The sequence below is a fragment of the Phyllobates terribilis genome, unplaced genomic scaffold (genome assembly GCF_046119375.1).
Source record: "Phyllobates terribilis strain yellow unplaced genomic scaffold, ASM4611937v1 Scaffold_11__3_contigs__length_659146591, whole genome shotgun sequence".
NCBI lineage: Eukaryota > Metazoa > Chordata > Amphibia > Anura > Dendrobatidae > Phyllobates > Phyllobates terribilis.
Window position 1 is genome coordinate 444,518,082 of NW_027362771.1, and position 1,153,433 is coordinate 445,671,514.

At 44.2% G+C, this 1,153,433-nt stretch overlaps 1 long non-coding RNA gene across 1 annotated transcript; it reads right to left on the reverse strand.

The window, feature by feature from the left end:
- Nucleotides 1–761,098: 761,098 nt before the first annotated feature.
- LOC141165238 (uncharacterized) lies at nt 761,099–770,113 on the reverse strand. The gene is made up of 4 exons (XR_012251106.1): nt 770,059–770,113; nt 761,532–761,922; nt 761,384–761,449; nt 761,099–761,301 (listed from the first exon to the last, which is right to left on the reverse strand). It is a non-coding gene; the product is annotated as an uncharacterized lncRNA (long non-coding RNA).
- Between the last annotated feature and the right edge of the window lie 383,320 nt (nt 770,114–1,153,433).

Below are 1,153,433 nucleotides of genomic sequence, written 5' to 3' on the forward strand. Positions count from 1 at the left end.
CTAATTATGGCGTCATCGCCGCTCACCATATTGGTGGAGTCCTCAAAGTTTTGGAGGATGGTACATATGTCTGACATCCATGTCCACTCCTGAGGTCTTATGTGTGGAGTCTGAACTGAATACCGACGGCCTTGTTGATGCTGGTACTCAACAACTGCCTTCTTCTGCTCACAAATCCTTCCCAACATCTGCAGTGTAGAGTTCCAACGCGTGGGGACATCACACCAGTCTGTGAGCCAGAAGCTGCAAACGCTGCTGAAACACTGCAAGGGTGGCGGAAGCTATAGCTGACTTTCTAAAATGGGCACGCAGGCGGTGTACTTTAACCAGCAGATCCGGCAGCTCCGGGTAGGATTTGAGAAACCGCTGAACCACGAGGTTAAGCACATGGTCCAGGCATGGTACGTGTGTGAGCTCGCCTCGCCTCAGAGCCGCCACCAGGTTCCGGCGATTGTCACACACGACCATGCCTGGCTGTAGGTTCAGTGGTGTGAGCCACAGATCTGCCTGCTCTTTCAGAGTTGTCCACAACTCTTCAGCATTGTGCAGTTTTTCACATAAGCATATTAGCTTCAGCACAGCCTGTTGCCGCTTGGCCGAGGCAGTGCAGCAGTGCTTCCAGCTTGTGACTGATGTGGTCATTTCGGAGATGGAGGCTGAAGAGTAGGAGGAGGCTGAGGAGGATGAGGTGCAGGAGCTGTAGACCATGGGGGCAACCCTCATTGACCTAGGGCCCGCAATCCTTGGCGTCGGGAGGACGTGTTCCGTCCCAAGGTCCGACTGGGTCCTGACTACCACTATGTTAACCCAGTGTGCTGTCAGCGAGATGTACCGTCCCTGCCCACAAGCACTTGTCCACGTGTCCGTGGTTAGGTGTACTTTACCGGTAACTGCATTGTTAAGAGCACGGCTAATGTTTTGGGACACGTGCTTGTGTAATGCGGGGACTGCACACCGGGAGAAATAGTGGCGTCTGGGGACAAAGTACTGAGGGATGGCCGCCCCATCAGGTTGTGGAATGCTTCCGTCTCCACGAGCCTAAAAGGCAACATTTCGAGCGCAAGCAGTCGTGAAATGGGAGAATTTAGTAGTGTTGCCTGTGGGGCTTTGGCTGCATATTTGCGCTTGCATTCCAAGGACTGGGGTATGGACAAATGAACGCTGCGCTGGGACAAGGACATGGACGTGCCTCCTGATGCTGCTACTTGAGAGTGTGTAACGACAGGTGCAGGGCAGTAGGCATCTTCGCATGCACCATGGACAGGGGATTGGCTTGCATCCACAACAGCAGAAGACGCAATGGTGCCACCCGCAGACACTGTTCCTGGACCTTAGGGTTCGGCCCACAAAGTCGGGTGCTTTGCTGCCATGTGCCTGATCATGCTGGTGGTGGTCAGGCTGGTCGTTTTGCCACCCCTCCTGATGATGGCCTGGCAGGACGTGCAAATGGCCTATTTGGGGTTATCGGCAGAGTCTTTAAAAAACAACCAGACTCGGGAAGACCTAACAGTTGTACTGGCAACTTCCTTCATGTTGGTGTTACGGGGAACGGTTGCCTGCCTTCTGTCTGCGGCCACCACACTGCTTCTTCCTGCCTGTTGGGGTGCTCTGCCTCCCTCCCCCTGTGTGCTGCTGTCCTCGATCTGCATGTCCTCCTTCCAGGTTGGGTCAGTTACTATATCGTCCACCACCTCGTCTTCCACTTCCGCACCTTGGTCCTTCTCCTGACTTTCTGGTAATTGTGTCTCATCATCGTCCACCTCTTGTGACACTTTCCCACCGTCACCTTCATGTGACCGTGACTGCTCAAATATTTGGGCATCGCTACACGCGATCTCCTCTTGCTCCGCTTCAAGTGGACCGTGCAAGAGGCCCGAATCTATAAATGGAAAAGTGAACAGCTCTTGAGAGTGTCCAAGTGTGGGATAAGTTGTCTCTGGGTATTTGGCATGGTGGGAGGAAGGAGGATCAGGGTGAGGAATATGCGGTCCAGACTCACGGCTACTGAGACTTGACCGTGTGGAAGACAGGGTGGTGGTGGTGGTGGCTAAGTGACTGGAAGCATTATCCGCTATCCGACCAACAACCTTTTGACACTGCTCTGGGTTCAATAGTGGTGTGCTGCGGTCCCCTAGAAATTGGGACAGGAAGGTCAGGCAAGAAGATGTGGGTGTTTGTTGTGGCACAATTTCAGCTTGCCCACGGCCTTGTCCTCGGCCTCTGCATGCACCATTACCATCACGTTCAGTTCCCCGTCCCTTGCCACATGCCTTGCCCATTTTAAATGGACGACAGTATCTTCCACGCTCACTACAAATGACTGAGTTTGGAGTGAAATTATATGTGAGCCGTTTGACGGAGAAAACACAGTTTTAAATACCTGGCATGTAGGTAAGTAGTTTGAACAGCAAACTGCTGTGAATTGCTTCACTGACACACTGAAATTTTTTTTTAATGGATGCCAGAAATGGCAGTATTTTGTGAAAACGTATATGTAATCCGTGTGACGGAGAAAACACGGTTTTAAATACCTGGCCTGGAGGTAACTGTTTTGAACAGCAAACTAGTGTCAAAAACTTTGCTGACACACTGAAAGAAATTTTTAATGGAGGCCAGAAATGGCAGTATTTTCTGACAACGTATATGTGAGCCGTGTGACGGAGAAAACACAGTTTTAAATTCCTGGCCTGTAGGTAAGTAGTTTGAACAGCAAACTGCTGTGAATTGCTTCACTGACACACTTAATTTTTTTTTTAATGGAGGCCAGAAATGGCAGTATTTTCTGACAACGTATATGTGAGCCGTGTGACAGAGAAAACACAGTTTTAAATACCTGGCCTGTAGGTAACTATTTTGAACAGCAATCTGGTGTCAATTGCTTCACTGACACACTGAAATTTTTTTTTAATGGAGGCCAGAAATGGCAGTATTTTCTGACAACGTATATGTTAGCCGTGTGATGGAGAAAACACAGTTTTGAATACTTGGCCTTTAGGTAAGTAATTTGATCAGCAAACTGCTGTGAATTGCTTCACTGACACACTGAAAACATTTTTTAATGGAGGCCAGAAATGGCAGTATTTTGTGAAAACGTATATGTAATCCGTGTGACGGAGAAAACACGGTTTTAAATAGCTGGCCTGTAGGTAACTGTTTTGAACAGCAAACCAGTGTCAAAAACTTTGCTGACACACTGAAAGAAATTTTTAATGGAGGCCAGAAATGGCAGTATTTTCTGACAACGTATATGTTAGCCGTGTGATGGAGAAAACACAGTTTTGAATACTTGGCCTTTAGGTAAGTAATTTGATCAGCAAACTGCTGTGAATTGCTTCACTGACACACTGAAAACATTTTTTAATGGAGGCCAGAAATGGCAGTATTTTGTGAAAACGTATATGTAATCCGTGTGACGGAGAAAACACGGTTTTAAATACCTGGCCTGTAGGTAACTGTTTTGAACAGCAAACCAGTGTCAAAAACTTTGCTGACACACTGAAATAAATTTTTAATGGAGGCCAGAAATGGCAGTATTTTCTGAAAACGTATATGTGATCCGTGTGACGGAGAAAACACAGTTTTAAATAGCTGGATTTTTAGCTCTGTAATATGGAAAGGACCTGGCTGTATTCTGCAGTGCCAACAAGCAAATGGCGCAGAAAAACCGTGTTCTCTGGATTGCTTTTTAAGCAAATTATGAGGATTAAGATGCAAAAAAAATTATTCCTGCCCCTGAGACCTGGGCCTATTTCTAGAAATATAACAGCAGCAGAAGGCAGAACTTGAACAGAGCCTCTTGTCCTTTGTGCACTGCAGTCTGCTATATACACTGCCTGCCTGCCTATATACACTGCCTGCCTGATATCTCTGCAGATGGATTAGTTAGTCCTCAAAAGGACTGTTTGTTAAGATGGATATGTGTAATGTACGGTTTTTCTCCCTACACTACCTAATACATGATTAAATCTCTCCCTGACACAGCAGCAGCTCTCCCTACACTGTCTGATCTGGAGTGACTGTGACGAGCATGGCGGCGCCAGGTCTTATATAGACCTGATGACGCTGTGCGGCCAGCCAATCACTGTAATTACCCACAACCAACATGGCTACGGCATTACAGTGCATGGCAGGCAATCCTTGCATGTTCATTGGCTCTCTAAAGAGCGCCAAACATGCAGAGAGGGGACCCGAGTTCCTGCCCAAGCAACCCGGAAATACTCACCGAGCGCCGAGCTTGTCGAGCACCATGATGCTCGGGTGAGTACCGAGTAGTGGCGAGCGCGTTCGCTCATCACTAGTGATGACCTATGACAAAACGGAGGTCATTTTCGGATTCAGTGCACCAAAAAACATAAAGATTTTGTGGAATGATCAAAACAGCTCTTGAAATTGTATTTTTTGCAGACCTGTGTAATTATACTACTTGTACTGTGGGTCACTTTCCTGGTGTCTGCCCCTAATTTGATCAGTTTTGGCAGCTTTTCGGCCCATTTGAAGGTGTTGTGTATGCGTTTGGTTTTGCCCCCCATTGAATCCAATGGGTTTCGGTACGTTCGGCGAATTATTCAGTGAACATTGGGAAGTTCACCGAACTGGAATGAACCGAACATTGAAAGGTTGGCTCATCTCTACTAGTGACGGCTGGATCCGGTCTTGCTTAAGCCTTCGTCAGGGGAGCGGCATCACACTACTACATGGTTCCACGTATGTGATCCAATATGGCCACTGCAGAGGTAAACTCTGTGTGCTGAGTGTCCCAAGATAGCCACTGCAGAGATAAGCCTGGCCTGTTGGGTATCCCAAGATGGCCGCAACATAGGCCAGTCCACGTGATGCTGCACTGGGCATGTACGAGATGTCAGATTCTCGCCAGATTTTGGCACCTTTAAACCCAGTTAAAGGGGGGATTTGCACTCTGCCAGGCAGCTGGGTGCTCAGATCTGTAAGATATTTGAATAGTGGTGAGCTGACAGCATCTCTCTTGCTGATCCATATCTAATATTCTTACCCGACTATATAGTTCTACGCACAAAGCCAGAGTTTCTACTAAAAGTGCCTTCCTGTGCAAATCTAAATCAAGAGATCTCCCTACCGATTCTTCCTTCAGATTTAGATCCTGAAAATAACTTACATCTCCTGGACGTTTAGAGATGTCTACTAGAATATCTTAATAGAACAGGTGCCTTTAGAGACTCAGAAGCTCTTTTTCTATAAATAATAAAACAGGAATACCTTGTATAGTTAGCTCACCAATATGGAGATCCACTGCATGGAAGCTTGTGGTGCAACAAGGATTTGAAGAGAAGGACGAATTTCCAGCATCAAGACATGTGTCTGAAATGCGTTTGCTTCTGATTTTATATGTTTTTATTATTGGTATGGTGATGGAATTGTTATTTTTTAGAATTCTTTTCGCATTGACTATAGATTTTTATGGAAGAACCTGGTGCTGGAATTTCGCCCTTCTCTCTTTTTCTATAGTTTCAAGGTCCTAAGAGGAAATAATCCAGCAAAGCCTTTTTGGCCAGGAGGTTGAAAGAAGTTATTAAGGACTGTTACCTTCTCCTAGATCTGGACCTTCAGTGAAATCTTCAAGCTTACTCTATCCATTCCACTGTAACCTCTTGGGCAGAGAAATATTATGTTCCTTTACTTCAAATACGCAAAGCAGCTACTTGGTCATCTGTGTCCACCTTTGTGAAACACTACAGGCTCAATGTCTTGGCTTCTGAGGATTCAGCCCTTGGCAAAAGAGTGTTAATGGGGGCTTCTAATCACTAGTCCTGCCCTTTTTTCTCTTTGTACTTCTTTTTAAGTCCCGTTTGTGTGCTGCCTGAGCACAATAAGGCAGTAAAAAATTTACCTGAAATTTTCGTTTCCTTGAGTCTTCAGGCAGCACAACATCCTTTCCATGATTTAATTTACTGCTACACACCATGCATCTATGCAGCTATGGTAGTATATTTATAAGTGATATGATTGGTTAATTGGCTTAATTCTAATGAACTGCTAATTAATATGTCTCTTCTAGCCGGGTAGAAGAAGTGTTGTTGTCCCTTTCATGTGCTGCCTGAAGACTCAAGGAAATGAAAACTTCAAGTAACTTTTTCCATGTGTGTGTATGTATATATGCGATATGTATATATGTATATATATGTGTGTGTGTATATATATGTATATATGTAAACACGCACACCCATATATATACAGTATATGTATTGTAAGGTTGCAGCTGGACTGGTCGTGGACGGGAGGTATGTGTCCCCAAGGTGCCAAGCCTTGGTGATGTAGGACTTGGAAAAGCAGGCTCCAGAACACAGTGCTGAGAGGCGTTTAATGGGCCCGGATTATAGGGCTGGGTTTTACGAGCAGCTGAAAGAGCTGGGGGGGGGGACAGCTGCTCACCTACTTCCAGTCCAGGTCTTGGAAGGGTTGATTTAAGACCGCTGTGCCGGTCTCAGTTGTGCTGTCGGTTGTGCAAGGTAAGCAAGTCTTGCATATGCTGCTCAGTCTCTGTTGGAGGCAGAGAAAGGCACTTTATTTAAATGGCTGAGGCCGTGCTTTATGGACTGGTTATTTTGAGTTTTTGTTCAGTTATATCTTTTGTGCAGAAAGAGGCTGTTATGTTTTGTTTTCCTGACTGGTTTATAGACACTTAATAAACCACCAGTTTGTTTTGGAACCTGCGGATTGCATCCCTGTGTGAACCTGCGTCTACCCAGAGCTGATCCTTCACAGTATATATATAACAGAAAAATAAGAACGAATGACAGTGATAGCTTCTTTTATAAGCCTAAGGCCACGTTCACACATTCAGCATTTGGTCATTATTTTACATCAGTTTTTGTAAGACAAAACCAGGAATGGATGAAAACTACAGAAGTGGTGACGTGTTTCTATTATACTTTTCCTCTGATTGTTCCACTCCTGGTTTTGACTTACAAATACTGATGTAAAATACTGACCAAATACTGAACGTGTGGAAGTGGCCTTACTTGTATTACCTGATGACAGTAGTGAACATTTTATTTTTTTCACACATTTTGTCCCTGAACAAACCAATTTAAATTCAGTTTGGCTGTAAACCATCAGCATATATAATGTAAAACATTGCTCTGTTCTCTTTTGTAACTGGAAATGAATTCATCCAGCAGGAATGTCCCCCTTTAGATTCCCATATACTGTACCCTTAGGCAATGATCCCCAGACTGCAGCTTAGGAACAACGTGTCGTGTGACCTCTGAGATGTGTAGTTATGATCAGTTAAAGAATCTGCAATATGACATCTGCAATGACAATATGGCACTTATGCCCAAACCCTGGAGCTTTCTCATTCTGCACTACAATAGTTATCTGCTGTCAGGACTGATATATAGATGACTTATCAGCTCTGGCAGGAGATAAATGTAAGCAGTGACTCCACACACTGTGTGCTTAATGTTTACTGGTACTGCAGCTCAGTTTCTATTCACTTCAATGGGAGCCAAGCTGCAGACAATCCGCACTGTTCTGCTTTGTACTCTGCTTACATCCTGCTGCTGCTGAGAACTGCTGATCAGTGAGAGCTCCTGATATTGGATCCTAACCTTTCTTTTCTCACCTTTCTGTTCAGTAGAAACTGAGTACCCAGAGGAAACTCCCCCGCAAAAGAGCTTTATGGCTTTGTATATTGAATGTGAATTGATAGAATTTTGCCGATTCTAAACCCAGCTTGTCTGACTACACTTAGTTTATAATAAAATATGAAAAAGTCAATAGCTTTTTGTTTTTTGGTGTTTTTGCAGCGTTTTGTAGGTTAGTGGCGATTTTTCAAACATTTTATGCTATACACATTTTTTCCATAGGTTACTTTATAGGACTTGGTCTAAAATTGCCTTCAAATAATCCATTAAGGTTTCTTTCACATTGCGTCTAGTACACGCTCGGTGGCCCTGTCGGGACATACGTCAGAACCCCCAGAGCGAAACGGGATTTGGACAATGGGCCAAAGGGGCCATAGACTATAATGGTGTCAGCAGAGTGAATGTGTGTTTTGCTGTGCATCATTTTCGAGTGTGTACGCCTACTGGAGGTGGATACCCAGACGTAGTAGACTGCATCTGAATATTCGCTTAAAGTAGGTGTATACGCCCAAAAATGCTGCACGTCAGAGAGTGCGTTTGCTCTGCCTACACCATTATAGTCTACGCCCTGTCGGCAAATACGTCTGAATCCCGTTTTGAAGGGGGGTTCAGATGCAAGACCCTACAAGACCCACAAACGTGTAACTAAACGCAATATGAAAGAACCTTAATACCAATCCACAATCTTCAAGCATCTAACGGTGATGATCCTGATACAAAATTGCTGTCTGTGTAGGCAGCTTTAGAAGTAAAATTAGGGTGAAATGAATTGTAATTTTAATATTAACTAGTCTATCACAAAATACAAAGAAGTTATATTGCCATTTCATTGTTCATAGACAAAACAGAAGCTTAAAATGTTCAATGCATTCAAGCAGCAAAACTTCTATACGTGCGGAGACAGAAACCATTTATTGTATTCTCATCTGAACGACCCTGAAATAGTCTCTTATTGTTTGCTGTGAACTTTTACACTTAGAAACATTTTTATATTTTGCATTTTATAATAGCATTTTATTTCTTAGAATATGAATTAGGCTTCAGCAAACAATTGTACAGTTTTTCACTGCTAATGCATCTTATGTTGCTGTGATCTCTTCATTTCATTATATTATGTTAACCTAACTAAAATATTAGATACCTGTCAGATCACAAATTGGTATAATCAATTTGGGATTCACTAAGAATATAAATTTTTTATCGGTAAAACACAAACTTCTGTCTAATGGATAAAAACAACAAATGAAAAAAATTCAGGGAAGATGAAATTTATACATTTAACTTAAAGAAATATGGCCAATATTGGAGTAAAAATTATCCATAAAAATGGAATAAATTTGATACAACAGATGGTACACACTAATAATATTCCCATTTTCAGATTCCAATACAATGAAATTTTCTCGAAAAGTAAGGTGAGAATGGATGTTTTTGTTGCAGATTTCAGCTTTCAGCAGAATCATAAGTACTCAGACATTGTGTTAGAATAATAATAAGAATATCCATGGCACAATCGGTTGATGCAAGTAAAACAGTTTATTGAAGGCAGTGCACAGCAATGATAGGTTAATAGTGGTCCTTGGGTGCGAACAAGGTGACGTTTTGGCTTAAATAATCTTTTTCAAACAGTTGCTGGGTGCAGAGTACTTGTAGGCATGGATGTCTTCTAGGGCGCGATACAGCACCTGGTGCATGGGAAGTTCTGGAGAGGGACAGAAGCGCACACAAAATAGGGTAATACTGTCTGGTAAGGGATAGCTATAAGCGATGGTAGTACTCAACTAAGGGTGTTGTGTACAGGCATACACCTATAAAAGCATGAAAAGCCACTGCTGCTGCCCCGTGGCTCGAGGAATGGTCCTTCCAGAGGTATAATGGCAAAAATGTAAGCTGGCACGTTTAGGCGGGATGCTCTTCGGGAATTAATTGCTTATGGATTCCAAAACGGTTTTTAGTAATACCAACACGTTTCTGTGCCAGACCAGTGCCTTTGTCAAGGTATAAAAATCAAGTGTCACATACACCAGCCGCTGTATCACGCCCTAGAAGACATCCATGCCTATAAGTGCTAGTTGGCTAGAAATGGTTTTTCATGGCACAGAAGCAGAGAAAAGAAATTCCTTCCATACGTTTCTCAAAACGGTGCTCTAGTGTATTGCAGTGATGTTATTGATTTATACTAAAAAAGTCTGAAAGCTGTCCTATTGCACAATGGCAGCAAGTATGCTTCATTGCCTATAGGGCATTCTGTGCACTTGAAGGGAAGCTATGAGAATTTAGACTTTATTACTGTGTGGATCAAGTATCGTCAATACGTGGTGATCTCTTTGCTCCTTGGGCAGCAAGGAGGATACACAAAGTACCCATGCTTTTTGTGTGACTGGGACAGTCAGGATAGGACACACCACTGGAGCTAAAAAAGTTGGCCAGTGTTAACATCTTTGCAACCTGGACTCCAGAACATAGTTGCAGAAAGTTTAGTTGATCCCACTAAAGATCTCCCGCCACCACTCCACATTAAGCCTGGACTGATGAAGCAGTTTGTGAAAGCTTTACTGAAAGAAGGAGAGACTTTTAAATACCTGTTCCAGAGACTGTCCGAAGCAAAACTGAAGGAAGGCATCTTTGTGGGTGCGGATATTCGGAAACGCATGAAGGACAACAAGTTCAAAACAAAAATGAAAGCTGTTGAGAAAAGGGCTGGGATTCTTTTAAATTAACGAAGTCGTGAAGAAATTTCTAGATGACAACAAAAATCCAAAATTTAAGTCTGTCATGGAGAACATGCTGAAATGTTTGAAAGCCTTGGGTTGTCTGATGAAATTGAAGTTACATTTTTTGCATTCCCATTTGGACTACTTTCCTGAAAACCTTGATGCGGTTAGCGAAGAGTAAGGAGAAAGATTTCCTCAGGATATCAAGGAGATGGAACAAAAATACCAAAGTGGATGGAACGTGAACATGATGGGAGATTTCTACTGGATGCTTTACAGAGAAGATCCACAGGCCTTCTATAACAGAAATGGTATCAAGAGAAGCTTTGAAGAGAAAAGGAAAAATTGCAATAATTAATAAACAATGAAGTTGCAGAATGAATGTTCACTACATTTTTATACATAATATTGTGTACATTTTTGGCTGTAATAAATATTTTTCTTGTTCATCTTGCTTATACGTAATTTCAAGCAAGTTTTGTGCAAAATCCATATGTGATGACTAAAAATAGAAGAGCTTTTTGAAATCAGGGCATAAGAAAACATGACAATCAGTCATTGTATTTGAAACAATTTTTATAAACCCAAATTTTGTATATCTGTGTAATTCGAAAAAAACCTACAAGAAGCAAAATGAACAAAAACCCTGCTGTAAATAACTAAATAAAAAGCAAAAGTGCATTTAAACAACATGGAATTCTTAGTAACACTGTTTTTGATCAAAAATAGCATAAAAGCCATCCCACCATAGCTTGGTGACCCTATTCAGGACGGTCTTACTCTATTAAAAACCTTACCATGTGTCAAAGTTGTCCTTAGTGTGCGAATGAGGGCAGACAAGGGACCGGGTCCAGAACTGTAGACACCTGCCTAGGGAAGCTATTTGAATGTAATTTCCAGCTCAATGAAGGAAGGCCACACCCTGGCTTGCACAGAATGCAAAAATACAAAGAAAAAAACACAAAACTGAGCTTGCTGTAAGTTGGTATACATGCAGCACATAAACTCATGTTCACAATGGCCATAGATAAAAAAAAAAACTACAATAAGCAAAAATGAACAAAAACCCTGCTGTAAATAAATAAATAAAAAGCAAAAGTGCATTTAAATATCATAGAGTTCTTAGTAACACTGTTTTTGATCAAAAATAGCATAACATCCACCACGGCAAGGCGACCCCTTTTGGGATCGTCCTACTCTGTCTAATATTAAAAACCTTACAATGTGTCAAAGTTGACCTCAGTGTGTGAATGAGGGCAGACAATGGACTGCGCAATCTGTGTAATTAGTAAGACTTGAGTCAGGTTGGTCTTGACTTCACTACGCAGATCAAATGGGGGAACAAGATAGCTAGAATGTATTTTATTCTGTGGATCATATACCTTACAGTGGTGACTAGTGACAAGCATTAGTTTTCGGCATTACTAGAAATTCAATTAATTCTTATATAAATTAGAAGATAATTGTATACAAGTGAAAGTAAGTCGTATAAACCTCAGTTCAGAACTGACATCATTAGAACTTCAATATGCGAGAGAAGTCAACTGCTTATGATATATGAGGAAGGATAGAGTTTAGGTTTCAGAAGTGCCAATCATTTGATAGCTTGTTTTTGGGTATGATTTAGTGTCTCAAATTGTTTTTACATTTCAATGGCGTGGTTTACAGTAGATAGAACTTCTTTTATTAAATGATGGCTCTTTGGAAAAAATTTTTACCAGCTCATTGTCAGAGTTATAAGTTACATTTTGAACCCACATAACTAAGCTGATAAAATGACAAAGACCTATTTGTACGGGCATTTACAGGGCAACAATAGCTAAAGCTAGGACCTCTCATACCTCTGTCTTTCAATTGCAGCTTATGTAACAATGTGAGATTCCAGCATCGTGACAAACTAGCCATTCTTTGTGAGCGTTCAAGGTTCTGCAGAATCTGTAACATTGTTCCTAAGCTCATTCATGCAAGCTTCTTCCGAAATAAATGTTTTTCAGACGATTTATAACAATCTCTGTTTTCTGTTTGTAAAGATGGCTATCCAATGAAACTCTATTTTTTTGTATTAATTTCCACAGATAATAAAACTTTTATGCCATATTGTTTGTGGGTCTACATTATGACAGTTTGTTCAACTGGTATTCTTGGCAGGATAGACTTATGCCCCCATGGCATCTGTTGCCGAGATATTTCATTTTCCTGGAAGCATTTGTACCCACAGATTTCAACGTTATGCTGTAGGAAAAATATTCTGTCTTGATTTTTAATTGGAAAAAGAAGTTTGAATGGTTTATATATCAGCTGAATATTGTACACACATTATATAGAGGCTGGACAAAAGCTGTTCATACATTTTTCCAAGTAGGCAACACATTGGTATTTAATAATTCGGTAAGTCTAATTTCCACACAGGACATAATGGTAGACATTTGTGGTTTGCTATTCAGATACTGCATTGAAATGTGTATGTCAACTTATCTGAATGTAAGTTTTTGGTAACTTTAGCCCTCTATCCATCATTCCTGTGAATGTATACTTGATAAATCTAATAGAAAAAAATATGCAATTGCGCCAATTGGGTCTTGACTTAAAATTTTATACAAGCATCAACTCTATATATATCTTGTTGGGTATTTAAGTGCCCTGTAAAGGTAAGCATATTTGCTGTATTTGGTACAAATGTGTAATTGAAGAGTTTTGAAGAACTTTAGAAATATTATCAAAATGTGGTTCATATACTGACTAGAGATGAGTGGATCACTTTGCGCAACTCACCCACCTTCCAGGTTAGTGCTCTCTAATCGTTGACAGGAGCTGCATGAATTCCTTACTCTTCAGGATCCCACATTCGGCTTATTATTAGCCCGGCTGGCAAGATTTCACAGATGACATCATTCTAGGATGGCAAATCAGATGCTGTGATGGAAAACCTGGTAGCTCAAGAAATTTGAGCAGCTACTGTCGACTGCCAGAGAGCATTGACCTGGACTATGGACTAGGTTTAAGTAAAGCGATCTGCTCATCTCTAATACTACATCTAAATTACCCACATGAAAGCCAAAAAATTGCGAAGGAATTCGGAAAAGATAAAATAGATGTTAGACTGAGCATACATAAATAAAGGGATATATTTTTTTATTTTCTTGGCTAGCATACTATTTATATTGGGGTCATCTTAAGGAAATACTTTATTTCTTAGACCACCCATTAAAAGTTTCTTACCTAAACATCTAGTCTCCTTCATTGTACTGATAAGGGGTAAGAATAACAACCCTGAAACAGCAGTATACAAATGGAAGTGTTTTCCTACTCTTGGAGATTTTGGCTTGGCTTTATATCTTAATTCTTAAATTACAGCAAGTGGCAGTGAAATGATGTCTAATGCTGTTGTCATGTATATTTGAGATTTTTTGAATAGTAGAGAAGGGGAATCTATGCAATCAAATTTGGTAACAGTTTGATTGGACAGAACAGGAAGTAGGAGTGGAGGAGAGGTAAGTCTACTTGAGTTTTTGCCGATTCTTGAGGAGTGGAGGCTTGGGGAACACTGATGAGTATATATAGACCTACACCCAATGTCGACCCTAGTTAATTACTAGTGATGAGCGAGCACTAAAATGCTCAGGTACTCATAGCTCGGGTCGAGCAAATTGAAATGCTTGAGTGCTCGGTCCGAGCAACGAGCCCAATGTACAGTAAGTCTATGGGAAACTAGAGCATTTTTCCGGCGCCCCCCCCAGCGGTCTGCAGAGGGCCTAAAAATTGTCCAAATCGATGGGAACAGTGCTCAAATGACATGGGAACAGCATGGGGAAGACCCCTGGAAGCATCTCTGACTCCCAGGTCACTGCTGTCAACAATGTTGTCAGAGGCATTACGCCACTTTTACCGACTCACAATAAAACATACAAAAGCGAAACCAAAATGGATTTTCCTGGGAAATATGTTAAGGAACATCCTTTCCAGGGTAATAACTTTTATATAAGGCAAAATAAATATACAAAAAGAAAAATGCTCTTCCACATCTTGGGCAATGTTCACAAGTAGCATTTTTGCACTTTTGCATTGCTTTCAACAGTGAAAAATGCATTCACTGGGAAATGTCATTTTAACATTTTACTACCTCATCTAGCCGTATGGTGTGTGAGACATCATCAGACACATCCTGTTTCATTTATGAAGGAGGGACTCTGAAGGTCACAAACACTATTTTTATAGGGCCCTCAGGTTGGCCCTTACTATTCTTAAAGGGCCAACGTCGGCTATGCTTTGTTGTTGAGTGGGTCTCCTATACTGTTACTGCGTATGCAGTGACAGCAAGGGCTGCCAAAAATTTGGATGCACCCCAATACTCCTTTGAAGAGACATAGAGGAGGGTCTCAGTAAAAAAAATGTTTCCATTATAAAGGCGTGGGTCTCCTATAGTGGTAATGCCCATGCAGTGACTGCAAGGGCTGTCAAAATTTGGGAAAAACCCCCATAACAATTTACAGACACATAAAGCTGGGCCACAGTAACGAGTAAGACATGTTCCCATTAGAAAAGAGAGGGTCTGCTATACAGTTATAGGGTATGCAGTGAGTCCAACGGCTGCCAAAATTTAGGAAAAACCCTGCTAACAGTTTCAAAACACATAGAGCTGGGCCACAGTAACGAGTACGACATGTTCCCATTAGAAAGGAGAGGGTCTACTATACAGTTGTAGGGTTTGCAATGAGTCCAACGGCTGTCAAAATTTAGGAAAAATCCCACTAACAATTTAAAGACACATAGAGCTGGGCCACAGTAACAACATGTTCCCATTAGAAAGGATAGGGTCTGCTATACAGTTATAGGGTATGCAGTGAGTCCAACGGCTGCCAAAATTTATGAAAAACCCTGCTAACAATTTAAAGACACACAGAGCTGGGTCTCAGTAACGACATGTTCCTAGAAAGGAGCAGTTGTGCTATCCAGTTATAGGGTATGCAGTGAGTCCAACGGCTGCCAAAATTTATGAAAAACCCTGCTAACAATTTCAAAACACATAGAGCTGGGCCACAGTAACGAGTACAACATGTTCCCATTAGCCCATTAGAAAGGAGAGGGTCTGCTATACAGTTATAGGGTATGCAGCGAGTCCAACGGCTGCCAAAATTTAGGAAAAATCCCACTAACAATTTAAAGACACATAGAGCTGGGCCTCAGCAATGAACAAGTTCCTAGAAAGGAGCGGTTGTGCTATCCAGTTATAGGGTATGCAGTGAGTCAAAAGGATGCCAAAATTTAGGAAAAACCCTGCTAACAATTTAAAGACACATAGAGCTGTGACACAGTGACAACATGTTCCCAATAGAAAGGCTAGAGTCTGCTATACAGTTATAGGGTATGCAGTGAGTCCAACGGCTGCCAATAATTTGGAGGAACTCCAACGCCCCTTGCAAGAGACGTAGAGGTCGGAGGGCCTCCTGAAAACAATGTTCCCATTATTAGGAAGTGGGTTTGCCATACTGTTTGCCTATGCAGTGAATGCAATGACTGCCAAAAATTTGGAGGAACTCCTATGTCCCTTACAAGAGAGATGTAGATTTGGTGATATGGTAGATATGGTGGTGATGTGGTGGTGGAGGATAAGGAGAAGGAGAAGGACAAGAGCAAATAGACAAAATCAGGAAGCATATACCCATGTCTGGGTGTGAAGACAGAGGTGCATGGGAATAGAGTTAGACCGCCCCCAAAAAAAGACTGTATTTGAGTTTATGTTACGCTGCTATCATTCGGTGGTGTTGAAAAGTCTGGCCCAATCCAGCCCTTGTTCATTATTATAAGAGTCAGCCTGTCAGCATTTTCAGTTGACAGGCGGATGCGCTTATCAGTTATAATTCCACCAGCGGCACTAAAAACCCGTTCTGACAAAACGTTAGCGGCAGGGAAGGCCAGGATCTGCAAGGCGTAGAGAGTCAGTTCATGCCATGTGTCCAGCTTGGATTTTCAATAATTTTAAGGCACAGAGGAGTCATGAAGGAAGTTTGTACGGTCGGCAAGGTACTCCCTCACTATTTTCCGAAACTTTTCCCTCCTTGTGAGAGTACCCCGCGTCTTAGGGCCTGTGTGACGGGTTGGTCTGAGAAAACTGTCCCAGAACTTTGACAGTGTATCCCTGCCTCTGCTGGATTGCATTTGTGGCTCTGTCGCTTGTACTCATTGGTTGTCCAATGAATTGTGATGTCTGCCGCCAGCGTTTTCAGAGGGGAATTTTTTAAATAATTCCGCAGCAAGGGCCTTCTCGTACTGCCCCATTTTATTAGGCCTGTCCTGCGTGGGAATAAGAGACAGAAAGTTTTCCTTGTAGCGTGGGTCTAGAAGTCTCATAAACCAGTAATGACTGTCACCCAAAATTTGGACAACGCGAGGGTCACAGGAAACTCAGCGTAACATAAACTCAGCCATGTTTCTCAGACTGCTAACAGGCAAGATTTCCAAGAGGACGACTGACCATACTCTCCTCCTCATCCTTCTCCTACTCCTCCCTGTCCTCAGCCTATCCATGCTGAGCAGACGGTATGACAGTTGTGCAGGTAGTACCATCTATAGTGCAGGAAACTAGGTCCTGTTCTTCCTCGTCCTCCTCCTCTTCCTCATTGTCACCCAATCCACATTGGGATGAGATGAGGCTGGGCTGTGTGGAATCACCCTGTATGGTTCCTTGCTCCATTTCATCGTGTTCCGCCTGCAATGTATCCTCTTTAATTGTGAGCAGAGAGTGACGCTAATTATGGCGTCATCACCACTCACCATCTTGGTGGAGTCCTCAAAGTTTTGGAAGATGGCACAGATGTCTGACATCCATGTCCACTTCTGAGGTCTAATGAGTGGAGTCTGACCTGAATACAGACGGCCTTGTAGATGCTGGTAGTCAACAACTGCCCTCTTCTGCTCACAAATCCTTCCCAACATCTGCAATATAGAGTTCCAATGTGTGGGGACATTGCACACCAGTCGGTGAGTTGGAAGCTGCAATGCTGCTGAAGCATAGCAAGGGCAGCAGAAGCTGTAGATGACTTTCTAAAATGGGCACGCAGGTTTTGAGAAACCAATGAACCACGAGGTTATGCACATGGGCCAGGCATGGTACGTGTGTAAGCTCACTTCGCTTCAGAGCCGCCACCAGTTTCCTGCCATTGTCACACATGACCATGCCTAGCTGTAGGGTTAGCGGTGTCAGCCACAGATCTGCCTGCTATTTCAGAGCTGCCCACAACTTTTCAGCGTTGTACGGTTTGTCACCTAAGCATATTAGCTTCAGAACAGCCTGTTCCCGCTTGGGCGAGGCAGTGCTGCACTGCTTGCAGCTTGCGATTGATGTGGTCATTTCGGAGATTAAGACTGAAGAGGAGGAGGAGGTGCAGGAGCTGTAGAATGTGGGGGCTACCCTGATTGACCCAGGGCCCGCAATCCTCGGTGTTGGGAGGACGTTTTCTGTCCCAAGGTCGGACTGGGTCCCGGCTTCCACCATCCCTGCCCACAAGCACTTGTCCAAGTGTCTGTCGTTAGGTGGACTTTCCCAGTAACTGTGTTGTTGAGGGCACGGCTAATGTTGTGGGACACGTGCTCGTGTAATGCGGGGATGGCACACCATGAGAAATAGTGGCAGCTGGGGACCGAGTACTGAGGGACGGCTATCAGGTTGTGAAAAGCTTCCATCTCCATGAGCCTAAAAGGCAACATTTCAAGTGCAAGCATTCGCGAAATGTGTGAGTTTAGTAGTGTGGCCTGTGGGGCATTGGCTGTGTATTTGCGCTTGCGTTCCAAGGACTGGGGTAGGGACAATTGAACGCTGTGCTGGGACAAGTACGTGGATGTGCTTGCTGATGGAGCTAGTTGAGAGTGTGCAATGACACATGCAGGGCGGGAAGCATCTTCGCATGCTCCATGGACAGGGGATTGGCATGCATGCACAACAGCGGTAGAAGCAGTGGTGTCACCCGCAGACACTGTTTCTGGACCCTGGGGTTCGGCCCACTTAGTCGGGTGCTTTGCTGCCATGTGCCTGATTATGCTGGTGGTGGTCAGGCTGCTAGTTTTACTACCCCTGTTGATGCTGGCCTGGCAGGTAGCACAAATGGCCTTTTGGGGTTATCTGCAGAGTCTTTAAAAAAGCAACCAGACTCGGGAAGACCTAACAGTTGCACTGGCAACTTCCGTCGTATTGGCATTACGGGGAATGCTTTCCCGCCTTCTGTCTGCCACCCCCACACTGCTTCTTCCTGCCTGTTGTGGTGCTACACCTCCCTTCCCCTGTGTGCTGCTGTCCTCGCTCTGCATGCCTTCCTGCCAGGTTGGGTCAGTTACTATAATATCCACCACCTCGTCTCCACTTCTGCATCCTGGTCCTCCTCCTGACTTTCTGGTAATTGTGTCTCATCATCATCATCCACCTCTTGTGACAGTAATTGCACTTTACCACCGTTTCCTTCGTGCGACCGTGGCTGCTCAAATATTTGGCCATCGCTACACGCGTTCTCCTCTTGACTCGCTTGAAGCTGGCTGGGTGAGAGGCCCGAATCTACAAAAGGAAAAGTGAACAGCTCTTCTACTCAGAGTCCAAGTGTGGGATCAGTTGTCTCTGGGCACTCAGCATAGTGGAAGGAAGGAGGATCAGGATGAAGACTATGCGCAGGCCAGACTCACGGCTACGGAGACTTGACCATGTGGAAGACAGGGTAGTGGTGTTGTTTAAGTGACTGGAAACATTATCTGCTATCCAATCAACAACCTTTTGACACTGCTCTGGGTTCAATAGTGGTGTGCTGCGGTCCCCTACGAATTGGGACAAGAAGGTTGAGCGACAAGATGTGGGTGTTTGTTGTGCCAAAATTTCAGCTTGCCCATGGCCACGTTCTTGGCCACGGCCTCTACATGTACCATCACCATCTCGTCCATTATCCCGTCCCTTGCCACGCATTTTGCCCATTTTAAATGGAAGACAATATTTTCCACGTTCACGAGAAATGGCTGATTTTGAAACTCAGTTATATGTGATACGTCTGACAGAGAGCCACCGTTTTAAATAGAAAGCCTGTAGTTTACGAATACTATTCTTCACAGAGACCTAGTGTGAATAGCTTGACCGAAATACTGCAACGAAATGGAAGGCAGAAATGGGTGATTTTGGAATGCTGTTATATGTGATATGTCTGACAGAGAACCACGGTTTTAAATAGCAGGCCTGTAGTTTACTAATACTATTCTTCACAGACTCCTAGTGTGAATGGCTTGACCGACACACTGCAACAAAATGGAAAAAGAGGCCAATATTTTCCACGTTCAGTTCATATTTCTGGATTTTTATCGCTGTAATATAGACAAGATCTGGCTGTATTCTGCAATGCTAACAAGCAAATAGAGCAGAAAAATGGTGTACTCTGGATTGCTTCTTAAACAAATAACCAGGATTAAGATAAAAAAAAAATTGCCCTGGCTCCCGATGCCTGGGGCTATGTCTACAAATATCTGTAAGAACAGCAGCAGCAGACAGAATGTTCAATGGACCCTCTTGTATCATGCACTGCAGTCTGCTACATACACTGCCTGCCTAACTCCTGCTATCACCACTGAATATATGCAGCTGGATTAGTCCTCAGATGGACTGTTAGTTCAGATGAATATACATATGTTGTGGAATACCTATACTAACTAAAAATAAGCAAATCTCCCTGACTCAGCCTGGTTCTGGGGTAGACTGTGATAAGCATAACGGCGCCTGGTTTTACATAGACCTGAAGACACTGTGCGGCCAGCCAATCACTGTAATGCCCACAACCAACATGGCTATGGCATTACAGTGTGTGTCAAGCAATCCCCGGCATGTTCTTTGGCTCTCTAAAGAGCGCCAAACATGCAGGGCGGGTACCGGAGTTCCCGCCTGAGCAACCCGGAAATACTCGCCGAGCATCGAGCTTGTCGAGCACCGTGATGCTCGGGCGAGTACCGAGCAGTGGCGAGCACATTCGCTCATCACTATTAATTACTAGTGTTGAGCGAGCACTAAAATTCTCGGGTGCTCGAAGCTCGGGCCGAGCTCGCCGTGATACTCGGGTGCTTAAACCCGAGCAACGAGCCCAATGTTAGTCTATGGGAGACCCGAGCATTTTTGCGGTGGCACCCCCGGCAGTCTGTAGAAAGCTTAAAAAGTGCCCAAAATGATAGTGACAGTGCTCAAAAGACATGGGGACAGCATGGGCATCGCCCCAGGAAGCATTTCTGACCCCCAGGTCACTGCTGTCAACAACGTGGTCAGAGGTATTAAGCCACTTTTACGGGCTCAGAATAAAACGTTTAAAAACGAAACTGAAACGGTTTTCCTGTGAAATATGTCAAGGAACTTCCTTTCCAGGGTAAAGACTAGTGTATAAGGTAAAATAAATAACCAAAAACAAAAATACTCCTCCACACGTTCAGCTATGTTCACAAGTAGCATTTTTTATGCGTTTTTGCACTTTTGTATTGCTTTCAACTGTGACAAATGCATTCACCGGGAAATGTCATTTTAACATTTTACAATCTTATCTGGCCATGTGCTGTGTGACACATGCATACAGTGCTGAAAAGACATGGGAACAGCATGGGGAAGACCCCTGGAAGCATCTCTGACACCCAGGTCACTGCCTAAAAGTGTGCCCATCAGAAGTGATCCTTGCCACATCAGAAGATGCAGACTTGCAACTATCCCCATGCAAGTCCTTGTCCCAGGGCAGTGTTTAATTGTACCTCCCCCATTCCTTGCAATGCAAGCGCAAGTATGCAGCCTGCCACCCACCCACCCCCAGGCTGCTATACCATACTGCTAGCTTGCTTGCACTAGAAATTGGGCCTTTTAGGCATGTGAAGGCGGAATCTGGCCACCACGTCATGGCTGCGTCAGCGGCCTGGTATCCATACTCAGTCCCCAGCCGCCTGGCGGCCGGGGGTCCATGCTCGGTCCCCAGCCGCCAGGTGGCGGCCGGGTGTCCATACTCGGTCCCCAGCCGCCCCCTCCGGTGGGCCCTGGCTTGAGAGTGCCAAGGTGAGGAGCATGATGATGATAGAAGTTAGTATCTGCTTTGTTTTCTTGGAATGCAAGCGTAAGTGTGCAACCTGCCTCCCACCCCAAGGATGCAATACCATACTGCTAGCTTGCTTGCACTTGAAATTGGGCCTTTTAGGCATGTGGAGGCGGAATCTGGCCACCACATCATGGCTGCGTCGGCGGCCTGATATCCATACTCAGTCCCCAGCCGCCCGGCGGCCGGGAGTCCACGCTCGGTCCACAGCCGCCAGGGGGCGGCCGGGAGTCCATACTCGGTCCCCAGCCGCCCCGCGGCCGGGTGTCCACACACGGTCTCCAGCCATCTGGGGACGGCCGGGTGTCCATAAATGGTCCCCAGCCGCCCCTGTTTGAAGGACAGCCTAACCACAAACACGTGGACAAGTGAATGTGGCCAGGGATGGTCCATCTCACGCCTTCACACTGGGTTAATATTGTGGAAGCCAGGACACAGTTGGACACTGGGATGCAACACGTCCTCCAGACATAGAGGATTGCGGGTCCTGGGTCAATCAGGCTTCAACACAAAGTTCAAAAGGTAGACAGCAGCAGTGGTCGGCCTCCTACACAACGAGTAAATTATTCATGATCATGAGGCCATCCATCTCCTTAACTTTCTGTTCCTTGGAATGCAAGTGCATATATGTAGTAGCGGCTAGGCCTGAGGTGGTCAGCGTTTTGGCGCATATCCTACCTCCTCCGAGGATTGCTGGATGTTTTCCTGCTACTATCCCAGTTCTATGGCTCCCGTTAAAACAAAGCTTCAGGTGATGAATGATGGATGAGGTGGTGGCAAAGGAGAAAGAGCATGAGGAACAGGGACCATTCACATCAATATCAGGCCAGTCAACCACACATGTCTTGTACGATATGTTTCTGTACCAAAAGGAGCGGTTCGGCTACACAGTTATAGGGCATACAGTGAGTGCAATGCCTACCAAAAATTTCGAGGCACTCCAATGCCCCTTGGAAGTGACATGGAGGTCAGAGGGCCTTAACTAATCCGTTTTTTCCATTTATAGCAACTGGGTCTCATGTGCACTGTTGACCTAAGCAGTGAATGGAAGGCTTTCCAAAAATTATGAGGAACTGCAATGGCCCTTGAAACAGACGTGGATTACAGCATACTAAAAAACTTCTACCCATTATTGGGGAGTGGGTCTCCCTTAGTGTTAGCCTATGCATTGAAAAGCAAAAGCTGACTAAAATTAGGAGGAAATGCAATGCCCGTTGGAAGAGTCATGGAGGTTAGAGTTAATTAAAAACAACATTTCAATGACCCTTGGTAGAGCTGTGGAGTTCAGAATGGTTTAGCAAGATGATTTTAATGCCCCTTGGAAGAGACGTGGAGGTCGCAGTAGCTTAACAAGACGATTTTAATGCCCCTTGGAAGAGACGTGGAGGTGGCAGTAGCTTAGCAAGACGGTTTTAATGCCCCTTGGAAGAGACGTGGAGGTCGCAGTAGCTTAACAAGACGGTTTTAATGCCCCCTGGAAGAATGGTGGAGGTCGCAGTAGCTTAACAAGACGGTTTTAATGCCCCTTGGAAGAGACGTGGAGGTTGCAGTAGCTTAACAAGACGGTTGTAATGCCCCTTGGAAGAATGGTGGAGGTCGCAGTAGCTTAACAAGATGGTTTTAATGCCCCTTGGAAGAATGGTGGAGGTCACAGTAGCTTAACAAGACGGTTTTAATGCCCCTTGGAAGAGCGGTGGAGGTCGCAGTAGCTTAAAAAGACAGTTTAAATGCCCCTTGGAAGAGACGTGGAGGTTGCAGTAGCTTAAAAAGACGGTTTTAATTCCTCTTGGAAGAGACGTGGAGGTCGCAGTAGCTAAAAAAGACGGTTTTAATGCCCCTTGGAAGAGACGTGGAGGTCACAGTGGAACAAAAAGACAATATCAATGCCCCTGAGAAAAGTGGTGGAGGTCGCAGTAGCTTAACAAGACGGTTTTAATGCCCCTGGGAAAAGTGGTGGAGGTCGCAGTAGCTTAACAAGACTGTTTTAATGCCCCTTGGAAGAGATGTGGAGGTCGCAGTAGCTTAACAAGATGGTTTTAATGCCCCCTGGAAGAATGGTGGAGGTCGCAGTAGCTTAACAAGACGGTTTTAATGCCCCTTGGAAGAGACGTGGAGGTTGCAGCAGCTTAACAAGACGGTTGTAATGCCCCTTGGAAGAATGGTGGAGGTCGCAGTAGCTTAACAAGACGGTTTTAATGCCCCTTGGAAGAATGGTGGAGGTCACAGTAGCTTAACAAGACGGTTTTAATGCCCCTTGGAAGAGCGGTGGAGGTCGCACTAGCTTAAAAAGATGGTTTAAATGCCCCTTGGAAGAGACGTGGAGGTCGCAGTAGCTTAAAAAGACGGTTTTAATGCCTCTTGGAAGAGACGTGGAGGTCGCAGTAGCTAAAAAAGACGGTTTTAATGCCCCTTGGAAGAGACGTGGAGGTCACAGTGGAACAAAAAGACAATATCAATGCCCCTGAGAAAAGTGGTGGAGGTCGCAGTAGCTTAACAAGACGGTTTTAATGCCCCTGGGAAAAGTGGTGGAGGTCGCAGTAGCTTAACAAGACTGTTTTAATGCCCCTTGAAAATGTGGTGGAGATCGCAGTAGCTTAACAAAATGGTTTTAATGCCCCTGGGAACAGTGGTGGAGGTCGCAGTAGCTTAACAAGACGGTTTTAATGCCCCTTGGAGAAGTGGTGGAGGTCGCAGTAGCTTAACAAGACGGTTTTAATGCCCCTTGGAAGAATGGTGGAGGTCGCAGTAGCTTAACAAGACGGTTTTAATGCCCCTTGGAAGAGACGTGGAGGTCGCAGTAGCTTAACAAGACGGTTTTAATGCCCCTGGGAAAAGTGGTGGAGGTCGCAGTAGCTTAACATGACGGTTTTAATGCCCCTTGGAGAAGTGATGGAGGTCGCAGTAGCCTAACAAGACGGTTTTATTGCCCCTTGGAAGAGTGGTGGAGGTCACAGTAGCTTAACAAGACGGTTTTAATGCCCGTTGGAAGAATGGTGGAGGTCGCAGTAGCTTAACAAGATGGTTTTAATGCCCCTTGGAAGAGCCATGTAGTACAGCATCTTAAAAACATTATTCCCATTATTGGGGAGTGAGTCTCCCATAGTCTTTGCCTATGCCTTCCAAGCAAAAGCTGCCAAAAATTAAGAGGGGGGAACTTGCAATGCTGGCAACATGGACCAAGGTCACCCTGGTGATATAGTGGTGGTGGTGGAGGCTGAGGATAAGGAGAAGAGCAAAATACAGCCAAAATGAGGAAGCGTATACCCATGTGTTGGTGTGAAGCGGTGCATGGGAATACACCTCCCGAAATAACACAGTGGATTTGACTTTATTTTGCTCTGATGTCATTTGGTGGTGATGAGAAGTCTGGCCCAATCCAGCCCTTGTTCATTTTGATAAGGGTCAGCTTGTCAGCATTGTCAGTTGACAGGCGAGTGCGCTTTTCAGTTATAATTCCCCCAGCGGCACTAAAAACACGCTCCGTTAACACGCTAGCGGCCGGGCAGGCCTGGACCTCCAAGGCGTACCGAGCGAGTTCATTCCAAGTGTCCAGCTTGGATACCCAATAATTAAAAGGCACAGAGGAATCACGGAGGACGCTGGTATGGTCGGCAAGGTACTCCCTCACCATCTTTTGAAACTTTCCACTCCTTGTGAGAGTATCCCGCACCTCAGGGCCTTTAAGCTGAACAGGTCTCAGAAAACTGTCCCAGAATGTTGACAGTGTTCCCCTGCCTCTGCTGGATTGGAGTTGCGTCTCTCTCGCCTGGACGCCTTGGTTGGTCAATGAACTGTGACCTCTGCTGCTAGCGTGTTCAGATGGGAATTTTTTTAACAGTTCTGCAACAAGGGCCTTCTGGTACTGCCCCATTTTTGTAAACCTCTCCACCTCAGGAATAAGAGAGTGAAAGTTCTCCTTGTAGCGGGGGTCTAAAAGTGTCACCAACCAGTAATGACTGTCACCTAACATTTTAACAACGCGAGTGTCACGGTTAAGGCAGCGTAACATAAAGTCAGCCATGCGTGCCAGACTAATAAAGGGCAAGACTTCCGTGTCCTCATCAAGATGACGACTGACCATGCTCTCCTCATCCTCCTCCTCCTCCCCCCTGTCCTCAGGCCACCCACGCTGAACCGACGGTATGACAGTTGTACAGGTACTACCGTCTACAGCGCATGATACCAGCTCCTGTTCTTCCTCCTCCTCCTCCTCCCCCTCCTCCTCTCCTTCATTGTCCCCCAATGCACGTTGAGATGAGATGAGGCTGGGCTGTGTGTAATCGCCCGCTACAGCTTCTTGATCCATCTCATCATACTCTGGCTGCAATGCCTCCTCTTTAATTCTCTGCAGAGAACGTTGCAAAAGACAGACAAGTGGGATGTTAACGCTAATGATGGCATCATCGCCACTCACCATCTTGGTGGACTCCTCAAAGTTTGTCAGGATGGTACATATGTCAGACATCCAGGTCCACTCCTGAGGTCTTATGTGTGGAGTCTGACCTGAATATCGATGGCCTTGTTTCAGCTGGTACTCCACAACTGCTCTCTTCTGCTCACAAATCCTTTGTAACATGTGGAGGGTAGAGTTCCAACGTGTGGGGACATCACACACCAGTCGGTGTGCCGGAAGCTGGAAACGCTGCTGCAACAGAGCAAGGGCGGCAGATGCTGTAGCCGACTTCCGAAAATGAGCTGACAGGCGGCGTACTTTCACGAGCAGATCTGGCAACTTGGGGTACGATTTAAAAAACCGCTGAACCACGAGGTTAAGCACATGAGCCAGGCATGGTACGTGTGTGATCTTGCCCCGCCTCAGAGCCGCCACCAGGTTACGGCCATTGTCACGCACGACCATGCCTGGATGTAGGTTCAGCGGACTCAGCCACAGATCTGCCTGCTCTTTCACAGCTGTCCACAACTCACAAGCAGTGTGAGTTTTATCACCTAAGCTTATGAGTTTCAGCACAGCCTGTTGCCGCTTGGCTGAGGCAGTACTGCAGTGCTTCCAGCTTGTAACTGATGTGGTGATATCTGAGATGGAGGCTGAACATGAGGAGGAGGAGGAGGAGGAGGTGCAGGAGCTGTACACTGTGGGGGCAACTCTGACTGACATAGGGCCCGCAATCCTCGGTGTGGGGAGGATGTGTTCTGTCCCAAGGTTCCGACTGGGTCCCGGCTTCCACTATGTTTACCCATTGTGCCGTCAGGGAGATGTACCGTCCCTGGGCACAAGCACTTGTCCAAGTGTCCATTGTCAGGTGGACTCTCCCAGTAACTGCGTTGTTTGGGGCACGGCAGATGTTTTGGGACACGTGCTTGTGTAGTGCGGGGATGGCACACCGGGCAAAATAGTGTCGGCTGGGGACCAAGTACCGAGGGACGGCCAACGCCATAAGGTTGCGGAAGGATTCCGTCTCCACCAGCCAAAAAGGCAGCATTTCCAACGCAAGCAGTCGTGAATTGTGCGAATTTAGGACTGTGGCCTGTGGGGCGTTGGCCGCGAATTTCCGCTTTCGTTCAAAGCTCTGGGATATGGACAATTGAACGCTGCGGTGGGACGTGGACGTTGATGCTCTTTCTTGAGAAACTGCCATAACAAGTGAAGACTGAGAGGAGGGGGCATCTTTGCATGCAGTATGGACACGGGATTGCCTTGCACGTACAACAGGGGGATCAATTACACGCACAACAGCGGAAGAAGGAGTGGTGACACCCGCTGACATTGGTCGTGGACCCTGGGGTTCGCCCCACAAAGTCGGGTGCTTTGCTGCCATGTGCCTGATCATGCTGGTGGTGGTCAGGCTGGTAGTTTTGTCACCCCTGCTGATGCTGGCATGGCAGGTGGTACAAATGGCCTTTTTGGGGTTATTAGCATAGTCTTTAAAAAAATTCCAGACTCTGGAAGACCTACCGCTTGTACTGGCAACGTCCCTCGTGTTGGTGTTATGGGGAACTGTTGCCCGCCTTCTGTGTGCGGCCACCATATTGCTTCTTCCTGCCTGCTGCCTCCCTCCTCCAGTGTGCTGCTGGCCTCGCTCTGGGTGTCCTCCTGCCACGTTGGGTCAGTTACTAGATCATCCACCACCTCCTCCTCTTCCACTTGCTCACCACGATCCTCCTCCTCACTTCCTGGCAATTGTATCTCGTCATCGTCCACCTCTTGTGACAAATTTCCAGCGTCGACTTCCTCTGGCCGTGGCTGTTCAAATATTTGGGCATCGCTACATGGGATCTCCTCTTCCACCACTTCAAGTGGAACAGGCGAGGGGCACAAATATGGAAATAGACCAGTGAACAGCTCTTCAGAGTGTCCAAGTGTGGGACAAGTTGTTGTCTGACGACACTCGGCATGGTGGGAGGAAGGAGCATCAGGGTGAGGAGGAGTATGCGGTCGAGAATCACGGCTACTTAAACTTGACCGTGTGGAAGACAGACCGGAGGTGGTGGTGCCCAGGTAACTGTAAGTATTATCTGCTATCCAATTAATAACCTGTTCACACTGATCAGTTCGCAATACTGGTGTTGTAGTGTGCTTCCCTAGTAATTCGATCAAGAAGTGGGAGCGAGAAGATGTGGCTGTTGGTTGTGGCACATTTTCACCTTGGCCACGGCCCCGTCCTCTACACGCACCATCACCAGAACGTCCAGTTCCACGTCCCTTGCCACGCGCCTTGCCCATTGTAAATTAAGTAAAATAGCTTACACTCGCACTATCAATGGAAAAAGGGTAATAAAAAGGAGATTAGAACCGTGGAAGAGAAAAACCACAGTTCTATTTCTCTGGCCTACATCAGAATCTTTTAAACAGATATATTTGTGACTGAACAGATAGGAAGACACTATTTTTTTTTTTTACGTAAAACAGGCAAAAAGCTGGATAATACAGAGATTTGAACCGTGGAACTGCAAAACCACAGTTCTAATTTACTGGCGTATACCAGACTTTTTTTAAAAGAGATATTTGGGGCTGAACAGTCAGCGACACACTCAAACCGTTTTTTTTATGTAAAAAAGGCCCAAAAGTGGATAATACAGAGATTTGAACTGTGGAACTGCAAAACCACAGTTATATTTTTCTGGCCTACACCAGAATCTTTCAAACAGATATATTTGTGTCTGAACAATCAGGGAGACACTATTACTGTTTTTCTTTATGGAAAAAATACCAAAAGCTGGATAATACAGAGATTTGAAGCGTGGAACTGCAAAACCACAGTTATATTTTTCTGGCCTACACCAGAATCTTTCAAACAGATATATTTGTGTCTGAACAATCAGGGAGACACTATTACTGTTTTTCTTGACGGAAAAAATACCAAAAGCTGGATAATACAGAGATTTGAACCGTGGAACTGCAAAACCACAGTTATATTTTTCTAGCCTACACCAGACTCTTTTAAACAGATATTTTGGTGTCTGACCAGTCAGGGAGACACTATTATGGTTTTTTTTTATGCCAAAAAATGCCAAAAACAGGATAATACAGAGATTTGACCCGTGGAACTGCAAAACCACAGTTATATTTTTCTGGCCTACACCAGAATCTTTCAAACAGATATATTTGTGTCTGAACAATCAGGGAGACACTATTACTGTTTTTCTTTATGGAAAAAATACCAAAAGCTGGATAATACAGAGATTTGAAACGTGGAACTGCAAAACCACAGTTATATTTTTCTGGCCTACACAAGACTCTTTTAACCAGATATATTGGTGTCTGAACAGTCACAGACACACTAAATTTTTTTTTTTTTTGGGGGGGGGGGGATACCAAAAGGTTAATAAGACGCGTATTTGGACAGTCTGACTGAGGAAAAAAAAATAATACAGGATTTAGATGAAAAAAAATTTTTTTTTCCTGGCCCCTGAGACCAGGGTGATAAGTCTAGTAATTTGATCAACAGGAGCACACAGGACTGTAATGCAGTGTTTGCTGGGATAACCACTGCGTCTCCTATACAGCCTGCCTACCTGCCTGATATCTGGGATGGATATTAGTCCTAAGAAGGACTGTTTGTTTGATTTGGCAGGCTTTAGAGACTCTACACTAACTATTTTGGAGTATAAATCTCTCCCTAGCTCAGCAGCACTGACCCTACATTGTCTGATCCGGAGCGCCTGTGCACAAGATGGCGGCGCCCGGTTTTAAATACTCAAGGTGACGCTGTGCAGCCAGCCAATCACTGTAATGCCCACAAACAACATGGCTGTGGCATTACAGTGACTGCCTGGCAATCCCTGCATGTTCATTGGCTCTGTAAAGAGCGCCAAACGCGCCGGGCGGAGACCCGAGCTCCCCCCCGAGTAACCCAGAAATGCTCGGTGGTCGCCGAACATCCCGAGTAGTGAGATGCTCGGGCGAGTACCGAGCAGTGTCGAGCATGCTCGCTGAACACTATTAATTACCCTTTCTGGATTATAACGAAGTTAGATTAACTTAAGCTTGGTTATGTTTAATAAAATGTAATTGTTGGATTAAAGTTGTTAGAAAATTTAAAAACGCATTAGGAAATAATTGCTGGAGAGACCTTAAGATTTCGACCACCTAGAGGCCTCCAAAGGGTTTAATCTGACACTGTCTGTTGGGGGAGAACTGTGAGGCCCCCATTCATATAAGACACTTATCCAAGCTTGCGCTAAGGTGTATAGGGACCTTTAGACTTGGGAAATGCTGTGACAAATTTCCAGTGAAGCGTTATGATTGTACAGAAATTAATATTTTAGTTCCTGTAGTGCCTCTTCTATTACAATGACAGCTTAGTCTTAGTGATAGCGGGAGACATCAATGCAATATCTGCCATTAACTGTTTGATATTGATTAATTTACTTCTGTTACAAGAACACAAAAGGTTGTAGTTAATGATTAGTAATTATGAACAGGTTAGGGCGTCAAAGCCAATGAACATGTGCTCATAGAGGTCTGCCTGGCATTACTACCCTGCATGAACCATGTATATTTTCTGTAGCTTGAGTCTATAAATACGCATCAATGAGCAAGGTCATGACTCATGAGCTGTTATTCCCTGTGTCGCTTAAATAAATGCCCTCCTCAGGATACATACGATGAATATATCATCCTGCACAGGAAAATGAAAGCATTTAATAGTTCTGATTGCGGCTGTTATCTGAACATTACGTGCATTAATCTGACTGCCACTTTACATGATATCTGTGACAGTGCTGAAAACACCGGCTATTAAATAGAGGGACATCTGTCCACGTTCCCGAAGTTGCATCTCGTTATGATAATATCTCATCTAATTATGATATAACGGCACAGATTACTTTTGGTATTCGGTAGTTAGAAAAACAGTTTTTCAATTGAACTGTTGACTGTAGTGAAACTTAATACACAGTCAGATCTGATAATATGATTTGTGACTTGAGTAGGTGGAAATATATTTATGTATACAGCAAGTAATGAGATGAGATTTGTAGATGTCAATTCATTTCCCTGTTTTCCTGTGATAAGATCGTAAGCAAAATGTGACAGTAGATTAATACATTAACCAAGTGTCTCCTATCATTTTCTCATGTAATGGTGGCATAAAACGCTTTACCTAATGAAACCTCTCCAGAAAAAGAAGACCTGATCAATACCACATTTTATTTAAATTTTTTCATTTCCTAAATTTTAAATGTACTCGGTCACCCTTTTTGAAAACCATTCTTGGGTGGTCGTTTTAGAAATTAAAATTGTATGATCACTGGGGAGGGGGGAAGTCTCTGTCTGCTGAGACAGAGATCCCCATCGATAAAACAGTGAGCTCAAACTTCCCTGTATAAATAAAGTGGTGCACCATCACTCCTATAGACAAGATCACGGCAGCTCCATTTACACAGGAGACTTTGTGACCCTTATTCCCATGATCAGTGTAAGTCATTAGTGTGGGCCATCCAACCCGTTAGTCATCATACATTTATCACCTAAAATATGGATATGTGATGTATATTGTTTATGGAGCAACCCCCTTAATTATGTGACGATTATCAACATGTATGACATGAGAGCTCACTGATTAAACAAGGGCGACTGGTAGAGATGAACGAAAAAATTTGAGTGGAAATGAATTCTCAAATTTTAGAAATAATCAGCATTCTGAAAAATGCTGGTCACTATTTTGCTGAACCGTAAAGGGCCATCAAAATGTTGAAAAATCCTTACTCACCTTACCGCTCTCCTCACGACCAACCATCTGGTCATCGCAGCATCTTCTGATCCCCACTGCATTGATTGAAATCCTCGGGACTTTTGGATCTGATGAGGCCTAGGACGATTCTGCTTATGTGTGGCAAGGTCACACGCACAATGTGGCGTCATGATGATGTGAACCCTTTTGGACCTTATCAGAGCAAGAAGTCTCAACTCACTGTGAGATGCCCTGGAATTTCAGCGCGAGTGGCAGGTATCAGAATATGTGATGGAAACTGAACAGATGATGGTGAGGAGTGGTATGGAAGGGCCAGAGAGGGCAAAGTGGGTATAAGGATTTTTTTCACTTGTTACATCTTATGTTTATTATACTCTAGGATCTGAGAGACCTCAGAGCACAATAACGGACATTAAATTTGTGGAGAATAACTTCTCTGTGAATCAAAATTCCCAGGAAAAACGTTTGAACAGACAAATTAAAATTTTACCTGATTTGCTCATCTCTAATTACTGGTGCTTCTCCGATATTGCTCAACCCTCCCCAGGTAAAAGCAATCTGTTGCAGATCACTTGTGTAGGTCAGGAATTTCCTCCTTCTTGCTAAAATAGTAAAACATAACTAATTAACAGTGTTGATGAATCCTTATGTTGGCTGTCTTGTCATCTGAGAAAGTTGATGCACTCTATGGACCCCAGAACAATATGTTGCAGTGATTTCAGATGTGTTGTCTGAAATTAGAATACTTGATGCTGCTGATTTTATTGATCCCTGTCCTTTATTTTCTTTGTTTACAGATATATATAGATAAATCGATAGATACAGTACGTATATATGTATATCTTGTGCATATTAATGTGCTTCCTGAGTTTTAATGAGGGATTCAAGATTCCTTCACGATTTCTTAACTGCAAAATTAAATCTCGGATTCCCCAAGCACCCGGTGAGGTCATGTTCCTTTACTAATTGAGACAAAACTGAATTTTCAATGGCTGTCAGCATTCACTGGCACGATTTTTAGTGTTAAACCATGTGGATCATTTCAGAACATCAGGAGCCACTATGCAGTTATCAAGATGAATGACAACTGAACAGAGGCTCACCCGAGATTGCCGTCTAAAGAATTTAACCCATTTTGCTGCAGATGGCCTTGTACTATTTGTCCAAAATGACAAAACAGTAGAGAATGTTAACTTGGAAAAGTAATGATTTGTGCTTCCTCTAGGGAGCGAGTTATAGATTAGACATCTTCATTAGTTGCTGATGTCTCCACAGAAGGAATGGTGCTGGCTGGTATCTATTTTCAGCACCATATGTTGAAAGATTAGCATACCTCACAACTGTCCTTCCTTTGTCCCTCTTTTCTTCAGATAGTGAAGTTTTTATGTCTCACGTATTGATGTGCCTTGGTAGACGTCTTTACTGTCTCACAAATTTGCTATAATGGCATGCAGAATGAACTATTTTATGAGGTTTAGTGCTTTGTAGTGTGTACTATTCAGTTGTGTATTATGGTAATTTTTATCTAAAAGTTTGCCAAGGTATGCACGATTCTTTGTGAAGATGAGCAAAGACACATCTGTTTACATAAGCTCATATTTAGAGAAATTAATTTAAAATGGAAGCATTTGAAACATTTTCAACTTGATCTATTTATCATCTATCTACAGAATAATGTCTTTGTTGAATTCATCAACGCAGGCCTCTGGCTCCTAAGACTTCTACCACCGACCCAAAGAACACAAGTCCCAAAGAGTCTTATACGAATGGAGAGGTAGTGTGCATCTGTGACCACTAGAGATGAGTAGATTGGGCAAACTTCCAATTTGCCCTGATTTTCCTTATCAAAGAGGAGTTATTTTCTGCAAATACAATATTCATTATTATTCTCTGGCATCTCTTTAGACCCCAAAGCATAATAAAAGTAAAATGTGAAAAATAAAGGAAATACTCCTTATAACTTCCTGCACAAGCACGAATAAGGTCATGGTGTAATGACTTCGCGATCTGTGCTATGACATTGTCTTAGTTTCCGAGATTTCAGCACTTGGTGATAAGATGTGACAAGGACCGGATGGGGGATGGTCAGGAACGGATGGGCCAGAGAGGCGAGTGCAAGTATTTTATTTAACCTTTTAATGACCCTTTACTGTTCAGCAAAGTTTGCTAAATCTGCGCTAAAGTGAATAACATTTTGGCTAGCAATAGCAATTCTAGATTTTTGTAACATCTCTAGTGACCACCGCCTAATTAACTTCTTTTGAGGGTTAACTAAGATTGCTGCTCCTTCTGTTTCATAGAAGTGACATGAGCATTGGTCACACAATTGTATTACTACTCCATTCACGCAGGGGAGTGTAAGGCTGTGTGCCCACGTAGCGTTTTTCAAGCGTATATGCTGCGGAATTTCCGCAGCGTAAACGCTTGAAAAACGCATGTAGATCCGCACCCCATGGTCCCCAATGGCATTCCGCAATGTCAATGCCCATGCTGCGGATTTTTCCGCAGCGTATATGCTGCAGTCAAAAATCCGCAGCATGTTCATTAATTTTGCGGAAGCGCAGCGGAATCAATGTGCGAATGGTACCCAAGTCTGGAGGAGAGGAGACTCTCATCCAGACCTGGGTACCAAAGAACCTGTAAAAAAAAGAATAAAATAAAGTTTATACTTATCTTATGATGTTTTCCCTCCGTCGCGCTGTTGTCTGAAGGACCTGCCACGTCATTGAGTCATGTGACCCACCACATGACTCAATGACGTCACCGCAGGTCCTGCACACAACAGCGTGAGCCGCTCAAGCCTCCGGACGGGGCAGAGAATGCATCAGAAGGTGAGTATAAAGTTTATTTTTTTATTTTTTACCATTCTGAACAAGTTGTCAAGCACTTTGTCAAGTGATGCTTGGAGAAGTGCTTGATAACCCGCATGCGGAAATGCATGCAAAGACGCCTCACAAACGCTTCTACCTGGCGGGAAAACCGCATGTAATATCCGCATGCGATTTTCCCGCCAGGGAGAAGCGTAAAAAATATGCTTCAGGTCCGCAACGTGGGCACATAGCCTAAGGCTCCTGTTTATGAGATTAGTGGGGTCACAGTTGCCGGAAGATGGGGGGGGTAAATATATTTATTGGGAAAACTCCTTAAAAGAAATGGCTGCAAATTTATGATACTGCCTGTCCAATTCCAAAACACATAGGAATTTACTGAATCAACTATGAAAAAGTAATTCAACTTAATTACTCTTTAAACACTACTGTCCCCCCTATTACTGGAAAAAATTAAAAAGGATGGATAAACCATGAAGAAAACCATGCAGTTGCTATGGGGCCCTGGCTAGTTAATCTGTTTTGCTAGTGCCTGGTAGTATGGCAAGGTTCACACTTAAAGAATCAACAAAGAGCTGAGCAATGCATATGATAAAATATCATGAATGAGACGCAATCAATTACTTATTATACCAACAAATAGCAAGAAAATACTGCACTAAAGTCTCATAAAACTGAATACTTTATTGAAGAAAATCTAATAAATAAGTAACAACAAATAGATAAAAAGCTGAGTAACCCAAAGGAGGAACACATAAGCACTGTATAGTAAAGCTTGTAACTTATATGGTATGCATCACAGTGCCCAACAGGTGGCTCACCCTAAATGAGACATCATCTGTTTGCGACATGCCACACAGATGATGTCATGCCAGGTTGACAAATCAAACTCTTCTGTGGAACCCATAAGCTCAGGAAAGTTTCAGAGCTCCTGTCCAAGACACTAGTGATCTGGACTATGGACCAGAGTCGCACAAAGTGATCAGCTTATGTCTTGTGCTTAGTATTGCAACCTAAAACCAAAAGACACATTGATTTTTTCCTACTCTCCCTCTATGACTCTTCTTTTTTGAGAATAATGCAGTTCCTAAAGGGGGGAAAGCTCCCGGCAAGTTTGCTCATTTCAGTCAGGCATAATAATAAGGAACCTTTGTTTTTTCATGCTATTAGAACATTTCTCTTTTATATATGCTTGTATGGGAAATTATAGCATCAGTCAAATAACATCAGTTTAAGTCTGCCATTCACATGATTGACACTAAACAACAGACATAACTTCTATATACTTTTATTACAGGAACTCAGAACAAAGGGGGGTATCACTGAGACTACAGAGAGTGTAATTCCTGACATCTCAGCCTGGTGGACCTAAGCTTCAAAGCTTGGGCAGATGGTCCTCTGTGGCCAGGCTGGACATTTCTTTTTTTTTACTATAGGGAGGGGGGTGCTTGAAAGAAGCAAGTTATTTAATATGCAAAGTGCTTGCCCCTAATTACCCCATGATCTAGTTACAGAGCTGTGATTTCAATATTATAATCTAGGCCGTCCTGAAAACTTGAGCCCAGGACCAGGCATATACAGTCCTGCTCATTGATATTGGCACCATTGAAGTTTAAGTACATAATGTGTAATATCTCCTGAAAAAAATGAATCAAGTGAAACAGTTTTTTCGTATACAGCACTCGTGTCAAATACAAAAGAGTAAATGATAAACAATAAAACAAAAAACAATGGGAGGGAAAAAGAGAAAACCTAAACCCTCCTGTGACACTGATATTGACACCCTTAATATTAATTTAGCATGGAAACACATTTTGACTCGCCTGTGGTAAATTACAAAAGAGATTCACCTGTGATTAATTGTCGGTGCCCATGTGACATGAATTAGCCAATGAATGATGACTTCAGTGTTTCAAGAAGCCACATGGTAGGCTCTGTTCCTTTGTCACAATAGTGAAGACAAAGAAGCTGTTTGAGGACATCAGAACTGCTATTATTAGCAAACAAAAGACTTCCAAAGGGTATAAGGCCATTTCCAAAGACATTGGTATCCCAGTTTCAACAATGTGCAAGGTTATTAAGAAGTTTGCCAAGCATGGAACCATCAAGGACCTCCCTGGACGTGGGTGAAAGAAGAAAATTGACAAGAGATGTCTTCGAAGGATGGTGTGAATGGTGGAAAAAACACCACATCAAGACATAAAAAGGAATAACTGATCTTTGCCAAAGAGTACCTTGACTAACCACAATCTTCTGGGAAAATATTCTGTGGACAGATGAAAAAAATTGAGCCTTTTGGCAATGCAAAGCAACAGTTTGTTTACAGACAGTGCTATAAAACTTATCAGGAAAAGAACACCTTACTAACAATTAAGCATGGTGGAGGATCAATAATGCTGTGCAGTTTCTGTGCTGTGTCTGGTACTGAAGGCCTTTACTGTATCACAGGAATCATGAAATCAGAGAATTATCAAGAGAGTTTAGAGCGAAATGTCCTACCCATTGTAAGAAAACTTGGTTTTAGTCAAAGATCATGGGTCCTCCAGCAAAACAATGACCCAAAGCACACATCCAAAAGTACACAGCAATGGTTGAAAAAGAAAAAATGGACTGTTTTAAAATAACCAGCAATGAGTCCTGACCTCAATCCCATTGAAAATCTTTGGGGCGAGCTGAAATCTGCCATTGGGAAAATTAACCCTGCTTCAAGAGCTTGAACAGACTGCAAAGGAAAAGTGGGAGAAAATTCCAGCTGAGAAGTGCAAAAGGCTTGTAGATGGCTGCAAGAAATGTTTGGAGGCTGTCATCAATGCCAAAGGGTGTGCAACCAAGTATTAATTAGGGATGCCTTTATTGCTGCACATGTTGTTTATTCTGTTTACGTTTGCACTGTCACTTTATATTATCTACTTTGCAATTAATTTATTTCACATTGTCACTTTATAATGTCTAGGTGTTGTGAGTAACACATTGCCACTTTATAATGTTGACTTTATGTGAGTAATGTACAGTCACTTTATGTAGTCATAGCATTCGATTTCCAAGTATATAATTATATATGTACATTATGACATCAGCAATATGTACTTTATGACATCAGCACTTATCTATACTTTTTTAGTTCGCACTGTCACTTTATACCACCATCCGTGTTATTAATCTATCAGCTAGATTATTATCTGCTGATTATTTGCACATTCATTCGCGGTATAAGTATTTAAGCCACATTCGCTTTGAGTTTATGCTTTTCTCCTTTTTTTTTTTTATTTTATTTATTATTATTCTTTTATCTTTATTTTTATATATTCTTTTATTTCTATATACACATCTATTCAGCTTCATATCATTCCCCTTTTATTTATTTATTAATTTTTCTTTTATTTGTTCTTATTTCTACTTCATTCACTTCATTCTTTATCGTTCCAATCTATGATCTGCTCTTCATGTGGTAAGTGCGCGTGCGCGGACTGTTGCGGCCCCGAGTCCTGAGTACCGTGGTCTTTTAATGCGGATCACGCCTCGCTTTCACTTACTGTTGGGGACGAGAGCGTCATCCAGCATGTGACCGCTGGTCACGGGACTCCTTTCCTGGATGCCGCCTCAGTCTTCGCACGCGCCATTGGTTCCACGCTGTTAGCATCATTTGTTTCGTCTCCGCCCACTATCCCCTCATTGGCTGGTTGCCACATAAAAAACGAGCACACCCCTTAGTGTGACACGCCTCCCGAAGAAGCTAATGCGAAACGTGCGCGTCGGGGCAGGAAGCAGGAGTATCTACATTGGTATGGAATAAGTACTTTACACTTTACTGTTTAGATATGCCTATGTATTGAATGTACTCATTTAGTATTAGGTGTTGGTGACAGCAGGAGATTTCTATATATTTATATGCACTGGATCGATCACTTCGGCCGCAGGTGCTGGTCATGCAATTAATAAATAGTGCTGATCTATGCACCTTTGTGCACGAAAACACCAGTATGCTATAGCACTGCTGCCCTGTTGATTTGGTCCAATGTGTGGCATAAATTGATTCCTTTTTGACACTCCATGCTGTTACATATAACACTACTATACCTCTTTCTTTATGATGAGTGCTTCATCCACAGCATAATTAAATCATTATAAGACTACTCAAGCTTTCCTAAAGATTTTAATATTGTTTCTCCTGCCTCCTCATGTTTGGTACCTTTCTCTTTTTATGGTTTAATTCTGGATTTTAACGTGTCTAAAATAAAATATTTATTTTAAAATTATTTTGGTACTTCCATGTTTTACTGGGTTATTATAATACATCCTGGTAAAAAAAATTCTTTGTGGTAATAATTGAGTGTTCGGAAGTACTATTAATTTATCAATTTGGACACTTCTTGTGAAATTTAAAATAACCAGCAATGAGTCCTGACCTCAATCCCATTGAAAATCTTTGGGGCGAGCTGAAATCTGCCATTGGGAAAATTAACCCTGCTTCAAGAGCTTGAACAGACTGCAAAGGAAAAGTGGGAGAAAATTCCAGCTGAGAAGTGCAAAAGGCTTGTAGATGGCTGCAAGAAATGTTTGGAGGCTGTCATCAATGCCAAAGGGTGTGCAACCAAGTATTAATTAGGGATGCCTTTATTGCTGCACATGTTGTTTATTCTGTTTTATTCTTTGAAATTGCAACATGGAAGTAGAAAACAATGTTTTATTGTTGTATTACTTTGGACAACTAATTAAAAAATCCTGAGGATATAACTTTGGTAAATTTCCATTTAATTCTGAAGATATTCAGAATTTCCTACAGTCTATGAAAAAAATATTTGTTATTTCTCAATTTTTTTCCTAAAACTGTTTTGATTATTTGTGTCGCTTTATTTTTAGCTTTTTATACATTTCCTTGTAAGCAATGTACTTTTTCAATTAAAGCTTAAAACTTTAATAAGTTTGGTCCTGGCATGCTTTAAAGAATCCATAGCCTTTCAGAGAATGTGTGACCTTTGGACTGTTGTACAGTAATAGATATCTCGGGGACACATCAGCCTTTGTGTTTGATGAGTGTTGGCAGCATGTTGTGTATCCGGGGGGTGTGGACTGTGTTGGGGTGTGGGATCCTCACTTTGCAGCCTATAATAGTGCAGAATTGAGTGAGAGGAGATAATATTAACTCTTGGAGTCACAGCTCACGCCACGTGCTGAGAAGTGTATATGTTACAATACTCCTAGATAGGGATAGTGCTGTTTCACTGTAGGATCATAGAAGAAGCATTAGACAGTAGATTTATTAATTGAATGTTGAGGTACAGTGAATGGATCAAAAGATCACAGATTTCCTGCCACAATGATGTGTTTCCTTAAAAAGTAAATTTGCATTAATTATTCAGCTATTCTCGATCTAGTAGCAATGCACATGGAAATGATCATTTCTAAACAAGTTCATAAATATCTCAGGGACATTTTATGGGTCGATGATTTTATTGGAATAGATTTAGTGATGAATAATAAATGGACAATTTCTTTACCTGAAGTTACCTTCTCAAGTTTTATCTGACATTTCAATAACTACTTTATGAGGCTGCGTACACACTTTGGATTTCCTGAATTATGTTTTTGCAGAAATTTCAGGTTATTGATTTAATGGCTTTCATACTGAGAGGATAATTGACAAAAATGTGAATGTTCGTGGGAACTGGCATAACATTTTTATGAAAGTTTTCTGCTTTTGAGTGGTTAGTTCAATCTTGCCCTTATTTCTCGGTCACATTCACCACCCTCAAAAAGTTTATTTTTGTAGGAAATTCAGATTGAAAGCATTTTATATATATTAGCCTCTGAAATAATCTCTAAGACCCCAGAAAGGCAGACGAGTTTCCCACAGAGCCTGAAGTCTGTTCAGCAGGAATGCTGAACTGCAAATCATTGAACAGAGCTCATTTTTGCAGATGGTGATTAGCGTCAGGAAAGGACATGGCACTTTGATAAAGTGAGTTTTTCGTGAACATTTCGATTATAGATGTTTAAGACTTAAAATTTTCTAGCTGGCACTGTTTTTGAGGGTATTGTTTGGCCGTGATTGTGTATGTTAGTACTCTGGTTTAGTTGACAAAAGTGATAGGAATGAATGCATAATTAACTAGAAAGTCATATATCAATTATGTTTGTATAGTTTTTTTGTCTAAGAGATGCAATGGAAAGTGCCTAAAAATGAACCATCATTTTAATTTTTGATTCCAAAGTTAACGGTACATGTGAAAACTATAAATGTATTTGTCTTATCAGAGTAATCTCTATTTTTCATGCACTGGACTGATCATTCACTCTCAATTCATGGGTACAATCTGTCTTGAGTGAAAACAAATTTTCACATTACTGAGATAGATGACAGTTACACTTTAAAGGGTTGTTCTAATGTTTTATCTTCATAAGTATACCTTTTTCAGGGGAATGGTGCACTCCTAAACACTGACAGTTCGCACTAGCAACATTGTCTGAACATTGTCTGAACTGCACGCCCTCTCAGGCTGCTAAGGGCCTTTTCAGACTGCGCTTTGTTCCACATTTGGTGGCTTACATCCGTACCCCCCCACAAAATGGCATTTGGGTGTAAGGGCCGACGGGGTCATTGACTAGAATGGTGCTGACAGAGTCAATGTGTCCTCCGTCATGCATCATTTTCGGGTGTATACACCTACTGGAGTTGGACACTCAGACGTAGTAGACCTACTCCGCTGGCACCATTATAGTCAATTGTTCTGTCAGTGCATACACCCAAATCTCATTTTGCAGGGAGGAGGGAGTGCAGTTCTGTCATAAGACCTGACAGGGCCATCGAACGTGGGACAAAGTGCAGTTTGAAAGGGCCCTAATGGAGGCAGTTTTGCCTCTGCAACATGGTAAAAGCGCAGAGGCAATGAAGCTTGCCAGATCCAGAGATCAGACGAGCTTTAGTTCGCTGCAAGCTGGTTGTAAAACATAGAACCTGCAAGGAGCACGTGCTAAATACCCTAAATACTCGGCCACTCTGAGCATGCATGTTGGCTGGTAACCTAGGCAATGAGATGTACACTATGAAATCAATAATCCCTCCATAGTTGGGGATGAGAAGAAAAAACACTGGAAAACTATACAGATATGGATATGTATTGAAATCCAGTCTCTGGCATAAAATACAAGCTGTGGAGATCAGCACAAGGACCATAGAATGGCGGACCATTCGGTATAAATACATAGAAAAGGAGAACAACCGAACATATAGTCCATGGTTCAATAGAAAATAGCAGAACAATTTATAAATGAAAAAATACCTTTATTAAATAGCACAAATGGTACACCATACACAAAGAGAGAAATACGTGTGCAGAACCTGGCATAATAATTAATTCATAATTTGGGCACATAAAACAATTGACCAGACAAAAGAGTGTGCAAATAAGGTAGTACGTCCTTTATCTACCCACTCCTCATAAAGAGGGATATATGCAATAACAATAAATACCAAATAGAAGTATATATATCAATACCACTTGTAATATGTGTGAAACCTACAGGGTACTCCACAAGTGTGTGCAGTCATATTCCCCAAGACTAATGGTGCCAGAACCACAACATGTCCTAGGGATGAGGAGGAGTGGACAGAGGTCAATAATCAATATGTCAGTTTAATCGTGCCATATCATACCTGTAGGTAAAAGCCACGTATACCCCGACGCACGTTTTGGACCACCAACCTAGCCAGGTACACATGAACTTGCCAATTTATGCGCTAAGATTTGTAATTGCTATTGTAATTGTGTTCATATTTCATACTTCATGTTTACATACTTAGCGTTGCAGAGTGTTGTTTTATTTGTTAATTGTATATGGAGGTAGCTTCTTCTAGTAAGCGCCTGTTCACACTTATTGCTTGTATTGGAAGTGCCGTCATTTTTTTCTATAACTTACCTGACAAACCTAAACCCCCAATAAGATGTTGAAAAATTAAATAATTCTTGTGTATATCACTCAACGCTGGTGATATCAAGGGGAATTATAATCTGGCATGAGGGGGTATGAAATGGCCTAGGCTATAATATATCCGGGGTAGAATCAAGTTTAGGCTGCTCTAAGCTCGGGTATAGTCTAGACTCGGGGTATACTATAGCCTGTTACACTGTGTTAGTAAAATTATTTTATTTGACCTATATCTGTTATGATCTGGGATCTGGAGACACCTTAGGACATAATAATGTTCATTTGATTTACATTGAATACATTTGATGCAAATAAAATTGCCTGACTAAATTCGAGCGAATCTGAAAAATTTTGGCAGATTTTCTCATCCTTATTCCTAGCCAGACAGAGTTCTCATCATAGACAGATGCCACCTGAATTGAGAACATTCCTTCTTTAGACCACTGCAGATTTCATAATAATGTTATTTCACACTCGTAATCCACTTCCAGCAGTTCACCACCAGCTAATATCTGTTTCATATGCATTATTAAAATCCGCTATCACATAAAAATCATCTTTCTCTCTGGCACGATCAGTGCAGGTTTTACTGTTGAAATCCATTTAAATTGACAATTAAACAGAGCATCTCTATGGTAACAAAGAAGAAATCGGCAATACATTGTTAATCCACAAGGATGTAATATTATATTCATTAATAAGAAATATAGCCATATACATGTAGGATGGATGTGTAATTGTAATAAAACGGGGCAGTGCCACGGGGACATCTGTTCTTTCCTTCTTGATTCTAAGACTTCTTTAACTTTCATTTAGCCCAATTTTACGCTTTTGCAGATATGTGATGAATCCAGGGGGAGCTGTGCACAAACAAATGAACATACTTCCAATAATACATTGTGGATTGCATGGTCTAGAGACCAGATTAACTCTTCTATCGCCAGACGCAACACAGAAGGAAAAATACAAGATGTATCACTGGCGGACAAGGACAGAAGAGGGTCCCTGTGTTAAAACCGTAAACGGGCCCTTTGCAGTCCAATAGATCATCATAATGCACAATGGCATCTGTTCTGGCGGTGGAAATGGGTCTCCTTACCTGTTGGGCCCCTGTGCGGCTGCATAGGTTGCACCAATGTTATGTTCGCCTCTGCTTTGTATCTATCATTTCAGATGGTGACATCTGCAGATTTTCTACACAATAATCATGCTGTGGTTTAGAAAATAAACAGCATTATCAAATTTCCATGAAGATTATTTTTTGCTCAATGTATTGCACTGTAAATTGTCAAAATCAGCAGCAATTTTTCCATGTTCGAATCCAAACATAGGCTGTGTGCCCACGATGAGTTTTTGGGAGTTTTTGACGTTGCATATTTTTGCTGCACCAAAAACACAGCGTCTTACAGTTCCAGTACTGTGGATGGGATTTATAGAAATATCAAGCCCACAGGGCTTTTATTTTACTCAGCTTAAACTGACCTGCAGTTCAAGTTTGAAATATGTCAATTTCTCTTGTGGGTACGCTGAGTATTATGTGCAGAGTTTTCCAATAGACTTGCATTAGATGTGTAGAACTCGCAGGTAAAATACACACATGCAGTTTTAGTGCATTTCCGCATCGGAAACACATAAAAACCACATGTAATCTGCACATAACTGTATCAATAAAGATTTTTCAAAGCGAAATACCAGGAAGTATCAAAAACAAAGCAGCTTTATTGAAAACATGACATTCCAACAAAAGACAAAAAAATGCAGTGTCAAAAATGTGATAAAAACACAATGACAAACACAAGTAGCCTAGCTTATCTAATAGGTGCAGATATTCTGCAACATCAAAAACTCACCGAAAGCTGAACGTGGAAACGCTTCATCCATGGGGGTGCTATGCTCTTGCAGGTCATAGGATGCTGGTGACTTCAGCTGGCCAGGACCAGGTGTTGAGCGATTCAATGAGTGAGACCACCAGTCAACAATAAACAGTCTTTTAATTAACATTAGCTTAGTGGGAACTATGCACAATAGATAGTGGGTACATAACTTCACAACTTTTCCTTTACTACATGGAGCATCTTCACACATGGTCTCTCTACCCCTTCTAGGCTTACTTGCTTCTATTCCTAACTTCCTTTGCCTTCGCCACCACCCAGCACTATACTACAGTCTAGCAAGTGAAAGTCTTGTACTTCAACCCATGGTTCCACATCCACTTTTTCTCTTAGGGGAACTAGTTTGCCACTATTGCCGATACTTAGCTTCTCTGCTTGCTGACGCCTTGGGACTCCTGCCTGGTGCACTATCTTCATCTCACATTTCCTGTGCCATCCTAGCTCGTTACCTTTCTGAGTTATAAACTCTGGGGCCGTACTGCTAGGTGTCCTGTCCCAGAACCCATCTCCAGTATCTCACTCTGTCATTTTATCTCTTTTCCTTTCTGTGCTCAGGATTACGCTATCCGCTGCCTTAGTCTCCACTTACTTTGGGGATACCCAACTCATGTGGCTCTGCTGAGTACTCAGATCAAAAGGTCTGTTCTAGCTCCAAGTTAGGCCCTGTCTGACTCTTTACTAGGAAGTCCTCTCTGATCTTACTACATAGCCAATCCCCCTATTGGCTAGTTCCAAATCTTAACTCTAACCATAACTACTCACTACCTGTTGCTGGGCAGAACACAACGTACTTTCATCCAAAAGGTCGAACTTAATTTTATTGAAAGCACTACCTTGTTCCTAAAATCAGACGCCAGTCAAAACCAACTTGATGGCACAAAATGAATCTAGAGTGGAAAAGATGACAACATTTTTAATAAAGATAAAACACAAGTCTGTAGCAGAGACATAGTATTTCCAGCAAAGTACTCTATGCTTTGGTTTGTAGCAAAGAAACATCCTTTGAGAAAAATGGTATTTCTGAAGAAATTAATGGGCATGGAATAAAATGTTTCAATTTTGTACCACCATGTTACAATTTCTTAGCATCTAAAATAAAAACAAGATTACTGTGGGAAAAGGAAAAGGAAACTTTTCCTCCATGCATTTCCAATCTTGCACAGCAGATGGCACCACATTAACACTGTGGATTTATATGACAACATGAGAACGACACATTGTCGTCATAGATAGAAGACATGAATTAATAAGCTGTTACTTTCTATAGCTATACTGTCCTCTTTAATTTGGAGCAGAAATAAATTTTAAGTCGCATTGCCATAGAATGCAAAAGAATGTAATAAAATCAACTCTGATGTGTGCAGTAGTGGGTATTATCATAAATCAGGCTATAAATAGTTAAATAGTATTTATTGATTTTTTTAAAATGGTAATTCTATGCTACAACAGCGCTATATTCATTATGAATGTGGTGTCAGATGTGTCCACATAAAGGTCTTACACACCTTTACACACCATTAACACACCTTAACCCCTTACCGACATATGACATAAAGTTACCTCATATGCTGGCTCTCTAACTTTGTTGCAGGCTCAAAAGCTGAATACACATCTTTTCTGGCAGATGATTGCTGTGATATTCAGCCATCATCTGCCTATATCAGTCATGCATGGAGCTGAGCTGCGCCCGTGGCTGTTAACGTGTTAAATGCTGCTGTCAATTCGTCAATGCGGCAGGGGGGCACATCATTCTATGCGCCTATCGGCATCCCTGTGATTCGATCACAGGGTGCCAATGGGTTGCCATAACAGCCATGGGTCTGCTACAACTCCTGTGCCTGTCATGAAAGTACTCCTGTGAGTAACCTCTGGCTGTGTAATGTCACAGCTTTTTGACTTGAATCGCATGATACCTAGTCGTGCCGGAAGTCCCAGCTCAGAAAGAAGAAGGCCGAAAAGGATGTGTGTAATGGGAGAAGGCAAAAAGAAGAGGCGTAGAGGACCAAATGTAGGGCTGCAGGGGTATTAATAAATAAATAAATAAATAAATAAATATATATCTGTATATATATATATATATATATACATACATACACACACACAGTGGGCAAAATAAGTATTGAACACGTCACCTATTTTCTAAATAAATATATCTAAAGGTGCTGTTGACATGAAAGTCATCACATGTCAGTAATAACCCATCCAATCCACATAGGCAAAGAAGTCAAACCACAGATGTTCATAAATTAAGTTGTTTGTGATAATGAGAGAATGACACAGGGCAAAAGTATTGAATAGATGAAGAAGGAGAGGTGCAAAAACCAATGGAAAGTCATGACACCTACTGAAAACAATCAGTAATTAGATAGCTATCTTGCCACTTTGGTAAAAAATCATATCAGCTGATTCAACTGATGACCTATAAAAAGGTGTCTCATTACCAAGGTGCCATACAAGAAACAACTCATGATGGATAAAACCAGTGAGTTTTCTCAAGACCTTGACAACCTTATTGTTGCAAAACATACAGATGGCATTAGTTACAGAAGGATTTCTAAACTACAGAGAGTTCCAGTGAGCACTGTTTGTGCCATAATCCAGAAGTGGAAAGAACATTATTTCACCACAAAAACAGCCACGACTAGGTGCTCCCTGAAAGATTTCAGAAAGAAGAGTGAAAAGAATTATCAGAAGAGTTGTCCGAGAGCCATAGACCACCTGTGGAGAGCTATAGAAAGACCTGGAATCAGCAGAAAACAAAAATTAATGCACTGAACTTCCATGGCTTATATGCACGCTCACCACTCAATACTCCATTGCTGAGCAAAAAGCATGCTGAAGCATGTTAAAGTTTGCCCAACAGCGTTTAGACCAGGGGTCTCAAACACGCGGGCCGCGGGCTGCATGTGGCCCCTCCGGCTGCTTCTTGCGGCCCGCAGGCACAGACCCCTTAATGATCGCGGCTCTCTCCAGCAGCCGTCGACACTAGTGTATTGTCGCGCAGAGACCGGCTCTCTGCACAGCAATACCAGTGTCAGCCGCCGGCCTATCAGAGGCCAGCAGCTGACCTCTGCGTCCCAGTGCAGCGGTGTATAACGTCACTGCCATGCGCTGATGTCAGCTGCTGGCCTCTGATAGGCCGACGGCTGACACTGGTATTGCTGTGCAGAGAGCCGGTCTCTGCGCGGCAATACACTGGACTACAGCACTGATGTCGGCAGCTCCTGGAGAGAGCCGCGATCATTAAGGGGTCTGTGCCTGTGGGCCACAGGTGCATAAAGGACGCTGAGGGAACGGAGGACAGGTGAGAAACTTTTTTTTCTCTGTCATGTGAAAAACAGCACAGGGGGGCACTGACCGCAGTATGGGGGGACAGGGACCCTGACAGCAGGATGGGGGGACGGGGACCCTGACCGCAGTATGGGGGGACGGGGACCCTGACCACAGTATGGGGGGCGGGGACCCTGACCGCAGTATGGGGGGGCGGGGACCCTGACCGCTGTATGGGGGGACTGGGACCCTGACCGCAGTATGGGGGGACGGGGACCCTCACCGCAGTATGGGGGGACGGGGACCCTGACCGCAGTATGGGGGGACAGGGACCCTGACCGCAGTATGGGGGGACGGGGACCCTCACCGCAGTATGGGGGGACGGGGACCCTCACCGCAGTATGGGGGGACGGGGACACTGACCGCAGTATGGGGGGACGGGGACCCTGACCGCTGTATGGGGGACGGGGACCCTGACTGCAGTATGGGGGACGGGGATCCTGACCGCAGTATGGGGGGATGGGGACCCTGACCGCAGTATGGGGGGGACGGGGACCCTGACCGCAATATGGGGGGATGGGGACCATGACAGCAGTATGGGGGGAACCTGGATGGGGGACCATGTCTGTAATATGGGGGACCTGGATGGGAGACCATGTCTGCAATATGAGGGACCATGTCTGCAATATGGGGCACCATGTCTGCAATAAGGGGGACCTGGATGGGGGACCATGTCTGCAATATGGGGGACCTGGATGGGAGACCATGTCTGCAATATGGGGACCATGTCTGCAATATGGGGAACCTGGATAGGGGGCCATGTCTGCAATATGGGTATCATGTCTGCAATATGGGGGACCATGTCTGCAATATGAGAGACCTGGATGGGGGACCATGTCTGCAATATGGGGGACCATGTTTGCAATATGGGGTACCTGGATGGGGGACCATGTCTGCAATATGGGGGACCATGTTTGTAATATGGGGGACCAGGTCTGCAATATGGGGGACCTGGATGGGAGACCATGTCTGCAATATGGGGGACCTGGATGGGAGACCATGTCTGCAGTATGGGGGACCATGTCTGCAGGATGGGAGACCATGTCTGCAGTATGGGGGACCTGGATGGGAGACCATGTCTACAGTATGCTTGACCTGGATGGGAGACCATGTCTGCAGTATGGGGGACCTGGATGGGAGACCATGTCTGCAGTATGAGGGACCTGGATGGGAGACCATGTCTGCAGTATGGGGGACCTGGATGGGAGACCATGTCTGCAGTATGGGGGACCTGGATGGGAGACCATGTCTGCAGTATGGGGGACCTGGATGGGAGACCATGTCTGCAGTATGGGGGACCTGGATGGGAGACCATGTCTGCAAGATGAGGACCAGTTCAAAAGGTGTATAGAAAATAAAATGGTATCACTAAAAATGTCACTTTGTCATGCAAATATTGCGTCCCCCCCAAATTAAATGTTTTTCCGTGTGCGGTCCATATTCCCAGCTGAGTTTGAGACCCCTGGTTTAGACACACCTGTGAAATACTGGGAGAATATAATCTGGTTAGTTGAGACCAAATTTGAACTCTTTGGATGCAATAATACACCCCATGTTTGAGGGCTAAAGGTTGTGGGGCTGTTTTTCAGCATACGGCACTGGTAAACTTCATATGATTGAAGGATGAATTGATAAATGTACCGAGACATTCATGAAAAAAATCTGCTCCCACCTACCAGGATAATGAAGACAAAATGAAGGTGGACATTTCAGCAAGACAATGATCCCAAACACACAGTCAAGGAAACTCTCAATTTGTTTCAGAGAAAGAAAATTAAGCTGATAGAATGGCCTAACCAATCACCTGACCTGAATCCAATAGAACATTTATGGAAGGAACTCAACCTCAGCATTCAAAGACGGAACCCACGGGACCTTCAGGATGTGAAAAGTGTTTTGTGGAAGAATGAGCCAAAATCATATGTGAGTAATGCATGTATAACGTGGCGCTGGGTGATAGCCATGGGTGAGGTACTCGTCTTCCACGTCCCGGCATGCTACATGAAACTGGGGTCCTGGCTGTGTGTGTATGCTCTTGTTACCTGGGCAATACACCCATGTAGACTGCATGGCGTTGCTATATTGGGCAGGTCAGAACCAGTTGTTAAAGAATTAATTAAGGGAGACCAAAGTCCAAAATTACATTTCTTTTTACTGACTATGAGCTTGATAAGAACTATGTACATCGGATAATAGGCACATTTTTTACAAAGGTTTTTCTTATATTAAGCAGGCATGGGAACTTCTTTGTTACACTTACTGACTTTTTATTTCTCTTGCACTTAGCACTCTTGCATCCCATGACAACCTAGCAAACGATTATGGGAGACTTAATTTTGCCCTGTGAGGGCTGTATCAGTCGAGATGTAATGCTGTCGCCGCTCACAGCTACTCCCAGTTCCTAACTGACTAATGGGAGCCCCACTGCTTGAGATACATTAGTACGACTCCTCACTAGAATTTCAAAAATCCACTGCTCTCCATAAGAGAATTTAAGCCCCATTATGGTGACCATTGCTTCCTTTCTATATACACAATTGAGGTGCCTTTCACAGTTGATAACTAGTGTTGAGCGACCACTAAAATGCTCGGGTGCTCGAAGCTCGGGCTGAGCTCACCGTGATATTCGGGTGCTCGACCCGAGCAACGAGCCCAATGTTAGTCTATGGGAGACCCGAGCACTTTTGCGGCGGCACCCCTGGCAGTCTTTTAAAAGCCTAACAAGTGCCCAAAACGATAGTGACAGTGCTCAAATGACATGGGGACAGCCTGGGGATCGCCCCAGGAAGCATTTCTGACCCCCAGGTCACTGCTGTCAACAACGTGGTCAGAGGTATTAAGCCACTTTTACGGGCTCACAATAAAACGTTCAAAAACTAAACTGACACAGTTTTCCTGTGAAATATGTTAAGGAACTTCCTTTCCAGGGTAAAGACTTGTGTATAAGGTAAAATAAATAACCCCCCCAAAAAAATACTCCTCCACACCTTGGGCTATGTTCACAAGTAGCATTTTTTATGCGTTTTTGCACTTTTGTATTGCTTTCAACCGTGACAAATGCATTCACCGGGAAATGTCATTTTAACATTTTACAATCTTATCTGGCCATGTGCTGTGTGACACATGCATACAGTGCTGAAAAGACATGGGAACAGCATAGGGAAGACCCCTGGAAGCATCTCTGACACCCAGGTCACTGCCTAAAAGTGTGCCCATCAGAAGTGATCCTTGCCGCATCAGAAAATGCAGACTTGCAACTGTACCCATGCAAGTCCTTGTCCCAGGGCAGTATTCAATTGTACCTCCCCCATTCCTTGCAATGCAAGCACAAATATGCAGCCAACCAAGCACCTACCCACCCGCAGGCTGCAATACCATGCTGCTAGCTTTCACTTGAAATGGGGCCTTTTAGTTTGGAGGAGGCCGAAGCTGGCCATTACCTCATGGCTGCTTCGGCAGCGAGGTATCCACACACGGTCCCCAGCCGCCTGTGGGCGGCCGAGTGTCCATAAACGGTCCCCAGTGGCCCCTATTTCTCCTGTTACCTTCCCACACACTTTTCTTAGCCTGGCCTGCTTTAGGGCAGCATTGGACGAGCCCACCAGAGAACCAGACTCCTCCGGTGGGCCCTGGCTTCTCCATCAGGGGAGTTGAGAGTGCCAAGGTGAGGAGCATGATGATGATAGAAGTTAGCATCTGCTTTGTTTTCTTGGAATGTAAGCACATGTATGTAGTTTCGGCTAGGCCTGAGGTGGTCAGCGTTTTGGCGCATATCTTACCTCCTCCGAGGATTGCTGGATGTTTTCCTGCTACTATCCCAGTTCTATGACTCCCGTTAAAACAAAGCTTCAAGTGATAAATGATGGATGAGGTGGTGGCAAAGGAGAAAGAGCAGGAGGAACAGGGATCATTCACATCAATATCAGCCAGTCAACCACACATGTCTTGTAGGATATGTTTCTGTACCAAAAGTAGCGCTTCGTCTACACAGTTATAGGGCATACAGTGAGTGCAATGCCTACCAAAAATTTAGAGGCACTCCAATGCCCCTTGGAAGTGACATGGAGGTCAGTGGGCCTTAACTAAACCATTTTTTCCATTTATAGCAACTGGGTTTCCTGTGCACTGTTGGCCTAAGCAGTGAATGGAAGGCTTTCCAAAAATTATGAGGAACTGCAATGCCCCTTGAAACAGACGTGGATTACAGTGTACTAAAAACCTTCTACCCATTATTGGGGAGTGGGTCTCCCTTATTGTTCGTCTATGCATTGAAAAGCAAAAGCTGACTAAAATTAGGAGGAGTCATGGAGGTCGCAGTAGCTTAACAAAACGCTTTTAATGCCCCTTGGAAGAGACGTGGAGGTCGCAGTAGCTTAACAAAACGGTTTTAATGCCCCTTACAAGAGCCATACAGTACAGCATCTTAAAAACATTATTCCCATTATTGGGGAGTGGGTCTCCCATAGTCTTTGCTTATGCCTTCCAAGCAAAAGCTGCCAAAAATTAGGACAGAGAAACTTGCAATGCCCCTTACAAGAGCCATGCAGTACAGCGTATTACAAACATTCCCATTATTGGGGAGTGGGTCTCCCATAGTCTTTGCCTATGCCTTCCAAGCAAAAGCTGCCAAAAATTAGGACAGAGGAACTTGCAATGCCCCTTACAAGAGCCATGCAGTACAGCATATTAAAAACATTATTCCCATTATTGGGGAGTGGGTCTCCCATCGTCTTTGCCTATGCCTTCCAAGCAATAGCTGCCAAAAATTAGGACGGAGGAACTTGCAATGCCCCTTACAAGAGCCATGCAGTACAGCATATTAAAAACATTATTCCCATTATTGGGGCGTGGGTCTCCCATAGTCTTTGCCTATGCCTTCCAAGCAAAAGCTTCCAAAAATTAGGACGGAGGAACTTGCAATGCACCTTACAAGAGCCATGCAGTACAGCATATTACAAACATTATTCCCATTATTGGGGAGTGGGTCTCCCATAGTCTTTGCCTATGCCTTCCAAGCAAAAGCTGCCAAAAATTAGGATGGAGGAACCTGCAATGCCCTTTACAAGAGCCATGCAGTACAGCATATTACAAACATTATTCCTATTATTGGGGAGTGGGTCTCCCATAATCTTTGCTTATGCCTTCCAAGCAAAAGCTGCCAAAAATTAGGACGGAGAAACTTGCAATGCCCCTTACAAGAGCCATGCAGTACAGCATATTACAAACATTATTCCCATTATTGGGGAGTGGGTCTCCCATAGTCTTTGCTTATGCCTGCCAAGCAAAAGCTGCCAAAAATTAGGAGGAAATGCAATGCCCGTTAGAGTTGAGCCACCGCCGTAGTGTTCGAGTTCGGTTCGGTTCGTCGAACACCCATTTGTTCGTCGAACTGTTCGTTGGACTGTTCGTCGAACACCTTCAAACACCGTTAAAACCAATGGCAGGCAAACAAAAACACATAGAAACACATAGAAAACACCTTCAAAGGTGTCCAAAAGCTGACAAACTGTTTAGAAGACACAACTAACACATGGAAAAGTGACAAGTACATATACTCATGCAAAAAAGAAAAGAGGTGGAGGAGTAAAAGGAGGGGGAGACACAGATATAGGCATGTTATGCCCTTCTAAAACCAAAAAAGTGCGAAGCTGACACGGCCAGTCCGTTCCTGCCCGTGCGACCTCCGTGTCGCCGGGTTTGTGCCAGAGCTGCGGTGGACCCTGATGGCCAGCCCCCCTCTCCCAATACTGGTGCCTGTCTGCTGGTGGGTCGAGCGAGCCCCCCTGCGGTGGAGGCAGGTCTAAGCTTTTTAATTTAAATTGTCTCTGTAATTTAAATAAGTACACTCTAAATCCTTTTACAAGGATCTATTGGAGGGCAAGTCTGATGCCAGCAGCCGCGGGAATTCCAGCTCCAGTAGCGTCCAGTAAAGCTGCTGCAGTTAAAAAGCTTTTATAAGGATCGAGCTTGGCGGTCCACCCCAAGGCGTCCTACCGCCAGTCCCAGCCCCTGTGCCTTGGGGTGTCTCCCCGATGCTCTTCACTGAGTGTCCCGGGGGCCCGAAGCATTTGCTACTAGGTCCAAAGTATTTCCTGGGCTAGATGCAGTTAAAAATTTGTAATTAGATCTACAGGAGGTGGCTATTCCGCTGACTAGCAGACACTGCTACTAGGCCCAAAGTATTGCCTGGGCTAGATGCAGTTAAAAACTTGTAATTAGATACTCTCGTTGGATGCTGAGAAAGCATTCCATAGAGTCTCCTGGCATGCCATATATTATTCTCTTAAAAAGCTTGGGGTAGGGGTCTAGGGGACCCTTTTATAGCCAAAATTGTGGCCCTGTATCGCAATCCGTCAGCTAGGCTGAAGATAAATGGAACATTTTCATCACCTTTCATAATCACCAATGGGACAAGGCAGGGATGTCCTCTGTCCCCTCTCTTATACATCCTAGTGATGGAGCACCTGCTCTCATCAATTCGCGATAACGCCAATATTAGGTGGATTGAGGTGGGAGGCATCGAGTACAAGTGCTCTGCATTTGCTGATGATGTCCTAGTATATATCACTCAATCACATATATCCATCCCTGCTGTTATGGCTGAAATAGATCACTTTGTTACATGGTCAAATTTTAAAATCAATGCAGCAAAGTCTGAGGCCTTCGATGTCTCCCTCCCCAAATCCATACAGGATTCCATCCAGTCCAACTTTCCCTTTGCCTGGCCCTCACAGGGTATCAAATACTTAGGAATTCATATTCATAGAGACCTCTCCCGTCTATTTTATCTTAATTTTGGGCCCTTTATTGAACAACTCCATAAAGATCTTACTTCTTGGACGGTGAAGGATTTTTCCTGGTTCGGCAGAATAAGTATACTAAAAATGAACGTCCTACCTAAACTCTTATACCTCTTCCAAACCATTCCCGTGGTAATTCCCTCAAATTTTTGGAAAAGACTACGCAGTAGCTTTTAGTCTCCCCAGGATGACACAGGTGGGGCAGATGGTGGTTGTCCCGGCCCGCTAGGCCGCATTGTAGCACAGTGAGCTTCGCACTGCAACTTATGCTTCATATCCATGTGACGGTTCATGCATGAAGTGCTCAAACTATGGATTTTTTGGCCTCTACTTAGCTTTTGGTGACAAATGTTACAGATAACACGAGTTAGGTCATCCTTAGCGATCTGAAAAAATGCACAGGCTATGCAAGGTTTAGATCCCAAGCGACTCTGCTACTAGCAATACTATCAAATGATTGGCTGGGTTTGATGCAGAGCATCTGGGTTTGGTTGGGGGTCCCCACAGTCTGCCTAGGCTAGATGCAGTTAAAAATTCTCATTAGATACACAGGCGGTGCAACTTGCTTCGCAGCTGGGCTAATACGCCCAAAGTATTGGTAGACTCTATACTAAATAAGGAAGGATTCACTGATTGTGGTGGCCCCTCCGTGGGCCGTGGCGATTGGTAGAGATTTGGTGGATGATTATAGGAGAAAGCTCCTTAATAGAGAAAGTTGGTGGATTTATACTTTAAATACACGTGTACCAGCGGGTTTAAACATCAGACATGATTTGATGTATCATTATGAGTGATCATTTATAGATTATTATTATATAGATGTTCCTTTTTTCTTCCTTTCTTTTTCTTTACATTTATATGCATTGTTTCTATGCTATACGATTTTAACATGGTATGTGTGTTTAAATTTCTGATTAACTCAGCCTTGAACAGGTGCATAGCAGGACATGACATATAAATACCACTTCCTTGCTGTTTTTTTTGCTATGCAATGATTAAGAACTCGTATGCATATTGTGCAGAAAGAAGGGTGAAAGTCCGCCCAGGGGGGAGGAAATTGGAGTTTCATAACACATATTTGAACTGGAGAGGTATTAGAGGCCTGCAGTGGCCACAGGTACTAATGGAGGTAATCAAGGTAGGGAGAGAGGCAAGAGGTGCGGTCATCTTAGTTATACAGGCCGGGGGAAACAACATAGCTTATCAAAAGAGTGCATAACTAATGGCAATAATGAAACTAGACACTGAGCGCTTCAGAGAATTTTTCACAAAACTAACTATAGAAATGTGAGAGATTGTGCCGAGAACGGTATGGCAAGGTGCGTGAGACAGCACGGCCATCGAACGGACAAGGCAGGTCATAAATATTCGGATGGCAAAATTTATAAGAGACAGAGGCTGTGTAGTGATACGACACCGACAACTGGAAGGAGATAAAGCAGGCCTCATACGGCCCGACGGTGTTCACTTAATGGATATTGGACTGGACATATTCCTGTCAGGACTCCAGGACGGAGTGGAACAAGCGTTAAGAGTGATGGATGGGGGTCGGAGTCCTGCATACGAGTAAGCAGGATCCTCCGTGGCCTGGAAATAGGAAGGACATGTTGGAGAGTTACACTTGTTGGCCAACTTGCCGTTGTGGAGACTGGAGACACAGGGCATGCTGCAACAAGCTGAATTATTTTAGAAATAAAATGCATTTCTAATGGAATGAGTATGAACAGTTAATAAAGCTGTGACCGATCCTCACCCATCCAGTTGTAAGAGTTACATGATTGTATTGTCAATGAAAGGGGGGCGATAGGGGGCTGAGCGTCTGGGTTTGGTTGGGGGTCCCCACAGTCTGCCTAGGCTAGATGCATTTAAAAATCATTATTAGATACACAGGCGGTGCAGCTTGCTTCGCAGCTGGGTTACTACGCTGACTAGCAGACACTGAAGCTTTGGAGCAGACCTCTGAGTAAACAGCTCTTCAGACTCAACCATCTGTGTTACCCCAAGCCATAGTGTATGTATTTTCTTACGGTTAAAAGGGGGGGTGGGAGACCGGGGGGGAGACCCAACCCACCTCTAATTGACGATGGCAACGTCACGTAAAACAAAGCAAGGGGACTCCAAAAAGAGTCTCCATTTTTTCCAAAAATTTGTGGCACAGACACCACTTAAGTGGCATCAATTGCACCAGAGTTGCTTAAAATGGTTGGTTAGAATGAGTACCACACACTGCTACTATGCCCAAAATTATTTTCCAGACAAGATGCAGCTAAAAATTATTAGTTTTTTGCAAGCTGGTGGAGCTTAGTATAGATGGCATAATAGAATGAGTACCGCACACTGCTACAGGCCCAAAATTATTTTCCAGACAAGATGCAGCTAAAAATTATTAGTAATTTTCAAGCTGGTGGAGCTTAGTATAGATGGCATAATAGAATGAGTACCGCACACTGCTACAGGCCCAAAATTATTTTCCAGACAAGATGCAGCTAAAAATTATTAGTAATTTAAAAGCTTAAAACGGTTGGTGAGGTGATTTTATGAAATCCTCAAGCTTTTACTCTCCCCAGGATGACACGGGGGTAGAAAAGTCCTTGCGGATCCATGATTTGTTCATCTTTATGAATGTGAGTCTGTCTACATTCTTAGTGGAGAGCCGCGTGCGCTTATCTGTCAGCACACCACCAGTAGCGCTGAGCACACGTACAGAGAGAACGCTGGCTGCGGGGCATGACAAGATCTCCAAGGCGTAAATGGCAAGCTCCAGCTATTTATCCAGATTGAAAGCCTAAAAAGAGCAAGGGTCCAGTGACACAGTCATGGCTTCGATGTTTACTTGGAGATACTCCTGTACCATCGTCTCTAGGCGTTGACTATGTGTCAAACTTCTTGTCTCCTGTGGCCTTGCAAAGGATGGGCTAAAAAAGCTGTGAAAATGATTCCGCTAAATTGCTGTTACCAGCAGATACTGTGTTTCTGTTACGGTTTGAGTGCTGAACACTCGACAGTCCCACGGTTGGCAAGTTAGAACTGTGAGATTCACTACGTGCACCACTGGTGTTTTGTGGAAAAGCACATGTAAGATTCTGCAACAGTCTCTGCTGATACTCCTGCATGCGTGAATCCCTTTCTATGGCAGGAATTATTTCGTCAAATTTAGTTTTGTACCGGGGATCTAAGAGTGTGGCAACCCAGTAGTCAGGATTATTTCGAATTCTGACAATTCGAGGGTCATGTTGCAGGTAGTGCAGCAAGAAGGCACTCATGTGTCTTGTGCATCCAGGAGCACCAAGTCCCTGTTGTGTTGGTGGCGAGGTAACAATCATGCTTCCTTCCTCTGCCCTCTCCCCCCAACCTCGTACAACAGAAATGTGATCAAGGTCTCCCTCATCTGATGAGTCTTCCATCAGTTCGTCCTCCACTTCTTCCTGGGCTCCTGCACCTTCATAACTAGTTTGGATGCTACCATGCGCCCTGGTAAATCCATCTCCCCCACCCTCACATGCCTGCCGCCTTGGTGCTGCCGACAGTCTGGACCTTGCAGATGTTAGCCCTTCCGCATACAACTCCTCCTCCTCTACTTCCTCCTCCTCCTCTTGTCACACCACCTGACTCTGAATTCTGTTTAACATGTGCTCCAGGATGTAAATCACCGGAATAGAACTAAACATCTTCGTCGCCATTTCAAAACTGTGCAGAAGGGTGCATAGGTCCCTGTTCTGAGACCACTCCTCCAGCGTGATTTGCCCCACCTCTAGATCCCGTTGGCCCAGGCTATACGTCAGAACGTATTGCACCAGGGCTTGTCGGTGCTGCCACAGTCACTGCAACATGTGCAGAGTTGAATTCCACCGGGTAGGCACATCGCATTTTAGCCGGTGAAGTGGCAGGCCCAACGACTTCTGTAGAGATGTAAATCACTGAGTTGCGGGATGCGAACGGCGGAAGTGAGCACACAGCGACCGTGCCCTCTGCAGAAGGCCATCTAGTCCAGGATTGTGGCCTAAAAATTGCTGGACAACCAGGTTCAACACGTGAGCCATAGAAGGCACGTGTGTGACATTGCCCCGGCAAAGGGCCGCACCGAGGTTTGCAGCATTGTCGCACACGGCCTTCCCTGGTTTCAGGTCCAGTGGAGACAACCATTCATGAAACTGGTTCTCCAGAGCTGACCACAACTCCTCAGCTGTGTGACTCACATTTCCCAGACATTTCAAAGTAAAAACTGCCTGATGACGTTGACCCCTGCTGCCAGCATAGTAAGTAGGTGGGCAGGATCCCTTCTGCGCAGTTAGAAAGCGTGTGGCATGACCAGACAAGCTTTGGGTGCAGGTGGAGGACCGAGAGGAGGTTGAGGAGGCAGAAGCAGTGGAGGAACTTTGAGATAAAGAGGATTGACGCACAACTCGTGGGGACGGCAAGACTTGGACAGCAGCCCCTTGTCCTGCTGTCACCATAGTTACCCAGTGCCCAGTCAGCGACATGTAATGCCCCTGTCCATGCCTACTCGTCCAAGTGTCTGTGGTGAAATGCACCCTGTCACACACAGAGTTTCTCAAAGAAGCGGTGATGTTGTGTGCGACATGTTGGTGGAGCGCAGGCAGGCACACCTTTCTTTGAGAAGTAGTGCCGACTGGGCATCTGGTACTGGGGCACTGCGACGGACATAAGGTCTCGAAAATCCTCTGTGTCCACCAGGCGCAAAGGCAGCATTTCTGTAGCCAAGAGCTTGCAGATGGTGAAATTCAACCTCTTAGCTTTCTTATGGCTAGGAGGAAATGGTCTTTTACTTGTCCACATCTGAGGGACCGAGGGCTGGCTGTTGTGCTTAGACGGGGTTGAGAAGGGTGTCCCCGGCAAACTGCTGGTCTGTGAGGAAGATGCAGGCGGACATGTTTGGTTGCCTTGATCCAAAGGTGGTGCTATCGATTTCGGAGAGCGCTCAACACCAGCTGGTGTTTCCACCTCCAAAGAAAATGATGACCTGCCAATCACGCTGGCTGTTGCTGGTAAAGAGGTGCCAGGTCTGCGTCCCAAAACAGGTGTGACTGCTGTCCCCCCAGTCACAGAGGATGAAGAGGCCGCGGATTCACAAGATGGGGCAGACGGTGGTTGGCCCGGCCCGCTAGGCCGCATTGTAGCACAGTGAGCTTCCCACTGCAACTTATGCTTCATATCCATGTGACGGTTCATGCATGATGTACTCAAACTATGGATTTTTTGGCCTCTACTTAGCTTTTGGTGACAAATGTTACAGATAACACGAGTTGGGTCAGCCTTATCGATCTGAAAAAATGCCCAGGCTATGCAAGGCTTAGCACCCATGCGACCTGAAGAGCCACCACGACTTGTGGTCAGAGGCAGAGTTGTGTTTGAGGATGCAGTTGTTGACGTGCTTCCAGTACTATGTCTCTGTCCAGGAAGGCGCAACATGACCTCGTCGTCACTAGCATCCTCCTCCACCTCCTCTGTTGACCTCATCGACTGGCTGACTGTGTGTTGACAGTAAGTGGGATCTGCAACCTCGTCATCATCACCCTGTGTGTTCTCACACCCGTCATCCTCAGAGCCAACCTCTTCCTGCCCTGACAAAAAACTCAAATTGTCGCTCCAATCAGGTATTTGAGTCTCATCATTGTCTTCCTCATTGTCTCCACCAACAGGAGTTACAATTTGGGAATGAGGGTCTACATTATGGTCAGAACCTTCTGCGTCTGGTCCTGGATCCGACTCATAAAGATTCTGCGCATCAATGCAGATCATTTCCTCGTCTGGATTCACATAAGCTCTGGAGCCAACCTCTGATTCCCAGGCTATAGTATGAGTAAACAGCTCTGCAGACTCAACCATCTGTTCTACCCCATACTCAGATGGGCAGCTGGAGACTTGGGAGCTGTGAGGAAGCAAGTGCGAATGGGGTGACACCTCTGAGGACTGGAGTATTTGTGATGTTGAAGTTGAGGTGGAGGAGAGCCCACTTAAAGGAGCACTTGATATCCGTTGAAGCACCTGCTGTTTTTGTGCCTCATCTGGAATTTGTAGCGATTGGCGTGGCCGTAAGAAAGGGATCGTATCACATTGTCCGCTAAAAGAAGTAGACATCTTAGTTTGGCTGGAAGATGGTCTTTCTTCTGCAGATGTTACTGTTGCTTTAACACCTATCCCACGGACACAACCTTAATTTCCCTTCCCAACACACCTATTCCCCTTTCCACCAGCAGCAGGCCTTTTTCTACTCATTTTGGTGGTTAGCTAATTGACAACTCTGAAGTTGTTTGCACAAAAAACGATGGATGGGAACCGAGCAGAGCTGAGTGGCCTAACTGTGGTATTAGCCCAAAAGGATTGGCTGGGTTAGATGCAGTAAAACAATTTTATTACATACACAGATGGTGGAGCTTAGTATAGATGGACTAATAGAATGAGTGCCACACACTGCTACAAGCCCAAATTTTTTTTCTGAGCTAGATGCAGCTAAAAATTATTTGTAATTTGCAAGCTGGTGGAGCTTAGTATAGATGGACTAAGAATAAGTCCCACACACTGCTACAAGCCCAAAATTATTTTCCGAGCTAGATGCAGCTAAAAATTATTATTAATTTCAAAGCTGGTGGGGCTTGGTATAGATGGCTTAATACAATGAGTACCACACACTGCTACTATGCCCAAAATGATTTTCAAGGCAAGATGCAGCTAAAAATTATTAGTAATTTGAAAGCTGGTGGAGCTTAGTATAGATGGCCTAATAGAATGAATACCACATACTGCTAATATGCCCAAAATTATTTTACAGGCAAGATGCAGCTAAAAATTATTATTAATTTCAAATCTGGTGGAGCTTGGTATAGGTGGCCTAATACAATGAGTACCACACACTACTACTATGCCCGAAATTATTTACCAAGCAAGATGCAGCTAAAAATTATTATTAATTTCAAAACTGGTGGAGCTTGGTATAGATGGCCTAATACTATGAGTACCACACACTGCTACTATGCCCAAAATTATTATCCAGGCAAGATGCCGCTAAAAATTATTAGTAATTTGAAAGCTGGTGGAGCTTAGTATAGATGGCCTAATAGAATGAGTACCACACACTGCTAATATGCCGAAAATTATTTTACAGGCAAGATGCAGCTAAAAATTATTATTAATTTCAACGCTGGTGGAGCTTGGTATAGATGGCCTAATACAATGAGTACCACACACTACTACTATGCCCAAAATTATTTTCCAGGCAAGATGCAGGTAAAAATTATTATTAATTTCAAAACTTATGGAGCTTGGTATAGATGGCCTAATACAATGAGTACCACACACTGCTACTATGCCCAAAATTATTTTCCAGGCAAGATGCAGCTAAAAATGATTATTAATTTCAAAGCTGGTGGAGCTTAGTATAGATGACCTAATAGAATGAGTACCACACACTGCTAATATGCCCAAAATTATTTTCCAGGCAAGATGCAGCTAAAAATTATTATTAATTTCAAAGCTGGTGGAGCTTGGTATAGATGGCCTAATAGATTGAGTACCACACACTGCTACAGGCCCAAAAGATTTTACTTGGCTAGGTGCAGTAAAAAAATTGTATTACATACACAGGTGGTGTAGCTTGCAACACAGATAGGCTACTCCACTGACTACCACTCACTGCAAGAGGCCCAAAAGGATTTGCTTACCTAGATTTAGCCAAATGCTGTGAAAAACACTTGCACAACACTAAAACAGACCTGCCTGGCAAAAATTGATAGGAACTGATGTAACCTAGCCCTCAAAAGGGCTGGAATTACAACTAGTCACTAATCCCAACCTATCTGTCGATTTAAGAGAACAGACCTGCCTGCTAGAAGTGCTAGAAACTGCAGTAACCTAGCCCTCAAAAGGTACTGCAATTACAAACTAGTCCCTACTCCCTAAACCTTTCTGTCTATTTAAGAGAAAACTCGGTTGCAATTCACTTACACAATATAGCGCTAACAGCAGCAGCAGTGCCGTCTAACACTCAGCTGCAGCAGTGAGAAAATGGTGGCGACGGGGAAAATGGCTGGGTCTTATAGGGCAAGGACATGTGACATACATAGCCAATGACACATGCCCTTGCCCTATAAAAAAAGCACTTCGCTCCGTGTGTGCGCTGCTGATAGGCTGACAGATTGCACCTCCCCACTGTAAATGCGGGAAAGAGAAAAAAAAATGGAGATCTTCATTATTTCTGCAGAGATCCATCCCATGTCCCTCCCCCCGCCCCGCTGTACACTCAAACTGTGTATTAACATTGATTATCAGCATTACTGTGAAAAAATCCAGTTACGATTTGGGTGCATGAACAGTTATCAAGCATAACCTCGAACAGACAGATTTTTTAAAAATCGTTCGGGTTCGTCGAACGGCTCGAACACCGCCCAAACAGCTCGAATTTGAGATTGGCGAACAGTTCGATTCGCTCATCTCTAATGCCCGGTTGAAGAGTCGTGGAGGTTAGAGTTAATTAAAAACAACATTTCAATACCCCTTGGAAGAGCTGTGGAGTTCAGAGTGGTTTAACAAGATGCTTTTAATGCCCCTCGGAAGAGACGTGGAGGTCCCAGTAGCTTAATAAGACGGTTTTAATGCCCCTCGGAAGAGACGTGGAGGTCGCAGTAGCTTAATAAGATGGTTTTATTGCCCCTTGAAAAAGTGGTGGAGGTCACAGTAGCTTAATAAGACGGTTTTAATGCCCCTCGGAAGAGACGTGGAGGTCGCAGTAGCTTAACTAGATGGTTTTAATGCCCCTTGGAAGAGATGTGGAGGTCGCAGTAGCTTAACAAGATGGTTTTAATGCCCCTTGGTAAAGTGGTGGAGGTCGCAGTAGCTTAACAAGATGGTTTTAGTGCCCCTTGGAAAAGTGGTGGAGGTCACAGTAGCTTAACAAGACGGTTTTAATGCTCCTCGGAAGAGACGTGGAGGTCGCAGTAGCTTAACAAGATGGTTTTAATGCCCCTTGGAATAGTGGTGGAGGTCGCAGTAGCTTAACAAGACAGTTTTAATGCCCCTTACAAGAGCCATACAGTCCAGCATCTTAAAAATATTATTCCCATTATTGATGAGTGGGTTTCCCACAGTCTTTGATTATGCCTTCCAAGAAAAAGCTGACAAAAATAAGGACGGAGGAACTTTCAATAATGGCAACACTGACCACGGTCACCCTGGTGGTATAGTGGTGGTGGAGGCTGAGGATAAGGAGAAGAACATAAAACAGCCGAAATGAGGAAGCGTATACCCATGTGTGGGTGTGAAGCGGTGCATGTAAATACACCTCCCGAAATAACATAGTGGATTTGACTTTATGTTACTCTGCTGTCATTTGGTGGTGATGAGAAGTCTGGCCCAATCCAGCCCTTGTTCATTTTGATAAGGGTCAGCTTGTCAGTATTGTCAGTTGACAGGCGAGTGCGCTTATCAGTTATAATTCCCCCAGCGGCACTAAAAACACGCTCCGATAACACGCTAGCGGCAGGGCAGGCCAAGACTTCCAAGGCGTACAGAGCGAGTTCATTCCAAGTGTCCAGCTTGGATACCCAATAATTAAAAGGCACAGAGGAATCACGGAGGACGCTAGTACGGTCGGCGAGGTACTCCCTCACCATCTTTTGAAACTTTCCACTCATTGTGAGAGTACCCCACCTCAAGGTCTGTCCGAAGGGAGGGTCTGAGAAAATTGTCCCAGAACGTTGACAGTGTTCCCCTGCCTCTGCTGGATTGGAGTTGCGTCTCTCTCGCATGTACGCCTTGGTGGGGCAACGAATAGTGTTGATCCACCCCCGTAGTGTTCGAGTTCGGTTCGTCGAACACCCGTGTGTTCGCCGAACTGTTCGTCGAACTGTTCGTCGAACACCTTCGAACACCGTTAAAACCAATGGCAGGCAAACAAAAATACATAGAAACACATAGAAAACACCTTCAAAGGTGTCCAAAACCTGACAAACTGCTCAGAAGACACAACTAACACATGGAAAAGTGACAAGTACATATAGTCATGCGAAAAGAAAAGAGGTGGAGGAGTAAAAGGAGGGGGAGACACAGATATAGGCATGCCATGCCCTTCTAAAAGCAAAGAAGAGCGAAGCCGACATGGCCAGTCCGTTCCTGCCCGTGCCACCTCCGTGTCGCCGGGTTTGTGCCAGAGCCGCGGTGGACCCTGATGGCCAGCCCCCCCTCTCCCAATACTGGTGCCTGTCCGCTGGTGGGTCGAGCCCCCCCTGTGGTGGGGGGGGAGTAACATCTGCAGAAGAAAGACCATCTTCCAGCCAAACTAAGATGTCGACTTCTTTTCGTGGACAATGTGATAAGATCCCTTTCTTACGGCCACGCCAATCGCTACAAATTCCAGATGAGGCACAAAAACAGCAGGTGCTTCAACGGATATCAAGTGCTCCTTCAAGTGAGCTCTCCTCCACCTCAACTTCAACATCACAAATGCTCCAGTCCTCAGAGGTGTCACCCCAATCGCACTTGCTTCCTCACAGCTCCCAAGTCTCCAGCTGCCCGTCTGAGTATGGGGTAACACAGATGGTTGAGTCTGCACAGCTGTTTACTCATACTATTGCCTGGGAAATGGAGGTCTGCTCCAGAGCTTCTGTTAATCCAGACGAGGAAATGATCTGCACTGATGCCCAGAATCTTTATAAGTCATATCCAGGACCAGATGAAGAAGGTTCTGAGCATAATGTAGACCCTCGTTCCCAAACTGTAACTCCTGTTGGTGGAGACAATGTGGAAGATGATGATGAGACTCAAATACCTGATTGGAGCGACAACTTGACTTTTCGGTCAGGGCAGGAAGAGGTTGGCTCTGAGGACAACGGGTGTGAGAACACACAGGGTGATGATGACGAGGTTGCAGATCCCACTTACTGTCAACCCACAGTCAGCCAGTCGACGAGGTCAGCAGAGGAGGTGGACAAGGATGTGACTAGCCCAGAGGATGGGGATGACTCGGTACCCGGGCCTTTGCCTGGCCTTGGGGATGTCGCGGTGGTCGGCTACCTGGCCCGTACCCTGGGGTCACTCTTTAAAAGGGTGGATAATTGTTAATTTTATAAGAGTTCATGACGCCACCTGTGGTATCTGGTGAGAAGCACCAGCGCTGCAGCAGTCCACTGAGTCCCGTGATAAGGCATCTCGATGGTATAGCTCCCCACCGGTGGAGCTAGGTCTCAGGGCAGCGTATGCAGGGGGAATGCAGGACAGGCAAGACCCAGCTGGGTCAGAGCAAGAACGGGAACGGACACGGTAGTCACATCAGTACCTTTTACTGGTGGAAATTCAGGCACATCCCGGAGCACTCTAGGGTGAAGGGTGCATATCAGGATCCTCCCCATTGAGCGGGTGTAGGGCCTCCTGTTTCTTGCCTCTGCGTAGTAAGTTTCTGACCTGCCTGGAGCTAGGCCTAACTTTGTCTCTGTCCTGCGCTGGCTGACCTTGTGGTAGGGCCTTCTCTTGGAGTTCACGCTCCCAGTATGCGGGGCCTAAGCGTCTCCTGGCTCTGTTACGTATCAGCACCTTAGCGATCCTGCGACTTGTAGTTCTCCAGGGATTCCGGTTATGCCTTACTGGGTCATAGAGATCCCGGTAAGCTCGGATCCGGTGTCCGGTAAATGTTTCGGGGTGAGCTGGTTAAGCTCCTCTGCCCTTATGTACTAACTCGCCACTCGCCTTCAGCCTACTCGGGCCCTCACTAGGCTATACACATTAACGGAAGCTTGCCGCGCTTCACCGATCTTATGGCGCCGGCACACCTTAAGCTCTATCTGGGCTCCCTGAATCTAGCTAGCAGGAGCCTCGTGCTCCACTGCTGAACTATTAACTGAGTTCTCTAGACTAGACTGAGCTCCACTGCAGACTGACCTCTCTTAGGCTTCTCTACTGCAGGAACTCTTCAGAGGAACTGAACTGCCTAGCTCCACCTTCCCTATTTATATCCCTAACGGGCTCCCTCTTCTGGTCTGAGGTGGAAGGTGGAGATGTGTGAATGTTTATGGGGGTCTCTTGTGGAGGGTTCCATTAATGCGCTCTTCTAAGATCTGTGATACCAAGCGCAGCGGGGCATCACAGATGCTATTGACGATGAGGTTAGGTTGCGCCTTCCTGGACAGAGACGGAGTACTGGAAGCACGTCAACAACTGCATCCTCAACCACAACTCTGCCTCTGACCACAAGTCGTGGTGGCTCTTCAGGTCGCATGGGCTCTAAGCCTTGCATAGCTTGGGCATTTTTTCAGATCGATAAGGATGACCCAACTCGTGTTATCTGTAATATTTGTCACCAAAAGCTAAGTAGAGGCCAAAAATCCATAGTTTGAGTACTTCATGCATGTACCGTCATATGGATATGAAGCATAAGTTGCAGTGGGAAGCTCACTGTGCTACAATGCGGCCTAGCGGGCCGGGCCAACCACTGTCTGCCCCAACTTGTGCATCCGCAGCTTCTTCATGCTCTGTGACTGGGGGGACAGCAGTCACACATGTTTTTGGACGCAGACCTGCCACCTCTTTACCCGCAACAGCCAGTGTGATTGGCAGGTCGTCAGTTCATTGGGAATTGGAAACACCTGCTGGTGTTGAGCGCTCTCCGACATCGAGAGCACCACCTTTGGATCAAGGCAACCAAACATGTCCGCCTGCATCTTCCTCACAGACCGGCAGTTTGCCGGGGACACCCTTCTCAACCCCGTCTAAGCACAACAGCCAGCCCTCGGTCCCTCAGATGTGAACAAGTAAAAGACCATTTCCTCCTAGCCATGAGAAAGCTAAGAGGTTGAATTTCACCACCTGCAAGCTCTTGGCTACAGAAATGCTTCCTTTCCGCCTGGTGGACACAGAGGATTTTCGAGACCTTATGTCCGTCGCAGTGCCCCAGTACCAGATGCCCAGTCGGCACTACTTCTCAAATAAAGGTGTGCCTGCGTTCCACCAGCATGTCGCACACAACATCACCGCTTCTTTGAGAAACTCTGTGTGTGACAGGGTGCATTTCACCACAGATACTTGGATGAGTAGGCATGGACAGGGGCGTTACATGTCGCTGACTGGGCACTGGGTAACTATGGTGACAGCAGGACAAGGGGCTGCTGTCCAAGTCTTGCCGTCCCCACTTGTTGTGAGTCAATCCTCTTTATCTCAAAGTTCCTCCACTGCTCCTGCCTCCTCAACCTCCTCTGGGTCCTCCACCTGCACCCAAAGCCTGTCTGGTCATGCCACAAGCTTTCTAACTGCGCAGAAGGGATCCTGCACACTTCCTTACTATGCTGGCAGCAGGGCTCAACGTTATCAGGCGGTTTTTACTTTGAAATGTCTGGGAAATGTGAGTCACACAGCTGAGGAGTTGTGGTCAGCTCTGGAGACCCAGTTTCATGAATGGTTGTCTCCACTGGACCTGCAACCAGGGAAGGCCGTGTGCGACAATGCTGCAAACCTGGGTGCGGCCCTTCACTGGGGCAATGTCACACAAGTGCCTTGTATGGCTCACGTGTTGAACCTGGTTGTCCATCAATTTTTAGCCCACTATCCCGGACTAGATGGCCTTCTGCAGACGGCACGGTCGCTGTGTGCTCACTTCCGCCGTTCGCATCCCGCAGCTCAACGACTTACATCTCTACAGAAGTCGTTGGGCCTGCCAGTTCACCGGCTGAAATGCGATGTGCCGACGTGGTGGAATTCAACTCTGCACATGTTGCAGCGACTGTGGCAGCACCGACAAGCCCTGGTGCAATACGTTCTGACGTATAGCCTGGGCCAACGAGATCCAGAGGTGGGACAAATCACGCTGCAGGAGTGGTCTCAGATCAGGGACCTATGAAGTTGACGCGCCCCCTGGGCCGTGGGGTACCCGTAGCTGGGCCGGTAGACGCTGGGGGTTGTTGTCACTGTGGCGGTGACCCAGTCTGTGACCCAGGGCGGTCGATCCAAGGGTAATTTGTATATATGGGTTTTATAATGTCCGACTACGCCACCTCTGGAGTGCGGCAAAAGGGGCCGCCGCGGCGGAACAGTCCTCTGAAGCTGGTGGTTTTGCAGCAATGGTATTATTACTCCCCACAGGAAGAGTGTAGCTTCAGGGCAGTGTGGGTGGATGATGGTGGTTGTAGTGCAGGGAGTCAGTAATGAACACAGAGTCCGTGTGATGCAGTCCCAAGATCTTTACTCACAGTTGTTGCAGTCCAGATTACAGGTACCAGAGCAATCTCCCCCGTCGTGCTGTGCGTACTCAGTGAGGGGCTCAGTTCACCCCCAGATAGCTCTGGAGTACTTAGCAGGACCCCCTTCTGTGTGTCCTTTCTCTGGCCTTCTCCCTGCACCTCACACCCAGTGACACTTCTATCCGGTATCCTCAGGCCTTGGCGGGCGACGTGTGTTCCGTCCCCTGGGTCCTATGTGGCTACCTTCTTAGTGAGACTGGTGTGGACTTTGGCCTGCAGTACATGAAATGCTGCAGCCTCCGGTTTCTAGTTGAGCCTTGCTGTTTCTCGGCTAGTTGAGGGACCGGTTCCCCTTACCTGGCCTGACCCCTCTACCTCCTGGTAGCAGCGGGAGTACGGGTGGCCTTCTGCATGACCCGTATCCCTAGGGTCCCTTCGGTTCTTGGAGCCTTCCTGCTCCCACTCCTCTCTTCTCTCTTTCAGTCCTGGGCCTCCCAGGCTAGGCCCGCCTCCGGAGCAGAGCTCATGCAGAGCCTCTGCTCCTGTCACTTTTCCTCCTCTGACTGGCTTGCTCTTTCTAAGATGGCTTCCTATTTATACTCTCCCTGTCATGTGCTCCCCTAAGCTGCTCCCCTAAGCACCCACTACATAGGACCCTCCCACCAGCTAGGGACCTGGGACTGTGCCCTCCCTTAGGAGTAATCTCGCCCTACCCCCACTGCGGGTATGTGTTGGATGCAGGTGTTAGGGTCCCGAGCCATACGCCTTCCTTACCTGAGGGTGAGATACCACACCTCTGGGTGAGATGCAGTAACTCTGTGGTGACTGAACCCTCAGGGGCGCCACACATCCTTCTGCACAGTTTTGAAATGGTGACGAAGATGTTTAGTGCTGACGACGATGCCATTATCAGCATGACTATTCCGGTGATTTACATGCTGGAGCACACATTAAACAGAATTCAGAGTCAGGTGGTGGGACAAGAGGAGGTGGAGGAAGTAGAGGAGGAGTCGTATGCGGAAGTGAAAACATCTCCAAGGTCCAGACGGTCGGCAGCACCAAGGCGGCAGGCATGGGAGGGTGGGGGAGAGGGATTAACCAGGGCGCATGGTAGCAGCCAAACTGTTGAGGAAGGTGCAGGAGCCAAGGAAAAAGTGGAGGACGAACTGGCGATGAGCATCGAAGACTCATCAGATCAGGGAGACCTTGATCACATTTCTATTGTGCGAGGTTGGGGGGAGAGGGCAGAGGAAGGAAGCATGATTTTTACCTCGCTACCAACACAACAAGGACTTGGTCCTCCTGGATGCGCAAGACACATGAGTGCCTTCTTGCTGCACTACCTGCAACATGACCCTTGGATTGTCAGAATTCAAAGTAATCCCGACTACTGGGTTGCCACACTCTTAGATCCCCGGTACAAAACTAAATTTGCCGAAATAATTCCTGTCATTAAAAGGGATTTACGCATGCAGGAGTATCTGCAGACGCTGTTGCAGAATCTTACATGTGCTTTTCCACAAAACACCAGTGGTGCACGTAGTGAATCTCACAGTTCTAACTTGCCAACCGTGGGACTGTCGAGTCTTCATCACTCAAACCTTAACAGTAACACAGTATCTGCTGGTAACAGCAATTTTGTGGAATCGTTTCACCACTTTTTTAGACCATCCTTTGCAAGGCCACAGGAGACAAGAAGTCTGACACATAGTCAACGCCTAGAGAGGATGGTACAGGAGTATCTCCAAGTGAACATTGAAGCCATGACTGTGTCACTGGACCCTTGCTCATTTTGGGATTCCAATCTGGAAAAATGGCCGGAGCTCGCCACTCACGCCTTGGAGATCTTGTCATGCCCTGCAGCCAGCGTTCTCTCTGAACGTGTGTTCAGCGCTGCTGGTGGTGTGCTGACAGATAAGCGCACGCGGCTGTCCACTGAGAATGTAGACAGACTCACGTTCATAAAGATGAACAAATCATGGATTCGCAAGGACTTTTCTACCCCTGTGTCATCCTGGGGAGACTAAAAGCTTGAGGATTTCGTAAAAACACCTCACCAACTGTTTTAAGCAACTGTGGGGCAATTGATGCCACTTAACCCTAGAACGCATGACCATAAAAATCTATACTTTCACATACCTGGGACCATTTAGGCCCGTGTACAAATAACATGGAATAACTCAAACTCAAATGACAAACAACTATATACATGAAGAATACCTAGAGTTTCAAAATTCTTGCAAAAAGTAATCTTGCAGAAAATAGAAAACAGTTAACAGGGCGGGCCTGCGAGGCCCTAGCTATGCGTTCTAGGGTTAAGTGGTGTCTGTGCCACAATTTTGGGAAATAGTGGAGACTCTTTTTGGAGTCCCCTTGCTGTGTCTTACGTGACGTTGGCATCGTCAATTTCAGGTGGGTTGGGTCGCTAAGCGCACGCGGCTGTCCACTGAGAATGTAGACAGACTCACGTTCATAAAGATGAACAAATCATGGATTCGCAAGGACTTTTCTACCCCTGTGTCATCCTGGGGAGACTAAAAGCTTGAGGATTTCGTAAAAACACCTCACCAACTGTTTTAAGCAACTGTGGGGCAATTGATGCCACTTAACCCTAGAACGCATGACCATAAAAATCTATACTTTCACATACCTGGGACCATTTAGGCCCGTGTGCAAATAACATGGAATAACTCAAACTCAAATGACAAACAACTATATACATGAAGAATACCTAGAGTTTCAAAATTCTTGCAAAAAGTAATCTTGCAGAAAATAGAAAACAGTTAACAGGGCGGGCCTGCGAGGCCCTAGCTATGCGTTCTAGGGTTAAGTGGTGTCTGTGCCACAATTTTGGGAAATAGTGGAGACTCTTTTTGGAGTCCCCTTGCTGTGTCTTACGTGACGTTGGCATCGTCAATTTCAGGTGGGTTGGGTCGCTCCCCGCCCCCTTTTAACTGTAAGAAACTACATACACTATGGCTTGGGGTAACACAGATGGTTGAGTGTGAAGAGCTGTTTACTTAGAGGTCTGCTCCAAAGCTTCATTGTCTGCTAGTCAGCATAGAATTTTTAACTGCATCAAGCCTAAGCAATACTTTGGGCGTCGTAGCCCAGCTGCGAAGCAAGCTGCACCGCCTGTGTATCTAATAAGAATTTTTAAATGCATCTAGCCTAGGCAGACTGTGGGGACCCCCAACCAAACCCAGACGCTCAGCCCCCCTACCGCCCCCCTTTCCTTGACAATACAATAATGTAACTCTTACAACTGGATGGGTGAGGATCGGTCACAGCTTTATTAACTCTTTATACTCATTCCATTAGAAAGGCATTTTATTTCTAAAATAATTCAGCTTGTTGCAGCATGCCCTGGGTCTCCACTCCGGCAAGTTGGCCAACAAGTGTAACTCTCCAACATGTCCTTTCTATTTCCAGGCCACGGAGGATCCTGCGTACTCATATGCAGGACTCTGACCCCCACCATCACTCTTAACCCTTGTTCCACTCCGTCCTGGAGTCCTGACAGGAATATGTCCAGTCCAATATCCATTAAGTGAACACCGTCGGGCCGTATGAGGCCTGCTTTATCTCCTTCCAGTTGTTGGTGTCGTATCACTACACCGCCTCTGTCTCTTCTAAATTTTGCCATCCGAATATTTATTACCCGCCTTGTCCGTTCGATGGCCGTGGTGTCTCGCACATCTTGCCATACCGCTATCGGCACAATCTCTGACCATACTATAGTTAGGTTTGTGAAAAACTCTCTGAAGCGATCAGTGTCTAGTTTCATTATTGCCATTAGTTATGCTCTCTTGTGATGACCTAGTTTGTTTACCCCGGCCTGTATAACTAAGATGACCAGACCTCTTGCCTCTCTCCCTACCTTGATTACCTCCATTAGTACCTGTGGCCATAGCAGGCCTCTAATACCTCTCCAGTTGAAATATGTGTTATGAAACTCTAATATCCTCCCGCCTGGGCGGACTTTCGCCCTTTTTTCTGCCCAAAAAAGGGCCTACAAGTGGCCTATCACCCACACTGTTGGCTTAGCATCACCTGTAAAAGAAACAAACCACGTTAGGATAACAAGTCCGGTCTTATGTATGTTGCCAAACACGTGGATCGCCATCTCCCTATCCTCTGAACTACCGTTTCTAACAGTCCTGCTCTTGCTGCTTCCGTGGCCGCGCCTATGCAGAATGAGTGTGTCCCGTAATCTTTGGGGTGGTTCCCTGCCGATGTTATGCATTTATTAAATATAGCTTGGAACTGGTATCTTGATAATGGCGTTCCATCAATGTGTGATAGGAAGAAATTACTTTGTGATCTGATGGTTATATATGTTTTTACTATTGTTACCCGACTCAGTGTACCGTTTGTGGGTTGTAGAAGTACCCAAGTGCCCCTGCCCGCTGGAACCGTTTTCGATTGGCGTATGCGTAGACGTATTGCATTATTGGCTATGACTATGTCCTGGTGTAATAAGCCTCCACTGGTGGTAATTTTGGATTGAGGGACTAATTCGCTTAAGCATAGCGCCCCGAAGAAGGCGATCCGATCACAAATGCAGTAGACAGTAGTGTTGCTTCAAATTGTGAGTGTCATGTTAATGGTGTTAGGGATATGATGTGAGAAATCAGTTTTAGTGACACGGGACGGGACGTCTACACTCCTGACTTGGCTGACCCCTTTTCCACCCTTTTATGGATTGTCTGATGATGAATCTTTGTCACATCTCCCCAATTCAGTAGTTGGAAGTGAAATGCTACTCCGGTCAGACACCACTGCGCTGACACCCCTGATATGCCACCTCATCATTAGCTGGTGGAGAAATTCTATGGTGACTTGTGATCTGGCTCGTTCACATTGGTCAACCCGTCTGCCTGCTACTAGTCATGTCCACTTTCCCATGCCTTACCATATGCTTGCCACGTCGACGGGGCAACTGATGCTCTGATTAATGGCATCAACTATTCGCCACTAGATCCCATAGGGAGGGTGGGCAACAGCTGCCCGATGGATGGGCGTTGGGGAAGAGCTCTGTGAAAATCTGCCAATTGAATTGTTATAAAGCGTTAGCATCAGCTTTACACCCCTAAGCATAGTGGCTAGCGCGGACCCATACATTGTGTTTTAGGCACAGGAATGCTAGCCGGCGTAGTGGGCCTAGCACTGGGAGAGACGATGATGCCATCTTATTAATGCAATGCGCTAGGCTGGTGTTTTTTGTTATGAAGCGTATATTTTTGTTAGCCAGGCGCGCGCCCCATATTTCTATTGCTACCACTATTGGGAATAAAAATTATTTTCAGGGCTAGATGCAGCTAAAAATTATTATTAATTTCAAAGCTGGTGGAGTTTGGTATAGATGGCCTAATACAATGAGTACCACACACTGCTACAAGCCGAAATATGTTTTCAGAGCTAGATGCAGAAAAAAATTATATTGAATTTGCAACCTGATGGAGGTCAGTATAGATGGACTAATAGACCAAGTCCCACACACCGCTAGAAGCCCAAATATTTTTTCAGAGGTAGATGCAGAAAAAAATTATATTGAATTTGCAACCTGATGGAGGTCAGTATAGATGGACTAATAGACCAAGTCTCACACACCGCTAGAAGCCCAAATATTTTTTCAGAGGTAGATGCAGATGAAAATTATTTTTAATTTGCAGCCTGATGGAGGTCAGTATAGATGGACTAATAGACCAAGTCCGACACACTCTGCTAGAAGCCTAAATATTTTTTCAGAGATAGATGCAGAAAAAAATTATATTGAATTTGCAACCAGATGGAGGTCAGTATAGATGGACTAATAGACCAAGTCCCACACACTGCTAGAAGCCCAAATATTTTTTCAGAGGTAGATGCAGAAAAAAATTATATTCAGTTTGCCGCCTGGTGGAGGTTTGTATAGATGGACTAATAGAATGATGCTATGCCCAAAAGGTTTTACTTCACTAGGTGCAGTAAAAAAATTGGTATTCTATACACAGGTGGTGTAGCTTGCAACACAGATAGGCTACTCCACTGACTAACACACTCTGCAACAGGCCAAAAAGGATTAGCTTTGCTAGATTTAGCCAAATGCTGTGAAAAAAGCTTGCACAGCACTGGCAGAGACCTGCCTGGCAAAAACTGATAGGAACAGATGTAACTTAGTCCTGAAAAGGACTGCAATTACAATTAGTCTTTACTCCCAACCTATCTATTTAAGAGCACAGACCTGCCTGATAAAAGTCGTAGGAAATGCTGTAACCTAGTCCTTTAAAGGACTGCAATCACAACTCTTCCCTACTCCCAAGCTATCTGTAGATTTGTGCGAAAATTGGCTTAAAATTAACAAGGTATAGCGCACACAGCAACAGCGGTGCCGTCTAACACGCTGCTGCAGCAGTGAGAAAATGGTGGCGACGGGGAAAATGGCTGGGTCTTATAGGGCAAGGACATGTGACATACACTGCCAATGACACATGCCCTTGCTTGTGTGAAAAAAAGCACTTCGCTCCGTGTGTGCGCTGCTGATAGGCTGACAGATTGCACCTCCCCACTGTAAATGCGGGAAAGAGAAAAAAAAATGGAGATCTTCATTATTCCTGCAGAGATCCATCCCCTGCCCCTCCCCCCGCCCCGCTGTACACTCAAACTGCGTATTAACATTCATTTTCAGCATTACTGAGAAAAAATCCAGTTATGATTTTTGGGCACGAACAGTTATCGAACATAACCTCGAACAGCCAAATTTTTTTCAAATCGTTCGTGTTCGCCAAACGGCTCGAACACCGCCCAAAATAGCTCGAATTTGAGATTGGCGAACAGTTCGAGTCAAACAACGCTAATCTCTAGCAACAAACTGTGACCTCTGCCACTAGCGTGTTCAGATGGGAATTTTTTTAACAGTTCTGCAGCAAGGGCCTTCTGGTACTGCCCCATTTTTGTAAACCTCTCCACCTCAGGAATAAGAGTGTGAAAGCTCTCTTTGTAGCGGGGGTCTAAAAGTGTCACCAACCAGTAATGACTGTCACCCAACATTTTGACAATGCGAGGGTCACGGTAAAGGCAGCGTAACATAAAGTTGGCCATGCGTGCCAGACTGGTAACGGGCAAGACTTCCGTGTCCTCACCAAAATGATGACTGACCATGCTCTCCTCCTCCTCTCCTGTCCTCAGGCCACCCACATTGAACCGACGGTATGACAGTTGTACAGGTACTACCGTCTACAGCGCATGATACAAGCTACTGTTCTTCCCCCTCCTCCTCTCCCTCTTTGTCCCCCAATGCACGTTGGGATGAGATGAGGGTGGGCTGTGTGTAATCGACCGCTACGGCTTCTTGATCCATCTCATCATACTCTGGCTGCAATGCCTCCTCTTTAATTCTCTGCAGAGAGCGTTGCAAAAGACAGACTATTGGAATGCTGATGCTAATGATGGCGTCATTGCCACTCACCATCTTGGTGGACTCCTCAAAGTTTGTCAAGATGGTACATATGTCAGACATCCAGGTCCACTCCTGAGGTCTTATGTGTGGAGTCTGACCTGAATATCGACGGCCTTGTTGCAGCTGGTACTCCACAACTGCTCTCTTCTGCTCACAAATCCTTTGCAACATGTGGAGGATAGAGTTCCAACGTGTGGGGACATCACACACCAGTCGGTGTGACGGAAGCTGCAAATGCTGTTGCAACACAGCAAGGGCGGCTGAAGCTGTAGCTGACTTGCGAAAATGAGCTGACAGGCGGCGTACTTTGACGAGAAGATCTGGCAACTCGGGGTGCGATTTAAGAAACCGCTGAAACACAAGGTTAAGCACATGAGCCAGGCATGGAACGTGTGTGATCTCGCCTCGCCACAGAGCCGCCACCAGGTTATGGCCATTGTCACACACGACCATGCCTGGATGTAGGTTCAGCTGTCTCAGCCACAGATCTGCCTGCTCTTTCACAGCTGTCCACAACTCACAAGCAGTGTGAGGTTTCTCACCTAAGCTTATGAGTTTCAGCACAGCCTGTTGCTGCTTGGCGGAGGCAGTACTGCAGTGCTTCCTGCTTGTAACTGATGTGCTGATATCTGAGATGGAGGCTTAACATGAGGAGGAGGAGGAGGAGGACGCGCAGGAGCTGTACACTGTGGGGGCAACTATGACTGATATAGGGCCCACAATCCTTGGTGTGGGGAGGATGTGCTCCGTCCCAAGGTCCGACTGGGTCCCGGCTTCCACTCTGTTTACCCAGTGTGCCGTCAGTGAGATGTACCGTCCCTGGCCACAAGCACTTGTCCACGTGTCCGTTGTCAGGTGGACTCTCCCAGTAACTGCATTGATGAGGGCACGGCAGATGTTTTGGGACACGTGCTTGTGTAGTGCGGGGATGGCACACCGGGCAAAATAGTGTCGGCTGGGGACCGAGTACTGAGGGACGGCCACCGCCATAAGGTTGCGGAAGGATTCCGTCTCCCCCAGCCTAAAAGGCAGCATTTCCAACGCAAGCAGTCGTGAAATGTGAGAATTTAGGACTGTGGCCTGTGGGGCATTAGCTGCAAATTTCCGCTTTCGTTCAAAGGTCTGGGATATGGATAATTGAACGCTGCGGTGGGACGTAGACGTGGACGTTGATGCTGTTTCTTGAGAAACTGCCATAACAAGTGAAGACTGAGAGAAGGGCGTATGTTTGCATGCAGTATGGACAGGGGATTGCCTTGCACACACAACAGGGGGTTCTATTGCACGCACAACAGCGGAAGAAGCAGTGGTGACACCCGCTGACACTGGTCGTGGACCCTGGGGTTCGCCCCACAAAGTCGGGTACTTTGCTGCCATGTGCCTGATCATGCTGGTGGTGGTCAGGCTGGTAGTTTTGTCACCCCTGCTGATGCTGGCATGGCAGGTGGTACAAATGGCCTTTTTGGGGTTATCAGCAGAGTCTTTAAAAAAGATTCCAGACTCTGGAAGACCTACAGGTTGTACTGGCAACGTCCCTCGTGTTGCTGTTACGGGGAACTGTTGCCCGCCTTCTGTGTGCGGCCACCACACTGCTTCTTCCTGTCTGTTGGGGTACTCTGCCTCCCTCCCCCTGTGTGCTGCTGGCCTCGCTCTGCAAGTCCTCCTGCCACGTTGGGTCAGTTACTAGATCATCCACCACCTCCTCCTCTTCCACTTGCGCAGCACGATCCTCCTCCTCACTTCGTGGCAATTGTGTCTCATCATCGTCCACCTCTTGTGACAAATTGCCAGCGTCGACTTCCTCTGGCCGTGACTGTTCAAATATTTGGGCATCGCTACATGGGATCTCCTCTTCCACCACTTCAAGCGGAGCAGGCGAGGGGCACAAATCTGAAAATGGACCAGTGAACAGCTCTTCAGAGTGTCCAAGTGTGGGATCAGTTGCTGTATGACGACACTCGGTATTGTGTGAGGAAGGAGCATCGGGGTGAGGAGGAGTATGCGGTCGAGACGCACGGCTACTAAGATTTGACCTTGTGGAATACAGACCGGAGGTGGTGGTGCCCAGGTAACTGGAAGCATTATCTGCTATCCAATTAATAACCTGTTCACTCTGATCAGTTCGCAATACTCGTGTTGTTCTGTGCTTCCCTAGTAATTCGGTCAAGAAGTGGGAGCGAGAAGATGTGGCTGTTGGTTGTGGCACATTTTCACCTTGGCCACGGCCCCGTCCTCTGCACGCACCGTCACCAGAACGTCCAGATCCACGTCCATTTCCACGCGCCTTGCCCATTGTAAATGAAGTAAAATAGCTTACACTCGCACTATCAATGGAAAAAGGGTAATAAAAAGCAGATTAGAACCGTGGAAGAGGAAAACCACAGTTCTATTTCTCTGGCCTACACCCGACTCTTTTAAACAATCTGAACAATCATGGAGAAACTATTACTGTTTTTCTTTACGGAAAAAATACCAAAAGCAGAATAATAGAGATTTTTTACAGTGGAATGGCAAAACCACAGTTATTGTTTACTGGGTTATACCAGACAATTTTAAATAGAGATATTTGCGGCTGAACAGTGAGCGACACACTCAAACTTTTGTTTTCTAGGTAAAAATGGCCCAAAAGTGGATAATACAGAGGTTTGAACCGTGGAACTGCAAAACCACACTTCTATTTCTCTGGCCTTCACCAGAATTTTTTCAACAGATATATTTGTGTCTGAACAATCAGGAGACACTATTGCTGTTTTTCTATATGGAAAAAATACCAAAAGCAGGATAATAGAGATTTTTTACTGTGGAACGGCAAAACCACAGTTATAATTTACTGGTGTATACAAGACTCTTTTAAACAGATATATTGGTGTCTGAACAATCAGGAGACACTATTACTGTTTTTCTTTACGGAAAAAATACCAAAAGCAGGATAATAGAGATTTTTTACCATGGGACGGCAAAACCACAGTTATAATTTACTGGTGTATACCCGACTCTTTTAAACAGATATATTGGTGTCTGAACAATCAAGAGACACTATTACTGTTTTTCTTTACATCAAAAAATGCCAAAAGCAGAATAATACAGAGATTTGACCCATGGAACTGCAAAACCACAGTTCTATTTCTCGGGCCTACAACAGACTATTTTCAACAGATATATTTGTGTCTGAACAATCAGGAGACACTAATACTGTTTTTTTATGGCAAAAAAAGGCAAAAGCAGGATAATACAGAGATTTGACCCATGGAACTGCAAAACCACAGTTCTATTTCTCGGGCCTACACCAGACTATTTTCAACAGATATATTTGTGTGTAAACAATCAGGAGACACTATTGCTGTTTTTCTTTATGGCAAAAAATGGCAATAGCAGGATAATACAGAGATTTGACCCGTGGAACTGCAAAACCACACTTCTATTTCTCGGGCCTACACCAGACTATTTTCAACAGATATATTTGTGTCTGAACAATCAGGAGACACTATTACTGTTTTTGTTTACGGCAAAAAATGGCAAAAGCAGGATAATACAGAGATTTGACCCGTGGAACTGCAAAACCACACTTCTATTTCTCGGGCCTACACCAGACTATTTTCAACAGATATATTTGTGTCTGAACAATCAGGAGACACTATTACTGTTTTTCTCTACGGCAAAAAATGCCAAAGCAGGATAATAGAGATTTTTCACTGTGGAACGGCAAAAACCACAGTTATAATTTACTGGTGTATACCAGACTCTTTTAAACAGATATATTGGTGTCTGAACAATCAGGAGACACTACTACTGTTTTTCTTTACAGCAAAAAATGCCAAAAGCAGGATAATACAGAGATTTAACCCGTGGAACTGCAAAACCACAATTCTATTTCTCGGGCCTACCCCAGACTATTTTCAGCAGATATATTTGTGTCTGAACAATCAGGAGACACTATTACTGTTTTTCTTTAAGGAAAAAATACCAATTGCTGGATAATAGAGATTTTTTATCGTGGGACGGCAAAACCACAGTTATAATTTACTGGTGTATACCAGACTCTTTTAAACAGATATATTGGTGTCTGAACAACCAGGAGACACTATTACTGTTTTTCTTTATGGAAAAAATACCAAAAGCTGGATAATAGAGATTTTTTACTGTGGGACGGCAAAACCACAGTTATAATTTACTGGTGTATACCAGACTCTTTTAAACAGATATATAGGTGTCTGAACAATCAGGAGACACTATTACTGTTTTTCTTTCTGGAAAAAATACCAAAAGCTGGATAATAGAGATTTTTTACCGTGGAACGGCAAAACCACAGTTATAATTTACTGGTGTATACCAGACTTTTTTAAATATATATATTTGCTGCTGAACAGTGAGCGACACACTCAAACTGTATTTTTTTAGGTACAAATGGCCCAAAAGTGGATAATGCAGAGGTTTGAACCGTGGAACTGCAAAACCACACTTCTGTTTCTCTGGCTTACACCAGACTTTTTAAACAGATATATTTGTGTCTGAACAGTCAGGGAGACACTATTATAGTTTTTTTTTACTGCAAAAAATGCCAAAAGCAGGATAATAGAGATTTTTTACCATGGAACAGCAAAACCGCAGTTATAATTTACTGGTGTATACCAGACTTTTTTCAATATATATATTTGTGGCTGAACAGTGAGCGACACACTCAAACTGTTTTTTGTTTATGTAAAAATTGCCCAAAAGTGGATAATACAGAGGTTTGAACCATGGAACTGCAAAACCACACTTCTGTTTCTCTGTCCTACACCAGGCTGTTTTAAACAGATATATTTGTGTCTGAACTGTCACAGACACACTTTTTTTTTGGGGGGGGGGGACACCAAAAGGTTAATAAGACGCGTATTTTTACAGTGTAGAGGAGGAAAGAAAAAAGAGGATTTAGATGAAAAAAAAAAGGATTTTTCCTGGCCCCCCAGGACCTGGAGCTAAGTCCAGAAATTTCAGCAGCAGGAGCACACAGGACTGTAATGCAGCGTTTGCTGGTATAACCACTGCGTCTCCTATACAGCCTGCCTGCTTGATATTTCGGATCGATATTAGTCCTAAGAAGGACTGTTTGTTTGATTTGGCAGCCTTTACAGACCCTACACTAACTATTTCGCACTATAAATCACTCCCTAGCTCAACAGCGCTTTCCCTACACTAGCTGATCCGGAGCGACTGTGTCCAAGATGGCGGCGCCCTGTTTTAAATACTCGAGGTGATGCTGTGCGGCCAGCCAATCAATGTAATGCCCACAACCAACATGGCTGCAGCATTACAGTGACTGGCTTGCAATCCCTGCATGTTCATTGGCTTTGTAAAGAGCGCCAAACATGCAGGGCGGAGACCCGAGCTCCCGCCCGAGTAACCCAGAAATGCTCGGTGCTCGCCGAACATCCCGAGTAGCGTGATGCTCGGGCGAGTACCGAGCAGTGTCGAGCATGTTCGCTCAACACTATTGATAACCATTCACTAATGCCCTTCTGATACAATTCCTTCTTGTTCAATCTCCTTTAAGTGGGCCTTCTACTTCCTATTAGGTTAGGTTCTATGTTGTTTAGGTGGCATCCCTGGCCTGGGTTCCAATCTGTTAAATGTCTTGTTACTTTTCCTTAGTCCTTAGGACGTATTATCTGATGTCCTGTGGTCCTCCCTCTTTGCACACAACATACTGAAACATGTCAGTCTGTCAACTATCAGACCTTAGGTCTTTCTCCACTGAACACTGGGCTCTAAATAACTCACTATCAGGAAGTTGTCTTCTGTCTTCCCACACAGTCCTTTCCATTCTCGGTTATCTACAACTATTAACTCTATCTGTACCCAACTAATTGCATGCAAATTACTAAACAGACAAAATCACATTTAAAACAGTGCAATGCGTTATATCAAAACACATAAAAGGGGGTTTGGGCAGCACCTCCACTTCCTTATATTTTCCCCTTCTGTAATGAAGGCCGTCCTCGGCCATCGAAAGTTGTAAACTACCAAAGGCAACCACACCACATAAAAATATATAATGCATTCTTACAACTCGAAACTCTGGATCATCTTCTTCTGTAAGGTAGCGTTGAACCGGTCCTTCTCAGTAAGCACCCCAGAACAATAGCAGCACAGTCCATCAATTTGAGGATCGTCCATAGGACAGAAGCACAGTCCATTAGCTCATCGATAGTTCTTAGGACAGGAGCACAGTCCATAAAATGCAGTGTTAGTTCTGGATATGGCTCAGCCGCATTGTAATCTAGCAAAAAAAGGCATAACGTGCACAACAGAAAAACAAAAACACTGTAGCAGTAGTTCAGCCATAGGCCACTGAAAACTGGATGCTGTCCTTGGCCACCTAGACAATACCCAGTCCATTTAAAGAACAGGTGGCTTAGTCGGGCATTGGCTATGCAGTCTTTTTTCTTTAGAGTCCTAGATTATTGGTGTTATTCACACATGGTAGTAAACACGGGGATAAATGATCTAAGTATGAAAAAGCTGCACAAACTCCACCCAGTTCCTGTACAGACTATAGTATCCAATAACGCATGTCTTAGCGGCTTCAGATCGACCTGGATAAACCCTGAAGGTGAAAACTAGAGTAAACCACTCTGAACTGGCTCCCTAAAAGGCCATCGAGTGTAACAACATCCCTCTTAAGGAATTGAGGGAGAGTGCAACATGAAAAAGAAACCCCAGCAATACACTTATTTGACTGGACTAGATACTCAGAAGTAGGAATAGAGCTCCAAGCAGAATCCACTAAAGACTATCAGCAGAAGAGAAGACAAGTGGGGGGTAGGTTTAAATAGTAACACCTGCAGTGTGATAGGACGGGCTATATAACAAATGAAAAACACCTGCTATCTGAAAAGAATGGACAAAGGCAAAAGGTAATCAGTACCCAGACATTGAAAGAAACAGCAGTGGATCAGCGGAAAGAAATGTCAACAGTAGAGCACAGGACCGTCGGATCGAATCCCAATGCATGACAGTACCCACCCCTCCATGAGGGGCCTCTGGATCCACCGAGATCCTTATTCCCTGTCATCACTGGCAGAACTCTTTTATGAGATCATAAGCATACAGACCTTCCACATTAACCTGGGAGTTGTCATCCAGGCTGTAACCCTTCCAATTTAACCAAATACTGCAGCCGGTATCTGATACGTCTGGAAACAAAAACTCGCTCTACTTGAAACTCCTGATCCTCCTCTAAATTCATCTCAATAGTGTACCAAGGCATCCCCTCAAATCTTTTAAGCAGAGAGGAATGAAAGAAATTATTGATCCTCCAAGCCACAAAGAACTGGAGTTGGACCGTCACAGGATTAAGGATTTTAATTTCCTTATACGGACCAAAAAACTTGGGAGCAAATTTTCTAGATGGTACTTTGAGATGTAAATTTTTGGAGGATAAGCACACAATTTCTCCTACCCTAAAAATAGGAACCATCTTACGTCTACTTTTAGCAGATCTCTCGACACGTTCACTAGTCACCAAAAGATCTTTTTTTATCCTCCTTCCATACCGAAATCAAGCATGAAGAAAATTTCTCTTCCTCCTGTACAGAGGACTGAACACCCGAAAAATTCCGCAAAACAAGATGAAAACCTCCACAACAAAAATAGGCGAAGTAACGGTTGCTGTAGAAGTGCATTTAGAGAGCAAACTCAGCAAGAGGTAGAAATTCAGCCCAATCCTCCTGATTAGATGAAACAAAACATCTTAAGTACTGTTCAACCTCTTGATTCATTCTCTCCGTCTGACCATTCGTCTTGGGGTGGTAACTAGTGTTGAGCCACCCCCGTAGTGTTCGAGTTCGGTTCGGTTCGTCGAACACCCGTATGTTCGCTGAACTGTTCGTCGAACTGTTCGTTGAACACCGTCGAACACCGTTAAAACCAATGGCAGGCAAACAAAAACACATAGAAACACATAGAAAACACCTTCAAAGGTGTCCAAAACCTGACAAACTGCTCAAAAGACACAACTAACACATGGAAAAGTGACAAGTACATATAGTCATGCGAAAAGAAAAGAGGTGGAGGAGTAAAAGGAAGGGGAGACACAGATATAGGCATGTCATGCCCTTCTAAAACCAAAAAAGTGCGAAGCCGACACGGCCAGTCCGTTCCTGCCCGTGCCACCTCCGTGTCGCCGGGTTTGTGCCAGAGCTGCGGTGGCCCCCTATGGCCAGCCCCCCTCTCCCAATACTGGTGCCTGTCCGCTGGTGGGTCGAGCCCCCCCGCGGTGTGGGGAGAGTAACATCTGCAGAAGAAAGACCATCTTCCAGCCAAACTAAGATGTCTACTTCTTTTCGTGGACAATGTGATACGATCCCTTTCTTACGGACACGCCCATCGCTACAAATTCCAGATGAGGCACAAAAACAGCAGGTGCTTCAACGGATATCAAGTGCTCCTTCAAGTTGGCTCTCCTCCACCTCAACTTCAACATCACAAATACTCCAGTCCTCAGAGGTGTCACCCCAATCGCACTTGCTTCCTCACAGCTCCCAAGTCTCCAGCTGCCCGTCTGAGTATGGGGTAACACAGATGGTTGAGTCTGCACAGCTGTTTACTCATACTATAGCCTGGGAAACGGAGGTCTGCTCCAGAGCTTTTGTTAATCCAGACGAGGAAATGATCTGCACTGATGACCAGAATCTTTATAAGTCGGATCCAGGACCAGATGAAGAAGGTTCTGAGCATAATGTAGACCCTCGTTCCCAAACTGTAACTCCTGTTGGTGGAGACAATGATGAAGATGATGATGAGACTCAAATACCTGATTGGAGCGACAACTTGACTTTTCGGTCAGGGCAGGAAGAGGTTGGCTCTGAGGACGACGGATGTGAGAACACACAGGGTGATGATGACGAGGTTGGAGATCCCACTTACTGTCAACCCACAGTCAGCCAGTCGATGAGGTCAGCAGAGGAGGTGGAGGAGGATGTGACTAGCCCAGGGGATGGGGATGACTCGGTACCTGGGCCTTTGCCTGGCCTTGGGGATGTCGTTGTGGTCGGCTCCCTGGCCCGTACCCTGGGGTCACTCTTTAAAAGGGTGGATAATTGTTAATTTTATAAGAGTTCGTGACGCCACCTGTGATATCTGGTGAGAAGCACCAGCGCTGCAGCAGTCCACTGAGGCCAGTGATAAGGCAGCTCGATGGTATAGCTCCCCACAGGTGGAGCTAGGTCTCAGAAAAGCGTATGCAGGGGGAATGCAGGACAGGCGAGACCCAGCTGGGTCAGGGCAAGAACGGGAACGGACACGGTAGTCACTTCAGTACCTTTTACTGGTGGAAATTCAGGCACATCCCGGAGCACTGTAGGGTAAAGGGTGCATATCAGGATCCTCCCCAATGAGCGGGTGTAAGGCCTAATGTTTCTCTGTGTAGTAAGTTTCTGACCTGCCTGGAGCTAGGCCTAACTTTGCCTCTGTCCTGCGCTGGCTGACCTTATGGTAGGGCCTTGTCTTGGAGTTCACGCTCCCAGTATGCGGGGCCTAAGCGTCTCCTGGCTCTGTTACGTATCAGCACCTTAGCGATCCTGCGACTTGTAGTTCTCCAGGGATTCCGGTTATGCCTTACTGGGTCATAGAGATCCCAGTAAGCTCGGATCCGGTGTCCAGTAAATTCTTCGGGGTGACCTGGTTAAGCTCCTCTGCCCCTTATGTACTAACTTGCCACTAACTTGCCACTCGCCTTTGGCCTTCTCGGGCCCTCACTAGGCTAAACACACTAGCGGCAGCTTGCCGTGCTTCACCGATCTTATGGCGCCGGCACACCTTAAGCTCTAACTAGGCTCCCTGAATCTAGCTAGCAGGAGCCTCGTGCTCCACTGCTGAACTATTAACTGAGTTCTCTAGACTAGACTGAGCTCCACTGCAGACTGACCTCTCTTAGGCTTCTCTACTGCAGGAACTCTTCAGAGGAACTCAACTGCCTAGCTCCACCTTCCCTACTTATATCACTAATGGGCTCCCTCTGCTGGTCTGAGGTGGAAGGTGGAGATGTGTGAATGTTTATGGGGGCCTCTTGTGGAGGATTCCATCAATGCACTCTTCTAGGATCTGTGATACCAAGTGCAGCGGGGCGTCACAGATACTATTGACAACGAGGTTAGGTTGCGCCTTCCTGGACAGAGACGGAGTACTGGAAGCACGTCTATAACTGCATCCTCAACCACAACTCTGCCTCTGACCACAAGTCGTAGTGGCTCTTCAGGTCGCATGGGCTCTAAGCCTTGCATAGCTTGGGCATTTTTTCAGATCGATAAGGATGACCCAACTCGTGTTATCTGTAATATTTGTCACCAAAAGCTAAGTAGAGGCCATAAAATCCATAGTTTGAGTACTTCATGCATGAACCGTCACATGGATATGAAGCATAAGTTGCAGTGGGAAGCTCACTGTGCTACAATGTGGCCTAGCGGGCCGGGCCAACCACCGTCTGCCCCATCTTGTGCATCCGTGGCCTCTTCATCCTCTGTGACTGGGGGGACAGCAGTCACACATGTTTTTGGACGCAGACCTGCCACCTCTTTACCCGCAACAGCCAGTTTGATTGCCAGGTCGTCAGTTCATTTGGAAGTGGAAACACCTGCTGGTGTTCAGCGCTCTCTGACATCGAGAGCACCACCTTTGGATCAAGGCAACCTAACATGTCCGTCTGCATCTTCCTCACAGACCGGCAGTTTGCTGGGGACACCCTACTCAACCCCGTCTAAGCACAACAGCCAGCCCTCGGTCCCTCAGATGTGGACAAGTAAAAGACCATTTCCTCCTAGCCATGACAAAGCTAAGAGGTTTAATTTCACCATCTGCAAGCTGTTGGCTACAGAAATGCTGCCTTTCCGCCTGGTGGACACAGAGGATTTTCAAGACCTTATGTCCGTTGCAGTGCCCCAGTTCTAGATGCCCATTCGGCACTACTTCGCAAAGAAAGGTGTGCCTGCGCTCCACCAGCATGTCGCACACAAAATCACCGCTTCTTTGAGAAACTCTGTGTGTGACAGGGAACATTTCACCACAGACACTTGGACGAGTAGGCATGGACAGGGGCATTACATGTCGCTGACTGGGCACTGGGTAACTATGGTGACAGCAGGACAAGGGGCTGCTGTCCAAGTCTTACCGTCCCCACGAGTTGTGCGTCAATCCTCTTTATCTCGAAGTTCCTCCACTGCTTCTGCCTCCTCAACCTCCTCTCAGTCCTCAACCTGCACCCAAAGCCTGTCTGGTAATGCCACCTGCTTTCTAACTGCACAGAAGGAATCCTGCACACCTCCTTACTATGCTGGTAGCAGGGCTCAACGGCATCAATGTTTACTTTGAAATGTCTGAGAAATGCGAGTAATACAGCTGAGGAGCTGTGGTCAGCTCTGGAGACCCAGTTTCATGAATGGTTGTCTCCACTGGACCTGCAACCAGGGAAGGCCATGTGCGACAATGCTGCAAACCTGGGTGCGGCCCTTCGCCGGAGCAATGCCACACACGTGCCTTGTATGGCTCACGTGTTGAACCTGGTTGTCCAGCATTTTTTAGCCTACTATCCCAGACTAGATGGCCTTCTGCAGAGGGCACGGTCGCTGTGTGCTCACTTCCGCCGTTCGTATCCCCCAGCTCAACGACTTACATCTCTACAGAAGTCGTTGGGCCTGCCAGTTCACCGGCTGAAATGCGATGTGCCGACACGGTGGAATTCAACTCTGCACATGTTGCAGCGACTGTGGCAGCACCGACAAGCCCTGGTGCAATACGTTCTGACGTATAGCCTGGGCCAACGAGATCCAGAGGTGGGGCAAATCACGCTGCAGGAGTGGTCTCAGATCAGGGACCTTTGAAGTTGACGCGCCCCCTGGGCCGTGGGGTACCCGGAGCCGGGCCGGTAGACGCTAGGGGTTGTAGTCACTGTGGCGGTGACCCGGTCCGTGACCCAGGGCGGTCAATCCAAGGGTAATTTCTATATATGGGTTTTATAATGTCCGACTACGCCACCTCTGAAGTGCAGCCAAAGGGGACGCCGCTGCGTAACAGTCCTCTGAAGCTGGTGGTTTTGCAGCAATGGTATTAATACTCCCCACAGGAAGAGTGTAGCCTCAGGGCAGTGTGGGTGGATGATGGTGGTTGTAGTGCAGGGAGTCAGCAATGAACACAACCGTGTGATGCAGTCCCAAGATCTTTACTCACAGTTGTTGCAGTCCAGATTACAGGTACCAGAGCAATCTCCCCCGTCGTGCTGTGCGTACTCATTGAGGGGCTCAGTCCACCCCCATATAGCTCCGGAGTACTTAGCAGGACCCCCTTCCGTGTGTCATTTCTCTGGCCTTCTCCCTGCACCTCACACCCAGTGACACTTATATCCGGTAACCTTGGGCCTTGGCAGGCGACGTGTGTTCCATTGCCTGAGTACTATGTGGCTACCTTCTTAGTGAGACTGGTGTGGACTTTGGCCTGCAGTACATGAAATGCTGCAGCCTCTGGTTTCTAGTTGAGCCTTGCTGTCTCTCCGCTAGTTGAGGGACCGGTTCCCCTTATCTGGCCTGACCCCTCTACCTCCTGGTAGCAGCGGGCGTATGGGTGGCCTTCTGCACGGCCCGTACCCCTAGGGTCCCTTCGGTTCCTGGAGCCTTCCTGCTCCCACTCCTCTCTTCTCTCCTTCAGTCCTGGGCCTCCCAGGCTAGGCCCGCCTCCGGAGCAGAGCTCATGCAGAGCCTCTGCTCCTGTCACTTCTCCTCTGACTGGCTTGCTCTTTCTAAGATGGCTTCCTATTTATACTCTCCCTGTCATGTGCTCCCCTAAGCTGCTCCCCTAAGCACCCACTACATAGGACCCTCCCGCCAGCTAGGGACCTGGGACTGTGTTCTCCCTTAGGAGCAATCTCGCCCTACCCTCACTGCGGGTATGTGTTGGATGCAGTTGTTAGGGTCCCGAGCCATACTCCTTCCTTACCTGAGGGTGAGATACCACACCTCTGGGTGAGATGCAGTAGCTCTGTGGCGACTGAACCCTCAGGGGCACCACACACCCTTCTGCACAGTTTTGAAATGGCGACGAAGATGTTTAGTGCTGACGACGATGCCATTATCAGCATGACTATTCCGGTGATTTACATGCTGGAGCACACATTAAACAGAATTCAGAGTCAGGTGGTGGGACAAGAGGAGGTGGAGGAAGTAGAGGAGTCGTATGCGGAAGGGATAACATCTCCAAGGTCCAGACGGTCGGCAGCACCAAGGCGGCAGGCATGGGAGGGTGGGGGAGAGGGATTAACCAGGGCGCATGGTAGCAGCCAAACTGTTGAGGAAGGTGCAGGAGCCGAGGAAGAAGTGGAGGACGAACTGGCGATGGGCATGTAAGACTCATCAGATGAGGGAGACCTTGATCACATTTCTGTTGTGCGAGGTTGGGAGGAGAGGGCAGAGGAAGGAAGCATGATTCTTACCCCGCTACCAACACAACAAGGACTTGGTCCTCCTGGATGCGCAAGACACATGAGGGCCTTCTTGCTGCACCACCTGCAACATGACCCTCGGATTGTCAGAATTCAAAGTAATCCCGACTACTGGGTTGCCAAACTCTTAGATCCCCATTACAAAAGTAAATTTGCCGAAATAATTCCTGCCATAGAAAGGGATTCACGCATGCAGGAGTATCTGCAGATGCTGTTGCAGAATCTTACATGTGCTTTTCCACAAAACACCAGTGGTGCACGTAGTGAATCTCACAGTTCTAACTTGCCAACCGTGGGACTGTTGAGTCTTCATCACTCAAACCGTAACAGTAACACAGTATCTGCTGGTAACAGCAATTTTGTGGAATCGTTTCACCACTTTTTTAGACCATCCTTTGCAAGGCCACAGGAGACAAGAAGTCTGACACATAGTCAACGCCTAGAGAGGATGGTACAGGAGTATCTCCAAGTGAACATCGAATTCATGACTGTGTCACTGGACCCTTGCTCATTTTGGGATTCCAATCTGGAAAAATGGCCGGAGCTCGCCACTCACGCCTTGGAGATCTTGTCATGCCCTGCAGCCAGCGTTCTCTCTGAACGTATGTTCAGCGCTGCTGGTGGTGTGCTAACAGATAAGCGCACGCGGCTGTCCACTGAGAATATAGACAGACTCACGTTCATAAAGATGAACAAATCATGGATTCGTAAGGACTTTTCTACCCCTGTGTCATCCTGGGGAGACTAAAAGCTTGAGGATTTGGTAAAATCACCTCACCAACCGTTTTAAGCGACTGTTGGGCAATTGATGCCACTTAACCCTAGAATGCATGACCATAAGAATCTACACTTTCACATACCTGGGGCCTTTTAGGCCCGTGTGCAAATAACATGGAATAACTCAAAATCAAATGACAAACAACTATATACATGAAGAATACCTAGAGTTTCAAAATTCTAACTAAAGTAATCTTGCAGAAAATAGAAAACAATCAACAGGGCCGGCCTGCGAGGCCCCAGGTATGCGTTCTAGGGTTAAGTGGTGTCTGTGCCACAATTTTGGGAAAAAATGGAGACTCTTTTTGGAGTCCCCTTGCTGTGTCTTACGTGATGTTGGCATCGTCAATTTCAGGTGGGTTGGGTCGCTCTCCCCCCCCTTTTAACTGTAAGAAACTACATACACTGTGGCTTTGGGTAACACAGATGGTTGAGTCTGAAGAGCTGTTTACTCAGACGTCTGCTCCAAAGCTTCAGTGTCTGCTAGTCAGTGTAGAATTTGTAACTGCATCTAGCCTAGGCAATACTTTGGGCGTAGTAACCCTGCTGCGAAGCAGGCTGCACCGCCTGTGTATCTAATAAGAATTTTTAAATGCATCTAGCCTAGGCAGACTGTGGGGACCCCCAACCAAACCCAGACGCTCAGCCCCCCTACCGCCCCCCTTTCCTTAACAATACAATACTGTAACTCTTACAACTGGATGGGTGAGGATCGGTCACAGCTTTATTAACTCTTTATACTCATTCCATTCGAAAGGCATTTTATTTCTAAAATAATTCAGCTTGTTGCTGCATGCCCTGGGTTTCCACTCCGGCAAGTTGGCCAACAAGTGTAACTCTCCAACATGTCCTTTCTATTTCCAGGCCACGGAGGATCCTGCGTACTCGTATGCAGGACTCTGACCCCCACCCATCACTCTTAACACTTGTTCCACTCCGTCCTGGAGTCCTGACAGGAATATGTCCAGTCCAATATCCATTAAGTGAACACCGTCGGGCCGTATGAGGCCTGCTTTATCTCCTTCCATTTGTCGGTGTCGTATCACTACACCTCCTCTGTCTCTTATAAATTTTGCCATCCGAATATTTATTACCTGCCTTGTCCGTTTGATGGCCGTGATGTCTCGCGCACCTTGACATACCTCTATCGGCACAATCTCTGACCATACTATTGTTAGTTTTGTGAAAAATTCTCTGAAGCGCTCAGTGTCTTGTTTCATTATTGCCATTAGTTATGCGCTCTTGTGATGACCTAGGTTGTTTCCCCAGGCCTGTATAACTAAGATGACCAGACCTCTTGTCTCTCTCCCTACCTTGATTACCTCCATTAGTACCTGTGGCCATAGCAGGCCTCTAATACCTCTCCAGTTGAAATATGTGTTATGAAACTCTAATTTCCTCCCGCCTGGGCGGACTTTCGCCCTTTTTTCTGCCCAATATATATACGAGTGGCCTATCACCCACACTGTTTGCTTAGCGTCACCTGTAAAAGAAACAAACCACGTTAGGATAACAAGTCCGGTCTTATGTATCTCGCCAAACACGTGGATCGCCATCTCCCTATCCTCTGAACTTCCGTTTCTGACAGTCCTGCTCTTGCTGCTTCCGTTGCCGCACCTATGCGGAATGAGTGTGTCCCGTAATCTTTGGGGTGGTTCCCTGCCGATGTTATGCATTTATTAAATATAGCTTGAAACTGGCATCTTGATAATGGCGTTCCATCAATGTGTGATAGGATGAAATTACTTGTGATCGGATGGTTATATATGTTTTTACTATTGTTACCCGACTCAGTGTACCGTTTGTGGGTTGTAGAAGTACCCAAGTGCCCCTGCCCGCTGGAACCGTTTTCGATTGGCGTATGCGTAGACGTATTGCATTATTGGCTATGACTACGTCCTGGTGTAATAAGCCTCCACTGGTGGTAATTTTGGATTGAGGGACTAATTTGCTTATGCATAGCGCCCCGAAGAAGGCGATCACAAATGCAGTAGACAGTAGTGTTGCTTCAAATTGTGAGTGTCATGTTAATGGTGTTAGGGATATGATGTGAGAAATCAGTTTTAGTGACACGGGATGGGACGTCTACACTCCTGACTTGGCTGACCCCTTTTCCACCCTTTTATGGATTGTCTGATGATGAATCTTTGTCACATCTCCCCAATTCAGTAGTTGGAAGTGAAATGCTACTCCGGTCAGACACCGCTGTGCTGACGCCCCTGATATGCCCCTCATCATTAGCTGGTGGAGAAATTCTATGGTGACTTGTGATCTGGCTTGTTCACATTGGTCAACCCGTCTGCCTGCTACTAGTCGAGTCCACTCTTCCCATGCCTTACCGTATGCTTGCCACATCGACCGGGCAACTGACGCTCTGATTAATGGCATCAACTATTCGCCACTAGATCCCATAGGGAGGGTGGGCAACTGTTGCCCAATGGGTGGACGTTGGGGAAGAGCTCTGTGAAAATCTGCCAATTGAATTGTGATAAATCATTAGCAGCAGCTTTAGACCCCTCAGTATCGTGGCTAGCGCGGACCCATACATTGTGTTTTAGGCACAGGAATGCTAGCCGGCGTGGTAGGCCTAGCACTGGGAGAGACGATGATGCCATCTTATTAATGCAGTGTGCTAGGCTGCTGTTTTTTGTTATGAAGCGTATATTTTTGTTAGCCAGGCGTGCGCCCCATATTTCTATTGCTACCACTATTGGGAAGAAAAATTATTTTCAGGGCTAGATGCAGCTAAAAATTATTATTAATTTCAAAGCTGGTTGAGCTTGGTATAGATAACCTAATACAATGAGTACCACACACTGCTACAAGCCCAAATATTTTTTCAGAGCTAGATGCAGAAAAAAATTATATTGAATTTGCAACCTGCTGGAGGTTAGTATAGATGGACTAATAGAACAAGTCCCACACACTGCTACAAGCCGAAGCCCAAATATTTTTTCAGAGCTAGATGCAGATAAAAATTATTTTGAATTTGCAACCTGGTGGAGGTTAGTATAGATGGACTAATAGAACAAGTCCCACACACTGCTACAAGCCGAAGCCCAAATATTTTTTCAGAGCTAGATGCAGATAAAAATTATTTTGAATTTGCAACCTGGTGGAGGTTAGTATAGATGGACTAATAGAATGATGCTATGCCCAAAACGTTTTACTGCACTAGGTGCAGTAAAAAAAATTGTATTCTATACACAGGTGGTGTAGCTTGAAACACAGATAGGCTTCTCCACTGACTAACACACACTGCAAGAGGACAAAAAGGATTTGCTTTGCTAGATTTAGCCAAATGCTGTGAGAAAAACTTGCACAGCACTGGCACAGACCTGCCTGGCAAAAAGTGATAGGAACTGATGTAACCTAGCCCTGAAAAGGACTGCAATTACAATTAGTCTTTACTCGCAACCTATCTATTTAAGAGCACAGACCTGCCTGATAAATGTGATAGGAACTGATGTAACCTAGCCCTGAAAAGGACTGCAATTACAATTAGTCTTTACTCCCTACCTATCTATTTAGGAGCACAGACCTGCCTGATAAAAGTCATAGGAAATGATGTAACCTCGTCCTTAAAAGGACTGCAATCACAACTATTCCCTACTGCCAAGCTATCTGTAGATTTGTGCGAAAATTGGCTTCAAATTAACAAAGTATAGCGCACACAGCAACAGCGGTGCCGTCTAACACGCAGCTGCAGCAGTGAGAAAATGGTGGCGACGGGGAAAATGGCTGGGTCTTATAGGGCAAGGACATGTGACATACACTGCCAATGACACATGCCCTTGCTTGTGTGAAAAAAAGCAGTTCGCTCCATGTGTGCGCTGCTGATTGGCTGACAGATTGCACCCCCCCACTGTAAATGCGGGAAAGAGAAAAAATAATGGAAATCTTCATTATTTCTGCAGAGATCCATCCCCTGCCCCTCCCCCCGCCCCGCTGTACACTCAAACTGCGTATTAACATTAATTTTCAGCATTACTGAGTAGAGATGAGCGGTGTTCAACTAGAACTGTTCGCCAATCTCAAATTCGAGCTGTTTTGGGCGGTGTTCGAGTTGTTCAACGAACCCGAACGATTTGCAAAAAATTCGGCTGTTCGAGGTTATGTTCGATACCAGTTCGTGCACCAAAAGCGTGTCCTGCATGTCTGGCGCTATTTAGAGCACCAATCATGCAGGGATTGTCTGCCACTCACTGTAATGCCACAGCCATGGTGGTTGTGGCATTACAGTGATTGCCCAAATCGATGGAAACAGTGCTCACAGTGAAACATGGAAAGCCGGCAATTCAGCAGCGGCATACACCGGTACTCGACAATTTAGAACAGAAAGAATAGAGCTTCACGCATAGATTAGATAGATAGAAACATGTCAGTCACATATATATGAAGTACAGTGACAGTGTTGCTTACTGTACTTGTCATTTAGTGTAAAGGATTTATTAAAAAAAATAATAGTGCTTTCATGCACCGTCTCTTTAAAAAAGCCGGCCGGCAATTCAGTATCGGTACCCGACAATTTAGAACAGAAAGAATAGAGCTTCACACATAGATTAGATAGATAGAAACATGTAAGTCACATATATAATAAGTACAGTGACAGTGTTGCTTACTGTATTTGTCATTTAGTGTAAAGTATTTATTTAAAAAAATATTAGTGTTTTCATGCACCGTCTCTTTAAAAAAGCCGGCCGGCAATTCAGCAGCGGTACCCGACAATTTAGAACAGAAAGATAGAGCATCACACATAGATTAGATAGATAGAAACATGTCAGTCACATATATAAGAAGTACAGTGACAGTGTTGGTTACTGTACTTGTCATTTAGTGTTAAAATAAAGGATTTATTAAAAAAAAATTGGCGTGGGGTTCCCCGTAATTTTAGGCTCTAGCGGAGGTTAAGCAGACAGCTGGGGCAGATGTTTGAAGCCTGGGAAGGGGGTAATACCCACGGAGCTTCCCATGCTACTAATATCAGCCCCCAGCTGAATACCTAGCCTTTACTATCTATTAAATGGGGGACCCCTCAAAAAATGACGTGGGGTCCCCCTATTTTAATAGCTAGCAAAGGCTAAGCAGACAGCTGGCCCTTTTTTTTTAAATTATTTCATGAAATAATTAAAAAAAAAATTGATGTGGGGCTTCGCACTATATTTGTGTCCAGCTAGGTACAGCAGGCAGAAACGGGCTGCCCCCAACCACCAGCTGCCTGGGAAAATTCTCACGCTGAAGCGCTGAGCGCAGGAGAATTCTCCCACGCTGTCAGTGACGTGCATGAGGTGAGCTGAGTTCATTGGACATGACCTTGGCTCATCTGGATGCCGTCACAGCCTGACACTGAGGAGCGCAAGCATGCCTGTGCTTCTCAGTGTCTGCGGGATGACAGGCTGGATGGCAGCGTTCTGCTGCAGTCCAGCCTGTCATCTCGATGTAGCAGAGCTGGAGCTGTCCTGGGAGCCATCGAAAGGTAAGGATGATGTTGCTTTATTATTTTTCTTTTATTGCAGGAAATCGTTGGCTTCAGCTGGAATGGGCGTGATGGTAAGTATGGTTTAATTTAGAACAATAAAGAATTGTGTGTTTATTTCAATTAAAGGACTTTATTCTGGGTGTTTGTGTTTTTTTTAACTTTGACTATGGGGTTAGTAATGGGGGTGTCTTATAGACGCCTCTCCATTACTAACCTGGGCTTGATGTCAGCTGGCATTATAAACTGACATGAACCCCAGCCCTATTGCCCCACTGCCACCGCTACAGGGCAGTGGGAAGAGCGAGGCTAAGTGCCAGAATTGGCGCATCCTATGGATGCGCCATTCCTGGGACGGCCGTCGGGTGGTGTTTCTAGCCTGAGAGGGGGCCAATATTCATGGCACCCTTCTTGGGCTATTAATATCAGCCCCCAGCTGTCTGCCTAGCCTTTGCTAGCTATTAAAATAGGGGGCACCCCACGTAATTTTTTTTGGGGGGGTCCCCCATTTTAATAGCTAGTAAAGGCTAGGTATTCAGGTGGGGCTGATATTAGTAGCCTGGGAAGCTCCATGGGTATTACCCCCTTCCCAGGCTTCAAACATCTGCCCCAGCCATCTGCTTAACCTCCGCTAGAGCCTAAAATTACGGGGAACCCCACGCCAATTTTTTTTTTAATAAATCCTTTATTTTAACACTAAATGACAAGTACAGTAACCAACACTGTCACTGTACTTCTTATATATGTGACTGACATGTTTCTATCTATCTAATCTATGTGTGATGCTCTATCTTTCTGTTCTAAATTGTCGGGTACCGCTGCTGAATTGCCGGCCGGCTTTTTTAAAGAGACGGTGCATGAAAACACTAATATTTTTTTTAATAAATCCTTTACACTAAATGACAAATACAGTAAGCAACACTGTCACTGTACTTATTATATATGTGACTGACATGTTTCTATCTATCTAATCTATGTGTGAAGCTCTATTCTTTCTGCTCTAAATTGTCGGGTACTGATACTGAATTGCCGGCCGGCTTTTTTAAAGAGACGGTGCATGAAAACACTAATATTTTTTTTAATAAATCCTTTACACTAAATGACAAGTACAGTAACCAACACTGTCACTGTACTTCTTATATATGTGACTGACATGTTTCTATCTATCTAATCTATGTGTGATGCTATATTCCTTCTTGTCTAAATTGTCGGGTACTGGTGTATGCCGCTGCTGAATTGCCGGCCGGCTTTTTTAAAGAGAGCGTCTTCTGAGCAGTTTGTCAGCTTTTGGACACCTTTGAAGGTGTTATCTATGTGTTTCTATGTGTTTTTGTTTGCCTGCCATTGGTTTTAACGGTGTTCGACGGTGTTCTAAGGTGTTCGACGAACAGTTTGACGAACAGTTCCTCGAACATCCCGGTGTTCGATGAACCGAACCGAACCCGAACACTACGGGGGTGGCTCAACACTATTACTGAGAAAAAATCCAGTTATGATTTTGGTGCATGAACACTTATCGAACATAACCTCGAACAGCCGAATTTTTTTCAAATCGTTCGGGTTCGCCAAACGGCTCGAACACCGCCCAAAACAGCTCGAATTTGAGATTGGCGAACTGTTCGAGTCGAACACCGCTCATCTCTAGTGGTAACCTGAAGAGAACAAAAGTTTAATACCTAATCTGGAACAAAAACATTGCCAGAAGCTAGCCAAAATCTGAATCCCTTTGTCAGAAATAAAGTTCTTAGGAACAGCATGTAATTTAACGATTTACGAAATGAACAATGCAGCCAGATTTTTAGCCATTGTCAATTTCTGCAGTGGAACCAAAAGCATAATTTTACTGAAATGGTCCACCACCACCTACACTACTGTATTATCCCGCGAACTAGGCAGATCGGTGACAAAGTCCATGGACAAGTGTATCCAGGGCTGAGATGGGATCTCGTTAGGCAAGAGAAAGCTCACCGTAGCTTGGCGAGAGATTTTGGCCCTGGTACAAACTCTCCACTTCCGGACGTAATCATCGTCCTTACGAGCATTTGGCACTAGCTCTCCAGGTGGCCAAAGAACCCGGATGTCCGGCCAACACAGAATCATGTACCTCATTAAGAAGATCTGTGCGTAACGTGGACAGTACAAAACGCTTGTTCAGGAATAAGCCCTCCGGCGCACTATCCTGAGCATCTTGAATGCGTTGTCTGAGCTCGATCCCCAAATCACCCACTACCACTCCTTCACTAAGAATTTTGACAGAATTCTCATACCTCAACTCCGGGAAAAAAACTGCTATTTTGATGCATTTTGCAGCATTTTTGCATGCATTTTTTGATGCTTTATGTACAGCGATGAATGATTTTTGGAGATAAATAAAGATATTTGAAAGAAGAAATAAGGAATATTGCTTTAACCCTTGGATTACTGTCAGACCTGGGGTGAGTATATTGGTTAATTTAAATGATTAAAGAATGTGTCGTATTTCAAATAAAGTGTTTTATTCTCTGTTTGTGTGTTTATTTAATTACTTACAGGTTTATTAATGAGAGTGTCTGACACCTCTTCATCAATCAATCTAGTGTTTGGTGTCAGTGACACCTAATTCCATTACCCCTAATTCCATTACCCTAATGCCATTCAAATATGAACTGTCCTTTCTGAGGCAGCTGAGGGCTGCTATTTTTAGCCTAGGAAGGGGCCCTTAGGCCAACATGTTCCCTGGCTATTAATACAGCTCACAGTCATTTGGTTAATCTTTAGGTTACGTCCCCACCATCAGCAACCAGCAGCGCTTTGGACGCAGTGTATTTTCGCTGCGTCCAAAATGCTGTTTTCTAATACTGTACTTGTAAGTTACATGCGGATCCACCTCATGTAATGACATTTAAATCAGTCAAAATCTGCAGTGGAAACTAGTGTTTCCGCTTCAGAAATTGACATGCAGCGAGTGAGTTTATACAGCATCAAAAACAAGCACAGTAGGCATGGGATTTCTTATAAATGAAATAAAATGAAGAATTAAATTAAAAAAATTACATGGGCTTCCGCGTCAATTTGATAACCAGCAGAGGGAAAACCGACCGCTGGGGGCTGATATTACTAGCCAGGGAAGGGGCCATTAGCCAAAAATGTTCCCTGGCTATTAATAATAGCCCACATCTGTTTGCTTAGTGCTTACTGGCTAGATTACAGGGGGACCCCAGAAATAAAGTTGACGTAGGGTCCCCCTATAAAATCTAACCAGCAAAGGCTAAACAGACATCTGTTAGCTGATATTATTAGCCAGGGAATAGGCCATGGATACTGGCCACCTCCGAGGCTAATAATTTTCTCATGCAGCATCTTTGCAGTAAATGAGGTTACCGGAGCTCATCAGCTGATCACTAGCTGATGAACTCATGTGACCTTTCTCCCGGCAGCTCAGCGCTATACACTGGCGGGAGTGGTCACGTTCCTGTCAGTGTATAGCTTGCTGCCAGGTGACCGGATTGCCGTGGGACACTCAGGATTACAGCAGATAGGTGAGTATAATATGTTTTTTTATTTTAACATATATTTATTTTAACTTTATTTTTTCATTGCAAGCACAGACACCGACTGATGACAGCTGCCATCAGAGGCGCCTGCTCTCGCTATTATCAGCCGCAGCCGGAGGCTGATGGGAGGAGTAGTCTCTCATCAATCAACGCCTGTCACCCTCAGTCAATTCTTTGTGTGTTTTTGACACATTGACTTTGATTGAGTCAGTCAAATATGCAGCAAAAATCCACAGCAAATCTGCAAATATTTTTATACCTGCATTTTTGCTGTAAATTTGACTGACTCATTTGAAGTTAGTGGGTGAAAATCGTGGCAAAAACGTACAAAGAATTGACATGGTGCAGATTTAAACGCAATGCAAATCCTGACAGGAAAATTCCTGATCATGTGTACCGCACTTCAGGACTGTCTTTGAATTAGCTGGCACGAGTATTCCCTAGCATTTTTGGCCTAATTCTGGGAGGTAAAAATGCTGCGAAAACGCACCAAAAAAGCACCATGTGCACATAGCCCGATGATAGTTACCTTATGTTTAGCCCCCTCCAACCAATGTCTGAGAAAAAAAGAAAAAGGATGAAGGTAACCATCTCTCTTTTGTGAGAAATTGGCACCCATCCCCACAGAAGAGACGTCGGCCTCCACCATAAAAGGCAAGTCAACCTTGGGTTGACTGAGGACAGGGCCTTTGAGAAAGTTGTCTTCAGAGCAAAAGTATTCACATCCTCATTACACCAGGAGGGGAAGTCAATACCCTTTTTATCATATCGGTAAGGAGTTTAACTATGACTGTGAAATTCTTAATGAACTTTCAGTAAAGCCTAAAAACTTCTGCAACCCTTTAAACAGTGTTTCCCAAACCCCATCCTCACGGACCCCCACAGGTCATGTTTTCAGGATCTCCTTAGTATTGCACAGGTGAGAGAATTCATGATGCCTTGATGATACTTCAATCACCTGTGTAATACTAAGGTGATCCTGAAAACATGACCTGGGGGGGGGGGGGGGGGGCGTGAGGATGGGGTTTGGGAAACACTGCTTTAAAGGGAACCTGTCAGTTACCCCATGCCTTCAAACCCAGCAGCATTCAAATACAGTACGTATGACTAAATTCCCTGCCTAACCAGCCCTGTATAATGTTATTCAGTTTAATTAATGTTTAAAAAAGAATTTATAAGGTCCGCATTTCCTATGCTAATTAGGGCCTTGACTAGTCGATGGGGCATTAGTTTCCCTAGACTAGGCACACCCTGTGGGCATGATAACATAATTTGCACGAGCTGGCGTCATTGCCCGCTCATACAAATCTTGCGCATGCACGCCGCTTATTTCAGCAGCGTCACTGCGTCTCTGTAGACAGGTGTATGCTTCCTGGCATCAGAGGTGCTCTGCACATGCCCAGAAGTTCAGAAGAGCCACTGCTTGAGGTACGTCTGTATGACTCCTCACTAGAATCTCGAAAGTCTACTGGTCTCCGTAGGAGAATTGAAAACTCTGCTGTGCATAATAATTTGGAACATGCATTTTGAGTGCAGTTTGAGTGTTTTATTTTTTTAAAAATATACTGTTATCATAGGCAGTTTGTACAAAAACCTTTCAATTGTACTCTAATAGTCATTTGACTGGAAAATTACAATGACTGCAATTCATATAGGTAATTTGGGAAAATCTGAGAAAATATTATTTGCATAATAATTTGGAACACAGTGTATTGCGGGGCACTATGTGACGCGATGATACTGTGGGGAGCTATATGATGCATTATACTGTGGTGCGCTATATGGGACGATTATACTGTGGAGTACTATATGGGACCATCATACTGTGGAGCACTATATGATGCCATTATACTGTGGAGCGCTATAGGGGGCCATTATACAGAGGACTCGGTGACTCTGATGAGCAGTGTAGTTACTGAAGTCACTCATCACAGTGGCCAGGTCTCGCGGAGTGCTGCGGGGCCCGAAGTGGCTGCTGTTACAGCTTATGGAGCGTTGTTCTCTGAACAAGGCTCCATAGCCTTTGGACGTCGGATTCGGGGATCGTCATGGGAATGCCATGGACTATGGTGGACCTGCATGTTTTTTTTTTTTTAAATAAATTGGTGAACCAGGGAAAGTGTCGGGGAGTCTTTATTCAAATAAAATATATTTTTCTGTCTGTGTATTTTTTTTCATTAGTGGGATAGTAATGGGGTTGTCTGATAGACGAATTTCCATTACTAACCACAGGGCTTGATTCCAGATGTGATTTTTGACAATTCACAGCTGTCATTAACCCCAACTATTATTACCCACCACACCAGGGCAATCGGGAAGAGGCGGGAAAAGCACCAGAATTGGCATATCTAATTGATGCGACAATTTTGGGGTGACTTTGAGCTGCTATCTTTAGGATTTAAGGGCTCAAAAAACAGGGACGTTTCAAGCCTGACAATATAAGCCTGCAGCTTTCTGCTTTAGCTTGCCTGGTTACCAAAAATAGTGGTGAACCCACGTCATTTTTTTTTCATTTATCTATTAGGGTAAACACCCTTTAGTGCCACATGAAAGGCACTAAATGGTACAAGTTTACTATATGTACTGGCTTGTGAAATTATATATCCTACACAACGTTTATTCTATTACAGCACTGCTCCCTTAGAAGTAGACAGAGCAAGGTTACACATTTCTAAGGGATCAGAAAGGAGGAACAAAGGAGCTAAATGGTAGAAAACAATGGAAAATTTTTACTATATCAAATAATTTAGCATCACATAATAAATAGTTTAATCATGGCATAGACAAACAGGGGTGCATGATGTCAGGAAAACACAGCACCCTATAGCCCCCAGACCTGTACCCGCTGCATGGAAGTATAACCAGTGGGGTTGGGGAAACCAGAGCAAGGCAAACAAGATAAATGAACAATGGCTATGGGCAATAACAATATACCCTTGTAGGCAACAATCTGCCACACCATTAACATGCGCCCATAGTTAATAAGTATCAAAGGCCTTACCAGGGGATGGAGTAAGAGGGCTAGAGGGTGCTGGGAGAAGAAAATCCATGGAAAAAGATGCCTCAACTTGCATTTCGCCTGATGATTGTTGGCTTTCTCAAGAGCATGAATCAGTCACAGATGCAAGGACCTTTAAATACGCCCACGGTGCGGTCATGTGACTCGCCACGTGACCACATGTAATTCATGGCGGCTAGAGACATAGATGGAGCGCTATGAGTGGTGCATGTACCGTAGGTGCCCCATTACTGGTGCGCCAAGCGAGGGAGACCGTCGGAATGCATGCGCACAGCGCCAGGAACACAAGCAAAGACCAAAAGGGTATGAATAAAGCACTCAGAGAAATGAAACATGAGGTATCATAACAGCCAACATTGGTATAGATATATACACATTATATCATTCTGTCATGTTAAATAAATATCATCCATCACCAATAATAAATATGTACATGATAATAGAACAAAAAAGGAGATAGAAGGTAATAGGCATATGAATCCAATGTATGGTCCACATAACTGTGGCGCCCCTGAGGGTTCAGTCGCCACAGAGGTTCTGCACCTCACCCAGAGGTGTGGTGTCTCCCTTCTCTCAGGTAAGGTGGGAGTGCTGCACGGAACCCCAACACACCTGCATCCAACACTACACTACTCCAGGCCGGCTGGAGGGGCAAGACGCAATGTATGTTTCTGCTGAGCCCTGACCCTGGCTGGAGTGGGGGGAATCCAAAGGTAGGGGGAACCAGTAGTGGGTGTGGGTGGAGGAAGTAGTGAGAGGGAGCACTTTAGAAGGAGTATAAAATAGGGAAGCCTTCTTAGGGTGGCGGTTGAGTTCAGTGGTGGAGTAGTCATGTCAGTTCTAGGGAGCTGTTCAGAAGAATAGCTCGGGACTGTTCGGAGGAACAGTCCGGGAGAAGAGTCTCATTAGGAGATCTGCTCCACAGTTAGGGCCAGGTCGGAAGGCCCCGGAGGGGAGCAGGGAGTAGGCTCCGTTCTCCAGAAATGATCCCAGGGGGTACGGCGCGTGCACGACGGCACCCGTACGCCCCGCATCTGTCAGAAGACAGAGGGATCGCTGCGGCATTCTAATCCCCCAGGAGGGTCAAGTAGGTCCTGGATCCGACGTACTGGAAGGACTTCAGAACACCCGAGTGGGATTTAGAATGGGCAGCGCTGAGCAGGAGGGAGAAGGACCAGAGTAAAGATGGTCAAAGTAGGAACACCAGAAAGTGGGGTTCTGCCAGGTATTCCCAAGTTGCCTGAGGAAGGATTGAACATCTGCCCGGTGAACGCAGCGTGACGCAGGAGGCCTTTACCTGTATAGTGCACCTGTGAAGTGTCTAAAGAACTGTGAGTAAAATCTTGGATGACTGCACTGCACGGTCTCTGTCCATTCTTCATCGGCACTATCGTTCCCTCTGCACTACAATGCCCAACGCGACCCACTCTCCACCACTACACTGCCCTGAGGCCTGCTCCACCTGTGGGGAGCCGTTCCATATCAAGCTGCCCTGACATCTGCCTCAGAGGACTGTTGCAGCGCTGGTGATCTTCACCAGGTACCACAGGTGGCGTCACAAACTTTCCCAAAACCCCATATAGTCATATTCCCCATTTGAATAACCGCCCTGGGCCATGGACCGGGCCAGCCACCGTGATATCCCCCAGCTATCAGAGGCCTGGCTGCCGAGTACCCCACGGCCCTGGGGGCGCGTCATAACAATGGTGGATATTGATTTTCCGGGCGTGATTAGAATATTGATCCCACGGCTTCATGATAGGATAGTGAGAATAAATACACAAAATTCCTGTCCAGATAAAGGTCCATGTAAAGACGTACATCAATTCCTCAATAGTATACACTAGATAAAAGAATCATAAAGGGATTCATTAAAAACATTGTACAGAAGAAACGGAAAATAATAATAATCATAAAACAACAGTACCACAGAAATGTAACACAGAGTCAGCAGGAGAACTAAACCATAAACGTGCAGATTATAAAAACAAGCCAAAACTCAAAGCCTCATTAATGCCCCGTGGGCTCACTGCGTTGATCATCCACCTGGCCTCCTTTTGGGCCAGGAGCTGTTTAATATTGCCACACCGAGAGCCAAGATGTACTGCTTCTCTGCCACGTACTTGTAATGTTTTTGGATCACAATCATGTGATACCTTAAAGTGGTGTGGTAAAGTCTTAAGCTCTCGGGGGTCAGTCACTTTCCTGGCCGCGCCAATGTCCCGCACATGTCCATGTACCCTCACCCAGAGCTCCCTTGATGTCAAACCTGTATATATCAAATTACATCCGCAGGTGGCATAATATACAGTTATATGAAAAAGTTTGGGCACCCCTATTAATCTTAAGCTTAATGTTTTATAAAAATTGGTGTTTTTGCAACAGCTATTTCAGTTTGATATATGTAATAACTGTTGGACACAGTAATGTTTCTGCCTTGAAATGAGCTTTTTTGTACTAACAGAAAATGTGCAATCTGCATTCAAACAAAATTTGACAGGTGCATAAGTATGGGCACCTCACCAGAAAAGTGACATTAATATTTAGTAGATCCTCCTTTTGCAAAAATAACAGCCTCTAGTCGCTTCCTGTAGCTTTTAATGAGTTCCTGGATCCTGGATGAAGGTATTTTTGACCATTCCTCTTTACTAAACAATTCCAGTTCAGTAAAGTTTGATGGTCGTCGAGCATGGACAGCCCTCTTCAAATGATCCCACAGATGTTCAATGATATTCAGGTCTGGAGACTGGGATGACCATTTCAGAACATTGTAATTGTTCCTCTGCATGAATGCCTGAGTAAATTTGGATCATTGTCTTGCTGAAAGATCCATCCCCTGCGTAACTTCAACTTTATCACTGATTCTTGAACATTATTGTCAAGAATCTGCTGACACTGAGTGGAATCCATGCGTCCCTCAACTTTAACAAGATTCCCTGTGCCGGCATTGGCCACACAGCCCCAAAGCATGATGGAACCTGCACCAAATTTTACTGTGGGTAGCAAGTGTTTTTCTTGGAATGCTGTGTTTTTTTGCCGCCATGCATAACGCCTTTTTGTATGACCAAACAACTCAATCTTGGTTTCATCAGTCCACAGGACCTTCTTCCAAAAAGAAATTGGCTTCTCCAAATGTGCTTTTGCATACCTCAGCCGACTCTGTTTGTGGCGTGCTTGCAGAAACGGCTTCTTTCGCATCACTCTCCCATACAGATTCTCCTTGTGCAAAGTGCGTTGTATAGTTGACCAATGCACAGTGACACCATCTGCAGCAAGTTGATGCTGCAGCTCTCTGGAGGTGGTCTGAGGATTGTCCTTGACTGATCTCACCATTCTTCTTCTCTGCCTTTCTGATGTTTTTCTTGGCCTGCCACTTCTGGCCTTAACAAGAACTGTCCCTGTGTTCTTCCATTTCCTTACTATGTTCCTCACAGTGGAAACTGACAGGTTAAATCTCTGAGACAGCTTTTTGTATCCTTCCCCTGAACAACTATGTTGAATAATCTTTGTTTTCAGATCATTTGACAGTTGTTTTGAGGAGCCCATGATGCCACTCTTCAGAGGAGATTCAAACAGGAGAACAACTTGCAAGTGGCCACTTTAAGTAGCTTTTCTCCTGATTGCATACACCTGGCTATGAAGTTCAAAGCTCAATGAGGTTACAAAACCAAAAAAAGTGCTTTAGTAAGTCAGTAAAAAGTAGGTAGGAGTATTTAAAACAAGAAAATGATAAGGGTGCCCATACTTATGCATCTGTCAAATTTTGTTTGAATGCAGATTGCACATTTTCTGTTAGTACAATAAACCTCATTTCAAGGCAGGAAACATTACTGTATCCAACAGTTATTACATATATCAAACTGAAATAGCTGTTGCAAAAACACCAATTTTTATAAAACATTAAGCTTAATATTAATAGGGGTGCCCAAACTTTTTCATATAACTGTATCACATTGCTCGCACTGCAGGAGATGTAATGGGAGATTTTAAATTCGCGGGAGCTATCGGAGGATGTGAAAGAAGCACTGCGCAGGACATTGGCGCAGGAAAGACAGTGAGCGCAGGGAAAGCATCCCACGGGACCAAAATGGGTTGGGTATAAGGGGAACGTAGTGGCTGGACACCAATAAATCACCCAGATTTTTTGCTCGACAGGCTGTCATCAGTGGGAAATTGCCAAGGTGACCCCGTAAGGAAGGTTCCGTGCCAAGGATTGCCCAGTGTCGAGTAAGTATCTGTCGCATAGTATCCCACTCATGATTTAATGATGAGATGTAGCGGATTTTACCCTGTATATCCTTCCCCAATCAAGGGAGCTCCGGGTGAGGGTACGTGAACACGTGCGGGACATTGGCACAGCCAGGACAGTGACTGACCCCCGAGAGCTTAAGACTTTACCATGCCACTTTAAGGTATCACATGATTGTGATCCAAAAACATCACAAGTACGTGGCAGAGAAGCAGTACATCTTAGCTCTCGGGGTGGCAATATTAAACAGCTCCTGGCCAAAAAGGAGGCCAGGTCGATGGTCAACTTAGACACAGTGAGCCCACGGGGCCTTAATGAGGCTTTGAGTTTTGCCTTGTTTTTATAATCTGCACGTTTATGGTTTAGTTCTCCTGCTGACTCTGTGTTACATTTCTGTGGTACTGTTGTTTTATGATTATTATTATTTTCCGTTTCTTCTGTACAATGTTTTTAATGAATCCCTTTATGATTCTTTTATCTAGTGTATACTATTGAGGAATTGATGTACGTCTTTACATGGACCTTTATCTGGACAGGAATTTTGTGTATTTATTCTCACTATCCTATCCTGAAGCTGTGGGAAGAATATTCTAATCTTGCCCGGAAAATCAAAATCCACCATTGTTATGTGGACCATACATTGGATTCATATGCCTATTACCTTCTATCTCCTTTTTTGTTCTATTGTCATGTACATATTTATTATTGGTGATGGATGATATTGAATTAACATGTCAGAATGATATAATGTGCATATATCTATACCAATGTTGGCTGTTATGATACCTCATATTTAATTTCTGTGAGTGCTTTATTCATACCCTTTTGGTCTTTGCTTGTGTTCCTGGTGCTGTGAGCATGCGTTCCGACGGTCTCCCTCGCTTGGCGCGCGCTCGGCTATCTTCTGCCTTCTTCTCATTGCGCATCTGCGCATGCGCGGGTGGCGTGACGGCCTGGGCGCGCGCGCCAGTAATGGAGCAACTACGGCGCATGCGCCACTCATAGCGCTACATCTTTGTCTCTAGCTGCCATGAATTTCATGCGGTCACGCGGCGAGTCACATGACCACATTGTGGGCATATTTAAAGGTCCTTGCATCTATGACTGATTCAGCCTCTTGAGAAAGCCAACAATCCTAAGGTAAAATGCAGGTTGAGGCATCTTTTTCCATGGATTTTCTTCTCCCAGCACCCGCTAGCCCTCTTACTCCATCCCCTGGTAAGGCCATTGATATTTATTGACTACTAGATGGTGGCCTGATTCTAACGCATCGGGTATTCTAGCATATGTCTCCCGACCCTCCTTTATAATGCCACATGCAGGATGTCACATCCCCCCCCTCACTTATAATGCCCCATGCAGGAAGTCACATCCCCCCTATATAATAACCCATGCAGGATGTCACATCCCCCGTATATAATACCCCATGCATATAATACCCCATGCAGGATGTCACATCCCCCGTATATAATACCCCATGCAGGATGTCACATGCCCAGTATATAATGCCCCATACAGGAAGTCACATCCCCCCTATATAATACCCCATGCAGGATGTCATATCCCACTATAGTGCCCCATGCAGGGTGTCACATCCCCCCCATATAATACCCCAGGCAGGATGTCACATCTCTCCATAGTGCCCCATGCAGGCTGTCACATTCCCCCTATATAGTACCCAATGCAGGATGTCACATCCCTCGTATATAATACCCCATGCAGGATGTCACATCCCCACTATATAATGCCCCATGCAGGAAGTCACATCCCCCCTATATAATACCCCATGCAGGATGTCACATCCCCCTATAGTGCCCCATGCAGGATGTCACATCACCCCTATATAATACCCCATGCAGGATGTCACATCTCTCCATAGTGCCCCATGCAGGCTGTCACATCTCTCCATAGTGCCCCATGCAGGCTGTCACATCCCCCCTATATAATACCCCACGCATGATGTCACATCCCCCGTATATAATACCCCATGCAGGATGTCCCATCCCCCGTATATAATACCCCATGCAGGATGTCACATCCCCCCTATATAATGCCCCATGCAGGAAGTCACATCCCCCCTATATAATACCACATGCAGGATGTCACAACTCTCCATAGTGCCCCATGCAGGCTGTTACATCCCCCTATATAATACCCCATGCAGGATGTCACATCCCCCGTTTATAATACCCCATGCAGGATGTCACATCCCCACTATATAATGCCCCATGCAGGAAGTCACATCCCCCCTATATAATACCCCATGCAGGATGTCACATCCCCCTATATAATGCCCCATGCAGGAAGCCACATCCCCCCTATATAATACCCCATGCAGGATGTCACATCCCACTATAGTGCCCCATGCAGGATATCACATCCCCCCTATATAATACCCAATGCAGGATGTCACATCTCTCCATAGTGCCCCATGCAGGCTGTCACATCCCCCTATATAATGCCCCATGCAGGATGTCACATCCCCCGTTTTTAATACCCCATGCAGGATGTCACATCCCCACTATATAATGCCCATGCAGGAAGTCACATCCCCCCTATATAATACCCCATGCAGGATGTCACATCCCCCTATAGTGCCCCATGCAGACTCTTACATCTCTCCATAGTGCCCCATGCAGGATGTCACATCTCTCCATAGTGCCCCATGCAGGATGTCACATCCCCCTATATAATACCCAATGCAGGATGTCACATCTCTCCATAGTGCCCCATGCAGGCTGTCACATCCCCCCTATATAATACCCCATGCAGGATGTCACATCCCCCCATAGTGCCCCATGCAGGTCCTCTATGGCCCCATAGAAAAAAAAAATCCAATACTCACCTCACTGCTTCTCTGGACTCCAGCGTAGCCGGCATCTTCCCGCTGTGCGCTGTGACTGCTCAGGAGAGAGCGCGGTGTAGAGACGTCACCGCGCCCTCTGACCTGAGACGTCACAGAGCATCAGCAGAAGACACAGGAGCTGCTGCGCAGGTACGGGGAGGGGTAAGTATGACTCCGGGTGCCGGGGTCCTGATTGAGCGGGGGGAGGGACGGGAGGAGAGGTGAGGGGAGGGGAGAGGAGAGGAGGGGAGGGGAGGGGCGTCACACTTGCCATCTGCTGGCCAGACACAGTCAAGCAGAACCAAGATATGCAAGGGAAGTTGAAGGGAGAGCAGATTTAGACGCTCGATCCGATCAGGTGACTTCCAGGAAGGAGTTCCGGCAGATAAGAGGCCAGAGCGCCAAACCTGAGGGGTCTTTGGCGCCAAGCAGCAGAAAGGAGCGGACGTGTTCCCTGCGTGCTGGGAAGCCCCGCGTGACAGGCTTAAGCCAGAGGCCTGTGATATGCCACAGCCGGGCACCGATAGAAGAGCTCCGGATCCCTCACAGATGTGACCCGAGTGCTGTTCCTGCTGAGGAGACTCGGAACCTGCTTGCGGTGCTGAGTGAGTTCGCGTAACCCGACATCGCCCGCCGACAGACAAGGTCTGGACCCCCCTACCCAAGGCTCGAGAGATTGCCTCCAACGGCCAAGCAGAGAGGACTTGAGAGATGGCTGCCACAGGAAAGTCACGCCAGCGAAAGCAGAGGAGCTGCATACGTGAACAGGGCCATCACTTCTACTGTTCACCCACGGTACCGGGGACAATTGGGTTTAGGTACTCAGGTTGAGAGACTCACGGCCTAGCGAGAATAACCGGTGACCCCCGCTAGAGCCATATCACAGTTAAGGAACTCACGTGGTGTCTCCCATGATCTAGGGCACCTCATTACCTTGAGAGACTTCGTATTTTGCTAATACTTCAAATTACTGTTTATTACCCTTGTTGCAATCCCTTGTTCAGCGTACCTGTTATATATATATAAACTGTTTATATTTAACTCTTACTGTTCTCGCCTTGTGTCTCTATGCGTTGCATCCTGGCACCTGCATTACATTTGGCGCAGTCGGCAGGATGCAACATTCAGACGCAGAGATGGCGGAGCAGCCTGTGACCGGGTCCGGCCGGAGCCATATACCTTTGGGGGCTATGCTCAGCCCTCTACCCAAGTTTACGGGGGATGGCATGTCACTGTGGGACTGGGTAGAAAGACTGAGAAGTATGCTACGTATGTATCCCCTCGATCCCCTAGCCCAGGCAGAGCTGGCCCTCCTAACCCTTGATGGAGAGGCCCGGCAGACTGTGATGTACCGCCCACCTGGGGACCGTGACACCGTGGACAAATTGATAAAAATTCTAGAGGACATGCACGGTGACACTACAGATTTGGGACACTAGCGCTTACGGTTGTTTCAGCGGGTCCAAGGGGAAAATGAGACAGTAAATCCGTATGTTAATGCATTACAGGAAGTGACGGCCCATATCACCAAGAAAGCTCGAGATGGGAACCGAGGACTGGGACCATTAGATGAGGTGTTGCGTGACCAACTGATTGCTGGCTTGAAAGACCCTTCCCTGAGGCAGATCCTGAAGGAGCGGCTGCGATTGAGCCCTGATCTGGGCTTCCTGGAGGTAGGGGCTGAAGCTAGAGTCCTGAAGAGAGAAGTTCCTGTTCTCAAAGCCACAGTTAGAAGTCATGAGGCAATTGCCCCTGAATTCACCAACAAAGAGCCTGATTAGGTACGGGAAATACATCAGGAAATTCGAGACATTCGGGGTGAGTTGAATGCTATTAGAAAGACCCCTACTGCCCCCTTGCCGACGGACCGTACTGTCCAACGCGGACGGAGACCACAGTGAGAAAGACGTTCCTACCCGGCCCCAGCACGGCATATACCCGACCTATCAGTAGAAGAGGACCAGAGTACTGGACCTGCGGAGGTAGGGGGCATATCTCCAAAGACTGTCCCAACCGAGAAAGGAGGAGGAGGGGACAGCCGTTAAACTAGAATGCCCCACGGTTGTGGAGCATACCATGGGGTCTCGAGCTTCAGAGAGTGGAAGAGGGAGCTCTGAAGACATTGTCTCCGAGAGGCCCATTATCTGGGCTGAATTCAATGGGCAGCGGATCCGCTGTTTAATGGACACCGGGTCTCAAGTGACCACTATGCCTGAGACGTATTTCCAAAGTCACTTTCCTGAAGTCGCTCGTTCCTGCCGGGAACCCACTGTCAAACTGGTGGCGGCTAATCAACTACCTATCCCAGTAGCGGGAGTAGTATGGATGTCCGTTCGGGCATGTGGAAAGGACCTCGGTCAGAAAGGGATCGTACTGACCACAGGGCCCGGAGGCGATGGGCCCATTGTAACCCTGGGCATGAATGTGATGAAAGAGGTCGGACAGTTCCTAGCTGAGGGCTGTAACAAAAACAACTGGACCCATGCCACTCGAGACCCAGCTAACAAGAGAGTATTCCAGCATCTTGTGCGGGTCTGTCAGATTTAAAAATTGCCCGCTACCTCTCAGTAGCTTGGTAAGGTATCGATACCACCCGAAGCCACAGTGACACTGCCAATGGGACAGACTGTACTCACTCTACCGGTGCTGGCACATGTGTCCTTAGAGGGCGTGGACATTCAAATTGAACCAATAGATGGAGAGGAAGCACCCTCTGGACTCCTGGTTGCTCGGACCCTGGCCACCGCGCGGCACGGTCGAGTACCCGTGCGTTGCATCAATTTAAGTGGCACAAGTTTACAGTTGTTGCCCCGACAAGAGGTGGCGCAAGTGTGTATAATACCAGAAGCCCTTACTAGAGCTGACGCTATAGGGCTGGCACCTGTGGAAGGAAAGCCATGGACCCTGGAGGTGTCCCTCAATAGCCAAGAGAATGGAAGAGAACCGTTGGGTGGGCGCCACCTCTTGGAGGAAATGGAGGCTAATCTGACTGAGTTTTCTGCTGGACAAGTAAGGCAGATCGAACAACTTCTACAGCGATATCAGGGAGTGTTTGCACAGCATGAAGATGAGTTTGGGTGCACTCGGGACATTCAGCACGAAATACCCACCGGAAATACTGCTCCCATCAGAGAGAGATATTGACAGATCCCGCCTCAAATGTACCAGGAGGTGAAAGAGCTGTTGGCCCACATGTTGCGGAACGGTGTGATCCGTGAAAGTCAGAGTCCTTGGGCGGCTCCGATCGTGCTGGTCCGGAAGAAGGATGGTACCCTGAGATTCTGCGTAGACTATCGAAATCTGAATGCCTGTACAGTACGGGACTCCTATCCACTCCCCCGAATTGAAGAGTCTCTATCTGCACTAGGCAGCGCCAAATTCTTCTCTTCCCTCGACCTGGCCAGTGGCTATTGGCAGGTCCCAGTAGCTGAGAAGGATCGTCCGAAGACAGCTTTTGTTCTCCCTATGGGCCTGTTTGAGTTCAATCGGATGCCGTTCGGGCTAACAAATGCGCCAGGAACCTTCCAATGGCTGGTGGAGAGATGCTTATGGGACCTCAACTTTGAAGCCACTTTAATATATCTGGACGATATAATTATCTATTCCGCTACATTTGAGGATCATCTCCGCCGATTGGAACAAGTGTTTGAACGGCTTCAAAGGCACGGCCTGAAAATTAAGCCTCGTAAGTGTCGTCTCTTCAAACGAGAAATTGAATATCTGGGGCACACTGTGTCCAGTGCAGGAGTGCACCCCACTGCGGAGAAAGTAGCTGCCATGCAGAAGTGGCCCACGCCCGCCAATCTAAGGGAACTGAAGGTGTTCCTGGGGCTTGCTGGATACTATCGCAGATTCATTAAAGACTTCGCTAAGATTGCGATCCTGCTCAATGAATTGCTGAGAGGAATGGCTGGGGGAGCCAAGCAGCAGCCCATTCAGTGGGGCTCACGACAAGAAGAGGCATTCCGAGCATTGAAAATGGTGCTAACGGATGCCCCAATCCTGGCCTACGCTGACTTTTTGCAGACTTTTATGTTGTACACTGATGGAAGCTTGCATGGACTGGGAGCAGTGCTGGCTCAAGTACAAGGAAGAAAAGAGCGAGTGATTGCGTATGCCAGCAGGTCACTCCGAGACACGGAGAAGAATCTGAACAATTACAGTTCCTTTAAGCTGGAGCTACTGGCACTGGTGTGGGCCATGACCGAGAAATTTGCTGAGTACTTGTCAGGGTCAGAATTGCAAGTGCGGACAGCTAACAACCCTTTGGCCCACTTGGAGAACACCAAACTGGGCGCGTTAGAACAGCGGTGGGTCGCAAGGATGTCCAAATACCAATATAAAATCGCCTATCGATCCAAGGCCCTGAACACTCATGCAGATGCCCTGTCCCGGGTCACTCAGGCGGGGCCGAACAGGGACAGAGATGAGGAGCTCGAAGGCGACGAGATCCCGGATTTCAGCCAGTTCGCCGCTGCTGTGGTCGACACCCAGGAGACCAGAGAGGAGCCGAGGCCCACTCAAATTCTGGGCCATTCAAGAGATGAATGGATACATCTGCTGCAGTCTGACCCAGAGTTAGCAAAGCTGAGAGAATGGGTCGCCCTTAGGCAAAGACCCGACCAGGAAGCCAGAGCCGCTTCACTTCCAACTACCCTACAATTCCTAGGCCAGTGGGAGAGGCTCTTCCTGAAGGACGGCTTGCTATGCCGAAGAATCCAGCTGCCTCGAGAGTTTGATGTTACCAGGCAGGTGGTAGTTCCAGGAGCACTAGTAGCGCAGCTAGCCCAAGAAGCTCATAAAAGAGGTGCTCACTTCGGTGTAGAAAAGACCTTTCGGTGGTTGCAACGGCTGGTGTATTGGCCTCAACTGCGGCAAGAAGTCGAGGGGGTCTGCCGAACATGTCGTCAGTGTGAGTTGAACAAGCCCCCGGAACAAAGAGCTCCCATTCAGACCATCCCCCTTGGAAGTCTTGATGATTGACTACCTGATGATAGGAACTTCATACAATGGTTATGGATACTGTTTAGTCATGACTGATCACTTCACCAAGTTCGCAGTAGTGACGCCTACTAAAGACCAGACAGCAGAAGCCGCAGCTAAGGCCATCTGTCAGGATTTCATCCGGATTTATGGGTGCCAGAAGCGAATACATTCTGACCAGGGGGCCTGCTTCCAAGGACGAGTGATGGATGAGCTATACTGCATCTATGGGATCGACCGATCCCGAACAACGCCCTACCACCTTCAAGGGAACGGTGCATGCGAGTGCTTCAACCGAACCTTGTTGCAAATGTTGCGAATGCTGGAAGCGGAGAAAAAGATGAAGTGGCCCGAATTTGTGTCCGAGCTGGTGTGGGTGTATAATAATCGAGTTCATGCGACTACCGGCTACACCCCTTACATGTTGCTGTTTGGAAGAAGTGGGCGCGAAATTACTGAACTGGAGCTAGACTCAGAAGACTCCGGCCCGGGCAGTAGCCCAAGTACCTGGATTCGAGAACACCAGCGTCGGCTCCATACAGTGAGAAGACTGGTTGCTCAGAAGTTTCAGGAAGTAGAGCATGCAGATCGGCCCCCGACCACAGGCGGATCACTTCAGCCAGGAGACTGAGTACTGGTAAGGGCCAAACGATTTGGGAGTAAACTGGACTATCGTTGGGAGGCGATAACATATCAGGTGGTGAAGAAGGTTCACCCAGACTACCCCGTTTACGAGGTTAGGCCCGAAGGGGATGACGCCACGACACCCAGGGTGTTGCACCGCAATATGCTGCGACCTTGCTCCTCTGAAGTAGAAGTCTGTAACAAAGTTGGGCCTTCAAACGTATTGGCTGAAGTGTCACATGCAGGAACCTTGGGGGATGAAGAAGGATGGGCCACAATGCAGTTGGGCCCATCAGAACCATTGAAGCCAACCCCGAGTGGAACCCAGAATGATTCGAGAAATGACTTGCAATCCCCAGTAGTTGATTCATCGGATCTCCCGGAGTGACCTCCGCAAGAGGAGCCCCGCAGAACTGAGCGGGCTAATGCCGGAATTCCTCCTAACCAGTATGCTCAAGAAGAGTTTATCTGGTCTCAAATCCAGCAGAAAATGCAGGAGTGTGCTCAACTCCTGTCGGAACTTGCATTGCCTGGAAAGAGGCATCAATTCTGCGAGAGGTCCACTCGACCGAGGACTGGTGAGCAAAAAGGAGGGAGGAATGTAGCAAAGGCGAGAGAGCTTGTAAGGGAACTCCTACATGATGTTTCAAAGATGGAGAGAGGCTGCCATCTGCTGGCCAGACACAGTCAAGCAGAACCAAGATATGCAAGGGAAGTTGAAGGGAGAGCAGATTTAGACGCTGGACCCGATCAGGTGACTTCCAGGAAGGAGTTCCAGCAGATAAGAGGCCAGCGCGCCAAACCTGAGGGGTCTTTGGCGCCAAGCAGCAGAAAGGAGCGGACGTGTTCCCTGCGTGCTGGGAAGCCCCGCGTGACAGGCTTAAGCCAGAGGCCTGTGAGGTGCCACAGCCGGGCACCGATAGAAGAGCTCCCTCACAGATGTGACCCGAGTGCTGTTCCTGCTGAGGAGACTCGGAACCTGCTTGCGGTGCTGAGTGAGTTCGTGGAACCCGACGTCGCCCGCCGACAGAGGGCTGGACCCCCCTACCCAAGGTTCGAGAGATTGCCTCCAATGGCCAAGCAGAGAGGACTTGAGAGACGGCGGCCCCAGGAAAGTCACGCCAGCAAAAGCAGAGGAGCTGCATACGTGAACAGGGCCGTCACTTCTACTGTTCACCCACGGTACCGGGGACAATTGGGTTTAGGTACTCAGGTTGGGAGGGGAATGGTTGGGGCTAGAGAAGCTCAATGTGATCTAATTGAATTTATCCGGAAAAAGACTCATGGCCTAGCGGGAATAACCGGTGACCCCCGCTAGAGCCATATCACAGTTAAGGAACTGACGTGGTGTCTCCCATGATCTAGGGCACCACATCATTACCTTGAGAGACTTCGTATTTTGCTATTGCTTCAAATTACTGTTTATTACCCTTGTTGCAATCCCTTGCTCAGCGTACCCGTTATATATATATATATATATATATATATATATATATATAAACTGTTTATATTTAACTCTTACTGTTCTCGCCTTGTGTCTCTGTGCATTGCATCCCGGCACCTGCATTACAACTCCACAACCTGGAGACTTAACTCTCCTGACTCACCAACCACAGAAAAAAAACAGGACTGAGCAGTTAACCTTGCTCAGCCACACCCTGAGGGGAGGTATGGTGAATGACGTCCCTCCCATCTCAATGTCATTCACACCAAACCACTTCTTCACAATGATGTGTTAAACCCCCAACATATAACATGCTGGAGAATAGTTGTAAGTTCAGTTCACTAAGGCTAGTAGCCATAGCAAAACATACCTCCCCTCAGATTTAATATCAGTGACTCTGTCACATATTCCCCTCTTCTACCCAAAGCCGAGGGGTTTGGCACCTTCAGACACCAAACAGGAATTCTGGAGAGGGCATCAGCTTTGACATGTAAATTCCCAGGCCTATGCTTCCTGTGAAAGTTAAAGTTTTGGAGACCTAAGAACCACCTAGTTACCAGGGGCATTCTTACCCTTCTTTTCCCTCAACCATCTCAAAGGGACATGATCTGACAACAGTTTAAACTTTCAGCCAAGTAGGTAATATCTTAGCGTGACAATGGCCCATTTTATGGCTAAGCATTCTTTCTCCACAATGGCATAATTTTTCTCGCAGTACGAGAACTTCCGGCTCATATGCAGGATGGGATGCTCTTCCCCATTTATCTCTTGGGACAGCACTGCTCGTAAGCCAACTTCTGAGGTGTCTGTCTGGACCACAAATTCTGTAGTAAAGTCTGGTGCGACCAGGACCGGCTGCTTACAAAGTGCCAGTTTCAGCTGTTGGAACTCCATCTCAGTTTCAAACGTCCATTTCGCCATCGTTGATTTGGTGCCTTTCAGAAGATCCATCAGTGGTGCGGCAATCATGGAAAAATTCGGGATAAACCGCGGGTAATATCCCACGATTCCAAGAAACGCTATCACCTACCTCTTGGAGAGTGGTTGCGGCTAGTTCTGAATTGCCTCGATCTTATTGACCTGTGGCTTAAGTACTTGGCATTCTCCTTTCCAGTGGCACATTTTTTCGGATTTATAGTAAATCCCACCTTCCTTAGAGCATCCAGAATCGCCTGTACCTTTGGCAGATGACTAGCCCAGTCTGGGCTAAAGACTACAATGTCATCAAGGTAGGCTGTGGCATACTTCTTATGTGGGCTAAGGATCCGATCCACGGCCCTCTGGAAGGTGGCTGGGGGCCCCTGCAGTCCGAAAGACATTTGAGTGTACTGGAAGCACCCATCAGGTGTTGAGAAAGCTGTTTTCTCCTTGGCCTTCTTGGATATGGGAATCTGCCAGTAGCTCTTCATCAAGTAGAGGGTGTTAATATACTTTGCAGGTCCAAGCTTCTCGATGAGTTCATCGACGCGGGGCATCGGGTATGTGTCACACTTGGATACTTCATTCAACCTGTGGTAGTAGTTACAAAATCTCCACTCCCCGTCGGGCTTTGGCACAAGAACGATGGGACTCGACCATCCTCTGTTTGATTCCTCTATGACTCTGAGGTCCAGCAACCTCTTCACCTCAGCTGAGATTGCCTCACGGTGGGCTTCAGGAATCCTATAGGGTTTAAGGTTTACCCTAACACGTGCTTCCGTCAGCACGTCATACTCGACCACCTGCGTACGCCCCGGCAACTCAGAGAACAGGTCACGGTTCTGTTGCAGCAGCTCTCTACATTGTTGCTTCTGTGCCGGTGATAAAGTCTCTGCTATTGTGATGTCCTTGACTTTGGCTTTGGGACTGGCTCCCAAACAAGGAGCCCCCAACGTTTCCCGATCTCACCATGGCTTAATCAAGTTCACATGGTACACTTGGTGCGGCTTTCTTCGGTCAGGCTGGTTAACTTTGTAGTTCACTTTGATGAGCTTCTCCACCACCTCATATGGACCTTGCCACTTGGCCAGGAACTGGCTCTCGAGGGTGGGAATAAGCATCAGAACGCGATCACCAGGCTGGAACTCTTGTGCCTAGAGGAGATTCACCTTCATGATAGGCATCACTTTCGCCATTCTCTCCTGCATCTGGGCAACATGTTCTATGATGCTCCGGTAGGGCGTAATCTCGGCTTCCCAGGTTTCCTTGGCAATATCCAGGAGCCCTCGCAGATGTCGTCCATATAGTAGCTCAAACGAGTAGAGACCCGTAAAGGCTTGTGGGACCTCTTTTACCAGGAAGAGCAGGAATGGTAGCAGATAGTCCCAGTCACGACCATCCTTCTCTACAACCTTTTTGAGCATAGCTTTGAAAGTTTTATTAAAGCGCTCCATCATGCTGTCTGTCTGCGGTTGGTAAATGAAGGTTCACAGCTGGGTAATCTGAAGGACTTTAGACAGCTCATTCATTACCTTGCTCATGAACGGGGTTCCTTTGTCTGTTAGTATCTCCTTCTGCAGTCTGGTCCTGGCAAATATATGGACAAGTTCCCGGGCTATGCTCCTACTTGACAAGTTCCTCAGTGGTACCGCTTCCGGGTAACGGGTCGTATAGTCCATGACCACCAGAATTTATTGGTGGCCCTGTGCCGATTTAACTAAGGGCCCCACTAGGTCCATAGCAATCCTCTCAAAGGGGATTTCTATCACAGGTAGGGGGATTAAAGGAATATGGAAGTGGGAAGAGGGGGCGGTTATCTGGCAGGTAGTGCAGGACCTACAATAGTTTAGGATCTCCCGGTAACACACTGGCCAATAAAACCTCCTCAATATCCTCTCCTGAGACTTCTCGACCTCCAGGTGTCCCCCCAGAATATGTGAATGGGCCATATCTAATACCTTCCGTTGGTATGGCCCTCGAAATAACAGCTGCTCCACTATCTCATCACCCCTTGGTTTGGTCACCCGATACAATAACTCCCCCTGAACTGCAAAGCGTGGATACCTGGTGTCTGCCTCCGGCTCTTGAACAACCCCATTGCAGACAGTAACATTGTCCCATGCCCCCTTCAAGGTCAAGTCCCGAACTTGAGCAGACCCAAAGTTCTCTCCTTGCACCTCTAACTCAGGGAGGTCGCCTCCTTGGTCACAGTCTCGTCCTTGTCGCTGGCAAGGACACACAATGGGAACTCGCCCCCTTCAGATGTCGACGGGGATATTTTCCTAGGGACCTGGATTTTGTCCACGTGAGTCAGTCTGGTTCCTTTCCCCCACAAGTCCTAGATGAAAGAAAAATTGTGCCCCAATATGAGAGGATCAGGTCCTTGACCACCCTGACCTCGTGGGATTGGGCACCACAGTCTGTTCCCACTGACACTCTGGCCACATGGTAGTTCTTGGCATCCCCATGTATGCAGCGAATGCCCATAGTTTTGGCAGGGATCAGCAGGTGGGGAAGGGTGGCGCTGATCAGGGTCACCAGACTCCCTGAGTCCAATAGTCCAAGTACCATCACCTCATTAATGCACATGCCTGCGGGCCCTCAACAGGTTGACCATCCATGCTACAGGCCGAGTAGGCAAGTAGGCATAATAAGAACGCCGGCCTAGACTGCAGTCAGTTCAGGGGACATATGGCAGCAGGCGGCTATGTGTCCAGGATTATGACACCGCCAACATACCACATCTCTCACAGCAGTCTTTGCAGGGCCCTCAGTGGGATTGGGACAACCTGTGTTTGTGACTCTAGACCCCTTACGTGGTGACCCCGCCCCTCTTTGGGTACTCCAGTACGGGGAATTGACTATGTCCGGTTACTCAAGGGATTTTTGACCACTTGGTACCTCTCTACCAGGCCCACGAGGTCATCCACGTTGCGAGGGTCACCCTGGGCAACCCTGGTCTGCACCAGCCTTGGTAGGGAATGGATGAACCTGTCCATCAACACTCATTCAACCATCTGATCAGGAGAGGAAGTTACTAGATGTAAGAAGTCAAACATCTGCGAGCGAGGGGGGTTTGTCGCCAGCATACGCCCAGTGTTGGACCCTTGGTGCTCTGACAGACATAGTCACTCCTGAGCGTGCCAGTATCTATGTCTTTAATTTGGCATACTCCTGTGCATCCTGTAGGGCCAGGTCATAATAGACCTCAACATCATCCCCTAGGGTCATCTTTTGCAACGCATGCCTTACCGCCTTCCGGACGTATGACACATCACCTGGACTTGGAGGAGGGGCGGTTTCCCAGCTGTGGATCTCCCCTGCTAGGAGATCCATCTTGCCGTTGCTTCTGTTGAATCTGCTGCATGAGGAGTTTATTGGTCTCTTGCTGTGCTTGCTGGCTCTGCAACTGCTGCTCTAGTTGCTGGTGTAAAAGCTCCCAGTGCTGCTGCATGTTCTGTTGGCTCGGCAAGTGCTGTTGATGTTGCTGTTGTTGGCTCTGAAGTAAGTGCTTGAGGAGCTCCTCCATACTGCCGGACATCTCTGGCTGGTGGCCTTTACCCAGGACATTGACTGATCGCTGTGGCAGGTACATGTATTCCTGGAATCTTGCTCGCACTCTCACACAAAATGTGGCAAGATGACTCACTCAGTTTCATCTGCAGGTTTATTATGTCAGCAAAAAGCACTGCAGACTTCAGCAACATAAAATGTAGCCTTGCTGGCATAGAGGTAAAGCAAAAAGACAAAAGGATAACACAGTCTCCTCCTGAGCTGAGACTCCACAGCCTGGAAACTTCACTCTCCAGACTCACCAAGCACAGAAAAAAAACAGGACTGAGCATTTAACCTTGCTCAGCCACACCCTGAGGGGAGGTATTGTGAATGACTTCCCTTCCATCTCAATGTCATTCATGCCAAACCACTCCCTTCACAATGGTGTGTTAAACCCCCAACATATAAAATGCTGTAGAGAAACATACCTCCCCTCACACAAAACACAAGTGACTCTCTTACACAGTATAATTTGGAGTGTGCGAGGAAACCCATGCAAAAACAGGGGGAACATACAAACTGCTTGCAGAATATTGTCCTTGCTGGGATTTGACGCCAGGACTCCAGAGTTGCAAAGCAACAGTGCTAACCACTGAGCCATCATGCTACAATATACACAATGAATGGAGCTGCACAGTGCATCTCCTTTCATTTTTTACATCCGAGCACCATCAGGGCTAATAACAGTTGGGGGAAACAAACAGGGCAATTGCCCAGGGCCACTATACCCAAAGGGGCCCTTATCTCCTGGATGTCAGCAGTCCTTTTGTCTACAGATAGAGATGAGCGAACCCCAGTAGCGTAGCTACCAGGAGGCTCCCTACACTGTCGCTGTCTGTTCTATAGACTAAGAGGGGGGGCAGAGGAGCATATGCCCCATGGGATGCCGATTGCCAGCACTGTACCTGTTTGACAGCTGCCTCTGGCATACTGCTGACTTTCCCACTTTGCATTCTGTGTGGCTTTGTTTGCAAGAGAGACTTCAGAATTAGAGATGAGTGGTGTTCGACTCGAACTGTTCGCCAATCTCAAATTCGAGCTGTTTTGGGCAGTGTTCTAGCCGTTCGGCGAACACGAACGATTTGAAAAAAATTCGGCTGTTCGAGGTTATGTTCGATAACTGTTCGTGCACCAAAATCATAACTGGATTTTTTCTCAGTAATGCTGAAAATTAATGTTAATACGCAGTTTGAGTGTACAGCGGGGCGGGGGGGAGGGGCAGGGGATGGATCTCTGCAGGAATAATGAAGATCTCCATTTTTTTTCCTCTTTCCCACATTTACAGTGGGGAGGTGCAGTCTGTCAGCCTATCAGCAGTGCACACACGGAGCAAAGTGCTTTTTTTCACACAAGCAAGAGCATGTGTCATTGGCAGTGTATGTCACATGTCCTTTCCCTATAAGACCCAGCCATTTTCCCCGTCGCCACCATTTTCTCACTGCTGCAGCTGCGTGTTAGACGGCACCGCTGTTGCTGTGTGCGCTATACCTTGTTAATTTCAAGCCAATTTTTGCACAAATCTACAGATAGCTTGGGAGTAGGGAAGAGTTGTGATTGCAGTCCTTTTAAGGACTAGGTTACATAATTTCCTACGACTTTTATCAGGCAGGTCTGTGCTCTTAAATAGATAGGTTGTGGGAGTAAAGACTAATTGTAATTGCAGTCCTTTTCAGGGCTAGGTTACATCAGTTCCTATCACTTTTTGCCAGGCAGGTCTGTACCAGTGCTGTGCAAGTTTTTTTCACAGCATTTGGCTAAATCTAGCAAAGCAAATCCTTTTTGGCTTATTGCAGAGTGTGTTAGTCAGTGGAGTAGCCTAACTGTGTTGCAAGCTACACCACCTGTGTATAGAATACAAATTTTTTTACTGCACCTAGTGAAGTACAACCTTTTGGGCATAGCATCATTCTATTAGTGCATCTATACTAACCTCCACCAGGTTGCAAATTCAATATAATATTTTTCTGCATCCAGCTCTGAAAAAATATTTAGACTTCTAGCAGTGTGTGGGACTTGTTCTATTAGTCCATCTATACTAACCTCCATCAGGTTGCAAATTCAATATAATTTTTTTCTGCATCTAGCTCTGAAAAAATATTTCAGCTTCAAGCAGTGTGTGGGACTTGTTCTATTAGTCCATCTATACTGACCTCCATCAGATTGCAAATTCAATATAATTTTTTTCTGCATCTAGCTCTGAAAAAATATTTCAGCTTCTAGCAGTGTGTGGGATGACGCGCCCCCTGGGCCAGTGTTGTTGGGGATACCCGGAGCCGGATCAGATGGGGGTTGTAGTCTCCGAGTGGCTGTGACCCGGTCCGTGCCCAGGGTGTCAAGCTCAGTGTGTGGCAGTCCTTATGATGTTACTAGATGTTCTTTTGTGTCGACTACGCCACCCGTTGAATTTCGGTCACTACGGCCGCCGCTGCAGCAGGGTCCACTGAGGCTGGTGATGTGGGTGCAGCTTAGGTAGTATAACCCCCAACGGGAGGGGTATAGCCTCAGGGGGTCAGTTGCAGAGGATGGGGGTTGTGGTGGTGCAGCGGGGATGGAAATGAGAGTCAGAGTCGGGCTGTGCAGTTCAGGGTTTGTTTACTTACTGCAGTTGTTCTGGTCACTCCGGCCTTAAGTGACCACCCGAGCCGTGCTGTGTCCACCAGGTCCTGGACTCGGCCAACCCCCAAGTGATTCTGGAGCGTGGTCCTGAGCTCCCTTTCTGTCCTGTCCTCTTCTCTGGCCTTCCCCACCAGGGATCCACCTATGTCCGGCTCCCTCGGGCCTCTTGGTGGGAAACCCTTGTCTCTGGGTTCCCTGACCCTATTCCTGGTCTGCCTTCCGGGTGGATTTAGTGGGTGATCGTGGCAGATCGATCCTGCCCACGACCTCCGGTTCCTGGCTAAGGTGTGCTGTAGCCTCTGCCAGCTTGGGATCCGGTACCCTGTTGCCAACTCTTCACCCTCTGATCTAATTTGGGCTCTTGGAGTTCCTTCTTTCTCCCCCTCTGGGTCTTTCTCTCTCCTCTCTCTCTCTCTTGGCCTTGGAGCTGCTCTTCTCCTCTGCTCTGCTCTTCAGGTTACACTCTGACAGACTGACCTCACTCTGCAAAAGCCTGACGTCTCACTGACTGACCCTGATCTAAGATGGTGCCCACCTTATATACTCCCTCTATGTGTGAGCTCAGGTGACCAGCACCCAATGAGCTCCTAGCACTACCCAGACTGCTCCCCCTATCTGCCCCTACACTACTGGGATGTTCCACCCCCCTCCCACTCCAGCCAAGGACAGACTCAGTCGTACCTGCACATTTCTAAGTGGGAGTACCGTTGGTCTGCCCTCCGGAAATGGGATGTGTGTAGTGCATGCAGCTAACTGAGCTCAGTTCCACACTCCATCCTTACCCGGGAGTGGAATATCACACCTCTGGGTTGAGGTGCAATACCCCTGTAGCAGCCGAATCCTCAGGGTGTTACATTCCCCCCTGGTAAATCACAGCACGTCCCGGGCTGTAAGATATAAACATCCACAAACATACAATTTTTTTTCATAAACAACATAATAAAACATCATATAAAACTTTTCATAAAAACTTTTCATAAAAACATTCTTGTCTTCTGGTACCTCCGGTCACGGTGCAACTTGTGACCGGGTAAAGTGCGACAGTCTCTTGAAGAAAACAGTTCCCTATAAAACCGGTAGGGGGCGCTTTAGGAAGCGCAACTATATACAAGGGGATATGGCCGCTCTCAGTCCTCGGCCAGGTATTAGGAAAGGAATGACCGCTCTCAGTCCTCGGTCAGTGGGAATAGGGACACACGGGATTCAGTTCAATTGGCTGGTCCCAACGGGGACTATATTTTAACTAGAACAGTTCTTATACCCTGACGGGTAACTTTATACAGTCTCTCTCTACCGTACTTCAACGACGGCGTCCTCCTGCTCCTTCTTTAGATTCTTCAGACCCGTCCGGGTCCTCTTGCTCCTCCCCACACCGCAGCTCCTCCTCCGTCAGGCGATGCACATGGAGGGCGTAGGGTCCTTTGGCACACTTGTGCCGGGTGAAGGTGACCTCGTCCCCTACATACAGGTCACGACCTCTGTGTCCCTCCGGCAGATGGCTTTCTACGTCTCTGCGGGTTACAAAGACGTCGCCGGGGGTCTGATGGTCTCTAATAAAGCCCCATCCGTGCTGCATGTTGAATTTTATCACAGTCCCGGTGGAAGGGGGACCATGAGCTGCACGGGGATTCCTCCTGGTCCGGCTCTTCTGCTCCGCGCTCCTTATCTGCGCTTGCTGTTCCCGGACCCGCCTCTCTCTCCGCTCCCTCTCGAAGACCTCGAGCTGCTGCCGGCAGCACTCTGCACGCTCCGCTGCGGCCGCCCGAGTCTCCTGAGTGAACCCCATGAGGTCTTCTCCAGTGGGGTCCCACTCGAACTGTGCCTCCTCCAGCGGGGGCGAGGTCCTCCTTGCGGGCTTCGGAACCGGAATCAGGGGTTCATCTAGGGGTCTCTCTTTCCGGAGTCGGGGATGGTGAAACTCCGGTGGCCATATGAAGGGCTGCCCATCCGGGCACGTATGCTGGGCAAATAGATTTTCACCCAGGTGCGGCACTCTAGATGTTGAGGGCGCGTTGATGGTAGTGGCGCCCGGGTCGACCAGGCCTTGCGACCAGGCTTGGGGCACCCTAAAGGCAAAGGGCACCGTAAGAACGGCGGCGCCCTGTGTTACTTGGCCCTGCGACCAGGCCGGGGGCTCCGCGGAGGTAGGGGGCGCTGTTGGTATTGCGTCGCCCGGGGGTACTAGGCCTTGCGACCAAGCCGATGGTACTTCCTGCTTGGCCACGCTCGGGGTCGAGGCGTGTGACGTCACAGGGGTCGCGGCTTCCGTTTGAGGCCTAGTCTGCGGCGGTGACGTTGCAGCGACGGGCACGGCAGGGGGTACTTCGGGCTCTGCGACGGGGAGCTGGGGCAGGCACGCGGTTTCCCGGCTCGGGGTATAGACGTCCCCTTTACCTGCCTCCATTCGTTCGGCTCCCTTCTCGGCGCCGTCTCCGGCCTTCAGTCCTCCTGCGCCATCCTCAGAGGCGGTCTGTCTCCTCGTCTCGGGTGGCGTGCTCCGCTGACGAGTCTCGGTCTGCTGGGCCATCTCTCGGCTTCACTCCGCCAACGTCTCCCGTTGCACCCGGGCCAACCTCTGTGCGAGGCCCTCCAGCGTGGTCTGTGCACACTCCCGGTCTCGGGGGAGCTGTGCTAGGATCTCCAGCAGGTTTTCTGGAGTGGCGACCGGCAACAGGCTCCTGACCACTGGGTCGGTGCTGCCTGGAGTGGCGGCCCGCATCAGGCTCCTGACCACTGGGTCGGTGCTGCCTGGCTCTTCCTCCATCTCCGGGTACGCTCTCTCTGGACTCTCTTCCAGACGTCTTGTCTCCGGGTGCGCTCTCTCCAGACTGCTCCAGGCGACACCCATCTTTGTTCTCTTCTTCTGTCTCCGCTCACATTGAGGGTGGTCCCGGGGCAACTTCAGTTCCAGGGGCAGTTCTCTCACGCTGATGGACACTTCCAGCATCACAGTCTCTGTTGGTGGGCGCGGTTTCCGCTTTTGGCGCCATTCTTCGACCTGGCCCACGATGGGAGGTGGCTTCTTGCCACCCTCTGGCACGCCCATAATGGCGTCCACTCCCCCAAGGCGGGAAATCTTCGGAAATGGCGGGAATCGTCTCCCAGTGGCGGGAAACTCCATGGATGGCGGGAAAAAGCTGCAAATGGCGGACAACCGGCGGGAAACGACCTGTGATGGGGCCCGATGGCGGGGACCCTCCGGAACCGGCGGGAGACTTCTTTTTAAGGTAACGATGAACTTTTCTTCAGGCACGCAGTACCCGGTTGTTGCGGGCACGTTATCCTGCCGACTACGCCAAAGTTGACGCGCCCCCTGGGCCAGTGTTGTTGGGGATACCCGGAGCCGGATCAGATGGGGGTTGTAGTCTCCGAGTGGCTGTGACCCGGTCTGTGCCCAGGGTGTCAAGCTCAGTGTGTGGCAGTCCTTATGATGTTACTAGATGTTCTTTTGTGTCGACTACGCCACCCGTTGAATTGCGGTCACTACGGCCGCCGCTGCAGCAGGGTCCACTGAGGCTGGTGATGTGGGTGCAGCTTAGGTAGTATAACCCCCAACGGGAGGGGTATAGCCTCAGGGGGTCAGTTGCAGAGGATGGGGGTTGTGGTGGTGCAGCGGGGATGGAAATGAGAGTCAGAGTCGGGCTGTGCAGTTAAGGGTTTGTTTACTTACTGCAGTTGTTCTGGTCACTCCGGCCTTAAGTGACCACCCGAGCCGTGCTGCGTCCACCAGGTCCTGGACTCGGCCAACCCCCAGGTGATTCTGGAGCGTGGTCCTGAGCTCCCTTTCTGTCCTGTCCTCTTCTCTGGCCTTCCCCACCAGGGATCCACCTATGTCCGGCTCCCTCGGGCCTCTTGGTGGGAAACCCTTGTCTCTGGGTTCCCTGACCCTATTCCTGGTCTGCCTTCCGGGTGGATTTAGTGGGTGATCGTGGCAGATCGATCCTGCCCACGACCTCCGGTTCCTGGCTAAGGTGTGCTGTAGCCTCTGCCAGCTTGGGATCCGGTACCCTGTTGCCAACTCTTCACCCTCTGATCTAATTTGGGCTCTTGGAGTTCCTTCTTTCTCCCCCTCTGGGTCTTTCTCTCTCCTCTCTCTCTCTCTTGGCCTTGGAGCTGCTCTTCTCCTCTGCTCTGCTCTTCAGGTTACACTCTGACAGACTGACCTCACTCTGCAAAAGCCTGACGTCTCACTGACTGACCCTGATCTAAGATGGTGCCCACCTTATATACTCCCTCTATGTGTGAGCTCAGGTGACCAGCACCCAATGAGCTCCTAGCACTACCCAGACTGCTCCCCCTATCTGCCCCTACACTACTGGGATGTTCCACCCCCCTCCCACTCCAGCCAAGGACAGACTCAGTCGTACCTGCACATTTCTAAGTGGGAGTACCGTTGGTCTGCCCTCCGGAAATGAGATGTGTGTAGTGCATGCAGCTAACTGAGCTCAGTTCCACACTCCATCCTTACCCGGGAGTGGAATATCACACCTCTGGGTTGAGGTGCAATACCCCTGTAGCAGCCGAATCCTCAGGGTGCTACATGGGACTTGTTCTATTAGTCCATCTATACTGACCTCCATCAGGTTGCAAATTCAATCTAATTTTTTTCTGCATCTAGCTCTGAAAAAATATTTCAGCTTCTAGCAGTGTGTGGGACTTGGTCTATTAGTCCATCTATACTAACCTCCACCAGGTTGCAAATTAAAAATAATTTTTATCTGCATCTAGCTCTGAAAAAATATTTAGGCTTCTAGCAGTGTGTGGGACTTGGTCTATTAGTCCATCTATACTAACCTCCACCAGGTTGCAAATAAAAAATAATTTTTTTCTGCATCTAGCTCTGAAAATATATTTAGGCTTCTAGCAGTGTGTGGGACTTGTTCTAATAGTCCATCTATACTGACCTCCATCAGGTTGCAAATTCAATCTAATTTTTTTCTGCATCTAGCTCTGAAAATATATTTCAGCTTGTAGCAGTGTGTGGGACTTGTTCTATTAGTCCATATATACTGACCTCCATCAGGTTGCAAATTCAATCTAATTTTTTTCTGCATCTAGCTCTGAAAAAATATTTCAACTTGTAGCAGTGTGTGGGATTTGTTCTATTAGTCCATCTATACTGACCTCCATCAGGTTGCAAATTCAATCTAATTTTTTTCTGCATCTAGCTCTGAAAAAATATTTAGGCTTCTAGCAGTGTGTGGGACTTGGTCTATTAGTCCATCTATACTAACCTCCACCAGGTTGCAAATTAAAAATAATTTTTATCTGCATCTAGCTCTGAAAAAATATTTAGGCTTCTAGCAGTGTGTGGGACTTGGTCTATTAGTCCATCTATACTGACCTCCATCAGGTTGCAAATTCAATCTAATTTTTTTATGCATCTAGCTCTGAAAAAATATTTCAGCTTCAAGCAGTGTGTGGGACTTGTTCTATTAGTCCATCTATACTGACCTCCATCAGGTTGCAAATTCAATCTAATTTTTTTCTGCATCTAACCCAGCCAATACTTTTGGCCTAATACCACAGTTTGGCCACTCAGCTCTGCTCGGTTCCCATCCATTGTTTTTTTGTGCAAACAACTCCAGAGTTGTGAATTAGTTAACCACCAAAATGAGTGGAAAAAGGCCTGCTGCTGGTGGAAAGGGGAATAGTTACATAGTTTATAAGGCCGAAAAAAGACAAGCGTCCATCCAGTTCAGCCTATTTCTTGTGCACTGCAGCTATTCCGCAGCGTTGATCCAGGGGAAGGCAAAAAAAAAAAACATGCAGTATAGGCCAATTTACATCATTGAGGAAAAATTCACTTCCCGACTCCAATCTGGTAGTCAGATTAAATCCCTGGATTAATTAACTAAGCATAAGATGTAATTTTATTGTTCTCAAGAAAGGCGTCCAGGCCTCTCTTGAACTCATTAAGTGAGTTGGACATCACCACTTCCTCTCCCAGAGAGTTCCAGAGTCTCACGGCTCTGACCGTAAAGAATCCCCTTCTATGCTGGTGCAGGAACCTCCTTTCCTCCAGACGCATAGTGTGCCCCCTCGTCTTTGTCACCATCCTTGGTATAAACAGGTCATGGGAGAGATCTCTGTACTGCCCCCTGATGTATTTATACATGTTTATGAGGTCTCCCCTAAGCCTTCTCTTTTCCAACGTAAATAGGCCTAATTTTGACAACCTCTCTGGGTATTCTAGTCCCTCCATTCCCTTTATTACCTTAGTCGCTCTCCTTTGTACCCTCTCTAGCTCCAATATGTCTTTCCTGAGCACCGGAACCCAGAACTGTGCACAATATTCTAAGTGCGGCCATACCGGCGCTTTATACAGAGGAAGAACAATGTTCTCATAATATGCCCCTATTCCTCTTCTGATGCATGCCATGACTCTATTTGCCTTCGCAGCTGCTGCCTGACACTGGGCACTCCAATTTAATTTGCTATTAACCAAGACGCCCAGGTCCTTCTCCATGTCAGATTTCCCCAACGGTTTCCCATTTAATATCTATGGGTGACTGCTGTCTTTCTTTCCCATGTGCATGACCTTACATTTATCGGCATTGAACCCCATTTGCCATTTTTTGGCCCAACTCCCCAATTTATCTAAATCCTCCTGTAGCTGTGCCCTATCCTCATCTGTATTAACTACTTTACAAAGTTTAGTATCATCTGCAAATATTGCTATTTTACTATGCAACCCTTCCACTAGATCATTAATAAATATATGAAATAATATAGGGCCCAAGACAGACCCTTGAGGCACCCCGCTAGTAACCCTGACACACCCTGAGCTTACTCCATTGATAACCACCCTCTGCTTTCTATCACTGAGCCAGCTATTTACCCACTTGCACACATTATCCCCCAGACCAAGCATTCTCATTTTATATACCAACCTTTTGTGTGGCACGGTATCAAACGCTTTGGAGAAGTTAAGGTATACAACACCCACTGACTCTCCCCGGTCCAGCTGTGAGCTCACTTCCTCGTAGAAGGCGATCAGGTTTGTTTGGCAGGATCGATCCCTCATGAATCCATGTTGATATGGAGTTAGACAGTTATTATCATTAAGATATTCTACAATAGCATCTCTAAGAAATCCTTCAAACAATTTACCCACAACAGACGTTAAGCTGACTGGTCTATAGTTCCCAGGGTCACTTTTAACCCCTTTTTGAATATTGGTACCACATTTGCTTGGCGCCAGTCTAGTGGGACAGTCCCTGTCCATAAAGAGTGCTTGAATATAACATACAGCGGTCTGTCTATCACATTACTTAATTCTTTTAGTACCCGGGGGTGTATGCCATCTGGGCCTGGTGACTTGTCTATTAAATAGGCGTGTTGGGAAGGGGAAAAAAGGTTGTGTCGGTGGGGTAGGTGTTAAAGCAACAGTAACATCTGCAGAAGAAAGACCATCTTCCAGCCAAACTAAAACGTCTACTTCTTTTAGCGGACAATGTGATAAGATCCCTTTCTTACGGCCACGCCAATCGCTACAAATTCCAGATGAGGCACAAAAACAGCAGGTGCTTCAACGGATATCAAGTGCTCCTTTAAGTGGGCTCTCCTCCACCTCAACTTCAACATCACAAATACTCCAGTCCTCAGAGGTGTCACCCCAATCGCACTTGCTTCCTCATAGCTTCCAAGTCTCCACCTGCCCGTCTGAGTATGGGGTAGAACAGATGGTTGAGTCTGCAGAGCTGTTTACTCATACTATAGCCTGGGAATCAGAGGTCGGCTCCAGAGCTTCTGTGAATCCAGACGAGGAAATGATCTGCACTGATGCCCAAAATCTTTATGAGTCGGATCCAGGACCAGACGCAGAATGTTCTGACCATAATGTAGACCCTCATTCCCAAACTGTAACTCCTGTTGGTGGAGACTATGAGGAAGACGATGATGAGACTCAAATACCTGATTGGAGCGACAACTTTAGTTTTTTGTCAGGGCAGGAACAGGTTGGCTCTGAGGACGACGGGTGTGATAACACACAGGGTGATGATGATGAGGCTGGAGATCCCACTTACTGTCAACCCACAGTCAGCCAAGAGATGAGGTCAGCAGAGGACGTGGAGGAGGATGCTAGTGACGACGTGGTCAGGTTGCGCCTTCCTGGACAGAGACGTAGTACTGGAAGCACGTCAACAATTGCATCCTCAAACACAACTCTGCCTCTGACCACAAGTCATGGTGGCTCTTCAGGTCGCATGGGTGCTAAGCCTTGCATAGCCTGGGCATTTTTTCAGATCGATAAAGATGACCCAACTCGTGTTATCTGTAACATTTTTCAGCAAAAGCTAAGTAGAGGCCAAAAAATACATAGTTTGAGTACTTCATGCATGAACCGGCACATGGACATGAAGCATAAGTTGCAGTGGGAAGCTCACTGTGCTACAATGCGGCCTAGCCGGCCAGGCCAACCACCGTCTGCCCCATCTTGTGCATGTGCGGCCTCTTCATCCTCTGTGACTGGGGGAACTGCAGTCACACCTGTTTTGGGACGCAGACCTGCCACCTCTTTACCCGCAACAGCCAGCGTGATTGGCAGGTCATCACTTTCTTTGGAGGTGGTAACACCAGCTGGTGTTGAGCGATGTCCGACATCGATAGCACCATCTTTGGATCAAGGAAACCTAACATGTCGGCCTGCATCTTCCTCACAGACCGGCAGTTTGCCGGGGACACCCTTCTCAACCCCGTCTAAGCACAACAGCCAGCCCTCGGTCCCTCAGATGTGGACAAGTAAAATACCATTTCCTCCTAGCCATGAGAAAGCTAAGAGGTTGAATTTCACCATCTGCAAGCTCTTGGCGCCTGGTGGACACAGAGGATTTTTGAGACCTTATGTCCGTCGCAGTGCCCCAGCACCAGATGCCCAGTCGGCACTACTTCTCAAAGAAAGGTGTGCCTGCACTCCACCAGCATGTCACACACAGCATCACCGCTTCTTTGAGAAACTCTGTGTGTGACAGGGTGCATTTCACCACAGGTACTTGGATGAGTAGGCATGGACAGGGGCGTTACATGTCGCTGACTGGGCACTGCGTAACTATAGTGACAGCAGGACAAGGGGCTGCTGTCCAAGTCTTGCCGTCCCCACGAGTTGTGCGTCAATCCTCTTTATCTCAAAGTTCCTCCACTGCTTCTGCCTCCTCAACCTCCTCTCGGTCCTCCACCTGCACCCAAAGCCTGTCTGGTCATGCCACAAGCTTTCTAACTGCGCAGAAGGGATCCTGCGCACCTCGTTACTATGCTGGCAGTAGGGCTCATCGTCATCAGGCGGTTTTTACTTTGAAATGTCTGGGAAATGTGAGTCACACAGCTGAGGAGTTGTGGTCAGCTCTGGAGAACCAGTTTCATGAATGGTTGTCTCCACTGGACCTGAAACCAGGGAAGGCCGTGTGCGACAATGCTGAAAACCTGGGTGCGGCCCTTCGCCGGGGCAATGTCACACACGTGCCTTGTATGGCTCACGTGTTGAACCTGGTTGTCCAGCAATTTTTAGCCCACTATCCCAGACTAGATGGCCTTCTACAGACGGCACCGTCACTGTGTGCTCACTTCCGCCGTTCGCATCCCGCAGCTCAGCGACTTGCATCTCTACAGAAGTCGTTGGGCCTGCCTCTTCACCGGCTAAAATGCGATGTGCCTACCCGGTGGAATTCAACTCTGCACATGTTGCAGCGACTGTGGCAGCACCGACAAGCCCTGGTGCAATACGTTCTGACGTATAGCCTGGGCCAACGAGATCCAGAGGTGGGGCAAATCACGCTGGAGGAGTGGTCTCAGATCAGGGACCTATGCACCCTTCTGCACAGTTTTGAAATGGCGACGAAGATGTTTAGTGCTGACGATGCCATTATCAGCATGACTATTCCGGTGATTTACATGCTGGAGCACATGTTAAACAGAATTCGGAGTCAGGTGGTGGCACAAGAGGAGGTGGAGGAAGTAGAGGAGGAGGAGTTGTCTGCGGAAGGGCTAACATCTGCAGATAAGCGCACGCGGCTCTCCACTGATAATGTAGACAGACTCACGTTCATAAAGATGAACAAATCATGGATCCGAAATGACTTTTCTACCCCTGTGTCATCCTGGGGAGAGTAAAAGCTTGATGATTTGTTAAAATCACCTCACCAACCGTTTTAAGCTTTAAAATTACTAATCATGTTTATCTGTATCTTGGCTGGAAAATAATTTGGGCTTTGTCGCAGTGTGCAGTACTGATTCTATTAGGCCATCTATACTAAGCTCCACCAGATTTAAAATTACTAATCATGTTTATCTGTATCTTGGCTGGAAAATAATTTGGGCTTTGTAGCAGTGTGCAGTACTGATTCTATTAGGCCATCTATACTAAGCTCCACCAGATTTAAAATTACTAATCATGTTTATCTGTATCTTGGCTGGAAAATAATTTGGGCTTTGTAGCAGTGTGCAGTACTGATTCTATTAGGCCATCTATACTAAGCTCCACCAGCTTTCAAATTAATAATAATTTTTAGCTGCATCTAGCCCGGAAAATAATTTTGGGTCTCCTAGATGCGCAAGACACATGAGTGCCTTCTTGCTGCACTACCTTGTCAGAATTCGAAGTAATCCTGACAACTGGGTTGCCAAACTCTTAGATCCCCCACACTCTTCGATCAACCTTTTCATTTTAATAAAGAACAAAAAAATGTTCATTTTTGAAATTATAAGCATTAGCAGGTTATTAGAAACTGAAATCAAACAGTTTTCAACTCAAAACTTTATTCTAGGTGATGTTCCATTTGCACATAGGACCCCTTGTTCGAAAGGAGCTTCTGAACTGCCTCGTCCATTGAATTTGTCAGGTTTTGGATGGTTTCTGCTTCAATTGTTTTGCATGAGGACAGAATACCCTCCCAGAGCTGTTGCTTAGATGTGAACTGCCTCCCACAATCATAGACACTCCTTTTGATGATGCTCCAGAGGTTCTGAATGGGGTTGAGGTCAGGGGAGCATGGGGGTCACACCATAAGTTTGTCCCCTTTTATGCCCATATCAGCCAGAGGTGCAGATGTGTTATGTGCAGCATGAGATGGTGCATTATCATGCATGAAAATGATCTTGTTGTGGAATACACGGTTCTTCTTCTTGAACCATGGCAGGAAGTGCTGTTTGAGAAACTCCACATACATTATGGAGTTCATCTTTACCCCTTCAGGGATCCTAAAGGGGCCGACAATCTCTCTCCCCATGATTCCAGCCCAAAACATTACTCCACCTCCTCCTTGTTGGCGCTGTAGCCGTGTTTGCATGGGGTGTCCATCAACCAGTCATCCTCCACTCCATCCATCTGGACCATCAAGCGTAGCACGGCACTCATCGGTGAACAAAACAGTTTTGAAGTCAGTCTTCATGTATTGTTTGGCTCACTGGAGCCGTTTCTGCTTGTGTGCAGTGGATAGAGGAGGTCGACAGGATGGCTTACGCACAGCTGCAAACCTCTGAAGGACTCTGCATCTTGTTGTTCGGGGGACGTTGGAGGCACCAGCAGCTTCAAAAACTTGTCTGCTGCTATGACAGGGCTTTTTTGCCGCTGCTCTTTTATCCTGACGTAATTGCCTGTAGGAAAGAGTCCTCAATTTTCCCTTATCAGCACGCACACGTGTGTACTGTGAATCAGCTACATACTTCTTGATTGTGCGATGATCAGGATGAAGTGTCTTGGCAATGTTGATTGTAGTCATGCCTTGACCTAAACACTCCACAATTTGTTGCTTCTCAGCAGCCGACACATCCTTTTTCTTTCCCATTTTGGCAGAAAATGTAGGCTGCTTAATAATGTGGGACAGCCTTCTTAACTAGTCTTGCCTTTCATTGGACACACCTGCCAAACTAATTAATACAGGTGTCTGCAATTGCTTACAGTGATATAAAGAGCCCGGACACACATCACCATCAATGAGTTTAACTGACAAACAAACAAATTCTTCCCTTATCACTCCTAAACACTTTTTGCATAATAATTTGGAACACAGTGTACATGTGCTTTTCCACAAAACGCTAGTGGTTCACGTAGTGAATCTTACAGAGAGAGGTCTCTATGAATAGGAATTCCTAAGTATTTGATACCCTGTGAGGGCCAGGCAAAGGGAAAGTTGGACTGGATGGAATCCTGTATGGATTTGGGGAGGGAGACAGACTTCGCTGCATTGATTTTAAAATTTGACCATGTAACAAAGTGATCTATTTCAGCCATAACAGCAGGGATGGATATATGTGATTGAGTGAAATATACTAGGACATCATCAGCAAATGCAGAGCACTTGTACTCGGTGCCTCCCACCTCAATCCACCTAATATTGGGGTTATGGCGAATTGATGAGAGCAGGTGCTCCGTCACTAGGATGTATAAGAGAGGGGACAGAGGACATCCCTGCCTTGTCCCATTGGTGATTATGAAAGGTGATGAAAATGTTCTGACGCGCCCCCTGGGCCTTGGGACACCCGGAGCCGGACCCTTTTTGGTGGATGCTGGTGGTTGTAGTCTCCGTGGCGGCGACCCCGTTCCGTGGCTCAGGGCGGTCAAACCAGTGGCGGAACTATTTATGTGGTTTTGATATTTAAATGTCCGACTACGCCACCCGTGGATTGCGCTCAGAGTGAACCGCCGCTGCAGGGCAGACCGCTGAGGCTGGTGTTGTGGGTGCAGCAGAGCGTAGCATAACTCCCCACGGGAGGAGTATAGCCTCAGGGCAGTGTATGCGGAGGATGGGGGTGATGGTGCAGGGCAGCAGCAGTAATGACACGGAGTCAGTGATGCAATCCAGGGCCTTTACTCACAGTTCTTAATATCCAGACCACTTCTGCAGGTAACGGCTGCCCACGTCGTACTGTGCTCACCAGATGAGGGGCTCAGACAACTCCCAGATAACTTTGGAGTGCTTCACAGGACCCCCTTTGTGTGTCCTTTGTCTGGCCTTTCTTACCAACGCTTCTGTCCAGCTGCTTCGGGCCTCCTCTTGGTAAACTTGGCTCCAGTTTCCCTGACCCTATGTGGTGCCTTCCTAGCGGGTTTAGCGAGGGGCTGCGCCACATAAAATGTCACAGCCTCCGGTTTCTAGCTGAGGGTCGTTTCCTGCCTCCACTAGTTTCGGGGACCGGTCTCCCCCTTTCGCCTGACCCCTCAACGCAGGTGGATTCGGGCGTGCGGTGGCGACTCGCCCGTCCGCACCCCAGGGATCCCTTCGTTCCTCGTTCCTGGAGCCTTCTACGCTCTTCTTCCTTCCTTCTCCCTCTTCCAGGCCTGGGCCTCTGTTACTAGGCCCGCCTCCGGAGCAGAGCTCATGCAGAGCCCCTGCTCCCTGTCACTTCTGCTCAGACTTCTCTGCACTGAACTAAGATGGTGCCCACCTTTTATACTCCCTTCTCAATGCACCCAGGAACTGCTTCCTCCCTGCTCCTGCACTACAGGGTTCCCCTTCCTCGGTGTTCCCTCCCCCCACTCAAGCCAGGGACAGGGACTGTCGTGCCCATCTCAGGGGCATATTGGTCGCCCTGCCCCACGGCAATGTGGTGTAATGCATGCAGGTGTCGGGTCCTGATCCACACTCCATCCTTACCTGAGAGTGAGATATCACACCTCTGGGTGAGGTGCAATACCTCTGTAGCAACCGAGCCCTCGGGGTGCTACAGTTCCATTTATCATCAGCCTAGGTGACGTATTGCGATACATGGCCGTGATTTTGGCTTTAAAGGGGTCCCCTAGACCCCTACCCCAAGCTTTTTAAGAGAATAATATATGGCGTGCCAGGAGACTCTATGGAATGCTTTCTCAGCATCCAACGAGAGTATCTAATTACAAATTTTTAACTGCATCTAGCCCAGGAAATACTTTGTGCCTAGTAGCAGTGTCTGCTAGTCAGCGGATTTTCCCAGCTGTTAAGCAAGCTACACCACCTGTAGTTTGGACACTTAATTTTTTCAAAGGAAATGTTTCGGGACCCCGGGATACTCAGCGAATAGCATCAGGAGGCACCCCAAGGCATAGGGGCTGGGACTGGCGGTAGGACGCCTTGTGGTGGACCGCCGAGCTCGATCCTTATAAAAGCTTTTTAACTGCAGCAGCTTTAGTGGACGCTACTGGAGCTGGAATTACGCAGCTGCTGGCATGAGACTTGCCCTCCAATAGATCCTTGTAAAAGGATTTAAATTGTATTCATTCAAATTAGAGAGACAATTTAAATTAAAAAGCTTAGACCTGCCTCCACCACAGGGGGGCTCGCTCGATCCACCAGTGGACAGGCACCAGTATTGGGAGAGGGGGGCTGGCAGTCAGGGTCCACCGCAGCTCTGGCACAAAGCCGGCGACACGGAGGTCGCACGGGCAGGAACGGACTGGCCGTGTCGGCTTCGCACTTTTTTGGTTTTAGAAGGGCATGACATGCCAATATCTGTGTCTCCCCCTCCTTTTACTCCTCCACCTCTTTTCTTTTCGCATGACTATATGTACTTGTCACTTTTCCATGTGTTAGTTGTGTCTTCTGAGCAGTTTGTCAGGTTTTGGACACCTTTGAAGGTGTTTTCTATGTGTTTCTATGTGTTTTTGTTTGCCTGCCATTGGTTTTAACGGTGTTCGAAGGTGTTCGATGAACAGTTCGGCGAACAGTTCGGCGAACATACGGGTGTTCGGCGAACCGAACCGAACTCGAACACTACGGGGGTGGCTAAACACTAGTCAGGATGCATTCCACTGCTTCTTCCAGGCCTGAGACGAGCAGGACAGGAGACATGGTGGTGCTGTAAGTAACAGCTCAGGTTGCAGCCTGCACCCGGGCCGGAGGTGTCTGTACAGTGAGGAGGTGACAGCATGCTGCTCACCTCCTGACAAGTCCTGTACAGATTCCTATCTTGTATCTGCTGTCTTGCTATCTGTGGCACAGTGAGATTTATGGCAGCTGCTTGAACTTTTAAATAGATTGGTGTCTCTGTCAATGCAAATCGCCCGAGCATCACCCGATCTGTAAAAGACTTCAAAGCAGCTGCCATAAATCTGATGCTGCCTCAGAAACAAGTCCAGACAAGAGTATGCTTTTTATGGTTACCTGGATACATTCAGGGAGCTATACCCATATGCTGGCCTCAATACACACCTACTAGCTGTTTCTCTTTTCTTCTATTTAGCTCTTTGTGATATATGTCAGGGCTGTGCAAGTTGCAGTCCACAGAAAGGGACAGACAGAGATCAGATTCCAAGATGTGAGACCTAATGCTGGGGCCATTATACAGTGTTGGAGCTAATGTGGGGGCCATTATACAGCATGAGAGCTAATGCAGGGGCCATTATACTGCATGATAGCTATTGTGGGGGCCATTATACAGTGTGATAGCTATTGTGGGGCCATAATACAGTGCTGGAGCTAAAGCAAAGGCCATTATACAGTTTGAAGGCTACTGTGGGAGCCATCATATCGTGTGGGGGCCTATATACAGTATATGAGTTACTTTTGGGGGTTGTTGTAAACTGTGGGGACTTATGTACAGTGTGGGGACTACTGTGGGGGCCTTATACAGTGTGGGAGCTACTGTGGGGATGATTAAAGAGCGTGGGGGCTACTGTGAGGATACAAAAGAGACATTTTACTATGTAAGGAGCACAGTGGTGGGTATTATGTAAGGCAGTAAGAGGGTCCCTACTTTTGTATCACATAAGAAGGTGCAGTAATAGGGACACATATGGCAGCAGCAGCAGCTCAGTATTGGGGTATCAGCAGGATGAGGAGTTTGTGCAGGCTGGGAATAGATGGGGACGGTGATGGAAATGTGAGAAGTCAAATGTGTCTTTGTTGTAATCTCAGCAGATGAGTCCTGGCTGAAGGAAGTTGCAATGTAGATCTGAGAAAGATGGAGAAGTGAACGACTCCACCAGAAAGAGCGTCACCTGTAAGTCATTATCTGTTAAATGTACTGTAATATCTTCTATGTTCTGCAGAACTGGTATCTACCACTATAAGGTCACTGTATGGCGGTAATATCAGAATTTGTCTTTGTGGAGAATTTTTTTCACTTACAGCAGGATCATCTGCTGAGGTTCCCCAATACCCATATTTAGAGTGTGCTACCTTGGTTGTAATCTGGGTCACTGGTTAGGACCCCCCTCAGATATTCACCCCACTTGAGCTGAACCCCTAGGTACGTAACTGGCGAACGCGAACTGTAATGTTCGGGGCTTTGTACCAGACACCCAGCGCTGAGCTTCAAACGCAAAGTTTTCCTGGACATCCATTTTAGTGTTGAGTTCCGGGGTGAGAGAAAGAGGGAGAGAGACCTTATGATGGCCATTTTAGAGCAAAGTTCGGGTCTCCGTTGACTTCTATGGGGTTCGAGTTTAAGTTCGGGTACAGTTCTGGTACTTGAACTGAACTCGATGAACCTGAATATTTACGGGTCTGCTCATCCCTATCTACGGATAGTGCGCAAAAAATAGGTGTTTTTTTCTGCTGTTCATAGTGTTCAGCAGAAAAAACAATGGCAATGATTTTCTAGTACTTCTCTTGTTCTGCACATGTACCAAAACTAACACACACAGTACAAAAGAATTCATAGGAAGTCAGAACGAGAGAAGGGAGGACCAAGCTCCAATCAGAGTTCAGAGAGTGAGTCGTTGCACCCTCAACTGTATCGCCATCCGGGATTTCATACCCATTATGTCGAGCAGTGAAGAGCTGCAGAAGACACCGCTGCAGAGACAGGAACAGTGGGGGGACCGGGGTAGAGGTATTTTATTATTTTTTTTTATGTGGGGCCCATTATTCTGTATGGAGGACTATGTGGGGCCCATTACTCTGTATAGAGGGCTATGTGGGGCCCTTTATTCTGTATGGAGGACTATGTGGGGCCCTTTATTCTGTATGGAGGACTATGTGGGGCCCATTATTTTGCATGGAGGACTATTCGGGGCCCATTATTCTTTATGGAGGACTATGCGAGGTCCAGAAAATATAAATAATTGAGGAATCTTAGCGCATAAATTGGCCAATTCATATGTACCCGATAGCCACGGTAAGGCGTTTTTCATTACCAGGAATATACTTAATGTGAATCGTCTCTTAGAGACTAAAGTTTGCATGTGTATGGGAAGGTAAGATCCTGCTGTAATTAAAACCGCCTGAGGCCTAAGGGCGGAGTGCTCAGTCACAAAGCCTATGTATACAAATATAAAAAACTGACTGTGGAGCCCTTTATGTAGGACTATGTAGTGCCCATTATTTGGAAAGAAGGACTATGTGGGGCCCATTGGTATTGAGCACTATGTAGCGCCCATTATTTGGAAAGTAGGACTATGTGGGGTCCATTATTCTGTATGGAGGACTATGGGGGGCCCATTATATGGTATTGAGCACTATGTAGCGCCCATTATTTGGAAAGAATGACTATGTGGGGCCCATTATTCTGTATGGAGGACTATGGGGGGCCCATTATTCTGTATGCATGTATGGAGGACTATGTGGAGCCCATTATTCAGTATGGAGGACTATATAGGGCCCATTTTTCGGTATGGAGGACTATGTTGGACCCATTATTCTGCATGAAGGACTATGTGGGGCCCATTATTCTGTATGGAGGATTATGTAGGGCCCATTATTCTGTATGGAGGATTATGTGGGGCCCATTATTCTGTATGGAGGACTATGTGGGGCTCATTATTCTGTATGGAGGACTATGTGGGGCCCATGATTTGGTATTGAGGACTATGTGGGGCTCATTATTCTGTATGGAGGACTATGCGGGGTCCAGAAAATAAAATAATTGAGAAATAATAGTGCATAAATTGGCCAATTCATATGTACCCAGTAGCCACGGTAAGGCGTTTCTTGTTACCAGGGACATACCTAATGTGAATCCTCTCTTAGAGACTAAAGTCTGCATGTGCATGGAAAGGTAAGATCCTGCTGTAATTAAAACCGCCTGAGACCAAGGAGCAGAGTGCTCAGTCAGAAAGCCTATGTATACAAATATAAAAAACTGACCGTCACTTCCAAAACTGAAAACAGAAAACAGATGTGAACAGGTGCTTACTAAGAGTAGCCATCTCCATATATAACTAAGTAAGTAGCACTCTACAACGCTAAGTATGCGAACATGAATTGTATGAAATCTGATACTTTTTGACTGAGCACTTCACCCCTAAGCCTCATTCAGTTTTAATTACAGCAGGATCTTACCTTCCCATACACATGCAGACTTTAGACTCTAAGAGAGGATTCACATTAGGTTGGTTCCTGGTAATGAGAAACACCAGGTACACCTGAATTGGCCAATTTATGTGCCAAGATTTCTCAGTTATTTCTATTTTCTAGAGCAGTGATGCAATTCAGATTTCATTTATTTCATGTTCGCATACTTAGCGTTGCAGAATGCTACTTTATTTGTTGGTTGTTTTGGCCGCTGACATCAAGCCCAGGTTAGTAATGGATAGGCGTCTATAAGACACCCCCATTACTAACCCCATAGTAAAAGTATTTAAATAAAGACACAGCAAGAATAAAATCCTTTATTTTAAATAAAAGTCCACACCATTTTTTACACATCTATTTAAAATTAAAAAACACAGTTATACTTACCTAACGCCTAATCCCTAATGTCAGCTGTAAAAAACAGAATATAAAAAAGCAAATTTATACTCACCTAACACCATATCCAGTTGAAGCCATTGTCACCCGTAAAAAAAAATAAAAAGCAACCATATTCATCACCGAAGTGATGGAATAATCCATAGTTTCCCACAAGGATCTGGATCAGTTATCGAGTAGTCACATCAGCAGTAACTGATGTGACTGCTTTACAGGACACTGACACAGGAGTCTAATCGCAGTGTATAGCGCTGAGCTGCTGTGAGAGAGGTCACAGAAGTTCATCAGCTGATGAGCCCCTGTGACCTAACGGTGCCGTAAGTGAAATCACAGGTGCTCATCAGCTGACCTGTGACCTTTCTCATGGCAGCTCAGTGCTATACAGTGCTGTTATCAGTGACAGCAGATGTAGGCTGATGGGAGTAGTAGTCTCTCATCAGCCAACGCCTGTGACCCACGGTCAATTCATTGTGCATTTTGCCCTTTGACTTCCAGTGAGTCAGTCAAATAAGCAGGAAAAATCTGCAGCTAATACCGCAAACATTTTCTGCCTGTAATTTTGCAACCTATATTTCTGACTGAAGTCAATGGGTGAAAAACGGGGCAAAAACACAGAAAGAATTGACATGCTGTGAATGTAAAAGCACAGCAAATCCTGAAAGGAAAAATACTGATCATGTGCACAGCACTTCAGGATTCTCATTAACTTTGCTGGCATAAGGATTCCCTAGCATTTTTGACCCATTTCCGCATGGGAAAAACTCACCAAAAGTGCACAGTGTGCTACAGACTTACAGTTTTTACAGGGAAAAGTGGTGATGAGTTCCCTTTAACATATTTGCCTTAAACTAACCCTCTATCATTTTGTACTTCACATAAAAATAGCTTTCAAAACCAGCAAATCCCAAATATATGGTGTTTAACAGCGCCCACCAGGAGCAGAATCTTCACAAACATGTAAAAGGGCTGCTGCAATTAAAGGGAAGCTGTCAGGTGATTTATGCTGCCCATATGATGGGAAGCATTAATCAAATTCTGGCTGTACAATTGCAGGCAGGCCTCTGAAATGCTCCATTGTTTCAAAGAAAATACACTTTAAAGATACTTTGCTTATCTCAGCTCCACTGCAGGTGAATAATGGGTGGTTTCAAGGGTGGGGTTGGCCTAAGCTTTTTCTGCTCACAATGTGCATTGACAATCATCATTTCTCCTTAGAGCTGGCGAGGGAGTTCACTATCAATGTGCATTAAAATAATATTGTACATTGACAAGATCCTATTCAGCATATGTCGGAATTGACAATCGGTGCATAAGCAGTAGAGCAGGGACTAGCCCAGCCACTGATGAGATCTCGTTTAAGTATCCCAACATGAACTGGCATTCTCAAACAAAATGTCATCAAACAGGAAGTTGGTAAAAAAATGTAATTAAAGCAGTTAGAGCAGAGAGGGAACAGTAGAGAATGTTTATTTAAAGTGTATTAAAAAAAACAAGGAGATCGTTACATTAAATAGACAGACATTTAGGATTGAATCAGTGTTAGATTCAGACCACCCCTTTAGCCCCTTGCCTCTGTAGCCAATTTTCACCTTTGCTTTTTCTCTTTTCCTTCCCTTCTTTCAAGAGTTATAAGTATATTACTTTTCAATTGACCTTGGTATATGAGGGTCAAAGGCCAGGAGGATATGCCAAGGACAAAGGGATAAGACAAACGGATAATCAGATGTAAAGTCCAGGGTCAAGTAACTAAGGGCAGCGTGCACTGAAGGAAAAAATGGGCAATACAAACGAGTAGTCAAAAGGCAAATCCAAGGTCCGGCAACAAAGATAAAGAAATCAGAACACAGAGTACAGAGCAACACACCATGGATCAAGGCTACAACTGGCAATGGTCTAACTACTGCTAGCCAGCCAAAAAGCTGGGTAATCACCCTTAACGAGTAACACCTAGAGGAAATAAATCTCACAGGCCAGGCCACATAGGACAACTTGGCTGTCATTCACAATACTGACAGCCCAGCACACTCCTGCCTTATATTGGACAACTGGGCTATAACTCACAATACTTGACAGCCCAGCAAGCCCTTGATCCCATAGGGCGGCTGAGCTGTCACTCACATCATCCTTAGGACACCGTGAGTGGTGAAATTGTGACACTTGGCAACATAATTCTTCAGTCCAGTACAATTATGGTGATACCAAACTTGGGAAGATTTTATTTATTTAAGTGGAGAAAAATAAATCAGAAGTTTGTAAAACAAATTTTTCGGAGACCTATAGTGTTTTTATTTTTCCATCAATTGAGCTATGTAACAACTGTTTTTGTGTGGTGAGCTAATAGTTTTATTGATACTAATTTTAGGTACATAAGACATACATAATACATTTTGATTGCTTTTTATAAATTCTTTTAGGAAGTTGGGGTGATCAAAACCCCTCAATTCTGGCATTTATTCATTTTTTTTTGACGACTTCTATCAAATTGATTAATTATTCTATATTTTCATAGACAAAACTTTTTCAAAAGTGGCAATACGAAGTATGTTTATTTTTTTTTTATTTTTAATAGGGCAGGAGAGTGATTAAAATATATATATATATTTTTTTCTATTTTTGAAAACTTAATTTTTTTTTTTTTTACTTTATTTTTTAGTTCTTTTAGGGGCCATGGTACAACACTCTATAGTAAAGATTGAGGTCTCCTATGAAGCTTAGCTTATGACACAGGAGTAATAAGATGGCAGCAATGATAACCCTATCCCGGTAATCTGCTGATGATAGCAACATTTCAATGTTAACAGTAGCGATCAGAGTTCAGCTCCAATCACTGCAATTAGGCATAGATGCCTGCTATAGCCGACATCTATTGTGTGTGGAGAAAGCTCAGTTCCTGAGTAGTGATGAGCTAGCATGCCCGATACTGCTCGGTGCTCGCCTGAGCATCTCATTGCTCGAGATGCTCGGCGCTCGCCGAGTATTTCCGAGGTTGCTCGGTGGAAGCTCGGGTCCCCTCCCTGCATGTTTGGCGCTCTTTAGAGCACCAATCAACATGCAGGGATTGCCTGCCACTCATTGTAATGCCGCAGCCATGGTGGTTGTGGCATTACAGTGATTGCATGGCCGCACAGCGTCATCAGGTCTATATCAGACCTGGCGCTGCTGTGCTAGTCACAATCACTCCGGAATCAGACAGTGTAGGGAGAGGTGCTGCTGCGTCAGGGATAGATTTGCTTGTGTATTAGGTAGTGTAGGGAGAAAAACCATACATTACACATATCCATCTTAACAAACAGTCCTTTTGAGGACTAGCTAATCCATCTGCAGAGATATCAGGCTAGCAGGGTATATAGGCAGGCAGTGTATATAACAGACTGCAGTGAATATAGCACAAGAGGCTCCATTCCAATTCTGCCTTCTGCTGCTGTTAGATATTTCTATACAAAGGCCCAGGATTCAGGGGCCAGGAATAAATTTTTTTGGATCTTAATCCTCGTTATTTGCTTAAAAAGCAATCCAGAGAACACCGTTTTTCTGCGCCATTTGCTTGTTGGCACTGCAGAATACAGCCAGGTCCTTTCCATATTACAGTGCTAGAAATCCAGCTATTTAAAACTGTGTTTTCTCCATCACACGGATCACATATACATTTTCAGAAAATACAGCCATTTTTGGCCTCCATTCTAATTTTTTTTCACTGTGTCAGCGAAGTTTTTGACAACGGTTTGCTGTTCAAACTAGTTACCTACAGGCCAGGTATGGAAAACTTTTTCTCCGTCACACGGATCACATATACGTTGTCAGAAAATACTGCCATTTCTGGCCTCCATTAAAAATTTCCTTCAGTGTGTCAGTGAAGCAATTCAAACCAGTTTGCTGTTCAAACTAATTACCTACAGGCCAGGTATTTAAAACTCTGTTTTCTCAGTCACACGGATCACAGATACGTTGTCAGAAAATACTGCCATTTCTGGCCTCCATTAAAAATTTCACACCAGTTTGCTGTTCAAACTAGTTACCTACAGGCCAGGTATTTAAAACTCTGTTTTCTCCGTCACACAGATCACATATAAGTTCGCTCCAAACTCAGTCACTTGTAGTGAGAGTGGAATATACTGTCCTCCATTTAAAATGGGCAAGGCACGTGGCTAGAGACGGGGGAACTGGACATGATGGTGATGGTGCATGGAGAGGATGAGGACAAGGCCATAGGCAAGCTGAAATTGTGCCACAACAAACACCCACATCTTCTTGCCCGACCTTCCTGTCCCAATTTCTAGGGGACCGCAGCACACCACTATTGAACCCAGAGCAGTGTCAAAAGGTTGTTGGTTGGATAGCGGATAATGCTTCCAGTCACTTAGCCACCACCACCACCACTCTGTTTTCCACATGGTCAAGTCTCAGTAGCCGTGAGTCTGGACCGCATATTCCTCACCCTGATCCTCCTTCCTCCCACCATGCCGAGTGCCCGGAGACGAATGATCCCACACTTGGACACTCTGAAGAGCTGTTCACTTTTCCAATTATAGATTCGGGCCTCTCGCCTGGTCCACTTGAAGAGGGGCAAGAGGAGATCACGTGTAGCGATGTCCAAATATTTGAGCAGCCACGGTCACACGAAGGCGACGGTGGGAAAGTGTCACAAGAGGTGGATGATGATGAGACACAATTGCCAGAAGGTCAGGAGGAGGAGCAGGGTGTGGAAGTGGAAGACTAGGTGGTGGATGATATAGTAACTGACCCAACCTGGCAGGAGGACATGCAGATCGAGGACAGCAGAACACACGGGGAGGGAGGCAGAGCACCCCAACAGGCAGGAAGAAGCAGTGTGGTGGCCGCAGACAGAAGGCAGGCAACCGTTCCCCGTAACACCAACACGAAGGAAGTTGCCAGTACAACTGTTAGGTCTTCCCGAGTCTGGTTGTTTTTTAAAGACTCTGCCGATAACCCTAAAAAGGCCATTTGCACCACCTGCCAGGCCAGCATCAGCAGGGGTGGCAAAACGACCAGCGTTACCACGACCAGCATGATCAGGCACATGGCAGCAAAGCACCCGACTTTGTGGGCCGAACCCCAGGGTCCAGGAACAGTATCTGCAGGTGGCACCATTGCTTCTTCCGCTGTTGTGCATGCAAGCCAATCCCCTGTCCATGGTGCATGCGAAGATGCCTCCTGCCCTGCACCTGTCGTTGCTCACTCTCAAGTAGCAGCATCAGGAAGCACATCCATGTCCTTGTCCCAGGGCAGCGTTCAGTTGTCCATACCCCAGTCCTTGGAATGCAAGCGCAAATATGCAGCCAACGCCCCACAGGCCACACTACTAAATTTTCACATTTTACGACTGCTTGCGCTCAAAATATTGCCTTTTAGGCTCGTGAAGACGGATGCATTCTGCAACCTGATAGTGGCGGCCGTCCCTCGGTACTCGGTCCCCAGCCGCCACTATTTCTCCCGGTGTGCATTACACAAGCACGTGTCCCAAAACATTAGCCGTGCCCTCAACAACGCAGTTACCGGGAAAGTCCACCTAACCACGGACATGTGGACAAGTGCTTGTGGGCACGGACGGTACATCTCGCTGATGGCACATTGGGTTAACATAGTGGAAGCGGGGACTCAGTCGGACCTTGGGACGGAACACGTCCTCCCGACGCCAAGAATTGCGGGACCTAGCTCAATCAGGGTTGCCCAAATGGTCTACAGCTCCTGCACCTCATCCTCCTCATCCTCCTCCTCCTCTTCAGCCTCCATCTCCAAAATGACCACATCAGTCACAAGCTGGAAGCACTGCAGCACTGCCTCAGCCAAGCGGCAACAGGCTGTGCTGAAGCTAATATGCTTAGGTGACAAACCGCACAATGCTGAAGAGTTGTGGACAGCTCTGAAAGAGCAGGCAGATCTGTGGCTCACACTGCTGAATCTACAGCCAGGCATGGTTGTGTGTGACAATGGCCAGAACCTGGTGGCAGCTCTGAAGCGAGGCAAGCTCACACACGTACCATGTCTGGCCCATGTGCTTAACCTCGTAGTTCAGGTTTTCTCAAATCCTACCAGGAGCTGCCGGATCTGCTTGTTAAAGTACGCAGCCTGTGTGCCCATTTTAGAAAGTCACCTACATCTTCCGCCTCCCTTGCCATGTTTCAGCAGCATTTGCAGCTTCCGGCTCACACACTAGTGTGTGATGTCCCCACGCGTTGGAACTCTACACTGCAGATGTTGGGAAGGATTTGTGAGCAGAAGAGGGCAATTGTTGAGTACCAGCATCAACAAGGCCATCGGTATTCAGTTCTAACTCGACACATAAGATCTCAGGAGTGGACATGGATGTCAGACATATGTACCACCCTCTTAAACTCTGAGGACTCCACCAAGATGGTGAGCGGCGATGACGCCATAATTAGCGTCACCATCCCGCTTCTCTGTCTTCTGAAATGCTCTCTGCTCACAATCAAAGAGGATGCATTGCAGGTGGAGCACGATGAGATGGAGCAAAGAACCATACAGGGTGATTACACACTGCCCAGCCTCATCTCACCCCAACATGGATTCGGTAACAATCAGGAAGACGAGGAGGAGGAAGGACAGGAGCTAATTTCATGCGCTATAGACAGTACTACCTGCACATCTGTCATACCGTCTTTTCAGCGTGGATGGCCAGAGGAATGAGTGGAGGAGGAGGAGGAGGAGAGCATGGTTAGTCATCCTCTTGGTGAGGACACGGAAGTCTTGCCTGTTAGTAGTCTGGCACACTTTGCTGAGTTTATGTTACGCTGCCTATCCCAAGACGTCCGCTTTCTCAAAATTTTGGGTGACGGTCATTACTGGTTGGTGACACTTCTAGACCCACGCTACATGGAGAACTTTATATCTCTTATTCCTGAGTCGGACAGGTCTACAAAAATAGGGCTGTACCAGAAGGCCCTTGTTGCGGAACTATGAAAAAAAATTCCCATCTGAAAACGCTGGCGGCAGAGGGCACACTTTGTTGGACAACCAAGGAGTACAGGCAAGAGAGACACAACTTCAATCCAGCAGAGGCAGGGGAACACTGAGAGTTTTCTCAGACCCTTCCATTGCACAGGCCCTGAGGCGCGGGGTACTCTCACAAGGAGTGCAAAGTTTGGGAAGATGCTGAGGGAGTACCTTTCCGACTGTACCAACATCCTCCGTGATTCCTCTGTGCCTTATAATTATTGGGTATCAAACCTGGATACATGGAAAGAACTGGCTCTCTATGCCTTGGAGCTCCTGGCCTGCCCTGCCACCAGCGTTTTATCAGAGCGGGTTTTTAGTGCCGCTGGTGGAATTATAACTGATAAGCGCATCAGCCTGTAAACTGAAAATGCTGACAGGCTGACTCTTATAAAAATGAACAAGGGCTTGGTTGGGCCACCGAATGATAGCAGCGTAACATAAACTCAAATCCAGTGTCTTTTCTTGGGAGGTGTATTCCCATGCACCTTTTCACACCCAGACATGGGTATACGCTTCCTGATTTTGGCTATTTGCTCTTGTCCTCCTCCTTCTCCTTATCCTCCACTACCATATCACCAGGGTGACCGTGGTCCGTGATGCAGCACCCACATAATTTTTTTAAAGGGTCTTTATGATGCACTTAAAATTTTTTTTCTATACAGTATGTTCATGTATACCCCCTAGGGGTAAATGTTTGTCAGCCCATACACTTAGTGCATGGGCATTACAAGTATAGGAGGCCCGCTCCTTTCTAATGGGAACATTTTTTTATGAGGCCCTCCTCCACGTCTCTTCCAAGGGACATTGGAGTGCCTCCAAATTTTTGGCAACGCTTGCATTCACTGCATAGGCCAACACTATGGGAGACTCTCTCCTTTAAATTGTTAGTGGGGTTTTTCCTAAATTTGGTCAGACGTTGGACTAACTGCATACCCTATAACTGTATAGCAGACCCTCTCCTTTCTAATGGGAACATGTCGTAATCGTTACTGTGGCCCTGCTCTATGTGTCTTTAAATTCTTAGTGGGGTTTTTCCTAAATTTGGTCAGCTGTTAGACTCACTGCATACCCTATAACTGTATATCAGACTGTCTCCTTTCTAATGGGAATTTGTCATTACTGTGGTCCTGCTCTATGTGTCTTTAATTTCTTAGCGGGTTTTTCCTCAATTTGGTCAGCCGGTGGACTCACTGCATACCTTATAACTGTATAGCAGACTCTCTCCTTTCTAATGGGAACATGTCGTACTCGTTACTGTGGCCCTGCTCTATGTGTCTTTCAGAGTCCCTCCATCATCAATGAAACAGGGTGTGTCTGATGATGTGTCACACACACCACAGTGCCAGATTAGGTTGTAAAATGTTTAAATGACATTTCCTGGTGAATGCATTTGCCTTAAAAAATAACGTAAAATAAAACAAACGTAGGAAAGTAGTATCTTTCTTTATTATAAAAATAGAGGCGCCAATGTAACCTCAATGTAATCACATTGTTCAGCTCCTGCACCTCCTCCTCCATCTCCGAAATGACCACATCAGTCACAAGTTGAAAGAACTGCAGCACTGCCTTGGCCAAGCGCCATCAGGTTGTGCTGAAGATAACTTGCTTAAAGCTTAGGTGACAAACCGCCCAGCGCTGCAGAGTTGTTGAAAGCTGTAACACAGCAACTTGATCTGTGGCTCTCACCGCTGAACATACAGCCAGGCATGGTCATGTGTGACAATGGGCGGAACCTGGTGATGGAGAAATGACAACCGGAGTAGATACGGTTTCCCTCTATGCCAGTCCTTTCACCGAGCTAAAGAATATGGCTGTGGTTAAATACAACTCCCACTGAGAAGCTGTTTCAGTTTGAAAAACATTGTGCCCACCAGAGGATTTGATTCTGAGGGCTCACCTCAGAAGCAGTCCAGGCTAAGAAAAGTGTGTGGGAAGGTTCCCAGACACTCTATGGCTGCTTTTTTACTGAGGTGGAAACCCACACAAACATGGGGAGTACATACAAAGTGCTTGCAGATGTTTTCCTTGCTGGGATTTGAACCCAGGATCCCAGCGCTGCAAGGCTTCAGTGCTAACCATTAGAGTTGAGTGAGCATGCTCGACACTGCTCGGTACTCGCCCGAGCATCTCACTACTCGGGATGTTCGGCGAGCACTGAGCATTTCTGGGCTACTCGGGCTGGAGCTCGGGTCTCCGCCCTGCACCTTTGGCGCTCTTTACAGAGCCAATGAACATGCAGGGATTGCCAGCCAGTCACTGTAATGCCGCAGCCATGTTGTTTGTGGGCATTACAGTGATTGGCTGGCCACACAGCGTCACCTCGAGTATTTAAAACTGAGCGCCGCCATCTTGGACACAGTCGCACCGGATCAGACAGTGTAGGGTCAGTGCTGCAGAGCTAGGGAGAGATTTATACTGCAAAATAGTCAGTGTAGGGTCTCTAAAGCCTGCCAAATCAAACAGTCCTTCTCAGGACTAATATCAATCCCAGATATCAGGCAGGCAGGCTGTATAGGAGATGCAGTGGTTATACCAGCAAACGCTGCATTACAGTCCTGTGTGCTCCTGCTGGTCAAATTGCTAGACTTATCACCCGGTCTCAGGGGCCAGGAAAAATGCTTTTTTTTTCATCTAAATCCTGTATTTTTTTTTTCCTCATTCAGACTGTACAAATACGCATCTTATTAACCTTTGGTATACCCCCCCCCAAAAAAAAAATTGAGTGTGTACGTGACTGCTCAGACACCAATATATCTGTTTAAAAGATTCTGGTGTAGGCCAGATAACTAGAACTTTGGTTTTGCAGTTCCACGGTTCAAATCTCTGTATTATCCTGCTTTTGGCATTTTTTCCGTAAAAAAGAAACAGTAATAGTGTCTCCCTGACTGTTGAGACACAAATATATCTGTTTAAAAGAGTCTGGTGTAGGCCAGATAACTAGAACTGTGGTTTTGCAGTTCCACGGGTCAAATCTCTGTATTATCCTGCTTTTGGCATTTTTTCCGTAAAAAAAACTGTAATAGTGTCTCCCTGACTGTTCAGACACCAATATATCTGTATAAAAGAGTCTGGTGTAGGCCACATAACTATAACTGTGGTTTTGCATTTCCACGGATCAAACCTCTGTATTATCCACCTTTTTGCCTTTTTTACATAAAAAATAAAAAAATTGAGTGTCTCGCTCAGTGTTCAGACACAAATATATCTGTTTAAAAGATTCTGGTGTAGGCCATAGAAATAGAACTGTGGTTTTCCTCTTCCACGGTTCTAATCTCCTTTTTATTACCCTTTTTCCGTTGATAGTGCGAGTTTAAGCTATTTTACTTAATTTACAATGGGCAAGGCGCGTGGCAAGGGTCGTGGAACTGGACATTCTGGTGATGGTGCGTATAGAGGACGGGGCCGTGGCCAAGGTGAAAATGTGCCACAACCAACAGCCACATCTTCTCGCTCCCACTTCTTGACCGAATTACTAGGGAAGCACACTACAACACCAGTATTGCAAACTGATCAGTGTGAACAGGTTATTAATTGGATAGCAGATAATACTTCCAGTTACCTGGGCACCACCACCTCCGGTCTGTCTTCCACACGGTCAAATTTTAGTAGCTGTGAGTCTCGACCGCATACTCCTCCTCACCCTGATACTCCTTCCTCCCACCATGCCGAGTGTCATCAGACAGCAACTGATCCCACACTTGGACACTCTGAAGAGCTGTTCACTGGTCCATTTCCATATTTGTGCCCCTCGCCTGCTCCGCTTGAAGTGGTGGAAGAGGAGATCCCATGTAGCGATGCCCAAATATTTGAACAGCCACAGCCAGAGGAAGTCAACGCTGGCAATTTGTCACAAGAGGTGGACGATGACGAGACACAATTGCCACGAAGTGAGGAGGAGGATCGTGGTGAGCAAGTGGAAAAGGAGGAGGTGGTGGATGATCTAGTTACTGATCCAACATGGCTGGAGGACACGCAGAGCGAGGCCAACAGCACACAGGGGGAGGGAGGCAGAGTACCCAAACAGGCAGGAAGAAGCAGTGTGGTGGCCGCACACAGAAGGCAGGCAACAGTTCGCCGTAACACCAACACGAGGGACGTTGCCAGTACAACCGGTAGGTCTTCCAGAGTCTGGAATTTTTTTTAAAGACTCTGCTGATAACCCCAAAAAGGCCATTTGTACCATCTGCCTTGCCAGCATCAGGAGGGGTGACAAAACTACCAGTCTGACCACCACCCGCATGATCAGGCACATGTCAGCAAAGCACCCGACTTTGTGGGGCGAACCCCAGGGTCCACGACCAGTGTCAGCAGGTGTCACCACTGCTTCTTCCGCTGTTGTGCGTGTAATAGAACCCCCTGTTGTGCGTGCAAAGCAATCCCCTGTCCATACTGCATGCAAAGATGCCCCCTCCTCTCAGTCTCCACTTGTTATGGCAGTTTCTCAAGAAACAGCATCAACGTCCAGGTCCACGTCCCACCGCAGCGTTCAATTGTGCATATCCCAGAGCTTTGAACGAAAGCGCAAATTCACAGCCAACGCCCCACAGGCCACAGTACTAAATTCGCACATTTCACGACTGCTTGCGTTGGAAATGCTGCCTTTTAGGCTGGTGGAGACGGAATCCTTCCGCAACCTTATGGCGGTGACCATCCCTCGGTACTTCGTCCCCAGCCGACACTATTTTGCCCGGTGTGCCATCCCCGCACTACACAAGCACGTGCTCCAAAACATCTGCCGTGCCCTCAACAGCGCAGTTACTGGGAGAGTCCACCTGACAACGGACACTTGGACAAGTGCTTGTGGCCAGGGATGGTACATCTCCCTGACGGCACACTGGGTAAACATAGAGGAAGCTGGGACCCAGTCGGACCTTGGGACGGAACACATCCTCCCCACACCAAGGATTGCGGGCCCTATGTCAGTCAGAGTTGCCCCCACAGTGTACAGCTAATGCGCATCATTCTTCTCTTCCTCCTCCTCATGTTCAGCCTCCATCTCAGATATCACCACATCAGTTACAAGCTGGAAGCACTGCAGTACAGCCTCAGCCAAGCGGCAACAGGCTGTGCTGAAACTCATAAGCTTAGGTGATAAACCTCACACTGCTTGTGAGTTGTGAACAGCTGTGAAAGAGCAGGCATATCTGTGGCTGAGACCGCTGAACCTACATCCAGGCATGGTCGTGTGTGACAATGGCCGTAACCTGGTGGCGGCTCTGAGGCGAGGCAAGATCACACACGTACCATGGCTGCCTCATGTGCTTAACCTCATGGTTCAGCGGTTTCTTAAATCGTACCCCGAGTTGCCTGATCTGCTCGTCAAAGTACGTCGCCTGTCAGCTCAATTTCGGAAGTCGGCTACAGCTTCTGCCGCCATTGCTGTGTTGCAGCAGCGTTTGCAGCTTCCGTCACACCGACTGGTGTGTGATGTCCCCACACGTTGGAACTCAACCCTCCACATGTTGCAAAGAATTTGTGAGCAGAAGAGAGCAGTTGTGGAGTACCAGCTGTAACAAGGCCGTCGATATTCAGGTCAGACTCCACACTTAAGACCTCAGGATTGGACCTGGATGTCTGACATATGTACCATCCTGACAAACTTTGAGGAGTCCACCAAGATGGTGAGTGGCGATGATGCCATCATTAGCGTCAGCATCCCACTTTTCTGTCTTTTGCAACGCTCTCTGCAGAGAATTAAAGAGGAGGCATTGAAGCCAGAGTATGATGAGATGGATCAACAAGCCGTAATTGGCGATTACACACAGCCCAGCCTCCTCTCATCACAACGTGCATTGGGGGACAATGAGGGAGAGGAGGAGGAGGAGGAGGAAGAATAGAAGCTGGTATCATGTGCTGTAGATGGTAGTACCTGTACAACTGTCATACCATCGGTTCAGCATGGGTGGCCTGAGGACAGGGGGGAGGAGGAGGAGGAGGAGGAGAGCATGGTCAGTCGTCATCTTGGTGAGGACACGGAAGTCTTGCCCATTACCAGTCTGGCACGCATGGCTGACTTCATTACGCTGCCTTAACCGTGACCCTCGCGTTGTCAAAATGTTGGGTGACAGTCATTACTGGTTGGTGACACTTTTAGACCCCCGCTACAGGGAGAACTTTCACTCTCTTATTCCTGAGGTGGAGAGGTCTACAAAAATATGGCCCTTGCTGCAGAACTGTTAAAAAAATTCCCATCTGAACACGCTGGTGGCAGAGGTCACAGTTCGTTGACCAACCAAGGCGTACACGCGAGAGAGACGCAACTCCAAGGCAGGGGAACACTGTCAACGTTCTTAAACAGTTTTCTGAGACCCGCCCAGCTTACAGGCCCTGAGGCGCAGGGTACTCTCACAAGGAGTGGAAAGTTTCAAAAGATGGTGAGGGAGTACCTTGCCGACCGTACCAGTGTCCTCCATGATTCCTCTGTGCCTTTTAATTATTGGGTATCCAAGCTGGACACTTGGAATGAACTCGCTCTGTATGCCTTGGAGGTCCTGGCCTGCCCTGCTGCTAGCGTGTTATCGGAGCGTGTTTTTAGTGCCGCTGGGGGAATTATAACTGAAAAGCGCACTCGCCTGTCAACTGACAATGCTGACAACCTGACCCTTATCAAAATGAACAAGGGCTGGATTGGGCCAGACTTCTCATCACCACCAAATGACAGCAGAGTAACATAAAGTCAAATCCACTGTGTTATTTCGGGAGGTGTATTCCCATGCACAGCTTCACACCCACACATGGGTATACGCTTCCTCATTTCAGCTGTTTTTTGGTCTTCTCCTTATCCTCAGCCTCCACCACTACTATACCACCAGGGTGACCGTGGTCCATGTTGCAAGCATTGCAAGTTCCTCCATCCTAATTTTTGCCAGCTTTTGCTTGGAAGGCATAGGCAAAGACTATGGGAGACACACTCCCCAATAATGGGAATAATATTTTTAATATGCTGTGCTGCATGGCTCTTGTAAGGGGCATTAAAACCATCTTGTTAAGCTACTCTGAACTCCACGTCTCTTCCAAGGGGCATTAAAACTGTCTTGTTAAGCTACTGTGACTTCTACCACTCTTCCAAAGGGCATTAAAACAGTCTTGTTAAGCCACTGTGAACTCCACCACTCTTCCAAGGGGCATTAAAACTGTCTTGTTAAGCTACTGTGACCTCCACCACTCTTCCAAGGGGCATTAAAACCGTCTTGTTAAGCTACTATGTACTCCATGTGTCTTCCAAGGTGCATTAAAACTGTCTTGTTAAGCTACTCTGACCTCCAACACTTTTCCAAGGGGCATTAAAACCGTCTTGTTAAGCTACTGCGACCTCCACCACTCTTCCAAGGGGCATTAAAACTGTCTTGTTAAGCTACTGTGACTTCCACCACTCTTCTAATGGGCATTAAAACTGTCTTGTTCAGCTACTCTGACCTCCACGTCTCTTCCAAGGGTCATTAAAACCATATTGTTAAGCTACTGCGACCTCCACCACTCTTCCAAGGGGCATTAAAACCATCTTGTTAAGCTACTCTGAACTCCACGTCTCTTTCAAGGGGCAATAAAACCATCTTGTTAAGCTACTGTGACCTACACCACTCTTCCAAGGGGCATTAAAACCGTCTTGTTAAGCTACTGCGACCTCCACCACTCTTCCAAGGGGCATTAAAACGGTCTTGATAAGCTATTCTGAACTCCACGTCTCTTCCAAGGGGCATTAAAACCATCTTGTTAAGCTACTGTGACCTCCACCATTCTTCCAAGGGGCATTAAAACTGTCTTGTTAAGCTACTGTGACCTCCACCACGCTTCCAAGGGGCATTAAAACCATCTTGTTAAGCTACTGTGACCACCACTCTTCCAAGGGGCATTAAAACCGTCTTGTTAAACCACTCTGACCTCCACGTCTCTTCCAAGGGTCATTAAAACCGTCTTGTTAAGCTACTGCGACCTCCACCACTCTTCCAAGGGGCATTGAAACTGTCTTATTAAGCTACTGTGACCTCCACCACTCTACTAAGGGGCATTAAAACCATCTTGTTAAGCTACTCTGACCTCCAAGTCTCTTCCAAGGGACATTAAAACTGTCTTTTTAAGCTACTGCGACCTCCACCACTCTTCCAAGGGGCATTAAAACCGTCTTGTTAAGCTTCTCTGAACTCCACGTCTCTACCAAGGGGCATTAAAACCGTCTTGTTAAGCTACTCTGATCTCCACGTCTCTTCGAAGGGGAATTAAAACCGTCTTGTTAAGCTACTGCGACCTCCATGTCTCTTCCAAGGGGCATTAAAACCATCTTGTTAAGCTACTGTGACCTCCACGACTCTTCCAAGGGGCATTAAAATTGTCTTGTTAAACCACTCTGACCTCCACGTCTCTTCCAAGGGGCATTAAAAGCGTCTTGTTAAACCACTCTGAACTCCACAGCTGTTCCAAGGGGCATTGAAATGTTGTTTTTAATTAACTCTAACCTCCACGACTCTTCCAATGGGCATTGCATTTCCTCCTAATTTTAGTCAGCTTTTGCTTTTCAATGCATAGGCGAACACTAAGGGAGACCCACTCCCCAATAATGAGTAGAAGGTTTTTAGTATGCAGTAATCCACGTCTGTTTCAAGGGGCATTGCAGTTCCTCATAATTTTTGGAAAGCCTTCCATTCACTGCTTAGGCCAACAGTGTACAGGAGACCCAGTTGCTATAAATGGAAAAAATGGTTTAGTTAAGGCCCTGTGACCTCCATGTCACTTCCAAGGGGCATTGGAGTGCCTCGAAATTTTTGGTAGACATTGTACTCACTGTATGCCCTATAACTGTGTAGCCAAACCGCTCCTTTTGGTACAGAAACGTATCCTACAAGACATGTGTGGTTGACTGACCTGATATTGATGTGAATGGTCCCTGTTCCTCCTGCTCTTTCTTCTTTGCCACCACCTCATCCATCATTCATCACCTGAAGCTTTGTTTTAACAGGAGTCATAGAACTGGGATAGTAGCAGGAAAACATCCAGCAATCCTCGGAGGAGGTAGGATATGTGCCAAAACGCTGACCACCTCAGGCCTAGCTGCTACTACATACATGCATTTGCATTCCACGGAACAGAAAGCTAAGGAGATGGATGGCCTCATGATCATGAATAATTTACTCGTTGTGTAGGAGGCCGACCACTGCTGCTGTCTACCTTCTGAACTTTGTGTTGAAGCCTGATTGACCCATGACCCGCAATCCTCTATGTCTGGAGGACGTTTTTCATCCCTGTGTCCAACTGTGTCCCGGCTTCCACAATATTAACCCAGTGTGAAGGCGTCAGTGAGATGGACCATCCCTGGCCATATTCACTTGTCCACGTGTTTGTGGTTAGGCTGTCCTTCCCACTAAATGCACTGGGGAGGGCACAGGTAATGTTTTGGTATGCGCGCTTGTGTATAAGGCACACCGGGACAAATAGGGGCGGCTGGGGACCATTTATGGACACCTGGCCGCCCCAGGGGGCTGGGGACCGTGTGTGGGCACCCGGCCGCGGGCCGGCTGGGGACCGAGTATGGACACCCGGCCGCCCCCTGGCGGCTGGGGACCAAGCGTGGACACACCGGCTGCTAGGCGGCTGGGGACTGAGTATGGATACCAGGCCGTCGACGCAGCCTTAAAGTAGTGGCCAGATTCCGCCTCCACATGCCTAAAAGGCCCAATTTCAAGTGCAAGCAAGCAAGCAGTATGGTATTGCAGCCTGGGGGTGGGTGGGTGGGTGGCTTGCTGCATACTTGTGCTTGCATTGCAAGGAATGGAGGAGGTACAATTGAACACTGCCCTGGGACAATGACTTGCACGGGGAAAGTTCTAAGTCTGCATCTTCTGATGCTGCAAGGATGACTTCTGATGGGCACACTTTTAGGCAGTGACCTGAGAGTCAGTGATGCTTCCAGGGGTCTTCCCTATGCTGTTCCCATTTCTTTTCAGCACTGTATGCATGTGTCACACAGCACATGGCCAGATAAGGTTGTAAAATGTTAAAATGACATTTCCCGGTGAATGCATCTGTCACGGTTGAAAGCAATACAAAAGTGCAAAAACCCATAAAAAATGCTACTTGTGAACATAGCCCAAGATGTGGAGGAGTATTTTTGTTTTTGGCTATTTATTTTACCTTATACACAAGTCTTTACCCTGGAAAGGATGTTCCTTAACATATTTCACAGGAAAACAGTTTCAGTTTCATTTTTGAACGTTTTATTGTGAGCCCGTAAAAGTGGCTTAATACCTCTGACCACGTTGTTGACAGCAGTGACCTGGGGGTCCGAAATGCTTACTGGGGCGATCTCCATGCTGTCCCCATGTGATTTGAGCACTGACACTATCGTTTTGGGCACTTTTTAGGCTTTCTACAGACTGCCGGGGCTGCCGCCGCAATAATGTTCGGGTCTCCCATAGACTAACATTGGGCTCGTTGCTCGGGTCAAGCACCCGAGTATCACGGTGAGCTCGGCCCGAGCTTCGAGCACCCAAGCATTTTAGTGCTCGCTCATCACTACTAACCATGTAATGTGCTGCCGTTCACCCTCTAATATCTAACAGGCTGGAGAAACTTGCACCTACTGCCACTCTATCTTCAGCTCCTTTGTGAGAAACTAATGTATTTGGGCAGCCACTCAGTCTGCCAAATAAAATTCCTGAGAAGGGGAAATTGGGGATGGCTTCGCTACTGTTACTGGGTGCAGTGCTAATACCATGGCGTCGTACCATAGTTTACAGGAAATATTCCAGGCTGGTAGGAGGCAAGCAAATTCCCACAGAAAAGTACCCGCAGTAATGTTCAGGGACCCGCGCTTGTAGAAGGTGGAGACAACACCGGGAGAAATAGTGACGGCTGGGGTCCGAGTATGGACACGAGGCATGAGGCATGAGGTTGTGAAAAGCTTCCGCCTCCACGAGCCTAAAGGGCCACATTTCAAGTGCAAGCAGCTACCCAGAAATCTGGCAGTTTAGTATTGCGGCCTGTGGGTGGGTGGCTGGCTGCATACTTGCGCTTCCATTCAAGTAACAGAAAACTAAGCAAATAGTGGTCTCTACCATCATCATGGCCTCACCTCGGCACTATGAACTCTCCTGAAGGAGAAGCCAGGGCCCACCGGAGAAGTCTCCGGTTTTCTGGTGGGTCCATCCAACCCTGCCGAGAAGCAGCCCTGGCTAAGAAAAGTATGGGGAAAGGTTCCCCGACACTCTATGGTTGTTTTTTTAATGTGGATCAGAAGTGCTTATGCATGTTATTTCTCAAACCTGATTGCAGATCAGGCCATTGCTCAACACTGTAGGCATGAAATTAAATGCGCAAAGAAAGATGTTTGTTTGTCGAGCAACAACCAAGAAGTGCGAGTTGATGTTGGACGGGCTGCCATTGCTTCGGCAAAAGCAGCTTTAGAGGACTTCCTGGGAGAAATGACACCCCGAGTAGATACGGTTTCCCTCTATGCCAGTCCTTACACCGAGCTAAAGAATATGGCTGTGGTGAAATACAACTCTCAGCAAAAAAAAGCTGGCTCCGTACCGTCCCTGGCCGCATTCACCTGTCCACGTGTTTGTGGTTAGGCGGTCCTTCCCAGTAAGTGCACTGGGGAGGGCATGGGTAATGTTGTGGGACCCGTGCTTGTGGAAGGCGGAGACGACACCGGGACAAATAGTGGTGACTGGGGACCGAGCATGGACACCCGGTCGCCGCCGCCATAAGATTGTGGACAGCTTCCGTCTCCATGAGCCTAAAAGGCCACATTTCAAGTGCATGCAGCTGTCAAAAATTTGACAGTATAGTATTGCAGCCTGTGGGTTGGTGGGTGGCTGGCTTCGTACTTGCGCTTGCATTCCAAGAAATGGGGTAGGGACAACTGAACGCTGCACTGGGACAAGAATGTGGACAGTGATTGTTGCAAGTCTGCAACGTCAGGTGCATGGCGGGAGGCATCTTCGCATGCGCCAAGGATCACTTATGATGGGCACACTTTTAGGCAGTGACCTGGTAGTCACAGATGCTTCCAGAGGTCTTCCCCATGCTGTTCCCATGTCTTTTCAGCACTGTATGCATGTGTCTCATGATGTGCCACACACCACATGGCCATATAAGGTTGTAAAATGTTAAAATGACATTTCCTGGTGAATGCATTTGTCTTGGTTGACAGCAATGCAAAAGTGCAAAAACGCATCAAAAACGCTATGTGTGGACACAGCCCAAGGTGTGGAGGAGTATTTTTGGTTTTGGTTATTTATTTTGCCTTATATACAAGTCATTACCCTGGAAAGGATGTTCCTTAACATATTTCCCAAGAAAATCCATTTTGGTTTCGTTTTTGTATGTTTTATTGTGAGTCCGTAAAAGTGGCGTAATACTCTAACAACGTTGTTGATAGCAGTGATCTGGGAGTCAGATATGCTTCCAGGGGTCTTCCCCATGCTGTTCCCATGTCATTTGAGCACTGTTCCCATCGATTTGGGCAATTTTTAGGCCCTCAGCAGACCGCCGGGGGGAGCCACCTGAAAAATGCTCGAGTTTCCCATAGACTTACATTGGGCTCTGCTGCAGACCCCGGGTTGTCATGCCCACGCATTGGTGACCCGCGATCATGTGACAGGGTGGATCGCGATGGGCGGGGCTAATTCTGCGCTTCCAGTGCGGTGATGTTAAATACCGATGTCAGAGATTGACAGCGGCATTTAACTGGTTAACAGCCGCGGGTGGATCGCGATTCCACCCGTGGCTGTTGCGGGTACATGTCAGCTGTAAGAATCAGCTGACATGTGCCCGGTTCAGTGTGGGCTTGGCGCCGGACCCCGTGCTGAACCGGGGTGATGGCCTGGGGCGTACTAATACGCCCCTGGGCAGCAAGGGGTTAAACTAAAATCAGCACTGTGTGGGCTCGCTCACACCACCATATAAATTGGACGAATGTAAACAAACAAAAAAAAGTATTGCATTTGGACCAATATTATTTAATGAGGCAGTCACACTAGTTAATCCCTTCAGTGAACACCATAAAAAAAAGTGGCAAAAAACTATGCTTTTTCATCATACTGCTGAACATAAAGTGGAATAAAACGAGATCAAAAAGATGAATGTAAATAAAAATGGTATCCCTTAAAACATCATACAGCTCCATCAACAGACAAAGAAAGCAATAGCTTTCAGGATATAGCCATGCAAAAGCAGTTCTTTTTTCTATAAAATACCTTTTATTGTGTAAAAGTGGCAAAACATAAAAAAAAATATATAAATGAGGTATCACTGTAATCATACTGACCCAAAGAATAAAGCTGTCTGATCACTTTTACCACATGATGAATAGCATAAAAAACAAACAAAAATCAATTCCTGAATTGCTGTTTTTTGTTCATCCTGCCTCTCAAAAATCAAAATAGAAAGTAATAAAAAAAGTTATGTGCACAAAATTGGTACCAATAAAAACATCAACTCGTCCCATAAAAAACAACATGACTCTGTCAGCAGAAATATAGAAAAATTATAGCTCTTAAAATATGGTGATGCTAAAACTTTTTTTTTTGTTGCAAAAAAGCATTTTTTAGTGTGTGAAAGCCAAACATAAAAAAACTATATTAACCTGGTTTCGCTATAACCTTTTTAAGAGTGAAGAGAAGAAAAGCACAGTTGAACACAGTTTTGTGCACCTCTGAAAAGGACACCCCTATACAAAGGTCAGCCATAGTCCATAGTAACTCTGCTCATTATAGTGAATGGATCCCTGGGGGGTTTCATCTGAATCACGTTATTTAGAAATTAAGATGGAAACCTGATGTAAGTGCTCAGCGTAAAGTGCAGGATACATGTGATCCAAAATGTTTTATAAAATTTTCCCAATAAAATCTTCAACTTAATCCACAAAAAAAAGCAAGTCCCCACTCATGTCCATCATTTGTCAATCAAAATATAGGGAGTTTCCATGTTACTGCTAGCTAAAAGGCTCTGGAATAGCCTATCCTTCCTCGCACTACCTTCAAGATGCAGAAAATTCTGCACTCTCAAATCCAAATGCCCTTCTCTCTTCTGAGCCCCACAGTGAGTCAAAATCATAAATAAATTCCCAGAGGGAAGTAATTTCCAAAATGGGGTCATTTGAGGGTGGATTCGGCTTTTCTGGCACTTAGGGACTCTGTATATGGAGTCTGCAAAATATTCTACAATAATTTGTTCTCCAAGAGTCAAATAGCGCTCCGTCCCTTCCGAGTCTCGCCATGTAGCTAAGTAGTACTGCGCAGCCACATATGGGGTATTGCCACATTCAGCAGAAATTGTGGGACACATTTTGGTGCCATTTTTAACCATTTTGCCATATAAAAATGTAAAATATGGGGTTAAAAATTTTTTTTGTGGTAAAATTGTATTTTTTCTTCACTGCCCAATGGAATAAAATTCTGTGACACACTCGTGATGTCAATATGATCACTGCTTCCTTAGATTAATTCATTGAGAGGTGTAGTTTGTAAAATGGAGTCACTTATGAGGGGGGTTCTGCTGTTCTGGCACCTCAGGGACTCTTCCAGTGGGTCATGGCACCTGCAAGCTATGATAGTAAAATCTGCACTACAATATGGCACTTCTTCCCTTCTGAGCTTTCCACTGTGCCTGAGAAGTAGTTCCCAATTACATGTAGGGTATTGGTGCACTCAGGAGAAATTGTACAACAAACTGTGAAGTCCATTTTTTCCTATTAACCATTATAAACATTGAAAACTTGGGGCTAAAACATCATTTTAGTGGTTAAAAATGTAATTATTCTTTCTTCACCGCCGCCAAATGGTATAAAATTCTGTGATGCACATGTATTGTCAATATGATTACTGCACCCCTAGATGAATTCATTGAGAACTTTAGTTTGTAAAATTGGGTTATTTATGTAGGAGTTCTGCTGTTCTGGCACCTCAGGAGCTCTTCCAATGTGACATGACACCCTCAAACTATTCCAGCAAAATCTGAACTCCAATATGGCGCTCCTTCCCTTCTGAACTTTGCACTGTGCCTCAAAAGTAGTTTAGTCCATTTTATCCTATTATCCCTTTTGAAAATTAAAAACTTGGGGCCAAAGCAACATTGTAGTGGAAAAAATGGAAAATCCACTTACTCAGCACAATGTTATACAATTCTGTGAATTGCCTGAAGGTTAAAAATGCTCACTACGCCCCTAAATCAATTCCTTAAAAGGTGTAGTTTCCAAAATAGGGTCACTTGTCGAAGTTTCTGTTGTTTTGGCATGTTAGGGGCTCATCAAATGTGACATGGCATCCTCAATCTATTCCAGCCAGAATTGGCACTCTAGCCCTCCCAAACTCTGCCGTGTGCTCAAATAGTAATATTCTACCATTTATAGTGTATCGGCATACTAATGTGAAATCGCACAACAGATTTTGGGGTCCATCTTCTCTCACCCTTGTGAAAAGAAAACATTTGGGGTTAAAGCAACATCTTTGTGGGAAAAATTTATTTTTTAATTTTCACAGCTCAACGTTATAAAATTCTGTGAAACACCTGTGGGTTCAAGGTACTCACCACACCTCTAGATAATTTCCTTCAAGGGTGTAGTTTTCAAAATGGAGTCACTTGTGAGGAGTTTCCACTGTTAGGCAAATCAGGGCCTCTTCAAATGTCACACGGCGTCCGTTATCTATTCCAGCTAATTTTGCGATCCAAAAGTCAAACGGTGCTTCTTCCCTTCCGCGCCCTGCCGTGCACTCAAACAGTAGTTTTCCACCACTTATGGGGTATTTGTGTACTGTACTGAGTAGAAATTGCACAACAAATTGTATGATCCATTTTCTCCTGTTACCATTGTGAAATGGATAAATTTGGGGCTATAGCAACATCTTTGCAGGAAAAATGTTTTTTTTTCATTTTCATGGGTTAATGTTATAAAATTCTGTGAATTATACCTCTTGATAAGATCCTTGAGGGGTGTAGTTTCCTATATGGCATCACTTGTGGGGGTTTTCCACTGTTTAAGCACTTCAGGGACTCTACAAATGTGACTTGGCGTCCGCCGCTATTGATTCCAGACAATTTTGCTCTCCAAAACTTGAATGGAATGATGCTTCTTCCCTTCCGAGCCCGGCTGTCCGCCCAAACAAAAGTTTTCCACCACATATGGGGTATCGGTGTACTCAGTAGAAATTGCACAACAAATTGTATGGTCCATTTTCTCTTGTTACCCTTTTGAAAATGCAAACTTTTGGACTAAAGCAATATTTTTTTGGGAAAAAGTAAAATTATCATTTTTTCCTTCCACCTTGCTTTAATTCCGGTGAAGCCCCTAAAGAGTTAACACATTTCTTGAATGTGGTTTTGAGCACTTTGAGGGGTGCAGTTTTTTTTAAATGGTGTCACTTTTAGGTATTTTGCGTCACTTAGGCCCCTCAGAGTCACTTCAAATGGGATATGGTCCGTAAAAAAAATTGGATTTGTACATTTTGTTGGAAAAAATGTAAAAAAATCATGATAAACTTTTAACCCTTCTAACTTCCTAACAAAAAAATTATGCTTTAGGCTATGTGCCCACGATGCAGAAATGCTCAGGATTTTTTCCTGAGCCTTTCTGCATCTCCCTGGCAGAAAAAAAACGCATGCGCATTGTACATGCGTTTTTCTGCCAGGGACATGCGGAAATGGAGCGTTATTCACTGATATTTCCGCATGCGGATTGACAAGCGCTTTCCAAGCGATTAGCATCACTTGGAAAGTGCTTGTGACAACTAGGTCACACTATATAAATCCATGCAAACTGCATGGATTTATATAGTGTGACCAAGAGAGTGGTTAAAAATAAAAAAATAAATATATACTTACCCTCCGATGGCCCGCGCTGTCTTGCTTCGCTCGGTGCCGGCAGCAGTGGATTGAAAGACCTGCCGATGTCAGCATCGCGTGACCCGTCACATGAATCTGACGTCAGCGCAGGTCCTTCAATCCACTGCAAAGTGCCGGGAAGCAAGTAGGAGTGCAGCGCGGGCCGCCGGAAGGTAAATATACATTTATTTTTTATTTTATTCTTTTTTTTACAGATTTTTTAATGGTACCTGGGTGTGGATGAGACTCTCCTCTCCTCTACACCCGGGTACCATCCACACATTAGAACGCGCCAATTACGCAAGTACAGATGCAGTCTTGCGGAATTGGCGTGATCTAATGCAAGTCAATGGCGGCTAAAACGCAGCATTTCCGCAAAATAATTGGTAGTGCTGCGTTTTTTTCCGCAATGATAATCCGCAGCGGAAATTTCCGCAGCATGTGCGGATTATCATTCGGAAACATTGCTGCCCTTCTACCATGCGTTTTTAATGCGCTTCCGCAGCTGCAAAAACACTGCAGAAACGCATTAAAAACGCATCGTGGGCACACAGCCTTAGAAGTGATGCTGATGTGAAGTAGAAATGTAGTAAATGTTATTTATTAATTATTTTGTGTGTTATAACTATCTGGTTTAAAGGCAAAAAAAAATAAAAGTTGGAAAATTGCAACATTTTTACATTATGTCAAATTTTCAACATTTTCATAAATAAAGGCAAATCATCTCAACCTAAATGTACCACTAAAATGAAGTACAATTTGTTATGAAAAAAACACTGGGATATGTTGAAGCATCCAGAGTTATAATTTAATAAAGTTACACTGGTCAGAATTGAAAAAATTGGCCTGGTCATGGAGGTGAAAACAGGCTGGGGAGTGAGGTGGTTTAAAAAAGAGCCAGAAATTTTAACACAAAAGGTATGTTTTTTTCTCAGGTCACAGTCCCCTGTTAGGTGTTCTGCTTGGTTGAAACATTTCTGGCAGACTCCCTTTAATAAAATATGTCCACTGATTACGTCTAAGCCAGCATGAAACAACATCAAATATTCTCATATGAATAGCCTGGAATACAATTCAGTCATTTATTTTAGAACTGAGATCACTTTTTCATCAGTGTCCAGAAAGTTAGGAGTTTGAAGATTGCCTCCCAACAGTGCACATAGTCTTTAAAATAACCAAGTGTAATGTATGGGAATTATTCACTAATGGTTCTGAGAATTAATTCTCAGAAGAATTGGAAGAATTGTTTAACAAGAAACCTGCTGCTGGGAACAAGTCGTCTCAGAAATTAATGACACATACTTTTAATGCAACTAAGCAAACGATTGCTTGCTTGCCTCCGTCTCTGAGTTTTTATCAAGTTAATTCACATTTGGATTAGATTGTATTGATTTAAAACTCATGATTTTTTCTTCTTTGTCTGACACACATTACTACATAGTCTATGGAATGACAATAGGGCTGAAAGGGAAAACACACCTACATTTTAAATGAAAGTTATATTCATTTCCCGAGACGCTTCTTCTGCAATCAGGATTAATGTGCTGTGCTCTTACTGCTGGAAATACCTTCATACTGAGCACATGGTACACAGCAGAAAATTCATAGCAAATGACATGACAGGAAAACTCTTACATTATGATTTGAACCATTAATTTTTACAAAGCAGCCCAAATATTTGAAAGGGAACTACTCAGTACCAGAAAACAGATCTGGATGGTAGTCATAAATATCCACATTCTCACAGAGATTATATATTGAGACTCACCCTGAGTAGCTAGGATGGTGGCATGCAATCATTCAATAAACTATAAAATAGTGATCTCCAACTGCACCTTTATAAAGTGGTGCTTAAAAGTTTGTGAGCTCTCCCCATACATTTGACCTAAAGCTACACCAGAATTTCACTTGACTTGTCTCCCATCGAGCACATCTGGGACATCATTGCTCAGCAAGTACTAAGGGAGCTGACAGCAGTGGATCTTGATAATTTGTCAAAGTGCATTCAGTATGGCAGAACATTCATGAGACAACCATTAATAACCTCATTGATAGCAGCCAAGGTGTGTAAGTGTTTTTATGCTCGTGGCGTTCATACACAATACTGAATAAATCAAGATGTTTTGAAAATTTTGTTTCCGTTTTTTCATGATTTGCAGATCATTAACATCTCTATCGTTCCTGTGATTTCCATGATGCCACGACTTTTCCTTCTTGAATGTTGAGGAGTATAATATACAAAACCTACCTGTACAGTAGACAGCTCCTGCCTATATAAACCACGGCATCTATATATAATACTTACCGATGCAATATACAGCACCTACCTACAGAATATATAGCAACTGTCTATAGGATAGAGCACCAAGCTGCATAACACACAACACCCTTAGCAGTATAGTACACCGCACCTACTTACAAAATCTACAGCTACTAACTAAATAATTTACAATGCCTTCCAACTGGGGTTACCGGCTTTCTTTTTTGTTAATTTTAGGCAACTTAAACAATGAATTCTAGTAATTAGAAAATATACAGTAACATTTCAATAATCGTATTAAATTAGCATGGAGCAAAATTTAAATATTAATGTCTCATGCAATGTCTCTAAGCCCCATAGGCCTGCAGAAGATATTGTAGGCCCTTCCATCCATCTTTGGTCATCATAACAGTCAATTAAAGTCCATGCTGTACATGTCTAGTTTGCTGTTCCCAAAGATTTGTTGCATTATATAAATACTAATGAGTTCAAAAGATAAAAGGAAAATACAAACATGTATTTGTTACAGAAAACTTTAGAGGTTCATGTTTCTTAGAAAAAAATAACATAACCCATGATCCATTAGCTACATTATGTTTTTTTTCCTCCATTGTCACAAGCTGGCATGGCTCACTTGTCTTATAGTGAGGTGGTCTACACAGGTGAAATTGATGCAGCATTTAGTGAATTAATGTTCTGGGAAGGTGTCTGCAGATGCAGATAGGGCTCAAGAGCTGAGCTACCTCCACACACGGCAGGCACTGGTTACAATGGCAAGTAAAAGGTTGGGCACTAGTGATGAGAGAGCCTATATTGTTAACTCCTTCGGCGAACATGCTCGGGTGCTCGCCGAGTATTTGTGCTGTGCTCGACATCTATGCTAGTGTTGCCGGGGCAGCATATGTCACTGCTGTAAAACACATGCAGGGATTGCCTGTTTGTTAGAAAATTCCTGCATGTGTCACAGCAGTCTAACAGCCATGACACATGCAGCCGCGGCGACACTAACATAGATGCCGAGCACACCACAAACACTCAGCGAGAACCCGAGCGTGTTTGCCGAAAGGGTTAACAGTACACACTTGCTCATCACTATTGGGCACCCCTGGTGAAAATTGCTGTTACTGTGAACAGTTAAGCAAGTTGAAGATGGAATGATCTCTAAAAGGCCTAAAGTTAAAGATGACACATTTCCTTTGTATGTTAGGCAAAAAGAAAAAAAAATATATAAATATATAAACATATACATACAGTACAGAACAAAAGTTTTGACACACCTTCTCATTTATAGATTTTTCTGTATTTTCATGACTATGAAAATTGTACATTCACACTGAAGGCATCAAAACTATGAATTAACACATGTGGAATTATATACTTAACAAAAAAGTGTAAAACAACTGAAAATATGTCTTATATTCTAGGTTCTTCAAAGTAGCCATCTTTTGCTTTGATGACTGCTTTGCATACTCTTGGCATTCTCTTGATGAGCTTCAAATGGTAGTCACCGGAAATGGTCTTCCAACAATCTTGAAGGAGTTCCCAGAGATGCTTAGCACTTGTTGGCTCTTTTGCCTTCACGCTGCGGTCCAGCTCACCCCAAACCATCTCGATTGGGTTCAGGTCTGGTGACTGTGGAGGCCAGGTCATCTGGCGTAGCACCCCATCACTCTCCTACTTGGTCAAATAGCCTTAAACAGCCTGGAGGTGTGTTTGGGGTCATTGTCCTGTTGAAAAATAAATGATGGTCCAACTAAATGCAAACTGGATGGAATAGCTGTAATGCACACGCCCGGACTGACTGGCGTGTGCGTGTTTATGTAGTGATTCCACTGTGCCATGAACTGGAGAGTGCCTGGAGGGGCGTAACTAAGTATCTGCCCGATCCGACCAAGGTCGCACGACGGCATACGACGCCAGTGCACCAGGGAGGAACCGAGCAGAGGAACCAGGGTCTACTCCAGGTCAGACTCTGGACACGGCTGTTGACCCACACCGGGGAATACTGGAACAGGCAGACTAGAGCGCAGGCTGGGTAGGGTCCAGTACAGACTGGGAGACAAATTAGAAACCGCAGACGCGGTGGACAGGGCTGAGCAAAGCGAAACCGCAGACGCGGCGGACAGAGCTGAGCAAAGCGAAAACCGCAGACGCGGCGGACAGAGCTGAGCAAAGCGAAAACCGCAGACGCGGCGGACAGAGCTGAGCAAAGCGAAAACCGCAGACGCGGCGGACAGAGCTGAGCAAAGCGAAAACCGCAGACGCGGCGAACAGAGCTGAGCAAAGCGAAAACCGCAGACGCGGCTGACAGAGCTGAGCAAAGCGAAAACCGCAGACGCGGCAGACAGAGCTGAGCAAAGCGAAAACCGCAGACGCGGCGGACAGAGCAGAGCAAAGCGAAAACCGCAGACGCGGCGGACAGAGCTGAGCAAAGCGAAAACCGCAGACGCGGCGGACAGAGCTGAGCAAAGCTAAAACCGCAGGCGCGGCGGACAGAGCTGAGCAAAGGAAAACCGCAGACGCGGCGGACAGAGCTGAACAAAGCGAAAACCGCAGACGCGGCGGACAGAGCTGAGCAAAGCGAAAACCGCAGACGCGGCGGAAAGAGATGAGCAAAGCGAAAACCGCAGACGCGGCGGACAGAGCTGAGCAAAGCGAAAACCGCAGACGCGGCGGACAGAACTGAGCAAAGCGAAAACCGCAGACGCGGCGGACAGAGCTGAGCAGAGCGAAAACCGCAGACGCGGTGGGAACAGGGCTCTGTTCACACGGAACAGACTAGAAGGGAAAGGCAGAACCAGATACCCACAGGGTACTTGAAGAGAAGTAGCGAGTGGACCACAAACTCACAAACGGAAGTACAGTGACAACGAGCAGGAGTTAGGTACGAGTTCAGACTCTGCAGAAAAAGGAATGGAACGGACATAGAGAAAAAAACAGGTAAAAGATAGGAGAGAGTTCAGACTGGAACTGAGTGTACGGAGGAGACCGACACTGCAGCGGGATACAGAAGCGGGTCTGGGAATACGGCCCCCAGAGAGGCAGGACGAACAGGCAAGGAGCGTGTTCAGACTGGCCTGGAAATACAGCCTCCAGGAAGGCGGAACGAACAGGCAAGGAACGAGTACAGACTGCAGGTTAAGGTACACAGATAGGACACAGTACAGACATGGGAACAGATACTGCAAGACAGGTAACATAGACAGGACCTGGCATGTCAGAGCCAAAAGCCAACTGACAGGGCAAGATGCTCAGGCATCAGTTAATTGGGGCAGCTGGTTTAAATACCAGGTGACAGACAGCAATAGGCTGAGGACGCACAAGGGGTGTGCCTGCAGCAGGTACAAAAAGCAGGAAGTGATCGGGCGCCGCCCTTAAGCAGCAGATACAGAAGCAAACAGACAGCATGGAGGGAAGCCAGAGAGACACCCTGGACTGGAGATCAAGTGCGCGCTCTTGCACAGTGGGAGATGGACCACTATGCAAGGACGCCGCCAGGTATGTTACAATAGCATGCCGCTGCAAGATGCTGTGGTAGCCATGCAGGTTCAGTATGCCTTCAATTTTGAATAAATCCCCAACAGTGTCACCAGCAAAGCACCCCCACACCATCACACCTCCTCCTCCATGCTTCACGGTGGGAACCAGGCATGTAGAGTCTATCCGTTCACCTTTTCTGCGTCGCACAAAGACACGGTGATTGGAACCAAAGATCTCAAATTTGGACTCATCAGACCAAAGCACAGATTTCCACTGGTCTAATGTCCATTCCTTGTGTTCTTTAGCCCAAACAAGTCTCTTCTGCTTGTTGCCTGTCCTTAGCAGTGGTTTCCTAGCAGCTATTTTACCATGAAGGCCTGCTGCACAAAGTCTCCTCTTAACAGTTGTTGAAGAGATGTGTCTGCTGCTAGAACTCTGTGTGGAATTGACCTGGTCTCTAATCTGAGCTGCTGATAACCTGCGATTTCTGAAGCTGGTGACTCGGATAAACTTATCCTCAGAAGCAGAGGTGACTCTTGGTCTTCCTTTCCTGGGGCAGTCCTCATGTGAGCAAGTTTCTTTGTAGCGCTTGATGGTTTTTGCAACTGCACTTGGGGACACTTTCAAAGTTTTCCCAATTTTTCGCACTGACTGACCTTCATTTCTTAAAGTAATGATGGCCACTCGTTTTTCTTTACTTAGCTGCTTTTTTCTTACCATAATACAAATTCTAACAGTCTATTCAGTAGGACTATCAGCTGTGTATCCACCTGACTTCTGCACAACACAACTGATGGTCCCAACCCCATTTATAAGACAAGAAATCCCACTTATTAATCCTGACAGGGCACACCTGTGAAGTGAAAACCATTTCCGATGACTACCTCTTGAAGCTCATCAAGAGAATGCCAAGAGTGTGCAAAGCAGTCATCAAAGCAAAAAGTGGTTACTTTGAAGAACCTAGAATATAAGACATATTTTCAGTTGTTTCACACTTTTTGTTAAGTATATAATTCCACATGTGTTAATTCATAGTTTTGATTCCTTCAGTGTGAATGTACAATTTTCACAGTCATGAAAATACAGAAAAATCTATAAATGAGAAGGTGTGTCCAAACTTTTGGTCTGTACTGTGTATATATATATATATATATATATATATATATATATATATATATATATATATCCGGCATGGATTTATATAGTGTGACCAAGTAATAGTTAAAAAAAAAGAATAAAAATGGTAAAAAATAAACATATACTTACCTTCCGATGGCCCCCAGTGTTTTCTCCTGTGCGTCTGGTCTCTTGTACGGCTCGCGGTGGTCTAAAAGGACCTGCGGTGACGTCATTTAGTCATGTGACAGGTCACGCGACCGCTGACGTCGGCGGTCGCGTGACCTGTCACATGGCTAAATGACATCACCGCAGGTCTTTTTCGACCATTGCGAGCCGTACAAGAGACCGGACGCACCGGAGAAAACACTGGGGGCCATCGGAAGGTAAGTATATGTTTATTTTTTATTTTAAATTCTTTTTTTTACAGGTACTATGGTACCCAGGTCTGGATGAGAGTCTCCTCTTCTCCAGATCCGGGTACCATCCGCACATTGAATCACTTAATATCCGCATGTGCACATGTAGTCATGCGGATATTAAGCGATTCAATGCAAGTCAATGGCGGCAATTACGCTGTGTGTCCGCAAAATTAATGGCGTATCTTTCCGCAATGATAATCCGCAACGGAAATTTCCGCAGCATGTGCACAGCACATGCGGATTGTCATTGGGGACCATGGGGCATGTATTAGCAAGCGTTTTTTAAGCGTTTTCGCTGTGGAAATTCCGTGGCAAAAACGCTTGAAAAATGCATAGTGGGCACGCAGCCTTAATCAGTCTTGTTCCCAGATTTATCAGTAAAGATTTCTGACAAGGTTTTCAATTTCTATATCCTTTTTATATGTACTTCAGGAAGTTATCTCAGACACTATAGAATAAACGCCTTTAAAAAGTAACAAGTACAGAATATTGCAGTCATTTTTCTGTACTTTTTCAATGTATTCCTTAGAGCAGAGATCCCTAATCTTTGGCTATTGGGCCCATGATGTGTGGTTTGCAGCTGTCTACCAGCTTAGTGCATTAGCACCTGGTCTAGCAAACTGCTGAGAAAAGCAGGCCTCAAGATGGTGACCTTTGTGAGTAGCCCTACACCAAAGAGAAAATGTTGATGCTCATATATTGGCCTTAGGGGTGGAGAAATATACTACAGTGGGTATGGAAAATATTCAGACCCCTTTAAATTTTTCACTCTTTGTTTCATTGCAGGCATTTGGCAAGTTCTAAAAAGTTAATTTTTTTCTCATTAAAGTATACTCTGCACCCCATCTTGACTGAAAAAAAACAGAAATGTAGAAATGTTTGCAAATTTATTAAAAAAGAAAAACTTAAATATCGCATGGTCATAAGTATTCAGACCCTTTGCTCAGACACTCATATTTAAATCACATGCTGTCCATTTCCTTGTGACCCTCCTTGAGATGGTTCTACTCATTTATTGGAGTCCAGCTGTGATTAATTAAACTGATAGGACTTGATTTGGAAAGGCACACACCTGTCTATATAAGACCTCACGCAGGGGTGGATTAAGAGTAGCAAGGGCCGTGTGCAGTTTAGAAGGCGCGGGCCCCCCCCCGCACACACACACCTGATTTATCACGTGACATGTCACATGATCCCCAGTGATAGATCATGTGATTTGGCACAATATTAGTTATAATATTTTATTTTAGGCTGTGTGCCCACTATCCTTTTTTTAAGCGTTTCCGCAGCGGCAATTCCGCTGCAGAAACGCTTAAAAAACGCTTGGTAGAAGGTCTGCCATGTTCCCCAATGATAATCCGCATGTGCTGTGTACATGCTGCGGAGATTTCCGCAGCAGATTATCATTGGGGAAAAATCCGCAGCATTACCAATTATTTTGCGGAAGCGCGGCGTTTTCACCGCCATTGACTTGCATTAGAACGCATGGAATCCGCATCCCTGCATCTGTAGATGTGGAATCCATGCGTTTCAATGTGCAGATGGTACCCGGGTGTGGAGGACAGGAGACTCTCCTCCGGACCCGGGTACCATAGAACCTGTAAAAAAAGAATAAAATAAAAAATAAATATTATACTTACCTTCTGATCGCCCTTGGTGTCTTTATCCGATGCGTCCTGGCTTGCCAGCAGCTCGTGATGGTCTGAAAAGGACTTGCCGTGACGTCATTTAGTCATGTGACGGGTCACGCGACCGCTGACGTCGGCAGGCCATCAGAAGGTAAGTATATATTTTTTATTTTTTACCATTCTTTTACGGTCACACTATATAAATCCATGCTGGTTGCATGGATTTATATAGTGTAACCAAGTTGTCAAGCACTTTCCAAGTGATGCTAAAATCGCTTGGAAAGCGCTCGTCAACCCGCATGCGGAAATGCAAGTGAAGAACGCTTCACATCCGCATGTCCCTGGCAGGAAAACGCATGTACAATCCGCATGTAAAATCCGCATGCGTTTTTTCTGCCAGGGAGATGCAGAAACGCTCAAAAAAATTTTTTCTGCATCGTGGGCACATTGCCTTACATTAATTGTATGACTCAATATTGAGCACACGTAGCCATCCATACACAGCGGGAGGCTGCACGGTGCCATCTATACACAGCGGGAGGCCGCATGTAGCCATCTATACACAGCAGGAGGCCGCACGTAGCCATCTATACACAACGGGAGGCCGCACGTAGCCATCTATACACAGCGGGAGGCCGCACGGCACCATCTATACACAGCAGGAGGCCACACGGCACCATCTATACACAGCGGGAGGCGGCACGGTGCCCCCCCCGGAGACAGCAGGAGGCCGCATGGCGCCATCTATACTCAGCAGGAGGCCGCATGTAGCCATCTATACACAGCAGGAGGCCGCACGGCGCCATCTATGCACAGTGTGAGGCCGCACGGCGCCCCCCCAGAGACAGCAGGAGGCTGCACGGCGCCATCTATACTCAGCAGGAAGCCGCACGGCGCCATCTATACTCAGCAGGAGGTCGCACGTAGCCATCTATACACAGCAGGAGGCTGCACGGCGCATTCTATACACTGCAGGAGGCCGGACGGCGCCATCTATACACAGAAGGAGGCCGCACGGCGCCATCTATACACAGCAGGAGGCCGCACGGCGCCATCTATACACAGAAGGAGGCCGCACGGCACCATCTATGCACAGCAGGAGGCCGCACGGCACCATCTATACACAGCAGGAGGCCGCACGGCGCCATCTATACACAGCAGGAGGCCGCATGGCACCATCTATACAAAGCGGGAGGCCACATGGCGCCCCCCCAGAGACAGCAGGAGGCCGCACAGCGCCATCTATACTCAGCAGGAGGCCGCAAATAGCCATCTATACACAGCAGGAGGCCACACGGCGCCATCTATACACAACGGGAGGCCGCACGGCGCCCCCCAGAGACAGCAGGAGGCTTCACGGCGCCATCTATACTCAGCAGGAGGCCGCACGTAGCCATCTATACACAGCAGGAGACCGCACGGCGCCATCTATACACAGCAGGAGGCTGCAGGGCGCCATCTATACACAGCAGGAGGCCGCACGTAGCCATCTATACACAGCAGGAGGCCACACGGCGCCATCTATACTCAGCAGGAGGCCGCACGTAGCCATCTATACACAGCAGGAGGCCGCACGGTGCTATCTATACACAGAAGGAGGCCGCATGGCGCCATCTATACACAGCAGGAGGCCGCACGGCGCCATCTATACACAGCAGGAGGCCGCACGGCGCCATCTATACACAGCAGGAGGCCGCACGGCACCATCTATACACAGCAGGGGGCCACACGGCACCATCTATACACAGCAGGGGGCCGTACGGCACCATCTATACACAGCAGGGGGCCGCACGGCACCAATTATACACAGCAGGGCGCCGCACGGCGCCATCTATACACAGCAGGGGGCCACACGGCACCATCTATACACAGCAGGGGGCCGCACGGCGCCATCTATACACAGCAGGGGGCCGCACGGCGCCATCTAAACACAGCAGGGGGCCGCATGGCGCCAACTATACACAGCAGGAGGCCACATGGTGCCATCTATACACAGCTGGAGGCCGCACGGCGCCATCTATACACAGCAGGAGGCCGCATATAGCCATCTAAACACAGCAGGAGGCCGCACGGCGCCATCTATACACAGCAGGGGGCCGCACAGCGCCATCTACACACAGCAGGGGGCCGCATGGCACCATCTATACACAGTAGGAGGCCGCACGGTGCCATCTATACTCAGCCGGAGGCCACACGGCGCCATCTATACACAGCAGAGGGCCGCACGGCGCCATCTATACACAGCAGGGGGCCACACGTCGCCATCTATACACAGCGGGAGGCCGCACGGCGCCATCTATACATAGTGGGAGGCCGCACGGCGCCCCCCCAGAGACAGCAGGAGGCCTCACAGCGCCAACTATACTCAGCAGGATGCAGCACGCAGTTACGCATGCAGTCACGCACACACACAAACATATACAGACATATACATACACGCATAAACACATTTGAAACACCAAAATACATATAAACAGACATCACACAATGATATCTGCCTGCACACACACACACACACACACATACATACATACAGATACACACATACACACACATACACACACATACACACACATACACATACTCACACAGGCTCACCATCCCCCGGCTCCATTCCTCCTGCCTGCTCTGACTTCTCCGATGCAGCAGTGCAGGCCGGGCGCGCACTGCGTGACGTCACAGCTAGGAGACACGGCCGCGCACAGGGCCGTGTCTCCTAGCAGTGACGCGGCTGGGCCAGCACAGGGAAGTTAACTGCTGCAGTGCTGGCCCGGCCGATGAAGAAGTAGCGGCCGTGCGCCCCTGCTGGGGGAGCTGTCCGGGACCCCCCTTCCCGCCACTGCTACCGGTATGTGCCGCGGCGGCCCGCACATATAATGAGGGCAATCCGGCATTAGACACCCCGCCCGGAGCAGCGGGCCCCCTGCAGGCTGGGGGCCCCGGGCGGTAGCCCGGATTGCCCTCATTATAATCCGCCTATGACCTCACAGCTCACAGTGCATGTCAGTTCAAATGAGAATCATGAGCTCAAAGGAACTGCCCAAGCAGCTCAGAGACAGAATTGTGGCAAGGCCCAGATCTGGCCATGATTATAAAAGAATTTCTGCATTACTCAAGGTTCCTAAGAGCACAGTGGCCTCCATAATCCTTAAATGCAAGAAGCTGGGACCACCAGAAGTCTTCCTAGACCTGGCCATCCAGCCAAACTGAGCAATCGTGGGAGAAGAGAACCCCAAGATCACTGTGGCTGAGCTCCAGAGATACTGTAGGGAGATGGGAGAAAGTTCCACAAAGTCAACTATCATTGCAGCCCTCCACCAGTCAGGCCATTACGGCAGAGTGGCCCAAAGGAATCCTCTCCTCAGTGCAAGACATATGAAAGCCCACATAGAGTTTGCTCAAAAACACATGAAGGACTCCCAGACTATGAGAAATAAGTTAGACCTTTCTGGTGATAATTCTAAGTGGTATGTGTGGAGAAAACCAGGCACTGCTCATCACCTGCCCAATACAATCCCAACAGTGAAACATGGTGGTGGCAGCATCATGCTATGGAGGTGTTTTTCAGCTGCAGGGACAGGACGACTGGTTGCAATTGAAGGAAACATGAATGCAGCCAAGTACAGAGATATCCTGAATGAAAACCTCTTCCAGAGTGCTCTGGACCTCAGACTTGGCCGAAGGTTCACCTTCCAACAAGACAATGACCCTAAGCACACCACTAAAATAACAAGGAGTGGCTTCAGAACAACTCTGTGACCATTCTTGACTGGCTCAGCGAGAGCCCTGACTTAAACCCAATTGAGCATCTCTGGAGAGACCTGAAAATGGCTGTCCACCAACGTTCACCATCCAACCTGACAGAACTGGAGAGGATCTGCAAGGAAGAATGGCAGAGGATCCCCAAATCCAGGTGTGAAAAACTTGTTGCATCATTCTCAAGAAGACTCTAGCTCAAAAGGCTGCTTCTACTCAATACTGAGCAAAGGGTCTCAATACTTATGACCATATGATATTTCAGTTTTTCTTTTTTTAATAAATTTGCAAAAATGTCTACATTTCTGTTTTTTTACAGTCAAGTTGGTGGGCAGAGTGTACTTTACTGAGAAAAAAAAACTTTCTAGAATTTACCAAATGGCTGCAATGAAACAAAGAGTGAAACATTTAAAGGGGTCTGAATACTTTCCGTACCCACTGTAAGCAATGTAAACTGGAGACATGATGCTGCCAGATGGAGTGGATGTGACGCGCCCCCTGGGCCTGTGTTGTGCAGGGGAACCCGGAACCGGGCCTGTTGTAGAATGCTGGGGGTTGTAGTCTCCGTGTGGCGGTGACCCGGTCCGTGCCCAGGGTGGTATAGCAAATGTCCGACTACGCCACCCGTGGATTGCGGTCAGTGGGGACCGCCGCTGCGCTGCCGACCGCTAAGGCTGATGTTGTTTGCGCAGCCGAGTATGGGATAACTCCCCATGGGAGAAGTATTGCCTCAGGGCAGCTAATGTGAGAGATGATGGGAGTGATGGTGTGAGGGTCCCAGTGCTAATGGTGCTGGTGCGGTAAGGAATCACAGAGACGTGAGGTGCAGTTCAGGGTCTTTACTGATGGTACAAGGCAGACCCTACCGGGAGTACTGGCTGGTATAAGGGGCCTGGTCAGTCTGCGAGCAAGCAAGAGTTCCCCTGGGCAGGTGGAGTTGTAGGCCTCCCCGTTTATCTGCACTCTTCCTGGCTACCTTGCTGTCAGCGGTTACAAGTAGCCCACGTCCCTGAGTATACCGTGTGGTGCTCACCCGTATGGCTGGTGACTTGGGGCCTTCTGTTAGCCTCCGCTCCTGGATGGCGGCGCTGGTCCCTTCTTTGTGACTGAGCCTCCGGGCTTCTATGGCCAGAGGACCTGGAATCCCCTGCCGGCTGGTTTCTGCTGCTGGGTATATAACAGTCCCCACAGCCTCGGACTCCTGTGTCCGGTTTTAGTAACTTCAGCCAGGGCGAGCTTTGTCTCTGCTCACAGCCCCTGGCCTTCTGCCTCTGCTCCTACAGAGCTCCTGATGTATCTTTTCCTGTGTCTGCAGCTTCACTCTAGGCTCTGCCTGCTCTGCTTGTTCTGCAGGCTCTGTCTCCAGCTTCTCTCACTAATCCCGCCCCAGACCCAGTTTATAAGGGCAGATTCCTCCCCTCCCAGGTCTGGGCGAACCGTGTTGCATGCTTAGGGCTCCTGACCAGAGAAACCTCCCACTTGCTCTCAGACATAATATCTCTATTACTGTGGCAACCAGACCCCTGGGGTGTCACAGATGCTTGAAGCTGGATGTGATAGTATGGTGGGAGTGCTTGATGTGGGAATACTGAGTCAGGGCAATGTGGGAACCATTGGATGTACATATACTGCCTCAGTATGATTTTTGTGGAAAAGCTTTGACTGTCGTTATACCAGTAATGGGGACTTTGGGCGTTACTACTTTGAGTGGGCTGGAGCAAGGTGTCACTTCCCTGGGATGGGGGAGGGGGCCTAAGTGTGGCTCACGACCCTCTTTCAGACCTTAATTTTGCTCTCCAGGTAATAAAGGATGGGGACCACTGCCTTAGTGTATGTGCGCATGATGTCTTTTTCAGGCAGGTTCTGCCTCTATCCTGTCTGGAAAAGCTCTAAAAAATGCCAAAAATAATGAATATATATAAAAATGACACAATGTGTCCATGTTCAATCTTCCTAAGCATCTTTTAACTGCTTCAGACTTCAAAAGCTGTAAAGAGACCAAAAGTTGTGCCCTGACCATTATGCAAATATCAAAGACTGACCTTTACTTCCAAACAGAAAAACAGGCGTGAACAGGTTCAAGCTAAGAGAGCCACTTCCATATATAACTAACAAATTAAAGATGCACTCTGTACCACTATAGTATGCAAACAAGAAATATATGAAATTGGAACTGCATTCCTGTTCTAGAAAATAAGTTAAAATTAAGATACTTTGCGCATAAATTGGCCAATTGATGTGTGCCCAACAGCCAATGACAAGGTTCCCTGCAAAGAAGGTCGCCTTGTCGTTGGCTGTTGGGCACAGATCAATTGGCCAATTTATGCACTAAGTGTCTTCATTTTAACTATTTTTCCAGAGCAGCAATACAGTTCCAATTTCATATATTCCATTTCTGACCATTATTCAGACAGATTCTGTTTGTTTTGTGTGGATTGCCATTAAAAAGCATTAGTGAACAAGTGAGTGCCGGGGCTTGTTCTTTTCGTCTAGCTTCCGTTTAGAAGCCTCTCACCTTTTCATATATACAGTTAAGAAAAAAACACAGGAGGCAAAGTATCCATGGAAACTCCCAAAAAGTTGCCAAGCAAAACGCTTCAGGCAAACACCACCAACATTTTCCTAAAGCATCTTCTACTTCAAAATCTCAGTGGTTATCTAAAGGACATCATGTACACATGCTCCAAAAGTTCTTTAATTAGCTTTTTTACACTTGTCATATTCAACTGTTTAGATATGACTTGTTTTTTCTCTGTTGAGGATCACTATATGCAAAAGAAAAAAAATCTCATCTAAAATCGGCATATTTTGAGAAAGCGCACAAAAATAAAATATAACTTTTTAATGTATGTATTAATAATTATACTATCTTCTCCAAATCTGCATCTGATAAAGCAAAGAAGTAGAAAAACCACAAGGATGCATGTAATTTCCTGTTCAGTATGCAAAGTAACTCATATTCATGATTGTGAATCCCCCAACGTAAACTTGTGCTTTCAGAAGGGAATTGGATGACTATGGTGGCACTGAGAGGGTTAAAACATCTTTTTTAATTGTCAGAAATCTGATGGGTCAAAAATGAAGTAGACATTCTATTTTCCACTATTGATACATTTTATCACAATGACTGTACAGTATTAAGAGTATCGCTAGTGAAGTGTTCAGAAGATTTTACTTTAAAGAGCAAAATATGACTACATATAAAATTATTTCTTCTGTTCTTTTCATTTCACCATAGGTTTATCTGTTTGCTCAGCTTATAATGTCTCTAAAGTTAAGGATCTTCCAAATGCAGTATGTGGTGGTTTTTTTTATGAATGAGCTTCTTTTCAGAAAAATAAATCATGAAAAAACATGTAATAAAAAAGGCAGAAAAAAATGCTTTGTAAAAATGTAAGAAAATCATGGTATTTTTTAGAAGAAATAAAAAAGTGATGCAAAAAAACAAGAAAACAAACAAGTTTGAAGGAAACGTTATGGTGATCACTGAATGGCATATAAAATAACAATGGTAGCAGTGCATAGTGCTAAATCAACATTAAAACTAAAACTGCTTGCTTAACCCCTAAAGGACCAGGCAATTTTTTGTTTTTGTGCTTTCATTTTTTTTTCTGACATTCCAAAAGCCATAATTTTTTCAATTTTTGGGATATTGATCTGTGTGAGGGCTTGCTTTTTATGCCCCAAGCCGATGTTTTTATTGATATTATTTAGGTGTGTATACAATGTATTGATAGCCTCTTATTATTTTTTTTTTCTCGTTACGCTGTTTACTGATAGGATACATTTATTTTATACTGTGATAAAACAGATTTACAAACGCAACAATGCCAAGTATTTTATTTGTTTTATTTCTTCATTTTTTTAAGTTCCTTTAGGGGTCTTGAACCTGTGATTGTCTGATTGCTTGTGCTATATACAGCAGTGCCACAGCATTGCTGTTTATAGCAAAATTCATGGTCTCCTATGAACACCAGACACAATCTGGCTTTCACAGGACTACCATCATGGCAGAAACAGCGGTCTTGATCAGACCCCTGGCTGTCATTGTAACCCATCAGTGCACCATGATCAGCATGATCACATGAACGAGTTTTGACTGCATTATGTTTACTGAACATTTTGGTGGTGGATTGAAAATGCTATGGGATTGTTTTTCAGCGGTTGCCTAAGCCCCTTAGTTCCAGTAAGTAGATATCTTAATGCCTTCAGCACAACAGGAAAATTAGGACATTGCATGTTTCCAACTGCTGAAGCAGTTTGGGGGAAGGTTCTTTTCTGTTAAACATGACTATAACTGCGTAAAACAAGGTCTAAAAAGGAATGTTAGGGCGAATTTGTGATGGATGAACTTGACTGGCCCACAGAGAGTCCTGTCCTCAACCACACCAAACACCTTCGGGGTAAGCTAGAATGAAGGTTACAAGCCACGTCAACTGGTCCAATAACAGTGTTTGACCTCACAAATGCTATCCTGAATGAATGGGCAAAACAATCCCACTGACATTATTCTGCAAATCTAGTAGAAGGCTATCCCAGGTTAATGAACTCTGTAATAGCTTGTTTTAAAGATGCCCTCCCACTAAAACGATTACTTTTGTAGTAAGGATAATAAGAACAAAATAATTATAGAAAAAGAACATAATGATAGCAACCATTGGAAATATAATTTTATTACAGCCTATAACAAGAGAAATCAAACTATGCAAAATATTCTCAAAAAATATTGCTACCTTCTGAAAAAGACCCTATTTTAAAAGGGCTCATCCCGACAGAACTAAACATTATGATTTGTAACTACTGTTAAAAACATAATAGCACCAAGTAAATTAATGAAAGGTGAACAAAAAGAACAATTAATTAAAACAAATACATCGTCTGGTAGGAGTGGAGGAGATAGCAGATGTGGGATAAAAAAGTGTTTCTGCTGTAGAATTATTGATCACGATTGAAAACAGATTAAATCTAACAGTACTGGGGAAATATATACAGTACAGACCAAAAGTTTGGACACATCTTCTCATTTAAAGATTTTTCTTTATTTTCATGACTATGAAAATTGTACATTCACACTGAAGGCATCAAAACTATGAATTAACATGTGGAATTATATACTTAACAAAAAAGTGTGAAACAACTGAAAATATGTCTTATATTCTAGGTTCTTCAAAGTAGCCACCTTTTGCTTTGATGACTGCTTTGCACACTCTTGGCATTCTCTTGATGAGCTTCAAGAGGTAGTCACCGGAAATGGTCTTCCAACAATCTTGAAGGAGTTCCCAGTGATGCTTAGCACTTGTTGGCCCTTTTGCCTTAACTCTGCGGTCCAGCTCACCCCAAAACATCTCGATTGGGTTCAGGTCTGGTGACTGTGGATGTCAGGTCATCTGGCGTAGCACCCCATCACTCTCCTTCTTGGTCAAATAGCCCTTACACAGCCTAGAGGTGTGTTTGGGGTCATTGTCCTGTTGAAAAATAAATGATGGTCCAACTAAATGCAAACCGGATGGAATAGCATGCTGCTGCAAGATGCTGTGGTAGTTATGCTGGTTCAGTATGCCTTCAATTTTGAATAAATCCCCAACAGTGTCACCAGCAAAGCATCCCCACACCATCACACCTCCTCCTCCATGCTTCACGGTGGGAACCAGGCATGTAGGGTTCATCCGTTCACCTTTTCTGCGTCGCACAAAGACACGGTGGTTGGAACCAAAGATCTCAAATTTGGACTCATCAGACCAAAGCACAGATTTCCACTGGTCTAATGTCCATTCCTTGTGTTCTTTAGCCCAAACAAGTCTCTTCTGCTTGTTGCCTGTCCTTAGCAGTGCTTTCCTAGCAGCTATTTTACCATGAAGGCCTGCTGCACAAAGTCTCCTCTTAACAGTTGTTGAAGAGATGTGTCTGCTGCTAGAACTCTGTGTGGCATTGACCTAGTCTCTAATCTGAGCTGCTGTTAACCTGCTATTTCTGAGGCTGGTGACTCGGATAAACTTAACCTCAGTAGCAGAGGTGACTCTTGGTCTTCCTTTCCTGGGGCGGTCCTCATGTGAGTCAGTTTCTTTGTAGCGCTTGATGGTTTTTGCAACTGCCCTTGGGGACACTTTCAAAGTTTTCCCAATTTTTTGGACTGACTGACCTTCATTTCTTAAAGTAATGATGGCCACTCATTTTTCTTTACTTAGCTGCTTTTTTCTTGCCATAATACAAATTCTAACAGTCTATTCAGTAGGACTTTCAGCTGTGTATCCACCAGACTTCTGCACAACACAACTGATGGTCCCAACCCCATTTATAAGGCAAGAAATCCCACTTATTAAACCTGACAGGGCACACCTGTGAAGTGAAAACTATTTCCGGTGACTACCTCCTGAAGCTCATCAAGAGAATGCCAAGAGTGTGCAAAGCAATCATCAAAGCAAAAGGTGGCTACTTTGAAGAACCTGGAATATAAGACATATTTTCAGTTGTTTCACACTTTTTTGTTAACTATATAATTCCACATGTGTTAATTCATAGTTTTGATGCCTTCATTGTGAATGTACAATTTTCATAGTCATGAAAATACAGAAAAATCTTTAAATGAGAAGATGTGTCCAAACTTTTGGTCTGTACTGTAATAACACTCAGCATTGATCATGAAATGCTGGTTATGTCATTTATGTGATTAACTGTATTAGTGGTTTACAATACGTCGGCCGTACAACACAAACATTATGGTTGCATATGAATGGACACAGCCATAACACTAAGAATGTTTTTTGAAGCAAAGTCTCTCACACTATTTTGTCATAATAAATGACAAGAACTTTGACATGATCAAGGTTACTCCTCTTGAACAGATTAATAGTCGATCATTAAATAGTAAGAAAACACTAAATTCTAAAGAATCCTATTGGATATACAAACTACAGAGTTTGTATCCTGATAGTCTAAATGATGTGGTAGAGCAATATATTGTCTGAAAGGGACTCTCCCACATCTCTTTTCTTTGAGGAGGCAATTAAATAAGCAATGCTTTCCACAGCAGTTTGAACCCTTTGAGCTTCCGTAGGAAGTTCATCATCATTATTACGGGTTAGTTGACTTTCACAACTGATATGTTTAGGATGTATCATTAGTGAGAATAATGTATTATAACTGAGAATAATTGTATCAAATGTATATATTTTTTGTCAATCATTAACTCCACCAGTTCCAGTTGAGGAGGTATATAAGAGGGTTTAGTTCCTCATTTCATCTGTAGGCACCTGAGGAAGGCTGTCAGCAGAGGAAACACATTGTGTTTTTTTATATTGTTTTTTTAAATAAAAAAAAAGTTTTTATTGGAGACAATTCTTTGTCCCAATTTTAATACCACCATTTGTCATGGGAGCGCCATATACCTGGATCATCTACAGTTACTCAAAAGAATGGGTGATAAATTGCAGTTCAACTCACCGAGCTGTGGCGCTCCACTCTGTTAAATTCATTACATCTAGCCATTGCAGATATTTACTGATCAATTGGAGGTACTGGGTGCCAGACCCCCACTGATCTCATGCAGATGACCTATTTAATGGATAGGTTATCAGTAGTTTTGATCAAGACAACCCCTTTGATGCCAATTGATTTGGAATGAGATGTCATGAAAGCTCCTGTAGGTGTAATGTATAGGTGTCCCAATATGTTTGTCCATATAGTGTAGCCCCAGGCATGATCAACTGGCTCACCAAATGTTAGAGGATACTCTGTTGGGCCCATGTCCTGAAATAGTAATGGGTCTCTAAGATTTAGCAGAAACCAACCCTATTTAGAGCTGTTTTTCATGCTAGCCACTTGCTACTACAGTCTATTTTTATGGGATGATTTTCAAATAACCTTATTACACTTTATTGTTGATATGTCCTGCGTGTACAATTATGATAGGAAAGAAATGAAAATGAGATGTGCAGATGTTCTTTATATTGTGTATGGAGAGTGGACCCTCAGGTGGGCAAAGAAAATCCTAATCCTAGACTAGCTTCAAGGTCAGATTTTACCCTGCCAACATATAAAGGTCCATTAATTGAATTTTAATGTTGTTTATTAGGATTGTTAGCTAATGTATAAATATTGATTTGTTTCTAATACTTTGTAACCAAATATTCTTATCAAAATCCACATAGAAGGATCATATGGGAAAAATAGATATAAACTTATTGAAGGGACAGAAACTAATTTCGGATCTATTTATTCTCACAATGTTTTGGCTGGTGCCAACTTTAAATAAGGCTTGAAGGTAGCGTTATAGCTATGCAAAGTCGTGTTGGCTGCTGATTTAGTCATTAAATATTGAGTAGCCTATGAATTTGGTCTTGGCGCCAACAGAATTGACAGGTAAGTAGTACATACTCATAAAACATTTATTTGTCAAGAAAAAGGGAGAAGCAAATAAATTTTTGTCATGATTCAGGAAAAATCGACAATCATGCTGTTAGTTACGAACTGGGAAATCATTTATCTGTCAAGAAATATAGAGAAGCCAATACATTTTGTCATAATTCTCAGTGAATCGACACACAGGCTCTAAGCTAGTATATCACAGCTCGTGCAGCTCACAGCTCTAGTTGTGCGCTTAATTAAATGCTAGTTGAGTGTGGATCATATTCAGATTTTGTCATCCACTTTGAGTCTCTTTTTAGATGTGAAACAAATTGGATTTTAAGCTTCTAAAATGGTTCTTGAAAGGCTGTAAAATACAGATTTGTTGGCTTTGGGTATTGTTGTAGACATCATATGTTGTATCGATTAGCTATTCTTAAATCACTGGGGTGGGCTTAGATTCTTGATTGTCTTTCTGTCCTAAGACCGTAGATAAAGGTTCCAGTGGAAGGGATCACAAAACGCTTAATCTTTCCCCCACCAAAGAATAAATGGGAAACATGTGCAATCAACATCATTTTAATCCAACAACATACACAGAAATCAGATTGTTGTATAGCAAACTCGGAATAGACCTCACTATATTATTTTTTATCAAAGTCAATGTAAGCCTTACTTTACTATAAATATTTATAGGGGATCAAATTTGTGTTTCATTTCACACACAGTTATTGTAAATCAGAAATTTCTGGTAATCTGTGGACACCATGAAATGGGGGTTTCTGCAAATGAATGAATGCATCTAATATTAAGCTCAGTGTTAAAGGGGGTTTCTAGGACTTTATATATTAATGACTTGTCCTTACGATTGGTCTCTAATATCAGGTCAAGAAGGAGGAGGTCTAGCATCCTTATTGATCTGCTGACTGCAGCTCCATCTGTGGCTAGATTTTAACAGTGTATAGAGCCAGAACAGCACAGCTCTGTACACTTTGTAGTGGCCATTCTTGGGTACTGCAGCTCAGATTCTATTTAATAGGATCAGTTGCATAGTCTGCCTCTCCTGTAAATATTATATTGCCTTTATCATTACTTTTCTAATTATTCTTCTTTAACCACTTCCCACAGAAGAACATTACTTTCATGTCCAGGAAAGTGGTCCTTATTGTGATGCTAGTCACTACTCATGGCAAGCCGTCAGGCTGGATAGTCAAGAGGTGCGGGGTCAGATACCATGAGAGCTCGTCATAACAAAGGGGTTAGACAAAGACATAGTCATGTCACGGTCCAAGGTCAGGATTCCAGGAAGATAGCGGATCAAGACAGAGGGGCTAGGCAAATGGATGGTCAGAAGCAATATCAAAGGTCGGGTAACAATAGTTCTGAGACTGAGCACAGGAACACAAGGCAGGCAAACACCGCCAAGTATAAGCTATAACTGGCAGTAATTATAGCAGAAAGCCAGCTAAAAAGCCAGTAATCACTCACTAAACAAGAGACACATGTAGGAAACCCTGCATGCACTGGCCCTGATTTGGAGGCTGGGCTTTTATTCAACACACTGACAGGTCAGCATGCCCCAGTCTCTAATTGGATGGCTGAGCAGTCCAGCACCATTCTTACAGCTCAGCACGCCCCTGCCCTAGATTGGATGGCTGAACTGTCACCAACTGCGTTCAGACACACCGATAGGAGGAATCGTGACACTTGTGTGTGGAGGGAGCTCCACACACAGCAACTACTGGTTATATTATATAAATGTCATCTGTCTCCAACAGCCATGGCTGGCGCTGAGCTCAGTCTGTGGCTGTTAATTTAAATGCCACTCTCAACATCTGACGTCAGTGTTAAAATGGAATTAGCACTGGCTCCCATTGCACCACCCTCCACGTTGTGATCGCAGGTGACTGGTGGGTTACTATGACAGTTGGGTGTCTACTAAAATGTTCACAATTTGTTATTATTGCAGTATATAGTATAAGGGATCAAACTATTGCAGGTTGAAGTACCCTAAAGAGACTAAAAACTAAATTAAAAATAGTATTATAAAAAATAAAAAAATATATAAGTTCAAATCACCCCACTTTTCCCCCATTAAAAAAATAAAGAAAATCAACATATTGGTATTGTCACAATCATAAAAGTTCACTCTATTAAATTTTGCAATTAATTAACCTGATTGATTAATGCTGTAAAGGGAAAAATAATCAAAATGCTGGAATTTTTTTTTGTGACTTCACCTCCCTTAAAAAAGTAATAATAAGCTTATCATAAGTAATCAAAGCATCACATGTAAACAAAATTGAAGAATGATAACTAAAAATGTCAGCACACCACACAAAAAACAAGTCCTAACTAGTGTTGAGCGAGCATGCTCGACACTGCTCAGTACTCACCCGAGCATCACGCTACTCGGGATGTTCGGCGAGCACCGAGCATTTCCGGGTTACTCGAGCGGGAGCTCGGATCTCCGCCCTGCATATTTGGCGCTCTTTACAGAGCCAATGAACATGCAGGGATTGCCAGCCAGTCACTGTAATGCCGCAGCCATGTTGTTTGTGGGCATTACAGTGATTGGCTGGCCGCACAGCGTCACCTCGAGTATTTAAAACCGGGCGCCGCCATCTTGGACACAGTCGCTCCAGATCAGACAGTGTAAGGACAGCGCTGCTGATTTAGGGAGAGATATATCCTGCGAAATAGTTAGTGTAGGGTCTGTAAAGGCTGCCAGATCAAACAAACAGTCCTTTACAGGACTAATATCCATCCCAGATATCAGGCAGGCAGGCAGGCTGTATAGGAGACACACTGGTTATACCAGCAAATGCTGCATTACAGTCCTGTGTGCTCCTGTTGCTGAAATTGCTGGACTTAGCTCCAGGTCTCGGGGGCCAGGAAAAATCCTTTTTTTTCATCTAAATCCTCTTTTTTTTTTCCTCCTTCACACTGTACAAATACCCGTCTTATTAACCTTTTGGTGTCCCCCCCCAAAAAAAAAGTGTGTCTCTGATTTTTCAGACACAAGTATATCTGTTGAAAATAGTCTGGTGTAGGCTAGAGAAATAGAAGTGTGGTTTTGCAGTTCCACGGTTCAAACCTCTGTATTATCCAGTTTTGGGCCATTTGTATCTAAAAAAAACAGTTTGAGTGTGTCGCTCACTGTTCAGACGCAAATATATATATTTAAAAAATGTATCTGTTGAAAATAGTCTGGTATACACCAGTAAATTATAACTGTGGTTTTGCTGTTCCACGGTAAAAAATCTCTATTATCCTGCTTTTGGCATTTTTTGCCGTAAAAAAAAACTAATAGTTTCTCCCTGATTTTTCAGACACAAATATATCTGTTGAAAATAGTCTGGTGTAGGCTCGAGAAATAGAAGTGTGGTTTTGCAGATCCATGGGTCAAATCTCTGTATTATCCTGCTTTTTTTCATTTTTTGCCGTAAAGAAAAACAGTAGTAGTGTCTCCTGATTGTTTAGACACAAATATATCTGCTGAAAATAGTCTGGTATACACCAGTAAATTATAACTGTGGTTTTGCTGTTCCAGGGTAAAAAATCTCTATTATCCTGCTTTTGGCATTTTTTGCCGTGAAAAAAAAATAATAGCGTCTCCTGATTGTTCAGACACAAATATATCTGTTGAAAATAGTCTGGTGTAGGCCCGAGAAATACAAGTGTGGTTTTGCAGTTCCACGGGTCAAATCTCTGTATTATCCTGCTTTTTTGCATTTTTTGCTGTAAAGAAAAACAGTAGTGTCTCCTGATTGTTCAGACACAAATATATCTGTTGAAAATAGTCTGGTGTAGGCTCGAGAAATAAAAGTGTGGTTTTGCAGTTCCACGGATCACATCTCTGTATTATCCTGTTTTTTTGCATTTTTTGCTGTAAAGAAAAACAGTAGTGTCTCCTGATTGTTCAGACACAAATATATCTGTTGAAAATAGTCTGGTGTAGGCACGAGAAATACAAGTGTGGTTTTGCAGTTCCACAGGTCAAATCTCTGTATTATCCTGTTTTTTTGCATTTTTTGTTGTAAAGAAAAACAGTAGTGTCTCCTGATTGTTTAGACACAAATATATCTGTTGAAAATAGTCTGGTGTAGGTCCGAGAAATACAAGTGTGGTTTTGCAGTTCCACGGGTCAAATCTCTGTATTATCCTGCTTTTTTGCATTTTTTGCTGTAAAGAAAAACAGTAATGTCTCCTGATTGTTCAGACACAAATATATCTGTTGAAAATAGTCTGGTGTAGGCTCGAGAAATACAAGTGTGGTTTTGCAGTTCCACGGATCACATCTCTGTATTATCCTGTTTTTTTGCATTTTTTGCTGTAAAGAAAAACAGTAGTGTCTCCTGAATGTTCAGACACAAATATATCTGTTGAAAATAGTCTGGTGTAGGCACGAGAAATACAAGTGTGGTTTTGCAGTTCCACAGGTCAAATCTCTGTATTATCCTGTTTTTTTGCATTTTTTGTTGTAAAGAAAAACAGTAATGTCTCCAGATTGTTCAGACACAAATACATCTGTTGAAAATAGTCTGGTGTAGGCTCGAGAAATACAAGTGTGGTTTTGCAGTTCCATGGATCACATCTCTGTATTATCCTGTTTTTTTTGCATTTTTTGCTGTAAAGAAAAACAGTAGTGTCTCCTGATTGTTCAGACAAAAATATATCTGTTGAAAATAGTCTGGTGTAGGCACGAGAAATACAAGTGTGGTTTTGCAGTTCCACGGGTCAAATCTCTGTATTATCCTGTATTTTTGCATTTTTTGTTGTAAAGAAAAACAGTAGTGTCTCCTGATTGTTTAGACACAAATATATCTGTTGAAAATAGTCTGGTGTAGGTCCGAGAAATACAAGTGTGGTTTTGCAGTTCCACGGGTCAAATCTCTGTATTATCCTGCTTTTTTGCATTTTTTGCTGTAAAGAAAAACAGTAATGTCTCCTGATTGTTCAGACACAAATATATCTGTTGAAAATAGTCTGGTATACACCAGTAAATTATAACTGTGGTTTTGCTGTTCCACGGTAAAAAATCTCTATTATCCTGCTTTTGGCATTTTTTGCCGTAAAAAAAAAAAAATAGTGTCTCCTGATTGTTCAGACACAAATATATCTGTTGAAAATAGTCTGGTGTAGGCCCAAGAAATACAAGTGTGGTTTTGCAGTTCCACGGGTCACATCTCTGTGTTATCCTGTTTTTTTGCATTTTTTGCTGTAAAGAAAAACAGTAGTGTCTCCTGAATGTTCAGACACAAATATATCTGTTGAAAATAGTCTGGTGTAGGCACAAGAAATACAAGTGTGGTTTTGCAGTTCCACGGGTCAAATCTCTGTATTATCCTGTTTTTTTACAGTTTTTGCTTTAAAGAAAAACAGAAGTGTCTCCTGATTGTTCAGACACAAATATATCTGTTGAAAATAGTCTGGTGTAGGCCCGAGAAATACAAGTGTGGTTTTGCAGTTCCACGGGTCAAATCTCTGTATTATCCTGCTTTTTGCATTTTTTGCTGTAAAGAATAACAGTAGTGTCTCCTGATTGTTCAGACACAAATATATCTGTTGAAAATAGTATGGTGTAGGTCCGAGAAATACAAGTGTGGTTTTGCAGTTCCACGGGTCAAATCTCTGTATTATCCTGCTTTTGTCATTTTTTGCCGCAAGGAAAAACAGTAGTAGTGTCTCCTGATTGTTCAGACACAAATATATCTGTTGAAAATAGTCTGGTATACACCAGTAAATTATAACTGTGGTTTTGCTGTTCCACGGTAAAAAATCTCTATTATCCTGCTTTTGGCATTTTTTGCCGTAAAAAAAAAATAATAGTGTCTCCTGATTGTTCAGACACAAATATATCTGTTGAAAATAGTCTGGTATACACCAGTAAATTATAACTTTGGTTTTGCTGTTCCACGGTAAAAAATCTCTATTATCCTGCTTTTTGCATTTTTGCCGTAAAAAAAACTAATAGTGTCTCCCTGATTTTTCAGACACAAATATATCTGTTGAAAATAGTCTGGTGTAGGCCCGAGAAATACAAGTGTGGTTTCGCAGTTCCACGGGTCAAATCTCTGTATTATCCTGCTTTTTTGCATTTTTTGCTGTAAAGAAAAACAGTAGTGTCTCCTGATTGTTCAGACACAAATATATCTGTTGAAAATAGTCTGGTATACACCAGTAAATTATAACTGTGGTTTTGCTGTTCCACGGTAAAAAATCGCCATTATCCTGCTTTTGGCATTTTTTGCCGTAAAAAAAAAATAATAGTGTCTCCTGATTGTTCAGACACAAATATATCTGTTGAAAATAGTCTGGTATACACCAGTAAATTATAACTTTGGTTTTGCTGTTCCACGGTAAAAAATCTCTATTATCCTGCTTTTTGCATTTTTGCCGTAAAAAAAACTAATAGTGTCTCCCTGATTTTTCAGACACAAATATATCTGTTGAAAATAGTCTGGTGTAGGCCCGAGAAATACAAGTGTGGTTTTGCAGTTCCACGGGTCAAATCTCTGTATTATCCTGCTTTTCTGCATTTTTTGCTGTAAAGAAAAACAGTAGTGTCTCCTGATTGTTCAGACACAAATATATCTGTTGAAAATAGTATGGTGTAGGCCCGAGAAATACAAGTGTGGTTTTGCAGTTCCACAAGTCAAATCTCTGTATTATCCACTTTTGGGCCATTTTTACCTAAAAAAAAAACAGTTTGAGTGCTCACTGTTCAGCCGCAAATATATCTATTTAAAATTTTCTGGTATACCCCAGTAAACAATAACTGTGGTTTTCCCATTCCATGGTAAAAAATCTCTATTATTCAGCTTTTGGTGTTTTTTCCGTAAAGAAAAACAGTAATAGTTTCTCCCTGATTGTTCAGATTGTTTAAAAGAGTCGTGTGTAGGCCAGAGAAATAGAACTGTGGTTTCCTCTTCCACAGTTCTAATCTACTTTTTATTACCCTCTTTCCATTGATAGTGCGAGTGTAAGCTATTTTACTTCCTTTACAATGGGCAAGGCGCGTGGCAAGGGACGTGGAACTGGACGTTCTGGTGATGGTGCGTGCAGAGGACAGGGCCGTGGCCAAGGTGAAAATGTGCCACAACCTACAGCCACATATTCTCGCTCCCAATTCTTGACCCAATTACTAGGGAAGCACAGAACAACACCAGTATTGCGAACTGATCAGTGTGAACAGGTTATTAATTGGATAGCAGATAATACTTCCAGCTACCTGGGCACCACCAGCTCCGGTCTGTCTTCCACACGGTCAACTCTTAGTAGCCGTGAGTCTCGACCGCATACTCCTCCTCACCCTGATGCTCCTTCCTCCCACCATGTCGAGGGGCGTCAGACAGCAACTGATCCCACACTTGGACACTCTGAAGAGCTGTTCACTGGTCCATTTCCATATTTGTGCCCCTCGCCTGCTCCGCTTGAAGTGGTGGAAGAGGAGATCATATGTAGCGATGCCCAAATATTTGAACTGCCACGGCCAGAGGAAGTCGACGCTGGCAATTTGTCACAAGAGGTGGACGATGACGAGACACAATTGCCAGGAAGTGAGGAGGAGGATCGTGGTGCGCAAGTGGAAGAGGAGGAGATGGTGGATGATCTAGTAACTGACCCAACGTGGCAGGAGGACATGCAGAGTGAGGCCAGCAGCACACAGGGTGAGGGAGGTAGAGTACCCCAACAGGCAGGAAGAAGCAGTGTGGTGGCTGCACACAGAAGGAGGGTAACAGTTCCCCGTAACACCAGCACAAGGGACGTTGCCAGTACAACCTGTAGGTCTTCCAGAGTCTGGAATTTTTTTAAAGACTCTGCAAATATCCCCAAAAAGGCCATTTATACCACCTGCCATGCCAGCATCAGCAGGGGTGACAAAACTACCAGCCTGACCACCACCAGCATGATCAGGCACATGTCAGCAAAGCACCCGACTTTGTGAGGCGAACCCCAGGGTCCACGACCAGTGTCAGTGGGTGTCACCACTGCTTCTTCCGCTGTTGTGCGTGCAATAGAAACCCCTGTTGTGTGTGCAAGGCAATCCCATGTCCATACTGCATGCAAAGATGCCCCCTCCTCTCAGTCTTCGCTTGTTATGGCAGTTTCTCAAGAAACAGCATCAACATCCACGTCCACGTCCCACCGCAGCGTTCATTTGTCCATATCCCAGACCTTTGAACGAAAGCGGAAATTCACAGCTAACGCCACACAGGCCACAGTCCTAAATTCTGACATTTCACGACTGCTTGCGTTGGAAATGCTGCCTTTAGGCTGGTGGAGACGGAATCCTTCCGAAACCTTATGGCGGTGGCCGTCCCTCGGTACTCGGTCCCCAGCCAACACTATTTTGACCGGTGTGCCATCCCCACACTACACAAGCACGTGTCCCAAAACATCTGCCGTGCCCTCAACAACGCAGTTACTGGGAGAGTCCACCTGACAACGGACACGTGGACAAGTGTGTTATGCACACGCCCGGGCTGACTGGCGTGTGCGTAATTAGTGATCCCACTGTGCCATGAATCGGAGAGTGCCTGGAGGGGCGTAACTAAGTATCAACCCGATCCGACCCAGGTCGCACGACGGCTGTGACGCCGTACACCAGGGAGGAACCGAGCAGAGGCTCCAGGTGCCACTCCAGGTCAGACCCCGGACACGGCTGTTGACCCACACCAGGGAATACAGGAACAGGCAGGTTAGAGCACAGGCTGGGTAGGGTCCAGTACAGACTGGGAGACGGGTTCAGAGCCGCAGATGTGGTAATCAAGCAGAGTGAAGCGAAACCGCAGGTGCGGTGGACAAGGCTGAGCAGAGCAAAACCGCAGGTGCGGTGGACAAGGCTGAGCAGAGCGAAACTGCAGGTGCGGTGGACAAGGCTGAGCAGAGCGAAACCGCAGGTGCGGTGGACCGGGCTGAGCAGAGCGAAACTGCAGGTGCGGTGGACAGGGCTGAGCAGAGCGAAACCGCAGGTGCGGTGGACAGGGCTGAGCAGAGCGAAACCGCAGTTGCGGTGGACAAGGCTGAGCAGAGCGAAACCACAGATGCGGTGGACAAGGCAGAGCAGAGCGAAACCGCAGATGCGGTGGACAAGGCTGAGCAGAGCGAAACCGCAGGTGCGGTGGACAAGGCAGAGCGGACAGGAACCCCCAAAGCGGTAAGTAAGGCAGAGCAGAGATAAACCGCCGGGGCGGTAAGCAAGGCAGAGCACGGGGGAAACCGCCAAAGTGGTGAGCAAAGACAGAGCAGAGGGGACAGGGCTCTGTTCACACGGAACAGACTGGAAGGGAAAGGCAGAACCAGAAACACACGAGGTACTTGCAAAGAAGTAGCGGGTGGACTCCAAACTCACAAACGGAAGTACAGCGACAACGAGTAGGAGTTAGTTGCAGGTTCAGACTCTGCAGAAAAAGGAAAATACAGACATAAAGAAAAACAGGTAACAGGCTAGGAGAGTGTTCAGACAGGAACTGAGTGTTAAGACAGGAACTGACACTGCAGCGAGATACAGAGGTGAGTCTGGGTATGCGGCCCCCAGAATGGCGGACAAACAGGCTAGAAGACACAGATAACAGGTCTGGGTATGTGGCCCCCAGAAAGCAGGACGAACAGGCTAGGAGAGTGTTCAGACAGGCCTGGGAATACTGCCTCCAGGAAGGCGGACAGGCTGGAAAAACAGAACAGGACCTGGCAAATCAGAGGCAAGAAGCCCTCTGAGGATAAGAGTTGCTCAGGCACCAGCTTCAAGGTGGAGCTGGTTTAAATATCAAGTGACAGACAGCAATAGGCTGGGGACGCATTATGGGTGTGCCCACAGCAGCTACAAAAAGCAGGAAGTAACCGTCCGCTGCCCTAAACAGTCAGAACAGAGACAAACAGACAGCATGAATAGAAGCCAGGCTAGCAGATCAAGTTTGCGATCTTGCATAGTGGGAGATGGTGCACCATGCAAGCCCGCCACCAGGTATGTTTCAAAGTGCTTGTGGCCAGGGACGGTACATCTCCCTTACGGCACACTGGGTAAACATAGTGGAAGCCGGGACCCAGTCAGACCTTGGGACGGAACACATCCTCCCCACATCGAGGATTGCGTGCCCTATGTCAGTCAGGGTCGCCCCCACAGTGTAAAGCTCCTGCGCATCATCCTCCTCCTCATGTTTAGCCTCCATCTCAGATATCACCACATCAGTTACAAGCTGGAAGCTCTGCAGTACTGCCTCCGCCAAGTGGCAACAGGCTGTGCTGAAACTCATAAGCTTAGGTGAGAAACCTCACACTGCTTGTGAGTTGTGGACAGCTGTGAAAGAGCAGGCAGATCTGTGGCTGAGATCGCTGAACCTACATCCAGGCATGGTCGTGTGTGACAATGGCCGTAACCTGATGGCGGCTCTGAGGCGAGGCGAGATCACACACGTACCATGCCTGGCTCATGTGCTTAACCTCGTGGTTCAGCGGTTTCTTAAATCGTACTCCGAGTTGCCAGATCTGCTTGTCAAAGTACGCCGCCTGTCAGCTCATTTTCGCAAGTCGGCTACAGCTTCCGCCGCCCTTGCTGTGTTGCAGCAGCGTTTGCATCTTCCGGCACACCGACTTGTGTGTGATGTCCCCACACGTTGGAACTCTACCCTCCACATGTTGCAAAGGATTTGTGAGCAAAAGAGAGCAGTTGTGGAGTGCCAGCTGCAACAAGGCCGTCAATATTCAGGTCAGACTCCACACATAAGACGTCAGGAGTGGACCTGGATGTCTGACATATGTACCATCTTGACAAACTTTGAGGAGTCCACCAAGATGGTGAGTGGCGATGACGCCATCATTAGCATCAGCATTCCACTTGTCTGTCTTTTGCAATGCTCTCTGCAGAGAATTAAAGAGGAGGCATTGCAGCCAGAGTATGATGAGATGGATCAAGAAGCCATAGCGGTCGATTACACACAGCCCAGCCTCATCTCATCCCAACGTGCATTGGGGGACAATGAGGGAGAGGAGGAGGAGGAGGAAGAACAAGAGCTTGTATCATGCGCTATAGACGGTAGTACCTGTACAACTGTCGTACCGTCAGTTCAGCGTGGGTGGCCTGAGGACAGGGGGGAGGAGGAGGAGGAGGAGGAGAGCATTTTCAGTCGTCATCTTGGTGAGGACACAGAAGTCTTGCCCGTTACCAGTCTGGCACGCATGGCTGACTTTTTGTTACGCTGCCTTAACCGTGACCCTCGTGTTGTCAAAATGTTGGGTGGTGACACTTTTAGACCCCCGCTACAAGGAGAACTTTCACTCTCTTATTCCTGAGGTGGAGAGGTCTACAAAAATGGGGCAGTACCAGAAGGCCCTTGCTGCAGAACTGTTAAAAAAATTCCCATCTGAACACGCTAGTGGCAGAGGTCACAGTTCGTTGACCAACCAAGGCGTACAAGCGAGAGAGAGGCATCTACAATCCAGCAGAGGCAGGGGAACACTGTCAACGTTCTGGGACACTTTTCTGAGACCCGCCCAGCTTACAGGCCCTGAGGCGCGGGGTACTCTCACAAGCAGTGGAAAGTTTCAAAAGATGGTGAGGGAGTACCTTGCCGACCGTACCAGCGTCCTCCGTGATTCCTCTGTGCCTTTTAATTATTGGGTATCCAAGCTGGACACTTGGAATGAACTCACTCTGTACGCCTTGGAGATCCTGGCCTGCCCTGCTGCTAGCGTGTTATCGGAGCGTGTTTTTAGTGCCACTGGGGGAATTATAACTGATAAGCGCACTCGCCTGTCAACTGACAATGCTGACAAGCTGACCCTTATCAAAATGAACAAGGGCTGGATTGGGCCAGACTTCTCATCACCACCAAATGACAGCAGAGTAACATAAAGTCAAATCCACTGTGTTATTTCGGGAGGTGTATTCACATGCACCGCTTCACACCCACACATGGGTATACGCTTCCTCATTTCGACTGTTTTATGTTCTTCTCCTTATCCTCAGCCTCCACCACCACTATACCACCAGGGTGACCGTGGTCCGTGTTGCCATTATTGAAAGTTCCTCCGTCCTTATTTTTGTCAGCTTTTGCTTGGAAGGCATAAGCAAAGACTATGGGAGACCCACTCCCCAATAATGTGAATAATATTTTTAAGATGCTGTACTGTATGGCTCTTGTAAGGGGCATTAACACTACAAGTCCCAGAAATTTCGAGCTCCCCCCTGAAGTTCCGAAAGAGGGTCAAATGACCCTTAGTCCAAACTGACAACTCTGATGGCTCCAATTAGCATCCTTTCATTTGTAAATGTGGCCATTGCCTGAGGAATCTGAAGGGGGCAATTGTGTTGTGTTGATTCACCTCAACAAAGGTCTTGTAAGAGTGTGTAAACAAAAGAATGTAAGCTGCTCCTGATTGTGTCTGCCCACCCCCCAGCTGCATTGTTGTGCAGGGGATATGCATAAGGTTGCTAACACCTTAGCAAATTTGCATGCAGCCTTTTGTGCTGTGGGGGATAAATAGGTGACTGCTTCACCTATTTTGTTCACAAGAAACAAAATGCAGAGAAGGCACACCATTCAACAGGCATTGGAATTGATCCTGAGCAACACCAACCCTTCTGACTCAGATGGAGAAGACATAGTCCTTCAATCGGATTCGGACTCTGATCTGTCTTCAGGTTAGATTTTTCAAATTACCTATTTTTATTTCCTGACTATCTGTTTTATTTTGAACCAAAACAAAATGTTAATTTGAAATTATTTATCTTGCAGATGAGGAGACTCCTCCTCTACCAAAAAAGAGAGCTCGGTTGGCGAGTGAGCGGACAGAGACCGCAAAAGATGGCACAGTGTGGCGTGGAGTACAAGTGGGGAAACGTCTCCATTTCACCCCAATAGAACTGTACCCTACAGATGGAGAGCCAAGTGTTAAGGCCAGACGAAGTGTGCGGAATCGCCTTCAGAGCTTCCTCTGTTTTATCACTCTTGACATGCTTCGTAGCATTCAAGAATGGACTACTCAACATGCACGTCACACGGAGCAGGTGGATTGGTTCATGGGTCTCCCGGAACTAATGGCATTTATTTCAGTCATTATCTTGCTGGGGGTGACCAAGGTTCCATCACTACGTGACAGCTGGCCAGCAAACCTGGCAAACCCAAGGATCATTGCAACTATGACCTGAAACTGCTTCCAAGACATCATGCAACACCTATGCTTTGATGACATGTTCACACGCAGTGAGTGAGTGGATACCGATAAGTTTGCTGTAATCTCCGATGTGTGGAGATCATTTGTCACCAACTGCATCGCATCCTACAACCCTGGCCGACACATCACTATTGATGAACAGCTTTTCCCGTCAAAGACTCGCTGCTGTTTTCTGCAATACATTGCAACAAAACCAGACAAGTTTGGCATCAAGTTTTGGGTGGCTTGCGACTTGAAATCAAAGTACATCTGTAATGTCCTCCCATATCTTGGCAAGGACCCCAGTCGTCCCAGCGGGGAGAGACTGTCCGAAACTGTTGTGATGAGGCTGATGGAACCATTCATGGACAAGGGCAGAACTGTAACCACGGACAATTTCTTTACATCATTGTCACTTGCACAACGACTGCTTAGCCGGAAAACCACTTCCTCGGCACAGTCAACAAGAGTCGCCGGGAAATTCTTCAATCCGCTAGACAGATGGACCGCACTGAATACACCACTCAGGTGTTTTCAACCACTGGTGCCACACTGACAGTGTATGCACCCAAACGAAAGAAGGCCATCTACATTCTCAGCAGCATGCACAGCGTGGTTGAGACTGAGGATACTAACAAAAGGAAGCCAAACACGGTCACACAATACAACCACACAAAGTGCGGTGTGGATGTAATGGACCAAGTGATGCGGGAGTACAGCGTGCGTGCAGGAACACGGAGATGGGCAGTCGTCGTGTTCTACAACATGATTGACATGGCAGCACTGAATGCTCATGTTCTTTATCATGCATGCACTGGGGTGTAGGAGAGACGGGTGGACTTCCTGGTTAAGCTTGCAAAAGAGTTAGGTGGCTCTCATGTGACTGAAAAGAAGGCACGCAAGGAGAAACTCCTTCGGCAACAACCTTCCACACCCAGCCCTGGCAAAAGGGCGAAGTGTCAGGTCAACCATCGATGCACGAACAATTGTGCAACTGAGAGATGTGTTGACTGCTACAAATACACGTGTGGCAAATGTACCAGGGACATACCCAGGCAGTGCCAGTTATGTTCCGACAGTGCAGACAGAATGCTGAGTGAGTCCTGAAATGCTAGTCACACAAGAAGGACATGCCACTCACACACGCAGCCCCCCACTGCATCCTATTGTAAATATGTGTGGAATTGTTTTATTCCTTTTTTTTTTTTTATTATTTTTATAACAAAAATAAAAAGCATCCTTTGATGCGTGCTCCTTTACTCCCCTACACCCATGTATTTGTCTTTACCCCCCCCCTCTTCCCACTTCTCCTCCCCCAACATCCCTCCCTGTTGTATAATTTGATGATATTGTTTTCTTGTTCACTGTCTTGTCACATTTGTTTGGCCATGCCTCTTATACACTGCTCATCTTGAAAATGTGACTATAGTTTGATGTTGGTGTGAAATAACCCTTTATTGAAAAAAAAAACTAATAATAATAATAAAAAGCATGGAAACAAATAACAGTTGTTCTTTTGTATATTTTTCACGCTGAAATTTCAGTCCTCTTGTGTGAATTTCGTGCGAAAAAAAATCGCACGAAAAAAATCGCAGCCCATTCAAGTCAATGGGTGCGAAAAAAAATCGCAGCTACTTGCGATTTTTTTGCCATTTGTCCCATTGGTCATATAGATCACTCCTCTGGGATTTTTTCGCACAAAAAAATCGCACAAAAAAAATCGCAGGAAAATCGCAACTATGAAAAAAATCGCACGAAAAAAATCGCAGGTGTGCTTGGTGCCATTGAAATACATTGGCAAATCGCAGAAAAAAAAATCACATTTTCACGCGATTTTTTTTCGCTAGTGTGCTTGAGGCCTTAGACACAAATACTTCTGGTCATTACTCACAGCTGTACCTTGCTCTAAAATTTCTAATTCTCTATTTAAAATATATAAAAATTATTCATTGTTTCAGTGCTTTTTTGCTCAAATAAAACTAAACTAAATACAATATGTATAGTCTTTATATTATCAAATACAATAAACTGAATAGAACTAACTAGAAACTAAATGGCTAAACTCAATGGAAAACAACATCCTCCTGTGGTGCGACAGTAATGGCCTTAATTACAGAACAAAAGACGGTGATTATAGGATGTTAGCTAAAATCCTTCAGGTCATTCGACCGGTCTCTGGGTTCCAAAGGTAGAAATGTTAAATGATCCCTCTTTGGGACTTCTAGTGTTAAAAGCGTCTTGTTAAGCTACTGCGACCTCCACCACTTTTCCGAGGGGCATTAAAAGCATCTTGTTAAGCTACTGTGACCTCCACCACTTTTCTGAGGGGCATTAAAAGCGTCTTGTTAAGCTACTGGGACCTCCACCACTTTTCCGAGGGGCATTAAAACCGTCTTTTTAAGCTACTGGGACCTCCACGTCTCTTCTGAGGAGCATTAAAAGCGTCTTGTTAAGCTACTGTGACCTCCACCACTTTTCCGAGGGGCATTAAAAGCGTCTTGTTAAACCACTCTGAACTCCACAGCTAATTCAAGGGGCATTGAAATGTTGTTTTTAATTAACTCTAACCTCCATGACTCTTCGAACGGGCATTGCATTTCCTCCTAATTTTTGGCAGCTTTTGCTTGGAAGGCATAAGCAAAGACAATGGGAGACACACTCCCCAATAATGGGAATAATGTTTGTAATATGCTGTACTGCATGGCTCTTGTAAGGGGCATTGCAAGTTCCTCCGTCCTAATTTTTGGCAGCTTTTGCTCGGAAGTCATAAGCAAAGACTATGGGAGACACACTCCCCAATAATGGGAATAATGTTTGTAATATGCTATACTGCATGGCTGTTGTAAGGGGCATTGCAAGTTCCCCCGTCCTAATTTTTGGCAGCTTTTGCTCGGAAGTCATAAGCAAAGACTATGGGAGACACACTCCCCAATAATGGGAATAATGTTTTTAAGATGCTGTACTGTATGGCTCTTGTAAGGGGCATTAAAACCACCTTGTTAAGCTACTGCGACCTCCACCACTTTTCCGAGGGGCATTAAAACCATCTTGTTAAGCTACTGTGAGCTCCACGTCTCTTCAAAGGGGCATTAAAAGTGTCTTCTTAAGCCACTCTGAACTCCACAGCTCTTCCAAGGGGCATTGAAATGTTGTTTTTAATTACCTCTAACCTCCACGACTCTTCCAACGGGCATTGCATTTCCTCCTAATTTTAGTCAGCTTTTGCTTTTCAATGCAAAGGCGAAAACTAAGGGAGACCCACTCCCCAATAATGCATAGAAGGTTTTTAGTACGCTGTAATCCACGTCTGTTTCAAGGGGCATTGCAGTTCCTCATAATTTTTGGAAAGCCTTCCATTCACTGCTTAGGCCAACAGTGTACAGAAGACCCAGTTGCTATAAATGGAAAAAACGGTTTAGTTAAGGCCCTCTGACCTCCATGTCATTTTCAAGGGGCATTGGAGTGCCTAAAAAATTTTGGTAGGCATTGCACTCACTGTATGCCCTATAACTGTGTAGCTGAACCGCTCATTTTGTTACAGAAACATATCCTACAAGACATATGTGGCTGACTGGCCTGATATTGATGTGAATGGTCCCTGTTCCTCCTGCTCTTTCTCCTTTGCCACTGCCTCATCCATCATTTATCACCTGAAGCTTTGTTTTAACGGGAGCCATAGAACTGGGATAGTAGCAGGAAAACATCCAGCAATCCACGGAGGAGGTAGGATATCCGCCAAAATGCTGACCAACTCAGGCCTAGCCGCTACTACATACATGCGCTTGCATTCCAAGAAAACAAAGCAGATGCTAACTTCTATCATCATCATCATGCTCCTCACCTTGGCACTCTCAACTCCCCTGATGGAGAAGCCAGGGCCCACCGGAGGAGTCTGGTTCTCTGGTGGGCTCGTCCAATGCTGCCCTAAAGCAGGCCAGGCTAAGAAAAGTGTGTGGGAAGGTGGCAGGAGAAATAGGGGCTGCTGGGGACCGTGTGTGGACACCCGTTCGCGGGGCGGCTGGAGACCGAGTATGGACACCCGGCAGCCCCCTGGTGGCTGGGGACCGAGTGTGGACACCCGGCCACCGGGCCGCTGGGGACTGAGTATGGATTGCAGGCCGCCAACGCAGCCATGACGTGGTGGCCAGATTCCGCCTCCACATGCCTAAAAGGCCCAATTTCAAGTGCAAGCAAGCAAGCAGTATGGTATTGCAGCCTGGGGGTGGGTGGGTGGCAGGCTGCACACTTACACTTGCATTCCAAGAAAACAAAGCAGATGCTAACTTGTATCATCATCATCATGGTCCTCACCTTGGCACTCTCAACTCCCCTGATGGAGAAGCCAGGGCCCACCGGAGGAGTCTGGTTTTCTGGTGGGCTCGTCCAATGCTGCCCTAAAGCAGGCTGGGCTAAGAAAAGTGTGTGGGGGGATGTTCCAAGGAGAAATAGGGGCGGCTGGGGACCGGGCGGCTGGGGACTGAGTATGGATACCAGGCCGCCAACGCAGCCATGACGTGGTGGCCAGATTCCACCTCCACATGCCTAAAAGGCCCAATTTCAAGTGCAAGCAAGCAGTATGGTATTGCAGCCTGGGGGTGGGTGGTAGGTTGGCTGGATATTTGCGCTTGCATTGCAAGGAATGGGGGAGGTACAATTGAACACTGCCCTGGGACAAGAACTTGCACGGGGATAGTTGCAAGTCTGCATCTTCTGATGCGGCAAGGATGACTTCTGATGGGCACACTTTTAGGCAGTGACCTGGGTGTCAGAGATGCTTCCAGGGGTCTTCCCCATGCTGTTCCCATGTCTTTTCAGCACTGTATGCATGTGTCACACAGCACATGGCCAGATAAGGTTGTAAAATGTTAAAATGACATTTCCCGGTGAATGCATTTGTCATGGTTGAAAGCAATACAAAAGTGCAAAAATGCATAAAAATGCTACTTGTGAACATAGCCCAAGGTGTGGAGGAGTATTTTTTTGGGGGTTATTTATTTTACCTTATACACAAGTCTTTACCCTGGAAAGGAACTTCCTTAACATATTTCACAGGAAAGCAGTTTCAGTTTCGTTGTTGAAAGTTTTATTGTGAGCCCTTAAAAGTGGCTTAATACCTCTGACCACGTTGTTGACAGCAGTGACCGGGGGGTCAGAAATGCTTCCTGGGGCGATCCCCATGCTGTCCCCATGTCATTTGAGCACTGTCACTATCGTTTTGGGCACTTGTTAGGCTTTTAAAAGACTGCCGGGGGTGCCGCCGCAAAAATTCTCGGGTCTCCCATAGACTAACTTTGGGCTCGTTGCTCGGGTCGAGCACCCGAGTATCACGGTGAGCTCGGCCCGAGCTTCGAGCACCCGAGCATTTTAGTGCTCGCTCAACACTAGTCCTAACTCATTCCCATCAGCAAAAAAAAAATAAAAATGTTACGGGTTTCAAAATATGGTGACGCAAAAAAAAAAAAAAAAACATTTTGTACAATAGTGTGAATTTTTTATCACTTAAATAAAAAAAGAAAATGATGCACGTTTGGTGTAACTGTAATCGGAATCACCTGAAAACATAATTTTCCAAAAGATGAACTCTCAAAAACAATTACAAAATTGCATTTTTTTCACCATTTCATCACACTTGTGATTTTTCTTTGTGCTTCAGTACATTAAGAGAAAAAATTAATGTGCCATTCAAATCTGCAACTTTTCCTGAAAAAATACAAGCCCCAACACATCTATATCTATGAAAAAATGAAAAAGTTACAATCTTGAAATAAGGTGATGTAAAAATAAAAGCACAAACAGGAAAAATTATTTTGCCCTTAAAAAATGAATAATGAAATTAGAAATAGCTTGTGAAGGGACACAAAGTCGCTAGTTATAACTAGTTAATTCATTATTAGTTAATTTATTAATTAATAAGAAAAGGAAACTTATAGGCAAGGTCCGAGATAACTAGATTAGTCTGCATGCACTTTATTCTATTCCATTCGTTTTTTTCTGTGTTCACAAGATTTCTTTCTTTTAACCAGTTGTTTTATTTTCTATCACAACATTCAAACACAACCCAAAGCTTCTTACCTTGTGTCATAGTCAGGAGACAGTAAACCTGTACTGCATTATGTCACTGATACATTTTCTTCAGTTGCCACATTAAATATGTGACCTCCGAATCTTTATACACAAAGAGCAATTATTTGTACACTGCCTTATCCTTTGCATAGGTCAACAGAAAAGCTACACTTAGCAGAAGAAAATTCAACCCGCTAACGCCCTGACAAGCACTAGAAATAATTCAGTTGTGGTGTTCTATATGACACAATGTACACAGTTACTTGCCAAGATGTGAAAGTTCCTCTGATAATGCCAATTACAAGCGAATATCTGACTTAAGCCATTATTCAGCCAATTTCAAGAGAAGGTCACTTGTTTCAAGACTTGAAAGTTTTGACAGCTCCTAAGATGCAGTGCTCTGCTGGATTTGTTAATATTTAGTGTTTATTCAGAAAATATTTCTTCACATAGCCACATATTTATCAGAAGCCAGTTGGGAAATTAAAGGGGTATTCCCATCTCCAAGATCGTATCTCAATATGTAGTAGGTGTAGCATTAATACTATTAGCAAATACCTCTAATTAGAAGTGTAGTATAGTTCTTCTGATTAGCTATGTCGCTATGTACAGGGCATTTCAATAGCTTAGGTATCCATGGTTACAACTACTCATATAGTGACAGTTAGTTAGTTGTTTGTGGTCGTAACCATGGATACCCAAGCTACTGCAATGCCCTGCACATGGGGTAAGTGACATGACTTCAACCCCACAATCCTATAACCACAATGTCCATGTACCAGGGCAATCGGGAAGAGCCGAGGCTAAGTGCCAGAATTGGCACATGTCATGGATGTGTCATTTCTGGGGTTTTTGAGGGCTGGTCTTATTGGCTAGGAAGGGTCCAATATCCATGGACCTTCCCAGCCTATTAAAATCAGCCTGTAGCTGTCTGCTTTCCCAAAACTGGTTATTAAAAATATGGGGGACCCTATTTATTTATTTTTAGCTAAATACATGTACAGTAAGCTACACACGCAAGGCACAAATTATATATTTGACGGACATCTATCTCTATCTTTGCACATCTAACGCCTGAACATCTGTCATTTCTATTCTGCATTGTATTCCAGTACATGTCACACTGATGGTGCACACAGACAGCACAAGGATGCCACACGGATGTGACTCGCCCCCTGGGCTGTGGGGCACTCGGATCTGGGCAATAGGGGAACGATGGGAGTAGTAGTGGCAACCCGGTTCCGTGGCTCAGGGTGGTCAGGCCAGTGGTAGTACGTTATGTGCTATTGATTATGTCCGACTACGCCACCCGTGGATTTGCAGTCATTAGGAACCGCCGCTGCAAGGCAGACCGCTGGGGCTGATGATGTATGCAGCTGGGATGGTGTGACTCCCCACGGGAAGAGTGCGGCCCCAGGACAGTGTAGTGGATGTTGGGAGTGATGGTAGTGAGAGTCCCAGTGCTGATAGTGCTGGAGGAGCAAGGAGCACGCAGACAACAGGTTGCAGTCCAGGGTCTTTACTAGAACAGGTAAATTGACCCACAAACAGTCCCAGCTAGGAGGGGACCTGGATGTCTGAGAGCAACGGGGAAATTGGCCCTGGTCAAGGTGAGGGTGTAGGCCTGCCGTGCTTTCTGCGCTCCTTCTGGCTATCTCCTCGTTATAGGATAACAGCCCACGTTTCCGAGCTTTCCGTGTATTCTCGCCTGTATGGCCTGCGACTTGGGTTCCTTTCTGCTCCCAGCCTTCTACGGCTTTACTGGTCCCTTCAGTTGTGGCAGGGCCTCCAGGCTTCTTAGGCCAAGGAATATACAGTCCCTTGCGGACTGGTTATCTGCTGGAGAATGTGGAATCCTCCCAGCCTCAGACACCAAAGTCTGGTAAAGTAAGTCTTTTATCTGCCAAGACAGGCTCTCTACGCCTCTTGTCTCTGGCTTGTGGCTCTCCTCCTGCCACACTTCCTCTTAGGTGCAATACAACTGTCTCTCTCTGCTCTGGGACCTGAATCCTGAGACAGGTCGTCCAGCTCTCTAACCCTGCCCCCAGCACCAGCTTTTATAGGGGCAGCCTGCTCCCCCTACTGGCCTGAGACAGGAGGTACTGCATGCTGATGTTCCCCTGACTAGTGAACCTCCCCCTTGCTCTTAGACACAGCTTTATTACATTTTGTGGCATCCAGGCCAGGGTGACACATTCCCCCCTAGTGAAATTTAGTACTCCGGGACAAAACAATAAACAAAGACAATATGCATAACAATAAAACATTGATAGACAGACGACGCACAAATTGAGTTCTTAAGGTCACAGTGTGGCCTGTGACCGGGTGTCCATATCACCAATACAACGGGGAGCCTTAACCAGGTGGGGGTCTGTCCTACCCCAAGTCCTTTACAGTCTTAGTTCATTCCTGGGTTAGGCTCCGAACACAGTCCATACAAGGTCCCGGTTATTTAAAGTCCATAACCTTTGAGTCCTTACGGTAGCTGCAAGAAACTGAAACACAGAATTACCAAACATGCATGTAACTTTGCAAACAATTCAACATTTGGCAACAGGGTCATTTACTTTTTTAGTACGCCCTATATTTTCCAGCAAGCGGGTATCTGCCCCTTTGTGCTCCTGGTTGATCTACGTAGCACACTGTCTGGTGGTGGACCAACCTGGCTTTCCCCACTAGCGTTAGGGGTAAAGCTACCAGCTGGTTGTACAGGTAGGGCAGGCAGCTGTCTGTGGGTCCTTTGGCTTACCGCAGGCATGGCAGGCTCACTGTCAGCAGAGGGTTGACTCTCCTGGGCTGCTGGTACAGGCTCTTCTGCCTCTGGAACTGCTTGCTCCTCTTCACCTTCCGGCTCTAGTGTTGGTTATTGCTGGGCCGGTTGCAGGAAATGCAGGACGGGTACCACTATGGCATCATTTATGCGAGTCCAGGACCGAGGGAACTCTCCGAGAATGGTGCTGATCATTTCTTCCTTGTCCTCTGCGGGTTCAAGGTCACTCTGATCCTCTTCTGCACTACGGAGTTGCTCGGGGCATCTTTTGAGGTGGTCCCTGGAGACGACACTAGTGGTTTCTCCTCCGTCCTTGGTGATTACGCACACCTTTGGGTTGTCGTGGTCAGACTGCAGTACGGTGTAGGGTTCCCTTTCCCACTGGTTGTCCAACTTATGTAGCCTTCTCTTCCGCTTCAGGACCTGCTAACCAGGTTCTAGGGGACCAGCAGGGGCGTGTTGGTTGAAGAGTCTTTCTTGCTTCTCTCTCACCTGGGCCAGGCTCTTCTCCACACTCTCCTGTACCTTCTTGTACTTCAGTTGCCTTTCCGTATCCCAGTCCGCATCCGGGGAGGTGTCCTCAGGTGTTAGGACTCCCATCTCCAGGTCTACGGGCAGCTTACCTGGTCTGGCTCGCATCAGGTAAGCCGGGGTGCAGTTTGTAGCATTTACCGGGATATGATTGTATAAGTCTATCAGATCCGGCAGTTTTTCTGGCCACAGGCTGCGTTCCTCCAGGGGCAACGTCTTTAGGAGATCAATGACCATATTGTTCATCTTCTCACACATCCCGTTGGTTTGTGGGTGGTAAGGCGTTGTACGAATCTTCTTACAGCCATAGAGTTTGCAGAACTCCTGGAAGATTTCAGCCTCGAACGCTGGACCCTGGTCAGTCAGGACCTGTTCCGGATACCCGTGTGGACGGCAGAAATATTGCTGGAAGGCTCTGGCCGCTGTTTGGGCTGTCAAGTCCTTTACCGGGACCACCACTAGAAAACGGGAATAGTGGTCCACGATTGTCAGGGCATAGATGTATCCAGACCGGCTTGGAGCCAATTTGACATGGTCCAGAGCTACCAGCTCAAGAGGCTGCGTGGTGACGATGGGCCTCAAGGGTGTCTTCTGGCTGGTGCGGTCCTTCCTCCTCAGGTGACAAGGGCCACACTCTCTGCACCACTTTTCTACAGCTCCTCTCATGCCGACCCAAAAGAACCTTCCTCTTAGCAGGAACTCCAGTTTCTTCCAACCGAAGTGTCCCGCTCTGTCATGGTAAGCCCCCAGGACCATGGCTGCATCCCGTCTTGGGACCACGACTTGCCAGGTCAGCTCGTGTGTCCGGTGGTTAACAATCCTTCTGCACAACTTGCCTTCGTAGAGGAACAGCTTGCTCTTCTCCTTCCATAGCTGCTTGGCTTCCTCTGGGGCATCTGGATCTAAGCGGGCGTCTTCCCGGGTCAGCAGATCTTTCACCAGGCGAACTGCAGGGTCACTATCTTGAGTCTCGGCCCAGCTGTGGTGAGGTAGGGGATTGATCATCACGGTTGTTAGATCCTCCTCCTTCACGCGGTGGGAGTATTGAGGGGCTCCATACCGGTGAAACGCGGGGAGTTCTACCTCCTCCAGCTCTTCTGGGTCTTCGTCACCTTCAGGTAAGTGAGGCATCCTCGATAGGGCATCAGCATTGGCATTGGTTTTTCTGTCCCGGTACTTGATCACGAAGTCATAGTTGGAGAGACGGGCCATCCACCGCTGTTCTAGGGCACCCAGTCTTGCATTGTCCAGGTGTGTCAACGGGTTGTTGTCCGTGTACACGGTGAACTTCGCAGAGGCCAGGTAATGCTTGAAGCGTTCCGTCACGGCCCACACCACCGCCAAGAATTCTAGCTTGAAGGAGCTGTAATTCTCCGGGTTCCTCTCGGTGGGCCTCAGCTTCCAGCTGGCGTATGCAATCACCCGTTCTCTGCCCTGTTGGTTTTGGGACAGTACGGCTCCCAGTCCCACATTACTGGTGTCTGTGTGAAGGATAAAAGGCTGGCCATAGTCAGGGTAGGCCAGGATCTCATCCCCCGTGAGGGCCATCTTCAACTGGTGGAAGGACTCCTCTTCTGGTTTATCCCACTTGAAGGGTGGCTTTTGACTCCTGGACTTAGACTGTCCGATCAGGAGGTCCTGCATAGGAGCTGCCATCTTAGTGAACCCGGGGATGAACCTTCGGTAGTAGCCTACCAACCCGAGAAACTGTCTCACCTCCTTGATGTTCGAGGGGCTTGGCCAGCTCTTGATTGCCGTGACCTTGTCAGGGTCGGGGGCTACTCCTTCCGCACTTACCACATGCCCTAGGTACTGGACCTTTGGTTTCAGCAGGTGACACTTCGATGGTTTCACCTTCAGGCCATAGTCTGCCAGGGCTTCGAACACCTCAGCCAGGTGTTTGAGATGGTCCTCGTAGGTCTTCGAATAGACGATCACGTCGTCCAGGTAAAGGAGGACCGTCTCGAAGTTTCGGTGCCCTAAACAGCATTCCATCAGCCGCTGGAAGGTCCCTGGTGCGTTGCAGAGCCCGAAAGGCATACAGTTGAACTCACTCAGTCCCATCGGGGTGGTGAAGGCGGTCTTCTCCTTGTCAGCCTCTGCCACAGGAACCTGCCAGTACCCGCTAGTAAGGTCCAAAGTAGAAAAGAAGTTATCTGATTTTAGTGCGGCTAAAGACTCCTCTATTCTAGGCAGCGGATATGCGTCTTTGTGGGTGATATGGTTGATTTGTCTATAGTCCACGCACATTCTCATGGTGCCGTCTTTCTTTTTCACCAGAACCAAGGGGGCTGCCCAGGGGCTACAGCTATCTCTAATGACCCCAGCTTCTTTCATTTCTCTTAGCATGCCCTTTGCATTCTGATAATGTGCAGGGGGTACAGGCCTGTGTCTCTCTTTTATTGGTGGGTGGCTCCCTGTGGGGATGTGGTGTTCTATCCCTTTTACTCTGCCGAAGTCTAGCGGGTGCTTACTAAAGACTCTCTCGTACTCCTGTACCACCCGGTAGACTCCGTGTTTTTGGTGCAGGGGAGTGGAGTCAGCACCCACGTGGAGTTTCTGGCACCAGTCCTCCTTTTGTTTCTGGGAGCCATTACCCTCCGCCTGTGGAGATGGAGGCAAGGGTTCCACGGCCCTGATAGCTTTGTGTTCGACATAAAACAGTTTGGCGAGTGTAGCGTACCTGGGTAAGTGTACCTCCCTCTCCCCAATGTTGAGGATGCGGATGGGCACCCTCCCATGACGGACATCAACCACCCCCCGGGCTGTCAAAATGGTGGGCCTGCTGTCTGAGTACACGGGTTCTACCATGGCTTGGTAGCCTCTACCTCTCAACCCGATTGCAGTCCGACACCAGATCATCATTTCACTTTTGGGAGGCATGGAAATGGGGAATGGGTCACTCAGTCTTACGCTACCGATCTCACCACCAGACAGTTCTACCTGCTGCCGTCTCATCAGAGCTTTTATCTCCTTGTTGAGGACTCTCTGTTGGCTGGAACTAGCATTCACTGCCACCTGTTGTAAGATTACAATTACCTCTGAAAGACAATTTTCAATCACGTTAGTACCCACAGTTATTTTAGGGTGACTTTCACGACGGTCAATGTCCACAATAATCACTCCCTGTGCCAGCAGTTCAACTTTACCAATTTTAATGGTCATCTCCTTGAACCCCATCTGCGGCACGGGTAAGCCATTACTGGCGATGATGCTCAAGTTACTGTCTGGATACCGTGTGATATCAGCATCAGTCCAATACTGCTTAAAAAGTACATAAGGGATAGTGGTTACTTGCGACCCAGTATCCAGCAAGGCGCTCATGGGGATACCGTCCAGCACCACGGGTAAAACCGGGCGCCCCCCAACGTACTTATCACGCCAATTATAAGGGCCTGGTGATCTTATGCCTGGGTGTTGGCCCTCTGCCCCAGGTTGGACCCGTTTAAATTACAGTACCTGGAAATGTGTCCGGGCTGGTTGCATCGACGGCAAATGGGCTGTCCATCCTCTGCGTAGCGGTCTGTGGGCCTCCCTCGGAACGACGGGATCCTCCTCTGTTGACGCCACGGGACCTCCTCCGGACTTGAAGCCAGCTCGATGGGTCTTGACGGGTCCACTTGCAACGCCTGGACGGTCCTGGTCAACGCCGCGACGCTCCTGGTCAGCTCCTGGACTTGGTGGTGCAGGTCTTTCGACGGGGCTTGGTTCAGGGCCTGTGTATCAGCCTCCATGGGGTCCATAGAGGAGGGCGCCGCCTCCTGGTGGTAGGTGAGAGCAGGGCGCCGGGGGTTTATAGCGCCACTGGTTGCAGATTCACGGAGCACCCTTATGGCCCTGTCCTTAAATTGGGCAAAGGTCAGGTCGGGGTTCTGAAAGAACATGAGGCACAGTTGAGCCCTGTGGGCGCTAAACAGCAGACCTTCTATGAATTGTTCTGTTAGCAGCTTATCCGTTTCCTGCACACTGCCAGGGTCAGTTTGTTGAATAGCCCTCAAGGCTTCCTGCAGATTTAGGGCATAGTCTCTAATGCTGTCCTGTGCCCGCTGCTTACATCCATAGAACCTCATTTTAATCTCAGCAGAGGTACATGTGTCAAAGGTACCCCGCAGCCGGGCCAGAATACCCTTCACAGTCCTTTTCTCCTCAGTGGGCCATGATTTTACCTCCCTTTGGGCTATGCCAGTTAACTGCCCCGTTAGTATGCTAACCTTCTGTTCCTCTGTCAGGGGGTAGACTTGGAACAAACTGTACAGCCTTTTCTTCAAGTCAGTTAGGGCATGGGGCTCCCCTGAGTACTTGGGCAGCCAGGCCGCTCCAGGGATGTAGGGCAGGGAAAAGGGCATCACCGCTGCTGCAGCTGCGTTGGTGGTAGTGGGCGCCTCTGTGTCCGACATCTTCCTCCCCCCTAGTTAAGCGTGGCCTACCTTCCGACGATCCTCTTCTGTAGGCCGCGGCTCCGCTGCTGCTGCTCTGGACGAGGACCTTGCGTCGCTCTCTCTCCCTTCCAGGACCTTGCGCAGCGTCGGTGCGTGGGGTGGAACTTCGGATTTTGCGCGGTTTGGACGTCCACGCCCCTCTTCTTCCTGCGCGGCGTCCTGGAGATGGCGTCCGATGGCGGGAAAACAGCTGAAGATGGCGGGAACCGATGAAAGATGGCGGGAGACGGCTGGAAATGGCGGGAAACGGCTCCGGACGGCGGGAAACCTCTTTTCAGGTAAGTGCAAAGTCTTTTCTAGGCACACAATACCCGTTTGTGGCGGGTTGGTTGCAATCCTGCCGACTACGCGAAAGCTGACTCGCCCCCTGGGCCGTGGGGCACTCGGATCCGGGCAATAGGGGAACGATGGGAGTAGTAGTGGCAACCCGGTTCCGTGGCTCAGGGTGGTCAGGCCAGTGGTAGTCCGTTATGTGCTATTGATTATGTCCGACTACGCCACCCGTGGATTTGCGGTCATTAGGAACCGCCGCTGCAAGGCAGACCGCTGGGGCTGATGGTGTATGCAGCTGGGATGGTGTGACTCCCCACGGGAAGAGTGCGGCCCCAGGTCAGTGTAGTGGATGTTGGGAGTGATGGTAGTGAGAGTCCCAGTGCTGATAGTGCTGGAGGAGCAAGGAGCACGCAGACAACAGGTTGCAGTCCAGGGTCTTTACTAGAACAGGTAAATTGACCCACAAACAGTCCCAGCTAGGAGGGGACCTAGATGTCTGAGAGCAACGGGGAAATTGGCCCTGGTCATGGTGAGGGTGTAGGCCTACCGTGCTTTCTGCGCTCCTTCTGGCTATCTCCGCGTTATAGGGTAACAGCCCACGTTTCCGAGCTTTCCGTGTATTCTCGCCTGTATGGCCTGCGACGTGGGTTCCTTTCTGCTCCCAGCCTTCTACGGCTTTACTGGTCCCTTCGGTTGTGGCAGGGCCTCCAGGCTTCTTAGGCCAAGGAATATACAGTCCCTTGCGGACTGGTTATCTGCTGGAGAATGTGGAATCCTCCCAGCCTCAGACACCAAAGTCTGGTAAAGTAAGTCTTTTATCTGCCAAGACAGGCTCTCTTCGCCTCTTGTCTCTGGCTTGTTGCTCTCCTCCTGCCACACTTCCTCTTAGGTGCAATACAACTGTCTCTCTCTGCTCTGGGACCTGAATCCTAAGACAGGTCGTCCAGCTCTCTAACCCTGCCCCCAGCACCAGCTTTTATAGGGGCAGCCTGCTCCCCCTACTGGCCTGAGACAGGAGGTACTGCATGCTAATGTTCCCCTGACTAGAGAACCTCCCCCTTGCTCTCAGACACAGCTTTATTACATTTTGTGGCATCCAGGCCAGGGTGACACAGATGACACATGGATTGTACACATGGGCACACATACACACTGACACAGATGGCACCGGTACTGTTTTTTCCAGTACCAGAAGTATCAGAACATGTGAAGGGGGCCTAATAGTGTGACCTTATGATCTTAAGTTGCACAAATACAAGATGCAGTGTGGCCCCAGACTATTTGCACACACTAACAGATAAAGTTAATTTTCAGTTTCTGACTTTGAGAAGTTATTTGCCGCTTGGGCTTTTACGCAAAAACTGCCAATAGCAAATATGAAACTGAGCAGCTATCATGATATATATCTATGTTCACATTAAAGTTAACAATGGAGAGTATTTTTCGTACTGTGGGACCGCTATACCGAAGATATGCATTGAAATAAGGTATGATGGGAAAATCATAACCTGCAGAAAGACTATAAGAAAAACAACGAAGCCATTTTCTTTGTAGTTAAAAGATTTTTGTTTTCTACGTCTACCTAGAGAAAGTGATGAGACTGAACATTCAAAAGGCTTAGTTCTTCTGAAATTGATTTAAACCAAGTGCAGAGGGATTACAGAACAGGATTTAACATCCAGGTTGGGCAGGCACTGACTCAGTCGTCTTGAGATTACAAAAACATCATTTACGTATTTATTACTGTCTTGATAGTCAAATGATATGTGAAGTGTAAAATGTGTGCAGTTATTTACTTGTTTCTCTAACTATCTATCTATCTATCTATCTATCTATCTATCTATCATTATTCTTGAAAAATGTAAAGGGTTTCTATAATATTTTGTGGAAAAAGCAAAATATTTAAATTTGAGAGTCCTCAGAGGTTGATACCTTTTAGCCCCCTAAACACCAGACCATTTTAGACTCTGCCAATAACCCCAAAAAGGCTATTGGCACCACCTGCCAGGCCAGCATCAGCAGGAGTAGCAAAAGTAGCAGCCTGACCACCACCAGGCACATGGCAGCAAAGCACCCGACTAAGTGGGCCGAACCCCAGGGTCCAGCAACAGTGTCTGCGGGTTCCGCTGTTGTGCATGCATGCCAATCCCCTGTCCATGGTACATGCCAAGATGCCTCCCGCCCTGCACCTGTTGTTGAGCACTCTCAACTAGCACCATCAGCAAGCATGTCCACGTCCTTGACCCAGTGCAGCATTCAGTTGTCCCTACAACAGTCCTTGGAACGCAAGCACAAATACGCAGCTAACGCCCCACAGGCCACACTACTAAATTCACACATTTCGCGAATGGAGACGGAGATGGAGTGCGGTTTATTGTCTATGTGATTTGAAGTATTCCAATTTTTCTTCTTCTGAAGAAGAACTGAGAGAGAGAAGATTTGAAATACTTTGAAATGCATAGAAAATAAACTGCACCAACAATACTTTTGCTTGAATCTGACTCCTTGATCGGATGCACAACAGCAGCGCAGGTCACCCACTATCTCCAAACTAGCTGCATAAGCACATTGGATCTGCCAACCAGTATACCTGCAGCAGTTGGAACCCTGTTTCATACCGTATAAGTGTCTGTCTCAAATAACCCAACCAGGTGAGCAAAACTGCCTCTTATCACTACCTTAATCTGGATAACACCCTATTGCGTTTTCTTTGTTCCCTCTAGCCAATTTCTTCCACATAGCGTTTTAGCATATGTTTAGCGGCTCAATCAAGGCTTACTTTCAAAGCACCACAAAAGAAGATTCGAGTGTATGTGCTGATGGGACCATTGACTAAATTTATGCAGATGGAGTCACTATTGTCAATAGTCCCATCAGTGCATACACCTGAATCCTGTTTTGTGGGGCTTCAGATATAAACCTTGATGGAGACACTTAACATATGCTAAAATGCTATGTGAACACAGCCTAAGCCGCGCTTCAAGAGCTGCCTGGCTACACATCATATGCTTCTTTTCAATTAAATAAACCTGAACATTCTGTAAAATTAATTTATAATGGTGGAAAGAGAAATAGCTACAAGCCAGCCAACAAGTGTTGGATAACAAATATGTGAATGAATGGCTCTAGAATCTAAAAGCTGATCTCAGGGAAGGTGTGGACATATCAGCCCTTGTTGTAACCCTATAGATGTTCTATTAATACATTAAAGTCTATATAGGTGATATATATAGAGGCCATTGAAGATATCTAACAACCTAGGAGATAATTGATTCATATATTGAAAGTTACCAATATTACTGAAGCAGTAACACACCAAATGCTAATAGCATTGAAAAGCTAGACATTTTGGGATTATACTCATTGGGCATGCTATTAAAGATGGGTATTTATTACACCCAACTAGAAACTGATTAACACCTATTATATAAAGTTTTTATGTTAAATATATATATTTTTAGAAATTTTTGTTTGTTTTTTTTCATTGTATTTCTAAGAAAAAAACACAAAATCTTGCAAATTTTACACTGGCCAACCCCGTTGACGGTACAGTATGTAACTTCTAAATTTAGGTTAGGGTTATCTATGAAAACATATGCAATCGTTCAGCTCTTTGCAAGCCTTACTTTATTATTATTATGCATAAGCAGGATTCTTTCTTCTTTTATCTGTCACTGTTGAAAATAGGAAGTTTTTCAAAAATTGTTAAAGCAAATAGATGCACATCATTTGTTTGTAGAACTACTGAAAATCACAAACATATTGCATCTCAATGAAAGGATTTTCAGGCAGTTAATAAGGGTAAAAAAAAAGAAAAAAAAAATCTCCGAGTTTGAATTGGACCTTATTCTATTCCAATCATTTTAAACTGTAGTGACACATTAGAAAGAATTCTTGTCAAGTCAACAAGCAGAAAAAAGAAGATGGGAGATGAGAACTCAAAGCAAGATTCAGTGTTCAAGAAAGGAAAATTCTGTCATTTGCTACAAATCCTGTGGCTATCTCAGTTAGTGCAATGCTGCCGCAGACCTCCCTCTCTTTCATGGTGTGTGAGCACTAATAAATCTCACTGTCATTTCATGATATGGTGTCACAGTACAGCAGCCATTCTCTTATCTGACAGCTGTAAAATATTAATCCCACTTGCTTCAGAAATTGTATCATCTAGATGCAAAGTAGTAAGTATTTTATTATTGTTATATCAGGGCTGTTGAAAGCAGATGTGTCCTTTTCATCTTGGTGGTGATTAAACATTGCTATCTGTAGTACAGGAGCAATCGATGGCGTTCATGTTATTAGGGGCTGTAGTGACAACACATGGTTGGGAGTCATAGTTCTGTAATGTAAAACATATCTTTATTAATGTAACAGAACAAGGCTACTTTCACACATTTCCATTCTACATCAATGGAAAACGGACTGTGTGTCATCCATTTTGCATGTTTTTGCTTCTTTTTTTTTCTCATCCATTTTTAAAAACTGTAGGAAGCAGACTGTCTATACTTTTATCCACTGATGCTTACCAATCGATCCATTAAAAACAGGTGAAAGACAGATTTTTTGATGGATCCCCACTATTTTTTGATGAATCCCTACTGGCCAAGTCTGATCTGCAGAAAGGATTAGAATTGGAGAATCACCATCTTTACCAGAATTGACTCATGAGAATATGGATGTGTCAAAGGTTCACTTAACCAGTTCAAGACTGCGTCATTTTCCCAGGTCATGACCAGGCACATTCTTTTTTATCGTAGAAGTAATTTAAAAGCTCTAATTTTTTTTTTCATTCAAATATTCAAATAATTTTTTACCTTTTTTTAGATATGTGAAGCTTAATTTTTATATTCCTTTTGTTGCTAATATTGGGGGAAAAATATTGGGAAAAAAAACGAAATAAATATCTGTCGTTTTTTATGAACACAAAGAACAAATTCGGTAAAATTTAATTTGTGTTCTCCTTTGTCTAGAAATTATTTTTATATATTGGACATATATTTTATATATCGGACATGCTTGGTCTGCATTGATGTTCTAAAACGTCATTGAAGAGTTATATGTGGGTCGCCCGGATGGTGGTCTTATAAACTAAGAGCACACGGATAAAAAACACAGCTATACGAAAGTAGCCTAAAAGCCAGGACAAAAAACTATTTTTCAAAAAATGTTTTAAAGGGCAGAATGATGGCTCAGTGGTTAGCACTATTCCCATACAGCACTGGTGTTCTATAAATCCCACTGAAGGTAACGTCTGCATAGAGTTTTTATGTTTTCATGTGAGTTTCCGCTCACACATAAATCAAAAAATTAAACGTTAATTCAATTTTTTCATTTTTTATAGTCTGAAATAAAGACTATAGCCCTTGATTCATTAAACTGTTACCGCAAGAAATCTGTCTTAAAACTGAAAATTTGCAACCTTTTTGTACAATGCGAGGTTGCACAAAAATGTAGTGACTTTAGGCATTTTCCACCAGTCTTTGTCACTAATGTCAAAATGGGAGCAGCAAGATAAGAGTAAGATTTATGGCGAGCCACACACAGGTGTGCGCCATCTCGCAGATGAGCTAAATTCACTAAGAGGAACGGGCCTCTGATTCCAACATCAAGACTGGCATGATCAAAGCCGGTCTTGATCAATCGGGGCTAAGGTTCTTAACCTCTTTAGGAAATGAGACTGATGTCATTGTGACAGGCTCTGTTATTTTCAGTAATATGTTAACGCTATAAAGGAATAGAAAATAAATTATATATTAATTATATGGTTGTGTAAAGGAAAGGTTTAAGTCTTCCTATACAAATCACAGGAACCCAAATTCATTTTAGCATAAGCATAAATTAAACTAGGAACAAATCTCAAGACATGATATTGCTATGTCAACACTTTGGATAGTGGAAGGAGTAGTTTTTCAGAAAATGATGGTGCATCCTGTTACATTTCCAAACATTCTAAAATGTCAGGGATTATTTAAAAAGCAGTCAATTATACAGCAGCTATATTTTTCTCGCTGAATTGTGACTTTCAATAAGTAGGTTTGAGTCACCAGCTATAAGTTCCATATAAATTATTTTTTATTTCTATTATAAGTTTTAGCTATTTAGTTTGGAATAGCCAGACCCTCTTAGACCTAGACCACTATGGTAAGCTGAAGCTAGCCATACAGTAGAGATTTTGGACTATCATTGGTCAATGAGTGTTGACCAAAGATAGTAATATGAGGAAAAATGTAAAATTCTTCTGTTTTTTTTTTTGTCAGGTGCAGTACTTGGAAAGTTGCTCAGTAGAAGCGTAGAACAAAATGGAAATCAGGGTAAGGGTACAGTCAGATGGCCTTCTTACTCACGAGAAGATCGCATCCCAATCCTTGGACTGGCCATTGACTCTCCTGACCTGATCATGACAGCATGTATTTCTATGCAGCTGTCACACTCAGGTCAAATGATATATCTGAGATTTGTAGGTAAGTCTTCAAGTCCAATAGCTAAAATAGCCATTTATGGAGTTAATTTTACATTTCTCTCTGTTAGTTTTTAATTTGAAAACTTCAGTGTGCATAACTATTCATCCCCCAAATGTCAGTACTTTGCAGAGCCTTATTTTGCGGCAATTACAGCTGCAAGTCGCTTTGGATAAGTCTCTATGAACTTTCAACATCTTGCTACTGGGATCTTTGCCCATTCCTCAAGTCAAAACTTCTCCAGATCCTTCAAGTTAGATGGTTTCCTCTGATGAACAGCAATCTTCAAGTCTGACCACAGATTCTCAATTGGATTAAGGTCTGGGCTTTGACTAGGCCACTCACAAACATTTACACGTTTCCCCTTAAACCACTTGAGTGTTGCTTTAGCAATATGCTTTGGGTCATTGTCTTGTTGGAAGGTGAACCTCGGTTCTAGTCTCAAATCACTGACAGACTGAAACAGGTTTTGCTCAAAAATATCCCTGTATTTCGCACCATCCATCTTTTCCTCGAATCAGCGAATCAGACCATTTTCCCTGTCCCTGCTGATGAAAAACATCCCCACCGCATGATGCTGCCATCAGCATGTTTCACTGTCGGGATGGTGTTCCTGGGGTGATGAGCTGTGTTGGTTTGGCATCAGACATAGAGTTTACCTTGGTAGCCAAAAAGATAAATTTGGTCTCATATGACCACAGCACCTTCCTCCATACATTTGGGGAGTCTCCCACATGTCTTTTGGCAAGCTCAAAATGAGCCTTACGATTTTTGTGTGTAATTAAATGCTTTTTTCTGCCCACTCTTCCATAAAGGAGTTCCTCTATGTAGTGTATGGTTTATTGTCGTCATATGGACAGATACTCCAGTCTCTGCTTGGGAACTCTGCAGCTCCTTCAGGGTTACCTTTGGTCTCTGTGCTGCATCTCTGATTAATGCCCTCCTTGCCCTGGCTGAGAGTTTTGGTTGGCGGCCCTCTCTTGGCAGGTTTGTTGTGGTACAATGTTCTTTGCATTTGATGTTAATGGATTTGATGGTGCTCCGGAGGGTCATTATTTGATTGAGATTTTTTCTATAACCCAACCCTGACTTATACTTCTCAACAACTTTGTCCGTGACTTGTTTGGAGATCTCCTTGGTCTTCATGGTGTTGTTTGGTTAGTGGTGCCACTTCACTTCACAAACTTAGACTTTTTAGTGCTGATGCATTACACAATGTCACGCAAGGTGTAGAAAAGACTAAGTGCAACATGAAGGGAAGAGGGAAAAGGGGGCCCAGACTGTAGGGAAAGGGGGTAGTGGAGACCTCCTAGGCTGACCTATATCACCCTGTCTCCCATAACGTCCTTACATTGGTTCTGCACCAATTGCTGCACAGAAACCTCGCCCTGTCTTTCCCTGGCATTTGGCCTTGGCTAGGAAAAGGAGGGGATGAGTGCTAGTCGATCCCCACTGACAGCTAAAGACAACAAGGGGGAACAAACAAGGGAAGATAGCTTAGCTTAAATCGACTTCAGAGAGATGAACACATGTCCTCTTAGCACCAGAGAGGAAGAAGTACGGCACTAGCTCCAAGCCTTCACAAGGGGTCATGTGAGTATTGCCTGGACCTCCCTCTAGCAAACAAAAGGTATTTATACACCCAGGCCAGGGTGTTAATTAGCAAGAGGAAGGTAGCTGCTGGGTCCTGCAGAGACAGCTTCAAAGAAGATGTCTGTAATGCCAAAGGAAGAGATCTCCTGCAGGGCGACTGTCTGTCACTTCTGACACACCCGTGACACTCACAAATTGGATTGAAAAAATATTTAAATACAAGCTGTATGTAACAAAATAGGTAAAAAGCCAAGGGGAGTGAATACTTTTGCAAGCCATCGTATATATTACTGGACAACACCAAACTATATGTAATAAGTCTGCATTTTTCCCACAATTCTGCCAATAAATGGGGGATTGACTTGGGTATATTTTTGTCACGCTGTCTCTGTATACTGGAGGTAGGGGGCCTAAGCTGACCCTAAGCTGGGGCCCTGACTAATCCCTCAACCTGGAGGTACTGTTAAAGGTACAGAGGTCCAGGCCGCCAGCGTAACCCCTACCTCCTGAGGATCCCTGCACCTCAGTAATCTAGTCCTGAGAAGGACCCCGATCACAACAAAAGGGGACAAGTAATAATATGCCCACACACAGTACTTAGACGAACGAGACAGTACAAGGCAAAAACCAAAACCACCTTGCATACAAAAACTACACAACTACAACAGAGGGAACACCAACGGGAAAGGAGATAAATGATAAAGTGAGGAAGGGAAAAAACTCTCCGAATACACTTATCTCTGAAACTCCAAATACCACGATCCGCTCTGTTAGTCTGCATGAAATGCTTTCACCGACACTTCCCTAACAGACCAGCAGGCATTTGAAGGAGTCTCACTACAGCAGCATTGATTGCAGCTTGGCTAGGCTGGACCTCATCTAGCACAGAGAGAGAGAGAATTAACTCCCTCACTGCCGAAAAACACAAAGCACCAAAAAGTCAGCTGCGAGAAGTCAGGCTGTGTAATCGTGACGATCTTCGTGGCGACACACCCGTGACAGTACCCCCCCTTCTACGAGGGGCCTCCGGACCCTCAGGGCCAGGTTTATCCGAGTGAGTCGTGTGGAAGGCCCGAACTAATATCCGACGCAGGAACCCACATCCTCTCCTCAGGACCATACCCTTTCCAATGAACCAGGTACTGAAGGGACCGGCGATTAAAGCGTGAATCGATGACCCTCGATACCTGGAACTCCAAGTTACCATTGACCACCACTGGAGGCGGAGGTAAAGGTGACGGTACCACCGGCGCCACATACCTCTTAAGCAACGATCTGTGGAACACGTTGTGAATTTTAAACGTAGGGGGGAGGTCAAGACGGAATGCCACCGGATTAATTATAGAACTGATTCTGTACGGCCCGATGAACCTGGGACCCAGTTTCCAGGAGGGAACCTTAAGTTTTATATTCCTGGTAGACAACCATACCCGATCGTTCACACTTAGGTCCGGACCAGACACTCTCCTCCTATCAGCCATACGTTTGTATCGGTTCCCCATAGTATTCAGATTCTTCAGTACCCCTCTCCATACTGAAGCGAGTGATGAGGAAAATCGTTCCTCCTCAGGAACCCCCGAAGAGCCCCCCCTACTGAAAGTACAAAACTGGGGGTGAAAACCATATGCCCCAAAAAACGGGGACTTACCAGTGGACTCGCTCCGCCTATTATTAAGAGCAAACTCTGCCAGAGGTAAGAAAGAAGCCCAGTCCTCCTGGTTCTCTGACACAAAACACCGGAGATATGTCTCCAAGCTCTGGTTCATTCGTTCCGTCTGACCATTGGTCTGAGGATGAAAAGCCGATGAGAACGACAAATGCATCCCCCGCCGTGCACAAAACGCCTTCCAGAACTTGGACACAAACTGAGACCCCCGATCAGACACCACCTCAGAGGGTACCCCGTGAAGCCTCACAATCTCCCCAATGAACACCTGCGCAAGAGTTTTAGCATTAGGGAGAGCAGGAAGAGCGATAAAATGTGCCATCTTGCTGAACCTGTCCACTACAACGAGTATGACCGTTTTACCCGAAGACGGAGGGAGGTCCGTAATAAAGTCCATAGACAGATGAGTCCAAGGACGCTCCGGGATCTTCAAAGGTAAGAGGGCCCCAGACGGACGGGTATGTGAGGTCTTAGAGCGTGCACAAACCCCACAGGACGCGACAAAAGTTACCACCTCCTTATGTAAGTTAGGCCACCAAAACCGACGCGAGAGGAGATCCACAGTTGCTTTACTCCCCGGGTGCCCTGCAAAAACTGAGTTATGGTGTGCCTCGATCACCTTTTGTCGCAACTGATCTGGAACAAACAGTCTCCCCGGAGGTCCAACAGGGGCGTCCCCCTGAGCCTCCAATACCTCCTCCTCCAGCTCAGAGCATACTGCCGAAACCACCACCCCCTCCTGAAGGATAGGAATCGGGTCGTCCGTATTCCCGGCCCCAGGGAAACTACGAGATAAGGCATCCGCCTTTCCATTTTTTGACCCAGGACGATATGTAACGACAAAATTAAACCTGGTAAAAAACAATGACCACCTAGCTTGTCTGGGATTCAGACGTTTCGCGGACTCCAGATATAGCAGGTTCTTGTGATCGGTGATGACGGTGACCGGATGGACTGCCCCCTCCAAAAAATGGTGCCACTCCTCAAAAGCTAACTTAATGGCCAAGAGTTCCCTATTGCCGACATCGTAATTCCTCTCAGCGGACGACAATTTTTTAGAGAAAAAGGCGCACGGATGCCACTTACCAGGGGACGAACCTTGTGACAATACTGCTCCCACCCCTACCTCGGAAGCGTCTACCTCTACAATGAATGGCTGTGACGCATCAGGTTGAATGAGTATGGGTGCCGAGGCAAAACATTTTCTCAAGGAGGAGAATGCTTGACAAGCCTTGTCAGACCACCTAGAAAAATCCGTCCCTTTTTTAGTCATGTCTGTGAGAGGCTTAACCATGGACGAGAAATTACGAATGAACTTCCGGTAATAATTAGCAAACCCCAGGAAACGTTGTAGTGCCTTAAGATTCTCTGGCCGATCCCACTCAAGAACTGCCTGCACTTTCCCAGGGTCCATACGAAAACCGGACGCTGAAACCAGGAAGCCTAAAAACTGGAGTTCCTGTACGGCGAACACACACTTTTCCCATTTGGCATACAGTTTATTATCCCGCAAGATCTGTAACACCTGCCTAACGTGCTCCTGATGAGACACCAGATCCGGCGAGTAAATTAAGATATCATCCAGATATATGACAACAAACTGTCCCACCAGGCGGCGAAAAATGTCATTAACAAAGTGTTGGAACACCGCCGGGGCATTAGTCAGACCGAATGGCATGACAAGGTTCTCATAATGCCCCTCCAGAGTGTTAAACGCCGTCTTCCACTCATCCCCCTCCTTCATCCTAATCAGATTGTACGCCCCCCTGAGATCCAACTTAGAGAACCATTTGGCGCCCACGATCTGATTAAAGAGATCGGGAATAAGTGGGAGCGGATACGGATCTCGGACCGTAATCCGATTAAGTTCACGGAAATCCAGGCAAGGGCGTAGGCCTCCATCTTTCTTCTTAACAAAGAAGAACCCCGCAGCCACCGGTGAAGATGAAGGTCTAATATGCCCCTTAGCCAGACTTTCTGAAATATAATCCTTCATGGCCTGCCTCTCAGGACCAGAAAGGTTATACAACCTAGCTTTAGGTAACTTGGCCTCAGGGAGCAGTTTTACAGAACAGTCATACTCGCGATGAGGAGGTAGTTCCTGACACCCTTTCTCCGAGAATACATCCTCAAAGTCCCACAGAAATGGAGGTAAGACCCAAGGAGTAACCGCACCGATGACCGTGTTCATGCAGTTTTTATTACAGAATTTACTCCATTGGCTTATTTCTCTGGTTTGCCAATTAATAACCGGGTTATGCTTAGTTAACCAAGGAAGGCCCAACACTATAGGAGTGGGAAGACCCTCCAACACGTAGCAAGACAACAGTTCTTTATGTATCGCCCCCACTTGAAGTTTTACGTCATGCACAGCTTGCAAAAAACTTCCCTGACCGAGAGGCCTGGCATCGATCGAGAATATGGGGATGGGTTTAGCCAACTCACTCAATCGCATACCTTGAACCCGGGCAAACCGAGCATCAACCAGATTAGCCCCGGCCCCACTATCCAGAAGAACAGATATCCTCTCAGTTCTCGTACCCACCACCACCTCCGCCGGTACGAGAAACTGAGACGAACCTAGGGACGAAATACCTACTCCCAGATTGCCGTCCACCACACAACCTGGGATCAACAGTTTTCCGACGACTCTTCACTCTGCAAGGGACGGGATGGACACCCCCCAATAAAATGTCCCTTTCTCCCGCAGAAGAAACACCTTCCTGTCTTATGGCGCACCACCGGTCCCCTCCCCTGAAATAATGTCCCTCCTAATTGCATAGGCTCCTCTGGACTGACCAGGGGAACCACCATATGAGGGGACCTTGTAGGAGGTGGAGTCATCACAGGGGGTAGAGTTATCCCGCACCTCTCCCGAAGCCGTCTGTCAACGCGAATAGCAAGGGCCATAGCGGCTTCCAGTGACGCGGGAGAGTCATACTGTGCCAACACATCCTGTAATTTGTCGGATAAACCTTGACAAAACTGGCTCCTAAGAGCTGGGTCATTCCACTGGGTGTCCGTGGCCAACCTACGGAACTCCGAACAGAATTCCTCCGCCGGACGATCTCCCTGCTGAATCCTACGTAACTTAGACTCAGCAAGGGAGATCCGATCTGGGTCATCATATACGAGTCCCAGAGCAGCGAAAAACCTATCCACTGACTGGAGAGCCGGGGAGCCCGGGGGAAGAGAGAATGCCCAAGATTGTGGGTCCCCTTGTAGGAGCGAGATGACAATTCCCACCCTTTGTTCTTCACTCCCCGATGACCGAGGCCGCAGCCGAAAGTACAACTTGCATGCCTCCCGGAAAACAAAAAACTTGTCCCGCCCCCCAGTGAACCTGTCAGGGAGAGCTACTTTAGGTTCTGGTCCGGCTTGCTCCTGAGGATACAAAACCTTGGACCTAACGTCCGCCAGCTCCATGGACAAACTCTGCAACTGCCGAGCTAGACCGGCTACTGGATCCATGGTAGCTGGAGAAAAACTAAGTGGTCGGTGAAAATGTCACGCTGTCTCTGTATACTGGAGGTAGGGGGCCTAAGCTGACCCTAAGCTGGGGCCCTGACTAATCCCTCAACCTGGAGGTACTGTTAAAGGTACAGAGGTCCAGGCCGCCAGCGTAACCCCTACCTCCTGAGGATCCCTGCACCTCAGTAATCTAGTCCTGAAAAGGACCCCGATCACAACAAAAGGGGACAAGTAATAATATGCCCACACACAGTACTTAGACGAACGAGACAGTACAAGGGAAAAACCAAAACCACCTTGCATACAAAAACTACACAACTACAACAGAGGGAACACCAACGGGAAAGGAGATAAATGATAAAGTGAGGAAGGGAAAAAACTCTCCGAATACACTTATCTCTGAAACTCCAAATACTACGATCCGCTCTGCTAGTCTGCATGAAATGCTTTCACCGACACTTCCCTAACAGACCAGCAGGCATTTGAAGGAGTCTCACTACAGCAGCATTGATTGCAGCTGGGCTAGGCTGGACCTCATCTAGCACAGAGAGAGAGAGAATTAACTTCCTCACTGCCGAAAAACACAAAGCACCAAAAAGTCAGCTGCGAGAAGTCAGGCTGTGTAATCGTGACGATCTTCGTGGCGACACACCCGTGACAATTTTGTTGGCTTTCACTAAAGTAAAGTACCATCTTGAGATGATTTTAAAATGTGTCTCTTGTAGAGTTGCACAAGTGGTACAAGATTGCCCTATCGTATTGGCTTTTGACCACTGGTCTAGATTAAAAGATTTTTGAAGACATTTTTCCCAACTATTCATATTGTAAGTTTTAGTAAAGCTCAGATCATAATGATATAGTAAGGATAACTGTTTAGTATTCCATATTATATTGTTATTGAGGTTAGAAATTAAGGATTGGTTTGGCTATTATGTACCTTTTGTGATGATACAAATCTAGCATAGAGGGAATGATGAATTTCCCTCCATGAATTCATATTTTGTCCTAAAAATCAAAATCATCCTATGAAATTTAACAAATGCACAAATGTTAGCTTTTTGATGTATTGCCGAATGAGAATATTAAAATATGAAATATAATTACATCTCAATATTATGTCCAAAATGAATGTGTGAAAATATCTCTACATATCAAAAGGAACTATAAACTCTCTATTTATAATTTATTCCGTACAACTGCAATTTGATTGATATTTTCATTAGACCTCTGATAGCCATTAGGTATGACACGACTCCTATTATTCCATTACATCTGGACTGTCTTCACTTTGCAATAATTTGCCATGAATAAGTAACCTGTCCGTGAGTCTCTTGCTTTCAAGTCATAGATTAATTGGTCATTTATACTAATTTGTAGCTAATAGCCGATTGCTATTTTTATCATTAATTGCAACTTTTGATGGTGTACCGTATTGATTTTTTCCATCTGTTAGGTTGCGCTTTTCAGTAACATCCATTCACCAGTAATACCTGTCCTGTAACGTGGACTTCAGAAGTGGAATCTAATTACAAAGCACTGAGTGATTTTGTAAATATGACCAGACTTACTAATGTGCCCCTTTTAATGAAATTTCAACCTTCTATTGATTTAATAAGCCCTTGTGTGTTACATAATTAACACAGGACTTTAATGCAAATGTAAACTCTGCTGGTCTGCAACATATTTCACCCATTAATAGAGCTTCTAATATTATAACAAGCTTGCTCTTATTATTTCCAAACCTAATTTCAGTGAAAATACTCTCATTGTACAGTACACCTGTTCTATGGATTATTATGTATCCTTTGACTATAAACATTCTTTTTAAAGGTTTCTACTGCTTTCTAGATATCTAATCATATCATTATTTATTCATGACCCTTGCAGAGCATTATATACTATTTCGTTTTAAAATGCAGGACCTTTTTGGCTCATCTGATAGCACATATAATAAATCACTTGTGCTAGATGAGCAATGTAATCCACTTGTGTATTGCACCACTGCATTGCATGCCCTAATAACAACAGACTGATGTTCCAGCATATACACATTGAAACAAAATGCATTTAACAGGCGGACAGAGATACAAGTGAAACAGTGTGGTATGAACAGCTAAACATTGAAGTCCATGCTTCCAATGTTTTATAGAGGATCAACACTATGCTTCTGGTTGACTATGAGAAATGATTGTCATACAGTGTAAGGTGCATGTTATCTCCCCAATAAAGAGATCCTGTGATCATGGCTCTGTTATAGACTACATCAGCAGTGTGTTGTATGCTTGTGATTCGGTTCTCCTATTTAATTCATATAGTATTTCATTTTCTCTCCCTTATTTGGCCAACATCATGGGCCTGATTCATCAAGGAGTTTTTTTTTTCACCAGATTTCTGATGTAACATTCCTTGAAGTGTCACAAAATTTTTTCATATTAGAAGTTGCACAACAAGGTAGTGACTTTTGGCGTTTTTACACTAGTCCCAGTCAAAGAGGACAAACCTGGGGCGGGAAGTGCATGGCAAAGTCTGGCCATTAAATTCATCTTAATTTGCTCAACAAAAGTAGCATAAATTATGCCAACTCCTTGTTAGAGTTTGATTTCTGGCGAGCGCACATGAGATGCAAGATGCGCCCTTTAATAAATCAGGCTGTTATGCACATGCCCGGACTGACTGGCGTGTGCGTGATTAGTGATCCCACTGTACCATGAACCGAGGAGTGCCTGGAGGGGCGTAACTAAGTATGAACCCGATCCGACCAAGGTCGCACGGCGGCTCAGTCGACTCCGTGCACCAGGGAGGAACCGAGCAGAGGGACCAGGTGCTACTCCAGGTCAGACCCCGGACACGGCTGTTGACCCACACCGGGGAATGCAGGAACAGGCAGGTTAGGCTGGCATACAGACAGGTGGGTATTGGCAGGCACAGCTGGTATGCAGACAGGTGGATACTGGTAAGCACGGCTGGTATGCAGACAGGTGGGTACTGGCAAGCACGGCTGGTATGCAGACAGGTGGGTACTGGCAAGCACGACTGGTATGCAGACAGGTGGGTACTGGCAAGCACAGATGGAGTGCAGACAGGGAGGTACTGGCAAGCATGGCTGGAGTGCAGACAGGGAGGTACTAGCCGGTTGGAGCGCAGGCTGGATAGGGTCCAGTACAGACTGGGATACAGTAACAGAGCCGCAGATGCGGTAGACAAGCAGAGTAAAGCGAAACCGCCGGAGCGGAGGACAAGGCAGAGCAGTGCGAAACCACCGGAGTGGTGGACAAGGCAGAGCAGAGCGAAACCGCCGGTGCGGTGAGCAAGTAGAGTAGAGCGAAACCGCAGGTGCGGTGGACAAGGCAGAGCAGAGCGAAACCGCCGGAGTGGTGGACAAGGCAGAGCAGAGTGAAACCGCTGGAGCGGTGGACAAGGCAGAGCAGAGAGGAACCGCCGGAGCAGTGGACAAGGCAGAGCAGAGAGGAACCGCTGGTGGGGTGAGCAAGCAGAGCAGAGCGAAACCGCAGGTGCGGTAGACAAGGCAGAGCAGAGCAAAACCGCCGGAGCGGTGGACAAGGCAGAGCAGAAAGAAATCGCCGGAGCGGTGGACAAGGCAGAGCAGAGCGAAACCGCTGGTGCGGTGAGCAAGCAGAGCAGAGCGAAACCGCAGGTGCGGTGGACAAAGCAGAGCAGAGAGTAACCGCCGGAGGGGTGGACAAGGCAGAGCAGAGAGAAACCGCTGGCGCGGTGAGCAAGCAGAGCAGAACAGGGCGGAAGGTGCAGGCAGAGAGGACAGGGCTCTGTTCACATGGAACAGACTGGAAAATACAGGAAGATGGTTAGAACACAGGAGGTAGATACGGAGGAAGGGAAAAGGGACAAGCAGAACCAGATACACACAAGGTACTGACAATGAAGTAGCGAGTGGACTCTAAACTCACAAACAGAAGTACAGAGACAACGAGTTGGAGTTAGGTGAAGGTTCAGACACTGCAGGAAAAGGGAAGGTACAGACATAGAGACAAACAGGTAACAGGCTAGGAGATAGTCCAGACAGGAACTGAGACTGGAACAAGATACAGAAACGAGCCTGGGTACTCAGACTAGAAGTCACAGGTAACAGGCCTGGGTATACAGCCCCCAGGGTGGCGGAAACAGACTAGAAGTCACAGATACAGGTAACAGACCTGGGTATGCGGCCCCCAGGGTGGCAGAAACAGACAAGATGTAGAACAGGACCTGGCAACTTAGAGGCAAAGAGCACACTGATAGTTAGTGTTGCTCAGTCACCTCCTTCTGGGTGGAGGGGGTTTAAATATCCAGTGACTCACAGCAATAAGCTGGGGACACATTAGGAGTGGACCACTGCAGCTATAAGAATCAGGAAGTGACCGGGCCGCTGCCCTAAGCAATCAGACAAGAGACATGCACACAGTATGAACGGGAGCAAGGTTTGCAGGCTGGACTGATGGGTAAGATTGCGGTCTTGCATGGTGGGAGGTGGTGCACTATGCAAACACACCGCCAGGGATGTTACAGTACCCCCCCCTTTACGCCCCCTCTTCTTCAAGCCAGCAAGGGTCTTCTGCAGAGAATTTGGAGGCCATCCTTCTCTTCAAGAGGATTACCTCTTCTGTCCACTAGAGTAAACGAAACTGGTCTCATCATCTTGGCGACTAGGATGCTTCCTCCCATCAAGCCATCCTCAGCAACAGATGAAGTGGGTGAAGTACCAGGAACAGCACACAGGAAAGTCTCTCTCCATTTGTTATCAGGTAGCACCCTGGTGGATTCAGGAGACAACTGGAGGTCCTCCGGCTGGTTGGAGGGGTGCAGAGACTCGGGGGTAACCACCGCCTTGACGTACACTTTGCCAAGCTTACTGGATGGAGTGGGCGGCGTACCAGGTACGGGGTGTAGGAAAGTCTCTCTCCATTTGTTATCAGGTAGCACCCCGGGGAATTCAGGAGACAACTGGAGGTCCTCTGCCTGGTTGGAGGGGTGCAGAGACTCGGGGGTAATCACTGCTTCGAAGTACACTTTGCCAAGCTTACTGGATGAAGTGGGCGAAGTACCAGGTACAGGGTGTAGGAAAATCTCTCTCCATTTGTTATCAGGTAGCACCCCGGAGGATTCAGGAGACAACTGGAGGTCCTCCGCCTGGTTGGAGGGGTGCAGAGACTCAGGGGTAAACACCGCCTTGATGGACGTAAGGCCAGATTTATTAGAGACGGAGGGTCCTTGCTTTGGGACCATCTTCAATCTGGTTTCAGAGATGACATGTCTGTGAGGCGGGATGGTACCTGAAGCCAGATCATTGGTACAATCGTCGAGACTGTGTGGGGACATCGCCTCCGCTTCTCTTCCTTCGGAGACGTCAGCGCACAGCAAGTTAGAGACTAGCAGATCTGGTGAAGAAGAAGAAGAAACTGCTGACTGTCCTTAAGATATGGGGACTGGAGACCCCTTGTACCTTAGCAGTCCCCCAGGATACACCATGCAGGATCTCCAGACCTGAGCGGGCACTAGATCTCTCGGCTCTGGACAACCTGTGGGTAAACCAGTCAGCACCTGGAATGTGAATTTCTTCATGTGTAATACTCCAATCTGGAGCTTAATTTGTACAGACATATTTTGACTGTTTCTGAGAAGGGCTCGTCCTGCCGCAGACAATGCCCAAACCGGCTTCTGGAGTTTTCGGACGGGAATCAAACACTGACTCTTCAAGGCTTTAAGCCCGAAACTTCCGGTTAATCCGAGGTCTTCACTTGCCACGGAGACAGTCATGGTCATCCGTGGAGAGGAAACACTAATGCCAAAGGCAGCCTCTCCTACAGGCCTAATGTCTTGGGATTCTCCAACCTTCGCTGGACAAAGACCGTCAGGGGGTCCCAAACAACCGCAGCGGGACCACAATCCAATTTTGTGACTGAGTTTCGGCCTCTGCTTTGCCTGACGAACATGGTCAACCTTCATGGATTTAGTGCGGATAGCTGCCTCTACAGGCTGGGGAACAGGAGGTCTTTGGGAGGACAGAACCTGGCGTCATGGTTTACCTCTACGCCTTGCACATCTGGACTGCCTCTTGAGGTTGGGAAGAGAAATATTCTGTGGAGCATAGTCATCCTGTGTGGATTCTGGGTGGGCAGCAGTCTCTTTGGGACAACAGGTAGGCTACCTACACACATTTTTAGTGTTGAGCGAACATGCTCGACACTGCTCGGTACTCGCCCGAGCATCATGCTACTCGGGATGTTCGGCGAGCACCGAGCATTTCCGGGTTACTCGGGCGGGAGCTCGGGTCTCCGCCCTGCATGTTTGGCGCTCTTTACAGAGCCAATGAACATGCAGGGATTGCCAGCCAGTCACTGTAATGCCGCAGTCATGTTGGTTGTGGGCATTACATTGATTGGCTGGCTGCACAGCGTCACCTCGAGTATTTAAAACCGGGCGCCACCATCTTGGACACAGACGGCTGGGATCAGACAGTGTAGGGACAGCGCTGCTGATTTAAGGAGAGATATATACTGCAAAATAGTTAGTGTAGGGTCTGTAAAGGCTGCCAGATCAAACAAACAGTCCTTCTCAGGACTAATATCCATCCCAGATATCAGACAGGCAGGCAGGCAGGCTGTATAGGAGACGCAGTGGTTATACCAGCAAACGCTGCATTACAGTCCTGTGTGCTCCTGTTGCTGAAATTGCTGGACTTAGCTCCAGGTCTCGGGGGCCAGGAAAAATCCTTTTTTATTCATCTAAATCCTCTTTTTTTTTCCTCCTTCACACTGTACAAATACCCGTCTTATTAACCTTTTGGTGTCCCCCCCCCCAAAAAAAAAAAAATGAAAAAGTGTGTCTATGACAGTTCAGACACAAATATATCTGTTGAAAATAGTCTGGTGTAGGCCAGAGAAACAGAAGTGTGGTTTTGCAGTTCCACGTTTCAAACCTCTGTATTATCCACTGTTGGGCCATTTGTATCTAAAAAAAAACAGTTTGAGTGTGTCGCTCACTGTTCAGCCGCAAATATATATATTTAAAAAAGTCTGGTATACACCAGTAAATTATAACTGTGGTTTTGCTGTTCCACGGTAAAAAATCTCTATTATCCTGCTTTTGGCATTTTTTCCCGTAAAAAAAACTAATAGTGTCTCCCTGATTTTTCAGGCACTAATACAGTATATCTGTTGAAAATAGTCTGGTGTAGGCCACAGAAACAGAAGTGTGGTTTTGCAGTTTCACGGTTCAAACCTCTGTATTATCCACTTTTTGGCCATTTGTATCTAAAAAAAACAGTTTGAGTGTGTCGCTCACTGTTCAGCCGCAAATATATATATTTAAAAAAGTCTGGTATACACCAGTAAATTATAACTGTGGTATTGCTGTTCCATGGTAAAAAATCTCTATTATCCTGCTTTTGGCATTTTTTGCCGTAAAAAAAAAACTAATAGTGTCTCCCTGATTTTCAGACACAAATATATCTGATGAAAATATTCTGGTGTAAGCCAGAGAAACAGAAGTGTTGTTTGCAGTTCCACGGTTCAAACCTCTGCATTATCCACTTTTTGGCCATTTGTATCTAAAAAAAACAGTTTGAGTGTGTCGCTCACTGTTCAGCCGCAAATATATATATTTAAAAAAGTCTGGTATACACCAGTAAATTATAACTGTGGTCTTGCCGTTCCACGGTAAAAAATCTCTATTATCCAGCTTTTGTTATTTTTTACGTAAAGAAAAACAGTAATAGTTTCTCCCTGATTGTTCAGATTGTTTAAAAGAGTCGGGTGTAGGCCAGAGAAATAGAACTGTGGTTTTCCTCTTCCACGGTTCTAATCTACTTTTTATTACCCTTTTTACATTGATAGTGCAAGTGTAAGCTATTTTACTTCCTTTACAATGGGCAAGGCGCGTGGCAAGGGACGTGGAACTGGACATTCTGGTGATGGTGCGTGCAGAGGACGGGGCCGTGGCCAAGGTGAAAATGTGCCACAACCAACAGCCACATCTTCTCGCTCCCACTTCTTGACCGAATTACTAGGGAAGCACAGAATAACACCAGTATTGCGAACTGATCAGTGTGAACAGGTTATTAATTGGATAGCAGATAATACTTCCAGTTACCTGGGCACCACCACCTCCGGTCTGTCTTTCACACGGTCAAATCTTAGTAGCCGTGAGTCTCGACCGCATACTCCTCCTCACCCTGATGCTCCTTCCTCCCACCATGCCGAGTGTCGTCAGACAGCAACTGATCCCACACTTGGACACTCTGAAGAGCTGTTCACTGGTCCATTTCCATATTTGTGCCCCTCGCCTGCTCCGCTTGAAGTGGTGGAAGAGGAAATCCCATGTAGCGATGCCCAAATATTTGAACAGCCATGGCCACAGGAAGTCGACGCTGGCAATTTGTCACGAGAGGTGGACGATGACGAGACACAATTGCCAGGAAGAGAGGAAGAGGATCGTGGTGCGCAAGTGGAAGAGGAGGAGGTGGTGGATGATCTAGTAACTGACCCAACGTGGCAGGTGGACATGCAGAGCGAGGCCAGCAGCACACAGGGTGAGGGAGGCAGAGTACCCCAACAGGCAGGAAGAAGCAGAGTGGTGGCCGCACACAGAAGTCAGGCAACAGTTCCCCATCACACCAACACGAGGGACGTTGCCAGTACAACCAGTAGGTCTTCCAGAGTCTGGAATTTTTTTAAAAACTCTGCTGATAACCCCAAAAAGGCCATTTGCACCACCTGCCATGCCAGCATCAGCAGGGGTGACAAAACTACCAGCCTGACCACCACCAGCATGATCAGGCACATGGCAGCAAAGCACCCGACTTTGTGGGGCGAACCCCAGGTCCACAACCAGTGTCAGCGGGTGTCACCACTGCTTCTTCCGCTGTTGTGCATGCAATAGAACACCCTGTTGTGTGTGCAAGGCAATCCCCTGTCCATACTGCATGCAAAGATGCCCCCTCCTCTCAGTCTTCACTTGTTATGGCAGTTTCTCAAGAAACAGCATCAACGTCCACGTCCTCGTCCCACCGCAGCGTTCAATTGTCCATATCCCAGACCTTTGAACGAAAGTGGAAATTCGCAGCTAACTCCCCACAGGCCACAGTCCTAAATTCGCACATTTCACGACTGCTTGCGTTGGAAATGTTGCCTTTTAGGCTGGTGGAGACGGAATCCTTCCGCAACCTTATGGCGGTGGCCTTCCCTCGGTACTCGGTCCCCAGCCGACACTATTTTGCCCGGTGTGCCATCCCCGCACTACACAAGCACATGTCCCAAAACATCTGTCGTGCCCTCAACAACGCAGTTACTGGGAGAGTCCACCTGACAACGGACACGTGGACAAGTGCTTGTGGCCAGGGACAGTACATCTCCCTGACGGCACACTGGGTAAACATAGTGGAAGACGGGACTCAGTCGGACCTTGGGACGGAACACATCCTGTCCACACCGAGGATTGCGGGTCCTATGTCAGTCAGAGTTGCCCCCACAGTGTACAGCTCCTGCGCATCATCCTCCTCCTCCTCATGTTCAGCCTCCATCTCAGATATCACCACATCAGTTACAAGCTGGAAGCACTGCAGAACAGCCTCCGCCAAGCGGCAACAGGCTGTGTTGAAACTCATAAGCTTAGGTGAGAATCCTCACACTGCTTGTGAGTTTTGGACAGCTGTGAAAGAGCAGGCAGATCTGTGGCTGAGACCGCTGAACCTACATCCAGGCATGGTCGTGTGTGACAATGGCCGTAACCTGGTGGCGGCTCTGAGGCGAGGCGAGATCACACACATACCATGCCTGGCTCATGTGCTTAACCTCATGGTTCAGCGGTTTCTTAAATCGCAACCCGCGTTGCCAGATCTGCTCGTCAAAGTACGCCGCCTGTCAGCTCATTTTCGCAAGTCGGCTACAGCTTACGCCGCCCTTGCTGTGTTGCAGCAGCGTTTGCAGCTTCCATCACACCGACTGGTGTGTGATGTCCCCACAAGTTGGAACTTTACTCTCCACATGTTGCAAAGAATTTGTGAGCAGAAGAAAGCAGTTGTGGAGTACCAGCTGCAACAAGGCCGTCGAAATTCAGGTCAGACTCCACACATAAGACCTCAGGAGTGGACCTGGATGTCTGACATATGTACCATCTTGACAAACTTTGAGGAGTCCACCAAGATGGTGAGTGGCGATGACGCCATCATTAGTGTCAGCATTCCAATACTCTGTCTTTTGCAACGCTCTCTGCAGAGAATTAAAGAGGAGGCATTGCAGCCAGAGTATCATGAGATGGATCAAGAAGCTTTAGCGGTCGATTACACACAGCCCAGCCTCATCTCATCCCAATGTGCATTGGGGGACAATGAGGGAGAGGAGGAGGAGGAGGAACAGGAGCTTGTATCATGCGCTGTAGACGGTAGTACCTGTACAACTGTCATATCGTCGGTTCAGCGTGGGTGGCCTGAGGACAGAGGGGAGGAGGAGGATGAGGAGGAGGAGAGCATGGTCAGTCGTCATCTTCGTGAGGACACGGAAGGCTTGTCCCTTACCAGTCTGGCACGCATGGCTGACTTTATGTTACGCTGCCATAACCGTGACCCTCGCATTGTCAAAATGTTGGGTGACAGTCATTACTGGTTGGTGACACTTTTAGACCCCCGCTACAAGGATAACTTTCACTCTCTTATTCCTGAGGTGGAGAGGTCTACAAAAATGGGGCAGTACCAAAAGGCCCTTGCTACAGAACTGTTAAAAAAATTCCCATCTGAACACGCTAGCGGCAGAGGTCACAGTTCGTTGCCCAACCAAGGCGTACATGCGAGAGAGACGCAACACCAATCCAGCAGAGGCAGGGGAACACTGTCAACATTCTGGGACAGTTTTCTCAGACCCTTCCTTCAGACAGACCCTGAGGCGCGGGGTACTCTCACAAGGAGTGGAAAGTTTCAAAAGATGGTGAGGGAGTACCTTGCCAACTGTACGAGCATCCTTCGTGATTCCTCTGTGTCTTTTAATTATTGGGTATCCAAGCTGGACACTTGGAATGAACTCGCTCTGTACGCCTTGGAGGTCCTGGCCTGCCCTGCCGCTAGCATGTTATCGGAGCGTGTTTTTAGTGCCGCTGGGGGAATTATAACTGATAAGCGCACTTGACTGTCAACTGACAATGCTGACAAGCTGACCCTTATCAAAATAAACAAGGGCTGGATTGGGCCAGACTTCTCATCACCACCAAATGACAGCAGAGTAACATAAAGTCAAATCCACTGTGTTATTTCGGGAGGTGTATTCACATGCACCGCTTCACACCCACACATGGGTATACGCTTCCTAATTTCGGCTGTTTTATGTTCTTCTCCCTATCCTCAGCCTCCACCACCACTATACCATCAGGGTGACTGTGGTCCATGTTGCCTTTATTGAAAGTTCCAACGTCCTTATTTTTGTCAGCTTTTGCTTGGAAGGCATAAGCAAAGACTGTGGGAGACCCACTCCCCTATAATGGGAATAATATTTTTAAGATGCTGTACTGTATGGCTCTTGCAAGGGGCATTAGAAGCGTCTTGTTAACTACTGCGACCTCCACCACTTTTCCAAGGGGCATTAAAACCGTCTTGTTAAGCTACTGGGACCTCCACGTCTCTTCCGAGGGGCATTAAAACCGTCTTGTTAAGTTACTGTGACCTACACCACTTTTCCAAGGGGCATTAAAACTGTCTTGTTTAGCTACTGCGACCTCCACCACTTTTCCAAGTGCCATTAAAACCATCTTGTTAAGCTACTGTGACCTCCACGTCTCTTCCAATGTGCATTCAAACCATCTTGTTAAGCTACTGGGACCTCCACGTCTCTTCCGAGGGGCATTAAGACCGTCTTGTTAAGCTACTGTGACCTCCACGTCCCTTCCGAGGGGCATTAAAACCGTCTTGTTAAGCTACTGTGACCTCCACGTCTCTTCGGAGGGGCATTAAAACTGTCTTGTTAAGCTACTGTGACCTCCACCACTTTTCCAAGGGGCATTAAAACCATCTTGTTAAGCTACTGCGACCTCCACCCCTCTTCCAAGGGGCATTAAAGCCGTCTTGTTAAGCTACTGGGACCTCCTCGTCTCTTCCGAAGGGCATTAAAACCATCTTGTTTGACCTCCACCACTTTTCCAAGGGGCATTAAAACCTTCACTGTCCTTTTAAAGGAATAGAGGAATCCAAGTTATCTGTAAACAGAAAGATTGTGAGGGAATATTTAGCTAACATAAATGAGTTCAAGTCTCCAGGTCCAGATGAATTACACCCCAGAGTACTGAAGGAGATCGTAGAAGAAATTTTAGAACCACTCTCCATAATCTTTGAAAATTCTTGGAGAACAGGAGAAGTCCCAGAAGACTGGAGAAGAGCAAATGTTGTTCCTATCTTCAAAAAGGGGAAGAAGGTGGACCCAGGGAACTATAGGCTGGTGAGTCTGACTTCTATACCAGGAAAGATCTTTGAACAAATTATTAAACAACATGTATGTAAGAACATGGATAAGAATGAAGTGATTAACCAGAGTCAGCATGGGTTTGTAACTAACAAGTCATGTCAGACTAACTTAATTTCCTTCTATGACAGAATCACTGACTGGGTGGATCAGGGAAATGCTGTAGATATAGTATATCTTGACTTCAGCAAAGCATTTGACAAAGTATCTCACACCATCCTTATTGAAAAAATGACCAAGTATGCAATGGACCAGGCAACTGTTAGGTGGATTCATAACTGGCTTAGTGATCGGACTCAAAGGGTGGTTGTAAATGGCTTCACATCCAGCTGGATGAATGTCTCAAGTGGGGTACCACAGGGCTCCGTCCTGGGACCTGTATTGTTCAACATCTTTATCAATGATTTAGATGAAGGAATTGAGGGTAAACTGATTAAATTTGCTGATGACACAAAGCTAGGAGGGATAGCTAATACTAGAGAAGAGAGAGAGAGGATTCAAAAAGACCTAAATAAACTGGAGCAGTGGGCAGCAACCAACAGAATGGTTTTTAACAGGGAAAAATGCAAAGTACTACATCTGGGCAATAAAAATGAAAAAAACATATACAGAATGGGAGGAATAGAGCTAAGCAACAGTACATGTGAAAAAGACTTAGGTATACTAATAGATCATAGACTGAACATGAGTCAACAGTGTGATGCAGCAGCAAAAAAGTCAAATACAATTCTGGGATGTATTAACAGAAGCATACAGTCTAGATCACGTGAAGTCATTATCGGTCTTTACTCCTCTTTGGTCAGACCTCATCTGGAATTCTGTGTACAGTTTTGGGCACCACATTTTAAAAAAGACATAGACAAACTGGAGCAAGTTCAGAGAAGAGCGACCAGAATGGTGACTGGTCTGCAAACCATGTCCTATGAGGAACGGTTGCAGGATTTGGGAATGTTTAGCTTGCAAAAAAGAAGACTGAGAGGAGACTTAATAGCTGTCTACAAATATGTCAAGGGCTGTCACATTGTAGAAGGATCATCTTTATTCTCATTTGCACAAGGAAAGACTAGAAGAAATGGGATGAAACTAAATGGGAGGAGACACAGATTAGATATTAGAAAAAACTTTTTGACAGTCAGGGTGATTAATGAGTGGAACAGGCTGCCACGAGAGGTGGTGAGTTCCCCTTCAATGGACGTCTTCAAACAGAGGCTGGACAGACATCTGTCTGAGATGATCTAGTGAATCCTGCTTTGAGCAGGGGGTTGGACCAGATGACCCAGGAGGTCCCTTCCAACTCTACCATTCTATGATTCTATGATTCTATGAAAACCGTCTTGTTAAGCTACTGTGACCTCCACCACTTTTCCAAGGGGCATTAAAACCGTCTTGTTAAGCTCCTGCGACCTCCACCACTTTTCCAAGGGGCATTAAAACCATCTTGTTAAGCTACTGTGACCTCCGCGTCTCTTCCGATGGGCACTAAAACCGTCTTGTTAAGCTACTGTGACCTCCACATCTCTTCCGAGAGGCATTAAAACCGTCTTGTTATGCTACTGTGACCTCCACGCCTCTTCGGAGGGGCATTAAAACTGTCCTGTTAAGCTACTGTGACCTCCACCACTTTTCCAAGGGGCATTAAAACCATCTTGTTAAGCTACTGCGACCTCCACCACTCTTCCAAGGGGCATTAAAACCATCTTGTTAAGCTACTGTGACCTCCACGTCTCTTCCGAGGGGCATTAAAACTGTCTTGTTTGACCTCCACCACTTTTCCAAGGGGCATTAAAACCGTCTTGTTAAGTTACTGTGACATCCACCACTTTTCCAAGGGGCATTAAAACCGTCTTGTTAAGCTCCTGCGACCTCCACCACTTTTCCAAGGGGCATTAAAACCATCTTGTTAAGCTACTGTGACCTCCACGTCTCTTCCGATGGGCATTAAAACCGTCTTGTTAAGCTACTGTGACCTCCACGTCTCTTCCAAGGGGCATTAAAACCGTCTTGTTAAGCTACTGCGACTTCCACCACTTTTCCAAGGGGCATTAAAACTGTCTTGTTAAGCAACTGTGACCTCCACCACTTTTCCAAGGAGCATTAAAACCGTCTTGTTAAGCTACTGCGACCTCCACCACTTTTCCAAAGAGCATTAAAACCGTCTTGTTAAGCTACTGGGACCTCCACGTCTCTTCCGAGGGGCATTAAAACCGTCTTGTTAAGCTACTGTGACCTCCACCACTTTTCCAAGGGGCATTAAAACTGTCTTGTTTAGCTACTGCGACCTCCACCACTTTTCCAAGTGCCATTAAAACCATCTTGTTAAGCTACTGTGAGCTCCACGTCTCTTCCAATGTGCATTCAAACCATCTTGTTAAGCTACTGGGACCTCCACGTCTCTTCCGAGGGGCATTAAGACCGTCTTGTTAAGCTACTGTGACCTCCACGTCCCTTCCGAGGGGCATTAAAACCGTCTTGTTAAGCTACTGTGACCTCCACGTCTCTTCGGAGGGGCATTAAAACTGTCTTGTTAAGCTACTGTGACCTCCACCACTTTTCCAAGGGGCATTAAAACCATCTTGTTAAGCTACTGCGACCTCCACCACTCTTCCAAGGGGCATTAAAGCCGTCTTGTTAAGCTACTGGGACCTCCACGTCTCTTCCGAAGGGCATTAAAACCATCTTGTTTGACCTCCACCACTTTTCCAAGGGGCATTAAAACCGTCTTGTTAAGCTTCTGTGACCTCCACCACTTTTCCAAGGGGCATTAAAACCGTCTTGTTAAGCTTCTGCGACCTCCACCACTTTTCCAAGGGGCATTAAAACCATCTTGTTAAGCTACTGTGACCTCCACGTCTCTTCCGATGGGCATTAAAACCGTCTTGTTAAGCTACTGTGACTTCCACATCTCTTCCGAGAGGCATTAAAACCGTCTTGTTATGCTACTGTGACCTCCACGCCTCTTCGGAGGGGCATTAAAACTGTCTTGTTAAGCTACTGTGACCTCCACCACTTTTCCAAGGGGCATTAAAACCATCTTGTTAAGCTACTGCGACCTCCACCACTCTTCCAAGGGGCATTAAAACCATCTTGTTAAGCTACTGTGACCTCCACGTCTCTTCCGAGGGGCATTAAAACTGTCTTGTTTGACCTCCACCACTTTTCCAAGGGGCATTAAAACCGTCTTGTTAAGTTACTGTGACATCCACCACTTTTCCAAGGGGCATTAAAACCGTCTTGTTAAGCTCCTGCGACCTCCACCACTTTTCCAAGGGGCATTAAAACCATCTTGTTAAGCTACTGTGACCTCCACGTCTCTTCCGATGGGCATTAAAACCGTCTTGTTAAGCTACTGTGACCTCCACGTCTCTTCCGATGGTCAATAAAACCGTCCTGTTAAGCTACTGCGACTTCCACCACTTTTCCAAGGGGGATTAAAACTGTCTTGTTAAGCTACTGTGACCTCCACCACTTTTCCAAGGAGCATTAAAACCGTCTTGTTAAGCTACTGCGACCTCCACCACTTTTCCAAAGGGCATTAAAACCGTCTTGTTAAGCTACTGGGACCTCCACGTCTCTTCCGAGGGGCATTAAAACCGTCTTGTTAAGCTACTGTGACGTCCACCACTTTTCCAAGGGGCATTAAAACCATCTTGTTAGGCTGCTGCGACCTCCACCACTTTTCCAAGAGGCATTAAAACCGTCTTGTTAAGCTACTGGGACCTCCACGTCTCTTCCAAGGGGCATTCAAACCGTCTTGTTAAGCTACTGGGACCTCCACGTCTCTTCCGAGGGGCAATAAAACCATCTTGTTAAGCTACTGTGACCTCCACGTCTCTTTCGAGGGGCATTACAACTGTCTTGTTAAGCTACTGTGACCTCCACGTCTCTTCGAGGGGCATTAAAACCATCTTGTTAAGCTACTGTGACCTCCACCACTATTCCAAGGGGCATTAAAACTGTCTTGTTAATCTACTGTGACCTCCACCACTTTTCCAAGGGGCATTAAAACCGTCTTGTTAAGCTACTGCGACCTCCACCACTTTTCCAAGGGGCATTAAAACCGTTTTGTTAAGCTACTGTGACCTCCATGTCTTTTCAAAGGGGCATTAAAAGCGTCTTCTTAAAACGCTCTGAACTCCACAGCTCTTCCAAGGGGCATTGAAATGTTGTTTTTAATTACCTCTAACCTCCCCGACTCTTCCAACGGGCATTGCATTTCCTCCTAATTTTAGTCAGCTTTTGCTTTTCAATGCAAAGGCGAAAACTACGGGAGACCCACTCCCCAATAATGGGTAGAAGGTATTTAGTACGCTGTAATCCACGTCTGTTTCAAGGGGCATTGCAGTTCCTCATAATTTTTGGAAAGCCTTCCATTCACTGCTTAGGCCAACAGTGTACAGGAGACCCAGTTGCTATAAATGGAGAAAACTGTTTAGTAAAGGCCCTCTGACCTCCATGTTATTTCCAAGGGGCTTTGGAGTACCTCGAAATTTTTCGTAGGCATTGCACTCACTGTATCACTGTATGCCCTATAACTGTGTAGCCGAAACGCTCCTTTTGTTACAGAAACATATCCTACAAGACATATGTGGTTGACTGGCCTGATATTGATGTGAATGGTCCCTGTTCCTCCTGCTCTCTCTCCTTTGCCACCACTTCATCCATCATTTATCACCTGAAGCTTTGTTTTAACGGGAGTCATAGAACTGGGATAGTAGTAGGAAAACATCCAGCAATCTGAGGAGGTAGGATATGCGCCAAAACACTGACCACCTCAGGCCTAGCCGTTACTACATACATGCGCGTGCATTCCAAGAAAACAAAGCAGATGCTAACTTCTATAATCATCATCATGCTCCTCACCTTGGCACTCTCAACTCCCCTGATGGAGAAGCCAGGGCCCACCGGAGGAGTCTGGTTCTCTGGTGGGCTCATCCAATGCTGCCCTAAAGCAGGCCAGGCTAAGAAAAGTGTGTGGGAAGGTGGCAGGAGAAATAGGGGCGGCTGGGGACCGTTTATGGACACCCGGCCACGGGGCCGCTGGGAACTGAGTATGGACACCCGGCCGCCCCCTGGCATCTGGGGACCGAGTGTGGACACCCGGCCGCCGGGCGGCTGGGGACTGAGTATGGATACCAGGCCGCCAATGCAGCCATGACGTGGTGGCCAGATTCCGCCTCCACATACCTAAAAGGCCCAATTTAAAGTGCAAGAAAGGAAGCAGTATGGTATTGCAGCCCAGGGGTGGGTGGGTGGCAGGCTGCATACTTGCGCTTGCATTGCAAGGAATGGGAGAGGTACAATTGAACACTGCCCTGGGACAAGGACTTGAACGGGGATAGTTGCAAGTCTGCAATGACAGTTGCAAGGTGGGAGGTATCTTCGCATGTACCATGAACAGGGGTTTGGCATGCACACACTACAGCGGAATAGGCTGTCCTCCCCACTAAATGCATTGGGGAGGGCACAGGTAATGTTTTGGTATGCGCGCTTAATCTTATGTATAAGGCGCACCCGGACAAATAGGGACGGCTGGGGACCGAGTATGGATACCTCGCTGCCGAAGCAGCCATGAGTGAGTGGCCAGCTTCAGCCTCCTCCAAACTAAAAGGCCCCATTTCAAGTGCAAGCTAGCAGTATGGTATTGCAGCCTGGGGGTGGGTGGGTGGCAGGCTGCACACTTACTCTTGCATTCCAAGAAAACAAAGCAGATGCTAACTTCTATCATCATCATCATGCTCCTCACCTTTGCACTCTCAACTCCTCTGAAGGAGATGCCAGGGCCCACCAGAGGAGTCTCTGGTTGTCTAGTGGGCTCGTCGAATGCTGTCCTAAAGCAGGCCAGGCTAAGAAAAGTGTGGGGAAGGTTTCTGGGACAAATAGTGGCGACTGGGGACTGAGTATGGCGACCTCGCCACTGACGCAGCCATGAGGTAGTGGCCAGCTTCGGCCTCCTCCAAACTAAAAGGCCCCATTTCAAGTGCAAGCTAGCAGTATGGTATTGCAGCCTGGGGGTGGGTGGGTGGCAGGCTGCACACTTACGCTTGCATTCCAAGAAAACAAAGCAGATGCTAACTTCTATCATCATCATCATGCTCCTCACCTTGGCACTCTCAACTCCCCTGATAGAGAAGCCAGGGCCCACCGGAGGAGTCTGATTCTCTGGTGGGCTCGTCAAATCCTGCCCTAAAGCAGGCCAGGCTAATAAAAGTGTGTGGGAAGGAGACAGGAGAAATAGGGGCAGCTGGGGACCGTTTATGGACACCCGGCCGCCCCCCAGGTAGCTGGGGACCGTGTGTGGACACCTGGCCGCGGGACGGCTGGGGACCGAGTATGGACACCCGGCCGCCCCCTGGCGGATGGGGACCGAGCATGGACCCCTGGCCGCTGGGCGGCTGGGAACCGACTATGGACACCCGGCCGCCCCCTGGCGGCTGGGGACCAAGCGTGTGGCCAGCTTCGGCCTCCTCCAAACTAAAAGGCCCCATTTCAAGTGAAAGCTAGCAGTATAGTATTGCAGCCTGCAGGTGGGTGGGTGGGTGTGGGCTGCATATTTGCGCTTGCATTGCAAGGAATGGGGGAGGTACAATTGAACACTACCCTGGGACAAGAACTTGCACGGAGATAGTTGCAAGTCTGCATCTTCTGATGCGGCAAGGATCACTTCTGATGGGCACACTTTTAGGCAGTGACCTGGGTGTCAGAGATGCTTCCAGGGGTCTTCCCCATGCTGTTCCCATGTCTTTTCAGCGCTGTATGCATGTGTCACACAGCACATGGCCAGATAAGGTTGTAAAATGTTAAAATGACATTTCCCGGTGAATGCATTTGTCACTGTTGAAAGCAATACAAAAGTGCAAAAACGCATAAAAAATGCTACTTGTGAACATAGCCCAAGGTGTGGAGGAGTATTTTTTTGGGGTTATTTATTTTACCTTATACACAAGTCTTTACCCTGGAAAGGAACTTCCTTAACATATTTCACAGGAAAGCAGTTTCAGTTTCGTTTTTGAATGTTTTATTGTGAGCCCTTAAAAGTGGCTTAATACCTCTGACCACGTTGTTGACAGCAGTGACCTGGGGGTCAGAAATGCTTCCTGTGGCGATCCCCATGCTGTCCCCATGTCTTTTGAGCACTGTCACTATCGTTTTAGGCACTTGTTAGGCTTTTAAAAGACTGCCGGGGGTGCCGCCGCAAAAATGCTCGGGTCTCCCATAGACTAACATTGGGCTCGTTGCTCGGGTCGAGCACCCGAGTATCACGGCGAGCTCGGCCTGAGCTTCGAGCATCCGAGCATTTTAGTGCTTGCTCAACACTACACATCACCCATCGGGGCTGCTCCGGGATATTGGGAAGGGAAGCTTTAGCAGAAGCTTCAGGATTAGGGTTATCGAAGACCATTACAATGGCCACCAGGAAGGCCTGCAGGTCAAAGACGATAGGATCCCATGCTTCCCATTGGGGGGTGATCCATTTCAAGGCATCACCCACTAGGTAGGACATCATAAATGCCACTTTAACCCGATCGGTAGGAAAATAGTAAGCATAGAAGTTGAAATGCAGCATGCATTGCTCCACAAATGTACGGCTTCGTTTTGGATCCCCATAGTGCCGTGGCGGATCCGCTGGAACGAGTGCTGATAGCTCCATTTGGGCTGGTACGTAAATCGCCTGGACCTCAGCTTGCGAAAAAAAAATTCTTTGTGCGCGTATTCGCCAGACAAGGATTCAAATGTCTCTGAGAGTGAAGGGCCGTGGGGCTCAATGGGAACCATGGCCTTAGCAAACTGTTATGCACACGCCCGGACTGACTGGCGTGTGCGTGATTAGTGATCCCACTGTACCATGAACTGAGGAGTGCCTGGAGGGGCGTAACTAAGTATCAACCCGATCCAACCAAGGTCGCACGGCGGCTCAGTCGACTCCGTGCACCAGGGAGGAACCGAGCAGAGGGACCAGGTGCTACTCCAGGTCAGACCCCGGACACGGCTGTTGACCCACACCGGGGAATGCAGGAACAGGCAGGTTAGGCTGGCATACAGACAGGTGGGTATTGGCATGCACAGCTGGTATGCAGACAGATGGTACTGGTAAGCACGGCTGGTATGCAGACAGGTGGCTACTGGCAAGCATGGCTGGTATGCAGACAGGTGGGTACTGGCAAGCACGGCTGGTATGCAGACAGGGAGGTACTGGCAAGCATGGCTGGTATGCAGACAGGTAGGTACTGGCAGGCACGGCTGGAGTGCAGACAGGGAGGTACTAGAGGTTGGAGCGCAGGCTGGATAGGGTCCAGTACAGACTGGGATACAGTAACAGAGCCGCATATGCGGTAGACAAGCAGAGTAAAGCGAAACCGCCGGAGCGGAGGACAAGGCAGAGCAGAGCGAAACCGTCGGAGCGTTGGACGAGGCAGAGCTGAGCAAAACCGCTGGTGCGGTGAGCAAGTAGAGCAGAGCGAAACCGCAGGTGCGGTGGACAAGGCAGAGCAGAGCGAAACCGCCAGAGCGGTCTACAAGGCAGAGCAGAGCGAAACCACCGGAGCGGTGGACAAGGCAGAGCAGAGAGGAACTGCCGGAGCGGTGGACAAGGCAGAGCAGAGAGGAACCGCTGGTGCGGCGAGCAAGCAGAGCAGAGCGAATCCGCAGGTGCAGTAGACAAGGCAGAGCAGAGCTAAACCGCTGGAGCGGTGGACAAGGCAGAGCAGAGAGGAACCGCTGGAGCGATGGACAAGACTGAGCACAGCAAAACCGCTGGTGCGGTGAGCAAGCAGAGCAGAGCGAAACCGCAGGTGCCGTGGACAAGGCAGAGCAGAGAGGAACCGCCGGAGGGGTGGACAAGGCAGAGCAGAGAGAAACCGCTGGCGCGGTGAGCAAGCAGAGCAGAACAGGGCGGAAGGTGCAGGCAGAGAGGACAGGGCTCTGTTCACATGGAACAGACCGGAAAATACAGGAAGATGGTTAGAACACAGGAGGTAGATACGGAGGAAGGGAAAAGGGACAAGCAGAACCAGATACACACAAGGTACTTACAATGAAGTAGCGAGTGGACTCTAAACTCACAAACAGAAGTACAGAGACAACGAGTTGGAGTCAGGTGCAGGTTCAGACACTGCAGGAAAAGGGAAGGTACAGACATAGAGACAAACAGGTAACAGGCTAGGAGACAGTTCAGACAGGAACTGACACTGGAACGAGATACAGGAACAAGCCTGGGTACTCAGCCCCCAGGAAGGCAGAAACAAACTAGAAGTCACAGGTATCAGGCCTGGGTATACAGCCCCCAGGGTGGCGGAAACATACTAGAAGTCACAGATACAGGTAACAGGCCTGGGTATACGGCCCCCAGGGTGGCAGAAACAGACAAGATGCAGAACAGGACCTGGCAACTCAGAGGCAAAGAGCACGCTGATAGTTAGTGTTGCTCAGGCACCTCCTTCTGGGTGGAGGGGGTTTAAATATCCAGTGACTAACAGCAATAGGCTGGGGACGCATTAGGAGTGCACCCACTGCAGCTATAAGAATCAGGAAGTAACGGGGCCGCCGCCCTAAGCAATCAGACAAGAGACATGCACACAGCATGAACTGGAGCGAGGTTTGCAGGCTGGACTGATGGGTAAGATTGCGGTCTTGCATGGTGGGAGGTGGTGCACTATGCAAGCACGCTGCCAGGGATGTTACACAGGCCTATATTACGCTAGCACATATTTCATTAAGACGGCAGGGCAGAACGCCAGCCTTAGTGAATCAGGTATTATGTCTTTTCTTTGTTCCCTAAATCACCTTATTTTCAATCTACAGAATATTAATTAGCTTTTGGGGAGTGTTGGCCTTGAGGAACAATTTGATGAAACTGCTTCTGCAACTGTGAGGTCATGAAACACTCTATAGTTGGTTGGGAAGCAGCAGGATCTGGTTCTAATAGGAAGAATGCACAAACCTTTCTTTGATGAAATATTACTGGATTCTTTTTTGTCATTTTAAGGAATGGAAACCACATTTCTATATTCACCCATTGTAAAGTATTAGTGAAAATGTGTAATATATTTTTGACTTGCTATTTACATTTTCCTATGGCTCTCCAAGGAGCAATAATGGGACTTTCCCCTTTTGGTGATACAGATAGCCTCCTGTCAGACAGGTTGTATTACATCAGGGAGTATGTGCCTTGATGACACATTGCTGGGGTTTGCTGCCAGGGGTCTTCTACTAGGGACAGTCTGGTGTGACATGACGTTGTAACCCAGAGACCAGTGTCATAGTGTGGGGTGTAATATGCATGACTCTATGAGTAGTAGGATTTTGACATGCTGCTTGAGTTATTCATGAGTCTGAACAGGAATGTATCCCCTTTACTGTTGCAAGCCATAGACTGTGTCTGAAGCCAGGTCCGGCGTCAGCACCCGGGCAAATGCTGGGGCCCTGAGCAGGCGGGGGGGCCCACTCACGGTCGGGCACCCCGCCGGGCTATGGGTGGAGGAGAGCGGTGCCAGCGCCCACCCTTCTCCTCCGCTTGCTTAGGGCCCCGGCAGCCGGATACTTACCTCTCCCCGTGCCTCGGCAGATCCACTGTCTTCCTGCTGTGCGCTCCCTGTGATGTCTCAGGTCAGAGGGTGCGGTGACGTCTTTCGACCGTGCCCTCCCCTGAGCCATCACAGGCAGCACGGAGCGGGAAGACGCCGATGATGCTGGAGTCCGGACCTGAGCAGCTGCAGCAGGTGAGGAGGATTGAGGTGAGTATTTGATTTTTTTTTTAATGTATATAGGCATGGGGCATGGGGCATTATATGGGGGGGTGACATCCTGCATGGGGCATTATATGGTGGGGGAAAGGGACATCCTGCATGGGGCATTGTATGGGGGGGAAAGGGACATCCTGCATGGGGCATTATATGGGGGGGAGTGACATCCTGCATGGGGCATTATAGGGGGGGTGACATCCTGCATGGGGCATTATATGGGGGGAAGGGGACATCCTGCATAGGGCATTATATGGGGGGAAGAAGTGACATCCTGCATGGGGCATTATATGGGGGGGAGGGACATCCTGCATAGGGCATTATATGGGGGGGTGACATCTTGCATGGGGCATTATATAAGGGGGTGACATCCTGCATGGGGCATTATATGGGGGGTGACATCCTGCATGGGGCATTATATGGTGGGGGAAAGGGACATCCTGCATGGGGCATTGTATGGGGGGGAAAGGGACATCCTGCATGGGGCATTATATGGGGGGGAGTGACATCCTGCATGGGGCATTATAGGGGGGGTGACATCCTGCATGGGGCATTATATGGGGGGAAGGGGACATCCTGCATAGGGCATTATATGGGGGGAAGAAGTGACATCCTGCATGGGGCATTATATGGGGAGGAGGGACATCCTGCATAGGGCATTATATGGGGGGGTGACATCTTGCATGGGGCATTATATAAGGGGGTGACATCCTGCATGGGGCATTATATGGGGGGTGACATCCTGTATGGGGCATTATATGGGGGGTGACATCCTGCATGGGGCATTATATGTGGGGGAGAAGTGATATCCTGCATGGGGCATTATATGAGGGTTGACTTCCTGCATGAGGCATTATATGGGGGAAGGGACATCCTGCATGGGGCATTATATAGGGGGGAAAGGGACATCCTGCATAGGGCATTATATGGGGGGGAGAAGTGACATCCTGCTTGGGGCATTATATGGGGGGGGAGTGACATCCTGCATGGGGCATTATATGGGGGGTGACATCCTGCATGGGGCATTATAAGGGGGGGACAGCCTGGATGGGGCATTATAAGGGGGGAACAGCCTGCATAGGGCATTATGTGGGGGGAACAGCCTGCATGGAGCATTATATAGGGGTCAGTATCCTGTATGGAGCATTATAAGGGGACCAGTATCCTGTACAGAGCATTTTATGGGGGCCAGTATTCTGTATGGAGAGTTATATGGGGGCCAGTATTACATATGGAGTGTTATATGGGGGCCAGTATCCTGTATGGAGCGTTATATGGGGGCCAGTATACTGTGTGGAGCGATTCGCCAGCTTCTGAGCTATTGTGAAATTTACAATAGATATCACTCATGTAATGTATGAAGTGAAATCTTTGCATTGTACTATACCTATATTTCTCCGCGGTATCTGTGCATCATGAATCGTGGTATGTGTTAAAGAGGCCCACTGAGACTCTTTCGCCCGGGGCCCAGAAAAACCTGGAGCCGGCCCTTTCTGAAGCCATGTAAACTGACTACAATGGTGGTAAATAAATAAAAGTGTACTTTGTACCAGCAGATGTTGACCAAATGGCTTCTTGTTTTAGTAATCTGGGCAGATGGTGATGGAGTCTCCATGTGTGCTGCAAAATTTTTAGAAGATCAAGATTATTTTTCTATTTACAGACTGTGTCAAAGTGGTCCTCCAAGGCTGATCAGACTCTGAGACCCCCTACGCCTCCTAGCTTGCCAATGCACACATTGCACACATTACTACCTCAGTTTTGTCTGCCGCACACAGTTCAATCAACCATGGCTATACTTGCTCCCTGGTAGGAGCCTGTCATTGTTACCCCATGTTCAGGAGAATACATATACATTGAGCAATATGTGTAATTTTGGCTTAGTCTTGACCGCTAGTGAAGCCCCAAATATCATTGCATTCTTAGTGGTGAAGCCACAAAAGAAAAAACTTCAGAAGCCCTGTTTTAAGAACAAGCAACTAAATCACCAGACACATTATATACCCACTTGTATGACTCCTGTGGGCTGCACTCCATATTAGCCTTCAGCCTTCAAAGAAAAGCCATAAGGACACTAGGATACCCTACATACAGATATACTGGATGGTTGCTATTCGTTCATGTAGCAGCACATTTACATCACACAAACTGTTCGCAATCCATATTTGATGCCCACACAGTAATGATGAAAGCATCACCCTACAGATCTAAAGTAGTAGTAGACGTCACCATAGATGAATACATTTCTCCTAATTTTATTTTCACAGGTCATAGAACAAATATTTACCCTTATGATTTTTAAATATATGAATTGAAAGCAATCTTAAAAATGAAAATCACATTTGATTTATCGCAGAACAGTTTTGCATATGAAAAGGTTTTTTTTTAGTGAATTTAAGAACAGCACATAATTCAATGAGCTCCCCTGGAGACCAAAGGAGAAGCCGCACATTCATGTCTTATAAGATATTGTCTATGGATAACAAGGATTTGCCAGCAGAATCATTTTTATTCAGATGTATAATCATTGCCTCATCAGCATGCCTTAGGTGTGCCAGTATCTAGGCTCAAGTCCCCCTGGGTCCATGTCTGGAGATGACTTTACTTTGACTTCTGTTTAAAAAGAATGTAATTTGATCAGGTAGAAACAGACTTAACGCTGCAATGTCTACTTTTGTTTGCTAGTATTTAATGAGTATTTCAAATCCTTCACTTCAGATGGAAGGTTGATGGAATACAATTTGATTTCTTATGCTAAGCTGACCTTAGAGAGCTCAGAACAGACTCACTTTCTGGTATTGCATGAAGGAAAAAATGGAAAGTACACACTCTGTAGTCTTGTCAATAACGGTAATCAGCACCGTCATAATGATCTACCTATCAGCCTCCATGACTAGATGTAAAATCACCCAAAGCTGTTAATATGTACAACTATTAAGCCAATAAAACATCTTTACATTGTAAAATGGATGTGTCTTTATTAGAGATGAGTGAACCCGAGCATTAAAGTTCGAGGTTCATACCGGAAACTAAGTTTCCAGTGCTGAACCCTGAACACAAACTTTTGTCGAAAGTCCATTTTACTGTTCATCAATGTCCGGAGTTCGGGAAAGAGAAAGAGATTTTCTAGGCCCAAAGTTCAGGTCCCCATTGATTTCAATGGGGTTCAGGCTCTGGTTCAAGCTCGGATACAGTTCTGGTACCCAATCCGAAATTTGGACTAAAGTTCGGTCGGATACCAGAACCTTAACTTCCATGGGTCCACTCATCCCTAGTCTTTATTTATCTTACTTGCTTAAATAGCACCATAAGTTCTGAGGCGCCTTACAGACATTATCATCAATGTCCCCATTGGGGTTCACAATCTAGATTCCCTATCAGTATGTCTTTGGAGTGTGGGAGGAAACTGAAGCACCCAGAGGAAACCCACGCAAACACGGGTAGAACATGCAAACTCCTTGAAGATGTTTTGCTTGGAGGGATTTGAACCCAAGACCCCAGCACTACAGTGCTAACCACTGAGCCACTGTTCTGTCCCACTTAATAACTTTGTTCACAATCACCAGGTTAAATCAGATTCACTAATCCATGTTTTGTTGTCTAGGTACTGTACTGCTTTGACTAGTCATCCTTGTCTCTTATTAAAGTATGTTTTCTCTGAAAAGCCGCAGCATTTTAGAGTGGAACTTACATATTTGCAATAAAGGAGCCTGTATCTGATTGGCATTGCCCTTATCTCAGGCAGCAAGAATAATCTGATAGGTTCTCTTTAAGATAATCAATTTAGTTGCTGTGTTACAGCATGGATTTATATACTGTGACCCGAGAGAATGTCAAAAAATAAAAAAATAAATATATACTTACCCTCCGATGGCCCTCGTGGTCTTGATTTCCTCCGTCCCGGCTGCCGGCAGCGGTAGAGTGAAGGACCTGCCGACGTCAGCGTCGCGAACTGCTGCCAAGCAAGGAGGAGCGCATCGCGGGCCGCCAGAAGGTAAGTATATATTTATTTTTTATTTTATTCTTTTTTTTACAGCTTGCAAAGGTACCCAGGTCCGGAGGAGAGTCTCCTGTCCTCCACACCCAGGTACCATCCGCACATTATAACGCATGGAATGTGCATCTACATATGCAGTGATGCGTAATCCATACGGTCTAATGCAAGTCAATGGCGGCAAAAACGCAGCGCTTCCGCAAAATAATTGGTAGTGCTGCGTTTTTTTCCGCAATGATAATCCGCAGCTGAAATTTCCGCAGCATGTGCACAGCACATGCGGATTATCATTGGGAAACATGGCAGGCCTTCTACCATGCGTTTTTCAAGTGTTTCTGCAGCGTTTTTGCCGCTGCGGAAACGCATAAAAAACGCATTGTGGGCACACAGCCTAACAAACATTGACAAGGGTAGTAGCTAGTTTTCCTACATTAGACTACTGCACAGTGCCTTAGCTAAAAATAACTCTTCCCTGAATGCAAAGATCAAAATCCAAATCTGTGCAAATACTGAACAAGCAGAGAATGGTGGGAGATTTAAACTGAAATTGGCAATAGTCCTGGATTGTGAAACAGGAAGCAACTCAGCAACAATGAAGATAAATCATGCAGTTTTTACACTAAAAAATGAATTCCATATGAAAACATTAAAATGGTGCTCAAAGGTGGGCAAGAACACCACTGATATTTGTAATGAAATGGTAGATGTAAAGTGTGCCATTGCTACAAGCAAGTTATATTTGTACAAACCAGTGCCTTATATTTATGTAAATGGATGTCTCCTCCATACTGGGCGGCTCATTATAAAGTTGATATCAGACCATCAGCATATATGAAAAATGACTAGCAGTAATAATACGATATAGCCACAGTTTCAAAGCAGGGCTCCAAAATACACATTGACATTTTAAAGAAAATGTAATATACTTAGCAGGCTAATTACCTAAAGGTTATACTACATGCCAGAGGTAGTTCCTTCCGAGGATAGAAATATGTGAAAAAAAATCCCTATTGCCACAGCTTTAATTGTAATAAGTAGAGTTATTAAACCCTTTTCTCTTAAAACTGAGTGCATTTTTGCAATCTATATAGCACCAATCTATTCCATAGCACTTTACAGTTTAGAGGTTGCATTGACAAGAGAAATCAGAGAATACAGAGTAATTAATGTAAGGTGACAGAAGAGGTTAGAGTGCTTGATTTGTTCTAAAGTCCATCCCTCGTTAGAGTATTCATCATTTTAATTTTTATTTCATAAATCAATAGTACAAGTGAAAATAAGAAACCTTGTAATATATCTTATAGAAATCTGCTTCTTTCTCCTCCTTGACTGATCAATAGTTTTTAAAATCCTCAATTCACGGGTAAAATCTGTATTCAGTGAAGACAGATTATTACACTACTGAGATAGGAAATGACAGCTGCTACTGATAAGATTTTATACAAATGGGATAGTGTGTGAAGAGGCAGGACCTTTGCTTCTTGGTCCTCTCTTCACCCTCCTCCCCTCTAATTGGAAGATGACAGTTGCTATTGATAAGAGTCTATCTCAGTAATGTAATAATCTGTCTTCACTGAATATAGGTTTTACCCGTGAATTTTGAGAATGAATCATCAGTCTTTGCGGAGAAAAAAAGCCGATTTATCTGATAAGATATATTACAAAGTTTTTTTATTTTCATGTGTACCATAGATTTATGAAATAAAAGTTAAAATGATGGTTACTCTTTAAACAAAACAAGTAAAGTCATATAATTATAGATGCATGAGGCAGTCTCTCAGCCATTCGCTGTGTATGCAAAAATACAGTATGAAGTGCAGCAGGGGGAAAAAAGAAAAAAGTGTGTAGGGGTATTGTTCAATGAACGGGTTCAGTTCTGAGGTATAATGGTGCTAAATGACAAAGAGTTTTATTATAAAATATAATAGGCCTGAAAACTATAGACTTGAGGAATTTATCTGATTTCATTGAGTAATTCATTCCAGAAAACTGGTACAGCATGAGGAAAACCTTGAAAACTGAAGTGGGAGGTTCAAAATTGGCTGAATACATACTGTACATTGATTCATATATGGATAGAATGGTAGACAGATTGCAAACGGGATTTAGGGAGGTGCAGAGTTTGGTGAGGAATAGACAGATTAGTGATGAATTGCAGTAATAAAAGCAAGAAAGAATCAGAACAAGAATCAGAGTTTAGGCTGTATTCACAGTGCTGCTGGGGGTTAAACATTGCATATCTATTAACATAATATGTGTACTGATTACCGGCACATGTAGATCCACCTGACAATGAATTTAATATAGAAATTTACTCACGCTGAGATCTCTTTCTATTTCAGCACAATTTCCCTTCTGTAGGTAATTCACACTCTGCTCTGTCCTCTGATTCTTTAGGAGGAACATGAAGTGCTTGAAGGCCTTTCAGGCAGCATAGGTCCGAGTTGCAGTCACCTAGTCTGTGTTTAGAGCTATCGCAGATCATGCAGCAACCACTAATGACTGTGGGGTCAGGATCTCTAGTCTGTACAGTAACCGGCAGGGTCATTTGTAGTTTTTAGCGTGTTACCTATTTTCCTGAGTGAGTTTCTACACTATCATAACATTTACACTGTTATTATTGGTACTGTTCATGTGATTTTTGATGCTGCGATATTTTTTCCATTATTGATTTTTGCATTTGTTTGTCACATGCCTTCTTTATAGTCTCAAGAGGTCTTTTTTGAAAATATACCAATATTTCATATGGGGGAGTCTATTGTCTCATTGTTTGAGCCTAGACTGCCATTTCTATTGTGGCACATTGTTTTGTGCAGGTTTTTAACAGTTTTTTTTTAATGTATACAGTACATTTTAACTGTGAGACAGAATCTTAAAAAAAAATCCAGAAAATCACATTGTACATATGTACATAATTAATTTGCATTTTATTGCATGAAATAAGTATTTGATACAATAGAAAAACAGAACTGAATATTTTGTGCACAAACCTTTGTTTGGAATTACAGACATTTTCTATAGTCCTTGACCAAGTTTGCACACACTGCAGCAGGGATATTGGCCCACTCCTCCATACAGATCCACTCCAGATTTTTCAGGTTTTCGGGGGCTGTTGCTGAGCAACATTGAGTTTCAGCTTTCTCCAAAGATTTTCTATTGGGTTCAGGTCTGGAGACTGGCTAGCCCACTCCAGGACCTTGAAATGCTTCTTACAGATCCACTCCTTAGTTGCCCTGGCTGTGTGCTTCAGCTCATTTTCATGCTGGAAGACCCAGCCATAACCCATCTTCAATGCTCTTACTTAGGGAAGGAGGTTGTTGGCCAAAATCTCACAATACATGACCCTATCCTTCATCCTTTCAATATGGTGCAGTCGCCCTGTCCCCTATGCAGAAAAGCACCCCCAAAGTATGATGTTTCCCCACCATGCTTCACGGTTGGGATGATGTTCTTGGGGTTGTACTCATCCTTCTTCCTTCAAACACAGCTAGTGGAGTTGATACCAAAAAGTTCTATTTTGGTCTCATCTGACCACATGACCTTCTCCCATGCCCCCTCTGAATCATCCAGATAGTCATTGACAAACTTCAAACGGGTCTGGACATGTGCTAGCATGAGCAGGGTGACCTTGCATGCCCTGCAGAATTTTAATCCATGATGGCGTAGTGCTTTACTAACGATAATGTTTGAGAATGTGGTCCCAGCTCCCTTCAGGTCATTGACCTGGTCCTCCCATGTAGTTCTGAGCTGATTGCTGACCTTTCTCAGAATCATTCTTACCCCACGAGGCGAGAACGTGCATGGAGCCCCAGACCGAGGAAGACTTACAGTCATCTTGTGTTTCTCCCATTTTATAATAATTGTGCCAACAGTTGTTGCCTTCTCACCAGGCTGCTTGACTATTGTCCTGTAGCCCATCCCAGCCTTATGCAGGTCTACAATTTTGTCCCTGGTGTCCTTAGACAGCTCTTTGGTCTTGGCCATGGTGGAGATGTTGGAGTGTGATTGATGGAGTGTGTGGACAGGTTTCTTTTATACAGGTAACAAGTTCAAACAGGTGCAATTAATACAGGTGATGAGTGCAGAGTAGGAGGGCTTCTTGAAGAAAAACTAACAGGTCTGTGAGAGCCAGAATTCTTGCTGGTTGGTAGGTGATCAAATACTTAATTCATGCAATAAAATGTAATTTAATTATTTAAAAATCATACAATGTGATTTTCTGTTTTTTATTTTTAGTTTCTGTCTCTCTCAGTTGAAGTGTACCTACGATAAAAATTACAGACCCCTCCATTCTTTGTAGGTGGGAAAACTTGCAAAATCGGCAGTGTATCAAATACAATAATTTCCCCACTGTATGTATGTGGTGTTTTTTCGCAAAAATGTTGAGTCTATTTCTTGGAATGTGCCTTTCCAAGCATAGTTTATTTTCTCTTTTCTAATGTTCATGCTTCCTTACTATGAAATGTGCACTCCCCATTATTTCATTATTTTTTTGTTGCGCGCTTCTCTTAGAATATTTTTAATATTCTATGTCTATACATACCCATCCCTTGATATAGGAAAGTTCCATAGCATATAGTAGGTTTTCATTCTGTATATCCTGTGTGTAAGCACCTGGGTACAGCTATAATCAATAATGATGGCATACTGTAGCTTGCTGACTAAAATTAAAAGCATAGATTGGCTATTTCAGTCAGATATTTTATTAACATAAAATCTTACTCTATTAATATTAGCCTTTTATTTCTACACACGTATTTATGATTCAACCCTGCAAAATATTGAAGACACATAAGCTTGAATACCTGTCTAACAAGGGTAGCCTTCACAGCAAATGACATGATATTTACATTTACATATGAACAAAAAAAATCAATTGCTTTAATTGAAATTACACATGTTAATAAGTGAGCTCACAAGCATAAAACATTTATAAAAACAAAGTGTGTGGTCAAACATAGAAAATAACAGCATGAAGATAAACACAGCTGGAAGCTGGAGCAACAGGTGGTAAAAGTAGGAGAAAAGTATAAGTATGGTTCAATCACAATATGAGTAATTGTCAGAGTGAAGCTCAATTAGGAACAGAGCCAAAAACAGAGCCAATATATGGATAGAGTTATGTTTGAGAGGAGCAAACCCTAGACTAGAAATACAATTGGAGTTCAAAAGGCAGGTTCAGTGTAACCGAAAGCCCAACAAATAGCACATCCAGCCCGATAAAAGCAGATCTTGACAGAACTACACACGGATGTGATTTTGCATTGTACAAGTTGATCTTGATATTTGATGTTTTTGATAAAACATGAGTTAAAAATATCAAGATGAATGTAATTGTGAACTTAGTCCCATCTAAAACTGTTAAGGAAGAACTGTCAACAAACAGATCCAGAGAAAAAAATAGTTTCGAAAAGAATCAGTCACGGGGAGAAGATTCTGTTTGGTGGTTCCCATTGAGCTTCCCCTTTCCTGATTTAGCTTAATTCACAGGTCTTTCCTTGCTTGAAAAGCGAGAGTCTATGCATGCTTTCAGGGGTGGATTAATAGTAGCAAGGGCCCCGGGCAGTTTAGAAGGCATGGCCCCCCCCCCCCCCCACACACACCTGATTTATCACGTGACATGTCACATGATCCCCTGTGATAGATCATGTGATAGTTTACGTGAAATTAATTTGGCACAATATTAATTGTGCTGCCCCATCTGAGAGCAGCACAATATAGGGGCAGATACCCTGATTCCAGCGATGTGTCACTTTTTCAGCTGCTTGTTGTCATTTTGAGAAAATCACCGTTTTATCTGCTGCAGATCTAGCAGCTCTCTGAATGCTGCGCTCTGTATAGCCCCGCCCACACCACTGATTGGCAGCTTTCTGCCCATGCTCAGTGTACACAGAAATCTACTGATCAGTGATGGGGGTGGGGTCCTACAGAACTCATTAATATGCTTGACTACCTGGCAGCAGATTTACTAGTCATCTAGTGATAATTACCTTCTGACAAATCAATGATTTTATCAAAACAACACTAAGCAGCCCAGTAAGTGACACATTACTGGAATCAGTGCCTCTAACCCTACATTATGCTGCTCTCAGATTAGGTGGCAAAAACCTGATGACAGATTCCCTTTAAAGGAGCTGTAAACACAAAAAAGTTTGTATTAAAAAAAATACGAGCCATTTGTGAAATTAACTTTTTTTCATTGTTAATTCACATTAGACTGTATCTTCAACACTTTTGTCAGCAGGTCTTATTACAGACCCTGAATAGGGCAGCTCTCTCCCTCTCCCTCAGCAGAAAGTCACAGCATGGTTAAAAAACGGGATCTTTTATGATTTTCTCATAATAAATAAAAAAGGACATGCAAGCCCTCCAAACTATTTTCCGTTTCTCTATAGGGGAGGTCCTAAATCGTTCTTGTTCTTTAGTTGATCACATCTCAAAAAGGCAAAGCATTTACTATGAACTCGCCTAAAAAAATATACACTTGGAGAGTAATATCATCATCTGCATGTAAATATTCCTTGACTCTAAGGGCTCGCTCACACTGTCATAAAACACCGCCGAATGCTATGTGATGTTTTATCGGATAGGACTCGGCCCTATGTTATACTATGGGACAGTGCAGATCTGCGATTATTGGCATGAGAAAATAATCTCATTCGATATTCGGACCATGTCCACCCATACAAGTCTATGGGTGCACGTAAAACATTGGACTGCACTCGGATGTCATCCAAGTGCAGTCCGATGAATACTCACAGAGACTATGGAGAAGATGGAGAAATTAAGTTCTCCATCTTCTCCATATCTGTGCTGCGAGAGAATCGGATCAAACTCAGTTGAAGCTCTGACAGAGTTTGAGCCGAGTGTCATAAGCATAATTGGCCCTATTCTCTTGCATGAGAGAATATATGGCTTAGTGAGTGGACCCTAAAACTGAATAGTAGTGACGGACAGGCACCTCACAAGCGGGATCCATGTAGCTCTCAGATGTCATGTAGGTAGGGCTTCATTCCATGGGGTAAGGCTTAATTTCAAGGTATATAAAAAAAAATGGACTTCAAATAAAAATTAAACGAACACAAAAAGCACTAATTGAATTATTTTTTTCGTATTTATGTTTGCAGCCCCTTTAAAAACCCTTTGAGGACCAAGGCATATATATGTCCCATAGTTTTAAACTGGAAAAAAATTTGATTGAATAAAATTTAAGGTCCTCCAAGGTTTAAGTAGGTCATAAATTCATATGAATACTTGCTCATACAATTGCACATGCCAAAAGATGAAGAAGAACAGAATCAAAAATATGACATTAAGTGGAGCACTTACAGGTATTCAAGGTGAAAGAGACCAGCAAAGGCATCGTCTCGAATGACAGTAAATGAGTTAGAATTCAGCAACCTGAAAATGAAGACAGCAGGTTAGAAGCAAACCAGACTTTATGGTGCTCAGAATTAGTCAAGCAGAATTTATTGACTGCTCTTGCAAAGCACTGAGAATCCCGCTGTGTATAGAAGGCGGCATGCGGCCTCCTGCTGTGTACAGATGGCGCCGTGCGGCCTCCCGCTGTGTATAGATGGCGCCGTGCGGCCTCTCATTGTGTATAGATGGCTACGTGCGGCCTCCCGCTGTGTATAGATGGCTACGTGCGGCCTCCTGCTGTGTATAGATGGCACCGTATAGATGGCTATGTGCGACCTCCTGCTGAGTATACGTGTATAGATGGCTACGTGCGGCCTCCTGCTGAGTATAGATGCCGCACGGCGTCCCCCCCCAGAGACAGCAAAAGGCCGCACGGCGCCATCTATACTCAGCAGGAGGCTGCACATAGCCATCTATACACAGCAGGAGGCCGCACGGCTCCATCTATACACAGCAGGGGGCTGCACGGCACCATCTATACACAGCAGGAGGCCGCATGGCGCCATCTATACACAGCAGGGGGCTGCACAGCGCCATCTATACACAGCAAGGGGCCGCACGGCGCCATCTATACACAGCAGGGGGCCGCACGGTACCATCTATACACAGCAGGAGGCCGCACTGCGCCATCTATACACAGCAGGGGGGCACACGGCGCCATCTATACACAGCAGAGGGCCGCATGGCGCCATCTATACACAGCAGGGGGCCGCACGGCGGCATCTATACATAGTGGGAGGCCGCACGGTGCCCCCCCCAGAGACAGCAGGAGGTCGCACGGCGCCAACTATACTCAGCAGGAGGCCGCACGCAGTCGCGCATGCAGTCACGCACACACACAAACATATACAGACATATACAGTACAGACCAAAAGTTTGGACACACCTTCTCATTTAAAGATTTTTCTGTATTTTCATGACTATGAAAATTGTACATTCACACTGAAGGCATCAAAACTATGAATTAACACATGTGGAATTATATACTTAACAAAAAAGTGTGAAACAACTGAAAATATATCTTATATTCTAGGTTCTTCAAAATAGCCACCTTTTGCTTTGATAACTGCTTTGCACACTCTTGACATTCTCTCGATGAGCTTCAAGAGGTAGTCACCGGAAATGGTCTTCCAACAATCTTGAAGCAGTTCCCAGAGATGCTTAGCACTTGTTGACCCTTTTGCCTTCACTCTGCGGTCCAGCTCACCCCAAACCATCTCGATTGGGTTCAGGTCTGGTGACTGTGGAGGCCAGGTCATCTGGCGTAGCACCCCATCACTCTTCCTCTTGGTCAAATAGCCCTTACACAGCCTGGAGGTGTGTTTGGGGTCATTGTCCTGTTGAAAAATAAATGATGGTCCAACTAAACGCAAACCGTATGGAAAAGCATGCCGCTGCAAGATGCTGTGGTAGCCATGCTGGTTCAGTATGCCTTCAGTTTTGAATAAATCCCCAACAGTGTCACCAGCAAAGCACCCCCACACCATTACACCTCCTCCTCCATGCTTCATGGTGGGAACCAGGCATGTAGAGTCCATCCGTTCACCTTTTCTGGGTCGCACAAAGACACAGTGGTTGGAATCAAAGATCTCAAATTTGGACTCATTAGACCAAAGCACAGATTTCCACTGGTCTAGTGTCCATTCTTTGTGTTCTTTAGCCCAAACAAGTCTCTTCTGCTTGTTGCCTGTCCTTAGCAGTGGTTTCCTAGCAGCTATTTTACCATGAAGGCCTGCTGCACAAAGTCTCCTCTTAACAGTTGTTGAAGAGATGTGTCTGCTGATAGAACTCTGTGTGGCATTGACCTGGTCTCTAATCTGAGCTGCTGTTAACCTGCGATTTCTGAGGCTGGTGACTAGTGTTGAGCCACCCCCCGTAGTGTTCGAGTTCGGTTCAGTTCGTCGAACACCCGTATGTTCGTGGAACTGTTCGTGGAACACCTTTGAACACCGTTAAAACCAATGGCAGGCAAACAAAAACACATAGAAACACATAGAAAACACCTTCAAAAGGTGTCCAAAAGCTGACAAACTGCTCAGAAGACACTCTCTTTAAAAAAGCCGGCTGGCAATTCAGCAGCGGCATGCACCGGTACCCGACAATTTAGACAAGGATTTATTAAAAAAAATAACAGTGTTTTCATGCACCGTCTCTTTAAAAAAGCCGGCCAGCAATTCAGCAGCGTTACCCGACAATTTATAACAGAAAGAATAGAGCATCACACATAGATTAGATAGATAGAAACATGTCAGTCACATATATAAGAAGTACAGTGATAGTGTTGATTACTGTACTTGTCATTTAGTGTTAAAATAAAGGATTTATTAAAAAAAAAATTGGTGTGGGGTTCCCCGTAATTTTAGTCTCTAGCGGAGGTTAAGCAGACGGCTGGGGCAGATGTTTGAAGCCTGGTAAGAGGGTAATACCCACGGAGCTTCCCAGGCTACTAATATCAGCCCCCAGCTGATTACCTAGCCTTTACCAGCTATTAAAATGGGGGGCCCCCAAAAAAATGACGTGGGGTCCCCCCTATTTTAATAGCTAGCAAAGGCTAGGCAGACAGCTGGGGGCTGATATTAATAGCCCAGGAAGGGTGCCATGAATATTGTCCCCCTCCCAGGCTAGAAATACCAGCCATCAGCCGCCCCAGAAATGGCGCATCCATAGGATGCGCCAATTCTGGCACTTAGCCTCGCTCTTCCCACTGCCCTCTAGCGGTGGCAGTGGGTTAATAGGGCTGGGGTTGAGGTCAACTTATAATGTCAGCTGACATCAAGCCCAGGTTAGTAATGGAGAGGCGTCTATAAGACACCCCCATTACTAACCGAATAGTCAAAGTTAAAAAAAAACACAAACACCCAGAAAAAAGTCCTTTAATTGAAATAAAGACACATTCCTTTAATGTTCTAAATTAAACCCTACTTACCATGTCGCCCATTCCAGCTGAAGCCAACGATCTCCTGCAATAAAAGTAAAATAATAAAGCAACATCATCCTTACCATGTCGATGGTTCCCATGACAGCTTCAGCTCTGCTACATTCACATGACAGGCAGCATCTTTATGCTGTCACAGCCAGACACTGCAGAGAGCAAGCATACCAGCGCTTCTCAGTGTCTGCGGCATGGCAAGCTGGATGGCAGCGTTCTGCTGCGGTCCAGCCTGTCATGTGAATGTAGCAGAGCTGAAGCTGTCGTGGGAACCATGGAAAGGTAAGGATGATGTTGCTTTATTATTTTACTTTTATTGCAGGAGATCGTTGGCTTCAGCTGGAATGGGTGTGATGGTAAGTATGGTTTAACTTAGAACAATAAAGAATTGTGTCTTTTTTTCAATTAAAGGACTTTATTCTGGGTGTTTGTGTTTTTTTTAACTTTGACTATGGGGTTAGTAATGGGGGTGTCTTATAGACGCCTCTCCATTACTAACCTGGGCTTGATGTCAGCTGGCATTATAAGCTGACATCAACCCCAGCCCTATTACCCCACTGCCACCGCTACAGGGCAGTGGGAAGAGCGAGGCTAAGTGCCAGAATTGGCGCATCCTATGGATGCGCCATTTCTGTGGCAGCTGATGGCTGGTTTCTAGCCTGGGAGGGGGCCAATATTCATGGCAACCTTCCTGGGCTATTAATATCAGCCCCCAGCTGTCTGCCTAGCCTTTGCTAGCTATTAAAATAGGGGGGACCCCACGTCATTTTTTTGGGGGTCCCCCATTTTAATAGCTAGTAAAGGCTAGGTATTCAGCTGGCAGCTGATATTAGAAGCCTGGGAAGCTCCGTGGGTATTACCCCCTTCTCAGGCTTCAAACATCTGCCCCAGCCGTCTGATTAACCTCCGCTAGAGACTAAAATTACGGGGAATCCCACGCCAATTTTTTTTTAAATAAATCCTTTATTTTAACACTAAATGACAAGTACAGTAATCAACACTATCACTGTACTTCTTATATATGTGACTGACATGTTTCTATCTATCTAATCTATGTGTGATGCTCTATTCTTTCTGTTATAAATTGTCGGGTACCGCTGCTCAATTGCCGGCCGGCTTTTTTAAAGAGACGGTGCATGAAAACACTATTATTTTTTCAAAAAAATCCTTTACACTAAATGACAAGTACAGTAAGCAACACTGTCACTGTACTTCTTATATATGTGACTGACATGTTTCTATCTATCTAATCTATGTGTGATGCTCTATTCTTTCTGTTGTAAATTGTCGGGTACCGGTGTATGCCGCTGCTGAATTGCCGGCTTTTCATGTTTCACTGTGAGCACTGTTCCCATCGATTTGGGCAACCACTGTAATGCCACAACCATCATGGCTGACAATCCCTGCATGATGTGAAAAAATCCAGCTACGCTTTTGGTGCACGAACAGTTATCGAACATAACCTCGAACAGCCGAATTTTTTGCAAATCGTTCGCGTTCGTCGAACGACTCGAACACTGCCCAAAACAGCTCGAATTTGAGATTGGCGAACAGTTTTAGTCGAACACCGCTCATCTCTACTGGTGACTCGAATAAACTTATCCTCAGAAGCAGAGGTGACTCTTGGTCTTCCTTTCCTGGGGCGGTCCTCATGTTAGCCAGTTTCTTTGTAGCGCTTGATGGTTTTTGCAACTGCACTTGGGGACACTTTCAAAGTTTGCCCAATTTTTCGGACTGACTGACCTTCATTTCTTAAAGTAATGATGGCCACTCGTTTTTCTTTACTTAGCTGCTTTTTTCTTGCCATAATACAAATTCTAACAGTCTATTCAGTAGGACTATCAGCTGTGTATCCACCGACTTCTGCACAACACAACTGATTGTCCCAACCCCATTTATAAGGCAAGAAATCCCACTTATTAAACCTGACAGGGCACACCTGTGAAGTTAAAACCATTTCCAGTGACTACCTCTTGAAGCTCATCAAGAGAATGCCAAGAGTGTGCAAAGCAGTCATGAAAGCAAAAGGTGGCTACTTTGAAGAACCTAGAATATAAGACTTATTTTCAGTTGTTTCACACTTTTTTGTTAAGTATATAATTCCACATGTGCTAATTCATAGTTTTGATGCTTTCAATGTAAATGTACAATTTTCAAGGTCATGAAAATACAGAAAAATCTTTAAATGAGAAGGTGTGTCCAAACTTTTTGTCTGTGCTGTACATACACACATAAACACATTTGAAGCACAAAAATACATATAAACAGACATCACTAGTGTTGAGCGAACATGCTCGACACTGCTCGGTACTCGCCCGAGCATCACGCTACTCGGGATGTTCGGCGAGCACCGAGCATTTCCAGGTTACTCGGGCGGGAGCTCGGGTCTCTGCCCTGCATGTTTGGCGCTCTTTACAGAGCCAATGAACATGCAGGGATTGCCAGCCAGTCACTATAATGCCGCAGCCATGTTGTTTGTCGGCATTACAGTGATTGTCTGGCCGCACAGCGTCACCTCGAGTATTTAAAACCGGGCGCCGCCATCTTGGACACAGTCGCTCCGGATCAGACAGTGTAGGGACAGCGCTGCTGATTTAGGGAGAGATATATCCTGCAAAATAGTTAGTGTAGGGTCTGTAAAGGCTGCCAGATCAAACAAACAGTCCTTCTCAGGACTAATATCCATCCCAGGTATATCAGGCAGGCAGGCAGGCTGTATAGGAGACACAGTGGTTATACCAGCAAACGCTGCATTACAGTCCTGTGTGCTGCTCCTGTTGCTGAAATTGCTGGACTTAGCTCCAGGTCCCGGGGGCCAGGAAAAATCCTTATTTTTTATCTAAATCCTCTTTTTTTTTTCCTCCTTCACAATGTACAAATACCCATCTTATTAACCTTTTGGTGTCCCCCCCACCCAAAAAAAAAAAAGTGTGCCTCTGATTTTTCAGACACAAATATATCTGTTGAAAATAGTCTGGTGTAGGCCAGAGAGACAGAAGTGTGCTTTTGCTGTTCTATGGGCCATTTGTATCTAAAAAAAACAGTTTGAGTGTGTCGCTCACTGTTCAGCCGCAAATATATATATTTAAAAAAGTCTGGTATACACCCATAAATTATTACTGTGGTTTTGATGTTCCACGGTAAAACATCTCTATTATCCTGTTTTTGGCATTTTTTGCTGTATAAAAATAATAATAGTGTCTCCCTGATTTTTCAGACACAAATATATCTGTTGAAAATAGTCTGGTGTAGGCCAGAGAGACAGAAGTGTGCTTTTGCTGTTCCACGGTAAAACATCTCTATTATCCTGCTTTTTGCATTTTTTGCTGTAAAAAAAAAAATAATAGTGTCTCCCTGATTTTTCAGACACAAATATATCTGTTGAAAATAGTCTGGTGTAGGCCCGAGAAATACAAGTGTGGTTTTGCAGTTCCACAGTACAAACCTCTGTATTATCCACTTTTGGGCCATTTGTATCTAAAAAAAACAGTTTGAGTGTGTCGCTCACTGTTCAGCCGCAAATATATATATATTCAAAAAAGTCTGGTATACACCAGTAAATTATAACTGTGGTTTTGCTGTTCCACGGTAAAACATCTCTATTATCCTGCTTTTGGCATTTTTTGCCGTAAAAAATAAATAGTGTCTCCTGATTGTTCAGACACAAATATATCTGTTGAAAATAGTCTGGTGTAGGCCCGATAAATACAAGTGTGGTTTTGCAGTTCCACGGTTCCAACCTCTGTATTATCCACTTTTGGGCCATTTGTATCTAAAAAAAACAGTTTGAGTGTGTCGCTCACTGTTCAGCCGCAAATATATATATATTCAAAAAAGTCTGGTATACACCAGTAAATTATAACTGTGGTTTTGCTGTTCCACGGTAAAACATCTCTATTATCCTGCTTTTGGCATTTTTTGCCGTAAAAAATAAATAGTGTCTCCTGATTGTTTAGACACAAATATATCTGTTGAAAATAGTCTGGTGTAGGCCCGATAAATACAAGTGTGGCTTTGCAGTTTCACGGTTCAAACCTCTGTATTATCCACTTTTGGGCCATTTGTAAATAAAAAAAACAGTTTGAATGTGTCGCTCACTGTTCAGCTGCAAATATCTCTATTTAAAAAAGTGTGGTATACCCCAGTAAACAATAACTGTGGTTTTGCCATCCCACGGTAAAAATTCTCTATTATTCAGGTTTTGGTAGTTTTTTCCGTAAAGAAAAACAGTAGTGTCTCCTGACTGTTGTGACACAAAAATATATCTGTTGAAAATAGTCTTGTGTAGGCCCAACATCCCAGTGTGGTTTCACAGTTCCGCGGGTCAAATCGCTGTACTATCCAGTTTTGGGCCTTTGGTATCTAAAAAAAAAGCAGTTTGAGTGTGTCGCTCACTGTTCAGCCGCAGATATCTCTATTTAAAAAAGTGTGGTATACCCCAGTAAACAATAACTGTGGTTTTCCTCTTCCACGGTTCTAATCTACTCTTTATTACCCTTTTTCCATTGATAGTGCGAGTGTAAGCTATTTTACTTCATTTACAATGGGCAAGGCGCGTGGCAAGGGACGTGGAAGTGGACGTTCTGGTGATGGTTCGTGCAGAGGACGGGGCCGTGGCCAAGGTGAAAATGTGCCACAACCAACAGCCACATCTTCTCGCTCCCACTTCTTGACCGAATTACTAGGGAAGCACAGAACAACACCAGTATTGAGAACTGATCAGTGTGAACAGGTTATTAATTGGATAGCAGACAATACTTCCAGTTACCTGGGCACCACCACCTCCGGTCTGTCTTCCACACGGTCAACTCTTAGTAGCCGTGAGTCTCGACCGCATACTCCTCCTCACCCTGATGCTCCTTCCTCCCACCATGCCGAGTGTCATCAGACAGCAAGTGATCCCACACTTGGACACTCTGAAGAGCTGTTCACTTGTCCATCTCCATATTTGGGCCCCTCGCCTGATACGCTTGAAGTGGTGGAAGAGGAGATCCCATGTTGCGATGCCCAAATATTTGAACAGCCACGGCCACAGGACGTCGACGTTGGCAATCTGTCACAAAAGGTGGACGATGACGAGACACAAATGCCAGGAAGTGAGGAGGAGGATCGTGGTGCGCAAGTGGAAGAGGAGGAGGTGGTGGATGATCTAGTAACTGACCCATCGTGGAAGGAGGACATGCAGAGTGAGGCCAGCAGCACACAGGGGGAGGGAGGCAGAGTACCCCAACAGGCAGGAAGAAGCAGTGTGGTGGCCGCAGACAGAAGGCAGGCAACCGTTCCCCGTAACACCAACACGAGGGACGTTGCCAGTACAAGCGGTAGGTCTTCCAGAGTCTGGAATTTTTTTAAAGACTCTGCTGATAACCCCAAAAAGGCCATATGTTCCACCTGCCATGCCAGCATCAGCAGGGGTGACAAAATTACCAGCCTGACCACCACCAGCATGATCAGGCACATGGCAGCAAAGCACCCGACTTTGTGGGGCGAAACCCAGGGTCCACGACCAGTGTCAGCGCGTGTCACCACTGCTTCTTCCACTGTTGTGCGTGCAATAGAACCCCCTGTTGTGTGTGCAAGGCAATCCCCTGTCCATACGGCATGTAAAGATGCCCCCTCCTCTCAGTCTTCACTTGTTATGTCAGTTTCTCAAGAAACAGCATCAACGTCCACGTCCACGTCCCACCGCAGCGTTCATTTGTCCATATCCCAGACCTTTGAACGAAAGCGGAAATTCGCAGCTAACGCCCCACAGGCCACAGTCCTAAATTCGCACATTTCACGACTGCTTGCATTGGAAATGCTGCCTTTTAGGCTGGTGGAGACGGAATCCTTCCACAATCTTATGGTGGTGGCCGTCCCTCGGTACTCGGTCCCCAGCCGACACTATTTTGCCCGGTGTGCCATCCCCGCACTACACAAGCACGTGTCCCAAAGCATCTGCTGTGCCCTCAACAACGCAGTTACTGGGAGAGTCCACCTGACAACGGACACGTGGACAAGTGCTTGTGGCCAGGGACGGTACATCTCTCTGACGGCACACTGGGTAAACATAGTGGAAGCCGGGACCCAGTCGGACCTTCGGACGGAACACATCCTCCCCACACCGAGGATTGCGGGCCCTATGTCAGTCAGAGTTGCCCCCACAGTGTACAGCTCCTGCGCTTCCTCCTCCTCCTCCTCCTCATGTTCAGCCTCCATCTCAGATATCACCACATCAGTTACAAGCTGGAAGCATTGCAGTACTGCCTCTACCAAGTGGCAACAGGCTGTGCTGAAACTCATAAGCTTAGGTGATAAACCTCACACTGCTTGTGAGTTGTGGACAGCTGTGAAAGAGCAGGCAGATCTGTGGCTGAGACCGCTGAACCTACATCCCGGCATGGTCGTGTGTGACAATGGCCGTAACCTGGTGGCGGCTCTGAGGTGAGGTGAGATCACACACGTACCATGCCTGGCTCATGTGCTTAACCTCGTGGTTCAGCGGTTTCTTAAATCGTACTCCGAGTTGCCAGATCTGCTCGTGAAAGTACGCCGCTTGTCAGCTCATTTTCGCAAGTCGGCTACAGCTTCCGCCGCCCTTGCTGTGTTGCAGCAGCATTTGCAGCTTCCCTCACACCGACTGGTGTGTGATGTCCCCACTGTTAGAACCTTGCTCTTAGGTTTTTTCCTTTGCTGGTCACATGACCTTGTTGGCCTATTTAATCCTGCTCCGCCCTTCTGGCTTTGCTGGACTTCATTGTATAACTACTTTCTAGCTAGCCTGTGCTCTGTATCTAACTCTGTTAGTTTGCTTGGTCTACGGACCTCAGTGTTCTATATATTTTGTTTGTTTGTCTGTCTGCTACTATTTCTGTTAGGAGGTGTCCCATTTTCCTCCCAGTCCTTAGTACTTGTATGGATTCCTTCCCCACATCTATAGGTCTCCGTACAGACTAGCTTAGGACTTTAGCAGGTCTGATCGCAGGATCAGGTCCCCTGTTACATCGTAGGGATAAAGCTGAGTTCTATCGTAGGGACAGATCTCCTCTCTTTCCTTAGCTCTGGTAGCAGAACATAACACCCACACGTTGGAACTCTACCCTCCACATGTTGCAAAGGATTTGTGAGCAGAAGAGAGCAGTTGTGGAGTACCAGCTGCAACAAGGCCATCGATATTCAGGTCAGACTCCACACATAAGACCTCAGGAGTGGACCTGGATGTCTGACATATGTACCATCCTGACAAACTTTGAGGAGGCCACCAAGATGGTGAGTGGCGATGATGCCATCATTAGTGTCAGCATCCCACTTGTCTGTCTTTTGCAACGCTCTCTGCAGAGAATTAAAGAGGAGGCATTGCAGCCAGAGTATGATGAGATGGATCAAGAAGCCGTAGCGGGCGATTACACACAGCCCAGCCTCATCTCATCCCAACGTGCATTGGGGGACAATGAGGGAGAGGAGGAGGAGGAAGAACAGGAGCTGCTATCATGCGTTGTAGACGGTAGTACCTGTACAAGTGTCATAACGTCGGTTCAGCGTGGGTGACCTGAGGACAGGGGGGAGGAGGAAGAGGAGGAGGAGGAGGAGGAGAGCATGGTCAGTCGTCATCTTGGTGAGGACACGGAAATCTTGCCCGTTACCAGTCTGGCACGCATGGCTGACTTTAGGTTACGCTGCCTTAACCGTGACCCTCGCGTTGTCAAAATGTTGGGTGACAGTCATTACTGGTTGGTGACACTTGTAGACCCCCGCTACAAGGAGAACTTTCACTCTCTTATTCCTGAGGTGGAGAGGTCTACAAAAATGGGGCAATACCAGAAGGCCCTTGCTGCAGAACTATTAAAAAAATTCCCATCTGAACACGGTAGCGGCAGAGGTCACAGTTCGCTGCCCAACTAAGGCATACAGGCGAGAGAGACGCAACTCCAATCCAGCAGAGGCAGGGGAACACTGTCAATGTTCTAGGACAGTTTTCTGAGACCCGCCCAGCTTACAGGCCCTGAGGCGCGGGGGAATCTCACAAGGAGTGGAAAGTTTCAAAAGATGGTGAGGGAGTACCAGCGTCCTCCGTGATTCCTCTGTGCCTTTTAATTATTGGGTATCCAAGCTGGACACTTGGAATGAGCTCACTCTGTTTGCCTTGGAGGTCCTGGCCTGCCCTGCCTCTAGCGTGTTATTGGAGCGTGTTTTTAGTGCCGCTGGGAGAATTATAACTGATAAGCGCACTCGCCTGTCAACTGACAATGCTGACAAGCTGACCCTTATCAAAATGAACAAGGGCTGGATTGGGCCAGACTTCTCATCACCACCAAATGACAACAGAGTAACATAAAGTCAAATCCACTGTGTTATTTCGGGAGGTGTATTCCCATGCACCGCTTCACACCCACACATGGGTATGCGCTTCCTCATTTCGGCTGTTTTTTTTCTCTTCTCCTTATCCTCAGCCTCCACGACCACTATACCACCAGGTTGACCGTGGTCCATGTTGCCAGCATTGCAAGTTCCTCTGTCCTAATTTTTGGCAGCTTTTGCTTGGAAGGCATAGGCAAAGACTATGGGAGACCCACTCCCCAATAATGGGAATAATGTTTTTAATATGCTGTACTGCATGGCTCTTGTAAGGGGCATTAAAATCGTCTTGTTAAGCTACTGCGACGTCCACGTCTCTTCCAAGGGTCGTTAATATTGTCTTTTTATTCCACTGCGACCTCCACCACTCTTCCAAGGGGCATTAAAACCATCTTGTTAAGCTACTGCGACCTCCACATCTCTTCCAAGGGGCATTAAAACTGTCTTGTTAAACCACTCTGAACTCCACGTCTCTTCTAAGGGGCATTAAAACCGTCTTGTTAAACCACTCTGAACTCCACAGCTCTTCCAAGGGGCATTGACATGTTGTTTTTAATTACCTCTAACCTCCACGACTCTTGCAATGGGCATTGCATTTGCTCCTAATTTTTGTCAGCTTTTGCTTTTCAATGCATAGGCGAACACTAAGGGAGACCCACTCCCCAATAATGGGTAGAAGGTTTTTAATACGCTGTAATCCACGTCTGTTTCAAGGGGCATTGCAGTGCCTAATAATTTTTGGAAAGCCTTCCATTCCCTGCTTAGGCCAACAGTGCACAGGAGACCCAGTTGCTATAAATGGAAAAAACGGTTTAGTTAAGGCCCTCTAACCTCCATGTCACTTCCAAGGGGCATTGGAGTGCCTCGAAATTTTTGGTAGGCATTGCATTCACTGTATGCCTTATAACTGTGTAGCTGAACCGCTCCTTTTGGTACAGAAACATATCCTACAAGACATGTGTGGTTGGCTGGCCTGATATTGATGTGAATGGTCCCTGTTCCTCCTGCTCTTTCTCCTTTGCCACCACCTCATCCATCATTCATCACCTGAAGCTTTGTTTTAACGGGAGTCATAGAACTGGGATAGTAGCAGGAAAACATCCAGCAATCCTCGAAGGAGGTAGAATATGCGCCAAAACGCTGACCACCTCAGGCCTAGCTGCTAGTACATACATGCGCTTGCATTCCAAGGAACAGAAAGCTAAGGAGGTGGATGGCCTCATGATCATGAATAATTTACTCGTTGTGTAGGAGGCCGACCACTGCTGCTGTCTACCTTCTGAACTTTGTGTTGAAGCCTGATTGACCCAGGACCCGCAATCCTCTATGTCTGGAGGATGTGTTGCATCCCAGTGTCCAACTGTGTCCCGGCTTCCACAATATTAACTCAGTGTGAAGGCGTCAGTGAGATGGACCATTCCTGGCCACATTCACTTGTCCACGTGTTTGTGGTTAGGCTGTCATTCCCACTAAATGCACTGGGGAGGGCACAGGTAATGTTTTGGTATGCACGCTTATGTATAAGGCGCACTGGGACAAATAGGTGCGGCTGGGGACCGTTTATGGACACCCGGCCACCCCCACGCGGCTGGGGACTGTGTGTGGGCACCCGGCCGCGGGGTGGCTGGGGACTGAGTATGGACACCCGGCCGCCCCCTGGCGGCTGGGAACCAAGCGTGGACACCCGGCCGCCGGGCGGCTGGGGACTGAGTATGAATACCAGGCTACCGACGCAGCCATGACGTGGTGGCCAGATTCCACCTCCACATGCCTAAAAGGCCCAATTTCAAGTGCAAGCAAGCTAGCAGTATGGTATTGCAGCCTGGAGGTGGGTGGGTGGCTGGCTGCATACTTGCGCTTGTATTGCAAGTTATGGGGGAGGTACAATTGAACACTGCCCTGGGACAAGGACTTGCACGGGGATAGTTGCAAGTCTGCATCTTCTGATGCAGCAAGGATCACTTCTGATGGGCACGCTTTTAGGCAGTGACCTGGGTGTCAGAGATGCTTCCAGGGATCTTCCCCATGCTGTTCCCATGTCTTTTTAGCACTGTATGCATGTGTCACACAGCACATGGCCAGATAAGGTTGTAAAATGTTAAAATGACATTTCCCGGTGAATGCATTTGTCATGGTTGAAAGCAATACAAACGTGCAAAAACGCATAAAAAATGCTACTTGTGAACATAGCCCAAGGTGTGGAGGAGTATTTTTGTTTTTGGTTATTTATTTTACCTTATACACAAGTCTTTACCCTGAAAAGGATGTTCCTTAACCCCTTTCCGACCTGGTCAGTAATAGTACGCACCAGGTCGGGAAGGCCGGTTCAGCGGGGGCTCCGGCGGTGAGCCCGCACTGAAGCGAGCACATGTCAGCTGATTATTGGAATCGCAATCCACCCGCGGCTGTTAACATGTTAAATATCTGACAGTGGCATTTAACTCGCGCTTCCGGGAGTCCTAAGCCCCGCCCATCAGTGACCCCGTCACGTGATTGCGGGTCACCAATGGGTGAGCATGACAACTCAGGGTCTGCAGCAGACGCCTGTGGTTGTCATGTCTCAATTGCTATGAGCGCCACCTAGTGGTCAGCGCTCATAGCAAGTGAGCATTTCTCCTGCATACAAGCGATCTGCTCATCGCTTGTATGCAGTAGAAGCAATCAGACAACTGCTGCTTCTAGTCTCCTCTGGAGACTATAGAAGCAAGCAGAAAGTGTAAAAAAAAAGTTTAAAAAAAAAAATATATATATAAAAGTTTAAGTCACCCCCCTTTCGCCCCATTCAAAATAAAATATATATATAAATAAAAAAAAACACATACACATATTTGGTATCACCGCGTTCAGAATCGCCCGATCTATCAGTATAAAAGAAGAATTAATACAATAAGTAAACGGCGTAACGAGAAAAAAAATTTAAACGCCAGAATTACGTTTTCTTGGTCGCTACAACTTTGCAATAAAATGCAATAACGGGCGATCAAAACATCGGATCTACCCCAATATGGTATCAATAAAAACGTCAGCCTGGCACGCAAAAAATAAGCCCTCACCTGGCCCCAGATCCCGAAAAATGGAGAAGCTAAGGGTCTTCGAAAATGGCGTCATTTTTTTGTTTTTTTTTAGCAAGCTTTAGATTTTTTTTTCACCACTTAAATAAAAAAGAACCTATACATGTTTGGTGTCTATGAACTCATAACGACCTGGAAAATAATGATGGCAGGTCAGTTTTAGCAATCTGTGAACGTGGTAAAAAAAGGACCCAAAAAACAACTGTGGAATTGCATTTTTTTTGCAGTTTCACTGCACTTGGAATATTTTTCCCATTTTCCAGCACACAATATGGTAAAACCAGTGATGGTGTTTAAAAGTACAACTCGTCCCGCAAAAAATAAGCCCTCACATGGCCATATTGAACGAAAATTAAAAAAGTTCTGGCTCTGGGAAGAAGGGGAGCAAAAAAGGAAAACACAAAAACAGAAAGACCCATGGTCGTTAAGGGGTTAACATATTTCACAGGAAAGCACTTTCACTTTCGTTTTTGAACGTTTTATTGTGAGCCTGTAAAAGTGGCTTAATACCTCTGACCACGTTGTTGACAGCAGTGACCTGGGGGTCAGAAATGCTTCCAGGGGCGATCCCCATGCTGTCCCCATGTCATTTGAGCACTGTCACTATCGTTTTGGGCACTTTTTAGGCTTTCTACAGACTGCCGGGGGAGCCGCCGCCAAAATGTTCGGGTCTCCCATAGACTAACATTGGGCTCGTTGCTCGGGTCGAGCACCCGAGTGTCACAGTGAGCTCGGCCCGAGCTTCGAGCACCCGAGCATTTTAGTGCTCGCTCAACACTAGACATCACACAATGATATCTGCCTTCACCCATACCCACACACATACACACATACACATACACATACACACACAGACTCACCATCCCCCGGCTCCATTCCTCCTGCCTGCTCTGACTTCTCCGTTGCAGCAGTGCAGGCCTGGCATGCACTGCGTGACGTCACAGCTAGGAGACACAGCCGCACACAGGACCGTGTCTCCTAGCAGTGACGCGGCCGGGCCAGCACAGGGAAGTTAACTGCTGCAGTGCTGGCCCGGCCGATGAAGAAGTAGCGGTGGCCGCTTCTGGGGGAGCGGTCCGGGGCCCCCCCTCCCGCCACTGCTACCGGTATGTGCCGCGGTGGCCCGCACATATAATGAGGGCAATCCGGCATTAGACACCCCGCCCGGAGCCGCGGGCCCCCTGCAGGCTCGGGGCCCCGGGCGGTAGCCCGGATTGACCTCATTATAATCCGCTTATGCATGCTTTATATAGGCACATATTTATGCAACTGGGCAATATGCCACTTCCTCCTCTTATGAGCCACTTCTTTTCCTTTCCCTGTCCCCTTATCATTAACGCTGACAAATAGCTAAAATCCTTATTTGTCAAAATAAAATGTTTACTGCCAACTCACTGAGGCATCAGATTACAGCTGATTGTTAAAGTCTAGGAGAGCAAAGAGCAGAGTTATAAAACAGGCAGGGGGGAGGTACAGATAACTTCTGATACAGCTTACTAGTAAGTGTTTACCTCGCTGCTCTGTACTGCTGTATAATGCCGCTGCCACTGCTGTTCATTCTGCTGCTGCTTCTGAACATGCACTACATTGTTTCATAGTTTTTAAGGTTGAAGGTAGAGTTATGTCCATTGAGTTCAACCTATAACATGTTGATCCAGAGGAAGGCAAAAACACCTTGAGACAGACACTAATATCTCCATATTGGGGGAAAAATTCCTTTCAAACTCCACATATGGCAATAAGACTAGTACCCTAGGTCAATGCCCCATCACAGAATCAATTGCCTTTCACCAGTAATTTTATATATTTTTAAGAAGGACATAAAGGCCTCTCTTGAATTTTATTAGTGAATCAACCATTACAGCATCATGTAGCAGATAGTTCCATAATCTCACTGCTCTTACAGTAAAGAATCTGCATCTGTGATTATGATTAAAACTTCTTTCCTCTAGACATGGAGGATAACCCCTTGTCCCTGTCGCAGGCCTAAGTGTAAAAAGATCATTTGAAAGATTTCTGTACTGTCCCCTCATATTTTTGTACATTGTAATAAGATCACCCCTAAGCCTTTATTTTTCCAAACGGAATAACTCTAAGTTTAAGAACTTATTTAGAATTGCAGTCCAACCATTCTCTTAATAACCTTGGTTGTCTTCTCTGCACCCGCTCTAGTTCAACTATGTCCTTCTTATACACCAGATACCAAAATTGCACAAAGTATTCTAAGTGTGGCCGTACTAGTGACTCGTATAGAGGAAAACTCGTCATAACCATTTTTTAATGATAATAAACAGGATGAATCTTGCATCCTATTATTTCATTAGCTGTTGCAGGAGCTACCTGACGCTGGTCAATAAAGTTGAGTTTGCTGTTCACCCATGCACCTAAGTCTTTTTCAGTGACAGTTTTACCCAGTGTTTGACAATTTCCTCTGCCCAAGTGCTTAACCTTACATTTATCTACATTAAACTTCAATTGCCATTTCTCTGCCCAAGCCTCCAGCTTACATAAATCCTTCTGTAATATTAAATTATACTCCTCTGTGTTTATTGCCCTGCAGTGTTTAGTATCATCTGCAAATATTGAAATTCTACTTTGTATACCCCCTACAAGGTCATTAATAAATATGTTAAAAAGAAGAGGGCCCAATACTGAGCCCTGTATGTGCATGTGTTCCATTAACATCCACCTCTGTTTCCTATCACTGACCGAGTTGTTAATCCAGTTATGCATATTTTCCATTAGCCCCATTACTCTCAGTTTATGTACCAACCTTTAGAGTGGCACAATATCAAATGCCTTTGAAAAGTCCATATAGACAACATAGACACAGAAGAATGGGAATCCCTCTTGTCTCTGTGCACTGTTTATAAAAAACATGTTTACAGCCATAAACAAACCATATGCAACAGCTGCCTGCAAATGTCATATTCATGAATTCCAGTATTACTAAATACACATTTTTTTGCACATATTTAAGTAAAATATGTGAGCTCCCAACAACAGGGTAACCTATAGTAGATGGTGCTCTTTACTAGAAGACTCTCTATCTGTGACTAAATCTGAAATGTACTGCGAAAGAATGGGATTGAGCTACAATTTGCTATACTTAAAAAGATTCTTGAAAATATGGATGGATGGGTTGCAATGTCTTTGAGTTAGCCATTCCCTCCAATGTACACTGTAAAATATATAATGATGAGGCCAGCACTAACTATGATATTAAATGAATAAGCAGGTATTAGTATGCCAATGGCTGCAATGTATCATATTTTATATGGACAAAAATGTTGGGACACACATCTCATAGGGAACCTGTCAGCAAAAAAATAAAATGGCTTTTACCTTGAGCCATAAAGGTAATTTGCAGGTAAATACCGCTTTATGCATGTGCAGGTGTCTAATGGGAAGTGTGGCTAGTGGGAGAAAATTAAGTAATATTCTCCCTGCAGCTGCTTGCTTACAGCTATTGGGACCATAACAGGGCAGTGAAGAGTCAGCGCTCACTATAGTGTGAGCGCTCTGTAATCACTACCTCTGCTCCTTGACTGATATCTTACTGTGCACTGGAGTGGTTCTTTTAATCTAAGATCCTTGACTTTAGTCTTATAATTACCTACCACCGCCTTCACCTTATATTGGGTCCCGTGGCACCATTTTGTAACCACAACTTCTGACTGGCTGGAAGACAAAGGAATGGGTGCAAGCTCTCAATGCAAGTATATGACAGTTTCTATCAAAGTACGTCCTGAATATAATACCATTTAGCACTTCAAAAATATAGCACCAATAGACAACACTCATTAGGTACTACATATTACCTGCTGAGTTAAGAAGTGACACACATGTTGATTAAAAAAATATACATTTTATTATTAATTTCTTTAAAAAACATATAAAAAGGAAAGGATGCTAAAAAAAAATGCACTGGGGCTCAACCATATATATTGTCTATACAATTCACAGCAGACACAATAAATTTGTAACCTGAAATATCAAGATCCTTTTGAAATTATTGAAATCAACTTCTAAAGTAATAAAGTGCTAAAGTGTCAAATATACTTCCATGATTATTATATATATAAATAAATATATGCATATATAATGCCAAAGGAACGGAATATTGAATAAAACACCACAGTATATTATTAAAGTGCATAGTGCAAAAAATATATATATCTCCAATATCTACATAAAGTGGGGGTAGTCTATTGCACTCATTAGCATCCGATCGAGAAATAATTTGTCACCCCTACAGCTATCTCTCTAAGGTGCACAGTGCAAAGAAATGTCCAATACCTACATAAGAGGAAGATTTTCAATATCTATAAAGCTATTGTATTCAGTGGCATCAAACTGCAAGTGACCGAGCGCCACAACAGCTTAGGTAAAGGTTATTCTAGGCAATAATAAAGAAAAGTCTGGAGTGTTATTTACCTGTAGACCAAAGTATAAATATATGTTGGCTCCACAATGCAGCCCCAACAGGTATGATTCGCCCTGCTTGATTCTTCCAGGGGCGTGTCTGTTTGAGGGGGCATGTGTGTTTAAATACCCGGGATATCCAATGAAGTGAGGTGCTTGGTATGATGTCAGCGGTTTGGACATATTGCGGCGCATGCGCCCGCTGAGCTGGCTACACCATCAGTGAGGATTCAACATATGCGGTCACACGCCTGGAAGCACCCACCCCTCGTCAAGATAGACAGAGAGGAGGCGTGCCCCGGCATTACTGACCGCGATGCTGAGCCTCAGTTAGCCCGCAGCTTCCACATGCGCACTAGTCAAAAACCGGACCACTATTAAAGAATACCTTATTTTTAACTGCTGTTCTATACTATATTATATAGAGTTGTTATTATTACAATTAGGGGTTCGCTATCGTGAAAATTACCATGATCAACATATAATGGGGCTAAAAAAAGGGGGGAGTGAAAAAGTGTAAGAGATAATTCATAATAGATAATACATAATAGAAACACTTCTATACCAACTAGCACAAAATGTGGCGATATTAACACAATGTTTATAAACATAATGAATGTCACCAACATGATAATCATATGATACATAGAACTGTGATACAAGGTAAGTATTGTGAAATAAATACGACTAGCTTCCTAAATGTGAAAGTGTTAAGGGTGATCAAAAAAGTGCAGGATGAATAATTGAATAACTATAATAATGTATTTGGGGCCAAAAAGGCACTGTGCACATTATGAAAGCCGCCATATATATATATATATATATATATACCATAGGAATAACTAAAGTATGATCACAAAGGACCACAAGTCCATCCTATATCATACACAACTAGAACCCTCTCACTCAATGGGTCATTTGAAATGAAGATCAATTTATAATTTTATTACATATATTATTCATACGATATGTACTATAGAATCCTTGACACCCACATAAGTATATATATATATATCTATATGGAGGCTACTGTTAGAACCCTCCTGTTTGTTTTTGTTTCTATCTTGCATTTTGCGGTCACGTGACCATCTGCCTTTATATATTCCAGCTCCGCCCTTCTGGCCTTGCTGGACTGCAGTATTGTTTAGACTGTCTCTCTAGCCAGGTGCTTTTGTGCCTATCTATCTCTAGTTTGCTTGGTCCTCTGGACCTCTAGTACTTTTGTCAGTTTATTTTTTACACTGCAACAACTTCTGTTAGGACGTATCCCATTTTTTTGTCCCAGTCCTTAGTTCTTTTAGTTTTTCATACCATCATTGCCGGACCTGCCTTGATGCTCTTATTGTAATGTCCAAGGGAAATTAATCATGGAAACCTTATTTGGACTAATATTATTTTTTTCTCTGTTAGTCGAGTTCAGAAACGTAGATCTCCCCTTCCTATTTTGGAGAATTAATTGTAGCCTCGATATAGAGATATATATATACTTATGTGGGTGTGAAGGATTTTATAATACATACCATATGAATAATATATGTAATAGAATTATAAATTGATCATCATTTCAAATGACCCATTGAGTGAGAGGGTTCTAGTTGTGTATGATATAGGATGGACTTGTGGTCCTTTGTGATCATACTTTAGTTATTCCTATGGTATATATATATATATATATATATATATATATATATATATATATATATATGGCAGATTTCATAATGTGTACAGTGCCTTTTTGGCCCCAAATACACTATTATAGTTATTCAATTGTTCATCCTGCATTTTTTTGATAAACATTAACTCTTTCACATTTAGGAAGCTAGCCATATTTATTTCACAATACTTACCTTGTATCACAGTTCTATGTATATTTTATCATATGATTATCATATTGGTGACATTCTTTATGTTTTTTTAATCATGTGTTAATATCGCCACATTTTGTGCTAGTTGGTATAGAAGTGTTTCTATTATGTATTATTATGAATTATCTCTTACACTTTTTCACTCCCCCCTTTTTTTAGCCCCATTATATGTCGATCATGGTAATTTTCAGAATAGCGAACCCCTAATTGTAATAATAACAACGCTATATAATATAGTATAGAACAGCAGTTAAAAACAAGGTGTTCTTTAATAGTGGTCCGGTTTTTGACTAGTGCGCATGCGCAAGCTGCGGGCTAACTGAGGCTCAGCATCGCGGTCAGTAATGCTGGGGCACACCTCCTCTCTGTCTATCTTGACGAGGGGTGGGTGCTTCCAGGCGTGTGACCGCATATGTTGAATCCTCACTGATGGTGTAGCCAGCTCAGCGGGCGCATGCGCCGCAATATGTCCAAACCGCTGACATCATACCAAGCATCTCACTTCATTGGATATCCCGGGTATTTAAACACACATGCCCCCTCAAACAGACACGCCCCTGGAAGAATCAAGCAGGGCGAAATGTGCCCGTTGGGGCTGCATTGTGGAGCCAACATATAGTTATACTTTGGTCTACAGGTAAATAACACTCCAGACTTTTCTTTATTATTGCCTAGAATAACCTTTACCTAAGCTGTTGTGGCGCTCGGTCACTTGCAGTTTGATGCCACTGAATACAATAGCTTTATAGATATTGAAAATCTTCCTCTTATGTAGGTATTGGACATTTCCTTGCACTGTGCACCTTAGAGAGATAGCTGTAGCGGTGACAAATTATTTCTCGATCGGATGCTAATGAGTGCAATAGACTTATATGTATAGGGAAAACCCCCACTTTATGTAGATATTGGAGATATATATATATTTTGCACTATGCACTTTAATAATATACTGTGGTGTTTTATTTAATATTCCGTTCCTTTGGCATTATATATGCATATATTTATTTATATTAATAATAATCCTGGAAGTATATTTGACACTTTAGCACTTTATTACTTTAGAGGTTGATTTCAATATTTTCAAAAGGATCTTGATATTTCAGGTTACAAATTTATTGTGTCTGCTGTGAATTGTATAGACAATATACTGTATATGGTTGAGCCCCAGTGCATTTTTTTAGCATCCTTTCCTTTTTATATGTTTTTTAAAGAAATTAATAATAAAATGTATATTTTTTAATCAACATGTGTGTCACTTCTTAACTCAGCAGGTAGTATTTAGTACCTAATGAGTGTTGTCTATTGAAGTATATGACAGTGACAACAAGGCTCTCATAGACTTGCACTGAAAAGTGACCTCCAGCGTGCTCCAGCAAAAAATGGAGCAATCTGGTAGGTCACAAACTGCTGGAGACTGATGGGAGTGGCGGCGATAGAAAGTTAAGATGCTGGCAGGTAGGTATCAGAGTAGGGGTAAGAACCTTAGATTAGAAGCATCACTCTAGTGGTAAAATAAAAAAAAAACAAGCTGGAGTGGGGCTAAGGAGCAGGGGAAGTGATTACAGAGTGTTCACAGCTGAGTGAGTGCTGACTTTCACTGTCCCGGCACCACCAAGGTGAGTGGAAGTGAGAAGCTGCAGGGAGAATATAACTTTTAGGCACAATTAGACACTTTCACATATTTAAAATTGAATTTACCTGCAGATTACCACTATGTCTGCAAGTACCACTATGTCTGTTGGATGTGTTTAAGTAAAATGTTAATGTGATAATCTTATAAATGTGTCCCTGCTGTGAACTGTGTAATGACTGTGTCTGACCGTGCAGGAACATGGTCTGATCATACCACAGCTCCTGGGCAGGGGAGGAAGCAAAAGAGTATACAGACATTACAGCAGGGATCACAGCTGATTCTTTCTTTGAAGTAAAACATTGTTTAAAAATAGTGAGGGAAATGTTTTACCTCACAAAAAGAATCAGCAGTGATCCCGTGCTGTAATGTCTGTATACTCTTTTGCTTCCTCCCCTGCCCAGGAGATGTGGTATGATCAGACCATGTCCCTGTACGGTCAGACACAGCCATTACACAGTACACAGCAGGGGCACATTTATAAGATTATCTCAGCACAGGAACATTTTATTTAAACACATCCAATTGTGGAAATTATTATTATTCCAAGATCAATTCATTAAAATGAACTTTTGTTTGTGAGAAAACCCCTTTCATGAATCAGGAGCGTCTGAGGAGTGACGCCTGCCTTCATGCTCTGTGCCACAAATCTTACTCCAGGCAGAGATGTTGGGAATGCTACAATTCATTATAAAATCGTCATGCCACTGCCACGTATCCCATCCCATCCCACCCCAACTCTGCTCATTTTGGTGGAGCTGGGTGAAACTGGCATGAAAACATCAACTTTTTTAGTGCACTTTTTAATGCAATTTATGCCAGAAATATAGCAAAATTGCTTTGATGAATTGGGGCCAAAGTGTTTATTCTTGAACTACAACTTCATCCCTTCTTTTTTTTTTAATTCGGATTATTTTGTGTCTCTGGGTGAATACAGGGAGGCAGCTGCTGTCCTTGAGTGCATGGGTTGTGTTTGGTCTTTGGAAGGTAGAAACACCTCGAAGGTTAGAATCACCTCAAAGAAAATGTGAAAGTCCCTTACTTTTGCTGCCGACAACATGTTTTGTGCAGATATATTTTGAAGAAAATGATCTCATTTTTTGGGAACATTCATTTCCAATAATTCTGTATTGTAAATGCGCCTTAAGTTGCACTGTCTAAAAATTAGACAACATACACACTATGCTACCATGTTAATCCATAAAGTCCCAGTGACTGATCTGAATGCAACCTGGGTTTTTACTTCTCTATATATGACAGTTGTTACATTTTTATCCATATCATTGTTTTAGCTGTCAAACTGGCAATATTTAAAGTTTGGTGTAATACACATTATCGTACCTATTTTGTGTAAATTGGATTTGATACCCGGAGAGCTTTAATACAAATGTAGTTAAAATGTCGCCAAGACAAAGAAGTTAGGCTCAAGGACGAATAGGAATGGAAAGTTTTTGATTAATACTTTATGCTCTGATGATTGACAGTAATGGAATTTGGAATATGAAGGTCTGAAAAAAAATCACTGGCAAGGGAGGCAGTTGCATGGGGCATCAAAACTCTTGCACAACATTTATGCATCGCAAAGACTACTGCCATCTGCATGGCACATGCACTATTATTTAAGAGCTGTAGGAAATGTGCTATAGTAAAGACAACAGGAAGTTAACTTCTTCATTACAGTACACTATTGATCACTATTGGACATAATGTTGTACACATAAAACCACTAGAATACCAGGAATAGCAAATTATTTTTAGGGAGTAGATACTATCCAATGAATAACAAGGGGCTGTATGACAACTATTGTTATTTATTATTATTATTATTATAGTGCCATTTATTCCATGGCGCTTTACATGTGAAAAAGGGGTATACAGTATATACAAAAATAATTACAATAATCTTGAACAAAACGTGATGGCGACTGGTACAGGAGGAGCGAGAACCCTGCCCACGAGGGCTCACAGTCTACAATGATCTGATAGATCCTACAGAAAATAATTTAATGCAATTGATGATTATGGCCTATTGTGATAAATACATTTACACTGTTTGGCTATAAACAGAAGTGTGGAAGGTATTTTAATGAACACAGATAAATATATTTTAAGCTGTTTGAAAAGATCCCTGACTATCTATAATATAACGGGAGATGTGTGTCTCTGTCTGAAGCCTTTACAGACTGCGCATGTGCGACGCGCAGTCTGGCTCCAGACAGAAGACCGCATCCAGCCGTTACAGGTAAGAGGAGGATATGGTGCCGGAGATCGTGGTATGTGTAGACACTGAACGCATACCACGATCTCCGGCGCCATACTTACATACTTACCTGACTGGGAAGAGCGTTGCCGCGGTGCCTCTCTTTGCCGGAGACCGGGGCAGAAGTGAGGCATCGGATCAGCAAAATGGCGCCGGACAGCGCGGTATGGGCAGCGCCGCACTCCTCCCCCGGCCTCCGGCAGAACAGGACACAGCAGCGCTGGAGCACAGGGAAGAAAGGTGAGTATAAGTGTTTATTTTTTTGTATGTGTACAGCGTGAAAGGAATGAGTGGTGCCATACATACCAGGATTGGGTGGTGAGGAGGCCACACATACCAGGATTGGGGGGTGGGGGGCCACACATACCAGGATTGGAGGGGTGAAGGGTCCACACATACTAGGATTTGGGGGATGAGCGGTACCAAGCATACCAGGATTGTGGGGTGAGGGATGCCATGCATATCAGGATTGGGGATGAGGGAGCCATGCATACCAGGATTGGGGATGAGGGAGACATGCATACCAGGATTAGGGGGTGAGGGGAGAAATGCATACCAGGATTGGGGATGAGGGGTGCCATGCATACCAGGATTGGGGATGAGGGGTGCCATGCATACCAGGATTGGGGATGAGGGAGCCATGCATACCAGGATTGGGGACGAGGGAGACATGCATACCAGGATTGGGGGGTGAGGGGTGCCATGCATACCAGGATTGGGGATGAGTGGTGCCATGCATACCAGGATTGGGGATGAGGGGTGCCATGCATACCAGGATTGGGGATGAGGGGTGCCATGCATACCAGTATTGGGGATGAGGGCTGCCATGCATACCAGGATGGGGGTGAGGGGTGCCATGCATACCAGGATGTGGGTGAGGGGTGCCATGCATACCAGGATGTGGGTGAGGGGTGCCATGCATACCAGGATGAGGGATACCATACATACCAGGATAGGGATGAGGGATGGGGTACCATGCATGCCAGGATAGGGATGAGGAGTACCACACATACCAGGATTGGGGATGAGGGGTGCCACGCATACCAGGATTGGGGGTGAGGGGTGCCATGCCTTCCAAGATTGGGGTTGAGGGGTGCCATGCATACCAGGATTGGGGGTGAGGGGTGCCATGCATACCAGGATTGGGGGTGAGGGGTGCCATGCATACCAGGATCGGTGGTGAGGGGTGCCATGCATACCAGGATTGGGGGTGAGGGGTGCCATGCATACCAGGATGAGGGATACCATACATACCAGGATAGGGATGAGGGGTGCCATGCATTACAGGATAGGGATGAGGGGTGCCATGCATACCAAAATAGGGATGAGGGGTGCCATGTATACCAAAATAGGATGGTGGGCACAGGATGGGGGCAGCACAAATGCCAGGAGAGGGGCAGCACATATCAGCATGGGAGACCATATACCAATAAAAATGCTCGCCACCCGGGCGTAGAATGGGTTCAATAGCTAGTTACTATATAACTCTATGTGACTGCAGACTCGTGAATGGTCATCTTGCGTGCACTTTTGCGCTGTGAGAATTCTCCCATGCCAGCGGTGGGAGCAGCAGGCATGTGACAGCAAGTATGTGATTTGATTACATGCAGTCACAAGCCGACTAGAGGGTCGTGGCCTCGCTCAAAGCAACTCTAGTCGGAATGTGGCCGGAAGTATGCAAATTGCATACTTGTGGTCACAGACTGACCGTCACTGGCACAGACATGAGAGAATCCTGTGCAAGCGAAAGTGCAAGCGATGTGAGGGGTCACAAGTCTGCAGTCACATAGAGTGACTGCAGACTTGTAGCCCAAGCCCGGATAACCCCTTTAATGAATTCTTTGCACTAGGTGTGAAGATTTGAAGTTGAAGGGGTTGTCCAAGCATTCTTAAATGCTAAGGTCCGTTATGTAAAATAAAATTACCATAAGCTCACCGTTCCAGCAATGTCAGTGCTGTGTCTGCCGATGCTGACATGATATTGTTATGTCACGTACAGCGTCCTAGCAGTGACCGCTGATGGGCTGCTGCCTTCACAGTTTGACAGACAAAACTGTTTCGTCTGAGACCACTGATAAGATGAAGCACTCACGTGACTTAATAATATCATGCAAGCAAAAGTAGACTCATTGCTGGAAGGGTGCCGGTCAAGGAGGTGAGTATATGTCTTTTTTTATTTTACAGGGGGACTGTAGCATTTATGAATGGGTTGTCCAAGTAGTAACATTTTCCAAGACATATTTTAGATTAATTTTACCTTAAAATTTTCTAATTATTTATAAGCTATACAGCTTTATACTGAATTATAGTAACAGTGAGCATTGCCTTCAACATACAGAGGTATACGGTGCAATTTTAAACTATTAAAGTGAAAGTCCAGTTGTGAGCTTGAAAATTATATCAGCAGGTGATAGCTGCTCTTTCTTTTCCCCGGTTCTCACTACTAGGCTGCTTTTCAGTTTAGTTGAAGTCAGAGTAAGTCTAAAATCCACCTCCGGCCTCCTTTTTGGCTCAGATTACTTTTCTCTCCCTTCTTGATGCAGCTCTGCCTCTTCGCATCGGCTGCTATATATAAATCCAAGCCCAGTTTACGTTCAGCAGGAGGAGAGCGAACAGAGGACTGATTTCCTTGATGGCAAAGGAAGAATTATTATATTATAATAATTAATTATGTAAGTAGAAGTTACTTAACCATCAGTAAAAAAAAAATTGTCAGGTGATTGTCAAACATAAAAAAAGGAAAAAAATGTAATAAGTTGTACTTTTGCATTCAAATTTTGGAAAATGTACAATTGGGAATGCTTTTTTGACCTGAAAGAGGAGATTATGGCATCTTGCTTAGGAACTATTTAATATGGGTTTAAAACTCTCTTTGTGCTGTTTTTGAAAAGAAGGTATGGTTAGTTACAGAGGCAACATGGCTTAAAATGCACTAATGTGTACAAGGATTTTGGTGGAAAAAAACCCTAAAAGTAGGCCGCCAGGTAAGTAATGGTATATGGTTAGTTAAAGTTTTCTAAAGATATGGCAAATTCAATAATGCAACAGGAGCCACCATAAAAACGGTCACATGTTCAGACTGTCTAGTCTAAGTTTATTAGACACGATTAGTAAACCTTTCCAATTGATTTGGATTCATATCTTTTATTTAAAGATAGATTCAAATTAGATATTAGAAAAACCTTTTTGACAGTGAGGGTGATCAATGAGTGGAACAGGCGGCCACGAAAGGTGGTGAGTTCCCCTTCAATGGACGTCTTCAAACAGAGGCTGGACAGATATCTCTCTGAGATGGTTTAGTGACTCCTGCATTGAGCAGGTGGTTGGACACAAGGACCCTGGAGGTCCCTTCCAACTCTAATATTAGATGATATCATCTTAATGAAATACAAATGTGTCATTTATCCTTACAAAGTATTATCATGGTAAGGACATTTTAATTAGACACAGGCCAACAACATGTACAATGGGTTAATGTTAGGTGACTTGGAGAACATTCTAAACCAGTCACAATGGACCTTTTTTTGGGGTGCAGACTCACGTTGATTTAGAACAGAACAACACACAAAATAAAACAGCATTTTGTTCCCATAGTATTATCTGTTGACACATCATATTTACTTGAAAATCACTCTTCTGCCTTAGAACAGCATGTTTATGCTTATGGGCTGAACGACGCTATGTAACAGTCTGATCAATAAATTAATTTTGCATTAAAACAACCATATGTTGTGTGGAGGATTTACAGTAAATAATCATGCAAATTTACCCATCTAGGAACAAGAGAATATAGTTAGTGATGAGCTCACGTGCTCGTTACTTGAGTTTGCCTAGGGAGCTCGGGTATGCACTGAGTATCACGGGCGCTGGAGTGACATGCTGGAGTCCCTGTGACCACATGTTAGACAGTCACAAAACATGCAGGGATTGCCTGTATTTGTCAGGCATTTCCTGCATGTTTTGTGGCTGTCTAACAGCTACGAAACATGCGGCCGCGGGGACTCGAACAAGTCACTTGAGCACCCATGATACTCGGCGCATACCCGAGCAACCTAGGCAAACTCAAGTAACGAGCACGTGCGCTCATCACTAAATATAATACTTGTTTGACTCACTCTATGTATTGAACTTCAGAGTCTTAGATTGGGTGTGATGAGGGGGATAAACTCTTTCTTGGGCACGAAGAGAGCTTGTCCCGCTGTTGTATAAGATGCAGCAATTTACTGAACTTATACAGAGTTTACCAAATACTAAAATGGTTTCATGGAAATAACAGCTTGTATGAGCTCTATACCTTAGCTTTATGTATGAAAATATATGTCAAACATTGATGAATTGCTAATACAGTAACAATAAGCTGAAATCTAGAATTGTACTCATTTCGTTCTGTGACACACATATGTGACAGCTATTATCGTTATATCAAAGGGGCAAAAAGGAATTAATAAAGGTCAGGATACCTTTCAGCAACAGTAAGACATAAATTCTGCCAAGTACCTTTCTAACCTACATGCACAAAAGAACACGCAGTGGCTCAAGTCAACCTTTCTTCCTGCCAGCTCCCTGTGATTGAGGTGAAATGAGCATTTATGTGGCTGACTAGACCATAACACTGTGCTACTTCATGCAGTAAATTACCTTTCTTTTCCTCACATCCTGTATTAACCGTTGTTCTGCCGCAAACAAGAGCTTACTAAATATGGTTGACTTGCACTGCAACGATACTTGTCTGTCTAACATTCCAATCTGGCAGATAATCATCTGTTTATAGGTGAACAGATTCCTTCATTCGTATAGAATCAGTACCACTCCCTCCAAGACCTGATATGACTTCTGCTTTGTAAAGTTCAAGTGACAAGACAATGGTTTGTTTTGGTTTGAAGCTATTCAGGAAGTTCAATGTTGAAAATAATGAAAGGAATAGAGATACATACTTTGTCTATAGTTCAGAAACCTCTGGGGCTTTCAAATTATTGTAGCTGCTGTCAATGCAAATGTAACACCTTGTGGGTAGTATAAGGTATCAAATTTGATCTCCCTGCACTACTGCTCTCCATTCTGTAGACTCCAGGTCATTTTAAGCCTGCGGTCTATAGAACGGCAAGGTTATGCAGTGGCCGAGGCAATGGTGCACGCACAAGACTTCAGAGTCTCGGCGCAGTGACGTCATTGTGCCGCGTCAGGACTCAGACGCTCTGTGCGTGCACCTGCACAATGACTTCAATACATTGGTCTGCCCGTGCTTTGATGGTAGGCACATTAGGATTCTGGATTAGGTAAATATAGGATGTTTTTTATTTTAATTAAAACTTGTGGTGTGACTGTACGGCCATACAGTGTGTGTGTGTCTGTGTGAGTGGTGGGGTTCATACATTTTAGGGGGTACTGTGGAGGGCTCTCAAAGTGTGGGGGTCATTATACAGTTTGACAGCTAATGTTGGGACCCTCATACATTGTAAGTGCTACTGTGAGGGGGCCTCAAAGTCTGGGGGCTATTATACAGCGTGGTGGCTAATGTGTGGGCCATTATATATTGTACGGGCTACTTTGAGGGTTCTTCAAAGTGTGGGGGCCATTATATAGAGTGGCAGCTAATTCTAAGATCATTATAAAGTTTGAGGGTTACTGTGGGGGCCATTTTACAGTGTGGGTGCTACTGTTTGGGGGCATCATAAAGTATGGGGACTACTAAGTGTAGGCGCTAATATGAGGGCCATTATACAGTGTGTAATCTACTGTGGGAGGCACTCATATAGTGTGGGAACTACTGTGGAGGCCATTATACAGTTCGGGGGCTGCTATGGGGGGGCCATCATAAAGTGTGGGGACTACTGAGCGGTTTATTATACAGTGTGGTGGACATCATACAGTGTGGGAGCTAATATAGGGGCCATTATACAATGTGAGGACTACTGTGAGGGCCCTCATACAGTGTGGGGACTACTATGGGGGCCATTATAGAGTGTGGTGACTACTGAGAGGGGTCATGATAAAGGGTGGAGACTACTGACAGGCCCATCATACAGCATGGGAGCTAGTGTGGAGGCCATTATATAGTGTGGGAGCTAATGCAAGGGTCATTATACAGTTTGGGGGCTACTGTGGGGACCATTATACAGTGTGAAAACTAATGTTGGGGTCATTATACTGTGTTTTGATAGAGCAGTGAGGACATAATACTATGAATAGGGAAACTGTGAGAGTATCATACTGTGTATAAAAGACTTATAAGCACACCATACTGAATATATGGTAACTGCAGTCCCACCATACTGTGTATATGGGAGCTATGATTGCATTATACTGTGTATAGGGGAGCTGTGAGGACATTATACTGTGTACTGGAAAGCTGTACATGGGGAGACTCAGAGAACATTATTAAATGTTAAGTGGACACTTAAGAAGCATTATTGCTATAGGGGCACTCAGGGTATTCAAAGAAACACAGGGGATTATTACTTTTTATGGGCAAAATGTGGACACTGTTTTCTAGGACACTTGCATAGGGCATTAATATTTTGTATGGGGTAATTTTACCATCTAAAGGGCAAAAAGAAGGGATTTTACTTTGTAAGGGGCACGGTGGTGGGCATTATTATGAGGGGCACTAAGGAACACTGCTTTTGTACGAAACAGCAGGTGCAGTAATAGGGACACATAAGGTAGCAACGGCTCAACATTGGGGTATCAGCAGGATCAGGTGTTTTTGATGGAAATGTGAGAAGTCACATGAGTTTTCATTGTAATCTCTGCAGACAAATTGCAGCTGGAGAAGTTATGTCAGTCTGGACAAAATGGAACAGTGGACAACTATCAAAAAAGAATGCCAGCGGTAAGTCAATATCTGTAACTGTACTGTAATCTCTTATATGTTCTGCAGGACTGGTATCTACCACTATATGGTCACCATAGGCGGATTATAATGAGGGCAATCCGGGCCACCGCCCGGGCCCCGCGTCTCCGGGCGGGGTGTCTAATGCCGGATTGCCCTCATTATATGTGCAGGCCGCCGCGGCACATATCGGTAGCAGTGGCGGGAGGGGGGCCCCGGACCGCTCCCCCAGCAGGGGCCGCCGCTACTTCTTCATCGGCCGGGCCAGCACTGCAGCAGTTAACTTCCCTGTGCTGGCTCGGCCGTGTCACTGCTAGGAGATAAGGCCCTGTGCGCGGCCGTGTCTCCTAGCTGTGACGTCACGCAGTGCGCGCCCGGGCTGCACTGCTGTAACGGAGAATTCAGAGCAGGCAGGAGGAATGGAGCCGGGGGATGGTGAGTGTGTATGTGTGTATGTGTATATGTGTGTGTGTGTGTGTGTGTATATATGTGTGTGTGTGTGTGTATATATATATGTGTGTGTGTGTGTGTGTAGGCAGATATCATTGTGTGATGTCTGTTTATATGTATTTTTGTGTTTCAAATGTGTTTATGCGTGTATATATGTGTGTATATGTTTGTGTGTGTGCGTGACTGCATGCGTGACTGCGTGCGGCCTCCTGCTAAGTATAGTTGGAGCTGTGCGGCCTCCTGCTGTCTCTGGGGGGGGCGCCGTGCGGCCTCCCACTATGTATAGATGGCGCCGTGCGGCCTCCCGCTGTGTATAGATGGCGCCGTGCGGCCCCCTGCTGTGTATAGATGGCACCGTGCGGCCTCCTGCTGTGTATAGATGGCGCCGTGCGGCCTCCTGCTGTGTATAGATGGCGCTGTGCGGCCTCCCGCTGTGTATAGATGGCTACGTGCGGCCTCCCGTTGTGCATAGATGGCTACGTGCGGCCTCCCGCTGTGCATAGATGGCTACGTGCGGCATCCCGCTGTGTATAGATGGCACCGTGCAGCCTCCCGCTGTGTATAGATTTATATAGTGTGACCGTAAAAGAATGGTAAAAAATAAAAAATATATACTTACCTTCTGATGGCCTGCCAACGTCAGCGGTTGCGTGACCCGTCACATGACTTAATGATGTCACGGCAGGTCCTTTTCAGACCATCGCGAGCTGCCGGCAAGCCAGGACGCATCGGATAAAGACACCGGGGGCCATCAGAAGGTAAGTATAATATTTATTTTTTATTTTATTCTTTTTTTACAGGTTCTATGGTACCCGGGTCCGGAGGAGAGTCTCCTGTCCTCCACACCCGGGTACCATCCGCACATTGAAACGCATGGATTCCGCATCTACAGATGCAGGGATGCGGATTCCATGTGTTCTAATGCAAGTCAATGGCGGCGAAAACGTCGCGCTTCCGCAAAATAATTGGTAATGCTGCGGATTTTTCCGCAATGATAATCCGCAGCGGAAATTTCCGCAGCATGTACACAGCACATGCGGATTATCATTGGGGAACATGGCAGACCTTCTACCAAGCATTTTTAAGCGTTTCTGCAGTGGAATTGCCGCTGCGGAAGCGCTTAAAAAACGCATAGTGGGCACACAGCCTAAAAAAAAATATTATAATTAATATTGTGCCAAATTAATTTCACGTGAACTATCACATAATCTATCAAAGGGGATCATGTGACATGTCACGTGATAAATCAGGTGTGTAGGTGTGTGTGTGTGTGTGTGTGGAAGGGGGCAGGGGGCCCGCGCCTTCTAAACTGCCCAGGGCCCTTGCTACTCTTAATCCACCCCTGATGGTCACCATATGGCGGTAAAATCAGTGCTGGTTTTTGTATAGGGATTTATTTTCAGTAAACAGAGCTGTCATCTGCTGAGGTTCCCCAATACCCACAATTAGGGGAACTACACCGTAGTTCTAATCAGGGTAACCTGGTTAGGGGCCACTCAGATGTTACGCCCGCACCTGAGCTTAACCTCTAGCTGAGCATCTGACCCAAAGGTAATATGATAGGTGCATTACAGTAAGGATGGCAGCTGCAGTAAATCAAGGAGAGAGTAGAAGATGAAAATCTGATGACTACAGTATGTGTGCCTAGCCTGCCCACTCAGTATTTGTGTCTTTCTGTATATACTATATATGTGTGCATATATATTCCAAAGTTAAATACTGTATATATTTAGGGCTGTTCTTTATTTTTAGTCTGCCATTATAATATCTTGAATCACGTCTGTTTAACACCTCCCACCTCAGATGCCATGGTCTGTAGTGACTGAAGCTTCAATATAGAGGGGGCTCCCTTTGTTACCCATCACCAAATGATTTTTTTAACATCTCTTTCAAATAGCTCACTGTAAAAAAGTACACATACAGTATTGACGTAAAAATAAAAACCCCTTAGAATAAAGTTGTTGTTTTTATATTTTTACCATGGTATGTAGAGTAAAATGTGGAAACATTTTTGAAATTGCTGATCATTTGGTATTCACCCCTCACCTCGCCCCTCTCCCAAAAAAAACAAAACAAATAAAACCTTTAACTCAGCAGGCAAAAAAGAAGCTGTAGTATGGCTACATTAAAAAATACAAAAATTAACACTCTTCGGATGCAACAATGCAAAAATTACTTTTCCAAACTTCAAATCTTTTGCTTGAAATTAATAAAATTATACTTACACATGTTTGATTTAATCGTATCCATGGTGACTTGTACTATGAAACTCATTTGTAATTTAACCCAGAATTGTTGATTTTTTTGTTCATCTTACCTTGTCAAAAAAGATAAAAACTGATCGAAAATTCATGTACATCCAACTGATATCAATGACAACTACAGTTTATCCACTAAAACTATGGCTTAAAGGGAACCTTTCATAAGATTCATGCTGCCCAAACGACATCTTTGGTGTTTCAGATAAAAAATCCCACAGTTTTAAAAGCCAGCTGGAGACTTTAGGCAAAGATTAGATTAGTCTGGCACGGCCCACTTCCGCATTTTCCCCATTGCGCTCCACTTGAGCGACAGTTCTCTCCCATTTTGGTGCATAGCCAGAGACTGGCAACTCACTTGAAGCACAATGGGGAGGATCCAGATGAGGGCTGAGCCAGACTTGTCAGGGCTTGACTATAGTCGACATCCGACTTTTAAAATTATGTTTTCTTTGAAACACAAGAGTGTTTTAGAGTAAAATATATCTATCACATAAAACTTATAATCACGCATCAGGCTCTGATTCATACTGCCCGTGGTTTGGGCAGCATGAATCTAATGCTGAATCCCTTTAATCCATAGTAGTGATGATCGAGCATGCTCTCTACTGCTCGTGCTCGCCTGAGCATCTCACTGCTCGAGATGCACGGCGCTCGCTGAGTATTTCCGGATTGCTCGGGCGGGAACTCGGGTCCCCTCCCTGCATGTTTGGCGCTCTTTAGAGAGCCAATGAACATGCAGGGATTGTCTGCCATGCACTGTAATGCCGTAGCCATGTTGGTTGTGGCATTACAGTGATTGGCAGGCCACACAGAGTCATCAGGTCTATATCAGACCTGGCGCCGCCATGCTTGTCACAGTCACTCCGGATCAGACAGTGTAGGGAGAGCTGCTGCTGTGTCAGGGAGAGATTTGATCGTGTATTAGGTAGTGTAGGGAGAAAAAACGTACATTACACATATCCATCTTAACAAACAGTCCTTCTGAGGACTAATCCATCTGCAGAGATATCAGGCAGGCAGGGTGCATAGGCAGGCAGTGTACTGTATATAGCAGACTGCAGTGCATATAGCACAAGAGGCTCCATTCCAATTCTGCCTTCTGCTGCTGTTAGATATTTCTATACAAAGGCCCAGGTCTCAGGGGCCAGAAATACTTTTCTTTGGATCTTAATCCTCATTATTTACTTAAAAAGCAATCTAGAGAACACCATTTTTTCTGCTCCATTTGCTTGTTGGCACTGCGGAATACAGCCAGGTCCTTTCCATATTACAGTGCTAGAAATCCAGCTATTTAAAACTGTGTTTTCTCCGTCAAACGGATCACATATACATTGTCAGAAAATACTGCCATTTCTGGCCTCCATTAAACATTTCCTTTAGTGTTTCATTGAAGCAATTCACCGCAGTTTGCTGTTCAAACTACTTACCTACAGACCAGGTATTTAAAACTCTGTTTTCTCCGTCAAACGGATCACATATACGTTGTCAGAAAATACTGCCATTTCTGGCATCCATTAAAAATTTCCTTTAGTGTGTCATTGAAGCAATTCACAGCAGTTTGCTGTTCAAACTACTTACCTACAGGCCAGGTATTTAAAACTCTGTTTTCTCTATCACACAGATTACATATAAGTTCGCTTCAAACTCAGTCATTTGTAGTGAGCGTGGAAGATACTGTCCTCCATTTAAAATGGGAAAGGCACATGGCAAGGGACGGGGAACTGGACGTGATGGTAATGGTGCATGAAGAGGCCGTGGACAAGGCCATGGGCAAGCCGAACTTGTGTCACAACAAACATCCACATCTTCTCACCTGACCTTCCTGTCCCAATTTCTAGGGGACCGCAGCACACCATTATTGAACCCAGAACAGTGTCAAAAGGTTGTTGGTTGGATAGCAGATAATGATTACAGTCACTTAGCCACCACCACCACCACCCTGTCTTCCACATGGTCAAGTCTCAGTAGCCGTAAGTCTGGACCGCATATTCCTCACCCTGATCCTCCTTCCTCCCACCATGCCGAGTGCCCAGAGACAACTGATCCCACACTCGGAAACTCCGAAGAGCTGTTCACTTTTCCATTTATAGATTCAGGCCTCTCTCCCGGTCCACTTGAAGCGGGGCAAGAGGAGATAGCGTGTAGCGATGCCCAAATATTTGAGCAGCCACGGTCACATGAAGGCGACGGTGGACGATGATGAGACGCAATTACCAGAAAGTCAGAAGGAGGACCAGGGTGCGGAAGTGGAAGACGAAGTGGTGGATGATATAGTAACTGACCCAACCTGGCAGGAGGACATGCAGAGCGAGGACAGCAGCACACAGGGGGAGGGAGGCAGAGCACCCCAACAGGCAGGAAGAAGCAGTGTGGTAGCTGCAGACAGAAGGCAGGAAACCGTTCCCCGAAACACCAACACGAAGGAAGTTGCCAGTACAACTGTTAGGTATTCCAGAGTCTGGTTGTTTTTTAAAGACTCTGCTGATAACCCCAAAAAGGCCATTTGCACCACCTGCCAGGCCAGCATCAGCAGGGGTGGCAAAACGACCAGCCTGACCACCACCAGCATGATCAGGCACATGGCAGCAAAGCACCCGACTTTGTGGGCCGAACCCCAGGGTCCAGGAACAGTGTCTGCGGGTGGCACCATTGCTTCTTCCGCTGTTGCGTATGCAAGCCAATCCCGTGTCCATGGTGCATGCGAAGATGCCTCCTGCTCTGCACCTGTCGTTGCACACTCTCAAGTAGCAGCATCAGGAAGCACGTCCATGTCCTTGTCCCAGTGCAGTGTTCAGTTACCCATACCCCAGTCCTTGGAACGCAAGCGCAAATATGCAGCCATGCCCCACAGGCCACACTACTAAATTCTCACATTTCACGAATGTTTGCGCTCGAAATGTTGCCTTTTAGGCTCGTGGAGACGGAAGTATTCCACAACCTGATGGCGGCGGCCGTCCCTTGGTACTCGGTCCCCAGCCACCACTATTTCTCCCGGTATGCCGTCCCCGCATTACACAAGCACATGTCCCAAAATATTAGCCGTGCTCTCAACAACGCAGTTACCGGTAAAGTCCACCTAGCCGCGGACACATGGACAAGTGCTTGTGGGCAGGGATGGCACATCTCGCTGACAGCACACTGGGTTAACATAGTGGAAGCCGGGACCCAGTCGGACCTTGGGATGGAACACTTCCTCCCGACGCCAAGGATTGCGGGCCCTAGGTCAATCAGGGTTGCCCCCACGGTCTACAGCTCCTGCACCTCACACTCCTCAGCCTCCTCCTCCTCTTCAGCTTCCATCTCCGAAATGACCACATCAGTCACAAGCTGGAAGCACTGCAGCACTGCCTCGGATAAGCGGCAACAGGCTATGCTGAAGCTAATATGCTTAGGTGAAAAACAGCACAATGCTGAAGAGTTTAGGACAGCTCTAAAAGAGCAGGCAGATCTGTGGCTCACACCACTGAGCCTACAGCCAGGCATGGTCGTGTGTGACAATGGCCGGAACCTGGTGGCGGCTCTGAGGCGAGCTCACACACGTACCATGCCTGGCCCATGTGCTTAACCTCGTGGTTCAGAGGTTTCTCAAATCCGCCTGTGTGCCCATTTTAGAAAGTCAGCTACAGCTTCCGCCGCCCTTGCAGTGTTTCAGCAGCGTTTGCAGCTTCTGGCTCACAGACTTGTGTGTGATGTCCCCACGCATTGGAACTCTACACTGCAGATGTAGGGAAGGATTTGTGAGCAGAAGAGGGCAGATCAGCCGTTGGACGCACTGCATACCCTATAACTATATAGCAGACCCGCTCCTTTCTAATGGGAACATGTCGTACTTGTTACTGTGGCCCTGCTCTGTGTGTCTTTAAATTCTTAGTGGGGTTTTTCTTAAAATTGGTCAGCCGTTGGACTCACTGCATACACTATAACTGTATAGCAGACCCTTTCCTTTCTAATGGGAACATGTCGTACCTTGTTACTATGGCCCTGCTCCGTGTGTCTTTAAATTCTTAGTGGGGTTTTTCCTAAAATTTGTCAGCCGTTGGACTCACTGCATACCCTATAACTGTATAGCAGACCCTCTCCTTTCTAATGGGAACATGTCATACCTTGTTACTGTGGCCCTGCTCTGTGTCTTTAAATTCTTAGTGGGGTTTTTCCCAAATTTTGGCAGCCCTTGCAGTCACAGCATGGGCATTACCACTATAGGAGACCCGCTCCTTTATAATGGGTAAATTTTTTTTACTGACACCCTCCTCTATGTCTCTTCAAAGGGGTAGTGGGTTGCGTCCAAATTTTTGGCAGCCCTTGCAGTCACTGGACATGCAATAACAGTATAGGAGACCCATTTGTTAATAATGGGAACAACAAAGCATAGCCGGCTGATGGATCTCTAACAATAGCTTGGGCCGACTGCTGGCCTTTTAAGAATAGTAAGGGCCGTCCGATGTCCCTATGAAAATAGGCTTTATGACATTCAGAGTCCCTCCATCATAAATAAAAAAGGATGTGTCTGATGATGTGTCACACACCACATTGCCAGATAAGGTTGTAAAATGTTAAAATGACATATCCCGGTGAATGCATTTGTCTTAAAAAATATCGTAAAAAAAACAAAACAATAGGATCTTTCTTTAGTATAAAAAACAGCGTCACCAATTTAACCTCAATGTAATCACATTGTTCAGCTCATGCACCTCCTCCTCCATCTCCGAAATGGCCACATCAGTCACAAGCTGACAGCACTGCAGCACTGCCTTGGCCAAGCGACAACAGGCTGTGCTGAAGATAACATGCTTAATGCTTAATTGACAAACCACCCAGCACTGCAGAGGTGTTGAAATCTGTAACACAGCAACCTGATCGGTGGCTCTTACCGCTGAACATACAGCCAGGCATGGTCGTGTGTGACAATGGGCGGAACCTGGTGACGGAGAAATGACAGCCGGCGTAGATACGGGTTCCCACTATGCCAGTCCTTTCACCGAGCTAAAGAATATGGCTGTGGTGAAATGCAACTCTCACTGAGAAGCTGTTTCAGATTGAAAACCATTGTGCCCACCAGAGGATTTGATTCTGAGTGCTAACCTTTCTCACCCACTCAAGAACCCCATAGCAGCTGCAAAGTTAGCGCTATCATGAACTCTCCTGAGGTAGAGGCCAAGGCACACCAGAGGATTCTCTGGTGGGACCGTCCAACCCTGCCAAGAATCAGTCCTGGCTAAGAAAAGTGTGTGGGAAGGTTCCCAGACATTCTATGACTGCTTTTTTACTGAGGAGGAAACACACACAAACACGGGGAGAACATACAAAGTCCTTGCAGATGTTGTCCTTGCTGGGATTTGAACAAGGCTTCAGTGCTAACCACTGATCTAACGTGCTGCTGTTCACCCTCTAATATCTAACAGGCTGGAGAAACTTGCACCTACTGCCACTCTATCTTCAGCTCCTTTGTGAGAAAATGTATTTGGGCAGCCACTTAGTCTACCAAATAACATTCCTGAGAAGGAAATTGGGGAAGGCTTCACTACTGGTACTCTGGGCAGTGCTAATACCATGGCGTCGTACGATAGTTTGCTGGAAATATTCAAGGCTGGTAGGAGGCAAGCAAATTCCCACAGAAAAGTACCAGCAGTAATGTTCAGGCCACATTTCAAGTGCAAGCTGCTTTAGAGGACTTCCTGGGAGAAATGACACGCAGGGTTGATATGGTTTCCCTCTATGCCATTCCTTTCACCGAGCTAAATACAACTCTCAGCAAAAAAAGCTGTGGACTGGCTCCGTACTGTCCCTGGCCACATTCACCTGTCCACGTGTTTGTGGTTAGGCGGTCCTTCCCAGTAAGTACACTGGGGAGGGCACGGGTAATGCTGTGGAACCAGTGCTTGTGGAAGGCGGAGGTGATACCGGGAAATATAGTGGCGGCTGGGGACTGAGTATGAACACTCGGCCGCCGCCGGCATGAGGTTGTGAAAAGCTTCTGCCTCCACGAGCTTAAAAGGCCATATTTCAAGTGCAAAGAGCTGCCCAGAAATCTGGCAGTTTAGTGTTGCCGCCTGTGGGTGGGTGGGTGGCTGGCTGCATACTTGCACTTGCATTCCAAGTAACAGAAAACTAAGCAGATAGTGGCCTCTATCATCATCATGGCCTCACCTCAACACTATGAACTCTCCTGAAGGAGAAGCCAGGGCCCACCAGAGGAGTCTCCGGTTCTCTGGTGGGCCCGTCCCACCCTGCTGAAAAGCAGCCCTGGCTAAGAAAAGTGTGGGGGAAGGTTCCCGGACACTCTATGGCTGCTTTTTAAGGTGGATCGGCCATGCTTATGCATGTTATTTCTCAAAACGCATTATAGATCAGGCCATTGTCCAACTCTGTATTCAAAAAATTAAATGCGCAAAGAAAGATGTGTGTGTATCAAAGCACCACCGACAAGTGCGAGCTGATGTTGGATGGGCTGCCATTTCTTCTGCAACAAGCTCAATTACAAGACTTCCTGGGAGAACTGACACGCAGGGTAGATACGGTTTCCCTCTATGCCAGTCCTTTCACCGAGCTAAATACAACTCTTAGCAAAAAATGTTGTGGACTGGCTCCGTACCGCCCCAGGCCACATTCACCTGTCCACGTGTTTGTGGTTAGGCGGTCCTTCCCAGTAAGTGCACTGGGGAGGGCATGGGTAATGTTGTGGGACCCGTTCTTGTGGAAGGCGGAGGCGATACCGGGAAATATAGTGGTGGTTGGGGACCGAGTAAGGACACCCGGCCGCCGCCGGCATGAGGTTGTGAAAAGCTTCCACCTCCACGAGCCTAAAAGGCCACATTTCAAGTGCAAGCAGCTGTCAAAAGTTTGGCAGTATAGTATTGCAGCCTGTGGGTGGGTTGCTGGCTGCCTGCATAATTGCGCTTGCATTCCAAGGAATGGGGTAGGGACAACTGAATGCTGCAGTGGAACAAGGACGTGGATGATGATTGTTGCAAGTCTGCAATGACAGGTGCATGGCGGGAGGCATCTTCGCATGCGCCAAGGATCACTTATGATGGGCACACTTTTAGGCAGTGACCTGGGAGTCAGAGATGCTTCCAGAGATATTCCCCATGCTGTTCCCATATCTTTTCAGCACTGTATACATGTGTCTGATGATGTGTCACACACCACATGGCCAGATAAGGTTGTTAAATGTTAAAATGACATTTCCTGGTGAATGCATTTGTCTTGTTTGAAAGCAATTTAAAAGTGCAAAAATGCATCAAAAATGCTACATGTGAACATAGCCCAAGTTGTGGAGGAGTATTTTTGGTTTTGGTTATTTATTTTGCCTTATATACAAGTCATTACCCTGGAAAGGATGCTCCTTAACATATTTCCCAGGAAAATCCATTTTGGTTTCGTTTTTGTATGTTTTATTGTGAGTCCGTAAAAGTGGCGTAATACTCTGACCACGTTGCTGACAGCAGTGATCTGGGAGTCAGAGATGCTTCCAGGCGTCTTCCCCATGTCATTTGAGCACTGTGCTAGGTCCCAGGCAGTTGCTGGATCTGAAATGGGTTCAGAATTACCAGTGGATTCTGTAGTTTCCCATTCAGGTCCAGCCAGGGCTGAGGTTGCACAGCATTGCTGTCAGTCCCAACGCCTAGCTAGTGCACGAGATGCACAGGTTGTACCTTGGGTGTTTGTGCCTAGCTATATGAAGTATAGGTTGCGGAGGGAGTCAGGGCTCTGGCAGCCGAACTCCAAGATGCATCGCACTGAGCATGCCCGTGACATGGCAGACTGTGATTGGTGGTTCGGGAGCCAGCTGATCCGGTGACCTGGCACCACCTGATTGGTCGTGGGTGACGTCACCAATGGTGCGACGGTGGGCAGGGCTTAATCTTTAAAAGACCCGCCCACACACATGGCGGCGCGCTCTGATCTTTGAGCAGTGGTGGTGTGGTGTGTACGCTTGGGCGTTTGAGCTACCCGTGAGCTGTAGTGGAAATAGGCAGGTAGCTTCGCCCGGCGGTCTGGCTCTGACAAGGGGGTCGCCATACAACCCGAGCCCTCTGCAGACGCTGTATTCCCGGTACCGCCTGTGAGCCACGTGGACATAGTCTCCTCGGTCCGGTAGCACGCCGGCTGAGAGCACGTATACCCGGCGGGTATCCCACCCGCACCCTAGCGCCTACTGCGTAGCCCCTGTGTAGTTAACAGGGCTACAGCTACTTCCCCGGTCGCACATCTCCCGTGCAGTTAACGGAGATAGAGCGAACCGCTATACCCATTCCTGTGTGCTGTAACACAGAAGAGTTTATATTTAAGTTGGTTGTTTTCCTTCTCACCCGGAAGGTGTTCGGCCGCAGTCCACCATGCTGCATTGTGGACCCCGTGGGTCGGTTGCTTTCCATTATAATAAAGTTTGTTTGCAACTGTCCTCATAACAGTATCAGAGTGCCAGTGTCTTGCCGAACATGGCCGACAACCAGCAACTGCTGCACTATATACAGCGACTTGAGGCCCGACTTAAGTCTCTGGAACAAGCTGTCTCGGTCGCTGATATCACTGCAGTAGCTACCCAGGCAGCTTCTCTAGCAGCCAATATGATTAACTCGGCTGCGGTGAATGCTGCGACCACTGCAAGTGCCCCATTACCCCATTTTGCTCTCCCATAAAAATTTTCTGGGGACAGTAAATCCTTCAAGGGTTTTGTTAACTTATGCTCCATTCAGTTGGAGATGATGGAGGCACCGTTTCCCTCCGAAAGAACCAAAGTGGGTTATGTTATATAGCTACTCTCCCACAGGGCTCTGGAGTGGGCTACTCCTCTGTCGGAGCGGGATGACCCGGTCGTGGCTAATGCGGGTCTTTTCCTTAAGACCCTAAAGAGTGTATTCCTGGGGCCTCAGGTCACGCATGATACGACTCTTAAGCTGCTTGCGTTGATCGAGGGTTCGGCCACCGCCAGCCACTATGCCATCCAGTTCAGAACCTTTGCGGCTGAACTGGATTGGTCTGAACGGTCGCTAATCCCGGTGTTTTGGAGGGGGCTGGCTGGGCATATTAAAGATGTTCTAGCTACCAGGGAGATTCCAACCTCTCTGGATGATTAATCACTCTCGCTAACCGGATAGATCTGCGTCATGCAGATTGCAAGTTAGAGCTGGAGGTTTCCAGGCCTCGGTTTCGGTTGGCACCCTCTTTCTCTAGACCTATCTCCAAACCCGCGGCTCCCGACCCGGAGCCTGAGGCTATGGATATATCCCGGACTAAGTCTAAACCCTCTCGTTCCCGACCTGCACATCTCTTGGAGTACCCCGTTAATAAGGTTTCCAAGCGGTCGGGAAACGAGGGTGTCTAACCACCGTTGGAGGGGGTTTGTTAGATTCTGGGATTTCTTCCTCCAAATTACTGTATGAGGTGACATTGTCCTTCGGAACAACCATGATTACTGCCAAGGCGTGGGTGGATTCGGGAGCCAATGGCAATTTTTTGTCATCAACATTTGCCCAGAGGCATGCCATTCCTATGGAGTTATTGCCAAGGTCAATGAACATCAGGGTGGTCAACGGTTCTCTGCTGGATGCACAAATCACTCACCAGTCATCCCCCCTCTCCATATCGTTTCCTCAGGGTCACCGGGAGGTTATCTCCTTCCTTATTATCCCCGGGGGATTAGATGAGGTGCTATTGGGTCTTCCTTGGCTACGTCGCCACTCTCCACACATTGATTGGAATACAGGGATAATTTCTTCCTGGGGTAAGCATTGTGTGCCTCAATGTATGGTTACAGCCGCACAGGGGTAGTCTCAGAGCAGTCCCTTGACGAGTCCGCTCTGGCTGAGCATTATCAGAGTTTTGCTGACGTCTTTTCCAAAAAGGCTGCAGAGACTCTGCCTCCTCACCGACCGTATGACTGCTCTATTGATTTGGTCCCCGGCGTGGAGCCTCCTCGCGGTAGGGTTAACCCCCTGTCTGTACCCGAGACCCTGGCCATGTCTGACTATATCAAAGAGAACTTGGCCCGGGGGTTTATCAGAAAATCAGTCTGTCCTGCGGGAGCGGGGTTTTTCTTCATCCAGAAGAAAAAGGGTGATTTACGTCCCTGCATTGATTATAGAGGACTAAATGCCATCACCATCAAGAATAAATACCCCCTACCCCTGATTTCTGAACTATTTGACAGGTTGCGAGGGGCTAACATCTTCACTAAATTGGACCTGCGAGGGGCATATAACCTTGTGCGAATCCGTGAAGGTGACTAGTTATGCAATGCCCCGGCGGTTTTTCAAGATTTTGTCAATGATATCTTTCGGGATTTTCTGCTATCTTCCATGGTAGTCTATCTACACGATATCCTTATTTTTTCCCCGGACCTCTCCACACACAGAGAGGATGTTCGCAGGGTGTTTGAACATTTGCGAGCAAATTCTTTATATTGTAAGCTGGAGAAGTGTCAGTTTGAACGACAGTCTCTACCGTTCCTGGGCTACATCATATCTAGTAAGGGATTGGCTATGGACCCATAAAAGTTGGTGGCGGTACAGAACTGGCAGGAGCCCCATTCTCTTAAAGCGGTACAACGCTTCATGGGCTTTATTAATTACTACCGGCAGTTCATACCACATTTTTCCACACTGGTGGTTCCCTTAGCCGCTTTAACCCTGAAGGGTGCCAATCCCAAGAATTGGTCTAAGGAGACATCTGAAGCATTCCGGGAGATTAAATCCTATTTCTCTAAAGCTCCCTTTCTCCATCACCCGGATGTGGACAAGCCATTCTTCCTGGAGGTCGATGCCTCCTCGGTCGGAGCCGGAGCGGTTCTCTCTCAAAAGAATGAACAGGGTCGGACGAGACCATGTTTTTTCTTCTCCAAGACCTTCTCTCCAGCAGAGAAGAATTTTACGATTGGTGACAAAGAATTACTGGCTATTAAGATGGCTTTTTCGGAATGGAGGTACCTCTTGGAGGGAGCTAAACATCCTTTCGTGGTATATTCCGATAATAAAAACCTTTTGTACCTACAGACGGCGCAGTGCCTTAACCCGAGGCAGGCCAGGTGGTCTTTTTTTTTTTCCCGATTAAATTTTTCTATTCATTTTTAATAAGGGGAAAAGAACCCTCAGGCGGACGCTTTGTCCCGGTCTATGGATACGGCTGAGGACGAGGACGAGCCCAGGCTTATTGTTCCTCCAGAGTGTATGTGGACAGTGGCTCCAGTGTCCCTAAACTAGGTTCCACCCGGGAGGACGTTCGTTCCTCCTAATTTACAGAATGAGGAACTGTCCTGGGCACATGCCTCTAAGATCGGAGGTCATTTTGGGGTCAAATGTACCACGGAGCTTCTCCAACGGTCGTATTGGTGGCCTCGGTTGTCCCAGGACATTAAGGAGTATGTCCAAGCGTGTGTCTCTTGAGCGAGAAATAAATCGTCCCGTCAGAGGCCAGCTGGTCTTCTTCATCCGTTACCCATGGCGGATAGACCTTGGGAGCTGGTTGGGATGGATTTTATTGTGGAGTTACCTAAGTACCAGGGAAACACGACAATATGGGTAGTGTCTGACCATTTCTCTAAGATGGTTCACCTGGTTCCTCTGCCTAGGGTTCCTTCTTCCCGGGTTCTGGCATCACTGTTCATTCGTCACGTTTTCCGTCTCCACGGAATGCCTGATAGGATTGTCTGTGACCGGGGTCCACCGTTTTCCTCCCGGTTTTGGAGAGAATTGTTTAATTTGCTCAGCATTGAACTAAATCTCTCTACTGCCTATCACCCGGAGACCAATGGTCTGGTGGAACGCACTAACCAGACGCTTGTGACATACTTGCGTCATTTCGTTTCAGTCAACCAGAATGACTGGTCGATATTGCTCCCCTGGGCTGAGTTTGCCCTAAATAACGCAGTGGCGGATTCCACAGGTGACTCCGTTTCTCCGTTTCTCCTAAATAATGGTCAACATCCGCGAGTCTCGATTCCTATGCCGGTTTCCTCTGTGGAACCTGGGGTCAGAGATTGGGCTCTGGAGGCGCGGGAGGTTTGGGATCATACCCAGGAGGCTATATTGGCCTCCAAGAATCGGATGAGAGAGTCGGCTGACGCTCATCGCCGTCCGGCTCCCGTATTCTCCCCGGGCGACAGAGTATGGCTCGCGACTCGTAATATCAGAGTACGCGGGGAATCCGCGAAGTTTGCCCCCCATTTTATTGGTCCGTTCAAAATTTTGGCCCAAGTAAACCCTGTAGTGTACCGGTTACAGTTGCCACGACACATGAGGATTCACGACACGTTTCATGTGTAGCTCCTTAAGCAGGTTCGCCTGACAAAATTCTCGGAACCCCAACCGGCTCCACACACCAGGGGTGATGATTTTGAGGTACAGGCAATTGTGGGGTCTAAGATGGCCGGTGGGAAAAAGCATTACCTCGTACACTGGACTGAGGATCGTTCCTGGGAACCAGCAGACCATTTTCATGCTCCCCTGCTCATTGAGGAATATGAGTGTCAAGTGGAGGGGGAGGATAGAAGGGGCGATAATGTTAGGCGCCAGGTGGTTGCTGGATCTGAAATGGGTTCAGAATCATTAATGGATTCTGTGGTCTCCTATTCAGGTCCAGCTGGGGCTGAAGTTGCACAGCATTGCCATTAGTCCCAACGCCTAGCTAGTGCACGAGATGCACAGGTTGTATCTTGGGTGTTTGTGCCTAGCAATATGGAGTATAGGTTGCTGAGGGAGTCAGGGCTCTGGCAGCCTAAGTCCAAGATGCATCGCATTGAGCATGCCCGTGACATGGCGGACCGTGATTGGTGGTTCGGGAGCCAGCTGATCCGGTGACCTGGCATCGCCTGATTGGTCGCGGGTGACGTCACTAATGGTGCGACGGTGGGCAGGGCTTAATATTTAAAAGACCCGCCCACAAACATGGCGGCGCGCTCTGATCTTTGAGCAGTGGTGGTGTGGTGTGTACGCTTGGGCGTTTGAGCTCCCCGTTAGCTGTAGTGGAAATAGGCAGGTATCTTCACCCGGCGGTCTGGCTTTGACAAGGGGGTCGCCATACACCCCGAGCCGTCAGCAGACGCCGTATTCCCGGTACCGCCTGTGAGCCACGTGGACCTAGTCTCCTCAGTCCGGTAGCACGCCGGCTGAGAGCACGTATACCCGGCGGGTATCCCACCCGCACCCTAGCGCCTACTGCGTAGCCCCTGTGTAGTTAACAGGGCTACAGCTACTTCCCCAGTTGCACTTCTCCGATGCAGTTAATGGAGATAGAGAGAACCGCTATACCCATTCCTGTGTGCTGTAACACGGAAGGGTTTATATTTAAGTTGGTTGTTTTCCTTCTCACCCGGAAGGTGTTCGGCCGCAGTCCACCATGCTGCATTGAGGACCCCGGGGTCGGGTGCTTTCCATTATAATAAAGTTTGTTTGCAACCGTCCTCATAACACACTGTTCCCATCAATTTGGCCAATTTTTAAGCCCTCTGCAGACCTCCGGGGGGAGCCACCTGAAAAATGCTCAAGTTTCCAGTAGACTTACATTGGGCTCGTTGCTAGGGTTGAGTACCCGAGTATTCCATTTTGCTCGACTCAAGCAACGAGTACCAGAGCATTTTAGTGCCCGCTCATCACTAATCCATAGTCTTAGCTGCTAAGCTGTAGTTTTTTATCATTGATATCATTTGGGTACAAACAAATTTTGGATCAGTTTTTATTCTTTTTGACAAGGTAAGATGAACTTGAAATCAACAATTCTTAGATAGACAGTTTCCAGGTGAAAGGTTAAAGGACAATGTATTTGTAAACCTTCTTCAAGCAAGTGTAGTTCAGCTAAGTGCCATGTGAGTTTACAAGACAAGATATAAGAACTTGTGACTAGTACATGAGGTGAAGATAAAAATTTCCAAATGTTATGCCGATTGGTCAAGTTTTTCTATTTGCTCTCCTGCTAAACTATTGGTATAAATTAAGAGGCCACCAACCTTTGGGCAGACCATGATGTCCCCTCACATAATGTGAGTAATAATATATTATTTCAAGTGTCCATCCATAGGTTTGTCCATCCATTCAAACAAGTGTCCATCAATAGGTTATTATTAGTCTCCAAAAGAAATTATTTCTGAGGCGTCAGTGTGTGCCTCTGAAGGGAAAGTTTCTTTGGCTAATGCATGCTCTTGGTTGCAATTGGCAAAGGAAACTGTAAAGTGGGAAGTAGAGCCGAGTCTTGGCATCACAGATGTTAATGTCTCACTTGGCTTCCTGGACAGTGAATGATTTGCTAAGAGAGCTGTATGCCCAAAGATGGAGTGGTTGATGAAAAAAGATAACTTGAGTTTTAGAAATATAGAAAGAGAATATACATACATAAGAATATTTACGTGAATGCATGGATCAAAGTGTTTGGGGATGTTGGGAATACCAAATATTTGGGACGGTAAAGATTGCACTTGGGTTTCAAGAGATACTTGCGTATTGTAGGGATTCACACTCTCAGGTAGGCATTAGGTAATGTTCACACAGGCACTGGATTCTTTAGTCAAAACAATGTGACTTTTATTTCCATTGGTTGCATAGCACCAAAAAAAAAAACAATAAACACAAAATCACTTGCCTTGTTCAGATGCTAACTAATCAAAATAGACCCTGGTTAATCAAACACGGCTGAGCTAGACCCAGTTTGGTCAAACACAACAGCTGTGGCCATAGCAATCACTGATAGTTGCAGTTTGGTGCACACCACTTGAGCAGTCTCTTCTCAGAGAGGGATTATGGCTGGTCTCTCTCTCCAGCTCCAATACAATCCACTCTGGTCAGCCTCTCCCAGCTGACTGACTTAGGTGAATACCTAGCCTGGTTTTATGCAGATCCAGGTGCAAATATTCAGAGCCTGCAGAGCTAGGATTTAACCCTAGCCTACCTGGCTTTGCTACAATATCTAATAATGATCTTGACCACATGAAGAATCAGCTCAACTTTGATGTGGTTAGAAATCACCTAAAAACCCGAGATAAGTTAATCAATTTAAGGCAAATCTAATTTGCTTCAAATTTCTCAAAAAAATTGAATCGGGTCAGCTGCCATTTTGCTTGATCCTTTTTAGGGCTGGGAAGAGGTTAAAAAAAGAAAAAATTATTATAGTTTGTTTTCCCTCTCGCATGTCCTGGTACTTCAGCTCTCTGTCAGGTCTTCTGCTGGCTTGCTTTGTCCCTCCAGTTCCTGTCCTTTCTTTTGTCTCCACTCTTCAGTGCCTCTGGCACTGACTAGGCCTCAATATCATGAAGTGTGTCACCTTGCATGATGTAATCACATAATGCCAGGCTCAAATAAATATGCAGTAAGGAGTTAATAGACACCAGTCTCCAAAGTATTGTGGCTGGCTGGTTGCCTCAACTGTGACAGGAATTTCCCGGTTGTGCAAAAGCTGAAAAATATTCAAGCAAATAAGAAAAGAATAGAAAGGCAGCAACTCACCGATCCTGTTGCAATTAATCCAGAAAACCTACTAATCCATCAAGCGGTACATTGCAAGGCAAGAGTGAGCAGTGCGGGGAGAGTGGAAATAGATGACGGCCATTTTGCAGCTGTGTGGTGCTTCTACAGGTCCAAGAAGATGAGCAATGTACCGCTTGATGTATTAGCAGTTTTTCTGGATTAAAGGACATTTAATTGCAACAGGATCGTTGAGTTGCTGCCTTTCTATTTTCTACATAATGCCAGGCTGCCTTGTCAGTGCCGGAGGCAGTGAAGAGTGAAGACATAAGAGGAGACTGGAGCTCAAGGGAGCAAGTGGGTTATCAGAGGACAAGGTGAGGAGCGCTAGAACAGGTGAAGTGCACAATGTGTATAATATTTTTTTAACCTTTCTATTTATGATGCTTTGGAGACATCTCTGAACATAACAGATGTCTTTTACCGGCAATTCAATTTGCATCAAATATATTTGATTTATATTAAATTTCCAACTAAATGCTTGAAACTATGGTGGAAATTAATATGGAAAATTTGTTCATCTCTTCTCAGAAAACTTCAGGAAAAGAAAGATAACAGTTACAATCTCTACCTTGAGATGAGCTCACTGATGGTTTCACAGCTAGCTCATTTTGCAAATAGCTATATACAATGTAGCATAGAAGCTGCAGAAGTCAAATGTCTTAAGATTTTTAATCCAATTGCAAAAACAATTTTTAGCCAAAATGCACTTATTTAGGTAAACAAAATTGGCCCTAATGATATTTTAATCCTTTAAATGGAATGTGTCAGCATGGGGTAGCAGCTGAGACACAGATTTTAGTGATGTGTCACTTATCAGATTGTGTGCTGTTGTTTCCATACAATGAAGTTTTTATCACCTGGATATTATCACTGCCTGGACTACAGCTCTGGTCCGACCACGCCCCCTCCACTAATAAGCAGCTCACTGTCAATAGACAATGTACACAGAGAGCCTGGTGTAGGCGGGGGCAGCTTTCTGACCTCTACTACAGGCTACATCTAAAAACTCTGATTTATGACAACTACTGCACCCAGTAAACTAAGTGATACATCACTGGAATCAGGGTCTCTTTTCCTACATTATGCTGCTCTCAGATGAGGTGGCAAAAACGCGGTGACAGATTCCCTTTGAAATCAACCTGATCCGGATGGATTTCTATAGTGAATTAATTGTGTGTTTTTTTATTTGCTTGTCAATTAATGTTAATTGTTAATTCATTTTCAATTGTTTACTGTGTTTTTTTTTATTTGCTTGTTAAATGCATTTGTAAACCTTAGTGTTTTACAGCAAAATATCACGATGTTGCAATGTGGATTTTTATTCCATGCATTCTATATTTTGCAGCAAAACAATTGCATTTTTTTTTAAAAGGAGTTTTCCTGCTTTTCACTAGTTCAAGAAAAACACAATAATTCACAATAATATGTACAAACAATGAAATCAATGGGAAAAACAGCAGCAATGGGCACACTCTCTTACGCCACCAACATTATCAACATTAACCTCTTTACCACCGTAAACCATATGGAACCGGAAGACTTTTCCTTCTCATATTCTCTTGTATAATGCTAGTAAATGAGATATACTGGAAATATTGGAGCTTGGCTCACATGAAGTATCAAGTAAACTAAATTAGAAGTTTCACTGTGCCATTTTATCCATTTCCGCAGATGCAGGGTGATATGAAATGACTTTTGTGTCTGCATTGTCTAGATTTTTCCAAAAATTCCTATTATCTGCTTGCTGTGTGAAAATGATCATGATGTTCCCTCAGGTTCAGGATCACAATTTAGTTCTTGACTGATCTTTGCTGTTGGATACCTGGGTATACCACTGTGCTTCGGATGAAGCTTTAAAAGATTTTACTTACTGTGAATACACAGGGAGCATCTGCAATAATCTTTTCTGAGCAGTCTTGGAACAGTCGCCTACTGGGTTTCCTTCTCCAAAGAGTAAGTACTCAACCTTTCCTTAACAGAGAATTTGGTAGTCTGGGGAATGAAATGCTTTTTGTTTTAAGCTTAACATTTCATGTTTGCAGCATTTTCTCTACTGTCATGAGTGCTGACACGTTTTGGATTAAAGTTGCCACATTATCTGACCTGATTATAATTGAGACTTCGAGAGCTGGGGACTTGGCGAGTGTATTAACGTTCTGAGAGCGAAAGACGCGTGGCTGTCTCATAACAATAAGAATGCCTTTGTAAGAACTTGAGTCAATCAATATGCACGTTAAAACTATTAGACTGCATAGGTTAGGAGAGGAAATCCATCGTATTACTAATCGTTCAGGACATGGTTGTTTTTCAATGCGTGCTTTATGACTTTTTCCTTTTCTGTTTGACATATAATGTGCTTTTAGACAGGGAGGATGACATTGTTCATTCCAAGGTAATTTAATAAAATGTAAATCTTATTTTTTACTGTAACCTGTTGGTGATGTGATTAACAGGGTGAGATAGTTATGGGCACATTTGTAATGATTTTTTTTTATTATTTGCTTACTAGATGCAAAATTAGCATGCCTAGCTACATTTCACTATTTGTTTCACCTTTTTATTGCTTTAGAGTTTGTGTAACTGACTCCTGCATTTAACTGGCCATGCTTCTGCCTCTGACATGAAACTGATGGCTCACAGCTCCTGGCTATTGTCGGCACAGGTATGAAGTTAACTCCTGTTCAGATCTAATTCTCTATTGTCAGAATCAGGAGATCTCTGCCTGCCATTTGTCTTTTGCCACACACTGACTCACTTCCTGGTAGCAGCTCTTTATATTTACAACCCATAACATAAAGGGGTTTTCCCACGAACAAAACTTCATTTTAATCTATAGATCTTGGAATAATAATAACTTCCACAATTGAATGTATTTAAATAAGATTTCTCTTTGCTGAGATAATCTTATAAATGTGCCCCTGCTGTGTACTGTGTAATGCCTGTATCTCGTAAAAATTAATTCATCGCACACTCATAGGAAGTTTTGCTTTTTAGTGCCAATTTATTTATACAAATGAAATGTAGAAAAAAATAACAGTGGTGAAGGCGACAATAGGTAGACGTTTCGGCCACACTGGCCTTATTCATTAAGTCGCTACTGCAAAAAAGATAAATAGCATGATGAGAAAAAAAATATAACAAAAGATGCATAGTTGAAAGTCATACATAAGAATACATCTGGGTTGACACTGAGTTACGAAAGAGGTAGGTAACGGAATAGACGGTGTCAAAAAAAGGGAGGAGGAGAAAGGGGGGGATGGAAAGGGGAGGGAGAGAGGAGGGGGGGGGTTGGGGTGGAGGGCTGGGATAGGATGGAGGCAGAGGAATATTATATACAAATAAAAGCAGTTAAAAACAATCAAGGTATACCAGGGGGAGCACAGGTATTTGAGTATAGGGGGTTCCTTACTTGTATCAAGTTTATTTTAGCAGGAAGGCACCATAGAAGGTAGAGAGCAGTTCCAGTCAGAAGCTGCAACAATGAGGAGATACGGATCAGTATCATGAGGCATGGGGTAGAATGCCTAAGTTAGTGGATATAAGTACCTTAACAAAAGACAGGAGTTCATCAGCCTGTGGAGAGCTGAAATAGAAGTATTGCCGGTTACCAGTGCTGTTAAAGGGTTTGGATAAGGGGTAAAGCCCATAGGGGTCAATAAGTACCTGCAGTTCCTGTATCAGGGGTGTCTCTAGATGGGGAGTCCCATAAATGGTAGAAGTGGAGGGTACAGGCAGCATTCCCAGGTTAGGCTGTGGGTAGTGTGGGAGTCAGGCTGCCTTATGTACACAGTGCTGCAGGAAGTGCGTCATCAGGGGGCGTGTCCCGGAAGTTGCATGTTGCTGGTTCGTCATGTGACAGTGGTTGTTTATTGGTAGCCATGGTAACCAGCCACATCGCACTGTGTAGGGGGTTGTAGTGAGAGAGGGAGTAACTGTGGGCGTGTGCAGAGTCACAGAGCTCTGCATGGAGGGCTGAACTGGGAGTAGCAGTAGGATATACAGAGGAATGACGTGCTGTGAGCAGGTCACATGTGGGAGGTGATGCATGCAGGTTATCATGGTGCTGCGACCCTGATATTTGTAGTGTATGAACTGACCCATCATGGCATAGAAGCACAGAGTTTAGTAACCCACAGCAATGGTATGGTAACAGGTAGGAGGTAATGTAAAGTAACCCTATATATTGGGGAGTGACATGCTATGGCAAGTAGGGACGATTCTCCTGAATAATTATGCATAACATGCTATATGGTATATATACTCATAGAGAGGTAGAGAGAGAGAGAATGTCAGGTAATGCCTGTCACAATGTAAAGTGGGGGTGGAAAGGGGGGTTAGTGGTCATGCGTATAAAGACGAAGCGGTAGTGGGGTAGTAGGTACTCACCCGAAGGAAGGGGGATTTTTCAATGGGTCTGTAAAAGAAGGAGTGCGTTAGAAGGTCCAATTTAATATACTATTGAATCCCCAAGGGGGTGATTTGTCAGGTATATATACCACTAAGAGGGAACACGTTAGTAAGTTCAATTTATTTCACCATGAGAATTTGGAAGGTATGTATCCCACTAGGAAAAAGAGTATGTCAGTAGGTCCAATTTATTTCCCTATTGAGTTCCCCAGGAGAGAGGGTTTGCAGGGTATAGATCCAGTAGGTCTCACGTTGCTTGAGAAGCCTGATAAGGTTACCACCTCGTCTGGGTCTGGCTACGTGTTCTAAAACCTGAAACCAAATTCTCATGGTGAAATAAATTGAACTTACTAACGTGTTCCCTCTTAGTGGTATATATACCTGACAAATCTTTTTTGCAGTAGCGACTTAATGAATAAGGCCAGTGTGGCCGAAACGTCTACCTATTGTCGCCTTCACCACTGTTATTTTTTCTACATTTCATTTGTATAAATAAATTGGCACTAAAAAGCAAAACTTCCTATGAGTGTGCGATGAATTAATTTTTACGTGATTTGAGGACATTTCCAGTCCATTGCATCTGCACCTCAACTCTATTTGACAGTGTGCACGCTAATTTTCTATTTAATGCCTGTATCTGACCGTACAGGGATATGGCCTGATCATATCACAGCTCCTGGGCAGGGGAGGAAGCAAAAGAATATACTGATATTACAGTAGGGGATCGCAGAGGATTCTTTCTTTGAAGTAAAACATTGTTTAAAACCAGGTGGGGAAATGTTTTACCTCACAGAAAGAATCAGCCGCGATCCCGTGCTGTAATATCTGTATACTCTTTTGCTTCCTCCCCTGCCCAGGAGCTGTGGTATGATCAGACATGGTCAGACACAGCCATTACACAGGGGAACATTCTTAAGATTATCTCAGCACAGGAACATTTTATTTTAAACACATTTTAAACACATCCAGTTGTGGAAGTTATTATTACTCCAAGATCTATTGATTAAAATGAACTTTAGTTTGTGGGAAATCCCCTTTAAGGTATTACAAGTCATTTAGTAGTAACATAAATTATTGCTAGTGTAAATTGCATCCAAAACAAAAGAAATGAGCCTGAGCCTAAGTTGGTATACGTGCAATGTGTAGGAGCACGTTCACATTGTGGCCATTTCATAGACAAAATCCAAGAAAAAACAAAATGAGCATATACCCTATAGTAACTAAATAAGTAAATAAATAGTAACAGTACATGTAAATAAAATAGGGTATTTAGTGAACTATTTTGAACAAAAAGCATAAAAGACATCCCACCATGACAAGGTCTGCCTAATCTGCCAAATCAGGATGGTCCTATCCTATAGAAATGGCATCCATTCAAGGCATTGGATTATGTACAGACAATATATATATATGTACATATATATATACATATATATACAGTACAGACCAAAAGTTTGGACACACCTTCTCATTTAAAGATTTTTCTGTATTTTCATGACTATGAAAATTGTGCATTCACACTGAAGACATCAAAACTATGAATTAACACATGTGGAATATATACTTAACAAAAAAGTGTGAAACAACTGAAAATATGTCTTACATTCTAGGTTCTTCAAAGTAGCCACCTTTTGCTTTGATGACTGCTTTGCACACTCTTGGCATTCTCTTGATGAGCTTCAAGAGGTAGTCACCGGAAATGGTTTTCACTTCACAGGTGTGCCCTGTCAGGGTTAATAAGTGGGATTTATTGCCTCATAAATGGGGCTAGGACCATCAGTTGTGTTGTGCAGAAGTCTGGTGGATACAGAGCTGATAGTCCTACTGAATAAACTGTTAGAATTTGTATTATGACAAGAAAAAAGCAGATAAGTAAAGAAAAATGAGTGGCCATCATTACTTTAAGAAATGAAGGTCAGTCAGTCCGAAAAATTGGGAAAACTTTGAAAGTGTCCCCAAGTGCAGTTGCAAAAACCATCAAGCGCTACAAAGAAACTGGCTCTCATGAGGACCGCCCCAGGAAAGGAAGACCAAGAGTCACCTATGCTTCTGAGGATAAGTTTATCCAAGTCACCAGCCTCAGGAATCGCAGGTTAACAGCAGCTCAGATTAGAGACCAGGTCAATGCCACACAGAGTTCTAGCAGCAGACACATCTCTTCAACAACTGTTAAGAGGAGACTTTGTGCAGCAGGCCTTAATGGTAAAATAGCTGCTAGGAAAGCACTGCTAAGGACAGGCAACAAGCAGAAGAGACTTGTTTGGGCTAAAGAACACAAGGAATGGACCAGTGGAAATCTGTGCTTTGGTCTGATGAGTCCAAATTTGAGATCCTTGGTTCCAACCACCGTGTTTTTGTGCGACGCAGAAAAGGTGAACAGATGGACTCTACATGCCTGGCTCCCACCGTGAAGCATGGAGGAGGAGGTGTGATGGTGTAGGGGTGCTTTGCTGGTGACACTGTTGGGGATTTATTCAAAATTGAAGGCATACTGAACCAGCATGGCTACCACAGCATCTTGCATGCTATTCCATCCGGTTTGCGTTTAGTTGGACCATCATTTATTTTTCAACAGGACAATGACCCCAAACACACCTCCAGGCTGAGTAAGGGCTATTTGACCAAGAAGGAGAGTGATGGGGTGCAACGCCAGATGACCTGGCCTCCACAGTCACCAGACCTGAACCCAATAGAGATGGTTTGGGGTGAGCTGGAGTGCAGAGTGAAGGCAAAAGGGCCAACAAGTGCTAAGCATCTCTGGGAACTCCTTCAAGATTGTTGGAAGACCATTTCCAGTGACTACCTCTTGAAGCTCATCAAGAGAATGCCAAGAGTGTGCAAAGCAGTCATCAAAGCAAAAGGTGGCTACTTGGAAGAACCTAGAATATAAGACATATTTTCAGTTGTTTCACACTTTTTTGTTAAGTATATAATTCCACATGTGTTAATTCATAGTTTTGATGCCTTCAGTGTGAATGTACAATTTTCATAGTCATGAAAATACAGAAAAATCTTTAAATGAGAAGGTGGGTCCAAACTTTTGGTCTGTACTGTATATATATATATACGTATACAGTACATATATAATATCATGTATACTCACATTCTTATAAAAATCTGATCCACTTGGTACATAGTTAAATCAAGAGCTAGGCGCATATAAAAGTTTATTAAATTTGTCTCCACTGCGCCATACAATAATCACTAATAGCAGCTCCCTAAATAAATGCTCAGAAGTCCCAAAAGGTGTCATAAATATAAGTAAAATAGAAATTAATTTTATTATACATAATTAAAATAGGTCACAAGGCTAGCACATGTAACAAGTAAGACAACATACGAATAGAAAGACTGGCGACAGTATTACCTACAGTGTGATGTACTACACAGTCTGCCCACATGCGTTTCACCTTTGTCCCACTTGCTTCTTCAGGGAATGCATTTATTAGTTATTGGTGAGGGGCAGCAAAGGAGACTGATTACATAGATATGATTGTAAGCTGCATAGTTCTTTCAGTGACATAAGCAATCTGTAAATTAACAACTCAATTAGCTCATCTCATATTTATCGTAATGTTACATTGTGTTTAGGAGACAAAAAAAGGATATTCTTTATTTTAGTAATGATTTACACTATAAATGGTGAGGTCCAAGCCCCACCTGGGTCTGTTTGGTGACTCCCAGAGATTTTCTTGGTCTGTCTGATGAGACTCTAGTAAGTAAGGTTTGAGAATCCCTGCTATACACTATACTGTGACTGGATTGGGAATTTGCATCCTTATTAGGAATGTTCAGCATTACCTACACCCCCAAAAATGTGACCCATCACAAACACAAATCTATATCTAAAAGTATACCTCTAAACAACAGTCATACAGTGACTAAATATAAGAGAATTGATTTAAATATTTTTTTTTTGCAATTTGATTTTTTTTCCAATCAAATTTCCTTGCTGAATTCAAGTGAATATGCTGAATGTGAATTTAGACAGATTTAATCAACCTCTATCAGGACGCTACCTTACAAGTACTAAATAACAACTCCATTTCATCGCTAAATCTTACCACCACTGCGAAGTGACTGTATCATACTGCCACACTAGTGAATAATACTGCTATATGGTGAATTATTGATACTGCCATGCACAGACTGTAAAATCAAATCAAATATTTTTATAAACTAAACTTTAGTGATATGCTTTAGTATGTAGTGGCTTATTGTATGAGTAGTAAAACTCAGTGTAAAGTCTATTTCTTTTCTATTTGGTCTCACCAGTAGTGAGCATGCTGTCACTTTGCTTTTCCCTTGCTATCGGATTCTTGAGTTGTTTGCTAGCAATTTTCATCTATCATTACTATAATGCATAAGAGTTCTTTATAAACCAGGCCCATATTTTATTCATGCTTTAATGGTTGGTACTTCCCCAAGCTCTTATGTACAAACTAGGGGTGGTAAGATGTACATCACCATAAAAGATATTGACTAATATTGCTCTTGTGTTATGAGCTCATAGTAGATGCACACTGGCTGCTTCAATGTTATGATGAATAAATGTGATTTTTACTGACAGTAATCACTAACCTGCAGTAATCTTTCATAAATGACAAAACATATCTCTGCAATCTGCAGAACTAATAAGCAGTTTATCTTATGAAGACTCTTCTTACTGAAGGCATGTGACACCCTTTCATGCTGAACAAATAGTATAGAAAATCCTTGCAGAATGACAAATCTAAAACAGCAATAACCTGACGATCTCTGCAGATGTTAATGCAAATATGCGCAAAGGTCCGATTTTCATCCTTTGCAAAATGAAAAATGCTGGCACTCTGCGTTACAGCTACAACATGAAGTATTGATATTTTTATGCCTCATATGACAAATATGTCTTGGAAGGGACCATCATCATTACTGCAAAAAAGAAACTACAGTCCTAACAAATCTGAAGCCTCAATAAAGGATGAATGAGTGAGATTAAAGGAGTTTTTCACAATAATGAGTGTAAGGAACTGGCCTTGTTCTAAGACTATTGGATCAATGGAAGTAGAGTCGAGTCCGCGGCTCTAAGAGACGCAGACTTCTTCCAACACAGAGCACCGGTTTCATTCATCTAATTATTATGTTTTAGTAGTGATTTACTTGTTAGGTTTTAGGCTATGTGACCATGATGCAGAAATGCTCAGGATTTTTTTTCTGAGCATTTCTGCATCTCCCTGGCAGAAAAAACGCATGCGGATTGTACATGCGGATTGTACATGCGTTTTTCCTGCCAGGGACAAGCGGAAGTGAAGCGTTCTTCACATGCATTTCCGCATGCGGGTTGACAAGCGCTTTCCAAGCGATTTTAGCATCACTTGGAAAGTGCTTGTCAACTTGGTCACACTATATAAATACATGCAACTGGCATGGATTTATATAGTGTGACCGAAAGAATGGTAAAAAATAAAAAATAAATATATACTTACCTTCCAATGGCCCCCGGTTTCTTTATCTGATGTGTCCTGGCTTGCCGGCAGCTCGCGGTGCACTAAAGGACCTTCCGACGTCAGCAGTCGTGTGACCCGTCACATGACAAAATTAAGTCATGGCAGGTCCTTTTCAGACCATCGCGAGCTGCCTGCAATCCAGGACTCATCGCTATGGAGACTGGGGCCATCAGAAGGTAAATATAATGTATATTTTTTATTTTATTTCTTTTTACAGGTACTATGGTACCCGGGTCCGGAGGAGAGTCTTCTCTTCTCCAAACCTGGGTACCATCCGCACATTGTAATGCATGGATTCCGCATCTGCAGATGAAGTGATGCGGATTCCATGCGTTCCAATGCAAGTCAATGGCGGCGAAAGCGCCGCGCTTCCGCAAAATAATTGGTAGTGCTGCGGATTTTTCCGCAATGATAATCTGCAGCGGAAATTTCCACAACATGTGCACAGCACATGCAGATTATCATTAGGGAACATGGCAGACCTTCTACCAAGCGTTTTTAAGCATTTCTGCAGCGCTATTGCCGCTGCGGAAACGCTTAAAAAACGCATAGTGGGCACACAGCCTTATAGAGTTCTGCTTGCTTGTCAATATGTGCACTAATTTCACTTGTAAAGTGTCCAGCATTCCAGTAATCTCATTAGTGATTTGTTAGCTCATCAATTCATCTTCAGGAATCAATGCTTCCATTCAATGATGACGTCTCAGGAGCCTTAAACCATTGTTCTCTCTCAGAGGAGCCATCACCACAGGGGTCACCAGTGATGGGCATCTGAAATATTTTTCATTCTTACAGCTAAAAGCAAATGTCTAAGGGGGAGGGGGCTGGTCCCAGGGAGGGAGAAAAGAGAAGCCACATGTTTAGTCAGGGAGTTGTTAGAATGATGTGGAAAGGATAGGATCTAGTCTGAGGACCTGGACCATGGATGGATCGATGGCATATGGAGTAGAGATCGGCTGCCGACTGGGCTGGATAAATGTGCTACAGTTGTGGGATCTGTCGTCTGGTTTTGATAAACTTTCTTAAAGGACTGTTGCTACTGGATACCTGTATTTCTATCGTTTTAGCTGTCATCTGGAGGATTGTGGAATGTGAATACAGACTGGCTGGAGATACAAAATCTGTGGGCCAGCCAAAAGTTGGGAGACAGTGTGTATCACCAAAGGCCATGGAACTTCTGATCCCAGGTGGGAACTTGATGACTGAGAGAATTGCAATTTGGCCATTTACGTGGAATTTCTGTATTACCATATATGGAAGGAATAAAACTAATTGCATCATTAACCTGCCTAGGTGATTATTAAAATCATTGTAATTTAGCTTAATTATCTACTGTATGTGATTAACATGTATCATCAAATGTGCTAGGTTTATAAGAAACAATTCTCTTCTGGCAAAGATTTCTACAAAAGTTGTGAGTGTGTCTGTGGGAATTTTTGCTCAGTCATCCAGAAGAGCATTAGTGAGAATAGTGACACAGATATTGATCAAAGCCTACCTCGCAATCTTCATTGTCAATCCATCCCAACAGTCTTCATTTGGATTGAGGATAGACCTAAGTGCGGGAATGTCAAGTTCTTCTACACCAATCTCGCCAAACCATGATTTTATGGACCTTTTTTTTTTTACACTGGACACGGTCATGCTGGAACAAAAAGCCATTCCTAAAACTGTTGATACAAAGTTGTCAATTGTCTAAAATTGCCCCCTTCACAAGTCTGTATGATACCGGTGCTGGAAAAAACAGTATCGATGTCATCAATGTTTTGGATTAGTTTGTCACCACTTTGTCATCTGTGTTTTTCCGGTATGGATAAAGAAAGAATGAAATTACAAAGCTTCTCCTAGGGCAGCACGTGGATGGCACACAGATGGCATCCATGTGTTGTACTTGTTTTTCACGGACCCACAGACTTGCATTGGCCTTTTTCATCTGTGCTGACCTATCTCTGTGTAATTCAAAAAGACACACAGACCGTGTGATAACCCGGACATGTGAAGATCACTGTAGGTTATAATGGGTTCATGTGGTATCCGTGAAAAAAATGGATGCTACTCGTACCGAAAACATGTACATGTGAAGATAGTTTAAAAGAGTTTTCTGGTCCTGGGGAAATTCATGGCAAACAATGCAGCTTCCCAAATCCTAACAGCCTGTATTATTGCTAAGGATAAATTCCCATTTTGAGTATTTGGTGTGTTTTTGATGCTGTACATTGCCTGCCTTGTTTCTGTGCCAATTGGCTAAATTAAGTTACTTGCATTTTTTTCACTGCATATTGAGTGTATTTTTTACATATGATTTTATCGCGTTTTTTCACCTGCAGTTTTTCATTTTTTCTTGGTATGTCATGTTCTAAATAAAACTACTTTGATTTGAAAACTTCCTGTTCCTTTAGCTTTGGTAAAACTTTATTGAAAAAGTCATGTGCATGTTACATGTGTTTTTATTGCGTTTCCGCAAATGCATTTTTTATCTGCTGAATTTCCTCATCTCATTCAAGTCTATGGGAAAAATCTGCAAATAAAATGCATATTTACTGCAAGAGACATTGACATTTTGCAGATTCCAAAATTGTACCTCAGGTCAATTTCTGCAGTGTAAAAGAAGGACAATGGGCATGAGATTTCTGTATATCCCATACACTTTCTGGAACTGTAATATAAGTCTAGCATTCGACTCTGCTGTCCAGTACGAGTGAATATGCAATTTGTATTTTGCGTTCACATGCTGACTAGCTTTTCTCTTAATGTTCTACTGAAAGAAGCGGATGAGAAGCTAGTCCACTCGGAACCGTAACTTTGAAAATTGGCAAACTGACCTGGCAAGCGGAGCTAACAGTGTGTATATTAGTCAACACAAAAACCTCAGGCTATAAACCCACGGTTATAAGGAAGCAAAAAGAGAAAAGACTCATAAAATAAATAATTTATTTCAATATTTTAAAAATACTAGTAAAAGTTAAAAAACAGGTACCTTCAAAACAGCCCACAACAAACATACATCCCTCTTGGCTATTACAAAAAATTCAATCAGCACCCTATTTAAAATAATAGTATATTACATCTGTAACTAATATTGCACATGCCTTTTTAGTAAAGTGCTATAGTTGCTGAACAGAGTGTGTATACACATTTAAGGAAGCCTTCAATAATTAAAGTGCCAATGTGCACATATACACATTTAGTAAGCAGAAAAAGTGCAAAAAAGTGTACATATAAGTAGAATTCAAGGCAGTGCAGATGTAGCACCCTGAGGATTCGGCTGCTACAGGGGTATTGCACCTCAACCCAGAGGTGTGATATTCCACTCCCGGGTAAGGAAGGAGTGTGGAACTGAGCTCAGATAGACTGCATGCACTACATACATCCCATTCCAGAGGAGCAGGCCGACGGTACTCCCACTTAGAAATGTGCAGGTACAACCGAGCCTGTTCCTGGCTGGAGTGGGAGGGGGGTGGTACATCCCATGTAGTGTAGGGGCAGATAGGGGGAGCAGTCTGGGTAGTGATAGGAGCTCATTGGGTGCTGGTCACCTGAGCTCACACATAGAGGGATATATAAGGAGGGCACCAACTTAGATCAGGGTCAGACGCTGAGAACAAGTCAGTTGGAGAGGAGAGAGAAGGAAACAGCAGCCCTGGAGAGAGAGAGAGAGTGGAGCAGAGAAAGACCCAGAGGGGGAAGACTGAAGGGACCCAAGAACCCAAATTAGAGCACCGGGTGAGGAGTCAGCAAGAGGGTACCGGAACCCAAGCTGGTGGGGGCAAAGACATTCCCCAGCCAGAGACCGGAGACCGTGGGCAGCGTCTGTCACGGTCACCCACCACATTCACCCCGAAGGCACACCACATGAAGGGTCAGGGAACCCAGGGCCAAGGGTGTCCCAAAAGAAGGCCCGAGGGAGCTGGACCTAGGTGAATCCCTGGTGGGGACGGCTGAAGAAAGGACAGAGGGAGAGCTCAGGGCCACGCTCCGGACTTGTTTGGGGGTTGGCTGGATCCAGGACCTGGTGGACGCAGCACGGCTCGGGTGGTCACTAGCAGCTGGAGTGACCAGTACAACATCTGCAGTAAGTAAACACCCTTAACTGCACAACCCGAGTCTGTCTTCATTGCCGGCTGCACCGCACCACTACAACCCCCATCCTCTGCACCTGACCCCCTGAGGCTATACCCCTCCCGTTGGGGGTTATCCCACCAAGCTGCGCACCCACCATCAGCCTCAGCGGACCCTGCTGCAGCGGCGGCCACAGTGACCGCATCCCAACGGGTGGCGTAGTCGACACAAAAGAACTTTAGTAACATCTGTAAAGCTGCCACATAACACTTAGCTTGACGCCCTGGGCACGGGACCGGGTCACAGCCGCTCGGAGACTACAACCCCCCATCTGATCCGGTGCCGGGTATTCCCCTCAAAAAGGAATATGTCCCAGGGGGCGCGTCACAGAAAAATACAATATGTATTCTCTATGCAGCCTATTCACGCCCCTTCCAAACATCGCTACCTCTGTATGGGGATTCCAAACCTGAGAGCCTTGATCACTGGCACGCCCCCTCCAAACATCGCTACATCCGTATGGGGATTCTAAAATTGAGAGCCTTGATCACTGGCACGCCCCTTCCAAACATCGCTACCTCTGTATGGGGATTCCAAACCTGAGAGCCTTGATCACTGACACGCCCCCTCCAAACATTGCTACTTCCGTATGGGGATTCTAAAATTGAGAGCCTTGATCACTGGCACGCCCCTTCCAAACATCGCTACCTCTGTATGGGGATTCCAAACCTGAGAGCCTTGATCACTGGCACGCCCCTTCCAAACATCGCTACCTCTGTATGGGGATTCCAAACCTGAGAGCCTTGATCACTGGCACGCCCCCTCCAAACATCGCTACATCCGTATGGGGATTCTAAAATTGAGAGCCTTGATCACTGGCACGCCCCTTCCAAACATCGCTACCTCTGTATGGGGATTCCAAACCTGAGAGCCTTGATCACTGGCACGCCCCCTCCAAACATCGCTACTTCCGTATGGGGATTCTAAAATTGAGAGCCTTGATCACTGGCACGCCCCTTCCAAACATCGCTACCTCTGTATGGGGATTCCAAACCTGAGAGCCTTGATCACTGACACGCCCCCTCCAAACATCGCTACCTCCGTATGGGGATTCCAAAACAGAGAGCGCGCATGCGCGTGAACGGACCCATCGAACTTCCAGTCCTGCGCAATAGACACGCTATGCGTTCCATCGCATGTGTGCCACGCGCAGGACTACGGAAGTTCCTATTCACTGATGGGATGCCTATGTAACTGACGCATGCGCCGTAACCCCTCTGACTCATGCCATCCTAATTTGATTACCATACTCAGCTGGTTAGAATAGGTATAAAAGCGGTACCTTGTGCACATATGTTAGTGCCCCCATTGAAGAAGCTTGTGGCGAAACGGCGTCGTCGGGGTTAACTTCATCCCTCCTCTGATCAACTTATTGAATTACTATATGTGAGTACTATCCACTGGCTTTAATGTTTTGTCATAACACACCCTATATGTAGCTACACTATATGCACAGCCTTAGTAATTAGTACATTTGATATGCATTAGCCTGATGCCCTTATACCTTGTACTTATCTGCTGACATACTTATAGCATATAGGGGCTATATGCTCCAATATTTGAACTTCTGTTTGTAAAATATTCTTGTGTTGTGCTGCTACTTTGATGCTAATCTTTCCACATACTTAAAACAACCCCCCCCCCCTTTTTGCACTTGCACTTGCACTTGCACTTGCACTTTACCTTGTTTTAGGGGAGTTCTATATGCATTTTTCATTCACGGATTAATTGGCAACAGCACTTTATAATAGGGTTAGTGCAATATTGGATCTATGAATCAAAATTGCCATGGATGGGCTAATTTTCATGTACTAATATAGCTATGTTGGAGGTTTGGTTGTTGTAATATTTGAAGGCACCTGTTTTTTATATAAAAAATATATTTTAAAACTATTGAAATAAACTATATCGATTTTATATGTGTCTATTTATCTTCCTTTAAACTTGGCCTATACAGCTTGAGTTTTTTTGTTTGTTTAGCCTATTCACTCAAGTAGTGAAGTTAAACCTGTAAGGTGGATGCATTAGAGTAGAGACTTCTTTTTAAGGGTTACTTACATAATGTTTGCAAAAGAAAGAAATAGCCTGGGGGGATGGGCCGTTGTACATTGTTAGGATTCGACAGGTTGCAATGCTTGCCGAAAACTTCTCCATGAGTGGACAACCCTGGAATTAAGGTGCCTAGGCCAGCCTCTGAAAACAACCCCATAGCATTACTCCTCCAAATTATATTGTTGGCATAATTTAGTCAGGTAGGTAATGCTCACAAAAGCGAGACTCATCACTTAGACTACCAATGAGAAAAACATGATTTATCACTACATAGAACACGTTTCCACTGCTCCGGAGTTCATTGAATTGTTCATCTGATCTTTGGCATTCTGCTTATTTTTAAAGCTTTTTAAAGCTTGCATGACTTTCTTAGCCAAGGAAACTCATGTCGTGAAACTCCTGGTCCACAGTTTTTGTGCTGATTTTAATACCAGAGAAGGTTTGGAGCTCTGCAGTTAATGACCTTTTATCATCATTGGAATAAAAAAAAATAGGATTGGCACTGCAAATATATGAGGGTTCTGTGCCATTCACCCAAACTTAGTGCAAAAAGGAGAGGAGGATGGTGTATGAATTGCACCATTAACCCTGAATAAGCAAAAAGGTATGAAGACCAGCAATATAGAATTGAAAAAATACCTTTATTTATCAATCAAAGTGCAGAAACAACATTTAAAACAATTAAAAAGCAACACAAGGGGGTAAAGTACTTTTTGCTATAAAACAGGTCTCCTTATCAAAATGTGTATGGCGATATACACAATCTCCCAATCAGCCGTGAATAAGGCTGAATACCATGCTATCAATGCAGATGTTGCAAGAAATGTGGTCAGTAATGATGTATAAATACACAGACAAGCAATAATCAATAAAAATAAAGACATAAATAATACGTAGCTGTGTATGAATAGATATATAACTACTAATACAGAATGAAAGGGAAGTAAAAATATAAATAAATACCAAAGCAGAAGATCAAATCATAAATGGGCGTATGACCCATAATGAAGCAACCCAGAGAAAAGGTATAAGGTGGGAGAAGATAAATGAATCCCAGGCGTTATGCCACCAAGTGTGGCTTCCTCAGGGGTAACTGTCCCAAGAAGATGGTGTTTAATTAGCTACTGTAAATCTACCATAAAGAGAAGACTTCATGAGAGCAAATACAGAGGATTCACCACAAGGTGCAAACTAGTAATCAGCCGTAAAAATAGGCCAGATTAGACTTTGCCTAGAAACATCTAAAGAACCAGGCCAGTTCTGGAAAAGCATTCTTTGGACAGATGACACTAAGATCAACCTGTACCAGAATGACGGGAAGAAGAAGGTATGGAGAAGGTTTGCAACGGCTCATGATTCAAAGGCTCATCTCATCCTCTGTAAAACATGGTGGAGGCAGTGTGCTGGCGTGGGCATGCATGGCTTTCAATGGCACTGGGTCACTAGTGTTTATTAATTTGACTGAAGGCAGAAGCAGCCGGATGAATTCTGAAGTCATACTTTCTGCTCAGATTCAACCAAATGCAGGTTGATTGGATGGTGCTTCACAGTACAGATGGACAATGACCCAAACATACTGTGAAAGCAACCCTGGTGATTTTTAAGGAAAAAAAGTGGAATATTCTTCAATGGCTGAGTCAATCACAAGATTTTAACCCCATCAAGCATTCATTTCACATTCGTAAGACAAAACTTAGGTACAAAGACCCACAAACAAGCAACCACTGAAGTGAACTGCAGTAAAGGCCTGGCAAGGCATCACAAAGGAGGAAACCCAGTGTTTGGTGACGTCCATACCTTCCAGACGTCAGGCAGCCATTGCCTGCAAAGGATTCTGTACAAAATATTAAAAATGAACATTTTATTTATAGTAAAGTTAATTTGTCCAATTACTTTTGAGTAACTTAAATGAGGAGACTTTGTACAAAAATGGTTGCAATTCCTAAACGTTTCACAGGATTTTTTTGTTCAACACATTTAATTAAACCTGAAAGTCCACACTTCTCAGTTATTTCATTTTAAATCCAAATTGGTGGCATGTAGAGCGCAAATCACAGAGATTCGGTCACTGTCCAAATATTTCTGGACCTACAGTTACTGTATGTTGTGAGTGTTTTTATGCACCTATTACACATCAGTCATTAGAGTGACATTTTATCTGATATATTCTTAAAAGTTATATTTTATCCCACTCCATACTCAGTATGCAGCCAGCACCTGCAACTAACAGCCGTGACTGGATCAAGCTCTGATTGCTGCTGTTTAACTATTTAAATGACAAACTCCATTTCTAATGCTGTTATTTAAATGGCCAAATGGCATGGCACAGTTATTCCAGTGCCAATTGTGCTTCCCTGTTATGAGATTGCACAGAGTCCAGAGGGTTGCAATAGCAGCCAGGGCACGCTGATGGCCTCAGTCACCGCCATCTTTGTGCCTATAGCTGAGTTTTATAAGAGTTCAGTATTTTTCATTTTGCAGTATATAGAACAACAATCAAGGCACAAAAGTTTAAATCTCCCCCTTTTCACAGTTAAAAAAATAAAGAAATAAAAAATAAACATATTTGCTATCATCATACTCATAGCAGAAATAGTTCAACACACACAATTATTTAAATCATATTCTAAACACAAAATGAAACACCAGAATTGCTCTTTTTCAGTTGCTGCACTCCCCTGCAATACAATAAAAAGTGATCAAAACATCATATGCACCCCAAAATTTTATCAGTAAAAAACATCTGCTCTGTGCACAAAATACAAGCCCTCACAAAGGCCATCGAGAAAATAATAGTTATGGATGTTTGAAAATGGCAACAGAAACGAAATTATTTCTTACAATGTTTTGAGTTATTTTTAACCACTAAATTATAAAAAAAACATAAAACTTTTTTATTACACCATTTAACTTAAAGAATCATAGTACCAGGTAATTTTTACATAAAAACAAACAAACAAAAAAAACAATGGCGAAATTGCATTTTTTTCATCATTTCACCTACTTAGAGATTTTTCCCGTTTTGAAGAACATTTTATAGTAAAATGAATGGTATTGTTAAAAACTACTTGTCCTGAAAGAAAGAAAAAACCCTATTATGATTATGGCTACAGAAAAATAAAAATGTTTGATGTTATACTTTGGCATCCCTGGTGCCAATAGTGCACAATACAGTAAGTTTTTAGAGCTGTAACTGCAGAGCCATATGCAAGTGACCTACGAGCCACATGACGCTCTTGATCAACTTGTTCAGGAACACTGCTTAAGGACAGAGACAGACTGCCGTATTTCTCATGCGAGAATCGAATCGTAAACCTAGCACTGGTTGTTTGCTCTCCTGACCTGAGCTTGACGGCTGCATAGAAATACATCACGCTGTCATGTTCAGGTCAGGAGAGCCGCTCATTCCGTTCAGTGCGATGCGATCCTCACACGAGTTATACGGCAGTCTGTCTCTGCACTTAGGATTTGTCTTGGATGCATTTTTCATGTCCCAGGGTTTAACCTATGTGTCATATATGCATAGTACTGAAATGTATTACCTTTTTGAAGCAGCTTATCTTAACTTTCTAAGTGGGTTGACCGCTTTTCAGAAAATCTTAGTCCCGAGGCAAGGTTTATTTATAAAAAACAATCTGCACTTTTCTCACAATTTGTGGGTTTACTGTTGAGTCTCCACCCACTGTTCCTGATGTATAATGTTGGCAGCAATGCTTACACCACATGTAGCCATTCAGTGAGCTCAGTGACTCTGCAATGCAGACAGAATGCCTTGCTCAGAGGCACTGAGCTCATTGATTGATCACAGCACCGTCATGTGATGTCAGCACTGCAATAACTACCAGTGGCCGAGACTTAGTGTTGGACCCGAGGATGCTTTTTTTACAACAAACGGTAGCCAGGGACCGGAATTTCCTGAAAGTGGACAGTCCCTTTAATTAAAGGAACTTCACCAAGTAGATAATAGCACAAGAAATACAAGTACAAACACACACACAAATCCTAAGACACCATAATATGACCATTTTTTTTAAAGTATTCAAGAATGTAAACTTGCAAATGCCTTAAAAAGTAATGACAAAAAGACATTCAACCAAAATGTCTTTTTGTCATTACGTTTTAAAGCATTATTCAATAGGTCAATAGGCACAACTTATAGAATCAATAGAGTTGAAAACAAAGCTAAATAATTGTGGCAAAATTAAAATTTAAATGACAAAATACAATAATATATCGATTTTGTTAATTCTCCTAGAAGAAAAGGTAAAATGCATTAAAGATGCAACAAAATACAAATAAGGTCAGTAGAGCTAGAAACTAAAAGATGAAATGCTGAAAAAAAGAAAATCTAATCTTAAAATGTTTTTCAAATAACTTAATAGAAAAAAAACTATGAGTGTTGACCTTTAAAGGATAGACCAGGTAGATTAGTGAAGGAGATGAATGCATGATTCCCAACAGTATTTAAAGTTAAATGCCAAATAACAAATTGGTTCACTATGAGAACGCTATGACTTGGGGAAACTGTATAGGAGTAAATATATTCAGTAAATTTCACACTGAAAAATAAAGTGCATAAAGCTTTTCCTTATACCTTTCACCCCTTTAAAGGGGTTGTTCGCTTTATTTTTATTTTAACAAATGTGTTTGGGATGAGATCTCATAGCACCTACTAATACAGTATATAAGTATTGCAGATTCTCCTTCGGCCTTTGTTAGTTCAGCCTTGCAGACTGCAGAGTTCTCCTTTTCTCAAAATGTCTGCTGCTGGGAGGATGTGGTCGGACGGGAGGATGTGGTCGGGCGAGAGGGAGTGACCAGACCTGTCCATTAATCTTCTCCAATTAAAAGTCAATACACACGGGGAAGCTGTTAATCCATTCTAGGAAGCTGTAAGATGGCTTTGGTCACGTGACTCCATCTCCCATCAGAAGCTTATCCTAAGAATGATGAGGCATTTCACAAAAGAGGAGATAGACGCTCACCTTATAGTTCTTGGTGGTTCAAAATCATGTCCTTAATACATTTTTTTTAAATAAAGATTGTGAACAATCCTTTTAAGGTTCATAAGGATGTTCTTCTGGTTCTTGGAGCAAGAATATAGGAACGGGAGTGTCCAGCATCAACCTTGTGCACTGTTTAAAGAAACACACCAGTGAAATCTGATGGGCTGTTTCATGTTTAATGCTGGGCTAAGGGGCTGGTGCATGACATTGGAATACTATTTTTCCAGTTCTTTATATCTCTGTTTCATGCACCTTGTTTCAGGTTCTGTATTAGGAATAACATAGTTCTGCCTGATATTTCCTTAAAAATTCACATCCTTTTTTTAAAACATAACATTAATAAAAAAGTGCATTTCTGATTTTCCACAGCTTACATTATTGGGCCCCACTGTACAAACATATGGATAACCAAGTCAACTTAGTTGGCTTGACTGCACGACTACTACTTAGACCAGGACCGCCCTGATGACTATTCACAAATAGTGTTTAATACTTTACTTCTTTATTTTCTTTCTATTTATCTCTACTTATCTCAATAGCTAACTATCTATCTATCTATCTATCTATCTATAGATATATCTATATAGATAGACAGAAATAGATAGATATGAGCTGGATAAATAGATAGATGATAACTGGATAAATAGATAGCTGGTAGCTCGATAGATAGATATAGTAAGAAACCTGACCAGCACCTCCTAAGTGTGAACAGGTGCCAGCTGCAGTAGCTGCATAATATACAAAAAGAAAACACAACAGCACTCTGTAAGGGCCAAGATACGTGAAAACAATGGAAACATTGAATCTAGATAGATAGATAGATGTGTATATCTAACAATGTATTGACATGCTCATAGAACTTCACTGGGAGGGGGTCAAGGTGAGAATGGTTTTATATCAGATAGGTTGAAAGTAGTTACATATATGAAAAAGCAATCTGATCTTAGCAATCCATTTGCCCTCGGCAGTCCCATGAGACCACAGCAGTCCCATGAGACCTCAGCAGTCCCATGAGACCTCAGCAGTCCTATGAGACCTCAGCAGTCCTATGAGCCCTCAGCAGTCCTATGAGGGTGTCTATACATGTTCAAGCAGTGTATGTGTTTTACTTACACTTGAAGCCAGCATGTCTGCTTGGTGCTATGAGTGGCAGTGACTGTAATGACAGGCAGCAGGCGGTAGGGACTTCTCCATCCTGAGCGGTGCTGAACGGGCGTGCTTAGAATGGATAGTATAGCATGTATCCAGCTCACTGATTGGTGGAGAAGCCTTTGCTGACTGCTGCTCTACCAATCAGCACTGTACACACTAGAGAAGAGGGCTCGTCACTCTTCTTTCTGCAGCTTTGAAAAGCTTTTGCCTCCCAAACCTACTTCCCACGTCCATTCATGCAGACAAGCCCTAGTCTGTCTAATAAGAGAGGGAAGGTTATGAAAAAGTGTAATTTTTTTTATCATCCCCAGTTAGTGGGGACCCTTGCAATCTATCGCACTAAGCACTCGACCTAGATATGGCTCTGAGAACACAAACCCATTATAGTCTATGGGGCTGTTCACATGTCCATGTTTTTTGTGGACTGAATGCAAAAAAAAATTGACGTGTTTTTGATCCAATTATACACCAAATTTGCCAATGCATGATTATGGGTCTGTGAAACACTCAGAGAGCACATTGATGGCATCCTAGTTGCATCCCAGTGCTGTCTGTACTGTATTTCACTGTTTGCTAGGAGAAGCTTGATAAACCTCCATTAGTTTTATCGCATATGAGAAAATTGATGAAACACTGATGGTATAAAATGACACTGATCCAAAACTGATGAAATTCGGATCCAAAACATTGATGGAAATCAATCCTTTTTATTTCACATACATGAAATAAATGGACATTTGAATAAGGACTAATTCTAACAAAATATGACTGAATTAAAATGTATATTTAGGAATATAATAGAGATGAGCAGATCAGACAAAATTTGAATTCGCCTTTTCGCACAGATTTTCCAGGGAAATTCGATAATCGGAGAATTTTTTAATGTCCCTTATTTTGCTATGTAGTCTCGCCAGTCCCCAGAGCATAATAAATGTAATATATAAAAAATTTTAAAAAATCCTCATACACACATCTCCGCTCACCTCTCCATCCACTTTACTCCTCACGGTCACCCGTCCAGTCCAGGTCGCATCTCCTGACCATCATCACACTGAAATTCTCAGGCTTCCAGCTCTGATATCGTCTGGAAGATTTTTGTGCAAGCAGATAGAATGTCATGACGTCATGATATAACAACTTTCAGAACGGTCACAGGCCTCATCAGAGCCAGAAGTCCTGGTCTAATGTGAAGAGGGTCCAGAGAGGGGAGTGGTAAGGTGAGTATAAGGTTTGTTTTCTTTACTTTTTGATGGCCCTTCAAGTTAAATAAAACAGCCAGCAGCCATCGTTTTGCTGAGTTGGAAGCAAATTACAGAAAAAATTAACATTTTTGCGAGTGCAGATTTTTGTAAAAATTAAGTAGAATTCAATTCCACTTGAATTTATTCGCTCATCTCTAGAGTATAACTCATTTCGATTTCTGTTTTTTTTTTTTATTAAGTTCTAGTTAAAGGCTTTAACTTGTGTTCTTGATAAAATCACATCTAATGCATGGATATTTAGCTTTTGATTATATTATTACAAGAAATGTTGGTACATTCTGTTCTGCTTGAAGACCCAGTGTGTGCTCTGCATAGAACACAGTCCAGTCTCCACTAGTCTTTTTTTACTGATGCAGTTTTACATCATAAGAGGCATAACACTATTTAATAAATGTTTTCGCAGTGGGGAAAAAAACAATTACGGATATATCTCATGAAGCATCCAGATTAAACGCTCAAGTTTATACTCGCAATTTTCATGACTAATAACTTTGTAAAACCTTGCTTGTACAAGGAATGTTTAAGTGATAAATTATAAAAGCAAAAACGCTGCAGTCACATTCATCAAACAAAGTGATGGTTCGTGTTTGTGCTGGCATTTATACAGCCAGAGAAATAACTATACTTCCTCAGCTAACATGCTGCATTAGCATTGCATTATTCAGGGTAACGACCACATAAGCACTCGAGGATTTTGGAGGTCCCTTTGCTGGTCCAGTATTTGTTTTTCAGTTCTCTTAAAGGGAATCTGTCAGTAGGATGAACTCTCCTAAGCCGTCTATATGGGCATGTAGGTCATAGGAAGCTGAATAAAATGATATCTTGATATCTGCGATCTGTCTTATCCTAGAGAAATTCACGTTTTTCTTATATGTAAATGAGCTGTTCCAAGCTATGAGCTGGATGCTGATCTGCATGAGAATCTCCCTCCAGAGTTATTTGAAATTAAATGGTGTATTACCAGTGTGAGACATTTTATTACTTTTTTGATCAATAAGTATTTATTGAGAATTTTAACACATCACAAATTTGATACATAGCAAAAAACATTAATACAAACATAGAATTTATAGAGGGGGTACCATATGGAGAGGTGGGGAGGGGCGAAAGGAAGGGTAAAGGGAAGGAGGACCCGAGGGGGGAGACTTTCCAAGTCTCATGATTGAAATTACTTCAAGGAGATTTGGAGGTGGCAGAAGCCTTTAGGTGAAGTGGTGGAGTGGTAAAGGGGGTGTGATTGGTGTATTCCACCCAGGGGAGCCAAACTTTCTCAAATTTGTGGACTTTGTCTTTGAGTATGGCAGTTTTTCATTCCATGAGAGATGCCTTTTTGCTTCAGTTAGGACAGTTTTTCATTAATTATGTACCATGAGAGATGCCTTTTTGCCTTTTAGCATCAGTTAGGTCTACTCCTGTTTTTTTTCCCGGCTGAGGCTATGGTTTCTTTAGCCACTAGAAATATAAATGAAATAAGGACTTGAGAGACAGCGAGAGACAAGGCACCCGTCTGATTGCACCTCCCAATGTTTCGTACGCATTTGTAATAATATCTACCTACTATCTGACATGTATTCATTTACCTACAAATGTATTCATTTCTCCTATCTTGCAATAAAAGATATGGATCTTGCAACTGAAACCCACACACAATTCAATATACAACTATACCTCAAAAATGATTAATTGAATAGAAGTAAATCACATTTAAATTTTTACACCAATGCGACATACCATCAGATGTGTGAGTCTTCTCTATTTATAAAAACCACAGACAGCAAACAATTTAAGAGGTTACTTGCTTTGAACAATCTATTTTTCTACTGACAATACAGCACCGATTCATCAAGACTTGTATTTTTCATGCTAGTTTTGATGAGGAGTCATGCTATAGTCAGACGCTCTGGATTCCTTAAGCAGTGTACACCTCTTAATGAATCTGGTGCATCTAACAAGTGGTGTGCGCCTTCATGTGTGACTCGCCACAAATCTTACTTCAATCAGGGACTGGAGTAAGATTTGTGATATAAGGAATACTGCCACACCCCCATCCTGCCCACTGTGTCTGAGCTAGGCAAAAATGGTCGAAATGACTGCCAAAAGTCATAACATTTTAGCACAGCCTTGCTTTGCATCCAAATTTTGTGACTTTTCAAAGATTTTTACACCAAAGTTCTGGGACCCCAAAAATACAAATAATATATTGAAGAATCTGATGGAAAGAGTTCAGTTCACTGGACAATAGAGGAAATTAAATGGGTATTCCATCTTTCTACTGTATATCTATGTAGTCTCTAATGCAAAATTTATAAATATTTGCAATTACCGCTTTATATAGTCCGACATGGTCCCTTAAAGAGTTTGTCCACTACTCGGGCAACCCCTTCACAATCTGAGTGTTTACCCCTGTTAAAATGAAAACACATATACTCACCTCCCGCGCTAACGTCGTTCTAGCAGTGTCAACACTCGGTCTCCTGGTGCTCATGGGGTGTTGTTATGTCACGCAATCCCTGTGCCCAGTCACCGCCAGCTTCACTGTACCCGCCTTCGGACAATTTGAACATCAAGAGGAAGTAAGAGAGCAGCCACATCCCTGACTTCCTGTTGATGTTCGATTGGTCCGAAGGCAGGTACAGTGAAGCCGGCGCTGACTGGGCGCAGGGCTCGCGTCACATAACAATGTCATGTGAGCACCGGGAGAGCGAGTGCTGACACCACTGAAATGGCACCAGCACAGGAGGTGAGTAAAAGTGTTTTTATTTTAATGGGGGAAGGCAAACATTCAGATTGAGAAGGGGTTGCCTGAGTAGTGGACATCCTATTTAAGTTTTTTACGTTTACTTTTTCCCATCGAATGTGCTTCTCGACTGCCCTACAGCAGTAGCCAAGCTTATGTGCTTTCAGCTCTACAGATTCCTGAGGCTGGCAGTGCTCCCAGAAATTTGAGCATGTGCAGCAGCTCTCATCACCTTCCAACACGTCTATATAGGTCCAACACATGTGTATTAACTATCTACAGTATTGTATTGTCATTGTATTGTTGCTGTTTCACTGCTATGGAATCAGATTACCTTTCAGAAGTTTGTCCCGTCTCTCCTCCTGTAGCCCAGCCCTGATGTACATAACCCCTTCCTTCTGTGCCAGTGTTTGTCAGTCATATACATCTGAGGATCATCTCTATAAACCTCTGATTCAGAATTGCTTTTTTGCCTACTGCAATTGCATAATACAAGAGTTCAGCTTCACAATAAAACTTCATACATGCATCTGCAGTCGAGTTAAGCTATCTGACGACGTCCTTCATGTGAGTACTGGTTCATACAGACATCCATAGTAATGCTGTCTCAAGACCTCCACACTCAGTCTAGTTATGGAGTCAGAATAGTAACGTTTAAGCCATCCGATTCTACTGTACTTGTTTAATGGGATCGATAATTTAGGGACTTCTAATGCCTGTCTGCTGACTCCATTCCTTGGAAAAAGAAGTTAAGAACCACGAAGCAAAGAGTCCTTGTTACCTGTTTCTATGTACTTGTTATTTTTCACACTGGTTTTTATAATGGGGACAGGAGCCATGGATACACAGCCATATGCTCTGACTCATATTTTATCTCATAGATCAACTGTTATAATAAATTGGTATTATATTCCAATTTTCCTTACAGTAAAAAAGATATACCAAAATATACAAGGCTAAAAGTGGGCAAAAGACTAGTCAGTTAGTAACCCACTAAGGCCCTAATAGATTCGGCATACTGCTAAACCAATGGACTCTAAAGCCTTCCATACACATAAGAATAACGTTGGCCGCACCTTCCAATATTGATGGGTTTCGTCAATACTCTAATGTAAATGGTGGAGCAGGCCAACTGATTGCCAGGGGAGATGTAGATTGACCATGTCCAATTTCAGACTGCTGATCACTTGTTTTTCCGATGAGAGCTCTTCAGTCTTAAGCCCTGTAAGGGGATGTCAACTCGTCCAATGGGATTACTAGGTCACTGTTCTCAAAATAGTGTCTAGAAGTTGATAGTTGGCAGATAGGAATAGTAGTCGGTGCATGAGTTAAGACAGGTGTGGTTCAGCAGACTAAAAAAAAATCAGGGCAGCCAACAGACAAGGTCAATAATAAAAACCAGGTCTGCAGCACCTTAGCAAATAGCATAGATCATATTGCTTAGGTCTACAGTGGTGTTGGAGGGGCTTCTAAAAAAACAAGATACCGGGGCTTTAGTTTGTGAAGAAGCAATTAAAGCTACTAAACCTTTAAGAGGCCAGTAGTCTCAACTCTACAGACTTCAGCCAATAGTCCTGCTATGGACCGTCAGACAGAAATGCTGTGTATAGGTCACTTACGTGGCCAAGACTATAACTCCAATAGCTATTTGCTGCAGATCTAGGAATGTCTTTTCAAATTACCAGTTTAAAAGGTTATCTGCCATCAGTCAATATCTGCAGCATAAACCATAATAACTAAATAATTGTAAGTGCAAGTTCGATACATTTTTTGATCTAGTGTAGTGCACAATATTCTCATATGCACATTTTATCCTCTTGCTGCTTTCTGATATTTCCTCAGTGTGCAATTACCAGCTGTGGATATGGGTCATTGAGCATATCTATGTGTCAGAGACGGACTCGTCCTAGACAAATAACATTTTGGCAGTATGTCAATGGGAACATATTTTTGATAGCCTCACCTGGTCCATAACAGGAAAAGAGAAGTGTCTGAAATCGCACATTATTATATATTCCAATCTGTAAGTTCTAATGCATTCTGACTTTTCTTCACACAGAGACAACGCGGTGAGAAACATGACCTCATGTCAAGAATGTAAACTGGATATACTTCTGTATTTAAAGATAATTTCAAGCATTGCTAACAAAAATACCAAAAGCACACGAAATATACTAAGTATCCAGATGAATAAATCACAAAGTATAAAGCCTCATCTTGCCGAAAATATTTGAGTGTTCTGTACAAAAGCAACAGCACTGAGTAATATAACAGAAACTAAATACTATCAAAATAAACTTTTGTCATGGCATATACTATCAAAATAAACTTTTATCATGGCATATACAGGTATGCTATGGGTCAAATCATTAATTTCAGATTATCAATGATTTCTAGAATGAAATGATAAAAGAAAGTGATTAAATATCTTTTGATATTTCTGACATTGAAAATCTATTCAAGCAAATGACCTTCAAAATAAGTCCTTACAAAGTTCCTACAAAATATACACACCAGGAAAACCATAGGTCTTTATGGAATAAGAGATAAAATGCTGATCACTTCGGGCCAATCTGCAGGGACCGTCTTCTTTTTCCGAGGCCGTTCGCTACACCCGGAAGTGCAACGAGAAGCATCAGAAGGAAGGCGACAGGGAGGAAAATGCATCCGGCCACTGTTTGCATGTGTGGCACCCCAGGGGTCTGGTTTCCACAGTAACAAGCAATGTTATGTCTGAGAGCAGGTGGGAGGTCTCTTGGCCAGGGATCCTGTGCATGCCACACCTCCTGCCCAGTCTTGGGAGGGGAAGACCTTCCCCTATATAAACCCGGGGCTGAAGCAGGGTTAGTCAGTCAAGGAGAGTAGAGACAAGAAACAGTCGCAGGAAGAAACAGCAGAAGCTCAGTGGGAGCAATACTACTACAAGTCAGGGGCTGGCAGCTGCAGAGCTCGCCCTGACTGAGAAGCTTTCTTACCGGACCCGGCGTCCGAGGCTGTGGGGACTAATCCTTACCCAGCAGCAGAAACCGACCGGCAGGGGATTGCAGGTCCTCTGGCCCAGAAACCCGAAGGCACGGTCACACGCGTGGGACCAGCGCCGCCATCGTGGAGCGGAAGCCATTAGAAGGCCCCGAGTCACCGGCCATACGGGTGAGCACCACACGGTACACTCAGGGACGTGGGCTACTTATATCCGCTTCTAGCAAGGTAGCCAGAAGAGTACAGTCAGTTTGGGAGGCCTACAACTCCGCCTGGCCAGGGGAGATCCCATCTGCTCAAGGACTGACCAGGCCCCGTTCGCTAGCAAGTACTCCGGGAGGGTCTATCGTTGTTACCAGTAAAGACCCTGAATTACACCGCACCGTCTCTGAGTGGTTCCTGCTACCCTCATCTTCCACGTCGGCTGCCCTGAGGCCATACCCCTCCCGTTGGGGGTTATACTATCACGCTGCACAATTCTACACCGGCCTCAGCGGTCTGCCCTGCAGCGACAGCTCCATAGCTGCAAATCAACGGGTGGCGTAGTCGACACTCCAATAACATCTATCAAGACTGCCACACACTGAGTTGACTCCCTGGGCACGGACCGGGTCCCCGCCACTCGGAGACTACAACCCTCATCTGATCCGGTTCCGGGTAAGCCCCCGTGCGCGAGACGCTGCGCGACACAGCAGGCCCAGGAGCGCGTCAACTTTGGCGTAGTCGGCAGGATTTCGTGCCCGCAACCACCGGGTACTGCGTGCCTGAAAAAGAGACTTTTAAAACTTACCATCCGTGAAGTTTTCCCGCCATCGGTGAAGATTCCCGCCATCCGGCGCCATCTTCAGCCTTCTTCCCGCCATCCGTGGAGTTTTCCCGCCGTTGGACGCCATCTTGAGGACGCCGCGCGGGAAGAAGAGGGGCGTGGACTCCGAAAGCACACGAGAACTGAAGCCCCGCCTCACGTCCGGACGTTGCGTAAGGTCCTGGAAGGAGCCCAGCAGACGCCGACGTCACCGGAGCGCGACGGAAGGTCCTCAACCCTGACGATCTACTGCGGAGCCGCGGCCTACGGAACAGGATCATCGCAAGGTAGGCCACGGTCCACTAGGGGGGAGGAAGATGTCGGATGCGGAGGAGAGCTTCATTGCCTCAACCCCCGCCAGCGCCACCGCTGCTGCAGTTATGCCCTTCACCATGCCCTATATCCCGGGAGCAGCTTGGCTACCCCAGTACTCAGGGGAGTCACATACCCTGCATGACTTTAGAGAAAAGCTGGATAGCCTCTTCCAGGTGTACCCCCTCACAGAAGAGCAAAAAGTGAGCATCCTGGTGGCCCAACTAACCGGGGCAGCCAAAAGGGAAGTAAAATCCTGGCCACCTGGGAGGAAGACTGTCGCAGGGATACTAACCCGGCTGAAGGATACCTTTGATACCCGCACCTCAGCCGAGATTAAGCTTAGATTCTACGGGTGCAAGCAGCGAGCGCATGAGAGTATAAGGGACTATGCACTAAACCTACAAGAGGCCCTGAGGGCCATTAAGCAGACCGACCCTGATGGAGTGGGAAACGAGGACAGGCTGTTGACCGAACAATTTATAGAGGGACTATATTGTAATGCCCACCGAACCCAGTTGCGGGCGATGGCCTTACAGGATCCCCATCTGGGCTTTGCACAGTTCAAGGACAGAGCCATCCGGGTGCTCCGAGAACCGGCACCGGGTGGCGTTGTGACCCACAGGCGCCCAGCTATCACTTACCACCAGGAGGCGGCGCCGTTGTCGGCAGGGCCTGTGGGAGCTGATGCGCAGGCTTTGGACAATGACCCGGCTCCAGACCTACACCATCAGGTCCAAGAGCTAGCTAAGAGCGTTGCTGCGCTAACCCGAACTGTGCAGTCTTTACAGGTTTCCACCCCAGGGAAGGTCCAGCTGGCATCCGGACCGGAGGACATCCCGTGGCGTCGACCAAGGAGGACCCCACCAGCCAGAGGAAGACCCAGTGACCGATACAGCGAAGACGGACGACCCATCTGCCGCCGCTGCAATCAACCCGGACATATGGCAAGGTACTGTTCTTTAAACGGGCACAACCTGGGGTAGAGGGCCAACCCCCAGGAAAAAGATCACCAGGCCCATCGAACTGGCGCAACAGATATGTGGGAGGACGTCCAGTCTTGCCTGTGGTACTGGATGGCATTCCCATGAGTGCCCTACTGGACACCGGGTCACAGGTCACCACCATCCCGTACGTGCTCTTTAAGCAGTACTGGAATGACTCGGATATTACCCGCTACCCTGACGACGACTTGAGTATCATCGCCAGCAATGGCCAGCCCGTTCCACAGATCGGATTTAAAGAGGTCACCATCAAAATCGGTAGAGTCGAACTGGCAGCACAGGGACTGATCATTGTAGATAATGACAAACATGAGAGTCACCCAAAAATAACTCTAGGAACTAATGTAATTGAAAATTGTCTTGCAGAGGTGATTTTCCTTTTACAGCAGGTTGCCAAGAACGCCAGCTCCGGCGAGCAGCGGGTGCTCCAGAAAGAGATCCGGGCACTGATGCGACGGCAACAGGTGGAACTCTCCGGCGGTGAGATTGGTAGCGTAAGAATGTGTGACCCTTTTCCTATTGCCATGCCCCCAAAAAGTGAAATGATGATTTGGTGCCGGGCAGCTATTGGTCTGAGAGGTAGAGATTACCAGGCAATGGTAGAACCAGTTTACTCAGACAGTAGGCCCACCATCTTGACAGCACGGGGGGTGGTTAATGTACGCCATGGGAGGGTGCCCGTTCGCATAATCAATATCGGGAAGAGGGAAGTGTACCTGCCCCGGTATGCCACGCTAGCCAAATTATATACCATTAACCAAAATGCTATACAATCTGTGGAACCCTTGCCTCCATCTCACCCGGAGGAAGGTAACGGCTCTAAGAAAACAATGGAGGACTGGTGTCAGCAACTACATTTGGGTACTGACTCCACTCCCTCACATCAGAAACAGGGAGTCTATCGGGTGGTTCAAGAGTACGAGAGAGTGTTTAGTAAACACCCGTTAGACTTCGGGCGAGTCAAGGGGGTAGAACACCACATCCCCACGGGAGACCATCCTCCCATAAAAGAGAGGTATCGACCCGTACCCCCTGCACACTACCAACACGCCAAGGGGATGCTTAGAGACATGAAGGAGGCTGGGGTGATCAGGGATAGCTGTAGCCCCTGGGCAGCTCCACTAGTCTTAGTCAGAAAAAAAGACAACACCATGAGGATGTGTGTAGATTACCGGAAAATCAACCGTATCACACACAAGGATGCGTACCCCTTACCAAGGATAGAGGAGTCATTGGCTGCTTTAAGATCTGCTAACTTCTTCTCTACCTTGGATCTCACTAGCGGGTACTGGCAGGTTCCTGTAGCAGAGGCGGACCGGGAGAAGACCGCATTCACCACCCCGATGGGACTTAGCGAGTTCACCTGCATGCCGTTCGGACTCTGCAACGCACCAGGAACCTTCCAACGACTAATGGAGTGTTGTCTGGGCCACAGAAACTTCGAGACGGTCCTGTTGTACCTGGACGATGTCATCGTATATTCCAAGACGTATGAGGACCACCTGAAACACCTGGCGGAAGTGTTCGAAGCTCTGGCGAGTTACGGCCTAAAGGTGAAACCCTCCAAGTGTCACCTCCTGAAACCAAAGGTGCAGTACCTGGGACACGTGGTGAGCGCTGACGGAGTGGCTCCCGACCCTGATAAGATCACCGCAATTAAGGAATGGCCAAGCCCCTCCAGCGTAAAAGAAGTGCGGCAGTTCCTCGGGTTGGTAGGCTACTACCGAAGGTTTATTCCCGGTTTCACCAAAAAGGCAGCACCTATGCAGGACCTCCTGATAGGCCAGTCCCGGAAGGCCAAGAACCAGAAGCCGCCCTTCAAATGGGAGGAGCTGGAAGAAGAGTCCTTCCGCCAGCTGAAGATGGCCATCACGGGGGACGAAATCCTGGCGTACCCGGATTATAGCCAGCCCTTTATCCTCTACACCGACGCCAGTAACATCGGGCTAGGAGCCGTACTGTCCCAGATCCAGCAGGGGAAGGAACGAGTAATCGCCTACGCCAGCCGAAAGCTGCGACCCACCGAAAGGAACCCCGAGAATTACAGCTCATTTAAGCTAGAGTTCCTGGCCGTAGTATGGGCAGTCACCGAGCGCTTTAAGCATTACCTCGCTTCTTCCCGGTTCACCGTGTACACGGATAACAACCCGTTGACACACCTGGACACGGCAAGACTCGGTGCCCTGGAGCAGAGGTGGATGGCCCGTCTGTCCAACTACGAGTTCACAATCAAATACCCGGCCGGACGCTCCAATACCAACGCGGACGCCCTGTCCAGGATGCCCAACCTGCCGGACGAAGGAGAAGATCCGGAGGGACTGGAAGAAGTTGAACTCCCTGCGTTCCACCGTCATGGGACTATCCAGTACTCCCACCGGGTAAGGAGTAAGCAGGCTGCTACGTTGAACCCCTTACCTCACTACAACTGGGCGGAAACGCAAGACAGCGACCCTGCCGTCCGACTGGTGAAGGAGGTGCTGACTCGCCCGGAGGCTTGCCTTAAACCAGACGCTCCGGAGGAAGCCAAACAACTATGGGCAGAAAGGAGTCGACTGTTCCTTTACAAGGGGAAGTTGTGCCGCAGAATGGTTAACCCCCGGACGCATGAACTACTCTGGCAAGTAGTGGTGCCACGAAGAGACGCAGCCATGGTGATGGAGGCATACCACGACGGAGCTGGACACTTCGGGTGGAAGAAGCTGGAGTTCCTGCTGCGCGAGCGATTCCACTGGGTAGGCATGAGGGGAACCATTGAGAAGTGGTGCAGAGACTGTGGCCCGTGCAACCTAAGAAGGAAGGACCGTGCCAGCCAGAAGACTCCCCTGCAGTCCATCGTCACCCGGCAGCCGTTGGAACTGGTAGCCTTGGATCATGTAAAACTGACCCCAAGCAGAAGTGGCTACGTCTACGCACTAACCATCGTGGATCACTACTCCCGGTTCTTGGTTGTCGTCCCCGTCAAGGACTTAACAGCTCGAACAGCAGCGAGAGCCTTCCAGCAGCATTTCTGCCGTCCACACGGGTACCCGGACCAAGTGTTGACAGACCAGGGACCTGCCTTTGAAGCGGAGATCTTCCAAGAATTCTGCACTCTGTATGGCTGCCGGAAGATAAGGACGACACCCTATCATCCGCAAACTAATGGACTTTGTGAGAAAATGAACCAGGTGGTAATGGATTTTCTGAAAACGTTGCCCCTGGAAGAACGCAGTCTGTGGCCTGAGAAGCTGCCCGATCTGGTGGACCTATACAACCACATCCCGGTAGGTTCCACCAACTGTACCCCGGCTTACCTAATGAGGGCAAGACCTGGTAAGTTACCTGTTGACCTGGAAATGGGAGTCCTGACTAGAGATGAGCGGTGTTCGACTAGAACTGTTCGCCAATCTCAAATTCGAGCTGTTTTGGGCGGTGTTCGAGTTGTTCGACGAACCCGAACGATTTGCAAAAAATTCGGCTGTTCGAGGTTATGTTCGATAACTGTTCGTGCACCAAAAGCGTGTCCTGCATGTCTGGCGCTATTTAGAGCACCAATCATGCAGGGATTGTCTGCCACTCACTGTAATGCCACAGCCATGGTGGTTGTGGCATTACAGTGATTGCCCAAATCGATGGGAACAGTGCTCACAGTGAAACATGAAAAGCCGGCAATTCAGCAGCGGCATACACCTGTACCCGACAATTTAGAACCGAAAGAATAGAGCTTCACACATAGATTAGATAGATATAAACATGTCAGCCACATATATACGAAGTACAGTGAAAGTGCTGCTTACTGTACTTGTCATTTAGCGTAAAGGATTTATCAAAAAAAATAATAGTGTTTTCATGCACCGTCTCTTTAAAAACGCCGGCCTGCAATTCAGCAGCGGTACCCGACAATTTATAACAGACAGAATAGAGCTTCACACATAGATTAGATAGATAGAAACATGTCAGTCACATATATATGAAGTACAGTGATAGTGTTGGTTACTGTACTTGTCATTTAGTATTAAAATAAAGGATTTATTATTAAAAAATTGGCGTGGTGTTCCCCTTAATTTTAGGCTCTAGCGGAGGTTAAGCAGACGGCTGGGGCAGATGTTTGAAGCCTGGGAAGGGGGTAATACCCACTGAGCTTCCCAGGCTACTAATATCAGCCCCCAGCTGAATACATAGCCTTTACTAGCTATTAAAATGGGGGACCCCCCCAAAAAAATGACGTGGGGTCCCCCCTAATTTAATAGCTAGCAAGGGCTAGGCAGACAGCTGGGGGCTGATATTAATAGCCCAGGAAGGGAGCCATGAATATTGGCCCCCTCCCAGGCTAGAAACACCAGCCGTCAGCCGCCCCAGAAATGGCGCATTCATAGGATGCGCCAATTCTGGCACTTAGCCTCGCTCTTCCACGCTGCCCTGGTGCGGTGGCAGGGGGTAATAGGGTTGGGGTTGATGTCAGCTTATAATGCCAGCTGACATCAAGCCCAGGTTAGTAATGGAGAGGCGTCTATAAGACATCCCCATTACTAACCCCATAGTCAAAGTTAAAAAAAACACAAACACCCAGAATAAAGTCCTTTAATTGAAATAAAGACACAATCCTTTATTGTTCTAAATTAAACCATACTTACCGTCACGCCCATTCCAGCTGAAGCCAACGATCTCCTGCAATAAAAGAAAAATAATAAAGCAACCTCATCCTTACCTTTCCATGGTTCCCACGACAGCTTCAGCTCTGCTACATCGAGATGACAGGCTGGACCGCAGCAGAACGCTGCCATCCAGCCTCTCATCCCGCAGACACTGAGAAGCGCAGGCTTGCTTGCGCTGCTCAGCGTCTCTCTGTGACGACATCCAGATGAGCCGAGTTCATGTCCAATGAACTCGGCTCACCTCATGCACGTCACTGACAGCGTGGGAAAATTCTCACGCTGAAGCGGTGAGTGCAGGAGAATTCTCCCACGCTGTCAGTGACGTGCATAAGGTGAGCTCCTGTCCAATGAACTCAGCTCACCTCCTGCACGTCACTGACAGCGTGGGAGAATTCTCCTGCACTCAGCGCTTCAGTGTGAGAATTTTCCCACGCTGTCAGTGACGTGCATGAGGTGAGCCGAGTTCATTGGACATTAACTCGGCTCATCTGGATGCCCTCACAGAGAGACACTGTGGAGCGCAAGCAAGCCTGCGCTTCTCAGTGTCTGCGGGATGACAGGCTGGATGGCAGCGTTCTGCTGCGGTCCAGCCTGTCATCTCGATGTAGCAGAGCTGAAGCTGTCATGGGAACCTTGGAAAGGTAAGGATGATGTTGCTTTATTATTTTTCTTTTATTTCAGGAGATCGTTGGCTTCAGCTGGAATGGGCGTGATGGTAAGTATGGTTTAATTTAGAACAATAAAGAATTGTGTGTTTATTTCAATTAAAGGACTTTTTTCTGGGTGTTGTGTTTTTTTTAAATACTTTACTAGAAATTCATGGTGGTCATGTCTAATATTGGCGTGACCCCATGAATTTCGGGCTTAGGGCCAGCTGATAATGCCAAGCTGGCCCTAACCCCTTTATTACCCAGTGAGCCACCGCATCAGGGCCCTGGATGAGTTGGGTACAGCGCCAGAAGATGGCGCTTCTATGAACGCGCCATTTTCCGGGGTGGCTGCGGACTGCAATTTGCAGCGGGGGGGGCCCAGAAAGCTTGGGCCTCCCTGCGCTGCGGATTCCAGCCCCCAGCTGCCTAGTTGTACCTGGCTGGACACAAAAACAGGGCGAAGCCCAACGTCAATTTTCTTTAAATTATTTCATGAAATAATTAAGAAAAAAAGGGCTTCCCTATATTGTTGTGTGCGGCCAGGTACAAATAGGCAGCTGGTGGTTGGGGGCAGCCCGTTCCTGCCTGCTGTACCTGGCTGGACACAAATATAGTGCGAAGCCCCACGTCAATTTTTTTTAAATTATTTCATGAATTTCCTGAAATAATTTAAAAAAATTGAAGTGGGGCTTCGCACTATATTTGTGTCCAGCCAGGTACAGCAGGCAGGAACGGGCTGCCCCCATCCACCAGCTGCCTATTTGTACCTGGCCGGACACAACAATATAGGGAAGCCCTTTTTTTCTTAATTATTTCATGAAATAATTAAAAAAAAAGTACGTGGGGCTTCGCCCTATTTTTGTGTCCAGCCAGGTACAACTAGGCAGCTGGGGGCTGGAATCTGCAGCGCAGGGAGGCCCAAGCTTTCTGGGCCCCCCCCCCCCGCTACAAATTGCAGTCCGCAGCCACCCCGGAAAATGGCGCGTTCATAGAAGCGCCATCTTCTGGTGCTGTACCCAACTCATCCAGGGCCCTGGTGCGGTGGCTCACTGGGTAATAAAGGGGTTAGGGCCAGCTTGGTATTATCAGCTGGCCCCAAGCCCAAAATTCATGGGGTCACGCCAGTATTAGACATGACCGCCATGAATTTCTAGTAAAGTATTTAAAAAAAACACAACACCCAGAATAAAGTCCTTTATTTGAAATAAAGACACAATTCTTTATTGTTCTAAATTAAACCATACTTACCATCACACCCATTCCAGCTGAAGCCAACGATCTCCTGCAATAAAAGAAAAATAATAAACCAACCTCATCCTTACCTTTCCATGGTTCCCACGACAGCTTCAGCTCTGCTACATCGAGATGACTGGCTGGACCGCAGCAGAACGCTGCCATCCAGTCTGTCATCCCGCAGACACTGAGAAGCGCAGGCATGCTTGCGCTCCTCACTGTCTCGCTGTGACGGCATCCAGATGAGCCGAGGTCATGTCCAATGAACTCGGCTCACCTCATGCACGTCACTGACAGCGTGGGAAAATTCTCACGCTGAAGTGCTGAGTGCAGGAGAATTCTCCCACGCTGTCAGTGATGTGCATGAGGTGAGCTCATGTCCAGTGAACTCAGCTCACCTCCTGCACGTCACTGACAGCGTGGGAAAATTCTCCTGCAATCAGCGCTTCAGCGTGAGAATTTTCCCACGCTGTCAGTGACGTGCATGAGGTGAGCCGAGTTCATTGGACATGAACTCGGCTCATCTGGATGTCGTCACAGAGAGACGCTGAGCAGCGCAAGCAAGCCTGCGCTTCTCAGTGTCTGCGGGATGACAGGCTGGATGGCAGCGTTCTGCTGCGGTCCAGCCTGTCATCTCGATGTAGCAGAGCTGAAGCTGTCGTGGGAACCATGGAAAGGTAAGGATGAGGTTGCTTTATTATTTTTCTTTTATTGCAGGAGATCGCTGGCTTCAGCTGGAATGGGCGTGATGGTAAGTATGGTTTAATTTAGAACAATAAAGGATTGTGTCTTTATTTCAATTAAAGGACTTTATTCTGGGTGTTTGTGTTTTTTTTAACTTTGACTATGGGGTTAGTAATGGGGGTGTCTTCTAGACGCCTCTCCATTACTAACCTGGGCTTGATGTCAGCTGGCATTATAAGCTGACATCAACCCCAACCCTATTACCCCCTGCCACCGCACCAGGGCAGCGTGGAAGAGCGAGGCTAAGTGCCAGAATTGGCGCATCCTATGAATGCGCCATTTCTGGGGCGGTTGACGGCTGGTGTTTCTAGCCTGGGAGGGGGCCAATATTCATGGCTCCCTTCCTAGGCTATTAATATCAGCCCCCAGCTGTCTGCCTAGCCTTTGCTAGCTATTAAATTAGGGGGGACCCCACGTAATTTTTTTTGGGGGGTCCCCCATTTTAATAGCTAGTAAAGGCTATGTATTCAGCTGGGGGCTGATATTAGTAGCCTGGGAAGCTCCGTGGGTATTACCCCCTTCCCAGGCTTCAAACATCTGCCCCAGCCGTCTGCTTAACCTCCGCTAGAGCCTAAAATTAAGGGGAACCCCACGCCAATTTTTTTAATAATAAATCCTTTATTTTAATACTAAATGACAAGTACAGTAACCAACACTATCACTGTACTTCATATATATGTGACTGACATGTTTCTATCTATCTAATCTATGTGTGATGCTCTATTCTTTCTGTTCTAAATTGTCGGGTACCGCTGCTGAATTGCCGGCCGGCTTTTTTAAAGAGACAGTGCATGAAAACACTATTATTTTTTTAAATAAATCCTTTACACTAAATGACAAGTACAGTAAGCAACACTATCACTGTACTTATTATATATGTGACTGACATGTTTCTATCTATCTAATCTATGTGTGAAGCTCTATTCTTTCTGTTCTAAATTGTCGGGTACCGCTGCTGAATTGCCGGCCGGCTTTTTTAAAGAGACAGTGCATGAAAACACTATTATTTTTTTAAATAAATCCTTTACACTAAATGACAAGTACAGTAAGCAACACTATCACTGTACTTATTATATATGTGACTGACATGTTTCTATCTATCTAATCTATGTGCGAAGCTCTATTCTTTCTGTTCTAAATTGTCGGGTACAGATGCTGAATTGCCGGCCGGCTTTTTTAAAGAGACGGTGCATGAAAACACTAATATTTTTTTTAATAAATCCTTTACACTAAATGACAAGTGCAGTAACCAACACTGTCACTGTGCTTCTTATATGTGTGACTGACATGTTTCTATCTATCTAATCTATGTGTGATGCTCTATTCCTTCTTGTCTAAATTGTCGGGTACCGGTGTATGCCGCTGCTGAATTTGCCGGCCGGCTTTTTTAAAGAGAGTGTCTTCTGAGCAGTTTGTCAGCTTTTGGACACCTTTGCAGGTGTTTTCTATGTGTTTCTATGTGTTTTTGTTTGCCTGCCATTGGTTTTAACGGTGTTCGACGGTGTTCTAAGGTGTTCGACGAACAGTTCGGCGAACAGTTCCTCGAACATCCCGGTGTTCGACGAACCGAACCGAACCCGAACACTACGGGGGTGGCTCAACACTAGTCCTGACACCCGAGGACACTTCACCAGAAGCAGACTGGGACACAGAGAGGCAGCAGCAGTACCGGAGAGTACAGGAGAGCGTGGAGCGAAGTCTCTGTCAGACTAGGGAAAGACAAGAGAAAACTTACAACCAGTATGCTCCCGCTGTTCCCCTGGTACCCGGAGAGCAGGTCTTGAAGAGGAAGAGACGGCTCCACAAGTTGGACGACCAGTGGGAGAAGGACCCGTACACCGTACTGCCCTCAAGCCACGAGAACCCGAAGGTTTGTACCATCAGTAAAGACGGAGGGGAAACTACAGCCATTGTATCCCGGGACCACCTGAAGAAGTGTCCCGAACAACTGAGGAACCCTGAAGAGGAACAAGAAGACCATCGACCCGTAGAGGAAAGGGAAGATATGGTTAGTACTGTGCTCGGGGACTTCCCTCGGTCTTGGACTCAAGTCAATGGTGCAGTTGTGGTACCCGTACTCACCTTCCTCCAACCAGCATCCCAAGCACCTACGGAGCAACAGGTAGAGCTGGAAGAACAGCCGGTCCAGGAGGCAGAAGACCCCACACCCGCAGACCAGGAGGATCAACCCTCTGCTTGCAGTGAGCCTGCCATATCCCTAGTGAGCCAAAGAGCCGGTAGACAGCTGCCCAGTTTACCCTTGACAGCTCCTACACCCTGTAGTTCAGGGCTAGACAGTCAGCTCCGTAGGTCCACTAGGGCCACTAGAGGCCAGTTACCCGCACGCTGGAGGATTTAAAGTGTATAAATTGTTTTATTTATGTTTACCTGTGTATTGTTGCTTGTGTATAATTTTATGTTTCTAGTTATTTTTAGGAATCCTTGGTGGATCTACCGGGAATCCTTGTACAATTAGTTGGAGCGTAACCCAGGATGGACTAGAGACTGTTAAGGACTCGGGGTAGGACAGACCCCTACCTGGTTACGTCTCCTTGTTATGGTGAAATGGACACCTTTGTTTCTTCAAAAACTGCACCCGGTTATGGACATGCCGTGACCACCTTTATGTGTTTCTTTATTGTATTGTTATTGTTATATCTTGTTATGTTTTTCTAAAATATGTTTAGTCCCGGAGTACTAAATTTCACTAGGGGGGAATGTGGCACCCCAGGGGTCTGGTTTCCACAGTAACAAGCAATGTTATGTCTGAGAGCAGGTGGGAGGTCTCTTGGCCAGGGATCCTGTGCATGCCACACCTCCTGCCCAGTCTTGGGAGGGGAAGACCTTCCCCTATATAAACCCGGGGCTGAAGCAGGGTTAGTCAGTCAAGGAGAGTAGAGACAAGAAACAGTCGCAGGAAGAAACAGCAGAAGCTCAGTGGGAGCAATACTACTACAAGTCAGGGGCTGGCAGCTGCAGAGCTCGCCCTGACTGAGAAGCTTTCTTACCGGACCCGGCGTCCGAGGCTGTGGGGACTAATCCTTACCCAGCAGCAGAAACCGACCGGCAGGGGATTGCAGGTCCTCTGGCCCAGAAACCCGAAGGCACGGTCACACGCGTGAGACCAGCGCCGCCATCGTGGAGCGGAAGCCATTAGAAGGCCCCGAGTCACCGGCCATACGGGTGAGCACCACACGGTACACTCAGGGACGTGGGCTACTTATATCCGCTTCTAGCAAGGTAGCCAGAAGAGTACAGTCAGTTTGGGAGGCCTACAACTCCGCCTGGCCAGGGGAGATCCCATCTGCTCAAGGACTGACCAGGCCCCGTTCGCTAGCAAGTACTCCGGGAGGGTCTATCGTTGTTACCAGTAAAGACCCTGAATTACACCGCACCGTCTCTGAGTGGTTCCTGCTACCCTCATCTTCCACGTCGGCTGCCCTGAGGCCATACCCCTCCCGTTGGGGGTTATACTATCACGCTGCACAATTCTACACCGGCCTCAGCGGTCTGCCCTGCAGCGACAGCTCCATAGCTGCAAATCAACGGGTGGCGTAGTCGACACTCCAATAACATCTATCAAGACTGCCACACACTGAGTTGACTCCCTGGGCACGGACCGGGTCCCCGCCACTCGGAGACTACAACCCTCATCTGATCCGGTTCCGGGTAAGCCCCCGTGCGCGAGACGCTGCGCGACACAGCAGGCCCAGGGGCGCGTCACATGCAGTCGGACACAACACCAGCAACATTCAGACACTGCTCGTTCTGGGAAGTGAACACTATAAATCAAAATCAGGGGAAGGGCCCCAATATGCAAGTGAGGAGGCATAACTGTGCACCAAAATTTTGGCCACGCCAAGGGTGCACTGAAGCCTTATTTTCTCAGGCACTCTAGAACTAACTAGGTACAGTGCTAGTATGGTTTTGTAGGGGCTAAATCCCATACAACACTGTATAGCCAATTTTAAGTGCATTTTGAGGTGATGGATTCCCTTTAAAGCCATTGTTTTTAGAACAAAAGGTTCATTATCACTAAGCTGAATGATACAACAAATTTTCTCCACTTCCCCTTACTACCCAACAGCAAAATGCATGGCAATGAATAAAACAATAAATGCCAATTAATCCTCTCTATATTGAAGGAGAGACTTCAGAAAAGCTGACATGTACATCTTCATCAGACTGAATACCGGTGAGACAACACACTATTAACAAAGTGGGATGGAGGAACTGCTGAGGTGTTCATTGCTTATTCCTCAGATGTGCCATATAGACTGGGAATCTTACTGTGTAGATAGACACTAAGAAATGGATGGGTGGAAACATCTGACATGATTAATGAAACACGTCCCATCAGTTTTCTGAAATAAAAATAATTTAACCCTTTCTCCAATATTTGTAATAAAAGATGAACTGGATTCTTCATGCACTGTTTAAGTCTTTCTCTCCTTATCACTCAGGCTCAGGTTGTTTGGTCATTTGGAAATTTTAACACAATGCTAATAGCTACTAAAAAATGTCTACCTCTTTGAAAAGTAACATCTCTTTTAGTAAGTTGTCAGAGGGGAGTTTTCATAATGTGAATGAATGTAATAATTAAATGTAGAGTAAATCTGTAGTTTTTTATTTTTTAAGCTTTCCCCATGGTGTATGATAATATACATGAATTTTTGACCATTCCATACAACTCAATGGGACTTAAATTCAAGCATATGCTGCAAAAAAAGCCCCCCATGCAGATGTATGGAGCGGATTACAGAATCTTGGTAAGAATGAGCTACCATATAAACTAATCTATAACTCATGATTATGTATTACTTAAATAGATCATTTTTAACAGCAATTATAATTAATATGATGTTATTGAGTAATAGGCTGGTACAAAAAGAAAACAGCATTTTCCAGGAGGGTCTACAATCTACAAGGGAAGGGGAAAGGAACCACTGGATAATGGTAGAAGTTGCTCATATCTAAGTGTAAGCAGAGTTGTTATAGGCTTTGACATAGACACCCTGGACAAGGAAAGACATTTTTTTTTCATTTTTTAGTAGTCACCTTTAGTTTCAGTCTGGAATTTTCATTCATTTTTAGACCCTTGAATACAACTTGCACTCTTATCCAAATTTCAGATTTTTCTTTTGTTGTAACACCCCTCTAAGTAATATAAGCTGGATGTGAGTTCTGTGAGTATTCAGGATGCTGTTGTCTTCATTAGTTCATGCTATAGATCAGCACAGCTTCTATCCTGCAATTATTTAATCTTCGAGTAGGTTCCTCTTTTTCTATAGCCTATTTTCCATGCCCTCCCAAAGACTGTATATGCTTTCTCTTCAGACCAGGACAGAGTCTAGATGGACACCAATAGAGAGGAGAAAAGATAAGGTGTTATGTGAATGGGAGAGAGTAAATAGAGAGATTGTGAGGACAGAGCAGATCATCACTGAATAACTCAACTTTAATATTTACTGTAGCTTCATTATACGTATTATAAATACATATTGACTGGTAGTTTAAAGGAAAAATTTACCATTTACTATTTCTAGCAATTTGCACTCCATCATTACTCTTTGAACCTTGAGGTGTAGCTGCTCAATGAGCCCAAAGCTATCCTGACAATAGGTCTTGAAAGCAGGGTGTGTATGAGCAAACACTCCAGTGGAATGAATGTGCATGATTACAGAGGCTCCTGAGGGCTCTTTTAGCACATCATGATTCTATTTTTTTCATATATTCTCTTTTTATCTAAAAAGTTTCTGTCTCATGAATTTTTTTTTTTCGTTGATTATTGTAAACTTTAGTCATATCTTTTTGTAGTATTTCCTGTACAGGCTACACTAAGTACACATTCATTATTCTGGTAATATTAGCTTAATAGAGAACAGAACGTTCTATAATAGTTATGAATTTTTAGTTATTTTCAATAATTGCAATAATGAGGGTTTTTTAAAAGAGAGTTTCTAAGCTATAAAACATGTATAATATACAGTATTTTCATTTTCAGACAAACTTTCACTGCTGTATTGATATTTGCCCACAGCATGAACAAGTTGCTGATAAATATTCTGTCATATTTATAATGCCACTGTACAAATTCACAACTTTAACGTAAGTATGTAAAATATCTAACATTTTCAACATTTTAAGAGTTAGATATAGTTAGTTATACATGAAGGCAATGTGTAATAATGGGGTAAGACAACTATGATACTAAAAATATTACTAATGTTGTATGTGATTTTAGCCTGTTTAATCCCACAAGTCACCAAGTCAGGCGGACAGTTGACCTACTAGCACAGTCAAAGAAACAGGGAAGATATAGGCCTGTATTGCTTAATGTGACTGACGCACCCCCTGGGCCATATTCTTTAAGGGAATACCCGGAGCCGGATCAGATGGGGGTTGTAGTCTCCGAGTGGCTGTGACCCGGTCCGTGCCCAGGGTGTCAAGCTCAGAGTATGTGGCAGTCCTACAGATGTTACAAAGTTCGTTATGTCGACTACGCCACCCGTTGGATTGCGGTCACTACGACCGCCGCTGCAGCAGGGTCCGCTGAGGCTGATGGTGTTGGTGCAGCTTTAGATGGTATAACCCCCAATGGGAGGGGTATGGCCTCAGGGGGGTCAGGTGCAGAGGATGGGGGTTGTGGTGGTGCAGCGTAGATGATAAGTAAAGACAGAGTCGGGTTATGCAGTTCAGGGTGTTTACTTACTGCAGATATTCCGGTCACTCCGGCCTTGAGTGACCACCCGAGCCGTGCTGCGTCCACCAGGTCCTGGATTCAGCCAACCCCCAAGCAAGTCCGGAGCGTGTCCCTGAGCCCTCCTTCTTGTCCTTTCTTCTGGCCGTCCCCACCAGGGATCCACCTAGGTCCAGCTCCCTCGGGCCTTCTGTTGGGAGACCCTTGGCCTTGGGTTCCCTGACCCTACACGTGGTTTGCCTTCAGGTTGGATGTGGTGGGTGGCCGTGGCAGATCCTGCCCACGGCCTCCGGTCTCTGGCTGAGGTATGCTTTAGCCCCCACCAGTTTGGGATCCGGTACCCTATTGCCAACTCTTCACCCTGGGGTTGTACTTGGGTTCTCAGAGTTCCTTTCTGTCTCCCCCTCTGGGTCTTTCTGGCTCTCCTCTCTCACTCTTGCTCTGGGGCTGCTCTGCTCTTCTGCTTTCTTCCTCTCCTCTGCAAAGTCTGATGTCTCACTGACTTCTCACAGACTGACCCTGATCTTAGATGGTGCCCACCTTAAATACTCCCTCTATGTGTGAGCTCAGGTGACCAGCACCCAATGAGCTCCTATCTTTACCCAGGATGCTCCCCCTATCTGCCCCTACACTACTGGGATGTACCACCCCCCTCCCACTCCAGCCAGGAACAGACTCGGTCGTACCTGCACATTTCTAAGTGGGAGTACCGTTGGTCTGTTCCTCGGAAATGGGATGTGTGTAGTGCATGCAGCTGACTGAGCTCAGTTCCACACTCCATCCTTACCCGGGAGTGGAATATCACACCTCTGGCTGAGGTGCAATACCCCTGTAGCAGCCGAATCCTCAGGGTGCTACATTCCCCCCTGGTAAATCACAGCACATCCTCGGGCTGTAAGATATAAAACAACACCAAAACATACAACTTTTGCATAAACAACATAATAAAACACATAAAACAACATATATTAGCAGCATCATACAACTTTTCATATAAAACATTCTCGTAGTCGTTTCTTGCTTCTAACTCCTCCTCCGGACACTGTGCAACGTGTGCCCAGGAAAAGTGCAACAGTTTCTCTAGAAAATTGGTCTTCCTATAAAACCGGTAGGGGGCGCTTTAGGAAGCGCAACTATGTACAAGGGGATATGGCCGCTCTCAGTCCTCGGCCAGGTATTTAGGAAGGGGATGACCGCTCTCAGTCCTCGGTCAGAGGGATTAAGGGAAATACGGGTAACAGTTCAATTCGCTGTTCCCAACGGGGACTATATTAGCAGCAGTAACAGTTCACTGTGCCCCGACGGGCAACTATATACAGCTTCTACTCCGCTGTACTCAACGACGACGTCCTCCTGCTCTTTCTTTGTGGTTACCTTTAACTTCAGACCCGTCCGGGTCCTCTTGCTCCTCCTCACACCGCAGCTCCTCCTCCGTCAGGCGATGCACATGGAGGGCGTAGGGTCCTTTGGCACACTTGTGCCGGGTGAAGGTGACCTCGTCCCCTATATACAGGTCACGTCCTCTGTGTCCCTCCGGTAGGTGGGACTCAACGTCTCTTCTGGTCACGAAGACGTCGCCTGGGGTGCGGTGATCTCGGATGAAGCCCCACCCGTGCTGCATATTAAACTTGATCACAGTCCCGGTGGAAGGGGGACCATGAGCTGCACGGGGATTCCTCCTGGCCCGGCTCTTCTGCTCCGCGCTCCTTATCTGGGCTTGTTGTTCCCGGACCCGCCTCTCTCTCCGCTCCCTCTCAAAGACCTCGAGCTGCTGCCGGCAGCACTCTGCACGCTCCGCTGCAGCTGCCCGGGTCTCCTGAGTGAACCCCATGAGATCTTCCCCGGTGGGGTCCCACTCAAACTGCGCTTCTGCTAGCGGGGGCGAGATCCTCTTTACGGGCTTTGGAGCCGGGATCAGGGGTTCATCTAGGGGTCTCTCTTTCCGGAGTCGGGGATGGTGAAACTCCGGTGGCCATATAAAGGGCTGCCCATCCGGGCACGTATGTTGGGCGAACAGATCTTCTCCCAGATGCGGCACTCTTGGTTTTATGGGCGCGGTGGTGGTAGCGCCCGGGTTGCCCAGGCCTTGCGGCCAGGCCTGGGGCACCTGGAAAGTGAAGGGCACCGTAAGGACGGCGGCGCCCTGGGCTACTTGGCCCTGCGACCAGGCCGGTGGCTCCGCGGAGGTAGGGGGCGCTGTTGGTATTGCGGCGCCCGGGGGTACTAGGCCTTGCGACCAGGCTGGTGGTACTTCCTGCTTGGTCACGCTCGGGGTCGAGGCGTATGACGTCACAGGGGTCGCGGCTGCGGCTTCCGGTTGAGGCCTAGTCTGTGGCGGTGACGTTGCGGTTACGGGCACGGCAGGGGGTACTTCGGGCTCTGCGACGGGGAGCTGGGGCAGGTACGCGGTTTCCCGGTTTGGGGTAGAGACGTCCCCTTTACCTGCCTCCTTTCGTTCGGCTCCCTTCTCGGCGCCGTCTCCGGCCTTCAGTCCTCCTGCGCCATCCTCAGAGGCGGTCTGTCTCCTCGTCTCGGGTGGCGTGCTCCGCTGACGAGTCTCGGTCCGCTGGGCCATCTCTCGGCTCCACTCCGCCAACGTCTCTCGTTGCACCCGGGCCATCCTCCGTGCGAGGCCCTCCTGCGCAGTCTGCGCACACTCCCGATCTCGGGGGAGCTGTGCCAAGACCTCCACTAGGCCTAGTGGGGTCGTTGCTTCTAGCAGGCTCCTGACCAACGGGTCGGTGCTGCTCTGCTCTCCTTCCGTTGTCTCCAGCAGGCTCCTGGCCAGCGGGCCGGTGCTGCTCTGCTCTTCTCCCATCTCCGGGTAAGCTTCTTTTGGACTCAGCTCTAGGCTTCTTGTCTCCGGGTGCGCTCTCTCCAGACTGCTCCAGGCGACACCCATCTTTGCTCTCTTCTCCTCAGTCCTCCCCCTTCGAGGGCGATCCCGGGGCCACTTGGTGATTGTCAGCTCCAGGGGCAGTTCTTTCACGCTGACAGACACCTCTAGCATCACAGTCTCTGTTGGTGGGGGCGGTTTCCACTTTTGGCGCCATTTTCGGTCCTGGCCCACGATGGGAGGCGGCCTCTCACCACCCTCTGGCGCGCCCATAATGGCGTCCGCTCTTCCAAGGCGGGAAACCTTTGGAAATGGCGGGAATCACTTCCCAGTGGCGGGAAACTCTGCAAATGGCGGGAAAAAGCTGTTAATGGCGGACAACCGGCGGGAATCGATCTGTGATGGAGTCCGATGGCGGGGACCCTCCGGAACCGGCAGGAGACTTCTTTTTGAGGTAAACTTGTTCTTTTCTTCAGGCACGCAGTACCCGGGTGTTGCGGGCACATAATCCTGCCGACTACGCCAAAGTTGACGCACCCCCTGGGCCATATTCTTTAAGGGAATACCCGGAGCCGGATCAGATGGGGGTTGTAGTCTCCGAGTGGCTGTGACCCGGTCCGTGCCCAGGGTGTCAAGCTCAGAGTATGTGGCAGTCCTACAGATGTTACAAAGTTCGTTATGTCGACTACGCCACCCGTTGGATTGCGGTCACTACGGCCGCCGCTGCAGCAGGGTCCGCTGAGGCTGATGGTGTTGGTGCAGCTTTAGATGGTATAACCCCCAACGGGAGGGGTATGGGCTCAGGGGGGTCAGGTGCAGAGGATGGGGGTTGTGGTGGTGCAGCGTAGATGATAAGTAAAGACAGAGTCGGGTTATGCAGTTCAGGGTGTTTACTTGCTGCAGATATTCCGGTCACTCCGGCCTTGAGTGACCACCCGAGCCGTGCTGCGTCCACCAGGTCCTGGATTCAGCCAACCCCCAAGCAAGTCCGGAGCGTGTCCCTGAGCCCTCCTTCTTGTCCTTTCTTCTGGCCGTCCCCACCAGGGATCCACCTAGGTCCAGCTCCCTCGGGCCTTCTGTTGGGAGACCCTTGGCCTTGGGTTCCCTGACCCTACACGTGGTTTGCCTTCAGGGTGGATGTGGTGGGTGGCCGTGGCAGATCCTGCCCACGGCCTCCGGTCTCTGGCTGAGGTATGCTTTAGCCCCCACCAGTTTGGGATCCGGTACCCTATTGCCAACTCTTCACCCTGGGGTTGTACTTGGGTTCTCAGAGTTCCTTTCTGTCTCCCCCTCTGGGTCTTTCTGGCTCTCCTCTCTCACTCTTGCTCTGGGGCTGCTCTGCTCTTCTGCTTTCTTCCTCTCCTCTGCAAAGTCTGATGTCTCACTGACTTCTCACAGACTGACCCTGATCTTAGATGGTGCCCACCTTAAATACTCCCTCTATGTGTGAGCTCAGGTGACCAGCACCCAATGAGCTCCTATCTTTACCCAGGCTGCTCCCCCTATCTGCCCCTACACTACTGGGATGTACCACCCCCCTCCCACTCCAGCCAGGAACAGACTCGGTCGTACCTGCACATTTCTAAGTGGGAGTACCGTTGGTCTGTTCCTCGGAAATGGGATGTGTGTAGTGCATGCAGCTGACTGAGCTCAGTTCCACACTCCATCCTTACCCGGGAGTGGAATATCACACCTCTGGCTGAGGTGCAATACCCCTGTAGCAGCCGAATCCTCAGGGTGCTACATGACTATTATATAACCATGAGAGTAAGTGAGGGAGACCTCACTAGAGTATGTTGGGTAAAAGCTACGACAGGTAGAGTCGAGGGCGTAATTATAGTAGGTGCAGCGGTTGCAGTCATTCCTGGGCCCTGGAGCCTAAGGGGCTCAAATGGTCCCATTAGCCCATATGAGAAGACCAATACTTTTACAGACTAATTATAGTTAAAGGCCCTGTTGGAAATCTTGCACTGAAGCCTACAAGCTTAAGGTCAAGCCACTGGATAGAGCACAGGCACTGGTGCAAGTTGGCATAGCGCACTTCACTGGGATAGAAAAGAATATATCTACAATTGCCAGAGTGCTTCATTGTTGCTGTTCTGCTGTAACATTATGTTACACCTTCATATTGGGGGACATTGCAAGTCAAGTTTAAGCTTTTTTTTAAGAACCCCCTCTGGTCATGTCAAGTGTCTTGTTAGGAAGCCAGTTACCATCTGGCCACATGGCAGTACAAGACCGGTGACTTTCCCCTGCATCTTAAAATGTATGTGTGGGTGCAAAGTTGCCAATAATTGCCAAGTCTCAAAGTTTAAAGGGGTAATCCCAGCTCAGCAATTCATGTCTATGATGAGAATACTTGTCTGTATTATGGGCAGAATTACAGAATTAGATAAGCAAGCATTGTTACACTGTTTGTAACTCACATTGAAGCCAGGGAGTTAAGAAACAGCGTAGTACCTTGAGCTATGCAGTTTTTGTAATTCGGAGGTCAACAGATAATACTCTTATTTAGGCAGTTGAATAATCCGTGAGAGTGCATTAGATAGCTACGTTTATATTCCTGAAAATAGCTAAGTTAGGTAAAATTTATTTAAAAAATGACATGCTGCTCAAACTTTCCTTATGATTTTTTTAAGCTGCACAGAAAGGCTGAAAGTTTCGATTAGTTTAATTCAACATTGAAGAATCACCATCTTTCCTAAAACAAATGCTTTCCTAAACTGTGTCTTCTGTTTGCTTCATTGTGCAATGGTTCAGTGTTTCTGTTGATTAATTGCAGCACTTATAGAGAATTTTGCCCGTGACGGGAAGGAGTAAATCTTCAGTAGCCAAGAGGTTAAGTAATAACATATCAAAAAAATTGCAATGAAGAACAGCTGCTTGTAAAAATATCCTACTTCCCTCACACTTTAATCACTGTTTAACTTAAGTAAATGCTCTTCTAATTTACATAGACGACCTTCATGGATTAAAATAAAGGTCATCAATGGACCCATTAAAGGTCATGGAACCTTTGCATAGATAAATGAAAAATATTATAAAATGTTACATCTTTCCTGGTATTAAATATATACCAGGAACAGTAATTGCCAGGAGCATTTCAAACTGCATTTCAATTATAGATACCTTGATATTGCCCCTTAATTGCTTTGAACATTTCCTGCAGAGACAATAGTAAAATAACAAGATGCATTCTTCTAGATGGAAAATTGGTAGCTGTGACAATATTATCACAGTCAAATATGTTTTTCACTTAGCATTAAAATGAAAATGTTAATTAGGATGGGTTTTAAGTACTAATGGTCACAGATAATGATGGTTGGTATGATATATCTAAAGCAGGCAATCAAAATAAACTAAATTGCTCAGTTTATGGTGATTCAATGTAATTTAATAGGTCTCTTATGAACATTCCTTCAGAATTTCTAAATATCATATGATTGCTTGAGTTCTAAAACATGATTTTCAATTACTTAAGGTCAAGTCAGGTTCTGAGTTTTTTAACTACCCATTGACCAAGGTCATCAATATTTCTCCTTTAATTAGATTTGGATGAATAAGGGGGGAAAGTTTGATATTTTATAAATTGTTGATTAAACTTTTTTTTATACAGATGTGTAGCTGCTGTAAGTTTTTACTAAGTTAAAGGGTTCCACACTTTTCACTTTAAATCTTAACCTTTGTGTTTTTGATTAATGTGACAAAAAATGCATAAACCCCCACAAACAGCTGCATGCTACATCACCAATTACAGTTTGTTGGGTAAGTTGATGTTCTTTTTTTTAATGTGAAAAATGAGAACCAGCAATAAATATAAAAAATGAAAATGTTATATAACGAAGCTTATCTTTACAGATTAGTGAACCCGAACCGTACAGTTCGGGGTCCCTACCGGACACCTAGTGTCCGTGCACGGATCACGGACATTAACTTCTCCTGGAAGTCCGTGTTACTGTTTGGGTTTGACAGCCAAAGCAAAGCCTGTTGAAAGGCTGAAGCGCAGAGAATCAACAAGCTTTTCCTGTGTGGCCACTTCTGGCCCCATCACAGCCATGTCAAGTATTGGCATGGCTGTGATTGGCCGGCGAACCATGTAAAAAAATAAATAAATAACAAAAAAGAGACGTGGGGTCCCCTTTATTTTTTATAACAAGCACAGGTAAATCAGACAGCTCTGGGCTGCAGCCCTCAGCTGTCTGCTTTATCTTGGCTGGTTATCAAAAAGAGGGTCCCCTACACCGTTTTTCAAAATTATTTAAATAAATCATTTAAAAAAACACATAGGGCCCCACCCATTTTTGATAACCAGCCAAGCTAAAGCAGAAAGCTAGGGGCTGGTATTTTCAGCCAAGGATGGCCCATGGATATTTGGCCCTCTCCAGCCTAAAAATAGCATCTCGCAGCTGCCCCAGAAAAGGTGCATCCATTAGATGGGCCAATCCTGGCTCTTTGCATGGCTCTTCCCGCTTGCCTTGGTGCATTGGTAAGCCGGGTAATATTTTGGAGTTGATGTCAGCTTTGTAATGTCAGCTGACATCAAGCTCAGGGGTTAGTAATGGAGAGTCATCTATCAGACACCCCCATTACTAACCCTGTAGACAAAAGTAAGAAAGACACACAGAGAAAAGTCCTTTAATTGAATAAAACACTCCCTGACAAATCCCCTCTTTTACCCATTTATTAAGATAAAATCAAAATCAAAATAATCCTCACCTGTCCGCCGTTAATCCATAATGATGAGGTCCCACGATGATCCCCAACTCTGCTACATCCAAATGCTGTGGTGAGCGGTGACATCACCATGATGTTCGAAATACTAAGCTCACCATGGCCTCGGGAACACAGGGAGCTTAGTGTGAGAACCGCCGGCTGCAGGGATGAGCGGTGACATAATTAAGGTTAATGCAGGTTACAGGCGACGGTTCTCACAGAAACATCTGTGTGGGCTGGCCTGTGACCTGTGGTAACTTTACAGTAAGGTCACCTGAGTTCATAGCAGTGCCAGTACACTGATGAATGACCACAAATCTGGCACTCGGCGCTCATCAGTACAGTACTCGAGCTACTGTGAAACCCGGTGGCTGTGAAAACCTTAAGGGAGACTTTAAGGTTACCAGAGTTTCCAACTGCTGGAACACCTGGAGGCTGTGAACTAAGGTTCTTTTGAGTGTATATTTTACTGTACTTGATAAATAAAAAAATACATGAAAAAACGATGTGGGGTTCCACCTATTTTTAATAACAAGCTGAGGGAAATCAGACAGCTGTGAGCTGGTGTTATTATTCTGGGAAGAGGCCAATATCCATAAAGTTTCCCAGCCTATTAATATCACCTCATAGCTGTCTGTTTAGCCTTTACTGGTTATTAAAAATGTCTGGACCCCAAGAAATTTATGTGGGGTCCCCCCTATTTTTAATAACCAGCAAAGTTGTGAGCTGTTATTAATAGACTGGAAACCTTTATGGATATTGGCCCCTTCCCAGAATAATAACACCAGCCTCCAGATGTCTGCTTTAACCACAACATTTTTTTATTTCTTTATTCACTTGAATACTTGTACTTGAAACCAGAAGTCCATTTTAGCCTTCGGTATCGGCTGCTCCTAATAGAGCTTGATGTAAAGCTGCCAAGCAGCCAATCACCAAGCTTTATTACTGTGGGCACTTCATGCCACATCACAGCAATAGCTGTATAAAGGCAGGATCACGGGTTGCGCCACCATTATCAATGTTGTCAGACAGTAGAAAAGAGTGCCGTACAGCCTAGTGCATAAAGCCCCTATATTCTGTTCTATACTGCCTGATGATTAGTGCCCGTACAGCCTAGTACACAGTGAAGATCCAGCATTGTCCAGAGTGCCCAGCCTAATGCACAGTGCACTTATAGTGTTTTTAGAGTGCCCGTACAGCCTGGTGCATAGTGCATTTCCAGCCTGTTGTATAGTGCCTGTACAGCCTGGTGCATTGTTTTGGGACTCCTTATTGTGGATTTACAGAGGAGAGATGAGAATTACTTTGATTTTTTATTTTGAATTGTATCTTAATAAATGGGTAAAAGAGGGGATTTGTTGGGGAGTATTTTGTTAAATTAAAGGACTTTTGTGTGTGTGTGTGTCTTTCTTTCTTTTGTCTACGGGGTTAGTAATGAGAGTGTCTGATAGACACCAATCCATTGCTAACCCCTAGGCTTGATGTTAGCTGACATTACAAAGCTGACATCAACCCCAAAACTATTACCCCACTTGCCAACGCACCAGTGCAAGTGGGAAGAGCCAAGGCAAAGCACCAGAATTTGCACATCTAATGGATGTGCCATTTCTGGGGTGGCTGAGGGCTGGTTTTATTAGTCTGGGAGAGGGCGAATATCCATGGCCTCTTTCCAGCCTAATAATATCAGCCCACATCTGTCTGCTTAACCTTTGCTGGTTATTAAACATGGGGGAACCTCATGTCATTTTTTTGGGTGTCCTCCCTTTTTATTAACCAGTAAAGGCTACACAGACAGCCGTGAGCTGATATTAATAGTTTGGGAAGCTCCATGTTTATTGCCCCCTTCCAAGAATAATAGGATCAGCCCCCAGCTGTCTGCTTTCCCTAAGCTAGGTATTAAAAATAATACGGACCACATGCCATTTTTTCTTTTATTTATTTATTAATTAGCTAAGTACATGTATAGTAAGCTACACATGCACTGCACTAATTATATATAACACTGACATCTTTCCTACTATGCACAGGCTCCGGCTGGTGAACACTCTCAACATCGTCGCCTGCTCTCCCTGCTATCAGCGAGACCAGGTATACTCTGATGAGAGTAGTAGTAGACATCAGCCGACACCTGACCAGCGGTAATCTTTTCAACACCAGTCACAGCTGCTGGCTCATACTCTGTCCTCTGTGTGACAGCATGGGAACAGCGATACACAGCAGCTGTGACCAGTGGTGACTTCAGTAAGGTTAACCGCCGGTCAGAGCCGGTCTTTCCCATGCTGTCACACAGATAACAGCCTGGGAACTGCCGGATGTTCGGGCCCCCCATTCACTTGAATGGAGTCCGAGTTTGGGATTAAGTTTGGGTACCATTCTGGTATCCGAACCAAACTTTTTTATAAAGTTCTGCCAAACCCGACGGACCTGAACATCCACAGGTCCACCCTTCCCTACTTATCTGTAAAGAAATTGAAAAATGAAACTGAAACAAACCCCTGGAAATTGTTAATTGAAGTTATACGCCAATATATTACACAATTAGATATTTTTAGGAAGAATTACAGACACATGGCGCAACCAAAATTTGCAGTTTTGAAAGTGTTTGAGAGATATTACCATATAGCCATTCACATTGAAATCAAAATTCAGACCTAATTCGTAATTTAATTTTGAGATCTTATTTGTTCATGTATTTAAAGGCAAAGATTTAGGGGTTATAGAGAAAGAAGTCCCATTAGTGACAGCGGGGTTATAAATGGCACATAGGAGATTGGACCCTTTTACAGATTTTTAATTGGAGCCCAAGAGCTGTAAGTTACGCCTTTGCATATTTTCAGATAAATCCAAAACTGTATCATTTGATATAGCAGGTAAGTGTGAATACAGTTGCTCTAAATTCAATAAGAGTAATCCAGAACTAGTTCTGAATTTAATATTCTAATTTCCTGATGTCTATAAATATTTGTACAGTCTTTTGCATGACATAATTTATATAATCTCTTCACCAAACCAATCTTTCCAATATCTCCCTCATATTTGCTTTGCGCTCTTAAATTAATTATTTTTCCATGTGTACTTTTTTTTTTAATAAGTCATTTAATTCTTCAAATTGCTTTGAGACTATTAATAAAACTAATATGCCAAAGAAGATAAGAGTACTTTGTATGACATGTCGGAAGACTATGGAAAAGAGTAAACCCAATGTCCTCTAATTTATAATTTATTCCTAATCTTTATATTCTTGTATAGCATCCCAACAGGAAGGAAGTCCAAGTGCATGAAGTTGTAGAGGACCTGTCACCAAATCAGAGGTGGCAAGCTTTGCTCATAATTTATTCCTGCTGTTTCCTCAAGTATTCCATGTTTTTATTTTTAACTCTGCATTATGATCACAAATATTTGTCTTTTTCTTAAGTAAATCTAAAATGCTAATTTTATGGCCTTTACCAAGGTGATATAATTTTTTGAGCACCACCCACTTGGTAAGGACTACAAAAATTTGCATATTATTCACCGTAAATAAAAAGACCCATCTCTCTGGAACTGTATAGTGGATCTTAAGAAATTAAAAAAAGGAAATACTAGCGGGAATGGCAGGAAAAAAACCAGAGCAAAACCTGGCCACTTTTGACCTGATGACAGGTTCTCTCAAACAGTCCTAAAGAATTCTAAAGTTTTAATAATATCTTAACTAAAAAAGTGGCAACTTCAGTAGAGACTGGAGTTTTTCTTTCTGTGATTTCTTATTTTCCAATAATTTAAAGTATGGTGTACTGGGTCTCACTCTTCATCTTGGTAGATACAATTTACCATGACCTAATTTGGTAGCTATGCCCACTTATACAGCTAACCAAGGTGAACGTTCTCATAATCCCTGTTCCTCTATATTCAACCTTCATTATCGGTGAAAAAGTATTGTGGCAACTGGTAAAAATAGCTGGCAGAAGGACTAATAAATTCTGAAACAACCACATGTTGCTGGTACTTGTGATGGTACCCATCTAAATTGGTACCCAATCAGATTGTCTGGACTTGCCCTTCTTCTGATCTTCGGATGACCTCATGGGCAATATAAAATTATTCATTCACATCAGGTGAACTTGATTAAGACTATTTTTTAATAAAGTTCTACATACACACCATCATCAAATTTGTTATTAATGAGAAAGGTAATGAGAGAAGCAAACAAATTAAAATACGATCTGACTTTTTTGTTCTTTAATTACAATAATAAACCCCTCCAGGGCAGCTGTATCTCTTCTATTATGTGAATTGCATTATCTTGATAATAATAAACACTGTGCATACATGCTGTGGAAGGAAGGTGAGAGGAGATATAAATATATGTTTAATTCCTTTATAATTGCTACTACGAATAGATGGCAATTAACAGATTTCTTTAAGGGGGAGGCAGGACTGACATTGTGTATTCTTTCTGAATGAATACAGTCCTGCTCATTGTTATTGGCACCCATGAAGTTTAAGTACATAATGTGGAATATCTCCTGAAAAAAAATGAATTAATGAAACGGTTTTTTTTTATAGAGCACTCCTGTCAAATGCAAAAGAGCAAATGATAAACAGTAATTTAAAATAAAAAACAATGGGAGGGAAAAATAGAAAAACCTAAAGCTTGCTGTATTACTGGTATTGGCATCCTTTACATTAATTTAGTATGGAAACACATTTTGACTCGCCTGTGGTAAATCACAAAGGAGATTCACCTGTGATTAATTGTTGGTGCCCATGTGACATGAATTAGCCAATGAATGATGACTTCACTGTTTTATAAAGCCACATGATAGACCCTGTTCCTTTGTCACAATGGTGAAGACAAACAAGCTGTCTGAGGACATCAAAACTGCTATTATTAGCAATCACAAGACTTCCAAAGGGTATTGTTATTATTATTTATTATTATAGCGCCATTTATTCCATGGCGCTTTACATGTGAAAAAGGGGTATACATACATGAACTATTACAAAGATTTTTAACAAAACATGACTACGTCTGGTATAGGAGGAGCGAGGACCCTGCCCGCGAGGGCTCACAATCTGCAAGGGATAAGTGAGGATGCAGTAGGTGAGGGTAGAGCTGGTCGTGCAGCAGTATGGTGGAGCAATGGTTACTGCAGGTTGTAGGCTTGTCGGAAGAGGTTCCGGTTCCTTTTGAAGTTTTCCATGGTAGGCGAGAGTCTGATATGTTGGGGTAGAGAATTCCAGGGTAGGGGGGATGCACGGGAGAAATCTTGTATGCGATCGTGGGAAGAGGAGATAAGAGGGGAGAAGAGAAGGAGATCTTGTGAGGATCGGAGGTTGCGTGCAGGTATGTACCGGGAGACTAGGTCAGAGATATAAGGAGGAGACAGGTTGTGGATGGCTTTGTATGCCAGGGTTAGGTTTTTGAACTGAATTCTCTGGGCAATGGTGAGCCAGTGAAGAGATTGACAGAGGGGAGAGGCCGGGGAATAGTGTGGGGACAGGTGGATTAGTCGGGCAGCAGAGTCTAGGATAGATTGGAGGGGTGCGAGAATGTTGGAGGGGAAGCCACAGAGCAGGAGGTTGCAATAGTTGAGGCGGGAGATGATTAGGGTGTGCACTATTTTGTTTGCAGATTTTGCAGATGGTTGAAGAATGTGCGGATCCAGGAGATATTTTTGAGTTGGAGTCGGCAGGAAGTAGAAAGCTCTTGGATATGTGGTTTGAAGACCATTGATGGTATAAGACCATCTCCAAAGACCTTGGTATCCCAGTTTCAGCAGCGCACAATGTTATTAAGAAGTTTGACAAGCATTGAACTGTCAAGAACCTCCCTGGATGTGGGGGAAAGAGGAGAATTGAAAAGAAATGTCTTCAAAGGTTGGTGCGAATGGTGGCAAAAACACCACGTCAAACATGCAAAGACCTGAAGGCCAACCTGGAACAGTCTGAGGTCATGGTTTCAACAAGTACCATACATCGCAAACTAAACTAAGCACAGCTTTATGGGCGAAGGCCAAGGAAGAAACCATTGCTGAATAAAAGACATAAAAAGGAACGACTGATCTTTGCCAGAGAGTACCTTGACAAACCACAATCCTTCTGGGAAAATGTTCTGTGGACAGAAAAGAGAGCTTTTTGGCAATGCAAAGCAACAGTTTGTTTACAGATGGAGCAATGAAGCTTATGAGGAAAAGAACACCTTACCAAAAGTTAAACATGGTGTAGGATTCATAATGCTGTCAGGTTGCTTTGCTGCAACTGGTACTGGAGGCCTTGACCGTATCACAGGAATCTTGAAATCACAGAATTATCAAGAGAATTTAGCGCGAAATGTCTTTCCCAGTGTAAGAAAACTTGGTTTGAATCGTAGGTCATGGGTCCTCCAGCAAGACAATGACCCGAAGTACTCATCCAAAAGTACACAGAAATGGTTAAAAAAGAAAAAATGGACTGTTTTAAAATGGCCAGCAATGAGTCCTGACCTCAATCCCATTGAAAATATTTGGGGTGAGCTGAAATCTGCCATTGGGAAAAAGAACCCTGCAAACATTCAAGAGCTTGAATAAACTGCAATGGAATAGTGGGTGAAAATTCTAGCTGAGAAGTGCAAGAAGCTTATAGATGGCTACAAGAAACGTTTGGAGGCTGTCAGCAATGCAAAAGGTTGTGCCACTAAGTATTAATTAGGGGTGTCTTTATTGCTTCACATGCTGTTTATTCTGTTTGTTCCTTGAAATTGCAACATGGAAGTTGAAAAACAATGTTTTATTGTTATTTTACTTTGGACCACTAATCAAAAAATCCTGAGGATATAACTTTGGTACATTTTACATTTCCATTTATTTCTGAATAAATTGTACAGTCTATGAAGAAAGAAGGGGTGCCAATAATGGTGAGCAGCACTGTAAATAGCATTTGCTTGTTTAGTTGCCCTATATTGAAATAAACAAATCCAGGTTTTCAAAAGGACATGCCCATAGGTAATTTATTTAAGAACGAATTGGGATACTATGGTTCTAAGTATTTATTCCTAAGAACTAATGTAGTAAACTAAGGGTCCTACAGTGGTGTGAAAAAGTGTTTGCCCACTTCCTGATTTCTTATTCTTTTGCATGTTTGTAACCCCTTTCTGACGTGGTACGTAATAGTACGCACCACGTCGGCACCCCCTGTTCAGCCCTGGCTCCGGCGCTGAGCCCGCACTGAACTGGGCACATGTCAGCTAATTTATGCAGCTGACATGTGCCCGCAACAGCCGCGGGTGGAATCGCGATCCACCCGTGGCTGTTAACTGGTTAAATGCCGCTGTCAATCTCTGACAGCGGCATTTAACAGCACCTTGCTGGAAGTGCGTCACTTACCCCGTCACGTGATCGCGGGTCAGCGATACGTGGGCATGACAACCCGGCTGGGACCTTGAGATATTGTATTTAATTTGCATCTGTTCAAAGGACATTAAGATATTTTGGTCAAATATATCTTTTAGAGATAGTACTTTTTGCAAACTCCAAAATTGAGCAGATGGGTGATTCAGCAGTGTAGGATACTTAAACCTCCCCCACCCAGTGGGAGGTGCCTGGGCAACGCTTTCTTTCAGTGTGTTCTGTGCAACTGAGTTGCCATGTCCATTCCTGTATCTAGTCTGTTTCAGCCACCCTGGGGCAAACTTTTGAAGACAATCAGATAGGAAGTCTGAGTCAGAGGCCTTGGCTGCATCCAATGAAGCCAATGCTCATTTATTTTCTGGTAGTATTGAACTATACTGGATGATGGATTGAACTCTCCTAATATTGATAGATGTACTCTTCCCTGGCATAAATCCAGTCTGATATGGATGTATAATTCCCAAAATAATGGCATTAAGTCTTGTGGCGAATATTTTAGTAAAGATTTTGTAGTCAACATTTAGGCTGCGTGCCCACTATGTGTTTTTCAAGCGTTTTGCCACGGAATTTCCACAGCCAAAACGCTTAAAAAACACTTGGTAATACGTGCCCCATGGTCCCCAATGATAATCCGCATGTGCTGTGCACATGCTGCGGAAATTTACGCTGCAGATTATCATTGCGGAAAAATACTCAGCATGCCCATTAATTTTGCGGACACGCAGAGTTTTCGCCGCCATTGACTTGCATTGAATCGCTTAATATCCGCATGACTACATGTGCACATGCAGATATTAAGCGATTCAATGTGCGGATGGTACCCGGATCTGGAGAAGAGGAGACTCTCCTCCAGACTCGGGTACCATAGAACCTGTTAAAAAAAAAGAATTTAAAATAAAAAATAAACATATACTCACCTTCCAATGTCGCCCAGTCTCCTCTATGATGCATCCTGGCTCCCCAATGGCTCACGGTGGTGTGAAAGGACCTTTCATGACGTCATTTAGTCATGTGACAGATCACGTGACCGTTGACGTCGGCGGTCGCGTGATCTGTCACATGACTAAATGACGTCACGAAAGGTCCTTTCACACCACCGCGAGCCATACAAGAGACAGGACGCAGCGGAGAAAAGACCGGGGGCCATCAGAAGGTAAGTATAATGTTTTTTTTTTTTTAATTTTTACCATTTTTAATCTTTTTTTCAACTATTAACTTGGTCACACTATATAAATCCATGCCGGTTGCACGGTCAAGCACTTTTCCAAGTGATGCTAAAATTGCTTGGAAAAGCACTTGATAACCAGCATGCGGAAATGCATGCAAAAACGCTTGACAAACGCTTCTACCTGGCAGGAAAAACGCATGTAAAATCCGCATGCGTTTTTCCTGCCAAGGAGATGCGGAAAAAATCTGCAGCATTTCTGCATCGTGGGCACTTAGCCTAACTAATGAAATAGGCCGGTATGCGCCACAGTTCATCAGGTACTTCCCCTCTTTCTTTAGAACTATAATATTTGTATCATAAAAAGAGTCGGTTTAGGAATTTCCCTCCGAAGTTTGTGAGAATACTTCTAAGAGAAGCAGTGATAGAACATCTTGATATGTGCTGTACAACTCCAGATGGAAACCATCTGACACCGGCATCTTGCCCAAAGCCATATCTGCAATGGCCTCATTCACTTCCTTCGAGATGTCATCTTCTAAAAGGGTTTTTTGAGAGAGGCCTAATGTAGGGATCTCCAAATCAGCTAAGTAAGTGAGGCATTCCATGATTTCACAATCACTCCTAGAGTCATATAGAAATTTATAATATTCATAGAAACAGCAGAGAATGTATTCTGCAGACGTAGCTATGGAACCATCAGATTTACAAATTTTAAGTATGGTATTAAAAGTATTATGCTGGCGGATGGGTAAAAAATAATTTACGTTTAGACTTGGTATCCATATGTTGTGTATAGAGTCTGTGGGAGCATAACCACTCCAGTCTATTTTCATTCGAGGGATTAGATATGTAAACTTTTTCAGCTTCCTTTACCCTTAGTTCGATATCACTATCTTCTCTAGCCATTACTCTTTTAATATATAAGATTGACGAAGAAAGGCATCCTCTTAGATAGGCTGTCAATGTATCCCAGAATAGGTTGATATTTTGGGGTATGGAGTGTGCCATTATTAAACAATCTTGTTAATCAGGTACGCCATCATTTGGGCCCACTAATTTAAACCAGAATGAGTTTAACTTCTAAAAGGGTCTAAACGTCACCTGATCAAATTTGAGTGTAAGCCTAAGTGCCCACGATGCAGAAATGCTGCATATTTTTTCCGCATCTCCCTGGCAGGAAAAATGCATGTGGATTTTACATGCGTTTTTCCTGCCAGGTAGAAGCGTTTGTCAAACGTTTTTGCATTCATTTCTGCATGCGGGTTATCAAGCGCTTTTCCAAGTGATTTTAGCATCACTTGGAAAAGTGCTTGACAACTTGGTCACACTATATAAATCCATGCAACCGGCATGGATTTATATAGTGTAACCAAGTATTAGTTAAAAAAAAAAGAATAAGAATGGTAAAAAATAAAGATTATACTTACTGTAACATCCCTGGCAGCGTGCTGGCATGGTTTACCATCTCACACCATGCAAGACTGCCAACTTACCTATCAGTCCAGGCTGCACACTTTGCTCCATTACTTGCTGTGTGCATGTCTCTTGTCTGATTGCTTAGGGCGGCGGCCCTGGTACTTCCTGATTCTTAAAGTTACAGTGTGCGCAGTCCTAATGCATCCTCAGTCTATTGCTGTCAGTCACTAGATACTTAAACCTCCCCCACCCAGTGGGAGGTGCCTGAGCAATGCTTTCTTTCAGTGTGTTCTGTGCAACTGAGTTGCCAGGTCCAGTCCTGTATCTTATCTGTTTCCGCCACCCTGGGGGCTGAGTACCCAGGCCCGTTACCTGTATCTGAGACTTCTAGTCTGTTTCCGCCACCCTGGGGGCTGAGTACCCAGGCTCTTTCCTGTATCTTGTTCCAGGTTCAGTTCCTGTGTCCTAGCCTGTTACCTGTTTGTCTCTATGTCCGATCCTTTCCTTTCTCTGCAGTGTCTGAACCTGCACCTAACTCCAACTCGTTGTCTCTGTACTTCTGTTTGTGAGTTTTGTGTCCACTCGCTACTTCATTGCAAGTACCTTGTGTGTATCTGCTTCTGCTTGTCCCGTTTCCCTGCCTCTGTATCTACTTCCTGTGTTCTAGCTATCTTTCTGTGTTTCCCAGTGTGTTCCATGTGAATAGAGCCCTGTTCTGTCTAACTGCACCTGCGGTTCCGCTCTGCTCTACTCCTCTTGTCCGTAGCACGTGCGGTTCCGCTCTGCTCAGCTCCGCTTGTCCTCTGCGCCTGCGGTTCCGCTCTGCTCTGCTCCGCTTGTCCTCTGCGCCTGTGGTTCCGCTCTGCTCTGCTCCACTTGTCCTCCGCGCCTGCGGTTCTGCTCTGCTCTGCTTGTCCTCCGCGCCTGCGGTTCTGCTCTGCTCTGCTTGCCCTCCGCACCTGCGGTTCTGTTCTGCTCTGCTTGTCCTCCGCACCTGCGGTTCTGCTCTGCTCTGCTTGTCCTCTGCAACTGCAGTTCTGCTCTGCTTGTCTTCTGCACCTGCGGTTCTGCTCTGCTCTGCTTGTCCTCCGCACCTGCGGTTCTGCTCTGCTCTGCTTGTCCTCTGCAACTGCAGTTCTGCTCTTCTCTGCTTGTCATCCTTGCCTGCGGTTCTGCTCTGCTCTGCTCCGCTTGTCCTCCGTGCCTGCGGTTATGCTCTGCTTGTCCTCCGCGCCTGCGGTTCTGCTCTGCTGGTCCTCCACACCAGCGGCTCTGCTCTGCTTGTCCACTGCGCCTGCGGCTCTGTTCCTGTGTCCCAGTCTGTACTGGTCCCTATCCAGCCTGCTTTCCTACCTGCCAGTACCCACCTGTCTGCATATCTGCCGTGCCTGCCAGTACCCACCTGTCTGCATACCTGCCGTGCCTGCCAGTACCCACCTGTCTGCATACCTGCCCTGCCTGCCAGTGCCCACCTGTCTGCATGCCAGCCTGTACCCACCTGTTTGCATACCAGCCGTGCCTGCCAGTACCCACTTGTCTGCATACCAGCCTAACCTGCCCGTTCCTGCATTCCCCGGTGTGGGTCAACAGCTGTGACCGGGATCTGACCTGGAGTAGCACCTGGGCCACCTCCCACTTCTCTCCTCTGACCACGGCGTCGATTAAGATGCCGTGTGTTTGTGATCAGATGTGGCGAGGCCCCTAGTCACGCCCCTCCAGGCACTCCTCGGTTTGTGGCCCAGTGGGACCACTAACCACGCTCACTCCAGTCAGTCCGGGTGTGAGCGTAACACTTACCTTCTGATGTCCCCTGGTCTTTTCTCCCCTGTGTCCGGTCTCTTGCACGGCTCGCGGTGGTGTGAAAGGACCTTTCATGACGTCATTTAGCTATGTGACAGGTCACGCGACGTCAGCGGTCGCATGACCTGTCACATGACTAAATGACGTCATGGAAGGTCCTTTTAGACCATCGCGAGACACCCAACACACCGGACGCATCGCTGAGGAGACTGGGGGCCATCGGAAGGTAAGTATAATCTTTATTTTTTATTTTAAATTGCTTTTTTTACAGGTACCATGGTACCTGGGTCTGGAGGAGAGTCTCCTCTTCTCCAGACCCGGGTACCATCCGCATATTGAATCGCTTAATATCTGCATGTGCACATGTATTCATGCGGATATTAAGCGGTTCAATGCAAGTCAATGGCGGCAATTATGCTACGTGTCCACAGAATTAATGGACATGATGCATATTTTTCCGCAGCGGAAATTTACGCAGCATGTGCTCAGCACATGCAGATCATCATTGGGGACCATGGGGCACGTATTACCAAGCGTTTTTTAAGTGTTTTCGCTGCAGAAATTCCATGGCAAAAATGCTTGAAAAATGAATAGTGTGCCCTCAGCCTAAGTATGACCGTGCTGTGATCTGAGATTCCTATGTTTCCATGTGCCACATTCTCCACCCAGATTGCAAAATTGTTAGAACCAAATATATAACCTAAATGGGATAGAGTGCATTTAGTCGAGGAATGGCAAGTGTATTCCCTAAGGTCTGGATGGCGTAATCTCCAAAAATCTAGTCAGCCATTGCCCTCTATATACAGTATGCTGACATATTGTAGCATCGATGTCTCTGCCCCGTTCTAGGCAGAGACGCCGTCCCTCTCACCTCCCCGCTCCTCCAGCGCTGCTCTCCCCGCTGCTTCCGGCGCGCGCTCCTTCCCCGGCAGTGTGCTTAGGGCGCGCGCGCTCCCCCTCTCTTAAAGGGACCGTGCGCGCCGTCCTAAGGAGTCCCCGGCCAATTGCCGGAGGACCTCCCATATAAAGGGCACCTCCTCCAAAATGGAGGTGCCCGAGCAATGTTGTTTGCACCTGTGTCTCACCTGTGCTTCAGCCCTCAGGTCCCGTTGCCAGTTACCTGCCAGTTACCTGCCAGATTCCTGCCAGCTTGCTGCCTTTGTCCTGCCTGATATCCAGTCACCTGCCTGCTAGCCTGAGGTCCGACGGTCTGCCTTCCAACTCCTGTCAGTCTGTCTATGGACCAGCTTGCCCGCTCACCTGGGAGCGCACACCTGTTACCTGCCTGCTAGCCTACCTGGAGGCTTCGCCGTCACGTGCTGTGACCACCTACCATTCCAGAGACTCTCGCTTGCTCACCTGGGAGCACACATCTACCATCTGCCTGCTAGCCTACCCGGAGGCTCTGCCATCACAGGTCGTACCTACCCTTTACCCAGAGACTGCCCCGGTCACTTGCCGTAACTCCCTGCCCGTTCATCCAGAGACTGCCCCGGTCACTTGCCGTAACTCCCTGCCCGTTTATCCAGAGACTGCCCCGGTCACTTTCCGTGACCTCCAGCCCGTCCACTCAGAGACTGTCCAGGTCACCTGCTGTGACTGCCTGCCCGTCATCCCTGATTGCCACCCGCTCCCTTACAAGGACCGCCCCCTTGTATAGTAGCTCAGAGGTTCCGCCTCCCAGACCCGTTACATATATTAGTGGAAGAAGAGGCCATTGAGATGTGATTACTGTCCAGGCAAAGTCTATCTAGGTTATTATCCATGAGTAAGTTAAAATCTCCCATACATATAACATGTGCATCAGGGTAATTTAGTGCAAAACTTATTGCATTCTTAATGATGGCAATGTTAGCAGGTGGAGTATTATATATGCAGATTATGACATAGTCCTTAGAATTGATTGTGGCATATGCAAAAACAAAGTGCCCTTCCGAATCTGTACAATCAACGTTTACATCCCACCGAACGGATTTATGTATTTATTAAAAGGGATACTTTTCTAGAATAGCTTGTATGGAAGGAGTGTATTGACCACTGTACCCAAGGTTTATGTACAAATCTAAGTGAGTTTCTATTAAGGTGAGTCTCCACCATTGCTACTATTTGAGAGTGATAGTGTTTAACCTGTGAGAACATCTTAATTATTTTCTGTGGTTTTCGTGAGGTGAAGTCTTGGAGGAATTTTTGTTTTTCCAGTTGTTCATCTAAATCCCTGACATCTATGAGATCTCTTCTTCCAGATTTTATTCAGGATTTTGAGGATGTTTTTTACTGAGACTGAATGTGAAGTGAGAATTTTTTCTTTTTATACTGTTCCGTGTGTGGTAAAATTGATAAGGTAGCTTTATTCTTCGGGTCAGTATGTTTACAACAGTACCACATTTATATATATATTTTTTAATGTTTTGGTGCTTTTACACAATAAAAACTATTTTATAGAAAAAATAATTTTTTTGTATCGCTTTATTCTGAGAGCTATAACTTTTTTAATTTTTGGCTGATGGAGCTGTATGGCGGCTTGTTTTTTGCAGAACAAGATGACATTTTTAGCGGTACCATTTTTCTTTAAGTTCGTCTTTTTGATCCCGCTTTATTCCATTTTTTGTTTGGTGGTATGATAATTAAGCATCGTTTTTGATTCTTTTTTTATTTTTTTTTTTACCGTGTTCTCTGAAGGGGTTAAGTAGTGGGACAGATTTATAGGTCAGGTCATGCGATACCAAACGTGTACTATTATTGTTTTTTTTTTCATAATATTTATTTATAAGTACAGTATATATATAGTTTTTTGGCTTATTTTTTCATTTTTAAAATTATTTTTACAATTTATTTTTTTTTTCACTTTCTGAATCTTTTTTTTTTTACTTTTACACTTCGTCCTACTATGGGACTTTCACTTTTTTAACCCAGATCGCTTGCATAGCAAAGAAATACTGCTGCAGCATCTCTATGCTATGCAGGCTGCAGCCCTGCAAACACAAGTTAGCTAGACTACGCACTGAGCACAATCTAGCTAACTTCCTGCTATCTGGTGACCAAGGATGTCATCATGACGACATTGGGTCACCATGACAACCACCGGGACATGGCACAGACAGCACAGGATGCCAGAGAGGAGGTAAGTAAGCAGCGTTTACCTCCCCTTGCTCCCGGAATGCTCCGATCGACCTTGACAATGGAACCACTAGTGACTGCGGGGTCAGGATCTCTAGTCTGTACAGGAATCAGCAGGATCAGTTGCAGGTTTTAGTGTGTTTTTCCGAGTGAGTTGCTGCACTAGCATAACAAATAAATTTAAATTGAATGTGCGTCCGAGGATGCACATTCAGTTGAAAAGAATTACTGACATCAGCGGCCCCTGGACTGGGCCACGATCGTCTTAGGGGCCTGAGGGCTGCACAAAGGCGCCTTGGAGGCAGCATTCGGCCAGCGGACCGCGTGTTTGAGACCCCTGCCCTACATAGTCCGTAAGATATATAACATATTGCATCCAGTATTATTTCTAATTAAATAAAACAGATACAAGCATTCAAAGTCTGACATTGTTCAACGTGTAATATCCTTACCAACATCTATTGATGAATAGCATAACTGATGATATTGAGGGATGAAAAATAAAGAAAAAATCATAATTATACTACAATGATTTAATAGAAAAAAAACAAAGTACTTCCTACAGTCATAAAACTAAAAAATGAATTGCCATATTTTTCGGATTATAAGGCACACTTTTTTCCCCTGCGGTGGAGCAGAGTCCCAGGAGGCAGGGTCACTGCTGTAGGAGTTGGGCGATGTTGTGGGTCCCAGACTGGGAAGAGGAGGTGTTCGGTGGTGCGAGGCTGCGGCAGGCTCCCGAGATGTCAATCTGCGCATGCTCCACCTCCTGCGTCCATTTTCCCGAAGTCCACAGCAATGAAATGGATGGGAAGTGCGGGGACTCAGCTGACATTTTCTGAAAGCCTGGAGCCTGTCGTAGCCTTGCACTGTCAAACACCCCCTACTCTCAGTCCGGGGCCTGTAGCATCGTCACAATCCTTCCACTGCCAGCTTCCTGTAGCAGCAACCGTGCATCCTGGAACCCCGTTACACTGCAGCCGCCCCTCCCAGGTAAACTACCGTAAAAGCGGACTATAAGATGCACCACCATTTTATTAAAAAAATGTTTTTTCCTATTTTCCTCCCGAAAATTTGGGGTGTGTCTTATGGTCCAGTGCATCTTATATTCCACAAAATGCCGTAAGTTATGACATAATTTGCACCTTAAAATAACACACGGCATATTGAAAATATTATAGCATCGATAATAGGCACCTGAACTAATAACTTTACAGTGGGTGATACACTCCCTGACAGAAGTTAGTGTAAGTCGCTTATCCATGTTATGTAAATAAAAGCTTACAACCTGACGTTAAATTCATCCATTGGTTTTATAAATTACTCTTTTGAAAGCTGAAACCCTCCCATATTAGGTTTAGGTTAAGAAAATAAATTGGCATCAATGCTGAAATATTGATCATTTAATGAACACAGAATGGTCAGATTTTGGCAAGACAAAAGTTTTGTCACCCACAGAAAGTAATGTGATATTCAAACAAATAATTATCTTAAAATACAAATATATGTTGCATAACATTGGTGAATGAAGTTGTGGTGCTATTAGAGTCATATTTAATATTTTGTGTGACTTCCATGAGCTTGAAGGACTGCATCCATGCGGCTCAACAATGATTCATACAATTTAAGGAAGTCATCAGGAATAGCAAAGAATGCAGTCTTACATGCCTCCCAGAGTTCATCTAGATTCTTTGGTTTTGTCTTCCAAGCTTCCTCTTTCATCCTACCCCAAACATGTTCAATGATGTTCATGTCTGGTGAGTGAGCTGGCCAGTCCTTGAGCACCTTGATCTTTTTTGCCTGGAGGAACTTTGTTGTTGAGATGGAGCACCATCCTGCTGCAGAATTTTACCTCTTTTATTATTTGAAATGTAAGAGGTAGCTAATACTTCTTGATATTTTAAGCTATTGATATTGCCTTCCACCTTGCAAATGTTTCGCACACCCCCATACTGAATGTAACCCCAGACCATCACCAATTTTAACTGTTTTCTGGGTGTATTTTGGATCCATACAGGCTCCAGTAGGTCTCCTGCAGTATTTGCGGCAGCAAATTCTACTGAAGATTCATCAGAGAAATCCACCTTATGCCACTTTTCCAGCATCCATCTGTTTAGCAGGCTGTGGGACTTTGCAAATGCCACACAGTTTTTTTATTTGCCTTTTGTTTAGTGCTGCCTTCTGGGCACTGATTCGACCATGGAGGCCATTTCGAGACAGAATCCTACAAACTATTCTAGTTGACACAGGAACTTGAGGTGACCAGGCCTGTTGGAGCTCTGCTGCAGTGGAAGAGGGGCTTGCTTTGGATTTTCTAACAAACAAACGTTCCTCCTGAGCAGTTGTCTTGCGGGGTCTGCCGGACCTGGGCTTGTCAAACACATCTCCAGTCTCTTCAAATCTTTTTTTAATTCTTTGTACTTGACGCTGAGACACATTAAAGGTTCCAGCCACCTCTGCAGTGGATCTGGTCTTCAGCCTCTTGATAATCAAGGCTTTGGTTGCAGGGTGGATTTTTGGCATGTTGTCAGAGCTCAAGTTGCAGTTCAAGTGAAGGTCTGGGGTGCTGGGTTTCTTTTTATACACACTCCCTAATTAATCAATCATTTACTGAGCACTGGTGAGGATGTAAACTAGGATTGGGTGCATTATATGACCAGGTGACAAAACTTATGTCTTGCAAAAATCTGACCATTCTGTGTTCATTAAATGATCAATATTTCAGCATTGATGCCAATTTATTTTCTTAACCTAAACCAAATTTGGGAGGGTTTCAGCTTTCAAAAGAGTAATTTATAAAACCAATGGATGAATTTAACGTCAGGTTGTAAGCTTTTATTTACATAACATGGATAAGCGACATAACTTCTGTCAGGAGGTGTATACAGTGTTTTAAATAGTTCATGTGAACTGGAGGACTACTTCTAATATATTAAGTGACGTTTTCATGATACTAGAATACTGATGCAGAGATGTAGAGATGTTTTTGACTTTTCAGAATAAGCTATGAATGTGTACTCGAGAAATAACACTTTCTGTTTTTTCTTCTGAAGTTTCTTATCTCTAATTAGACTGTTGATTCACAAAAAATAAAAGTGTAGTTACTATTTAAATACAGAAATTGTTGGTGGAAAACAAATTTTACAGGAGCATTGCTAAGTGCTATAGACAAAAGGGGTTTGCTTCAAAACTTTGCTTTTTAGCTAATGCAATGACATCTAAAAGGAATCTGTCAGCAGCATTTCCACCTGCACCCCCCAAAAAACTATTTATATGCAAGTGTAGATCTTTTAAAGAGAGGTCCAGTGGTACTTTTATATGGCCAGTCTGTTCCTCCATTCTTGAAAAATCAATGTTTGAATTGATATGCAAATAAGGGTGTAGATTTCAATCACCTGTCATTCCAGATCTCTTCCCCGCCCAGCACCGCCTTCTCCTCCTTTACTGACTGTCTCTATTCTGTGTGACTTTCAGCAAAGGAGCTGTCAGTCAAGCAGGAGGAGGTGGCATAATTGGGCGGGGAATAGAGCTCGAGTGATGGAGGCTTCAGATCTACACCCTTGTTTCCATATCAATTCAAACGCATATTTCTCAGGAATGAAGGAACTGGCTGTCCAGGTAAAGCCATTACTTGACTGGTCTTTGCCTATGGTATTAATGCCGATAAAACTAATATTTAGAGAATTTTTCAACCATTTTCATTTTAATTAATTATATTTTTGGACAGCATTGTATGTGACAATATTACTGGTCTTTCTGAAGCCTAATGTCATATTGCGACAGGACCTAGACATGAGGCAAGAAGACCTATGCAATATCAAGCAGTCATATATCTTACAACTCAGTAACACTGATGCATTGGTCCATTAAAAAGGATCACACCATCTGCGTCATGATTTACACTTTCTAGCAAAATTGGATCACTACACAGACCAATAGCATGTTAGACATTCCAGTATACAATAGCTGAGCCAGCGTGTTCAGTCTAATGCATATTGTATAGGTCACATCAATTTTGGTGTCTGGAGCCGTTATATTTCTGCATTTGGTTGGTAATGACTTTATAAAGACTCTGTCAAAGAATAACCCTGTTATTTATTAAACAGATGGTGGCTGGCTCCAAAGTGAAAATGTTACAAGGACTCAGATCTATGGAGCATAACAAAAAACCCTGAAATAATCATGGCTTGTGGTATATTGAATACTGTAAACAAAAAAAAAAAAAGAAAAACTGTACGGATCTATATATAATAATTTTAAACTTAATGTTATTATAAAATAGATAAAATAACTACAGTGCCTTGTGAAAGTATTTGGCCCCCTTGAACTTTTCTACCTTTTGCCACATTTCTGGCCTCAAACCTAAAGATATAAAATTCAAATTTTTGGGGGAATCAACAACAAGTGGGACACAATCGTGAAGTGGAATGAAATTTATTGGATATTTAAAACTTTTTTAAAAAATTAAAAACTGAAAAGTGGGGCATGCAATATTATTCGGCCCCTTTAGGCTGCGTGCCCACTATGCATTTTTCAAGCGTTTGTGCCACGGAATTTCCGCTGCAAAAATGCTTAAAAAACGCTTGGTAATACGTGCCCCATGGACCCCAATGACAGTCCGCATGTGCTGTTCACATGCTGCGGAAATTTCTGCTGCAGATTATCATCGTGGAAAAATACGCAGCATGTCCATTAATTTTGTGGACACGCAGCGTAATTGCCGCCATTGACTTGCATTGAAACACATGATATCTGTGTCAGTACATTTGTACACAAGGATAATATGCGTTTCTATGTGCGGATAGTACCCGGGTTTGGAGAAGATGAAACTCTCCTCCAGACCCAGGTACCATAGAACCTGTTAAAACAAGAATTTAAAATAAAAAATAAAGATTATACTCATCTTCTGGTGTCCTCCCAGTGTTTTCTCCACTCCGTCTGGTCTGCTGTATGGGTCGCGGTGTTGTGAAGGACCTGCCATGACGTCATTGAGTCATGTGACCTGACACATGACTCAATGACGTCACCGCAGGTCCTTCACACCACCGCGAGCCACCCAAGACACCGGACGGAGCGGAGAAAACACTGGGAGGACATCGGAAGGTAAGTATAATCTTTATTTTTTTATATTTTACCATTCTTATTCTTTTTTTTTTTTTTAACTAACTTGGTCACACTACTATAAATCCATGCCGGTTGTATGGATTTATATAGTGTGAACAAGTTGTCAAGCACTTTTCCAAGTGATGCTAAAATCGCTTGGAAAAGCGCTTGATAACCCGAATGCAGAAATGCATGCAAAAACGTTTGACAAACGCTTCTACCTGGCGGGAAAAACGCATGTAAAATCCACATGAGTTTTTCCTGCCAGGGAGAAGCGGAAAAAAAATGCAGCATTTCTGCATTGTGGGCACTTAGCCTTACTTTCAGTGCAGCAAACTCACTCCAGAAGTTCAGTGAGGATCTCTGAATGATTCAATGTTGTCCTAAATGATTGGTAATGATATATAAAATCCACCTGTGTGTAATCAAGTCTCCGTATAAATGCACCTGCTCTGTGATAGTCTCAGGGTTCTGTTTCAAGTGCAGAGAGCATCATGAAGACCAAGGAACACACCAGGCAGGTCCGAGATACTGTTGTGGTGAAGTTTAAAGCCGGATTTGGATACAAAAAGATTTCCAAAGTTTTAAACATCTCAAGGAGCACCGTGCAAGCGATCATATTGAAATGGAAGGAGTATCAGACCACTGCAAATCTACCAAGACCCGGCCGTCCCTCTAAACTTTCATCTCAAACAAGTAGAAGACTAATCAGAGATGCAGCCAAAAGGCCCATGATCGCTCTGGATGAACTGCAGAGATCTACAGCTGAGGTGAGAGAGTCTGTCCATTGGACAACAATCAGTCGTACACTTCACAAATCTGGCCTTTATGGAAGAGTGAGAAGAAGAAAGCCATTTCTCAAAGATATCCATAAAAAGTCTTGTTTGAAGTTTGCCACAAGCCACCTGGGAGACACACCAAACATGTGGAATAAGGTGCTCTGGTCATATGAAACCAAAATCAAACTTTTTGGCCACAATGCAAAATGATATGATTGGCGTAAAAGCAACACAGCTCATCACCCTCAAAACACCATCCCCACTGTCAAACATGGTGGTGGTAGCATCATGGTTTGGGCCAGCTTTTCTTCAGCAGGGACAGGGAAGATGGTTAAAATTGATGGGAAGATGGACGGAGCCAAATACAGGACCATTCTGGAAGAAAACCTGTTGGAGTCTGCAACAAAAACCTGAGACTGAGACAGAGATTTATCTTCCAACAAGACAATGATCCCAAACATAAAGCAAAATCTGCAATGGAATGGTTCAAAAATAAACATATCTAGGTGTTAGAATGGCCAAGTCAATGTCCAGACCTGAATCCAATCAAGAATCTGTGGAAAGAGCTGAAAACTGCTGTTCACAAATGCCCTCCATCCAACCTCAATGAGCTTGAGCAAGGAAGAATGAGCAAGAATTTCAGCCTCTCGATGTGCAAAACTGATAGAGACATACCCCAAGCGACTTGCAGCTGTAATCGCAGCAAAAGGTGGCGCTACAAAGGAGGCCGAATAATATTGCACGCCCCACTTTTCAGTTTTTAATTTTTTTAAAAAGTTTAAAATATCCAATAAATTTCGTTCCACTTCACAATTGTGTCACACTTGTTGATTCTTCCCAAAAAAATTAGAATTTTATATCTTTATGTTTGAAGCCAGAAATGTGGCAAAAGGTAGAAAAGTTCAAGGGGGCAAATACTTTCACAAGGCACTGTACTAATGATTAATGCAGTGTCCAAGTAAGGCTAAGTTCCCACCAAGAGCATTTGGTGCGTTTTTCTTGTTGCTGATCTTCTATAGCACTTCTGCTTCAATTGGCTAAATTAAGTTATTTGCCTTTTTTCATTGCATTTTCTTACATCTGTTTTTATTGTGTTTTTTTCAGCAGTGATGTTTGTCTCCTTTTATGTTATATTTTAAATTAAACTGCTTTGCTTTGGATACTTCCTATTCCTTAACTTTACTAAAACTTTATTGATAAAGTCGTGTGAGAATTATGCACGTTTTTTTGTGTTTGCATTGCAGAAATGCACTTAAAAAGCATATGCAGATATTCCTCATCTCATTCCAAAAAAATTATATTTTTTTTATGATAAAATATTTCCAAGATTCTTTCTCTGATTTCTACTATGGATTCCAGAGCAGATGCACATCCACATGTATCATCGTGTATTCATAGCCATAATATGCTTTGATTGTGTTGCTCCATAACATTCGGTATTTAAATTGGTTTTAAAATGTACAGTACTAGAGATGATGCAATTCAATTTGCAGGACCCGGCCCAGCGGGCATGTTAGTGGTCTGCGTCCACCAGATGAGAGCCCTGTAAACAAAGTCTTACCTGAAGGCATCTCGGACTCCTATTTTCATTAGCCTGCCTGTGGCATGATAGTGTGATGCACATGTGACATTGCACCAGGTCAACCCATCAGAAGAAGAGCTGTGGATGCTAGCATACAGTAGGCGGTTAGCAAAATCTCTATACACTACCAGTTGATTTTCACCGTCCCTATACAGTACCTTGTGCCTTGATAATAAAATAGTAGACAGAGTGAAGGAACTGCTCACCTAAAGGCACTTGATTATGCTTCAACTAGGATTTATTGTCAGTATTTCAAATCCATTTGCTTCACCACGGTAAGCACAGTATTACATTAATGTTTCGGGTGAAGATCCTTCATCAGACGTATAGGATATGTTCAATGCATATAAGTTAAAGGCGCTTGGCTGCTGGATGGGATTCCCCAAAATAGGGACACCCAGGATCCATAGACCTTGATACAACGCAGGCGTTGATACAGATAGATCCTGGTTGTCCCTGTTTGGGGAAATCCCATCCCACAGCCTGGACCTCTTTGCCCTATATGCATTGAACATAGCCTATACGTCTTATGAAGAGTCTTCACCCAAATCGTTAACATAATACTGTTCTTACTTCTTGAAGCATCTCCATATGCAGTTAGGTGTGCAATTCCTTCACTCTGTCTACTGTTGGTCTACAGTGGTTGGCTACAGTAGAACTAGTACCCGTCTCAAGCTAACTCTATTTTGGTGCGCCATCTATCTGTTTGATTTACTCAATGATAATAAAATCTTCCCTCATCTAGTAAAACAGTATAGAATTTTTTTTAACAAAGGAGTCTATGGATAGCAGACGCACGGCTGACAGATGGTATCTGTCATGGTCATCCAGTAAGAATAAAGTATTTGTTAAAAATATAATAGATTTTTTTAACATTGGAGCCTATGGGTGACAGATGATGTCTGTCAGAGTCATCTCTTACCAGTAAAAAAAAGTAAATATTAACAGTATGGAGTATGATTGTTTACATGCGAGCCTATGGGAGATGGACAGCTGTTAAAAACCTCAAACATACTGTATACCTATCTTTCATGTTTAACTTTTAGAATATGTTATGTAAGAGAAATTATATATCCCACCAAGGACAACATCTGCAAGGAGTTTGTTTGTTCTCCCTGTGGTTGCGTGGGTTTCCTCCGGCTTCTCCGGTTTCCTCCCATACTCCAAAAACATTTAGATTGTGAGCCCAAATGGGGACAGCCATGATAATGTATGTAAAGCACTGCGGAATATGTTGGCGCTATATAAAAATAAAGATTATTATTAGGTTTCAGTGAAACCTAACATAGAAGTAAACCTATTTGCAGCGTATTTTCTTAATTCTTAAGACTAGAGTTGAGCCACCCCCGTAGTGTTCGAGTTCAGTTCGTCGAACACCGGTGTGTTCGCTGAACTGTTCGTCGAACACTGTCAAACACCGGTAAAACCAATGGCAGGCAAACAAAAACACATAGAAACACATAGAAAACACCTTCAGAGGTGTCCAAAAGCTGACAAACTGCTCAGAAGACACAACTAACACATGGAAAAGTGACAAGTACATATAGTCATGCGAAAAGAAAACAGGTGGAGGAGTAAAAGGAGGGGGAGACACAGATATAGGCATGTCATGCCCTTCTAAAATCAAGAAAGGCTGGAGTAAAAATCTAAAATCAGCCTACCAACACCCAGACGTCGGGACAAGAAAATTAAAAAAAGAAATATCTTTAGGTAGAATGGCGGTTCCATTCAGAACACTTTCCTTACAAGACGTAGTGGTATCCCCGTTGTGAGTTGTGCCAAAAACGGAACCCAATGCATTCGGACTAATCCACCATTTGTCATATCCAAGGGGCAGGTCAGTAAACGACAACATCGACGCGGAACCAAGTACAGTAGTATATACTGTACATCCTTTGACAAGGCAATCAGGCGGATCAAGAAGTTGGGAAGGGTCACCCTAATGGCCAAAACAGACATTGATGCGGCGTTCCGGTTACTTACTACCTGTGCCTCCGAATAGTATCCACCTATTGGGCTGCTTCTGGGAAGGAGCATACTATATAGATCTCTGTTTGCCCATGGGGTGGTCCAGATCCTGCTCACTATTTGAGGCATTTAGTTGATTCCTCGAATGGGTTGTAATGGATGTTTCTTAGGGGGCACATATTATCCATTACCTCAACAACTTTTTATGCCTGGGCCCAAAAGATTCGCCACAGTGTGAATACACACGATAGTCCACCTGTGAGAATGAGAGAGCTGGAGAGAGAGCGGACACCACAGAGACGAGGGGTTAGATGGAGAACGGAAGAAGGAAAGAGGGCGAGGGAGGTAAGGGAGTACAGTGGAAGGCCGACCTGAGCTCCCCCACGTTCCTGCTGGGCGGGGAACAGCCCTGGGAAGAAAAGCCGATTGCACATCCCTTTGAGGTTACGGGCGCGAGCGGGCAGAGGGACTACGCTGGAGTGCAAAGCCGACACGGCCAGTCCATTCCTGCCCATGCGACCTCCGTGTCGCCGGGTTTGTGACAGAGCCACGGTGGACCTTGACGGCCAGCCCCCCTCTCCCAATACTGGTGCCTGTCCGCTGGTGGGTCGAGCCCCCCCGCGGTGGAGGGGGGTAACATCTGCAGAAGAAAGACCATCTTCCAGCCAAACTAAGATGTCTACTTCTTTTCGTGGACAATGTGATACGATCCCTTTCTTACGGACACACCCATCGCTACAAATTCCAGATGAGGCACAAAAACAGCAGGTGCTTCAACGGATATCAAGTGCTCCTTCAAGTGGGCTCTCCTCCACCTCAACTTCAACATCACAAATACTCCAGTCCTCAGAAGTGTCACACCAATCGCACTTGCTTCCTCACAGCTCCCAAGTCTCCAGCTGCCCGTCTGAGTATGGGGTAACACAGGTGGTTGAGTCTGCAGAGCTGTTTACTCATACTATAGCCTGGGAAACGGAGGTCTGCTCTAGAGCTTCTGTTAATCCAGATGAGGAAATGATCTGCACTAATGCCCAGAATCTTTATGAGTCGGATCCAGGACCAGATGAAGAAGGTTCTGAGCATAATGTAGACCCTCGTTCCCAAACTGTAACTCCTGTTGGTGGAGACAATGATGAAGACGATGATGAGACTCAAATACCTGATTGGAGCGACAACTTGACTTTTCGGTCAGGGCAGGAAGAGGTTGGCTCTGAGGACGACGGGTGTGAGAACACACAGGGTGATGATGACGAGGTTGGAGATCCCACTTACTGTCCACCCACAGTCAGCCAAGAGATGAGGTCAGCAGAGGAGGTGGAGGAGGATGCTATTGACGACGAGGTTAGCTTGCACCTTCCTGGACAGAGACGGAGTACTGGAAGCACGTCAACAACTGCATCCTCAACCACAACTCTGCCTCTGACCACAAGTCGTGGTGGCTCTTCAGGTCACATGGGCTCTAAGCCTTGCATAACGTGGGCATTTTTTCAGATCGATAAGGATGACCCAACTCATGTTATCTGTAATATTTGTCACCAAAAGCTAAGTAGAGGCCAAAAAATCCATAGTTTGAGTAGTTCATGCATGAACCGTCACATGGATATAAAGCATAAGTTGCAGTGGGAAGCTCACTGTGCTACAATGCGGCCTAGCGGGCCGGGCCAACCATCGTCTGCCCCATCTTGTGCATCCGCGGCCTCTTAATCCTCTGTGGCTGGGAGGACAGCAGTCACACATGTTTTTGGACGCAGACCTGCCACCTCTTTACCCGCAACAGCCAGTGTGATTGGCAGGTCATCATTTCATTTGGAAGTGGAAAGACCAGCTGGTGTTGAGCGCTCTCCGACATCGAGAGCACCACCTTTGGATCAAGGCAACCTAACTTTTCTGTCTGCATCTTGTTTACAGACCGGCAGTTTTCCGGGGACACCATACTCAACCCCATCTAAGCACAACAGCCAGCCCTCGGTCCCTCAGATGTGGACAAGTAAAAGACCATTTCCTCCTAGCCATGACAAAGCTAAGAGGTTGAATTTCACCATCCGCAAGCTGTTGGCTACAGAAATGCTGCCTTTCCGCCTGGTGGACACAGAGGATTTTCGAGACCTTATGTCCGTCGCAGTGCCCCAGTACCAGATGCCCAGTCGGCACTACTTCTCAAAGAAGTGTGTGCCTGCGCTACACCAGCATGTCGCACACAACATCACCGCTTCTTTGAGAAACTCTGTGTGTGACAGGGTGCATGTCACCACAAACACTTGGATGAGTAGGCATGGACAGGGGCATTACATGTCGCTGACTGGGCACTGGGTAACTATAGTGACAGCAGGACAAGGGGCTGCTGTCCAAGTCTTGCCGTCCCCACGAGTTGTGCGTCAATCCACTTTATCTAGAAGTTCCTCCACTGCTTCTACCTCCTCCACCTCCTCTCGTTCCTCCACCTGCACCCAAAGCATATCTGGTAATGCCACCCACTTTCTAACTTCGCAGAAGGAATCCTACACACCTCCTTACTATGCTGGCAGCAGGGCTCAATGGCAACAGGCGGTGTTTACTTTGAAATGTCTGGGAAATGTGAGTCACACAGCTGAGGAGTTGTGGTCAGCTCTGGAGACCCAGTTTCATGAATGGTTGTCTCCACTGGATCTGCAACAAGGGAAGGCCGTGTGTGACAATGCTGCAAACCTGGGTGCGGCCCTTCTCTGGGGCAATGTCACACACGTGCCTTGTATGGCTCACGTGTTGAACCTGGATGTCCAGCAATTTTTAGCCCACTATCCCGGACTAGATGGTCTTTTGCAGAGGGCACGGTCGCTGTGTGCTCACTTCCGCCGTTCGCATCCTGCAGCTCAACGACTTACATCTCTACAGAAGTCGTTGGGCCTGCCACTTCACCGGCTGAAATGCAATGTGCCGACACGGTGGAATTCAACACTGCACATGTTGCAGCGACTGTGGCAGCACCGACAAGCCCTGATGCAATACATTCTGATGTATAGCCTTGGCCAACGAGATTCAGAGGTGGGGCAAATCACGCTGCAGGAGTGGTCTCAGATCAGGGACCTATGCACCCTTCTGCACAGTTTTGAAATGGCGACGAAGATGTTTAGTGCTGACGATGCCATTATCAGCATGACTATTCCGGTGATTTACATGCTGCAGCACACGTTAAACAAAATTTGGAGTCAGGTGGTGGGACAAGAGGAGGTGGAGAAAGTAGAGGAGGAGTCGTATGTGGAAGGGATAACATCTCCAAGGTCCAGATGGTCGGCTGCACCAAGGCCGCAGGCATGGGAGGGTGGGGGAGATGGATTAACCAGGGCGCATGGAAGCAGCCAAACTGTTGAGGAAGGTGCAGGAGAAGAGGAAGAAGTGGAGGACGAACTGGCGATGGGCATGGAAGACTCATCAGATGAGGGAGACCTTGATCACATTTCTGTTGTGCGAGGTTGGGGGGAGAGGGCAGAGGAAGGAAGCATGATTCTTACCTCGCTACCAACTCAAAAAGGACTTGGTCCTCCTGGATGCGCAAGACACATGAGTGCCTTCTTGCTGCACTACCTGCAACATGACCCTCGGATTGTCAGAATTCGAAGTAATCTCGACTACTGGGTTGCCACACTCTTAGATCCCCGGTACAAAAGTAAATTTGCCGAAATAATTCCTGCCATAGAAAGGGATTCACGCATGCAGGAGTATCAGCAGAGGCTTTTGCAGAATCTTACATGTGCTTTTCCACAAAACACCAGTGGTGCACGTAGTGAATCTCACAGTTCTAACTTGCCAACCGTGGGACTGTTGAGTCTTCATCACTCAAACCGTAACAGTATCACAGTATCTGCTGGTAACAGCAATTTTGTGGAATCGTTTCACCACTTTTTTAGACCATCCTTTGCAAGGCCACAGGAGACAAGAAGTCTGACACATAGTCAACGCGTAGAGAGGATGGTACAGGAGTATCTCCAAGTGAACATCGAAGCCATGACTGTGTCACTAGACCCTTGCTCATTTTGGGATTCCAATCTGGAAAAATGTCCGGAGCTCGCCACTCATGCCTTGGAGATCTTGTCATGCCCTGCAGCCAGCGTTCTCTGTGAACGTGTGTTCAAGGCTGCTGGTGGTGTGCTGACAGATAAGCGCACACGGCTGTCCACTGAGAATGTAGATAGACTCAAGTTCATAAAGATGAACAAATCATGGATCCGCAAGGAGTTTTCTACCCCTGTGTCATCCTGGGGAGACTAAAAGCTTGAGGATTTGGTAAAATCACCTCACCAACCGTTTTAAGCAACTCTGGGGCAATTGATGCCACTTAAGTGGTGTCTGTGCCACAATTTTTGGAAAAAATGGAGACTCTTTTTGGAGTCCCCTTGCTGTGTTTTACGTGACGTTGGCATCGTCAATTCCAGGTGGGTTGGGTCGCTCCCCCCCCACACTTTTAACCGTAAGAAACTACATACACTATGGCTTGGGGTAACACAGATGGCTGAGTCTGAAGAGCTGTTTACTCAGAGGTCTGCTCCACAGCTTCAGTGTCTGCTAGTCAGCGTAGTAGCCCAGCTCTGAAGCAAGCTACACCACCTGTGTATCAAATAATAATTTTTAACTGCATCTACCTAGACAATACTTTGGGCGTAGTAGCCCAGCTATGAAGCAAGCTGCACCAACTGTGTATCTAATAAGAATTTTTAACTGCATCTAGCCTAGGCACACTGTGGGGACCCCCAACCAAACCCAGATGCTCAGCCCCCCTACCGCCCCCCTTTCCTTGACAATACAATAATGTAACTCTTTCAACTGATGGGTGAGGATCGGTCACAGCTTTATTAACTCTTTATACTCATTCCATTAGAAAGGTATTTTATTTCTAAAATAATTCAGCCTGTTGCAGCATGCCCTGTGTCTCCACACCGGCAAGTTGGCCAACAAGTGTAACTCTCCAACATGTCCTTTCTATTTCCAGGCCACAGAGGATCCTGCGTACTCGTATGCAGGACTCTGACCCCCACCCATCACTCTTAACGCTTGTTCCACTCCGTCCTGGAGTCCTGACAGGAATATATCCTGTCCAATATCCATTAAGTGAACACCGTCGGGCCTTATGAGGCCTGCTTTATCTCCTTCCAGTTGTCGGTGTCGTACCACTACACCACCTCTGTCTCTTCTAAATTTTGCCATCCGAATATTTATTACCTGCCTTGTCCGTTCGATGGCCATGATGTCTCGCGCACCTTGCCATACCGCTATCGGCACAATGTCTGACCATACTATAGTTAGTTTTCTGAAAAATTCTCTGAAGCGCTCAGTGTCTAGTTTCATTATTGACATTAGTTATGCTCTTGTGATGACCTAGGTCGTTTCCCCCGGCCTGTATAACTAAGATGACCGGACCTCTTGCCTCTCTCCCTACCTTGATTACCTCCATTAGTACCTGTGGCCATTGCAGGCCTCTAATACCTCTCCAGTTGAAATATGTGTTATGAAACTCTAATTTCCTCCCGCCTGGGTGGACTTTCGCCCTTTTTTCTACCCAATATATATACGAGTGGCCTATCACCCACACTGTTGGCTTAGCGTCACCTGTAAAAGAAACAAACCATGTTAGGATAACAAGTCCGGTTTTAAGTATCTCGCCAAACACGTGGATCGTCATCTCCCTATCCGCTGAACTTCCGTTTCTGACAGTCCTGCTCTTGCTGCTTCCGTGGCCGCGCCTATGCGGAATGAGTGTGTCCTGTAATCTTTGGGGTGGTTCCCTGCCGATGTTAGTCATTTATTAAATATAGCTTGGAACTGGTATCTTGATAATGGTGTTCCATCAATGTGTGATAGGAAGAAATTACTTTGTGATCTGATGGTTATATATGTTTTTACTATTGTTACCCGACTCAGTGTACCGTTTGTGGGTTGTAGAAGTATTCAAGTGCCCCTGCCCGCTGGAACCGTTTTCGATTTGCGTATGCGTAGACGTATTGGATTATTGACTATGACTACGTCCTTGTGTAATAAGCCTCCACTGGTGGTAATTTTGGATTGAGGGACTAATTCGCTTATGCATAGCGCCCCGAAGAAGGTGATCGCAAATGCAGTAGACAGTAGTGTTGCTTCAAATTGTGAGTGTCATGTTAATGGTGTTAGGGATATGATGTGAGAAATCAGTTTTAGTGACACGGGATGGGACGTCTACACTCCTGACTTGGCTGACCCCTTTTCCACCCTTTTATGGATTGTCTGATGATGAATCTTTGTCACATCTCCCCAATTCAGTAGTTCGAAGTGAAATGCTACTCCGGTCAGACACCGCTGTGCTGACGCCCCTGATATGCCACTCATCATTAGCTGGTGGAGAAATTCTATGGTGACTTGTAATCTGGCTTGTTCACATTGGTCAACCCGTCTGCCTGCTACTAGTCGTGTCCACTCTTCCCATGCCTTACCGTATGCTTGCTATGTCGACGGGGCAACTGACGCTCTGATTAATGGCATCAACTATTCGCCACTAGATCCCATAGGGAGGGTGGGCAACTGTTGCCCGATGGGTGGGCGTTGGGGAGGAGCTCTGTGAAAATCTGCCAATTGAATTGTGATAAAGCGTTAGCAGCACCGTTAGACCCCTCAGCATCATGGCTAGCGCGGACCCATACATTGTGTTTTAGGCACAGGAATGCTAGCCGGCATAGTAGGCCTAGCACTGGGAGAGACGATGATGCCATCTTATTAATGCAGTGCGCTAGGCTGGTGTTTTTTGTTATGAAGCGTATATTTTTGTTAGCCAGGCGCGCTCCCCATATTTCTACTGCTACCACTATTGGGAAGAGTTCCAGGAGTGTCTGTTTTTTTGTCAGCACTTGTTCTGCCCAATACAGAGGCTATAAGCTGGTGCACCATTGGTTATTTAGTATCGCTGCATATCCGTACAGATGGGCTACTCCAATGAGTAACAGACACTGCTACAGGCCCAAAAGGTTTTACTTGGCTAGATGCAGTAAAAAATTGTTATTAAATACAAAGGTGGTATAGCTTGGTACAGATGGGCTACTCCAATGAGTAACAGACACTGCTACAGGCCCAAAAGTATTTACTGGGCTAGATGCAGTAAAAAATTGTTATTAAATGCAAAGGTGGTGTAGTTTGGTACAGATGGGCTACTACAATGAGTAACAGACACTGCTACAGGCCCAAAAGTATTTACTGGGCTAGATGCAGTAAAAAATTGTTATGAAATACAAAGGTGGTGTAGCTTGGTACAGATGGGCTACTCCACTGACTAACACACACTGCTAGGGGCCCAAAAGGATTGGCTTAGCTAGATTTAGCCAAATGCTGTGAAAAACACTTGCACAGCACTGGCACTGACCTAACTGGCAAAAAGTGCTAGGAACTGCTGTAACCTAGCCCTCAAAAGGGCTGCAATTACAACTAGTCCCTACTCCCTAAACCTATCTGTCTATTTAAGAGCAAATTCGCTTGCAATTCACACAGTTACAAAGTATTGCACCCACAGCAGCAGCGGTGCCGTCTAACACTCAGCTGCAGCAGTGAGAAAATGGTGGCGACGGGGAAAATGGCTGGGTCTTATAGGGCAAGGACATGTGACCTACACAGCCAATGACACATGCCCTTGCTTGTGTGAAAAAAAAGCACTTTGCTGCGTGTGTGCGCTACTGATAGGCTGACAGACTGCACATCCCCACCGTAAATGCGGGAAAGAAAAAAAAAATGGAGATCGGCATTATTTCTGCAGAGATCCATCGCCTCCCCCCACCCACTCTACACTGAAACTGTCTATTAACAGTATTACTGTAAAAAAATCCAGTTACAATTTTGGTGCACGAACAGTTATCGAACATAACCTCGAACAGCCGGATTTTTTGCAAATCGTTTGGGTTCGTCGAACGGCTCGAACACCGCCCAAAACAGCTCGAATTTGAGATTGGCGAACAGTTCAAGTCGAACACCGCTCATCTCTACTTAAGACATTTAGAGACTTGTGAACTGAGATGCCACAGTCATCATATCTGGTAGTTTCACATGCTTAGTTTGGTTTCTGGTAATTCTTCTTATTAGCCATAGTAATAGAAAGATTACAATAAAAGATTATTTTAGATATTTACAAATTATTTTGAAAGTAATGATATTTGCACATATTACTGGAAAATAAAGACAGGATTTTAAGCTGCTTTATAAATGTTTCTTATTGTGACTTACACTTGCTCAATAAATGTAAGCGGCTTATTTCGAGGAGATATAGCGTTTACACAAGAGTGAGCATAACATAGGAGGAATATTAACCATTCCTCAGGATTTCACCCTGCTTTCCTCACAACCAGGGGTCTTCAGAGACATTGTTTGTTTTACTTTAACCAGCTGCTCCTGTTATCTGGAAATGTTCTGCTTTCCTTTCATAATGGGAAGAAGAGAGGCGGCTGTCTGCTGCCTAGGGAAAGGTTGAAGTGTTATCCATCATTGTTAAATGTGTAATGTAATTTTCAGGGGTCTTCATCCTGTCCCAATGTCAGAGTTTTGATTATTGATAGGAGAGAGCTAATGGAGAATCTTGATGAAAAGGCCAAGAAGGAGCTCATGAATTTCACCACAATCATCTTACCAGATCACGCAATAAAAGAAGGAAAATTAAAAAATCCATTAAACAAAACATCCCATCTGAGTCTATTGCATAATTCCTACAGGGATTAATGGATGTATAGGTAAACTGAGAATTCAACATGACCATAAGCTTGTGCTTTCTTGGATAATAGTAAAATGTCTCATGTATACAGTAGAACATCTCTTTTCACCTATTGAGTCATAAAAGTCAATTTGTCTTGTATGCGATCCTTCTTAAATATGCCACAATTGTGCAAAATGCCAATTGTGGGAAAATCAATGCTATTAGGATTTCTAAAAAAGTGTTAGGAACTTATGGTTTTCTGTCTTTCGTGGCTACAGATTTCATAAGTTACTGTAGTTTGGCAGTATACACAGAAAGAGAATTTCTAGTTTCAAGTGAAATTGAGAGATCAGAAAATATTAGGCTATTGTTCGGTACTAGAGATGATGAAAAAGATTTGCATCCTATTGATTAGGACTCATGCTATGTCATGACGTTGTGTGGGCCAAGTATGCCTGATAGAAGATTGTCGGTGCAGAAGTGAACACTACCCTGGCCTGGCTGCCATGGAGGTCCAAATTTGTCGCTGAACCAGAGTAATTATAATTTTTTTTTCTCATCTCTATTCTTTACTTAAGTGAGAATAAGTACTTTTTTCAGTGTGCGTCAGACCTATGCATCAGAAACCTTCAACCTAAACCTACAATGTAGACGTTTGATTAGAAATGAGCAGATCTTTAGTAATTCGAGTTCATGAACTTTGCCAAATTTTCCCCAAAATTAAATTAATGGCAAATACATTTTCCACCCATATCAATACTGCAAAGGTTCTTATTGGTTGAGAAAAACATGCATAATACTCTGAAGTCTCCTAGGAGTATATTGAAACCCTTTTGAGCAAATACAGTCTTACTAATGTCCAAGTGACCTCAACCCATCTGGCTAGAGGAAAATGAATGATTATCACATATAATCAGCAGCCTATTTAACAAGATACTGCACTAACATATTTTTAGGTTACTTAAATTGTGAAAAATTGACCAAAAATTATCAATTTTTGTTGTAGATGCCTTCCTTACTAGAGTTTACACACAGGCAGTGCAATAAGAAGGAGGTGTGGCTTTTTCACATGGAGTTCTGCTAGGTAAGTTCACATCCCAAAAGCAAGAACCTGCCACAATCTACTGTATTATTATAGCAAAAAGTGTTTAATAATATTTAATAATATTTTTTATAACACGCATACTTTGTTGAGTAGACAGTTGTGTTTAAATTTTTTAAATGTGGAGACTAGAGATGAGCGTTGTTCTACTCGAACTGTTCGCCAATCTCAAATTCGAGCTGCTTTGGGCGGTGTTCGAGCCGTTCGGCGAACACGAACAATTTGATAAAAATTCGGCTGTTCGAGGTTATGTTCGATAACTGTTCGTGCACCAAAATCATAACTGGATTTTTTCTCAGTAATGATGAAAATTAATGTTAATACGCAGTTTGAGTGTACAGCGGGGTGGGGGGAGGGGCAGGGGATAGATCTCTGCAGGAACAATGAAGATCTCCATTTTTTTTTCTCTTTCCCGCATTTGCAGTGGGGAGGTGCAATCTGTCAGCCTATCAGCAGCGCACACACGGAGCGAAGTGCTTTTTTTCACACAAGCAAGGGCATGTGTCATTGGCAGTGTATGTCACATGTCCTTGCCCTATAAGACCAAGCCATTTTCCCCGTCGCCACCATTTTCTCACTGCTGCAGCTGCGTGTTAGACGGCAGCGCTGTTGCTGTGTGCGCTATACCTTGTTAATTTCAAGCCAATTTTCGCACAAATATACAGATAGCTTGGGAGTAGGGAATAGTTGTGATTGCAGTCCTTTTAAGGACTAGGTTACAGCATTTCCTACGACTTTTATCAGGGAGGTCTGTGCTCTTAAATAGATAGGTTGTGGGAGTAAAGACTAATTGTAATTGGAGTCCTTTTCAGGACTAGGTTACATCAGTTCCTATCAGTTTTTGCCAGGCAGGTCTGTGCCAGTGCTGTGCAAGTTTTTTTCACAGCATTTGGCTGAATCTAGCAAAGCTAATCCTTTTTGGCCTATTGCAGAGTGTGTTAGTCAGTGGAGTAGCCTATCTGTGTTGCAAGATATACCACCTGTGTATAGAATACCAATTTTTTTACTGCACCTAGTGAAGTAAAATCTTTTGGGCATAGCATCATTCTATTAGTCCATCTATACTGACCTCCATCAGGTTGCAAATTAAAACTAATTTTTATCTGCATTTACAGTACCTCTGAAAAAATATTTGGGCTTCTAGCTGTGTGTGGGACTTGTTGTATTAGTCCATCTATACTGACCTCCATCAGGTTGCAAACTGAATATATTTTTTTCTGCATCTACCTCTGAAAAAATATTTGGGCTTCTAGCTGTGTGTGGGTCTTTTTCTATTAATCCATCTATACTGACCTCCATCAGGTTGCAAACTGAATATAATTTTTTTCTGCATCTAGCTCTGAAAAAATATTTGGCCTTCTAGCAGTGTGTCGGACTTTCTCTAGTAGTCCATCTATACTGACCTCCATCAGGTTGCAAACTGAATATATTTTTTTCTGCATCTACCTCTGAAAAAATATTTGGGCTTCTAGCTGTGTGTGGGACTTGTTGTATTAGTCCATCTATACTGACCTCCATCAGGTTGCAAATTAAAAATAATTTGCATCTGCATCTACAGTACCTCTGAAAAAATATTTGGGCTTCTAGCTGTGTGTGGAACTTGTTGTATTAGTCCATCTATACTGACCTCCATCAGGTTGCAAATTAAAAATAATTTGTATCTGCATCTACAGTACCTCTGAAAAAATATTTGGGCTTCTAGCTGTGTGTGGGACTTGTTGTATTAGTCCATCTATACTGACCTCCATCAGGTTGCAAACTGAATATATTTTTTTCTGCATCTACCTCTGAAAAAATATTGGGCTTCTAGCTGTGTGTCGGACTTTCTCTATTAGTCCATCTATACTGACCTCCATCAGGTTGCAAACTGAATATATTTTTTTCTGCATCTAACCCAGCCAATAGTTTTGGCCTAATACCACAGTTTGGCCACTCAGCTCTGCTCGGTTACCATCCATTGTTTTTTTGTGAAAACAACTCCAGAGTTGTGAATTAGTTAACCACCAAAATGAGTGGAAAAAGGCCTGCTGCTGGTGGAAAGGGGAATAGGCGTGTTGGGAAGGGGAAAAAAGGTTGTGTCCGTGGGGTAGGTGTTAAAGCAACAGTAACATCTGCAGAAGAAAGACCATCTTCCAGCCAAACTAAAATGTCTACTTCTTTTAGCGGACAATGTGATAAGATCCCTTTCTTACGGCCACGCCAATCGCTACAAATTCCAGATGAGGCACAAAAACAGCAGGTGCTTCAACGGATATCAAGTGCTCCTTTAAGTGGGCTCTCCTCCACATCAACTTCAACATCACAAATACTCCAGTCCTCAAAGGTGTCACCCAAATCGCACTTGCTTCCTCACAGCTCCCAAATCTTCAGCTGCCCGTCTGAGTATGAGGTAGAACAGATGGTTGAGTCTGCAGAGCTGTTTACTCATACTATAGCCTGGGAATCAGAGGTCGACTCCAGCGCAGACGAGGAAATGATCTGCACTGATGCCCAGAATCTTTATGAGTCGGATCCAGGACCAGACGCAGAAGGTTCTGACCATAATGTAGACCCTCATTCCCAAACTGTAACTCCTGTTGGTGGAGACAATGAGGAAGACGATGATAAGACTCAAATACCTGATTGGAGCGACAACTTTAGTTTTTTGTCAGGGCAGGAACAGGTTGGCTCTGAGGACGACGGGTGTGATAACACACAGGGTGATGATGATGAGGTTGGAGATCCCACTTACTGTCAACCCACAGTCAGCCAAGAGATGAGGTCAGCAGAGGAGGTGGAGGAAGATGCTAGTGACGACGAGGTCAGGTTGCGCCTTCCTGGACAGAGACGTAGTACTGGAAGCACGTCACCAACTGCATCCTCAAACACAACTCTGCCTCTCACCACAAGTCGTGGTGGCTCTTCAGGTCGCATGGGTGCTAAGCCTTGCATAGCCTGGGCATTTTTTCAGATCGATAAAGATGACCCAACTCGTGTTATCTGTAACATTTGTCAGCAAAAGCTAAGTAGAGGCCAAAAAATACATAGTTTGAGTACTTCATGCATGAACCGGCACATGGACATGAAGCATAAGTTGCAGTGGGAAGCTCAGTGTGCTACAATGCGGCCTAGCCGGCCGGGCCAACCACCGTCTGCCATATCTTGTGCATCCGCGGCCTCTTCATCCTCTGTGACTGGGGGGACAGCAGTCACACCTGTTTTGGGGCGCAGACCTGCCACCTCTTTACCCGCAACAGCCAGCGTGATTGGCAGGTCATCATTTTCTTTGGAGGTGGTAACACCAGCTGGTGTTGAGCGCTGTCCGACATCGATAGCACCACCTTTGGATCAAGGCAACCTAACATGTCCGCCTGCATCTTCCTCACAGACCGGCAGTTTGCCGGGGACACCCTTATCAACCCCGTCTAAGCACAATAGCCAGCCCTCGGTCCCTCAGATGTGGACAAGTAAAAGACCATTTCCTCCTAGCCATGACAAAGCTAAGAGGTTGAATTTCACCATCTGCAAGCTCTTGGCTACAGAAATGCTGCCTTTCTGCCTGGTGGACACAGAGGATTTTTGAGACCTTATGTCCGTCGCAGTGCCCCAGTACCAGATGCCCAGTCGGCACTACTTCTCAAAGAAAGGTGTGCCTGCGCTCCACCAGCATGTCGCACACAACATCACCGCTTCTTTGAGAAACTCTGTGTGTGACAGGGTGCATTTCACCACAGACACTTGGACGAGTAGCCATGGACAGGGGCGTTACATGTCGCTGACTGGGCACTGGGTAACTATGGTGACAGCAGGACAAGGGGCTGCTGTCCAAGTCTTGCCGTCCCCACGAGTTGTGCGTCAATCCTCTTTATGTCAAAGTTCCTCCACTGCTTCTGCCTCCTCAACCTCCTCTCGGTCTTCCACCTGCACCCAAAGCCTGTCTGGTCATGCCACAAGCTTTCTAACTGCGCAGAAGGGATCCTGCACACCTCCTTACTATGTTGGCAGTAGGGCTCAACGTCATCAGGCGGTTTTTACATTGAAATGTCTGGGAAATGTGAGTCACACAGCTGAGGAGTTGTGGTCAGCTCTGGAGAACCAATTTCATGAATGGTTGTCTCCACTGGACCTGAAACCAGGGAAGGCCGTGTGCGACAATGCTGCAAACCTGGGTGCGGCCCTTCGCCGGGGCAATGTCACACACGTGCCTTGTATGGCTCACGTGTTGAACCTGGTTGTCCAGCAATTTTTAGCCCACTATCCCAGACTAGATGGCCTTCTGCAGAGGGCACGGTCGCTGTGTGCTCACTTCCGCCGTTCGCATCCCGCAGCTCAGCGACTTACATCTCTACAGAAATCGTTGGGCCTGCCACTTCACCGGCTAAAATGCGATGTGCCTACCCGGTGGAATTCAACTCTGCACATGTTGCAGCAACTGTGGCAGCACCGACACTCCCTGGTGCAATACGTTCTGACGTATAGCCTGGGCCAACGAGATTCAGAGGTGGGGCAAATCACGCTGGAGGAGTGGTCTCAGATCAGGGACCTATGCACCCTTCTGCACAGTTTTGAAATGGCGACGAAGATGTTTAGTGCTGACGATGCCATTATCAGCATGACTATTCCGGTGATTTACATGCTGGAGCACATGTTAAACAGAATTTGGAGTCAGGTGGTGGCACAAGAGGAGGTGGAGGAAGTAGAGGAGGAGGAGTTGTATGCGGAAGGGCTAACATCTGCAAGGTCCAGACGGTCGCAGCACCAAGGCGGCAGGCATGTGAGGGTGGGGGAGATGGTTTTACCAGGGCGCATGGTAGCAGCCAAACTAGTGAGGAAGGTGCAGGAGCCCAGGAAGAAGTGGAGGACGAACTGATGGAAGACTCATCAGATGAGGGAGACCTTGATCACATTTCTGTTGTGCGAGGTTGGGGGGAGAGGACAGAGGAAGGAAGCATGATTGTTACCTCGCCACCAACACAACAGGGACTTGGTGCTCCTGGATGCGCAACACACATGAGTGCATTCTTGCTGCACTACCTGCAACATGACCCTCGAATTGTGAGAATTAGAAATAATCCTGACTACTGGGTTGCCACACTGTTAGATCCCCGGTACAAAAGTAAATTTGCAGAAATTATTCCTGCCATAGAAAGGGATGCACGCATGCAGGAGTATCAGCAGAGACTGTTGCAGAATCTTACATGTGCTTTTCCACAAAATACCAGTGGTGCACGTAGTGAATCTCACAGTTCCAACTTGCCAACCATGGGACCGTCAAGTGTTCAGCACTCAAACCGTAACAGAACCACAGTATCTGGTGGTAACATCAATTTTGCGGAATCATTTCACCACTTTTTTAGCCCATCCTTTGCAAGGCCACAGGAGACAAGAAGTCTGACACATAGTCAACGCCTAGAGACGATGGTACAGGAGTATCTCCAAGTAAACATTGAAGCCACGACTGTGTCACTGGACCCTTGCTCTTTTTGGGCTTCCAATCTGGATAAATGGCCGGAGCTAGCCACTTACGCCTTGGAGATCTTGTCATGCCCCGCAGCCATCGTTCTGTCTGAACGTGTGTTCAGCGCTGCTGGTGGTGTGCTGACAGATAAGCGCACACGGCTCTCCACTGATAATGTAGACAGACTCACGTTCATAAAGATGAACAAATCATGGATCCGAAACGACTTTTCTACCCCTGTGTCATCCTGGGGAGAGTAAAAGCTTGATGATTGTTTAAAATCACCCTACCAACCGTTTTAAGCTTTCAAATTACTAATCATGTTTATCTGTATCTTGACTGGAAAATAATTTGGGCTTTGTAGCAGTGTGCAGCACTGATCCTATTAGGCCATCTATAATAAGCTCCACCACATTTAAAATTAAAAATAATTTTTAGCTGCATCTAGCCCGGAAAATAATTTTGGGGCTCCGAGATGCGCAAGACACATAAGTGCCTTCTTGCTGCACTACCTGCAGCATGACCCTCATATTGTCAGAATTCGAAGTAATCATGACTACTGGGTTGCCACACTCTTAGATCCCCCAAACTTTTCGATCAACCTTTTCATTTTAATAAAGACCAAAAAATGGTCATTTTTGAAATTATAAGCATTAGCAGGTTGTTAGAAACTGAAATCAAACAGTTTTCAACTCAAAACTTTATTCTAGGTGATGTTACATTTTCACATAGGACCCCTTGTTCGAAAGGAGCTTCTGAACTCTCTCGTCCATTGAATTTGTCAGGTTTTGGATGGTTTCTGCTTCAATTGTTTTGCATGAGGACAGAATACCCTCCCAGAGCTGTTGCTTAGATGTGAACTGCCTCCCGCCATCATAGACACTCCTTTTAATGATGCTCCAAAGGTTCTGAATGGGGTAGAGGTCAGGGGAGCATGGGGGTCACACCATAAGTTTGTCCCCTTTTATGCCCATATCAGCCAGAGATGCAGATGTTTTATGTGCAGCATGAGATGGTGCATTATCATGCAGAAAAATGATCTTGCTGTGAAATACACGGTTCTTCTTCTTGAACCATGGCAGGAAGTGCTGTTTGAGAAAATCCACATACATTATGGAGTTCATCTTTAGCGCCTTCAGGGATCCTAAAGGGGCCGACAATCTCTCTCCCCATGATTCCAGCCCAAAACATTACTCCACCTCCTCCTTGTTGGCGCTGTAGCCGTGTTTGCGTGGGGTGTCCATCAACCAGCCATCCTCCACTCCATCCATCTGGACCATCGAGCGCTGCACGGCACTCATCCGTGAACAAAACAGTTTTGAAATCAGTCTTCATGTAATGTTTGGCCCACTGGAGCCGTTTCTGCTTGTGTGAAGTGGATAGAGGAGGTCGACAGGATGGCGTATGCACAGCTGCAAACCTCTGATGGACCCTGCATCTTGTTGTTCGGGGGACGTTGGAGGCACAAGCAGCTTCAAAAACTTGTCTGCTGCTATGACCAGGCTTTTTTGCCGCTGCTCTTTCAACCTGACGTAATTGCCTGTAGGAAAGAGTCCTCAATTTGCCCTTATCAGCACGCACACATGTGTACTGTGAATCAGCTACATACTTCTTGATTGCCAAGACACTTCATCCTGATCATCGCACAATGTTGATTGTAGTCATGCCTTGACCTAAACACTCCACAATTTGTTGCTTCTCAGCAGCCGACACATCCTTTTTCTTTCCCATTTTGGCAGAAAATGTAGGCTGCTGAATAATGTGAGAGAGCCTTCTTAAGTAGTCTTGCCTTTCATTGGACACACCTGACAAACTAATTAGCACTGGTGTCTGCAATTGCTTACAGTGATATAAAGAGCCCTGACACACATCACCATCAATGAGTTTAACTGACAAACAAACAAATTCTTCCCTTATCACTCCTAAACACTTTTTGCATAATAATTTGGAACACAGTGTACATGTGCTTTTCCACAAAACACCAGTGGTTCACGTAGTGAATCTTACAGTTCTAACTTGCCAACCGTGGTCTGTATGGAGTTGTTCAATAAAGGGCAAAAAATTAAGATAACATAGATGGGAGAGGTCTCTATGAATAGGAATTCCTAAGTATTTGATACCCTGTGAGGGCCAGGCAAAGGGAAAGTTGGACTGGATGGAATCCTATATGGATTTGGGGAGGGAGACATCGAGGGCCTCAGACTTCGCTGCATTGATTTTAAAATTTGACCATGTAACAAAGTGATCTATTTCAGCCATAACAGCATGGATGGATATATGTGATTGAGTGATATATACTAGGACATCATCAGCAAATAGAGAGCACTTGTACTCGGTGCCTCCCTCCTCAATCCACCTAATATTGTGGTTATGGCGAATTGATGAGAGCAGGTGCTCCGTCACTAGGATGTATAAGAGAGGGGACAGAGAACATCCCTGCCTTGTCCCATTGGTGATTGTGAAAGGTGATGAAAATGTTCTGACGCGCCCCCTGGGCCTTGGGACACCCGGAGCCGGACCCTTTTTGGTGGATGCTGGTGGTTGTAGTCTCCGTGGCGGCAACCCGGTTCCGTGGCTCAGGGCGGTCAAACCAGTGGCGGAACTATTTATGTGGTTTTGATGTTTAAATGTCCGACCACGCCACCCGTGGATTGCGGTCAGAGTGAACCGCCGCTCCAGGGCAGACCGCTGAGGCTGGTGTTGTGGGTGCAGCAGAGCGTAGCATAACTCCCCACGGGAGGAGTATAGCCTCAGGGCAGTGTATGCGGAGGATGGGGGTGATGGTGCAGGGCAGCAGTAGTAATGACACGGAGTCAGTGATGCAGTCCAGGGCCTTTACTCACAGTTCTTATTATCCAGACCACGTCTGCAGGTAACGGCTGCCCACGTCGTACTGTGCTCACCAGGTGAGGGGCTCAGACAACTCCCAGATAACTTTGGAGTGCTTCACAGGACCCCCTTTGTGTGTCCTTTGTCTGGCCTTTCTTACCAACCCTTCTGTCTGGCTGCCTCGGGCCTCCTCTTGGTAAACTTGGCGCCAGTTTCCCTGACCCTATGTGGTGCCTTCCTAGCGGGTGTAGCGAGGGGCTGCGCCACATAAAATGTCACAGCCTCCTCTTTCTAGCTGAGGGTCGTTTCCTGCCTCCACTAGTTTCGGGGACCGGTCTCCCCCTTTGGCCTGACCCCTCCACGCAGGTGGATTCTGGCGTGCGGTGGCGACTCGCCCGTCCGCACCCCTGAGATCCCTTCGTTCCTCGTTCCTGGAGCCTTCTCCGCTCCTCTTCCTTCCTTCTCCCTCTTCCAGGCCTGGGCCTCTGTTACTAGGCCCGCCTCCGGATCAGAGCTCATGCAGAGCCCCTGCTCCCTGCCACTTCTGCTCAGACTTCTCTGCACTGAACTAAGATGGTGCCCACCTTTTATACTCCCTTCTCAATGCACCCAGGAACTGCTTCCTCCCTGCTCCTGCACTACAGGGTTCCCCTTCCTCAGTGTTCCCTCCCCCCACTCCAGCCAGGGACAGGGACTGTTGTGCCCATCTCAGGGGCATATTGGTCGCCCTGCCCCACGGCAATGTGGTGTAATGCATGCAGGTGTCGGGTCCTGATCCACACTACATCCTTACCTGAGAGTGAGATATCACACCTCTGGGTGAGGTGCAATACCTCTGTAGCAACTGAGCCCTCAGGGTGCTACAGTTCCATTTATCTTCAGCCTAGGTGACGTATTGCGATACAGGGCCGTGATTTTGGCTATAAAAGGGTCCCCTAGACCCCTACCCTAAGCTTTTTAAGAGAATCATATATGGCGTGCCAGGAGACTCTATGGAATGCTTTCTCAGCATCCAACGAGAGTATCTAATTACAAATTTTTAACTGCATCTAGCCCAGGAAATACTTTGTGCCTAGTAGCAGGGTCTGCTAGTCAGCGGATTATCCCGGCTGTTAAGCAAGCTACACCACCTGTAGTTTGGACACTTCATTTTTTCAAAGGAAATGCTTCGGGACCACGGGATACTCAGTGAAGAGCATCAGGAGGCACCCCAAGGCATAGGGGCTGGGACTGGCAGTAGGATGCCTTGCGGTGGACAGCCGAGCTCGATCCTTATAAAAGCTTTTTAACTGCAGCAGCTTTAGTGGACGCTACTGGAGCTGGAATTACGCGGCTGCTGGCATGAGACTTGCCCTCCAATAGATCCTTGTAAATGGATTTAAAGTGTATTCATTCAAATTAGAGAGACAATTTAAATTAAAAAGCTTAGAGCTGCCTCCACCACAGGGGGGCTCGCTCGACCCACCAGCGGACAGGCACCAGTATTGGGAGAGGGGGGCTGGCCATCAGGGTTCACCGCGGCTCTGGCACAAACCCGGCGACATGGAGGTGGCACGGGCAGGAGCGGACTGGCCGTGTCGGCTTCTCACTTTTTGGATTTTAGAAGGGCATGACATGCCTATATCTGTGTCTCCCCCTCCTTTTACTCCTCCACCTCTTTTATTTTCGCATGACTATATGTACTTGTCACTTTTCCATGTGTTAGTTATGTCTTCTGAGCAGTTTGTCAGCTTTTGGACACCTTTGAAGGTGTTTTCTATGTGTTTCTATGTGTTTTTGTTTGCCTGCCATTGGTTTTAACGGTGTTCGAAGGTGTTCGACGAACAGTTCGACGAACACACGGGTGTTCGACGAACCGAACCGAACTCGAACACTACGGGGGTGGCTCAACACTAGTGGAGACTTATTTTGTCTTAAATTATGGCTTTTCCATTTCACAAGATAGAAGGTATACTTTCTGTGACACACAAGACTTGGTTTCACGAGTTATCTTCAGTAGCAAAATAAGGACAAATTGGTATTAAACTGCCCTCCTTATTTGCAGTGTGTGAAGAAAAAAAATGGCTGTTACTAAGATTCTATTACTGCAGGACATCACAGATCAACCAATTTACAATCACACTGAGTGATTATACAGGTACAACAGTTCACTGTATCATTTTAATCTTTGGCTTCTTATTCACATTCCCATTGTAATGTGCTTTAGTGCTGCAATAGTACACCACAATCAGATCCATGTCTATAGCTATACCTATGTGGAATGAGATGTGTGCTCTAAGCATTATCCCTAGCCTGTAAAATCAAAATAAGGCCACTATTTACCCTGTCCTTAACTTTCAGAGTTCCTGTAATAGTACCCCATGATTGCAAGCCCCATCTGTGTGCATTTTTAATACTACACAGCTCCCTCCATTAATTGGTAGGTTAGTGAATGGCTGTTGCATCAGTATTTTGCACCTGTGCTGCCCTCGCCTTTATCATGGGGGTCTGCTGCATTCTGCTAGTGCATTGGTAATCTGACCTGGTGTTGGTAAGGCTGTTTTCTTTTCTGTGATGTTTTTTGAATGTATGTCTTTTTCTTTGAAGCGTTTTTAATTTTAGAGTAAGGACTCGCAATTATGAGGGCCCTTGGCGTGGGTTGCGAGCTTGCATATTTTGGCCAAAATATCAACCAATACCTCATGTAATGTATTAATCCTACACATTATTTTTCATCTTTTTTTGCACATTTTCCATTTTTATGCAGGATGCAGTCAGGACCTTTAGTATTGGTTGGGAGAATTGGGGCGTCTGTCTTGTGGGGTGCACGTACATAGTACTGGACAGCCCGTCTGATCTAATAGTATGGACGTTATCAATAGGCTGTAAGCCAGACACTGTGCATTACATGTATTAGTGTGACTGGCGTCCTATGTAAGCCACATCTATGTGCATTTTTAATACTACACAGTCACCCCCTCTATGAATTGATAGATTAGTGAGAGGCTGTTGTATCAGTATTTTGCACCTGTGCTGCCCCCGCCTTTATCATGGGGGTCTGCTGCATCCAGCTAGTGCATTGGCAATCTGACCCGGTGTTGGTAAGGCTGTTTTCTTTTCTGTGATGTTTTTTTAATTTATGTCTTTTTCTGATAAGCATTATCCCTAGCCTGTAAAATCAAGAAAAGCCCACTATTTTCCCTGCCCTCAACTTTCATAGTTCCTTTAATAGTACCCCCTGATTGGCTTAGCTAGACCATACAATGTGATAGATGCAAGGCATTATGGGGGAGGTCTGCACAGCAATGCTTGATGTCATAAGCCCACTCTTTGGCTGCTGCAATCTTCAGTGTGTGAAATGGCTTCTTTTTTTTTGCGATCCCTACAAATCGAATTGCAAGTTGCTTGAATTTGTCAGGAAATTCAATTCAAAGTTGATTTGCAGTGGATCGATCCATTCATCACTACTTCAGATACACATTACAACAACTTTTGTTATTCATAAGCTCCCATTGTAAGAAACATATAACATTTTACTGGAAGTCTGTGTATTTAAAAGCACAGCAGACTCATTACAACAGAAGAAAAGTGCATATGACAAAGAGACAGTGCAACGTGCATACATACATTGTAGGGCACCATTTGGTGTTAAACTTGTGTTTGTAATATGTATGTCCCTGCCTGTATGTTTAGGAACGAATGGCAATGCAAGTGTTGAACAAACCTATAACTGGAGGTGCTCTTTAAAGGGAACATGTAAAGTGAAAAAAAATGTTATTAACCTGCAGGTATGGGGTTAATCTGCAGATTAATAGTGTTCTGAACCTGCTCAGTGACAGCATTTAGAGCCCCACTACCAGAACATATTAAAAGCAGTTGGCTAGAAAGATAATTTTTAAAGGGAACCTGTCATGTAAAAAAACCTCTATTAACCTGCAGTTATGGGGTTAATTTGCAGTTAATAGCACTCTGAACCAGCCCCGCACCAGCACTTAGAGTCCCACTGCCAGGAGGAAATTAACTTTATTCTTCCTGGCAGCATTCGGATTTCAGTCAAGGGGGTGGCGCTTCAGTCACTACTCTGTGTATAAAGAGCAACAGCGTTAACCGTGCTCTGGCACTGACTGACAGCAGTTCAGCATTTGGACCTGCTGTTAATCAGTGCCGGGGGCGCGGTTACAGCCACTGCTCTCTATACACAGCCGGTGCCACCCTCATGACTGAAACTCGAATACTGCCAGGAGGAATAAAGTTCATTTCCTCCTGGCAGTGGGACTCTAAGTGCTGGTGCCAAGCAGGTTCAGAGTACTATTAACCTGCAAATTAACCCCATAACTGCCGGTTAATAGAGTTTTTTTTACATGACAGGTTCCCTTTAAGAATTAACTTTCTAGCCAATGACCTTTTAATATGTTCAAGATTTTTTTTTTTATTTCATGACTAATCATTTATACAAACATCAATATTTGATTGCTATTTCTAAATACTAAGGAAACATTCACGGGACTGTAAAACAGATACAAAGAAGTTCTGAACTGTATTGTGATAATCTATCATATAAGTCTATGGGGATTATTCTGTACTTTTGCTAATCTATTTTATATTCAAGCAGGCATATGAAGATTTCCCATCTGACAGATTTTTGGAGAATTCAGGAGAAAAAAAATGTTGCAAGCCAATTAGCATTACATAATGTGAACATTTGCTCCTGGGAAAGAATAGGTCCTAATATTGTGCAAAATGGAGCCACCACATGGTAGCCCATGCTTCGCAATATGGAACTATATACAAGCTTAGCCCTATGAGCGCAGCTTAGAAATATACAGGAGGCATAAGACTATTTAGGATGTGGTGGGGTTCTAAGTTCATGGACATCCACTTACTGTGATTTGTTTCTTTAATGATAGCAATTCTGAGCAAATTGGAGAACTTTTTCTGCAAATCCCATAAGCCAAAGACAAATAAAAATTGTCAAACCTACTTGACAAAGAAAAAGAATCACATTTTTTTTTGGAATTCTCTATTTTTATTGTGTCACCATTCCACAATTGCAATTGTTCTCACGTAACAGGAAAACGTAGACTAAATCGTCAAATGCAGCATTATAATTAAAGGAAATAGCGGAACATGTCGAAATATCATTAACAACAAAAGAAAGGAAAAAAAAAATCATTCTGCTTAAACTGGAATTCGCTGCATTATAGCTGCATATAGATGTACAATTGTCAAGTAAAATGAAGAAGAACAATACCAGAGAATCTATAGGATATTCAAGATTAATATTAAGACGGTAAAGAAAACGCTTATGCGATATAAAGTAGGTAGCGACAATCTAAAACACAATAATGTTTGGCATCATCCTTGGTGCTGCTTTGTATGTAAAAAGATGACAGCAAAGTGACAGTCAGTACTTAATGTAAAGAATGTACTTCAGTGAAAATATTAAAGGAAGGAAGGGAAAATGAAATTCTGTAGGCTTCTCTTATGAAAGAAATACTACCCGACATTACATACCAGTAGATGCTATTGCTTGGAGATTTCAGCATAAATTACTAATCATTTATATTCATGATGAGCATATTAAATTCTGGAGGAAAGACAGTGTCCACAGTGACTAAATTCTGCTTCTGCAAGGAGTATTGTACTGAAGATAATTATGGCTCCACATTTAATATTTTAAGTCTGTGTGGCAAAGACTGGAGACTTGTACTTTCGAGAGGGCAGCAAATCTCAAATAGACTGCTTATCAAATCTAACGCAAGGCACCATTTCATCAACTGTGTAATCCAATAAATACGAGACAATCTCCCCATCATCTACAGCTAGGACTGATGGTCATAGCTGGATGCACACATTGCCAATCTCCAGTCTGATGAAAGAATCTGTAGATAGGAGCCTTATTAATAACAACTTCTCACCAAAACAATGGAAATGTAACATCTAAAAGTCCTAGGAATAATTTGATAACTTTCTAGTCGTTACCATATGGTAAATCAATACAATGGTCCTTGAAGGTATAATATTATAACTGAAACCTTAAGTGTACCTAAACAAGAATAAACAGATACAGTAATACAGATAAATGGAAATGTGGGAGATTTGTCAAAACTGGCTTATTGCTCACAGCAAATATCTCAGTTCAGCTACTCTGGAGCAATGAAAAATATATTGTGATTTATTGCTATGGCCAGCAAGGGCAGTTTTTGTATTAGATACTATGTATTAATGGTACAGTATTCTAATTATTAATTGTATTGAACAACAAAAACAAATTAACATATTTTTTTTTTAAGTAAAATATTTGCTAACTAACCATTATTTAAAGTTTTTTTTTCATGTAATTAATTGCATAAAATTGCAAAGTGCTTACAAAAAAAAGGAACTTTGCAATTAGCCTCTTATTAAAAATCTTCTTTATCAAGAACAAAGTGATTTTTAAATCTATTGTTTACTGCTCATTGTCTAGTTTACCAGCAGTTTATTAGCCGCAGCCTCTCTCCTTGGCAATGAGTGCAGCGCTTACTAGATCTTTCTAATACTGCTTGTAAGCATTGCTCTATGGCTGGCCTGGATCACTGGATTCAGCCACCTTCGGTGCCCCTGTGCATGATCTTGTAGATGCAAACCTGCAGTTCTGGCCAACACTGCAACAATATTGCTGGTCCAAACTGTCAATCAACAGGAGAAAACCGCCACCAAGCAAGGAGGAAGCTGAGCGGTAGAGGAGCAGTACAGTCCTAAAAATAGAAGATGTGAGAATCCCTTTAACTAAAATTAATTATTTTTTTTACCAGTTTATTATGCCAGTACCAGTATTTTTTTTAACTGGCAGTAGTGAAAGTACAGTCAAGTTACTTTCTATTTGGATTGGATAAGAATCCATTGCCAGAACATCCAGTCCTTGGAACATCAGCAGCGAACTACAAGTATGTATGTGTTTGGCAATGACAGGAGATTAATGACGGCGAGGGCCAGCCGGAGCTGATAATGGCTAATCAGTGAGGATGTCAGGTGTCAGATCCTCATCGATATGATATTGATGACTAGAGATCAGCAGATTTTTTTGAAATTTGAATTTGCTCTGTTTGCAAGATTTTCCCTTAAATTCTTTTGGTCCATCCTCCCAAATTGAATCGCAGTGTTAGAATTTGTGGGGACTTGCGAGTTTCAGGAAACTTTACTCAAAGTCCATCCTCTGCAGATTGATTCACTCATCTCTATTTATGATTTATACAAAAGGATTAGTCAGTAATACAAAAGTAGAAGACACCCCCTTTAAAGACCTTTTAAAGGTGACAATAAATGGCAAACAATTTTTCGTGCAGACATTTGCTCCCAATTGTTGCCCAGTGTGCAATTGAAAAAATACAAATTTGTCGCTGATCACATCTTTTATGCAAGCCTGAAAATTATTATTGGCAGACAACTCTTCTGCTCATACAACCAGGTCATGGGTTGTCACCAATTATGTAGAATATGTGAGAGGAGGGGGAAATCAATGTTTTTACTTCATTAGGTTGAATTTCCAGCTACCGATTTTGTATTTTTTTTTCTTGCTGTAGTTGCACAAAATCCTAGCAAAAAAGTAACCGCAAAGCATGTAAATACACAATAAACTTGAATTGTATTTTTACTTAAAATGTTTAAATTGAGTTATATGATTTTTTTATATCCTTGTCTCAATGATTTCAGAGTTTGACATTTCTTTCATGAATCTGTTATTCAGTTGAATGTGGGCACATTGAGTAACTGTTTCCATGCGTGTATGACCTCAAGTTTTCAGATCTGATAGTTCTGGGAAAGTGTGACAGAATCGCTAAATAGGAAAGTGCCAGATTCTAATTAGAAATAAACAATCAGATTTGTATAGTCAATCACTTCTATAAACACATAGAAAGCGCACGTGCACCCTGAAACAATACAGTGTAACTTTTTAGCACAGCTGAAATCCTTGTGTAAAAAACAATGATTTCTAATGAGAGTCAGTAACTTCCAACGTCTTCCTCATTTCTATATTATGGATCAATATACCGTCACATGGAGTGTGTGCATGGACACGATAGAATAAGGTTTAATTGAGTTCAATTAAATAATTAAATAATATGTGATCCATCTGAACACTGGAATTCAATCCAATTCCTGCATGTTACATATTATTTACCTATCTTTTTAAGACAGGTTTAATTAGATCTAGGCTGGCTTTAATTTCCCTCTTCCACATTTCATTTGAGGCTTGGTTAGGCACATGAAAAGATAGGTCAAAAGATTTAGGGTCCATCCAATGGGGTCACCTTGTCGCTTGTGGATGACTTACCGTATTTTTCGGAACATAGGACGCACTTTTTTTCCCCATAATTTGGAAGTAAAATGGGGGTTGCGTCTTATGGTCCGAACGTTACTTTACCGGTGGTGGTGGAGCCGGGATCGCAGGGTCCTCTGGTGGCGGCAAAAGTGATATGCGGCTGGAGCCGGGGCCTGTACCTGTGCTGGAGTGGCTGATGTAGGGTGGTGAACCAGAGGAGCCGGGGTCTGTGCCGGGCTGTGAGTGGTGTCCGGTGGTGAGGCAGAGGAGCCAGAGCCTCTGCCGGGCTGTGAGCTGTATCCGGCGATGCGGCAGAGCAGCGTGTGCGACTTCCGGTGGCCGCGGCCATCTTCCTGATGCCGTGATCCATGGGAAAATGGCCGCCTGAGCTGGCGCATGCGCCGACCGGGATCTCTGGCGGCCATTTTCCTGTAGATCACGGCCTCAGGAAGATGACTGCGGCCACCGGAAGCCGCACACGCTGCTCTGCCGCATCGCCGGATGCCGCTTACAGCCCGGCACAGGCCCTGGCTCCTCTGCTTCACTGCCGGACGCCGCTAACAGGTCTTGACCCCAGCAAGTCCACAGGCCCCAGGCAGGTGCACAGGCCCCAGCAAGTCCACAGGCCCCAGGCAGGTGCACAGGCCCCAGGCAGGTGCACAGGCCCCAGGCAGGCCCCAGGCCCCAGCAAGTCCACAGGCCCCAGGCCCCAGCAAGTCCCCAGGCCCCAGCAAGTCCCCAGGCCCCAGCAAGTCCACAGGTCCCAGCACGGCCACAGGCCCCAGGCCCCAGTCGGTCCACAGGCCCCAGCCAGACACCGGCATCTCACCTCTTCTGCTGCCCCTGGGTTCCTGAGGCAGGGAACGGAGGGACCTGCGATCCTGCTCCACCATCACCGCAACTCACAGCTGCTGAAGCACCGGCTTCATGTATCCAGGGTCCGCAGCATTCCTCCACTTCTGCCGGGCCGGTTTCCTGAAGGACCCTGACTCCTGCTCCACCATCCCCCAGGTAAGATACCTAATCAGACTATAAGACGGATCCCATCTTATAAAAAATATTTTTTTTCCTATTTTCCATGGTCCCGTGCGTCTTATAGTCCGAAATATACGGTATATATTTTTTGATCAAAAAATGTCAACTATGTACCTGACATCTCTGTGTCCAGCAATAGTGGAATTAATGTATTCATTAATTGTTTGGTGTTCTTACATAGTGTGTGTATATAGATATAGTATATTATAAGTAAGAAAGCTGAGGATACCCCTCCCCAGCTAAGACTTTAGGAACTCCTAATTTAAAGCACCACTCCAGCTTTTTTTTTCTTTTTATTGCAGCGCTGGAGTGGTGCTTCTCATCTAAGTTTGCTGCCCCTACTCTCATACTTACCAGCAGCCATCTTCACCTTCTATTGCTACCGCTCCAGTCGGTCTCCAGCAGTTTGTCACCTGTGAGATGGCTCCAGTGTTTCTAATCTAAGTTCGCTGCCCCTACTCTCATACTTACCAGCAGACATCTTCACCTTCTATCGCTGCCACTCTGGTCGGTCTCCAGCAGTTTGTTACCTGTGAGATGGCTCCAGTGTTTCGTGGAGCAAGCCAGAGGTCGCTTTTCAATCCAAGTCTATAAGAGCCTAGGTCTGGTACATATAGACTTGCATTGAGAAGTTGTGACCATTACTTCTGACTACCAGTCAGCGGGACCGGAGCGGAGCTGATAAAAGGCGGGTAAGTAGAAGACTACGGGCAGGGACCTTGGATTAGAAGCACCACTCAGTGCGGACAAAAAACCAACAACGCTGGAGTGGTGCTTTAAAGTATGTCTTGTTTCTTAAGAAGAATGGGTCATGCATTTAGGACTGGCTGAATATGGTTTTTGATCAGATTTATACTATTTTATTAAATAATGGCTTGGGACAAAAATGACTAAGCCTTGTTATTATCGTATAATGATAATCCTTAATAAAGCTATGCAGCCAATTAATTCAAAGTTCTGTTTTGTGTATTCATTTAGTTAATTATACTCATTATGCCAATTACAGTATATCGTTAGATTGCACAAGCCTGCTGAGCCCAATGATTGGCTGCAACAGTCACTGTTGCAGAAAGGTTCATAGGCTTAATTTAATAGAAAGCCTATTAATTTACCAGTATGTTTTTAAAGTTTGGAAGGAAAAAGAAAGTAAGGCTACCTTCACAATTTTTTTCAATGTTTATTTTTGGTTTGTTAAAAAAAAGCTGTGCATTTCATGCATCGTTTTTTTAAAATGTGTTTTTTTATATTTACACATTTTTAATTGCATTTCTTTAAAAAACACCATGATGAAGCTGAAAACACACTGAAGGCGCATTAAAAGACTATTATATTTCCAGTCCTCCATTTATCATCTCATCTCTTCTTTAGTCCACAAACAAATGTTGCTGCAAAAAAAACCAAAAAACGGAAACGTTATAAAAAAGTATTTTCCTATGCACCCTAATAGAGTAAACCAACATCAACATTATTAGATCTTTGGCAAAGCATTATTTTATGCCTATAGGCCTGGGAAAACACAAGCACAAATTCTTTATACTTGCACCTAACAAATTCCTTGCTTTGCCCCTTACTTCGATAAGTTACAGATCAGTAAGATATCTCAATAACTCTACTAGAAGCCAAGTAAAGAACTGCTGTACTTCCAGTCTTTTTTTTACTGGTGCAGAGCTTCTTTATAGTGCAAGCATGCTGTGACCTGTAAGTAAAATTGTTGAGGATACCTTATGTGTGAAATCGCTGTGACTCTTCGTGCCACATGATTACCTTTCTAGAGAGTACGGCTTATTTTTCTCATTTTCTACCGAGTTGTTGAGATTCATTTACTAGAAAGCCTACATTGTGTTGATTGAAAGAAAAAGTGCAAGGGAGGTGATATTACTGCAAGTCTGAGGGAGTTGAAATTTAAAGGTCATCCAATACAATGGCACTCTCTATGATGCCTGATAATCTATTTTTCAATACATATTTGGTAGCATTCACAGTTTTCATCTAATTTGAAACAGTCATGTACCCTAAATTGAGAAAGAAAGATATGATGAAAGATCGTAGAAAATAGATATAGTATCCATTCTAAAAAGGTTTGTATGTCGGGTCCTTACACAGTCCCAAAATTCTGATTTAAGGCTGTGTGCCCACGTAGCGTTTTTCAAGCGTATATGCTGCGGAATTTCCGCAGCGTAAACGCTTGAAAAACGCATGTATATCCGCACCCCATGGTGCCCAATGGCATTCCGCAATGTCAATGCCCATGCTGTGGATTTTTCCGCAGCGTATATGCTGCGGTCAAAAATCCGCAGCATGTTCATTAATTTTGCGGAAGCGCAGCGGAATCAATGTGCGGATGGTACCCAAGTCTGGATGAGAGGAGACTCTCATCCAGACCTGGGTACCAAAGAACCTGCAAAAAAAAGAATAAAATAAAGTTTATACTTATCTTCTGATGTTTTCCCTCCGTCGCGCTGTTGTCTGAAGGACCTGCCACGTCATTGAGTCATGTGACCCACCACATGACTCAATGACGTCACCGCAGGTCCTGCACACAACAGCGTGAGACGCTCAAGCCTCCGGACGGGGCAGAGAATGCATCAGAAGGTGAGTATAAAGTTTATTTTTTTATTTTTTACCATTCTGAACAAGTTGTCAAGCACTTTTCCAAGTGATGCTTGGAGAAGTGCTTGATAACCCGCATGCGGAAATGCATGCAAAGACGCCTCACAAACGCTTCTACCTGGCGGGAAAACCGCATGTAATATCCGCATGCGATTTTCCCGCCAGAGAGAAGCGTAAAAAATATGCTTCAGGTCCGCAACGTGGGCACATAGCCTGAAGCTAACCTGGATAGCTGTTTATTCTTAAACCAAAATAAGCATTAGCATTGATATTAGAGTTCTCTGACTCCGTGCATAACTCTTATAAATATAGACATTTTTATACTGTGTGAATATACGAATACACGTATAATGGTATCATATATGATCAAGTTAATGATCTTATCAAGGGTTAGACTAGCCCAGCAGTTCAAGAAGAAGCTCGAGTAGGACAAAGCTATGGCACAGTACTTGGATTTTAGATGCAGGACAAAACAATTTGGAGGTGACTGTGGAGCCCAACAATTGTCACTAAGGTTTATTTCTCATGGGATATCTCATAAATACCCTATTAAATCTTATTGATGACCTGTCTTGTGTGTAGAATACTATTTACTAATTTTTAGAGATGAGTGAATCGGATTTCCCTGAAACCTTTAATTCACTTTTCCTCAGCCCTTCCTACATCTGGTCTACCACTGCTGGTCTTCTGATCGACTCTTGTATCTAATTTTTTAAATCTTAGTTTTGGGCCAGGTCTTCTGCTCACTACACCCCCCCAATCAATCATGATTAATGATGTGCATCACGCCCCACATGACCACATTCAGTGTTGCACATGACAATGACGCACATTGATCCTTTATATGATGCTGCCGGGATCAAAGATAGAAGAAAGAATATAGCGAACAGAAGTTAGATGATACAATGGCCGATTGGAGGACTGGAACCAATAGGTCAGGTATGGGGATGACCTAGGAAAGGTGAGGATATGTTGTTTTAACCCATTCCTGGCAGATTCAAATGGCATCAACTTTATTCAATACTTATACAACTACTTCATGAATTGATCAAATCTGTCTGAATCAAATTTTAGGAGGTTTCACTCAACTCTGCAAATGTAGAGTTGCATGTTATAGATGGAAATTAGAAAACACTGAAAAAAGAGACAATGCGCACATAAGGTGATATTGTACAGAAGAATAAGGAAAAAGATGGGATGTGCATTGAGCTGGTGTGGTTAAAGAGGTTCACAACTCTCAAAAAAGCCTATAAATGTCAGCTGCCACAGTGCCGTCTGCAGAGAGAAGGACATTCTTCTGCACCTGGGATGAAATGAATAAGGAAGGATGATGGTTGAATTTGCCGTGCTGTGGAGTAAAGACTGTTTGTTTACAGCAGGAGGATAAAATTCAAGTTGTTTATTGATGTGCTTGGTGACCAGAACAGTTCCTTTCTCAAAAAACAACTACCTTGGTCCAGTCCTGAAACGCGTCAATAAAATACTTGAATTTGATCCTCATGCTTTGAACAAGCATTCTCTACTCAACAGCACAGCAAATTCAACTGTCATCCCACTTTAGTCATTTTATAGATGGAAAATAGGCCAGATTGTTGCAGTGAGACCAGTATTTCTTTACTATTTGACTACCCCAGGGATGGTCGAAGATAGAAGAGGACCTCATGCAAGAATAGTATATGGACGCTTTGCAGTTCAATAATGTGTCAGTGATTGAATCTATTTGCTGCTTTGGAGCTGGAAGTTGGCCCCCTAGCCCTTAGGCATCAATAGTGTGTCCGCCCCTGGGCTACACATTCTCACAAATTCTCAGATTTTTTTTCTATGTAAGAATTCACATGAAATCTCCCGAAAAATATTAAATGGTATTAAACATTTTTATTTAAGATTGGGCATTCTGCCAAATGTCAATCAATGTGGCAATGTCTCAACTTCATACTATTGCAAAAGCTTATGTTTTAAGGAAGGTGATCTCAAATTTGAGAAATCTCTCTCAGGAGCAGTCAAAGAGAAGCAATTGTTAGGGTATCTGTATTGGAATGTTGTGTAGTTCTTCTGCAATGTGTCTATGAATGGACTGCATTTAATTCCTAAAGGATTAAAGGGGTTGTCCACTACTCGGACAAGCCCTTCTGAATCCCTATGTTTCGCCCCAGTAAAATAATAACTTATATTCACCTACGGTGCCGGCAACATTCCAGCAGTTTCGCCACTTATGCTCCCAGAGCTCGCATGACATTGTTATGTCAAGCGATCCCTTGGGCAAATCAGCACTAGCTTCACTCTCCTCTCCTATAGATGTAATTGACATCTGAAGGAAGTAAAAGAACAGCTCTCATTTTCTAAAGATGTCTTGATTTGTCTAAAGGATGGGAGAGTAAAGCCAGTGCTAATTGGCTGCAGGGATCGCGAGACATAACAATGTTACGGGAGCCCCAGGAAAGACAGTGCCAACACTGCTGGAACAGCATCGGTACTGGAGGTCAGTGTAGGTGTTTTTTAGTGGGGATAAACATAGGGCTATAGAAAGAATTGTCTGAGTAATGAACAACCCCTTTAACATCTGGCTTTTGATGTGGATTTTACCCTCAAAATAGGGTGAAAACCCCAGCAAAATGTGAAAGAAAATAAATTTGAGATAGATAGGACATGCTTATGAGTTACACAACTCCTTTGGCATGATATGGTAGCTTTTAATAACTGTATTGCCTGCATGCACTAGTGCCTCTCGACAACTTATATAGGTTTGGATGACAGAGAAAGAGTGTAGTGACAAGTTTAAGGGTTATTCACATTATAGGCACTTATACTATTCCACAAGATATACCATAAATGTTTGATAGATGCAGCCCCCAATCCCAATCATACTTAGTAAGGCATATATTGATATCTCACTAATTCATTTGTATGGGAGTTAAAAAACAGCAGGGCATACTCTTCCCTCCACTTTTTGCAATTATCTTGGAAGAAAAAGCTCAAACACGAAAAAAAAAGAAAAAAAGATTTACAAAGTATATACCACACACATAAATAACAATTAGAGGAATAAAAGCTATTAGGATACCAGTGATATAATAAAACATGCACTGAATCGTGCAGCGTGATTGACTGTTTATCTTGTACTACTGCATCTGTGTGATTAAATTAAACATTAATATGTATTCCTGATGACAGCTACATTACTGTAAAGTATGGTTATGATGACAAAATGAGTTCAGACATGAACTAAACTCACAAATCTATTTAGCGGTGCGGGAGGGCTATACTCTCTCACTGACCCCCTAAGTTTGTTTACATGAATACATATGCAGCAGTAATAGTGTCAAACATCAACTATAATGTTAAACAGCACGGAAAAAGCTCAGACGCTGGCACATGCTGTTTTATGAATTGGAAATACCTCATTGATCGTTAAAATATTTCCCTCATATTTCATTGTCAATATCTAACGTGGCTAGCTGAATTAATCACTTTGTGCCCTAGCAGCAACAGGGATGGTGGATGCTGCAAGTATAACCTAATTATTGCCCAGCATTTATTTAGAACATATTCTGGACTATTGTATTAAATTTGCTCATAGTGGTCGCTGTAACAGGTCGACTTCGCGATCTAATTTCTGAATCTCATACATGTAAGACACAGATATGCTAGGCTATTCCAAAGGCAGGCAATTAAAATGAATGGTTTTGGAAGATGGGACATAACTAGAGTAACTGAATTATAATACAATAAAAATCTGAATTATTAGTTCTATATTTCTCATTTCCCTTTCAATGGTTAAAAAGGCCTAACGTCCGTCACTCTTAAATCTGTAACATATCTTTCACAATACAAAGATAATTTGTGGATAGATTAACTTTAGTAACATTGTATTGCTTTAACATATCTAGCTGCAAGGGCATAATAATACTACATAGCAACATTACTTTGCAGGCAGTATATATCACTAGATAATATTGTATAACATGTATATCATTATATGACATAGCATAATTTTGGTATATAGTGGTATGTGAAAATTTGTAAATAGTGATGAGCGAGCATGCTCGCTACTTCTCGGTGCTCGCCGGAGCATCTCACTGCTCGAGATGCTTGGCGCTTGCCAAGTATTTCCAGGGTTGCTCGGTGGGAGCGCGGTCCCCTCCTTGCATGTTTGGCACTCTTTAGAGTGACAATCAACATGCAGGGATTGTCTGCCACACACTGTAATGCCGCAGCCATGTTGGTTGTGGCATTACAGTGATTGGCTGGCCGCACAGCGTCATCAGGTCTATATCAGACCTGGAGCAGCCATGCTCGTCACAGTCACTCCAGAATAAGGCAGAGTAGGGTGAGGTGCTGCTGAGCTAGGGAGAGATTTGCTTGTTTCTAGCTAGTGTAGGTATACCAGACTATATTAGAGACACATATCAATCTCAACTAACAGTCCTTCTGAGGACTAATCCAGCTGCAGAGATATCAGTGCTAGGCAGGCAGGCAGGGTATATAGGCAGGCAGGGTATATAGCAGACTGCAGTGCACATAGCAAGTGGGTCCATTCCAGTTCAGTCTGCTGGTGCTTTTACAGATATTTGTAGAAATAGGCCCAGGTATCAGGGGCCAGGAATATTTTTTTTTATCTTAATCCTGACTATTTAAAAACTTTAGAAATGGCTTTATAACCCTTTCTAGACTAATTGATATCAATTACTTTGTTTCTCATTTGTTCCTGAATTTCTTTGGATTGCAGCATGATGTCGTTTGAGGATCTTTTGGTCTACTTCACTTTGGCGGGCAGGTCCTATTTAAGTGCTTTCTTGATTGAGAACAGGTGTGGAAGTAATCAGGCCTGTGTGTGGCAAGGGAAAGTGAACTCAACTTCCCAAAGATGTGAAAAACCACAATTAATTTATGTTTTAAGGAGGAGGGCAATCACTTTTTCACACAGGACCCTGTAGGTTTGAATTTCTTTTCCCCTTAATAATAAAGACTAGGGATGAGCGAGCATACTCGCAAGTACTCGGTAGTCGCCCGAGCATCTCAATACTAGAGATGCTTGGAGCTCGCCGAGTACTTGTGAGATGCTTGGGCTGATGCTCGGGTCCCCTCCCTGCATGTTTGGTGCTATTTACAGAGCCTGCCACTCACTGTAATACCACAGCCATGTTGGTTGTGGCATTACAGTGATTGGCTGGCCGCACAGCATCATCAGGTCTATATCAGACCCTCTTTAGAGCGCCAATGAACATGCAGGGATTGCTTGCCACTCACTGTAATGCCGCAGCCATGTTGCTTGTGGCATTACAGTGATTGGCTGGCTGCACGGCGTCATCAGGTCTATATCAGACCTGGCACCGCCGTGCTCGTCAGTCTACTCCGCAATCAGACATTGTAGGGAGAGGTGCTGCTGAGCTAGGGAGAGATTTGCTTGTTTATTAGGTAGTGTAGGTAGAACAGAAGTATATTACACATATTCATCTCAACAAACAGTCCTCCTGAGGACTAATCCATCTGCAGAGATATCAGGCAGGCAGTGTATATAGGCAGGCTGGCAGTGTATATAGCAGACTGCAGTGCCTCCATTAAAATTTTGTTTCAGTGTGTCAGTGAAGTTATTGACAGAGGTTTGCTATTAAAAATAGTTACCTACAGGCCAGCTATTTAAAACTGTGGTTTGTCTGTCACACGGATCACATGTAAGTTCGCGCCAAATTCATCCATTTGTAGTGAGCGTGGTAGATATTGTCCTCCATTTAAAATAGGCAAGGCACGTAGCAAGGGACTGGGCACTGGACGTGATGATGATGGTGCATGCAGAGGCCGAGGGTGTGGGCAAGCTGAAATTGTGCCACAACAAACACCCACATCTTCTCGCTCGACCTTCCTGTCCCAATTAATAGGGGACCGCAGAACACCACTATTGATCACAGAGCAGTGTGAAAAGGTTATTGGTTGGATAGCAGATAATGCTTCCAGTCACTAAGCTACCAACACCCTGTCTTCCACACGGTCAAGTCTCAGTAGCCATGAGTCTGGACCGCATATTCCTCACCCTGAACCTCCTTCCTCCCACCATGCCGAGTGCCCAGAGACAACTGATCCCACACTTGGAAACTCGGAAGAGCTGTTCACTTTTCCATTTATAGATTCGGGCCTCTCACCTAGTCCACTTGAAGCGGGGCAAGAGGAGATCGCATGTAGCGGTGCCAAAATATATGAGCACCCACGGTCCTACGAAGGCGACAGTGGAAAAGTCTCTCAAGAGGTGGACGATGATAGGACACAATTGCCAGACAATCGGTAGGAGGACCAGGGTGCAGAAGTGGAAGACGAGGTGGTGAATGATATAGTAACTGACCCAACCTGGCAGGAGGACATGCAGAGCGAGGACAGCAGCACACAGGGGGATGGAGGCAGAGCAACCCAACAGGCAGGAAGAATCAATGTGGTGTCCACAGATGGAAGGCAGGCAACCGTTCTCGGAAGCACCAACATGATGGAAGTTGCCAGTACAGCTGTTAGGTCTTCCCGAGTATGGTTGTTTTTTAAAGTCTCTGCTGATAACCCCAAAAAGGCCATTTGCACCACCTGCCAGGCCAGTATCAGAAGGGATAGCAAAACTAGCAGCCTGACCATCACCAGCATGATCAGGCACATGGCAGCAAAGCACCCGACTTTGTGGGCCAAACCCCAGGGTTCAGGAACAGTGTCTGCGGGTGACACCACTGCTTCTTCCGCTGTTGTGCATGCTAGCTAATCCCCTGTCTATAGTGCATGCGAAGATGCCTCCTGTCCTGCACCTGTCGTTGCACACTCTCAACTAACACAATCAGCAAGCACGTCCTTGTCCCAGCGCAGCGTTCTGTTGTCCATACCCCAGTAAGCGCAAATACCCAGCCAACGCCCCACAGGCCACACTACTAAATTCCCACATGATTAAAAGTAAATGTATAAATCGCACAGTGCAAAAATAATAATAAATAATAAAGGGTATTTAGTTAACATAATTTTGATCAAAATAATGTAAAAGCTGTCCCGCCACGTCACGGCATCCCTTGTGGGACAGTCCTAACTCTAATATTAAAAATCTTACCATTTGTCAAGTGACATACATATGGACAAGGACAGAGAGACTGGATCCCTAGTGCAAGCATAAAACCGAGGCAGGATCAGCGTCCCAGCCCAGACAAAGGGCGGCCACACCCTTTTATATGCACTCAAGCATACTAACTGCAAAGAAAAAACCTGAAGGTGTGAACTGGAACATAAATTGATGTGCATGCAAAATGTAAATGCATGTTCACACAAGGCCATTAGACAAAGAGAAACCATATGTCCTTGTCCATATGTATGTCACTTGACAAATGGTAAGGTTTTTAATATTAGAGTTAGGACTGTCCCACAAGGGATGCCATGACGTGGCGGGACAGCTTTTACATTATTTTGATCAAAATTATGTTAACTAAATACCCTTTATTATTTATTATTATTTTTGCACTGTGCGATTTATACATTTACTTTTAATCATTTGGGTATTTTTCTTGTCTTTGGTTTCTCTTTGTCTAATGGCTTCAGCAGCATTTGCAGCTTCCGGCTCACCGACTGGTGTGTGATAGGCCCACACATTGGAACTCTACACTGCAGATGTTGGGAAGAATTTGTGAGCAGAAGAGGGCAGTTGTTGACTACCAACATCAACAAGACCATCGGTATTCAGTTTAGACTCCACACATAAGCCCTCAGGAGTGGACATGGATGTCAGACATCTATCCATCCTCCAAAACTTTGAGGACTCCACCAAGATGGTGAGCGGCGATGATGCCATAATTAGCGTCACCATCCAGCTTCTCTGTCTTCTGAAACGCTCTCTGCTCACAATCAAAGAGAATGCATTGCAGGCGGAGCACGATGAAAATGGAGCAAGGAACTATACAGGGTGATTACACACTTCCCGGCCTCATCTCATCCCAACGTGGATTGGATGACAATGACGAAGAGGAGGAGGAGGAAGAACAGGCGCTAGTTTCCTGTGCTATAGACGGTACTACCTGAACAACTATCATACCGTCTGTTCAGCGTGGATGGCCTAAGGACAGGGAGGAGGAGAAGGATGAGGAGAGCATGGTCAGTCATCCTCATGGTGAGGACATGGAAGTTTTGCCTGTTTGCAGTCTGGCATGCATGGCTGAGTTTATTGTATGCTGCGTTTCTCGTGACCCTCGCGTTCTCAAAATTTTGGGTTACATTCATTACTGGTTGGTGACACTTCTAGACCCATGCTACAATGAGAACTTTATATCTCTTATTCCTGAGGCGGACAGGTCTACAAAAATTGGGCAGTACTAGAAGGCCCTTGTTGCGGAACTATTAAAAAAATTCCTATCTGAAAACGCTTGCGGCAGAGGTCACAGTTCGTTGGAGAACCAAGGAGTACAGCCAAGAGAGGCACAACTCCAATCCAGCAGAGGCAGCGGAACACTGTCAAAGTTCTGGGAGAGTTTTCTCTGCCCCTCTCATCTCACAGGCCCTGAGGCGTGGAGTACTCTCACAAGGAGTGAAGAGTTTGGGAAGATGCTGAGGGAGTACCTTGCTGACCGTACCAACGTCCTCCGTTATTCCTCTGTGCCTTATAATTATTTGGTATCCAAGCTGGACAAATGGAATGAACTGGCTCTCTACGCCTTGGAGGTCCTGGCCTGCCCTGCCGCTAGCGTTTTATCAGAGCGAGTTTTCAGTGCCGCTGGTGGAATTATAACTGATAAGCACATCCGCCTGTCAACTGAAAATGCTGACAGGCTGACTCTTATAAAAATGAACAAGGGCTGGATTGGGCTAGACTTCTCAACACCACTGAATAATAGCAGCGTAACATAAACTCAAATCCAGTGTCTTTTTTTGGGAGGTGTATTCCCATGCACCTTTTCACACCGACACATGGGTATACACTTCCTGATTTTGGCTATTTGCTCTTGTCCTCCTCCTTGTCCTCCTCCTCCACCACCATATCACCAGGGTGACCGTGGTCTGTGATGCAACACCCACATAATTTTTTTAAAGTGTGTTTATGATGCATGTAAAAAAAAATTATTATACAGTATGTTCTTGTATACCCCCCAGGGGTAAATGTTTGTTAGCCCATACACTTAGTGCATGGGCATTACAAGTATAGAAGACCAGCTCCTTTCTAATGGGAACATTTTTTTATGAGGCCCTCCTCCACATCTTTTCCAAAGTGCATTGGAGTGCCTCCCAATTGTTGGCAGCCCTTACATTCACTGCATAGGCCAACACTATGAGAGACCCACTTCCTAATAATGGGAACATTGTTTTCAGGAGACCCTCCTCTAAGTCTCTTCAAAGGGGTATTGGGGTGCATTCAAATTTTTAAAGGGGTAATGGGGTGCGTCCAAATTTTGGGCCGACCTGCCACTTACGGCTTACGCAATAACAGTATAGGAGACCCAATCTTTAGTAATGGGAACAACAAAGCATAGCCAGCTGATGGCTCTCTAAGAATAGCGAGGGCCGACTGCTGGCCTTTTAAGAATAATAAAGGCAGCCTGATGGCACTATAAAAATAGGCTTTGTGACTTTCAGTATCCCTCCTTCAAAAATGAAACAGGATGTGTCTGATTATGTCTCACACACCACATGGCCAGATAAAGTTGTAAAATGTTAAAATTACATTTCCCGGTGAATGCATTTGTCACTGTTGAAAGCAATCCAAAAGTGCAAAAATGCATCAAAAACGCTATGTGTGAACACAGCCTAAGGTGTGGAGGAGTATTTTTGTTTTTGGTTATTTATTTTGCCCTAAATACAAGTCATTACCCTGGAAAGGATGTTCCTTAACATATTTCCCAGGAAAATCCATTTTGGTTTCGTTTTTGTATGTTTTATTGTGAGTCCATAACAGTAGCGTAATACCTCTGACAACGTTGTTGACAGCAGTGACCTGGGAGTCAGAAATGCTTCCAGGGGTCTTCCTCATGCTGTTCCCATGTCATTTGAGCACTGTTGCCATCAATTAATCTATTAATTAATTAATCTATTCCCATCAATTGTCTATTAATGAGACAAATAGACGAAGTAGCAAAAAATAACGAGGTGATTATTATGGGGGACTTCAACTACCCCGATATAGACTGGGAAACCGAAAGCTGTAGATCAAAGACAATTATTTGTCACAACTTGTGCAGGAACCAACTAGAGGGACGGCCCTTTTAGACTTAATATTAACTAACAGGCCAGACAGAATAGCTGAGGTGCAGGTCGGGGGGCACCTGGGAAATAGTGACCACAACATTATACAATTCCACATGTGCTTCAGTAGAGTGCCCAGCAAGGGAGTCACAAAAACACTGAACTTCAGGAGGGCAAAGTTTGATCAGCTAAGAGATGCCCTTCACCTTATAGACTGGGATAGTATCTTTAGTAATAGGAGCACGGATAGAAAATGGGAAATTTTCAAAACAGTCCTACATAGTCACTGTAGAAGGTACATACCTTATGGGAATAAAAGGGCTAGGAATAGGAGGAAGTCAATGTGGCTAAATAAGGAAGTCAAGAGGGCAATGAAAAACAAAAAAAGGGCTTTCGGTAAACTTAAACAAGAAGGCAGCGAGGAAGCGCTAATATCTTATAGGGAAAAAAACAAAATCTGTAAGAAACAAATAAGAATAGCAAAAGAGAAGACAGAGAGACTAATTACCAAGGAAAGTAAAACGAATCCCAAACTGTTCTTTAACTATATAAACAGTAAAAGGAGTAAAACTGATGGAGTTGGCCCATTGAAAAATAACCTGGGTGAAATCATAGAGGGCGATGAGGGTAAAGCAAACCTACTCAATAGCTTCTTCTCCACTGTTTTCACAAAAGAAAACAATTTATCGGAGGAAATGCAGAGTGATAAAGTAAACCCTCCGCTAAATATCACCCACCTAACCCAGGAGGAAGTTCAGAAACGCCTAAATAATATCAAAATAGACAAGTCACCAGGCCCAGTTGACATACATCCCCGGGTACTAAAAGAATTAAGTAATGTGATAGACAGGCCGCTGTATCTTATATTCAAGCACTCTTTATGGACAGGGACTGTCCCACTAGACTGGCGCCAAGCAAATGTGGTACCAATATTCAAAAAGGGGTCTAAAAGTGACCCTGGGAACTATAGACCAGTCAGCTTAACGTCTGTTGTTGGTAAATTGTTTGAAGGATTTCTTAGAGATGCTATTGTAGAATATCTTAATGATAATAACTGTCTAACTCCATATCAACATGGATTCATGAGGGATCGCTCCTGCCAAACAAACCTGATCGCCTTCTACGAGGAGGTGAGCTCACAGCTGGACCGGGGAGAGTCAGTGGATGTTGTTTACCTTGACTTCTCCAAAGCGTTTGATGCAGTGCCACACAAAAGGTTGGTATATAAAATGAGAATGCTTGGTCTGGGGGATAATATGTGCAAGTGGGTAAATAGCTGGCTGAGTGATAGAAAGCAGAGGGTGGTTATCAATGGAGTAAGCTCAGGGTGTGTCAGGGTTACTAGCAGGGTGCCTCAAGGGTCTGTCTTGGGCCCTATATTATTTAATATATTTATTAATGATCTAGTGGAAGGGTTGCTTAGTAAAATAGCAATATTTGCAGATGATACTAAACTTTGTAAAGTAGTTAATACAGATGAGGATAAGGCACAGCTACAGGAGGATTTAGATAAATTGGGGAGTTGGGCCAAAAAATGGCAAATGGGGTTCAATGCCGATAAATGTAAGGTCATGCACATGGGAAAGAAAAACAGCAGTCACCCATACATCTTAAATGGGAAACCGTTGGGGAAATCTGACATGGAGAAGGACCTGGGCGTCTTGGTTAATAGCAAATTAAATTGGAGTGCCCAGTGTCAGGCAGCAGCTGCGAAGGCAAATAGAGTCATGGCATGCATCAGAAGAGGAATAGGGGCATATGATGAGAACATTGTTCTTCCTCTGTATAAAGCGCTGGTAAGGCCGCACTTAGAATATTGTGCACAGTTCTGGGCTCCGGTGCTCAGGAAAGACATATTGGAGCTAGAGAGGGTACAAAGGAGGGCGATTAAGGTAATAAAGGGAATGGAGGGACTAGAATACCCAGAGAGGTTGTCAAAATTAGGCCTATTTACGTTGGAAAAGAGAAGGCTTAGGGGAGACCTCATAAACATGTATAAATACATCAGGGGGCAGTACAGAGATCTCTCCCATGACCTGTTTATACCAAGGATGGTGACAAAGACGAGGGGGCATACTATGCGTCTGGAGGAAAGGAGGTTCCTGCACCAGCATAGAAGGGGATTCTTTACGGTCAGAGCCGTGAGACTCTGGAACTCTCTGGGAGAGGAAGTGGTGATGTCCAACTCACTTAATGAGTTCAAGAGAGGCCTGGACGCCTTTCTTGAGAACAATAAAATTACATCTTATGCTTAGTTAATTAATCCAGGGATTTAATCTGACTGCCAGATTGGTGTCGGGAAGTGAATTTTTCCTCAGTGATGTAAATTGGCCTATACCGCATGGTTTTTTTGTTGCCTTCCCCTGGATCAACGCTGCGGAATATCTGCAGTGCACAAGAAATAGGCTGAACTGGATGGACGCTTGCCTTTTTTTGGCCTTATAAACTATGTAACTATGTAAATTTTGGCAATTTTTAGGCACTCTGCAGACCGCCGGGGGGAGCCGCCTGAAAAATGCTCGAGTTTCCCATAGACTTACATTGGGTTCATTGCTCGGGTCGAGCACCCGAGCTTCCCAATTTGCTCGACCTGAGCATCGACCACTGGAGCATTTTAGTGCTCGCCCATCACTACATCAGATTTGCACAACAGTTCCAAAAGAAGATAGTGTGTTGAAGCAAACAAATAAGTAAAGAATATAAGACTTTTGTGATTTCTTACAGAGTAAAATGATGCAATATTTCATGTCTTTAACACCTTCACCACCGAGCCTGTTTTTACCTTTCTGACCAGGCCAAATTTTACAGCCAGGTCCTTTCCATATTACAACGCTAAAAATGCAGCTTTTTAAAACTGTGGTTTGTACGTCACACGGATCACATATAATTGTGCTGAAAATATTGCCATTTCTGGCCTACATTAAAATTTTGTTTCAGTGTGCCAGTGAAGTTATTGACACCAGTTTGCTGTTAAAAATAGTTACCTACAGGCCAGCTACTTAAAACTGTGGTTTGTCCGTCACATGGATCATATATAATTGCGCTGAAAATATTGCTATTTCTGGCCGGCATTTAAATTTTTTTGCAGTGTGTCAGTGAACTGATTGACACGAGGTCGGCACTGTTAAAAATAGTTACCTACAGGCCAGCTATTTAAAACTGTGGTTTGTCCATCACACGGGTCACATATAATTGCGCTGAAAATATTGCCATTTCTGGCCTCCATTAAAATTTTGTTTCAGTGTGTCAGTGAAGTTATTGACACTGGTTTGCTATTAAAAATAGTTACCTACAGGCCAGCTATTTAAAACTGTGGTTGGTCTGTCACACGAATCACATATAAGTTCGCTCCAATTTCATCCATTTGTAGTTAGCGTGGAAGATATTGTCCTCCATTTAAAATAGGCAAGGCACGTGGCAAGGGACGGGGCACTGGACATGATGATGATGGTGCATGCAGAGGCCGAGGGTGTGAGCAAGCTGAAATTGTGCCACAACAAACACCCACATCTTCTCTCTCGACCTCCCTGTCCCAATTAATAGGGGACCGCAGAACACCACTATTGAACACAGAGCAGTGTGAAAAGGTTATTGGTTGGATAGCAGATAATGCTTCCAGTCACTAAGCTACCAACACCCTGTCTTCCACACGGTCAAGTCTCAGTAGCCGTGAGTCTGGACCGCATATTCCTCACCCTGAACCTCCTTCCTCCCACCATGCCGAGTGCCCAGAGACAACTGATCCCACACTTTGTGATTTTTTTACAGAGTAAAATGATGCAATATTTCATGTCTTTAACACCTTTACCACCGAGCCTGTTTTTACCTTTCTGACCAGGACAAATTTTACAATTATGACCAGCGTCACTTTATATGATAATAACTTTGAAATGCTTCAATGTGTCCCAGAGATGCTGGAATTGTTATATTGCAACACATTGTACTTCATGTTGATGATAAATTTAGGCCAATTTTTTTTTTTGCATTTATATGTGAAAATATTGCAATTTGGGCAAAAATTTAGAAAATATTGCAATTTTCAAATTTCAATTTTTTACACCCTTAAACTAGTTAGTTATAGCACTCAAAAAAGTTAATAAATTACATTTACCACATGTCTACTTTACATCAGCATCAATTTTTAAACATAATTTTTTTGTTAGGAAGATAGTAGAGTTAAAAGTTGATCCGCAATTTCTCAATTTTCCAACAAAATGTGTAAAACCAATTTTTGTAGGGACCCCATCACATTTGAAGTGACTTTGAGGGGCCAATATGACAGAAAATATCCAAAAATCACAAAATTTTAAAAATTACACCCCTCAAAGTGCTTAAAACCACATTCATTAAGTTTGTTAACCCTTCAGGTGCTTCAAAGGAATAAAAGCAATGTAGAAGGAAAAAATAAAAATTTTACTTTTTTCAACAATATTGTTGATTTCGACCCAATTTTTGCATTTTCATAATAGTAAAAGGAGAAAATGGACCATATAATTTGTTGTTCAATTTCTCCTGAGTATGATGATACCCCATACGTGGTGGAACACAACTGTTTGGTGGCAAGGCAGGGCTCGGAAGGGAAGGAGCACCAATTATGTGAAAGGGGCTCCAATTATTAAAGGAAAGGGGCACAAGGTAGGGGAGATTATTACAGGAAGGGTGTGAGGATTGGGACATTATTACAGAATGGGGGACATTGTTACATGAGAGGGTGAACACGTATGTCTTCTCAGGATCTATAATGCTACAAGGGCCCATGCATGTGACAAACATGCAGATAGGGGCCCAGGTGCAAAGTTAGCATAGGGTCCATCGGACTGCACCTCTGCGCTCATTGTTACTTAATAGTAGACATTCAGCATTTTGCATGAGGCCAAAGTGTTATCAGGTGAACATAATTTGGATGTGAATAAACTTGCACTACAATGAAGACATCCTAATTGCCTTGAATATGGGCAGTTACATGAGTGAATATTGATATAAACGGTGATTTGTATCCACTTAATGTAAACTGAACTTTGCGGAATTCATAAGTGCTGATCTGAAGCCTGTAACATCAAGTCCTCATAAGACTTATATAGAAAAACATCTTGCATGTAGAGTACAGCATACAACAAGCTTTTTATATAAAACTTCTGTAGTCCGTCTTTAGAATACAGTTTTGTCTGTTGTCTTCAGCTTTTTTCATTCTTTTTTTTCTTGACATTCTTTGTAATGTTACACATTCTGTGCTACCCTGTGTGATATTTCTTGTAGCTCGTACATAAGTTGCTTTTAGACTATTGTCATTATGGAGACAGTGAATGCATTTTATATCCTCTTTTATTTGTTACAGAGGCGAAAAAACAGTGAGACACCGTTCTTTTTCAATATTATTTTTCTTTGTGTAAATTGCACATTAGATAAACGAAAGATCAGCTGCTTACATCAGTAATGTAATGTTCCTTAAGTCAAATGAAATTGAAAGATTTGCATTATATTTAATGTCCTTCAATTCTCAGTATTGTCTTCCTGTTTATCTGACGTCTAATACTTCTATTTAGTCTTCATAAAATACACACAAGAAAGTTTACAGTCAACATTTTCATATTTTTTTTTAATGATTTTTGTACAGTAATGTCTCATTTTATAATAACCCTTTTCCAACATAGGACATATTCATACAACATATATCAAAAACTTGTCCATATGAAGAATATCACAATTTTTATTAAATTAACAAAATACATAGGCAAACACATATGCAATATATAGTTAGACACGATCAGTAGCAAGAATCAGGTGTTAAAAAACATGACTCCCACTAACCATTGTAGGATGGGATGGGATGAGCATATAACCAAATATACTGAAATAAAGTGCTGGTGCTAAAAATATTCCGTCACAATGACTGCTGGTGTCTGCAATCTGATACAAAAAGAGAAAAAAAAGGGTATAATGTGTAAGATTAATTTAATTTCTAACCTAAAAATGAGGGATCTAAAATAAAATGTTAGTGCTATGGACTAACGAAGTGGACAAAAGAGAAAACAAGGGGAAAAACTTTGCGCCAAATTCCAAGGGATCATTTTTAAAAAGTTTTCATTTTATTAATAATTGTAAGGAAAATAATGAATAACAGACACAGGAGTAAGTAAAACATAGTGGTAGAGGGGCACCAGAGAAAGAGTGTGGTCAGTAATACTAATCAACCAACAAAAAAAAAATATATAAATAACTTAAATTGGTTATCTTGTCATATATGACACATAGCACAAGAGGAGTCAAAATAGCCGCCAAAACATACATGCATGTAGCACATAATAAATACTTACATCCGCTATGGATTGAGCACACTCAAAATTGGCGCACACCCTGACGCGCGTTTTGGCACAGCTGCAACGGCTGCCAAAAATTTGCAGGAACTCCAATGCCTCCTGAAAAAAATGCTCCCATTATTAGGAAGTGTGTCTCCCATACTGTTTGCCTATGAAGTGAAACAACGACTGACAAAAACTTGGAGGAACTCCAATGCCCCTTGCAAGAGTCGTAGATATGTTGATATGGTACATATGGTGGTGATATGGTGGCGGAGGATGAGGATGCGGAGAAGGAGGAGGACAAGAGCAAATATACAAAATCAGGAAGCATAAACCCATGTCTGGGTGTGAAGACAGAGGTGCATGGGAATAGAGTTAGACCTCCCAAAAAAAAGACACTGTATTTGAGCTTATGTTATGCTGCTATCATTCAGTGGTGTTGAGAAGTCTGGCCCAATCCAGCCCTTGTTCATTTTTATAAGATTCAGCCTGTCAGCATTTTCAGTAAACAGGTGGATGCGCCAATCAGTTATAATTCCACCAGCGGCACTAAAAACCCACTCTGACAAAACGCTAGCGCCAGAGCAGGCCAGGACCTCCAAGGCATAGACAGCCAGTTCTTGCCACGTGTTCAGCTTGGATACCCAATAATTATAAGGCACAGAGGAATCACGGAGGATGTTGGTACGGTCAGCAAGGTACTCCCTCACCATCATCTGAAAATTTTCCTTCCTTGGGAGAATACCCAGCACCTCAGGGCCTGTGCTATGGGAGGGTCTGAGAAAACTGTCCCAGAACTTTGACAGTGTTCCCCTGCCTTGGCTCGATTGCATTTGTATCTCTCTGCCCTGTACTCCTTGGTTGTCCAACGAACTGTGACCTCTGCCGCCAGCATTTTCAGATGGGAATTTTTTAAATAGTTCCGTAACAAGGGCCTTCTGGTACTGCCCAATTTTTGTAGACCTGTCTGCCTCAGGAATAGGAGATATAAAGTTCTCTTTGTAGCATGGGTCTAGAAGTGTCATCAACCAGTAAAGACTGTCACCCAAAATTTTGAGAATGCTAGGGTCATGGGAAAGGCCGCGTAGCATAAACTCAGCCATGCGTGCCTGACTGCTAACAGGCAAGACTTCCGTGTCCTCACCAAGAGGATGACTGATCATGCTCTCTTCTTCCTCCTCTCTGTCCTCTGGCCATCCACGCTGAACAGACAGTATGACAATTGTGCAGGTTCTACTGTCTGTAGCGCATGAAACTAGCTCCTGTTCTTCCTCCTCCTCCGCTTCCTCATTGTCACCCAATCCACGCTGGGATGAGATGAGGCTTGGCTGTGTGTAATCACCCTGTATGGTTCCTTGCTCCATCTCATCATGCTCTGCCTGCCATGCATCCTCTTTGATTGAGAGCAGAGAGCGTTTCAGAAGACAGACATGCGGGATGGTGATGCTAATTATGGCATCATCGCCGCTCACCATCTTAGTGGAGTCCTCAAAGTTTTTGAGGATGGTACATATGTCTGACATCCATGTCCACTCCTGAGGTCTTATGTGTGGAGTCTGAACTGAATACCGATGGCCTGGTTGATGCTGGTACTCAACAACTGCCCTCTTCTGCTCACAAATCCTTCCTTCGTTGAACAACCAAGGAGTACAGGCGAGAGAGACACAAATGCAATCCTGCAGAGACAGGGGAACACTGTCAAAGTTCTGGGACAGTTTTCTCAGACTCTTCCATTGCACAGGCCTTGAGGTATGGGGTACTCTCACAAGGAGTGCAAAGTTTGGGAAGATGCTGAGAGAGTGCCTTGCCAACCGTACCAACGTCCTCTGTGATTCCTCTGTGCCTCATAATTATTGGGTATCCAAGCTGGATAAGGGGAATGAACGGGCTCTCTACCCCTTGGAGTACCTGGGCTGTCCTGCCGCTAGCGTTTTACCACAGCGGGTTTTTAGTGCCGCTGGTGGAATTTTAACTGATAAGCGCATCCGCCTGTCAACTTAAAAGGTTGACAGGCTGACTCTTATAAAAATGAACAAGGGCTGGATTGGGCAAGACTTCTCAACACCACCGAATGATAGCAGCGTAACATAAACTCAAATCCAGTGTTTTTTTTTTTTGGAGGTGTATTTCCATGCACCTCTTCACACCAACACATGAGTATACGCTTCCTGATTTTGGCTATTTGCTCTTGTTTTCCTCCTTCTCCTCATCCTCATCCTCCACCATGATATCACCAGGGTGACAGTGGTTCGTGATGCAACACCCACATCATTTTTTTAAAAGGTGTTTATGATGCCCGTAAAAAAAAAAAATGTATACAGTATGTTCATGTATACCCCCCAGGGGTAAATGTTTGTCAGCCCATACACTTAGTGCATGGGCATTACAAGTATAGGAGACCCGCTCCTTTCTAATGGGAACATTTTTTTATGAGGCCCTCTAAGTCTCTTCCAAGGGGCTTTGGTGTGCCTCCCAATTTTTGGCAGCCCTTACATTCACTGCATAGGCCAACACTATGGGAGGCCCTCTCCTTTCTAATGGGAATTTGTCGTTACTGTGGCCCTGTTCTGTATGTCTTTAAATTCTTAGTGGAGTTTTTCCTAAATTTGGTCAGCCGTTGGACTCACTGCATACCCTATAACTGTATAGCAGACCCTCTCCTTTCTAATAGGAATATGTTGTACTCCTTACTGTGGCCCTGCTCTAGGTGTCTTTAAATTGTCAGTGGGGTTTTTCCCAAATTTTGGCAGGCCTTGCAGTCACAGCATGGGCATTACCACTATTGGAGACCCGCTCCTTTATAATGGGAACATTTTTTTACTGAGACCCTCCTCTATGTCTCTTCAAAGGGGTATTGGGTTGCGTCCAAACAGTATAGGAGACGCACTTGTTAATAATAACAACAAAGCATAGCCGGCTGATGGCTCTCTAACAATAGCGAGGGCCGACTGCTGGCTTTTTAAGAATAGTAAGGGCCGCCTGATGGCCCTATAAAAAGAGGCTTTGAGACTTTCAGAGTCCCTTCATCAATAATGAAACAGGATGTTTCTGATGATGTGTCACACACCACATCGCCAGATAAGGTTGTAAAATGTTAAAATGACATTTCCCGGTGAATGCATTTGTCTTAAAAAATAACATAAAAAAACAAAACAGTAGGATTTTTCTTTAGTATAAAAAACAGAGTTGCCAATGTAACCTCAATGTAATCACATTTTTCAGCTCCTGCACCTCCTCTCCCATCTCCAAAATGACCACATCAGTCACAAGCTGAAAGCACTGCAGCACTGCCATGGCCAAGCGGCAACAGGCTGTGCTGAAGATAACATGCTTAATGCTTAGGTGACAAACCGCCCAGCATTGCAAAGTTGTTGAAAGCTGAAACACAGCAGCCTGATCTGTGGCTCTCACCGCTGAATATACAGCCAGGCATGGTGGTGTGTGACAATGGGCGGAACCTGGTCTCAGAGAAATGACAACCGGAGTAGATACGGTTTCCCTCTATGCCAGTCCTTTCACCGAGCTAAAGAATATGGCTGTGGTGAAATACAACTCCCACTGAGAAGTTGTTTCAGATTGAAAAACAATGGGCCCACCAGAGGATTTGATTCTGAGGGCTCACCTTTCTCCCCCGCTCAAGAGCCCCATAGCAGCTGCAAAGTTAACGCTATCATGAACTCTCCTGATGTAGAAGCCAGGGCACACCAAAGGATTCTCTGGTGGGACCGTCCAACCCTGCCGAGAAGCAGTCCTGGCTAAGAAAAGTGTGTGGGAAGGTTCCCGGATACTCTATGGCTGCTTTTTTACTGAGGTGGAAATCCACGCAAACACGGGGAGAACATACAAAGCCCTTGAAGATGTTGTCCTTTCTGGGATTTGAACCCAGGAGCCCAACGCTGCAAGGCTTCAGTGCTAACCACTGATCCAATGTGCTGCCGTTCACCCTCTAATATGTAACAGGCTGGAGAAGCTTGCACCTACTGCCACTCTATCTTCAGCTCCTTTGTGAGAAACTAATGTATTTGGGCAGCCACTCAGTCTACCAAATAAAATTCCTGAGAAGGAAATTGGGGATGGCATTGCTACTGGTACTGGGGGCAGTGCTAATACCATGACGTCGTACCATAGTTTACTGGAAATATTCCAGGCTGGTAGGAGGCAAGCAAATTCCCATAGAAAAGTACCAGCAGTAATGTTCAGGGACCCGCCCTTGTAGAAGGCGGAGACAACACCGGGAGAAAAAGTGACGGCTGGGGACCGAGTATGGACACGAGGTATGAGGCATGAGGTTGTGAAAAGAATCCACCTCCATGAGCATAAAAGGCCACATCTCAAGTGCAAGCAGCTGCCCAGAAATCTGGCAGTTTAGTATTGCGGCCTGTGGGTGGGTGGGTGGCTGGCTGCATATTTGTGCTTGCATTCCAAGTAGCAGAAAACTAAGCAGATAGTGGCCTCTATCACCATCATGGCCTCACCCCGGCACTATGAACTCTCCTGAAGGAGAAGCCAAGGCCCACCGGAGGAGTCTCCGGTTTTCTGGTGGGTCGGTCCAACCCTGCCGAGAAGCAGCCCTGGCTAAGAAAAGTGTGGGGGAAGGTTCCCGGACACTCTCTGGCAGCTTTTTTATTGTGGATTGGACGTGCTTATGCATGTTATTTCTCAAACCGCATTGCAGATCAGGCCCTTGCCCAACTCTGTAGTCATGAAATTAAATGCGCAAAGAAAGATGTTTGTGTGTCAAGGCACCACCGATAAGTGCGAGTTGATGTTGGACAGGCTGACATTGCTTCTGCAACAAGCAGCATTGGAGGACTTCCTGGGAGAAATGACACCCAGAGTAGATACGGTTTCCCTGTATGCCATTCCTTTCACCAAGCTAAATAATATAGCTGTGGTGAAATACAATTCTCAGCAAAAAAAGCTGTGGACTGGCTCCGTACCGTCCCTGGCCACATACACCTGTCCACGTGTTTGTGGTTTGGTGGTTCTTCCCAGTAAGTGCACAGGGGAGGGTATGGGTAATGTTTGTGGGACCCGTGCTTGCGGAAGGCAGAGACGCCACCGGGACAAATAGTGGCAACTGGGGACGGAGTATGGATACCTTGTCGCATCCACCATAAGATTGTGGACTGCTTCCACCTCCACGAGCCTAAAAGGCAACATTTCAAGTGCAAGCAGCTGTCAAAAATTTGGCAGTATAGTATTGCAGCCTGTGGGTGGGTGGGTGGCTGGCTGCATACTAGCCTTTGCATTCCAAGGAATGGGGTAGGGACAACTGAACGCTGCACTGGGACAAGGACATGGACGGTGATTGTTGCAAGTCTGCAATGACAGGTGCATGGTGGGAGGCATCTTCGCATGCGCCAAGGATCACTTATGATGGGCACACTTTTAATCAGTGACCTGGGAGTCAGAGATGCTTCCAGAGGTGTTCCCCATGCTGTTCCCATGTCTTTTCAGCACTGTATGCATACGTCTGATGATGTATCACACACCACATGGCCAAATAAGGCTGTAAAATGTTAAAATGACATTTCCCAGTGAACGCATTTGTCTTGGTTGAAAGCAATGCAAAAGTACAAAAACGCATCAAAAATGCTACGTGTGAACATAGCCCAAGGTGTGGAGAAGTATTTTCGTTTTGGGTTATTTATTTTGCCTTCTATACAAGTCATTACCCTGGAAAGGATGTTCCTTAACATATTTCCAAGGAAAATCCATTTTGGTTTCATTTTTGTATGTTTTATTGTGAGTTCATAAAAGTGGCGTAATACCTCTGACAACGTTGTTGACAAAAGTGACCTGGGAGTCAGAAATGCTTCCAGGGTCTTCCCAATGCTGTTCCCATGTCATTTGAGCACTGTTCCCATCGATTTGGGCAATTTTTAGGCCCTCTGCAGACCGCTGGGGGGAGCCGCCTGAAAAATGCTCGAGTTTCCCATAGACTTACATTGGGCTCGTTGCTCGCGTCGAGCACCCGAGTATTCCAATTTGCTCGACCCAAGGAACGAGTACCCGAGCAATTTAGTGCTCGCTCATCACTAAGCGTAACATAAACTCAGCCATGTGTGCCAGACTGAAAAGAGGCAAGACTTCCATGTCCTCACCAAGAAGACGACTGACCATGCTCTCCTCCTCTTGCTCCTCCTCCCTTTCCTCAGGTCATCCAAGCTGAACAGACTGCATGACAGTTGTGCAGGAAGTACAGTCTATAGAACAGGAAACTAGCTCCTGTTCTTCCTCCTCCTCCTTCTCTTCCTCATTGTCACCCAATCCTCGTTGCTTGGTTCCTTGCTCCATCTCATCGTGCTCTGCCTGCAATGCATCCTCTTTAATTGTGAGCATACAGTGTTTCAGAAAACAGAGAAGTGGGATGGTGATGCTGTTTATGGCATCATTGCCGCTCACCTTCTTGGTGGAGTCCTCAAAGTTTTGGAGGATGGTACTAATGTCTGACATCCATATCCACTCCTGAGGTTTTATGTGTGGAGTCTGACCTGAATACCGATGGCCATGTTGATGCTGGTAGTCAACAACTGTCCTCTTCTGCTCACAAACCCTTCCCAACATCTGCAATGTAGAGTTGCAACGTTTGGGGACATCGCAGATCAGTCGATGAGGCGGAAACTGCAAACGCTGCTGAAGCACGGCAAGGGTGGTGGAAGCTGTAGCTGACTTTCTAAAATGGGCACACAGGCGGTGTACTTTGACAAGCAGATCCGACAGTTCCGGGTAGGTTTTGAGAAACCGCTGAACCACGAGGTTAAGCACATGGGCCAGGCATGGTACGTGTGTGAGCTCGCCTCGCCTCAGAGCCTCCAACAGGTTCTGGCCATTGTCACACACGACCATGACTGGCTGTAGGGTCAGCGTCGTCAGCCACAGATCTGCCTGCTCTTTTAGTGCTTATCACAACTCTTCAGAGTTGTGCGGTTTGTCACCTAAGCATATTAGCTTCAGCACAGCCTGTTGCCGCTTGGCTGAGGCAGTGCTGCAGTGCTTCCAGCTTGCGACTGATGTGGTCATATCGGAGATGGAGGCTGAAGAGGAGGAGGAGGTGCAGGATCTTGAGAATGTGGGGACAACCCTGATTGACTCAGGGCCCGCAAACCTCGGTGTCGGGAGGACGTGTTCCACTCTATTACCCCAGTGTGCCGTCATCGAGATGTACCGTCCCTGCCCACAAGCACTTGTCCACGTGTCCGTGGTTTGGTGGACTTTCCCAATCACTGCGTTGTTCAGGGCACGTCTAATGTTGTGGGACATGTGCTCGTGTAATGCGGGGACGGCACACCGGGAGAAATAATGGCGGCTGGGGACCGAGCACCAAGGGACGGCTGCCGCCATCAGGCTGCGGAAAGCTTCCGTCTCCATGAGCCTAAAATGCAACATTTCGAGCGCAAGCATTTGCGAAATGTGGGAATTTAGTAGTGTGGCCTGTGGGGTGTTGTCTGCGTATTTGCGCTTGCATTCCATAGACTGGGGAAGGGACAACTGAACGCTGCGCTGGGACAAGGACGTGGACGTGCTTGCTGATGGTGCTAGTTGAGAGTGTTCAACGACAGGTGCAGGGCGGGAGGCAATTTGGCATGCGCCATGAACAGGGGATTGGCGTCTATGCACAACAGTGCTTTGATGCCATGTGCCTGATCATGCTGGTGTTGATCAGGCTACTAGTTTTGCTACCCCTGCTGATCCTGGCCTGGCAGGTGGTGCAAATGGCCTTTTGGGGGTTATCTGCAGAGTCTTTAAAAAATAACCAGACTCAAGAAGACCTAACAGTTGTATTGGACAACTTCCATCGTGCTGGTGTTACGAGGAACACTTTCTCGCCTTGTGTCTGCGGCCACCACACTGCTTGTTCCTGCCTGTTGTGGTGCTACGCCTCCCTCCCCCTGTGTGCTGCTGTCCTTGCACAGTTACAATATCATCCACCACCTCGTCTTCCGCTTCCACACCCTGGTCCTCCTCCTGACTTTCTGGCAATTGTGTCTCATCATCATTATCATCCACCTCTTGCGACAGTAATTGTACTTTCCCACCATCGCCTTCATGTGACCATGGCTGCTCCAATATTTGGACATCGCTACACGTGTTCTCCTCTTGACTCTCTTGAAGCTGGCCAGGCGAGAGGCCCGAATCTAGAAATGGAAAAGTGAACAGCTCTTTTGAGGCATGGTGGGTGGAAGGCGGATCAGGGTAAGGAATATGTTGTCCAGACTCATGGCTACTGAGACTTGACCGTGTGGAAGATAGCGTGGTGGTGGTGGCTAAGTGACTGGAAGCATTATCTGCTATCCAACCAATAACCTTTTGATACTGCTTTGTGTTCAATAGTGGTGTTCTGCGGTCCCCTAGTAATTGGGACAGGAAGGTCAAGCGACAAAATGTGGGTGTTTTTTGTGGCACAATTTCAGCTTTCCCTAGGCCACTTCCTCGGCCTCTGCATGCACCATCACCATCATGTTCACTTCCCCGTCCTTTGCCAAGCACCTTGCCCATTTTTAATGGAGGACAATATTTTCCACATTAATGAGAAATGGCTGATTTTGGAACGCAGTTATATGTGTTACGTCTGACAGAGAACCACAATTTTAGATAGCAGGCCTGTAATTTTGTAATACTATCCTTCACAGACACCTAGTGTGAATAGCTTGACCGACACACTGCAACAGAATGAAAATGAAAGAAATGTCTGATTTTGGAACACTCTTATAGGTGTTTTGTCTGACAGAGAACCACGGTTTTAAATAGCAGGCCTGTAATTTACTAATACTATTCTTCACAGACACCTAGTGTGAATAGCTTGACACACTGCAACAGAATGGAAAAGGAAGCCAATATTTTCCATGTTCAGTTTAAATTTCTGGATTTATATTGCTGAATATGGAACAGATCTGGCTTTATTCTGCAGTGAGAACAAGCAAATGGAGTGGAAAAATGGTGTACTCTGGATTGCTTTTTATGCAAATAACCAGGATTGAGATGGAATTTTTTTTTTCCCTGGCCCCTGATATTTGAGGCTATGTCTACAAATATGTGTAAGAACAGCAGCAGCAGGAACGTTCAATGGACCCACTTGCACTATATGCACTACAGTCTGCCACATACACTGCCTGCCTGCTTAATTCCTGCTATCACCACTAAATATATACAGCTGCATTTGTCATCAGAAGGACTGTTAGTTCAGATGGATATATATAAACAGTATATATGTTGTAGAATACCTATACTAACAGGACGTTCAATGGACCCTCTTGTACTGTATCATGCACTGCAGTCTGCCACATACACTGCCTGCCTGCCTAACTCCTGCTATCACCACTGAATATATGCAGCTGGATTAGTCCTCAGAAGGACTGTTAGTTCAGTTGGAAGAAGCAAATCTCTCCCTGACGCAGCAGCAGCTCTCCCTACTCTGCCTGATTCTGGAGTAGACTGTGACGAGCATGGCGGTGTCCTGTCTTATATATACCTGATGATGCTGTGTGGCCAGCCAATCACTATAATGCCCATAACCAACATGGCTACAGCATTACAGTGCATGGTAGGCAATCCCTGCATGTTTATTGGCTCTCTAAAGAGCAGCAAACATGCAGGGAGGGGACCCAAGTTCCCACCCGAGCAACCCGGAAATACTCGCCGAACGCTAAACTTGTCGAGAACAGTGATGCATTTGATTCTGTTACCTGTGCTAATAAATATGGTTGCCTCTTTTCTTCAATGTTATTTTTTACATTTTAGGAATTTTTTCAATTCCTTTCTTCTGTGGCTCTGCATTTGATTTTTGGAGTCTTACAATGTCAGTTAATAACCTACCATCTTTGTGCTTCTACTGCTATATTTGTTCGTCTGTGAAGGTGAAGCACAACAAAACTAAAGAGAAAAAGCAAAAAATTGCCCAGTTGGGAAGGGGTTAGAGTTGGCATAGTGATCAGCTAATGTTTATTGGCCTGGCTTCTCAACCTCCCAGCAACAGTCAATTATAAAGTATATTTCCATTGCTGCGGCCACTGCAGGAGAAATTTGGTATTGCATGAAGATATTTAGATGAATGGCCAGTTTCTGAAATTGGCTCTCTGCCATTTGCCTATTAAGGTTGGATCTCTAGGGTAGTATCCTCTCTAACATTCACATGCCCTGAAGGGCTTTAGAATAGGATTTTGCTTTGTAAGACAACCCCACTAAAACTAGACTGTCTCTTAGTAAAATGCTTTGTAAGGCACTAAGAAATCCCAAAGCACCTTATTGCCATCATGGTACAAACACATTCAATTAAGGACATGCTACATATCCACGGAACATTTTCTCCTAAGCACCACATACTACTGAGTATTATCACACGCTAAGATGATTGCTTGACTACTTTCTGCTTAGCACAATTACTTAACTTTAGTCTTCAGGCATAGAACAAGGTTGTGATGTTTCAGCTGGGGAACATTCTGTGCTAGATGTGTACCTGACAACATTCAGTGGCAGATGTTCAATATAATCCCTGTTTGTTTAGGGCACTCAAGGGAAGCAAAGTAAGATCTGAAAAGTCTTTTTAATTGTCCTTCCGGTTTCACTAACAGTCCATGAAGATTTATAAATTCTTCATGTGTGGGATTCCATGAAGATAATGCTCCATTGACAAGCCTCCAGGCATTCTTCTTTACAAGCTTAGTCATTGTTTAAGAAAATAATTTGTAAAATGTTATTTATGTAGAAGATAAAACATAAATCTGTTCATCAAACAGCCATATGCATGGACTTTGTAAAATAAGACCATAGCTGAAAAATATTTTATGATATTGAGGAAAAAATTACGTACTGTATTTGCAAATTAAAAAATTTCTACCTTTAGCACAAAACATCAGCTTTGCTAAGATTTTTAGTAAGTACATTTACATATGTGTTTTATTAATGTTTTAGCACGTTGCCAATGTTTAAGGAAATGTTTATTATTGCAGAACATATATTAACAAACTAATCACATGAAAATGGGTAAAGGAAAATTTCAACCAGTCCAACTTTTTTGGTAAGCTAATCAGTTTAAAGAGTTATATCTAGTATATTAATGAAAAGAAAATTGTGCAAAATTCTAAAATCTAAAATTCAAACAAACTTATCATTAAAATTCCTCACTGTTCCCTGAGTCCCCCTCTTTATTTGTCCTTTTATAGGGATGACTCAAGATGACATGGGTGGATCATTATATCTTGTTCTTCTGTGTTGACTTCACTATGGTTGAATCTTCAGTGCAACAGAGCTTGGTTTGCTGGCTTACTCTAATGACACACCATTATGAAGAAGAGTAACAAAATACAATGGAGCATTCATCATAGAATTTGAACCCAAGGCAATATAAAGTGCATAAACCCCTTTACCCCCCAAGATGGATATATTCATCATGGAGCAAGTCATGGATTGTGGAGCAAGCTCAGAAGCAGAGTCCGCTCCACAAAGGGCAGATACTTTCTATATCATATAGCTGGCATCTACCTCTAACAGCAGCAATCAGTGCGCCCACCAATCACTGCTTATAACACCTTAACTGCCGCTGGCAATTGCAGATAGCGGCATTTTAGCGCCACAATCTAGCCCTAATGTTATTTCAGGTGACCAATGGCTTTTCTGGGATGACATTGCAGGGAGCCGATGGGTTGCTATGACAGTTGAAGGCCAACTGAACTCCCCGGTGCCTATCATGTTATCTTCTCTGTAACGACTGGCTTGGTGTCATAGAAGACAGTGAATTTTACTATGCGCAGCAATACTGTAATATGTGCAGCAATACTGGTTATAATACAGACGATCAGACTTTCACATTTTCATGCTGGCTAACAAATGATGTAAAAAGTAAAGAAAAAAGTTTTCAAAAATCTAAAAATAATAAAACAGATATAAAAATTCAAATCACTTCCTTTTCCAAGTTAACAACAAAGAAATGTAAAAATACATAAATAAATATATACTACATATTTGGTATCTCCAAAAAACTCCAATCTATCTAAACCTAAAATTAATTAACCTGATCTTTGAAAACTGTGAAAAGAAAGAAAAATTTAAATGCCCAAATTGAGGGTATTTGGTTACAGCATCTCCCCAAGAAAATGCAATAAAAAGTGATCAAAGGATTGTTTTTTGGCAGATGAAACGGGCTTTAGTGAAGGTGGAGGGAATTATGAACAGTTCCAAATATAAGTCAATTTTCCAACAAACCTAAAAAGTTTAAGAGGAATTTCACCTATCAACACGAAAACGACCCTAAGCATACCCCCAAATTTTCAAAAGTATGACTCCAGCAGAAAAATATCAAAGTTTTGGAATGGCCCAGCCAGAGCCCAGACCTGAATCTAATTGAAAATCTGTGAGTTTAACTGAAGAGGGCGCTGTACACAGGAGATGTATCTAGAAACGCCTTGTCACGGTTTGTAGACTCTCATGAATTGACTGATTTGTGTGCTAAGTACCTTCATTTCATAAGTATATTCTATATAACAGTAATGAAGACTACATTTCATATATTGTGTTTGCATACATCTTAGAGCTTACAGAGTGCTGCTGTAGTATGTTTCTATCTATAATAATAATAATAATAATTTTTATTTATATAGCGCCAACATATTCTGAAGCACTTTACAATTAAATCTATCTATCTATCTATCTATCTTCTAGCAGAATACCAATAAAGAAAAACTTTAGAAACTTCTAAAACTTTTTTTCTATTATTCTGCACTTATTTACTTTTCCCTTCAGCTGTTCATGATAAAAAAATATGATAAGACATATTTTATGTCAAAGGCACACATAATGACTATAAAAAATAGAAACTAGAGGAAGGATATGGAACATCATATGCTCACATATTCATCATGCAGAATGTATTTTTTATTATACGCAAGATATTATTCCTATAGAAATTTGCACCTTGGGGATTACACTTTTGAAAACCTTTTTATGCTATGAGTTCCATAAAATATTACTTCCTGGCAGCAAAGACAACTTCATAAAGGCTGAACATGATGAAAGGCACACTCGTGATCAGTGTATACTAGTAGTATGAATACATTTCTTGTACATGTCTGGTCTGTCTATATGTCAGGACACTGTCCTGCTTTAAAAAAAAACAACACACCTGTACTTGTATAGTATAATGTTAGCATTTGCAGAAAACCTATTTATGCCCTTTTATTCTCCATTTGTAAATTATATAGAATAAAACTTAATTTTTATTAACATATTTTAATTAGGAAATAATGAAATATGGATAATTCTACTCCACTACTCTTATGTTTAAATTGCATACAATAAAACTTAAAGGGAGTTTGTCACCCTTAAAATGCTAACTAACCTACTTACAGAGGTATGTTCGGATTCTAAATAACATACCTGAAGTATGGTTTTTAGTGGTTTAGTTGCTCTAAGAATATATTTATTTATATGCAAATGAGGATGATTCTTATGCCCCCTCAATTTGCATACTCAGCACTGTTAAACCTTGATTGACTGCACTCAAGCGAGAGTGCTGCCTGAACTCAATCGCTGGCTCTGCACACACACTTTAGCCGCGCTCACATAGTGTCATTGCGGCTCTCAGCGCTGGCTCCTGTCGGCAGTACAAAACTCAGTTGGATGCACAGACAAGAGCAAGCAATGACACTTTGTGAATGTAGTTACAACTTACAGTCTCAATACCGAGGTGCAGAGCTGATTGTCAGATCTTGATTAACGGTACTGAAATTAATCAGTGGCTCTGCACCTCCACACAGATACTACAGCCGTGTTCACATAATATCTTTGCCGATTCTCATTGTTGGCTCTTGACTGCTCCGGTCAGGTAAATAGCATTAAAATCATGCCTACTTGCCTTACTGAAGCAGCGGCTACAGGGAGAAAATTAGTTTATATTCTCCTTGCAGTGGCTAGTTCCCAGTCATCAGGGCGATGTGCAGGGAGCAGTTAGTCACCCCTCACTATACTGTGAGCATAACTATAATTACTCTCGACACTTTGATTGACAGCCTAATCTGTAGCGTGTGTGCAATGTAGTCTGTCTATTAAAGTGCTGTAGCGTGATTACAGTCGCACTCACAATATAGTGAGGGGTGAATGTAACTGTTATGACTAGAATCGAGCAGCAGGGAGGATATAAGTTCATTTTCTTTTCATAGCCGCTGCTCCAGTAAGACAAGTAGACATAATTTTAAAGTGATTACCTGCAGATTAACCCTATATGTGCAGAAAAATAGCATTTCTGTACATGACAGATTCGCTTTAAAAACTTGTATGTGACATCACAGAAGGCCTGCTGATTTCATAAGACTGCTGCCAGTGATTTTCAAGAAGCTTCAGGCAATGCTCCAATGACGTTATACAAGCTTTTAAAAGCCCTGGGCACAGTTTCAATAACACCTTTGCCCCACATATTAATTTGTTTCAGTGTTTCTGATTTTTAACAAATTGTGAAATCCCTATTCAATCATATAAGTTAGAGAGAAGACACTACAGGCACTTTTTCTACCAGTGTAGCAAAAATAGTTGTACAACAAGTGTACTCACACTGACAAAGCAGTAGGCAGATTTCGGTACAGCACTTGAATGAATATTAGAGAGGAACCAATCTTTTGAATTTCAAACTCAACAGCAAGTTTGCGAACAAGATGAGATTTGATAGAAAATCCCATGCCTGCTTCTCGTCGTTCAGTGCTGCCTCGACGACTCCAGAAAAGCATGTATCCACTACTACACTCTGTCAGCTGGCCCTTATCTGCTAGGTGTGTTTAGCTGAGAGCTGCTATGTCCACATTATAGCGAGCTACATAGCTCCTTAGCTACCAGTGTCATTCTTCTCTCTGATCTGTCTACCTTGATATCGTCTAGCAGAATTCTGACATTCAATGTGTCAAGGTTGAATACCATCAGTTACTTCTTCTTTTGACAGCTATGAGGGATACCCGTCAGCTGCGGTAGGCGGGCCAGGTTAAGGTGAAGCAGTCTATATTTGAGGCACCTTTTCTAGCCCCTCTTTTCTAGAACAGAAAGAGGAAAAAGAACTGTCTGAGGACTTGAAAACCAAAATTGTTGAAAAATATCAACAATCTTAAGGTTACAAGTCCATCTCCAGAGATCTTGATGTTCCTTGTCCACCGTGTACAATATAATCAAGAAGTTTACAACCCATGGCACTGTACCTAATCTCCTTGGGCGTGGACGGCAAAGAAAAATTGATGAAAGGTTGCAAGGCAAGATAGTCCAGATGGTGGATAAGCAACCCCAATTCAAGGTGTCCTGCTGGCTCAGGGTGCATTAATGTCCGTGCAAACTATCCATCAACATATGAAGAAAATGAAATGCTATGGCAAGAGATCCAGGAGGATCCCGCTGCTGGCACAGAGACATAAAAAAGCTAGACTGCAGTTTGCCAAAATGTAAGTGACTAAGCCCAAATACTTCTGGGAAAGCATCTTGTGGACAGATGAGACCAAGATAGAGCTGTTTGGTAAAGCATATCATTCTACTATTTACTGGAAACAGAATGCAGTCTACAAAGAAAAGAACACAGTACCGACAGTCAAATATGTTGGAGGTAAAAGATGTTTTGGGTTTGTTTTGCTGCCTCTGGCACTAGGTGCCATGATTGTGTACAAGGCATCATGAAATAGGAAGATTACCAAAGGATTTTGGATCGCAATGAAGTGCCCAGTGTCAGAAAGCTGAGTTTGTGTCCTAAGTTATGGGTTTTCTAGCAGTACAATAATCCCAAACAGACTTCAAGAAGCACCCAGAAATGGATCGTGTGAAAAAGTCATTGGCAAAGTACTGGAGAGAAGATGTGTAGCACTGAGATTGTTAGCTCCAGTAATTAAACATAGGAAAAAGGTTCCAGCACACTAAGGAATAAGGAGTTAATCAGTCATCTTTAGTGCTAGGATGATTAAACAGCTGTAGAAAGGGAGGAGGCCAGAAGATAAAATCCCAGCCTTTTATAGCATTTATGTCTGGGGAGGGCATGGAGGTGAAAGCTCTGAGCTGTTTTGTCATGTGAAGGAAAGACAAACCTTGGGTTGTTTGTTCCTGAAGTGGGCGGTTACCCATAGCAACAGGGACTGTGCCATACCTTATGTTTTGTTTTTCCTTTTAAGCCGGGAAGGCCATGTTTGCTTTTGCTAACATTGTTGTGGTTTATGCAGCGGAAGATTTAAAGAGACAGTGTTCCTGTGTACCTCTATGTGCAAAGAACAGAGCCGATCTACCACAGTGGAAAAAGAGTGCTGGAGAGTTCTGAAATATCCAGCAATGAGTCCGGATCTAAATCCCATTTAACACCTGCGGAGAGATCTTAAAATTGCTGTTAGGAGAAGGCACCCTTAAATATGAAAGACCTGTAGTAGTTTGCAAAAGAAGAGTGGTCCAAAATTCCATTTGAGAGGTATAAGAAACTTGTTGATGGTTATAGGAAGCGATTGATTGCAGTTATTTATTCCAAAGGGTCTTCAACCAAATATTAATTTGAGGGAGCCAACAATTTTGTCCGGCCCATTTTTGGAGTTTTGTGAGAAAATATGTCCAATTTGCCTTTTTTTGCTCTGTTTTTTTTGTGTTGTTCCAATACACACAGAGGAAATACATATGTGTATAACAAAACATGTGTAATTGCAATAATTTTCTGCGAGAAATACTTAATTTTCTGGAACAATTTCAAGGGTGCCAACACTTTCGGCCATGACTGTATATTAAGAGGATAAAGAATTTGACGAGAGTGCTTCTTTAATTTGCAGCTAATAAATTATCTGCAAATTGCAGATACTCCAATCTCCCTGAAAGATGTTTATTAGGAATCATGCACACAGCCGTAAAAATCGCATGAGAGCTATCTATTGTTTTAATAGATAGTCCTCATCCTCAAGTTATTCAATGAGGCTGTGCACATGTCCTTTTTTTTCCTCAGAAGGGTCCGGGGAAAAAAATCACAGCATGCACGATTTGCCTTCGATAATCTGAACGCATTCAGCCATTCAAGTCTATGAGTCCGTGAAAAAAATCAGACCGCACTCGGATGATAACATTTTCACGGACAGATTAAATAAAGAAGATGGAGAAACTTTTTTTTTTATTATTCTCCAATCTCCACTTCTGAGAAAATCAGAGCACGCTCTGATCAGAAAGTCTGACCAGAGTGTGATTAACATAATCAGACCGATTTTCTCAGATGAGAGAAAAATGGTCTTGTGGCCCTGGCCTAACACCCTGAGGTCTCCTAGGACTGTATTCCATTTCAAGCTTTTTAACACTGATACAGCCTTAGTAATGTTAAAGTGACCTTTACATGTATGGCTATTGGTAAACGGATGGTAACCGTTTTTCACTGGAGTTTTTTCATACATTATATTTGTACAGTATATTTAGAATTTTGGATTGCCTTTTCTCCCTATTTTTATTGTTAAAGAGGACCTGTCACCAGGTCAGAAGTGGCCAGTTTTTGCTCTTATATTATTCTCTCAGCTGCTTTGTATTTTTCTTAAATCCATCATAGGGTTCAAGAGTTACAGACATTTTTATTTGGAGCTAATTTCATGGTGTTTAGCAATGTTGGATTTTTAAAAAACAAAAGCAATCAATATTTAGGGGATCAGCAGGAAAAAAGGAGAGCAATATATAGTCACTTTTCACTTGTTAAGGTGTAAGCTGTTATATCCTTTCACTATTAATAGTCACTCCAAAAATGGTTGCTGCGCTGCATTCCCTGCCTAGGCTTTCACACAGGCTGTGCTATAGTATGCTGTTGCATTATTGGGAATGCCACCTGAGCCCGAGATCATGTGAGCCTTCTCCGGCTGATGCAATATTTTGCATTGTATATAATGGCAGCATGCATTTTGGTGATTTGCGCATATCAAATTGCAAATTGTTCAATTGTCCAGTGAATGTCCTAAAATTTTAAATGAATTGAATCAAATCTCTCATCTTTAGTTGACTTTTAATGTCACTTGTCAATGCCTCCATAAGGCTAAGTTTAGACAGAAATTTTTTATTCAGATATAAAATGCATAGTGAAATGCATACAAGAATAGCTTTCTAAACTTAAAAAGTTATTTTGAAAACTATATTGAAAAGTCTATTAGGTTCTTTCGAGAATCGCTCTAGCCTTGAATGTTTTGTGAAAAAAGCCACTAACCACAATATCACAAAGCATAAGTGCATTGTGAAAACATCTTTTCGTCTCCTAGTAAACAAGATTATTAAACTTTGGCTACTGATAAGTTGTGGTATCGTATATATGTGGCACCCCAGGGGTCTGGTTTCCACAGTAACAAGCAATGTTATGTCTGAGAGCAGGTGGGAGGTCTCTTGGTCAGGAATCCTATGCATGCCACACCTCCTGCCCAGTCCTGGGAGGGGAAGAACTTCCCCTAAATAAACCTGGGGCTGAGGCAGGGTTAGAGAGTTGAGAGGGAGAGTTCAGCCAGGAGGGCTGACAGGGAGCTGTGGCTCCGGCTGGGCCCAGCTCCTGGGCCATGCCAGGAGTAGAGAAGAAGTAGAGACAGAGAAAAGAAGCAAATATAGGAACAGAACATCAGGAGCTCTGTGGGAGCAGTGTTACAAGGAGTCAGGGGCTGGCAGCTGCAGAGCTCGCCCTGACTGAGAAGATTTCTTACCGGACCCGGAGTCCGAGGCTGTGGGGACTAACTCCTACCCAGCAGCAGAATCCGTCAGGCAGGGGATTCCAGGTCCTCTGGCCAAGAAACCCGAAGGCACGGTCACACGCATGGGGCCAGCACCGCCGTCGTGGAGCGGAAGCTACTAGAAGGCCCCGAGTCACCGGCCATACGGGTGAGCACCACACGGTACACTCAGGGACGTGGGCTACTTATACCCGCCTCTAGCAAGGTAGCCAGAAGAGTACAGTCAGTTTGGGAGGCCTACAACTCCGCCTGGCCAGGGGAGATCCCATCTGCTCAAGGACTGACCAGGCCCCAATCGCTAGCCAGTACTCCGGGAGGGTCTATCGTTGTCACCAGTAAAGACCCTGACCTACACCGTACCGTCTCTGAGTGGTTCCTGCTACCCCCATCATCCACGTCGGCTGCCCTGAGGCCATACCTCTCCCGTTGGGGGTTATACCATCCCCGCTGCACCATCCTTCCACCGGCCTCAGCGGTCTGCCCTGCAGCGGCAGCTCCAAAGCTGCATTCAACGGGTGGCGTAGTCATCCAACATCCACTGCTAATAGACCGCCACTTAGTTTGACTCCCTGGGCACGGACCGGATCACCGCCACGAGACTACAACCCTCAACAGATCCGGCTCCGGGTAAGCTCCCGCGTGCGCAACGCAGCGCGACACAGGCCCAGGGGCGCGTCATATATGTGATTTTTTTTTTTTACTTTTAAATGAAACGTTCTTGCTTCTTATATATTGAATAGATAAAACGTGTAAAAACATTTTTTTAGAAAGCCTTTGCCATATTTTGTAATGCTGCAGTTAGGACATGTCAACACTATAGATTTGTACAAAATTCTCTCAACATTTAGAGTGCTTCTTGTCATCTTCATACTATGTGGAAAATGTCTACAGAATAAAACTAAGCAAATTGATTTGATGTGAAACGACTTCATGTTGAATTTAATGAAATGCAAAGGCCCTGATTAAATCGAACACATGAAGATTCAATGTGCACAAATCACCCAACAAATTTCCAGGCTTATCCATAATGCCTTTCAGCTATCAGATCACATCTCATGGTATAACACAGCCAATCAAGAGAAACTATCAGAGCCACTACTAAAGTGGAGGCAGGGAAAGCAGCAGCCATTTTAGATTTTTGCAGCCCAAAGAGAGATTCTCAAAATACACAGCTCAGACATGGAGATATGAGGAGAAATATCTAAAATATTGGACAACTACTTCAGACAGTGTGATGTACTACTGCAGCACTTAAGACAGAAAATGGGAGCGGTAGTCTGTGAATAAGACCAGATGCACACGAAGGTATACAAAGTCATCTGCTTCTCATATGGAAAAAAAATTTGTCGCTTGGCATGTATATTGCATTCTGCATATCAGTTTTATGCCCCGGCCCCACTATCAGTATTCGGTCAGTATTTTTTCTCAGGAGTGGGAGTCAAAACCAGGAGTGGGTGATAAATGCGGAATTGGCGCACTTGTTTCTATTATACATTTTCTCTGATTGTTCCTCACCTGGTTTTGGCTCTCACTCCTGAGAAAAAATACTGACGAAATATTGATAGTGGGTCCGTGGGCTTAATATTCATATTGTATCTGTATGTCTGTTTTGTACATGGGTATGACATACCGTTTTTACATGAGCAATTTAATAAATAAATGTCAAATAAAGTTTCTTATCTTAATTGTGATGCATCTGTGAAAAATGCATGGTACACCCATTGACTTATAATGGGCGAGTCTAACTCGGAATATGGTTCAAAGTAGTGCTTGCTGTAGTTTTTAAAACATTCATGTGAACTTTCAGGTGCTCAAAACCACATTCAAGAAGTTTATTAACCCTTTAGGTGCTTCACAGGAATTAAAGCAATGTGGAAGGAAAAAAATGAAAATTTTAATTTTCCCACAAAAATGTTGCTTTAGCTCCAAAGTTTCAGTTTCTCAAGGGTAATAGGATAAAATGGACCCTAAAATTTGTTGTGCAATTTTTCTCTAGTACACCAATACCATATGTGGTAGAAAACTATGGTTTGAGTGCACGGCAGGATTCGGAAGGGAAGGAGCTCTCTTAGACTTTTGGGGTGCAAAGTTGACTGGAATAGATAGAGGACACCATGTCACGTTTGCAGAGCCCCTAAACAGTGGAAATCCCCAACAAGTGACCCCATTTTGGAAACTATACCCCACAATGAATTTACCTAGAGGTGTGGTGAGCACTTTGAACTCACAGGTGTTTCCTAGAATTTTATAACGTTGAGCCGTGAAAATGAAAACATCTATCAATGAGAATGTACACAAAATTAAACAGTTCAATTGCAATTCCACATATGCAGTCTGTTGTATAAATTGTGAAATATGTCATTTGTCATATATCGGTTGTACAACCAGAAAATTAAAAGAAAGAATACTCAAACATATTAGGGATTCCATTGATGTCAACACACCTTAAGGCCATGTTCACACGTTCAACATTTAGTCAGTATTCTACCTCAGTATTTATAAGCCAAAACCAGGAGTGGGTGATAAATACAGAAGTGGTGACGTGTTTCTATTATACTTTTCCTCTCATTGTTCCTCTCCTGGTTTTGGCTTACAAATACTGAGGTAAAAAACTCACCAAATACTGAAAGTATGAATGTGGCCTAATCCTTCCAATGTTTGTAAACATTTCAACAGGATACATTCAGGTGATCTCACATATTTCTCATTTTGTGCAATAGAAAGGGTTAACAGACCTGCTCGGGGAGGTGGAAAAGAACATTGTTCAATGGAGAGGCTTTCTGGATTTTAATGTTAAATACCTCCCACCAGCCAGATCTTAATAATAGATCAGATTTGATTTTTTATTATTGATATTTTTTTCAATAACAGTTTCATTTATAGATATAATTTTTGCATATTTGTGTACTCATTTATATATGTTTTCATGGTTTTGTTCCATTATTCATATTCACCTGATTGAGATTGTAACTAAATCCTGAATGCATATCCTATGTGGCAGGACGGTGTTTCCCAGGCCCAGACTAAGGCTATGGTTACACGTTCAGTATTTTACATTAGTATTTGTAAGCCAAAAACAAGAGTGGAGCAGTCAGAGGAAAAGTATAATAGATACACGTGCACCAAAACTAGTTGTCTGGATGCCTGATTAGACGTACTTCCATTCCCTACCATTATTATATATTTTTTTTAATTATTTTTGATGCTGCTTTTTGCCACTCATGTTTTTATTCTGAACAATAAACATAATATTTTGTGGCATACTTCGAGTGTTGGCTTCTACATGGATCTACTTATATCCTATCATATTTAGTTGTACTTACAGGAGCTTGTTGTTGTAACATATGTAACATACACAGGCTCGGTCTGGCCTGGCGGGGCGCCGGGAAATTTCCCGGTGGGCCCCGGGCCCCATGCAGAGGGAACTGAAGAATTTAAAAAAAAAAAAAGTGGTCGTGGGCCCTTTAAGGGCGCGCGCACGCACTTTCACCGACGCGATGCCCAGGACAGTAGCGGGAGGGGCCTGGAAGCAGGAGAGCAGGGGCTGCACTGCAGCGTCACACTCAGCAGACAGGGAAGCACGTCTGCTAAAAGTGACGTCACAGCGCGCCCTGCACTGCAGTCTCCCACATTAGGAGCCTGTCTGTACACTGTATGGGCTGGAGACAAGCCCATAGCCGGCCTCTGCCTGTAACAGCAGTGATCAGAGCTCGCCTTGATTGCTGCTGTTTTGAGTATTTAAGTGCCCTTGTCAATCACTGACAGCAGCATTTAGCTAGCACGATGGCCGGTGCATGCAGTCACCTGCTCCCTTCTGCCCCCTGTGACGCAGTTGCAGGTTGCTGATGGGTTGCCAGTAGTGCTGAGTGAGCGTGGTCGGAAAAGGTGTTATCTCAGCATGCTCAGGTGTTATCCAGGTATCTTGTAGTGCTCTGCTAATATGCTCGAGTCTCTGCGGTAACATGTTTTGCGGTGGTAGACAGAAGCAACATATGCAGGGATTACCTAACAAACAGGCAATTCCTGCATGTGTTGCGTCAGCCTACCGCTGCCAAACATGATACCCTGGGGACTCGAGCATATTAGCAGAGCACTACAAGATACCTGGATAACACCTGAGCAACCTTATCTGACCATTCTCGCTCAGCACTAGTTACCAGGTGCTGCTGCCATGTTAGTCGTTCAATGAAGCTCAGCCTGAGGTTGGGCTCAATGGAAGTGTCACAATCCAGGTGCCGGACGTTATTGCAGCACCCTCACTTTGTAGTTCGCAGTGACTGTAATGTCTCCCTCCTTGCACCGATCCTATGACAGGAAGCGAGTGGCGGCAGGGAGAATAAAACGTAATTTTCTCCGTGAAGCCAACGCTTTCCATTAAGCCGTCTAACCAGGCTTTAACCCCTTAATAACATCTGACGTACTAATACGCGTCTGTGCCCTGGGACTTAAGAGCCAGACCCGTATTAGTACGTCATCGCGATCGCGCGCGCACACAGGCTGTGCGGGCGCGATCGCTGCCGGGTGTCAGCTGATTGTCACAGCTGACACCCGGTACTATGTGCAGGGAGCGGTCCTGCACCGCTCCCAGCACATTAACCCCCGCGATGCTGCGATCGAAGTCGATCGAAGTCGATCGCGGCATTGAGGGGGCAAGGGGAGGTGATCGGCGATACTCACCTCCTCTTCCGGCTTCCAGCGCAGTCTGCAAAGGCTTCCCGGGTGTTGCCATGACGACCCGATGTCGTCATGACAACATCCGGGTCACCAGAGAGCAGGAAGATTGCTTGGACATGCGCAGTGCATCTCCAAGCAATCTTCACACGGTGCACTTCTGACAGCCTTCATGGCATAGGGATGGTGCTCCATTCCTGTGCCATGCAGGCAATCAGAAAAAAAAAGTGAAAGTCCCAGAGTGGGACAAAGTAATAAAGTGTATAAACTGTGTGAAAATGGAAAAAAAAAAAAAAATGTGCAAAAATATTATAAAAAAATAAAAAAAATAATACACCAAAAATAAAAATATAATGTACCCATCAATAAATATTATTATAAAAAAAATTAAAAAAAAACAATAAAATACACATATTTGGTATCGCCGCGTCCGGAACAACCTGACCTATAAAACTGTCCCACTAGTTAACCCCTTCAGTGAACACGGTAAAAAAAAAAAAAAAAAAAAACGAAGCAAAAAACAATGCTTTATCACCATACCGCCAAACAAAAAGTGGAATAACACGCGATCAAAAAGACGCATATAAATAAAAATTATACCGCTGAAAACGTCATCTCGTCCCGCAAAAAACAAGCTACCATACAGCTCCATCAGCCGAAAAATAAAAAAGTTATAGCTCTCAGAATAAAGCGATACTAAAAAATATTTTTTTCTATAAAATAGCTTTTATTGTGTATAAGCGCCAAAACATAGAAAAATGATACAAATGTGGTACCGCTGTAAACGTACTGACCCGAAGAATAAAGCTACCTCATCAATTTTACCACACGCGGAACAGAATAAAAAAAAAAAAAAAAAACAATTCCTGAATTGTTGGTTTTTGTTTATTCTGCCTCCCAAAAATCGGAATAGAAAGCGATCAAAAAATGTCACGTGCCTGAAAATAGCACCAATAACAACGACAAGTCATTCCGCAAAAAACGAGCCGTCACATGACTGTCTGCCAAAATCTGGAAAAATTATAGCTCTCAAAATATGGCAATGCAAAAACTAGATTTTACAAAAAATGCGTCTTTTAGTGTGTGACAGCTGTCAGTCATAAAAACCCCATATGATTCTGGCATTGCTGTAATCACACCGACCCGAAGAATAAAGTCGTCTAATCACTTATACCGCACAAGGAACGGCGTCAAAAATAAACTCTTGGGTTAGGATTGGGCTAGGGTTAGGGCTGGGTTTGGGGCTAGGGTTGTGCTGGGGCTAGGGTTGTGCTGGGGCTAGGGTTGTGCTGGGGCTAGGGTTGTGCTGGGGCTAGGGTTGTGCTAGGGTTAGGGTTGTGCTAGGGTTAAGGCTGGGGTTGGGATTTTTTTCAAAAGTAAGAAAAAAAGATGACGATATGGCGACTAGTGTTGAGAGCAAGTGCTCGCTACTTGAGTTTGCATCGGGTGCTCTGGTATGCATTGAGTATCGTGGGTATTTGAGTGACATGCTCGAGTCTCTGCCCCATATGCTTCGCGGCCAAAAAACTTTACGGGGATTGCCTGCCATGCACGAGCGATCCCCGCATGTTTTTTTTTGGGTGTCTAATAACCGTGAAACATGCGGAGCAGGGACTCGAGCATGTCACTCGAGCACACGCTGTACATGGTGCATACCTGAGTACCCGATGCAAACTCAAGTAGCGAGCACTTGCGCTCAAGAATAATGACAACTTATTCAATATGATGACCTAATGTAAACAAATTCTGTGCCGTACCTCTGGGTTCAAAATGTTCACTATACACCTTAATAAAATCCTTAAGGGGTATAGTTTCCAAAATGGGGACACTTGTGGGGGAGCTCCACTGTTTAGGCACATCACGGGCTCTCCAAACGCGACATGGTGTCCGCTAACAAATTGAATGGAAAATCGGCTCAAATTGTTAGCGGACGCCATGTTGCGTTTGGAGAGCCCCTGTGTGCCCAAACATTGGAGCTCCCCCACAAGTGACCCCATTTTGGAAACTAGACCCCCCAAGGCACCTATCTAGATGCATAGTGAGCACTTGGAACCCCAGGTGCTTCACAAATTGATTCATAAAAATGAAAAAGTGTTTTTTTTTTCACTTTTTCATTATTACGAATCAATTTGTGAAGCATCTGGGGGTTCCAAGTGCTCACTATGCATCTAGAAAGGTGCCTTGGGGGGTCTAGTTTCCAAAATGGGGTCACTTGTGGGGGAGCTCCAAAGTTTGGGCACAGAGGGGCTCTCCAAACGCAATGTGGTGTCCGCTAACAATTTGAGCCGATTTTCCATTCAATTTGTTAACGGATACCATGTTGTATTTAGAGAGTCCCTGTGTGCCCAAACATTGGAGCTCCCCCACAAGTGACCCCATTTTGGAAACTAGACCCCCCAAGGCACCTATCTAGATGCATAGTGAGCAGTTGGAACCCCCAGGTGCTTCACAAATTGATTCGTAACAATGAAAAAGTGTTTTTTTTTTCACTTTTTCATTTTTACGAATCAATTTGTGAAGCACCTGGGGGTTGCAACTGCTCACTATGCATCTAGATAGGTGCCTTTGGGGGCCTAGTTTCCAAAATGGGGTCACTTGTGGGGGAGCTCCAATGCTTGGGCACACAGGGGCTCTCTAAACGCAACATGATGTCCGCTAATTATTCAAGCAAATTTTACAATCAAAAAGTCAAATGGCGCTCCTTCCTTTCCGAGCCCTACAGTGCGCCCAAACAGTGTTTTTTCCCCAAATATTGGGTATCTGCGTGCCCAGGGGAAATTGCACAACAAATTTTGCGGTCCATTTTTTCTTGTTACCCCTGTGAAAATAAAAAAAATTGGGTCTAAAGTAACATTTTTGTGAAAAAAGATAAATGTTCATTTTTTTTCTTCCACATTCAAAAAATTCCTATGAAGCACCTGAAGGGTTAATAAAGTTCTTGAATGTGGTTTTGAGCACCTTGAGGGGTGCAGTTTTTAGAATGGTGTCACTTTTGGGTATTTTCTGTCATAAAGACCTCTCAAAGTGACTTCAAATGTGATGTGGTCCCTAAAAAAATGGTTTTGTAAATTTTGTTAGAAAAATGAGAAATCGTTGCTCAACTTTTAACCCTTATAGCTCCCTAACAAAAAAAAATTTTGGTTCCAAAATTGTGCTGATGTAAAGTAGACATGTGGGAAATGTTATTTATTAACTCTTTTGTGTGACATATCGCTCTGATTTCAGGGCTTAAAAATTCAAATTTTGAAAATTGCAAAATTTTTAAAATTTTCGCCAAATTTCCGTTTTTTTCACAAATAAATGCAAGTGATATCGAAGAAATTTTTCCACAATCATGAAGTACAATATGTCATGAAAAAACAATCTCAGAATCAGGGGGATCCGTGAAGTGTTCCAGAGTAATTACCTCATAAAGTGACAGTGGTCAGAATTGTAAAAATTGGCCCGGTCATTAACGTGCAAACCACCCGCGGGGCTTAAGGGGTTAAACCCTATTTACCTGCAGATTACCCCTATATCTGCAGATAAATAGCGTTTTTCAAGGTGACAAGTTACCATTAAAGGGACTCTGGCAGTGCGGAATGACTGTTCGAACAAAGTCCTGTCGCTCAGTGCTCCACAGCGCAGCCAATCATGTAACTATAGTGCATTATAGACAAGCATAACAAGTAATAAAACCGTTTATGGTGGGCTGTAGTGTGGGCCCCTAGAGTCAGTTCCCCTGGTGGGCCCTAGGCACCCCAGTCCGACCCTGAACATACACATATCACTTATAGCCTTACCAGAAGATTAGCTATACAAATAATGATGATTGTCACGAACACCGTTCACTCGCTGCACACCTGACTCGGTTGTGACTGTCACTTACCTACCGCAATATGCTAACAATGAGTTAAGCGTACCCAATAGTCAGTTCATGTATCCACATCAAACTTCTCACTGCACCCACTTGGCGTTTTGCGAGGCCTTCAGGACACCTGCACTAGCACACATGCCACACAGCTTTCCCAAGCACCAGACAGGTACACTTCTTGTACTCTGTGTTACCCTGTGACTGCCAACCCAGCGGTAATTTCTCTCGTCAGGGTTGTGGTTACTTTTGGAGAAGCAAGGCATAAACTTACATTGTACATTACATTTTTAATTTAATATACAAGAAGACTAGAGTTCATAAAATGTTACAAAATATAGAAATAACAAATAGACATACACAAGCAGAAACAGTATTATTATTTATTATTATAGCGTCATTCATTCCATGGCGCTTTACATGTGAAAGGGGTATACATAGCACAAACAATTACAATAAATTTTGAACAATACAAGTCGGCGACTGGTACAGAAGGAGCGAGGACCCTGCCCACGAGGGCTCAATCTACAAGGCATGGGTGAGGATATAGTAGGTATCAAAGAAAAGAGATATATGAAGAAAGCAATTCTTATTAGTTGGAGAGCAATTCTTTGTAGAAATCAAGACAAGTGAAATATTATATAGGATCTCTTCTAGACCCTTCACCCCCTCCCATTGGTCAGGTGAGAAGAGTATGGCTAATTGTATGCAAGAAACATGGTACAAAGACATATTGTATTTCTAATTTCTGCCATATTTTCCTGCAGGAACCTCCTAGTGTAATAATATTTAGAGCATATTTTCACCATCCTAGGTGACTATGAAATGTCCATAATTCACATTGACATTACATTTCTGTGTTTTTCCAGGGATGAAAAGACTAGCGTTTGAACCTACTGAAGTGATTATGTCCCTCGATCACAGATATATCCATAGATGGTGTCCATATGAGATTATGATCAATATGGCAAGAAAATATTGAATTTCCATTGTGCCATGTGATGTCTCTGGCCAGCCTGCCTCAGGGGCAATTATCTTCACTTTTGATGTAGCACCTATATGCTTACAAGGAATTACACAGTAAAGTAGATGGCAATTTTAAAAAGCTATGTTGAGAAGGCATCAATTCTTCAAAGGTTTCATGTTCAACAGAATTTACAATCATAACGGCTAATTGTTCTGGTAATGGACTATCTCTTGCTAGGTCTTCAGCTACTACATCAAAATTCTCTAATCCAGGTAATACATTCAGTAGTGTCATTATTAATCACTAACTGAAATGGATGAAGAGAGTGATCACACGGTTTTGGTGACCACCCGTTACCATCATTTATATGGCGAAGTTACTTGGACATTATTATTATTTTTTCATGAATGAGATTGAAAGATGTTTGATACAGTCCTAGGAGACCTCAGAGTGTTACACACCTTTTCAGAGCAATCAAAAGTTTAGCAATACTTGTGATTCACAGCTAATCGATTTACTGTAATTGTTTTTTTGTAAAAATTTTGACAAGAGAGAGAAATGACTCTTAGGGCTTGCTCACAAAAGCCTATAACTCAGACGAGCGCTATTCGATGTTCAGTACGGATCTGCTGTTTTTTCTCATGCCGATTTGTCATGAGAAAAAAATCCCAGCATGCTGTGAGTGGCTCTGCAAATTGGATCATGCGCACCCATTCAAGTGCATGTGTGGCACCCCAGGTCTGGTCACCACAGTGGCAGCAATGTCATGTCTGAGAGCAGGTTGGAGGTTCCCTGGTTGGGGACAATTAGCATGCAGCACCTCCTGCCTCAGTCCAGGGAGGGGTGAAACCTACCCTTTATAAACTGGATCTGGGGCGGGGTTAGAGAGTCCAGCCAGAGAGAAGTTCCAGACAAGTCGCAGATAGGGACAGGTCAGCAGCAGGCTGAGGAGTCCCTGTATGCAGAGGAGGAACACGAGGCCAGGAGGAGAGCTAGCAGAGCTCATCCTGGCTAGAGACTTACTAAGCCGGACACTGGAGTCCGAGGCTGTAAGGGTTATAACCCCAGCAGCAGAAAACCACCACGCAGGGGACTTCAAGTCCTCTGGCCCAAGGAAGCCCGGAGGCTCAGCCACACGAGAGGGACCACTACTGCCCCGGAGGGGTGAGAAGTACGGAAGGCCCGAGTCGCCAGTCATACGGGCGAGAACAACACGGTACACTCAGGGACGTGGGCTACCACCACACTACAGCGGGATAGCCAAGAAAGAGTGAAGTCAGCAAGGTAGGCCTACAAACTCCCCCTGACCAGCGGGATCTCCCAGTTGCTCTCAGACTGACCAGGCCTCCATTGTTAACCTGTATTCCGGACAGGTCCCTTAATACCACCAACAGTAAAAACCCTGAATTGCATGACAGACTCCATGTGGTCACTGCTGCTCCCGCGCACCATCACCACCAACATCCCTAGTTACTGCCCTGAGGCTATACTCCCGTGGGGAGTTATACTATTCTCTGCTGCACTCGTAACACCAGCCTCAGCGGTCTGCTTGCAGCTGCGGTTCACTGTGACCGCAATCCACGGGTGGCGTAGTCGGACATTCAACATATAGACTGCCATTTGGGTTGACCACCCTGAGCCACGGGACCGGACCCACGCCACGCAAGGACTACAACCCCCAGCATCCACAAAAGAGCCGGTTCCGGGTATCCCCACACACACACACGGCCCAGGGGGCGTGTCACATGTAAAGCATCGGACTGCCCTCGGATGTCATCTGAGTGCAGTCCAATTTTCTTGGACACAGAAAATGGAGAAGATGGAGAAATTAAGTTCTCCGTCTTCTCCCTAGCTGTGAGATGATTCTCTCATGCAAGGGAATCGAGTAACAGTAAACTGACACTTTGTTAAACTCTGATCCGAATTTGAGCCGAATGTCATTAGCATAATTGAACCGATTCTCTCGAATGAGAGAATCAACACTTACGTGACCCCAGCATAAGCTGAAGGCTTTCTTGAAAAGAGGAGTTGAGAGTTTTATACACTGCTCAAAAAAATTAAGGGAACACTTAAACAACAGAATATAACTCCAAGTAAATCAAACTGTCCACTTAGGAAGCAACACTGATTGACAATCAATTTCACATGCTGTTGTGCAAATGGAATAGACAATAGATGGAAGTTATTGGCAATTATCAAGACACCCTCAATAAAGGAGTGGTTCTGCAGGTGGGGACCACAGACCACATCTCAGTACCAATGCTTTCTGGCTGATGTTTTGGTCACTTTTGAATGTTGATTGTACTTTCACACTCGTGGTAGCATGAGACGGACTCTACAACCCACCGAAGTTGCTCAGATGGCACATCAATGTGAGCTGTGGCAAGAAGGTTTGCTGTGTCTGTCAGCGTAGTGTCCAGAGGCTGGAGGTGCTACAAGGAGACAGGCCAGTTCACGAGGAGACGTGGAGGGGGCCGTAGGAGGGCAACAACCCAGCAGCAGGACAGCTACCTCCGCCTTTGTGCAAGGAGGAACAGGAGGAGCACTGCCAGAGCCTTGCAAAATGACCTCCAGCAGGCTACAAATGTGCATGTGTCTGCACAAACGGTTAGAAACCGACTCCATGAGGGTGGTATGAGTGCCCGACGTCCACAGATGGGTTTTGTGCTCACAGCCCAACACCGTGCAGGACGCTTGGCATTTGCCACAGAACACCAAGATTGGAAAAGTCGCCACTGGGACCCTGTGCTCTTCACAGATGAAAGCAGGTTCACACTGAGCACATCTGACAAAAGTGACAGAGTCTGGAGACGCAGGGGAGAGTGATCGGCTGCCTGCAACATCCTTCAGCATGACCGGTTTGGCAGTGGGTCAATAATGTTGTGGGGTGGCATTTCTTTGGAGGGCTGCACAGCCCTCCATGTGCTCGCCAGAGGTAGCCTGACTGCCATTAGGTACCGAGATGAGATCCTCAGACCCCTTGTGAGACCATATGCTGGTGCGGTTGGCCCTGGGTTCCTCCTAATGCAGGTCAATGCCAGACCTCATGTGGCTGGAGTGTATCAGCAGTTCCTGCAAGATGAAGGCATTGAAGCTATGGACTGGCCCGCCCATTCCCCAGACCTGAATCCGATTGAGCACATCTGGTACATCATGTCTCGCTCCATCCACCAACGTCACGTTGCACCACAGACAGTCCAGGAGTTGGCGGATGCTTTAGTCCAGGTCGGGGAGGAGATCCCACAGGAGACCATCCGCAACCTCATCAGGAGCATGCATTGTAGGGAGGTTATACAGGCACGTGGAGGCCACACACAATACTGAGCCTCATTTAGACTTGCTTTAAGGACATTACATCAAAGTTGGATCAGCCTGTAGTGTGTTTTTCCACTTTTATTTATGGGGTGACTCCAAATCCAGGCCTCCATTGGTTAATAAATTTGATTTCCATTGATGATTGTTGTGTGATTTTGTTGTCAGCACATTCAACTTTGTACAGAGCAAAGTATTCAATGAGAATATTTCATTCATTCAGATCTAGGATGTGTTATTTGAGTGTTCCCTTTATTATTTTGAGCAGTGTATTTCAACATTTCAAAGGTGAGATAGGGACTGATCATTAGAATAGCGACTCCCCTGACTATGTGACAAGCAAAGGTAAATCTTGGTTGGGTGAGAAGAAGACGAGGAGAGGAGTGAAGGAAGCATAGTGATAACTAGAGATTACATGGGGGAAGTTGTGGTTGGTCTTATTGTATAAGAATATAGTCTATCTGCTAGAATGTTTACAGGTCGTTCTTTTCTACATCTGCCGCCCATGAACTGTATGAAAGAAAAAGAAAAAAAAAACAGAAAAAGAGAAAAAAAAATAAAACAGTAACTATCATCCCTGTAGTGTTCAGAACACGCTTTTACATCTGTTTTAACGACCAGTGCTGCCATTCAAACAATTTACAAATGAGGTTTCATGTAAATGGCATATATAACCAGTATATTATACATTCTGACTGATTTATACATGTGTTCTTGTTATTTTTTTGAATTCCTGGACTCCATGTGCCAGTTAGCATGAGATAATGTTAATTCACCTTATAATAAACATTTTTTATGGTACGTGTCATCTAAATGAAACCTCCCCGACCCTCATATATACACTTGGATAGCAAGAGTGAACAACATTGATTTTATCACAGGGCTGGGAGTGCATGTGAAATTACATTGAAGACTTGAGATGATTAAAGTGAGGGAGTAGTTAACAATGTAAAAAATCTCAGTTTTTTCTGTGGCATTGAGAAATTGAAAGAGAAGGAAATCTTAGCTGCATAAGAGGCTTGTACAAGTGTTCCCGATCTCTCACAAGCTTTCCTTCAATTTACTTTAATCAAAATCAAATTTCTTTGTTTTGTGTCCACTGGATTCTGAAACTCAGAAGAATGTGTAATTTCTGTATTTGTTGTGAGTGGCAGCATGTGACAAGGTTAATAAGATAGAACAAGGAAATGGACAACTTACCACTTACGACTTTTACTTTTTTTTTTCTGCTACATTTATAAAGTATATACAGTATATAAAATGCTGCTTCTGCTGCACCAGTGAGGGCATTTGCCACAACATTGGCTTTGGTTATGTCCCTGATTGTGGTCTGAAATCAGAATGTTAGAGATTTGCTCTGTTAATTAGCAATGCCAAGAAATAATGCTCATCGGATGCATATCAAAGTGTAAAAGTGTGCTAAAAATTATAAGGGCAGAGGACTGAGTGAATTACAGATGAGAAGCCATAAGAAGACCCACTTGGATCCCATAGAAGATTGGGCAAGCCCAAGTTGGGCGTTGGTAAACCTAATCTCAAATTCCATTATTTTAAGAAAGTATCAAAGAATGCAAAATTAATTAAGTTAAAACTGATTATTTGTGATCCCTTGAAATTATAGGAAGGCTCAAGCAATTACAATAAAGTCACTAAGTAAGTAGATTGCTTTTTCTGAACTTTGTTTCATCCACTCTGTTTCACTATGAAAGCAAATTACTTAAATTTGCCTAGGTAGACCCAATGTTTCCCCCCAGTAGAATATTAACACTAATACTCACCTCTGGTGCCGTCACTGTTCCAGTAGTGCTGGCATTGGCTCTCCCGGGGATCATGTGACATTGTTATGTCACGTGCTCCCTGAAGTCAATCAGCGATGGCTTCACTCTCCTCTCCTATGGACTTAATGACATCTGGAAGAAGTGAGAAGGCAGCAGCAGCTCACACTTCCCCTGGATATCTTGATTTGTCAGAAGGAGGGGAGAGTATGTCATTGTTCAGGAGAGCCAGCGCCGACACCACTGGAATGGCGCTTGCACCAGAGGTATGTATAAGTCTTATTATTTTACCGGGGGAAACATAAGGATTCAAAAGGTGTTGTCCAAGTAGTGTACAACCCTTTTAACTAATCTATCCTACCATGTTAATATGAATTCAGAATTATTATAACTGAAAAAATACTATTAATATAATTACATAATCACAGCAGAAACAGAATTATCATCCTGTGCATTCCTGTTTCAAACGCAAGCAGAGAAATGATTTATATAGGATCCGTCTAGTTTCCATTTGTTGTGTATTTGCAAAGCTGAAAAAAAAGTTCTGCATGAAAAGGTTCATCTCAAAACTGTTGCCTGCACCCTCATTAAGAAATAGAGCATGGAAATTTTCCTTTCAATTAAAAATATATAGTGATCAAAGTTGTTTAATTTAACTAACACTTACAAATCAATTACTTTTGTGGTTACATACTATCACAGGGGCATTATTAGTTTCTATGCCTTCATTATATGTAAAAGCAAATTCATCCATTTTCGTCTCCCTGTAAGACATGCAGTCTCCTTGCTCACTGATGTTACATTTGTTGTAGCATATGTTTAAAATCTCCCAGTAGAGTTTCTCTATGTGTAATTAGCATAACATCCTCTTTGTTCTCCATCATTGCAGAATCTTTAACCTACAATTCCAGTAGTTTTTAACAACTGGATAAGACCCCCTGTAGCAACACTTCTCTAACTTTTTTTCTGTTCAGTAATATGCCTGCCAAAATCCGCTTTTATTGTTTGGCTTCCTTAGAACTATAGGGGTGCATTGAATGAGTGCCAGATAATTTATATTGTAAAGACAGGAAATGTGGACTGGAGTGATCTAAAACTATACTGCTATGATAAAACAAAGATCAGCGTTCTGTGACAAGTCACAATCTTGTTACCTATTACAGTGCATTTTGATGAATTGGATACATCATGTAGCAATTCCACCACTCACAGTTGTGATGCTGAGTCACTTCTCACGGACAAGGCCTGAGTCAGGATAGTCAATGAGTCCAAGGTCAAAAGCCAGGAGGGTACGTCATAAACAGAAGGAAGAGACAAAGGTATAGTCAGGTAACAGTCCGAGGTCAAAATACTAGGAGGAAAGCAGATCAGAGGAAAGAGGTTAAACAGACGAATGGTCAGAACGAGGTCCAAGGTCAGGTAACGAAAGATCAACAAACTGAACACAAGGCACAGAGAGACAAACTACACAAAAGCTGAATGTACATCTTGCAAAGGTCTGGTACTAACAGCCCAGTTAAGTAGTCTGGCAATCACCTGGGACAATGAACACCTGGAGATAGCCATCACCTCCCAGTTTCAGATTGGATGTCCGAGCTGTCAATAAAAACACTGACAGCTAAGCACGCCCTTGCACCAGACTGGACACTGAGCTATCAATCAAAGTATTGAAAGCTTCAGCACACCCCTGTACCAGATTGTATGGCTGAGCTGTCAGTAACTGCATTCCAGACACACTTAGGGGTGGAATTGGGACAACAGTGTCCTAAGGACACAGTGTGTGTGACAGCTCAGCTGCCCATTCTGAGGTAGGGACATGCTGAGCAGTCACTCACAGTGTCCTTAGAACACTGTGAGTGGTGGAATTGTGACACATCCAAGAAAGAAAATGAATAAAGAAAGTGTAAATTATGGCATATAAGGGTTATAAATATTCAGGTTTCCTATATCAATATTCAAATATAGGTTTTTAATGTATCAACAAACAATAAAAAATAAATCAACTGACACTTTAAAGACTATAGTTTCCTTGGCCATGTATACATAGTGTACAGAATTATGGACCCCATTGGGATAAAAGTTCACGACACACTGGGCTCCCTTCTTCATCTCCCATTTTCCATCTTTTACCTAATTGTGAAGTTTTGGTAAAATCCTTGGTAAGAGTTGAGCAAACTGATTCACAAAACCCTTGTCCTGTGTCAATGTTGGTACTCCATGTTAGCTGGACCAGGGCAGTGCAAATCTACTAGGTCAGCCAATGATTGCCTGAATTCTGGGCACCTCCCATTACTACCAGGCCCCCATGATGTACTTCATGCTTTTGTTGGGTCGTAATAATCAGAAGAGTCACCTAAGATGCTTACATTAAGTGCGGCCTGAGGTAGTTCGTACTGCCTGGTCTGCTTGCCATGGAGCATGGTTGTGACTTGTAAACAACGAACCACAGTACTACAAATCTTTTTGCTCAAATAGTTACATAATTTTTTTCCTCAACATTAGCCTTTGTTCGCACATGGTGTTTTTGCAGCATTTATTTGCTGCTTTTTTTCCACTTTTATTAATTTCTTGCTTAGCAGGAAAAGCCCAAAGCTCATACAAATGGCCATTTTCTAGAATAGATCCTATTAGGTGAAGTTTTTTTTTTACTTTCCTCTTATGAGGTCCACTCATGTTTGGCAAAAAAAATATAAGCCTAACAAAAAGTAGGTTCCCATGAGTGTGCCCTAATTGTATCTATCATACAGTAAAATACCACAAATCAGGTAGAACCCTGCCCTTAAATATGATGAAAAGAACCAAATTATCCCAATCAATCCATTTATTTATCTGCTCCACATTCCTACATAGTATCGGAGAGTCCATAGTTAGTGCATTAAACAAGTAGGCTACTGTACTCTTTTGCAAAGTGATTTTTAAAGCGGTCTCATTATCGGTTTCTGAGGCATTTCACCCTGTGTATTATTTATTTATATTCTATTAAATGCTGATATATGTTTATTTGCTGCTCAATGCATTTTTTTTCTTCTTTTCTTGCACTTTCTCTCCTTGCTTCTCATTTGCAATCCATTTTAAAGCTTTGTAATAGCAGGGAATTTGTGTTTCTGCTTAGCCCTCCTGTGGATTAAGGCACACCACATTGAAAACCACTGCACTCAGAGCGGTTTGTAATGCTTTAAAGAGCAGTGAAAAAACATTGCTAAGCTTCTAATATGGGCTTCAGCAGACAGACAGAGCTTTCAGAAAACCCCACAATAGGTTCTATAATGACCCTGCTTGCCAAACGTCCATCTTGGCTTTTAGCAAAAGATAGATGCCTTTTGAAAATTGAAGTTCTGTACCAAGGTGACCTTCCTAATTTGGGATATGCTGTACAAGGAAACTATAAATGGATTCTCTTGTCTGATAAGAGCATCTTAAGCATAATGGTATTTTCTCAGTATAATATGCTGCATTATTTCTGTTTTTAAAGTTTTATGCTATAACAATGACTCAATGATTTGAGCAAATTAAATGAAAGTCTCATTTGTCAATGTAGGTTTAATGTATGCCTTTAATAAGGAAAATATGTTTATGATCATCGTGATATGTAAAATCTATTTTAGTGCAAACTTATGGCTTGATTAATCAAAGCTTTCACGCCAGAATTCTGCTATAAAATTTTATATAAGTCACAAAATTTAGGTGCAACTTTTGGCTTTTCCATGGCAGTTTGTCCCAGCTCTGACAAAATTGGTGGAGCTGAGATGGGACAGGGTTTATCTACTTCATAACGAGCCATAGCGTTCCTCAAGTCAGAAATCTCACTCCACCTGACTGGAGTAAAATTTCTGGTGTGTCAGGAGCGTCAGACTCCAGCATGCTCCTTCATCAAGACCAACGTAACTAACGCTAGTCTTGATGAATCAAGTCCTTAGGCTCGACAATTTTAACGATTTTTAAAATTCGCTCAAGCTATTTTATACATTTTGCTTATTTTTAAAGGCGGCTTAGGATTTTTTTCTTGTGGGCTAAGAACTTACAGGTAGGTAGTTGCTAATTACCTCTCTGTTCTGCCCTTCATTGATCTGTCTCGTTTCACAGAGTTCATGGACCACTCCAGCCGGTGATTCTCCTTCTTCCGATGATGTTAAGTCAACAGAGCAGCGCCTTCTTTTCTGCTTTGCTCTATAGACTGGGCATCACTATTGGTGTCATGCTGATTGACAGCCAACTCACTGCTGTCTAACTGCAGGGTGCTGCTCTCTTGATGTGAGTTCAAAACAAGCAGGGAATCACCGCCTGTCCCGGGAGAGATCTTCGCAGGGCTGAAGTTCTTAGATTATTAGAAAAAATTACTTTACCAGTATGTTCTTAGACTATTAGAAAAATACTCCCTTTATGTCACGTTCAGATGACCATACTATACAGAGGGGTGCTGTCCAAGTAGAAATTTTGACAGCACACTTACCAATATAAATCAATATGGCAGTTCAATTGACAGTTTTTTTACACGGATCAAGTGTCCTGCTGAAAAAAAATCACAGAATGAACTAGTCTTTCGTAAGTCTCAAATAAGATTCACCCATTCAACTTTAGGTAGTGTAAAAATATCTGATACCATTCGGCTTATCTGTGTGCCGTTCAATTTTTACGGATATATTGCCAATATTAACATGGGCTGTGTGAAAAAACTGTAAGTTGTACAGCCTTTGTTAATAATGGCAATGTATCTGTAAAAACTGGACTCTACACAAGTGATCTATATGACATCCGATTCTGAACAGCCTGAGTGTCTGCGTGAAAAAAAAAATCGCAGCTTGCACTATTATCTTTGAGTTTCAGATGAGACTATGGATGCGTTAAAAAATTGGATCCCATGTGGCTCATCTGTGTAGCATTTGATTTTTATGGATACTTTGCCATTATTAATATAGGAAAAATTATTTAATTATGTATATTTTAATCTGTTGATTAGATACCACACAGATGTAGAGAACGGACACACAGATTGCACACGGAAGACAAATGGATGAAAATTATCTGAGCTTTCTGGATCAAACCATTTTTACACATTGCTGAATATTATATCAGCTGGAAAAGGCTGTCGTGACCTCAGGCATGACTGCAGGAGCTTCTCCGTAATGACTTATAGCCATCACATCAAATGATATTGTGCAGCCAATCAGGAAGGGCTAAAATATCTTGTGTAATATCCTTACAGGGAATGGAGCAGCCATTCAAATGGGAGTATTTCACAGTCTGTATATGAACCTCAATTTCTGGACAGACAACGGGCCTCCTGACCTGAACTTAAAGCCTCATAGACAAAATTGAAGCTGTAAGTTCGGATCAGAAGATCCACGGTCACATGGAGCATAGTGGTCCATATATGGACTATGAAATATGCTTGTCTGAAACTGGCATAACAATTACACATTTTTTTTTTTTTTTTGCATTCATAATGCCCTAAAAAGCAGCAGCAAGGCAGCACAATATTTTTTACAGAAAAATAAATGTAAAATAAGTATCAGCTAGAGAAGGTGTGATTGCTTGTCACAAGCTACTGTTCTGAGTTTTTGTATTTCTGTGCAATCCTTTTTGTCAAGGGAGTGATAATGTTTTTTAAAAATAAAAAGTTTAATTCCCCCAAAATCCAGTCATATAAAGGTATGTGCAAATGAAGTGTTATTCAGGCGGTCTGTTTTCTCATTCCAGCATGATTCCAAAGTGCTGATAGTTACCAGGATTGCGTTGCCACTGCCATTCTGGTACTTTTATTAACCCAGTTTGACAATACACTACAATGTGATTGTAATGTCTAATCCCTTAGTGGGAAAGCTAAAAATGTGATTTTTTTTTAAAAAACCCTTCACCACCTAGGGTTTTTCCTTTTTTGCATTTTCGTTTTTTGCTCCCCTTCTTCCCAGAGCATAACTTTTTTATTTTTCCATCAATATGGCCATGTGAAGACAGTTTTTTGCAGGATGAGTTGTACTTTTGAACAACACCATTGGTTTTACCATATTGTGTACTGAAAAATGGGAAAAAAAAAACAAGTGTGGTGAAATTGCAAAAAAAAAAGTCCAATTCCACAATTGTTTTTTTTTACTATGTTCCCTAAATGCTAAAACTGACCTGCCCTTAAGATTCTCCAGGTCATTACGAGTTCGTAGATACAAAACATGTATAGGTTCTTTTTTATGTAAGTGGTGGAAAAAAAATCCAAAATTTGTAAAAAAAAAAAAATGGTACCATTTTCTGAGACCCCAAGCGGCTCCATTTTTTGGGATCTGGGGCTGGGTGAGGGCTTATTTTTACCACGCTGAGCTGATGTTTTTATATATACCATTTTGGGGTAGATACAATGTTTTTAGTACCCATTATTGCATTTTATTGCAATGTTGTGGCGACCAAAAAACATAATTCTGGCATTTACATTTTTTTCCAGTTATGCAGTTTACCGATCAAATTAATCCTTTATATATATTGATAGATAGGTGGCACTCATAGCAGATCAGCTATGACAACCACAGGGGTCTCCTGCAGACTCTGGGTTGTCATGCCAACCCATCAGCGGCCCACGATCATGTGACGGGCGCCGATGGGCTGGTCTTATGACGCGCTTCTGGCAAGGCCATGTTAAATGCCGCTGTCGGAGTTTAACAGTGGCATTTAACATGTTAACAGCCACAGATGGATCCCACTTCCACCCACGATTGTTAGGGGCACATCACAGCTGATCACATCAGCTGTCATGTGCTGGGAAAGATGCGGGCTCAGTGCCGGAGCCCGCATAAAAGGGAGAAAGACGACATTGGACGTACCTATATGTTCAAGTTTGTTAAGGTGTTAAAGAAAAAAATAAAAAAAAAAGTTCAAAGGACCCTCTTTTCCCAATACGAAAAAAAAAAACATGTAAAAAAGTAGGGATACAATATTTGGTATATCTGCATCCATAAAAGTCTAATCTTTGAAAACATTAAATTATTAAGAAAAAAATTCAGGATTTCCAATATTAAACTACAGTATAATAATGCTTCATATTGTCCTATTTTTGCTCTCAAAAGTATAAGAAAAGCAAAGAGACACAGTGCACCATAGAGCAATAACATAGGATACAACAGGGAGAGGAGATAGCTATCTGTATTACTCTCACCTGATTAGGTTGTGCAAACATATACACAACTCTATTAAAAGCATTGAGTGTGGCTGCTGCAGTCCACCAATCACCAGCAGTGTCAGCTGCTGTATGACCAAATAATATCTGCAAAAAAAATATTGGTACTGAATGCACTACTAACAGGGGTATAAAAGAAGCAGTAAACTGTCAGGCCAGGTTCAGATGAGCATATTAAAAATCGTCCTATTTTCATCCAGAAAAACATGGATGATTTGTATCCGTATTCTCATCCGTGTGTCTTTTTTCTTACATACATACATATAACATCCATGTGGCATCTGTAATTATACATCATTAGATGGAATACTGATTCTTATGTTAAGAATTGCAACGAACCAGTAAAAAACTGATTATTTATATGGGATTAGATATTTTTTGCGCACCCATGGACTTGAATAGGCAATGAGACTTAGAAGAGACTAGTGCACTCTGGTTTTTCTTTTCATATGGACGGTCATCTGAACAGGTTTACTGAATAATATTGGACAGTGTGCTGTTGGTGTGGTATCCCATTTCAATATGGACAGTACACATCCATGTAATAGAGAATCCTACAGAATGTAAGTTTCTGCACCAGTCTGTCTTTGATAATTTATTCACCGTAATTTACATTTGTATTTTGTATGTAACCCCTTCTCATGTTTAGCACCATGGAATCAATGGTACTCTAATAATAAATAATAAAAATATTAATACTCTCGTCTGAACAAGCCCTTATTCTGGATTACGAAGATCTGTCCAAACATGAGGAAGAAATTGATTTGCTCTTGGAATGTGTAGTTCAGAATTAAGGCTTACTGCTTCTTATGCATCATGGAGTCTTCTTCACTTCCACTCTCAGCATGTCCAGTACCAATATTTTTTTCCTAGATATCATTTGGCTAAAAATACCAGACAGACCAACAGATCCACTAAAATAACTATGGACAAAGTCTTACCTACTTAAGATGTTGTAACATGATGGTCTCTAATATAAAGATGTGTTATGCTCAAGGTAGACCAAAACAACCAGAGTGCTAGAGGATCCAATTAGAAGTGCCATGCCATGTGGCGCTATTTGTTCTATTTCTTAGATATTTGCAGTACTGTGCACAAGTTTTAGGCAAGTGTGGGAAAAATGATGCAAAGAGTGAATGCTTCCAAAAATGGAAGTGTTAATAATTTATTTTTTACACATTAACACAATGAAAAGTCATTCAACTAAAGTAACAAAATTAGGGATTTTGTAGGATTATAGTTAGGTATATAAATTACCAATTATAACAAATAGGTGATAATAATCATCATTTTCATGTGTAGCATGAAATAAAGCCATTAACTGAATCAGAAACAGCTGTGTAGGAGACTTAGGCTATGTGCACATGAAGCGATTTTAATCCATTTTTGCGGCGTATTTTCCCTGTGAAAACACATTAAAATCGCTTGTAATAGATCTGCCATTTACTGCAATGGAAATCCGCATGTGCTGTGCGGTAAAACCCGCAGCAAGAGCAATTCTAGTGCAATTTCGCTGGGAAATCGCCACCATTGACTTGCATTGGATCACATAAGATCTGCATGACTACATGTAGTCATGCGGATCTTATGCGATTAATGCGCGGATGGTACTTGGGTCTGGAGAAGAGTAGACTCTCCTCCAGACTTGGGTACCATAGTACCTGTAAGTAATAAAAGAATTAAAATAAAAAATAACCTTATACTCACCTTTTGATGGCCCCCGCTCAGCTCCTGGCGTCGCTGCTGGCTCCGTGGCAGGTACCGGTAATGTAAAAGGACCTTCCATGAAGTCAGCTGTCATGTGACAGGTCATGCGACCGCTGACGTTGGCGGTCGCGTGACCTGTCACATGACCGCTGACATAATGGAAGGTCCTTTTTCATTACCTGTACCCGCCACAAAGCCAGCAGCGACACCGGGAGCAGACCGAGGCCGCAGGAAAGGTGAGTATAAGGTTATTTTTTATTTTTAACGTCTAATTTTTTTTTTTTTAACATTATGTTGGTCACACAATATAAATCCTTGCCGGTTGCATGGATTTATATTGTGTGACCAGCTTTCAAGCACTTTTCCAAGTGATGCTAAAATCACTTGGAAAAGCGCTTGACAAAAGCATGCGAAATTGCATGCTAAAAACGCTTGACAAACGCTTGTCTCTGGCAGAAAAAAAGCATGTACAATCCGCATGCATTTTTTCTGCCAGTGAGATGCAGAAATGGTCATGAAAAATCCGGAGCATTTCTACATCGTGGGCACATAGCCTTAAAGCTGGGGGATAAACAGCCAAAATCTACTAAAAAAGTGAAGTTGTGGAAGACAGTTTCATGTTACACGTCAAATACTGACAAAATTTACCTCACAAACAAGACAAAAGGTAGTTATACTGCATCAGGAAGATCTCTCCCAGGAAAAGATTTCATAGCAGACTGATGTTTCAAGATGTGATGTTAAAGCTATATTAAAGAATTAACAAGAAATAGGCAATGTTGAGGACTGCAGGCACAGTGGTCGGCCAAGGAAACTTTGTGCAGCAGATAAAAGACACATCATGGTCGAAATGCGAACTGCGCATGACCAGAACTTCTGATGCTTCCGGTCATGTGCAGTGTGCCTCGCTGAGGTCAGGACGCGTACACCCGACTTCAGAGGATCAATGACGAGAGGGGAAGAAGCCGCACGCATGCGCGAGGTAAAGTATTGCACTTGCCATGATATCACGCTTGCAAGTTATGTTATCATGCCCAGAGGGGCGTGATAACATGCTAAGTGTGCTGACTAGTCTGGGAACACTAACGTTCCCACGACTAGTTAAAGCCCTCATTTACATATCATAAATGGACTTTAGAAATACTTTTCCTAAAGATCTGTATATTTTTGTAATGTAATACAACGCTGTTAGGCAGGGAATTTATATATGCACACGCAACTGCTGCTGGTCCTGGGGGCATGGGGGACCTGACAAGTTCCCTTTAATCTTTTGACTGGGATTGCAAGAAAAGACAAACCTACATCCACAGAAGATCTGAGGTTAATTTTCCAAAATGTTTGGAACAACCTCCATGGGATTTCCTTCTAAGACTTTGTGCAAGTGTACCTAGACAAATTGATGCTTTTTTTTTAAGACAAAGGATGGTCACACCAAATAATAATTTGATTTAGTTTTCTCTTTTGTTCATTCACTTTGCATTTTGTTAATTAATAAAAATGAACTATTAACACTTCTTTTTTTTTTAAAGCATTTCTCTTTGCAGCATTTTTTTTCCACACTTGCCTAAAACTTTTGCATAGTCATGTATCCTGTTTTTTAGGGTGTAGTCAGACGGCCGTATTATGTGAGGATCACATTGCAATCCTCGGACTGGCCATCAGCTCTGCTGACCTAAGCGTGATAGCATTTATTTCTATGCACTGTCACGCTCAAATCAGGAGAGCCGTCAGCCAGTCCGACACAATCCTCGGATGAGTAATATGGCCGTCTGCACCTAACAATGAGAGTAAATAGGCCTAAAATTGCATTCATTCTTTTCAACACAGCTAGTTATAGACCCAGAAAGAAGAAAAGGCTGATACCTAAACTGTATTTAAGCTGCACTTAAAACTGTAATGTGAATAGAGCCTTATTATTTGTGGTGTTAGAACGGCTGATTCTTTGCTTTGTTGCATTTTGGTATAGTACATAAAATGGTTGTCGCTGCTATTTGCAAGTGACAGGTGAAATTTGCCGATAAGCACGGTGTGTGACAGTGTTTTCAAATGTGATAGAAAATATCCATCTCTAGCTTTAGTCGCTATGTTTTATTCATAATATACTTACATCTGAACATCGGTAAACTGCAAACGTTCTGATTTAATACCTTGAAATAAATTATATATGAACTGATATGTTTTATGTTTTCATTACCTATATATAAACCATGAAGCTCAAAGCACCGGGAGACACTTTACCTCAATTGTCGTCGTACCTGTTTCCAGCCCATACTGTAACTAGATTTGCCATGTTTATTTCCTTTTTATTCATACACCATAAATTATCTTTTATAGCTAGCTTTTTTTTCTACTTCTGTTTTAAAGTAGACGGTAAGAAGACTAAGACTCCCTATATACACTTGCAGAGATGTAGCAGAGGGGTTTGGGATTGCAGGCATTGTGCACAGCTCTTTGTACTTTTTCACAGTACCGAGTGGTAAATCTAGTTGCCTATAGTAGATTATTGCAGCACAAGTAAAGAAATTTATAACTTGTCAATTCAGCTCTGCTACCTGTATCAAACCCGACTGCATTGCCAATTCTAGTCTTCAAGATCCACAATAAAAAAATACAATCACAACAATGTAAAATTGACTGTTTTTCTCACAGCACAAAAGAAAAATGGATGATTTTTAATCTGTGTAGTGTTTCTTATGTTTTTACGTATGTAGCTGGTTTTCATTTAACACCTGCATAGAGTCTGTTTTATACATCAGCAATTTAAAAAATAATAAAAAGCCAAAACATACTTTTCTATGTTAATAATTGCAATGTATTCTTGCAAGAGGATGCCATACGTATATTTTCCATTTTCTCTAAGGCAATATTCCCACAATGAGTATTTGGTGAGCTTTTGCTGCAGGTTTAAATTAGGTTATTTGCATTTTTGATTGTAGTTTTTTTTTTACATTCATTTTTATCATGTTTTTGGGGCAGCACGTTTTGTCTTTTTGTGGTATGTCATGTTTTAAATAAAGCTGCTTTGATTTTTATACTTCCTGGCATTTGCCATTGAAACTTTATTGAAACAGTTATTTGCGGATTACATGCATATCTTCTGTGTTTCCACAGGAGAAACGTTCTAAACATGAGTATATGTTTTATACTTCTAATGCAATTCCATGGAGAACATTTAATGCAATTCTATGGGGAACATCATAAAACTCAGCGTACTCGCAAGAAAAATTGACTTGTTGCAGATTTCAAACACGTACCACAAGTCTGGCCACACAGCAAAAAAATAATCACAGTGGGCATGAAATCTTATCCACTTTGCTGGAACTGTAAGACACTGCATTTTTTACATAGTGAAAATAAACGCATTTAAAACGCAGCAAAAACTTTGTGTGAATTTAACCTAATACATCCATTGAGCTTAATGGTCGAGTCTAATCCAAAAATTAGATCAGTAGTGTACACTGCTCAAAAAAATAAAGGGAACACTTAAACAACAGAATATAACTCCAAGTAAATCAAACTTCTGTGAAATCAAACTGTCCACTTAGGAAGCAACACTGATTGACAATCAATTTCACATTGCTAGGGGGACAGTTGCAAACAATTTTATTAAATAGGAACGCAACCGACCCCGGGGTCCACGATGCAGCCTGGTGGACTGCTGCCGAACACCTCCCGGGTGGAAAGGGAAGTAACCAACTAAAATGAAAACCCTTCCATGTTAACAACACACGGAACCGGGTAAAGCGGTACGCTCTATCTCCGTTAACTGCACGGAAGATGAGCGTCCGGAGACACACCTACAAACTGCCTAACCCCTCCGTGTTACTGCACACGGAAGGGTATAACGGTTCACAGAATCTCCAAGAACCGCAGGGAGACGTGTGACCGGGGAAGAAGCAGTAGCCCTGTCTTCGATACAGGCGCTACGCTATAGGAGTTGGCGCTAGTGTGCGGGTGTGATTCCCGCCGGGTATTCGAGCACTCAGCCGGCGTGCTACCGGACTGAGCAGACCCGCTCAATATGGCTCTTCGAGGAGCTCAAGAGGAAAGCGTGCACACCGCAAACAACCAGATCAAATGATCTGAGCGCGCCACCATGTTTGTGGGCGGGCCTTTTAAAAACTAAGCCCTGCCCCACTGTTGCACCATTGGTGACGTCACCCGTGACCAATCAGGCGGTGCCAGATCACCGGATCAGCTGGTTCCTGAACCACCAATCACGGTCCGCCATGTCACGGGCATGCTCAGTGCAATGCATCTTGGACTTAAGCTGCCGGAGCCCTGCCTCCCTCCGCAACCTACACTTCATAGAGCTAGGCACAAACACCCAAGATACAACTTGCCCATCTCGTGCACTAGCTAGGCGTTGGGACTGACGGTGATGCTGTGCAACATGAGTCCTGGCTGGACCTGAATGGGAGACCACCGAATCCACTGATGATTCTGAACCCATTTCAGATCCAGCGGCGCCTAACATTATCCCCCCCTCTAACCTTCCCCTCCACTTGACGCTCATATTCCTCAATGAGAAGGGGAGCATGAATATGGTCCACGGGTTCCCAGGAACGATCTTCAGATCCGTGGCCCCTCCAGTGTACGAGGTAATGTTTTTTCCCACGGACCATCTTGGACCCCACAATCGCCTGCACCTCGAAATCATCCCCCCTGATGTCAGGAGCAGGTTGGGTTTCCGAGAATTTTGTGAGGTGAACCGGCTTAAGAAGTTACACATGAAACGTGTTGTGAATCCTCATGTGTCGTGGCAACTGTAGCCGGTACACTACAGGGTTTGTTTGGGCTAAAATTCTGAACGGACCAATAAAACGGGGGGGCAAACTTAGCGGATTCCCCACGTACTCTGATATTCCGAGCTGCGAGCCACACTTTGTCGCCCGGCGAGAATACGGGGGCTGGACGGCGATGAGTGTCAGCCGACTCTCTCATCCGATTCTTGGAGGCCAATATAGCCTCCTGGGTACGATCCCAAACCTCCCGCACCTCCAGAGCCCAATCTCTGACCCCAGGTTCCACAGAGGAAACTGGCATAGGGACCGGGACTCGCGGATGTTGGCCATTATTTAGGAGAAACGGAGTCTGACCTGTGGAATCCGCCACTGCATTGTTTAGGCCAAACTCAGCCCAGGGAAGCAATATCGACCAGTCATTCTGGTTGGCCGAAACAAACTGACGCAAGTATGTCACAAGCGTCTGGTTAGTGCGTTCCACCAGACCATTAGTCTCCGGGTGATAGGCAGTAGAGAGATTCAGTTCAATGTTGAGCAAGTTGCACAATTCTCTCCAAAACCGGGAGGAAAACTGTGGACATCCGGTCACAGACAATCCTATCAGGCATTCCGTGGAGGTGGAAAACGTTACGATTGAGCAGTGATGCCAGAACACGGGAAGAAGGAACCCTAGGCAGAGGAACCAGGTAAACCATCTTAGAGAAATGGCAGACACCACCCATATTGTTGTGTTTCCCCGAGACTTAGGTAACTCAACAATAAAATCCATCCCTACCAGCTCCCAAGGTCTATCCGCCACGGGTAACGGATGAAGAAGACCAGCTGGCCTCTGACGGGACGATTTATTTCTCGCACAGGAGACACATGCTTGGACATATTCTTTAACGTCTTGGGACAACAGAGGCCACCAATACGACCATTGGAGAAGCTCCGTGGTACGTCTGACCCCAAAATGACCTCCGATCTTAGAGGCATGTGCCCAGGACAGTACTTCATTCTGTAAATTAGGAGGAACGAACGTCCTCCGGGGGGGAACCTGGTTTAGAGCCACTGGAGCCACTGTCTGCATACACTCTAGCGGAACAATAAGCCTGGGCTTGTCTTCGTCCTCAGCCATATCCATAGACCGGGACAATGCATCCGCCCGAGGATTCTTTTTCCCTTTTAAAAAATTAATGGAAAAATTGAATCGGGAAAAGAAAAGAGACCACGTGGCCTGCCTCGAGTTAAGGCACTGCGCCGTCTGTAGGTACGAAATATTTTTATGATCGGAATATACCACGAAAGGATGTTTAGCTCCCTCCAAGAGGTACCTCCATTCCGAAAAAGCCATCTTAATAGCCAGTAATTCTTTGTCACCAATCGAATAATTCCTCTCTGCTGGAGAGATGGTCTTGGAGAAGAAAAAATATGGCCTTGTCCGACCCTGTTCATTCTTTTGAGAGAGAACCGATTCTGCTCCGACAGAGGAGGCATCGACCTCCAGAAAGAATGGCTTATTCACATCCGGGCGATGGAGAATAGGAGCTTTAGAGAAATAGGATTTAATCTCCCGGAATGCCACGGATGTCTCTTTAGACCAAATCTTGGGGTTGGCACCCTTCCGGGTTAAAGCGGCCAAGGGAGCCACCAGTGTGGAAAAATGTGGTATGAACTGCCGGTAGTAATTAATAAAGCCCATGAAGCGTTGTACCACTTTAAGAGAATAAGGCTCCTTCCAGTTCTGTACCGCTACCAACTTTTGTGGATCCATAGCCAATCCTTTACTGGATATGATGTAGCCCAGGAACGGTAGAGACTCTCGTTCAAACTGACACTTCTCCAGCTTACAATATAAAGAATTTGCTCTCAAACATTCAAAAACCCTGCGAACATCCTCTCTGTGTGTGGAGAGGTCCGGGGAAAAAATAAGGATATCATCAAGATAGACTACCACGGAAGATAGCAGCAAATCCCGAAAGATATCATTGACAAAATCTTGAAAAACCGCCGGGGCATTGCATATTCCAAAGGGCATAACAAGATACTCGTAATGACCATCACGAGTATTAAAGGCAGTTTTCCACTCATCACCTTCACAGATTTGCACAAGATTATACGCCCCTCATAGGTCCAATTTAGTGAAGATGTTAGCCCCTCGCAACCTGTCAAATAGTTCAGAAATCAGGGGTAGAGGGTATTTATTCTTGATGGTGATAGCATTTAGTCCTCTATAATCTATGCAGGGACGTAAATCACCCTCTCTCTTCTGAACGAAGCAAAACCCCACTCCCGCAGGAGAGACCGATTTTCTGATAAACCCCCAGGCCAAGTTCTCTTTGATATATTCAGACATGGCCTGGGTCTCAGGTACAGACAGAGGGTAAACCCTACCGCTAGGAGGCTCCGCACCGGGAACCAAATCAATAGGGCAGTCATACTGTCGGTGGGGAGGCAGAGTGTCAGCAGCCTTTTTGAAAAAGACGTCCGCGAAACTCCGATATTGCTCAGGTAGAGCGGACAAGTCAAGAGACGGTTCTGAGACTACCCCCCGGGCAGCTGTGACCATACATTGAGGCACACAATCCTTACCCCAGGAAGAAATTCTCCCTGTATTCCAATCAATATGTGGAGAGTGGCGACGTAGCCACGGCAAACCCAATAGCACCTCATCTAATCCCCCGGGGATAATAAGGAAGGAGATAACCTCCCGGTGACCCTGAGGAAACGACATGGTGAGGGGGGCTGACTGGTGAGTGATTTGTGTGTCCAGCAGAGATCCGTTGACCACCCTGATGTTCATTGCCCTTGGCAGTAACTCCAGAGGAATGGCATGCCTCTGGGCAAATGTAGATGACAAGAAATTGCCATCGGCTCCAGAATCCACCCACGCCTTGGCAGTAATCATGGTGTCTCCGAAGGACAATGTCACCTCATACAGTAATCTGGAGGAAGAAATCCCAGAATCTAACACACCCCCTCCAACGGCGGTTAGATTCCCTCGTTTCCCGACCGCTTGGAAACCTTATTAACGGGGTAGTCCAAGAGATGTGCAGGTCGGGAACGAGAGGGTTTAGACTTTGGCAGGGATATATCCATAGCCTCAGGCTCCGGGAAGGGAGCCGCGGGTTTGGAGATAGGCCTAGAGAACGAGGGTTCCAACTGAAACCGAGGTCTGGAAACTTCCAGCTCCAACTTGCGTTCTGCTTGACGCAGATCTATCTGGTTAGCGAGAGTGATTAACTCTTCCAGAGAAGTTGGAATCCCCTGGTAGCTAGAGCATCTTTAATGTGCCCAGCCAGTCCCCTCCAAAACACCGGGATTAGCGACCGCTCAGGCCAATCCAGTTCAGCCGCCAAAGTTCTGAACTGGATGGCATAGTGGCTGGCGGTGGCCGAACCCTGGAACAACGCAAGCAGCTTAAGAGCCGTATCATGCGTGACCTGAGGCCCAAGGAAAACACTTTTTAAGGTCTTAAGGAAAAGACCTGCATTAACCACGACCGGGTCATTCCGCTCCCACAGTGGAGTAGCCCACTCCAGAGCCCTGTGGGAGAGCAACGAGATGATATAACCCACTTTGGCTCTTTCGGAGGGAAATCGTGCCTCCATCATATCCAAGTGTATGGAGCATAAATTAATAAAACCCCTGCAGAATTTACTGTCCCCAGAAAATTTTTCCGGAAGGGCAAAGCGGGATAATGGAGCACTTGCACTGGTCGCAGCCGAGTTAATCATATTGGGTGCTAGAGAAGCCGCCTGGGTAGCCACTGCAGTGTTATCAGCAACCGGGGCAGCTTGTTCCAGAGATCTAAGTCTGGTCTCTAGTTGCTGTATATAGCGCTGCAGCTGCTGATTGTTGGCCATGTTCGGCAAGACCAGGGTGCTCAGATACTGTTAGGGGGACGGTTGCAAACAATTTCATTAAATAGGAATGCAATCGACCCCGGGGTCCGCGATGCAGCCTGGTGGACTGCTGCCGAACACCTCCCGGGTGGAAAGGGAAGTAACCAACTAAAATGATAACCCTTCCGTGTTAACAACACACGGAACCGGGTAAAGCGGTATGCTCTATCTCCGTTAACTGCACGGAAGATGAGCGTCCGGAGACACACCTACAATCTGCCTAACCCCTCCGTGTTACTGCACACGGAAGGGTATAACGGTTCACACAATCTCCATGAACCGCAGGGAGACGTGTGACCGGGGAAGAAGCAGTAGCCCTGTCTTCGATACAGGCGCTACGCTATAGGAGTTGGCGCTAGTGTGTGGGTGTGATTCCCGCCGGGTATTCGAGCACTCAGCCGGTGTGCTACCGGACTGAGCAGACCGGCTCAATATGGCTCTTCGAGGAGCTCAAGAGGAAAGCGTGCACACCACAAACAACCAGCTCTAATGATCTGAGTGCGCCACCATGTTTGTGGGCGGGCCTTTTAAAAACTAAGCCCTGCCCCACTGTTGCACCATAGGTGACGTCACCCGTGACCAATCAGGCGGTGCCAGGTCACCGGGTTCAGCTGGTTCCTGAACCACCAATCACGGTCCGCCTTGTCACGGGCATGCTCAGAGCAATGCATTTTGGACTTAGGCTGCCGGAGCCCTGACTCCCTCCGCAACCTATACTTCATAGAGCTAGGCACAAACACCCAAGATACAACTTGCACATCTCGTGCACTGGCTAGGCGTTGGGACCGACGGCGATGCTGTGCAACATCAGGCCCAGCTGGACCTGAATGGGAGACCACCGAGTCCACTGATGATTCTGTAGCCATTTCAGATTCAGAAACCACCTGGCACCTAGCACACATGCTGTTGTGCAAATGGAATAGACAATAGATGGAAATTATTGGCAATTATCAAGACACACTCAATAAAGGAGTGGTTTTGCAGGTGGGGACCACAGACCACATCTCAGTACCAATGCTTTCTGGCTGATGTTTTGGTCACTTTTGAATGTTGGTTGTGCTTTCACACTCGTGGTAGCATGAGACGGACTCTACAACCCACAGAAGTTGCTCAGGTAGTGCACCTCAACCAGGATGGCACATCAATGCGAGCTGTGGCAAGAAGGTTTGCTGTGTCTGTCAGCGTAGTGTCCAGAGGCTGGAGGTGCCACCAGGAGACAGGCCAGTACACGAGGAGATGTGGAGGGGGCCGTAGGAGGGCAACAACCCAGCAGCAGGACCGCTACCTTTGCCTTTGTGCAAGGAGGAACAGGAGGAGCACTGCCAGAGCCCTGCAAAATGACTGCCAGCAGGCATGTGTCTGCACAAACGGTTAGAAACCGACTCCATGAGGGTGGTATGAGGGCTCGACATCCACAGATGGGGGTTGTGCTCACAGCGCAACACCGTGCAGGCGCTTGGCATTTACCACAGAACACCAGGATTGGCAAACTCACCACTGGCGCCCTGTGCTCTTCACAGATGAAAGCAGGTTCACACTGAGCACATATGACAGAGTCTGGAGACACCAAGGAGAGCGATCTGCTGCCTGCAACATCCTTCAGCATGACCGGTTTAGCAGTGGGTCAGTAATGGTCCATGTGCTTGCCAGAGGTAGCCTGACTGCCTTTAGGTACCGAGATGAGAACCTCAGACCCCTTGTGAGACCATATGCTGGTGCGGTTGGCCATGGGTTCCTCCTAATGCAGGACAATGCCAGACCTCATGTGGCTAGAATGTGTCAGCAGTTACTGCAGGATGAAGGCATTGAAACTATGGACTGACCCGCCTATTCCCCAGACCTGAATCTGATTGAGCACATCTGGGACATCATGTCTCACTCCATCCACCAATATTACATTGCACCACAGACTGTCCAGGAGTTGGCGAATGCTTTAGTCCAGGTCTGGGAGGGGATCCCACAGGAAACCATCCGCAACCTCACCAGGAGCATGCCCAGGCATTGTAGGGAGGTCATACAGGCACGAGGAGGCCACACACAATACTGAGCCTCATTTTGACTTGTTTTAAGAACATTACATCAAAGTTGGATCAGCCTGTAGTGTGTTTTTCCACTTTAATTTTGGGGGTGACTCCAAATCCAGGCCTCCATTGGTTAATAAATTTGATTTCCATTGATGATTTTTGTGTGATTTTGTTGTCAACACATTCAACTTTCTACAGAGCAAAGTTTTCAATGAGAATGTTTCATTCATTTAGATCTAGGATGTGTTATTTCAGTGTTCCCTTTATTTTTTTGAGCAGTGTATATTCTGACTCCATAACTAGGCTGCAAATATTGATCTCTTGAAACAGTGTTTCTATTGATGTCTGTATGAACCAGTACTCACTCTAAGAACTATGTCAGATAACTTCAACTGCAGAGGCATGTATGAAGATTCTAGTAGAGGTTTATTCTCAGGCTGAATTCTTGTATTATGCACAATAGTAACAGCAATAGCTGGAACAGCTGCAGTAGATAAAAAGACAATTCTGAACAAGAGGTGTACAGAGATGGGTCTAGAAAGGTGGATGACAAACACTAACTGGGGAAGAAGGGAGGGTTAATACTTACATCAGAGGTGGGCTACAGGGGAGAGAAAGGACAAACATGTAACAGGCAAACGTGATTAAACAGCAGTGAAACATCAACAATACAATGATAATAAAATACTTTATGATTCCCAAGTCGTGAAATATAACAGTGTATGATACAAATATTTACTTGTGAGCCAGAAGTCAATGTGTAAAAGCATTCATGTGAACTTCTCCAATGACTTCTATTAGTCCGTGTGCTGTCTGTATGGTATCCATTTTGCACACGTACACCAGCAAGGATGCAAAGAACACTTGTCAGAACGAGCCCTAAGTCTAAGTTCAAATGACTGCAGAACTTTGCGGATGTGACTGGCTCTGTGATCAACTCTGGCTACCTGTCCTCTAAGCAAATAAGTGGAGGAACTGCTTCTAATTTACATGCAGTATTTAGTCTGGTCCATCAATTGGACCAGACTAACTCATGCTGAGATTTTTCCACTAGCACATTGGCTACATACGGTCCATGTACTTTCTGTGTGTGATCCAATGTGCATATGGACAGCAGAGTTGGACTGCAGTGCCGAAGACCCACCAGTAACATTGACACTTGAGGTCTACTATTCAGATACATGCAAATATTACATTTTCAACTTTCACAAATTGAACATATACTGTAATAAATTGTGTAGTTTTTTGAATGAATGATAAGATTCTGCCTTTGTTTGTACATAGTAAGTCAAGTGCATCGTGCCAACTACAGCCCATAAGGATAGTAGGGAGTCCACCTCTACACAGGGGCATACCGTGGGTTTCACCTGTTCCCCCATGAGCCAGTCTGAGCCTGAGGACTGAAAATACGTGCATGTCAAAGTGCCCTAAAGATCATAGCTTCTTTTTTTGGTCTTTAAAGCCATAAGATGCTAAGGGTCAATTTGAAGTAGATTAATTTACATTTATTTTGTTGGTTCATGGAATGCAAAGTGTGTAAAGATATTTCTGTTCACCAAACTCTAAAAGTAAATGTCAAAGATTTTTCATATGTAAAAAATGAAAACATTGATTATAAATAATAAATAATCTGATAACAGGCTAACTGGAGTGAAAACATTCTTTTTCTATCAAACATATTTCATACAAGCTCAAACTTGAAATACATTGCTACTGCATTTTAATATTCCAATATAAAATAAGTGTTATCTCATGTTTTACAGCCATACTCATCTACCTTATATTGCCCATATATTTGGAATCACCAGTAAGTAGAATGTGAAGGGACTGAGTTGTGTCAATGAGAGAAAAGCCTAACCGATTTTTGTAGGGTATTTGGGCACACAGTTTACTAAATATATCTGGAAATTCTCTCGACCGATAGATGTATATGCCTATGGCACAGGTCATTTCTTCAAACTACCCTGTCTAAGGCTAAATGTACACTGCAGTTGTGCATTTAGCTAAAAATATACAGCATTTCTGAAGTATTTCTCAATGTAAACTTTAAACATTACAGCTTGTAAGCAAGACCAGAATAGTAGTGAAGGAGAATTGGTCCACCCAGTGAGGACGATTAATTCTGAATTTATTATTTTTGCCTAATGCAAACCTAAAAAAATTAGAATGGAAAATCTTTTTAAATAACACAATTCATATACAACAAGTTGGACACACATCAGAAAATCACAGTGCATGTCATGTCCCACTAGCACAGCGCACGCATCAGACATGTCGTCACACAACACAGTGCACACATGAGACATGTCACACAAGCACAGCACACAAATCAGACACATCACACAAGCACAGCGCACAGATCAGACACATCACACAAGCACAGCACACAAATCAGACACATCACACAAGCACAGCGCACAGATCAGACACATCACACAAGCACAGCGCACAGATCAGACACATTACACAAGCACATCACACAAATCAGACACATCACACAAGCACAGCGCACAGATCAAACACATCACACAAGCACAGCGCACAGATCAGACACATCATGCAAGCACAGGACACATTTTACAGTTTTTAAGATTGAAAGTAGAAACGTCACACAATCACAGGGTACACATCCGACACATTAAACAAGCACAGCGCGCACATCAGACATATCACACAAGACAACACACACATTACAGAAGTCACACACTATGCAAATAGAGCACGATTCAAAAGGACTGGAGTTGTGCTGGAGTCAGGTGCTGATGATTCATGAAGTGGCAAGGAGGGAGAGAGACTTCAGCGCCCTCCAGAAAATCTAAATATTCTTTCTGAGTGGTAAGCCATCATTCCATCATACAGTATATATCTGACTGCCTTTTAAGGCAAACATCCCTATTGCTGTAAGCTGGAGACTGACTATAGCTAATACAACACCCCGTTTCCACAATCTTAGTGCTTGTTTATCAATGAAAACACTAAACATTACTGTCCAAGTGACTATAACTGAAAAGTGTGCATCCTTGTTTGGAGTACTCTGCATTCTACCTCTTTGTCATCTTCCATTTTTTCTGCATCATTCCTCGGAGGGGTTATTTGAACAGATATCCTTGCCAATACCTGTGGTTATCTCACAAGTGGAACATTTAATATCCTGTTCCTCTAATCTGAGCAATTGGAAAAAGCTAGTGTAAGACAAAAAATACTTCAAGCATTGTCATCTATTCAGCTAGGTGATCCTTGTCTTCACATTATCCTGCATTAGGAGGTCTGAAAATAGATGATACAAATACTATAGTCTTGCAGTACACTTCAGCAGCAAACCCACTTCAGTCCCTGTATGGGCTGTATGTCCATTTGTTAAATCCTCGGCAGGCTAAAAGGGGGCTCAATTCAGATTCCTGTGTAATTTTTGCATAAAAAACTGACGCCATATGAATATCATTGATCTGATTTCTGTTATTTTTCTCTTTTGGTCATCCGTTGAGTTCAGTGAGCAAGTCTTGCCTGTACTTTATAGCCCCTAAACATGCTGCAAGTTTTTATACATAGACATGTGGACAAACATATGTCTGAATTGTTCAATTTAATTACTTTTGTGTGTACTGCTTGGGTACTATCCATAATGCACATAGACATCACACAGACCGAAATATCTCAACTAGCCCTAAAGCTTCATTGTGGTCAGTATTTTGCTACAATGTTTGAAAGCCAGATCGAGAAGTGCTTAAGAACCTTGCCAAACACCTATAAATCTTTCAGAAATTTTTGTTTTCACATTTTTTCTGTATATCACAAAGTTTTTAAAACCTACGTATGTACTGTATCTCCAGTATATCATATAAGCTGAGCTGTAAAATGCACTGTGCTCTTTAAATGCTGAGTACGGGTTAATCTTGAGCTGGCCTGTCATGACATGGGAGACTCGGTTGTGTCAGAGTTTATAGAATGAACACTGTAAGCTTCTCCTCATACAATCAGAACACGACAGTGGCTAGTCAGTCCTGTTCTATTTTCAGAACCTGCATGATGTCTCCTGCTGTTGCCTGTAGCTGCTGTGCTTTTTTTCCTGAACTTCTTCTGATTTTGTGGGTGAAAACACTGGAATAAAATGATCTTTAGAAGAGTTTTAAATGTAAAGCTTGAATCGACAATAGACGATGATTCTTTCATTTTTCTAGACGTACTGCACAATGAGCCTCCTCCATAATAATGTGAACTTCAACAGAGGCCAGCTAACCATTAACAACAGGCACATGCAGCAGATGTTCCCCCATTAAACATGAGGGTTTGTGCAATAAGACCACAGCAAAAAAATATTAACCCATTAGGACGGTCTAGTGGTTTCCATGCAGCATAAATCTTTAAGAAGTCAGTGGTAACATATTGTTAACTAAATGTACTAGAACCACCAACTGCCTTGGTCACACAGTCATATTATGGAACCGTCCAACTGCTGAGTTACACCAAGTTAAAGTTGCTATCCAGGACTTTTTTTTCTTCTATCAGGCTAAGCACTTGGATAGATACTAAGTACCTGATTGTTCTGCCTCGCTCTGATTGCTCCAGGCTCAGAGTGTTCACAGAATAGTTACTGGCGGTAATTCACAATTTTCGTGACATTGACAGAGCAGTTGCTTCTCTTACGCTATGATCTGTTGATGGAGTGTTGCTGCCGATATCATGTTGATTTCCAGCCGGTTTGCTGCTGCCTAACTCAGCATCAACGAGCTGTGTTAGTCTTAGTCCCATTGCATGAGTAGTGTAGTGAGAGATGTCCCTAAGTGACACTAATACTCAGCATAGGCTATGGAAATCATGGTCATTTGCAGAGTTCTTTGCACTGTTCTTTGCTTCTTTGCTTATGCAATGTAAATCACACTAGCCAAGTGCATCTGTGCTGAGTTAGGTAGTGGGAAGTCGGCTGTCAATCAACATGATGTTGGCAGTGAAGACCTGTCAACTTAGCAGAGTGGAAGAAAAGGAACTGCTCTGTCGACGTGACATCACAGGAAGCACGTGAATCACCAGCTGCTATTCTGTAATTGCTCTGAGCCAGGATAAATCGTCACACAGTAAAACAGGCATGTAATTGCTAACTATCTGCCTATAAGTTCTTTTCCCAATAGAAAAAAAAGGTCCAGATAGCCCCTTAAACCACTTAGTGACCAAGCCAATTTTGACCTAAATGGCGAGGCAAAAATTTTGAAATTTGAACAGTGTCACTTTATGTGGTAATAACTCTGGAACGCTTCAACAGATCCCACTGATTATGAGTAGTGTTGAGCCACCCCCGTAGTGTTCGAGTTCGGTTCGGTTCGTCGAACACCCGTGTGTTCGCCGAACTGTTCGTCGAACTGTTCGTCGAACACCTTCGAACACCGTTAAAACCAATGGCAGGCAAACAAAAACACATAGAAACACATAGAAAACACCTTCAAAGGTGTCCAAAAGCTGACAAACTGCTCAGAAGACACAACTAACACATGGAAAAGTGACAAGTACATATAGTCATGCGAAAAGAAAAGAGGTGGAGGAGTAAAAGGAGGGGGAGACACAGATATAGGCATGTCATGCCCTTCTAAAATCCAAAAAGTGAGAAGCCGAGACGGCCAGTCCGCTCCTGCCCGTGCCACCTCCGTGTCGCCGGGTTTGTGCCAGAGCCGCGGTGAACCCTGACGGCCAGCCCCCCTCTCCCAATACTGGTGCCTGTCCGCTGGTGGGTCGAGAGAGCCCCCCTGTGGTGGAGGCAGCTCTAAGCTTTTTAATTTAAATTGTCCCTCTAATTTGAATGAATACACTTTAAATCCATTTACAAGGATCTATTGGAGGGCAAGTCTCATGCCAGCAGCCGCGTAATTCCAGCTCCAGTAGCGTCCACTAAAGCTGCTGCAGTTAAAAAGCTTTTATAAGGATCGAGCTTGGCTGTCCACCGCAAGGCATCCTAGTGCCAGTCCCAGCCCCTATGCCTTGGGGTGCCTCCTGATGCTCTTCACTAAGTATCCCGTGGTCCCGAAGCATTTCCTTTGAAAAAATTAAGTGTCCAAACTACAGGTGGTGTAGCTTGCTTAACAGCCGGGATAATCCGCTGACTAGCAGACACTGCTACTAGGCACAAAGTATTTCCTGGGCTAGATGCAGTTAAAAATTTGTAAGTAGATACTCTCGTTGGATGCTGAGAAAGCATTCCATAGAGTCTCCTGGCACGCCATATATGATTCTCTTAAAAAGCTTGGGGTAGGGGTCTAGGGGACCCTTTTATAGCCAAAATCACGGCCCTGTATCACAATACGTCACCTAGGCTGAAGATAAATGGAACTGTAGCACCGAGGGCTCGGTTGCTACAGACGTATTGCACCTCACCCAGAGGTGTGATATCTCACTCTCAGATAAGGATGGAGTGTGGATCAGGACCCGACACCTGCATGCATTACACCACATTGCCGTGGGACAGGGCGACCAATATGCCCCTGAGATGGGCACGACAGTCCCTGTCCCTGGCTGGAGTGGGGGGAGGGAACACTGAGGAAGGGGAACCCTGCAGTGCAGGAGCAGGGAGGAAGCAGTTCCTGGGTGCATTGAGAAGGGAGTATAAAAGGTGGGCACCATCTTAGTTCAGTGCAGAGAAGTCTGAGCAGAAGTGGCAGGGAGCAGGGGCTCTGCATGAGCTCTGCTCCGGAGGCGGGCCTAGTAACAGAGGCCCAGGCCTGCAAGAGGCAGAAGGAAGGAAGAGGAGCGGAGAAGGCTCCAGGAACGAGGAATGAAGGGATCCCAGGGGTGCGGACGGGCGAGTCGCCACCGCACGCCCGAATCCACCTGCGTGGAGGGGTCAGGCCAAAGGGGGAGACCGGTCCCCGAACTAGTGGAGGCAGGAAACGACCCTCAGCTAGAAACCGGAGGCTCTGACATTTTATGTGGCGCAGCCCGTTGCTCCACTCGCTAGGAAGTCACCACATAGGGTCAGGGAAACTGGCGCCAAGTTTACCAAGAGGAGGCCCGAGGCAGCCGGACAGAAGTGTTGGTAAGAAAGGCCAGACAAAGGACACACAAAGGGGGTCCTGTGAAGCGCTCCAAAGTTATCTGGGAGTTGTCTGAGCCCCTCACCTGGTGAGCAAAGTACGACGTGGGCAGCCGTTACCTGCAGACGTGGTCTGGATAATAAGAACTGTGAGTAAAGGCCCTGAACTGCATCACTGACTCCGTGTCGTTACTGCTGCTGCCCTGCACCATCACCCCCATCCTCCGCATACACTGCCCTGAGGCTATACTCCTCCCGTGGGGAGTTATGCTACGCTCTGCTGCACCCACAACACCAGCCTTAGCGGTCTGCCCTGTAGCGGCGGTTCACTCTGACCGCAATCCACGGGTGGCGTATTCGGACATTTAAACATCAAAACCACATAAATAGTTCCGCCACTGGTTTGACCGCCCTGAGCCACGGAACCGGATCGCCGCCACGAAGACTACAACCACCAGCATCCACCAAAAAGGGTCCGGCTCCGGGTGTCCCAAGGCCCAGGGGGTGCGTCAGAACATTTTCATCACCTTTCACAATCACCAATGGGACAAGGCAGGGATGTCCTCTGTCCCCTCTCTTATACATCCTAGTGACGGAGCACCTGCTCTCATCAATTCGCCATAACCCCAATATTAGGTGGATTGAGGTGGGAGGCACCGAGTACAAGTGCTCTCTATTTGCTGATGATGTCCTAGTATATATCACTCAATCACATATATCCATCCATGCTGTTATGGCTGAAATAGATCATTTTGTTACATGGTAAAATTTTAAAATCAATGCAGCGAAGTCTGAGGCCCTCGATGTCTCCCTCCCTAAATCCATATAGGATTCCATCCAGTCCAACTTTCCCTTTGCCTGGCCCTCACAGGGTATCAAATACTTAGGAATTCCTATTCATAGAGACCTCTCCCATCTATGTTATCTTAATTTTGGGCCCTTTATTGAACAATTCCATACAGACCACGGTTGGCAAGTTAGAACTGTAAGATTCACTACGTGAACCACTGGTGTTTTGTGGAAAAGCACATGTACACCGCGTTCCAAATTATTATGCAAAAAGTGTTTAGGAGTGATAAGGGAAGAATTTGTTTGTTTGTCAGTTAAACTCATTGATGGTGATGTGTGTCAGGGCTCTTTATATCACTGTAAGCAATTGCAGACACCTGTGCTAATTAGTTTGGCAGGTGTGTCCAATGAAAGGCAAGACTACTTAAGAAGGCTCTCTCACATTATTAAGCAGCCTACATTTTCTGCCAAAATGGGAAAGAAAAAGGATGTGTCGGCTGCTGAGAAGCAACAAATTGTGGAGTGTTTAGGTCAAGGCATGACTACAATCAACATTGTGCGATGATCAGGATGAAGTGTCTTGGCAATCAAGAAGTATGTAGCTGATTCACAGTACACACGTGTGCGTGCTGATAAGGGCAAATTGAGGACTCTTTCCTACAGGCAATTACGTCAGGTTGAAAGAGCAGCGGCAAAAAAGCCTTGTCATAGCAGCAGACAAGTTTTTGAAGCTGCTTGTGCCTCCAACGTCCCCCGAACAACAAGATGCAGGGTCCTTCAGAGGTTTGCAGCTGTGCATACGCCATCCTGTCGACCTCCTTTATCCACTTCACACAAGCAGAAACGGCTCCAGTGGGCCAAACATTACATGAAGACTGATTTCAAAACTGTTTTGTTCACGGATGAGTGCCGTGCAGCGCTCGATGGTCCAGATGAATGGAGTGGAGGATGGCTGGTTGATGGACACCCCACGCAAACACGGCTACAGCGCCAACAAGGAGGAGGTGGAGTAATGTTTTGGGCTGGAATCATGGGGAGAGAGATTGTCGGCCCCTTTAGGATCCCTGAAGGCGCTAAAGATGAACTCCATAATGTATGTGGATTTTCTCAAACAGCACTTCCTGCCATGGTTCAAGAAGAAGAACCGTGTATTTCACAGCAAGATCATTTTTCTGCATGATAATGCACCATCTCATGCTGCACATAAAACATCTGCATCTCTGGCTGATATGGGCATAAAAGGGGACAAACTTATGGTGTGACCCCCATGCTCCCCTGACCTCTACCCCATTCAGAACCTTTGGAGCATCATTAAAAGGAGTGTCTATGATGGCGGGAGGCAGTTCACATCTAAGCAACAGCTCTGGGAGGGTATTCTGTCCTCATGCAAAACAATTGAAGCAGAAACCATCCAAAACCTGACAAATTCAATGGACGAGAGAGTTCAGAAGCTCCTTTCGAACAAGGGGTCCTATGTGAAAATGTAACATCACCTAGAATAAAGTTTTGAGTTGAAAACTGTTTGATTTCAGTTTCTAACAACCTGCTAATGCTTATAATTTCAAAAATGACCATTTTTTTGGTCTTTATTAAAATGAAAAGGTTGATCGAAAAGTTTGGGGGATCTAAGAGTGTGGCAACCCAGTAGTCATGATTACTTCGAATTCTGACAATATGAGGGTCATGCTGCAGGTAGTGCAGCAAGAAGGCACTTATGTGTCTTGCGCATCTCGGAGCCCCAAAATTATTTTCCGGGCTAGATGCAGCTAAAAATTATTTTTAATTTTAAATCTGGTGAAGCTTATTATAGATGGCCTAATAGGATCAGTGCTGCACACTGCTACAAAGCCCAAATTATTTTCCAGTCAAGATACAGATAAACATGATTAGTAATTTGAAAGCTTAAAACGGTTGGTAGGGTGATTTTAACCAATCATCAAGCTTTTACTCTCCCCAGGATGACACAGGGGTAGAAAAGTCGTTTCGGATCCATGATTTGTTCATCTTTATGAACGTGAGTCTGTCTACATTATCAGTGGAGAGCCGCGTGCGCTTATCTGTCAGCACACCACCAGCAGCGCTGAACACACGTTCAGACAGAACGCTGGCTGCGGGGCATGACAAGATCTCCAAGGCGTAAGTGGCTAGCTCCGGCCATTTATCCAGATTGGAAGCCCAAAAAGAGCAAGGGTCCAGTGACACAGTCGTGGCTTCAATGTTTACTTGGAGATACTCCTGTACCATCGTCTCTAGGCGTTGACTATGTGTCAGACTTCTTGTCTCCTGTGGCCTTGCAAAGGATGGGCTAAAAAAGTGGTGAAATGATTCCGCAAAATTGATGTTACCAGCAGATACTGTGGTTCTGTTACGGTTTGAGTGCTGAACACTTGACGGTCCCACGGTTGGCAAGTTGGAACTGTGAGATTCACTACGTGCACCACTGGTATTTTGTGGAAAAGCACATGTAAGATTCTGCAACAGTCTCTGCTGATACTCCTGCATGCGTGCATCCCTTTCTATGGCAGGAATAATTTCTGCAAATTTACTTTTGTACCGGGGATCTAACAGTGTGGCAACCCAGTAGTCAGGATTATTTCTAATTCTCACAATTCGAGGGTCATGTTGCAGGTAGTGCAGCAAGAAGGCACTCATGTGTGTTGCGCATCCAGGAGCACCAAGTCCCTGTTGTGTTGGTGGCGAGGTAACAATCATGCTTCCTTCCTCTGTCCTCTCCCCCCAACCTCGCACAACAGAAATGTGATCAAGGTCTCCCTCATCTGATGAGTCTTCCATCAGTTCGTCCTCCACTTCTTCCTGGGCTCCTGCACCTTCCTCACTAGTTTGGCTGCTACCATGCGCCCTGGTAAAATCATCTCCCCCACCCTCACATGCCTGCCGCCCTGGTGCTGCCGACCGTCTGGACCTTGCAGATGTTAGCCCTTCCGCATACAACTCCTCCTCCTCTACTTCCTCCACCTCCTCTTGTGCCACCACCTGACTCCGAATTCTGTTTAACATGTGCTCCAGCATGTAAATCACCGGAATAGTCATGCTGATAATGGCATCGTCAGCACTAAACATCTTCGTCGCCATTTCAAAACTGTGCAGAAGGGTGCATAGGTCCCTGATCTGAGACCACTCCTCCAGCGTGATTTGCCCCACCTCTGAATCTCGTTGGCCCAGGCTATACGTCAGAACGTATTGCACCAGGGCTTGTCGGTGCTGCCACAGTCGCTGCAACATGTGCAGAGTTGAATTCCACCGGGTAGGCACATCGCATTTTAGCCAGTGAAGTGGCAGGCCCAACGACTTCTGTAGAGATGTAAGTCGCTGAGCTGCGGGATGCGAACGGCGGAAGTGAGCACACAGCGACCGTGCCCTCTGCAGAAGGCCATCTAGTCTGGGATAGTGGGCTAAAAATTGCTGGACAACCAGGTTCAACACGTGAGCCATACAAGGCACGTGTGTGACATTGCCCCGGCGAAGGGCCGCACCCAGGTTTGCAGCATTGTCGCACACGGCCTTCCCTGGTTTCAGGTCCAGTGGAGACAACCATTCATGAAATTGGTTCTCCAGAGCTGACCACAACTCCTCAGCTGTGTGACTCACATTTCCCAGACATTTCAATGTAAAAACCGCCTGATGACGTTGAGCCCTACTGCCAGCATAGTAAGGAGGTGTGCAGGATCCCTTCTGCGCAGTTAGAAAGCTTGTGGCATGACCAGACAGGCTTTGGGTGCAGGTGGAAGACCGAGAGGAGGTTGAGGAGGCAGAAGCAGTGGAGGAAAAATGACATAAAGAGGATTGACGCACAACTCGTGGGGACGGCAAGACTTGGACAGCAGCCCCCTTGTCCTGCTGTCACCATAGTTACCCAGTGCCCAGTCAGCGACATGTAACGCCCCTGTCCATGCCTACTCGTCCAAGTGTCTGTGGTGAAATGCACCCTGTCACACACAGAGTTTCTCAAAGAAGCGGTGATGTTGTGTGCGACATGCTGGTGGAGCGCAGGCACACCTTTCTTTGAGAAGTAGTGCCGACTGGGCATCTGGTACTGGGGCACTGCGACGGACATAAGGTCTCGAAAATCCTCTGTGTCCACCAGGCGGAAAGGCAGCATTTCTGTAGCCAAGAGCTTGCAGATGGTGAAATTCAACCTCTTAGCTTTCTCATGGCTAGGAGGAAATGGTCTTTTACTTGTCCACATCTGAGGGACCGAGGGCTGGCTATTGTGCTTAGACGGGGTTGATAAGGGTGTCCCCGGCAAACTGCCGGTCTGTGAGGAAGATGCAGGCGGATATGTTAGGTTGCCTTGATCCAAAGGTGGTGCTATCGATGTCGGACAGCGCTCAAGACCAGCTGGTGTTACCACCTCCAAAGAAAATGATGACCTGCCAATCACGCTGGCTGTTGCGGGTAAAGAGGTGGCAGGTCTGCGCCCCAAAACAGGTGTGACTGCTGTCCCCCCAGTCACAGAGGATGAAGAGGCCGCGGATGCACAAGATATGGCAGACGGTGGTTGGCCCGGCCGGCTAGACCGCATTGTAGCACACTGAGCTTCCCACTGCAACTTATGCTTCATGTCCATGTGCCGGTTCATGCATGAAGTACTCAAACTATGTGTTTTTTGGCCTCTACTTAGCTTTTGCTGACAAATGTTACAGATAACACGAGTTGGGTCATCTTTATCGATCTGAAAAAATGCCCAGGCTATGCAAGGCTTAGCACCCATGCGACCTGAAGAGCCACCACGACTTGTGGTGAGAGGCAGAGTTGTGTTTGAGGATGCAGTTGTTGACGTGCTTCCAGTACTATGTCTCTGTCCAGGAAGGCGCAACCTGACCTCGTCGTCACTAGCATCTTCCTCCACCTCCTCTGCTGACCTCATCTCTTGGCTGACTGTGGGTTGACAGTAAGTGGGATCTCCGACCTCATCATCATCACCCTGTGCGTTATCACACCCGTCGTCCTCAGAGCCAACCTGTTCCTGCCCTGACAAAAAACTAAAGTTGTCGCTCCAATCAGGTATTTGAGTCTTATCATCGTCTTCCTCATTGTCTCCACCAACAGGAGTTACAGTTTGGGAATGAGGGTCTACCTTATGGTCAGAACCTTCTGCGTCTGGTCCTGGATCCGACTCATAAAGATTCTGGGCATCAGTGCAGATCATTTCCTCGTCTGGATTCACAGAAGCGCTGGAGTCGACCTCTGATTCCCAGGCTATAGTATGAGTAAACAGCTCTGCAGACTCAACCATCTGTTCTACCTCATACTCAGACGGGCAGCTGGAGATTTGGGAGTTGTGAGGAAGCAAGTGCGATTTGGGTGACACCTTTGAGGACTGGAGTATTTGTGATGTTGAAGTTGATGTGGAGGAGAGCCCACTTAAAGGAGCACTTGATATCCGTTGAAGCACCTGCTGTGTTTGTGCCTCATCTGGAATTTGTAGCGATTGGCGTGGCCGTAAGAAAGGGATCTTATCACATTGTCCGCTAAAAGAAGTAGACATTTTAGTTTGGCTGGAAGATGGTCTTTCTTATGCACCTACCCCACGGACACAACCTTTTTTCCCCTTCCCAACACGCCTATTCCCCTTTCCACCAGCAGCAGGCCTTTTTCCACTCATTTTGGTGGTTAACTAATTCACAACTCTGGAGTTGTTTGCACAAAAAAACAATGGATGGTAACCGAGCAGAGCTGAGTGGCCAAACTGTGGTATTAGGCCAAAACTATTGGCTGGGTTAGATGCAGAAAAAAAATATTTTTAATTTGCAACCTGATGGAGGTCAGTATAGATGGACTAATAGACCAAGTCCCACACACCGCTAGAAGCCCAAATATTTTTTCAGAGCTAGATGCAGAAAATTTTTTTATTCAATTTGCAACCTGATGGAGGTCAGTATAGATGGACTAATAGACCAAGTCCCACACACTGCTAGAAGCCCAAATATTTTTTCAGAGCTAGATGCAGAAAAAAATTATTTTTAATTTGCAACCTGATGGAGGTCAGTATAGATGGACTAATTGACCAAGTCCCACACACCGCTAGAAGCCCAAATATTTTTTCAGAGCTAGATGCAGAAAAAAATTATTTTTAATTTGCAACCTGATGGAGGTCAGTATAGATGGACTAATAGACCAAGTCCCACACACCGCTAGAAGCCCAAATATTTTTTCAGAGCTAGATGCAGAAAAAAATTATATTCAATTTGCAACCTGCTGGACGTCAGTATAGAAGGACTAATAGAACAAGTCCCACACACTGCTAGAAGCCCAAATATTTTTTCAGAGCTAAATGAAGAAAAAAATTATTTTTAATTTGCAACCTGATGGAGGTCAGTATAGATGGACTAATAGACCAAGTCCCACACACTGCTAGAAGCCCAAATATTTTTTCAGAGCTAGATGCAGAAAAAAATTATTTTTAATTTGCAACCTGATGGAGGTCAGTATAGATGGCCTAATAGACCAAGTCCCACACACCGCTAGAAGCCCAAATATTTTTTCAGAGCTAGATGCAGCAATTTTTTTTATTCAATTTGCAACCTGATGGAGGTCAGTATAGATGGACTAATAGACCAAGTCCCACACACTGCTAGAAGCCCAAATATTTTTTCAGAGCTAGATGCAGAAAAAAATTATTTTTAATTTGCAACCTGATGGAGGTCAGTATAGATGGACTAATTGACCAAGTCCCACACACCGCTAGAAGCCCAAATATTTTTTCAGAGCTAGATGCAGAAAAAAATTATTTTTAATTTGCAACCTGATGGAGGTCAGTATAGATGGACTAATAGACCAAGTCCCACACACCGCTAGAAGCCCAAATATTTTTTCAGAGCTAGATGCAGAAAAAAATTATATTCAATTTGCAACCTGCTGGAGGTCAGTATAGAAGGACTAATAGAACAAGTCCCACACACTGCTAGAAGCCCAAATATTTTTTCAGAGCTAAATGAAGAAAAAAATTATTTTTAATTTGCAACCTGATGGAGGTCAGTATAGATGGACTAATAGACCAAGTCCCACACACTGCTAGAAGCCCAAATATTTTTTCAGAGCTAGATGCAGAAAAAAATTATTTTTAATTTGCAACCTGATGGAGGTCAGTATAGATGGACTAATAGACCAAGTCCCACACACTGCTAGAAGCCCAAATATTTTTTCAGAGCTAGATGCAGAAAAAAATTATTTTTAATTTGCAACCTGATGGAGGTCAGTATAGATGGACTAATAGACCAAGTCCCACACACCGCTAGAAGCCCAAATATTTTTTCAGAGCTAGATGCAGAAAAAAATTATATTCAATTTGCAACCTGCTGGACGTCAGTATAGAAGGACTAATAGAACAAGTCCCACACACTGCTAGAAGCCCAAATATTTTTTCAGAGCTAAATGAAGAAAAAAATTATTTTTAATTTGCAACCTGATGGAGGTCAGTATAGATGGACTAATAGACCAAGTCCCACACACTGCTAGAAGCCCAAATATTTTTTCAGAGCTAGATGCAGAAAAAAATTATTTTTAATTTGCAACCTGATGGAGGTCAGTATAGATGGCCTAATAGACCAAGTCCCACACACCGCTAGAAGCCCAAATATTTTTTCAGAGCTAGATGCAGCAATTTTTTTTATTCAATTTGCAACCTGATGGAGGTCAGTATAGATGGACTAATAGACCAAGTCCCACACACTGCTAGAAGCCCAAATATTTTTTCAGAGCTAAATGAAGAAAAAAATTATTTTTAATTTGCAACCTGATGGAGGTCAGTATAGATGGACTAATAGACCAAGTCCCACACACTGCTAGAAGCCCAAATATTTTTTCAGAGCTAGATGCAGAAAAAAATTATATTCAGTTTGCAACCTGATGGAGGTCAGTATAGATGGACTAATAGAATGATGCTATGCCCAAAAGATTTTACTTCACTAGGTGCAGTAAAAAAATTGGTATTCTATACACAGGTGGTATATCTTGCAACACAGATAGGCTACTCCACTGACTAACACACTCTGCAATAGGCCAAAAAGGATTAGCTTTGCTAGATTCAGCCAAATGCTGTGAAAAAAACTTGCACAGCACTGGCACAGACCTGCCTGGCAAAAACTGATAGGAACTGATGTAACCTAGTCCTGAAAAGGACTCCAATTACAATTAGTCTTTACTCCCACAATCTATCTATTTAAGAGCACAGACCTGCCTGATAAAAGTCATAGGAAATGCTGTAACCTAGTCCTTAAAAGGACTGCAATCACAACTATTCCCTACTCCCAAGCTATCTGTATATTTGTGCGAAAATTGGCTTGAAATTAACAAGGTATAGTGCACACAGCAACAGCGGTGCCGTCTAACACGCAGCTGCAGCAGTGAGAAAATGGCTTGGTCTTATAGGGCAAGGACATGTGACATACACTGCCAATCACACATGCCCTTGCTTGTGTGAAAAAAAGCACTTCGCTCCGTGTGTGCGCTGCTGATAGGCTGACAGATTGCACCTCCCCACTGCAAATGCGGGAAAGAGAAAAAAAAATGGAGATCTTCATTGTTCCTGCAGAGATCCATCCCCTGCCCCTCCCCCCGCCCCGCTGTACACTCAAACTGCGTATTAACATTAATTTTCATCATTACTGAGAAAAAATCCAGTTATGATTTTGGTGCACGAACAGTTATCGAACATAACCTCGAACAGCCGAATTTTTCTCAAATTGTTCGTGTTCGCTGACCGGCTCGAACACCGCCCAAAACAGCTCGAATTTGAGATTGGCGAACAGTTCGAGTAGAACAACGCTCATCTCTAATTATGAGTTTGTTTTTTCGCGATATATTGTACTTAATATTAGTAGTAAAATTTCTTCGATATGAATTGCATTTATTGGTGAAAATTTTGAAAATTTCACAATTTTCAAACTTTTAATTCTTATGGCCTTAAACCAGAGAGTTATGTCACACAAAATAGTTAATAAATAATATTTCCCACATGTTCACTTTACATCTGCATCATTTCTGAAACATATTTTTTTTTAGAAAGTTATAAGGGTTAAAAGTTGATCAGCAATTTCTAATTTTTCCAACAAAATTTACAAAACCATTTTTTTAGGGACCACGTCACATTTGAAGTGACTTTGGGGGTCTTTATGACAGAAAATACCCCAAATTGACACCATTCTAAAAACTGCACCCGTCAAAGTCCTCAAAAACCACATTCAAGAAGTTTATTAACCCTTTACGTGCTTCACAAGAACTAAAGCAATGTGGAGTGAAAAAATTAACATTTTCCTTTTTTTCTCAAAGATTTTACTTTAGATTACATTTTTTTATTTTCACAAGGGTAACAGGAGAAAATAAAACCCAACATTTGTTGTGCAATTTCTCCTGAGTGTGGGGTAAAACTTCTGTTTGGGCACAAGGCAAGGTTTGGAAGGGAAGGAGCATCGTTTGACTTTTTGAGTGCAAAAATGGCTGGAATCGAGAGTGGACACCATGTAGCATTTGGAGAGCCCCATATGTGCCTAAACAGTGGAAACCCCAAACAAGTAACCCCATTTTGGACTAGACACATCAAGGAATGTCTAATGAGCATCTTGAACCCCAAGCTGCTTCACAGAAGTTTAAAAAAAATAAATCACATTTTTTCCCACAAAAATGTACTTTTAGCCCCAAATGCTTTATTTTCACAAGGGTAACAGGAGATAATTTGTTGCTCAATTGCTCCTGAGTAGTGATGGGCGAGCACTAAAATGCTCGAGTGCTCGATGCTCGGGTCGAGCAAATTGGAATGCTCGGGTGCTCAACCCGAGCAATGAGCACAATGTAAGACTATGGGAGACTCGAGCATTTTTCAGGTGGCTCCCCCCGGCGGTTTGCAGAGGGCCTAAAAATTGCCCAAATCGATGGGAACAGTGCTCCAATGACATGGGAACAGCATGGGGAAGACCCCTTGAAGCATTTCTGACTCCCAAGTCACTGCTGTCAACAATGTTGTCAGAGGTATTACGCCACTTTTACGGACTCACAATAAAACATACGAAAACTAAACCAAAATGGATTTTCCTGGGAAATATGTTAAGAAACATCCTTTCCAGGGTAATGACTTGTAGATAAGCCAAAAAAATAGCCAAAAACAAAAATACTCCTCCACACCTTGGCTATGTTCACATGTAGCGTTTTTGATGCGTTTTTGCACTTTTGCATTGCTTTCAACCGTGACAAATGCATTCACCGGGAATTGTCATTTTAACATTTTACAACCTTATCTGGCCATGTGGTGTGTGAGACTTGATCAGACACATCCCGTTTCATTTATGAAGGAGGGAAAGTCACAAAGCCTATTTTATAGGGCCATCAGGATGCCTTTACTATTCTTAAAGGGCCAGCAGTTCGCTATTATTAAAGCGCCATCAGCCGGCTATGGTTTGCTGTTCTCATTAGTAAAGAGTCGGTCTCCCATATTGTTATTGCATATGCAGTGAGTGGCAGGTCTGCCCAAAATTTTGACGCACCCCAATACCTCTTTGAAAATTTTGACGCATCCCAATACCCCTTTAAGAAACTTAGAGGAGAGCCTCCTGAAAACAATGTTCCCACTATTAGGAAGTGGCTCTCCCATACTGTTTGCCTATGCAATGAATGCAAGGGCTGCCAAAAATTTGGAGGCACTCCACTGCCCCTTGGAAGAGACGGGGAGGTCACAGAGCCTTCTGAAAACAATATTCCCATTATTAGGAAGTGGGTCTCCCATAGTGTTGGCCTATGCAGTGAATGCAAGGGCTGCCAAAAATTGGGAGGTGCTCCAATGCACTGTGGAAAAGACGTGGAGGAGGGCCTCATAAAAAAATGTTCCCATTAGAAAGGGGCGGGTCTCCTATACTTGTAATGCCCATGCACTAAGAGTACGGGCTGACAAAAATTTACCCCTGGGGGGTAAATATGAACATATTGTATACATTTATTTTTTTTTACGAGCATCATAAACACACTTTAAAAAAATTATGTGAGTGTTGTATCACGGACCACGGTCACCCTGGTGATATGGTGGTGGAGGATGAGGATAAGGAGAAGGACAAGAGCAAATAGCCAAAATCAGGAATCGTATACCCATGTGTGGGTGTGAAAAGGTGCATGGGAATACACTTCCCAAAAAAAAACAAAAAAAGACACTGGATTTGAGTTTATGTTATAATGCTATCATTCGGTGGTGTTGAGAAGTCTGGCCCAATCCAGCCCTTGTTCATTTTTATAAGAGTCAGCCTGTCAGCATTTTCAATTGAAAGCGGATGCGCTTAGCAGTTATAATTCCACCAGCAGCACTAAAACCTGCTCTGATAAAACGCTAGCGGCAGGGCAGGCCAGGACCTGCAAGTCATAGAGAGCCAGTTCATTCCACATGTCCAGTTTGATACCCAATAATTATAAGGCACAGAGGAATCATGGAGGATGTTGGTACGGTCGGCAATGTACTCCCTCAGCATCTTCCCAAACTTTGCACTCGTTGTGAGAGTACCCCTCGCCTCAGGGCCTGTGCGATGGGAGAGGCTGAGAAAATTCTCCCCGAACTTTGACAGTGTTCCCCTGCCTCTGCTGGATTGGAGTTGTGTCTCTGTCGGCTGTACTCCTTGGTTGTCCAATGAACTGTGACCTCAGCCGCCAGCGTTTTCAGATGGGAATTTTTTTAATAGTTCTGCAACAAGGGCCTTCTAGTACTTCCCCATTTTTGTAGACGTGTCTGCCTCAGGAATAAGAGATAAAATGTTCTCCTTGTAGCGTGGGTCTAGAAGTGTCACCAACCAGTAATGACTGTCACCCAAAATTTTGAGAACGCGAGGGTCATGGGAAAGGCAGCGTAACATAAACTCAGCCATGCGTGCCAGACTGCTAACAGGCAAGACTTTTGTGTCCTCACCAAGAGGATGACTGACCATGCTCTCCTCCTCCTTCTCCCTGTCCTCAGGCCATCCACGCTGAACAGACGGTATGACAGTTGTGCAGGTAGTACCGTCTATACCACATGAAACTATTCTTCCTCCTTCTCCTCTTCCTCATTGTCACCCAATCCACGTTGGGATGAGATGAGGCTGGGCTGTGTGTAATGACCTTGTATGGTTCCTTGCTCAATCTCATCATGCTCCGCCTGCAATGCATCCTCTTTGATTGAGAGCAGAGAGCGTTTTAGAAGACAGAGAAGCAGGATTGTGACGCCATTTATGGCGTCATCGCTGCTCACCATCTTAGTGGAGTCCTCAAAGTTTTGGAGGATGGTAAAGATGTCTGACATCCATGTCCACTCCGGAGGTCTTATGTGTGGAGTCTGAACTGAATACCGACGGCCTTGATGATGCTGGTAGTCAACAACTGACCTCTTCTGCTCACAAATCCTTCCCAACATCTGCATTGTAGAGTTCCAACGCGTAGGGACATCGCACACCAGTCGGTGAGCCGGAAGCTGCAAACGCAGCTGAAGCACGGCAAGGGCGGCGGAAGCTCTAGCTGACTTTCTAAAATGGGGACACAGGCGGCATACTTTGAAAAAACAGATCCAGTAGCTCTGGGTAGCTTTTGAGAAACTGCTGAACCACAAGGTTAAGCACATGGGCCAGGCATGGTATATGTGTGAGCTCGCCTCGCCTCAGAGCCACCACCAGGTTCCGGCCATTGTCACACATGACCATGCCTGGCTGTAGGTTCAACGATGTCAGCCACAGATCTGCCTGCTCTTTCAGAGCTGTCCACAACTCTTCAGCATTCTGTGGTTTGTCACCTAAGCATATTAGCTTCAGCACAGCCTGTTGCCGCTTGGCCGAGGCAATGCTGCAGTGCTTCCAGCTTGTGACTGATGTGGTCATTTTGGATATGGAGGCTGAAGAGGAGGAGGAGACTGAGGAGGATGAGGTGCAGGAGCTGTAGACTGTGGGGGCAACCCTGATTGACCTAGGGCCTGCATTCCTCGGCGTCAGGAGGATGTGTTCCGTCCCAAGGTCCGACAGGGTCCCGGCTTCCACTATATTAACCCAGTGTGCCGTTAGCGAGATGTCCCATCCCTGCCCACAAGCACTTGTCCACATGCCCGTGGTTAGGTGGACTTTCCCTGTAACTGCATTGTTGATGGCACGGCTAATGTTGTGGGATACGTGCTTGTGTAATGCGGTGGTGGCACACCAGGAGAAATAGTGGTGGCTGGGGACCGAATACCGAGGGACGGCCGTCGCCATCAGGTTGCGGAAAGCTTCCGTCTCCAAGAGCCTAAAAGGCAACATTTTGAGCGCAAGCAGTCATGAAATGTGGGAATTTAGTAGTGTGGCCTGTGGGGCGTTGGCTGCGTATTTGCGCTTGCGTTCCAAGAACTGTTGTATGGATAACTGAACGCTGCGCTGGGAAAAGGACGTGCTTGCTGATAGTGCTAGTTTAGAGTGTGCAACGACAGCTGCAGGGCAGAAGGCATCTTCGCATGCACTATGGACAGGGGATTGGCTTGCACGCACAACAGCGGAAGAAGCAGTGGTGTCACCCACAGAGACTGTTCCTTTACCCTGGGGTTCGGCCTACAAAGTCAGGTGCTTTGCTGCCTTGTGCCTGATCATGCTATTGGTGGTCAGGCTGGTAGTTTTGCTACCCCTGCTGATACTGGCCTGTCAGGTGGTGCAAATGGCCTTTTTGGGGTTATCGGCACAGTCTTTAAAAAACAACCAGACTCGGGAAGACCTAACAGTTGTACTGGCAACTTCCGTTGCGTTGGTGTTACGGGGAGCTATTGCTCGCCTTCTGTCTGCGACCACCACACTGCTTCTTCCTGCCTGTTGGGGTGCTCTGCCTCCCTACCCCTGTGTGCTGCTGTCCTCGAACTGCATGTCCTCCTGCCAGGTTGGGACAGTTACTATATCATCCACCAACTCGTCTTCCACTTCCTTAACCAAGTCCTCCTACTGACTTTTTGGAAAGTGTGTCTCATCATCGTCCACCTCTTGTGACACTGTCCCACCTTCGCCTTCTTATGACCGTCGCTGCTCAAATATTTGGGCATCGCTACATGTGATCTCCTCTTGCCCCACTTCAAGTGGACCAGGCGAGAGGCCCGAATCTATAAATGGAAAAGTAAGCAGCTCTTCGGAGTGTCCAAGTGTGGGATCCGTTGTCTCTGGGCACTCGGCATGGTGGGAGGAAGGAGAATCAGGGTGAGGAATATGAGGTCCAGACTCACGGCTACTGGGACTTGACCCTGTGGAAGACAGTGTGGTGGTGGTGGCTAAGTGACTGGAAGCATTATCTGCTAACCAACCAATAACTTTTCACACTGCTCTGTGTTCAATAGTGATGTTCTGCGGTCCCCTATTATTTGGGACAGGAAGTTCGAGTGAGAAGATATGGGTGTTTGTTGTGGCACAATTTCAGCTTGCCCACGGCCTCGGCCTCTGCATGCACCATCACCATCACGTCCAGTTGCCCGTCCCTTGCCACATGCCTTTCCCATTTTAAATGGAGGACAATATCTTCCGCGCTCACTACAAATGGCTGAATTTGGAGCGAACTTATATGTGATCCGTGTGACAGATAAACCACAGTTTTAAATGGCTGGCCTGTAGGTAACTATTTTTAACAGCAAACTGGTGTCAATAACTTCACTGACACACTGAAACAAAATTTTAATGGAGGCCAGAAATGGCAATATTTTCAGCGCAATTATATATGATCCTTGTGATGGACAAACCACAGTTCTGAATAGCTGGCCTGTAGGTAACTATTTTAAACAATGCCGACCTCGTGTCAATCAGTTCACTGACACACTGCAACAACATTTAAAAGGAGGCCAGAAATGGCAATATTTTCAACGCAATTATATATGATCCGTGTGACGGACAAACCACAGTTTTAAATAGCTGGCCTGTAGGTAACTAGTTTTAACAGCTCCGACCTCATGTCAATCAGTTCACTGACACACTACAACAACATTTAAATGGAGGCCAGAAATGGCAATATTTTCAGACCAATTATATATGATCCGTGTGAAGGACAAAGCACAGTTTTAAATAGCTGGCCTGTAGGTTACAATTTTTAACAGCAAACTGGTGTCAATAGCTTCACTAACATACTGCAACAAAATTTCAATGGAGGCCAGAAATGACAACATTTTCAGCGCAATTATATGTGATCCATGTGACGGACAAATCACAGTTTTAAATAGCTGGATTTTTAGCGCTGTAATATGGAAAGGACCTGGCTGTATTCTGCAGTTCCAACAAGCAAATGGCGCTGATAAATGGTGTTCTCTGGATTTCTTTTTAAGCAAATAATCAGGATTAAGATAAAAAAAAAGTTATTCCTGGCCCCTTATACCTGGGCTTATTTCTAGAAATATCTGTAAAAGCACCAGCAGACAGAACTGGAATGGACCCTCTTGCTATGTGCACTGCTGTCTTTTATATACCCTGCCTGCCTAGCACTGATATCTCTGCAGCTGGATTAGTCCTCAGAAGGACTGTTAGTTGAGATGGATATGTGTCTCTAATATAGTCTGGTATACCTACACTAACTAGAAATAAGCAAATCTCTCCCTAGCTCAGCAGCAGCTCTCCCTACACTGTCTGATTCTGGAGTGACTGTGACGAGCATGGCGGCGCCAGGTCTGATATAGATCTGATGACGCTGTGCGGCCAGCCAATCACTGTAATGCCACAACCAACATAGCTGCGGCATTACAGTGTGTGGCAGACAATCCCTGCATGTTCATCCGGGCGAGCACCGAGCAGTTCCGAGCATGCTCACTCATCACTACTTCTGAGTACTCCAATACCCCTTTTGTAGGTGAAAACTATTGTTTGGGCTCACAGCAGGACTCTGAAAGGAAGGAGTGATGTTTTGGAATGCAGACTTTGATGGAATTGTCTGCGGGCATCATGTCACATTTGGATAGCCCCTGATGTTCCAAAACAGTGGAAACCCTCCACAAGTTACCCCATTTTAGAAACTACACCCCTCAAGTATTTTATCCAGGGGTATGTGGAGCATTTTGAACCCACAGATAGTGCACATAATTTGATAACATTAGGTTGTCATATTGAAAATTTTATTTTTTTTCACAAAAATGTAGTTTTAGTCCCAAATTTGTAATTTTCACAATAGAAAATAGGAGAAAATGGACACCATAGTTTGTTACACAATTTTTCCCGAACACAATGATACCCCATCTGTAGTCAAAAACTTCTGTTTGGGCACATGGCAAGGTTAGGAAGGGAAAGAGCGCTATTTGTCTGGAATAGATTGCCATGTCGCATTTGGAGAGCCCTTGACATGAAAAAACAGCAGAAACTCCCCACAAGTGATACCATTTTGGAAACATCCCTCAAGGAATTCATCTAGGCGTTACTGAGCATTTTTAACCTACAGGTGATTCACAAAACTTTATAACTTCTATATTACATATTTTCCACTAAAATACTGTTTTTGCGCCAAAATTATAATTTACACGAGGGGTAATAGGAGAAAAGGGACTACATAATTTGTTATGCAATTTTTACCGAGCACAGTGATACCCCATATGTTTGAACACACAGCAGGGGTCAGATGGGAAGGAGAGCTACGTGGCTTTTAGAACGCATATTTCATTTTAATAGATTGTGGACTCCATTAGCTCAAACATAGTGCTGCCCTATATGTCATCAGAAATTAATGTTAGGCCACACGTCAGGACTGAGAAGGAAGGAGCACTATTGTAAAAATTACACCTCTCAATGAATTCATCTACGGCTGCAGTGACTATTTTGTAACATCCACGCAAGGCTTTTTTTCCGGAGAATTGAAAATATGCTAGTTTAGTGCCCATACACTGTGTCCCTATATATTTTAGCGCCCCCATACATTGTGCCCAGCTCGTGCTTCTGGAGACACGCACTCCGTTAATTGTTAAGTGCTTTGTCCCCACTACAATAATGCCAAACATGTGGCTGCTTACTGTGGTTTAGGGACAGTGGGGCTCAGAAGCAGAGGGTCATTTGGATTTGGGAGCGCAGAATTCACTGGATTTCATGTGAGGGGACAGGAGCCATGTCACATATGACCCCCTATAGTTTCAGTGACTGATAAATTGGGGGCCGGGTTTGTGCAGGATAAATTAGGGTTTTTATTGGTAACATTTTGGGGTACATAATATTTTTCAATTGCTTCCAGAAAAAGGCTGGTATCACATTCTTGTGTTCTACGCTGAGCACTTAAGTCGGGGTTTCCCTGTAAGTCCCACAAAAATACGATTCAGACGAAATCCCCAATGAAACCACCCACCATAATGAGGCAGATGGAGACACTTTGGGCTCCATTTGGCGCCTGCTCCATTGGTATCCATCTTTTTAGGCATGCACAGATCTGTGGTCTCCCACGCTTGTGCGCTAAAAAGACGCCTAAAATGATGGGACACTGCCGGAACAGAGATCAGTCCAAAGTGACTCCATTTGCCGCATAAGTGAGTGATTCCGTCCGGGGTTTTGTCTGAATCACAGTTTGGGGAATTTACACAGAAATCCAGACGTAAGCGCTCAGCGGAAAGCTTAGAATAAATGTCAGCCGAGCCTTATTCTGATTTTTGGGAGGTATAATGAACAAATAGACAGCAATACAAGAATAGTTCTTATTGTTATTTTTTGCGTGGTTCTCCAAGCGGCATAAGTGATAAGGCAGATGTATTCTTCGGGTTGGTGTGATTACAGAGATACCAGATTTATATGTTTTTTTTAGGTTTTGCCACTGTCACACAGTAAAAATGATTTTTTTTCATAAAAAAATGATTTTTTTTTTGTCGCCTTATTCTGAGAGCTGTAAGTTTTGTATTTTTGGCGAACAGCAATGTATGAGGGCTTATTGTTTGCGGGACAAGTTGCAGATTTTTTTGGTACCATTTTGGGGCACATAATAATTTTTGATCGCTTTTTATTCAGATTTTTCAGACACAGAATGAACAAAAACCAGCAATTCAGTTATTGTTTTTATTTTTTGTGCCGTTCATTGTGCGGTAATAGTAATAAGACCGATTTGTTCATCGGGTTGAAACAATTACAGCGATACCAGATTTTTACAGACTAAAAACAATATTTTACAAAAATGAATTTGCTTTTGCATCAGCATATTCTGAGAGCTGTAATTTTTTATTTGTTTGCCAAATTAGCCATATTAGGGCTTGTTTTTTGCAGGACGGTTTGGCGTTTTTATTTCTACAATATTTTTTTTACATACGACTTTTTGATCGTTTTTTATTCACTTTTTAGTGAGTCAGTATGATGAAAAAGCAACATTTTTGGCGTGTTTTTTATCTTATTTTTGACGGCGTTCGACATACAAAATAAATAATGTGCCAGTCTTATAGAGCGGGTTATTCTGGACGCGGCAATATCAATTATGTGTACCTTTTTTTTTTTTTTATCACAAACACTGTGTTTTGTGTAGAGAAACGTATTTTAGTGATTTGTGTGCACTTTTTTGTGTGTTTTTTTTACTTTTTCATATACACTGCTCAAAAAAATAATGGGAACACTTAAACAACAGAATATAACTCCAAGTAAATCAAACTTCTGTGAAATCAAACTGTTCACTTAGGAAGCAACACTGATTGACAATCAATTTCATATGCTGTAGCGCAAATGGAATAGACAATAGATGGAAATTATTGGCAATTATCAAGACACTCTCAATAAAGGAGTGGTTCTGCAGGTGGGGACCACAGACCACATCTCAGTACCAATGCTTTCTGGCTGATGTTTTGGTCACTTTTGAATGTTGGCTGTGCTTTCACACTCGTGGTAGCATGAAAGTTGCTCAGGTAGTGCAGCTCATCCAGGATGGCACATCAATGCGAGTTGTGGCAAGAAGGTTTGCTGTGTCTGTCAGCGTAGTGTCCAGAGGCTGGAGGCGCTACCAGGAGATGTGAAGGGGCCGTAGGAGGGCAACAACCCAGCAGCAGGACCACTACCTCCGCCTTTGTGCAAGGAGAAACAGGAGGAGCACTGCCAGAACCCTGCAAAATGACCTCCAGCAGGAAACAAATGTGCATAAGTCTGCACAAACGGTTAGAAACCGACTCCATGATTGGGGTTGTGCTCACAGCCCAACACCATGAAGGACACTTGGCAATTGCCACAGAACACCAGGATTGGCAAAGTCGCTACTGGCGCCCTGTGCTCTTCACAGATGAAAGCAGGTGCACACTGAGCACATGTCACAGACGTGACAGAGTCTGGAGACACCATGGAGAGCGATCTGCTGCCTGCAACATCCTTCAGCATGACCGGTTTGGCAGTGGGTCAGTAATGGTGTGGGGTGGCATTTCTATGGAGGGCCGCACAGCCCTCCATGTGCTCGCCAGAGGTAGCCTGACTGCCATTAGGTACCGAGATGAGATCCTCAGACCCCTTGTGAGACTATATGCTGGTGCAGTTGGCCCTGGGTTCCTCCTAATGGTGGACAATTCCAGACCTCATGTGGCTGGAGTGTGTCAGCAGTTCCGGCATTGAAGCTATGGACTGGCCCGCCCGTTCCCCAGACCTGAATCTGATTGAGCATCCATCCACGAATATCACGTTGCACCACAGACTGTCCAGGAGTTGGCAGATGCTTTACCCTAGGTCTGGGAGGAGATCCCACAGGAGACCATCCGCAACCTCATCAGGAGCATGCCCAGGCGTTGTAGGGAGGTCATACAGGCACATGGAGGCCACACACAATACTGAGCCTCATTTTGACTTGTTTTAAGAACATTACATCAAAGTTGGATCAGCCTGTAGTGTGTATTTCCACTTTAATTTTGGGGGTGACTCCAAACCAAGGCCTCCATTGGTTAATAAATTTGATTTCCATGGAAGATTTTTGTGTGATTTTGTTGTCAGCACATTTAACTTCGTACAGAACAAAGTATTCAATGAGAATATTTAATTCATTCTGATCTAGGATGTGTTATTTGAGTGTTCCCTTTATTTCTTGAGCAGTGTATTTTTTTTATCTTTTTTTACTTTTTTACTTAGTCCCACTGTAGGACATGTATAATTTTTATTTTGATCACTGGTCTCATACACTGTAGTACTCAAACTCAGCCTGTGAGACCCAGCTTATAGCTGGATCTCACAGGCTACCGTACCCTGAGGTCATGACATGACCTCAGGGTACCATGGTAACCATCGAGACCCAAGGTTATCATCGTGGGGGTCTGATGGTTAGTAAGGGGGTTTTGCGACCCCCTTGTAACCACTTAAATATCGCTGTCACGATTGACAGAGGTATTTAAGGGGTTATATGTCCCAAATCATGTTAAAAACCATCTAGAGCCGATACTGCAGGGTGTCAGCTGTCATATACAGCTGACTTCCACCGGAAATTTGGACGCATGGTGGTCGATTTACTATTATTCCTCACTGTCGTTAAAAAGCGGTGCAGAGGAATAAGTACCCTTAACGACCGCCATTAACCCCTTTACAGCCTGGTACGTAATAATATGCACCAGGCTGTCACCCCCTGTGACCACACTGAACCGGGCACATGTCAGCTGATTCTTACAGCTGACATGTGCCCGCAACAGCCGCGGGTGGAATCGAGACCTACCTGCGGCTGTTAACATGTTAAATGCCGCTACAAAATAACAATGACCAATAGGACCTTGAATGTAATAAGGGGCATACCACTAAACATTATATGAACCGGAGAGACCATAGGTATTTTCAAAACCCCAAAGTAACATAATCAAAACACCATATGTTAGACTAAAAAAGATCAATGCTTTACATATACATATATATATATATATATATATATATATATATATATATATATATATATATATATACAGTACAGACCAAAAATTTGGACACACCTTCTCATTTAAAGATTTTTCTGTATTTTCATGACTTTGAAAATTGTACATTCACACTGAAGGCATCAAAGCTATGAATTAACACGTGTGGAATTATATACTTAACAAAAAAGTGTGAAACAACTGAAAATATATCTTATATTCTAGGTTCTTCAAAGTAGCCACCTTTTGCTTTGATGACTGCTTTACACTCTTGGCATTCTCTTGATGAGCTTCAAGAGGTAGTCACCGGAAATGGTTTTCACTTCACAGGTGTGCCCTGTCAGGTTTAATAAGTGGGATTTCTTGCCTTATAAATGGGGTTGGGACCATCAGTTGTGTTGTGCAGAAGTCTGGTGGATACACAACTGATAGTCCTACTGAATAGACTGTTAGAATTTGTATTATGGCAAGAAAAAAGCAGCTAAGTAAAGAAAAACGAGTGGCCATCAATACTTTAAGAAATGAAGGTCAGTCAGTTGGAAAAATTGGGCAAACTTTGAAAGTGTCCCCAAGTGCAGTTGCAAAAACCATCAAGCGTTACAAAGAAACTGGCTCACATGAGGACCGTCCCAGGAAAGGAAGACCAAGAGTCACCTCTGCTTCTGAGGATAAGTTTATCCGAGTCACCAGCCTCAGAAATCGCAGGTTATCAAATGATCTTGATGGTCCAGATGGATGGAATGGAGGATGGCGGGTTGATGGACACCCCATGCAAACACGGCTACGGCGCTAACAAGGAGGAGGTGGAGTAATGTTTTGGGCTGGAATCATGGGGAGAGAGATTGTCAGCCCTTTTAGGATCCCTGAAGGGGTAAAGATGTACTCCATAATGTATGTTGAGTTTCTCAAACAGTACTTCCTTCCATGGTTCAAGAAGAAGAACCGTGCATTCCGCAGCAAGATCATTTTCATGCATGAAAATGCACCGTCTCATGCTGCACATAACACATCTGCATCTCTGGCTGCTATGGGCATAAAAGGGGACAAACTTATGGTGTGGCACCCATGCTCCCCTGACCTCAACCCCATTGAGAACCTCTGGAGCATAATCAAAAGGAGTGTCTATGATGGCGGGAGGCAGTTCACATCTAAGCAACAGCTCTGGGAGGGTATTCTGTCCTCATGCAAAACAATTGAAGCAGAAACCATCCAAAACCTGACAAATTCAATGGACGAGAGAGTTCAGAAGCTCCTTTTGAACAAGGGGTCCTATGTGCAAATGTAACATCACCTAGAATAAAGTTTTGAGTTGAAAACTGTTTGATTTCAGTTTGTAATAACCTGCTAATGCTTATAATTTCAAAAATGACCATTTTTTTGTTCTTTATTAAAATGAAAAGGTTGAAAACTCTGCTGTGCATAATAATTTGGAACATGCATTTTGAGTTCAGTTTGAGTTTTTATTTTTTTAAAAATATATTGTTATCATAGGCAGTTTGTACAAAAACCTTTCAATTGTACTCTAATAGTTATTTGACTGGAAAATTACTATGACTGCAATTCATATAGGTAATTTGGGAAAATCTGAGAAAATATTATTTGCGTAATAATTTGGAACACAGTGTATAACTTTTTCTATAACTTTTTCTGCACACATTGTTTGTGACTTATGGGTTGGACTATATGACCTATTATAGTTCCAATGTGAATTGGATACCAGCTGTGTCTTTATCTACCCCCTGCTGCCTCACATGCCCATGTTATATCCTTTCACACATGTTATTTATACCTATGTGTTATGTTTTTTAAAAAAAATATATATATAAATAAAGCATTGATCTTTTTTAGTCTAACATATGGTGTTTTGATTATGTTACTTTGGGGTTTCGAAAATACCTATGGTCTCTCTGGTTCATATAATGTTAAATGCCGCTGTCAATCTCTGTCAGCGGCATTTAACATTGCCACGCCGCAAGCGCGTCGCTTACCCCGCCCATCGGTGCCACCGTCACGTGATGCGTGGACATGACAACCCTGGACCTCCATCAGATCCCAGTGATTGTCATGAAAAGATTGCTATGAGCACCACCAGTGGTCGGCGCTAGTGTTGAGCGAGCACTAAAATGCTCGGCCCAAGCTTCGGGTGCTCGAAGCTTGGGCTGAGCTCACCGTGATACTCGGATTCTCGACCCAAGCAACGAGCCCAATGTTAGTCTATGGGAGACCCGAGCATTTTTGCGGCGGCACCCCCGGCAGTCTGTAGAAAGCCTAAAAAGTGCCCAAAACGATAGTCACAGTGCTCAAAAGACATGGGGACAGCATGGGGATCACCCCAGGAAGCATTCTGACCCCCAGGTCACTGTTGTCAACAACGTGGTCAGAGGTATTAAGCCACTTTAACGGGCTCACAATAAAACATTCAAAAATGAAACTGAAACGGTTTTCCTGTGAAATACGTTAAGGAACTTCCTTTCCAGGGTAAAGACTTGTGTATAAGGTAAAATAAATAACCAAAAACAAAAATACTCCTCCACAGCTTGGGCTATGTTCACAAGTAGCATTTTTTATGCGTTTTTGCACTTTTGTATTGCTTTCAACCGTGACAAATGCATTCACTGGGAAATGTCATTTTAACATTTTACAACCTTATCTGGCCATGTGCTGCGTGACACATGCATAAAGTGCTGAAAAGGCATGGGAACAGTATGGGGAAGACCCCTGGAAGCATCTCTGACACCCAGGTCACTGCCTAAAAGTGTGCCCATCAGAAGTGATCCTTGCCGCATCAGAAGATGCAGACTTCCAACTATCCCCGTGCAAGTCCTTGTCCCAGGGCAGTGTTCAATTGTACCTCCCCCATTCCTTGCAATGCAAGTGCAAGTATGCAGCCTGCCAACCACCCACCGCCAGGCTGCAATACCATACTGCTTGCTTGCTTGAACTTGAAATTGGGCCTTTTAGGCATGTGGAGGTGGAATCTGGCCACTACGTCATGGCTGCGTCGGCGGCCTGGTATCCATACTCAGTCCTCAGCAGCCCGGCGGCCGGGTGTCCACGCTTGGTCCCCAGCCACCAGGGGGCGGCGGGTGTTCATACTCGGTCCCCAGCTGCCCCTATTTGAAGGACAGCCTAACCACAAACACGTGAACAAGTGAATGTGGCCAGGGATTGTCCATCTGACTGACGCCGTCACACTGGGTTAATATTGTGGAAACCAGGACACAGTTGGACACTGGGATGCAACACGTCATCCAGACATAGATGATTGTGGGTCCTGGGTCAATCAGACTTCAACACAAAGTTCAGAAGGTAGACAGCAGCAGTGGTTGGCCTCCTACACAATGAGTAAATTATTCATGATCATGAGGCCATCCATCTCCTTAGCTTTTTGTTCCTTGGAATGGAAGCGCATGTATGTAGTAGCGGCTAGACCTGAGGTGGTCAGCATTTTGGCGCATATCCTACCTCCTCCGAGGATTGCTGGATGTTTTCAAGCTACTATCCCAGTTCTATGACTCCCGTTAAAACAAAGCTTCAGGTGATGAATGATGGATGAGGTGGTGGCAAAGGAGAAAGAGCAGGATGAACAGGGACCATTCACATCAATATCAGGCCAGTCAACCACACATGTAGGATATGTTTCTGTACCAAAAGGAGCGGTTTGGTTACACAGTTATAGGGCATACAGTGAGTGCAATGCCTACCAAAAATTTCGAGGCACTCCAATGCTCCTTGGAAGTGACATGGAGGTCAGAGGGCTTTAACTAAACCATTTTTTCCATTTATACCAACTAGGTCTCCTGTACATTGTTGGCCTGAGCAGTGAATGGAAGGCTATCCAAAAACTATGAGGAACTGCAATGCCCCTTGAAACAGACCTGGATTACAGCATACTAGAAACCTTTTACCCATTATTGGGAAGTGGGTCTCCCTTAGTGTTCGCCTATGCATTGAAAAGCAAAAGCTGACTAAAATTAGGAGGAAATGCAACGCACCCGTTATGAGAGTCATGGAGGTTAGAGTTAATTAAAAACAACATTTCAATGCCCCTTAGAAGAGCTGTGGGGTTCAGGGTGGTTTAACAAGACGGTTTTAATGCCCCTTGGAAGAGTGGTGGAGGTCACAATAGCTTAACAAGACGGTTTTAATGCTCCGTGGAAGAGTGGTGGAGGTCACAGTAGCTTAGCAAGACAGTTTTAATGCCCCTTGGAAAAGTGGTGGAGGTCACAGTAGCTTAACAAGACGGTTTTAATGCACCTTGGGAGAGTGGTGTAGGTCACAGTAGCTTAACAAGACGGTTTTAATGCCCCTTGGTAAGAGTGGTAGAGGTCACAGTAGCTTAACAAGATGGTTTTAATGCCCCTTGGAAGAGTGGTGGAGGTCAAAGTAGCTTAACAAGACGGTTTTAATGCTCCTTGGAAGAGTGGTGGAGGTCACAGTAGCTTAACAAGACGGTTTTAAAGCCCCTTGGAAGAGTGGTGGAGGTCACAGTAGCTTAACAAGACAGTTTTAATGCCCCTTGGAAGAGTGGTGGAGTTCGCAGTGGAATAAAAAGACAATATCAATGCCCCTAGGAAGAGTCGTGGAGATCACAGTAGCTAAACAAGACAGTTTTAATACCCCTTGGAAGAGTGGCGGAGGTGACAGTAGCTTAGCAAGACGGTTTTAATGCCCCTTGGAAGAGTGGTGGACCTCACAGTAGCTTAACAAGATGGTTTTAATGCCCCTTGAAAGAGTGGTGGAGGTCGCAGTAGAATAAAAAGACAATATTAATGCCCCTTGGATGAGTGGTGGAGGTCACAGTAGCTTAACAAGACGGTTTTAATGCCCCTTGGAAGAGTGGTAGAGCTCACAGTAGCTTAACAAGACGGTTTTAATGCCCCTTGGAAGAGTGGTGGAGGTCGAAGTAGAATAAAAAGACAATATCATTGCCCCTAGGAAGAGTGCTGAAGTTCACAGTAGCTTAACAAGATGGTTTTACTGCCCCTTGGAACAGTGGTAGAGGTCACAGAAACTTAACAAGACAGTTTTAATGCCCCGTGGAAAAGTGGTGGAGGTTACAGTAGCTTAACAAGACGGTTTTAATGCCCCTTGGAAGAGTGGTGGAGGTCGCAGTGTAATAAAAAGACAATATCAAAGCCCCTTGGAAGAGTGGTGGAGGTCACACTAGATTAACAAGACAGTTTAAATGCCCTTTGGAAGAGTGGTGGAGGTCACAGCGGCTTAATAAGACGGTTTTAATGCCCCTGGGTAGAGTGGTGGAGGTCACAGTAGCTTAATAAGACGGATTTAATGGTCCTTGGAAGAGTGGTGGAGATCACAGTAGCTTAAAAAGACGGTTTTAAAGCCCCTTGAAAGAGTGGTGGAGGTCGCAGTGCAATAAAAAGACAATATCAATTTCCCTTGGAAGAGTGGTGGAGGTCACAGTAGCTTAACAAGACGGTTTTAATGCCCCTTGGAAGAGTGGTGGAGGTCACAGTAGCTTAACAAGACGATTTTAATGCCCCTTGGAAGAGTGGTGGAGGTCGCAGTGGAATAGAAAGACAATATCAATGCCCCTTGGAAGAGTGGTGGAGATTACAGTAGCTTAACAAGACAGTTTTAATGCCCCTTGGAAGAGTGGTGGAGGTCACACTAGCTTAATAAGATGGTTTTAATGCGCCTGGGTAGAGTGGTGGAGGTCACAGTAGCTTAACAAGACGGTTTGAATGCCCCTTGGAAGAGTGGTGGAGGTCGCAATGCAATAAAAAGACAATATCAATGCCCCTTGGATGAGTGGTGGAGGTCACAGTAGCTTAACAAGACGGTTTTAATGCCCCTTGGAAGAGTGGTGGAGGTCACAGTAGCTTAACAAGACGGTTTTAATGCCCCTTGGAAGAGTGGTGGAGGTCACAGTAGCTTAAAAAGACGGTTTTAATGCCCCTTGGGAGAGTGGTGGAGGTCGCAGTGGAATAAAAAGACAATATCAATGCCCCTTGGAAGAGTGGTGGAGGTCACAGTAGCTTAACAAGATGGTTTTAGTGCTCCTTGGAAGAGTGGTGGAGGTCACAGTAGCTTAACAAGACAGTTTTAATGCCCCTTGGAAGAGTGGTGGAGGTCACAGTAGCTTAACATGATGGTTTTGATGCCCCTTGGAAGAGTGGTGGAGCTCACAGTAGCTTAACAAGACAGTTTTAATGCCCCTTGGAAGAGTGGTGGAGGTCGAAGTAGAATAAAAAGTCAATATCAATGCCCCTAGGAAGAGTGCTGAAGTTCACAGTAGCTTAACAAGACGGTTTTACTGCCCCTTGGAAGAGTGGTAGAGGTCACAGAAACTTAACAAGACAGTTTTAATGCCCCGTGGAAAAGTGGTGGAGGTTACAGTAGCTTAACAAGACGGTTTTAATGCCCCTTGGAAGAGTGGTGGAGGTCGCAATGCAATAAAAAGACAATATCAATGCCCCTTGGATGAGTGGTGGAGGCACAGTAGCTTAACAAGACGGTTTTAATGCCCCTTGGAAGAGTGGTAGAGGTCACAGTAGCTTAACAAGACGGTTTTAATGCCCCTTGGAAGAGTGGTGGAGGTCTCAGTGGAATAAAAAGACAATATCAATGCCCCTTGGAAGAGTGGTGGAGGTCACAGTAGCTTAACAAGATGGTTTTAGTGCTCCTTGGAAGAGTGGTGGAGGTCACAGTAGCTTAACAAGACAGTTTTAATGCCCCGTGGAAAAGTGGTGGAGGTTACAGTAGCTTAACAAGACGGTTTTAATGCCCCTTGGAAGAGTGGTGGAGGTCACAGTGTAATAAAAAGACAATATCAATGCCCCTTGGAAGAGTGGTGGAGGTCACACTAGATTAACAAGACAGATTAAATGCCCTTTGGAAGAGTGGTGGAGGTCACAGTAGCTTAACAAAATGATTTTAATGCCCCTTGGAAGAGTGATGGAGGTCGCAGTGGAATAAAAAGACAATATCAATGCCCCTTGGAAGAGTGGTGGAGGTCACAGTAGCTTAACAAGACGGTTTTAATGCCCCTTGGAAGAGTGGTGGAGGTCAATGTAGCTTAACAAGATAGTTTTAATGCCCCTTGCAAGAGTGGTGGAGGTCACAGGAGCTTAACAAGACGGTTTTAATGCTCCTTTGAAGAGTGGTGGAGGTCACAGTAGCTTAAAAAGACGGTTTTAAAGCCCCTTGGAAGAGTGGTGGAGGTCACAGTAGCTTAACAAGACAGTTTTAATGCTCCTTGGAAGAGTGGTGGAGGTCACAGTAGCTTAACAAGAAGGTTTTCATGCCCCTTGGAAGAGTGGTGGAGTTCGCAGTGGAATAAAAAGACAATATCAATGCCCCTTGGAAGAGTGGTGGAGGTCACAGTAGCTAAACAAGACAGTTTTAATGCCCCTTGGAAGAGTCATGGAGATCACAGTAGCTAAACAAGACAGTTTTAATACCCCTTGGAAGAGTGGCGGAGGTCACAGTAGCTTAGCAAGATGGTTTTAATGCCCCTGGGTAGAGTGGTGGAGGTCACAGTAGCTTAACAAGACGGTTTTAATGCTCCTTGGAAGAGTGGTGGAGGTCACAGTAGCTTAGCAAGACAGTTTTAATGCCCCTTGGAAAAGTGGTGGAGGTCACAGTAGCTTAACAAGACGGTTTTAATGCACCTTGGGAGAGTGGTGGAGGTCACAGTAGCTTAACAAGACGGTTTTAATGCCCCTTGGTAAGAGTGGTAGAGGTCACAGTAGCTTAACAAGACGGTTTTAATGCCCCTTGGAAGAGTGGTGGAGGTCAAAGTAGCTTAACAAGACGGTTTTAATGCTCCTTGGAAGAGTGGTGGAGGTCACAGTAGCTTAAAAAGACGGTTTTAAAGCCCCTTGGAAGAGTGGTGGAGGTCACAGTAGCTTAACAAGACAGTTTTAATGCCCCTTGGAAGAGTGGTGGAGTTCGCAGTGGAATAAAAAGACAATATCAATGCCCCTAGGAAGAGTCGTGGAGATCACAGTAGCTAAACAAGACAGTTTTAATACCCCTTGGAAGAGTGGCGGAGGTCACAGTAGCTTAGCAAGACGGTTTTAATCCCCCTTGGAAGAGTGGTGGACCTCACAGTAGCTTAACAAGATGGTTTTAATGCCCCTTGAAAGAGTGGTGGAGGTCGCAGTAGAATAAAAAGACAATATTAATGCCCCTTGGATGAGTGGTGGAGGTCACAGTAGCTTAACAATACGGTTTTAATGCCCCGTGGAAGAGTGGTAGAGCTCACAGTAGCTTAACAAGACGGTTTTAATGCCCCTTGGAAGAGTGGTGGAGGTCGAAGTAGAATAAAAAGACAATATCATTGCCCCTAGGAAGAGTGCTGAAGTTCACAGTAGCTTAACAAGATGGTTTTACTGCCCCTTGGAACAGTGGTAGAGGTCACAGAAACTTAACAAGACAGTTTTAATGCCCCGTGGAAAAGTGGTGGAGGTTACAGTAGCTTAACAAGACGGTTTTAATGCCCCTTGGAAGAGTGGTGGAGGTCGCAGTGTAATAAAAAGACAATATCAAAGCCCCTTGGAAGAGTGGTGGAGGTCACACTAGATTAACAAGACAGTTTAAATGCCCTTTGGAAGAGTGGTGGAGGTCACAGTAGCTTAATAAGACGGTTTTAATGCCCCTGGGTAGAGTGGTGGAGGTCACAGTAGCTTAATAAGACGGTTTTAATGGTCCTTGGAAGAGTGGTGGAGGTCACAGTAGCTTAAAAAGACGGTTTTAAAGCCCCTTGAAAGAGTGGTGGAGGTCGCAGTGCAATAAAAAGACAATATCAATTCCCCTTGGAAGAGTGGTGGAGGTCACAGTACCTTAACAAGACGGTTTTAATGCCCCTTGGAAGAGTGGTGGAGGTCACAGTAGCTTAACAAGACGATTTTAATGCCCCTTGGAAGAGTGGTGGAGGTCGCAGTGGAATAGAAAGACAATATCAATGCCCCTTGGAAGAGTGGTGGAGATTACAGTAGCTTAACAAGACAGTTTTAATGCCCCTTGGAAGAGTGGTGGAGGTCACACTAGCTTAATAAGATGGTTTTAATGCGCCTGGGTAGAGTGGTGGAGGTCACAGTAGCTTAACAAGACGGTTTGAATGCCCCTTGGAAGAGTGGTGGAGGTCGCAATGCAATAAGAAGACAATATCAATGCCCCTTGGATGAGTGGTGGAGGTCACAGTAGCTTAACAAGACGGTTTTAATGCCCCTTGGAAGAGTGGTGGAGGTCACAGTAGCTTAACAAGACGGTTTTAATGCCCCTTGGAAGAGTGGTGGAGGTCACAGTAGCTTAAAAAGACAATATCAATGCCCCTTGGAAGAGTGGTGGAGGTCACAGTAGCTTAACAAGATGGTTTTAGTGCTCCTTGGAAGAGTGGTGGAGGTCACAGTAGCTTAACAAGACAGTTTTAATGCCCCTTGGAAGAGTGGTGGAGGTCACAGTAGCTTAACATGATGGTTTTGATGCCCCTTGGAAGAGTGGTGGAGCTCACAGTAGCTTAACAAGACAGTTTTAATGCCCCTTGGAAGAGTGGTGGAGGTCGAAGTAGAATAAAAAGTCAATATCAATGCCCCTAGGAAGAGTGCTGAAGTTCACAGTAGCTTAACAAGACGGTTTTACTGCCCCGTGGAAAAGTGGTGGAGGTTACAGTAGCTTAACAAGACGGTTTTAATGCCCCTTGGAAGAGTGGTGGAGGTCGCAATGCAATAAAAAGACAATATCAATGCCCCTTGGATGAGTGGTGGAGGCCTTGGAAGAGTGGTAGGGGTCACAGAAACTTAACAAGACAGTTTTAATGCCCCGTGGAAAAGTGGTGGAGGTTACAGTAGCTTAACAAGACGGTTTTAATGCCCCTTGGAAGAGTGGTGGAGGTCGCAATGCAATAAAAAGACAATATCAATGCCCCTTGGATGAGTGGTGGAGGCACAGTAGCTTAAAAAGACGGTTTTAATGCCCCTTGGAAGAGTGGTGGAGGTCACAGTAGCTTAACAAGACTTTTTTAATGCCCCTTGGAAGAGTGGTGGAGGTCTCAGTGGAATAAAAAGACAATATCAATGCCCCTTGGAAGAGTGGTGGAGGTCACAGTAGCTTAACAAGATGGTTTTAGTGCTCCTTGGAAGAGTGGTGGAGGTCACAGTAGCTTAACAAGACAGTTTTAATGCCCCGTGGAAAAGTGGTGGAGGTTACAGTAGCTTAACAAGACGGTTTTAATGCCCCTTGGAAGAGTGGTGGAGGTCACAGTGTAATAAAAAGACAATATCAATGCCCCTTGGAAGAGTGGTGGAGGTCACACTAGATTAACAAGACAGATTAAATGCCCTTTGGAAGAGTGGTGGAGGTCACAGTAGCTTAACAAGATGATTTTAATGCCCCTTGGAAGAGTGATGGAGGTCGCAGTGGAATAAAAAGACAATATCAATGCCCCTTGGAAGAGTGGTGGAGGTCACAGTAGCTTAACAAGACGGTTTTAATGCCCCTTGGAAGAGTGGTGGAGGTCAATGTAGCTTAACAAGATAGTTTTAATGCCCCTTGCAAGAGTGGTGGAGGTCACAGGAGCTTAACAAGACGGTTTTAATGCTCCTTTGAAGAGTGGTGGAGGTCACAGTAGCTTAAAAAGACGGTTTTAAAGCCCCTTGGAAGAGTGGTGGAGGTCACAGTAGCTTAACAAGACAGTTTTAATGCTCCTTGGAAGAGTGGTGGAGGTCACAGTAGCTTAACAAGAAGGTTTTCATGCCCCTTGGAAGAGTGGTGGAGTTCGCAGTGGAATAAAAAGACAATATCAATGCCCCTTGGAAGAGTGGTGGAGGTCACAGTAGCTAAACAAGACAGTTTTAATGCCCCTTGGAAGAGTCATGGAGATCACAGTAGCTAAACAAGACAGTTTTAATACCCCTTGGAAGAGTGGCGGAGGTCACAGTAGCTTAGCAAGATGGTTTTAATGCCCCTGGGTAGAGTGGTGCAGGTCACAGTAGCTTAACAAGACGGTTTTAATGCCCCTTGGAAGAGTGATGGAGGTCGCAGTGGAATAAAAAGACAATATCAATGCCCCTTGGAAGAGTGGTGGAGGTCACAGGAGCCTAACAAGACGGTTTTAATGCTCCTTGGAAGAGTGGTGGAGGTCACAGTAGCTTAAAAAGACTGTTTGAAAGCCCCTTGGAAGAGTGGTGGAGGTCGCAGTGCAATAAAAAGACAATATCAATGCCCTTTGGAAGAGTGGTGGAGGTCACAGTAGCTTAACAAGACGGTTTTAGTGCCCCTTGGAAGAGTGGTGGAGGTCACAGTAGCTTAACAAGACGGTTTTTATGCCCCTTGGAAGAGTGGTGGAGGTCACAGTAGCTTAACAAGACGGTTTTTATGCCCCTTGGAAGAGTGGTGGAGGTCGCAGTGGAATAAAAAGACAATATCAATGCCCCTTGGAAGAGTGGTGGAGATTACAGTAGCTTAACAGGACAGTTTTAGTGCCCCTTGGTAAGTTGTGGAGGTTACAGTAGGTTAACAAGACGGTTTTAATGCCCCTGGGTAGAGTGGTGGAGGTCACAGTAGCTTAACAAGACGGTTTGAATGCCCCTTGGAAGAGTGGTGGAGGTTGCAGTTAAATAAAAAGACAATATCAATGGCCCTTGGAAGAGTAGTGGAGGTCACAGTAGCTTAACAAGACGGTTTAAATTCTCCTTGGAAGAGTGGTGGAGGTCCCAGTAGCTTAACAAGAAGGTTTTCATGCCCCTTGGAAGAGTGATGGAGTTCGCAGCGGAATTAACAGACAATATCAATGCCCCTAGGAAGAGTGGTAGAGGTCACAGTAGCTAAACAAAACAGTTTTAATGCCCCTTGGAAGAGTGCCGGAGGTCACAGTAGCTTAGCAAGATGGTTTTAGTGCCCCTTGGAAGAGTGGTGGAGCTCACAGTAGCTTAACAAGACAGTTTTAATGCCCCTTGGAAGAGTGGTGGAGGTCGGAGTGTAATAAAAAGACAATATCAATGCCCCTTGGAAGAGTGGTGGAGGTCACACTAGATTAACAAGACAGTTTAAATGCCCTTTGGAAGAGTGGTGGAGGTCACAGTAACTTAATAAGACTGTTTTAATGCCCCTGGGTAGAGTGGTGGAGGTCACAGTAGCCTAACAAGACGGTTTTAATGCCCCTTGGAAGAGTGATGGAGGTCGCAGTGGAACAAAAAGACAATATCAATGCCCCTTGGAAGAGTGGTGGAGGTCACAGTAGCTTAACAAGACGGTTTTAATGCCCCTTGGAAGAGTGGTGGAGGTCAAAGTAGCTTAACAAGATAGTTTTAATGCCCCTTGCAAGAGTGCTGGAGGTCACAGGAGCTTAACAAGACAGTTTTAATGCCCCTTGGAAGAGTGGTGGGGGTCACAGTAGCTTAACCAGAAGGTTTTCATGTCCTTTGGAAGAGTGGTGGAGTTCGCAGTGGAATAAAAAGACAATATCAATGCTCCTAGGAAGAGTGGTAGAGGTCACAGTAGCTAAACAAGACAGTTTTAATGCCCCTTGGAAGAGTCATGGAGATCACAGTAGCTAAACAAGACAGTTTTAATACCCCTTGGAAGAGTTTCGGAGGTCACAGTAGCTTAGCAAGACGGTTTTAATGCCCCTAGGAAGAGTGGTGGAGGTCACAGTAGCTTAAAAAGACGGTTTTAAAGCCCCTTGGAAGAGTGGTGGAGGTCACAGTAGCCTAACAAGACAGTTTTAATGCCCCTTGGAAGAGTGGTGGGGGTCACAGTAGCTTAACAAGAAGGTTTTCATGCCCCTTGGAAGAGTGGTGGAGTTCGCAGTAGAATAAAAAGACAATATCAATGCTCCTAGGAAGAGTGGTAGAGGTCACAGTAGCTAAACAAGACAGTTTTAATGCCCCTTGGAAGAGTCGTGGAGATCACAGTAGCTAAACAAGACAGTTTTAATACCCCTTGGAAGAGTGGTGGAGGTCACAGTAGCTTAGCAAGATGGTTTTAATGCCCCTTTGAAGAGTGGTGGAGGTCGCAGTGGAATAAAAAGACAATATCAATGCCCCTTGGAAGAGTGGTGGAGGTCACAGTAGCTTAACAAGATGGTTTTAGTGCTACTTGGAAGAGTGGTGGAGGTCACAGTAGATTAACAAGACAGTTTTAATGCCCCTTGGAAGAGTGGTGGAGGTCACAGTAGCTTAACAAGAAGGTTTTCATGCCCCTTGGAAGAGTGGTGGAGTTTACAGTGGAATAAAAAGACAATATCAATGCCCCTAGGAAGAGTGGTGGAGGTCACAGTAGCTTAACAAGACGGTTTTAATGCCCCTTGGAAGAGTGGTGGAGGTCACAGTAGCTTAACAAGACGGTTTTTATGTCCCTTGGAAGAGTGGTGGAGGTCGCAGTGGAATAAAAAGACAATATCAATGCCCCTTGGAAGAGTGGTGGAGATTACAGTAGCTTAACAAGACAGTTTTAATGCCCCTTGGAAGAGTGGTGGAGGTCACACTAGCTTAATAAGATGGTTTTAATGCGCCTGGGCAGAGTGGTGGAGGTCACAGTAGCTTAACAAGACGGTTTGAATGCCCCTTGGAAGAGTGGTGGAGGTCGCAATCCAATAAAAAGACAATATCAATGCCCCTTGGATGAGTGGTGGAGGTCACAGTAGCTTAACAAGACGGTTTTAATGCCCCTTGGAAGAGTGGTGGAGGTCACAGTAGCTTAACAAGACGGTTTTAATGCCCCTTGGAAGAGTGGTGGAGGTCACAGTAGCTTAACAAGAGGTTTTAATGCCCCTTGGAAGAGTGGTGGAGGTCGCAGTGGAATAAAAATGACAATATCAATGCCCCTTGGAAGAGTGGTGGAGGTCACAGTAGCTTAAGAAGATGGTTTTAGTGCTCCTTGAAAGAGTGGTGGAGGTCACAGTAGCTTAACAAGACAATTTTAATGCCCCTTGGAAGAGTGGTGGAGGTCACAGTAGCTTAACAAGACGGTTTTGATGCCCCTTGGAAGAGTGGTGGAGCTCACAGTAGCTTAACAAGACAGTTTTAATGCACCTTGGAAGAGTGGAGGAGGTCGAAGTAGAATAAAAATACAATATCAATGCCCCTAGGAAGAGTGCTGAAGTTCACAGTAGCTTAACAAGACGGTTTTACTGCCCCTTGGAAGAGTGGTAGAGGTCACAGAAACTTAATAAGACAGTTTTAATGCCCCGTGGAAAAGTGGTGGAGGTTACAGTAGTTTAACAAGACGGTTTTAATGCCCCTTGGAAGAGTGGTGGAGGTCGCAATGTAATAAAAAGACAATATCAATGCCCCTTGGAAGAGTGGTGGAGGTCACACTAGATTAACAAGACAGATTAAATGCCCTTTGGAAGAGTGGTGGAGGTCACAGTAGCTTAACAAGATGATTTTAATGCCCCTTGGAAGAGTGATGGAGGTCGCAGTGGAATAAAAAGACAATATCAATGCCCCTTGGAAGAGTGGTGGAGGTCACAGTAGCTTAACAAGACGGTTTTAATGCCCCTTGGAAGAGTGGTGGAGGTCAATGTAGCTTAACAAGATAGTTTTAATGCCCCTTGCAAGAGTGGTGGAGGTCACAGGAGCTTAGCAAGACGGTTTTAATGCTCCTTGGAAGAGTGGTGGAGGTCACAGTAGCTTAAAAAGACGGTTTTAAAGCCCCTTGGAAGAGTGGTGGAGGTCACAGTAGCTTAACAAGACAGTTTTAATGCTCCTTGGAAGAGTGGTGGAGGTCACAGTAGCTTAACAAGAAGGTTTTCATGCCCCTTGGAAGAGTGGTGGAGTTCGCAGTGGAATAAAAAGACAATATCAATGCCCCTAGGAAGAGTGGTGGAGGTCACAGTAGCTAAACAAGACAGTTTTAATGCCCCTTGGAAGAGTCATGGAGATCACAGTAGCTAAACAAGACAGTTTTAATACCCCTTGGAAGAGTGGCGGAGGTCACAGTAGCTTAGCAAGATGGTTTTAATGCCCCTGGGTAGAGTGGTGGAGGTCACAGTAGCTTAACAAGACGGTTTTAATGCCCCTTGGAAGAGTGATGGAGGTCACAGTGGAATAAAAAGACAATATCAATGCCCCTTGGAAGAGTGGTGGAGGTCACAGGAGCCTAAGAAGACGGTTTTAATGCTCCTTGGAAGAGTGGTGGAGGTCAGAGTAGCTTAAAAAGACTGTTTGAAAGCCCCTTGGAAGAGTGGTGGAGGTCGCAGTGCAATAAAAAGACAATATCAATGCCCTTTGGAAGAGTGGTGGAGGTCACAGTAGCTTATCAAGATGGTTTTAGTGCCCCTTGGAAGAGTGGTGGAGGTTACAGTAGCTTAACAAGACGGTTTTAATGCACCTTGGAAGAGTGGTGGAGGTCACAGTAGCTTAACAAGACGGTTTTTATGCCCCTTGGAAGAGTGGTGGAGGTCGCAGTGGAATAAAAAGACAATATCAATGCCCCTTGGAAGAGTGGTGGAGATTACAGTAGCTTAACAGGACAGTTTTAGTGCCCCTTGGTAAGTGGTGGAGGTCACAGTAGGTTAACAAGACGGTTTTAATGCCCCTTGGAAGAGTGGTGGAGGTTACAGTAGCTTAACAAGAAGGTTTTCATGCCCCTTGGAAGAGTGGTGGAGTTCGCAGAGGAATAAAAAGACAATAAGACAATATCAATGCCCCTTTGTAGAATGGTGGAGGTCACAGTAGCTTAACAAGACAGTTTTAACGCCCCTTGGAAGAGTGGTGGAGGTCACACTAGCTTAATAAGATGGTTTTAATGCGCCTGGGTAGAGTGGTGGAGGTCACAGTAGCTTAACAAGACGGTTTGAATGCCCCTTGGAAGAGTGGTGGAGGTTGCAGTTAAACAAAAAGACAATATCAATGTCCCTTGGAAGAGTAGTGGAGGTCACAGTAGCTTAACAAGACGGTTTAAATTCTCCTTGGAAGAGTGGTGGAGGTCCCAGTAGCTTAAGAAGACGTTTTTAATGCCCCTTGAAAGAATGATTGAGGTCGCAGTGGAATAAAAAGACAATATCAATGCCCCTTGGAAGAGTGGTGGAGGTCACAGTAGCTTAGCAAGATGGTTTTAGTGCCCCTTGGAAGAGTGGTGGAGCTCACAGTAGCTTAACAAGACAGTTTTAATGCCCCTTGGAAGAGTGGTGGAGGTCGGCGTGTAATAAAAAGACAATATCAATGCCCCTTGGAAGAGTGGTGGAGGTCACAGTAACTTAATAAGACGGTTTTAATGCCCCTGGGTAGAGTGGTGGAGGTCACAGTAGCTTAACAAGATAGTTTTAATGCCCCTTGGAAGAGTGTTGGAGGTCGCAGTGGAACAAAAAGACAATATCAATGCACCTTGGAAGAGTGGTGAAGGTCACAGTAGCTTAACAAGATGGTTTTAATGCCCCTTGGAAGAGTGGTGGAGGTCAAAGTAGCTTAACAAGATAGTTTTAATGCCCCTTGCAAGAGTGCTGGAGGTCACAGGAGCTTAACAAGACGGTTTTAAAGCCCCTTGGAAGAGTGGTGGAGGTCACAGTAGCTTAACAAGACAGTTTTAATGCCCCTTGGAAGAGTGGTGGGGGTCACAGTAGCTTAAAAAGAAGGTTTTCATGCCCCTTGGAAGAGTGGTGGAGTTCGCAGTGGAATTAAAAGACAATATCAATGCTCCTAGGAAGAGTGGTAGAGGTCACAGTAGCTAAACAAGACAGTTTTAATACCCCTTGGAAGAGTGGCGGAGGTCACAGTAGCTTAGCAAGACGGTTTTAATGCCCCTAGGAAGAGTGGTGGAGCTCACAGTAGCTTAAGAAGACGGTTTTAATGCCCCTTGAAAGAGTGGTGGAGGTCGTAGTAGAATAAAAAGACAATATCAATGCCCCTTGGATGAGTGGTGGAGATCACAGTAGCTTAACAAGACGGTTTTAATGCCCCTTGGAAGAGTGGTGGAGCTCACAGTAGCTTAACAAGACGGTTTTAATGCCCCTTGGAATAGTGGTGGAGGTCACAGTAGCTTAGAAAGACAGTTTTAATGCCCCTTGGAAGAGGGGTGGAGGTCACAGTTGCTTAACAAAACAGTTGTAATGCCCCTTGGCAGAGTGGTGGAGGTCACAGTAGCTTAACAAGACGGTTTTAAGGCCCCTTGGAAGAGTGGTGGAGGTCACAGTAGCTTAAGAAGACGGTTTTAATGCCCCTTGGAAAAGTGGTGGAGGTCGCAGTGGAATAAAAAGGCAAAATCAATGTCCCTTGGAAGGGTGGTGAAGGTCGCAGTGTAATAAAAAGACAATAACAATGCCCCTTGGAAGAGTGGTGGAGGTCACAGTAGCTTAACAAGACAGTTTTAATTCCCCTTAAAAGAGTGGTGGAGGTCACAGTAGCTTAACAAGACAGTTTTAATGCCCCTTGGAAGAGTGGTGGAGGTCACAGTAGCTTAACAAGATGGTTTTAATGCCCCTTGGAAGAGTGGTGGAGGTCACAGTAGCTTCCCATGATAGTTTTAATGCCGCTTGGATGAGTGGTGGAGGTCACAGTAGCTTATCAAGACCATTTTAATGCCCCTTGGAAGAGTGGCGGAGGTCATATTAGCTTAACAAGACGATTTTAATGCCCATTGGAAGAGTGGTGTATGTCACAGTAGCATAACAAGACAGTTTAAATGCCCCTTGGAAGAGTGGTGGAGGTCGCAGTGGAATAAAAAGGCAATATCAATGCCCCTTGGAAGAGTGGTGGAGGTCGCAGTGGAATAAAAAGACAATATCAATGCCCCTTGGAAGAGTGGTGGAGGTCACAGTAGCTTAACAAGACAGTTTTAATGCCCCTTGGAAGAGTGGTGGCGGTCACAGTAGCGTAGCAAGACAGTTTTAATGCCACTCAGAAGAGAGGTGAAGGTCACAGTTGCTTAACAAGACAGTTGTAATTCCCCTTGGAAGAGTGGTGGAGGTCACAGTTGCTTAACAAGATGGATTTAAGGCCCATTGGAAGGGTGGTGGAGGTCACAGTAGCTTAACAAGACGGTTTTAATGCCCCTTGGAAGAGTGATGGAGGTCGCAGTGGAATAAAAAGACAATATCAATGCCCCTTGGAAGAGTGGTAGAGGTCACAGTAGCTTAACAAGATGGTATTAATGCCCCTTTGAAGAATGGTGGAGGTCAAAGTAGCTTAGCAAGACAGTTTTAATGCCCCTTGGAAGAGTGGTTTAGGTCACATTTGCTTAACAAGACAGTTTTAATGCCCCTTGGAAGAGTGGTGGAGGTCACAGTAGCTTAACAAGACAGTTTTAAGGCCCCTTGGAAGAGTTTTGGAGGTCACAGTAGCTTAACAAGACGGTTTTAATGCCCCTAGGAAGAGTGGTGGAGGTCGCAGTGGAATAAAAAGACAATATCAATGCCCCTTGGAAGAGTGGTAGAGGTCACAGTAGTTTAAGAAGATGATGGTTTTAATGCCCCTTGGAAGAGTGGTGGAGGTCACAGTTGCTTAACAAGACAGTTTTAATGCCCCTTGTAAGAGTGATGGAGGTCACAGTAGCTTAACAAGACGGTTTTAATGAGCTCTTGGAAGAGTGGTGGAGGTCGCAGTAGCTTAACAAGACAGTTTTAAAGCCCCTTGGAAGAGTGGTGGAGGTCATAGTAGCTTAACAAGACGATTTTAATGCCCATTGGAAGAGTGGTGGAGGTCACAGTAGCTTAACAAGATGGTTTTAATACCCCTTGGAAGAGTTGTGGAGGTCGCAGTGGAATAAAAAGACAATATCAATGCCCCTTGGAAGAATGGTGGAGGTCGCAGTGGAATAAAAAGACAATATCAATGCTCCTTGGAAGAGTGGTGGAGGTCACAGTAGCTTAACAAGATGGTTTTAATGCCCCTTGAAAGAGTGGTGGAGGTCACAGTAGCTTAACAAGACAGTTTTAATGCCCCTTGGAAGAGAGGTGGAGGTCACAGTAGCTTAACAAGACGGTTTTAATGCCCCTTGGAAGAGTGGTGGAGGTCACAGTAGCTTCACAAGACAGTTTTAATGCCCCTTGGAAGAGTAGTGAAGGTCACAGTATCTTAGCAAGACGGTTTTAGTGCCCCTTGGAAGAGTGGTAGAGGTCACAGTAGCTTAGCAAGACAGTTTTAATGCCCCTTGGAAGAGTGGTGGAGGTCACAGTTGCTTAACAAGACAGTTTTAATGCCCCTTGGAAGAGTGGTGAAGGTCGCAGTGGAATAAAAAGAAAATATCAATGCCCCTTGGAAGAGTGGTGGAGGTCACAGAAGCTTAACACGATGGTTTTAATGCCCCTTGTAAAAGTGGTGGAGGTCACAGTAGCTTAACAAGACAGTTTTATTGCCCCTAGGAAGAGTGGTGGAGGTCACAGTAGCTTAACAAGATGGTTTTAATACCCCTTGGAAGAGTGGTGGAGGTCGCAGTGGAATAAAAAGACAATATCAATGCCCCTTGGAAGAGTGGTGGAGGTCACAGTAGCTTAACAAGACTGTTTTAATGCCCCTTGAAAGAGTGGTGGAGGTCACAGTAGCTTAACAAGACAGTTTTAATGTCCCTTGGAAGAGTGGTGGAGGTCACAGTAGCTTAACAAGACGGTTTTAATGCCCCTTGGTAGAGTGGTGGAGGTCACAGTAGCTTCACAAGACAGTTTTAATGCCCCTTGGAAGAGTGGTGGAGGTCACAGTAGCTTATCAAGACCGTTTTAATGCCCGTTGGAAGAGTGGTGGAGTTCATAGTAGTTTAACAAGACTATTTTAATGCCCATTGGAAGAGTGGTGGAGGTCACAGTAGCTTAACAAGACGGTTTTAATGCCCCTTGGAAGAGTGGTGGAGGTCGCAGTGGAATAAAAATTCAATATCAATGCCCCTTGGAAGAGTGGTGGAGGTCACAGTAGCTTAACAAGACAGTTTTAATGTCCCTTGGAATAGTCGTGGAGGTCACAGTAGCTTAGAAAGACAGTTTTAATGCCCCTTGGAAGAGGGTTGGAGGTCACAGTTGCTTAACAAGACAGTTTTAATGCCCCTTGGAAGAGTGGTGGAGGTCACAGTAGCTTAACAAGATGGTTTTAAGGCCCCTTGGAAGAGTGGTGGAGGTCACAGTAGCTTAACAAGACGGTTTTAATGCCCCTTGGAAAAGTGGTGGAGGTCGCAGTGGAATAAAAAGGCAAAATCAATGCCCCTTGGAAGGGTGGTGGAGGTCGCAGTGTAATAAAAAGACAATAACAATGCCCTTTGGAAGAGTGGTGGAGGTCACAGTAGCTTAACAAGACAGTTTTAATTCCCCTTGAAAGAGTGGTGGAGGTCACAGTAGCTTAACAAAACAGTTTTAATGCCCCTTGGAAGAGTGGTGGAGGTCACAGTAGCTTAACAAGATGGTTTTAATGCCCCTTGGAAGAGTGGTGGAGGTCACAGTAGCTTCCCATGACAGTTTTAATGCCCCTTGGAAGAGTGGTGGATGTCACAGTAGCTTAACAAGACGGTTTAAATGCCCCTTGGAAGAGTGGTGGAGGTCGCAGTGGAATAAAAAGGCAATATCAATGCCCCTTGGAAGAGTGGTGGAGGTCGCAGTGGAATAAAAAGACAATATCAATGACCCTTGAAAGAGTGGTGGAGGTCACAGTAGCTTAACAAGACAGTTTTAATGCCCCTTGGCAGAGTGGTGGAGGTCACAGTAGCGTAGCAAGACAGTTTTAATTCTACTCAGAAGAGTGGTGAAGGTCACAGTTGCTTAACAGGACAGTTGTAATGCCCCTTGGAAGAGAAGTGGAGGTCACAGTTGCTTAACAAGATGGTTTTAATGCTCCTTGGAAGAGTGGTGGAGGTCATAGTAGCTTAACAAGACAGTTTTAATGCCCCTTTGAAGAGTGGTGGAGGTCAAAGTAGCTTAGCAAGACAGTTTTAATGCCCCTTGCAAGAGTGGTTTAGGTCACAGTTGCTTAACAAGACAGTTTTAATGCCCCTTGGAAGAGTGGTGGAGGTCACAGTAGCTTAACAAGACAGTTTTAAGGCCCCTTGGAAGAGTTTTGGAGGTCACAGTAGCTTAACAAAACGGTTTTAATGCCCCTAGGAAGAGTGGTGGAGGTCGCAGTGGAAAAAAAAAACAATATCAATGCCCCTTGGAAGAGTGGTAGAGGTCACAGTAGTTTAAGAAAATGGTTTTAATGACCCTTGGAAGAGTGGTGGAGGTCACAGTAGCTTAACAAGACAGTTTTAATGCCCCTTGGAAGAGTGGTGGAGGTCACAGTAGCTTAACAAGACGGTTTTAATGCCCCTTGGAAAAGTGGTGGAGGTCACAGTAGCTTAACAAGACGGTTTTAATGCCCCTTGGAAAAGTTGTGGAGGTCGCAGTGGAATAAAAAGGCAAAATCAATGCCCCTTGGAAGGGTGGTGGAGGTCGCAGAGTAATAAAAAGACTATAACAATACCCCTTGGAAGAGTGGTGGAGGTCACAGTAGCTTAACAAGACAGTTTTAATGCCCCTTGGAAGAGTGGTGGAGGTCACAGTAGCTTCCCATGATAGTTTTAATGCCGCTTGGATGAGTGGTGGAGGTCACAGTAGCTTATCAAGACCATTTTAATGCCCCTTGGAAGAGTGGAGGAGGTCATATTAGCTTAACAAGACGATTTTAATGCCCATTGGAAGACTGGTGGATGTCACAGTAGCATAACAAGACGGTTTAAATGCCCCTTGGAAGAGTGGTGGAGGTCGCAGTGGAATAAAAAGGCAATATCAATGCCCCTTGGAAGAGTGGTGGAGGTCGCAGTGGAATAAAAAGACAATATCAATGCCCCTTGGAAGAGTGGTGGAGGTCACAGTAGCTTAACAATACAGTTTTAATGCCCCTTGGAAGAGTGGTGGCGGTCACAGTAGCGTAGAAAGACAGTTTTAATGCCACTCAGAAGAGAGGCGAAGGTCACAGTTGATTAACAAGACAGTTGTAATGCCCCTTGGAAGAGTCGTGGAGGTCACAGTAGCTTAACAAGATGGATTTCAGGCCCATTGGAAGAGTGGTGGAGGTCACAGTAGCTTAACAAGACGGTTTTAATGACCCTTGGAAGAGTGATGGAGGTCGCAGTGGAATAAAAAGACAATATCAATGCCCCTTGGAAGAGTGGTAGAGGTCACAGTAGCTTAACAAGATGGTTTTAATGCCCCTTGGAAGAGTGGTGGAGGTCACAGTAGCTTAACAAGACAGTTTTAATGCCCCTTTGAAGAATGGTGGAGGTCAAAGTAGCTTAGCAAGACAGTTTTAATGCCCCTTGGAAGAGTGGTTTAGGTCACAGTTGCTTAACAAGACAGTTTTAATGCACTTTGGAAGATTGGTGGAGGTCACTGTAGCTTAACAAGACAGTTTTAAGGCCCCTTGGAAGAGTTTTGGAGGTCACAGTAGCTTAACAAGACGGTTTTAATGCCCCAAGGAAGAGTGGTGGAGGTCGCAGTGGAATAAAAAGACAATATCAATGCCCCTTGGAAGAGTGGTAGAGGTCACAGTAGTTTAAGAAGATGGTTTTAATGCCCCTTAGAAGAGTGGTGGAGGTCACAGTTGCTTAACAAGACAGTTTTAATGCCCCTTGTAAGAGTGGTGGAGGTCACAGTATCTTAAAAAGTCAGTTTTAATACCCTTTGGTCGTGTGGTGGAGGTCACAGTAGCTTAACAAGACAGTTTTAATGCCCCTTGTAAGAGTGATGGAGGTCACAGTAGCTTAACAAGACGGTTTTAATGAGCTCTTGGAAGAGTGGTGGAGGTCGCAGTAGCTTAACAAGACAGTTTTAATGCCCCTTGGAAGAGTGGTGGAGGTCATAGTAGCTTAACAAGACGATTTTAATGCCCATTGGAAGAGTGGTGGAGGTCACAGTAGCTTAACAAGATGGTTTTAATGCCCCTTGGAAGAGTTGTGGAGGTCGCAGTGGAATAAAAAGACAATATCAATGCCCCTTGGAAGAATGGTGGAGGTCGCAGTGGAATAAAAAGACAATATCTATGCTCCTTGGAAGAGTGGTGGAGGTCACAGGAGCTTAACAAGATGGTTTTAATGCCCCTTGAAAGAGTGGTGGAGGTCACAGTAGCTTAACAAGACAGTTTTAATGCCCCTTGGAAGAGAGGTGGAGGTCACAGTAGCTTAACAAGACGGTTTTAATGCCCCTTGGAAGAGTGGTGGAGGTCACAGTAGCTTCACAAGACAGTTTTAATGCCCCTTGGAAGAGTGGTGGAGGTCACAGTATCTTAGCAAGACGGTTTTAGTGCCCCTTGGAAGAGTGCTGGAGGTCACAGTAGCTTAGCAAGATAGTTTTAATGCCCCTTGGAAGAGTGGTGGAGGTCACAGTTGCTTAACAAGACAGTTTTAATGCCACTTGGAAGAGTGGTGAAGGTCGCAGTGGAATAAAAAGAAAATATCAATGCCCCTTGGAAGAGTGGTGGAGGTCACAGAAGCTTATCACGACGGTTTTAATGCCCCTTGGAAAAGTGGTGGAGGTCACAGTAGCTTAACAAGACAGTTTTAATGCCCCTAGGAAGAGTGGTGGAGGTCACAGTAGCTTAACAAGATGGTTTTAATACCCCTTGGAAGAGTGGTGGAGGTCGCAGTGGAATAAAAAGACAATATCAATGCCCCTTGGAAGAGTGGTGGAGGTCACAGTAGCTTAACAAGACAGTTTTAATGTCCCTTGGAAGAGTGGTGGAGGTCACAGTAGCTTAACAAGACAGTTTTAATGTCCCTTGGAAGAGTGGTGGAGGTCACAGTAGCTTAACAAGACGGTTTTAATGCCCCTTGGTAGAGTGGTGGAGGTCACAGTAGCTTCACAAGACAGTTTTAATGCCCCTTGGAAGAGTGGTGGAGGTCACAGTAGCTTATCAAGACCGTTTTAATGCCCGTTGGAAGAGTGGTGGAGTTCATAGTAGTTTAACAAGACTATTTTAATGCCCATTGGAAGAGTGGTGGAGGTCACAGTAGCTTAACAAGACGGTTTTAATGCCCCTTGGAAGAGTGGTGGAGGTCGCAGTGGAATAAAAATTCAATATCAATGCCCCTTGGAAGAGTGGTGGAGGTCACAGTAGCTTAACAAGACAGTTTTAATGTCCCTTGGAATAGTCGTGGAGGTCACAGTAGCTTAGAAAGACAGTTTTAATGCCCCTTGGAAGAGGGTTGGAGGTCACAGTTGCTTAACAAGACAGTTTTAATGCCCCTTGGAAGAGTGGTGGAGGTCACAGTAGCTTAACAAGATGGTTTTAAGGCCCCTTGGAAGAGTGGTGGAGGTCACAGTAGCTTAACAAGACGGTTTTAATGCCCCTTGGAAAAGTGGTGGAGGTCGCAGTGGAATAAAAAGGCAAAATCAATGCCCCTTGGAAGGGTGGTGGAGGTCGCAGTGTAATAAAAAGACAATAACAATGCCCTTTGGAAGAGTGGTGGAGGTCACAGTAGCTTAACAAGACAGTTTTAATTCCCCTTGAAAGAGTGGTGGAGGTCACAGTAGCTTAACAAAACAGTTTTAATGCCCCTTGGAAGAGTGGTGGAGGTCACAGTAGCTTAACAAGATGGTTTTAATGCCCCTTGGAAGAGTGGTGGAGGTCACAGTAGCTTCCCATGACAGTTTTAATGCCCCTTGGAAGAGTGGTGGATGTCACAGTAGCTTAACAAGACGGTTTAAATGCCCCTTGGAAGAGTGGTGGAGGTCGCAGTGGAATAAAAAGGCAATATCAATGCCCCTTGGAAGAGTGGTGGAGGTCGCAGTGGAATAAAAAGACAATATCAATGACCCTTGAAAGAGTGGTGGAGGTCACAGTAGCTTAACAAGACAGTTTTAATGCCCCTTGGCAGAGTGGTGGAGGTCACAGTAGCGTAGCAAGACAGTTTTAATTCCACTCAGAAGAGTGGTGAAGGTCACAGTTGCTTAACAGGACAGTTGTAATGCCCCTTGGAAGAGAAGTGGAGGTCACAGTTGCTTAACAAGATGGTTTTAATGCTCCTTGGAAGAGTGGTGGAGGTCATAGTAGCTTAACAAGACAGTTTTAATGCCCCTTTGAAGAGTGGTGGAGGTCAAAGTAGCTTAGCAAGACAGTTTTAATGCCCCTTGCAAGAGTGGTTTAGGTCACAGTTGCTTAACAAGACAGTTTTAATGCCCCTTGGAAGAGTGGTGGAGGTCACAGTAGCTTAACAAGACAGTTTTAAGGCCCCTTGGAAGAGTTTTGGAGGTCACAGTAGCTTAACAAAACGGTTTTAATGCCCCTAGGAAGAGTGGTGGAGGTCGCAGTGGAAAAAAAAAACAATATCAATGCCCCTTGGAAGAGTGGTAGAGGTCACAGTAGTTTAAGAAAATGGTTTTAATGACCCTTGGAAGAGTGGTGGAGGTCACAGTAGCTTAACAAGACAGTTTTAATGCCCCTTGGAAGAGTGGTGGAGGTCACAGTAGCTTAACAAGACGGTTTTAATGCCCCTTGGAAAAGTGGTGGAGGTCACAGTAGCTTAACAAGACGGTTTTAATGCCCCTTGGAAAAGTTGTGGAGGTCGCAGTGGAATAAAAAGGCAAAATCAATGCCCCTTGGAAGGGTGGTGGAGGTCGCAGAGTAATAAAAAGACTATAACAATACCCCTTGGAAGAGTGGTGGAGGTCACAGTAGCTTAACAAGACAGTTTTAATGCCCCTTGGAAGAGTGGTGGAGGTCACAGTAGCTTCCCATGATAGTTTTAATGCCGCTTGGATGAGTGGTGGAGGTCACAGTAGCTTATCAAGACCATTTTAATGCCCCTTGGAAGAGTGGAGGAGGTCATATTAGCTTAACAAGACGATTTTAATGCCCATTGGAAGACTGGTGGATGTCACAGTAGCATAACAAGACGGTTTAAATGCCCCTTGGAAGAGTGGTGGAGGTCGCAGTGGAATAAAAAGGCAATATCAATGCCCCTTGGAAGAGTGGTGGAGGTCGCAGTGGAATAAAAAGACAATATCAATGCCCCTTGGAAGAGTGGTGGAGGTCACAGTAGCTTAACAATACAGTTTTAATGCCCCTTGGAAGAGTGGTGGCGGTCACAGTAGCGTAGAAAGACAGTTTTAATGCCACTCAGAAGAGAGGCGAAGGTCACAGTTGATTAACAAGACAGTTGTAATGCCCCTTGGAAGAGTCGTGGAGGTCACAGTAGCTTAACAAGATGGATTTCAGGCCCATTGGAAGAGTGGTGGAGGTCACAGTAGCTTAACAAGACGGTTTTAATGACCCTTGGAAGAGTGATGGAGGTCGCAGTGGAATAAAAAGACAATATCAATGCCCCTTGGAAGAGTGGTAGAGGTCACAGTAGCTTAACAAGATGGTTTTAATGCCCCTTGGAAGAGTGGTGGAGGTCACAGTAGCTTAACAAGACAGTTTTAATGCCCCTTTGAAGAATGGTGGAGGTCAAAGTAGCTTAGCAAGACAGTTTTAATGCCCCTTGGAAGAGTGGTTTAGGTCACAGTTGCTTAACAAGACAGTTTTAATGCACTTTGGAAGATTGGTGGAGGTCACTGTAGCTTAACAAGACAGTTTTAAGGCCCCTTGGAAGAGTTTTGGAGGTCACAGTAGCTTAACAAGACGGTTTTAATGCCCCAAGGAAGAGTGGTGGAGGTCGCAGTGGAATAAAAAGACAATATCAATGCCCCTTGGAAGAGTGGTAGAGGTCACAGTAGTTTAAGAAGATGGTTTTAATGCCCCTTAGAAGAGTGGTGGAGGTCACAGTTGCTTAACAAGACAGTTTTAATGCCCCTTGTAAGAGTGGTGGAGGTCACAGTATCTTAAAAAGTCAGTTTTAATACCCTTTGGTCGTGTGGTGGAGGTCACAGTAGCTTAACAAGACAGTTTTAATGCCCCTTGTAAGAGTGATGGAGGTCACAGTAGCTTAACAAGACGGTTTTAATGAGCTCTTGGAAGAGTGGTGGAGGTCGCAGTAGCTTAACAAGACAGTTTTAATGCCCCTTGGAAGAGTGGTGGAGGTCATAGTAGCTTAACAAGACGATTTTAATGCCCATTGGAAGAGTGGTGGAGGTCACAGTAGCTTAACAAGATGGTTTTAATGCCCCTTGGAAGAGTTGTGGAGGTCGCAGTGGAATAAAAAGACAATATCAATGCCCCTTGGAAGAATGGTGGAGGTCGCAGTGGAATAAAAAGACAATATCTATGCTCCTTGGAAGAGTGGTGGAGGTCACAGGAGCTTAACAAGATGGTTTTAATGCCCCTTGAAAGAGTGGTGGAGGTCACAGTAGCTTAACAAGACAGTTTTAATGCCCCTTGGAAGAGAGGTGGAGGTCACAGTAGCTTAACAAGACGGTTTTAATGCCCCTTGGAAGAGTGGTGGAGGTCACAGTAGCTTCACAAGACAGTTTTAATGCCCCTTGGAAGAGTGGTGGAGGTCACAGTATCTTAGCAAGACGGTTTTAGTGCCCCTTGGAAGAGTGCTGGAGGTCACAGTAGCTTAGCAAGATAGTTTTAATGCCCCTTGGAAGAGTGGTGGAGGTCACAGTTGCTTAACAAGACAGTTTTAATGCCACTTGGAAGAGTGGTGAAGGTCGCAGTGGAATAAAAAGAAAATATCAATGCCCCTTGGAAGAGTGGTGGAGGTCACAGAAGCTTATCACGACGGTTTTAATGCCCCTTGGAAAAGTGGTGGAGGTCACAGTAGCTTAACAAGACAGTTTTAATGCCCCTAGGAAGAGTGGTGGAGGTCACAGTAGCTTAACAAGATGGTTTTAATACCCCTTGGAAGAGTGGTGGAGGTCGCAGTGGAATAAAAAGACAATATCAATGCCCCTTGGAAGAGTGGTGGAGGTCACAGTAGCTTAACAAGACGGTTTTAATGCCCCTTGAAAGAGTGGTGGAGGTCACAGTAGCTTAACAAGACAGTTTTAATGTCCCTTGGAAGAGTGGTGGAGGTCACAGTAGCTTAACAAGACGGTTTTAATGCCCCTTGGTAGAGTGGTGGAGGTCACAGTAGCTTCACAAGACAGTTTTAATGCCCCTTGGAAGAGTGGTGGAGGTCACAGTAGCTTATCAAGACCGTTTTAATGCCCCTTGGAAGAGAGGTGGAGTTCATAGTTGTTTAACTAGACTATTTTAATGCCCCTTGGAAGAGTGGTGGAGGTCACAGTAGCTTAACAACACGGTTTTAATGCCCCTTGGCAGAGTGGTGGAGGTTGCAGTGGAATAAAAAGGCAATATCAATGCCCCTTGGAAGAGTGGTGGAGGTCGCAGTGGAATAAAAATTCAATATCAATGCCCCTTGGAAGAGTGGTGGAGGTCACAGTAGCTTAACAAGACAGTTTTAATGTCCCTTGGAAAAGTGGTGGAGGTCACAGTAGCTTAGAAAGACAGTTTTAATGCCCCTTGGAAGAGGGTTGGAGGTCACAGTTGCTTAACAAGACAGTTTTAATGCCCCTTGAAAGAGTGGTGGAGGTCACAGTAGCTTAACAAGATGGTTTTAATGATGCTTGGAAGAGTGGTGGAGGTCACAGTAGCTTAACAAGATGGTTTTAATGCCCCTTGGAAGAGTGGTGGAGGTCACAGTAGCTTATCAAGACCGTTTTAATGCCCATTGGAAGAGTGGCGGAGGTCATAGCAGCTTAAAAAAACGATTTTAATGCCCATTGGAAGAGTGGTGGATGTCACAGTAGCTAAATAAGACGGTTTAAATGCCCCTTGGAAGAGTGGTGAAGGTCGCAGTGGAATAAAAAGACAATATCAATGCCCCTTGGAAGAGTGGTGGAGGTCGCAGTGGAATAAAAAGACAATATCAATGCCCCTTGGAAGAGTGGTGGAGGTCACAGTAGCTTAACAAGACAGTTTTAATGCCCCTTGGAAGAGTGGTGGAGGTCACAGTTGCGTAGCAAGACAGTTTTAATGCCACTCAGAAGAGAGGTGAAGGTCACAGTTGCTTAACAGGACAGTTGTAATGCCCCTTGGAAGAGTGGTGGAGGTCACAGTAGCTTAACAAGATGGATTTAAGGCCCCTTGGAAGAGTGGTGGAGGTCACAGTAGCTTAACAAGACGGTTTTATTGCCCCTTGGAAGAGTGATGGAGGTCGCAGTGGAATAAAAAGACAATATCAATGCCCCTTGGAAGAGTGGTGGAGGTCACAGTAGCTTAACAAGTTGGTTTTAATGCCCCTTGGAAGAGTGGTGGAGGTCACAGTAGCTTAACAAGACAGTTTTAATGCCCCTTTGAAGAGTGGTGGAGGTCAAAGTAGCTTAGCAAGACAGTTTTAATGCCCCTTGCAAGAGTGGTTTAGGTCACAGTTGCTTAACAAAACGGTTTTAATGCCCCTTGGAAGAGTGGTGGAGGTCGCGGTGGAATAAAAAGGCAAAATCTATGCCCCTTGGAAGGGTGGTGGAGGTCGCAGTGTAATAAAAAGACAATAACAATGCCCATTGGAAGAGTGGTGGAGGTCACAGTAGCTTAACAAGACAGTTTTAATTCCCCTTGAAAGAGTGGTGGAGGTCACAGTAGCTTAACAAAACAGTTTTAATGCCCCTTGGAAGAGTGGTGGAGGTCACAGTAGCTTAACAAGATGGTTTTAATGCCCCTTGGAAGAGTGGTGGAGGTCACAGTAGCTTCCCATGACAGTTTTAATGCCCCATTGGAAGAGTGGTGGAGGTCACAGTAGCTTATCAAGACCGTTTTAATGCCCATTGGAAGAGTGGCGGAGGTCATAGTAGCTTAAAAAGACGATTTTAATGCCCATTGGAAGAGTGGTGGATGTCACAGTAGCTTAACAAGACGGTTTAAATGCCCCTTGGAAGAGTGGTGGAGGTCGCAGTGGAATAAAAAGGCAATATCAATGCCCCTTGGAAGAGTGGTGGAGGTCGCAGTGGAATAAAAAGACAATATCAATGCCACTTGGAAGAGTGGTGGAGGTCACAGTAGCTTAACACGACGGTTTTAATGCCCCTTGGAAAAGTGGTAGAGGTCACAGTTGCTTAACAAGACAGTTTTAATGCCCCTAGGAAGAGTGGTGGAGGTCACAGTAGCTTAACAAGACAGTTTTAATGTCCCTTGGAAGAGTGGTGGAGGTCACAGTAGCTTAACAAGACGGTTTTAATGCCCCTTGGTAGAGTGGTGGAGGTCACAGTAGCTTCACAAGACAGTTTTAATGCCCCTTGGAAGAGTGGTGGAGGTCACAGTAGCTTATCAAGACCGTTTTAATGCCCCTTGGAAGAGTGGTGGCGTTCATAGTAGTTTAACTAGACTATTTTAATGCCCCTTGGAAGAGTGGTGGAGGTCACAGTAGCTTAACAACACTGTTTTAATTCCCCTTGGCAGAGTGGTGGAGGTTGCAGTGGAATAAAAAGGCAATATCAATGCCCCTTGGAAGAGTGGTGGAGGTCGCAGTGGAATAAAAATTCAATATCAATGCCCCTTGGAAGAGTGGTGGAGGTCACAGTAGCTTAACAAGACAGTTTTAATGTCCCTTGGAAAAGTGGTGGAGGTCACAGTAGCTTAGAAAGACAGTTTTAAGGCCCCTTGGAAGAGGGTTGGAGGTCACAGTTGCTTAACAAGACAGTTTTAATGCCCCTAGGAAGAGTGGTGGAGGTCACAGTAGCTTAACAAGATGGTTTTAAGGATGCTTGGAAGAGTGGTGGAGGTCACAGTAGCTTAACAAGACGGTTTTAATGCCCCTTGGAAAAGTGGTGGAGGTCGCAGTGGAATAAAAAGGCAAAATCAATCCCCCTTGGAAGGGTGGTGGAGGTCGCAGTGTAATAAAAAGACAATAACAATGCCCCTTGGAAGAGTGGTGGAGGTCACAGTAGCTTCACATGACAGTTTTAATGCCCCTTGGAAGAGTGGTGGATGTCACAGTAGCTTATCAAGACCGTTTTAATGCCCATTGGAAGAGTGGCGGAGGTCATAGTAGCTTAAAAAGACGATTTTAATGCCCATTGGAAGAGTGGTGGATGTCACAGTAGCTAAATAAGACGGTTTAAATGCCCCTTGGAAGAGTGGTGGAGGTCGCAGTGGAATAAAAAGACAATATCAATGCCCCTTGGAAGAGTGGTGGAGGTCGCAGTGGAATAAAAAGACAATATCAATGCCCCTTGGAAGAGTGGTGGAGGTCACAGTAGCTTAACAAGACAGTTTTAATGCCCCTTGGAAGAGTGGTGGAGGTCACAGTTGCGTAGCAAGACAGTTTTAATGCCACTCAGAAGAGAGGTGAAGGTCACAGTTGCTTAACAGGACAGTTGTAATGCCCCTTGGAAGAGTGGTGGAGGTCACAGTAGCTTAACAAGATGGATTTAAGGCCCCTTGGAAGAGTGGTGGAGGTCACAGTAGCTTAACAAGACGGTTTTATTGCCCCTTGGAAGAGTGATGGAGGTCGCAGTGGAATAAAAAGACAATATCAATGCCCCTTGGAAGAGTGGTGGAGGTCACAGTAGCTTAACAAGTTGGTTTTAATGCCCCTTGGAAGAGTGGTGGAGGTCACAGTAGCTTAACAAGACAGTTTTAATGCCCCTTTGAAGAGTGGTGGAGGTCAAAGTAGCTTAGCAAGACAGTTTTAATGCCCCTTGCAAGAGTGGTTTAGGTCACAGTTGCTTAACAAAACGGTTTTAATGCTCCTTGGAAGAGTGGTGGAGGTCGCGGTGGAATAAAAAGGCAAAATCTATGCCCCTTGGAAGGGTGGTGGAGGTCGCAGTGTAATAAAAAGACAATAACAATGCCCATTGGAAGAGTGGTGGAGGTCACAGTAGCTTAACAAGACAGTTTTAATTCCCCTTGAAAGAGTGGTGGAGGTCACAGTAGCTTAACAAAACAGTTTTAATGCCCCTTGGAAGAGTGGTGGAGGTCACAGTAGCTTAACAAGATGGTTTTAATGCCCCTTGGAAGAGTGGTGGAGGTCACAGTAGCTTCCCATGACAGTTTTAATGTCCCTTGGAAGAGTGGTGGAGGTCACAGTAGCTTATCAAGACCGTTTTAATGCCCATTGGAAGAGTGGCGGAGGTCATAGTAGCTTAAAAAGACGATTTTAATGCCCATTGGAAGAGTGGTGGATGTCACAGTAGCTTAACAAGACGGTTTAAATGCCCCTTGGAAGAGTGGTGGAGGTCGCAGTGGAATAAAAAGGCAATATCAATGCCCCTTGGAAGAGTGGTGGAGGTCGCAGTGGAATAAAAAGACAATATCAATGCCCCTTGGAAGAGTGGTGGAGGTCACAGTAGCTTAACAAGACCGTTTTAATGCCCCTTGGAAGAGTGGTGGAGGTCACAGTAGCGTAGCAAGACAGTTTTAATGCCACTCTGAAGAGAGGTGAAGGTCACAGTTGCTTAAGAGGACAGTTGTAATGCCCCTTGGAAGAGTGGTGGAGGTCACAGTAGCTTAACAAGATGGATTTAAGGCCCTTTGGAAGAGTGGTGGAGGTCACAGTAGCTTAACAAGACGGTTGTAATGCCCCTTGGAAGAGTGATGGAGGTCGCAGTGGAATAAAAAGACAATATCAATGCCCCTTGGAAGAGTGGTGGAGGTCACAGTAGCTTAACAAGATGGTTTTAATGCAACTTGGAAGAGTGGAGGAGGTCACAGTAGCTTAACAAGACAGTTTTAATGCCCCCTTGAAGAGTGGTGGAGGTCAAAGTAGCTTAGCAAGACAGTTTTAATGCCCCTTGCAAGAGTGGTTTAGGTCACAGTTGCTTAACAAGACAGTTTTAATGCCCCTTGGAAGAGTGGTGGAGGTCACAGTAGCTTAACAAGACAGTTTTAAGGCCCCTTGGAAGAGTTGTGGAGGTCACAGTAGCTTAACAAAACGGTTTTAATGCCCCTAGGAAGAGTGGTGGAGGTCGCAGTGGAAAAAAAAAACAATATCAATGCCCATTGGAAGAGTGGTAGAGGTCACAGTAGTTTAAGAACATGGTTTTAATGCCCCTTGGAAGAGTGGTGGAGGTCACAGTAGCTAAACAAGACAGTTTTAATGCCCTTTGGAAGAGTGGTGGAGGTCACAGTATCTTAACAAGTCGGTTTTAATACGCTTTGGTAGTGTGGTGGAGGTCGGAGTGGAATAAAAAGACAATATCAATGATCCTTGGAAGAGTGATGGAAGTCACAGTAGCTTAACAAGACGGTTTTAATGACCTCTTGGAAGAGTGGTGGAGGTCACACTAGCTTAACAAGACAGTTTTAATGCCCCTTGTAAGAGTGATGGAGGTCACAGTAGCTTAACAAGATGGTTTTAATGAGCTCTTGGAAGAGTGGTGGAGGTCGCAGAAGCTTAACAAGACAGTTTTAATGCTCCTTGGAAGAATGGTGAAGGTCGCAGTGGAATAAAAAGACAATATCAATGCTCCTTGGAAGAGTGGTGGAGGTCACAGTAGCTTAACAAGATGGTTTTAATGCCCCTTGAAAGAGTGGTGGAGGTCACAGTAGCTTAAAAAGACAGTTTTAATGCCCCTTGGAAGAGAGGTGGATATCACAGTAGCTTAACAAGACGGTTTTAATGCCCCTTGGAAGAGTGTTGGAGGTCACAGGTGCTTCACAAGACAGTTTTAATGCCCCTTGGAAGAGTGGTGGAGGTCACCGTATCTTATAAAGACGGTATTAATGCCCCTTGTAAGAGTGGTGGAGGTCACAGGAGCTTAGCAAGACAGTTTTAATGCCCCTTGGAAGAGTGGTGGAGGTCACAGTTGCTTAACAAGACAGTTTTAATGCCCTTGGAAGAGTGGTGGAGGTCACAGTAGCTTAACAAGACGGTTTTAATGCCCCTTGGAAGAGTGGTGGAGGTCGCAGTGGAATAAAAACGCAATATCAATGCCCCTTGGAAGAGTGGTGGAGGTCGCAGTGGAATTAAAAGACAATATCAATGCCCCTTGGAAGAGTGGTGGAGGTCACAGTAGCTTAACATGACGGTTATAATGCCCCTTGAAAAAGTGGTGGAGGTCACAGTAGCTTAACAATAGAGTTTTAATGCCCCTTGGAAGAGTGGTGGAGGTCACAGTAGCTTAACAAGATGGTTTTAAGGCCCTTTGGAAAAGTGGTGGAGGTCACAGTAGCTTCACAAGACAGTCTTAATGCCCCTTGGAAGAGTGGTGGAGGTCACAGTAGCTTATCAAAACCGTTTAAATGCTTCTTGGAAGAGTGGTGGAGGTCATGGTAGCTTAACAAGACGATTTTAATGCCCATTGGAAGAGTGGTGGAGGTCACAGTAGCTTAACAAGATGGTTTTAATGCCCCATGGTAGAGTGGTGGAGATCGCAGTGGAATAAAAAGGCAATATCAATGCCCCTTGAAAGAGTGGTGGAGGTCACAGTGGAATAAAAAGGCAAAGTCAATGCCCCTTGGTAGAGTGGTGGAGGTCACAGTAGCTTAACAAGACAGTTTTAGTGCCCCTTGGAAGAGTGGTGGAGGTCACAGTAGCTTAGCAAGACAGTTTTAATGCCCCTTGGAAGAGTGGTGGAGGTCACAGTTGCTTAACAAGAAAGTTTTAATGCCCCTTGGAAGAGTGGTGGAGGTCACAGTAGCTTAACAAGATGGTTTTAATGCCCCTTGGAAGAGTGGTGGAGGTCACAGTAGCTTCCCATGACAGTTTTAATGCCCGTTGGAAGAGTGGTGGAGGTCACAGTAGCTTATCAAGACCGCTTTAATGCCCATTGGAAGAGTGGCGGAGGTCATAGTAGCTTAAAAAGACGATTTTAATGCCCATTGGAAGAGTGGTGGATGTCACAGTAGCTTAACAAGACGGTTTAAATGCCCCTTGGAAGAGTGGTGGAGGTCGCAGTGGAATAAAAAGGCAATATCAATGCCCCTTGGAAGAGTGGTGGAGGTCGCAGTGGAATAAAAAGACAATATCAATGCCCCTTGGAAGAGTGGTGGAGGTCACAGTAGCTTAACAAGACAGTTTTAATGCCCCTGGGAAGAGTGGTGGAGGTCACAGTAGCGTAGCAAGACAGTTTTAATGCCACTCAGAAGAGAGGTGAAGGTCACAGTTGCTTAACAGTACAGTTGTAATGCCCCTTGGAAGAGTTGTGGAGGTCACAGTAGCTTAACAAGATGGATTTAAGGCCCCTTGGAAGAGTGGTGGAGGTCACAGTAGCTTAACAAGACGGTTTTATTGACCCTTGGAAGAGTGATGGAGGTCGCAGTGGAATAAAAAGACAATATCAATGCCCCTTGGAAGAGTGGTGGAGGTCACAGTAGCTTAACAAGATGGTTTTAATGCCCCTTGGAAGAGTGGTGGAGGTTAAAGTAGCTTAGCAAGACAGTTTTAATGCCCCTTGCAAGAGTGGTTTAGGTCACAGTTGCTTAACAAGACGGTTTTAATGCCCCTTGGAAAAGTGGTGGAGGTCGCAGTGGAATAAAAAGGCAAAATCAATGCCCCTTGGAAGGGTGGTGGAGGTCGCAGTGTAATAAAAAGACAATAACAATGCCCCTTGGAAGAGTGGTGGAGGTCACAGTAGCTTAACAAGACAGTTTTAATTCCCCTTGAAAGAGTGGTGGAGGTCACAGTAGCTTAACAAAACAGTTTTAATGCCCCTTGGAAGAGTGGTGGAGGTCACAGTAGCTTAACAAGATGGTTTTAATGCCCCTTGGAAGAGTGTTGGAGGTCACAGTAGCTTCCCATGACAGTTTTAATGCCCCTTGGTAGAGTGGTGGAGGTCACAGTAGCTTATCAAGACCGGTTTAATGCCCATTGGAAGCGTGGCGGAGGTCATAGTAGCTTAAAAAGACGATTTTAATGCCGATTGGAAGAGTGGTGGATGTCACAGTAGCTTAACAAGACCGTTTAAATGCCCCTTGGAAGAGTGGTGGAGGTCGCAGTGGAATGAAAAGGCAATATCAATGCCAATTGGAAGAGTGGTGGAGGTCGCAGTGGAATAAAAAGACAATATCAATGCCCCTTGGAAGAGTGGTGGAGGTCACAGTAGCTTAAGAAGACAGTTTTAATGCCCCTTGGAAGAGTGGTGGAGGTCACAATAGCGTAGTAAGACAGTTTTAATGCCACTCAGAAGAGAGGTGAAGGTCACAGTTGCTTAACAGGACAGTTGTAATGCCCCTTGGAAGAGTGGTGGAGGTCACAGTAGCTTAACAAGATGGATTTAAGGCCCCTTGGAAGAGTGGTGGAGGTCACAGTAGCTTAACAAGACGGTTTTAATGCCCCTTGGAAGAGTGATGGAGTTCGCAGTGGAATAAAAAGACAATATCAATGCCCCTTGGAAGAGTGGTGGAGGTCACAGTAGCTTAACAAGACAGTTTTAAGGCCCCTTGGGAGAGTGGTGGAGGTCACAGTAGCTTAACAAGACAGTTTTAAGGCCCCTTGGAAGAGTTTTGGAGGTCACAGTAGCTTAACAAAACGGTTTTAATGCCCCTAGGAAGAGTGGTGGAGGACGCAGTGGAAAAAAAAAACAATATCAATGCCCCTTGGAAGAGTGGTAGAGGTCACAGTAGTTTAAGAAGATGGTTTTAATGCCCCTTGGAAGAGTGGTGGAGGTCACAGTAGCTTAACAAGACAGTTTTAATGCCCCTTGCAAGAGTGGTGGAGGTCACAGTATCTTAACAAGTCGGTTTTAATACGCTTTGGTAGTGTGGTGGAGGTCGGAGTGGAATAAAAAGACAATATCAATGATCCTTGGAAGAGTGATGGAGGTCACAGTAGCTTAACAAGACGGTTTTAATGACCTCTTGGAAGAGTGGTGGAGGTCACACTAGCTTAACAAGACAGTTTTAATGCCCCTTGTAAGAGTGATGGAGGTCACAGTAGCTTAACAAGACGGTTTTAATGAGTTTTTGGAAGAGTGGTGGAGGTCGCAGAAGCTTAACAAGACAGTTTTAATGCTCCTTGGAAGAATGGTGAAGGTCGCAGTGGAATAAAAAGACAATATCAATGCTCCTTAGAAGAGTGGTGGAGGTCACAGTAGCTTAACAAGATGGTTTTAATGCCCCTTGAAAGAGTGGTGGAGGACACAGTAGCTTAACAAGACAGTTTTAATGCCCCTTGGAAGAGAGGTGGATATCACAGTAGCTTAACAAGACGGTTTTAATGCCCCTTGGAAGAGTGGTGGAGGTCACAGTAGCTTCACAAGACAGTTTTTATGCCCCTTGGAAGAGTGGTGGAGGTCACCGTATCTTATAAAGACGGTATTAATGCCCCTTGTAAGAGTGGTGGAGGTCACAGTAGCTTAGCAAGACAGTTTTAATGCCCCTTGGAAGAGTGATGGAGGTCACAGTTGCTTAACAAGACAGTTTTAATGCCCTTGGAAGAGTGGTGGAGGTCACAGTAGCTTAACAAGACGGTTTTAATGCCCCTTGGAAGAGTGGTGGAGGTCGCAGTGGAATAAAAACGCAATATCAATGCCCCTTGGAAGAGTGGTGGAGGTCGCAGTGGAATAAAAAGACAATATCAATGCCCCTTGGAAGAGTGGTGGAGGTCACAGTAGCTTAACATGACGGTTATAATGCCACTTGAAAAAGTGGTGGAGGTCACAGTAGCTTTACAAGACAGTTTTAATGCCCCTTGGAAGAGTGGTGGAGGTCACAGTAGCTTAACAAGATGGTTTTAATGCCCTTTGGAAAAGTGGTGGAGGTCACAGTAGCTTCACAAGACAGTCTTAATGCCCCTTGGAAGAGTGGTGGAGGTCACAGTAGCTTATCAAAACCGTTTAAATGCTTCTTGGAAGAGTGGTGGAGGTCATAGTAGCTTAACAAGACGATTTTAATGCCCATTGGAAGAGTGGTGGAGGTCACACTAGCTTAACAAGATGGTTTTAATGCCCCATGGTAGAGTGGTGGAGATCGCAGTGGAATAAAAAGGCAATATCAATGCCCCTTGAAAGAGTGGTGGAGGTCACAGTGGAATAAAAAGGCAAAGTCAATGCCCCTTGGTAGAGTGGTGGAGGTCACAGTAGCTTAACAAGACAGTTTTAATGCCCCTTGGAAGAGTGGTGAAGGACACAGTAGCTTAGCAAGACAGTTTTAATGCCCCTTGGAAGATTGGTGGAGGTCACAGTTGCTTAACAAGAAAGTTTTAATGCCCCTTGGAAGAGTGGTGGAGGTCACAGTAGCTTAACAAGATGGTTTTAATGCCCCTTGGAAGAGTGGTGGAGGTCACAGTAGCTTCCCATGACAGTTTTAATGTCTGTTGGAAGAGTGGTGGAGGTCACAGTAGCTTATCAAGACCGCTTTAATGCCCATTGGAAGAGTGGCGGAGGTCATAGTAGCTTAAAAAGACGATTTTATTGCCCATTGGAAGAGTGGTGGATGTCACAGTAGCTTAACAAGACGGTTTAAATGCCCCTTGGAAGAGTGGTGGAGGTCGCAGTGGAATAAAAAGGCAATATCAATGCCCCTTGGAAGAGTGGTGGAGGTCGCAGTGGAATAAAAAGACAATATCAATGCCCCTTGGAAGAGTGGTGGAGGTCACAGTAGCTTAACAAGGCAGTTTTAATGCCCCTTGGAAGAGTGGTGGAGGTCACAGTAGCGTAGCAAGACAGTTTTAATGCCACTCAGAAGAGAGGTGAAGGTCACAGTTGCTTAACAGGACAGTTGTAATGCCCCTTGGAAGAGTTGTGGAGGTCACAGTAGCTTAAAAAGATGGATTTAAGGCCCCTTGGAAGAGTGGTGGAGGTCACAGTAGCTTAACAAGACGGTTTTATTGCCCCTTGGAAGAGTGATGGAGGTCGCAGTGGAATAAAAAGACAATATCAATGCCCCTTGGAAGAGTGGTGGAGGTCACAGTAGCTTAACAAGATGGTTTTAATGCCCCTTGGAAGAGTGGTGGAGGTTAAAATAGCTTAGCAAGACAGTTTTAATGCCCCTTGCAAGAGTGGTTTAGGTCACAGTTGCTTAACAAGACGGTTTGAATGCCCCTTGGAAAAGTGGTGGAGGTCGCAGTGGAATAAAAAGGCAAAATCAATGCCCCTTGGAAGGGTGGTGGAGGTTGCAGTGCAATAAAAAGACAATAACAATGCCCCTTGGAAGAGTGGTGGAGGTCACAGTAGCTTAACAAGACAATTTTAATTCCCCTTGAAAGAGTGGTGGAGGTCACAGTAGCTTAACAAAACAGTTTTAATGCCCCTTGGAAGAGTGGTGGAGGTCACAGTAGCTTAACAAGATGGTTTTAATGCCCCTTGGAAGAGTGTTGGAGGTCACAGTAGCTTCCCATGACAGTTTTAATGCCCCTTGGAAGAGTGGTGGAGGTCACAGTAGCTTATCAAGACCGGTTTAATGCCCATTGGAAGCGTGTCGGAGGTCATAGTAGCTTAAAAAGACGATTTTAATGTCCATTGGAAGAGTGGTGGATGTCACAGTAGCTTAACAAGACGGTTTAAATGCCCCTTGGAAGAGTGGTGGAGGTCGCAGTGGAATGAAAAGGCAATATCAATGCCCCTTGGAAGAGTGGTGGAGGTCGCAGTGGAATAAAAAGACAATATCAATGCCCCTTGGAAGAGTGGTGGAGGTCACAGTAGCTTAACAAGACAGTTTTAATGCCCCTTGGAAGAGTGGTGGAGGTCACAGTAGCGTAGCAAAACAGTTTTAATGCCACTCAGAAGAGAGGTGAAGGTCACAGTTGCTTAACAGGACAGTTGTAATGCCCCTTGGAAGAGTGGTGGAGGTCACAGTAGCTTAACAAGATGGATTTAAGGCCCCTTGGAAGAGTGGTGGAGGTCACAGTAGCTTAACAAGACGGTTTTAATGCCCCTTGGAAGAGTGATGGAGGTCGCAGTGGAATAAAAAGACAATATCAATGCCCCTTGGAAGAGTGGTGGAGGTCACAGTAGCTTAACAAGACGGTTTTATTGCCCCTTGGAAGAGTGATGGAGGTCGCAGTGGAATAAAAAGACAATATCAATGCCCCTTGGAAGAGTGGTGGAGGTCACAGTAGCTTAACAAGATGGTTTTAATGCCCCTTGGAAGAGTGGTGGAGGTTAAAATAGCTTAGCAAGACAGTTTTAATGCCCCTTGCAAGAGTGGTTTAGGTCACAGTTGCTTAACAAGACGGTTTTAATGCCCCTTGGAAAAGTGGTGGAGGTCGCAGTGGAATAAAAAGGCAAAATCAATGCCCCTTGGAAGGGTGGTGGAGGTCGCAGTGCAATAAAAAGACAATAACAATGCCCCTTGGAAGAGTGGTGGAGGTCACAGTAGCTTAACAAGACAGTTTTAATTCACCTTGAAAGAGTGGTGGAGGTCACAGTAGCTTAACAAAACAGTTTTAATGCCCCTTGGAAGAGTGGTGGAGGTCACAGTAGCTTAACAAGATGGTTTTAATGCCCCTTGGAAGAGTGTTGGAGGTCACAGTAGCTTCCCATGACAGTTTTAATGCCCCTTGGAAGAGTGGTGGAGGTCACAGTAGCTTATCAAGACCGGTTTAATGCCCATTGGAAGCGTGTCGGAGGTCATAGTAGCTTAAAAAGACGATTTTAATGTCCATTGGAAGAGTGGTGGATGTCACAGTAGCTTAACAAGACGGTTTAAATGCCCCTTGGAAGAGTGGTGGAGGTCGCAGTGGAATGAAAAGGCAATATCAATGCCCCTTGGAAGAGTGGTGGAGGTCGCAGTGGAATAAAAAGACAATATCAATGCCCCTTGGAAGAGTGGTGGAGGTCACAGTAGCTTAACAAGACAGTTTTAATGCCCCTTGGAAGAGTGGTGGAGGTCACAGTAGCGTAGCAAAACAGTTTTAATGCCACTCAGAAGAGAGGTGAAGGTCACAGTTGCTTAACAGGACAGTTGTAATGCCCCTTGGAAGAGTGGTGGAGGTCACAGTAGCTTAACAAGATGGATTTAAGGCCCCTTGGAAGAGAGGTGGAGGTCACAGTAGCTTAACAAGACGGTTTTAATGCCCCTTGGAAGAGTGATGGAGGTCGCAGTGGAATAAAAAGACAATATCAATGCCCCTTGGAAGAGTGGTGGAGGTCACAGTAGCTTTACAAGATGGTTTTAATGCCCCTTGGAAGAGTGGTGGAGGTCACAGTAGCTTAACAAGACAGTTTTAATGCCCCTTTGAAGAGTAATGGAGGTCAAAGTAGCTTAGCAAGACAGTTTTAATGCCCCTTGCAAGAGTGGTTTAGGTCACAGTTGCTTAACAAGACAGTTTTAATGCCCCTTGGGAGAGTGGTGGAGGTCACAGTAGCTTAACAAGACAGTTTTAAGGCCCCTTGGAAGAGTTTTGGAGGTCACAGTAGCTTAACAAAACGGTTTTAATGCCCCTAGGAAGAGTGGTGGAGGTCGCAGTGGAAAAAAAAAACAATATCAATGCCCCTTGGAAGAGTGGTAGAGGTCACAGTAGTTTAAGAAGATGGTTTTAATGCCCCTTGGAAGAGTGGTGGAGGTCACAGTAGCTTAACAAGTCGGTTTTAATACCCTTTGGTAGTGTGGTGGAGGTCGGAGTGGAATAAAAAGACAATATCAATGATCCTTGGAAGAGTGATGGAGGTCACAGTAGCTTAACAAGACGGTTTTTATAACCTCTTGGAAGAGTGGTGGAGATCACACTAGCTTAACAAGACAGTTTTAATGCCCCTTGTAAGAGTGATGGAGGTCACAGTAGCTTAACAAGACGGTTTTAATGAGCTCTTGGAAGAGTGGTGGAGGTCGCAGTAGCTTAACAAGACAGTTTTAATGCTCCTTGGAAGAATGGTGAAGGTCGCAGTGGAATAAAAAGACAATATCAATGCTCCTTGGAAGAGTGGTGGAGGTCACAGTAGCTTAACAAGATGGTTTTAATGCCCCTTGAAAGAGTGGTGGAGGTCACAGTAGCTTAACAAGACAGTTTTAATGCCCCTTGGAAGAGAGGTGGAGATCACAGTAGCTTAACAAGACGGTTTTAATGCCCCTTGGAAGAGTGGTGGAGGTCACAGTAGCTTCACAAGACAGTTTTAATGCCCCTTGGAAGAGTGGTGGAGGTCACAGTATCTTATAAAGACGGTATTAATGCCCCTTGTAAGAGTGGTGGAGGTCACAGTAGCTTAGCAAGACAGTTTTAATGCCCCTTGGAAGAGTGGTGGAGGTCACAGTTGCTTAACAAGACAGTTTTAATGCCCTTGGAAGAGTGGTGGAGGTCACAGTAGCTTAACAAGACGGTTTTAATGCCCCTTGGAGGAGTGGTGGAGGTCGCAGTGGAATAAAAACGCAATATCAATGCCCCTTGGAAGAGTGGTGGAGGTCGCAGTGGAATTAAAAGACAATATCAATGCCCCTTGGAAGAGTGGTGGAGGTCACAGTAGCTTAACATGACGGTTATAATGCCCCTTGAAAAAGTGGTAGAGGTCACAGTAGCTTAACAAGAGAGTTTTAATGCCCCTTGGAAGAGTGGTGGAGGTCACAGTAGCTTAACAAGATGGTTGTAATGCCCTTTGGAAAAGTGGTGGAGGTCACAGTAGCTTCAAAAGACAGTTTTAATGCCCCTTGGAAGAGTGGTGGAGGTCACAGTAGCTTATCAAAACCGCTTAAATGCTTCTTGGAAGAGTGGTGGAGGTCATAGTAGCTTAACAAGACGATTTTAATGCCCATTGGAAGAGTGGTGGAGGTCACAGTAGCTTAACAAGATGGTTTTAATGCCCCATGGTAGAGTGGTGGAGATCGCAGTGGAATAAAAAGGCAATATCAATGCCCCTTGAAAGAGTGGTGGAGGTCACAGTGGAATAAAAAGGCAAAATCAATGCCCCTTGGTAGAGTGGTGGAGGTCACAGTAGCTTAACAAGACAGTTTTAATGCCCCTTGGAAGAGTGGTGGAGTTCACAGTAGCTTAGCAAGACAGTTTTAATGCCCCTTGGAAGAGTGGTGGAGGTCACAGTTGCTTAACAAGAAAGTTTTAATGCCCCTTGGAAGAGTGGTGGAGGTCACAGTACCTTAACAAGACGGTTTTAAGGCACCTTGGAAAAGTGGTGGAGGTCACAGTAGCTTAGCAAGACAGTTTTAATGCCCCTTGGAAGAGTGGTGGAGGTCACAGTTGCTTAACAAGACAGTTTTAATGCCCCTTGGAAGAGTGGTGGAGGTCACAGTTGCTTAACAAGACGATTTTAATGCCCATTGGAAGAGTGGTGGAGGTCACAGTAGCTTAACAAGATGGTTTTAATGCCCCATGGTAGAGTGGTGGAGATCGCAGTGGAATAAAAAGGCAATATCAATGCCCCTTGAAAGAGTGGTGGAGGTCACAGTGGAATAAAAAGGTAAAATCAATGCCCCTTGGTAGAGTGGTGGAGGTCACAGTAGCTTAACAAGACAGTTTTAATGCCCCTTGGAAGAGTGGTGGAGGTCACAGTAGCTTAGCAAGACAGTTTTAATGCCCCTTGGAAGAGTGGTGGAGGTCACAGTTGCTTAACAAGAAAGTTTTAATGCCCCTTGGAAGAGTGTTGGAGGTCACAGTAGCTTAACAAGACGGTTTTAAGGCACCTTGGAAAAGTGTTGGAGGTCACAGTAGTTTAGCAAGACAGTTTTAATGCCCATTGGAAGAGTGGTGGAGGTCACAGTTGCTTAACAAGACAGTTTTAATGCCCCTTGGAAGAGTGGTGAAGGTCGCAGTGGAATAAAAAGAAAATATCAATGCCCCTTGGAAGAGTGGTGGAGGTCACAGTAGCTTAACAAGACGGTTTTAATGCCCCTTGGAAAAGTGGTGGAGGTCACAGTAGCTTAACAAGACAGTTTTAATGCCCCTTCGAAGAGTGGTGGAGGTCACAGTAGCTTAACAAGATGGTTTTAATACCCCTTGGAAGAGTGGTGGAGGTCGCAGTGGAATAAAAAGACAATATCAATGCCCCTAGGAAGAGTGGTGGAGGTCACAGTAGCTTAACAAGATGGTTTTAATACCCCTTGGAAGAGTGGTGGAGGTCGCAGTGGAATAAAAAGACAATATCAATGCCCCTTGGAAGAGTGGTGGAGGTCACAGTAGCTTAACAAGACGGTTTTAATGCCCCTTGGTAGAGTGGTGGAGGTCACAGTAGCTTCACAAGATAGTTTTAATGCCCCTTGGAAGAGTGGTGGAGGTCACAGTAGCTTATCAAGACCGTTTTAATGCCCCTTGGAAGAGTGGTGGAGTTCATAGTAGTTTAACAAGACTATTTTAATGCCCATTGGAAGAGTGGTGGAGGTCACAGTAGCTTAACAAGACGGTTTTAATGCCCCTTGGAAGAGTGGTGGAGGTTGCAGTGGAATAAAAAGGCAATATCAATGCCCCTTGGAAGAGTGGTGGAGGTCGCAGTGGAATAAAAATTCAATATCAATGCCCCTTGGAAGAGTGGTGGAGGTCACAGTAGCTTAACAAGACAGTTTTAATGTACCTTGGAATAGTGGTGGAGGTCACAGTAGCTTTGAAAGACAGTTTTAATGCACCTTGGAAGAGGGGTGGAGGTCACAGCTGCTTAACAAGACAGTTTTAATGCCCCTTGGAAGAGTGATGGAGGTCACAGTAGCTTAACAAGATGGTTTTAAGGCCCCTTGGAAGAGTGGTGGAGGTCACAGTAGCTTAACAAGACGGTTTTAATGCCCCTTGGAAAAGTGGTGGAGGTCGCAGTGGAATAAAAAGGCAAAATCAATGCCCCTTGGAAGGGTGGTGGAGGTCACAGTGTAATAAAAAGACAATAACAATGCCCCTTGGAAGAGTGGTGGAGGTCACAGTAGCTTAACAAGACAGTTTTAATTCCCCTTGAAAGAGTGGTGGAGGTCTCAGTAGCTTAACAAAACAGTTTTAATGCCCCTTGGAAGAGTGGTGGAGGTCACAGTAGCTTCCCATGACAGTTTTAATGCCCCTTGGAAGAGTGGTGGAGATCACAGTAGCTTATCAAGACCGTTTTAATGCCCCTTGGAAGAGTGGCGGAGGTCATAGTAGCTTAAAAAGACGATTTTAATGCCCATTGGAAGAGTGGTGGATGTCACAGTAGCTTAACAAGACGGTTTAAATGCCCCTTGGAAGAGTGGTGGAGGTCACAGTAGCGTAGCAAGACAGTTTTAATGCCACTCAGAAGAGAGGTGAAGGTCACAGTTGCTTAACAGGACAGTTGTAATGCCCCTTGGAAGAGTGGTGGAGGTCACAGTAGCTTAACAAGATGGAATTAAGGCCCCTTTGAAGAGTGGTGGAGGTCACAGTAGCTTAACAAGACAGTTTTAATGCCCCTTGGAAGAGTGATGGAGGTCGCAGTGGAATAAAAATGCAATATCAATGCCCCTTGGAAGAGTGGTGGAGGTCACAGTAGCTTAACAAGACAGTTTTAATGCCCCTTTGAAGAGTGGTGAAGGTCAAAGTAGCTTAGCAAGACAGTTTTAATGCCCCTTGCAAGAGTGGTTTAGGTCACAGTTGCTTAACAAGACAGTTTTAATGCCCCTTGGAAGAGTGGTGGAGGTCACAGTAGCTTAACAAGACAGTTTTAAGGCCCCTTGGAAGAGTTTTGGAGGTCACAGTAACTTAACATAACGGTTTTAATGCCCCTAGGAAGAGTGGTGGAGGTCGCAGTGGAAAAAAAGACAATATCAATGCCCCTTGGAAGAGTGGTAGAGGTCTCAGTAGTTTAAGAAGATGGTTTTAATGCCCCTTGGAAGAGTGGTGGAGGTCACAGTAGCTTAACAAGACAGTTTTAATGCCCCTTGGAAGAGTGGTGGAGGTCATAGCAGCTTAACAAGATGGTTTTAATGCCCCTTGTAAGAGTGATGGAGGTCACAGTAGCTTAACAAGACGGTTTTAATGAGCTCTTGGAAGAGTGGTGGAGGTCGCAGTAGCTTAACAAGACAGTTTTAATGCCCCTTGGAAGAGTGGTGGAGGTCATAGTAGCTTAACAAGATGGTTTTAATGCCTCTTGGAAGAGTTGTGGAGGTCGCAGTGGACTAAATAGGCAATATCAATGCCCCTTGGAAGAATGGTGAAGGTCGCAGTGGAATAAAAAGACAATATCAATGCTACTTGGAAGAGAGGTGGAGGTCACAGTAGCTTAACAAGATGGTTTTAATGCCCCTTGAAAGAGTGGTGGAGGTCACAGTAGCTTAACAAGACAGTTTTAATGCCCCTTGGAAGAGAGGTGGAGATCACAGTAGCTTAACAAGACGGTTTTAATGGCCCTTGGAAGAGTGGTGGAGGTCACAGTAGCTTCACAAGACAGTTTTAATGCCCCTTGGAAGAGTGGTGGAGGTCACAGTATCTTATAAAGACGGTATTAATGCCCCTTGGAAGAGTGGTGGAGGTCACAGTAGCTTAGCAAGACAGTTTTAATGCCCCTTGGAAGAGTGGTGGAGGTCACAGTTGCTTAACAAGACAGTTTTAATGCCCTTGGGAGAGTGGTGGAGGTCACAGTAGCTTAACAAGACAGTTTTAATGCCCCTTGGAGGAGTGGTGGAGGTCGCAGTGGAATAAAAACGCAATATCAATGCCCCTTGGAAGAGTGGTGGAGGTCGCAGTGGAATTAAAAGACAATATCAATGCCCCTTGGAAGAGTGGTGGAGGTCACAGTAGCTTAACATGACGGTTATAATGCCCCTTGAAAAAGTGGTGGATGTCACAGTAGCTTAACAAGAGAGTTTTAATGCCCCTTGGAAGAGTGGTGGAGGTCACAGTTAGAGATGAGCGTTGTTCTGCTCGAACTGTTCGCCAATCTCAAATTCGAGCTGTTTTGGGCGGTGTTCGAGCCGTTCGGCGAACACGAGCAATTTGAGAAAAATTCGGCTGTTCGAGGTTATGTTCGATAACTGTTCGTGCACCAAAATCATAACTGGATTTTTTCTCAGTAATGATGAAAATTAATGTTAATACGCAGTTTGAGTGTACAGCGGGGTGGGGGGAGGGGCAGGGGATGGATCTCTGCAGGAACAATGAAGATCTCCATTTTTTTTTTCTCTTTCCCGTATTTACAGTGGGGAGGTGCAATCTGTCAGCCTATCAGCAGTGCACACACGGAGCGAAGTGCTTTTTTTCACACAAGCAAGGGCATGTGTCATTGGCAGTGTATGTCACATGTCCTTGCCCTATAAGACCAAGCCATTTTCCCAGTCGCCACCATTTTCTCAATGCTGCAGCTGCGTGTTAGACGGCACCGCTGTTGCTGTGTGCGCTATACCTTGTTAATTTCAAGCCAATTTTTGCACAAATCTACAGATAGCTTGGGAGTAGGGAATAGTTGTGATTGCAGTCCTTTTAAGGACTAGGTTACAGCATTTCCTACGACTTTTATCAGGCAGGTCTGTGCTCTTAAATAGATAGATTGTGGGAGTAAAGACTAATTGTAATTGGAGTCCTTTTCAGGACTAGGTTACATCAGTTCCTATCAGTTTTTGCCAGGCAGGTCTGTGCCAGTGCTGTGCAAGTTTTTTTCACAGCATTTGGCTGAATCTAGCAAAGCTAATACTTTTTGGCCTATTGCAGAGTGTGTTAGTCAGTGGAGTAGCCTATCTGTGTTGCAAGAGATACCACCTGTGTATAGAATACCAATTTTTTTACTGCACCTAGTGAAGTAAAATCTTTTGGGCATAGCATCATTCTATTAGTCCATCTATACTGACCTCCATCAGGTTGCAAATTGAATGTAATTTTTTTCTGCATCTAGCTCTGAAAAAATATTGGGCTTCTAGCTGTGTGTGGGACTTGTTGTATTAGTCCATCTATACTGACCTCCATCAGGTTGCAAACTGCATATATTTTTTTCTTCATCTACCTCTGAAAACATATTGGGCTTCTAGCTGTGTGTGGGACTTGTTCTATTAATCCATCTATACAGACATCCATCAGGTTGCAAACTGAATATATTTTTTTCTGCATCTATCTCTGAAAAAATATTGGGCTTCTAGCTGTGTGTGGGACTTGTTGTATTAGTCCATCTATACAGACCTCCATCAGGTTGCAAACTGAATATATTTTTTTCTGCATCTACCTCTGAAAAAATATTGGGCTTCTAGCTGTGTGAGGGACTTGTTGTATTAGTCCATCTATACTGACCTCCATCAGGTTGCAAACTGAATATATTTTTTTCTGCATCTACCTCTGAAAAAATATTGGGCTTCTAGCTGTGTGTGGGACTTGTTCTATTAATCCATCTATACAGACCTCCATCAGGTTGCAAACTGAATATATTTTTTTCTGCATCTACCTCTGAAAAAATATTGGGCTTCTAGCTGTGTGTGGGACTTGTTGTATTAGTCCATCTATACTGACCTCCATCAGGTTGCAAACTGAATATATTTTTTTCTGCATCTACCTCTGAAAAAATATTGGGCTTCTAGCTGTGTGTGGGATTTGGTCTATTAATCCATCTATACAGACCTCCATCAGGTTGCAAACTGAATATATTTTTTTCTGCATCTAGCTCTGAAAAAATATTTGGCCTTCTAGCAGTGTGTGGGACTTTCTCTATTAGTCCATCTATACTGACCTCCATCAGGTTGCAAATTGAATATAATTTTTTTCTGCATCTAACCCAGCCAATAGTTTTGGCCTAATACCACAGTTTGGCCACTCAGCTCTGCTCGGTTCCCATCCATTGTTTTTTTGTGCAAACAACTCCAGAGTTGTTAATTAGTTAAGCACCAAAATGAGTGGAAAAAGGCCTGCTGCTGGTGGAAAGGGGAATAGGCGTGTTGGGAAGGGGAAAAAAGGTTGTGTCCGTGGGGTAGGTGTTAAAGCAACAGTAACATCTGCAGAAGAAAGACCATCTTCCAGCCAAACTAAAATGTCTACTTCTTTTAGCGGACAATGTGATAAGATCCCTTTCTTACGGCCACGCCAATCGCTACAAATTCCAGATGAGGCACAAAAACAGCAGGTGCTTCAACGGATATCAAGTGCTCCTTTAAGTGGGCTCTCCTCCACATCAACTTCAACATCACAAATACTCCAGTCCTCAAAGGTGTCACCCCAATCGCACTTGCTTCCTCACAGCTCCCAAATCTCCAGCTGCCCGTCTGAGTATGAGGTAGAACAGATGGTTGAGTCTGCAGAGCTGTTTACTCATACTATAGCCTGGGAATCAGAGGTCGACTCCAGCGCTTCTGTGAATCCAGACGAGGAAATGATCTGCACTGATGCCCAGAATCTTTATGAGTCGGATCCAGGACCAGACGCAGAAGGTTCTGACCATAATGTAGACCCTCATTCCCAAACTGTAACTCCTGTTGGTGGAGACAATGAGGAAGACAATGATAAGACTCAAATACCTGATTGGAGCGACAACTTTAGTTTTTTGTCAGGGCAGGAACAGGTTGGCTCTGAGGACGACGGGTGTGATAACGCACAGGGTGATGATGATGAGGTTGGAGATCCCACTTACTGTCAACCCACAGTCAGCCAAGAGATGAGGTCAGCAGAGGAGGTGGAGGAAGATGCTAGTGACGACGACGTCAGGTTGCGCCTTCCTGGACAGAGACGTAGTACTGGAAGCACGTCAACAACTGCATCCTCAAACACAACTCTGCCTCTCACCACAAGTCGTGGTGGCTCTTCAGGTCGCATGGGTGCTAAGCCTTGCATAGCCTGGGCATTTTTCAGATCGATAAAGATGACCCAACTCGTGTTATCTGTAACATTTGTCAGCAAAAGCTAAGTAGAGGCCAAAAAATACATAGTTTGAGTACTTCATGCATGAACCGGCACATGGACATGAAGCATAAGTTGCAGTGGGAAGCTCAGTGTGCTACAATGCGGCCTAGCCGGCCGGACCAACCACCGTCTGCCATATCTTGTGCATCCGCGGCCTCTTCATCCTTTGTGACTGGGGGGACAGCAGTCACACCTGTTTTGGGGCGCAGACCTGCCACCTCTTTACCCGCAACAGCCAGCGTGATTGGCAGGTCATCATTTTCTTTGGAGGTGGTAACACCAGCTGGTGTTGAGCGCTGTCCGACATCGATAGCACCACCTTTGGATCAAGGCAACCTAACATGTCCGCCTGCATCTTCCTCACAGACCGGCAGTTTGCCGGGGACACCCTTATCAACCCAGTCTAAGAACAATAGCCAGCCCTCGGTCCCTCAGATGTGGACAAGTAAAAGACCATTTCCTCCTAGCCATGAGAAAGCTAAGAGGTTGAATTTCACCATCTGCAAGTTCTTGGCTACAGAAATGCTGCCTTTCCGCCTGGTGGACACAGAGGATTTTCGAGACCTTATGTCCGTCGCAGTGCCCCAGTACCAGATGCCCAGTCGGCACTACTTCTCAAAGAAAGGTGTGCCTGCGCTCCACCAGCATGTCGCACACAACATCACCGCTTCTTTGAGAAACTATGTGTGTGACAGGGTGCATTTCACCACAGACACTTGGACGAGTAGGCATGGACAGGAGCGTTACATGTCGCTGACTGGGCACTGGGTAACTATGGTGACAGCAGGACAAGGGGCTGCTGTCCAAGTCTTGCCGTCCCCACGAGTTGTGCGTCAATCCTCTTTATGTCAAAGTTCCTCCACTGCTTTTGCCTCCTCAACCTCCTCTCGGTCTTCCACCTGCACCCAAAGCCTGTCTGGTCATGCCACAAGCTTTCTAACTGCGCAGAAGGGATCCTGCACACCTCCTTACTATGCTGGCAGTAGGGCTCAACGTCATCAGGCGTTTTTACATTGAAATGTCTGGGAAATGTGAGTCAGCACAGCTGAGGAGTTGTGGTCAGCTCTGGAGAACCAATTTCATGAATGTTTGTCTCCACTGGACCTGAAACCAGGGAAGGCCGTGTGCGACAATGCTGCAAACCTGGGTGCGGCCCTTCGCCGGGGCAATGTCACACACGTGCCTTGTATGGCTCACGTGTTGAACCTGGTTGTCCAGCAATTTTTAGCCCACTATCCCAGACTAGATGGCCTTCTGCAGAGGGCACGGTCGCTGTGTGCTCACTTTCGCCGTTCGCATCCCGCAGCTCAGAGACTTACATCTCTACAGAAGTCGTTGGGCCTGCCACTTCACCGGCTAAAATGCGATGTGCCTACCCGGTGGAATTCAACTCTGCACATGTTGCAGCGACTGTGGCAGCACCGACATGCCCTGGTGCAATACGTTCTGACGTATAGCCTGGGCCAACGAGATCCAGAGGTGGGGCAAATCACGCTGGAGGAGTGGTCTCAGATCAGGGACCTATGCACCCTTCTGCACAGTTTTGAAATGGCGACGAAGATGTTTAGTGCTGACGATGCCATTATCAGCATGACTATTCCGGTGATTTACATGCTGGAGCACATGTTAAACAGAATTGGGAGTCAGGTGGTGGCACAAGAGGAGGTGGAGGAAGTAGAGGAGGAGGAGTTGTATGCGGAAGGGCTAACATCTGCAAGGTCCAGACGGTCGGCAGCACCAAGGCGGCAGGCATGTGAGGGTGGGGGAGATGGTTTTACCAGGGCGCATGGTAGCAGCCAAACTAGTGAGGAAGGTGCAGGAGCCCAGGAAGAAGTGGAGGAGGAACTGATGGAAGACTCATCAGATGAGGGAGACCTTGATCACATTTCTGTTGTGCGAGGTTGGGGGGAGAGGACAGAGGAAGGAAGCATGATTGTTACCTCGCCACCAACACAACAGGGACTTGGTGCTCCTGGATGCGCAACACACATGAGTGCCTTCTTGCTGCACTACCTGCAACATGACCCTCGAATTGTGAGAATTAGAAATAATCCGGACTACTGGGTTGCCACACTGTTAGATCCCAGGTACAAAAGTAAATTTGCAGAAATTATTCCTGCCATAGAAAGGGATGCACGCATGCAGGAGTATCAGCAGAGACTGTTGCAGAATCTTACATGTGCTTTTCCACAAAATACCAGTGGTGCACGTATTGAATCTCACAGTTCCAACTTGCCAACCGTGGGACCGTCAAGTGTTCAGCACTCAAACCGTAACAGAACCACAGTATCTGCTGGTAACATCAATTTTGCGGAATCATTTCACCACTTTTTTAGCCCATCCTTTGCAAGGCCACAGGAGACAAGAAGTCTGACACATAGTCAACGCCTAGAGACGATGGTACAGGAGTATCTCCAAGTAAACATTGAAGCCACGACTGTGTCACTGGACCCTTGCTCTTTTTGGGCTTCCAATCTGGATAAATGGCCGGAGCTAGCCACTTACGCCTTGGAGATCTTGTCATGCCCCGCAGCCAGCGTTCTGTCTGAACATGTGTTCAGCGCTGCTGGTGGTGTGCTGACAGATAAGCGCACGCGGCTCTCCACTGATAATGTAGACAGACTCACGTTCATAAAGATGAACAAATCATGGATCCGAAATGACTTTTCTACCCCTGTGTCATCCTGGGGAGAGTAAAAGCTTGATGATTGGTTAAAATCACCCTACCAACCGTTTTAAGCTTTCAAATTACTAATCATGTTTATCTGTATCTTGGCTGGAAAATAATTTGGGCTTTGTAGTAGTGTGCAGCACTGATTCTATTAGGCCATCTATAATAAGCTCCACCAGATTTAAAATTACTAATCATGTTTATCTGTATCTTGACTGGAAAATAATTTGGGCTTTGTAGCAGTGTGCAGCACTGATCCTATTAGGCCATCTATACTAAAGCTTCACCAGATTTAAAATTAATAATAATTTTTAGCTGCATCTAGACCGGAAAATAATTTTGGGGCTCCGAGATGCGCAAGACACATAAGTGCCTTCTTGCTGCACTACCTGCAGCATGACCCTCATATTGTCAGAATTCGAAGTAATCATGACTACTAGGTTGCCACACTCTTAGATCCCCCAAACTTTTCAATCAACCTATTCATTTTAATAAAGACCAAAAAAATGGTCATTTTTGAAATTATAAGCATTAGCAGGTTGTTAGAAACTGAAATCAAACAGTTTTCAACTCAAAACTTTATTCTAGGTGATGTTACATTTTCACATAGGACCCCTTGTTCGAAAGGAGCTTCTGAACTCTCTCGTCCATTGAATTTGTCAGGTTTTGGATGGTTTCTACTTCAATTGTTTTGCATGAGGACAGAATACCCTCCCAGAGCTGTTGCTTAGATGTGAACTGACTCCCGCCATCATAGACACTCCTTTTAATGATGCTCCAAAGGTTCTGAATGGGGTAGAGGTCAGGGGAGCATGGGGGTCACACCATAAGTTTGTCCCCTTTTATGCCCATATCAGCCAGAGATGCAGATGTTTTATGTGCAGCATGAGATGGTGCATTATCATGCAGAAAAATGATCTTGCTGTGAAATACACGGTTCTTCTTCTTGAACAATGGCAGGAAGTGCTGTTTGAGAAAATCCACATACATTATGGAGTTCATCTTTAGCGCCTTCAGGGATCCTAAAGGGGCCAACAATCTCTCTCCCCATGATTCCAGCCCAAAACATTACTCCACCTCCTCCTTGTTGGCGCTGTAGCCGTGTTTGCGTGGGGTGTCCATCAACCAGCCATCCTCCACTCCATCCATCTGGACCATCGAGCGCTGCACGGCACTCATCCGTGAACAAAACAGTTTTGAAATCAGTCTTCATGTAATGTTTGGCCCACTGGAGCCGTTTCTGCTTGTGTGAAGTGGATAGAGGAGGTCGACAGGATGGCGTATGCACAGCTGCAAACCTCTGAAGGACCCTGCATCTTGTTGTTCGGGGGACGTTGGAGGCACAAGCAGCTTCAAAAACTTGTCTGCTGCTATGACAAGGCTTTTTTGCCGCTGCTCTTTCAACCTGACGTAATTGCCTGTAGGAAAGAGTCCTCAATTTGCCCTTATCAGCACGCACACGTGTGTACTGTGAATCAGCTACATACTTCTTGATTGCCAAGACACTTCATCCTGATCATCGCACAATGTTGATTGTAGTCATGCCTTGACCTAAACACTCCACAATTTGTTGCTTCTCAGCAGCCGACACATCCTTTTTCTTTCCCATTTTGGCAGAAAATGTAGGCTGCTTAATAATGTGAGACAGCCTTCTTAAGTAGTCTTGCCTTTCATTGGACACACCTGACAAACTAATTAGCACAGGTGTCTGCAATTGCTTACAGTGATATAAAGAGCCCTGACACACATCACCATCAATGAGTTTAACTGACAAACAAACAAATTCTTCCCTTATCACTCCTAAACACTTTTTGCATAATAATTTGGAACACAGTGTACATGTGCTTTTCCACAAAACACCAGTGGTTCACGTAGTGAATCTTACAGTTCTAACTTGCCAACCATGGTCTGTATGGAGTTGTTCAATAAAGGGCCCAAAATTAAGATAACATAGATGGGAGAGGTCTCTATGAATAGGAATTCCTACGTATTTGATACCCTGTGAGGGCCAGGCAAAGGGAAAGTTGGACTGGATGAAATCCTATATGGATTTGGGGAGGGAGACATCGAGGGCCTCAGAATTCGCTGCATTGATTTTAAAATTTGACCATGTAACAAAGTGATCTATTTCAGCCATAACAGCATGGATGGATATATGTGATTGAGTGATATATACTAGGACATCATCAGCAAATAGAGAGCACTTGTACTCGGTGCCTCCCACCTCAATCCACCTAATATTGGGGTTATGGCGAATTGATGAGAGCAGGTGCTCCGTCACTAGGATGTATAAGAGAGGGGACAGAGAACATCCCTGCCTTGTCCCATTGGTGATTGTGAAAGGTGATGAAAATGTTCTGACACGCCCCCTGGGCCTTGGGACACCCGGAGCCGGACCCTTTTTGGTGGATGCTGGTGGTTGTAGTCTCCGTGGCGGCAACCCGGTTCCGTGGCTCAGGGCGGTCAAACCAGTGGCGGAACTATTTATGTGGTTTTGATGTTTAAATGTCCGACTACGCCACCCGTGGATTGCGGTCAGAGTGAACCGCCGCTCCAGAGCAGACCGCTGAGGCTGGTGTTGTGGGTGCAGCAGAGCGTAGCATAACTCCCCACGGGAGGAGTATAGCCTCAGGGCAGTGTATGCGGAGGATGGGGGTGATGGTTCAGGGCAGCAGCAGTAATGACACGGAGTCAGTGATGCAGTCCAGGGCCTTTACTCACAGTTCTTATTATCCAGACCACGTCTGCAGGTAACGGCTGCCCACGTCGTACTGTGCTCACCAGGTGAGGGGCTCAGACAACTCCCAGATAACTTTGGAGTGCTTCACAGGACCCCCTTTGTGTGTCCTTTGTCTGGCCTTTCTTACCAACCCTTCTGTCCGGCTGCCTCGGGCCTCCTCTTGGTAAACTTGGCGCCAGTTTCCCTGACCCTATGTGGTGCCTTCCTAGCGGGTGTAGCGAGGGGCTGCGCCACATAAAATGTCACAGCCTCCTGTTTCTAGCTGAGGGTCGTTTCCTGCCTCCACTAGTTTCGGGGACCGGTCTCCCCCTTTGGCCTGACCCCTCCACGCAGGTGGATTCGGGCGTGCGGTGGCGACTCGCCCGTCCGCACCCATGAGATCCCTTGGTTCCTCGTTCCTGGAGCCTTCTCCGCTCCTCTTCCTTCCTTCTCCCTCTTACAGGCCTGGGCCTCTGTTACTAGGCCCGCCTCCGCAGCAGAGCTCATGCAGAGCCCCTGCTCCCTGCCACTTCTGCTCAGACTTCTCTGCACTGAACTAAGATGGTGCCCACCTTTTATACTCCCTTCTCAATGCACCCAGGAACTGCTTCCTCCCTGCTCCTGCACTACAGGGTTCCCCTTCCTCAGTGTTCCCTCCCCCCACTCCAGCCAGGGACAGGGACTGTCGTGCCCATCTCAGGGGCATATTGGTCGCCCTGCCCCACGGCAATGTGGTGTAATGCATGCAGGTGTCGGGTCCTGATCCACACTACATCCTTACCTGAGAGTGAGATATCACACCTCTGGGTGAGGTGCAATACCTCTGTAGCAACCGAGCCCTCAGGGTGCTACAGTTCCATTTATCTTCAGCCTAGGTGATGTATTGCGATACAGGGCCGTGATTTTGGCTATAAAAGTGTCCCCTAGACCCCTACCCCAAGCTTTTTAAGAGAATCATATATGGCGTGCCAGGAGACTCTATGGAATGCTTTCTCAGCATCCAACGAGAGTATCTAATTACAAATTTTTAACTGGATCTAGACCAGGAAATACTTTGTGCCTAGTAGCAGGGTCTGCTAGTCAGCGGATTATCCCGGCTGTTAAGCAAGCTACACCACCTGTAGTTTGGACACTTCATTTTTTCAAAGGAAATGCTTCGGGACCACGGGATACTCAGTGAAGAGCATCAGGAGGCACCCCAAGGCATAGGGGCTCGGACTGGCAGTAGGATGCCTTGCAGTGGACAGCCGAGCTCGATCCTTATAAAAGCTTTTTAACTGCAGCAGCTTTAGTGGACGCTACTGGAGCTGGAATTACGCGGCTGCTGGCATGATACTTGCCCTCCAATAGATCCTTGTAAATGGATTTAAAGTGCATTTATTCAAATTAGAGAGACAATTTAAATTAAAAAGCTTAGAGCTGCCTCCACCACAGGGGGGCTTGCTCGACCCACCAGCGGACAGGCACCAGTTTTGGGAGAGGGGGGCTGGCCGTCAGGGGTCACCGCGGCTCTGGCACAAACCCGGCGACACGGAGGTGGCACGGGCAGGAGCGGACTGAACGTGTCGGCTTCTCACTTTTTGGATTTTAGAAGGGCATGGCATGCCTATATCTGTGTCTCCCCCTCCTTTTACTCCTCCACCTCTTTTCTTTTCGCATGACTATATGTACTTGTCACTTTTCCATGTGTTAGTTGTGTCTTCTGAGCAGTTTGTCAGCTTTTGGACACATTTGAAGGTGTTTTCTATGTGTTTCTATGTGTTTTTGTTTGCCTGCCATTGGTTTTAACGGTGTTCGAAGGTGTTCGACGAACAGTTCGGCGAACACACGGGTGTTCGACGAACCGAACCGAACTCGAACACTACGGGGGTGGCTCAACACTTGTCACAGTAGCTTAACAAGACGGTTTTAATGCCCTTTGGAAAAGTGGTGGAGGTCACAGTAGCTTCACAAGACAGTTTTAATGCCCCTTGGAAGAGTGATGGAGGTCACAGTAGCTTATCAAAACCGTTTAAATGCTTCTTGGAAGAGTGGTGGAAGTCATAGTAGCTTAACAAGACGATTTTAATGCCCATTGGAAGAGTGGTGGAGGTCACAGTAGCTTAACAAGATGGTTTTAATGCCCCATGGTAGAGTGGTGGAGATCGCAGTGGAATAAAAAGGCAATATCAATGCCCCTTGAAAGAGTGGTGGAGGTCACAGTGGAATAAAAAGGCAAAATCAGTGCCCCTTAGTAGAGTGGTGGAGGTCACAGTAGCTTAACAAGACAGTTTTAATGCCCCTTGGAAGAGTGGTGGAGGTCACAGTAGCTTAGCAAGACAGTTTTAATGCCCCTTGGAAGAGTGGTGGAGGTCACAGTTGCTTAACAAGAAAGTTTTAATGCCCCTTGGAAGAGTGGTGGGGGTCACAGTAGCTTAACAAGACGGTTTTATTGCCCCTTGGAAGAGTGGTGGAGGTCACAGTGGCTTAACAAGACGGTTTTACGGCCCCGTGGAAGAGTGGTAGAGGTCACAAGACGGTTTTAAGGCACCTTGGAAGAGTGGTGGAGGTCACAGTAGTTTAACAAGACGGTTTTAAATGCACCTTGGAAGAGTGGTGGAGGTCGCAGTGGAATAAAAAGACAATATCATTGCCCCTTGGAAGAGTGGTAGAGGTCACAGTAGCTTAACAAGATGGTTTTATTGCCCCTTGGAAGAGTGGTGGAGGTCACAGTAGCTTAGCAAGACAGTTTTAATGCCCCTTGAAAGAGTGGTGGTGGTCACAGTTGCTTAACGAGACAGTTTTAATGCCCCTTGGAAGAGTGGTGGAGGTCACAGTGGCTTAACAAGACGGTTTTACGGCCCCGTGGAAGAGTGGTAGAGGTCGCAGTGGAATAAAAAGTCAATATCAATGCCCATTGGAAGAGTGGTAGAGGTCACAGTAGCTTAACAATATGGTTTTAATGCCCCTTGGAAGAGGGGTGGAGGTCACAGTAGCTTAGCAAGACAGTTTTAATGCCCCTTGTAAGTGTGCTGGAGGTCACAGTAGCTTAACAAGGCGGTTTTAATACCCCTTGGTAGAGTGTTAGAGGTCGGAGTGGAATAAAAAGACTATATCAATGATCCTTGGAAGAGTGATGGAGGTTACAGTAGCTTAACAAGACGGTTTTAATGACCCCTTGGAAGAGTGGTGGATGTCACAGTAGCTTAACAAGATAGTTTTAATGCCCCTTGTAAGAGTGATGGAGGTCACAGTAGCTTAACAAGACGGTTTTATTGCCCCTTGGAAGAGCTGTGGAGTTCAGAGTGGTTTAACAAGACGGTTTTAATGCCCCTTGGAAGAGTGGTGGAGGTCACAGTAGGTTATCAAGACCGTTTTAATGCCCCTTGGAAGAGTGATGGAAGTCATAGTAGCTTAGCAAGAAGGTTTTGATGCCCATTGGAGGAGTGGTGGAGGTCACAGTAGCTTAACAAGACGGTTTTAATGCCCCTTGGAAGAGTGGTGGAGGTCACAGAGGAATAAAAAGGCAATATCAATGCCCCTTGGAAGAGAGGTGAAGGTCGCAGTGGAATAAAAAGACAATATCAATGCCTCTTGGAAGAGTGGTGGAGGTCACAGTAGCTTAACAAGACGGTTTTAATGCCCCTTGAAAGAGTGGTGGAGGTCACAGTAGCTTAACAAGACAGCTTTAATGCCCCTTGGAAGAGTGGTGGAGGTCACAGTAGCTTAACAAGACGTTTTTAATACCCACTGCAAGAGTGGTGGAGGTCACAGTAGCTTCACAAGACAGTTTAAATACCCTTGGAAGAGTGGTGGAGGTCACACTAGCTTAACAAGACGGTTTTAATGCCCCTTGAGAGAGTGGTGGAGGTAACAGTAGCTTAACAGGACAGTTTTAATGCCCCTTTGAAGAGTGGTGGAGGTCACAGTAGCTTAACAAGTCTTTTTTAATGCCCCTTGGAAGAGTGGTGGAGGTCACAGTAGCTTCACAGGACAGTTGTTTTGATGCCCCTTGGAAGAGTGGTGGAGGTCACAGTAGCTTATCAAGACCGTTTTAATGCCCCTTGGAAGAGTTTTGGATATCATAGTAGCTTAGCAAGATGATTTTATGCCCATTGGAAGCGTGGTGGAGGTTACAGTAGCTTAATAAGACGGTTTTAATGCCCCTTGGAAGTATGGTGGAGGTCGCAGAGGAATAAAAAGGCAATATCAATGCCCCTTGGAAGAGTGGTGGAGGTCGCAGTGGAATAAAAAGACAATATCAGTGCCCCTTGGAAGAGTGGTGGAGGTCACAGTAGCTTAACGAGACAGTTTTAATGCCCCTTGGAAGAGTGGTGAAGATCACAGTAGCTTAGCAAGACAGTTTTAATGCACCTTGGAAGAGTGGTGGAGGTCAAAGTTGCTTAACAAGACAGTTTTTATGCCCCTTGGAAGAGTGGTGGAGGTCACAGTAGCTTAACATGGCGGTTTTAAGGCCCCTTGGAAGAGTGGTGGAGGTCACAGTAGCTTAGGAAAACAGTTTTAATACCCCTTGGTAGAGTGGTGGAGGTCGGAGTGGAATAAAAAGACAATATCAATGATCCTTGGAAGAGTGATGGATGTCACAGTAGCTTAACAAGACGGTTTTAATGACCCCTTGGAAGAGTGGTGGAGGTCACAGTAGCTTAACAAGACAGTTTTAATGCCCCTTGGAAGAGTGATGGAGGTCACAGTAGCTTAACAAGATGGTTTTAATGCCCCTTGGTAGAACTGTGGAGTTCAGAGTGGTTTAACAAGACGGTTTTAATGCCCCTTGGAAGAGTGGTGGAGGTCACAGCAGCTTATCTAGACCGTTTTGATGCCCCTTCGAAGAGTTGTGGAGGTCATAGTAGCTTAACAAGACGATTTTAATGCCCATTGGAAGAGTGGTGGAGGTCACAGTAGCTTATCAAGAAGGTTTTAGTGCCCCTTGGAAGAGTGGTGGACGTCGCAGTGGAATAAAAAGGCAATATCAATGCCCCTTGGAAGAGTGGTGGAGGTCGCAGTGGCATAAAAAGACAATATCAATACCCCTTGGAAGAGTGGTGGAGGTCACAGAAGCTTAACAAGCAGTTTTAATGCCCCTTGGAAGAGTGGTGGAGGTCACAGTAGCTTAGCAAGACAGTTTTAATGCCCCTTGGAAGAGTGGTGGAGGTCACAGTTGCTTAACACGACAGTTTTAATGCCCCTTGGAAGAGTGGTGGAGGTCACAGTAGCTTAACAAGACGGTTTTAAGGCCCCTTGGAATAGTGGTGGAGGTCACAGTAGTTTAACAAGATGGTTTTAATGCCCCTTGGAAGAGTGGTTGAGGTCGCAGTGGAATAAAAAGACAATATCAATGCCCCTTGGAAGAGTGGTAGAGGTCACAGTAGCTTAACAAGATGGTTTTAACGCCCCTTGGAAGAGTGGTGGAGGTCACAGTAGCTTAACAAGACAGTTTTAATGCCCCTTGTAAGAGTGGTGGAGGTCACAGTAGCTTAACAAGACTGTTTTAATACCCCTTGGTAGAGTGGTGGAGGTCGGAGTGGAATAAAAAGACAATATCAATGATCCTTGGAAGAGTGATGGAGGTCACATTAGCTTAACAAGACGGTTTTAATGCCCCTTGGAAGAGCTGTGGAGTTCAGAGTGGTTCAACAAGACGGTTTTAATCCCCTAGGAAGAGACGAGAAGTTCAGAGGAGCTTAACAAGACTGTTTTCATGCCCCTTACAAGTGCCATGCAGTACAGCATATTAAAAACATTATTCCCATTATTGGGGAGTGGGTCTCCCATAGTCTTTGCCTATGCCTTCCAAGCAAACGCTGCTAAAAATTAGGACGGAGGAACTTGCAATGCTGGCAAACAAGAGCCATGCAGTACAGCATATTAAAAACATTATTCCCATTATTGGGGAGTGGGTCTCCCATAGTGTTTGCCTATGCCTTCCAAGCAAAAGCTGCCAAAAATTAGGACGGAGGAACTTGCAATGCTGGCAAACAAGAGCCATGCAGTACAGCATATTAAAAACTTTATTCCCATTTTTGGAGAGTGGGTCTCCCATAGTCTTTGCCTATGCCTTCCAAGCAAAATCTGCCAAAAATTAGGACGGAGGAACTTGCAATGCTGGCAACACGGACCACGGTCACCCTGGTGGTATAGTGGTGTTTTAGGCTGAGGATAAGGAGACGAGCAAAATACAGCCGAAATGAGGAAGCGTATACCCATGTGTGGGTGTGAAGCGGTGCATGGGAATACACCTCCCGAAAAAACACAGTGGATTTTACTTTATGTTACTCTGCTGTCATTTGGTGGTGATGAGAAGTCTGGCCCAATCCAGCCCTTGTTCATTTTGATAAGGGTCAGCTTGTCAGCATTGTCAATTGACAGGCGAGTGCGCTTATCAGTTATAATTCCCCCAGCAGCACTTAAAACACGCTCCGATAACACGCTAGCGGCAGTGCAGGCCAGGACCTCCAAGGCATACAGAGCGAGTTCATTCCAAGTGTCCAGCTTGGATACCCAATAATTAAAAGGCACAGAGGAATCACGGAGGACGCTGGCACATTCGGCAAGTTACTCCCTCACTATATTTTGAAACTTTACACTCCTTGTGAGAGTACCCCGCGCCTCAGGGTCTGTCCGGAGGGAGGGTCTGAGAAAACTGTCCCAGAACGTTGACAGTGTTCCCCTGCCTCTGCTGGATTGGAGTTGCATCTCTCTCGCATGTACGCCTTGGTTGGGCAACGAACTGTGACCTCTGCCGCTAGCGTGTTCAGATGGGAATTTTTTTTTAACAGTTCTGCAGCAAGGGCCTTCTGGTACTGCCCCATTTTTGTGGACCTCCACCTCAGGAATAAGAGAGTGAAAGTTCTTCTTGTAGCGGGGGTCTAAAAGTGTCACCAACCAGTAATGACTGTCACCCAACATTTTGACAACGCGAGGGTCACGGTTAAGGCAGCGTAACATAAAGTCAGCCATGCATGCCAGACTGGTAATGGGCAAGACTTCCGTGTCCTCACCAAGATGACGACTGACCATGCTCTCCTCCTCCTCCTCCCCCTGTCCTCAGGCTACCCACGCTGAACCGACGGTATGACAGTTGCACAGGTACTACCATCTACAGCACATGATACCAGCTCCTGTTCTTCCTCCTCCTCCTCCTCCTCGCCCTCATTGTCCCCCAATGCATGTTGGGATGAGATGAGGCTGGGCTGTGTGTAATCGCCCATTCCGGCTTCTTGATCCATCTCATCATACTCTGGCTGCAATGACTCTTCTTTAATTCTCTGCAGAGAGCGTTGCAAAAGACAGACAAGTGGGATGCTGACGCTAATGATAGTGTCATCGCCACTCACCATCTTGGTGGACTCCTCAAAGTTTGTCAGGATGGTACATATGTCAGACATCCAGGTCCACTCCAGAGGTCTTTTGTGTGGAGTCTGACCTGAATATCGACGGCCTTGTTGCCGCTGGTACTCCACAACTGCTCTCTTCTGCTCAAAAATTTTGCAACATGTGGAGGGTAGAGTTTCAACGTGTGGGGACATCACACACCAGTCGGTGTGCCGGAAGCTGCAAACGCTGCTGCAACACAGCAAGAGCGGCAGAAGCTGTAGCCGACATCCGAAAATGAGCTGACAGGCGGCGTACTTTGACGAGCAGATCTGTCAAATCGGGGTACAATTTAAGAAACCGCTGAACCATGAGGTTAAGCACATGAGCCAGGCATGGTACGTGTGTGATCTCGCCTCAGAGCCGCCACCAGGTTACGGCCATTGTCACACTCGACCATGCCTGGATGTAGGTTCAGCGGTCTCAGCCACAGATATGCCTGCTCTTTCACAGCTGTCCACAACTCACAAGCAGTGTGAGGTTTATCACCTAAGCTTATGAGTTTCAGCACAGCCTGTTGCTGCTGGGCTGAGGCAGTACTGCAGTGCTTCCAGCTTTTAAATGATTTGGTGAAATCTGAGATGGAGGCTGAACATGAGGAGGAGGAGGAGGAGGAGGAGGAGGATGCGCCAGAGCTGTACACTGTGGGGGCAACTCTGACTGACATAGGGCCCGCAATTCTCGGTGTGGGGAGGATGTGTTCCGTCCCAAGGTCCGACTGGGTCCCGGCTTCCACTATATTTACCCAGTGTGCCATCAGGGAGATGTACCGTCCCTGGCCACAAGCACTTGTCCACGTGTCCGTTGTCAGGTGAACTCTACCAGTAACTGCGTTGTTGAAGGCACGGCAGATGTTTTGGGATGCGTGCTTGTGTAGTGCGGGGATGGCACACCGGGCAAAATAGTGTCGGCTGGGGACCGAGTACCGAGGGACAGCCACCGCCATACGGTTGCGGAAGGATTCCGTCTCCACCAGCCTAAAAGGCAGCATTTCCAATGCAAGCAGTCGTGAAATGTGAAAATTTAGGACTGTGGCCTGTGGGGCATTGGCTGCGAATTTGCGCTTTTGTTCAAAGGTCTCGGATATGGACAATTGAACCCTGCGGTGGGACGTGGACGTGGACGTTGATGCTGTTTCTTGAGAAACTGCCATAACAAGTGAAGACTGAGAGGAGGGGGCATGCAGTATGAACAGGGGATTGCCTTGCATGCACAACAGGGGGTTCTCTTACACGCACAACAGCAGAAGAAGCAGTGGTGACACCCGCTGACATTGGTCGTGGACCCCGGGGTTTGCCCCACAAAGTCGGGTGCTTTGGTGACATGTGCCTGATCATGCTGGTGGTGGTCAGGCTGGTAGTTTTGTCACCCCTGCCGATGCTGGCATGGCAGGTGGTACAAATGGCCTTTTTGGGGTTGTCAGCAGAGTCTTTAAAAAAATTCCAGACTCTGGAAGACCTACCGGTTGTACTGGCAACGTCCCTCGTGTTGGTGTTACGGGTAACTGTTGCCCGCCTTTTGTGTGCGGCCACCACACTGCTTCTTCCTCCCTGTTGGGGTACTCTGCCTCACTCCCCCTGTGTGCTTCTGGCCTCGCTCTGCGTGTCCTCCTGCCACCTTTGGTCAGGTACTAAATCATCCACCACCTCCTCCTCTTCCACTTGTGCACCACGATCTTCCTCCTCACTTCGTGGCAATTGTGTCTCGCCATGTTCCACCTCTTGTGCCAAATTGCCAGCGTCGACTTCCTGTGGCCGTGGCTGTTCAAATATTTGGGCATCGCTACATGGGATCTCCTCTTCCACCACTTCAAGCGGAGCAGGCGAGGGGCATAAATATGGAAATGGACCAGTGAACAGCTCTTCAGAGTGTCCAAGTGTGGGATCAGTTGCTGTCTGACGACACTAGGCATGGTGGGAGAAAGGAGCATCAGGGTGAGGAGGAGTATGCGGTCGAGACTCACGGATACTAAAACTTGACCGTGTGGAAGACAGACTGGAGGTGGTGGTGCTCAGGTAACTGGAAGTATTATCTGCTATCGAATTAATAACTTGTTCACACAGATCAGTTTGCAATACTGGTGTTGTAGTGTGCTTCCCTAGTAATTCGGTCAAGAAGTGGGAGCGAGAAGATGTGGCTGTTGGTTGTGGCACATTTTCGCCTTGGCCACGGCCCCATCCTCTACACGCACTATCACCAGAACGTCCAGTTCCACGTCCCTTGCCACGCGCCTTGCCCATTGTAAATGAAGTAAAATAGCTTACACTCGCACTATCAATGGAAAAAGGGTCATAGAAAGGAGAATAGGACCGTGGGAGAGGAAAACCACAGTTCTATTTCTCTGGCCTACACCAAAATCTTTTAAACAGATATATTTGTGTCTGAACAGTCAGGGAGGCACTATTACTGTTTTTTTTCTGGAAAAAAGGCCAAAAGCAGGATAATACTGAGATTTGAACCGTGGAACTGCAAACCCAAAGTTCTAGTTATCTGGCCTACACCAGACTCTTTAAAAAAGATATATTTGTGTCTGAACAGTCACAGACACACTCAATTTTTTTTTTTGGGGGGGAGGGAATACCAAAAGGTTAATAAGACGCGTATTTGTACAGTCTGACTGAGGGAAAAAAAAATACAGGATTTAGATTAAAAAAAAGGATTTTTCCCTGCCCCTGAGACCGTGGGAAAAGTCTAGCAATTTGACCAGCAGGAGCACCCAGGACTGTAATGCAGTGTTTTTTGGTATAACCACTGTGTCTCCTATACAGCCTGCCTGCCTGCCTGATATCTGGGATGGATATTAGTCCTGAGAAGGACTGTTTGTTTGATTTGGCAGGCTTTACAGACCCTTCAATACCTATTTCGCACTTTATATCTCTCCCTAGATCAGCAGCACTGACCCTACAATGGCTGATCCCGGGCAACTGTGTCCAAGATGGCGGCGCCCGGTTTAAAATACTCGAGGTGACGCTGTGCGGCCAGCTAATCACTGTAATGCCCACAAACAACATGGCTGCGGCATTACAGTGACTAGCTGGCAATCCCTGCATGTTCTTTGGCTCTGTAAAGAGCACCAAACGTGCAGGGCGGAGACCCGAGCTCCCGCCCGAGTAACCCGGAAATGTTCAGTGCTTGCCGAACATCCCGAGCAGTGAGATGCTCGGGTGAGTACCGAGCAGTGTCGAGCATGCTCACTCAACACTAGTCGGCACTCATAGCACAGGAGCATTTCTGCTACATAGAGGTGATCTGTTCATCACCTCTATGTAGCAGAGACGATCAGGTAATTGCTGCTTATAGTCTCCTATGGAGACTATTGAAGCAAGCAAAAAGTGTAAAAAAAAATGTTTTTAAAAATATTAAAAAATTAAAAAAAATACAAAAGTTTAAATCACCCCCCTTTCGCCCCATTCAAAATAAAATAAGAAAAAAAAAACCCACATGCACATATTTGGTATCGCTGCGTTCAGAATTGCCTGATCTATCAATATAAAAAAAAATTAATCCGATCGGTTAACGGCGTAACGAGAAAAAAATTCTAAGCGCCAGAATTACGTTTTTGGTCATTGCAACATTGCAATAAAATGCAATAACGGGCGATCAAAACATCGGATCTGCCCCGAAATAGTATCAATAAAAACTTCAGCTTGGCGGGCAAAAAATAAGTCCTCACCCAGCCCCAGATCCTGAAAAATGGATACGCTACGATCTTGGAAAATGGTGCCATTTTTTTTTTTTAGCAAACTTCGGAATTTTTTTTTACCACTTAAATGAGAAAGGACCTCTACATGTTTGGTGTCTACCAACTCGTAATGACCTGGAGAATAATAATGGCAAATCAGTTTAAGCATTCAGTGAACATGGTAAAAAAACAAAAAAAACAAAAAACATCTGTGGTATTGCACTTTTTTAGCAATTTCACCGCACTTGGAATTTTTTTCCCGTTTTCCCGCACACGATATGGTAAAACCAGTAATGTCGTTCAAAAGGACAACTCGTTCCGCAAAAAATAAGCCCTCACACGGCCATATTGTCCAAAAAATAAAAACACTATGGATCTGGGAACAAGGGGAGCAAATAACGAAAATGCAAAAACGGAAAATCCCAGGGTTGTGAAGGGGTTACAAAGCGTATAGGCGGTCGTTAAGGGGTTTTTGTATGACCATAGTCTAGCTGGGAATAACTCTGGTTTATATGGAAGCAGAGGTGTTTTTTTTATCGTAGTCATGCCATGCTCCATTAGGCTATGGGCACACGATGCAGAAATGCTCCGGATTTTTCCTGAGCGTTTCTCCATCTCCCTGGCAGAAAAAACGCATGTGGATTGTACATGCGTTTTTCCTGCCAGGGACAAGCGGATGTGAAGCGTTCATCACATGCATTTCCGCATGCGGGTTGACAAGCGCTTTCTAAGCGATTTTAGCATCACTTGGAAAGTGCTTGTCAACTTGGTTACACTACATGAATCCATGCAAACGGCATAGATATATATAGAGTGACCGTAAAAGAATGTCAAAAAATAAAAAAATAAATCTATACTTACCTTCCGATGGGCCGAGCAGTCTTGCTTCGCTCGGTCCTGGCTGCCGGCAGATCGCGGTACACTGAAGGACCTGCCGACGTCACCATCGCGTGACCCGTCACATGACTATGACATCAGCGCAGGTCCTTCAGTCCATAGTGATCTGCCGGCATGAGAGGACGAGCGCACCGGGGGGCCGCCAGAAGGTAAATATAACATATATTTTTTAATTTTTCTTCTTTTTACAGGTTCTATGGTACCCGGGTTCGGAGGAGAGTCTCCTCTCCTCCACACCCGGGTACCATCCACACATTGGAACGCATGGAATGTGCATCTACATATGCAGTGATGCGGAATCCATGCGTTCCAATGCAAGTCAATGGTGGCGAAAACGCAGCGCTTCCGCAAAATAATTGGTAGTGTTGCGTTTTTTTTCCGCAATAATAATCCGCAGCGGAAATTTCTGCAGCATGTGCACAGCACATGCGGATTATCATTGGGGAACATGGCAGGCCTTCTACCATGCATTTTTTAAGCGTTTCTGCAGCGTTTTTGCCGCTGCGGAAACGCTTTAAAAATGCATCGTGGGCACACAGCCTTAGACATCATATTGTGAATGTAGTGTTTCTTAGAAGCATTTTTCTATTAGAGAAAGTCTGTAATGTTCCTTACTAGAATGTTGCTTTAGTGTATGAGGCTTTAGTATGGGAATCAGCAATCTGCAGTGTTCGAGACGTTGAGAAACAAAAACTTCTAATTCCTATATATAACTGACAGTTAACAGATAGCCTGTCACTGTCAGAGAGTGCTGGTAGATGTAGCTTCACAATTGCTAATGTTTCGTATGCAGCATCGGACTGGAGAACCTTGGGCCCACCAGAGAAAAATCATTCTTGGGGCCCATCATGCAGTTATTAGTGTTGAGCGAACATGCTCGACACTGCTCGGTACTCGCCCGAGCATCACGCTACTCGGGATGTTCGGCGAGCACCGAGCATTTCCGGGTTACTCGGGCGGGAGCTCGGGTCTCCGCCCTGCATGTTTGGTGCTCTTTACAGAGCCAATGAACATGCAGGGATTGCCAGCTAGTCACTGTAATGCTGCAGCCATGTTGGTTGTGGGCATTACAGTGATTGGCTGGCCGCACAGCGTCACCTCGAGTAATTAAAACCGGGCGCCGCCATCTTGGACACAGTCGCTCCGGATTAGACAGTGTAGGGACAGCGCTGCTGATTTAGGGAGAGATATAAACTGCGAAATAGTTAGTGTAGGGTCTGTAAAGGCTGGCAGAACAAACAAACAGTCCTTTTCAGGACTAATATCCATCCCAGATACCAGGCAGGCAGGCTGTATAGGAGACACAGTGGTTATACCAGCAAACGCTGCATTACAGTCCTGTGTGCTCCTGTTGCTGAAATTGCTGGACTTAGCACCAGGTGCCAGGGGCCAGGAAAAATCCTTTTTTTTCATCTAAATCCTCCTTTTTTTTTCCTCCTTCACACTGTACAAATAGCCGTTTTATTAACCTTTTGGTGTTCCCCCCCACCAAAAAAAAGCGTGTCTCTGATTTTTCAGACAGAAATATAACTGTTGAAAATAGTCTGGTGTAGGCTAGAGAAACAGAAGTGTTGCTTTGCACTTCCACGGTTCAATCCTCTGTATTATCCATTTTGGGCCATTTGTATCTAAAAAAAAAAACAGTTTGAGTGTCTCGCTCACTGTTCAGCCGCAAATCTATATATTTAAAAAAGTCTGGTATACCTCAGTAAACAATAACTGTGGTTTTGCCATCCCACGGTAAAAAATCTCTATTATTCAGGTTTTGGTATATTTTCCGTAAAGAAAAACAGTAGTGTCTCCTGACTGTTGTGACACAAAAATATATCTGTTAAAAATAGTCTTGTGTAGGCCCGACATCCCAGTGTGGTTTCGCAGTTCCACGGGTCAAATCGCTGTACTATCCAGTTTTGGGCCTTTGGTATCTAAAAAAAAGCAGTTTGAGTGTGTCGCTCACTGTTCAGCCACAAATATCTCTATTTAAAAAAGTGTGGTATACCCCAGTAAACAATAACTGTGGTTTTGCCATCCCACGGTAAAAAATCTCTATTATTCAGGTTTTGGTATATTTTCCGTAAAGAAAAACAGTAGTGTCTCCTGACTGTTGTGACACAAAAATATATCTGTTAAAAATAGTCTTGTGTAGGCCCGACATCCCAGTGTGGTTTCGCAGTTCCACGGGTCAAATCGCTGTACTATCCAGTTTTGGGCCTTTGGTATCTAAAAAAAATGCAGATTGAGTGTGTCGCTCACTGTTCAGCCGCAAATATCTCTATTTAAAAAAGTGTGGTATACCCCAGTAAACAATAACTGAGATTTTGCCATCCCACGGTAAAAAATCTCTATTATTCAGCTTTTGGTAGTTTTTTCCGTAAAGAAAAACAGTAGTGTCTCCTGACTGTTGTGACACAAAAATATATCTGTTGAAAATAGCCTTGTGTAGGCCCGACATCCCAGTGTGGTTTCGCAGTTCCACGGGTGAAATCGCTGTACTATCTAGTTTTGGGCCTTTGGTATCTAAAAAAAAAGCAGTTTGAGTGTGTCGCTCACTGTTCAGCCGCAAATATCTCTATTTAAAAAAGTGTGGTATACCCCAGTAAACAATAACTGTGGTTTTGCCATCCCACGGTAAAAAATCTCTATTATTCAGCTTTTGGTAGTTTTTTTCGGTAAAGAAAAACAGTAGTGTCTCCTGACTGTTGTGACACAAAAATATATCTGTTGAAAATAGTCTTGTGTAGGCCCCACATCCCAGTGTGGTTTCGCAGTTCCACGGGTGAAATCGCTGTACTATCCAGTTTTGGGCCTTTGGTATCTAAAAAAAAAGCAGTTTGAGTGTGTCGCTCACTGTTCAGCCGCAAATATCTCTATTTAAAAAAGTATGGTATACCCCAGTAAACAATAACTGTGATTTTGCCATCCCACGGTAAAAAATCTCTATTATTCAGGTTTTGGTATATTTTCTGTAAAGAAAAACAGTAGTGTCTCCTGACTGTTGTGACACAAAAATATATCTGTTGAAAATAGTCTTGTGTAGGCCCGACATCCCAGTGTGGTTTCGCAGTTCCACGGGTCAAATCGCTGTACTATCCAGTTTTGGGCCTTTGGTATCTAAAAAAAAAGCAGTTTGAGTGTGTCGCTCACTGTTCAGCAGCAAATATCTCTATTTAAAAAAGTGTGGTATACCACAGTAAACAATAACTGTGGTTTTGCCATCGCACGGTAAAAAATCTCTATTATTCAGCTTTTGGTAGTTTTTTCCGTAAAGAAAAACAGTAGTGTCTCCTGACTGTTGTGACACAAAAATATATCTGTTGAAAATAGTCTTGTGTAGGCCCGACATCCCTGTGAGGTTTCGCAGTTCCACGGGTCAAATCGCTGTACTATCCAGTTTTGGGCCTTTGGTATCTAAAAAAAAAGCAGTTTGAGCGTGTCGCTCACTGTTCAGCCACAAATATCTCTATTTAAAAAAGTGTGGTATACCCCAGTAAACAATAACTGTGGTTTTGCCATCCCACGGTAAAAAATCTCTATTATTCAGCTTTTGGTAGTTTTTTCCGTAAAGAAAAACAGTAGTGTCTCCTGACTGTTGAGACACAAAAACATATCTGTTGAAAATAGTCTTGTGTAGGCCCGACATCCCAGTGTGGTTTCGCAGTTCCACGGGTCAAATCGCTGTACTATCCAGTTTTGGGCCTTTGGTATCTAAAATAAAAGCAGTTTGAGTGTGTCGCTCACTGTTCAGCCGCAAATATCTCTATTTAAAAAAGTGTGGTATACCCCAGTAAACAATAACTGTGGTTTTGCCATCCCACGGTAAAAAATCTCTATTATTCAGGTTTTGGTATATTTTCCGTAAAGAAAAACAGTAGTGTCTCCTGACTGTTGTGACACAAAAATATATCTGTTGAAAATAGTCTTGTGTAGGCCCGACATCCCAGTGTGGTTTCGCAGTTCCATGGGTCAAATCGCTGTACTATCCAGTTTTGGGCCTTTGGTATCTAAAAAAAAAGCAGTTTAAGTGTGCCGCTCACTGTTCAGCCGCAAATATCTCTATTTAAAAAAGTGTGGTATACCCCAGTAAACAATAAGTGTGATTTTGCCATCCCACGGTAAAAAATCTCTATTATTCAGGTTTTGGTATATTTTCCGTAAAGAAAAACAGTAGTGTCTCCTGACTGTTGTGACACAAAAATATATCTGTTGAAAATAGTCTTGTGTAGGCCCGACATCCCAGTGTGGTTTCGCAGGTCCACGGGTCAAATCACTGTACTATCCAGTTTTGGGCCTTTGGTATCTAAAAAAAAAGCAGTTTGAGTGTGTCGCTCACTGTTCAGCCGCAAATATCTCTATTTAAAAAAGTGTGGTATACCCCAGTAAACAATAACTGTGGTTTTGCCATCCCACGGTAAAAAATCTCTATTATTCAGGTTTTGGTATATTTTCCGTAAAGAAAAACAGTAGTGTCTCCTTACTGTTGTGACACAAAAATCTATCTGTTGAAAATAGTCTTGTGTAGGCCCGACATCCCAGTGTGGTTTCGCAGTTCCATGGGTCAAATCGCTGTACTATCCAGTTTTGGGCCTTTGGTATCTAAAAAAAAAGCAGTTTAAGTGTGCCGCTCACTGTTCAGCCGCAAATATCTCTATTTAAAAAAGTGTGGTATACCCCAGTAAACAATAACTGTGGTTTTGCCATCCAACGGTAAAAAATCTCTATTATTCAGCTTTTGGTAGTTTTTTCCGTAAAGAAAAACAGTAGTGTCTCCTGACTGTTGTGACACAAAAATATATCTGTTGAAAATAGTCTTGTGTAGGCCCGACATCCCAGTGTGGTTTCGCAGTTCCACGGGTGAAATCGCTGTACTATCTAGTTTTGGGCCTTTGGTATTTAAAAAAAAAGGAGTTTGAGTATGTCGCTCACTGTTCAGCCGCAAATATCTCTATTTAAAAAAGTGTGGTATACCCCAGTAAACAATAACTGTGGTTTTGCCATCCCACGGTAAAAAATCTCTATTATTCAGCTTTTGGTAGTTTTTTCCGTAAAGAAAAACAGTAGTGTCTCCTGACTGTTGTGACACAAAAATATATCTGTTGAAAATAGTCTTGTGTAGGCCCGACATCCCAGTGTGGTTTCGCAGTTCCATGGGTTAAATCGCTGTACTATCCAGTTTTGGGCCTTTGGTATCTAAACAAAAAGCAGTTTGAGTGTGTCGCTCACTGTTCAGCCGCAAATATCTCTATTTAAAAAAGTGTGGTATACCTCAGTAAACAATACCTGTGGTTTTGCCATCCCACGGTAAAAAAATCTCTAAAATTCAGGTTTTGGTATATTTTCCGTAAAGAAAAACAGTAGTGTCTCCTGACTGTTGTGACACAAAAATATATCTTTTGAAAATAGTCTTGTGTAGGCCCGACATCCCAGTGTGGTTTCGCAGTTCCACGGGTGAAATCGCTGTACTATCTAGTTTTGGGCCTTTGGTATCTAAAAAAAAAGCAGTTTGAGTGTGTCGCTCACTGTTCAGCCGCAAATATCTCTATTTAAAAAAGTGTGGTATACCACAGTAAACAATAACTGTGGTTTTGCCATCCCACGGTAAAAAATCTCTATTATTCAGGTTTTGGTATATTTTCCGTAAAGAAAAACAGTAGTGTCTCCTGACTGTTGTGACACAAAAATATATCTGTTGAAAATAGTCTTGTGTAGGCCCGACATCCCTGTGAGGTTTCGCAGTTCCATGGGTCAAATCGCTGTACTATCCAGTTTTGGGCCTTTGGTATCTAAAAAAAAATCAGTTTGAGTGTGTCGCTCACTGTTCAGCCACAAATATCTCTATTTAAAAAAGTGTGGTATACCCCAGTAAACAATAACTGTGGTTTTGCCATCCCACGGTAAAAAATCTCTATTATTCAGCTTTTGGTAGTTTTTTCCGTAAAGAAAAACAGTAGTGTCTCCTGACTGTTGTGACACAAAAATATATCTGTTGAAAATAGTCTTGTGTAGCCCCGACATCCCAGTGTGGTTTCGCAGTTCCACGGGTCAAATCGCTGTACTATCCAGTTTTGGGCCTTTGGTATCTAAAAAAAAAAGCAGTTTGAGTGTGTCTCTCACTGTTCAGCAGCAAATATCTTTATTTAAAAAAGTGTGGTATACCACAGTAAACAATAACTGTGGTTTTGCCATCCCACGGTAAAAAATCTCTATTATTCAGCTTTTGGTAGTTTTTTCCGTAAAGAAAAACAGTAGTGTCTCCTGACTGTTGTGACACAAAAATATATCTGTTGAATATAGTCTTGTGTAGGCCCGACATCCCAGTGTGGTTTCGCAGTTCCACGGGTGAAATCGCTGTACTATCTAGTTTTGGGCCTTTGGTATCTAAAAAAAAAGCAGTTTGAGTGTGTCGCTCACTGTTCAGCCGCAAATATCTCTATTTAAAAAAGTGTGGTATACCACAGTAAACAATAACTGTGGTTTTGCCATCCCACGGTAAAAAATCTCTATTATTCAGGTTTTGGTATATTTTCCGTAAAGAAAAACAGTAGTGTCTCCTGACTGTTGTGACACAAAAATATATCTGTTGAAAATAGTCTTGTGTAGGCCCGACATCCCTGTGAGGTTTCGCAGTTCCATGGGTCAAATCGCTGTACTATCCAGTTTTGGGCCTTTGGTATCTAAAAAAAAATCAGTTTGAGTGTGTCGCTCACTGTTCAGCCACAAATATCTCTATTTAAAAAAGTGTGGTATACCCCAGTAAACAATAACTGTGGTTTTGCCATCCCACGGTAAAAAATCTCTATTATTCAGCTTTTGGTAGTTTTTTCCGTAAAGAAAAACAGTAGTGTCTCCTGACTGTTGTGACACAAAAATATATCTGTTGAAAATAGTCTTGTGTAGGCCCGACATCCCAGTGTGGTTTCGCAGTTCCACGGGTCAAATCGCTGTACTATCCAGTTTTGGGCCTTTGGTATCTAAAAAAAAAAGCAGTTTGAGTGTGTCGCTCACTGTTCAGCAGCAAATATCTTTATTTAAAAAAGTGTGGTATACCACAGTAAACAATAACTGTGGTTTTGCCATCCCACGGTAAAAAATCTCTATTATTCAGCTTTTGGTAGTTTTTTCCGTAAAGAAAAACAGTAGTGTCTCCTGACTGTTGTGACACAAAAATATATCTGTTGAAAATAGTCTTGTGTAGGCCCGACATCCCTGTGAGGTTTCGCAGTTCCACGGGTCAAATCGCTGTACTATCCAGTTTTGGGCCTTTGGTATCTAAAAAAAAGCAGTTTGAGCGTGTCGCTCACTGTTCAGCCACAAATATCTCTATTTAAAAAAGTGTGGTATACCCCAGTAAACAATAACTGTGATTTTGCCATCCCACGGTAAAAAATCTCTATTATTCAGCTTTTGGTATATTTTCCATAAAGAAAAACAGTAGTGTCTCCTGACTGTTGTGACACAAAAATATATCTGTTGAAAATAGTCTTGTGTAGGCCCGACATCCCTGTGAGGTTTCGCAGTTCCATGGGTCAAATCGCTGTACTATCCAGTTTTGGGCCTTTGGTATCTAAAAAAAAATCAGTTTGAGTGTGTCGCTCACTGTTCAGCCACAAATATCTCTATTTAAAAAAGTGTGGTATACCCCAGTAAGCAATAACTGTGGTTTTGCCATCCCACGGTAAAAAATCTCTATTATTCAGGTTTTGGTATATTTTCTGTAAAGAAAAACAGTAGTGTCTCCTGACTGTTGTGACACAAAAATATATCTGTTGAAAATAGTCTTGTGTAGGACCGACATCCCAGTGTGGTTTCGCAGTTCCACGGGTCAAATCGCTGTACTATCCAGTTTTGGGCCTTTGGTATCTAAAAAAAAAGCAGTTTGAGTGTGTCGCTCACTGTTCAGCAGCAAATATCTCTATTTAAAAAAGTGTGGTATACCACAGTAAACAATAACTGTGGTTTTGCCATCGCACGGTAAAAAATCTCTATTATTCAGCTTTTGGTAGTTTTTTCCGTAAAGAAAAACAGTAGTGTCTCCTGACTGTTGAGACACAAAAACATATCTGTTGAAAATAGTCTTGTGTAAGCCCGACATCCCAGTGTGGTTTCGCAGTTCCACGGGTCAAATCGCTGTACTATCCAGTTTTGGGCCTTTGGTATCTAAAAAAAAAGCAGTTTGAGTGTGTCGCTCACTGTTCAGCCGCAAATATCTCTATTTAAAAAAGTGTGGTATACCCCAGTAAACAATAACTGTGGTTTTGCCATCCCACGGTAAAAAATCTCTATTATTCAGGTTTTGGTATATTTTCCGTAAAGAAAAACAGTAGTGTCTCCTGACTGTTGTGACACAAAAATATATCTGTTGAAAATAGTCTTGTGTAGGCCCGACATCCCAGTGTGGTTTCGCAGTTCCACGGGTCAAATTGCTGTACTATCCAGTTTTGGGCCTTTGGTATCTAAAAAAAAAGCAGTTTGAGTGTGTCGCTCACTGTTCAGCCGCAAATATCTCTATTTAAAAAAGTGTGGTATACCCCAGTAAACAATAACTGTGGTTTTGCCATCCCACGGTAAAAAATCTCTATTATTCAGGTTTTGGTATATTTTCCGTAAAGAAAAACAGTAGTGTCTCCTGACTGTTGTGACACAAAAATATATCTGTTGAAAATAGTCTTGTGTAGGCCCGACATCCCAGTGTGGTTTCGCAGTTCCATGGGTTAAATCGCTGTACTATCCAGTTTTGGGCCTTTGGTATCTAAAAAAAAAGCAGTTTAAGTGTGCCGCTCACTGTTCAGCCGCAAATATCTCTATTTAAAAAAGTGTGGTATACCCCAGTAAATAATAAGTGTGATTTTGCCATCCCACGGTAAAAAATCTCTATTATTCAGGTTTTGGTATATTTTCCGTAAAGAAAAACAGTAGTGTCTCCTGACTGTTGTGACACAAAAATATATCTGTTGAAAATAGTCTTGTGTAGGCCCGACATCCCAGTGTGGTTTCGCAGTTCCACGGGTGAAATCGCTGTACTATCTAGTTTTGGGCCTTTGGTATCTAAAAAAAAAGGAGTTTGAGTGTGTCGCTCACTGTTCAGCCGCAAATATCTCTATTTAAAAAAGTGTGGTATACCCCAGTAAACAATAACTGTGGTTTTGCCATCCAACAGTAAAAAATCTCTATTATTCAGCTTTTGGTAGTTTTTTTCCGTAAAGAAAAACAGTAGTGTCTCCTGACTGTTGTGACACAAAAAATATATCTGTTGAAAATAGTCTTGTGTAGGCCCGACATCCCAATGTGGTTTCGCAGTTCCATGGGTTAAATCGCTGTACTATCCAGTTTTGGGCCTTTGGTATGTAAACAAAAAGCAGTTTGAGTGTGTCGCTCACTGTTCAGCCGCAAATATCTCTATTTAAAAAAGTGTGGTATACCTCAGTAAACAATACCTGTGGTTTTGCCATCCCACGGTAAAAAAATCTCTAAAATTCAGGTTTTGGTATATTTTCCGTAAAGAAAAACAGTAGTGTCTCCTGACTGTTGTGACACAAAAATATATCTGTTGAAAATAGTCTTGTGTAGGCCCGACATCCCAGTGTGGTTTCGCAGTTCCACGGGTCAAATCGCTGTACTATCCAGTTTTGGGCCTTTGGTATCTAAAAAAAAAGCAGTTTGAGTGTGTCGCTCACTGTTCAGCCGCAAATATCTCTATTTAAAAAAGTGTGGTATACCCCAGTAAACAATAACTGTGGTTTTGCCATCCCACGGTAAAAAATCTCTATTATTCAGGTTTTGGTATATTTTCCGTAAAGAAAAACAGTAGTGTCTCCTGACTGTTGTGACACAAAAATATATCTGTTGAAAATAGTCTTGTGTAGGCCCGACATCCCAGTGTGGTTTCGCAGTTCCATGGGTCAAATCGCTGTACTATCCAGTTTTGGGCCTTTGGTATCTAAAAAAAAAGCAGTTTAAGTGTGCCGCTCACTGTTCAGCCGCAAATATCTCTATTTAAAATAGTGTGATATACCCCAGTAAACAATAACTGTGGTTTTGCCATCCAACGGTAAAAAATCTCTATTATTCAGCTTTTGGTAGTTTTTTCCGTAAAGAAAAACAGTAGTGTCTCCTGACTGTTGAGACACAAAAACATATCTGTTGAAAATAGTCTTGTGTAAGCCCGACATCCCAGTGTATTTTCGCAGTTCCACAGGTCAAATCGCTGTACTATCCAGTTTTGGGCCTTTGGTAACTAAAAAAAAGCAGTTTGAGTGTGTCGCTCACTGTTCAGCCGCAAATATCTCTATTTAAAAAATTGTGGTATACCCCAGTAAACAATAACTGTGATTTTGCCATCCCACGGTAAAAAATCTCTATTATTCAGCTTTTGGTAGTTTTTTCCGTAAAGAAAAACAGTAGTGTCTCCTGACTGTTGTGACACAAAAATATATCTGTTGAAAATAGTCTTGTGTAGGCCCGACATCCCAGTGTGGTTTCGCAGTTCCACGGGTCAAATCGCTGTACTATCCAGTTTTGGGCCTTTGGTATCTAAAAAAAAAAGCAGTTTGAGTGTGTCGCTCACTGTTCAGCTGCAAATATCTCTATTTAAAAAAGTGTGGTATACCCCAGTAAACAATAACTGTGATTTTGCCATCCCACGGTAAAAAATCTCTATTATTCAGGTTTTGGTATATTTTCCGTAAAGAAAAACAGTAGTGTCTCCTGACTGTTGTGACACAAAAATATATCTGTTGAAAATAGTCTTGTGTAGGCCCGACATCCCAGTGTGGTTTCGCAGTTCCACGGGTCAAATCGCTGTACTATCCAGTTTTGGGCCTTTGGTATCTAAAAAAAAAGCAGTTTGAGTGTGTCGCTCACTGTTCAGCCGCAAATATCTCTATTTAAAAAAGTGTGGTATACCCCAGTAAACAATAACTGTGGTTTTGCCATCCCACGGTAAAAAATCTCTATTATTCAGGTTTTGGTATATTTTCCGTAAAGAAAAACAGTAGTGTCTCCTGACTGTTGTGACACAAAAATATATCTGTTGAAAATAGTCTTGTGTAGGCCCGACATCCCAGTGTGGTTTCGCAGTTCCATGGGTCAAATCGCTGTACTATCCAGTTTTGGGCCTTTGGTATCTAAAAAAAAAGCAGTTTAAGTGTGCCGCTCACTGTTCAGCCGCAAATATCTCTATTTAAAAAAGTGTGGTATACCCCAGTAAACAATAAGTGTGATTTTGCCATCCCACGGTAAAAAATCTCTATTATTCAGGTTTTGGTATATTTTCCGTAAAGAAAACAGTAGTGTCTCCTGACTGTTGTGACACAAAAATATATCTGTTGAAAATAGTCTTGTGTAGGCCCGACATCCCAGTGTGGTTTCGCAGGTCCACGGGTCAAATCGCTGTACTATCCAGTTTTGGGCCTTTGGTATCTAAAAAAAAAGCAGTTTGAGTGTGTCGCTCACTGTTCAGCCGCAAATATCTCTATTTAAAAAAGTGTGGTATACCCCAGTAAACAATAACTGTGGTTTTGCCATCCCACGGTAAAAAATCTCTATTATTCAGGTTTTGGTATATTTTCCGTAAAGAAAAACAGTAGTGTCTCCTGACTGTTGTGACACAAAAATATATCTGTTGAAAATAGTCTTGTGTAGGCCCGACATCCCAGTGTGGTTTCGCAGTTCCATGGGTCAAATCGCTGTACTATCCAGTTTTGGGCCTTTGGTATCTAAAAAAAAAGCAGTTTAAGTGTGCCGCTCACTGTTCAGCCGCAAATATCTCTATTTAAAAAAGTGTGGTATACCCCAGTAAACAATAACTGTGGTTTTGCCATCCAACGGTAAAAAATCTCTATTATTCAGCTTTTGGTAGTTTTTTCCGTAAAGAAAAACAGTAGTGTCTCCTGACTGTTGTGACACAAAAATATATCTGTTGAAAATAGTCTTGTGTAGGCCCGACATCCCAGTGTGGTTTCGCAGTTCCACGGGTGAAATCGCTGTACTATCTAGTTTTGGGCCTTTGGTATCTAAAAAAAAAGGAGTTTGAGTGTGTCGCTCACTGTTCAGCCGCAAATATCTCTATTTAAAAAAGTGTGGTATACCCCAGTAAACAATAACTGTGGTTTTGCCATCCCACGGTAAAAAATCTCTATTATTCAGCTTTTGGTAGTTTTTTCCGTAAAGAAAAACAGTAGTGTCTCCTGACTGTTGTGACACAAAAATATATCTGTTGAAAATAGTCTTGTGTAGGCCCGACATCCCAGTGTGGTTTCACAGTTCCATGGGTTAAATCGCTGTACTATCCAGTTTTGGGCCTTTGGTATCTAAACAAAAAGCAGTTTGAGTGTGTCGCTCACTGTTCAGCCGCAAATATCTCTATTTAAAAAAGTGTGGTATACCACAGTAAACAATACCTGTGGTTTTGCCATCCCACGGTAAAAAAATCTCTAAAATTCAGGTTTTGGTATATTTTCCGTAAAGAAAAACAGTAGTGTCTCCTGACTGTTGTGACACAAAAATATATCTGTTGAAAATAGTCTTGTGTAGGCCCGACATCCCAGTGTGGTTTCGCAGTTCCACGGGTCAAATCGCTGTACTATCCAGTTTTGGGCCTTTGGTATCTAAAAAAAAAGCAGTTTGAGTGTGTCGCTCACTGTTCAGCCGCAAATATCTCTATTTAAAAAAGTGTGGTATACCCCAGTAAACAATAACTGTGGTTTTGCCATCCAACGGTAAAAAATCTCTATTATTCAGCTTTTGGTAGTTTTTTCCGTAAAGAAAAACAGTAGTGTCTCCTGACTGTTGTGACACAAAAATATATCTGTTGAAAATAGTCTTGTGTAGGCCCGACATCCCAGTGTGGTTTCGCAGTTCCACGGGTGAAATCGCTGTACTATCTAGTTTTGGGCCTTTGGTATCTAAACAAAAAGCAGTTTGAGTGTGTCGCTCACTGTTCAGCCGCAAATATCTCTATTTAAAAAAGTGTGGTATACCACAGTAAACAATAACTGTGGTTTTGCCATCCCACGGTAAAAAATCTCTATTATTCAGGTTTTGGTATATTTTCCGTAAAGAAAAACAGTAGTGTCTCCTGACTGTTGTGACACAAAAATATATCTGTTGAAAATAGTCTTGTGTAGGCCCGACATCCCTGTGAGGTTTCGCAGTTCCATGGGTCAAATCGCTGTACTATCCAGTTTTGGGCCTTTGGTATCTAAAAAAAAATCAGTTTGAGTGTGTCGCTCACTGTTCAGCCACAAATATCTCTATTTAAAAAAGTGTGGTATACCCCAGTAAACAATAACTGTGGTTTTGCCATCCCACGGTAAAAAATCTCTATTATTCAGGTTTTGGTATATTTTCCGTAAAGAAAAACAGTAGTGTCTCCTGACTGTTGTGACACAAAAATATATCTGTTGAAAATAGTCTTGTGTAGGCCCGACATCCCAGTGTGGTTTCGCAGTTCCACGGGTCAAATCGCTGTACTATCCAGTTTTGGGCCTTTGGTATCTAAAAAAAAAGCAGTTTGAGTGTGTCGCTCACTGTTCAGCAGCAAATATCTTTATTTAAAAAAGTGTGGTATACCACAGTAAACAATAACTGTGGTTTTGCCATCCCACGGTAAAAAATCTCTATTATTCAGCTTTTGGTAGTTTTTTCCGTAAAGAAAAACAGTAGTGTCTCCTGACTGTTGTGACACAAAAATATATCTGTTGAAAATAGTCTTGTGTAGGCCCGACATCCCTGTGAGGTTTCGCAGTTCCACGGGTCAAATCGCTGTACTATCCAGTTTTGGGACTTTGGTATCTAAAAAAAAAGCAGTTTGAGCGTGTCGCTCACTGTTCAGCCACAAATATCTCTATTTAAAAAAGTGTGGTATACCCCAGTAAACAATAACTGTGGTTTTGCCATCCCACGGTAAAAAATCTCTATTATTCAGGTTTTGGTATTTTTTTCCGTAAAGAAAAAGAGTAGTGTCTCCTGACTGTTGTGACACAAAAATATATCTGTTGAAAATAGTCTTGTGTAGGCCCGACATCCCAGTGTGGTTTCGCAGTTCCATGGGTTAAATCGCTGTACTATCCAGTTTTGGGCCTTTGGTATCTAAACAAAAAGCAGTTTGAGTGTGTCGCTCACTGTTCAGCCGCAAATATCTCTATTTAAAAAAGTGTGGTATACCTCAGTAAACAATACCTGTGGTTTTGCCATCCCACGGTAAAAAAATCTCTAAAATTCAGGTTTTGGTATATTTTCCGTAAAGAAAAACAGTAGTGTCTCCTGACTGTTGTGACACAAAAATATATCTGTTGAAAATAGTCTTGTGTAGGCCCGACATCCCAGTGTGGTTTCGCAGTTCCACGGGTCAAATCGCTGTACTATCCAGTTTTGGGCCTTTGGTATCTAAAAAAAAAGCAGTTTGAGTGTGTCGCTCACTGTTCAGCCGCAAATATCTCTATTTAAAAAAGTGTGGTATACCCCAGTAAACAATAACTGTGGTTTTGCCATCCCACGGTAAAAAATCTCTATTATTCAGGTTTTGGTATATTTTCCGTAAAGAAAAACAGTAGTGTCTCCTGACTGTTGTGACACAAAAATATATCTGTTGAAAATAGTCTTGTGTAGGCCCGACATCCCAGTGTGGTTTCGCAGTTCCATGGGTCAAATCGCTGTACTATCCAGTTTTGGGCCTTTGGTATCTAAAAAAAAAGCAGTTTAAGTGTGCCGCTCACTGTTAAGCCGCAAATATCTCTATTTAAAAAAGTGTGGTATACCACAGTAAACAATACCTGTGGTTTTGCCATCCCACGGTAAAAAAATCTCTAAAATTCAGGTTTTGGTATATTTTCCGTAAAGAAAAACAGTAGTGTCTCCTGACTGTTGTGACACAAAAATATATCTGTTGAAAATAGTCTTGTGTAGGCCCGACATCCCAGTGTGGTTTCGCAGTTCCACGGGTCAAATCGCTGTACTATCCAGTTTTGGGCCTTTGGTATCTAAAAAAAAAGCAGTTTGAGTGTGTCGCTCACTGTTCAGCCGCAAATATCTCTATTTAAAAAAGTGTGGTATACCCCAGTAAACAATAACTGTGGTTTTGCCATCCAACGGTAAAAAATCTCTATTATTCAGCTTTTGGTAGTTTTTTCCGTAAAGAAAAACAGTAGTGTCTCCTGACTGTTGTGACACAAAAATATATCTGTTGAAAATAGTCTTGTGTAGGCCCGACATCCCAGTGTGGTTTCGCAGTTCCACGGGTGAAATCGCTGTACTATCTAGTTTTGGGCCTTTGGTATCTAAACAAAAAGCAGTTTGAGTGTGTCGCTCACTGTTCAGCCGCAAATATCTCTATTTAAAAAAGTGTGGTATACCACAGTAAACAATAACTGTGGTTTTGCCATCCCACGGTAAAAAATCTCTATTATTCAGGTTTTGGTATATTTTCCGTAAAGAAAAACAGTAGTGTCTCCTGACTGTTGTGACACAAAAATATATCTGTTGAAAATAGTCTTGTGTAGGCCCGACATCCCTGTGAGGTTTCGCAGTTCCATGGGTCAAATCGCTGTACTATCCAGTTTTGGGCCTTTGGTATCTAAAAAAAAATCAGTTTGAGTGTGTCGCTCACTGTTCAGCCACAAATATCTCTGTTTAAAAAAGTGTGGTATACCCCAGTAAACAATAACTGTGGTTTTGCCATCCCACGGTAAAAAATCTCTATTATTCAGGTTTTGGTATATTTTCCGTAAAGAAAAACAGTAGTGTCTCCTGACTGTTGTGACACAAAAATATATCTGTTGAAAATAGTCTTGTGTAGGCCCGACATCCCAGTGTGGTTTCGCAGTTCCACGGGTCAAATCGCTGTACTATCCAGTTTTGGGCCTTTGGTATCTAAAAAAAAAGCAGTTTGAGTGTGTCGCTCACTGTTCAGCAGCAAATATCTTTATTTAAAAAAGTGTGGTATACCACAGTAAACAATAACTGTGGTTTTGCCATCCCACGGTAAAAAATCTCTATTATTCAGCTTTTGGTAGTTTTTTCCGTAAAGAAAAACAGTAGTGTCTCCTGACTGTTGTGACACAAAAATATATCTGTTGAAAATAGTCTTGTGTAGGCCCGACATCCCTGTGAGGTTTCGCAGTTCCACGGGTCAAATCGCTGTACTATCCAGTTTTGGGACTTTGGTATCTAAAAAAAAAGCAGTTTGAGCGTGTCGCTCACTGTTCAGCCACAAATATCTCTATTTAAAAAAGTGTGGTATACCCCAGTAAACAATAACTGTGGTTTTGCCATCCCACGGTAAAAAATCTCTATTATTCAGGTTTTGGTATTTTTTTCCGTAAAGAAAAAGAGTAGTGTCTCCTGACTGTTGTGACACAAAAATATATCTGTTGAAAATAGTCTTGTGTAGGCCCGACATCCCAGTGTGGTTTCGCAGTTCCATGGGTTAAATCGCTGTACTATCCAGTTTTGGGCCTTTGGTATCTAAACAAAAAGCAGTTTGAGTGTGTCGCTCACTGTTCAGCCGCAAATATCTCTATTTAAAAAAGTGTGGTATACCTCAGTAAACAATACCTGTGGTTTTGCCATCCCACGGTAAAAAAATCTCTAAAATTCAGGTTTTGGTATATTTTCCGTAAAGAAAAACAGTAGTGTCTCCTGACTGTTGTGACACAAAAATATATCTGTTGAAAATAGTCTTGTGTAGGCCCGACATCCCAGTGTGGTTTCGCAGTTCCACGGGTCAAATCGCTGTACTATCCAGTTTTGGGCCTTTGGTATCTAAAAAAAAAGCAGTTTGAGTGTGTCGCTCACTGTTCAGCCGCAAATATCTCTATTTAAAAAAGTGTGGTATACCCCAGTAAACAATAACTGTGGTTTTGCCATCCCACGGTAAAAAATCTCTATTATTCAGGTTTTGGTATATTTTCCGTAAAGAAAAACAGTAGTGTCTCCTGACTGTTGTGACACAAAAATATATCTGTTGAAAATAGTCTTGTGTAGGCCCGACATCCCAGTGTGGTTTCGCAGTTCCACGGGTGAAATCGCTGTACTATCTAGTTTTGGGCCTTTGGTATCTAAAAAAAAAGCAGTTTGAGTGTGTCGCTCACTGTTCAGCCACAAATATCTCTATTTAAAAAAGTGTGGTATACCACAGTAAACAATAACTGTGGTTTTGCCATCCCACGGTAAAAAATCTCTATTATTCAGGTTTTGGTATATTTTCCGTAAAGAAAAACAGTAGTGTCTCCTGACTGTTGTGACACAAAAATATATCTGTTGAAAATAGTCTTGTGTAGGCCCGACATCCCTGTGAGGTTTCGCAGTTCCATGGGTCAAATCGCTGTACTATCCAGTTTTGGGCCTTTGGTATCTAAAAAAAAATCAGTTTGAGTGTGTCGCTCACTGTTCAGCCACAAATATCTCTATTTAAAAAAGTGTGGTATACCCCAGTAAACAATAACTGTGGTTTTGCCATCCCACGGTAAAAAATCTCTATTATTCAGGTTTTGGTATATTTTCCGTAAAGAAAAACAGTAGTGTCTCCTGACTGTTGTGACACAAAAATATATCTGTTGAAAATAGTCTTGTGTAGGCCCGACATCCCAGTGTGGTTTCGCAGTTCCACGGGTCAAATCGCTGCACTATCCAGTTTTGGGCCTTTGGTATCTAAAAAAAAAAGCAGTTTGAGTGTGTCGCTCACTGTTCAGCAGCAAATATCTTTATTTAAAAAAGTGTGGTATACCACAGTAAACAATAACTGTGGTTTTGCCATCCCACGGTAAAAAATCTCTATTATTCAGCTTTTGGTAGTTTTTTCCGTAAAGAAAAACAGTAGTGTCTCCTGACTGTTGTGACACAAAAATATATCTGTTGAAAATAGTCTTGTGTAGGCCCGACATCCCTGTGAGGTTTCGCAGTTCCACGGGTCAAATCGCTGTACTATCCAGTTTTGGGCCTTTGGTATCTAAAAAAAAGCAGGTTGAGCGTGTCGCTCACTGTTCAGCCACAAATATCTCTATTTAAAAAAGTGTGGTATACCCCAGTAAACAATAACTGTGATTTTGCCATCCCACGGTAAAAAATCTCTATTATTCAGCTTTTGGTATATTTTCCATAAAGAAAAACAGTAGTGTCTCCTGACTGTTGTGACACAAAAATATATCTGTTGAAAATAGTCTTGTGTAGGCCCGACATCCCTGTGAGGTTTCGCAGTTCCATGGGTCAAATCGCTGTACTATCCAGTTTTGGGCCTTTGGTATCTAAAAAAAAATCAGTTTGAGTGTGTCGCTCACTGTTCAGCCACAAATATCTCTATTTAAAAAAGTGTGGTATACCCCAGTAAGCAATAACTGTGGTTTTGCCATCCCACGGTAAAAAATCTCTATTATTCAGGTTTTGGTATATTTTCTGTAAAGAAAAACAGTAGTGTCTCCTGACTGTTGTGACACAAAAATATATCTGTTGAAAATAGTCTTGTGTAGGCCCGACATCCCAGTGTGGTTTCGCAGTTCCACGGGTCAAATCGCTGTACTATCCAGTTTTGGGCCTTTGGTATCTAAAAAAAAAGCAGTTTGAGTGTGTCGCTCACTGTTCAGCAGCAAATATCTCTATTTAAAAAAGTGTGGTATACCACAGTAAACAATAACTGTGGTTTTGCCATCGCACGGTAAAAAATCTCTATTATTCAGCTTTTGGTAGTTTTTTCCGTAAAGAAAAACAGTAGTGTCTCCTGACTGTTGAGACACAAAAACATATCTGTTGAAAATAGTCTTGTGTAAGCCCGACATCCCAGTGTGGTTTCGCAGTTCCACGGGTCAAATCGCTGTACTATCCAGTTTTGGGCCTTTGGTATCTAAAAAAAAAGCAGTTTGAGTGTGTCGCTCACTGTTCAGCCGCAAATATCTCTATTTAAAAAAGTGTGGTATACCCCAGTAAACAATAACTGTGGTTTTGCCATCCCACGGTAAAAAATCTCTATTATTCAGGTTTTGGTATATTTTCCGTAAAGAAAAACAGTAGTGTCTCCTGACTGTTGTGACACAAAAATATATCTGTTGAAAATAGTCTTGTGTAGGCCCGACATCCCAGTGTGGTTTCGCAGTTCCACGGGTCAAATTGCTGTACTATCCAGTTTTGGGCCTTTGGTATCTAAAAAAAAAGCAGTTTGAGTGTGTCGCTCATTGTTCAGCCGCAAATATCTCTATTTAAAAAAGTGTGGTATACCCCAGTAAACAATAACTGTGGTTTTGCCATCCCACGGTAAAAAATCTCTATTATTCAGGTTTTGGTATATTTTCCGTAAAGAAAAACAGTAGTGTCTCCTGACTGTTGTGACACAAAAATATATCTGTTGAAAATAGTCTTGTGTAGGCCCGACATCCCAGTGTGGTTTCGCAGTTCCATGGGTCAAATCGCTGTACTATCCAGTTTTGGGCCTTTGGTATCTAAAAAAAAAGCAGTTTAAGTGTGCCGCTCACTGTTCAGCCGCAAATATCTCTATTTAAAAAAGTGTGGTATACCCCAGTAAACAATAAGTGTGATTTTGCCATCCCACGGTAAAAAATCTCTATTATTCAGGTTTTGGTAGTTTTTTCCGTAAAGAAAAACAGTAGTGTCTCCTGACTGTTGTGACACAAAAATATATCTGTTGAAAATAGTCTTGTGTAGGCCCGACATCCCAGTGTGGTTTCGCAGTTCCACGGGTGAAATCGCTGTACTATCTAGTTTTGGGCCTTTGGTATCTAAACAAAAAGCAGTTTGAGTGTGTCGCTCACTGTTCAGCCGCAAATATCTCTATTTAAAAAAGTGTGGTATACCACAGTAAACAATAACTGTGGTTTTGCCATCCCACGGTAAAAAATCTCTATTATTCAGGTTTTGGTATATTTTCCGTAAAGAAAAACAGTAGTGTCTCCTGACTGTTGTGACACAAAAATATATCTGTTGAAAATAGTCTTGTGTAGGCCCGACATCCCTGTGAGGTTTCGCAGTTCCATGGGTCAAATCGCTGTACTATCCAGTTTTGGGCCTTTGGTATCTAAAAAAAAATCAGTTTGAGTGTGTCGCTCACTGTTCAGCCACAAATATCTCTATTTAAAAAAGTGTGGTATACCCCAGTAAACAATAACTGTGGTTTTGCCATCCCACGGTAAAAAATCTCTATTATTCAGGTTTTGGTATATTTTCCGTAAAGAAAAACAGTAGTGTCTCCTGACTGTTGTGACACAAAAATATATCTGTTGAAAATAGTCTTGTGTAGGCCCGACATCCCAGTGTGGTTTCGCAGTTCCACGGGTCAAATCGCTGTACTATCCAGTTTTGGGCCTTTGGTATCTAAAAAAAAAGCAGTTTGAGTGTGTCGCTCACTGTTCAGCAGCAAATATCTTTATTTAAAAAAGTGTGGTATACCACAGTAAACAATAACTGTGGTTTTGCCATCCCACGGTAAAAAATCTCTATTATTCAGCTTTTGGTAGTTTTTTCCGTAAAGAAAAACAGTAGTGTCTCCTGACTGTTGTGACACAAAAATATATCTGTTGAAAATAGTCTTGTGTAGGCCCGACATCCCTGTGAGGTTTCGCAGTTCCACGGGTCAAATCGCTGTACTATCCAGTTTTGGGACTTTGGTATCTAAAAAAAAAGCAGTTTGAGCGTGTCGCTCACTGTTCAGCCACAAATATCTCTATTTAAAAAAGTGTGGTATACCCCAGTAAACAATAACTGTGGTTTTGCCATCCCACGGTAAAAAATCTCTATTATTCAGGTTTTGGTATTTTTTTCCGTAAAGAAAAAGAGTAGTGTCTCCTGACTGTTGTGACACAAAAATATATCTGTTGAAAATAGTCTTGTGTAGGCCCGACATCCCAGTGTGGTTTCGCAGTTCCATGGGTTAAATCGCTGTACTATCCAGTTTTGGGCCTTTGGTATCTAAACAAAAAGCAGTTTGAGTGTGTCGCTCACTGTTCAGCCGCAAATATCTCTATTTAAAAAAGTGTGGTATACCTCAGTAAACAATACCTGTGGTTTTGCCATCCCACGGTAAAAAAATCTCTAAAATTCAGGTTTTGGTATATTTTCCGTAAAGAAAAACAGTAGTGTCTCCTGACTGTTGTGACACAAAAATATATCTGTTGAAAATAGTCTTGTGTAGGCCCGACATCCCAGTGTGGTTTCGCAGTTCCACGGGTCAAATCGCTGTACTATCCAGTTTTGGGCCTTTGGTATCTAAAAAAAAAGCAGTTTGAGTGTGTCGCTCACTGTTCAGCCGCAAATATCTCTATTTAAAAAAGTGTGGTATACCCCAGTAAACAATAACTGTGGTTTTGCCATCCCACGGTAAAAAATCTCTATTATTCAGGTTTTGGTATATTTTCCGTAAAGAAAAACAGTAGTGTCTCCTGACTGTTGTGACACAAAAATATATCTGTTGAAAATAGTCTTGTGTAGGCCCGACATCCCAGTGTGGTTTCGCAGTTCCACGGGTGAAATCGCTGTACTATCTAGTTTTGGGCCTTTGGTATCTAAAAAAAAAGCAGTTTGAGTGTGTCGCTCACTGTTCAGCCACAAATATCTCTATTTAAAAAAGTGTGGTATACCACAGTAAACAATAACTGTGGTTTTGCCATCCCACGGTAAAAAATCTCTATTATTCAGGTTTTGGTATATTTTCCGTAAAGAAAAACAGTAGTGTCTCCTGACTGTTGTGACACAAAAATATATCTGTTGAAAATAGTCTTGTGTAGGCCCGACATCCCTGTGAGGTTTCGCAGTTCCATGGGTCAAATCGCTGTACTATCCAGTTTTGGGCCTTTGGTATCTAAAAAAAAATCAGTTTGAGTGTGTCGCTCACTGTTCAGCCACAAATATCTCTATTTAAAAAAGTGTGGTATACCCCAGTAAACAATAACTGTGGTTTTGCCATCCCACGGTAAAAAATCTCTATTATTCAGGTTTTGGTATATTTTCCGTAAAGAAAAACAGTAGTGTCTCCTGACTGTTGTGACACAAAAATATATCTGTTGAAAATAGTCTTGTGTAGGCCCGACATCCCAGTGTGGTTTCGCAGTTCCACGGGTGAAATCGCTGTACTATCTAGTTTTGGGCCTTTGGTATCTAAACAAAAAGCAGTTTGAGTGTGTCGCTCACTGTTCAGCCGCAAATATCTCTATTTAAAAAAGTGTGGTATACCCCAGTAAACAATAACTGTGGTTTTGCCATCCAACGGTAAAAAATCTCTATTATTCAGCTTTTGGTAGTTTTTTCCGTAAAGAAAAACAGTAGTGTCTCCTGACTGTTGTGACACAAAAATATATCTGTTGAAAATAGTCTTGTGTAGGCCCGACATCCCAGTGTGGTTTCGCAGTTCCACGGGTGAAATCGCTGTACTATCTAGTTTTGGGCCTTTGGTATCTAAACAAAAAGCAGTTTGAGTGTGTCGCTCACTGTTCAGCCGCAAATATCTCTATTTAAAAAAGTGTGGTATACCACAGTAAACAATAACTGTGGTTTTGCCATCCCACGGTAAAAAATCTCTATTATTCAGGTTTTGGTATATTTTCCGTAAAGAAAAACAGTAGTGTCTCCTGACTGTTGTGACACAAAAATATATCTGTTGAAAATAGTCTTGTGTAGGCCCGACATCCCTGTGAGGTTTCGCAGTTCCATGGGTCAAATCGCTGTACTATCCAGTTTTGGGCCTTTGGTATCTAAAAAAAAATCAGTTTGAGTGTGTCGCTCACTGTTCAGCCACAAATATCTCTATTTAAAAAAGTGTGGTATACCCCAGTAAACAATAACTGTGGTTTTGCCATCCCACGGTAAAAAATCTCTATTATTCAGGTTTTGGTATATTTTCCGTAAAGAAAAACAGTAGTGTCTCCTGACTGTTGTGACACAAAAATATATCTGTTGAAAATAGTCTTGTGTAGGCCCGACATCCCAGTGTGGTTTCGCAGTTCCACGGGTCAAATCGCTGTACTATCCAGTTTTGGGCCTTTGGTATCTAAAAAAAAAGCAGTTTGAGTGTGTCGCTCACTGTTCAGCAGCAAATATCTTTATTTAAAAAAGTGTGGTATACCACAGTAAACAATAACTGTGGTTTTGCCATCCCACGGTAAAAAATCTCTATTATTCAGCTTTTGGTAGTTTTTTCCGTAAAGAAAAACAGTAGTGTCTCCTGACTGTTGTGACACAAAAATATATCTGTTGAAAATAGTCTTGTGTAGGCCCGACATCCCTGTGAGGTTTCACAGTTCCACGGGTCAAATCGCTGTACTATCCAGTTTTGGGACTTTGGTATCTAAAAAAAAAGCAGTTTGAGCGTGTCGCTCACTGTTCAGCCACAAATATCTCTATTTAAAAAAGTGTGGTATACCCCAGTAAACAATAACTGTGGTTTTGCCATCCCACGGTAAAAAATCTCTATTATTCAGGTTTTGGTATTTTTTTCCGTAAAGAAAAAGAGTAGTGTCTCCTGACTGTTGTGACACAAAAATATATCTGTTGAAAATAGTCTTGTGTAGGCCCGACATCCCAGTGTGGTTTCGCAGTTCCATGGGTTAAATCGCTGTACTATCCAGTTTTGGGCCTTTGGTATCTAAACAAAAAGCAGTTTGAGTGTGTCGCTCACTGTTCAGCCGCAAATATCTCTATTTAAAAAAGTGTGGTATACCTCAGTAAACAATACCTGTGGTTTTGCCATCCCACGGTAAAAAAATCTCTAAAATTCAGGTTTTGGTATATTTTCCGTAAAGAAAAACAGTAGTGTCTCCTGACTGTTGTGACACAAAAATATATCTGTTGAAAATAGTCTTGTGTAGGCCCGACATCCCAGTGTGGTTTCGCAGTTCCACGGGTCAAATCGCTGTACTATCCAGTTTTGGGCCTTTGGTATCTAAAAAAAAAGCAGTTTGAGTGTGTCGCTCACTGTTCAGCCGCAAATATCTCTATTTAAAAAAGTGTGGTATACCCCAGTAAACAATAACTGTGGTTTTGCCATCCCACGGTAAAAAATCTCTATTATTCAGGTTTTGGTATATTTTCCGTAAAGAAAAACAGTAGTGTCTCCTGACTGTTGTGACACAAAAATATATCTGTTGAAAATAGTCTTGTGTAGGCCCGACATCCCAGTGTGGTTTCGCAGTTCCACGGGTGAAATCGCTGTACTATCTAGTTTTGGGCCTTTGGTATCTAAAAAAAAAGCAGTTTGAGTGTGTCGCTCACTGTTCAGCCACAAATATCTCTATTTAAAAAAGTGTGGTATACCACAGTAAACAATAACTGTGGTTTTGCCATCCCACGGTAAAAAATCTCTATTATTCAGGTTTTGGTATATTTTCCGTAAAGAAAAACAGTAGTGTCTCCTGACTGTTGTGACACAAAAATATATCTGTTGAAAATAGTCTTGTGTAGGCCCGACATCCCTGTGAGGTTTCGCAGTTCCATGGGTCAAATCGCTGTACTATCCAGTTTTGGGCCTTTGGTATCTAAAAAAAAATCAGTTTGAGTGTGTCGCTCACTGTTCAGCCACAAATATCTCTATTTAAAAAAGTGTGGTATACCCCAGTAAACAATAACTGTGGTTTTGCCATCCCACGGTAAAAAATCTCTATTATTCAGGTTTTGGTATATTTTCCGTAAAGAAAAACAGTAGTGTCTCCTGACTGTTGTGACACAAAAATATATCTGTTGAAAATAGTCTTGTGTAGGCCCGACATCCCAGTGTGGTTTCGCAGTTCCACGGGTCAAATCGCTGTACTATCCAGTTTTGGGCCTTTGGTATCTAAAAAAAAAAGCAGTTTGAGTGTGTCGCTCACTGTTCAGCAGCAAATATCTTTATTTAAAAAAGTGTGGTATACCACAGTAAACAATAACTGTGGTTTTGCCATCCCACGGTAAAAAATCTCTATTATTCAGCTTTTGGTAGTTTTTTCCGTAAAGAAAAACAGTAGTGTCTCCTGACTGTTGTGACACAAAAATATATCTGTTGAAAATAGTCTTGTGTAGGCCCGACATCCCTGTGAGGTTTCGCAGTTCCACGGGTCAAATCGCTGTACTATCCCGTTTTGGGCCTTTGGTATCTAAAAAAAAGCAGTTTGAGCGTGTCGCTCACTGTTCAGCCACAAATATCTCTATTTAAAAAAGTGTGGTATACCCCAGTAAACAATAACTGTGATGTTGCCATCCCACGGTAAAAAATCTCTATTATTCAGCTTTTGGTATATTTTCCATAAAGAAAAACAGTAGTGTCTCCTGACTGTTGTGACACAAAAATATATCTGTTGAAAATAGTTTTGTGTAGGCCCGACATCCCTGTGAGGTTTCGCAGTTCCATGGGTCAAATCGCTGTACTATCCAGTTTTGGGCCTTTGGTATCTAAAAAAAAATCAGTTTGAGTGTGTCGCTCACTGTTCAGCCACAAATATCTCTATTTAAAAAAGTGTGGTATACCCCAGTAAGCAATAACTGTGGTTTTGCCATCCCACGGTAAAAAATCTCTATTATTCAGGTTTTGGTATATTTTCTGTAAAGAAAAACAGTAGTGTCTCCTGACTGTTGTGACACAAAAATATATCTGTTGAAAATAGTCTTGTGTAGGCCCGACATCCCAGTGGGGTTTCGCAGTTCCACGGGTCAAATCGCTGTACTATCCAGTTTTGGGCCTTTGGTATCTAAAAAAAAAAGCAGTTTGAGTGTGTCGCTCACTGTTCAGCAGCAAATATCTTTATTTAAAAAAGTGTGGTATACCACAGTAAACAATAACTGTGGTTTTGCCATCCCACGGTAAAAAATCTCTATTATTCAGCTTTTGGTAGTTTTTTCCGTAAAGAAAAACAGTAGTGTCTCCTGACTGTTGTGACACAAAAATATATCTGTTGAAAATAGTCTTGTGTAGGCCCGACATCCCTGTGAGGTTTCGCAGTTCCACGGGTCAAATCGCTGTACTATCCAGTTTTGGGCCTTTGGTATCTAAAAAAAAGCAGTTTGAGCGTGTCGCTCACTGTTCAGCCACAAATATCTCTATTTAAAAAAGTGTGGTATACCCCAGTAAACAATAACTGTGATTTTGCCATCCCACGGTAAAAAATCTCTATTATTCAGCTTTTGGTATATTTTCCATAAAGAAAAACAGTAGTGTCTCCTGACTGTTGTGACACAAAAATATATCTGTTGAAAATAGTCTTGTGTAGGCCCGACATCCCTGTGAGGTTTCGCAGTTCCATGGGTCAAATCGCTGTACTATCCAGTTTTGGGCCTTTGGTATCTAAAAAAAAATCAGTTTGAGTGTGTCGCTCACTGTTCAGCCACAAATATCTCTATTTAAAAAAGTGTGGTATACCCCAGTAAGCAATAACTGTGGTTTTGCCATCCCACGGTAAAAAATCTCTATTATTCAGGTTTTGGTATATTTTCTGTAAAGAAAAACAGTAGTGTCTCCTGACTGTTGTGACACAAAAATATATCTGTTGAAAATAGTCTTGTGTAGGCCCGACATCCCAGTGTGGTTTCGCAGTTCCACGGGTCAAATCGCTGTACTATCCAGTTTTGGGCCTTTGGTATCTAAAAAAAAAGCAGTTTGAGTGTGTCGCTCACTGTTCAGCAGCAAATATCTCTATTTAAAAAAGTGTGGTATACCACAGTAAACAATAACTGTGGTTTTGCCATCGCACGGTAAAAAATCTCTATTATTCAGCTTTTGGTAGTTTTTTCCGTAAAGAAAAACAGTAGTGTCTCCTGACTGTTGAGACACAAAAACATATCTGTTGAAAATAGTCTTGTGTAAGCCCGACATCCCAGTGTGGTTTCGCAGTTCCACGGGTCAAATCGCTGTACTATCCAGTTTTGGGCCTTTGGTATCTAAAAAAAAAGCAGTTTGAGTGTGTCGCTCACTGTTCAGCCGCAAATATCTCTATTTAAAAAAGTGTGGTATACCCCAGTAAACAATAACTGTGGTTTTGCCATCCCACGGTAAAAAATCTCTATTATTCAGGTTTTGGTATATTTTCCGTAAAGAAAAACAGTAGTGTCTCCTGACTGTTGTGACACAAAAATATATCTGTTGAAAATAGTCTTGTGTAGGCCCGACATCCCAGTGTGGTTTCGCAGTTCCACGGGTCAAATTGCTGTACTATCCAGTTTTGGGCCTTTGGTATCTAAAAAAAAAGCAGTTTGAGTGTGTCGCTCACTGTTCAGCCGCAAATATCTCTATTTAAAAAAGTGTGGTATACCCCAGTAAACAATAACTGTGGTTTTGCCATCCCACGGTAAAAAATCTCTATTATTCAGGTTTTGGTATATTTTCCGTAAAGAAAAACAGTAGTGTCTCCTGACTGTTGTGACACAAAAATATATCTGTTGAAAATAGTCTTGTGTAGGCCCGACATCCCAGTGTGGTTTCGCAGTTCCACGGGTGAAATCGCTGTACTATCTAGTTTTGGGCCTTTGGTATCTAAAAAAAAAGCAGTTTGAGTGTGTCGCTCACTGTTCAGCCACAAATATCTCTATTTAAAAAAGTGTGGTATACCACAGTAAACAATAACTGTGGTTTTGCCATCCCACGGTAAAAAATCTCTATTATTCAGGTTTTGGTATATTTTCCGTAAAGAAAAACAGTAGTGTCTCCTGACTGTTGTGACACAAAAATATATCTGTTGAAAATAGTCTTGTGTAGGCCCGACATCCCTGTGAGGTTTCGCAGTTCCATGGGTCAAATCGCTGTACTATCCAGTTTTGGGCCTTTGGTATCTAAAAAAAAATCAGTTTGAGTGTGTCGCTCACTGTTCAGCCACAAATATCTCTATTTAAAAAAGTGTGGTATACCCCAGTAAACAATAACTGTGGTTTTGCCATCCCACGGTAAAAAATCTCTATTATTCAGGTTTTGGTATATTTTCCGTAAAGAAAAACAGTAGTGTCTCCTGACTGTTGTGACACAAAAATATATCTGTTGAAAATAGTCTTGTGTAGGCCCGACATCCCAGTGTGGTTTCGCAGTTCCACGGGTCAAATCGCTGTACTATCCAGTTTTGGGCCTTTGGTATCTAAAAAAAAAAGCAGTTTGAGTGTGTCGCTCACTGTTCAGCAGCAAATATCTTTATTTAAAAAAGTGTGGTATACCACAGTAAACAATAACTGTGGTTTTGCCATCCCACGGTAAAAAATCTCTATTATTCAGCTTTTGGTAGTTTTTTCCGTAAAGAAAAACAGTAGTGTCTCCTGACTGTTGTGACACAAAAATATATCTGTTGAAAATAGTCTTGTGTAGGCCCGACATCCCTGTGAGGTTTCGCAGTTCCACGGGTCAAATCGCTGTACTATCCCGTTTTGGGCCTTTGGTATCTAAAAAAAAGCAGTTTGAGCGTGTCGCTCACTGTTCAGCCACAAATATCTCTATTTAAAAAAGTGTGGTATACCCCAGTAAACAATAACTGTGATGTTGCCATCCCACGGTAAAAAATCTCTATTATTCAGCTTTTGGTATATTTTCCATAAAGAAAAACAGTAGTGTCTCCTGACTGTTGTGACACAAAAATATATCTGTTGAAAATAGTTTTGTGTAGGCCCGACATCCCTGTGAGGTTTCGCAGTTCCATGGGTCAAATCGCTGTACTATCCAGTTTTGGGCCTTTGGTATCTAAAAAAAAATCAGTTTGAGTGTGTCGCTCACTGTTCAGCCACAAATATCTCTATTTAAAAAAGTGTGGTATACCCCAGTAAGCAATAACTGTGGTTTTGCCATCCCACGGTAAAAAATCTCTATTATTCAGGTTTTGGTATATTTTCTGTAAAGAAAAACAGTAGTGTCTCCTGACTGTTGTGACACAAAAATATATCTGTTGAAAATAGTCTTGTGTAGGCCCGACATCCCAGTGGGGTTTCGCAGTTCCACGGGTCAAATCGCTGTACTATCCAGTTTTGGGCCTTTGGTATCTAAAAAAAAAAGCAGTTTGAGTGTGTCGCTCACTGTTCAGCAGCAAATATCTTTATTTAAAAAAGTGTGGTATACCACAGTAAACAATAACTGTGGTTTTGCCATCCCACGGTAAAAAATCTCTATTATTCAGCTTTTGGTAGTTTTTTCCGTAAAGAAAAACAGTAGTGTCTCCTGACTGTTGTGACACAAAAATATATCTGTTGAAAATAGTCTTGTGTAGGCCCGACATCCCTGTGAGGTTTCGCAGTTCCACGGGTCAAATCGCTGTACTATCCAGTTTTGGGCCTTTGGTATCTAAAAAAAAGCAGTTTGAGCGTGTCGCTCACTGTTCAGCCACAAATATCTCTATTTAAAAAAGTGTGGTATACCCCAGTAAACAATAACTGTGATTTTGCCATCCCACGGTAAAAAATCTCTATTATTCAGCTTTTGGTATATTTTCCATAAAGAAAAACAGTAGTGTCTCCTGACTGTTGTGACACAAAAATATATCTGTTGAAAATAGTCTTGTGTAGGCCCGACATCCCTGTGAGGTTTCGCAGTTCCATGGGTCAAATCGCTGTACTATCCAGTTTTGGGCCTTTGGTATCTAAAAAAAAATCAGTTTGAGTGTGTCGCTCACTGTTCAGCCACAAATATCTCTATTTAAAAAAGTGTGGTATACCCCAGTAAGCAATAACTGTGGTTTTGCCATCCCACGGTAAAAAATCTCTATTATTCAGGTTTTGGTATATTTTCTGTAAAGAAAAACAGTAGTGTCTCCTGACTGTTGTGACACAAAAATATATCTGTTGAAAATAGTCTTGTGTAGGCCCGACATCCCAGTGTGGTTTCGCAGTTCCACGGGTCAAATCGCTGTACTATCCAGTTTTGGGCCTTTGGTATCTAAAAAAAAAGCAGTTTGAGTGTGTCGCTCACTGTTCAGCAGCAAATATCTCTATTTAAAAAAGTGTGGTATACCACAGTAAACAATAACTGTGGTTTTGCCATCGCACGGTAAAAAATCTCTATTATTCAGCTTTTGGTAGTTTTTTCCGTAAAGAAAAACAGTAGTGTCTCCTGACTGTTGAGACACAAAAACATATCTGTTGAAAATAGTCTTGTGTAAGCCCGACATCCCAGTGTGGTTTCGCAGTTCCACGGGTCAAATCGCTGTACTATCCAGTTTTGGGCCTTTGGTATCTAAAAAAAAAGCAGTTTGAGTGTGTCGCTCACTGTTCAGCCGCAAATATCTCTATTTAAAAAAGTGTGGTATACCCCAGTAAACAATAACTGTGGTTTTGCCATCCCACGGTAAAAAATCTCTATTATTCAGGTTTTGGTATATTTTCCGTAAAGAAAAACAGTAGTGTCTCCTGACTGTTGTGACACAAAAATATATCTGTTGAAAATAGTCTTGTGTAGGCCCGACATCCCAGTGTGGTTTCGCAGTTCCACGGGTCAAATTGCTGTACTATCCAGTTTTGGGCCTTTGGTATCTAAAAAAAAAGCAGTTTGAGTGTGTCGCTCATTGTTCAGCCGCAAATATCTCTATTTAAAAAAGTGTGGTATACCCCAGTAAACAATAACTGTGGTTTTGCCATCCCACGGTAAAAAATCTCTATTATTCAGGTTTTGGTATATTTTCCGTAAAGAAAAACAGTAGTGTCTCCTGACTGTTGTGACACAAAAATATATCTGTTGAAAATAGTCTTGTGTAGGCCCGACATCCCAGTGTGGTTTCGCAGTTCCATGGGTCAAATCGCTGTACTATCCAGTTTTGGGCCTTTGGTATCTAAAAAAAAAGCAGTTTAAGTGTGCCGCTCACTGTTCAGCCGCAAATATCTCTATTTAAAAAAGTGTGGTATACCCCAGTAAACAATAAGTGTGATTTTGCCATCCCACGGTAAAAAATCTCTATTATTCAGGTTTTGGTATATTTTCCGTAAAGAAAAACAGTAGTGTCTCCTGACTGTTGTGACACAAAAATATATCTGTTGAAAATAGTCTTGTGTAGGCCCGACATCCCAGTGTGGTTTCGCAGTTCCACGGGTGAAATCGCTGTACTATCTAGTTTTGGGCCTTTGGTATCTAAAAAAAAAGGAGTTTGAGTGTGTCGCTCACTGTTCAGCCGCAAATATCTCTATTTAAAAAAGTGTGGTATACCCCAGTAAACAATAACTGTGGTTTTGCCATCCAACGGTAAAAAATCTCTATTATTCAGCTTTTGGTAGTTTTTTCCGTAAAGAAAAACAGTAGTGTCTCCTGACTGTTGTGACACAAAAATATATCTGTTGAAAATAGTCTTGTGTAGGCCCGACATCCCAGTGTGGTTTCGCAGTTCCACGGGTGAAATCGCTGTACTATCTAGTTTTGGGCCTTTGGTATCTAAACAAAAAGCAGTTTGAGTGTGTCGCTCACTGTTCAGCCGCAAATATCTCTATTTAAAAAAGTGTGGTATACCACAGTAAACAATAACTGTGGTTTTGCCATCCCACGGTAAAAAATCTCTATTATTCAGGTTTTGGTATATTTTCCGTAAAGAAAAACAGTAGTGTCTCCTGACTGTTGTGACACAAAAATATATCTGTTGAAAATAGTCTTGTGTAGGCCCGACATCCCTGTGAGGTTTCGCAGTTCCATGGGTCAAATCGCTGTACTATCCAGTTTTGGGCCTTTGGTATCTAAAAAAAAATCAGTTTGAGTGTGTCGCTCACTGTTCAGCCACAAATATCTCTATTTAAAAAAGTGTGGTATACCCCAGTAAACAATAACTGTGGTTTTGCCATCCCACGGTAAAAAATCTCTATTATTCAGGTTTTGGTATATTTTCCGTAAAGAAAAACAGTAGTGTCTCCTGACTGTTGTGACACAAAAATATATCTGTTGAAAATAGTCTTGTGTAGGCCCGACATCCCAGTGTGGTTTCGCAGTTCCACGGGTCAAATCGCTGTACTATCCAGTTTTGGGCCTTTGGTATCTAAAAAAAAAGCAGTTTGAGTGTGTCGCTCACTGTTCAGCAGCAAATATCTTTATTTAAAAAAGTGTGGTATACCACAGTAAACAATAACTGTGGTTTTGCCATCCCACGGTAAAAAATCTCTATTATTCAGCTTTTGGTAGTTTTTTCCGTAAAGAAAAACAGTAGTGTCTCCTGACTGTTGTGACACAAAAATATATCTGTTGAAAATAGTCTTGTGTAGGCCCGACATCCCTGTGAGGTTTCGCAGTTCCACGGGTCAAATCGCTGTACTATCCAGTTTTGGGACTTTGGTATCTAAAAAAAAAGCAGTTTGAGCGTGTCGCTCACTGTTCAGCCACAAATATCTCTATTTAAAAAAGTGTGGTATACCCCAGTAAACAATAACTGTGGTTTTGCCATCCCACGGTAAAAAATCTCTATTATTCAGGTTTTGGTATTTTTTTCCGTAAAGAAAAAGAGTAGTGTCTCCTGACTGTTGTGACACAAAAATATATCTGTTGAAAATAGTCTTGTGTAGGCCCGACATCCCAGTGTGGTTTCGCAGTTCCATGGGTTAAATCGCTGTACTATCCAGTTTTGGGCCTTTGGTATCTAAACAAAAAGCAGTTTGAGTGTGTCGCTCACTGTTCAGCCGCAAATATCTCTATTTAAAAAAGTGTGGTATACCTCAGTAAACAATACCTGTGGTTTTGCCATCCCATGGTAAAAAAATCTCTAAAATTCAGGTTTTGGTATATTTTCCGTAAAGAAAAACAGTAGTGTCTCCTGACTGTTGTGACACAAAAATATATCTGTTGAAAATAGTCTTGTGTAGGCCCGACATCCCAGTGTGGTTTCGCAGTTCCACGGGTCAAATCGCTGTACTATCCAGTTTTGGGCCTTTGGTATCTAAAAAAAAAGCAGTTTGAGTGTGTCGCTCACTGTTCAGCCGCAAATATCTCTATTTAAAAAAGTGTGGTATACCCCAGTAAACAATAACTGTGGTTTTGCCATCCCACGGTAAAAAATCTCTATTATTCAGGTTTTGGTATATTTTCCGTAAAGAAAAACAGTAGTGTCTCCTGACTGTTGTGACACAAAAATATATCTGTTGAAAATAGTCTTGTGTAGGCCCGACATCCCAGTGTGGTTTCGCAGTTCCACGGGTGAAATCGCTGTACTATCTAGTTTTGGGCCTTTGGTATCTAAAAAAAAAGCAGTTTGAGTGTGTCGCTCACTGTTCAGCCACAAATATCTCTATTTAAAAAAGTGTGGTATACCACAGTAAACAATAACTGTGGTTTTGCCATCCCACGGTAAAAAATCTCTATTATTCAGGTTTTGGTATATTTTCCGTAAAGAAAAACAGTAGTGTCTCCTGACTGTTGTGACACAAAAATATATCTGTTGAAAATAGTCTTGTGTAGGCCCGACATCCCTGTGAGGTTTCGCAGTTCCATGGGTCAAATCGCTGTACTATCCAGTTTTGGGCCTTTGGTATCTAAAAAAAAATCAGTTTGAGTGTGTCGCTCACTGTTCAGCCACAAATATCTCTATTTAAAAAAGTGTGGTATACCCCAGTAAACAATAACTGTGGTTTTGCCATCCCACGGTAAAAAATCTCTATTATTCAGGTTTTGGTATATTTTCCGTAAAGAAAAACAGTAGTGTCTCCTGACTGTTGTGACACAAAAATATATCTGTTGAAAATAGTCTTGTGTAGGCCCGACATCCCAGTGTGGTTTCGCAGTTCCACGGGTCAAATCGCTGTACTATCCAGTTTTGGGCCTTTGGTATCTAAAAAAAAAAGCAGTTTGAGTGTGTCGCTCACTGTTCAGCAGCAAATATCTTTATTTAAAAAAGTGTGGTATACCACAGTAAACAATAACTGTGGTTTTGCCATCCCACGGTAAAAAATCTCTATTATTCAGCTTTTGGTAGTTTTTTCCGTAAAGAAAAACAGTAGTGTCTCCTGACTGTTGTGACACAAAAATATATCTGTTGAAAATAGTCTTGTGTAGGCCCGACATCCCTGTGAGGTTTCGCAGTTCCACGGGTCAAATCGCTGTACTATCCAGTTTTGGGCCTTTGGTATCTAAAAAAAAGCAGTTTGAGCGTGTCGCTCACTGTTCAGCCACAAATATCTCTATTTAAAAAAGTGTGGTATACCCCAGTAAACAATAACTGTGATGTTGCCATCCCACGGTAAAAAATCTCTATTATTCAGCTTTTGGTATATTTTCCATAAAGAAAAACAGTAGTGTCTCCTGACTGTTGTGACACAAAAATATATCTGTTGAAAATAGTTTTGTGTAGGCCCGACATCCCTGTGAGGTTTCGCAGTTCCATGGGTCAAATCGCTGTACTATCCAGTTTTGGGCCTTTGGTATCTAAAAAAAAATCAGTTTGAGTGTGTCGCTCACTGTTCAGCCACAAATATCTCTATTTAAAAAAGTGTGGTATACCCCAGTAAGCAATAACTGTGGTTTTGCCATCCCACGGTAAAAAATCTCTATTATTCAGGTTTTGGTATATTTTCTGTAAAGAAAAACAGTAGTGTCTCCTGACTGTTGTGACACAAAAATATATCTGTTGAAAATAGTCTTGTGTAGGCCCGACATCCCAGTGTGGTTTCGCAGTTCCACGGGTCAAATCGCTGTACTATCCAGTTTTGGGCCTTTGGTATCTAAAAAAAAAAGCAGTTTGAGTGTGTCGCTCACTGTTCAGCAGCAAATATCTTTATTTAAAAAAGTGTGGTATACCACAGTAAACAATAACTGTGGTTTTGCCATCCCACGGTAAAAAATCTCTATTATTCAGCTTTTGGTAGTTTTTTCCGTAAAGAAAAACAGTAGTGTCTCCTGACTGTTGTGACACAAAAATATATCTGTTGAAAATAGTCTTGTGTAGGCCCGACATCCCTGTGAGGTTTCGCAGTTCCACGGGTCAAATCGCTGTACTATCCAGTTTTGGGCCTTTGGTATCTAAAAAAAAGCAGTTTGAGCGTGTCGCTCACTGTTCAGCCACAAATATCTCTATTTAAAAAAGTGTGGTATACCCCAGTAAACAATAACTGTGATTTTGCCATCCCACGGTAAAAAATCTCTATTATTCAGCTTTTGGTATATTTTCCATAAAGAAAAACAGTAGTGTCTCCTGACTGTTGTGACACAAAAATATATCTGTTGAAAATAGTCTTGTGTAGGCCCGACATCCCTGTGAGGTTTCGCAGTTCCATGGGTCAAATCGCTGTACTATCCAATTTTGGGCCTTTGGTATCTAAAAAAAAATCAGTTTGAGTGTGTCGCTCACTGTTCAGCCACAAATATCTCTATTTAAAAAAGTGTGGTATACCCCAGTAAGCAATAACTGTGGTTTTGCCATCCCACGGTAAAAAATCTCTATTATTCAGGTTTTGGTATATTTTCTGTAAAGAAAAACAGTAGTGTCTCCTGACTGTTGTGACACAAAAATATATCTGTTGAAAATAGTCTTGTGTAGGCCCGACATCCCAGTGTGGTTTCGCAGTTCCACGGGTCAAATCGCTGTACTATCCAGTTTTGGGCCTTTGGTATCTAAAAAAAAAGCAGTTTGAGTGTGTCGCTCACTGTTCAGCAGCAAATATATCTATTTAAAAAAGTGTGGTATACCACAGTAAACAATAACTGTGGTTTTGCCATCGCACGGTAAAAAATCTCTATTATTCAGCTTTTGGTAGTTTTTTCCGTAAAGAAAAACAGTAGTGTCTCCTGACTGTTGAGACACAAAAACATATCTGTTGAAAATAGTCTTGTGTAAGCCCGACATCCCAGTGTGGTTTCGCAGTTCCACGGGTCAAATCGCTGTACTATCCAGTTTTGGGCCTTTGGTATCTAAAAAAAAAGCAGTTTGAGTGTGTCGCTCACTGTTCAGCCGCAAATATCTCTATTTAAAAAAGTGTGGTATACCCCAGTAAACAATAACTGTGGTTTTGCCATCCCACGGTAAAAAATCTCTATTATTCAGGTTTTGGTATATTTTCCGTAAAGAAAAACAGTAGTGTCTCCTGACTGTTGTGACACAAAAATATATCTGTTGAAAATAGTCTTGTGTAGGCCCGACATCCCAGTGTGGTTTCGCAGTTCCACGGGTCAAATTGCTGTACTATCCAGTTTTGGGCCTTTGGTATCTAAAAAAAAAGCAGTTTGAGTGTGTCGCTCACTGTTCAGCCGCAAATATCTCTATTTAAAAAAGTGTGGTATACCCCAGTAAACAATAACTGTGGTTTTGCCATCCCACGGTAAAAAATCTCTATTATTCAGGTTTTGGTATATTTTCCGTAAAGAAAAACAGTAGTGTCTCCTGACTGTTGTGACACAAAAATATATCTGTTGAAAATAGTCTTGTGTAGGCCCGACATCCCAGTGTGGTTTCGCAGTTCCATGGGTCAAATCGCTGTACTATCCAGTTTTGGGCCTTTGGTATCTAAAAAAAAAGCAGTTTAAGTGTGCCGCTCACTGTTCAGCCGCAAATATCTCTATTTAAAAAAGTGTGGTATACCCCAGTAAACAATAAGTGTGATTTTGCCATCCCACGGTAAAAAATCTCTATTATTCAGGTTTTGGTATATTTTCCGTAAAGAAAAACAGTAGTGTCTCCTGACTGTTGTGACACAAAAATATATCTGTTGAAAATAGTCTTGTGTAGGCCCGACATCCCAGTGTGGTTTCGCAGTTCCACGGGTGAAATCGCTGTACTATCTAGTTTTGGGCCTTTGGTATCTAAAAAAAAAGGAGTTTGAGTGTGTCGCTCACTGTTCAGCCGCAAATATCTCTATTTAAAAAAGTGTGGTATACCCCAGTAAACAATAACTGTGGTTTTGCCATCCAACGGTAAAAAATCTCTATTATTCAGCTTTTGGTAGTTTTTTTCCGTAAAGAAAAACAGTAGTGTCTCCTGACTGTTGTGACACAAAAATATATCTGTTGAAAATAGTCTTGTGTAGGCCCGACATCCCAATGTGGTTTCGCAGTTCCATGGGTTAAATCGCTGTACTATCCAGTTTTGGGCCTTTGGTATGTAAACAAAAAGCAGTTTGAGTGTGTCGCTCACTGTTCAGCCGCAAATATCTCTATTTAAAAAAGTGTGGTATACCTCAGTAAACAATACCTGTGGTTTTGCCATCCCACGGTAAAAAAATCTCTAAAATTCAGGTTTTGGTATATTTTCCGTAAAGAAAAACAGTAGTGTCTCCTGACTGTTGTGACACAAAAATATATCTGTTGAAAATAGTCTTGTGTAGGCCCGACATCCCAGTGTGGTTTCGCAGTTCCACGGGTCAAATCGCTGTACTATCCAGTTTTGGGCCTTTGGTATCTAAAAAAAAAGCAGTTTGAGTGTGTCGCTCACTGTTCAGCCGCAAATATCTCTATTTAAAAAAGTGTGGTATACCCCAGTAAACAATAACTGTGGTTTTGCCATCCCACGGTAAAAAATCTCTATTATTCAGGTTTTGGTATATTTTCCGTAAAGAAAAACAGTAGTGTCTCCTGACTGTTGTGACACAAAAATATATCTGTTGAAAATAGTCTTGTGTAGGCCCGACATCCCAGTGTGGTTTCGCAGTTCCATGGGTCAAATCGCTGTACTATCCAGTTTTGGGCCTTTGGTATCTAAAAAAAAAGCAGTTACATGTGCCGCTCACTGTTCAGCCGCAAATATCTCTATTTAAAAAAGTGTGATATACCCCAGTAAACAATAACTGTGGTTTTGCCATCCAACGGTAAAAAATCTCTATTATTCAGCTTTTGGTAGTTTTTTCCGTAAAGAAAAACAGTAGTGTCTCCTGACTGTTGAGACACAAAAACATATCTGTTGAAAATAGTCTTGTGTAAGCCCGACATCCCAGTGTATTTTCGCAGTTCCACAGGTCAAATCGCTGTACTATCCAGTTTTGGGCCTTTGGTAACTAAAAAAAAGCAGTTTGAGTGTGTCGCTCACTGTTCAGCCGCAAATATCTCTATTTAAAAAATTGTGGTATACCCCAGTAAACAATAACTGTGATTTTGCCATCCCACGGTAAAAAATCTCTATTATTCAGCTTTTGGTAGTTTTTTCCGTAAAGAAAAACAGTAGTGTCTCCTGACTGTTGTGACACAAAAATATATCTGTTGAAAATAGTCTTGTGTAGGCCCGACATCCCAGTGTGGTTTCGCAGTTCCACGGGTCAAATCGCTGTACTATCCAGTTTTGGGCCTTTGGTATCTAAAAAAAAAAGCAGTTTGAGTGTGTCGCTCACTGTTCAGCTGCAAATATCTCTATTTAAAAAAGTGTGGTATACCCCAGTAAACAATAACTGTGATTTTGCCATCCCACGGTAAAAAATCTCTATTATTCAGGTTTTGGTATATTTTCCGTAAAGAAAAACAGTAGTGTCTCCTGACTGTTGTGACACAAAAATATATCTGTTGAAAATAGTCTTGTGTAGGCCCGACATCCCAGTGTGGTTTCGCAGTTCCACGGGTCAAATCGCTGTACTATCCAGTTTTGGGCCTTTGGTATCTAAAAAAAAAGCAGTTTGAGTGTGTCGCTCACTGTTCAGCCGCAAATATCTCTATTTAAAAAAGTGTGGTATACCCCAGTAAACAATAACTGTGGTTTTGCCATCCCACGGTAAAAAATCTCTATTATTCAGGTTTTGGTATATTTTCCGTAAAGAAAAACAGTAGTGTCTCCTGACTGTTGTGACACAAAAATATATCTGTTGAAAATAGTCTTGTGTAGGCCCGACATCCCAGTGTGGTTTCGCAGTTCCATGGGTCAAATCGCTGTACTATCCAGTTTTGGGCCTTTGGTATCTAAAAAAAAAGCAGTTTAAGTGTGCCGCTCACTGTTCAGCCGCAAATATCTCTATTTAAAAAAGTGTGGTATACCCCAGTAAACAATAAGTGTGATTTTGCCATCCCACGGTAAAAAATCTCTATTATTCAGGTTTTGGTATATTTTCCGTAAAGAAAACAGTAGTGTCTCCTGACTGTTGTGACACAAAAATATATCTGTTGAAAATAGTCTTGTGTAGGCCCGACATCCCAGTGTGGTTTCGCAGGTCCACGGGTCAAATCGCTGTACTATCCAGTTTTGGGCCTTTGGTATCTAAAAAAAAAGCAGTTTGAGTGTGTCGCTCACTGTTCAGCCGCAAATATCTCTATTTAAAAAAGTGTGGTATACCCCAGTAAACAATAACTGTGGTTTTGCCATCCCACGGTAAAAAATCTCTATTATTCAGGTTTTGGTATATTTTCCGTAAAGAAAAACAGTAGTGTCTCCTGACTGTTGTGACACAAAAATATATCTGTTGAAAATAGTCTTGTGTAGGCCCGACATCCCAGTGTGGTTTCGCAGTTCCATGGGTCAAATCGCTGTACTATCCAGTTTTGGGCCTTTGGTATCTAAAAAAAAAGCAGTTTAAGTGTGCCGCTCACTGTTCAGCCGCAAATATCTCTATTTAAAAAAGTGTGGTATACCCCAGTAAACAATAACTGTGGTTTTGCCATCCAACGGTAAAAAATCTCTATTATTCAGCTTTTGGTAGTTTTTTCCGTAAAGAAAAACAGTAGTGTCTCCTGACTGTTGTGACACAAAAATATATCTGTTGAAAATAGTCTTGTGTAGGCCCGACATCCCAGTGTGGTTTCGCAGTTCCACGGGTGAAATCGCTGTACTATCTAGTTTTGGGCCTTTGGTATCTAAAAAAAAAGGAGTTTGAGTGTGTCGCTCACTGTTCAGCCGCAAATATCTCTATTTAAAAAAGTGTGGTATACCCCAGTAAACAATAACTGTGGTTTTGCCATCCCACGGTAAAAAATCTCTATTATTCAGCTTTTGGTAGTTTTTTCCGTAAAGAAAAACAGTAGTGTCTCCTGACTGTTGTGACACAAAAATATATCTGTTGAAAATAGTCTTGTGTAGGCCCGACATCCCAGTGTGGTTTCACAGTTCCATGGGTTAAATCGCTGTACTATCCAGTTTTGGGCCTTTGGTATCTAAACAAAAAGCAGTTTGAGTGTGTCGCTCACTGTTCAGCCGCAAATATCTCTATTTAAAAAAGTGTGGTATACCACAGTAAACAATACCTGTGGTTTTGCCATCCCACGGTAAAAAAATCTCTAAAATTCAGGTTTTGGTATATTTTCCGTAAAGAAAAACAGTAGTGTCTCCTCACTGTTGTGACACAAAAATATATCTGTTGAAAATAGTCTTGTGTAGGCCCGACATCCCAGTGTGGTTTCGCAGTTCCACGGGTCAAATCGCTGTACTATCCAGTTTTGGGCCTTTGGTATCTAAAAAAAAAGCAGTTTGAGTGTGTCGCTCACTGTTCAGCCGCAAATATCTTTATTTAAAAAAGTGTGGTATACCCCAGTAAACAATAACTGTGGTTTTGCCATCCAACGGTAAAAAATCTCTATTATTCAGCTTTTGGTAGTTTTTTCCGTAAAGAAAAACAGTAGTGTCTCCTGACTGTTGTGACACAAAAATATATCTGTTGAAAATAGTCTTGTGTAGGCCCGACATCCCAGTGTGGTTTCGCAGTTCCACGGGTGAAATCGCTGTACTATCTAGTTTTGGGCCTTTGGTATCTAAACAAAAAGCAGTTTGAGTGTGTCGCTCACTGTTGAGCCGCAAATATCTCTATTTAAAAAAGTGTGGTATACCACAGTAACCAATAACTGTGGTTTTGCCATCCCACGGTAAAAAATCTCTATTATTCAGGTTTTGGTATATTTTCCGTAAAGAAAAACAGTAGTGTCTCCTGACTGTTGTGACACAAAAATATATCTGTTGAAAATAGTCTTGTGTAGGCCCGACATCCCTGTGAGGTTTCGCAGTTCCATGGGTCAAATCGCTGTACTATCCAGTTTTGGGCCTTTGGTATTTAAAAAAAAATCAGTTTGAGTGTGTCGCTCACTGTTCAGCCACAAATATCTCTATTTAAAAAAGTGTGGTATACCCCAGTAAACAATAACTGTGGTTTTGCCATCCCACGGTAAAAAATCTCTATTATTCAGGTTTTGGTATATTTTCCGTAAAGAAAAACAGTAGTGTCTCCTGACTGTTGTGACACAAAAATATATCTGTTGAAAATAGTCTTGTGTAGGCCCGACATCCCAGTGTGGTTTCGCAGTTCCACGGGTCAAATCGCTGTACTATCCAGTTTTGGGCCTTTGGTATCTAAAAAAAAAGCAGTTTGAGTGTGTCGCTCACTGTTCAGCAGCAAATATCTTTATTTAAAAAAGTGTGGTATACCACAGTAAACAATAACTGTGGTTTTGCCATCCCACGGTAAAAAATCTCTATTATTCAGCTTTTGGTAGTTTTTTCCGTAAAGAAAAACAGTAGTGTCTCCTGACTGTTGTGACACAAAAATATATCTGTTGAAAATAGTCTTGTGTAGGCCCGACATCCCTGTGAGGTTTCGCAGTTCCACGGGTCAAATCGCTGTACTATCCAGTTTTGGGACTTTGGTATCTAAAAAAAAAGCAGTTTGAGCGTGTCGCTCACTGTTCAGCCACAAATATCTCTATTTAAAAAAGTGTGGTATACCCCAGTAAACAATAACTGTGGTTTTGCCATCCCACGGTAAAAAATCTCTATTATTCAGGTTTTGGTATATTTTCCGTAAAGAAAAACAGTAGTGTCTCCTGACTGTTGTGACACAAAAATATATCTGTTGAAAATAGTCTTGTGTAGGCCCGACATCCCTGTGAGGTTTCGCAGTTCCACGGGTCAAATCGCTGTACTATCCAGTTTTGGGCCTTTGGTATCTAAAAAAAAAGCAGTTTGAGCGTGTCGCTCACTGTTCAGCCACAAACATCTCTATTTAAAAAAGTGTGGTATACCCCAGTAAACAATAACTGTGGTTTTGCCATCCCACGGTAAAAAATCTTTATTATTCAGGTTTTGGTATATTTTCCGTAAAGAAAAACAGTAGTGTCTCCTGACTGTTGTGACACAAAAATATATCTGTTGAAAATAGTCTTGTGTAGGCCCGACATCCCAGTGTGGTTTCGCAGTTCCACGGGTCAAATCGCTGTACTATCCAGTTTTGGGCCTTTGGTATCTAAAAAAAAAGCAGTTTGAGTGTGTCGCTCACTGTTCAGCCGCAAATATCTCTATTTAAAAAAGTGTGGTATACCCCAGTAAACAATAACTGTGGTTTTGCCATCCCACGGTAAAAAATCTCTATTATTCAGCTTTTGGTAGTTTTTTTCCGTAAAGAAAAACAGTAGTGTCTCCTGACTGTTGAGACACAAAAACATATCTGTTGAAAATAGTCTTGTGTAGGCCCGACATCCCAGTGTGGTTTCGAAGTTCCACGGGTCAAATCGCTGTACTATCCAGTTTTGGGCCTTTGGTATCTAAAAAAAAAGCATTTTGAGTGTGTCGCTCACTGTTCAGCCGCAAATATCTCTATTTAAAAAAGTGTGGTATACCCCAGTAAACAATAACTGTGGTTTTGCCATCCCACGGTAAAAAATCTCTATTATTCAGCATTTGGTATTTTTTTCCGTAAAGAAAAAGAGTAGTGTCTCCTGACTGTTGTGACACAAAAATATATCTGTTGAAAATAGTCTTGTGTAGGCCCGACATCCCAGTGTGGTTTCGCAGTTCCACGGGTCAAATCGCTGTACTATCCAGTTTTGGGCCTTTGGTATCTAAAAAAAAAGCAGTTTGAGTGTGTCGCTCACTGTTCAGCAGCAAATATCTCTATTTAAAAAAGTGTGGTATACCACAGTAAACAATAACTGTGGTTTTGCCATCCCACGGTAAAAAATCTCTATTATTCAGGTTTTGGTATATTTTCCGTAAAGAAAAACAGTAGTGTCTCCTGACTGTTGTGACACAAAAATATATCTGTTGAAAATAGTCTTGTGTAGACCCGACATCCCTGTGAGGTTTCGCAGTTCCATGGGTCAAATCGCTGTACTATCCAGTTTTGGGCCTTTGGTATCTAAAAAAAAATCAGTTTGAGTGTGTCGCTCACTGTTCAGCCACAAATATCTCTATTTAAAAAAGTGTGGTATACCCCAGTAAACAATAACTGTGGTTTTGCCATCCCACGGTAAAAAATCTCTATTATTCAGGTTTTGGTATATTTTCCGTAAAGAAAAACAGTAGTGTCTCCTGACTGTTGTGACACAAAAATATATCTGTTGAAAATAGTCTTGTGTAGGCCCGACATCCCAGTGTGGTTTCGCAGTTCCACGGGTCAAATCGCTGTACTATCCAGTTTTGGGCCTTTGGTATCTAAAAAAAAAGCAGTTTGAGTGTGTCGCTCACTGTTCAGCAGCAAATATCTTTATTTAAAAAAGTGTGGTATACCACAGTAAACAATAACTGTGGTTTTGCCATCCCATGGTAAAAAATCTCTATTATTCAGCTTTTGGTAGTTTTTTCCGTAAAGAAAAACAGTAGTGTCTCCTGACTGTTGTGACACAAAAATATATCTGTTGAAAATAGTCTTGTGTAGGCCCGACATCCCTGTGAGGTTTCGCAGTTCCACGGGTCAAATCGCTGTACTATCCAGTTTTGGGACTTTGGTATCTAAAAAAAAAGCAGTTTGAGCGTGTCGCTCACTGTTCAGCCACAAATATCTCTATTTAAAAAAGTGTGGTATACCCCAGTAAACAATAACTGTGGTTTTGCCATCCCACGGTAAAAAATCTCTATTATTCAGGTTTTGGTATTTTTTTCCGTAAAGAAAAAGAGTAGTGTCTCCTGACTGTTGTGACACAAAAATATATCTGTTGAAAATAGTCTTGTGTAGGCCCGACATCCCTGTGTGGTTTCGCAGTTCCACGGGTCAAATCGCTGTACTATCCAGTTTTGGGCCTTTGGTATCTAAAAAAAAAGCAGTTTGAGTGTGTCGCTCACTGTTCAGCAGCAAATATCTCTATTTAAAAAAGTGTGGTATACCACAGTAAACAATAACTGTGGTTTTGCCATCCCACGGTAAAAAATCTCTATTATTCAGGTTTTGGTATATTTTCCGTAAAGAAAAACAGTAGTGTCTCCTGACTGTTGTGACACAAAAATATATCTGTTGAAAATAGTCTTGTGTAGGCCCGACATCCCTGTGAGGTTTCGCAGTTCCACGGGTCAAATCGCTGTACTATCCAGTTTTGGGCCTTTGGTATCTAAAAAAAAAGCAGTTTGAGCGTGTCGCTCACTGTTCAGCCACAAACATCTCTATTTAAAAAAGTGTGGTATACCCCAGTAAACAATAACTGTGGTTTTGCCATCCCACGGTAAAAAATCTCTATTATTCAGGTTTTGGTATATTTTCCGTAAAGAAAAACAGTAGTGTCTCCTGACTGTTGTGACACAAAAATATATCTGTTGAAAATAGTCTTGTGTAGGCCCGACATCCCAGTGTGGTTTCGCAGTTCCACGGGTCAAATCGCTGTACTATCCAGTTTTGGGCCTTTGGTATCTAAAAAAAAAGCAGTTTGAGTGTGTCGCTCACTGTTCAGCCGCAAATATCTCTATTTAAAAAAGTGTGGTATACCCCAGTAAACAATAACTGTGGTTTTGCCATCCCACGGTAAAAAATCTCTATTATTCAGCTTTTGGTAGTTTTTTTCCGTAAAGAAAAACAGTAGTGTCTCCTGACTGTTGAGACACAAAAACATATCTGTTGAAAATAGTCTTGTGTAGGCCCGACATCCCAGTGTGGTTTCGAAGTTCCACGGGTCAAATCGCTGTACTATCCAGTTTTGGGCCTTTGGTATCTAAAAAAAAAGCATTTTGAGTGTGTCGCTCACTGTTCAGCCGCAAATATCTCTATTTAAAAAAGTGTGGTATACCCCAGTAAACAATAACTGTGGTTTTGCCATCCCACGGTAAAAAATCTCTATTATTCAGCATTTGGTATTTTTTTCCGTAAAGAAAAAGAGTAGTGTCTCCTGACTGTTGTGACACAAAAATATATCTGTTGAAAATAGTCTTGTGTAGGCCCGACATCCCAGTGTGGTTTCGCAGTTCCACGGGTCAAATCGCTGTACTATCCAGTTTTGGGCCTTTGGTATCTAAAAAAAAAGCAGTTTGAGTGTGTCGCTCACTGTTCAGCAGCAAATATCTCTATTTAAAAAAGTGTGGTATACCACAGTAAACAATAACTGTGGTTTTGCCATCCCACGGTAAAAAATCTCTATTATTCAGGTTTTGGTATATTTTCCGTAAAGAAAAACAGTAGTGTCTCCTGACTGTTGTGACACAAAAATATATCTGTTGAAAATAGTCTTGTGTAGACCCGACATCCCTGTGAGGTTTCGCAGTTCCATGGGTCAAATCGCTGTACTATCCAGTTTTGGGCCTTTGGTATCTAAAAAAAAATCAGTTTGAGTGTGTCGCTCACTGTTCAGCCACAAATATCTCTATTTAAAAAAGTGTGGTATACCCCAGTAAACAATAACTGTGGTTTTGCCATCCCACGGTAAAAAATCTCTATTATTCAGGTTTTGGTATATTTTCCGTAAAGAAAAACAGTAGTGTCTCCTGACTGTTGTGACACAAAAATATATCTGTTGAAAATAGTCTTGTGTAGGCCCGACATCCCAGTGTGGTTTCGCAGTTCCACGGGTCAAATCGCTGTACTATCCAGTTTTGGGCCTTTGGTATCTAAAAAAAAAGCAGTTTGAGTGTGTCGCTCACTGTTCAGCCGCAAATATCTCTATTTAAAAAAGTGTGGTATACCCCAGTAAACAATAACTGTGGTTTTGCCATCCCACGGTAAAAAATCTCTATTATTCAGGTTTTGGTATATTTTCCGTAAAGAAAAACAGTAGTGTCTCCTGACTGTTGTGACACAAAAATATATCTGTTGAAAATAGTCTTGTGTAGGCCCGACATCCCAGTGTGGTTTCGCAGTTCCATGGGTCAAATCGCTGTACTGTCCAGTTTTGGGCCTTTGGTATCTAAAAAAAAAGCAGTTTAAGTGTGCCGCTCACTGTTCAGCCGCAAATATCTCTATTTAAAAAAGTGTGGTATACCCCAGTAAACAATAAGTGTGATTTTGCCATCCCACGGTAAAAAATCTCTATTATTCAGGTTTTGGTATATTTTCCGTAAAGAAAAACAGTAGTGTCTCCTGACTGTTGTGACACAAAAATATATCTGTTGAAAATAGTCTTGTGTAGGCCCGACATCCCAGTGTGGTTTCGCAGGTCCACGTGTCAAATCGCTGTACTATCCAGTTTTGGGCCTTTGGTAAGTAAAAAAAAAGCAGTTTGAGTGTGTCGCTCACTGTTCAGCCGCAAATATCTCTATTTAAAAAAGTGTGGTATACCCCAGTAAACAATAACTGTGGTTTTGCCATCCCACGGTAAAAAATCTCTATTATTCAGGTTTTGGTATATTTTCCGTAAAGAAAAACAGTAGTGTCTCCTGACTGTTGTGACACAAAAATATATCTGTTGAAAATAGTCTTGTGTAGGCCCGACATCCCAGTGTGGTTTCGCAGTTCCATGGGTCAAATCGCTGTACTATCCAGTTTTGGGCCTTTGGTATCTAAAAAAAAAGCAGTTTAAGTGTGGAGCTCACTGTTCAGCCGCAAATATCTCTATTTAAAAAAGTGTGGTATACCCCAGTAAACAATAACTGTGGTTTTGCCATCCAACGGTAAAAAATCTCTATTATTCAGCTTTTGGTAGTTTTTTCCGTAAAGAAAAACAGTAGTGTCTCCTGACTGTTGTGACACAAAAATATATCTGTTGAAAATAGTCTTGTGTAGGCCCGACATCCCTGTGAGGTTTCGCAGTTCCATGGGTCAAATCGCTGTACTATCCAGTTTTGGGCCTTTGGTATTTAAAAAAAAATCAGTTTGAGTGTGTCGCTCACTGTTCAGCCACAAATATCTCTATTTAAAAAAGTGTGGTATACCCCAGTAAACAATAACTGTGGTTTTGCCATCCCACGGTAAAAAATCTCTATTATTCAGGTTTTGGTATATTTTCCGTAAAGAAAAACAGTAGTGTCTCCTGACTGTTGTGACACAAAAATATATCTGTTGAAAATAGTCTTGTGTAGGCCCGACATCCCAGTGTGGTTTCGCAGTTCCACGGGTCAAATCGCTGTACTATCCAGTTTTGGGCCTTTGGTATCTAAAAAAAAAGCAGTTTGAGTGTGTCGCTCACTGTTCAGCAGCAAATATCTTTATTTAAAAAAGTGTGGTATACCACAGTAAACAATAACTGTGGTTTTGCCATCCCACGGTAAAAAATCTCTATTATTCAGCTTTTGGTAGTTTTTTCCGTAAAGAAAAACAGTAGTGTCTCCTGACTGTTGTGACACAAAAATATATCTGTTGAAAATAGTCTTGTGTAGGCCCGACATCCCTGTGAGGTTTCGCAGTTCCACGGGTCAAATCGCTGTACTATCCAGTTTTGGGACTTTGGTATCTAAAAAAAAAGCAGTTTGAGCGTGTCGCTCACTGTTCAGCCACAAATATCTCTATTTAAAAAAGTGTGGTATACCCCAGTAAACAATAACTGTGGTTTTGCCATCCCACGGTAAAAAATCTCTATTATTCAGGTTTTGGTATATTTTCCGTAAAGAAAAACAGTAGTGTCTCCTGACTGTTGTGACACAAAAATATATCTGTTGAAAATAGTCTTGTGTAGGCCCGACATCCCTGTGAGGTTTCGCAGTTCCACGGGTCAAATCGCTGTACTATCCAGTTTTGGGCCTTTGGTATCTAAAAAAAAAGCAGTTTGAGCGTGTCGCTCACTGTTCAGCCACAAACATCTCTATTTAAAAAAGTGTGGTATACCCCAGTAAACAATAACTGTGGTTTTGCCATCCCACGGTAAAAAATCTTTATTATTCAGGTTTTGGTATATTTTCCGTAAAGAAAAACAGTAGTGTCTCCTGACTGTTGTGACACAAAAATATATCTGTTGAAAATAGTCTTGTGTAGGCCCGACATCCCAGTGTGGTTTCGCAGTTCCACGGGTCAAATCGCTGTACTATCCAGTTTTGGGCCTTTGGTATCTAAAAAAAAAGCAGTTTGAGTGTGTCGCTCACTGTTCAGCCGCAAATATCTCTATTTAAAAAAGTGTGGTATACCCCAGTAAACAATAACTGTGGTTTTGCCATCCCACGGTAAAAAATCTCTATTATTCAGCTTTTGGTAGTTTTTTTCCGTAAAGAAAAACAGTAGTGTCTCCTGACTGTTGAGACACAAAAACATATCTGTTGAAAATAGTCTTGTGTAGGCCCGACATCCCAGTGTGGTTTCGAAGTTCCACGGGTCAAATCGCTGTACTATCCAGTTTTGGGCCTTTGGTATCTAAAAAAAAAGCATTTTGAGTGTGTCGCTCACTGTTCAGCCGCAAATATCTCTATTTAAAAAAGTGTGGTATACCCCAGTAAACAATAACTGTGGTTTTGCCATCCCACGGTAAAAAATCTCTATTATTCAGCATTTGGTATTTTTTTCCGTAAAGAAAAAGAGTAGTGTCTCCTGACTGTTGTGACACAAAAATATATCTGTTGAAAATAGTCTTGTGTAGGCCCGACATCCCAGTGTGGTTTCGCAGTTCCACGGGTCAAATCGCTGTACTATCCAGTTTTGGGCCTTTGGTATCTAAAAAAAAAGCAGTTTGAGTGTGTCGCTCACTGTTCAGCAGCAAATATCTCTATTTAAAAAAGTGTGGTATACCACAGTAAACAATAACTGTGGTTTTGCCATCCCACGGTAAAAAATCTCTATTATTCAGGTTTTGGTATATTTTCCGTAAAGAAAAACAGTAGTGTCTCCTGACTGTTGTGACACAAAAATATATCTGTTGAAAATAGTCTTGTGTAGACCCGACATCCCTGTGAGGTTTCGCAGTTCCATGGGTCAAATCGCTGTACTATCCAGTTTTGGGCCTTTGGTATCTAAAAAAAAATCAGTTTGAGTGTGTCGCTCACTGTTCAGCCACAAATATCTCTATTTAAAAAAGTGTGGTATACCCCAGTAAACAATAACTGTGGTTTTGCCATCCCACGGTAAAAAATCTCTATTATTCAGGTTTTGGTATATTTTCCGTAAAGAAAAACAGTAGTGTCTCCTGACTGTTGTGACACAAAAATATATCTGTTGAAAATAGTCTTGTGTAGGCCCGACATCCCAGTGTGGTTTCGCAGTTCCACGGGTCAAATCGCTGTACTATCCAGTTTTGGGCCTTTGGTATCTAAAAAAAAAGCAGTTTGAGTGTGTCGCTCACTGTTCAGCAGCAAATATCTTTATTTAAAAAAGTGTGGTATACCACAGTAAACAATAACTGTGGTTTTGCCATCCCATGGTAAAAAATCTCTATTATTCAGCTTTTGGTAGTTTTTTCCGTAAAGAAAAACAGTAGTGTCTCCTGACTGTTGTGACACAAAAATATATCTGTTGAAAATAGTCTTGTGTAGGCCCGACATCCCTGTGAGGTTTCGCAGTTCCACGGGTCAAATCGCTGTACTATCCAGTTTTGGGACTTTGGTATCTAAAAAAAAAGCAGTTTGAGCGTGTCGCTCACTGTTCAGCCACAAATATCTCTATTTAAAAAAGTGTGGTATACCCCAGTAAACAATAACTGTGGTTTTGCCATCCCACGGTAAAAAATCTCTATTATTCAGGTTTTGGTATTTTTTTCCGTAAAGAAAAAGAGTAGTGTCTCCTGACTGTTGTGACACAAAAATATATCTGTTGAAAATAGTCTTGTGTAGGCCCGACATCCCTGTGTGGTTTCGCAGTTCCACGGGTCAAATCGCTGTACTATCCAGTTTTGGGCCTTTGGTATCTAAAAAAAAAGCAGTTTGAGTGTGTCGCTCACTGTTCAGCAGCAAATATCTTTATTTAAAAAAGTGTGGTATACCACAGTAAACAATAACTGTGGTTTTGCCATCCCACGGTAAAAAATCTCTATTATTCAGGTTTTGGTATATTTTCCGTAAAGAAAAACAGTAGTGTCTCCTGACTGTTGTGACACAAAAATATATCTGTTGAAAATAGTCTTGTGTAGGCCCGACATCCCTGTGAGGTTTCGCAGTTCCACGGGTCAAATCGCTGTACTATCCAGTTTTGGGCCTTTGGTATCTAAAAAAAAAGCAGTTTGAGCGTGTCGCTCACTGTTCAGCCACAAACATCTCTATTTAAAAAAGTGTGGTATACCCCAGTAAACAATAACTGTGGTTTTGCCATCCCACGGTAAAAAATCTCTATTATTCAGGTTTTGGTATATTTTCCGTAAAGAAAAACAGTAGTGTCTCCTGACTGTTGTGACACAAAAATATATCTGTTGAAAATAGTCTTGTGTAGGCCCGACATCCCAGTGTGGTTTCGCAGTTCCACGGGTCAAATCGCTGTACTATCCAGTTTTGGGCCTTTGGTATCTAAAAAAAAAGCAGTTTGAGTGTGTCGCTCACTGTTCAGCCGCAAATATCTCTATTTAAAAAAGTGTGGTATACCCCAGTAAACAATAACTGTGGTTTTGCCATCCCACGGTAAAAAATCTCTATTATTCAGCTTTTGGTAGTTTTTTTCCGTAAAGAAAAACAGTAGTGTCTCCTGACTGTTGAGACACAAAAACATATCTGTTGAAAATAGTCTTGTGTAGGCCCGACATCCCAGTGTGGTTTCGAAGTTCCACGGGTCAAATCGCTGTACTATCCAGTTTTGGGCCTTTGGTATCTAAAAAAAAAGCATTTTGAGTGTGTCGCTCACTGTTCAGCCGCAAATATCTCTATTTAAAAAAGTGTGGTATACCCCAGTAAACAATAACTGTGGTTTTGCCATCCCACGGTAAAAAATCTCTATTATTCAGCATTTGGTATTTTTTTCCGTAAAGAAAAAGAGTAGTGTCTCCTGACTGTTGTGACACAAAAATATATCTGTTGAAAATAGTCTTGTGTAGGCCCGACATCCCAGTGTGGTTTCGCAGTTCCACGGGTCAAATCGCTGTACTATCCAGTTTTGGGCCTTTGGTATCTAAAAAAAAAGCAGTTTGAGTGTGTCGCTCACTGTTCAGCAGCAAATATCTCTATTTAAAAAAGTGTGGTATACCACAGTAAACAATAACTGTGGTTTTGCCATCCCACGGTAAAAAATCTCTATTATTCAGGTTTTGGTATATTTTCCGTAAAGAAAAACAGTAGTGTCTCCTGACTGTTGTGACACAAAAATATATCTGTTGAAAATAGTCTTGTGTAGACCCGACATCCCTGTGAGGTTTCGCAGTTCCATGGGTCAAATCGCTGTACTATCCAGTTTTGGGCCTTTGGTATCTAAAAAAAAATCAGTTTGAGTGTGTCGCTCACTGTTCAGCCACAAATATCTCTATTTAAAAAAGTGTGGTATACCCCAGTAAACAATAACTGTGGTTTTGCCATCCCACGGTAAAAAATCTCTATTATTCAGGTTTTGGTATATTTTCCGTAAAGAAAAACAGTAGTGTCTCCTGACTGTTGTGACACAAAAATATATCTGTTGAAAATAGTCTTGTGTAGGCCCGACATCCCAGTGTGGTTTCGCAGTTCCACGGGTCAAATCGCTGTACTATCCAGTTTTGGGCCTTTGGTATCTAAAAAAAAAGCAGTTTGAGTGTGTCGCTCACTGTTCAGCCGCAAATATCTCTATTTAAAAAAGTGTGGTATACCCCAGTAAACAATAACTGTGGTTTTGCCATCCCACGGTAAAAAATCTCTATTATTCAGGTTTTGGTATATTTTCCGTAAAGAAAAACAGTAGTGTCTCCTGACTGTTGTGACACAAAAATATATCTGTTGAAAATAGTCTTGTGTAGGCCCGACATCCCAGTGTGGTTTCGCAGTTCCATGGGTCAAATCGCTGTACTGTCCAGTTTTGGGCCTTTGGTATCTAAAAAAAAAGCAGTTTAAGTGTGCCGCTCACTGTTCAGCCGCAAATATCTCTATTTAAAAAAGTGTGGTATACCCCAGTAAACAATAAGTGTGATTTTGCCATCCCACGGTAAAAAATCTCTATTATTCAGGTTTTGGTATATTTTCCGTAAAGAAAAACAGTAGTGTCTCCTGACTGTTGTGACACAAAAATATATCTGTTGAAAATAGTCTTGTGTAGGCCCGACATCCCAGTGTGGTTTCGCAGGTCCACGTGTCAAATCGCTGTACTATCCAGTTTTGGGCCTTTGGTAAGTAAAAAAAAAGCAGTTTGAGTGTGTCGCTCACTGTTCAGCCGCAAATATCTCTATTTAAAAAAGTGTGGTATACCCCAGTAAACAATAACTGTGGTTTTGCCATCCCACGGTAAAAAATCTCTATTATTCAGGTTTTGGTATATTTTCCGTAAAGAAAAACAGTAGTGTCTCCTGACTGTTGTGACACAAAAATATATCTGTTGAAAATAGTCTTGTGTAGGCCCGACATCCCAGTGTGGTTTCGCAGTTCCATGGGTCAAATCGCTGTACTATCCAGTTTTGGGCCTTTGGTATCTAAAAAAAAAGCAGTTTAAGTGTGGAGCTCACTGTTCAGCCGCAAATATCTCTATTTAAAAAAGTGTGGTATACCCCAGTAAACAATAACTGTGGTTTTGCCATCCAACGGTAAAAAATCTCTATTATTCAGCTTTTGGTAGTTTTTTCCGTAAAGAAAAACAGTAGTGTCTCCTGACTGTTGTGACACAAAAATATATCTGTTGAAAATAGTCTTGTGTAGGCCCGACATCCCAGTGTGGTTTCGCAGTTCCACGGGTGAAATCGCTGTACTATCTAGTTTTGGGCCTTTGGTATCTAAAAAAAAAGGAGTTTGAGTGTGTCGCTCACTGTTCAGCCGCAAATATCTCTATTTAAAAAAGTGTGGTATACCCCAGTAAACAATAACTGTGGTTTTGCCATCCCACGGTAAAAAATCTCTATTATTCAGCTTTTGGTAGTTTTTTCCGTAAAGAAAAACAGTAGTGTCTCCTGACTGTTGTGACACAAAAATATATCTGTTGAAAATAGTCTTGTGTAGGCCCGACATCCCAGTGTGGTTTCACAGTTCCATGGGTTAAATCGCTGTACTATCCAGTTGTGGGCCTTTGGTATCTAAACAAAAAGCAGTTTGAGTGTGTCGCTCACTGTTCAGCCGCAAATATCTCTATTTAAAAAAGTGTGGTATACCACAGTAAACAATACCTGTGGTTTTGCCATCCCACGGTAAAAAAATCTCTAAAATTCAGGTTTTGGTATATTTTCCGTAAAGAAAAACAGTAGTGTCTCCTGACTGTTGTGACACAAAAATATATCTGTTGAAAATAGTCTTGTGTAGGCCCGACATCCCAGTGTGGTTTCGCAGGTCCACGGGTCAAATCGCTGTACTATCCAGTTTTGGGCCTTTGGTATCTAAAAAAAAAAGCAGTTTGAGTGTGTCGCTCACTGTTCAGCAGCAAATATCTTTATTTAAAAAAGTGTGGTATACCACAGTAAACAATAACTGTGGTTTTGCCATCCCACGGTAAAAAATCTCTATTATTCAGCTTTTGGTAGTTTTTTCCGTAAAGAAAAACAGTAGTGTCTCCTGACTGTTGTGACACAAAAATATATCTGTTGAAAATAGTCTTGTGTAGGCCCGACATCCCTGTGAGGTTTCGCAGTTCCACGGGTCAAATCGCTGTACTATCCAGTTTTGGGACTTTGGTATCTAAAAAAAAAGCAGTTTGAGCGTGTCGCTCACTGTTCAGCCACAAATATCTCTATTTAAAAAAGTGTGGTATACCCCAGTAAACAATAACTGTGGTTTTGCCATCCCACGGTAAAAAATCTCTATTATTCAGGTTTTGGTATATTTTCCGTAAAGAAAAACAGTAGTGTCTCCTGACTGTTGTGACACAAAAATATATCTGTTGAAAATAGTCTTGTGTAGGCCCGACATCCCAGTGTGGTTTCGCAGTTCCACGGGTCAAATCGCTGTACTATCCAGTTTTGGGCCTTTGGTATCTAAAAAAAAAGCATTTTGAGTGTGTCGCTCACTGTTCAGCCGCAAATATCTCTATTTAAAAAAGTGTGGTATACCCCAGTAAACAATAAGTGTGATTTTGCCATCCCACGGTAAAAAATCTCTATTATTCAGGTTTTGGTATATTTTCCGTAAAGAAAAACAGTAGTGTCTCCTGACTGTTGTGACACAAAAATATATCTGTTGAAAATAGTCTTGTGTAGGCCCGACATCCCAGTGTGGTTTCGCAGGTCCACGGGTCAAATCGCTGTACTATCCAGTTTTGGGACTTTGGTAAGTAAAAAAAAGCAGTTTGAGTGTGTCGCTCACTGTTCAGCCGCAAATATCTCTATTTAAAAAAGTGTGGTATACCCCAGTAAACAATAACTGTGGTTTTGCCATCCCACGGTAAAAAATCTCTATTATTCAGGTTTTGGTATATTTTCCGTAAAGAAAAACAGTAGTGTCTCCTGACTGTTGTGACACAAAAATATATCTGTTGAAAATAGTCTTGTGTAGGCCCGACATCCCAGTGTGGTTTCGCAGTTCCATGGGTCAAATCGCTGTACTATCCAGTTTTGGGCCTTTGGTATCTAAAAAAAAAGCAGTTTAAGTGTGCCGCTCACTGTTCAGCCGCAAATATCTCTATTTAAAAAAGTGTGGTATACCCCAGTAAACAATAACTGTGGTTTTGCCATCCAACGGTAAAAAATCTCTATTATTCAGCTTTTGGTAGTTTTTTCCGTAAAGAAAAACAGTAGTGTCTCCTGACTGTTGTGACACAAAAATATATCTGTTGAAAATAGTCTTGTGAAGGCCCGACATCCCAGTGTGGTTTCGCAGTTCCACGGGTGAAATCGCTGTACTATCTAGTTTTGGGCCTTTGGTATCTAAAAAAAAAGGAGTTTGAGTGTGTCGCTCACTGTTCAGCCGCAAATATCTCTATTTAAAAAAGTGTGGTATACCCCAGTAAACAATAACTGTGGTTTTGCCATCCCACGGTAAAAAATCTCTATTATTCAGCTTTTGGTAGTTTTTTCCGTAAAGAAAAACAGTAGTGTCTCCTGACTGTTGTGACACAAAAATATATCTGTTGAAAATAGTCTTGTGTAGGCCCGACATCCCAGTGTGGTTTCGAAGTTCCACGGGTCAAATCGCTGTACTATCCAGTTTTGGGCCTTTGGTATCTAAAAAAAAAGCATTTTGAGTGTGTCGCTCACTGTTCAGCCGCAAATATCTCTATTTAAAAAAGTGTGGTATACCCCAGTAAACAATAACTGTGGTTTTGCCATCCCACGGTAAAAAATCTCTATTATTCAGCATTTGGTATTTTTTTCCGTAAAGAAAAAGAGTAGTGTCTCCTGACTGTTGTGACACAAAAATATATCTGTTGAAAATAGTCTTGTGTAGGCCCGACATCCCAGTGTGGTTTCGCAGTTCCACGGGTCAAATCGCTGTACTATCCAGTTTTGGGCCTTTGGTATCTAAAAAAAAAGCAGTTTGAGTGTGTCGCTCACTGTTCAGCAGCAAATATCTCTATTTAAAAAAGTGTGGTATACCACAGTAAACAATAACTGTGGTTTTGCCATCCCACGGTAAAAAATCTCTATTATTCAGGTTTTGGTATATTTTCCGTAAAGAAAAACAGTAGTGTCTCCTGACTGTTGTGACACAAAAATATATCTGTTGAAAATAGTCTTGTGTAGACCCGACATCCCTGTGAGGTTTCGCAGTTCCATGGGTCAAATCGCTGTACTATCCAGTTTTGGGCCTTTGGTATCTAAAAAAAAATCAGTTTGAGTGTGTCGCTCACTGTTCAGCCACAAATATCTCTATTTAAAAAAGTGTGGTATACCCCAGTAAACAATAACTGTGGTTTTGCCATCCCACGGTAAAAAATCTCTATTATTCAGGTTTTGGTATATTTTCCGTAAAGAAAAACAGTAGTGTCTCCTGACTGTTGTGACACAAAAATATATCTGTTGAAAATAGTCTTGTGTAGGCCCGACATCCCAGTGTGGTTTCGCAGTTCCACGGGTCAAATCGCTGTACTATCCAGTTTTGGGCCTTTGGTATCTAAAAAAAAAGCAGTTTGAGTGTGTCGCTCACTGTTCAGCCGCAAATATCTCTATTTAAAAAAGTGTGGTATACCCCAGTAAACAATAACTGTGGTTTTGCCATCCCACGGTAAAAAATCTCTATTATTCAGGTTTTGGTATATTTTCCGTAAAGAAAAACAGTAGTGTCTCCTGACTGTTGTGACACAAAAATATATCTGTTGAAAATAGTCTTGTGTAGGCCCGACATCCCAGTGTGGTTTCGCAGTTCCATGGGTCAAATCGCTGTACTGTCCAGTTTTGGGCCTTTGGTATCTAAAAAAAAAGCAGTTTAAGTGTGCCGCTCACTGTTCAGCCGCAAATATCTCTATTTAAAAAAGTGTGGTATACCCCAGTAAACAATAAGTGTGATTTTGCCATCCCACGGTAAAAAATCTCTATTATTCAGGTTTTGGTATATTTTCCGTAAAGAAAAACAGTAGTGTCTCCTGACTGTTGTGACACAAAAATATATCTGTTGAAAATAGTCTTGTGTAGGCCCGACATCCCAGTGTGGTTTCGCAGGTCCACGTGTCAAATCGCTGTACTATCCAGTTTTGGGCCTTTGGTAAGTAAAAAAAAAGCAGTTTGAGTGTGTCGCTCACTGTTCAGCCGCAAATATCTCTATTTAAAAAAGTGTGGTATACCCCAGTAAACAATAACTGTGGTTTTGCCATCCCACGGTAAAAAATCTCTATTATTCAGGTTTTGGTATATTTTCCGTAAAGAAAAACAGTAGTGTCTCCTGACTGTTGTGACACAAAAATATATCTGTTGAAAATAGTCTTGTGTAGGCCCGACATCCCAGTGTGGTTTCGCAGTTCCATGGGTCAAATCGCTGTACTATCCAGTTTTGGGCCTTTGGTATCTAAAAAAAAAGCAGTTTAAGTGTGGAGCTCACTGTTCAGCCGCAAATATCTCTATTTAAAAAAGTGTGGTATACCCCAGTAAACAATAACTGTGGTTTTGCCATCCAACGGTAAAAAATCTCTATTATTCAGCTTTTGGTAGTTTTTTCCGTAAAGAAAAACAGTAGTGTCTCCTGACTGTTGTGACACAAAAATATATCTGTTGAAAATAGTCTTGTGTAGGCCCGACATCCCAGTGTGGTTTCGCAGTTCCACGGGTGAAATCGCTGTACTATCTAGTTTTGGGCCTTTGGTATCTAAAAAAAAAGGAGTTTGAGTGTGTCGCTCACTGTTCAGCCGCAAATATCTCTATTTAAAAAAGTGTGGTATACCCCAGTAAACAATAACTGTGGTTTTGCCATCCCACGGTAAAAAATCTCTATTATTCAGCTTTTGGTAGTTTTTTCCGTAAAGAAAAACAGTAGTGTCTCCTGACTGTTGTGACACAAAAATATATCTGTTGAAAATAGTCTTGTGTAGGCCCGACATCCCAGTGTGGTTTCACAGTTCCATGGGTTAAATCGCTGTACTATCCAGTTGTGGGCCTTTGGTATCTAAACAAAAAGCAGTTTGAGTGTGTCGCTCACTGTTCAGCCGCAAATATCTCTATTTAAAAAAGTGTGGTATACCACAGTAAACAATACCTGTGGTTTTGCCATCCCACGGTAAAAAAATCTCTAAAATTCAGGTTTTGGTATATTTTCCGTAAAGAAAAACAGTAGTGTCTCCTGACTGTTGTGACACAAAAATATATCTGTTGAAAATAGTCTTGTGTAGGCCCGACATCCCAGTGTGGTTTCGCAGGTCCACGGGTCAAATCGCTGTACTATCCAGTTTTGGGCCTTTGGTATCTAAAAAAAAAAGCAGTTTGAGTGTGTCGCTCACTGTTCAGCAGCAAATATCTTTATTTAAAAAAGTGTGGTATACCACAGTAAACAATAACTGTGGTTTTGCCATCCCACGGTAAAAAATCTCTATTATTCAGCTTTTGGTAGTTTTTTCCGTAAAGAAAAACAGTAGTGTCTCCTGACTGTTGTGACACAAAAATATATCTGTTGAAAATAGTCTTGTGTAGGCCCGACATCCCTGTGAGGTTTCGCAGTTCCACGGGTCAAATCGCTGTACTATCCAGTTTTGGGACTTTGGTATCTAAAAAAAAAGCAGTTTGAGCGTGTCGCTCACTGTTCAGCCACAAATATCTCTATTTAAAAAAGTGTGGTATACCCCAGTAAACAATAACTGTGGTTTTGCCATCCCACGGTAAAAAATCTCTATTATTCAGGTTTTGGTATATTTTCCGTAAAGAAAAACAGTAGTGTCTCCTGACTGTTGTGACACAAAAATATATCTGTTGAAAATAGTCTTGTGTAGGCCCGACATCCCAGTGTGGTTTCGCAGTTCCACGGGTCAAATCGCTGTACTATCCAGTTTTGGGCCTTTGGTATCTAAAAAAAAAGCATTTTGAGTGTGTCGCTCACTGTTCAGCCGCAAATATCTCTATTTAAAAAAGTGTGGTATACCCCAGTAAACAATAAGTGTGATTTTGCCATCCCACGGTAAAAAATCTCTATTATTCAGGTTTTGGTATATTTTCCGTAAAGAAAAACAGTAGTGTCTCCTGACTGTTGTGACACAAAAATATATCTGTTGAAAATAGTCTTGTGTAGGCCCGACATCCCAGTGTGGTTTCGCAGGTCCACGGGTCAAATCGCTGTACTATCCAGTTTTGGGCCTTTGGTAAGTAAAAAAAAGCAGTTTGAGTGTGTCGCTCACTGTTCAGCCGCAAATATCTCTATTTAAAAAAGTGTGGTATACCCCAGTAAACAATAACTGTGGTTTTGCCATCCCACGGTAAAAAATCTCTATTATTCAGGTTTTGGTATATTTTCCGTAAAGAAAAACAGTAGTGTCTCCTGACTGTTGTGACACAAAAATATATCTGTTGAAAATAGTCTTGTGTAGGCCCGACATCCCAGTGTGGTTTCGCAGTTCCATGGGTCAAATCGCTGTACTATCCAGTTTTGGGCCTTTGGTATCTAAAAAAAAAGCAGTTTAAGTGTGCCGCTCACTGTTCAGCCGCAAATATCTCTATTTAAAAAAGTGTGGTATACCCCAGTAAACAATAACTGTGGTTTTGCCATCCAACGGTAAAAAATCTCTATTATTCAGCTTTTGGTAGTTTTTTCCGTAAAGAAAAACAGTAGTGTCTCCTGACTGTTGTGACACAAAAATATATCTGTTGAAAATAGTCTTGTGTAGGCCCGACATCCCAGTGTGGTTTCGCAGTTCCACGGGTGAAATCGCTGTACTATCTAGTTTTGGGCCTTTGGTATCTAAAAAAAAAGGAGTTTGAGTGTGTCGCTCACTGTTCAGCCGCAAATATCTCTATTTAAAAAAGTGTGGTATACCCCAGTAAACAATAACTGTGGTTTTGCCATCCCACGGTAAAAAATCTCTATTATTCAGCTTTTGGTAGTTTTTTCCGTAAAGAAAAACAGTAGTGTCTCCTGACTGTTGTGACACAAAAATATATCTGTTGAAAATAGTCTTGTGTAGGCCCGACATCCCAGTGTGGTTTCACAGTTCCATGGGTTAAATCGCTGTACTATCCAGTTTTGGGCCTTTGGTATCTAAACAAAAAGCAGTTTGAGTGTGTCGCTCACTGTTCAGCCACAAATATCTCTATTTAAAAAAGTGTGGTATACCCCAGTAAACAATAACTGTGGTTTTGCCATCCCACGGTAAAAAATCTCTATTATTCAGGTTTTGGTATATTTTCCGTAAAGAAAAACAGTAGTGTCTCCTGACTGTTGTGACACAAAAATATATCTGTTGAAAATAGTCTTGTGTAGGCCCGACATCCCAGTGTGGTTTCGCAGTTCCACGGGTCAAATCGCTGTACTATCCAGTTTTGGGCCTTTGGTATCTAAAAAAAAAGCAGTTTGAGTGTGTCGCTCACTGTTCAGCCGCAAATATCTCTATTTAAAAAAGTGTGGTATACCCCAGTAAACAATAACTGTGGTTTTGCCATCCCACGGTAAAAAATCTCTATTATTCAGGTTTTGGTATATTTTCCGTAAAGAAAAACAGTAGTGTCTCCTGACTGTTGTGACACAAAAATATATCTGTTGAAAATAGTCTTGTGTAGGCCCGACATCCCAGTGTGGTTTCGCAGTTCCATGGGTCAAATCGCTGTACTGTCCAGTTTTGGGCCTTTGGTATCTAAAAAAAAAGCAGTTTAAGTGTGCCGCTCACTGTTCAGCCGCAAATATCTCTATTTAAAAAAGTGTGGTATACCCCAGTAAACAATAAGTGTGATTTTGCCATCCCACGGTAAAAAATCTCTATTATTCAGGTTTTGGTATATTTTCCGTAAAGAAAAACAGTAGTGTCTCCTGACTGTTGTGACACAAAAATATATCTGTTGAAAATAGTCTTGTGTAGGCCCGACATCCCAGTGTGGTTTCGCAGGTCCACGTGTCAAATCGCTGTACTATCCAGTTTTGGGCCTTTGGTAAGTAAAAAAAAAGCAGTTTGAGTGTGTCGCTCACTGTTCAGCCGCAAATATCTCTATTTAAAAAAGTGTGGTATACCCCAGTAAACAATAACTGTGGTTTTGCCATCCCACGGTAAAAAATCTCTATTATTCAGGTTTTGGTATATTTTCCGTAAAGAAAAACAGTAGTGTCTCCTGACTGTTGTGACACAAAAATATATCTGTTGAAAATAGTCTTGTGTAGGCCCGACATCCCAGTGTGGTTTCGCAGTTCCATGGGTCAAATCGCTGTACTATCCAGTTTTGGGCCTTTGGTATCTAAAAAAAAAGCAGTTTAAGTGTGGAGCTCACTGTTCAGCCGCAAATATCTCTATTTAAAAAAGTGTGGTATACCCCAGTAAACAATAACTGTGGTTTTGCCATCCAACGGTAAAAAATCTCTATTATTCAGCTTTTGGTAGTTTTTTCCGTAAAGAAAAACAGTAGTGTCTCCTGACTGTTGTGACACAAAAATATATCTGTTGAAAATAGTCTTGTGTAGGCCCGACATCCCAGTGTGGTTTCGCAGTTCCACGGGTGAAATCGCTGTACTATCTAGTTTTGGGCCTTTGGTATCTAAAAAAAAAGGAGTTTGAGTGTGTCGCTCACTGTTCAGCCGCAAATATCTCTATTTAAAAAAGTGTGGTATACCCCAGTAAACAATAACTGTGGTTTTGCCATCCCACGGTAAAAAATCTCTATTATTCAGCTTTTGGTAGTTTTTTCCGTAAAGAAAAACAGTAGTGTCTCCTGACTGTTGTGACACAAAAATATATCTGTTGAAAATAGTCTTGTGTAGGCCCGACATCCCAGTGTGGTTTCACAGTTCCATGGGTTAAATCGCTGTACTATCCAGTTGTGGGCCTTTGGTATCTAAACAAAAAGCAGTTTGAGTGTGTCGCTCACTGTTCAGCCGCAAATATCTCTATTTAAAAAAGTGTGGTATACCACAGTAAACAATACCTGTGGTTTTGCCATCCCACGGTAAAAAAATCTCTAAAATTCAGGTTTTGGTATATTTTCCGTAAAGAAAAACAGTAGTGTCTCCTGACTGTTGTGACACAAAAATATATCTGTTGAAAATAGTCTTGTGTAGGCCCGACATCCCAGTGTGGTTTCGCAGGTCCACGGGTCAAATCGCTGTACTATCCAGTTTTGGGCCTTTGGTATCTAAAAAAAAAAGCAGTTTGAGTGTGTCGCTCACTGTTCAGCAGCAAATATCTTTATTTAAAAAAGTGTGGTATACCACAGTAAACAATAACTGTGGTTTTGCCATCCCACGGTAAAAAATCTCTATTATTCAGCTTTTGGTAGTTTTTTCCGTAAAGAAAAACAGTAGTGTCTCCTGACTGTTGTGACACAAAAATATATCTGTTGAAAATAGTCTTGTGTAGGCCCGACATCCCTGTGAGGTTTCGCAGTTCCACGGGTCAAATCGCTGTACTATCCAGTTTTGGGACTTTGGTATCTAAAAAAAAAGCAGTTTGAGCGTGTCGCTCACTGTTCAGCCACAAATATCTCTATTTAAAAAAGTGTGGTATACCCCAGTAAACAATAACTGTGGTTTTGCCATCCCACGGTAAAAAATCTCTATTATTCAGGTTTTGGTATATTTTCCGTAAAGAAAAACAGTAGTGTCTCCTGACTGTTGTGACACAAAAATATATCTGTTGAAAATAGTCTTGTGTAGGCCCGACATCCCAGTGTGGTTTCGCAGTTCCACGGGTCAAATCGCTGTACTATCCAGTTTTGGGCCTTTGGTATCTAAAAAAAAAGCATTTTGAGTGTGTCGCTCACTGTTCAGCCGCAAATATCTCTATTTAAAAAAGTGTGGTATACCCCAGTAAACAATAAGTGTGATTTTGCCATCCCACGGTAAAAAATCTCTATTATTCAGGTTTTGGTATATTTTCCGTAAAGAAAAACAGTAGTGTCTCCTGACTGTTGTGACACAAAAATATATCTGTTGAAAATAGTCTTGTGTAGGCCCGACATCCCAGTGTGGTTTCGCAGGTCCACGGGTCAAATCGCTGTACTATCCAGTTTTGGGCCTTTGGTAAGTAAAAAAAAGCAGTTTGAGTGTGTCGCTCACTGTTCAGCCGCAAATATCTCTATTTAAAAAAGTGTGGTATACCCCAGTAAACAATAACTGTGGTTTTGCCATCCCACGGTAAAAAATCTCTATTATTCAGGTTTTGGTATATTTTCCGTAAAGAAAAACAGTAGTGTCTCCTGACTGTTGTGACACAAAAATATATCTGTTGAAAATAGTCTTGTGTAGGCCCGACATCCCAGTGTGGTTTCGCAGTTCCATGGGTCAAATCGCTGTACTATCCAGTTTTGGGCCTTTGGTATCTAAAAAAAAAGCAGTTTAAGTGTGCCGCTCACTGTTCAGCCGCAAATATCTCTATTTAAAAAAGTGTGGTATACCCCAGTAAACAATAACTGTGGTTTTGCCATCCAACGGTAAAAAATCTCTATTATTCAGCTTTTGGTAGTTTTTTCCGTAAAGAAAAACAGTAGTGTCTCCTGACTGTTGTGACACAAAAATATATCTGTTGAAAATAGTCTTGTGTAGGCCCGACATCCCAGTGTGGTTTCGCAGTTCCACGGGTGAAATCGCTGTACTATCTAGTTTTGGGCCTTTGGTATCTAAAAAAAAAGGAGTTTGAGTGTGTCGCTCACTGTTCAGCCGCAAATATCTCTATTTAAAAAAGTGTGGTATACCCCAGTAAACAATAACTGTGGTTTTGCCATCCCACGGTAAAAAATCTCTATTATTCAGCTTTTGGTAGTTTTTTCCGTAAAGAAAAACAGTAGTGTCTCCTGACTGTTGTGACACAAAAATATATCTGTTGAAAATAGTCTTGTGTAGGCCCGACATCCCAGTGTGGTTTCACAGTTCCATGGGTTAAATCGCTGTACTATCCAGTTTTGGGCCTTTGGTATCTAAACAAAAAGCAGTTTGAGTGTGTCGCTCACTGTTCAGCCGCAAATATCTCTATTTAAAAAAGTGTGGTATACCACAGTAAACAATACCTGTGGTTTTGCCATCCCACGGTAAAAAAATCTCTAAAATTCAGGTTTTGGTATATTTTCCGTAAAGAAAAACAGTAGTGTCTCCTGACTGTTGTGACACAAAAATATATCTGTTGAAAATAGTCTTGTGTAGGCCCGACATCCCAGTGTGGTTTCGCAGTTCCACGGGTCAAATCGCTGTACTATCCAGTTTTGGGCCTTTGGTATCTAAAAAAAAAGCAGTTTGAGTGTGTCGCTCACTGTTCAGCCGCAAATATCTCTATTTAAAAAAGTGTGGTATACCCCAGTAAACAATAACTGTGGTTTTGCCATCCAACGGTAAAAAATCTCTATTATTCAGCTTTTGGTAGTTTTTTCCGTAAAGAAAAACAGTAGTGTCTCCTGACTGTTGTGACACAAAAATATATCTGTTGAAAATAGTCTTGTGTAGGCCCGACATCCCAGTGTGGTTTCGCAGTTCCATGGGTCAAATCGCTGTACTGTCCAGTTTTGGGCCTTTGGTATCTAAAAAAAAAGCAGTTTAAGTGTGCCGCTCACTGTTCAGCCGCAAATATCTCTATTTAAAAAAGTGTGGTATACCCCAGTAAACAATAAGTGTGATTTTGCCATCCCACGGTAAAAAATCTCTATTATTCAGGTTTTGGTATATTTTCCGTAAAGAAAAACAGTAGTGTCTCCTGACTGTTGTGACACAAAAATATATCTGTTGAAAATAGTCTTGTGTAGGCCCGACATCCCAGTGTGGTTTCGCAGGTCCACGTGTCAAATCGCTGTACTATCCAGTTTTGGGCCTTTGGTAAGTAAAAAAAAAGCAGTTTGAGTGTGTCGCTCACTGTTCAGCCGCAAATATCTCTATTTAAAAAAGTGTGGTATACCCCAGTAAACAATAACTGTGGTTTTGCCATCCCACGGTAAAAAATCTCTATTATTCAGGTTTTGGTATATTTTCCGTAAAGAAAAACAGTAGTGTCTCCTGACTGTTGTGACACAAAAATATATCTGTTGAAAATAGTCTTGTGTAGGCCCGACATCCCAGTGTGGTTTCGCAGTTCCATGGGTCAAATCGCTGTACTATCCAGTTTTGGGCCTTTGGTATCTAAAAAAAAAGCAGTTTAAGTGTGGAGCTCACTGTTCAGCCGCAAATATCTCTATTTAAAAAAGTGTGGTATACCCCAGTAAACAATAACTGTGGTTTTGCCATCCAACGGTAAAAAATCTCTATTATTCAGCTTTTGGTAGTTTTTTCCGTAAAGAAAAACAGTAGTGTCTCCTGACTGTTGTGACACAAAAATATATCTGTTGAAAATAGTCTTGTGTAGGCCCGACATCCCAGTGTGGTTTCGCAGTTCCACGGGTGAAATCGCTGTACTATCTAGTTTTGGGCCTTTGGTATCTAAAAAAAAAGGAGTTTGAGTGTGTCGCTCACTGTTCAGCCGCAAATATCTCTATTTAAAAAAGTGTGGTATACCCCAGTAAACAATAACTGTGGTTTTGCCATCCCACGGTAAAAAATCTCTATTATTCAGCTTTTGGTAGTTTTTTCCGTAAAGAAAAACAGTAGTGTCTCCTGACTGTTGTGACACAAAAATATATCTGTTGAAAATAGTCTTGTGTAGGCCCGACATCCCAGTGTGGTTTCACAGTTCCATGGGTTAAATCGCTGTACTATCCAGTTGTGGGCCTTTGGTATCTAAACAAAAAGCAGTTTGAGTGTGTCGCTCACTGTTCAGCCGCAAATATCTCTATTTAAAAAAGTGTGGTATACCACAGTAAACAATACCTGTGGTTTTGCCATCCCACGGTAAAAAAATCTCTAAAATTCAGGTTTTGGTATATTTTCCGTAAAGAAAAACAGTAGTGTCTCCTGACTGTTGTGACACAAAAATATATCTGTTGAAAATAGTCTTGTGTAGGCCCGACATCCCAGTGTGGTTTCGCAGGTCCACGGGTCAAATCGCTGTACTATCCAGTTTTGGGCCTTTGGTATCTAAAAAAAAAAGCAGTTTGAGTGTGTCGCTCACTGTTCAGCAGCAAATATCTTTATTTAAAAAAGTGTGGTATACCACAGTAAACAATAACTGTGGTTTTGCCATCCCACGGTAAAAAATCTCTATTATTCAGCTTTTGGTAGTTTTTTCCGTAAAGAAAAACAGTAGTGTCTCCTGACTGTTGTGACACAAAAATATATCTGTTGAAAATAGTCTTGTGTAGGCCCGACATCCCTGTGAGGTTTCGCAGTTCCACGGGTCAAATCGCTGTACTATCCAGTTTTGGGACTTTGGTATCTAAAAAAAAAGCAGTTTGAGCGTGTCGCTCACTGTTCAGCCACAAATATCTCTATTTAAAAAAGTGTGGTATACCCCAGTAAACAATAACTGTGGTTTTGCCATCCCACGGTAAAAAATCTCTATTATTCAGGTTTTGGTATATTTTCCGTAAAGAAAAACAGTAGTGTCTCCTGACTGTTGTGACACAAAAATATATCTGTTGAAAATAGTCTTGTGTAGGCCCGACATCCCAGTGTGGTTTCGCAGTTCCACGGGTCAAATCGCTGTACTATCCAGTTTTGGGCCTTTGGTATCTAAAAAAAAAGCATTTTGAGTGTGTCGCTCACTGTTCAGCCGCAAATATCTCTATTTAAAAAAGTGTGGTATACCCCAGTAAACAATAAGTGTGATTTTGCCATCCCACGGTAAAAAATCTCTATTATTCAGGTTTTGGTATATTTTCCGTAAAGAAAAACAGTAGTGTCTCCTGACTGTTGTGACACAAAAATATATCTGTTGAAAATAGTCTTGTGTAGGCCCGACATCCCAGTGTGGTTTCGCAGGTCCACGGGTCAAATCGCTGTACTATCCAGTTTTGGGCCTTTGGTAAGTAAAAAAAAGCAGTTTGAGTGTGTCGCTCACTGTTCAGCCGCAAATATCTCTATTTAAAAAAGTGTGGTATACCCCAGTAAACAATAACTGTGGTTTTGCCATCCCACGGTAAAAAATCTCTATTATTCAGGTTTTGGTATATTTTCCGTAAAGAAAAACAGTAGTGTCTCCTGACTGTTGTGACACAAAAATATATCTGTTGAAAATAGTCTTGTGTAGGCCCGACATCCCAGTGTGGTTTCGCAGTTCCATGGGTCAAATCGCTGTACTATCCAGTTTTGGGCCTTTGGTATCTAAAAAAAAAGCAGTTTAAGTGTGCCGCTCACTGTTCAGCCGCAAATATCTCTATTTAAAAAAGTGTGGTATACCCCAGTAAACAATAACTGTGGTTTTGCCATCCAACGGTAAAAAATCTCTATTATTCAGCTTTTGGTAGTTTTTTCCGTAAAGAAAAACAGTAGTGTCTCCTGACTGTTGTGACACAAAAATATATCTGTTGAAAATAGTCTTGTGTAGGCCCGACATCCCAGTGTGGTTTCGCAGTTCCACGGGTGAAATCGCTGTACTATCTAGTTTTGGGCCTTTGGTATCTAAAAAAAAAGGAGTTTGAGTGTGTCGCTCACTGTTCAGCCGCAAATATCTCTATTTAAAAAAGTGTGGTATACCCCAGTAAACAATAACTGTGGTTTTGCCATCCCACGGTAAAAAATCTCTATTATTCAGCTTTTGGTAGTTTTTTCCGTAAAGAAAAACAGTAGTGTCTCCTGACTGTTGTGACACAAAAATATATCTGTTGAAAATAGTCTTGTGTAGGCCCGACATCCCAGTGTGGTTTCACAGTTCCATGGGTTAAATCGCTGTACTATCCAGTTTTGGGCCTTTGGTATCTAAACAAAAAGCAGTTTGAGTGTGTCGCTCACTGTTCAGCCGCAAATATCTCTATTTAAAAAAGTGTGGTATACCACAGTAAACAATACCTGTGGTTTTGCCATCCCACGGTAAAAAAATCTCTAAAATTCAGGTTTTGGTATATTTTCCGTAAAGAAAAACAGTAGTGTCTCCTGACTGTTGTGACACAAAAATATATCTGTTGAAAATAGTCTTGTGTAGGCCCGACATCCCAGTGTGGTTTCGCAGTTCCACGGGTCAAATCGCTGTACTATCCAGTTTTGGGCCTTTGGTATCTAAAAAAAAAGCAGTTTGAGTGTGTCGCTCACTGTTCAGCCGCAAATATCTCTATTTAAAAAAGTGTGGTATACCCCAGTAAACAATAACTGTGGTTTTGCCATCCAACGGTAAAAAATCTCTATTATTCAGCTTTTGGTAGTTTTTTCCGTAAAGAAAAACAGTAGTGTCTCCTGACTGTTGTGACACAAAAATATATCTGTTGAAAATAGTCTTGTGTAGGCCCGACATCCCAGTGTGGTTTCGCAGTTCCACGGGTGAAATCACTGTACTATCTAGTTTTGGGCCTTTGGTATCTAAACAAAAAGCAGTTTGAGTGTGTCGCTCACTGTTCAGCCGCAAATATCTCTATTTAAAAAAGTGTGGTATACCACAGTAAACAATAACTGTGGTTTTGCCATCCCACGGTAAAAAATCTCTATTATTCAGGTTTTGGTATATTTTCCGTAAAGAAAAACAGTAGTGTCTCCTGACTGTTGTGACACAAAAATATATCTGTTGAAAATAGTCTTGTGTAGGCCCGACATCCCTGTGAGGTTTCGCAGTTCCATGGGTCAAATCGCTGTACTATCCAGTTTTGGGCCTTTGGTATCTAAAAAAAAATCAGTTTGAGTGTGTCGCTCACTGTTCAGCCACAAATATCTCTATTTAAAAAAGTGTGGTATACCCCAGTAAACAATAACTGTGGTTTTGCCATCCCACGGTAAAAAATCTCTATTATTCAGGTTTTGGTATATTTTCCGTAAAGAAAAACAGTAGTGTCTCCTGACTGTTGTGACACAAAAATATATCTGTTGAAAATAGTCTTGTGTAGGCCCGACATCCCAGTGTGGTTTCGCAGGTCCACGGGTCAAATCGCTGTACTATCCAGTTTTGGGCCTTTGGTATCTAAAAAAAAAAGCAGTTTGAGTGTGTCGCTCACTGTTCAGCAGCAAATATCTTTATTTAAAAAAGTGTGGTATACCACAGTAAACAATAACTGTGGTTTTGCCATCCCACGGTAAAAAATCTCTATTATTCAGCTTTTGGTAGTTTTTTCCGTAAAGAAAAACAGTAGTGTCTCCTGACTGTTGTGACACAAAAATATATCTGTTGAAAATAGTCTTGTGTAGGCCCGACATCCCTGTGAGGTTTCGCAGTTCCACGGGTCAAATCGCTGTACTATCCAGTTTTGGGACTTTGGTATCTAAAAAAAAAGCAGTTTGAGCGTGTCGCTCACTGTTCAGCCACAAATATCTCTATTTAAAAAAGTGTGGTATACCAGAGTAAACAATAACTGTGGTTTTGCCATCCCACGGTAAAAAATCTCTATTATTCAGGTTTTGGTATATTTTCCGTAAAGAAAAACAGTAGTGTCTCCTGACTGTTGTGACACAAAAATATATCTGTTGAAAATAGTCTTGTGTAGGCCCGACATCCCAGTGTGGTTTCGCAGTTCCACGGGTCAAATCGCTGTACTATCCAGTTTTGGGCCTTTGGTATCTAAAAAAAAAGCATTTTGAGTGTGTCGCTCACTGTTCAGCCGCAAATATCTCTATTTAAAAAAGTGTGGTATACCCCAGTAAACAATAACTGTGGTTTTGCCATCCCACGGTAAAAAATCTCTATTATTCAGCATTTGGTATTTTTTTCCGTAAAGAAAAAGAGTAGTGTCTCCTGACTGTTGTGACACAAAAATATATCTGTTGAAAATAGTCTTGTGTAGGCCCGACATCCCAGTGTGGTTTCGCAGTTCCACGGGTCAAATCGCTGTACTATCCAGTTTTGGGCCTTTGGTATCTAAAAAAAAAGCATTTTGAGTGTGTCGCTCACTGTTCAGCCGCAAATATCTCTATTTAAAAAAGTGTGGTATACCCCAGTAAACAATAACTGTGGTTTTGCCATCCCACGGTAAAAAATCTCTATTATTCAGCATTTGGTATTTTTTTCCGTAAAGAAAAAGAGTAGTGTCTCCTGACTGTTGTGACACAAAAATATATCTGTTGAAAATAGTCTTGTGTAGGCCCGACATCCCTATGTGGTTTCGCAGTTCCACGGGTCAAATCGCTGTACTATCCAGTTTTGGGCCTTTGGTATCTAAAAAAAAGCAGTTTGAGTGTGTCGCTCACTGTTCAGCAGCAAATATCTCTATTTAAAAAAGTGTGGTATACCACAGTAAACAATAACTGTGGTTTTGCCATCCCACGGTAAAAAATCTCTATTATTCAGGTTTTGGTATATTTTCCGTAAAGAAAAACAGTAGTGTCTCCTGACTGTTGTGACACAAAAATATATCTGTTGAAAATAGTCTTGTGTAGGCCCGACATCCCTGTGAGGTTTCGCAGTTCCACGGGTCAAATCGCTGTACTATCCAGTTTTGGGCCTTTGGTATCTAAAAAAAAAGCAGTTTGAGTGTGTCGCTCACTGTTCAGCTGCAAATATCTCTATTTAAAAAAGTGTGGTATACCCCAGTAAACAATAACTGTGGTTTTGCCATCCCACAGTAAAAAATCTCTATTATTCAGCTTTTGGTAGTTTTTTCCATAAAGAAAAACAGTAGTGTCTCCTGACTGTTGTGACACAAAAATATATCTGTTGAAAATAGTCTTGTGTAGGCCCGACATCCCTGTGAGGTTTCGCAGTTCCACGGGTCAAATCGCTGTACTATCCAGTTTTGGGCCTTTGGTATCTAAAAAAAAAGCAGTTTGAGCGTGTCGCTCACTGTTCAGCCACAAACATCTCTATTTAAAAAAGTGTGGTATACCCCAGTAAACAATAACTGTGGTTTTGCCATCCCACGGTAAAAAATCTCTATTATTCAGGTTTTGGTATATTTTCCGTAAAGAAAAACAGTAGTGTCTCCTGACTGTTGTGACACAAAAATATATCTGTTGAAAATAGTCTTGTGTAGGCCCGACATCCCAGTGTGGTTTCGTAGTTCCACGGGTCAAATCGCTGTACTATCCAGTTTTGGGCCTTTGGTATCTAAAAAAAAAGCAGTTTGAGTGTGTCGCTCACTGTTCAGCCGCAAATATCTCTATTTAAAAAAGTGTGGTATACCCCAGTAAACAATAACTGTGGTTTTGCCATCCCACGGTAAAAAATCTCTATTATTCAGCTTTTGGTAGTTTTTTTCCGTAAAGAAAAACAGTAGTGTCTCCTGACTGTTGAGACACAAAAACATATCTGTTGAAAATAGTCTTGTGTAGGCCCGACATCCCAGTGTGGTTTCGCAGTTCCATGGGTCAAATCGCTGTACTATCCAGTTTTGGGCCTTTGGTATCTAAAAAAAAAGCATTTTGAGTGTGTCGCTCACTGTTCAGCCGTAAATATCTCTATTTAAAAAAGTGTGGTATACCCCAGTAAACAATAACTGTGGTTTTGCCATCCCACGGTAAAAAATCTCTATTATTCAGCATTTGGTATTTTTTTCCGTAAAGAAAAAGAGTAGTGTCTCCTGACTGTTGTGACACAAAAATATATCTGTTGAAAATAGTCTTGTGTAGGCCCGACATCCCAGTGTGGTTTCACAGTTCCACGGGTCAAATCGCTGTACTATCCAGTTTTGGGCCTTTGGTATCTAAAAAAAAAGCAGTTTGAGTGTGTCGCTCACTGTTCAGCAGCAAATATCTCTATTTAAAAAAGTGTGGTATACCCCAGTAAACAATAAGTGTGATTTTGCCATCCCACGGTAAAAAATCTCTATTATTCAGGTTTTGGTATATTTTCCGTAAAGAAAAACAGTAGTGTCTCCTGACTGTTGTGACACAAAAATATATCTGTTGAAAATAGTCTTGTGTAGGCCCGACATCCCAGTGTGGTTTCGCAGGTCCACGGGTCAAATCGCTGTACTATCCAGTTTTGGGCCTTTGGTAAGTAAAAAAAAAGCAGTTTGAGTGTGTCGCTCACTGTTCAGCCGCAAATATCTCTATTTAAAAAAGTGTGGTATACCCCAGTAAACAATAACTGTGGTTTTGCCATCCCACGGTAAAAAATCTCTATTATTCAGGTTTTGGTATATTTTCCGTAAAGAAAAACAGTAGTGTCTCCTGACTGTTGTGACACAAAAATATATCTGTTGAAAATAGTCTTGTGTAGGCCCGACATCCCAGTGTGGTTTCGCAGTTCCATGGGTCAAATCGCTGTACTATCCAGTTTTGGGCCTTTGGTATCTAAAAAAAAATCAGTTTGAGTGTGTCGCTCACTGTTCAGCCACAAATATCTCTATTTAAAAAAGTGGGGTATACCCCAGTAAACAATAACTGTGGTTTTGCCATCCCACGGTAAAAAATCTCTATTATTCAGGTTTTGGTATATTTTCCGTAAAGAAAAACAGTAGTGTCTCCTGACTGTTGTGACACAAAAATATATCTGTTGAAAATAGTCTTGTGTAGGCCCGACATCCCAGTGTGGTTTCGCAGTTCCACGGGTCAAATCGCTGTACTATCCAGTTTTGGGCCTTTGGTATCTAAAAAAAAAGCAGTTTGAGTGTGTCGCTCACTGTTCAGCAGCAAATATCTTTATTTAAAAAAGTGTGGTATACCACAGTAAACAATAACTGTGGTTTTGCCATCCCATGGTAAAAAATCTCTATTATTCAGCTTTTGGTAGTTTTTTCCGTAAAGAAAAACAGTAGTGTCTCCTGACTGTTGTGACACAAAAATATATCTGTTGAAAATAGTCTTGTGTAGGCCCGACATCCCTGTGAGGTTTCGCAGTTCCACGGGTCAAATCGCTGTACTATCCAGTTTTGGGACTTTGGTATCTAAAAAAAAAGCAGTTTGAGCGTGTCGCTCACTGTTCAGCCACAAATATCTCTATTTAAAAAAGTGTGGTATACCCCAGTAAACAATAACTGTGGTTTTGCCATCCCACGGTAAAAAATCTCTATTATTCAGGTTTTGGTATTTTTTTCCGTAAAGAAAAAGAGTAGTGTCTCCTGACTGTTGTGACACAAAAATATATCTGTTGAAAATAGTCTTGTGTAGGCCCGACATCCCTGTGTGGTTTCGCAGTTCCACGGGTCAAATCGCTGTACTATCCAGTTTTGGGCCTTTGGTATCTAAAAAAAAAGCAGTTTGAGTGTGTCGCTCACTGTTCAGCAGCAAATATCTCTATTTAAAAAAGTGTGGTATACCACAGTAAACAATAACTGTGGTTTTGCCATCCCACGGTAAAAAATCTCTATTATTCAGGTTTTGGTATATTTTCCGTAAAGAAAAACAGTAGTGTCTCCTGACTGTTGTGACACAAAAATATATCTGTTGAAAATAGTCTTGTGTAGGCCCGACATCCCTGTGAGGTTTCGCAGTTCCACGGGTCAAATCGCTGTACTATCCAGTTTTGGGCCTTTGGTATCTAAAAAAAAAGCAGTTTGAGCGTGTCGCTCACTGTTCAGCCACAAACATCTCTATTTAAAAAAGTGTGGTATACCCCAGTAAACAATAACTGTGGTTTTGCCATCCCACGGTAAAAAATCTCTATTATTCAGGTTTTGGTATATTTTCCGTAAAGAAAAACAGTAGTGTCTCCTGACTGTTGTGACACAAAAATATATCTGTTGAAAATAGTCTTGTGTAGGCCCGACATCCCAGTGTGGTTTCGCAGTTCCACGGGTCAAATCGCTGTACTATCCAGTTTTGGGCCTTTGGTATCTAAAAAAAAAGCAGTTTGAGTGTGTCGCTCACTGTTCAGCCGCAAATATCTCTATTTAAAAAAGTGTGGTATACCCCAGTAAACAATAACTGTGGTTTTGCCATCCCACGGTAAAAAATCTCTATTATTCAGCTTTTGGTAGTTTTTTTCCGTAAAGAAAAACAGTAGTGTCTCCTGACTGTTGAGACACAAAAACATATCTGTTGAAAATAGTCTTGTGTAGGCCCGACATCCCAGTGTGGTTTCGAAGTTCCACGGGTCAAATCGCTGTACTATCCAGTTTTGGGCCTTTGGTATCTAAAAAAAAAGCATTTTGAGTGTGTCGCTCACTGTTCAGCCGCAAATATCTCTATTTAAAAAAGTGTGGTATACCCCAGTAAACAATAACTGTGGTTTTGCCATCCCACGGTAAAAAATCTCTATTATTCAGCATTTGGTATTTTTTTCCGTAAAGAAAAAGAGTAGTGTCTCCTGACTGTTGTGACACAAAAATATATCTGTTGAAAATAGTCTTGTGTAGGCCCGACATCCCAGTGTGGTTTCGCAGTTCCACGGGTCAAATCGCTGTACTATCCAGTTTTGGGCCTTTGGTATCTAAAAAAAAAGCAGTTTGAGTGTGTCGCTCACTGTTCAGCAGCAAATATCTCTATTTAAAAAAGTGTGGTATACCACAGTAAACAATAACTGTGGTTTTGCCATCCCACGGTAAAAAATCTCTATTATTCAGGTTTTGGTATATTTTCCGTAAAGAAAAACAGTAGTGTCTCCTGACTGTTGTGACACAAAAATATATCTGTTGAAAATAGTCTTGTGTAGACCCGACATCCCTGTGAGGTTTCGCAGTTCCATGGGTCAAATCGCTGTACTATCCAGTTTTGGGCCTTTGGTATCTAAAAAAAAATCAGTTTGAGTGTGTCGCTCACTGTTCAGCCACAAATATCTCTATTTAAAAAAGTGTGGTATACCCCAGTAAACAATAACTGTGGTTTTGCCATCCCACGGTAAAAAATCTCTATTATTCAGGTTTTGGTATATTTTCCGTAAAGAAAAACAGTAGTGTCTCCTGACTGTTGTGACACAAAAATATATCTGTTGAAAATAGTCTTGTGTAGGCCCGACATCCCAGTGTGGTTTCGCAGTTCCACGGGTCAAATCGCTGTACTATCCAGTTTTGGGCCTTTGGTATCTAAAAAAAAAGCAGTTTGAGTGTGTCGCTCACTGTTCAGCCGCAAATATCTCTATTTAAAAAAGTGTGGTATACCCCAGTAAACAACAACTGTGGTTTTGCCATCCCACGGTAAAAAATCTCTATTATTCAGGTTTTGGTATATTTTCCGTAAAGAAAAACAGTAGTGTCTCCTGACTGTTGTGACACAAAAATATATCTGTTGAAAATAGTCTTGTGTAGGCCCGACATCCCAGTGTGGTTTCGCAGTTCCATGGGTCAAATCGCTGTACTGTCCAGTTTTGGGCCTTTGGTATCTAAAAAAAAAGCAGTTTAAGTGTGCCGCTCACTGTTCAGCCGCAAATATCTCTATTTAAAAAAGTGTGGTATACCCCAGTAAACAATAAGTGTGATTTTGCCATCCCACGGTAAAAAATCTCTATTATTCAGGTTTTGGTATATTTTCCGTAAAGAAAAACAGTAGTGTCTCCTGACTGTTGTGACACAAAAATATATCTGTTGAAAATAGTCTTGTGTAGGCCCGACATCCCAGTGTGGTTTCGCAGGTCCACGTGTCAAATCGCTGTACTATCCAGTTTTGGGCCTTTGGTAAGTAAAAAAAAAGCAGTTTGAGTGTGTCGCTCACTGTTCAGCCGCAAATATCTCTATTTAAAAAAGTGTGGTATACCCCAGTAAACAATAACTGTGGTTTTGCCATCCCACGGTAAAAAATCTCTATTATTCAGGTTTTGGTATATTTTCCGTAAAGAAAAACAGTAGTGTCTCCTGACTGTTGTGACACAAAAATATATCTGTTGAAAATAGTCTTGTGTAGGCCCGACATCCCAGTGTGGTTTCGCAGTTCCATGGGTCAAATCGCTGTACTATCCAGTTTTGGGCCTTTGGTATCTAAAAAAAAAGCAGTTTAAGTGTGGAGCTCACTGTTCAGCCGCAAATATCTCTATTTAAAAAAGTGTGGTATACCCCAGTAAACAATAACTGTGGTTTTGCCATCCAACGGTAAAAAATCTCTATTATTCAGCTTTTGGTAGTTTTTTCCGTAAAGAAAAACAGTAGTGTCTCCTGACTGTTGTGACACAAAAATATATCTGTTGAAAATAGTCTTGTGTAGGCCCGACATCCCAGTGTGGTTTCGCAGTTCCACGGGTGAAATCGCTGTACTATCTAGTTTTGGGCCTTTGGTATCTAAAAAAAAAGGAGTTTGAGTGTGTCGCTCACTGTTCAGCCGCAAATATCTCTATTTAAAAAAGTGTGGTATACCCCAGTAAACAATAACTGTGGTTTTGCCATCCCACGGTAAAAAATCTCTATTATTCAGCTTTTGGTAGTTTTTTCCGTAAAGAAAAACAGTAGTGTCTCCTGACTGTTGTGACACAAAAATATATCTGTTGAAAATAGTCTTGTGTAGGCCCGACATCCCAGTGTGGTTTCACAGTTCCATGGGTTAAATCGCTGTACTATCCAGTTGTGGGCCTTTGGTATCTAAACAAAAAGCAGTTTGAGTGTGTCGCTCACTGTTCAGCCGCAAATATCTCTATTTAAAAAAGTGTGGTATACCACAGTAAACAATACCTGTGGTTTTGCCATCCCACGGTAAAAAAATCTCTAAAATTCAGGTTTTGGTATATTTTCCGTAAAGAAAAACAGTAGTGTCTCCTGACTGTTGTGACACAAAAATATATCTGTTGAAAATAGTCTTGTGTAGGCCCGACATCCCAGTGTGGTTTCGCAGTTCCACGGGTCAAATCGCTGTACTATCCAGTTTTGGGCCTTTGGTATCTAAAAAAAAAGCAGTTTGAGTGTGTCGCTCACTGTTCAGCCGCAAATATCTCTATTTAAAAAAGTGTGGTATACCCCAGTAAACAATAACTGTGGTTTTGCCATCCAACGGTAAAAAATCTCTATTATTCAGCTTTTGGTAGTTTTTTCCGTAAAGAAAAACAGTAGTGTCTCCTGACTGTTGTGACACAAAAATATATCTGTTGAAAATAGTCTTGTGTAGGCCCGACATCCCAGTGTGGTTTCGCAGTTCCACGGGTGAAATCGCTGTACTATCTAGTTTTGGGCCTTTGGTATCTAAACAAAAAGCAGTTTGAGTGTGTCGCTCACTGTTCAGCCGCAAATATCTCTATTTAAAAAAGTGTGGTATACCACAGTAAACAATAACTGTGGTTTTGCCATCCCACGGTAAAAAATCTCTATTATTCAGGTTTTGGTATATTTTCCGTAAAGAAAAACAGTAGTGTCTCCTGACTGTTGTGACACAAAAATATATCTGTTGAAAATAGTCTTGTGTAGGCCCGACATCCCTGTGAGGTTTCGCAGTTCCATGGGTCAAATCGCTGTACTATCCAGTTTTGGGCCTTTGGTATCTAAAAAAAAATCAGTTTGAGTGTGTCGCTCACTGTTCAGCCACAAATATCTCTATTTAAAAAAGTTTGGTATACCCCAGTAAACAATAACTGTGGTTTTGCCATCCCACGGTAAAAAATCTCTATTATTCAGGTTTTGGTATATTTTCCGTAAAGAAAAACAGTAGTGTCTCCTGACTGTTGTGACACAAAAATATATCTGTTGAAAATAGTCTTGTGTAGGCCCGACATCCCAGTGTGGTTTCGCAGGTCCACGGGTCAAATCGCTGTACTATCCAGTTTTGGGCCTTTGGTATCTAAAAAAAAAAGCAGTTTGAGTGTGTCGCTCACTGTTCAGCAGCAAATATCTTTATTTAAAAAAGTGTGGTATACCACAGTAAACAATAACTGTGGTTTTGCCATCCCACGGTAAAAAATCTCTATTATTCAGCTTTTGGTAGTTTTTTCCGTAAAGAAAAACAGTAGTGTCTCCTGACTGTTGTGACACAAAAATATATCTGTTGAAAATAGTCTTGTGTAGGCCCGACATCCCTGTGAGGTTTCGCAGTTCCACGGGTCAAATCGCTGTACTATCCAGTTTTGGGACTTTGGTATCTAAAAAAAAAGCAGTTTGAGCGTGTCGCTCACTGTTCAGCCACAAATATCTCTATTTAAAAAAGTGTGGTATACCCCAGTAAACAATAACTGTGGTTTTGCCATCCCACGGTAAAAAATCTCTATTATTCAGGTTTTGGTATATTTTCCGTAAAGAAAAACAGTAGTGTCTCCTGACTGTTGTGACACAAAAATATATCTGTTGAAAATAGTCTTGTGTAGGCCCGACATCCCAGTGTGGTTTCGCAGTTCCACGGGTCAAATCGCTGTACTATCCAGTTTTGGGCCTTTGGTATCTAAAAAAAAAGCATTTTGAGTGTGTCGCTCACTGTTCAGCCGCAAATATCTCTATTAAAAAAGTGTGGTATACCCCAGTAAACAATAAGTGTGATTTTGCCATCCCACGGTAAAAAATCTCTATTATTCAGGTTTTGGTATATTTTCCGTAAAGAAAAACAGTAGTGTCTCCTGACTGTTGTGACACAAAAATATATCTGTTGAAAATAGTCTTGTGTAGGCCCGACATCCCAGTGTGGTTTCGCAGGTCCACGGGTCAAATCGCTGTACTATCCAGTTTTGGGCCTTTGGTAAGTAAAAAAAAGCAGTTTGAGTGTGTCGCTCACTGTTCAGCCGCAAATATCTCTATTTAAAAAAGTGTGGTATACCCCAGTAAACAATAACTGTGGTTTTGCCATCCCACGGTAAAAAATCTCTATTATTCAGGTTTTGGTATATTTTCCGTAAAGAAAAACAGTAGTGTCTCCTGACTGTTGTGACACAAAAATATATCTGTTGAAAATAGTCTTGTGTAGGCCCGACATCCCAGTGTGGTTTCGCAGTTCCATGGGTCAAATCGCTGTACTATCCAGTTTTGGGCCTTTGGTATCTAAAAAAAAAGCAGTTTAAGTGTGCCGCTCACTGTTCAGCCGCAAATATCTCTATTTAAAAAAGTGTGGTATACCCCAGTAAACAATAACTGTGGTTTTGCCATCCAACGGTAAAAAATCTCTATTATTCAGCTTTTGGTAGTTTTTTCCGTAAAGAAAAACAGTAGTGTCTCCTGACTGTTGTGACACAAAAATATATCTGTTGAAAATAGTCTTGTGTAGGCCCGACATCCCAGTGTGGTTTCGCAGTTCCACGGGTGAAATCGCTGTACTATCTAGTTTTGGGCCTTTGGTATCTAAAAAAAAAGGAGTTTGAGTGTGTCGCTCACTGTTCAGCCGCAAATATCTCTATTTAAAAAAGTGTGGTATACCCCAGTAAACAATAACTGTGGTTTTGCCATCCCACGGTAAAAAATCTCTATTATTCAGCTTTTGGTAGTTTTTTCCGTAAAGAAAAACAGTAGTGTCTCCTGACTGTTGTGACACAAAAATATATCTGTTGAAAATAGTCTTGTGTAGGCCCGACATCCCAGTGTGGTTTCACAGTTCCATGGGTTAAATCGCTGTACTATCCAGTTTTGGGCCTTTGGTATCTAAACAAAAAGCAGTTTGAGTGTGTCGCTCACTGTTCAGCCGCAAATATCTCTATTTAAAAAAGTGTGGTATACCACAGTAAACAATACCTGTGGTTTTGCCATCCCACGGTAAAAAAATCTCTAAAATTCAGGTTTTGGTATATTTTCCGTAAAGAAAAACAGTAGTGTCTCCTGACTGTTGTGACACAAAAATATATCTGTTGAAAATAGTCTTGTGTAGGCCCGACATCCCAGTGTGGTTTCGCAGTTCCACGGGTCAAATCGCTGTACTATCCAGTTTTGGGCCTTTGGTATCTAAAAAAAAAGCAGTTTGAGTGTGTCGCTCACTGTTCAGCCGCAAATATCTCTATTTAAAAAAGTGTGGTATACCCCAGTAAACAATAACTGTGGTTTTGCCATCCAACGGTAAAAAATCTCTATTATTCAGCTTTTGGTAGTTTTTTCCGTAAAGAAAAACAGTAGTGTCTCCTGACTGTTGTGACACAAAAATATATCTGTTGAAAATAGTCTTGTGTAGGCCCGACATCCCAGTGTGGTTTCGCAGTTCCACGGGTGAAATCACTGTACTATCTAGTTTTGGGCCTTTGGTATCTAAACAAAAAGCAGTTTGAGTGTGTCGCTCACTGTTCAGCCGCAAATATCTCTATTTAAAAAAGTGTGGTATACCACAGTAAACAATAACTGTGGTTTTGCCATCCCACGGTAAAAAATCTCTATTATTCAGGTTTTGGTATATTTTCCGTAAAGAAAAACAGTAGTGTCTCCTGACTGTTGTGACACAAAAATATATCTGTTGAAAATAGTCTTGTGTAGGCCCGACATCCCTGTGAGGTTTCGCAGTTCCATGGGTCAAATCGCTGTACTATCCAGTTTTGGGCCTTTGGTATCTAAAAAAAAATCAGTTTGAGTGTGTCGCTCACTGTTCAGCCACAAATATCTCTATTTAAAAAAGTGTGGTATACCCCAGTAAACAATAACTGTGGTTTTGCCATCCCACGGTAAAAAATCTCTATTATTCAGGTTTTGGTATATTTTCCGTAAAGAAAAACAGTAGTGTCTCCTGACTGTTGTGACACAAAAATATATCTGTTGAAAATAGTCTTGTGTAGGCCCGACATCCCAGTGTGGTTTCGCAGGTCCACGGGTCAAATCGCTGTACTATCCAGTTTTGGGCCTTTGGTATCTAAAAAAAAAAGCAGTTTGAGTGTGTCGCTCACTGTTCAGCAGCAAATATCTTTATTTAAAAAAGTGTGGTATACCACAGTAAACAATAACTGTGGTTTTGCCATCCCACGGTAAAAAATCTCTATTATTCAGCTTTTGGTAGTTTTTTCCGTAAAGAAAAACAGTAGTGTCTCCTGACTGTTGTGACACAAAAATATATCTGTTGAAAATAGTCTTGTGTAGGCCCGACATCCCTGTGAGGTTTCGCAGTTCCACGGGTCAAATCGCTGTACTATCCAGTTTTGGGACTTTGGTATCTAAAAAAAAAGCAGTTTGAGCGTGTCGCTCACTGTTCAGCCACAAATATCTCTATTTAAAAAAGTGTGGTATACCAGAGTAAACAATAACTGTGGTTTTGCCATCCCACGGTAAAAAATCTCTATTATTCAGGTTTTGGTATATTTTCCGTAAAGAAAAACAGTAGTGTCTCCTGACTGTTGTGACACAAAAATATATCTGTTGAAAATAGTCTTGTGTAGGCCCGACATCCCAGTGTGGTTTCGCAGTTCCACGGGTCAAATCGCTGTACTATCCAGTTTTGGGCCTTTGGTATCTAAAAAAAAAGCATTTTGAGTGTGTCGCTCACTGTTCAGCCGCAAATATCTCTATTTAAAAAAGTGTGGTATACCCCAGTAAACAATAACTGTGGTTTTGCCATCCCACGGTAAAAAATCTCTATTATTCAGCATTTGGTATTTTTTTCCGTAAAGAAAAAGAGTAGTGTCTCCTGACTGTTGTGACACAAAAATATATCTGTTGAAAATAGTCTTGTGTAGGCCCGACATCCCTATGTGGTTTCGCAGTTCCACGGGTCAAATCGCTGTACTATCCAGTTTTGGGCCTTTGGTATCTAAAAAAAAGCAGTTTGAGTGTGTCGCTCACTGTTCAGCAGCAAATATCTCTATTTAAAAAAGTGTGGTATACCACAGTAAACAATAACTGTGGTTTTGCCATCCCACGGTAAAAAATCTCTATTATTCAGGTTTTGGTATATTTTCCGTAAAGAAAAACAGTAGTGTCTCCTGACTGTTGTGACACAAAAATATATCTGTTGAAAATAGTCTTGTGTAGGCCCGACATCCCTGTGAGGTTTCGCAGTTCCACGGGTCAAATCGCTGTACTATCCAGTTTTGGGCCTTTGGTATCTAAAAAAAAAGCAGTTTGAGTGTGTCGCTCACTGTTCAGCTGCAAATATCTCTATTTAAAAAAGTGTGGTATACCCCAGTAAACAATAACTGTGGTTTTGCCATCCCACAGTAAAAAATCTCTATTATTCAGCTTTTGGTAGTTTTTTCCGTAAAGAAAAACAGTAGTGTCTCCTGACTGTTGTGACACAAAAATATATCTGTTGAAAATAGTCTTGTGTAGGCCCGACATCCCTGTGAGGTTTCGCAGTTCCACGGGTCAAATCGCTGTACTATCCAGTTTTGGGCCTTTGGTATCTAAAAAAAAAGCAGTTTGAGCGTGTCGCTCACTGTTCAGCCACAAACATCTCTATTTAAAAAAGTGTGGTATACCCCAGTAAACAATAACTGTGGTTTTGCCATCCCACGGTAAAAAATCTCTATTATTCAGGTTTTGGTATATTTTCCGTAAAGAAAAACAGTAGTGTCTCCTGACTGTTGTGACACAAAAATATATCTGTTGAAAATAGTCTTGTGTAGGCCCGACATCCCAGTGTGGTTTCGCAGTTCCACGGGTCAAATCGCTGTACTATCCAGTTTTGGGCCTTTGGTATCTAAAAAAAAAGCAGTTTGAGTGTGTCGCTCACTGTTCAGCCGCAAATATCTCTATTTAAAAAAGTGTGGTATACCCCAGTAAACAATAACTGTGGTTTTGCCATCCCACGGTAAAAAATCTCTATTATTCAGCTTTTGGTAGTTTTTTTCCGTAAAGAAAAACAGTAGTGTCTCCTGACTGTTGAGACACAAAAACATATCTGTTGAAAATAGTCTTGTGTAGGCCCGACATCCCAGTGTGGTTTCGCAGTTCCATGGGTCAAATCGCTGTACTATCCAGTTTTGGGCCTTTGGTATCTAAAAAAAAAGCATTTTGAGTGTGTCGCTCACTGTTCAGACGTAAATATCTCTATTTAAAAAAGTGTGGTATACCCCAGTAAACAATAACTGTGGTTTTGCCATCCCACGGTAAAAAATCTCTATTATTCAGCATTTGGTATTTTTTTCCGTAAAGAAAAAGAGTAGTGTCTCCTGACTGTTGTGACACAAAAATATATCTGTTGAAAATAGTCTTGTGTAGGCCCGACATCCCAGTGTGGTTTCACAGTTCCACGGGTCAAATCGCTGTACTATCCAGTTTTGGGCCTTTGGTATCTAAAAAAAAAGCAGTTTGAGTGTGTCGCTCACTGTTCAGCAGCAAATATCTCTATTTAAAAAAGTGTGGTATACCCCAGTAAACAATAAGTGTGATTTTGCCATCCCACGGTAAAAAATCTCTATTATTCAGGTTTTGGTATATTTTCCGTAAAGAAAAACAGTAGTGTCTCCTGACTGTTGTGACACAAAAATATATGTGTTGAAAATAGTCTTGTGTAGGCCCGACATCCAAGTGTGGGTTCGCAGGTCCACGGGTCAAATCGCTGTACTATCCAGTTTTGGGCCTTTGGTAAGTAAAAAAAAAGCAGTTTGAGTGTGTCGCTCACTGTTCAGCCGCAAATATCTCTATTTAAAAAAGTGTGGTATACCCCAGTAAACAATAACTGTGGTTTTGCCATCCCACGGTAAAAAATCTCTATTATTCAGGTTTTGGTATATTTTCCGTAAAGAAAAACAGTAGTGTCTCCTGACTGTTGTGACACAAAAATATATCTGTTGAAAATAGTCTTGTGTAGGCCCGACATCCCAGTGTGGTTTCGCAGTTCCATGGGTCAAATCGCTGTACTATCCAGTTTTGGGCCTTTGGTATCTAAAAAAAAAGCAGTTTAAGTGTGCCGCTCACTGTTCAGCCGCAAATATCTCTATTTAAAAAAGTGTGGTATACCCCAGTAAACAATAACTGTGGTTTTGCCATCCAACGGTAAAAAATCTCTATTATTCAGCTTTTGGTAGTTTTTTCCGTAAAGAAAAACAGTAGTGTCTCCTGACTGTTGTGACACAAAAATATATCTGTTGAAAATAGTCTTGTGTAGGCCCGACATCCCAGTGTGGTTTCGCAGTTCCACGGGTGAAATCGCTGTACTATCTAGATTTGGGCCTTTGATATCTAAAAAAAAAGGAGTTTGAGTGTGTCGCTCACTGTTCAGCCGCAAATATCTCTATTTAAAAAAGTGTGGTATACCCCAGTAAACAATAACTGTGGTTTTGCCATCCCACGGTAAAAAATCTCTATTATTCAGCTTTTGGTAGTTTTTTCCGTAAAGAAAAACAGTAGTGTCTCCTGACTGTTGTGACACAAAAATATATCTGTTGAAAATAGTCTTGTGTAGGCCCGACATCCCAGTGTGGTTTCACAGTTCCATGGGTTAAATCGCTGTACTATCCAGTTTTGGGCCTTTGGTATCTAAACAAAAACCAGTTTGAGTGTGTCGCTCACTGTTCAGCCGCAAATATCTCTATTTAAAAAAGTGTGGTATACCACAGTAAACAATACCTGTGGTTTTGCCATCCCACGGTAAAAAAATCTCTAAAATTCAGGTTTTGGTATATTTTCCGTAAAGAAAAACAGTAGTGTCTCCTGACTGTTGTGACACAAAAATATATCTGTTGAAAATAGTCTTGTGTAGGCCCGACATCCCAGTGTGGTTTCGCAGTTCCACGGGTCAAATCGCTGTACTATCCAGTTTTGGGCCTTTGGTATCTAAAAAAAAAGCAGTTTGAGTGTGTCGCTCACTGTTCAGCCGCAAATATCTCTATTTAAAAAAGTGTGGTATACCCCAGTAAACAATAACTGTGGTTTTGCCATCCAACGGTAAAAAATCTCTATTATTCAGCTTTTGGTAGTTTTTTCCGTAAAGAAAAACAGTAGTGTCTCCTGACTGTTGTGACACAAAAATATATCTGTTGAAAATAGTCTTGTGTAGGCCCGACATCCCAGTGTGGTTTCGCAGTTCCACGGGTGAAATCGCTGTACTAACTAGTTTTGGGCCTTTGGTATCTAAACAAAAAGCAGTTTGAGTGTGTCGCTCACTGTTCAGCCGCAAATATCTCTATTTAAAAAAGTGTGGTATACCACAGTAAACAATAACTGTGGTTTTGCCATCCCACGGTAAAAAATCTCTATTATTCAGGTTTTGGTATATTTTCCGTAAAGAAAAACAGTAGTGTCTCCTGACTGTTGTGACACAAAAATATATCTGTTGAAAATAGTCTTGTGTAGGCCCGACATCCCTGTGAGGTTTCGCAGTTCCATGGGTCAAATCGCTGTACTATCCAGTTTTGGGCCTTTGGTATCTAAAAAAAAATCAGTTTGAGTGTGTCGCTCACTGTTCAGCCACAAATATCTCTATTTAAAAAAGTGTGGTATACCCCAGTAAACAATAACTGTGGTTTTGCCATCCCACGGTAAAAAATCTCTATTATTCAGGTTTTGGTATATTTTCCGTAAAGAAAAACAGTAGTGTCTCCTGACTGTTGTGACACAAAAATATATCTGTTGAAAATAGTCTTGTGTAGGCCCGACATCCCAGTGTGGTTTCGCAGTTCCACGGGTCAAATCGCTGTACTATCCAGTTTTGGGCCTTTGGTATCTAAAAAAAAAAGCAGTTTGAGTGTGTCGCTCACTGTTCAGCAGCAAATATCTTTATTTAAAAAAGTGTGGTATACCACAGTAAACAATAACTGTGGTTTTGCCATCCCACGGTAAAAAATCTCTATTATTCAGCTTTTGGTAGTTTTTTCCGTAAAGAAAAACAGTAGTGTCTCCTGACTGTTGTGACACAAAAATATATCTGTTGAAAATAGTCTTGTGTAGGCCCGACATCCCTGTGAGGTTTCGCAGTTCCACGGGTCAAATCGCTGTACTATCCAGTTTTGGGACTTTGGTATCTAAAAAAAAAGCAGTTTGAGCGTGTCGCTCACTGTTCAGCCACAAATATCTCTATTTAAAAAAGTGTGGTATACCCCAGTAAACAATAACTGTGGTTTTGCCATCCCACGGTAAAAAATCTCTATTATTCAGGTTTTGGTATATTTTCCGTAAAGAAAAACAGTAGTGTCTCCTGACTGTTGTGACACAAAAATATATCTGTTGAAAATAGTCTTGTGTAGGCCCGACATCCCAGTGTGGTTTCGCAGTTCCACGGGTCAAATCGCTGTACTATCCAGTTTTGGGCCTTTGGTATCTAAAAAAAAAGCATTTTGAGTGTGTCGCTCACTGTTCAGCCGCAAATATCTCTATTTAAAAAAGTGTGGTATACCCCAGTAAACAATAACTGTGGTTTTGCCATCCCACGGTAAAAAATCTCTATTATTCAGCATTTGGTATTTTTTTCCGTAAAGAAAAAGAGTAGTGTCTCCTGACTGTTGTGACACAAAAATATATCTGTTGAAAATAGTCTTGTGTAGGCCCGACATCCCTATGTGGTTTCGCAGTTCCATGGGTCAAATCGCTGTACTATCCAGTTTTGGGCCTTTGGTATCTAAAAAAAAGCAGTTTGAGTGTGTCGCTCACTGTTCAGCAGCAAATATCTCTATTTAAAAAAGTGTGGTATACCACAGTAAACAATAACTGTGGTTTTGCCATCCCACGGTAAAAAATCTCTATTATTCAGGTTTTGGTATATTTTCCGTAAAGAAAAACAGTAGTGTCTCCTGACTGTTGTGACACAAAAATATATCTGTTGAAAATAGTCTTGTGTAGGCCCGACATCCCTGTGAGGTTTCGCAGTTCCACGGGTCAAATCGCTGTACTATCCAGTTTTGGGCCTTTGGTATCTAAAAAAAAAGCAGTTTGAGTGTGTCGCTCACTGTTCAGCTGCAAATATCTCTATTTAAAAAAGTGTGGTATACCCCAGTAAACAATAACTGTGGTTTTGCCATCCCACAGTAAAAAATCTCTATTATTCAGCTTTTGGTAGTTTTTTCCGTAAAGAAAAACAGTAGTGTCTCCTGACTGTTGTGACACAAAAATATATCTGTTGAAAATAGTCTTGTGTAGGCCCGACATCCCTGTGAGGTTTCGCAGTTCCACGGGTCAAATCGCTGTACTATCCAGTTTTGGGCCTTTGGTATCTAAAAAAAAAGCAGTTTGAGCGTGTCGCTCACTGTTCAGCCACAAACATCTCTATTTAAAAAAGTGTGGTATACCCCAGTAAACAATAACTGTGGTTTTGCCATCCCACGGTAAAAAATCTCTATTATTCAGGTTTTGGTATATTTTCCGTAAAGAAAAACAGTAGTGTCTCCTGACTGTTGTGACACAAAAATATATCTGTTGAAAATTGTCTTGTGTAGGCCCGACATCCCAGTGTGGTTTCGCAGTTCCACGGGTCAAATCGCTGTACTATCCAGTTTTGGGCCTTTGGTATCTAAAAAAAAAGCAGTTTGAGTGTGTCGCTCACTGTTCAGCCGCAAATATCTCTATTTAAAAAAGTGTGGTATACCCCAGTAAACAATAACTGTGGTTTTGCCATCCCACGGTAAAAAATCTCTATTATTCAGCTTTTGGTAGTTTTTTTCCGTAAAGAAAAACAGTAGTGTCTCCTGACTGTTGAGACACAAAAACATATCTGTTGAAAATAGTCTTGTGTAGGCCCGACATCCCAGTGTGGTTTCGCAGTTCCACGGGTCAAATCGCTGTACTATCCAGTTTTGGGCCTTTAGTATCTAAAAAAAAAGCATTTTGAGTGTGTCGCTCACTGTTCAGCCGCAAATATCTCTATTTAAAAAAGTGTGGTATACCCCAGTAAACAATAACTGTGGTTTTGCCATCCCACGGTAAAAAATCTCTATTATTCAGCATTTGGTATTTTTTTCCGTAAAGAAAAAGAGTAGTGTCTCCTGACTGTTGTGACACAAAAATATATCTGTTGAAAATAGTCTTGTGTAGGCCCGACATCCCAGTGTGGTTTCGCAGTTCCACGGGTCAAATCGCTGTACTATCCAGTTTTGGGCCTTTGGTATCTAAAAAAAAAGCAGTTTGAGTGTGTCGCTCACTGTTCAGCAGCAAATATCTCTATTTAAAAAAGTGTGGTATACCACAGTAAACAATAACTGTGGTTTTGCCATCCCACGGTAAAAAATCTCTATTATTCAGGTTTTGGTATATTTTCCGTAAAGAAAAACAGTAGTGTCTCCTGACTGTTGTGACACAAAAATATATCTGTTGAAAATAGTCTTGTGTAGGCCCGACATCCCTGTGAGGTTTCGCAGTTCCATGGGTCAAATCGCTGTACTATCCAGTTTTGGGCCTTTGGTATCTAAAAAAAAATCAGTTTGAGTGTGTCGCTCACTGTTCAGCCACAAATATCTCTATTTAAAAAAGTGTGGTATACCCCAGTAAACAATAACTGTGGTTTTGCCATCCCACGGTAAAAAATCTCTATTATTCAGGTTTTGGTATATTTTCCGTAAAGAAAAACAGTAGTGTCTCCTGACTGTTGTGACACAAAAATATATCTGTTGAAAATAGTCTTGTGTAGGCCCGACATCCCAGTGTGGTTTCGCAGTTCCACGGGTCAAATCGCTGTACTATCCAGTTTTGGGCCTTTGGTATCTAAAAAAAAAAGCAGTTTGAGTGTGTCGCTCACTGTTCAGCAGCAAGTATCTTTATTTAAAAAAGTGTGGTATACCACAGTAAACAATAACTGTGGTTTTGCCATCCCACGGTAAAAAATCTCTATTATTCAGCTTTTGGTAGTTTTTTCCGTAAAGAAAAACAGTAGTGTCTCCTGACTGTTGTGACACAAAAATATATCTGTTGAAAATAGTCTTGTGTAGGCCCGACATCCCTGTGAGGTTTCGCAGTTCCACGGGTCAAATCGCTGTACTATCCAGTTTTGGGACTTTGGTATCTAAAAAAAAAGCAGTTTGAGCGTGTCGCTCACTGTTCAGCCACAAATATCTCTATTTAAAAAAGTGTGGTATACCCCAGTAAACAATAACTGTGGTTTTGCCATCCCACGGTAAAAAATCTCTATTATTCAGGTTTTGGTATATTTTCCGTAAACAAAAACAGTAGTGTCTCCTGACTGTTGTGACACAAAAATATATCTGTTGAAAATAGTCTTGTGTAGGCCCGACATCCCAGTGTGGTTTCGCAGTTCCACGGGTCAAATCGCTGTACTATCCAGTTTTGGGCCTTTGGTATCTAAAAAAAAAGCATTTTGAGTGTGTCGCTCACTGTTCAGCCGCAAATATCTCAATTTAAAAAAGTGTGGTATACCCCAGTAAACAATAACTGTGGTTTTGCCATCCCACGGTAAAAAATCTCTATTATTCAGCATTTGGTATTTTTTTCCGTAAAGAAAAACAGTAGTGTCTCCTGACTGTTGTGACACAAAAATATATCTGTTGAAAATAGTCTTGTGTAGGCCCGACATCCCTGTGTGGTTTCGCAGTTCCACGGGTCAAATCGCTGTACTATCCAGTTTTGGGCCTTTGGTATCTAAAAAAAAAGCAGTTTGAGTGTGTCGCTCACTGTTCAGCAGCAAATATCTCTATTTAAAAAAGTGTGGTAAACCACAGTAAACAATAACTGTGGTTTTGCCATCCCACGGTAAAAAATCTCTATTATTCAGGTTTTGGTATATTTTCCGTAAAGAAAAACAGTAGTGTCTCCTGACTGTTGTGACACAAAAATATATCTGTTGAAAATAGTCTTGTGTAGGCCCGACATCCCTGTGAGGTTTCGCAGTACCATGGGTCAAATCGCTGTACTATTCAGTTTTGGGCCTTTGGTATCTAAAAAAAAATCAGTTTGAGTGTGTCGCTCACTGTTCAGCCACAAATATCTCTATTTAAAAAAGTGTGGTATACCCCAGTAAACAATGACTGTGGTTTTGCCATCCCACGGTAAAAAATCTCTATTATTCAGCTTTTGGTAGTTTTTTCCGTAAAGAAAAACAGTAGTGTCTCCTGACTGTTGTGACACAAAAATACATCTGTTGAAAATAGTCTTGTGTAGGCCCGACATCCCTGTGAGGTTTCGCAGTTCCACGGGTCAAATCGCTGTACTATCCAGTTTTGGGACTTTGGTATCTAAAAAAAAAGCAGTTTGAGCGTGTCGCTCACTGTTCAGCCACAAATATCTCTATTTAAAAAAGTGTGGTATACCCCAGTAAACAATAACTGTGGTTTTGCCATCCCACGGTAAAAAATCTCTATTATTCAGGTTTTGGTATATTTTCCGTAAAGAAAAACAGTAGTGTCTCCTTACTGTTGTGACACAAAAATATATCTGTTGAAAATAGTCTTGTGTAGGCCCGACATCCCAGTGTGGTTTCGCAGTTCCACGGGTCAAATCGCTGTACTATCCAGTTTTGGGCCTTTGGTATCTAAAAAAAAAGCATTTTGAGTGTGTCGCTCACTGTTCAGCCGCAAATATCTCTATTTAAAAAAGTGTGGTATACCCCAGTAAACAATAACTGTGGTTTTGCCATCCCACGGTAAAAAATCTCTATTATTCAGCATTTGGTATTTTTTTCCGTAAAGAAAAAGAGTAGTGTCTCCTGACTGTTGTGACACAAAAATATATCTGTTGAAAATAGTCTTGTGTAGGCCCGACATCCCTGTGTGGTTTCGCAGTTCCACGGGTCAAATCGCTGTACTATCCAGTATTGGGCCTTTGGTATCTAAAAAAAAAGCAGTTTGAGTGTGTCGCTCACTGTTCAGCAGCAAATATCTCTATTTAAAAAAGTGTGGTATACCACAGTAAACAATAACTGTGGTTTTGCCATCCCACGGTAAAAAATCTCTATTATTCAGGTTTTGGTATATTTTCCGTAAAGAAAAACAATAGTGTCTCCTGACTGTTGTGACACAAAAATATATCTGTTGAAAATAGTCTTGTGTAGGCCCGACATCCCTGTGAGGTTTCGCAGTTCCACGGGTCAAATCGCTGTACTATCCAGTTTTGGGCCTTTGGTATCTAAAAAAAAAGCAGTTTGAGTGTGTCGCTCACTGTTCAGCTGCAAATATCTCTATATAAAAAAGTGTGGTATACCCCAGTAAACAATAACTGTGGTTTTGCCATCCCACAGTAAAAAATCTCTATTATTCAGCTTTTGGTAGTTTTTTCCGTAAAGAAAAACAGTAGTGTCTCCTGACTGTTGTGACACAAAAATATATCTGTTTAAAATAGTCTTGTGTAGGCCCGACATCCCTGTGAGGTTTCGCAGTTCCACGGGTCAAATCGCTGTAGTATCCAGTTTTGGGCCTTTGGTATCTAAAAAAAAAGCAGTTTGAGCGTGTCGCTCACTGTTCAGCCACAAACATCTCTATTTAAAAAAGTGTGGTATACCCCAGTAAACAATAACTGTGGTTTTGCCATCCCACGGTAAAAAATCTCTATTATTCAGCTTTTGGTAGTTTTTTCCGTAAAGAAAAACAGTAGTGTCTCCTGACTGTTGTGACACAAAAATATATCTGTTGAAAATAGTCTTGTGTAGGCCCGACATCCCAGTGTGGTTTCACAGTTCCATGGGTTAAATCGCTGTACTATCCAGTTTTGGGCCTTTGGTATCTAAACAAAAACCAGTTTGAGTGTGTCGCTCACTGTTCAGCCGCAAATATCTCTATTTAAAAAAGTGTGGTATACCACAGTAAACAATACCTGTGGTTTTGCCATCCCACGGTAAAAAAATCTCTAAAATTCAGGTTTTGGTATATTTTCCGTAAAGAAAAACAGTAGTGTCTCCTGACTGTTGTGACACAAAAATATATCTGTTGAAAATAGTCTTGTGTAGGCCCGACATCCCAGTGTGGTTTCGCAGTTCCACGGGTCAAATCGCTGTACTATCCAGTTTTGGGCCTTTGGTATCTAAAAAAAAAGCAGTTTGAGTGTGTCGCTCACTGTTCAGCCGCAAATATCTCTATTTAAAAAAGTGTGGTATACCCCAGTAAACAATAACTGTGGTTTTGCCATCCAACGGTAAAAAATCTCTATTATTCAGCTTTTGGTAGTTTTTTCCGTAAAGAAAAACAGTAGTGTCTCCTGACTGTTGTGACACAAAAATATATCTGTTGAAAATAGTCTTGTGTAGGCCCGACATCCCAGTGTGGTTTCGCAGTTCCACGGGTGAAATCGCTGTACTAACTAGTTTTGGGCCTTTGGTATCTAAACAAAAAGCAGTTTGAGTGTGTCGCTCACTGTTCAGCCGCAAATATCTCTATTTAAAAAAGTGTGGTATACCACAGTAAACAATAACTGTGGTTTTGCCATCCCACGGTAAAAAATCTCTATTATTCAGGTTTTGGTATATTTTCCGTAAAGAAAAACAGTAGTGTCTCCTGACTGTTGTGACACAAAAATATATCTGTTGAAAATAGTCTTGTGTAGGCCCGACATCCCTGTGAGGTTTCGCAGTTCCATGGGTCAAATCGCTGTACTATCCAGTTTTGGGCCTTTGGTATCTAAAAAAAAATCAGTTTGAGTGTGTCGCTCACTGTTCAGCCACAAATATCTCTATTTAAAAAAGTGTGGTATACCCCAGTAAACAATAACTGTGGTTTTGCCATCCCACGGTAAAAAATCTCTATTATTCAGGTTTTGGTATATTTTCCGTAAAGAAAAACAGTAGTGTCTCCTGACTGTTGTGACACAAAAATATATCTGTTGAAAATAGTCTTGTGTAGGCCCGACATCCCAGTGTGGTTTCGCAGTTCCACGGGTCAAATCGCTGTACTATCCAGTTTTGGGCCTTTGGTATCTAAAAAAAAAAGCAGTTTGAGTGTGTCGCTCACTGTTCAGCAGCAAATATCTTTATTTAAAAAAGTGTGGTATACCACAGTAAACAATAACTGTGGTTTTGCCATCCCACGGTAAAAAATCTCTATTATTCAGCTTTTGGTAGTTTTTTCCGTAAAGAAAAACAGTAGTGTCTCCTGACTGTTGTGACACAAAAATATATCTGTTGAAAATAGTCTTGTGTAGGCCCGACATCCCTGTGAGGTTTCGCAGTTCCACGGGTCAAATCGCTGTACTATCCAGTTTTGGGACTTTGGTATCTAAAAAAAAAGCAGTTTGAGCGTGTCGCTCACTGTTCAGCCACAAATATCTCTATTTAAAAAAGTGTGGTATACCCCAGTAAACAATAACTGTGGTTTTGCCATCCCACGGTAAAAAATCTCTATTATTCAGGTTTTGGTATATTTTCCGTAAAGAAAAACAGTAGTGTCTCCTGACTGTTGTGACACAAAAATATATCTGTTGAAAATAGTCTTGTGTAGGCCCGACATCCCAGTGTGGTTTCGCAGTTCCACGGGTCAAATCGCTGTACTATCCAGTTTTGGGCCTTTGGTATCTAAAAAAAAAGCATTTTGAGTGTGTCGCTCACTGTTCAGCCGCAAATATCTCTATTTAAAAAAGTGTGGTATACCCCAGTAAACAATAACTGTGGTTTTGCCATCCCACGGTAAAAAATCTCTATTATTCAGCATTTGGTATTTTTTTCCGTAAAGAAAAAGAGTAGTGTCTCCTGACTGTTGTGACACAAAAATATATCTGTTGAAAATAGTCTTGTGTAGGCCCGACATCCCTATGTGGTTTCGCAGTTCCATGGGTCAAATCGCTGTACTATCCAGTTTTGGGCCTTTGGTATCTAAAAAAAAGCAGTTTGAGTGTGTCGCTCACTGTTCAGCAGCAAATATCTCTATTTAAAAAAGTGTGGTATACCACAGTAAACAATAACTGTGGTTTTGCCATCCCACGGTAAAAAATCTCTATTATTCAGGTTTTGGTATATTTTCCGTAAAGAAAAACAGTAGTGTCTCCTGACTGTTGTGACACAAAAATATATCTGTTGAAAATAGTCTTGTGTAGGCCCGACATCCCTGTGAGGTTTCGCAGTTCCACGGGTCAAATCGCTGTACTATCCAGTTTTGGGCCTTTGGTATCTAAAAAAAAAGCAGTTTGAGTGTGTCGCTCACTGTTCAGCTGCAAATATCTCTATTTAAAAAAGTGTGGTATACCCCAGTAAACAATAACTGTGGTTTTGCCATCCCACAGTAAAAAATCTCTATTATTCAGCTTTTGGTAGTTTTTTCCGTAAAGAAAAACAGTAGTGTCTCCTGACTGTTGTGACACAAAAATATATCTGTTGAAAATAGTCTTGTGTAGGCCCGACATCCCTGTGAGGTTTCGCAGTTCCACGGGTCAAATCGCTGTACTATCCAGTTTTGGGCCTTTGGTATCTAAAAAAAAAGCAGTTTGAGCGTGTCGCTCACTGTTCAGCCACAAACATCTCTATTTAAAAAAGTGTGGTATACCCCAGTAAACAATAACTGTGGTTTTGCCATCCCACGGTAAAAAATCTCTATTATTCAGGTTTTGGTATATTTTCCGTAAAGAAAAACAGTAGTGTCTCCTGACTGTTGTGACACAAAAATATATCTGTTGAAAATAGTCTTGTGTAGGCCCGACATCCCAGTGTGGTTTCGCAGTTCCACGGGTCAAATCGCTGTACTATCCAGTTTTGGGCCTTTGGTATCTAAAAAAAAAGCAGTTTGAGTGTGTCGCTCACTGTTCAGCCGCAAATATCTCTATTTAAAAAAGTGTGGTATACCCCAGTAAACAATAACTGTGGTTTTGCCATCCCACGGTAAAAAATCTCTATTATTCAGCTTTTGGTAGTTTTTTTCCGTAAAGAAAAACAGTAGTGTCTCCTGACTGTTGAGACACAAAAACATATCTGTTGAAAATAGTCTTGTGTAGGCCCGACATCCCAGTGTGGTTTCGCAGTTCCACGGGTCAAATCGCTGTACTATCCAGTTTTGGGCCTTTAGTATCTAAAAAAAAAGCATTTTGAGTGTGTCGCTCACTGTTCAGCCGCAAATATCTCTATTTAAAAAAGTGTGGTATACCCCAGTAAACAATAACTGTGGTTTTGCCATCCCACGGTAAAAAATCTCTATTATTCAGCATTTGGTATTTTTTTCCGTAAAGAAAAAGAGTAGTGTCTCCTGACTGTTGTGACACAAAAATATATCTGTTGAAAATAGTCTTGTGTAGGCCCGACATCCCAGTGTGGTTTCGCAGTTCCACGGGTCAAATCGCTGTACTATCCAGTTTTGGGCCTTTGGTATCTAAAAAAAAAGCAGTTTGAGTGTGTCGCTCACTGTTCAGCAGCAAATATCTCTATTTAAAAAAGTGTGGTATACCACAGTAAACAATAACTGTGGTTTTGCCATCCCACGGTAAAAAATCTCTATTATTCAGGTTTTGGTATATTTTCCGTAAAGAAAAACAGTAGTGTCTCCTGACTGTTGTGACACAAAAATATATCTGTTGAAAATAGTCTTGTGTAGGCCCGACATCCCTGTGAGGTTTCGCAGTTCCATGGGTCAAATCGCTGTACTATCCAGTTTTGGGCCTTTGGTATCTAAAAAAAAATCAGTTTGAGTGTGTCGCTCACTGTTCAGCCACAAATATCTCTATTTAAAAAAGTGTGGTATACCCCAGTAAACAATAACTGTGGTTTTGCCATCCCACTGTAAAAAATCTCTATTATTCAGGTTTTGGTATATTTTCCGTAAAGAAAAACAGTAGTGTCTCCTGACTGTTGTGACACAAAAATATATCTGTTGAAAATAGTCTTGTGTAGGCCCGACATCCCAGTGTGGTTTCGCAGTTCCACGGGTCAAATCGCTGTACTATCCAGTTTTGGGCCTTTGGTATCTAAAAAAAAAAGCAGTTTGAGTGTGTCGCTCACTGTTCAGCAGCAAATATCTTTATTTAAAAAAGTGTGGTATACCACAGTAAACAATAACTGTGGTTTTGCCATCCCACGGTAAAAAATCTCTATTATTCAGCTTTTGGTAGTTTTTTCCGTAAAGAAAAACAGTAGTGTCTCCTGACTGTTGTGACACAAAAATATATCTGTTGAAAATAGTCTTGTGTAGGCCCGACATCCCTGTGAGGTTTCGCAGTTCCACGGGTCAAATCGCTGTACTATCCAGTTTTGGGACTTTGGTATCTAAAAAAAAAGCAGTTTGAGCGTGTCGCTCACTGTTCAGCCACAAATATCTCTATTTAAAAAAGTGTGGTATACCCCAGTAAACAATAACTGTGGTTTTGCCATCCCACGGTAAAAAATCTCTATTATTCAGGTTTTGGTATATTTTCCGTAAAGAAAAACAGTAGTGTCTCCTGACTGTTGTGACACAAAAATATATCTGTTGAAAATAGTCTTGTGTAGGCCCGACATCCCAGTGTGGTTTCGCAGTTCCACGGGTCAAATCGCTGTACTATCCAGTTTTGGGCCTTTGGTATCTAAAAAAAAAGCATTTTGAGTGTGTCGCTCACTGTTCAGCCGCAAATATCTCAATTTAAAAAAGTGTGGTATACCCCAGTAAACAATAACTGTGGTTTTGCCATCCCACGGTAAAAAATCTCTATTATTCAGCATTTGGTATTTTTTTCCGTAAAGAAAAACAGTAGTGTCTCCTGACTGTTGTGACACAAAAATATATCTGTTGAAAATAGTCTTGTGTAGGCCCGACATCCCTGTGTGGTTTCGCAGTTCCACGGGTCAAATCGCTGTACTATCCAGTTTTGGGCCTTTGGTATCTAAAAAAAAAGCAGTTTGAGTGTGTCGCTCACTGTTCAGCAGCAAATATCTCTATTTAAAAAAGTGTGGTAAACCACAGTAAACAATAACTGTGGTTTTGCCATCCCACGGTAAAAAATCTCTATTATTCAGGTTTTGGTATATTTTCCGTAAAGAAAAACAGTAGTGTCTCCTGACTGTTGTGACACAAAAATATATCTGTTGAAAATAGTCTTGTGTAGGCCCGACATCCCTGTGAGGTTTCGCAGTACCATGGGTCAAATCGCTGTACTATTCAGTTTTGGGCCTTTGGTATCTAAAAAAAAATCAGTTTGAGTGTGTCGCTCACTGTTCAGCCACAAATATCTCTATTTAAAAAAGTGTGGTATACCCCAGTAAACAATAACTGTGGTTTTGCCATCCCACGGTAAAAAATCTCTATTATTCAGCTTTTGGTAGTTTTTTCCGTAAAGAAAAACAGTAGTGTCTCCTGACTGTTGTGACACAAAAATACATCTGTTGAAAATAGTCTTGTGTAGGCCCGACATCCCTGTGAGGTTTCGCAGTTCCACGGGTCAAATCGCTGTACTATCCAGTTTTGGGACTTTGGTATCTAAAAAAAAAGCAGTTTGAGCGTGTCGCTCACTGTTCAGCCACAAATATCTCTATTTAAAAAAGTGTGGTATACCCCAGTAAACAATAACTGTGGTTTTGCCATCCCACGGTAAAAAATCTCTATTATTCAGGTTTTGGTATATTTTCCGTAAAGAAAAACAGTAGTGTCTCCTTACTGTTGTGACACAAAAATATATCTGTTGAAAATAGTCTTGTGTAGGCCCGACATCCCAGTGTGGTTTCGCAGTTCCACGGGTCAAATCGCTGTACTATCCAGTTTTGGGCCTTTGGTATCTAAAAAAAAAGCATTTTGAGTGTGTCGCTCACTGTTCAGCCGCAAATATCTCTATTTAAAAAAGTGTGGTATACCCCAGTAAACAATAACTGTGGTTTTGCCATCCCACGGTAAAAAATCTCTATTATTCAGCATTTGGTATTTTTTCCCGTAAAGAAAAAGAGTAGTGTCTCCTGACTGTTGTGACACAAAAATATATCTGTTGAAAATAGTCTTGTGTAGGCCCGACATCCCTGTGTGGTTTCGCAGTTCCACGGGTCAAATCGCTGTACTATCCAGTATTGGGCCTTTGGTATCTAAAAAAAAAGCAGTTTGAGTGTGTCGCTCACTGTTCAGCAGCAAATATCTCTATTTAAAAAAGTGTGGTATACCACAGTAAACAATAACTGTGGTTTTGCCATCCCACGGTAAAAAATCTCTATTATTCAGGTTTTGGTATATTTTCCGTAAAGAAAAACAATAGTGTCTCCTGACTGTTGTGACACAAAAATATATCTGTTGAAAATAGTCTTGTGTAGGCCCGACATCCCTGTGAGGTTTCGCAGTTCCACGGGTCAAATCGCTGTACTATCCAGTTTTGGGCCTTTGGTATCTAAAAAAAAAGCAGTTTGAGTGTGTCGCTCATTGTTCAGCTGCAAATATCTCTATATAAAAAAGTGTGGTATACCCCAGTAAACAATAACTGTGGTTTTGCCATCCCACAGTAAAAAATCTCTATTATTCAGCTTTTGGTAGTTTTTTCCGTAAAGAAAAACAGTAGTGTCTCCTGACTGTTGTGACACAAAAATATATCTGTTTAAAATAGTCTTGTGTAGGCCCGACATCCCTGTGAGGTTTCGCAGTTCCACGGGTCAAATCGCTGTAGTATCCAGTTTTGGGCCTTTGGTATCTAAAAAAAAGCAGTTTGAGCGTGTCGCTCACTGTTCAGCCACAAACATCTCTATTTAAAAAAGTGTGGTATACCCCAGTAAACAATAACTGTGGTTTTGCCATCCCACGGTAAAAAATCTCTATTATTCAGGTTTTGGTATATTTTCCGTAAAGAAAAACAGTAGTGTCTCCTGACTGTTGTGACACAAAAATATATCTGTTGAAAATAGTCTTGTGTAGGCCCGACATCCCAGTGTGGTTTCGCAGTTCCACGGGTCAAATCGCTGTACTATCCAGTTTTGGGCCTTTGGTATCTAAAAAAAAAGCAGTTTGAGTGTGTCGCTCACTGTTCAGCCGCAAATATCTCTATTTAAAAAAGTGTGGTATACCCCAGTAAACAATAACTGTGGTTTTGCCATCCCACGGTAAAAAATCTCTATTATTCAGCTTTTGGTAGTTTTTTTCCGTAAAGAAAAACAGTAGTGTCTCCTGACTGTTGAGACACAAAAACATATCTGTTGAAAATAGTCTTGTGTAGGCCCGACATCCCAGTGTGGTTTCGCAGTTACACGGGTCAAATCGCTGTACTATCCAGTTTTGGGCCTTTGGTATCTAAAAAAAAAGCATTTTGAGTGTGTCGCTCACTGTTCAGCCGCAAATATCTCTATTTAAAAAAGTGTGGTATACCCCAGTAAACAATAACTGTGGTTTTGCCATCCCACGGTAAAAAATCTCTATTATTCAGCATTTGGTATTTTTTTCCGTAAAGAAAAAGAGTAGTGTCTCCTGACTGTTGTGACACAAAAATATATCTGTTGAAAATAGTCTTGTGTAGGCCCGACATCCCAGTGTGGTTTCGCAGTTCCACGGGTCAAATCGCTGTACTATCCAGTTTTGGGCCCTTGGTATCTAAAAAAAAAGCAGTTTGAGTGTGTCGCTCACTGTTCAGCAGCAAATATCTCTATTTAAAAAAGTGTGGTATACCACAGTAAACAATAACTGTGGTTTTGCCATCCCACGGTAAAAAATCTCTATTATTCAGGTTTTGGTATATTTTCCGTAAAGAAAAACAGTAGTGTCTCCTGACTGTTGTGACACAAAAATATATCTGTTGAAAATAGTCTTGTGTAGGCCCGACATCCCTGTGAGGTTTCGCAGTTCCATGGGTCAAATCGCAGTACTATCCAGTTTTGGGCCTTTGGTATCTAAAAAAAAATCAGTTTGAGTGTGTCGCTCACTGTTCAGCCACAAATATCTCTATTTAAAAAAGTGTGGTATACCCCAGTAAACAATAACTGTGGTTTTGCCATCCCACGGTAAAAAATCTCTATTATTCAGGTTTTGGTATATTTTCCGTAAAGAAAAACAGTAGTGTCTCCTGACTGTTGTGACACAAAAATATATCTGTTGAAAATAGTCTTGTGTAGGCCCGACATCCCAGTGTGGTTTCGCAGTTCCACGGGTCAAATCGCTGTACTATCCAGTTTTGGGCCTTTGGTATCTAAAAAAAAAAGCAGTTTGAGTGTGTCGCTCACTGTTCAGCAGCAAATATCTTTATTTAAAAAAGTGTGGTATACCACAGTAAACAATAACTGTGGTTTTGCCATCCCACGGTAAAAAATCTCTATTATTCAGCTTTTGGTAGTTTTTTCCGTAAAGAAAAACAGTAGTGTCTCCTGACTGTTGTGACACAAAAATACATCTGTTGAAAATAGTCTTGTGTAGGCCCGACATCCCTGTGAGGTTCCGCAGTTCCACGGGTCAAATCGCTGTACTATCCAGTTTTGGGCCTTTGGTATCTAAAAAAAAAGCAGTTTGAGCGTGTCGCTCACTGTTCAGCCACAAATATCTCTATTTAAAAAAGTGTGGTATACCCCAGTAAACAATAACTGTGGTTTTGCCATCCCACGGTAAAAAATCTCTATTATTCAGGTTTTGGTATATTTTCCGTAAAGAAAAACAGTAGTGTCTCCTGACTGTTGTGACACAAAAATATATCTGTTGAAAATAGTTTTGTGTAGGCCCGACATCCCAGTGTGGTTTCGCAGTCCCACGGGTCAAATCGCTGTACTATCCAGTTTTGGGCCTTTGGTATCTAAAAAAAAAGCATTTTGAGTGTGTCGCTCACTGTTCAGCCGCAAATATCTCTATTTAAAAAAGTGTGGTATACCCCAGGAAACAATAACTGTGGTTTTGCCATCCCACGGTAAAAAATCTCTATTATTCAGCATTTGGTATTTTTTTCCGTAAAGAAAAAGAGTAGTGTCTCCTGACTGTTGTGACACAAAAATATATCTGTTGAAAATAGTCTTGTGTAGGCCCGACATCCCAGTGTGGTTTCGCAGTTCCACGGGTCAAATCGCTGTACTATCCAGTTTTGGGCCTTTGGTATCTAAAAAAAAAAGCAGTTTGAGTGTGTCGCTCACTGTTCAGCAGCAAATATCTCTATTTAAAAAAGTGTGGTATACCACAGTAAACAATAACTGTGGTTTTGCCATCCCACGGTAAAAAATCTCTATTATTCAGGTTTTGGTATATTTTCCGTAAAGAAAAACAGTAGTGTCTCCTGACTGTTGTGACACAAAAATATATCTGTTGAAAATAGTCTTGTGTAGGCCCGACATCCCTGTGAGGTTTCGCAGTTCCATGGGTCAAATCGCTGTACTATCCAGTTTTGGGCCTTTGGTATCTAAAAAAAAATCAGTTTGAGTGTGTCGCTCACTGTTCAGCCACAAATATCTCTATTTAAAAAAGTGTGGTATACCCCAGTAAACAATAACTGTGGTTTTGCCATCCCACGGTAAAAAATCTCTATTATTCAGGTTTTGGTATATTTTCCGTAAAGAAAAACAGTAGTGTCTCCTGACTGTTGTGACACAAAAATATATCTGTTGAAAATAGTCTTGTGTAGGCCCGACATCCCAGTGTGGTTTCGCAGTTCCACGGGTCAAATCGCTGTACTATCCAGTTTTGGGCCTTTGGTATCTAAAAAAAAAAGCAGTTTGAGTGTGTCGCTCACTGTTCAGCAGCAAATATCTTTATTTAAAAAAGTGTGGTATACCACAGTAAACAATAACTGTGGTTTTGCCATCCCACGGTAAAAAATCTCTATTATTCAGCTTTTGGTAGTTTTTTCCGTAAAGAAAAACAGTAGTGTCTCCTGACTGTTGTGACACAAAAATACATCTGTTGAAAATAGTCTTGTGTAGGCCCGACATCCCTGTGAAGTTCCGCAGTTCCACGGGTCAAATCGCTGTACTATCCAGTTTTGGGCCTTTGGTATCTAAAAAAAAAGCAGTTTGAGCGTGTCGCTCACTGTTCAGCCACAAATATCTCTATTTAAAAAAGTGTGGTATACCCCAGTAAACAATAACTGTGGTTTTGCCATCCCACGGTAAAAAATCTCTATTATTCAGGTTTTGGTATATTTTCCGTAAAGAAAAACAGTAGTGTCTCCTGACTGTTGTGACACAAAAATATATCTGTTGAAAATAGTTTTGTGTAGGCCCGACATCCCAGTGTGGTTTCGCAGTCCCACGGGTCAAATCGCTGTACTATCCAGTTTTGGGCCTTTGGTATCTAAAAAAAAAGCATTTTGAGTGTGTCGCTCACTGTTCAGCCGCAAATATCTCTATTTAAAAAAGTGTGGTATACCCCAGGAAACAATAACTGTGGTTTTGCCATCCCACGGTAAAAAATCTCTATTATTCAGGTTTTGGTATATTTTCCGTAAAGAAAAACAGTAGTGTCTCCTGACTGTTGTGACACAAAAATATATCTGTTGAAAATAGTCTTGTGTAGGCCCGACATCCCTGTGAGGTTTCGCAGTTCCATGGGTCAAATCGCTGTACTATCCAGTTTTGGGCCTTTGGTATCTAAAAAAAAATCAGTTTGAGTGTGTCGCTCACTGTTCAGCCACAAATATCTCTATTTAAAAAAGTGTGGTATACCCCAGTAAACAATAACTGTGGTTTTGCCATCCCACGGTAAAAAATCTCTATTATTCAGGTTTTGGTATATTTTCCGTAAAGAAAAACAGTAGTGTCTCCTGACTGTTGTGACACAAAAATATATCTGTTGAAAATAGTCTTGTGTAGGCCCGACATCCCAGTGTGGTTTCGCAGTTCCACGGGTCAAATCGCTGTACTATCCAGTTTTGGGCCTTTGGTATCTAAAAAAAAAAGCAGTTTGAGTGTGTCGCTCACTGTTCAGCAGCAAATATCTTTATTTAAAAAAGTGTGGTATACCACAGTAAACAATAACTGTGGTTTTGCCATCCCACGGTAAAAAATCTCTATTATTCAGCTTTTGGTAGTTTTTTCCGTAAAGAAAAACAGTAGTGTCTCCTGACTGTTGTGACACAAAAACATATCTGTTGAAAATAGTCTTGTGTAGGCCCGACATCCCTGTGAGGTTTCGCAGTTCCACGGGTCAAATCGCTGTACTATCCAGTTTTGGGCCTTTGGTATCTAAAAAAAAAGCAGTTTGAGCGTGTCGCTCACTGTTCAGCCACAAATATCTCTATTTAAAAAAGTGTGGTATACCCCAGTAAACAATAACTGTGGTTTTGCCATCCCACGGTAAAAAATCTCTATTATTCAGGTTTTGGTATATTTTCCGTAAAGAAAAACAGTAGTGTCTCCTGACTGTTGTGACACAAAAATATATCTGTTGAAAATAGTTTTGTGTAGGCCCGACATCCCAGTGTGGTTTCGCAGTTCCACGGGTCAAATCGCTGTACTATCCAGTTTTGGGCCTTTGGTATCTAAAAAAAAAGCAGTTTGAGTGTGTCGCTCACTGTTCAGCCGCAAATATCTCTATTTAAAAAAGTGTGGTATACCCCAGTAAACAATAACTGTGGTTTTGCCATCCCACGGTAAAAAATCTCTATTATTCAGCTTTTGGTAGTTTTTTTCCGTAAAGAAAAACAGTAGTGTCTCCTGACTGTTGAGACACAAAAACATATCTGTTGAAAATAGTCTTGTGTAGGCCCGACATCCCAGTGTGGTTTCGCAGTTCCACGGGTCAAATCGCTGTACTATCCAGTTTTGGGCCTTTGGTATCTAAAAAAAAAGCATTTTGAGTGTGTCGCTCACTGTTCAGCCGCAAATATCTCTATTTAAAAAAGTGTGGTATACCCCAGTAAACAATAACTGTGGTTTTGCCATCCCACGGTAAAAAATCTCTATTATTCAGCATTTGGTAGTTTTTTCCGTAAAGAAAAAGAGTAGTGTCTCCTGACTGTTGTGACACAAAAATATATCTGTTGAAAATAGTCTTGTGTAGGCCCGACATCCCAGTGTGGTTTCGCAGTTCCACGGGTCAAATCGCTGTACTATCCAGTTTTGGGCCTTTGGTATCTAAAAAAAAAGCAGTTTGAGTGTGTCACTCACTGTTCAGCAGCAAATATCTCTATTTAAAAAAGTGTGGTATACCACAGTAAACAATAACTGTGGTTTTGCCATCCCACGGTAAAAAATCTCTATTATTCAGGTTTTGGTATATTTTCCGTAAAGAAAAACAGTAGTGTCTCCTGACTGTTGTGACACAAAAATATATCTGTTGAAAATAGTCTTGTGTAGGCCCGACATCCCTGTGAGGTTTCGCAGTTCCACGGGTCAAATCGCTGTACTATCCAGCTTTGGCCTTTGGTATCTAAAAAAAAAGCAGTTTGAGCGTGTCGCTCACTGTTCAGCCACAAATATCTCTATTTAAAAAAGTGTGGTATACCCCAGTAAACAATAACTGTGGTTTTGCCATCCCACAGTAAAAAATCTCTATTATTCAGCTTTTGGTAGTTTTTTCCGTAAAGAAAAACAGTAGTGTCTCATGACTGTTGTGACACAAAAATATATCTGTTGAAAATAGTCTTGTGTAGGCCCGACATCCCTGTGAGGTTTCGCAGTTCCACGGGTCAAATCGCTGTACTATCCAGTTCTGGGCCTTTGGTATCTAAAAAAAAAGCAGTTTGAGCGTGTCGCTCACTGTTCAGCCACAAACATCTCTATTTAAAAAAGTGTGGTATACCCCTGTAAACAATAACTGTGGTTTTGCCATCCCACGGTAAAAAATCTCTATTATTCAGGTTTTGGTATATTTTCCGTAAAGAAAAACAGTAGTGTCTCCTGACTGTTGTGACACAAAAATATATCTGTTGAAAATAGTCTTGTGTAGGCCCGACATCCCAGTGTGGTTTCGCAGTTCCACGGGTCAAATCGCTGTACTATTCAGTTTTGGGCCTTTGGTATCTAAAAAAAAAGCAGTTTGAGTGTGTCGCTCACTGTTCAGCCGCAAATATCTCTATTTAAAAAAGTGTGGTATACCCCAGTAAACAATAACTGTGGTTTTGCCATCCCACGGTAAAAAATCTCTATTATTCAGCTTTTGGTAGTTTTTTTCCGTAAAGAAAAACAGTAGTGTCTCCTGACTGTTGAGACACAAATACATATCTGTTGAAAATAGTCTTGTGTAGGCCCGACATCCCAGTGTGGTTTCGCAGTTCCACGGGTCAAATCGCTGTACTATCCAGTTTTGGGCCTTTGGTATCTAAAAAAAAAGCATTTTGAGTGTGTCGCTCACTGTTCAGCCGCAAATATCTCTATTTAAAAAAGTGTGGTATACCCCAGTAAACAATAACTGTGGTTTTGCCATCCCACGGTAAAAAATCTCTATTATTCAGCATTTGGTATTTTTTTCCGTAAAGAAAAAGAGTAGTGTCTCCTGACTGTTGTGACACAAAAATATATCTGTTGAAAATAGTCTTGTGTAGGCCCGACATCACAGTGTGGTTTCGCAGTTCCACGGGTCAAATCGCTGTACTATCCAGTTTTGGGCCTTTGGTATCTAAAAAAAAAGCAGTTTGAGTGTGTCGCTCACTGTTCAGCCGCAAATATCGCTATTTAAAAAAGTGTGGTATACCCCAGTAAAAAATAACTGTGGTTTTGCCATCCCATGGTAAAAAATCTCTATTATTCAGCTTTTGGTAGTTTTTTTCCGTAAAGAAGAACAGTAGTGTCTCCTGACTGTTGAGACACAAAAACATATCTGTTGAAAATAGTCTTGTGTAAGCTCGACATCCCAGTGTGGTTTCGCAGTTCCACAGGTCAAATCGCTGTACTATCCAGTTTTGGGCCTTTGGTATCTAAAAAAAAGCAGTTTGAGTGTGTCGCTCACTGTTCAGCCGCAAATATCTCTATTTAAAAAATTGTGGTATACCCCAGTAAACAATAACTGTGGTTTTGCCATCCCAGAGTAAAAAATCTCTATTATTCAGCTTTTGGTAGTTTTTTCCGTAAAGAAAAACAGTAGTGTCTCCTGACTGTTGTGACACAAAAATATATCTGTTGAAAATAGTCTTGTGTAGGCCCGACATCCCTGTGAGGTTTCGCAGTTCCACGGGTCAAATCGCTGTACTATCCAGCTTTGGCCTTTGGTATCTAAAAAAAAAGCAGTTTGAGCGTGTCGCTCACTGTTCAGCCACAAATATCTCTATTTAAAAAAGTGTGGTATACCCCAGTAAACAATAACTGTGGTTTTGCCATCCCACAGTAAAAAATCTCTATTATTCAGCTTTTGGTAGTTTTTTCCGTAAAGAAAAACAGTAGTGTCTCATGACTGTTGTGACACAAAAATATATCTGTTGAAAATAGTCTTGTGTAGGCCCGACATCCCTGTGAGGTTTCGCAGTTCCACGGGTCAAATCGCTGTACTATCCAGTTCTGGGCCTTTGGTATCTAAAAAAAAAGCAGTTTGAGCGTGTCGCTCACTGTTCAGCCACAAACATCTCTATTTAAAAAAGTGTGGTATACCCCTGTAAACAATAACTGTGGTTTTGCCATCCCACGGTAAAAAATCTCTATTATTCAGGTTTTGGTATATTTTCCGTAAAGAAAAACAGTAGTGTCTCCTGACTGTTGTGACACAAAAATATATCTGTTGAAAATAGTCTTGTGTAGGCCCGACATCCCAGTGTGGTTTCGCAGTTCCACGGGTCAAATCGCTGTACTATTCAGTTTTGGGCCTTTGGTATCTAAAAAAAAAGCAGTTTGAGTGTGTCGCTCACTGTTCAGCCGCAAATATCTCTATTTAAAAAAGTGTGGTATACCCCAGTAAACAATAACTGTGGTTTTGCCATCCCACGGTAAAAAATCTCTATTATTCAGCTTTTGGTAGTTTTTTTCCGTAAAGAAAAACAGTAGTGTCTCCTGACTGTTGAGACACAAATACATATCTGTTGAAAATAGTCTTGTGTAGGCCCGACATCCCAGTGTGGTTTCGCAGTTCCACGGGTCAAATCGCTGTACTATCCAGTTTTGGGCCTTTGGTATCTAAAAAAAAAGCATTTTGAGTGTGTCGCTCACTGTTCAGCCGCAAATATCTCTATTTAAAAAAGTGTGGTATACCCCAGTAAACAATAACTGTGGTTTTGCCATCCCACGGTAAAAAATCTCTATTATTCAGCATTTGGTATTTTTTTCCGTAAAGAAAAAGAGTAGTGTCTCCTGACTGTTGTGACACAAAAATATATCTGTTGAAAATAGTCTTGTGTAGGCCCGACATCACAGTGTGGTTTCGCAGTTCCACGGGTCAAATCGCTGTACTATCCAGTTTTGGGCCTTTGGTATCTAAAAAAAAAGCAGTTTGAGTGTGTCGCTCACTGTTCAGCCGCAAATATCGCTATTTAAAAAAGTGTGGTATACCCCAGTAAAAAATAACTGTGGTTTTGCCATCCCATGGTAAAAAATCTCTATTATTCAGCTTTTGGTAGTTTTTTTCCGTAAAGAAGAACAGTAGTGTCTCCTGACTGTTGAGACACAAAAACATATCTGTTGAAAATAGTCTTGTGTAAGCTCGACATCCCAGTGTGGTTTCGCAGTTCCACAGGTCAAATCGCTGTACTATCCAGTTTTGGGCCTTTGGTATCTAAAAAAAAGCAGTTTGAGTGTGTCGCTCACTGTTCAGCCGCAAATATCTCTATTTAAAAAATTGTGGTATACCCCAGTAAACAATAACTGTGGTTTTGCCATCCCAGAGTAAAAAATCTCTATTATTCAGCTTTTGGTAGTTTTTTCCGTAAAGAAAAACAGTAGTGTCTCCTGACTGTTGTGACACAAAAATATATCTGTTGAAAATAGTCTTGTGTAGGCCCGACATCCCAGTGTGGTTTCGCAGTTCCACGGGTCAAATCGCTGTACTATCCAGTTTTGGGCCTTTGGTATCTAAAAAAAAAGCAGTTTGAGTGTGTCGCTCACTGTTCAGCTGCAAATATCTCTATTTAAAAAAGTGTGGTATACCCCAGGAAACAGTAACTGTGATTTTGCCATCCCACGGTAAAAAATCTCTATTATTCAGCTTTTGGTAGTTTTTTCCGTAAAGAAAAACAGTAGTGTCTCCTGACTGTTGTGACACAATAATATATCTGTTGAAAATAGTCTTGTGTAGGCCCGACTTCCCAGTGTGGTTTCGCAGTTCCATGGGTCAAATCGCTGTACTATCCAGTTTTGGGGCTTTGGTATCTAAAAAAAAAGCAGTTTGAGTGTGTCGCTCACTGTTCAGCTGCAAATATCTCTATTTAAAAAAGTGTGGTATACCCCAGTAAACAATAACTGTGGTTTTGCCATCCCACGGTAAAAAATCTCTATTATTCAGCTTTTGGTAGTTTTTTTCCGTAAAGAAGAACTGTAGTGTCTCCTGACTGTTGAGACACAAAAACATATCTGTTGAAAATAGTCTTGTGTAAGCCTGACATCCCAGTGTGGTTTCGCATTTCCACAGGTCAAATTGCTGTACTATCCAGTTTTGGGCCTTTGGTATCTAAAAAAAAGCAGTTTGAGTGTGTCGCTCACTGTTCAGCCGCAAATATCTCTATTTAAAAAATTGTGGTATACCCCAGTAAACAATAACTGTGGTTTTGCCATCCCAGAGTAAAAAATCTCTATTATTCAGCTTTTGGTAGTTTTTTCCGTAAAGAAAAAGAGTAGTGTCTCCTGACTGTTGTGACACAAAAATATATCTGTTGAAAATAGTCTTGTGTAGGCCCGACATCCCAGTGTGGTTTCGCAGTTCCACGGGTCAAATCGCTGTACTATCCAGTTTTGGGCCTTTGGTATCTAAAAAAAAAGCAGTTTGAGTGTGTCGCTCACTGTTCAGCTGCAAATATCTCTATTTAAAAAAGTGTGGTATACCCCAGGAAACAATAACTGTGATTTTGCCATCCCACGGTAAAAAATCTCTATTATTCAGCTTTTGGTAGTTTTTTCCGTAAAGAAAAACAGTAGTGTCTCCTGACTGTTGTGACACAATAATATATCTGTTGAAAATAGTCTTGTGTAGGCCCGACTTCCCAGTGTGGTTTCGCAGTTCCATGGGTCAAATCGCTGTACTATCCAGTTTTGGGGCTTTGGTATCTAAAAAAAAAGCAGTCTGAGTGTGTCGCTCACTGTTCAGCCGCAAATATCTCTATTTAAAAAAGTGTGGTATACCCCAGTAAACAATAACTGTGGTTTTGCCATCCCACGGTAAAAAATCTCTATTATTCAGGTTTTGGTATATTTTCCGTAAACTAAAACAGTAGTGTCTCCTGACTGTTGTGACACAAAAATATATCTGTTGAAAATAGTCTTGTGTAGGCCCGACATCCCAGTGTGGTTTCGCAGTTCCACGGGTCAAATCGCTGTACTATCCAGTTTTGGGCCTTTGGTATCTAAAAAAAAAGCAGTTTGAGTGTGTCGCTCACTGTTCAGCCGCAAATATCTCTATTTAAAAAAGTGTGGTATACCCCAGTAAACAATAACTGTGGTTTTGCCATCCCCCGGTAAAAAATCTCTATTATTCAGCTTTTGGTAGTTTTTTCTGTAAAGAAAAACAGCAGTGTCTCCTGACTGTTGTGACACAAAAATATATCTGTTGAAAATAGTCTTGTGTAGGCCCGACATCCCAGTGTGGTTTCGCAGTTCCACGGGTCAACTCGCTGTACTATCCAGTTTTGGGCCTTTGGTATCTAAAAAAAAAGCAGTTTGAGTGTGTCGCTCACTGTTCAGCCGCAAATATCTCTATTTTAAAAAGTGTGGTATACCCCAGTAAACAATAACTGTGGTTTTCCTCTTCCACGGTTCTAATCTACTCTTTATTACCCTTTTTCCATTGATAGTGCAAGTGTAAGCTATTTTACTTCATTTACAATGGGCAAGGCGCGTGGCAAGGGACGTGGAAGTGGACGTTCTGGTGATGGTTCGTGCAGAGGACGGGGCCATGGCCAAGGTGAAAATGTGCCACAACCAACAGCCACATCTTCTCGCTCCCACTTCTTGACCGAATTACTAGGAAAGCACAGAACAACACCAGTATTGAGAACTGATCAGTGTGAACAGGTTATTAATTGGATAGCAGATAATACTTCCAGTTACCTGGGCACCACCACCTCCGGTCTGTCTTCCACACGGTCAACTCTTAGTAGCCGTGAGTCTCGACCGCATACTCCTCCTCACCCTGATGCTCCTTCCTCCCATCATGCCGAGTGTCGTCAGACAGCAAGTGATCCCACACTTGGACACTCTGAAGAGCTGTTCACTGGTCCATTTCCATATTTGGGCACCTCGCCTGATACGCTTGAAGTGGTGGAAGAGGAGATCCCATGTTGCGATGTCCAAATATTTGAACAGCCACGGCCACAGGAAGTCGACGTTGGCAATGGACGATGACGAGACACAATTGCCAGGAAGTGAGGAGGAGGATCGTGGTGCGCAAGTGAAAGAGGAGGAGGTGGTGGAGGATCTAGTAACTGACCCAACGTGGAAGGAACACATGCAGAGTGAGGCCAGCAGCACACAGGGGGAGGGAGGCAGAGTACCCCAACAGGCAGGAAGAAGCAGTGTGGTGGCCGCAGACAGAAGGCAGGCAACCGTTCCCCGTAACACCAACACGAGGGACGTTGCCAGTACAAGCGGTAGGTCTTTAAGAGTCTGGAATTTTTTTAAAGACTCTGCTGATAACCCCAAAAAGGCCATATGTTCCACCTGCCATGCCAGCATCAGCAGGTGTGACAAAACTACCAGCCTGACCACCACCAGCATGATCAGGCACATGGCAGCAAAGCACGTGACTTTGTGGGGCGAAACCCAGGGTCCGCGACCAGTGTCAGCGGGTGTCACCACTGCTTCTTCCACTGTTGTGCGTGCATTAGAACCCCATGTTGTGTGTGCAAGTACTGCATGTAAAGATGCCCCCTCCTCTCAGTCTTCACTTGTTATGGCAGTTTCTCAAGAAACAGCATCAACGTCCACGTCACACCGCAGCGTTCAATTTTCCATATCCCAGACCTTTGAATGAAAGCGGAAATTCGCAGCTAACGCCCCACAGGTCACAGTCCTAAATTCGCACATTTCACGACTGCTTGCGTTGGAAATGCTGCCTTTTAGGCTGGTGGAGAAGGAATCCTTCCACAATCTTATGGCTGTGGCCGTCCCTCGGTACTCGGTCCCCAGCCGACACTATTTTGCCCGGTGTGCCATCCCCGCACTACACAAGCACGTGTCCCAAAGCATCTGCCGTGCCCTCAACAACGCAGTTACTGGGAGAGTCCACCTGACAACCGACACGTGGACAAGTGCTTGTGGCCAGGGACGGTACATCTTTCTGACGGCACACTGGGTAAACAAAGTGGAAGTCGGGACCCAGTCGGACCTTGGGACGGAACACATACTCCCCACAACGAGGATTGCGGGCCCTATGTCAGTCAGAGTTGCCCCCACAGTGTACAGCTCCTGCGCATCCTCCTCCTCATCCTCCTCCTCATGTTCAGCCTCCATCTCAGATATCACCACATCAGTTACAAGCTGGAAGCATTGCAGTATTGCCTCCGCCAAGCGGCAACAGGCTGTGCTGAAACTCATAAGCTTAGGTGATAAACCTCACACTGCTTGTGAGTTGTGGACAGCTGTGAAAGAGCAGGCAGATCTGTGGCTGAGACCGCTGAACCTACATCCAGGCATGGTCGTGTGTGACAATGGCCGTAACCTGGTGGCGGCTCTGAGGCGAGGTGAGATCACACACGTACCATGCCTGGCTCATGTGCTTAACCTCGTGGTTCAGCGGTTTCTTAAATCGTACCCCGAGTTGCCAGATCTGCTCGTGAAAGTACGGCGCCTGTCAGCTCATTTTCGCAAGTCGGCTACAGCTTCCGCCGCCCTTGCTGTGTTGCAGCATTGTTTGCAGCTTCCGGCACACCAACTGGTGTGTGATGTCCCCACACGTTGGAACTCTACCCTCCACATGTTGCAAAGGATTTGTGAGCTGAAGAGAGCAGTTGTGGAGTACCAGCTGCAACAAGGCCGTCGATATTCAGGTCAGACTCCACACATAAGACCTCAGGAGTGGACCTTCATATCTGACATATGTACCATCCTGACAAACTTTGAGTAGGCCACCAAGATGGTGAGTGGCGATGACGCCATCATTAGTGTCAGCATCCCACTTGTCTGTCTTTTGCAACGCTCTCTGCAGAGAATTAAAGAGGATGCATTGCAGCCAGAGTATGATGAGGTGGATCAAGAAGCCGTAGCGGGCGATTACACACAGCCCAGCCTCATCTCATCCCAACGTGCATTGGGGGACAATGAGGGAGAGGAGGAGGAGGAGGAAGAACAGGAGCTGCCATCATGCGTTGTAGACGGTAGTACCTGTACAAGTGTCATACCGTCGGTTCAGATTGGGTAGCCTGAGGACAGGGGGGAGGAGGAAGAGGAGGAGTAGGAGGAGAGCATGGTCAGTCGTCATCTTGGTGAGAAAGAAAATGACGACACTTCCACTACAAAAACTAGGTGTGAACAGGTGCTTACTAAGAGCAGCTACCTCCATATATAATGAACAAATAAAGTAGCACACTGTAACACTGAGTATATAGATGTGAAATATGAAATATGAATAGCATAACTGCTGTAAAAAATAGAAATAAATGAAAAAAAATTTGAAATTTTTTTTAGCGCATGAAATATGAAGTATGGAAAATGAATAGCATTACTGCTGTAAATAAATGAGAAATTTTAGCGCGTAAATTGGCCAATTCATGTGTACCTGACAGCCGCGGTGAGGCGTTTCTCGATGTCAGGACCTACCAATGTGGATACCTCTCTAAGAGACCTCCGTCTGCTTATGTGTGGGAAAGACAGATCCTGATGCATTTAAAACCACCTGCGGCATGGGGGTGGGGGTGGAGTGCTCAGTCAACGCTAAATCTAGTAACAAAGAAAATGACGGCACTTCCACTACAAAAACTAGGTGTGAACAGGTGCTTACTAAGAGCAGCTACCTCCATATATAATGAACAAATAAAGTAGCACACTGTAACACTGAGTATATAGATGTGAAATATGAAATATGAATAGCATAACTGCTGTAAAAAATAGAAATAAATGAAAAAAATTTTCATTATATATGGAGGTAGCTGCTCTTAGTAAGCACCTGTTCACACCTAGTTTTTGTAGTGGAAGTGCCGTCATTTTCTTTGTTACTAGATTTAGCATTGACTGAGCACTCCACCCCCACCCCCATGCCGCAGGTGGTTTTAAATGCATCAGGATCTGTCTTTCCCACACATAAGCAGACGGAGGTCTCTTAGAGAGGTATCCACATTGGTAGGTCCTGACATTGAGAAACGCCTTACCGCGGCTGTCAGGTACACATGAATTGGCCAATTTATGCGCTAAGATTTCTCATTTATTTACAGCAGTAATGCTATTCATTTTCCATACTTCATATTTCATGCGCTAAAAAAAATTTTCAAAATTTTTTTCATTTATTTCTATTTTTTACAGCAGTTATGCTATTTATATTTCATATTTCACATCTATATACTCAGTGTTACAGTGTGCTACTTTATTTGGTCATCTTGGTGAGGACACGGAAATCTTGCCTGTTACCAGTCTGGCACGCATGGCTGACTTTATGTTACGCTGCCTTAACTGTGACCCTCGCGTTTTCAAAATGTTGGGTGACAGTCATTACTGGTTGGTGACACTTGTAGACCCCCGCTACAAGGAGAACTTTCACTCTCTTATTCCTGAGGTGGAGAGGTCTACAAAAATGGGGCAGTACCAGAAGGCCCTTGCTGCAGATCTCCTAAAAAAATTCCCATCTGAACACGCTAGTGGCAGAGGTCACAGTTTGTTGCCCAACCAAGGCGTACAGGCGAGAGAGATGCAACTCCAATCCAGCAGAGGCAGGGGAACAGTGTCAACGATCTGGGACAGTTTTCTGACACCCGCCCAGCTTACAGGCCCTGAGGCACGGGGTACTCTCACAAGGAGTGGAAAGTTTCAAAAGATGATGAGGGAGTACTTTGCCGACCGTACCAGCGTCCTCCGTGATTCCTCTGTGCCTTTTAATTATTGGGTATCCAAGCTGGACACTTGGAATGAGCTCGCTCTGTACGCTTTGGAGGTCCTGGCCTGCCCTGCCGCTAGCTTGTTATCGGAGCGTGCTTTTAGTACCGCTGGGGGAATTATAACTGATAAGCGCACTCGCCTGTCAACTGACAATGAATCATAGAATCATAGAATCATAGAATCATAGAATGGTAGAGTTGGAAGGGACCTCCTGGGTCATCTGGTCCAACCCCCTGCTCAAAGCAGGATTCACTAGATCATCTCAGACAGATGTCTGTCCAGCCTCTGTTTGAAGACATCCATTGAAGGGGAACTCACCACCTCTCGTGGCAGCCTGTTCCACTCATTAATCACCCTAACTGTCAAAAAGTTTTTTCTAATATCTAATCTGTGTCTCCTCCCATTTAGTTTCATCCCATTGCTTCTAGTCTTTCCTTGTGCAAATGAGAATAAAGATGATCCTTCTACAATGTGACAGCCCTTGACATATTTGTAGACAGCTATTAAGTCTCCTCTCAGTCTTCTTTTTTGCAAGCTAAACATTCCCAAATCCTGCAACCGTTCCTCATAGGACATGGTTTGCAGACCAGTCACCATTCTGGTCGCTCTTCTCTGAACTTGCTCCAGTTTGTCTATGTCTTTTTTAAAATGTGGTGCCCAAAACTGTACACAGTATTCCAGATGAGGTCTGACCAAAGAGGAGTAAAGACCGATAATGACTTCACGTGATCTAGACTGTATGCTTCTGTTAATACATCCCAGAATTGTATTTGCCTTTTTTGCTGCTGCATCACACTGTTGACTCATGTTCAGTCTATGATCTATTAGTATACCTAAGTCTTTTTCACATGTACTGTTGCTTAGCTCTATTCCTCCCATTCTGTATATGCTTTTTTCATTTTTATTGCCCAGATGTAGTACTTTGCATTTTTCCCTGTTAAAAACCATTCTGTTGGTTGCTGCCCACTGCTCCAGTTTATTTAGGTCTTTTTGAATCCTCTCTCTCTCTTCTCTAGTATTAGCTATCCCTCCTAGCTTTGTGTCATCAGCAAATTTAATCAGTTTACCCTCAATTCCTTCATCTAAATCATTGATAAAGATGTTGAACAATACAGGTCCCAGGACGGAGCCCTGTGGTACCCCACTTGAGACATTCATCCAGCTGGATGTGAAGCCATTTACAACCACCCTTTGAGTCCGATCACTATCACAATGCTGACAAGCTGACCCTTATCAAAATGAACAAGGGCTGGATTGGGCCAGACTTCTCACCACCAACAAATGACAGCAGAGTAACATAAAGTCAAATCCACTGTGTTATTTCGGGAGGTGTTTTCACATGCACCGCTTCACACCCACACATGGGTCTACGCTTCCTCGTTTCGGCTGTTTTATCTTCTTCTCCTTATCCTCAGCCTCCACCACCACTATACCACAGGGTGCCAGCATTGCAAGTTCCTCCGTCCTTATTTTTGGCAGCTTTTGCTTGCAAGGCATAAGCAAATATTATGGGACACCCACTCCCCAATAATGGGACTTACGTTTGTAATATGCTGTACTGCATGGCTCTTGTAAGGGGCATTGCAAGTTGCTCCATCCTAATTTTTGGCAGCTTTTGCTTGCAAGGCATATGCAAATACTATGGGAGACGCACTCCCCAATAATGGGACTTATGTTTGTAATATGCTGTACTGCATGGCTCTTGTAAGGGGCATTGCAAATTGCTCCGTCCTAATTTTTGGCAGCTTTTGCTTGCAAGGCATAAGCAAATACTAAGGGAGACCCACTCCCCAATAATGGGACTTATGTTTGTAATATGCTGTACTGCATGGCTCTTGTAAGGGGCATTGCAAGTTGCTCCGTCCTAATTTTTGGCAGCTTTTGCTTGGAAAGCATAAGCAAATACTATGGGAGACCCTCTCCCCAATAATGGGACTTATGTTTGTAATATGCTGTACTGCATGGCTCTTGTAAGGGGCATTGCAAGTTGCTCCGTCCTAATTTTTGGCAGCTTTTTCTTGGAAAGCATAAGCAAATACTATGGGACACCCACTCCCCAAAAATGGGACTTATGTTTGTAATATGCTGTACTGCATGGCTCTTGTAAGGGGCATTGCAAGTTGCTCCGTCCTAATTTTTGGCAGCTTTTGCTTGGAAAGCATAAGCAAATACTATGGGACACCCACTCCCAAATAATGGGACTTATGTTTGTAATATGCTGTACTGCATGGCTCTTGTAAGGGGCATTGCAAGTTGCTCCGTCCTAATTTTTGGCAGCTTTTGCTTGCAAGGCATAAGCAAATACTATGGGACACCCACTCCCAAATAATGGGACTTACAGTGCTGGCCAAAAGTATTGGCACCCCTGCAGTTCTGTCAGATAATACTCAGTTTCTTCCTGAAAATGATTTTAATCACAAATTCTTTGGTATTATTATCTTCATTTAATTTGTCTTCAATGATAAAACACAAAAAGAATTGTCCTAAAGCCAAATTGGATATAATTCCACACCAAACCTAAAAAAGGGGGTGGACAAAAGTATTGGCACCCTTTGAAAAATCATGTGATGCTTCTCTAATTCGTGTAATTAACAGCACCTGTAACTTACCTGTGGCACCTAACAGGTGTTGGCAATAACTAAATCACACTTGCAGCCAGTTAACATGGATTAAAGTTGACTCAACCTCTGTCCTGTGTCCTTGTGTGTACCACACTGAGCATGGAGAAAAGAAAGAAGACCAAAGAGCTGACTGAGGACTTGAGAAACCAAATTGTGAGGAAGCATGAGCAATCTCAAGGCTACAAGTCCATCTCCAAAGACCTGAATGTTCCTGTGTCTTCCGTGCGCAGTGTCATCAAGAAGTTTAAAGCCCATGGCACTGTGGCTAACCTCCCTGGATGTGGACGGAAAAGAAAAATTGACGAGAGATTTCAATGCAAGATTGTGCAGATGGTGGATAAAGAACCTCGACTAACATCCAAACAAGTTCAAGCTGCCCTGCAGTCCGAGGGTACAACAGTGTCAACCCGTACTATCCGTCGGCGTCTGAATGAAAAGGGACTGTATGGTAGGATACCCAGGAAGACCCCACTTCTTACCCCGAGACATAAAAAAGCCAGGCTAGAGTTTGCCAAAACTTACCTGAGAAAGCCTAAAACGTTTTGGAAGAATGTTCTCTGGTCAGATGAGACAAAAGTAGAGGTTTTTGGGAAAAAGCATCAACAGAGTGTACAGGAACAAAAAAGAGGCATTCAAAGAAAAGAACACGGTCCCTACAGTCAAACATGGCGGAGGTTCCCTGATGTTTTGGGGTTGCTTTGCTGCCTCTAGCACTGGACTGCTTGACCGTGTGCATGGCATTATGAAGTCTGAAGACTACCAACAAATTTTGCAGCATAATGTAGGGCCCAGTGTGAGAAAGCTGGGTCTCCCTCAGCGGTCATGGGTCTTCCAGTAGGACAATGACCCAAAACACACTTCCAAAAGCACTATAAAATGGTTTGAGAGAAAGCACTGGAGACTTCTAAGGTGGCCAGCAATGAGTCCAGACCTGAATCCCATAGAACACCTGTGGAGAGATCTCAAAATGGCAGTTTGGAGAAGGAACCCTTCAAATATCAGGGACCTGGAGCAGTTTGCCAAACAAGAATGGTCTACAATTCCAGTAGAGCATTGTAAGAAACTCATTGATGGTTACCGGAAGCGGTTGTTCACAGTTATTTTGGCTAAAGGTTATGCAACCAAGTATTAGGCTGAGGGTGCCAATACTTTTGTCCGGCCCTTTTTTGGAGTTTTGTGTGAAATGATCAATGATTTGATTTTTGCTTCATTCTCTTTTGTGTTTTTTCCTTGCAAGCAAATTAAATGAAGATAATAATACCAAAGAATTTGTGATTGCAATCATTTTCAGGAAGAAACTGAGTATTATCTGACAGAATTGCAGGGGTGCCAATACTTTTGGCCAGCACTGTATGTTTGTAATATGCTGTACTGCATGGCTCTTGTAAGGGGCATTGCAAGTTGCTCCGTCCTAATTTTTGGCAGCTTTTGCTTGCAAGGCATAAGCAAATACTATGGGACACCCACTCCCCAATAATGGGACTTATGTTTGTAATATGCTGTACTGCATGGCTCTTGTAAGGGGCATTGCAAGTTGCTCCGTCCTAATTTTTGGCAGCTTTTGCTTGCAAGGCATAAGCAAATACTATGGGAGACCCACTCCCCAATAATGGGACTTATGTTTGTAATATGCTGTACTGCATCGCTCTTGTAAGGGGCATTGCAAGTTGCTCCGTCCTAATTTTTGGCAGCTTTTGCTTGCAAGGCATAAGCAAATACTAAGGGAGACCCACTCCCCAATAATGGGACTTATGTTTGTAATATGCTGTACTGCATGGCTCTTGTAAGGGGCATTGCAAGTTGCTCCGTCCTAATTTTTGGCAGCTTTTGCTTGCAAGGCATAAGCAAATATTATGGGACACCCACTCCCCAATAATGGGACTTATGTTTGTAATATGCTGTACTGCATATGACGCGCCCCCTGGGCCGTGTGTACATGTGTGTGGGATACCCGGTGCCGGGTCTCTGGGGTCTGTAGTCTCCGTGGCGGTGACCCGGTCCCGTGGCTCAGGCTGGTCAAACCAGTGGCAGTCTTTCTTAGGTTTTGAGGTTAATTGTCCGACTGCGCCACCCGTGGATTGCGGTCAGGGAGTACCACCGCTGCGAGGCAGACCGCTGAGGCTGGTGTTGTGTGCACAGCAGAGAATGGGATAACTCCCCACGGGAGGAGTATAGCCTCAGGGCAGTGAGTGTGGATTATGGGGGTGATGGTGCACGAGCGCAGCAGGAATGACTCAGAGTCTTTGCAGTGCAGTTCAGGGTCTTTACTGATGATTATAAGGTAGACCCTCCCGGGAGTACTGGCTAGCATAAGAGGCCTGGTTAGTCTGTGAGCAAGCAGGAGTTCCCCTGGCCAGGTGGAGTTGTAGGCCTCCCTGTCTGTCTGCACTCTTCCTGGCTACCTTGCTGTAAGCGGGTAGAAGTAGCCCACGTCCCTGAGTGTACCGTGTAGTGCTCACCCGTATGGCTGGTGACTTGGGGCCTTCTGTTAGCCTCCACTCCATGATGGCGGTGCTGGTCCCTTGCTTGTGACTGAGCCTCCGGGCTTCTATGGCCAGAGGACCTGAAATCCCCTGCTGGCTGGTTTCTGCTGCTGGATATATAAGTCCTCACAGCCTCGGACTCCTGTGTCCGGTTCCTATTGTCTTCTGCCAGGGCGAGCTCTGCTCAGCTTCCAGCCCCTGGTCTTTAGCTCCTAGCTCCTACAGAGCTCCTTGCTGTTACTTTCCCTTGCTCTCACTCTGACTCTGACTGTTCTCTGTTCTCTGACTCACTCAACCCCACCCCAGATCCAGTTTATAAGGGCAGAATTCTCCCCTCCCAGGACTGGGGCAGGAGGATGTTGCATGTTTAAGGGATCCTGACCAGGAAACCTTCCACTTGCTCTCCGACGTAATATCTCTATTACTGTGGTGACCAGACCTCTGGGGTGCCACACATGGCTCTTGTAAGGGGCATTGCAGTTCCTCATAATTTTTGGAAAGCCTTCCATTCACTGCTTAGGCCAACAGTGCACAGGAGACCCAGTTGCTATAAATGGAAAAAAAGGTTTAGTTAAGGCCCTCTGACCTCCATGTCACTTCCAAGGGGCATTGGAGTGCCTCGAAATTTTCGGTAGGCATTGCACTCACTGTATGACCTATAACTGAGTAGCCGAACCGCTCCTTTTGTTACAGAAACATATCCTACAAGACATATCTGGTTGACTGGCCTGATATTGATGTGAATGGTCCCTGTTCCTCCTGCTCTTTCTCCTTTGCCACTACCTCATCCATCATTTATCACCTGAAGCTTTGCTTTAACGGGAGTCATAGAACTTGGATAGTAGCAGGAAAACATCCAGCAATCCTCGGAGGAGGTAGGATATGCTCCAAAACGCTGACCACCTCAGGCCTAGCCGCTACTACATACATGCGCTTGCATTACAACAAAACAAAGCAGATGCTAACTTCTATCATCCTCATCATGCTCCTCACCTTGGCACTCTCAACTCCCCTGATGGAGAAGCCAGGGCCCACCGGAGGAGTCTGATAGTCCGGTGGGCTCGGCCAATGCTGCCCTAAAGCAAGCCAGGCTAAGAAAATTGTAGGGAAAGGTTACCGGGACAAATAGGGGTGGCTGGGGACCGAGTATGGACACCTGGCCACCCCCTGGAGGCTGGGGAGCAAGCGGGGACACCCAGCCACCAGGCGACTGGGAACTGAGTATGGATACCAGGCCGCCGACACAGCCATGGCGTGGTGGCCAGATTCCGCCTCCACATGCCTAAAAGGCCCAATTTAAAGTGCAAGCAAGCAAGCAGTATGGTATTGCAGCCTGGGGGTGGGTGGGTGGCAGTCTGCATACTTGCGCTTGCATTGCAAGGAATGGGAGAGGTACAATTGAACACTGCCCTGGGACAAGGACTTGAATGTGGATAGTTGCAAGTCTGCAACGACAGGTGCAAGGTGGGAGGCATCTTCGCAAGTACCATGAACAGGGGTTTGGCATGCACGCACTACAGCAGAATAGACTCTCCTTCCCACTAAATGCACTGGGCAGGGCACAGGTAATGTTTTGGTATACGCGCTTAATCTTATGTATAAGGCACACCAGGACAAATAGGGGCGGCTGGGGACTGAGTATGGATACCTCGCTGCTGAAGCAGCCATGAGGTAGTGGCCAGCTTCGGCCTCCTCCAAACTAAAAGGCCCCATTTCAAGTGCAAGCTAGCAGTATGGAATTGCAGTCTGGGGGTGGGTGGGTGGCAGGCTGCACACTTACACTTGCATTAAAAGAAAACATAGCAGATGCTAACTTCTGTCATCATCATCATGCTCCTCACCTTGGCACTCTCAACTCCACCGATGGAGAAGTCAGGGCCCACCGGAGGAGTCTCGCTCTCTGGTGGGCTCGTCCAATGCTGCCTAAAACAGGCCGGGCTAAGAAAAGTGTGTGGGGGGATGTTCCAAGGAGAAATAGGGGCGGCTGGGGACCGTTTATGGACACCCGGCTGCCCCCAGGCGGCTGGGGACCGTGTGTGGATTCCAGGCCGCCAACACAGCCATGACGTGGTGGCCAGATTCCGCCTCCACATGCCTAAAAGGCCCAAATTCAAGTTCAAGCAAGCAAGCAGTATGGTATTGCAGCCTTGGGGTGGGTGGGTGGCAGGCTGCATACTTGCGCTTGTATTGCAAGGAATGGGGGAGGTACAATTGAACACTGCCCTGGGACTAGAACTTGCATGGAGATAGTTGCAAGTCTGCATCTTCTGATGGAGCAAGGATCACTTATGATGGGCACACTTTTAGACAGTGACCTGGGAGTCAGAGATGCTTCCAGGGGTCTTCCCCATGCTGTTCCCATGTCTTTTCAGCACTTTATGCATGTGTCACACAGCACATGGCCAGATAAGGTTGTAAAATGTTAAAATTACATTTCCAGGTGAATGCATTTGTCATAGTTGAAAGCATAGCCGAAGGTGTGGAGGAGTATTTTTGTTTTTGGTCATTTATTTTAACTTATACACAAGTCTTTTCCCTGGAAAGGATGTTCCTTAACATATTTCACAGGAAAAAAGTTTGACTTTAGTTTTTGAACGTTTTATTGTGAGCCCGTAAAAGTGACTTAATACCTCTGACCACGTTGTTGACAGCAGTGACCTGGGGGTCAGAAATGCTTCCTGAGGCGATCCCCATGCTGTCCCCATGTCATTTGAGCACTGTCACTATCGTTTTGGGCACTTGTTAGACTTTTAAAAGACTGCCGGGGGTGCCACCGCAAAAATGCTCGAGTCTCCCATAGACTAACATTGGGCTCTTTGCTCGGGTCGAGCACCCGAGTATCACGGCGAGCTCGGCCCGAGCGTCGAGCACCCGAGCATTTTAGTGCTCGCTCAACACTAGCAGTTATGTAAAAATACCACCTCACCACACAGGAGAGCTGACAGATCCTCTATATACTACACCACATAGGAGAGCTGACAGATCCTCTATATACTACACCACACAGGAGAGCTGACGGATCCTCTATATACTACACCACATAGGAGAGCTGACAGATATTCTATATACTACACCACACAGGAGAGCTGACAGATCCTCTATATACTACACCACACAGGAGAGCTGACAGATCCTCTATATACTACACCCCATAGGAGAGCTGACAGATCTTCTATATACTACACCACACAGGAGAGCTGACAGATCCTCTATATACTATACCACACAGGAGAGCTGACAGATCCTCTATATACTACACCACATAGGAGAGCTGACAGATCTTCTATATACTACACCACACAGGAGAGCTGAAAGATCCTCTATATACTACACCACACAGGAGAGCTGACAGATCCTCTATATACTACACCACATAGGAGAGCTGACAGATCCTCTACATACTACACCACACAGGAGAGCCGACAGATCCTTTATATACTACACCACACAGGAGAGCTGACAGATCCTTTATATACTACACCACACAGGAGAGCTGACAGATTCTCTATATACTACACCACATAGGAGAGCTGACAGATCATTTATATACTACACCACACAGGAGAGCCGACAGATCCTCTATATACTACACCACACAGGAGAGCTGACAGATCCTCTATATTCTACACCACACAGGAGAGCTGACAGATTTTCTATATACTATACCACATAGGAGAGCTGACAGATCCTTTATATACTACACCACATAGGAGAGCTGACAGATCCTCTATATACTACACCACACAGGAGAACTGACAGATCCTCTATATACTATACCACACAGGAGAGCTGAAAGATCCTCTACATACTACACCACACAAGAAAGCTGACAGATCCTCTATATACCACACCACACAGGAGAGCTGACAGATCTTCTATATACTACACCACACAGGAGAGCTGACAGATCCTCTATATACTACACCACACAGGAGAGCCGACAGATCCTCTATATACTACACCACACAGGAGAGCTGACAGATCATCTATATACTCCACCACATAGGAGAGCTGACAGATCTTCTATATACCACACCACACAGGAGAGCTGACAGATCTTCTATATACTACACCACACAGGAGAACTGACAGATCCTCTATATACTATACCACACAGGAGAGCTGACAGATCATCTATATACTACACCACATAGGAGAGCTGACAGATCTTCTATATACTACACCACACAGGAGAGCTGACAGATCCTCTATATACTACACCACACAGGAGAGCTGACAGATCCTCTATATACTACACCACATAGGAGAGCTGACAGATCCTCTACATACTGCACCACACAGGAAAGCCGACAGATCCTTTATATACTACACCACACAGGAGCGCTGACAGATCCATTATATACTACACCACACAGGAGAGCTGACAGATTCTCTATATACTACACCACATAGGAGAGCTGACAGATCATTTATATACTACACCACACAGGAGAGCCGACAGATCCTCTATATACTACACCACACAGGAGAGCTGACAGATCCTCTATATACTACACCACACAGGAGAGCTGACAGATTTTCTTTATACTATACCACATAGGAGAGCTGACAGATCCTTTATATACTACACCACATAGGAGAGCTGACAGATCCCCTATATACTACACCACACAGGAGAACTGACAGATCTTCTATATACTACACCACACAGGAGAGCTGACAGATACTCTACATACTACACCACACAAGAAAGCTGACAGATCCTCTATATACCACACCACACAGGAGAGCTGACAGATCTTCTATATACTACACCATACAGGAGAGCTGACAGATCCTCTATATACTACACCACACAGGAGAGCCGACAGATCCTCTATATACTACACCACACAGGAGAGCTGACAGCTCCTCTATATACTACACCACACAGGAGAAATGACAGATTCTCTATATACTTCACCACACAGGACAGATCCTCTATATACTACACTGGAAGTAGTCACCGGAAATGGTTTTCACTTCACAGGTGTGCCCTGTCAGGTTTAATAAGTGGGATTTCTTGCCTTATAAATGGGGTTGGGACCATCAGTTGTGTTGTGCAGAAGTCAGGTGGATACACAGCTGATAGTCCTACTGAATAGACTGTTAGAATTTGTATTATGGCAAGAAAAAAGCAGCTAAGTATAGAAAAACGAGTGGCCATCATTACTTTAAGAAATGAAGGTAAGTCAGTCTGAAAAATTGGGAAAACTTTGAAAGTGTCCCCAAGTGCAGTTGCAAAAACCATCAAGCACTACAAAGAAACTGTCTCACATGAGGACCGCCCCAGGAAAGGAAGACCAAGAGTCACCTCTGCTTCTGAGGATAAGTTTATCCGAGTCACCAGCCTCAGAAATCGCAGGTTAACAGCAGCTCAGATTAGAGACCAGGTCAATGCCACACAGAGTTCTAGCAGCAGACAGATCTCTACAACAACTGTTAAGAGGAGACTTTGTGCAGCAGGCCTTCATGGTAAAATAGCTGCTAGGAAACCACTGCTAAGGACAGGCAACAAGCAGAAGAGACTTGTTTGGGCTAAAGAACACATGGAATGGACATTAGACCAGTGGAAATCTGTGCTTTGGTCTGATGAGTCCAAATTTGAGATCTTTGGTTGAAACCACCGTGTCTTTGTGCGACACAGAAAAGGTGAACGGATGGACTCTACATGCCTGGTTCCCACCGTGAAGCATGGAGGAGGAGGTGTGATGGTGTGGGGGTGCTTTGCTGGTGACACTGTTGGGGATTTATTCAAAATTGAAGGCACACTGAACCAGCATGGCTACCACAGCATCTTGCAGCGGCATGCTATTCCATCCGGTTTGCGTATAGTTGGACCATCATTTATTTTTCAACAGGACAATGACCCCAAACACACCTCCTCCAGGCTGTGTAAGGGCTATTTGACCAAGAAGGAGAATGATGGGGTGCTACGCAAGATGACCTGGCCTCCACAGTCACCACACCAGAACCCAATCGAGATGGTTTGGGGTGAGCTGGACGGCAGAGTGAAGGCAAAAGGGTCAACAAGTGCTAAGCATCTCTGGGAACTCCTTCAAGATTGTTGGAAGACCATTTCCTGTGACTATCTCTTGAATCTCATCAAGAGAATGCCAAGAGTGTGCAAAGCAGTCATCAAAGCAAAAGGTGGCTACTTTGAAGAACCAAGAATATAAGACATGTTTTCAGTTGTTTCACACTTTTTTGTTAAGTATATAATTCCACATGTGTTAATTCATAGTTGTGATGCCTTCAGTGTGAATGTACAATTTTCATAGTCATGAAAATACAGAAAAGTCTTTAAATGAGAAGGTGTGTCCAAACTTTTGGTCTGTACTGTATATTTTGTAGCAAAAATGGCCTTGCAAATATGATTCTGCTCATCAATACAATTATGGCTATACCAAACATGTCCAGGATTTTTTTATTATTTTAGTAGTGAAAGAAAAAATAGAAGTTTGCAAAAAATATTTTTTTGGGGTTGTGACCATTTTTCGAGGCCCATAACAATTTTATTTTTCGGCCAGTGGAGCTGTGTTATGGCTTATTTTTTGTGGGGCTAGATGGCATTTTTATTAGCACCATTTTAGAATAGATGTGACATTTTGGTCGACTGTTACAGCTTTTTTTGTGAATTGCGACGACCAGAAAAAAGGAAATTTGTCATTCTTTTATTTTTTCTGCTTACGCCGTTTACCAATCAGGTTAATTGTTTTTATATTTTTATAGATCTCAACGCAGCGATACCACATATGTGTAATTTTTTATTTTTTAAATATTTTTATTTTCACTGGGATAAAAGGGGGGTGATTTGAACATTTAGGTGTTTTTTTTTTTACTTAGTTTTCATTTTTTCTTTTACTTTTCACTGTTATTATTAGCCCCATTAGGGGCGTGTGAGCGCCATGCATGTAAAGCAGATGTCTTGAAGAAGTGAAATACCTGTGGGCCCCATCCCCCACTGTTTCACCTAATTTGCTGTGGGCCTGCACAGAGTGGATAAGGGGGCCCACAGTAAAATAGAGGTTATTGGCACAATGGGGAAGGGGGTCCACAAGAAATAAGAGGTGAAACAGTGGGTGAGGGGACCCACAGGGAATTAGAGGTGAAACAGTGGGGTAGAGGGCCAGAATGACTCTCACTCACACTGCAGGCTGCAGCCATCAGACTCCCTGTGCTCCTCTACAATATACAGGGTGGTCCAAAAGTAGGTGGACAGAAAATAATAATATTTATTTTGATTTATATATAAAATTATATTTACTAACACAAGAATAACATTGACAATTACATTTTATTCTGAACAATAATACAAAAGCCCTTAAATTTTATCAACGCAGGTGCTCTAACTGTTTTCCTTTACAATTTGCACAGCTTTGAAGTCTGCCTCTTACGCTTCGACAAACTTTTTTGCACAAGTCTCTTTGGGTATTTATTTCTTGAAATGCATCTCTTATGTAATTTTTCAAATCACTGATACTTTTTGGTTTTCGACTATAAACTTTGTCCTTGAGTACTCCCCAAAAGAAAAAATCTAATGTGGTCAAGTCTGGTGAACATGCCGGCCAATCAAGTGGGCCTCTTCGGCCATTCCATTTATTAGGAAATGTTTCATCAAGATACTTGCGGACTACTCTTGAATAATGTGGAGGGGCCCCATCTTGTTGGAAATAAAGGTCATTTGAATTAGGCTGTTGCTGTAACTGGGGAACAACTTGATTCATTAGAATTTCGAGATACTTATCTCCTGTGACTGTTCCATCAAAAAATATTGGTCCTATAACACCAAAACTTGAAATACCACCCCAAACATTGACACCAGGCTCATTTAGTTGTTGCTCTAATGTTAAATGCATGTTCTCATCATACCAGTAAATGCAATTATGTCTGTTAATTTGGCCAGATAATTTGAAAAAAGCTTCATCACTCCACATAATGTTATCTAAAATTACTGGATTTTGTTTGATAAATTTCTGTCCACCTACTTTTGGACCACCCTGTATATGGCTGTGCTGCTTGGCCAGGACCTTGACCAATCACAGCACAGCTCTTTACCTGAGCTGTACTGTGAGGTCACACAAAGAAAACTAATACTGATTGGCTACATCAACCAATCAGCGTTAGGCCATTGCTGTCCTGGGTCCTGTGGCAGAAGAGCTGGAGACTCTGGAAACAGGTGGTAACTAGGCTCTGTGGATCAGCTGTTGCCTGTTGCTGTGCTGTGTGAGTGTGTGCCTTCTCACAGACGCAGCCTCCCACAGTCAGCTGTGACTGTGCTGGCTGCAGTGAGAGTCAGCACGCACTCACCGCAGATCAATAGAAGTCAACAGCGGTGGCAGATGATGTGAAGGCGCTGCCACTGCACTTCACATCACTTGTGCAGCCTGCCCACCACTGCCAGCTACCGAATAAAATGTAGGCATGACTTAAGGAGGCAGGAGCTGGAGCTGGGGGCGGGCCCTCCGGAGGATTCTCCGGTGTCTTTGTACCCTAGTCCGACCCCGTTCTTATGTTATGCTTGTAAGAATGCTCGTTCCTGAATATTTTCCCTTATAAACAACCTTGATGAGCCAGCAAACCACTAGTTCAACCGGTGAGACGATTTTTTTAGCTGGCTTAAAAATCATCATTATTGTTGATAGGCCAATCTAAATACTGGATGGACCAATCTAAAGGGTCCATAAGTATTGGCTTATATATATTCATGTACATTTGTCTACAGATTGCAATCATGGATCGAGCAGTTTCTACTTGTAATAGCTGCTTGCTTCCTTTACAGATCATTAATACTGATATTTTTTATCTATTCTTAAACCATCACATGTTCTGTACAGTCCAAAGCACTTTTGAATAGAACATATAGTGACATTCACATTCACCGTGATCTTAAGGGTTCACGAACAGAACTATGCAATAACAGACATTAACAAAACTACAAGTACATGGTATGATCGTAAAATACTAAAAAATTTGAAAAGAAAAAAAATATATTTTCATTGTGATGTGTTTCTCTGTACAAGAATTGTTATAAATCTCCTAAAGTAAATGGGAAAAAGCACAGAAATATGTCACCAATCGAAAATGCTGCATTTAATTAAAAAAAATACAAAAAAGCAATGCTGAATCATGTGAGAAAAGAGACGGCTAATAGAACTTCAGGTTTCTCATTATTGGCTTTTTAAAACTGCCAGAAATCCATACTGTTTTGAGCGAATCCAATATTTACTTCCCCTAAGAAAACTGACATATTTGGCTAAATGTGGCTGGTTAGTGGGAAAGATGCCTTGTGTGATATACAGATTAGTTATCTCATATTCATCCATTTCAGTCCTCTTTATTCATAAATATTAGGCATTTTCTTTTCTTTAATATTTTTATTTAGTGTTTTATGGTGTTTTACGAAGGCGTACTTTTGTATTTTTTTAGTATCTTACTTCATTTAGAGCCAACTTAATTTTTAAGTTCATTAATACTCACTCCTTTAGCCAGAAATCTTGCTTGTTTGTAATTGACCAAATACTTACAGTACAGACCAAAAGTTTGGACACACCTTCTCATTTAAAGATTTTTCTGTATTTTCATGACTTTGAAAATTGTACATTCACACTGAAGGCATCAAAACTATGAATTAACACATGTGGAATTATATACTTAAAAAAAAGTGTGAAACAACTGAAAATATGTCTTATATTCTAGGTTCTTCAAAGTAGCCACCTTTCGCTTTGATGACTGCTTTGCACACTCTTTGCATTCTCTTGATGAGCTTCAAGAGGTAGTCACCGGAAATGGTCTTCCAACAATCTTGAAGGAGTTCCCAGAGATGCTTAGCACTTGTTTACCCTTTTGCCTTCACTCTGCGGTCCAGCTCACCCCAAACCATCTCGATTGGGTTCAGGTCTGGTGACTGTGGAGGCCAGGTCATCTGGCGTAGCACCCCATCACTCTCCTTCTTGGTCAAATAGCCCTTACACAGCCTGGAGGTGTGTTTGGGGTCATTGTCCTATTGAAAAATAAATGATGGTCCAACTGAACGCAAACCGGATGGAATAGCATGCCGCTGCAAGATGCTGTGGTAGCCATGCTGGTTCAGTATGCCTTCAATTTTGAATAAATCCCCAACAGTGGAACCAGAAAAGCACCCCCACACCATCACACCTCCTCCTCCATGCTTCACGGTGGGAACCAGGCATGTAGAATCCATCCGATCACCTTTTCTGCGTCGCACAAAGACACGGTGGTTGGAACCAAAGATCTCAAATTTGGACTCATCAGACCAAAGCACAGATTTCCACTGGTCTAATGTCCATTCCTTGTGTCCTTTAGCCCAAACAAGTCTCTTCTGCTTGTTGCCTGTCCTTAGCAGTGGTTTCCTAGCAGCTATTTTACCATGAAGGCCTGCTGCACAAAGTCTCCTCTTAACAGTTGTTGTAGAGATGTGTCTGCTGCTAGAACTCTGTGTGGCATTGACCTGGTCTCTAATCTGAGCTGCTGTTAACCTGCAATTTCTGAGGCTGGTGACTCGGATAAACTTATCCTCAGAAGCAGAGGTGACTCTTGGTCTTCCTTTCCTGGGGCGGTCCTCATATGAGCCAGTTTCTTTGTAGATCTTGATGGTTTTTGCAACTGCACTTGGAGACACATTCAAAGTTTGCCCAATTTTCCATACTGACTGACCTTCATTTCTTTAAGTAATGATGGCCACTCGTTTTTCTTTACTTAGCTGCTTTTTTCTTGCCATAATACAAATTCTAACAGTCAATTCAGTAGGACTATCAGCTGTGTATCCACCAGACTTCTGCACAACACAACTGATGGTCCCAACGCCATTTATAAGACAAGAAATCCCACTTATTAAACCTGACAGGGCACACCTGTGAAGTGAAAACCATTTCCGGTGACTACCTCTTGAAGCTCATCAAGAGAATGCCAAGAGTGTGCAAAGCAGTCATCAAAGCAAAAGGTGGCTACTTTGAAGAACCTAGACTATAAGATATATTTTCAGTTGTTTCACACTTTTTTGGTAAGTATATAATTCCACATGTGTTAATTCATAGTTTTGATGCCTTCAGTGTGAATGTACAATTTTCAAAGTAATGAAAATACAGAAAAATCTTTAAATGAGAATGTGTGTCCAAACTTTTGGTCTGTACTGTATTTTCCACCAAAATGTAAAAAAAAATTTCTTTCCAAATCAGACAATGTGATATTCAGAATTTGTTTTCTCATTTTGTCTCTCATAGTTGAGGTCTACCTATGAAGTCAATTACGGGCCTCTCATCTTTTTAAGTGGGAGAACTTGCACAATTGGTGGCTGACTAAATACTTTATCCCCACTGTAAACAAAAAGTTATCATAAAGTCTTATGTATATAAAAATAATACCAATAAAAACTAAAGCTTGTTATGCAAAATTCAAGCCCCATACAGTTCTGCAAGCAGAAAAATTTAAAAGTTAGTGCTCTTATAATATGCTGACCGAAACATGCTATTTTTTTTAAAGTGATTTTTAATGTGAAAAAATAGTAAAATATAAAAAGGTACTGAATACATTGGGTAGCAACTAGAGATGAGCGTTGTTCTACTCGAACTGTTCGCCAATCTCAAATTTGAGCTGTTTTGGGCGGTGTTCGAGCCGGTCAGCGAACACGAACAATTTGAGAAAAATTCGGCTGTTCGAGGTTATGTTCGATAACTGTTCGTGCACCAAAATCATAACTGGATTTTTTCTCAGTAATGATGAAAATTAATGTTAATACGCAGTTTGAGTGTACAGCGGGGCGGGGGGAGGGGCAGGGGATGGATCTCTGCAGGAACAATGAAGATCTCCATTTTTTTTTCTCTTTCCCGCATTTGCAGTGGGGAGGTGCAATCTGTCAGCCTATCAGCAGCGCACACACGGAGCGAAGTGCTTTTTTTCACACAAGCAAGGGCATGTGTGATTGGCAGTGTATGTCACATGTCCTTGCCCTATAAGACCAAGCCATTTTCCCCGTCGCCACAATTTTCTCACTGCTGCAGCTGCGTGTTAGACGGCACCGCTGTTGCTGTGTGCGCTATACCTTGTTAATTTGAAGCCAATTTTCGCACAAATATACAGATAGCTTGGGAGTAGGGAATAGTTGTGATTGCAGTCCTTTTAAGGACTAGGTTACAGCATTTCCTACGACTTTTATCAGGCAGGTCTGTGCTCTTAAATAGATAGATTGTGGGAGTAAAGACTAATTGTAATTGGAGTCCTTTTCAGGACTAGGTTACATCAGTTCCTATCAGTTTTTGCCAGGCAGGTCTGTGCCAGTGCTGTGCAAGTTTTTTTCACAGCATTTGGCTGAATCTAGCAAAGCTAATCCTTTTTGGCCTATTGCAGAGTGTGTTAGTCAGTGGAGTAGCCTATCTGTGTTGCAAGATATACCACCTGTGTATAGAATACCAATTTTTTTACTGCACCTAGTGAAGTAAAATCTTTTGGGCATAGCATCATTCTATTAGTCCATCTATACTGACCTCCATCAGGTTGCAAACTGAATATAATTTTTTTCTGCATCTAGCTCTGAAAAAATATTTGGGCTTCTAGCGGTGTGTGGGACTTGGTCTATTAGTCCATCTATACTGACCTCCATCAGGTTGCAAATTAAAAATAATTTTTTTCTGCATCTAGCTCTGAAAAAATATTTGGGCTTCTAGCAGTGTGTGGGACTTGGTCTATTAGTCCATCTATACTGACCTCCATCAGGTTGCAAATTAAAAATAATTTTTTTCTGCATCTAGCTCTGAAAAAATATTTGGGCTTCTAGCAGTGTGTGGGACTTGGTCTATTAGTCCATCTATACTGACCTCCATCAGGTTGCAAATTAAAAATAATTTTTTTCTTCATTTATCTCTGAAAAAATATTTGGGCTTCTAGCAGCGTGTGGGACTTGTTCTATTAGTCCATCTATACTGACCTCCATCAGGTTGCAAATTAAAAATAATTTTTTTCTGCATCTAGCTCTGAAAAAATATTTGGGCTTCTAGCAGTGTGTGGGACTTGGTCTATTAGTCCATCTATACTGACCTCCATCAGGTTGCAAATTAAAAATAATTTTTTTCTGCATCTAGCTCTGAAAAAATATTTGGGCTTCTAGCAGTGTGTGGGACTTGGTCTATTAGTCCATCTATACTGACCTCCATCAGGTTGCAAATTAAAAATAATTTTTTTCTTCATTTATCTCTGAAAAAATATTTGGGCTTCTAGCAGCATGTGGGACTTGTTCTATTAGTCCATCTATACTGACCTCCATCAGGTTGCAAATTAAAAATAATTTTTTTCTGCATGAAGCTCTGAAAAAATATTTGGGCTTCTAGCAGTGTGTGGGACTTGGTCTATTAGTCCATCTATACTGACCTCCATCAGGTTGCAAATTAAAAATAATTTTTTTCTGCATCTAGCTCTGAAAAAATATTTGGGCTTCTAGCAGTGTGTGGGACTTGGTCTATTAGTCCATCTATACTGACCTCCATCAGGTTGCAAATTGAATAAAAAAAATTTCTGCATCTAGCTCTGAAAAAATATTTGGGCTTCTAGCAGTGTGTGGGACTTGGTCTATTAGTCCATCTATACTGACCTCCATCAGGTTGCAAATTGAATAAAAAAATTTTCTGCATCTAGCTCTGAAAAAATATTTGGGCTTCTAGCGGTGTGTGGGACTTGGTCTATTAGTCCATCTATACTGACCTCCATCAGGTTGCAAATTAAAAATAATTTTTTTCTGCATCTAGCTCTGAAAAAATATTTGGGCTTCTAGCAGTGTGTGGGACTTGGTCTATTAGTCCATCTATACTGACCTCCATCAGGTTGCAAATTAAAAATAATTTTTTTCTGCATCTAGCTCTGAAAAAATATTTGGGCTTCTAGCAGTGTGTGGGACTTGGTCTATTAGTCCATCTATACTGACCTCCATCAGGTTGCAAATTAAAAATAATTTTTTTCTTCATTTATCTCTGAAAAAATATTTGGGCTTCTAGCAGCGTGTGGGACTTGTTCTATTAGTCCATCTATACTGACCTCCATCAGGTTGCAAATTAAAAATAATTTTTTTCTGCATCTAGCTCTGAAAAAATATTTGGGCTTCTAGCAGTGTGTGGGACTTGGTCTATTAGTCCATCTATACTGACCTCCATCAGGTTGCAAATTAAAAATAATTTTTTTCTGCATCTAGCTCTGAAAAAATATTTGGGCTTCTAGCGGTGTGTGGGACTTGGTCTATTAGTCCATCTATACTGACCTCCATCAGGTTGCAAATTAAAAATAATTTTTTTCTGCATCTAGCTCTGAAAAAATATTTGGGCTTCTAGCAGTGTGTGGGACTTGGTCTATTAGTCCATCTATACTGACCTCCATCAGGTTGCAAATTAAAAATAATTTTTTTCTTCATTTATCTCTGAAAAAATATTTGGGCTTCTAGCAGCGTGTGGGACTTGTTCTATTAGTCCATCTATACTGACCTCCATCAGGTTGCAAATTAAAAATAATTTTTTTCTGCATCTAGCTCTGAAAAAATATTTGGGCTTCTAGCGGTGTGTGGGACTTGGTCTATTAGTCCATCTATACTGACCTCCATCAGGTTGCAAATTAAAAATAATTTTTTTCTGCATCTAGCTCTGAAAAAATATTTGGGCTTCTAGCAGTGTGTGGGACTTGGTCTATTAGTCCATCTATACTGACCTCCATCAGGTTGCAAATTAAAAATAATTTTTTTCTGCATCTAGCTCTGAAAAAATATTTGGGCTTCTAGCAGTGTGTGGGACTTGGTCTATTAGTCCATCTATTCTGACCTCCATCAGGTTGCAAATTAAAAATAATTTTTTTCTTCATTTATCTCTGAAAAAATATTTGGGCTTCTAGCAGCGTGTGGGACTTGTTCTATTAGTCCATCTATACTGACCTCCATCAGGTTGCAAATTAAAAATAATTTTTTTCTGTATCTAGCCCAGCCAATAGTTTTGGCCTAATACCACAGTTTGGCCACTCAGCTCTGCTCGGTTACCATCCATTGTTTTTTTGTGCAAACAACTCCAGAGTTGTGAATTAGTTAACCACCAAAATGAGTGGAAAAAGGCCTGCTGCTGGTGGAAAGGGGAATAGGCGTGTTGGGAAGGGGAAAAAAGGTTGTGTCCGTGGGGTAGGTGCAGAAGAAAGACCATCTTCCAGCCAAACTAAAATGTCTACTTCTTTTAGCGGACAATGTGATAAGATCCCTTTCTTACGGCCACGCCAATCGCTACAAATTCCAGATGAGGCACAAAAACAGCAGGTGCTTCAACGGATATCAAGTGCTCCTTTAAGTGGGCTCTCCTCCACATCAACTTCAACATCACAAATACTCCAGTCCTCAAAGGTGTCACCCAAATCGCACTTGCTTCCTCACAGCTCCCAAATCTCCAGCTGCCCGTCTGAGTATGAGGTAGAACAGATGGTTGAGTCTGCAGAGCTGTTTACTCATACTATAGCCTGGGAATCAGAGGTCGACTCCAGCGCTTCTGTGAATCCAGACGAGGAAATGATCTGCACTGATGCCCAGAATCTTTATGAGTCGGATCCAGGACCAGACGCAGAAGGTTTTGACCATAATGTAGACCCTCATTCCCAAACTGTAACTCCTGTTGGTGGAGACAATGAGGAAGACGATGATAAGACTCAAATACCTGATTGGAGCGACAACTTTAGTTTTTTGTCAGGGCAGGAACAGGTTGGCTCTGAGGACGACGGGTGTGATAACGCACAGGGTGATGATGATGAGGTCGGAGATCCCACTTACTGTCAACCCACAGTCAGCCAAGAGATGAGGTCAGCAGAGGAGGTGGAGGAAGATGCTAGTGATGACGAGGTCAGGTTGCGCCTTCCTGGACAGAGACGTAGTACTGGAAGCACGTCAACAACTGCATCCTCAAACACAACTCTGCCTCTCACCACAAGTCGTGGTGGCTCTTCAGGTCGCATGGGTGCTAAGCCTTGCATAGCCTGGGCATTTTTTCAGATCGATAAAGATGACCCAACTCGTGTTATCTGTAACATTTGTCAGCAAAAGCTAAGTAGAGGCCAAAAAATACATAGTTTGAGTACTTCATGCATGAACCGGCACATGGACATGAAGCATAAGTTGCAGTGGGAAGCTCAGTGTGCTACAATGCGGCCTAGCCGGCCGGGCCAATCGACGTCTGCCATATCTTGTTCATCCGCGGCCTCTTCATCCTCTGTGACTGGGGGGACAGCAGTCACACCTGTTTTGGGGCGCAGACCTGCCACCTCTTTACCCGCAACAGCCAGCGTGATTGGCAGGTCATCATTTTCTTTGGAGGTGGTAACACCAGCTGGTGTTGAGCGCTGTCCGACATCGATAGCACCACCTTTGGATCAAGGCAACCTAACATGTCCGCCTGCATCTTCCTCACAGACCGGCAGTTTGCCGGGGACACCCTTATCAACCACGTCTAAGCACAATAGCCAGCCCTCGGTCCCTCAGATGTGGACAAGTAAAAGACCATTTCCTCCTAGCCATGAGAAAGCTAAGAGGTTGAATTTCACCATCTGCAAGCTCTTGGCTACAGAAATGCTGCCTTTCCGCCTGGTGGACACAGAGGATTTTCGAGACCTTATGTCCGTCGCAGTGCCCCAGTACCAGATGCCCAGTCGGCACTACTTCTCAAAGAAAGGTGTGCCTGCGCTCCACCAGCATGTCGCACACAACATCACCGCTTCTTTGAGAAACTCTGTGTGTGACAGGGTGCATTTCACCACAGACACTTGGACGAGTAGGCATGGACAGGGGCGTTACATGTCGCTGACTGGGCACTGGGTAACTATGGTGACAGCAGGACAAGGGGCTGCTGTCCAAGTCTTGCCGTCCCCACGAGTTGTGCGTCAATCCTCTTTATGTCAAAGTTCCTCCACTGCTTCTGCCTCCTCAACCTCCTCTCGGTCTTCCACCTGCACCCAAAGCCTGTCTGGTCATGCCACAAGCTTTCTAACTGCGCAGAAGGGATCCTGCACACCTCCTTACTATGCTGGCAGTAGGGCTCAACGTCATCAGGCGGTTTTTACATTGAAATGTCTGGGAAATGTGAGTCACACAGCTGAGGAGTTGTGGTCAGCTCTGGAGAACCAATTTCATGAATGGTTGTCTCCACTGGACCTGAAACCAGGGAAGGCCGTGTGCGACAATGCTGCAAACCTGGGTGCGGCCCTTCGCCGGGGCAATGTCACACACGTGCCTTGTATGGCTCACGTGTTGAACCTGGTTGTCCAGCAATTTTTAGCCCACTATCCCAGACTAGATGGCCTTCTGCAGAGGGCACGGTCACTGTGTGCTCACTTCCGCCGTTCGCATCCCGCAGCTCAGCGACTTACATCTCTACAGAAGTCGTTGGGCCTGCCACTTCACCGGCTAAAATGCGATGTGCCTACCCGGTGGAATTCAACTCTGCACATGTTGCAGCGACTGTGGCAGCACCGACAAGCCCTGGTGCAATACGTTCTGACGTATAGCCTGGGCCAACGAGATTCAGAGGTGGGGCAAATCACGCTGGAGGAGTGGTCTCAGATCAGGAACCTATGCACCCTTCTGCACAGTTTTGAAATGGCGACGAAGATGTTTAGTGCTGACGATGCCATTATCAGCATGACTATTCCGGTGATTTACATGCTGGAGCACATGTTAAACAGAATTCGGAGTCAGGTGGTGGCACAAGAGGAGGTGGAGGAAGTAGAGGAGGAGGAGTTGTATGCGGAAGGGCTAACATCTGCAAGGTCCAGACGGTCGGCAGCACCAAGGCGGCAGGCATGTGAGGGTGGGGGAGATGGTTTTACCAGGGCGCATGGTAGCAGCCAAACTAGTGAGGAAGGTGCAGGAGCCCAGGAAGAAGTGGAGGACGAACTGATGGAAGACTCATCAGATGAGGGAGACCTTGATCACATTTCTGTTGTGCGAGGTTGGGGGGAGAGGACAGAGGAAGGAAGCATGATTGTTACCTCGCCACCAACACAACAGGGACTTGGTGCTCCTGGATGCGCAACACACATGAGTGCCTTCTTGCTGCACTACCTGCAACATGACCCTCGAATTGTGAGAATTAGAAATAATCCTGACTACTGGGTTGCCACACTGTTAGATCCCCGGTACAAAAGTAAATTTGCAGAAATTATTCCTGCCATAGAAAGGGATGCACGCATGCAGGAGTATCAGCAGAGACTGTTGCAGAATCTTACATGTGCTTTTCCACAAAATACCAGTGGTGCACGTAGTGAATCTCACAGTTCCAACTTGCCAACCGTGGGACCGTCAAGTGTTCAGCACTCAAACCGTAACAGAACCACAGTATCTGCTGGTAACATCAATTTTGCGGAATCATTTCACCACTTTTTTAGCCCATCCTTTGCAAGGCCACAGGAGACAAGAAGTCTGACACATAGTCAACGCCTAGAGACGATGGTACAGGAGTATCTCCAAGTAAACATTGAAGCCACGACTGTGTCACTGGACCCTTGCTCTTTTTGGGCTTCCAATCTGGATAAATGGCCGGAGCTAGCCACTTACGCCTTGGAGATCTTGTCATGCCCCGCAGCCAGCGTTCTGTCTGAACGTGTGTTCAGCGCTGCTGGTGGTGTGCTGACAGATAAGCGCACGCGGCTCTCCACTGATAATGTAGACAGACTCACGTTCATAAAGATGAACAAATCATGGATCCGAAACGACTTTTCTACCCCTGTGTCATCCTGGGGAGAGTAAAAGCTTGATGATTGGTTAAAATCACCCTACCAACCGTTTTAAGCTTTCAAATTACTAATCATGTTTATCTGTATCTTGACTGGAAAATAATTTGGGCTTTGTAGCAGTGTGCAGCACTGATCCTATTAGGCCATCTATAATAAGCTTCACCAGATTTAAAATTAAACATAATTTTTAGCTGCATCTAGCCCGGAAAATAATTTTGGGGCTCCGAAATGCGCAAGACACATAAGTGCCTTCTTGCTGCACTACCTGCAGCATGACCCTCATATTGTCAGAATTCGAAGTAATCATGACTACTGGGTTGCCACACTCTTAGATCCCCCAAACTTTTCAATCAACCTTTTCATTTTAATAAAGACCAAAAAAATGGTCATTTTTGAAATTATAAGCATTAGCAGGTTGTTAGAAACTGAAATCAAACAGTTTTCAACTCAAAACTTTATTCTAGGTGATGTTACATTTTCACATAGGACCCCTTGTTCGAAAGGAGCTTCTGAACTCTCTCGTCCATTGAATTTGTCAGGTTTTGGATGGTTTCTGCTTCAATTGTTTTGCATGAGGACAGAATACCCTCCCAGAGCTGTTGCTTAGATGTGAACTGCCTCCCGCCATCATAGACACTCCTTTTAATGATGCTCCAAAGGTTCTGAATGGGGTAGAGGTCAGGGGAGCATGGGGGTCACACCATAAGTTTGTCCCCTTTTATGCCCATATCAGCCAGAGATGCAGATGTTTTATGTGCAGCATGAGATGGTGCATTATCATGCAGAAAAATGATCTTGCTGTGAAATACACGGTTCTTCTTCTTGAACCATGGCAGGAAGTGCTGTTTGAGAAAATCCACATACATTATGGAGTTCATCTTTAGCGCCTTCAGGGATCCTAAAGGGGCCGACAATCTCTCTCCCCATGATTCCAGCCCAAAACATTACTCCACCTCCTCCTTGTTGGCGCTGTAGCCGTGTTTGCGTGGGGTGTCCATCAACCAGCCATCCTCCACTCCATTCATCTGGACCATCGAGCGCTGCACGGCACTCATCCGTGAACAAAACAGTTTTGAAATCAGTCTTCATGTAATGTTTGGCCCACTGGAGCCGTTTCTGCTTGTGTGAAGTGGATAGAGGAGGTCGACAGGATGGCATATGCACAGCTGCAAACCTCTGAAGGACCCTGCATCTTGTTGTTCGGGGGACGTTGGAGGCACAAGCAGCTTCAAAAACTTGTCTGCTGCTATGACAAGGCTTTTTTGCCGCTGCTGTTTCAACCTGACGTAATTGCCTGTAGGAAAGAGTCCTCAATTTGCCCTTATCAGCACGCACACGTGTGTACTGTGAATCAGCTACATACTTCTTGATTGCCAAGACACTTCATCCTGATCATCGCACAATGTTGATTGTAGTCATGCCTTGACCTAAACACTCCACAATTTGTTGCCTCTCAGCAGCCGACACATCCTTTTTCTTTCCCATTTTGGCAGAAAATGTAGGCTGCTTAATAATGTGAGAGAGCCTTCTTAAGTAGTCTTGCCTTTCATTGGACACACCTGCCAAACTAATTAGCACAGGTGTCTGCAATTGCTTACAGTGATATAAAGAGCCCTGACACACATCACCATCAATGAGTTTAACTGACAAACAAACAAATTCTTCCCTTATCACTCCTAAACACTTTTTGCATAATAATTTGGAACGCGGTGTACATGTGCTTTTCCACAAAACACCAGTGGTTCACGTAGTGAATCTTACAGTTCTAACTTGCCAACCGTGGTCTGTATGGAATTGTTCAATAAATGGCCCAAAATTAAGATAACATAGATGGGAGAGGTCTCTATGAATAGGAATTCCTAAGTATTTGATACCCTGTGAGGGCCAGGCAAAGGGAAAGTTGGACTGGATGGAATCCTATATGGATTTAGGGAGGGAGACATCGAGGGCCTCAGACTTCGCTGCATTGATTTTAAAATTTTACCATGTAACAAAGTGATCTATTTCAGCCATAACAGCAGGGATGGATATATGTGATTGAGTGATATATACTAGGACATCATCAGCAAATAGAGAGCACTTGTACTCGGTGCCTCCCACCTCAATCCACCTAATATTGGGGTTATGGCGAATTGATGAGAGCAGGTGCTCCGTCACTAGGATGTATAAGAGAGGGGACAGAGGACATCCCTGCCTTGTCCCATTGGTGATTGTGAAAGGTGATGAAAATGTTCTGACGCACCCCCTGGGCCTTGGGACACCCGGAGCCGGACACTTTTTGGTGGATGCTGGTGGTTGTAGTCTTCGTGGCGGCGATCCGGTTCCGTGGCTCAGGGCGGTCAAACCAGTGGCGGAACTATTTATGTGGTTTTGATGTTTAAATGTCCGACTACGCCACCCGTGGATTGCGGTCAGAGTGAACCGCCGCTACAGGGCAGACCGCTAAGGCTGGTGTTGTGGGTGCAGCAGAGCGTAGCATAACTCCCCACGGGAGGAGTATAGCCTCAGGGCAGTGTATGCGGAGGATGGGGGTGATGGTGCAGGGCAGCAGCAGTAACGACACGGAGTCAGTGATGCAGTTCAGGGCCTTTACTCACAGTTCTTATTATCCAGACCACGTCTGCAGGTAACGGCTGCCCACGTCGTACTGTGCTCACCAGGTGAGGGGCTCAGACAACTCCCAGATAACTTTGGAGCGCTTCACAGGACCCCCTTTGTGTGTCCTTTGTCTGGCCTTTCTTACCAACACTTCTGTCCGGCTGCCTCGGGCCTCCTCTTGGTAAACTTGGCGCCAGTTTCCCTGACCCTATGTGGTGCCTTCCTAGCGGGTGGAGCAAGGGGCTGCGCCACATAAAATGTCAGAGCCTCCGGTTTCTAGCTGAGGGTCGTTTCCTGCCTCCACTAGTTCGGGGACCGGTCTCCCCCTTTGGCCTGACCCCTCCACGCAGGTGGATTCGGGCGTGCGGTGGCGACTCGCCCGTCCGCACCCCTGGGATCCCTTCATTCCTCGTTCCTGGAGCCTTCTCCGCTCCTCTTCCTTCCTTCTCCCTCTTGCAGGCCTGGGCCTCTGTTACTAGGCCCGCCTCCGGAGCAGAGCTCATGCAGAGCCCCTGCTCCCTGCCACTTCTGCTCAGACTTCTCTGCACTGAACTAAGATGGTGCCAACCTTTTATACTCCCTTCTCAATGCACCCAGGAACTGCTTCCTCCCTGCTCCTGCACTACAGGGTTCCCCTTCCTCAGTGTTCCCTCCCCCCACTCCAGCCAGGGACAGGGACTGTCGTGCCCATCTCAGGGGCATATTGGTCGCCCTGCCCCACGGCAATGTGGTGTAATGTATGCAGGTGTCGGGTCCTGATCCACACTCCATCCTTATCTGAGAGTGAGATATCACACCTCTGGGTGAGGTGCAATACGTCTGTAGCAACCGAGCCCTCGGTGCTACAGTTCCATTTATCTTCAGCCTAGGTGACGTATTGTGATACAGGGCCGTGATTTTGGCTATAAAAGGGTCCCCTAGACCCCTACCCCAAGCTTTTTAAGAGAATCATATATGGCGTGCCAGGAGACTCTATGGAATGCTTTCTCAGCATCCAACGAGAATATCTACTTACAAATTTTTAACTGCATCTAGCCCAGGAAATACTTTGTGCCTAGTAGCAGTGTCTGCTAGTCAGCGGATTATCCCGGCTGTTAAGCAAGCTACACCACCTGTAGTTTGGACACTTAATTTTTTCAAAGGAAATGCTTCGGGACCACGGGATACTCAGTGAAGAGCATCAGGAGGCACCCCAAGGCATAGGGGCTGGGACTGGCACTAGGATGCCTTGCGGTGGACAGCCGAGCTCGATCCTTATAAAAGCTTTTTAACTGCAGCAGCTTTAGTGGACGCTACTGGAGCTGGAATTACGCGGCTGCTGGCATGAGACTTGCCCTCCAATAGATCCTTGTAAATGGATTTAAAGTGTATTCATTCAAATTAGAGGGACAATTTAAATTAAAAAGCTTAGAGCTGCCTCCACCACAGGGGGGCTCGCTCAACCCACCAGCGGACAGGCACCAGTATTGGGAGAGGGGGGCTGGCCGTCAGGGTTCACCGCGGCTCTGGCACAAACCCGGCGACACGGAGGTGGCACGGGCAGGAGCGGACTGAACGTGTCGGCTTCTCACTTTTTGGATTTTAGAAGGGCATGACATGCCTATATCTGTGTCTCCCCCTCCTTTTACTCCTCCACCTCTTTTCTTTTCGCATGACTATATGTACTTGTCACTTTTCCATGTGTTAGTTGTGTCTTCTGAGCAGTTTGTCAGCTTTTGGACACCTTTGAAGGTGTTTTCTATGTGTTTCTATGTGTTTTTGTTTGCCTGCCATTGGTTTTAACGGTGTTCGAAGGTGTTCGACGAACAGTTCGACGAACAGTTCGGCGAACACACGGGTGTTCGACGAACCGAACCGAACTCGAACACTACGGGGGTGGCTCAACACTAGTAGCAACATAATCATATCGACATGCCGAACTCAGTAAATAAAAAAAATTGATAAAGAATTCTAGATTTGATGGTGTTTGTTCATGCCAACCCAAAAAAATTAAGCAGTGATCAAAAAATTGCATAGATCAAAAAATGGCATCAAGCCCTCATAAAGCCCCATCTACAGAAAAATAAAAAGTTATGAGTATTAAAATTTGGTGATGAAAAAAAATATGATTTTTTTAAGCAATTTCTTGTGAAAAATAAACCATAGAATTGCTGTTTTTTGTTTTTTTACCTCTCAAAGAGTTAATAAAAAGTGTTTAAAAAGGGATCAAATAAGCCCTGATACAGCTCTGCTAATGGTAAGTTATGAAACTTATGGCTCTCATAATAAGATGACACAAAAACAAGTTAATATTTTTCAAAGTGTATGAATTGTACATTTGTAACAAAACATACAGTACAGACCAAAAGTTTGGACACACCTTCTCATTTATAGATTTTTCTGTATTTTCATGACTATGAAAATTGTACATTCACACTGAAGGCATCAAAACTATGAATTAACACATGTGGAATTATATACTTAACAAAAAAGTGTGAAACAACTGAAAATATGTATTATATTCTAGGTTCTGAAAAATTGGGTAAACTTTGAAAGTGTCCCCAAGTGCAGTTGCAAAAGCCATCAAGCGCTACAAAGAAACTGGCTCACATGAGGACCGCCCCAGGAAAGGAAGACTAAGAGTTACCTCTGCTTCTGATGGTTTTTGCAACAGCACTTGGGGACACTTTCAAAGTTTTCCCAATTTTTCAGACTGACTGACCTTCATTTCTTAAAGTAATGATGGCCACTCGTTTTTCTTTACTTAGCTGCTTTTTTCTTGCCATAATACAAATTCTAACAGTCTATTCAGTAGGACTATCAGCTGTGTATCCACCTGACTTCTGCACAACACAACTGATGGTCCCAACCCCATTTATAAGGCAAGAAATCCCACTTATTAAACCTGACAGGGCACACCTGTGAAGTGAAAACCATTTCCGGTGACTACCTCTTGAAGCTCATCAAGAGAATGCCAAGAGTGTGCAAAGCAGTCATCAAAGCAAAAGGTGGCTACTTTGAAGAACCTAGAATATAATACATATTTTCAGTTGTTTCACACTTTTTTGTTAAGTATATAATTCCACATGTGTTAATTTATAGTTTTGATGCCTTCAGTGTGAATGTACAATTTTCAGAGTCATGAAAATACAGAAAAATCTTTAAATGAGAAGGTGTGTCCAAACTTTTGATCTGTTCTGCAAAACTTTATAAATTTGGTGTTGTTATATTCATATGACTCAGAATAAAGATAACATTTTATTTGTGCAGTTCGACAAATAGAGTAATATTTAAAAAATAAAAAAAGAGGCAGAATTGTTGTTTATCTATTCCTGTTAATAAAGGGTTGATGAAAGTTTGCCATTAAGTTGTAAGCCCCCCCAAATTAAACCACTGACAAACATGACTTATCCTGAAGAAATAACAAGACCTCACATGACTATGTTGCAGAACAAGAAATATTATAGCTCCTGGAACACAACAAAAGAAAAGTGAAAAAACTATAATTAATAAAAATATTATTAAAGGGGTTGTCCGCCACTAGCTACTGGGACAACCCCTTCTGAATCCCTATGTTTTCCCGCAGTAAAACAATAGCACTTATGCTCGCCTTCATTGCCGGTGCTGTTCGAGCGATGTCGACATTGGCTATCCTGTTGATTGTGACATTTTTATGTCCCTGCGAACAATCAGGGCTAGCTTCACTCTCCTCTCATTCAGCCAAATCAAGTGAGTCAGAAGCCGCAGCACTGACTATCTCCAGATGTCAGTTACATCCATAGGAGAGTAGAGTGAAGCTAGAGCTTATTGGCTGCAAGAATCACATGACATAACAATGTCAAGCAATCCCTGGGAGAGCCAGTACCGTTATGTGAGTATAGGTGTTATTATTTTACTGTGGGGAAACATAGAGATTCAGAAGGGGATATCTGAGTAGTGGACAATTCCTTCAATTGTATTGTTGCAGCATTATCATGAAGTTTTAGGACATAGATTCACCCTGTCATTTTATTTTGTATTTGTGATTTCTTTTTTTTATCTATATTGCTGTTGCTAATACTGTGAAACATCAGGCTGCAGCGACAAAAGCGTGTCAGATACATAGCATTTAAGTTTGTTTTTTATGCCATTTTTTGCTTAGAAGAAAAAGCCCAAGATAAAAATGCTACAGCCATTAAACTATCAATCAACAGGAAAATGTGAAGTTCTTATTGTATTTTTTTAGTGCTTTTAATCCAGTGATACATTTTATAAAATGTAGCTTATATTAGGTGTGGCACTAAATAAATTTGTGGTGTTTTTGGTGATGTTTCCATGATGTTCTTGGGCATGCTAAATAGAGCAAAGCTACTTTATATTTGTGGATGCTTTTCAAAAGTTATGTACCAAGTTTTAAAATGATCATCTATTTATAGATTACTGACAGTCTTACCACTCAGACCCCCACAATCCGAGAACAGGGCTTTATAGAGCAATATTTTAATACCATGTTTAATGCTTCATTCATTGTCTATGGGAGTTCTGAAGACTGCAGAATCTCCAACAGTTCTATAAACAATGAACCCCCAAAGGACCCCTGTAGTCAACCTTCAACCTTGCTACAAACTCTTTAAGTAACTCATAAAAAGATAATATTTCATCAGTCATGTTTAAACTAAAAATGACCAATACATTGAACACCAGAAGCCATGACAAATAAATAATGCTACTCTCGCTTGTTGGGTTGTAGTTCCAAGCTGGTGTATGTACATGTCAGTAATTGATAACAGGTGACAGAATAGACTATGATGTGGACCACTGCAAAGTTGCAAAGGAGAGGTGTAACTGGGTGCTGGTGTTGAAATACGTGTCTCAGATGCACGAGTAGGGAATCGGGATACATTCGGAAATAGGCAGAAGTCTGATATTTAAGCCAGAATGTGTACTATGCCAAGTTGAATCTTTGTCTTGGGTGAAAGAAAGCTTAGATATGCCTTTATATGTATGTCAATATGAACCCTATTGCTCTTGAGCATTAAAAGAATGAGTGATTGGAATCTTAACACTGAGACACAACCGAGTGGAAATAATTCCAAATCTCTTGACCAGGCAGCAGTGAAATCTTATGTAGTCTGTAGCTTTCTGGTGCTCCAGGGAGTAAGCTCTGGTATTTCCAGCACTGTCTATCATAATACTTTTAGAGTCTCCACATCGAATGTTTTGTCTCATTAATGAGGATAAAGCTCTCAAACACAAAGAGGATCCAGAGGGTAGACACAGAAGGTTAGCTCTGATCTGAAGAGGTCAGATAAAATCAATACTAGTAATAAACATGCTATTGATTTGTAAACCTTGAAGAAAAAAAAAATTTTTGTTTTTAAAATGTATTACAGAATCTGAATAATGCACTGTATTTGTCATTGGATTCACAAATCTATCTACCCATCTATGTATCCAATTTATCCTCTTATAAGTATAGTCTATGTAACAGTAATGTAGTTAAGAATGCATATGTACAATGTTCACATATATCTTAGAGCACTAAATGTATGGCTACATTTGTACATGTCTGTCTGTCTTTTTGCCTGCCTGTCTGTCTATCTATCTTCTACAGCATCTATAAATCTACAGTATCTTAAAAAAAGAAGACAATCCTGTTTCAGATATAAACTGATCTCTGTGGGTTCTGACTCTAATTATCATAATCAGATGCCAGCCAGATATTTTACGGTCATTGCCAGTTGGCTTTCTCTTATCTATCTACTGTACATCGCTTTAAAGAATTTGTATCATAAAGATAACCTCGTATTAAAGGGAAGCTGGTGCAGCTATCTCATGCTCCTTGTAGTTTTTGAATTTTCTCCACTATCATTCATTAGATATCTGGCAAACATTTCCATTGCAGTCCCATTGCAGGAGAAACATAGACACAGATTCATCAAGACCGGCGATTTTCTTGCCAGTCTTGGTGAGGGAGCATGCTCGGGACAGACGCTCCTGATTCATGAAGAGCGCCTTTTCATGAATCTGGAGCATTTTAGGAGTATTGTGCAACTTAGTGCGCTAAGTCAGGACTGCAGTCTCTGACTCTATGGTGTCTTGCCTCCGCCCAAGCTCCACCTATCTTGGAGGAGCTGGGAGAAACTGGCATAAAAACGCTAAAAATCACAAAGTTTTGCAACTTTTCAAAGCAATTTATTCAAGAATTCTGGCAAATTTCCTTTGATGAATCAGAGCCATAGCATTTTATACCTGATGTGGCTTCCTTTCATGGATGTGCAACTGAAACCTACAGTACTCCAAAGGTCATTAGTTTTCACTTCACTGATGATTTGAGGGTTAACAGGTATAAAACAGTTGTACAAAGCATGGAATAAATGAAACTATAGCCTGTAATTTTAGTTCTGGAGCAGTAGTTAACCAAAGGAAAGAAAAAAAAGGAAAATAGTAGAATGGAAATATATTCCGTTTTAGAAGTCAATGCCATTTTCATTCCTTCTTTCCATACTATGATTTTAATGATTATCTTTTCACACCCTTAAATAGCACATTACTGGTATAAGCCACTTGAGAGTACAGCAGATCTGCACTACTGAATTTTATTTAGAGAGGATAATTATACCAAATAGCATCCATCACACACACATATAGCAATCTGGGGTAAGAGGCAAAAAACAGCTTACATGTTTAGTACTAGATAAGAACAAATCGTTTGAAATTCAAGTTTGCAAGCCTTAAACAATTTTCCCCAAAATTTCCCTTTGCGGGGAATAAATTTGCAGCAAAGCTCAATAACAAAAGTAAAACCACTAATATTCCAGAAAATACGTGTAAAATACCATGAGGTTTCCTAGGACTATATTGGACTTCTTTTGAGCTCTGTAATGCAAACACAGCCTGATTAGTCTCCAGTGGTAACCAACAGCCTATTTAACAATACATTGACTTTAAGGCTTCTTAAATTGCAAAAATGGTCCAATCATTCCTCTCTGAGAATAGATGCCTGCCTTGCTGGGCGGTGAACAGGTCTAGTAGTGAACTATTACAATAAGGAAGTGTTCAAAACAATTTATTATTTTTTTATGACACGCACACTTTGTTGGATAGACAATTGAGTTTAATTTGCAATGAGGCAATTTTCCTTTTTTTTTTAAAAAAAAAAGTTATGGCTTACCTGTCTTACAAACCAGGAAGCCCAATTTCTCTGACACACAAGCCTTGGTTTCAGAATTTTTCACCAAAAGCAAAATTAGGACAAAGGGGTATTAAACTGTCCCCCTTGTTTGCAGTGTGTGAAAAATAAAGAAAAATGCTGGTATTATTGCCCTGGTACTGCAGTATATAAAAGATCAAGCAGTTCTCAGTCACATTGCATATCTATGCAGGTACAGCACCTCCCTATATCACTTAAATCTTTGGAATATTATTCACCGAATGAGACTACCACTCTCATTTTCAATGTGATTCATCACTGTAATAGTACACCACAATCAGATTTAGACCTTTTTCTATCCCTGTGTGTAATGAGCTGTGCACTCTGAACTGTGCACCCTGAATTTTATGCTGTAAAAATCTTAAAATGGTGCTTCGTGGCCCTCATCTTTTATAATATTTGTAATAGTCCCCCCTGATTTTTTGCGCTAGACCATATGATGTTGTAGTTGCAAGACATTATGGAGAAAGCTGCATTAACATTATTAGCTCACTTTCTGAGTTTTCAGCAGTGTGTGAAATTGAATCAGAAAATATTTGCATTTGCAGGGACCTGCAAATGTGAGAAATTTGACTTGAAGTTGATGCTCTGTGGATCGATCTTGTCATCTCTTGTTAGTAAAATTGTTCCTCCGTGAGACCTCTGATGAGGACTTTCAGGCATAGTGTGGAAAAAAGTAATGAATACATACAGTACAGACCAAAAGTTTGGACACACCTTCTCATTTAAAGATTTTTCTGTATTTTCATGACTATGAAAATTGTGCATTCACACTGAAGGCATCACAACTATGAATTAACACATATGAAATTATATACGTAACAAAAAAGTGTGAAACAGCTGAAAATATGTCTTATATTCTAGGTTCTTCAAAGTAGCCACCTTTTGCTCTGATGACTGCTTTGCACACTCTTGGCATTCTCTTGATGAGCTTCAAGAGGTAGTCACCGGAAATAGTCTTCCAACAATCTTGAAGGAGTTCCCAGAGAAGCTTAGCACTTGTTGGCCCTTTTGCCTTCACTCTGTGGTCCAGCTCACCCCAAACAATCTCGATTGGGTTCAGGTCTGGTGACTGTGGAGGCCAGATCATCTGGCGTAGCACCCCATCACTCTCCTTATTCGTCAAATAGCCCTTACACAGCCTGGAGGTGTGTTTGGGGTCATTGTCCTGTTGAAAAATAAATGATGGTCCAACTATACGCAAACCGGATGGAATAGCATGCCGCTGCAAGATGCTGTGGTAGCCATACTGGTTCAGTATGCCTTCAATTTTGAATAAATCCCCAACAGTGTCACCAGCAAAGCACCCCCACACCATCACACCTCTTCCTCCATGCTTCACAGTGGGAACCAGGCATGTAGAGTCCATCCGTTCACCTTTTCTGCGTCGCACAAAGACACGGTGGTTGGAACCAAAGATCTCAAATTTGGACTCATCAGACCAAAGCACAGATTTCCACTGGTCTAATGTCCATTCCTTGTGTTCTTTAGCCAAAACAAGTCTCTTCTGCTTGTTGCCTGTCCTTAGCAGTGGCTTCCTAGCAGCTATTTTACCATGAAGGCCTGCTGCACAAAGTCTCCTCTTAACAGTTGTTGTAGAGATGTGTCTGCTGGTAGAACTCTGTGTGGCATTGACCTTTTCTCTAATCTGAGCTGCTGTTAACCTGCGATTTCTGAGGCTGGTGACTTGGATAAACTTATCCTTAGAAGCAGAGGTGACTCTTGGTCTTCCTTTCCTGGTGCGGTCCTCATGTGAGCCAGTTTCTTTGTAGCGCTTGATAGTTTTTGCAACTGCACTTGGGGAAACTTTCAAAGTTTGCCCAATTTTTTGGACTGACTGACCTTCATTTCTTAAAGTAATGATGGCCACTCGTTTTTCTTTACTTAGCTGCTTTTTTCTTGCCATAATACAAATTCTAACAGTCTATTCAGTAGGACTATAAGCTGTGTATCCACCAGACTTCTGCACAACACAACTGATGGTCCCAACCCCATTTATAAGGCAAGAAATCTCACTTATTAAACCTGACAGGGCACACCTGTGAAGTGAAAACCATTTCCGGTGACTACCTCTTGAAGCTCATCAAGAGAATGCCAAGAGTGTGCAAAGCAGTCATCAAAGCAAAAGGTTGCTACTTTGAAGAACCAAGAGTATAAGACATATTTTCAGTTGTTTCACACTTTTTTGTTACGTATATAATTTCATATGTGTTAATTCATAGTTGTGATGCCTTCAGTGTGAATGTACAATTTTCAAAGTCCTGAAAATACAGAAAAATCTTTAAATGAGAAGGTGTGTCCAAACATTTGGTCTGTACTGTATGTCTAAAAGGGATTACACACTCTCACTTCTCATCGCACTCCTTCTCCAATACTGACTGACTGCAAAGAAAAAATCATGCTGCCCATACACCCTAGACAACTGCTGTCTGACAGCATTCATGTGTTCATTATGGGGGGAACAGAGGAAGGTTGGGGCTACACAGCGACTTTGTATGTGACACACAGCAGGATATTGCTATATATTGCTGCTACATCACAGAATAATGCAGGTAAATGTGGTCACATGCGACCTGAAGTTTATTGACGACACAATACCTTGAAATGGAACCCCATTCACCTGCATTTTGCAGCGATGTAACAGTGGCATACAATGGTTATCTGCTGTGTGATCTAAGTCGCGATCTTGAGCCTAAAGGCTTGCATAAACATTAGACTATCAGCGAAGAGTTAAGCTCACAGTCTAATGAGTATGAAGGGCCCTGACAGATGATTGTCATGGGAAACAAGAATCTATCATGTCTGATTTCAGACTGCCGATTCCTTTGTTCGCTATGAGATAAGCCACAATTGCCAAATATACCTGGCAGCAGTTCTCTCAAAGAGAGCACAGGAGTGCTTGTCAAAGTAAGTGCTTCTGTGTATGGGAGTGGTGGGCGATATAGCTGCTGGACTAACAATAGATGATGTTAGGGAACAGATGATGTTAGGGAAGATAAATATTTGGTGGTTAGAAATTATTCACACAATTATCTTGCTCTGCCGGCCGATAGGCCACTACCAGAGGAATCTGTCAGCAACTTGAGTTCTACTCACACTTTAGATTGCTGGTGGCCAAATGATAGTGCTATCATTTGGCCACCAGCAATCTAAAGTGTGAGTAGAACTCAAGTTGCTGACAGATTCCTCTGGTAGTGGCCTATCGGCCGGCAGAGCAAGATAATTGTGTGAATAATTTCTAACCACCAAATATTTATCTTCCCTAACATCATCTGTTGGAGAGTCAGCAGGCCCTTATAAACATGAGATGGTCAGTTGATTCTTTTAGCCAGTAGCGTAACAATTGTGGTTGCAGAGGTCACGATCGCGACCAGGCCCGTGAGGGTGGGATCCCGGCGACGCAAGCACAAACTTCAACTGGATGTGTTTCCTCACATACACATTAAGCTTAGGTGTGTTGCCGTGCTGAGACCCCCCAGGTCCATGTGCTACAATACATGCTGCTGGCCAATCAGAGACCAGCAGCTGACGTCAACATGCATGTGACTGTGGGCACATGGCAGTGACCCCATGTGCTCCCATCGCTTGCACGCTGAAGTCAGCTGTCGGCTTCAGAACAGGACGTTGCGCGGTGGGGGAAGCGGATGGTAGTTTATTTTTTTCTATGCATTAAAGAACAGCAGCAAAATGGGGGAAATATAGCAGGATGGGGAACATACATACCAGGATGAGGGATATGTATACCAGGATGGGGCACAGGATAAGGGACATACATACCAGGATGTGTGATACATACAGTGAAGAAAATAAGCATTTGATACACTGATGATTTTGCAAGTTTTCCCACCTACAAAGAATGTAGAGGTCTGTAATTTTTATCATAGGTACACTTCAACTATGAGAGACAGAATATTAAAAAAAATCCAGAAAAATTACATTGTTTCATTTTTACATAATTAATTTGCATTTTATTGCATGAAACAAGTATTTGATACAATATAAAAACAGAACTTAATATTTGGTACAGAAACCTTTGTTTGCAATTTCAGAGGACAGATGTTTCTTGTAGTTCTCGACCAAGCTTGCACACACTGCAGCAGGGATTTTGGGCCACTCCTCCATAAGAGATCTTCTCCAGATCTTTCAGACTTCAGGGCTGTCGCTAGGCCACATTGAGTTTCAGCTCCCTCCAATTCTATTTTCTATTGGGTTCAGGTCTGGAAACTGACTAGACCATTCCAGGACCTTGAAATGCTTCTTATGGAGCCACTCATTAGTTGCCCTAGCTGTGTTTCGGGTCATTGTCATGCTGGAAGACCCAGCCACAACCCATCTTCAATGCTTTTACTGAGGGAAGGAAGTTGTCTTGGTCTTGTCCCATTTGTAGAAACACACCCCGAAAGTATGATGTTTCCCCCACAATGTTTCATGGCTGAGACAGTGTTCTTGAGGTTGTACTCATCCTTCTTCTTCCTCCAAACATGGTGAGTGGTGTTGATACCAAAAAGTTATATTTTGGTCTCATCTGACCACATGACCTTCTCCCATGCCTCGTCCTCTTTGCAGAAAAGCACCCCTAAAGTATGATGTTTCCCCCACCATGCTTCATGGGTGGGATGGTGTTCATAGGGTTGTACTCATCCTTCTTCTTCCTCCAAACACGGTGAGTGGATTTGATAGCAACAAGTTCTATTTTGTTCTCATCTGACCACGTGATCTTCTCCCATGCCTGCTCTGGATCATCCAGATGGTCACTGGCGAATTTCAAATGGGTCTGGACATGTGCTGGTGTGAGCAGGGGGACCTTGCGTGGCCTGCAGGATTTTAATCCATGACGGCGTAGAATGTTAGTAATTGTAATATTTGAGACTGTGGTTCCAGCTCTCTTCAGGTCATTGACCAGGTCTCCCCATGTAGTTCAGGGCTGATTCCTGACCTTTCTCATCCTTACCCCACGAGGCGAGATCTTGCATGGCGCCTCAGGCAGAGGAATATTGACAGTCATCTTGTGTTAATTCCATTTTCTAATAATTGTGCCAACAGTTGTTGCCTTCTCATCAAGCTGCTTGCCTATTGTACTGTAGCCCATCCCAGCCTTGTGCAGGTCTATAGTTTTGTCCTTGGAGTCCTTAGACAGCTCTTTGGTCTTGGCCATGGTGAAGAGGTTGGAGTGGGATTGATTGTGTGTGGACAGGTGTCTTTTATAAAGGTAATGAGTTCAAATAGGTGCAATTAATTCAGGTAATGAGTGCTGAGTCGGAGGGCTTCTTAAAGAAAAAACTAACAGGTCTGTGAGAGCTAGATATCTTGCTTTTTGGTAGTAGTGTTGAGCCACCCCCGTAGTGTTCGAGTTCGGTTCGGTTCATCGAACACCCGTGTGTTCGCCAAACTGTTCGTCGAACTGTTCGTCGAACACCTTCGAACACCGTTAAAACCAATGGCAGGCAAACAAAAACACATAGAAACACATAGAAAACACCTTCAAAGGTGTCCAAAAGCTGACAAACTGCTCAGAAGACATAACTAACACATGGAAAAGTGACAAGTACATATAGTCATGCGAAAATAAAAGAGGTGGAGGAGTAAAAGGAGGGGGAGACACAGATATAGGCATGTCATGCCCTTCTAAAATCCAAAAAGTGAGAAGCTGACACGGCCAGTCCGTTCCTGCCCGTGCCACCTCCGTGTCGCCGGGTTTGTGCCAGAGCCGCGGTGGACCCTCACGGCCAGCCCCCCTTTCCTATTACTGGTGCCTGTCCGCTGGTGGGTCGAGCCCCCCGCGGTGGGGGGGAGTAACATCTGCAGAAGAAAGACCATCTTCCAGCCAAACTAACATGTCGACTTCTTTTCGTGGACAATGTGATACGATCCCTTTGTTACGGACACGCCCATCGCTACAAATTCCAGATGAGGCACAAAAACAGCAGGTGCTTCAGCGGATATCAAGTGCTCCTTCAAGTGGGCTCTCTTCCACCTCAACTTCAACATCACAAATACTCCAGTCCTCAGAGGTGTCACCCCAATCGCACTTGCTTCCTCACAGCTCCCAAGTCTCCAGCTGCCCGTCTGAGTATGGGGTAACACAGATGGTTGAGTCTGCACAGCTGTTTACTCATACTATAGCCTGGGAAACGGAGGTCTGCTCCAGAGCTTCTGTTAATCCAGACGAGGAAATGATCTGCACTGATGCCCAGAATCTTTATAAGTCTGATCCAGGACCAGATGAAGAAGGTTCTGAGCATAATGTAGACCCTCGTTCCCAAACTGTAACTCCTGTTGGTGGAGACAATGATGAAGACGATGATGAGACTCAAATACCTGATTGGAGCGACAACTTGACTTTTCGGTCAGGGCAGGAAGAGGTTGGCTTTGAGGACGACGGGTGAGATAACACACAGGGTGATGATGACAAGGTTGGAGATCCCACTTACTGTCAACCCACAGTCAGCCAGTCGATGAGGTCACCCGGGCCTTTGCCTGGCCTTTGGGATGTCGCGGTGGTCGGCTCCCTGGCCCGTACCCTGGGGTCACTCTTTAAAAGGGTGAATAATTGTTAATTTTATAAGAGTTTGTGACACCACCTGTGGTATCTGGTGAGAAGCACCAGCGCTGCAGCAGTCCACTGAGGCCCGTGATAAGGCAGCTTGATGGCATAGCTCCCCACAGGTGGAGCTAGGTCTGAGGGCAGCGTATGCAGGGGGAATGCAGGACAGGCGAGACCCAGCTGGGTCAGAGCAAGAACGGAAACGGACATGGTAGTCACTTCAGTACCTTTTACTGGAGGAAATTCAGGCACATCCTGGAGCACTGTAGGGTGAAGGGTGCATATCAGGATCCTCCCCAATGAGCGGGTGTAGGGCCTCCTGTTTCTTGCCTCTGCGCAGTAAGTTTCTGACCTGCCTGGAGCTAGGCCTAACTTTGTCTCTGTCCTGCGCTGGCTGACCTTGTGGTAGGGCCTTCTCTTGAAGTTCACGCTCCCAGTATGCGGGGCCTAAGCGTCTCCTGGCTCTGTTACGTATCAGCACCTTAGCGATCCTGGGACTTGTAGTTCTCCAGGGATTCCGGTTATGCCTTACTGGGTCATAGAGATCCCGGTAAGCTCGGATCCGGTGTCCGGTAAATGCTTCGGGGTGAGCTGGTTAAGCTCCTCTGCCCCTTATGTACTAACTCGCCACTCGCCTTCGGCCTACTCGGGCCCTCAATAGGCTATACACACTAACGGCAGCTTGCCGCGCTTCACCGATCTTATGACGCCGGCACACCTTAAGCTCTATCTGGGCTCCCTGAATCTAGCTAGCAGGAGCCTCGTGCTCCACTGCTGAACTATTAACTGAGTTCTCTAGACTAGACTGAGCTCCACTGCAGACTGACCTCTCTTAGGCTTCTCTACTGCAGGAACTCTTCAGAGGAACTGAACTGCCTAGCTACACCTTCCCTATTTATATCCCTAATGGGCTCCATCTGCTGGTCTGAGGTGGAAGGTGGAGATGTGTGAATGTTTATGGGGGCCTCTTGTGGAGGATTCCATCAATACACTCTTCTAGGATCTGTGATACCAAGCGCAGCGGGGCGTCACAGATGCTATTGACGACGAGGTTAGGTTGCGCCTTCCTGGACAGAGACGGAGTACTGGAAGCACGTCAACAACTGCATCCTCAACCACAACTCCGCCTCTGACCACAAGTCGTAGTGGCTCTTCAGGTCGCATGGGCTCTAAGCCTTGCATAGCCTGGACATTTATTCAGATCGATAAGGATGACCCAACTCGTGTTATCTGTAATATTTGTCACCAAAAGCTAAGTAGAGGCCAAAAAATCCATAGTTTGAGTACTTCATGCATGTACCGTCACATGGATATGAAGCATAAGTTGCAGTGGGAAGCTCACTGTGCTACAATGCGGCCTAGCAGACTGGGCCAACCACCGTCTGCCCCATCTTGTGCATCCGCGGCCTCTTCATCCTCTGTGACTGGGGGGACAGCAGTCACACATGTTTTTGGACGCAGACCTGCCACCTCTTTACCTGCAACAGCCAGTGTGATTGGCAGGTCGTCAGTTCATTGGGAAGTGGAAACACCTGCTGGTGTTGAGAGCTCTCTGACATCGAGAGCACCACCTTTGGATCAAGGCAACCTAACATGTCCGCCTGCATCTTCCTCACAGACCGGCAGTTTGCCAGGTACACCCTACTCAACCCCGTCAAAGCACAACAGCCAGCCCTCGGTCCCTCAGATGTGGACAAGTAAAAGACCATTTCCTCCTAGCCATGAGAAAGCTAAGAGGTTAAATTTCACCATCTGCAAGCTCTTGGCTACAGAAATGCTGCCTTTCCGCCTGGTGGACACAGAGGATTTTCGAGACCTTATGTCCGTCGCAGTGCCCCAGTACCAGATGCCCAGTCGGCACTACTTCTCAAAGAAAGGTGTGCCTGCGCTCCACCAGCATGTCGCACACAACATCACCGCTTCTTTGAGAAACTCTGTGTGTGACAGGGTGCATTTCACCACAGACACTTGGACGAGTAGGCATGGACAGGGGCGTTACATGTCGCTGACTGGGCACTGGGTAACTATGGTGACAGGAGGACAAGGGGCTGCTGTCCAAGTCTTGCCGTCCCCGCGAGTTGTACGTCAATCCTCTTTATCCAGAAGTTCCTCCACTGCTTCTGCCTCCTCAACCTCCTCTCGGTCCTCCACCTGCACCCAAAGCCTGTCTGGTAATGCCACCTGCTTTCTAACTGCGCACCTCCTTACTATGCTGGCAGCAGGGCTCAACGGCATCAGTGTTTACTTTGAAATGTCTGGGAAATGTGAGTCACACAGCTGAGGACTTGTGGTCAGCTCTGGAGACCCAGTTTCATGAATGGTTGTCTCCACTGGACCTGCAACCAGGGAAGGCCATGTGCGACAATGCTGCAAACCTGGGTGCGGCCCTTCGCCGGGGCAATGTTACACACGTGCCTTGTATGGCTCACGTGTTGAACCTGGTTGTCCATAAATTTTTAGCCCACTATCCCGGACTAGATGGCCTTCTGCAGAGGGCACGGTCGCTGTGTGCTCACTTCCGCCGTTCGCATCCCGCAGCTCAACGACTTACATCTCTACAGAAGTCGTTGGGCCTGCCAGTTCACCGGCTGAAATGCGATGTGCCGACACGGTGGAATTCAACTCTGCACATGTTGCAGCGACTGTGGCAGCACCGACAAGCCCTGGTGCAATAGTTTCTGACGTATAGCCTGGGCCAACGAGATCCAGAGGTGGGGCAAATCACACAGCAGGAGTGGTCTCAGATCAGGGACCTATGAAGTTGACGCGCCCCCTGGGCCGTGGGGTACCCGGAGCCGGGCCGGTAGACGCTGGGGGTTGTAGTCACTGTGGCGGTGACCCGGTCCGTGACCCAGGGCGGTCAATCCAACGGTAATTTGTATATATGGATTTTATAATGTCCGACTTCGCCACCTGTGGAGTGCGGCCAAAGGGGCCGCCGCTGCGGAACAGTCCTCTGAAGCTGGTTGTTTTGCTGCAATGCTATTATTACTCACCACAGGAAGAGTGTAGCTTCAGGGCAGTGTGGGTGGATGATGGTGGTTGTAGTGCAGGGAGTCAGTAATGAACACAGAGTCCGTGTGATGCAGTCCCAAGATCTTTACTCACAGTTGTTGCAGTCCAGATTACAGGTACCAGAGCTATCTCACCCGTCGTGCTGTGCGTACTCAGTGAGGGGCTCAGTCCACCCCCAGATAGCTCCGGAGTACTTAGCAGGACCCCCTTCTGTGTGTCCTTTCTCTGGCCTTCTCCCTGCACCTCACACCCAGTGACACTTCTATCCGGTATCCTCGGGCCTTGGCGGGCGACTTGTGTTCCGTCCCCTGGGTCCTATGTGGCTACCTTCTTAGTGAGACTGGTGTGGACTTTTGCCTGCAGTACATGAAATGCTGCAGCCTCCGGTTTCTAGTTGAGCCTTGCTGTTTCTCCTCTAGTTGAGGGACCGGTTCCCCTTCTCTGGCCTGACCCCTCTACCTCCTGGTAGCAGCGGGAGTACAGGTGGCCTTCTGCACGGCCCGTAGCCCTAGGGTCCCTTCGGTTCCTGGAGCCTTCCTGCTCCCACTCCTCTCTTCTCTCCTTCAGTCCTGGGCCTCCCAGGCTAGGCCCGCCTCCGGAGCAGAGCTCATGCCGAGCCTCTGCTCCTGTCACTTTTCCTCCTCTGACTGACTTGCTCTTTCTAAGATGGCTTCCTATTTATACTCTCCCTGTCATGTGCTCCCCTAAGCTGCTCCCCTAAGCACCCACTACATAGGATCCTCCCACCAGCTAGGGACCTTGGACTGTGCTCTCCCTTAGGAGCAAACTCGCCCTAACCCCACTGCGGGTATGTGTTGGATGCAGGTGTTAGGGTCCCGAGCCATACGCCTTCCTTACCTGAGGGTGAGATACCACACCTCTGGGTGAGATGCAGTAACTCTGTGGTGACTGCACCCTCAGGGGCGCCACACACCTTTCTGCACAGTTTTGAAATGGCGACGAAGATGTTTAGTGCTGACGATGATGCCATTATCAGCATAACTATTCCGGTGATTTACATGCTGGAGCACACATTAAACAGAATTCAGAGTCAGGTGGTCGGACAAGAGGAGGTGGAGGAAGTAGAGGAGGAGTCGTATGCGGAAGGGATAACATCTCCAAGGTACAGACGGTTGGCAGCACCAAGGAGGCAGGCATGGGAGGGTGGGGGAGAGGGATTAAACAGGGCGCATGGTAGCAGCCAAACTGTTGAGGAAGGTGCAGGAGCCGAGGAAGAAGTGGAGGATGAACTGGCGATGGGCATGGAAGACTCATCAGATGAGTGAGACCTTGATCACATTTCTGTTGTGCGAAGTTGGGGGGAGAGGGCAGAGGAAAGAAGCATGATTCTTACCTCGCTACCAACACAACAAGGACTTGGTCCTCCTGGATGCGCAAGACACATGAGTGCCTTCTTGCTGCACTACCTGCAACATGACCCTCAGATTGCAGAATTCGAAGTAATCTCGACTACTGGGCTGCCACACTCTTAGATCCCCGGTACAAAAGTAAATTTGCCGAAATAATTCCTGCCATAAAAAGGGATTGACGCATGCAGGAGTATCTGCAGACGCTGTTGCAGAATCTTACATGTGCTTTTCCACAAAACACCAGTGGTGCACGAAGTGAATCTCACAGTTCTAACTTGCCAAATGCGGGACTGTCGAGTCTTCATCACTCAAACCGTAACAGTAACACAGTATCTGCTGGTAACAGCAATTTTGTGAAATCGTTTCACCACTTTTTTAGACCATCCTTTGCAAGGCCACAGGAGACAAGAAGTCTGACACATAGTCAATGCCTAGAGAGGATGGTGCAGGAGTATCTCCAAGTGAACATCGAAGCCATGACTGTGTCACTGGACCCTTGCTCATTTTGGTATTCCAATCTGGAAAAATGGCCGGAGCTCGCCACTCACGCCTTGGAGATCTTGTCATGCCCTGCAGCCAGTGTTCTCTCTGAACGTGTGTTCAGCGCTGCTGATGGTGTGCTGACAGATAAGCGCACGCGGCTGTCCACTGAGAATGTAGACAGACTCACGTTCATAAAGATGAACAAATCATGGATTCGCAAGGACTTTTCTAATCCTGTGTTATGCTTGGGAGGCTTAGAGCTTGAGGATTTGGTAATATCACCTCACCAACCGTTTTAAGCAACTGTGGGGCAATTGATGCCACTTAACCCTAGAACGCATGACCATAAAAATCTACACTTTCATATACCTGGGGCCTTTTAGGCCCGTGTGCAAATAACATTGAATAACTCAAACTCAAATGACAAACAACTATATACATGAAGAATACCTAGAGTTTCAAAATTCTAACTAAAGTAATCTTGCAGAAAATAGAAAACAATTAACAGGGCGGGACTGCGAGGCCCCAGGTATGCGTTCTAGGGTTAAGTGGTGTCTGTGCCACAATTTTGGGAAAAAATGGAAACTCTTTTTGGAGTCCCCTTGCAGTGTCTTACGTGACGTTGGCATCGTCAATTCCAGGTGGGTTGGGTCGCTCCCCCCCCCCCTTTTAACTGTAAGAAACTACATACACTATGGCTTGGGGTAACACAGATGATTGAGTCTGAAGAGTTGTTTACTCAGAGGTCTGCTCCAAATCTTCAGTGTCTGCTAGTCAGCGTAGAATTTTTAACTGCATCTAGCCTAGGCAATACTTTGGGCGTAGTAGCCCAGCTGCGAAGCAAGCTGCACCGCCTGTGTATCTAATAAGAATTTTTAAATGCATCTAGCCTAGGCAGACTGTGGGGACCCCCAACCAAACCCAGACGCTCAGACCCCCTACCGACCCCCTTTCCTTGACAATACAATAATGTAACTCTTACAACTGGATGGGTGAGGATCGGTCACAGCTTTATTAACTCTTTCTACTCATTCCATTAGAAAGACATTTTATTTCTAAAATAATTCAGCTTGTTGCAGCATGCCCTGGGTCTCCACTCCGGCAACTTGGCCAACAAGTGTAACTCTCCAACATGTCCTTTCTATTTCCAGGCCACGGAGGATCCTGCGTACTCGTATGCAGGACTCTGACCCCCACCCATCACTCTTAACGCTTGTTCCACTCCGTCCTGGAGTCCTGACAGGAATATGTCCAGTCCAATATCCATTACGTGAACACCGTCGGGCCGTATGAGGCCTGCTTTAACTCCTTCCAGTTGTCGGTGTCGTACCACTACACCGCCTCTGTCTCTTCTAAATTTTGCCATCCGAATATTTATTACCCGCCTTGTCCGTTCGATGGCCGTGATGTCTCGCGCACCTTGCCATACCGCTATCGGCACAATCTCTGACCATACTATAGCTAGTTTTGTGAAAAATTATCTGAAGCGCTCAGTGTCTAGTTTCATTATTGCCATTAGTTATGCGCTCTTGTGATGACCTAGGTTGTTTCCCCCGGCCTGTATAACTAAGATGACCAGACATCTTGCCTCTCTCCCTACCTTGATTACCTCCATTAGTACCTGTGGCCATAGCAGGCCTCTAATACCTCTCCAGTTGAAATATGTGTTATGAAACTCTAATTTCCTCCTGCCTGGGCGGACTTTCACCCTTTAATCTGCCCAATATATATACGAGTGGCCTATCACCCACACTGTTGGCTTAGCGTCACCTGTAAAAGAAACAAACCACGTTAGGATAACAAGTCCGGTCTTATGTATCTTGCCAAACACGTGGATCACCATCTCTCTATCCTCTGAACTTCCGTTTCTGACAGTCCTGCTCTTGCTGCTTCTGTGGCCGCGCCTATGCGGAATGAGTGTGTCCCGTAATCTTTGGGGTGGTTCCCTGCCGATGTTATGCATTTATTAAATATAGCTTGGAACTGGTATCTTGATAATGGCGTCCCATCAATGTGTGATAGGAACAAATTACTTTGTGATCTGATGGTTAGATATGGTTTTACTATTGTTACCCGACTCAGTGTACCGTTTGTGGGTTGTAGAAGTACCCAAGTGCCCCTGCCCGCTGGAACCATTTTCGATTTATGTATGCGTAGACGTATTGAATTATTGCCTATGACTACGTCCTGGTGTAATAAGCCTCCACTGGTGCTAATTTTGGATTGAGGGACTAATTCGCTTATGCATAGCGCCCCGAAGAAGGCGATCACAAATGCAGTAGACAGTAGTGTTGCTTCAAATTGTGAGTGTCATGTTAATGGTGTTAGGGATATGATGTGAGAAATCAGTTTTAGTGACACGGGACGGGACGTCTACACTCCTGACTTGGCTGACCCCTTTTCCACCCTTTTATGGATTGTCTGATGATAAATCTTTGTCACATCTCCCCAATTCAGTAGTTGGAAGTGAAATGCTACTCCGGTCAGACACCGCTGCGCTGACGCCACTGATATGCCCCTCATCATTAGCTGGTGGAGAAATTCTATGGTGACTTGTGATCTGGCTTGTTCACATTGGTCAACCCGTCTGCCTGCTACTAGTCGTGTCCACTCTTCCCATGCCTTACCGTATGCTTGCCACGTCGACGGGGCAACTGACGCTCTGATTAATGGCATCAACTATTCGCCACTAGATCCCATAGGGAAGGTGGGCAACTGTTGTCCCGATGGGTGGGCATTGTGCAAGAGCTCTGTGAAAATCTGCCAATTGAATTGTTATAAAGCGTTAGCAGCAGCTTTAGACCCCTCAGCATAGTGGCTAGCGCGGACCCATACATTGTGTTTTAGGCACAGGAATGCTAGCCTGGGTAGTAGGCCTAGCACTGGGAGAGACGATGATGCCATCTTATTAATGCAGTGCGCTAAGCTGGTGTTTTTTGTTATCAAGCGTATATTTCTGTAAGCCAGGAGCGCGCCCCATATTTCTATTGCTACCACTATTGGGAAGAAAAATTATTTTCAGGGCTAGATGCAGCGAAAAATTATTATTAATTGAAAAGCTGGTGGAGCTTGGTAAAGATGGCCTAATACAATGAGACCCACACACTGCTAGAAGGCCAAATATTTTTTCAGAGTTAGATGCAGAAAAAAATTATATTCAGTTTGCAACCTGATGGAGGTCAGTATAGATGGACTAATAGAACAAGTCCCACATACTGCTAGAAGGCCAAATATTTTTTCAGAGGTAGATGCAGACAAAAAATTATTTTGAATTTGCAACCTGATGGAGGTCAGTATAGATGACTAATAGAACAAGTCCCACACACTGCTAGAAGGCCAAATATTTTTTCAGTGCTAGATGCAGAAAAAAATTATATTCAGTTTGCAACCTTATGGAGGTCAGTATAGATGGACTAATAGAACAAGTCCCACACACAGGTAGAAGCCCAAATATTTTTTCAGAGGTAGATGCAGAAAAAAATTATATTCAGTTGCAACCTGATGGAGGTCTGTATAGATGGATTAATAGAACAAGTCCCACACACAGCTAGAAGCCCAATATTTTTTCAGAGGTAGATGCAGAAAAAAATATATTCAGTTTGCAACCTAATGGAGGTCTGTATAGATGGATTAATAGAACAAGTCCCACACACAGCTAGAAGCCCAATATTTTTTCAGAGGTAGATGCAGAAAAAAATATATTCAGTTTGCAACCTGATGGAGGTCTGTATAGATGGATTAATAGAACAAGTCCCACACACAGCTAGAAGCCCAATATTTTTTCAGAGGTAGATGCAGAAAAAAATATATTCAGTTTGCAACCTGATGGAGGTCAGTATAGATGGACTAATAGAACAAGTCCCACACACAGCTAGAAGCCCAATATTTTTTCAGAGGTAGATGCAGAAAAAAATATATTCAGTTTGCAACCTGATGGAGGTCAGTATAGATGGACTAATAGAACAAGTCCCACACACTGCTAGAAGGCCAAACATTTTTTCAGAGCTAGATGCAGAAAAATATTATATTCAATTTGCAACCTGATGGAGGTCAGTATAGATGGACTAATAGAACAAGTCCCACACACAGCTAGAAGGCCAAATATTTTTTCAGAGGTAGATGCAGAAAAAAATATATTCAGTTTGCAACCTTATGGAGGTCAGTATAGATGGACTAATAGAACAAGTCCCACACACAGCTAAAAGCCCAAATATTTTTTCAGAGGTAGATGCAGAAAAAAATTATATTCAGTTTGCAACCTGATGGAGGTCTGTATAGATGGATTAATAGAACAAGTCCCACACACAGCTAGAAGCCCAATATTTTTTCAGAGGTAGATGCAGAAAAAAATATATTCAGTTTGCAACCTTATGGAGGTCAGTATAGATGGACTAATAGAACAAGTCCCACACACAGCTAAAAGCCCAAATATTTTTTCAGAGGTAGATGCAGAAAAAAATTATATTCAGTTTGCAACCTGATGGATGTCTGTATAGATGGATTAATAGAACAAGTCCCACACACAGCTAGAAGCCCAATATTTTTTCAGAGGTAGATGCAGAAAAAAATATATTCAGTTTGCAACCTGATGGAGGTCAGCATAGATGGACTAATAGAACAAGTCCCACACACTGCTAGAAGGCCAATATTTTTACAGAGGTAGATGCAGAAAAAAATATATTCAGTTTGCAACCTGATGGAGGTCAGTATAGATGGACTAATAGAACAAGTCCCACACACTGCTAGAAGGCCAAACATTTTTTCAGAGCTAGATGCAGAAAAATATTATATTCAATTTGCAACCTGATGGAGGTCAGTATAGATGGACTAATAGAACAAGTCCCACACACAGCTAGAAGACCAAATATTTTTTCAGAGGTAGATGCAGAAAAAAATTATATTCAGTTTGCAACCTTATGGAGGTCAGTATAGATGGACTAATAGAACAAGTCCCACACACAGCTAGAAGCCCAAATATTTTTTCAGAGGTAGATGCAGAAAAAAATTATATTCAGTTTGCAACCTGATGGAGGTCAGTATAGATGGACTAATAGAACAAGTCCCACACACTGCTAGAAGGCCAAACATTTTTTCAGAGCTAGATGCAGAAAAATATTATATTAAATTTGCAACCTGATGGAGGTCAGTATAGATGGACTAATAGAACAAGTCCCACACACAGCTAGAAGGCCAAATATTTTTTCAGAGGTAGATGCAGAAAAAAATTATATTCAGTTTGCAACCTTATGGAGGTCAGTATAGATGGACTAATAGAACAAGTCCCACACACAGCTAGAAGCCCAAATATTTTTTCAGAGGTAGATGCAGAAAAAAATTATATTCAGTTTGCAACCTGATGGAGGTCTGTATAGATGGATTAATAGAACAAGTCCCACACACAGCTAGAAGCCCAATATTTTTTCAGAGGTAGATGCAGAAAAAAATATATTCAGTTTGCAACCTGATGGAGGTCTGTATAGATGGATTAATAGAACAAGTCCCACACACAGCTAGAAGCCCAATATTTTTTCAGAGGTAGATGCAGAAAAAAATATATTCAGTTTGCAACCTGATGGAGGTCTGTATAGATGGATTAATAGAACAAGTCCCACACACAGCTAGAAGCCCAATATTTTTTCAGAGGTAGATGCAGAAAAAAATATATTCAGTTTGCAACCTGATGGAGGTCAGTATAGATGGACTAATACAACAAGTCCCACACACAGCTAGAAGCCCAATATTTTTTCAGAGGTAGATGCAGAAAAAAATATATTCAGTTTGCAACCTGATGGAGGTCTGTATAGATGGATTAATAGAACAAGTCCCACACACAGCTAGAAGCCCAATATTTTTTCAGAGGTAGATGCAGAAAAAAATTATATTCAATTTGCAACCTGATGGAGGTCAGTATAGATGGACTAATAGAATGATGCTATGCCCAAAAGATTTTACTTCACTAGGTGCAGTAAAAAAATTGGTATTCTATACACAGGTGGTATATCTTGCAACACAGATAGGCTACTCCACTGACTAAAACACTCTGCAATAGGCCAAAAAGGATTAGCTTTGCTAGATTCAGCCAAATGCTGTGAAAAAAACTTGCACAGCACTGGCACAGACCTGCCTGGCAAAAACTGATAGGAACTGATGTAACCTAGTCCTGAAAAGGACTCCAATTACAATTAGTCTTTACTCCCACAATCTATCTATTTAAGAGCACAGACCTGCCTGATAAAAGTCGTAGGAAATGCTGTAACCTAGTCCTTAAAAGGACTGCAATCACAACTATTCCCTACTCCCAAGCTATCTGTAGATTTGTGCGAAAATTGGCTTGAAATTAACAAGGTATAGCGCACACAGCAACAGCGGTGCCGTCTAACACGCAGCTGCAGCAGTGAGAAAATGGTGGCGACGGGGAAAATGGCTTGGTCTTAAAGGGCAAGGACATGTGACATACACTGCCAATGACACATGCCCTTGCTTGTGTGAAAAAAAGCACTTCGCTCCGTGTGTGCGCTGCTGATAGGCTGACAGATTGCACCTCCCCACTGCAAATGCGGGAAAGAGAAAAAAAAATGGAAATCTTCATTGTTCCTGCAGAGATCCATCCCCTGCCCCTCCCCCCACCCCGCTGTACACTCAAACTGCGTATTAACATTAATTTTCATCATTACTGAGAAAAAATCCAGTTATGATTTTGGTGCACGAACAGTTATCGAACATAACCTCGAACAGCCGAATTTTTCTCAAATTGTTCGTGTTCGCCGAACGGCTCGAACACCGCCCAAAACAGCTCGAATTTGAGATTGGCGAACAGTTCGAGTAGAACAACGCTCATCTCTATTTGGTAGCTAATCAAATACTTATTTCATGCAATAAAATGGAATTTAATTATTTAAAAATCATACAATTTGATTTTCAGTTTTATTCTTTTTAGATTCTGTCCCTCACAGTTGAAGTGTACCCACAATAAAAAATACAGACCTCCATTCTTTGTAGGTGGGAAAACATGCAAAATCGACAGTGTATCAAATACTTATTTTCCCCACTGTATATACCAGGATGGGGCTCAGGATAAGAGACATATATACCAGGATGGGGATCATATTTATCAGGATGTGCCCAGGATGGGGATCATATACATACTAGGATGGGGAACATATATACCAGGATGGGGAAAATATATAACATGATGAGGCCCAGGTTGAGGAACTTATATACCAGAATGGAGGTCATATATACCTGGATGGAGAACATCCATTTCTTCTCCAATCTTGAGGTATACTCCGGAGCCACCTCCACTGCCATGTTTGTCACTCAAGAACTGATAGACCTTGTGATGAGCTGACTTGTTGACTCAGATATTTTGACTGGATGTTCACCTCTTGGCTTTTGAATGGATGGACGGACTTCCCTTCATAGTCTTCCAACTGTTATAGCACTCACATGATGCAGTTTAGTAATCTTCTTGGCCGAGAGATTGCTATCGATGAGCTGGATGATGCTGTTTCTCTTTTCTTGGAAAATCCTCGATTCGAACAAGTGACCTTTCGCTTGGGAATCAACCTAATAACACACTGAGCTGTTAGCAAATTTGAGAACAGATTGTAATTTGTAGCATAGTGGAAGAAAAAGATTTTTTCACCACTAGGAGCAAAACAGTAACAATGCAGTGACATGACAAGAATCTACAAAACTAATCATATGCTGAATAGCTGCATTTATATCACATAGCTGCAAATTTATGTATGAAATAGCCAAGATTGTCTGTAAAATGATGGTAGCCTCACGTTCGAAGCAGTAATGGATGGTGAGATATGGAACCTAAAAGTCAAAGTTCAAAACATTGTTACCCTTTTGCTCGTCAATGTATACAATATATACCACGATTGGACCAGGATAAGGGACATATATATCAGCATGGGGCACATATTTACTAGGATGGGCCCAAGATGAGGTACATATATACCTAGAAGGAGCCCAAGATGGGGGACGTTACTACATAATGGGAGAGGGAGTGCAACTTGTATGTCCTTATCGGATTTAAAAAGTTACAAGGGCCCATACATCTAACCAACATTCGTGGGGTTGGGGGCCAGGTCCAAATTTTGCATCGGGATCCATCTGACTCTAGTTATGCCACTGCTTTTATCTAACTTTTGTCTAGTGTGTATGAGGGGCTTAAAGCTTATGCAGGACAACAAGCAGGAAGCACATATTTATTACGAGTCCAGTGGGAGTAAATTGCTACCTGCTTTACCCATAGAAGCTAGAGAGACACTGCAAGTTCAGCAGATAAGATGGAAAAGTAGTTTTTCTCTGGCATACAGTAATAGCTTGATATAACTGATGGACAGTACAACATGGCCATAGGTAAATCCCCTCTAAGGGATGTTTAATTGTTTTGATTACTGTCTGGAATTACATTTTCCAGCTCCCGTTTATGCATAATTTACACATGCAGTTACTCGCCTTGTTTACAACATGTAACACAGCAGCATATGCAAGAAGCCAATAAATACCAGCCCGCTAGCAGCCAAACAGATGTAAATAATACACAATATGGTCTTAGAAACCATGTTTCAGTGCAATTCAGAAATATAATTCACATCTTAATGTTTACATCTATTGCCATATTTTTTATTTTATTTTATGATGCTTGCTTCTTTTTTTCCCCTACAGACACTAGTGAACAAAGGCACTACACACAATAAAAAAAAACAAATGTATGTAAATAGAAAAGGTGGAGAACATGTTGATGCCCATAATGTAAATATTAATAAAAAAGGTAAAGTGGACATTTAAAAAAATGCATTCAACCTCTGTCCATATACATTTATATAACAAGGTTTAGTTCTAGGACCTCTGCTCTTCTCCATCTACACCTTTGGCTTGGGACAGCTCATTGAGTCTCACAGCTTTCAGTATCACCTCTATGCTGATGACACACAGATCTACCTCTCCGGACCAGACATCTCCTCCCTACTAACCCAAATCCCGAAATGTCTGTCCGCTATTTCATCCTTCTTCTCTGCTAGATTTCTGAAACTTAATATGGACAAAACAGAATTCATCATCTTTCCAACATCTCATTCACCCCCCCACCAGAACTATCTATCAACTTCAATGGCTCTCCCCAGTCCCGCAAGCTTGCTGCCTTGGGGTAACCCTGGACTCTGATCTCTCCTTCAAACCACATATCCAAGCACTTTCCACTTCCTGCTGACTCCAACTCAAAAATATCTCCCGTGTGGCACCCCAGGAGTACGGATGCCACATTGGCATTGCCTCACTCACAGGGGGTGATGCCATGCCTGGAAGCAAGCAGGGGTCCCCTTATCAGGTAACACCAGCATCCAACATATTTCCTGGCTCCAGACTAGAAGGGGGGAGCTCTAACCTGGTTTCAGGGGAGCTTTCCCATTTAAATTGGAGCCCACAGGCGGGGGTGAGAAACCTCAGTTGGAGTGAGAAAAGTCAGTTGGGGACAGAGCAGAGAGAGAGAAAGACAAGGGAGAACCTGGGGAGGGGAGCTGTGACTAAGCTCGCCCCAGAGAAAAGCACCAGAAACCAGACACTAGAGTCCGTGGTTGCTCGGGTACTGAAGTCCCAGCAGCTAAATCCGGAGGGCAGTAGACTGCAGGTCCCCTGGCCCCACCACACACCCGGTGGCTCAGCAGCATACTAGAGCCCGGAGCTGCCACAAAGGAGCGACAGCTGAAAAAGGCTCAAACTGCCTGCCATATGGGCTAGGATTTAACGATCACTCAGGAAAGAGGGCCGCAGCATAGCTTTAGGCGGCAGGGCCAAAGAGGACAGCGCAGAAGGAAGGCCTACAACCCCACCTGGTGAGGTGGATCCCAAATTGCTTCTAGGCTGCCCGGATCTCCATTACCTTCTGTTACCAGTGCCCCGGTCTGCACCATCAAATATCAAGTAAAGGTAGAGGAAGCCATCATTCTTGTGTCATCTGGTCATTATCTGCACCCTCAGTCCTGCATCCCAACATCCACAATCTGCTGCATAAACTGTACCGATAGCCCTGGGGCCCCGCTCTACCAGTGGGGAGCAAATCCATCCCAGCTGCGTTACCAACAGCCCCAGCAGTCTCTTTCAGCAGCGGCGGCCACCTATAGCCACATACCACTGGTGGCGTCATGAAACTTGTCCTTTTTTATTGACCGCCTAGAGCCCCGGACCGGGTCACGCCCCCATGACTATCCCAAGGAACCGACCGACCCGGTGGCGAGTACCCCACAGTCCTAGGGGCACGTCACCCGTATCCGCACATTCCTCAATCACAAATCGGCAAAAACACTAGTGCACACCCTCATCATCTCCCGCCTCGACTACTGCAACCTCCCACTCTGTGGCCTCCCTTTTAACACTTTTGCACCCCTCCATTCTCTCCTTAACTCTGCTGCCCGACTAATCCACCTGTCCCCCCACTATTCCCCGGCCTCTCCTCTGTCAATCCCTTCACTGGCTCCCTATTTCCCAGAGACTCCAGTTTAAAACCCTAAACATGGCATACAAAGCCACCCACAACCTGTCTCCTCAATATATCTGTGACCTAGTCTCCCGTTACTTACCTACACGCAACCTCCGACCCTCACAAGATCTCCTTCTCTACTCCCCTCTTATCTCCTCTTCACGCAATCGTATACAAGATTTCTCCCATGCATCCCCACTACTCTGGATCGCTCTACCCCAACATATCAGACTCTCGCCTACTGTGGAAACCTTCAAAAGGAACCTGAAGACCTACCTCTTCCGACAAGAGTACAACCTGCAGTAACTGCCGCTCCTCCATACCGCTGCACGATCAGCTCTACCCTCGCCTACTGTATCCTCACCCATCCCTTGTAGATTGTGAGCCCTCGTGGGCAGGGTCATCTCTCCTCCCATACCAGACGCCGTCATGTTTTGTTCAAGATTATTGTAATTGTTCTTGTATGTACAGTACAGACCAAAAGTTTGGACACACCTTCTCATTTAAAGATTTTTCTGTATTTTCATGACTTTGAAAATTGTACATTCACACTGAAGGCATCAAAACTATGAATTGACACATGTGGAATTATATACTTAATAAAAAAGTATGAAACAACTGAAAATATGTCTTATATTCTAGGCTCTTCAAAATAGCCACCTTTTGCTTTGATGACTGCTTTGCACACTCTTGGCATTCTCTTGACGAGCTTCAAGAGGTAGTCACCAGAAATGGTTTTCACTTTATAGGTGTGCCCTGTCAGGTTTAATAAGTGGGATTTATTGCCTTATAAATGGGGTTGGGACCATCAGTTGTGTTGTGCAGAAGTCTGGTGGATACACAGCTTATAGTCCTACTGAATAGACTGTTAGAATTTGTATTATGGCAAGAAAAAAGCAGCTAAGTAAAGAAAAACGAGTGGCCATCATTACTTTAAGAAATGAAGGTCAGTCAGTCCAAAAAATTGGGAAAACTTTGAAAGTGTCCCCAAGTGCAGTTGCAAAAACCATCAAGCGCTACCAAGAAACTGGCTCACATGAGGAACGCCCCAGGAAAGGAAGTCCAAGAATCACCTCTGCTTCTGAGGATAAGTTTATCCGAGTCACCAGCCTCAGAAATCGCAGGTTAGCAGCAGCTCAGAGTAGCGACCAGGTCAATGCCACACAGAGTTCTAGCAGCAGACACATCTCTACAACAACTGTTAAGAGGAGACTTTGTGAAGCAGGCCTTCATGGTAAAATAGCTGCTAGTAAACCACTGCTAAAGACAGGCAACAAGCAGAAGAGACTTGTTTGAGTTAAAGAACACAAGGAATGGACATTAGACCAGTGGAAATCTGTGCTTTGGTCTGATGAGTCAAAATTTGAGATCTTTGGTTCCAACCACCGTGTGCGACACAGAAAAGGTGAACGGATGGACTCTACATGCCTTGTTCCCACCGTGAAGCATGGAGGAGGAGGTGTGATGGTGTGGGGGTGCTTTGCTGGTGACACTGTTGGGGATTTATTCAAAATTGAAGGCATACTGAACCAGCATGGCTACCACAGCATCTTGCAGTGGCATGCTATTCCATCCGGTTTGCGTTTAGTTGGACCATTATTTATTTTTCAACAGGACAAACACACCTCCAGGCTGTGTAAGGACTATTTGACCAAGGAGGAGAGTGATGGGGTGCTACGCCAGATGACGTGGCCTCCACAGTCACCAGACTTGAACCCAATCGAGATGGTTTGGGGTGAGCTGGACTGCAGAGTGAACCCAAAAGGGCCAACAAGTACTAAGCATCTCTGGGAACTCCTTCAAGATTGTTGGAAGACCATTTCCGGTGACTACCTCTTTAAGCTCATGAAGAGAATGCCAAGAGTGTGCAAAGCAGTCATCAAAGCAAAAGGTGGCTACTTTGAAGAACCTAGAATATAAGACAGATTGTATATGCAGACCGTGTGCTACCCATGTTCAATGGACAGCAAACGGACCAAATATGTAATCATCTGAATGAGCCATAACTGTTAACTGTTTATTTTTAAGTAAATATAACCCCTTCGAAATGTCCTATGTTGGGTCCCATTGTACTCAGTGAGCTCAGGAGCTGATCCCGCACCATACCTTGCTCTAATTACTGCTGTATTACCATTTAAATATTGCTGTAAATCATTGACTGCAGCATTTAAATTATATGATTGCCAGTTTGAACAATCATCAGTGTATCACAAAAATATCATTTGTGTTATGTGCATATTATATATATTCTTTTATGTATGCACATACTAAGTACATGTGAGTAATGTGTAAATTGTCATATGCATATTTTATTATATTGTGCTTAATTTGAATATACATGTAAATGTGGTGTGTTTTTATGGGTGGGGCTTGATGGGAGGGGCCCCAGAAACAAGTTTTGCACAGAGGCCCTTCACTTTCAGTGTCTGCCTCTAGTGGTATGTGTTATTATTATTATTATTATTTATTATTATAGCGCCATTTATTCCATGGCGCTTTACATGTGAAAAAGGGGGTATACAGTACAGACCAAAAGTTTGGACACACCTTCTCATTTAAAGATTTTTATGTATTTTCATGACTATGAAAATTGTACATTCACACTGAAGGCATCAAAACTATGAATTAACACATGTGGAATTATATACTTAACAAAAAAGTGTGAAACAACTGAAAATATGTCTTTTATTCTAGGTTCTTCAAAGTAGCCACCTTTTGCTTTGATGACTGCTTTGCACACTCTTGGCATTCTCTTGATGAGCTTCAAGAGGTAGTCACCGGAAATGGTTTTCACTTCACAGGTCTGCCCTGTCAGGTTTAATAAGTGGGATTTCTTGCCTTTTAAATGGGGTTGGGACCATCAGTTGTGTTGTGCAGAAGTCTGGTGGATACACAGGTGATAGTCCTACTGAATAGACTGTTAGCTGCTTTTTTCTTGCCATAATACAAATTCTAAGTAAAGAAAAATGAGTGGCCATCATTACTTTAAGAAATGAAGGTCAGTCAGTCCGAAAAAATGGGAAAACTTTGAAAGTGTCCCCAAGAGCAGTTGCAAAAACCATCAAGCACTACAAAGAAACTGGCTCACATGAGGACCGCCCCAAGAAAGGAAGACCAACAGTCACCTCTGCTTCGGAGGATACTTATATCCTAGTCACAAGCCTCAGAAATCGCAGGTTAACAGCAGCTCAGATTAGAGACCAGGTCAATGCCACACAGAGTTCTAGCAGCAGACACATCTCTACAACAACTGTTAAGAGGAGACTTTGTGCAGCAGGCCTTCATGGTAAAATAGCTGTTAGGAAACCACTGCTAAGGACAGGCAACAAGCAGAAGAGACTTGTTTGGGCTAAAGAACACAAGGAATGGACATTAGACCAGTGGAAATCTGTGCTTCGGTCTGATGAGTCCAAATTTGAGATCTTTGGTTCCAACCACCGTGTCTTTGTGCGATGCAGAAAAGGTGAATGGATGGACTCTACATGCCTGGTTCCCACCGTGAAGCATGGAAGAGGAGGTGCGATGGTGTGGGGGTGCTTTGCTGGTGACATTGTTAGGGATTTATTCAAAATTGAAGGCATACTGAACCAGCATGGCTACCACAGCATTTTGCCTCGGCATGCTAATCCATCCGGTTTAGTTGGATCATCATTTATTTTTCAACAGGACAATGACCCCAAACACACCTCCAGGCTGTGTAAGGGCTATTTGACAAAGAAGGAGAGTGATGGGGTGCTACGCCAGATGACCTTGCCTCCACAGTCACCAGATCTAAACCGAATCGAGATGGTTTGGGGTGAGCTGGACCGCAGAGTGAATGTAAAAGGGTCAACAAGTGCTAAGCATCTCTGGGAACTCCTTCAAGATTGTTGGAAGACCATTTCCGGTGACTACCTCTTGAAGCTCATCAAGAGAATGCCAACAGTGTGCAAAGCAGTCATCAAAGCAAAAGGTGGCTACTTTGAAGAAACTAGAAAATAAGACATATTTTCTGTTGTTTCACACTTTTTTGTTAAGTATATAATTCCACATGTGTTAATTCATAGTTTTGATGCATTCAGTGTGAATGTACAATATTCATAGTCATGAAAATACAGAAAAATCTTTAAATGAGGTGTGTCCAAACTTTCGGTCTGTACTGTATAATTGCGCTGAAAATATTGCCATTTCTGGCCTCCATTAAAATTTTGTTTCAGTGTGTCAGTGAAGTTATTGACACCAGTTTGCTTTTAAAAATAGTTACCTTCAGACCAGCTATTTAAAACTGTGGTTTGTCAGTCACAAGGATCATATATAATTGCGCTGAAAATAATGCCATTTCTGGCCTCCATTTAAATGTTGTTGCAGTGTGTCAGTGAACTGATTGACATGAGGTTCGCACTGTTAAAACTAGTTACCTACAGGCCAGCTATTTAAAACTGTGGTTTGTCCGTGTGGTGTGTCCAAACTTTTGATCTGTACTGTATCTGTTTAAAAAGTCTAGTGTACGCCACATAACTATAACTGTGGTTTTGCAGTTCCACGGGTCAAATCTCTGTATTATCCTGTTTTTGGCATTTTTTGCCATAAAATAAAATAGTAATAATTTCTCCCTGACTGGTCAGACACCAATATATCTGTTTAAAAGAGTCTGGTGTAGCCCAGAAAAATAGAACTGTGGTTTTGCAGTTCCACGGGTCAAATCTCTGTATTATCCTGTTTTTGGCATTTTTTGCCATAAAATAAAATAGTAATAGTGTCTCCCTGACTGGTCAGACACCAATATATCTGTTTAAAAGAGTCTGGTGTAGGCCAGAAAAATAGATCTGTGGTTTTGCAGTTTCACAGGTCAAATCTCTGTATTATCCTGCTTTTGGCATTTTTTGCCGTAAAAAAAAACAGTAATAGTGTCTCCCTGACTGTTCAGACGCCAATAAATCTGTTTAAAAGAGTCTGATGTAGGAGAGAAAAATAGAACTGGGGTTTTGCAGTTCCACTGGTCAAATCTCTGTATTATCCTGTTTTTGGCATTTTTTGCCGTAAAAAAAAACTGTAATAGTGTCTCCCTGACTGGTCCGACACCAATATATCTGTTTAAAAGTGTCTGGTGTGCACCACGTAAGTATAACTGTGGTTTTGCAGTTCCATGGGTCAAATCTCTGTATTATCCACTTTTAGTTTTTTTTTACACAAAAAATACAGTTTGAATAAGTCGCTGACTGTTCAGCCCCAAATATATCTATTTAAAAAAGTCTGGTATACGCCAGTAAATTAGAACTGTGGTTTTGCAGTTCCACAGTTCAAATCTCTGTATTTGGCCTGTTTTATGTAAAAAAAACAGTAATAGTGTCTCCCTGTCTGTTCAGTCACAAATATATCTGTTTAAATGATTCTGGTGTAGGCCAGACAAATAGAACTGTGGTTTTCCTCTTCCACGGTTCTAATCTCCTTTGTATTACCCTTTTTCTATTGATAGTGCGAGTGTAAGCTATTTGACTTCATTTGCAATGGGCAAGGCGCTTGGCAAGGGACGTGGAACTGGATGTCCTAGTGATGGTGCGTGTAGAGGATGGGGCCGTGGCCAAGGTGAAAATGTGCCACAACCAACAGCCACATCTTCTCGCTCCCTCTTCTTGACCGAATTACTAGGGAAGCACACTACAACACGAGTATTGCGAACTGATCAGTGTGAACAGGTTATTAATTGGATAGCAGATAATACTTCCAGTTACCTGGACACCACCACCTCCGGTCTGTCTTCCACATGGTCAAGTTTTAGTAGCCGTGAGTCTCGACGGCATACTCCACCTCACCCTGATTCTCCTTCCTCCCACCATGCCGAGTGTCGTCAGACAGCAACTGATCCCTCACTTGGACACTCTGAAGAGCTGCTCACTGGACCATTTCCATAATTGTGCCCCTCGCCTGCTCCGCTGGAAGTGGTGGAAGAGGAGATCCCATGTAGCGATGCCCAAATATTTGAACAGCCAAGGCCAGAGGATGTCGACGCTGGCAATTTGTCACAAGAGGTGGACAATGACGAGACACAATTGCCACGAAGTGAGGAGGAGGATCGTTGTGTGCAAGTGGAAGAGGAGGAGGTGGTGGATGATATAGTAACTGACCCAACGTGGCAGGAGGACACACAAAATGAGGCCAGCAGCACACAGGGGGAGGGAGGCAGAGTACCCCAACAGGCAGGAAGAAGCAGTGTGGTGGCCGCACACAGAAGGCGGGCAACAGTTCCCCGTAACACCAACACAAGGGACATTTCCAGTACAACCGGTAGGTCTTCCAGAGTCTGGAATTTTTTTAAAGACTCTGCTGATAACCCCAAAAATGCCATTTGTACCACCTGCCATGCCAGCATCAGCAGGGGTGACAAAACTACCCGCCTTACCACCACCAGCATGATCAGGCACATGGCACCAAAGCACCCGACTTTGTGGGGCGAACCCCAGGGTCCACGACCAGTGTCAGCGGGTGTCACCACTGCTTCTTCCACTGTTGTGCGTGTAATAGAACCCCCAGTTGTGTGTGCAAGGCAATCCCCTGTCCATACTGCATGCAAAGATGCCCCCTCCTCTCAGTCTTCACTTATTATGGCAGCTTCTCAAGAAACAGCGTCCACGTCCACTTCCACTTCCCACCGCAGGGTTCAGTTGTCCATATCCCAGAGCTTTGAACGAAAGCGCAAATTCGCAGACAACGCCCCACAGGCCACAATCCTAAATTCGCTCATTTCACGACTGCTTGTGTTGGAAATGCTGCCTTTTAGGCTGGTGGAGACGGAATCCTTCCGCAACCTTATGGCTGTGGCCGTCCCTCGGTACTCGGTCCCCAGCTGACACTATTTTGCCCGGTGTGCCATCCCCGCACAACACAAGCACATGTCCCAAAACATCTGCCGTGCCCTCAACAACGCAGTTACTGGGAGAGTCCACCTGACAACGGACATGTGGACAAGTGCTTGTGGCCAGGGACGGTACATCTCCCTGACGGCACACTGGGTAAACACAGTGGAAGCCGGAACCCAGTCGGACCTTGGGACAGAACACATCCTCCCCACACCAAGGATTTCGGGCCCTGTGTCAGTCAGAGCTGCCCCCACAGTGTACAGCTCCTGTGCATCATCCTCCTTCTCCTCCTCATGTTCAGCCTCCATCTCAGATAGCACCACATCAGTTACAAACTGGAAGCACTGCAGTACTGCCTTAGCCAAGCAGCAACAGGCTGTGCTGAAACACATAAGCTTAGGTGATAAATCTCACACTGCTTGAGAGTTGTGGACAGCTGTGAAAGAGCAGGCAGATCTGTGGCTGAGACCGCTGAACCTACATCCAGGCATGGTCGTGTGTGACAATGGCCGTAACCTGGTGGTGGCTCTGAGGCGAGGCGAGATCACACACGTACCATGCCTGGCTCATGTGCTTAACCTCGTGGTTCAGCGGTTCCTTAAATCGTACCCCGAGTTGCCAGATCGGCTCGTCAAAGTACGCCGCCTGTCAGCTCATTTTCACAAGTCGGCTACAGCTTCCGCCACCCTTGCTGTGTTGCAGCAGCATTTGCAGCTTCCGGCACACTGACTGGTGTGTGATGTCCCCCCATGTTGGAACTCTACCCTACACATGTTGCAAAGGATTTGTGAGCAGAAGAGAGCAGTTGTGGAGTACCAGCTGCAACAAGGCCGTCGATATTCAGGTCAGACTCCACACATAAGACCTCAGGAGTAAACCTGGATGTCTGACATATGTACCATCCTGACAAACTTTGAGGAGTCCACAAAGATCGTGAGTGGCGATGACGCCATTATTAGCTTCAGCATCCGACTTGTCTGTGTTTTGCAACGCTCTCTGCAGAGAATTAAAGAGGAGGCATTGCAGCCAGAGTATGATGAAATGGATCAAGAACCCGTAATGGGCGATTACACACAGCCCAGCCTCATCTCATCCCAACGTGCGTTGGGGTACAATAAGAGAGAGGAGGAGGAAAATGAGGAGGAGGAACAGGAGCTTGTATCATGCGCTGTAGACGGTAGTACCTGTACAACTGTCATACAGTCGGTTCAGCGTGGGTGGCCTGAGGACAGGGGGGAGGAGGAGGTGGAGGAGGAGAGCATGGTCAGTCGTAATCTTGGTGAGGACACGGAAGTCTTGCCCGTTAACGGTCTGGCATGCATGGCTGACTTTATGTTACGCTGCCTTAAACGTGACCCTCGCATTGTCAAAATGTTGGGTGACAGTCATTACTGGTTGGTGACACTTTTAGACCCCCGCTACAAGGACAACTTTCACTCTTTTATTCCTGAGGTGGAAAGGTCTACAAAAATGGGGCAGTACCAGAAGGCCCTTGCTGCAGAACTGTTAAAAAAATTCCCATCTGAACACGCTAGCGGCAGAGGTCACAGTTCGTTGACCAACCAAGGCGTACAGGCGAGAGAGATGCAACTCCAATCAAGCAGAGGCAGGGGAACACTGCCAACATTCTGGGACAGTTTTCTGAGACCTGCCCAGCTTACAGGCCCTGAGGCGGGGGGTACTCTCACAAGGAGTGGAAAGTTTAAAAATATGGTGAGGGAGTACCTTGCTGACCGTACCAGCATCCTCTGTGATTCCTCTGTGCCTTTTAATTATTGGGTATCCAAGCTGGACACTTGGAATGAACTCGCTCTGTATGCCTTGGAGGTCCTGGCCTGCCCTGCCGCCAGCGTGTTATCGGAGCTTGTTTTTTGTGCTGCTGGGGGAATTATAACTGATAAGCCCACTCGCCTGTCAACTGACAATGCTGGCATGCTGACCCTTATCAAAATGAACAAGGGCTGGATTGGGCCAGACTTCTCATCACCACCAAATGACAGCAGAGTAACATAAAGTCAAATCCACTGTGTTATTTCGGGAGGTGTATTCCCATGCACCGCTTCACACCCACACATGGGTATACGCTTCCTCATTTCGGCTGTATTTTGCTCTTCTCCTTATCCTCAGCCTCCACCACCACTATACCACCAGGGTGACCGTGGTCCGTGTTGCCAGCATTGCAAGTTCCTCCGTTCTAATTTTTGGCAGCTTTTGCTTGGAAGGCATAGGCAAAGACTATGGGAGACCCACTCCCCAAAAATGGGAATAATGTTTTTAATATGCTGTACTGCATGGCTTTTGTAAGGGGCATTAAAACCGTCTTGTTAAGCTACTGCAACCTCCACCACTTTTTCAAGGGGCATTGATATTGTCTTTTTATTCCACTGAGACCTCCACGTCTCTTCCAAGGGGCATTAAAACCATCTTATTAAGCTACTGCAACCTCCACCATTCTTCCAAGGGGCATTTAAACCGTCTTGTTAAGCTACTGCAACCTCCACGTCTCTTCCAAGGGGCATTAAAACCGTCTTGTTAAGCTACCTTGACCTCCACCACTCTTCCAAAGGGCATTGATATTGTCTTTTTATTCCACTGCGACCTCCACCATTCTTCCAAGTGGCATTAAAACCGTCTTGTTAAGCTACTGCGACCTCCACCACTTTTCCCAGGGACATTGATACTGTCTTTTTATTCCACTGCGACCTCCATGTCTCTTCCAAGGGGCATTAAAACCATCTTGTTAAGCTACTGCAAAATCCACGTCTCTTCCAAGGGGCATTATAACCGTCTTGTTAAGCTACTGCATATATTAGAAAAACCTGGCACTCAAGATTTTCGTGAAAAATTATATAGAGTTTTTAATGAAGTAGGTACAATAGAATAGACAAACGTTTCGGTCCCTCGGGACCTTCATCAGTGTACTACAAAGACAAGAAAAACAACAGACAAACAATTACATACAATATAAATTGTTGTCATTTTTCTGAAAACGCCGATTCACAAAATAGGAGGAATACATGAACAAGTGTAGTTCTTGTGAGCCGCAAATATACCTTAATAAGGCGACACGAGGGAGGGATATGGGAGGAATTGGGATGGATGTCCCATGGAAGATATAGAAATAAGAGTAAGGTAACATACCAAGGCAAGGGTCATGAGGGTGGATAAAATCCACTACGGTTACTGTAAAGGAAAAGTAGTTCCGTTAGGGGAGACCCATGTGTGTTACAAAGTAAGAAGTGGATACTAAAGAGAATAGGCATACCTGAACTGAAAACTGTCAATGTATACTTTGTAGTATAAATCAGAAATGGTACGTGCGCGGCAATGGCTGTAAAAAGATATAGCATTGGTGAAGGAGACAAATACTATAGAACCCCAAAAACAGGGGGCATGTGGTGGGAGACACATACCTGTGGTGTGCTGACCTGTATGCAGTCCAGTGTGAACGCGGTGTCCACCGCTTGTTCAATGGTGGTGCAGTGTGTGTGGTCCGACCCCCTGGGGTTTATATATGGTGGGGGGGAGTGGTGATGGTGCTGGAAGAGGTATTGGTGGCAGTGGGATGCTGAAAAAGCGCGCTTCTGTGAGGACCCGAAACCGGAAGTGATGCGAATACGCGTCATCGGATCATGTGACAGTCATGTGGGCGGAAGTGCCTCTGTTTGCGTTCCAGGAGCTGAATAGTGCATTCCACTGCGTGCTGTCGATGTGTGGCTGGCTAATATATGCAGGTAGATAGTTAAATCCAGAAGGGGGACATCCATAGGGAGCAGGAGGAGAGGTAGAGGTCTAGGTCGGTTGCTGAGGATAAAGAAGACCATATCAGTAAAACAGGTATATACATACAGAAGTAGTTAGTAACGTCCTTATGGCATAATTATCCCTCTAGGTACAATCTTAAATAAAACATTTATTTTAAATAACAGACCATGGTTTTATTATTTATACATTTTGAGTGAAGGTCCACTGACAGTATGTGTTGTGAGATGGGAGAATCCCGGAGTAATCAGGACCTAATGTATATATGTATTAAGTGCTACTTAAGTAAATGAAAGAAAGCAGATCATAATCTCGATTGAGAACTTTGGGAGTTAATGTTTGCAATTCGTGAATCCAAAAGGATTCACGGCGTTTAAGCATACGGATGCGGTCGCCACCTCTTCGTGGTATGGGTACATGGTCTATTACCTGGAATTTGAGCTGTGAAACGGTGTGTCCAGCGGAGGAGAAATTATGTGGTATGGGTAGTAGTAGATTTTTGCATCGGATGGTGGACTTATGTTTTGATATGCAGTCTTTGAACGGTTGGGTAGTTTCTCCAATATAGATGAGACCACATGGGCATTTAATGAGGTAGATTACAAAGGAAGAATTGCATGTGAAATAATCTCTAACGTGGTACTGTTTGCCGGAATGTGGATGATGAAAAGTACTACCCCTGATGACATTGTTACATTGAAAACAGTGAAGACAGGGAAAGGTCCCAGTCTTGGGGTTTGAGAGAAATCTTTGTCTCGGTACGGGAGGGTTGGTATGTAGGTCAGCTCGGATCAGGCGATCTTTAATGTTGGGGGCTCTTTTGAAGCATGGGAGGAAGGGGTTTTTGAAGTCAGGGACCGATGGGTATGCCGTTTGTAAAATTTTCCAATGTTGACGAATCTTTTTATGGAGGATGCGTACTGCATGGTGGCAGTTAAGCTACTGCGACCTCCACCACTTTTCCCAGGGGCATTAAAACCGTCTTGTTAAGCTACTGCGACCTCCACCACTTTTCCCAGAGGCAATAATATTGTCTTTTTATTCCACTGTGACCTCCACCATTCTTCCAAGGGGCATTAAAACCGTCTTGTTAAGCTACTGCGACCTCCACCACTTTCCCCAGGGGCATTAAAACCGTCTTGTTAAGCTACTGAGACCTCCACCACTTTTCCAAGGAGCATTGATATTGTCTTTTTATTCCACTGCGACCTCCACCTTTCTTCCAATGGGCATTGCATTTCCTCCTAATTTTAGTCAGCTTTTGCTTTTCAATGCATAGGCGAACACTAAGGGAGACCCACTCCCCAATAATGGGTAGAAGCTTTTTAGTATGCTGTAATCCACGTCTGTTTCAAGGGGCATTGCAGTTCCTCATAATTTTTGGAAAGCGATCCATTCACTGCTTAGGCCAACAGTGCACAGGAGACCCAGTTGATATAAATGGAAAAAACGGTTTAGTTAAGGCCCTCTGACTTCCATGTTACTTCCAAGGGGCATTGGAGTGCCTTGAAACTTTTGGTTGGCATTGCATTCACTGCATGCCCTATAACTGTGTAGCCAAACCACTCCTTTTGGTACTGAAACATATCCTACAAGACGTGTGTGGTTGACTGGCCTGATATTGATGTGAATGGTCCCTGTTTCTCCTGCTCTTTCTCCTTTGCCACCACCTCATCCATCATTCATCACCTGAAGCTTTGTTTTAACGGGAGTCATAGAACTGGGATAGTAGCAGGAAAACATCCAGCAATCCTCAGAGGAGGTAGGATATGCGCCAAAACGCTGACCACCTCAGGCCTAGCAGATACTATATACATGCGCTTGCATTCCAAGAAAACAAAGCAGACTCTAACTTCTATCATCATCATCATGCTCCTCACCTTGCCACTCTCAACTCCCCTGATGGAGAAGCAAGGGCCCACCGGAGGAGTCTGGCTCTCTGGTGGGCTCGTCCAATGGTGCCCTAAAGCAAGCCAGGCTAAGAAAAGTGTAGGGGAAGTTTGAAGGAGAAATAGGGGCGGCTGGGGACCGTTTATGGACACCCGGCCGCCCCCAGGCGGCTAGGAACCGAGTATGGACACCCGGCCGCCCCCTGGTGGCTGGGGATCAAGCGTGGACACGCGGCTGCCGGGCGGCTGGGGACTGAGTATGGATACCTCGTTGCCGAAGCAGCCATGAAGTAGCAGCCAGCTTCGGCCTCCTCCAAACTAAAAGGCCCCATTTCAAGTGCAAGCTAGCAGTATGGTATTGCAGCCTGGGGGTGTGTGGGTGTTTGGTTGCACACTTACGCTTGCATTCCAAGAAATCAAAGCAGATGCTAACTTCTATCATCATCATCATGCTCCTGACCTTGGCACTCTCAACTCCCCTGATGGAGAAGCCAGCGCCCACCGGAGGAGTCTGGTTCTCTGGTGGGCTCGACCAATGCTGCCCTAAAGCAGGCCAGGCTAAGAAAAGTGTAGGGGAAGTTTCAAGGAGAAATAGGGGCGGCTGGGGACCGTTTATGGACACCCGGCCGCCCCCAAGGGGCTGGGGACCATGTATGGACACCCATACGCGTGGCGGCTGGGGACCGAGTATGGACACCCGGCCGCCTCCTGGCGGCTGGGGACCGAGCATGGACACCTGGCCGCCGGGCGGCTGGGGACTGAGTATGGATACCTCGCTGCCGAAGTAGCCATGAGGTAGTGGCCAGCTTTGGCCTCCTCCAAACTAAAAGGCCCCATTTCAAGTGCAAGCAAGCAGTATGGTATTGCAGCCTGGGGGTGGGTGGGTGTTTGGGTGCACACTTACGCTTGCATTCCAAGAAATTAAAGCAGATGCTAACTTCTATCATCATCATCATGCTCCTCACCTTGGCACTCTCAACTCCCCTGATGGAGAAGCCAGCGCCCACCGGAGGAGTCTGGTTCTCTGGTGGGCTCGACCAATGCTGCCCTAAAGCAGGCCAGGCTAAGAAAAGTGTAGGGGAAGTTTCAAGGAGAAATAGGAGCGGCTGGGGACCGTTTAAGGACACCCGGCCGCCCCCAAGCGGCTGGGGACCATGTGTGGACACCCGGCCGCGGGGCGGCTGGGAACCGAGTATGGACACCCGGCCGCCCCCTGGCGGCTGGGGACCGAGCATGGTCACACGGCCGCCGGGAGGCTGGGGACTGAGTATGGATACCTCACTGCCGAAGCAGCCATGAGGTAGTGGCCAGCTTTGGCCTCCTCCAAACTAAAAGGCACCATTTCAAGTGCAAGCAAGCTAGAAGTATGGTATTGCAGCCTGGGGGTGGGTGGGTGGCAGGCTGCATACTTGCGCTTGCATTGCAAGGAATGGGGGAGGTACAATTGAACACTGCCCTGGGACAAGGACTTGCACAGGGATAGTTGCAAGTCTGCATCTTCTGATGCGGAAAGGATCACTTCTGATGGGAACACTTTTAGGCAATGACCTTGGTGTCAGAGATGCTTCCAAGGGTCTTCCCCATGCTGTTCCCATGTCTTTTCAGTACTGTATGTGACTCGCCCCCTGGGCCGTGGGGTACCCGGAACTGGGCCTTCTGGTGTACGGTGCTGATGGGGGTAGTAGTGGCAACCCGATCCCGTGGCTCAGGGTGGTCAGACCAAATTGTGGCAATCTATCAATCAGTGTTTTAAATGTCCGACTACGCCACCCATGGATTGCGGTCAAAGATAACCGCCGCTGCAAGGCAGACCGCTGAGGCTGGTGTTCGGTGTGCAGCACAGGGGTAGGATAACTCCCCATGGGAAGAGTGTAGCCTCAGGGCAGTGTAGGTGGATGCTGGTGGTGATGGTGCAGGCGCAGCAAAGATCACACTGAGTCCAATGGTGCAGTCCAGGGTTTTTACTCACAGTTGTTATCCATGTCACTTCTGTCAGCAATGACTGCCCAAGCCGTGCTGCGTCCACCAGGTGAGGAGCTCGGTCAACCCCCAGGCAATTCAGGAGTATGGCACAGGACCCCCTTCTGTCCTTTCTCTGGCCTCTCGTGCCCCACCAGTGACCAAACTTCTGTCCAGCTACCGCGGACCGTGTCGGGTAAGCGTTGGCCTCCGCTTCCTGCTATCCTATATGGTGCCTTCCTAGCAGGTTTGGCGCAGGGTCGCACCAATAGATGATCATGACCTCTGGTTCTTGGCTGAGGGATGATTTACCTCCACCAACTTGGGAATCCGGTACCCTTCCACAGCCTGACCCTTCACCCGATATAATGCGGGTTTGCAACGGTTGCTGTCTGTTCTGCTCTCTTAGGGTCCCTTCTGCCTTCTTGTTTCTGGAGCCTTTCTACTCCTCTGTCTCTTCTCCTTCCTTCCTTCTCCTTCTTCTCTTCTCCTCTCTGGCTCCGGCCTTCTCTCTAGGCCTGCCTCGTGGGGCTGAGCTCAGGCTGAGCCTCGGCTCCCTGTCAGCTCTCTCTCCCTTCTGAACCCCTGACTGGACTTCTTCTCTCTTGACTAAGATGGCTCCCACCTTTTATCTGCTTCTCTGTGTCTGAGCTCAGGTGACCTCCTCCCAATGAGCTCCTACTATGCTCCAGAAACCATCCCCTCTGCTCCTACATCACTGGGTTCTCTCCCCCCTCCCCACTCCAGCCAGGGACATGGTCAGTTGTGCCTGCATAAATGGGAGCACCGTCGAGCTGTCCCCCGGAAATGGGGTGAGTGTGTGTATGCAGCTAACTGAGACCTGGTCCACACTCCATCTTTACCTGGGAGTGAAATATCACACCTCTGGTTTAGGTGCAATACCCCTGTAGCAACCGAACCCTCGGGGCACTACATATGCATGTGTCACAAAGCAAATGGCCAGATAAGATTGTAAAATGTTAAAATGACATTTCCGGGTGAATACATTTGTCATGGTTAAAAGCAATATAAAAGTGCAAAAACGCATAAAAAGTGCTACTTGTGAACATAGCCCAAGGTGTGGAGGAGTATTTTTGTTTTTGGTTATTTATTTTACCTTATACACAAGTCTTTACCCTGGAAAGGAAGTTCCTTAACATATTTCACAGGAAAACCGTTTCAGTTTCGTTTTTGAACGTTTTATTGTGAGCCCGTTAAAGTGGCTTAATACCTCTGAACACGTTGTTGACAGCAGTGACCTGGGGGTCAGAAATTCTTCCTGGGGCGATCCCCATGCTGTCCCCATGTCTTTTGAGCACTGTCACTATCGTTTTGGGCACTTTTTAGGCTTTCTACAGACTGCCGGGGGTGCTGCCGCAAAAATGCTCGGGTCTCCCATAGACTAACATTGGGCTCGTTGCTCAGGGCGAGCACCCGAGTATCACGGTGAGCTTGGCCCGAGCTTTGAGCACCCGAGCATTTTAGTGCTCGCTCAACACTACTTATGACTACATGTTTAATGTGTCTATGTGTGGGAAAGGCTTTTATGGTGGTGGGAAGGCTTTTATGTTTTTTTTTTTATCAAAAATATGTTAACCAAGTACCGTATTTCATTTGCATGCACTGTTGCTATTTATTTTTTTACTGCAGGCTATTCGCTCATTTTGTTTTTCTCTGTTTTATCTGTTTAGTGGCCAGTGTGAACATACACTTACAGTGGTGGCCAAAATTATTGGCACCCCTGCAATTCTGTCAGATAATACTCAGTTTCTTCCTGAAAATGATTGCAATCACAAATTCTTTGATCTTATTATCTTCATTTAATTTGCTTGCAAGGAATAAACACAAAAGAGAATGAAGCAAAAATCAAATCATTGATCATTTCACACAAAACTCCAAAAATGGGCCAGACAAAAGTATTGGCACCCTCAGCCTAATACGTGGTTGCACAACCTTTAGCCAAAATAACTGCGAACAACCACTTCCGGTAACCATCAATGAGTTTCTTACAATGCTCTGCTGGAATTGTAGACCATTCTTCTTTGGCAAACTGCTCCAGGTCCCTGATATTTGAAGGGTGCATTCTCCAAACTGCCATTTTGAGATCTCTCCACAGGTGTTCTATTGGATTCAGGTCTGGACTCATTGTTGGCCACCTTGGAAGTCTCCAGTGCTTTCTCTCAAACCATTTTATAGTGCTTTTGGAAGTGTGTTTTGAGTCATTGTCCTGCTGGAAGACCCATGACCTCTGAGGGAGACCCAGCTTTCTCACACTGGGCCCTACATTATGCTGCAAAATTTGTTGGTAGTCTTCAGACTTCATAGTGCCATGCACACGGTCAAGCAGTCCAGTGCCAGAGGCAGCAAAGCAACCCCAAAACATCAGGGAACCTCCGCCATGTTTGACTGTAGGGACCGTGGTCTTTTCTTTGAATGCCTCTTTTTTTTCCTGTACACTCTGTGTTGATGCTTTTTCCCAAAAAGCTCTACTTTTGTCTCATCTGACCAGTGAACATTCTTCCAAAACGTTTTAGACTTTCTCAGGTAAGTTTTGACAAACTCCAGCCTGGCTTTTTATGTCTCGGGGTAAGAAGTGGGGACTTCCTGGGTATCCTACCATACAGTCCCTTTTCATTCAGATGCCGACGGATAGTATGGGTTGACACTGTTGTACCCTCGGACTGCAGGGCAGCTTGAACTTGTTTGGATGTTAGTCGAGGTTCTTTATCCACCATCCGCACAATCTTGCGTTGAAATCTCTCGTCAATTTTTCTTTTCCGTCCACATCTAGGGAGGTTAGCCACAGTGCCATGGACTTTAAACTTCTTGATGACACTGCGCACGGAAGACACAGGAACATTCAGGTCTTTGGAGATGGACTTGTAGCCTTGAGATTGCTCATGCTTCCTCACAATTTGGTTTCTCAAGTCCTCAGACAGTTCTTTGGTCTTCTTTCTTTTCTCCATGCTCAATGTGGTACACACAAGGACACAGGACAGAGGTTAAGTCAACTTTAATCCATGTTAACTGGCTGCAAGTGTGATTTAGATATTGCCAACACCTGTTAGGTGCCACAGGTAAGTTACAGGTGCTGTTAATTACACGAATTAGAGAAGCATCACATGATTTTTTAAACAGTGCCAATACTTTTGTCTACCCCCTTTTTTAGGTTTCGTGTGGAATTATGTCCAATTTTTGCTTTAGGACAATTCTTTTTGTGTTTTTTCATTGAAGACAAATTAAATGAAGATAATAATACCAAAGAATTTGTGATTGCAATCATTTTCAGGAAGAAACTGAGTATTATCTGACAGAATTGCAGGGGTGCCAATACTTTTGGCCACCACTGTACATGCTGCATGCACACAAACTTACATTCAAGTTCATTACTTTTGCTTTCTGTTTCAGTCTCTGCACTGCGCGCACATAGGAGGTGCGTCTTCCTTTTCTTTGAGCAGGACATTATGTTTAAAAAGCTCCCCACTGCTGGGTGTCCATTTGTTGGGACCTTGATCCTTCTCAGCACTTATTCACACAAACGTCTTTCGACATATGACGCTTTTTAATAACGCTGAGGAATAAGTGAATAGCGCCGCCCAGTGGACGCAATCCCCACGGTTGACAGCTGTACTTGACAGCTGACACCCTGAGGCATCGACTGAAGTTGGAAATGATCGGAGCCGATTAACCCCTTAAATACTGCTGTCAATCGCGACTGCAGTATCTAAGTAGTTAAATAAAAACCCTTTGGCAGGATCACCTCCCCCCCTACACTCCCACGGTTGTAATCACGGGTACTGCAATGCATGAGACCAGTGAATAAAGTAAAAACTATCTATGTCCCACAGTGGGACTAAGTGAAAAACTGAAAAAAATAAAATAGAATATGTACAAAAGTAAAAAAAACACACAAAAAATTGCACACTAAAAACGCAGCATTTGCGTTAAAACAAAAATAAGCAAAAAAATGTACACATAATTGCTATCGCCGCGTCCCGATGTATAAAACTGCAATGTTATTTATTTCGTATGGTGAACACCATAAAAAAATGGTAAGAAATACGCCACAAATGTTGCTGTTCATTATACTGACACATAAAAAAATTGAATAAAAAGAGATCAAAAAGTCATATGTAAAAAATGAAATAGTATAAATTAAAATACCAAACCGTCACACAAAAAGTAAACCCTAATATGGCTCATTTGGCAAAACAAATTAAAAAGTTACAGCTCTCAGAATATGCAAAAAAAAGTTAAGGAGAAAGAATAGTGCAAGGATGGGTTCTTATCTAGTTGATAAATATCAGAAATTGTATTGATACATGCTGACCTGATCCAGGGTTGAAAGGCGACTGTGGATCCACGGATGATTTCACCAGAAAAGCAAATAAAACATGGAATATAAACTAATGACCTTTATCCCTATGTTTTTCCACACACACCTCAGTGTTCGAGTCCAGACAAACCGGGAAGAAAAAATATATTTTTGTTTTTTTTCTTTTCACAAATACAAGAAAGGAAAGACATGCTTTTATCAACAGTATATTTATTATATGAAGTTTATACCTTTTGGACATGTTCTGTTGATTGTTTTTATTCATATGTGTATGCAGTTTTTCAATTATTTGCTTTTTGATTATATACAAAAAATATATATTTTTTCTCAACTTGAAATGCATCATGCGCCTACCCTATGAACTTTGAAAATAAATATCACTGCACTCCCTTTGTAGGTGCTCGAGCAGGGGCCGAACCCTTTAGGACACAGTTCAAGAAACCTCGGCACTCAAAATGTCCTTTATATGTGAAAATTTATTTTAGCATGATAAACACACAGCAATATAACAACAAAACGTTTCGGTCATAATGACCTTCTTCAGTTGGCAAAAAGAACTCGAGCGGTGGACACCGCGATGCACAACTGGAGCCTACGTACGCTCCTCTAAGGCAGCCCGTTTGGGACCCTACCTCTCTAACTACACCAGCAGTTCTTTTTGCCAACTGAAGAAGGTCATTATGACCGAAACGTTTTGTTGTTATATTGCTGTGTGTTTATCATGCTAAAATAAATTTCTTGAACTGTACCCTATGAACTTTGACACATGACACACTGTCATGTAACTTTTTTTTTGGCACCCTATTTCAGACCTCCATATAAACCCTGCAGTACCCTGTATATGTACTGTATATGGTTTTATATTTCCTGAAGAAGAATGGATTACACTTTGAAAAGCGTAGAAAAATAAAAGGAACTGTTATTTTATAATACTTCTGGCATTCAACGTTCCTTCACAAGATGTTAGCGTGGATATGGACCACAAGCTATGTATGTTTTATTAGCTCTCAGAATGTCACGATGCAAAAACAAATTCATTTTTGTAAAATATTGTTTTTAGTCTGTAAAAATAGCAAAGCATAAAATCTGGTATCGCTGTAATCTTACTGACCAGATGAACAAATGGATCTTATCACTTTTACTTATATCACAAAACCAAAGGATAAATATATAGTCCTAGGGTAAGGAGAGACTCATGCAATCGAATATGAGAGTTAAAAAATATACTTTATTGAAATAAATGTTAAAATAGTAAACAAAAGGGAATACTTCATAGAGCGAGACACATGACCTGCCTGGAGAAAAAATAAAAAATGTGAGGGTCCAGCAACTAAATCCATAATATGGATAAGACAAATATATGTATATTCAAAATTAAATGAAAGTTTGGTATCCCCAAACTCTAATGTAAGTTAACTTGACATGAAACAGTGTCAATAGGTAGTGTTACTTTATTAAATGATCTTGCTGCATGGGGGGTCGCAGGCAGAGTGTCCCTCTACCCTGGCATACGTCTCGCCTTACTTATTCTGGGGCAGAAGAAGCAAGGTGAAATGCGAAAAAGCTTAATTTTCGTTTCACATCAACATTTTAAAAATTTCCGTGAAGAACCTACTGGTTCAACAAGCTCAACTCACTGCTAGATAAATTCCTTGATGTGTCTAGTTTTCAAAATGAAGTCATTTGTAGAGATGAGCGGTGTTCGACTCGAACTGTTCGCCAATCTCAAATTCGAGCTGTTTTGGGCGGTGTTCGAGTCGTTCGACGAACGCGAACGATTTGCAAAAAATTCGGCTGTTCGAGGTTATGTTCGATAACTGTTTGTGAACCAAAAGCATAACTGGATTTTTTCACATCATGCAGGGATTGTCTGCCACTCACCGTAATGTCACAGCCATGGTGGATGTGGCATTACAGTGGTTGCCCAAATAGATGGGAACAGTGCTCACAGTGAAATATGAAAAGCCGGCAATTCAGCAGCGGCATACACCGGTACCCGACAATTTAGAACAGAAAGAATAGAGCATCACACATAGATTAGATAGATAGAAACATGTCAGTCACACATATAAGAAGTACAGTGACAGTTTTGGTTACTGTACTTGTCATTTAGTGTTAAAGGATTTATTAAAAAAAATAATAGTGTTTTCATGCACCGTCTCTTTAAAAAAGCCGGGCGGCAATTCAGCATCGGTACCCGACAATTTAGAACAGAAATGTAGCACCCTGAGGATTCGGCTGCTACAGGGGTATTGCACCTCAACCCAGAGGTGTGATATTCCACTCCCGGGTAAGGATGGAGTGTGGACCTGAGCTCGGTAGGCTGCATGCACTACACACATCCCATTTCCGAGGAGCAGACCGACGGTACTCCCACTTAGAAATGTGCAGGTACGACCGAGTCTGTTCCTGGCTGGAGTGGGAGGGGGGTGGAACATCCCAAGTAGTGTAGGGGCAGATAGGGGGAGCAGCCTGGGTAAAGATAGGAGCTCATTGGGTGCTGGTCACCTGAGCTCACACATAGAGGGTGTATATAAGGTGGGCACCATCAGAGAACAGGGTCAGTCAGCCACAGTCTGTCAGTCAGCCACAGTCTGTCAGTCAGCCACAGTCAGTCAGTCTGTGAGCCTTTGCAGAGAAGTCAGAGGAAGAGGAGCAGAGCAGACCCAGAGAGAGAGAGAGGAGAAAGCCAGAAAGACCCAGAGGGGGAAACAGAAAAGGAACTCTGAGAACCCAAAGTCCATCAGCGGGTGAAGAGTTGGCAATAGGGTACCGGATCCCAAGCTGGTGGGGGCAAAAGCACACCCTAGCCAGAGACCGGAGGCCGTGGGCAGTGTCTGCCACGGCCACCCACCACATCCACCCCGAAGGCATACCACGTGGAGGGTCAGGGAACCCAAGGCCAAGGGTCTCCAAACAGAAGGCCCGAGGGAGCTGGACCTGGGTGGATCACTAGTGGGGACGGCCAGAGGAAAGGACAGAAGGAGAGCTCAGGGTCACGCTCCGGACTTGTTTGGGGGTTTGCTGAATCCAGGACCTGGTGGACGCAGCACGGCTCGGGTGGTCACTTGAAGCTGGAGTGACCGGAACATCAGCAGTGAGTAAATACCCTAAACTGCACAACCCGACTCTGTCTTCATTAACATCTATGCTGCACCACCACAACCCCCATCCTCTGCACCTGACCCCCTGAGGCTATACCCCACCCGTTGGGGGTTATACCACCAAAAGCTGCACCAACACCATCAGCCTCAGTGGACCCTGCTGCAGCGGCGGCCATAGTGACCGCAATACAACGGGTGGCGTAGTCGACATAAAGAACTTTATAACATCTGTAGGACTGCCACATACAACTGAGTTTGACACCCTGGGCACGGACCGGGTCACAGCCACTCGGAAGACTACAACCCCCATCTGATCCGGCTCCGGGTATTCCCCTAAAGAATATGGCCCAGGGGGCGCGTCAACTTTGGCGTAGTCGGCAGGATAACGTGCCCGCAACATCCGGGTACTGCGTGCCTGAAGAAAAGAACGAGTTTACCTCAAAAAGAAGTCTCCCGCCGGTTCCGGAGGGTCCCCGCCATCGGACTCCATCACAGGTCGATTCCAGCCGGTTGTCCGCCATTAACAGCGTTTTCCCGCCATCTGCAGAGTTTCCCACCACTGGGAAGCGATTCCCGCCATTTCCGAAGGTTTCCCGCCTTGGAAGAGCGGACGCCATTATGGGCGTGCCAGAGGGTGGCGAGAGGCCACCTCCCATCGTGGGCCAGGACCGAAAATGGCGCCAAAAGTGGAAACCGCCCCCACCAACAGAGACTGTGATGCTAGAGGTGTCTGTCAGCGTGAAAGAACAGCCCCTGGAGCTGACAATCACCAAGTGGCCCCGGGACCGCCCTCGAGGTGGGAGGAGACGAAAGGAGAGAACAAAGATGGGTGTCGCTTGGAGCAGTCTGGAGAGAGCGCACCCGGAGACAAGACGTCTGGAGGGAGAGCCAGGCAGCACCGACCCAGCGGTCAGGAGCCTGATGCGGGCCGCCACTCCAGGCAGCACCGACCCAGTGGTCAGGAGCCTGTTGCCGGTCGCCACTCCAGAAGGCCTGCTGGAGACAACGGAAGGAGAGCAGAGCAGCACCGACCCGTTGGTCAGGAGCCTGCTGGAAACAACGACCCCACTAGGCCTAGTGGAGGTCCTAGCACAGCTCCCCCGAGACCGGGAGTGTGCACAGACTGCTCTGGAGGGCCTCGCAAGGAGGATGGCCCGGGTGCAGCGAGAGACGTTGGCGGAGTGGAGCCGTGAGATGGCCCAGCAGACCGAGACCTGTCAGCGGAGCACGCCACCCAAGACGAGGAGACAGACCGCCTCTGAGGATGGCGCGGGAGGACTGAAGGCCGGAGACGGCGCCGAGAAGGGAGCCGAACGAGTGGAGGCAGGTAAAGGGGACGTCTATACCCCAAACCGGGAAACCGCGTACCTGCCCCAGCTCCCCGTCGCAGAGCCCGAAGTCTATCCTGCCGTGCCCGTCACTGCAACATCACCGCCGCAGACTAGGCCTCAAACGGAAGCCGCAGCCGCGACCCCTGTGACGTCACACGCCTCGACCCCGAGCGTGACCAAGCAGGAAGTACCACCAGCCTGGTCGCAAGGCCTAGTACCCCCGGGCGCCGCAGTACCAACAGCGCCCCCTACCTCCGCGGAGCCCCCGGCCTGGTCGCAGGGCCAAGTAGCCCAGGGCGCCGCCGTCCTTACGGTGTCCTTCACCTTCCAGATACCCCAGGCCTGGCCGCAAGGCCCGGGCAACCCGGGCGCTAACACCACCGCGCCCATAGGACCAAGAGTGCCGCATCTGGGAGAGGACCTGTTTAGCCAACATACGTGCCCGGATGGGCAGCCCTTTATTTGGCCACCGGAGTTTCACCATCCCCGACTCCGGAAAGAGAGAGCCCTAGACGAGCCCCTGATTCCGGCTCCGAAGCCCGTAAAAAGGATCTCGCCCCCGCTAGCAGAAGCGCAGTTTGAGTGGGACCCCACCGGAGAAGATCTCATGGGGTTCACTCAGGAGACTCGGGCAGCTGCAGCGGAGCGTGCTGAGTGCTGCCGCCAACAGCTCGAGGTCTTCGAGAGGGAGCGGAGAGAGAGGCGGGTCCGGGAACAGCAGGCTCAAATAAGGAGCGCGGAGCAGAAGAGCCGGGCCAGGAGAGACCCCCATGCAGCGCATAGTCCCCGCACCACCGGGACTGTGATAAAGTTTAACATGCAGCATGGGTGGGGCTTCATCCGAGACCACCGCACCCTAGGCGACGTCTTCGTGACAAGGAGAGACGTTGAGTCCCACCTACCGGAGGGACACAGAGGTCGTGACCTTTACATCGGGGACGAGGTCACCTTTACCCGGCACAAGTGTGCCAAAGGACCCTACGCCCTCCATGTGCATCGTCTGACGGAAGAAGAGCTGCGGTGTGAGGAGGAAGAACAAGAGGACCCGGACGGGTCTGAAGCCAAAGGTAACCATAAAGCAAGAGCAGGAGGACGCCGTCGCTAAGTACAGCGAAGCAGAAGCTGTATATAGTTGCCCGTCGGGGCACCGTGAACTGAAACTGTTACTGTTGCTAATATAGTCCCCGTTGGGACCAGCAAGTGTGAACTGTTACCCGTTTATTCCTTAAAATCCCACTGACCGAGGACTGAGAGCGGTCATTCCTCCCCAATACCTGGCCGAGGACTGAGAGCGGCCACCTTCCCTTTTTGTATATAGTTGCGCGTCCTAAAGCGCCCCCTACCGGTTTTATAGGAAAACCATTTTTCTAGAGAGACTGTCGCACTTTACCCGGTCACACGTTGCACAGTGACCGGAGGAGGAGCCAGAGGCGACGAGAATGTTTTATATGAAAAGTTTTATGATGCTGCTAATGTATGTTATTTTATATGTTTTATTATGTTGTTGATATGAAAAAAAAATTGTATGTTTTTGGATGTTTATATCTTACAGCCCGAGGACGTGCTGTGATTTACCAGGGGGGAATGTAGCACCCTGAGGATTCGGCTGCTACAGGGGTATTGCACCTCAACCCAGAGGTGTGATATTCCACTCCCGGGTAAGGATGGAGTGTGGACCTGAGCTCGGTAGGCTGCATGCACTACACACATCCCATTTCCGAGGAGCAGACCGACGGTACTCCCACTTAGAAATGTGCAGGTACGACCGAGTCTGTTCCTGGCTGGAGTGGGAGGGGGGTGGAACATCCCAAGTAGTGTAGGGGCAGATAGGGGGAGCAGCCTGGGTAAAGATAGGAGCTCATTGGGTGCTGGTCACCTGAGCTCACACATAGAGGGTGTATATAAGGTGGGCACCATCAGAGAACAGGGTCAGTCAGCCACAGTCTGTCAGTCAGCCACAGTCTGTCAGTCAGCCACAGTCAGTCAGTCTGTGAGCCTTTGCAGAGAAGTCAGAGGAAGAGGAGCAGAGCAGACCCAGAGAGAGAGAGAGGAGAAAGCCAGAAAGACCCAGAGGGGGAAACAGAAAAGGAACTCTGAGAACCCAAAGTCCATCAGCGGGTGAAGAGTTGGCAATAGGGTACCGGATCCCAAGCTGGTGGGGGCAAAAGCACACCCTAGCCAGAGACCGGAGGCCGTGGGCAGTGTCTGCCACGGCCACCCACCACATCCACCCCGAAGGCATACCACGTGGAGGGTCAGGGAACCCAAGGCCAAGGGTCTCCCAACAGAAGGCCCGAGGGAGCTGGACCTGGGTGGATCACTAGTGGGGACGGCCAGAGGAAAGGACAGAAGGAGAGCCCAGGGTCACGCTCCGGACTTGTTTGGGGGTTTGCTGAATCCAGGACCTGGTGGACGCAGCACGGCTCGGGTGGTCACTTGAAGCTGGAGTGACCGGAACATCAGCAGTGAGTAAATACCCTAAACTGCACAACCCGACTCTGTCTTCATTAACATCTATGCTGCACCACCACAACCCCCATCCTCTGCACCTGACCCCCTGAGGCTATACCCCACCCGTTGGGGGTTATACCACCAAAAGCTGCACCAACACCATCAGCCTCAGTGGACCCTGCTGCAGCGGCGGCCATAGTGACCGCAATACAACGGGTGGCGTAGTCGACATAAAGAACTTTATAACATCTGTAGGACTGCCACATACAACTGAGTTTGACACCCTGGGCACGGACCGGGTCACAGCCACTCGGAAGACTACAACCCCCATCTGATCCGGCTCCGGATATTCTACCTAAAGAATATGGCCCAGGGGGCGCGTCAGAAAGAATAGAGCATCACACATAGATTAGATAGATAGAAACATGTCAGTCACATATATAATAAGTACAGTGATAGTGTTGATTACTGTACTTGTCATTTAGTGTTAAAATAAAGGATTTATTAAAAAAAAAATTGGCATGGGGTTCCCCGTAATTTTAGTCTCTAGCGGAGGTTAAGCAGACGGCTGGGGCAGATGTTTGAAGCCTGGGAAGGGGGTAATACCCACAGAGCGTCCCAGGCTACTAATATCAGCCCCCAGCTGAATACCTAGCCTTTACTTGCTATTAAAATGGGGGACCCCCCAAAAAATGATGTGGGATCCCCCCTATTTTAATAGCTAGCAAAGGCTAGGCAGACAGCTGGGGGCTGATATTAATAGCCCAGGAAGGGTGCCATGAATATTGGCCCCCTCCCAGGCTAGAAACACCAGCCATCAGCCGCCCCAGAAATGGCGCATCCATTTCATGAAATAATTTTAAAAAAATTGACGTGGGGCTTCGCCCTATTTTTGTGTCCAGCCCGCTTTTGTAAAGAGAGTGCCTTCTGAGCAGTTTGTCAGCTTTTGGACACCTTTGAAGGTGTTTTCTATGTATTTTTATTTGCCTGCCATTGGTTTTAACGGTGTTCGACGGTGTTCGACAGTGTTCTAAGGTGTTCGACGAACAGTTCCACGAACATCCCGGTGTTCGACGAACCGAACCGAACCCGAACACTACGGGGGTGGCTCAACACTAGTCATTTGTGGGTGTTTCTGCTGTTTTGATACCTCAAGGTCTCTGCAAATGATGCATGGTGTCTGCAATCTATTCCAGCCAAATTTACATTCCAAATACCAAATGTCACCTTCTGAGCTTAGCCGTGTGTCGAAACAGAACTTTTTGACATGTATCATGGGGTATCGCTGCGCTCCGAAGAAAGTGGGTTAGCAAACTGTGGGGTGCATTTTTTGCGTTACCTGTTGAAAAAGTGAAAAATTTGGGGTCTAAAGAAACATTTTTACGAAAAAAATGAAAATTTTCAATATGACGTTCTAATGTTATCACATTTTGTATAATATCTGTGAATTGAAAATGCTAGCTTTACCTTTGGAAACAATCCGTGAGGGGTGTAGTTTTCAAAATGGGTTCACTTGTGGGGGGTTTCTGCTGTTTAGGCATCTTAGGGGCCCTCCAAATGCGACATGGTGTCTGCAATCTATTCAATTAGCCAAATTTGTGTTCCAAAATTCAAATGGTGCTTCTTAGCTTCCGAGCCCGGCCGTTTGTCCAAACAGAGGTTTCTGACAACATGTGGGTAACAAATTTTGGGGTCCATTTTCTCATGCTATTCTTTGGACAAAATAAAACATTGAGGCTAAAGCTAAATTTTAGAGAAAAAAATAAAATTTTTCATTCTACTTTGCAATAATTCCTGGGTAGCACCTGAAGGGTTGAAAAAAAATCCTGAAAGCAGTTTTGAAGGGGTGCGGTTTTTAAAATGGTGTCAATTTTGAGAAGTTTTTAATATATAGGCCCAGCAAAGTCTATTTAAAACTAAATAGGCCCCTAAAGAAACAGGTTTTGTAAATTTCTTGAAAAAATTAGAAATTGCTGCTAAATGTTTAACCCCTCTAACATCCTAACAAAATAAAATGACATTTGATAAATGATGAAGATGTAAAGTAGATACATGGGAAATCTTATTTATTAATTATTTTGTACAGCATGACTAGCTGGTTTAAGGATATAAAAATTGAAAGTTTAAAAACTGTGAATTTTTCTAAATTTTGGCCAAAATTCCGTTATTTTCACAATTAAGAGCAAAAAAATGTACTTAAATTTACCACTAACATAAAGTACAATGTGTCACAAAAAAACTGGGATTCTGAGATGTGAATTGTCACTGGTTAAATTTAAAAAATGTAGCCTACTCATTAAGGTTAAAATTTGCTTGGTCACTAAGGTGTTAAACAGGTGTGGCAAAAAACAGACTTGCAGTGTTTTACTCTAATAATTTCTATTATAATGTTTGGTTAAAGCAAATAATTCTCCTGCCCAAATGGAACACGTAACAACAGATGCCAGAAGGTAGGAACACAGCCTTCAAATCCTGCAACACACCACAGTATTGCTGTGGTGTGTATAGTTGGCATATTGGAATAATTCATGCTGGGAAACGCAAATGGATTGTTCGGAATCGGAAGTAAGAAAAAAGCATAGACATAAGAAAAATAAAAACATAGCTAGGAAGTTAGAGTAGAGAGGAAAAGGTAGGAAATTTTGAATTGAAGTGTATTCTAAAAGTGGTTAGATTATTGAATTAAAGGGAACCTGTCACCAGCAAAACACTATTAACCTGCAGATAAGGGCAGGGATAATAGCATTACTGACCTGCCCGGCGCCTGCGCATAGCCGAACGCTGCGGGGAGAAAATTAACTTTATTCTCCCCGGCAGCATTTGGCTTCATTCACGGGGGTAGCAAGTTCAGTCACCTCTCTGAAAATACAGAGCGCCCACTGTAACTGCACTCCTGGCTCTGACTGATAGCCGTCCCCAATGCGGAGCCAGTGTCAGTTAGGGCCGGGGGCGTGGTTACAGCAGCTGCTCTCTATACTCAGAGCAGTGACTGAACCCCACTGATTGAAACCAAATTCTGGCAGGAAAAATAAATTTAATTTTCTCCCTGCAGCATTCAACTACATGCAGGCGCCGGGCAGGTTAGTAACTCTATTAACCTCCATATTAAGCCTATATCTGCAGGTTAATTGCATTTTTGCTAATGATAGGTTCCTTTTCAGTATTTTGATAAATAATATGAAATTTACTTAGTTTCAGACCACAATATCACAGTTTAATAAATTCACAATCACACTAACAATGCAGCTAGAGCATTCCCTATCTCACTTGAATCTCAGGTTTATTATTCACAGACTGACTACCACTCCCATTTTTAATGTTCTTCAACACTAGTGCAAACCCAATCAATTTTGGCCTTTTTCTACCCCTATGCTGTGGGCTCTGACCTCCCATCCCTAGACTGTAAAAGCGTAAAAAGGCACTGTTTGGACAGCACTAATATTTTATACTGATTGTGATAGTCCCCCTGATTCACTGTGCTAGACTATTTGGTGTAAATTGCAGGGCTTTATGGGGAAGCCAACCTGGCTGCGCCTGACATCATTAGCCTACACTACTTGTGACTTTTCAGCAGTGTGTGAAATGGCATCAGACATTTGTTTTTCGACTGATCAGCGCAAATCGAATTGTAAGCTGTTCAAATTTGAGAGGACCTGCGAATTTTAGCAAATTTGACTCAAATTTGATTCTCCATGGATCAATCTTTTTATTTCTAATAGTGAGGCATTTAAAAAAGAGAACAGATTTTTGTGTAAAACAATGTGGCATTATAATCTACAAACTTACAAAACAGACTTACATACAGTATACTTACAAAAAATGGAGGAGACGATCTTATGGAAAAAAGACTGTTATGTATCACTGCACAATATGACACCTTTCTCTATGTTTTTTATCCTGTTATTCCACTTATTGATGTCTTATATTGTTATCCTCTGAAATCTTTTTCATGGAGGTCTAGTGTATATATCTGTGAATACACTTAAAACAGCTGTACGTGAATTGTAATAAAAGAACAAATAATGTTATTTTAGGCTGTATATCTATCATAAACCTACGGTTTTAAGTCAATAGATGCAGTGCAGTGAAGAGGAATGATCTGTATCACCCATACCACACCTCTTTGATGAATGAATCAAATTAGTGTTTTGGGGATTTATCATGGAAATTATAAAAATGTGTTGAAATGTTATTATTAATGTACTCCTGCTGACTCCAACATCATCCTCATGCATGTGTGTGTATGCTACATATGACATAACATGGAAATTAGCTCTATCCCAGTAATCTATCTTATTAGTGCCACATACCGCCATGAGAAAAACTTTGTACACCTTCTTTGAATTTTGTGGTTTTACATATAAGGATTTCATCGAAAACATCTGGTCCTAAGAAGGTATTGAAATTAGATAATATTTTTTTGCTAAATGTGGCACAAGCTATTATGTCCAAACATCTTTTTAAAGAGAAGATTTTTCCTGTCAATCTTCCAAACAAGCTATAGCATTTCAGGCTTTTTCTAAATATACTGTCATGAACTTGAACAAGTAACATGTTAACTGAGGCCTTTAGAGTTTGAGCTGTAGTTCTTGTTTTTTTGCAATCTCTCTGAGCACTGAATGGTCTGACCTTGGGGAGAATTTGCTAGGATATACATTTATGGAAAGATTATGAACTCTATTGAATGTTTTCTATTTGTAAATAATGTTACTAACTCTAGAATTCTGGACTCGAAATTGTTCAGATATGTCCTTTTATAACCCTTCCCAGATTGATGAGTTACAGCAAATGCTTCTAAAAAAATCTTAGGATTTTGTTAACACATGCCTGAATGCTCTAGATCAGGAAACTTTTACTTTTCATAGACAGAACTTCTGCTTTCATAGGGGTGGTCACCTTTGCTGATGGAGAATTAATCAAGAGTACTTGATTAGCAAAACTTGGCTGCTACTTACTTTCTTCATTCCTATGAAAGCAGTACGGGTGTACTTAATTTTTCACACACTGCTTCTAAATTTTGGCATAGTTTTTTGTTAAAGCAAAGCAAACTACAGGCATTGTCATTTTGAGGCTGCTGCACTGATTAATATGATACCTGAGGTGAAGAAATCCAACTTGTAGTTCTTGTGTAATTAGTGTTTGCAGTTTTGAGTTAATGATATGCCCATGCTCCGGGGTGGGACTGTAGGCAGGGTCTTTCCTTGGTGCTCTAGGCCAGATCAGTAAGAAAAGACCTGCCCACAAGCCCACCCCTATCTGTCTCTTTGTCTGGCTGGCTGTATGATGAGGAACATATTTGTACTTTGGGGCGGTCCTGTGGGCAGGTCTCATCTTGCTGATCTGGCCTAGAGCACCAAGGAAAGACCCTGCCTACAGTCCTGCCCCGGAGCACAGTCATATCATTAACTCAAAACTGCACACACTGATTGCACAAGAACCACAAGATGGATTTCTTCACCTCAGGTATCATATTAATCAGTGCTGGAGCCCCAACATGTCACTGTCTGTAGTTTACTTAGCAAAATCCTGCTGACAGGTTCGCTTTAAGTAATGATATTGTATAATTTGGATGTTCACCTGAGGTTGTATATACCTAATTTCAAGATCTTCTAAGAACCAGTTGTTTTTTTTACGATGCCCTGATATGTAAAACCATAGAAGTAAAAGAGGGTGTACTTAGTTTTCACATGACTGTGTAAGTGGCTAGCAAAAGAGCACTCTTTTCTCTCAGAAAGAGTAAACTTATATTTTTGTTTTCAAATAGAACATTGGAATTAGACTCCATGCGCAACTTATCCCCTAAATAAGAGCCAGTCCTCCCCGAAAATATATCAGACATAATAGCATGCAGAAGCATCCGGCAATGGAAATGTGCTACTTGGCCTCTTGTAATCTCTGATTGGAGCCAAATACCAAACACTCTGGCTGTATCTTGGGTGGATGTGTCTAAAAATAACATAATTAAATATTGGATGTAAAATACACCTACTAATATTTGCCTTATTCTTCTGAATAGAGAGTAGGGCACCACACATATAATACTTTCTTTAGACAAACCAACCTTCCTAGAACTGAATATATTAAATATAACAAATTCTGGAATATTTCAATTTCTGAAATGCAAAAATAGACTTGAACAATAAATGGTGATGATGAAAGTCAAAGGAGTAATACAACATTTGCAATTATTACCCGTAAATAATTTAAATGTCAAATGGTACAGGTTGCACTTAATTACCAATACAGGAAAAAATCTGTGCCCTTGTCACAATATATACATAATAGGCTCATCAGCCTCCCTGTAGCTTCGCTTGACACCTACCTTCAGCATGATTTGCAGCATGACATTTTCATATGTGTAAATAACGGAGAAATGAGGAGGAAGTGCGAAATTGCGCTCACGATGGAACCAGATTGCTCAAGTTTTCGTATGGGTGGAGAACTTGGATGGAAGCATACTGTACTTGTTCTATGCGGCAAAGTGCAGGAAATACAAGCTGCTAAGTTCTATGCCTGGCTTGTGGAAACAGTTCATGACTACGTTTTATAAGAATTATAGAAAGCAAAGAATGAACTATTATGTACACGAGGAGTAGGTCAATAATGTCAAAGTCAAATATTTATGGATTCCTGAAGCGATATTAAACAATATTATCTTTAACAGATTATTTGCAGACAATTAGACTCCGTTAGGTCAAAGATTACACTAGATAGGTCAAAGATTACACTAGTAATAGAAAAATTTCATGACTGATCCAGAAACTTGGGAACTATTGCTAGAGTTTGCTATATTTTATCGATAAAGTTCTAAATGTGAATTCATAGAAACCTAGACAAATCTGATAGAACTGCCAGTAGCCACTGCCTGATGTTTGCCATATTGGTAGTAACTTGCCTGATATCTTATTTGTAACTGCTCATCATTTACTTTGATTTGACCAATGACTATGCTTTTTGTTTGTGACTGCCCTATACCTTAACTGGATTGTCAACAGGCTTTGATATCTGATCAGAGCTAGAGTCAATACTGTATATTTTGGCTTCCAAACTTTTTAACTACATGTTTACTGTATTCTTTCATGCTGCACCTGACAGATTTATCCTGATGTGTCCATTGTTATCTAAAACGTCCTTCTACAATATAATATTTATTATTAGAGAAATCTGCTTCTTTCTCCTCCTGGATTGATCATTCACTTTCAATACATGGGTTAAATCTGTAAAATCTGTGCTGAGTGAAGACTGATTTTCCCATTGTTGAGATTGGAGATTGCAGTTCATTCTCATAAAAGCTCAATGGAGAGGAGAAGGGAGGAGAAGGAAGCCACAGGCTCAAAAAGGCTACCTAGGACAGACTTGACACTAACCTCTTTATCTGGCAAATTCCAAAGGAACCCTGACCTTCACCCTTTAAACCCTGTACAGGAATTTGATCTTGACAATGGGGTCCAGTGGATTTCCTCCATAAAAGAGCTATCGTCCGGAAGAACGAAACAGAGGCAGGAAGGGTCGCCAAGCAGGGTCAAAGCCAATAGCTCACGTCAGGAAAAGAAATAGTAAAACAAGAAGATAGTCAAAATACAGATCAGAAAACAGGAGGAATCAGGAAACCAACACAAGAAATAACTAGCACAAGCCAGGTAGCAAAACTAAGGGAATTCAGAGACTCAGGGGTTTAAATAGCTGGCAGCCTATGGCATTCAGAAAGGAGCAATGAAAGCCAGACAATTAACTAAATAGTTACCTGATCTCATGGCACCAAATCTCCCAGGAAAAAAACAGGATTGATGCTGTCAAGCACCACCTGCAAAAAAGGAGCGGCGCCTCCTAGCGGCCGAAGCAGTAACCAGCACAAATGTTACGAAATCATAGCTACATTTAAAAAGACAATTCTTCAATTTTGAGCTGCAGTGTGGCTGTATATTATTTATCTAGCTGAGAGCTTTTGCAAAAATGTTACAAATTCTTCAGAGCTCCTTCTCCTGATGGCCCTCCCTGCTTTTACCTTCCCTTATTTGCATTAAAGATAGCAGAATTTTGGGGGTTGTATGCAGATTTACACACCACATAAAAGGGAAAATGTACCTCAGCAAGGATAGAAGAAACAGACTATTGAAAAAGGAGAAAAGCACATGGAAAGGAAATAAATACAGAATCTAAGCTTTGCTGATGAATAGAGCAGCATTCAGGATACACACAGACCTCACATCCAACCTATATTACTGTGAGGGACACTCCCACAAGAATAAAATCTGAAACTTTGATAAGGCATCAAATCTGGGTGGTCTAAGAAGAAATGAAGAGTTGAACATTACAGTATTAAATTTAGTGCAATTTTATGAACTAAAACCGCTAACCGCTAAAGTATGCAAAAAATAATTTTTACCATGTCAAAGGTGTCCATACCCTTTAAACATTGATCAAAATACCTCTGAAATCAAATTGTCGCTCTGCACTGATTGCCTGTAGCATATTTTACTATCCAAACTGCGCTACTAAAAACTAGTATGCTGCATTCACTTTCAAGAGCTATAGCCTTAAGGTATAAACCAATGTTCCCCTCAGAAGTCACACTTAACACAGCGACTGAGAAGGCTTGCAGGAATCCAATTAGCTTTTAACTGTCACCTTCAGATTTACACTATTTCCATGAAGTCACATGAAGTTCTTCTTATTTAATAGGTAAATGAAACATTAAGCATAACTTGTAGGTACAGTGAATGCAAACAAGAATGAGACATTTATCTTTTTTCTGTATACTTGTGCTGAGAACGATGTTATAATGGCTCTTAAGTCTTGTCAGTTCGATAAGAAAAAATTGTACTTATTGAACTCTTGTTGTCTTTGAGAAAGCAGTCATACAGGACTAAGTCGTAATATAACATGTCTCATTCCTAAAGGGGAGTTTTTGCCAGATTTTTTTCAATAATTAAAACCAGTAACTGAAACATATATTTTTTGGTGGATAACAACCCAGGAAATTACACGTTATAAGACCTAAAAGTTCTTACCAATAGTCAAACACTGGGCTGATGGTAAAAACCTTGAATCAAAAGTAGTTAATCAGCATATTATAATGTCATATGTCATACTATAGAATAAAAGAAATGATAAAAGAAGTAGCGCTTCTTCTACCAGACATTCTTTTTTTCTATCATAGGAATGTTTTCTCATTGTAGGTATTTGTATTTTCTGTATCAGGGCTGCCATCTGGTCTGTGCTTCTGTTATCAGCATTTAGAAATTTAATTCACAGCAGCTACATGACTTAGTCAGTCAATGTTGACTTCTGTGTTAGAGTGTGCTAGTCATTCCCTGGGATCTGTGCAGAAGTCATCATGCAAGGAGGGGAGAAGGTGAGCTGTGACCATCACTTAGAATGCTCAGTCCTGTTATTTACAAATAGGTGTTACATTTCATTAAATCTTGCCTGTGATAATGAGGTAACTGAAGAAGAGTCTTGTACACAGAGCAGGAAGTGTCAAGATACTGACAAAATAATATCCATCATTAAAGGAACATTCAAATAAAAGCCAATATGCTAAGTTATGTGCATGGCATGACCAGGGACACATCTACCATCTGGCAAGATGAGCATCTACCTCTAGGTGGCAAGCTAAAGTGTCTCCCAGAGTAAGAAGAATGCTGCTGCTCTTGACTCGGACCAGCAGAAAAAGACAGTGATTTTTTTTAAAAATTTCTCAGTAGTTTGTACTGCACATGCATTTTAAATACTCATATGTATAGTATAAACAAAAAAGAAGGATAAATAATAATTAGGAGGAGGATCACTTACTTCTGACCCAATACCTTCTGAGCACGGCCTTTTTCTCCAGGTCACTGGTTGGCCTGCAGGTATTTCTCTTTATTGTGCTCCCTACTCTCACGCCTCTTTCTTCTCTTTTTATCATCCCTGCGCTCAATGCTTCGCCCCTAGTGATGAGCTTTGGGCTACTTGCACTGCATTCTTCACTATGCAGCCACCAGATTCCTCAGTAGGAGCCTTGTGGGTTGGCATAGCTTTGTGCTGACAGTTAACCTGCTGCATTATTTAAAGCATATCTCCCAACTTTCCAAGAAGAAAAAGAGAGACAGATCATGCGGGTTTGCAATTTTAAGTCATGCCCTTCACCACACCACTAAATATACCTACTAACCATTTTGTTCCCTGGTAATAAAGAAAATGTTAGCGGGAGATTATTGAATATTGTAAAAAAAATGAATACCTTTAAACAAAAGCCCCAAAACATGTTAAAATAACTTTTTTTTACCATTTCTTCCCACTCGGAAATGTTTTCCCATTTTCAGTGCATTGTAAAAAAAAATGTGTTGCACAGCTTCTGAATACCCACAATTGCAGAGCTTCACAGAGCAGATTACATGGGATAACAAGCTTCTACTTCTCAGAACATGAGGTAAAGGAAAAAACGCACAGTCACACAGTACTGCACCAGGAAGTAAGAACAAAACAGAAAATACAAGAGAGACCTTTTTTCTTTTACAATACAGTAAACAAGGAAACTTTACACAACATCGCCATCTACTGTCAGATCAGCATAAAGTCCTCCTTCACACAAACAAAGAAGTCCACAACTGTTGCATATACCAACACCCTTTCTCAACAGTAAGGACTTATTCAGTCAAACCCAATTTCTTCATTAGTCTCTGATGTTTTTCAGCATTCAATGCCTTTGTGAAAATGTCTGCTTTCATATCTTCAGTTGGACAATATTCTAATTTCAGGATTCCTTGTTCCTGATGGTCCCTCAAGAAATGATACTTCACATGAATGTGCTTGGTTCTCGGGTTAACTCTTTCCATCTGAGCAAGAACAAGACATCCCTGATTGTCCTCATTTATTTTTGTTGGTTCCAACTGTGCTTGTCCTAGGTCTGTTAGCAATTGTCTTAACCATAGAGCTTCTTGACTTACATGTGCTGCTGCAACATATTCTTCTTCTGTTGACGACAGCGTTACTATTGATTGTTTTTACTAGTTCAACTAATTGGTCCACCTGAGAGAAAGAAAAGATAGCCACTAGTAGATTTTCTGTCAGTTGTATCTCCAGCCCAATCTGCATCAACGTATCCAGTTAAAATGCATTTATCACTTGTAGGCAGTTTCAGTTTAACATTGCTGTTTCCTTTTAAATAATGTATTACTCTCTTCACAGCATTCCAACCCGCTTTATTTGGCTTGGACACTTTTCTACTCAGAATTCCTACTGTTGCTGCAATGTCTGGTCTTGTAACTTTTGCTAGATACAGTTATTTTCCTATCACCATTCTGTACTCTTCATTATTTGGTAGCACATTTTTCTCACTACTCATCTCTTTAAGATAATTAGCTTCGGGGGGTGGGGCCTTACTGCCATGGGGTGAGGACGCACGTCGCCTGAGCTCCCCTCATGCCTGGATTATACCTACAATAACCGCCTGCATTAAATTGTTTTATGCCGCCTAGACGGAAGACTCACACCCTGGAGCCTTCCTCCGCTGCCTCCGGAGGTTCCCGCTCACGAAGCTCCATAGCGGGATTCTTCTCTGGCCCCCCGGCTTCCAGGTGCTAGGAGCTGGGGGGAAGATGGCACCGAGGCCTCAGCGACCTTCCCCCCTGAAGACTGCCGCTCGGGAGAAGAGAGGAGAGCACGGAGCGGCGGGTGGATGCCGGGCACGGCCGTCGGGGCCGTGAGACAGCCCTGTGAGTACACCTGGCCGGGCGGACTCCACGGGGACCCCGCTGCTCACTACTGGGGAGCGGGGGAGGGGAGACCCAGGGGGAGGCCAAGAGAAGGGAGCGGGAGTTGCGGCTCCTCTCATGCAGACATCACCTACATGGATCTATATGGAGGGGGCCTGCCCAGAGACAGACAGCCCAGAGGGCACCATAATGGCACATGAAAATGGGGATTCCTGCCCCATATCCCCCATGACTCCCATGGCCTCTGACTCTCACAAGCCTGGATCCTCTGACGGTGTGGGGATGGAGGTTTACGTGAGACACGCGGGGGGAGAAGAGAGGGCGCCCAGCTTGCCCCCGAACCTCAGGGGCTCAGGAGAGTCCAAAGACTTTCAGGCTATAAGAGATTTGATTCTGGCTCTCCCGACCAAGGCAGATCTGGATCTTGCTATCTCCAAGCTGGAGCAGTCCTATAGACAAGAGATAGGGGCTGTGCGGGAGGACTTGAATGCTGTGGAAACTAGAGTGACTGACACTGAAATGGCCCACTTGTCCGTGGAACGCAGAATACAGGTTTTGGAGGAGCGAGTTGAGGACTCTGATGCACAAAGAAAAGACCTATATTTGCTCCTTGACGACCAACAGAACATAGATAGGAGAAACAATATAAGGCTTAAAGGACTCCCAGAGGACTGGCCGTCCTCCACACTGCAGGATACTGTCAGGGTGATATTTAACAAAGTCTTAGAGCACCCTGAGGATTCGCCTTGTCCCTTTGACCATGTTCACAGGGTCTTCCGCCCAGGTCGGGGCTCTCTTGACCCCCCCCAGAGATGTCCTGTGCCGTCTCCACTATTTTACCGATAAGGACACTATAATACAAAAAGCTTGGGCACATGGTCCTGTGGAGCTCGATGGGGCCAAGATCAAACTATTTCCAGATATCTCAAGTCGCACCCTAGCAATGAGAAGAGCTCTATACCCCCTATTGGTCAAAATCAAGGAGGAGGGAGCATCCTATCGTTGGGGGCACCCCTTTCATGTGATCATACGTAAGGGCTCAGACACCTTTCTCCTCAAAAAACCCCACGAACTTTCGGACCTGTTTCGATTCTTGGATACGGATCCTACTGATGTTCCGGACTGGCTGGCAATACGACCTGGGGACTACGGCCCCCTCCGCGGGGGGAGTAATAGAGGACGTCCCCCCAGACCACCTCAGAGGAGACGTCGTCGGGTATCAGGGAGGGAGCCATCGACTGCTAGGGAGGAGGATTTCACTCCCACTTGAGGGAAGATGAGGGATGCCCGCTGTCCCGTCTCTCTGGACTTTGTATTCTTACAGAGTCCTTGACCCTTCAGTGTCGGTTATATGCTATACCTGGTGTTGGCTTCATTTGCCTTCTATCTAGATACACACATGGCTTTTGTATCACTTATGTGATTTTTGTTTATATAGTTCCAAGGGTTTACTAGGTATTGGGGTAGCATAGATATGGTTTCTCCCTTCTACACACTACTGACTGTGTAATACATGAGTTCCAATAGAATGTTATTTAGTCATGCACAATTGTCTCATGTATAGAGGCGGGGCTAATACTGTTCAAGATATATAGGCGGTAAACTATGACTTCCGGTCGAGGGGACCAGTGGCCTAGACTGGCTGTTGGGGACCACCCCTAGACGAGGGAAAAAAATATTTCCAGGCTTGGGGGGTTCAATCACTGCGTGATATAAGCTTTTTCTACCACTAACTTCTGCATTTTCTTTTTCTTTCTTTCTTTTTCCATTTTGCATTTCTCCTTTCTTTATTTCTACTCCACCTCCTCTTCGCTGGTCCCCCCCTCTCTTTTCCCCTTTCTATCTATCCTCGATCGATACTTCTGCACCTTTTAGGGAAAAAAAATTTACATGTGGTCTTTTTACAGGAGATGCACTACACGACCCATAAACCGTTTAAATTGTCAGACATAAGATATCCTACTGTATACCACTCCCCGTCGGATGATCCCAGATCCAAAGGAACCGCCATTCTAATTTCCGGTTCACTGGGCTGGGAGCCAATTGAATTCCGATCAGATCAGGAGGGGAGATTGGCAATGCTCAAGGGGAAAGTAGACTCTCAGCTATTCACCTTTGTCTCTCTTTATCTGCCTAACACGAAGCAATGTCCCTCGTTACTCGGATACCTTAAACAGATAGAAGCATTTGGGGAGGGTAGGCTCGTGATAGGGGGTGACCTCAATTTTGTACTCGACCCATTACAGGATGCCTCTGTGGGCTCCGCAGGAATGTCTTTAGCCGCTCTGAAGCGGATAAAGAGAAGCCTATATGAACATCATCTTATAGACACCTGGAGATTGACACACCCTGGGGATAGGGATTACACTTTTTACTCAAGTGCACATGATGTCTATTCACGTCTGGATTACTTTTTTCTGCAGCACTCAGACCTGAATTCCCTGTTAGATGTGACCATTGACCCGATTATATTCTCCGACCATGCATTGGTGCACTTACTATAGCTATGACGGGCTGCAAGGTGAAAAGTAATCATTGGGTTCTGAACTCCTCCCTACTAGCGGACGACATGGTAATGACAGATGGAGCTTCCTCCTTAAAAGACTATTTTCTGTACAACATGGGGACGGCCAGCTCGCCCAATGTGGTGTGGGAGGCACACAAATGTGTGATCAGAGGTGTGTTTATAAAGCATGGGGCGCGTTTGAAGAGGGAGAGGGAGCGGGAGGTGGAGGGCTTAGTGGCAGAGATTCATAGGCTAGAGATGAGCCACAAGGCCCGACAAGACCCTCAGACTCTTGCACTTCTCCTGCAGGGACGAGAGCGTTTGAGGGAGATACTGATGTCTAGAGCTAAGGCTTCCCTTGCCAGGTGTCGGAGACACTTTTATGAATTCGGGAATAAAATTAGCAAGACTCTGGCTAGGGCCTTGCGAACGCAGCGGGCGAGGGGTTTTGTCCCCCAGGTCCTGGACACTGGAAGCAAAGTGGTATCCACTCCACTCGAGATTGCCTCAGCCTTTGGGGATTATTACGCCAAGCTCTATTCCCTTGGGGGTGCGGCCTCCACGGGTTGCTGTAATGCCACTAGACTACGTATGCGGGCATACATTGAAAGCTTAGGTCTGCCTAAAATTTCAGAAAGCAATTTAAATGCATTGAAGAACCCCATATCGGCAGTGGAATTATTGGAGGCTGTACGCCAGTCGCCTAACGGTAAGGCTCCTGGTCCTGATGGCCTTCCAGTGGAATATTACAAAAAACTGCTTCCTCTGCTTTCCTCCCCTTTTCTATCTGCCTTTAACAACGTTGCGGACACTCCGGAGGCTGTGCTCCCTGGTGATGCCCTTAGGGCTAACATAGTAGTTATCCCTAAAGAGGGTAAAGATCCCTTAAATTGCACCAGCTATCGCCCAATATCCCTCCTTAACGCAGATCTGAAATTATTCACCAGAATCCTGGCAAATAGATTGTCTCGCCTTATGGGAGACAGGCTCGGGGAGAGGCTCGGGACAATACTGTGAAGGCCCTGAACCTTATTCATAGGTCGAGGTCAGATGGTATCCCACTGCTATTTCTTTCTACAGACGCCGAAAAGGCATTCGACCGGGTCAATTTGTACTTTATGAGAGAAGTACTAAGATTTATAGGGCTAAAACCTTCTATGTCACGTTGGATTGAGGCAATTTATAGTTGTCCATCAGCCTGTGTCAGAATAAATGGAGTGCAATCGGAAAGTTTTCCAATTTTCAATGGCACGCGACAGGGTTGTCCCCTTTCACCTTTGATATTTATTCTGACACTGGAGCCACTCCTAAGCCACATAAGAAGCAACCTGGATGTGACGGCACCGAGATCCCGAGTAACCTCTCATAAAATAGCAGCTTATGCTGACGACCTCTTATTTTTCATCACCAACCCTGTGGTCTCTCTCCCATGCCTGTTGTCCGAGCTGGACAGATATTCAGCTTTGTCCAACTTTAAGATAAATTGGTCCAAATCAGAGGCTCTCAATATAATTTTCCCTGATAGGATGATGACGAGTCTCCGGTCGAGCTTTAAGTTTCGATAGGCGAGGTCCTCCTTGAAATATCTGGGAATTAATTTGACAGCCGACTTAGACCTGCTGTACAGAGCAAATTTTGTGCCTCTGCTGAAGAAGCTGCGGGAGGACTGCCTTAGATGGTCGAAGGGTCATTTTACTTGGTTTGGGAGGTGTGAAATCCTGAAAATGAATGCTTTGACGCGGGCCCTCTACCTCATACAGGCAATCCCAATTAGGGTCCTGGAATCCTTTTTTAGGGAGTTCTCCTCTCTCCAAACTAGATTTATTTGGGCAGGAAAACTGGTCAGATTGGCCAGATCCATGTTGTGCAGACAAAAGTCGAACGGGGGCCTGGGTCTTCCGGACTTGAAATCTTATTATGCTTCCGCACAACTGGTTAGGGTGGTAGACTGGTGCAGACATGGATTGACTAAACAATGGGTGGGCATTGAGCAGAGCTTCACGGACATCCCCTTGCAGGCCCTTCCATGGTTGCCTAGCGTCGTTGACCATGGTTTGAAAGCCCACCCTACTATTGGACCCACCCTGCGATGTTGTCCCTCTACACGGGTACGCTCACGCTTAATTCCTTACCCGTCACTCCTGACCCCAATCCTCGGATCCCCTGACTTTGGACCTGGACTGGTAGATCCGATTTTTCGGACATGGATTGTGGAGGGACATTTCAGAGTGGGGCAGTTTATCAGGGACTCTACCTGGATGAGAGGGGAATATATCCGATCGGGACTAGCGCTGTCCCAACTAGGACCCTGGAGGATGATGCAGCTGAGACACTATATGAAATCTCTCCCGGAGGTCTCGTTATTTTCAGGCCCACCCACTACATTTGAGAGAATATGTTTGGAATGGGAACCCCTTTCCCACTCATTATCGGTGATAAAATCCATACTGGTTAATTCGGATGACTTACCCCCACCACGTTTCCTACTGTGTTGGGAACGAGATTTACACATCCAACTCACCCCTGAACAGAGAGAGCGAATTCTGACCCTGCCCCATAAGACCACAATTAGCTCCAACCTCCAAGAGGCGAATTACAACATATTGACCAGGTGGTATAGGGTCCCCCAGAGGATCCACTCTATGTTCCCATCTGTAGAGCCAACCTGTTGGAGGTATGGGAAAGAGGAGGGGACTTTCCTGCATGTCTTTTGGGCCTGCGAGAAATTGAATTGTTTTTGGGCAGATGTAAATAGTATAATAAGACGAGTCACAAAGACTGAGCAAACGTTGGGTCCGGAGCTCTTTCTGCTCCAACTTTCCTCCTGCCCGATGAAGACTTACAAAGTCTCCCTTTTACGTTTTCTGGTGATGGCTGCTAGAGCTTGCATCCCGCAGTGCTGGAGGTCCCCCTTCCCACCGAGTATTAGCATGTGGGTGAATAAAATAAAAGACCTGATGCAGATGGAGGATTTGACTGCTTACCTCAAGAGTAGTTATACGAAATTCTTTGGTACCTGGTATCCGTGCTCCAACTTTAAAGCCTCCCCAGAGTATCCTCTGTGGTTGCTGGGGGATTGAACAGCTTCCTTTGGAGACTAACCTAGTTCCCTGAACCCCCCCCTCTGCCCCCCCCTCCTTCTTGACCCTGTGGTTCCTCCCTCCCCTCCCCCTTCCTGCTTCCTTTCGCTACACTATACTTTTCTTTGTATCCTTTCTGACCTCCCTAATCTTTCCTTTTTTGTTCTTTTCTTACCCTCAATAGTCAGTTTCAGGCTCGGACCAGAATCTGGCCTTACTGTAGTCTATGGCCTTTGGCCCTATTGACAAGCGTAGATGAAGTGGTTCACCATGTTCGGGTAGGACCGCATAAAAACGGGGTAATAAAATTGATGTTGTTCAATAAAAGTTAATTTTTTTTAATTTTTTTTTAACAACTGTTGAATACAATCCCATTCATGTTGTGTTATGCAGGGTCCATATTTGGGCCACTAAGATACATATATCCACCTATGCTTTGTACTAGGGAGTTCCTATGTGGGCTTCTACGATGTTGGATAGTACTATTAGGGGACTAAGGTTTGGTACTAGAGGTTATCTGGCGGTGATCCTTTGTATGTCTTGGGATGTTTTATTTCTGTTTTATGATTGTATTTTGTTGTACTGCCTTTGCTTTTTGATTAATAAAAAAATTAAATAAATAAAATAAAAATAAAAAGATAATTAGTTTCCATTGGAGACTTTGCTGGTTTTGCATCCTTCAATCCAAATGTTTCGGTTATATCTTGAATCATGTGATTTTGATTAAGTAGGAAACTTCGATCTTCTTCTCTTTCTATCTGTATTCCTAAGTACTGTTTCACATTCCCCAAGTCTTTGATCTTGAAATGTTGATTCAGGATTTTTAGTATGTCCTTTTTATCCCTTTCTTTTTCAAAACAAACTGAAATGTCATCAACATATATGAGTACATAGATCCATTTGTCCATTAGTCTTTTTGTGTACAGGCAAGGATCAGCTTTGCTTCTATTAAATTTTTCATTTGTGAGCACCTCTGTGATTTTATCATTCCACGCTTTAGCAGCGTGTTTTAAACCGTATATACTTTTCTGTAATTTGCAAACCATGTTTGGGTTACTTTCATCTTTGAATCCTGGAGGTTGTTACATGTAAATATCTTCTGTTAAACTTCCATTCAAAAATGCTGTCTTTACATCCAGATGTTTCAGTTCCATTTGTTTCATTGCTGCAACTGCAAACAAAGTTCTTATTGTAGTATGTTTGACAACTGGAGCAAATGTGTCATCATAGTCTTCTCCATATTTTTGAGAATAACCTTTAGCTACGAGTTTTGCTCGGTATCTTTCAGCTGTGCCATCTGTTCGGTACTTTAATTTAAAAACCCATTTACATCCTATAGCTTTTCTTCCTTCTGGTAATTCTGTTAGTGTCCAAGTTTTTGAGTCATGCATGGATTTTATTTCTATTTCTGTTGCTTCTATCTATTTATTGGCTTCTTCTTCAGGAAGTTGAGATATGTCTTCCCAAGAGGTAGGCTCATAAATTTTACTTGTACTTGCCTTGTATGAAAGACGTATTGGTGGTTTTCCTTTGTTTTCTCTTACTGAACGTCTTGGTTATGTGTCTGTAGTTGTTTCTCTTCATTTTCAGTATTCTGTTTTTTATTAATTTCAACTTCTTTTTCATCAGATATTCCTTCAGCTATATCATTGCTGTTTTTCTCATTTTTTGTTTCCAGTGAAATCATAGTGTCTTCATTTAGATCCTCATTGAATGTCACACTGTTACTCACCATAACTCTGTCTGTTTTGGGATCTAGGATTCTATATCCTTTGCAATTTTCACTATATTCAACAAATATTCCTTCCATGGACCTATTTTGAAGTTTGGAACGTTTTTCTGTTGGAATGAATACAAAAACTTTACAACCAAAAACTCTTAAATGATTTACACTTGGTTTCATACCTTGCCACAGTTCATATGTTTTTTTTTAAGTTTTCTAGAAAAAAGTCAGTTCTGTAGATATGTAGCTGTCATTGTTGCTTCACCCCAATATTTCTCTGATAGTTTGGAATCTGTCAGCATACACCTTATCATTTCAGTCAGAGTTCTGTTTTTCCTTTCTGCTACTCCATTTTGTTCAGGTGTGTAAGGAACAGTCTTTTGATGCTCTATACCATTTTTTCTTAAGTAGTTTTCTATTTGGTGTCCTGTGAATTCACCTCCATTATCACTTCTAATGACAATTGGCTTCCTCTGAAATTTATTAATTGACTTTGTCTACTAGTTTATTGAAAACTTTGCTTTTGTTCTTGATCAACTATGTGACTGTCTATCTTGAGTAGTCATCTATAAAAGTCACCATATATCTATTGCCTCCACATACGTCAGTATGCACCAAATCAAGTGGTTTTGTGCTTTTCGTTTCACTTTCTTTAGCAATAGATATCCTTGTGGCTTTTGATTTTATACAACATTCACATCTTACGGTAATTGAGCAGTCAGATATCAATAGATCCTTTGTCAATTCCTTCCTTTGTAGCTCCATTATACTTTCAGGATGTCTGTATCCTAGATGTCTATGCCACATGTGAATACGGTTCTTGTGATCATGTGTACACAACTTCATCCGTTCCTTTAATGTGTCTAGATGATATAATTGTTCATCTGCCTTGACATTGGTTATTACCTTGTTTCCTGCTAGGATTGTACACTCATCATCTTTGAATTTTACAGAAAGTCCTTTAGCTGTTAGATGTTTTACAGATAACAATACTCCTTCTAATCCTGGAACATATACCACATCCTGTACAAGTATTTTTGAATCATGCCCAAACTTGTTAGAACAGTTTAGCATTCCTTGTCCAACACCTTCTGCAGTTATTTTGCTTACATCTGCACGATAAATGGCTTCCTTATCTAAATTAAGTTCAGTAAAGAAACGTTTATTACTTGTCATGTGACTTGTTGCTTCGGAGTCAATAAACCAACTCAACGATGATTTCTTATCAGTCACTTTAAATGTGCCATTCCAATTATTTTCACATGAATCAGAAATTGTGTTTTTCTCCTTCTGTGTATTCTCTTTATGATGTAATTTCTGTTCTGCTTTCCATATAGTACAGTCTTTCTTTAAATGTCCTTTTTTCTTACATCTAAAACATTCTCTTGTCTCTTTATTATAGGGTCTTTTTGATTCTGTAGCTTTAAAAGCATTTCCATTATCTTTTTCAGTAGAGGAATCATTTGTTTGTTCTTTCCTTCTTTGATATTCATCTATGAGTCTGGTCTTCACAAACTCTAATGTAATGTCTGTTTCAGGTCTTGTCTCTAGTGCATTTATCAAAGCAGTATATGAATCAGGTAAACTGCACAATAATATTGCTGCTACATGACTTTCCTTAATATCTTCACCAATTGATTTCAGCTATGATATCACTTCCATAATGGAGAATATATGCTTCAGCATGTCAATGTCTGCACTTAGTCTCATACTGTAAAGCTTTCTTAGCTGAAATAACTTGTGATTTAAGCTGGGTCTTTCATGTAGCTTTCTTAGTGCTTCTCACATTCCCTTTGCTGTATCCTCATTCCTTATGTGGATTAATTGAGCATCATCCACTAATAGGCTGATGGTAGCTCTTGCTTGTCTATTTTTCTTATCCCATGTCTGATTATCCTCATCTCATCAGGTCTATCTGTAGTGATTACTTCCCATAAATCATCTTTAGACAATAACATTTCTACTTTGAACTTCCATAACTGATAATTCTCATTATTCAGCTTAGCTACTGTGAGTTTTAGCTCTGTGCTACTTGTCATCTTTAACTTGTCTTACTTGTTTGGAGAGAATTGTACTGAAGAATTCTTCTGCATTCACCAGGGTCTTTCTGAGAGTTACGGTGTCCTGGGTGTCTGGGGTCCTCGGTGCCTGGGCCCATAACCTGTTGCACAGCTTCTGGATACCCACATGTGTTCTCTGTGATCTCTCCCAGCCCCACAAAAAATAAACATAATATGTAATAGAAAAAAATCCTTATATTCTCCTTACGGCTTTCTTCTCTGACCCATCCATTACTCATCGCCACCCATCTGGTTTTCGTCGCATCTTCTGATCCCCCGCCGTTTGTGCTTGTATTCACGAGGCTGTGCGGAAGGTCATGGTATCATTACATGAGGACGTGCGCAGTGACCTACTGGGTACACGCACAGAACTCTCATGGACCTCATAGAAGTTGAAAGTCCTAGCTCAACATGAGAGGACCGGGAATTTCAGCACAAACAGGGGGGAATATGATGAAGGGCCAGAAAGATGATCGTTAAGATGAGTATAAGGATTTTTTTAAAACTTTTAGATGTCCCAGATAAAAGGTCCAGTGGCTGCCATTTTGCTGAATCTGTGCTGAATCTGCACGGAGGCATATTACAAAAAAATCTCCATTTGCCAAAAGTTTTGTAAAATTCAAGTAGAATTCAATTTTACTTGAATTTATTTGTTTATCTTTAGTGTCCATGTCCATGCTCATGCTGAATTTTCTGGAGCTTTTTTTTATAGCAGCTTTATGCTCCAGCTCATAAAGGAAGGCATTTTATTGCACTATATTGTTCATATGCTCAAAGGTTAATGGGTTATCTTTAAAGGGTTATTCTCATCACTAAAAGTTATCACCTACCTAAAGGATAAGTGATCATTTTAAAATCTTTCCCTTTTTCCTTTTCCCCAACCAATGTAGCTCTAAAACGCTCTGTTTATTCTCTATTGGAGTGTCATAGATAGTAGAGCAAGGTAGTAGCCTATATCTGGCAGTCCTATAGAAAATGCATGGAGGTGTGCTGTACAGTGCTCCAGTCTCTGGATCAGTGGGGGTCTCAGTGGTCAAACCTCCAACAGTCTTCTAGTTATTTTGTATACTTTGGATATGTGATAACATTAAATTATGGGTAAGATCCTTTAACTCCTTCATTCCCGAGCATGTTATCACCTTCATGACCGGGCCAAATTTTACAATTCTGACCAGTGTCACTTTATGAGGTAATAACTCTGGAATGCTTCAACGGATCCCACTGATTCTGAGATTGTTTTTTCATGATATATTGTACTTCATGACAGTGGTAAAATTTATTTGATATGACTGACTTTTATTTGTGAAAAAAACAGAAATTTGGAAAATTTGAAAATTTTGAATATTTATGCCCTTAAATAGGAGATATATGTCACACAAAATAGTTAATAATTAGCATTTCCCAAATGTCTGCTTTACTTCAGCACAATTTTGGAAGCAACATTTTTTTTGTTAGGAAGTTATAAGGGTTAAAAGTTGACCAGCGATCAAAAGTTGACCAACAAAATTTACAAAATCATTTTTTTAGGGACCACATCACATTTGAACTGACTTTGAGGGGCCTTTACGAAAGAAAATACTCAAAAGTGACACTATTCTAAAAACTGCACCCCTCAAGGTGCTCAAAACCATGTTCAAGGAGTTTATTAACCCTTCAGGTGCTTCACAGGAATTTTTGGAATGTGGATGAAAACAATGAACACTTAACTTTTTTTCACAAACATTTTACTTTAGACCCAATTTTTTTTATTTTTGCAAGAATAACAGGAAAAAATGGATGCCCAACTTTGTAGTGCAATTTCTCGTGAGAATGCCGATACCCCATGTGTGGGGGAAAACCACTGTTTTGGCGCACGGCATGGCTTGGAAAGAAGGAGTGGCATTTGTCGTTTTGAATGGAATAATTAGCAGGCGCCATGTCCCATTTGGAGAGCCCCTGATGTGCCTAAACAGTAGAAACCCCCCACAAGTGACCCCATTTTGGAAATTCGACCTCTCAGGGAACTTAACTAGATGTGTAGTGACCCTCAGGTGCTTCACAGAAGTTTATAACATTGAGCCGTAAAAATAAAATTTTCACATTTTTCCCACAAAAAATGTTTTTCAGCCCCAAATTTGACATTTGGCAAATATTAAACATCCTAATTGACCTCAATCGGGAAAGGTTTATTCTGATTTCATGTCAGATATTGAGAAAAACGTGCATAATTGTGTCTTTTTATATAGTGTATGTAAACTTCTGGTTTCAACTGTGTATATATTTTTTTATTATTATTTTGTGATTTTTTTAAACTTTTTCACTTTGTCCAACTATGGGACTTTCACTTTTTGCAGGCTGATCACTTGTATAGCATAGGGAGGCAGCAGCATTTCTATGCTATTCAAACTGTCATCGCTGAACTGACAGGTAAACTTGTTAGATCATGCACTGCTCATGATCTATCAACTTGGCTTGCTCTGGTGACTGGGATGTCGTCATGACAACATTGGGTCACCATGGCAATGATCCTGGCACTAAGTACCGGGTGTCAGCTGTCAGAATCAGCTGACACCCTGTGGCGATCACCTGCGCACAGCCCCCTGCGTCCGGGCGATCGCCATGACAAATATATACAGCATCGGTTGGAAAGTCCTTCCCGACAATGACGTATATATACTATAAATGTCGCAAAGGGGTTAAGTACTGTAAAGTCAATTACAGTTTTGATATATTGATAGAATTTTCTGACTTGTTCATGACTTTTATTTTGTTATTCCTTGCACTCTCCTGCTTATTACTTACATTTTTCTAATAATAATATTATTTTCCAATGCACTGTGCTTTCTAATCATATGTCCAAAAATATGATAAATCTAGTCTGGTTATTCATATGTCAATAGGACAATTTGTTTTGATTTTGGTCAAGGAATGGATCCATTTGTTTGTCTTTCGCACAATTTAAGGAATTCTCCATCTGAACCTCAAGCAACTTTTCCTTGTTATGGTCTTACAATGCAGTTACCGCCTTGTTGATAGCTGTGCCATTCAGAAAGAAGATAACTATCACTCAGCAGGAACATCCAGTCAAAAGCAGCAGGTAATTTAGGCATTGAGCAATACCAGTGCTATTTCATCAGTCACTTGCTGTCTTTCTTAGCTCTGCTACTCTGATTCACAGTAGTTATATCACCTGTTTTTTTATTCTCTTATATTGTGCTCCTTTCAAAAGTTAATGTACTGTAATCTCCTGTGTTTATTTGTGCACAGTAATTCCAATATCAAACCAGAGTAACCTAATTTACACTGTAGTTATTCAAATACTCAATTTATTTATTATTATTTTTTATATTTATTATTATTATCATTATTATTATTTTAAGGTGTACCTGACATTTCACCCCAAATAGGAGTATGGTTTTGCTTTCTTTATCACGCAAAACAAGTTAAAACTGCCTTTTGTGAACAGACTAATGTCCTTATTGTTTTTCAGTGGGCGGTTGCTCATCAGCATTTTACCTGCACTATAGCTGTTGGGACTTACTTTCACTTTTTACATAGTTTCATAGTTTCTTAGTTTTAAAAGTTGAAGGTAGAATTAAGTTCACCGAGTTTAACCTATAGCCTAACATGTTGATCCACAGGAAGGCAAAAACTCCATGGGGCAGACAATACAATCAGATTAGTTCCCTGGATCAACACCCCATTGCAGAATACTAGTGCTCATAACCTGAAATATTAAATTTTTCAAGAAAGGCATCCCGGCCTTTCTTGACTTTTAGTAGTGATTCAACCATTACAACATCATGCGGCAGAGAGTTCCATAGTCGCACTGCTCTTACAGTAAAGAATCCCCGTTTGTGATTATGATTAAACCTTCTTTCCTCCAGGTGTAGAAGATGTCACAGTCGCAGGCCTAAGTGTAAAAAGATCATTAGAAAGATTTCTGTACTGTTCCCTTATATATTTGTACATTATAATAAGATCGCCCCTAAACCTTTGTTTTTCCAAACTGAATAACCCCAAGTTTAATAACCTATCTTGATATTGCAGACCCCCCAGTCCTCTAATAACCTTGATCACTTATCTCTGCACCCGCTCTAGTTCAGCTATGTACTACATATACACAAAATTGTACACAGTATTCTAAGTGTTGGCCGTACTAGAGACTTATATAGATGCCAAACTATGTTCTTTTCATGAGCATCTATGCCTCTTTTAAGTCATGCCTTGACAGCAGCTGCCTGACACTGGTCACTAAAGTGAAGTTTGCCTTCCACCTATATTCCCAAGTCTTTCAGTAATAGTTTTACCAAGGGTTTTTCCATTTAGTACATAGCTATACATTTTATTTCCTATGCCCACATTCTTAACCTTACATTTATCTACATTAAACTTCAATTGCTGTTTCTCAGACCGTGCCTCCAGCTTAAAAAAATCCTTCTGTAATATTTAATTAGACCTCTGTGCGTTGATTACCTTGCAAAGTTTAGTATTATCTGCAATAATGTGCATTGCTCCTACCATTTTCCAATGGCCATCCTCTATGTTATGCATGTATGCAGCTTGACATACAGGAAAGCAGGAACTGAGAGACAAAGACCTGTCCCCACTTCCTGTAATCTGTCTCAGGGTCTCTACTACTAAAGGCAGATTACAATTCACAGCAAGAAGTGAAGAGAAAGTCATATAGAAAGAAGGGAAAAAACGGTGGGAATGGTGGTGCTGAAATGGCCATTAAATCCAATGGTGAGGCGCCGCACGAGACAGTGTCCGTGATACAACAATGGAACCAAGAGAGATAAAAACATAAAAGGTTATGTTGGTGCACTGCAAGTGACATTGGTGAGAATGCGGTAATTAAAATTAAAATACCTTTTTATATAGGATTTCAAATTTCCAAACCGGTTTTTGGCCCAAATCCCCTGATATGACCGGAGCCGAACATCTGTTTATGAATTTGAAATCCTGATTAAAAAGGTATTTTAATTTTAATTACACCATTCTCACCAACGTCACTGTCAGCGCAACAATCTAACCTTTTATCTTTATATAGAAAGAAGGGAGACATCTAGTGGTCAGCCTTTAGAGTGATATTTTGGGCTAAAAATGCATTTTGGCTACACAAATTACTGTCCACCAGATGAGCTTAAGTTTATTGAAAAGGCAGCGATCATTTAAATGTCAGCCAAATCATGTGTCCTACATTATGGTGTATGGTCCTGTCTATAATTATTTTAGCTGCGCTTTTCTATTTATCTAACTATCTTGAAATATGTTAGACTGAGTACAGAACAGGAGAAAGACCTTGTTTATGCACTGTTCTCCTACATCAAATATATATTACACTTCATAGCAGATAGAAAATAAAAGATTAATCCACCAGATACGAGTTCACTGCTGTCTAGAAGATTTATTTGCTGGAGCAAAGTCTAATAGTATTAATGCTGTCCAAGCTATTCATGTAACAGATGCAAGTGAGATTCTCAGGGTGACTAGAGGCCAGGAGAATGGTTTGGATTGTGTATTATACTGGGCTTGGTAGAAAGTTCTGCAAGCAAACTGCACTAATTTATTCTACAATGTCTGCAATATTTGGCTAACGACAATTTAAGATTTTCTTTCATGTTAATTGTAGATTTTATTCTCAGTCAATATCATAAAATAATTATGAGAAAAAGTACTCTGGTTTTATGGGGAATCTGTCATCAGGCATTTACTACCTGATCTGAAAGAAGCATAAAGTAGGGTCAGAAACCCTGATTCCAGCGATGTGTCACTTACTGGACTGTTTGCTGCAGTTTTGGTAAAATCACTGTTTTCTCTGCTGGTCTCTGAATGCTGAGCTCTGTTTAACCCCGCCCAACACTGATTGGCAACTTTCTCTGTACACTATGCATAGCCAGAATGCTTCCAATCAGTGGTGTGGGCGGGTTTATACAGAGCTCATGAATATGGAGGACTAAATGGCAGAAAGTTTACTAGTCCTGTAGTAATAATCTCCTGCTGATAACAACTGATATAATCAAAACTAGTAAATTAAGCATCACTGGAATCAGGGTCTCTGAACCTACATCATGCTATTCTCAGATTAGGTGGTAAAAGCTTGGTGATAGAGAAACTGCAGGTGACCCGCCTGTCGGACTAGTATAAAGCGCAGCTCGGTCCCTGGTGGCTACTAAATTATTTTTTTTTTATACATACATCTGGGATAGTACAGCCAATGCCTTATACATCCGATCCACGGATTGGACAGCATGTATCAAGGGTCAGGTTCACTTTAAAGCTTAACCGCCATTTTAATTTTTATTTCATAAATCAATAATACACATGAGAATATGTAACTTTGTAATATATCTTAGAGAGATCTGCTTCTTTCTCTGCCACAATTGATCAGTCATTGTCAAAATTTTCAACTCTGAGGTAAAATCTGTATTCCGTGAAGACAGACTTTCCCATTACTGAGATAAGAGATGGCGGGAGAGGAGGAGGGAGGAGCTCTGTCTCTAGCTCCTCTATCCTCCAGTCTATATAGAATTTCATCAGTAGCACTTGTCAGCTCCTATAAAACTATAGTTAAACTCCATTTGCTTATTTGTTTTGAGGCATAAAAGACCCTTACTCAGAGCTAACGGTCACATATCTGACTCTACAATAAATAGAAAAGGGTAATGGACAGAGTTCTCACATAAGGAGGTCGGCCAGTTTCTCTAGTTAGTGCAGCTTTCCTCACACACTGACCAGCACGTTTGTCCACTTTTGTAAAGCACTTCACAAGGGAAAACTGCTTTTCTGTTGGAGTAGGATGATGGACTGGTCGGGTCACATGCTCCTCCATCAGCGGCCATTTTATGGACAAAAGTGCTAGTCAGTATGTGAGGGAGGCTGCACCAACAGGAGAAGTAGCCAACCTCATTTACCTGAGAATCCTTCAGTGAGCTCATTCAGACAGCAACAGGTGAGTTTGTTTCTCTTTTTGTCTGATTTTTCTCAGCTCCTTGTAGCTGATTTATGGCCACAGACCATATTAAAGGGGTATTCCCACTCCAAGATCCTATCCCAATATGTAGTAGGTGTAAAAATAATAATTTTAGCAAGTACCTCCAATTAGAAATGTAGTAAAGTTCTTCTGATTAGCTTTGTTGCTTACCCCATGTAAAGGGAATTGCAGTAGATTAGGTATCCATGGTTAAGACCACTAAAAACTAACTAACTAACTAACTAACTGTCACTATAATAGTGGTCATAGCCATGGTTATCTAAGCTACTGCAATGCCCTGCTCATTGGGAGGTGATATAGCGAATCAGAAGAACCATACTACATTTCTATTTGGAGGTATTTGCTAATATTATTAATATTACACCTACTACATATTAGGATAGAATCTTGGAGATGGGAGTACTCCTTTTAATGTTGAATGTGCACTGAAGCAAAGAGCCTGTAAAAGCAAAGCGGTGAAAAAAATGGTTTGGAAAACAATAAAAAATATATATTTTTAGCTCAAAATACATGCGTTTAACCCCTTCACGACATATGACGTATATTTACGTCATATTTTGTGTCCCTGAGTTTGATGTGGCCTCCGACACTGAGACCGCATCTTTCCCTGCACATGACAGCTGATTTAATTGCAGCTTCAAGTCTCCTAAAGGGACTATTAAATAAAGTAAGAAGTGAAAATAAAGTTTTTAAACATATGAAAAAAATGAAACAAAGAAAGCACGAAAGTTAAAATCACCCCCTTTTGCCAAATTGAAAATAAAAGAATAAAAAATATACATATTTGCTATCGCTGCATTCAAAAATGTCCAATCTGTCAAAATATAAAATTAATTAATCTGATCGGTAAACAGCATAACGAGAAATAAAATAGAACCGCCAGAATTACCGTATATACTCGAGTATAAGCCGACCCGAATATATGCCGAGGTATCTAATTTTACCACAAAAAACAGGGAAAACGTATTGACTCGAGTATAAGACTACGGTGGGAAATGCATCAGCTACTGGTAAATTTTCCCATCCTGGTAAGTATTGACTACTCATCACCAATCCTGATATGCATGGCCCTCTCATCCCCATCCTGGTATGCATGGCCCCCTCATCCCCAATCCTGGTATGCATGGCCTCCTCATCTCCAATCCTGGTATGCAGGGCCCCCTCATCCCCAATCCTGGTATGCATGGCCCCCTCACCCCCAATCCTGGTATGCATGGCCACTTCATCCCCAATCCTGGTATGCATGGCCCCATCATCCCCAATCCTGGTATGCATGGCTCCTCTCATCCCAATCCTGGTATGCATGGCACCCCTCATCCCCAATCCTGGTATGCATGGCCACCTCATCCCCAATCCTGGTATGCATGGCACCCTTCATCCCCAATCCTGGTATGCATGGCCCCCTCATCCCCAATCCTGGTATGCATGGCCATCTCATCCCCAATCCTGGTATGCATGGCCCCCTCATCCCCAATCCAGGTATGCATGGTCCCCTCATCCCAATCCTGGAATGCACGGCACCCCTAATCCCAAATACAGGTATGCATGGCACCCCTCATCCCCTATCCTGGTATGCATGGCCACCTCATTCTAAATCTGGTATGCATAGCCACCTCATCCCCAATCCTGGTATGCATGGCCCCCTCATCACCAATCCTGGAATGCATAGCACCCCTCATCCCCATCCTGGTATGCATGGCACCCCTCATCCTAATCCTGGTATGCATGGCACCTCTCATCCCCTGGTATGCATGGCACCCTCATCCCCAATCCTGGTATGCATGGCCATCTCATCCCCAATCCTGGTATGCATGGCCCCCTCATCCCCAATCCAGGTATGCAAGGTCCCCTTATCCCAATCCTGGAATGCACGGCACCCCTAATCCCAAATACAGGTATGCATGGCACCCCTCATCCCCTATCCTGGTATGCATGGCCACCTCATTCTAAATCTGGTATGCATAGCCACCTCATCCCCAATCCTGGTATGCATGGCCCCCTCATCCCAATCTTGGTATGAATGGCACCCCTCATCCCAATCCAGGTATGCATGGCACCCCTAATCCTAATCCTGGTATGCATGGCACCTCTCATCCCCTGGTATGCATGGCACCCCTCATCCCCAATCCTGGTATGCATGGCCTCCTCATCCTCAGTCCTGGTACACATGGCCACCTCATCCCCAATCCTGGTATGCATGGCACCCCTCATCCCAAATCCTGGTATGCATGGCCCCCTTATCCTCTTTCTTGGTATGCATGGCCACCTCAGCCCCAATCCTGGTATGCATGGCCCCCTCATCCCCATTCTGATATGCATGGCCCCCTCATCCCAATCCTTGTATGAATGGCACCCCTCATCCCAAATCCTGGTATGCATGGCACTCCTCATCCCCTATCCTGGTATGCATGGCCCTCTCATCCCTATCCTGGTATGCATGGCCCCCTCATCTCCAATCCTGGTTTGCATGGCACCCCTCATCCCAATCCTGGTATGCATGGCACCGCTCATCCAATTCCTGGCATGCAAGGCACCCCTCATTCCAATCCTGGTATGCTTGGCACCGCTCATCCAAATCCTGGTATGCATGGCACCCCTCATCCCAATCCTGGTATGTATGGCACCGCTCATCCAAATCCTGGCATGCATGGCACCCCTCATTCCAATTCTGGTATGCTTGGCACCTCTCATCCCAATCCTGGTATGCATGGCCCCCCTATCCTGGTATGCATGGCCCCCCATCACTGCACACATTAAAAAAATAAACACTTTTACTCACCTTTCTTCCCTCTACTTCAGCGCTGCTCCTGTTCTGCCAGCAGCTCACCTCTGCATCTGAGCAGAGCATGACGTCACTGCCATGTGCCTTCAGTCGTCGAGGTGAGCTGCGGGGATATTCACTCCTCTCCACACTGGGACTATGGTAGTGGAGAGGACTGAATATCCCTCTTATTTAATAGTGAGTGCACAGTGTCAGCAGCGCCACAGCTCCTGCTGCTGCTCAGCGATCTCCCGTGCCTGCTACTAAAGAGAATAAATATTCACCCTTTTCCACGCCCATGGGCGTGGAGGAGAATTAATATGCATTATTTTTAGTAGTGGGAGCTGCAGTGTTGCTGACATCATGCGCATGCTATTAAAGAGATTAATATTCACTCCTCTCTACTCCCATGGGCATGGAGAAGGGTGAATATTCATTTTCCTTTAGCAGCGGGCACAAGTCATAGCTGCAGCAGCGGCTACTGCTTGTGCCCCGCTCCTCCGGACTGCAACCCCCCACCACCACTATCCACCACCGGAATGTATATACAATAAAGTATATATCCAAGTATAATCTGAGGGGGGCTTTTTCAGCCTAAAAAATGGGCTAAAAAAGTCGGCTTATACTTGAGTATATACGGAATGTTTTTTTGGCTGCCGCAACATTGCAATAAAATACAAAAAGAGGCAATCAAAACATCTTATCTACCTTAAAATGGTATCATTATAAACATCAGCTCAGGTTGCAAAAAATAAGCCCTCACACAGCCAGATATCCTAAAAAGTAAAAAAGTTACGGGTCTCGGAAAATCGCGACAAATGCAAAAACTTTTTTTCATACTAATTTCTGATTTTTTTTCACCACTTAAAAAACAAACTATACATGTTTGGTATCTGCATACTCATACTGACCTGGAGAATCATATTGGCAGGTTAGTTTTACCATATAGTAAACATGGTAAATAAAAGACCCCAAAAAACAATTCTGAAATTGCTCTTTTTTTGCAATTTCACCGCACTTAGAATTTGTTCCCATTTTCTAGTACACTATGTGGTAAAATCAATGGTGCCATTCAAAAGTACAATTCATCCCACAAAAAAACAAGCCCTCATATTGATACATTGACGGAAATATGAAAAAGTTATGGCTCTTGGAAGAAAGGAAGCAAAAAATGAAAAAAAAAATGGAAAAATGGCCATTATTTGAAGGGATTAAGAAAAAAAATGGCCCCAAAGGTGGCCAACTCCTTTAATTTGTTTGACCTAGAAACCAACCCAGTGCTGATAATTACTCTGTGCTCCACACTTGGACCTCAGCTTATTAATCTACATGAATAGCCTGGACACCAGTGTAGTATAGGTATATTACACTGTGCACATTAGGCAATTGAGTATTTTGACTATATCATAATTTTTATGCAGAATTTCCTACTCTGGCGCTGTATAAACTTAAATGCTTATTGCATGAAGCAGATCACGTGATGTGTATTTACAGTTGAAACCAGAAGTTTACATACACTATATAAAAAGACACATATGCATGTTTTTCTCAATATCTGACATGAAATCAGAATAAACCTTTCTCGTTTTAGGTCAATTAGGATTACCATATTGTTTAATATTTGCCAAATGCTAGAATAATGAGAGAGAGAGAGAATGTTTTAAGGCATTTTTATTTACTTACTACAAAGTCAAAAGTTTACATACACTAAGATTACTATGCCTTTAAACAATTCTGGACTGCCCATATGATGATGTCATATGTCTGGAAGCTTCTGATAGGTTTTTTCGCAACATCTGAGTTAATGATCAACACACCTGTGGATGTATTTTAACGCACACCTGAAACACACTGCTTCTTTGTGTAGCATCACCGAACCGTCAAAAGTTTTTTTGCAAAAATATGTGTTTGCATTAAGTGCCAAAGATTTGAGAAGAATCAAATATGAAAAGACCAGGAAGCCATTATCTTTCTGGAACACCTTGTACTTCTGGGCTTCCAGGGAGGCTGCAGTTCGGGAACATGACAGCACTGGGGGATAATGGCCTCCTGTTTGCTTCACCTTTAATTAATTTCAAATCTTTAGCAGTTAATGTGGGTCTTCTTTTCTTAAACTCGTTTTTTACACCCGACTATTGGCAAAAAAACTTTTGCTGGTTCTGTGATTATGCCCCAATATCTTAGCAATTTCAGGAGTGCTGCATTCCTCTGTAAGACATGTAACTATTTTTGACTTTCAGAGCCAGCTAAATATCTTTTGTGGCCTATTTTTCCTGTGGAAAACAAGTTGTTAATAATTCTGCACACCTTGATAAAGGGTGTCAAATTCTTAGACCACACCCCCATTATTACACAAATACATATCGCCTGACCTGCTTCATTGAATAAGAATTCAGGTTTATACAGCTTGGAGTTGGAAAATATGCTTAAAATTGATGATATGATCAAAATATTCACTTATCTAATAATTCTGTATGAAGTGTATTAGACAGTGAGCTGATATCTCATATTTCTATATTTCTTTGCGACAATTACCTTACCTTAAACCCAGACTTTAACTCCTAGTGGACAATCCATATTGCCATTTTAGAATTAGAAGAAGAGAGAGTCACAATGTAAGCAGATAATATTCTATTTTTTATGATTGATCTGGTTAACACAGGTCCATATCACTGCAAACAAACAAATCAAATGCCCTCCACCCCCCCATTCCCCGGATTTTAGCTCCACTATCTTATAATACAACATTAAGTATCAGGACAGCCACACAGACACAATATTTGTGGGATTTACCATGCTGTAATGTCACTGTGATCTTCATGTCATGCAACAAAAGTGTCGGTCTCCCTCTCTGTTTTATGCTATCCACAGATCACTTCAGACTCACTTAAACCCCAGCAGAAACCTAAACCCTGCAATAGGTCAATGATTGATTAATAATAAGGGGTTATCTGGATCTGTCATGCAAGTCATGGCTCCATCAAGAACAGAAGTGATGATGGCAATGTAAACAGTCGTATACATAGGTTATTCCCTCTAAGAAAATGATTTTACCTCTTTTTCAGCTATTGTTTGACAAGTTTGTAAAGATACTATCTAGACAAGGCAATACCCTCTTTTGTTGGAGGATAAAATGTACATTTTTAAAAATATATATTTATAAATACATATGTAAATAAAATACCTTACTTTGTTTATAGAGTCTGATGGACATAGGAAAGAGAAAAGAGAGAATCGGCTTTAACCTTTAAAGCCTTTGTCTTATAGATTGTTTGCCTTTCTCTTGGTCAATATGGGTAAACAAGTATTCCTTTATTCTCTTTAAGACGAAAGATTTTAAAAAATCCAAGTATCTCAATGAATGCCTTCAATGAATACATGAAGTTTACATAAACTTGTGGAATTCAGGTACTTTTTAACAGGTTTAACTTTCTATACTAAACATATTGCCTTCTATTTCTAATAACATATTGGGTTTTAAAGTGATTTTCCGATCATGAGCTTTTATGGAATAAAATCTTATGGCATTAATTGATAATAAGTGCTGGTCGCACCTCTGTTGGATATGCCATAAATGCTGAAAAATAAAACTGCTTGCGTCAGCAACTTTGGAGTGAAAAATCCATCACATATTCAAAAGTTGTACTATTTGGAAAACTAATGTCCATATGCTATATAATAAGGGCTTATGGATATCAATGAAGGGAGCTCCCTACGAGCATGAGAGAAGATTCTCTCATGAGTCACAGAAAATACTACAGTATAGCCACTGCTGAGTGAATATGTGGTAGTAAGCAAAGTTGAGCGGACCAGACAAAATTGAAATTAGCCTGTTCTCGCAGTTTCCTGGGAAATTAAATTTGCATATTTAATATTCGCTGTGTATTTAATGTCTCTTATTATGCCACCACAGCATACTAAAAATAATATATTAACCCCTTCCCAACATGCGTCATATATATACAGCGCTGCGGGAGCTGCGTTCCTGCAAACTGCCGTATATATGCTGATTCACGGGCTCACGCTGAGAGCTGCCGCGATTGAGTGTGGGTCCAACTCTATTTGAGAGCTGACAGCCCACAGCAATGCCCACAATTGGTGCTAGCACCGATCACAGGCGTTTAACCCCTCTGATGCCTCTTTCAATAGTGACAGCGTCATAGAGGAGCATCGTAGAGGGAGTGAGCGCCCTCTCTGCTCTCACCAGACCAATGAGATGGAGATTGCGTTGTGCTTTTGGTCTCCATGGTGAACTCAGGTCCCAATATGGCCGCCGGGTCCTTCAGAGTCGGTGGCATGTGAGCTCCTGCTCAGAGCAGGAGCTGACATGACTCCTCCCTGCCTGTGAGATAACGATCTAATGCCCTGCAGTGCAGAAGCATTGCAGAGTATTAGATCAGCTATCAGGGAAGGGAAAGATGATGTCCTATCCTTGGACAAGGCAAAAAAAGTAAAACTAAAGTTACTAAACATTATAAAAATATTTAAAAAAATCACAAAATAAATCCCCCAAAAAAAGAAAAAACAGTAATCCATTAAAAACATTTATTTGTGTAAAAAGGAAAAAAGTACACATATTTGGTATTGCCGCATACATAATGACCCAAACTATAAAAATATCCCACTAGTTAACCCCTTCAGTAAACACCGTAAAAACAAAGAAAAACAATACATAAAACTATGCATTATCATCATACCGCCGAACAAAAAGTAGATGAAAACACGATCAAAAAGACAAATGTAAATAAAAATGGTATCGCTGAAAACATGATCTTGTCCCACAAAAATCAAGCCATGATACAGCTCCATCAGCGGAAAAATAAAAAAGTTGCCGCTCTCAGAAAAAAGCAATGCAAAAATAATTATTTTTTCTATAAAATAGTTTTTATTGTGTAAAAGTGCCAAACCATAAAAATAGTTATAAATGAGTTATTGCTGTAATCGTACTTACTCAAATAATAATACTAAATGAACTGATCGAATACACGTGAGTGCCGGGATTTCTTCATTCTATTTGTAATCTCTCCACGTGCACCACTACTACTAATGAGAACTACGGGGTGCCGACTATTTCTTTGTTCAAATAATAATACTGGCCTATCAATTTTACCACACGCAAAATGGCATTTTAAAAATAAAAGAAAACACAATTCCTGAATTACTAGTCTTTGTTCATTTAGCCTCCCAAAAATCAGAATAGAAAGCGATAAAAAATGCTACCAATTAAAACATCAAATCGTCCCGCAAAAAACAAGCCCTCACATGACTCTGTCAGCCAAAATATGGAAAAATTATATGTATCAAAATATGGCAATGCAAAAACTTGTTTTTACAATAAAAAACGTTGTTTAGTGTGTGACAGCAGCCAAACATAAGAAAACTATATAAATCTGGTTTTGCTGTATTGACACTGACCCAAAGAATGAAGTCGTCAAATCACTTATACCACACGAGGAACGACGTAAAACATAAATAAAACCAATTCTTCACCTGCTGTTGATTTGTTCAGTCTGCCTTCCAAAGATCGCAGTATGGCTCGGCGCTAGTGATGGGTGAGCACTAAAACGCTCGGGTGCCCGATGCTCGGGTCGAGAAACTTGGGATGCTCGGGTACTCTACCCGAGCAACGAGCCCAATGTAAGTCTATGGGAAACTCGAGCATTTTTCAGGCGGCTCCCCCGGTGGTCTGCAGAGGGCCTAAAAATTGCCCAAACCGAAGGGAACAGTGCTCAAATGTCATAGGAACAGCATGGGGAAGACCCCTGGAAGCATTTCTGACTCCCAGGTCACTGCTGTCAACAACGTTGTCAAAGGTATTACGCCACTTTTACAGACTCACAATAAATTATACAAAAAACAAAACCAAAATGGATTTTCCTGGAAAATATGTTAAGGAACATCCTTTCCAAGGTAATGACTTGTATATAAGGCAAAATAAATAACCAAAAACAAAAATACTTCTCCACACCTTGGGCTATGTTCACACGTAGAGTTTTTGATGCGTTTTTTAACTTTTCCATTGCTTTCAACCGTGACAAATGCATTCACCGGGAAATGTCATTTTAACATTTTACAACCTTTTCTTGGCATGTGGCGTGTGAAACATGATCAGACACATCCTGTTTCATTTATGAAGGAGGGACTCTGAAAGTCACAAAGCCTATTTTTATAGGGCCATCAGGTGGCCTTTACTATTCTTAAAGGGCCAGCAGTCGGCCCTCGCTATTCAGCCATCAGCCGATTATGCTTTGTTGTTCCCATTATTAAAGATTGGGTCTCTTATACTGTTATATGCAATGAGTGGCAGGTCTAACCAAAATTTGGATGCACCCCAATACCCCTTTGAAAATTTGGATGCACCCCAACACCCCTTTGAAGAGACTTAGAGGAGGGCTTGCTGAAAACAATGTTCCCATTATTAGGAAGTGGGTCTCCCATACTGTTTGCCAATGCAGTGAATGCAAGGGCTGCCAAAAATTTTGACCTAATCCAATACCCCTTGGAAGAGATGTAGAGGAGGGCCTCCTGAAAAAAAAAGTTCCCATAATTAGGAAGTGGGTCTCCCATACAATTGGCCTATGCAGTGAATGCAAGGGCTGCCAAAAATTGGGAGGCACTCCAATGTCCCTCGGAAGAGACGTAGAGGGCCTCATAAAAAAATGTTCCCATTATTATGAAGTGCGTCTCCCATAGTGTTGGCCTATGCAGTGAATGCAAGGGCTGCCAAAAATTGGGAGGCACTCCAATGCACCTTGGAAAAGACGTGGAGGAGGGCCTCATAAAAAAATGTTCCCCTTAGAAAGGAGCGAGTCTCCTATACTTGTAATTCCCATGCATTAAGTGTATGGGCTGACTAACATTTTGTATAAAAAATTTTTTTTTACGGGCATCATAAACACCCTTTAAAAAAATTATGTGGGTGTTGCATCACGAACCACGGTCACCCTGGTGATATGGTGGTGGAGGATGAGGATGAGGAGAAGGAGGAGGACAAGAGCAAATAGCCAAAATCAGGAAGCCTATACCCATGTGTGGGTGTGAAAAGGTGCATGGGAATATACCTCCCAAAAAAAGACACTGGATTTGAATTTATATTACGCTGCTATCATTCGGTGGTGTTGAGAAGTCTGGCCCAAACCAGCCTTTGTTCATTTTTATAAGAGTCAGCCTGTCAGCATTTTCACTTGACAGGCGGATGCGCTTATCAGTTATAATTCCACCAGTGGCACTAAAAGCCCGCTCTGATCAAACGCTAGCGACAGGGCAGGCAAGGACCTCCAAGGCATAGAGAGCCAGTTCATTCCACGTTTCCTGCTTGGATACCCAATAATCATAAGGCACAGAGGAATCACGGAGGACATTGGTACGGTCGGCAAGGTACTCCCTCAGCATCTTCCCAAACTTTGCACTCCTTGAGAGAGTACCCCGAGCCTCAGGGCCTGTGCGATGGGAGGGGCTGAGAAAACTCTCCCAGAACTTTGACAGTGTTCCCCTGCCTCTGCTGGATTGGAGTTGTGTCTCTCTCGGCTGTCCTCCTTGGTTTTCCAATGAACTGTAACCCCTGCCACCAGCATTTTAAGATGGGAATTTTTTAATAGTTCCGCAACAAGGGCCTTCTGGTACTGCACCATTTTTGTAGACCTGTCCGCCTCAGGAATAAGAGGTATAAAGTGCTCCTTGTATCTTGGGTCTAGAAGTGTCACCAACCAGTAATGACTGTCACCCAAAATTTTGAGAACACGAAGGTCATGGGAAAGGCAGTGTAACATAAACTCAGCCATGCGTGCCAGACTGCTAACAGGCAAGACTTCCATGTCCTCACCAAGAGGACCACTGACCATGCTCTCCTCCTCCTCCCTGTCCTCAGGCCATCCACGCTGAACAGACGGTATGGCAGTTTTGCAGGTAGTACCGTCTATAGCGCATGAAACTAGCTCCTGTTCTTCCTCCTCCTCCTCCTCTTCCTCATTGTCACCCAATCCACGTTGGGATGAGATGAGGCGGGCTGTGTGTAATCACGCTGTATGGTTCCTTGCTTCATCTCATCGTGCTCCGCCTTCAATGCATCCTCTTTGATTGTGAGCAGAGAGCGTTTCAGAAGACAGAGAAGCGGGATGGTGACGCTAATTATGGCGTCATCGCTGCTCACCATCTTGGTGGAGTCCTCAAAGTTTTGAAGGATGGAACAGATGTCTGACATCCATGTCCACTCCTGAGATCTTTTGTGTGGAGTCTGTCCTGAATACTGATGGCCTTGTTGATGCTGGTAGTCAACAACAGCCTTCTTCTGCTCACAAATCCTTCCCAACATCTGCAGTGTAGAGTTCCAACTCGTGGGGACATCACACACCAGTCGGTGAGCCTGCAGCTGCAAACGCTGCTAAAACACGGCAAGGGAGTCGGAAGCTGTAGCTGACTTTCTAAAATGGGCACACAGGCGGCGCACTTTGACAAGCAGATCCGGCAGCTCCGTGTAGCTTTTGAGAAACCGCTGAACCACAAGGTTAAGCACATGGGCCAGGCATGGTACATGTGTCAGCTTGCCTCAGAGCCACCACCAGGTGCCGGCCATTGTCACACACGACCATGCATGGCTGTAGGTTCAGCAGTGTTAACTACAGATCTACCTGCTTTTTCAGAGCTGTCCACAACTCTTTGTGCGGTTTGTCACCTAAGAATTAGTGTTGAGCCACCCCCGTAGTGTTCGAGTTCGGTTCGGTTCGTCGAACACCCGTGTGTTCGCCGAACTGTTCGTCGAACTGTTCGTCGAACACCTTCGAACACCGTTAAAACCAATGGCAGGCAAACAAAAACACATAGAAACAGATAGAAAACACCTTCAAAGGTGTCCAAAAGCTGACAAACTGCTCAGAAGACACAACTAACACATGGAAAAGTAACAAGTACATATAGTCATGCGAAAAGAAAAGAGGTGGAGGAGTAAAAGGAGGGGGAGACACAAATATAGGCATGTCATGCCCTTCTAAAATCCAAAAAGTGAGAAGCCGACACGTTCAGTCCGCTCCTGCCCGTGCCACCTCCGTGTCGCCGGGTTTGTGCCAGAGCCGCGGTGAACCCTGACGGCCAGCCCCCCTCTCCCAATACTGGTGCCTGTCTGCTGGTGGGTCGAGTGAGCCCCCCTGTGGTGGAGGCAGCTCTAAGCTTTTTAATTTAAATTGTCTCTCTAATTTGAATGAATACACTTTAAATCCATTTACAAGGATCTATTGGAGGGCAAGTCTCATGCCAGCAGCCGTGTAATTCCAGCTCCAGTAGCGTCCACTAAAGCTGCTGCAGTTAAAAAGCTTTTATAAGGATCGAGCTCGGCTGTCCACCGCAAGGCATCCTAGTGCCAGTCCCAGCCCCTATGCCTTGGGGTGCCTCCTGATGCTCTTCACTGAGTATCCCGTGGTCCCGAAGCATTTCCTTTGAAAAAATTAAGTGTCCAAACTACAGGTGGTGTAGCTTGCTTAACAGCCAGGAAAATCCGCTGACTAGCAGACACTGCTACTAGGCACAAAGTATTTCCTGGGCTAGATGCAGTTAAAAATTTGTAATTAGATACTCTCGTTGGATGCTGAGAAAGCATTCCATAGAGTCTCCTGGCACGCCATATATGATTCTCTTAAAAAGCTTGGGGTAGGGGTCTAGGGGACCCTTTTATAGCCAAAATCACGGCCCTGTATCACAATACGTCACCTAGGCTGAAGATAAATGGAACTGTAGCACCCTGAGGGCTCGGTTGCTACAGAGGTATTGCACCTCACCCAGAGGTGTGATATCTCACTCTCAGGTAAGGATGGAGTGTGGATCAGGACCCGACACCTGCATGCATTACACCACATTGCCGTGGGGCAGGGCGACCAATATGCCTCTGAGATGGGCACGACAGTCCCTGTCCCTGGCTGGAGTGGGGGGAGGGAACACTGAGGAAGGGGAACCCTGTAGTGCAGGAGCAGGGAGGAAGCAGTTCCTGGGTGCATTGAGAAGGGAGTATAAAAGGTGGGCACCATCTTAGTTCAGTGCAGAGAAGTCTGAGCAGAAGTGGCAGGGAGCAGGGGCTCTGCATGAGCTCTGCTCCGGAGGCGGGCCTAGTAACAGAGGCCCAGGCCTGGAAGAGGGAGAAGGAAGGAAGAGGAGCGGAGAAGGCTCCAGGAACGAGGAATGAAGGGATCCCAGGGGTACGGACGGGCGAGTCGCCACCGCACGCCCGAATCCACCTGCGTGGAGGGGTCAGGCCAAAGGGGGAGACCGGTCCCCGAAACTAGTGGAGGCAGGAAACGACCCTCAGCTAGAAACCGGAGGCTGTGACATTTTATGTGGCGCAGCCCCTCGCTACACCCGCTAGGAAGGCACCACATAGGGTCAGGGAAACTGGCGCAAGTTTACCAAGAGGAGGCCCGAGGCAGCCGGACAGAAGGGTTGGTAAGAAAGGCCAGACAAAGGACACACAAAGGGGGTCCTGTGAAGCGCTCCAAAGTTATCTGGGAGTTGTCTGAGCCCCTCACCTGGTGAGCACAGTACGACGTGGGCAGCCGTTACCTGCAGACGTGGTCTGGATAATAAGAACTGTGAGTAAAGGCCCTGGACTGCATCACTGACTCCGTGTCGTTACTGCTGCTGCCCTGCACCATCACCCCCATCCTCCGCATACACTGCCCTGAGGCTATACTCCTACGCTCTGCTGCACCCACAACACCAGCCTCAGCGGTCTGCCCTGCAGCGGCGGTTCACTCTGACCGCAATCCACGGGTGGCTTAGTCGGACATTTAAACATCAAAACCACATAAATAGTTCCGCCACTGGTTTGATCACCCTGAGACACGGAACCGGGTCGCCGCCACGAAGACTACAACCACCAGCATCCACCAAAAAGGGTCCGGCTCCGGGTGTCCCAAGGCCCAGGGGGTGCATCAGAACATTTTCATCACCTTTCACAATCACCAATGGGACAAGGCAGGGATGTCCTCTGTCCCCTCTCTTATACATCCTAGTGACGGAGCACCTGCTCTCATCAATTCGCCATAACCCCAATATTAGGTGGATTGAGGTGGGAGGCACCGAGTACAAGTGCTCTCTATTTGCTGATGATGTCCTAGTATATATCACTCAATCACATATATCCATCCATGCTGTTATGGCTGAAATAGATCACTTTGTTACATGGTCAAATTTTAAAATCAATGCAGCGAAGTCTGAGGCCCTCGATGTCTCCCTCCCCAAATCCATATAGGATTCCATCCAGTCCAACTTTCCCTTTGCCTGGCCCTCACAGGGTATCAAATACTTAGGAATTCGTATTCATAGAGACCTCTCCCATCTATGTTATCTTAATTTTGGGCCCTTTATTGAACAACTCCATACAGACCACGGTTGGCAAGTTAGAACTGTAAGATTCACTATGTGAACCACTGGTGTTTTGTGGAAAAGCACATGTACACTGTGTTCCAAATTATTATGCAAAAAGTGTTTAGGAGTGATAAGGGAAGAATTTGTTTGTTTGTCAGTTAAACTCATTGATGGTGATGTGTGTCAGGGCTCTTTATATCACTGTAAGCAATTGCAGACACCTGTGCTAATTAGTTTGGCAGGTGTGTCCAATGAAAGGCAAGACTACTTAAGAAGGCTGTCTCACATTATTAAGCAGCCTACATTTTCTGCCAAAATGGGAAAGAAAAAGGATGTGTCGGCTGCTGAGAAGCAACAAATTGTGGAGTGTTTAGGTCAAGGCATGACTACAATCAACATTGTGCGATGATCAGGATGAAGTGTCTTGGCAATCAAGAAGTATGTAGCTGATTCACAGTACACACGTGTGCGTGCTGATAAGGGAAAATTGAGGACTCTTTACTACAGGCAATTACGTCAGGTTAAAAGAGCAGCGGCAAAAAAGCCTTGTCATAGCAGCAGACAAGTTTTTGAAGCTGCTGGTGCCTCCAACGTCCCCCGAACAACAAGATGCAGGGTCCTTCAGAGGTTTACAGCTGTGCATACGCCATCCTGTCGACCTCCTCTATCCACTTCACACAAGCAGAAACGGCTCCAGTGGGCTAAACATTACATGAAGACTGATTTCAAAACTGTTTTGTTCACGGATGAGTGCCGTGCAGTGCTCGATGGTCCAGATGGATGGAGTGGAGGATGGCTGGTTGATGGACACCCCACGCAAACACGGCTACAGCGCCAACAAGGAGGAGGTGGAGTAATGTTTTGGGCTGGAATCATGGGGAGAGAGATTGTCGGCCCCTTTAGGATCCCTGAAGGCGCTAAAGATGAACTCCATAATGTATGTGGATTTTCTCAAACAGCACTTCCTGCCATGGTTCAAGAAGAAGAACCGTGTATTTCACAGCAAGATCATTTTTTTGCATGATAATGCACCATCTCATGCTGCACATAAAACATCTGCATCTCTGGCTGATATGGGCATAAAAGGGGACAAACTTATGGTGTGACCCCCATGCTCCCCTGACCTCTACCCCATTCAGAACCTCTGGAGCATCATCAAAAGGAGTGTCTATGATGGCGGGAGGCAGTTCACATCTAAGCAACACCTCTGGGAGGGTATTTTGTCCTCATGCAAAACAATTGAAGCAGAAACCATCCAAAACCTGACAAATTCAATGGGCGAGAGAGTTCAGAAGCTCCTTTCGAACAAGGGGTCCTATGTGAAAATGTAACATCACCTAGAATAAAGTTTTGAGTTGAAAACTGTTTGATTTCAGTTTCTAATAACCTGCTAATGCTTATAATTTCAAAAATGACCATTTTTTTGGTCTTTATTAAAATGAAAAGGTTGATCGAAAAGTTTGGGGGATCTAAGAGTGTGGCAACCCAGTAGTCATGATTACTTCGAATTCTGACAATATGAGGGTCATGTTGCAGGTAGTGCAGCAAGAAGGCACTTATGTGTCTTGCGCATCTCGGAGCCCCAAAATTATTTTCCGGGCTAGATGCAGCTAAAAATTATTATTAATTTTAAATCTGGTGGAGCATAGTATAGATGGCCTAATAGGATCAGTGCTGCACACTGCTACAAAGCCCAAATTATTTTCCAGCCAAGATACAGATAAACATGATTAGTAATTTTAAATCTGGTGGAGCTTATTTTAGATGGCCTAATAGAATCAGTGTTGCACACTGCTACAAAGCCCAAATTATTTTCCAGCCAAGATACAGATAAACATGATTAGTAATTTGAAAGCTTAAAACGGTTGGTAGGGTGATTTTAACCAATCATCAAGCTTTTACTCTCCCCAGGATGACACCGGGGTAGAAAAGTCGTTTCGGATCCATGATTTGTTCATCTTTATGAACGTGAGTCTGTCTACATTATCAGTGGAGAGCCGCGTGCGCTTATCTGTCAGCACCAGCAGCGTTGAACACACGTTCAGACAGAACGCTGGCTGCGGGGCATGACAAGATCTCCAAGACGTAAGTGGCTAGCTCCGGCCATTTATCCAAATTGGAAGCCCAAAAAGAGCAAGAGTCCAGTGACACAGTCATGGCTTCAATGTTTACTTGGAGATACTCCTGTACCATCGTCTCTAGGCGTTGACTATGTGTCAGACTTCTTGTCTCCTGTGGCCTTGCAAAGGATGGGCTAAAAAAGTGGTGAAATGATTCCGCAAAATTGATGTTACCAGCAGATGCTGTGGTTCTGTTACGGTTTGAGTGCTGAACACTTGACGGTCCCACGGTTGGCAAGTTGGAACTGTGAGATTCACTACGTGCACCACTGGTGTTTTGTGGAAAACCACATGTAAGATTCTGCAACAGTCTCTGCTGATACTCCTGCATGCGTGCATCCCTTTCTATGGCAGGAATAATTTCGGCAAATTTACTTTTGTACCGGGGATCTAACAGTGTGGCAACCCAGTAGTCAGGAATATTTCTAATTCTCACAATTCGAGGGTCATGTTGCAGGTAGTGCAGCAAGAAGGCACTCATGTGTGTTGCGCATCCAGGAGCACCAATTCCCTGTTGTGTTGGTGGCGAGGTAACAATCATGCTTCCTTCCTCTGTCCTCTCCCCCCAACCTCGCACAACAGAAATGTGATCAAGGTCTCCCTCATCTGATGAGTCTTCCATCAGTTCGTCCCCCACTTCTTCCTGGGCTCCTGCACCTTCCTCACTAGTTTGGCTGCTACCATGCGCCCTGGTAAAACCATCTCCCCCACCCTCACATGCCTGCCGCCTTGGTGCTGCCGACCGTCTGGACCTTGCAGATGTTAGCCCTTCCGCATACAACTCCTCCTCTACTTCCTCCACCTCCTCTTGTGCCACCACCTGACTCCGAATTCTGTTTAACATGTGCTCCAGCATGTAAATTACCGGAATAGTCATGCTGATAATGGCATCGTCAGCACTAAACATCTTCGTCGCCATTTCAAAACTGTGCAGAAGGGTGCATAAGCCCCTGATCTGAGACCACTCCTCCAGCGTGATTTGCCCCACCTTTTGATCTCGTTGGCCTAGGCTATATACGTCAGAACGTATTGCACCAGGGCTTGTCGGTGCTGCCACAGTCGCTGCAACATGTGCAGAGTTGAATTCCACTGGGTAGGCACATCGCATTTTAGCCGGTGAAGTGGCAGGCCAAACGACTTCTGTAGAGATGTAAGTCGCTGAGATGCGGGATGCGAACGGCGGAAGTGAGCACACAGCGACCGTGCCCTCTGCAGAAGGACATCTAGTCTGGGATAATGGGCTAAAAATTGCTGGACAACCAGGTTCAACACGTGAGCCATACAAGGCACGTGTGTGACATTGCCCCGGCGAAGGGCCGCACCCAGGTTTGCAGCATTGTCTCACACGGCCTTCCCTGGTTTCAGGTCCAGTGGAGATAACCATCCATGAAATTGGTTCTCCAGAGCTGACCACAACTCCTCAGCTGTGTGACTCACATTTCCCAGACATTTCAAAGTAAAAACCGCCTGATGACGTTGAGCCCTACTGCCAGCATAGTAAGGAGGTGTGCAGGATCCCTTCTGCGCAGTTAGAAAGCTTGTGGCATGACCAGACAGGCTTTGGTTGCAGGTGGAAGACCGAGAGGAGGTTGAGGAGGCAGAAGCAGTGGAGGAACTTTGACATAAAGAGGATTGACGCACAACTCGTGGGGACGGCAAGACTTGGACAGCAGCCCCTTGTCCTGCTGTCACCATAGTTACCCAGTGCCCAGTCAGCGACATGTAACGCCCCTGTCCATGCCTACTCGTCCAAGTGTCTGTGGTGAAATGCACCCTGTCACACACAGAGTTTCTCAAAGAAGCGGTGATGTTGTGTGCGACATGCTGGTGGAGCGCAGGCACACCTTTCTTTGAGAAGTAGTGCAGACTGGGCATCTGGTACTGGGGCACTGCGACGGACATAAGGTCTCGAAAATCCTCTGTGTCCATCAGGCGGAAAGGCAGCATTTCTGTAGCCAAGAGCTTGCAGATGGTGAAATTCAACCTCTTAGCTTTCTCATGGCTAGGAGGAAATGGTCTTTTACTTGTCCACATCTGAGGGACCGAGGGCTGGCTATTGTGCTTAGACGGGATTGATAAGGGTGTCCCCGGCAAACTGCCGGTCTGTGAGGAAGATGCAGGCGGACATGTTAGGTTGCCTTGATCCAAAGGTGGTGCTATCGATGTCGGACAGCTCTCAACACCAGCTGGTGTTACCACCTCCAAAGAAAATGATGACCTGCCAATCACGCTGGCTGTTGCGGGTAAAGAGGTGGCAGGTCTGCGCCCCAAAACAGGTGTGACTGCTGTCCCCCCAGTCACAGAGGATGAAGAGGCCGCGGATGCACAAGATATGGCAGACGGTGGTTGGCCCGGCCGGCTAGGCCGCATTGTAGCACACTGAGCTTCCCACTGCAACTTATGCTTCATGTCCATGTGCCGGTTCATGCATGAAGTACTCAAACTATGTATTTTTTGGCCTCTACTTAGCTTTTGCTGACAAATGTTACAGATAACACGAGTTGGGTCATCTTTATCGATCTGAAAAAATGCCCAGGCTATGCAAGGCTTAGCACCCATGCGACCTGAAGAGCCACCACGACTTGTGGTGAGAGGCAGAGTTGTGTTTGAGGATGCAGTTGTTGACGTGCTTCCAGTACTACGTCTCTGTCCAGGAAGGCGCAACCTGACATCTTCGTCACTAGCATCTTCCTCCACCTCCTCTGCTGACCTCATCTCTTGGCTGACTGTGGGTTGACAGTAAGTGGGATCTCCAACCTCATCATCATCACCCTGTGCGTTATCACACTCATCGTCCTCAGAGCCAACCTGTTCCTGCCCTGACAAAAAACTAAAGTTGTCGCTCCAATCAGGTATTTGAGTCTCATCATCGTCTTCCTCATTGTCTCCACCAACAGGAGTTACAGTTTGGGAATGAGGGTCTACATTATGGTCAGAACCTTCTGCGTCTGGTCCTGGATCCGACTCATAAAGATTCTGGGCATCAGTGCAGATCATTTCCTCGTCTGGATTCACAGAAGCGCTGGAGTCGACCTCTGATTCCCAGGCTATAGTATGAGTAAACAGCTCTGCAGACTCAACCATCTGTTCTACCTCATACTCAGACGGGCAGCTGGAGATTTGGGAGCTGTGAGGAAGCAAGTGCGATTGGGGTGACACCTTTGAGGACTGGAGTATTTGTGATGTTGAAGTTGATGTGGAGGAGAGCCCACTTAAAGGAGCACTTGATATCCATTGAAGCACCTGCTGTTTTTGTGCCTCATCTGGAATTTGTAGCGATTGGCGTGGCCGTAAGAAAGGGATCTTATCACATTGTCCGCTAAAAGAAGTAGACATTTTAGTTTGGCTGGAAGATGGTCTTTCTTCTGCAGATGTTACTGTTGCTTTAACACCTACCCCACGGACACAACCTTTTTTCCTCTTCCCAACATGCCTATTCCCCTTTCCACCAGCAGCAGGCCTTTTTCCACTCATTTTGGTGGTTAACTAATTCACAACTCTGGAGTTGTTTGCACAAAAAAACAATGGATGGAAACCGAGCAGAGCTGAGTGGCCAAACTGTGGTATTAGGCCAAAAATATTGGCTGGGTTAGATGGAGAAAAAAATATATTCGATTTGCAACCTGATGGAGGTCAGTATAGATGGACTAATAGAACAAGTCCCACACACAGCTAGAAGCCCAAATATTTTTTCAGAGGTAGATGCAGAAAAAAAATATATTCAGTTTGCAACCTGATGGAGGTCAGTATAGATGGACTAATAGAGAAAGTCCCACACACTGCTAGAAGGCCAAATATTTTTTCAGAGCTAGATGCAGACAAAAAATTATTTTGAATTTGCAACCTGATGGAGGTCAGTATAGGTGGACTAATAGAACAAGTCCCACACACTGCTAGAAGGCCAAATATTTTTTCAGAGCTAGATGCAGAAAAAAATTATATTCAGTTTGCAACCTGATGGAGGTCAGTATAGATGGACTAATAGAACAAGTCCCACACACAGCTAGAAGCCCAAATATTTTTTCAGAGGTAGATGCAGAAAAAAATTATATTCAGTTTGCAACCTGATGGAGGTCTGTATAGATGGATTAATAGAACAAGTCCCACACACAGCTAGAAGCCCAATATTTTTCAGAGGTAGATGCAGATAAAAATTATTTTTAATTTGCATCCTGATGGAGGTCAGTATAGATGGACTAATAGAGAAAGTCCCACACACTGCTAGAAGGCCAAATATTTTTTCAGAGCTAGATGCAGATAAAAATTATTTTTAATTTGCAACCTGATGGAGGTCAGTATAGATGGACTAATAGAGAAAGTCCCACACACTGCTAGAAGGCCAAATATTTTTTCAGAGCTAGATGCAGATAAAAATAATTTTTAGTTTGCAACCTGATGGAGGTCAGTATAGATGGACTCATAGAGAAAGTCCCACACACTGCTAGAAGGCCAAATATTTTTTCAGAGCTAAATGCAGAAAAAGATTATATTCAGTTTGCAACCTGATGGAGGTCAGTATAGATGGACTAATAGAACAAGTCCCACACACAGCTAGAAGCCCAAATATTTTTTCAGAGGTAGATGCAGATAAAAATTATTTTTAATTTGCAACCTGATGGAGGTCAGTATAGATGGACTAATAGAGAAAGTCCCACACACTGCTAGAAGGCCAAATATTTTTTCAGAGCTAGATGCAGATAAAAATTATTTTTAATTTGCAACCTGATGGAGGTCAGTATAGATGGACTAATAGAGAAAGTCCCACACACTGCTAGAAGGCCAAATATTTTTTCAGAGCTAGATGCAGATAAAAATTATTTTTAATTTGCAACCTGATGGAGGTCAGTATAGATGGACTAATAGAGAAAGTCCCACACACTGCTAGAAGGCCAAATATTTTTTCAGAGCTAGATGCAGAAAAAAATTATATTCAGTTTGCAACCTGATGGAGGTCAGTATAGATGGACTAATAGAACAAGTCCCACACACAGCTAGAAGCCCAATATTTTTTCAGAGGTAGATGCAGAAAAAAAATATATTCAGTTTGCAACCTGATGGAGGTCTGTATAGATGGATTAATAGAAAAAGTCCCACACACAGCTAGAAGCCCAATATTTTTTCAGAGGTAGATGCAGAAAAAAAATATATTCAGTTTGCAACCTGATGGAGGTCAGTATAGATGGACTAATAGAGAAAGTCCCACACACTGCTAGAAGGCCAAATATTTTTTCAGAGCTAGATGCAGAAAAAAATTATATTCAGTTTGCAACCTGATGGAGGTCAGTATAGATGGACTAATAGAACAAGTCCCACACACTGCTAGAAGCCCAAACATTTTTTCAGAGGTAGATGCAGATAAAAATTATTTTTAATTTGCAACCTGATGGAGGTCAGTATAGATGGACTAATAGAGAAAGTCCCACACACTGCTAGAAGGCCAAATATTTTTTCAGATCTAGATGCAGATAAAAATTATTTTTAAATTGCAACCTGATGGAGGTCAGTATAGATGGACTAATAGAGAAAGTTCCACACACTGCTAGAAGGCCAAATATTTTTTCAGAGCTAGATGCAGAAAAAAATTATATTCAGTTTGCAACCTGATGGAGGTCAGTATAGATGGACTAATAGAACAAGTCCCACACACTGCTAGAAGCCCAAATATTTTTTCAGAGCTAGATGCAGAAAAAAATTATATTCAATTTGCAACCTGATGGAGGTCAGTATAGATGGACTAATAGAATGATGCTATGCCCAAAAGATTTTACTTCACTAGGTGCAGTAAAAAAATTGGTATTCTATACACAGGTGGTATATCTTGCAACACAGATAGGCTACTCCACTGACTAACACACTCTGCAATAGGCCAAAAAGGATTAGCTTTGCTAGATTCAGCCAAATGCTGTGAAAAAAACTTGCACAGCACTGGCACAGACCTGCCTGGCAAAAACTGATAGGAACTGATGTAACCTAGTCCTGAAAAGGACTGCAATTACAATTAGTCTTTACTCCCACAATCTATCTATTTAAGAGCACAGACCTGCCTGATAAAAGTCGTAGGAAATGCTGTAACCTATTCCTTAAAAGGACTGCAATCACAACTATTCCCTACTCCCAAGCTATCTGTAGATTTGTGCGAAAATTGACTTGAAATTAACAAGGTATAGCGCACACAGCAACAGCGGTGCCGTCTAACACGCAGCTGCAGCAGTGAGAAAATGGTGGCGACGGGGAAAATGGCTTGGTCTTATATGGCAAGTGTTAGAACCTTGCTCTTAGGTTTTTTCCTTTGCTGGTCACATGACCTTGTTGGCCTATTTAATCCTGCTCCGCCCTTCTGGCTTTGCTGGACTTCATTGTTTAACTACTTTCTAGCTAACCTGTGCTCTGTATCTAACTCTGTTAGTTTGCTTGGTCTACGGACCTCTATGTTCTATATATTTTGTTTGTTCGTCTGTCTGCTACTATTTCTGTTAGGAGGTGTCCCACATTCCTCCCAGTCCTTAGTACTTGTAGGGATTCCTTCCCCACATCTAAAGGTCTCCGTACAGACTAGCTTAGGACTTTAGCAGGTCTGATCGCAGGATCAGGTCCCCTGTTACATCTTAGGGATTCAGCTGAGTTCTATCGTAGGGACAGATCTCCTCTCTTTCCTTAGCTCTGGTAGCAGAACACAACAGTAAGTCCAGCCTGCAAATTCTCTAAGGAAAGATTTTTCTGTTCCATCATGGTGTCGGTTCAGGATTTGGCTCATCGCCTGCAGGGACTCTCTCTGGAGGTGGCCAAGCTCCGTCAGCACGTGAGTAACTGTCCTGGAGCACATTTCTTGGAGCCTAAGGTATGTTTGCCGGATTTATTTTTTGGTGAACACCGAGAATTTTTTTCATTTAAAAATGCTTGCTTATTGTATTTTCGTTTGAGACCCAAGTCCTCTGGGGATGAATCCCAGCGCATAGGGTTCATAATGTCACTTTTGCGCAAAGAGCCTCAGGAGTGGGCCTTTTCTTTGCAACCTAGTGATACATGCTTCATATCAGTGGATAGTTTTTTTTCTGCTTTGGGACTATTATATGATGATCCTGACCGTGTCTCATCAGCTGAGACTGAGTTGAGACGTTTGAAACAAGGATCAGGTAATGTGGAAAAATATTGTACTCATTTCTGTCGTTGGTCTACTCAAACAGGGTGGAACGATTCTGCTCTGAAAAGTCTATTTCTTGCTGGGCTCAATGAAAGGGTTAAAGACCTGCTAATTGCTTATCCTACACCTGAAGATTTGCAACAGGCTATGCAATTAGCTATACGGGTGGATAGGAGACTGCGTGCAAGGGTTAATGAGAGCAAATCCTCTGCTATGTCAGTTTCTGGTTATGAGAATGTGTGTACTAACAGTGGTGAACCAATGGAGATTGGATCGGTGGCACCTCGCTCTCAAGAAAAAGACCGTAGATTTTCTGAAGGCTTGTGTTTCTATTGCGGAAAATCTGGTCATTTGATTAAAGGCTGTGAGCTTCGTATGAAGAAAGAAAAAAAAATGGTCAGTCATGCCCGTATTGCCTGTTTAAATTCCAAGGGTGTATTTTTAGCTGCTTCCACTATTGCTCAGGAAAAATTAATGGAATTTCGGGTGTTTGTCGATTGTGGGTCTACTCTGAATGTAATTGATGGGGGATTCTTGAAAAAACTCAATTTAAAACCCGAACCTTTGTTATCCCCCATTGCTGTGGTTTCTGTGGATGGTTCCCCTTTGAAGAATGTTACTCTCAAGGTCTGTGAATTTCCCTTCACTATTAATGGTGTTCACCATGAGAAATTGGATTTGGTAGTTTTGAATAACTTGCCTTCTCCAGTAATATTGGGATTGCCCTGGTTAAAATTTCACAATCCTGTACTGGATTGGTCTACCAGTGAAATGAAATCCTGGAGCCATAAATGTTATGACAAGTGTTGTAACGGGCGTATTGCAGCTTTGGATAGGGGAGAATTGCCTGTTCCTATTCAGGATTTTTGGAGAGTTTTTTCTGAGAAGGAATCGCAGGTTTTGCCTCCCCATAGAGACTATGATTGTTCTATTGAATTTGTCCCTGGAGCGACTCTTCCTAAAAGTCGTTTATTTAACCTTACTATTCCCGAGAGGAAGGCTTTGGAGGAATACATACAGACAAGTTTGGCCGCCGGTCACATTAGGCCCTCTAAGTCTCCTGTGGCGGTTGAATTTTTTTTGTAAAAAAAAAGGACGGCGGTTTACGTCCTTGTCTGGATTTTCGTGAGATCAACAAAATTACTGTGCGCAATCCTTACCCACTGCCATTGATTCCTGATCTGTTTAACCAGTTAATGGGGGCCAAGTGGTTCTCTAAAATTGACCTTAAGGGGGCATACAATCTGTTGCGCATGAAGGAGGGTGACGAATGGAAGACTGCATTTAACACTCCTGTGGGTCATTTTGAGAATCTGGTTATGCCTTTTGGTCTTACTAATGCTCCTGCATTTTTTCAGAATCTTATTAATGACATCCTTAGACCTTTGATCGGCAAAAATGTGGTTGTGTATTTGGATGATATTTTGATTTATTCGCCGGATCTGGAGTCTCATTGGCGGAGCGTACGTGAGGTATTACAGTTATTAATGGACAATTCGCTTTTTGCTAAGCTGGAGAAATGTGAGTTCGCTGTACAGAGAATTAGTTTTTTGGGTTACATTATCTCCAGCGAAGGTTTTGAGATGGACCCGGTTAAAGTTCAAGCTGTACAGGAATGGCCTAGGCCTATTGGTTTGAAATCGATACAGAGGTTTTTAGGTTTCGCCAATTATTACAGAAAATTCATAAAAAAATTTTCTAGTATTGTCAAACCTCTGACCGATCTCACCAGGAAAGGTGCTGATGCGGTTCAGTGGTCTTCTGAGGCCATTGAAGCTTTTGTGTATCTCAAGGAGAGGTTCACCTCTGCTCCCATCCTTAGGCAGCCTGATGTGACTAAGCCGTTTTTGGTTGAGGTTGATGCTTCCTCTGTAGGGGTTGGCGCAGTATTGTCTCAGGATAACGGGGATGGATTACATCCCTGTGCCTTTTTTTCAAAAATTTTTTCGGAGACTGAACTGAATTACGATATTGGTAATCGGGAATTATTGGCTATTAAACTCGCATTTGAACACTGGCGCCACTTCTTGGAAGGTGCGGAATTTCCCGTTCAGGTTCTTACGGATCATAAAAATCTGATATATCTTGATGCTGCCAAGCGCCTGAATGCCCGTCAGGCTAGGTGGGCACTGTTTTTCTCGTGGTTTAATTTCTCCGTTACTTACATCCCTGGTACTAAGAATGTTAAGGCGGATGCCTTGTCTCGCAGTTTTTCTCCCATAGTCGGTGCTGAGAAAGAGGAGAACAATTTACAAGAAGGTGTTGTGATAGCTGCTTTGGACTCCGTTTTGGAAGATGAGATTCTTAAAGCACAGGAAAATGCCCCATCTAACACTCCTCATGGGAGGTTGTTTGTGCCTGGGACCTTTAGGAGAGATTTGTTTGTTGAGTGTCACGAATCTCGGTTGGCAGGTCATCCCGGAATCTCTGAGACCAAGAGACTGGTGGGTCGCAGTTTTTGGTGGCCTGGATGGCAGAAGGAAGTCATTAAGTGGGTGCGTCAATGTACTATATGTGCTAGATCTAAGTCCTCACATACTCCTGCTGCGGGGTTGCTTTGTCCTTTGGAGGTTCCCAGTGCTCCTTGGACACATTTGGCTATGGACTTTATAACTGACCTTCCCCCCTCTGAGGGTTTTACTGTCATCTGGGTGGTCGTGGACCGTTTTAGCAAGATGTGTCACTTAGTTCCCTTCGTCAAACTGCCCTGCGCTAAAACTCTCGCTAAGGCCTTTGTCAAGGAAATTGTCAGACTTCATGGCGTTCCTACTGACTTTGTTTCTGATAGGGGTCCTCAGTTCGTGGCTCGTTTTTGGCGTGCCTTTTGTGACAGGTTGGGAGTTCATTTGTCGTTCTCGTCCGGATATCATCCTGAATCTAATGGCCAGACAGAAAGGAAAAACCAGGATGTTGAGCAGTTCTTGCGTTGTTTTGTGGCAGACAATCAAGAGGGGTGGTCTGAGTTTCTGCCACTTGCTGAATTTGCTCTGAACAATCATACATCTTCTTCTGCTGGTTGTTCGCCTTTTTTTTGTTGTTCTGGGAGACATCCGTCGTTTGGGTCGTTCTCCAAGTTGGGATCTGCCGTGACTGAGGAGGAGAATTTTTCCGGTGATTTGGAGAGAGTTTGGACGGATGTGCGTGGTAATCTTCAGGAGGCCAACAGAAAATCTAAGGACTACTTTGATAGGAAACGACAGGAGGTTTTGTTCGCTGTTGGTGACATGGTTTGGTTGTCCTCTAGGAATCTGCGGTTGAGGATTCCTTCTAAGAAATTGGGTCCCAAGTTTGTAGGGCCCTTTAAGGTGCTTCAGGTTGTCAACCAATCTGCTGTTAGGTTGGAGGTTCCTACCTCCTGGAGAATTAATCCGGTATTTCATGTCTCTCTGTTGAAAAAAGCTGTTGTATCGGATTGTGACGCCTCTGCCTCTGTTTCCCCGGTGGTGGAGGACGGGGAATATGAAATTTCTCGCATCCTTAACTCTAGACGGTATAGAGGTAGTTTGCAGGTCGGATAATGTTTCCGCGTCCAGACTTATCAGAGCGTTTCACAGGAGATTTCCTGATAAGCCTGGTCCTAGGGGATCCGGAGGATCCTCTTAGAAGGGGGGGTACTGTTAGAACCTTGCTCTTAGGTTTTTTCCTTTGCTGGTCACATGACCTTGTTGGCCTATTTAATCCTGCTCCGCCCTTCTGGCTTTGCTGGACTTCATTGTATAACTACTTTCTAGCTATCCTGTGCTCTGTATCTAACTCTGTTAGTTTGCTTGGTCTACGGACCTCTATGTTCTATATATTTTGTTTGTTCGTCTGTCTGCTACTATTTCTGTTAGGAGGTGTCCCACATTCCTCCCAGTCCTTAGTACTTGTAGGGATTCCTTCCCCACATCTATAGGTCTCCGTACAGACTAGCTTAGGACTTTAGCAGGTCTGATCGCAGGATCAGGTCCCCTGTTACATCGTAGGGATTAAGCTGAGTTCTATCGTAGGGACAGATCTCCTCTCTTTCCTTAGCTCTGGTAGCAGAACACAGCAGCAAGGACATGTGACATACACTGCCAATGACACATGCCCTTGCTTGTGTGAAAAACAGCAGTTCGCTCCGTGTGTGCGCTGCTGATAGGCTGACAGACTGCACCTCCCCACTGCAAATGCGGGAAAGAGAAAAAAAAATGGAGATCTTCATTATTCCTGCAGAGATCCATCCCCTGCCCCTCCCCCACCCCGCTGTACACTCAAACTGCGTATTAACATTAATTTTCATCATTACTGAGAAAAAATCCAGTTATGATTTTGGTGCACGAACAGTTATCGAACATAACCTCGAACAGCCGAATTTTTCTCAAATCGTTCGTGTTCGCCGAACGGCTCGAACACCGCCCAAAACAGCTCGAATTTGAGATTGGCGAACAGTTCGAGTAGAACAATGCTCATCTCTACTAAGCATATTAGCTTCAGCACAGCCTGCTGCAGCTTGGCCGAGACAGTGCTGCAGTGCTTCCAGTTGGTGACTGATTGGTCATTTCCGAGATGGAGGCTGATGAGTAGGAGGAGGCTGAGGAGGATGAGGTGCAGGAGCTGTATATTGTGGGGGCAACCCTGATTGACCTAGGGCCCGCAGTCCTCGGCATCGGGAGGATATGTTCCGTCCCAAGGTCCGACTGTGTCCCGTCTTTCACTATGTTATCCCAGTGTGCCGTCAGCGAGATGTACGGTACCTGCCCACAAGTACTTGTCCACGTGTCCGTGGTTAGGTGGACTTTCCCTGTAACTGCATTGTTGAGGGCACTTCTAATGTTGTGAAACATGTGCTTGTGTAATGCAGGGACGGCACACCGGGAGAAATAGTGGCGGCTGGGGACCGAGTTCTGAGGGACGGCCGCCACCATCAGGTGTTGAAATCTTCCGTCTCCACGAGCCTAAAAGCCTAAAAGGCAACATTTCGAGCGAAATGTGGGAATTTAGTAGTGTGGCCTGTGGGGTGTTGGCTGCGTATTTGCACTTGCGTTCTAAGGACTGGGGTATGGACAACTGAATGCTGTGCTGGGACAAGGACAAGGACATACCGGCTGATGGTGCTAGTTGAGAGTGTGCAACGACAGGTTCAGAGCAGGAGGCATCTTCGCATGCACTATGGACAGGGGATTGGCTTGCACGCACACCAGCGGAAGAAGCAGTGGTGTCACCCGCAGGCACTGTTCCTGGACCCTGGGGTTCGGCCCACATAGTCGGGTGCTTTGCTGCCATGTGCCTGATCATGCTGGTGGTGGTCAGGCTGGTAGTTTTGCTACCCCTGCTGATGCTGGTCTGGCAGGTGGTGCAAATGGCCTTTTTGGGATTATCGGCAGAGTCTTTAAAAAAACAAGCAGACTCGGGAAGACCTAACAGTTGTACAGGCAATGTCTGTCGTGTTGGTGTTACGGGGAACAGTTGCCCACCTTCTGTCTGTGGCCACCACACTTTTTCTTCCTGCCTGTTGGGGTGCTCTGCCTCCCTCCCCCTGTGTGCTGCTCTCCTTGCTTTGCATGTCCTCCTGCCAGGTTGGGTCAGTTACTATATCATCCACCACCTCGTCCTCCACTTCCGCACCTTGGTCCTCCTCCTGACTATCTGGCAATTGTATCTCCTCATTGTCCACCTCTTGTGACACTTTCCTACCATCACCGTCGTATGACCGTGGTTGCTCAAATATTTGGGGATCGTTACATGCGAGCTCCTCTTGCCCCGCTTCAAGTGGACCAGGAGAGAGGCCCAAATCTATAAATGGAAAAGTGAACAGCTATTCAGAGTGTCCAAGTTTGGGATCAGTTGTCTCTGGGCACTCGGCATGGTGGGAGGAAGGAAGATCAGGGTGAGGAATATGCGGTCCAGACTCACGGCTGCTGAGACTTGACCGTATGGAAGACAGGATGTTGGTAGCTAAGTGTCTGGAATCATTATCTGCTATTCAACCAATAACCTTTTCACACTGCTCTGTGTTCAAGAGTGGTGTTCTGTGGTCCCCTAGGAATTGGGACAGGAAGGTCAAGCGAAAATATGTGGGTGTTTGTTGTGGCACAATTTCAGCTTGCCCACGGCCTCGGCCTCTGCATGCACCTTCACATCCAGTTCCCTGTCCCTTGCCACATGCCTTTCTCATTTTAAATGAAGGAACATATCTTCCACGCTCACTACAAATGGCTGAATTTGGAGCGAACTTACAATGCTGGCCAAAAGTATTGGCACCCCTGCAATTCTGTCAGATAATACTCAGTTTCTTCCTGAAAATAATTGCAATTACAAATTCTTTGGTATTATTATCTTCATTTAATTTGCTTGCAAGGAAAAAACACAAAAGAGAATGAAGCAAAAATCAAATCATTGATCATTTCACACAAAACTCCAAAAAAGGGCCGGACAAAAGTATTGGCACCCTGAGCCTAATAATTTGTTGCACAACCTTTAGCCAAAATAACTGTGAACAACCGCTTCTGGTAACCATCAATGAGTTTCTTACAATGCTCTGCTGGAATTGTAGACCATTTTTCTTTGGCAAACTGCTCCAGGTCCCTGATATTTGAAGGGTGCCTTCTCCAAACTGCCATTTTGAGATCTCTCCACAGGTGTCCTATGGGATTCAGGTCTGGACTCATTGCACCTTAGAAGTCTCCAGTGCTTTCTCTAAAACCATTTTATAGTGCTTTTGGAAGTGTGTTTTGGGTCATTGTCCTGCTGGAAGACCCATGACCTCTGAGGGAGACCCAGCTTTCTCACACTGGGCCCTACATTATGCTGAAAAATATGTTGGTAGTCTTCAGACTTCATAATGCCATGCACACGGTCAAGCAGTCCAGTGCCAGAGGCAGCAAAGCAACCCCAAAACATCAGGGAACCTCCGCCATGTTTGACTGTAGGGACCGTGTTCTTTTCTTTGAATGCCTCTTTTTTTTCCTGTACACTCTATGTTGATGCTTTTTCCCAAAAAGCTCTACTTTTGTCTCATCTGACCAGAGAACATTCTTCCAAAACGTTTTAGGCTTTCTCAGGTAAGTTTTGGCAAACTACAGCCTGGCTTTTTTATGTCTTGGGGTAAGAAGTGGGGTCTTCCTGGGTATCCTACCATACAGTCCCTTTTCATTCAGACGCCGACGGATAGTACAGGTTGACACTGTTGTACCCTCGGACTGCAGGGCAGCTTGAACTTGTTTGGATGTTAGTGGAGGTTCTTTATCCACCATCTACACAATCTTGCGTTGAAATCTCTCGTCAATTTTTCTTTTCCGTCCACATCTAGGGAGGTTAGCCACAGTGCCATGGGCTTTAAACTTCTTGATGACACTGTGCACGGAAGACACAGGAACATTCAGATCTTTGGAGATGGACTTGTAGCCTTGAGATTGCTCATGCTTCCTCACAATTTGGTTTCTCAAGTCCTCAGACAGTTCTTTGGTCTTCTTTCTTTTCTCCATGCTCAATGTGGTACACACAAGGACACAGGACAGAGATTGAGTTAACGTTAATCCATGTTAACTGGCTGCAAGTGTGATTTAGTTATTGCCAGCACCTGTTAGGTGCCACAGGTAAGTTACAGGTGCTGTTAATTACACGAATTAGAGAAGCATCACATGATTTTTCAAAGGGTGCCAATACTTTTGTCCACCCCCTTTTTTAGGTTTGGTGTGGAATTATATCCAATTTGGCTTTAGGACAATTATTTTTGTGTTTTTTTCATTGAAGACAAATTAAATGAAGAGAATAAGACCAAAGAATTTGTGATTGCAATCATTTTCAGGAAGAAACTGAGTATTATCTGACAGAATTGCAGGGGTGCCAATACTTTTGGCCAGCACTGTATATGTGATCCGTGTGATGGACAAACCACAGTTTTAAATAGCTGGCCTGTAGGTAACTATTTTTAACAGCAAACCGGTGTCAATAACTTCACTGACACACTGAAACTAAATTTTAATGGAGGCCAGAAATGGCAATATTTTCAGCGCAATTATATGTGATCCGTGTGACGGAGAAACCACAGTTTTAAATCGCTGGATTTTTAGTGCTGTAATATGGAAAGGTCCTGGCTGTATTCTGCAGTGCGAACAAGCAAATGGTGCAGATGAATGGTGTTCTCTGGATTGCTTTTAAAGCAAATATTCAGGATTAAGATAAAAAAAAAATATTCCTGGCCCCTGATACCTGGGCCTATTTCTAAAAATATCTGTAAAAGCAACAGAACTGGAACGGATCCTCTTGCTATGTTCACTGCAGTCTGCAATATACCCTGCCTGCCTGACTAGCACTGATATCTCTGCAGCTGGATTAGTCCTCAGGAGGACTGTTAGTTGAGATGGATAAGTGTCTCTAATATAGTTTGGTATACCTATGTTAGAACCCTCCTGTTTGTTTTTGTTTCTATCTTGTGTTTTGCGATCACGTGACCATCTTCCTATATATTCCAGCTCCGCCCTTCTGGCTTTGCTGGACTTCAGTGTTGTTTTGACTGTCTCTCTAGCCAGGTGCTTTTGTGCCTATCTATCTCTAGTTTGCTTGGCCCTCTGGGACCTCTAGTACTTTTGTCAGTTTATCTTTTGCTCTGCAACAACTTCTGTTAGGAGGTGTCTCATTTTTGTCCCAGTCCTTAGTTCTTTTAGGGACCCCTCCCTTTCTCTATAGTTCTCCGTTCAGACTAGCCGAGGACGAAGGCGGGTCTGTTCACAAGGAACAGGTTGCCCGCTACAACGTAGGGACTCAGCTTAGTCTAACTGTAGGGACAGCTCTCCCCTTCTTTCCCTAGTTTATGTTGCAGATCATAACAACCTATACTAACTAGAAACAAGCAAATCTCTCCCTAGCTCAGCAGCAGCTCTTCCTACACTGTCTGATTCCGGAGTGACTGTGACGAGCATGGCGGCGCCAGGTCTAATATAGACCTGATGACGCTGTGCGGCCAGTCAATCACTGTAATGCCACAACCAACATGGCTGTGGCATTACAGTGTGTGGCCGAAAATCCCTCCATGTTCATTGGCGCACTAAAGAGCACCAAACATGCAGGGAGGAAAACCGAGCTCCTGTCGAGCAACCTCGGAAATACTCTGTGCGCTCCGAGCATCTCGAGCAGTGAGATGCTCGGGCGAGCCACAGTTATGTGGACTTCTGAAAAGAAGGACCCCACTGAACATAGAATCATAGAATCATAGAATGGTAGAGTTTGCGGGGACCTCCTGGGTCATCTGGTCCAACCCCCTGCTCAAAGCAGGATTCACTAAATCATCTCAGACAGATGTCTGTCCAGCCTCTGTTTGAAGACGTCCATTGAAGGGGAACTCACCACCTCTCGTGGCAGCCTGTTCAACTCATTGATCACCCTCACTGTCAAAAAGTTTATTCTAATATCTAATCTGTGTCTCCTCCCATTCAGTTTCATCCCATTGCTTTTAGTCTTTCCTTGTGCAAATGAGAATAAAGATGATCCTTCTTTAATGTGACAGCCCTTGAGATATTTGTAGACAGCTATTAAGTCTCCTCTCAGTCTTCTTTTTTTGCAAGCTAAACATTCCCAAATCCTGTAACCGTTCCTCATAGGACATGGTTTGCAGACCGGTCACCATTCTGGTCGCTCTTCCCTGAACTTGCTCCAGTTTGTCGATGTCTTTTTTAAAATGTGGTGCCCAAAACTGGACACAGTATTCCAGATGAGGTCTGACCATAGAGGAGTAAAGTCCGATAATGACTTCACGTGATCTAGACTGTATGCTTCTGTTAATACATCCCAGAATTGTATTTGCCTTTTTTGCTGCTGCATCACACTGTTGACTCATGTTCAGTCTATGATTTATTAGTATGCCTAAGTCTTTTTCACATGTACTGTTGCTTAGCTCTATTCCTCCCATTGTGTATATGCTTTTTTCATTTTTATTGCCCAGATGTAGTACTTTGCATTTTTCCCTGTTAAAAAACATTCTTTTAGTTACTGCCCACTGCTCCAGTTTATTTAGGTCTCTTTGAATCCTATCTCTCTCTTCTCTAGTGTTAGCTATCCCTCCTAGCTTTGTGTCATCAGCAAATTTAATCAGTTTACCCTCAATTCCTTCATCTAAATCATTGATAAAGATGTTGAACAATACAGGTCCCAGGACAGAGCCCTGTGGTACCCCACTTGAGACATTCATCCAACTGGATGTGAAGCCATTTATGACAACTCTTTGAGTCCGATCACTAAGCCAGTTATGAATCCACCTAACAGTTGCCTTGTCCATTCCATACTTGGTCATTTTTTCAATAAGGATGGTGTTAGATACTTTGTCAAATGCTTTGCTAAAGTCAAGATATACTATATCTACAGCATTTCCCTGATCCACCCAGTCAGTGATTCTGTCATAGAAGGAAATTAAGTTAGTCTGACATGACTTGTTAGTTACAAACCCATGCTGACTCTGGTTAATCACTTCATTCTTATCCAGGTACTTACATACATGTTGTTCGAAGATCTTTCCTGGTATAGAAGTCAGAATCACCGGCCTATAGTTCCCTGGGTCCACCTTCTTCCCCTTTTTGAAGATAGGAACAACATTTGCTCTTCTCCAGTCTTCTGGGACTTCTCCTGTTCTCCAAGAATTTTCAAAGATTATGGAGAGTGGTTCTAAAATTTCTTCTACGATCTCCTTCAGTACTCTGGGGTGTAATTCATCTGGACCTGGAGACATGAACTCATTTATGTTAGCTAAATATTCCCTCACAATCTCTCTGTTTACAGATAACTTGGATTCTTCTATTCCATTAATAGGACAGTGAAGATCAGATGATGTTACATTTTCTTTCTGAGAGAAAACAGAAGCAAAATAGGAATTTAAAAGTTCGGCCTTCTCAACATCCTTTCTTACCATTTCACCATTTTCATCCTGTAAAAATCCTATAGCATCTTTGACTTTTCTTTTACTTTTGACATACCCCCCAAATCCTTTTTTATTGCTTTTGACATCTCTTGCAAGCCTTAATTCATTGTCAGCTTTAGCTAACCTGATACGTGCCCTACAGGATCTGCAGACTGCATTATAATCTTCTTTAGATATCCCTCCCTCTTTCCATTTGATAAACATTTCTTTCTTTTTTTTAGCATGTGTTTAAGTTCTGTGTTCATCCATCCTGGTTTCCTTAAATGCTTCCCATTCTTCCTACTTTTCAGGATTGTTAACGATTGAGAATCTCATTTTTAAAAATTTTCCATCCTTCCTGGACATTTTTGTCCTTAAGGACATCCAGCCAGAGGCCAGATGGAGTCCAGAGTAACTCTGCTGCCTCATTATAGTGAATGGATTCCTCGGGGGTTTCATCTGAATGACGTCACTCGGAGATTTAAATGGAAACCCCGTAGAACGCCGGATAAATGTGATCTCAAATGTTATGTAAAATGTTCCCAATAAAATATTCAACTCAATTCACAAAAAAATCCCCTACTCAGGTCCGTCGTCTGTCAATGAAAATATAGGGGGCTTACATGTTATTGGTAGCACTAAGGCTCTGGAAGAGCAAAATGGCTCCTCACCTTCCAAAAGAAATCCAGCGAATTCTGTGCTCCAAAATCCAGATACGTCCCTTCCGTCTGAGCCCCACAGTGTCCCTAAACCACATTTAGCTTTCACATGTTTGGCATTTCTGTGGCGATGAGAGCCCACCGAATTTACAGAAGCGTGTCTCCAGAAGCACAAGTTGGGCATAGTGTACTGGTCACTATAACATACTGGTCACTACAACAGCAGTTTGCAATTTTCACTCAGCAACATCCACTGCTGCTTGTTTCTGGAAAACACCCATGGAGTCAAAATCGGCACTACACCAGTAGATACATTCACAAAGGAATATCATTTCCAAAATGGGGTCATTTGAGGGGGCATTCTGCTCTTCTAGCACGTAGGGGTTCTGTATATAGAGTCTGCAAACTATTCTAGGAAAATCTGCACTTCAGGAGGCAAAAAGCACTCCGTCCCTCCCAAGTCTTGCCATATGGCTAAGCAGTATCGTACAGTCATACATTGGGTATTTCTACATTCAGCAGAAATTGTGGGACAAACTTTAGTGCCTTTTTTACCCAATTTCCAGTGTGAAAATGTAAAATCTGGGGCTAAAACAAAATTTTGGTGGTAAAAATGTAATTATTGTTTCTTCACTGTCCAATGGTATAAAATGCTGTGACACAGTCAATATGATCACTGTACCCCTAGTTGAATTCATTGAGTGGTGTAGTTTGTAAAATGAGATCATTTATAGTGGTTCTGCTGTTCTGGCACCTCATAGGCTATCCCTGTGGGTCATGGCACCCTCAAACCAGTCCAGCAACATCTGAACACCAATATGGTGCTTCTTCCCTTTTGAGCTTTGCGCTGTGCCTCAAAAGTAGTTTTTGACCACATATGGGGTATCAGCATACTCAGGAGAAATTGCACAACAAATTTTGGGGTCCATTTTTCCGGCTATCCATGTGTAAATACATTTTAGGCTAAAATAACATTTTTGTAGGATTTTTTTTTTTCATTTTCCCAGATCAACATTGTAAGATTCAGTGAAGCATCTGAAGGTTCAAGGTGCTCATCACATGTCTAGATAAATTCATTGAGGGGTCTAGTTTCCAAAATGGGGCCACATGTGGGGGGTTTCCACTCTTTAGGCACATCAGGGGCTCTCCAAATGTGACATGGTGTCCACTAACGATTACATCAAATTTTGCATTCAAACAGTCAAATGGCACTCCTTTCCTTCCGAGCCCTGCCGTGCACCCACATAGTAGTTTTCCCCCACATATTGGGTATCCATGTGTTCATGAAAAATTGCTCAAAAAATTGTGTGGTGCATTTTCTTCTGTTACCCTGGTGAAAAAAAAATTGGGGCTAAAAGAACATTTTTGTCTGAAAATTATTTATTTTCACGGCTCAATGTTGTAAACTTCTGTGAAGCACCTGGGGGTTAAAGGTGCTCATCACATATCTAGATAAGTTCCTTGAGGGGTCTAATTTCCAAAATCAGGTCATTTGTTGGGGTGTTTCCACTCTTTAGGCACATCAGGGGCTCTCCAAACACGACATGGCATTCGCTAATGATCCAGCAAATTTTGCACTCAAAAAGTCAAATGACGATCCTTCTCTTCTGAACCCTGCCGTGCATCCAAACAGTAGGATTTCCCCACATATAGGGTATCGGCGTGCAAGAGAGAAATTGCACAACAAATTTTGGAGTCCATTTTATCCTGATACCCTTGTTAAAATAAAAAAATGGGTCTAAATTAAAATTTTTTTTAAAAAAAGTTAAATGTTCATTTTTTCCTTCCACATTTCATTAATTCCTGTGAAGCACCTGAAGGGTTAATAAACTTCCTGAATGTGGTTTTAAGTACCTTAAGAGGTGCAGTTTTTAGAATGTTGTCACTTTTGAGTATTTTCTGTCATATAGACCCCTCAACGTCACTTCAAACTTGATGTGGTGCATAAAAAATGGTTTTGTAAATTTGTTTGTAAAAATGAGAAATCGCTGGTCAAATTTTAACCCTTCTAACTTCCTAACAAAATAAATTATGTTTCAAAAATTGTGATGATGTAAAGTAGACATGTGGGAAATGTTATTTATTAACTATTTTATGTGACATGACACTCTGATTTAAGGACATAAAAATTTGAAGTTTGAAAATTGCAAAATTTTTAAGTTTTCGCCAAATGTCCGATTAATTTCACAAATAACAGCAAGTTATTACCTCATAAATTGACACTGGTCAGAAATGAAAAAAGTGGCCTGGTCAGGAAGGTGAAAACTGGCTCAGGGGTGTAAGGATTAGTGTTGAGCCACCCCCGTAGTGTTCGGGTTCGGTTCGGTTCGTCGAACACCGAGATGTTCGAGGAACTGTTCGTCGAACTGTTCGTCGAACACCTTAGAACACCGTTGAACACCGTTAAAACCAATGGCAGGCAAACAAAAACACATAGAAACACATAGAAAACACCTGCAAAGGTGTCCAAAAGCTGACAAACTGCTCAGAAGACACTCTCTTTAAAAAAGCCGGCCGGCAAATTCAGCAGCGGCATACACCGGTACCCGACAATTTAGACAAGAAGGAATAGAGCATCACACATAGATTAGATAGATAGAAACATGTCAGTCACACATATAAGAAGCACAGTGACAGTGTTGGTTACTGCACTTGTCATTTAGTGTAAAGGATTTATTAAAAAAAATATTAGTGTTTTCATGCACCGTCTCTTTAAAAAAGCCGGCCGGCAATTCAGCATCTGTACCCGACAATTTAGAACAGAAAGAATAGAGCTTCACACATAGATTAGATAGATAGAAACATGTCAGTCACATATATAATAAGTACAGTGATAGTGTTGCTTACTGTACTTGTCATTTAGTGTAAAGGATTTATTTAAAAAAATAATAGTGTTTTCATGCACTGTCTCTTTAAAAAAGCCGGCCGGCAATTCAGTAGCGGTACCCGACAATTTAGAACAGAAAGATAGAGCATCACACATAGATTAGATAGATAGAAACATGTCAGTCACATATATATGAAGTACAGTGATAGTGTTGGTTACTGTACTTATCATTTAGTATTAAAATAAAGGATTTATTATTAAAAAAATTGGCGTGGGGTTCCCCTTAATTTTAGGCTCTAGCGGAGGTTAAGCAGACGGCTGGGGCAGATGTTTGAAGCCTGGGAAGGGGGTAATACCCACGGAGCTTCCCAGGCTACTAATATCAGCCCCCAGCTGAATACATAGCCTTTACTAGCTATTAAAATGGGGGACCCCCCAAAAAAAATGACGTGGGGTCCCCCCTAATTTAATAGCTAGCAAAGGCTAGGCAGACAGCTGGGGGCTGATATTAATAGCCCAGGAAGGGAGCCATGAATATTGGCCCCCTCCCAGGCTAGAAACACCAGCCGTCAGCCGCCCCAGAAATGGCGCATTCATAGGATGCGCCAATTCTGGCACTTAGCCTCGCTCTTCCACGCTGCCCTGGTGCGGTGGCAGGGGGTAATAGGGTTGGGGTTGATGTCAGCTTATAATGCCAGCTGACATCAAGCCCAGGTTAGTAATGGAGAGGCGTCTATAAGACACCCCCATTACTAACCCCATAGTCAAAGTTAAAAAAAACACAAACACCCAGAATAAAGTCCTTTAATTGAAATAAAGACACAATCCTTTATTGTTCTAAATTAAACCATACTTACCATCACGCCCATTCCAGCTGAAGCCAACGATCTCCTGCAATAAAAGAAAAATAATAAAGCAACCTCATCCTTACCTTTCCATGGTTCCCACGACAGCTTCAGCTCTGCTACATCGAGATGACAGGCTGGACCGCAACAGAACGCTGCCATCCAGCCTGTCATCCCGCAGACACTGAGAAGCGCAGGCTTGCTTGCGCTGCTCAGCGTCTCTCTGTGACGACATCCAGAGGAGCCGAGTTCATGTCCAACGTGCAGGAGGTGAGCTGAGTTCATTGGACATGAGCTCACCTTATGCACGTCACTGACAGCGTGGGAGAATTCTCCTGCACTCACCGCTTCAGCGTGAGAATTTTCCCACGCTGTCAGTGACGTGCATGAGGTGAGCCGAGTTCATTGGACATGAACTCGGCTCATCTGGATGTCGTCACAGAGAGACGCTGAGCAGCGCAAGCAAGCCTGCGCTTCTCAGTGTCTGCGGGATGAGAGGCTGGATGGCAGCGTTCTGCTGCGGTCCAGCCTGTCATCTCGATGTAGCAGAGCTGAAGCTGTCGTGGGAACCATGGAAAGGTAAGGATGAGGTTGCTTTATTATTTTTCTTTTATTGCAGGAGATCGTTGGCTTCAGCTGGAATGGGCGTGACGGTAAGTATGGTTTAATTTAGAACAATAAAGGATTGTGTCTTTATTTCAATTAAAGGACTTTATTCTGGGTGTTTGTGTTTTTTTTAACTTTGACTATGGGGTTAGTAATGGGGGTGTCTTATAGACGCCTCTCCATTACTAACCTGGGCTTGATGTCAGCTGGCATTATAAGCTGACATCAACCCCAACCCTATTACCCCCTGCCACCGCACCAGGGCAGCGTGGAAGAGCGAGGCTAAGTGCCAGAATTGGCGCATCCTATGAATGCGCCATTTCTGGGGCGGCTGACGGCTGGTGTTTCTAGCCTGGGAGGGGGCCAATATTCATGGCTCCCTTCCTGGGCTATTAATATCAGCCCCCAGCTGTCTGCCTAGCCTTTGCTAGCTATTAAATTAGGGGGGACCCCACGTCATTTTTTTTGGGGGGTCCCCCATTTTAATAGCTAGTAAAGGCTATGTATTCAGCTGGGGGCTGATATTAGTAGCCTGGGAAGCTCCGTGGATATTACCCCCCTTCCCAGGCTTCAAACATCTGCCCCAGCCGTCTGCTTAACCTCCGCTAGAGCCTAAAATTAAGGGGAACCCCACGCCAATTTTTTTAATAATAAATCCTTTATTTTAATACTAAATGACAAGTACAGTAACCAACACTATCACTGTACTTCATATATATGTGACTGACATGTTTCTATCTATCTAATCTATGTGTGAAGCTCTATTCTGTCTGTTATAAATTGTCGGGTACCGCTGCTGAATTGCCGGCCGGCTTTTTTAAAGAGACGGTGCATGAAAACACTATTATTTTTTTTGATAAATCCTTTACGCTAAATGACAAGTACAGTAAGCAACACTGTCACTGTACTTCGTATATATGTGGCTGACATGTTTCTATCTATCTAATCTATGTGTGAAGCTCTATTCTGTCTGTTATAAATTGTCGGGTACCGCTGCTGAATTGCCGGCCGGCTTTTTTAAAGAGACGGTGCATGAAAACACTATTATTTTTTTTGATAAATCCTTTACGCTAAATGACAAGTACAGTAAGCAGCACTTTCACTGTACTTCGTATATATGTGGCTGACATGTTTATATCTATCTAATCTATGTGTGAAGCTCTATTCTTTCGGTTCTAAATTGTCGGGTACCGGTGTATGCCGCTGCTGAATTGCCGGCTTTTCATGTTTCACTGTTGGCACTGTTCCCATCGATTTGGGCAATCACTGTAATGCCACAACCACCATGGCTGTGGCATTACAGTGAGTGGCAGACAATCCCTGCATGATTGGTGCTCTAAATAGCGCTAGACATGCAGGACACGCTTTTGGTGCACGAACAGTTATCGAACATAACCTCGAACAGCCGAATTTTTTGCAAATCGTTCGGGTTCGTCGAACAACTCGAACACCGCCCAAAACAGCTCGAATTTGAGATTGGCGAACAGTTCTAGTCGAACACCGCTCATCTCTAGTAAGGATTAATAAAAAAAATCCTTATACTCACCTCATCGCTCACCTCTCTGACCCATCTGCTCCTCACTTTCACCCATCTGGTCCTCGTTGTGCTTTTGGATCGCCGTTGGCTAAACTGAAATCCAAGGGCCATGGTTGCTAGGCCAGGGAGGATTCTGCGCATGTGCTTGATGCTATACATGGGTCACGACCTTTGTGAGCGCATGTGCATAACTCTTCTGGGTCTAGCAAACCAAGATGCCTTGGCCTAGCGAGTGAGGCCAGGGGATTTCAGCATGGCAGATGGCGCTCTGAAGACGCGGCGAGGACCAAATGGCTGGTGGTAAGGAGAAAAGGGGCCGGGGATTGAGTATTAGGACTTTTTTTAACATTTTGATGGACTTTTATGGTTTGCAGAAATAGCAGCTAGTGGCCACCATTTTGCTAAATCCATGCGGAAGGTAATAGCAAAAAATCCGCATTTTGACAAAATTAGAGTATAATTCAATTCCACTCTACTTTATTCACTCATCTCTAGTACTAAGCACCCTTTTGTATTACTTTTTTTTCAAACTTGTTATATTTACTTGTTGTTCTGCAATCTTACTTCTCCAAAGTATATATTTATATTATATATTTAATTACATTCTTACCAGAACACAAAGGAAGCAAAAGACAAATAATTAATGAGTAAAGTGATATTAAAACTATTTGATTATAAGTGTGGAATTCCCATGGCATGTTCAAACTGCTGGAGGAAACATTTTATAAACTTAGATAAGTCATCTTATTGTCTTTAATACAGTAGATTTCCTTTATTCGCCACAAGCTGATATAAAGCATAACATCATTTATAACGCAAAACAAAATGACAGAGAACACCAGCCATGCTGCATTAAAGGGCTTATTAAAATTTGATGCAGCAATTTAACACTTATTAGCAAGCGAGATGCCCTTTACCCAGACAGAGAAAGTATTAAATGGATACCCAGAGCACCAATATGGCTTTAAGCGGCTCAGATTTTATTTTATGATTCCAATTAGTGGTATGTAAAAACACAACAGAATATCAGTTTACAGCAGGTTAATGTCCATGTACTAAAACCACTGAATTTTTCAACCAAGAAGTAAAATTCTAATTGGTATCTCTGGTTAGAATATATATGACAACCTAGGTTACTGGAAAGATCAGTTAAATTATGCGATAATGGTCTCTATTTACATTCTGAATTCTGATATGTAATTCATTGTTTGGGAAAGGTAGAAAAATGTGCATAAGAATGGAATTCTCCAGTCAACACAAAAATACTGTACGTGCACCTATATTGTTATACCTTAAGGATAAATACTTAATCATCCTTATCACAGCTTGCACACTGAGAAATCACTTAAAGTAAATCACTAGGGGCACTCATGTACATCAACTTCTAATCATACATACAGTTAAGGTAAGAAGAGGGCGCATCGGAAGTGTCATAGAACAGATAGCATTTGCCTAATTTGCATTATGTCTGATTTGTGTTTATCTGTGAAGCAAATTTGCATCTGATTTAAGTGTTAAGGGCTTTTTATATGCCTTGTGGAATATCAGAAATATTTAGAAAATGACAGACTTATTTTCCAGAGATTGTATGCTTTTGTGTAGTAGTATAGTAATAACATGGGGAAATAGCATATTTGCATAATATAGCTAAACATGTTCCAAAAAGTGTAAATGTACATTCACTAAATGTTTGACATGTCATAGAAGCATATCTAAAGTTATGATTGGGTGCTTAGGTTAGGTTTCCATTTTCCAGTGGCAACAGGATCAGTTCTACTTTATCTCCTCTGATCACAAGCGGGTAAGAGGAAAAAGCAGCAGAATAAGAAGTAGAGTGAAAGACACAGACTCATACAAATGGTGCTGCTGCTTTCTAGTCACGGTTTTAGCTTATCCCAGAGCTGAATTCACAGTTACATTGCTCAGTACTGCTGTATAGCATCTTTCATGCTGCTGTTCCTGCCTGCTACTGAGAGACGGAGGAGCAGGAATACTTCATGTCTGTGTGTGAAGTCAGCATATAGGAGAGTGTGACGAAACAGCTTCTTATTTTTATCAGCCAGACGTCTAGATTTGTTAAGCCAAGAAAAATACACTATTGTGTTTGTGTTGACTTGTGAATGTACAGTGGTGGCCAAAAGTATTGGCACCCCTGCAATTCTGTCAGATAATACTCAGTTTCTTCCTGAAAATGATTGCAATCACAAATTCTTTGATATTATTATCTTCATTTAATTTGCTTGCAAGGAAAAAACACAAAAGAGAATGAAGCAAAAGTCAAATCATTGATCATTTCACACAAAACTCCAAAAATGGGCCAGACAAAAGTATTGGCACCCTCAGCCTAATACTTGGTTGCACAACCTTTAGCCAAAATAACTGCGAACAACCGCTTCCGGTAACCATCAATGAGTTTCTTACAATGCTCTGCTGGAATTGTAGACCATTCTTCTTTGGCAAACTGCTCCAGGTCCCTGATATTTGAAGGGAGCCTTCTCCTAACTGCCATTTTGAGATCTCTCCACAGGTGTTCTATGGGATTCAGGTCTGGACTCATTGCTGGCCACCTTAGAAGTCTCCAGTGCTTTTTCTCAAACCATTTTATAGTGCTTTTGGAAGTGTGTTTTGGATCATTGTCCTGCTGGAAGACCCATGACCTCTGAGGGAGACCCAGCTTTCTCACACTGGGCCCTACATTATGCTGCAAAATTTGTTGGTAGTCTTCAGACTTCATAATGCCATGCACACGGTCAAGCAGTCCAGTGCCAGAGGCAGCAAAGCAACCCCAAAACATCAGGGAACCTCCACCATGTTTGACTGTAGGGACCATGTTCTTTTCGTTGAATGCCTCTTTTTTTTCCTGTACTCTCTATTTTGATGCTTTTTGCCAAAAAGCTCTACTTTTGTCTCATCTAACCAGAGAACATTCTTCCAAAATGTTTTAGGCTTTCTCAGGTAAGTTTTGGCAAACTCCAGCCTGGCTTTTTTATGTCTCGGGGTAAGAAGTGGGGTCTTCCTTGGTATCCTACCATACAGTCCCTTTTCATTCAGATGCCGACGAATAGTACGGGTTGACACTGTTGTACCCTCGGACTGCAGGGCAGCTTGAACTTGTTTGGATGTTAGTCGAGGTTCTTTATCCACCATCCGCACAATCTTGCGTTGAAATCTCTCGTCAATTTTTCTTTTCCGTCCACATCTAGGGAGGTTAGCCACAGTGCCATGGGCTTTAAACTTCTTGATGACACTGCGCACGGAATACACAGGAACATTCAGGTCTTTGGAGATGGACTTGTAGCCTTGAGATTGCTCATGTTTCCTCACAATTTGGTTTCTCAAGTCCTCAGACAGTTCTTTGGTCTTCTTTTCTCCATGCTCAATGTGGTACACACAAGGACACAGGACAGAGGTTGAGTCAACTTTAATCCATGTTAACTGGCTGCAAGTGTGATTTAGTTTTTGCCAACACCTGTTAGGTGCCACAGGTAAGTTACAGGTGCTGTTCATTACATGAATTAGAGAAGCATCACATGATTTTTCAAACAGTGCCAATACTTTTGTCCACCCCCTTCTTTAGGTTTAGTGTGGAATTGTATCCAATTTGACTTTAGGATAATTCTTTTTGTGTTTTTTCATTAAAGACAAATTAAATGAAGATAATAATACCAAAGAATTTGTGATTGCAATCATTTTCAGGAAGAAACTGAGTATTATCTGACAGAATTGCAGGGGTGCCAATACTTTTGGCCACCACTGTATGTGTGTTTCTTTGGCTGATCAAGAACAGTGACTCCAGGTGAAGCAATGATATTTGTTACTATGCTAATTGCATATCGTACTAAAGCCAGCTAGATGTTGATTTAAAATGTCCCCCCTGCTATACCAACTATGAATATTCATTAAATGCACAAATAATGAGACTTGAACCCTGTGGAATAGTATCATCCCTAACCCTTGAACTGTGGATGTGTACTTGAAGGGACACTTGTAACTATTTTAAAGGAAATATGCCTCTGTAGCAGTCAGAATTGAAACAGAGAATAAAAAATCAGACAGACTCTTCAAGACACAGATTTGGATTCTACATGATTCCGGCCTAGGGGTACATAGCTCTGACTGGAAGGATATGGATCTACTCCATTGACCATCAAAGAACCCATGGATACATTTGGCGAGACCAAGTTGGGACGATGAAGTCACCTGGCCCCATGGATATGTTGTTTGGGGTTACCAGGTGGGACTCTCCGGTCACCTGGAACCCATGAAGACATTCGGAGAAGCCAGATTGGGACCAGCCGGTCATCCTGCCCCATGGAAACTCTCGGAGAGGCCAGGGTGGGACTCTCGGGTTTCCTGGCCTCGTACCTCGATGGACTGTCAGTTTTCTAAGCTTGCCGCTACCTCCTCTCTGTGGAGGCCTGCCAAAGTGAGGGGCCGCTGGTTGAGGGAGATGGCCCTGGAAGTCCCAAAGTCGCAGCTGTTCTATTCCCAGGCGGGCCAGCGGAAGGGTGAGACTGTTCTGTGTGTTTATTGTCTGTTTGGTGGTTCAATAAAGTATTGCAAAACTGTTTTACCCTCATTCTGTGTTGTCGGAGTAGTATTGCATCCACGGAAGACCCCGGATCTTCACAGAGATATTATAACACGTCTTAAATCAGAAATTACTGAAAATTACAGATAGAGCCTTCAAAGGGCTAACTGCAAGATATTATATGATGGCCATAAATAGTGAAGGGTACTATGTAGATATATTATCACACCAATAGTGTTCTCTGGTAGGCAAAAAAAAGTCTGAAATTGCTACATACATAATACTTAGGAATATCTAAATAAATAAATAAATATTAACTAGACACTAAAATAATTACTTCAACATGATTGAAATAATGTGAAATGAAAAAAGGTAATTAAATAAATTGCTTACTTTACTATTTTGCATTTTTTAACCTTCTTTTCAGTTTCCATACTTCAAATACATAAAGATAAGGATTTTAGATTGTGAGCCCAAATGGGGACAGTGATGATAATATCTGTAAAGTGCTGTGGAAATGAATGGCTCTATTCAAGCAAAGAAAATAAATAAATACAGTTTCCTGTCTTCATAATTAGTGATGAACGAATATGTCCGAAAAACGATCGTAAGTTTCAAATTCGGCACGAATATGGCACATTTGGATTCGTGATCAGAAACACGAGCATTTTTTCTTAAAATCAGCAAAACTAGGTAAAATTCAGTGAAAAAGTGCGGGAAATTATTGCCTTGCAACTAAAGTATTTTTACCACTTTGGCTAGCATAGTGGTGGTGTATGATGAGCGGGGGGATGTGTTTGATGAGTGGAGGGGATGGGGAGAGCTCACACGAGCTCAGAGCAGCGCCGAGCTTGTAATCTTTTTTTCCCCAACTTTATGTGTGCAAATCGTGGCTAACCAATCATGGCGCAGGAAACATCCCCACTGTCCAGACACAAGGGCTTGTGCCATTGGCTGCTGAAATCACATGTCCTTTCTATATAAAGAGCGGCCATGTTATGTTATCGCCATTTTGTGATTATAAGGTCACTGAGGCTGCATGTTGATGGTGCTCCTGTATACTGAGAGATTTTAGCTAGTTAGGTAGGCAGTAGCTTCTAAGTCAGATAGTTTAGATAGCTAGTGTCCTGTGTGTCTGTGAAATGCTTCCAGTCACTTTGCCACCACCACTACCACTCTGTCTTCCACACAGTCAAGTCTCAGTAGCAGTGAGTCTGGACCGCATATTCCTCACCCTGATCCTCCTTCCTCCCACCATGCCGAGTGCCAAGAGACAACTGATCCCACACTTGGACACTCTAAAGAGCTGGTCACTATTCCATTTGTAGATTCGGGCCTCTCACCCGGCCAGCTTCAATCGAGTCAAGAGGAGAACGTGTGCAGCGATGCCCAAATATTTGAGCAACCACAGTCATGATGATGAAACACAATTGCCAGAAAGTCAGGAGGAGGACCAGGCTGCGGAAGTGGAAGACGAGGTGGTGGATGATATAGTAACTTACCCAACCTGGCAGGGGGACATACAGAGCGAGGACAGCAGCACACAGAGGGAGGGAGGCGTAGCACCACAACAGGCAGAAAGAAGCAGTGTGGTGGCTGCAGACACAAGGCGGGAAAGCGTTCCCCGTAACACCAACACAACGGAAGTTGCCAGTACAACTGTTAGGTCTTCCCGAGTCTGCTTGTTTTTTAAAGACTCTGCAGTTAACCCCAAAAAGGCCATTTGCACCACCTGCCAGGCCAGCATCAGCAGGAGTAGCAAAACTAGCAGCCTGACCACCACCAGCATGATCAGGCACATGGCAGTAAAGTCCCCTACTAAGTGGGCCGAACCCCAGGGTCCAGAAATAGTGTCTGTGGGTGACATCACTGCTTGTTCCACTGTTGTGCATGCACACCAATCCCCTGTCCATGGTGCATGCGATGATGCCTCCCGCCCTGCACGTGTCGGTGCACACTCTCAACTAGCACCATCAGCAAGAACGTCCACTTCCTCGTCCCAGCACAGCGTTCATTTGTCACTACCCCAGTCCTTGGAACGCAAGCGCAAATACTCAGCAAATGCCCCACAGGCCACACTACTAAATTCCCACATTTCGCGACTGCTTGCGCTCTAAATGTTGCCTTTTAGGCTTCTGGAGATGGAAGCTCTCCGCAACCTGATGGAGGCAGCCGTCCCTTGGTACTCAGTCCCCAGCCGCCACTATTTCTCCCGGTGTGCCATCCCCCATTACATGAACATGTGTTCCACAACATTAGCCGTGCCCTCAACAACACAGTTACTGGGAAAGTTCACCTAACCGTGGACACGTGGACAAGTGCTTGAGGGCAGGGAGAGTACATCTCGCTGATGACAGACTGGGTTAATATAGTGGAAGCCGGGACCCAGTCAGACCTTGGGACAGAACACATCCTCCCGATGCTGAGGACTGCGAGCCCTGGATAAGTCAGGGTTGCCCCCACATTCTACAGCTCCTGCACCTCCACCTTTTCAGCCTCCATCTCCAAAATGACCTCATCAGTCACAAGCTGGAAACACTGCAGCAATGCCTCGGCCAAGCGGCAACAGGCTGTGCTGAAGCTAATATGCTTAGGTGACAAACCACACACCGCTGAAGAGTTGTGGCCTGCTCTGAAAGTGCAAGGAGCTCTGTGGCTGACACCATTGAACCTACAGCCAGGCATGGTCGTGTGTGAAAATGGCCGGAACCTGGTGGCGGCTCTGAAGCGAGGCGAGCTTACACACGTACCATGCCTGACCAATGTGCGTAACCTCGTGGTTCAGCGGTTTCTGAAAAGCTACCCAGATCTGTCGCATCTGCTTATCAAAGTATGCCCCGTGTGTGCCCATTTTAGAAAGTCAGCTACAGCTTCCGCCATCCTTGCTGTGCTTCAGCAGCATTTGCAGCTTCTAGCTCACCGACTGGTGGGCAATTTCCCCACACGTTGGAACTCTACATTGTAGATGTTGGGAAGTATTTGTGAGCAGAAGAGGTCAGTTGTTGACTACCAGCATCAACACGGCCATCGGTATTTAGGTCAGACTCCACGCATAAGACCTCAAGAATGGACATGGATGTCCGATATAATTAGCATCACCATCCCGCTTCTCTGTCTTCTGAAACTCTCTCTGCTCACAATTAAAGAGGATGCATTGCAGGCGGAGCATGATGAGATGGAGCAAGGAACCATAAAGGGTGATTCCACACAGCCCAGTTTCATCTCATCCCAACGTGGATTGGGTGACAATGAGGAAAAGGAGGAGGAAGAACAGGAGCTAGTTTCCTGCGCTACAGATGGTACTACCTGCACAACTGTCATACCGTCTGTTCAGCGTGGATAGCCTGAGGAGGAGAAGGATGAGGAGGAGAGCATGGTCAGTAGTCCTCTTGGTGAGGACACAAAAGTCTTGCCTCTTTGCAGTCTGGCACACATGGCTGAGTTTATGTTACGCTGCCTTTCCTGTGACCCTCGCGTTGTCCAAATTTTGAGTGACAGTCATTACTGGTTGGTGACACTTCTAGACCCATGCTACATGGATAACTTTCTGTCTGTTATTCCCTTGCTGGACAGGCCTAATAAAATGGGGCAGTACAAGAATACCCATGTTGCGGAATTATTAAAAAAATTCCCATCTGAAAACACTGGCGGCAGGGGTCACGGTTCTTTGGACAACCAAGGAGTACAGGCAAGAGAGACACAAATGCAATCCAGCAGAGGCAGGGGAACACTGTCAAAGTTCTGGGACAGTTTTCTCATACCCACCCACCGTACAGGCCCTGAGGCACAGGGTACTCTCCCAAGGAAGGAAAGGTTTTGGAAAATTCTGAGGAAGTACCTTGCCGACCGTACCAACATCCTCTGTGATTCCTCTGTGCCTTATAATTATTGGGTATCCAAGCTGGACACATGGCATGAACTGGCTCTCTACGCCTTTGAGGTCCTGGCCTGCCCTGCTGCTAGCGTTTTGTCAGAGCGAGTTTTTAGTGCCGCTGGTTGAATTATAACCGATAGGCACATCCGCCTGTCAACTGAAAATGCTGACAGGCTGACTCTTATAAAAATGAACAAAGGCTGGATTGGGACACACTTCTCCGCACCTCAGAATGATAGCATCGTAACATAAACTCAAATACAGTGTCTTTTTTTGGGAGGTCTAACTCTATTCGCATGTACCTGTCTTCACACCCAGGCATAGATCTAAGCTTCCTGATTTTGCCTCGTTGCTCTTGTCCTCCTCCTTCTCCTCCTCCTCCACTACCTTATCACCACAATATCTACCATATCACCATATCTACGTCTCTTGCAAGGGGCTTTGAAATTCCTCCAAATTTTTGGCACCCATTGCATTCACTGCATAAGCAATCAGTATGGGAGACCCACTTCCTAAAAATGGGAACATTGTTTTCAGGAGGCCCTCCGACCTCTACATCTCTTGCAAGGAACATTGGAGTTCCTCTAAATTTTTGGCAGCTGTTGCATTCACTGCATAGGCAAAGAGTATGGGAGACCCACTTCCTAATAATTGGAACATTGTTTTCAGGAGGCCCTCCGACCTCTACATCTCTTGCAAGGGACATTGGAGTTCCTCCAAATATTTGGCAGCTGTTGCATTCACTGCATAGTCAACAGTATGGGAGACCCACTCCTTTCTAATAGGAACATGTCATTACTGTGGCCCAGCTCTATGTGTCTTTAAATTGTTGTTGGGGTATTTTCAACATTTTGGCAGCTGTTGGACTCACTGCATACCTTGTAACTGTATAGCAGACCCGCTTCTTTCTAATGGGAACCTGTCATTACTGTGGCCCAGCTCTTTGTGTCTTTATATTGGTTTTGGGGTTTTTCACAAATTTTGTCAGCCCTTGCAGTCACTGCATGGGCATTACCACTATAGGAGACCCACTCCTTTATAATGGGAACATTTGTTTTACTGAGACCCTCCTCTATGTTTCTTCATAGGGGTATTGGGGTACGTCCAAATTTTTGGCAGTCCTTCCAGTCACTGCTTATGCAATAACAGTATAGGAGACCCACTCTTTAATAATGGGAACAACAAAGCATAGCCAGCTGCTGGCCCTTTAAGAATAGTAAGGGTCACCTGATGGCCCTATGAAAATAGTGTTTGTAACTTTCAGAGTCCCTCCTTCATAAATGAAACAGGATGTGTCACACACACCACATGGCCAGATAAGGTAGTAAAATGTTAAAATGACATTTCCTGGTGAATGCATTTTTCACCTTTGAAAGCAATGCAAAAGTGCAAAAATGCATCAAAAACGTTACGTGTGAACATAGCCCAAGGTGTGAATGATAATTTTTGTTTTGGTTATTTATTTTACCTTATATACAAGTCATTACCCTGGAAAGGATGTTCCTTTACATTTTTCCCAGGAAAATCCATTTTGTTTTCGTTTTTGTATGTTTTATTGTGAGTCCATAAAAGTGGAGTAATACCTCTGACAACGTTGTTGACAGCAGTGACCTGGAAGTCAGAGATGCTTCCAGGGGTCTTCCCCATGCTGTTCCCATGTCATTTGAGCACTGTTCCCATTGATTTGGGCAATTTTTAGGCTCTCTGCAGACAGTCTGCGGGGCCGCAGGAAAAATGCTTGAGTTTCCCATAGACTTACATTGGGCCGGTTACTTGGACCGAGCACTCGAACATTCCAGTTTGCTCGACCAGAGCAACGAGTACCCGAGCATTTTAGTGCTCGCTCATCACTACTCTTATGTTATACAGGCCTTGTCCACAGTAAAAAAATATTTTCTTCTGTTACTAACATGATATAGTAGGGGACATCTAACTTTGAAATTTTTTGGAGCATATCTCCTATGTTATTCAGGCCTCATCCACACTAAAAAAAATCTTTCTGCTGTTACTAACGTCATATGCAAGATGTCAGTTTCAAATTTTTGGGTGCTGATATTGTTCTCCACACAGAAGTGCATATGAGTAAATCGAATTTGGTTTTCTTACAACTGTCGTATATATAGTACAGACCAAAAGTTTGGACACACCTTCTCATTTAAAGATTTTTCTGTATTTTCATGACTATGAAAATTGTACATTCACACTGAAAGCATCAAAACTATGAATTAACACATGAGGAATTATATACTTAACAAAAAAGTGTGAAACAACTGAAAATATGTCTTATATTCTAGGCTCTTCAAAGTAGCCACCTTTTGCTTTGATGACTGTATTGCACACTCTTGGCATTCTCTTGATGAGCTTCAAGAGGTAGTCACCGGAAATGGTCTTCCAACAATCTTGAAGGAGTTCCCAGAGATGCTTAGCACTTGTTGGCCCTTTTGCCTTCACTCTGCGGTTCAGCTCACCCCAAACCATCTCGATTGGGTTCAGGTCTGGTGACTGTGGAGGGTAGATCATCTGGCGTCGCACCCCATCACTCTCCCACTTGGTCAAATAGCCCTTACACAGCCTGGAGGTGTGTTTGGGTTCATTGTCCTGTTGAAAAATAAATGATGGTCCAACTAAACGCAAACCGGATGGAAAAGCATGCCGCTGCAAGATGCTGTGATAGCCATGCTGGTTCAGTATGCCTTCAATTTTGAATAAATCCCCAACAGTGTCACCAGCAAAGCACCCCCACACCATTACACCTCCTCCTCCATGCTTCACGGTGGGAACCAGGCATGTAGAGTCCAGTTCACCATTTCTGCGTCGCACAAAGACACGGTGGTTGGAACCAAAGATCTCAAATTTGGACTCATCAGACCAAAGCACAGATTTCCACTGGTCTAATGTCCATTCCTTGTGTTCTTTAGCCAAAACAAGTCTCTTCTGCTTGTTGCCTGTCGTTAGCAGTGGTTTCCTAGCAGCTGTTTTACCATGAAGACCTGCTGCATAAAGTCTCCTCTTAACAGTTGTTGTAGAGATGTGTCTGCTGCTAGAACTCTGTGTGGCATTGACCTGGTCTCTAATCTGAGCTGCTGTTAACCTGCGATTTCTGAGGCTGGTGACTCGGATAAACTTATCCTCAGAAGCAGTAGTGACTCTTGGTCTTCCTTTCCTGGGGCGGTCCTCATGTGAGACAGTTTCTTTGTAGCGCTTGATGGTTTTTGCAACTGCACTTGGGGACACTTTCAAAGTTTGCCAAATTTTTCAGACTGACTGACCTTCATTTCTTAAAGTAATGATGGCCACTCATTTTTCTTTACTTAGCTGTTTTTTTCTTGCCATAATACAAATTCTAACAGTCTATTCAGTAGGACTATCACCTGTGTATCCACCTGACTTCTGCACAACACAACTGATGGTCCCAACCCCATTTATAAGGCAAGAAATCCCACTTATTAAACCTGACAGAGCACACCTGTGAAGTGAAAATCATTTCCGGTGACTACCTCTTGAAGCTCATAAAGAGAATGCCAAGGATGTGCAAAGCAGTCATCAAAGCAAAAGGTGGCTACTTTGAAGAACCTAGAATATAAGACATATTTTCAGTTGCTTCACACTTTTTTAAGTATATAATTCCACATGTGTTAATTCATAGTTTTGATGCCTTCAGTGTGAATGTACAATTTTCAAAGTCATGAAAATAGAGAAAAATCTTTAAATGAGAAGGTGTGTCCAAACTTCTGGTTTGTACTGTATATCAGGCTACATCTCATCTTTTAATTTTGTGGTGCAGAATTCACATGATGAAATCGAAATTGGTTTTATTAGTACCGTGGTATATGAAGTAGGCTATATTTCATCTTCTAATTCTTTGGTGCAAAGATTGTTCTCCATACATGGGAAAAAAATATTTTCTTCTGTTACTAACGTCATACAGCAAGTCATATCTCCCCTTATCATTTAATGCCGCTGAAATTCAGCTGTGGGCAGAACTGGTGCACAGTAAAAAAATCTATTTTTTTGTTGCTAATAGCGTGCTCCTACCACACCATCTGAGCAACATGAGTGGGAAAAAGAGAGGTCATGGTGGAATGGGGAATAGGCTTGGTGTTCAAGTGTATATGTAGGGTAGGTGGTAATGTTAGTGAAAGCACTAGTAGTGATCCAACACTGTCATGTCCTATCCAAAGGCAACTGACAACTTCTGTTACTGGATGGGCTACTCCTCTCCCTTTCTATGGCAGCCTGACCATCATCACCCGACATTAACTCTCGGGAGGGGAGGTGATCCTGATGAGACTCAGATACCTGAAGTTTACGCGGACTATACTGTGCTATCAAGGCAGGAAGAGGAGGAGGGTGACTCTCAGGGTGAGGAATGGGAAGACAGATTGGATGATGATTAGATTGTAGATCCCACTTTGTGTGAACCCAGAGGCATGCAGCTGAGTAGCTCATCTGAGGAGGTGGAGGAGGAGGAAGAAGAGGAGGTTATGTTGCGTCCTATGACACAGACACCGAGTGATGCAACCATGACAAGCACTGCATCCTTAGCCACAATGGTGACAGTGACCAGCACCGGTCACGGGTCTGCAGCTCGCAGGGGCAGCAAGGGTTTCCTAGCCTGGGCCTTTTTTGGCACCGCAAAGGATGAGCCAACTCACGTTATCTGCCAACTTTGCAAGAAAACACTGAGAAGACTGAAAAGTGCAATAATTTGACTTCTACATACATGAACCTTCACATGCGCAATCAACATGCCTTACTCTGGCAATCTCACTGCGATAAAATGCAGACCAGCAAACCTCAACAACCATCAGCCACCCGATCAACTGCATCAGCTTCTTCTGCCTCCTCCTCTTCTTCCGTGGAAAATATTGTCACGCAGGTCTCCGACCACAGAACCTTCGGTTCTTTACCCGCTCCAGTTAGGCTGAGTGAGAGCCCGTCAGCTGTAATGGAAGCGGACATGCCTGCTGTTTTTGACCGATCTCAGAGAATGAGCACACCACAACTTTATCAATCCACTATAATATCTTTGCCTGCACCTCACTAACGGTCCAGCAGTTTGTAAGGTTCACCATACTCCACCCTCTCTCAGCACCGTAGCCAGCCCTCGGTCCCACAGTTGTGGTCACGTGAAATATTGTTTCCTCTTACACATGACAAAGCTAAGAGGTTGAACTCCACCATCTAAAATCTGTTAGACACGGAAATGGTGGTGTTAAACCCTAATTTTTTTAAATTTTAAGGCTCCTGGTTGGGTCACCATCTGCTGGGTTGGCTGAAGTGGAAGAGCTGTCGGTCCCCATTATAATACTTATACTCTAGTGAAATTAATTCTTTGGTGCAGATATTGTTCTCCACACAGGGGTACACATGATAAAATCTAAATTGGTTTTCTTACTACAGTAGTATTTAAAGCAACCTACATTTCATCTTTTAATTCTTTGGTGCTGATATTGTTCTCCATACAGGGGTACACAGTAGTGATGAGTGAGCACTAAAACTTAGTGGTTCAGTGGTTTCTCAAAACTTACCCAGATCTGCTTGTGAAAGTATGCAGTGGGTGTGCCCATTTCGGAAAGTCAGCTACAGCTTCTGCCACCCTGGCAGTGCTTCAGCAGCGTTAGCAGCTTCCAGCTCACCGACTGGTGTGCGATGTCACCACACATTGGAAATCAATGTTTCAGATGTTGGGAAGGATTTGTGAGCAGCAAAGGGCAGTTGTTGAGCACCAGCTTCAACACGCCTGTTGGAATTCAGGTCAGCCTCCGCACATAAGAGTTCATGAGTGGACATTGATGTCTGACATCTGTGGCATCCTCCAAAACTTTGAGGACTCCACCAAGATGGTGAGTGGCGATGACGCCATAATTAGCGTCGCCACCCCGCTTTTCTGTCTACTGAAATGCTTGCTCGCAATTAAAGAGGAGGCATTGCAGGAGGAGCAAGGGACTATACAGGGTGATGATACACAGCCTAGCCTCATCTCATCTCAACGCAGATTGAGTGATAATGAGGAGGAGGATGAGGCGGAGAACATGGACAGTCATCCTCTTGGTGAGGACAGGGATGTCTTGGCTGTCTTGGAAGTCTTGATACCCCTTTATCAGTCTGTGGGAAAGCTGTATTAATTTCGCTTAATGATGACCTTCAGTGGCCTAAACCGTGGCTTTGCTTATGTATGTTATTTCTCAAAACGCATTGCAGATAAGGCCATTGGCCAACTCTGTAGTCATGAAATTCAAGATGTAAAGAAAGATCTTTGTGTGTCGAAGCACCACTGAGAAGTGTTAGCTGATGTTGGACAGGCTGCCATTCCTTATGGAACAAGCTGCATTAGTGGACTTCCTAGGAGAAATGACAGCCAGAGTAGATACAGTTTCCCTCTATGCCAGTACTTTCACCAAGCCAAAGAATATGGCTGTGGTGAAATACAACTCTCACCGCGACGCAGTGTCAGACTATAGAACATTGGGCCCACCAGAGGATATGATTCTGAGGCCCCACCTTTCTCCCTCACTCAAGAGCTCTATAGAAGCTGCAAAGTTTGCACTATGAACTCTCCTGAAGGAGAAGCCAGAGCCCACCGGAGAATTCTCTGGTTCTCTGGTGGACCCGTCCAACCCTGCCGAGAAGCAGCCCCGGCTAAGAAAAGTCTGTGTGAAAGTTCCTGGACACTCTATGGCTGCTTTTTACTGTGGTCTGGCTCCGGCAATCTATAAGACTTAAGATCTGCAGTCTGGCACCTTGGCCAAGCCCAATTATAATAATAATAATAATCTTTATATTTATATAGCACCAACACATTCCCACTCATACACCACCTCCTCATCTCGCCCCCTATGTGTCGGTGTCCCCCAAGGTTCAGTTCTAGGACCCCTGCTCTTCTCCATCTACACCTTTGGCCTGTGACAGCTCATAGAGTCTCACGGCTTTCAGTATCACCTCTATGCTGTTGACACACAGATCTACCTCTCTGGACCTGATATCACCTCCTTACTAGCAAGAATCCCACAATGTGTGTCCGCTACTTCATCTTTCTTCTCTGCTAGATTTGTAAAACTTAACCTGGATAAAACCAAATTCATCATCTTTCCACCATCTCATTCACCCCCCCGAACTGACCTATCCATCAAAGTCAATGGCTGCCCACTCTCCCTAGTACAGCAAGATTGACTCTAATCTGTCCTTCAAACATCAGATCCAAGCCCATTCCACTTGCTGCCAACTCCAACTCCAAAATATCTCCGGTATCCACACATTTCTCAACAATGAATCTACAAAAACACCAGTGCACGCACTCATCATCTCCCACCTCATCTACTGCAAGCTACTGCTCTGTGGCTTCCCTTCTTCCACTCTTTCACCCCTCAAATCTATCCTAAACTGTGCTGGCGGACTAATCCACCAGTCAACCTGCTATTCCCCGGCTTCTCCCCTCTATCAATCCCTTTGCTGGCTCCCCATTGCCCAGAGACTGCAGTTGAAAAGCCTAACTTTGGCATACCAAGCCATCCAAAACGTGTCTTCTCCATACATCTGTGACCTAGTCTCTCTGTACTTACCTGCAGGCAACCTCCCATCCTTCCTAGATCTCCTTCTCTACTTTCCTCTTATCTCTTCTTGCCACAATCGCATACAAGATTTGTCCCGTGCATCTCCCCTACTGTGGAGCTCTGTACCCCAATACATCAGACTCTTGCCTACCGTGGAAACCTTCAAAAGGAAGCTGAAGACCCACTTCTTCTGACAAGCATACAATCTGCAGTAACCCTCGCTCCACCATAACGCTGCATGACCAGCTGTACACTCACCTACTGTATCCTCACCCATCCCTTGTAGATTGTTTGTGCGCCCTCGCCGGCAGGGTCCACTCTCCTCTTATACCAGTCGGTGACCCATTTTCACATGTAAAGCGCCCTGGAATAAATGTTGCAATAATAAATAATTATAATTGTCAGGGAAATATTAATATCTGGAAAATGTTCTTCCATATCTGCCTGACATAGATGTTCACCCCCTCCCTTATTCCCCTTCTGCTCAGCACAAAAGCCCCAATTAGCACACGCCTGACAAATAGCTTATCCAAACAATACCAGCCAAGGAGTGTTATAACTTCCTTAGGAAGCAAGCATCTTGTCTCTGAAAGACGCAGGAGGTAATTAAAACGCTGGCTTGCACTAATTTGCTTGTAACCGTGAGGCTGTTTCCCGAGCCTCAAAGGGAAATTTGCAGATGCGCTGAATCCGATATGAACTATGAAATATTGTGAGTTCCATACATCTGACAGTAATGGGACCCATATGTTTAGTGGCCAAATCAGCCCAGGAATGTATATGTTGTTTTCCAGGGCTGTAAGCAAAATCAGGAAGCTGTAGCGCAAAAACACCAGAAGAGCAGACTGCAGCTATGCGATATGTGGTCTCTAACTGAAGATAAAATCATAAGGGAAAAAATGGCGTAGTTTGCAAGCTTCTGTGATCAACGAGTGGTAAGTTATCGCAGAAGTTAGCGTATTTAATAAAAATGTACAGGCTGGAGACCGGCCCACTTGATGTCACCACAAGGGGCGTGTGGGTAGATCTCCCCTTAGGTATAAGAGAATCCATGGAGAAGACAGGAGCACTCATTGCCAGGGGGGAATAAGAATTAAAAGCAATGGGTCCTGTTCAATAACAGCATAATCCACCTATATTGAATCGTCTCCGCGATCGTATAGTGTGAGTTATCTTCTTTCATCCTGTTTATTTTTTGTAACTGCCTATGTATTTTAATGTCCCCTTTGTAACATCCTTGTATATATTTTTCCTAAACACTGCCTCCCTTTTGGATTAAATATAAAATGTAATAGTCCTGTTTCTTTTGTTCTGAAATCGTTTACTTCCCTGACGCCATATACGCTACCAAAATGCAGGCGTCCGGCCAGGCCAGTATTATATTTCAAACTCGGCCTGTGGTGGCAGCGAATATTAATAATAATTGGGCTATCGCGAAGCTGACAGTGACCGTACGGAGAGCATTAAACACGGATGCCAGTCTTTGAATCCCCAAGATGTGACGCCTTACGCTCACTGGTCGCTTGCCGATATCACGTAGCGAGTAGTCTGGATCGCGTGCTCGCGACTCCGGATGAAATACGAACAGCGTGATGGCACAGTGAGATATTTCGTGATCTCCCCGGTGTCGTCTCGCCTGTGTGTTGGAATTCCTGACAATAATAATTATACTACTTTTATTCTGGGTCAATTGATGGCACTTTCCTGGTGTCTGCCCCAAATTTGATGTGTTTTGGCAGCTTTTGGGCCCATTTGAAGGTATTGTGTATGCGGCAATGTTCAGTGAATATTCGACGAATAAATCGACGAATATTGCAAAATCAGCGAACGTAATCCGAACCGAATATTGGAATTTTCGCTTATCTCTAGTGAACAGCTCTTCGGAGTGTTCAAGTGTGGGATCACTTGTGTCCGGTCACTCAACATGCTGAAAGTAAGAAGGATCAGGGTGAGAAATATGTGGTCGAGACTCACAGCTACTGAGACTTGACTGTGTGGAAGACAAGGTGGTGGTTGTGGTGGCAAACTGACTGGAAGCATTATCTGCTATCCAACCATCAACTTTTTACACTGCCCTGGCTTCAAGAGTGGTGTTCTGTGGCATCCTAGAAATAGGAACAGGAAGGTAGTTTGACATGATGTGAGTGTTTTTTGTGCTCCCTCAGCAGGCACAGTTTCACCTTGCCCATGGCCTTGGCCTCTGCGTGAACCATCAGCATCACTTCAACTTCCCCATCCCTTGCCACGCGCCTTGCCCATTTTCAATGGAATGTAATATTTGCCAAGCTCCAAAAAATATGACGATTATTACCGCAGTAATATTGTATCACATCTGATGACCACGGTTTTAGGCAGTGGCCTTATAGATATGGCATTAGTCAGCAACCAAGTGTAGAAAAGGTTGAACAACACACAACTGGCAGACATTAACTGGAGTGTAATATTTGGCACCCTCTAAAAAATGTGATGATTATTACTGCAGTAATATCAGATCACGTCTAATGACCACGGTTTTAAGCAGTGGCCTTATAGATATGGTATTGGTCAGCGACCAAGTGTGAATAGATTGAACAACACACAACTGGCAGACTTTAACTGGAGTGTAATATTTGGCACGCTCCAAAAAATGTCACCATTATTAAGGCAGTAATATCGGATCACGTCTGATGATGGATAAGTTTCTCTGCTTCCACAAAACACCAATGTGAATGAAATCAAACATATCTGGCTGTATTCTACTAACACGCAAATGGAGCAGTAAAAGTGGTGTACTATATTGCTTTTTAAGCAAATAATCATTATTAAGAGCAAAAAAAAAATAGCCCTGATAACTAGGGCTATGGATATCTGTAACAGCAGCAGAAATAACTTGCAATGGACCCTATTCTGCTCTATACACTCTCCACAAACTCTGCCTGCCTAACTCCTGCTATCACCAGTAATAATATATGCAGCTGGATAACTCCTTAGAAGACTGTTAGTTCAGATGTGTATATGTAGCTGTGGAATATCTAATACATCATTAATAAACCACCAATTCTCTCCCTAGCTCAGTAGCATCTCTCCCTATTCTGCCTATCTGAAGGGTAGACTGTGACAAGCATAGGGTTACTGGGTCTGATATAGACCCAATGACACTATGCGGCCAGCCATTCACTGTAACGTCACAAAGAACATGGCTGCGGCATTGCAGTGAGTGGCAGCGAATCCCTGCATGTTTATTCGCTGTTAAAACAGAGCCAAACATACGGGGCAGGGACTCGAGCTCCCGCCCGAGCTACCTGGAAGTACTTGCCGAGCGCTGAGAATCTGAAACAGTGAAATACTCAAGCGAGTACCGAGCAGTAGCAAGCATGCTCGCTCATCACTACCTTGCACATTTTTAATATTAAACAATAAACTTTGTTTTTATTTTTCATTTTTTAGTTCTTTGGTGCATTTTTCAGATTTGTTCCTATGCTATTTGTCCAATTATTGGTAACTAGTAGTGTTGAGTGAATTTGTTCGGCGAATGTTCGAAAGTTTCAAATTCTGCATGAATATGGCACATTCGGATTCGTGATCGCAAAGGCGAGCAAATTTTCTTAAAATCTGAAAAGTTCGACGAATTTGCGCGGGACTGCGAATACATGGCAACCACGGCATTTTGAACAGTTTTGTTAGCATAGTGCAAGTATATAATGAGTGGTGACTAGTGTTGAGCATTCCGATACTGAAATATCGGGTATTGGCCGATATTCGAGGTATCGGAATTCCGATACTTAATTCCGATACTTTTAGAATATCGTATACTGGAATCGGAAGTTCCCATAATGCAATGTGCCAGTTTCATTTTATTCAGCCAATGAGGATCCTAAGAAGTGTGGGCACATCCTGTTAGGCATGTAGGCATGTTAACTAATGGCATGGCTGTGAATGGCTGCTGAAATGATGTCATGATGCACTATAAAAGCCGCCACCGCCATTTTGAGCTCACTCTGCTGTGAATTCAGTTAGGGATAGGACGCTGTTGTTCTGAGGGACAGTTTTAGCTACCTATTTGCTCTATTCTGCTTTACCCAAGCTACTTTATAAATCGCTGTGGCTTGCAGCACTAGTGCACAGTTCTCTGTGCTGTTCACTGCTGTCTGCAAGGTCTCTGTGTGTGAGTGCAGCTCACGCTGTAGTGTGTGCTTCAGCCAAGTCTGGTTGTAGTGCGCTCAGCGTGTGTCACTGCCTCATACATTGTCCTTTTTTGCTAATTGATAATTTTTCCTGATTTCTCCTATTTGTGTGGTGGTTCCATCCGTATTCAGCTAAATTGGTTCCAAACACACTATACAGGAGTAGATAGAGAATTTTTTTTTTTGTCTTGCAGCGCTAGTGCACAGTGCTTGCATCTGCACTGTTCACGCCTGTCTGCAAGGTCTCTGTGTGTGAATGCAGCTCACGCTGTAGTGTGTGCTTCAGCCGCGTCTGGTTGTAGTGCGCTCAGTGTGCGTCACTGCCTCATACATTGTCCTTTTTTGCTAATTGATCATTTTTCCTGATTTCTCCTATTAGTGTGGTGGTTCCATCCGTATTCAGCAAAATTGGTTCCAAACACACTATATAGGAGTAGATAGAGGAGCCTTTCTGCAGCATTGTGCCCTGCAGCTACAGCCAGATTAGTATTAGCCTATTTTTTGTAGCCTCATCTATTGCATTGTAGGTTACCTTCCTGCATTGTAATAGCTACAAAAAGTTTGTGATACTATCGGTATTACATCTTTGGGCACATCCAGTGTCTTTTTGTGACAAAAAAAAACTAAATAAAGTTCACCAAACACTCCACTTTACAGTTGTGTAGGCCACATTAGCTCATATTAAAGTCTAGTCCACACTTTATAAAATTAGTGTTTCTTATACCTGTTAGCAGCTGTTCAGGAATAAGCACACTAAGCCCTTAGTACTTTTCTGCCTATCTTTATCAGTCTACCAAGATGAAGAAGGCAGGGAGTAAGGCATGTGGTCGTGGGCGTGGAGTTTCTGCAGGGAGAGGACGCAAGGATTCTGTGCCTGCAGGGAGAGGACGTGGGGATTCTGTGCCTGCTGCGGGCACCAGTGACTCAGCATCCCCCAGTTTTACCAGGGAACAGTCCTTTATGCGCAGCTTTGTAGGAGCTAGCTATACCCCACTGCTGTGGGAGGACCAAATTGAAGCCGTTGTCGGATGGATGGCAGCTAACGCATCGACTTCAATTAGTTCCAGATCCTCTCAGGTCCTGAGCACTGAAGAGCACCCATCTGTCTCTTCACCACCTGCCAAATTGCCCAGGCAGTCAGAGAGCCCTGGACAGGAGCCATCTCTACTTCTGTTCTCTGAATCTCTTGGCTTGGAAAGAGGGGGCCAGCAAAGCTTAATTCGAGAATTTGAAGAAGAGGTAGCATGCAGTGATGCACAACCGTTTTGTCTCTCTGAATCTGAAGAGGCGGGTGGGCCAGTGCCTATGGTGAGCAGCACACCTCAGTACTCATCTGATGATGAGACTCAGGTGCCACTTTCTGGTGCCTACTGTGCTGTCGAGACTACCCAGGAGAAGCAGTTGTTTGAAGAGGGTGGTGTAGATAATGAGGTCCTTGACCCATCATGGCGTGAGGGACAGGAAGGTGGTGGGAACAGCTCTGAGGAAGAGATTTCCCGAACGTCCCAAAAAGGAGGGAGAGGGAGGGGGCAGACTTGCTTGCCTGTAGCCTCCACTTCGGCACCCATTAGGAGTATGGCTCTTCCAAAATCCAAAGTGGGGGCTCCCAAGACTTGCAGTGCCTGGTCCTTTTTTGACACAGTTGCAGATGACATTTGCTTTGTCAAATGCAAGCTGTGTAATCAGAAGGTGAAAAGAGGGAAAAGTGTCAGCAACCTCAATACCACAAATATGTGGAAACATGTGCAGACCAAGCACGTGGTGGAGTTACAAAAACACACTGAAGACCTAGGCCAACCTATAGCGCCACCTACCACCTCTTCAGCTCATGTTGTAGCCTCTTCCTCCAGCTCACACACAGCTGGTTCGGCTTCCTCACAGGATCGCCATGGAAGAACCTCTGGCACTGTTGTACAGAGACACAGTGTAATTCCACCCACAGCACCACTTTCCCTGTCATCCTCACACTCCCAGGCCAGTCTACAGCCATCGTTAGCACAGGCAAGGGAGAAAAGGCGCCCATACTCGGTAAACCACCTCCGAGCACAAGCTCTGAATGCTGGCAATGCTAAACTACTGGCCCTTGAAATGCTATCATTCAGGCTGGTGGAGACTGACACCTTCCGTAACTTTATGGCATTGGCAGTCCCACAATACAACGTGCCCAGCCGCTTTTATTTCAGCAGGCAAGCCGTCCCTGCCCTGCAACAGCATGTGGAGGGAAAAATTAAACATGCACTACAAAACGCCATCAGTAGCAAGGTCCACCTGACCACCAATGCGTGGACCAGTAAGCATGGACAGGGACGATACCTTTCCCTCACTGCCCATTGGGTAAATGTTGTGGAGCCAGGTACAGAACTTGAGAGTGGCACTGTACGTGTTCTGCCAACTTCAAGGATTGCAGGAATTCAGTCTGTTCACATTGACTCCTCATACTCCAGTTCCTCTGAATCAGCGCTGCAGGAGCCGTCACGGTCTACCTCCACATCGACCCGTGAACGGTTACCTGTTATGATGACCGATATGAGCACAGCCGTGGCCAAACGTCAACAGGCCGTATTAAAATTAATTTCTTTGGCGAATCGAAGCCACACAGCACAGGAGCTCTGGAATGCCATCAAGCAGCAGAGCGACGTGTGGTTTGTGCCAGCGAATCTCCAGCCAGGCATGGTAGTGTGTGACAATGGCCGAAATCTGGTGGCAGCTCTGGGCCTAGGCAACCTCACTCACATCCCATGTCTGGCACATGTGCTCAACTTGGTCGTGCAGAGTTTTTTGAGGGACTATCTGGATCTTGATGCACTGCTTCCCAAGGTCCGCATAGAGTGCGCTCACTTGCGGAGTTCCAGCAACGCAAGATCGCGCATTGCAGCTCTGCAGCGCCGATTACGTCTTCCGGAACATCGCATCATATGTGACCTACCCACCAGGTGGAATTCAACGTTACATATGTTGGAGAGGTTGTGTGAGAAGCAGGCAGCAGTAATGGAGTACCAGCTGCAGCAGGCGCAAACAAGTCGCAGTGCGTGCCGTTCACACTTCACCACCACTGAGTGGGCCTCTATGAAGGACATTTGCCACGTTTTGCGTGTCTTCGATTATTCCACGCGGATGGCGAGTGCAGATGATGCACTAGTCAGCATGACTATCCCCCTTATCTGCCTGCTTGAAAAAACACTGCAAGCACTAAGGGAGGAGGTTTTGGAAGAGGTGGAGGATGAGGAGTCACAAATGCCATCTGCTTCTGTACAGTCTGCGCAACGTGGTTCCTCACAAAGGCCTAGGCAGGGGACACTTTGTGAGTACACTTTGTGCGGGAGTACCAAGACACACTGGTGCATTCCATCATGTTCTCCATTCCAACCGAGAGCAGTGCTTCTAGTGCTTTACAAAGCAGCTCAGTGCGTCAAAGCAGTGGAGGAAGCTCTGCACAAAGAGGGAGCAGAAGCAGCGCCTCAGCACAAGGCAAGACCAGTATGGCCCAAATGTGGCAAAGTTTTGTGTCCCCGCCGCCACAAATGTCAACACTATCACAGACGGCTCCAGTCAGCAGGAGGCAACGTTTCCGTCAGATGGTGACAGACTACATGTCTTGCCCTCTCAGTGTACTCCCAGACGGCTCTTCCCCCTTCAAGTTTTGGGTCTCTAAGCTGTATAGATGGCCAGAGCTTAGCGAGTATGCATTGGAGGTGCTGGCTTGCCCTGCTGCTAGTGTATTATCGGAACGCGTCTTTAGTGCCGCAGGTGGTGTACTAACAGACCGTCGCATGCGCCTATCCTCCGATAACGTTGACCGGCTTACTTTTTTGAAAATCAACAAGGCCTGGATTTCGCATGAATTTGTCAGTCCTCTTCCAGAATAAATAATTGGTTGGCAACAGTATCCAGGTCTCCTGTTGTGTTCATGTTTCTACCACCTGAACTGTAATCGCTGAGCTCCAACACCGCCAGTTGCTGCTCAGAAGTGTCGTCTGCACAGTCAATGCTTGCTGCCGTGTTATTGGGGTTCAGTAACAACAGATGATCCACAGCTGTGTGTCAGGCAAATTCTCCTGCTCTGTCCACATCCACTGTACTACAGATTTAAAACTTGCTCCAATTACACCTCTGGCTCCTCTGCTTTTAGTATTTACCCTGGGATCCAACACCGCTAGTTGCTGCTCAGAAGTGCCGTCTGCACAGTCAACGCTTGCTCCAGTGTTATTGGGGTTCAGTAACGTCAGCTGATCCCCAGCTGTGTGTCAGGAAAATTCTCCTGCTCTGTCCACATCCACTGTACTACAGATTTAAAACTTGCTCCAATTACACCTCTGGATCCTCTGCTTTTAGTATTTACCCTGGGCTCCAACACCGCTAGTTGCTGCTCAGAAGTGCCGTCTGCACAGTCAACGCTTGCTCCAGTGTTATTGGGGTTCAGTAACGTCAGCTGATCCCCAGCTGTGTGTCCGGCAAATTCTCCTGCTCTGTCCACATCCACTGTACTACAGATTTAAAACTTGCTCCAATTACACCTCTGGCTCCTCTGCTTTTAGTGTTTACCCAGGGCTCCAACACCGCTAGTTGCTGCTCAGAAGTGCCGTCTGCACAGTCAATGCTTGCTCCAGTGTTATTGGGGTTCAGTAACGTCAGCTGATCCCCTGCTGTGTGTCCGGCAATTTCTCCTGCTCTGTCCACATTCACACTACTACAGATTTTAAAGTTGCTCCAATTACACTTCTGGCTCCTCTGTTTTCAGTATTATCCCTGAGCTCCAACACCGCCAGTTGGCGCTCAGAAGTGCCGTCTGCACAGTCAGCACTTGCTGCAATGTTATTGGGGTTCAGTAACGTCAGCTGTTCCCCAGCTGTGTGTACGGCAATTTCTCCTGCTCTGTCCACATTCACACTACTACAGATTTTAAACTTGCTCCAATTAGGCCTCTGGCTCCACTCTGTTTTTAGTATTTACCCTGGGTTCCAGCAAAGCCAGCTGTTTCTTAGCAGTTTCTTTGGCACAGGTACTCCCTCCTGCCCAGCCTGGTTCCAGCACGCCAGCTGTTTCCGGGTAGTGTCAACGTCACTTTGCCTCCAATGCGTTGTCCTGTCGTGTTGCGGTCGGGTTAGCCGACTCTATGGTGCCTGCAGTTTAGGTGACTCCTATGTGGGCTGCGGGATCAGGCAATGAAGGCTGGTTCCATAGTGCCAATAAGACAAGCACCCCCTGTAGGACTGTGGGTTTCGGTAACTGCGGCCGGCACGCGGCCTTGCAACTTTTTTTTCATGGGTACCTTCTGCTACCCATCCGGGTTCCAGCACCGTCAGCTGGTACTCGGCAGTGCCTTTGGCTTAGGTGCCTCCTTCTTGGTATCCAAGTTCCACCAACGTCTGCTGATCCTTGGTAGTGCTTTCTGGCACAGGTACCTCCTGCTTAGTAACCGAGTTCCAGTGCCATCAGCTGGTCCTCGGTAGTTCCATTGGCTCTTGTACCTTCTGCTATCCATCCGGGTTCCAGTACCGTCAGCTGGTCCTTGGTAGTTCCATTTGCTCTTGTACCTTCTGCTACCCATCCGGGTTCCAGTACAGTCAGCTGGTTCTCGGCAGTGCCTTTGGCTTAGGTGCCTCCTTCTCAGTATCCAAGTTCCACCAACGTCTGCTGGTCTTTGGTAGTGCTTTCTGGCACAGGTACCTCCTGCTTAGTAACCGAGTTCCAGTACCGTCAGCTGGTCCTCGGTAGTTCCATTGGCTCTTGTACCTTCTGCTACCCATCTGGGTTCCAATACCATCAGCTGGTTCTCGGCAGTTCCTCAGCCTTCTTGTACCTTCTGCTACATTTCCAAGTTCAAGCTTTTTGAAATGGTTCTTGGTAATCACTCTGGATCTCCCTGACGAGGACCCTGAAGACGAGGACCCTGAAGACCACCCCGAAGAAGACGGGGACCCCGAAGACGACGACCCTGAAGACGACGACCCTGAAGACGATCCCGAAGAAGACGAGGACCCCGAAGATGAGGACCCTGAAGACGAGGACCCTGAAGACCACCCTGATGAAGACGAGGACCCCGAAAACGACGACCTTGAAGACGACAACCCTGAAGACCACCCCGAAGAAGACAAGGACCCCGAAGGTGACGACCCTGAAGACGAGGACCCTGAAGACGACGACCCTGAAGACAACCCCGAAGAAGACGAGGATCCCGAAGACAACGACCCTGAAGACCACCCCGAAGACGACCAAGAAGATGACCCTGAAGTAGATGACCAAGAGGACAAAGAACAAGAAGACAACCACCAAGATACAGAAGAACAAGAGACAGAAAACCAAGAAGCAGAAGTACAAGAAGCTGCAGAACAAAAAGCCAAAGAACATTAAGCATAAGACTAAAAATCAGAGCAAAAGATATTATCTAAATTATAAGTAGAAGATGACTAAGCAGTGTATGGGGGTGAGTCCATTCCTCCTCGTGGTGCCCATGGAAAAGACCTGCTGCTGCAGGCCAACTGAACGCGGACAAATCCTGTTGTAAATCTTTTGTGACCGGCAGAACGAAAGGTGTAATGTTCAAACTTTTATAGATAACAACTACAGGAATGCCTGTCACAAATAAGAATATGATGAAGAAGAAGAAGATGAAGAAGATGAAGAAGTAGAATATGAAGAAGAATAATAGTTGAATAAGAAGAATATGAAGAATGTAAAAAAAAGAATAATACGAAGAAGGTGAAGAAGATGAAGATGAAGAAGGTGAAGAAGAAGTTGATGGAAAAAATGCTGATGCTGAGGATGATGAAGGAGAAAGTGTGGGAGAAGTAAAAAAGAAGGTGAAGAGCATGGAAGTAGTGAAACATAAATATCTGACAAAATATAAAAAAACTTAACATAGTCAATATTTCCGTAACTTAGAACGTCTTAAAAAAAATATTAATTCCTGCTATTCCATTTGATTGGGCTAAACCTCTATGCCTTTATTGTCTCTCACACCTCCCCCAATACATTCTACATTATTCTTAGTTGTTTTCCTTCATGTAGAATTAACCTACAAGGAAAGAAAGGGTTTATTTTCATTCCGATATTTGTGTCCCATTGACTTGCATTGGTTTCCGGAAACGGAATCGGCGATATCTGATACTTTTTGGGTATCGGTCCGATCCAATCCGATCCTATATTTCCCGATATCGGAAGGTATCGCTCAACACTAGTGGTGACATGTGCCAGGTGAGTGTGGGGGCTGTGGAGAGCTTAGAACAGGTCAGATTAGTGGCGCACTGTTTTTTTTTTTTCCTGTGGGAGGTAACCTTAACTGAGGAAAGCGTGGCCAGCCAATCATAGCGCAGGAAGCATCTACACTGTCCAGACATAAGGGCTTCTGCAATTGGCTGCAGAAATCACATATCCTTTCAATATAAAAAGCGGTCATGTTCTCTCAGCGCCATTATATCCATGTCACTGCTGGAGACAGACGCAGCTCAGTGTTCTCCTGTGTAATGAGAGATATTAGCTAGATAGATGGGCACTTGTGTGGTAGTCAGAGAGTGTAGATAATTCCTGGCCTGTGTACCTCTGCAACCGCTGGTGCAGCACATTTTTGGTGTTCTTGTGCAAGTACTGAGATTCTGACAGAAACAGAGGGCCCAAGCCATACATTAGTGCTGTGCACCGCTGGTATAGAGCTCCATGTCTCAGAATACCTTGAATATTTTTTTGCACTTGCTAATATGATCAAGCAAAGACAGTGTACCTTTTCATTTAGTGGGGTTGAAATTGTGCTCTGCACAGTCTGCAGAGCTTCTTATTGCAGAGCACGAAATCTGTTTTTTTTCTGTTGTTGTGATATTGAAAGCTGTGTGCACTGTTTTTTTAGTGTCAGATACTATTTTAGTGGAGTTGAACTTCAGGTGGTTTCAGAGTAAAAAAATAAATTTTTTCTCTTGCTACGCCCAGTCCAAAATATATTTTTTCCTGTGACAAAAGTCATACAGTGCTGTAAGCCAGCTACTACGTCAGTGGCGGTAAAATTCAGCTTGTACGCACAGTCAAACCTATATATATTTTTGGTTGGCAGGCAGAGTCCACCAAAGGTTTTTTTACTGTGGCAAAGTTGATCCAGTTTGCTAAAAGGCAGATCCTATTTTAGTGGCGTTGAACTTGTCCTGGTTTCACAGTAACAAAAACAAAACTTCTCTTACTAGGCCCAGTCCAAAAAATATTTTTTCCTGTGCCAAAAGTCATACAGTGCTGTAAGCCAGCTACTATGTCAGTGGCGGTCAAAGTCAGCTGGATGCAGAGCTTATGCAGATTAACCCAAAAATATTTTTTGCTCTGAGTAAAGTGATACAACTTCTTTTGTCTGTTAGTAACGTTAAACGGGAGGCCATATCTTACCTTGTCATTTAGTGTCGCTGAAATTCAGGTGTGTGCTGAGCTATTGCACAGGAAAAAAACATATTTTTCTTTAGTTAATTGCGTGCTCCTACCACTGTATCTGACCAACATGAGTGGAAAAAGAGAGGGCATGGTGGAAGGGAGAATAGGCTTGGTGTTCAAGGTGTACGTGGGGTACATGGTAATGTTAGTGAAAGCACTAGTGAACCAGCACAAACATGTCCTATCCAAAGACAACTGACAACTTATGTTAGTGGACGGCCTACTGCACTCCCTTCCTTTGGCATTCGCACAGCGATATGCTTTGTTGATAAGGCTCAGAAAGAGCAGGTGCTCCAGTGGATGTCAAGCTCTGCTTCCAGTGGCCTCTCCTCTTCTTCCTCCACCTCAACATCACACGCAGTACAGTCCACAGAGGTGGTACCCCAATTACCCATGCTTCCTCCCCGCGTCACAACTGGCCAACTGCCCAATTGACTGTAGCGAACTACAGATGGGCGAGTCTGTAGAACTCTTCACCCACTCTACACCATGGGCATCAGAAGTGTACTCCAAACAGTCACAGAGTCAAAGGGAGGAAAGCATCTGCACCGATGCCCAAACTTTTTTTAGCTTGGATTTGGGGCAGGACGAAGTAGTGTCCGAGCAGGCCTTGTCACCAAACGTTAACCGCAGGGGAGAGAGGTGATCCCGATGAGACTCAGATACCTGAGGCTCATGCGGACTGTACTGTGCTGTCAGGGCAACCACAGGAGAAGGTCGAGGAATGGGAAAACACATTGGATGATGACGAGGTTGAAAATCCTACTTGGTGTGAACCCAGAGTCACGCAGCCAAGTTGCTCATCTGAGGAGGTGGAGGAGGAGGAAGACGAGGAGGTTACATTTCGCTGTACAGCGCAGACACAGAGTGATGCAAGCATGAGGAGCACTGGCTGTGGCCAACTGCGGTCAGGGGTCTGCAGCTCGCAGGGGCGGCAAGGGTTGCCTAGCATGGGCCTTTTTTGTCAATGCAAAGGATGATCCAGCTCACATTATCTGCAAACTTTTTGATAAAAAACTCAGTAGAGGTAAAAACTGCAATAATTTGACTACTACATGCATGAACGTTCACATGCTCAAACAACATACGTTACACTGGGAATCTCACCGCGCTGAAATGCAGACCAGCGGACCTCAACAACCATCAGCTGCCCCATCAAACGCATCCGCTGCTTCTTCCTCCTCCTCTGTTCCCTTGCCAAATATTGTCACACAGGTCTCCCATCGCAGAAACTCCAGTTCTTTACCCGCTCCAGTCAGGCTGAGTAACAGCCCGTCAGCATTAATGGAAGCGGACACGCCTGCTGTGTTTGTTTTACTGAGCACACCGCATGTTTCTCAATCCACCGTAACATCTGCACCTCACTTACGCTCCACCAGTTTTTCCGGTTCACGATACTCCGCCCTCTCTCAGCACCTTAGCCAGCCCTCGGTCTGCAGTTGTGGTCACGTAAAAGATTGTTTCATCCTATGCATGACAAAGCTAAGAGGTTGAACTCCACCATCTCCAATATGTTTGCCACGGAAATGCTATCATTCCACCTGGTAGATACAGACAGTTTCTGAAAACTAATACCAGTTGCCCAGTCGCCATTACTTCTCTAAGAAAGCTGTGCCTGCACTACACCTGCATGTCGCAGACAACATCACCCGTTCCTTGTCTAAATCTACGTGTGCCAGGGTGCATTTCACCACAGACACCTGGACGAGTAAGCATGGCCAAGGGCGTTACATCTCGCTGACTGGGCACTGGGTGACTCTGGTGGCTGTGGGGGCAGGAAGAAGGGGCTACTCCACAAATCTTGGAATCTCCAAGACTTGCAGAAGAAACCTCTGTATTTCCCACTTCCCCCCGCTGATTCTGCATCCTCCACCTCCTCTAGGGCCTCCACCTACGCACTCAACCTCTGCCTTAACGAGACACGCATTCCAAGGGTGTGAAGCGAATACACACCACCTCCATACTGCACAGTCAGGGCTCACCGTAATCAGCCAGTCTTCAAATTAATATGCCTTGGAGATCACAGTCATACAGGTGAAGAGATGTGGACAGCTCTCCAGGCTCAGTTTGAGCAATAGCTGTCTCTGCTGAACCTAGAGCCAGGGAAGGCCATGTGCAATAACGGTGCAAACCTGTTAGCGGCCCTAGGCCGAGGCAATCTCGCAGACGTGCCTTGCATGGCTCACATCCTCAACCGGGTGATACAGCAATTTCTCCTCCACTATCCTGGCCTGGATGAGCGGCTTCACAAAGTGCGGAAGCTATGTGCTCACATCCGCCATTCGCACACCTCATGTCATTGGCTTGAGGTCAGAGGTCATTGTCCGTGCCAGTTAACAGGTTGATCTGCGATGTGCCGATGCGGTAGAATTCCACTTTACACATGTTGTAGAGACTGTGCCAGCAGCAACGAGCTCTGATGCAGTATGTCATGATGTATAGCTTGGGGCAACGCAGTACGGACCTGGGGCATATCACGTTTGCGGAGTGGGAACAGATTAAGGACCTCTGCACCCTTCTGCATGGTTTTGAAATGGCTACTAAACGGGTTAGCGCTGACGATGCCATCATCAACATCACTCTTCCGGTCGTATACATGCTGGAGCAAACTTTGAATAATCTGCGGCAGGAGGTGGTGGCTCCAGAAGTAGAGGAGGATGCGGAAGGGATACCAATTTCTCAAATTTCCAGACTGTCGTGACACAGGCGCTTGCCAAGTAATGGTGGATTACAGTGATCAAGGGGGTTTGGTGATACCAGACAAACTGTTAGTGAAGGTGCAAGAGCCAAGGAACTAATGAAGGAGGAACAGGTGATGGGCGAGCAGCTGTCAGAGGATGAACATGATTGGCAGGAGGGGACAGAGGGAACAAGCATTAGTGTTACGCAGCCCACAATACAGCCTGGCTTTGGACCTCCTGGAAGAGCCCGACATATGCAACAGGATCCCCGTATAGTTAGGATTCGAAACTAATGCTGACTACTGGGTTGCAACTCTGTTAGATCCACGTTATGAGAGTCAATTTTGCCAGATGGTTCCCGCCCTGGAAAGGGACCCGCTTATGTTGGCGTATCAAAACAAGCTTTTAAGCAACCTTAATAGAGGTTTTTCCCAAGATAACAGTGAGGCACACAGTGTGCATTGCAGCTGTAGTCTTTCAACCTCCGGTACGTCAGTTCGTCAATGCCAAAACATTAGCAGCAGCAGCAAAGTAAGTGGCAGAAGCAATTTCCGTGAGTCGTTTCACACATTTTTTGCACCAGCTCGTGCACCAGCACAACAGAGTACACGTGTCTGACATGTGGTGAACGACTGGAGAGGATGGTGGAGAGGTTAATATGAATATCATCAGGGAGGATTTTGACCCTTTTACATTTGGTCTTCAAAAATGGATGAATGGCCTGAGCTCGCCTCTCACGCCTTGGAGGTTTTCTCATGTCCGGCAGCCAGCGTTCTCTTTGAACGTGTCTTCAGCGCTGCTCCTAGTGTCTTGACGGATAAGTGCACCTGGCTGTTCCCTGAAAGTGTAGACCGCTTAACTTTCATCAAGATGAACAAGTCATGGATTCTCCAAGGACTTTTGCACCCCAATTGCAGACTGTACAGAGTAGGCGATGTTGTCGTTTTGAGTGTGCTGCATTGATCTCTTGAAATTGAAGACTGTGATATGGCTTCTGTGCCTGCTCTTGCTTCTGCTGCTGCTGCAGATTTTAGGCCCTCATTTTTGGAAATGTGGAGAATTCTGATTGTGTCTCTATCCATTGGGTTGGCTGTAGTGGGACAGGATTGGGTCTGCATTAAACTACTTGTAGTCTGATGACATTGATGCCACTTTGATGGTGTTAGACCCTCATTTAGGGCAATGTGAACACTCCTGGTTAGGTCTCCATCTCCTGGGTTGGCTGTACTGAAAGAGGTGTGGGTCTTATTTACACTATTTCTACTGTAGTGAAATTGATTAGACATTGCAAGTGTCTGCCACTAATTTTTTGAAATGTGGAGAATCCTGATTGGGTCTCCTTCTATTGGGTTGGCTGTAGTGGAACTGGTTTGGCCCTTCTTTGCAATACTTATACTCTAGTGAAATTGATGACAGTTCGATGGTGTTAAGCCTTCATTTAGGGCAATGTGAACACACCTGGTTAGGTCTTCCTCTCCTGGGTTGGCTGTACTGGAAGAGGAGTGGGTCTTATTTACACTATTTCTACTGTAGTTAGATTGATTAGACATTGCTAGTGTCTGCCACTTATTTAAAAAAAAAGGAGAATCATGATTGGGTCTCCGTCTATTGGGTTGGCTGCAGTGGAACTGGTTTAGGCCTCCTTTGCAATATTTATACTCTAGTGAAATTGATTCCACTTAGGTGGTGTTAGGTCCTCATTTAGGGCAATGTGAACACTCCTGGTTAGGTCTCAATCTCCTGGGTTGGCTGTACTGGAAGAGGTGTGGGTCTTATTTACACTATTTCTACTGTAGTGAAATTGATTAGACTTTGCTGGTGTCTGCCGCTAATTTTTGGAAATGTGGGGAATCCTGAATGGGTCTCCATCCATTGGGTTGACTGTAGTGGAAGAGGTTTTGGTCTCCATGCATTTCTATAGTTATACTGTAGTGAAATTGAGCATTTGGTGCAGATATTGTTCTCCTCAAACGGGTAAGCAAACATGATAAACGCTAAATTGATTTTCAATAAACAACCATCAGCCGCCCAATCAAACACCTCTGTTGCTTCTTCCTTCTCCTCTGTTACCGTGTCAAGTTGTGTCATGCAGGTGTCCGAAAGAACCAGCAATATACCCGCTGCAGTTAGGCTGAGTGACTGGCCATCAGCTGTAAGTGAAGCGGACATGCCTGCTGTGTTCGATTCTCTGAGCACACCACATGTTTCTGAATCCATCATAACATCTCCGCCTGCACCTCACTCACGGTCTATCGGTTTGTTCGTTTCACCGTACTCTGCCTTCAATCAGCACTGCAGCCAGCCCTCAATCCAGCTGTTATGGTCACGTAAGATTGTTTCATCCTACACATAACAAAGCTAAGAGGTTGAACTCCTCCATCTTCAATCTGTTGGCCACGGAAATGGTGGTCTTAGGCCATATTTTTTAAATGTAAACACTTCCGATTGAGTCTGCATCTCTTGGGTTATCTGTAGTGGGACAGGTATGGGTCTGCGTTAAACTACTTGTAGTTTGATGACATTGATGTCACTTTGGTGGTGTTAGGCCCTCATTTAGGGCAATGTGAACACTCCTGGTTAGGTCTCCATCTCCTGGGTTGGCTGTACAGGAAGAGGTGTGGGTCTTATTTACACTATTTCTACTGTAGTGAAATTGATTAGACATTGCTAGTGTCTGCCACTCATTTTTTTAAATGTGGAGAATCCTGATTGGGTCTCCTTCTATTGGGTTGGCTGTAGTGGAACCTTCCTGTTCTGCAGTCTAAGTTGTGTAAGGTTGCATACCAGTCCTTGCTGCACTCCTGATACAGATTCTGAATGCTGCACTCCTGATACAGACTCTGCCTGCTGCACTCTGATACAGACTCTGCCTGCTGCACTCCTGATACAGACTCTGCCTGCTGCACTCCTGATACAGACTCTGCCTGCTGCAGTCTGATACAGAACAGACTCTGCCTGCTGCACTCCAATACAGACTCTGCCTGCTGCACTCCGATACAGACTCTGCCTGCTGCACCAGCTAGTCAATCCTACTGGGTCCAGCTGCTGCGTTTCCATTGGTCTGTCCTGGAATGCCATCTGGCGTTCATCGGGAGCCAAGTCTAACCTCACCATCAGAGGCTCTAGTGAATAGTCCGGTGCTCCCTTAGTCATGCCCCTCCAGGCTCTCCGGGGTCCGTGGCACAGTGGTTCCACAAACCACGTCCGTGACAGTGCGCCCTCGCAGGCAGGGTCCTCTCTCCTGTTGTACCAGTCGGTGACCCCTTTTGACATGTAAAGCGCAACTGATTATATGTCGCTGTTACAGTAATAATAATTATAGTACTTGTACTCTGGGTCAATTGATGGCACTTCCCTGGTGTCTACACCTAATTTGATGTGTTTTGGCAGCTTTTGGTCCGGTTTCTAGGTGTTGTCTATGCATTTTTTTGGTCCCCTATTTGACTGCTATGGGATTCGGAAATGTTCGACAAACATTCGGCGAATATCAATTTGTTAAGCAAACTTTTCCGAACCAAACATTGAAATGTTTGCTCATGCCTAGTAACCAGTACACCAATTACATTCATGTAGGTGTTTATACACGTGTACTATAACTTTTTAACCACGAATGTATTAAAGTTGTACCATTCTTGGTAATCATTTATAGGATTTTGTATTGATGACACGTAGATTTCTGTATGTGTGCTAAATGTGGGTATCCTGAGCGGCACAACTGTTCTTGACAGAGAAAAAAGTAGGTTGTGGTAAGAGAGCAAGAAAGGGAAGTTAGTAAAGTCATACACTGAGCAGAGTTGGGAGAAGACCATGTCCAGTGTATTATCATCCCCATGTGTAGAAGAGCTAGAAAGCTGTAAAAGGCAGAGGGAAGAGTTTAAAGAAAGAAGATTAGTGAGAGATGGGGAGAGTGGATTATCAATGGTGATGTTAAAGTCCCCCAGGATGAGATTGGGAATATCACAGGAGAGGAAGTATGGAAGCTAAGCTGGCAAATTGATCCAAGAACTGGTTAGTTTTGCCTGGAGAGCAATACACAACCGCCACCCACAGGGAGAAGGGTTTGAAAAGTTTAACAGTACGGACATCAAAGGAATGAAACATAAGCGAGGGTACTGGGGGGGATAACCTGGAAGGCACATAGTGATGAAAGAAGCAGACAAACATCTTCACTTTGCCTGGTGGTTTGTGAAAACTTTAGCTCGCCAAACAAAAGAGCAGCAGCGGTGGTGGTGTCCGACTGTTGGATCCAGGTTTCAGTGAGAGCCAGAGCATTAAGGGCATTAGAAAGGAAGAAGTCATGTATGTAGGGGAGGTTGTCACACCCTGACCATGAATTCCAAAGAGAACAATTAAAAGAGATAGGAGAAGGCATGCACTGATTGTTCATACAATTAGCAGAGTTTCTATGTGCAGCAAGATGTGTTATATTCACTAGTAGAAGGATGGCTGGGGTTAGGGGAGATGTCGCCAATGACTAGAGGAAGGAGAATAAAGAGTAAGAGCAGATGATTTAGTGATTTGTGCATGCGCTGGATGGTGATGGTGGATGGTTTGGAGTGTTTGAGAAATGTAAGCAGGGCCTGAGAGTGTACATGGAAGATGAGAGGAGAGAGGGATTGATGTGGTTGGAGAATGCGAGCAACTGCAGCCTTGTTGCTAGGGGCAACTGCAGCCCGGTTGCTAGGGGCAATGGCACAGGACGACAAGTGTGGATACAAGCATCTCGCTGTGACTCGGCGGGGTCACGAAAATTAAAGCATCTGGCTGTAACTCGGCGGTGTTATGATAATTGCCCTTGCACTCAAACCTGGTTTGCTGTAACTCGGCGGGGTTACGAAAATTGTCCTCGCACTCAAACCTGGGTTGCTGTGGCTCAGCGGGGCCACGAAAATTTTTCCGGGGAAAGCGGTGAAGTGTCTAGTGTGAATAGTATACCGCGATGGCTATGAATGGAGCAGTATTCCCAGACAGAATGGAGAAGTGGTTAGATGACCGGCTGCGAACGTTCTGCAGCAAAATGGAGCATCCTGAAGAAACGCAGGAGCTGATAAAAATGGCTGTGAAGGGAGTAGCAAATGAGTCTGAAGCTATTGAGCGATTAAAGTGCCTGTTAAAATCGCAGCAGCAGGCATTTGAGAAACGACAACAGGACTCGCAGCAGGCATTTGAGAAACAACAGCAGGTATGGGAGAAACGACAACCGCACGTGGTGCAGGAAGGGCAGGAGCTGTTGGCCCGTTACAGAAAGGTGTCAGCGGACCATTCCTTGAGTTCTTCTGTGGCGCCGGTACTATCCCAGAGTGCCCGGGGAGGTGGTAAGAGATGTTGTGAACTGGGTCCTAAGACTATTGCTGATTTTTTTTGTAAAAATTCCCCTACCGGTGTGGTTGTTCAAAAGGGGCGGAGTCTAAAAAAGGGGCGGATTTTCACAAGAGCGTAGAGTATAGAAAACCAAAATTTGTTACTGGTTGTGGGTTGGTACCGCCTAAAAATGATGATTTGAGCGTTGATAACGGGATAGCTCCAGTAGAAGGGGTTCACGTCAAAGTGGGAGGTGACCTGTTAGTCCACAAATCCATGGGGAGTGACACAGACCCCGTAGCTGATGGTGACACTATGAAAGTAGAAAGAGAGGTCAGTCAGGAGGGGCTAGATGAGGGGAGAGAGTCCCCCTCTCGTCGTCGACGGCGCAAGGGCCACAAAAAGGTTGCTCCTGTAGTCGTTGCTGAAAGTGAAAATAAAGAAAATGTAGTACTGTGTGCCTTTGTTTCAAGTGTGGATCCTCCTTTAGAGGCAGAAGAGGAGATGACGTTGCCAGTAGCAACCTCCAGTACAGTACTGAGACAGAAGGATCAGGATCTGAAAGAAGAAGTGACTGAGTCCCTGAGGCAAAAGAAATTGGTGGAAGATGAACTCTTCAAAGTCAAAATACAGATGGAAGAGCTGATGAAACTGAAAGTCCGTATAGAAGAGGAAAACAAGATTCTTATAATGAAAGACAAAGACAACACACAAAAATTCCTTGTCGAGGAAGCCGAAAAGATGAAACACTTAGCAGAGGAGGCTGCCCGACTGAGCATAGAGGCTCAGGAGGCTGCACGACTACGCAAGCTCGCCGAGGACAACCTAAATGAGCAGCGAGCCTTAGCTGAAAAGATGCTCAAAGAGAAGATGCAAGCTGTTCAAGAAGCCACCCGTCTGAAAGCCGAAGCGGAGATGCTCTACAAACAGAAGGAACTGGCCATGGAGCAAGCTAAGAAACTCCAAGAAGACAAGGAGCAGATGCACCAGCAACTGGCTGAGGAGACCAAAGGCTTCCAAAAGACCCTAGAGGCCGAACGTCGACGACAGCTTGACATAAGTGCTGAAGCCGAACGCTTTAAAATACAAGTGGTGGAAATGAGTCAAGCCAAAGCCAAAGCTGAAGAAGATGCCAAGAAGTTCAGGAAACAGGCGGAAGAAATCGTTGAGAGGTTACACCAAACAGAACTGACGACCAAAGAGAAGATGACTGTGGTGCAAACCCTGGAGATACAGAGACAGCACAGTGAGAAGGAGGCGCTGCAGGATGAAGTTTCTGGGCGTGATCAAAACCTAAAACGACTGTGCGAACAGTTCAACCAGGAGCTGTGTGACTCCAAGAAGGAATATGGTGAACTCATGAGGGAGCTGCAGCAATGCCAGGACCAAGTAAAGCCTCTAATGCAGGGGAAGGAGTGGCTGGTGGACTCTCTGTACCAGCGAGACCGGGAGCTATCCGCCCTGAAAGAGGCAATAAAAGATGAAGTGTCTGGTCACGATCGTGAGGCAGAAAAGAGGCATGAAAAGTTCAATAGGGAACTGCAACAAATCAAGAGAGACTATGAGGGTCTCCTCAAGGTTAAGGAAAAACTAGAGGATGATAAAACTGATGCAGAGCACATGCGCCAAGTGGTTGAGACCACTCTGCAGGAAACCCGTGGTGAAAATGGTGATCTCCGCAGCAAAACCGTAGGTCTGGAAGCTCAGGTGAAGGAGCTGCAGACGTTCTGTGTTAATCTCCAGAGGGCAGAGACGTGCCTTAAGGAAAGAATCAGCAAGATGGAAGCTGAGTGGAAAAACTTGGAGTCTATCAGAGAAGCCACAGACCAGGGCCAGGAGTTGGCCACTGGAGATGGGAGGTATGGAATAGTTACCATATCGAATAATAAGAGCTCAGGTGATTCGGTGGAAGTAAGAGCCGAGATTAAGGAGCTCAAGGAGTCGCTACAAGCCCATTGGAAGCGGGAAGAGCTTCAGAGATGGCCTGCTGAGAGGCGAGTAGCTGATCTAGAGGAAGAAGTTTGCGGGCTAAAAAGTCGCTTGGCAAGGTATCACTCAGTGAACGAGGCCTCCTTGGAGAAGGAAAAGGAAAAACAAGTTGCACTCACTCCCTTATACCATGAGAAGGTGGACCTGAGGAGAGCTAAGAGAGGGTTAACCAAAGATAAATATGAAATGGAAGTGGTCAAGACGAAAATTCTTGAGTTTGTAGCTGTGAGTCAGCTCAGGGGAAGCATACAGGGTGAAGAAGCTGAAAGTCAGTTGCCCCTGAAACCTGAGCTAGATGATCTTTTGGAGACCACTGGTGAGACAGAAACCTCTCGGTACAAGTGCCTCATAGATGTACCCGAGGATTTGAGAGAAGAATGCACCAGTGAGGTCATGCTTGAAGTGTTTAAGAAGGCCGTGGGAGCCTGTAAGGTGTACTCGACCTCAGAAGCTAAACAGCTGGTGGTCCTGTGCACGACCGAAGTCACAGTGAAGAGGGTGGCGATCCTAAGTGACATGCACTGGCGATGTATTCGCTCGAAGCGGTTTCTCCGATTGAAGACGGAACAAGCCGTTAGACAACTGGAGCTTTTGAGAAAAGCTCACAGTCTGCGGGAAGAGGTCATCCGGGTGCCTCATGTTCTGGTGAGAAAGCTCATTGGGAGAAATGGCCGAGCCATGCAGATGATGGTAAAGAAGTCTGGTGTGATGAGAGAAAGCAGTCCACGTGATCAACAGGACTGGATACCAGATGAAGACGGCATGGTGTCATTCTCCGCTGTAGGAACGGAGGAAAGTCTGGAATATATACGCATGCTGATGGAGTACCGAGGGACCTACCTGCGAGAGGTAGATCAGTTGAATCTCGCTAGACTGCGAGTGGAAAGACAGAATCGCCTGAGCGGCAGAAAGTGGCAGCCGTCTAGAAATAGTGAGACCAGACAGAGAAAGGGCCCCCTAAATAACAGAACAGCTGCAGCTGAAGTTAGGGACCTTTCAAGATGTCCTGAGAGTAGTGGGCGTGGGTTTAGAGGTAGTGAGACCTCCAGAAACTCAGGTTTGAGTGGCCCATACAAATGACTCAATAGAGGACGGGACAGTACGGAGTCGAACCGGACCTTAGATACCAGGGTGTGTGAGTCATCCTGTTGTATTGACCGCTGGGAGCGGGGGAGGTCTGACAAAGTTACGACCCAGAAATGTAACTTGACGAAGTCAGTGACAATGACAGATGGTAGGTCACTAAGGAATGGGCTAATGTCGATGACTAATGTTCCAGGCGCTGAACAGCGCAATTGTCAAGTACATGGTCTCGGTGTGAACTGTGGGTTATGAGGCAATTGTGTATACTATGTGTTCAACCCCACAAGTTTGAACAGAGGAGGGGGATATGTAATGCAGCGGCTTGCTTGGCATTACTGTAATGGTCCAGGGTGTGTTCTGGACCGACCATGTACCTCCCCCTGAGGTGACTGGTCATGTGACTGTGACATAGCACAGGTCCTGTATGCATTGGAAGATATATAAACCCTGGTAGTTTTGAGACAGGGGTGTGTAAGGCGTGAGGCCTGTTCCCGTGTGGGACACCGTTAGTGTGAAGCCTGGTGAAGCCTGAAAGGTTGAGGCTGGATCGTTAGCTGTGTAAGCGATGCCCGTGGCCTTGGAGGGCAGAGGCTTGAAAGACAAGAGTCCTGAAAGGCAGAGGCTGGATGTTAAGTATGAAGACATACCAGTAGCCTTCGAAGGTACAAGGGCTGGAGACCCCCTCCTGGGAAGCCTAAAAGCCACAGCAGTGGCAGAATGAAACCGTTAAGACCCGGCAAAAGGTAAAAGCGGCACATTATATGGACATTGTTATAGTTACTTTGCTGAAGGCTGTAACTGGAGCCAAGTGAGCATAGCTGCCACTGGAAAGGCTTGTGGACATTATATGTGTGATAAGTGGTTTATGATAAATAATAAACGGCTGCATTGTGAAATACCGGAAAGACATTGCATGTGTGCTTTAATTGACCTGGTGCAGCGAGTATCCCCCAGTATGATGACTAGCGCTGCCTTACATGTGGTTGGAGCATGCGAGCAACTGCAGCCTGGTTGCTATGGGCAACTGCAGCCCGGTTGCTAGGGGCAATGGCACAGGACGACAAGTGTGGATACAAGCATCTTGCTGTGACTCGGCGGGGTCACGAAAATTAAAGCATCTGGCTGTAACTCGGCGGGGTTATGAAAATTGTCCTTGCACTCAAACCTGGTTTGCTGTAACTCGGCGGGGTTACGAAAATTGTCCTTTAATTGACCTGGTGCAGCGAGTATCCCCCAGTATGATGATTAGCACTGCCTTACATAAGGAAAATGCTTTTATAATATTTTTGTATACTTTAAATTCAGGCTAGATATGCAGCAAAATGTAGAAACCAAAGTGAACCATACAGATGGCAATATGTAATGTTTTATAGCAAGCAATACTATATACTGTATATTATGAAGGCTCCAAATTGTCTTCAAAGGAAATAATGAATTAACCAATGAAATGATTTACCAAGTCTTGTCAATGACTCTAGCACCAAATATCAGAACCAGCCACATATTGTTTCCTTACAATAGCTCCATCCTGATGTTTTAGGGGTCTCACAGCCTAAGGCTTAAGAATATCAAAACTCTTTATTAAGGTGTGCAGAATTTTTAGGTAGCTTGTTTTCCTAAGGCAGAGTGGGCAGAAAAGAGATTTAACTGATTCTGAAAAGTCAAAAAATATAAAAAGTCTTAAGGATGCAACACTCATGAAGTTGATAAGATATTGAGGTGATCACAGCACCATCAAACTTTTTGCAAATAGTCAACAGGATGCAAAAAATGTGTTAATAAAAAAAGATGCATAAACATGAAACGACCCATAATCCTCCAGTGTTATCATAATGTAGAACTTCAATCTACCTGGAGTGCTTAGTAGTAGTTCAGTGCTCAGAGACATGGCCAAATTAAGGAGGGTTGAACTTTGATCACCACTGAACACGACACATAACTTGAAACATCAAGTCTGGGCAAGAAATATTGGAAGACAGATTTTTCAAAGGTAAAATGGACTGATGAGATGAGATTGACTCTTGATGGACAAGATGGATGGGTTCGTGACTGGATCAGTAATGGACACAGACCTCAACTTCAATTCAGACGCCAGCAAGGTGGATGTGGGGTACTGCTATGGGCTGGTATTATTAAAGATGAGCTAGTTGGACTTTTTCAGTTGGAAGGTTGACTCAAAATCAACTCCCAAACCTGCTGCCTGTTTTTAGAAGACACTTTCTTAAAGCAGTGTGTCAGGAAGATATTGAGAAATATTGAACATTCTTTCTTGCTTCCCCTGAAGCCTCCCTCATCCCTCCCTAATCCATCTTTTGTCACGAGACAAGAGCTGACGGTCCACACAGCTATCTGTATGCAAGTAATTGTGCAAGAAGGCTACAGGACCCACTTAACATACAATTGCATTTCCTCTTAACAGAGACCTGGGATAGATTGACACCTTCTCACAGGCAAGAGTTTGAAGGAAAGAGGAAATGGCTCGTTAAGTTCAAAGGCACTCACAAATAGTTAGGACAATTTCCCAGCTACAGATTTCAGTATTTCCGTCACCGATACAAAATATGGAATATTGTAAGTTTCATACGTCCGATAATAGCGGGACCAATATTTTTAGTGGCAGGGAAAGCCAAGGAACATATGCATATTTTCTCATTGCTGTAAGCCAAACCAGGGAGCTGTGGCGCAAAAGTTGCAAAATAGCAGACTGCAACTATATCATGTGTGGTCTCTAAATGAAGGTAAAATCATAATAGAAAATATGGTACCACTTTTGGGCTTCTGGAATCAACCAGCGATAACATCCCAAAAAACTGATTTTTAATACAAATATGAAGGGTGGAGCCGAGCCCACATGATGTCAGCACAGGGGGGTTTGGGCAGATCTCTCCCTTCATCATAAAATAGTTTGCTGAGGTTGGAGATTCATTCATTGCCAGAGGGGTATAAGGACTATAAGCAATGGATCCTGTTCGATAACAGTATAATCAAATCGGAGAGCCCCTCCTCCATCTATATTGAATTGTCTCAGCGATCATATAGTAAGTTTCTTCCTTAATCCTCATTATTTTGTGTAACTGCTTATGTATTTAATGTCTTCTTTGCAAAATCCTTGTATATATTTTTCCTAAACACTGCCTCCCTTTTGGATTAAATAAAAAATTTAAATAGTTATGTTTTTTTTTTGTCCTGTAATCATTCCCTCCCCCGAAGCCATATATGCTACCAGAACGCAGGCGTCTGCCCAGGTCTGTGCTTTATTTCATATCTGGACGGTGGCAGCAGCGAATAATAATTTTAATTCGGCTATCGTGAAGCTGACAGTGACACTACGGAGGGTGTAAACACGTATTCCATGCGTTGGAATCCAAAGGTGTGATGCCATACGCTCACTGGTCGCTTGCCGATACCTAAGAAGTGAGTAGTCTGGATTGTGTGCTCGCGATTCCAGACAAAATCCGTGACACAGTGACGGCACGGTGAGATATTGCGTGATCTCCCTGGTTTCGTCGCTGGGGATTTCCTGACACAGTGGAAGAAAAAATGTCTGCATTCTTCAAGAAAACCATGATTTTTAAGCAGGACAATGATCCATCTCATGCATCAAAGTACTCCACTGCTTAGCTCGCCAGTGAATGCCTGAAAGATTAAGGAATTAAGATATGGCCCCGTTCCTTACCTGACTTAGGTGCACTATTTTCCTTACAATGAAAGAAAACGGTAAGCGTCTCTGAGCAGTGTCTGGGAGGCTGTGGTTGGTGCTGCAAAAAAGGTTGGTCATCAAGTGATTAAGAAATTGACAGGCTCCATGGATGGGAGGCTATGACTGTTATAAGAAGGCCAATATTGGTCACTGATATATTTTTTGAAATGTCAGAAATGTATTTTTGTACATTTTGTGTTGTTTTGTTATTGTTATCACTTTAATAGGTAAAATTAAACAATAGATATGGGAAAATTAAAGTTTTTAATTTAGCTGCATAGTAATTCTGCCCACTAATAGTTGCCCAATGATTATACACACATAGATACTCTCCTAAGAAAGACAAAACCTCACTTGTACTTTCTTAAATATTCAGATTTCAGATTTATTAACCTTTTGGATTGACCGACAGCACTTGTAATTTTTCAATAATAAAATTAATTATTAAAAATACAAATTGCCTCATAATTGTGCACACAGTGTAGCTACAGCCAGAATAGATATCAGAAAAAGGCTCCTGCCTGTTAGTACGAGAGTTAGAGAATAGGGTGAGATATTAGAAAGTGTAGAGATTACCTAGTAGGTTAGATAGACGACTAGTAATTCCCAGGGGTTAGGAAAGACATCGGTATAATTACACTAGACTGTCAGTTATTATTAGGCAGATAACAACTAACCTGGGAGAAAAAGCAAAATAAAAACCTTTTAGACCACGTTCACACGTTCAGTATTTGGTGAGTTTTTTACCTCAGTATTTGTAAGCCAAAACCAGGAGAGGAACAATCAGAGGAAAAGTATAATAGAAACACATTACCACTGCATTTATCACCCACTCCTGGTTTTGGCTTAAAAATACTGATCTAAAATTCTGACCAAATACTGAACGTGTGAGCGTGGCCTTAGCCAGGGTGCTGATGAATTGTGCTCAGTGTCGGACTGGAGTGTCTGGAGCCCAGAGATGGAATTGACCCTAGGGGTCCACCCTATATACATATATATATATATATATATATATGTATATGTTTATATATATTTATATATATATATATATATATATACTAGCTATTGAACCCGTTCTACGACCGGGTGGCGAGCATTTCTATTGGTATATGGACTCCCATGCTGGTATGTGCTGCCCCCCTCCTGGTATGTGTGCAGCCCCCATCCTGACCCCACCATCCTATCCTGGTATGCATGGAACCCCCTACCCCCATCCTGATATGCATGGCACCCCTCACCCCAAACCTGGTATGTATGACACCCCTCACCCCCAATCCTGGTATGCGTGGCACCCCTCATCCCCAATCCTGGTATGTGTGGTACCCCATCCCTCATCCCTATCCTGGTATGTATGATATCCCTCATCCTAGTATGCATGTGCCCCTCACCCACATCCTAGTATGCATGGCACCCCTCATCCCCATCCTAGTATGCATGGCACCCCTCATCCCCATCCTGGTATGCATGGCACTCCTCATCCCCATCCTGGTATGCATGGCATACCTCATCCCCATCCTGGTATGCATGAGCCCCTCATCCCCAATAGTGTTGAGCCACCCCCGTAGTGTTCGAGTTCGGTTCGGTTCGTCGAACACCCGTGTGTTCGCCGAACTGTTCGTCGAACTGTTCGTCGAACACCTTCGAACACCGTTAAAACCAATGGAAGGCAAACAAAAACACATAGAAACACATAGAAAACACCTTCAAAGGTGTCCAAAAGCTGACAAACTGCTCAGAAGACACAACTAACACATGGAAAAGTGACAAGTACATATAGTCATGCGAAAAGAAAAGAGGTGGAGGAGTAAAAGGAGGGGGAGACACAGATATAGGCATGTCATGCCCTTCTAAAATCCAAAAAGTGAGAAGCCGAGACGGCCTGTCCGCTCCTGCCCGTGCCACCTCCGTGTCGCCGGGTTTGTGCCAGAGCCGCGGTGAACCCTGACGGCCAGCCCCCCTCTCCCAATACTGGTGCCTGTCCGCTGGTGGGTCGAGAGAGCCCCCCTGTGGTGGAGGCAGCTCTAAGCTTTTTAATTTAAATTGTCCCTCTAATTTGAATGAATACACTCTAAATCCATTTACAAGGATCTATTGGAGGGCAAGTCTCATGCCAGCAGCCGCGTAATTCCAGCTCCAGTAGCGTCCACTAAAGCTGCTGCAGTTAAAAAGCTTTTATAAGGATCGAGCTCGGCTGTCCACCGCAAGGCATCCTACTGCCAGTCCCAGCCCCTATGCCTTGGGGTGCCTCCTGATGCTCTTCACTAAGTATCCCGTGGTCCCGAAGCATTTCCTTTGAAAAAATTAAGTGTCCAAACTACAGGTGGTGTAGCTTGCTTAACAGCCGGGATAATCCGCTGACTAGCAGACACTGCTACTAGGCACAAAGTATTTCCTGGGCTAGATGCAGTTAAAAATTTGTAAGTAGATACTCTCGTTGGATGCTGAGAAAGCATTCCATAGAGTCTCCTGGCACGCCATATATGATTCTCTTAAAAAGCTTGGGGTAGGGGTCTAGGGGACCCTTTTATAGCCAAAATCACGGCCCTGTATCACAATACGTCACCTAGGCTGAAGATAAATGGAACTGTAGCACCGAGGGCTCGGTTGCTACAGACGTATTGCACCTCACCCAGAGGTGTGATATCTCACTCTCAGATAAGGATGGAGTGTGGATCAGGACCCGACACCTGCATGCATTACACCACATTGCCGTGGGGCAGGGCGACCAATATGCCCCTGAGATGGGCACGACAGTCCCTGTCCCTGGCTGGAGTGGGGGGAGGGAACACTGAGGAAGGGGAACCCTGCAGTGCAGGAGCAGGGAGGAAGCAGTTCCTGGGTGCATTGAGAAGGGAGTATAAAAGGTGGGCACCATCTTAGTTCAGTGCAGAGAAGTCTGAGCAGAAGTGGCAGGGAGCAGGGGCTCTGCATGAGCTCTGCTCCGGAGGCGGGCCTAGTAACAGAGGCCCAGGCCTGCAAGAGGGAGAAGGAAGGAAGAGGAGCGGAGAAGGCTCCAGGAACGAGGAATGAAGGGATCCCAGGGGTGCGGACGGGCGAGTCGCCAACGCACGCCCGAATCCACCTGCGTGGAGGGGTCAGGCCAAAGGGGGAGACCGGTCCCCGAACTAGTGGAGGCAGGAAACGACCCTCAGCTAGAAACCGGAGGCTCTGACATTTTATGTGGCGCAGCCCCTTGCTCCACCCGCTAGGAAGGCACCACATAGGGTCAGGGAAACTGGCGCCAAGTTTACCAAGAGGAGGCCCGAGGCAGCCGGACAGAAGTGTTGGTAAGAAAGGCCAGACAAAGGACACACAAAGGGGGTCCTGTGAAGCGCTCCAAAGTTATCTGGGAGTTGTCTGAGCCCCTCACCTGGTGAGCACAGTACGACGTGGGCAGCCGTTACCTGCAGACGTGGTCTGGATAATAAGAACTGTGAGTAAAGGCCCTGAACTGCATCACTGACTCCGTGTCGTTACTGCTGCTGCCCTGCACCATCACCCCCATCCTCCGCATACACTGCCCTGAGGCTATACTCCTCCCGTGGGGAGTTATGCTACGCTCTGCTGCACCCACAACACCAGCCTTAGCGGTCTGCCCTGTAGCGGCGGTTCACTCTGACCGCAATCCACGGGTGGCGTAGTCGGACATTTAAACATCAAAACCACATAAATAGTTCCGCCACTGGTTTGACCGCCCTGAGCCACGGAACCGGATCGCCGCCACGAAGACTACAACCACCAGCATCCACCAAAAAGGGTCCGGCTCCGGGTGTCCCAAGGCCCAGGGGGTGCGTCAGAACATTTTCATCACCTTTCACAATCACCAATGGGACAAGGCAGGGATGTCCTCTGTCCCCTCTCTTATACATCCTAGTGACGGAGCACCTGCTCTCATCAATTCGCCATAACCCCAATATTAGGTGGATTGAGGTGGGAGGCACCGAGTACAAGTGCTCTCTATTTGCTGATGATTTCCTAGTATATATCACTCAATCACATATATCCATCCCTGCTGTTATGGCTGAAATAGATCACTTTGTTACATGGTAAAATTTTAAAATCAATGCAGCGAAGTCTGAGGCCCTCGATGTCTCCCTCCCTAAATCCATATAGGATTCCATCCAGTCCAACTTTCCCTTTGCCTGGCCCTCACAGGGTATCAAATACTTAGGAATTCCTATTCATAGAGACCTCTCCCATCTATGTTATCTTAATTTTGGGCCCTTTATTGAACAATTCCATACAGACCACGGTTGGCAAGTTGGAACTGTGAGATTCACTACGTGCACCACTGGTATTTTGTGGAAAAGCACATGTAAGATTCTGCAACAGTCTCTGCTGATACTCCTGCATGCGTGCATCCCTTTCTATGGCAGGAATAATTTCTGCAAATTTACTTTTGTACCGGGGATCTAACAGTGTGGCAACCCAGTAGTCAGGATTATTTCTAATTCTCACAATTCGAGGGTCATGTTGCAGGTAGTGCAGCAAGAAGGCACTCATGTGTGTTGCGCATCCAGGAGCACCAAGTCCCTGTTGTGTTGGTGGCGAGGTAACAATCATGCTTCCTTCCTCTGTCCTCTCCCCCCAACCTCGCACAACAGAAATGTGATCAAGGTCTCCCTCATCTGATGAGTCTTCCATCAGTTCGTCCTCCACTTCTTCCTGGGCTCCTGCACCTTCCTCACTAGTTTGGCTGCTACCATGCGCCCTGGTAAAATCATCTCCCCCACCCTCACATGCCTGCCGCCCTGGTGCTGCCGACCGTCTGGACCTTGCAGATGTTAGCCCTTCCGCATACAACTCCTCCTCCTCTACTTCCTCCACCTCCTCTTGTGCCACCACCTGACTCCGAATTCTGTTTAACATGTGCTCCAGCATGTAAATCACCGGAATAGTCATGCTGATAATGGCATCGTCAGCACTAAACATCTTCGTCGCCATTTCAAAACTGTGCAGAAGGGTGCATAGGTCCCTGATCTGAGACCACTCCTCCAGCGTGATTTGCCCTACCTCTGAATCTCGTTGGCCCAGGCTATACGTCAGAACGTATTGCACCAGGGCTTGTCGGTGCTGCCACAGTCGCTGCAACATGTGCAGAGTTGAATTCCACCGGGTAGGCACATCGCATTTTAGCCGGTGAAGTGGCAGGCCCAACGACTTCTGTAGAGATGTAAGTCGCTGAGCTGCGGGATGCGAACGGCGGAAGTGAGCACACAGCGACCGTGCCCTCTGCAGAAGGCCATCTAGTCTGGGATAGTGGGCTAAAAATTGCTGGACAACCAGGTTCAACACGTGAGCCATACAAGGCACGTGTGTGACATTGCCCCGGCGAAGGGCCGCACCCAGGTTTGCAGCATTGTCGCACACGGCCTTCCCTGGTTTCAGGTCCAGTGGAGACAACCATTCATGAAATTGGTTCTCCAGAGCTGACCACAACTCCTCAGCTGTGTGACTCACATTTCCCAGACATTTCAATGTAAAAACCGCCTGATGACGTTGAGCCCTACTGCCAGCATAGTAAGGAGGTGTGCAGGATACCTTCTGCGCAGTTAGAAATCTTGTGGCATGACCAGACAGGCTTTGGGAGCAGGTGGAAGACCGAGAGGAGGTTGAGGAGGCAGAAGCAGTGGAGGAAAAATGACATAAATAGGATTGACGCACAACTCGTGGGGACGGCAAGACTTGGACAGCAGCCCCTTGTCCTGCTGTCACCATAGTTACCCAGTGCCCAGTCAGCGACATGTAACGCCCCTGTCCATGCCTACTCGTCCAAGTGTCTGTGGTGAAATGCACCCTGTCACACACAGAGTTTCTCAAAGAAGCGGTGATGTTGTGTGCGACATGCTGGTGGAGCGCAGGCACACCTTTCTTTGAGAAGTAGTGCCGACTGGGTATCTGGTACTGGGGCACTGCGACGGACATAAGGTCTCGAAAATCCTCTGTGTCCACCAGGCGGAAAGGCAGCATTTCTGTAGCCAAGAGCTTGCAGATGGTGAAATTCAACCTCTTAGCTTTCTCATGGCTAGGAGGAAATGGTCTTTTACTTGTCCACATCTGAGGGACCGAGGGCTGGCTATTGTGCTTAGACGGGGTTGAAAAGGGTGTCCCCGGCAAACTGCCGGTCTGTGAGGAAGATGCAGGCGGACATGTTAGGTTGCCTTGATCCAAAGGTGGTGCTATCGATGTCGGACAGCGCTCAAGACCAGCTGGTGTTACCACCTCCAAAGAAAATGATGACCTGCCAATCACGCTGGCTGTTGCGGGTAAAGAGGTGGCAGGTCTGCGCCCCAAAACAGGTGTGACTGCTGTCACCCCAGTCACAGAGGATGAAGAGGCCGCGGATGCACAAGATATGGCAGACGGTGGTTGGCCCGGCCGGCTAGACCGCATTGTAGCACACTGAGCTTCCCACTGCAACTTATGCTTCATGTCCATGTGCCGGTTCATGCATGAAGTACTCAAACTATGTATTTTTTGGCCTCTACTTAGCTTTTGCTGACAAATGTTACAGATAACACGAGTTGGGTCATCTTTATCGATCTGAAAAAATGCCCAGGCTATGCAAGGCTTAGCACCCATGCGACCTGAAGAGCCACCACGACTTGTGGTGAGAGGCAGAGTTGTGTTTGAGGATGCAGTTGTTGACGTGCTTCCAGTACTACGTCTCTGTCCAGGAAGGCGCAACCTGACCTCGTCGTCACTAGCATCTTCCTCCACCTCCTCTGCTGACCTCATCTCTTGGCTGACTGTGGGTTGACAGTAAGTGGGATCTCCGACCTCATCATCATCACCCTGTGCGTTATCACACCCGTCGTCCTCAGAGCCAACCTGTTCCTGCCCTGACAAAAAACTAAAGTTGTCGCTCCAATCAGGTATTTGAGTCTTATCATCGTCTTCCTCATTGTCTCCACCAACAGGAGTTACAGTTTGGGAATGAGGGTCTACATTATGGTCAGAACCTTCTGCGTCTGGTCCTGGATCCGACTCATAAAGATTCTGGGCATCAGTGCAGATCATTTCCTCGTCTGGATTCACAGAAGCGCTGGAGTCGACCTCTGATTCCCAGGCTATAGTATGAGTAAACAGCTCTGCAGACTCAACCATCTGTTCTACCTCATACTCAGACGGGCAGCTGGAGATTTGGGAGCTGTGAGGAAGCAAGTGCGATTTGGGTGACACCTTTGAGGACTGGAGTATTTGTGATGTTGAAGTTGATGTGGAGGAGAGCCCACTTAAAGGAGCACTTGATATCCGTTGAAGCACCTGCTGTTTTTGTGCCTCATCTGGAATTTGTAGCGATTGGCGTGGCCGTAAGAAAGGGATCTTATCACATTGTCCGCTAAAAGAAGTAGACATTTTAGTTTGGCTGGAAGATGGTCTTTCTTCTGCACCTACCCCATGGACACAACCTTTTTTCCCCTTCCCAACACGCCTATTCCCCTTTCCACCAGCAGCAGGCCTTTTTCCACTCATTTTGGTGGTTAACTAATTCACAACTCTGGAGTTGTTTGCACAAAAAAACAATGGATGGTAACCGAGCAGAGCTGAGTGGCCAAACTGTGGTATTAGGCCAAAACTATTGGCTGGGTTAGATGCAGAAAAAAAATATTTTTAATTTGCAACCTGATGGAGGTCAGTATAGATGGACTAATAGACCAAGTCCCACACACCGCTAGAAGCCCAAATATTTTTTCAGAGCTAGATGCAGAAAATTTTTTTATTCAATTTGCAACCTGATGGAGGTCAGTATAGATGGACTAATAGACGAAGTCCCACACACTGCTAGAAGCCCAAATATTTTTTCAGAGCTAGATGCAGAAAAAAATTATTTTTAATTTGCAACCTGATGGAGGTCAGTATAGATGGACTAATAGACCAAGTCCCACACACCGCTAGAAGCCCAAATATTTTTTCAGAGCTAGATGCAGAAAAAAATTATTTTTAATTTGCAACCTGATGGAGGTCAGTATAGATGGACTAATAGACCAAGTCCCACACACCGCTAGAAGCCCAAATATTTTTTCAGAGCTAGATGCAGAAAAAAATTATATTCAATTTGCAACCTGCTGGAGGTCTGTATAGAAGGACTAATAGAACAAGTCCCACACACTGCTAGAAGCCCAAATATTTTTTCAGAGCTAAATGAAGAAAAAAATTATTTTTAATTTGCAACCTGATGGAGGTCAGTATAGATGGACTAATAGACCAAGTCCCACACACTGCTAGAAGCCCAAATATTTTTTCAGAGCTAGATGCAGAAAAAAATTATTTTTAATTTGCAACCTGATGGAGGTCAGTATAGATGGACTAAGAGACCAAGTCCCACACACCGCTAGAAGCCCAAATATTTTTTCAGAGCTAGATGCAGAAAATTTTTTTATTCAATTTGCAACCTGATGGAGGTCAGTATAGATGGACTAATAGACCAAGTCCCACACACTGCTAGAAGCCCAAATATTTTTTCAGAGCTAGATGCAGAAAAAAATTATTTTTAATTTTCAACCTGATGGAGGTCAGTATAGATGGACTAATAGACCAAGTCCCACACACTGCTAGAAGCCCAAATATTTTTTCAGAGCTAGATGCAGAAAAAAATTATTTTTAATTTGCAACCTGATGGAGGTCAGTATAGATGGACTAATAGAACAGGTCCCACACGCTGCTAGAAGCCCAAATATTTTTTCAGAGATAAATGAAGAAAAAAATTATTTTTAATTTGCAACCTGATGGAGGTCAGTATAGATGGACTAATAGACCAAGTCCCACACACTGCTAGAAGCCCAAATATTTTTTCAGAGCTAGATGCAGAAAAAAATTATTTTTAATTTGCAACCTGATGGAGGTCAGTATAGATGGACTAATAGAACAAGTCCCACACGCTGCTAGAAGCCCAAATATTTTTTCAGAGATAAATGAAGAAAAAAATTATTTTTAATTTGCAACCTGATGGAGGTCAGTATAGATGGACTAATAGACCAAGTCCCACACACTGCTAGAAGCCCAAATATTTTTTCAGAGCTAGATGCAGAAAAAAATTATTTTTAATTTGCAACCTGATGGAGGTCAGTATAGATGGACTAATAGACCAAGTCCCACACACCGCTAGAAGCCCAAATATTTTTTCAGAGCTAGATGCAGAAAAAAATTATATTCAATTTGCAACCTGCTGGAGGTCAGTATAGAAGGACTAATAGAACAAGTCCCACACACTGCTAGAAGCCCAAATATTTTTTCAGAGCTAAATGAAGAAAAAAATTATTTTTAATTTGCAACCTGATGGAGGTCAGTATAGATGGACTAATAGACCAAGTCCCACACACTGCTAGAAGCCCAAATATTTTTTCAGAGCTAGATGCAGAAAAAAATTATATTCAGTTTGCAACCTGATGGAGGTCAGTATAGATGGACTAATAGAATGATGCTATGCCCAAAAGATTTTACTTCACTAGGTGCAGTAAAAAAATTGGTATTCTATACACAGGTGGTATATCTTGCAACACAGATAGGCTACTCCACTGACTAACACACTCTGCAATAGGCCAAAAAGGATTAGCTTTGCTAGATTCAGCCAAATGCTGTGAAAAAAACTTGCACAGCACTGGCACAGACCTGCCTGGCAAAAACTGATAGGAACTGATGTAACCTAGTCCTGAAAAGGACTCCAATTACAATTAGTCTTTACTCCCACAATCTATCTATTTAAGAGCACAGACCTGCCTGATAAAAGTCGTAGGAAATGCTGTAACCTAGTCCTTAAAAGGACTGCAATCACAACTATTCCCTACTCCCAAGCTATCTGTATATTTGTGCGAAAATTGGCTTGAAATTAACAAGGTATAGCGCACACAGCAACAGCGGTGCCGTCTAACACGCAGCTGCAGCAGTGAGAAAATGGTGGCGACGGGGAAAATGGCTTGGTCTTATAGGGCAAGGACATGTGACATACACTGCCAATAACACATGCCCTTGCTTGTGTGAAAAAAAGCACTTCGCTCCGTGTGTGCGCTGCTGATAGGCTGACAGATTGCACCTCCCCACTGCAAATGCGGGAAAGAGAAAAAAAAATGGAGATCTTCATTGTTCCTGCAGAGATCCATCCCCTGCCCCTCCCCCCGCCCCGCTGTACACTCAAACTGCGTATTAACATTAATTTTCATCATTACTGAGAAAAAATCCAGTTATGATTTTGGTGCACGAACAGTTATCGAACATAACCTCGAACAGCCGAATTTTTCTCAAATTGTTCGTGTTCGCCGACCGGCTCGAACACCGCCCAAAACAGCTCGAATTTGAGATTGGCGAACAGTTCGAGTAGAACAACGCTCATCTCTAATCCCCAATACTGGTATACATGGTACCCCTCATCACCAATCCTGGTATGCATGGTCCCCTCACCCCACAATCCTGGTATGCATGGTCCCCTAACCCCCCCAATCCTGGTATGTGTGGTGCCCTTCACCCCCCAATCCTGGAATGCGTGGTCCCCTCACCCCTCAATCCTGGTATGTGTGGTACCCCTCACCCCCCAATCCTGGTATGCATGGTCACCTCACACCCCAATCCTGGTATGTGTGGTACCCCTCATCCTGGTATGCATGATCCCCTCACCCGACAATCCTGGTATGCATGGTCCCCTCGCCCCCAATCCTGGTATGTGTGGTACCCCTCATCCTGGTATGCATGATCCCCTCATCCCACAATCTTGGTATGCATGGCCCCTCACCCCCCAATCCTGGTATGTGTGGTACCCCTCATCCTGGTATGCATGATCCCCTCACCCCACAATCCTGGTATGCATGGTCCCCTCACCCCACAATCCTGGTATGTGTGGCCCCCTCACCCTCCAATCCTGGTATGTGTGGCCCCCTCATCCCTTTCACACTGTACACACATACAAAAAAATAAACAGTTATACTCACCTTTCTTCTCTGTGCTCCAGCGCTGCTGCATTCTGCTCTGCCGGAGGGCGGGGAAGGACTGCGGCGCCGGAGCACCTCGCTGTCCAGGGCCATTTTGCAGTGTGTCTTCAGTAAAATGGTGCCGGATAGCGCTATGCGCATGCGCCGATACGACGCCTCACTCCTGCCCCGGTCTCCGGCGAAGAGAGGCGCCGCGGCAACACTCCTCTCGGTCAGGTAAGTATCTAAGTATGGTGCCGGAGATCGCGGTATGAGTTCAGTGTCTACGCATACCACGATCTCCGGCGCCATACACACTCCTCTTACCTGTAACAGCTGGATGCGTGATTCTGTCTGGAGCCAGACTGCACATCGCGCTTGCGCAGTCTATCGATGCTTCAGACAGAGACAAGCTTGCAGCGTTATATTATAGATATATTGTATATATATATATATATCTTATATAGTCTCCTTTATTATGTATATTGATGCCCCTTATTACTCAGTGCCCTCTCTTGTTATGTACAGCATCGCCCCTTACATATCGGATAACATAGCACCCTGTTTTTTATTACATAACGTCCTCTCTTGTTAGATATATAATGCAATGATGGCTGATGGAGCATGGGAAAGCTTCTTTTCTGAAGGAGGAGGTGATGGACCAGTCTTCTGGTCACCGGCTACTCTATCAGCAGTCATTTTATATCATACAAGAGATGACTATGTAGTAAAAGAGGGCGGTGTGACTGACAAAAATAGCAAGAATACGCTATGTAAGGGACAGCACTGTACATAACAGCAGAGGAAGCTATATAAGAGACGGCATCATATATAACTAGAGAGCATGGTACGTAATAAGGGAGGGTGTTATACATAATAAAAGATGAAACTATGCAACTAAGGATGGTGCTATACATAAGTGAGTACACTATATACTAAGGGACTGTGCTATACATAATAAGACTACAATCCTGTATCCGTGTGCAGTGTCAGTGTGCTGCCCGCTTTTACAGACACATTGAGCATGTTCTATTCTGATCCACAAAATTGGATCGGAACAGGACATTCTCTGACCCTCATAGATCTCATTCTCAGATATGTGATTTTCACGGATGTGTGAATGGACCCAGCAAACTCTACGAGTCCGTGTGCCATCCGATAAAAAAATCTGACAGCTCACGGACATTTCACACAAATGTGAGAATGTGGCCTAAGGGATTTTACAGATAACATTATCACTGCATGTCATACAGTGCAGATACAGAATAATATTTACATCCAGGCACTTACCGCTGACGTCTCATCTGATTAGAGTCGGTTTCTGCTGCTTCTTCTCCATCTGGTCAAACCTTCATGTCTACATCTCCCAGTCATGACTCGTCTTGTCACGATGATCACAGCAGCTCTAAAAAAAACAAGGTCACGTATATTGTATACATACATGTGTCTCCAACGCACTACACCCCTGAATACAGATATGTACCCCACTATTAATATACTATTAGCCATGCTCCAGTCAAAATATATTCACCATTGTCCTATCGCCCCACACCTCCATCATTGTCCTATCTCCCCCACCTCCATCATTGTCATATCTCCCCCACCTACATCATTGCTCTCCCCCTCCTCCCTCACTGCTCTCCCCTACCTCCTTCATTGCTCTCACCCAACTCCATCATTGCTCTCCCTAATCCCCATCAATGTACTCTCCCCATCCCCATCATTGCTCTTCCCATCCTCATCATTGCTCTCCCCATCCCCATGATTGCTCTTCCCATTATTGCTCCCCCTATCTCCATCATTGCTCTCCCCATTCCCATCATTGCTCTCCCTATCCCCATCATTGCTCTCCCTATCCCCATCATTGCTCTCCCTATTTTCATCATTGCTCTCCCCATCTCCACCATCCCCAGCATTGTCTCCCCCACCACCTCTCATTGTCCTGTTCCTCTCTCCGGTGTATCAGTAAAAAAAAACAAATAAAAGAAAACAACTTATCTCTCTGCCCATTTGCCCGCAGCATCCTCGTTGCCGGCAACTTTCCCTCTGACCCATGCGCGCGCTGCATGATGATGTCATCAAGCTGCGCGAGCCTGTGGAAGAAAGCGCCGGGCAGGAAGCAGAGGACGGATCCTTCTGCTCTGCTGCCATTTTCCTCCTGTCAGCAGCGGAGCTGAAAGGAAAACTCCCTGCCCACCGCACATGATGAGGGCAATCTGGCCATGGGCCCCCCAGAGCCTCCGACTCTGAGATGCAGGCCAGATAGTCCTCATCATTAGTTGCCATGCAATGGCCCCCCTGTACCTCCGGGTCCCGATGCAGCAGCGCTGGGGGTATGTCGGCCATTGAATCATCCGCCTGCCACTGAGGTCAGTGGCCATGTTAATAAGTGGGCCCCCTGTGCATCCTGCTTGGGGGCCCACCAAGGACCCGGGCCCACCGGAGAATTATCCATTGTCCCGGTGCCCCAGTCCGATCCTGATTGTGCTGACCACTGTTAATCCTTAGTCAGTCTTACCTCTGTGGATGTGAAGAACCCGTGAAGTGTTATTGAAGGTCTGGAGACAATCTGAAGGACACATCAATTTCATAAACATCTATTTAGAAACTACAACCATGTCTTTTGTTACTAGTAAATAAAAATATCAATTTATTGGGAAAATGAACTGTGTCAGCTATCCTGACATGTCTGCTTTTATAAATTCTTCCATTTCACATAAAATAGCAATTTTAGAGCATCTTTTGTGAGAACACTGCATTATTCTGTTCTTTTGTTTGAATACAATGATGTCTGGGTGTTACCCTTCCCCTTGTCAATAGGGTGTGTCCATTCACAGTGTCAGTGGTGGGCAGAAGAGAGAGGGACTGTGTAGCTGGAAAAGGTGCACAGTTTTGCTTATGATTGAGCTGAAAGCTGTTTGAGCACTTCACCTCACAATAGGTTAGTCTGGAGCCAACCGCTGAGAAATTTCAGGACAGTCTGTAAAATAAGACTCTTTTTTCCATTGTCCATAAGAAAAATGTAAGGTATCTGTGATTTTTTTGAACAAACATTCACAAATAATTTAATAATCAATTTACAGTTTACAGTGAATGCAGCTGATATCTTCATATCAGAATTATGGGCTGTAGAAATATATCACTTATAACCATTTATTTTGGTTCTCCAATAGGTCCATAAAAAATATATTTTATGTCCATGATTTTTTAATAAACTACCCAGAAAAAATAAAAAGTAAAGTTATCAACCTTGTCTGATGCTGCCGACCACAGAATATAAAATGCAGGTACTTTAAAAAAATTTTTTTTGCTAAAAATAGCGTGTAATACCTCTTTCACACGTCTGAATATTTTCAGCACTGGAAAAAAAAGGACAGGAGATATCCGTGTCCATGTTTACATATGTTCGTGTGTATGATACATGTTGCAACCGTGTGCCACATCAGTATCACACGTACCTGCGCCTAGGAATCAGCGGTACCATTAGCGCTGTTCCAAAGCGCCTGGCGCTGAATGCTGCCCTCATCATTGTCCCCTGCTGGCGCTGATCGCAATGTTGAGAGTAGTATTCTGTCCCCGCTGTGTACAAAACCTGTACAAATAAGAATAAAATAAAAAAATCCTTATACTCACCTGTCCTAAGTGTCTAACGCTGTAATCTATCTGACTGCAGATGCTGAGGAGCAGAGGAGAATGACTCGCTCCAGCGAGCAGGGCCCCTGCTCTGTGCTGAGCTCACTGAGTGGTGTCCTGTTGCGCTAAATGCAGCGAGTCATTCTCCTCTGAGTGTGTCATCAGATGGATTACAGTGTGGGACACTTAAACCAGGTGAGTATAAGAATTTTTTTATTTTATTCTTATTTTTACATGTTTTGGACACAGCGGGGTCAGAATACAATTCTCAACATTGTCCCTTGCTCACGCTGATCGCAGTGCTGGCAGAGGACAATGATGATAGATGCCTGCATCACCCTGCACTTGGGAACAGCACTAACTATACAGCTGATTTCCAGGCACCGGTCATCCGTGTGTCATCAGTGTGCATGTGTGCGGAACGTTTTCCAGCCCGTGCTGCTGGTAAAAATGGACATGTCAGCGTATTTTGCCCATGGACACACGGTAAGTGAAAAGACGCTGACATGTGCACAGACCTATTCATTTTAATGGATCTACGTGTGTCAGTGTCTCCAGTACATGTGGAAACGGACACCACACATACTGGAAATACTGAAGTGTGAAAGAGCCCTTATAGTCATAATGAGATTGGTCAGTTTTCCAGCACCCCCATTGATCAGCTGATATCTTCTCTGGTATCACAGCTCCATATATTGTTTTGTGGTCACTGCTGACTATTGCAGTTTATTTCCAAACTAAGTGAATGGCCAGTGTGAAAATTGTGAGATTACTGATTCTTTTTAATAGAAATAGTAATATGAAAGATTAAGAAAAAAAACACTATCAAAAATAAAAAAATATGTTTAACATAAAATCGTTATTTAAACGATTGGTCATTTTCTGATGAGACATTCCTTTTTAGCTATCTAATATTGAAAAGGACTCATCTCTATGTACCTTTACTGCAATTTTTCTGGAGAGGAGTCTATTTGAAGGAATATGTACATTTGATAGAGATCTAAGCACATCTCCTTATTGTATAGTAATGAGTAGGTACTTGGATAGGTAAATTGAACACCATTGATAGCTTAAATAGCCGGAGTAATCTGTCCCGACCACTTTAGTATTCTCATGCTGTGCTTTATTTCTACGTATTTTAAAAACAGGTGAAATGTCTCATTATGACTGATTTCTGAAAGGTCTTCCTTTCATTGACCTTGAAATGATGGAAAGCTGATTACATCTAATTCACATTTTCACCAATGATTATGCAATTACACGCAGGTCATCAGAAAATAAACCCTATGTTAAAAGCAGCTGTGATGATCACTGTGAAAGGAGCATGGAAAATTACATTGCATAATACTATCAAAGTATAAAGAAGCATCAGCACGAAGATAAATAGGCTACTGCTAACTACACTAGTGAGCATAGAGGGAAAAAAAGAAAATAAACTCAGTTTTCAGCAACAGAGTAAAGACAGTTAAAATTTTACTGAAAAAAATATTTTTATTACTTTTTTTTCTATATATATTTTGTTTTTTATTTAATATTGTACTTTACTGTAAATGAAGGATTTCACAATTTTGCGAGTGCTTGAAGGAATCATCTGTTTAAGAGAAAAATATTTTAAATATCCTACAGTCTTCTGTTGAATAATGGTGAGTTCACACACTGCAGATTTAATTGTACTATATTTTTGCTGCTGAAAATGGGTTTCTTTCACTGGAATAGAGCTGTTTCTGATAAATGAAACAGTTGCAAGACTCTCTGCAACAAAACTTGCAACATGCGAATTAACCTTTAGGCTACGTTCCCACAAAGAGGTTTGATATGTTTTTGCTGTTGCGTTCTTTTTTTCTGCATCTTACTGTTCCAGCAAAGTGGATGGGATGTATAGAAATCTCATGCCCACTGTGCTTCTTTTTAATGCAGCGTAAACTCACCTGCAGTGCCTTATTCTAATCAACAGCATTTCAATTTTCCTTGCGGGTACCCTGAGTTTTCTGTTGAATTTCCCCATAGACTTGCATTAGGAGTGGAAATTCCCCAGGTAAAAAACACACATGCCGAAGTGAGGAATGAGGGCCGAAGTGTTGGACCTGCGGTGGTAGGGGGCATACCTCCAAAGACTGTCCGAACCGAGAAAGGAGGAGACGGGGGCAGCCGTTAAACTAAGACGCCCCACGGTTGTGGAGCATACCGAGGGAGCTCTGAAGACATTGTCTCCAAGAGGCCCATCATCTGGGCTGAATTTAATGGGCAGCAGATTTGTTGTCTAATGGACACCGAGTCTCAGGTGACCACTATGCCTGAGACGTATTTCCAAAGTCACTTTCCTGAAGTTGCTCGTTCCTGGAGGGAACCCACTGTCAAGCTGGTGGCGGCTAATCAACTACCTATCCCAGTAGCGGGGGTAGTATGGATGTCTGTTCGGGCATGCGGAAAGGACCTCGGTAGGAAAGGGATAGTACTGACCACAGGGCCTGGAGGCGACGGGCCCATCATAACCCTGGGCATGAATGTGCTGAAGGAGGTCGGACAGTTCCTGGCTGAGGGCTCTGACAAAAACAACTGGACCCATGCCACTCGTGACCCAGCCAGCAAGAGAGTATTCCACCATCTTGAGCCAAATTCAAAAATTACCTGCTACCTCTCAGTGTCTTGGCAAGGTATCGATACCACCGGAAGCCACAGTGACACAGTCAGTGGGACAGACTGTACTCACTTTACCAGTACTGGCACATGTTTCCTTAGAGGGCGTGTACATTCAAATTGAACCAATAGAGGGGGAGGAAGCGCCCTCCGGACTTCTGGTTGCTCGCACCCTGGCCACCATGCAGCAGGTCCGGGTGCCCGTGCGTTGCATCAATCTAAGTGGCGCGAGTTTGCAGTTGTTGCCCCAACAAGAAGTGGCACGAGTTTGCATAATGCCAGAGGATCTTACCAGAGCTGACGCTATAGGGCTGGCACCTGTGGAAGGAGAACCATGGACCCTAGAGGTATCCATCAACAGCCAAAAGAATGGAAGAGAACCGTTGACTGGGTGCCACCTCTTAGAGCAAATGGAGGCTAACCTTACTGAGTTTTCGGCCGGGCAGGTCAGACAGATCGAACAACTTCTGCAGCGGTATCAGAGAGTGTTTGCACAGCTAGAAGACGATTTTGGGTGCACTTGGGACTTTCAGCATGAAATACCCACAAGAAATATTGCTCCCATTCGATAGAGCTATCGACAGATCCCACCTCAAATGTACCAGGAGGTGAAAGAACTGTTGGCCCACATGTTGCGGAATGGTGTGATCCGCGAAAATCAGAGTCCTTGGGCAGCCCCAATCGTGCTGGTTCGGAAGAAGGATGGTACCCTGAGGTTTTGTGTAGACTATCGGAAGCTGAATGCATGCACAGTGCGGGACTCCTATCCACTACCCCGAATTAAAGAGTCTCTATCTGCACCAGGAAGTGCCAAGTTCTTCTCTTCTCTCGACCTGGCTAGTGGCTATTTGCAGGTCCCAGTAGATGAGAAGGATCATCCAAAGACAGCCTTTACCATTCCTATGGGCTTGTTTGAGTTCAACCAGATGCCGTTTGGGCTAACAAATGCACCAGGGACCTTCCAAAGACTGAGGGAGAGATGCTTGGGGGACCTCAACTTCAAAGCCACTTTAATATATCTAGACGATATAATTATCTATTCCGCTACGTTTGAAGATCATCTCCGCAGACTGGCACACGTGTTAAAATGACTTCAGAGGCATGGACTAAAAATCAAGCCTCGTAAGTGTCATCTCTTCAAGCGGGAAATTGAATATCTGGGGCACACTGTGTCCAGTGTGGTAGTGCACCCCACTGCAGAGAAAGTAGCTGCAGTGCAGAAGTGGCCCACACCCACCAATCTAAGAGAACTGAGGGCATTCCTGGGGCTTGCTGGATACTATTGCAGATTCATAAAAGACTTCACTAAGATTGCAGTCCCGCTCAATGAATTACTGAGAGGAACGGCTGGGGGAGCTAAGCGGCAGCCCATTCAGTGGGACTCACGACAAGAAGAGGCGTTCTGAGCATTGAAAATGGCGCTAACGGATGCCCCAATTCTGGCCTACGCTGATTTTTCACAGCCTTTCGTGTTGTACACTGACAGAAGCTTGCATGGGCTCGGAGCAGTGCTGGCTCAAGTGCATGGAGGAAAAGAGCGAGTGATCGCGTATGCCAGTCAGTCGCTCCAGGATAAAGAGAAGAATCTGGACAACAACAGTTCATTCGAGCTGGAGCTACTGGCACTGGTACTTGTCTGGATCAGAAGTATAAGTGCGGACAGACAACAACCCTTTGGCCCACTTAGAGAACGCAAAGCTGGGCACGCTAGAGCAGCAGTGGGTCGCAAGGATGTCTAAATACCAGTACAAAATCGCGTATCGGTCCAAGGCCCTGAACACTCATGCAGATGCCCTGTCCTGTGTCACTCAGATGGGGCCGAAGAGAGATATAGATGAGGAGCTTGAAGGGGACGAGATCCTGGATTTCAGCCAGTTCGCCGCTGCCATGGTTGACGCCCAGGAGTATGGAGAGGAGCCGAGACCCACTCAAATTCTGGGCCACTCAAAAGACGAGTGGATACAACTGCAACAGTCTGACCCAGAACTGGCAAAGCTGAGAGAAATGGTCGCCCTGGGTCAAAGACCCGACCAGAAGGCCAGGACTGCTTCACTCCCAACTACCCTACAAATCCTAGGCCAGTGGGAAAGGCTCTTCCTGAGGGATGGCTTGCTATGTTGAAGAATCCAGCTACCTCGAGAATTCGATGTTATCTGGCAGGTAGAAGTTCCAGAAGCGCTAGTAACAGCTAGCCCAGGAAGCTCATGGATGAGGTACTCACTTCGGTATGGAGAAGACCTTTCGGTGGCTACAATGGCGGGTGTATTGGCCCCAACTGCCACAAGAGGTCGAAGAGGTCTGCCGAAAATGTCGCCAGTGTGAGTTGAGTAAGCCCCCGGAACAAAGAGCTCCCATTCAGACCATCCGAATTTCTGCACCCTTTGAAGTCCTGATGATTGACTACCTGATGATCGGAACTTCATACAATGGTTACGGACACTGCTTGGTAATGACGGATCACTTAACCAAGTTCGCAGTGGTGACACCTACCTGAGACCAGACAGCAGAAGCTGCAACTAAGGCCATTTGTCAGGATTTCATTCAGATTTATGGGTGCCCGAAGTGAATACATTCTGACCAGGGGACCTGCTTCCAGGGGCGTGTGATGGATGAGCTATACCTTATCTATGGAATCGACAAATCCTGAACAACGCCCTACCACCCCCAAGAGAATGGAGCGTGTGAGCGCTTCAACCGAACCCAGTTGCAAATGTTGAAGAAATGGAAATGGAAGAGGACAAAAAGATGAAGTGGCCCGAATTTGTGTCGAGCTGGTGTGGGTGTATAATAATCGAGTTCATGTGACTACTGGCTACACCCCTTACATGTTGCTGTTTGGAAGGAATGGGCGAGAAATTACTGAACTAGAGCTAGACTCAGAAGACTCCAGCCCAGGCAGCAGCCCAAGTACCTGGATTCGGGAGCACAGGCGCCGGCTTCATACAGTGAGAGGATTGGTTGTGCAGAAGTTTCAGGAAGTAGAGCATGCAGGTCGGCCCCCGACCTCGGGTGCATCACTCCAGCCAGGAGACCGTGTGATAGTAAGGGCCAAACGATTTGGGAGTAAGCTGGACCATCGTTGGGAGGCGATACCATATCGAGTGGTGAAGAAGATCCACCCAGACAACCGGGTCTACGAGGTCAGACCCGAAGGGGATGATGCCACATCACCTAGGGTGTTGCAGCGCAATATGCTGCTGCCCTGCTCCTCTGAAGCAGAGGGCCGTAACAGGGTTGGGCCTCCAAACGAATTGGCTGAGGTACCACACACAGGGACCTTGGAAGATGAAGAAGGATGGGCTACAATACAGTTGGGCCCGTCAGAGCTATCGATGTCAATCCCGAGTGGAGTACAGAATGAATCGGGAGGTGATTTGCAATCCCCAGTGGTTGATACGTCAGATACCCCGGAATCACATCCGCAGGAGGAGCTCTGCAGAACTGAGCAGGCTAATGCTGGATCCCTCCCAACCGGTATGTTCAAGAAGAGTTTACCTGGTCTCAGATCCAACAGAAAACAGAAGAGTGTGCTCAACTCTTGTCTGAACTTGCGCTGCCTGGAAGGAGGCATCAATCCTGCAAGAAATTCACTTGCCCGAGGACTGGCGAGCAAAAAGAGGCGAGGAATGTAGTAGAAGAAAAAGAGCCTTCAGGAGAATTCTTGCAGGATGTGTCAAAGATGAGGAGAGATTGCCATCTGCTGGTCAGACACAATGAAACGGAAACAAGATGTGTTAGGAAAGTTGAAGAGGGAGCAGATTTAGATGCTGGACCCGATCAGATGACTTCTAGGAAGGATTTCCTGAATATAAAAGTCCAGCGCGCCAAGCCTAAGGGAGGATTGGCGCCAAGCTGCAGAGAGGAGCAGACGTGCTCCCAATGTGCTGAGAACCCAGAGTGGCAGGCCTGAGCCAGAGGCCTGCGACACATAACAGCCGGTGGATGAACTTCGGATTCCCCACAGAGGTGCCTCGAGTGTTGCGCCTGCTGAGGAGAGTCGGGACTTGATTGCGGTGCTGAGTGAGTTTGCAGGACCCAACGTCGCCCGCCAACAGGCGAGGTCTGGATTCCCCTACCCAAGGCTTGAGAGACTGCCTCCAATGGCCAAGCAGAGAGGAGCTAGGAGAAGGCTGCGCCATGAGAGTCACGCCAGCGGAAGCAGAGGAGCTGCACAAGTGAACCGGGCCGTCACTTCCACTGTTCATCTACGGTACCAGGGGTAGCTGGGTTTAGGATCTCAGGTTGAGAGGGGACTGGTTGGGGCGGGAGAAGCTAAACTTGATTTGATTGACTTTGCCCGGAAAAGACTTGCGTCCTAGCGGGAATAACCGGTGACCCTGCTAGGGCCATATACAGAGTTAAAGAACTAACGTGGTGACTCCCACAACTGGGTGCATCACGCTACCTAGAGAGACTTTGAATTATTACTTCAAATTACCGTTTGTTATCCCTGTTACCATTCCCTTGTTTATAACACCTGTAACATATATCTATAAACTGTTTATATCCATCCCTCACTGTCCTCGCCTTGTGTCTCTGTGCGTTGCATTCCGGCACCTGCATTACATAGCAATCTTCAAAAGCAAATGTGTCATTATTGCTGTGCTACTAAAACTAGGTATGCAACGTCATTATTGTAGCTCACCTACGCAGTTTGCATGACTCAGAAACTCATTTGCTTTGCATTGAAGAGGCACCTGCAACACTTATGAGCTTGCATGTATTTCCACTACATTTTATGCAAATTTTCACTGAAATCAATAATAGATCTGCAATGCTACAGTTGGTCATGTCCTTTCACTAAGCGCCACTCTCTTTTAGAACAGAGGTCAGAGAGGCATAACAGAGGGGAAAAAACTTTAAAAATCAGTTACAAACATTTCCCTTCATTTCCTGGAAAGCAAAACAGTTCTATGAAAATTAAAATTCCATGGATGATTTAATATACAGTCCCTGATGCGTCACTCATACATGCTGGTCAATTGATATTTTGCATTTTGACCGGTATATTTTTCAATTGCCTGCTTTTAGTTTGCTGATCTAGCTATTCTGAAAGTGGTAGATTAGTCTTAGTTGTATAATTTTGCATGTCAGGAATCAATCTGTCATGAAAACATGCCGGCTGCATATTCAGAACCAATACCATGGTCATCATATAGTCAAATATATGCAATATTATACCGAGCAGTTGTGGAGAAGCTCTTGGCAAGCAATGACGTGTGATTCTCAGAGAGAGGTGTCAGATCTTTCATGACAGATTTTTAGAACAAATAAAATTATCCAGGTCATCAATTCAAGCTGTGTCCCAGCAATGATTCATTTATTTATTATGTAGATGTCACTTGATGATGCATTTTCTTAGTGTCTTTTAATGTTTGTTATTTTTATATTATTAAACTTACAGGATAGATAGATAGATAGATAGATAGATAGATAGATAGATAGATAGATAGATAGATAGATAGATAGATAGATAGATAGATAGATAGATAAAAATTAAAAGCAGGAAGCACTCCAATTTATGCAAAGAAAAAAGTGGACTTTTATTAGCCCATGTGGCGTGGCGACATTAGAAGGTCTTGATCCCATTAAATGCATAAATAAGTTATATGAAATAATCCTCAAGTGCGAAAGTGCATTAATAATTCGTTACTATACGCATATGTTTGCATAATCTGAAGGATAACTCACACATAGCTGAGATGTTGCTACAATGATCAAGTGAATGCCATACTCTGCGTCCAATAGACCCCAATGCTCATGTCAGCGTACGTCCCAGTAGGTTAGCCAATAGAGAAGCTATGTGCTTAAAGAAAGTTAGCACACGCGCATTCAAGGCCCATAGATTGTGGGTGCCATTTTGGATAAGGAAGAGGTTTCATATGTAATATGACAATCGTGCATAGGTCTGAAGAAGCAGACTCAAAAAGTGCCATCTTTGTAAAGAGACACATATCGCCCAAAATTTTAATTGATAAAATATAAGTAGTAGATAAATCTATTCATATTCGACACAATGGGTATAAGGAAAGCATCACATTGTATATATGGACCACCCTCACCATAGGTGCATCTCACTAAATTAGAATATCATCAAAAAGTTAATTTATTTCAGTTCTTAAATACAAAAAGTGAAACTCATAAATTATATAGAGTCATTAGAGTGATCTATTTCAAGTGTTTATTTCTGTTAATGTTGATGATTATGGCTTACAGCCAATGAAAACACAAAAGTCATTATCTCAGTAAATTAGAATACTTTATAACAACAGCTTGAAAAATGTTTTTAAAATCCGAAATGTTGGTCTATTGAATGTTCAGTAAATGCATTCAGTTGTTGGCCGGGGCTCCTTTTGCATCAATTACTGCATCAATGCAGCGTGACATGGAGGCGATCAGCCTGTGGCACTGCTGAGGTGTTATGGAAGCCCAGGTTGCTTTGATTGCAGCCTTTAACTCATCTGTATTGTTGGGTCTGGTGTTTCTCATCTTGCTCTTGACAATACCTCATAGATTCTCTATGGGGTTAAGGTCAGGTGAATTTGCAGGCCAATCAAGCACAGTGATACTGTTGTTTTTAAACCAGGTATTGGTACTTTTGACAGTGTGGACAGGTGCCAAGTCCTGCTGGAGAATGAAATTTCCATCTCCAAAAAACTTCTCGGCAAACGGAAGCATGAAGTGCTCTAAAATTCCCTGGTAAAAGGCTGCGCTGACTTTGGTCTTGATAAAACACAGTGGACCTACACCGGCAAATGACATGGCTCCCCAAACCATCACAGATTGTGGAAACTTCACACTAGGCCTCAAGCAGCTAGGATTGTGTGCCTCTCCACTCTTCCTCCAGGCTATGGGACCTTGATTTCCAAATGAAAATTGGAACTCTTGGACCTTGTGGAGTGTGTCAATGACTGCCTTCTGGACATCTGTCAAGTCAGCAGTCTTCCCCATGATTGTGGAGCCTACTGAAACAGACTAAGGGACCTTTTTAAATGCTTAGGAGGCCTTTGCAGATGTTAATTTGTTATTTTAATTTACTGAGATAATGACTTTTGTGTTTTCATTGGCTGTAAGCCATAATCATCAACATTAACAGAAATAAACACTTGAAATAGATCACTCTGTTTGTAATGACTCTATATAATATACGAGTTTCACTTTTTGTATTGAAGAACTGAAATAAATTTACTTTTGATGATATTCTAATTTAGTGAGATGCACCTGTATATATAATTGGAATCGAAGCCCTCTTGGACCATGTTTTCCCACTAATCCCTAAAGGTGACTATGGGTGAATGATTATAAATCCACAATAATTGCAGAAATAGTGACCAATAATATTTCCACCCTGGAGAAAATAAAATGCATATATAAGTGGCAAAAAAAATATTTTATTAAAGAATAAATATGGCAACATATATGAACCTTTGACTAAGAAACTGTGACAAAATTATAATAATTTTTTTTGACAGATAATAATAAATTATTAAAAAATGAGTGATAATCAAAAGAGTAACCACCCTAAGGTGAATGGATGAGTCAATTTCTTCAGAAAATTCATAGTGTTTATCAGTGCTCTGTGATTGATAAAAAAGAAAAAAAGTATAAAAATCCTTAAAACCCCTCACAATCCTGTAATGAAAAAAAGATAAAAACAAAATCTAAGAGATGCATAGACATGTATAAATACATACATTTTCATAGAATAAAAAATACTCTAGTTACACCACTAGGGGATCGGAGAGGAATTTAACGATAAGGGCAAGCAGCCTTCCTGTATGATTGAATTTATCTTGAACTCTACATTAAGGCCATTGTGTTTCAAAGTGTTTAATTTATGTATCCATTCAAGTTCCCTACGTTTCAAGAGAGGGTCTCTATCACCACCTCTTCTCTGTGGAAGGACAATATCAATTATCCTATACTTAAACTGCTTCTTTGTGTGCCCCATTCCACACTGTACTCCTGAGCTCCCTCTTTACACTGTGTATTTCCGACAGTGGTGTTGAGAAAATTTTGATTATTTTGTAGGTAGAGAGTAAGCTTTAGGCCAGAGTCACACAAGCTTGATTCTGCTGCACATATTCTTAGAAAAAAAGGCCACTCAGTATGATGAGTATTCAGTATAATGGGTAATCATGTAGAGATGGAAGAGTTAGTTAGATGCGCCATGATAAAATGCAGAAATCAGGCCAATACCAACAGTAAAGTAGGGACACCAAGATATTGCATGTAACAAGCCACGGCGTAAAAGACGAGTATCTCGCCCACGGCTACCGCCCCTCTCCATGTTACATGAAGGTTTGGGTCCTGGCTGAGTATGTGGGATTTAATTACGGGGGTGCTATATTCTTGCTGGCCTCATGCTACCGATGACTTTGGTTGGCCAGGATCAGATGTTGAACAGTTAAAGGAGGGAGACCACCACGCAAAAATAATCAGTCTTTTACCGAATAGTAACTTGATGGGAACTATGTACCACAAATAGCGGTACAAAATTTCACAAATGTTTCCTTTACAACACGGAGCATTTTCACACACAGTACTTCTTCCAGACTTGCTTGTTTCTGCCTCAACTAGCCCCGTTTACTTTACCACACCCCGGCACGATACTACAGTCCAGTTAGTGAGAATCCTATTTTCAACCCGCGGTTCAACATCCTTATTTCCTTTTAAATTAACTAGCTTGCCACTCTGGCCGGTGCTTAGCTTCTCTGCTTTTGACGCCTTGGAACTTCCACCAAGGGTATTCTCTTCCTCTCACGTTTCCTGCTCCATCCTGGCCTGTTACCACTTTGAGTTATAAACTCAGGGTCATACATCTAGGCGTCCTGTCCCAGGACCCGTCTCCGGTTGATCACTCTGTCCTTCTGTCTGTTTTCCTTCCTCTTTACTTGGGATCATACTATCCACTGTCTCTGTCTACTTTCACTTCAGGGGCACCCATGTCATTTGGCTCTGCTCAATGTCCAGACTTTACGTCTGCTTTTACTGCATGCTGGGACCTATCTATAATTTTGACAAGAATCTGTCTTTGTCCCTTCATATTAGTCTCTCCCACTCTGGGCTAGTCCCAAACATTAACCCTAACTGTCCCTAGTAACTTCCTGTGGCTGGGCAGAACACGTCTCTATTATTAACGCATTATACAATTCACATTACACATCAAGTTACATTTACAGCTATACACATGTCTTCATGGGGGAACGTGGGAGTATGTCCATCTCTTTGCAATATGACAAGACAGTACTATGGCATGTAGAAAGTGCCTGCTGGACCACAAGCCTGCAGTCTTGGACAGAATGCATATCATTTAGATAACTCTCTTTACTTTGATGTTGGAGCTGATAACCTGCATTCAGCTATTCCCAGATTCTGAGAGTAAATGGAAAACTACCACGCTGTGCCAGATCAAGGGACCATCAAAGCAGGTAGTGCAGGGTTAAGAGCACTTTACAGGGCTAGGCAATAAAACTAAAGAGGTGCTACAGACACACTAGGCTATGGAGAAGGTTTATGACACAGGGGATGAGAACAATCAAAGCAACAGGTTTCATGCAGTGTAGACAAGCAATATGAACCAGCGACCTCCAACCTATAAAGAAAACCTCTTGTCGGCCTACAGAATGCAGGTAGCTCATAATGCCTCATGAGATGCAGCACGAACCAAGCAATCAGAGATAGGAGACACTGAGGAATGGGAAACTATATAGTTTGTACATGTGTTTTCACATTATAAATAATGCAATTCATAGATGAAGTATAATGTGAAAAAAAAACAAAAAAAAATGCAAGATGTAGCAACAAAAGCTTTTATTTGTTACCCAGAAAAAACAAGAAAAAGAAAAAAAACAGATTGGCTATAACACCACCCAACGTACTGCATGTTGTGATTGTACAAAAAATAAAACGCTAATGATGAAAGACAATGGAACAAACACACTACAGTAAAAAAAAAAAAAAAAAAAAAGCAATGTATATATTGCAGTTTTTTTTATCACTGACTCACACTCAATCATCTGACACTGCATTTTTTAAAACAAAAACCCAAGTAAAAATCGCCATATGCAAAATAAAATCAACAAAAAAAAGTGTTTTGTGCACCCACAGTCTATCAGATAGTTAATGTGAGCAATACAATCTAAAGAAGGGAGAATAACAAAGAATGAACAACATAAAAGAAAAATTAAACATTGAAAAACATACGAGAATATGATCAATTTAAAAGGTATAATGGAGAGAAGAAACGGCACTATAATATGGAAAGTTTATGTTTCAAAGTAGGATTTTATTGATCTTTAGTGATAATCCAGATCTAAGTATAAGGCTATGTGCCCACGATACAGAAATGCTCAGGATTTTTTCCTGAGCGTTTCTGCATCTCCCTGGCAGAAAAAAATGCATGCGGATTGTACATGCGGATTGTACATGCATTTTTCCTGCCAGGGACATGCGGAAATTAAGCGTTCTTCACATGCATTTCCGCATGCGGGTGTCAAGCGCTTTCCAAGCGATTTTAGCATCACTTGGAAAGTTCTTGACAACTAGGTCACACTATATAAATCCATGCAACCGGCATGGATTTATATAGTGTGACCCGAGAGAATGGTTAAAAATAAAAAAATAAACCTATGCTTACCTTCCGATGGCCCCCGAGACTTGCTGTGCTCCTGTGTTGGCTGCCGGCAGATCGCGGTACGCTGTACTGAAAGACCTGCCGTCACATGACTGTGACGTCACCGCAGGTCCTTCAGTCCTGCGCGATCTGTCGGCAAGCGAAGAGAAGGAGTCCGGGGGCCGTTGGAAGGTGAATATAATCTTTATTTTTTATTTTATTCTTTTTTTACAGCTTTTAATGGTACCTGGGTGTGGAGGAGAGTCTTCTCTCCTCCACACCTGGGTACCATCTGCACATTAGAACGCGCCAATTACACAAGTAGAGATGCAGTCTTGCGGAATTGGCGCGTCCTAATGCAAGTCAATGGCGGCAAAAATTAAGCGCTTCCACAAAATTAATGGACATGCTGCGGATTTTTGAGCGCAGCATAAACACTGGGGAAAAATCCGCAGCATGGGCATTGAAAGTGCGGAATTGCATTGGAGACCATGGGGGAAGGTTTACCAAGCGTTTCCCAAGCGTTTACGCTGCGGAAATTCCACAGCATAAACGCTTGAAAAACGCATCGTGGGCACACAGCCTAAACACCACAAACGATAATGGTGGAACTTACAATGGTTCTATTGTACAGAGTGGCAAGTGACTAACCCTTCATCAGGCCACTCATGGAGTAACTGGATCAAACAAGAGTTAAGAGACGGTACTAGCCTAGAGTAATAGCCCCAATAGAAAACCATGTGTCTAAGAGTGTCCTTGCATCTATTTTGTGTGGATATTGAAGGGGCTACATTTAAACAGGTTGTCTGATACTAAAACTGTTATCCCTAATATCTCATCATCTCCTCGATTAAATTTATAAAAGAAAAAGTGTCCATTTATCGATGTCCCTCTGGCTCATGTGACATCCTGGACACAGATGCATTTCACTTCTGATAACATAACATTAAAATCACACCTCATACATGTACTGGCTCGAATGGAACTAGTCTGAGCTACAGTTGTACTGTCAGAATAGCTGATCAGTGTGTGCTCAGTAAGGGCTCGCTCACACAAAGATATAACTCGGACGAGTGCTATTGGATGTTCTATTGGATAAGTACTTGGAAAAATATTATACTATGGGGCAGTGCAGATCTGCATTTTTTTTCTCATGAAAAATTTCAACATGCTGCAAGAGGCTCTGCAAATCAGATCACACACACCCATATAGGTCTATGGGTGCATGTGAAACATCGGACTGCTGCCGGATATCATCCGAGTTGCAGTTTGATGCATGCGCACACAGACAATGGAGAAATTGTTCTTCTTCTTCTCTGCACCTGTGATACGATTCTCTCAGCTGAGAAAATCAGTAACAGTAAAATGACACTCGGCTCTAACTCTGATCAGAATTTGATTTGAGTATCATTACCATAATGGATCTGATTCTCTCAGAAGAAAGAATCATCGCTCGTGTGAGCCCTAATACTCTAGCTCAGACCAGCCTAAACATAATGGTGGTGATGAAGTTCTGTCTGAGCAGGCATAAGGAATAATGGATAATCAAACAGAACATCATAGGAAGTAAAATACACATGACCAAGGAACTAGAAACAATATCAACACAGAGGGAACCTGTCACCTGTCACTCGATTCATGCTGTCCAAACCAGCAGCCCAAAATATTGCACTTTGGAATGTTTTTCTCTGTAACGCAGCAGCATTTCAGAGGAAACATAGTTTGAGAAACCAGCTGGTGACTATAGCCAGAGACTAGACTAGTCCGGCTTCTTGTTGCAATGTTCCAGATGATTGACAGGTCTCTCTCTATGCACACATATTTGAAAGACCTGTCAATCAACTAGAGCAATGTGGGGAGAAGCCGGTCAAATCCTATTGAAACTATGTTTTCTCTGAATTGCCGCAACGTTTCAAAAAAAAAAAAACATCTCTGGCTGCAACAGCTTCATGCTGCCCGTGGCTTGGCAGTAGTGTTGAGCCACTCCCGTAGTGTTCGGGTTCGATTCGGTTCGTCGAACACCGGGATGTTCGTGGAACTGTTCATCGAACACCTTAGAAAACCATCGAACACCGTTAAAACCAATTGCAGGCAAACAAAAACACATAGAAACACATAGAAAACACCTTCAAAGGTGTCCAAAAGCTGACAAACTGCTCAGAAGACACTCTCTTTAAAAAAGCCAGCCGGCAATTCAGCAGCGGTATACACCGGTACCCGACAATTTAGAACAGAAAGAATAGAGCATCACACATAGATTATATAGATAGAAACATGTCAGTCACATATATAAGAAGTACAGTGACAGTGTTGATTACTGTACTTGTCATTTAGTGTTAAAGGATTTATTAAAAAAAATAATAGTGTTTTCATGCACCGTCTCTTTAAAAAAGCCGGCCGGCAATTCAGCAGCGGTACCCGACAATTTATAACAGAAAGAATAGAGCGTCACACATAGATTAGATACATAGAAACATGTCAGTCACATATATAATAAGTACAGTGATAGTGTTGAATACTGTACTTGTCATTTAGTGTTAAAATAAAGGATTTATTAAAAAAAAAATTGGCGTGGGTTCCCCATAATTTTAGTCTCTAGCGGAGGTTAAGCAGACGGCTGGGGCAGATGTTTGAAGCCTGGGAAGGGGGTAATACCCACGGAGCTTCCCAGGCTACTAATATCAGCCCCCAGCTGAATACCTAGCCTTTACTAGCTATTAAAATGGGGGACCCCAAAAAATGACGTGGGGTCCCCCTATTTTAATAGCTAGCAAAGGCTAGGCAGACAGCTGGGGGCTGATATTAATAGCCCAGGAAGGGTGCCATGAATATTGGCCCCCTCCCAGGCTAGAAACACCAGCCGTCAGCCGCCCCAGTAATGGCGCATCCATAGGATGCGCCAATTTTGGCACTTAGCCTCGCTCTTCCCACTGCCCTGTAGCAGTGGCAGTGGGGTAATAGGGCTGGGGTTGATGTCAGCTTATAATGCCAGCTGACATCAAGCCCAGGTTAGTAATGGAGAGGCGTCTATAAGACACCCCCATTACTAACCCCGTAGTCAAAGTAAAAAAAAACACAAACATCCAGAATAAAGTCCTTTAATTGAAATAAACACAAAATTCTTTATTGTTCTAAATTAAACCATACTTACCATCACGCCCATTCCAGCTGAAGCCAATGTCTTCTGAAATAAAAGTAAAATAATAAAGAAACATCATCCTTACCTTTCCATGGTTCCCACGACAGCTTCAGCTCTGTTACATTCACATGACAGGCTGGATCGCAGCCGAAAGCTGCCATCCAGCTTGCCATGCCGCAGACACTGAGAAGCGCAGGCATGCTTGTGCTCCTCAGTGTCTCGCTGTGACGGCATAAAGATGAGCCGAGGTCATGTCCAATGAACTCAGCTCACCTCATGCACGTCAATGACAGCGTGGGAAAATTCTCCTGCGCTTGCAGTCAGCGTGAGAGAATTCTCCTGCTGAAGCGCTGAGCTCAGGAGAATTTTCCCACGCTGTCAGTGACGTGCATGAGGTGAGCTCAAGTAAAATGAACTCAGCTCACCTCATGCACATCACTGACAGCGTGGGAGAATTGCTTGCGCTCTGCAGTGTCTATGAAGGATGGCATGCTGGATGGCAGCGCTCAGCTGCCATCCAGCCTGTCATCTCAATGCCATCCGAGCATGGGAGAATTCTCCTGCTCAAGTGCTGAGCGCAGGAGAATTTTCCCACACTGTCAGTGACGTGCATGAGGTGAGCTGAGTTCATTGGACATGACCTCGGCTCATCTGGATGCCGTCACAGCGAGACTCTGAGGAGCGCAAGCATGCTTGCGCTTCTTAGTGTCTGTGGCGTGGCAAGCTGGATGGCAGCTTTCGGCTGCGATCCAGCCTGTCATATCAATGTAGCAGAGCTGAAGCTGTCGTGGGAACCATGGAAAGGTAAGGATGAGGTTGCTTTAATATTTTACTTTTATTGCAGGAGATCGTTGGCTTCAGCTGGAATGGGCGTGATGGTAAGTATGGTTTAATTTAGAACATTAAAAAATTGTGTGTTTATTTCAATTAAAGGACTTTTTTCTGGGTGTTGTGTTTTTTTAAATACTTTACTAGAAATTCATGGCGGTCATGTCTAATATTGGCGTAACCCCATGAATTTCGGGCTTAGGGCCAGCTGATAATGCCAAGCTGGCCCTAACCTCTTTATTACCCAGTGAGACACCGCACCAGGGCCCTGGATGAGTTGGGTACAGCGCCAGAAGATGGCGCCTCTATGAACGCGCCATTTACTGGGGTGGCTGCGGACTGCAGTTTGCAGCGGGGGGGGCGCCCAGAAAGCTTGGGCCTCCCTGCACTGCAGATTCCAGCCCCTAGCTGCCTAGATGTACCTGGCTGGACACAAAAATAGGGTGAAGCCCTACGTATTTTTTTTTTTAAATTATTTCATGAAATTCATGAAATAATTAAAATAAAAAGGGCTTCTCTATATTGTTGGGTCCAGCCAGGTACAAATAGGCAGCTGGGGGTTGGGCGCAGCCCGTTACTGCCTGCTGTATCTGGCTAGACACAAAAATATGGCGAAGGCCACGTCAAATTTTTGGTGAAAAATTCAATAAATTTTTTTAAAAAAAAAACACATTTAGGGACTGCATCTTTATTAACCCCTCCAGTCCCTAAATTATTATTTTTTTTATTATTTTTTAATTCATTTTTCCCAAAAATTTTGACGTGGGCATATTTTTGTATGCCAGCCTGGTGCAGCATCCAGGATATGGCTGCTCCCAACGACCAGATGCCTATTTGTACCTGGCCGGACACAACAATATAGGTAACCCTTTTTTTTTATTATTATTTCATGAATTTCATGAAATAATTAAAAAAAAAATACGTGGGGCTTCGCCCTATTTTTGTCTCCAGCCAGGTACAGCAGGCAGGAACGGGCTGTCCCCAACCACCAGCTGCCTGTTTGTACCTGGCCGGACACAACAATATAGGGAAGCCCTTTTTTTTTTAATTATTTCATGAATTTCATGAAATAATTAAAAAAAAAAAAATACGTGGGGCTTCGCCCTATTTTTGTGTCCAGCCAGGTACAACTAGGCAGCTGGTGGCTGGAATCTGCAGCGCAGGGAGGCCCAAGCTTTCTGTCCCCCCTCCACCTGCTGTAAATTGCAGTCCGCAGCCACCCCAGAAAATGGCGCGTTCATAGAAGCGCCATCTTCTGGCGCTGTACCCAACTCATCCAGGGCCCTGGTGCGGTGGCTCACTGGGTAATAAAGGGGTTAGGGCCAGCTTGGCATTCTCAGCTGGCCCTAAGCCCGAAATTCATGGGGTCACGCCAATATTAGACATGACCGCCATGAATTTCTAGTAAAGTATTTAAAAAAACACAACACCCAGAATAAAGTCCTTTAATTGAAATAAACACACAATTTTTTAATGTTCTAAATTAAACCATACTTACCATAACGCCCATTCCAGCTGAAGCCAACGATCTCCTGCAATTAAAGCAAAATAATAAAGCAACCTCATCCTTACCTTTCCATGGTTCCCACGACAGCTTCAGCTCTGCTACATTGACATGACAGGCTGGATCGCAGCCGAAAGCTGCGATCCAGCTTGCCATGCCGCAGACACTGAGAAGCGCAGGAATGCTTGCGCTCCTCAGTGTCTGGCTGTGACAGCATCCAGATGAGCCGAGGTCATGTCCAATGAACTCAGCCCACCTCATGCACGTCACTGACAGCATGGGAAAATTCTCATGCGCTCAGCGCTTCAGCAGGAGAATTATCCCATGCTGGGATGGCATTGAGATGACAGGCTGGATGGCAGCTGAGCGCTGCCATCCAGCATGTCATCCTTCATAGACACTGCAGAGCGCAGGCATGCTTGCACTCTGCAGTGTCTCTGAAGGATGACAATCTGGATGGGAGCGCTCAGCTGTGATCCAGCTTGTCATCTCAATGCCATCCCAGCGTGGGAGAATTCTCCTGCTCAAGCGCTGAGCGCAGGAGAATTCTCCCACGCTGTCAGTGATATGCATGAGGTGAGCTGAGTTCATTGGACTTGACCTCGGCTCATCTTTATGCCGTCACAGCGAGACACTGAGGAGCACAAGCATGCCTGGGCTTCTCAGTGTCTGCGGCATGGCAAGCTGGATGGCAGCTTTCGGCTGCCATCCAGCCTGTTATGTGAATGTAGCAGAGCTGAAGCTGTCATGGGAACCATGGAAAGGTAAGGATGATGTTGCTTTATTTTTTTACTTTTATTGCAGAAGACATTGGCTTCAACTGGAATGGGCGTGATGGTAAGTATGGTTTAATTTAGAATAATAAAGAATTGTGTGTTTATTTCAATTAAAGGTCTTTATTCTGGGTGTTTGTGTTTTTTTTTAACTTTGACTACGGGGTTAGTAATGGGGGTGTCTTATAGACGCCTCTCCATTACTAACCTGGGCTTGATGTCAGCTGACATTATAAGCTGACATCAACCCCAGCCCTATTACCCCACTGCCATCACTACAGGGCAGTGGGAAGAGCGAGTCTAAGTGCCAGAATTGGCGCATTCTATGTATGCGCCATTTCTGGGGCGGCTGACGGCTGGTGTTTCTAGCCTGGGAGGGGACCAATATTCATGGCACCCTTCCTGGGCTATTAATATCAGCCCCCAGGCTGTCTGCCTAGCCTTTGCTAGCTATTAAAATAGGGGGGACCCCACGTCATTTTTTGGCGGGTCCCCCATTTTAATAGCTAGTAAAGGCTAGGTATTCAGCTGGGGGCTGATATTAGTAGCCTGGGAAGCTCCGTGGGTATTACCCCCTTCCCAGGCTTCAAACATCTACCCCAGCCGTCTGCTTAACCTCCGCTAGAGACTAAAATTATGGGGAACCCCACACCAATTTTTTTTTAATAAATCCTTTATTTTAACACTAAATGACAAGTACAGTAATCAACACTATCACTGTACTTCTTATATATGTGACTGACATGTTTCTATCTATCTAATCTATGTGTGATGCTCTATTCTTTCTGTTATAAATTGTCGGGTACTGATGCTGAATTGCCGGCCGGCTTTTTTAAAGAGACAGTGCATGAAAACACTAATATTTTTTTTAATAAATCCTTTAACACTAAATGAGAAGTACAATAATCAACACTGTCACTTTACTTCTTATATATGTGACTGACATGTTTCTATCTATCTAATCTATGTGTGATACTCTATTCTTTCTGTTCTAAATTGTTGGGTACCGGTGTATGCCGCTGCTGAATTGCCGGCTTTTCATGTTTCACTGTGAGCACTGTTCCCATCGATTTGGGCAACCACTGTAATGCCACAACCACCATGGCTGTGGCATTACAGTGAGTGGCAGACAATCCCTGCATGATTGGGGCTTTAAATAGCGCCAGACATGCAGGACACGCTTTTGGTGCACGAACAGTTATCGAACATAACCTCGAACAGCCGATTTTTTTCAAATCGTTCGCGTTCGTCGAATGACTCGAACACTGCCCACCACAGCTCGAATTTGAGATTGGCAAACAGTTCTAGTCGAACACCGCTCATCTCTACTTGGCAGTATGATTTCAGTGACAGGTTTAATTACAATAAAAGAGAATACTGCCGAATTAGTTTACAATGATAAACTATAGATAACAGCTTTTTAATATTTTTGCCTCGCTGCGCTAGATATAAGAGAGAATATTATTTTGTAAGAGATGATATTTCATAGGTACAAAACCCTTTTTTGTGACTACAGGTGCCTGATGTACAGACCTTGTACACAAATAAAACAAAGCAAACAAATCCAAGAAGGGTGTACTTTTACAAGACACAATTTTACTATTGTACAGATCATGTTCTGTAAGTAACGTTTAATAATGCCCTAAGGAAAATTCATATCAATGTTCAATAATATTGGCAAATATAATTTCCATCTAATAGTAAATAGGGATAACAATCAGAGAATAACAATATGCATTTTATTATGATTTTGAATCAGTAAACTCTTTTTTACACGGTCATGTAAGGTTTATGTTCTACAGATGGATAAAACGTCAGTCTCCAGAGACTTCTGTAGGTTTGGGTCTGAAGAAAATGTTATTTTTATTGTGTAAAGATTATAGTCACCTATATTTAAAGCTGCAACCCATGAAAGCCATGATGGATAATATAAAATTAGTCTGATTGGTCCTATTGTAAAGTTATTCTCATAGTTGGTACTCATCTTAGCTTCAAGAACTAGATTGACTGTTTCTCCACTGACTAGGTAGGTACATGTAGTTCAGAGAATAGCAGATCAATGTGGAATATTCAAAATATTAATAATGTATACACACCAGAGTAGAAAAATACACAAACATTTTTTATCATTATATTTCATCCCATGTGTTAATTTTAAACTAAACTAAAAAAGATGATCAAACCATCAGCAAATGTGATTTTAGGCTAGGCTGCATGTTGACCAATTGTAGACTTTGCTGGGACTTTCTCTGAGGCCACTGCCCCACTATCAGTATTCAGTCAGTATTTTTTCTCAGGAGTGGGAGCCAAAACGTGGAGAGGGTGATAAATGCAGAATTCGTGACTTATTTCTATTATACCTTTTATCTGATTGTTCCTCACCTGGTTTTGGCTCCCAGTCCTGAGAAACCCAATACTGATATTGAGCCATGGCTTAATCCTGGCAGTTGACACAGGAAAGCGACTTGCAAATGGGTGCATTTGGATGTAAAAGTACTTCTCAATCCTATAACCTTTTCAAACTGGTCATATGTTTGTTCAAATACATAAATAATTAAAGATCATAAGAATAAATTACCATCTAAATAATATCTCATCAATGGCGTCTACACCAATAACATACAGTAAGTTCAACGCTACAGAAAACGTTGTAATGTATGCTGCATTCACATTAGTGGGAGTCTTATTTTTCTGATTAATATACTTTCAAAGAAAACTTAATTTCCATTCATTAATTTCAATATTATGTTAACTGATGCAAAAATACATTACTTTGCATGTAGGTTAACGATAAACAAACCTGTCGAAATCCGAATATAGCAGTTCACCCAAATTTGTCCAGGAAATTCTATTTGCTTTAAATTTATTTGATGTGAATTTAAGGTGTCCCTCTTGATCCCAAAATATAATAAATGGAGGTGTTAAGAAAAAAACTGCTAACCTGTCCCACCACCCAGTACTCCACTGGTTTCTTCTAACTCTAGTATCTTCTGGTGTTCATGACAGATAACGGCCTATTCTGTGTTTTCCTTCATTGTGCACTGAGCAGGTCTCAGATGATGGGCAATGCACATTGTAACGTTATGACATCACTAAAATACAAAAAATCGGATTTAGCTGAATTTTTGTGAAATTTGAGTGGAATTAAATTTGCCTTTAACTGAGTCACTCGTCTGTAATGAGTGTGCATTAGTATATTCAGGATCTGTTCTTTTGCAGGATCCAAAATACTATGCAGGATCTTTGGTCCATAAAAATAGAAACATATAGAAAAACTGATGAAACTGACATTACTTAATGTTCGACTGCTTGTTCAATGCATTTCAATCTGCTGTAACAGGCAAGAGACAAAATGAATTTACACAGTGCAGAATGTGCAGTGATACACATTTTCAGAAGTAATTGAGACTATTTTGCAGAAAGGCATTTCCCATCTGCAATGACAGGTACTGCCAGTCATGGGGAAAAAAAGAGACTCCTTTTTTCTAATCCTGGACATTTTCCTTAAAAAGGAACTATCACAAGGTCAAAATTAGATGGGTTTTGCTCTTAGTTTGTTCATGCTGCTCCCCATGAATATTTTTTTTATCTGCCATCTGGTTCCAGTGATATGGGCCGGGGCATTTCTTTCAGGGTTATAATGCAGAGAGGCCTAAAGAACCACTCACTTAGTAAAGACCATAAAAAATAGCACTAAATAAAAAGGCCATTGTCTCTGGAACCATAAGGTGGATTTAAAATAAATAAATAAATAAAAAACAGAATACTTAGAGGAGCAGCAAAAATAAAATCAGATAATTTTGACCGTGTGACAGCTCCTCTTTGAAATATATCAAGTAAGGGGTTTTATATAGAGTAAATGTGAATCGATTTGCAGGACCCAGTCCATTGGCCATGTTAGTAACCTGTAGACAAGATCTCTGAGAAGCACCTCTTACTTGACAGGATACCTGGTTCCTCTTTTGGTTAGCTGGCACAAAGTTGTACCAGGTCGGCTAATCAAAAAAAGAGCTGCGGATGCTGTCAGGTAAGAGGCGGTTCTCAGTATTCTTGCCCATTGGCCACAAATGGACCGGATCCTACAAATAAATTTGCACCAACTTTACTTTTATTCATTTAGTTTGCTACTTTCTGTTAATAAGTACAAAAGATATATTTTTAAATATAACAAGACTAATCACCAGCACTGCATATAGGGTCACTAACAACACCTTCCAAGTTATATAATACTGCAGCATTTAATGTCAGTAGGATCAACTCTCCTAAACAGTCTACATGGGCATGCAGGGCATAGAAAGATTAATAAAATTATACCTTTATATCTACAATCCGATGTCTTATTGCAGAGAAATCCATATTTTTCTTAATATGTAAATGAGCTGTTAAGATCCATGGGCCAGACATAGATCTCCCTGAGATCTTATTTTAAATTAAAGGGAGCCGTACCAGTGTGAAACATGTAATGACTGATAGCCTGCTCTGCTGATATACATGTCTCACACTGGTAACTCCCTCTTTCATTTAAAATAATCTCTGGAGGCAGATTCTCAGGAAGATCAGTGTCTGGCTCATAGTCCTGAACAACTCATTTACATACAGAAAAATAATTAAACAAGCAATATTTCTTAAAATTATGCTTTTTTTGTTACAGCACAGAAGGTTTTGAAATTTCTGTTTTAATGCTAATTTGATCCAAGATTTCCTACACTGAGGAATTATTGCTAAGATTTTTTTTTTTATCTGGTCTACGTTTTTTCATATCACCAAGTATCCTACATAACAGTTTATCTCTTCATAGCTTTGCGCATTGTCATTTTGAAATTTGCATTAATCTTTCATAATTAATTTTCAATTAAAATAAAAGGTAAAAGTTACAGGTAATACAACAGGATGCATTTTCATATTATCATTAAGTTGCTGCTGTTTTTCCATTTTATCTGATAACTAAATTGTCTTTGAGCAGAGAAGCCACAGACAAGTTTTAATTAATTTGAGTTACAATTAAATTCCTTGGGTGACCAAAGTCCTTTTCTCTCCAGTATCTGCTAGTTTCCAAAGCCCAACTGTCAGATTGCCTCTGCTTCCTGAGCTTGTCTGTGGAGGTGGAGTATCATCTCTCGCAATTAGCATGGCCTTTCAGCAGTAAGTATCACACCACAGTTATTGCGTCTGCACATTCAGAGGAGTTCAGAGCAAGGTTATAATAAAAAAGAAACGGCTTTAATTTAATAAGTATATTTCACAGAGTATGGAAGTTCTCCTAATTATGATCTGCATACTGGCTAATACTGCAAATAAATACAGTCAAGTTGCACTTTAGTTGTTTGCTTAACATACCTGCACTTAAGAAATGCAACTAAAGCTACGTCAGGTCTTATGAGCATGCAAGAGCCTCATGCTGGAGGCTGAATGGTCATGCACAGGAGCCAACAGGGACTCTGTGTGCCACCACTTGAAGAGTAGAATGAGCGTAGCTCTGTTCTATTGAAAATAATACTATTATCATGTTTTCTCAAAAATAACATAGGTTCTTATATTATTTTTTTTGCTTTGAAAGATGGGTTAGGGTTTATTTTCAGGGAATGTCTATTGTTTTCCATGAAGTACAAACCACATTTATTCTTGAACAAAAAGTCTACAATTATTCAAATATAATAATGTCATCACGCACTGCATATACACATGTAAATACACCTACAAAAGACAAAAAATATATCTCATACCCTGCCATCATTATATATAAATGTAAAGCAAAGTTGCATATGAAATATAGGGTACTTAGTGAACTATTTTTGATCAAAAAAAGTATACAAGACGTCCCACCAGCGACAAGGTGACCCTAAATTGGGACGGTACCTACACTTTCTATATTAAAAACCTTACTGTATATCAAAGTTGAAGTAATGCATATAAAAGGTTAGACAAATAGGACCGGGTCCCAACTTCAGACCACCTAGGCCCGTGGTAAGCTACATATATACTAATGAGCTCAACAAAGGGGATGCCACACCCTTAATTTGCACAGAATGCAAACAAGACAAAAAACCAAGCAATGTGAACTGAGGTCTAAGATGGTACACATGCAAGAAATAGGAGCATGTTCACACTAGCAAAAAGAAGCACACACTGTACACAAATATGTAAATACACACACACTGGACATACATATGTATATACACACACTGCACATACACATGTATATACTATGAGGCAGTGAGGGGAATTAAATGCAAGGGACAGTATGTATCCTCCAGAATACGCATAGAAGCATATTGAACCCGCTGGAGTGCATTGCAATCACAGACATAGCTGTGGTTGCAGTGCAGAATAAAAGTAAGTTTGGACTTGGTCAAGCTATTTGACCAAGGCAGATTTAGTAAAACCTGGCATTGGCTTTTATTCTTGGAGTGGACTACAGGATGGCAGTGGGGCGGTCCACTCCCTCCAGCCCGGATCTTGCATATGGCTCGTGTCGACAGTTTTCATTTAAAAACCTGTAGCAAAGGTTTGTGTGTGTCAGTGGTTTGTTTGCAAGCTACAGAGCAGGAGGCTCGATGCACGGCAAGCTTGTGTGAAGGCATAACACAGGCCTGTGAAGGCAACGCAACGGACGCACCTCAGCGTGTGGTGAGCACTTGGAGGTTCAAAGTGCTCACCACACATCTAGAGGGGTGTAGTTTCCAAAATGGTGTAAATTGAGGGGGGTTTCCACTGTTTAAGCACATCAGGGGTTACCCAAACACGACAGGGCGTCCACTATTTATTCAAGCAAATTTTGCATTCAAAAAGTCAAATGGGGATTCTTCCCTTCCGAACCCTGCCGTGCACCCAAATAGTGGTTTTCCTCCACCTATGGGGTATCGGCGTGCTCAGGAGAAATTGCACAACAAATTTTGGGGTCCATTTATTTCCTGTTATCCTTGCAAAAATAAAAAAAATTGGGTCTAAAATAACATTTTTGTGAAAAAAAGTTAAATGTTCATTGTTTTTTCCACATTCCAAAAATTCCTGAGAATCACCTGAAGGGTTAATAAACTTCTTGAATGTGATTTTGAGCACCTTGAGTGGTGTCACTTTTGGGTATTTTCTGTCATAAAGGCCCCTCAAAGTCCCTTGAAATGTGATGTGGTCCCTTATAAAATGGTTTTGTAAATTTTGTTGAAAAAATGAGAAATCGCTGGTCAACTTTTAACCCTTATAACTTCCCAACAAAAAAAAATTTTGGTTCCAAAATTGTGCTGATGTAAAATAGATATGTGGAAAATGTTATTTATTAACTATTTTGTGTGACATATCTCTCTGATTTAAGGGTATGAAAATTCAAAGTTTGAAAATTGCTAAATTTTCGCCAAATTTCCAATTTTTTCACAAAGTAACGGAAGTCATATCGATGAAATGTTACCACTATCATAAAGTACACTATGTCACGAAAAAAAACAGTCTCAGAATCAGTGGGATCCGTTACTACCTCATAAAGTGACAGTGGTCAGAATTGTAAAAATTGGTCTGGTCATTAACGTGCAAACCACCTTCAGGGGTAAAGGGGTTAAAACCAGTATGATTCTGAAATAAATATTATTTTGCTTTATGTTCATCTGGATGGGTGACATTTGGATGCAGTAGGCTTTTTACTAGACATTCATTTATGTAAATATTAGGTGACTTATGAATGTATTTTTAACTTTTCTAGAATATTTTAGAATGCAGATATTAGAAGTAACAAGAAATAAGATTTCAACTTTCATTGACGTATACATCGACCAGTACACAAAAACATACTGTATGAATAAACCATAGAGCTATGTGGTATAGTGATTAAATGTACAGTAAATTATTTGCTTGGAAATGTGGGTTACATTGCTGAAAAAGAGAGTACTCTGACCCCTTTGCTGACTGGAATGCACAATTGAAAAAAACTTTGACAGTGCACATCACCGCTGCAGCCAATCACTGAGCTTGTCGGCTCATGCCAACAGGAGCAGGGACTGGATGCAAGGTGGGAGAGTAACTGCCCTGTTATTTTAGGTATTCTACAGCATTTAGTGTCCACTTTCCTGAAAGTGGAAAACTCCTATAACGGAAGTCTATCAGGTCAGAAGTCCATTTCAAACTAATCACAGGTCTTTGTATGGATCAATGCAGTAAGAAGAGCCATACCTTTGGTTTGGAAATTAGTGGGCTGGTTTTGGAGAAAACCTTCTTTTGGTTGAAATGTATTGCTTTTTTATCACTCCTACAAGAGCCAGTGCTTATTTAAAGACAAATCTGGTACATGCCAGACACCTTTAACAGAGTGTATCAGCACAAAATTATTACCGATCCGGGTGGTGGAACCTCTGTGCTGCGGTGCAAGGAAAGACCAGAGGGGCGTAACTAGGTATCGACTCGGACTGGCCAAGGTTGTACTCAATCGACTCCGTGACCAGGGAAGGACCGAGCAGAGGGACCAGGTGTTACTCTGGGCCAGATCTTGTATGAGAGCAGGTGACTCCCATGGGTCAGAAGGCAGGGACTGACCGATACAGCTGATGAGCACGGCAGGCAGGCTGACGGGTGATCCGGGTAGACGGACTGTCTGGCACCACGGGTAACTGGCAGGAGCCTCCGGGTAGACGGACTGGCAGACACGGCAGGTAACAAGAAGGAGCCTCCAGGTAGGCTGGCTGGTAGGCACGGCAGGTAAAAGGCAGGCACTTCCAGGTAAGCAGGCGGGCAGAGCCCATAGACAGACAGGCGGACTGGACTATAGACAGACTGTCGGGCTGGAAAGTAGACAAGCTGGCGGACAAGACTGGTAGTCAGGCTGGCGGACTAGACTGGTAGTCAGGCTGGCAGACTGGACTGGTAGTCAGGCTGGCGGACTAGACTGGTAGTCAGGCTGGCAGACTGGACTGGTAGTCAGGCTGGCAGACTGGACTGGTAGTCAGGCTGGCGGACTGGACTGGTAGTCAGGCTGGCGGACTGGACTGGCAGTCAGACTAGCAGCGGGTCCTGAGAGCTGAAGCAAAGTTTAGGACACAAAGCTACAACCTTGGACGGGCACCTCCATTTTGGAGGAGGTGCCTTTTATATGAGAGGTCCTCCGGGCATTGGCCGGGGACTCCTTGGGACGGCGCACGCGGCCCCTTTAAGAGAGAGGGAGCGCACGCCCTAAGCACAGTGCCCGGGAAGCTGCGCGCGCCGGCAGCAGCAGCAGGAGCACCGGGAGATGCCTAGCGGGGAGCGCGGTGGTAAGAGGGACGGCGTCTCTGCATGTCAGGGGGCAGAGACGCCGATACTACAGTACCCCCACTTTACGCCCCCTCTTTTTTAGGCCTGAAATACATTTTTTAAGGAGAAGCGGGTGTGGATGTTCTACCTGAGTTCCCAAGTCCTCTCCTCTGGGCCAAACCCCTTCCAATCCACCAGAAAAAAGGTTTTTCCTCTTACCCCCTTGGTGGCCAGAATGTTCTCTACCTCATAGACGTCCTCAGCGGAGACCGGAGCTGGGGAGGTACCTTAATTGTCTGAAAAATAATTAAGCACAACTGGTTTGAGGACAGATACGTGGAAGGAGTTGGGAATCCGTAAGGTGGCCAGGAGTTTTAACTTGTAGGCTACTGGGTTGATTTGCTTGAGGACTTCAAATGGACCGATGAACCGTGGACCCAACTTATAGGAGGGTATTTTGAGACAAACCTGTTTGGAGGAGAGCCAAACCTTGTCTCCCGTATGGAACTGAGGGGGATCCAAAAGTCTCTTATCAGCATGTTTCTTCATCCGCTTGGAGGATAGAAGAAGTGCGGACCTAGTGTCCTCCCAAATGGTGGAAAATTCGCTGACCAGAGACTCCGCGGCCGGGTTGTCCACTGAAGCAGAAACGGGAAACAGAATCCGGGGATGTTGACCGCAGACCACAAAGAACGGGGACTTGGAAGAAGATTCGCTCTCATGGTTGTTATAGGAGAACTCGGCCCATGGTAGGAGCTCCACCCAATCGGTATGGTGAGCGTTGACAAAGTGCCGGAGGAAGCTGGTAAGGATCTGGTTGATATATTCCACTTGGCCATTGGACTAAGGATGGAAAGCAGAGGAGAAATCCAGGGTGATATCTAGCAGCTTACACGTAGCTCTCCAGAAGCGCAAAGTGAACTGGACTCCTCGATCAGACACAATGTGGAGGGGTAGGCCGTTGAGACGAAAGATGTCATGGATGAAGTCCTTAACCAGCACAGATGCAGATGGGAGACGAGGGATGAAGTGAGCCATTTTAGAAAAGCAGTCAGCGACCATGCAAATGACAGTACAACCGGCAGAAACAGGGAGATCAGTAATAAAGTCCATAGCGATGTGTTGCCATGGGGCAGCAGGTACGGGAAGAGGCAGGAGACAGCCGGCTGGAAGATGTCTGGGAACCTTGTTGCGGGCACAGGACGAACAGACCGTGACGAAGTCTACCATATCCTTGCGCAGGGTAGGCCACCAGTAATGCCGGGTAATGAGCAGGAAGGTCTTCTTCTGGCCAGCATGGCCGGCTAGTTTGGATGAATGACCCAAGTGAAGAACCTTCTTACGATCCGGAACCGCTACAAACGTCTTACCTGGTGGGAGACGAGACAGGTCCAAGGGGGCCACATTCATCACTTTGGAGGGATTGATGATATGCATAGGCTCCTCCTCTTGATCGGAAGACAGGAAGGATCGGGACAAGTCGTCAGCTTTAACGCTCTTGTCCTCCGGGCGGTAATGTAGGGTAAAGTTGAAGCGGGCGAAGAACAAAGACCACCGGGCCTGACGCGGATTGAGACTTTGGGCATTCTGTAGATATGCCAGTTTTTGTGGTAAGTATAGATGACCACCAGGTGCAGAGTCCCCTCGAGCAGGTAATGCCACTCCTCCAGTGCCAATTTGATGGCTAGCAGTTCTCGGTCTCGTATGGAGTAGTTGTGCTCAGACGAGCAGAAGAGCTTGGAGAAGAAGCCGCCGGTTACCATTCTCCTGGATGGAGATTTCTGGGTGAGCACCGCTCCGGCTCCGGAAGAGGAAGCATCAACCTCCAGAAAAACTGTTTATTGCTATCCAGACGGTGCAGCACTGAGGCAGAAGAGAAGGCTTGTTTTAAGGAGAGGAATGCGTCCTCCGCTACGGACTGCCATTCCTTAGGATTTGCTCCATTTCGGGTGAGCGCAGAGATGGGAGCAGTCCGGGAAGAGAAATGTGGGATGAAGAGATGGTAATAGTTGGCGAAGCCCAGGAATCGCTGAATCGCCTTCAAGCCCTCCGGACGGGGCTACTTTAAGACGGCAGAGACCTTCTCGAAGTCCATCCGTAGACCAGTCTTAGAGATAATATAGCCCAGGAACGGAAGAGAGGTCTGCTCGAAGAGGCATTTCTCAAATTTTGCATATAGGTGATTCTGCCTCAGCCTAAGCAGGGCCTGACGAACATCCCTCCGGTGTGTGGGAAGATCCGGAGAGAAGACCAAGATGTCGCCCAGGTACACCACCATGCAAGAATATAAGAGGTCACGGAAGATGTCGTTAACTAATTCTTGGAAGACGGCGGGAGCATTACAGAGACCGAAGGGCATCATACGGTATTCATAGTGACCGTCTCAGCTATTGAATGCCGTCTTCCACTCGTCTCCTTGGCGGATCTGGACTAGAGATGAGCGTTGTTCTACTCGAACTGTTCGCCAATCTCAAATTCGAGCTGTTTTGGGCGGTGTTCGAGCCGGTCGGCGAACACGAACAATTTGAGAAAAATTCGGCTGTTCGAGGTTATGTTCGATAACTGTTCGTGCACCAAAATCATAACTGGATTTTTTCTCAGTAATGATGAAAATTAATGTTAATACGCAGTTTGAGTGTACAGCGGGGCGGGGGGAGGGGCAGGGGATGGATCTCTGCAGGAACAATGAAGATCTCCATTTTTTTTTCTCTTTCCCGCATTTGCAGTGGGGAGGTGCAATCTGTCAGCCTATCAGCAGCGCACACACGGAGCGAAGTGCTTTTTTTCACACAAGCAAGGGCATGTGTTATTGGCAGTGTATGTCACATGTCCTTGCCCTATAAGACCAAGCCATTTTCCCCGTCGCCACCATTTTCTCACTGCTGCAGCTGCGTGTTAGACGGCACCGCTGTTGCTGTGTGCGCTATACCTTGTTAATTTCAAGCCAATTTTCGCACAAATATACAGATAGCTTGGGAGTAGGGAATAGTTGTGATTGCAGTCCTTTTAAGGACTAGGTTACAGCATTTCCTACGACTTTTATCAGGCAGGTCTGTGCTCTTAAATAGATAGATTGTGGGAGTAAAGACTAATTGTAATTGGAGTCCTTTTCAGGACTAGGTTACATCAGTTCCTATCAGTTTTTGCCAGCCAGGTCTGTGCCAGTGCTGTGCAAGTTTTTTTCACAGCATTTGGCTGAATCTAGCAAAGCTAATCCTTTTTGGCCTATTGCAGAGTGTGTTAGTCAGTGGAGTAGCCTATCTGTGTTGCAAGATATACCACCTGTGTATAGAATACCAATTTTTTTACTGCACCTAGTGAAGTAAAATCTTTTGGGCATAGCATCATTCTATTAGTCCATCTATACTGACCTCCATCAGGTTGCAAACTGAATATAATTTTTTTCTGCATCTAGCTCTGAAAAAATATTTGGGCTTCTAGCAGTGTGTGGGACTTGGTCTATTAGTCCATCTATACTGACCTCCATCAGGTTGCAAATTGAATAAAAAAATTTTCTGCATCTAGCTCTGAAAAAATATTTGGGCTTCTAGCGGTGTGTGGGACTTGGTCTATTAGTCCATCTATACTGACCTCCATCAGGTTGCAAATTAAAAATAATTTTTTTCTGCATCTAGCTCTGAAAAAATATTTGGGCTTCTAGCAGTGTGTGGGACTTGGTCTATTAGTCCATCTATACTGACCTCCATCAGGTTGCAAATTAAAAATAATTTTTTTCTGCATCTAGCTCTGAAAAAATATTTGGGCTTCTAACAGTGTGTGGGACTTGGTCTATTAGTCCATCTATACTGACCTCCATCAGGTTGCAAATTAAAAATAATTTTTTTCTTCATTTATCTCTGAAAAAATATTTGGGCTTCTAGCAGCGTGTGGGACTTGTTCTATTAGTCCATCTATACTGACCTCCATCAGGTTGCAAATTAAAAATAATTTTTTTCTGCATCTAGCTCTGAAAAAATATTTGGGCTTCTAGCAGTGTGTGGGACTTGGTCTATTAGTCCATCTATACTGACCTCCATCAGGTTGCAAATTAAAAATAATTTTTTTCTGCATCTAGCTCTGAAAAAATATTTGGGCTTCTAGCAGTGTGTGGGACTTGGTCTATTAGTCCATCTATACTGACCTCCATCAGGTTGCAAATTGAATAAAAAAAATTTCTGCATCTAGCTCTGAAAAAATATTTGGGCTTCTAGCGGTGTGTGGGACTTGGTCTATTAGTCCATCTATACTGACCTCCATCAGGTTGCAAATTAAAAATAATTTTTTTCTGCATCTAGCTCTGAAAAAATATTTGGGCTTCTAGCAGTGTGTGGGACTTGGTCTATTAGTCCATCTATACTGACCTCCATCAGGTTGCAAATTAAAAATAATTTTTTTCTGCATCTAGCTCTGAAAAAATATTTGGGCTTCTAGCAGTGTGTGGGACTTGGTCTATTAGTCCATCTATACTGACCTCCATCAGGTTGCAAATTAAAAATAATTTTTTTCTTCATTTATCTCTGAAAAAATATTTGGGCTTCTAGCAGCGTGTGGGACTTGTTCTATTAGTCCATCTATACTGACCTCCATCAGGTTGCAAATTAAAAATAATTTTTTTCTGCATCTAGCTCTGAAAAAATATTTGGGCTTCTAGCGGTGTGTGGGACTTGGTCTATTAGTCCATCTATACTGACCTCCATCAGGTTGCAAATTAAAAATAATTTTTTTCTGCATCTAACCCAGCCAATAGTTTTGGCCTAATACCACAGTTTGGCCACTCAGCTCTGCTCGGTTACCATCCATTGTTTTTTTGTGCAAACAACTCCAGAGTTGTGAATTAGTTAACCACCAAAATGAGTGGAAAAAGGCCTGCTGCTGGTGGAAAGGGGAATAGGCATGTTGGGAAGGGGAAAAAAGGTTGTGTCCGTGGGGTAGGTGCAGAAGAAAGACCATCTTCCAGCCAAACTAAAATGTCTACTTCTTTTAGCGGACAATGTGATAAGATCCCTTTCTTACGGCCACGCCAATCGCTACAAATTCCAGATGAGGCACAAAAACAGCAGGTGCTTCAACGGATATCAAGTGCTCCTTTAAGTGGGCTCTCCTCCACATCAACTTCAACATCACAAATACTCCAGTCCTCAAAGGTGTCACCCAAATCGCACTTGCTTCCTCACAGCTCCCAAATCTCCAGCTGCCCGTCTGAGTATGAGGTAGAACAGATGGTTGAGTCTGCAGAGCTGTTTACTCATACTATAGCCTGGGAATCAGAGGTCGACTCCAGCGCTTCTGTGAATCCAGACGAGGAAATCATCTGCACTGATGCCCAGAATCTTTATGAGTCGGATCCAGGACCAGACGCAGAAGGTTCTGACCATAATGTAGACCCTCATTCCCAAACTGTAACTCCTGTTGGTGGAGACAATGAGGAAGACGATGATAAGACTCAAATACCTGATTGGAGCGACAACTTTAGTTTTTTGTCAGGGCAGGAACAGGTTGGCTCTGAGGACGACGGGTGTGATAACGCACAGGGTGATGATGATGAGGTCGGAGATCCCACTTACTGTCAACCCACAGTCAGCCAAGAGATGAGGTCAGCAGAGGAGGTGGAGGAAGATGCTAGTGACGACGAGGTCAGGTTGCGCCTTCCTGGACAGAGACGTAGTACTGGAAGCACGTCAACAACTGCATCCTCAAACACAACTCTGCCTCTCACCACAAGTTGTGGTGGCTCTTCAGGTCGCATGGGTGCTAAGCCTTGCATAGCCTGGGCATTTTTTCAGATCGATAAAGATGACCCAACTCGTGTTATCTGTAACATTTGTCAGCAAAAGCTAAGTAGAGGCCAAAAAATACATAGTTTGAGTACTTCATGCATGAACCGGCACATGGACATGAAGCATAAGTTGCAGTGGGAAGCTCAGTGTGCTACAATGCAGTCTCGCCGGCCGGGCCAACCACCGTCTGCCATATCTTGTGCATCCGCGGCCTCTTCATCCTCTGTGACTGGGGGGACAGCAGTCACACCTGTTTTGGGGCGCAGACCTGCCACCTCTTTACCCGCAACAGCCAGCGTGATTGGCAGGTCATCATTTTCTTTGGAGGTGGTAACACCAGCTGGTGTTGAGCGCTGTCCGACATCGATAGCACCACCTTTGGATCAAGGCAACCTAACATGTCCGCCTGCATCTTCCTCACAGACCGGCAGTTTGCCGGGGACACCCTTATCAACCCCGTCTAAGCACAATAGCCAGCCCTCGGTCCCTCAGATGTGGACAAGTAAAAGACCATTTCCTCCTAGCCATGAGAAAGCTAAGAGGTTGAATTTCACCATCTGCAAGCTCTTGGCTACAGAAATGCTGCCTTTCCGCCTGGTGGACACAGAGGATTTTCGAGACCTTATGTCCGTCGCAGTGCCCCAGTACCAGATGCCCAGTCGGCACTACTTCTCAAAGAAAGGTGTGCCTGCGCTCCACCAGCATGTCGCACACAACATCACCGCTTCTTTGAGAAACTCTGTGTGTGACAGGGTGCATTTCACCACAGACACTTGGACGAGTAGGCATGGACAGGGGCGTTACATGTCGCTGACTGGGCACTGGGTAACTATGGTGACAGCAGGACAAGGGGCTGCTGTCCAAGTCTTGCCGTCCCCACGAGTTGTGCGTCAATCCTCTTTATGTCATTTTTCCTCCACTGCTTCTGCCTCCTCAACCTCCTCTCGGTCTTCCACCTGCACCCAAAGCCTGTCTGGTCATGCCACAAGCTTTCTAACTGCGCAGAAGGGATCCTGCACACCTCCTTACTATGCTGGCAGTAGGGCTCAACGTCATCAGGCGGTTTTTACATTGAAATGTCTGGGAAATGTGAGTCACACAGCTGAGGAGTTGTGGTCAGCTCTGGAGAACCAATTTCATGAATGGTTGTCTCCACTGGACCTGAAACCAGGGAAGGCCGTGTGCGACAATGCTGCAAACCTGGGTGCGGCCCTTCGCCGGGGCAATGTCACACACGTGCCTTGTATGGCTCACGTGTTGAACCTGGTTGTCCAGCAATTTTTAGCCCACTATCCCAGACTAGATGGCCTTCTGCAGAGGGCACGGTCGCTGTGTGCTCACTTCCGCCGTTCGCATCCCGCAGCTCAGCGACTTACATCTCTACAGAAGTCGTTGGGCCTGCCACTTCACCGGCTAAAATGCGATGTGCCTACCCGGTGGAATTCAACTCTGCACATGTTGCAGCAACTGTGGCAGCACCGACAAGCCCTGGTGCAATACGTTCTGACGTATAGCCTGGGCCAACGAGATTCAGAGGTGGGGCAAATCACGCTGGAGGAGTGGTCTCAGATCAGGGACCTATGCACCCTTCTGCACAGTTTTGAAATGGCGACGAAGATGTTTAGTGCTGACGATGCCATTATCAGCATGACTATTCCGGTGATTTACATGCTGGAGCACATGTTAAACAGAATTCGGAGTCAGGTGGTGGCACAAGAGGAGGTGGAGGAAGTAGAGGAGGAGGAGTTGTATGCGGAAGGGCTAACATCTGCAAGGTCCAGACGGTCGGCAGCACCAGGGCGGCAGGCATGTGAGGGTGGGGGAGATGATTTTACCAGGGCGCATGGTAGCAGCCAAACTAGTGAGGAAGGTGCAGGAGCCCAGGAAGAAGTGGAGGACGAACTGATGGAAGACTCATCAGATGAGGGAGACCTTGATCACATTTCTGTTGTGCGAGGTTGGGGGGAGAGGACAGAGGAAGGAAGCATGATTGTTACCTCGCCACCAACACAACAGGGACTTGGTGCTCCTGGATGCGCAACACACATGAGTGCCTTCTTGCTGCACTACCTGCAACATGACCCTCGAATTGTGAGAATTAGAAATAATCCTGACTACTGGGTTGCCACACTGTTAGATCCCAGGTACAAAAGTAAATTTGCAGAAATTATTCCTGCCATAGAAAGGGATGCACGCATGCAGGAGTATCAGCAGAGACTGTTGCAGAATCTTACATGTGCTTTTCCACAAAATACCAGTGGTGCACGTAGTGAATCTCACAGTTCCAACTTGCCAACCGTGGGACCGTCAAGTGTTCAGCACTCAAACCGTAACAGAACCACAGTATCTGCTGGTAACATCAATTTTGCGGAATCATTTCACTACTTTTTTAGCCCATCCTTTGCAAGGCCACAGGAGACAAGAAGTCTGACACATAGTCAACGCCTAGAGACGATGGTACAGGAGTATCTCCAAGTAAACATTGAAGCCACGACTGTGTCACTGGACCCTTGCTCTTTTTGGGCTTCCAATCTGGATAAATGGCCGGAGCTAGCCACTTACGCCTTGGAGATCTTGTCATGCCCCGCAGCCAGCGTTCTGTCTGAACGTGTGTTCAGCGCTGCTGGTGGTGTGCTGACAGATAAGCGCACGCGGCTCTCCACTGATAATGTAGACAGACTCACGTTCATAAAGATGAACAAATCATGGATCCGAAACGACTTTTCTACCCCTGTGTCATCCTGGGGAGAGTAAAAGCTTGATGATTGGTTAAAATCACCCTACCAACCGTTTTAAGCTTTCAAATTACTAATCATGTTTATCTGTATCTTGACTGGAAAATAATTTGGGCTTTGTAGCAGTGTGCAGCACTGATCCTATTAGGCCATCTATAATAAGCTTCACCAGATTTAAAATTAAAAATAATTTTTATCTGCATCTAGCCCGGAAAATAATTTTGGGGCTCCGAGATGCGCAAGACACATAAGTGCCTTCTTGCTGCACTACCTGCAGCATGACCCTCATATTGTCAGAATTCGAAGTAATCATGACTACTGGGTTGCCACACTCTTAGATCCCCCAAACTTTTCGATCAACCTTTTCATTTTAATAAAGACCAAAAAAATGGTCATTTTTGAAATTATAAGCATTAGCAGGTTGTTAGAAACTGAAATCAAACAGTTTTCAACTCAAAACTTTATTCTAGGTGATGTTACATTTTCACATAGGACCCCTTGTTCGAAAGGAGCTTCTGAACTCTCTCGTCCATTGAATTTGTCAGGTTTTGGATGGTTTCTGCTTCAATTGTTTTGCATGAGGACAGAATACCCTCCCAGAGCTGTTGCTTAGATGTGAACTGCCTCCCGCCATCATAGACACTCCTTTTAATGATGCTCCAAAGGTTCTGAATGGGGTAGAGGTCAGGGGAGCATGGGGGTCACACCATAAGTTTGTCCCCTTTTATGCCCATATCAGCCAGAGATGCAGATGTTTTATGTGCAGCATGAGATGGTGCATTATCATGCAGAAAAATGATCTTGCTGTGAAATACACGGTTCTTCTTCTTGAACCATGGCAGGAAGTGCTGTTTGAGAAAATCCACATACATTATGGAGTTCATCTTTAGCGCCTTCAGGGATCCTAAAGGGGCCGACAATCTCTCTCCCCATGATTCCAGCCCAAAACATTACTCCACCTCCTCCTTGTTGGCGCTGTAGCCGTGTTTGCGTGGGGTGTCCATCAACCAGCCATCCTCCACTCCATTCATCTGGACCATCGAGCGCTGCACGGCACTCATCCGTGAACAAAACAGTTTTGAAATCAGTCTTCATGTAATGTTTGGCCCACTGGAGCCGTTTCTGCTTGTGTGAAGTGGATAGAGGAGGTCGACAGGATGGCGTATGCACAGCTGCAAACCTCTGAAGGACCCTGCATCTTGTTGTTCGGGGGACGTTGGAGGCACAAGCAGCTTCAAAAACTTGTCTGCTGCTATGACAAGGCTTTTTTGCCGCTGCTCTTTCAACCTGACGTAATTGCCTGTAGGAAAGAGTCCTCAATTTGCCCTTATCAGCACGCACACGTGTGTACTGTGAATCAGCTACATACTTCTTGATTGCCAAGACACTTCATCCTGATCATCGCACAATGTTGATTGTAGTCATGCCTTGACCTAAACACTCCACAATTTGTTGCTTCTCAGCAGCCGACACATCCTTTTTCTTTCCCATTTTGGCAGAAAATGTAGGCTGCTTAATAATGTGACAGAGCCTTCTTAAGTAGTCTTGCCTTTCATTGGACACACCTGCCAAACTAATTAGCACAGGTGTCTGCAATTGCTTACAGTGATATAAAGAGCCCTGACACACATCACCATCAATGAGTTTAACTGACAAACAAACAAATTCTTCCCTTATCACTCCTAAACACTTTTTACATAATAATTTGGAACGCGGTGTACATGTGCTTTTCCACAAAACACCAGTGGTTCACGTAGTGAATCTTACAGTTCTAACTTGCCAACCGTGGTCTGTATGGAATTGTTCAATAAAGGGCCCAAAATTAAGATAACATAGATGGGAGAGGTCTCTATGAATAGGAATTCCTAAGTATTTGATACCCTGTGAGGGCCAGGCAAAGGGAAAGTTGGACTGGATGGAATCCTATATGGATTTAGGGAGGGAGACATCGAGGGCCTCAGACTTCGCTGCATTGATTTTAAAATTTTACCATGTAACAAAGTGATCTATTTCAGCCATAACAGCAGGGATGGATATATGTGATTGAGTGATATATACTAGGACATCATCAGCAAATAGAGAGCACTTGTACTCGGTGCCTCCCACCTCAATCCACCTAATATTGGGGTTATGGCGAATTGATGAGAGCAGGTGCTCCGTCACTAGGATGTATAAGAGAGGGGACAGAGGACATCCCTGCCTTGTCCCATTGGTGATTGTGAAAGGTGATGAAAATGTTCTGACGCACCCCCTGGGCCTTGGGACACCCGGAGCCGGACCCTTTTTGGTGGATGCTGGTGGTTGTAGTCTTCGTGGCGGCGATCCGGTTCCGTGGCTCAGGGCGGTCAAACCAGTGGCGGAACTATTTATGTGGTTTTGATGTTTAAATGTCCGACTACGCCACCCGTGGATTGCGGTCAGAGTGAACCGCCGCTACAGGGCAGACCGCTAAGGCTGGTGTTGTGGGTGCAGCAGAGCGTAGCATAACTCCCCACGGGAGGAGTATAGCCTCAGGGCAGTGTATGCGGAGGATGGGGGTGATGGTGCAGGGCAGCAGCAGTAACGACACGGAGTCAGTGATGCAGTTCAGGGCCTTTACTCACAGTTCTTATTATCCAGACCACGTCTGCAGGTAACGGCTGCCCACGTCGTACTGTGCTCACCAGGTGAGGGGCTCAGACAACTCCCAGATAACTTTGGAGCGCTTCACAGGACCCCCTTTGTGTGTCCTTTGTCTGGCCTTTCTTACCAACACTTCTGTCCGGCTGCCTCGGGCCTCCTCTTGGTAAACTTGGCGCCAGTTTCCCTGACCCTATGTGGTGCCTTCCTAGCGGGTGTAGCGAGGGGCTGCGCCACATAAAATGTCAGAGCCTCCGGTTTCTAGCTGAGGGTCGTTTCCTGCCTCCACTAGTTCGGGGACCGGTCTCCCCCTTTGGCCTGACCCCTCCACGCAGGTGGATTCGGGCGTGCGGTGGCGACTCGCCCATCCGTACCCCTGGGATCCCTTCATTCCTCGTTCCTGGAGCCTTCTCCGCTCCTCTTCCTTCCTTCTCCCTCTTGCAGGCCTGGGCCTCTGTTACTAGGCCCGCCTCCGGAGCAGAGCTCATGCAGAGCCCCTGCTCCCTGCCACTTCTGCTCAGACTTCTCTGCACTGAACTAAGATGGTGCCCACCTTTTATACTCCCTTCTCAATGCACCCAGGAACTGCTTCCTCCCTGCTCCTGCACTGCAGGGTTCCCCTTCCTCAGTGTTCCCTCCCCCCACTCCAGCCAGGGACATTGACTGTCGTGCCCATCTCAGGGGCATATTGGTCGCCCTGCCCCACGGCAATGTGGTGTAATGCATGCAGGTGTCGGGTCCTGATCCACACTCCATCCTTATCTGAGAGTGAGATATCACACCTCTGGGTGAGGTGCAATACGTCTGTAGCAACCGAGCCCTCGGTGCTACAGTTCCATTTATCTTCAGCCTAGGTGACGTATTGTGATACAGGGCCGTGATTTTGGCTATAAAAGGGTCCCCTAGACCCCTACCCCAAGCTTTTTAAGAGAATCATATATGGCGTGCCAGGAGACTCTATGGAATGCTTTCTCAGCATCCAACGAGAGTATCTACTTACAAATTTTTAACTGCATCTAGCCCAGGAAATACTTTGTGCCTAGTAGCAGTGTCTGCTAGTCAGCGGATTATCCCGGCTGTTAAGCAAGCTACCCCACCTGTAGTTTGGACACTTAATTTTTTCAAAGGAAATGCTTCGGGACCACGGGATACTTAGTGAAGAGCATCAGGAGGCACCCCAAGGCATAGGGGCTGGGACTGGCAGTAGGATGCCTTGCGGTGGACAGCCGAGCTCGATCCTTATAAAAGCTTTTTAACTGCAGCAGCTTTAGTGGACGCTACTGGAGCTGGAATTACGCGGCTGCTGGCATGAGACTTGCCCTCCAATAGATCCTTGTAAATGGATTTAAAGTGTATTCATTCAAATTAGAGGGACAATTTAAATTAAAAAGCTTAGAGCTGCCTCCACCACAGGGGGGCTCTCTCGACCCACCAGCGGACAGGCACCAGTATTGGGAGAGGGGGGCTGGCCGTCAGGGTTCACCGCGGCTCTGGCACAAACCCGGCGACACGGAGGTGGCACGGGCAGGAGCGGACTGGCCGTCTCGGCTTCTCACTTTTTGGATTTTAGAAGGGCATGACATGCCTATATCTGTGTCTCCCCCTCCTTTTACTCCTCCACCTCTTTTCTTTTCGCATGACTATATGTACTTGTCACTTTTCCATGTGTTAGTTGTGTCTTCTGAGCAGTTTGTCAGCTTTTGGACACCTTTGAAGGTGTTTTCTATGTGTTTCTATGTGTTTTTGTTTGCCTGCCATTGGTTTTAACGGTGTTCGAAGGTGTTCGACGAACAGTTCGACGAACAGTTCGGCGAACACACGGGTGTTCGACGAACCGAACCGAACTCGAACACTACGGGGGTGGCTCAACACTAATCTGGACCAAGTTATATGCCCCACGAAGATCGAGCTTGGTGAAGATTTTTGCGCCTTTAAGGTGGTCGAACAGCTCAGAAATGAGCGGCAGGGGGTATTTGTTTTTGATAGTAATTTGATTGAGTTCTCTATAATCGATACAGGGACATAGTGAACCGTCTTTCTTTTTTACGAAGAAGAATCTGGCTCCAGCCGGGGAGGTAGATTTCCGGATGAATCCCCTAGCCAGATTTTCTTTGATGTACTCCGACATGGCCTGGGTTTCAGCCAACGACAATGGGTAAATACGCCCACGGGGTGGAGTGGCATCGGGTACCAGGTCGATAGGGCAATCATATGGCCTATGAGGTGGCAGTGTCTCTGCCTCCTTCTTGTCGAAGACATCTGCATAGGACCAGTAAGGTGCCGGTAGACCAGGTAAATTAGCCGGAGTAGACGGAGGTTGAGCCGGGCGAACCGGAACCAGGCAGGTATCATGGCAATCCTGCCCCCAATGGAGCACCTCACTGGATTGCCAATTCAGAATGGGTTTATGTATCTGTAGCCAGGGTAGACCTAGCAAAAGGAAGTGAGAGAGTCCGGAAAGCACATGGAAGGAGATCTTCTCTGAGTGCAGCATTCCTACCTGCAGAGTTAAGGGCTCGGTGACGAGCAAGATGGTCACCGGAAGGAGTCTTCCATCCATGGAAGCGACTGCTAATGGTTCAGCCAGAGGATTGGTAGGAATCTGGTACTTCTCTACAAGGGACTGGGAAATGAGATTCCCAGCGGCTCCGGAATCCAGATGTGCGGTTTCAAAGAAGCGGTTCTCTCCACAGGAGATAGAAACAGATAAAGTCAAGAACGGAGAGGATTTACTCTTGCCCAGGACGACCTCTCCGAGCGGTCCTACACACAGGAGTTTCCCGGCTTCACCAGGCAGGAACGGATAAGGTGCTCCTTACAACCACAGTAGAAACAGCTCCCCTTGGCTCGGAGTGTTTCTTGGCGAGACTTGACCATCTTGGTTTGGTCGATCTGCATAGGTTCGGGCGAGCGTGCCCGGGGAGTTGCTGGTTGGGAAGCAGGTCTCTGGAAAACAGGAGCAAGAAGAGAAAATCTTCTCTCCCGGGTAGTCTCCTTAGCACGTTCTAGGAAGGTCATCCAAGGTGGTAGGAATGTCCCGGCCGGCTAACTCGTCCTTAATCCGACCGGAAAGACCCTCCCAGAAAGTGGACACCAAGGCCTCATTGTCCCAAGCAAGCTCAGAAGCGAGGGTACGGAACTGTATGGCATACTGGCCCACGGTGAGACTCCCTTGGCGGAGACGGAGCTATGTGGAGGCAGTAGAAATCCTTCGTCTGGGTTCATAGAAGACCCCCTGAAACGCAGTGAGGAAAGCCGGAAGATCGGACACCAGGGAATCCCCTCTCTCCCATAGAGGGTTTAGCCATGCCAATGCTTCCCCGGTGAGGTATGATGAACCCCACCTTGGCCTGGTCGGAGGGAAACTGATGTGCCAGAAATTCAAAGTGCAGCGTGCACTGGTTCAGAAAACCCCGACATAAGACGGGGTCACTTCCAAAACAAGGAGGAGCAGAAAGCCAGTGTCCAAGGCTGGATGCCGTGGTGCTGGTAGGCAGCGGCGCCGCCGGAGCAGGTGTCACTCGGCTCGAGGCGGACACAGGTGGGACAGATAGCGTGTCCAGGCGAAAGTTGACAGACCGTAGGTAGGTCAGGATGGTTTCCTGTTGGGATCTCTGATGAGAAACCTCCTGGTACAGGTCAGCAAGCGAAGGGGCCTGGGGGCCACCAGGTTCCATGGCCTGTGCAAACTGTTACGGATCCGGGTGTTGGAACCTCTGTGCTGCGGTGCAAGGAGAGACCAGAGGGGCGTAACTAGGTATCAACTCGGACTGACCAAGGTCGTACGGCGGCTCAATCGACTACGTGACCAGGGAAGGACCGAGCAGAGGGACCAGGTGCTACTCTAGGCCAGACCTTGTATGAGAGCAGGTGACTCCCAAGGGTCAGAAGGCAGGAACTGACCGGTCCAGCTGATGAGCACGGCAGGCAGGCTGACGGGTGATCCAGGTAGACAGACTGGCAGACACCACGGGTAACTGGCAGGAGCCTCCAGGTAGACGGACTGGGAGACACGGCAGGTAACAAGCAGGAGCCTCCAGGTAAGCAGGCGGGCTGGAAAGTAGACAGACTGTCGGGCTGGAAAGTAGACAAGCTGGCGGACAAGACTGGTAGTCAGGCTGGCGGACTGGACTGGTAGTCAGGCTGGCGGACTGGACTGGTAGTCAGGCTGGCGGACTGGACTGGTAGTCAGGCAGCCGGACAGGACTGGTAGTCAGACTAGCAGTGGGACCTGAGGGCTGAAGCAGAGTTTAGGACACAAAGCTGCAACCTTGCACTGGCACCTCCATTTTGGAGGAGGTGCCTTTTATATTAGAGGTCCTCCGGCCATTGGCCAGGGACTCCTTAGGACGGCGCGCACGGCCCCTTTAAGAGGGAGGGAGCACGCGCACCCTAAGCACAGTGCCCGGGAAGCTGCGCCCGCCAGCAGCAGCAGGAGCGCCGGGGAACGCCGAGCGGGGAGCGCGGCGGTCAAAGGGACGGCGTCTCTGCCTGTTAGGGGACAGAGATGCCAATACTACAAAAATGACCGCTGAAACCAAGCACAAGAACTCTTTTACACTCTTGTCGTAGCCAAGCAGTTCAGTGCCCCTTGCCACCTACTTTTTTTCCCTCTATCGCTGACCCCTTTTCCTTGATTGACAGCTCTGGCTTTATAGGATGCAGAGTAGGGCAGAGGTAGATGGAAACTAAGTAAGTGGAGAGGTGCCAAGAATGCACCTAGTGTCTATGCCTGGTTTGGACAGTCATTTTTGTCCCAAATATCCATTTATAAATCAGGGTTGTGATATTACTCACACATATATAGTTTTAAGCTTTATTATTAACATTGTTTCTTTGGTCCATATCAAAAATATAAATTTAACAATTAATAACATATATTGTAGCAAACCTGTATACTTCTATTGTAAAAAAAAATGACTGTAACACTGAATACATTTTTTTTAACATAACTGTGACAAGTAGGTTACTTTGGTTTTTAGTAGCACTGAACAAATCTGTGATGTATGGCTGCAGGATCAGATTATACAATGGTTGTAGTTTGTTACCATGGAGGCACATGAACCCGCACGAGCTACATACACAAAACAGGAGTACATTTTAAAAACTATTTAAAAGTTCCTTCATTTTAATTTCAAATGCGCTGAAGAAATAAGAAACAAAGTTGTCAATTTAGTGATAACCTTTAATTTATAAAACTGTTCATCGTGGACTATAAATAACTCATCAACTTTATTTTACTAAATGTTAGGATATATGTATCTAACAAAAAATATATATTTTATTTTACTCAATGAATTCTGTAATAGGTATTTTTTCACAAAATAGCCCCATCCCTTTGCAGATGGTAAAACGACTATTGATTGTAGCATCTAATGCTTGTGCTGTAAATGAGCTGAACAATGAGGTATGTCATAATGCAGAAGTTTCTTAGTTTTAAGATTGAAAAAAGATACAAATGCATACATTTCAATGTAAAACCTAACATGTTGTTCCAAAGGAAGAAAAAGACCCTGTGAGGGATATGCTAATGTTGCATATTAGTAGAAAAATGACTTCCCAATTACATACATTGTATGTGACAATAAGACTAGTTCCCTGAATCAACGGTCCATCTCCAGAATTTATGATCGAGTATTCCGTTTATAATAACTTTTCACCTATCTGCAGCAAAAAGGGTAACTGCTATATAAGTTGGGGTCCAACTACTTAAAATCCAGCTGATTCCCAGACAATGACTCCAGTGTTCGTGCGCGACCATGACTCCATTCCAATGTATGACAGTAAGAACAGGTCCTTGCGGGTTTGTAGGGGACAAAGCACTGAGATGAGCGATACTTCTGTGGGCTAGTTTTGGAAAAAAATATTCTTTAAGTTCAATTGCATTGCTTTTCCTATGACTCCTACAAGACACACAACTAACCTATCAGTACATAATGACTGTCCAAACCAAGCACAGATACTCTTGTGAAATCCAGGCGTAGCCAAACAGTTTAGTGTACCTTGACGCCTACTTTTTCTTTCATCAGGCTCTGCCCCCCTTCTCTTGATTGACAGCTGTACCTTTATAGGAGCCAGAGAAACGTGGAGATGGAAAACAAAAAGGTGGGAGGTAGCCAAGAATTCACCTAGTGCCTGCGCTTGGTTTGGACTGTCATTTTTGACTGTCTTTAGGCACTAAAGTTCAATGTATAAATTAAGCTGTTGACATAGAGGACAGATGACCCTTGCTTTCACAGTCAGTGGAGTCCTAGTGGTTAGACTCTCACCTATCACTTTCCTCTTTTCCTGTGAATAAGTGATAACTTATTATACCCAGAATACCTCTTTAACACTACATAGTTATTAAAGAAAGTACAGCAACCATTTAGTCATTCTGGAGACCAGAAGAAAGGCAGAAAAGCTGGGGGTTTCCAAAATTATATAATCTTTTTTTTGTGAAACATCCACAACCACATTTTGACATTTCAGTAATTCAGTACAAGAAAAAATGGCATAATATAGAAATACCGTAAGTCCAGTAACCGCTCCGATTGCCGTGATGGAAAAATAAGTTAAGAGCTTTAGGACATCATCTCTCAGAAAGTTGTGTTTTCTTTTAAGGAAGTTCAAGATTATTTTTATATATATATTTAATCATTTTACTCGCTCTTACAGAGCCATCACATTCCACAGCGCTTTACAGACATTATCATCACTGTCTCTACTGGGGCTCTCAATCTAATTTCCCAATCAGTATGACTTTGGAGTGTGGGAGGAAACCGGAGAACCCGGAAGAAACCCACACAAACCCGGGGAGAACATACAAACTCCTTGCAGATGTTGTCCTTAGTGGGATTTGAATCCATGACCCCAGCGCTGCAAAGCAACAGTGCTAACCACTGAGCCAATGTGCTATTAAAACCGATAAACCTGCTTTGATGACACCATCATCACAGAACTGTCTAATATTGAATTTATTTTTTCAGAAAAATCAGATCTTTTAAGAGAATATGTAAAAGCAATATTCAACCCAGAAACAATTGCTCCATGCTTCTCATCTCCTATAATAACAGGCCTTTGTAGCCTTACTTCCCAACAACTTGATGAAGAAGTCCTACTGTTTATCAGTCCCCTCTACTGCCCATGTTAGGAGACATAATGGACTCCTGACCTAAATGAAGTAAAGTAACTGTTACTCAAATTCCCCGAGATATGCATTTTATACTAATCACTAATTTCAATTATGCAACCATTTCCCTGAAACCTTATACATTCCAGTTTCCATTTGGCAATAGATGTTCTCTGAATTTAACTTTGTGGTTATTACTCAGCATCTATGATAGAAAACATACTCTACTAATAGATGAAGACTTTGATCAAGACAGATAAAGAAATGTCACAAATTAAATTATTTTAACTTATCACATTCCATACTGGGAAGTGATGTATTGCAGAAAGTTTTAATTAGTGGACAACTGAAATTGCTTCTTTGTGTACAGTGAAATAATACTAAGGCCTCCAGAACCAGGTAAAGCTGTGAGCATGGGAACCCAAAGCCTTTATGTGTCCATAGTACAAGACCCCATGCTCACAGTTCAAGGGTGCAGCTAGAGTCCTGTGGATCCCAGGCCAACCTTTGGTGCTGAACCCTGCTCACCACCACCAGCGTGTCCACGTGGCATTGTTAGGGTATATTAAAGTACTTGTTCTTTCTGACTCAAAAAAAGAAGAAAAAAGTCTATTTGGCCAATTTTCCCACCACACATTGACCACATAGTAGTAGATGACAGAAGACTTTTCCAGCACCCTCCCACATTCCCCCCTGTATAAACGTTATATTGCCATAACTATTAATTTTACACCAGTGAAAACTCCTTTGATGCCCTATACATTAATATTACCACACTTTTATGTCTCCTAACAGTAACAGTACATCCTCTGCTCTTCCACACAGTAATAGTGTACCCTCTGTGCCTTTACACAGTAATATATGCTCCCTTTGCATGCAGATAAAGTTGGAAATGGTGCTGATTCAAGGTGGATGTCACATTCCTTATCAGACCCAGTCATGGTTGCAACCTCTGCGCCTGTGATCTTTACAACACTGATCAAGTGTCCCTTCATTAAAGAGGACCTTTCACCACATTTTTCATGTTGAACTGGATATACAATGCAATTGTGGCTGCCAAGCGGAATAAAATAAAATAAAACTATTTTTTTTATTTTTAAATCTCACTTCTCCATTGCGGAGATAATAGCAATCAAAATATTTGTCACCTAATAGGTTAACTTTTGCTAAGTCCAAGTGGGCGTCATCAGATATCAACATCAAACAAGGAGAAGTACATGCTTCCAGTGAAAATATCCACTTGGGCTTGACTAAAGTTAACTCATTGGCAGGGCCGTATGTGGTGTTCATGCTGACCTAAGCACTCTAAATTGTGATGCCCGCTACTAATAAGTCAGACTAAAATTGACCATACCATTTAGCTAGTAGTTAAAATCCCCCATGCACACCAGACTAATATCGGCCAAACTTGCCGATATCACCAGGTACAGTCTAAGAGCGTCTGCAGATTTTCCTTTTCACATTCAAGTCTATGAGTAAAATCTGCAAATAAAACAGATATTTACTGCAAGAGAAATTGACATGTTGCAGATTTCAAAATCTCGCCAAATTTAAGTTTCGACAAAGTAAAAAAAAAGCCCAGTGGGCTGCGATTTCTATGAATCCCATATACCAAATGCTTGGGAATTTAGCCTAATATGTAAGGGGCCCCTGACAGATGATTGTTGGGTCAGGTAGGCATGTCTACTGTCAGACTGCTGAACATTTTATTGTCTAAGAGACATGCCACCACCAGAAATGAGCGGCTTTCTCATAGAGAGCACAGAAGAACTTGTATGGGAGACTCGGGAGAGATAGCGGCTGCCTGAGCAATCGGCCGATAGCTTTCTAAAATGTATGGGGGCTTTAGTCTGACACTTCACCCTCCATACTGTGCACTCAATAAATACCACAGCCCCTCACTGTCTACAGTAAATATTCCTTGTATCTTCAGCTCCAGTAAGGAGTGCTTACCTTCCCCTCCTTTTGGAGCTCTATTACATACAGTCCGCACCCCATGTACCACACACATACAGCATGCGCCCCCAAGTACCCCCCACATACAGCGTTCACCTCCATATTTACCCCCCACAAATAGCCTGCACCCTCATATATATTTTTATTTATTTATTATGCTTTGCTTACACAGCGCCATCATTTTCCGCAGCACTTTACTGACATTATCATCCCTGTCCCCAAAGGGGCTCACAATCTAAATTCCCTATCAGTATGTCTTTGGAGTGTGGGAGAAAACTGGAGAACCTGTAGGAACCCACACAAACACGGAAAGAACATACAAACTCCTTTCAGATGTTGTCCTTGGTGGGATTTGAATCCTGAACCCCAGTACTGCAAAGCAACAGTGCTAACCACTGAGCCACCGGGATGCCCATTTAGCCTGCACCCCCATATGTGCCCCCACATATAGCCTGCACCTCCATATGTACCCCCACATATAGCCTGCACCCCCATATGTACCCCCACATATAGCCTGCACCCCAAAATGTACCCCAACATATAGCCTGCACTCCCATATTATTATTATGTTATTATTATGCTTTCCTTATATAGCGCTAACATATTCCGCAGCCCTTTACATAGATTATCAGCACTGTCCCCAATGCGGCTCACAATCTACATTCCCAATCAGTATGCATTTGGAGTGTGGGAGGAAACCGGAGAACCCGGAGGAAACCCAGACAAACACAGGGAGAATATACAAACTCCTTGTAGATATTGTCCTTGGTGGGATTTGAACCCATGACCCTAGCGCTGCAAGGCTACAGTGCTAACTAGTGATGGGCGAGCACTAAAATGCTCGGGTGCTCGTTGCTCGGGTCGAGCACATTGGAATACTCGGGTGCTTGACCTGAGCAACGAGCCCAATGTAAGTCTATAGGAAACTCGAGCATTATTCAGGCAGCACCCCTGGCGGTCTGCAGAGGGCCTAAAAATTGCCCAAATCGATGGGAACAGTTCTCAAATGGCATGGGAACAGCATGGGGAAGACCCCTGGAAGCATTTCTGACTCCCAGGACACTGCTGTCAACAATGTTGTCAGAGGTATTACGTCACTTTAAGGACTCACAATAAAACATACTAAAACAAAACCAAAATAGATTTTCCTGGGAAATAAGTTAAGGAACATCCTTTCCAGGGTAATGACTTGTATGTAAGGCAAAATAAATAAACAAAAACAAAAATACTCCTCCACACCTTGGGCTATGTTCACACGTAACGTTTTTGATGCGATTTTGCACTTTTGCATTGCTCTCAACCGTGACAAATGCATTCACTGGGAAATGTCATTTTAACATTTTACAACCTTATCTGGCTAAGTGGTGTGTGAGACATGACCTGACACATCCTGTTTCATTTATGAAGGAGGGACTCTGAAAGTCACAAAGCCTATTTTTATAGTGCCATCAGGCAGCCTTTACTATTGTTAAAGGGACAGCAGTCGGCCCTCGCTATTCTTGGAGAGCCATCAGGCGGCTATGCTTTTTTGTTCCCATTACTAAAGATTAGGTCTCCTATATTGATATTGCGTATGCAGTGAGTGGCAGGTCTGCAAAAAATTTGGACGCCCCCCCAATGCCCCTTTGAAAATTTGGATGCACCACAATACCCCTTTGAAAATATGGACGCACCCAAATACCCCTTTGAAGAGACTTAGAGGAAGGCATCCTGAAAACAATGTTCCCATTATTAGGAAGTGGGTCTCCCATACTGTTTGCCTATGCAGTGAATGCAAGGGCTGCCAAAAATTTGGACCTACTCCAATGCCCCTTGGAAGAGACGTAGAGGAGGGCATCCTGAAAAAAAAGTTCCCATTATTTGGAAGTGGGTCTCCCATTGTGTTTGCCTATGCAGTGAATTCAAGGGTTGCCAAAAATTGGGAGGCACACCAATGCCCCTTGGAAGAGATGTTGAGGTCAGAGGGCCTCCTGAAAACAATGTTCCCATTATTAGGTAGAGGGTCTCCCATAGTGTTAGCCTATGCAGTGAATGCAAGGGCTGCCAAAAATTCGGAGACACTCCAATGCCCCTTGGAAGAGACGTAGAGGGCCTCATGAAAAAAATGTTTCCATTATTAGGAAGTGGGTCTTCCATAGTGTTGGCCTATGTAGTAAATGCAAGGGCTGAAAAAAAAATTAGGAGGCACTCCAATGCCCCTTGGAAGAGACGTAGAGGGCCTCATGAAAAAATGTTCATATTATTAGGAAGTGGGTCTCCCATAGTGTTGGCCTATACAGTGAATGCAAAGGTTGCCAAAATTGGGAGGCACGGCAATGCCCCTTGGAAGAGACGTGGAGGAGGGTCTCATAAAAAATGTTCCCATTAGAAAGGAGCAGGTCTTCTATACTTGTAATGCCCATGCACTAAATGTATGGGCTGACAAACATTTACCCCTGGGGGGTAGACATGAACATACTGTATACAATTTTTTTGACGAGCATCATAAAGATCCTTTAAAAAAATTATGTGGGTGTTGCATCACGGACCACAATCACCCTGATGATATGGTGGTGGAGGATGAGGAGAAGGAGGAGGACAAGAGCAAATAGCCAAAATCAGGAAGCGTATACCCATGTGTGGGTGCGAAAAGGTACATGGGAATACACCTCCCAAAAAAAGGAGTTTCAAAATCCTCCTGTTCAAAATAGTTACCTACAGGCCAGGTATTTAAAAGTGTGTTTTCTCCATTACACGGATCACATATACGTTTTCAGAAAATATTGCCATTTCTGGCCTCTATTAAAAATTAGTTTCAGTGTCTCAGTGAAACTACTGACACCAGTTTGCTGTTCAAAATAATTATCTACAGGCCAGCTATTTAAAACTGTGGTTTGTCCGTCACACGGATCACATATATGATCGCTCCAAATTCAGCCGTTTGTAGTGAGCGTGGAAGATATTGTCCTCTATTTAAAATAGGCAAGGCACATGGCAAGGGATTGTGATGGTGCATGCAGAGACCGAGGCTGTGGGCAAGGTGAAATTGTGCCACAACAAACACCCACATCTTCTCTCTCGACCTTCCTGTCCCAATTACTAGGGGACCGCAGAGCACCAATATTGAACACAGAGCAGTGTGAAAAGGTTATTGGTTGGATAGAAGATAACACTTCCAGTCAATTAGCCACCACCACCACCACCCTGTCTTCCACATGGTCAAGTCTCAGTTGCAGTGAGTCTAGATCGCATATTCCTCACCCTAAACCTCCTTCCTCCCACTATGCCGAGTGCCCAGAGACAACTGATCCCACACTTGGACACTCCGAAGAACTGTTCACTTTTCTATTTATAGATTCAGGCCTCTCTCCTGGTCCACTTGAAGCGGGGCAAGAGGAGATCGAATGTAGCGATGCCCAAATATTTGAGCAGCCACGGTCACACGAAGGCGATGGTGGGAAAGTGTCACAAGAGGTGGACGATGATGAGACACAATTGCCAGAAAGTCAGGAGGAGAAGCAGGGTGCAGAAGTGGAAGACGAGGAAGTGGATGATACTGGCAGGAGGACATGCAGAGCGAAGACAGCAGCACACAGTGGGAGGGAGGCAGAGCACCCCAACAGGCAGCAAGAAGCAGTGTAGTGGCTGCAGACAGAAGGCAGGCAACCGTTCCCCGTAACATCAACACGACGGAAGTTGCCAGTACAACTGTTAGGTCTTCCCAAGTCTGGTTGTTTTTTAAAGACTCTGCCGATAACCACAAAAAAAAAATTTGCACCATCTGCCAGGCCAGCATCTGCAGGGGTGGCAAAACTAGCAGCCTGACCACCACCCGCATGATCAGGCACATGGCAGCAAAGCACCCGACTTTGTGGGCCAAACCCCAGGGTCCAAGAACAGTGTCTGTGGGTGGCACCACTGCTTCTTCCGCTGTTGTGTATGTAAGCCAATCCCCTGTCCATGGTGCATGTGAAAATGCCTCCTGCCCCGCACCTGTCATTGCACACTCTCAAGTAGCAGCATCAGGAAGCACGTCCACATCCTTGTCCCAGCGCAGGGTTCAGTTATCCATACCCCAGTCCTTGGAACGCAAGCGCAAATATGTAGCCAATGCCCCACAGGCCACACTACTAAATTCCCACATTTCGTGACTGTTTAAGCTTGAAATGTTGCCTTTTAGGCTCGTGGAGACAAATTATTCCGCAACCTGATGGCGGCGGTCGTCCCTCGGTACTCTGTCCCCAGCCGCCACAATTTGTCCCGGTGTGCCGTCCCCGAATTACACAAGCACATGTCCCAAAACATTAGCCATGCCCACAACAATGCAGTTACCGGGAAAGTCCACCTAACCACGGACACGTGGACAAGTGCTTGTGGGTAGGGACGGTACATCTCGCTGACGGCACACTGGGTTAACATAGTAAAAGCCGGGACCCAGTCGGACCTTGGGACGGAACCCGTACTCCCGAGGCCAAGGATTGCAGGCCCTAGGTCAATCAGGGTTGCAACCACAGTCTACAACTCCTGCACCTCATCCTCCTGAGGCTCCTCCGCCTCTTCAGCCTCCATCTCCGAAATGACCACATCAATCAGAAGCTGGAAGCACTGCAGTACTGCCTCGGCCAAGTGGCAACAGGCTGTGCTGAAGCTAATATGCTTAGGTGACAAACCGCACAATGCTGACAGTGGACAGCTCTGAAAGATCTGTGGCTAACACCTCTGAACCTACAGCCAGGCATGGTTATGTGTGACAATGGCCGGAACCTGGTGACGGCTCCGAGGCTAGGCGAGCTCACACACATACCAGGCCTGGCCCATGTGCTTAACCTCGTGGTTCAGCGGTTTCTCAAATCCTACTCGTAGCTGCCGGATCTGCTTGTTAAAGTATGCCGCCTGTGTGCCCATATTAGAAAGTCACCTACAGCTTTTACCGCCCTTACTGTGTTTCAGCAGCGTTTATGTTATGATCTGCTACAGGGACTAAGGAAGACAGGAGATCTGTCCCTACAATAGAACTAAACTAGATCCCTACGATGTAACGGGGAACCTGATCCTGCGATCAGACCCGCTAAAGTCCTCGGCTAGTCTGTACGAAGACCTATAGATGTGAGGGAGGGATCCCTACAAGAACTAGGGACTGGGATAAGTTGGACACCTCCTAGCAGAAATAGTAGCAGTCAAAGACAAACACACATCAAAAAGCATAGAGGTCAGAAGACCTAGCAAAACTAACAGAGAACGGCAACAGAGCACCAAGCTAGCTCAAGAGTAGTAAATACAATGAAGTCCAGCAAGGCCAGGAGGGCGGAGCCGGATTAAATAGGCAAAAATGGTCATGTGACCAGCAAACTAAAAAAAACCTAACAGGAGAGTTCTAACAGTACCCCCTCTTCTAAGAGGATCCTCCGGATCCCCTAGGCCCAGGCTTACCAAGAAACCTCCTGTGAAAAGCTCTGACAAGTCTGGAAGCAGAAACATCATCCGCCCTCACCCATGAGTTATCCTCAGGTCCGAAACCCTTCCAAGCGACGAGATACTGCAAACTCCCTCTATACCGTCTAGAATGTAGGATGCGGGAAATTTCATATTCCCCGTCCTCCACCACCGGAGGAACAGTGGCAGAGGCGTCACCATCCGACACATCAGCTTTTTTCAACAGAGAAACATGAAACACCGGGTTAATCTTCCAGGACGTAGGAACCTCCAACCTAACAGCAGATTGGTTAACTATCTGAAGCACCTTAAAGGGCCCGACGAACTTGGGACCCAATTTTTTAGAAGGAATCCTCAATCGCAGATTCTTAGAGGACAACCAAACCATGTCACCAACAGCAAACAAAACCTCTTGCCGTTTCCTATCAAAGTACCTCTTAGATTTTTTGTTAGCCTCCTGAAGATTACCACGCACATCCGTCCAAACTCTCTCCAAATCACCGGAAAAACTCTCCTCCTCAGGCACAGCCGAAACCAATTTGGAGAATGACCCAAAAGACGGATGTCTCCCAGAACAACAAAAAAAGGCGAACACCCAGCAGAAGAGGATGTATGGTTGTTAAGAGCAAATTCAGCAAGTGGCCGAAACTCAGACCACCCCTCTTGATTGTCTGCCACAAAACAACGCAAGAACTGCTCAACATCCTGGTTCTTCCTTTCTGTCTGGCCATTAGACTCAGGATGATATCCAGATGAAAACGACAAATGAACTCCCAACCTGTCACAAAAGGCACGCCAAAAACGAGCCACGAACTGAGGTCCCTTATCAGAAACAATGTCAGTAGGAACACCATGTAGTCTGACAATTTCCTTGACAAAGGCCTTAGCGAGTGTCTTAGCGCAAGGCAGTTTGATGAAGGGAACCAAGTGACACATCTTGCTAAAACGGTCCACGACCACCCAGATGACCGTGAAACCTTCAGAGGGGGGAAGGTCAGTAATAAAGTCCATAGCCAGATGTGTCCAAGGTGCACTAGGAACCTCCAGAGGGCAAAGCAACCCCGCAGCAGGAGCATGTGAAGACTTGGATCTAGCACACACAGTACATTGGCGCACCCACTTAATGACTTCCTTCTGCCATCCAGGCCACCAAAAACTGCGACCCACAAGTCTCTTGGTCTCAGAAATTCCTGGATGACCTGCCAACCGAGACTCATGACACTCAACAAACAAATCTCTCCTAAAGGTCCTAGGTACAAACAACCTACCATGGGGAGTGTTAGATGGGGCATTCTCCTGAGCTTTAAGAATCTCATCCTCCAAAACGGAGTCCAAAGCAGCAATCACAACACCTTCTTGTAAAATGCTCTCCTCTTCCTCCACAAAACCGACCATGGGAGAAAAGCTGCGAGACAAAGCATCCGCTTTAACATTCTTGGTACCCGGGATGTAAGTAACGGAAAAATTAAACCGCGAGAAAAAAAGTGCCCACCTAGCCTGACGGGCATTCAAGCGCTTGGCAGCATCAAGATAGATCAGATTTTTATGATCAGTGAAAACCTGAATGGGAAATTCAGCACCTTCCAAGAGGTGACGCCAGTGTTCAAATGCGAGTTTAATCGCCAGCAATTCCCGATTACCAATATCGTAATTAAGTTCAGTCTCAGAAAATTTTTTTGAAAAAAAGGCACAGGGATGTACTCCATCCTTGTTTTCCTGAGACAACACCGCACCGACCCCCCCGAAGAAGCATCAACCTCAACCAAAAACGGCTTAATCACATCAGGCTGCATAAGGATGGGAGCAGAGGTGAACCTCTCCTTTAGAAACACAAAAGCTTCAATGGCCTCAGAAGTCCACTGAACCGCATTAGCACCTTTCCTGGTGAGATCGGTCAGCGGTTTGACAATAATAGAAAAATTTTTTATGAATTTTCTGTAATAATTGGCGAAACCCAAAAACCTCTGTATCGATTTCAAACCAATAGGCCTAGGCCATTCCTGCACAGCTTGAACTTTAACCGGGTCCATCTCAAAGCCCTCGCTGGAGATAATGTAGCCCAAAAAACTAATTCTCTGTACAGCGAACTCACATTTCTCCAGCTTAGCAAAAAGCGAATTGTCCATTAATAACTGTAATACCTCACGTACGCTCCGCCAATGAGACTCCAGATCAGGCGAATAAATCAGAATGTCATCCAAATACACAACCACATTTTTGCCGATTAAAGGTCTAAGGATGTCATTAATAAGATTCTGAAAAAATGCTGGAGCATTGGTAAGACCAAAAGGCATAACCAGATTCTCAAAATGACCCACAGGAGTGTTAAAAGCAGTCTTCCATTCATCACCCTCCTTCATGCGCAACAAATTGTATGCCCCCCGTAGATCAATTTTAGAGAACCACTTGGCCCCCACTAACTGGTTAAATAAATCAGGAATCAATGGCAGTGGGTAAGGATTGCGTACAGTAATTTTATTAATCTCACGAAAGTCCAGACAAGGACGTAAACCGCCATCTTTTTTTTTTACAAAAAAAAATCCAACAGCCACAGGAGACTTGGAAGGCCTAATGTGACCGGCGGCCAAGCTTGTCTGTATGTATTCCTCCAAAGCCTTTCTCTCAGGAATAGTAAGATTAAATAAACGACTTTTAGGAAGAGTCGCTCCAGGGACAAATTCAATGGTTCAATCATAGTCTCTATGGGGAGGCAAAATTTGTGACTCCTCCTCAGAAAAAACTCTCCAAAAATCCTGAATAGGTACAGGCAATTCCCCTTTATCCACAGCAGCAATACGTCCGTTACAACACTTGTCATAACACTTAGGGCTCCAGGACTTAATTTCATTGGTAGACCAATCCAGTACAGGATTGTGCAATTTTAACCAGGGTAACCCCAATATTACTGGAGAAGGCAAATTATCCAATACCACCAAATCCAAATTTTCTTAGTGAATACCATCAATAGTGAGGGGAAATTCACAGACTTTATGAGTAACACTCTTCAAGGGAGAGCCATCAACAGAAACCACAGCAATAGGGGATGACAAAGTTTTAGGTTCTAATCTAAGTTTTTCCAAGAATCCCCCATCAATCACATTCAGAGTAGAACCACAATCCACAAATACCCAAAATTCAATTAATTCATCCTGAGCAGCGGTAGTAGCAGATAGGAATACTCCCTTAGAATTTAAACAGGCAATACGTGCATGACTGACCATTTTTTTTTCTTTCTTCATACGAAGCACACAGTTCTTAATAAAATGACCAGAATTTCCGCAATAGAAGCACAAGCCTTCAGAAAGCCTGCGGTCTTTTTCCTGAGAGCGGGGTGCCATCGCCCCAATCTCCATCGGCTCTCCATTGTCAGCACAGACCCTCTCAGGACTCGGAGCTGACATAGCAGAGGATTTGCTCTCATTAACCCTTGAACGCAGTCTCCTGTCCACCCGTATAGCTAATTGCATTGCCTCCTGCAAGTTTCCAGGTGTGGGATAAGCAATCAGTAAATCCTTAACCCTTTCACCTAGCCCTGCAAGAAACAAGCTTTTCAAAGCTGAATCGTTCCACCCCACCTGGGCAGACCACCGATGGAAGTGAGAACAATATTTTTCCACATTACCTGATCCCTGCCTCAAACGTCTCAATTCAGACTCAGCAGATGAGACACGATCAGGATCATCGTACAACAAACCCAAAGCAGAAAAAAAACTATCCACTGATCCTAAGCACGGATCACTAGGTTGGAGAGAGAAGGCCCATCCCTGAGGATCTTTGCGCAAAAGTGACATTATGAACCCTATGCGCTGTGATTCATCACCAGAGGATCCGGGTCTCAAACGAAAATACAATAAACAAGCATTTTTAAAAGAAAAGAAATCTTGTTGTTCGCCAAAAAATAAATCAGGCAGACGTACCTTTGGTTCCACAAAATGTGCTCCAGAACAGCTACTCACGTGTTGTTGGAGCTTGGCCACCTCCAGAGAGAGTCCCTGCAAGCATTGAGCCAAATCTTGAACCGAGACCATGATGGAAAACTGGAGGTCTTTCCTTAGAGAAAATTTATTTATTTATTTTTTTTTTCTTTTAGGGCTGGACTTACTGTTATGATCTGCTACAGGGACTAAGGAAAGACAGGAGATCTGTCCCTACAATAGAACTAAACTAGATCCCTACGATGTAACGGGGAACCTGATCCTGCGATCAGACCCGCTAAAGTCCTCGGCTAGTCTGTACGAAGACCTATAGATGTGAGGGAGGGATCCCTACAAGAACTAGGGACTGGGATAAGTTGGACACCTAATAGCAGAAATAGTAGCAGTCAAAGACAAACACACAACAAAAAGCATAGAGGTCAGAAGACCTAGCAAAACTAACAGAGAATGGCAACAGAGCACCAAGCTAGCTCAAGAGTAGTAAATACAATGAAGTCCAGCAAGGCCAGGAGGGCGGAGCCGGATTAAATAGGCAAAAATGGTCATGTGACCAGCAAACTAAAAAAAACCTAACAGGAGAGTTCTAACAGTTTACAACTTCCGCCTCACAGACTGGTGTGTGATGTTCCCACATGTTGGAATTCTACAGTGCAGATGTTGGGAAGGATTTATGAGCAGAAGAGGGCAGTTGTTGAGTACCAGCATCAACAAGGCCATCGGTATTCAGTTCAGACTCCACACATAAGACCTCAGGACTGGACATGGATGTCAGACATACTGTATGTACCATCCTTCAAAACTTTGAGGACTCCACCAAGATGGTGATCGGCGATGAACCTATAATTAGAGTCACCATCCCACTTCTCTGTCTTCTGAAACGCTCTCTGCTCACAATCAAAGAGTATGCATTGCAGGCAGAGCACGATGAGATGGAGCAAGGAACCATACAGGGTGATTACACACAGCCCAGCCACAACTCATCCCAACGTGGATTCGGTGACAATGAGGAAGAGGAGGAGAAAGAACAGGAGCTAGTTTCATGAGCTATAAACGGTACTACCTGCACAACTGTCAAACCATCTGTTCAGCGTTGATGGCCTGAGGACAGAGAGGAGGAGGAAGAAGAAGAGTAGAGCTGTTAGAACCTTGCTCTTAGGTTTTTTCCTTTGCTGGTCACATGACCTTGTTGGCCTATTTAATCCTGCTCCGCCCTTCTGGCTTTGCTGGACTTCATTGTATAACTACTTTCTAGCTAGCCTGTTCTCTGTATCTAACTCTGTTAGTTTGCTTGGTCTACGGACCTCAGTGTTCTATATATTTTGTTTGTTTGTCTGTCTGCTACTATTTCTGTTAGGAGGTGTCCCATTTTCCTCCCAGTCCTTAGTACTTGTAGGGATTCCTTCCCCACATCTATAGGTCTCCGTACAGACTAGCTTAGGACTTTAGCAGGTCTGATCGCAGGATCAGGTCCCCTGTTACATCGTAGGGATAAAGCTGAGTTCTATCGTTGGGACAGATCTCCTCTCTTTCCTTAGCTCTGGTAGCAGAACATAACAAGAGCATGGTCACCCATCCTCTTGGTGAAGACACTGTCATTACTGGTTGGTGACACTTCTAGACCCACTCTACAAGGAGAACTTTATATCTCTTATCCCTGGGGCAGACAGGTCTACAAAATGGGGCAGCACCAGAAGGCCCTTGTTGCGGAACTATTAAAAAAATTCCCATCTGAAAACATTGGCGGCAGAGATCACAGTTCGTTGGACAACCAAGGAGTACAGGCGAGAGAGACACATCTCCAATCCAGCAGAGGCAGGAGAACACTGTCAAAGTTCTGGTAGAATTTTCTCAGCCCCTCCCATTGCACAGGCCCTGAGGCATGGGGTACTCTCAAAAGGAGTGCAAAGTTTGTGAAAATGCTGACGGAGTACCTTACCAACCGTACCAATGTCCTCCGTGATTCCTCTGTGCCTTATAATTATTGGGTATCCAAGCTGGATACGTGGAATGAACTGGCTCTCAACGCCTTGGGGGTCCTGGCCTAAGCTGCTGCTAGCGTTTCATCAGAGCGGGTTTTTAGTGCCGCTGGTGGAATTATAACTGATAAGCGCATCCGCCTGTCAACTGAAAATGCTGACAGGCTGACCCTTATAAAAATGAACAAGGGCTGGATTGAGCCAGACTTCTCAACACCACCGAATGATAGCAGCGTAACATAAACTCAAATCCAGTGTCTTTTTTGGGAGGTGTATTCCCATGCACATTTTCACACCCACACATGGGTATACGCTTCCAGATTTTGGCTATTTGCTCTTGTCCTCCTCCTTCTCCTCATCCTCATCCTCCACCACCATATCACCAGGGTTTGTGATGCAACACCCACATAATTTTTTTAAAGGGTGTTTAAGATGCCCGTAAATTTTTTTTTATACAGTATGTTCATGTATACCCCCCAGGGGTAAACGTTTGTCACTTAGTGCATGGGCATTACCAGTATAGGAGACCCGCTCCTTTCTAATGGGAACATTTTTTTATGAGGCCCTCCTCCACATCTCTTCCAAGGGGCATTGGAGTGCCTCCCAATTTTTGGCAACCCTTGCATTCACTGTGTAGGCAAACACAATGGGAGACCCACTTCCTAATAATGGGAACTTTTTTTCAGGATGCCCTCCTCTACGTCTCTTCCAAGGGGCATTGGAGTAGGTCCAAACTTTTGGCAGCCCTTACATTCACTGCATAGGCAAACAGTATGGGAGACCCACTCCCTAATAATGGGAACATTGTTTTCAGGAGGCCTTCCTCTAAGTCTTTTCAAAGGGGTATTTGGGTGCGTCCAAATTTTGTGCAGACCTGCCACTCACTGCATACGCTATAACAGTATAGGAGACCCAATCTTTAATAATGGGAACAACAAAGCATAGCCTGCTGATGGCTAAGAATAGCAAGGGCCAACTGCTGGCCCTTTAAGAATAGCAAAGGCCGCCTGATGGCCCTATAGAAATAGGCTTTGTGACTTTCAGAGTCCCTCCTACATAAATGAAACAGGATGAGTCTGATCTCATGGTCTTCCCCATGCTGTTCCCATGTAATTTGAGTACTGTTCCCATCGATTTGGGCAATTTTTAGGCCCTCTGCAGACCGCCGGGGGTAGCTGCCTGAGAACTGCTAGAGTTTTCCATAGACTTACATTGGTCTTGATGCTCGTGTCGAGTAGAGATGAGCGGTGTTCGACTAGAACTGTTCGCCAATCTCAAATTCGAGCTGTTTTGGGCGGTGTTCGAGTTGTTCGACGAACCCGAACGATTTGCAAAAAATTCGGCTGTTCGAGGTTATGTTCGATAACTGTTCGTGCACCAAAAGCGTGTCCTGCATGTCTGGCGCTATTTAGAGCACCAATCATGCAGGGATTGTCTGCCACTCACTGTAATGCCACAGCCATGGTGGTTGTGGCATTACAGTGATTGCCCAAATCGATGGGAACAGTGCCAACAGTGAAACATGAAAAGCCGGCAATTCAGCAGCGGCATACACCTGTACCCGACAATTTAGAACCGAAAGAATAGAGCTTCACACGAAGATTAGATAGATAGAAACATGTCAGCCACATATATACGAAGTAGAGTGAAAGTGCTGCTTACTGTACTTGTCATTTAGTGTAAAGGATTTATCAAAAAAAATAATAGTGTTTTCATGCACCGTCTCTTTAAAAAAGCCGGCCGGCAATTCAGCAGCGGTACCCGACAATTTATAACAGACAGAATAGAGCTTCACACATAGATTAGATAGATAGAAATATGTCAGTCACATATATATGAAGTACAGTGATAGTGTTGATTACTGTACTTGTCATTTAGTGTTAAAATAAAGGATTTATTATTAAAAAAATTGGCGTGGGGTTCCCCTTAATTTTAGGCTCTAGCGGAGGTTAAGCAGACGGCTGGGGCAGATGTTTGAAGCCTGGGAAGGGGGTAATACCCACGGAGCTTCCCAGGCTACTAATATCAGCCCCCAGCTGAATACATAGCCTTTACTAGCTATTAAAATGGGGGACCGCCCCAAAAAAATGACGTGGGGTCCCCCCTAATTTAATAGCTAGCAAAGGCTAGGCAGACAGCTGGGGGCTGATATTAATAGCCCAGGAAGGGAGCCATGAATATTGGCCCCCTCCCAGGCTAGAAACACCAGCCGTCAGCCGCCCCAGAAATGGCGCATTCATAGGATGCGCCAATTCTGGCACTTAGCCTCGCTCTTCCACGCTGCCCTGGTGCGGTGGCAGGGGGTAATAGGGTTGGGGTTGATGTCAGCTTATAATGCCAGCTGACATCAAGCCCAGGTTAGTAATGGAGAGGCGTCTATAAGACACCCCCATTACTAACCCCATAGTCAAAGTTAAAAAAAACACAAACACCCAGAATAAAGTCCTTTAATTGAAATAAAGACACAATCCTTTATTGTTCTAAATTAAACCATACTTACCGTCACGCCCATTCCAGCTGAAGCCAACGATCTCCTGCAATAAAAGAAAAATAATAAAGCAACCTCATCCTTACCTTTCCATGGTTCCCACGACAGCTTCAGCTCTGCTACATCGAGATGACAGGCTGGACCGCAGCAGAACGCTGCCATCCAGCCTCTCATCCCGCGGACACTGAGAAGCGCAGGCTTGCTTGCGCTGCTCAGCGTCTCTCTGTGACGACATCCAGATGAGCCGAGTTCATGTCCAATGAACTCGGCTCACCTCATGCACGTCACTGACAGCGTGGGAAAATTCTCACGCTGAAGCGGTGAGTGCAGGAGAATTCTCCCACGCTGTCAGTGACGTGCATAAGGTGAGCTCATGTCCAATGAACTCAGCTCACCTCCTGCACGTCACTGACAGCGTGGGAGAATTCTCCTGCACTCAGCGCTTCAGCGTGAGAATTCTCCCACGCTGAAGCGCTGAGTGCAGGAGAATTTTCCCACGCTGTCAGTGACGTGCATAAGGTGAGCTCATGTCCAATGAACTCAGCTCACCTCCTGCACGTCACTGACAGCGTGGGAGAATTCTCCTGCACTCAGCGCTTCAGTGTGAGAATTCTCCCACGCTGAAGCGCTGAGTGCAGGAGAATTTTCCCACGCTGTCAGTGACGTGCATGAGGTGAGCCGAGTTCATTGGACATTAACTCGGCTCATCTGGATGCCCTCACAGAGAGACACTGTGGAGCGCAAGCAAGCCTGCGCTTCTCAGTGTCTGCGGGATGACAGGCTGGATGGCAGCGTTCTGCTGCGGTCCAGCCTGTCATCTCGATGTAGCAGAGCTGAAGCTGTCATGGGAACCATGGAAAGGTAAGGATGATGTTGCTTTATTATTTTTCTTTTATTTCAGGAGATCGTTGGCTTCAGCTGGAATGGGCGTGATGGTAAGTATGGTTTAATTTAGAACAATAAAGAATTGTGTGTTTATTTCAATTAAAGGACTTTTTTCTGGGTGTTGTGTTTTTTTTAAATACTTTACTAGAAATTCATGGTGGTCATGTCTAATATTGGCGTGACCCCATGAATTTCGGGCTTAGGGCCAGCTGATAATGCCAAGCTGGCCCTAACCCCTTTATTACCCAGTGAGCCACCGCATCAGGGCCCTGGATGAGTTGGGTACAGCGCCAGAAGATGGCGCTTCTATGAACGCGCCATTTTCCGGGGTGGCTGCGGACTGCAATTTGCAGCGGGGGTGGCCCAGAAAGCTTGGGCCTCCCTGCGCTGCGGATTCCAGCCCCCAGCTGCCTAGTTGTACCTGGCTGGACACAAAAACAGGGCGAAGCCCCACGTCAATTTTCTTTAAATTATTTCATGAAATAATTAAGAAAAAAAGGGCTTCCCTATATTGTTGTGTCCGGCCAGGTACAAATAGGCAGCTGGTGGTTGGGGGCAGCCCGTTCCTGCCTGCTGTACCTGGCTGGACACAAATATAGTGCGAAGCCCCACGTCAATTTTTTTTAAATTATTTCATGAATTTCCTGAAATAATTTAAAAAAATTGAAGTGGGGCTTCGCACTATATTTGTGTCCAGCCAGGTACAGCAGGCAGGAACGGGCTGCCCCCATCCACCAGCTGCCTATTTGTACCTGGCCGGACACAACAATATAGGGAAGCCCTTTTTTTCTTAATTATTTCATGAATTTCATGAAATAATTAAAAAAAATTGAAGTGGGGCTTCGCACTATATTTGTGTCCAGCCAGGTACAGCAGGCAGGAACGGGCTGCCCCCATCCACCAGCTGCCTATTTGTACCTGGCCGGACACAACAATATAGGGAAGCCCTTTTTTTCTTAATTATTTCATGAATTTCATGAAATAATTAAAAAAAATTGAAGTGGGGCTTCGCACTATATTTGTGTCCAGCCAGGTACAGCAGGCAGGAACGGGCTGCCCCCAACCACCAGCTGCCTATTTGTACCTGGCCGGACACAACAATATAGGGAAGGCCTTTTTTTCTTAATTATTTCATGAATTTCATGAAATAATTAAAAAAAAAGTACGTGGGGCTTCGCCCTATTTTTGTGTCCAGCCAGGTACAACTAGGCAGCTGGGGGCTGGAATCTGCAGCGCAGGGAGGCCCAAGCTTTCTGGGCCCCCCCCCCCGCTACAAATTGCAGTCCGCAGCCACCCCGGAAAATGGCGCGTTCATAGAAGCGCCATCTTCTGGCTCTGTACCCAACTCATCCAGGGCCCTGGTGCGGTGGCTCACTGGGTAATAAAGGGGTTAGGGCCAGCTTGGTATTATCAGCTGGCCCCAAGCCCAAAATTCATGGGGTCACGCCAGTATTAGACATGACCGCCATGAATTTCTAGTAAAGTATTTAAAAAAAACACAACACCCAGAATAAAGTCCTTTAATTGAAATAAAGACACAATTCTTTATTGTTCTAAATTAAACCATACTTACCATCACACCCATTCCAGCTGAAGCCAACGATCTCCTGCAATAAAAGAAAAATAATAAACCAACCTCATCCTTACCTTTCCATGGTTCCCACGACAGCTTCAGCTCTGCTACATCGAGATGACTGGCTGGACCGCAGCAGAACGCTGCCATCCAGTCTGTCATCCCGCAGACACTGAGAAGCGCAGGCATGCTTGCGCTCCTCACTGTCTCGCTGTGACGGCATCCAGATGAGCCGAGGTCATGTCCAATGAACTCGGCTCACCTCATGCACGTCACTGACAGCGTGGGAAAATTCTCACGCTGAAGTGCTGAGTGCAGGAGAATTCTCCCACGCTGTCAGTGATGTGCATGAGGTGAGCTCATGTCCAATGAACTCTGCTCACCTCCTGAACGTCACTGACAGCGTGGGAAAATTCTCCTGCAATCAGCGCTTCAGCGTGAGAATTTTCCCACGCTGTCAGTGACGTGCATGAGGTGAGCCGAGTTCATTGGACATGAACTCGGCTCATCTGGATGTCGTCACAGAGAGACGCTGAGCAGCGCAAGCAAGCCTGCGCTTCTCAGTGTCTGCGGGATGACAGGCTGGATGGCAGCGTTCTGCTGCGGTCCAGCCTGTCATCTCGATGTAGCAGAGCTGAAGCTGTCGTGGGAACCATGGAAAGGTAAGGATGAGGTTGCTTTATTATTTTTCTTTTATTGCAGGAGATCGTTGGCTTCAGCTGGAATGGGCGTGATGGTAAGTATGGTTTAATTTAGAACAATAAAGGATTGTGTCTTTATTTCAATTAAAGGACTTTATTCTGGGTGTTTGTGTTTTTTTTAACTTTGACTATGGGGTTAGTAATGGGGGTGTCTTATAGACGCCTCTCCATTACTAACCTGGGCTTGATGTCAGCTGGCATTATAAGCTGACATCAACCCCAACCCTATTACCCCCTGCCACCGCACCAGGGCAGCGTGGAAGAGCGAGGCTAAGTGCCAGAATTGGCGCATCCTATGAATGCGCCATTTCTGGGGCGGCTGACGGCTGGTGTTTCTAGCCTGGGAGGGGGCCAATATTCATGGCTCCCTTCCTGGGCTATTAATATCAGCCCCCAGCTGTCTGCCTAGCCTTTGCTAGCTATTAAATTAGGGGGGACCCCACGTCATTTTTTTTGGGGGGTCCCCCATTTTAATAGCTAGTAAAGGCTATGTATTCAGCTGGGGGCTGATATTAGTAGCCTGGGAAGCTCCGTGGGTATTACCCCCTTCCCAGGCTTCAAACATCTGCCCCAGCCGTCTGCTTAACCTCCGCTAGAGCCTAAAATTAAGGGGAACCCCACGCCAATTTTTTTAATAATAAATCCTTTATTTTAATACTAAATGACAAGTACAGTAACCAACACTATCACTGTACTTCATATATATGTGACTGACATGTTTCTATCTATCTAATCTATGTGTGATGCTCTATCTTTCTGTTCTAAATTGTCGGGTACCGCTGCTGAATTGCCGGCCGGCTTTTTTAAAGAGACAGTGCATGAAAACACTATTATTTTTTTAAATAAATCCTTTAAACTAAATGACAAGTACAGTAAGCAACACTATCACTGTACTTATTATATATGTGACTGACATGTTTCTATCTATCTAATCTATGTGTGAAGCTCTATTCTTTCTGTTCTAAATTGTCGGGTACAGATGATGAATTGCCGGCCGGCTTTTTTAAAGAGACGGTGCATGAAAACACTAATATTTTTTTTAATAAATCCTTTACACTAAATGACAAGTGCAGTAACCAACACTGTCACTGTGCTTCTTATATGTGTGACTGACATGTTTCTATCTATCTAATCTATGTGTGATGCTCTATTCCTTCTTGTCTAAATTGTCGGGTACCGGTGTATGCCGCTGCTGAATTTGCCGGCCGGCTTTTTTAAAGAGAGTGTCTTCTGAGCAGTTTGTCAGCTTTTGGACACCTTTGCAGGTGTTTTCTATGTGTTTCTATGTGTTTTTGTTTGCCTGCTATTGGTTTTAACGGTGTTCGACGGTGTTCTAAGGTGTTCGACGAACAGTTCGACGAACAGTTCCTCGAACATCCCGGTGTTCGACGAACCGAACCCGAACACTACGGGGGTGGCTCAACACTAGTGTCGAGCACCCGAGTATTATAAAGTACTCGACCCGAGCAACGAGCACCTGAGCATTTTATTCTTCACCCATCACTAGTGCTAACTAGTGAGCCACCATGTTGCCCACATGCACCACCACATATAGCCTGCACCCCTATATGTACCACCACATAAAGCCTGCACCTATATTTATCCCCACATATAGCCTGCACCCTCTAAACCCCCACATATAGCCTGCGCCCTATATGTACCCTCACATATAGCGTGCGCCCTCTATGTACCCAAACATATAGCCTTTATCCTCTATGTACCCCACATATAGCCTGCACCCTTTACGTACCCCCACATTTGGCCTGCACCCTCTATGTAACCCCACATATAGCCTGCACCCTCTATGCAACCCCACATATAGCCTGCACCCTATATGTACCCCCACATATAGCCTGCACCCTTTATGTATCCCCACATATAGCCTGCACCCTCTATGTACCCCCACATATCGCCTGCGCCCTCTATGTACCCCCACATATAGCCTGCGCCCTCTATGTACCTCCACATATAGCCTGCACCCTATATATACCCCCACATATAGCCTGCACCCTTTATGTACCCCCACATATAGCCTGCACCCTCTATGTACCCCCACATATAGCCTGCACCCTCTATTACCCTCACATATAGCCTGCGCCCTCTATGTACCACCACATACAGCCTGCAGCCTATATGTACCCCCACATATAGCCTGCGCCCTCTATATAATCCCACATGTAGCCTGCACATGTAGCCTGCACCCCCATATGTCTGCGACCCCATGTTCCCCTGTTCCCTAATTACCTGTCACCAGTGCCTCTTCTACGCTTCCTGCCAAGGAAAACATTTCACTAGTAATCTTTAGCATGGCTCCTCCCATAATTCACATGGGCATGATGTCATCACAGGTACTTCACCTCTATCATTTATCTTCCTCTGTCAGGTCAGGCCGCTGTTCGTTGTTGCCATGTAAATGCAGCTTTCATACTCCATAGTCAATATTAACTCAGGCACAAAAAGTCATGAAATGCAAAACGTTTATTTATAATGCAATGACAAAAAATCAGAAGATTGGACCCAGGATTGAAATCAGATGGATATCAGGAAAGAGCAGAACCATAACCACAAGGAAATGACAGGTACAAGGAAATGACAGGTACAAGGAAATGGTAGGTACAAAGAAATGGCAGGTACAGAGAAATGGTAGGTACAAAGAAATGGCAGGTACAGGGAAATGGCAGGTACAAGGAAATGGCAGGTACAGGGAAATGGCAGGTACAGGGAAATGGCAGGTACAATGAAATGGCAGGTACAGGGAAATGGCAGGTACAGGGAAATGGCAGGTACAGGGAAATGGCAGGTACAGGGAAATGGCAGGTACAGGGAAATGGCAGGTACAGGGAAATGGTAGGTACAAAGAAATGGCAGGTACAGGGAAATGGTAGGTACAAGGAAATGGCAGGTACAGAGAAATGGTAGGTACAAAGAAATGGCAGGTACAGGGAAATGGCAGGTACAAGGAAATGGCAGGTACAGGGAAATGGCAGGTACAGGGAAATGGCAGGTACAATGAAATGGCAGGTACAGGGAAATGGCAGGTACAGGGAAATGGCAGGTACAGGGAAATGGTAGGTACAAGGAAATGGCAGGTACAGGGAAATGGCAGGTACAGGGAAATGGCAGGTACAGGGAAATGGCAGGTACAAGGAAATGGTAGATGCAGGGAAAGCACATTTTAAAAGAGAATGAGATGTCTTTACTAGCCAAAGGATTATCTTTTTGTCCAACTGCCTCACTTGACAACTTTCGATTTTTTCTTGACCTCAATACATACACAAGCTAACCCTAACAAGTCACTGTTCTTTGCTATAGAAAAAAAAGAGAGAGAGTGAGAGAGAGAGAGAGAGAGATTCAAATAATAATGGTATGAGGTGATCCAATTCTGTACTGCAAATGAAATTAGATATAACATTCCACACCTAAGACATCAAAAAGTGTCTACACAAACCATTAGAAGGCATTTGAACAACATTGAGCTATGAGCCAGGTGGCAAGCTACATGAGTTCCATTAACATAATAGAGGCTATCATGGTGCTGAACTTGACTGTAATGGAGGCTCTAATGAAGGTCTGCCCTCTTCAGTGATGAGTTCCGCTTTTGTCTTTGCAATGAAAGCCGGAAATTGGACTGGAGACAATATAGGCAGTGCTATGAAGATGCTTTCATGAGGGAATATGAAAGTGACCCCAGAGCCATTTTTCAACACAACACCAGGCTACATATTGCTGGTGCTGCTGTGAGCAGCCTGCATGACCTAAACGTGCTACCATGGTCTTCAGGATCTCCAAACTTGTCTCCCATCAAGCTCATCTGGGATGTTATTAGTTGGAAATTGTACATAGACCTGCAAGAAGCGGATCATGATAATTTGACCATTCAGCGTGCCAGAACATTCCTAAACCATTAATAACCTCATTGATAGCATTCCAAGACTTGTAATCCCGTGTATTTCTACACATGGTGCTCATAGTGGATACTGACTAAAACATTTTTTCAAAATTTTCATCATTTGCGTATCATTAACAGGTCTGTCCATCCTGGGATTGTCATAACTCTACAACTTTTCCTTCTTGGTGTTGTAATTTCAATGTTGATGAGTGTAGATATACAATGTACAGTATATATTCTGCATGTATACTGTATATATAATATATATATATATATATATATATATATATATGTGTATATATACAGTACAGAGCAAAAGTTTGGACACACCTTCTCATTTAAAGATTTTTCTGTATTTTCATGACTATGAAAATTGTACATTCACACTGAAGGCATCAAAACTATGAATTAACACATGTGGAATTATATCCAGCATATAAGACATATTTTCAGTTGTTTGACACTTTTTTGTTAAGTATATAATTCCACATGTGTTAATTCATAGTTTTGATGCCTTCAGTGTGAATGTACAATTTTCATCATAGTCATGAAAATACAGAAAAATCATTAAATGAGAAGGTGTGTCCAAACTTTTGGTCTGTACTGTAAATATATATATATATCTATATATATATATATATATATAAATATATATAAATATGTATGAATATGTACACACACACATACACTGCATTTTCTTCAGGTAGGTCTAACATTTGTAGCAAAGGGTTACAAAGTCATTGATACTTCCTTTTAAAAATAATTACAGAGACACCAAATAGGCGAGATCCATTGAAGTGATGTATTTATATGTAAGCCTTCATGTTATAGCTGGTAAGCTAGGATGAATCATGAATTATACATCAGCAAGCTCACAAAATGCTCCTTTTATTATGGTAATTTCACATGTATCAAGTGCCATATTTGAATCTTTTTAACTTCCTAGTAAGAGTTTTAATATTTTACTTTTTAGAGGACTATTATGTCTTTGCTACTGACTTCTGATGGATGTCGGGATGAGTTTAGCTATGCATGAAGATATACTGCTCAGCAGGAGGCTGTACGAATGTGGCTTTACTATTGTATTGTATAGCTTTGTGCTTGACTGTACTGCAGAGAAAACAATTTATCCTGCAAAATCCTTTTCAGACCATTGTTTAGACGTTATAGTAACTGCATATAGTTATTAGAAGAATACTGCTCATATGTTCCATATTGATAAGCAGAGAAGACACAATTCTCTGTTTGAGAGCTCAGTTTTATTGTCTACTAAAAAGATAATGAATTATTAATATTATTTTTATATTATAAACATATTTTACAATTTCCTCCATACAGATCTATCTATCTATCGATCCTCAAAATGTTTTCTACTATAGTTCTAGAATATTTTCTTAGAATTTTTCCTCTCCTTATGCAAATTGTCTCTTCAAAGCCTTGTCACATGACTTAGGATAAAAGCCAGAACCAGAAACTCAATTTGCAGACATTGTGTTTCGGGATACTGCCCCTCCTCAGTACAAAGTGTGAGTTCTGGTTTGGCTGTGTGAGAGGCGTCAGACCGGTATCTAAGGGGTAACATTTCTCCTTGCATAGAGTGTCATGTTAAGCATGTCAAGATGAGACTTTTAAAGCCTCAATGCTCCTCTTGGAAATATGCAAATTGTCTAGTCATCTTCCTCTCTGAAGAGAAAATTTGCATATTTCCCAGAGGAGCAATGCGGCTTTAAAAGTCTTTTCACCTTGACATGCTTAACACGTCACTCTCCGCAAGGAGAAATGTTACCCCTTAGATTCTTCTCCTTATAACATAGCGCATGTGTCCTCCAATCTTCAGTCTCTATTTGTTTTATTAATTGCTTATTTGTGATTAAAGTTTGTAACAAATTCCTTTTCAATCCAATTTTATTACATTAAAGAGGTTGTCCACTATTTTATCATTGATGACCTATCTTTAGGATAGGTCATCAATGTCTGATCGGTCAGGGTCCGACTTAACTGTTCTTGGTGTTGGAAGTACTCAATAGCGGAGCTTCTCCATCTTCTCTGCCTCATATTGATTTGTACTGATTGGTAAATCCCCCATGCAGCCATAAGGAGAGTCAAATAAAATGGCCCGCTTGATATTTGAGCAATGCAAGTCTATTTGGAAATGGTATTGGAAATTTGAGAATGTGTGTGAAATACCACAATGGTGAATTCCCACATACTTCCCCTGTCACCTCGATTTCTACCAGTCGGGAACCCTAAAGGATGTTGAATACCATAGAAAACAAGCTACACTGGCTTGCAAAATGGGAAGAAATGTCATACAGAGCAATTCCTTATAACTACCCATCGTTGTCTATATAAATCTACTAATAAAGATTTTATACAGATTTTTCACTTTGAACACATTTTTGTGTCACCCTTTATTACAGTACAGTATGCTCAATTATAGGGTGGAGGAACATGGTTAGGTTGCAAGAAGGCCATGTGCCAGGAAGAATCTTTTTATAAAGTTGTTTCTTATCAAAACTGCAAGAGTAATTGTTACACAAAACTGAAATAAATCCTTTATGATTAAAGCACACCATGTATTTTTCAGGCAGGTATACTTTGTAACCCACCAAAAAAGCGCTAAACACTAAAAAGAATGAACATACTGTATGCACTGCTATGTAAAAAATGACTTGCTGTGCATGTGTTCAGTTTTTGAGCTTCTTTTGACCACCTCAGGATTTCAAAGATGTTAAAAGAAATGACATGGCCACTTTACAGGCAGCCAGTCACTAGTTTATATAATAGAAGTTATAAAAAAAGTCGGGGCCAAAGACATTGCAAAAAACTACTGAAAATACATAAAATAAATACAGTTCATGACAAAAGACGTGTGCTCTGAATCCTCTTCCACCTGAAAAACTCTCGGGTTTGCCCATGCCTAAAAGACGTCTTAATTGTGCTCCCTGTTCCCCAACTGTCAGCTCCTGCACCTACTGCTACATGTTACGATTATGAGGTGATGACATGGCGTCTATAGCGATATAACATCATGAGACATTGCATTAAAAGATCGCTATCTCTGCAGTTACTTGCATTTGTAATTTACCGCAAAGCCTTACCTAAAAGAAATGTTGACACAGACAGAATTTTGCTTGCATTTCCTGAATTATTTTATTAATATCTTTAAGTAGCTAAGATCTTTCAGGATTTCAGGTTAGCATTTCTAATGATGCTCAGTTTGCAGAAAACAATTGTGGCACAATAAACAAAAATTGTATGCTGGGAAAATACTAATAAAATCAGACAACCATCGGGCTTGCAGTTGATTAAATTCTAGTTGGTTTTGTATTGATTTTGTTCGTTCTTGGTCTGCTGACCTCAGTGCGAGTACATTGTTTGGCCAGTTTTAGCAATGCTTAATTTTTGCTGACTTCTTATAATGGAAGTCTTAGTAATTCTATAAACCCTCACCACAAACATGCAATTTCCTTCCCCATTTTCACCTATGACTGACAATAAGCAGCATAAATATTGCATTCCCTTTTTCCTGAGCTGCATAAAGAAATTGATTTCAAATAAAATTCTGAGCTAATCTAATGAGCCTCTTTTTCAAAATGATTACTGATGATGATGTAACATTTTACATATCCGCTATATAACTTGCAAAAACCATTATGGCAGGGAGGTACCTATGGAGCAATGCTGCATTTGCCACATTGTGAATGTATTGCTTGTTATAAGCAAGATTATGTAGTTTAACAGGATAAAGTATTAACCCCTTAAGCCCCGCGGGTGGTTTGCACGTTAATGACCGGGCCAATTTTTACAATTCTGACCACTGTCACTTTATGAGGTAATTACTCTGGAACGCTTCAACGGATCCCCCTGATTCTGAGATTGTTTTTTCATGACATATTGTACTTCATGTATGTGGAAAAATTTCTTCAATATCACATGCGTTTATTTGTGAAAAAAATGGAAATTTGGCGAAAATTTTGAAAATTTAGCAATTTTCAAAATTTGAATTTTTAAGCCCTGAAATCAGAGCGATATGTCACACAAAAGAGTTAATAAATAACATTTCCCACATGTCTACTTTACATCAGCACAATTTTGGAACCAAAATTTTTTTTTGTTAGGCAGCTATAAGGGTTAAAAGTTGACCAGCGATTTCTCATTTTTCCAACAAAATTTACAAAACCATGTTTTTAGGGACCACATCACATTTGAAGTCACTTGGAGAGGTCTTTTTGACAGAAAATACCCAAAAGTGACACCATTCTAAAAACTGCACCCCTCAAGGTGCTCAAAACCACATTCAAGAACTTTATTAACCCTTCAGGTGCTTCACAGGAATTTTTTGAATGTGGAAGAAAAAAATGAACATTTAACTTTTTTCACAAAAATTTTACTTTAGACCAAATTTTTTTTATTTTCACAGGGGTAACAAGAAAAAATGGACCCCAAAATTTGTTGTGCAATTTCCCCTGGGCACGCAGATACCCAATATTTGGGGAAAAAACACTGTTTGGGCGCACGGCAGGGCTCGGAAGGGAAGGAGCGCCATTTGACTTTTTGATTGTAAAATTTGCTTGAATAATTAGCGGACGCCATGTTGTGTTTGGAGAGCCCCTGTGTGCCCAAACTTTGGAGCTCCCCCACAAGTGACCCCATTTTGGAAACTAGACCCCCGAAGGCACCTTTATAGATGCATAGTGAGCACTTGGAACCCCCAGGTGCTTCACAAATTGATTCGTAAAAATGAAAAAGTGAAAAAAAAAACACTTTTTCATTTTTACGAATCAATTTGTGAAGCACCTAGGGGTTCCAAGTGCTCACTATGCATCTAGATAGGTGCCTTGGGGGGTCTAGTTTCCAAAATGGGGTCACTTGTGGGGGAGCTCCAATGTTTGGGCACACAGGGACTCTCTAAATGCAACATGGTATCCGCTAACAAATTGAATGGAAAATCGGCTCAAATTGTTAGCGGACACCACATTGCGTTTGGAGAGCCCCTGTGTGCCCAAGCTTTGGAGCTCCCCCACAAGTGACCCCATTTTGGAAACTAGACCCCGCAAGGCACCTTTATAGATGCATAGTGAGCACTTGGAACCCCCAGGTGCTCCACAAATTGATTCGTAAAAATGAAAAAGTGAAAAAAAAACACTTTTTCGTTTTTACAAATCAATTTGTGAAGCACCTAGGGGTTCCAAGTGCTCACTATGCATCTAGATAGGTGCCTTGGGGGGTCTAGTTTCCAAAATGGTGTCACTTGTGGGGGAGCTCCAATGTTTGGGCACACAGGGACTCTCTAAATGCAACATGGTATCCGCTAACAAATTGAATGGAAAATCGGCTCAAATTGTTAGCGGACACCACATTGCGTTTGGAGAGCCCCTCTGTGCCCAAACTTTGGAGCTCCCCCACAAGTGACCCCATTTTGGAAACTAGACCCCCCAAGGCACCTTTCTAGATGCATAGTGAGCACTTGGAACCCCCAGGTGCTTCACAAATTGATTCGTAAAAATGAAAAAGTGAAAAAAAAAACACTTTTTCATTTTTATGAATCAATTTGTGAAACACCTGGGGTTCCAAGTGCTCAATATGCATCTAGATAGGTGCCTTGGGGGGTCTAGTTTCCAAAATGGGGTCACTTGTGGGGGAGCTCCAATGTTTGGGCACACAGGGACTCTCCAAATGCAACATGATATCCGCTAACAAATTGAGCCGACTATTTGTTTTCGGATATCATGTTGCATTTGGAGAGTCCCTGTGTGCCCAAACATTGGAGCTCCCCCACAAGTGACACCATTTTGGAAACTAGACCCCCCAAGGCACCTATCTAGATTCATAGTGAGCACTTGGAACCCCAGGTGCTTCACAAATTGATTCATAAAAATGAAAAAGTGTTTTTTTTTTCACTTTTTCATTTTTACGAATCAATTTGTGAAGCACCTGGGGGTTCCAAGTGCTCACTATGCATCTAGATAGGTGCCTTGGCGGGTCTAGTTTCCAAAATGGGGTCACTTGTGGGGGAGCTCCAATGTTTGGGCACACAGGGGCTCTCCAAACGCAACATGGCGTCCACTAACAATTTGAGCCGATTTTCCATTCAATTTGTTAGCGGACACCATGTCGCGTTTGGAGAGCTCGTGATGTGCCTAAACAGTGGAGATCCCCCACAAGTGTCCCCATTTTGGAAACTATACCCCTCAAGGATTTTATTAAGGTGTATAGTGAACATTTTGAACCCAGAGGTACGGCACAGAATTTGTTTACATTAGGTCATCATATTGAATAAGTTGTCATTATTCTTGAGCGCAAGTGCTCGCTACTTGAGTTTGCATCGGGTACTCAGGTATGCACCATGTACAGCGTGTGCTCGAGTGACATGCTCGAGTCCCTGCTCTGCATGTTTCACGGCTATTAGACACCCCAAAAAAACCATGCGGGGATCGCTCGTGCATGGCAGGCAATCCCCGTAAAGTTTTTTGGCCGCGAAGCATATGGGGCAGAGACTCGAGCATGTCACTCAAATACCCACGATACTCAATGCATACCAGAGCACCCGATGCAAACTCAAGTAGCGAGCACTTGCTCTCAACACTAGTCGCCATATCGTCATCTTTTTTTCTTACTTTTGAAAAAAATCTCAACCCCAGCCCTAACCCTAGCACAACCCTAGCCCTAGCACAACCCTAGCCCTAGCACAACCCTAGCCCCAGCACAACCCTTGCCCCAGCACAACCCTAGCCCCAGCACAACCCTAGCCCCAGCACAACCCTAGCCCCAAACCCAGCCCTAACCCTAGCCCAATCATAACCCAAGAGTTTATTTTTGACGCCGTTCCTTGTGCGGTATAAGTGATTAGACGACTTTATTCTTTGGGTCGGTGTGATTACAGCAATGCCAGAATCATATGGGGTTTTTATGACTGACAGCTGTCACACACTAAAAGACGCATTTTTTGTAAAATCTAGTTTTTGCATCGCCATATTTTGAGAGCTATAATTTTTCCAGATTTTGGCAGACAGTCATGTGATGGCTCGTTTTTTGCGGGATGACTTGACGTTGTTATTGGTGCCATTTTCAGGCACGTGACATTTTTTGATCGCTTTCTATTCCGATTTTTGGGAGGCAGAATAAACAAAAACCAACAATTCAGGAATTGTTTTTTTTTTTTTTTTTATTCTGTTCGGCGTATGGTAAAATTGATGAGGTAGCTTTATTCTTCGGGTCAGTACGTTTACAGCGGTACCACATTTGTATCATTTTTCTATGTTTTGGCGCTTATACACAATAAAAGCTATTTTATAGAAAAAAATATTTTTTAGCATCGCTTTGTTCTGAGAGCTATAACTTTTTTATTTTTCGGCTGATGGAGCTGTTTGGCAGCTTGTTTTTTGTGGGACGAGATGTCGTTTTCAGCGGTATCATTTTTATTTATATGCGTCTTTTTGTTCGCGTGTTATTCCACTTTTTGTTTGGCGGTATGGTGATAAAGCATTGTTTTTTGCTTCGTTTTTTTTTTTTTTTTTTTACCGTGTTCACTGAAGGGGTTAACTAGTGGGACAGTTTTATAGGTCAGGTTGTTCCGGACGCGGCGATACCAAATATGTGTACTTTTATTGTTTTTTTTTTATTTTTTTTATAATAATATTTATTGATGGGTACATTATATTTTTATTTTTGGTGTATTATTTTTTTTATTTTTTTATAATATTTATGCAAATTTTTTTTTTTTTTTTCACTTTCACACAGTTTATACACTTTATTACTTTGTCCCACTCTGGGAGTTTCACTTTTTTTTTCTGATCGCCTGCATGGCACAGGAATGAAGCACCATCCCTATGCCATGAAGGCTGTCAGAAGTGCACAGTGTGAAGATTGCTTGGAGATGCACTGCGCATGCCCAAGCAATCTTCCTGCTCTCTGGTGACCCGGATGTTGTCATGACGACATCGGGTTGTCATGGCAACACCCGGGAAGCCTTTGCAGACTGCGCTGGAAGCCGGAAGAGGAGGTGAGTATCGCCGATCACCTCCCCTTGCCCCCTCAATGCCGCGATCGACTTCGATCGACTTCGATCGCAGCATCGCGATGGTTAATGTGCTGGGAGCGGTGCAGGACCGCTCCCTGCACATAGTACCGGGTGTCAGCTGTGACAATCAGCTGACACCCGGCGGCGATCGCGCCCGCACAGCCTGTGTGCGCGCGCGATCGCCATGACGTACTAATACGGGTCTGGCTCTTAAGTCCCAGGGCACAGACACGTATTAGTATGTCAGATGTTATTAAGGGGTTAAATTCTGTTTTTATGACAAATTCTTATTATTTAGGCTCTGTTCACATCTGTGCTAGTTATTGCATTATACTATACAGGTGGATCTCACTAAATTAGAATATCATCAAAAAGTTAATTTATTTCAGTTATTCAATGCAAAAAGTTAAACTCATATATAGAGTCATTACAAACAGAGTGATCTATTTCAAGTGTTCATTTCTGTTAATGTTGATGATTATGGCTTACAGCCAATGAAAACACAAAAGTCATTATCTCAGTAAATTAGAATACTTTATAACAACGGCTTGAAAAATGTTTTTAAAATCCGAAATGTTGGCCTACAGAAATGTATGTTCAGTAAATGCACTCAATACTTGGTCGGGGCTCCTTTTGTATCAATTACCGCATCAATGTGGTGTGGCATGGAAGCGATAAGCCTGTGGCACTGCTGAGGTGTTATGGAAGCCCAGGTAGCTTTGATAGCAGCCTTCAGCTCATCTGCATTGTTGGGTCTGGTGTCTCATCTTCCTCTTGACAATACCCCATAGATTCTCTATGGAGTTAAGGTCAGGCGAGTTTGCTGGTCAATCAAGCACAGTGATACTGATGTTTTTAAACTAGGTATTGGTACTTTTGGCAGTGTGGACAGGTGCCAAGTCCTGCTGGAGAATCAAATTTCCATCTCCAAAAAGCTTGTCGGCAGAGGGAAGCATGAAGTGCTGTAAAATTTTCTGGTAGACGGTTGCGTTGACTTTAGTCTTGATAAAACACAGTGGACCTACACCAGCAGATGACATGGCTCCCCAAACCATCACTGATTGTGGAAACTTCACACTAGACCTCAAGCAGCTTGGATTGTGGTCTCTCCACTCTTCCTCCAGAGTATGTGACCTTGATTTCCAAATGAAAATTGGAACTCTGGGACCTTGTGGAGTGTGTCAATGACTGCCTTCTGGACATCTGTCAAGTCAGCAGTCTTCCCCATGATTGTAGAGCCTACTGAAACAGACTAAGGGACCCTTTTAAACGCTTAGGAAGCCTTTGCAGGTGTCTTTTGTCAATTATTTTAATTTACTGAGATAATGACTTTTGTGATTTCATTGGCTGTAAGCCATAATCATCAACATTAACAGAAATAAACACTTGAAATAGATCACTCTGTTGTTATGATTCTATATAATATATGAGTTTCACTGTTTGTATTGAAGAACTGAAATAAATGAACTTTTTGATGATATTCTAATTTAGTGATATGCACCTGTATTTGTTTCTTCAAAGAAACTGAAATAAAAATATGTCAGTGCATGTAGGACATCAGCGAAAATTGATGGACCCCATTGATTATAATAGGGTCTTTAAGAGTTCTGTAATTGTGACCATGATTTTACCAGAAAAGGCTCTTCCAAAACTGAAACACTTCAGAAATAATAAAGATATAAATATCATGGTTGCTGTGGGATATACTGTATCTTGTAGTTCCACAACAGCCAAATAGGTATAGTTAGTAGAGATGAGTGGATCAATTCGTAGACTCCGGTGCAGTGACCAGGTCAGTGGTACCTGGTGGCTAGATGGGAGGTCCGTGAATCTCTTACCTTTTGCATCTCCGGCGCAGCATTTTATTTGTCAGAGCTGGCATATCATCATCTGTGAGATGTGACACATACAGTAGATCGCATCACACCAGCCCTGGCTAATCAAAAGTCATGCCAGGGATAAGAGATCCGTGGGCCTCTCGTCTAGCTGCCAGGTATCAATTACCTGGATGGACACTGGACAAGAGCCCCGCCGATCGATCTGCTCATCTCTAATAGATCTAAATGTAGTGAAGTAGTCACTAATAATCTTGACCTAACCCTGATACTTTGTCACTTGCTTCACAATGTGATTTGTTAAAGGTTATTTATTTTTTTGCTCTCTAGAGGTGCAAGAAGGTGGATCTCATAGGCTAGGACCTTCTGCTTAATCAATGTGTTTCTTTAATATTAACATATTATGCACTGTACTTTGGGTCTGGAAATGGTAAAACATATTGGATATAATTTAAATACTGAATTTATTGTATATCACTTTAACAGGCGTGATTGAACATTGTCCAGAAACTCCAGGAAGAGGGGAGTTAACCATGCTGCTTGTATATGCAGAATCTTCTAGAGAATGGGTGGGGCAGAGATCATAAAAAAACCTCTTGGTTTAGAAAGGGGTCAGAGTAGCCATATTGTGAAAGGGTCATGAATAGTAAATTACCGCAGCATTGCTGAAGCTGAGAGGGAGAACTCAGAAAATTGTAGTCAGTTGATGGCGGAAATCGTTGGGGCAGAACAAGAGGAAGAAGGTAACAGTGGATACAGTGGCATTTTCTCTAAAGAAGGAAGAAGTGGTTTCAGTGCATGAGAAGCTACTGGATGCAAACTTGTAGGTAGAATGCAGCAATTAGAGTTCAAAAGCATGATAAGGTTTATGAAGAGTCAAATGAAAAGATATGGAGGGACATTCAGCAGTGTCAGCCTGACTCAGGAAGATTAATGAAGGAATACTAGGGCATGCTGACCAGGGACACACTGGAAGAAGCTGCTGTAACAATATCAGTTTGCGCTATAGTCTATGGTAAAAGTGTGTATCAAGCGGTATTCATTGTGTAACAGATGTGGAATCGTTAAGCCTTGTATGGACACCAGAAACTAATCAGCCGTTGCCTCTGGCTACGACAAAAGTTGTGTATGTATGTAAAGATCTGCGCCTCCTATCAATTGTGCCTGTTCCTGTTCAACTTCTTCAGTAAAGAGAATTCTGTTTTCATCAATAACGACCTCTCCTTTTCATTTGAGCATAGCAATCTTTCAGGGATACATCATATTAAAAGTAGTGTTGAGCGAATTTGTTCGGCATTTCAAATTTGGGTTTGTGTTCTGGATTCCGGCTTGTTCTTGCCAAAAAATCGGCTCTGCCTGCGAATGACGCGCCCCTGGGCCTGTGTCGCGCTGCGTTGCGCATGCGGGAGCCTACCCGGAGCCGGATCAGTAGAGGGTTGTAGTCTCGTGGCGGTGACCCGGTCCGTGCCCAGGGAGTCAAACTAGACGGCAGTCTATTAGTAGTAAATAGTTGATGACTACGCCACCCGTTGAGTGCAGCCAGGGAGCTGCTGCTGCAGGGCAGACCGCTGAGGCCGGTGGTAGGATTGTGCAGCGTGATAGTATAACCCCCAACGGGAGGGGTATGGCCTCAGGGCAGCCGACGTGGATGATGGGGGTAGCAGGAACCACTCAGAGACGGTACGGTGTAGTTCAGGGTCTTTACTGGTAACAACGATAGACCCTCCCGGAGTACTTGCTAGCAAACGGGGCCTGGTCAGTCTTTGAGCAGATGGGATCTCCCCTGGCCAGGCGTAGTTATAGGCCTCACAAACTGACTGTACTCTTCTGGCTACCTTGCTAGAAGCTGATGTAAGTAGCCCACGTCCCTGAGTGTACCGTGTGGTGCTCACCCGTATGGCCGGTGACTCGGGGCCTTCTAATGGCTTCCGCTCCACGATGGCGGTGCTGGTCCCACGCGTGTGACCGTGCCTTCGGGCTTCTGGGCCAGAGGACCTGAAATCCCCTGCCTGACGGATTCTGCTGCTGGGTAGAAGTTAGTCCCCACAGCCTCGGACTCCGGGTCCGGTAAAGAATCTTCTTAGTCAGGGCGAGCGCTGCAGCTGCCAGCCCCTGACTCCTTGGAACTCTGCTGTTTCCTATGCTGCTTCTTGTCTCCACTCTCCTTGTCTGACTCACCCTGCCTCAGCCCCGGGTTTATACAGGGGAAGTTCTTCCCCTCCCAAGACTGGGCAGGAGGTGTGGCATGCACAGGATCCCTGACCAAAGGACCTCCCACCTGCTCTCAGACATAACATTACATTACTGTGGAAAACCAGACCCCTGGGGTGCCACATTCCCCCCTAGTGAATTTTAGTACTCCGGGACTAAACACATTTAGAAAAACATAACAAGGCAAAAACATTAATAATACAATAAGAAAACATATAAAGATGGTTACGGCGTGTCCGCAACCGGGTGCAGTCTCTGAAGAAAGCAAGGTGTCCATTTCACCAACACAGGGAGACGTAACCAGGTAGGGGTCTGTCCTACCCCGAGTCCTTAACAGTCTCTAGTCCATCCTGGGTTACGCTCCAACTATATACAAGGATTCCCGGTAAATCCACCAAGGTTTCCTAAAAACAACTGGAAACACAAAATTATTCACAAGCAACAATACACAGAAAAACATAAATAAAACAATTTATACACTTTAAATTCTCCAGCGTGCGGGTAACTGGCCTCTATTGACCCGAGTGGACCTACGGAGCTGACTGTCTGGCCCTGAACTACAGGGTGTAGGAGCTGTCATGGGTAAACTGGGCAGCTGTCTACCGGCTCTTTGTCTCACTAGGGGTACGGCAGGCTCACTATAAGCAGAGGGTTGATTCTCCTGTTCTGCTTGTGTGGAGTCTTCTGCCTCCTGGACCGGCTGTTCTTCCAGCTCTACCCGTTGCTCCGTAGGTTCTTGGGATGATGGTTGGAGGAAGGTGAGTACGGGTACCACAACTGCACCATTGACTTGAGTCCAAGACTGAGGGAAGTCCCCGAGCACGGTACTAACCATATCTTCCCTTTCTTCCACGGGTCGATGGTCTTCTTGTTCCTCTTCAGGGTTCCTCAGTTGTTCGGGACACTTCTTCAGGTGGTCCCGGGATACAATGGCTGTGGTTTCCCCTCCGTCTTTACTGATGGTACAGACCTTCGGGTTCTCGTGGCTTGAGGTCAGTACGGTGTACGGGTCCTCCTCCCACTGGTCATCCAACTTGTGGAGCCGTCTTTTCCTCTTCAAGACCTGCTCTCCGGGTACCAGGGGAACAGCGGGAGCATACTGGTTGTAAGTCTTCTCTTGTCTTTCCCTAGCCTGACAGAGACTTCGCTCCACGCTCTCTTGTACTCTCCGGTACTGCTGCTGCCTCTCTGTGTCCCAGTCTGTTTCTGGTGAAGTGTCCTCAGGTGTCAGGACTCCCATTTCCAGGTCAACAGGTAACTTACCAGGTCTCGCCCTCATTAGGTAAGCCGGGGTACAGTTGGTGGAACCTACCGGGATGTGGTTGTATAGGTCCACCAGATCGGGCAACTTCTCAGGCCACAGACTGCGTTCTTCCAGGGGCAATGTTTTTAGCAGATCCATTACCACCTGGTTCATTTTTTCACAAAGTCCATTAGTTTGCGGATGGTAGGGTGTCGTCCTTATCTTCCGGCAGCCATACAGATTGCAGAATTCCTGGAAGACCTCCGCTTCAAAGGCAGGTCCCTGGTCCGTCAGCACTTGGTCCGGGTACCCGTGTGGACGGCAGAAGTGCTGCTGGAAGGCTCTAGCTGCTGTTTGAGCCGTTAAGTCCTTGACGGGGACGACAACCAAGAACCGGGAGTAATGATCCACGATGGTTAACGCGTAGACGTAGCCACTTCTGCTTGGGGTCAGTTTTACATGATCCAAGGCTACCAGTTCCAACGGTTGCCGGGTGACGATGGACTGCAGGGGAGTCTTCTGGCTGGCCCGGTCCTTCCTTCTCAGATTGCACGGGCCACAGTCTCTGCACCAATTCTCGATGGTTCCCCTCATGCCTACCCAGTGGAACCGCTCGCGCAGCAGGAACTCCAGCTTTTTCCACCCGAAGTGTCCAGCTCCGTCGTGGTATGCCTCCATCACCATGGCTGCGTCTCTTCGTGGCACCACTACTTGCCAGAGTAGTTCATGCGTCCGGGAGTTGACCATTCTGCGGCACAACTTCCCCTTGTAAAGGAATAGTCGACTCTTCTCCGCCCATAGTTGTTTGGCTTCCTCCGGAGCGTCTGGTTCAAGTCGAGCCTCCGGCCGAGTCAGCATCTCCTTCACCAGTCGGACGGCAGGGTCGCTGTCTTGCGTTTCCGCCCAGTTGTAGTGGGGTAAGGGGTTCAACGTAGCAGCCTGTTTACCCCTTACCCGGTGGGAATACTGGATAGTCCCATGACGGTGGAACGCAGGGAGTTCAACTTCTTCCAGTCCCTCCGGATCTTCTCCTTCGTCCGGCAGGTTGGGCATCCTGGACAGGGCATCCGCGTTAGTATTGGAGCGTCCTGCCCGGTATTTGATTGTGAACTCGTAGTTGGACAGACGGGCCATCCACCTCTGCTCCAGGGCACCGAGTCTTGCCGTGTCCAGGTGTATCAACGGGTTGTTATCCGTGTATACGGTGAACCGGGAAGAAGCGAGGTAATGCCTAAAGCGCTCGGTGACTGCCCATACCACGGCCAGGAACTCTAGCTTAAATGAGCTGTAATTCTCGGGGTTCCTTTCGGTGGGTCGCAGTTTTCGGCTGGCATAGGAGATCACTCGTTCTCTCCCCTGCTGAATCTGGGATAGTACGGCTCCTAGCCCGATGTTACTGGCGTCGGTGTAGAGGATGAAGGGCTGGCTGTAGTCTGGGTACGCCAAGATTTCATCCCCCGTGAGGGCCATCTTCAGCTGGCGGAAGGACTCTTCTTCTAGCTCTTCCCATTTGAAGGGCGGCTTCTGGTTCTTGGCCTTCCGGGACTGGCCTATCAGGAGGTCCTGCATAGGCGCTGCCTTTTTGGTGAAACCGGGAATAAACCTTCGGTAGTAGCCTACCAACCCTAGGAACTGCCGCACTTCTTTTACGCTGGAGGGGCTTGGCCATCCCTTAATTGCGGTGATCTTATCGGGGTCGGGAGCCACTCCGTCAGCGCTCACCACGTGTCCCAGGTATTGCACCTTTGGTTTCAGGAGGTGACACTTGGAGGGTTTCACCTTTAGGCCGTAACTCGCCAGAGCTTCGAACACCTCCGCCAGGTGTTTCAGGTGGTCCTCATAAGTTTTGGAGTATACGATGACATCGTCCAGGTACAACAGGACCGTCTCGAAGTTTCTGTGGCCCAGACAGCACTCCATTAATCGTTGGAAGGTTCCTGGGGCGTTGCAGAGTCCGAACGGCATGCAGGTGAACTCACTAAGTCCCATCGGGGTGGTGAATGCGGTCTTCTCCCGGTCCGCCTCTGCTACAGGAACCTGCCAGTACCCGCTAGTGAGATCCAAGGTAGAGAAGAAGTTAGCAGATCTTAAAGCAGCCAATGACTCCTCTATCCTTGGTAAGGGGTACGCATCCTTGTGTGTGATACGGTTGATTTTCCGGTAATCTACACACATCCTCATGGTGTTGTCTTTCTTTTTGACTAAAACTAGTGGGGCTGCCCAGGGGCTACAGCTATCCCGGATTACCCCAGCCTCCTTCATGTCTCTAAGCATCCCCTTGGCGTGTTGGTAATGTGCAGGGGGTACGGGTCGATACCTCTCTTTTATGGGAGGATAATCTCCCGTGGGGATGCGGTGTTCTACCCCCTTGACTCGCCCGAAGTCTAACGGGTGTTTACTAAACACTCTCTCATACTCTTGAACCACCCGATAGACTCCTTGTTTCTGATGTGAGGGAGTGGAATCAGTACCCAAATGTAGTTGCTGACACCAGTCCTCCATGTCTTTCTTAGAGCCGTTACCTTCCTCCGGGTGAGATGGAGGCAAGGGTTCCACAGATTGTATAGAATTTTGATTAGTGGTATATAATTTGGCTAGCGTGGCATACCGGGGCAGGTACACTTCCCTCTCCCCGATATTTATTATGCGAATGGGCACCCTCCCATGGCGTACATTGACCACCCCCCGTGCTGTCAAAATGGTGGGCCTACTGTCTGAGTAAACTGGTTCTACCATTGCCTGGTAATCTCTTCCTCTCAGACCAATAGCTGCCCGGCACCAAATCATCATTTCACTTTTTGGGGGCATGGCAATAGGAAAAGGGTCACACATTCTTACGCTACCAATCTCACCGCCGGAGAGTTCCACTTGTTGCCGTTGCATCAGTGCCCGGATCTCTTTCTGGAGCACCCGCTGCTCGCCGGAGCTGGCGTTCTTGGCAACCTGCTGTAAAAGGAAAATCACCTCTGCAAGACAATTTTCAATTACGTTAGTTCCTAGAGTTATTTTTGGGTGACTCTCATGTTTATCAATATCTACAATGATCAGTCCCTGTGCGGCCAGTTCGACTCTACCGATTTTGAGGGCCACCTCCTTAAATCCGATCTGTGGCACGGGCTGGCCATTGCTGGCGATGATACTCAAGTCGTCGTCAGGGTAGTGGGTAATATCCGAGTCATTCCAGTACTGCTTGAAGAGCACGTACGGGATGGTGGTGACCTGTGACCCGGTATCCAGTAGGGCACTCATGGGAATGCCATCCAGTACCACAGGCAAGACTGGACGTCCTCCCACATATCTGTCGCGCCAGTTCGATGGGCCTGGTGATCTTTTTCCTGGGGGTTGGCCCTCTACCCCAGGTTGTGCCCGTTTAAAGAACAGTACCTTTCCATATGTCCGGGTTGATTGCAGCGGCGGCAGATGGGTCGTCCGTCCTCGCTGTATCGGTCACTGGGTCTTCCTCTGGCCGGTGGGGTCCTCCTTGGTCGACGCCACGGGATGTCCTCCGGTCCGGATGCCAGCTGGATCTTCCCTGGGGTGGAAACCTGTAAAGACTGCACAGTTCGGGTTAGCGCAGCAACGCTCTTAGCTAGCTCTTGGACCTGATGGTGTAGGTCTGGAGACGGGTCATTGTCCAAAGCCTGCGCATCAGCTCCCACAGGCCCTACTGACAAGGGCGCCGCCTCCTGGTAGTAAGTGGTAGTGGGGCGTCTGTGGGTCACAACGCCACCTGGTGCCGGTTCTCGGAGCACCCGGATGGCTCTGTCCTTGAACTGTGCAAAGTCCAGATGGGGATCCTGTAAGGCCATTGCCCGCAACTGGGTTCGGTGGGCATTGCAATATAAACCCTCTATAAATTGTTCAGTCAACAGCCTGTCCTCGTTTCCCACCCCATCAGGGTCGGTCTGCTTTATGGCCCTCAGGGCCTCTTGTAGGTTTACTGCATAGTCCCTTATACTCTCATGCGCTCGCTGCTTGCACCCGTAGAATCTAAGCTTAATCTCGGCTGAGGTGCGGGTATCAAAGGTGTCCTTCAGCCGGGTTAGTATCCCTGCGACAGTCTTCCTCCCAGGTGGCCAGGATTTTACTTCCCTTTTGGCTGCCCCGGTTAGTTGGGCCACCAGGATGCTCACTTTTTGCTCTTCTGTGAGGGGGTACACCTGGAAGAGGCTATCCAGCTTTTCTCTAAAGTCATGCAGGGTATGTGACTCCCCTGAATACTGGGGTAGCCAAGCTGCTCCCGGGATATAGGGCATGGTGAAGGGCATAACTGCAGCAGCGGTAGCGCTGGCGGGGGTTGGGGCAGTGAAGCTCTCCTCCGTATCCGACATCTTCCTCCCCCCTAGTGGACCGTGGCCTACCTTGCGATGATCCTCTTCCGTAGGCCGCGGCTCCGCAGTGGATCGTCAGGGTTGAAGACCTTCCGTCGCGCTCCTGTGACGTCGGCGTCTGCTGGGCTCCTTCCAGGACCTTACGCAACGTCCGGACGTGAGGCGGGGCTTCAGTTCTCGCGCGCTTTCGGAGTCCACGCCCCTCTTCTTCCCGCGCGGCGTCCCCAAGATGGCGTCCAACGGCGGGAAAACTCCACGGATGGCGGGAAGAAGGCCGAAGATGGCGCCGGATGGCGGGAAACTTCACCGATGGCGGGAAGAAGGTAGAAGATGGCGCCGGATGGCGGGAAACCTCCACGGATAGCGAGAATCTTCACCACTGGTAAGTTTGAACAGTCTTTGCTTTTCAGGCACGCAGTACCCGCTGGTTGCGGGCACGAAATCCTGCCGACTACGCCAAAGTTGACGCGCCCCTGGGCCTGTGTCGCGCTGCGTTGCGCATGCGGGAGCCTACCCGGAGCCGGATCAGTAGAGGGTTGTAGTCTCGTGGCGGTGACCCGGTCCGTGCCCAGGGAGTCAAACTAGACGGCAGTCTATTAGTAGTAAATAGTTGATGACTACGCCACCCGTTGAGTGCAGCCAGGGAGCTGCTGCTGCAGGGCAGACCGCTGAGGCCGGTGGTAGGATTGTGCAGCGTGATAGTATAACCCCCAACGGGAGGGGTATGGCCTCAGGGCAGCCGACGTGGATGATGGGGGTAGCAGGAACCACTCAGAGACAGTACGGTGTAGTTCAGGGTCTTTACTGGTAACAACGATAGACCCTCCCGGAGTACTTGCTAGCAAACGGGGCCTGGTCAGTCTTTGAGCAGATGGGATCTCCCCTGGCCAGGCGTAGTTATAGGCCTCACAAACTGACTGTACTCTTCTGGCTACCTTGCTAGAAGCTGATGTAAGTAGCCCACGTCCCTGAGTGTACCGTGTGGTGCTCACCCGTATGGCCGGTGACTCGGGGCCTTCTAATGGCTTCCGCTCCACGATGGCGGTGCTGGTCCCACGCGTGTGACCGTGCCTTCGGGCTTCTGGGCCAGAGGACCTGAAATCCCCTGCCTGACGGATTCTGCTGCTGGGTAGAAGTTAGTCCCCACAGCCTCGGACTCCGGGTCCGGTAAAGAATCTTCTTAGTCAGGGCGAGCGCTGCAGCTGCCAGCCCCTGACTCCTTGGAACTCTGCTGTTTCCTATGCTGCTTCTTGTCTCCACTCTCCTTGTCTGACTCACCCTGCCTCAGCCCCGGGTTTATACAGGGGAAGTTCTTCCCCTCCCAAGACTGGGCAGGAGGTGTGGCATGCACAGGATCCCTGACCAAAGGACCTCCCACCTGCTCTCAGACATAACATTACATTACTGTGGAAAACCAGACCCCTGGGGTGCCACACGAACATCCCTGATTTGCCGCGCTGTCACGCAGATGTTATCTGCATGGCAAATCAGGGATGTTCGTGGGCGGAGCTGATTTTTTGGCGAGAAAATGCCGGAACCCCGAACACGAACCCAAATTTGAAGTGCCGAAAAAATTCGCTCAACACTAATTACAAGTAGTCATGGTCAAACATGAACAGTAAAGTTCAGGTCCATACCGAACACCTAGTGTCTGTGCACGGACCCCGAACTGTTCGGGTTCAGCATCCCGTACGTTGGCTGTTTCCCACTCATTCATCTGTGTGACACTGGCAGCTCTGATTGGCAGTAATTTCATTACCGCCGGTCAGAGCATTGAAGTTGCCACGCCGTTAGATGACAGCATGTGAGCCAGCAGCTCTGACTGGCGGTAAAAAGTTTACTGCTGGTCCCAGGTGTTGGCTGATGAGAGTACTACACTCCTGATCCTGCACCTTCTCTTGCTGATAGCAGTGAGAACAGGCAAGGCTATTGAGAGTATTTATCAGCCGGCACCTGTACAATAAATAAATAAATAATAATAAAAAAAAAAACGTGGGGTCTCTTCTATTCTTATTAACCAGCGCAGGCAAAACCGACAAGACTTTTTTGAGTAGTACTCTTATCAGCCGATGCCTATGACCGGCGGTAACCTTTTTACCGCCGGTCAGAGCTGCTGGCTCACACACAGTTATCTGTCTGACAGTATGGGGACAGCAGCGCTCTGACCGGTGGTATCGAACTTACCACCAATCAGAGCCTGTGTTTCTCACACTGTCAGACAGATGACAGTGTGGGAAACAATGGATATTCGGGCCCCCCATTCATTTGAATGGGGTCTGGGTTTGAGTTCGGCTACAGTTCTGGTACCCAAGCCAAACTATTTTTAAATGTTTGGCTGAGACTGCTGAAGCCGAACATCCATGGGTTCGCCCATCACTAATTACAAGTCTACATTCATACAGCCATTTAAATTTTTACATTGGTGTAAAACAGACTGTTTTTTCACTCATTTTGCTTATGTTTTGCATTTGTTTTCTTCTCAAGTCATTTTAAAAACTGAAGGAAATAGATTGTCTGAACTTTTACCCATTGACTTTTAACAATGGATCAGTCAAAAGTGTTTGAAATACGGATAGAACACTAAGGATGTTTTCCATGTTTTATCTGTGTTTAACGGATTCTTATAGGCTTTAATTTGCAAATCTGAGGGTGTTGATCCTGTATCACAACAACAGCATCCTCCCTAAGAGAGGGCCATTGACATTAGCCTCCAGCAACATTTTGCCATCTAAAAAAACATATGTAACAATTACATATTGTAGTTCATTTGCCCTCTTTAAAAAAAAGACTTGGAGGGGGTAAAAAAGATGAAACAGGCAGAAGACAACTGTGTTTTTAGCTGATTTATTGGTCTCTGAAACTGTTTTCTCAGATTATTTTTATTATATCTACATTTTAATGTCATGATTTATAATTTATTGTAAGAAATAATAAATTATTGCATACCTGGAACTTGGCCCTTTAAATGCATTTGTTAAAAAATAATCTTTATAAATAATCAATCACATATTCCATTACAGAAATAATCAGTTTGACTAGTCCCTAATCTATAGTTATATCAGAAGTGAGACCTGGAAATTGATTCTCAATGAACTCCTAATTGACTGTGCACTGATAAAAAGGTTTCAGTTACAGCAACTGAAACCCCAGTTATAGCTGAGAAGTCCTGAGGACCCCAGGGGACCACTGATTTATGATGCCTTTATCATTTCATTTTGTATTATAGGATATTTTAGTGTCCCATTGGAAATGATAGTGTAATGACAACAGCAGTATGAACTCGCAGGGCAGAAGGCAGTAAGAATACAGGACTAAAAAAGATCACTTATCAATGTTGATTTATCTGTTTAAGTATAGCTTCACGTTTGTGCAATTATGAGCATTATTTATTAGTAATGTAGTCCAGAGGGGATGTCATGTTTTCTATATTAATCCTATGACCTTGTTCACATTAAGACTGACCTTATATGAGTCACCTCTCCATATGTATAATTACCATCTCTAATCTTACTGGGATGGACCACCAAGAGGGAGACACAATACCAGACACGTTGTATTATATTTATTATCAATACCAATATCTCTAGATCTGCCTAGTAATTCTGATGCCTTTTGTCAATGAAATTACACTGCTCTGCCCTTACACAAATTACTATATATGTCAAATAGGACAATGAACCCAAACATACATTAATCTCATTACAGGGAATCTGTCAGTAGGATTTATCCTCCTAAACCGTCTTTATGGGTGTGTAGGTCTTTGGAAGCTGAGTAAAATAATACCTTGATATTTGCAATCCAATGTTTTATTCCAGAGAAATCCATGTTATTCTTATATGTAAATTACCAGTTAAGATCTTTGGGCGGGACAAGGATCTGTGTGAGAATCTGCCTCCAGAGATTATTTTAAATGAAAGGTGGCATTACCAGTGTGAGACATGTAGATCAGGAAAGCAGACTGTTGGTCATTACATACTACTACTAGTTATTTACTTACTGTAGGCTATTTGCTCATCATTTTATTCAACTTCCTATGACCTACATGCCCATATAGGCGGCTTAGGAGGGTTGATCCTACCGACAGCTTCCCATTAAGAACTATCTTCATCATTAAAAAGAACAAGGAGTCCTGGAAGTCATGATATGGGCTCCACAGAACCCTGATCTCACTCTGATCAAATCTGTCTGTGATTACATGAAGAAACAGAGGTTGTCCACTACTTGAACAAAACCTTCTTGAACTAAATGTTTGGCCCCAATAAAACAAAAAAGCTTATACTACTCACATCCCATGCCAGCGCCATTTCAGCGGTGATGCACTAAAGGTCACGTGATCTCAGTGCCCAACCAGCGCCGGAATCACTGTCTTCGCCTTCGGACAAATCGAACTTGAAGAGGAAGTCCGGGCTGCGGCTGCTCTTTTGCGGGGACAGTGACGTCAGTCCTGATTGGGTGTTGGCGTCACGTATCATAACATCAGCATGGGAGCCATGGGGAGAGCAAGTGCCGACACCGTTCGAAAGGCGCCAGCGCGAGAGGTGAGTATAGGCATTTTAAATTTATTGGGGCCAAGCATGGGGGGTGGCAAGGAGTTATCCAAGTAGGGGACTACTTCTATAAGCCTGCATCTACAGAAGATTTGTAGTTTGGAAAAGATGTTTGGAAAAACCTACCTGGCGAGTTCCTTCAAAAACTACGTGCCAGTATACCTAGAAGGATTGATGCTTTCATATTGTTTTGAAGAAACTGCCACGGGGCCGAGATTACCTAGGAGGGGCGTAGCTAAGCGGCTACGTGGTGTTCACTGGAGCTCCTGATGGTGGAGCTGCAGGTAGCCGCTAGGTACAACTCCTAGGCAGTCCACGGTACTGCAGCTTCTGACCCCAGGGATCAGGTACGAAGACAAAGATAAGAATAGTGCTCTATTCAGACTACTAAATTTTGGATCCTTTGTAGAATGGATAATGACAAAGACACGGACTCGAGCTCCGTTCAAACTGCTAAATTCCGGATCTTCTGCAGAATGGTTACTGACACAGAGTCTCAGACAGGGCTGATTCGGTGACTGGTTATAGCAGCCCGGATAAACGGGGTACTTGCATAAACACATGTTCAGACACACAGGTCTCGGATACTGATTCAGGGAGTGTCCTAACACAGACTGGGGGACAAGATTCAGTCGCTGGCTGCACTAGGACCAAGGACTTCAGATTCAGGATTACACCAGGACCAGAAACTTCAGGTTCAGGACTGGCCGCACAAGAATCATAGACTTCGAGTTCAGGACTGGCCACACAAGGACCTGGGACTATGGGTACATTTGGGGGGCATTTAATTATGTGTGCGCGCTGCCCTTTTAAGAGCAGGGGAGGGCACGTGCGCACTAGATGCCGCAGCCTCGAACTGTGTCGCGTACTACAGCTAGAGAAAGAGAGCACGTCGAGGACCAAGCTGCGCAGCCGGGGCGGTGAGTATGCCGGCATCCCTGCTTGGAGGGGGGACGGGAATCATGCAGGGGTGCGAAAATAGCATTACACTCTCATCCACACGTTGCTTATTTTTTCCTTGCAGATTTGCAGTAGATTCAGTACTGCAGCATCTCAACTCTTGTTGCTTTTTTGCAGCAGATTTCCCCCATACTACTGAGTGAGGAAAAATATCTGCAACTAAAAGGCATGTAAAAAAACATAGCAAAAAATTAATATTTTATGTAGAGTTTTCCCTGCCAACACATTAGGAATTGCAGCAGAATTTTCTCAACAATGCAGTTACAGGGAAAGTCCACCTAACCACAGACACGCGGACAAGTTCTTGTGGGCAGGGAGGGGACGTTACATCTGGCTGACGGCACACTGGGTTAACATAGTGGAAACCGGGACCCAGTCGGACCTTGGGACAGAGCACATCCTCCCGACACCAAGGATTGCGGGCCCTAGGTCAATCAGGGTTGCCACCACAGACTAGAGCTCCTGTACCTCAGCCTCCTCCTCTTCAGCCTCCATCTCCAAAATGACCACATCAGTCATAAGCTGGAAGCACTGCAGCACTGCATCGGTCAAGCGGCAACAGGCTGTGCTGAAGCTAATGTGCTTAGGTGACAAACCACACAATGTTGAAGAGTTGTTGACAGCTCTGAAAGAGCAGGCAGATCTGTGGCTGACACCGCTGAACTTACCGCCAGGCATCGTCATGTGTGGCAATGGCTGGAACCTGGTGGCGGCTCTGAGGCGAGCTCACACATGTACCATGCCTGGCTCTCGTGGTTCAGCGGTTTCTCAAAAGCTACCCGGATGTGCCTGATCTGCTTGTCAAAGTACGCCGCCTGTGTGCCCATTTTAGAAAGTCAGCAACAGCTTCCGCCACCCTTGCCGTGCTTCAGCAGCGTTTGCTCACCGACTGGTGTGTGATGTCCCCACGCATTGGAACTCTACATTGCAGATGTTGGAAAGGATTTGTGAGCAGAAGAGGGCAGTTGTTGACTACCAGCATCAGCAAGGCCATCAGTATTCAGTTCAGACTCCACACCTAAGACCTCAGGACTGGACATAGATGTCAGACATCTGTACCATCCTCCAAAATATTAAGGACTCCACCAAGATGGTGAGCGGTGATGACGCCATAATTAGCGTCACCATCCCGCTTCTCTGTCTTCTGAAAAGCTCTCAAAGAGGATGCATTGCAGGTGGAGCACGATGAAATGGAGCAAGGAACCATACAGGGTGATTACACACAGCCCAGCCTCATCTTATCCCAACGTGGATTGGGTGACAATGAGGAAGAGGAGGAAGAACAGGAGCTAGTTCAATGCGCTGTAGACGGTACTACTGTCATACCGTCTGTTCAGCATGGATGGCCTGAGGACAGGGAGGAGGAGGAAAGCATGGTCACTCGTCCTCTTGGTGAGGACACGGAAGTCTTGCCTGTTAGCAGTCTGGCACGCATGGCTGAGTTTATGTTACGCTGCCTTTCCCATGAGCATGGGGCAGTACCAGAAGGCCCTTGTTGTGGAACTATTAAAAAAATTCCCATCTGAAAACGATGGTGGCAGAGGTCACAATTCGTTGGACAACCAAGGAGTACAGGCAAGAGAGACACAACTCCAATCCAGCAGAGGCAGGGGAACACTGTCAAAGTTCTGGGAGAGCTTTCTCAGCCCCTCCCATCGCACAGGCCCTGAGGCGCAGGGTAAACTCACAAGGAGTGCAAAGTTCGGAAAGATGCTGAGGGAGTACCTTGCCGACATCTCTGTGATTCCTCTGTGCCTTAGAATTATTGGGTATCCAAGCAGGATACGTGGAATGAACTGGCTCTCTATGCCTTGGAGGTCCTGTCCTGCCCTGCCGCTAGCGTTTTATCAGAGCGGGTTTTTAGTGCCACTGGTGGAATTATAACTGATAAGCGCATCCGCCTGTCAACTGAAAATTCTGACAGGCTGACTCTTATAAAAATGAACAAGGGCTGGATTGGGCCAGACTTCCCAACACCACCGAATGATAACAGTGTAACATAAACTCAAATCCATTGTCTTTTCTTGGGAGGTGTATTCCCATGCACCTTTTCATACCCACACATAGGTATACACTTCCTGATTTTGGCTATTTGCCCTTGTCCTCCTTCTTCTCGTCATCCTCATTCTTCACCACCATATCACCAGGGTGACCATGGTCCGTGATGCAACACCCACATAATTTGTTTAAAGGGTGTTTATGATGCCCATAAAAAATGTTTTATACAGTATGTTCATGTATACCCCCCAGGGGTAAATGTTTGTCAGCCCATACACTTAGTGCATGGGCATTACAAGTATAGGAGACCCGCTCCTTTCTAATGGAAACATTTTTTATGAGGTCCTCCTCCCAGTCTTTTCCAAGGTGCTTTGGAGTGCCTGCCAATTTTTGGCAGCCTTTACATTCACTGCATATGTCAACACTATGGGAGACCCACTTCCTAATAATTGGAAAAAAAATTTCATGAGCCCCTCTACGTCTCTTTCAAGGGGCATTGGAATGCCTCCAAATTTTTAGGAATCCTTGCATTCACTGCATAGGCAAACACAATGGGAGACCCACTTCCTAATAATGGGAACATTGTTTTCAGGAGACCATCTGACCTCCACGTCTCTTCCAAGGGGCATTGGAGTGCCTCCAAATTTTTGCCAACCCTTGCATTCACTGCATAGGCAAACACAATGGGAGACCCACTTCCTAATAATAGGAACATTGTTTTCAGGAGGCCCTCTGAACTTCACGTCTCTTCCAAGGGGCATTGGAGTGCCTCCAAATTTATGGCAACTCTTGCATTCACTGCATTGGCAAATATAATGGGAGACCCACTTCCTAATAATAGGAACATTTTTTTTCAGGAAGCCCTCCTCTACGTCTCTTCCAAGGTGCATTGGAGTATGTCCAAATTTTTGGAAGCCCTTGCATTCACTGCATAGGCAAACAGTATGGGAGATCCACTTCCTAATAATGGGAACATTGTTTTCAGGAGGCCCTCCTCTATGTCTTTTCAAAGGGGTATTGAGGTGCATCCAAATTTTCAAAGGGGTATTGGAGTGTGTCCAAATTTTGGGCAGACCTGCCACTCACTGCATATGCAATAACAGTATAGGAGACCAACTCTTCAGTAATGGGAACAACAAAGCATAGCCGGCTGATGGCTCTCTAAGAATAGTGAGGGCCGACTGCTGGCCCTTTAAGAATAGTAAAGGCTGTTTGATGGCCCTATAAAAATAGGCTTTGTGACTTTCAGAGTCCTTCCTTCATAAATAAAACAGGATGTGTCTCATCATGTCTCACACACCACATGGCCAGATAAGGTTGTAAAATATTAAAATGACATTTCCCTGTAAATGCATTTGTCACAGTTGAAAGCAATGCAAACATGCAAAAACGCATAAAAAATGCTACGTGTGAACATAGCTCATGCTGTAGAGGATTATTTTTGTTTTTAGTTATTTATTTTGCCTTATATACAAGTCATTACCCTGGAAAGGATGTTCCTTAACATATTTCCTAAGAAAATCCATTTTGGTTTTGTTTTTGTATGTTTTATTGTGAGTCCGTAAAAGTGGCGTAATATCTCTGACAACGTTGTTGACAGCAGTGACCTGGGAGTCAGAAATGCTTCCAGGGGTCTTCCTCATGCTGTTTCCATGTCATTTGAGCACCCCTTCCCATCGATATGGGCAATTTTTGGCCCTCTGCAGACCGCCCGGGTGAGTCGCCTGAAAAATGCTCGAGTCTCCCACAGACTTACATTGGGCTCGTTGCTCGGGTCGAGCACCTGAGCATTCCAATTTGCTTGACCCGAGCATCGAGCACCCGAGCATTTTAGTGCTCGTCCATCACTAGATATAAGCATTTAAAGCTTGAAAATTGCGAATTTTTCTAAATTTTTATCAAACTTCAGATATTTTTGCCAAAAAAATGAAAAAGTTATCAACATAAATTTACTGCTAATACAAAGTACCATGTGTCATGAAAATAAAGCCTAAGAATCACTGGGATCGATAAAAGCATTTCAGGGTTATTACCATATAAAGTGACACGTTGACAGTAAGGTTAAAATTGGCTGTGTCACTAAGGGGTTAAAGAACTTGAAATTAGTTGAATACAGTCCTGGGTGACCGCACAGCGTTATACATGGCTTTTTTTTGGGTAATTTGAGTAATTGTGATTCACTGCTAATTGATTTTTTTGGAAAAATTTGGCAGGGCTGGACAAAATTGAAATTTGAAAGATTCACTAATCTCAAATATTAGCATAGAAACATATTTTTTCTAACACGTTAGGTGGCGATCTGACTTTTGAACTCTCCATCTTTGCAGAGAACAAGAGACCCTTTTAAATCAATCTTGGCATGAGTGTGTGTTTTCCCTATGCTTTGGAAAAAATTTAACATGTTCATTTTGGAAATTAAGGTACTGTAGATAAACAGAAGTAGCCAACTGAGAGCACTCAACTCCTTTTTATGTTCCCAATCACCCCTATGGATGGGGATGCCACTTGTTTAGAGAGGTTGTTCACTAGTTTAGCAATAATGGTCTATTCTTAGGATAAGTCATCAATGTATAATCGGAGGGAGTGTAACACCCTGCCCCCCACGATCAGCTGTACCTAGTGCAGGCCGCAGCCGGAACTGACCAGTTACAAAGCTGAATAGCACATCCGCCCCCTATTCAAATCAATAGAGGGTGGATGTGCAGTACCAGTCAGTAGCCACTATATAGCAGATGGAACTGTGCTGCGCAGATCTTTAACTGGTCAGTTCCAGCTGACATAGGAAATAGCTAATCAGTGGGGGTGCAGGGTGTCGCACCCCCTCCAATCAAACATTGATGACCCATCCTAAGGATAAGACACAATTGTTAAAGTAGTGGACAATCTCTTTAAGAAGATAAATTTGGAAGCCTTTGTTCTGAGTAACAATGTGGCCTCAGAGGCCGTTGTATAGTCTCTGCTACTTTATGTGCATGATACTCTAAACATATAATTCCTGATATGCAATAAATAATTAATGTACATTGAGGAGCACATGTTCATGTGAAATCCAGTCTGTCCTATTTTACAAAACCCTTTGCTCTGTATAGATAGAACATTCATGCTAAATCAAGATTTCAGTTACAAAGTCATTTTTTTCATTTATATTGAATTGTAACTATTGTAGTAACGATATAGATGTCTTGGCCATTATTCTTAAAAAAAAAAAATCCATGAAACCTCACATCTATTAAGTGTTATTTTTCGGAACTTTGCAGTTTGACATTACAGTCAAGGTCAGGGTCTGTGGAACAGACAGACATGCTATGATCTTTGCTGCCTTGCTCATTCTTCCCCTAAAGAGCCATAAAAAGGAAAAAAGGAATAACGGAGGATTACCAAAGGGATTTTTAAAATATTGATTTTAAAGTTTTACTGTCTGCTTGTTTTATTGTTTGGATTATTGAAATGCGTTTTGGCCGTTTGTTGGAAATACCTCATCTGCATTTATATGGAGGCACTGAGTAAAGGAGTGATGCATGTAAGTGTCCAGTTTCCAAAGTGGGCAGTTAGTATATAATTGTACATAGTAGTTTTATTGGGAAAGTAAAAGAAACCAAATGGCAATAAAGCAGTTTTAACACTTTTATTCTTTTTCTTCTATCTGGAAAGATGCTTAAGTTTGGACTGGATCTCTCCCCTCAGGCAACCACTGACCTCAGCTTCTGAAAAACATCCAGGCTTTCCTGTGGTAGACACTTGTGTGGATATGTTTTAAGTTTGGCTCAAAGATCTTTTGTTAGCTAAGCCAAGAAAACTGTAAGAGGTCCCAGATTGCAGAGAACAGAATGTGTGTCTATCAGCACTCTCCTGGGTGAAAGCGTCAGTCTTCCCACCGACTTGACCTTGTATAACCATGTAAAGATATAAGGCTAAATATAACCTTCTTTTATAACTGACATTGTAATGCTACTCAATAAACGTATCTACCATAGGAAACACACTGGCCACTCTACAAACCAAGCACATACAGCGGGGAACTAAAAGGCCCAGCTAGACTATTCAACATTTGCTTCAATTTTCTGAGTAACTGCCTGTACTTTATCTCATATAGGATTTCTAGATGTCCAATGTATATACCATCCAAGGCTTAGCGCGTACCTTTGTGTCTTCATGAGTGCACTTTTACAAATGTGCTTCTTGTCATGTACTTACCTCTCACTATGTGTTCAGCTGCTAATCAGCCACCCCCAGTGCCCGACTTGGTTACACATGCTCAAATTGATGAGAATGGCGCACAACACTGTTATCATAGAGCCTCGTTTACTTACATTGGAACTGCAGCACTACAGAAATAGCATAGCTGCCTTAAAGCAGTTTTTAAAGAGTGGCCATTTGTCAAGATTGAGCTTTTTTTTCTTACTATGACCCCAGCTTGGTTAGTTGCTCTATATTAGGTGTCTCAAACTAACATGAGGTCTGGGGAAAATTAGAAAACTTCCATTAGGCCACGGCCCAAATTGTTTTATTTAGTCTATGGCTATTTGGTGACTTTGGCCAAGACAGGGACAAAGTCCTCCACACTGCGCCCCTGAATACAGATATGCACCTCATCATTAATATATAGTTACTCGCTGTACAACACACTGTTTAAAATATAAATTGATAACCATCAACTGTGCCCCCATTAACTATAATTAGCCACTTTTTTACACCAAATAAAAATACAAATTAGAAACATTGCATTGCATTACAAGTCCCCTTCCTGTGTCCTGTCTCCTTAATTTATTACAATTGCATGTTCTCTCTCCCACCCATACCCCCAATTCATTGCAATTACATGTCCTTTCTCCCACCCACATCTCCAATTCATTGCAATAACATGTCCTCTCTCACCCCCAATTCATTGCAATTACATGTCCTCTCTCAACCCCAATTCATTGTAATTACATGTCCTATCTCCCATCCACACTCCAATTCATTGCAATCATATGTCCTTTCTGCTACACATACTCACTTTATTTGAATTACATGTTCTCACTCCCACCCCCAATTCATTGCAATTACATGTCCTTTTTCCCACCCACGTCCACAATTCATTAAAATTGTATGTTCTCTCTTCCACCCACACTCCAATTCATTGCAATTACATGTCCTCTCCCTCAACCCCCAATTCATTGCAATTAAATGTTCTTTCTCCTATCCACACCTCCAATTCATTGCAATTACATCCTCTTTCCCACCCAAACCCTCAAATCATTGTAATTACCTGTCCTTTCTCCAATCCACATCCCAAAATCATTGCAATTACATGTTCTCTTTTCCACTCACACCCCCAATTCATTGTAATTACATGTTCTCCCTCCAATCACTCTTAATTCATTAAAATTCCTCTATCCCACCCACACTGCTAAGTCATTGCAATTAAATGTCTTCCCTACTACTCCCATAATGCTCTTCACTACTGTGTTATAAAAGAAAAATAAATAATTTACCTCTTCAGCTGATCCCACATGTCGCTGCTTCTATCCCCTTCTGGCTTGGTCCCTGCGAAATGATGCAGCCATTGCGATTATGTCATCGTTCTGATTGAGTCATAGAGAAAGCACCAGGCAGAAAGCCGAGAATGGCTTCCTGCGGCTGTCTTACAATTTGCTGTTTCTGGTCGAGCTGCAGGAATGCTCTCTGCTCGGCAATACATGCAGCCAATGGTGCCAAAAAGACTATAATGAGGGCAGTCTAGCAATGGTCTTTCCCTGGATCCTTGGGTCTGGGCACTTGCCCAGATTGCCCTCTTTATAATCCATCACTGGCTGTGGGCAGTAATAAATTGCTTGGCTGCATTCCTAGGGCTTGACACACCTGCTCTATGTCCAGCTCACTTCATCAATTAGCAACTAATGAGCAAATATTCTGCAGATATGGAGGTTACATACTTACCTATGTGTTGGTGCTAAAGGGTAAAAATCAGGGAGCTATAAACAGAGTGGCCAGTGGAAAGTGAGACTATGGAATCCGTTTTGAGATGAAGGTACCTTTACACTTCTATTTTATTTGTGGTTTACAATGACAGTGACAGAACATTTTTAAAGATATTTATTTTACGTATCAGGTTTTATACTATTAGGCATTATTCAGATGTCCCTGTTTCACATATGTATTTTATTTGCATTTATTACAAATACAATGTACCCAATATAGTTTATACTCATGGGAATAACTATAGTGGGTGCAAGAGTTGCTGTTACACCCAGGCTCTGGAGCCTACGAGGGCTGAAACATCTCTTTGGTCCATATGAGAAAACTAATACTATTAAAGACCCATGATAGTTCGGGATCCTGTTGAAGATTTTGCATTTGGGTCCACAAACTTCAAATTGGGCAGCTGTCTATAGGATGTTAACAAGACCTTATTTTTCAGAGTGAGCGTTTGGGGAAAAAAAAAGACGTGTCATAAATCCAACTTGCCAATGTAAGTTTATGTGTCCGTGAAAAACTTGGACAGCACACTGATGCCATCCTTGCTGCATCCTAGCACTGTCCGTTTTTCACTGACTGCTAGGAGAAACTTGGGAAACCTCAATCAGTTTTTTATTGCAGACAAGAAAAGCTGAGGAAATTGATGGTAAAAACTCACCAAATACTGATTATAATCTGATGCAGCACACCTGTGATAAAAAATGGACATTTGGATGAGGCCTTATCCCTCAAGCTGGGTCCATTATATCACGTATGGTCAGTGGCTTTTAATTGCTGGGGCTTTCCTCAATCCAAACAACAAGAATTATCTAATCCTTATTCAAGGGGTGATCATGTTGTAATTCTCTATACAAAAAAATGAGTGTATGAGAGAATCTTGCAGAAGAGAAAAAAGAGAGACAAGTGCACATAGGGTGATACAGTATAGGGTAGAGGAAGTTTGGGAAAAGTGAGGCTGATGCTCACCTTCTGTCAACCAGAAATGTTCATCTCCTTTTATTCCTCAATATATGGGAGAAGCTTTGTACATATGGCCACCTTTCTGCTTTCCATCCATTCTCTGCTTTTGAAAAAAGAAAAAATATACTCACAGTCAGAGATCACCACTCTCAAATAGATTCAGACCTTTGTCCAGTTCTTTCTTGCGTATAGACAAGGTTACCCAGCTCAGTGTGCCGAGGAAGCTGGAAACATGGCTCCAACATATCTATGACACTCGTAATGGTGCTAAGCTTTTACAGACATGGTTTTTCATTACTTCTTTCAAAGGCTAAAATGTGGTGGCCAAATGCCTTAACCAGCTTTCTGCTTGGAGCTGGTTCATCGAGAGGTGTAGTATTAGGTGATTTATGCAAGTGAACGCTTTACCCATTTATAACACAATCAGAAACACTTGACACTAAATCAGCCCACTGTACGATGTCAGAATGGAGCAGATGTAGTGAAGCGTTTCAGAAATAGAAATATTACATGAATGCATTGGCAAAGTCTAAAATCACTGAGAAGTGGGGACTTATCATGCCTCTGCCATGTACATGAAGGAATTCTAAGTCTGTAATTTGCAGTAGTCAATTACTACGTTCTGCATGGTTTTACATAGGACTACAGGAATGCCTGCTGTGCCATCACGATTCTCACAAATAATGCATTTCAACATGAAAAAAAGGTTTTCTCTTCATGGAAAGTGATATATATATATATCAGAAGGATACACCTTCACTTTACGATTAAAGGACGTCTTACTGATAGAACCCCTATGGATGCTCAGAATAAATATCTTGCGGCTCTAGTTACGCACCTTTCCCTGTTCTGCAGGGCACGCTATGCAAGTGACATACCGGAAGGACTCATTCAAATTGCGACAAATATCGGTTTAAATTCATCATTGGCATTATTTATCACATTGTTACCATTTTATTACAATATCTCAAAAATACTCTTTGTTAGAGCTTTTTATTTCCGATCTCCGCAGATTTTTATTTTTAGAGTTTCTATTGAAAGAGCAGTTGTCTTTTTTTTTCTTCTTTTAACTGCTCTAACCATGTGTCAGTGGACAAATCTAAGTTCTGGTATGGAAAGGCTCGATGGCGATCATAACATATTAGCAATAATAATTTATTTGACTGCTGTGAAGCAAATGGCAGCATGCTTTCATAACGAGAAAATTCCACCCTTTGGAAGACAATACAGGACGTAGCAAAGCCACAGTTCAAAACGGACATCACACAGAAACATTTTCTTTGTGGACCTTAGTTTTGCCACTAATGGGACTTTTTGTCAAAAGCAGATTGTTATATACAATATTTCTTTTCTTGTTGGCTTTTTTGTAGATCCTACACACGGCATTACAGTATCAAAATAGCTCGGCAGTGGTAGAGTGTCAGCCCCAAGAAACATTATCATCGAGAGCCTCCGGATGGTCTAAAGCTGCGTGAGGTCGGTGATTATAGTCTGGATGGAAGCATCAAACCCAAAATTAATAAGATAAAACTCCGATGGAAAAAGAGGGATAAATTTAGAGAATGTTAACTGTTAAACATGACCCAGCGCTGTCATTTCTGCTATAAAAGAAAACTTTAGTATTAATGTTCAGCATTGTGAAAGCATAAAAAGAGGCTTTTATCATGCGGCCCAGTCATGTCCCAGTGTGAGCTGTGAAGTCTGGAGGATGCCATTATTATAACTGTATTATACATTCAGGAGATTTTTTTTTTCTCTTAAAGCCAGATTTTGTGTAATTGAAAGATGTCAAAAGGCGCAGCTTAGCTAGCAGTTCTTTCATAGTAGCAAACAAATAGCAAGATTATGGTAATTTCCCTGCCAGCTATTAGTTACCTCCTGGTCGCCACCTATTAACTGCCAGAATGATTGACAGCCCAATAGCTGGCGCCATTTTGCCATCATAATGTGACATCTTAATTAAAAAATCTACTTGTGATGTGTTAGCCAGGCGTAACAAACACTCACACAGTTTTAGTACACTGGAAAACTTTCAAGGCCACCACTTGGCAGATAAGATTTATTCTATTTTATCGGAGATCTTTCTACAACTGTCTGCTTCTTTTTATCTTTTTTCTTAAATAACGCATAATGTTACTTTGGAGATAACCGATGTAAAGTATTAAAATATTTATAACTATAGCGCTTATGTGATGTAGTTATACTTTATAGTTTGTGTACAAAGTATTCTGCATTTCTCTGCAAACTGTTATTTTAGGATTGACAGAATTGTCATTCCTCCTCTCGTGTTTCAATGAAAAATGTAAAAAAATGAGTTGCCGCAAAATGGACATAACATATTTTTTATACATTTATGTAGATAAGATTCTGAATTTTGGCTGATTTTTTAAAGTCACATTCCTGGCAAAACCAATACTTTCTGATATGCCCTGAGCAAAGTGACGGCAAAGTACAAAAATCACCAAAGACAGTATCAACATGTCCTGTCCCGCACCATAATCCTAAATTCACACATCCACTTCCATTTTTTCATTATTTTCTCTGATATATTATCAATTTTACCTACATTTTCCATCTGTTTTGGATCCATTTTTTCTCACTCTTTTTCAAAAACTAAAGAGGAAAACTGCCTGATTGTTTTTTCTTCATTGACTCTTAACAATGGATAGTTCATCAATTAGCAGGGTTCTCCAGCTCTGGCAGGAGCAGATGTTTTCAGTAGTAAATTGGTTATGTGTGCGGAGACCGAGGAGCACACATGACCCACTGTAAGCAGCACTCACTGCTCACCTCACCGCTCATCGCACCGCTCCTTACACTGCTCCTCGCACCGCTCCTCGCACTGCTCAGACAGGAAATCAGCATACTTATATGAGGCAGGCAGACAGCGCTATTATATGTAACTGTCTACCAGCATTATTGCCAAGACAGAGATTGAATGCTTCTTCTGTGACTGACTGCTGGCTTGTACTGTTCAGACAGACGGCTATATACAGTAGAACAATGCTATCTGACTGGGGCATGAGCAGTATGGGCCAGCAGTCAGTCATGAAAGCAGTGCTCAATACCAGATGTCAGTGATAGTGCAGGGTCACAGCTGCAAAGAGCAACACTGTCTGCTCAGAAAGCAAATCCATGTGAGTGAGACAGTTGTCTACAGTATCGGCATCAATATTGAGCGCTTCTTTCATGACTGACTGCTGGCCTGTATTGAATAGGCAGAGACACCTGATGGAATTGATTGTCCATAGCTGATGCGGCATTTCAAAGAATACACCATTACTAAACAAGCAAGTTAAAAGTGACACAATAGTTGTGCAGCAAAATGTGGGTAAAATGGCTCTTAAAAGCCACATAGACCATATACTCAAAAAAAATGCATATTCAAGGTATAACGAAAAGAACACAAGTCCAATTAGTTTTCAAAGCTGAAAAAGGGATCCATTCCCAAAAGGTCACAACAGGTGCGTTATTTCATGCCCATTCCCTATCCATGATGTCTCCATGAAAGGTTGGTTCTATCTACAGCTGATGCTGCTTTCACCATAAATTAGCTTTGGATCTTCTCACAGGATGGACGGGTGATACCAGCTCTGAAGACTATTCTATACAGCAAGTATTTGTATCCATGAAATTATAATTGAAGTACTTTGCCTTGTACTTAACTACTTATACTATCTTGTTGGAATGCTTACTACAAGTAAATAATAGCAGCTTTGAAAACTAATCAGACTTGTGTTCTTTTCATTATACCTTACATATGCAATTTTTTGAGAACAAGGGGATCGTCCCTTACCAAACATCATAACTGCACAAAAAGGCAAAATTGAATTTTGTCAGTTTTGCTCATCTCTAGCATTTACTATTGAAAATCCATTTGTACATGCTCAACCAGAACAGATGAATCCTGTTACTGGACGGACTATATATCCTTAGCAGCCTGAGAGAAGAAAATTATATAATTTTGATAATAAATTGTATTTGAAGAGTTGATTATTTTCAAAGCTCTTTTACACAGAATGTAATTATTATCGTGGAATATCCTCTTTAAAACTTAACTTCAATTCAGTATTAACCCTTGCGTCGCAGCCAATTTGGGCCCTTATTATGCAGAAGATTTTTTATGAGTGAATACGCATGCAGCTATATCAATTATTTATATATATTTTTTCTTTTTTTTTATTCAGTTCATAAAAGAAAGGAGTTATTTTAGGGTTATTTTCTTGAATCTTTATTTTTCGAAAACATAATTTTTCTTTTTTTTTTAGTCTAACTTCTGCATTGCAGTGTGCCCTTGTCCCTGCTTTTGATACACCCCTTTACTACCATCGCACCTCTTCAGTTCCCTTTAATTATGTCATTGGGATCAAAGGGGATAAAAGAGGGAAATCCCTTCCATTGTCAAAGTGGTTAGATGTCATGGCTGGGATTGGAGTTATCTTTGATCTTGGCAAATCCAGCAGAGTGTCAGCTGTAATATACTGCTGTGGATGGCACAGTTTTAAGAAACATATGGTGTGTGGCTTTAACTACCTGGTGCCAGCTGTTTAAATGTATGACAGATTATACAAATGGCTCATACAGATGACTGGAAAAGTTGGACAAGTGCTGTCAATCGTTTTAGATGGATAATACTCGTCCCCATTTTATTCTTTATGGCTGTGTACCGAGTCGGTCCGAGAAAAAAATCGTAGCATGCACGAGTTGTCTCCGATCAGATGGCAATCGTCCATTCGTGTCTATGTATCTGTGGAAAACATTGGACTGCACTTGAATGACAATATATAATATCTGTCCTTTTTAGTTGGGTTGTCACTTCTGATGGCTGTGGCACCAATCTCTGGCCAAATCATTTTGACAAGCAGCCAAACTCTTCTCTCCAAGTTTTACGGTCACTCCACCCAAAGCCACACTGGTCCTAGACAAAAAACTCAAAACCTTTCCAATTACCATCTGCATTTGGTTTGCTTTGCCAATTAGAGCTTCACAATGACATCTATCCCTGTAATGTATTTAAAGGGAAGTCCGATATAACAATTTTGTCTACGGATTAAGGTACATCTGTTGTTTTCGTATTGTTCTCGGTTGGGAATCTGACCCCCAAAAAGTCCATTATACTTTGATGGAGAAGTTAACGTTGAAGAGTGGCAGCATTTCTTAGACTTTGCACCCTAGTCTAGATGATTGCAGACATATCAAATGCATGGCCTTATAATTTTGCTGTGAGCTGTAATAATCCTTCATTGAGGTATTAGACATGAATACAAAGTAGAAAAGAAAGGATTGCTATAGTTCTGCTGGGACATGGCCTTTATGACATTTCTACAATTCTAAGCCCCAAGCATATTCTAGCTCTTCATAACAGCTGGCATTTCATCCTGTCAATCTCTATCAGATCCCATGTCAGTCAGCAGTACAGTCACATATGTTTGACTTTTTAATGGTAATATAACTGTAGTCATGGTAATATGTCAATATGTGTATGCGATCAAACACTGTTGGTAGCACCATACCTTGACTAAAAAATGCAAAAGGAATATCATCTTGTTCTCCTTAGCTAAAGCTTTATGTGTAGATACAGTAGAAAGACAACATCAATTCTTGAATGTAAGCATTGGTTTTTAAAAAGAGGAAAAGCCTAAAAAATTATTAGACTCCCTTCTAGTAGCCAGATTGACAACTTGCTTAAAGTATAGATTTAGAATCGATCGGTAAAAGATAGCTTTAGAAATTTGTCAGTACATAGTAAGATTCTGATCCACCTGATGCAGGGAGTCTTACACGAAATGCTTCCTGCCAAAGTCGGCCCTGGAAAGAACGTTTTCTTTCTTCTGGAGGAAAGATAATTTACCCTTTTCGATAAAGCATTACCTGTAAGATCATGGATCATCTCAAGGAAAACCAGCACTTTCTAAGAGCTAAGAAGAACTTAACTCAGATTAAGGTAACAAGAGAATTCTTTATATCCCAGGTTAATAATACATAAATGTAAGGCCATTTTCCCACAGGTATTCATGACAGTATAAAGGTCGGATCATCTGATCAATACATGAAGCTTTACATTGCAAAGTGATGACTGTTAATTTCTAGCATGTGTCAAGCAAACCATACTGAATATATCTTTCACTTATTTAGAGGATAAACATCCTAAGGCTTTCTAGTAGACATTTACCATCACCTGATTTCAATGTACCCAATCATTGATGTGTCCACTATTATTTAATAAAGATAATATGATGTAGTGTTCTCTGAATTGAGAGGAAGAATAAAAAGATGATGGCACTTTCAATGGGTCACAGTAAACATTCATGCCTCTGAATGTTTGCACTTCTAGCTGCCTAATATTTATAGGTTTTTTTACTGTATTTTTTACTGTATTTTTTTACTGTATCACAGCAGTGAGACAAATTATCTAATGTACATATGGGCTAAAGCAAATAGTATCCCAGAAAGGCAACAACTTTAAAGCTTAGTTTAAACATTTATATATGATCTACACGCCTCAAGGAACTAAAAGAAATCGCGTGAAAGGACAAACTCTGTAATTCCACAATGAACCATATTTGCTCGTGGTTCAAGTCACTCATACTTACACAATGGGAGATTGCTCGTTGACCATTGATAGATCTGATACTTGTGTAGAGAGACTACATATCACATGTCACAAGTAATATGTCATCTTCGACATGCAAGTCATCAGTCTTATGTAACATATCTGAGGCATCACGTAAGTATGAGGTTAAACACTCCACAAGTGGTTTTAGTTGTTCATCAATGTATTTACAGACGTTCTCAGTGAGATTTGCAGCCTGCATCCTCCTTGTTTGGCAACCTGGACATGTGTCAGCATAAGCCGTGGAACTTTATTAATGAGACACACGGGCATCAATATTTTTCATTGGCTTCTGTGAGTATAAAGTGTGGTTTCTGCTGGTATGACCCCATCTCCTGATGAAGGCATAGCTTGAATCAGGCTTGAAATCAGGACTGGCATCATTTGCGCAGTAAGAACCACTTATTAGTAAGCGTTCATCTTGATTTCCATTCCCATTCTATGGCAACTATATGATTGTTATGTACTTTAATTTATTGGGTTACTGAGACCCCTTATTGGAAGTTAACTATGACATGTCTGTCAATTTTTCCACTACAGCCTCTTTCATCCATTGGTGCATTAATTTAATTTACCCTGTACTGTCCCCAACGCCACCCCAATGACGCACAATATATTATATTTCCCTGGAGTACTTTGATGTTAGGTCTCCTCCTGCTGTAGCTGTAGCTTTTTTCTTCTGTGTGATTTATCTGTTTTTACCTGTTATTTATGTATTGATCAATAAATCGTGATCTATTTGCACCATCTATTTGATTGTTTATCATTCTTTATATGTTTTTGTTTTTAACCAATTAATCACAGCCCTTATACTATATATACGTTACACTAGTGCTCTTTACTATTTCATTAAAATACTTACCTATTATATTTATATGGGCACAACTGCTACAGATTGCATCCCATTGCCTATATTCTGGTTGTATAATACTTTATTTTCTCAGCTATTTTCATGCGTCGTAGGTTGTTTTTGTATGTTTTTTTTTCTTTTGAGTAGCACTGAACTGGCATCATTCTGATAATTGGGGTGTTCAGTCATTACATTACTGTGTATAGAATGAGGGATTTCTGGAGTGGAGCACTTATCAGGGTGCAGAACCTTGCTAACTTTTGGACTTTCTGGCATTCTTTTAATTTGATTATTTTTGCCATTGTTTCAGAAAATTCTCCCTAAGTGTATTGTACAGTGCTTATAACACACACACCTTTCTTCTTTCTTGTTTGGTTTTGCATGTTATTTTGGTGTGTTACACTTTATATCTAATAACACCTCACTTTTATTCGGTATTATTTAAAATCGATAGTGTCATATGCCCAACAGTAACTTAAATTAGTAAAACACAACTGATGGACTCAGTTTCTTTTAAGACTAGAAGATGCCAAGTCTGCCAATGAAAGAATCTATTGATGGCTGTTGGTTTCCTGTAAATGTCCGTTTCAACACGGCTTCCAGAATCAAACCATATTTTGAGGTTAAGGAAATTGACAACCCACTCATGAAATTCTTAAGTTAATTTAATACCTATATTATTATTGTTGAGGATAGAATCAAAACCAGCAAATAAGTGTTTATCCTCCTAAAAAATCTAAACATCCTCAATAAGGCATTCAAAAAATATGTGGCTGGTGTAAGAAAGTTACTCCTTTGTGAAAATGTGTTGATCCTCCCACTAACCTTAAAAAAATTGCATAATTTGGTGCACAAATTGTGTCCATAGGTGAGCCACTTATTTGGAGGGATCAAAGAGAACGCAATTGTGTGTCATGACAAAACGTAATAGTGGCTATACAAAATTGATGTGTGCTTGAGCAATTGAGTAATGTAATTGAGTACTTTTTGTACACTAATAAAATTGTGCCGCTAAAAGTCTCAAGCTGTGCCAACTATTTCTGTACAAGGATTTCAATATATAGTATGTAGCAACAGCGTTCAGCTACATTTGGTATTACTTTTATAAAATAAAAAATAACACAAACAAAACTTTTAAAGGGGGTTTCTTCCTTTCAGAAAAACTTTGTTCCCAGCTGCATTTTGTTCCAAAATAACAAATTGCTTTTTAATCTCTATTCTTGGGTCTAGAACTGAGCCTTTGGTACTGCTTACACTGACCAGTATTGCTTGTGGTGCTGACATCAGCAAGTGAGGCTCTGCCCATGTAGATGGATTGCCCACCTCAGAGCCACTGACCTCACTGAATGCCTGCTGCACTGTCAACATGACATTACTGCAACAGCCAATAACAGACACTGGGAGTAGTGACAGAGACTCAGCGCTGGACCTGGGGATGGTGAGTAAAGAGCATTTTTTTTATTTTATAACAAACTGCAGCCATGGACAAAGATTTCCAGAAAGGGGGAAACCCTCTTAAAGGTAACATTTTGGCTATTAGTAGCCACCACTAGAGATGGGCGAACCAAAACAGTAAAGTTCAGGGTCCATACCGAACACCTAGTGTTTGTTCATGGACCCAGAACACGGACTTCCTCAGGAAGTCCGTTTTACTGTTCAGGTTTGGAGTCCCGAACATCGGGTGTTTCCCACGCTGTCATCTGTGTGACAGCGTGAGAAACATCAGTGGCTTTGATCAGTGGTAAGATCGTTATCGCCAGTCAGAGCCCTGTGGTTCCCATGCTGGCAGCTGTGACCGGTGGTAAAAAGCTTACCGCTGGTCACAGGCCTTCTGTCACAGATAACAGCGAGAGCAGGCACCGCTGATGGGATTATTCATCAGCTGGTGCCTGTGCTCTAAGTAAAGAAAGAAAAAAATAAAATAAATAAATATTGAAATAAAAATAAGAAAGCATTATACTCACCTTAATGCCTAATCCCCGATGCTTTTGTCACCTGTAAAAAATAAAAAATAATAAACCACCATAATACTCATCTGTACCTATGAAGATAATACATACTGTCCCACGACGATCCAGATGACTTGTAGAGCAGTCACATCAGCAGTCACTGATGTTACTACTCTCCACAACAGCTCACACTGACACAGTCAGTGTGTGGCGCTGAGTTGCCATAAGAAAGTTCACTGGAGTTCATCAGCTGATGAACCTCGTTGACCTCACTTACGGCACCGAAGCAATAACTTGCTGCGTGAGAAGTTTTCTTGCAGCGAACGCTGCACGACAGCTCAGTGCTACACACTGCCGGAGCGATTACGCTCCTGAGCGGGCTGTTGTGGAGAGCAGTCATGTGATTATCTTTATGGCGAACAGGTGAGGGATATGGTTGTTTTTTATTTTTGTTTTTTTATAGAGGACAATGGATTAGGTGTTAGGTGAGTATAACTGTGTTTTTTATTTTTAAATAAATGTGTAAAATGGTGTGAACTTTTATTTCAAAAAGGGAGTGTATTTAGGCTGTGTGTTTTTTTCAAAATTTTGCTATGGGGTTAATAATGGGGGTGTCTTATAGACGCCTCTCCATTACAAACCCCTAGGCATCATGTCAGCTGCTGACTCAAAGCTGACATGAACCCAAACCCTATTACCCCACTTGCCACTGCACCAGGGCAAGTGGGAAGAGCGGAGGCTAAGAGTCAGAATTGGCACAAACCACACACCTATTGACTCCTATTGACACTTACCTTCAGATATCTCTCTTGGCCCTTTATGACTTTTTCCACCATGATTATGTGACCTTTCTTGCATTTTTTTTTTGTTTTTTCTTTCATATTTGAATCTTCATGTGTATTTTTACATACACTTTTTTAGGACTACGATTTATACCTGATCATCCATTGCTCTATTACAGCTATATAGTCTGTGGTGCCATTGGAGGACAGGTGTTTTGTCCCATTATAGACACATCTGTTGGAATGGAATTATTATAGCATGTTTTGCTTTTTAAATGTTTTTAATTGTTCATGTTCATCTTTTTTGCTTAATAAAATTATATTATAATGTATTGTGGTGATACCAGTGTTTCTTGCATACTGCTTTTTTCTCTTTCTTTCTCATATTATTTTTTGGTGTGCTATTGGTTGATCCCTACTTTTATTAGGGTAGTGCCCTCAGTTCCATTTACTGTTCTTACTTTTTTCTGGTAATACTTCTATATCCCTAGCTTCCCGAGTGGTGGCACACTGTCTGTACATAAATTGCCATATGGATTTAGAGGCCAGGGAGGCCGCCTGGAGTAACCAGGTATCTGGTGTTTTTGGACTAGGAGCTAGCAATCTTGCTGTCAAAACAGATGATCCATTTCAACAACTTACCTCTGAAATCATTAAATTACACAAATTGGTCACAAAAACATTGAGGAAGATCAGGAGCTTGGATGAGTACCTGAAATTAGGTATTGTGCCAAAAGGACTCCGAGTGCAAATTTTTCAAGCCTGGGAGGCTGATACTGTTTTTAAAACTACCTGGGAAAATGGTCTCATTAAATGTTATTATATACTTATTAACATGCTTATTGAATATGATAAGTCTCTTTTATCCAAATTTAAGGATGAATTAAAGATCAAAGAGACAAAACTTCGAACCCTTGGTCAGGATTTCCAGGTTAAACCATTCCACAAACGTTTAAAATAAATTATTGACTGCTATGAGGGTGTTAAGGGGACGGTTGCAACAACTTTATTAAAATGAAATGCAACCGAACCCGGGGTCCGTGATGCAGCCTAGAAGACTGCGGCCGAACACCCACTGGGTTAGAGTGTAAAACAACCAACTTAAAGTGTAAATCCCTCCAGTGTTACTACACACCTGGATGGGAAAAGGATTTGCACTATCTCCGTTAACTACACGTGAGATGTGCGACAAATAATGTATCTGCAGCTCTGTTGACTGCACAGAGGCTTCGCAGCAGGGATTAGGAAGTGTGTGTGATTCACGCAAGAGTGTACATGCTCCCAGCCGGTGTGTGACCGGTCTACGGAGTAACTCTCCAAGTGGCTAACAGGCGGTGCCAGGGATACAGAACCCGCAGTCTGCTCGGGGTGTATAGCGACCCCCTTGCCGGAGCCAGACTGCCAAACGGGAACTTCCTGCCTCCCCCCACTAAGCCTGCCTCCCCCCACTAAGCCTGCCTGAGCGACCTGTGCTAATCAGCCGAGCGAACTCTGGCATCGGCAGGTCACGGAGAGCAGCTAGAGAGCACGTGGAGCCCAAACAGACCATCGTCCACACATGTACACAACCTAGACGGAATGATCAGAGCGCACTCCATGCTTGTGGGCGGGCTATTTAAAGACTAAGCCCTGCCCACAGTCGCATTATTGGTCGGACTACTGATGTCGTCACCCGTGGCCAATCAGGCGGTGCCAAGTCACCAGATCAGCTGACACCAAACCACCAATCACAGTCCGCCATGTCATGGGCATGCTCAGTGCAGTGTATCCTGGACTTAGGCTGTAGCAGCCCTGTTCCCCTCTGCAACCTATGCTTAACACTACTAGGAACAAAGACCCGAGAGGCAACTTGTACATCTCGTGCACTAGCTAGGCGTTGGGACCGACGGCGATGCTGAGCAGCCGCTGGACCAGAATTCGAGACCACAGAATCCACTGATGATTCTGACCCAATTTCAGATCCAGCAAATGCCTGACGCCTAACATTATCCCCCCTAATAACATCCCCCTCCACTTGACGCTCATATTCCTCAATAAGCAGGGGAGCATGAATGTGGTCCACCAGTTCCCATGAGCGATCCTCAATTTTTCCCCACGAACCATCTTAGACCCCATGATCGCCTGTACCTCGAGATCATCACCTCTGGTGTCTGAAGCAGGTTGGGGTTCAGAGAATTTTGTCAGGCGAACAGACTTAAGGAGAGACACATGAAAAGTGTCATGAATCTTCATGTGTCGTGGTAACTGTAAACGGTACACTACGGGGTTTATTTGGGCCAAAATTTTGAAAGGACCAATAAAATGGGGGGCAAACTTTGCAGATTCCCTGCGTACTCTGATATTGCGAGCCGCGAGCCACACCCTGTCGCCCGGAGAGAATACGGGGGCTGGACGGCGATGAGTGTCAGCCGACTCTCTCATCTGATTCTTGGAGGCCAATATAGCATCCTGAGTATGATCCCAAACCTCCCACGCCTCCAGAGCCCAATCTCTGACCCCAGGTTCCACAGAGGACACTGGCATAGGAACCGGGACGTGCGGATGTTGGCCATTATTCAGAAGAAATGGAGTCTGATCTGTGGAATCCGCCACAGCGTTGTTTAGAGCAACCTCTGCCCAAAGAAGCAATATCGCCCAATCATTATGGTTGGCAGAAACGAAATGGCGCAAGTTTGTCACAAGCGTCTGGTTAGTGCGTTCCACCAGAGCATTGGTCTCCGGGTGATAGGCAGTAGAAAGATTCAGTTCAATGCTAAGCAAATTACACAATTCTCTCCAGAACCGGGAGGAAAACTGTGGACCCCGGTCACAGACAATCCTATCAGGCATTTCGTGGAGACTGAAAACGTGATGAATGAACAGTGATGCCAGAACCCGGGAAGAAGGAACCCTAGGAAGAGGAACCAGGTGAACCATCTTAGAAAAATGGTCAGAAACCACCCATATTGTTGTGTTTCCCCGGGACTTGGGTAACTCGACAACAAAATCCATCCCAACCATCTCCCAAGGTCTATGTGCCATGGGTAACGGATGAAGAAGACCAGCCGGCCTCTGACGGGATGATTTATTTCTCGCTCAGGAGACACACGCTTGAACATATTCCTTAACGTTCTGGGGCAACAGAGGCCATCAATACGACCATTGGAGAAACTCCGTGGTACGTTTGACCCCAAAATGTGACCAGGAGAGCAAATCATTTTGTAAATTATTAGGAACGAACGTCCTCCCAGGAGGAACCTGGTTTAGAGACACTGGAGCCACCGTCTGCATACTCTCCGGAGGAACGATAAGCCTGGGCTCATCATTGTCCTCAGCCGTATACATGGACCGGAACAAAGCGTCCGCCCGAGGGTTCTTTTCCCCTTTTAAAAAGTGAATAGAAAAATTGAATCGGGAAAAGAAAAAGGACCACCGGGCCTGCCTCGGCTTAAGACGCTGCGCCGTCTGTAGGTACGAGAGATTCTTATGATCAGAATATACCACAAAAGGATATTTAGCTCTTTCCAAGAGGTACCTCCACTCCGAAAAAGCCATCTTAATAGCAAGTAATTCTTTGTCCCCAATCGTGTAATTCCTCTCTGCTGGAGAGAAGGTCTTGGAGAAGAAAAAACATGGTCTTGTCCGACCCTGTTCATTCTTTTGAGAGAGAACCGCTCCTGCTCCGACAGAGGAAGCGTCGACCTCCAGGAAGAATGGCTTGTCAACATCCGGGCGATGGAGAATGGGAGCTCTAGAAAAATAGGATTTAAGCTCCCGGAATGCCTCGGATGTCTCCTTAGACCAATTATTGGGATTGGCACCCTACCTGGTTAAAGCAGCCAAAGGAGTCACCAGTGTGGAAAAATGTGGTATGAACTGCCGGTAGTAGTTGATAAACGCCATGAAGCGTTGTATCGCTTTAAGGGAATGGGGCTCCTGCCAGTTCTGTACCGCCACCAACTTTTGTGGGTCCATGGCCAATCCCTTAGAGGATACGATGTAGCCCAGGAATGGTAGAGACTCTCATTCGAACTGGCATTTCTCCAGCTTACAATACAGAGAATTTGCACGCAAGGGTTCAAAAACTCTGCGATCATCCTCTCTGTGTGTGGAGAGGTCCGGGGAAAAAATAAGGATATCATCAAGATAGACTACCACGGATGATAGCAGCAAATCCCGAAAGATATGATTGACAAAATCCTGAAAAACAGAGGGGGCATTGCATAACCCGAAGGGCATGACGAGATACTCGTAATGACCATCACGAGTGTTAAAAGCTGTTTTCCACTCGTCACCTTCACGGATTCGCACGAGATTATATGCCACTTCCAGGTCCAATTTTGTGAAGATGTTAGCCCCTCGCAACCTGTCAAACAGTTCAGAATTAAGGGGCAGAGGGTATTTATTTTTGATGGTGATGGCATTTAGTCCTCTGTTATCAATGCCGGGACATAAATCACCCTCTTTCTTCTGGATGAAGAAAAACCCCGCTCCAGCAGGAGAGACCGATTTTCTGATAAACCCCTGGGCCATGTTCTCTTTGATATAATCTGACATGGCCTGGGTCTCAGGGACAGACAGGGGATAAACCCTACTGCGAGGAGGCTCCATGCCGGGGACCAAATCAATAGGACAGTCATACGGTTTGTGGGGAGGTAAAGTCTCTGCAGCCTTTTTGGAAAAGACATCCGCAAAACTCTGATATTGCACAGGAAGAGCGGACAAGTCGGTAGAAGGTTCTGAGACTACCCTCTGGGCGGCTGTAACCATACACTGAGAAACACAATTCTCACCCAAGGAAGAAATTCTCCCCATATTCCAGTCAATGTGTGGAGTGTGACAACGTAGCCATGGAAGACCCAATAGCATCTCATCTATTCCACCGGGAATAAAAAGGAAAGAGATAACCTCCCGGTGACCCTGAGGAAATGACATGGTTAGGGGAATCGACTGGTGAGTGATTTGCATGTCCAGCAGTGAACCGTTGACCACCCTAATGTTCATTGGTTTTGGCAGTAACTCCATAGGAATGGCGTGCTTCTGGGCAAACGTTGATGACAAAAAATTGCCATCGGCGCCAGAATCCACCCACGCATTTGCAGTAACCGTGGTTGTTCCGAAGAACAACGTCACCTCATACAATAATTTGGAGGAAGAAGCCCCAGTATCTAACACGCGTCCTCCAACGGTGGTTAGACACATTCGTTTCCCGACCGTTTGGAACCCTTATTAATGGGGTACTCGAAGAAATGTGTAGCTCGGAAACGAGGGAACTTAGACTTAGTCCGGGATATATCCATAGCCTCAGACTCCGGGTCAGGAGCCGCGGGTTTGGAAATAGGTCTAGAGAATGAAGGTGCCAACCGAAACCGAGGTCTGGAGACCTCCAGCTCTAACTTGCGTTCTGCATGACGCAAATCTATTCGGTTAGTGAGAGTGATTAACTCTTCCAGAGAGGTTGGAATCTCTCTGTTAGCTAGAGCATCTTTAATATGCCCAGCCAGACCCTTCCAGAACACCGGGATTAGCGACCCCTCAGACCAATCCAGTTCAGCACCTAAGGTTCTGAACTGGATGGCATAGTGGCTGGCGGTGGCCGAACCCTGGACCAACGCAAGAAGCTTGAGAGCCATATCATGCGTGACCTAAGGACCTAGAAAAACACTCTTTAGGGCTCTAAGAAAGAGGCCCGCATTAGCCACTACCGGGTCATTCCACTCCAACAGAGGAGTAGCCCACTCCAAAGCCCTGTGGGAGAGTAACGAGATGACAAAACCCACTTGGCCCTTTCGGAGGGGAACCGTGCTTCCCTCATCTCTAACTAAATGGAGCACAGATTAATAAAACCTCTGCAGGATCTGCTGTCACCAGAATATCTTTCCGGGAGAGAAAAACGGGGTAATGGAGTAATAGCAGCTGCCGCAGCATTCACCACAGCAATGTTAACAAGATTAGCTGCCTGTGAAGCTGCCTGGGTAACTACTTCAGTGATATCAGTGACTGGGGCAGTATGTTCCAGAGTCCTAAGTCTGGCCTCAAGTTGCTGTATATAGCGCTTCAGTTGCTGGTTGTCAGTAGAGATGAGCGTTGTTCTACTCGAACTGTTCGCCAATCTAAAATTCGAGCTGTTTTGGGCGGTGTTCGAGCCGTTCGGCGAACACGAACAATTTGAGAAAAATTCGGCTGTTCGAGGTTATGTTCGATAACTGTTCGTGCACCAAAATCATAACTGGATTTTTTCTCAGTAATGATGAAAATTAATGTTAATACGCAGTTTGAGTGTACAGCGGGGTGGGGGGAGGGGCAGGGGATGGATCTCTGCAGGAACAATGAAGATCTCCATTTTTTTTTCTCTTTCCCGCATTTACAGTGGGGAGGTGCAATCTGTCAGCCTATCAGCAGCGCACACACGGAGCGAAGTGCTTTTTTTCACACAAGCAAGGGCATGTGTCATTGGCAGTGTATGTCACATGTCCTTGCCCTATAAGACCAAGCCATTTTCCCCGTCGCCACCATTTTCTCACTGCTGCAGCTGCGTCTTAGACGGCACCGCTGTTGCTGTGTGCGCTATACCTTGTTAATTTCAAGCCAATTTTCGCACAAATATACAGATAGCTTGGGAGTAGGGAATAGTTGTGATTGCAGTCGTTTTAAGGACTAGGTTACAGCATTTCCTACGACTTTTATCAGGCAGGTCTGTGCTCTTAAATAGATAGGTTGTGGGAGTAAAGACTAATTGTAATTGCAGTCCTTTTCAGGACTAGGTTACATCAGTTCCTATCAGTTTTTGCCAGGCAGGTCTGTGCCAGTGCTGTGCAAGTTTTTTTCACAGCATTTGGCTGAATCTAGCAAAGCTAATCCTTTTTGGCCTATTACAGAGTGTGTTAGTCCGTGGAGTAGCCTATCTGTGTTGCAAGATATACCACCTGTGTATAGAATACCAATTTTTTTACTGCACCTAGTGAAGTAAAATCTTTTGGGCATAGCATCATTCTATTAGTCCATCTATACTGACCTCCATCAGGTTGCAAACTGAATCTAATTTTTTTCTGCATCTAGCTCTGAAAAAATATTTGGCCTTCTAGCAGTGTGTGGGACTTGTTCTATTAGTCCACCTATACTGACCTCCATCAGGTTGCAAACTGAATATATTTTTTTCTGCATCTACCTCTGAAAAAATATTGGGCTTCTAGCTGTGTGTGGGACTTGTTGTATTAGTCCATCTATACTGACCTCCATCAGGTTGCAAACTGAATATATTTTTTTCTGCATCTACCTCTGAAAAAATATTGGGCTTCTAGCTGTGTGTGGGTCTTGTTCTATTAATCCATCTATACAGACCTCCATCAGGTTGCAAACTGAATATAATTTTTTTCTGCATCTAGCTCTGAAAAAATATTTGGCCTTCTAGTAGTGTGTGGGACTTTCTCTGTTAGTCCATCTATACTGACCTTCATCAGGTTGCAAACTGAATATATTTTTTTCTGCATCTACCTCTGAAAAAATATTGGGCTTCTAGCTGTGTGTGGGTCTTGTTCTATTAATCCATCTATACTGACCTCCATCAGGTTGCAAACTGAATATAATTTTTTTCTGCATCTAGCTCTGAAAAAATATTTGGCCTTCTAGTAGTGTGTCGGACTTTCTCTATTAGTCCATCTATACTGACCTCCATCAGGTTGCAAATTAAAAATAATTTTTATCTGCATCTACAGTACCTCTGAAAAAATATTTGGGCTTCTAGCTGTGTGTGGGACTTGTTGTATTAGTCCATCTATACTGACTTCCATCAGGTTGCAAACTGAATATATTTTTTTCTGCATCTACCTCTGAAAAAATATTGGGCTTCTAGCTGTGTGTGGGACTTGTTGTATTAGTCCATCTATACTGACCTCCATCAGGTTGCAAACTGAATATATTTTTTTCTGCATCTACCTCTGAAAAAATATTGGGCTTCTAGCTGTGTGTGGGTCTTGTTCTATTAATCCATCTATACAGACCTCCATCAGGTTGCAAACTGAATATAATTTTTTTCTGCATCTAGCTCTGAAAAAATATTTGGCCTTCTAGCAGTGTGTGGGACTTGTTCTATTAGTCCACCTATACTGACCTCCATCAGGTTGCAAATTCAAAATAATTTTTTGTATGCATCTAGCTCTGAAAAAATATTTGGCCTTCTAGCAGTGTGTGGGACTTTCTCTGTTAGTCCATCTATACTGACCTCCATCAGGTTGCAAATTAAAAATAATTTTTTTCTGCATCTACAGTACCTCTGAAAAAATATTTGGGCTTCTAGCTGTGTGTGGGACTTGTTGTATTAGTCCATCTATACTGACCTCCATCAGGTTGCAAACTGAATATATTTTTTTCTGCATCTACCTCTGAAAAAATATTGGGCTTCTAGCTGTGTGTGGGTCTTGTTCTATTAATCCATCTATACAGACCTCCATCAGGTTGCAAACTGAATATATTTTTTTCTGCATCTACCTCTGAAAAAATATTGGGCTTCTAGCTGTGTGTGGGACTTGTTGTATTAGTCCATCTATACTGACCTCCATCAGGTTGCAAATTGAATATAATTTTTTTCTGCATCTAACCCAGCCAATAGTTTTGGCCTAATACCACAGTTTGGCCACTCAGCTCTGCTCGGTTACCATCCATTGTTTTTTTGTGCAAACAACTCCAGAGTTGTGAATTAGTTAACCACCAAAATTAGTGGAAAAAGGCCTGCTGCTGGTGGAAAGGGGAATAGGCGTGTTGGGAAGGGGAAAAAAGGTTGTGTCCGTGGGGTAGGTGTTAAAGCAACAGTAACATCTGCAGAAGAAAGACCATCTTCCAGCCAAACTAAAATGTCTACTTCTTTTAGCGGACAATGTGATAAGATCCCTTTCTTACGGCCACGCCAATCGCTACAAATTCCAGATGAGGCACAAAAACAGCAGGTGCTTCAACGGATTTCAAGTGCTCCTTTAAGTGGGCTCTCCTCCACATCAACTTCAACATCACAAATAATCCAGTCCTCAAAGGTGTCACCCAAATCGCACTTGCTTCCTCACAGCTCCAAAATCTCCAGCTGCCCGTCTGAGTATGAGGTAGAACAGATGGTTGAGTCTGCAGAGCTGTTTACTCATACTATAGCCTGGGAATCAGAGGTCGACTCCAGCGCTTCTGTGAATCCAGATGAGGAAATGATCTGCACTGATGCCCAGAATCTTTATGAGTCGGATCCAGGACCAGACGCAGAAGATTCTGACCATAATGTAGACCCTCATTCCCAAACTGTAACTCCTGTTGGTGGAGACAATGAGGAAGACGATGATAAGACTCAAATACCTGATTGGAGCGACAACTTTAGTTTTTTGTCAGGGCAGGAACAGGTTGGCTCTGAGGACGACGGGTGTGATAACACACAGGGTGATGATGATGAGGTTGGAGATCCCACTTACTGTCAACCCACAGTCAGCCAAGAGATGAGGTCAGCAGAGGAGGTGGAGGAAGATGCTAGTGACGACGAGGTCAGGTTGCGCCTTCCTGGACAGAGACGTAGTACTGGAAGCACGTCAACAACTGCATCCTCAAACACAACTCTGCCTCTCACCACAAGTCGTGGTGGCTCTTCAGGTCGCATGGGTGCTAAGCCTTGCATAGCCTGGGCATTTTTTCAGATCGATAAAGATGACCCAACTCGTGTTATCTGTAACATTTGTCAGCAAAAGCTAAGTAGAGGCCAAAAAATACATAGTTTGAGTACTTCATGCATGAACCGGCACATGGACATGAAGCATAAGTTGCAGTGGGAAGCTCAGTGTGCTACAATGCGGCCTAGCCGGCCGGGCCAACCACCGTCTGCCATATCTTGTGCATCCGCGGCCTCTTCATCCTCTGTGACTTGGGGGGACAGCAGTCACACCTGTTTTGGGGCGCAGACCTGCCACCTCTTTACCCGCAACAGCCAGCGTGATTGGCAGGTCATCATTTTCTTTGGAGGTGGTAACACCAGCTGGTGTTGAGCGCTGTCCGACATCGATAGCACCACCTTTGGATCAAGGCAACCTAACATGTCCGCCTGCATCTTCCTCACAGACCGGCAGTTTGCCGGGGACACCCTTATCAACCCCGTCTAAGCACAATAGCCAGCCCTCGGTCCCTCAGATGTGGACAAGTAAAAGACCATTTCCTCCTAGCCATGAGAAAGCTAAGAGGTTGAATTTCACCATCTGCAAGCTCTTGGCTACAGAAATGCTGCCTTTCCGCCTGGTGGACACAGAGGATTTTCGAGACCTTATGTCCGTCGCAGTGCCCCAGTACCAGATGCCCAGTCGGCACTACTTCTCAAAGAAAGGTGTGCCTGCGCTTCACCAGCATGTCGCACACAACATCACCGCTTCTTTGAGAAACTCTGTGTGTGACAGGGTGCATTTCACCACAGACACTTGGACGAGTAGGCATGGACAGGGGCGTTACATGTCGCTGACTGGGCACTGGGTAACTATGGTGACAGCAGGACAAGGGGCTGCTGTCCAAGTCTTGCCGTCCCCACGAGTTGTGCGTCAATCCTCTTTATGTCAAAGTTCCTCCACTGCTTCTGCCTCCTCAACCTCCTCTCGGTCTTCCACCTGCACCCAAATCCTGTCTGGTCATGCCACAAGCTTTCTAACTGCGCAGAAGGGATCCTGCACACCTCCTTACTATGCTGGCAGTAGGGCTCAACGTCATCAGGCGGTTTTTACTTTGAAATGTCTGGGAAATGTGAGTCACACAGCTGAAGAGTTGTGGTCAGCTCTGGAGAACCAATTTCATGAATGGCTGTCTCCACTGGACCTGAAACCAGGGAAGGCCGTGTGCGACAATGCTGCAAACCTGGGTGCGGCCCTTCGCCGGGGCAATGTCACACACGTGCCTTGTATGGCTCACGTGTTGAACCTGGTTGTCCAGCAATTTTTAGCCCACTATCCCAGACTAGATGGCCTTCTGCAGAGGGCACGGTCGCTGTGTGCTCACTTCCGCCGTTCGCATCCCGCAGCTCAGCGACTTACATCTCTACAGAAGTCGTTGGGCCTGCCACTTCACCGGCTAAAATGCGATGTGCCTACCCGGTGGAATTCAACTCTGCACATGTTGCAGCGACTGTGGCAGCACCGACAAGCCCTGGTGCAATACGTTCTGACGTATAGCCTGGGCCAACGAGATCCAGAGGTGGGGCAAATCACGCTAGAGGAGTGGTCTCAGATCAGGGACCTATGCACCCTTCTGCACAGTTTTGAAATGGCGACGAAGATGTTTAGTGCTGATGATGCCATTATCAGCATGACTATTCCGGTGATTTACATGCTGGAGCACATGTTAAACAGAATTCGGAGTCAGGTGGTGGCACAAGAGGAGGTGGAGGAAGTAGAGGAGGAGGAGTTGTATGCGGAAGGGCTAACATCTGCAAGGTCCAGACGATCGGCAGCACCAAGGCAGCAGGCATGTGAGGGTGGGGGAGATGGTTTTACCAGGGCGCATGGTAGCAGCCAAACTAGTGAGGAAGGTGCAGGAGCCCAGGAAGAAGTGGAGGACGAACTGATGGAAGACTCATCAGATGAGGGAGACCTTGATCACATTTCTGTTGTGCGAGGTTGGGGGGGAGAGGACAGAGGAAGGAAGCATGATTGTTACCTCGCCACCAACACAACAGGGACTTGGTGCTCCTGGATGCGCAACACACATGAGTGCCTTCTTGCTGCACTACCTGCAACATGACCCTCGAATTGTGAGAATTAGAAATAATCCTGACTACTGGGTTGCCACACTGTTAGATCCCCGGAACAAAAGTAAATTTGCCGAAATTATTCCTGCTATAGAAAGGGATGCACGCATGCAGGAGTATCAGCAGAGACTGTTGCAGAATCTTACATGTGCTTTTCCACAAAACACCAGTGGTGCACATAGTGAATCTCACAGTTCCAACTTGCCAACCGTGGGACCGTCAAATGTTCAGCACTCAAACCGTAACAGAACCACAGTATCTGCTGGTAACATCAATTTTGCGGAATCATTTCACCACTTTTTTAGCCCATCTTTGCAAGGCCACAGGAGACAAGAAGTCTGACACATAGTCAACGCCTAGAGACGATGGTACAGGAGTATCTCCAAGTAAACATTGAAGCCACGACTGTGTCACTGGACCCTTGCTCTTTTTGGGCTTCCAATCTGGATAAATGGCCGGAGCTAGCCACTTACGCCTTGGAGATCTTGTCATGCCCCGCAGCCAGCGTTCTGTCTGAACGTGTGTTCAGCGCTGCTGGTGGTGTGCTGACAGATAAGCGCACGCGGCTCTCCACTGATAATGTAGACAGACTCACGTTCATAAAGATGAACAAATCATGGATCCGAAACGACTTTTCTACCCCTGTGTCATCCTGGGGAGAGTAAAAGCTTGATGATTGGTTAAAATCACCCTACCAACCGTTTTAAGCTTTCAAATTACTAATCATGTTTATCTGTATCTTGACTGGAAAATAATTTGGGCTTTGTAGCAGTGTGCAGCACTGATCCTATTAGGCCATCTATAATAAGCTCCACCAGATTTAAAATTAAAAATAATTTTTAGCTGCATCTAGCCCGGAAAATAATTTTGGGGCTCCGAGATGCGCAAGACACATAAGTGCCTTCTTGCTGCACTACCTGCAGCATGACCCTCATATTGTTAGAATTCGAAGTAATCATGACTACTGGGTTGCCACACTCTTAGATCCCCCAAACTTTTCAATCAACCTTTTCATTTTAATAAAGACCAAAAAAATGGTCATTTTTGAAATTATAAGCATTAGCAGGTTGTTAGAAACTGAAATCAAACAGTTTTCAACTCAAAACTTTATTCTAGGTGATGTTACATTTTCACATAGGACCCCTTGTTCGAAAGGAGCTTCTGAACTCTCTCGTCCATTGAATTTGTCAGGTTTTGGATTGTTTCTGCTTCAATTGTTTTGCATGAGGACAGAATACCCTCCCAGAGCTGTTGCTTAGATGTGAACTGCCTCCCGCCATCATAGACACTCCTTTTAATGATGCTCCAAAGGTTCTGAATGGGGTAGAGGTCAGGGGAGCATGGGGGTCACACCATAAGTTTGTCCCCTTTTATGCACATATCAGCCAGAGATGCAGATGTTTTATGTGCAGCATGAGATGGTGCATTATCATGCAGAAAAATGATCTTGCTGTGAAATACGCGGTTCTTCTTCTTGAACCATGGCAGGAAGTGCTGTTTGAGAAAATCCACATACATTATGGAGTTCATCTTTAGCGCCTTCAGGGATCCTAAAGGGGCCGACAATCTCTCTCCCCATGATTCCAGCCCAAAACATTACTCCACCTCCTCCTTGTTGGCGCTGTAGCCGTGTTTGCGTGGGGTGTCCATCAACCAGCCATCCTCCACTCCATCCATCTGGACCATCGAGCGCTGCACGGCACTCATCCGTGAACAAAACAGTTTTGAAATCAGTCTTCATGTAATGTTTGGCCCACTGGAGCCGTTTCTGCTTGTGTGAAGTGGATAGAGGAGGTCGACAGGATGGCGTATGCACAGCTGCAAACCTCTGAAGGACCCTGCATCTTGTTGTTCGGGGGACGTTGGAGGCACAAGCAGCTTCAAAAACTTGTCTGCTGCTATGACAAGGCTTTTTTGCCGCTGCTCTTTCAACCTGACGTAATTGCCTGTAGGAAAGAGTCCTCAATTTGCCCTTATCAGCACGCACACGTGTGTACTGTGAATCAGCTACATACTTCTTGATTGCCAAGACACTTCATCCTGATCATCGCACAATGTTGATTGTAGTCATGCCTTGACCTAAACACTCCACAATTTGTTGCTTCTCAGCAGCCGACACATCCTTTTTCTTTCCCATTTTGGCAGAAAATGTAGGCTGCTTAATAATGTGAGAGAGCCTTCTTAAGTAGTCTTGCATTTCATTGGACACACCTGCCAAACTAATTAGCACAGGTGTCTGCAATTGCTTACAGTGATATAAAGAGCCCTGACACACATCACCATCAATGAGTTTAACTGACAAACAAACAAATTCTTCCCTTATCACTCCTAAACACTTTTTGCATAATAATTTGGAACGCAGTGTACATGTGCTTTTCCACAAAACACCAGTGGTTCACGTAGTGAATCTTACAGTTCTAACTTGCCAACCGTGGTCTGTGTGGAATTGTTCAATAAAGGGCCCAAAATTAAGATAACATAGATGGGAGAGGTCTCTATGAATAGGAATTCCTAAGTATTTGATACCCTGTGAGGGCCAGGCAAAGGGAAAGTTGGACTGGATGGAATCCTATATGGATTTGGGGAGGGAGACATCGAGGGCCTCAGACTTCGCTGCATTGATTTTAAAATTTTACCATGTAACAAAGTGATCTATTTCAGCCATAACAGCAGGGATGGATATATGTGATTGAGTGATATATACTAGGACATCATCAGCAAATAGAGAGCACTTGTACTCGGTGCCTCCCACCTCAATCCACCTAATATTGGGGTTATGGCGAATTGATGAGAGCAGGTGCTCCGTCACTAGGATGTATAAGAGAGGGGACAGAGGACATCCCTGCCTTGTCCCATTGGTGATTGTGAAAGGTGATGAAAATGTTCTGACGCACCCCCTGGGCCTTGGGACACCCGGAGCCGGACCCTTTTTGGTGGATGCTGGTGGTTGTAGTCTTCGTGGCGGCGACCCGGTTCTGTGGCTCAGGGCGGTCAAACCAGTGGCGGAACTATTTATGTGGTTTTGATGTTTAAATGTCCGACTACGCCACCCGTGGATTGCGGTCAGAGTGAACCGCCGCTACAGGGCAGACCGCTGAGGCTGGTGTTGTGGGTGCAGCAGAGCGTAGCATAACTCCCCACGGGAGGAGTATAGCCTCAGGGCAGTGTATGCGGAGGATGGGGGTGATGGTGCAGGGCAGCAGCAGTAACGACACGGAGTCAGTGATGCAGTCCAGGGCCTTTACTCACAGTTCTTATTATCCAGACCACGTCTGCAGGTAACGGCTGCCCACGTCGTACTGTGCTCACCAGGTGAGGGGCTCAGACAACTCCCAGATAACTTTGGAGCACTTCACAGGACCCCCTTTGTGTGTCCTTTGTCTGGCCTTTCTTACCAACACTTCTGTCCGGCTGCCTCGGGCCTCCTCTTGGTAAACTTGGTGCCAGTTTCCCTGACCCTATGTGGTGCCTTCCTAGCGGGTGTAGCGAGGGGCTGCGCCACATAAAATGTCAGAGCCTCCGGTTTCTAGCTGAGGGTCGTTTCCTGCCTCCACTAGTTCGGGGACCGGTCTCCCCCTTTGGCCTGACCCCTCCACGCAGGTGGATTCGGGCGTGCGGTGGCGACTCGCCCGTCCGCACCCCTGGGATCCCTTCATTCCTCGTTCCTGGAGCCTTCTCCCCTCCTCTTCCTTCCTTCTCCCTCTTCCAGGCCTGGGCCTCTGTTACTAGGCCCGCCTCCGGAGCAGAGCTCATGCAGAGCCCCTGCTCCCTGCCACTTCTGCTCAGACTTCTCTGCACTGAACTAAGATGGTGCCCACCTTTTATACTCCCTTCTCAATGCACCCAGGAACTGCTTCCTCCCTGCTCCTGCACTACAGGGTTCCCCTTCCTCAGTGTTCCCTCCCCCCACTCCAGCCAGGGACAGGGACTGTCGTGCCCATCTCAGGGGCATATTGGTCGCCCTGCCCCACGGCAATGTGGTGTAATGCATGCAGGTGTCGGGTCCTGATCCACACTCCATCCTTACCTGAGAGTGAGATATCACACCTCTGGGTGAGGTGCAATACGTCTGTAGCAACCGAGCCCTCGGGGTGCTACAGTTCCATTTATCTTCAGCCTAGGTGACGTATTGCGATACAGGGCCGTGATTTTGGCTATAAAAGGGTCCCCTAGACCCCTACCCCAAGCTTTTTAAGAGAATCATATATGGCGTGCCAGGAGACTCTATGGAATGCTTTCTCAGCATCCAACGAGAGTATCTAATTACAAATTTTTAACTGCATCTAGCCCAGGAAATACTTTGTGCCTAGTAGCAGTGTCTGCTAGTCAGCGGATTATCCCGGCTGTTAAGCAAGCTACACCACCTGTAGTTTAGACACTTAATTTTTTCAAATGAAATACTTCGGGACCATGGGATACTTAGTGAAGAGCATCAGGAGGCACCCAAAGGCATAGGGGCTGGGACTGGCAGTAGGATGCCTTGCGGTGTACAGCCGAGCTCGATCCTTATAAAAGCTTTTTAACTGCAGCAGCTTTAGTGGACGCTACTGGAGCTGGAATTACCGCGGCTGCTGGCATGAGACTTGCCCTCCAATAGATCCTTGTAAATGGATTTAAAGTGTATTCATTCAAATTAGAGAGACAATTTAAATTAAAAAGCTTAGAGCTGCCTCCACCACAGGGGGGCTCGCTCGACCCACCAACAGACAGGCACCAGTATTAGGAGAGGGGGGCTGGCCGTCAGGGTTCACCGCGGCTCTGGCACAAACCCGGCAACACGGAGGTGGCACGGGCAGGAGCGGACTGGCCGTGTCGGCTTCTCACTTTTTGGATTTTAGAAGGGCATGACATGCCTATATCTGTGTCTCCCCCTCCTTTTACTCCTCCACCTCTTTTATTTTCGCATGACTATATGTACTTGTCACTTTTCCATGTGTTAGTTATGTCTTCTGAGCAGTTTGTCAGCTTTTGGACACCTTTGAAGGTGTTTTCTATGTGTTTCTATGTGTTTTTGTTTGCCTGCCATTGGTTTTAACGGTGTTCGAAGGTGTTCGACGAACAGTTCGACGAACAGTTCGGCGAACACACGGGTGTTCGACGAACCGAACCGAACTCGAACACTACGGGGGTGGCTCAACACTAGTTGTCAGCCATGTTCGGCTAGACCCTGGCGCTCTGATACTGTTAAGGGGACGGTTGCAACAACTTTATTAAAATGAAATGCAACCGAACCCGGGGTCCGCGATGCAGCCTAGAAGACTGTCGCACATCTTCATTAACTACACGGGAGATGTGCGACAAATAATGTAGGTGTAGCTCTGTTGACTACATAGAGGCTATGTAGCAGGGGTTAGGAAGTGTATGTGATTCACGCTGTAGTGTACGTGCTCCCAGTCGGTGTGTGACCAGTCTGCGGAGTAACTCTCCAAGTGGCTAACAGGCGGTACCAGGGATACGGAACCCGCAGTCTGCTCGGGGTGTATAGCGACCCCCTTGCCGGAGCCAGACTGCCAAACGGGAACTACCTGCCTCCCCCCACTAAGCCTGCCTGTGCAACCTGTGCTAATCAGCCGAGCGAACTCTGACATCGGCAGGTCACGGAGAGCAGCTAGAGAGCATGTGGAGCCCAGACAGACAAGCGTCCACACATGTACACAACCTAGACGTAATGATCAGAGCACACCGCCATGCTTGTGGGCGGGCTATTTAAAGACTAAGCCCCGCCCACAGTCACATTATTGGTCACACTACAGATGACGTCACCCGCGGCCAATCAGGCGGTGCCAGGTCACCGGATCAGCTGACACCAAACCACCAATCACGGTCCGCCATGTCACGGGAATGCTTCGTGCAGTGCATCTTGGACTTAGGCTGTAGCAGCCCTGTTCCCCTCTGCAACCTATGCTTAACACTACTAGGAACAAAGACCCAAGAGACAACTTGTACATCTCGTGCACTAGCTAGGTGTTAGGACTGACAGCGATGCTGAGCAGCCCCTGCCCTGTTTGAACCAGAATGAGAGACCACAGAATCCACTGTTGATTCTGAACCAATTTCAGATCCAGCAAACACCTGACACCTAATAGAAAGTGATATCATTAGGGGCAAAAAACAAAAATTAACAGAGACAAAATGGACTTCTATAACAAATTTGTCTTTAAGTGGTCTCACAAGGGCAACCGCCGGATGACCCGTAATGATCATATAATTACCACTTCTCCTCCAGTGATTTTTTTGTAATCAGACGCTAGCGACCTAGAAAATCCACCAGTAGGGGCAAACATAAGTCCAAGAAATCCAAAGAGAAATAATCGCAGATACCAAGTCTGGTCCCCGACCTACAACAGGGAAATGAGACGGAACCAAAAGCGCTAAATAATGCATGTGTGACCTCATCGGAACAAGGTAATCTTCAGGTCATTAATTTGTCGTCACATACCCTTACTGAAGTTGAAACTAACCTGCTATCTAGGGGTCTCTCTTTTTCTCCTATGCATGTCCTTGACAAATTTGAATTTACCAAAGATCTTTATTTATTTTGCAGACAATTAACATTTAGGGTATGTGCACATGATGCAGAAATGCTTAGGATTTTTTCCTGAGCGTTTCTGCATCTCTCTGGCAGGAAAAAACGCATGAGGATTGTACATGCGGTTTCCTGCCAGGGACATGCGGAAATGAAGCGTTCTTCACTTTCATTTCCGCATGCGGGTTGACAAGCGCTTCCCAAGCGATTTTAGCATCACTTGGAAAGTGCTTGTCAACTTCACACTATATAAATCCATGCAACCGGCATGGATTTATATAGTGTGTGAATGTCAAAAAATAAAAAATGAATATATACTTTACCCTCTGATGGCCCCCGGTGTCCTGCTTCGCTCGGTCCGGGCTGCCGGCAGTGAAGACTTTAGGACCTTCCGACATCAGCGTCACGTGACCCGTCACATGACTCTGACGTCAGCGAAGGTCCTTCTTCATTCAACCGCGAAGTGCGGGGAACCAAGCAGGAGCGCTGCGCGGGCCGTCAGAAGGTGAGAATATATGAATTTTTTATTTTATTCTTTTTTTTTTAATGGTACCTGGGTCTGGATGAGAGTCCTCTCATCCACACCCGGGTACCATCCGCACATTAGACCGCATGAAAAGTGCATCAACATATACAGTGATGCGGATTCCATGCGGTCTAATGCAAGTCAATGGCGGCAAAAGAGCAGCATTTCCGCAAAATTAATTGACATGCTGCGGATTTTTGACCGCAGCGTTTACGCTGCGGAAAAATCCGCATCATGGGCACAGCACATGCGGATTTCAATTGGGGAACATTGCTGCCCTTCTACCATGCGTTTTTCATACGTTTCCGCGGCGTTTACACAACTGCAAAAACGCCGCGGAAACGCATGAAAAACGCATCGTGTGAACTCAGCCTTAAGTTACTTTGTCATCAACTGTCTGTTATAGACATCTTACCTGTTGAAGACCGCCAGACTTTTCAGGACCTCTTAGAACTACTAGAAGAGCATTCCAATCAGACAGGTAAGAAGAAAAATTTCTTACTCTGCCCACCATCACAAGCATCTCCCTCTCTCTCATTATTTCCAGTGGTCCAGATATTCTATGAGACCACTTGTCGTGATATAGTAATCTTGAAAATTGATAAAAACAAATCTAATAATCTAAGCGTTGATGAACAGAGGGCCTTGACAAATCTTAAGAACAATTATTCATTTCTCATTAAAGAAACCGACAAAGGCTGTAACGTGGTCATTTGTCCTAAGGACTTGTATACTAAAGAGGCTAAACGTCAGCTTTTGAACCCGGACTTAGAGATGAGCGTTGTTCTACTCGAACTGTTCGCCAATCTCAAATTCGAGCTGTTTTGGGCGGTGTTCGAGCCGTTCGGCGAACACGAACAATTTGAGAAAAATTCGGCTGTTCGAGGTTATGTTTGATAACTGTTCGTGCACCAAAATCATAACTGGATTTTTTCTCAGTAATGATGAAAATTAATGTTAATACGCAGTTTGAGTGTACAGCGGGGTGGGGGGAGGGGCAGGGGATGGATCTCTGCAGGAACAATGAAGATCTCCATTTTTTTTTCTCTTTCCCGCATTTGCAGTGGGGAGGTGCAATCTGTCAGCCTATCAGCAGCGCACACACGGAGCGAAGTGCTTTTTTTCACACAAGCAAGGGCATGTGTCATTGGTAGTGTATGTCACATGTCCTTGCCCTATAAGACCAAGCCATTTTCCCCGTCGCCACCATTTTCTCACTGCTGCAGCTGCGTGTTAGACGGCACCGCTGTTGCTGTGTGCGCTATACCTTGTTAATTTCAAGCCAATTTTCGCACAAATCTACAGATAGCTTGGGAGTAGGGAATAGTTGTGATTGCAGTCCTTTTAAGGACTAGGTTACAGCATTTCCTACGACTTTTATCAGGCAGGTCTGTGCTCTTAAATAGATAGATTGTGGGAGTAAAGACTAATTGTAATTGGAGTCCTTTTCAGGACTAGGTTACATCAGTTCCTATCAGTTTTTGCCAGGCAGGTCTATGCCAGTGCTGTGCAAGTTTTTTTCACAGCATTTGGCTGAATCTAGCAAGGCTAATCCTTTTTGGCCTATTGCAGAGTGTGTTAGTCAGTGGAGTAGCCTATCTGTGTTGCAAGATATACCACCTGTGTATAGAATACCAATTTTTTTACTGCACCTAGTGAAGTAAAATCTTTTGGGCATAGCATCATTCTATTAGTCCATCTATACTGACCTCCATCAGGTTGCAAATTGAATATAATTTTTTTCTGCATCTAGCTCTGAAAAAATATTGGGCTTCTAGCTGTGTGTGGGACTTGTTCTATTAATCCATCTATACAGACCTCCATCAGGTTGCAAACTGAATATATTTTTTTCTGCATCTACCTCTGAAAAAATATTGGGCTTCTAGCTGTGTGTGGGACTTGTTCTATTAATCCATCTATACAGACCTCCATCAGGTTGCAAACTGAATATATTTTTTTCTGCATCTACCTCTGAAAAAATATTGGGCTTCTAGCTGTGTGTGGGACTTGTTCTATTAATCCATCTATACAGACCTCCATCAGGTTGCAAACTGAATATATTTTTTTCTGCATCTACCTCTGAAAAAATATTGGGCTTCTAGCTGTGTGTGGGACTTGTTGTATTAGTCCATCTATACTGACCTCCATCAGGTTGCAAACTGAATATATTTTTTTCTGCATCTACCTCTGAAAAAATATTGGGCTTCTAGCTGTGTGTGGGACTTGTTCTATTAATCCATCTATACAGACCTCCATCAGGTTGCAAACTGAATATATTTTTTTCTGCATCTACCTCTGAAAAAATATTGGGCTTCTAGCTGTGTGTGGGACTTGTTCTATTAATCCATCTATACAAACCTCCATCATTTTGCAAACTGAATATATTTTTTTCTGCATCTACCTCTGAAAAAATATTGGGCTTCTAGCTGTGTGTGGGACTTGTTGTATTAGTCCATCTATACTGACCTCCATCAGGTTGCAAACTGAATATATTTTTTTCTGCATCTACCTCTGAAAAAATATTGGGCTTCTAGCTGTGTGTGGGACTTGTTCTATTATTCCATCTATACAGACCTCCATCAGGTTGCAAACTGAATATATTTTTTTCTGCATCTACCTCTGAAAAAATATTGGGCTTCTAGCTGTGTGTGGGAGTTGTTCTATTAGTCCATCTCTACTGACCTCCATCAGGTTGCAAACTGAATATATTTTTTTCTGCATCTACCTCTGAAAAAATATTGGGCTTCTAGCTGTGTGTGGGACTTGTTGTATTAGTCCATCTATACTGACCTCCATCAGGTTGCAAACTGAATATATTTTTTTCTGCATCTACCTCTGAAAAAATATTGGGCTTCTAGCTGTGTGTGGGACTTGTTCTATTAATCCATCTATACAGACCTCCATCAGGTTGCAAACTGAATATATTTTTTTCTGCATCTACCTCTGAAAAAATATTGGGCTTCTAGCTGTGTGTGGGACTTGTTCTATTAATCCATCTATACAAACCTCCATCATTTTGCAAACTGAATATATTTTTTTCTGCATCTACCTCTGAAAAAATATTGGGCTTCTAGCTGTGTGTGGGACTTGTTGTATTAGTCCATCTATACTGACCTCCATCAGGTTGCAAACTGAATATATTTTTTTCTGCATCTACCTCTGAAAAAATATTGGGCTTCTAGCTGTGTGTGGGACTTGTTCTATTAATCCATCTATACAGACCTCCATCAGGTTGCAAACTGAATATATTTTTTTCTGCATCTACCTCTGAAAAAATATTGGGCTTCTAGCTGTGTGTGGGACTTGTTCTATTAATCCATCTATACAGACCTCCATCAGGTTGCAAACTGAATATATTTTTGTCTGCATCTAGCTCTAAAAAAATATTTGGCCTTCTATCTGTGTGTGGGACTTGTTCTATTAGTCCATCTCTACTGACCTCCATCAGGTTGCAAACTGAATATATTTTTTTTCTGCATCTACCTTTGAAAAAATATTTGGGCTTCTAGCTGTGTGTGGGACTTGTTCTATTAGTCCATCTATACTGACCTCCATAAGGTTGCAAACTGAATATAATTTTTTTCTGCATCTACCTCTGAAAAAATATTTGGGCTTCTAGCTGTGTGTGGGACTTGTTCTATTAGTCCATCTATACTGACCTCCATAAGGTTGCAAACTGAATATAATTTTTTTCTGCATCTACCTCTGAAAAAATATTTGGCCTTCTAGCTGTGTGTGGGACTTGTTCTATTAGTCCATCTATACTGACCTCCATAAGGTTGCAAACTGAATATAATTTTTTTCTGCATCTAGCACTGAAAAAATATTTGGCCTTCTAGCAGTGTGTGGGACTTGTTCTATTCGTCATCTATACTGAGACCTCCATCAGGTTGCAAATTCAAAATAATTTTTTGTCTGCATCTACCTCTGAAAAAATATTTGGCCTTCTAGCAGTGTGTGGGACTTGGTCTATTAGTCCATCTATACTGACCTCCATCAGGTTGCAAACTGAATATAATTTTTTTCTGCATCTAACTCTGAAAAAATATTTGGCCTTCTAGCAGTGTGTGGGTCTCATTGTATTAGGCCATCTATACCAAGCTCCACCAGCTTTTCAATTAATAATAATTTTTCGCTGCATCTAGCCCCGAAAATAATTTTTCTTCCCAATAGTGGTAGCAATAGAAATATGGGGCGCGCTCCTGGTTTACAAAAATATACGCTTCATAACAAAAAACACCAGCTTAGCGCACTGCATTAATAAGATGGCATCATCGTCTCTCCCAGTGCTAGGCCTACTACCCAGGCTAGCATTCCTGTGCCTAAAACACAATGTATGGGTCCGCGCTAGCCACTATGCTGAGGGGTCTAAAGCTGCTGCTAACACTTTATAACAATTCAATTGGCAGATTTTCACAGAGCTCTTGCACAATGCCCACCCATCGGGACAACAGTTGCCCACCTTCCCTATGGGATCTAGTGGCGAATAGTTGATGCCATTAATCAGAGCGTCAGTTGCCCCGTCGACGTGGCAAGCATACGGTAAGGCATGGGAAGAGTGGACACGACTAGTAGCAGGCAGACGGGTTGACCAATGTGAACAAGCCAGATCACAAGTCACCATAGAATTTCTCCACCAGCTAATGATGAGGGGCATATCAGGGGCGTCAGCGCAGCGGTGTCTGACCGGAGTAGCATTTCACTTCCAACTACTGAATTGGGGAGATGTGACAAAGATTCATCATCAGACAATCCATAAAAGGGTGAAAAAGGGGTCAGCCAAGTCAGGAGTGTAGACGTCCCGTCCCGTGTCACTAAAACTGATTTCTCACATCATATCCCTAACACCATTAACATGACTCTCACAATTTGAAGCAACACTACTGTCTACTGCATTTGTGATCGCCTTCTTCGGGGCGCTATGCATAAGCGAATTAGTCCCTCAATCCAAAATTAGCACCAGTGGAGGCTTATTACACCAGGACGTAGTCATAGGCAATAATGCAATACGTCTACGCATACACAAATCGAAAATGGTTCCAGCGGGCAGGGGCACTTGGGTACTTCTACAACCCACAAACGGTACACTGAGTCGGGTAACAATAGTAAAACCATATCTAACCATCAGATCACAAAGTAATTTGTTCCTATCACACATTGATGGGATGCCATTATCAAGATACCAGTTCCAAGCTATATCTAATAAATGCATAACATCGGCAGGGAACCACCCCAAAGATTACGGGACACACTCATTCCGCATAGGCGCGGCCATAGAAGCAGCAAGAGCAGGACTGTCAGAAACGGAAGTTCAGAGGATAGAGAGATGGTGATCCTCGTATTTGGCAAGATACATAAGACCGGACTTGTTATCCTAACGTGGTTTGTTTCTTTTACAGGTGACGCTAAGCCAACAGTGTGGGTGATAGGCCACTCGTATATATATTGGGCAGATTAAAGGGCGAAAGTCCGCCCAGGCGGGAGGAAATTAGAGTTTCATAACACATATTTCAACTGGAGAAGTATTAGAGGCCTGCTATGGCCACAGGTACTAATGGAGGTAATCAAGGTAGGGAGAGAGGCAAGATGTCTGGTCATCTTAGTTATACAGGCCGGGGGAAACAACCTAGGTCATCACAAGAGCGCATAACTAATGGCAATAATGAAACTAGACACTGAGCGCTTCAGAGAATTTTTCACAAAACTAGCTATAGTATGGTCAGAGATTGTGCCGATAGCGGTATGGCAAGGTGCGCGAGACATCACGGCCATCGAACGAACAAGGCGGGTAATAAATATTCGGATGGCAAAATTTAGAAGAGACAGAGGCGGTGTAGTGGTACGACACCGACAACTGGAAGGAGATAAAGCAGGCCTCATACGGCCCGACGGTGTTCACTTAATGGATATTGGACTGGACATATTCCTGTCAGGACTCCAGGACGGAGTGGAACAAGCGTTAAGAGTGATGGGTGGGGGTCAGAGTCCTGCATACGAGTACGCAGGATCCTCCGTGGCCTGGAAATAGAAAGGACATGTTGGAGAGTTACACTTGTTGGCCAAGTTGCCGGAGTGGAGACCCAGGGCATGCTGCAACAAGCTGAATTATTTTAGAAATAAAATGTCTTTCTAATGGAATGAGTATAAAGAGTTAATAAAGCTGTGACCGATCCTCACCCATCCAGTTGTAAGAGTTACATTATTGTATTGTCAAGGAAAGGGGGGCGGTAGGGGGGCTGAGCGTCTGGGTTTGGTTGGGGGTCCCCACAGTCTGCCTAGGCTAGATGCATTTAAAAATTCTTATTAGATACACAGGCGGTGCAGCTTGCTTCGCAGCTGGGCTACTACGCCCAAAGTATTGCCTAGGCTAGATGCAGTTAAAAATTCTACGCTGACTAGCAGACACTGAAGATTTGGAGCAGACCTCTGAGTAAACAGCTCTTCAGACTCAATCATCTGTGTTACCCCAAGCCATAGTGTATGTAGTTTCTTACAGTTAAAAGGGGGGGGGGGAGCGACCCAACCCACCTGGAATTGACGATGCCAACGTCACGTAAGACACAGCAAGGGGACTCCAAAAAGAGTTTCCATTTTTTCCCAAAATTGTGGCACAGACACCACTTAACCCTAGAACGCATACCTGGGGCCTCGCAGTCCCGCCCTGTTGATTGTTTTCTATTTTCTGCAAGATTACTTTAGTTAGAATTTTGAAACTCTAGGTATTCTTCATGTATATAGTTGTTTGTCATTTGAGTTTGAGTTATTCAATGTTATTTGCACACGGGCCTAAAAGGCCCCAGGTATATGAAAGTGTAGATTTTTACGGTCATGCGTTCTAGGGTTAAGTGGCATCAATTGCCCCACAGTTGCTTAAAACGGTTGGTGAGGTGATATTACCAAATCCTCAAGCTTTTAGCATCCCAAGGATAACACAGGATTAGAAAAGTCCTTGCGAATCCATGATTTGTTCATCTTTATGAACGTGAGTCTGTCTACATTCTCAGTGGACAGCCGCGTGCGCTTATCTGTCAGCACACCATCAGCAGCGCTGCACACACGTTCAGAGAGAACACTGGCTGCAGGGCATGACAAGATCTCCAAGGCGTGAGTGGCGAGCTCCGGCCATTTTTCCAGATTGGAATACCAAAATGAGCAAGGGTCCAGTGACACAGTCATGGCTTCGATGTTCACTTGGAGATACTCCTGCACCATCCTCTCTAGGCATTGACTATGTGTCAGACTTCTTGTCTCCTGTGGCCTTGCAAAGGATGGTCTAAAAAAGTGGTGAAACGATTTCACAAAATTGCTGTTACCAGCAGATACTGTGTTACTGTTACGGTTTGAGTGATGAAGACTCGACAGTCCCGCGGTTGGCAAGTTAGAACTGTGAGATTCACTTCGTGCACCACTGGTGTTTTGTGGAAAAGCACATATAAGATTCTGCAACAGCGTCTGCAGATACTCCTGCATGCGTCAATCCCTTTTTATGGCAGGAATTATTTCGGCAAATTTACTTTTGTACCGGGGATCTAAGAGTGTGGCAACCCAGTAGTCGAGATTACTTTGAATTCTGCAATCTGAGGGTCATGTTGCAGGTAGTGCAGCAAGAAGGCACTCATGTGTCTTGCGCATCCAGGAGGACCAAGTCCTTGTTGTGTTGGTAGCGAGGTAAGAATCATGCTTCTTTCCTCTGCCCTCTCCCCCCAACCTCGCACAACAGAAATGTGATCAAGGTCTCCCTCATCTGATGAGTCTTCCATGCCCATCGCCAGTTCATCCTCCACTTCTTCCTCGGCTCCTGCACCTTCCTCAACAGTTTGGCTGCTACCATGCGCCCTGTTTAATCCCTCTCCCCCACCCTCCCATGCCTGCCTCCTTGGTGCTGCCAACCGTCTGGACCTTGGAGATGTTATCCCTTCCGCATAGGACTCCTCCTCTACTTCCTCCACCTCCTCTTGTCCGACCACCTGACTCTGAATTCTGTTTAATGTGTGCTCCAGCATGTAAATCACCGGAATAGTTATGCTGATAATGGCATCGTCGTCAGCACTAAACATCTTCTTCGCCATTTCAAAACTGTGCAGAAAGGTGTGTGGCGCCCCTGAGGGTGCAGTCACCACAGAGTTACTGCATCTCACCCAGAGGTGTGGTATCTCACCCTCAGGTAAGGAAGGCGTATGGCTCGGGACCCTAACACCTGCATCCAACACATACCCGCAGTGGGGTTAGGGCGAGATTGCTCCTAAGGGAGAGCACAGTCCCAGGTCCCTAGCTGGTGGGAGGATCCTATGTAGTGGGTGCTTAGGGGAGCAGCTTAGGGGAGCACATGACAGGGAGAGTATAAATAGGAAGCCATCTTAGAAAGAGCAAGCCAGTCAGAGGAGGAAAAGTGACAGGAGCAGAGGCTCGGCATGAGCTCTGCTCCGGAGGCGGGCCTAGCCTGGGAGGCCCAGGACTGAAGGAGAGAAGAGAGGAGTGGGAGCAGGAAGGCTCCAGGAACCGAAGGGACCCTAGGGCTACGGGCCGTGCAGAAGGCCACCTGTACTCCCGCTGCTACCAGGAGGTAGAGGGGTCAGGCCAGATAAGGGGAACCGGTCCCTCAACTAGAGGAGAAACAGCAAGGCTCAACTAGAAACCAGAGGCTGCAGCATTTCATGTACTGCAGGCAAAAGTCCACACCAGTCTCACTAAGAAGGTAGCCACATAGGACCCAGGGAACGGAACACAAGTCGCCCGCCAAGGCCCGAGGATACCGGATAGAAGTGTCACTGGGTGTGAGGTGCAGGGAGAAGGCCAGAGAAAGGACACACAGAAGGGGGTCCTGCTAAGTACTCCGGAGCTATCTGGGGGTGGACTGAGCCCCTCACTGAGTACGCACAGCACGACGGGTGAGATAGCTCTGGTACCTGTAATCTGGACTGCAACAACTGTGAGTAAAGATCTTGGGACTGCATCACACGGACTCTGTGTTCATTACTGACTCCCTGCACTACAACCACCATCATCCACCCACACTGCCCTGAAGCTACACTCTTCCTGTGGTGAGTAATAATACCATTGCAGCAAAACCATCAGCTTCAGAGGACTGTTCCGCAGCGGCGGCCCCTTTGGCCGCACTCCACAGGTGGCGTAGTCGGACATTATAAAATCCATATATACAAATTACCGTTGGATTGAACGCCCTGGGTCACGGACCGGGTCACCGCCACAGTGACTACAACCCCCAGCGTCTACCGGCCCGGCTCCGGGTACCCCACGGCCCAGGGGGCACGTCAACTTCATAGGTCCCTGATCTGAGACCACTCCTGCTGTGTGATTTGCCCCACCTCTGGATCTCGTTGGCCCAGGCTATACATCAGAAACTATTGCACCAGGGCTTGTCGGTGCTGCCACAGTCGCTGCAACATGTGCAGAGTTGAATTCCACCGTGTCGGCACATCGCATTTCAGCCGGTGAACTGGCAGGCCCAACGACTTCTGTAGAGATATAAGTCGTTGAGCTGCGGGATGCGAACGGCGGAAGTGAGCACACAGCGACCGTGCCCTCTGCAGAAGGCCATCTAGTCTGGGATAGTGGGCTAAAAATTTATGGACAACCAGGTTCAACACGTGAGCCATACAAGGCACGTGTGTAACATTGCCCCGGCGAAGGGCCGCACCCAGGTTTGCAGCATTGTCGTACACGGCCTTCCCTGGTTGCAGGTCCAGTGGAGACAACCATTCATGAAACTGGGTCTCCAGAGCTGACCACAAGTCCTCAGCTGTGTGACTCACATTTCCCAGACATTTCAAAGTAAACACTGATGCCGTTGAGCCCTGCTGCCAGCATAGTAAGGAGGTGCGCAGTTAGAAAGCAGGTGGCATTACCAGACAGGCTTTGGGTGCAGGTGGAGGACCGAGAGGAGGTTGAGGAGGCAGAAGCAGTGGAGGAACTTCTAGATAAAGAGGATTGACGTACAACTCGCGGGGACGGCAAGACTTGGACAGCAGCCCCTTGTCCTGCTGTCACCATAGTTACCCAGTGCCCTGTCAGCGACATGTAACGCCCCTGTCCATGCCTACTCGTCCAAGTGTCTGTGGTGAAATGCACCCTGTCACACACAGAGTTTCTCAAAGAAGCAGTGATGTTGTGTGCGACATGCTGGTGGAGCGCAGGCACACCTTTCTTTGAGAAGTAGTGCCGACTGGGCATCTGGTACTGGGGCACTGCGACGGACATAAGGTCTCAAAAATCCACTGTGTCCTCCAGGCGGAAAGGCAGCATTTCTGTAGCCAACAGCTTGCAGATGGTGAAATTCAACCTCTTAGCTTTCTCATGGCTAGGAGGAAATGGTCTTTTACTTGTCCACATCCGAGGGACCGAGGGCTGGCTGTTGTGCTTTGACGGGGTTGAGTAGGGTGTCCCTGGCAAACTGCCGGTCTGTGAGGAAGATGCAGGCGGACATGTTAGGTTGCCTTGATCCAAAGGTGGTGCTCTCGATGTCAGAGAGCTCTCAACACCAGCAGGTGTTTCCACTTCCCAATGAACTGACGACCTGCCAATCACACTGGCTGTTGCAGGTAAAGAGGTGGCAGGTCTGCGTCCAAAAACATGTGTGACTGCTGTCCCCCCAGTCACAGAGGATGAAGAGGCCGTGGATGCACAAGATGGGGAAGACGGTGGTTGGCCCAGCCTGCTAGGCCGCATTGTAGCACAGTGAGCTTCCCACTGCAACTTATGCTTCATATCCATGTGACGGTACATGCATGAAGTACTCAAACTATGGATTTTTTGGCCTCTACTTAGCTTTTGGTGACAAATATTACAGATAACACGAGTTGGGTCATCCTTATCGATCTGAATAAATGCCCAGGCTATGCAAGGCTTAGAGCCCATGCGACCTGAAGAGCCACTACGACTTCTGGTCAGAGGCGGAGTTGTGGTTGAGGATGCAGTTGTTGTCGTGCTTCCAGTACTCCGTCTCTGTCCAGGAAGGCGCAACCTAACCTCGTCGTCAATAGCATCTGTGACGCCCCGCTGCGCTTGGTATCATAGATCCTAGAAGAGTGTATTGATGGAATCCTCCACAAGAGGCCCCCATAAACATTCACACATCTCCACCTTCCACCTCAGACCAGCAGAGGGAGCCCGTTAGGGATATAAATAGGGAAGGTGGAGCTAGGCAGTTCAGTTCCTCTGAAGAGTTCCTGCAGTAGAGAAGCCTAAGAGAGGTCAGTCTGCAGTGGAGCTCAGTCTAGTCTAGAGAACTCAGTTAATAGTTCAGCAGTGGAGCACGAGGCTCCTGCTAGCTAGATTCAGGGAGCCCAGATAGAGCTTAAGGTGTGCCGGCGTCATAAGATCGGTGAAGCGCGGCAAGCTGCCGTTAGTGTGTATAGCCTATTGAGGGCCCGAGTAGGCCGAAGGCGAGTGGCGAGTTAGTACATAAGGGGCAGAGGAGCTTAACCAGCTCACCCCGAAGCATTTACCGGACACCGGATCTGAGCTTACCGGGATCTCTATGACCCAGTAAGGCATAACCGGAATCCCTGGAGAACTACAAGTCCCAGGATCGCTAAGGTGCTGATACGTAACAGAGCCAGGAGACGCTTAGGCCCCGCATACTGGGAGCATGAACTTCAAGAGAAGGCCCTACCACAAGGTCAGCCAGCGCAGGACAGAGACAAAGTTAGGCCTAGCTCCAGGCAGGTCAGAAACTTACTGCGCAGAGGCAAGAAACAGGAGGCCCTACACCCGCTCATTGGGGAGGATCCTGATATGCACCCTTCACCCTACAGTGCTCCAGGATGTGCCTGAATTTCCTCCAGTAAAAGGTACTGAAGTGACTACCGTGTCCGTTTCCATTCTTGCTCTGACCCAGCTGGGTCTCGCCTGTCCTGCATTCCCCCTGCATACGCTGCCCTGAGACCTAGCTCCACCTGTGGGGAGCTATACCATCGAGCTGCCTTATCACGGGCCTCAGTGGACTGCTGCAGCGCAGGTGCTTCTCACCAGATACCACAGGTGGTGTCACAAACTCTTATAAAATTAACAATTATCCGCCCTTTTAAAGAGTGACCCCAGGGTACGGGCCAGGGAGCCGACCACCGCGACATCCCAAAGGCCAGGCAAAGGCCCGGGTGACCTCATTGACTGGCTGACTGTGGGTTGACAGTAAGTGGGATCTCCAACCTTGTCATCATCACCCTGTGTGTTATCACACCCGTCGTCCTCAAAGCCAAACTCTTCCTGCCCTGACCGAAAAGTCAAGTTGTCGCTCCAATCAGGTATTTGAGTCTCATCATCGTCTTCATCATTGTCTCCACCAACAGGAGTTACAGTTTGGGAACGAGGGTCTACATTATGCTCAGAACCTTCTTCATCTGGTCCTGGATCCGACTTATAAAGATTCTGGGCATCAGTGCAGATCATTTCCTCGTCTGGATTAACAGAAGCTCTGGAGCAGACCTCCGTTTCCCAGGCTATAGTATGAGTAAACAGCTGTGCAGACTCAACCATCTGTGTTACCCAATACTCAGACGGGCAGCTGGAGACTTGGGAGCTGTGAGGAAGCAAGTGCGATTGGGGTGACACCTCTGAGGACTGGAGTATTTGTGATGTTGAAGTTGAGGTGGAGGAGAGCCCACTTGAAGGAGCATTTGATATCCGCTGAAGCACCTGCTGTTTTTGTGCCTCATCTGGAATTTGTAGCGATGGGCGTGTCCGTAACAAAGGGATCGTATCACATTGTCCACGAAAAGAAGTCGACATGTTAGTTTGGCTGGACGATGGTCTTTCTTCTGCAGATTTTACTCCCCCCCCACCGCGGGGGGCTCGACCCACCAGCGGACAGGCACCAGTATTAGGAGAGGGGGGCTGGCCGTCAGGGTCCACCGCGGCTCTGGCACAAACCCGGCGACACGGAGGTGGCACGGGCAGGAACGGACTGGACGTGTTGGCTTCTCACTTTTTGGATTTTAGAAGGGCATGACATGCCTATATCTGTGTCTCCCCCTCCTTTTACTCCTCCACCTCTTTTATTTTCGCATGACTATATGTACTTGTCACTTTTCCATGTGTTAGTTATGTCTTCTGAGCAGTTTGTCAGCTTTTGGACACCTTTGAAGGTGTTTTCTATGTGTTTCTATGTGTTTTTGTTTGCCTGCCATTGGTTTTAACGGTGTTCGAAGGTGTTCGACGAACAGTTCGACGAACAGTTCGGCGAACACACGGGTGTTCGACGAACCGAACCGAACCGAACTCGAACACTACGGGGGTGGCTCAACACTACCCAGACTGCTATAGGCTGTTACCATCGGATCCAACAACTGTGTTTAAGGCCAAGATGGATAGACTCCTTATTAGGGCACTGAATTTGGGCATTATCAATAAGAAGGAAAAAGATTTTCTAACCACCCCGCACCTGGTGGTCCCCATTTTTTACTTATTGCCCAAAGTGCATAAATCCCTGCTTAAACCCCTGGGCAAGCCCATCATTTCCAGGATTGGGAGGATTTTTGAATGCCCCTGTTCATATTTGGACTTTTATTATCTGGATTTCTCTTTGGACTCTTTTGTGTGTGATTCCTCTCATTTGATTACATTGCTTAATGGTTTGACCCTCCCCAGTAATACGTTAATGATAACTGTGATGAAAGCCGGCCGGTGGGTGCAGCTCTCTGGCGCCCCCTTACCTCTCAGGTCAGTCAAGGTACTGCACCTAGAGAAAGTAGTGCCAGGAAGCTGCAACCAGCGCAGGGAACACGGTAGTGTGTTATCCCTTCAACGTCACTAAACCGTAACGTCACTACACAGCCCAACTCGCTAGCGCCCTCTTAGCCTCAGGTCAGTCAAGGAACTGCACCTAGGATAAGCGGTCGCCAGGGAGACTGTCCTGTAACCTACTGGGTATCGGGGCCCTCTGTAGTGAGGGCGGTATATATATCTTCCTTGGCCGCGCCAGGAATATATATATCTGAACCTCCGACCGTCACTACCAGCCTTCCCCAATCCCCAGTTGGTATGCTGCCACCAGTCCCTATTTTAGATATACGCCCAGTCCGTAAATGGGCCTATATCGGGTCAGGAACCAACCCTGGGTAGCGTTTTTGGCTTGAGCCGAGCTCACACGGACGTGCGTTCGTTATGCAGAATAAAAGGCAGGCCCACAATTACTTGAGGTAATTGATTATAATAATACACTAGATACACGATATACAACTAAATATACACAGGTATAAGGTCAGGCTAAACTATACAACAATGGAATACAACACACAGAATCACCACAGCATATCAGTTACCGGTTTCTTGATTTTCTTGTGACGCAGGGAGAGGATTCTGCGGTCGCAGGCACGGTTCTTTGTTACAGGCTGAGGCCTACCACCGCATGGTCAAACTGCTCCTCCCCTTGGTGGCCTCAGCTGGTGCTCAGATGTTCAGCACACCACTCTTGGGTCAAAAACTGACTTGTCTCTTGTCTGTCCTGCTATCTTACCTGCCCCGTCCCGCCCACTGCTGGTGAGGTCAGCTGGCTCAGTCTCCACCCTCAGGTCTAACTTCGATCAGAAGCCCAAATTCTATGGAACCCAATAACTTCTTCTGGGATGGTCTCATGATACCCCCAGGGGTTCCCATGGATTCGGGCCGCCGTAACCGACCTTTTGATATCAATTATGATACCATACGGTCCTCAGGAATGGCTCCGCGCTATATCTTGGCTTCCAGAGCACGTACAAACGTCTACCGCGGAGGCTTGTGTGCGCAATGGCTCCGGGACGCCGTGATATTTTTTTATTGGCCCATCCCACGCAACATGCGTGTACTATTCATGTTTCTATATCTTATGCCTCCATGCTTGTGACAGACAAAGAAACTAGTCCTATGGGACAAATGGTCAGGTACAGATAGACGAAGCACCCCCCCCTGCTGGCTGTGTTTCCTCTCGAAGTCTTTGAAGCTCCTAGCATTCAAGTGTTAAGTAGGCTTCTTATCTTACAGGAGCCTGGATGGGGGGAAACTATCTAGTTGACGTTTTAACAGAAGGTCCCAAGGGTGGGGGCTGCTGAAGTGTGGCCATCCCTGGATATGATTTATCATTACCAAGATGGCGGCTACAGGTTCATCACAATAACCATGGATGTGGAATCACTTTGCACCTGCATTGACCACAATCTGGGACTAGGAGTCGTTTCCTTCTTCCTGGATTCCAGGAGTACGGGGGACCATTTACATATCTCTTTCTTTGGACTTGTTAAGACTGGTACTCGAAAACAATATCCATGGCCCCTTCCCTGGCTATTAATATCAGCCCAAAGCTGTCTGTTTCACCTTTGCTGGTTATAATTTATAGGGGGACCCTGTGTCAATTTTTTATGGGTTCCCCCTGTTAACTAGCCAGTAAACGCTAATCAAACATTTTTTAGTTGTTATTAATAGCCAAGTCTAATGGTGCTGCACTGAGCTCAGTGACTGCAGTCCACAATGAGAAATTTTTTATGATGAACTGTGGTGAACTTACTAAGCTCAGCGCAGCACTGTGAGATTTTCTCATAGTGCTAGCGGTGATCTCAATAAGGTCACCGCAGTTCATGGGCCCGCTCGCTGCAGCTCATTGTGTCCTGGTTTTCAGCATTTTGAAAACCACATGTCGCACAGATGGATTACGGCGTGGGACAGTACGGATTCTTTCCACTTCAGACATGTGGGGGATATGTTTTTGTTTTTTTTACATGTCACAAGGGCATCAGAGATTAGTCGTTAAGGTGAGTAGTGAGTATTATGGTGTTTTTTTCTTTTTTCTCTTTTACAAGGGACAAGGGCATCGGGGATTAGGCGTTAAGGTGAGTACAATGCTTTTTTATTTTTATTTCAATATTTATTTCTATTTTTTTTCTTTACTTGGAGCACAGGCACCAGCTGATGAATACTCCCATCAGCAGTGCCTGCTCTCACTGTTATCAGCTACAGCAGGTGTAGGCTAATGAGAGTAGTACTCTCTCATCAGCGGATGCCTGTGACCAGTTTTAAGCTTTTTAACGCTGGTCACAGCTACGGGCTCGCGCTGTCATATGACAGCATGGAAATCACAGCGCTCTAACTGGCCGTCACAATCTTACTGCCGATCAGAGCCCGTCATCTGCTTGACAGCGTGGGAAACCAGAGATGTTTGGGCCCCCCATTCATATGAATGGCATCTGGGTACGGGTTACAGTAACATTCTGGTACCCAAATCAAACTTTTTTTAGATGTTTGGCAGAACCCACCAGACCCGAACATCCACAGGTTCACCCATCACTAGCCACCACTAGAAAGAGCAAGGAAGCTAACTTCATTCTGTTAAACACTGCAGTGAGCTCCCTCGGGTGGTGGCTGCATGCTGCTAGTATGATATATTTTAAGTTAATGCTATTCATTTTTAGGGAAAAAGGGAAAAGAATCTGTTGCAGCACAACCATCCGGTAAGAATATCAGAAAACTTTATTGAGGGATTTTAAAAGAAAAAGATAAAAATCAGAAACCTGACGCGTTTCCGGCGCAGTACAAGTGCCCTTTGTCTGATTTTTAACTTTTTATTTTTAAACGTTTTTTGATATTCTTACCAGATGGTTGTGCTGCAACGGATCCTTTTCCCTTTTTCCCTGTCTTGGCTTTGCTCACCAGCTGGATCGCTCCCACGCTATTTTCACCTCAGCGGTTTATGGACACAGGGTTTGGACACCAAACCCTCTTTACTCGTAATTCATTTTTAGTTCTCTATCAGAAAAATGAAACTCCAACCATTATAAAGATAAGTTAAGAAATTAATCAGCACAGATGTATGTATCTAAGGAAAAGAGGATAAAAGGCAGAGATTCACTTTAAAGACTAAAGCTGCACATATATGTTGCAGAATGAGATGTTTCATTATCATTTTTATAATGAGCTGATTTTTTTTTATGTTAAATGTCTCACTGTCTTTATATAGCCTCTTTTTTAATTAGTTAAATACAGTCACAACTACAGTAACAAACTAGTGTTTTAGTTCTTTCAGTTTTACAACCTGCCTATTTAGTACTTATGGCGATGACACCTCAAGTTGTTAACATTGGGTGCTTTACCCATCCTGAAGGTAAAAAGATGAACTGAACATCAACTAACAAGCTACAGTATTTGAATTTATAAGTCTGGGTATATATGTTTACAAATTTAACTAGGTTGAACCTTTTGCCAAATATTATTTTATTTTTCCATCTAAAACCTATACTTACACTCAACATTGAAATTGCAAAACCAAGAAGTAAAGAATAGATGTTGAATGATGAAAATCACAAGATTGACATGTTAATGATATTCAAATGATGAAAAAATGGAAACAAAATTTAAAAAAAAATCTGGATTTATTCAGTATCAAGTATGAGCATCACATGTAGAAATACATGCACTTACATGCCTTATCATGTTATCAGTGAGGTTATTCCTGGTTGTCTGAGCAATGTTTTACCACGCTGAATGCACTTGGGCATGTAATTGATAAAGATCTGCTACTGGCAGCTCTGTTTGCAATGGTCGATTAATGACATCCCAGTTATGCTCAATGGGAGACAAGTCCTGAGATGCTGCAGGGTATGGGAGAATATGGGAAAACCAAGGAACTTCTTAAGGAACCCCATACATAAGCGATTGCATGATGGCTGAGCTATCTCGCCTGACTTTCCCATACACGAACATTCAGCTTGTCCAAACGCAAAGGTGTGTCCAAATGGGAGAGTGCAGTAATCGACTGACAAATGGCTCTGCCAATAGCTTATCTCCTGAAGAACATAAAGATGGGGCATTGAAATTCGAACTGTGGACCAGATGTTGTCGGGGAAGAGTTGGGAGGCACACCATACACGTTGGAATGTCAGCCGTTCTTATTAATATTGGTGGGATTGGATGATTTTTTGTCTAATGTGTGTAAGTTTCTAAATAGAGTAGAAAGCACAAAGTCTTATTGTGGAAATCTGCTTTCAGCAGATGGGGAGTCTTTACAACAGAGATGAAGGCACTCTATTATATTGGTTGTACAAAGCACCATGTAACAAAGGTATATTTCTAGAGCAGAAAACCTATTTAACATGAGATCTGATGGAGTATTCCATTTTTTTTTTACTTTTCTGTGGCATTCATATAGGTACCAAAAATAAAACTCTGTTCCTTTAGCTAAAATTGGATGCTTTTGAGCAGAGTAGCGTATTGCCTCATTGACTTCTTGGTGTGTTACTTTAATGGCTTCATAGATCTTGGAAGCTGTTTGGAGCCATAATTCACTAGTTAGTATGTATAACTATAGATAAGGAAATACAAATCGTTTTTTCATTCAACAGTGCAATGAGTTTCCCTTTAATAATTGCATATTTACCCCAATTTGCAAAAATGTTAATAGTTTTTCTAACAGACTAAATTATTCTTTGAAAAAGTTTGATAAAAAGTTCTGAAAAGATGTCTTTCTAATATTCATATTCTTTTAATATTCAACAACTTCAGTGATGAATATGGCTGTTCTCTGGTGCATTATATCTGCAGAATATCTGATGAAAGAATGTTTTTGAAGCAAGGCAGTGATTTGTTTTAATGGTTTTACACAAAACCACCAATTGAACAGCTGAAGGATATTATCCCATAAAGAACATAATGGCTGATGTCAGAATAACTAGTCCATCACATGGGGAATCTGTACATTACTCTGTGATGTGACATATTATCGTTGTAGCTTCTAAAACAGATCATGTCTGTTTTTGCTTCCATTAAAGTGGATTACATGAGAACACTAATGCTATTTGTACATGCAATAGTAGCAGTCTATGAAATTTCAATAGCCCCCAAGGACAATAGGAGGATGTTTATTAGCCTTAAGTAATTCTGTAGGTAAAAAGAAACATTCAGACCTTTTTCTGTATTGGAAGGATCAGGGTCAGAGGGTGAACGGGTTGGGAAACCATTGCGCTTTGCTAGGATTATACAGTTTTGATGTATAACTTAAAAGGGGAGTAATCTCTTAAGACCACAACCACCTGAACTGACCCATTCACTTTCTCAGACATTTGGAAAGCATGATTGCAGCATCCCATGTGAGATGATCCCACAGAGTTAAATAATAGAAAACACTGTATGTATAGTAAACATAGGAAGCAATAGGACTACATGGGATTTGTGGCAGGAAAGAGGAGGTGACTCATGGGACAGTTCTACCGCCAACCTGCAGACCACCATGCTCCAATCTGATTTTCTCATCAGGTTTCTTTGGCTTCTTCCGAAAAATCTAATTATTCTTTTATTGGCAAACCAATACAAATATAAAGCACAAACCCTTGGAAAAAAAAAATTGTTAAACAAAAGCATATTACAAAGAAGGGAAAATAATGCCTCTCTCTCCATTACATCTACTAGTTCATTATCTGTTCAACATGTATCACTAAACTACAAAATATATTTGAATGATGGATAAGAATAGGAAATAACTTCTACTAAACCATAAAACAGCTGTGCTCTAGTGCAAGGAACATTTGTTACAGGAGATGTAGAGCATGTCTATATCTCTGTCTGCACAAATACTGTATAATTTACAATGTCTAGGTAAAATAACTATAGATTGTATAATAGAACAGAAATAATGTACTAAGCTAATAATTCTGCTATGAAAATATCTTGGGCTATAAGGGCAAATGTCCGGGACCATGAACTTCCTATGATACTAATCATTACTGTGTACTGTATATCTGGTGGACATCTGAAGGAAATTCTTCTCAAGCACAGTGATCTGCTGAATCCAAAAATAAGGGAGATATCTATTTGCAGCTTCTCAAGCCCATGCTATGTATGCAACGAGTCCATTGTGGAGTTGGTACAAAATACTTCCTAGGGTCTGTACATTGCACTACTATTACAATAATATGATCTATATGCTGCCTCTCAGGCTCATAACTTATATTTTGTGGGTGTTGGAACAAAATATTCCCTAGGGCCTGTGCATTTACACTTGCATGTCTAATGAAAGGAACCAGGTTTGCTTACTCATAAAATAAATATAACCCTTTTGTTTTATAAGTAAGGTTTCATACTAGCGATGCAGCTGTAGTGCACACCAGAGTTGGGCGAATTTATTCTAGTGCAATTGAATTTTATTCAAATTTTATAAAAATCTGCATTCTCCAGAATGCAGATTTTTTTGCAATTCACTACATGCGAATTCAGCAAAATGGTGGCCGGCATGCTGCCAATTTGTTGAACTATTGAAGGCTGGCAAAAGGTAAAAAAAATACAACTAATATTCACCTCACCTTTCCGGCCACCTTCACTGCTCACTGTCCCTCTATGCGCAGGGTTGATTCATGACTTATCTTTTTAAAGTAGCTTGCAGCTTGAAATCACCACTACTCAAGCTGCTGCAAACCCCCAACCTATTGTCTCCTTCCCTATAACCTTATAGATTATAAACCCATGAAGACAGAGAATAAAATCACTGCGAGTTGAATTTCTCAGGTTTAGGGGGCAATCACTTTTTTTAACAGGGCCCTGTAGGTTTGGATTTCTTTTTCTCCTAATAATAAAGACCTTCATTTAAAAACTGCATTTTGTGTTTACTTGTGTTATCTTTGTCTAATATTTACATTTGTTTCATGATCTGAAACATTTCAGTGTGACATACATGCAAAAGAATAAGAAATCAGGAAGGGGGCAAACACTTTTTCGTTCTCCGGTTTCCTCCCACACTACAAAGACATACTGATAGGGAATTTAGATTGTGAGCCCCAATGGGCACAGTTGTTTATAATGTCTGTAAAGCTTATGGAATTAATAGTGCTATATAAGTGAGTAAAATAAATAAATAAATACATCAAAACTAATGAATAAAATTATTATTCAAGCTCGCAAAACCTACTTCAGTCCCATAAACAATAAATTGAGCTGATATGTGTATGCTTGACTTTCACTCCATTCAGACTGGATGCAGGCTCCAGTAATTAGTAAGCTCTCACCTAGCCTATGGATAAGTAACTAAAATAATCAGAGTTTTCAACTTTAAGTTTCCTTGGACTTTTAGCTGTATTTGGGGAACATTTTTTGCTGCCTGCAAAAAAACTATATCAGAACTAAAAAGGTGCTCATACAACTTAGTCAGTGGTCGGTATGTGGCTCATTCAGTCAACAGCTAGTGTATATAAATGAAAATGCACCCTCATAACCATGTGCATTCAGTCCTACCAAGTGTATGTGTATTTCCAACAGTGAAGGGGAGTAAGCTGATGACAGAGACTATTGGCAGCAACTTATCTGCATGGAGGCTCAAAGGATCGAACATTGAAATTCGACATGTCTGATCCTTTTTGTGAGATGGTTAACTGATTCCCCTGAAATTGGTGGCTTCAGCCTATTTTTTTCTAATGTTTTTAGGGACTTTAGGTTCTCCTCCAGAATTATTCTTCTGACTATGATATGGATCACTTTATGGCCTGATCACATGTGATCGTTTGATATCCTTAACAGCAAGCCACTACCAATTACTGCCACAAATTAGTAGGCTACATGCATTGATTGTCCCCTTGTAGCTCAAATACATCGTAGAAATATCTCGATAGATCCTATTTATCCTGTCAGGCAGAAAAAAGAGATAGTAGTTGTATAGCATCTCCTGAAATAGTTTACTGTGCAATGAAAAACTTGAATTGGAAGTATTCTATAACTGCCCAGAAATGTTCAGCGGGAGTCGGCAGAGCGTTATTTGTCACTTTTAGTTTATGTCATATATTTCTCCCTTATTAAGATATAGATTTCCTCCATAATTCTTTTCCACTGTCATTTCATTTCTAACTCATAAGCTTTACTGAATACTCTTAAAAAGCCTTGGTAGACCACTTTAGATTATGAATGATGGCAGCTGGGAACACCATGGGAAGACGACTAATAATTGTGCTAAATTGATGTATGGATAATGGTTGTGCCAAGGCTTGAGTTACATCTTTCAATACTCATATACAGTACAGACCAAAAGTTTGGACACACCTTCTCATTTAAAGATTTTTCTGTATTTTCATGGCTTTGAAAATTGTATATTCACACTGAAGGCATCAAAACTATGAATTAACACATGTGGAATTATATACTTAACAAAAAAGTGTGAAACAACTGAAAATATGTCTTATATTCTAGGTTCTTCAAAGTAGCCACCTTTTGCTTTGATGACTGCTTTGCACACTCTTGCCATTCTCTTGATGAGCTTCAAGAGGTAGTCACCGGAAATGGTTTTCACTTCACAGGTGTGCCCTGTCAGGTTTAATAAGTGGGATTTCTTGCCTTATAAATGGGGTTGGGACCATCAGTTGTGTTGTGCAGAAGTCAGGTGGATGCACAGCTGATAGTCCTACTGAATAGACTGTTAGAATTTGTATTATGGCAAGAAAAAAGCAGCTAAATAAAGAAAAACGAGTGGCCATCATTACTTTAAGAAATGAAGGTCAGTCAGTCTGAAAAATTGGGCAAATTTTGAAAGTGTCCCCAAGTGCAGTTGCAAAAACCATCAAGCGCTACAAAGAAACTGGCTCACATGAGGACCGCCCCAGGAAAAGAAGACCAAGCGTCACCTCTGCTTCTGAGGATAAGTTTATCCGAGTCACCAGCCTCAGAAATCGCAGGTTAACAGCAGCTCAGATTAGAGACCAGGTCAATGCCACACAGAGTTCTAGCAGCAGACACATCTCTACAACAACTGTTAAGAGGAGACTTTGTGCACCAGGCCTTCATGGTAAAATAGCTGCTAGGAAACCACTGCTAAGAACAGGCAACAAGCAGAAGAGACTTGTTTGGGCTAAAGAACACAAGGAATGGACATTAGACCAGTGGAAATCTGTGCTTTGGTCTGATGAGTCCAAATTTGAGATCTTTGGTTCCAACCACCGTGTCTTTGTGCGACGCAGAAAAGGTGAACGGATGGAGTCTACATGCCTGGTTCCCACCGTGAAGCATGGAGGAGGAGGTGTGATGGTGTGGGGGTGCTTTGCTGGTGAGACTGTTGGGGATTTATTCAAAATTGAAGACATACCGAACCAGCATGGCTACCACAGCATCTTGCAGCGGCATGCTATTCCATCCGGTTTGCATTTAGTTGGACCATCATTTATTTTTCAACAGGACAATGACCCCAAACACACCTCTAGGCTGTGTAAGGGCTATTTGACCAAGACAGAGAGTGATGGGGTGCTGCGCTAGATGACCTGGCCTCCACAGTCACCAGACCTGAACCTAATCGAGATGGTTTGGGGTGAGCTGGACCGCAGAGTGAAGGCAAAAGGGCCAACAAGTGCTAAGCATCTCTGGAACTCCTTCAAGATTGTTGGAAGACCATTTCCGGTGACTACCATTTCTTGAAGCTCATCAAGAGAATGCCAAGAGTGTGCAAAGCAGTCATCAAAGCAAAAAGGTGGCTACTTTGAAGAACCTACAATATAAGACATATTTTCAGTTGTTTCACACTTTTTTGTTAATTATATAATTCCACATGTGTTAATTCATAGTTTTGATGCCTTCAGTGTGAATGTACAAATTTCATAGTCATGAAAATACAGAAAATCTTTAAATGAGAAGGTGTGTCCAAACTTTTTGGTCTGTACTGTATATGCTACATGTTCCTTTTCTTCCTTTCAAAATGATGTCATTTAGGATGTGGGAATATAAGCAGAGTGTGTCTTGTGAGAGACTCGTGGAGGGACAAGAAGATATATAGGCACAGAGATTAAATAGGAATGTAAGGACTAATGGAGCTTGTTTGCTATAAACTTAGCTGACAGGATACATCACGCATGCCATAGCATGAAATTAAACCCTCAAAAGGACATTATTTTTACACCAGAGCTGGCTGTACCTTATTGCTGGACTCGGGAAAACCAGGGATAGCTTGTATATAGTGCCTATCATTAAAGAGCTTTGCAACTGTTATATTAACTTTGAATGTATGAATAGTGTAAGGCAGCGCTATTCATCATGCTTAGGGGCACTCGCTTCACCGGGTCAATTAAAGTACACATGCAACGTCTTTCTGGTATTTCACAATCCAGCAGTTTATTATTTATCATAAACCGCTCATAACCGAGTCCATCTCAGTGGCTCGCCGACATATTACACATATGATGTCCAAGAGCCTTTCCAGTGACAGATATGTCCACTTGGCTCCAGATACAGCCTTCAGCAAGGTAACAATATAAATGTCCACATCAAGCAGCAATTTTACCTTTGCCTGGTTTTAGCTGCTACTCTTAGCTCGGTTCTGCCACGGCTGTGGCTTCACGGCTTCCCAGATGGGCCTCCGGGCCTCGTACTTTCAAAGGCTACTGGCATCTCAAAACACAGGGGAGATCCAGCCTCTGCCTTCCAGGCTAGTGGAGTCCCACACAGGGACCAGGCTTCTCTTTCTAGGCCTCACCAGGCCAACGGTGTCCCACACACAGGGAACAGGCCTCACGCCTTTCTCACTCTGTTTCAAAAGCACAAGGATTTATATATCCTTCAGTGCACACAGGACCTGAAATGATGTCACAGTCATGTGATCAGTCCTTCAGTGCACACATGACCTGCAATGATGTCACAGTCATGTGATCAGTCCTTCTGAGTGAGAGGTACATGGTCAGCCAGAACACACCGTGGACCATTACAGTAATGCCGCAAGCCGCTGCATTACAATAGAGTGAACATGAATTTTGATATTAAAGTTTAATAAAAATTATACAGATCATTCGAAATTCACAAACGTGGAGTACAGAAGTGTTCGTTTTTCAAAATCTCATCGCTTTTAACCCCTTAATAACATCTGACGTACTAATACGCGTCTGTGCCCTGGGACTTAAGAGCCAGACCCGTATTAGTACGTCATCGCGATCGCGCGCGCACACAGGCTGTGCGGGCGCGATCGCCGCCGGGTGTCAGCTGATTGTCACAGCTGACACCCGGTACTATGTGCAGGGAGCGGTCCTGCACCGCTCCCAGCACATTAACCCCCGCGATGCTGCGATCGAAGTCGATCGCGGCATTGCGGGGGCAAGGGGAGGTGATCGGCGATACTCACCTCCTCTTCCGGCTTCCAGCGCAGTCTGCAAAGGCTTCCCGGGTGTTGCCATGACGACCCGATGTCGTCATGACAACATCCGGATCACCAGAGAGCAGGAAGATTGCTTGGACATGCGCAGTGCATCTCCAAGCAATCTTCACACTGTGCATTTCTGACAGCTTGCATGGCATAGGGATGGTGCTCCATTCCTGTGCCATGCAGGCGATCAGAAAAAAAAAAGTGAAAGTCCCAGAGTGGGACAAAGTAATAAAGTGTATAAACTAAGTGAAAGTGGAAAAAAAAAAAAAAAATGTGCAAAAATATTATAAAAAAATAAAAAAAATAATACACCAAAAATAAAAATATAATGTACCCATCAATAAATATTATTATAAAAAAAATTAAAAAAAAACAATAAAAGTACACATATTTGGTATCGCCGCGTCCGGAACAACCTGACCTATAAAACTGTCCCACTAGTTAACCCCTTCAGTGAACACGGTAAAAAAAAAAAAAAAAAAACAAAGCAAAAAACAATGCTTTATCACCATACCGCCAAACAAAAAGTGGAATAACACGCGAACAAAAAGACACATATAAATAAAAATGATACCGCTGAAAACGACATCTCGTCCCGCAAAAAACAAGCCGCCATGCAGCTCCATCAGCCGAAAAATAAAAAAGTTATAGCTCTCAGAATAAAGCGATACTAAAAAATATTTTTTTCTATAAAATAGCTTTTATTGTGTATAAGCGCCAAAACATAGAAAAATGATACAAATGTGGTACCGCTGTAAACGTACTGACCCGAAGAATAAAGCTACCTCATCAATTTTACCACACGCGGAACAAAATAAAAAAAAAAAAAAAAAAAAAAACAATTCCTGAATTGTTGGTTTTTGTTTATTCTGCCTCCCAAAAATCGGAATAGAAAGCGATCAAAAAATGTCACGTGCCTGAAAATGGCACCAATAACAACGTCAAGTCATCCCGCAAAAAACGAGCCATCACATGACTGTCTGCCAAAATCTGGAAAAATTATAGCTCTCAAAATATGGCGATGCAAAAACTAGATTTTACAAAAAATGCGTCTTTTAGTGTGTGACAGCTGTCAGTCATAAAAACCCCATATGATTCTGGCATTGCTGTAATCACACTGACCCGAAGAATAAAGTCATCTAATCACTTATACCGCACAAGGAACGGCGTCAAAAATAAACTCTTGGGTTAGGATTGGGCTAGGGTTAGGGCTGGGTTTGGGGCTAGGGTTGTGCTGGGTCTAGGGTTGTGCTGGGGCTAGGGTTGTGCTGGGGCTAGGGTTGTGCTGGGGCTAGGGTTGTGCTGGGGCTAGGGTTGTGCTAGGGTTAGGGCTGGGGTTGGGATTTTTTTCAAAAGTAAGAAAAAAAGATGACGATATGGCGACTAGTGTTGAGAGCAAGTGCTCGCTACTTGAGTTTGCATCGGGTGCTCTGGTATGCATTGAGTGTCGTGGGTATTTGAGTGACATGCTCGAGTCTCTGCCCCATATGCTTCGTGGCCAAAAAACTTTACGGGGATTGCCTGCCATGCACGAGCGATCCCCGCATGTTTTTTTTTGGGTGTCTAATAACCGTGAAACATGCGGAGCAGGGACTCGAGCATGTCATTCGAGCACACGCTGTACATGGTGCATACCTGAGTACCCGATGCAAACTCAAGTAGCGAGCACTTGCGCTCAAGAATAATGACAACTTATTCAATATGATGACCTAATGTAAACAAATTCTGTGCCGTACCTCTGGGTTCAAAATGTTCACTATACACCTTAATAAAATCCTTGAGGGGTATAGTTTCCAAAATGGGGACACTTGTGGGGGAGCTCCACTGTTTAGGCACATCACGGGCTCTCCAAACGCGACATGGTGTCCGCTAACAAATTGAATGGAAAATCGGCTCAAATTGTTAGTGGACGCCATGTTGCGTTTGGAGAGCCCCTGTGTGCCCAAACATTGGAGCTCCCCCACAAGTGACCCCATTTTGGAAACTAGACCCCCCAAGGCACCTATCTAGATGCATAGTGAGCAGTTGGAACCCCCAGGTGCTTCACAAATTGATTCATAAAAATGAAAAAGTGAAAAAAAAAAACACTTTTTCATTTTTATGAATCAATTTGTGAAGCACCTGGGGTTCCAAATGCTCACTATGAATCTAGATAGGTGCCTTGGGGGGTCTAGTTTCCAAAATGGGGTCACTTGTGGGGGGAGCTCCAATGTTTGGGCACACAGGGACTCTCTAAATGCAACATGGTATCCGCTAACAAATTGAATGGAAAATCGGCTCAAATTGTTAGCGGACACCACATTGCGTTTGGAGAGCCCCTCTGTGCCCAAACTTTGGAGCTCCCCCACAAGTGACCCCATTTTGGAAACTAGACCCCCCAAGGCACCTTTCTAGATGCATAGTGAGCACTTGGAACCCCCAGGTGCTTCACAAATTGATTCGTAATAATGAAAAAGTGAAAAAAAAAACACTTTTTCAATTTTATGAATCAATTTGTGAAGCACCTGGGGTTCCAAGTGCTCACTATGCATCTAGATAGGTGCCTTTGGGGGTCTAGTTTCCAAAATGGGGTCACTTGTGGGGGAGCTCCAATGTTTGGGCACACAGGGACTCTCTAAATGCAACATGGTATCCGCTAACAAATTGAATGGAAAATCGGCTCAAATTGTTAGCGGACACCACATTGCGTTTGGAGAGCCCCTCTGTGCCAAAACTTTGGAGCTCCCCCACAAGTGACCCCATTTTGGAAACTAGACCCCCCAAGGCACCTTTCTAGATGCATAGTGAGCACTTGGAACCCCCAGGTGCTTCACAAATTGATTCGTAATAATGAAAAAGTGAAAAAAAAAACACTTTTTCATTTTTACGAATCAATTTGTGAAGCACCTAGGGGTTCCAAGTGCTCACTATGCATCTAGATAGGTGCCTTGGGGGGTCTAGTTTCCAAAATGGGGTCACTTGTGGGGGAGCTCCAATGTTTGGGCACACAGGGACTCTCTAAATGCAACATTGTATCCGCTAACAAATTGAATGGAAAATCGGCTCAAATTGTTAGCGGACACCACATTGCGTTTGGAGAGCCCCTCTGTGCCCAAACTTTGGAGCTCCCCCACAAGTGACCCCATTTTGGAAACTAGACCCCCCAAGGCACCTTTCTAGATGCATAGTGAGCACTTGGAACCCCCAGGTGCTTCACAAATTGATTCGTAATAATGAAAAAGTGAAAAAAAAAACACTTTTTCATTTTTATGAATCAATTTGTGAAGCACCTAGGGGTTCCAAGTGCTCACTATGCATCTAGATAGGTGCCTTTGGGGGTCTAGTTTCCAAAATGGGGTCACTTGTGGGGGAGCTCCAATGTTTGGGCACACAGGGACTCTCTAAATGCAACATGGTATCCGCTAACAAATTGAATGGAAAATCGGCTCAAATTGTTAGCGGACACCACATTGCGTTTGGAGAGCCCCTCTGTGCCCAAACTTTGGAGCTCCCCCACAAGTGACCCCATTTTGGAAACTAGACCCCCCAAGGCACCTTTCTAGATGCATAGTGAGCACTTGGAACCCCCAGGTGCTTCACAAATTGATTCGGAATAATGAAAAAGTGAAAAAAAAAACACTTTTTCATTTTTACGAATCAATTTGTGAAGCACCTAGGGGTTCCAAGTGCTCACTTTGCATCTAGAAAGGTGCCTTGGGGGGTCTAGTTTCCAAAATGGGGTCACTTGTGGGGGAGCTCCAAAGTTTGGGCACAGAGGGGCTCTCCAAACGCAATGTGGTGTCCGCTAACAATTTGAGCCGATTTTCCATTCAATTTGTTAGCGGATACCATGTTGCATTTAGAGAGTCCCTGGGTGCCCAAACATTAGAGCTCCCCCACAAGTGACCCCATTTTGGAAACTAGACCCCCCAAGGCACCTATCTAGATGCATAGTGAGCACTTGGAACCCCTAGGTGCTTCACAAATTGATTCATAAAAATGAAAAAGTGTTTTTTTTTTCACTTTTTCATTATTACGAATCAATTTGTGAAGCACCTGGGGGTTCCAAATGCTCACTATGCATCTAGAAAGGTGCCTTGGGGGGTCTAGTTTCCAAAATGGGGTCACTTGTGGGGGAGCTCCAAAGTTTGGGCACAGAGTGGCTCTCCAAACGCAATGTGGTGTCCGCTAACAATTTGAGCCGATTTTCCATTCAATTTGTTAGCGGATACCATGTTGCATTTAGAGAGTCCCTGTGTGCCCAAACATTGGAGCTCCCCCACAAGTGACCCCATTTTGGAAACTAGACCCACCAAGGCACCTATATAGATGCATAGTAAGCAGTTGGAACCCCCAGGTGCTTCACAAATTGATTCGTAAAAATGAAAAAGTGTTTTTTTTTTCACTTTTTCATTATTACGAATCAATTTGTGAAGCACCTGGGGGTTCCAAGTGCTCACTATGCATCTAGAAAGGTGCCTTGGGGGGTCTAGTTTCCAAAATGGGGTCACTTGTGGGGGAGCTCCAATATTTGGGCACACAGGGACTCTCTAATTGCAACATGGTATCCGCTAACAAATTGAATGGAAAATCGGCTAAAATTGTTAGCGGACACCACATTGCGTTTGGAGAGCCCCTCTGTGCCCAAACTTTGGACCTACCCCACAAGTAACCCCATTTTGGAAACTAGACCCCCCAAGGCACGTTTCTAGATGTATATTGACCACTTGGAACCCCTAGGTGCTTCACAAATTGATTCATAAAAATGAAAAAGTGTTTTTTTTTTCACTTTTTCATTATTACGAATCAATTTGTGAAGCACCTAGGGGTTCCAAATGCTCACTATGCATCTAGAAAGGTGCCTTGGGGGGACTAGTTTCCAAAATGGGGTCACTTGTGGGGGAGCTCCAATGTTTGGGCACACAGGGACTCTCCAAATGCAACATGATATCCGCTAACATATTGTCGGCTAAAATTGTTAGCGGATACCATGTTGCATTTGGAGAGTCCCTGTGTGCCCAAACATTGGAGCTCCCCCACAAGTGACCCCATTTTGGAAACTAGACCCCCCAAGGCACCTTTCTAGATGCATAGTGAGCACTTGGAACCCCCAGGTGCTTCACAAATTGATTTGTAATAATGAAAAAGTGAAAAAAAAAACACTTTTTCATTTTTATGAATCAATTTGTGAAGCACCTGGGGTTCCAAGTGCTCACTATGAATCTAGATAGGTGCCTTGGGGGGTCTAGTTTCCAAAATGGGGTCACTTGTGGGGGAGCTTCAATGTTTGGGCACACAGGGACTCTCCAAATGCAACATGATATCCGCTAACAAATTGTCGGCTCAAATTGTTAGCGGATATCATGTTGCATTTGGAGAGTCCCTCTGTGCCCAAACATTGGAGCTCCCCCACAAGTGACCCCATTTTGGAAACTAGACCCCCCAAGGCACATATATAGATGCATAGTGAGCACTTGGAACCCCTAGGTGCTTCACAAATTGATTCGTAAAAATGAAAAAGTGTTTTTTTTTTCACTTTTTCATTATTCCGAATCAATTTGTGAAGCACCTGGGGGTTCCAAGTGCTCAGTATGCATCTAGAAAGGTGCCTTGGGGGGTCTAGTTTCCAAAATGGGGTCACTTGTGGGGGAGCTCCAAAGTTTGGGCACAGAGGGGCTCTCCAAACGCAATGTGGTGTCCGCTAACAATTTGAGCCGATTTTCCATTCAATTTGTTAGCGGATACCATGTTGCATTTAGAGAGTCCCTGTGTGCCCAAACATTGGAGCTCCCCCACAAGTGACCCCATTTTGGAAACTAGACCCCCCAATGCAGCTATCTAGATGCATAGTGAGCACTTGGAACCCCTAGGTGCTTCACAAATTGATTCATAAAAATGAAAAAGTGTTTTTTTTTTCACTTTTTCATTATTACGAATCAATTTGTGAAGCACCTGGGGGTTCCAAATGCTCACTATGCATCTAGAAAGGTGCCTTGGGGGGTCTAGTTTCCAAAATGGGGTGACTTGTGGGGGAGCTCCAATATTTGGGCACACAGGGACTCTCTAAATGCAACATGGTATCCGCTAACAAATTGAATGGAAAATCGGCTCAAATTGTTAGCGGACACCACATTGCGTTTGGAGAGCCCCTCTGTGCCCAAACTTTGGAGCTCCCCCACAAGTGACCCCATTTTGGAAACTAGACCCCCCAAGGCACCTTTCTAGATGTATGGTAAGCACTTGGAACCCCCAGGTGCTTCACAAATTGATTCGTAATAATGAAAAAGTGAAAAAAAAAACACTTTTTCATTTTTATGAATCAATTTGTGAAGCACCTGGGGTTCCAAGTGTTCACTATGAATCTAGATAGGTGCCTTGTGGGGTCTAGTTTCCAAAATGGGGTCACTTGTGGGGGAGCTTCAATGTTTGGGCACACAGGGACTCTCCAAATGCAACATGATATCCGCTAACAAATTGTCGGCTCAAATTGTTAGCGGATATCATGTTGCATTTGGAGAGTCCCTCTGTGCCCAAACATTGGAGCTCCCCCACAAGTGACCCCATTTTGGAAACTAGACCCCCCAAGGCACGTATATAGATGCATAGTGAGCACTTGGAACCGCTAGGTGCTTCACAAATTGATTCGTAAAAATGAAAAAGTGTTTTTTTTTTCACTTTTTCATTATTCCGAATCAATTTGTGAAGCACCTGGGGGATCCAAGTGCTCACTATGCATCTAGAAAGGTGCCTTGGGGGGTCTAGTTTCCAAAATGGGGTCACTTGTGGGGGAGCTCCAAAGTTTGGGCACAGAGGGGCTCTCCAAACGCAATGTGGTGTCCGCTAACAATTTGAGCCGATTTTCCATTCAATTTGTTAGCAGATACCATGTTGCATTTAGAGAGTCCCTGTGTGCCCAAACATTGGAGCTCCCCCACAAGTGTCCCCATTTTGGAAACTAGACCCCCCAAGGCACCTATCTAGATGCATAGTGAGCACTTGGAACCCCTAGGAGCTTCACAAATTGATTCATAAAAATGAAAAAGTGTTTTTTTTTTCACTTTTTCATTATTACGAATCAATTTGTGAAGCACCTGGGGGTTCCAAATGCTCACTATGCATCTAGAAAGGTGCCTTCCGGGGTCTAGTTTCCAAAATGGGGTCACTTGTGGGGGAGCTCCAAAGTTTGGGCACAGAGGGGCTCTCCAAACGCAATGTGGTGTCCGCTAACAATTTGAGCCGATTTTCCATTCAATTTGTTAGCGGATACCATGTTGTATTTAAAGAGTCCCTGTGTGCCCAAACATTGGAGCTCCCCCACAAGTCACCCCATTTTGGAAACTAGACCCCCCAAGGCACCTATCTAGATGCATAGTGAGCACTTGGAACCCCTAGGTGCTTCACAAATTTATTCATAAAAATGAAAAAGTGTTTTTTTTTAACTTTTTCATTATTACGAATCAATTTGTGAAGCACCTGGGGGATCCAAATGCTCACTATGCATCTAGAAAGGTGCCTTGGGGGGTCTAGTTTCCAAAATGGGGTCACTTGTGGGGGAGCTTCAATGTTTGGGCACACAGGGACTCTCCAAATGCAACATGATATCCGCTAACAAATTGTCGGCTCAAATTGTTAGCGGATATCATGTTGCATTTGGAGAGTCCCTCTGTGCCCAAACATTGGAGCTCCCCCACAAGTGACCCCATTTTGGAAACTAGACCCCCCAAGGCATGTATATAGATGCATAGTGAGCACTTGGAACCGCTAGGTGCTTCACAAATTGATTCGTAAAAATGAAAAAGTGTTTTTTTTTTCACTTTTTCATTATTCCGAATCAATTTGTGAAGCACCTGGGGGATCCAAGTGCTCACTATGCATCTAGAAAGGTGCCTTGGGGGGTCTAGTTTCCAAAATGGGGTCACTTGTGGGGGAGCTCCAAAGTTTGGGCACAGAGGGGCTCTCCAAACGCAATGTGGTGTCCGCTAACAATTTGAGCCGATTTTCCATTCAATTTGTTAGCAGATACCATGTTGCATTTAGAGAGTCCCTGTGTGCCCAAACATTGGAGCTCCCCCACAAGTGTCCCCATTTTGGAAACTAGACCCCCCAAGGCACCTATCTAGATGCATAGTGAGCACTTGGAACCCCTAGGAGCTTCACAAATTGATTCATAAAAATGAAAAAGTGTTTTTTTTTTCACTTTTTCATTATTACGAATCAATTTGTGAAGCACCTGGGGGTTCCAAATGCTCACTATGCATCTAGAAAGGTGCCTTCCGGGGTCTAGTTTCCAAAATGGGGTCACTTGTGGGGGAGCTCCAAAGTTTGGGCACAGAGGGGCTCTCCAAACGCAATGTGGTGTCCGCTAACAATTTGAGCCGATTTTCCATTCAATTTGTTAGCGGATACCATGTTGTATTTAAAGAGTCCCTGTGTGCCCAAACATTGGAGCTCCCCCACAAGTCACCCCATTTTGGAAACTAGACCCCCCAAGGCACCTATCTAGATGCATAGTGAGCACTTGGAACCCCTAGGTGCTTCACAAATTTATTCATAAAAATGAAAAAGTGTTTTTTTTTAACTTTTTCATTATTACGAATCAATTTGTGAAGCACCTGGGGGATCCAAATGCTCACTATGCATCTAGAAAGGTGCCTTGGGGGGTCTAGTTTCCAAAATGGGGTCACTTGTGGGGGAGCTCCAAAGTTTGGGCACAGAGGGGCTCTCCAAACGCAATGTGGTGTCCGCTAACAATTTGAGCCGATTTTCCATTCAATTTGTTAGCGGATACAATGTTGCATTTAGAGAGTCCCTGTGTGCCCAAACATTGGAGCTCCCCCACAAGTGACCCCATTTTGGAAACTAGACCCCCCAAGGCACCTATCTAGATGCATAGTGAGCACTTGGAACCCCTAGGTGCTTCACAAATTGATTCGTAAAAATGAAAAAGTGTTTTTTTTTTCACTTTTTCATTATTACGAATCAATTTGTGAAGCACCTGGGGGTTCCAAGTGCTCACTATGCATCTAGAAAGGTGCCTTGGGGGGTCTAGTTTCCAAAATGGGGTCACTTGTGGGGGAGCTCCAATGTTTAGGCTCACAGGGACTCTCTAAATGCAACTTGATATCCGCTAACAAATTGAATGGAAAATCGGCTCAAATTGTTAGCGGACACCACATTGCGTTTGGAGAGCCCCTCTGTGCCCAAACTTTGGAGCTCCCCCACAAGTGACCCCATTTTGGAAACTAGACCCCCCAAGGCACCTTTCTAGATGCATAGTGAGCACTTGGAACCCCCAGGTGCTTCACAAATTTATTCGTAATAATGAAAAAGTGAAAAAAAAAACACTTTTTCATATTTATGGATCAATTTGTGAAGCACCTGGGTTTCCAAGTGCTCACTATGAATCTAGATAGGTGCCTTGGGGGGTCTAGTTTCCAAAATGGGGTCACTTGTGGGGGAGCTCCAATGTTTGGGCACACAGGGACTCTCCAAATGCAACATGATATCCGCTAACAAATTGTCGGCTCAAATTGCTAGCGGATATCATGTTGCATTTGGAGAGTCCCTGTGTGCCCAAACATTAGAGCTCCCCCACAAGTGACCCCATTTTGGAAACTAGACCCCCCAAGGCACCTATATAGATGCATAGTGAGCACTTTAAACCCCTAGGTGCTTCAGAAATTGATTCGCAAAAATGAAAAAGTGTTTTTTTTTTCACTTTTTCATTATTACGAATCAATTTGTGAAGCACATGGGGGTTTCAAGTGCTCACTATGCATCTAGAAAGGTGCCTTGGGGGGTCTAGTTTCCAAAATGGGGTCACTTGTGGGGGAGCTCCAAAGTTTGGGCACAGAGGGGCTCTCCAAATGCAATGTGGTGTCCGCTAACAATTTGAGCCGATATTCCATTCAATTTGTTAGCGGATACCATGTTGCATTTAGAGAGTCCCTGTGTGCCCAAACATTGGAGCTCCCCCACAAGTGACCCCATTTTGGAAACTAGACCCCCCAAGGCACCTATCTACATGCATAGTGAGCAGTTGGAACCCCCAGGTGCTTCACAAATTGATTCGTAAAAATGAAAAAGTGCTTTTTTTTTCACTTTTTCATTATTACGAATCAATTTGTGAAGCACCTGGGGGTTCCAAGTGCTCACTATGCATCTAGAAATGTGCCTTGGGGGGTCTAGTTTCCAAAATGGGGTCACGTGTGGGGGAGCTGCAATGTTTGGGCACAGAGGGGCTCTCCAAACGCAATGTGGTGTCCGCTAACAATTTGAGCCGATTTTCCATTCAATTTGTTAGCGGATACCATGTTGCATTTAGAGAGTCCCTGTGTGCCCAAACATTGGAGCTCCCCCACAAGTGACCCCATTTTGGAAACTAGACCCGCCAAGGCACCTATCTAGATGCATAGTGAGCACTTGGAACCCCTAGGTGCTTCACAAATTGATTCATAAAAATGAAAAAGTGTTTTTTTTTTCACTTTTTCATTATTACGAATCAATTTGTGAAGCACCTGGGGGATCCAAATGCTCACTATACATCTAGAAAGGTGCCTTGGGGGGTCTAGTTTCCAAAATGGGGTCACTTGTGGGGGAGCTCCAAAGTTTGGGCACAGAGGGGCTCTCCAAACGCAATGTGGTGTCCGCTAACAATTTGAGCCGATTTTCCATTCAATTTGTTAGCGGATACCATGTTCCATTTAGAGAGTCCCTGTGTGCCCAAACATTGGAGCTCCCCCACAAGTGACTCCATTTTGGAAACTAGTCCCCCCAAGGCACCTATCTAGATGCATAGTGAGCACTTGGAACCCCTAGGTGCTTCACAAATTGATTCGTAAAAATGAAAAAGTGTTTTTTTTTTCACTTTTTCATTATTACGAATCAATTTGTGAAGCACCTGGGGGTTCCAAATGCTCACTATGCATCTAGAAAGGTGCCTTGGGGGGTCTAGTTTCCAAAATGGGGTCACTTGTGGGGGAGCTCCAAAGTTTGGGCACAGAGGGGCTCTCCAAACGCAATGTGGTGTCCGCTAACAATTTGAGCCGATTTTCCATTCAATTTGTTAGCGGATACCATGTTGCATTTAGAGAGTCCCTGTGTGCCCAAACATTGGAGCTCCCCCACAAGAGACTCCATTTTGGAAACTAGACCCCCCAAGGCACCTATCTAGATGCGTAGTGAGCACTTGGAACCCCTAGGTGCTTCACAAATTGATTCGTAAAAATGAAAAAGTGTTTTTTTTTTCACTTTTTCATTATTACGAATCAATTTGTGAAGCACCTGGGGGTTCCAAATGCTCACTATGCATCTAGAAAGGTGCCTTGGGGGGTCTAGTTTCCAAAATGGGGTCACTTGTGGGGGAGCTCCAAAGTTTGGGCACAGAGGGGCTCTCCAAACGCAATGTGGTGTCCGCTAACAATTTGAGCCAATTTTCCGTTCAATTTGTTAGCGGATACCATGTTCCATTTAGAGAGTCCCTGTGTGCCCAAACATTGGAGCTCCCCCACAAGTGACTCCATTTTGGAAACTAGTCCCCCCAAGGCACCTATCTAGATGCATAGTGAGCACTTGGAACCCCTAGGTGCTTCACAAATTGATTCGTAAAAATGAAAAAGTGTTTTTTTTTTCACTTTTTCATTATTACGAATCAATTTGTGAAGCACCTGGGGGTTCCAAGTGCTCACTATGCATCTAGAAAGGTGCCTTGGGGGGTCTAGTTTCCAAAATGGGGTCACTTGTGGGGGAGCTCCAAAGTTTGGGCACAGAGGGGCTCTCCAAACGCAATGTGGTGTCCGCTAACAATTTGAGCCGATTTTCCATTCAATTTGTTAGCGGATACCATGTTGCATTTAGAGAGTCCCTGTGTGCCCAAACATTGGAGCTCCCCCACAAGTAACCCCATTTTGGAAACTAGACCCCCCAAGGCACCTATCTAGATGCATAGTGAGCAGTTGGAACCCCCAGGTGCTTCACAAATTGATTCGTAAAAATGAAAAAGTGTTTTTTTTTTCACTTTTTCATTATTACGAATCAATTTGTGAAGCACCTGGGGGTTCCAAGTGCTCACTATGCATCTAGAAAGGTGCCTTGGGGGGTCTAGTTTCCAAAATGGGGTCACTGTGGGGGAGCTCCAATATTTGGGCACACAGGGACTCTCTAAATGCAACATGGTATCCGCTAACAAATTGAATGGAAAATCGGCTCAAATTGTTAGCGGACACCATATTGCGTTTGGAGAGCCCCTCTGTGCACAAACTTTGGAGCTCCCCCACAAGTGACCCCATTTTGGAAACTCGACCCCCCAAGGCACCTTTCTAGATGCATAGTGAGCACTTGGAACCAACAGGTGCTTCACAAATTGATTCGTAATAATGAAAAAGTGAAAAAAAAAACACTTTTTCATTTTTATGAATCAATTTGTGAAGCACCTGGGGTTCCAAGTGCTCACTATGAATCTAGATAGGTGCCTTGGGGGGTCTAGTTTCCAAAATGGGGTCACTTGTGGGGCAGCTCCAATGTTTGGGCACACAGGGACTCTACAAATGCAACATGATATCCGCTAACAAATTGTCGGCTCAAATTGTTAGCGGATATCATGTTGCATTTGGAGAGTCCCTGTGTGCCCAAACATTGGAGCTCCCCCACAAGTGACCCCATTTTGGAAACTAGACCCCCCAAGGCACCTATATAGATGCATAGTGAGCACTTGGAACCTCTAGGTGCTTCACAAATTGATTCGTAAAAATGAAAAAGTGTTTTTTTTTTCACTTTTTCATTATTCCGAATCAATTTGTGAAGCACCTGGGGGTTCCAAGTGCTCACTATGCATCTAGAAACGTGCCTTGGGGGGTCTAGTTTCCAAAATGGGGTCACTTGTGGGGGATCTCCATAGTTTGGGCACAGAGGGGCTCTCCAAACGCAATGTGGTGTCCGCTAACAATTTGAGCCGATTTTCCATTCAATTTGTTAGCGGATACCATGTTGCATTTAGAGAGTCCCTGTGTGCCCAAACATTGGAGCTCCCCCACAAGTGACCCCATTTTGGAAACTAGACCCCCCAAGGCACCAATCTAGATGCATAGTGAGCACTTGGAACCTCTAGGTGCTTCACAAATTGATTCATAAAAATGAAAAAGTGTTTTTTTTTTCACTTTTTCATTATTACGAATCAATTTGTGAAGCACCTGGGGGTTCCAAATGCTCACTATGCATCTAGAAAGGTGCCTTGGGGGGTCTAGTTTCCAAAATGGGGTCGCTTGTGGGGGAGCTCCAAAGTTTGGGCACACAGGGACTCTCTAAATGCAACATGGTATCCGCTAACAAATTGAATGGAAAATCGGCTCAAATTGTTAGCGGACACCACATTGCGTTTGGAGAGCCCCTCTGTGCCCAAACTTTGGAGATCCCCCACAAGTGACCCCATTTTGGAAACTAGACCCCCCAAGGCACCTTTCTAGATGCATAGTGAGCACTTGGAACCAACAGGTGCTTCACAAATTGATTCGTAATAATGAAAAAGTGAAAAAAAAAACACTTTTTCATTTTTATGAATCAATTTGTGGAGCACCTGGGGTTCCAAGTGCTCACTATGAATCTAGATAGGTGCCTTGGGGGGTCTAGTTTCCAAAATGGGGTCACTTGTGGGGGAGCTCCAATGTTTGGGCACACAGGGACTCTCCAAATGCAACATGATATCCGCTAACAAATTGTCGGCTCAAATTGTTAGCGGATATCATGTTGCATTTGGAGAGTCCCTGTGTGCCCAAACATTGGAGCTCCCCCACAAGTGACCCCATTTTGGAAACGATACCCCCCAAGGCACCTATCTACATGCATAGTGAGCAGTTGGAACCCCCAGGTGCTTCACAAATTGATTCGTAAAAATGAAAAAGTGGTTTTTTTTTCACTTTTTCATTATTACGAATCAATTTGTGAAGCACCTGGGGGTTCCAAGTGCTCACTATGCATCTAGAAAGGTGCCTTGGGGGGTCTAGTTTCCAAAATGGGGTCACTTGTGGGGGAGCTCCAAAGTTTTGGCACAGAGGGGCTCTCCAAACGCAATGTGTTGTCCGCTAACAATTTGAGCCGATTTTCCATTCAATTTGTTAGCGGATACCATGTTGCATTTAGAGAGTCCCTGTGTGCCCAAACATTGGAGCTCCCCCACAAGTGACTCCATTTTGGAAACTAGTCCCCCGAAGGCACCTATCTAGATGCATAGTGAGCACTTGGAACCCCTAGGTGCTTCACAAATTGATTCGTAAAAATGAAAAAGTGTTTTTTTTTTCACTTTTTCATTATTACGAATCAATTTGTGAAGCACCTGGGGGTTCCAAGTGTTCACTATGCATCTAGAAAGGTGCCTTGGGGGGTCTAGTTTCCAAAATGGGGTCACTTGTGGGGGAGCTCCAAAGTTTGGGCACAGAGGGGCTCTCCAAACGCAATGTGGTGTCCGCTAACAATTTGAGCCGATTTTCCATTCAATTTGTTAGCGGATACCATGTTGCATTTACAGAGTCCCTGTGTGCCCAAACATTGGAGCTCCCCCACAAGTAACCCCATTTTGGAAACTAGACCCCCCAAGGCACCTATCTAGATGCATAGTGAGCAGTTGGAACCCCCAGGTGCTTCACAAATTGATTCGTAAAAATGAAAAAGTGGTTTTTTTTTCACTTTTTCATTATTACGAATCAATTTGTGAAGCACCTGGGGGTTCCAAGTGCTCACTATGCATCTAGAAAGGTGCATTGGGGGGTCTAGTTTCCAAAATGGGGTCACTGTGGGGGAGCTCCAATATTTGGGCACACAGGGACTCTCTAAATGCAACATGGTATCCGCTAACAAATTGAATGGAAAATCGGCTCAAATTGTTAGCGGACACCATATTGCGTTTGGAGAGCCCCTCTGTGCACAAACTTTGGAGCTCCCCCACAAGTGACCCCATTTTGGAAACTCGACCCCCCAAGGCACCTTTCTAGATGCATAGTGAGCACTTGGAACCAACAGGTGCTTCACAAATTGATTCGTAATAATGAAAAAGTGAAAAAAAAAACACTTTTTCATTTTTATGAATCAATTTGTGAAGCACCTGGGGTTCCAAGTGCTCACTATGAATCTAGATAGGTGCCTTGGGGGGTCTAGTTTCCAAAATGGGGTCACTTGTGGGGGAGCTCCAATGTTTGGGCACACAGGGACTCTCCAAATGCAACATGATATCCGCTAACAAATTGTCGGCTCAAATTGTTAGCGGATATCATGTTGCATTTGGAGAGTCCCTGTGTGCCCAAACATTGGAGCTCCCCCACAAGTGACCCCATTTTGGAAACTAGACCCCCCAAGGCACCTATATAGATGCATAGTGAGCACTTGGAACCTCTAGGTGCTTCACAAATTGATTCGTAAAAATGAAAAAGTGTTTTTTTTTTCACTTTTTCATTATTAGGAATCAATTTGTGAAGCACCTGGGGGTTCCAAGTGCTCACTATGCATCTAGAAACGTGCCTTGGGGGGTCTAGTTTCCAAAATGGGGTCACTTGTGGGGGATCTCAAAAGTTTGGGCACAGAGGGGCTCTGGAAACGCAATGTGGTGTCCGCTAACAATTTGAGCCGATTTTCCATTCAATTTGTTAGCGGATACCATGTTGCATTTAGAGAGTCCCTGTGTGCCCAAACATTGGAGCACCCCCACAAGTGACCCCGTTTTGGAAACTAGACCCCCCAAGGCACCAATCTAGATGCATAGTGAGCACTTGGAACCTCTAGATGCTTCACAAATTGATTCATAAAAATGAAAAAGTGTTTTTTTTTTCACTTTTTCATTATTACGAATCAATTTGTGAAGCACCTGGGGGTTCCAAATGCTCACTATGCATCTAGAAAGGTGCCTTGGGGGGTCTAGTTTCCAAAATGGGGTCACTTGTGGGGGAGCTCCAATATTTGGGCACACAGGGAATCTCTAAATGCAACATGGTATCCGCTAACAAATTGAATGGAAAATCAGCTCAAATTGTTAGCGGACACCACATTGCGTTTGGAGAGCCCCTCTGTGCCCAAACTTTGGAGCTCCACCACAAGTGACCCCATTTTGGAAACTAGACCCCCCAAGGCACCTTTCTAGATGCATAGTGAGCACTTGGAACCCCCAGGTGCTTCACAAATTGATTCGTAATAATGAAAAAGTGAAAAAAAAACACTTTTTCATTTTTATGAATCAATTTGTGAAGCACCTGGGGTTCCAAGTGCTCAATATGAATCTAGATAGGTGCCTTTGGGGGTCTAGTTTCCAAAATGGGGTCACTTGTGTGGGAGCTCCAATGTTTGGGCACACAGGGACTCTCCAAATGCAACATGATATCCGCTAACAAATTGTCGGCTCAAATTGTTAGCGGATATCATGTTGCATTTGGAGAGTCCCTGTGTGCCCAAACATTGGAGCTGCCCCACAAGTGACCCCATTTTGGAAACTAGACCACCCAAGGCACCTATGTAGATGCATAGTGAGCACTTGGAACCCCTAGGTGCTTCACAAATTGATTCGTAAAAATGAAAAAGTGTTTTTTTTTTCACTTTTTCATTATTCCGAATCAATTTGTGAAGCACCTGGGAGTTCCAAGTGCTCACTATGCATCTAGAAAGGTGCCTTGGGGGGTCTAGTTTCCAAAATGGGGTCACTTGTGGGGGAGCTCCAAAGTTTGGGCACAGAGGGGCTCTCCAAACGCAATGTGGTGTCCGCTAACAATTTGAGCCGATTTTCCACTCAATTTGTTAGCGGATACCATGTTGCATTTAGAGAGTCACTGTGTGCCCAAACATTGGAGCTCCCCCACAAGTGACCCCATTTTGGAAACTAGACCCCCCAAGGCACCTATCTACATGCATAGTGAGCAGTTGGAACCCCCAGGTGCTTCACAAATTGATTCGTAAAAATGAAAAAGTGTTTTTTTTTTCACTTTTTCATTATTACGAATCAATTTGTGAAGCACCTGGGGGTTCCAAGTGCTCACTATGCATCTAGAAAGGTGCCTTGGGGGGTCGAGTTTCCAAAATGTGGTCACTTGTGGGTGAGCTCCAAAGTTTGGGCACAGAGGGGCTCTCCAAACGCAATGTGGTGTCCGCTAACAATTTGAGCCGATTTTCCATTCAATTTGTTAGCGGATACCATGTTGCATTTAGAGAGTCCCTGTGTGCTCAAACATTGGAGATCCCCCACAAGTGACCCCATTTTGGAAACTAGACCCCCCAAGGCACCTATCTAGATGCATAGTGAGCAGTTGGAACCCCCAGGTGCTTCACAAATTGATTCGTAACAATGAAAAAGTGTTTTTTTTTCCACTTTTTCATTTTTACGAATCAATTTGTGAAGCACCTGGGGGTTGCAACTGCTCACTATGCATCTAATAGGTGCCTTGGGGGGTCTAGTTTCCAAAATGGAGTCATTTGTGGGGGAGCTCCAATATTTGGGCACACAGGGACTCTCTAAATGCAACATGGTATCCGCTAACAAATTGAATGGAAAATCGGCTCAAATTGTTAGCGGACACCATATTGCGTTTGGAGAGCCCCTCTGTGCACAAACTTTGGAGCTCCCCCACAAGTGACCCCATTTTGGAAACTCGACCCCCCAAGGCACCTTTCAAGATGCATAGTGAGCACTTGGAACCCCCAGGTGCTTAACAAATTGATTCGTAATAATGAAAGAGTGAAAAAAAAAACACTTTTTCATTTTTATGAATCAATTTGTGAAGCACCTGGGGTTCCAAGTGCTCACTATGAATCTAGATAGGTGCCTTGGGGGGTCTAGTTTCCAAAATGGGGTCACTTGTGGGGGAGCTCCAATGTTTGGGCACACAGGGACTCTCCAAATGCAACATGATATCCGCTAACAAATTGTCGGCTCAAATTGTTAGCGGACATCATGTTGCATTTGGAGAGTCCCTGTGTGCCCAAACATTTGAGCTCCCCCATAAGTGACCCCATTTTGGAAACTAGACACCCCAAGGCACCTATATAGATGCATAGTGAGCACTTGGAACCTCTAGGTGCTTCACAAATTGATTTGTAAAAATGAAAAAGTGTTTTTTTTTTCACTTTTTCATTATTACGAATCAATTTGTGAAGCACCTGGGGGTTCCAAGTGCTCACTATGCATCTAGAAAGGTGCCTTGGGGGTTCTAGTTTCCAAAATGGGGTCACTTGTGGGGGCTCTCCAAAGTTTGGGCACAGAGGGGCTCTCCAAACGCAATGTGGTGTCCGCTAACAATTTGAGCCGATTTTCCATTCAATTTGTTAGCGGATACCATGTTGCATTTAGAGAGTCCCTGTGTGCCCAAACATTGGAGCTCCCCCACAAGTGACCCCATTTTGGAAACTAGACCCCCAAAGGCACCTATCTAGATTCATAGTGAGCACTTGGATCCCCTAGGTGCTTCACAAATTGATTCATAAAAATGAAAAAGTGTTTTTTTTTTCACTTTTTCATTATTACGAATCAATTTGTGAAGCACCTGGGGGTTCCAAATGCTCACTCTGCATCTAGAAAGGTGCCTTGGGGGGTCTAGTTTCCAAAATGGGGTCACTTGTGGGGGAGCTCCAATATTTGGGCACACAGGGACTCTCTAAATACAACATGGTATCCGCTAACAAATTGAATGGAAAATCGGCTCAAATTGTTAGCGGACACCACATTGCGTTTGGAGAGCCCCTCTGTGCCCAAACTTTGGAGCTCCCCCACAAGTGACCCCATTTTGGAAACTCGACCCCCCAAGGCACCTTTCAAGATGCATAGTGAGCACTTGGAACCCCCAGGTGCTTAACAAATTGATTTGTAATAATGAAAGAGTGAAAAAAAAAACACTTTTTCATTTTTATGAATCAATTTGTGAAGCACCTGGGGTTCCAAGTGCTCACTATGAATCTAGATAGGTGCCTTGGGGGGTCTAGTTTCCAAAATGGGGTCACTTGTGGGGGAGCTCCAATGTTTGGGCACACAGGGACTCTCCAAATGCAACATGATATCCGCTAACAAATTGTCGGCTCAAATTGTTAGCGGACATCATGTTGCATTTGGAGAGTCCCTGTGTGCCCAAACATTTGAGCTCCCCCATAAGTGACCCCATTTTGGAAACTAGACACCCCAAGGCACCTATATAGATGCATAGTGAGCACTTGGAACCTCTAGGTGCTTCACAAATTGATTTGTAAAAATGAAAAAGTGTTTTTTTTTTCACTTTTTCATTATTACGAATCAATTTGTGAAGCACCTGGGGGTTCCAAGTGCTCACTATGCATCTAGAAAGGTGCCTTGGGGGTTCTAGTTTCCAAAATGGGGTCACTTGTGGGGGCTCTCCAAAGTTTGGGCACAGAGGGGCTCTCCAAACGCAATGTGGTGTCCGCTAACAATTTGAGCCGATTTTCCATTCAATTTGTTAGCGGATACCATGTTGCATTTAGAGAGTCCCTGTGTGCCCAAACATTGGAGCTCCCCCACAAGTGACCCCATTTTGGAAACTAGACCCCCAAAGGCACCTATCTAGATTCATAGTGAGCACTTGGATCCCCTAGGTGCTTCACAAATTGATTCATAAAAATGAAAAAGTGTTTTTTTTTTCACTTTTTCATTATTACGAATCAATTTGTGAAGCACCTGGGGGTTCCAAATGCTCACTCTGCATCTAGAAAGGTGCCTTGGGGGGTCTAGTTTCCAAAATGGGGTCACTTGTGGGGGAGCTCCAATATTTGGGCACACAGGGACTCTCTAAATACAACATGGTATCCGCTAACAAATTGAATGGAAAATCGGCTCAAATTGTTAGCGGACACCACATTGCGTTTGGAGAGCCCCTCTGTGCCCAAACTTTGGAGCTCCCCCACAAGTGACCCCATTTTGGAAACTAGACCCCTCAAGGCACCTTTCTAGATGCATAGTGAGCACTTGGAACCCCCAGGTGCTTCACAAATTGATTCGTAATAATGAAAAAGTGAAAAAAAAAACACTTTTTCATATTTATGAATCAATTTGTGAAGCACCTGGGGTTCCAAGTGCTCACTATGAATCTAGATAGGTGCCTTGGGGGGTCTAGTTTCCAAAACGGGGTCACTTGTGGGGGAGCTCCAATGTTTGGGCACACAGGGACTCTCCAAATGCAACATGATATCCGCTAACAAATTGTCGGCTCAAATTGTTAGCGGATATCATGTTGCATTTGGAGAGTCCCTGTGTGCCCAAACATTGGAGCTCCCCCACAAGTCACCCCATTTTGGAAACTAGACCCCCCAAGGCACCTATATAGATGCATAGTGAGCACTTGGAACCCCTAGGTGCTTCACAAATTGATTCGTAAAAATGAAAAAGTGTTTTTTTTTTCACTTTTTCATTATTCCGAATCAATTTGTGAAGCACCTGGGGGTTCCAAGTGCTCACTATGCATCTAGAAAGGTGCCTTGGGGGGTCTAGTTTCCAAAATGGGGTCACTTGTGGGGGAGCTCCAAAGTTTGGGCACAGAGGGGCTCTCCAAACGCAATGTGGTGTCCGCTAACAATTTGAGCCGATTTTCCATTCAATTTGTTAGCGGAGACCATGTTGCATTTAGAGAGTCCCTGTGTGCCCAAACATTGGAGCTCCATCACAAGTGACCCCATTTTGGAAACTAGACCCCCCAAGGCACCTATCTACATGCATAGTGAGCACTTGGAACCCCCAGGTGCTTCACAAATTGATTCATAAAAATGAAAAAGTGTTTTTTTTTTCACTTTTTCATTATTACGAATCAATTTGAGAAGCACCTGGGGGTTCCAAATGCTCACTATGCATCTAGAAAGGTGCCTTGGGGGGTCTAGTTTCCAAAATGGGTTCACTTGTGGGGGAACTCCAAAGTTTGGGCACAGAAGGGCTCTCCAAACGCAATGTGGTGTCCGCTAACAATTTGAGCCGATTTTCCATTCAATTTGTTAGCGGATACCATGTTGCATTTAGAGAGTCCCTGTGTGCCCAAACATTGGAGCTCCCCCACAAGTGACCCCATTTTGGAAACTAGACCCCCCAAGGCACCTATCTAGATGCATAGTGAGCACTTGGAACCCCTAGGTGCTTCACAAATTGATTCATAAAAATGAAAAAGTGTTTTTTTTTTCACTTTTTCATTATTACGAATCAATTTGTGAAGCACCTGGGGGTTCCAAATGCTCACTATGCATCTAGAAAGGTGCCTTGGGGGGTCTAGTTTCCAAAATGGGGTCACTTGTGGGGGAGCTCCAAAGTTTGGGCACAGAGGGGCTCTCCAAACGCAATGTGGTGTCCGCTAACAATTTGAGCCGATTTTCCATTCAATTTGTTAGCGGATACCATGTTGCATTTAGAGAGTCCCTGTGTGCCCAAACATTGGAGCTCCCCCACAAGTGACCCCATTTTGGAAACTAGACCCCCCAAGGCACCTATCTACATGCATAGTGAGCAGTTGGAACCCCCAGGTGCTTCACAAATTGATTCGTAAAAATGAAAAAGTGGGTTTTTTTTCACTTTTTCATTATTACGAATCAATTTGTGAAGCACCTGGGGGTTCCAAGTGCTCACTATGCATCTAGAAAGGTGCCTTGGGGGGTCTAGTTTCCAAAATGTGGTCACTTGTGGGGGAGCTCCAAAGTTTGGGCACAGAGGGGCTCTCCAAACGCAATGTGGTGTCCGCTAACAATTTGAGCCGATTTTCCATTCAATTTGTTAGCGGATACCATGTTGCATTTAGAGAGTCCCTGTGTGCCCAAACATTGGAGCTCCCCCACAAGTGACCCCATTTTGGAAACTAGACCCCCCAAGGCACCTATCTAGATGCATAGTGAGCAGTTGGAACCCTCAGGTGCTTCACAAATTGATTCGTAACAATGAAAAAGTGTTTTTTTTTTCACTTTTTCATTTTTACGAATCAATTTGTGAAGCACCTGGGGGTTGCAACTGCTCACTATGCATCTAGATAGGTGCCTTGGGGGGTCTAGTTTCCAAAATGGAGTCACTTGTGGGGGAGCTCCAATGCTTGGGCACACAGGGGCTCTCTTAACGCAACATGGTGTCCGCTAATTATTCAAGCAAATTTTACAATCAAAAAGTCAAATGGCGCTGCTTCCCTTCCGAGCCCTGCAGTGCGCCCAAACAGTGTTTTTTCCCCAAATATTTGGTATCTGCGTGCCCAGGGGAAATTGCACAACAAATTTTGCGGTCCATTTTTTCTTGTTACCCCTGTGAAAATAAAAAAAATTGGGTCTAAATTAACATTTTTGTGAAAAAAGTTAAATGTTCATTTTTTTCTTCCACATTCAAAAAATTCCTATGAAGCACCTGAAGGGTTAATAAAGTTCTTGAATGTGGTTTTGAGCACCTTGAGGGGTGCAGTTTTTAGAATGGTGTCACTTTTGGGTATTTTCTGTCATAAAGACCTCTCAAAGTGACTTCAAATGTGATGTGGTCCCTAAAAAAATGGTTTTGTAAATTTTGTTGGAAAAATGAGAAATCGCTGGTCAACTTTTAACCCTTATAGCTCCCTAACAAAAAAAAATTTTTGTTCCAAAATTGTGCTGATGTAAAGTAGAAATGTGGGAAATGTTATTTATTAACTCTTTTGTGTGACATATCGCTCTGATTTCAGGGCTTAAAAATTCAAATTTTGAAAATTGCAAAATTTTCAACATTTTTGCCAAATTTCCGTTTTTTTCACAAATAAACGCAAGTGATATCGAAGAAATTTTTCCACAATCATGAAGTACAATATGTCACAAAAAAATAATCTCAGAATCAGGGGGATCCGTTGAAGCGTTCCAGAGTAATTACCTCATAAAGTGACAGTGGTCAGAATTGTAAAAATTATCCCGGTCATTAACGTGCAAACCACCCGCGGGGCTTAAGGGGTTAAGATAAAATACTACAATTACCTGGTCTCTTTCTAGTGACACCAACTGAACATAGACTTGTTGACCCAGTTGTTTAAAATAACATACAGTATAGTATGTATGATAAAACAATGGCCAAATATCTGTGGCCACCATCAAATTTCTCTGCTTCTGGAACTCCCTTCCACATATTCTGTTAGATATTTAATATTGCAAACCATCTGTAAGAAGGGTAAACCTTCATTTATCTGTAGCCAACTTTATAGACTGATCATGTATCTTTCATTGTTGCCTGTTCCATTAAGGACCACAAGTTTACTAAGTGGTTATGCATGAGATATTGGTTATACCATATTCATACTGCATGTTGCACCTATATTTCTGTTTTTTCGCAGATCTACTGGAGGACAGGCCATAGCGCCATGCAAAGTGTTGTATGTGTGCTGCTATGTCTAAATGAAGGATGAGCCAGGTAATACCTTGGAGGAAAGAATGGACTGATGATATACTACGTCACCATGCTGTCAGATGAGGCAGTGAGTCAATATAAGACGAAACTGATGATATGGCCTGTCATTATCTCAAAATTATAAAATCTGTGCAGTATTACATTAAGAAACAGAAGGTTCTGAGTAAATCTATATCCACAGAAGATCTGTCAGTTTTCCAAGATGTTTAGAACAACCTCTCTGCCGAATTCCTCCACAAACTAGAAGCAAGAAGAATTGATGCTGTTTTAAGGCCAAGGTTAGTCTCACCAAATATTGATTTGATTTAGATTTCTCTTTTTGTTAATTCACTTTCCATTTTGTTAATTGATAAAAGTAAAGCATTATCACTTCTATTTTTGTAAGTATTCTTACTTTGCAGCATGTTTTCCACACTTGCCTAAAACTTTAGCACATTACTCTATATGTCATTGAGTTCCTAGACCTGAGATTTCAAAGTCTGAGCTGTAGTTAAGGCAACATCTTGGTCACTTGTAGGAATAAACGTATTCATCTGCAGTGAGATTAGGGGTGCCTAAAATCTGTAGTTCTGAAGGTGGCAGAAAGAAGGTTGGGAAGATGGTGGATAGACGGAGGACAGGAGGTGGAAAGAAAGTTGAAGATGGAATACCTTAGCCTTTGTAGAGATATGGACAAGGATCACTTACAAAAGAGTAAATAGAGAGTGGGATGGCTTTAATGTCAAGCAGGCCCCGGCAAATGGCTCATGGATTGGTGGGTGATCAGCAAAGTGACCAGTAATGATATAAGGCTGACAGAATTGGGCCATGCCAGAGGTTGACTTGATACTGTTCAATGTGGTCAACCACCTAAACTACTTTTCACTGCTGGGCCTGTTGAAAATAGTCAACCAAGTGAGTGAACTACGTAGTGGTGTGTTAGAGTGGGGTGCTCAAACCATCAGAAGGCTGTAGCTGGGTAAATTGCAAAGTTGTTGGCTTTTACAATCACTTTGCAATTTCACCCATTTAAAAGGTTGAGACAACACCTTTAAAAGCATAAAGCCCTGAACATTTTGGTGCTAGCTAAATTGCTTAAGGCAAACATTGGTTTGTTCTCCAATGTTCAAGAACTGTCCCCCATTTGATTGTTAAATCCACTTGTGTTTCTTAAAGTGAAATTGAACATAACTTTTTTTTGGCCCCTTTTTTCTGTCATTGTAAAGTTGAACTGATTGAATTTTATTGATCTGTCATTATCTTTAATTTAAAGATGAGTCACTCAGGAATACTACCTTTTGAAGTTTCATTACAAGCACATAACTGAAAATTGTTACATGTAAATGGTTGGCTTAAGGGCTATTTTGATCATTATGTACCATATTATAGCAGTGTTGATAACATATATTTAGATGCATACCTTCAGCTGGTGATAAAGTCACTCGCAAAGTGCTGGAGGGGAGGTATGTTTCACTGAAGCTATTAGCTTCAGTGATTTGAAACGCAGAAGTTTTGCTCCAGCACACTAAGTGTTGCAAAGAGTTAAGCAACCATTTTAAAAGGGCTGGGTTTTTGTGAATGACTATAGAGCGGGTGGGAGGTCGTTCACATTATCTCCACCCCAGGGTATGGTCTGGGGTTTAAGTAGATGGCCTGCTGAGGCTATCAGTGTTCATTGTGCCTGTCAAGGCTAGCTCCAGAGAGGTGGTTGTGGTTTGTGCTAACCTGAACCGTTTGTTTGCTAAACCCTGAGCAGGCAGATTCCCACTACCACAAGGACTGTGCTTTGTGTTAGCACTTTGTTTTGTTTTTCCTGTCTTGCCCAAAGGGCCATGTTTATTTATACTTCACCATGGTTTATGCTACCTGTATAATAAACCAGGGAAGAATTTAAAGAGACAGTGTTCCTGTGTCTACCTCTGTGTGCAGCTAAACAAGCCGATCTACCACAAGCTATACAGTGTAGCCTAAAAGGGAGCATTTTCTTCTTCATTATCTGATGGACTTGTAAATGGGTCATAACTAAAGATGAGCAGATTTATTCAAGTGGAATTGAATTCTACTTGAATATTCCCCAAAAAATTATTTTGAGAATACAGATTTTTGTAATTCGTTTTGCGTGGATTAAGCAAAATGTTGTTCTGCAAAAAGGTAAAACACACAAATATACTTATATTCACCTCACCACTCACTTGTCCAGGGCCTCTGCTGCTCATTGCCAAGTGTGAACAGACCAAGAGATGGAGCACGTGGTGGAGGAAGGAAGAGGCGGCTCTGAGGACCAGACGGTTGGCTACGATCAACAGCTGGGCCAATCAAGTGAGCGGTATATATAAGGTTTTGCTTTTTTTTACATTTTATGTTTATAATGCTCTGGGATATGGGGAGACCCGAAAGCATAAGGGAAATTCAGTTTGCGAAGAATAACTTCAGTGCAAATTAAATTTCCAAGAAAAATCTGTGCAGTTTTGCAAATTATAATTTTGTCATATCTGCTAATCTCTTGTCGGAACTTGCTGCCCATTACACCTAAATATGGCCGCCACCTTTATTTTGGAGCTGTGGACACAGACTCAGCGGGATTAACTTGAAGCAGATTTACTCAGATGAAGACAATCAAGACTAGAGGTTGCAGGCCTACTGGTTACACAGCAGTATCGGCACGGTTCTTGATGGATACACACCAGTATTGAGGCACTGTGCTTGGCAGTTTCATAATAGCAGGAACAGTCTAAACTTGGCCATATACTAAAAAACCCTCCAACTCCAAAATCTACAACAATTATTCAAATTTTCATTAGAAATTAACAAATACTGTAGGCAGTTCTCCATCACTATTATTATCATAATAAAATAATACAGTATGGTTCTCATAGTTCTAAATTTGCAGAATATTTTTACAATTAATACACTGCTATAAATCAGATTATTAAAAATATTTTAAGATAGCCTGATCTTTATGTGTTTATTTTTCAAAAGCAGAGAGGGTTTAAAATCAAAACTGCAGAGCAGATGCTGGCAAAGAAAGTGAATGATTAAATAAATCTAAATTTATACTGTAATTTTATTTTTAGTGTAGACTTGAATATATCAGCTGTGGGAATTAGCTATTTGTATAAATTGAAGATGGATGGCTGCTGGGAGACATGTTCTTGGTTGAGGCAGGCAATGTCATCTCTGGCACCATTTTTAAAGGGCAGACAGGCAGAGGAAAAAAAGACCAGACTAACACAATTAAATTTGGCACAATACTGTTGTGTACATACCTGTGTCCCTCCAGTAAATATATTATCATGTTTCAAATGCATAACATTAAATGTGTAGCTTAGAAATTAATGTAATAAAAGTAAATTTAGGTCCTATAATGGATAGGTACAATTTACCAGTGCAGCAATAAGCCTAGTAAGGTGACATACAGTATGAGGATTGTGTCATATGTAGCATTTCGGGTATGCTCACAATACTAATCACTTGTGCCCTTGTAATATTTTATTTTAAAGAAAATCCATTGCGTGATTTTTGTAAGCCAGGTTTTATTTTTTTTTAATTCAAAGTCCATAGTCAAGTAAAAAGAAAATGTACATTTTACAGTTTTCACTTCGGCCACTTAGGCAAATACAATAGCCTTGCTCTTCATTTTTACACAGCTGACATTTCAGCTTGAATTGTGCAGACTGAGAAAGGATTAATGAGAGAGGAAGAGAGAGGGGGAAAGGAAGAGAGAGAAAGAGATGAAAAGATGGAGATGTTTTAAATGGCATATGGTAATTTTTCATTTGTTTGGGGAGGATGCTCAAGAATGGAATTGCAGACTATGCAAATTGATAGAAACCCGGGAATTTCAGGAAATTCAAAGTTGAACCACTCATCTCTAGCTGCTAAAAGGAATTTCATTTCATTTTATTTTTTTCTCCACCTCTCATAGCAGAGATTGGAATAATTTCATAAAGGTGCCAACCACGGGAGGTGGGGCTAAAGAAAGAGATGAGAGTTACACTGCTTCCGTAATTTTGAAGAAATAAATTCACATGCCAATTTTTACTGAATTTTCCACATTTGAAGTGCAAAGAATGAAATTTGTGATAATTCTTATATAAAGCATTCAAATTTCACCCATAAAGTGATTAAAGCGTTTTACCATAAGGGCTCACACTCATCAGTGTAAATAAAATCGGTCTGATGTTGTTCCTGAAAAGTCAGATGAGTGTCATGCAAGTGGAACCTGACTGTTATCAGAAAGCATCAGTATGACATCCGCATGACATACGTATGCAATGTGATTTTAGCATTAGCTTTTACATAGAAAACTATCTATAAATGACATAGAGAATTCTTTAAAACATAGATAGATAGGTATACAGATAGATAGACAGAAAAACAGACAGATAGGTAGATAGATTGATAGAAATATGCGAGATATATAATCAGTGCTTTGTGTGCTAAGTAGACAGCTGTGAGCTGATGTTAACGCCTTTACTTCCGAAGGCTATTTGCACGTTAATGACCAGGCCAATTTTTACTTTTCTGACAAGTGTTAATTTATGAGGTAATAACTCTGGAACGCTTCAATGGATCCCACTCATTCTGAGATTGTTTTTTCATGACATATTGTACTTCATGATAGTGGTAAAATTTATTTGATATGACTAGCGTTTATTCTGAAAAAATTGGAAATTTGGCAAAAAATTTTAAAAATTTAGCAATTTCCAAAGTTTAGCAACTTTCAAAATTTGAATTTTCATGCCCTTAAATCAGAGAGATATGTCACACAAAATAGTTAATAGATACATTTCCCATATGTCTACTTTACATCAGCACAATTTTGGAACCAAATTTTTTTTTAGGAAGTTATAAGGTTTAAAAGTTGACCAGAGATTTCTAATTTTTCCAGCAAAATTTACCAAACCATTTTTTTAGGGACCACATCACATTTGAAGTGACGTTGAGGGGCCTTTACCCAAAAGTGACACCATTCTAAAAATTGCACCCCTCAAGGTGCTCAAAATCACATTCAAGAAGTTTATTAACCCTTCTGGTGCTTCACAGGAATTTTTGCAATGTGGAAGAAAGCAATGAACATTTAACTTTTTTTCACCCAAATTTTATTTTAGACCTAATTTTTTTTATGTTCGCCACGGTAACTGGAAAAAATGGACCACAAAAATTTGTTGTACAATTTCTCCTGACTGAGCATATTGATACCCCATATGTGGGGGAAAACCACTGTTTTGGCGTATAACAGGGCTCAGTAGGGAAGGAGCGCCATTTGAATTTTTGAATGTAAAATTTGCTTGAATAATTAGAGGATGCCATGTCACATTTGGGGAGCCCCTGATGTGCCTAAACAGTGAAAACCCCCATAAGTGACACCATTTTGGATGGAAACTAGACTCCTCAAGGGATTCATTTAGATGTGTGGTGAGCACCTTGAACCCACATGTGCTTTACAGAATTTTACAACGTGGATCTGTAAAAATGTAAAAAATATATTTTTCCCACTAAAATGTTGTTTTAACCCCAATTTTTTTCAGTTTCACAAGGATAGTAGGAGAAAATGGACCACAAAATTTGTTGTGCAATTTCTCCTGAGTACGTTGATACCCCATATGTGGTCAAAAACTACTTTTGATGCACAATGCAAAGCTCAGCAGGGAAAAAGCACCATATTGGAGTTCAGATTTTGCTGTACTGGTTTGAGGGTGCCATGTCACATTGGCAGAGCCCCTGAGGTGCCAGAACAGCGGACCACTCATAGGAGACCCCATTTTACAAAGTACACCTCTCAACGAATTAATCTAGGGGTGCAGTGAGTATATTTTTACCACCAAAATTTAATTTTAGCCCCAGATTTTACATTTTCACACTGGGAACTGGCTAAACATGGCACCAAAATTTGTCCCACAATTTCTGCTGAATGTAGAAATACCCCATATGTGGCTGAACAGTACTGCTTAACCATGCTGCGAGACTCGGGAGGGACAGAGCACTATTTGCCTCCTGGAGCGCAGATTTTTCAAGAATAGTATGCGGACTCCATATACAGACCCCCTAAATGCTAGAATAGCAGAATCACCCCTCAAATGACCCGATTTTGGAAATTATACCACTTTGGGAATTTATCTACAGGTATTGTGATGATTTTGACTCCATGAGTCTTTTCCAGAAAAAAGCAGCAGTGGATGTTGCTGAGTGAAAATTGCAAATTGCAGTTGCAGTGACCAGTAAGATGTAGTGACATTGTGCCCAGGTCATGCTTCTGGAGACACTCACCGGTAAGTTAGGCAGGCTCTCATTGCTACAGAAATGCCAAACATGTGGACGCTAACTGCGGTTTAGGCACATACTGGAGCTCAGAAGGGAGAGGGACATTTGGATTTGGGAGTGCAGAATTTGCTCAATTTCTTTTGGGGGGGCGATGAGCCGTGTCACTTTTCCAGAGCCTTTGTGCTACCAGTAATGTGGGAGCCCTTATATTTCCGATAACTGATGACCGACCTGAAAGAGGACTTGCTTTTTTTGTTGATTGAGTTGAAGCTTTTGTTGGGAACATTTTACATAACATTTTTGATCATATTTATCCTGCACTTTACGCTGAACACTTATATCGGGGTTTCCATCTAAATCTTCAAGTGATGTGATTCAGAAGAATCCCAGAGGGATCCATTCACTATAATGAGGCAGCAAAGTTACTCTGGACTCCGTCTGGCCTCTGTTCAGCGTTGTCCTTTTCAGAAGTGCACAAAACTGTGGGTGACGGCACTTTTATGCATGCCTAATAAAAAGATGGACGCCGACAGATCATAGGCCAGACCACGGCCACAGTGCCTCCATCTGCCTCATTATAGGGAATCTATATTATAGGGTTTTTTTATGTTGTTTCACTTGTGGTAAAATTGATAAGGCAGCTTTATTCTTTGGGTCAGTACGATTACAGCGGTACAACATTTATAGCTTTTTTATGTTTTGGTGCATTTACACAATAAAAACTATTTTATAGAAAAAAAATAACTATTTTTGCATCGCTCTATTCTGAGAGCTATAACTTTCTTTTCATTCTGCTGATGTAGCTGTATCATGGCTCAAGATGCCGTTTTCAGCGGTACCATTTTTATTTACATAGGTCTTTGATTGCGTTTCATTCCACGTTTGTTTGGTCATATGATGATAAAGCAACATTTTTTGCCTTATTTTTGTACAGTGTTCACTGAAGGAGTTAAATAGTCGTACAGTATCATAGGTCAGGGCGATACCAAATATGTGTACTTTTTTTGTTTATTTTTTTCATAAAAATATTTATTTATGGGTACAATATATTTTTATTTTTTTATTTTTATTTTGTGCTTTTTTTAAATTTTACACTTTTTTTTCACTTTTTCTTACTTTTACACTTTTTCCCACTATGGGACTTTCACTAATTGCAGGCTGCTCGCTTGCATAGTATAGGGATGCAGGAGCATTCCTATACTATGCAAACAGTCAGTGCTGCACTGACAGGCAAACTTGTTAGATCATGCACTGCGCATGATCTACCAAGTTTCCAAGCTCTGGTGACCCGGATGTCATCATGATGACATTGGGTCACCATGGCAACGATTTGGACCCCACAATGACGTCACGAGGTCTCAGATCCAAAGGCAATGGGGCTTTTTTCCCTCTGTCGGCAGGCTAAATGCTGCGCTTGCAGCGATTGGGGCATTTAGTGGGTTAAAGTGCAGGGAGTGGTGCGGGCATTGCTCCTTGCACTGAGTGCCGAGTGTCAGCAGTCAGAATCAGCTGACACTTGACGGCAATCGCGTGCACACAGCCTTTGTACAAGCAAAATCGCCAACACGTATCTATATGTCTCTAGTAAATAAGTAGCAGGCTACAGCGATGTAGGGATATGTCTCATGTCAGAAAGGGGTTAATAGCTTGGAAAAATCCATGTTTATTACCCCCTTCCCACACTATAAAGATCAGCCGCCAGCTATCAGGTTTCCTTCTGCTGGATAAGAATAATATGGGGGACCCCACGCCATTTTTTTTTTTTTATTCTACCTTTATCTATTCTATTCTGACTTGTCACGCTGTCATTTTACTGGACTCGGCTGATGAAATGTTGGGTTTCCAATGAAATGGGTGCATAAAATTTGCACTGCACACACATGGTCCTTGTGCCGTGCGATTTTTTTCTCACACCCACTGGCAAGTCTCATCCGATATACGCAGCGACTCACAACATGTTGCAATTTTTCTCTCAGTTCAATCCGAGCTGAGAAAAAAAATTGCAGATGAACACAGATTCAGTGACAAATAATAATTAGAGTGCAATCTGATTTTTTATAGGATTGCATTTGTATGTTTTAAATGCAGATGAGTATGAGCCCTTAAAGTGCAACTCCTGATGTGCCTTCTATAGATGATTGAAATTTAGAACATTTTGCCGAAAATGTAGACAATTTGCAATTTGATTGGCTTGAATCACCAAAAAATTCCCGCCTACTGTTTGCATATTGCAGAAGATTGCATTTGGCACATTAGGTGCATATGATTTCAGGCACAAGAGCACAGGCTTCCCCATAGTGCCTTGCAGATATCATATGGCATGGAATAGGTCAGCAAATCATGAAGAACTATTATTGCCTCTATAAAAGCCTAAATAGGAAATGCAGCAGTTATTTAAGGGTGATTTTAGAATAATGAGAATACATCATAGGTTATAGCTCAGCAACAGAGAAGAGAAAGTCTTTATACATTGGACATATACTCCAAACAATAATGTGTTGTATAATTGCACCACTAAAGAAGAAGAGAGTAGTAGACTGGGAATAATAGAGGAATTCAATTAAAAATGGAATGGTTGAAAATGAACAGCCTTGTACTGGATGCTGCTACTTTGGAGAGCAGTGGTGGTAAGTAACAATGAACAAAGTAGTTTCCAGCAATGGAATGGAATGGAATGTCCAACAAACTGAGCAACCAGTATTATCAAGCATACCCATAAGGGAAAAAAAGAAGATGCCAGCGGCACTAGCAGCAAAAACGGGCAATGGGCAAGGCAGTAACAAACCTCATTGCTAACTGATATGGCCTTTGGATGTCTGTTAGCTCAAAAGGAAGTAAGTTAGTAAAATGATTTCTTCAATCAAGAGTGAAATGCCCTAAATTGATTGAAGGAGTAAAAAGATGATAGACATGATGGCCAGGGGGTTAACAGACTGGTTTAAAAAAGTAGGCCTCGATTCATCAGAGTGTTTATTCTGAGAAATCTGGCATAAAATACTTTGAAAAGTTGTAAAATGTTTGTGCAATGCAAGATTGTGTAAAAATGTGTCAACTTTTGGCATTCTCACACCACATTTGGCCAGCTTTGGCAAAATCAGCTGGAGCAGGACGGGGCATGGCAATGCTGGCTCATCTAATTCATAAAGAGTTGTGGTGTATCTCACGACACAAATCTTATTCCAGTCTCTGAATGAATCAGGGGCCTCTAACTACAACACTCTCACTGGTCAAGACTGATATGAATAATGGCAATCTTGATGAATCAGGGTCTTAATGTATCATATTAGACATGTCAACCCTTCATTAGCATTGTCGGATGTGAGACATTGCATTCTAAAGATCTACAAAGATTCTCCCTTATTAAGCCAAGAAATATCATCTGCCACATTTTGAGGAATCTTTTTTTGAGATAATTATAATATAGTTGAAATCTTTATGATTTTGGGATATTAGATGGCGCGAAATTCTGTGCCCCATGAAAACCCTTGTTCACATTATGTCTGTCCCAATTCAACCTGTTTCTTAACCCCTTCACCCCCAACCGGTTTTCATCTTCTTGATGAGGCCAAATTTTACAATACTGACCAGTGTCACTTTATGTAGTAATAAATCTGGAATGCTTCAACGTATCCCAGTGATTCTGAGATAGCTTTTGTGACTCATTCTACTTTATAGATTACCATACCTGTCACAATAATTACACTGTGCATATCACTTCAACATTAAAATATTACAACACTACCTGGGAAAAAATAACCACAGGTGATGAAGAGACATGCTTAAGAATTAAAAAAATACAATATTTTATTATGGGTTCAATGTAAAACGCAAAAAAAAAAATAAGCAGGGAATCACTGGGCTAAACAGGAGCTCGTATAGTGAGATATGTAACATACCTGGCAGCCTCCTTGCATAGTGGTCCATCTCCCACTGTGCAAGAGCGCGCACTTGATTTCCAGTCCAGACTATCACGCTGGTTTTCCTCCATGCTGTCTGCTTGCCTCTGTTTCTTCTGCTTAAGTGCAGCACCCGATCACTTTCTCCTTCTTGTAGCTGCTGCGGGCACACCCCTTGTGCGTCCTCAGCCTATTGCTGTCTGTCACCTGGTATTTAACCCAGCTCTTTCCTGGAATCCTTGCCTGAGCATTGTGTTCTGTCAGTTGACTTCTGGTCGCTGACGTGCCAGGTCCTGTCTATGTTTCCTTCCTTGTGGTATCAGTTCCCATGTCTGAACTGAGTCCTGTCTGTGTTCTCTTGCCAGCTGCCTTTTCTGGAGGCTGAATTTCCAGGTCCGTGTGAACACACTCCTTGCCTGTTCATCTCGCCCTCTGGGGGCCGCATACCCAGTCTCGCTCCTGTATCTCGCTTCAGTAACAGTTCCTGTCTGAACTGTTTCCTAACCTGCTTCCTGTTTTTCTCTGTGTCCGTACCTTCCCTTTCTTCTGCTTTGTCTGAACCAGCACTTGGCTTTTCCTTGGCTCGTTCCTGCATTTGTCGCAGTAACAGTTCCTGTCTGAACTGTCTCCTAACCTGTCTCCTGTTTTACGCTATGTCCGTACCTTCCCTTTTTCTGCAGAGTCTGAACCTGCACCTAACTCCTTCTCATTGTCGCTGTACTTCTGTTTGTGAGTTTAGAGTTCACTCGCTACTTCATTGCAAGTATCGATTGTGTATCTGGTTCTGCCTTTCCCTTCCTGTCTGTTCTGTGTGAACAGAGCCCTGTCCCTTCTGCTGTACCTTGCTCACCGCTCCGGCGGTTCTAGCCTGCTCTGCCTTGTTCACCGCTTCGGCGGTTCTAGCCTGCTCTGCCTTGTTCATCGCTCCGGCGGTTCTAGCCTGCTCTGCCTTGCTCACCGCTCCGGCGGTTCTAGCCTGTGCTGCTTTACTCACCGCTATTGCGGTTTCCGCTCTGCTCTGCCTTGCTCACCGCTCTTGCGGTTTCCGCTCTGCTCTGCCTTGCTCACCGCTCTTGCGGTTTCCGCTCTGCTCTGCCTTGCGCACTGCTCTTGCGGTTTCCGCTCTGCTCTGCCTTGCTCACTGCTCTTGCGGTTTCCGCTCTGCTCTGCCTTGCTCACCGCTCTTGCGGTTTCCGCTCTGCTCCGCCTTGCTCACCGCTCCTGCGGTTTCCTCTCTGCTCCGCCTTGCTCACCGCTCCTGCGGTTTCCGCTCTGCTCCGCCTTGCTCACCGCTCCGGCAGTCTCGCTCTGCTCTGACCCTTTGCTCGCTGCTCTGGCAGCCTCGCTCTGCTCTGACCCTTTGCGCGCTGCTCCGGCAGTCTTGCTCTGCTCTTGCCCGCCGCTCCGGGCGGTCTCACCCTGCTGTGTTTGTCCACCGCATCTGCGGTTCTGTTCTGGAAGTCCCAGTCTGTACTGGGTCCTATCCACTCTGTGCTCCTACCTGTCGTGTCTGCCTATTCCCCCAGTCTGTGTGCCAGCCTAACCTTCCAGTTCCTGTATTCTCCGGTGTGGGCCAACAGCCGTGTCCGGAGTCTGACCTGGAAAAGACCCTGGTCCCTCTGCTCGGTTCCTCCCTGGGGCACTGGCGTCGTATGCCATTGTGCGACCTTGGTTGGATCGGGCAGATACTTAGTTACGCCCCTCCAGGCACTCTCCGGTTCATGGCCCAGTGGAACTACTAAACACGCACATGCCAGTCAGTCCAGGCGTGTGCATTACAAGATATATATTTATATAGTGTACATAGGGTGTATATATATATATATATATATCTATATATATATATATATATATATATATATATACAGTACAGACCAAAAGTTTGGACACACCTTCTCATTTAAAGATTTTTCTGTATTTTCATGACTATGAAAACTGTACATTCACACTGAAGGCATCAAAACTATGAATTAACACATGTGGAATTATATACTTAACAAAAAAGTGTGAAACAACTGAAAATATGTCTTATATTCTAGGTTCTTCAAAGTAGCCACCTTTTGCTTTGATGACTGCTTTGCACACTCTTGGCATTCTCTTGATGAGCTTCAAGAGGTAGTCACTGGAAATGGTTTTCACTTCACAGGTGTGCCCTGTCAGGTTTAATAAGTGGGATTTCTTGCCTTATAAATGGGGATGGGACCATCAGTTGTGTTGTGCAGAAGTCTGGTGGATACACAGCTGATAGTCCTACTGAATAGACTGTTAGAATTTGTATTATGGCAAGAAAAAAGCAGCTAAGTAAAGAAAAACGAGTGGCCATCATTGCTTTAAGAAATGAAGGTCAGTCAGTGCGAAAAATTGGGAAAACTTTGAAAGTGTCCCCAAGTGCAGTTGCAAAAACCATCAAGCGCTACAAAGAAACTGGCTCACATGAGGACCGCCCCAGGAAAGGAAGACCAAGAATCACCTCTGCTTCTGAGGATAAGTTTATCCGAGTCACCAGCCTCAGAAATCGCAGGTTAACAGCAGCTCAGATTAGAGAACAGGTCAATGCCACACAGAGTTCTAGCAGCAGACACATCTCTTCAACAACTGTTAAGAGGAGACTTTGTGCAGCAGGCCTTCATGGTAAAATAGCTGCTAGCAAACCACTGCCAAGGACAGGCAACAAGCAGAAGAGACTTGTTTGGGCTAAAGAACACACAGAATGGACATTAGACCAGTGGAAATCTGTGCTTTGGTCTGATGAGTCCAAATTTGAGATCTTTGGTTCCAACCACCGTGTCTTTGTGCGATGCAGAAAAGGTGAACGGATGGACTCTACATGCCTGGTTCCCACCGTGAAGCATGGAGGAGGAGGTGTGATGGTGTGGGGGTGCTTTGCTGGTGACACTGTTGGGGATTTATTCAAAATTGAAGGCATACTGAACCAACATGTCTACCACAGCATCTTGCAGCGGCATGCTATTCCATCCGGTTTGCGTTTAGTTGGACCATCATTTATTTTTCAACAGGACAATGACCCCAAACACACCTCCAGGCTGTGTAAGGGCTATTTGACCAAGAAGGAGAGTGATGGGGTGCTACCTGGCCTCCACAGTCACCAGACCTGAACCCAATCGAGATGGTTTGGGGTGAGCTGGACCGCAGAGTGAAGGCAAAAGGGCCAACAAGTGCTAAGCATCTCTGGGAACTCCTTCAAGATTGTTGGAAGGCCATTTCCAGTGACTACCTCTTGAAGCTCATCAAGAGAATGCCAAGAGTGTGCAAAGCAGTCATCAAAGCAAAAGATGGCTACTTTGAAGAACCTAGAATATAAGACATATTTTCAGTTGTTTCACACTTTTTTGTTAAGTATATAATTCCACATGTGTTAATTCATAGGTTTGATGCCTTCAGTGTGAATGTACAATTTTCATAGTCATGAAAATACAGAAAAGTCTTTAAATGAGAAGGTGTGTCCAAACTTTTGGTCTGTACTGTATATATATATATATATAGTGTATATATATATATATATATATATTTATATATATACACATACATTTATCCAAGGCCAAAAAAAGTAGAAATGTACAATCCAGTGCTCAGTATCTGACATAAAGTGCAAATATAACCATTAGGACAAAAAGTACAATACAAGTGAAAATACAGACATTAATATTAGGTGGCCCAAATAATAGTTTTTAAACCCATCATATGGGGAGTCCCTACGATATGACACTATGTGTATATAGAACTACTCAGTTCACTGATAAATATACTGTATGTCTAAGGTGCAAGTGCCTTTCTAAGAATGTAATAGACAATCAATCAAAAGCATTGGTATAGGTAAATGATATATATATATATATATATATATATATATATATATTATACTGTATATAGTGATTTAACCCTGAACATAGAGAGTTAAAGTGAAAGTGCATGGCAACAGCCTTAACCAACACACGGAGTCTAGTACAATTGCATTAAAACAAATAGGTCAGATATAATAGCTTTAACTAAAGAATCCATAAGCCCTGTAGCTACACCCCCGTCGTTTCGCCATGCTTCTTCCTGGGGGCATCACATAGAGTGACTGCAGACTTATCAATTTGGACTGGACAACCCCTTTAATAATTTACATGATTAGGAAGTCTGTAATTCATAGTTAATAAGATGGGTTACTGTTTACTAGACAATATGGATAGTGACGATATAAGATAACAGGGCAGGGTTAGTTTACGTACTGCACCTCTGGAAATGACTTCATTCATAGTTGACATGGCCAATCAGTTAATTTCCTGATGAGAGATTTCACTTGAACACTAGAATCTTACTTCTCATCTCACAATAGACAAGATATCCAGTGCACTTTAATGTGAAAGACAGAATTCATTGCGTCATACAGTATATATAAAAGTTACAATGAAACAAAATTACAAAGTATTGGATTGAGAGCAAAATTGAGAACTCTAGGGTCTGCAGACTGTAATTTTAATGTGACGTGATTTTTATATACGGGATACAATAACAGCTATTTATTGGGTCTCTTTAGAGGAAAATTATAGCGGAACTAAAAATTGCTCCTATAGGACACCGTTAACAATTTGTGCATTTACATTGCATTTGAACTTTCTTGGCAAGGAGAAGTTTTATTCTAACGATTAACTAAGATTCTTATATACAGTATCTAATTCGTAGAACAATCCTTGTCATTGTGTGCAAGTCTTTAATTCAATATAGCAAAACACCATGAGTTCATAAGATTGATTTCTCTTTTATGCGTGCTTTCTATATTAATGCAAATTTTTTTTAGCTTTTTATTTTAAATGGACCGATGTAATAGATTGTAATACGATAGTCTTAAAGACTGTTGTGAATTATTCACTGATGTCACACCAGAGAATGAATGGTCACAAATTAAACATATTTCATGAAAAAAACACGCAAACAGAAGTAGAAATGCAGTTCTGCCAAATGGACCATTGTATTGGGGAAGTTGGGGTTACAGTTCTCATGGGATACATGAGAAATCAAATGTAACAAAACTACATAAAGCATAAGTCCAATTTACCTGTTATATTATTCTTTCCAGTAGTCCATAGAGGAACACATATACATATGGATTAATTGCCCCTCGCTGCATGCTTGGACAGGTGACAAAAAGGGTTAAATTTTTTTTTATCCAACCCCAAAATTTGACCTTAGCTCTTTCCCATTGTAAATTATCCACAAACTATACTGAGATATGAAAGAAAAATGTTTCATTGGAGAGTAATTATGTGCTGTTTACTTTTGTACAGGAAAGTAGATTATTATACAGTAGATATAAAAAATGTACACATCTCTGTTAAAATGTCAGGTTTTTGTCATGTAAATAATTAATACCAAGAAGAATAGTTTAAAAACCTTTTACATCTTTCATGTCACCCATATCTATACCAATATATTAAGAAAAACAACTAATTTTGATTTTGATTGGGGGGGGGTCAAAAATAGCAAAATTAAAATAATGTGGATGCATAAGTGTCAACACCGTATTGTAATCAGGGATGTAATTGTGTTCAAAATGAGTAAATCATATTTAAACTCATGTTAAATTGTAGTCAGTGTATAGCTGCCATTATTTAAAGTGACTCTGATTAACTTCACTTAAAGTTTAACTGTTGTAGTAGGATTTGGCTGACATTTTCTTAGTTGCATTTTATAGCAAAAGTGGGGCATAAACAGCTTACAACACAGCAAAAGGATCTCATTGTTGAAATTTATCAGTCAGGAGAAGGGTGCAAAAAAAGTTCCAAGTAAATACTGACTGTATACTGCATGTGACAACCATCTCCCAAATTCTTTATTTGTCTGGCCTGTGGGGTAGGGTAGTAAACAGAAGCCTCTTCTTACAAAGTAAAACTTCCAAGCCCGGCTATGTTTTGCCAAAATCTACATCAAGTCTGCCGAGATCATGTGGGAAAAACATTTTGGCCATAATTCCAAAAGGTATGTTTGGTGCAAAGCCAATACTGTGCATCAACAAGAGAATACCATACTGACAGTGAAGCATTGTGGAGGCAGCATTATTTGGGGCTGTTTTTCCGCATCTGGAACAAGGGCTTTATTTGGGTTGGAGGAATTATGAACAGTTACAAATACCAGTTAATTTTGCATCAAAACCTGCAGGTCTATGCTAAAAAGCTGTAGATGAAGATACATTTCTCCTATCAGCATGACAATGACCCTCAGAATAGCTCCAAATGAAGAAAACATTGTCATCGCCGGAAGAAGATCAAAGTTTTGGAATGGCCAAGCTAGAGTCCAGAATCAAAACCAATTGAAAATCTGTGGGGGTGACCTGAGGAGAGTGCATACACAGGGCATCCCCTGGCAATCTGACAGATTAAAAGTACTTCTGCAAGGAAGAGTGGGCAAGGATCTGCCATGCTAACAAACTCCTACCCAAAAATGCTGAATTCTATCATAACTTTAAAGCAAAATATTATTTTAATGCAAAAAGGAAATGGAGAAAAGATGGAATCCTTTGGCTGATAAAATTTAGCAATCTTTATTTCATGTCTTTAAAAAGAGGGATATCCATACAATAAAAAACAGTGAACATTCTTACGCATTTCTGGCCAAAGCCCTTAGTTATACTTAAAAAGATTTCAGCTTGTTTTTCAAATGAATTGTGCAATTTATAGGTCATATTACAGGTGGAAAAAATTCTTAAATGATTTTCTCTGGTATAATTTTTTTGTTCATGACAAAATCCTGTCATTTTAACAAGGCTGTGTAGACTTCCATGCTGCTCCACTGCCGGTGTCAACTCCCGAAACTGGCCCAACTGAAAGCGAGAAATAGCATCAGCTATGGAATTAATAACCCTGCTACATGAGATGCTCACAATCATATATTGAATTCCAGGCACAAACAATAAATGTCGCATCAAGCGTCATCCTGGGGACGATTGAGCTGATATGCTGTTGATGCTTTGTAAAACACTCATGTCGAATAAAAAACAAACTTTCTTGTTTCTTAGATTCTCTCCCCAAATTTCTATTGAAACCATATTAGAAAATAATTGCAAAACTGCCAAGTTCCTCATCAACTCATTTGCTCCCCATGTATTCGGCCATTGACTCAAAAATACATTTTCCTCTGAAAATATGCACCGAACCGATGCGATCCTGCAGCATCTGTCGCCAACTTTAGATCCATATTTGAAATCACATCCTCCATCCACATAGAGCGACCATTATACCTACTCAAAAAATCATGATTGCATGCTCAAATCCACCTTCTGGCTTGCATTCAATTGGACGAAATTCATTGGGCAGGTAGCCACAGCCGTAGGCCACACCAATCTTTGAGAACAAAGTAGCCCCATTGGTAATAGCTGTCATTTAAAATTAAGCTTGCCCAGCAATGATTGCAGCTGACGCAAGCAAATCTTGCATGCCCTCAATACCTCCTATATGCATGCCTTCAGATCCTCTAACTTGCCCACTGGGAGGCAACATTACATTTATCCAAAACACTCAAAGTGGTTGTTGGACCCTCAGTTTTGTCCGAGGCTAATGGAATACTGAACCTCTGCGCAACTTGTTCCATCGTTCTGAAAAGCACTGCACAAATCGGAGACGCCAGTGGACCAATACATAAAAAATCATCTAAATAGTGCAAAATTGAATCTGAACATGACTCCGCTTTAACAATCCATTCCAGAAACTAACTGAATTTCTCAAAATACAGACATGAGGTCGAACATCCCATGGGCAAACAACAGTCCACAAAAAACCTTTCTTCCCCTGACAACCCAATAAATAAAAACTGTCCAGATGAACTGGTAATAAACAAAATGTGGCCTCCATAGCCGTTTTTGCCAACAACACCCCATTCCAAGACATCTAACCCATTCAAGCACTCTGTCAAATGAGACCTATGACACGGAAACCAACTCCATATTGATCCCATCATTCACTGACAACCCTTTCGGGTACGATAAATGGTGGATCATGAAGAATTTATTGGGCTCTTTATTAGGGATTAAACCCAAAGGAGAAATCCTCATATGCGGTAATGAGGGATCCAGAAAAGGGCCTGCTATCTTAGCCAACTCCACCAACTTTGCTAATTCTCTAAAATAACACTGGGGTGAATTGTTGCTGACTAGTGTTGAGCGAGCACTAAAATGCTCGGGTGCTCAAAGCTCAGGCCGAGCTCACCGTGATACTCGGGTGCTCGACCCGAGCAACGAGCACAATGTTAGTCTATGGGAGACCCGAGCATTTTTGCGGCGGCACCCCCAGCAGTCTGTAGAAAGCCTAAAAAGTTCCCAAAACGATAGTGACAGTGCTCAAATGACATGGGACAGCATGGGGATCGCCCCAGGAAGCATTTCTGACCCCCAGATCACTGCTGTCAACAACGTGGTCAGAGGTATTAAGCCACTTTTACGGGCTCACAATAAAACGTTCAAAAACTAAACTGAAACTGCTTTCCTGTGAAATATGTTAAGGAGCATCCTTTCCATTGTAAAGACTTCCGTATAAGGTAAAACAAATAACCAAAAACAAAAATACTCCTCCACACCTTGGGCTATGTTCACAAGTAGCATTTTTTATGCGTTTTTGCACTTTTGTATTGCTTTCAACCGTGACAAATGCATTCACCGGGAAATGTCATTTTAACATTTTACAACCTTATCTCGCCATGTGCTGTGTGACACATGCATACAGTGCTGAAAAGATATGGGAACAGCATGGGGAAGACCCGTGGAAGCATCTCTGACACCCAGGTCACTGGCTAAAAGTGTGCCCATCAGAAGTGATCCTTACTGCATCAGAAGATGCAGACTTGCAACTTTCCCCGTGCAAGTCCTTGTCCCAGGGCAGTGTTCAATTGTGCCTCCCCCATTCCTTGCAATGCAAGCGCAAGTATGCAGCCTGCCACCCACCCACCCCCAGGCTGAAATACCATACTGCTTGCTTGCACTTTAAATTGGGCCTTTTAGGCATGTGGAGGCGGAATCTGGCTACCACGTCATGGCTGCGTTGGCGGCCTGGTATCCATACTCTGTCCCCAGCCGCCCGGCGGCCGGCTGTCCACATTTGGTCCTCAGCCACCAGCGGGCGGCCGGGTGTCCATGCTCGGTCCCCAGCCGCCCCGCGGCCGGGTGCCCACACACTTTCCTCAGCCGCCTGGGGGCAGCCGGGTGTCCATAAACGGTCCCCAGCCTCCCCTATTTGAAGGACAGACTAACCACAAACACATGGACAAGTGAATGTGGCCAATGATGGTCCTTCTGACTGACGCCGTCACACTGGGTTAATATTGTGGAAGCCGGGACACAGTTGGACACTGGGATGCAACACGTCCTCCAGACATAGAGGATTGCGGGTCCTGGGTCAATCAGGCTTCAACACAAAGTTCAGAAGGTAGACAGCAGCAGTGGTCGGCCTCCTACACAATGAGTAAATTATTCATGATCATGAGGCCATCCATCTCCTTAGCTTTCTGTTCCTTGGAATGCAAGCGCATGTATGTAGTAGCGCTTGGAAGAATGGTGCAGGTCGCAGTGGAATAAAAATACAATATCAATGCCCCTTACAAGAGCCATGCAGTACAGCATATTAAAAACATTATTCCCATTATTGGGGAGAGGGTCTCCCATAGTCTTTGCCTATGCCTTCCAAGCAAAAGCTGCCAAAAATTAGGACGGAGGAACTTGCAATGCTGGCAACACAGACCATGGTCACCCTGGTGGTATAGTGGTGGTGGAGGCTAAGGATAAGGAGAAGAACAAAATACAGCCAAATTGAGGAAGCGTATACCCATGTGTGGGTGTGAAGCAGTGCATGGGAATACACCTCCCGAAATAACACAGTGGATTTGACTTTATGTTACTCTGCTGTCATTTGGTGGTGATGAGAAGTCTGACCCAATCCAGCCCTTGTTCATTTTGATAAGGGTCATCTTGTCAGCATTGTCAGTTGACAGGCGAGTGCGCTTATCAGTTATAATTCCCCCAGCGGCACTAAAAACACGCTCCGATAACACGCTAGCGGCAGGGCAGGTCATGACCTCCAAGGCATACAGAGCGAGTTCATTCCAAGTGTCCAGCTTGGATACCCAATAATTAAAAGGCACAGAGGAATCATAGAGGACCCTGGTACGGTGGGCAACTTACTCCCTCACCATCTTTTGAAACTTTCCACTCCTTGTCAGAGAATCCCGCACCTTAGGGATTGTAAGCTGGGTGGGTCTCAGAAAACTGTCCCAGAATGTTGACAGTGTTCCCCTGCCTCTGCTGGATTGGAGTTGCGTCTCTCTCACCTGTATGCCTTGGTTGGTCAACGAACTGTGACCTCTGCCACTAGCGTGTTCAGATGGGAATATTTTTAACAGTTCTGCAGCAAGGGCCTTCTGGTACTGCCCCATTTTTGTAGACCTCTCCACCTCAGGAATAAGAGAGTGAAAGTTCTCCTTGTAGCGGGGGTCTAAAAGTGTCACCAACCCATAATGACTGTCACCCAACATTTTGACAACGCGAGAGTCATGGTTAAGGCAGCGTAACATAAAGTCAGCCATGCGTGCCAGACTGGTAACAGGCAAGACTTCCGTGTCCTCAACAAGATGACGACTGACCTTGCTCTCCTCCTCCTCCTTCTCCTCCGCCCTCCTGTCCTCAGGCCAACCATGCGGAACCGACAGTATGACAGTTGTACAGGTACTACCGTCTACAGCGCATGATACAAGCTACTGTTCTTCCTCCTCCTCCTCCTCTCCCTCATTGTCCCCCAATGCACGTTGGGATGAGAAGAGGCTGGGCTGTGTGTAATCGCCCATTACGGCTTCTTCATCCATCTCATCATACTCTGGCTGCAATTCCTCCTCTTAAATTCTCTGCAGAGAGCGTTGCAAAAGACAGACAAGTGGAATGCTGACGCTAATTATGGCGTCATCGCCTCTCACCATTTTGGTGGACTCCTCAAAGTTTGTCAGGATGGTACATATGTCAGACATCCAGGTCCACTCCTGAGGTCTTATGTGTGGAGTCTGAACTGAATATCGACGGCCTTCTTGCAGCTGGTACTCCACAACTGCTCTCTTCTGCTCACAAATCCTTTGCAACATGTGGAGGGTAGAGTTCCAACGTGTGGGGACATCACACAATGGTCGGTATGCCGGAAGTTGCAAACGCTGCTGCAACACAGCAAGGTTGGCAGAAGCTGTAGCCGACTTGCAAAACTGAGCTGACAGGCGGCGTACATAGACGAGCAGATCTGGCAACTCGGGGTACGATTTAAGAAACCGCTGAAACACGAGGTTAAGCACATGAGCCAGGCATGGTACGTGTGCGATCTCGCCTTGCCTCAGAGCCGCCACCAGGTTACGGCCATTGTCACACACGACCATGCCTGAATGTAGGTTCAGCGGTCACAGCCACAGATCTGCCTGCTCTTTCACAGCTGTCCACAACTCACAAGCAGTGTGAGGTTTATCACCTAAGCTTATGAGTTTCAGCACAGCCTGTTGCCACTTGGCTGAAGCAGTAATGCAGTGCTTCCAGCTTGTAAGTGATGTGGTGATATCTGAGATGGAGGCTGAACATGAGGAGGAGGAGGATGATGCGCAGGAGCTGTACATTGTGGGGGCAACTCTGACTGACATAGGGCCCGCAATCCTCAGTGTGGGGAGGATGTTTTCCGTCTCAAGGTCCGACTGGGTCCTGGCTTCCACTATGTTTACCCAGTGTGCCGTCAGGGAGATGTACCATCCCTGGCCACAAGCACTTGTCCATGTGTTCGTTGTCAGGTGGACTCTCCCAGTAACTGCGTTGTTGAGGGCACGGCAGATGTTTTGGGACATGTGCTTGTGTAGTGCGGGGATGGCACACTGGGCAAAATAGTGTCGGCTGGGAAACAAGTACCGAGGGACGGCCACCGCCATAAGGTTGCGGAAGGATTCCGTCTCCACCAGCCTAAAATGCAGCATTTCCAATGCAAGCAGTCGAGAAATGTGCTAATTTAGGACTGTGGCCTGTGGGGCGTTGGCTGCGATTTTGCACTTTCATTCAAAGCTCTGGGATATGGACAATTGAAAGTTGCGGTGGGACGTGGATGTTGATGCTGTTTCGTAAGAAATTGCCATAACAAGTGAAGACTGAGAGGAGGGGGCATCTTTGCATGCAGAATGGACAGGGGATTGCCTTGCACACACAACAGGAGGTTCTCTTATGCGCACAACAGCGGAAGAAGCAGTGGTGACACCCGCTGACACTGGTCGGGTGCTTTGCTGACATGTGCCTGATCATGCTGGTGGTGGTCAGGCTGGTAGTTTTGTCACCCCTGCTGATGCTGGCATGGCAGGTGGTACAAATGGCCTTTTTGATGTTATCAGCAGAGTCTTTAAAAAAATTCCAGACTATGGAAGACCTACCGGTTGTACTGGCAACGTCCCTCGTGTTGGTGTTACGGGGAACTGTTGCCCGCCTTCTGTGTGCGGCCACCACACTGCTTCTTCCTGCCTGTTGGTTTACTCTGCCTCCCTCCCCCTGTGTGCTGCTGGCCTTGCTCTGCGTGTCCTCCTGCCACGTTGGGTCAGTTACTAGATCATCCACCACCTCCTCCTCTTCCACTTGTGCACCACGATACTCCTCCTCACTTCGTGGCAATTGTGTCTCATCATCGTCCACCTCTTGTGACAAATTGCCAGCGTCGACTTCCTGTGGCCGTGGCTGTTCAAATATTTGGGCATCGTTACATGGGATCTCCTCTTCCACTACTTCAAGCGGAGCAGGCGAGGGGCACAAATATGAAAATGGACCAGTGAACAGCTCTTCAGAGTGTCCAAGTGTGGGATCAGTTGCTGTCTGACGACACTCAGCATGGTTGGAGGAAGGAGCATCAGGGTGAGGAGCAGTATGCGGTCGAGACTCAGGGCTACTAAAACCTGACCGTGTGGAAGACAGACCGGAGGTTGTGGTGCCCAGGTAACTGGAAGTATTATCTGCTATCCAATTAATAACCTGTTCACACTGATCAGTTCACAATACTGGTGTTGTAGTGTGCTTCCCTAGTAATTCGGTCAAGAAGTGGGAGCGAGAAGTTGTGACCTTGGCCACGGCCCCGTCCTCTACACGCACCATCACCAGAATGTCCAGTTCCACGTCCCTTGCCACGTGCATTGCCCATTGTAAATGAAGTAAAAGAGCTTCCACTTGCACTATCAATGGAAAGAGGTTAATAAAAAGGAGATTAGAACCGTGGTAGAGGAAAACCACAGTTCTATTTCTCTGGCCTACACCAGAATCTTTTAAACAGATATATTTGTGTCTGAACACGGAGCGAGACACTCAATTTTTTTTATTTTTTATGTAAGAAAGGTAAAAAGGTGGATAATACAGAGATTTGAACCGTGGGACTGCAAAACCACAGTTCTATTTCTCTGGTGTACACCAGAATCTTTTAAACAGATATATTTGTGTCTGAACAGTCAGGGAGACACTATTACTGTTTTTTTTTTACAGAAAAATTGCCAAAAGCAGGAAAATACAGAGATTTGAACCATGGAACTGCACAACCACAGTTCTAGTTATCTGGCCTACACCAGAATCTTTTAAACAGATATATTTGTGTCTGAACAGTCAGTGAGACACTATTACTGTTTTTTTTACGGAAAAAATGCCAAAAGCTGGATGATACAGAGATTTGAACCGTGGAACTGCAAAACCACAGTTATAGTTATGTGGCCTACACCAGAATCTTTTAAACAGATATATTTGTGTCTGAACAGTCAGGGAGACACTATTACTGTTTTTTTTTATGGAAAAATGGCCAAAAGCTGGATAATATAGAGATTTGAACCATGGAACTGCAAAACCACAGTTATAGTTATGCGGCCTACACGAGAATCTTTTAAACAGATATATTTGTGTCTGAACAGTCAGGGAGACACCATTACTGGTTTTGTTTATGGAAAAAATGCCAAAAGCAGGATAATACAGAGATTTGAACCGTGGAACTGCAAAACCACAGTTCTAGTTATCTGGCCTACACCAGAATCTTTTAAACAGATATATTTGTGTCTGAACAGTCAGGGAGACAATATTACTGTTTTTTTTTACGGAAAAAATGCCAAAAGCAGGATAATACAGAGATTTTTAACTTCAAAACCACAGTTCTAGTTATCTGGCCTACATGAGAATCTTTTAAACAGATATATTTGTGTCTGAACAGTCAGGGAGACACCATTACTGGTTTTGTTTACGGAAAAAAATGCCAAAAGCAGGATAAAACAGAGATTTGAACCGTGGAACTGCAAAACCACAGTTCTAGTTATCTGGCCTACACCAGAATCTTTTAAACAGATATATTTGTGTCTGAACAGTCAGGGAGACACTATTACTGTTTTTTTTACAGAAAAAAATGCCAAAAGCAGGATAATACAGAGACTTTTTAACCTTGGAACTACAAAACCACAGTTCTAGTTATCTGGACTACACTAGAATCTTTTAAACAGATATATTTGTGTCTGAAAAGTCAGTGAGACACTATTACTGTTTTTTTTATGCAAACAAGGCCAAAAGCAGGATAATACAGAGATTTGAACCATGGGACTGCAAAACCACAGTACTAGTTATCTGGTCTACACCAGAATCTTTTAAACAGATATATTTGTGTCTGAACCCTGAGCGAGACACTCAATTTTTTTATTTTCTATGTAAAAAAGGTAAAAAGGTGGATAATACAGAGATTTGAACCGTGGGACTGCAAAACCACAGTTCTTTTTCTCTGGTGTACGCTAGAATCTGTTAAACAGATATATTTGTGTCTGAACAGTCAGGGAGACACCATTACTGGTTTTTTTTACGGAAAAAATGCCAAAAGCAGGATAATACAGAGATTTTTTAACCTTGAAACTGCAAAACCACAGTTCTAGTTATGTGGCCTACACCAGAATCTTTTAAACAGATATATTTGTGTCTGAACAGTCAGGGAGACACTATTACTGTTTTTTTTACAGCAAAAAGGGCAAAAGCAGGATAATACAGAGATTTGAATCGTGGAACTGCAAAACCAGAGTTATAGTTATGTGGCCTACTCTAGAATCTTTTGAACATATATATTTGTGTCTGAACAGTCAGGGAGACACTCTTACTGTTTTTTTTTATGGAAAAAATGCCAAAAGCAGGATAATACAGAGATTTTTAATCTTGGAACAGGAAAACCACAGTTCTAGTTATCTGGCCTACACCAGAATCTTTTAAACAGATATATTTGTGTCTGAACAGTCAGCGAGATGCTATTACTGTTTTTTTTTATGGAATAAATGCCAAAAGCTTGATAATACAGAGATTTGAACCATGGAACTGAAAAACCACAGTTATAGTTATGTGGCCTACACCAGAATCATTTAAACAGATATATCTGTGTCTGTACAGTCAGGGAGACACTATTACTGTTTGTTTTTTAAGGAAAAAATGCCAAAAGCTGGATAATACAGAGATTTGAACCGTGGAACTGCAAAACCACAGTTATAGTTATGTGGCCTACACCAGAATCTTTTAAACAGATATATTTGTGTCTGAACAGTCATGGAGACACCATTACTGTTTTTTTTTACGGAAAAAATGCCAAAAGCAGGATAATACAGAGATTTGAACCGTGGAACTGCAAAACCACAGTTCTAGTTATCTGGCCTACACCAGAATCTTTTAAACAGATATATTTGTGTCTGAACAGTCAGGGAGACACTATTACTGTGTTTTTTTACGGAAAAAATGCCAAAAGCAAGATAATACAGAGATTTGAACCATGGAGCTGAAAAACCACAGTTCTAGTTATGTGGCCTACAACAGAATCTTTTAAACAGACATATATGTGTCTGAACAGTCAGGGAGACACTATTGCTGTTTTTTTTTACCGAAAAAATGGCAAAAGCAGGATAATACAGAGATTTGAACCGTGGTACTGTAAAACCACAGTTCTAGTTATCTGGCCTACACCAGAATCTTTTAAACAGATATATTTGTGTCTGAACAGTCAGGGAGACAATATTACTGTTTTTTTTACGGAAAAAATGCCAAAAGCAGGATAATACAGAGATTTTTAACCTTTTAACTTCAAAACCACAGTTCTAGTTATCTGGCCTACATGAGAATCTTTTAAACAGATATATTTGTGTCTGAACAGTCAGGGAGACAACATTACTGGTTTTGTTTACGGAAAAAAATGCCAAAAGCAGGATAAAACAGAGATTTGAACCGTGGAACTGCAAAACCACAGTTCTAGTTATCTGGCCTACACCAGAATCTTTTAAACAGATATATTTGTGTCTGAACAGTCAGGGAGACACTATTACTGTTTTTTTTACAGAAAAAATGCCAAAAGCAGGATAATACAGAGAATTTTTAACCTTGGAACTACAAAACCATAGTTCTAGTTATCTGGACTACACTAGAATCTTTTAAACAGATATATTTGTGTCTGAAAAGTCAGTGAGACACTATTACTGTTTTTTTATGCAAACAAGGCCAAAAGCAGGAAAATACAGAGATTTAAACCATGGGACTGCAAAACCACAGTACTAGTTATCTGTTCTACACCAGAATCTTTTAAACAGATATATTTGTGTCTGAACACTGAGCGAGACACTCAATTTTTTTATTTTCTATGTAAAAAAGGTAAAAAGGTGGATAATACAGAGATTTGAACCGTGGGACTGCAAAACCACAGTTCTTTTTCTCTGGTGTACGCTAGAATCTTTTAAACAGATATATTTGTGTCTGAACAGTCAGGGAGACACTATTACTGTTTTTTTTTACGGAAAAAATTCCAAAAGCAGGATAATACAGAGATTTTTTAACCTTGAAACTGCAAAACCACAGTTCTAGTTATGTGGCCTACACCAGAATCTTTTAAACAGATATATTTTTGTCTGAACAGTCAGGGAGACACTATTACTGTTTTTTTTACAGAAAAAAGGGCAAAAGCAGGATAATACAGAGATTTGAATCGTGGAACTGCAAAACCAGAGTTATAGTTATGTGGCCTACTCTAGAATCTTTTGAACATACATATTTGTGTCTGAACAGTCAGGGAGACACTCTTACTGTTTTTTTTACGGAAAAAATGCCAAAAGCAGGATAATACAGAGATTTTTAACCTTGGAACAGCAAAACCACAGTTCTAGTTATCTGGCCTACACCAGAATCTTTTAAACAGATATATTTGTGTCTGAACAGTCAGCGAGATGCTATTACTGTTTTTTTTTACGGAAAAAATGCCAAAAGTTTGATAATACAGAGATTTGAACCATGGAACTGAAAAACCACAGTTATAGTTATGTGGCCTACACCAGAATCGTTTAAACAGATATATCTGTGTCTGTACAGTCAGGGAGACACTATTACTGTTTGTTTTTTAAGGAAAAAATGCCAAAAGCTGGATAATACAGAAATTTGAACCGTGGAACTGCAAAACCACAGTTATAGTTATGTGGCCTACACCAGAATCTTTTAAACAGATATATTTGTGTCTGAACAGTCATGGAGACACCATTACTGTTTTTTTTAACGGAAAAAATGCCAAAAGCAGGATAATACAGAGATTTGAACCGTGGAACTGCAAAACCACAGTTCTAGTTATCTGGCCTACACCAGAATCTTTTAAACAGATATATTTGTGTCTGAACAGTCAGGGAGACACTATTACTGTGTTTTTTTACGGAAAAAATGCCAAAAGCAAGATAATACAGAGATTTGTACCATGGAGCTGAAAAACCACAGTTCTAGTTATGTGGCCTACAACAGAATCTTTTAAACAGACATATATGTGTCTGAACCGTCAGGGAGACACTATTGCTGTTTTTTTTTACCGAAAAAATGGCAAAAGCAGGATAATACAGAGATTTGAACCGTGGTACTGCAAAACCACAGTTCTAGTTATCTGGCCTACACCAGAATCTTTTAAACAGATATATTTGTGTCTGAACAGTCAGGGAAACAATATTACTTTTTTTTTTACGGAAAAAATGCCAAAAGCAGGATAATACAGATATTTTTAACCTTTTAACTTCAAAACCACAGTTCTAGTTATCTGGCCTACATGAGAATCTTTTAAACAGATATATTTGTGTCTGAACAGTCAGCGAGACACCATTACTGGTTTTGTTTACGGAAAAAAATGCCAAAAGCAGGATAAAACAGAGATTTCAACCGTGGAACTGCAAAACCACAGTTCTAGTTATCTGGCCTACACCAGAATCTTTTAAACAGATATATTTGTGTCTGAACAGTCAGGGAGACACTATTACTGTTTTTTTTACAGAAAAAATGCCAAAAGCAGGATAATACAGAGACTTTTTAACCTTGGAACTACAAAACCACAGTTCTAGTTATCTGGACTACACTAGAATCTTTTAAACAGATATATTTGTGTCTGAAAAGTCAGTGAGACACTATTACTGTTTTTTTTATGCAAACAAGGCCAAAAGCAGGATAATACAGAGATTTGAACCATGGGACTGCAAAACCACAGTACTAGTTATCTGGTCTACACCAGAATCTTTTAAACAGATATATTTGTGTCTGAACACTGAGCGAGACACTCAATTTTTTTATTTTCTATGTAAAAAAGGTAAAAAGGTGGATAATACAGAGATTTGAACCGTGGGACTGCAAAACCACAGTTCTTTTTCTCTGGTGTACGCTAGAATCTTTTAAACAGATATATTTGTGTCTGAACAGTCAGGGAGACACTATTACTGTTTTTTTTTACGGAAAAAATGCCAAAAGCAGGATAATACAGAGAGTTTTTAACCTTGAAACTGCAAAACCACAGTTCTAGTTATGTGGCCTACACCAGAATCTTTTAAACAGATATATTTGTGTCTGAACAGTCAGGGAGACACTATTACTGTTTTTTTTACAGAAAAAAGGGCAAAAGCAGGATAATACAGAGATTTGAATCGTGGAACTGCAAAACCAGAGTTATAGTTATGTGGCCTACTCTAGAATCTTTTGAACATATATATTTGTGTCTGAACAGTCAGGGAGACACTCTTACTGTTTTTTTTTACGGAAAAAATGCCAAAAGCAGGATAATACAGAGATTTTTAACCTTGGAACAGCAAAACCACAGTTCTAGTTATCTGGCCTACACCAGAATCTTTTAAACAGATATATTTGTGTCTGAACAGTCAGCGAGATGCTATTACTGTTTTTTTTTACGGAAAAAATGCCAAAAGCTTGATAATACAGAGATTTGAACCATGGAACTGAAAAACCACAGTTATAGTTATGTGGCCTACACCAGAATCATTTAGACAGATATATCTGTGTCTGTACAGTCAGGGAGACACTATTACTGTTTGTTTTTTAAGGAAAAAATGCCAAAAGCAGGATAATACAGATATTTGAACCGTGGAACTGCAAAACCACATTTCTAGTTATCTGGCCTACACCAGAATCTTTTAAACAGATATATTTGAGTCTGAACAGTCAGGGAGATACTATTACTGTTTTTTTCTTACGGAAAAAATGCCAAAAGCAAAATAATACAGAGATTTGAACCGTGGAACTGCAAAACCACAGTTCTAGTTATCTGGCCTACACCAGAATCTTTTAAACAGATATATTTGTGCCTGAACAGTCAGGGAGACACTATTACTGTTTTTTTTCACGGAAAAAATGACAAAAAGCAGGATAATACAGAGATTTGAACCGTGGAACTGCAAAACCACAGTTCTAGTTATCTGGCCTACACCAGAATCTTTTAAACAGATATATTTGTGTCTGAACAGTTAGCGAGACACTATTACTGTTTTTTCTACGGAAAAATGTCCAAAAGCTGGATAATACAGAGATTTGAACTGTGGAACTGCAAAACCACAGTTATAGTTATGTGGCCTACACCAGAATCATTTAAACTGATATATCTGTGTCTGAACAGTCAGGGAGACACTATTACTGTTTTTTTTTACGGAAAAAATGCCAAAAGCTGGATAATACTGAGATTTGAACCGAGGAACTGCAAAACCACATTTCTAGTTATCTGGCCTACACCAGAATCTTTTAAACAGATATATTTGAGTCTGAACAGTCAGGGAGATACTATTACTGTTTTTTTCTTACGGAAAAAATGCCAAAAGCAAAATAATACAGAGATTTGAACCGTGGAACTGCAAAACCACAGTTCTAGTTATCTGGCCTACACCAGAATCTTTTAAACAGATATATTTGTGCCTGAACAGTCAGGGAGACACTATTACTGTTTTTTTTCACGGAAAAAATGACAAAAAGCAGGATAATACAGAGATTTGAACCGTGGAACTGCAAAACCACAGTTCTAGTTATCTGGCCTACACCAGAATCTTTTAAACAGATATATTTGTGTCTGAACAGTTAGCGAGACACTATTACTGTTTTTTCTACGGAAAAATGTCCAAAAGCTGGATAATACAGAGATTTGAACTGTAGAACTGCAAAACCACAGTTATAGTTATGTGGCCTACACCAGAATCATTTAAACTGATATATCTGTGTCTGAACAGTCAGGGAGACACTATTACTGTTTTTTTTTACGGAAAAAATGCCAAAAGCTGGATAATACTGAGATTTGAACCGAGGAACTGCAAAACCACAGTTATAGTTATGTGGCCTACACAAGAATCTTTTAAACAGATATATTTGTGTCTGAACAGTCAGGTAGACACTATTACTGTTTTTTTTTATGGAAAAACGGCCAAAAGCTGGATAATACAGAGATTTGAACCGTGGAACTGCAAAACCATAGTTCTAGTAATCTGGCCTACACAAAAATATTTTAAACAGATATATTTGTGTCTGAACAGTCAGGGAGACACTATTACTGTTTTTTTTCTACAGAAAAAATGGCAAAAGCAGGATAATGCAGAGATTTGAACCGTGGAACTGCAAAACCACAGTTTTAGTTATCTGGCCTACACCAGATTCTTTTAAACAGATATATTTGTGTCTGAACAGTCAGTGAGACACTATTACTTTTTTTTTTTTATAGAAAAAATGCCAAAAGCTGGATAATACAGAGATTTGAACCGTGGAACTGCAAAACCAAAGTATTAGTGATCTGGCCGACACCAGACTCTTTAAAAACAGATATATTGGTGTCTGAACAGTCACACACACACTAAATTTTATTTATTTTTTTTTTGGAGGGGGGATACCAAAAGGTTAATAAGACGCATATTTGTACAGTCTGACTGAGAAAAAAAAAAGGATTTTTCCTGGCCCCTGAGACCGGGGGATAAGTCTAGCAATTTGACCAGCAGGAGCACACAGGACTGTAATGCAGTGTTTGTTGGTATAACCACTGCGTCTCCTATACAGCCTGCCTGCCTGATATCTGGGATGGATATTAGTCCTCAGAAGGACTGTTTGTTTGATTTTGCATGCTTTAGAGACCCCACACTACCTATTTCGCACTATATATCTCTCCCTAACTCAGCAGCACTGACCCTACACTGTCTGATCCTGGGCGACTGTGTCCAAGATGGCGGCGCATGCCGCATACTGTAATGCCCACAAACAACATGGCTGCAGCATAACAGTAACTGGCTGGCAATCCCTGCATGTTCATTGGCTCTGTAAAGAGTGCCAAACGTGCAGGGCGGAGACCCGAGCTCCCGCCCGAGTAACCCGGAAATGCTCGGTGCTCGCCGAACATCCCGAGTAGTGAGATGCTTGGGCAAGTACCGAGCAGTGTCGAGCATGCTCGCTCAACTCTATTGCTGACTTCAAATTATGAACTGAAATGGGAATTGTCATGCCAGGGCAGGGAGATGCCTGGCAAGCGGCACAAAGGGAGAGAGGGAAACAGGAAAGGGAGGGTCCTGATGATAGGGTTATGGGAGATAGTGACCCCTCAACACTCACATAATGCTTACCCCTGCTCTCCCTATTGCCCTAGATGGGTGCTTCCCCTTGTGCACCATTACAAGCCCAAGCCCTGCCTTACTTGGGGCTTTGCTCTGGCTAATAAGATGGGCAGCAAAATGCTGGTATTACTACTACAACAAAACAACACAGGGATGGTGAGAAGCAGAGGAAAACACACAAACAAATAGAACTCCATGACTTCAATGGAAGACACAACAGCTTCTCTTTAGGAAGACCTTTCTCCAGAGAAGTCAAGCTCAGTATAGAAACTCTATTGCTGGCAAGAGAGGAAGCCAGAATTGGGTTTAAATAATGAAGAGGAGTGAGCCAATGAGCAGAAGCTGAGACAAAGAGCCAAGTGGAATCTCAGCAGATTTAAACCAGGAACTCTTAATCCCTTCAGTACCATAAGAAACAGTAAACCTGCACCATTCCTGTGAATGGCCTCGTAGATTCCAAAGAAGACCTGTGATCAGCTAATCTCTGTGATCTTCTGATCCCAGATGCACAACAGATCCCAGCAGGGTGCGGCTCATTCATGACAGGAACATCAATTAACTCGGAAGGAATTCTAAAACCACAATTGAATGGTTTTGGCAGCTTCTTTGTCCGCATAATTATTTAGATGTGGTTTCATCTGTTCTATTCTCACCAGCGTTGTCCCTCTTACTTGTAACTTCCCCAGATTTTCCCTTTCCTTTCTTGAAACATTTTGAATAGCTATGGTTTCCCCCATAACTGAAGCATTTTTTTTTAAACCTGCACAATGATCTAAAATTGCATTTCCTTCAATGAAACGCCAACACAGTCCCCTCCTAGTACCAGCCAAAGATCCTCCTATGGTAGAGGAACCTCCAGTGATCCCAGGAGAGGACTGTGTGGCAGACCATGGAGCTGTCATAAGCAGCATCCATAAACTAATTTCATTATGATCCCAACGCAGATTAGGTTGGGCCGTTTTCCTTCTCTTGAACTGTTCATCATAACGTAACCATCCAACACCCCTGTAAATACGATATGCCTCCCCTAAGCCATCTAGGTAGCAAAACAGTGGGGAATAATTCTTAGGTGCCTTGTGACTGAAATGTAAATGCTAATAATAAAGCTAATTTTCTCCCAGCAGTGGGTCTCTAAGTGCCGGCGCCGAGTAGGCTCAGAATGCTATTAATTAATACAGTACTTGTCTTTAGTTACATCATGTGTTCAAACCCCACACTGCTTTTTAAAGGGAACCTGTCATGTGAAAAAACACTATTAAAACCATATCTGCAGGTAAATAGCATTTTTTCACGTGTCAGGTTCCCTTTAAAAAGCAGTTGAACACATGATGTAACTAAAGACAAGTACCGTATGAGATAATGCAATGCAATTATTAAGTATATTTTCTCTATGTATTAATTGAAAATTAGTGTTAAAAGTGAACATATGTTTTAAGTATGTGAGTAAAATATCCAACTGGTGCTGTGGAATAAATTACTCTTAGGTTTATTTTAATAAAATAAATAATTGTAAGACTCGACAAATGATTCTTTATAAGCAACGTGAGCAAGAGTTGTTGTTCTTTTAAGCATATAATGTAAATTATTGATCAAACATAGACCTTTAGAGTTTAGATTTCCATTTAATTATGAAAGACGCATCACTGTAGATCCAAGCGTTGACCTCGGTTACAAATATTCAAAGACTTGATTCCTAAATTAGCATCCTCTATACAGAGAGTTAATTGGGGGTGGACACAAGTCTGTTCTTTCTGTCCTACTCAGTGAAAGTTCATAATTGATTTTCTGTTCTATATTAACCTACTCATTTATTTTTCCTGGGCTACAATAAGCAACTTCGTTGATTTTATTCCACACTGCAAGAAAACTAGCCCTCAAGCCAGCTCAAATTGGCTAACTGTGATAGGTGAAAGTAGCACAAAGCAATAATTAGGAATCTTAACAATGTTATCCAATTCCTCCACTGTCATAGATGACTGCTCCTGTCATTAACACTGCACAATCTAATCTTTTGCTATCTTCTTGGATCTTTTAGCACTCTTTGAAAATAGGAAACTATCAGGCCAAGTCGAGGAGTCTTTTCATGCAAAGCATCAAACAGTCTCAGTAAAGGTCCTTATATGTATATTGTTCCATTTCATTAGATCAATTTATTTCAAAAGTTCGAGAAATAACTTTGGCCTTTTAATCTTAACAATGTCTAAGATTAATCTTGTCACTGCTCAGACTTGAGGATTCTGGCCCAGATACTCAATCACCAACTGCTAAATAACTACAATAGGGTTTTGCAGTGCAAAGCAATATTATTTTTTTTCAATACATACTTTACCAACAACCTACTATACTATGGAATAGAAATTAATGTAGACTTTTTTTTAAATGCCATATAACTGCAAAGAATTTACAAATAATAATAGAACAATCATAGGAGAATAAAAGCTGTCCCATAGTAGAATGTATTATGTGCTTGTAATCTAAGAGGTGAGAATGCCGAGCTGGAGTATGGATTCTTATAGGCCATGCAATGTTGGCCTGGGAATTTATATATTTATTTAATTATTTATTTAGTTTACTTGCTTATTTAATGCCATTAATTCTGCAGCACATTACAGGCATCATCATTACTGTCCCTATTGGGGCTCACAATCTACTTTCCTCATGAGTATGTCTTTGAAGTGTGAAAGGAAACTGGAGTATGCAGAGGAAACCTACACAAACATGGGGCATACATAAAAACTCCTTGAAAATGTTGTCTTTGGTGGAATTTGAACCAAGACCAGAGATTTCTCATTTTTCCAACAAAATTTACAAAACCATTTTTTAGGGATCATATCACATTTGAAGTGACTTTCAGGGGCCTTTATGACAGAAAATACCCAAAAGTGACACCATTCTAAAAACTTCACCCCTCAAGATGCTCAAAACCACATTCAATAAGTTTAATAAAAAACAAAGATTTATTTTTTTTCACAAAAATGTTGCTTTAGGCCCAAATTTTGTTATTTTCACAATGATAACAGGAAAAAATAGACCCCAAAAATTTGTTATGCAATTTCTCCCACAAAAGTGACACAATTTTGGAAACTAGACCCCTCAGGGAACTTATCTAGATGTGTGGTTAACACCTTGAACCCCCAGATGATTCACAGAAGTTTATAACATTGAGCCGTAAAATAACATTTTTTACATTTTTCCCACAAAAATGTTTTTCAGCCTCCAATTTTGCATTTTCATAAGGGTAACAGGAGAAATTGCACCATAAAAACTTGTTGTATTATTTCTCCTGAGTACGCCGATACCCCATATTTGGGAGAAAACCACTGTTTGGGTGCATGGCAGGGATCGGAAGGGAAGGAGTGCCATTTGACTTTTTGAATGTAAAACTTGCTTGAATAATTAGCGGACGCCATGTCGTATTTGTAGAGCCCCTGATGTGCCTAAACAGTGGAAAAAGCCCACAACTGAGCCCATTTTTGAAACTAGACCCCTCAAGGAACTTCTCTAGATGTGTGGTGAACACCCTGAACCCCCAGGTGCTTCACAGAAGTTTATAACGTAGAGCCGTGAAAATAAAAATATCAAACTTTTTCCACAAAAATAATCTTTTAGCCTCAAATTTTTTATTTTCCCTAGGGTAAGAGGAGAAAATGGACCCCAAAAACTGTTGTTCAATTGCTCCTGAGTACAGTGATACCCCATATGTAGGAAAATACACTGTTTAGACATTCAGCAGGGTTCTGAAGGGAAGGAGCACTGTGTGGCTTTTTGAATGCATTATTGGCTGGAATCGAGAGCGGGCGCAATGTCACGTTTGGAGAGCCTCTGACGCGCCTAAACAGTGGAAGCCACCAACAAATGACCCAATTTTGGAAACTAGACCCCTCAAGGATTTTATCAAGGGGTATAGTGAACATTTTTAACCCAGAGGTACAGCACAGAATTTGATAACATTAGATCATCATATTGAATAAGTTGTCATAAGTCTTGAGCGCAGGTGCTCGCTACTTGAGTGTGCATTGGGTACTCGGGTATGCACCATGTATTGCAGATGCTCAAGTCACCTCCCTGCATGTTTCATAGTTATTTGACACCCAAAAAAAACATGCGGGGATTGCTCGTGCATGGCAGGCAATCCCCGTGAATTTTTTCTGGCTGTATAAACGCCGCAAAACATATGGGTCGGAGACTCGAGCATGTCACTCGAGCACCCGCGATACCCGAGCACTTGATGCAAACTCAAGTAGCAAGCACTTGCGCTCAACACTAGTCGCCATATCATCATCATTTTTTTATTTTCTATGCATTTCCTCGTGCGGTATGAGTGATTAGACAAACTTGTTCTTTGGGTCGTTGCGATTGCAGCGATACCAGATTCATATCGGGTTTTTATGATTGACTGCTATCACTCTCAAAAATCCTTTTTTTTGCAAAAACTAGTTTTTGCATCGCCATATTTTGAGAGCTATAATTTTTCCATATTTCTGCCAACAGAGTCATGTAAGGGCTTCTTTTTGCCATACAAGTTGGCGTTTTTATTGGTACTATTTTCGGGCACGTGACATTTTTTGATCACTTTCAATTCCGATTTTTGGGAGGCACAATAACAAAAACCAACAATTCAGAAATTGTTTTTTTTTTGGGGGGGGGGTTTATGCCATTTTGCATGTGGTAAAATTGATAAGGTAGCTTTATTCTTCAGGCCAGTACATTTATAGAGGTACCACATTTATATTTTTTTTTATGTTTTGCCGCTTTTACACAATAAATACTATTTTATAGTAAAAATATTTTTTTTATCGCTTTATTCTGAGAGCTATAACTTTTTTTTATTTTTCTGCTGATGGAGCTGTATGGCAGCATGTTTTTTGCAAGACAAGATGACGTTTTCAGCAGTACCATTTTTTTAACATTCGTCTTTTTGATCACGTTTTATTCCATTTTTTGTTTGGCGGTATGATGATAAAGCATTGTTTTTTGCTTCGTTCTTATTTTTTTTTTTTACCGTGCTCACTAAAGGGGTTAACTAGTGGGACAGTTTTATAGGTCAGGTTGTTCCAGATGTGGCGATACCAAATATGTGTACTTTTATTGTTTTTTTTTTTCTTCATAATAATAATTATTTTTGGGTACAGTATATATATATATATATATATATATATATATATATATATTAATATTTTAACTTTTTTTTTCCACTCTCTGACACTATTTTTTTACTTTTACATTTTGTCCCACTATGGTACTTTCACTTTTTGAAGGCAGATCACCTGCATAGAATAGAAATGCTGAAGCAGCATCTCTATGCTGTGCAGGCTGCAGCCCCTGCACACACAGGTTAGTTAGACTGCGCACTGAGCGCGATCTGGCTAGCTTGCTGATGCCTGGTGACCCCGATGTCATCATGACGACATCAAGTCACCATGGCAACTAACGGAACCCAGCACAAACAGTGCGGGATGCCGGAGAGAAGTTAAGTAAGCTGCGCTTACCTTCCCTTGCTCCCGGAATGCTGCAATCGACTTTGATCGCAGCATTTCGGGGGTTAATGTGCTGGGAGTGGTGCAGGACTGCTCTTGGCACATACACCGAGTGTCAGCTGTGACAATCAGCTGACACCCGGCACCAATCGCCCCACAAAGCTTGTGTGCGGGCGCGATCCCGTGATGCGTAATAGTACGTACCTGGTCCAATAGGACCAGGTCATTACGAAGTACTATTACTGTTCACGTCAGAAAGGGGTTAAACCCCTAATTTCTAATTTTGCAACTCCTACCAAAATCAGAATTTAAAACGTATGTGTCACTGAAGGTGTAATTCCTAAATTTTGAGACACGCAAGTCAATTTCCATAATCCTGAAACTTGAACATAACGGTTTAATTTCTACACTGCTTAACCCCTTCCCAACCCGTGTCACACCGTTTGTGACATGGAAAACAGTTCGTTCCCGACCCATGTCACAGCGTCTGTGACATGGAGGGAAAGAGCCCCTGCAGCGCCCGCGAGCGGGGTCGCTCAGGTGTCACAGTTGCTACTGCAACTAGACAACCTGTAGTTGACCCCACAGGGGGTGGATTAACCCCCCCCCGTGCCTAAAACTCCTCCGATTGGCAGTTTCACTTTCACTTTTAGTGAAACTGCCAATCGGAATGAATGAAATATTTCACCAATGGAAATTGGTGAAATATTTACTTTCTGGGCATGGCCTGATGCTTATAGCATCAGCCATTGGCTGGGGGGAGTGTCACCTCTGTGTCACCCCCCCAGATCTGATTGGGGGCTAGCGTCACATGGACACTAGCTCCAATCAGATGTCGAGCGGTGTATTTACTATGGCTGACCAAACTTTCCAGATCCATCCCTTCCGTGGAGCCAGAGGAGTTTGGTCACGCCGATCCGCTGCTGCCACAGATCATCTGCCCCGCCGCCGATCGTCTGCCACCTCCATCGCCGCCACCAATCCTCTGCACCCGCCGCTGCCACCGCTGCTGATCTGCCGCCGACCCCCTGCACCCGCCGCTGCCTCCGCTGCTGATCCGCTGCCGGTGGTATCCCCCCCTTATCAGATTTCCAGCCCCCACTTCCCCCCCAACCCCCCCTCCACCCCCCTTCCACCCCCCTTCCACCCCAGTCCCAATTTCTCACCTGTACCCCGACCTCCGCTCCCTCCCTCTCCCACATCTTCATCCACCGGCTGCTGCTCTCCTTCTGACAGCCGGTGGACTGTGATCACAGGCAGCAGCAGACTCAGTGTAAATCTCCTGTGCCTGTGATCACACCACCATCCCCCAGTCCCAGGGATCACACCATCATCCCCCAGTCCTAGTGATCTCACCCACCATCCCCCAGTCCTAGTGATCTCACCCCCCCAGTGATCACCCCCCCCAGTGATCACCAGCCCCCTCCCACGTCCGAGTGATCACCCCCCCTGCTGCTGCCAGCTACTGCCTGCCGGCCCCTACCCCCCTTGCTGCTGCCGGCTCCTGCCCCCCTTTCTGCCCCTTCTGCCCAGTGATACCCCCCCTGCTGCTGTTGGCTCTTCCATCTCCTCAGCCCCCCCCTGCGCCCCGGGCGCCTGAGCGCGCCCCCTCCTGCGCCCCGTGCGCCTGAGCGCGACCCCTCCTGCGCCCCGTGCGCCTGAGCGCGCCCCCTCCTGCGCCCTGTGCGCCTGAGCGCGCCCCCTCCTGCGCCCGTACGCCTGAGCGCGCCCCCTCCTGCGCCCCGTACGCCTGAGCGCGCCCCCTCCTGCGCCCCGTACGCCTGAGCGCGCCCCCTCCTGCGCCCCGTACGCCTGAGCGCGCCCCCTCCTGCGCCCCGTATGCCTCCACATGTGATTTACACCAAGCACTCACACATACACACGTACACTCACACTAATAATAAAGTTTAGATTTTTTTTTTTTACCCACAGCACACAAAATGTCCCGCCCGTCCCGCCCTAGGGCATACTCAGCTGAGGAGGCATATTCCTTTATTGCCTCCGAAGCTGATAGTGAGGGAGAGGACCCCACGTTCCTCTATTCCTCTCATTCTTCCTCCTCCAGTGACACCGAGCCGGCACCAAGACGACGTCAGAGGTCAAGGCATCGTACGGAGGCCGTGGAAGAAGACCCACAGCCATCTGTAAGTAACCCTCAACCTGGTGCTAGTCACGCCCAACCTAGCACCAGTGCCCCCGTGTGGACCCCCGTCCCTGAAAATTACGCTCCACGGATTCCTGATTTCCTTCCCCAATCAGGAATCCAGTTCGAGACAGCAAACCTCAGGGAAATAGACTTTTTCAAAGTCTATTTCTCTGAGGCCATTGTCAGTCTCATGGTGGAGCAGACTCACATTTACGCCCAACAATTTTTGTCTGCAAACCCCAATTCAATGTTTTCTACTTGGAGTCCCGTTGACTCAGTAGAAATGTTGAAATATTGGGGACTGGTACTTCACATGGGGATTGTGAAGAACCAGAAATCCGTCAATACTGGAGTACCGATATTTTATATCAAACTCCAGTGTTCGGAATGGTGATGACCCGCAAAAGATTTGAGGTCATTCACAAATTTTTACATTTCAGGGATAACGCGGACAGCCTTCCCCGTGATGACCCGAATTTTGACAGACTGTTCAAAATTCGTCCGGTCATAGAACACTTCAGCAACAAGTTTGCTGAAGTGTACATTCCCCAAAGGGAAATTTCTGTGGATGAATCCCTCATCCACTTCAAAGGGAGGCTTCAATTCCGACAATACCTGCCCAGTAAGAGGGCCAGGTACGGAATAAAGCTCTACAAGCTGTGCGAGAGTGCCTCAGGGTACACTCACAGCTTTAGAGTTTACGAAGGAAAGGATTCGAGGATTCAGCCCCCAGAATGTCCACCTGCTCTGAAGGTAAGTGGGAAAATAGTGTGGGATTTGATCCGCCCACTGCTTGATAAAGGTTACCATCTATACGTTGATAACTTTTATACAAGCATTCCCCTATTTCAGTCCCTCTCTGCCAGAGCTACCTCCTCTTGCGGTACTGTGCGCAGAACCAAGAGGGGTCTCCCTTTGACGCTAATTGAGCAGGTTTTCCCAAAGGGTGAGAGCCGAGCTCAATGTAGCGGCAACATGGTTGTGGTGAAGTACAAAGACAAAAGGGACGTCTTTTTCTTGACCACAATCCATGGTCCCGGCACCACGGCCACCAACGTTAGAGGTACCCCAGCACCGGTCCGCAAACCGGACTGTGCCCTGGGGTACAACAAGCACATGGGGGGAGTTGATCTTTCTGATCAAGTCCTCCAGCCCTACAGTGCGATGAGGAAGGCGAAAGTCTGGTATAAAAAACTGTCCGTGCACATCGTTCAAATGGCACTGTATAACGCATACGTGCTGTCACGATGTGCAGGCCAGACCACCAACACCTTCCTCAACTTCCAGGAGGCAGTGATAAAGGCCCTGATTTTTAGAAGCGAAGAAGAAGCGGGCCCCAGCACCCCTGGAACTCGAGTCTCCCGTGTGGTACCAGGGCAACATTTTCCTGGTGAGGTCACGGTAAGAAAAAGGTGCCGGGTCTGCCATAAAAGGGGGATAAGAAAGGTCACCCGTTTCCAATGTGAAACGTGTCCTGATAAACCGGGACTGTGTTTGAATGAATGTTTCAAAATTCATCACATGTCCCCGGACTAAACACATCCTGACCTTCCCTACAGAACTCACCCACACTAGCATGACATACAAAACATCACGCACACACACAACAACCTCACGTACACTACAACACACACCAACCTATGTCAGGTTGGTGTGTGTGTTGTAGTGTATGTGAGGTTGTTTGTGTGTGTGTGGTGTATACACCACACCACACACCAAACTCACATACACTACATCTAGATAAGTTCCCTGGGGGGTCTAGTTTCCAAAATAGGGACACTTGTGGGGGAGCTTCAATGTTTACACACAGGGGCTCTCCAAACGCAACATGGTTCCAATTTGTTAGCGGACACCATGTCGTGTTTGGACAGCCCCTGTGTGCCGAAACATTGGAGCTCCCCCACAAGTCACCCCATTTTGGAAACTAGAACCCCCAAGGCACCTATCTAGATGCATAGTGAGTAGAGATTAGCGTTGTTCTACTCGAACTGTTCGCCAATCTCAAATTCGAGCTGTTTTGGGCGGTGTTCGAGCCGGTCGGCGAACACGAACAATTTGAGAAAAATTCGGCTGTTCGAGGTTATGTTCGATAACTGTTCGTGCACCAAAATCATAACTGGATTTTTTCTCAGTAATGATGAAAATTAATGTTAATACGCAGTCTGAGTGTACAGCGGGGCGGGGGGAGGGGCAGGGGATGGATCTGTGCAGGAACAATGAAGATCTCCATTTTTTTTTCTCTTTCCCGCATTTGCAGTGGGGAGGTGCAATCTGTCAGCCTATCAGCAGCGCACACACGGAGCGAAGTGCTTTTTTTCACACAAGCAAGGGCATGTGTGATTGGCAGTGTATGTCACATGTCCTTGCCCTATAAGACCAAGCCATTTTCCCCGTCGCCACCATTTTCTCACTGCTGCAGCTGCGTGTTAGACGGCACCGCTGTTGCTGTGTGCGCTATACCTTGTTAATTTCAAGCCAATTTTCGCACAAATCTACAGATAGCTTGGGAGTAGGGAATAGTTGTGATTGCAGTCCTTTTAAGGACTAGGTTACAGCATTTCCTACGACTTTTATCAGGCAGGTCTGTGCTCTTAAATAGATAGATTGTGGGAGTAAAGACTAATTGTAATTGGAGTCCTTTTCAGGACTAGGTTACATCAGTTCCTATCAGTTTTTGCCAGGCAGGTCTGTGCTAGTGCTGTGCAAGTTTTTTTCACAGCATTTGGCTGAATCTAGCAAAGCTAATCCTTTTTGGCCTATTGCAGAGTGTGTTAGTCAGTGGAGTAGCCTATCTGTGTTGCAAGATATACCACCTGTGTATAGAATACCAATTTTTTTACTGCACCTAGTGAAGTAAAATCTTTTGGGCATAGCATCATTCTATTAGTCCATCTATACTGACCTCCATCAGGTTGCAAACTGAATATAATTTTTTTCTGCATCTAGCTCTGAAAAAATATTTGGGCTTCTAGCGGTGTGTGGGACTTGGTCTATTAGTCCATCTATACTGACCTCCATCAGGTTGCAAATTAAAAATAATTTTTTTCTGCATCTAGCTCTGAAAAAATATTTGGGCTTCTAGCAGTGTGTGGGACTTGGTCTATTAGTCCATCTATACTGACCTCCATCAGGTTGCAAATTAAAAATAATTTTTTTCTGCATCTAGCTCTGAAAAAATATTTGGGCTTCTAGCAGTGTGTGGGACTTGGTCTATTAGTCCATCTATACTGACCTCCATCAGGTTGCAAATTAAAAATAATTTTTTTCTTCATTTATCTCTGAAAAAATATTTGGGCTTCTAGCAGCGTGTGGGACTTGTTCTATTAGTCCATTTATACTGACCTCCATCAGGTTGCAAATTAAAAATAATTTTTTTCTGCATCTAGCTCTGAAAAAATATTTGGGCTTCTAGCAGTGTGTGGGACTTGGTCTATTAGTCCATCTATACTGACCTCCATCAGGTTGCAAATTAAAAATAATTTTTTTCTGCATCTAGCTCTGAAAAAATATTTGGGCTTCTAGCAGTGTGTGGGACTTGGTCTATTAGTCCATCTATACTGACCTCCATCAGGTTGCAAATTAAAAATAATTTTTTTCTTCATTTATCTCTGAAAAAATATTTGGGCTTCTAGCAGCGTGTGGGACTTGTTCTATTAGTCCATCTATACTGACCTCCATCAGGTTGCAAATTAAAAATATTTTTTTTCTGCATCTAGCTCTGAAAAAATATTTGGGCTTCTAGCAGTGTGTGGGACTTGGTCTATTAGTCCATCTATACTGACCTCCATCAGGTTGCAAATTAAAAATAATTTTTTTCTGCATCTAGCTCTGAAAAAATATTTGGGCTTCTAGCAGTGTGTGGGACTTGGTCTATTAGTCCATCTATACTGACCTCCATCAGGTTGCAAATTGAATAAAAAATTTTCTGCATCTAGCTCTGAAAAAATATTTGGGCTTCTAGCAGTGTGTGGGACTTGGTCTATTAGTCCATCTATACTGACCTCCATCAGGTTGCAAATTGAATAAAAAAATTTTCTGCATCTAGCTCTGAAAAAATATTTGGGCTTCTAGCGGTGTGTGGGACTTGGTCTATTAGTCCATCTATACTGACCTCCATCAGGTTGCAAATTAAAAATAATTTTTTTCTGCATCTAGCTCTGAAAAAATATTTGGGCTTCTAGCAGTGTGTGGGACTTGGTCTATTAGTCCATCTATACTGACCTCCATCAGGTTGCAAATTAAAAATAATTTTTTTCTGCATCTAGCCCAGCCAATAGTTTTGGCCTAATACCACAGTTTGGCCACTCAGCTCTGCTCGGTTACCATCCATTGTTTTTTTGTGCAAACAACTCCAGAGTTGTGAATTAGTTAACCACCAAAATGAGTGGAAAAAGGCCTGCTGCTGGTGGAAAGGGGAATAGGCGTGTTGGGAAGGGGAAAAAAGGTTGTGTCCGTGGGGTAGGTGCAGAAGAAAGACCATCTTCCAGCCAAACTAAAATGTCTACTTCTTTTAGCGGACAATGTGATAAGATCCCTTTCTTACGGCCACGCCAATCGCTACAAATTCCAGATGAGGCTCAAAAACAGCAGGTGCTTCAACGGATATCAAGTGCTCCTTTAAGTGGGCTCTCCTCCACATCAACTTCAACATCACAAATACTCCAGTCCTCAAAGGTGTCACCCAAATCGCACTTGCTTCCTCACAGCTCCCAAATCTCCAGCTGCCCGTCTGAGTATGAGGTAGAACAGATGGTTGAGTCTGCAGAGCTGTTTACTCATACTATAGCCTGGGAATCAGAGGTCGACTCCAGCGCTTCTGTGAATCCAGACGAGGAAATGATCTGCACTGATGCCCAGAATCTTTATGAGTCGGATCCAGGACCAGACGCAGAAGGTTCTGACCATAATGTAGACCCTCATTCCCAAACTGTAACTCCTGTTGGTGGAGACAATGAGGAAGACGATGATAAGACTCAAATACCTGATTGGAGCGACAACTTTAGTTTTTTGTCAGGGCAGGAACAGGTTGGCTCTGAGGACGACGGGTGTGATAACGCACAGGGTGATGATGATGAGGTCGGAGATCCCACTTACTGTCAACCCACAGTCAGCCAAGAGATGAGGTCAGCAGAGGAGGTGGAGGAAGATGCTAGTGACGACGAGGTCAGGTTGCGCCTTCCTGGACAGAGACGTAGTACTGGAAGCACGTCAACAACTGCATCCTCAAACACAACTCTGCCTCTCACCACAAGTCGTGGTGGCTCTTCAGGTCGCATGGGTGCTAAGCCTTGCATAGCCTGGGCATTTTTTCAGATCGATAAAGATGACCCAACTCGTGTTATCTGTAACATTTGTCAGCAAAAGCTAAGTAGAGGCCAAAAAATACATAGTTTGAGTACTTCATGCATGAACCGGCACATGGACATGAAGCATAAGTTGCAGTGGGAAGCTCAGTGTGCTACAATGCGGCCTAGCCGGCCGGGCCAATCACCGTCTGCCATATCTTGTGCATCCGCGGCCTCTTCATCCTCTGTGACTGGGGGGACAGCAGTCACACCTGTTTTGGGGCGCAGACCTGCCACCTCTTTACCCGCAACAGCCAGCGTGATTGGCAGGTCATCATTTTCTTTGGAGGTGGTAACACCAGCTGGTGTTGAGCGCTGTCCGACATCGATAGCACCACCTTTGGATCAAGGCAACCTAACATGTCCGCCTGCATCTTCCTCACAGACCGGCAGTTTGCCGGGGACACCCTTATCAACCCCGTCTAAGCACAATAGCCAGCCCTCGGTCCCTCAGATGTGGACAAGTAAAAGACCATTTCCTCCTAGCCATGAGAAAGCTAAGAGGTTGAATTTCACCATCTGCAAGCTCTTGGCTACAGAAATGCTGCCTTTCCGCCTGGTGGACACAGAGGATTTTCGAGACCTTATGTCCGTAGCAGTGCCCCAGTACCAGATGCCCAGTCGGCACTACTTCTCAAAGAAAGGTGTGCCTGCGCTCCACCAGCATGTCGCACACAACATCACCGCTTCTTTGAGAAACTCTGTGTGTGACAGGGTGCATTTCACCACAGACACTTGGACGAGTAGGCATGGACAGGGGCGTTACATGTCGCTGACTGGGCACTGGGTAACTATGGTGACAGCAGGACAAGGGGCTGCTGTCCAAGTCTTGCCGTCCCCACGAGTTGTGCGTCAATCCTCTTTATGTCAAAGTTCCTCCACTGCTTCTGCCTCCTCAACCTCCTCTCGGTCTTCCACCTGCACCCAAAGCCTGTCTGGTCATGCCACAAGCTTTCTAACTGCGCAGAAGGGATCCTGCACACCTCCTTACTATGCTGGCAGTAGGGCTCAACGTCATCAGGCGGTTTTTACATTGAAATGTCTGGGAAATGTGAGTCACACAGCTGAGGAGTTGTGGTCAGCTCTGGAGAACCAATTTCATGAATGGTTGTCTCCACTGGACCTGAAACCAGGGAAGGCCGTGTGCGACAATGCTGCAAACCTGGGTGCGGCCCTTCGCCGGGGCAATGTCACACACGTGCCTTGCATGGCTCACGTGTTGAACCTGGTTGTCCAGCAATTTTTAGCCCACTATCCCAGACTAGATGGCCTTCTGCAGAGGGCACGGTCACTGTGTGCTCACTTCCGCCGTTCGCATCCCGCAGCTCAGCGACTTACATCTCTACAGAAGTCGTTGGGCCTGCCACTTCACCGGCTAAAATGCGATGTGCCTACCCGGTGGAATTCAACTCTGCACATGTTGCAGCGACTGTGGCAGCACCGACAAGCCCTGGTGCAATACGTTCTGACGTATAGCCTGGGCCAACGAGATTCAGAGGTGGGGCAAATCACGCTGGAGGAGTGGTCTCAGATCAGGAACCTATGCACCCTTCTGCACAGTTTTGAAATGGCGACGAAGATGTTTAGTGCTGACGATGCCATTATCAGCATGACTATTCCGGTGATTTACATGCTGGAGCACATGTTAAACAGAATTCGGAGTCAGGTGGTGGCACAAGAGGAGGTGGAGGAAGTAGAGGAGGAGGAGTTGTATGCGGAAGGGCTAACATCTGCAAGGTCCAGACGGTCGGCAGCACCAAGGCGGCAGGCATGTGAGGGTGGGGGAGATGGTTTTACCAGGGCGCATGGTAGCAGCCAAACTAGTGAGGAAGGTGCAGGAGCCCAGGAAGAAGTGGAGGACGAACTGATGGAAGACTCATCAGATGAGGGAGACCTTGATCACATTTCTGTTGTGCGAGGTTGGGGGGAGAGGACAGAGGAAGGAAGCATGATTGTTACCTCGCCACCAACACAACAGGGACTTGGTGCTCCTGGATGCGCAACACACATGAGTGCCTTCTTGCTGCACTACCTGCAACATGACCCTCGAATTGTGAGAATTAGAAATAATCCTGACTACTGGGTTGCCACACTGTTAGATCCCCGGTACAAAAGTAAATTTGCAGAAATTATTCCTGCCATAGAAAGGGATGCACGCATGCAGGAGTATCAGCAGAGACTGTTGCAGAATCTTACATGTGCTTTTCCACAAAATACCAGTGGTGCACGTAGTGAATCTCACAGTTCCAACTTGCCAACCGTGGGACCGTCAAGTGTTCAGCACTCAAACCGTAACAGAACCACAGTATCTGCTGGTAACATCAATTTTGCGGAATCATTTCACCACTTTTTTAACCCATCCTTTGCAAGGCCACAGGAGACAAGAAGTCTGACACATAGTCAACGCCTAGAGACGATGGTACAGGAGTATCTCCAAGTAAACATTGAAGCCACGACTGTGTCACTGGACCCTTGCTCTTTTTGGGCTTCCAATCTGGATAAATGGCCGGAGCTAGCCACTTACGCCTTGGAGATCTTGTCATGCCCCGCAGCCAGTGTTCTGTCTGAACGTGTGTTCAGCGCTGCTGGTGGTGTGCTGACAGATAAGCGCACGCGGCTCTCCACTGATAATGTAGACAGACTCACGTTCATAAAGATGAACAAATCATGGATCCGAAACAACTTTTCTACCCCTGTGTCATCCTGGGGAGAGTAAAAGCTTGATGATTGGTTAAAATCACCCTACCAACCGTTTTAAGCTTTCAAATTACTAATCATGTTTATCTGTATCTTGACTGGAAAATAATTTGGGCTTTGTAGCAGTGTGCAGCACTGATCCTATTAGGCCATCTATAATAAGCTTCACCAGATTTAAAATTAAAAATAATTTTTAGCTGCATCTAGCCCGGAAAATAATTTTGGGGCTCCGAGATGCGCAAGACACATAAGTGCCTTCTTGCTGCACTACCTGCAGCATGACCCTCATATTGTCAGAATTCGAAGTAATCATGACTACTGGGTTGCCACACTCTTAGATCCCCCAAACTTTTCGATCAACCTTTTCATTTTAATAAAGACCAAAAAAATGGTCATTTTTGAAATTATAAGCATTAGCAGGTTGTTAGAAACTGAAATCAAACAGTTTTCAACTCAAAACTTTATTCTAGGTGATGTTACATTTTCACATAGGACCCCTTGTTCGAAAGGAGCTTCTGAACTCTCTCGTCCATTGAATTTGTCAGGTTTTGGATGGTTTCTGCTTCAATTGTTTTGCATGAGGACAGAATACCCTCCCAGAGCTGTTGCTTAGATGTGAACTGCCTCCCGCCATCATAGACACTCCTTTTAATGATGCTCCAAAGGTTCTGAATGGGGTAGAGGTCAGGGGAGCATGGGGGTCACACCATAAGTTTGTCCACTTTTATGCCCATATCAGCCAGAGATGCAGATGTTTTATGTGCAGCATGAGATGGTGCATTATCATGCAGAAAAATGATCTTGCTGTGAAATACACGGTTCTTCTTCTTGAACCATGGCAGGAAGTGCTGTTTGAGAAAATCCACATACATTATGGAGTTCATCTTTAGCGCCTTCAGGGATCCTAAAGGGGCCGACAATCTCTCTCCCCATGATTCCAGCCCAAAACATTACTCCACCTCCTCCTTGTTGGCGCTGTAGCCGTGTTTGCGTGGGGTGTCCATCAACCAGCCATCCTCCACTCCATTCATCTGGACCATCGAGCGCTGCACGGCACTCATCCGTGAACAAAACAGTTTTGAAATCAGTCTTCATGTAATGTTTGGCCCACTGGAGCCGTTTCTGCTTGTGTGAAGTGGATAGAGGAGGTCGACAGGATGGCATATGCACAGCTGCAAACCTCTGAAGGACCCTGCATCTTGTTGTTCGGGGGACGTTGGAGGCACAAGCAGCTTCAAAAACTTGTCTGCTGCTATGACAAGGCTTTTTTGCCGCTGCTGTTTCAACCTGACGTAATTGCCTGTAGGAAAGAGTCCTCAATTTGCCCTTATCAGCACGCACACGTGTGTACTGTGAATCAGCTACATACTTCTTGATTGCCAAGACACTTCATCCTGATCATCGCACAATGTTGATTGTAGTCATGCCTTGACCTAAGCACTCCACAATTTGTTGCTTCTCAGCAGCCGACACATCCTTTTTCTTTCCCATTTTGGCAGAAAATGTAGGCTGCTTAATAATGTGAGAGAGCCTTCTTAAGTAGTCTTGCCTTTCATTGGACACACCTGCCAAACTAATTAGCACAGGTGTCTGCAATTGCTTACAGTGATATAAAGAGCCCTGACACACATCACCATCAATGAGTTTAACTGACAAACAAACAAATTCTTCCCTTATCACTCCTAAACACTTTTTGCATAATAATTTGGAACGCGGTGTACATGTGCTTTTCCACAAAACACCAGTGGTTCACGTAGTGAATCTTACAGTTCTAACTTGCCAACCGTGGTCTGTATGGAATTGTTCAATAAAGGGCCCAAAATTAAGATAACATAGATGGGAGAGGTCTCTATGAATAGAAATTCCTAAGTATTTGATACCCTGTGAGGGCCAGGCAAAGGGAAAGTTGGACTGGATGGAATCCTATATGGATTTAGGGAGGGAGACATCGAGGGCCTCAGACTTCGCTGCATTGATTTTAAAATTTTACCATGTAACAAAGTGATCTATTTCAGCCATAACAGCAGGGATGGATATATGTGATTGAGTGATATATACTAGGACATCATCAGCAAATAGAGAGCACTTGTACTCGGTGCCTCCCACCTCAATCCACCTAATATTGGGGTTATGGCGAATTGATGAGAGCAGGTGCTCCGTCACTAGGATGTATAAGAGAGGGGACAGAGGACATCCCTGCCTTGTCCCATTGGTGATTGTGAAAGGTGATGAAAATGTTCTGACGCACCCCCTGGGCCTTGGGACACCCGGAGCCGGACACTTTTTGGTGGATGCTGGTGGTTGTAGTCTTCGTGGCGGCGATCCGGTTCCATGGCTCAGGGCGGTCAAACCAGTGGCGGAACTATTTATGTGGTTTTGATGTTTAAATGTCCGACTACGCCACCCGTGGATTGCGGTCAGAGTGAACCGCCGCTACAGGGCAGACCGCTAAGGCTGGTGTTGTGGGTGCAGCAGAGCGTAGCATAACTCCCCAAGGGAGGAGTATAGCCTCAGGGCAGTGTATGCGGAGGATGGGGGTGATGGTGCAGGGCAGCAGCAGTAACGACACGGAGTCAGTGATGCAGTTCAGGGCCTTTACTCACAGTTCTTATTATCCAGACCACGTCTGCAGGTAACGGCTGCCCACGTCGTACTGTGCTCACCAGGTGAGGGGCTCAGACAACTCCCAGATAACTTTGGAGCGCTTCACAGGACCCCCTTTGTGTGTCCTTTGTCTGGCCTTTCTTACCAACACTTCTGTCCGGCTGCCTCGGGCCTCCTCTTGGTAAACTTGGCGCCAGTTTCCCTGACCCTATGTGGTGCCTTCCTAGCGGGTGGAGCAAGGGGCTGCGCCACATAAAATGTCAGAGCCTCCGGTTTCTAGCTGAGGGTCGTTTCCTGCCTCCACTAGTTCGGGGACCGGTCTCCCCCTTTGGCCTGACCCCTCCACGCAGGTGGATTCGGGCGTGCGGTGGCGACTCGCCCGTCCGCACCCCTGGGATCCCTTCATTCCTCGTTCCTGGAGCCTTCTCCGCTCCTCTTCCTTCCTTCTCCCTCTTGCAGGCCTGGGCCTCTGTTACTAGGCCCGCCTCCGGAGCAGAGCTCATGCAGAGCCCCTGCTCCCTGCCACTTCTGCTCAGACTTCTCTGCACTGAACTAAGATGGTGCCCACCTTTTATACTCCCTTCTCAATGCACCCAGGAACTGCTTCCTCCCTGCTCCTGCACTGCAGGGTTCCCCTTCCTCAGTGTTCCCTCCCCCCACTCCAGCCAGGGACAGGGACTGTCGTGCCCATCTCAGGGGCATATTGGTCGCCCTGCCCCACGGCAATGTGGTGTAATGCATGCAGGTGTCGGGTCCTGATCCACACTCCATCCTTATCTGAGAGTGAGATATCACACCTCTGGGTGAGGTGCAATACGTCTGTAGCAACCGAGCCCTCGGTGCTACAGTTCCATTTATCTTCAGCCTAGGTGACGTATTGTGATACAGGGCCGTGATTTTGGCTATAAAAGGGTCCCCTAGACCCCTACCCCAAGCTTTTTAAGAGAATCATATATGGCGTGCCAGGAGACTCTATGGAATGCTTTCTCAGCATCCAACGAGAGTATCTACTTACAAATTTTTAACTGCATCTAGCCCAGGAAATACTTTGTGCCTAGTAGCAGTGTCTGCTAGTCAGCGGATTATCCCGGCTGTTAAGCAAGCTACACCACCTGTAGTTTGGACACTTAATTTTTTCAAAGGAAATGCTTCGGGACCACGGGATACTTAGTGAAGAGCATCAGGAGGCACCCCAAGGCATAGGGGCTGGGACTGGCACTAGGATGCCTTGCGGTGGACAGCCGAGCTCGATCCTTATAAAAGCTTTTTAACTGCAGCAGCTTTAGTGGACGCTACTGGAGCTGGAATTACGCGGCTGCTGGCATGAGACTTGCCCTCCAATAGATCCTTGTAAATGGATTTAAAGTGTATTCATTCAAATTAGAGGGACAATTTAAATTAAAAAGCTTAGAGCTGCCTCCACCACAGGGGGGCTCTCTCGACCCACCAGCGGACAGGCACCAGTATTGGGAGAGGGGGGCTGGCCGTCAGGGTTCACCGCGGCTCTGGCACAAACCCGGCGACACGGAGGTGGCACGGGCAGGAGCGGACTGGCCGTCTCGGCTTCTCACTTTTTGGATTTTAGAATGGCATGACATGCCTATATCTGTGTCTCCCCCTCCTTTTACTCCTCCACCTCTTTTCTTTTCGCATGACTATATGTACTTGTCCCTTTTCCATGTGTTAGTTGTGTCTTCTGAGCAGTTTGTCAGCTTTTGGACACCTTTGAAGGTGTTTTCTATGTGTTTCTATGTGTTTTTGTTTGCCTGCCATTGGTTTTAACGGTGTTCGAAGGTGTTCGACGAACAGTTCGACGAACAGTTCGGCGAACACACGGGTGTTCGACGAACCGAACCGAACTCGAACACTACGGGGGTGGCTCAACACTAATAGTGAGCACTTGGAACCCCCAAGTGCTTCACAAATTGATTTGTAAAAATGAAAAAGTATTTTTTTTCCACTTTTTCATTTTTACAAATCAATTTGTGAAGCACCTTGGGGTTCCAACTGCTCACTATGCATCTAGATAGGTGCCTTGGGGGATCTAGTTTCCAAAATGGGGTCAATTATGGGGGAGCTCCAATGTTTACACACACAGGGGCTCTCCAAACGCAACATGGTTCCAATTTGTTAGCGGACACCATGTCGTGTTTGGACAGCCCCTGTGTGCCGAAACATTGGAGCTTCCCCACAAGTGACCCCATTGTGGAAACTAGACCCCCCAAGGCACCTATCTAGATGCATTGTGAGCACTTGGAACCCCCAGGTGCTACGCAAATTAATCCGTAAAAATGAAAAAGTATTTTTTTTCCACTTTTTCATTTTTACGAATCAATTTGTGAAGCACCTGGGGGATCCAACTGCTCACTATGCATCTAGATAGGTGCCTTGGGGGATCTAGTTTCCAAAATGGGGTCACTTATGGGGGAGCTCCAATGTTTACACACACAGGGGCTCTCCAAACGCAACATGGTTCCAATTTGTTAGCGGACACCATGTCGTGTTTGGACAGCCCCTGTATGCCGAAACATTGGAGCTTCCCCACAAGTGACCCCATTTTGGAAACTAGACCCACCAAGGCACCTATCTAGATGCATTGTGAGCACTTGGAACCCCCAGGTGCTACACAAATTAATCCGTAAAATGAAAAAGTATTTTTTTTTCCACTTTTTCATTTTTACGAATCAATTTGTGAAGCACCTGGGGGTTCCAAGTGCTCACTATGCATCTAGATAGGTGCCTTGGGGGGTCTAGTTTCCAAAATGGGGTCACTTATGGGGGAGCTCCAATGTTTAGGCACACAGGAGCTCTTTAAACGCAACATGATGTCCGCTAACAATTTGAGCTGAAATTGTTAGCGGACACCATGTTGCGTTTGGAGAGGCCCTGTGTGCCAAAACATTGGAGCTCCCCCACAAGTGACCCCATTTTGGAAACTAGACCCCCCAAGGCACCTATCTAGTTGCATAATGAGCACTTGGAACCCCCAGGTGCTTCACAAATTGATCCGTAAAAATGAAAAAGTATTTTTTTTTCCACTTTTTCATTTTTACGAATCAATTTGTGAAGCACCTGGGGGTTCCAAGTGCTCACTATGCATCTAGATAGGTGCCTTGAGGGGTCTAGTTTCCAAAATGGGGTCACTTATGGGGGAGCTCCAATGTTTAGGCACACAGGAGCTCTTTAAACGCAACATGGTGTCCGCTAACAATTTGAGCCGAAATTGTTAGCGGACACCATGTTGCGTTTGGAGAGGCCCTGTGTGCCAAAACATTGGAGCTCCCCCACAAGTGACCCCATTTTGGAAACTAGACCCCCCAAGGCACCTATCTAGATGCGTAGTGAGCACTTGGAACCCCCAGGTGCTTCACAAATTAATCCGTAAAAATTAAAAATACTTTTTTTTTTTACAAAAAATTTCTTTTAGCCTATTTTTTTTAATTTTCACATAGGTAACAGGATAAAATGCATCCTAAAATTTGTTGGGCAATTTCTCCTGAGTACACAGATACCTCATATGTGGTCATAAACCACTGTTTGGGCGCATGGCAGGGCTCAGAAGGGAAGGAGCGCAATTTGACTTTTGGAGCTAATTTTCCAATCAAAATGTGAAATGGCGCTCCTTCCCTTCTGAGCCCTGTCGTGTGCCCAAACAGTGGTTTATGACCACATATGAGGTATTGGTTTACTCAGGAGAAAATGGCCAACAAATTTTAGGATGCATTTTACCCTGTTACCCATGTGAAAATTAAAAAATTTAGGCTAGAAAAAAAATTTTGTTAGAAAAATTAAAATGTTCATTTTTTTCTTCCATGTTGCTTTAGTTCCTGTGATGCACCTGAAGGGTTAATAATCTTCATGAATGTAGTTTTGAGTAGCTTGAGGGGTGCAGTTTTTGGAATGGTGTCACTTTTGGGTGTTTTCTGTCATGTACACCCCTCAAAGGGACTTCAAATGTGATGTGGTCACTAAAAAAAATGGCTTTGCAAATTTTGCTGGAAAAAAGAAAATTTGCTGATGAACTTTGAAACCTTCTAACTTCCTACAAAAAAATTTTTTTTTTTTCAAAATTGTGCTGATGTAAAGTAGACATGTGGGAAATGTTATTTATTAACTATTTTGTGTCACATCACTCTCTAGTTTAGCAGAATAAAAATTCAAAATTTGAAAATTGCAAAATTTTCTAAATTTTTCCCATATTTTTGATTTTTTCACAAATAAACGCAAATATTATCGACCTAAATTTAATACTAACATGAAGCCCAATATGTCACGAAAAAACAATCTCAGAATCGCTAGGATCCGTTGAAGTGTTCCAGAGTTTTTACTTCGTAAAGGGACACTGGTCAGAATTGACAAAAATGCCAAGGTTTTAGGGTCAAAATAGGCTGGGTCCTGAAGGGGTGAAAGTAAAGATTTTATCCTGCTTCATTGCTCTAATTGTCTAATATCATTGCTCTAATCTATATATATAATTGTCTTATCCGGTCTGTCTGTCTGTCTGTCTGTCCAGGAAATCCCGCGTCGCTCATTGGTCCGGCAGCGGCCAATCAGCGCCGGGGGATTTCTAAAAAAAGATGGCAGCGGTTAGCGGCTCATCTGCGGGACGGAGCTGAGCGGCAATGCAGCCGGTAGATGAGCGCCGTGAGGCGCTCATCTCCCGGCCGGCAACAGCAGAAGGAATCCGACCGCCGGACCCATCTGCGGGACGGAGATGCAGCCGGGAAATGAGCTGCGCGAGGCGCTCATCTCCGGGCAGGTATCAGCGGAAGGACCGCTGGTGCCGCTGACCTCCATGAGGAAGGGAGGACCGGGGAGCGGCGCTGCGGGTCGGGATACTTCTGCTGCGAGCGCCCGCGATATCCCGGGTTCTCGCAGTGTAAGTAGCCGCACAGGCAGCGCCGCTCCCCGGTCCTCACCAAGACGATTTGATGATTGGTCGCGGTCTTCGGACCCGACCAATCACTGATCTTAGCGCAAAACTTAAACACCACTGTGCTGATTGGTCGCCTATGCTGCCCGCGACCAATCACCGATTTGGGCGCCAAATTTAAATATCGGCTGCGACCAATCACCACAGCGGTGTTTAAATGTGGAGCCAAGATCGGTGATTGGTCACGGCCGATATTTAAATTTGGCGCCCAAATCGGTGATTGGTCGCGGCCGATATTTAAATTTGGCGCCCCAATCGGTGATTGGTCGCGGTCAGCGTCCGCGACCAATCAGCACAATAGTGTTTAACTTTGGCGCCAAGATCAGTCATTGGTCGCGGGCCAAGATAGCGACCAATCACCGATTTGTGCGGCAATTTTAAATAGCGTCCGCGACCAATTGGATGTCAGCGCCGCTGCCTGTGCGGATACTTCCGCTGCAAGAACCCGGGACATGAGCGGGCGCTCGCAGCAGAAGTATCCGGACTCGCAGCGCCGCTCCCCGGTCTTCCCTTCACACCCTAGCCACTGATGTCCCCACAGTATCCGCATGGTGTTACAAAGGTCCGGACATTTGTGTTAAAAATCGCTGATTGGTCGCTGGCGCTGCCCGCGACCAATCACCTATTTGGGCGCCAAATTTAAATGTCGGCCGAGACCAATCAGCACAGCGGTGTTTAAATGTGGAGCCAAGATCGGTGATTGGTCACGGCCGATATTTAAATTTGGCGCCCAAATCGATGATTGGTCGCGGGCAGCGCCAGCGACCAATCAGCGATTTTTAACACAAATGTCCGGACCTTTGTAACACCATGCGGATACTGTGGGGACATCAGCAGCTAGGGTGTGAAGGAAGGACCGGGGAGCGGCGCTGCGGGTCGGGATACTTCTGCTGCGAGCGGCCGCTCATGTCCCGGGTTCTCGCAGCGGAAGTATCCGCACAGGCAGCGCCGCTGACATCCATGCGGCTAGGGTATGAAGAGAGGACGGGGGAGCGGCGCTGACATCCAATTGGTCGCGGCCGCTATTTAAATCTGCCGCACAAATCGGTGATTGGTCGCGGTCTTGGCCCACGACCAATCACGGATCTTGCCGCAAAAGTTAAACACTGCGGTGCTGATTGGTCACGGATGCTGCCCGCGACCAATCACCGATTTGGGCACCACATTCAAATTCGGCCGCGACCAATCACCGATCTTGGCTCCACATTTAAACACCGCTGTGCGGATTGGTCGCGGACGCTATTTAAATGTGGCGCCAAAATCGGTGATTGGTCGCGGGCAGCGTCCGTGACCAATCAGCACAGTACTGTTTAACTTTGGCCGCAAGATCAGTGATTGGTCGCGGGCCAAGTCGGCGACCAATCACTGATTTGTGCGGCACATTTAAATAGCGGCCGCGACCAATTGGATGTCAGCGCCGCTCCCCGGTCCTCCCTTCACGCCCTAATCGCATGGATGTCAGCGCCGCTGCCTGTGCGGATACTTGCGCTCCGAGAACCCGGGACATGAGCGGGCGCTCGGAGCAGAAGTATCCCGACCCGCAGCGCCGCTCCCTGGTCCTCCCTTCACACCCTAGCCGCTGATGTCCCCACAGTATTCGCATGGTGTTACAAAGATCCGGACATTTGTGTTAAAGATCGCTGATTGGTCGCTGGCGCTGCCCGCGACCAATCACCGATTTGGGCGCCAAATTTAAATATCGGCCGCGACCAATCACCGATCTTGGCTCCACATTTAAACACCGCTGTACTGATTGGTCGCGGACGCTATTTAAATGTGCTGCCAAAATCGGTGATTGGTCGCGCACAGCGTCGGCGACCAATCAGCACAGCAGTGTTTAAATGTGGAACCAAGATCGGTGATTGGTCGCGGCCGATATTTAAATTTGGCGCCCAAATCGGTGATTGGTTGCGGGCAGCGCCAGCGACCAATCAGCGATTTTTAACACAAATGTCCAGATCTTTGTAACACCATGCGGATACTGTGGGGACATCAGCGGCTAGGGTGTGAAGGGAGGACCGGGGAGCGGCGCTGCGGGTCGGGACACTTCTGCTGCGAGCGCCTACTCATGTCCCGGGTTCTTGCAGTGGAACTATCCACACAGACAGCGGCGCTGACATCCATGCGGCTAGGGTGTGAAGGGAGGACCGGGGAGCGGCCCTGTGGGTCCAATTGGTAGCGGCCGCTTTTTAAATTTAAATGTGGCGCCAAAATCGGTGATTGGTCGCGCCCAGCGTCGGCGACCAATCAGCACAGTGGTGTTTAAATGTGGAGCCAAGATCGGTGATTGGTCGCGGCCGATATTTAAATTTGGCGCCCAAATCGGTGATTGGTCGCGAGCAGCGCCAGCGACCAATCAGCGATTTTTAACACAAATGTCCGGACCTTTGTAACACCATGCAGATACTGTGGGGACATCAGTGGCTAGGGTGTGAAGGGAAGACCGGGGAGCGGCGCTGCGGGTCGGGATACTTCTGCTCCGAGCGCCCGCTCATGTCTCGGGTTCTTGCAGCGGAAGTAGCCGCACAGGCAGCGGCGCTCCCCGGTCCTCACTAATACGATTCCGCTCCCCGCTCCTCACCAATACGATTCGCTGATTGGTCGCGCTCTCCACACCCGACCAATCAGTGATCTTGGCGCTAAAGTTAAACACCGCTCTGCTGATTGGTCGCGGCCGCTGCCCGCAACCAATCACCAATTTGGGCGCCACATTTAAATAGCGGCCGCGACCAATCACCGATCTTGCCACCACATTTAAACACTGCTGTGCTGATTGGACGCGGACACAGGACGCGTCCAATCAGCGAGATTGGCGCCAAATTTAAACCCCGCTCTGCATCGCTCTGCTGATTGGTCGCGGTCGCCGGCCGCGACCAATCAACACTATTGTCGCCAAATTTAAACAGCTCTTTGCTGATTGGTCACGGTCGCGACTAATCACCGATTTTGGTGCCAAATTTAAACACCGCACTGCTGATTGGTCGCGGCCGCCATCCGCGACCAATCAGCGAGATTGGCGCCAAATTTAAACAACGCTCAGCTGATTGGTCGCGGTCGACGGCCTCGACCAATCAGCGATTTTGGCGCCAAATTTAAACAACAGTCTGCTGTTTGGTCGCGGCCGGTGACCAATCAGCGATTTTGGCGCCAAATTTAAACCCCGCTCTGCATTGCTCTGCTGATTGGTCGATGTCGGCGGCCGCGACCAGTCAGCAGTATTGGCGCCAAATTTAAACACCGCTCTGCTGATTGGTCGCGACTAATCAGCGATTTTGGTGCCAAATTTAAACACGCTCTCCAGTCCTCACTAACACGGTTCGCTGATTGGTCGCGGCCGCCGCCCGCGACCAATCATCAATTTTGCCGCCAAATTTAAACACCGCTTTGCTGATTGGTCGCGGTTGCCGAACGCGACCAATCAGCGATATTGGCCCCAAATTTAAACACAGCTCTGCTGATTGCGCCCGGTCGGCCGCATACCTATTCTAGAATACCCGATGCATTAGAATCGGGCCACCATCTAGTTGTCTAATATTAGATGTGCAAAAACGCTACCTGAATACAATGGTCAATTGTAGGTGTTTTTGGGACGTGATAATTCCTAAATTTATGGTTACTACTAACCTATTTGGCAAAGGCACATGGCCGTAAACTTAGATCATATGTCGTGTCCCCACCTTTGATGTGGGCTCCAAATCCGATTCCACATCGTTCTGGCAGATGATGGCTGTGTTCAACTTCATGGTAACAACCATGGGTGGAGCAGATGCCTGAGGAAGGAGTAAAATCTACTCCGAAACGTGTTGCAATAAAGTGGGAATTTTTATGCTCACCACCTGGAATCACATCTGTTATCTGCAGCGCCCGAGATCCACCGCACTCTATTTTCTTCATAATACTCTTGGTAGGACTTGCCACAGCCAATGCACAGTTATGCCAGCCACACTGCTGCTAGGAGTGCTGTTTCTGGCTTAAACTGCTACACATCCTTTTGCCTCGATGAAGGAAGAATACCAGTTTTCTGGGATTTTCAAGGTGCCATGTATTTATAAGCCTCGTGTAAACAATCCTGTTTTCATCACTGATATGGTCAAACGTTGTTAATTCCTCTAACCTGGGCCCTTTATGTATGAAAGCAAAAATATAATTAAACATACACAATTTTGTGTATCAGATGTGCACAAAAATTAACTTAAACATTAGGAAAATGATCTACACGTGCTTCTCACTAATTTAGAATATCATCAAAAAGTTAATTTATTTCAGTTCTTCTATACAAAAAGTGAAACTCACATATTATATAGAGTCATTACAAACAGAGTGATCTTTTCAAGTGTTTATTTCTGTTAATGTTGAAGATTATGGCTTACAGCCAATGAAAACACAAAAGTCATAATCTCAATAAATTAGAATACGTTGTAACAACAGCTTGAAAAATGTTTTTAAAATCCGAAATGTTGGCCTTCTGAAATGTATGTTCAGTAAATGCACTCAATACTTGGTCGGGGCTCCTTTTGCATCAATTACAGCATTAATGCAGCGCGGCATGGAGACGATCAGCCTGTGGCACTGCTGAGCTGTTATGGAAGCCCAGGTTGCCTTGAGAGCAGCCTTCAGCTCATCTGCATTGTTGGGTCTGGTGTCTCTCATCTTCCTCTCTATGGGGTTAAGGTCAGGTGAGTTTGCTGGCCAATCAAACACAGTGATACTGTTGTTTCTAATCCAGGTAATGGTACTTTTGGCAGCGTGGACAGGTGCCAAGTCCTGCTGGGGAATGAAATTTCCAAAAAGCTTGCCTGCAGAGGGAAGCATGAAGTGCTCTAAAATTTCCTGGTAGATGGCTGCGCTGACTTTTGGTCTTGATAAAAAACAGTCGACCTACACCAGCAGATGACATGGCTCCCCAAACCATCACTGATTGTGGAAACTTCACACTAAACCACAAGCAGCTTGGATTGTGTGCATCTCCACTCTTCCTCCAGACTCTGGGACCTTGATTTCCAAATGAAATGCAAAATTTACTTTCATCTGAAAACAACACCATGGACCACTGAGCAACAGTCCAAGTCTTTTCTCCTTGGCCCAGCTAAGACGCTTCTGGCATTGTCTATTGGTCATGAGTGGCTTGACACAAGGAATGTGACACTTGTAGCCCATGTCCTGGATATGTCTGTGTGTGGTGGCTCTTGAAGCAATGACTCCAGCAGCAGTCCACTCCTTGTGAATCTCTGCCAAATTTTTCAATGGCCTTTTCTTAACAATCCTTTCAAGACTGCGGTTATCCCGGTTGCTTGTGCACCTTTTCCTACCACAGTTTTTCCTTCCACTCAACTTTCCATTAATATGCTTGGATACAGCACTCTATGAACAGCCAGCTTCTTTAGCAATGACCTTTTATGGCTTACCCTCCTTGTGGAATGTATCAATGACTGCCTTCTGGACATCTTTCAACTCAGCCATCTTCCCCATGATTGTGGAGCCTACTGAAACAGACTAAATGATCTTTTTAAATGCTTAGGAAGCCGTTTGCAGGTGTTTTTTGTTAATTATTCTAATTTACTGAGATGATGACTTCGGTGTTTTCATTGGCTGTAAGCCATAATCATCAACATTAACAGAAATAAACACTTGAAATAGATCACTCTGTTTGTAATGACTCTATATAATAAATTATTTTCACTTTTTGTATTGAAAAACTGAAATAAATTAACTTTTTGATGATATTCTAATTTACTGAGAAGCACCTGTATATATGAAGACTGTAGAATGTTACAAGATTTTTAAATGAGTACCTAAGTATGCTTTCTGATCACTCTAATGGGTTCAATTCACCTACAACCCTATTAAAGAGCTCCTCACTCTATGAGATGATTTATACATGAAAAATATTATTAAAATGGATTCAACTCACAGCTTTTTCAGCAGTAGTCGGCTATTACATGTACACTTGCATTAAATATTTTCAACAGAATTTAACCGCTTATTTTTTTTACACACTAACATTTTCTGCTATCAAAAACAAGCTAAAAAACATACTCTTCTCTATTTCATCTCTTAGCTTCCAGAATAGTTCAAACAGATTATCCCAAAATAGCAAAAGTTACCAAGTTCAAACATCCAAAGATCCAGCAAAGTCCTATAAAATGATTTTTACAGGTTAAAAAACTGATTTCTAATTCCTCATAAAAATATTCTCGCTTAATATACATTTCTAGATTGAACTCTAAACAGGTTTCCCAGCTGAAAAATAATCTTCTTTAAACAGCTCAAATGAGTGAAAAATAAAAAATGAGTTGAAACTTACCTGCATGTTTGTGTTTGTACATGTTGGCTGCCATTTTTAAAAAATAACTCAATGGCCTAAGGGAACATTTGCGAACATGAGATGAAGGTCACGGCTAGAAATTCAAATTAGCTAAGTTCACAAAATATTCCCATAAATTCGATTTGTGGCCAAAAAAAATTGTGCAGATTTCAATTCTGGAAAGTGAGAAAGAGAGTGACTGCAAGAGAGTGTTTCTATATGAACTGTCTAATACACTGTCCTGCGCCCAACTGTGCTCCATTAGGAACTGATGATCTCCGATGTAGATATCTGCTTGATAAACTGGGATGTGATGTCATAACTGCCGGACATTATGGCGAAGTCGACTTAGCTGGGCAAAACTAGATTAGCCCACTCTCTGGTGCTTCTTCAGCTTGAGAAATAGTTCCTGGCAAGATTTTTTTTCACTATTTTTGCGAATTGCAAATTGAATCTCAATGTGTTTGAATTCACGTGGAACTGCAAATTTCAGGAAATTTGACTTGAACTTGATCCTCTGCAGATTGATGCACTCACCTCTAATTAGAACTCAAGAGGTAACAGTGACTCGGCAAACACATCTGATGGATCCTTAGGCTTCAGCCTAATCAGACGAAGGGTTCTTTCAGATGCCCATGATAACCGTTCTGATGTCAGATAGCAATACATGGCTGGCAGCGCACCTCCTGACCCGAGTATGATAGCTTCATATATTCATATACAGTATCTCTATGAAGCTGTCATGCTCTGGTCAGGAGATGTGCAGCATCAGAAAGAGCCCTTATGAATAAAAGTAAGTGCTCTGGTTGGATGTCTATTAGTTGGGACTTCCATTGATGATCCAATGGGGTTGGTTAGCTGGACTGATCCTTGTCATCAATCGCCATTTGTTCATATATATCATAACTTATTATAACCAACCTTGGAAACTCATTGATCTCAAATTTCGGTAGACAATTTTTTTTCAACCAAGGTGACTATAAAAGGTCAAAAATGTCCTCTAAACAATTCAAACATTTTTGGGATGTTTGTGTATTCCAGTGCATGAAAATTTCCCTGAGAAAAACAAGACAATGAGTTATTGCACATTTGAAAAAATTACATTTGTATATCCTCAACGTAATAAACTTTAGTTGCACAGTTGTTATCAAGGAAAATAACTTTTTCTATTACACCTGTATTACTGAAGACATGAATGTGTTTTTCCTATCTCCACCTTGGATGGAGTATATTTATTTTAGTAAACGTAATTTTGCCACTTACCACTTCTTCTAATCTGTATGATATGTTTTCTTTCAGCTGTGTTCAACTTCATGATCACAGAACACCTAACACACACCTAACATTTACACATGAAATTAAGCAATGTATCTGCTATAAATAAACGTTCCTTAAGCATAAAGCCCAAACTATTACAGGAAGGAAGCCAAACTCTTTTTCGCTTCAAGAATAAATCACTGTTTCTGTTGTATTTTCTGGAGAGGTCTTTGAATATGCTCTATTTTCTTGTTTTACTTGTTGTCCCCTGAGCCCGATATGATGATCAGTCTCAAAAGGTCAAGTATAGCTTTGTAAAAGTAATTTAAGTTGAACATTGTAAATGTTATACAACCTTACCTTAGCTCACCTCTTCATTTTCAAAAAGGTTCTTTATTTTTTGGACCTAAGAAGCCATTGATTGGTAGGTTACAAAGCTGTAATGAAGCATTGATCAATTGCCTAAGTGAAAGTTTCCTGATTATTAATTAAGGTCATACATAATGAGAATTTTGAGCATCAAGAACTGTAAATTAGATGGATCAGTGCAGAGATTGCACAAATAGCCTACTGACGGAGATATTTACAATTCCTACTTAACTACTATTCTTTTCCTTCTTTAATTAAAAGTCCTTCTGGGGTATTACACTGTAGAACTTGGCAACAGATGCATTTTTTTAAGCATAATGTACGCTCACATATCTATATAACAGTACATCATTGCCTGTACATTTAAAATAGATAAGCATCCGTTAGTGATTATTGGGGTTATGCGCTAACAAATACTAAGGTGCCGAATCATCAAGACTGGTGTTGTTCTTGTGGGAGCGAGGTACAGTGTGAGGCGCCTATTTCATTAAGTGTCTGCCTTTTAATGAATCAGATTAGGCGCGAAGTGGCTTGTGCTTTCATATGCATCTCAACACAAATCTTAATCCAGTCCCTGTGTAAGGAACGTCACCACCTATCATGAATTTGACAAGCAGGTGTCACCACACTCCTCTCCCTTTAGCTCAGCCCACCTTGTCGGAGCTGGGCGAAAAAGTGGTGAAAACTCCAAAGATCGCAAAAGTTTTGTACATCCTCACGTTATACAGACATTTTGTAACTTTTCAAAGCTTTTTATGACAGAATTTTTATGCCTTAAAAGCTGTGATGAGTCTGACCTATAACTTTACAGCTCTGGAAGCCTTTATTACCCCCCAGCCTTTAGTTGACTGCGATGCAGGGGCTATTTGACATAGAATGCGGGGGTCTCCCCTACCTTCGCTCTCAGTACTAATTGTAGTGCATTAAGAGTGAAAACGTGAGAATAGATTTCCTCTATAGCAACCACTACTACAAGAGTGTGGCTATAACACATAACTGTCACATCCTGCCCTGGTAACTAGGCAACTCCTTACTAATACCATGGTCACTCCTGGATGTCGTCAGTGTGTGGCAGTGTAGGTTTTAGATTGGTGATACTAACTATCCTTTTCCTGTCCACATGTATTTTGCTGCATTAAGGTGTTAATATATTTAACCCTCTACTGGGAACCAAGGGTGGGACTCCTTTATTTATAAACCCCAGTCGACAGTCTCTAGCTGCCAGTTATTGAGTTAAGCTAAAACCTGGTCCCTCTATTCCATTGCTCCTGTGTGCTATTTTGTATGTCCTGTTTTCTGACTTCGGCTTGTATTTTAACCACCCACTTGCTTTCTGATTTTTTCCCTGAAGTGACCTCTTGATATGGCCCCATGTGATGACCCCTCTTGACTTCAGCTTGCTCCACAGGTCAGCAGCTGATGCCAAGTCCCCTGTCCAGTGGTCCCTATGTAAGTCCAGATTTCTGTGCAGGGGTTAAAGGATGAAGACCAAGCCAACTCCTAGTAAGTGGAGTAGCTTGAACTAAGCCTCCCTGGAAATCCTGTTAACAGCTGCCAGGCTTCCATGTAAAGTGCAGCTATAACAATAGCTAATTCCTCTGGGAGATAATGCAGGTACAACAGCTCTGATAACACAAGTCCAACATCCATTAGGGCCCGTGATGTCCGATATCACAGTAAGTCTCCCAACCCAATCTCAGAAACCTCATTTATGCCTATGATGCTCTTGAGTTCAAATTAGGAGGCCCATGGCCAGACTGGACATTGAAATCCATACTCAGACCATAAATATTGGACTCGTGAAATGAGCCTTAAAGGGATTTTCTTTGAGTTTTTCAAAACAGAATAGATGGAAGCAATTTGGTCAGATAGTCATCTAACCATTGAGATCACTGATTGGCTACTGAGTTATGCAACTGATAAGCCCCCGTCTCACATAGCGAGATCGCTAGCGAGATCGCTGCTGTGTCACGGTTTTGGTGACGCAACAGCGACCTCACCAGCGATGTCGCTATATGTGACACTTTGCAACGATCAGGCCCCTGCTGTGAGGTCGCTGATCGCTGCAAAGTGTCCTGGACCATTTTTTGGTCGTTGCTGTCCTGCTGGTCAGCACACATCGCTGTGTGTGACCAGCGGGAGCAGCGATCCGGCTGGTAACTATGGTAAACTTCGGGTTACTAGGGGCACACGCGCACCTAGTATCCCGCTGTTTATCATGGTTACGAGCCTGCTAAAGTGAGCGGTAACCTCCCGCTCACTGTAGCAGAGTGGTAACCATGATAAACAACGGGTTACTAGGTGCGCGTGTGCCCCTAGTAACCCGATGTTTACCATGGTTACCAGCCTGCTCCTGCTTCAGCAGGCTGGTAACCAGGAGCAGGACATCGTGGAAAGATTCTTTCCACGATGTCGCTGCTCCCCTGATCGTTGGTGAGCCTGCCTGTTTGACAGCTCACCAGCGACCACATAGCGACGCAGCAACGATCCCTGACAGGTCGTATCGTTGTCGGGATCGTTGCAGCGTCGCTAAGTGTGACGGGGCCTATACTTCAAAATTGATGATGTCGTTCATAAGTCACCTGACTCTTCAGCAAATCAGTAGCTTCTGCAGACAAGTGATTGAAGGTAAGTTACCTCTTCATGACCTAAGAGAGACCACAAGTAAATTTACTAAATAGTCACAGTTGCATAACAAAACAATTTAGCTCTTAATTCTTCTACTTCATGTTAATGATTACAAAAGGGTACAAGTAACTCAACAAGTAGATAATAGCAGATGTAAAATGTATAGATGTTTTACTGTCTGATATGAGCTATGGAGCAACCATTCTTTCATTTCACAATCATCTAATTGTAGTACTTAAAATTCCAAATTTATATTACAAAGGTTCTGAATCTCAGATCTCTAAGGAGACAAGGGTCCTGATTAATGAGCGAAACAGTCTTGTAATCACTTATATTTCCTAGCGCAAAAAAAAATAAAAAAAGAGCAATGCAATTCGTTGCTGGTATCAGATTTTACCAAGAATTCGTTTTTCTTTTCAAATAAGACTTTGCACATGATTGCGGCTGGTAAATGAGAACTCCAGTTGTCATCCTGCGTAATACAAGAAGAGAGGCAGGACAGACAGTAGAACGATCCGGAACAGTATTACTAAACAGTGAGCACAATGGAGGTCTGAGAGCTCTGCTTCCCCATCTCCTCTGCCCGCAGAACAGCTGTGTGCTCCTGCCAAGGCTGACACTCACAAAAAAATGGAGGGAATGCTCGAATGAATGAATGAAAGATGGACAGTTGTCTTTCAATCTGACACCAAGCTTCAGATACCATTATATCCCAGTGCATTGTACACTCTGCTGCCGAAAATTGAAATCCAAGCTTCTAAAGACTTCCATATAGTGAATGTTCCATTCTGTACTGGAGGTATCCTGTGCTTTGCAGACCTATTCTGTCCACAGGAAAACTCATTTACGTAGGAAGATTAATATGGAGTGTTCTCTTTGCTTGAAGATGCATAGAGGAGAAATCTAATTTATCTAATTTTTGTTGTAATTTAAAATAATAATGGGAAGTGAAGGGTTGTTAGAGTAACCCACATGTAGAAGCAAGTCTGTTTTTTTGGAGGAGATATGTGGGATAGTAGTATGATGCTTAGCAGAAATAAGTGGATATTCTAAAAATATTCTGCAAAATCATTTTTAAAATGAGCAACAATTTACTATCCTAGAAAATTGTATTCACTTGGGGTCCATGTCCATCATATTGATCCTCTCTGGCTCATTTGTTATGGACATCCATATAATACTCTGGAGGGCTGCTTCTTGCACACTACTACATGTCCTGCATTTTATTGTATCTTGAGAGACTGAGACCAGCATTATCAATCTGAGAAGTCGAGAAAGAGTTAAAGAACAGACTGAGTGCTTTTTATCAAAAGTCGGGCAAAAACTTCTGGGTTGTGGGATAACTGCATGCAAGTAGGGTCCTACAACCTTCTGCCTTCGCTCTTGCAATGAGAGAGCAAAATCTCACTCTTTGCACTCATTCAGCACTGATGTGTACTCTACTAAGCTTTTACCGAACGGTAATCTGTCTAATAATGTTACCGTTTGGTAACAGCTCAGTACACGGTAGCTCAGTAGCCGTCAGGTAGTGCAAGGAGTGAGATTTTTTTAGAAAGCTGGGGACATTGGGCACTCTTCTAAGCTGTTTTGCTACTAGATGTTATTTAGAAAAATAACCATTCTGCTATATAGCTATTCCAGTCAAGCCATGTCCAATTGATACCCCAGTACAATACTCAGTCGAAACCATGCTCAATAAAGGATTCTTGAAGTATATATCTGCAGGTATACTGTGCTGCTTTATTGGCTGCAGCAAGTGAGGGGGACTGGTTTGAATATTCTAGTTTTGTGATCCTGGTGTATTTTTAACAACCAGATCAGAACTGGAAACACCGGGTTACATCCCCTACAATCAATATTCAAAGTCAATATTGTACTGTACTTTTAGAGAAAAATGATTGCTTCCCTTACAATCAATCAAATGCTTACTCATTTTGGGCCTCCGTGTTCTGACTCCAATTCTGTTGGAATTGCATTGGCAGGTTATGCATACACAAGACAAATAAATCCAGAATCTATTCACACTCCACTGTGACAAATATTCTGCATTCTAGCACATTATTCATAAAAAAGACAATGTGGCATTGGCAGTAGAGAGAAAACAGCTAAAGAGCAGACCTTTTTGTAAATTAGATGTGGGCAGTGAAGTATATTAATCAATGATTTAATTTGTGCTAACATTAAACTAGCAGCTGTCACACTAGCAAATGTGAATTTAATTCGGAAATGTCAAAACTGAACATAAGGGAAGAGACTGCGAGTAAAGGCATTGCCGGACCCTGTTCTACAACATTGAATATGGATGGAGGCTGAGCATCAGCACAATCAGTTATAAACCAAAGATTAGGTGTGCATTAGGTCTGCATTTCTTGGGACAAACTCAAGAGGGTTACATGGAATATTTAATCTCTTTTCTTTATTTATTTTACTTCTTAACTTTGAGAGCAGAGCAATGTACAGAGGCGCAAAGCGTCCCTAATGCACTTTAAAGAAGCAATCCCATCAAAGTTTTTCTCCTTTTAATATATTGCAATCACCATATTATATTGTACTATGTACTTACAATTTGCCCTTCTACCCAGCTAATTCTTCTCTTTTCCATTATGGCTATGACATCACTTGATTAAAAACTGACTAGCTGAATCCTTCTAAGCTCTATGTAGAAACAGGAGGCCAATTTTCCCTGTATGAGTCACTAATTACTGCAGAAGTCCCTGGCACGGGACAGAAGGGAGCAGCTGGGTTAAAAGTTCAAATGGGAAACAAAAAATGCAGATTAGAGACTTCCTGTTTCTACTTAGATCAGAAAAAAGAGAAGGATTAACTGGGTAGAAAGTCAAAATGAGCAATTGCAAGTACACAGTGATATATAATATTATGATTGTAATATACTAAGAGAAAAAAAAACTTTGATGGGAGTGCTTCTTTAGCATGGAGCTGTAAGCACTCAATGTATAATGTTTCTAGGAGAGAATAACACCAAGCCATCTGATGAAGCATTGGACATTTTTATCTACCAGATTCCATAAATCAAAAGCCTTCATATGTCTAAGTATGTATTTGGAGGCATAACAAGTCACATTCAGGCCTTCAACTGGAGCACTTTGCCTAAACACACAGTGGGGCTTGGCACCACACCAGCAGGAGGTAATGTATTAAAAAGGTAACTCTTATGTTTTATACCTTAATTCTTTTTCATTATGTCTATTCAGACACCTTTACAATGCTGGAATTTTTAATTTCTAAGCTTCTATACTCTATTGATCACATATCTACCTATATTAACCCATATATTTACTAGCTATTGAACCCATTCTATGCCCTGGTGGTGAGCATTTTTATTAATATATGGTCTCCTATCCTGGCATATGCTCCCCCATCCTGCTCCCCTATCCTGTTATGTGCTTCTCCCATTCTGTAATGTGCTGCCCCCATTCTGCGCCCCCATCCTGTTATGTTTTGCCCCATCCTATCATGTTCTGCCCCATCCTGTTATGTGCTGCCCCCATCGTGTTATGTGCTGCCCCCATCCTGCTCCCCCATTTTGTTATGTGCTGCCCCGATCCTGCGCCCCCATCCTGTTATGTGCGCCCTCATCCTGCTCCCCCATTCTGCGTCCCCATCCTGTTATGCGCTGCCCCCATCCTGCGCCCCATCCTGTTATGTGCTCCCCCATCCTGGTATATGCTCCCCCATGCTGTTATGTGCTCCCCCATGCTGTTATGTGCTGCCCCATCCTGTTATGTGCTCCCCCATCCTGTTTTGTGCTGCCCCATCCTGTTATGTACTGCCCCATCCTGCTATGTGCTGCGCCGGTCCTGAGCCCCATCCTATTATGTGCTGGCTCATCCTGTTTTGTGCTGCCCTATCCTGTTATGTGCGGCCCCATCCTATCATGTGCTCCCCCATCCTGTTATGTGCTTCTCCCATCCCATCTTATGTGCTCCCCCATTCTGTTATGTGCTGCCCCCATCCTGTTTTATGCTTTCCCCATCCTGTTATGTGCGCCCTCATCTTGTTATGTGCTGCCCCCATCCTGCGCCCCCATCCTGTTATGTGCTGCCCCATCCTGTTTTGTGCTCCCCCATCCTGTTTTGTGCTGCCCCATCCTGTTATGTGCTCCCCCATCCTGTTATGTGCTCCCCCATCCTGTTATGTGCTGCCCCCATTCTGTGCCCCCATCCTGTTATGTGCTCCCCTATCATGCGCCCCCATCCTGCTATGTGCTGCCCCACCCTGTGCCCCAATCCTGTTATGTGCTCCCACATCCTGTTTTGTGCTCCCCCATCCTGCTCCCTCATCCTGTTATGTGCTGCCCCCATCCTGTTATGCGCACCCCCATCCTATTATGTGCTGCCCCCATCCTGTTATGTGCTGCCCCCATCCTGTTATGTGCTGCCCCCATCCTGTTATGTTTTGCCCCATCTTGTTATGTTCTGCCCCATCCTGTTATGTGCTGCCCCATCCTGTTATGTTTTGCCCCATCCTGTTATGTTCTGGCCCATCCTGTTAGGTGCTGCCCTCATTCTGCACCCCATCCTGTTATGTTGTGCCCCCCTCCTGCTCCCCTCTCCTGTTATGTGCTGCCCCATCCTGCATCCCCATCCTGTTATGTGCTGCCCTCATCCTGCACCCCCATCCTGTTATGTGCTCTCCCATCCTGTTTTGTGCTCCCCATCTTCTTTTGTGCCGTCCTCATCCTCTTTTGTGCAGTCCCCATCTTGCGCCCCACCCTGTTTTGTGCTGCCCCCATCATGTTTTGTGCTGCCCCCATCCTGTTTCCCCATCCTGGTATTTGCGCCCCCATCATGGTCCATGCTCCGCCATCCTGGTCCCTTATCCTGTTATTTGTGCTGCCCCCTTCCTGTTTTGTGCTGTCTCCATCCTGTTTTGTGCTCCCCCATACTGTTTTATGCTACCCCCATCCTGCGCCCCA